Source organism: Tympanuchus pallidicinctus, unplaced genomic scaffold, assembly GCF_026119805.1.
Source record: "Tympanuchus pallidicinctus isolate F22 unplaced genomic scaffold, pur_lepc_1.0 scaffold6, whole genome shotgun sequence".
Classification (NCBI taxonomy): Eukaryota; Metazoa; Chordata; class Aves; order Galliformes; family Phasianidae; genus Tympanuchus; species Tympanuchus pallidicinctus.
In genome coordinates, this window is record NW_026294780.1 from 20,851,901 (window position 1) to 21,826,942 (window position 975,042).

Consider the following 975,042-nt stretch of genomic DNA (forward strand, 5'->3'; position numbering starts at 1 on the left):
CATAGTATGGTGCATGCAGCTATTACAGCTACATGAAATATTAGCAGATGCCTGGAAATAGGTTAATGTTAAACTTAATGATTTCAGTAACTTCTTCAATAACTGACAGTTCCCAACCCTTGTTTTCAGCTGCAGAAGAGTGTAGAGAAAGCAGTTTACAATACATACTCTGCAGAGGAGATGTGAGAGGAGGATGGGAAGAAAGTAGAGAGATACAGTGGGATGAAATCAGCCTAATTGATCCTGTGCCTTTCCAAGAGTGAAGAATTTCTCTCACTCCTTTGGGAGTGAATAATGTTTTGTAACACAGCAGACCTGCCTATCCTCTTAAACTACAGTGGGTTCATTCTATTACGCTGACTTTATTTTTACTATAAATTGAAGAAATTGAACATTTTCTAGATGAGTTCTTTCCATGTAGAGCTTAGAATTAGTGTGAGGAGAAACAGAGTGGCTAAAGGAGAAACTTTTAGGTAGTTCTTGAGGAGCATTGCGAAGTAAAGGAAAGTAGGAAAAAAAAGGCAAGAATATTGTGCGTTTTTTTTTCCTCTGATATTGGTAGGTGACCATGCATCACACTATTATGAAAAATTTAAAGGCTGCTCAAATGTTTTCTGTCTGTTAAGGATTTAGCCGCTTGAATGAGATGTTCTGCAAAATTTCAAATACAGGGATGAACTTGAGCTCCATATCGATGTATAATAATAGTAATGTGTGGATGACTATTCTTTCAATAACTCAAACATAATTCAAACATCACCTTCCTGTTTTCCAGCTAGAACCCCAGAAAGGGATGCAGTCGTAGTACAGTGTTTAAGGGACTGCCTTACTTGGAGCAGAGCCAAATCACCAGCTGGTGGTCACTGGCAGCCACAACCTCCCACTTCTTGCATTGCTCACTTCCATCCCCAGCCACTTTCCAACAATTATCCCTATTTTGTCCCAGCAAATCACCAGAAATGTGTTGCATCAGCTTCCTCTTAGGTTTATGTTGTGCCCTCCAAATGTGGACGAGAGAAGAACAGCGAGGCACAAAGTAAGTAAATAAATGATAGTTGAGAACAAGTGCCTACCTGGACTCGTGGAGGCTACCTTGATTTCTTCCTCACATTTTATCTCTGTGTGTTGAATGTACCCACTGACTCATAATCATCACTTCTGTTTTAACAGTTGACCATCAACTCCTAAGCACCATGTGCAGGCAGGTATTGGCATCTCTGTATTCAGGGGCAGCATCAAGCATTTGATCAGCAGCTCTGTGTTTGAATGCCAGTAAAACCCCACCTTGGGTTTGCCATCCTTACATTCTCTGTCACAGGAGCCAGGTTATTTATTTCAAAGAAGGCTAGGATCCTGTGAAAAACAAGAGCATATGGTAGGTAGCATAACCCGCAACTAGATTCTAATGCAAACACATTAAAAGAGAATTAGGCAAATTGATTCTGGTATTTCTTAATTGATGACATTGATCTCAGCTTTTACATTTAATGTTCTATGTTAGTGTTTTATCTGACTTAGGCAAGACTTCATTCTTGTATTACAAATACACACTTCCAACTGTCTTTGGCTGAGCAGCTCACTGGATTTTAGCTCACTCAACCAAAGGACATTAATTTGCTGCAAGGAAAATTGGGAAAGATCAGTAAGCATCAGTGAAATGATCAAATTTAAGCATAGTGCATAGGAGACTCAATTAAGGAATCCTTTAGCAGGGCAAAATATTATGTGTAGCACTGTATAGCATACATAATATGAAGTTCAGCAACATACTTTGCATATCTGTACCCCATAACGCACACTAGAGTTCATGCACAAGTCATCTTTTTCAGATTGAATTTATGTAAATAGTACCTTTGTGATCTGGCATACGATGCTTAATTACGCAAAGCTACTAATGAGGATTGCAAAACATTTAAGCTTTTAAAATGCAGAAGGCAACTTACATTCCTGCATGCCAGTGTAGCTGTGTTGAAATTGACTGTTAATTAAAATTGGATTTAAAAAAAACAAGTGCACTTAGAGGAGTATTTTTTAAGGATTTTTTTCCCTCCCTGATACTTAATTCATATTTCCCAGGCATCCTCCTCCTCTTGCTCCACATCATAGTGCTATCTGTGTTTCACCACATGGTGTAAAGGTTATTAATCTCCCATGTTTACACTCAGAGGCAAATCTGTGTTTAAGGGAACACGTGGCCACCCACATCATGATTTTATCAGGCCGGTAGCTTAACACTAGTGATAGAGCCAAAGAAATGATAAAGCCTTAAGAAGTTCTTCTCCCCAGTAGCATTACTTTACATGCATTTACTTCAATTTGCACATGAAGGGATAGTACATCTTTTTCCCCTCGGCTATAATTACCCATAGCAAAGGATACTTGTGTTCATGTGATTTCACTGGAATACAATGATTCCTCAGAAGAACTTGTACGAAGTTAAAGAAAGTTCACCCCAGAAATGTACTTGCATGATATTTGCAATAGAAGTCAGGATGCCTTCGGGATGTAGGCATTCCTGGAGTTTCTTCTCTTTCTATCTTTTTTTTCCCTCTAAAAATGTTAATAATGGGCGAATTTGATGCAAAAGAAATCTGTATCAAATAAAAGTATAACATTTTGCCCAGCTACAGCCTTTAAATTGCAACCAGAAAAAAACAAAAAACAAACAAAAAAACCCTCTTCTTAGATGAAAGATTCATTGAAAGATGAACTATTGCTAAAAAAAAAAACAAAAACCCCTGCACACACAAAAAACAAACAACAGTTCATTGATAAATTCAGCAGAACTATTATAAGCACAATTAAAATTCCTCTTGCTGCTGTGTTACACTTGTCCCAGCATGGACCATTTTCTGCTTCCTGCTACAAACCCCTTGTAACTAGTGAGATGTCTAAAACTGGGGATTAGATCTTGTCTAATCCTGAAATATAGAAGTAATTAAATAGTCTGCAAAAAATAGTCTGAGGTGGTGGTGTCACCACAGAGAGCTCTGCAGCTTTACCTCTGGGCAAAGCAGGCCTTCCTGGTGCAGGGGGCTTCTTAGGCCTGCCCTCAGCACGTTTTGCCATCCGGGACTGTTTCTCTTCTCCCCACACCACAAGGGGGAGATGATGCTATTTTACTATCCACGAGAAAAAAATAAAAAAAGAAAGGCGGTTTTACAGTAAGCCTCAGTGAAAGATTTTACCAGGATGTTAAAGCAGAGAAACAAGTGCTGAGTTTCAAGCTGTCATGATTTTGAAAGCAAAAACTTCCAATGTCTGAGCAGTGAAGGCTTGCAGACTTGTCGATGTGCTGCCTGCGGCCAGGCCACAGAGCTTTGGTTTCACATCTCAGCTCTCAGGAAGATGCTCACTTGTCAGGGAGTGTTCCAGCACCAACAAGACTATTGCACAAGACACTTTGATTCATTTTATATCTGAGAGTATCTTGAGAAGAAATTCAGTTCAATTTCAGTGTTTTCAGCCATTTACCTATGGCTTTGATCCCTAAATTCAGTGCAGTTCTATCCTTTCACAATAGCATGGTTAGGGTCTCAATAGCTAATGATTTCAACATATCATCCAGTCAGTGTGAGTGAGAACTTGTGTCTTTGTATGCGCAAGAAAAGCAGCTCAGGGGCTGAATTCTGTGTCAGTGAAAATGCTGGCAATGTATGGGCAAAAATTAATCTTTTGCCTCCTAGGCTGTACTCAGATGTCATACAAAGCCCAGGAGATACATGATTCCTTGTAGGTAAACTATTTTGCCTGTGGGTCACAGCATAAAAAGATAAACAGCATGGCCAGGAAAAGCACCCCTTTGGAGCAAATGTCACGGGAATTTGGGGCTTAATACTCAAGTGCTTGCACTTAAGATCAATAAATAACTCTACAAATTTAAAAAGAAAGAAAAAAAAAAACAAAAACAGTAAAAAAGAGCAAGTTTGCTCCAACCATATTGTAACCTGAGTCATAGAATATCTCAAATTGGAAGGGTCCCACAAGGACCATCAGGTCCAACTCCTTGGCTCCACAGGACGACTGAAGCTGAGGGGGGAAATGTCAGGGCGGCCTGAGGCAGCCACAGCTGTGTGTCACTGGGGAACAACACGGCGGGGCACCCCGAGGCGGCCATGGCTGTGTGTCAAAGCCGTCTCAATTTGAAAGACAAGAGACCCATCGATTTCTGTGGAGCTTGCTGCACTCTGAACTTTAAAACTGCAACTAGTGCAAGGCTAAACTAAGGCAGATGGAAAGTGCTCATTATAGATGGGATGATTCACGGCACAGATGGGCTCTGCAGCATTTTTGGTTTGTTTTGAAACAGGAATGTGGGGGGGATAGTAGTTAACATGAAGTGGGAGGCTGTGTTTTCTCTGTGTGTATGGTAATGGCATGAAAGAAGATATTAACTTGAGGGAAAAAAAAAAAGAGAAGGAGTGGTCATAGAAGGCTGGGTGGAATGTGAGGAATTAGCACGGGGTGGAGCAAGAGATGAGGGGAAAAACAGAGCATAGTTGGAGTTACACAACTTGTCATGCCTTGAATGTGTGAGTGGCAGAAGAACAACCCATAAAAAGCTCAGAGGATGAGACATGGCAAGAGTGGTTGGCAAAAATGATAACACCAGTGGGATCCAGGCCAGCTGGTGTGCACACAGTGGAACAATAACTAAAAAACAAAGGAAGTGAGATAAAGCAAAAGAATAGTTGGTGAATGATCTTGAAGAATTCCTGTTGCCTTGTATGTTGTATCCACAGTCTCTCTTTCTGTAAGTTCATGCAACTAAATGATCTGTGCTATCTGACTAGGCTGTCCTGTATCATCAGTACCCTTGTGCAAGCACAAACCGTACAAAAGTGAATCTCTGCAAAATCTTAATTGTACAGGACCTTCTGAGTTCGTGCATGTGTGTGTGTAGGCAACACAAGCCCAAACCCTTCCATTAAAGTGCAGACAAGTAGATTTTCTTGGAGAATGCTTGTCAATTAATACTGTGTACATGCACATACATAGCCAGAACTGACCCAGTCTCTTTTCAATGACTCACAGCTTGTGGGCGAAACCAAGGAGGTGTTTGGAGGTGAGCTGAAGAGGTTGTTGTACTGCTCTGGAAAGAAAAAAAAATTGTCTATCACTGATGGTTCTGTGGTGGAAAGTGCTTAATGGAAATCTGGACTGACGATCATATGGCTATTTCATAGTAATCAGAAGTAATGATACATGCAAAAAAGCCACATCAGCAGCTTCAGCCTAATAGAATGAACCCCTACCTGTTACAAGCAGAAAATGGGAATAGATCTAATTGTGCTGTCAGAACTAATCCTAATATAATTCAAAACTGAATTACATACACTTTGAACTGGAAGTCCATAAGTCACCAGAATGGCGATTACTGTAGGCAATCTTAAGGAAGTATCAAAGGTCTTTGCAAATATGAGGCTGATACTTTCTAAATACTCAGACTATGCAACCTGACTTCTCCCTCCTCTGAAAGACACTCACGGAAGAAAATCAATCAGTGGATCACCGGATTCAAATGAAATCACGTAACCACCTATGATAAGAATTTAGGGTGAGGCCTGAGAAAGCAGTTCACCACGGTGGAAAATTATAAAGGGAGTGTCTTTCATCACGTACTGTATTTCTTCATTTTGTCTGGCTGATACAGCCACAACCAAGATCATCTTCTCAGACACAGGCATAATTAATAAGGCATTGGCCTGGATTCAAGGTAAGAGTGTTTTAGACCTTTAAGAACAGAACTGAGAAGCAAACAGAAATTAGATTACTCACTGCTGAATGAAGACCTTCAAGAATTTAATTGGAGTGTGGGGAAAATCAGAAAGCTTTTCACAGTGGACAGAGATAAAGATGCAAGTGCAGTATTCTTTTTCTGTGCTGTCAAATCCAGCAGGAAAGTCAGTAAGTGTGAGAAACCAACTGACAGTATTATGAAAACCCAAGTACTGATATTGCCTTGGTGAGAAAGCAGTAATTATGATCCCCCTATCAGCATCCTGACTTTCCCAAGGACTCTAGCAATTAAGGACATTTGAATATATTTACAAAGAATGATTTAATCAAGCAAAAAATGTATGTACATTTGGAAGGGATTCTAGATGTTGGCCTATTAAAGGGTGGTTAAACAACAGCGGTTCTTGTCTCCTTGAAAGGTTTATTGACAACTGACCCTTTTCCCTTAAATCACAGCATACAAATGAGTGTTTGGAATTTTATTTACACTATGATAGAAATACAGGGCAATCTATGTGTTAGATCAGTTCTGTGCCTAGGAATGTTTGCTGACATACAAACTCCTTACATAACCAAACTGTCTCCTGACCCAGAAGGGATTATTTTGTCTCTTCCTTGCTGTGAGGGTACTCATAATTTAATGGACTCACTCTGCATATTCCCATTTCCCAAGTATGAAGGACCTGGCTGCTGCTATGGATGTGCCATAATTTCTTTGCAAGGATATTTAGTCTTTCAACCGGTCATGCTACTTTCTGGCAAGAGATGAGCCTAATAAAATAATTAAATGGTTAATGATAAAATGATTTAATGATTTAATCATTAAATGATTAATGATTAAATGATGTAGTTTCCGAAGACTGTAAATGGAGATCTGGCCTCATATACTTTGTGACAAGAGTGCCAGGGGCCAAATGCCTCATCTTCATATGTCAAGTGACCCAAGGCTTGTCTCCGTGGGGAAACTCTTGTGTCACAGGTATGGGACACATTTAGAGTTTAATAATTATTTTATAAGTTCCCTCTGCACAGACTTCCCTGTTTTGCAAGAGAAATTATCTTGAGGTTTAGAATAATCTTACACAGAATATATACAAAACACCAGCAAGAGTGTCTAAGCCATCATTTTGTACACAGCAACTTTCTAGCAGTGGTTATTTCAGGCTTTTCCTTTTTGAAAACAGGTTTGGTGGATTTTTTCATAACTTCTATTTACCAGCCAGCAATATTTAGTTTAGTGACTTGCTGTCAAACATAATTAGAATGGATACGGAGTAGTGGAAGACCAGTCTCACACAAAAGGTTTATAATTTAGTAGACCATTCATAAAAAGAGAAAGTTTTACACAGGGATCCAGCAAAAAATAACCTTCAAGAGTGAATGAATCGTGATTCTCTCTGGCTGGTCATGTCCATTTTAGGAAGGATTTTGAGGCCTTACATTAACTGGGGGTTTGGTATTCTCTCAGATTATAAAAAGAGATCCAGAATGACTACAGTTTCCAAGAATTCTTCTTTAGAAGAGAAAGAGTACATGAACCTCAGAAGGCTGGAATTATTAAAAAAAAAAGGAAAGCTGTAGAGTCTGAAGGCATGGATGCCAGCTACTGCTATGTTGCAGCCACAAGCAACAAAAGAAAACAAGAGGCATCTGAACAACTCTGCTCTGATCACAGGAGCACGCTGGGAACAAGCTTTAAGATGGTAAAAAGACTGCTCCAAAGTTTGGATTCACGAGCAAGAATCAGATGTCCCTCTCTAGCTGAGGATTTGTCCAGAGGGGCTGAAGTGCACCACTGTTACTTCACTGTTTCCTTCCCAAGGACTGTGGCCTTATGCAGTGTTAGCACTGCGCCTCTGAGATCTTGGAGTTCTGCTGTTTCATCCCTCTCACACAAACCCAAGCAACACCTGACCTGTGACCATTGGGTTCAGTAGGGACTCCTTCTGTACTGTAGGTCAACAGTTCAGATGACGACCAGAATTTTCCCCTGCCTGTAAATCACGTGGTTATGTGCTGACTGCACTCCTTTTTTCTTTCTCTCTCTTTCTTTTTCTTTCTCTTTTTTTCCCTTTCCTCCCCTCTCCTCTCATCTTCCTTTTCAGTTTTGACTCTGTATAGACAAGTACTGAAAAATTATGCAAACATAAAGGTTTGAGTCTCCTTTCACATTCATATGAACTCCAATTCAGATTCAAATGTATAATACCTATACACATGCATATATTTTGCTCATCATGACTTACAGCCCTGGAGCATGGAATTACGTGTCTGCAGTGCAAGTGCAAACAGGCCAGCAAACAGTCATTTTTCAGCAACAGTCTTTGCCATTCTCAGCACTGCAGAGACTGCATGATGAGAAAGTAGCACAGATGCATTACAATATCACATAATTCTATTCCGAGACTTAATATCTTTTGTAGTCTCCTTTTAAAAATAACAACTGAAATTCTGAGGTTTTCTGAGGCTCCCTGCTTAGGTTTTTCCAAAGGAAATTTTTTAACATTGCAAAGACAATGTGAGAAACGTGATGCAAGTTTACCACAGAGATTCAGAAAGAAAACATCTAAAATCATAAAAGATGCTTCTGGAATGTCCATAAGCCAGTTTTATTATCCAAAGAGGCTGACTCATGTTTTTTGAGAAATTGAATTAGCTGCACTATGAGGGGCCACCCTATCTCATCTATGCAACAACCCATATCAATAAAACTGCTATAAAACATCACTGTCTTTATTTAGCAATGCACTCTGCCCACTAGTCCATACCAGTGACACTTGTGGCACAGTGACAGTCTTGAACATTTTGTGCAGGCCTCCTGGTGATCCTCTAACACAGCTCTTTGTGAAGATCAGAAGAGGTCTGATGAGAAAGCAATTGATTTTAAGAAATATGTTATGCCTATACACATTCAAAATAGTTGAGAGCGCAGTGGAACTCTGAGTTCAGACTTCACGCTTACATCTCCAGATAGTTTGAGGAATATTAATCTAGACATTGCCTTGGTGCATGTGGTTGACATCTCTTTTGATATTTGTCCCTTCTCCAACAGAAACAGAGACAACATCTTTTCAGAAATGTGCAATTTACTTTGGATAAAATGTCAGAAGGATGAGGCATTTTTAAACAACAGCAACAAAAAAATCAACCCCAAATGATAAAATACTGCATGACCGGAACAGAGGGCAGATTTGTCCAACAACACAGAAATGAAATAAAACAACAAATCTAAGAAAATAGGCCAACAGTTTCCCCCATGTCTAATAAAGATTGCTTTCAATACAGCCATTTTCTCTCCATCTGTCAAAATGACTTTCAGAGTTGAAAGCCTCATAATTTTCACAGTTGTAATAACATTGGGTACAGAATTTTAGACAGATCAAGTTGATCTAGCTGCATCCATTCATTCCCTTGAACTGAAATACTTTTCTGCAGTCGAGGCTCTGGCTTTTTTTTCTTCCACAACTGAGCACAGATACAGCTTAACACTTTATGTAAAAGCAACTCACTTAGAAAATGAGTTTATTTAAACTGTGTTTAAGTTCATGTTGCTTAAGCATGTAGCTCTCTTGCCTGAACACACACAATATATGCACCTATAATTTTCTTGTGACTAATTTGCCCTCGTAGTTGTGGGTGATTAAATGACTTTGCCATTTTTGGTCTGCAAACAGCTACCTTTTAAGTATATTATAACAGAGGTGGGGTTTTTTTGTTTTTTTTTTTGTTGTTGTTTTTTTTGACTAGCCTTGTGCGAGTCTTAGTTAACGCCTTCCTTAGCGTGGACTTCAGGAACACGCAAACATAAAATTCCTCTGATTTTTTTGTTTTGTTTTGTAAAGCAAAGCTAATTAATACTTGGAGTATAATAGAGTTAACCAGGAGAATCACAGCTCATAAATGAAGATAAGAAAATTATAAAAGGTGTGACTGATACATATGTAATTACCTGCTTAGGTGGCAGCCTCACCTGGAAGAACCAGAGCGTTTTTGGGAGGCAGGAAATCCTGTGTTGTAATCCTCATTCCACCCATGACTCCTGTTACTGTAGGCAAACTATCCCACCTTTTCTTTACTGAAGTGTAGTCACTGAATGAGAGTCAGGTAATGATTTATTAATAGAATTGACAAAGCACCTGCAACACTTAAGGTATGACTTAAGTACCTATGAATATTACGTATAAGCAGTATACAGTCATAGAATCTTGTAGATGGAAAACATATTCAAGATCAGTAAATTCAACCATCAGACTGAGCCGAGTCCCATCACTAAGTCGTGTCCCTCAGTGCCACATCATTTGTCTCTTAAATGCCTCCAGGAATGAAGATTCCACCTCTTCCCTGGGCAGTCCCTTACAATGCTTGACCACCTTTTCATAACAGTTCTTCATAACATTCAGTCTAATTCGCCCTCGCATAACTTGAGACCATTTCCTCAAATCCTGTCACTTGTCACCTGAGGAAAAAAAAAAATGAGTCTGAAATTAAAATTGCCCTTACATCATTACCCATATCCTATTCAGAAGTGAGTGGCACAGGTGAAACAGGCATTCATAGTTCTCAGTGGTTGTTCTCTGAAAGTTAAACAAATCTGATGCACTCAAATGGAAGAGGAAGATTTCTTTACTCCTCCTCAGCCCTCCTCATTGTTCAGACCTCTTCTGTGAAGTGTGTTATGATTACAGCTGGAGTATCTGTGGTTTTACAGGTGTTATGTGACTGGCTTATACTCTCTCATTCAGCAATATATAAGCCATATATAAGTTATTATCCCCCTACAGCCTCAGCAAATCACCTTTTACAGCAAATCACCTACTGCAGGTTAGCATGGAGCTAGCGAGAGGATTCCTGCCCCAGTTCTACCAGGCTACTGCCACCAATGCACTGGCTTTTAGGTAACCAGAAAAGGAACAAATCCTTTCCAGATCACTCCTAGAGCAGCCTGTAAATGCTTTTCCTCTTCAGAATATTTAGTTCAAGGAAGATTTTTACCTTCACTAAATTAATTTAATTAATTTAGGTCAAATCATCTCTCACACATGATAGCCCAAGGCTCTGTGACTATTGTAACCTCTATCCCTCAATAGCATCCATTCTCAAGGAAGTCCTGTATTTCCTGTTGGGGTGGATAACTGAACCCTTTCCAGGCTGTGGACCTGAAATAGGCTGACCTCTTTCACACTTTTCTGTTCTGAGTCACTGCTGAGCAAACACTGTCATGTACAGAAGAAACTGAGAAAATGTCTGAGCAGAATAGCGGAGCTGTACTTTATTCCACTAATGCTAGAAATCCCGGGAAATGTAGAGAAGTGGAGAAGTTTTTGATCTGTGTCTGTGAGAAGAAATCAGGAGAAGTGCCAGTAAAGGCTAAGGAAAGATACCTTGCCTAGCTACTAAGTTCTTTTTGCCTGTATACTTGGACAGGACTCCAGCAATACTACAACTACAGCAAAATGGAAAACGGCCAGGTCATAGTTTTGTTGCCGGCAAGGAGCCAATGCACTTAATACCTTTGAAACCAGGCTGATGAATTATGGAAGAGTATTACAAAATGTGAAAATGTTGAAGTAAATCGAAGCACATTTAAGGAAGATGTTTCAATCAGTAGGTAAGTAAAGGGAGTGAAATGCTGAAGCAGGCTGGCTGGTTTGGGGCTGAATATCCAGTCTTGCTGTTTCGAGCAGTTGAAAGGGGCGAGGCTACTTGGATTTCCAGCAAAAGATTCCGAGTTGGAAAGCTGGAAGACGGGTTAAATGTTAACAAAACAATGAGAATTTGTGAAACAAAGGAAGTTACCTAGCCCAGCTGGAACTTAAATAGGAAGGACAATGGTTTTTCACAGAGGCCAACAAGGGGATCTCAGTCAGGGCTCTCAGATAGAAAGGAGCAGAAGCAGAAAGACAAGCATCGATCAAATTTCAAATCCTTTAAAAAAATAAAGTAAGGAGCTCTACACGCTGTAACAAACAACACGAGCCAACACAATGCCTGGCATCTGAGTGGTGGTGTAAGGTCTGAACAAGATTACATCACTCGTGCAGAGTTTGCCAGCAGTAGCAGGTTGTGCACAGCAGGCTCAGAGGGAATGACAACAGCCCTACCCGCTCAGAGGAATTCTTTGTAAAAGAATGGCTCCAGCACAACAGGGAGTGAATGAGCCAGGGAAACAATAAAGGGAAAGAATGAAGCATTGTTCTGAAAACAAATGAAGAATTTGCTCTCAGGTGTTCGAGCCACTGTGATGCCAGAGGCAGCGACACCGTACTTAGGAAAATCTCCAGCAGTAAAAGGTTGGCAAGGGAAAATCTGGCTTGGCTGGTTGCCAGTAAAGGAGGTGAACTTCCTTATGGAAAATCATGTGGTGGAGGATGAGGCAGGACCACGGGAGCGCTGTAGGGAATCTCAAGTCCCAGTTTGTGCAACAAGGACAGCAAACACTTAAACCCATCAGGCAGGAGAATAATGGCATGTCTTTCTATTTTTTCTCATCACTCTCTCTAGGTGAGTTGACAGTCCAGCTAATTGAAGGGGTAAGCTCAAAGCCACTTCAGTAAGGCTCTGGTCACAGATTCCTAGAGAGAAATATTTACCAGCTGCAGATGGCCTTGGAAGCTGACACAACAATAAAGCTGAGGGCAGGAGAGAGGGCTGACGTGTAGGGACTGAATCCAAAATGGTGAAACTACAGCATTACTTCCAGAGAGAGAGGGGAATGTAGAAAAACCTGCCACGAGAAAGGTGTCTTTGTGAAGGACTGGCAGGCTACAGAAACTGCAAACTCAATGTGAGGCTGATCAGCCAAGGCTAAGATTGCTGTGTACTTTAGAGGTCCTAGGCCAGATGTGGATTTTCCTGTGTTTTCCTGGCAGCTGGCCACTTTTGGGGATTGTCACTGAACAGCCTGCGCACCTAAAATGGATGAACTGTGTACAAGCCATAGCCCCAGTACTGCATTCACCCAACCTTATGTGTGTGCATTGCCTACCTGATCCATGTAGGTGCTGCAGGTGCCTATAGCCACACTGACTCGCTCTCCACCCCACAGCATTCAGCTGACCAAACTCAATTTCAGTGCATGTTGATGTCTCACTTTTTGAAGCTTTGACTCACCCCAGAAAAACAACAATTCTTATTTGGCTGTAACAATCTTCAGCTGGGATAGAAGAAAAGTCATTTAAAGGATACGCCAGAATTCAGAGAAGAAAAGGAGAAGCTTTGGGTAGTTATCCATGATAAGCCACTTAACAGACTTCACCCCTTAGCAAAGCCTTTTTATGGCAAAGAGCAGCATTTTGGGAACATCTTGCAGTCCTTACATATGTTACTAAGCTCCAAGCCATTAGATAATTATGTTACCAAGAAGAACAGAACATTCCTGTTAATGTTTCTTCTTAATGGAGAAAAAAAAGTAATGGTAACAAGAAGTGGTGCACACACAAAACTGACAGTCCTATTTCTTGCCTGGTGCCATAGGTTCCTGTAGCTCCATTGCTGCAGAGGAAACTAGGTGGTGATTCCTGCCTGCTCTCTGCACTTCTATTATTTAGGATGGGGATATCAAGCTCAGCTGACGATGTTGTTGAGTTCACTTGCACCCAGTAATGATATCTGTGCAGAGAGTTTTTAAAAGGACCACAGTTCTTGCAAGAAAAACAAAGCAAATTCTTTTTCCTGACCACCTTTGGATATGGATGTGGTCAGCCCCAGGTCCCACCCTAGTGTTGCCTGCCACAAAACAATTGTTTTAGTCTTGAAGTCCTGGCTAAACTCATGCTATCTCAAGTATGACAGCAAACATCTTAAACCATGGTTATTTTCATTTCCATGACATGCCCTTGGACTCCATTGGATGAACTGCTGACATGGTCAAGGATGTGACTCCAGCCTGAAGGTGGGCTTTTCTAGGTTTTTTCCCCTTTTCTTTTTTCTATTTTAGTCTCCTAATAGTATCTGAGATGCAAACCAAAGCAGATGTGATTATCTCAGCCATCACTGGGATGGAAGTAGCATTGTAAATAGATATGATCCAAACCAAATAGCACTTTAAAGATCCAATTGCAACACTCTGGTATGCAAACAGTGACAAATAGGAAACCACTGCAGTCTTTCAAACATCAATGCAAAGCTTTCACAGGGACTATCAACATTGTCAGCTATTTCATTCATACCTCTGAGTATCAGAGTATCACGTAGAGCATGTTGCAAAAGCTCCTTCTCAAGGCTGCATATGCAGCTTTAATGAGAAAAGGAAATGGTAGGCAGGAAGTAAAGAAATTGAACTGCCACAGTTATGGCAACCCTGACAGTTTATGGCAGCCCTAACAGCTGCTGAATCAATGAGAACTGAAACGTATATTTTGGTGATGCAGACTTTCAAAAGGAAGAATGCTCCTGCGAAGGGCAAGTTCAGAAAATCAGCATTAAAACTTGACTGAAAGGTATAAGCAAAGATTCGACTTAAAATCATAGAACCATAGAATGGCCTGGGTTGAAAAAGATCACAGTGATCATCCAGTTTCAACCCCCCTGCTGTGTGCAGGGTCACCAACCAGCAGACCAGGCTGCCCAGAGCCACATCCAGCCTGGCCTTGAATGCCTCCAGGGATGGGGCATCCACAGCCTCCTTGGGCAACCTGTTCCAGTGTGTTACCACCCTCTGTGTGAAAAACTTCCTCCTAATATCTAACCTAAACCTCTCCTGTCTCAGTTAAAACCATTCCTCCTTGTCCTGTCACTACCCACCCTTGTAAACAGTTGTTCCCCCTCCTGTTTATATGCTCCCTTCTAGTACTGGAAGGCCACAGTGAGGAAATCATGTTCACAGAGTAAACATACTTCTTATACAACTTAGCTTACACTTAAGCAGTTTTCCAACACTAGAGGTAGCTGCTCTCATCACAGCAGATGTTCTCAGTAATTTTGTGCCAGTGTCCATTGAAGTAAAAGCAATCTTTATGTGGAAAATAATTCTTTTCACAAAATTCATTTTCAAAATCTCAGATTTTGTATCTATGAGTGATATCAACAGAACATCACCTGTCAGCACAATACTGCTTGAACAGCTAATTCATTTTACATTTGGAGATATATTTACTGTTAAGTCAACACCGATTCTGCAAGCAGTTCTAATAATGTAACTTTAAAACTTTGCAGATTATTACCATATTCTCCAACAAATATTTTTGTTTCATGAGGATTTTTCTTTGAGTAAGGTACATCTTCCTATGAGTAGAATGAGCAACACTTTTAAAGTAGATTTTAATAGCAACCAAATCACCGGACTTGCAAGATTTCTCTGACTATTGTATGATGTGTGTGGTGTTGGATTTATTCATGTAATGCCATGTAGAGGGCTATCTTAACACACTGTATCCAAATCAGTGTTTTTAAGTTCTGCCAAGTCTTTGATATATTTACTACAGAACTAGGGATAAATCATTTTATTACAATTCCATTGAATGTTAATCTAGAACAATCTCAAGCTGTATTATATAAACTCCTAAGATTCATTTTACTAGTTAAACTTCAATGTGTGATGTACTTTAGGGTTTAATGTCACTAAACCATAAAAATAATCCACAGAATTCTATTAATGCACATAATAAATACCCTCGTAGGTAATTTTCCTTACTTCCCCCTCCCCATCCCCTTTTTGTTGGATTTTTTTGCATTGGGGAGACACGTGTTGAAAACTCACAGAAAAATTAAAAGCCATCCTGATTTTAAAGAGTTCTAAAGTTAATTTTGATTGTGGTACAAATATGTTCCATCAGTATCCTTGCTGAAGTTCCACTTCTATATTTTTATCCTCCCTCTGCCTGCTGCTTAAGACTCACACAGGACAACAGCAGGAAGGAAAGTTAGGTATCTAACAGGTAGATCAGCTGTATGCACTCCTTGCATTGTGCCTCCTTTAGTGCTGATGGTCATAAAGAGACACCTCCAGGGAGCAATTCTCTCATGCTAAGCTAAAAGGCTAAAGAAGAGCAAGTGTACAGCCCTCTGGAGATTCTTGATGACAGGAGACCATTCTGCCAACCCTATGCCATCTGAACAATACTTGATAGAATCATAGAACTCTTAGGGTGGCAAGTGACCTTTAAAGGCCATCTAGTCCAGCTCCCCTACAATGAACAGGGACACCACAGCTACGTGAGGTTGCCCAGGGCCTGATCCAGCCTCACCTTGAAAGTCTCCAGGGACAGAGCATCAAGAACATCTCTGTTCCAGTGCTCACCACCCTTAATGTGAAAGATTTTTTTTCCTTATATCCAACCTAAATCTACCCTGTTTAAGCTTGAACCATTTCCCCTTGTTCTATCACCACAGACCCTGCTAAAGAGCCTGTTCCTTTCTTTCCTGTAGCTCCCCTTTAGAAAGGCTGCTGTCAGGTCACCCCACAGCCTTCTCTTCTCCAGGCTGAACAGCCCCAGCTCTCTCAGCCTCTCCTCATAGAAGAGGTGCTCCATTCCATGGATCATTTTTGTGGCCCTCCTCTGGATGCACTCCAACAGGTCCATGTCTCTCCTGTTCTGAGGACTCCACATGTGGACGCAATGCTCCAGGTGAGGCCTCACAAGCATGGAGTGGAAGGGCAGCATCACCTCCCTCACCCTGCTGGTCTCACTGCTTTTGATGCAGCCCAGGATAGAGATGGCTTTCTGGGCTGTTGCTCATTGCTGACTCATGTGCAGCTTGCCATCCACCAGTACTCCCAGGTCTTTCTCAGCAAGGCTGCACTCAATCCTTCTATACCCCAGTTTGTATTGGTAATGGAGGTTGCCTGAGCCGAGGTGCAAGACCTTGAATTTGGATTTGTTGAACCTCATGGGGTTCTCCTGGGCACACTGCTCAGGCCTGCCTAGGTCCCTCTGAATGGCACCCATCTCTCTGGTGTGTCAGCCACTCCTCACTCCTCACTCCTCACTCCTATTTCTGGCTGTGGTAAAAGCTACTACGTGAAGTTCAGATTTTCCAACATCCAGTCATTACAGTAGGCTTTTCCTTAACATTTTGCATCAGTATATTACTTCTGGCACAGTATGGTGCCTCTTCCATTGGTGCTGCAGCCCTGATCAACTTTTCTACACTAGAGCTTTATACACTGCTAGAATTTTGTACCACAACTGGAGCTTAATCTGTGCAATGACCACAGAAACTGAAACTAGTTTGTCAGCCAGCATTTCCAGGGAGAGCTGGTGGGTATAATGCTGAGACGGGGCAGCACCAGGAGCAGCCCTTATACCCACATTCAGGGAGCTGACTATTGTGTTCCATGGTTCCTGTGATTGATGGAACAAAATACTCTTTTGAGTGAAAAGGCAGACACTCCATTTTTTGGGACACTTACTTGCACTGCTCCTTAAACCAGAGTTATTCATTCTTTTCTAAACTCACACAGACTTGTGGACAGGGAATAGTTAACTTCTGAAGGACAAGGTGACACAGTACTTCTTCCTGAAAGAAAATTATGTCTCTATATTTTTTCTGATTGAAGAATTTGTTCATTTTTAAGCTAACAGTTGCAAGTACTATAAACATTTAGCTTAGTTCATCATAGCTCTATAAAACCCAATGAAATACACTAGAAAAAAATGGGATAAATTCAAGTTTTTAGTTCACTTGAGCATTATGTAGAAGGCTGGCTTGAAAAGCCTGCCTTTCAATAAGCTGAATGTGTTTCCGCCATGAGTTTCCAGGAAACTATTAGGTTACAATTACAAGAAGTTAAAACTGCTGCAACAGAATTGTTAACTGGAAGTCAGAATTTCCTTTACCCCGCTCCTTTTATGCTTAGTCCTAACTGGGTATCACAGAACTAGCTGGCTTAAATACTTTATTCCTTTTATTTTTTTGGTACATTTTTTTGGTATCTCCTCTCCTCCCTTTTCTGACTGTAACCTTTAATTATTTGTTCTTTGGTCTGTTTCCCTTACCTTATATTGGGTAATCTACTTAATCTAGCAGCAGGGTCTAGCCATCCTTCCTTTTTATGGGAGTCTCTCCTTTAAATTTATTATGGATATACCCAATTTTTAAATCAGGTTACAGGCAGCTTTTATACTCATTTCTAGCTAACTACTGAAATGGTCAGCAATCCAAAGAAGAATGTAAGCAGGAAAGTCTGTGATAAGACCAATAAAAACAATATTTGCTCTAAGGAACAAAGCTGAAACAGACTTTACAAAGTAAAGTAAGAGAAGAAGGCAATGGGTGGGTTCATTTGGAAGGAAGACATGGGGATTTTTCCTAAAATAATAACTTAGACATTGAGAAAGTATGACTGGAAATAACTGGAGCAAAATGCAAATCATGATTTGAAAAGGCTCAGTAAATAAGACTGCAGGAAAGATACCACAAGGCAGACAGAATCTCAAACAGATCTGTAATTCACAAACTCCTATGACTCCTTTTCTCAAAATTAAGATGCAAGGAGATGGCCTTGAGAAAGTGAGAAAGTGAGAAGGAATGTGACTGGAATGCTGGCTGAGCTAGCAACAGACAGTGGACAATTTGTTTGATTACACAGATCTGAAAGATGATAAGGACTGAAGACTGATTTTTCACTGCTCAACAGACAACAAAGTTCTTTCCAAAGTAAAAGCAAAGTCTGTTTGAAGCAGGTGTATTTGTAAAATTTGCATTGCAAGAAATGACACAAAGTTTTATATCTTTGGTAATATACATATTTATACCTAACATAAAAGTTATGTTTACATGGTTGTTTGTGTAGCAAATATGAGGTTTACAGACAATTTAACACATCTCTAGCCACTGGAATGTACCAGTAAATCTGTGGCCTCGAATCTCCTTACAGCTGCATTTCTATTTGGAGTACAAGCTGTGAGAGCTTGTGAAGGATTTATCAGTTTAGCAGACAGCTGTGACTGAGTTTAGGAGAGAACCTGAGGACAAAATTCTCCCAGATAAAACTGCTTGGCTGCTCTGTCTTCCTAGAGATGAGATTTTTCTACAAAGAGCAGGCTTCCAGTGGAGGAGACGGGACCTTCCAGGGACATCCTGGAATGATCTCCCCTGTTCTACACCACTGCCTCATTTTCCACAGGAAGCAAAGTCTTCTTTCTTTGAATTTTTCTGGTCTAACTTAAGAAAAATAAGAATGGATGGAAGGATGAATGGAATACGTATTAAAAAATATTCAAAACTTTCCAGCAAACACACTTCTTTTTTTCCACGTGAAAAAAATACAGGCTCTTAGATGTGGAGGTTGCTGCAGATAGATAACTCTGCACAGAACATGATAGCTGTAGTTTGCATGTAGACAAAAACTCAATCATTCTGTTGCCAACGTGTTTTGTTCACATGCAATTAAAACTAAATTTATCAAAACTGAGGATTATTTGGTAATCTTTGGAATAGACAGGAGCAGAAAGGATCTAACTACTCTGTAGCATGTAAGAACAGGTCTCAATGCAAATTCCATTTCCTTTTTTGTAGCAATATAAATATACACTAGACAGCACGTCGGCAAAACCTGGGAAATGAAGTCTAAAATTACATTTTTCCTTTCGTTATGCAAAGGAAGGATGAGCAATGCTCATGAACTTCCATTTGTCATGTTTCATAGGAAAAACAGGAGGCCCGAGCTGTTCTATGTCGCTTCACATGCAGGGATCCTCCTCCAGTGTCACTGTGCCAACAGCTCAGCCAGTTCTAACTGCTAAGAAAGCCGTGTTTTATCACAACACAGTGGTCACATTTGAGAGGTTTCAAGTAATCATCTGAATAAAACCATTTTGATTAAGGGGTGCTGCTTTTAGGTAGTATTGCACCCAGTTATAAATGCAAAAGCAAAATAGTCCAGGATTGATGATGAATTATTTATTTCTCGGAAATAATTTTCCTTTCGTTTCTGTGTTATGCACAGTAACTTTAGCATTCTGTTTTATGATTTTCTTATTCACACCACATCCACAAATTCGCTCTTGCAGCTGTTCCTCATGTGATTATTTCTAGTTGTTTCATTGTGGTTACCCATATGAATGAGGCTTATTGTTATGGTATACCATCATGGTCTACAAATATGCAAAAAATTATAAAGGGACAGGAAACTTTCAAACCCTTTATATCATTTCTTTCTCTTCTGTTTCTGGATATGTATTCTTTTTTTTGGTTTTGCTTTTTTTTTTTTAGATTATTCTGCAGCTATTTAAGAATAACTTTAAAAACTGGTTCCACTGACTGACTTTAAGTCAACCAAAGGACAGCAAACAGTTTAGATAACTGTCAAAGCTCTAGGCAGTAAAAACTAGCATTTATGCAGCTAATAAAAATAAAAGTGTATTGTATGGATTACTTTATTGCTATGACAGGACAACTGCTCTGATTATTTTACATGACAGCCATATGAAGGAAAAAAACATAGTTCTAATTAAGAAGCCCATTATTTTGGAGTATATATTAATACTGGAGTAACAAGCTTTTAAACACAGTCCCGTAGTGGACAAGTATGTGCTGTTCAAAGAATTCTTTTCTCCTTTTCTCGTGAACAGCATATGGTGAGAACTGTTTCCTTGAGCCAGCAAAGATCTCTGCTGCATCAGTTATTCTGCCGTGGAGATAAGAACCACGAGCTTTCAGACTCACATACGCTGTGAACAATCACTGCTCAAACGTTTCAGCTGAATACAGCTCACATCATATTACTTATTTCTCTGTGCACGCCTTGGAATTTCATATAAACTGGCCTTGAAACAAGGAATATTTATCCAAATTATAAGTGTATCAAGAAGTTACCTACTCAGCATGAAAGAAATGGAAGCAGTGCCAAATTAAAAGAATGAACAGCCAAGTCTATAATGGAGGATTTGTAGTCATAAAGACTACTTTGAATTAAAGTGTCTACCAGAGACTTTGTTAGTGCTTTTATGTCTTAGGTGGATACCAGCCATCTTTTCACACTCTTTTTAGTTTAAACTGGGTGGAGAGTCACAAATATTTGCATTTCAAAAAACATATTACTGGTCTGTGTAGCAAGGGATGTAGTCTTTTAATAATGAATATTGCATGTGAACCTTGAAGAATTAAAGTAATCATTCCATTCTGCAGTTTCAACGGAAGGCTTGACAACATCAAGATTCCTTTTAGCAGAGGAAGAAGAGGAAAAGAGAGGCAGGTGATCTTTCTGGTGACAGTGACAGGGCCTGAGAGAATGGCATGGAGCTGTCAAGGGAGGGTCAGGCTGGGGACTAGGGAAAAGTTCTGCACCAGTGGGCGATGGGCATGGAACAAGTGCCCAGGGCAGTGGGCACAGCCCTGAGCTGCTGGAGTTCAAGGAGAGTTTGGACAACACTTTCAGACACAGGGTTTGAACTTTGGGTGGTCCTGTGTGCGGCCAGGAGATGGACTCAGTCATCCTCGTAGGTCTCTTCCAACTCAGGGTATTTTACAATTCTAGATAAAAAATCCAGAAATTAGCATACAGACCAGCTTACCTAGAAATCTCCATCACTACTGACCAAATATTTCTGTATTGTACTGAACTTGCATAGGAATTTATTTATATAGAACTGTAATTACACAGCTGGAAGTCAACCAGGGCATGAGAGTTAACACCACCTTACTTCTAAGAAAAAGAGGCTGTGTTTATGTAGTGTATCACTGTAGAGAAAGATTTAGTCACCTATGTTAATCCTTCAGTACTGCCACTGAACATTAGAAGTATAACTGGAAAAAAATGAGCTTCTACAGTTGCACCAGAATGGGCAGTAAGTTCAATGTGCATTTATTTACTCCATCTTTCTTCAAGTTTCTGTTGGCAGGGTTGCAATAATCAAGTTTGAAACGCAGAGTTCCACTGAAATGGATGGCATCGTCTCACAAAGCAGGTAATGATGCATGTAACTTCAGGAACAGAAACATGCTGCCAACATTTTACTGAGAAACTTCCACTGAGTCTTCTTGCCCTTTGCCACACAATATGCCCACCTTTCTAGGTAAGGCCTAACACTTCTTTTTACAAGCAACAGAGGCACACAAACACACATTTATGCTCTTATGAATACAATCAAAGAAAATATCAAAAGACATTTATGATAGCAAGTTCCAGGCATTTGAAATTAAGATGAATAAAAGATTTTGTAGACCTAAGTACACCGTCTGATAAAAATTATGTTATCTTAAGAATAGCTCTTCTGTGTTCCATGGGTTTATCAGCATTCCATAATCAAAGTAATATCAAAATGTGTTTATACCTTTCTGTACATACTCTTCAGCACACTTATGCTCCAAAGGAAAAAAAGAGGGACTAGAAATTGCTATTCAGAATTATGTGTGAGCTGCCTGCATAGAATCTGGGAAGGATAGATTAGCAGAAAGTCAGTCTTAGCCAGATGCAGAAGAAAAACCCACTTCATTATGCCTCTCAGGCACTGGGAGAATTTTAAAAAGGAGCTCAAATGAACACACTCGAGTACATGGTTGAATGGCTTATATGTTCAAAGATGCTAAGAAAGCAATCCATTAGCAGCATTGTCACATTGTCTTACTTTAATTTTACAAGTATACAGAACTAGTAGCTCATTTAAAGTAAAACACTGTCAAAATGCAGCTGTTTATACTTTTGTCTTTGAGAGCACAAAAAAAAAAAAAAAAAAAAAGAAAAAAGAAAAAAAAAGAAATCCAGAGATTTTATGATCCAGTTCTAAGTTGTTTATTATCTGTAAAACATCCAGACTGTCTGTATAACTAAGGCTTAGTGAGCACTCCCATACCTCCTCTTTTCTTTTAGCACTTTCTCTGACTACATCATTTGTTGTGATTTGGTGGCCATTAGCTTGTCAGCTCTTTTCTTTTCCTATTTGAATGGATGTGGAAAGGTTATTATGATCACCTAGCTCAACCTCCATAGCAATTTAAGCCAAGACATTTTATAAGGTGAACTTTGCTTTGAGTCCATAATTTGAGGGATGATGATGAGCCCAGGATTTAGATAAAACACTGCATCTTAATTTAGAATTTGGGAGATAGAGTTTAGTGGATCCTTAGGGATATTGTACCAAACAACTCTTCCTGAGGCGAAAATAGAAGGATCTTATGCTTATGCTAAATTAGTATAATTTCACCTGCCAGTTACTGGTTCTCACTGTCATCTCATCTGACAGATTTAAGAGCCTCTTAATATTCAAAATCCTCTTCTCCTGCAAATCCTAGTACATTATGATCAAGCTTTTGTAAGCTAAGCAGATGCTTCTTCAGTCTCTCACTGCAAGGCGGATTTTCATGGCTTTTACAATTTGTCACTTATTTGTATTGAAATGTGGTGCCAGTAGATCTGAAACAGTTTGAGGAATGCCATGTTTGAGAGTGTTACTACTACTCTGTCATATTCCTCTGCTTCTATAGCCAAGTTTTGTGCATTAAACTTTTTGAACATAAGCATACAAAAGCAGCATTATAATTTAATTTAAAATATCATTTGTATTAAAATAAAAGGTTTGTTAAGACCTATTTCCACCATACCTCCTCCCCTCCAAAAGCAGACTATTTCAGAAGTATCATCTCACTGTATATGTCTACTGCTCCATCTATGTTACTGCATCTACAAACTTCTATCAAGGAATATTTTGTGTTTTCTTTACATAAACTAATGAAGGCAATAAATAGCACTACAACAAAGTCAAAGCCTAAACAAGTCTGCATTCAGTTGTTATTGCCAAGATATAATACACCTTAGAGAGATTTGCTGGCTAATTTTGATTATTCAGATAAAGATAAATAACTGTCATACAGAATCATAGAATCATTAAAATTGGAAAAGGTCTCTACGACCATCAAGTCCAACCATCAAGTCTGACCATCGGTCCATCCCCACCATGCCCACTAACCCATGTTCCTCGGTGCCACATCTCCATGTTTCATGGGCAGCCCGTTCCAGTGCTTGAGTTATTGTTGATTTTGTATAAAAGCATTTTTAAAATAGAATATTGTACGGCACAATGTCTTCATAGCAGCTCAATATCTGCATTTACTTTGCAAGGCAAAACACTGATCACAGTAGGAGACAGGCCTAAAGTCCTGTCAAATCCTGCTGGTAGTAGATACTCAACAGTTCTTGAATCCTTACATGCGAATCATGCATCTGACTTCCCAAAATTTGGTCAAAGATCCTCATTGTGTTATTTTAGCTCTAATAATCTCTTCCTTTACATTTTTAATAGGCACAAAATAAGTTTATTTCTCTGATTTGTGGAACTAACCCAGATAGGTTGATTATCGCTTTGAATGTCTCAGAATCTTTGCTTAATTATGGAATATTATTTAGTTGGTCCTGAAAGTTTAAACTGTTTTACCTTCACCAGTTGCTACTTACCATCCTTCTTAGACAATGATTATGGAATGTGCAATTAGATACACAAAGTATAGCTACATTATCCAGCTGTCTATTAAATGAAGAAAAGAAATGCTTTCATAGGATCATAGAATGGCCTGTGTTGAAAAGGACCACAATGATCATCCAGTTTCAACCCTCTGCTATGTGCAGGGTCACCAACCACCAGACCAGGCTGCCCAGAGCCACATCCAGCCTGACCCTGAATGCCTCCAGGGATGGGGATCCACAGCCTCCTTGGGCAACCTGTTCCAGTGCGTCACCACCCTCTGTGTGAAAATCTTCCTCCTAATATCTAACCTAAACCTCCCTTGTCTCAGTTTAAAACCATTCCCTCTTGTCCTGTCACTGTAACCAGACTTTCTACTTTCTATCTTCAACTAAATGCATTCAACTGGAAAAAAACCAAAACAACAACAAAAAATTGATGACTGCGGTAACGTCATCTTTGGGTGTCCTTTACTCTGTTCCTGAATAAGATACCAACCTTTTAGCTAGTTTTCTTACTTATGTTTACATATACAAGTATCATTTAAAGCTCTCTGTAGATTTGGAAAACCATCTCTCTTCTACCAAGGCTGCACAATATACGTAGGAAATATATAGAAAATTGTGATTCAATTATGCCACTTTACATTGAAACCATCAGAAGTTCAGTAGATGAGTCATCTTTTTTTTTTTTTTTTTTTGTCAGAATTGGGGCTTATCCGATTGCTTTGACAGTAACATATTTTATTTTGGAAAAAGGTCATCTATTATTTATATAAAATCCAAGGCACGTTTACTTGTGTGGGTTGGAAATCTAGCCGTACCCCGGAGACTGAGGCAGAAAATAAAGCCTGATGATCCTAAGCTAGCTCATTCCTGTTACCTCAGGTAAACCTTCACAGAGCTGCTCACCCACAGCTGCGTTCAGACCGTGCCCCACCACTACCCGATCCCCCGATGTATCAGCTTAAACACTGCCTCATAAACGCAACAGCTGGTGGATTTGTGAAACGAGGGCAGTCAAACATCATTAATTAAGAGGGTACGGTTAAGGTGATTGACTCGTCCGCCCCTCTGCTCTGTCTGCCCGCCTTTCAGAAGCGTACACAGTAGTACTGTGTGGCGACACAGCCTGCAGAGCTGTGCAGAGCTACAGAAAGCAGAGCTCAGGTGTGGACAGAGCGGCCCGAGGTAGGGCTGGACGGAGAAGCCGGGAAGGCCCACCGCTGAAAGAGGGGCTCGGTGCAGAAAAGCGGTTTGAGCTCCCGTTCAAAGCCGCTGCGCGGGCTACAGCCGCAGGACTGCAGGCATCTGAACTCACGAGGCGCGCAACGCCAGCGCACACCGTGAGCGCAGCAGTGTGGGACAAAGAGCCCGGTAACTACACGAGAACAGGGGTCTGCACTGCGGTGGGCGCCGTACAGCGCTCGCAGCGCTGCCTTAACACAGCCGAGACCCGGCTGCGCTCACAGACACAGATCCACCTCCACCCCCGCCGCCGTTCCGCCGCTGCGCCCGCCCACAGGGGCGGCGCCCGCTCGCAGGGGCGGCAACTTCCGCCTCTCGTCAGCCCCGCCCCTCACCTCGGCCTCGGCTACACGCCGAGCCAATGAGGGTGGGGAGTCTCGGCGGGCAGGTAACCGGCCGCCCAATCGCAAAGCCGCCCCGAGGACAGGTGGGGGCGGGGCTCGGGCGCGCCGCGCCAATCGGTCTCGGCGGCGGCGGCGCCCCGTCGCCCCCGCCCGGCGGGCTCGGAGGTGGGAGCGCGGCGCGCGCTGGCCCGGCCGGGGGGCGGGGCTACCTGACAGGAGCGGCGACACCCCCCGGCGGGGCTCGCGCGCCCCAACAGCCGCCGCACGCGGGGCCGCCCGGCGGCCGGACTCTCAGGGGAGCGGAACGGGACGAGCCGGCGGCAACAGCAGCCTCAGCCATGGCACTGGCGGCCCCGGAGACTCGCAAGTTCACGCGGGCGCTGAGCAAGCCCGGCACGGCGGCCGAGCTGCGGCAGAGCGTCTCGGAGGTGGTGCGCGGCTCCGTCCTGGCGGTGAGCGCGGCGCGGCACCCCGGGGGCTGCGGGCGGGGGGAACTGCGGCGCGGCCTCCGAGAAGAGGCGGGCGGCGGCCCCGGGGCGGGGACGGGGCCTCGGGTCCCTGCGGTGCGCGGGGGGGTCCGCAGGAGGAGGCGCCGGCGGCGGCGGGGCACGGCGGGCACGGCCGGACGCTGCCTTCCTGTCGGCTCCTCCCCGGGCAGCGCCGGCGGGGGGCCCCGCCCGGTAACCTGCCGCCACGCCGTCCGCCCCGCTTCTTCCCGTTGTTATTTTGTGCCTTTTGTTTCGCGAGGAACGGGGCCGCGTCCGAGATGCGGACGGAGGCCTCCTGCCGCCCTCCACCTGCGGGACGGCTGCGGCTCGCACCTCGCCTCGTTCCCAGCGCTCCAGCGGCCGGGCGAATGGTGCAAAAGTCATTTTTTCCGTCCTAACGCCTCGCAATTAGAGCACTTTGTTGTTGTTGTCGTGTTTGGTGTCTCGCCTCGTGCGGAAGGATGGCAGGGATCAATTGAGTGTGCTTGGGCGTCCCTCCTGCCTGCGCCGCGCTCGCTGCTGCACGGTTTGCTGCATTAATTTAAGCTGAAGTGCTGAGCAAGGTTGGGCAGAGCTTCTCGTAGGGCTCTCCTTCACGCTGTGCGTTTGTTCTCCGCGTGGTCCTGTTGTCTCCCTGTCTTAGTGAACGTTTCAGTAAGCTCTTAACCTTGTGTAAGTAGAGAGATTTCGGTGCTGGGATGCCGGAAGCTGTTCTACCTTCTTTGCTTTTAGCCTCCTTAATGCCAAGTGTGGTCTTTGCTTCTCTGTGCTGCTCGTTAGAACATACGGCTTCTCCTTTCACGTGTACGGATCTATGACAGGACTGCGTGCTGCGGCTGTAATTTAAAGGCATGCTTTATGAAAATGATATCTCTGAAATTAAATTACTCTTTATATAACTGTGGTTTGAGGACTGTGTGACACAGGTGTTAATAGGAACAGTTCACAGTCTGCCTGAGTGACAGCTTTCCACCAAACATGCGTGCATGCACTGAACATCTACTTGACATTAACACTTCATCTTCTTCCTGGATAGGAATGAGGGAGGGAGCATGAAGGGGGTTCAGGTATGAGGTATGTCACGGTAGAAGTAAAGTTACTCTTGCAATACTCAGCAACGTTTTCTTGCCTTCCTTGCCCCAACAAAGCATCCTTTTTTGCCTCCATCCTTTGGATGTATTTTCCTGAATTCACTTGTAATTGGTGTCATTGAGATGAGTTGGAAAACATTTTCCTCGTTCTTTTATTTCCTCAACTTGATCAAATACATCAAATTATGTTATTCAGTAATATTCAAAGTATTTTTGCTGCAGCAGATTATTCTGCACAATTCTGAAGAGCTGAAAGAAGTGAAGTTAAGTGGAATGCTGGATGAGTCTTGCTTCATAGAAGGTCTTCCCTTGCTGTTTTTGAACGTGAAACCAATGACTTGCCAATCAGGACAGGTTTGTGATCCTTTTCTGTTAGTTTGGCATGCAGAGCAACATCCCTGTCTGTCTCAGCCTTGTGCTGAAGTTCACCCTCTTGTGCCAGGGATGTTGCCCCTGCTGTTACGTCCTCCCTACTATCACACCCCGTACTTGATTACCGAATTCCTCTGTCCTCTTCACATGATGCTTAAATCCTGTAATAAAAGCCTAGTGATACCAACTGTTCCTTTATGAGTTAATTTTTGAATTTGCTGTAACTTTTTATAGGGCATTGTGATGTTTAGGATGAAATTATACTTTTTTTTTTTCTCTGAAAAGGAATTTAGGATAGTACCATTCTATACTTTAAAAGTATTAAAAATAAGAAATAGTTACTTCTCTAAGTTGACTGGCTTCTGGGCTGACAGAATTCCTGGCTTTTATTATCAGAGAAGTTTCTTAGGCTGATATGATAGATGCAGGATTCTTATCTGTATTGAAGTGGTTGTGGAAGGTTCTATTCAGAGCTGTTGCTTTAAAGACCCACTTTTTTTTCCCTCTAATCTGCCTCAAAAGCTCTTTGGTAGAGCACCCCTAAGGATTTTCTGAACTGGGTTGTCTACAAAACATTGCTCAGCATTAGTAACTAATGTGATCTTACTGTCATCACTGGATTCATGGACAAATTCTGAAGCTTTCCAATACTGAAAAAATACTGAAACTATTTTCCTTTGGCTGGGCTTGCAGTGAGGGTTCTGGAGGTAAAAAGGAATGAATTCAAGCTTGCAGTTCATGGTGGATCGTCTGTCCAGATGCGTACAACCAAATATTGCTTCAGATTGTACATCTCTGCAGCAGGATGTGCTGAGCATTGACACAAATCATGCCATTATTATTTGCAGTAGGAGACAGAGAAAAATTGCTAATTCTTGTGAAGCTGTGTAGATTCTTGTCTTTTTGTTGTAGCTTATAGTTAACCACCCCATCCATTTTTGCCATCAAAAATGTCTGTCTTGCACCGTTTTAAATAAAAAGCATCTCCCATGTTTAAATGAGGCTTACCAGATAGCACTTCTCAAACATGCTTATCTTCTCTGCTGTATAAATGTTCCTAGAATCATATTCATGAAAGAGGATTGAGAACAGCATTATCAGTATCATAATAGTATGACATATCTTATATTTTCTTATTGCTTTTCATTGGAGCTGAACGTCAGCGAATTTCAGCCAACTGATAGACTAAAAAGCCTGGCTGAATAATAAGCACATGTGGTTGGCCACGCTAGTTTTAATCAGAATGAAACAAGCTATCTGCGCAACTTTTAAGATCTCATCCATTCTTTTTATTTGTTTTACTTTCCTGAACCAACAGGTATGGTTCAGTTGGCACAGTTGCAAATGTTATTATTTGTCTATCAACTTCTCATTGTCTATGGCACATAAGATAAATATTGGTCTGTTTGGATTCTGTTTTTGCTATTTTCAGCATATTAGCATGCTTGCTTAACATGATTTTCGTGTGCATTGCCACTGTTCTGACTAACTTGTTTTGACTTACATTGTGTGACTTCATGTTGGTGCCTTTGGCTATCCAAATACATCTATGTCTGGGAAGGAGGGTATGGGGGTGAAAAGTCTGTTTCTAAAACCAGCAGTCTTATCAAGAGCAGATTTCAATGCAATTTTAGCTTTATGCATAACTGGCAGTGATCTCTTTAAGTGGTACTGTGTTACCTAAAACATAGTAGAGAGGTGGAGTTTGGTGTCTCATTCAGTGAAATGATAATGATAAATTATTGTAGTGACAAAGTAGGTGTTGTACCTTATCCTAAATTAACCTTACATTTAAAGATGGATGAACAAGCAACAAGGAGAATGGCATGCCAAGTTGGCTCTTCTTTTGCCAAGTTAACAATAAAATGCCATTATCGTGTATGCAGATAAAGATCTACATGTACCAAATATTTTGGCAAATGTTTTCTCTATAGACAAATCAACAGATTATCTTCTGCAGTTCTCCTTCTTGACTTAATACAAAGTTGGTTTGAGTGTTTGAAGGCTGAAATAATCACTTTGGGGCTTTACATGTAACTTTAAGTACCTGGTAGAGGCCTAAAGTTCTAAAAAGTCTTGCAGAAAGTCAGCTTCTCAGATGTAGAAGAAAGTTGATATATCATAAAAAGAGTGCTTGGATCTCCAAAACAACACTTGGATCAACAATCAGAGGAGGTTTATTGTTTGATTGGTTGCTCTTTATTTAAGGAGGCTTATACTGGACTTGAACACAATTTCAACTCCATCTTTGCAATCCTGATCTTTACTACATGATTACTATGCTTTAACACGCTGCTTCTCCAAGAACACTGTTACTTGGAGGATTGTGCAGTATTCATTCTGGCTTGGTATTTTTTGTCTGATTTGTGTGTCCTTTCATATATCCTGTACACAGAGAGGGTTTGTGTGCTTTTCTGCAGTGTTTGCTCTGTGTACGGTGAATGGAGTATTTGAAACCTCATCAATGGTGAGATTTTTAGCTGCTGTTGTATAGAAGGAAGTAGTTCCCTCTTTCCCTAAAGCAAGCCAGCAACTGAGAAAGTGATATGTAATGCTGGAGGGATGCTGATACAGAGAGCAGAGGGTGGGAACAGTTGATGGATGCTGTAAAGGTGGAAACGTGGATAAAGTTTTGAGCTTGGAATGTGAAATTAAATACGTAACGATTTTGGAAGAAATACACTGTTATGAATGGGTGAGTGAAAGCAAGGAGATGAGAGCTGATGCTGAGGATTTCCAAAGAAAAGCAGTTGCTGGTTGTTCAGCATCATCCCAAGGCGTCTCAGCCTGAAAGAGCTGGGTGCGGATTGTGGTGCTTCGTATCTGAACTGTTGAACTCTGGGGCGGAGGGTAGGAGGGGAGGATGATGCTCAAACCTGAAGAGGTGGTTTTAGTTTATGGCATGCACAGCTTACATTTCCTTAAGGAAATAAAAATTGGTGGCGTATGTGATCTTTGTGATAAGTATGTTAATTTTACTTCAACAAAGTGCATGGGAAAACCTTTTCAATTGGATGCAAAGCAGTAGTAATGGAATGGTTGTTTCTGGCACGTCTGGTACTGCTAAGAGGACTTGTTGGGTATGAGACATTTTTGTGGTTGGGAAGATTCAGAGGCTGGGCTATAGCACTAAAGTTTCTATTAATAAATACCTTAGGACTTGCATAAATTTTAAATGTCAGTAAGCCTGTCAGTTAAATGTCAGTTCAGAAAGAGATTGTGAGGGGAAAAATTGTTGTATGAACAAAAATATAATTAACCCATTCAGCAGCAGCAGATCATTCTTGTTAGCTACATCTGATTTCTTAGTATTTTTATTTTTTCTAGAGTTTTTCCTAGCCCAGAGATAAGGATAATTGTTTGAAATAGGAGTAAATGCCTTAAAAACTGTTGTTTCTAATACAGCAAACATCAGGTGTACAGTGGTGGTAGATGGCTATGGTGGCAACAGCTCACACAGCACAGAATGCTGCGGTTTTTCTTCTCTCCCTCCTACTAATGCCATTAAAAGCCCAAGCAGGATCACATGTTTGTATCTCAATAGCAGTGTAACTTCTCAAACCTGAAATGAAACTTGGGAATTCCACAGCTCTGATTATTTTTCCCCACGTTAAAGATCTAATGCAATAAACTTAAAACAGCATGTCCAGCTTAAAGCCACATGTTTGGTTATACTGCGTTGTGACCTATGCCAATGTCTCAAAAAGGTCTGTAATTACTAGTTCTGAAAACTCCACCTTTAATATCAACAGTTTATTGTTTCTGCATAGGTATCATTGCTGAAATTACTGTTAAGTGTATATGGCTATTGGGGTGATTGATCACTTGCCTCTGAGTAGTGCCTGAGATTAGATAACCATCACGTGAATGCACTTACATGTGAAACTCAATCATTGGTGGATTTGACCATGTTACCTGATGCTGTATTTTTGAAGTAGATCTAAGACTGCAAAATTCACACGCTTTCTTTAAAAAATATTAATAAAGAAAAGGTACTGGTAAGTCATTGAAGCTAATAAGGGGAATTCTTTTTCAGATAGCAGAATGCTTGGGTGCATCGTTCTGAGAAATGCATTGCATGTATTGCTTTTACTTTGAATTTCTGTAAATACTGAGAGGGGGATTGGTGCTGGTGGCTCACTGTTGAGATAGTGTCTCATCTTCATCACTGGGATCCAAGAAACTGAAATTTGTGATGGAGTTTAAAGAATTTACCTAATGTGCTGATGTTGAAAATACGGCATATAAAAATGTACGTAATCCCTCTTTCTTAGCTAATGTTTAGTTCTGGTTTTGAGGGCAAATGATCTTGGGTACACTACTTGATATGGGTACTGAAGGCAAAGCTCCCTTTGAGAGAAGAAAAAGACAGATTCATTCTTCTTTGTCTCTCCACGTTCCCCTTAGACCATCTGTGGCCATCAAAAGCATTAATTATACAAAGCGTAAAATGCATAAAGCTGCAGAAGTAATCCATGTATTACACAATGCTCTTCTCATTGGAACATTTTGGAAATAGCATACCTAAAGATGAGAAGATACTCTAATTATTCCAAGCATGTAAACTTATCTGAGACCATACAGAGGATAGGCAGGTGTGTGGGGGAAGGACTACATTCTATCTTACTCCACGGGCACTGATGTATGTAGATGATTAAGTTCAAGATACTGTGAAATAATCTCAGGTCTCGTATCGTGAGAGAGCTGTGGGGTTTGTTTTTTCCTGCAGAAGTACTTCAAGTTATTCTGGTGAGAATGAAAGTGAGCGCGTATTAACTCAGAATTGAAGTTTCCTGTACTATCAAAAACAAAACAAACAAATGAAAAAACAGTCTTAAGGGCCGTGAAAACAATTTGCTTTTCTTCATGTGTGAAACAACGACCAGGATTTCATTGGTACAATGGACTGTGCTTGGGAAAATGGTATATGAAGCATCCAGAGGTCTTCAGAAAGTTGAGCAGAAGCTCTGAAGGGGATTTTTATGAAGCAAACCCACTTGGAGAGCAAACATTTGGTAAAAGAAGTCCAACATCTGAAGCAGATACTATTGCTGCTTGTTGAAAGAAATACCAGCTTTGCTGCAGACACATTAAGAAAATAAACTCAATCTGACTGCAGGGGCGGGAAGTGGGATTCTTTGTGTAAAGATGAGTTAGTGAATCTGTTAGAGCCCTTTGTCATCCCCTCCCCTCTGACTGATGATTCAGGTATGAAAGGAGGAATGGGGAATTAAGATTGCCTTGGCGCTTTCTGCTGCTGGCTCCAAAGATTGCTGCTTGCCTTGAAGGTTCTGGCAGTTGAAGTGGGGCAAAACTAGAAAGAGGTGACTAAGAACCTTTGATGGAAACTTTGTGGATCTCACACCTGTGACCGGTGAGACTAATGTGTCCCTGCTTGGGCAGGATTTGGAGCAGGTGACTTCAGGCAGCCGGTTCCAACTTCAGCCATCTCGTGTCTCCATTCTGTAAACTTATGCTTTATTTTAGGTGGTGCTGCCAGCCTGGTGCCACTGATGGGTATCCAGAGCAAAAAGAAGGCAGCAAGAAAGATAACTCCAGGGGTGTGGTGGGGAGTCATCATTCTCTCACGCTTTTGTGTCCTCAGTCTAAGATGTTAGATTGCTTTTTAAGAACAAATTAACCTTAGCTCTGCGTCTGAAGGAAGCAAGCAGATTGCAGTCTGATTCAGACTGGTGTATGTGGTGGTGTCGGTGTGTATCCAAACCTCAGCTGAAATTCTACTTCGAAGTCGCTGGGCCCAGGCCAGCCTTTGGTTTGGGGTCTTCTCCGAAGGAGAGAGGGGAAAAAAAAAAAAAGGCATTCATATTCCAGGACCAACTGGAATTTCTTTCTGCTCACCATCAGAAGGAAAGGATATCAGGTGTTAAGAGAGAAATTTGTTATTTAGCCCTTTGAATATCGTTGTATCCAAAAAGAGCAGTTCTGGATAATTTTTCTGTCTGAGACAATATTGTCGATACCAGTAGTTTAAGAAATGTGGACTTCATAATTCTGAGAAAATCATGGAAAAAAAAGTTTACTTTTTTTTTTTTTTTTTTTCTTTCCATACTTAGCAGTACTCTGGAAAAGTTTCTTCTAATAATCCTAGAAAAGAGTACTAGAAAACAAAAAAATATGGGACAAAACCACTAATAGTACTTACACCCCATTCTTCTGAAGGTTTGAAACCTTGAGGGATCAAGTTTGTGCATAAACAATGTTACAGTCCCTACCAGCTGAAATTAAATAGTCCCTTTTGTAGTTTCTTCTACTAAGAAACATAGTTATTCACACAGTGGGAGTATTGAGTGACTGGACATGGAGTTGTTGGAGGAGGGCCACAAAGATAATCAGAGGGCTGGAGCAACTCCCCTGTGAGGACAGGCTGAGACAGCTGAGTCTCTTTCGTCTGGAGAAGAGAAGGCTCTGAGGAGATCTTATAGATGCCTTCCAGTACCTGAAGGGGCCTACAGGAATGCTGGGGAGGGACCTTTTAGGTGGGCAGGTAATGTCAGGACAAGAGAAAATGGCTTTGAACTGGAAGAGAGTAGGTACAGATCAGATATTAGGAAGGCATTCTTTACTGTGAGGGTGATGAGACAGTGAAACAGGTTGCCCAGCGAGGCTCTGGATGCCTCCCTCCATGGAAGCATTCAAGGCCAGGCTGGATGGGGCTTTGAGCAACCTGGTCTAAAGGGAGGTTTCCCTGCCTTTAGCAGGGGGGTTGGAACTAGATGTTACAGGTCCCTTCCAACCCTAACCATTCTATGACATAGAATTAACGGAATAACCAAAATATATTTTAAAAAATCCTTCAGATTTAAGTTCAGTCGCAACATTAACTGAGAATGAGTAATGCTGATTCAGAGCACCTAGAAGACAGGAAGGCGTGTAATACAGAGCCGTCATGTACATAAATAATCCTTAGCTGCTGCTTTATGTACTTGTGGTTGCTTTTTGATACTGAGCTGTAGCTGTGGACTTCAAAAGAGATAGCATGGTGACAGACATTGCTCTAGCTTGGGAAATTTGAGTCATGGGCTACACTGCTTTTGCTACATTCAGTGCTCTGTGGTTGGGAAGGAGTTATTTTGTGAATTCAGAGTAGTTTATGTTTTTACTGCTATAAAGTTAATCTTCCCACAAGGAGTGACTACATGTTATACTGAGAATGGGTAATGCTTTCATATTATTAAGTAGGAAAAGAATTTCAATATCCATTTACATCAGTGTGTAATGTAATACATTACAATTTGTGTGTTATCGTAGGTGAAATCCTAAGTGTAGTTGATTTCAGGGGCCTCAGGTTCAATGCATGTGAATATGTAGAAATGTAAGTTGTTGTCAGATTGCATGTTCAGAGCCTGTGTTCTTCATGTTAAGTTCTTTACAGAGAGAGTGGTGAGGTGCTGGAACAGGCTGCCTAGAGAGGCTGTGGATGATGCCCTGTCCCTGGAGGTGTTCAAGGCCAGGTTGGATGGGGCCCTGGGCAGCCTGGTCTAGTATTAAAGGGGAGGTTGGTGGCCCTGCATGTGGCAGGGGGGTTGGAGATTCATGATCCTTGAGGTCCCTTCCAACCTGGGCCATTCTGTGATTCTGTGTGATGTGCTTGTGTTTTGACACGTGCTCCAAAGAAGGAGTTCAGTGGGAGAAAGGGATAGCAGGATAGCTGTGTCTCAACAGATTTGTGAAGAAATTTGAAGTTAAATACTAGCATTGTGAGCTTAAAACAAAGTAGTTGAAAAGGCTCTGTTATTGAAATTTTTGAAAGGTACTCATCCAGCTTCCAGTTTGAAGGCGTTGCCAGTGTCCCAGTGCAGTGGTGTTAAGTGGTACTTCTGACCTCATTCTGTTAAGCACATTTGCACTTTCCTGCACTGACTTGCACTAATACTTTTGCCTCTGATTCAGTAGGTGATTTAGCTGAAAGTCCTCGTTGTATGTTTGCCATTAAGAGTGTTCAAGGAGCTTCACTCTTAGTGTTTGCTAATCCAAAGGGGATCTTGACTTCTTGGTGAACGTCTGATTTGAGTCAGTCTAAAAAGAGCATTCAGGTTAATGAAGAGGCGCACTTTATAATTACTTGCAGGGTGCTGTTCCAGTTTCCTTCAAAATTCTCTTGGGAGTCTTGCTTGCCTGGCCTGTTATGCCATGGAGTTATTTGCCTTGTACTGTGCATGGCCCAAGAACGTTGTGTAAAACTTCTTCCTGGCCGTAACATACAGCGTAGTCCAGAGGTTTTCTCTTACGAAATGTGAGGTTTCTAATAGGTAAAAGAAAGAATTCTCACTGTATACAGTCTTACTGGTAAGTTTTAAGGGACAGTGCTTCCAGCATAATTTTTGGCAGCTAGGGGTATGGTGGAGGGACCTTGGAACTTGTTCCTTAACAAGCTAGTAACAAAGGAAAGGAGAATAACCTGAATCTGAATAACCTTTGTAGGGGGAATAAAAGCATACGTGAACTCTGAGTTCCTGATACTCTTCCCTGAACACAGTATAATTGCTCAGAAATTGGGCTTTAACTATTCTTTCCTAGTCTGCTGTATTTTGTCTGTACTTCAGTATGGTTTCATCAGTATTGCTGAAAATAATATCCTATAATTAGTGACATGTTCTGCACTTAATTATAAGAAGCATATGTTGTGGCTATCATGTTAGTTGCCCAGAATAAAAAGTTGTCAGAGCCCAGAGTCAAAGGGTCAATTTGAGGAAGCTGGAAGTTTTATAACCACTAGATGGAGTCATGTGAGCATGTTTCATACCAGAATCCTGTGCTATGGCTTGAAACAGAAGACATCTATAGCTCCTTTAACTGTTTTATGTCTCATGCTTACTAATGGAAGTTCATTTGCTCAGTGTAGTTGGGCAACCTCCTGAAGTTCTCTGGGTTATTCTTACTATGGCTGCCCCGAAGATATACTTAAGTTTGAACTTAAGGTGTGTGCCTTACTGGTTACTCCCCAGGCTCACTTGTGGATGAGAATGTGTTATTATGTGTATAAGAATGGACTTGTGAGAAGGCTGACCTTTTTGTAGCTCTCAGTTATGCAACAGTAAAGTACTAGCTATGGCATTTAGTATTTTGTAATTAGTGGGGTTTTAAATGTGTGTATCTCTCCATCAGCACATACATGATACTGTGTATGCAAGATTAAAATCTCTGAATTACCATTCCATGGGTTGCATCATTTAGGCTTCCTTCCCACTCGGCCAGACGTAAAAAAAGGCATAATAAACATTCCCTTGTATGTAGATTAAAATCAACTTATGCTATTAGCTGGCTATGACAGGCTTCTGTGGCTAATGCTCCAGTCTTCATAAGCCTTATTTTTGACTTTTTGACGTATCATACGGATGATAAACTTGCTTCTGGTCTTCAGCCTGATGATATAGTTGGGGTTTTTAATGTTACAGTAGCTTTTTCATTTCTCTGTGATGTGTATGTCTTTGGGCCTTGCTGAGTGTGCGGATTCTCATTCAAAATTACATGCTGTTGTCAAGATTATCTCCTGGAGGAAGCATAGCTGGCCTTCTTTTCAAGAACAGAATTCTCTTGGATCTTTTCTCTGTTTCAGTGTTTGATGTGTGGCTACCTGATACAGTGCCAAGGAGTCATGCGAGGGCACGGGCTGAAGGACAAATATGAGTTGCTTGGTCCAGTTCCCTGCTCAAAGTAGGTCTGGTTGCTTGGAGACTATGCCGGCCTAGTTTTACTATCAACAGATGGGGAGATTGTTTAATTTCAATGTTTGACTACTCTCATGGTTAAAAAGATATATATATACACATCAAAAACTCCCTGTATCTAAATTAAATATTGCATGCGTTATCTCTTGCCGTCTGACTGCCACCAAGAAGAGCCTGGTTGCATCCTCTCTTAACCTTCCTGTTAGGTGGTTGTGGATAGTGATAAGATCTCCTTTGAGCATTTGCTTCAAGCAGAATTATCCAAAATCTCAGCAGTCCTTGTATCAGGCACCAGAACCTGAATTTTCTGCTTCTCCTCTAGGATCACAGTGGTACATTGGAACTGTTGTTTATTCTTCTCCCTCTTGCAGGGCTTGTGGATCTTAGTTCTTTCCTGCAGCTTTACCAGACAAAAGCCAGTACCTTGGTCTGGATTATCTGGTTATTAAGGCACTCCAAAGGCGCACCGTAACTGGTGTTTGTTTTAACCCTTCTGAGCTTAGGCAGCTTTGGGCCCACATCTCTAGCATTCTGAGCTGATCCACAGACAGCTGCCAGATGGAAGGAAGGTAGTGCTCCACCTACAGATGCTGTCAGGCTTTGCGGAAAGCTGAGTTCAGTCAGTACGTGTTAAAATCACTAAGGAACCAGATGCTCGCTCTGTCAAGGTGACGTCAGTTTGGCTATGTTAAGTATCAAGGACAATTGATTTGGTAAAATTTTAAGTACTTCAAATGTTTTAAGGGATCAAACGTATTTTTGTGCCTAAATGCCTGACTGAATTGCATTCTTCTGCAGATAAGGCCTTGTGTCTTTATGAAATGCTTTCCATTAATGGTGGCATGTCTGAAGACAGAATGCCCATGTTGTTTTGTGGTAACATACTTGATGGGAAACTCTCCTTAGTTTGATTTCTGTCTAGTTGCACCTTATAAACTCTTATTACTGAGAGTTTTACAAGGTGATTTTAAATCAATTCAGGTAGCTTTTCCTTAAAGACTTCTATCTTTGTAGGGTGCTAACCAGCATCAAACCGAGACTTGCAAGCATTGGTTAAAATGGCCTGATTTCTGGCACTTGTTTACTTTTTACCTACGAGATTCTGCTTGCTGGAACTCACTTGGTTGCTGTAGGGCTGCTTAATATTTGGAAGCCCTGTGGTATTGCAGTGAAGAGAGATCATTAGACATTTGCTACAGTAAGGTTATGACTGGTGGTTAGGCTTTTAAAGTAATTGTGGAACTTCTCTTAAGCAGTTCCCAACAATTACTTTGGAGAGTGGCTAGAGCTTCTTCTATGTTACCTGTCCATGACTTAGAGGGACATGTCCTTCTGAAGAAAGGATTTCATCTTTTTAACTTCAGGAATCTTGTAGTGCAGTTGGTACTGGTCCAGTATAGTACATAGCAGGGAGAAGCTTGATGCATCCCCTATAAACCAGGGAGTCTAGTCTAGGAATGTAGTATTTGCAATACGTGCTAATTGGAACAACTGGGAATGTGCAAGCAGACCTTTTTTCACAAAGAGAGGTAACATTATTCACGTCCCCTCTCCACAGCCCTTCTTTCCTTCCCTAAGGGAGAAAGACCTTCTCGTAAACCAAGTGCAGCTAAAGGCAGTTTGCAGTGTCAGCTTGCTGCTCATATCATGAACAATACAATCTTGTTCATATGTTTTGTTTGTATGTTTTGTTTACTTTCTAACCATTAGATTAAAATGTTTGGCTACCTCAGGCTGTCCCTTAGCTTTTTTCTCTTGGTAGAGAAAGTTCCATCAGACCCTCAGAAGAATTTTTCCGTCATCCTGGTTTCACTTTGAGATGTAATTCCGTTAATGAATAGTATTACAGTTGTGTCACATTTCTGTCTGCGTGTTCACTGCTTTGTGCAGTGCGGGGTGCTCACCACAATTGCAGGAATTTCCCTTGTAAAGCTGGGAATCTCCACGTTGCTTCACAATGGTGACACAGGAAAAAGTCAGCTTGTTGGCAGTCTGCTTTACGTATTCGCATTTCTCACAGTATTAATATTTAAGCACCTGGTCACGCACCTCCTCTATCTATTCCCATCTCTTATGACCTTATGTTTATCTGCCTTTCAGGCTCAATTTGGAATGCTTTTTATGTCATTGTTATCACTGCGGTATTGATCCCAGTCAGTTTCAGTTGCCTTTTTAAAAATACTGTAGGACCATGATGCTAAATTTATTCAAGATGCAGACAGAATTAAATTTGCTCTTCATCAGTTTTGAATTAGAGCACCTCCTGAGGCCACTTCCAACCTGTATCATTCTGTGATTCTATCATCTCGTTTGTGTTCTTCAATGAACTCTTTGTGTGTTTCCACATCCTGTGTGGTGCTTTAAAAGCGAGGCCATTTTCTCGCCATTTGAAAGAGCTGTCTGATGCATGTGAAGCCGCTCTATAATGAGCAGAATTTGTGCTAAACACTTCATCCTCACTTTATTTTTTTCCTCTGCCCAAAGCTACTCCTTATTGACAAACTGCTGTAACACAATTTATATTTCTTACAATGTGTGGAACGTGATAATGACTGCCCTGGAGAATATGGGACTGGAAGGAACTACCTGGATTGCTGTCAAGTATTGATTCTTTTTCCTTTTAAATCAGTGTTTCTACATACTATTATACCGTATTTAAGTTAGAAATGTAATGCTGAGATGTGTTAACTAGCTAGATGATAGGGAAAAATGCTAGTAAATCTTGAATATTTCTTCTGAATCATTCATTACAGCATTTCCCTAAGTTAGTTTGAATGGGGACAAATGTGTAGCTGACATCATTGATCTGTTCTTCCCCTCCCTTTGTGCTTCCCTGAAGTCCCTTTAATTAAGAATAATCAAACAGTCATTAAAATAATAATAATAAAAAAAGAGTACAGCTATTTGCTATCAGTGACTTCATGAAGTCAGTTCTGGCAGATGGGAACTCACTACTCCAAGTGGTGACTTGTATGCGTGAGGGAGAAAAGAAGAGATAACGACAGTTGTCAGCATCCAGCTCCCTTGTGGTTTGCCTGAACTGAGAACAGCACACTGATAACATGTAGGTTAGATTGAAGGGTTTTGTTTCTCACTAGCAGCAGTAACTTAATTTCCCTTCAGTTTTGAGTCCTCGCGTGTGACACTTCTGCTTTTAAACATTAAAAAGCACAAATAGGTCAAGGAAAGAAATGTTTGCTAGTACGAACTCTGTGCTAGGCATTCTGGGAGTGTGCTTTCTTGCAGCAGATGAGGATTCTTTGTGGCTGGCAGCAGAAACTGCAGCAGTATCTTTGCAGTTTCCTTTCATCTTTAATTATGTTCTGAGGATCTTTGAAATCTGGGAGCTGTTTCCCAGACCCTCCGGAATATCTTTTCATCTCTCTTGTGGAGTACAGCGCATGCTGAAAGCCTCTTATCTTCTTCAGCTGAGGTATCCTTTGCTTTTCATCACCCTCTGATTTTTTTCGGCGGCTGGATTTTTGGCAGTGTTTGGCTTAAACAAATAGGATTACATTTCAGTAGCTGATGGCTTCTAGTTGAGGAACGTGCTGAATGTCGGACATAATGAAGATTGTACAAAGAAATATTTCTGCAAAGCACAGAGAAATTATCCGAGCTGAGCAAAGGAAGACGACATTCTGCAAATGCAATCAGGGCTGCTAGAAATGCAAAATTCACTGGATTTGGAATGGGTTGCACTACAAGTGTGGTTCTGTTTAAAGGCATCCGAACAGTTTTTGAGAGAAACTGTGGCTATATTTGCAAACAGCAAGGGGAAAACAATGCCCTTGAATATACAGCATTCAGCTTGCCAGATGAAGATTCAGGAATATTGGTTCATTCATCTCTGGTAAATACAAACTTGTTTCAGTAATAATTTTATCTGGTAATTGAAAGCTAAACTAAATATCGTGCTTATTTAACGTCTACTGTGTACAGACTTGGTATTGCCTTCATAGTATAGCATGCTAGTGCATGTATGTGACATGTAATACACGTGTGCATGCATCTGTAACATCAAAGCTTGGGCTTCAAATCTAAATGATATAATGAGTGTGTATGAATAGTGTGAGCAATTTGCTGTCTGTGAACAGGATTGGTACAGAAGATCATATGTTAAATCTTCCTTACCGTGCTCTCGGAATGTATTTGGCACTTCAAATGGAGCACAGATAATTGCATTATTTGGAAAAACTGAGGAATGCATTGCTGGAAAAATGGTAACCCAGGATTTAAGGTTTATTTTTCAGATGCATTTGAATACTTTTTTTATTCTGTGAAAACATTCCGTTTCCATTTAAGTTACTGGAATGTGTACAGGAGCATTCTAGAAGAAAAAAAAAAATGGTTAAAGGAAGCAGTAAACTGTTTTCTGCACCTTCTTTGCTTGCAAAGGCTTTTTTAGGTGTTGCTTGATGCAAAGAAAACCTGCTTTAAAGTGAGACTGTTGTCTTTGTACCCCGCAGGTTAATGACGCATATGTGCGTCAGATATATTACATTTAGGCTTGAGGGGGTGGAATTGCAATAGCTAACGAGCACTGCTTGCTTCAGAATTGGATGAGTGAAGGAGTTAAATATTTATTTCGATTAATTTGAAGTCGCTTGTTAATTGCTAACTCAACAACAAGGCAGTTGCAGTAAGAGGGGTGTGGTACCTTGGCATTTCGGCAAGCTTGGAGTGCCTGCTGCCATACCCATGCTGTGCAACTGCAGCTATGGAAAGCCTTCAGAAATATAAAGCTGTTGCCTTTATGCTGGTCAGCTTCGTTCTTGTTGAACTGAAAGATGAGAAAAAAGGGGTGTCTGTGTGTGTATGTGTGTGTATGTATATACACAAATATATACATGCAGGCAAGTAAAACTTCAGGAAAGAATATGTGTATGTACACAGATGTATGTACATGTATGTATACACATGTGTATGCATTGAGATATATATGTATATATATGTATACACACACATCACTTAGTTTCCAGGAATGAACTTGAACTAGCTTTGGCTGCTTAAAATAACTGACAGTATGCGTATTGCCTTTCATGATAGCATTGCTTTTCATAAATTCTTAATATTGTTGGCTATTACAAATAAAATGGCTTCTTCTAGGTATTAGAAGCCTCTTTATGCTGTCAGGACGTGTTAAAGTTGACCTCATATGGATGGTTATTAGACATTTGTTAAGGGCTGAACAGTGAACTGACTTTGCAGTCAGTTGAATTCAAGACCCAGTACCTTTACTGGCCTTCCATTACACAAAAAGTTAGGTGAGAAACAAATACTCTTAGAATATGATACAGAATATTGGAGTGAGAAATCATTTGTATTATGTATTTTTTGTTTGTTTTCCTTCTTCATTGTTGTTTCCTGTGCTATTTTTTTTCCCAGGATTAATTTCTCTTTAATTTGGGCCTGCAGAATTGGTTTGCAAAGCAGTAAGATTAACACAAAATATCCTTTGTTTTCTCACTACTAAAGTTCTAGATCTGTTAATTGGGCTTTTCTTCTACTCCAAAAGTTGAAAATGCTTTTAAATAACGTAAGTGGGGTCTATTTTTGGTAGTGTTTATTTGTTGCTATTTTCCATATAAATATTTATATTTGTATGGCTTTGTCACCTTGGTTTAACTAAAAGTAGTGGGTGAAGATGAGTTTCTTCCCAGGATAAATAATTGAAGGGTTAGTATGGAAAGTTGTGGAATTGACAGGTCGGAATGACTTCCTGCTCACTGTACTGGATTACTGTAGTTTGTGGAAGCAAAAGGTGAGAGTTTATAAGAAAAAATCTGGCCCTTCATTGAAAGGTGACAGTCTTGCCAGTCACAGCTGATCCTCGCTATGGTTTTTGGTGACTCAGACTGGGAATAGTTGCTCCTCATTTACCCCTGAAGAGTGGAAAGCAGGAAAGACACCGCAATCTTGGCAATAGTGACAAGTTATTTTACAGAGCTTATCTAAATGTGTACAAATAACTCTAATACTTTTTTTTTTTTTTTTTTCTTTCCACACTTTGCTGTTAGAACCTGTTTTTTGCCATTTCCTCCTCCTTTAAAAGACTGATTTTCAGCAATAGAAAAGACCTTGCTTCTTCTTAAGAAGCAAGGCAGGTGAAGACTTGAGGAATGCACTTCCTCAGGAGGGAAGCTGCATGGTTAGTGTGCAAAGAGAATGACAGCGTGTGTCACCTTCCTGTGTTTTCCTTCACTGTGGTGTTTGTTGCAACAGATGCATGTGTGGGTGTATGACTTCACCTATTGATTTGTTTGTGCTGTAGCGTATATTACAGCTGCAATTTATTAACTCTGCCTTTTTGGCTGTTCCTGCTGTCTGCTCTGTTTAGCTAGTTTGGATCCAATATCTCCTGATACACAGCTGTTGTCAAAACGCCTGTGAGTTTCAGGGAGTTCTGCAGTGTAATGACACATTGTGCCTCTTGCAAAACTGGTGTTGAAAATCTGAACATTTCCTGTGAGCAGAAAGTGGTCAGGCAGTTCTCCTGGGAGGAAAAAGCTCCATCCTGTGAAGAAGAAGCAAGGAGGCAGCAATAGTTTGTGCAGTGTTTGCTATATGATTTTTTTTCCTATTTAACTTTTAATCCAGAGGTCAGGAAGCTGTATCTAAAGTCTTATAAAGTCTAATTAAGTTTTATCTTAAGCAGGTGTACTTTTTTGATTGCTTGAAGGAAATAAAGGATAAAATGAAGGCTGAACGAGAATGTCCTTGGGAATACAGTTTATTTTTATCCATCTGAGATTGTTTGAGCCTGCAATGAAAATGCTGTATCACTCATATAGGAACATTTCTAGCTTGTCATATACACTTCATCTTATTCTACATCACCGAATTTGAAGGACCTCACGGGATCTCTGTTCATTGGGGTATAAACCAATGTTTTTGTAAGATTATAAATTTAGTTTGAGATAATGCAACTTTTAACAAGAAAATTAATGGAACTGTGTTTTCTTAAAATGTCCACCCAGGTCATATTTCTTTTCGGTAAATGTTGAAGAAAACATTCTAATCTGCTTAGTTTTATGGTAAGTTGAAGGATGTGAAACTTACAAGGAATGGCTGAGGGAGTTGTGACTGCTGAGTCTGGAGAAGAGGAAGCTGAGAAGGGACTTCATTGCTCTCTAGAACTACCTGGAAGGATGTTGCAGCTAGGAGAAGGTCTGGCTCTTTTCTCAGGTGACAAGGCACAAGGAGATGGCTTCAGGTTGCATCAGAAGAGGATTGGGTTGAACATCAGGAAGAATTTCTTCACAGAGAGGTGTCAAACACTGAAAGAGGATGCCCAAGAAAAGTGGTGGATTCACCATCCCTGGAGGCAGTTGAGAAACGCATGGATGTGGCTTAGTGATGGGAGTCAGTAGGTCAGGTTGATGGTTGGACTTGATGGTCTTGAAGGTTTTTTCCAGTGTAAAAATGATTCTATGATTGTATGGAAATCAATTAAAATACATAATTTCTGCTATTTTGTTGAATTTTAAAATTACAGTACTTTGCTTTGATTTTCCTGTGACTCTTTTTAGTCCATTCGCAGCATGATATTTCGTGCTCCTTCTGATGTGTTGCAGTATCTTGAAGTTTGGAGTGTTTTATTTTCTCATGGCGTTCCATCTTATGGTCAGATAGTATTTTATTTGCAATCGTAGTATGACCAACAAATATCTAGGGGGGATTTGTTATTCTACTGCTTAGAGCCTAAAAAACTGTTTACAGTGGTGGATAAGGATGAAAAATAAGCATGGGAGAATGGTGATGTGGGCATAAGAAAACCAACACGAATTAAAAGTAGCTGTGCTAATAAAGCTGTTGGCATGTTGAGTGAACGAAGAGGGTAGCTGGCTGTACTGGTAAGGCCAGTGGAGAAGACAGAAATTCTGAAGTGACAAAGCTTGAGTTGACAGACAGTAATCTTCTTTTATATGTCTGAATATTGCAGAAAGCAGCTCTATTTATGCTTGAAATATTTCATTTTATTTTTTTAACTGAATTTGCTTTCCATGTCACGCTCAACACTACTGTTTCTCCCATGAAATTTTACAAAATGTTAGTTAAAGCTGTTTAGTAACTGGGGTGTGTGCAGGATGTGGCCTAATAATTTAAATTGTTCTAAAAAATCATTAAACATGACGTGGAAAAACATTAATTTGAGTAACAGTTGTTACATTTGTGCTTACAAAATTCCCAAGAAGAAATGCAGGGCGTTTTGGAGTAGTGCTTTAAAACAGGTAGATTTGGGTATTTCCTGGAAACGGAGCCAGCAACCTCCTGTTATAGTAACTGCAGCTTCTTAGTCCCTGTAACCTGTTGACTTTACAGCAACATCCTCATTAGGCCTTATTGAATTTTTGTGTGGCTGCAGTTCCTGTGCTGCTCATGAGTCATTTTGTTCATAATGAACTGGGACATCTTGGAAGTGTACCCAAGTCTGCATACTGGAAGATTGATTAACGACAGCAGACAGCTACATCGTTCTGGAAGTAATCTCCACAGTAGTCATTTAAGTTGGAAATATTTTTATTTCAGGCTAATATTAAATTACTTTTGAAAAGTGATAGTGTTCTTAATTTAGCATACAATGTGCTTATAAGGTTCATTACTAAAAGGCCTTATGTCCTCACTGTCTGACTTAACAAATTAGTATGAACTTGTTCCTTCCGAGTGGAAAAGTTCAGTGGGAACAAAGTAGAAATATAGAAAAGAAAAGATTCTAGGGAAGTGAGGCTGTTGAGTGAATGGAATTTTTTTTGTTTCTTTTTTTTGTTGGTTTTATGTACTTAAACAGCTTATGCAGCACTTCCCTTGTGTGCAGGTAATCAGGCTGCTGTCATATCATGCTTAAGCTTGCAATTGTATTAAAATTTAGCTTTTACCCATCAGCACTCAGAGCATTAGACCTCATTAGACCTCTTAATAAGGAAGAAACAGACCTGATTGCAACATCTTAACTGCTCCGTAGCTTTTCTTGTGTTCTTTGTGTGAGAACTTTTTAATCTCCTTTCATCTTTCTGCTTTGGGTAATGAAAATCTACTATCTTATGTGTTGACACGTAGTTTTGGCTAAATCTCCTGAAGGATCTTGTAGAATTTTCAGGTTTTTAAACTTTTCTTTAGACTCTTAAGAGGAAAGTCAGCAGGAACAATTAGGGAACAAATTCATTGAATGCATCGTTCCTGAAACAAATGAAAGTCTTTGAAAGATGCCTGTGAGAAGTTTGTTAGACCTAGGTTGGCCAGCACTCAGTGTGCTGGCATGCAAAAGATATTGAAGACTGAGGATGAAATCTGGGATAGTTGTTCAAAGTCTAAATATGTAAGTTCTTATTTGTCCATAATGTAATAGGCTGAACGTGCAGTCTCGGTTCACAAATAAAATCATAGAATCACAGAATGGCCTGGATTGAAAAGGACCGCAATGACCATCTAGTTTTACCCCCCTGCTGTCTTCAGGGTCGCCAACTACCAGACCAGGCTGCCCAGAGCCACTTCCAACCTGGATTAAAATATATAGTTAATGTATACAAGTAACACAACTTTTTAAAAAATATGTTTTTAGTTACAACACAAGAGGCCAACAGAAATGCGAAACTAGTGAGATATTTAAACTTGTTTTTGTGAAACTAATAAATGTGTTAACTTATTTTATGAAATAACAGAAGCCTGAGTTTAATAACTGAATTTGAGAAATTACATGTTTTTTGTTATTAGGCAAACGTCTTCACAGGTGCACTGCATGTAGGTAGGTTGAAATATTAGTGACAGTCACTGTGTTTAATTCGCCAAGAGGCACAAGTGCATGGAATATGTAGTTCATATAAGCTGCAATTCAACTGAGTGTGTGGTGGGCATGAGAAACAGTACTGCATTGCACCCTCCCCCTCTGCAGCGTTCAGTTGTCACTTTTGCAGTCCACACTCAAGCTACATGCTAATAACTTGTGAAAAATATTGCTAAAAATCACATAATAACATTACAAGTTTACTTTCTTGTGAGGCCACGTGGCTATCTGTCTGCCTAGGGCCTTGTGTGGCTCACAGGCTGTAGGTTGGAAACGTTTATTTTAAAGCTTTCTATGAACTTGAGTAATAGGAATGAGACTTCTGCAGTGGAGACAATGTAATTTTGTTTTCAAAATTAGAGTCTAGAGTTAGTGAACACTAAAAAGGACTTGACTTTTCTGTTTTTTTGCTGTTGTTTTAACTAATTAATACTACGGTGTGCTTTAGGAACAGCATGAAATATGCATTTCAGCCATCTACACATGCAGATATCCTGTTCTGGTGTGGAATTAGATGTGTTTAGAGTAAAGCTGGGAGGAAGCTGCTAGCTTTTGCTAACAATGTTCTTGTTTCTTAGAAATCTACTATTTGAAGATTAGTATTATGGAGTGGAAGGACCACTGCTGTTCTTCAGGATTGCTTGGCACAGAGTTGCTTCTGTCTGGGAGGTGTTCTGACTTAGGTTTTTGACTTGCATATGTCTTTAATCAGTGTCTGTACTGTCCCATTAGTTCCTGATAATTGTAAGCTGCAGTCCAAGTAGTAAAAGAGCCATCTTTAATCAAATAGTGCTCTCACTGCCAGTCTCCCTGTCTATGTGGAGATAGAATCATAGAATAGAGTAATAGAATCATAGAATTCTTAGAGTTGGAAGGGACCTTTAAAGGCCATGCTGTCCAACAGGAGTTGGACAGCAATGAACAGGGACATGCACAGCTAGGTCACATTACCCAGGGCATTATCCACTCTCATCTTGAACATCTCCAGGGATGGAGCATCAATGATATCTCTGGGCAACCTGTGCTAGTGCCTCACTGCCCTCACTATAAAAGACTTTTTCCTTATATCCAAACTAAATCTACCCTCTTTAATTTTGAAGCCTCGTTCTGTTGCCACAGACCCTGCTGAAGAGTCTGTCCCCTTCTTTCCTGTAGCTCCCCTTTAGATATTGAAAGGCCGCCCTCAGGTCACCTCACAGCCTTCTCTTCTCCAGTCTGAACAGCCCCAGCTCTCTCTGCCTGTCCTTGTAGGAGAGGTATTCTATCCCTTGAGATGAACACCGCTCATCACTGATATTCATCTTGACATTGAGCCATTGGCCACCACACTCTGGACTTGATCCTGCAGCCAGTTCTTCGTCTGTTGAACAGTCCACCCATCAAATCCATTTGATGAGAGAAGAATGTTGAATGACACTGTGTTTAACTGTGTTAAAGCTAGTGAAAAACAGAGGCAATTATCAACAGCCGCCATAGCTTCAGTAAGGACAGTTCATGCCTGTCAAATCCGGTGGCCTTCTACAGAGGGCTTACAGCAGTGAATCATAGAATCACCTCTGTGATCATCTAGTCCAACTGTTCACCTACAACTACTATTGTCCACTAAACCATGCCTCTTACTGAGCATTTCTTGAACATTTCCAGGGAAAGTGTATCAACTGTTTGCCTGTGCAGCCCATTCCAGCACCTGAGCACTGTGTCTCCCAACCTAAGTGTCCCCTGGCACAACTTGTGGCTTTTCCCTCTTATTCTACTGCTAGTCACCTGGGAGAGGAGGCTGATCCCCACCTTGCCACAACCTCCTTTCAGGTTGTTGTAGAGAGTGATAAGGTCTCCCCCAAGCTTCCTCTACTCCAGACTGAACAGTTCTAGTTCCTTCTGTTGTTTCTTATAAGACTTATGCTTTGGTCACCTCACCAACCTTGTTGCCCTTCTCTGAACACGCTCCAGGGCCTCGATATCTTTCTTACAGTGAGAGGCCCAAGACTGAACACAGTGCTCAATTTGTACCTCGTCATAGCTGAGTACAGGGAGACTGTCACCTTTGTGTTCCTGCTGGCTGTGCTGTTTCTGATAAAAGCCAGGGTCTGTATCAGAAGACCGTGGCCATCAGTCTTGGCCACCTGGACACTGCTCGCTCATGTTCAGCTGCCTGTCTACCACTGCCTCCAGGTCCATTTCCTCTGCACAGTCTTTCAGACACACTGGCACAAGCCTGTAGCGTTGCCTGGGCTCACTGTGTCCAAAGTGCAGGACCGGTACTTGGTCTTGTTGAACTTCATCTCATTGACCTCAGCCTGTCCAGATCTTTCTGAAGGGCCTTCCTAACCCCAGGCAGATCGACTCTTCCTTCCAGCTTGGCGTCATCTGTAAACTTACTGGGAGTGCACTCAATCCCTTGATCAGTTCATCAACAAAGATATTAAACAGAGCAGGCCCTAATTCTGACCCCTAGGGAACACCACTCATGACCGGTTGCCAGCTGGATTTAGCTCCATTCTTGACTGCTCTCTGGGCCCAGTCTTCCAGCCCGTTCTTTACCTAGCAAAGAGCGTACCTGTCCAAGTCACAGTGCCAGCTTCTGCAGGAGAATACTGTGGGAGGTGATGTCTAAGGCTTTGCTGAAATCTTGGTAGAGTACGTCAGCAGCCTTTCCCTCATCCACCAGATATGTCACTTGATCAAAGGAGATCAGTAGTGGATAAGGGAAGTGCAACTGACATAATTTACCTGAATCTGTACAAAGCATTTGATGCTGTCTCATGTGACATCCTTGTCCTTGTCTCTGAATTGATGTGGATTTGATGGATGAACTACTTGGTGGATAAGAAATCAGTTGGATAGTCACACTCCCACTGTGTGTTGCACTCAGTGTTGTAGTGAACTAGTGACAAGTGTTCTTCAGTGGTTGATACTGGCACTGTTTAGCATCTTTGTCAGTGATATGAACAGTGGGATTGACTGCAAGGGGTAACTTTGTGGCCGACACCAAGCTGTATGGTGTGGTTGACATACTGGAGGGAAGGGAAGACATTCAAAGGGACCTCGATAGGCTTGAGAGGTAGGCCTGTCTGAACCTTATGATGTTCAGCAAAGGCCGAGTGCAAGGTCTTAAGCTGGAGCAATCCTGAGCACAAATTGCCTGACTGGGTACAGAGAAGGACTTGGGATATTGGCGGACAAAAAAACCAGAATGTGGGCTGCAACATGCATTTGCTGTCTGGAAAGCTGTCTGTATCCTGGGCATCAAAAGATGAGTGGCCAGCATAGTAGGGGGGAGATGATTCTCCCTCCCTGTTCCACTCTCATGAGAACCCATGTTCTGTACTGTGTTTAGCTCTGGAGCCACTAGCACAAGAAAGGTGTGGAACTGTTGGAGAGTGTCCAAAAGAGTTCACAAGGGTGATCAGAAGACTGGAGCACCTCTCCTATAAAGACAGCTTGAGGGAGCTGTGGTTTTTCAGCCTGGAAGAGAAGTCCTCAGGGAGACCACATTGTGGCCTTCTAGTACATGACAGGTATCTACAGGAAAGCTGGAGAAGGACCCTACAAGGAAGAATAGTGACAGGACAAGGAATGGCTTTAAACTAAGAGAGGGTAGATTTAGATTTAAGGAGAAAATTTGTCACTTTTGAGGAAGGTGAGGAACTGGAACAGACTACCCAGAGAAGCTGGGCAACTTCGTCTAGTGGATGATGCCCCTATGTATGGCAGGGAGGTTTAAACAAGATGCTTTTTAAATCTCTCCCAGCCCAAATTTTTCTTTGGCCACTCCTAGAAGGATTGAGTCTTACTGACTTTTTTGTGGCCTTTTCTATTCATCTGAATGTAATGAGTATGGCAAGGAACTGCCAGGTGAACCTTGTGCTGTATTCCATCTGCTGTCAGCTCAGCTTACTGAGCCTTTCTCTTGAATGTTTCAGTATATTTTTCCAGGCCAAATACATATCTGTTAAACATTTAAGAAACTTTGCGGCTCTCAGTGCACATAGCTACAAGACTGAATCTTCCATTGATTTAGAAAATGTTATGCTTTTAACACAGCTGCAAGGCAGGAAGCCAAGTGTGGGAGGGCAGTGCTAGTGTATCTCTTACTGATACAGATGACAGCTAGAAATATTGGCTTTTAATTGTGGTAATCATTCTACTTAAGTGGGTCCATATTTTCATATGAACTAGTGTCCTAAAACCAGATCCAACCAACCAAAAGCTCCCAGACAAGAAAACTGCAGGAGAATGAAGCATCAAAACACCATTAGCAGTCCATCCTTCTTTCTCTTTTTTGGAAATTATCTGTTATGAAGTGTTGTGAACTATGTGTGCTTTTAAAGATCCTCCAGGGAGCAGGAGGAGATGCGAGTTCTAGTAAATTCTCTCATTTTCAAATGAATAGGACCTACAAACTTAAAGCAGGATTATTGTTTGCCCTTCTCTCCTTGGTCCTCTGTTGCTACAGGTTACAGCAACAGTTCTTTCCCTGGAACAGCTGACAGAGATGTTTGACTGTAATGTTAGCTGATGGATATAGTGAATGCTGATGTTGGCCACTCTGTGGGAACTATTAGAATCGGAATTAGAGTAGTTCAATCATCTTGAATACAGATTGTAAATGGGACTGAAAGCTAAATAAGTGCCCCAAAGCTACTCCATTTTTTGTCTGTTTTTGCAGTGATACTGCATAGGCATCCTTTCTTCCATTGAAGTTCAGAGAAAATGCCCATTCTCTTCATTACTCTCTCTTCATTAAGTGATATTTTACGTTAGAAAAGTCTGTGATAGGAATGAAAAGTGATTGAAAGAATAAGAGTGTGTGTATGGAGAACCTGTCTTTTGAGCAGTAAATTTGCTGGATGAAGCACTGAGATATCCTGGGAATACTGAGGACTCTTTTTACCCATGTCATTTCATCATTATGTAGGTAACTCCTTCAAGGAAAGTGGTGCAAGGAGGGAGCCACATGTTTGACGCTTGAAAGTAGTATGAAAAGTACAGTTGGTGAAACCACCGTGGAAAGTTCTTCAAGCAACTGTATTTTTAAAAAGACTGAATGTGTTGTTTCCATAACAATCTGAATTATTTTTCAGATAGGTCTCTATTAGCTAATAATTTTCTGCATATTTCCTGATAGTTGTGTTGGAAATGCAGTCAAATAACTTTTGTACACTGACAGTCTTTTTGTGTTTGTGTTGTTATATTAATCAGAAGAAACTCTTTTTGAAGTGCATGGTATTTTAAACTCCTTATTAGTGAGTATTTGGAGGTGCCTTGTGCATAATAAAGCTGTGTATTTCTGGTTTCAGTTGAGTATAATGGCAACCCATCTTGTTGAAACAAATTCCTGTTGGGCAGCTGCATCCTCAAGTAATGGTGTAATTTAGTCTAAGCTGTGCTGTACTTCCGTTTTCTGGAAACAAAAGGAGCTGGTGCCATATGAAAGTATAACTAAGTGTTCTTGAACTATTGTCTAACTTGACTTGGTCAGGAAGATCTGGTTTTGTGAATTTGAATGAACTGCTCGTTTCCTTCTTTTAACTCTTAAAGGAGCATTTAGAGTGGAGGTGTCTAGGGTGCCTAAATGTTAAAAAGACTGCCTAAAAAGTAAGTGCATTGACCTTAATTCTAGAGAATTACTAATTAACTAGAGAAAAAGAGTTGTAGGAAATCATGATGATCTTGATTAATATTAAGTTAACTGTACTGTTTCTTTCTGTAGACTCATTGGAAATGGGGTGGGCAGACTGTTGGTCGGACTCTGCACTTGGTCACAACCCGTGATTCTGGTTTAACCACAGTGAGCTGAAGTAGGAATATCTTAGGTGTGAGAGCTGAGAGAATGGCAGTGGAGAAGGGGAAGAGAAAGGAACAATAGCATTTTAAGTTAGATCTTAAGAGTAAGAAATGTGATCCTGAAGCTGTGCCTTCTTACAAATACTAGTCAAAAAAGAGGGCATTTGAGCTTCTCTACAAGCTGATCTACTTTCTTCAGAATATGGTGACTTTTTTTTTTCTGTGAGAGATAAAAATTGATGTCAAGTTAAATTTAGGATGTCAGTAATATTGAAGTGAAATAATTGCCCAAGGAAGTAGAGCAGAGTTAAGAACGGAATGAAAATATTGGCTTAGTTTACAAAACTATATTGTTGGATAAATGGATGGGGAGTCTAAATTTGGGATGAATTTCACTTTGAATTGAATTGTCTCTCAGAGGTGTTTTTTTTGTAGGTAAATACAGCCACTGAGGTTTGCATATTTGTGTTTGTAACTTATTAGTGTTGAAAAGAAGCAAAACTAAAACCAAAATACCTCTTTCAACCCGAAGGACATCATTCATCAGTTCACACTGTTTCGGGAGGAGTTTAGCATAAAATCATGCACTAAAACTACTACATGAGGGAGCTGTGTTAGTTGAACCTTAAGAATTATCAAAACAGTCAACTAAGTTGCTTACAAAATTGCTTTGCTCTTTGACTGAAGAGTTGTGCAACAGTGGTTGTGATAAGTCACTGCCTCTTTCTTTGGGAGTGTGCATCTGCCGAGCAGTATCTCTGAGTAATGGTAAAACACGAGATTGTGTTGGTATACAAAAGCAAAAGTGAAGCATGACTTGAGTTCATATTACAGTTAAGTCTGGAGATGGATGATACCAACCACTAAGTGCTGTCTGATCTTGAATTGCGAGGCCACGGGATGCTTCTGCAAACCTCATAGGACAGGGAAGATCCCCTGCTCCATACTCTTGTGTCATCAAAAAGAATGAAGAGGCCACACAGAAGGCAAAGCCAATGAGTGCTGGATGACTGCTCCTCCTGGCTGCAGAGCTGAGGTTTACTCAAGTGACTTCATTCAAGTTTGTGTAAAGGTTTTGTTGCACTGTCTTCTCAGTGTATTCTTGGCAATTGGTGATCAACATCTGAAATGCTGGAGGGTTTCAAAGAGGGAGGAATGCACTGACAGAGCACATGTGTGTGAGATAGGAATGAACTACCTGGCTTGAATGAGTGAAGGGACTGCGGGAGCCTCCCACCACCCTCAGAAATCAGCTTTTCTACTTGGGGCATTGGTCCTAAGGTGTGTATTTGACTACAGCTTGGCTGTTGATAGTACCTGAATAAGTGATACTAGTATCAAAAAACAAAAGCAAAACAACTTTATACTTCTAAAAGAAAGAAATCTTACAATGAATATTTTCCAGTTATGGAGTCCTTTATTTTATAAGTGCTGTAAAAAGCTTGGACTGTTTCACACAGTCATTTTAGAAAGGCACGTTCTCTTTTGTGTTTGATTCATAACCGTAAGGCATTTAAACAGATCCACCTTCTTTTTTTTTTTCCCCCAGAGGAATACAACGTGCTTGGGGGCTGGCCTTTGTCTGTCATGCATTCCCACCATGACAGATTTAGCAAACTGCAGCTGAGAAGTTAGACTAGTTCATACTTTCTCCTGCTTGTGTTGGGAGAAAGCTATTGTTTTCACTGGATCACTGGCATGTTAATTATTTTGATGCCAAAACGCAAACAGTTTTGCTGTTCTTTGTATTTCCAATCAAAGAATGCAGGCAAGGACAATCAGAAATCCTAAAAAAGACCTTATTATAGAGTCTCCACAGCAGCGCAAGGATGCAGGTCTTTGTGAAGCAGAAGCGGACAGTCCTGTGGTAGTACTGGTAAGAGTTGTTTGAGCAAGCTGTCTGTACCCTCTAGTAATTTCACTTCTGTCTGAAAAACTGCTTAATTTGCAGCCGATGAGAAGTTCCAAAGCGTGCTTACTTGTGTAGGTGTATTTCAGTCTTGTATTCTGTTCTTTGTGCATTGCTTGCCTTTCTAATTAATTTTTGCAGTTCTGGTTCAAAACTGGTTCCCTCCGAGTGTGGTGTTGGACTTCTATTTTCCTACTAGCTGCTTTTCGGTGTCTGTTCCATCTAGTGTAGCTGTATAGTACTTCAAACCTAGTGTAATTGCTACTTGCCTTTCAAAATCCATTCTTGCAATTGAAGTATACCTGAACTCTCTCAAGATGGTGTGTGTAATGGTTAAATTTTATTTAAATTTTCCAAGATCTGTCTAAGTTGAGGTGTATTTAAGCTAAGGGTGTGTTTCTCCATGTCTTCAATGCGTGCTGTTTGGGAGTTAAAAGTTTTAAAGTAGCTTTAAGTGAGGCAGAAAGGGATATTCCTGTATTTAAAGGAGATAATCAAATGAAATCTGTCTGTCTGTCTATCTATCTATCTATTTTGCTATACACTGGTTTTGTTGGAGTAGTAATAGTACAGCAAGAGTAGGTGGTAAGCAATAATGTAGCCACCAGCTGACTGCAGCCGGGGCAATAAACCTCTTCAACCAACAGCGGAGGGTTGTTAAACATGTATTGGTAGAAAGAGGCACATAAATAATTCTCACTAAAATTCCAATTTTACTTAATGATATCTCATGCCTAATTGCTGAGCAAAAGGCTGAAAGTCTCCTCTTTCTGTGTCTGGCTGTAGTTGAAATTAGTACGAGCTGTGATCCCAGCTTTGGTCCCCCAGCCCTGATTTAAGTTCCATACTGTGTGCATTCAGGGCTCAAACATTTTGGCATATGTACTAATAATGTACATCTGCAGCTTGATGGGAATTGTTACTGTACATAGTTGGAAGCTTACATGTGCGTTTGTAAGACAAAGTTTCTTTTCCTTTGCACTGTTTTTTTTTTTTGTTTCCCTCTACTCAGGGCAGTTGTTAGTAAAACATGTTTTTTCTGCATGGGTGTGTTCTGATTTCTGGGCCAGATTTTCATCAGTACAATATGAGCTAATCTTGTGTGTGCTTTCCTGACTTTGGAATGTTTAACTTTATTTAGAACTGTTTTTATTCCCTCATGAATACTCTGAGAGGATATTTAGTGTTTCTGGAGAGATGTGGAGTACTGCAGTCATTCAGACTGTATGCACTTTAAAAAAAAAAAAAAAAAAGTTACTATGTTTAATCATAACCATTTACAAAGGTTATCCTTTTAATTTCCCAGATACTGCTTAATTTTAATATTCATGGATTCATCTACCACCAGTGTTTCCCCTCTTTTTAGCTGTTTTCAGATAAAGTGGATGCATTGAAAACAAAGGTCAATATTTTAAGGGAGAACACTTAGTTTCCACATAGGTCACATAAACAGTGTCTTTGCTTTCCTTCCAGTTGCTAATTTTGTCTTAATCTGTTACATATATAGACAAGTGTATATATGGCATGTAATTATAGAAGGTATGATATCCGTTTTTGTTTTTTTTGGGGGAGGAACTAGATGAAATGGTACAAGGATACACTGCACTGTGTGCACTGCCTTCCTACCTCAGACATCCTGCAATATCTATTGCTCTGCTGTCTTTCCTGCATTGATGCTCAATACCAGCATGAATTAAGTCAGGTTTCTGTGAAAAGTGCTTAGAAGAAAAAAAAGCCTTACATTTTTAACCAAAACTTTTTATTCCCTGATTAAGATTCCTCTAAAATATTAATCTTCTCACTGTACTTTTTTCCCCAAGAATGATAGCAGAGAAGGCGGTAAGTTCAGATAATGGAACCACATGCTATTTTCAGTGAGCTGAAGTGTGTCTGCACTCTTGCTTTCCTGTGGTTCAAGTTAGATCATGCCATATATTTACTTTTGAGGTGCACAAGCGAGAAGAGCCTATGGAAAAAGCATTTAGATTTTCTGGGTGGTGCCCTTTCTTTGGATGAGCTATTGTTACACTAGCTGTTGTACAAGTCACCAGAATAGTACTCATACTGTCCAGCTGCACTTTGATAGTAATTCACAAGCAGCAGCTGCTTATCAAATCAGAAGATGTTTCTGGGAAGCCTGAACTACTTCTTGGAAATAAAGTGGAAGTATAAAATGTGAGATGGCTGAGTCTCACAGAGCAGTGCCTTAGTGTAAATCCATTGCTAGAGGTTTCTGTGCTGACTGGAGAACTTAACAGAACACAACATACTTATGTTGTGTCTGAAGGTAAATAAAATTACACAGGAGGCTACAAATCTAATGACTGGAACTGGATCTGTATTAAAAACTTGACATAAATACTGGCAGTTCAGCTCTGGTCAAAGTGCTTGAATTCTAAATAGTGTTCTTCTTTTTAAATGGACCCAAACCATCAACTGAGTACATCTGATGGATGAAACACAGTAATTTAGTCTATGCTCAGTGAATTCTGGAAAAGCTCCCTGTTTTCTGTGACAGCTCTCTTATGACAATAGGATGAGAATTTTTAGACTTTCTATTTAAACAAAAAGAAACATTTTTTGCACAGTGTTTCCTTAAAAAAACCATAATTAAAGCTAGTACAACTGTCTATTCTTTGTATGGGTGGTTCTTTGTCTGTAGCTCGAGTAAATACTTCTGGTCCGTTTACGTCAGCATGAGAACAGGTGACTGAAAGAGTGCATTTTGTTCTTGTGCGTCTCACAGGCTTAAAAATTGTGAGTTTGTTGATGAAGACGTGTTGTTAGTTAAATATATGCATAGTAGTAACATGGTCTTTACACAGAGCCACAGACAATACTTGTCCAAATATATTACTGATATTCAAGCATATTAGAATTTTTAATGTAGGTTTTGTGACAGCTGTTCTTATTTCTGATAAATTTCCATGCCAGTGGGACACTGGCAATAACAGAGTGATGCAGTAAAGATCTTTTTCTCTGTTTTGTCTTTGACAAACACAGCAATGGCTGGCTCAAGTGCTGGACACCATGAAAGCCTGTGCTCTTAGCATTATCGTAGGTTACTGAAATAAAACATTGCTTGTTACAAATCAATAGGAAAAATGAAGTCTTGTTTGTGAGATGTGGTTTTGCAGTCTTGACCGGACTGTTCTGTGTTTGTCAGCAGGTCCATAAGTCTTGTTCAGTAACACTGCACAAACCCAGTATCTTTTATATTACATGCAGTAACAGACTGGGCAAATCTTTTTTCTGAAAGGGAGCTTGAGAGAGAATCTGCTTCCTTGTGATGTTTTAAGTCTGGCTAAAGGCCAAAGTAGTGTGCTGTTTATTGTTTTGTTTTTCGTATCTGCTTTAAGCTGATAAAACATCCTCTTCCTTTTGAACCTGACAAAGGACTAAGAGAGAAAAGCGTAACTGTGGAGAAACTCAGAGAAGGAAAGTCTTGAAGAGATTTTATGGAAACAATTATTTTCTGTGTCAAGTGCTTCAGAGATTATGGAGCTACATCAGTGGTCCCATTGACTTAGAGGGGAGATGTGTGTTCAGGACATCAGCTCCAGAGAGCTTTAGGTTCTTTAAAAGCTTGTAGTAAGGAAGGAATATGTTTTTTATCTTATGTTTACTGCACGTAAGGAAAATGCGAGCAAAGCTAATTTATTTCTGAAGGTAAAGCAAACTACAGAGGAGGCTAGAAGTCAAATAACTGGAACTGTGTCTGTATTAGAAATCTGACATAAATACTGGCAATACAGAAAGTCTGGTCAAAAATGTTTGGGCTCTGAAAAATGTTCTTGTTTTTAATGGACCTGAACCATCAACTAAGTATCTGGTGTATAATGCAATGCTTTGTAATTTACACTGTTTAAGTTTTTTTGAAAAACCCGCATCATCTTTGAATTTTCCTTATGAATTGAGCTTTTTTTTTTTTTTTTTTTTTTAATTAACACTTTGGCATTTTGTTTTGATGCTATGAAACAAGGAATTGTGAGTAGAACTCCTCGCTAAAACAAAGACATTGGGGTACTGAAGCATGTAGAAAGAAGGGCAGTGAAGCTGGTGAAGGGGCTGGACCTAAAGTCTTAGGAGTGGCTGAGGGAACTGAGTGGTGTTGACCTCTTCTCCATGAAAGCAGTAACAGGGAGAGAGGTAACGGCCTCGAGTTGCACTAAGAGAGGTTCACTTTGGATAGTAGGAAGAATTCCTTCTCTGAAAAGAGAGGTCAGGTGCTGGAGTGGGCTGCCCAGGGAAGTAGTGGATTCATCGACCCAGGAGGTGTTCAAGGAACGTTTAGATGTTGCTCTAAGGGACGTGGTTTAGAGGGAAATATTGGAAGTAGGTGGGCAGTTGGATTGGGTGGTCTTGAAAATCTTCTCTAACCTCTTCCTGTGATAAGCAAAGACCCGATTTCAAGATGGAGTAATGTTTGTGAGGCATTATGTGGAAATGTTTCAGTTCAGTTTTTCAGTTTACAGTATTGATCAGCGCTTCTCTGTAGATGAAGTTATAACAGCTGTTGCCATAATGTATAGTATTTGTGTGTTACTACCATGCAATTCTTCATAAATACAAACAATTTGATAGTTTATATTCACAACTATTTAAAGTTGTTACAAGTTTAGTCAGTAAAAATAATGAGGCCTGCCTTCCTCTAAGTTTCTGTAGCTTTTGCTTTTGAATGTGCTGAAAATTTGTAGTCAGTGCAGAAAGAAGAAAATTGCGTGATCAAAAAGGCCTCCATTTCTGGAGAATTCTTGCTAAAAATAAATAAAGGTTTTGGAGTACTTCATCATTCAGAACTCTATCTAGACCTGTGTTACCATCTGACCAGTGAGCAGAATGCTTGGCGGACTAAGTGAAGATTTTTCTCTGTGCACAGCTGGCTGTTGTGCCTTGACAGCTGTACGGTGTCTAAATGTTGTACTGGTGTATAGTAACTGAAGAGAGGTACTCAGGCAACTAAGAGGGAGAAAAATTATGTATGGGAATTCTGGAAAAAAAAGAGAAGAAAGAAAGTGAATTAGCCTATCCCTACTGCAGGTCATTGAATTAAAACAAAACCTCAAAGCTAAGGCTGTTTCAATCTCTGCTGGACCCAGATGAGAGTTCTTTGAACAGTAGGAAGCAAAATTTAAATATTTCTGTTAATAGTGAAAAACATACAAATGTTTATTTGCACCTTAACTGTGTCTGGGGAAAATAATGGTTTCTTCTCCGGGGCAAATAGCTTGCTTTTCTGTGTAAGCGGATGCTGTAACCCGTATGGTATTGTGTGACTTGGTGTACATTTTGAATACTCTCAGGTTTTGGTTTAGAAGAAATCAAGTTTTGCCAGTATTTTAAGAGCTACTTTTTACAATGGCCAACAGTTTATAATTTATCCTCAGTGTATATCTGAATTTCTTTTTTTTTTTTTTTCTTCTTCTTCTAGGCAAAACCAAAACTCATAGAACCCATAGACTATGAAAATGTCATCGTTCAGAGGAAAACACAGATTTTGAATGATGCTTTACGTGAGATGCTGCTGTTCCCTTATGATGACTTTCAGGTAACTTAATACACTGTCCTCCACCTTTTAAAAATCAGATTTTTAGCAGTAGTAGTCGTGAGAATTTCATATTGCTTTGTTATTTAATGTTTTCTAGCTATTAAAAAAAAAAAAAGGAAAAAGTATTTACCATTAGTCCCTTTATACTGCTCAATTATTCTGTCAGGTTATAGTCGAAGACATAGCACGCTTTCTTCATTATTCAGACTATAAAGTCTATCTCTGCAGCTCAGAAATCTTAACTCCTTTTTGAAGTAGGCGATCAATCATTTCTAGGTGGTTTCATCCCTTTCTGGAGTAGGAAATCATGTGGTGTTTGTTCAAAAAAAGGATCTGCTTTTTGTCAGTTTAATCTTTGAAGTGATTTTTTTCCTTCCATAGCAGTGAAGGGCATGAGTCTGTTAATGCATGTTAATCCACCCCAAAAAATCCATATTAATGCACTCCTCACGCCCTCTCCCCCTTCCCCCCCCCCAAAAAAAAAAAAAAAGAATGTGGCCAGCTGATTGAGGGAGGTGATCCTCCCCCTCTGCTCTGCTCTGATGAGACCACATTTAGACTGCTATGTCAAATTCTGGGCTTCCCATTCAAAAAAGATGGAGATCCCCTAGAAGGCATCCAGTGGAGGACCATAAAGATGGTAAATGGCCTGGAGCATCTCCTGTATGGGGAAAGGGTGAGTAACCTGAGTCTGTTCAGCCTGGGGAAGAGTGAGAGAGTATCTGATAAATATAAATATCTGAAGGGAGATGGGAAGCAAATGGATGAGGCCAGTCTCTTCTCTGGTGCATATGACAAGGAGTAATGACCTAAAACTTGACCACTGGAAGTTCTGTACTAACACGCAGAATAGTAAAGTTGACGGAGCACTGGAACAGATTGCCCAGAGATGTTGTGAAGTCTCCTTCTCTGGAAATATTCAAGAAAGCTGGATCCCTACCTCTGCAATGTATTGTAGAGCCACCTGCTTTAACAGTGGGATTGAACTTGATGATGTCTTCTGGATCCTTCCAACACCTGCGATTCTGTGATGAGCCAGCGGTGTGCCCTTGCAGCCTAGAAAGCCAACCCTATCCTGGGCTGCATCAAAAGCAGCATGGCAGGCAGGGCAAGGAAGGTGATCCTGCCCATCTATTCTGTGCTTGTGAGGCCTCACCTAGAGTACTGCATCCAGATATGGAGTCCTCAGTACAGAAGAGGCATAGAATTGTTGGAGCACATCCAGAGCAGGGTCGCAAAAATGATCCAGGGGGTGGAATACCTCTGCTATGAAGACTGGGGAAGAGCTGAGGCTGTTCAGCCTGGAGAAGAGAAGGCTCCTGCGAGCAGCCTTTCAGTATCTGAAGGGGGGCTATAAGAAAGAAGGGCACAGACTTTTTAGCATGATCTGTTGCGGTAGGACAAGGGGAAATGGTTTTATACTTAAAGAGGGGAGATTTAGATTGGATATAAGGAAGTATTTTTACATTGAAGGTAGTTAAGCACCGGATCAGGTTGCCCAGAGAGGCGATGAATGCCTCATCCCTTCAAGGCCAGGCTGGATGAGGCTCTGAGCAACGTGATCTAGCTGTAGGGACCCTGTTGATTGCACAGGAGTTGAACTAGATGACCTTTAAAGGTCTCTTCCAACTTAAACGATTCTATTCTATGATTAAGGAAGTATTACTGTCGGAGAACAGAAACTTTTTATATTATTTATGCTTTAGCAATTTAAGCCTTTTAATCCTTTTTTCCATAATCATTTGTAGTTTTGAAACCTTAAATCTTGGTATGGTTGTCAGTACATTTTGAGTCATTTAAATAATGCTGTATTTTCTGTATTTGCCATTGTGCTTCACATCTGTTTTCTTAATTTCCTTTTTCCTAACTTGTTGCTGTTACACAATGCTCTTGGTAAGCCTCTGCTCATGTGCTTTGTGTTGCCCTCGTCCCCCTAAAGATCAATTTAAAACAATGAGTTACAATATTTAAGCTGCCTGTATACACACTTTGAACAGTTTATAGGTGGAAGCCATTGTTTAAAAACCTGTTCAAGCCATTTCCTCTTAACAGCATTCTGATTTTATTGTTATGAAGTTTTTCCTCATGCTTAGGTTAAACTGTTTACAGTCTAAAAAGCACTTGCCTAAAAAGGAAGCAAAGCTCTGATAATTTCTCAAGGCAGTAGGAGTAAGGTTAATTTGTTACCAACATGGTCATAAAACTAGCACTAAGAAGAGATATTCAGTGCTCTCTTATTATTAGCACTTTTTCAATCATCTAATACAAATGTGAAAGTTATTTACTTTACAGAGGCAGAGTAATAACACTACTGAGTTTGTCTTAAAGTTGAAATTATTTTGGGAGAAATTGGAAGCTTTTGTAATTAACGTAGAGAAAATTTTTTCAGGTAATGCTTTATTTAACTGAAATGCAATTTTGTGGACGTTTTTCACACAATCAGTAACAAAAGCATAGTTTTAAATTGTTATTCATATTTGATTACAAATAGCATTTTTAGAAAATGTTTTTATAATGTCTGCAATTTTCAGATGTATTTGGGATTTGTGTAACTTACTGAAATATGTTAAGTACATTGATATTGCTATTGTGACTCTCACTGCCAAGTGATTATGAAACTTATTGTTAATTCTGCTTGAGTAAGCTACAGAATGTACTTTCCTAATTTTCTAGCAGCTAAGGGTTGAGATTGTAGCAATGCAGACTTGTATTGATTCTAGCAGCTTCTAATTGCTTTGCCTTTTTGATTTCTGCTTCAGAATTTTTTCACCATTTTGTTAGGCTCATTTAGTAACTTGTTCTGAATTCACTGTTAATCCCAAATTCAGTCTGTAAACTCTTACTGCATCAGAGTTGCTAGGTAGTAAAGAAGCACTAATAAGAACTTGAATTCTGTATCAGAAAATAGAAAGCTTGCACAGCAGCTGACTTCTCTAACAGTCTGTTGCTTGCTTTTCTGCCTTCTTCCCAATGAAGTTATTTCAATAGGGAAGGAGGAAAAAACACAATAATTCACTTTTTTATAATCATGGAATTATAGAATGGCCTGGGTTGAAAAGGCCATCTAGTTTCAACCCCCCACTATGTGCAGGGTTGCCAACCAGCAGACCAGGCTGCCCAGAGCCACATCCAGCCTGGCCTTGAATGCCTCCAGGGATGGGGATCCACAGCCTCCTTGGGCAACCTGTTCCAGTGCGTCACCACCCTCTGTGTGAAAAACTTCCTCCTAATATCTAACCTAAACCTCCCCTGTCCTGGTAATCTCTGACTCTTCTCCAAATGTGCTTTCAGAAGTAGCTGTAGCCCTCAAAATTATCAAAGCAATATGTCAGCAGCAACGGAGCAGAAAGCGCTCTTCAGCCTTTGTCAGTTCTCCCTGAGCAGGACTGTCCTTCTGTCAACGGATTGAATTATATGAAATGTTCCACTTAAGTGCATTTGCTTTCATGCTGAATTTGGTTGGCTGAGATTATCAATCCAGTTTTCTCTCCCTTGAATATATTTGTAGAAGCTAATTCACTTTTCTTAAAAGTCTTTGTGTTGATTGTAGTTCTTTTTTTGAAGTTTTGAGTGTCTTTGTTTCCTTAATGCTGTCATACTCAAACTGTAGCAAGTTTTGCTTTTCTCTAATATCCAGAACACCTCTTTATCAGAGACTTTACCAACCTACTGGGTCTAAAGATTTTTTCAGTTGCTTTTCACAAGTTTTAGTTCTGAGTTTTCTGTATGACTTCAGTCTAACCAGTTTAATTCCTAAGTTGTTCTCATCAAACTTGTGAGGACAGTCATTGTATGTTCGGAAATTTTTTTTGGTGTTTACTTTGTGGAGCTCTATTTTGTTCCTAGTAGTTGGGCTGTCTGAACTTTGAGCACCTGTGTGCTTTGCGGGCTGTTGTTTTGTAGCTGTCTGTTTTTGTTTCATTTTCACTACGGCCACTACATAGTGTGTTTGTTCTGTTACTATCCTAGAAGTACTTTTCCTCCACTTGGAGCTTCACCCATTAATCTTGCTAACCTCAGTTAAAGTTCTATCAGTCTTAATCATTTGAGGTTATGACTCTTCTATTCTCTTGCCTCCCTGTAATAATCTTTCTCCCATCCAACCTTAACTGTACGAATGGTCATTTTGCAATGAAATACCTTGTGTCTAGTTTTTCAAATTACCTAGCCTCTGAGTACTGTCTCTATTCTTACAGTGAAACTTTTTCTCAGTACAGAATATATTTGCTTGTAGCAAACACTACATAGGGTGCGTTCCTACTGAAGTTAAAATATACCATTACAAAGTTACTCTGTTTTTGTATTGAAGGCATTTTGGTGCTTAGCTTTCAGCTTTCTTCCTTTTGACTTTGAGTTGAATGGATTTCGAACACTTTCACTGAAAACTTTTGAGTTTTAGTTAATGCAGTTAAGTACCTGTAGAAATAAATATCATGTGTGCCTTACAGAAATAGAAGTAAATCTAGGATTCTTCAAGAAAGCCCCTCATGGGTAGAAGAAACAAACATCTTTTCCATTGATTGTCTTTTAAAGCAATTTGTTGCTGCTTCCTGTTGATTTGCATCCATAAATCAGAATCCAAAATGTGTGATATTGTGGTAAAAGACCACTGAAGTTTTACTCTGTGGTCTTCTCCCTATTTTTTGTATCCTAGTTTTTTCAGTCCTTATTTTACTGTCAAGATGCAGCACATCAACATCCTCCTGTGCTTTCTACCTTGCAGCTTCATGGTTTTTTTTTTCTTCAAAAACTTCTTTCCCACTATTTTGAATAACCATCTTTCAGTAACAATAATGTCCGGGATCTTAAAGGGTGGTCACCATATTTCCCAGAATGAAGTGAATGATTTCAACTTTCACACAACTACTTTGGTGTGTGATTTATTTAAAAAACAACAAAATAAAAATTGAAGTTCAAATTAAATACTTTGTTTATGAAACACTTGCATATCCTTTTTTACTGTGATAAAACTAAAGGCTGTCTGCAGTTGATGTGTGCTTTGCTGCAATGACTTGTGAATAAGCTGTGACATGGAATAGGGTCAGCCACCATTGCTGCACATTTGTGTTTGTTTTAAGTATTTAAGTATGCATTGTGTTAAGACACCCTAGAACAAAATCTTTGACAGGTCCTTAGTTCCACATAAAAGCAGGTTTGTCTTAAAAAGAAACCTGATCATCTTGCTGTTATTGTGCTATAAAGAATCTGGAAGGAGAATAAAACTGAATCAGAAGATTCAAGGAGGAATGGTTTCAAACTGAGACAGGGGAGGTTTAGGTTAGATATTAGGAGGAAGTTTTTCACACAGAGGGTGGTGACGCACTGGAACAGGTTGCCCAAGGAGGCTGTGGATGCCCCATCCCTGGAGGCATTCAAGGCCAGGCTGGATGTGGCTCTGGGCAGCCTGGTCTGCTGGTTGGTGACCCTGCACACAGCAAGGGGTTGAAACTGGATGATCATTGTGGTCCTTTTCAACACAGGCCATTCTGTGATTCTGTGACAAAATTGCACACCGTAGGCAAGTACTCTGGGGCTGTGTAACTCAATAAAAAATATTTTCTGCCCTGGCCTCCCTGTGAAACCTAAGTGCATTGTTCTGCTATCCTAAATCTCTCAAAACAGCTCAGAATGTGGAGTCAGTGAGTGCTGGATTATGTGCCTCCGCAGTGCATGGGAATCCTAGCTGATGTTAGAAGCTGTCTTACTTAGTTTGATAACACAGTAGCTGAAAGGTTTTGATCTTCTTGGAGAACATGAGAGAAACGTCCTGTAGTTCCTGATGCTTCTGTAGATCAAATGGCAATTTGAGTCCAGAGAGCTGTACAACACATCATTTGTACGAAACAGTCCAACCAATGTAGACGTCAGGGAAAAAAAACTGTAGAAAAGAGAGTTTTTTGCAACTGCTTTTTCTTCTGGCTTTATACTGCTTATGTATACAAATGCTTGCTTTTTAAATTATTGTTGTTTTGATGCATTAGTAATTACTTTTAAGGATTTGTTCTAAATAATGTGATTGCTGCTTGTTGCATTTCCTGGCTCTCTAAGAATTATTACAGCTGAAGGACAACTTGACAAAGGGGCAGTATGCATGATATCAGTTAATAATGTTAACAAATTTGATAAATTCTTCTGGTTTGTAACTGATCTTGCTGCAGATAAAAAGATAGCAAGCTTTCCATGTGAGAAAAACTAGAAGAAATCCTTAATATTGTGTTTGTAGTTGTGTAGCAGGAGAACAGCAGCAGAATTTGCACAGATATTTACCACCAGCTCAGTTCCGCAAGTTCCACTATAGTGCAATTAAGTTCATGGCTTTCCTGTGAAAATACCTAGTAAGATGCTACTCTAGTCTCTACTCTGTAAAGCTAGAAATATAAAGTAAATAGCCTATTCTACCTGTATGGTTCTGAATAAAATGGAAATAGTTTTCTATCAACTGTCAGACTGCTTCAGGCTGAACCGAGGATCTTTCTGTCATTTTCCTCTTATTGCTGCTAATACTCTTCTCCCTTCCCCCCCCACATTGCTTGTGCTTCTTCAGTGCTTATTCATTGCAAAAATGACCTGTAATGAATCTAGTGAATTTATAATGTGAATAAATAGAATTTGAAAGAGGAAAGGCTCTTTAAGTTTTCTAGCTTTACTTGTTTTTCTTTTCTTTTTTTTTTTATTTTCCCCCTATTCCTTTTGCTCAGTGATTGTTGTGTCAGCTCTCCTGAGTAGGAGAGAGAGGACTGGAAAGGTAAAAGTCCAAGAACTCATGAGTTGAGATAAAGACAGTCTACTAGGTGAAGGAAATGCTGTATGCACAAGCAAAGCAAAACAAGGGATTCATTCACTGCTCCCCATTAGCAGGCAGATGTTCATCCATTTCCAGGAAAGCAGGGCTCATCACACATAATAATTCATTGGGAAGACAAATGCCATCACTCCAAACATCAGCACTCCCCTCCCTTCCTCTTTCTGCAGTTCGGACATTCAGCCTTGCTTCTGTAGCTTTAAAATGATATGTAGAACGTTTACATCTCTCAGATTTGTTTCAATTCAGTGAATGATGCTAAAAGTGTCGATTAAAAGTGATATGTGTGTATGTATATATCCTCATGTTTTCAGACAGATTACAAATGGAAAAAAAAAAGCCTATATATTCATGCTGTGGGTGTATGACAGTCAGAAATTGTCACCTTTTTCTCACCATTGCTGGTGTTTTCAAAGAGAAACAGCAGATCGGTTTTCTGACTGCCAGCAAATTGAACTTCACATTCAAACTTCTGTTAAGATGATAGATAATAAAATCTACTGAATTTCTTTTTGATTGCTGAAAAACAGAAGAACCATGTTAGATTATTGGACGTGGAGTTCATGGATACTCAATATGGCGAACACCTGCTAATATAAAAGGATGAGATTTTCGTATTTGATTAAAAAATAGACAAATAACATTGAGTTAAAATGAAAATGACCATTGAGCCCACTACCAAAGCAGCAGTGTGATTCATGTCAGTTCCAAACTGATAGAAATCATGCTAGGTAACCAGGTATGTTTTTGCATTTTTCAACATTTCTTTTTGTAAATGTTTTACGCTTCAGGCTGTTGGTGAAAACAAGTATTTTAAAGTTGATATGGTTTTAAATGAGCACATTCTCTTAATAAGGAACATGTTCTGAGAATTCGGAGAACTGAATCGCGCATGCAGTAATAGTGTTTAGCAGTTACCCTATTGCAGGTGCTTTTAACTGTATTTTAAGATTTATTGATCCCATAATGTTGCTTTTCTTTTTGGTTTTGTTACTTCTCTTCTCGTACCCAAGCAGTTAGCATTGTCACTCTTCAGTAGAGCGCTGGAGCAGATGACTGACTTGACCATGAACACATCCTATGTTTTCTTTCCTTAAACCTTTGAGTATTCCAATTTTAAAAGCCATCCCCAGGTAATGGGAAGGGCCTCTGATAACAACGAAACCATCACCTGATAGATCAGTCTCTCAGCAGGGATGATTTCAGAGACATACTGATGGATATCCCTTCTTCTTGACCATTAGTATGTGGAAGGTTTTTGGTGGGTTTTTTTTTTTTTTCTTGTTTGTTTTTTACCTTTTTTTTTTTTTAAGGAACATTCGGATTTTGTGTTGAGGGACATGGTTTAGTGAATACTAATGTGGTTTAGTGAATAACTGATGATAGGTGGATGGTTGGACTGGATGATCTTGAAGGTCTTTTCCAACCTTGGTTATTCTGTGATCTTTTCACATTTTTCACTGATGGTTTGTGGTACCATGATGCTGGAAGTATGGGTAACAAATGAGGGATCACAGCCCCTTCCAAACGCAGCCCATGGAAGCTCGCTTGTCCAACTCTGATGACATAAGATGTGATGTTTTTAATGTTTTTTGAGCTGTACAAAATCATTTCTGTTGTGCACTCATTTCTTGCGGGCCAGAAGATTTTGTAAAGTTTTCACCTTTTAAAGTTTTCACCTTTAAACCTTTCCTAGTTTAAAGTGCCTTAAGGCTTAGTATGGTGTTAGTTTTTGAAGCAGACATTAATAGTCATAGTGATATTTCCTGTTCTCTGTCAGCTGTTCTCTGAACTCTGGCATAGACTGAGAGTAAGTTCTGGTTTTGGTGCACATGTTTTGGCTGCCAGAAGGGCATAACAGGGGTCAAGGCTTTCTTTGTCACCTTCAGTTTAGTAGCATAAGTCTCTCTGTTTTCTTTTTTTTTTTCTTTTTTTTTTTTTTTCTTTTTTTTTGGCCAGCTGAGATCTGCAATTGAACTATCCTTCTTATTTTGGCATGAAGTTGCTATTTTCCTAAGGAATAGTTTTTGTATGTAGCAATAGCACTACTCTAATGTCTACAAAGTATTGAAGTTACACTGTCAAGGAGGAATTATTTTTACCAGTATTTTCTTGTCAATGTTGTCATAGTAGAGGAAAACACTTCTTTATGGCATCTAATTCTTCCTGATTCCAATCTTGTCACCTTGTTGTTGCTGTGAGGGAAGGAACAAGTAGCTAATGTTTGAATGGAACTAAATTCTTATTAAGTGGCTGCTCTCCTTTCCCGTATTCACAGGATGTTTGCTGCTCAGCTTCTCTACTGTCTATAGCAATATAACTTGAGTGTTGTCACACTGTATCGTCTTCCTTTACTTGCAAGCGTCATTGATTTTGTTGTTGTTATTTATCAGACAGCGTTATTGAAACGGCAGAGTCGATACATTCACTCAACAGTTCCTGAAAATGCAGAGAAGGAAGCTCAGAGCTTATTTGTTACTGAGGTAAAATCGGAACCTTCTGTTTTTGTGTCTGATAACAATATTACACCTGACCTGTATTTATACTGCTTCATTTATTGTTCAAAAAAAAAAAATCAGAAAAAAAATAACCTGAAAAAAAAATGTTGCCATTTAGCTCTCAATATTTTGTTTTGAAAACTAGTTCTCTAGTTTTGTCAAGGAAAAATTTCCAGGAAAAAACAAGTATTTTCTCCTTCAGTGGCTAGAAAAGGATTACAGGATAGCTGTGAGTAGTGTTGCTTGTATCACTGATTTTTGAGGATGGTTCTCCTCCCACCTTCTTTTACTTTTATGCTTTTGACTTTGCCAGTTGAATATGGGTGATGTACATGCACAATATTGATGGCATTACTGAACTGGAATGAATCAACGTGGCTTACTTTTTTATGTTAAACTGTTTAATTCCAGGCATTCTCAATTTATTCACAGTAATCCCATTGTTTGTTGGAACGGAGGTATTCATAGTATTAATGCTTGTGGAGTCCAAAATTTAATCCTTCATTCTCAGTTTCTATGCTATGTGTAAAAAAAGCACATTCTCAAACTCAGTTTCTTTTAATCATTTTTTTGTGTTGGCATTCCCTTAGTTCTGACTGTTAACACAAGACACTTTCTGTCTTGTTGAGGCCTCTTAGGAACAAAAGGCTTCCAATTTTTGTCTTTTTTATATTATCTACTGGTTTTTTTACTAATATACTTCAAGCTTGTGTTTTAACACCTGAAACAACAAGTGTGTGTCTGTTGTAATTTTAACGAAGCTGACAGTTTCAGAAAGCTAAATCTGTTCTAAACCTTCAAGTGATTTCTCCTCAGTGATAGCTACCATTAATACTTAATCCAAATAATTCAAAGATAAATCTGAAAGTGATACACAAGGAGGGAGGAATGCTGTAGGGAATTCAAGAATTTCAATGATTTTCTGCAGAACAAACTGCTTTACAAATATTTAATATTTGAAATAGAAAGAAAATGTTTTTGAACTGTTAGATGCAGTATTTGTGTGCATGTGAATCTGTTAATGGAGCACAAAATTCTGTGCCGCATGACTTCTAACAACAGATTTTGTCAGTTTTATGTTACTTCATTCAAAGCCAAGATAAATCAGTACTTTTATGTTTTAGCAGTATGGGTGGAGTGAGACGGTATTTCCTGTGTCCTAGTCCAGGGCGATTGCTTTTCAACAGCTGAAAGCATATTAAGCATAAATCTAAGAGAAAGGAGTTTTTATTTTCTCCATCAAAGTGCATGAAAAATTCAATATTCTATTTTAGTAATCCATCTGTCCTGTAAGGCTGAGCTTTCTGAAGCGTCAGTCATGTTTTCAGCTGCAGTGAAATGCTGCTTTAACTTTTCAGACAACTGAAGGTGGTTAATCCAGAAGCTGAATGTATTTTCCATTTCTGGTTTTATGTGATACATGTTTCAATAGGATATTATCATATAGACATCACTTATTACAAAAAGCAGCATTGCAAAAGAAAGGAAGTGTACAGAATTTTCAAAGATCACTGCATAATCATAATAGTTCATAAACAGCCATGTCTGAGAAGGTTTTTTTGGTGTGTGTGTCTAGGGAATGCTGGTATAGAGTTGATTGTTTTCCAATTAATATTGATATTTGGTTTCCATTAACATAGTGCATCAGAACCTACAATTCAGACTGGCACGTTGTTAACTATAAATATGAAGATTACTCAGCAGAGTTTCGACAGCTTCCAAAGTAAGTATGTTAGCCACTGATATAATGCAGACTTAAATGTGGTGTGTAACCAGTTATATGCTATACCAATGTGTAGTAAAGACAATAAAGATTTCTAAAATGAAATTAATATGGAATATGAAGTTTTAAGATCTTGTTTTACCATTTTCTGTGAAGATACTGTAGTAACATTGCCTTATTCATAGGGAGGACAAGAATTTCTGTCATTGACAGCTTGTAAGTAACAGAATAGAAACAAACTCATGTAATAGATGAAACACAGGCATGCAATAAATATCACATAAGCTCACAACTGCTTAGTGCTGTTATGTGCCTCTTTCAGAGAAGTTCTTGGATAAAAATAGAATTGCAGATTTAGATGTGCTTTCAGTGCAAAGGAAAAATTACTAATTTAGTTCTCTTTTTTTAGTTCTACATATTTGATCAAATTCAGTGTTGCTTCTAATGACCGATATTCATTTTTATATTTGCATTAATTGTTAATAAAAGCTGTAGAAATTGTTGGAACAAAGGTTTTATTTAAAGTTTATATGAAGATGATTTGATTTCACTGGGAGATATTATTCCCATTAGTGAATAGCTTTGCTATACTTATGGCATATAGATAGGTCTTCTGATGTCTTCCTTCACGTTCCAGAAAGCATTTTGACATAGGGAATAGTTTTTTGACAGAGAGATGGAGAAGGAGGAGCTTCCACTGTTCTTTTTTTAAATTTATTTCTAAAATGTATCTTTTAGATTGACAGACAAACACAGCAACAGCATTGCTTTTGCTCTCATTTGATTTTCCCTTCCTAAGTCCAGATGACCTTTTGCATTGTAGTTTGTTGCAGATGATAATTATTGCACCTAAGATGTTAGGATTACAGCAAACAAGAAGGCATTTGTTTCTCCTCAGTTATACAAAGGGACAGCAGCTAGCAGAACAATAGAAAGAGTGTGTGACCAGATGAGCGAGTTAGGAAAATTGCAGGATAGGAGACAGAGATTTAGCCAGATATTCTTGTACTTCTTCCTCTTCAGCTTGGGAAATAACATGTTTGTTTTTTGGCGTATGGAATATTTAACCAACCACCAAACTTCTAGAATCTTAGAAACGTTTTCTTTCCTAGTAAAGTGACAAAACCGGAGAAGCTTCCAGTGCATTTATATGAAGTGGATGAAGAAGCAGATAAAGACGAGGTGAGATAATAGTAATTCCTTTATTCTGTGTTCACTGAAGAATGTTGAGATAGGGAAAGCAGAGGTTATAAGTTAAGTGTTGATGTCAGTGAGTAAAACCAGCCAGTGCATTGAACAGCCTGATTTAGGGGGGAGGAAGTAGTTACTGTACCTTGTTTGAAATTGCCCTTTATTCCTGAGATCCTACTATGAGTAAAACAAGTTCTGACAGATGTTGAAAATGTAGAAGCTTTTCAACAGTCTTGAAGAATCATCTCGGAGCTTTCATAAAGTCTATTTATATTGTTTCTGTGCAGAGTTGAGTAAAATCATAGGTGAACCTGTTCCGATCTGCAAGTACATGCTGAAGGATGACCATCAATATAGAATAGGTGACAATATAGTCTGAGTTAAAATTAGATTGATAAAAATTTGGATGCGGGATAAGTTCTGAAAATATGTGGTGAAAATGCAAACTAATGAAGTTTTATTAGAATCTTTATTAGTCTTTATTAAAGTCCTATGCGTTTTCATTTTTTGTCTTGGCGTAGGGAAGCCAGAGCTACCTATACTCTCAAGTAGTTTTCCACTATGTTTTGAATGTGGAAGACTTTATTCAATAACTATTTCTGTTATTTGTATGATTTGTTTAGTTTTTCCACACCCTGTTTCAGAACACGAACTGGTAAGAAGCCAGTTCTCCCTTTTCTTAAGAGTACTTGAACTCTTGCATCACTGAAAAAAAAAAAGAATCAAAATCAAAATAAAATGATTTTTGCAGCTTTTATCCTTGATAATTACTTTGTTTATAAATTCCTTGTGTTCAGAACTGCTGCTTGTGAAATAAAGAGAGCTGCTTACAAGTTTTCTCGGATTAAATATGAAAATGTAGTTGAGGAACTGTGTCTGAATGGGGAGATTTCCAAAGAGTCTCAGGATGCCATTTCTCTGTTGTTACTGTTAATGTGCACTGTGATATTTGGACGGACAGATAACTTCATGTATCTGTATCCCAGGTTTTCCAGTTTGTAAGATGAGAATAGTGATGCTCTCTGTTGGGAAGGTTGGTGGGCCCTGCATGTGGCAGGGGGGTTGGAGATTTATGATCCTTGAGCTCCCTTCCAACCTGGGCCATTCTGTGATTCTGTGATACTCAATCTAAGAAGACTTGTCAGAAATAGTACCACATTCATGCTAACAGAAGCAAAACAGTGAGTTAATCAGGGGGAAAAAAAAACACAACAATGTAGATGAAGGTAGGATTTACTGTGATTGTTAGTAGCAAATATGGTTATGGCTAGAATGTGTTAAGTACTGAAAAAATGGATCGCATGAGTATTGCCAGGTAATACATTTCTTCCATGTAATGTAGATGTAAGCAGGGGGGCTTCCTGTTTCATTCTGCCCAATTTCCTGTTAGAGCAGACAGTAACATCAGAGCTCTTCCAGAGTTAATAGTTGCTAGAGAAGAGATCAGCTTCTCTTTGTAGAGGAACTTAAAGTGTAATCAGAGAGATCAGAGAGATTAATGGAAATAGGATGAGGGAAACAGATTGTTTCCTCCTCGGAAGAATATCTTGCTGGTTAAAGTGATGCATTTTTAAAAATATTCTAATAATTTCAAAAACGGAACAGTTGCTTTCTTTCAAATACTTACATATTTGTTTGCCAAAAAGCAGATGTGCAAATCTTAAATTGGAAGGTGTTCTGTCTTTTTTTTTCTCTGTAGATTTTTTGAAAGGTGATTTATTAAGGGAATGATATAGAAAGACAAGGTGGTTAAAACTGGAGGAAAAACAGATAAAGGTTTACTTTACCCTTTTACAAAGGGTAGAATTACCTTTGCAAATGTAATTCATATTATAGAGCCATCAAGTTAATGTTTATAAATGGAATTTTTTAAATCAGCCAGGGTTATGAGGGTTCAGATAAGGAGTTGTTTTTATTGAAACAGTCACTGTTGGAATAAATTTTGAAGCAGTGTCAGTGGGGAAAGATCATTAAAAAAGTGAAGCATAATGTCCAGCAGTAATAAAAATAAGGAAATTAACTTATCAGCTGGGAACAGGAAGTATGTTTTCACTGTGAAAGTAATGTGTTAATGACTGTGAGCTTTGTGTTATTTTGTATTAACAGAAGGTAGCCTGGAAAAATTTGGTAGCTTTTTGGCTTGTAGGCAAGAATTCTACTTTGTAGTAATGGTGTAACTAGAGGGGCCCAAATGATGCTCAGTTTTGCTGTTAGGAAGTATCGTGCAGTTCAGCAGAGCTGGTAAACAGTGCACTTCAGAGGCTTTGAACTGGAAAAGTCTTAACAGAGACAAATCTGAATTTTTAGTAACGCAGGTAATGAAGGAATTCTTGTCATATCAGGTGGTCCTTTTGTGGCTTACGAAAGTAAGGATCTAATTTCATAATTAAATGACGTGCTGTACAGAACCAAGTTCTGACAATCTCATAATCACTTCATCTTCTTGAACTTGTGGTTTTAAACCATCCTTTCTGAGGGGATAACTCCCACCAGTGTAGCAGGAGAAGCATAATTGTAAACCCAGTGTCTTCAGTTGTCTTCTTTGTATCTGGATCTGTATCGAGGAGGCTCAGGGGAGACCTCATTGCTCTCTATAACTTCCTGAAGGGAGGCTGTAGTGAGCTGGGGGTCGGCCTCTTCTCTCGTGTCATCAGTGATAGGACCAGGGGGAATGGCTTCAAGCTACGGCAGGGGAGATTCAGGCTGGACATGAGGAAGTATTACTTCTCAGAAAGGGTGGTCAGGCACTGGAATGGACTGCCCAGGGAGGTGGTGGAGTCACCGAGCCTGGGGGTGTTCAAGGAAAGGCTGGATGTTGTGTTGAGGGACATGGTTTAGTGGGAGCTGTTGGGAATAGGTGAACGGTTGGACTGGGTGATCTTTTAGGTCTTTTCCAACCTTGGTGATTCTGTGATTCTATGGATTGTGGAGCAACAAGAATTAGGTAATGAAGAACAGAGTGAAGGACTAATGAACTGAAGATGTGAAACAAGTAGGCTGCACTGCTTAAAGAGAGAGATTCATGGAGGCATGTGAAAATTTAGTACTTTCAGTCCTTGCTTCTAGGACACCTGTCAGGTGTTATGAAAGCTGGCAACTATGTCACCTTTGCTGGACCTCATTTCCTTTCAGGCAGACTATAATTTTTGCAGGAACGGATTGACACAACTTTTGCCTTCAGTTAGCAGTTTTTTGAAGTTCACTTGTGCATATGCCTATAAGTATGCAAGCTAGACAGAATAAATAAGCTGTAAATAAATCAACTAGGAATGTCTTACGGAGTGTTTCTTGTTTTAATTCTAGAAACCAATGAATATTATTCAAAATTTGGTTCAGCTGTTAAACTCATGACTGTGTCACTCATGTTACTACTTTCTGTGCTACTTTCTCTTATTAACTGAGGAAAGCACTTAGAAGAAGTAGATGATAGCAGTTGAGGAATTTTTTGTGGCCTTGTTTTCAATTGGACACGGCTGATTTTAAATGGTTGGTATGATAAGAGTTTTTTTCTGTAGATGGTTGAAACTTTACAAGTCTAATTAATTAATGCTTTTGTTGTGTCAGAACGGATTACCTCAACTACAAACAATGGCAAAGTGTCTGCATGGTACTGCTTTTAATGATTGCTTGAATTGATGATTTAATACTTATTATGTGGAAGTTGTAAATCTGTCATTTTGATTGGTTCAATAGTAGTGTACTACTTTTCAGGTGTTAGTAATGTCCTGGGTCTGGATGTAGTTCCAAATTCCATGAACTGGCAGATGTAAGTGGTATACAGGCAGTGCATGTGCTGACTGATACACGCACAGGATCTGTAGTTCTTGTATTTGCCATTGCTGACAAATTTGGTCTTATTTGTCTTAGAAAGCTTGAGTTCTGAAATGCAAATGGTCAGAATGAATTAAAAAATACAGGAACTTAGCTCTCTGTAAATTATTAAAAAAAATGTCTTTGAAATAATAAAGTAATGAAGTAATGTGTATTAAAGCAAATTGTTTGAGAAGTCTTTTTGGAAGTTTTGGGTAAGCGCTGTCTTATATTGTTCTTTCTGATAATAGAAATTGCTAATATTTCCTGCAACATGAGATTAGAATACACAAAGAAAGCTTACAGAGTAAATTCTATTGAGCTTTTCATCTTTAGCCCTTCTCAGGGGAATTTATCTTGTCTAATATTTGGCTATCTAAAGCTCTAATCTTCTGTCTATTTGGATCATCCTACTGGCCACAGAGAAAATCTATGTGTATAAGTAGCTTGTATATAAGTAGCTTGTTGCATATCAAAAGTTAGACAAGGTCAGTCTCATCCCTCTCCTTTAATTAAAATATTTAGAATTAGAAAGGTTCATAATTTTATAGAGCATTTCTATCATTACATTTTGAACACAGCTATTCCATCTTTAAAAAAATAACTTTTGAAATTTGCTGATGTATGTCACAGTTTCAGTCTGCGATGCCAAACTTTTTTTCCTTCCTTCCTTCCTTCATCTCCAGGATGCAGCATCTCTTGGGTCTCAGAAAGGTGGAATAACAAAACAAGGATGGCTGTACAAAGGCAACATGAACAGTGCAATCAGTGTGACAATGAGAGTAAGTTTATGAATGTCCTACACATGATGAATAATGAACACCCTTATTAAAATACCACTGTGCCTTTGTGAAGTCCATTTTCATGTGCTTTACTTGTTACAAAAAAAGCATAGCATGAATGAGAGATGCCTCTCATTTTTAATATACCTAAAAAAAAAAAGCATTAAAAATTAAGTAGGTGAGAGAAATGTAGTGTTTTAAAAACCTTTCTCACCTACACTCTAGAATGTTAATAGTAGAAAAGGGGCAACGTAGTACAAATTCTTGTTTGTATTGCCTTTTTATTTAGAAACCAATGGTTATCACAATAAATACCTATTTCACATATAATAGCTGTAGAGTAAGTTATAAATAATGCAGTAAAATCTTACTTTTACAGACTTTTCATTTTAAAATTCTTTCTTATGCATTACTGATTTCAGCATTGTTTTCTAATGGTGCTGATTAGGTTACATGCAAGTAAAAGCTTTTCTCCTGTAACTGACTGTGTAAATAGCACTTCTATGTTTTATTACATGAAACTGATTAATACCAGTCTTATAATTCTTTTTCTTTACACCTTTTTTTTTTCCCTAGTCATTTAAAAGAAGATTTTTCCACTTAATCCAACTTGGTGATGGATCCTATAATCTCAATTTCTACAAAGATGAAAAAATATCAAAAGAACCTAAGGGATCTATATTTCTGGATTCATGCATGGGAGTGGTTCAGGTAATTATAAATATTCTGCTTGCTCTTAATTCTGCATGTTATGTGAAATTATTTTAGAAAAATAAAGAAATACAGATAACTTTGGTCATAGATAAGCATCTGCTATGCAGACGAACAACTGCATATGCTGCAAAAACAGTGAACAAGATTTTAAATTGGAAGACACTGAGTTTGAAAAATGTTTCTGAAAGCAGCAGAAGTTGTTGGTTGATGTCAAATATTTCTCAAAAATATGTAACAGAATTTTAAGGTGAAGGCATAAAACAGCATCCTGAAATTATGGCAAAGTAATGACTGCAAAAAAATTTAGTGTTAAGTTCAGTTACATTTTGTTCTTACATGGGCTGTAGAATGTTTTCCATAGCTTCTTGTGTGGGATTTGTGTTGTGGGAATTGTATTAAATTCAGTCATCCTTCCAGATGCTTTCATTTGACCTTTATAACATTACTTGCACGTGCTTCTCTTTATTAAAAAAAGTTACGGGCTTTGGTAAAAAATGTTTGTCTGTAGCAAGTGCCAAAGAAAAGAGCTGGGTTTTTATTGTGATTCTGTTACGTATTTACAGTAAATTACTTAACTGTTTTGTTGGGCACAGCATACCTGGAAAAAAGCATTGGGTTTTAGAGTTCTGTTAACTTTAATAGAAATATATTTTAAAAATACGTTTTTTTTTTTAGCATAAAGTTGTTTGAAAATTTATGCAAAGAGATACAACAAGTCTACAGAAGATTTTCTTTTGCAAATATTGTAATAGTGGTTTTGGATACATATTTAATAGGCACTTCATATTAAAAGTCCTGTAACTATAATAAATTTATTCGTATTGCAAGTTTACACAATATATAGGTTTACACAAGTTATTTTACTTTACATTTTCAGCCAGTTCCACTACAGCTACTTTCATTCATGTTTTTGAAGCAATCAAACCAACAAACAAACAAAAAAACCAGTTCCTAAACAAATTTATAGTCTTTGTTTTCTAGTTCTTATAGTGCAGTTTTCCTTTAGTTTTTCTGACAAACTTCTTTTGCTTTGTTGCATTATAGTAATGTACTTGTTCAAAATGCAGACTTTTTTTGTTAAAAAATCTGAAATGCAGAATTGTTGGATAAAACAGCTTAATTTGATTTGTGAGTAGGTAGAATATAGAGATGTCATTGTTAGATCTTCTATTTTATTATAGAACAATAAAGTCAGACGTTTTGCATTTGAACTCAAGATGCAAGACAAGAGTAGTTACCTTTTAGCTGCAGACAGTGAACTTGAAATGGAAGAATGGATAAACACTCTGAACAAAATCCTTCAGCTTAACTTTGAGGCTGCAATGCAAGAAAAGAGAAATGGAGAATCTCATGAAGGTAAGCAGTATTTCTCACAATGCTGGCAACAATGACTGCACACGTGCATTCAGAAATAAAGGCTGCTAAAACTTACTTTGTTTTGGTCGTAAGAAATTGTACATCTTTTCATTGTTTGTTGTAATGATAAGAATTTTGGCCATTAGACATCAGTATAGGACAGTTCTCTATTGATTTGGCCTGTGTAATGTCTAGAACAGGATACTGAGACTGACAGAAGTCTAGGTGACAGAACCCATAGTGAAGAATCATCACCAAAATAGTTTGAGGAAGAGAGACAACTGAGAAGGGACTTGTTTGAAAAAGCATAAAATACTGGTGAAAATGGAATAATCTATTCTGTCTGTCTCTAGACAGAACAAGGCATTGTGGTAACTTAAGGTACTTAAATGTAACTTTCATCACCACATTACAGGACTCATACAGATTGCTTGGGCGTAGCTTATTTTCTATTGGAACTCTTTAAGTATGAATAAGCCAGACAACTATAAGGACTGTGGTGTAATTATAGTTAATAGTTGGGTGACCAAAGGATAGTCTGTATGTCCTCTTGTGTGTTTTTTGTGCTGAGAGTTTATGGGGAAAGAAAACTAGTATTGAACTAAGGGCATGCCTGTCCATAAGAATCCTGAAGAGGTAATAGGAAGTTGATCTACTTATAGATATCACTATATGCCAAAGGAAAATTAGAATTTAAAATTAGTTATCATGTATTTTGGTGAAGATCATCAGAATTTAACATGATACATTTGCAACAAAATCAAAAAAAGGGATGCCTACAGCTTTGTGAAGGACGTTTTGGTCAGTGACCACCAACTAACTTAGAACCAGAAGATGCTTATAGCTAACAGAATGATTGATTTGTAACTCCAGTAACCACTGAAAAGTAGACTTCAAAATCTGTACAGAGGGAACTTGCTTTGAGGCCAAGGTGCAGTTCATGGTAGAAAGAGTGACATAAATTTGTTCACAGAGCATCTTCTTTCATCACGCAAATATCAAAATTAGTATTAAAACTGATGTTTATTTTCTAGGTAATATTAGGAATAACTGCTAGTTTAGCAATTTATGTAAGTGATTACATCTTTTAAGAAGTCATTGCATCAAAGTGAAATGGTGGAATCAACTACAACCTGTTTATGTTAGTTGTTATTTTGAAAAGATATGAGTTACGAACAAACTACTCAGAAATAGCTTTGCTTCAGAATTTTGGAAGTCTTTTTTTAATGTGTGTTTTAATTGCAGATGATGAACAAAGCAAGATGGAAAGCTCATCAAGTAGTTTTGACAGTTATTATCCTGAAATTACAAAGGTAATTTATATAGTAAATGATTACCCAGGGTATGAAGTACTAAGCATAGTGATTAGTCATGTGAACTTCCAGTAAAGGTGAGTTGTTTCCTTCCAGTTTGTTTGTGGTAGTTTAAAAGCTCTTGTCAATTGGAGTAGTTATTGAGCTTCTCCATTTATTTTTTTAAATTTTTTTAAGACAACCTGGCTGGTCTCTTCAATATTTATTTAAAGCAGCTCTACATGCTGTCTAAAAGCAGCATTTTTAGTTTATTATATTCTGCATAATTTGTATTGTTTTATTGCGTACAGGTAAGTGCTAATGCACTGATCTAGTTATGCTAAACTATAGAGAAGCTTAATAACAGTAATGATGTGAATGTGTTCTAAAGTACTTGTGCTTGTAATGAGGCTGCAAAATCATGGATACTTCCTGTGTTGGCATAGTTCTTGGATTTTAATTTTGTTTTTATAGAAGTGTTGTAGACTCCTGAATTACCTTTAAGATGAAACTCTAGAAACCTTTCCATTATTACATATCCATAAAAAAATCCCTGGAAAAGATTGTTCAGCTAATGTTTTATGACAACGTGAACATTTTTCCACTGTGACAATGTCTAATAAATAAGATGAAATAGAAAAAGAAGAAAATTGAATAGCAGTGCACAGAAAATAATTGTTACTCTTCCATAGCCAATGTACAGACTTCATTATATTAGCGACTTGTCTGATATAAGTAAGTTTTGTGAATACTCTATGGGAGAATTTTTTGTTGAATTATGAAGGGACTGGAGCTAGTAACATTCTTCTATTGTAGTTGCAGAATCCAAGCTTCGTACTATTTTTTGCAGTTTTGAAGCTTTTCTCTTTGTTCATGCTTTAGAATGCTCTCCTTTTCAGAGGGTCTGTCTGACGTAGTCACTAGTCCCGAAGGAGTACAGGGTATAAATCAAGAGCATGCAGTAAGACAGATGTTCACTATTTGCCAGTACATCAAAAAACTCAGAATACAGTAACGGGTTTTTAGCACCCAAGCTGGTTCTTTGACAGTTCTTAGTATAACCATATTATAATCAACTTTGTACACGCATACAAAAAACTATTATGTTAACCTCAGCTATAGCTGCATTTGGAAATTAGTTGGGATTTTGGTGCATATGATCAAGTTTGCCTTGGAAGAGCTGTAAGTATCAAACAGCATGATTATGTGAGGCTATGGAAAAATAATTTCAGTTACAAATATAAAAAGATGTTCTTACTGTATGGAAGAGTTTTCTTTCTTTATTGTTGAAGCTATCAGAATACTTAGGTTCCATATAACCTCTGGTGTGAATTCTGGTGTGAAGGGCTGTAGCACCTGCATATAATTTTAGTAAAAAAAAAAAAGCTGCTTCCTGTTTCCATAACCTTTCCATGCCCTCTAAGCTAAATATTTTTCTAGCATGTTATTTTCCTCAGCTCTTTAAGCACTGGCTTTTTTTTCTTTTTTTTTTTTTTCCCTGTGGATGCAACCTGTTTAAATTTCTGTTTCCTTCAAAATAAACTATTTGGTTTTCCCATTCAAGTTCACATTTACTATTTGTTCGAAAGCATTTTTTTCTTGCCCTTTTTTTGCCTGCGAAGAACAGGGAAACTTCTGCCTGCTTGCATTTTTACGTTACTTATGCCTTAACTTGATTATTTTATGTAAATGCTGTTTCTTTTGAGGATTTTTGTCCTCTGTTTTTTCTTGCATTGTTTTTTCAACTATTATTTTTGGCTTGTTGGTGGTTTTTTTTTCTGTTTTTGTGTGTGTGTGTGTGTATGTGTTTGTTTGGGGGGGGGTTGAAGGAAGGAAGATTTAGGTTGGATGTTAGGGGGAAGTTCTTCACAAGGAGAGTGGTTAGGCCCTGGAACGGGCTGCCCAGGGAGGTTGTGGATGCCCCGTCCTTGGACGTGTTCAAGGCCAGGTTGGACGGGGTCCTGGGCAACCTGATCTAAATGTGTATGTTTGGTGGCCCTGCTAGGCAGGGAGGTTGGAACTACATGATCCTTGAGGTCCTTTCCAACCCGGGTGATTCTGTGATTCTGTGATTCTGTGATTCTGTGATTCTGTGATTCTGTGATTCTGTGATTCTGTGATTCTGTGATTCTGTGATTCTGTGATTCTGTGATTCTGTGATTCTGTGGGTTGTTTTTGTGGTGTTTTTTTTTTTTTTTTTTTTTGACCAATGGAAGACTTTTAAGGCATTGAGCCTTCTTTTAAATAAGTTGTTTTATTATTGTTGTTGGTTCTGAGGGGAGACTCTCACAATAATTGACCCCATATCCTTATGAAGAAAAAGAAATTCCTTCAAGGGTGATTTTAGAGCATCTCACAGTGAGGAAAAACAGTTTTCGTAGAAAATGTTTAACTTTTGTGAGTAAATCTCTGAAACTTCATTTTTCAAGTCAACAGCTGTTATTTTATAACATTAAATAAGATTGTTCTGTGCACTTCAATGTGTAGTGTACACACACATAACTGAATGTCTGTCCTACCTACTTCATGTTCCTTTTATCTGCAATTTAAGTACCAAGAGTAAATACAGATTTTTTTTTTTCCCCAAATCTTCATTAAATATTAAAAAAACAACAACAACAAAAAACAACTAGAATCTAGACCTTGGTCTTAAATGCATGTGTTGCTGTCATAATCAGTGTGGCCAAGCACCTCCTTAACCATTATGTTTCTTAGTATGTTTTCAGGTAGGAAAGCATTGTCCCTGTTATGCTAATGAGGAAATTGAATTAGTCACTGCCAAGCTATGGGGAGAGTTGATGACTGTATATGTAGTACCATTCTCATTTCTTGATTTCTGACCAACTCCATATGAATCTACCCATCAAAAATATATAGGTTTTTGTCTTGTCCCTACTGGGTAAAATGCTTAACAAATCTAAAACCACTTAATATGCTTTAGCTGAAGAAATTTCTATCTTGCTCTTATGACTAGGTCATTTCCCTTTTCAGCTCTTGTAATTGTTCTTTTTCCAAGACGTACTCATTAACTTCTTGTCATCTTTAAGCTTCATCACAGTTTAGTCTTGTATATCTTGATCAGCTGCTCAACAAGCAAAATCTGCCAGTACTCTGCTGGAATCGAGTGTATTATTCGTGTTTTCCACAGCAACTGTTGCCTTTTTCTCCTGTGCCCACTAAAGACCACAGTAAAGTAAATCCACTGAGCCATCCATATTAAAAATCACACCTCAAAAGTTCCTCTTCTGTTATGTATCCTTTAGGTCAATTTTTATCGTTATTATTGGCCTGTAATAAGATTTGAGCTATTAGAGCTGGTAGTTCATTGTTTGTTTGTTTGTTTTTTCTTGACAAAAATCAGAAGTTTCTTCAACCTGACAAAGCAGATGCAGATATTCAGCTGATGGTCAGTGATGAGCATTTTGGTTTGGTAAAACCTTTTAAACTATTACAAGATGATCAAAGATAGATACCTGCCTGTAAAGTATGACTTTGTATTCCTGTTTAGCTATGCTCTGGGAATGGCAACTCTACAACCCTGTTAATTTTGGCTCAGGGATATGCCCATTTCTAATCTCTTCTGACTTTAAAAATCATACAAGACCTTTTTATGGAAAAGAAGCCTATGCATAACACCAGTTTTCACCTTCTATTTTGTTCCACTTCCTTTATTTTAATGTTAATATGTAGGTCTCCACAAATCCTGGTCAAGATAGGTGTACCTCCTAGCTCTGCAAAGTAACTTTTCTGTGTGGGACTTTTGTCTTCTGGAAAGTTTGGGTTTGCTTTTGTTTTTGTTTTCATCTACCCACAGGAAAACCACTTATTTGGCAGTAAAGCTCAAGGAAAAAAAAAGAAAACAACAAAAAAAGTATCAAGGGGGGAGCCTCTGATCACATTTCTTAACTTAGCTAACCTGTTGCTTACTGAGAAATATTACGGTCTCGTTGCAGCTCTGAGTAATGACTAACCTACACTCATACTTTGTTTTTTACAATTAAATCATTTTCTGAAGATTATTTATTGTTTAAGGAAAGAATGTGCTACATGAGCTGCACTGGAGTGTACTTTCAATGAATTTGGAAACTTCGATGCTGCTGGTGTTGGTGGGTTTTTATATTTTGGTGACTGAGAAAGATGTAAGAGGAAAGGAACTGTCTCTCACTTTTTACTTGGGTGTGATGGAGCAATATAAACTAAGGAGGAGATTAGGACTAGAGGGAATGGCCTCAAGTTGTGCCAGGGGAGCTTCAGGCTGGGCATAAGGAAATATTTCCTTGAGAGAGCGGTCTGGTGCTGGAATGGGCTGCCCTGGGAGTTGGAGGAGTCAATGACCCTGGAGATGTTTAAGGAATGCTTAGACGTTGTGTTGAGGTGCATGGTGCAGTGAGAACTATTAGTGTCAGGTGGACAGTTGGACTGGATGATCTTGTAGGTCTTTTCCAACCTTGGTGATTCTATGATTCTATGAGTTTCGTAGTTTAGAGAGAGAAGAGTGTATGAATTAAAAGCATTTAAAGCTTTGAACACAGAGGGGAAAAAAAAAAAAACAAACAAAAAAAACCAGGAGTGAAATAGTGAAGTATCTTCATTTAATACATGATACTAAGACCTTTTTTCTTGTTTTGGATAGAGTACCAGAGAAGCAGAAATCAAGCTGAAAAGTGAAAGCAGAGTTAAACTTTTTGCCTTGGATCCAGATGCACAGGTTAGACTTCTTACAAGGAAGCATGTTATTTTCTTTTCTCTTGATCCTTTTGAAATGAAAACCAACATACTTAGATTTCCTTTTCTTTTGTCTTTTTAAAGAAACTCGACTTTTCTGGTATTGAACCAGAAGTGAAGCCATTTGAAGAGAAATTTGGAAAAAAAATACTTGTGAAGTGTAATGATTTATCTTTCAATTTGCAAAGCTGCGTTGCTGAAAATGAAGAAGGACCAACAACAAATGTAAATAATTGTTTTCTATTAATATTGTCTTTAATGCTTCCTTGACACTGTTCTCCATGGCAAAATTTCTTACTCTAACTCAGGAACTTGGATTGCTTTTTCCTACTCTTAAATCAAAACGAGAGCCTAAATCATACAATAAGTGGCTTTGTTACAAATCTCCTTGTGGTGTAGAAAGTTAAATTTTTCTTTTGCTGTCTTTTATAGCTTGTCAGTACTATCTGAAGTGGCCCTTTGTTTATAGAAATAATGCTTATCTTCCTTTCATACATGTTTTTATGGTAGTGCGGATGCCCGCAATGACACGTCATTGTTTTCTCAAATGTCCAGGTGGAACCTTTCTTTGTCACATTGTCACTGTTTGATATCAAAATCAACCGGAAGATTTCAGCAGATTTCCATGTTGATTTGAACCACAGCTCAGTACGGCACATGATAAGCAGCGCTCCTCAACAAATGATGAATGGCAGTGGTGATGGTTCACACAGGATTCAGGATGCTTATGAAACAATGTTACAGTATCCAAAGCAGGTAAGTGTTATTGAGACCTGGCTTGAATTCTGTTCAGAAAGGGAGAGTTTTCCTTAATACTTCACACAGCGTTCCATGATGTGATGTCAAATTGTATCCATTTTCCGGTTATATTTATCTTGTGTTTCTTTGTGCTTTTAGGGAATATTCTCAGTCACATGTCCTCATCCAGACATTTTCATTGTGGCTAGAATAGAAAAGGTATTACAGGGAAGTATTACACACTGTGCTGAACCATACATGAAAAGTTCAGATTCTGCAAAGGTATGTTATCTTCTTTCGTGGCACTGAAAAAATACTGAGGCAAGATTGTTTGAAATTAATAAGTATTAGTCAGAAACCTACTTCCTCCTTCATAGGTGATGATGATTTGATATAGTAAGTTCCAGTTATTAGTAGCAACTATTATTAATTGAAACTTCATTTCTAGCATGTTTTTATGAAAATTATTCAGCTTTTTTGTAACAACACTGATATATTTTTAATGTCTTTGAATAGACTGATTTAATGAAATATTTATGTGAAAACTGAGTTGAAAACTACTGAACAATGAAATGTTAAATATAGGTCAGAAATCAACTATATGCCTCTCTTAGTTAATGCATCTCATCTACTATAATAATTGTTTCTGACTTTGGCTTGGTTTTTAGTGACCATACAATACTGTAGCTTGCCTATCTACACTCCTTTTTTCTTCAGAACCATTGGGATCATTGAACCACTGCTTTTACGTTTAAAGTGCTTTGTAGGTTGGAAAGAACTCCACATCACCTTTGGAAATAAACCATTGAAACATTTTAAGTTTGCAGAGATCTAGGATGTACCATTTTAATACTTTTGGAAACATCCTAGCAAGAAGCGTTGTCAGTTACTGCTTCTTGTGTGTCACTGGAGCAACAGTGTTTTAATTTTTCTGGCTAACAGAAATGCTTAAATAGTTGGGTCAGGATGTTAACAGAGAGGGTTTTTTCGGGCAACAGTGAGTACTATTTATGTATCTCCTGTTTTCAGCTAGTGGAAAGAACAAAGGAAGGGTTAACTTTCAATCTCCCCAGGGGAGCATTGTTCTGGCCTGCAGATTTAATTCTGGCTAAGCTACATCTAAAAAACTGTATTTTTCACTTGATCTTAGTATAGAGCAGGCTACTGATTTGCTTTTCCAGGAACACTTGAGACTTTTTGTAGCTATCGTTAGAAAACAGCAGCATTGTATTTTAGGAGTCTGTTTTTGAAGTGCATACTGTTACTGAGTTAAAACAAAACTGCTACTGCTTTTTGGTGGTCTTGGGCCTGAGCCACACAGGAGGGTTAATTAAGCCCAAGCGTTTCCAAAATTTGATGCTGAGTGCTAGAATTACATTGCCCTGTGATTCAGGAATGGCCAAATAAGAACATTCATTGTTATATTAACTTGCGCTGTCCATTTCTGCTTTTCATTTGCTTATAACTTTATACAATCGAACATTTAGTTTGACTTAATTAATTAGAAACAAAAGCAGAACAGTACTGACCAGCTGTGTCAGACTCCCCCATATGTCCGTGCAATGAGCAGAATTACTACTCCAGTCAAGAAGGGAAAATGGAAGGAAAACAATCTGTAGCTAAGAAATCACTTGTTCTTCTCCCCTTTAATGCTTTCTTGTTGTTAATAAGTAATTATTTATCAAGGTTCTGTTACTATGTGTAATTTCTCCCTTTTTACAGGAAAAGATAATTGAGAGTTGACCCTAAGGGCATAGCAGTAGAAACAGTGTCAGCAGCATAGAGCAGAGATGGCTTTTCCTGCATCTAACAAATACTGTGCTCTGTACTGGCACAAGTGGGAATCTGATTTTTAGAAAAGAGAAACTCACTGCTCTCTCTGAAGGTTCTACTTCAGCTGAAATATTTTAGCTCTGTGTTGAACATCTCCAACAAGTGGGTTTCTAGCTCTGCTTGTTGGTTCAGCACAACAGAAGTTTGTTCACTTAACAGTTTACAAAAACAAACCGAACATTTTAATGAGAGCAGTTTTACAATGTGCTTGATTAAAACTGTCCATGTGATCTTCACACAACTCTTCTCTTATATGCTATATGTAGTTGAAATATAAATATTGCATCATATTTCGTTGAATTATAGGATAACTTGGGTTGAAAGGGACCTTAAAGGTCATTGAGCTCCAATCCCTCCAGCCGTGGGCAGGGTATTTTAATACTTAATCTTCAGGAATGTGTTCTCATACATTGAGTGGGTAGTGAATAGGGGAGCAAGTGGGTGAAAAATAATTATTTTTGTCTGGAGTTGCATTTCTGTCTTAAAAAGCAGTTGAATTCTGCTCTAGCTTCCATATGAGTTTTGTATATAATCAGGGACGTTCTTCTTATTAGCCATTTTTTTTTCCTTATAATGACATTAATTCTGTCACTGAAAAGTAGAATTTTAATTTGTTGATCTAAATATTCTGTTAGCATAGTTATTTAAAATATATTATAAAATCAAAAGATTTGCCTCAGATGTTGATTTGGTATTAATGAACATGTACAGTGGTTTTATAATTGGAGTGAGTTGCTTTGGTGGTTTGTTCCCTTGTTCCCAACTCACCCTCTTTTCTGAATCACTGAATTCAATCAATCTGAATCAATCACTGAAAAATATACATATTAAAGAAGGCTGAAATCAAATCACTTGAAATGTGAGATCAGCAGGCCTTGCTGAACCTGGAATGAACAGTTAAGAGGTATTTTAATTCATATGATTTATATCACTTTTGATATGTGGGTTTTTCTTGTACACTAATGGTGAAAAAAAACCATGGCTGTTTCTTTTGTCGCTTGCAGGTTGCACAGAAAGTTTTGAAAAATGCTAAGCAGGCATGCCAGAGATTAGGTCAATACAGAATGCCTTTTGCCTGGGCAGCCAGGTAAGGACAGACCTTGCCAATCTATATATCTTCCTAGCTTTTCTTTACCATTATCTTCTGCATGTCCCTTTAAAACGTAATCTGCTATAAACATTGTTTTTGTTTTACTTTGAAGTACGCAAAGATTTCTTAAAAGCAAACAAACTTTAGCTTTGTAATAGGAAGAGGTAAAAGTTTCATCACATTATTGTTCAAATTATTGAATATTGAGAACTGTTTTTCATTGTTAACATTTTGATTTTACTGAGAATTAAAAGGTTATATTAAAACTCCCTTCCAATGAAAGGAGCATTAAATACTTGGTACAAAGGAAGGTACAACGTGTTCTAATTTGTAGTAAAGGCATTTCTTCAAGAGAATTGCATTACTTGTGGTAACACGTCTGAAAGCTAATTTTGACTTTCAGGACATTATTTAAAGATGCCTCAGGAATGCTGGACAAAAATGCAAGATTTTCTCCTCTGTTCAGACAAGACAGTAATAAGCTTTCAAATGAAGACATGCTGAAATTGTTAGCAGATTTCAGGAAGTAAGTTCCATTTTCTTGCTTTATCTTATAAATAAATGTTTTGGTTATTAGATGCTTCAGTTGAAGATCATCTTCTGATGTATATATTTGTTTTCACTTCAAATATGGAAGTTGAACAAACATTCAAGGCTTGCAACATTTAGGTTTATTAGAGCAATTCTAATTGCTTTGCAAAAGCATTTCCACTTCTGTTGTGCAACAGTTAGCTAGAAGTGTATCAATTTGAGCAATCTCAAAAGGCAACAATCACAGATCTCAAAAGACATTTCCTACAGCTTCTTTGTTTCACACTTACTTATCAAATCTGATAAGAAGGTGAGGTTTGTAAGAGATATTTTAACTCCAATTTAGCAACTTTCTCAAGGTTTCATTGAAGATTACATGGCATTGAAATTGCTTGCAGTGATATTGAGTTTGAAATTAATGCAGTAAATTTGCCTGCCACAGCACTTCACTTTGAATGAAGGAAATACCTTTGGTTATTTTAGTGTCTTGTTTGTGGAACTGCATGCAGGAATTTTGGTAAGAGATTGTAACATCTAAGGCTTGAGCTATTGGAGTAAGAATCAGGACTCCAATCAGAGTAAGTGACTTTAAAGCACAGGCTAGTCTTTGGGGAAAATTTAGCAGCTGCTTCCTCTGCAGTAGTTTCAGGATGTTACTTTTGCTTGTTTCCTATTATCTTTTTTTTTTTTTTCCTGGCATTTCTGAAAGCTTTGCATATTTAGCCCAACTTTGTTTTTTTGTGTGTTTTTTTTGTCTGCTTTTCTCCGTTTCTGTAGACCTGAAAAGATGGCCAAGCTTCCTGTTATTTTAGGAAATTTGGATGTTACAATTGATAATGTGTCACCAGATTTTTCAAGTAAGTATTAATAAGTGATGTTAAATAGACATTCAATTTTTTTTCACTTCAGCTTTATATTGATTTTTGATATATTTTCAGATTATGTAAATTCATCATACATTCCCACGAAACAGTTTGAAAGCAGTACCAAGACACTAATAACATTTGAAATAGAGGAATTTGTTCCCTGTATACCAAAACACACTCAGCCGTTCACCATCTACAACAATCATCTTTATGTTTATCCAAAGCACTTGAAATATGACAGTCAAAAGTCCTTTGCAAAGGTGAGTATAGGCAAACCTATATTGTATTATTTTTTCTAGTTTGATTAAGATTGTTTATGTAATATGTTTCTCTGATAATCCTTCCAATTAATTGTTTGAGTTCTTGTTTTTAAATACTTCTTTAGGCTAGAAATATTGCAGTATGCATTGAGTTCAAGGATTCTGATGAAGAGGATTCTTTGCCTTTAAAGGTTAGTCTTTGATTTTTGTGACTGATTAAAGAAAACACAGAAGACTTAGCTAAGCAGGGTGATAATACTTGGTTGATTTATCTAGTTTGAGATGGCAGCTTTCTGTCTTTCTTTGCATTTGGCATAGAATTAACTTCTACATGATTTGCCTGATTTTGAAATAAAAGAATACTAAAGGGCATTTGCTTATTTATATCGACAAAAACTGCAAGAATAAATTATAGTGAACAAGTGGTTTTTGCCTATTCCAATACAAAACAATAAAGCTTTATATGAAATACAGAACCAAACTCTATTTGTTACTGAGCTGCCACAGTGTATACAAGTAGCTGCCTGAAAGAAAGGAAGTAGGAAAAACATAGGAGTCCTGAGGTGAGACCACTGTGTTCAGTCTGCTGCACAGCAAGGAGGCTACAGGACATGTAATCTTGTCTTTGCAAAGGGAACAAGAATGAAAGGCAGGCATTTTCAAATGACCTGCCTTTTTTTTTTTTTTCATCCAAATCATTGATTGAGTGCTTCAATCCTTCATATTGTCAACTTCACAGCAATTTAATTTAATGTTTAATATATTTATCTAAATTTCACAGTTGAAAAGAGATGAACTGGACTCAATGAGTTACCTGTTCTTAATTACTGCTAGTACATGCCTATGTTAAACTTGTGATTATTTTTTTTAAAGATCAGTACTTTTGATAGATAAAAATTACATTACAAAACACTAATTTAAGATTGCAATGCAACGTACAATATTTCAAAGTCTAGGTGAAACATCTATCTGAAATTTTCCTTTTTTTTCCCCTATTATTAGTGTATCTATGGTAGACCAGGTGGACCAGTATTTACTAGAAGTGCTTTTGCTGCTGTTTTGCATCACCACCAAAATCCAGAGTTTTACGATGAGGTAAATTACCTTTCTCAAGTCATTTCTACTGTCTTATGGAAGTTTCAAAAATACTAGAAAAGGTTTGAGCATTATGAAGGTCTTGCTAATGATTTCAGTTAAATAAGAGTCCGTCCGTTCCTCCCCCTCCGCCGTCTTTCACTGCAATAAAAATTTGCAAGTTTTATACGTGTAACTTTTGAATCTTGCTTCAAATAACACAGAAACTGGAGATTCTTCTGCGGTGGACCATGCAACCAGTATGACCTGTCACTATTCTAGGCTTACACAAAAGTTGTGATTCTTTGTATTTCAGATTAAAATAGAGTTGCCCACTCAGCTGCATGAAAAGCATCATTTGTTGTTCACCTTCTACCACGTCAGCTGTGACAATTCAAGCAAAGGGAGTACAAAGAAGAAAGATGTTGTTGAAACACAAGGTTTGTCTGCTAATGGTTTACTTTCAGTACTTCCTGGGGAGATTTTATGCAGTGTGTTTATCTTGTAAGCTATGGTTTTGTTGTCTTGATCTAGGTGATATTTTTTTATTATATTCTATTGACTGACTTGATACTGTCCCCCACGGCATCCTTATAACAAAGCTGAGGAAGTGTGGGATAGATGAGTGGACAGTGAGGTGGGTTGAGAACTGGCTGACTGACAGAGCACAGAGGGTCGTCGTTGGCGGTGCAGAGTCCGGTTGGAGGCCTGTAAGCAGCGGTGTTCCTCAGGGTGCTGGGTCCCCAGTCGGTGGTGGGTCCAGTCTTGTTCAACATCTTCATCAATGACCTTGGTGAGGGGATAGTGGCCACCCTCAGCAAGTTTGCTGATGATACGAAGTTGGGAGGATTGGCTGACATGCCTGAAGGCCGTGCTGCCATTCAGCAAGACCTGGACAGGCTGGAGAGCTGGGCAGAAAAAAACCAGATGAGGTTTAACAAAAGCAAGTGTAGAGTCTTGCATCTGGAGAGGAATAATTCCATGCACCAGTACAGGTTGGGGGATGAGCTGCTGGAGGGGAGCCCTGCGGAGAGGGACCTGGGTGTCCTGGTAGACGACAGGTTGGCCATGAGCCAGCAGTGTGCCCTTGTGGCCAATGGCTTACTGGGGTGCATTAAAAAGAGCGTGGCCAGCAGGTCGAGGGAGGTGATCCTCCCCCTCCACTCTGCCCTGGTGAGGCCTCATCTGGAGTACTGCGTCCAGTTCTGGGCTCCCCAGTACAAAAAAGACAGGGATCTCTTGGAAAGAGTCCAGCGGAGGGCCACAAAGATGGTGAAGGGCCTGGAGCATCTCTGCTATGAGGAAAGGCTGAGTGAACTGGGTCTGTTCAGCCTTGAGAAAAGAAGACTGAGAGGGGACCTGATCCAGGTCTATAAATATCTAAGGTGTGGGGGGCAGAGTGGCAAGACCAGACTGTTTTCAGTGGTGAGTGGAGACAGGACAAGGGGAAACGGCTGGAAACTGCAGCACAGGAAGTTCTGCACAAATGTGCGCAAGAACTTCTTTACAGTGAGGTGACGGAGCACTGGAACAGGCTGCCAGGGAGGTGGTGGAGTCTCCTTCTCTGGAGATGTTCAAGACCTGCCTGGATGCCTACCTGTGTGACCTGGTATAGGGAACCTGCTTTGGCAGGGGGGTTGGATTTGATGATCTCTGGAGGTCCCTTCCAACCCCTACAATTCTGTGATTCTGTGAAAGATTTCTTTAAGTATTTCTTCTATTTTAAATGTTTTTGAATGCCTGCAACGTGAAAATGTTTTCAAACTCATACTGATACAAACTCATACATATTTGCCTTTTCAATTATTTCTAATGGTGTGAGTTCAGTTCATTTGGCTATTTGACTTTTTCTGATTTATGAATTGCGTATCAGAGGTGTATGTAAGGATTTATAATAATAGATTCATAACGTATTTGAAATGATTTTTCCTTCATGTTCTATAGTTGGCTATTCCTGGCTTCCACTAATAAAAGATGGAAGAGTGGTGACAAATGACCAACACATTCCAGTGTCAGCAAATCTTCCATCAGGCTATCTTAGTTATCAAGAAGTGGGGGTTGGAAAGGTATGGTATATTAAATTGCTCTTATTTAAAAAACAAAACAAAACAACATGGAGAGAAGGATTAACTGTAGTTCCAGAATCTGATAATATTTTCATTCACTTTCTAGTGGAAGTTTATTTCTTTTATAATTGAAATGGAGTGTTTTGCCAAAGTTGCACATCTGACTTCAACAAAAAAACTAACCCCTCAAACACAGGTTGGAGACGAAACTTGTGACTAAATTCTGACTTTTAAAAGAATTTGAATCCACCTGCGCTAATGTAGTTTTTAATTTAAAGTGTTAAGTGATTATATGTGTTATTATTTAGCTGGTGTATTTAGGAAATGGGTTAGTTTCATTTTGTAGTAATAATTGAAGTTAGTAATTTTTAAATATATTAAACTATTTTCAGCTTATGAAGATATGCAAATAATCTGAAGTCCTTTACTAAATTTTTTTTAGCATTTCATGCTGTCTCCTTTCAGTAAGTCCTTTATTCCTGAAAAAGTATTATTCTCACATCTTAATTTTTGTGATCTTTATACTTCACTAGTAAAATTTATGGTTGTATTTTTCAAAGCAGAAAGCTTGCAAAATTAATGGTATTAAAAATAAAACAAAGAAGAATACAAAATGTAAAATGTGGTAGGAGATTTGATTAAGTGAATGAAATGCAGATAGAAAATTGACTCATTTTGGAGGAAGAGGCTTGAAATCAAGAGGTGCTGCTCTCCTCCTATTCTGCCACCCTTTCTTTTTTAAACTTTACTGTAAGCTTTCCAGCCATTGATGTCTTCACATCTCTCATCTTTTCATATTGTAGGTATATTTATTCTTTATGCCTCTGCTGTTCATCTCTGATCACATCCATGTGTAGGAGGTCAGGACATAGATGATTAGCCATAATTTTAGCAGTAAAGTCTCTCTCTGATTATCAGGATTTACAGCTGAGCCTTCCCATTCTCAGTTCTTTGCAAATGGAATGGGAAGGAAGCACTGCCTGCTCCCTGTCAGTAACCCGTGTTAAACCATATCAGTAGTTAATTTTTTTTTTTTAAGTTACTTTCTCTGAAAATTAGTAGCTATTTCTCTGTAGCCAAAAATTTCTCTGCACGATTTTAGGAGAGACATGAATTCTGGGACTTAAAAGTAATTTTCTTGGCCAGTAGGGAAACCACAGTGAGACTTGGAATAAACAAGAAAAACTCCAAAACAAAGAAAATAACATTCGAGTTTCATAAATGCTTTAGGTAATGTTGCCTGCATAATTTTCCTTTCTTTTCTTTTTTTTTAAATGACTTTATTCATTGTACACATTTCAACCTGTATAGAAAAAAATTGTGTCACTATAAGAAAGCACTGTCTTACTCGAGTAATACTGCTACTTTTTTTTTTTTTTTTTTTTTTTTTTTACTTCTACATGTCTGTGTTCAGCATTCTGGTCCTGAAATTAAATGGGTAGATGGAGGCAAACAACTGTTAAAAATATCCACTCATCTAGTGTCAACTGTGTATACTCAGGTGAGTTACAAAACAAATTAGAGTTCTAGGAATAATGTATGATTGTTAAATTCAATATGCTGCTGTCTTACCATTCTTGCCTCCTGGACTGCCTCTGTGGTTTCTTTTTTTCACATCAGCTGTGAAAAGCAGCAAATGTTGAACTGTGAGTCAGTTGCCTAATGTCAGCCATTCCAATCTGAGTCTTCTGGTTAGATGAGGGGTTGTAGTTGTCTGCAGGATATTTAGTGGCATGTTGCAAATCAATGAGTCCTGTTATGACTACTCGTAAAATAGATAATCAAAATTGAGGGAAACGTGTTTAAAAACACACGTAGAATGGTTTGGATTGGGGGGACCTTAAAGATCACCCAGTTGGAACCCCTCTGCCATGGGCAGGACTGCCAACCACTAGATCAGGCTGCCTCCAGCCACATTCAACCTAGCCTTGAACACCTCCAGGGATGGCGTATCCACAGTTTCTTGGAGCAACCCATTTCAGTGCCTCACTACCTTCATAGTGAGGAATTTATTCCTTTTATCTAATATAAATCTCCCCTTTTTCAGTTTAAAGTCATTCCCCCATGTCCCTTCACTACCTGCCCATGTAAAAATTTGGTTTCCCCCCAGGTAAGTACTGGAAGACCACATCAGGTTCCCCCTAGAACCTTCTCTTCTCTGGGCTGAACAAGCCCAGTTATCTCAGCTTTTCTTCATAGGAGTAGTGCTCCAATGTTATATGGAGACAAAGTTAGTCTTCAGAAGTAGCACACTTAGATACAGCTTCCAAAATTATGTACACCAATGTGAATTTATATATATATACACATTCTAATGTGTTCTGTTAAGAATTACGGAAAGCAATATTAAGTACTGTTGAATTTGTGTTTCTTTTTTGTCATTCTCAGGACCAGCACTTGCATAATTTTTTTCAGTACTGCCAGAAAACTGAATCTGGAGCTCGTGCACTAGGAACAGAACTTGTAAAATATCTCAAGGTATAAAATGGCACTGGATAACAGATTATGCTATTGATTTATACTTTTGTAAAACCTATGAGCCTCAGACATTATCTGGGTCTCATTTATGGAATATGTAAGTATGGACAGAAGAAAAGATGCTTCCTAGACCAGATGAATGTGTATTATAAGATGAAACCAGAAGGAAATGAGATGGTATTGGTTAGCATTATGGCTGATAATTTCAGAATACCAGTGGCTGTCGAATTAATTCAAACATGAGAATGGAGAGGAATTGATAACTGTTTTTTTTTAAAGTTTTGTTTAGAAAGTCCCAAGTGTCATGTCTATAGTTCTCTTAAGATTAGATCAACAGAATACACGCTTCCCACAGCAATTTCATCTTTACCAAGTAGGCCATATTCTTAGTGTGGAATCCCAAATTCAGTCATCTTACAATCCACATCAGGTATCACAAGTAACTTCAGGTTTTCTGGGACACAAGAGTTCATGTAATTAAATGCCATCTGTTCATAAACTAGATTGTCTGTTACACTTATGTAAGAGCTTAACATATTGAATATGGTACACCACTTCAACTGTACTTGCTTTGTGATCTTGGTTACATCAAAATCCTGGTTCTGAGCAATCTTCCCTTCCCTAAAACTTCAGGACACTCTACGTATACCTGACAGCAGGTGCTACCAAGGGTGTATAGTGTCTTGGTTAGATCATGTCTTGGCAAAATCCCTGGGTCAGAATATTGCAACAGCAGAGTTTGTTTAAACCTCTTGCTTGTCATCAAATACATGGATGCTCTCACTACACAGTTTGAATGTGTCCCACATCACTACATTATGCATCATATAGACTTTGTTCCACTTGCTTTTATTCACTGCTACCTTTATCTTCAGTGGTAAATACAAACTACCGCTATCCTCAGTTCCTGCAGGCCAAATTTCTGTTTAGCCAGGCTTCCCAGGGGGCCAGATACTTTTTACTTTTACACACAGAGAACTTAAATAGCAAGCAATATTTATCTCCTCCACTAAGTCAGTAATATTGTGCCACTGGTAAAGTGGCTGTGTTGAACATGACAACTGTTCTCCTGTTTGTTCTATCTGTTCTTCCCCTCCCTAACAATATTTTACATAAATTCATCTAACATTTCTGATTAGAATTTCAGAAACTCACCTGACTCAAGATTTTAATATGCTCTCCTTCATATTTTATGAGTCCAAACATCACTTAATAATGTCTCAGAAGTTGATGTATTTTCTTGAAGTTCCCTGCACAGCTGCCAGAGATATCAAAGGGGCACAGCTACTAGCCATCTCAGTGTAACTGGATAATCAAAGGCATCATCAGCTTACAAGTCAACTTCTGGTAGAGTTCTATTTAAAACAGCATCCTACCGAAAAAGGTCTGCATTCTGGACAAAAGTGTGATCTGAAATTCTATTCACATGTTTACCCTGTACTGATATTCAAGGCTTACAGAAAACATAATGCGCAGCACTGTGTTGTTTCCAATGGAAATCTAAGTGCTTGCAGGAAGGAAGACTGCTTCAAGTCCTGAATGTGCATATAGGCAAACATTCAAAGACAAACAGCAACTTAACAATAAATGAAATTGTTTGAAATATGTTGTCCATATGCATGTTCAGCAAATGTGCTTCCCCTGTGACCCCAACAGACGTTTAACTCTAGAAAATTTTGTTGCATAAAACTGTATAGGATGAATTGCCATATACTGTCTTGTATAGCGTAGACAATCGTCCAGACATATGTTGCGTGTGATATAAAGCAGAGGATTTCCAAGTGAAATCTTTTTCTCTAGGTACTGCAAAGAGTCTGTGCTCTCAAGTCTGTGCATATGCAAAATGGACAACATATCTTGAAGAAATTGAATTGTTAGTAGTTACCAGTCTCTAGTTTCCAGAATTAGGTAGTTTGGGACTACATAGCAAGACAAATTAGAATGACTAACAAGTATAACTTCTATTACAGTTATCACTGCAGGTAATGCAGTGACAGGTAAGCAATCTGTATGTTTTTGTGGAATTTCTATTTGCTAAGTGTCTGCAATCGTGGATGAAACAGCAAAGTATGTTAGACTGTAAGTTTAACCTTGCTGTGTTACGCAGTTAATAATTTCAATAAAACAATAAGTAGTATGCATGTAAACTGAAAAGCTGACATAACATTTCTAAAAATGTTTTTAATAAAACTCAATTTAAGTTACTTGAACATTGAAAATATTTACCAAACATTTATGTTGGAAACTTCTCAATTGTCTTCTTTGTAATTACATTTCAAGTAATCAACACTAAATAACACAGTTTTTGGAAGACTTGCGGTCAGTTTTCTAGTTTCAGAACTTGTGATTTGTAGTGTCCCTATTACAAGGTAATGATACTACTGTTGCTTTCTTTCAGAGTCTTCATGCTATGGAAGGCCATGTGATGATAGCTTTCCTGCCAACTGTTCTTAACCAGTTGTTTAGGGTTCTTACTAGAGCAACCCAAGAGGAAGTTGCAGTCAATGTGACAAGGTAAAGAATTTGAAGTGCGACACAGAATTTAAATGATGACTGGCTTGTCACAGGTTTATAACTGAATAATGTTTTTCTATTGCAATCACGGTGTTTCTGTGATATTTTACTAGGTTTTTGTTTCTGACTTCTATTTAGGGTCATTATCCATATTGTTGCTCAGTGTCATGAAGAAGGCTTGGATAGCTACTTAAGGTCTTATGTCAAGGTAGGCAAAGTTTCAAAAGTCAGTTAAAAGTAAATAAACTCTAAAAGAAGTATATATATATATATACATATATATATGTGTATATATATAGATGTACCTGTTTAACTTCAATTGTTTTACATTATGTCAGTTTCTATTCTGTTCTGTTTTTCCTCCCAAAGTATGCTTATAAAGCTGAACCCTATGTTGCTTCTGAGTATAAGACAGTACATGAAGAACTGACAAAGTCTATGACAACAATTCTGAAGCCATCTGCTGACTTCCTTACAAGCAACAAGCTACTTAAGGTATATATTGAGCTATACTTTTTACTGTGTGATCTCATCTGATCATAACTGAAAATTAGGAACAAATTTTGTTGAAGTAATTGTTCAATGCATGTGTCAATTTTACAGAATATTTTCTTTTCTCTGCAGTATTCATGGTTTTTCTTTGAAGTTCTGATAAAATCAATGGCTCAGCATTTGATAGAAAATTCTAAAGTGAAGGTATGTCAACTTCTGCAAAATGAAGTTATTATAATAGCAATGTATGCAGTGTCTTCTTTCTTTCATCACATTTTTACTACATATTAGAAGAAAAAGACTTAAAATATAGTTTCTACCGTAAGAAAAGGAGAGAGACAGAGAGAGCAAAGCAGGGGAAAATATTATAGGGCTATGTAGGAAACTATAAAGGACAGAAGTCCTTTGATCTGTTCCCTGTTAGAAGGATCTTCATAAATCACTAGACCTTTTAGTAAGATCATTTAATATTTGTGGTGCAGTGACTTTGTAGGTGATAGTCAACACTATTAACTTTGATGCAAGCAGTGCTGTTCTGCTCCCAAAGAAGTAAAATTGCTTCTGATAGGCTTTTGGTGATACCAAATCATGTATTTCACTGGTAGGCCAATAGTCATGACAGAAAGAACAGTTGAACTCACCCAACTGATGAAGGGGCTCTGTGACTACACAACCCCCATCTGAAGAGCACAGATGCAAATAATTTGCCTGTGCTCCCTGAGCTAGCCACACCTCTTTACCAGGTGCTCAATCACCAGTTCAAGTTCCCATGCAACTACCCAAAAATATGGTGCTCTTTGTGAGCTGCATTGTAGCTGTGGTATTAAATGACTTGAGTTTAGTGGAAAATGCAGTTTAAGACCATAAACCTTGTATTTTAAGGCTGTTTAATCTAGAAATAGGTATTTAGCTGGGTAGTGGAACAAGGCATTTAAGTGGTGCTAGTGCTACATTGACAGAGTAAGCCTTTATCACTGGCTTCAAATAAACACTCTAGGGAATTATGACAAGTATCTTCTTTAGGATTTTTTAAAATACAAATATATGCACAAGAGAGCTTCTGTGCACGTAGTGTAGTGAATCCTTCTGGATTTAAGATATCAGACTTCTTGCTCATGTGTTAACTGAACAGTTGTTAGGAAATTCCTAACAATTTCTACCAAAAAGACAAAGCTTATCAACTACTAGTCAACAAAAATGCTGTTAATTTAAACAAAGTGAGTAAATTATTCAGATATTCTTCTTTTTTTCTGCTTCAGCGATATCTGTTCAGAGACAGCAGAATCTACAAATTTAGATTTCTTTTACCGATTTGATGTTCCTTCAGGAAAGAGTTTTTACCTCAGTTCATTCTTTGAATTAGGTATTTCTTATTTCATGGCAGTGTATTTTGAGTTTATAATTACTTAATTATATTATTTAATTAATAAATTAAATGGAAATGAACAATTGATGAAGCAGAAAACATGTGTTTTGTTTAATATTGAAAATTTCCAGAGATGTCTGGTATTGAATTAGAATTGTATAATTTAAAAGATGATATTGGAAATAAAATCATAGAACCATAGAATATTCCAAGTTGGAAGGGACTCATGGAGTCACAGAGTCCAACTCCCAGCTCTGCACAGGACCACTCAAAAATTAGACCAAATATCTGAGAGCAATGTCCAAATGCTTCATGAACTCCAGCACTTGGGACAGTAACTTTGCTCTACCTGCTAGCAATCCATACTTGATGCATCCCAGCATACACTTGTCCTTCCTGGCTGTCTAGGCACACTTGCTGTCAATAATGACTCCCAGATCCCTTTCAGCAGCTCTGCTCTCTCCAGTGTTGCATCCACCATATCTCTGTGTATAGCTAGGGCTGTTCCTTCCCAGGTGCAGAATCCAGCACTTGCTCTTGTTAAACCTCATGTGGTTTGTGATTGCCCAGCTCTTTAATTTGTCTACATCTCTCTGGAAGGCATCTCCATTCTCAACAGAGTCGGCGGCTCCTCCCAATTTATTATCGTCATCAAACTTGCTCAGAATGCCCACATCCAAGTAATTTATGAAAATGTTAAAGAGAGCTGACCCTAAAATGGAGCTCTGGGGAACCCTACTAGTGTGTGGCCACCAGCCTGAAGCAAACTCATTTACTCTTAACTGGGCCCATCAGCCAATTGCTCATTCATCTTAATATGTTTTTGTCTATCTATATGCTGGAAAGTTTTTCCAGAAGGATACTGTGAGAAACAATATCTGAAACCCAAAAGGTAACATCAACTGGCTTCCCTTAATCAACTAAATGGATGACTGTCATAAAATGAACTTAAACTTGTTAAACAGGACTTGCCTCTCACAAACTCATGTTGGCTGTGACCAGTGACTGCACTGTTCTTCAGGTGTTTTTCAAGAACTCCCTCAGTAATTTTCTCCATAATTTTACCAGACACTGAAGTGAGACTGACAGGCCTATAATTACTAGGATCATCTTCCCTTTCTTGAAAATTGGAACAGCATTTGCCAGCTTCCAGTCAACTGGGACCTCTCCAGATTTGCAAGACTGCTGGAAAATAGTTGGGAGGTCTCACAATGACATCAGTTAGCTCTGTGTCCCTGCTTAAAAAGTGACCATTCTCATCAAGTAACAGACCAGGGTTCTCTCTGGTCCTCCTTCTGTTCATGTTTTTTTTTCATGGTTTTTTTTTTTTTTTTCACAAAAAAAAAAAAAAACAATCTTTTTTTTATGGTCTCCCACACTGTTGGCCTGCTTCAACTCTAACAGCTTTAGCCAAACAAATTTTCTCCATACGAAGGTGAACGTTATCCTTCTAGTCTTCCCACTTGCATAAAAAATGAAATGAAAAATGCAAGGTTTTTCAGGGGTACTTACCTGGCAGTCCTGTCAGTACTTTTTATATTCAACTTGGAGCAGATGTGATTTTTCTAATTACGTAATGTGGTGTAGCTGGGAAAGCTTTTTGAAACATGACATGTGAAGCTTGTTTATCTAGAGGACATATGCTGAGTTTGGTACATAATATTCTGGAAAAACAATGACATTGTGTACTAAACAGAATTTATATAATTTTTCCTGATACCAACAGACCTACACAAATCTTCACAAGTTTGGCAACAGCACACTGGTTTGAAAAAAGCTACAGAGAAACCACTAACTTGTTCTCATGCAAACCCATTCCCTTAATTTAATTACAAATTTCTTTCAAGAATGATTATATTTTTAAATTGAAATCAGATGGTAGATAAATAAGTATGGTAGAATATAATCTTTTTTAAAGGAGGAATCTGTGTAAACAAACAGAAGAGAAATGCAACTCACTTCTCAGAATGACTGGACCAATGTCCGTGGTTTTAGCATTCTCTCCATTAATCTGCATCTCTTACATGGTGAGCTGCCATGGCTACCATTGATGAGAGTTCACATTACTAAAAGTTTTATTATTATTTATTTCTTCCACAAGTGACTCATCTGCTCAAAGCTGATGAACCTTTACTGACCCATGTGATCCTACAAACAAATTATATTTGGAGAGCACCAGCACATGCATCTAAGGAACAAATCCAATTTAACAAGATTTTCATTTTGGGGAAAACAAATTGGTAAAGGAACAGTATGTCAGCAACAGATGCCATAGATACGTAGATTTGATTACTTGGTACAGCATGATCATAAATAAGGCAGACTGAGCAAATATTGCTCATGAGAAAACATGAATTTTCAAAGTACTGACTGCTGATTCATTTTATTTATGATTCCACATTGCCAGAAAGAATTAGGTAGACCACAAAAATGCAATCCAAGTACTGATGGCACTTTTCACTTTTTAAGAATCTTCATTCTATAAAGAAGCACAGTGATTTCATAGATTTTAGTAGGTTCTATAGATGTAAATCTAAGATGGTGCTATAGAGACTGCTATAGAGATTTTCATATATAGCACTGAAACTACCAAAATGTTGCTATATTTTTTAATTAGGACTTTTAGATGTTGCTGTAGAAGTGTATAGTAATCATACTTAATTTAAAACAAACTAACTGAACTTGATACTGGAAAATATTTTTCCATTTTATATTTGTTTACAATCCTTGCTGTACCAGTTTACTATTGAACTTCATTTAGATGCAGATTGTTTCTATTCTGTATCACAGAATCACAGAATGGCTTGGAAGGCTTAAGAAATCATGAAGTTCCAGCTCCCGGGCCATGGGCAGGGTTGCTGCACACTAGGCAATTGGATTGGTTCCTGTGCCTCACCACCCTCATAGTGAAATATTTAATCTACTTCTCTCCATTTGTTTAAAACCATTTCAGTTGTCCTATCTCTACCTGCTTATGTAAGAAGTTGATCTCCCTCCCGTTTATAAGCTCTCTTTAAATACTGGAAGGTCGCAGTGAGATCTCTCTGGAACTTTCTCTTCTCCAAGCTAAACAAGCTCAACTTCATAAGACTTTTTTCGTAGGAGAGATGCTCCAGCCCTATGATCATCTTTGTGGACCTTTTCTGGACCCGCTTCAGCAGCTCCACATTTTTCTTGTGCTGTGGTTCTCAGGCCCAGATAACAGTGGAGCTCACAAGGGCAGAGTAAAGAGGGACAACCACCTCGCTTTGGCCCTGCTGGCCACCCTTCTTTTGATGCAGCCCAGGATACTGTTGGCCTTCCAGGCTGCAAGTACGCCACTGCTCCCAAGTTGTTCTCCACAGGGCTGCTCTCAATGACTTCTCCAAGTCTGCAGACATATCTGGGATTGCCCCAACTCAAATTCAAGTTCAACGCTTCAATAGGAACAAATTCTCTTAACGTGCACTTTTTAGATTCTAGTGCACTCCTGTATACTGCTCTGAACTGCTGTTCATAGAATCATAGAATCAATCATAGAATCATAAAATGGCCTGGGTTGAAAAAGACCATAATGATCATCTAGTTTCAACTTTTCTGCTATGTGCAGGGTCACCAACCACCAGACCAGGCTGCCCAAAGCCACATCCAGCCTGGCCTTAAATGCCTCCAGGGATGGGGCATCCACTGTTCTTTCTCATTCCTCACCTGCAGTACTATGAAATAAGGTTCATTGCTAAAAAAAAACCTGCTGGAGTGAACTTCATGGTGGATGTTTGTCGTTTTCTCCACATTAGATGTTAAAAAAATTTCACATCTTTTAAGAACTAACCTCACTTTCATCTTCTCTGTGATGTGAAAGAAAAAGAACAGAGCTCACCTCTTGTTTGCAAGTATTCTCATTTCCAGACATCACTTTTTGTTTTAGAGCTCCTCAAAATACCAAACATTATTGTACTAGCTTTTTTTTCCTGTCCTATTGGCTAAACTAACAAACAGAACCTATTCTGGTATTTCCTGCTTAGGAGATTGGATAAAATGCTGCACTTACAGGTGTAGCAAAATTATTTCTATAGCAAGATTTTTATGATATTTAGAAAGAAATACTGTCCAGTAAAAGCTGACTTACAAAAATATTGATTGACTAGCATACCTACCACTGGAAATATTTAATTTGTAAATGTTATATCATTCATGAATGCTGTTGATGTTTATACAGGGATCTTTTCAGCCTTAACATTTAGCAACCTAATTTTTCAAAAAGATAGAACCAGAGACTTTGGAGCACAGTTCAGACACAAAGAGCAAATTGTATAATTGTTGATTTATGTAGTTCTTGTTCTTTAATCATGTCTTGTTCTGCCTAGGAGTGTCACTTTCAGTTTAGTTCAAAAAAGTATACAAGTAACAAAGTATTCAAAGCACTTGGATATTTTTATTTGACAGTTTTCATAAAGAAAAGGCAGAATGACTGTACAGTTAAAACAGTTTTTGTCTAAGCCAGCTTCTCCTTCAGCCCCACCCCACCAGTCATTAAGAGCCTTTAGACAAAATGCAGTTTAGTGAAGACTATAAGATGTGGTGAAAAAAAGAGGGTCTACAGTGGCAAAATGCTGAAGAGAACTCAATGAGCAATACCAGTTGATAAAATCATTGATAAATATAATGTGCACAGTCACCAGAAACAAGTAGATCATGAATGTAGAAGAAATCTGCTAAGACAATTGAAGCTAAAAAACTTAAAAGCAAGGGAAAACAATTCTGAGGGGAAACTTAGAAACGTAGGGAGTAAGATGCTGAAGCTTGGAGAGCTGAGATTTGAAGTGACTGATGAGAAAGAGAAAGAAAAAAATCACGAATGAAAATCTTCATAGTGGCTGAAGTCCCCAGGAGTTACAAAAAATACAGTTGCAGAACAGCAAAATCTTTTTCATGACAGAAAAGGGTGTCTTAAAATGCAATTACTATGCATGAGTAAGCTGGTACTGCTTTGGAAAGGAAAACAGGCAAAACTCTGAGATTCCCATTTATTCTTAGCTTCTTTTATCAGAAATATTTTAGTATAGAACAATATCAATACTTAACGCTTACAAACTTGTATGCATATGGTTTTTCCATCAAACAGAAAAGATTTGCTTGTTTGAATTTTTAATAACACAATATTTTCATTCAACCAAGTGAACTTTTTTCCTCCCTCAGTTTAAAATGACTCAGGAAGATCTTGAATTTAATGAAAATGTTCTTTTAAATTATAATGACAAAAAAAAAAAAATTCAAACTTTCATCCTTCCTTGTCAGGTATTTTTTTATCTTAGCTTAAATAAGTTTTCTGATGTATTTTATCATTATACGCCATATTAAGTGCATGTCTGAATTTTTTTTCACTAGTTGTTGCGAAACCAGAGGTTTTCAGCTTCCTTCCATCATGCAGTTGAAACCGTTGTCAATATGTTAATGCCACACATTACTCAGAAGTACAGAGACAATCCAGAGGCTTCAAAAAATGCAAACCATAGCCTTGCTGCCTTCATAAAAGTAGGTGCATGAGTGTCTTGGGTTTTGTGTTTCCTTTTTCTATAATACTGTTTCACCATGGAGTTTAAAGAATTTTAAAGTCAACTTTCATAGAACTGAGTGTGCATAATGCTGTTGAAGTTTAATTCCACAGTCAGGCTAAAATGCACTGAAGTATGATTTGCCTTCTATATTGAAACAGCCATCTGTTCAGAAGTTTGGTTTTAATGAGTTTGTATTTTATCAAAATTTTATTTCTTGTTTTGTTTTCCCATTCAGATATCACCTAGTTACTCTCTAATCCAACAAAATCTTCATGCACTGGGTTATGTTTTATTTACACATATTTTATATGGACTGGTTTACAGTGTCTTTCTTTTTTCAACCAATAAAAACTATGAGGAAGAAAAAAGGATGGGAAATAAAATGATAGATAAAGCTGCTAGTGCCATGTCATTTTTGTTTATGCCAAGATAGATTTCTTATCTTCTAACAGCTCTTTTATTTTTAATTTGTTTACATTCTGAATTCTAAGAAAAATTTGGTATGTGTCTGTGTATATATGTACTTAGTTTGTTTTGTTTTTTTACATGCAAACTGACTGAAATATCAGTAGTGTGTTCAGAAAATTAACTAGTAAAATACAGAAATATACTAAGTGGATACTGAAGCAACATTTAATCATTTCTATCTTGTTTGCTTTTTTTTTTTGTTTGCTTTTTTATTCCCCAGAGGTGTTTTACTTTTATGGATAGAGGTTTTGTTTTCAAGCAAATCAATAATTACATCAGCTGCTTTGCACCAGGAGATCCAAAGGTATTCTGCTTTTAAACAAAATAGTTTTAAGAGTTGCTTGTTGCATATGGGTAGAGTCCTACATTAAGGCTTTAGATTTATGTCTAGCTACATTTAAGCATGTTTCTTAGAAATTTCTACGCTATGCCTATATGATTTTCTTTTTCCACGGAATCATTTTTTCGAATTTTGATTCCCATTTCCAGGTACAACTTGACCACCGTAGAGAATTTATACTACTCTAGAATATGTACTGCCCTCTAGAAAAAGGGGGAGGAGAGTGGGCAACACTAAGCAGGAATTTTTAGCATGAATGCAAAAGGCTGAAGTTGGAAGCATTTGATGTGATCTTTGATTTCTGATAAGTTTCTATCAGTTTCCTGTAGTGGGAAGAACATGTACCAGTGGTACAAAGGATTTCTTCCGTGAAATCAAACTTCTCTTAAGTCAGCGTGTAATATGTTATAATATGCTATATGTCCAAGTAAATTTGCACATAGTAGGATGTAATTAGAACATACCCAACTGTCAAGTATGAATTGTTCTGAAAGTACATTTTGATGAGCTACAGAACATTTGCAGGTCTCTAATTCCTTGCACTAGAAGATTGTGAGAAATCACTCTCGTGTAAGAAAGCTAATTTTATAATCTTAATCAAATTACTGCATCAGTTGTTTAATTTATACTTTATTTTTACAGACACTTTTTGAATTCAAATTTGAATTTCTCCGTGTAGTTTGTAATCATGAGCACTACATACCTTTGAATCTACCAATGCCATTTGGAAAAGGCAGAGTTCAGAGATACCAAGGTAAATTCTTTTAAAGACATGTATGTTGTGTTTCTTAGATGTCACTATTTTAAATGGAAGCCTGAAGTTTTAATCTCTTCCTTTAAACTGAGAGAATAGTTTAGGTAGAATAATCTATACAAAGCACCTACTCATTAAAAGATAAGATAAAGTATGTTTTTAACTCTTGTCTCTCTTTCTCGTTCTGATGTTAAGTTTTGAGTAGTAATTAAATTTTTATCAAAGTGATAGAACAAGATTTGGGAGTAAGAGCTAGACAGCAGCACAGAGCTTGTGTTTGTCTTTGACTTTTTCCTTTTATTCCTAATGGAGCAGCAAGACTAGAGAAAATAGTAGTTCTGAATACACAGTAAAAGATTATGTAAAATCCTGTTCCCTGGTGATCTAGGATTTTGGCCAGAATAAAAGACCTTTATTTGAAATCTTTCTGGCCCTGTTTTGGTATCCCAAGCAAAAGAGCTCTCGGGTGATGTGAATGGTTCTTGTGTGCATTTTAAGAAGGACTGTAGAAAGCCTGTGCTTTCTGATTTCATGATTCCTATACTGGGAGAGTTTCTCTTACGTTCTCAATTAACTACGTAAAATAGATGGATTATTTCATTTCATAAAATATTTCTAAAGTGTAGCAGTTTGACTTTACTCTGTCAGATCTGCTTTGTTGGTTTTCTGTATGTGTCTATATGTCTATATAATATATATTTATCTCTATATGTGACTTAGTGTGCATTTATAGTTACTAACAGATATTAAATACTTTGTCATATAAAATTGCATTGTAATGATTTGAGTGAAAAAGTTCTTCAATAAAATGTTCTTTAATCCCAATTCTGTTGCAATCGACATTAAATATGTAAATATTTTTGGAAAATGTAGTACTTCTGATTGAAGTTGGAAAAAAATACCTACTATATTACTGCACTTCTAATTTACATATTTCTAAGCTAATTTACTTAAATATTTTCATGTTCTTCTATGTAAAGTGAGAAGAAATTGCTTCAGTAAAAATGTATGAGGCACGTGTTGTCTCTTATGGCTTTTAGTATCTGCAGCAAATTTGGGGGATTATTTTCTTAGAAAATATGAATTAACTAACATCACAGATGTTAGCAGGCTTCATCGTCTATATTTATAATCAGTGTTTTTGGAAGATAGATAATGAAGAAGGAAGTCAAAACTACAATACAGAAATCTCAAACTATTTAATCCATGTTTGGCTTGTAGCCTTAGAAGCTTACTAACTTGGGACTGAACTGCAGAATAAAATCTAAATTCTTCTTCTACCGCACAGAGAAATTCCTGAAGAATAGGATATTCATAGCCTTTATGCCCTGGGTGCCTTTTCAGTGAAGGAATGTAGGTCTAAGTTTAATATGTAGCTATAAGGCACTGGTCATGATAAGCTTAGAAGGAAGATCTTGCATATTGGACACTACTTTAAGAATACATAATTTGAATACATGTATATATATATATTTTTTTTTCCATATGCTTATACTTCCCTATTTTCTACTTATTGAATATAAATTGCAATTGTTTAATGCATAATTATGTGGTTAACTAGGTATATGTGAATATTTATGATATATACAAATGTCTGAACATGGATTTGTCAATAACTTTTGTGTTCAGCCTTAGGTTAATCGATATATTTTTTAAATTATACCATTCCTTACATGGAATTTCTGCTTTATTTTCAGACCTTCAGCTGGATTATTCATTAACAGATGAGTTCTGTAAGAATCACTTCTTAGTGGGGCTGCTTCTAAGGGAGGTGGGAAATGCATTGCAAGAGTTCAGAGAAGTGCGTCAGATTGCTATTAGTGTGCTCAAGAATTTGATGATAAAGCATTCTTTTGATGATAGATATGCTTCCAGGGTGAGTATATTTCTGTGTTAGTGGTACAAAATGATAAATACTGTGTGCACACTTTCTGAGAATTTTTTCTTCTTTCACAAAACCTATTAATTTGCAGCCATGTTGTTTGAGTTCAGACTGCATCTGAGATGAAAATGTGTGGTGATTGTAGGAAAAACGATTTGCAGACCCCATTACTTTTACCAAAGAGGACCACAAGGCATCTTTTTAGAATAATTACATTTATTTATTATATTTTGATAGCTGTTTTTGATATATTTTGGTAACCATTACATTTAGACATATAACGACTATTTTTAAAGCTCTCAATTTCATTAAGTGCTAGCTCTTAATACTTGACAACTGTCTGTGCATCATCTACTACTGGTAAAGTGAGCATAAGATAAATGCTGTCATGAGTTTATAAAGCTGTTGTAAGATTACTTGGTTAGTCTTAGCTGAAATCATATTACTGTAGGTTTTTTCTGTGTTATATTGAAACAATAAATAAAATGTGTTGATAAAATTATAGTGAATACAGAGATGACCATTACTTTTCCACTCAGGAAGTTATAAGTGTGAACTCTGGCTTAACAAATATTTATTAAACGTTCTTTTCAAACCGTTTTTAGGTCCATCAAGCACGAATAGCCACTATGTACTTGCCACTCTTTGGATTGCTTATAGAAAATGTCCAACGAATCAATGTTAAAGATGTGTCTCCATTTCCTGTTAATCCTTCCAGTAATGTGAGTGACCATTTCTATTTGATATTCTGATTATTTTCATCATAATTTCGTGCTAACGTGTATATAAAATAATACATACCTTCAGGAAAAAGTTCCATAAATTTCAGAATTCATGGAGTTTGTTTTCTGTCCTTTATACTAGATTAAAATTTTTAGTTACATTTTATGATTGTGATTGCCTTTCCTCTGGTCCAGCTAAGTTATGCCTGACATCATAGTTGGCTACATTCAATAAATGCATCATAACTTGCTCTTCAGTTGAACCTGTGAAGGTTTTTGTAGAATGTCAGACTAACACAGTATGTTTCTAGTGTCATTTGGTTTTAATATTATATAGCATCTTACTATTTCTGTATCTCTGGTGTATGTTTCTGTCATTCTGTTAACAACTATAGACTGCACAGGATTAGACCTCGTGCGTCTTTTTGTCTGCTCTAAGAAAAGCTGAAGGAGTAGTGTTGTTGAAGTGTCAAAAACAAACGAAAAAAAAAGCCAACCAAAGAAAAAAACCCAAAACTAAACAGGAGTATATTGAAATGCCATTGTTGTACACAATTATTGAATCTGAGATTTAATAATTAAAGAGTTTATTTTTTCTATATTTTGCTGAGTACCATTTGCCAGTTAAGAAAACTTACAGTGCCTTTCCAACAACACAAAAAATTGGGTGTTTAAAATAAAAATAATCTAGGTTTTTTGTAATTGTCTGTATTACAGTGGAATACTCAATTGCATGGAATACTCAATTTTTCCAGTATTTGCTGAGATCTTTTAAGTTAGAGGCTATCTCAGACTTGTGGAAGTATCTGGACCTATCGTTCCTTGCTTTTTGAGCATAGATAATAGAAATTAAGTAAGAAAGAAATATATTCCAGGAGGTTCCTGGAGTGGGCGAAAGATAACTTCCTGACACAGCCTACTAGGGGAAGGACCCCATTAGGCCTACTATTTACAAGCAGAGAAGGAATGGTGAGAGTCATGGTGGTCAGAAGCTGACTTGGACATAGTGACCAAGAAATAATTGATTTCTCTGTTACTGGTGAAGTTACGAGGTAGGTCAGCAAAACTGCTGCCTTGGATTTCCAGAGGGCAGACGTTGAGCTTCAGAATGGGCTGGGAGAATCCCTTGGGATTAGTTAGTCCTGAAGGGTAAAGGGTTCCACAAAAGCTCAACATTCCTCAAGAGCACACAGTGGAAGGCCGTCCCCATGTGGTGTTAAAAGAAGCCAGTGTAGCAGCAGGAAGGTGGTAATTTCCCTGTTCTTGGCACTGGTGAGGCTGCACTTAGAGAACTGTGCTCAGTTTTTGGCCCCTCGTTGCAAGAAGGACAGTGCAGCACTGGAGTGTGTCCAGAGAAGGACAGCAAAGCTGGTGAGGGTCTGAAGCACATGTCTTATGAGGAGCGGCTGAGGAAACTGGGGGTGTTCAGTCTGGAGAAGGGAAGGCTCAGGGTAGACCTTATTGCTCTCTGCAGTGAAATGAAAGGAGGTTGTGGTGAGGTGGAGGGTTGGCCTCTTCTCCCAGATCACACTGATAGGCTGTGAGGTAATGGCCTCAAGTTGTGCCTGAGGAGGTTCAGTTTGAATATAAGGAAGCATTTCTTCTCTGAAAGAGTGGTGAGGCATTGGAACAGGCTGCCCAAGGGAAGTGGTGAAGTCACCATCCCTGGAGGAGTTCACAACACGTGGAGATGTGGAACACAGGTAACATGGTTTAGTGGGAATGGTGATGATGCATTGAAAGTTGGACTAGGTGATCTGAGAGATCTTTTCTAGCTGTAATAATTCTGTCATTCTATATAGTAAACCCTGCATTAGAAAATAAAGTATGTATTACTAACTATACCCATAATGTTGGAAAACAATAATCATATCTTCCTTTATTCCTTTTTTTTTTCCAAGCAGAGTGGAAAGGATGATGGGCTTAATTTGCCGACTGCGAATCAGCTGGTAACACCACAAAAAGCAGTAAACACATTGGATAATAACCTTCCTAAAGATCTGTTTGGTGTTATCTCTGGCATTGGTAAGCACTTAAAAAAAATACATAAATAAAAAAAGGAAGAAGTTTTCTTTTGTTACTAGTAGTAATTGGCCTATTTTTTGAGTATGTACTGGTATGGAACCCTAATGCAGTCAGTTATTCTGTGCAGTCCAGAAGTTAATCTGCAAATGAGATGTATTTGTGTTTTTTATTTTATTTTGTTTTGCTGTTTGAAACTGAAGCTGGTTTTTTGAAAGAACTGCTTTTTTTTTTTTTTTTTTTTTTTTTTTTTTTTTCCCTCATCAAAGTTGGTAATTCTCCACAGGCTGCAGAGAAATTAAAAAGAATACTAGCATTAGTCACTTACAGCAAGAGTGCCATGATTCATGGTTTTGTAAATGACCACCTCTGTGTGGAATGCTCATTGTGCATACTTGTGGCTGTCCTCTTTTTTTACTTGCTTTTCTGTTTATTGTTATCTGTTAAAATTAGTTGCACCAGTTACTAGTCAATTAAAAAAAGATTAAGAAAAGAAAGTTTCACAGAAGTGTTCATGTGTATGTAGTGATAGATCTCCTTCTAGATACATTTGCATATATTTCTACATAGATCTGTGTGTATATATGTACATATTCTGCTGAAAAGATATCAATTGTTTTTCATCAGAAGTATTTAAATTGAATTATTTGTCTTCTTAAGAAATACATACATATGTATATATGTAGGGGGCTTAGAAGTTGGACTGTAGAGTGACTTTTTACAGTATATGCATTGTTTGAGATTTTTACATTTTGTTTTGTTTAGCTTCTCCATATACCACTTCAACTCCGAATATTAATTGTGTGAGGAATGCTGACTCAAGAGGCTCTCTTATAAGTACAGACTCAGGAAACAGTCTTCCTGAAAGACACAGTGACAAAAGCAATTCTCTTGACAAGGTAAACAAGCAAACAAAAAAACCCCTCAGAAACAACAACAACAAAAATACCCACTGAAGTGTACTCCTGAAATTTCAAGTTAACTTTTGTTATCTCTGCTGGGACTGGGCTTTCAAGAATAACTTCAGAGCAGCGTTTTCAGAAGTTTTTATTTTATCTTCTTCTTTTGAGAAACACATGTCGTATGAGCTCTTCTAACAGTGTTTTTATTAAGCTGTTGTGCAGAAAATGCAGTCTGATTTTCGATTTAGAAACATGAGCAAGCACTTGTTTTTTTCCCTTTAGATAAGGGTATGAGGTTAAGAGCATTAAATGTTGCCTGTGAGAACTGAACTCTGGTTATGCGAGGTTTTGTGGAGGTCATCACTCTATCTGTTCAACACACAATATATGTAATACAAGCATTTTTAAAATCAATTACTGTGAATTCTCTTAAGTGACTTACATTAGTTTGACTTTTCTAAAGCATTTCACTTGGAACCTGTTACAAAGTAGGAGTTTTGGTTCTGGTAGCTGTGAGTTATTCAGTCATGTCTTTATAGAGCTTGTATTTATGCTGATCACGTTTCATTTTCTTAGATCTTGTTGTGCATGTCACAACACGATAACTTTTTCCCTTGACCCTGACATGCCTTCGTGTGGCAGAGAGAGAAGCTTCTCAGAAGGCACTCTGCTCATGCTATGCGTCCTAATGGAGGAGAAGAAGAAAATTCTCACCCTGCAAAGAAAAACCGTGTTACTATGGATTTTTCGCTTCTGACAATTCCAGTTTTGCCAGAGAAAATTATGCATGCTGCTTTCTCCCTTCAGTTACAAGAAGTATTTGGTTTTTGTGCTTGGTATAGTTAAGCTTCTGAGTGAAGTGTGTGTGATCAATAGTTTTGCCACTTCTTTTGCAACAGTTGAATCTCAAGGCAAATACGTGCAAAGCAACCACATACTAAACCTGTAATAGTTCATTTATGTAATTTAGTTAAGTCAGAACTATCCATTAGTTTACCTATTAGCAGAATCTGAGTCATGTATTTCTTAATATAAATATGTTTTCTTTGACAGAAATGCCTTGGACACCTGCTGTTGCTAAAATGGCAATACTGTCATTCATTACTTAGTTTTTATGTTGTTAATTACTAAAGTGCACTGCTTTCTCTAAAAGGGTTTTCAAAGGATTCAAAATCCTTTGAAAATTCTGCTCTGATCTGCCAATTTAGGTAATAGAGAGTTCATGTTTTGCATGCTGTTAATTTCTTGCGTGAAAAATACTTAATTCTGGCTTCTTAGTCATTGCTTTCCAAAGTTTCTGTTAGATCAGCTGTTCACTGCACATATCTTCAAATTTTTGCTCGTTGCTTGGTTTCATCTTATTTTTCATTCAGAATAACCTGTAGAACTAGCCTTGTGGAAAAAGAATTTGCTAGAAACTATTTCTATTTTAATATGGCCTTTCTTTGTATGCTACTGAGATCATTTTAAACAAAACTTGTTTTAACTGTGTACATTTTCAACTTTTAGAGGGAGTTCTATCTCTAAACAGTATCAAAGTTATAGAAAACTCAAAAACTGATTTCTGTTCTGTCACCCATTAATTGCCTGCTCCATTTCGGTTTGCATATAACTATACAGTAGTACTTCCTTATTCACTAGAGATTCTGCATTTGTTTGAAGTGAACAATTTGTGGGACCTTTAGAATCAGGAGTGTTCAGGTTTATGCAGGTGTCTACTTCCTTCTAAACTGAAGTAATTTCTTTCTAGTATTATTATAACATCATGTGGTTTCACTGCATACAATGGCTAGTATGTGAGAGACTGCATCGATTGTGTTAGGAACATAGACCATCACAAAGGGTTCAGTAGTCAATTGATGCCTGGGCAAAGTGTCATGGATTAGCATTTCTCTTTCAGTGAGGAGTGTTCCTGGAAGGACTATTCTGCCCTTGAGGTATTGGAACTCAGTTTGAGAAACCAAGTGCTCTCCCACAAGTCTATGTTTTTATTTTCATTTTCATTTTTGTTTTTCTAATGTTGATATAAAGGATTACCTCTTATGCTGATATGTGGCCTTAAAAAGTTAATGAGTCCAACGTTATCAAGCTTCTATGTAGAAACTGTTGCACAGATCAATTATATCAGAACATTAACTCTCCAGAAAATAGTTTAAATGGCTGGTTCATCTTTCATTGGGATAAGTAGCCTCACATTGGAAGGGAGGAATTGGCAATGAAGAAGGTGGAATATATCCTTTAAATGAACATTCAGCTTCATACTGAGGATTTTATAACACTTGATTGTGTAAAAATGATTGTTTTACAAATAGGTCATTGCCTAAAGCTCTCTTTCTATATTCTCAGTTCTACTTTTTTTTTTTTTGTAGTCATTTATGCAGTAAATTTTGAAAGTTGTCAAGCTGTCGTGTTGGTTTTTTTTTTGTTAGTTTGTTTTTTCTTTTTGGACAGATTTTGGGATTTCCTTCAGTAATGAGTATTGTAGATTGGCTTCTCACAAGTGTAGGGTCTTTACAAAGGGAGGAAAGGTTTTTTTTGTTTGTTTGTTTGTTTTTTAAGGCAAAGGCAGATTATTTATCAGTAGATGCAGAATGCACATTATTTCCATACCTGTATGTAGAATTGTGTGGAGTCAGTTCTGCCTGCAGTTCAACGTAAAATCTTCAAAAGCAAAGGAGGATGTATGTGTTGCCTAACAGCGTGTAATTTTTAAAGTATTTACACTAAGCAAAAAGGGCAAGCCTCAGTTTGCAGTCACTGTTAGGTAACTTCTCTTATTCGTCCTCCTTAGGAGAAAATTTGTGCAAAGAAGGAAATGAAAATAAACGAAAGTAAAGAGGTTTGATTTCTATACTTCATGTGTACCGTGTGTGTTTTAGAGGCCTATCTCTACGTAAAACATTTTTGTCTCCGTTCTGAGATCCTTTTTCTGTTTCAGGAATTAATAAGGCAATTTAAAACAGTTTATTATCAGTTTAGGAAACTTTCAGCCAAACTGTTTATTTTCTTTTCAGAACCAACAGAGCAGCACTTTGGGAAGTTCTGTAGTTCGATATGACAAACTTGACCAAGCAGAGATCAAGAGTCTGCTTATGTGTTTCCTTCATATCTTGAGAAGTATGTCAGAAGGTAGGTAATTCCACCTATTTTTTAAACATATGTAATGATGGATTGGATTTATGCGCATGACTTAATATATTTTGTAACCTCACAAGCCATTTTTATTGAGATCCTAATTATCTGAAAACCAAGGACAACTTTCTAACTCTCCACTTAATGCTTTTTTGTGCTTACTGCCTTTGTCTTGTTTTTCATATTTTCCATTTTCCTAGATGCGTTGTTTACTTATTGGAACAAGGCTACGAAATCTGAGCTCATGGACTTCTTCACAATTACAGAGTAAGATTTTTTTTAGTTTATCGTAAAATCATACATTTCACTCTGCTGTTAAAATCTTGAGCATGGACATAAATGTATGTGTTACTCTTTATTATTTGAAAAGCAATATCACAGTAAGTCTTGATTAGAAACCCTTACCTTGATGTGCACAATTGCATGTCTGTCCAACTCCATAACAGTTTCTGGAATTAGGCTATGCAGAAATGACCTCAGAAGGTTCTTAAACTGTAAGTAGTATTCAGAATTTCATTTCTTGTGCAAGTGGAATGGACTGTCTTGTTGACTTGCCTGCATTCAAATGCATCTTGTAATGCAAACTTGTGGAATGATGTGGCCGCGTATGAAAATCATTTGAATCAAATGACTTTGGAAACAAAGGGAAATTAATTGCCTTCCTAGCTTTCCTCTTGGAAACAAAATATATGATGAATCCATTATTTCTTATTAGCTGCTACGTTTCAGCCTATTCACATGTAGTATTGTGTATTCATGAGAACTGACTGATAAATAAAAAACAAGGATGGTGCTGTTGACTGGAAGTAGTGCAACACAGAAGCTTTTCTGCATGTCTTGTTGTTTCATTGATCTGTTTTTCTTCATTTCAGATGTTACAAACTGAGTCACTGTAATATCAGTAATTAATTGTTATGTAATGTGATACTCAAAGTTCATTTTAGAAATATGTTACAAATAGTGTTTTAATTCAGCCACTGAGTACAGATGGCATTATATTGATTGTACTGAAAACAGAACTGGGCAGGTGAATGAGCACAGGTAGTAGACTGAAGCATGGGGTATAAACTGTATGAAATGAGTGAACAATGTTTTTCCCTTAATGGCCTCTTGTTTAAGGGCAAGGTAGAATTAGTTTTTGATCTGATCAGTAATCTCAGGTTACCATCACAGTATCAGTTTAAGGAATACAGAACAAAATAAAATTCCCATCATAGAATTTAGGTTAGAAAAGACCCTTAAGATTGAATGATGCAAGTGATGTCCCCCAGTGCCACATCTACACAGAAAGTAGACCAGATGGCCTTTAAATGTCCCTTCCAACGTCAACCATTCTATGATTTTGTGACGTAACATTTGAACTTGGTGTTAATAATTTTCTAATGTGCTCTGCTTTTTCATTATTTGACTCCTAGCTTGTCGTTGCAAGACTCATACTAGATGTTTTGATGCAGAAATGTTGAGATTGATGTGGTCTTTTTATACTAATCCTGATTTAACTAAAACAGCAACCATTCCTGATTGATTTCAGAGGTTCTGAATCAGTTATTCTTGGCTGGGGACTGAAAACTAATTGTAAGGGTTGGACAGATAAAGTTTCATGGCATAAGAGTTTAAAGTTAAACAAGAAAAAAAATAAGTTGAGTAATTCCAATGAACATCAACTTATAAAGGATTTTTGTGTTATTTTTCTGACTTTTTATGTGTTCTCTGTAGAGTGTGCTTACATCAGTTCCAGTACATGGGAAAACGATACATAGCCAGGTACTGTGTGGAATTTAAATGTTACTGTATTGTCTACTCAGAATAATAGCCTGTACAGTCCTGTATCCACTAAAAGTAATAATGGGCGCAGAACTCTGCTACAAATACATTATATGGGAGTAGAAATGTTGTTGTAAAGTTATACATAACAATTTGAAGTAAGTGGTTATTATATTAACAATTCTGAAGCAGATACCACACTTCTAGATAGGATGCAGAATGTTGCGTGCTGTGTTTATTATAAATTACTTTGCAATTCACCCACCCTTCCTACTATCTTTTTACTGAAGAGTTTTTTCCTTGAAGTAATGTCTTTTGGGAAGAAGTTTTATCATTTTAATATTTGATTTATTCACTCGGCCATAAAACCGTGTCAGTTGAAATGTTATAGAAATTTAATAAAGTGTCTTCAGTGAAAGGTGAGTAGTAGACATTTCTACTCTGCTGTTTTTCAGTTCTTCTAGGTACTTCTGGGTACCTGTATGGTTCCCATTGGCTGCTGTTTAAGAGAAAATCTCAGAAATATGTATATAGTATGTACTTGTTTCAAAGTAATGCCTCCTATTTATTTCATGAAAACAACAATAGATACAAAAAGCACTGTTTGGTAGTGTAAATTCTCAGCTACAAAACACTATTTTTCAACACAGTCACCGCCATTAGCTGTGCCTTTTCACCAGCAGTGCACAAGAGCTTGCGTGCTTCACTCATAAAAATCTGCACCAGTGCAGGTGACCCACTGTCCCCACTGCTGAAACTCATCACCACTGCCTCAATGTACTCGCATCCACCATTTGGGCTCCAGAAATGTTCAGCAAGCACCGATGAATGTCAGTGGCTGCCATTTTCTCTGCATGGAGGAATTCAGTGACACCCCTTTGCTTCATACGTGCTTCCATGTCGGATATCGTTCTGTCAGACTTGCCCCTCTGTTGCCATCTGTCACACAGTCACAGCGTGTAATGGAACATTGGTGGGAAAGTTCAGCCTCAGCTGCCGTGCAAACACCGTGTGTCTCTGATGTGGGCTAACATCATAAAATGGGAGGCATTACTTTTGGAGCAGCCCTTGTACTCAAGTATTTGAATATATTTGCATTAGCGTGTTCTTTCATACAAAGTGTTTTTTTTAATAGAGTGAAATGTAGTAATCTGTCTGGGCTTCACACTGTGGTATACACGGTGGTCCTGTTATAACTAAATTTGTAGAGTTCAAATACTGGCCCTCTTGAGCTTGGTGGGAGAGAAATTGCAGAGCTTGGATGGTAAGATGTTTAGCTTTTTGTTTTAAGTTCAGTGGTATGTGAGTGTGTTTCTACAAACAACAAACATGACTACCTTCCTGGAATTTTTTCAGGGAAAGATCTCACCCATGTTTACACAACTTCAAAAAGATGAATAATAATCAGCAACCAAAACAAATCTGTCTTTGCTAAGGCTTTGATTTTTAACCTTTGTGCTCTAATAAACTCTGGATTTACAGAAGCTTGTAATTTTAGGCTTTTCATTAAAAAATGATAAAATTATTGAAAAATATATAAAGAAGCAAACATCAAAACCAACCAACCAAAAAAAAGTTTAATTCCTTTGACTAGTTTTTAGAAAAGAACTACCCTCCTTCCTTTTTTACTGATCGCTTAGTTTGTGTAGTGCATGTTATGCTAAAAAAAGACTTAAGCTATAGAAGTCATTTATGTTCTGCAGAAGTATTGAATTTCCCCAGTTAATGTAGCTTTCTAGTCTTTCATGTTGTTACACTAAAGCATATGACATACTTTGCACATACTCTTAAAATACACAAAGGACACAGAACAAAAAGGAACAGGGAAATATTCAGGCACTGGTTGTCATTTTTCATTAGCTCTGGTGGTGGTACACAATAGGAATTTAGCCTGTACTGATTGCTAACACAGATCACCTTTCTGTTCTCTTCACTTGATTGCTGCAAGTTTAACAAAGCGTATGGCTCTTCTCCCTTCCTGCTTGGGTAAGATGTCCACAGTAATACTTCAGTTAATTCCTACTCTTCCCTGTTGCATGTATGCTTTCTAATTTTACCACCATGTGTCTTTTTCTAGCTTTTTTTCTAAAAATTTTGTGTAAGGTTTTGGGTTCCAAATATCTTTGGAATCTTTGTATTCTCAAATATTGATGTGCGCAAGAGCTCTGAAGTAAATCTAGCATTTTCAGAGCAACTACTCGTGTGCTTTTGCTGTTGTGCTTTGAGATTTTTTAGGAAAGCATTTGCTGTGATGCTTTTTTTTTTAAGCTACCTATTTTTGTTTTGTAAGTAAAACATTAATAGGTTGCATTATGACTCTTTCTATAAAACTTCTTGTAGCTGCTTAACTAACACTTCCTGTCTTGCTGCTGATTGACATGTCTAACTTTTGCTTCTATCCCATTTCACCCATCTTGCAGGAACCAGGAGGGGTTGGGATCCATAGTTCATGATCGAAAATCTCAGACATTGCCTGTTTCCCGTAACAGAACAGGAATGATGCATGCCAGATTGCAGCAGCTGAGCAGCCTGGATAACTCTCTCACTTTTAACCACAGTAAGTCTCATGACATGGTAACATTCATCATCTTCAACCAGTACCACAACACCACACAGGTCCCAGAGCCACACCAGTGCATTTCCATGACTTTTATTATTCTAGGTCGAGCGAATAACTGGAAAAAATGGATGGTCTGTTCCCTGCTTTGTGATAAAACAATTAATGCTGGCTGATGCCATAACATGGAGCGTGGTTAACAATACTATATTTAAAAAACTTTTTTTTTTTCTTTTCAACTACATACATTTCTGCTCTGTTGGACACATAGTTACAGAGTACAGAGTTTAGTTGTTTTCTATTTGCTTCATAAAACTTCATTTTTTTTCCCCAACTCAGTCTTACAATTAATCTGAAAACAAAAATTAACACTTCGACCATATCTCCATGTTTTGACATCTGCTAAGGAGAAATAAGCTTCTTAGAATTTCTACAGAGAATGTGAAGCCCATGATTTAGTTTGTCTGGAAGTCAAAAAGCGTCCAATAATGAAGTGATTTTTCTGTTTTCAGTGTGAGAAAGATATCAAGTATTCTTGGAATTTCTGTAGACAATGGTAAGATTTAATCAGGTTGAAGTCAGCTTCTATAAGACTGCTGTATTGAAAACTAAATCTGCTTATGTCCTATCTTTTTAAATATGCTGCTCTTAAATTGCAAGTTATGCTGTATGTAAAGTATTCAGAAGCACCATTTTGCAATCTTCAGCTTCAAAAGCAATTAAACTGGTTGACTAATCCAGTAGAATGAACTGGATAACTGGGTCTGAAAAGAATGGTGTGCAGTAAAGCAGTTATTTGACTTACACTATACTCATTTCTTGATTTCCCGAGCATATCTAACTGTCCCCTACAGATACTTAAAATCTTTTAGCTCATTATTTGTAACATAAAGCAACAGTCAACATAATTACACAAGACTTACCACGCAGTTTGGTGGAAAACAAAAAAACCCACCCTGTTTATAAATGCATTTTCATATAATTTCAAATACAAAACATTCTTTGAATTAGATAGTTCATAAAACTATATAGTTCTGGAAAATATTTTTTCATGTAAGCAGTCTGCTGCTACTGTATTAATGCTGTATCAGTTCTGCTTCTACAAATTTTTACATGTTTTTTGATACACAAAAGTGCTTTCACGCTGTATAACTACATGTTCTGTATGGTAAAATATTATGTATAGGAATATTGATTTAAAAAAATTCTCTGGGAAATCAATCACCTGATTGCTTCTGGACTTTATGTGCAAAAACTCAACGAAGTTGATTGATTTTAAGGACAGTGAGCTGAAAGATTTTAATAAATGCATGCTTATGTAAGAATAAACTTTCTGTTCTTTTCCAACTAGTTTGAAGGAATTATCACAGTGTCTCATTCAGTTAATTTTCAGTTAAGTGATAGCAGTGTTTTTAATGCTGTACGTTTAATAAATATAAGGATGTTAGACTTTGTATTGACCATGTTTTTTTAAGGTGAAAACATGTTGCTATGAAAGCCATGTCAAATGTTAAAATGATTTTTATATCTTTTGTGTCTTGTTTTCTGACTTATAGTTTTGTGTTGTCGTCACTCCATCTGTATTATTTATATAGAATAGAATAGAATCATAGAGTCATTACAGTTGAAAAAGACCTCTAAGATCATCCAGTCCAATGTCCACCTACCACCAATATTCTCCACTAAACCACATCCCAAAATACTACCTCTGCCCTTTCCTTAAACACGTGCAGAGACAGTGACTCCTGTTCCAGCACCTAACCACTCTTTCAGAGAAGAAATGCTTTCTAATTTCCAAAATGAACCTTCCTTGGTGCAACTTGAGACGGTTACCTCACAGCCTATCACTGTTACCTGGCAGAAGAGGTGAACACTCACCTTGCCACAACCTCCTTTCATGTCATTGCAGAGAGCAATAGATGATAGATGGAGTCTTCCCTGAGCCTCCTCTTCTCCAGATTAAACGCCCCCAGTTTCTCCAGCAGCTCCTCATAGGACTTACACTCCAGACTCTCGCCAGCTTTGCTGCCCTTCTCTGGATATGCTCCAGTGCTGCACTGTCTTTTAATGAGGGGCTCAAAACTGAGCACAGTACTCAAGGTGCAACCTCACCATAGCTGGCTTCATCTTCCTCCTTCTTCGTCCTGCTAGCTACACTATTTCTGATACAAGTCAGATTGCTGTTGGCCTTCTTGGCCGCCTGGGCACACTGCTAGCATTCAGAACTTTAATAAATCTTTTGGATAACATATATACTCACATAGTTAGGATGTATATGATGGAAATCCTTGCTCTCGTGCCAAAAGATAGTGATTTTAGAAACAACATTGTAAATGTAATTTATAAACTTCATTTCTCCCTTTTTAATTATTAATCCAAGGAAAAGAACTGATATCATGGTATAGGTGATATGTCAGATCTCTGGGGAATTTCAGTGTAGTTTTGTGACTTACAAGTGAAAGAAAATAAGACTTATATTGAAATTTCTGAAGCCTCAGAAGAAACAGCAAGAAGATGGATCTATATGTGTGTCATCTGTGTTAAAGGAGAGGAGGAAGCTCAGTATAACAGAGTGACGTACAAACGTACATAAGAAGAGATATACCTTCAGCTGTATTGGCAGTTTACAGTTAATGTTGAGCTCAGTCATTAAAGGTTATTCTATTTTCAGAGTTCTTAGATAGTTTTAAATGCACGTTCGTATGCATGTCTAGATAGATCTCCATATCATATATGTTAGATGTCTTCTAATGAAGCCCAACTGAGTTTTACTTTGTTTGCATCCTACCCAAAACTTCTGCAATAATGCAGTGTAAGCAAAGGCTAGTTTATTGTAAATTATTAATGGAAAGAAAAAGTTTGAAACTGTTTGGAATGTTGTGGATTGGCTGCAGCTTCTGGTCAGAAGAGTGAAATATCAAGAGTTGGAAAGGACCCACAATAATTATCAAGCCCAACTCCCAGCTTCTCACAGCACCACCCAAAATCCGAACACTGATGGTGCTGTCCAGGTGCTCCTTGCTCCAGCAGCTTGGGGATGTGACCACTGCCCTGGGCACCAGTTCCGTGCCTGACCACCCTCTGCTGCAGAACCTTTTCCTAACACCAAACTGACCCTCCTCTGATCAGCTCTCTGTTATTCCCTTGGGTCTTCCCCTCTGAACCCCTTGTGGGGAAGATGTAGGCCTCTGTTAAGCCTCTTTTTAGTCTTCTTTTCCCCGAGCTGAATAAACCAAGAGACCTCAACCTTTCCTTCTACATCTTGCTGTCTAGAACCTTTGTCATCTTCACAGCTCTTTTCTGGATGCTCTCTAGTAGCTGGATCTTACGTGCCCCGAAGTGCACCCAGCGCGCTGCAGTGAAGCCACACCAGCACAGAGCAGAGCCAGACAATCCCTTCTCTCATCTGACTGGCAGTGCTGTTTCTGATGCACCCCCTCAGGATGTGGTTGGCCCTTCTGGCTGCCAGGGCAGATGTGTACTCAGTGTGTATTCATTTTGCCATTGATCTGAATCCTCAGGTCCTGTTCTGTGAAGCTGATCTCCAGCTTCTCATCTCCTGTTCCGTACATATATCCAGGATTTTCCTGGCCCAGATGGAGAATCTGTCACTGCTCTTGTTGAACTTCATACAGTTGGTGATTGCCCAGCCTGCTATTTCATCTAGATCTCTCTCAAGGCCCTTCTACCCTTGAGTGAGTCAACAGTTCCTTGTAATTTAGTATCATCTGCAAGCTTTCTTAGTATACGTTCAATTCCTGTGTTAAGCTCACTTATTAAAGCATTAACAAGAACTGGTCCTAAAATGGAGCAGTGTTGAATCCCCACTGTGGCTGATTGCCAGCCTGATGTAACCCCACTTATTATAGCAGTTTGAGTCCAACCTGTCAACCAATTGTTCTCCCATCCTATTATGTACTTGTCTAGCTGTATGCTGGACATTTTGTCCAGAAGGATACTGTGACAGTATTGCAAACTCTTGTAAAATCCAAAATAATCACATCAGCTGGCTTCTCTTGGTCAGCTAGATGTGTGGTTTTGTTACAAAAGGAAAGGTAGTTAATCAGAATTTTCTCCTTGTGAACAGTTTTTGGCCTAGACCAATGGCTGCATTATCTTTCAAGTGTATTTCAATGGCTTTCAGGATAATGTTTTCTGAATTTAGCAGGCACTGGAGTGAGACTCATAGGTCCGTAATTACCAGAGTTGTCTTTTTTATTCTTCCTGTCTTTTTTACTCTTCCTGAAAACTGGAACAACTCTGGAACATAGGATTTATAATAACCTTTCTTTATATCTAGAAGAGCAAAAAAAATATTTCTTTAAACAGTATTTTTCCTGTCCTCAGTGGGGTTTTCAAAATAGTCATCATCTCTTGATATCTTCAATGGTACCGAAACTGTAGGATACCTGAAGTCCTACCTAAACTGTAGTCACCTAAAGGTGACTGCTATGAAAAAGACTTTTTCTTGAATTTATTTAAGGAAAAAAAATACTTTTACAAAAATGAAAATATCAACAAGTGGCTGTTATGTTAAAACTTGCTTCAAAATACTGATTGTTGCTTTCTGTCATTGCAGAGTTATAAGAGGTAATGGAACTGAAATTGTAGAGAAAAAACACGGGAAAAGGATGAGGTGGAGGCAGGGAGAATATCACACACATATATATATATATGCATATATATTGCAAAAAGGGGTATACTTCCTAACAGAAAATGTGTAAATCTGTAGAAACTGATGGTTATTCTGGATCCTTTTCATGCAGAATGCACTAGTGCAGGTTTTACCAGTCTTTTTTATTTGCTTGTTTCGAGTTCATTCTTCATTGTTTTGTTCTTAAAAACAAACACCATGACTTTTCTTTTAAAGCTACACCTAATGGTAGGTCTACTTAGTCTGGATAAAGAAGGAGGAAAACAATAGTATCTGCAGTTGCATAGTTAAGTAGTGTAACAAAGGGTACAGAAAAAATGGCTAGGTGACAGCCTAAAAGAACTTCATCTCTTCTTGTCTTAGGCTCAGTGAGTTCAAATTATACTTCTAGCAATGCTAAGTTGTCTATGTTGGGCTATCTAATATTTTAACATGATTCACACCAAATTTGTGTAAAGCAGCCAGATCACATCTGTCAATCCAGTTCTGAAAGATCAGTGTTAGGAAACATAAACAGTGTATTTTAACCATTGCTGAAGCATGCTGTTTTTTAAATTGTTTGATTGCATTTCAGAACAAAAGTCAATAAAGTATTTTGGTTAAACATGGAGTTATTGCATGCTATTCCTACAGAGCATAATTACTTCCTTAGGTCTTCAACTGTGTATAAGTGCATGTATTCCTTTGGTGTTCTGTATTTTTATAATGATTGAATTCAATATCATTATAACATCACTAAATCACCAATGCATATTTTCAGCTGTAACTTCATGCTACTGAGGCATTTATTTTATGAATATATGTATGTATGTATACATGTATAAGTATATATTTTTATTTATACATTTGTGCGTATACATACATATATATGCAACATCAAACATTTTAATGTTTTCCTTGCTATTTATTGTTTCTGTTGTTGGCATTTGTACTTTATTCTATGATCTTGTGCAAATTATGCTAAAATAATTATTTGCACATATTTGACAAATGGATATTAATTGAATGGATATTAATTATTTTTCTGTATTGAATGTTAACTCCTGTCAGGCTTTATATTCGTCAATCTTCTCAGCAAGTCTTTTGGAAATAAAATACATGTAAATTTGTGCACTAAGCACTTACACTTAATTTTTGTAGGCTATGGCCATTCAGATGCAGACGTTCTTCACCAGTCTTTACTGGAAGCAAATACTGCCACAGAAGTTTGCCTTACAATTCTGGATACTCTATCATTATTCACAATGGCTTTTAAGGTTTGTCCTTGAATTTATGTTAACATCTCCTATAATTATACAAAAAAAAATTTTTTTTTGCCAAAACTGTTTTTACAATTTTATTTTAAATTGCATAGCATACACTGTAGTGCTGTAACTTGGCACTTTTTAGCATTTCTGGTATTGTATTTCGTTGTTATGGCATTTAACATCTCATAACCTGTTGCAGCAAAATGCTTTCGCTTCAGTTGCCCAATGTACTCCGTATTGATCATCAGTATTCTGTTGGAAAAGCTCCTTCCTTATCCTAACTTTGTAAAAGTATTTCTGGAAACTGTAGCATCTACTTAATATGAGTGGTAAAACTGTATTTTCTATACCAGTACCATAATCGATATTTGGATGCGCTCAGGTGCAGGCTTGTATATTGAACTTGATCTCTTCTTGTATGAAACATTCATCAGTTAACAGCACTTTCTTTATAAGCAGGATCAGTGCAATGGTAGAAATATCTCATTAAACCTCAGTTATTACTGCTTGTATTATTCAATGTCTCAGTAATAATATCCACATTTCTTTTTTTAAATTAATGTCCTGCTTTTTAAAAATATGTATGTTTTCAGAATGGTAAAATGTGTTGCAGTATAAAATTCCTAAATTCTCACTATTAATTTAAAGAATCAGCTACTGACAGATCATGGACACAATCCACTAATGAAAAAAGTATTTGATGTATACCTCTGCTTCCTTCAAAAGAATCAGTCTGAAACAGCACTGAAAAATGTTTTCATTGCTTTAAGGGCACTTATTTTTAAGGTAAGGAGTTTTAAAATAATTTATCTCCAAGTACTTATCCAGATTTATGGCTAGAAATATACTATCTAGAACTTTGAGAACTAAAAATTCCAAATCAAAATTCATAAAGGGCCTGGAATAATTATTGTTTCAATTGCTGTAAAAATGACTTTGTTTTGTGAACTACTGTAACTGTTTTGTCAGTTGTTTGGGACTATTCATTTGGGACTTGTGTTTTTCTTTAGATGTTTATAGTGTCAAGAGTGGGGTGTTAATGAATACCTTCTTTCTTTTCTGCTTTTTTCCTCAGTTTCCTTCTACGTTTTATGAGGGTAGAGCTGATATGTGTTCTGCCCTGTGCTATGAGATTCTGAAGTACTGTAATTCCAAATTGAGTTCAATTCGTACTGAAGCTTCGCAGTTACTGTACTTCTTAATGAGAAATAATTTCGATTACACAGGAAAGAAATCTTTTGTTAGAACACATCTACAGGTGAGTATACTTTATTTTTTGTTTGTTGTGTTTTAAAGTATCATGTGGTCAGTACTTGTAGGTGGGCAATTGCATGCAGGAGTGCAAAGTCCTGTTGGATAAAGACGGAAATATTTTATTTATTTGAGCAAGGTCAGTACAATTCCAAGAGTAAGAAGAGTATATCAGGTACAAGGAAATAATTTGAAGCAATTCAGTGGCCCAGCATTTTGCAGGAAATTATAATTTGTGAGTAGGAAATGTGTTCTTTAGACGTTGTTTTGATTAAATAGCTTACAGCGTCATGTCTAAAGGAGAAAAGAATGAAGCAGCAAGCGCCTAGAAGTCTAAAATAAAACAGAAATACATTAAGAAAAGGCTAAAAAAGAAATAAATTGTTCTGACAAGGCTGGGAACAACAGTTCATTTCTTTTACGAGCTCTACCTGGTTGACCTAGCTGTCAGTCTTTAGACCACAGGGTGCTTGTGCATTAAATTTATATAAAGCTCCTTTTTCTTGCTTGTCTTGCTGTACGAATGTATGTTTGTTTGTTTGTTTTGGGGGAGGGGAGAGTCTGTCAAATAGCATTTGACTTCAAGCTATAATCTTTCTATTTAAAAGAGCAAAACTTTCTTTGTAGTTGCATCATAGGTGCATTTCACCAAGTATGCACGCACTAACTAGACATTTGTTTCTGTCAAGGTTATTATTTCAGTAAGCCAGTTAATTGCTGATGTTGTTGGAATTGGAGGAACTAGATTTCAGCAGTCCCTGTCCATCATCAATAATTGTGCCAATCACGACAAAATTATTAAGGTCTGGCTTTATTCTTCTTTCTATATCGTAGAAAGGCTGCTTGAAAACTTTTCCACAGCGCCTTTTGCAATGACATTTTAACTTCTTCTGTTAGGCGAGCAATAGATAAAGGCAGTAGTTAAACCAAGTTTTCTGTGTTTTAGCACACTACGTTCCCTTCTGATGTAAAGGATTTAACAAAACGTATTCGTACAGTACTGATGGCTACAGCTCAGATGAAGGAGCATGAGAACGATCCCGAAATGCTTGTAGACCTCCAGTACAGTTTGGCAAAGTCTTACGCTAGTACACCTGAGCTAAGGAAGACGTGGTTGGACAGCATGGCAAGGATCCATGTTAAAAATGGGGATCTTTCAGAGGTGAGAGAAAGATCAGACTTAATGAATTTATATCAATAAATTTATTAATAACTTTACGCTTAACTTTCTTGAAATTGCAAATACATTGTGTGAATGCTACTGTATAATAATGACTTTTAATTTTGAATGGTTGATTAATTTCAGTGGTTGATATCTTCTTTAAGCCAGTTCTGATTATTAAGGTATGGAATATGTTTGAATGCTCTAGCAGTTAAGATGAAGAATGAAGAATCAGGCCTTCTGCTTACTAATATTCTTCAGTTATCAGTTGCCTAAAACACTCTGAAGCTCTGCCTTGAATTCCTCTCTGGTTGCCTTTACAGAATTATCTTAATTTTCTTCTAGAAGGCTTACCAGAAAAACTCCTGATACTCTTAAAATTGTTGAACAGCAGTTTTGTTGCTTGAAAACAGAAAGCTGACTGATTTCTCTGTGCTGTTTAAATATTTAATTCTAGCAAAAGGGAGAAAAGAGAGTTGGGATTCTTGTATGCCTTCACAGAATCACAGAGTCACAGAATTGTAGGGGTTGGAAGGGACCTCCAGAGCTCATCGTGTCCAACCCCCCTGCCAAAGCAGGTTCCCTACAGGAGGTCGCACAAGTAGGTGTCCAGGCAGGTCTTGAACATCTCCAGAGAAGGAGACTCCACCACCTCCCTGGGCAGCCTGTTCCAGTGCTCCGTCACCTCACTGTAAAGAAGTTCCTGTGCACATTTGTGCAGAACTTCCTATGCTGCAGTTTCCGGCCGTTTCCCCTTGTCCTGTCTCCACTCACCACTGAAAACAGTCTGGCCTCGCCATTCTGCCCCCCACACTTTAGATATTTGTAGACCTGGATCAGGTTCCCTCTCAGTCTTCTTTTCTCAAGGCTGAACAGACCCAGTTCACTCAGCCTTTCCTCATAGGAGAGATGCTTCAGGCCCTTCACCATCTTTGTGGCCCTCCACTGGACTCTTTCCAAGAGATCCCTGTCTTTTTTGTACTGTATGCCTTGATGCATAGCCATTATATCAGCATACAGAATTGATGTTGTTTCTTTCTGGAAGTTTGTTCCATCTGAAAACAAATCATGTTGTATCGTATCACCACATTTCATAAACGTATCTATTTCACTACCATGTAAGCAAGTACCTCCGAGAAATCATTGCTGCTGCCTTACGTCTCATTGCTGATATTCTTTTATTCTGCCTAGTAGCTATGCAGAAGACGTATAGAGTCCTCTGTCAGTAGTTTACGTTTTGATGGAAGCAGGTCCAGCTCTTTCAGTCTAGTTTTTTTAAAAACAGACCTGAGGAAATGACTGATTTTTATTGAAAATATGGAATATTTGACTGTACAGCTAGAGAAAAACCCCTGTACATCATCAAGTCCAGTGCCATGTGAAGTATGAATTAGAAAGAGTCTCTGGCAGTTACTTACATTTTTTCTTCAGCTCCAGAGCCAGAGATTCTTCAGCTTCCATAGGTAAACATTTTGCTGAATCTTGAGTCTTTTTTGTCCTTTCCTTGAAGAAAAGTGATCAGTGCCAATTTAATAAAAACATCTCATGTTTGTAGACAACTCTGCCCCTTTTATTTAGTTTTCTAGATCGTACCAAGCAAATTCCTTCCAATACATCCCTGAAGGAAATTTACCTGGTGTTATTACAGCATGGAAGTCATTAGCTTGTGAACAGTGGGCAGCCTCCAACTGAGTGCTACTCAGTGCTCTGGTGATAAGGGAGGCCCTTGCACAGTAACTGTTCTGTGTAAGTGAGGAGGAGAATTCTTACACAAGTCATCATCTTCAAAGCAGCAAACAAGGAAAACCTAAGAAATTATTCCAGTCTAGAGCTCTTCATAAATACTTAGTTTTCAGTTCTGCATGATGACTGCAATTTACAAAAGTGTTCCTGTTCTTGCTTTTAGGCAGCAATGTGCTATGTTCATGTAGCAGCACTGGTTGCAGAATATCTCACACGGAAAGGTATGATTTTGAAGTCCTACTTACATGTGGGTTGGTTGTATTTTTCATTATGTGTAGGAATAGCAGTGGTTTCCCTGAGGAAGCTGTAGGCAAAAAATTCTGACTTGAGTGAATAGCAAGCTTACAGCAGCATATTTACATGTTTAAGAACCAGCATTTTAGCTGAAGCTAAAACAGAACTTTTAGGAAGGGAAAAGCTTTTAATTTAATACAACAGTTGCTAATACCTGGTTAGACCCTTTCTAAGCAACTCTATCAATGAATATTCTTATTTGTTAAGTAATTTCTCAGGTCTCTCATTATTTTTTTGCCTCTTACAGGATGCTTATTCACTTGTAGGCTATTCCCCCTTCTCCAGTGATTTGAGAAGCTCCTCTGTGACCAAATCTGAAACTCTGTTGTCTTAAGTTACAGTTCCAAGTACTGCAAGTCTAACGAAACCCATAACAAGTGATAATCTTTATATACTTGCTTTGGGTTCTTTGGGTGACTTGCTATTCTTGTCTCCTGTCACATGGAAATTACTTCCTGTTAGTAATTTGGAGTCAGTCCTACCTATGGCATTTCCAGGAGCAAGACATAAACGTGCCTTTGAGGCAGTCATTCAGTGAAGCCGCTGGTTGTACAACTCCCATGAGTGAGGAGAAAGAATCCTTCTAGGAACGAGTGGTGAAGTAAATATGTGCAAGTCCTTGTGCTTCTGTACTTGTCACTGATTGCTCTTGAGGCTTTTACAAAACAGATTTTGGCCACATAGCCTGACTGCTTCATTCAGCAATCTGATATAATAAAAAAAACTTACACAGAATGGGTAAAAGAGGTAGGTTTCACTTTAGAATATTCTAAAACCAATTCTTGGTGAATATATATTTCAGTAAAGGGAGTTAGATTGATATTTTTTTTGCTTATTTCTAGGCCGACTTTCTGTATCTACCCCTGACTAATCTGTGCAGCCATCCTCTGACTATCTTGTGTAGTTCACATCAGTCTATGCACAGTGTTCAGACTGGAGACTTGGATATGCCAGGGCTTGTTCTTGCACAGTTCTTGCGTGATCAGTGTTATGAAATACTGTAGAAGTGAACTTAGTTACCGTAGGCTTTGGGGTGGGAGAGATTGGACACAATTCTTAGCTAAAATAGGAAGATTCATACACTGCATAGTTTTGTAGGTCAGAATGCAAACGTCAACATGCTTGTCTAAAAAAACGATTTCTACTTAAGATGAGCTCTGTTCTTTCAATCATACAGTGAGAAGCTGTGTTTTCTTCTATTGTTTTGGTAGTAAGTGTATTTAAATACAGCTTCTGATTTATCCAGCATCACAAAATGGCCTAATGTTACTCTGCAAGAGGAAGGTATTTTGCCAGCGTTTAAGTGAATGTGTCTGGTTTTCTTTTTCAATGATAGGGATGTTTAGGCAAGGCTGTATTGCCTTCAGAGTAATCACACCCAATATAGATGAAGAAGCTTCAATGATGGAGGATGTCGGGATGCAAGATGTTCACTTCAACGAAGTAAGTAAACATCAGCATGTAAGAACTGATGCACATTAAAGCGCCATTTGTTTTTCCAGGTGTTGTGTTTCTGAGACTGACTGCTATCACCTTCTTTGCCACCATTCTTATCCTAATAGAAAACAAATAAATAAATAGGATTATTCTCCGAGCTGTCCAGGTTCTAGGGAATTTACTACATGCGTATGTTTTACATGAAGCATCAGCATAAAGACACTGCTGTGATCATGCTGTGTATTTGCTAGCATAGTTGAGGGAGTGAGGGACAGACAACTAGTTGCAGAAAATGAGTTGAACAAAAGATCAGCATTGTTGAACCATAATTGTACAACAAAAAATATTTTGTGTTCTCATTTGTGTATGGTGAAGGTGTATGACAAAATTATTTGTCTGCAAATTGAACACACTGCAGCAGATTGAGGAGCAATAGACATAGTGGTTTTAAGCCTTGAACTTTTACTCCCAAGTTCTGGTACTACTTTGCCCTATTGTTGTAAGACAAAAATTGTAGACTTGCCTTCTTCTGTGAAGGCAGGAGTTGTAATTATTTGAAATGAGAAATACAGTGCTTTTTGTTTGCAAAGCATGCAGAAACAGGTTTAGGGTTTTTTATTATTATTACGTGTTGTATTCTTTAAAACACAGATTCTCCTCAACTAGCATGAAGGTAGCATGTTACTCAAAGAAAAATGTAAGCTATTCTAACTGAGCCAAGAGTTGGATTTTTGTTGAGTACGGTCAATGGAAACTTTTGTCGGAAGCTCTTGTCGGTGTCTACCTGACAAAGCGTTTGTCAGAGCTTAATTCTTTTGTGTTTTTCAACTGGAATGTCTTTATTCTTGTGATTCAGTGCAAAAAGAATATACAGCTTTTCCTGAGTCATTGAACCCTGCCCAGATTTATTTCCATCTCTCAGTATTTCCATGGAGCAAAAATATGCCAAGGCTGAAATTACAAGCCTGCGGCTCTTGCAAAGAATTCAAACTTTGCCAAATTTCATTTTCCCTCTATGGAGTCCTTTTTTAAACTTAGCTATGGATAAGTGTAACTGGTTAAATATTGGGGTGGGGGGGGGAAAGCATTTTTCAAATAACTTCTTATAGTTTACCCTGGGAGGAATAATACTATGAAAGAAGTCCCCAGTCTCTTCTGAAGAGACTAAAAATCCCGGATAAATTCAGATGCCTCGTACTTTACAGAAGTTCTTCAAGTATTCTATTTGCTTCTTCAGTGGGAATGTATCTCATGTAGAGTGTTACCTCTGTATGTTCTTATAACACGGGAATCTGTAATACTCTAAGGAAGAGAAATTGTGTAAGAGATCAGTAGGGTAGAGTAATGGTAAGATACAAACGTGTATTTCAAGCTCTACTTTACTACAACTGAGCTAAATCAATCTGTGTTTGGGGTTTTTCCTCTATCTGTTAACTGCTCCTCAGGATTAAATCTTCAAAATAGTAATTGGTGGGATGGAGGTGGAGTGGGGGAGGACCTGTTTTTTAACAGTTAGTGTATGTATTTCATTAAAACAGTTGTGGAGCCAGACAGGCCTATTCATCAGCACCAGTCAGATTCTCCTTGCAGAATTACAATCTTGTGGATGTCACAAATTGCACAGCAAAAGCCTGGAAGCTATTATCCTTTCCATGCCGTGCTGTGCTGTAGACAGTTCTTCTGTCAGAGTTCTGAGCTGTGGCTGACAGACTGTTGTCCAGTGCCAGATTCCGTGAAGAATAAAGCTCGGAAAAATTTAATTCAGATTTGCAGTTTTTTTCCCAAAATAAAATTTGCCAAAATACTGTTCCACCTCAAATATTAAGTCACTATATACCTTTTTTTCTTTTCTTTTTCTTTTTCATTTTTTTTTTGTTCTGGTGCCTTGCTAACATTGTCTGTCCATGTGAAAAATGATTTAAACTTCAGACTGGTAAATGAAAGTTAATGCTTCACAGCATGCCTTATGCAAAGGAGGCTATTCTGTGACCGTGCAGCCCTTCCCAAATAGGAAAACTAACCTAGATTCTCAAATGCCAGATAATTTCCCTGTCACCTTTGTGTTATAGCTATGTAATGAAAACTGTGGGACAACCCAAAGCAAGACGAGTGCCTTTTAATCTTACTGAACGGAATCCATACATTTAAAAATCGGACAAATAAATTTGTAGTGCAGTATTACTTCAGGGGAAGCCTTTCCCGGCCAGCAAATGCTTTCATATTGCTTTACTTACACACTCTAAGACATATAACCTTTTCATGGACAAGATTTTTTTTTCCCTTGTGATTTAGCAGTTTAAGAAGAATGATTGTTAGACTTTCATTCATCTGCACGCAGTGGAGTGAAATCATCTACCATTTATCTTGCTTTTTCTCACTGTGGGTGGTTCTCAAAATCAGGGATAGTTATGCAGGCAACTACTGAGTGCAGGCAGCAGGTTCCAGTACAAAGGGAGGTTTAAATTAGTGAATATCTGGAGCCATTCTTGGGATTGAAATACAGGAGGCTCCCTCTGAACACCAGGAGCAGTGCTGCGCTGTGCGGGTGCCGGAGCACTGGCAGCACTGGCACAGGCTGCCCAGAGGCTGTGGGGTCTCCTCCCTGCAGCTCTCCACAACCGCCTGGCCGTGGGCCTGGGCACCCTGCTCTGGGTGGTGCTGCTGGAGCAGGGGCTGGGACACAGGGACACGGGGACACGGAGGGACACAGAGGGCCCTGCCTGCCTCAGCCATCACAGGGTTCTGGGTGTTTGTTTCTTCATTAGCCATCTGCGTCACAAGGGACAGCATTTCCCATGTGCAGCTTGTGATCTTTGTATTCTTTCCTGTGGGCAAATTAAATTTTGCTGTATTTGGATGCCCTCTTGTGTCTGAGTTAAGACTTGTGGATGGCTCTTGTAGTCCAGCAGCGGCATGAATCTTTCAGTTTTCACCACGTGGCTGTTCAGAGTGAAAACGGTGGAGAGTATGGTACAGCCCATAAGGACCAAGGAAAGGAGATCTGTAGGGATCATTTCAGCACGTGAACAAGGGCAGTAGTTTGCAGACTTTTTTTTTTACTCTACTCAGAAGTAAAGATGGCTTTTTTTTTAGCAATGCGTCTCAGTCCTCTACCCAAGGGCAGAGTGATATACAGTAGCACTGGATCTTTTCAGAGAGTAAAAGGAGTTTGTGAGCCAGTTTATGGCTTGACTATCATGGCAACGGTGGTACCTGAAGGTCTCTCTTTGTCTTGTGCTTGGATTCTAATGAAGGATATTGGATCCCCAAGCATTTTTCAAGAGTTCTAAGATTGCCACAATCATTTTAATTTACAAAATTTTCTTTGGAGGCAGAATCTCTATTTCTGATTGAAAGGAATAGCAGTAATACCTTAACGTGCTTTTAGTGACTGCCACATTGCTTTTCTTTTCCAAATGTGTATCCAATTCTAGGATGTGCTGACGGAATTGTTGGAGCAGTGTGCTGATGGACTGTGGAAGGCGGAACGCTACGAACTGATTGCTGATATATATAAACTTATCATTCCCATTTATGAAAAAAGGAGGGATTTTGAGGTACTAAATCCATTAGAATTAAATTTGAATGAGAAAAACCTGATTTTTTAATCTAACTACATGAAACAGTACATGTCATAGAACAAAAGGGAATTCTAACTACTGTAACTGGAATGTGAATGCATTGAAATGTTTGTGTTTTTATTTTAAAGAATTCCAATTTTTTCAAATAAATGTAAATTATTGGAATTTAACCTTGCATATTGCCACGTTGTAAAGGTGCTAAACATATTACTACTGTTCAGTAGCATGGTTGCTGTTAACTACAGGACTGTCATTCACACCTGTTGCAGATAGGAGTGTTCACTGTTATCCTGTTACCCCATTATTCTCTTCTTTGAATTTTAGCGGCTTGCTCATTTGTATGACACTCTTCATCGTGCATACAGTAAAGTAACAGAAGTTATGCATACAGGCAAGAGACTGCTAGGAACTTACTTCAGGGTAGCATTCTTTGGACAGGTGAGTATCACTTATCGTTACTGCAGTATGCAGTGAGAAAAGCCTTCATTTATTTTACAAGATGCACAGTTTCGTCATTTTTGCTGATACCACGTGTCATATAAAAAGCACAAGAAATACGTCCTAAAATAAGTAGTTAAACATGTCAGTAACTTGCTTTGAAATATTTACCAGTTCCAAAACAGTTCTTTCTTATTTTCCTCAGTAAATTTTTTGCTTTTTTTCCTCTCTTCTTTTATTTACTACCGTAAGGCAGCGGTAAGTTTTCTGTAATGTCAGTTCTCAGCAATGCATTGACTTAATGTCTGTGGTGCTGCAGTGTGGTTGGCAAGGCTGCTTCTTAGATTGGTGTGCATTCAGAGCCACTGCAATTAAGACAAATAATAACGTTAAGTTCCATGTGGAGAACGAGTCGTTCCTGCCCATACATCGGGATGCATGCTTCAAAGAAAAGTTCCGGCTGTGTACTGAGCAGCTTCACACCCTGCAGTACGTGTTGACACTGCATATGTATCAGTATGGTAGCACGCAGTACCCAGTAATGCACCTTCCACATGCACAGCCCAGTCGGTAGCTGTTAGCAGAGCATGGAGACTTGTGACATACTCTGAGTGCTGTAACTTTACATGTATTCTGTTGTCTTTTATAACTTCATAGCAGTACCAGTTTACAGACAGTGAAACAGATGTTGAGGTAATTATAGTAACTGCTCATAAAGCGAGCAATGCAGTAACAACTACTGCATTTCACTGTAGTTTGGTGTGGGTATTTTTGTCAATCTGCCCTGTGTTTACATATGATATGTTGCGCTTTTCTCTTTCGTCTGTTACATTTTATGACAGAAATATATTTACTTTCTGATTTCAAACATGAATTCAGACATGGCTTTTTGTTTCAAATCAGTCACCTGTTTCACTTTCCACACAGTCTGTGTAACATTTGGCTATGGTTTCAAAAAAGAGCTCTAAGTAATGAAAATAAAGAAGCGTAGGCCAGAATGGTACAGCACAGAATTAAGATGTTTTCCTAAATCAAATTTCAAACTGTTGTCAAAATCCTTGTTTTGGATCAGATAGTTGTACAAGGCAACAAAACCTCTGTTGTGGCAAGTGAAAGAGTACTGACAGTTCACTTTTAAAGTAAAAGTGAAGAAAATACTTCTGTATCAAGGGCTTGGCACACCATAGCATTGCAACAAACCTTACAGTTTTAACTTGTGTTTCCATTATCTTTCATTCGTTCTGTAGTAGATGATTATTTTTCTCTTTTTTCTGTTCTGTTTGTTTGTTTGTTTTAGTTTTCTTAGGAAGCCTTTTATTTAACTTAGATTTTATTTGTTGATTTATATTTGCCTGAAACCTGATGTTTGATGTTGGTTTCCTTTGAACCACAAACATGTTCATCTTAACCATTGTTCAGTGTGGCTTTTTATTTTTTTCCAATATTTTGTTTACTTAATTGTTTCTTTGCAGGGATTCTTTGAGGATGAAGATGGAAAGGAGTATATTTATAAGGAGCCTAAACTCACGCCTCTTTCAGAGATTTCTCAAAGACTCCAGAAACTCTACTCTGACAAATTTGGATCTGAAAATGTCAAAATGATTCAGGATTCTGGCAAAGTATGTTGTTTATTCTCTCTACAGGATTCCAATATATCACTTGTTCCCATGAATCCACTTGAAATACTATGGGATCACTGTCATTTACTCATTTGGTGCACAGCATGCATGTATAAAAACTGCTGGTTGAAGGTCATGGGAGAATCACCTCCTTCCAACCTGTAATTCACTCTGTACTTCTGTTATGCTGTAGAAGACCCTGCTTCAGCAGGGAGCTGGGGAGTAGATGATCTCCAGAGATCCTCTCCAACCTCAACCATTCTGAGATTAAGGACAGGAACCTTTGAATGAGAAAGAATTATGGTAACCCATAGGCTGAGCAGGCACAAGATGCCTTTCTGCATTCCTTTCATTCCCTTCGTCAGCCAGTTCAAGGCTTCAGACTCCACGTTGATTTTCTCACAGTCTAACTTCTTGTCTCTTCTGTTCACTGATCATATAAGCAAGATCACAAAGTGTTGTGCTTCTCAACCACTTACATTCAGCAACGGTGGGCTTTTCAATACTTCTGCTCAAACTGGAACTTTAAAGGAAGGGAGAACTTACGCAAGGGTTTAATTTCATGTGTTGGAAGATGAGATTTATATTGTACTCTGTTTTTCACAGCTCTTGCAGTGTACTCCAAATAAAGGCTTTGAACGTACCGAATTCTTTTCAAATAGTTATAATCTGTCTGTTTGTCAGCATTCGTTGGGAACATTTCCATCAATTATGCTGGAATGAACACATAAATCACAGTGAAGTTCCAGTCTAGTAATCAGAAAATATTGCGGATTTCTGTATCAAGCAGCATGTCCCATTAAAAACTGGCAGCAGATGGGTGACTTGAGTTCTATCACATTTGCTCCAGCATTTAAAAGCTGACTTCAGGTGTATATCTGCATCACTGCTTTTCACAGTTTATAAAAGTCAATGGCTCACGATCAGGCAGAGATAACAAATATTTGGCAGGGGACTGAAATGGCAAGAGACAACGTTTAGAGGGGCGCATAAGTTTAGGGTCACCTCTTTATCTAATGATGGGGGGAAGGAATTTACAAGAAAAAATGTGATTGGTCCATTTAGGGGATTGGGACCCCGTTGGGCAATGATTTTAGGAAGCCTCATCTACTGCTACTGGACATCAGTTGCCACTTTTACAAAATTAAAAACTTGGCACTCCAAACTGAACATGAAGCCTACGACCTGTCCCCCAGCTTACGCTTTGGGATCAGTGTAGGGTGTCACAGCAGGACAGCCAGTTGGTAGAAGTGCCTTCTGGAGGTAAGATCTGCACTGTCTAAAAGGTACATTTTTATTTTCAGCTGCTCACTTCTTATGTATTGCTAGTTTTGCTCTCCAGTATCTTCTTGTATCGGCCATCATGGAGGACAGTATTTGTTTTTGTTTCCACTCTTTTTTTTTCTTCTCTGACTTCTCCTGAAATGCAGTATTTACTGCTAAGCAGGAATAAAACTATTTTTATTGTAGTTTTGCATATGGCAAATAATCATAGTGTTAAAAAAAAAAGACATGTGATGACCATACCAAGCTTCATAACAATTAGAAACTGGAGTCAGAGAAGCCCATGAGAGCATTAACGTTTTCTATGTTTGCAGCAAGCCAAATATGGTATCTGAAACTTGTGTAACTGCAATTAAATCCACTGTATTCAGAATTTAACTGTTTGGTTGTTTGTTTTTTTAATGTTTTTAAGGTAAATCCAAAGGATTTAGATTCAAAATATGCATACATTCAAGTTACACATGTAGTTCCTTACTTTGAAGAAAAAGAGTTGCAAGAAAGGAAAACAGATTTTGAAAGGACTCATAACATTCGTCGCTTTATGTTTGAGATGCCTTTCACTCAAGCTGGCAAAAGACAAGGAGGAGTGGAAGAGCAGTGTAAGCGACGGACTATCTTGACAGGTACGCGTTGGATGGAAACTTCCTTTAAAAGAAGACTGTTCTTTGAAAAACGTATTTACTTCTTGATGCTGGGCTTTTCTGTATGTTCTGTATTTTGTATCAAAAAATCCTTTAGAAGATTTCACGCCTGGCTTTTGGAGTTTACAAGAACAGCAGAATATATCAGAATGTTTTATACAATGTTTTGTAAAACAATTTTTAAAATGAGTGTGCACTTCAAGCTAATACTCAGCATTGTTGTACAGAAGCATGCAGAGTAAAAAATGTCAGTTAAAATATTTTCCATATTTTAACCCAAAAGAGGCTTTCCATTGGTTTCTTCAAGTGATAACTATCAGACAGCTTTTTCTTTAAACTTCAAGAACCACAAACCTGGAATTGTTTCAACTTTTCTTTGAAACAGGCTTTTCTCTGTTTTGTATGTGTTGAACGTGTGAGCTTGTGTATCACCGCCTTAGTGTTAGTGGTAAATTGAGCTTACAGGAGTTAGTAGAATCAGTCATAGAATCATAGAATCCTTAGAGTTGAAAGGGACCTTTAAAGACCATCCGGTCCCACTCCCCTGCAGTGAACAGAGACATCCATGGCCAGATCAGGTTGCCCAGTGCCTGACCCAGCCTTGCCTTGAACGTCTCTAGGGACATCAACCGCACCATTGGGCAACTTGTTGCAGCGCCTCACCACCCTCACTCTAAGAGGTTTTTTCCTTCCATCTAAAACAATATGTCAGCTTTTTTTTCATACAGATAAATCAGTTCGTAGTATCAGCTTTACATAGCTAATACTTCAGAGGAAATCAATAATATAGTCTTGCTGGTTTTTTTTTGTTCTTCTCCTCTTTGAGCTATGTGGATGATAAGCAATTCTTTTTACAATTCTCCTATTAATTAAGTTCATAGAATCATAGAATCACAAGGTTGGAAACGACCTATAAGATCATCCAGTCCAACCGTCTCCCCATCACCATTACCACCACAAGCACTAAACCACATCTCGCAGCTCCTCATCCAGGCGCCTCTTGAACACTGCCAGGGACGGCGACTCCACCACCTCCCTGGGCAGCCATTGCAGTGCCTGACCACTCTCTGAGAGAAAAAGTTCTTCCTTATGTCCAACCTAAACCTCCTCTGGTACAACTTGTGGCCATTTCCTCGAGTCCTGTTTGTTGCCTGGGAGAAGAGGCCAAACCCCTCCTCACCACAACCTCCCTTCAGGAAGTTGTAGAGTGCAATGAGGTCTCCCCTGAGCCTCCTCTTCTCCACACTGAACAATCCCAGCTCCCTCAGCCGCTCCTCATCAGACTTGTGCTCCAGACCCCTCACCAGTTTCATTGCCCTTCTCTGGACACGCTCCAGGGCCTCAATGTCTTTCTTGTAGTGAGGGGCCCAAAACTGAACACAGTACTCGAGGTGCGGCCTCACCAGTGCTGAGTACAGGGGGATGATCACCTCCCTGCTCCTGCTGGCCACACTATTTCTAATGCAGGCCAGGAAGCTGTTGGCCCTCTTGGCCACCTGGGCACACTGTCAGCTCGTGTTCAGCCGAGCATCAACCAACACCCCCAGGTCCTTCTCTTTTTCACAACCATAGTTCTAATGTTTTATTTCTTTGTTACTGTTATAGAAATAACAGTGAGGCTTCTGTGCTTTAATACATGTAAAGCTATGCATATTTAAATTTTCAGTGTGTTGTTTCCCTGTGCAGGCAGTATTTTAAATTATGTAATGTATTTTAAAGCAGATGACGAGTTTTCACTTACAATTCTCTCAAAGTTCACTTTATTCAAAGACCTTTTAAAAACTTGATTAAACTCATTTTTGTCCACAGCTATACATTGCTTCCCATATGTGAAGAAACGCATTCCAGTAATGTACCAGCACCACACTGATTTAAACCCCATTGAAGTAGCCATTGATGAAATGAGTAAGAAAGTTGCAGAACTCAGGCAGCTTTGTGCTTCAGCTGAAGTAGATATGATCAAATTGCAGCTGAAGCTACAAGGAAGTGTCAGTGTTCAGGTAAGACCGTTCGCTTTGCCATTCCGTTTTTTTGCTTGTTTCTGTCACTGAAAAAGTATCAAAGTAGCATTTTACCATTAATTTTCATTGTAGTATTCAAGTATGTCCTAAGTCAGTAATATGCTTGCTGTTGTTGGCAGTTTTTTCCCAGAACAGGAAAAACAATAAAAATATTTCATATAAACACTGATCACTTGACACTTATTTGTATGCAAGAATTAAGATTATGATTCTGGAATCTTTGGTGGTCTGAAACTAGAATAAAATAGTGACTTCCCATCTGAGCCAAAATTCACACCATTTATTTAGCTGTACATCTGCTCACATTAGGTTCAGCATGCTTGTTGCTGATTTTGTAGGGGATGAAGGGGGGAGCTTAAATACAGGAGGAGGACAATAGAAGAAAATCTCAGTGTGTAATGTTTTGAGTTTGTGTTTATGTTGTTTGGGTTTTTTTAATAACATCGTTACCTAAGGCAAGCAAGGGCTGAATGTAGTAAAAAGAAATGATCAGATCCACCAAAATAGGATACATTGTGCGTGAATTTGGGCAAATAGAAATCAATATGGTACTGGTCTTACTAGTTATTTCTTATGAAGAAAATCCAGGATTTCTTGTTTTATTTTGTTGTTGTTGTTGTTGTTTTTTAATAGTTTTTTTGTTTGATTGGTTTAGTTTTAGATGCATTTAAAAAATAATTGTGTTCTACTGAGAAAGCCAGGACAATTGTGGTATCTGCTATTGCAAAGGCAGTAAGTCAGAGAGCTAACCATATTTTGTAATTCTTGTTCTTAGGTTAATGCTGGTCCATTAGCATACGCACGAGCCTTCTTAGATGACACGAACACCAAAAGATACCCAGACAATAAAGTGAAGCTACTGAAGGAAGTGTTTAGGTATGTTTGCATGTTTCTTTGTTTTTTAATAAAATGCATAAAAATTCAAGACTGACAAAAGATTTTTAAAAACAGTTTTAAGTAGCATTTTTAATTACTTGTCTGGTTTTTGTATTCCTTTTTGAGATCTTTGTTATCATTTTATCTAAACCAGGCAATTTGTTGAAGCTTGTGGGCATGCTCTTGGTGTGAATGAGCGACTTATAAAGGAAGATCAGTTGGAATATCAAGAAGAAATGAAAGCCAACTACAGAGAAATGGCAAAAGAGCTTTCTGAAATAATGCATGAGCAAGTAGGTGCTGAGATGAATTTATGCATTCCACTATTCAAACTGTAGCTGAAATGTGTAGGGAAAGCATGTATTATGCTTTACTTTAGGGAACTGTGCTCGTTTTCTTTTTATTTCTCTCAGAGTGCAAGCATAGCAATTTTTTTGCATTCAACAGTTTGTCAGTGGGATGAAGTTCTGTTCATGTGCTTCTCTGTTTTCTATTATTTCCTCATCTTTTCTTCTCAAATACTGTGTTCTGAGTAGCTCTGTGCTGTAGATTCTGGTGAAGCACAAGAATGCAGCATGTGCACAGGATTTGTTTTCATTCTCTTATTCTTTTGTTACACCATGACAGAGAAAAGCTTACCACAAAAATAGGTTTATTGTAGCCACTGATAATGGAAAATACGATGAGATGAGGTTTGTAGGGGGTGGAACCATTTGTCAGAACATGCTTTTTTATTTTTTTAGGAAAAAAAAAGGTTACCTCACGTATGCAGTCTTGAATGATCCTGCAAACAGGAAAAGAGCTAATAAGAAACAGGATAGTTTGACTTTAATGTAATGTACTGAAAAGGAGAAGGCAGTGGTGTTTTTTTAGGAAGGAGATGAACTGGTTGGACAGCTGATCAAAATAAATGAAGTGTATGGGAGAATTGGACAACTGTACAGAAGATCCCTTCAGAAAAGAGAGGAAAATGCTTTGGACAGATAGTGATAATGAAAGAAAAAATAATCCTACACAGATGCAGGAAAAAAGTAAAAAAAAAAATGATGATGGTTTGAACACAGGAAGAAATAATCAGAATGCAGTACAAGATGCTGATGTTTAAAAAATGCTCATGTGTGAATTTGGAAAGATTGAGGATAGGAGAAAAGATGTCATGCTTGTAACTTCAGGAGTCAGTCAAGTTGGATGACAGTAAATGAAGAGAAGGGGCGAACAAATGACACTGTGAAGCAGTGAACAGAATATGAATGCACAGCACTGATGTACACTATTAGCCCACTATTGTGGGTTTTATACAAACGTGGTAATTAAAACATTCTATGTAAAAAATAAAGGAAAATTAGATTCATCTCATCTCAAAGGCTTAGGATCACAAAGCCTTCAGCCAAATCTTTAAGAATATTACCCTTATATGCCTGCCTGATGCTGTACTTGAAGAAAAAGCTTCTCACAGTGTTTGTTTTGCCACCGAAAAAAGCAGCAACTATTAGCTGTCTTACAATGGTGTGTTTTATGAAGAACTGCAAAAACTTTGTGTGGAAAATTGTATAAAATAATCTTATTTTTCTTTTTTTTTTCCCTTTGCTTGCAAATATCAGATGGGATGGTAATTAGTTTTCTTTACTTTTGCTCTTAGTTGGTCTAATCTTTGTGTAATTCCTCTAAGCTAAGGATGAATCTTCATATTCTTCATAAAAAGTGTACCTTGTTCAGTTTGCTCTCTCTCTCTATTTGTCCTCTGGGTGAGTAGGTGTTATTAGATGACCCTGCTTGAGCCAAGAAAGTTGGTCAGGGTGGCTTCCAGCAAAAGCAGTCTGTGATTCTGTGATGGTAGAAATGAAGTCCTTTGGGTGAACTATAGAAAGCAGTATTTTATATCTGGTTTGTAATTGCTTGTGTCATTTTGGAACATTTTGATGACTGTAGGTTTTCCATTTTAAGATTACTCCGGTTGAAGAAAAGGCCAGTGTTATGCCCAATTCGCTACACATTTTCAACGCCATCAGTGGAACTCCAACAAGCACAACAGTTCATGGGATGCCCAGTTCTTCTTCAGTTGCATGATTGTTTTGTAAAGTACGGTGGGGCTTTTTTGTTGGATTTAGTTTTTTCTTAGGTGTGTGGATTTGCTTCGTTGTGTGCAGACTCAGGATGATTTTGAAGCTAAATGTTGGGCACGTGCAAGCTGCATAATATGTAAAAAAGTCTGAGCACACTTAGATATCAATGCAGACAGTGATAAGCAACTAGCAGTTACTGGTATAGTCCTTTAGAATAAGTAAAGGAGGTGCACATATAGTTTTTAATCTTCCTGGTAACAAAAGCATTCACAGTGTCATCACAGAAGTGTGTGTTGAGAAATTATCAAGTTGAAGTTAATTTCTGCTTTTCATTAGAAAGTATTATTAAGATGAATTGCACATTACAAAAAGTGTTGTGGGATGTAATTTTGCAGATATGTAACATTCAGGTGTTCTTTTTTCGTGTATGGCACATAGAGATTGATTCCAAGTACAGGAATTATTTTGGGACTAGACAGAGACACTAGTTTTTTGGGTTTAATGAAACTGACAGTAGTAGTTTTTGTACCATTTGGCAAATTGTTGTGCTTTATTTTATACCTTGTTGCATTTTGGAAGTATGTGAGCTTGGATCTTGAACAACTGAATACAACCAAAGGTCTGGATTAATGAACATGGAGTTACACTAAACTATCAGTAGTAGTAAACTGTTATGTACATATTGTTTGTTAATACAGTCCATACAGTCTGTACATAAATGTATTACATTTCTAAGCATTTTTAATATTCATACCAGCTCTTTTCCTGCTTTCAGGTTATTGTGAAAATTTGCTCATTCCAAGTATATGCAGACTTTACTGTTCATTTACTCATGTATATAAATAAGTGCAATATAAAGATGTATACAGTCTTTGCTATGTTAGGTTTATATGCAGTTATTAAAAGAAAAAGTACTTTTTTGCCAAAGCGATGGAGTATGTAATTGCTGATCATGGTTACTGTGGTAAATGGTGGTATAATTTAAAGCTTTTTCCATATTCTTATTCTTTTAAGACATTAATTTAGTAATTTTATATTTGGGGGAAATAAAGGTTTTTAATTTTATTTAACTGGAAGCACTGTCCTGCTGTAATTAAACATTCTGTACTACATCTATATTAAAAGAAAGAAAGTAGTTACTTTTCTCACCGTGTGTTCTGCTTTTTATTTTAGATTTGCCCATAAAACTGGTGAAAGATGAAAGCTTGATTAAAATTAAAAAACTTTTTGCAGCTTAAGTCAGAGACTAGATGAAGATGCTTCTGGGGTTATATATATGTCCTATTTCTTGGTGCTGGAGGAATTGTAGGTCATTAGATAAAAAACAACAATTTGGGATCCATCTTGTTTGGTCCAAGTAACATAAACGTTATGACAACTAATGGATATTTTCACCACTGCTGTTAATATTAGGAAGTCTTCCAAACTCTTCATTAAATGACTGTAGCAATCATTTTGCCTTCTCACCTTAAGTTTATTGTCATTTTCTATGGCACGGCATCAAATTCATATCTTGCTGCTGCTCATATCAGGTTTTTCCCAACAGCTCATCCTGGTTTAATTTGCTTTACGCCAGTAATTTTCAAATGAGTGAAAGTGAGAGATCAGATGTTTTTTCAAGTGCATGAGGAAAACCTGATGTCTCTCGGGAAGATTTATCTATCTCTCTACAAGAAAATGCTTCAAACAGCTGGATGGGTACGTTTGAGTGGGCATTTAATGTTTGAAAAAATTGAATTTGAGGCCTGGAAGATGTCTGGTCAGAAATTGGCTTCATGCTTTTGCACTAGTCAACATTCTTAGGACAACAACTACGGAGGGAGCTGAAACTTCTGATACAGCTATTAAGTAATGAGGTTTTTTTTTTCAATTGCATGAGTTGTAAATGAAACAGATAAGTTCTCAAGGGCATACAGATAACTGCAGGAAATAGCCTTAGTTAAGCAAAACTGTTCACTTCATTGCTCGTTCCACAACTCTGAGAAGTCTCTGTATGCTATGTAGTGAGAGATAAGTTCAGAGTTATATTTGATTTAGTAAAGCTTTAGTAGCTACTTTAACCATAATAATCAATATCAAGGAACGTAAGGCAGCAAAAGCCTTTTATACGCTTGATAAGTGGAGGAATTGTCAGCATAACTATTTAGCCTGTGACAAAAATAAGAATCATAGAATCACAAGGTTGTAAAGGACCTATAAGATCATCTAGTCCAACCATCCTCCCATTACCCTTGCTACCACAAGCACTAAACCACATCTCGCAGCTCCTCATCCAGGCGCCTCTTGAACACTGCCAGGGACGGCGACTCCACCACCTCCCTGGGCAGCCATTGCAGTGCCTGACCACTCTCTGAGAGAAAAATTCTTCCTTATGTCCAACCTAAACCTCCTCTGGTACAACTTGTGACCATTTCCTCGGGTCCTGTTTGTTGCCTGGGAGAAGAGGCCAAACCCCTCCTCACTACAACCTCCCTTCAGGAAGTTGTAGAGTGCAATGAGGTCTCCCCTGAGCCTCCTCTTCTCCACACTGAACAATCCCAGCTCCCTCAGCCTCTCTCATAAGACTTGTGCTCCAGACCCCTCACCAGTTTCGTTGCCCTTCTCTGGACACGCTCCAGGGCCTCAACATCTTTCCTGTAGTGAGGGGCCCAAAACTGAACACAGTACTCGAGGTGCGGCCTCACCAGTGCTGAGTACAGGGGGATGATCACCTCCCTGCTGCTGCTGGCCACACTATTTCTAATGCAGGCCAGGAAGCCGTTGGCCCTCTTGGCCACCTGGGCACACTGTCAGCTCGTGTTCAGCCGAGCATCAGCCAGCACCCCCAGGTCCCTTTCCTCTTCACAGTCATCCAGCCACCAAGCCTGTAGTGCTGCATGGGGTTGTTGTGCCCAAAGTAAAGGACCCGGCATTTGGCCTTGTTGAACCTCGTCTCATTCACTTCAGCTCAGTGATCCACTTCTGTTCATCCATTAGCTGTCTCTTGAGGGCTGGGTTTGGGTTTTTTTTTGTTTGCTCAAACTTTCTCTCATTACAAGTGATGGACCCTTCTTCTGCATGGATAATTTGAAGCATTATCATCTTCTCCTCCCAGTGTACTAGTTGACTGTAAAAATAGATAGTACAGCTTGGAAACAATCTATTTAAATGTGCCTAGAGTGGTTATATATCTTGGTTTTATGTATGTTTGTTTTTTAAACCACTTACAATTTGCTTGAGAAACACAAAACAGGAGGTGCACCCTAGACTAAAAGATAGTATCTGTTTTGGACACGGGTACTGGTGACTCAGAACCACTCAGAACAGGAAGAGAATTGAAGTCATGTGCTAACAAATAAAGCACAAAGTAGCAATATATTAACAAATGTCTGTATTGTCAAACTGGATAATTAACTTGCCATGCCTACTGCAGGGATGAGCGAGGGGAGAAGCTGACTCATTTTGAGAGACATGTTTGAAGTAGTGAAGCCAGTGGTGAAATAAACTTACTTGGTGCCCTTTAGAAAGGACTGTATCATAACATTTTGAATTATAGATTATTATTATTAAATAATTACTATACATGCATAGAAACCTGTGATCAGATTGGTATTTGTTAACAAGTGGCTGCAATAACCACAACATGAGATTTTTGCTCAGTTTCAAAGAAGTCTAAATCTCAACTGCTTGTTGATCAAGGAAATTGGTACAAATCAGGTTTTAAAAAATTGTCTGGACTTGAAGAAATGTTGTAGATTAATGGCTTTTATAAAGTGGAGTATTTAAGTGGGAAGAAGAGGAAACAGAAACTGAAGTACAGCATATTTGGAATGTAAGATGGCCACTAGGAAAATCTGTCTTGTGCAGCTGAAAATAATCAGGCATTTGTCCGAAATCAGGCTAGCTTTGCAACAGCCTCATTACTAGGCAGGTGGTTACGTGTGGAGATAGGCTGAAAATGCTTGTGTTCTGTCTTTAGAAACACTCAAGAAAACATGCTTTTCATGTGGAGGTGACAAAGCATTTTATAGATCCCACATGGTCCAAAAGGAGCTTTATGTCCATGAGGTATTCAGTATCTACAGGCATAAAAATTGAAACCAAGTGTAATGAGAGTTGGCTGAAAGATTCTGCTCTGCTAATCATGTTCCTTTGAAAGAGGTCTGAGAGTACAGAAATTGAAGAATTTTCTTTACATTGTCCCAATATTCAGAAAAGGCCATGTGGGAGGATTATGTTCTTGTTGCCATGGTACTGGTGGGAACTGAGGCACCAGGAGATCTATTATGAGATTCAAATGAAGAGGAACTAAAATAGGCTTATACAGAATATGGGTCTGGTCAAAGAGCTGTCTCTATTTGCAGAAACTCTGAATTTAGGGGATGTTCTGTAATTCATGTTGACAGTGTAGTAGGGAGTTAACAAAATTTAATTCAAGAGCACAGGAAAAGGGAAGATGGCATTTAATCTCTGTCATTCACGTTTTCTGATTTTGCACAGTGCTATTCTCAAACCACTTGCTTGTGAGCTCCAAGATACAAATTTCCAGGTGCTCACAGCAGCCTGGCTGAAGAGCACTATGGACGACAAGCAATGCACTCTACTGAGCAATTGCCTCGCCACGTGGGTACTTCACTGGCAAGGACAAACTCTTTCAGCCAGATGCGTGTATCCTTCAGCTGTTACTGCGTGATCTTCCGCCTCAGCCTTGCTTACCTCATGCCCCATAAGACTGAAGGGAGGTTGCTATCTGTTGCCTGTGTTTTCTTGTATCTTTATTGCTGCACCCTTTCCGCCTGCTGGGCCAGCAGGAAGCATTCTGCCACGTGCTGTAACCATACCACCATCCTCCTGTTATCAGAGCTCAGGTCTCCTGCTGACAAGTCACGAAGCTGTAGCCCAATTGGAGCTCAAGCCTGCTGCTCTTGATGCAGACAGCACATTCCTCAGCATTTACTGTTTCGATTGCTGTTATCAATACATGCTTCAACCCTTGCTACTTCTTGTGCTTCCGTATTGTTTTTGTTATTTTTTTGCAGCCCCCTACAGTAGACCTTTCTAATAGAGGACGTGTCCTGGTGCAGAACAGTCTGGCTAACATTTTCAGAGACCGTTACTGGAAAATCACATGTGAAATTCTGCTAGTAAATATCGGTGTAGTAGTGGTACTATCCAACACTTTGTCTGGTAGTACAGAAACTACCAGAAAGTACAGAAATCACACCAACTTAAAGTGTATAAAAATAAAGGTTGCAGTCTCTCAGATTTGAAATGTTACTGATGTGGACCTGTAAGTATTTTGGTTTTACCATCTACAAAGTCTCATTTCTAAAAACAAGAAAATCAAATATATGAGTTGTCTCTTGGGAAGCAGTAACTGAAAAGGATTTCACTGCCTTCCAGTACTTGAAGGGAGCATATAAACAAGAGGGGAATAGCTATTTACAAGGGTGGATAGAGATAGAACAAGGGGGAATGGTTTTAAACTGAGACAGGGGAGGTTTAGGTTAGATATTAGGAGGAAGTTTTTCACCCAGAGGGTGGTGACGCACTGGAACAGGTTGCCCAAGGAGGCTGTGGATCCCCATCCCTGGAGGCATTCAAGGCCAGGCTGGATGTGGCTCTGGGCAGCCTGGTCTGCTGCCCTGCACATAGCAGGGGGGCTGAAAGTGGATGATTATTATGGTTCTTTGATTCTGATTCTTTTATTAAAGGATTGTTTGGAATACATAGCTTGACATAAGCAAACTTTTGGTGTCATTCTGCAGTGAAGAGCACTGATGCAACAAGCGAATACAAATGGAATGTTTTATGGTGAGTTTATGTTCTGCCATAGAGTTCTGATGAGAACAGTATGAAAATGTTATGCTACTGGGAAGGCAGTGGGGCTGACATTTTAAAGTGTTGAAATCAGAAATTTCTGACCATAAGGAGAAAAAGCACTGTTTTGAGGGATAAAGAAAATCCTTTACGGTGTGGGATCCAGGGGAGATTATTTTGATTGCCAAGCAGAAAACTGAAAAGTGTATAACACAAGAAGAAACCATGCCAAAGAGCATGGTGGAAACTGTGGGGCTTTTTAAATCTGGACAAAGAAGACAATAGCAATTGGATGCTGAAGCCAAGCAAATTCAGATAAGAAATTGAAATAAAGACTCTTAATCCCCTTCAACCACTTCTCAATCCCACTTCAACCACTGCATTCACTACTTGTGCTCAGTCCCAAAGGTCCTCATCTTTTCTGTCTGATATTCATTGCAGTTAGCAGATGTAATCACTGAATCCCTTCTTTGCGCCAGCTGTGGCAATACGTGTGGTACAAAGCTGAGGCTGCAGCACTCGCTCACAGCTAATGGTCTTTTTTAGGTCCACGGTCAGCTGAAGCTAAAGCTTGTTAAAAGAATCAAGGTTCTGCACAGAAATTCTTAGAACCTGGAGTTCCCAAATCCAGTTTCATTTACAAGGAGTCTGCTCTTGGAGACTGGAAGGCTGCAGGAAGGCCTCACTGCGACCTCCCAGTACTTGAAGGGAGCTTATAAACAGGAGAGGGCCCAACTTATAAAGCCACCTGATAGCGATAGGACAGGGGGGAATGGCTTTAGACTAAAAGAGGGGAGCTGAAGGTTGGATGTCAGGAAGCCATTCTTGACTCAGAGAGCGCTGAGGTGTGGCACAGCTGCCCAGAGAAGCTGTGGCTCCCCATCACTGGAGGCTCAAGGCCAGGTTGGATGCGGCCTGGGCAGCTGAGCTGGTGGGGGCAGCCCTGCCACAGCACGGGGTTGGGGCTGGACGGGCTGTGAGATCTCTTCCAGCCACCTCCGTGAGTTCATGACGTCTGATAAAAAGCATTCTAGTTCTACTTGTTTCAGTGCCAAGTTTACTTCTTTTGTTTCTATATTGTAGTTAATGTTTACTCCTTTCTATTTAGGTATTAATACACATAATCCTAACTATATCCTTAGCTATACGCTGTATGTAAACTAAAGCATTAACAAATCTCCTTCTTTTCCTACCAGGATGCATTATACCGCCTTGAAGCTTACAAGTTCTTGACCAAAAACTGCCTTAGATCTTCCTTCCTTCATTTTTTAATGCAGCTCATGCAGCTAATATGCACAGCTGTCATCAGAACAACTTTCCAGCTCCGAGATTTAACAATAACTGATTGATATCTTATTTAAAATACTTGTGGGTGATATAAGAAGAGGAAAATTTATGGTTTCGGCCACAGTGCCATCCAGCCTCCTGACCATCCTTCAGACTCAGCTTCCCCCTCACCAAAGCTGTGGCTCCCAAGAACCTCTTAGCTACAAAGAACAGAGCCGCAGAATGAAGAAGTGGCTACACTTTGTCATTTCTATTCCTTCTGCCTCTCAATATGTCAGACATAAAATCCACATACTGCCATGAAAGCTAACTGGCAGTTTGACAGCACTCCATAATCCCAAGTCATTTTAAAAGCAGTCTGTGTGACTCCACCTTCACCCCGATACAAAATGCAGCAGTGCCTGTTGGCAGAATGTGGCAATAGTTTCATAATGCATACAGCTGCATTGCTTAACAGCAGAAGTTACAAAGCGTGTCCCACCCTGTGAAGGACAAGAGATAAGTGAGAAGCAGCGGATCCCTTCTGCCCAGACTAACCTTTCAGCTTTACAATCTCACTCAAGTGCTGGGTCATTCTCAGCCGTTGTCTTCTGAGGTCCTGCTTGATCCTTGGTCTGCCCGTTCCTGCCACAGCTTCCTGTGGATAAAGCCTTCCTCTAGGCAGACTGCCTGCAGCCCTTCTGCTCACCAGTGCGTCTGCAAGGCCCCATCTCTGAATGCTCCTTTTTCACACTTCTCCATTTCCTTGGTCTGGCCAAAAAGTGATTGTTCTTCCCACAGATCAGCTGTTTAGCCAAAGCCTTTGCCATGTTCAGCTCCTTTCAGAGCACATGCTAGCAGTGCTCAGGCTTGGGAAAAAAGCCATCAGACAGAACATTTCTTGGTTGTTACCAGGATGTTGTTCAGAGCATCATGTGTAAGGTGAGCCAGACACCAAAATGTTGAACCTATCTGCACATCTGTACCATAGCTGACCTAACTGACAACCCTGATGGCACCACGTAACAAGGTGGGCATCATTCAGGAGCCTCATCGAGGCAGCACGTGACTCTGCACAAACTCTCTGAGGCTACTACAGAAAAATAAAACAGTCAGCAGTGTTTGCCTGTGAAAAAGCTATGGTTCCAACCGAGTGCGAGGTGCAGCACACCACAGATGCCAGCCCAGGGCTACTGATTTGAGTGCTCCCAATGGCAAGCGTATACCCACTGCCAGCTGTTCCTAAGTCAAACACAGAGGAAAGCTCAGAGTGTGCAGCACAGGAAAAAAACCCAAACCAAAACCAGCAATGGCCAAGAGGTCTCCTTGGGAGTTTGTGTGACCTGATAACAGTAGGAAAAGGAGCTGGATTTAGCAGAACCCGTGACCAACAGGAACTGTGGAGTTTCTCGAGGAACAAGACATAAGCGGAAAAGGAGGATGAAGATGATACCTTGTCTTGTGGCCATGTTTTCTGTTTTCTGATCACTTTTAGAGAGTTCTCAAAGAGAGGGTAGGGTTAATCTTTCTCTACAGGAGGATGAACATGCCCACGGATGCCTCCCATTGGGACACACCAGTAAGTAGAGGAAAGGGTGTAGTCTGGGGAAACAAGAATAAATAGGTAACCCGATTTTATCAGAAAGGAGGTCAGTACCTACGTAGATACAACATAATGAAACGTAACCGTGTCTCAAGGGGAGGAGGCAGCCAAATGTTTCTGTCTGATTGGAAGTGCTTAACTCCAGCATTAAGTCAGATACAAGTGGGCTCTGTACTTGCACTTGCTCCATCAGAAACATCTGCAGTTTTGCAGGGATAAACCCAAATTAACTTTTGATGCACAAATTGATTCTCAGCCCCTCCAGTCCAAGTGAGCGGTGCAGCTCACGCCGCCCTGTGTTGCTGGCTGGTGGTTGCAGAGCCCGTTACTGAAGTGCCCAGGTGTCCTATGGCTTTTCCATAACAACTTGCCTTTCCGTTCTCGGCTGCCTATTTTTAGAGCTTTATCAGTACCTTGCTAGGAGCGTGCTAAAGAGCTTTGCTCAGGGCCAGCTGTAATCACTTGTTTGTGTACGAGAGCACTACAGGGCTGGTCTGCTCTACAGCAGCTCCCAGTCAAATGAAACCAGCACTGTTTATTCTGCTTGCGTGCCTTTTCCCTGCCTTCTCTTTACTTTTCAACATAAATTGTTGGGAAATGTTGCTTTGCATTGATTTTGTGTCATGAGGGATTGTTTCCATTTATAAAAAATATTTCTGTATACAGTCTATCCGTTGTACACTTTTGGCAATCTTAAATCTTAGAAGATTTTTCCATAGCCTGGGTGTGAGGCCACCAGGCTCACCACAGTCCATTCTGTAAAGCTCGCTCCTTTGGAAAAAGCTGTAGAAGAGAATGAACTACAAACTCTGTAACCTCTGACACTTTGAAGAACAAACCATGAGGTGAGATGGAGCCCAGGGGTGGGCAGCTGCAGGTGTCTGAGTAACTTCCAGAGGCTCCCGAATCTTCACTTGTCCCTTCAAATCTCTTATGTGGCACTGCAAAATATGAGTTCTCCAAATGAGGTGACTGTTAGACACCACAATTTATATGTTGTTTCCTTGGTATTATTTGGTGTTTCTATTTGATTTGTTGGCCATTTTTGTCACCACAACGTGCTGACATGCAGGACAGATTATGAAATATTGTATGCAAACATGATGTAATTTTAGGTTGTTTATGTACTGTTGTATCCTAACCTTGCCTTTGAATTGGAAGTGTTTAACTTAGAAGCCTTTGCAAGGAGCAAAAAGCTCTTGCTGGCCTTTTTTTTCCTTCAAAGTAACACCTTCCCTTAATTGGGAATACGGGCTGAGCGCTTAGCAGGAACTGTAAATAATTTCAAGCAAGTGCAAACCCTGGGCTTTCCAACTGTAGGAAGGTGAAGAGGCATCCCATCCCTATTACTTGCTCAAGGGAGATTACTTGCCCCAAGGGAGTACAAAAAACAAAGAAAAGAAGAATATAACCACTGAGATCAAGAGCAATGTATTATTTTATAATTTGGACAAGCATTATACAAAGTGTAAAGTCCCACCCCAAAAACCATGTACAGTGTCACAGGTGTTTTCCCTTGAAAAAGCGAGCATCCAGTCTTATAGGATTTAAGTGGAAAAAAGTATCTTTAGCAAATATCTCCAAGATGGATCACAGCAGTTCCTAATTCTTGGGTCACTTCTAGTCCATAGGAAGAAATTGTTCACACAGAGGGCAGTGAGGTATATGGCATAGGCTGCCCACAGAAGCTGTGCATGTCCCATTCCTGGAGGTGTTCAAGACCAGGCTGAATGGAAGCTGGCAATCCTGCCTGTGACAGGGGGCTAGAACTGGATGATCTTTGAGGTCCCTTCCATCCCAAGCCATGCTATGATTCTGTAAGTCTTTAACGTGCTCTTGAGTCAAAACACAGGTTGGTCAAGAGATGACATTTGTCCTTGCATTTTTCTGTCAACACCATGATTCATTTTGTAGGACTGGTTGCATAAGTTTACAAGATAGTTCATCCTGTATTTGCAGCTATTGCCCTGCTGGGACTCCAACGTGCCATCCTTAGGAAAAAAATCTAGGTACAGTTTGCTTAAAAACATGCTGAAGATAAAACTTTAGCAGATATGATGCCTTGAAAAGCCCAAACGTTCACTCGGAGATATCCGGTCTCAACATGAATCCAAAGTTTTGGAAGAAAAATGTCGTTGTGGAAGTACAAAGTGAACAAACTATTCAATGAAGAGCTGCATTACAGATTTTGGTATGCTTCAAATGACACTCAGCAAACCTGCGCTGCCCTTGGTGACACACTGTACAGGGAAAGGCTTGAACTCCAAACCAGTGCAGGATACCTACACTTTTGTTTGTCTTTTTTTTCTTAAATCTATTACCAGGTTTCAAGGCTGCCTGTTTCTCTGCAGTAGGAAGGAACCATCAAGCCTTGGAGTTAGGAATTCCCCTGCTGTGCCCTACTTCCCTCACTCACCAGCCGCCCTTCACACTCAGCCAGCTCTCCTGTTTGCCTGCCCCACGCTGCTGCTGGGAGTGCCCTCACTGGCACACCAGGCTCCACTGGCCCAGCAGGGCATTGCCCCAGGGCTGGAAGGGCTCAGCAGCAGCTTTGGGATCACCGTGCATTTCTGCTTGCCCAACTGCTCTCCTGGTGCAGCACCCAAACACAGCACAGTGTGCGCTTACCATGTCTGCTGGTTGTCAGCATTGCAGGCTGAGGGCCAGACTGCAGGGATATTTCAAGGCTGGAATCTCCAAGCTTGAAATCAAGGCCTTCAGCACCTCCTTGAAATGGTGTTTTCCACGTAGCTCTGCACTTCCCCTTTTCAGTTCAGAACAGCTGCCCCTCACATTCCCCCAGGAAGGGAACACCAGCGGAGGTGCCATCATGATGCAAGACAGGTCTGAGGAGGAAGTGGAAGAGGGGAAAACGCCAGCAGAGTAGGGACGCTCCTTGGACCTGAGGAGGGCACCCATTTCCTACAGATGCTCACATGGGGCTGCTCATCCACCCTCCTTGGCAGTAAATTACAGGGGAGCATGACAGGTGCTGCAGAGAAGACAATGTTATTGGAGAGTAAACGAGCTGGAAATAAACACTCTTAACGATGAGTTATCGACCTCAAGTTGTGTTTCGAGGAAAAATAAAAACCCACTTTGGACAGAAGTGATTTTACAGTGTATCATGTACCATTAACTCACTGCACCCGCCTGGTTAACTGCCTGCTGCCACAGGCACTGCTAATGAGCCACAGATTTTTGGCATCAGACCAGGGTGGCTCCAGGTAAATAAAGCTTACTTTAGTTGCTTTATTTACATAAAGGTCTGGGCCCTCCTTCCCACTTTCCTCTCTGCCCTGCGCCCACACAGCGTGAGCACGGGCAGCCTGCCAGAGGAGCTGCCTCCGCTCTGGCCTGCAGATGACAGCAGGCCTGCTGCTGAGAGGAGAGCCCTGCCCGACACGGCTCAGCTCTTCCCACACATGCCCTTGCTCTGGTTTGATGTGCTCCCGAGGTAGCAGGTCTGTGTGCTTTGAGGGCAAGGCTTATCTTCATTGGGCGCCCCAAGCTCAGAACCTGGCGCATACAGCGCCCAGCTGCTGGGGCTGGCTGGGCCTGATTGCGGTTGCACGCAGCTGAGCTGCCGCTGGCCCACCGTGGTGTCCCCAGGCCCGAAATCATTGCACGTTTCAAGTTGGAAGGGACTCGCAAGGATCATGGAGTCCAACTCCTGGCTCCACACAGCACCGCCCGAAATCAAACGCTACATCTGAGTGCGGTGTCCAAACGCTTCCTGAACTCCAGCATGCTTAATGCCATAACCACAGCCCTGGGCAGCCCATTCCGTGCCCACCGCCCTCTGGTGCAGCCCTCTCCCTAACCCTCAGCTGTCCCTCCCCTGACAGCTCCATGCCATTCCCTCGGTCACTGTCACAGAGAGCAGAGCTCAGTGCTGCCCCTCTGCTCCCCGTGAGCAGCTGCAGCAGCCATCAGGCCTCCCCTCAGCCTCATTATCCCTTTCCTGCCATCCAACCAAGCATTTGCCCTACCGGCACACCCTATCTTCAAGAAATGAAATGATGCAGCATTATGGGAAAGGTCACGGTGAGCTCATGTTGTTTTCTTCCTTATCTGAATGTTCATGGTTTTAGTAGGATGCCTCGGCTATATCAGAAAGGGCAGGTACCTTCTGAAAAGCTTTTCTATGCACCATTTGATTACTAATCCCTTTTTCCTCGGATTCACAATCTAGAATGTGATGATAAACTTCTCATGGGAGGGGTAGTTACTGATAAGCAACCACTGCTTGCCTACAGCCACTGCAAAGCCCAAAGGAAGACCATCAGTTTCTGTTCATATTCAATTAATGCATTACCACCTTAATTAATGCAGTTTCCGCCTTTCTGCACAATAATAGCTACTCGGTGACGAGCTGCAGGTTTGCAGTTTCCTTATGCTTACTACTATTCTTCCAGTTTGAAATACTGAGCCAAAAACATCTGCCAAGAGATTTTAAATACACAGACTCTTAAACAAACATTAATTTGTTGGTTTTTTTTAATCTTCACTCACAGCTCAGGTTCTCGGTCTTTAAATAACCAGTAGTTGTTATCAACTTTCCCATTTGATCCAAGTCTTCTCCTCCCATTTCTCTGCCAGGGCTTCAAGAAAACAATTGTACCAACAATTGTACTCAAACCCTCTCCCTGAGCTCTACTTTGTGGCATTTAATTAATGACAAAGTGAGATACCTATCAATTAAAATGTCCGCCCATACAGCCAAGATGTTTGTGCTAGGACACATTCTTGGAATAATTCATAGTTTTAACCTGCCCAGTTTACAGAAGTCAGAAGTCACATACCGTTCTTTCTGATCACCACATGTAGCTTAACTGTTTGAAGTTAGGCTCCCCAAGTTCTCTGTTATGCCTTGAAAATGCACCGTGCTTCCTCCAAGTACAAAGCTTTACAGAAACAAGGTGAAGCTCTATCTCTGAGGAGCATTTGCTGGTAGTAGTCCTGCTGTCTTCTCAGCTCTCCTATGAAATGGACCCAAGAAGGAACTCCAAATCCTCTGTGCTCAGCTTCTGCTCCTGTCAGTGGGACGGTGACAAAAAGCTCCCACAAACATCATCCTTAGTGCATCAGCTTTCTGGATGCAAACGGACCAGTCCAGAAGCTCCCGTGAAGGAATTGTTTGGAACTCTACCTTTGTGGGGTGAATTAAAACATTTGTACTCATCAGAAATAATTCTCTGTTTTCATTTTTAGGGTATTTGTGTGACAGTTTTTTTATGTTTGGTTTAAGAGAGTCCTTCAGTTCTGAGAGATAACAGGAGTGGAAGCCGATGTGACCCACGTAGCATTTATCTCAAACTGCTGGGAAAGCTTGCAGTCTCTCTCATGGATGCTTCTCACTTGGATGTCTCCTTCTAGGAGCCATCCAGGCACTTGAGGCCTACTGTTTACTTTCACAAAACGCACACAGTTTATATAGGATGTGCTTGGGAACAAACCCACATTCCTGTCCACCACCATGGCTTATACAAGGAGAAGAGGCTAAATGGCCAAATCTAGTTCTCAGGGGAGAAATCTCGTCTTCCTACTCTAACAGCTCAACAACGGTAGAAGCACCTCAGTGACTTCTGCATGGGAGAAACACTGGCATTAGTCGCTGTGTTTTGGACTGCTTGTTGGCCAGACCGACCTCAGCAGGGACTCACTGCCTGCTGTGCTGCTGGGTGTGCATTGCAGGCAGGCACATCCAGTATGCTTCTCTTTCTACAGCATAAGCTGCTTCTTACAAGTGTACGTGCTGTAAGTCTGCTATAACCATACGCTCTTTCTTCAGCTGAATGAAAGAAAGGATGGAAGACAGAGAGGTGACACAGGAGAACCAGCATGGCTTCACCAAGGGCAAATCCTGCTTGACCAACACAGTGGCTTTTTAAGACGCTGTGAAGGGAAGAGACACTGACCATCCATCTGAACTTCAGTAAGGCCTCTGACACAGTACAACACAACATTCTTCTCCCCAAACTGGACAGATATGGATTTGATGGCAGGACTGTTCAATGGGCAAAGAACCAGCTGCAGGATTGAGTCCAGAGTGTGGTGCTCAATGGCACAGGCGAGCTGATTTAGCTGTGCTTGTCCTTGTTCACTGCAGGGGAACTGGACTACACGGCTTTTTAAGGTGCCCTCAATGCTAATGGTTCTGTGTCAAAAACATTAGGAGTCAGTGGTAACTGATGGGGGGTAGTGCTCCTCCAAGCAAACTACCCCCCATGCAAAGCAACATCAGCAATCCACATTGAGCTCTCCATCAGGGTCAGAGAAGCCTTCTGTATGTCTGAATTAAGTGTGGGCTGCAGGTGCTCCTCATTATTACCTGAGAAGAAACCGACCTGGCCAGCAGCAGCCTGGTAATCATTAAGTGCGTGCTGCAGGAGGCCAGCAGAGCGATTGCATAAAGCCGTGTCTTGTAACAGCAACAAGCATCAAAGGGTTCCATGCTTCCTGCAGGTGGAATTTCTCTTTTGGCACCACCGACTGATGTTTGCCGTTCCTGTGCTCTCAACGCATTCAAACCTCGGCACTGTGCGGCTTTCCTAATCTACTCAAAACCCAACGAAACAAAATCATCAACAACAAAGCCCGCAGTAATTAAACAAAGTCCCCAAACCCTCGCCCGGACAAACCCGGCAGCAAGCACAGAGCTGCCTCCACCTCGGAACGGCTCCGGGCCGAGGGCGGACACCTCCCGCAGCCGCCCCGCGCCCCTCCCGCACCTGCGCGGCTGCGGGCGGCGCCGGGACCGGCCGGGGCGGGGGCCCCGCAGAGCCGCCTTAAATCCCGGCCGCCCCCGTCTCCCTCCTTTCCTCCCGCTGTCCGCTCGCTGTCCGTCCCTCGGTCCCTCCATCCCCGCGCGGCCGCCAGCAGCGCGCCGGCCCCATGGGTAGGTGCGGGGATGGGTGTGCGGGAGGGTCGAGCGCGGTGTTCATCCCGCTGCTGGGTAGCGGTTTTTTTCAGACGGAGTTTGCCAGGGGCTGAGTCGTACGGTGGTTTGAGGCTCACGGGACAACAAATCCGTGCAGTCGGTCCTCCGGGCTGGAGTGCTGCCTGGGCTCCCGACCCGAGATGCCCAACGAAACCAATGCCAGGTGCTCAACGTGAGGTATCCAGACAAAACCAGTGCAGGGTATCTAATACAGGGTGCCCAACAAGGCCGATGTGGGATGCCTGATAAGTCCAACACAAGCCCCCTAATGTGGGGCACTCAATATGCAGTGCCCAACGAGACCAACGTGGGGGTACCTAATGCAGGGCTCCCTACACAACCAGTGCCACTGCAGCCCAGATGGGTTGACTGCCTCTTGTAGTGGTGGAGATGAGCAGGCAGAGCTTGCCCCAAGGGCACCTGGGTCCCGTTGTCTTGTCGGGGGAGACGGTGGGACCCCTGGGAAGAAGAAACCCTCTGTGCCCATGTAGCATCAGGCTTGCTATGCTGTGGGTTTGTTTTAGTGCTGGTGCAGCCTCTTTCTGGAAGGGGCTCTGCAGCTGTTGGTGCTGGGGACAGGAGCATCCTTGTGAGGCTGCTCCAGGAGGAGGCCGAGGCTCAGCCACGTGAGAGCGGCTGGCTGTGAAGTAAGAACATCCCTTATGAGATCACAGTCTGATAAAAAAAAAATACCTCGATATCTCAAGGAAATACAGTGTGTGGCTGCTCAGGGTGAAAGAGAACAGTTCTAGGGCTTGTTTTTGTGAGGAGAGAATGAGTTACTGAGGCTTGCCCTGAAGAGGGAGTGCACCAACATGCCTCCCACAAACCCCAGATTTGTCGCTGAAATTGGTGCAGAATGCCAAGCGTTCTGTTCTTTTGGAGCTCTGTCCCTGAGGCTGCCTGCTACTGGAGTTGCTTGGGCCGTTTAGGTTCCTCTGTTGAAACGTTGGCTGTCTGAATAACACTGCTTATATAGTGCATCATTTTTTAATATACAATGTTGTGTTCTTTATAGAATTGTGGGTTTGTATGTATGTGTGTATATATTTATATGCAATATATGAAGCATGTCAGTGCTGAATAGAGGAATAAAGCCGAAATACTTGACACAGAGGTGTCCCAAAAATGAAGTCAGTCAGCATTCTCTGGAAAATGCTTCTGAAAGATCTCTTGTGGAGGTGATAATTTCATCCTATAGCAAGGAGGGGGGAAAAACAAAAACAACAAAAAAAACACACACAAAAACAAACAGCCTCCTGCAAGTTCCATGATTATTATTGCAATTATTATTTAGTCTTTACCTGAGGCTTAGGCAGCAGATTGGTTGTTGTTGTCAATCTGTTGACTGCTCAGGCTGATATTCCCCGTGTGTTATGGCAAATGTGTTCTGGAAATGCCAGGAAGCAGATATAGTCAAGGAGTTAGGAAGACTATCAGTAATGTTTATCTACCGTCCATATATCTGCTCTCACGAGTTCTGTGGGGCATGTTGCCAATACCTGTAATGATCTGGTATTTGCATGTGCCTTGAAGTTGGTGTGTTAGCACTTTCTGAATGTTACCTGAGTTTTAGGAAAGACATTCTCAAAATACTTCCATAATACATTCTGTTGTTCCCATAAAGACAGATGTCCTGCGAAGGAAAGAATCAATTAATCAATGACTTTTTAAGCTTTCAAAAAAGGCTTTAATGAAGTATCATGCCAAACACCATAGTGTTGCTGTCAGCTGTTTTCATCTGTTCTGAACTATGGACTAAACTGTTAGCAAACATATTTTTCTTATAGGAATCTATTATGGGCTCGCTCATTTTGCAGGCAGGTATTTCAAAGTTCACATCTTGTTCTTGGCCTTATCTTAATGATAATGAACTAGTTCATGTGTTGCTCTAGGATATGCTGACATCCACTTTGTGGGTGCTGGCCTTCCTCTGGTGCAAGCTCAGCCAAGCGTGCCCTGATGGACGGTGCTCACAGGACCCTCCAGATAAGCCTCCAGATGACATGAATGTGTGGCCTTGTGCATCACTAGTCAGGCTGTGCGCTCAGTGCTTGTTAGGTCTGAGGGATGGACAGGACTCAGCAACCATCTCTGCAGGACACTTCAGCTGTGTTCCTCACCCCCGGCTTGTCCTGCAGGCGACAACCCTGTGAGTGAACTGAAGCGGGGTGCATCTCTGCAGATGAAGTGTGTGTGCTGTGCAGCTGTGGCAGTGCTTGACACAGTGAAAGCAGCGCTTTGCCTCATTGGTCCTTTTCCATGTTTCCCTGGCAGCTTATGTGAATCTAAGCATTAGCTACATTTTCGTCTGAAAAGCAAAAGGAAATCGAGCTTTTTGATAGTCTTCTTGCACTCTAAGTCCCTCTGACTGAAAATTTACTTGTTTATTTGTTCATTTGTTCTTTTTTCCTTCTCCCCCACAGCTGCAAAAAGTAAGAGTGAGGGCTCATCAGTGGTAAGTATTGCTCTCTCTTATGCTGTAGTGAGTTGCTGTGCTTGCTCTTTGGGCTACTTTGGATAAATTTGCTGTGCAAAAACAAACAAACAAACAAAAAAAAACCCAAAAACCCACAAATCAAAACAGCATAAAAACCAACACCCTGTAAACATAAGATAAACACACTTTACATATAAAGTAATGAGTTACCGGCCAACACAAACACCAGGTAGCCTGGCAGCTTCCTACACCCCAGCTAGGCGCTGGCACGCTCACCATCCTGGTAAGAGGTCTGAAGAGCCTTTGGCCACAAAGATACCAGCTGGGACGGGAGGGTCCCCAGAGCTCATCCTCCCTGTCACTGAGCTGTCAGCACCTGCTGGCTCTCCTGTGGCATTCTTCCTTGTGAATCTTTGAACTGTTAACAGTACCTCTTGGCTACGTCTGTCTGCAGCCTTGAGTTTCTTATCTTCCAAGGCTTTACTCTGCAAACTTTCCCTGCAGACTTTCCCACAGCTTCCTCAGTAGCTGAAGCCAAGGGTGTGCAGGTGGGTGGTGCCAGTCTCAAACCTGGGATCCCCAGAGCAGAGGAATGTTATGGAGTGTTATAAATCAGATGCAGCCTCTGGGTTCTTACCTGTTCTGCAGTAGATGGAATGCTTTCTGGACCTGGGGTTCACAACAGTTGTGTCAGTAAATGTATGCATGCACATGCGTAATGCACGAAGGCACATCTCATAAGTGCTGAGAGAAGCCTTCATGATGGCTCCCATTGGCTGACTCTGGAGCAGTGCTCAGCTCCGCTCCTAATCTTTTCCTGACAGCTTGTTTCCCTGTGCTCTCAAACTGGGCTTCTGCTCTCTGGCTTGCAGTGTGGCTACACAGATGTTTGCATGCGTAACGATTGCTCCCTGGCTTGTGCACTCTCCTCCCTGTGACCTTCAGGCTGCTAAAAGTGGTGCCGGGGTCGGGGATGGTCATCAGAGCAGCTTGCGCATTCAGCTGAGCGAGGCTGGAACTTGCAAGTGACTCCTGTCTGATCTTCATAGAATCAGGGAGCGGTTTGGGTTGAAAGAGACCTTAAAGCCCACCCAGCTGTAACCTCTCTGCTGTGGGCAGGGCTGCCACCCACCAGCTCAGGCTGCCCAGGGCCCCTTCCAGCCTGGCCGTGAATACTTCCAGGGATGGTGCATCCACAGCTTCTCTGGGCAGCCCGTGCCAATGAAATTTGGGATAAATGTGGATGGTCTTCCTCTAGAGACGCCTCTTTCAGTCCATGGAGGACATGAGAAATCAAGAGCAACAGATCTGTTTAGGCTTCAGGTTTCTGTTGCTCTAAAGCTGAATGAGTCCCGCTCAGTGCTCACCTTGGCTGAAGTCAGATTCTTTGGGTGAAAATTGTTTGCCAAACCACAGATAAGACGTGCGCAGCAATAGCCAAGGAGACAGCAGCTGGGCTGCTTGGTCGTCCTCATGGCTGAGTCTTTCTAAAGCCAGTGACACTCTCACCACTTCTACTTTCTCTTTTATTATTTACAAAATCTTTTTGCAGCACGCTGCTTTTGTTACGTGCTGTGCAGCTCATTAAGGCTTTGTCCAGAGTCTACTGGTGATGTGAGCTCTCCGATTTACCCTCTCCAGTCAGGCTTTCCCTGTATCAGGTTTCTTTCCTTTCAAATATGAAGTAAACTAATTTCTAAATTCTCACAGCATAAAGATAAATAACGCCATACTTGTCCACGCTGCTTAAATTACATCAGTTTCACCTATGAAATGTCCTATACCCCTCCACTGGTTATTATTAATCCTTCAAATATGCATTGCTTTTTTTCATTTGCAGACCGCTCACGCATACACGTTTGTTTATTATTAGGCACCAATGTAAGAAACACTGGAGCACTGGAACAGGCTGCCCAGGGGGGCAGTGGAGTCTCCTACTCTGGAGATGTTCAAGTCTCACCTGGATGCCTGCCTGTGCAACCTGCTGTAGGGAACCTGCTTTGGCAGGGGGGCTGGTCTCGATGATCTCTAGAGCTCCCTTCCAACCCCTACAATTCTGTGATTCTGTGATTAAATATCTGCTTTTCTGGGTCTTGGATGCTATATTCAGATGGCTCCTGGACTCTCAAGCCTTTGTAATACCATATTATTCTACTGTTCCTAGCTGTCACTGTAATCATATCCAGATGCAATCAAGTTTCACAGAACTTAATCTATGGGTAAAAATGGCTTCAATTTCCTTATACAGAAAATAGTTTAATATTATTAGAAGTGAATGATCTTTACAGCCTAGGTGGATCACTGAAGTGGATGGGGATTGGTGTAGCTTTGGCTATAAAGTCCTGAGGTTTATTAAAAATCTTGCGACTTTCAGAATTAAACCCTTAAGAAGTGAGGTAGGAAGGGTTATGTCAGCTGGTGTTTCTAGTAATTTGAATAGCAATTTTATCATACTGAATCATAGAATATCCTGAGTTGGAAAGGCTCCATAAGGATCATTGAATGCCACCCCTGGCTCTGCACAGGAACTCCCGGAAATCAGACTGTATGTTCCCCATACAGACAACACATACCCAAAGATCAGACCGTATGCTCACCCGCTGAGAAAAGCATGTGGTCAGAGATTTAATTTGCAATTCTAGTGATTGGGGTAAATTTAGAACTGATGGATGGCTTTCTTCTCTGTCACAATGGGCAAGAACTGTGTCATGAGTTGTGTTGTAGCAGCCATGCAGACGCCCGTTGCAAGAGTTGGAGGATCAGGAAATCTGGCAGTTAGTGCCGTGTGGGTTCAGCTGAGGAGTTAAGCCAGTTTTATTGGCAAGAAATGAAGGATTCTTTGCAAAGCAGAGAACTTGTGAGGATGAGGAGCTTTCCTGCGGTTTGTTTGAAGGAAATGGTTAATTAAATTGTTTGTCCCAACTGGCACGATGTATCTGTAGAGCCAGGCTCCTAATTTCCCTGTGCTTCTGGGGCTTGGGGTTTCTTTTCCAAAAATGCTGGCTCTTTGCTGCTTTGATTACCAGTCAAGATTACTGTGAGTGCTTAAGATTTCAGATGTGTGAAGCGCACAAGCTGGAAATCACACAAAACCTTGCTGAAGATGTCATGGGAAGGGAAGATGGGAAGTCTGGGATCTGAGAACCAGGAGGGGAGAGTGGGAATTGATTCCTGATTCAGGCGAATGGCATCCTCCCACCTCAGCCCACACAGCCTCCTCTCCCTGAGCACCCAGCTGCTGTGCAGAGGCTGGATGGAAGTTGCTCAGACAGTAGGGCACAGCACACCATGGTAGCTTGTGCTGCACAGCTCTGAGCTCTGCTGTCTTTTGTTTCCAGCCGGGCTGCTTTGGCTATCCCTTGAGCATCTTCTTCATCGTCATCAATGAGTTCTGCGAGAGGTTCTCCTATTATGGCATGCGAGGTACATCCCAAATCCTGCCTCTCCCTGTCCCTGCTGCTACCCAGCCCTGACTGTGGTTTGTAACCTGCTCTTTTATTCTTCTTACAGCTGTGCTCGTATTGTATTTCAAGTACTTCCTGCGGTGGGATGACAACCTTTCTACAGCCATCTACCACACATTTGTTGCTCTGTGCTACTTGACGCCGATCTTGGGAGCGCTCATTGCAGACTCTTGGCTGGGAAAGTTTAAGTCAGTGCTTATTCTTCCCTCAAAAAGCAAACAAACAACAAACCAATATACTTCAGGATCGTTTTTCCCCCAGATCTGAAACTGCACTGGGGATTACCAAAATTACAGATCTGCTCATCTGTTAAGCTTACCACCTGCAAGTAGCCATTGAAATAGTGAAATACTACGTCACCTGGTATTAAGTGAGACTTTTAGAATGTATTCTAAAACATTTTATAATTTCAGTATTGACTTGAGTCAGAGGGAGGTGTTACTGAACTGCAACATTCTGAAGTTATGAGCTATTTTTGCCTGCATGTAGTCGCTCAGAGAAGTAATGCTGAATGAAGTGCTTTAAGCGCTTTAAGATAGAGCCAAATTATTTTAACAACCTGATGTTGCTCTTCTTTATAAATGTCATGATTCCATTAGTGTTTACTTTGCCAGAAAATGCCCAGTAAAGGGTTTTATTGAGGGCAACGAGCGAGGAATGCTGTCAAAGGTCTCCCAGAGATTAGAGACAAGGCTGTCGTTGGAGCTGGTTGTCTGCAGGCTGTGCGGTCTTCTACCAGGCTGATGGCCTCTGGGAGACCAGCTCTGTAATCAGAGCCAGGTGTTCTCTCTGTAGCTGGTCTGATCAGTGACATCTCTTTGCAAGCAGTTTGATGCCCTGCAGATTGAACGTGTGTGCATCCATTGGTTCAGATGGCATGCTTTAAAGAAGGACCTGATCACCCAGTGTGTGCTTCCTCTGCTGCTCTTGCTCCAGGGAGCTCCAAGCTTGCTGTGAGGCTTTCGTCAAACAGATCTGGGTTGTCCTAGATCCCTGAGCTTTGCCCTTTATTACTGTGGGCTGCTCTGCTTCTCGGGCTGCTTCTTCTGAAGGATGAACTACAGCCAACTACTTTTTATTAGTTTCCAACAAAGTTTGAATGGGGCTGTTCTTCTGTGCGAGGAAGAGGAATGGGTGTTAAAGGCAGGGGAGACGTGGTGATTTTGTAATACTGCCTTCACAACAGTGTCTCTAGGGGAGCTTTTGTCTTTAAAATATTTTTAAGATGCATGGAGGAAAGAAAATTAAAGAACATAGAGAATACTTCAGCAATATTAAAATTAGCATAAGTTACGTACCTTAGTAGAGTAGTCAATTTGTACTTCACTGTATGTGAAATAAGATAATGGCATTTTCTTGAGCTGCTGGTTAAGTGGTAACCACTGAAGATTTAAACAACTGTTTATTGTCCCATGACCTCATGATTTTTAGAGTGCCTTTTTGTCATCTTGCCTTGCTTAGTTAGAGGGTGATACGGTTGATGCAGACTTCTGCTTTTTCACATGTATGTATAAACATTTAGTTGCCAATGTTTGTTTTCTCTCTTTATAACAGGACCATTGTCTCCCTGTCCATTGTCTATACAATTGGGCAAGCAGTCATGGCTGTAAGCTCCATAAACGACATGACAGACCAAAACAGAGATGGCAATCCTGATAATACTGCGGTGCACATGTGAGTTGACTTGTACACGCATGTTCTCCAGGTTGGTGGTGGACAGGGCGGACAACTTAAGACTTAAAATGATGACACTTGCATTTCAACTGTCCTGCAGTCAACCTTTTACATCAAACTTCAACTAAGATAGCAGAATGATTTCTTTCTTCATTTTTTTTTCTACGTTATCCTAGTGCCCTGTCTATGACTGGATTGATTCTCATTGCACTTGGAACTGGTGGAATCAAACCTTGTGTGTCAGCATTTGGTGGGGATCAGTTTGAAGAACATCAGGTATCTTCCAGATTTTCAGTCATATGTGTATCTTTACTGCTTGGCTCTTACAGCCATATAATGAAGTACATATGTAGAAAAGTGTCTTACTGTAGTGCTTCATGAGTAAAGAAGATCGATAACAATGTGTCTTGAACTGCGCAATAAGTTGGTTCAGTCTAGGGAAAATAAAGTTGCTCTGGCTAGCCCTTTCTAAAATCATTTTTGATTTACTGTAGGAAAAACAAAGAAGTAGATTCTTCTCTATCTTTTATTTGTCCATTAATGCTGGAAGTCTCATATCCACTGTGATCACCCCAATTCTCAGAGGTAAGTCCACACGTTTGTTCATGAAATACTTAAATAGCAATAAGGAATGAGTGTTGGAATGCAAGTCATACAGGCTAAAATCAACAGGAAATTCAGTCTCCAAGTTTTCTTTTCTTTACCGACCGTGTAGGGATGTGATGGATGTTTGAGGAAGACCACTTTTTCTCAAAAGTGAGAAAATGTAATGCAACCTCTGGAATAACCCTAATGCTCTCGACCAAAATTCTAGCCCTTAAATTCCTTGATGGCAGCTGACTAGAACTGATCATGTGGAAGTGTTTTAGGGGTCTGCTTCATGCAAATTCTATTATTTCCCAAAACAGAAGGAGACGTGCAGACACAAGACACAATTTGCTTCCATGATGATACAGGGTGAAAGCTACCTTGGAAAAACTAACAGATTTGATTGAGGAAAGTTGTACCATCGTTTTCTCTAATTGTTCAAATAAAAAATAATTTAAAAAAAATGAAAGTAGTAATTAGCTGCAAGCTATTTTTTTCCTAACAAAAACGCACTGGCACACATTGCCCAGAGATTGTCCCAGAGAGTCTCCCTTCTTGCAGACCTCCAAAAGTATGGCCCAGGGCAACCTGGTCTGGGTGGTCGAGATTGAGCAGAGAGTGAGATGAGGCCCCTTCCTACCTCTGCCATTCTAAGGTTTCTGTGATGCATTATTCCCCTTCTCAGTAACGTAAGGAGATCTGCATCATGGTCATCCAGCTTGTCAGTTATCAGCAGAGACTCTTTTTTCCCTTGAGTCAACAGTGAATGCAAGAAATAGAAACTCTATATGAAATGTTGGCAGCAGTCCCTGGGATTTGTATCAAACATTACTTTATATTTCAGCTCAAGAATGTGGCATTCACAGCAGACAGCAGTGCTACCCGCTGGCGTTTGGAGTTCCTGCTGCCCTCATGGCTGTTTCATTAAGTAAGTTGAACTGTTTCCATCTTGCTTTCTTGCTGTAGTTAGGTGATAATGATTTCTGAATCATGAGGAAGTAGTTGAAATCTGCAAGTATGAATCCCTAGAAATACCTGATTATTTCTGCAATATGTACCTTGTGAAACTTTTATGGAGAGAGGACAGATTGACCCAAAGTTCCCTCTTTTAAAGGAGACACTGGTGAAGCCGAGGCACAATTCAACTGAATGACTGTTTGTGCACGTGGATAACGACAGGACAAGGGAGAATGGTTTTAAACTGAGACAGGGGAGGTTTAGGTTAGATATTAGGAGGACATTTTTCACACACAGGGTGGTGACACACTGGAACAGGTTGCCCAAGGAGGCTGTGGATGCCCCATCCCTGGAGGCATTCAAGGCCAGGCTGGATGTGGCTCTGGGCAGCCTGGTCCGGTGGCTGGTGACCCTGCACACAGCAGGGGGGTTGAAACTGGATGATCATTGTGGTCCTTTTCAATGCTATGATTCTATGATATGGTATGAAATAGACATGTAATATACTGTCTAAATTGCTTGGTGTGCTGGGTTATATAAATAAAAGGTCTTCTGAACGTAGGATGAGAACTCAGAAAATGCAGTATTTTTGTTCATATTGTTCATAGTCCAGGATAGTGAACTGTGCAGGGTAATTGTCCTTTATTTCCTGTAGCGAAATACAACACCACTATGCCAGGGTTGATTCAAATGGTGTATTTCTGCTAGCTGCATTGCAGATTGCTCCTTGAGCCTTTCAGCTGCCATACAAAGACCAAGAAATTGATGCTCACATGAGCAGGTTTTGCGGGTTGTATTTTATTATCTTATTTTTTTCTAATGGTTTGGCGGGTGTACGCTGTAGTGTTTTTCCTGGTCGTGTCCCCTCTTGGACCTGGCCCCCAGGTGGGCCACCAGCTCTGCTGCCACTGTCTTATCAGTGCACCCAGCCCAGGGTGACGGCGGCTGCTCGTGTGAGCCCACACCTTGCCAACACGTGGGAGGGTGAGGCTGGGGAACGTGTCTGCGTGTGGGAGCTGCTGGAATGCTGACAAAGGCTGTGGCTTAGGTGACGCCTCACGTGTCCCTGCATGATGTGACAAGCAGCGTCCCGGGCTCTCGAGTTCCTACTTAAGTGCAGCAAGGCCGAAGAGCAGATCCGGAGTGGCTGTTGCTCTGACCATAACTCGTATCCCTCCAAGAATGGCCACTAACCTCAAGAGCATCACGGTTTGGTCCTGCATCTTTAATAGCGATATTTACTGGTATTCATTCATTTGATTTGTTTCACTGTTTAATAACACGGCAATAGTCATGCTCATCACTCCTTTCAGAGTTACTCCCAGCTTGATGCAACTACTTAATTATGTTTTTCACACTAAATTATTTGCCACTGCTTTCAATTAACCACAAATTCTTTTCTGTTTGCTTATTGCAGTTGTGTTCATAGCTGGAAGTCGAATGTACAAAAAAGTTCAGCCGCAAGGCAATATAATGGTTCGAGTTTGTAAATGCATTGGAGTAAGTAGTGCCTGTATTCCCTAAATTCCACTCTGAAAGTTTGTGGAGTCCTTCAGGACTATAATTTTTGCGTATTCAGTACCATTAAATTTCTACAAGTTGCAGTTTCTTATAGTGAAATGTGCTCTTACAGCCATTCAGTTCTGAGAAACGGTGCATTAGACATTCTCATGCTATATGTAAGTTCATCCTAAGTATGCAGGTCTTCCAGTTCCTAACAGCCATCCACTTTAGAGCTGCTCAGAGCAGATCTGCTTGGTTTACCTGATCCCAGGTAACCACTTGCCCAGTAGGCACTATGAAGCCTTAAATGCACTGTTCCTTCCAGTGCTTGCAGCAGGTAGCAGAGGTCACCCCTGGCACCCTCTGAAGAGGAGTTCTAGAAGCAGGAGTGTCACTTCTAACTATAAAACAGCTTATATTACAAATATTTTAACATAATGGATTCTCTCCAGTTTGCCATTAAAAACAGGTTTCGGCATCGCAGCAAAGAGTATCCAAAAAGAGAACACTGGCTAGACTGGGCAAGCGAGAAGTATGATGTAAGTACTGTGTGAGCACTGCTGTCCCCCAGCATCCCCTGGCCCCAGTTCCTGTGCTGCCTGCTCTGATCCATTGCCTTGGAAGCTGGGTTAATAGCTTTTGCACCTCTTCATCATGAACAAGTTGATGGCTTATGTCCCATAGTCCCTGGGCTGTGCCCTTTGCTCCCTGTACCCTACACACCCTGCACTTCTGTCAATGTCAGCACAAACCTTAGCCCCTTCCCTTCATTTTACTTTTGCCTATGTGTAATTCTCATGCATGAAATGCATTCCACAGCTCCTTGTCATTCAAATGCCTCCTAAGCAGCACTGCTAAAGCCTACCAGGAAAAAACAACAGTGTAGTGTAGAGCTAAATCTGCTGCCATTGCAGTGCGGGCATGCCAAGAAGAACAGACTTTTCTGCTGCCAGCGTCCCCTTTAACTGGCACTCCACCCTGGGGTTGTTTTAACAGAAATCAGCAGAAGTTCTGGCACATCCAAAGTTCAGGATATGGGTAAACACTGCATGAGAGGTCCCATGTCTCCACCTGCTGCTGCGCCGGGAATTTGCGAACTGCAGTGGAAGTGTTGTGTTTCTCACTGACTTCTTTCTTTGTATTTCCTCTTATCTACAGAAACGGCTAATTGCTCAGACCAAGATGGTGTTGAAGGTGCTTTTCCTTTACATCCCTCTCCCCATGTTCTGGGCACTTTTTGACCAGCAGGTAAAGTAGAAATGCTTTGCTTTGCATTTCTAAATGTGCCCTGTTCTACGTGTTCTGGAGGCACTGCACCTAAAAAGATCTTTGTGTAAGGGTGGGAAGTATTTCTGAGCAAATTCTTCAGCCCAGTTATGATGCACAACTGTTACTCAGTGCTCACGCAACGTCCTGTGGTCCAAGAGCAGTCAGCTGACTTATCTGGGCATTCCCAGGAGTGATCCACTGACTCGGGCCTCTCTACATCCTGCCAGCCAGCAGGTGGCAGATGAAACAGTAACCTGCAGCTTTTTAGTTCCCACTCTTCTCTGCTGTCAGTTGAGGTGCAGCGTGGAATCCTCCTCTAAGCACTCTGGAGAGCCAGAGAGATGTATGCCATCTTCTTGATCGCTCAGATCTGTAACACCTCACATCTTGGAGTATAACCCTGTAATTCACACTGATTTGGATGGAGTGCTCAGGACTCAGGAAAGCAGGCTTTCGTTAATTAAGTACTGCAGTACAAATTTAGGAGGGTATCTGAGAGAATCAGCTCTCTGTAAGGCAGAGTGCATTACATTCTGAAGACTGCCAGGGTTATGCTTTAGTACTGGTGAGCTGTAACTATGAATGTGACCTGCTCTAAGATTCCCTGGTATTCCTCCTGCTCTTAACTGTATGAGTTTCAACAGGGCCAAGTGTCAGCTCCTGCATTTTGGTCACAACAACCCCAGGCAGCCCTGCGTGCTTGGGGAGGAGTGGCTGGAAAGCTGCCTGATGAAAGGGACCTTGGTGTACTGATGGACAGTCAGCTGAACGTGAGCCAGCAGTGAGCCCAGGTGGCCAACAAGGCCTATGGCATCCTGGCTTGTATGAGCAATGGTGTGGTGAGCAGGACTGGGGAAGTCATCCTGCCCCTGTACTCAGCATTGATGAAGCCTCACCTCGAGTGAGGTGAACTGTGTTCAGTTTTGGGCTCCTCAGTACAGAAAGGACACGGAGGTGCTGGAGCAGGAACAAAGAAGGGCAACAAGGCTTGTGAAGGGCTTGGAGAATATGGCCTATCAGGAGAGACTGAAGGATCTGGGGATGTTCAGTCTGGAGCAAAGGAAGCTGAGGTTGTACCTTATTGCTCTCTTCCAGTATCTGAAAGGTGCTTACAGCGAGAGCGGGGTTGGTCTCTTCTCACTGGTGACAGGTGACAGGATGAGGGGAAATGGCCTCTAGTTGCACAAGCTGAGGTTGGATATCAGGAAAAACTTCTTTACAGAAAGGGCTGTTAAGCTCCCCAGGGAGGTGGTTGAGTCACTGACCCTGGATGTGTTTAATAACCACGTGGATGTGGTGCTCAGGGACATGATTTAGTGAAGGGCTGTTAGAGTTAGGGTAGTATGGCTGGGTTGTGGTTGGACTTGATGGTCTTTAAGGTCGTTTCCACCCTGAGCAATTCTATGATTCTGTCCCAGACAGTGGTGCAGCACAAGAGCAGAGGCTGCAGATGCATTGGTGCAAGTTGTCTCCCCCCTAGGCTGGGGAGCATGGGCAGGTTTTTTGGGCAGAGGGATGGAAGGCAGTGGGGTCCAGTGCTGCAGTAAGGAGCAGCAGGTCAGGGCCGTAGGCTGTGAGCACCTGGCTGATAGCCACGTGCCAGCTCTGCACGGCCTCTGGCTCATCTGCAGTGACAGCTGAGAGAAGCATGTGTGGGAAATCATGGAATCGTGGTGAGGCTCCAAGTGTGGAGCATCTGGGCATCTGTCTTGTTTCCTCGTTTCCTCTCGAGTACTATTTCTTCATGATTTTGTGAAGCCAGTAAATGAAGTGAGATGAACCATGAAGATCACTTTGTTCAAATGTTTATGTTCCTGTAGCAAGCTATCTCTGTTTTTATTACACTGTCCACCTTTCCAAACACTTTACTTATGAAAACAATTCAAGAAGAAATTTGGGAGACTTATTAACCATGGGATTTACCTCTCTCTTCTTCTGTCAAGGGCTCGAGGTGGACACTGCAAGCCACAACCATGGATGGGGATTTTGTAAGTGACTTTTTTCCCCCCAAGATTTCCCCCTTTCACACCCACTTTATTTGTTTGTTACTAACATTTTATTTTATGTTTTTTCCCCACTAGGGAGCTATTCAGATTCAGCCAGACCAAATGCAGGTATAGTAATCTACTTGACAATCCTAAGTACTTCCCAAAGATGATATACATGTATTGTTGCCTTTTGTAAAAATGGACTGAAAAATACTTAGTTCTTTCTCTTTTTATGTTCGTTTTTAACAGACTGTCAATCCAATCCTGATTATAATAATGGTCCCAATTGTAGATGCTGTGATTTATCCTTTAATCCAGAAATGCAAGATCAATTTTACGTAAGTTAATGTATTTACCTGAGTTCAGCAGAGGTTCATTTCAGTGATTCCTTTAAGATGCTCTTCTTGCCCTAAACAAAAGCAATTTCCAGCCAAGAGAAAAACAACACAGTATTAAAAATGGGGTTAACATTTAACATAAAAGAGCTCTGAGCAGCAAAGGCACCACAGACCACAGGAGCAGAATCTAATAGGAAAGTAATAAGGTGGTTTCTCTTCAAGGTGAGGTCAAAGTGCTTTGACTGCAGAAGAGATGCTATCTACCATTAATGTTTCCCACTCCCCTCCCCTGCCAAGTGTCAGAAGTAGAAACACAACATAACTTTTAGCATCTGATATCTTCTGGGCTTAAAACTACCTGGGACCGGATGTATTTTCCCTTCAATCCCAGGGAGGTGTTCAGTGAGCCACTTTTAGAGAGTCCTGCATGATACTTTTATTACTGGCAATCAACTGGCCAGCATTTGCAAGCAGGCGGAGTGGAAGAGGCTCACCAAACGGAACGAGACAGAGCAAAGCTACTGGTTTCTAGACTGCTGGCAGCACCAGTGATGCTTCTGGACTTGGCTTACCTTGTGCTCAGGCAGCTCTGTTACAGGAGTGGCTCAAGCTCCCAGCAGCCAGCTCCTCGGCGTTTTGCCCCACGTTCCTAAAACATAAACTCTCTCATTCCCTGGGTTATCCCATCCTTTGTCACCTGAAACAAAGCCTGTTGTATCATCACATTGATCTTCATATCTCTTTATGTGCAGAATACATTTCTTAGAATCAAGTCTGTGGAGCAAGATGCAATCCCACTTTTCCATCCAGATATGAAAAACTAGTGGGAGGCTGCTGTGCTGGAAGCACCTCTCTTCATTAGTGGATGTTCTGCATCAGACAATTGATGCCATAAACACAATAGCTGCTGTACATCCACCCTTACAACTTAACTGAATGTCAGCAGCTGCCTCCTAACTCAAAGTATTTCCCTGACTTGCTCCTTTCAATATTTGATTTAAACATAGCGATGCACACAAGAGTTATTACTCTGTTGTACAAGGTGTAAATTTGCCTTTTCAGTGTTTTCTATGTTAGTGACGATGTGTTTTTTTCTTCTGTTGACTTTTGAAATCAGAAACCCAATAGCAATTTTGTTCAGATAGTGGTTAACCCCAGGAATGAGCCCAGCAGATGCAAAGCAACAGGTTAAGATGCTGCAGGAAACTTAATTTCCCAGCAGTGTAACTGTGAACTCTATACAGGATAGCTAAATGCTGACAACATCAGCCCTTCAAATGGTGGTGATCTGCTATTTGTAGCCTTATGAATGAATCAAATGTTTGTCTAACTTATATATATATATGTATGTCTTGTTGCTGAATTAGGCCCCTGAGGAAGATCACTGTCGGCATGTTCCTTGCTGGCCTGGCTTTCGTTGCTGCTGCCCTTGTGCAAGTGCAAATAGATGTAAGTTCAGCCAGGTGCATGTACTGAATTCTAGTGTTTTGTTAATGTAGAACAGTCTTTTTAAGGTGAAAATGAGTCAAACACTGTGCGTAAAACACTTGGAAATCAGGAATAAGAATGCGTGCACAGAAGTAGAGGGGAGGGAAAATACAAAAGCATACTGCAATCCAGTGAGTTCATAGGCAGTTATATTACAGTGCTAATCACCATCCCATGAACAGTCTCACCTGTTGTTATGATAAATCATGCATTAAGGGCAGCCTCTGGTCTTTAAACTGAGATTAAAAGCTGAAAACCAGAGATTTTCCCTAACAGGGAGCTGCTTTGTGTCTCTGATCTCTTCTGACATCTAAACTGGAGGTGAAGTGTGATTCACCACAGCCGGGGAAGCATCATCACACTATGAGCAAAGATGATTTTATGACACTTATTTAAGGCAGGACTCGGCACATCTAGATTTTCTTGCTTCAAAGGGAGCTGTCATGTTTAACAGACGTAAAAGATGCAGGTTTTCCTTGTAGCTGGGAGTCAGTGACACCTCTGGGAGGTAATGACTGCATCCCAATGTCTGAATTGCCATCCCAAGGCGTCCACCTTCCTTAGTGCGCTATCAAGATGAGCTCTCACTTCTTAAATACCTTTTGTGAGGAATGAGGAGATCACCATTTGATGTCTGGGCTCACACCTTATTTTGCCTCTGTCTTCTAATGGGGAGCAAAGCACCTGGCCTTCAACAGGACTCATCCTGAGTGCCTTGCTTGAAGGATTAGAGCTGTGCATAAACACGTACTCACACTGGGCAGAAGCTTGGTCACAGCTGGTAAATCTCCAGGCTGTTGCACGGGAGCATCCTGCAGAAAGGAAGATTTAGATCTATTTTAGTTGTGCGATTGTACCTAATGGGAATGCAAAAGGCCAAAACACAGGAGGGGCTCAGGCAGAACTGAAATAAGTGCAGCTCTTGAGGCTCTACAAGGGCAGAATCCATTTAATGTAAGATCAGGTGGAAAGTGGAGTCTCCAGTTGTCCTTTTTCTTTGGGCTCTCGCACTGCACAGTGCCCGTGTGTGCTTCTGAGCAGCACGAGGGCTGGGAAAAGGAGTCAGAACACAGCATAAAGAAATTCAGAAAGCTGCACTCCCGTAGGATATGGGGAAAAGCTGTCCCCTGAACTGCTGAGTGGAGTTGGTATTGGCAGCACCCTGTAAGAAGAGGATCATGCGAGCATTGTGAAGGAGAAACATCCTTTATGAGGAAGCAGTTGGAAAGCTTTGAGGCTAGCAACTAAAACATGATTAAAATTGCATTCTTATGACTGACTGACAAATCATCAGGCAAATGCTAATCTTCACCATGAGATAAATAACAGAGTAGTTATTCCAGTGCATCCATCAAGTGACTTAGGATAGAGCACTGATTTACTTCTTTCTTTCCTACAGAAAACTCTTCCAGTTTTCCCTGCAGCTGGACAGGCCCAAATCAGAATAATGAACCTAGGTAATAGCAATGCAGATGTTACGTTTCTGCCTGATCTTCAGAACGTGACTGTTCTTCCTATGGAGTCAGTAAGTAAGGGGAGATGGGGAACAGGAAGTCAAATTTGAATGGAGCAAGTCAAAGTGGTTCTTAGCTAATGATTGGAAATTCAGTATTTTCTATGTGTTGGCTTTTTTTTCCCCTCTGTGCCACTTCTTAACAGGAAGGACAGCTATTCCTTCAAATAATAATAAGAAGAAAATCCTTCCAGGCCTAGAAAGTCATTGCTCTTACTCTAAGAGATCACTTAGGCTGCCTTACTTGAGCTCCAGATTTTGCTGTTGAAGAACCCTTTCAGGGTCTTTTACAGCAGGATTTGGATCATTAGCTCTACTGACTGCAAGACACAGTGGAGCTGGTGGATCTTTGTAACAATGAATGCAAGGAAGTCTTACCAACACGTTTTGTGGTAGTCTGCTGTCCTGCTTCCATAGAGGGGAAGCCCTCTTCCACTCCCCTCCAGATATAGCTTGCATGGAAACCGAGCTGTGGGGAGATGAGGGTGCCCAAGCTGAATCCTGGAGTGGAATTGATGTATCATGATGCACACCTGAACACGAAGGGTGTACAAATACTCCGTTCTCTACCACAGACATAACCCAGGTGTTTTGAATTGTTCTATGCATCTATAAAGCAAAGATATATATTTTTAAATACATGTGTTAATTTATTATTCAAGTTGTATTACATTCCAAGCCTGTGAAGGGTAGTTGAAATATCTAAATCATGTATCCTGGCAGTAGTAACTTGTGTTACACTGAAACACGAAAGCTGCAGTTTGGATCAGCATCTTGTAGGAAGTGTTGCCATGTGGAAAATGGTTTATACTCGTGCTGTCTCTGTTGCTAAACAGAATTTTGCTAACGGTGAGCTAGATTTATCTGGAGAAAGAAAGACACGGCGAAATGTACAGCTTTTCCACAATGCTTGTAGGAAGCTTTGAGGTTTGTGTGGAGGAAGAAATCACCGATCAAACAAAATGAGCGTCTGGCGTAGAAAAGATAACAAGAACTGAAGTCAGGAGTTGCTCACAATCTCTGATACTTTGGATGTAACATCCCTGTAAAATTTTGATTCCCCCCAAATTTGGCATTTCCTCAGGGGTAGAGACAAATGCCATCACATGGGCATTCACAACATTTTGTCATCTTTGTAGACAAACTACAGGATGTTTGAGACTTCTCAGCTGAAATCTGTAATCATAAGCTTTGGGAGTGAGAGTAGAAGTGAAAGTATCGACTCGAGCAGCAACACGCATACTGTCACCATTAAGAATGCAGCAACAGGCATTGTTTCTAGCTTGGTAAGTCGCCCTAAATCCTGAGGAATACATTAGTGCCACAGCAACTATCTATGTGGAGTGTGGGAAGCTCTGGGTAGTTTTTCTTTTTTCTTTTGCCTCTTATTCTCTTTGCCCCCGAGGGAAAATTGTACCTGAATTGTAAAGAGCAGGCAGGATACTGGGGGGGGAAAACCAAAGCAAACAAAACAACAACAAAATTCACCAATATCTGACCAACCTGACTTGACAGTTACTGTTTTGCTGAATTTACGTGTGTGGTCTTAATGGATTTTCTAGTAGATGTTTCTTGGCGGGAACCTAAAGATAAGGCCTGGAATCTTGCTCTGAAACCTCTGTGACTTCTCAGTTGTATGTAATAGCACACGTTTAAGCAGTTCACTGATGCCAATGAAGTGTCTTGACTAATGCTCTCTTCCACCAGCGGTCAGATAATTTCACATCAAAACCAGAAGAAGGAAACAATCTAATCAGGTAAAGCTGATGTTGCTCCTCAGCTTTTCAGTGGCATGACTACTTCACTCTCCCTCTTCTGGGGATTCTTCTTGCTTAACGTCATTTTCTATCCTGTAGGAGATTTCCACTTGATGGACACCTCAGTTTAGAGGGTAAAGGAATTCCAGAACAAAATTTATCTGAGCTGTCGTACTTATCTATTTAGCTAAATCTTGGAAGTATGTTTCACACTGCCTACAATTTCTTTTGCTATAGGCAATGTGTCTTCCTTCTTTTGAATTGCTGGTAGGAAGTGTCCTACCAATTGGTGTAGGACATATGGGGTTTTTTCCCACACCTTCCATTTGTAGATGTTTGTTACTGCCAGAAGTAAATACTCCCTTTTTTCATTTCCCTATGAAAGCAATAAGGTGACGTAGGCCTGTCTTGCTTCTTGCATTATCCGTGTCTGCGGGGATTTACGGTTCTTTCAAAAATGTTCGTTTTCAAAAGTGAAAGGAGAAAGCCTAATACTCGTACTGCCAAAACAGGAAGTAAAACTTGAATTCTTTGAAATACTAACCAAAGTATTCATCATTCTTATACGTTAAAGGTTTGTAAATAACTTGCCTCAGACAGTCAACGTCACTATGGGTGACACGGATTTTGGAATACTGGAAGAGACAAGTATCAGTGATTACAATCTCTTTTCAGGAGGAAGGTAAGTGTGTCCCTCATCTAAACCAATCTCTTAAAGAAACAGACATGCTTGACCCTGGAGAAAAGACAAAGGACATTTTATTTTACACAAAATTGTCTATACATATGGGTTGAATTGGTTTTTTTCTTCCTTCAGAACAGATGATATAGTGATTGTTGCAGATTCAACTAATTGCACAATAACTTCAGAGGCATTAGGATATGGTGGTGCTTACACAATCATAATTAATGAGGTGAGTTGCTGTTGAATGTGCAATAGTTCTCCATTTTAATGTTCTTCAATTGAAATACACTTGAACAATTATTTCTCTTGCCCTTAATTAAACAGATAATTCTTATGTTAAACTGTCTGAACATAAACACCGATAAAAATAACGATGAGCATGACAGTGACATGCTGCAAAAAATTCATATTAATCACCAGTGGCTTTAAATCCTGAGCCCTGCTTGACACTAAGTATTCGCATGAATTCTGATGTGAAATAATTGCATTTCTTTACTTGCTGCATGGTGCTTCACACACAGTGTGTTTTACTCTCACAGAACTTTGTGTATGATTACAGAGATGATATAACACTATTTGGAATTCCTCTGGTGGCCAGAATCGTTACCACTGTTGGTAATGCATTATTTTTTTACTTTCAGTGTTCTGAAGACGTGACTCAATTAAGCTACGTTGAAGATATCCAACCCAATACAGTCCATATGGCTTGGCAGATCCCTCAGTATTTCTTACTTACATGTGGAGAAGTAGTCTTCTCTGTCACTGGGCTGGAGTTTTCATACTCACAGGTAGGCTTTGCTCTTCAGGTCATTCACGTGTTAGCTCAGGACTCTTAAGCCCCCAGCCTGTACAAACGGAGATCTGAGGCTCCTCGTTCCTACAAGATGGTTCCGTATCGCTGCTGTTTGAACAGTATTCTCTAGAGCCCCCTAGCGGGACTGCAGGCAGGTGCACAATGTTTTCCATGGAGCCATGTTGTACCGCTTGAAGATTTGCCACCAGGTTTCCAATCACCTCACACGTGACTTCCCATTGAAAATGAACAGAACAGTACTGCTGCTGTTAAACCAAACTTGAGACCCCTCAAATACAAATAGAGCCGCTACTGACACTTCTGCATCAAAACTGCCCTGGTTTAATTTGTTTTCCCTTGCAGTCGTTGACAGCAATTTGTACACTTCAAATTCCTTTGTCTTCTAACTTCAATTTGTATTATTAGCTCTGTTTCTTCCCTTAATTCTGAGTATCTTCTGCAGTTATGAGAATATAAATTGTGGCTTGCTTGGCTATGAAGCACTCCTTCATTTAGTGTGTACAAAGTGAGACAGCAGGCACATTTTGCATTTGGCTACTTAGTGCACGCGATGTAAAAAGTGTTTTAGCAGTAATTAGAAAGCTCTTGTTTCTCTTGTTGCTTCTTGAGATTTATTGAGTTCTAACAATTAAAATAAACAGGGTAAAAATTTCCCCCGCCCTTCCCCCCATGGAGAACCAGTGTTGTTACAGTGTGAATAATGCTGTAAACATCAGGAAATGTTAACAGTGTGACTAAAAATTTAGTGCTTTCCTTCTATAGGCGCCATCTAATATGAAGTCAGTGCTGCAGGCAGGATGGCTGCTGACGGTGGCTTTCGGTAACATAATTGTCCTTATCGTGGCTGGAGCATCCAAACTGAGCGAGCAGGTAAGCACACAGGCAATCAGCATGCCTTTGTATTGCTCTATTAGAAAGAGGCTCTAACATGAGGGGGGTCATGGCTGATAATTCTCAGCCATAACTTTTGAACACCAGGCATTACAGTGGATTTGTATTTATAACTGGAATGCTTGAGGCTTAGCTACAAGAGTCTTGCAGTCTGCTGTAGAATTTGTGCTTGAGTGAACAATCATTTAAGACTGAATCCAGTAAGCAAATGAGTTATGAATCTTTATAATCTATTTTGGTTTAAAGAAACAAACAAAAGAATAGCTTTAACAAATATTACTTTAACAAAGGTTTCTACCCTTTGCATAATTGTTTACCACTCCTACCTCTTGCTCTGTCAGGCTGTTTCACTTGGCAAACAGCAGAGTCTAATGTCTGTGCAACAGGCTGCTTCTCATGCTGTGGAAGGATTGGGTGAGAACTTCTGAACTGACTTAGGACCAAATTCTGAAACTTCTGCTCACCGTTAATCAGGCCTCCCCTGTGTCAGTCAGCCTTGCCATGTCCCTTCTTTCTTCTGGCTCCATTGGTTTCAAACCTCCTTCCTTCAGGCATGAAAGCAGTCGTTCTTCTGATGAAGAACATTTGGACAAACCTTCAGACTACTTATGGCATTCCCTAGTGAATCCAAAAGGGTGATGTTTCAGAGAAGGAAGAGCCTGTCTTTGAAAAAGGCCTCTCAGTCCTGGTTTCAGCTGAAGTAACCAGAGAGTGTGAAACACAGCAGTTGAGGGTTTTCAGATGGAGAGAGGGAGCATTTTGAGACTAGAGTTACTAGTCTCACTCTCCACTGTGATCCATAGAAACAGATCTAGTATTTAGTCCTCAAGACATGCAGTACTTGTGTGTGCTGAGTTCCACATTTGGAATTGAGCTCATTGCTTGCAAACAGCAAAATAGTGTAATTCTTTGGATGAATAACTGCTGATGGCTAAATTATACCTTTTTTTTTTTTTTTTTTTTTTTCTCCCAGTGGGCAGAGTACGTTCTCTTTGCTGCCTTGCTGTTTGCAGTTTGCATCATTTTTGCTGTCATGGCGTATTTTTATACATATACTGATCCAAATGAGGTTGAAGCCCAACTTGATGAGGAAGAAAAGAAGAGACAAATAAAACAGGATCCAGACTTGTATGGAAAAGAATCTGAAGCTGTCTCTCGGATGTAGAAGGTGCATTTAAGAGCATTTGTGAATCACGGTAGCTTGTTAACTGTCCCTGCAATAACAGGAATCAGGATATTGCTGACATCACTGGGTAACATACCTCATGGGAGAGGCTGAGAAAAGCTGTTCTGACTGAACATACAGCCTCTTGGGAAGCAAGATGAAATGATTAATCTCTTGTACAGAAGATGGCCTCCTGAGGAAACTCCTGCAGAATTTGCACTCTTAAAATGTACCTCATAGCATTAAAATATTGAAATTGCACTTGGCACTATTCGACACTCTACACAGATGTATTTTTATACTGTATTTCAATTTTATAATGTGGAGGGGTGGGGAAAAAGGTGTTGCCAAGAAATAGTAATTGAAGCCAAACTGTCTGCAAGACCCTTCTAGCCTGTTACTTGAACGCAGGTCACATATGCCTTAAATTCTTTTGTATGTCCTTAAGGATAACGGGAGAAAAGCTCTTGGATTTCTCAGATTAAAATGCCTGTGATCCACCTAGCAGTACCTTGGAAATGCACTGTGATGTGCTTTATGTGCCTATTATTAACTGCCCATTGGTATGTCCTTAATTAATTGTGTTAATGGGGTGTCCACTGAGGTGAACAGACAATGGCAAATTATATTCTGAATAACCAACAAGAATAAAACTTGTGTTGTAACAAATTATTGAAAGCAGTGTAAGAGTATGACTTACAGTTGCACGGATCTCCGTCCACAGCCACATGTGGAACAATGTGTGCATCCCCCAGGAAAATGTTTAGAAATGGAACTTAAAAAGGTGGGAGAGACTTTGCAGCCAGGCCCAGAGCATGGCCAGGCAAGCAAACTGACCAGCAACTTTTTTGCACGCAGCTGGCACCTTCTATCCTGTCATCTCTCTATTTACCCATGCTTGTTCCTCTCCAAACCGTACTGACCTCTCCCTTTCCCCACCCCTGGTCTCATAATAAGTCTTGCACAAGGTGCTCTTCTCCTGCATCTCTCTGTGAGTCTTGTGATCCCACTGGGCTGTAAGGTGATCCTGGAGAGCCCTTTCCATATATACAAAGCGGTGGGCTGCCTTCTGCTCCTGGGACAACCCCAAGGCTCCATCTGCAAGAGCTCCTCTGAGGACATCGGAGCAGCTCATGCCAGCAGCCTGGGCAGCCCTTGTTCGCATTGCTCTGACTGTCCGTCTCGAAGCCGTGACAAAAGGAATCATCCCTTGGGTTGGAATCAAGTGGTTTGGTTTTGAGGATTAGAGAGGTGTAAGACTTATCTTTAAATCTGTCACTGTTTAGCTTTGCATGCTGCTGTCCAGACTATGAGGCTGCTTGGAGGGTCATCTTCTGTTACAGAGAAGATACGCTGAAATCAATCCAATTGAAAGTCGATCGTTCTAACCTCAGCTCTTGTAGTCAGACAGCAGTGTGTTCTGTATTTCGTACTTAATTCACCACTCTGGCATTTTTTTTTAATGAGAATCTGTTCCGGCAGTCAGATTTGAGCTTTGTGTGAATAGAGGGATGTGTATGCCTGCATCCCTGCTAATAATGCATACAAACTGCACAGCTTTGAGGTTGTCTCCTACTACTTACTGTGACCGCTGGGGCCAGCTCCCTGGATTCATTCAAGTTCTTCCAAGCAGACTGCATTGCTCAGGATAGCAGCTGGGGAAAAAAAAGACCAGAAAAAGCTAACAGAGTGAAAGCTCTGAGTTTAAATGGAACAGACTGTGCAACATAATGAGAGAAGCTTTCTGATGATTACAGTATGTGAAGATCAGGGGCCTCCCTCTGCTGTAGCATCACCTTGTCATGGCTTTGTGACTTTTGGTTTTCGGTATTCCACATCATAGCATCATGTGGGACACTGGGAGTTTAACTGTTAATACTCAAGTCCTGGGTACCTGCCCAGAAGAGAAGAAGAACTACACCCTCCAGGGTACTTTGCGCTCACAGAGAGGAGATACAAATCCTGGCAAGGTCACCTGATGGGCTCTTTTTCGTCCACTCTTCTTTGTCGGCTCTTCTCCCGTCTCCCTGCTGCTCAACTGGACTGCGCATCTCACCTCAGCATTGTGGTGAAGCCTATCCACCTTTCAGACATTCTCTCTCTCTCATTATATTTGATTTATTAGCTTCAATTCTGATTATATTGTATTATGGTGTGTTGTCTTGCATTCCGATGCCATACTTAGTAAATTACTTTGTTCCTCCTCAGATTGTTGCCACTGTTTTTAATTATTTTGGGGTCCCCTGTTCCCTTTTTCTGGAGGCGTGGATTTTGAGAAATCCCTCCACCCCGCTGGTCATGGAACTGGGCCAAACCAGCCCGCAAATTGTTGACATCTTATGAGAGAAAGATATTCTCACCATAGAATTTCTCGCTCCACATCCCAAGTTCAGCATATGCTGAAGTGATGCTTCCCAGTGTGTCATCTCTGTCATTAATTGACACAGGCACACATGCACAAGGAAACATATCCCAAATTAAGAGATACATGCAGACAAACTCCAAGTCCTCAATTTAAAGAGCTTACCAGTAAAAGGCATTGTGACTACAGAACTGCATCCACGCAAACAGTCGCTTTTATCTACACACAATACACACATTAATTAAATGGGACTCCCCCAGTGCAGGCAGGTATAACATCAAAGTAATGAGATCAAATTATGATACGATCTTGCAGTATCTTGCACTAGGTACTAGGCTGGCTCTGTTCATCAGCATTTGGTGCTTCCCTGCCAAAGATGGGGAACATAAATACCAAAATTTGAGATGCAGACAAGATAAACATGTTCATTCCCTACCTCAGGATCACAAAAGATGCCTTTATGTAAGTCATCATAGGAACCCTGTATATCACGAATCCTTATATAGCACAAGTCTCAACATTTAAACACATTGGCTATATCCATATTCTTCTGTCTCCTTAGGAACTGAGATAACAGCTGGCACCTTATCCACACATGAGGCCAGGACACGGAACCTACCATGACGTCCGACTAGGCTGAGTCCAAGATCTGCAACAAGGACATCTGAAACAGACGTGCTAGAAGCAGTATCTACCTACCTGTATGGAAGCCCACCTGATGGAAGCACGTTTTTACTGCTTTGAGGCTGCTGACACTATCATTGAGACAAGAATAAGATAAAAAGGTGATTGCAGTGAGTGACAATGATGACAAACCATCTTGGATGTGACTGATACCAGAGCGCAGACCCAAAACTAGATTTGATTCACTCGGCCTTTGGAAACCTTTCCTCACCCCCTTACCTCTGCGTAAACACTACGTTCTGTTACGTAAACATTTATACTTAAATAGGAATCTGGAAAGCACATCTGAAATTGGAAGCTCTAAAACCACAGAAGGGCTAAAGCGAGGGAGCAGAGATTCAAGAAAGTAAGGATTCACTGTTGTCAAGCCTTACTGTGTTCAAGAGCTGTCTGACTCAATCCTTCAGCTATTTATGTGGTGCAGACAACCCAATAAGGTGACAGACTGAATACCTCAAAATGCTCCCCAAAGATAAGCAGTGATAGAGAAAGCCTAAGTCTAACTGTTGTCACTTTAGCTGCACAGTCTGAATTAACAGCTCTGTGGTTTAATAATATCCAAATTGAAGCTTTACTCCGACATCAGTGGCCTCCTCGGAAGCTTCACCAACAAGTCCAACTGCTTTTCTGGTTCTCAAACTTCATGAAGAATGAAAAATGCAAACAGATCACATACGGCTTAAACCTAAAACCTTTTTAAGTGGAGAAAAGAAAGAAAAGAAAGAAAAGAAAGAAAAGAAAGAAAAGAAAGAAAAGAAAGAAAAGAAAGAAAAGAAAGAAAAGAAAGAAAAGAAAGAAAAGAAAGAAAAGAAAGAAAAGAAAGAAAAGAAAGAAAGTCTTTTAATCCCTATTAATTTCAGCATCTTATTGCTAAAGATTACATTAAAGCTGCTTGCTGCCAGATATCCGACAGCCTGATGTGCTGCAGTCCTGTGTTCTGCGGCTTCATCCTTTAAGCTTTTATTTGCAAGTCTACATTTTCTGAGCTTTTTGGTTCAAGACATTCCTACAAAACTTCAAAACGCATTACGGCTCACCGAGCACACGTATCATTCATTCACAAAGAGAGTATTTTATTATTTGAAATGGTTCCATAAAGAAACTACAGAAGCCTACCAAAGCCTCGAACTGCAGGCCGGGCTGAAAGTCACTTTCACAGGTCACGCACACCTTTCTGAGCCAGCCTTGCAACAATATCACACATCACACACAAGCAAGCATTTTTTCCTGTGTCAGCTGTCCAAAGCACAAAGAACAAAGACAACTTACTGTCAGGTTAGAACTGATGCCCCTTCATGCCACACACTCCAGCTCCTATCCGCACAGAGCACTAAAACTAAGGGCAGCACAAACGCTGAGCACCAACCTATTTGCACACACAGAAATTTAGGTCAAAGCTCAGCTCTGTTTTCATTGGGGCTGGAACATGCCCGCTTCCCAGCAGACAGTGAATCTCAGGTTTTGACAGCCTTCCAGCACCATCCTACATTTCCTCCACAGCTTCTCATTCCTTTGGCTTGCTCTACCCACTCGGTTTTATGCATCACTCTTCAACCATCAATCAGATATGTTGTTCAGAGAGAAACACATGATCCCTCGTTCCTCTCACTGTTTACACACCACTCTGCTCACACCAAACACCACAATAAAGCACTGTTCCCACATGCGACTTCTGGAGGTCAAGAAGTTGCTTCTGTTCACACTAGGATGCTGATCTATACGTGCAGCAAAAGACGTGAGGGAGAGCTGCATAGCGTTCTCTCTGACATTGCTTACATTTGTTACAGAAGCTGTAGGTGGGCAGAAAGGATCACACCACAGAAAAAGAAAACACAGTCCCATGATTTTGACGATTTAATCATACTGCAGAGAACTGAGCTCTATTTCTCTCCTTTACATAAGCCACAAACCTTTGACTTCTTTAAGCAGGGATGTACCTCGCTGTCTGAGCATTTATCTGCAAATAAAGTCAAAGAGAACTCTGTACTGAGAACAGACCGCTAAGACTGCAGCAAGCTCAGACAGGATGGAAACAGATCCAGGCACCTTGAAGTGGGTGCAGAAAATGAGCACATAGCTTTCATCTCATTCTCCATTCTCAAATACCACAGATTCTCTTTAACAAGGTTCAGAGAATGATTCTGGTTCTCAAACCTTTCAGAAAGTCTCCAAGGTGTAGCACTAACCCAGTCCCACACAAAGGGAGGGAGAAAGGAGTACTTTCGTGCCTTCCGCAATCAGCAAAGTGCTGCATGTGCAAGGTGAACTTGGATACCCAACCGCAGCCCTTATGGAGTGGTGAAGTAATGGAGAGAGAGGGCCTGCCTACCCCGTTTGGCATCCAGCGGTGCCATTCACACCGTGCCTAAGCATCTATCCTGCTAATTCTGGTCATGCACAGGTTTTGGATTGTCATGCACAGGCTTTGGATTCAGGAGTTAGAGCCTGGTTAGCAAAACAGAACCCAGAGCTCATCAGCCAAATGAAGCACAAAAACTTTCAATCCAGGAGATAAATGGAAACAAACCTTACCTCCCACCCAGAACTTATTCTCTGGGAGGTTGCGGCAGGCCGGCGTCTAATAAGCAGCAGCAAACCTTTAGTAACCCACAGCCACCAATGACCTTAAGGTTTTTCTGCCACTAGCAGAAGCAGTTCAGCCGGCAGAAAGCCACCCCGGCTGTTTAAAAACCACGGCTTTACCACGCGGCCGGCAGATCGCATCCGCGAGGCCGGCAGCCCCCGGAGCCAGCCGCGGGCTCCAGCCGCGGGCTCCAGCCGCGGGCTCCAGCCGCGGGCTCCAGCCGCGGGCTCCAGCCGCGGGCTCCAGCCGCGGGCTCCAGCCGCGGGCTCCAGCCGCGGGCTCCAGCCGCGGGCTCCAGCCGCGGGCTCCAGCCGCGGGCTCCAGCCGCGGGCTCCAGCCGCGGGCTCCAGCCGCGGGCTCCAGCCGCGGGCTCCAGCCGCGGGCTCCAGCCGCGGGCTCCAGCCGCGGGCCCGCCACGCCAGCCCTACGGATGGGCACCGCAACGCGCTGAAGGTCAACAGCCGGGCCCCGTTCCCCCGGAACGCAGGTTTTCCCTCGTCGCGTTCAAACGACCACACCGAGCGGGGGGGAAAAGCACGACCTCCCCCGCCCCGCGCCGAGGCTCGAAGATGGAGGGAGCCCCGCGCAGCCCTCGCTCGGCCAGCGCGCTCCGCTCCCGGCGGTTACGCCGTGCCGCGGCTCGCAGCGCCCGGGGCAGCCCGCCCTTCCCCCGGCCCCGCGACGCCGGCCGTGCGGGCGGCCGCTCCTCACCTGCATCCCCGGCAGGCCCGGCTGCACGGGGGAGTGAGCCATGGCGGCGGCGAGGGCCTGCGGGAGGGGCCGGCTCTCCTCAGGCGGCGCCGGGGGACGGAGCTGAGCTCATCGCCGCGCTCGCACACTCCTCCTCCTCTCCCTTCCCCCGAGCCGGCAGTGCCCGTGCGCGGGCGGCGGCGGAGGGGCCGGTCCAAGCGCGGGCTCCTCGGGCCCCGCCGCGGACGCGGCCTCGTCGCTCCTCGGCCCCCCTCTCGTCTCACCTCCTCCGGGGCTCTCCCCGCCCGGTGAGGCGGTACGGCGAGCAGGCGGGAACCCTGGGCATTTCGCCTTACGGCCTCTTCCTGCCTCTCCCCTCCTCCCGGAGGCTTTCAGAAAGGTCACGGTAACGCTGTAGCTCCGGCGAGGCGTATGCTTTCAGGAAGCGCCTGACTTCCTGTCAGAAGGGGCGCGAGCGGCACGCCCGAATGGCAGGCTGGATGTTTTCACAGCGGTTCTCAATGGGACGCGAGAGGGCCGGTAGTCCAGCTCTGCCCTAGGCAGGACAAATCCCGGGTCTGAGTACAGCTCGTAAGAGTTTCGTAGAATCAGGATCCTTAGCATTGGAAGGAAGCTTCAGAGGCCATCAAGTCCAGCTCCCCTGCAACGAACAGGGACGCCCATGGACAGATCAGGTTGCCCAGTGCCTGATCCAGCCTCGCCTTGAACACCTCCATGGGCATCAACCACACCATTGGGCAACCTGTTCCAGTGCCTCACCACCACTCACTGTAAAAGACTTTTTCCTTATATCCAACCCAAATCTACCCACTTGGAGCTTGAAGCCATTTCCCCCTGTTCTATCACCACAGACCCTGCCAAGCAGTTGTCCCCTGCTTTCCTGTGGCACCTTCTAGATTCTGAAAGGCCGCCATCAGTTTGATGATGCTGTGTTGCCTTTAATCGAACTGTTGAAGCTGGGATTCGAGAGTTCCATCATGCATTCCTCAGTACACTTGTGCTGAAAGGTGCTCTCCTTTTGTCCCCACAGATTAGTAGGTACTGAAATCACTGATGCCTGGTGGCTGATGGGTCTGCGATTCACAGGACAGAGGTTCACTATCTTTTCAGCTGAATCAAAGGAAGGAGTGAGTATCCATCATAGCATAATCAGAATCATAGAATGACTTAGGCTGGAAGGGACCTCAAAGCTCACCCAGTCCAACCCATGCCATGGGCAGGGCTGCCCCCCACCTGCTCCGCTGCCCAGGGCCCGTCCAACCTGGCCTTGAGTGCCTCCAGGGATGGGGCACCACAGATTCTCTGGGCAGCTGTGCCAGCACCTCACCAGACATTGCCTTTCAGTAGTGTCAACGGTTTACGGGCTGGTTTGGCCTGGTTCCATGGCTGGGGTGGAGGGATCCGCAGATCCACACCTCTGGAAAAGGGAAAGAGGGGACCCCAAAATAATTGAAAACAGCAGCAACGATCTGAGGTGGAACAAACTAATTTACTAAATGTAGTATCAGCAAAATATAATGAGAGACAGAGCGTGTGTCTGAAAGGTGGATAGGCCTCACCACAACGCTGAGGTGAGAAGTGCAGTCCAGTTGAGCAGATGAAGAAAAGCAGACGGTGAAGAGCAGACGGAGAAGCGCAGATGAAGAAGAGCAGGCGAAGAAGAGAGCATCGGGTGACCTTGCACAGAGTTGTATCTCCTCGCTGACCGCAAAGCCTCCTGGGGAAATGTGGTTCTTCTCCGTCGGACAAAAATTTGGAACTTGAGCATCAGAAGTGAAACCCCCAGTGCGTTACATGATGTTATGGTGTAGAACACTGACAACCAAAAATCATAAAACCATGACACGTAGGAAATGCGCTAGAGAGCATTCATACAAACATCTGAACTGCAAGAAGACCTTCAAAGTATAAAAATGTTTCTTTGATACTCGGTTACACAATCTCCCACTGAAGGCTTTCCCTGGAGCTAAGATATTCTTTGTTGTCTACATGGGCTGAGCTCATGCTACACAATCTTGTTTTCCTGAAACATGTTAGAAATAGCTAATCTGAGCTTGAAGGAAATTAGCTAGCTGCTCCCTATGGCACATATGTGTGCATACTCACCTCAGAAATACAACGAAATATACTCACTCTTGAGGACAGGGGAACATGGAAAGGATGCTGGTTAGGGGTCATGTAGCAACGTGAGCTACTGGAGTTATTTTATCAGTTGTTCATGAAGGACTTGCTAGTTTCCTTAATGCTAAAATGGATTTTGAATTATGCTTTTAGCTTCAAAAAATAAAATTTACTAGTACGTAATTTCCTAAGGAAAGTAAAAGCTTTCCTTTCAGTTTTGCCTCAAGATCAAATGCACTGTAAGATTCCGTTTGAAAACTTTCTACTACATTGATTTCCACCTCAAAGCCTCTTTGCGATCTTTATTTTTTTCCTAAAGTAGAGCTTTAGTATTGAAAAGGACCACGATTCATGACTGCTGGTTGTAGTACATTTATTCACAGTCCTGCACTACGTGCTGAGCAAGAGGCTGTGCCTGAAGAATGGTACTTTGAGGAGCAGTCAGTGTTACTCGCTCAGTACTCGGAAACGATCGAGCAGATTCAAAATACGAATTCTACATCCCAAGCCATGTAGTGGTCTAAGTTAAGTTCTGGTGGAGTAGGAGATAATCATGTCAAATTTCCACCAGTTTCCATACTATATATACTGTATCTTGTGTTCTGACACAATTCCAAGTACTTCCCTAGGCTTGGAGAATTCTAACCAAAATACTTTTGAATCTAGTCTTAAAACAATGAACATGTTTCTGTTTGCTGTTAGTTTGTAAATGCTAGTCTTCCAGTTTACACAGAAGCTCTTTCTTCTGAAGGCTGAACATGTAGAATTTTCTCTCATTTTCTCAACCTTTCCTGACCAAAGAATGAAAAGTTTGCCATGTTCTACTCCAAAGAAAGGTTGCTGTGCAGGAATTTTTATTAAAAATAGAATGATACCATGTTACAACACCTTGTACTTCCAGTACAGTAGCAGAGACTTCAAAAATAAACAGCATTTATTAGTAAAATGGTTCCTTGTATGTTTCTGAAGTCAAGTGTTTCCAACATGCAAAGATTCTATGGATTTGTGTGTTGGTGTCTGACTACCTGGTTTGATTTCATAATAGACATAAGAAGTAGGTTACAAAAGAAGAATATAATTACATGTGGCAGCAACTGAACTTCCTTTTATAAGCTACATGTGTAGAAAAAGCTTTTTTCTTAAATTATTATTTTTTATTTAACATTTCTGACCTAGACCACAGTGAGCAGAACCTCTTAAATGAGCAAGGTAAGACCTTAGGTGTTCTCCAAAAAGTAAGATGTACCAGAAACTTGGCTTTTAACATTTGTAACATACCATAAATAACTATTCCCATTTTGAAATAAACTCACTGCAGAAAAAAGCACCGTGGATTATAACAGATGGAACATTTGTCTACATAAATTGCACATGGGAAATATAGCAGTGAATAAGAAGCAGGCAGAAGCTTGCCTGGGGAAGAGAGGAAAACAGCAGAGCTGGACAGGTGGTAACATTGCTCACAGTAAGGTAGCTATGACGCCCAAGCAGATGTCCATCTTGTAGGGCAGCAGCAGTATCCTGCCATCCTTGACTTGTCTGCAGAGCTGTTACCAGGACCACAGCACCATTCTGGTTGCTGCTAAGCTTGCTGCTGTTTTGTTGGTTTTTTTTTCTTTCTCCATTATCATTTTTATATCCTACGTTTCGAGTTTCCTGCTCTCTTTGTCTCCACTTCCTTTACTGATCAATCTGTTAGCAAACTCTGATTACAACCTGTATAAAAATGTTATTTCTTCTCTTAACCATATCGGCTAGGTTCCCAGCTTTGCTCTTTTTGGTTTTCAATTGCTCTGCTAATATGCTGATGGACCTGCGTTGTCAGAATGAGATTCTCAGTAGTTTGTTGGTAAGGCTCCCTCTTGAGTTCTTACATTTTAATTTCTCTGTAATAATGCAAAGCATTTTCCAAGGTTCTTCATAAATGGATCTGAAAGAACCCGAGTTGTCCCAGGAGTAAAGGAGGAATCCTCACATGGATGTGTAACTGATGGTAGATAGGGAAGAAGAAAGAAAAACATCTCATGATGGAGGGTGCTACGAATGCACTGTCCCAAGGATCCATCTAGGACCAGTCTTGCTCAGCATCTCCATGGATGGACTAGAAGAGGGAGCAGAGAGGAACTGCAAAATGGTCTCTCATTGTCAAGCATCATGAGGTGAAACTAAAATGAAATGCAAGGAGTTGCAAAAGAATCTCAGAGTGAGTGACTGCTGAGTGACATTACCAGCAGATGGGAGTTCAGTGTGGAAAACTGTAAGGGAAAAAGTATGCAGGAAGACAATTTACATTTACATACTGTAGTTCCTATCAGTCAAAAAGAAATCTGGGTTGTCACTGATTTCGAAACAGTCAAAAGATAAAACTACGTTAGGAAAGGAATGGAGAATAAGGGAAACAACACAGTGATATCTCCATATAAATCCATACTTTTCCTATAGACTGCTCTGTGTCTTCCCTTTTCAAAATGATACCATAGCATGGAAACCAGAAATTGAACAAAAACGTTCTTCATATGGAGAAATTAAATATGTTACATCTCCTAGGTGCAGGAAGGAGATTCATGGAGGTGGCAGCACTCTGTGACCTCATGAATGACGTGGAGAAGACAACTAGGCAGTGACTGTGCACTTTTTCTCATAACAAGAGCTGTCCACAGAGAACTTTAAAATAGAGAAAAGCAGGTAACAAGAAGAATGAACAACGGAACTCACTGCCACAAAATGTAGCATCTGCATGTTAGAGGTTTCTTTACCTGCAAGTCACAAACAAAACCAGTGAGGCATTTCTGAACTGCAGGCTGGGTAGAAATGCCACGTGTCTGACATCAAAGATTTGTGTTCAGGACCTGATTTGCCCTTGGATGAACAAGGGATTTTGCTCACGAAGGAACTTCACTTGAACTTGTTAGCTCTGAGGTGGGGTGGACGATCTGCTGGTGAGCTGTGCCTGCAAGCTACTTGTCAAGTTTGGGCTGATGCTGATGTCCTCTCTGACAACATGCCCACGGTAACCCTGTAGCCATGTATTTATGGCAGCAGAGGAAGCTTGTGTAGCTTCAGAAGCACACAGAAACCGCCTCCTGTGGCTATACAGGCACGTGCATTTAGGTTATGGCACTACAATCCGTCTTGTCAGGAAATGATTTTGTTTCTTGCAGAAGCACAGCTCGACATTAAAAAAAAGGCCATCTTCTTTAAGTCTCATAAATGCCGATTGGGGAAAAAAAAGGGGAAAAAAGGCTGTTAAGTTTCCATGTTCCCCACAGAAAAATTCCAGTATTTTTCTAAAATTGTGTAAGGCATGCTGTTATACATAGATTTGGCTTCCTGCCGTGGCATGCCCCATTTCTTTCATATCAAATTGCATTTTTTGAGATGCTTATGAGTAGGAGAAAATCCACTTTCTGACAGTCCTGCGAATCATAATGGATAAGTGGGCATGAAGCAGGAAAGGGAAGAAACATCCTGAGTGTTGCATGGCCTTTATTAATATTGAGCAGAGTATAAGTGCCGGAAAGTATCTTAGTACTCCAGACAGGCAATTAAAATTACATGGGGACCGAGAGCTCATTAAGAAACATGAGACTGATTGTACCGTGCTGTGCCACTGCCCCCAAAGAGCATCATGTTGTTAAATCTTGCTTTTTATAGACCTTTCTCTTGCCCCCTTGTTACAGAAGCCACACGTACACAAACAGAAGATGTGCCTTCTGTATCCTCTCCTCTTCTTCCACATTTTGTAGTGGAGACATCAGTTCTTATCTCAGGTTAATGTCTGTGTACACAACAGACTAGCACAATCTCCAAGCTAAATGGGTGCATTAAGGATGACCCCATGGTCAAGATGAGATGCTCTCAACCATGACTATGTCCCTATACACTACATTTCATCCCAGATTTCAAATGTTTGCTTACAGGCTACTGCATTCCCTGGAGGACAAGTTGCTCTGTATCTTGCTACCTTATAATTGACTGTCTTACAATCAACTGCAGTATTTTTGTTCATTTTAGCCTTTTATTAATCTCGTGTTATACCAGAAGCTACCTGTAAAAGATTGTGTTGGCAGAATTGTATTCTTTTCATCCACACAACACAGGAATTCAGGGATTCCTGCAAGTTTCAATTGTCAGCCTAAACTCAAGAGTGCGGGTAACAAAAGGAAATCTTTACAGAGGGGTGGATTTTCTTAAGATCCGGTTTCATGTTATGCTTAATCCAGTTTAAGTGCAGTCTGCTGCCAAAGTGCAGATCCTGCTCTTCCTTTTTTCAGCCCTGGCTCTCTCCCGTGTTTTAGCAATCTCGTCTGCATGGCAATTCCAATCTATGATCCCACGGGAAATGCATCCACAGCTGGCTGGGTGAGCGCTCTGTGCCTTGCTGAGCTGAGCCCCCCTGTCCCACAGCAGGGACAGGAATACCACGATGGGGGGCAAAAGGAGGTCAGCTCACCCAGTTCAGTGGAAGCCTGCAATGAGCTTGGCTGAGATACGAAGGGATCATCCACCCAGGATGTCCTCTGTGGGGTGGGTTGATGGCTCCAGCTCCCTGACACCACCAAGCCACCTTCTCAGCTTGCAGCAAGGACTGCTCCTGCCCCCACAAGAATGCTCTGAGCGTGTGCTCTGAGCCGTCCCCATCGCTCCCGTCCCACAGCCTTCTAAAACGAGGTACCCGGTAAGCTCCTGTAGCACTCACTGTACTCTGACAATCTCCTGCCATTTTCCACCTCCTCCTGTAGCCTTCCTTTCATTCACAGAAATCTGCCGCAGACTCCCACTTGCATCAGACCTTCGCCAAGATCCCAAAGCAGCCTCGTGCTCCTTTGGCTTTTGCTGTCACCGACTCAGTTTTCCTCCTGTCTTTCTCAAGGGAGCAGGTTTCCTGGCGGCTTTGAACTGAGCACAGCTCTTCTTTCAGCTGAGAGTGGGTACCTGGGGCTTTGCTTGCAAAGAAGAGCAAGTTTTACTGCACCACATCTGCCCTGGCGTTCTTCCACCCCGCTGTCTCCAGGCAGCAGTGGGATTCACCTCAGCGCCACAGCTGTCTGTAGAAATGGCCAGAGGAACTGCAGGGCACGAAACAAAACGGCTGCTCTGAGCTTCTGAGGAGGCTTACGTGAGAAATGCACAGATGGTCTGTTCTTCCTGGATCAGGTTCTAGTTTCTCATCTTCATACTGCAACTGTATTACACACCTACTCTGAGTCCTGTTCATTCTACTTCTTGCACCTGGGAGAACTCCTGCTCCCAGCTGCCCCTCCTGCCCCACTCTCCCTTGGCCGTGGCCCTCTGCTCCCTTCTCTTGAGAAGCTCTCCAGTAGCATCGTGCCAGCCGTCTCCAACCGATGAGGAAAAGCGGCTGTAGATAAATGTGCTCCAAGGCTCAGGCAGAGCAAGCTAAAGCCAAGATTCGCATGGACGTCACTAGATTTGGGGTTTTGCTGTTCCTGGGCAGCACATCAGCTTCTCAGCCCAAGGCATGTCTTCATTTCCCAAGTTTATCAGACACTGTAGCCAGTCACTTATTTCCACAAGCAATTTTCTCAGAGAGCAAGCCTCGCTTGCATTTCAATGCAGCTCTAGGCTTGCATTCATTTCTATTTATGAAAATAAAAAAAATAATAGTAATTGTCACCTGTTCCTTACTAAAGCACAGATTTTTTCCATATGCTTTCAGCTCATTTCTCAAGAAGAAACACGAAGCCATGCAATCATGTTCTGCAAGTCAAACAAAGGAAGAAGCACTTTAAAGATATGTGTTCCTGTGATGTAAAAACACAGTGTCAGTATGTCGTGATTTTGGTTTTTAACCAACTTCTGCCGAGAAAGCATCTCAGTCCACTTTTAAAATTAAGCTCCAGACTTCTAAGAAGTCTGTGTGAGGACGAGGGCACATCGCTTCAGGCTGCTGACTCTGCCCCTCCCAGTGTAGCACCTCAGTCCTCGCTCCTAGCAAAGGCCTGGCTAGAGGTGCCCCAGGAGTTCCCATCTCTTAACTCCTCCCATCCCAAAGCTTTGGGGCAGTGTCCCAAACTCACACACATCAGCCCTTCCCTCACTGTTTCAGACTGCAATACCATCCAAATCCCTCCTCCTAGCAGCCCTGCCTCCCAGGGTTCTCTCATCCCTGGAGGTTCTCAAGGCAGGTTGGATGGGCCCCGGGCAGCCTGAGCTGGTGGGTGGCAGCCCTGCCCATGGCACAGAGTTGCAGCTGGGTGGGCTTCGAGGTCCCTTCCAACTTAAGCAAATATTCTGTGATGATTCTATGACCCAAGTCACAGTCTGCTGCAAATCTCTTCTGCTTTGAAGACCCTTCCCCAAGGCCAGCCACCTGGGCTTTGCTCACAGCCCTTCCAGCCCTTGCAGCGGCTGCAGCCCCACTGATTGCGCTGGCCCCTTGCTGCTCTCCCAAGGCTGCTACAGCCCTGCACCCAGAGCCCATTCCTGAGCACATCCAAGTTTGACCCTAAAGATCACAGGATATAGCTCAAGATTTGCTTCTGCAGATACTTGAGAAGACTTCATTGTGAAAAACCCAGTGTATAGAAGCACAGAACCGGCTGCTTGGGAATAAGGCACTCTTCTAGCAGCCTCCCTTCCTGCGATCAGCTTCTAGCTTCCCTTCTAGCCAGCAGGGCCACAACAGCTGCTACTTAGGGAAGCTGAGTCTCTACAAAATGTGGCCATTATGGCTTTCATTTTAAACCAAGGGACTGGGTTGGGAGGTTGTACAACAGGCCAACAACATGGGAAACCTTCTGGGAGGTAGGAACCCGGCACTGATTCACCCTTTGTCTGAGCTGAGAGTAGATTCAACCTAAATTCTGAATCCTTGTGAAAGCAGTCTGCAATTCGTTGCTGGTGCAGCCATACACGCCTGTATGGGGTAGCATGTCTCTCAGATGAGTCTGCTGCTCCCATAGGAGTGAACTGTTCTGTGTCTGACTGGTATTTTGCTGCTCCTACCAAACGTGCTTGAGGCTGAGCTTTCCGGCAGGATTAACATGCAGTGGTTGATTCTGATTATTCTTGTCATCATTTTGAATAGGAGTATGGGGTCTTGTGGCATGACCAGATTTATACAACAGCATCAAACTCTCTTTATATAATTCCATATTGGATTTCACCAGTTTTAACAGGGTTTCAAGTTTTAAGACTGCAGAAGTAATTTCTGACGGTACCACCAGGGGGCCATCGCTTGGCTAGACGCGTCAGGATGTCTCTATTTTCCTAAGCACACAACGTCCCCTCGTCTTCAAAGCACAAGCCTTCAGAGCACAGGCCTTATGAGGAGTGGCTGAAGGAGCTGGGCTTGTTCAGTCTGGAGAAGAGGGGGCTCAGGGGAGACCCTATCACTCTCTGCAGTGACCTGAAAGGGGGTTGTGGTGAGATGGGGATCAGCCTCTACTCCTGCGTAACTAGTGATAGGACTAGAGGGAATGGCTTCAAGTTGCACCAGGGAGGTTCAGGTTGGATAACAGGAAAGATTTCTTCTCGAAAAGGGTGGTCAAGTGCTGGAATGGACTGTCCAGGGAGGTGGTTAAGCCAGAGTCCCCGGAACTGTTCAAGAAACATTGAGATGCTGTACTTTGGGACATGGTTTAGTGGGGAAATACTGGTGGTAGGTGGACGGTTGGACTGGACGGCGTTGGATGTCTTTTCCCACCTTGGTGATTCTTGGATTCTATGAAAAGCAATGGTGATATATTCACCAGGTGGTTTTTGTTTGTTTGTTTGTTTGTTTGTTGTAGGATAACCTAGAGTTGGGAGAACTAGTGGAAGATCATTAGGGAGCAAAGAAGAGGAAGGGCCTTGGCCGCACCAGGCTCAGTGCCGCTGCACTTTTCCAGCCACTTGTGTGTAGTCTTCTGCCATCTGGTGGCTGGAAACGACGAGTTGGTGCCAGCAGGGGAAATGTGCTCCCAGACACAATATCCCCTGGGCTGGAATCCAATGTCCCGGCCATAAGATGAAGGAAGGGGTGCAAGGGGTCTGGAGTTCATGAAAAACATTAAACAAATGAAGGAAATGCTTGTGTATTTTATTCCTATTAGTACTAAAGAGAATGAGTAGTCCCAGAGCGTAGCCTTGTGGCCAAAAGCCCAACCTGGACCAAACGTAGCCCTCATTTTCATGCTCATCCAGGCCACTGATGGCTGTGACTTGGGTGAGCTCCTGCAGCAGTGACAGCCCTGCCCGCCCACGTGTGGGAACAGATTGCAGCACAAGATGTGCTCAGCGTCGTTACTTCAGTTTGGTGCTCACAGCATTGATCCTATCACCCTGCTGAGGTACAGCAAGGGCCCGAAGCAGCTGTGCCAATTGAATTAACCTTTACTTGAAATACTTTTGCTGGATAAGACCTCCAGGATATAGGACTATGGAACTCCTCTCTAAGTAAAGACATTTCCAATTTTTAATACCAAGGATGCACAACATAGCTCCGCGACTCCTGATTTTAAAAAGCGTTCATCAAAATCAAATCAAGTTACTTTCGCAACTGTAAGGAGTGAATGTTCAGTATGAAGTAAAAAAGGTCTAGCTGGGCTATACCAGAAAGAAATGGTCTGGGACATGCACTGTCATCAGCTGAGTCTCAGAAGTGGAGGACAGATGCAGTTTCACATGGGCAGGCAGCTGAGATTTCACCTTAATCTCATCAGAGTTTTATCTGCCGCTCACAGCAGACACAGGTCGCGTGAGGAGTGGCTACAGCAGATAGAGAGCAAGTGCTGCAAAAGGGCCCTGCTCAGCTTTGCTCCTGGCTCTTGCATCATTGTGACTCCCATTTACAAGAAAGGTCGTAAGGAGGATCTGGGGAACTACAGGCCTGTTAGCCTGACCTCGGTGCCAGGGAAGGTTATGGAGCAAATTGTCTTGAGGGAGATCATGCGGCATGTGCGGGGTGACCGGGGGATCAGGCCTAGCCAGCATGGGTTCGTGAAGGGCAGGTCCTGTTTGACCAACCTGATCTCCTTCTATGATCTAGTGACCCATCTGGTAGATGAGGGAAAGGCTGTTGATGTGGTCTACCTAGACTTCAGCAAAGCCTTTGACACTGTCTCCCACAGCATTCTCCTGCAGAAGCTGGCAGCCCGAGGCTTGGATGGGTGCACTCTTGGCTGGGTAAGGAGCTGGCTGGAGGGCCGGGCACAGAGAGTGGTGGTGAATGGAGTCAAATCCAGCTGGCGACCGGTGGTGAGTGGTGTTCCACAGGGGTCGGTGCTGGGGCCTGTCCTCTTCAGTATCTTTATTGATGACCTCGATGAGGGCACTGAGTGCACCCTCAGTAAATTCGCAGATGACACCAAGTTGGCTGGAAGTGTGGATCTGCCTGGGGGTAGCGAGGCCACACAGAGGGATCTGGACAGGCTGGAGAGCTGGGCTGAAGCCAATGGGATGAGTTTCAACAAGGCCAAATGCCGGGTCCTGCACTTCGGCCACAACAACCCCAGGCGACGCTACAGGCTTGGGGTGGTGTGGCTGGAGGACTGTGTAGAGGAAATGGACCTGGGGGTATTGATTGATGCTCAGCTGAACATGAGCCCAGGTGGCCAAGAAGGCCAATGGCATCCTGACTTGCATCAGAAACAGTGTTGCAAGCAGGAGCAGAGAGGTGATTGTTCCCCTGTACTCAGCACTGGTGAGGCCGCACCTCGAGTACTGTGTCCAGTTTTGGGCCCCTCACTGCAAGAAACATATTGAGGCCCTGGAACGTGTTCAGAGGAGGGCAACAAAGCTGGTGAGGGGTCTGGAACACAGGCCATATGAGGAGAGGCTGAAGGAGCTGGGAATGTTCAGCCTGGAGAAGAGGAGGCTCAGGGGAGACCTCATTGCTCTCTATAACTTCCTGAAGGGAGGCTGTAGTGAGCTGGGGGTCGGCCTCTTCTCTCGTGTCATCAGTGATAGGACCAGGGGGAATGGCTTCAAGCTACGGCAGGGGAGATTCAGGCTGGACATGAGGAAGTATTACTTCTCAGAAAGGGTGGTCAGGCACTGGAACGGACTGCCCAGGGAGGTGGTGGAGTCACCGAGCCTGGGGGTGTTCAAGGAAAGGCTGGATGTTGTGTTGAGGGACATGGTTTAGTGGGAGCTGTTGGGAATAGGTGAACGGTTGGACTGGGTGATCTTTTAGGTCTTTTCCAACCTTGGTGATTCTATGATTCTATGATCATGTTTATGCATTTTTTTCTTCAGCTACACAGCTTCCTAGCTGCACACCGTATTCCCTCCTCACTTCTGAAATGCAGCCTGTCATCCCCCAAGACAGCCACTTTCACCAGAACAGTCTCCTTACGACTGCTTCAGGTCTTGCAGCCATTTTGGTGTGTCAGGGAAAGCCAGCCTTTTCTTTCCCATACGTCTGCTGCCAAGGCAGGCTATGTCACTGAGCTCTGTGCTAAGCAGGTTTCCTTAAGGACGCTCTGGCTGAAGCACTGCAGAGGGATGTCAGTTCAGTGTTTTCTACATCGCTGTGATAAAAATAATATCACCTAGTTTCTCTGAGCTGTCCCATTGCAGAAAAGCTCTGGGATCTGCATCTCTCTGAAGATGACCATTCACAAAATCACAAGTGGTTTGGCCACATCTGCTGCCCAAGAATGCAACGATGAAGACTACACAGCAAAAAACTGCACCTGCTTCTGCACTGGCCTCACCCATGACACGACACTGCCAATGCCCTCCCTTTCACCCAAGCTCATACTGCTCCCAGCTCTTCAAGCTCTCTGCACTGATCAAACCTCTACCCCAGGCCCTCTTCCCCAACAACATCCCAACACCCAGCTCTCCTGCTGGGTCCTTGTGGCAGTAATATTGCTGAGAGCCTTCAGGTGATGCTCCAGCAGAGGGAGGCCCCTGATCTTCACATACTGCAATCATCAGAAAGCTTTTCTCTCATTATGTTGCACAGTCTGTTCCATTTAAACTCAGAGCTTTCACTCTGTTAGCTTTTTCTGGTCTTTTTTTTCCCCAGCTGCTATCCTGAGCAATGCAGTCTGCTTGGAAGAACTTGAATGAATCCAGGGAGCTGGCCCTAGCGGTCACAGTAAGTAGTGGGAGACAACCTCAAAGCTGTGCAGTTTGTATGCATTATTAGCAGGGATGCAGGCATACACATCCCTCTATTCACACAAAGCTCAAATCTGACTGCCGGAACAGATTCTCATTAAAAAAAAATGCCAGAGTGGTGAATTAAGTATGAAATACAGAACACACTGCTGTCTGACTACAAGAGCTGAGGTTAGAACGATCGACTTTCAATTGGATTGATTTCAGCGTATCTTCTCTGTAACAGAAGATGACCCTCCAAGCAGCCTCATAGTCTGGACAGCAGCATGCAAAGCTAAACAGTGACAGATTTAAAGATAAGTCTTACAGCTCTCTAATCCTCAAAACCAAACCACTTGATTCCAACCCAAGGGATGATTCCTTTTGTCACGGCTTCGAGACGGACAGTCAGAGCAATGCGAACAAGGGCTGCCCAGGCTGCTGGCATGAGCTGCTCCGATGTCCTCAGAGGAGCTCTTGCAGATGGAGCCTTGGGGCTGTCCCAGGAGCAGAAGGCAGCCCACCGCTTTGTATATATGGAAAGGGCTCTCCAGGATCACCTTACAGCCCAGTGGGATCACAAGACTCACAGAGAGATGCAGGAGAAGAGCACCTTGTGCAAGACTTATTATGAGACCAGGGGTGGGGAAAGGGAGAGGTCAGTACGGTTTGGAGAGGAACAAGCATGGGTAAATAGAGAGATGACAGGATAGAAGGTGCCAGCTGCGTGCAAAAAAGTTGCTGGTCAGTTTGCTTGCCTGGCCATGCTCTGGGCCTGCCTGCACAGTCTCTCCCACCTTTTTAAGTTCCATTTCTAAACATTTTCCTGGGGGATGCACACATTGTTCCACATGTGGCTGTGGACGGAGATCCGTGCAACTGTAAGTCATACTCTTACACTGCTTTCAATAATTTGTTACAACACAAGTTTTATTCTTGTTGGTTATTCAGAATATAATTTGCCATTGTCTGTTCACCTCAGTGGACACCCCATTAACACAATTAATTAAGGACATACCAATGGGCAGTTAATAATAGGCACATAAAGCACATCACAGTGCATTTCCAAGGTACTGCTAGGTGGATCACAGGCATTTTAATCTGAGAAATCCAAGAGCTTTTCTCCCGTTATCCTTAAGGACATACAAAAGAATTTAAGGCATATGTGACCTGCTTCCACACAACAGTGAAGCTAGAAGAATCGTGCAGTTTGGCTTCAATTACTATTTCTTGGCAACACCTTTTTCCCCACCCCTCCACATTATAAAATTGAAATACAGTATAAAAATACATCTGTGTAGAGTGTCGAATAGTGCCAAGTGCAATTTCAATATTTTAATGCTATGAGGTACATTTTAAGAGTGCAAATTCTGCAGGAGTTTCCTCAGGAGGCCATCTTCTGTACAAGAGATTAATCATTTCATCTTGCTTCCCAAGAGGCTGTATGTTAAGTCAGAACAGCTTTTCTCAGCCTCTCCCATGAGGTATGTTACCCAGTGATGTCAGCAATATCCTGATTCCTGTTATTGCAGGGACAGTTAACAAGCTACCGTGATTCACAAATGCTCTTAAATGCACCTTCTACATCCGAGAGACAGCTTCAGATTCTTTTCCATACAAGTCTGGATCCTGTTTTATTCGTCTCTTCTTTTCTTCCTCAACAAGTTGGGCTTCAACCTCATTTGGATCAATATATGTATAAAAATACGCCATGACAGCAAAAATGATGCAAACTGCAAACAGCAAGGCAGCAAAGATAACGTCCTCTACCCACTGGAAAAAAAACAAAACAAAACAAAACAAAAAAAAGGTATAATTTAGCCATCAGCAGTTATTCATCCAAAGAATTACACTATTTTGCTGTTTGCAAGCAATGAGCTCAATTCCAAATGTGGAACTCAGCACACACAAGTACTGCATGTCTTGAGGACTAAATACTAGATCTGTTTCTGTGGATCACAGTGGAGAGTGAGACTAGTAACTCTAGTTTCAAAGAGCTCTCTCTCCATCTGAAAACCCTCAACTGCTGTGTTTCACACTCTGGTTACTTCAGCTGAAACCAGGACTGAGAGGCCTTTTTCAAAGACAGGCTCTTCCTTCTCTGAAACATCACCCTTTTGGATTCACTAGGGAATGCCATAAGTAGTCTGAAGGTTTGTCCAAATGTTCTTCATCAGAAGAACGACTGCTTTCATGCCTGAAGGAAGGAGGTTTGAAACCAATGGAGCCAGAAGAAAGAAGGGACATGGCAAGGCTGACTGACACAGGGGAGGCCTGATTAACAGTAAGCAGAAGTTTCAGAATTTGGTCCTAAGTCAGTTCAGAAGTTCTCACCCAATCCTTCCACAGCATGAGAAGCAGCCTGTTGCACAGACATTAGACTCTGCTGTTTGCCAAGTGAAACAGCCTGACAGAGCAAGAGGTAGGAGTGGTAAACAATTATGCAAAGGGTAGAAACCTTTGTTAAAGTAATATTTGTTAAAGCTATTCTTTTGTTTGTTTCTTTAAACCAAAATAGATTATAAAGATTCATAACTCATTTGCTTACTGGATTCAATCTTAAATGATTGTTCACTCAAGCACAAATTCTACAGCAGACTGCAAGACTCTTGTAGCTAAGCCTCAAGCATTCCAGTTATAAATACAAATCCACTGTAATGCCTGGTGTTCAAAAGTTATGGCTGAGAATTATCAGCCATGACCCCCCTCATGTTAGAGCCTCTTTCTAATAGTGCAATACAAAGGCATGCTGATTGCCTGTGGACTTACCTGCTCACTCAGAGTGAATATTCCAGCCAGGATAAGGATATTTAAGTAACCGAAACCCACCGTCAGCAGCCATCCTGCCTGCAGCACTGACTTCATATTAGATGGCGCCTATAGAAGGAAAGCACTAAATTTTTAGTCACACTGTTAACATTTCCTGATGTTTACAGCATTATTCACACTGTAACAACACTGGTTCTCCATGGGGGGAGGAGTGGGCGGGAATTTTTAACCTGTTTATTTTAATTGTTAGAACTCAATAAATCTCAAGAAGCAACAAGAGAAACAAGAGCTTTCTAATTACTGCTGAAACACTTTTTACATCGCATGCACTAAGTAGCCAAATGCAAAATGTGCCTGCTGTCTCACTTTGTACACACTAAATGAAGGAGTGCTTCATAGCCAAGCAAGCCACAATTTATATTCTCATAACTGCAGAAGATACTCAGAATTAAGGGAAGAAACAGAGCTAATAATACAAATTGAAGTTAGAAGACAAAGGAATTTGAAGTGTACAAATTGCTGTCAACGACTGCAAGGGAAAACAAATTAAACCAGGGCAGTTTTGATGCAGAAGTGTCAGTAGCGGCTCTATTTGTATTTGAGGGGTCTCAAGTTTGGTTTAACAGCAGCAGTACTGTTCTGTTCATTTTCAATGGAAAGTCACGTGTGAGGTGATTGGAAACCTGGTGGCAAATCTTCAAGCGGTACAACATGGCTCCATGGAAAACATTGTGCACCTGCCTGCAGTCCCGCTAGGGGGCTCTAGAGAATACTGTTCAAACAGCAGCGATACGGAACCATCTTGTAGGAACGAGGAGCCTCAGATCTCCGTTTGTACAGGCTGGGGGCTTAAGAGTCCTGAGCTAACACGTGAATGACCTGAAGAGCAAAGCCTACCTGTGAGTATGAAAACTCCAGCCCAGTGACAGAGAAGACTACTTCTCCACATGTAAGTAAGAAATACTGAGGGATCTGCCAAGCCATATGGACTGTATTGGGTTGGATATCTTCAACGTAGCTTAATTGAGTCACGTCTTCAGAACACTGAAAGTAAAAAAATAATGCATTACCAACAGTGGTAACGATTCTGGCCACCAGAGGAATTCCAAATAGTGTTATATCATCTCTGTAATCATACACAAAGTTCTGTGAGAGTAAAACACACTGTGTGTGAAGCACCATGCAGCAAGTAAAGAAATGCAATTATTTCACATCAGAATTCATGCGAATACTTAGTGTCAAGCAGGGCTCAGGATTTAAAGCCACTGGTGATTAATATGAATTTTTTGCAGCATGTCACTGTCATGCTCATCGTTATTTTTATCGGTGTTTATGTTCAGACAGTTTAACATAAGAATTATCCGTTTAATTAAGGGCAAGAGAAATAATTGTTCAAGTGTATTTCAATTGAAGAACATTAAAATGGAGAACTATTGCCCATTCAACAGCAACTCACCTCATTAATTATGATGGTGTAAGCACCACCATATCCTAATGCCTCTGAAGTTATTGTGCAATTAGTTGAATCTGCAACAATCACTATATCATCTGTTCTGAAGGAAGAAAAAAACCAATTCAACCCATATGTATAGACAATTTTGTGTAAAATAAAATGTCCTTTGTCTTTTCTCCAGGGTCAAGTATGTCTGTTTCTTTAAGAGATTGGTTTAGATGAGGGACACACTTACCTTCCTCCTGAAAAGAGATTGTAATCACTGATACTTGTCTCTTCCAGTATTCCAAAATCCGTGTCACCCATAGTGACGTTGACTGTCTGAGGCAAGTTATTTACAAACCTTTAACGTATAAGAATGATGAATACTTTGGTTAGTATTTCAAAGAATTCAAGTTTTACTTCCTGTTTTGGCAGTACGAGTATTAGGCTTTCTCCTTTCACTTTTGAAAACGAACATTTTTGAAAGAACCGTAAATCCCCGCAGACACGGATAATGCAAGAAGCAAGACAGGCCTACGTCACCTTATTGCTTTCATAGGGAAATGAAAAAAGGGAGTATTTACTTCTGGCAGTAACAAACGCATCTACAAATGGAAGGTGTGGGAAAAAAACCCCCATATGTCCTACACCAATTGGTAGGACACTTCTTACCAGCAATTCAAAAGAAGGAAGACACATTGCCTATAGCAAAAGAAATTGTAGGCAGTGTGAAACATACTTCCAAGATTTAGCTAAATAGATAAGTACGACAGCTCAGATAAATTTTGTTCTGGAATTCCTTTACCCTCTAAACTGAGGTGTCCATCAAGTGGAAATCTCCTACAGGATAGAAAATGACGTTAAGCAAGAAGAATCCCCAGAAGAGGGAGAGTGAAGTAGTCATGCCACTGAAAAGCTGAGGAGCAACATCAGCTTTACCTGATTAGATTGTTTCCTTCTTCTGGTTTTGATGTGAAATTATCTGACCGCTGGTGGAAGAGAGCATTAGTCAAGACACTTCATTGGCATCAGTGAACTGCTTAAACGTGTGCTATTACATACAACTGAGAATTCACAGAGGTTTCAGAGCAAGATTCCAGGCCTTATCTTTAGGTTCCCGCTAAGAAACATCTACTAGAAAATCCTTAAAGACCACACACGTAAATTCAGCAAAACAGTAACTGTCAAGTCAGGTTGGTCAGATATTGGTGAATTTTGTTGTTGTTTTGTTTGCTTTGGTTTTCCCCCCCCAGTATCCTGCCTGCTCTTTACAATTCAGGTACAATTTTCCCTCGGGGGCAAAGAGAATAAGAGGGAAGAGAAAAAAGAAAAACTACCCAGAGCTTCCCACACTCCACATAGATAGTTGCTGTGGCACTAATGTATTCCTCAGGATTTAGGGCGACTTACCAAGCTAGAAACAATGCCTGTTGCTGCATTCTTAATGGTGACAGTATGCGTGTTGCTGCTCGAGTCGATACTTTCACTTCTACTCTCACTCCCAAAGCTTATGATTACTGATTTCAGCTGAGAAGTCTCAAACATCCTGTAGTTTGTCTACAAAGATGACAAAATGTTGTGAATGCCCATGTGATGGCATTTGTCTCTACCCCTGAGGAAATGCCAAATTTGGGGGGAATCAAAATTTTACAGGGATGTTACATCCAAAGTATCAGAGATTGTGAGCAACTCCTGACTTCAGTTCTTGTTATCTTTTCTACACCAGACGCTCATTTTGTTTGATCGGTGATTTCTTCCTCCACACAAACCTCAAAGCTTCCTACAAGCATTGTGGAAAAGCTGTACATTTCGTCGTGTCTTTCTTTCTCCAGATAAATCTAGCTCACCGTTAGCAAAATTCTGTTTAGCAACAGAGACAGCACGAGTATAAACCATTTTCCACATGGCAACACTTCCTACAAGATGCTGATCCAAACTGCAGCTTTCGTGTTTCAGTGTAACACAAGTTACTACTGCCAGGATACATGATTTAGATATTTCAACTACCCTTCACAGCTTGGAATGTAATACAACTTGAATAATAAATTAACACATGTATTTAAAAATATATATCTTTGCTTTATAGATGCATAGAACAATTCAAAACACCTGGGTTATGTCTGTGGTAGAGAACAGAGTATTTGTACACCCTTCGTGTTCAGGTGTGCATCATGATACATCAATTCCACTCCAGGATTCAGCTTGGGCACCCTCATCTTCTCCCCACAGCTCGGTTTCCATGCAAGCTATATCTGGAGGAGAGTGGAAGAGGGCTTCCCCTCTATGGAAGCAGGACAGCAGACTACCACAAAACGTGTTGGTAAAACTTCCTTGCATTCATTGCTACAAAGATCCACCAGCTCCACTGTGTCTTGCAGTCAGTAGAGCTAACAATCCAAATCCTGCTGTAAAAGACCATGAAAGGGTTCTTCAACAGCACAATCTGGAGCTCAAGTAAGGCAGCCACAGAAACATATCCCAGTTCACATAAGTGATCACTTAGAGTAAGAGCAGTGACTTTCTAGGCCTGGAAGGATTTTCTTCTTATTATTATTTGAAGGAATAGCAGTCCTTCCTGTTAAGAAGTGGCACAGAGGGGAAAAAAAAGCCAACACATAGAAAATACTGAATTTCCAATCATTAGCTAAGAACCACTCTGACTTGCTCCATTCAAATTTGACTTCCTATTCCCCATCTCCCCTTACTTACTGACTCCATAGGAAGAACAGTCACGTTCTGAAGATCAGGCAGAAACGTAACATCTGCATTGCTATTACCTAGGTTCATTACTCTGATTTGGGCCTGTCCAGCTGCAGGGAAAACTGGAAGAGTTTTCTGTAGAAAAGAAAGAAGTAAATCAGTGCTCTATCCTAAGTCACTTGATGGATGCACTGGAATAACTACTCTGTTATTTATCTCATGGTGAAGATTAGCATTTGCCTGATGATTTGTCAGTCAGTCATAAGAATGCAATTTTAATCGTGTTTTAGTTGCTAGCCTCAAAGCTTTCCAACTGCTTCCTCATAAAGGATGTTTCTCCTTCACAATGCTCGCGTGATCCTCTTCTTACAGGGTGCTGCCAATACCAACTCCACTCAGCAGTTCAGGGGACAGCTTTTCCCCATATCCTACGGGAGTGCAGCTTTCTGAATTTCTTTATGCTGTGTTCTGACTCCTTTTCCCAGCCCTCGTGCTGCTCAGAAGCACACACGGGCACTGTGCAGTGCGAGAGCCCAAAGAAAAAGGACAACTGGAGACTCCACTTTCCACCTGATCTAACAGTAAATGGATTCTGCCCTTGTAGAGCCTCAAGAGCTGCACTTATTTCAGTTCTGCCTGAGCCCCTCCTGTGCTTTGGTCTTTTTCATTCTCATTAGGTACAATCGCACAACTAAAATAGATCTAAATCTTCCTTTCTGCAGGATGCTCCCGTGCAACAGCCTGGAGATTTACCAGCTGTGACCAAGCTTCTGCCCAGTGTGAGTACGTGTTTATGCACAGCTCTAATCCTTCAAGCAAGGCACTCAGGATGAGTCCTGTTGAAGGCCAGGTGCTTTGCTCCCCATTAGAAGACAGAGGCAAAATAAGGTGTGAGCCCAGACATCAAATGGTGATCTCCTCATTCCTCACAAAAGGTATTTAAGAAGTGAGAGCTCATCTTGATAGCGCACTAAGGAAGGTGGACGCCTTGGGATGTCAATTCGGACGTTGGGATGCAGTCATTACCTCCCAGAGGTGTCACTGACTCCCAGCTACAAGGAAAACCTGCATCTTTTACGTCTGTTAAACATGACAGCTCCCTTTGAAGCAAGAAAATCTAGATGTGCCGAGTCCTGCCTTAAATAAGTGTCATAAAATCATCTTTGCTCATAGTGTGATGATGCTTCCCCGGCTGTGGTGAATCACACTTCACCTCCAGTTTAGATGTCAGAAGAGATCAGAGACACAAAGCAGCTCCCTGTTAGGGAAAATCTCTGGTTTTCAGCTTTTAATCTCAGTTTAAAGACCAGAGGCTGCCCTTAATGCATGATGTATCATAACAACAGGTGAGACTGTTCATGGGATGGTGATTAGCACTGTAATATAACTGCCTATGAACTCACTGGATTGCAGTATGCTTTTGTATTTTCCCTCCCCTCTACTTCTGTGCACGCATTCTTATTCCTGATTTCCAAGTGTTTTACACACAGTGTTTGACTCATTTTCACCTTAAAAAGACTGTTCTACATTAACAAAACACTAGAATTCAGTATATGCACCTGGCTGAACTTACATCTATTTGCACTTGCACAAGGGCAGCAGCAACGGAAGCCAGGCCAGTAAGGAACATGCCGACAGTGATCTTCCTCAGGGGCCTAATTCAGCAACAAGACATACATATATATATAAGTTAGACAAACATTTGATTCATTCATAAGGCTACAAGTAGCAGATCACCACCATTTGAAGGGCTGATGTTGTCAGCATTTAGCTATCCTGTATAGAGTTCACAGTTACACTGCTGGGAAATTAAGTTTCCTGCAGCATCTTAACCTGTTGCTTTGCATCTGCTGGGCTCATTCCTGGGGTTAACCACTATCTGAACAAAATTGCTATTGGGTTTCTGATTTCAAAAGTCAACAGAAGAAAAAAACACATCGTCACTAACATAGAAAACACTGAAAAGGCAAATTTACACCTTGTACAACAGAGTAATAACTCTTGTGTGCATCGCTATGTTTAAGTCAAATATTGAAAGGAGCAAGTCAGGGAAATACTTTGAGTTAGGAGGCAGCTGCTGACATTCAGTTAAGTTGTAAGGGTGGATGTACAGCAGCTATTGTGTTTATGGCATCAATTGTCTGATGCAGAACATCCACTAATGAAGAGAGGTGCTTCCAGCACAGCAGCCTCCCACTAGTTTTTCATATCTGGATGGAAAAGTAGGATTGCATCTTGCTCCACAGACTTGATTCTAAGAAATGTATTCTGCACATAAAGAGATATGAAGATCAATGTGATGATACAACAGGCTTTGTTTCAGGTGACAAAGGATGGGATAACCCAGGGAATGAGAGAGTTTGTGTTTTAGGAACGTGGGGCAAAACGCTGGGGAGCTGGCTGCTGGGAGCTTGAGCCACTCCTGTAACAGAGCTGCCTGAGCACAAGGTAAGCCAAGTCCAGAAGCATCACTGGTGCTGCCAGCAGTCTAGAAACCAGTAGCTTTGCTCTGTCTCGTTCAGTTTGGTGAGCCTCTTCCACTCCGCCTCCTTGCAAATGCTGGCCAGTTGATTGCCAGTAATAAAAGTATCATGCAGGACTCTCTAAAAGTGGCTCACTGAACACCTCCCTGGGATTGAAGGGAAAATACATCTGGTCCCAGGTAGTTTTAAGCCCAGAAGATATCAGATGCTAAAAGTTATGTTGTGTTTCTACTTCTGACACTTGGCAGGGGAGGGGAGTGGGAAACATTAATGGTAGATAGCATCTCTTCTGCAGTCAAAGCACTTTGACCTCACCTTGAAGAGAAACCACCTTATTACTTTCCTATTAGATTCTGCTCCTGTGGTCTGTGGTGCCTTTGCTGCTCAGAGCTCTTTTATGTTAAATGTTAACCCCAATTTTAATACTGTGTGGTTTTTCTCTTGGCTGGAAATTGCTTTTGTTTAGGGCAAGAAGAGCATCTTAAAGGAATCACTGAAATGAACCTCTGCTGAACTCAGGTAAATACATTAACTTACGTAAAATTGATCTTGCATTTCTGGATTAAAGGATAAATCACAGCATCTACAATTGGGATCATTATTATAATCAGGATTGGATTGACAGTCTGTTAAAAACGAACATAAAAAGAGAAAGAACTAAGTATTTTTCAGTCCATTTTTACAAAAGGCAACAATACATGTATATCATCTTTGGGAAGTACTTAGGATTGTCAAGTAGATTACTATACCTGCATTTGGTCTGGCTGAATCTGAATAGCTCCCTAGTGGGGAAAAAACATAAAATAAAATGTTAGTAACAAACAAATAAAGTGGGTGTGAAAGGGGGAAATCTTGGGGGGAAAAAAGTCACTTACAAAATCCCCATCCATTGTTGTGGCTTGCAGTGTCCACCTCGAGCCCTTGACAGAAGAAGAGAGAGGTAAATCCCATGGTTAATAAGTCTCCCAAATTTCCTCTTGAATTGTTTTCATAAGTAAAGTGTTTGGAAAGGTGGACAGTGTAATAAAAACAGAGATAGCTTGCTACAGGAACATAAACATTTGAACAAAGTGATCTTCATGGTTAATCTCACTTCAGTTACTGGCTTCACAAAATCATGATGAAATAGTACTCGAGAGGAAACGAGGAAACAAGACAGATGCCCAGATGCTCCACACTTGGAGCCTCACCACGATTCCATGATTTCCCACACATGCTTCTCTCAGCTGTCACTGCAGATGAGCCAGAGGCCGTGCAGAGCTGGCACGTGGCTGTCAGCCAGGTGCTCACAGCCTACGGCCCTGACCTACTGCTCCTTACTGCAGCACTGGACCCCACTGCCTTCCATCCCTCTGCCCAAAAAACCTGCCCATGCTCCCCAGCCTAGGGGGAGACAACTTGCACCAATGCATCTGCAGCCTCTGCTCTTGTGCTGCACCACTGTCTGGGACAGAATCATAGAATTGCTCAGGGTGGAAACGACCTTAAAGACCATCAAGTCCAACCACAACCCAGCCATACTACCCTAACTCTAACAAACCTTCACTAAATCATGTCCCTGAGCACCACATCCACGTGGTTATTAAACACATCCAGGGTCGGTGACTCAACCACCTCCCTGGGGAGCTTAACAGCCCTTTCTGTAAAGAAGTTTTTCCTGGTATCGAACCTAAACTTGTGCAACTAGAGGCCATTTCCCCTCATCCTATCACCTGTCACCAGCGAGAAGAGACCAACCCCGCTCTCGCTGTAAGCACCTTTCAGATACTGGAAGAGAGCAATAAGGTACAACCTCAGCTTCCTTTGCCCCAGGCTGAACATCCCCAGTTCCCTCAGTCTCTCCTGATAGGCCATATTCTCCAAGCCCTTCACAAGCCTTGTTGCCCTTGTTTGGACCTGCTCCAGCACCTCCGTGTCCTTCTGTACTGAGGAGCCCAAAACTGAACACAGTTCACCTCACTCGAGGTGAGGCTTCATCAATGCTGAGTACAGGGGCAGGATGACTTCCCCAGTCCTGCTCACCACACCATTGCTCATACAAGCCAGGATGCCATTGGCCTTGTTGGCCACCTGGGCTCACTGCTGGCTCACGTTCAGCTGACTGTCCATCAGTACACCAAGGTCCCTTTCATCAGGCAGCTTTCCAGCCACTCCTCCCCAAGCACGCAGGGCTGCCTGGGGTTGTTGTGACCAAAATGCAGGAGCTGACACTTGGCCCTGTTGAAACTCATACAGTTAAGAGCAGGAGGAATACCAGGGAATCTTAGAGCAGGTCACATTCATAGTTACAGCTCACCAGTACTAAAGCATAACCCTGGCAGTCTTCAGAATGTAATGCACTTTGCCTTACAGAGAGCTGATTCTCTCAGATACCCTCCTAAATTTGTACTGCAGTACTTAATTAACGAAAGCCTGCTTTCCTGAGTCCTGAGCACTCCATCCAAATCTGTGGGAATTACAGGGTTATACTCCAAGATGTGAGGTGTTACAGATCTGAGCGATCAAGAAGATGGCATACATCTCTCTGGCTCTCCAGAGTGCTTAGAGGAGGATTCCACGCTGCACCTCAACTGACAGCAGAGAAGAGTGGGAACTGAAAAGCTGCAGGTTACTGTTTCATCTGCCACCTGCTGGCTGGCAGGATGTAGAGAGGCCCGAGTCAGTGGATCACTCCTGGGAATGCCCAGATAAGTCAGCTGACTGCTCTTGGACCACAGGACGTTGCGTGAGCACTGAGTAACAGTTGTGCATCATAACTGGGCTGAAGAATTTGCTGAGAAGTACTTCCCACCCTTACACAAAGATCTTTTTAGGTGCAGTGCCTCCAGAACACGTAGAACAGGGCACATTTAGAAATGCAGAGCAAAGCATTTCTACTTTACCTGCTGTTCAAAAATTCCCCAGAAAATGGGGAAAGTGCCGTAAATGAAAAACACGTTGAAAACCATCTTGGTCTGAGCAATTAGCAGTTTCTGTAGATAAGAGGAAATACAAAGAAAGAAGTCAGTGAGAAAAGCAACACTTACATATAGCATGAGAATGTCTAATGCACCGTTTCTCAGAACTGAATGGCTGTAAGAGCACATTTCACTATAAGAAACTGCAACACTTCCACTGCAGTTCGCAAATTCCCGGCGCAGCAGCAGGTGGAGACATGGGACCTCTCATGCAGTTTTTACCCATATCCTGAACTTTGGATGTGCCAGAACTTCTGCTGATTTCTGTTAAAACAACCCCAGGGTGGAGTGCCAGTTAAAGGGGACGCTGGCAGCAGAAAAGTCTGTTCTTGGCATGCCTGCACTGCAATGGCAGCAGATTTAGCTCTACACTACACCGTTGTTTTTTCCTGGTAGGCTTTAGCAGTGCTGCTTAGGAGGCATTTGAATGACAAGGAGCTGTGGAATACATTTCATGCATGAGAATTACACATAGGCAAAAGTAAAATGAAGGGAAGGGGCTAAGGTTTGTGCTGACATTGACAGAAGTGCAGGGTGTGTAGGGTGCAAAGGACGCAGCCAGGGGACTATGGGACATAAGCCATCAACTTGTACATGATGAAGAGGTGCAAAAGCTATTAACCCAGCTTCCAAGGCAATGGATCAGAGCAGGCAGCACAGGAACTGGGGCCAGGGGATGCTGGGGGACAGCAGTGCTCACACAGTACTTACATCATACTTCTCGCTTGCCCAGTCTAGCCAGTGTTCTCTTTTTGGATACACTTTGCTGCGATGCCGAAACCTGTTTTTAATGGCAAACTGGAGAGAATCCATTATGTTAAAATATTTGTAATATTATCTGTTTTATAGTTAGAAGTGACACTCCTGCTTCTAGAACTCCTCTTCAGAGGGTGCCAGGGGTGACCTCTGCTACCTGCTGCAAGCACTGGAAGGAACAGTGCATTTAAGGCTTCATAGTGCCTACTGGGCAAGTGGTTACCTGGGATCAGGTAAACCAAGCAGATCTGCTCTGAGCAGCTCTAAAGTGGATGGCTGTTAGGAACTGGAAGACCTGCATACTTAGGATGAACTTACATATAGCATGAGAATGTCTAATGCACCGTTTCTCAGAACTGAATGGCTGTAAGAGCACATTTCACTATAAGAAACTGCAACTTGTAGAAATTTAATGGTACTGAATATGCAAAAATTATAGTCCTGAAGGACTCCACAAACTTTCAGAGTGTGACAACATGCAAAGCCAAGCTGGGCAGGCTCTAAGGGCAGTGGTCTAAGAGAAGGCCAGAGGCACATACAGAGATTTGGTTTGGGTAGTGTTTATAGCACAGCAACAGTCTTGGCTATAACAGCCTCTCAGGTCTGCATGGAGACTGGGGCAGCCCGTGTATGATAAAAGTGCCCTGATCTCAAAGTTGAGACACTGTTAAGTTTAGGATATGCAGAGCTAAGAAAGCAAATTTAGCTCCCTTCCTCACAGGCTTGCACTGATACATAATGCCCCAGCCTCCTTAGTACAGAGGAGATCAATATCCTCCGCACTGTAAACGATGAATTCTTTCAATAGCCAGTAAATTTTTGTGGTAAGTTATACTACTGCCTCTTGACTCAGGTCAGTGCGTACTTTCCTGTCTCCCTACAAGGCTGTGTAAAAGAATATGAACAAGCAAAAGGATAATTCCCAGAAAATGGGATAACATTGTTAACATCTTGTTTTGTTTTCTATGTGTATAAACTGAGATACGAATAAAGACAAATAAAAAGGCAGTCTAAATTTGGAGGTGTCAGTAAGAAGTCTTCTGAAAGGAAAAGAGTTTTTCCCATACAATATAAGAACTCTGCAGTAGGTGCAAGTACTGAGCAGCTTTGAAGGTTCCTGTCAGGCTTTTAGGGAATACAGGCACTACTTACTCCAATGCATTTACAAACTCGAGCCATTATATTGTCTTGCGGCTGAACTTTTTTGTACATTCCACTTCCAGCTATGAACACAACTGCAATAAGCAAACAGAAAAGAATTTGTGGTTAATTGAAAGCAGTGGCAAATAATTTAGTGTGAAAAACATAATTAAGTAGTTGCATCAAGCTGGGAGTAACTCTGAAAGGAGTAATGAGCATGACTATTGCCGTGTTATTAAACAGTGAAACAAATCAAATGAATGAATACCAGTAAATATCGCTATTAAAGATGCAGGACCAAACCGTGATGCTCTTGAGGTTAGTGGCCATTCTTGGAGGGATACGAGTTATGGTCAGAGCAACAGCCACTCCGGATCTGCTCTTCGGCCTTGCTGCACTTAAGTAGGAACTCGAGAGCCCGGGACGCTGCTTGTCACATCATGCAGGGACACGTGAGGCGTCACCTAAGCCACAGCCTTTGTCAGCACTCCCTCAGCTCCCACACGCAGACACGTTCCCCAGCCTCACCCTCCCACGTGTTGGCAAGGTGTGGGCTCACACGAGCAGCCGCCGTCACCCTGGGCTGGGTGCACTGATAAGACAGTGGCAGCAGAGCTGGTGGCCCACCTGGGGGCCAGGTCCAAGAGGGGACACGACCAGGAAAATCACTACAGCGTACACCCGCCAAACCATTAGAAAAAAATAAGATAATAAAATACAACCTGCAAAACCTGCTCATGTGAGCATCAATTTCTTGGTCTTTGTATGGCAGCTGAAAGGCTCAAGGAGCAATCTGCAATGCAGCTAGCAGAAATACACCATTTGAATCAACCCTGGCATACTGGTGTTGTATTTCGCTACAGGAAATAAAGGACAATTACCCTGCACAGTTCACTATCCTGGACTATGAACAATATGAACAAAAATACTGCATTTTCTGAGTTCTCATCCTACGTTCAGAAGACTTTTTATTTATATAACCCAGCACACCAAGCAATTTAGACAGTATATTACATGTCTATTTCATACCATATCATAGAATCATAGCATTGAAAAGGACCACAATGATCATCCAGTTTCAACCCCCCTGCTGTGTGCAGGGTCACCAGCCACCGGACCAGGCTGCCCAGAGCCACATCCAGCCTGGCCTTGAATGCCTCCAGGGATGGGGCATCCACAGCCTCCTTGGGCAACCTGTTCCAGTGCATCACCACCCTCTGTGTGAAAAACATCCTCCTAATATCTAACCTAACCCTCTCCTGTCTCAGTTTAAAACCATTCTCCCTTGTCCTGTCGTTATCCACGTGCGCAGTCATTCAGCTGAATTGTGCCTCGGCTTCACCAGTGTCTCCTTTAAAAGAGGGAACTTTGGGTCAATCTGTCCTCTCTCCATAAAAGTTTCACAAGGTACATATTGCAGAAATAATCAGGTATTTCTAGGGATTCATACTTGCAGATTTCAACTACTTCCTCATGATTCAGAAATTATTATCACCTAACTAAGCAAGAAAGCAAGATGGAAACAGTTCAACTTACTTAATGAAACAGCCATGAGGGCAGCAGGAACTCCAAACACCAGCGGGTAGCACTGCTGTCTGCTGTGAATGCCACATTCTTGAGCTGAAATATAAAGTAATGTTTGATACAAATCCCAGGGATTGCTGCCAACATTTCACATAGAGTTTCTATTTCTTGCATTCACTGTTGACTCAAGGGAAAAAAGAGTCTCTGCTGATAACTGACAAGCTGGATGACCATGATGCAGATCTCCTTACGTTACTGAGAAGGGGAATAATGCATCACAGAAACCTTAGAATGGCAGAGGTAGGAAGGGGCCTCATGTCACTCTCTGCTCAATCTCGACCACCCAGACCAGGTTGCCCTGGGCCATACTTTTGGAGGTCTGCAAGAAGGGAGACTCTCTGGGAAAATCTCTGGGCAATGTGTGCCAGTGCGTTTTTGTTAGGAAAAAAATAGCTTGCAGCTAATTACTACTTTCATTTTTTAAAATTATTTTTTATTTGAACAATTAGAGAAAACGATGGTACAACTTTCCTCAATCAAATCTGTTAGTTTTTCCAAGGTAGCTTTCAACCTGTATCATCATGGAAGCAAATTGTGTCTTGTGGTGTCTGCACATCTCCTTCTGTTTTGGGAAATAATAGAATTTGCCTGAAGCAGACCCCTAAAACACTTCCACATGATCAGTTCTAGTCAGCTGCCATCAAGGAATTTAAGGGCTAGAATTTTGGTCGAGAGCATTAGGGTTATTCCAGAGGTTGCATTACATTTTCTCACTTTTGAGAAAAAGTGGTCTTCCTCAAACACCATCACATCCCTATAATGGCTGCATAAACTTGTTGAACGCAGAAGAGAAAGCAGCCTTGTACTGTATAAAAGCATGATTTATTGCATGGATCAGTGTGTTTGCACATGCATAAATGCTTCTGTCTTTCTGTGGGCACTTCAGAATGAATCTCCCTCGGTTCCTGAGCAGAGCACTCTCACTTTCCCTTTTCACCAAACAACACAACTTTGAGTGACAGTTTTGAAGGCATTGGAGGATGTGCAGTATTTGTACCTCTACGGAATTAAAATACACTTGAAGTGCTAGATCGAAAGCAATCCAGACTGGAAACTCTCTTTGGTAGTACATTATCCTTCAGAAGTTACAAGAAAACTTGGAGACTGAATTTCCTGTTGATTTTAGCCTGTATGACTTGCATTCCAATACTCATTCCTTATTGCCATTTAAGTATGTTATGAACAAACATGTGGACTTACCTCTGAGAATTGGGGTGATCACATTGGATATGAGACTTCCAGCATTAATGGACAAAAATAAGATAGAGAAGAATCTACTTCTTCGTTTTTCCTACAGTAAGAACAAAAATGTTTTTCAAAAATGATTTTAGAAAGGGCTAGCCAGAGCAACTTTATTTTCCCTAGACTGAACCAACTTATTGCGCAGTTCAAGACACATTGTTATCGATCTTCTTTACTCATGAAGCACTACAGTAAGACACTTTTCTACATATGTACTTCATTATATTGCTGTAAGAGCCAAGCAGTAAAGATACACATATGACTGAAAATCTGGAAGATACCTGATGTTCTTCAAACTGATCCCCACCAAATGCTGACACACAAGGTTTGATTCCACCAGTTGCAAGTGCAATGACAATCATGCCAGTCATAGACAGGGCACTAGGATAAAGTGGGAAAAAAATGAAGAAACAAATCATTCTGCTATTTTAGTTGAAGTTTGATGTAAAAGGTTGACTGCAGGACAGTTGAAATGCAAGTGTCATCATTTTAAGTCTTAAGTTGTCCTCCCTGTCCACCACCAACCTGGAGAACATGCGTGTACAAGTCAACTCACATGTGCACCGCAGTATTATCAGGATTGCCATCTCTGTTTTGGTCTGTCATGTCGTTTATGGAGCTTACAGCCATGACTGCTTGCCCAATTGTATAGACAATGGACAGGGAGACAATGGTCCTGTTATAAAGAGAGAAAACAAACATTGGCAACTAAATGTTTATGCATACATGTGAAAAAGCAGAAGTCTGCATCAACCGTATCACCCTCTAACTAAGCAAGGCAAGATGACAAATAGGCACTCAAAATCATGAGGTCATGGGACAATAAACAGTTGTTTAAATCTTCAGTGGTTACCACTTAACCAGCAGCTCAAGAAAATGCCATTATCTTATTTCACATACAGTGAAGTACAAATTGACTACTCTACTAAGGTACGTAACTTATGCTAATTTTAATATTGCTGAAGTATTCTCTATGTTCTTTAATTTTCTTTCCTCCATGCAGCTTAAATATATTTTAAAGACAAAAGCTCCCCTAGAGACACTGTTGTGAAGGCAGTATTACAAAATCACCACGTCTCCCCTGCCTTTAACACCCATTCCTCTTCCTCGCACAGAAGAACAGCCCCATTCAAACTTTGTTGGAAATTAATAAAAAGTAGTTGGCTGTAGTTCATCCTTCAGAAGAAGCAGCCCCAGAAGCAGAGCAGCCCACAGTAATAAAGGGCAAAGCTCAGGGATCTAGGACAACCCAGATCTGTTTGACGAAAGCCTCACAGCAAGCTTGGAGCTCCCTGGAGCAAGAGCAGCAGAGGAAGCACACACTGGGTGATCAGGTCCTTCTTTAAAGCATGCCATCTGAACCAATGGATGCACACACGTTCAATCTGCAGGGCATCAAACTGCTTGCAAAGAGATGTCACTGATCAGACCAGCTACAGAGAGAACACCTGGCTCTGATTACAGAGCTGGTCTCCCAGAGGCCATCAGCCTGGTAGAAGACCGCACAGCCTGCAGACAACCAGCTCCAACGACAGCCTTGTCTCTAATCTCTGGGAGACCTTTGACAGCATTCCTCGCTCATTGCCCTCAATAAAACCCTTTACTGCGCATTTTCTGGCAAAATAAACACTAATGGAATCATGACATTTATAAAGAAGAGTAACATCAGGTTGTTAAAATAATTTGGCTATATCTTAAAGCGCTTAAAGCACTTCATTCAGCATTACTTCTCTGAGCGACTACATGCAGGCAAAAATAGCTCATAACTTCAGAATGTTGCAGTTCAGTAACACCTCCCTCTGACTCAAGTCAATACTGAAATTACAAAATGTTTTAGAATACATTCTAAAAGTCTCACTTAATACCAGGTGACGTAGTATTTCACTATTTCAATGGCTACTTGCAGGTGGTAAGCTTAACAGATGAGCAGATCTGTAATTTTGGTAATCCCCAGTGCAGTTTCAGATCTGGGGGAAAAACGATCCTGAAGTATATTGGTTTGTTGTTTGTTTGCTTTTTGAGGGAAGAATAAGCACTGACTTAAACTTTCCCAGCCAAGAGTCTGCAATGAGCGCTCCCAAGATGGGTGCGAAGTAGCACAGGGCAACGAAGAAGTTGTAGATGGCTGTAGAAAGGCTGTTATCCCACCGCAGGAAGTCCTTGAAATACAATATGAGCACAGCTGTAAGAAGAACAAAAGAGCAGGTTACAAACCAGAGTCAGGGCTGGGTAGCAGCAGGGACAGGGAGAGGCAGGATTTGGGATGTACCTCGCATGCCATAATAGGAGAACCTCTCGCAGAACTCATTGATGACGATGAAGAAGATGCTCAAGGGATAGCCAAAGCAGCCCGGCTGGAAACAAAAGACAGCAGAGCTCAGAGCTGTGCAGCACAAGCTACCATGGTGTGCTGTGCCCTACTGTCTGAGCAAGTTCCATCCAGCCTCTGCACAGCAGCTGGGTGCTCATGGAGAGGAGGCTGTGTGGGCTGAGGTGGGAGGATGCCATTCGCCTGAATCAAGAATCAATTCCCACTCTCCCCTCCTGGTTCTCAGATCCCAGACTTCCCATCTTCCCTTCCCATGACATCTTTAGCAAGGTTTTGTGTGATTTCCAGCTTGTGCGCTTCACACATCTGAAATCTTAAGCACTCACAGTAATCTTGACTGGTAATCAAAGCAGCAAAGAGCCAGCATTTTTGGAAAAGAAACCCCAAGCCCCAGAAGCACAGGGAAATTAGGAGCCTGGCTCTACAGATACATCGTGCCAGTTGGGACAAACAATTTAATTAACCATTTCCTTCAAACAAACCGCAGGAAAGCTCCTCATCCTTACAAGTTCTCTGCTTTGCAAAGAATCCTTCATTGCTTGCCAATAAAACTGGCTTAACTCCTCAGCTGAACCCACACGGCACTAACTGCCAGATTTCCTGATCCTCCAACTCTTGCAACGGGCATCTGCATGGCTGCTACAACACAACTCATGACACAGTTCCTGCCCATTGTGACAGAGAAGAAAGCCATCCATCAGTTCTAAATTTACCCTAATCACTAGAATTGCAAATTAAATCTCTGACCACATGCTTTTCTCAGCGGGTGAGCATACGGTCTGATCTTTGGGTATGTGTTGTCTGTATGGGGAACATACAGTCTGATTTCCGGGAGTTCCTGTGCAGAGCCAGGGGTGGCATTCAATGATCCTTATGGAGCCTTTCCAACTCAGGATATTCTATGATTCAGTATGATAAAATTGCTATTCAAATTACTAGAAACACCAGCTGACATAACTGTCTGCAAATGAAAAAAAAGCAATGCATATTTGAAGGATTAATAATAACCAGTGGAGGGGTATAGGACATTTCATAGGTGAAACTGATGTAATTTAAGCAGCGTGGACAAGTATGGCGTTATTTATCTTTATGCTGTGAGAATTTAGAAATTAGTTTACTTCATATTTGAAAGGAAAGAAACCTGATACAGGGAAAGCCTGACTGGAGAGGGTAAATCGGAGAGCTCACATCACCAGTAGACTCTGGACAAAGCCTTAATGAGCTGCACAGCACGTAACAAAAGCAGCGTGCTGCAAAAAGATTTTGTAAATAATAAAAGAGAAAGTAGAAGTGGTGAGAGTGTCACTGGCTTTAGAAAGACTCAGCCATGAGGACGACCAAGCAGCCCAGCTGCTGTCTCCTTGGCTGTTGCTGCGCACGTCTTATCTGTGGTTTGGCAAACAATTTTCACCCAAAGAATCTGACTTCAGCCAAGGTGAGCACTGAGCGGGACTCATTCAGCTTTAGAGCAACAGAAACCTGAAGCCTAAACAGATCTGTTGCTCTTGATTTCTCATGTCCTCCATGGACTGAAAGAGGCGTCTCTAGAGGAAGACCATCCACATTTATCCCAAATTTCATTGGCACGGGCTGCCCAGAGAAGCTGTGGATGCACCATCCCTGGAAGTATTCACGGCCAGGCTGGAAGGGGCCCTGGGCAGCCTGAGCTGGTGGGTGGCAGCCCTGCCCACAGCAGAGGGGTTACAGCTGGGTGGGCTTTAAGGTCTCTTTCAACCCAAACCGCTCCCTGATTCTACGAAGATCAGACAGGAGTCACTTGTAAGTTCCAGTCTCGCTCAGCTGAATGCGCAAGCTGCTCTGATGACCATCCCCGACCCCAGCACCACTTTTAGCAGCCTGAAGGTCACAGGGAGGAGAGTGCACAAGCCAGGGAGCAATCGTTACGCATGCAAACATCTGTGTAGCCACACTGCAAGCCAGAGAGCAGAAGCCCAGTTTGAGAGCACAGGGAAACAAGCTGTCAGGAAAAGATTAGGAGCGGAGCTGAGCACTGCTCCAGAGTCAGCCAATGGGAGCCATCATGAAGGCTTCTCTCAGCACTTATGAGATGTGCCTTCGTGCATTACGCATGTGCATGCATACATTTACTGACACAACTGTTGTGAACCCCAGGTCCAGAAAGCATTCCATCTACTGCAGAACAGGTAAGAACCCAGAGGCTGCATCTGATTTATAACATTCCATAACATTCCTCTGCTCTGGGGATCCCAGGTTTGAGACTGGCACCACCCACCTGCACACCCTTGGCTTCAGCTACTGAGGAAGCTGTGGGAAAGTCTGCAGGGAAAGTTTGCAGAGTAAAGCCTTGGAAGATAAGAAACTCAAGGCTGCAGACAGACGTAGCCAAGAGGTACTGTTAACAGTTCAAAGATTCACAAGGAAGAATGCCACAGGAGAGCCAGCAGGTGCTGACAGCTCAGTGACAGGGAGGATGAGCTCTGGGGACCCTCCCGTCCCAGCTGGTATCTTTGTGGCCAAAGGCTCTTCAGACCTCTTACCAGGATGGTGAGCGTGCCAGCGCCTAGCTGGGGTGTAGGAAGCTGCCAGGCTACCTGGTGTTTGTGTTGGCCAGTAACTCATTACTTTATATGTAAAGTGTGTTTATCTTATGTTTACAGGGTGTTGGCTTTTATGCTGTTTTGATTTGTGGGTTTTTGGGTTTGTTTTTTTTTTTTTTTGCACAGCTAAGTTTATCCAAAGTAACCCAAAGAGCAACTCACTACAGCATAAGAGAGAGCAATACTTACCACTGATGAGCCCTCACTCTTACTTTTTGCAGCTGTGGGGGAGAAGGAAAAAAGAACAAATGAACAAATAAACAAGTAAATTTTCAGTCAGAGGGACTTAGAGTGCAAGAAGACTATCAAAAAGCTCGATTTCCTTTTGCTTTTCAGACTAAAATGTAGCTAACGCTTAGATTCACATAAGCTGCCAGGGAAACATGGAAAAGGACCAATGAGGCAAAGCGCTGCTTTCACTGTGTCAAGCACTGCCACAGCTGCACAGCACACACACTTCATCTGCAGAGATGCACCCCGCTTCAGTTCACTCACAGGGTTGTCACCTGCAGGACAAGCCGGGGGTGAGGAACACAGCTGAAGTGTCCTGCAGAGATGGTTGCTGAGTCCTGTCCATCCCTCAGACCTAACAAGCACTGAGCGCACAGCCTGACTAGTGATGCACAAGGCCACACATTCATGTCATCTGGAGGCTTATCTGGAGGGTCCTGTGAGCACCGTCCATCAGGGCACGCTTGGCTGAGCTTGCACCAGAGGAAGGCCAGCACCCACAAAGTGGATGTCAGCATATCCTAGAGCAACACATGAACTAGTTCATGGCAATAATAATCATGGAACTTGCAGGAGGCTGTTTGTTTTTGTGTGCGTTTTTTTTGTTTGTTTGTTTGTTTGTTTTCACAGAATCACAGAATCACAGAATTGTAGGGGTTGGAAGGGACCTCCAGAGATCATCGAGTCCAACCCCCCTGCCAAAGCAGGTTCCCTACAGCAGGTCGCACAGGTAGGCATCCAGGCAGGTCTTGAACATCTCCAGAGAAGGAGACTCCACCACCTCCCTGGGCAGCCTGTTCCAGTGCTCCGTCACCTCACTGTAAAGAAGTTCTTGTGCACATTTGTGCAGAACTTCCTATGCTGCAGTTTCCGGCCGTTTCCCCTTGTCCTGTCTCCACTCACCACTGAAAAGAGTCCAGCCTCGCCATTCTGCCCCCCACACCTTAGATACTTACAGACCTGGATCAGGTCCCCTCTCAGTCTTCTTTTCTCAAGGCTGAACAGACCCAGTTCACTCAGCCTTTCCTCATAGGAGAAATTTTCTTTTTCTTCATTTTCTTTTTTCTTGTTTTTCCCCCCTCCTTGCTATAGGATGAAATTATCACCTCCACAAGAGATCTTTCAGAAGCATTTTCCAGAGAATGCTGACTGACTTCATTTTTGGGACACCTCTGTGTCAAGTATTTCAGCTTTATTCCTCTATTCAGCACTGACATGCTGTCATATATTGCATATAAATATATACACACATACATACAAACCCACAATTCTATAAAGAACACAACATCGTATATAAAAAAATGATGCACTATATAAGCAGTGTTATTCAGACAGCCAGCGTTTCAACAGAGGAACCTAAACGGCCCAAGCAACTCCAGTAGCAGGCAGCCTCAGGGACAGAGCTCCAAAAGAACAGAACGCTTGGCATTCTGCACCAATTTCAGCAACAAATCTGGGGTTTGTGGGTGGCATGTTGGTGCACTCCCTCTTCAGGACAAGCCTCAGTAATTCATTCTCTCCTCACAAAAACAAGCCCTAGAACTGTTCTCTTTCACCCTGAGCAGCCACACACTGTATTTCCTTGAGATATCGAGGTATTTTTTTTTATCAGACTGTGATCTCATAAGGGATGTTCTTACTTCACAGCCAGCCGCTCTCACGTGGCTGAGCCTCGGCCTCCTCCTGGAGCAGCCTCACAAGGATGCTCCTGTCCCCAGGACCAACAGCTGCAGAGCCCCTTCCAGAAAGAGGCTGACACAACCAGCACTAAAACAAACCCACAGCATAGCAAGCCTGATGCTACATGGGCACAGAGGGTTTCTCCCTCCCAGGGGTCCCACCATCTCCCCTGACAAGACAACGGGACCCAGGTGCCCTTGGGGCAAGCTCTGCCTGCTCATCTCCACCACTACAAGAGGCAGTCAACCCATCTGGGCTGCAGTGGCACTGGTTGTGTAGGGAGCCCTGCATTAGGTACCCCCGCGTTGGTCTCGTTGGGCACTGCATATTGAGTGCCCCACATTAGGAGGCTTATGTTGGACTTATCAGGCATCCCACATCGGCCTTGTTGGGCACCCTGTATTAGATACCCTGCACTGGTTTTGTCTGGATACCTCACGTTGAGCACCTGGCATTGGTTTCGTTGGGCATCTCAGGTCGGGAGCCCAGGCAGCACTCCAGCCCGGAGGACCGACTGCACGGATTTGTTGTCCCGTGCGCCTCAAACCACCGTACGACTCAGCCCCTGGCAAACTCCGTCTGAAAAAAACCGCTACCCAGCAGCGGGATGAACACCGCGCTCGACCCTCCCGCACACCCATCCCCGCACCTACCCATGGGGCCGGCGCGCTGCTGGCGGCCGCGCGGGGACAGAGGGACAGAGGGACGGACAAAGAGCGGACAGCGGGAGGGATGGAGGGAGATGGGGGCGGCCGGGATTTAAGGCGGCTCTGCGGGGCCCCCGCCCCGGCCGGTCCCGGCGCCGCCCGCAGCCGCGCAGGTGCGGGAGGGGCGCGGGGCGGCTGTTGGAGGTGTCCGCCCTCGGCCCGGAGCCGTTCCGAGGTGGAGGCAGCTCTGTGCTTGCTGCCGGGTTTGTCCGGGCGAGGGTTTGGGGACTTTGTTTAATTACTGCGGGCTTTGTTGTTGATGATTTTGTTTCGTTGGGTTTTGAGTAGATTAGGAAAGCCGCACAGTGCCGAGGTTTGAATGCGTTGAGAGCACGGGAACGGCAAACATCAGTCGGTGGTGCCAAAAGAGAAATTCCACCTGCAGGAAGCATGGAACCCTTTGATGCTTGTTGCTGTTACGAGACACGGCTTTATGCAATCGCTCTGCTGGCCTCCTGCAGCACGCACTTAATGATTACCTGGCTGCTGCTGGCCAGGTCGGTTTCTTCTCAGGTAATAATGAGGAGCACCTGCAGCCCACACTTAATTCAGACATACAGAAGGCTTCTCTGACCCTGATGGAGAGCTCAATGTGGATTGCTGATGTTGCTTTGCATGGGGGGTAGTTTGCTTGGAGGAGCACTACCCCCCATCAGTTACCACTGACTCCTAATGTTTTTGACACAGAACCATTAGCATTGAGGGCACCTTAAAAAGCCGTGTAGTCCGGTTCCCCTGCAGTGAACAGGGACATGCACAGCTAAATCAGCTCGCCTGTGCCATTGAGCACCACACTCTGGACTCAATCCTGCAGCTGGTTCTTTGCCCATTGAACAGTCCTGCCATCAAATCCATATCTGTCCAGTTTGGGGAGAAGAATGTTGTGTTGTACTGTGTCAGAGGCCTTACTGAAGTTCAGATGGATGGTCAGTGTCTCTTCCCTTCACAGCGTCTTAAAAAGCCACTGTGTTGGTCAAGCAGGATTTGCCCTTGGTGAAGCCATGCTGGTTCTCCTGTGTCACCTCTCTGTCTTCCATCCTTTCTTTCATTCAGCTGAAGAAAGAGCGTATGGTTATAGCAGACTTACAGCACGTACACTTGTAAGAAGCAGCTTATGCTGTAGAAAGAGAAGCATACTGGATGTGCCTGCCTGCAATGCACACCCAGCAGCACAGCAGGCAGTGAGTCCCTGCTGAGGTCGGTCTGGCCAACAAGCAGTCCAAAACACAGCGACTAATGCCAGTGTTTCTCCCATGCAGAAGTCACTGAGGTGCTTCTACCGTTGTTGAGCTGTTAGAGTAGGAAGACGAGATTTCTCCCCTGAGAACTAGATTTGGCCATTTAGCCTCTTCTCCTTGTATAAGCCATGGTGGTGGACAGGAATGTGGGTTTGTTCCCAAGCACATCCTATATAAACTGTGTGCGTTTTGTGAAAGTAAACAGTAGGCCTCAAGTGCCTGGATGGCTCCTAGAAGGAGACATCCAAGTGAGAAGCATCCATGAGAGAGACTGCAAGCTTTCCCAGCAGTTTGAGATAAATGCTACGTGGGTCACATCGGCTTCCTCTCCTGTTATCTCTCAGAACTGAAGGACTCTCTTAAACCAAACGTAAAAAACTGTCACACAAATACCCTAAAAATGAAAACAGAGAATTATTTCTGATGAGTACAAATGTTTTAATTCACCCCACAAAGGTAGAGTTCCAAACAATTCCTTCACGGGAGCTTCTGGACTGGTCCGTTTGCATCCAGAAAGCTGATGCACTAAGGATGATGTTTGTGGGAGCTTTTTGTCACCGTCCCACTGACAGGAGCAGAAGCTGAGCACAGAGGATTTGGAGTTCCTTCTTGGGTCCATTTCATAGGAGAGCTGAGAAGACAGCAGGACTACTAACAGCAAATGCTCCTCAGAGATAGAGCTTCACCTTGTTTCTGTAAAGCTTTGTACTTGGAGGAAGCACGGTGCATTTTCAAGGCATAACAGAGAACTTGGGGAGCCTAACTTCAAACAGTTAAGCTACATGTGGTGATCAGAAAGAACGGTATGTGACTTCTGACTTCTGTAAACTGGGCAGGTTAAAACTATGAATTATTCCAAGAATGTGTCCTAGCACATGTCTGCTTATATCAGATTGCTGAATGAAGCAGTCAGGCTATGTGGCCAAAATCTGTCTTGTAAAAGCCTCAAGAGCAATCAGTGACAAGTACAGAAGCACAAGGACTTGCACATATTTACTTCACCACTCTCTTGCTCCTGGAAATACCCTAGGTAGGAAATTACTAATTACTCTATGCAGCATGAGCTTCCTTTCAGCACCCTCGGTCCAGTTGGGTCCTTGTATGGACTCAGATATGAACAATCCAAATCGCTTATTACAGGTTCTCACAAAACTGATACACATTTACAAGTTTCCTTTTTTAGCATTCTGTCCTCCTTTACAACTTTTAACCGTTGTTTTTTTTTTAATTAACAAACCGTTACCACGCTATAAAATAATAGCACTAATTATATTAATAACATAATCATCATAACTCAATCAAAGCCTTGATTGATAACACTCTAAACATAAAAGTTAAGTAGGAGGTTACGATTTTTTGAGTCAGTGTGGATGCACTCATACAGGCATTTATTTTAGACAATTCCATAAGTGGGAAATGGAAACTTTCTAAGCTAATTTGTTATTACTTATTGACTCCAGAGAGATGGCAAACTGCCGAAATGGCAGAGGAGGTACAAGGTGCATTCTGGTGGTGGATGTGAAAGGCAGTGACAGCAGGGCGTCCCCTGCTTCAAAGATCACTTTTCCTTTCTCACCCATCGCAGACTCTCCTGCTTTTATTCTTCTCAAGGTCTGCGAGGTTTTTTCCACTTGTGCTTCGCATCTGCATGGCCAGCGCATGATACAGAGCCCAGGTGGAACACCAGCTCATAAAACAGAACCACTGAATTAGATCTCTCTACAAAACAAAGTACAGAAAGCTATTTACAGCTACAGTTGCTTACTCCCATTGTTTCTTGCTTTACCATTAGCTCCACTTTTTATTTAATTCATAAGCTTTTTCTTGTTGACCAGTAGCTCGTACTACTGCTACAGAAATCATCTATGGGTAGTAATCTGGATGCAGCACAGAGGGGGAGGCACCCACATCTACCAGAAAACAAATGTTTTTACCCTGCTGTGTGCACACTGCATTCAGTCCACTGGGGGCAAAACTCATCCTGGGTCCTTCAAGGTCCTGCTCTAATGCAACTGCTACTGTTCTTCCCAATGTCTTTCTTTCATTACAATCCCTGTTTCCCTCATTTAATTTGTCCAAGTCCCGTGCTTCAATTCCTTTAGCATGTATGTTATGAGGAGAAAATAAAGACATTTTTGCTTGGACTAGCAAAAGACCTTCAGAGGTATAAAAAAAAAACAAAAACAAACAGGCAAGTCTACAATTTTTGTCTTACAACAATAGGGCAAAGTAGTACCAGAACTTGGGAGTAAAAGGTCAAGGCTTAAAACCACTATGTCTATTGCTCCTCAATCTGCTGCAGTGTGTTCAATTTGCAGACAAATAATTTTGTCATACACCTTCATCATACACAAATGAGAACACAAAATATTTTTTGTTGTGCAATTATGGTTATACAACGCTGATCTTTTGTTCAACTCAGTTTCTGCAACCAGTTGTCTGTCCCTCACTCCCTCAACTATGCTAGCAAATACACAGCATGATCACAGCAGTGTCTTTATGCTGATGCTTCATGTAAAACATACGCATGTAGTAAATTCCCTAGAACCTGGACAGCTCGGAGAATAATCCTATTTATTTATTTGTTTTCTATTAGGATAAGAATGGTGGCAAAGAAGGTGATAGCAGTCAATCTCAGAAACACAACACCTGGAAAAACAAATGGCGCTTTAATGTGCATCAGTTCTTACATGCTGATGTTTACTTACTTCGTTGAAGTGAACATCTTGCATCCCGACATCCTCCATCATTGAAGCTTCTTCATCTATATTGGGTGTGATTACTCTGAAGGCAATACAGCCTTGCCTAAACATCCCTATCATTGAAAAAGAAAACCAGACACATTCACTTAAACGCTGGCAAAATACCTTCCTCTTGCAGAGTAACATTAGGCCATTTTGTGACGCTGGATAAGTCAGAAGCTGTATTTAAATACACTTACTACCAAAACAATAGAAGAAAACACAGCTTCTCACTGTATGATTAAAAGAGCAGAGCTCATCTTAAGTAGAAATCGTTTTTTTAGACAAGCATGTTGACGTTTGCATTCTGACCTACAAAACTATGCAGTGTATGAATCTTCCTATTTTAGCTAAGAATTGTGTCCAATCTCTCCCACCCCAAAGCCTACGGTAACTAAGTTCACTTCTACAGTATTTCATAACACTGATCACGCAAGAACTGTGCAAGAACAAGCCCTGGCATATCCAAGTCTCCAGTCTGAACACTGTGCATAGACTGATGTGAACTACACAAGATAGTCAGAGGATGGCTGCACAGATTAGTCAGGGGTAGATACAGAAAGTCGGCCTAGAAATAAGCAAAAAAATATATCAATCTAACTCCCTTAACTGAAATATATATTCACCAAGAATTGGTTTTAGAATATTCTAAAGTGAAACCTACCTCTTTTACCCATTCTGTGTAAGTTTTTTTTATTATATCAGATTGCTGAATGAAGCAGTCAGGCTATGTGGCCAAAATCTGTCTTGTAAAAGCCTCAAGAGCAATCAGTGACAAGTACAGAAGCACAAGGACTTGCACATATTTACTTCACCACTCGTTCCTAGAAGGATTCTTTCTCCTCACTCATGGGAGTTGTACAACCAGCGGCTTCACTGAATGACTGCCTCAAAGGCACGTTTATGTCTTGCTCCTGGAAATGCCATAGGTAGGACTGACTCCAAATTACTAACAGGAAGTAATTTCCATGTGACAGGAGACAAGAATAGTAAGTCACCCAAAGAACCCAAAGCAAGTATATAAAGATTATCACTTGTTATGGGTTTTGTTAGACTTGCAGTACTTGGAACTGTAACTTAAGACAACAGAGTTTCAGATTTGGTCACAGAGGAGCTTCTCAAATCACTGGAGAAGGGGAAATAGCCTATATGTGAATAAGCATCCTGTAAGAGGCAAAAAAATAATGAGAGACCTGAGAAATTACTTAACAAATAAGAATATTCATTGATAGAGTTGCTTAGAAAGGGTCTAACCAGGTATTAGCAACTGTTGTATTAAATTAAAAGCTTTTCCCTTCCTGAAAGTTCTGTTTTAGCTTCAGCTAAAATGCTGGTTCTTAAACATGTAAATATGCTGCTGTAAGCTTGCTATTCACTCAAGTCAGAATTTTTTGCCTACAGCTTCCTCAGGGAAACCACTGCTATTCCTACACATAATGAATAAAACAACCAACCCACATGTAAGTAGGACTTCAAAATCATACCTTTCCGTGTGAGATATTCTGCAACCAGTGCTGCTACATGAACATAGCACATTGCTGCCTAAAAGCAAGAACAGGAACACTTTTGTAAATTGCAGTCATCATGCAAAACTGAAAACTAAGTATTTATGAAGAGCTCTAGACTGGAATAATTTCTTAGGTTTTCCTTGTTTGCTGCTTTGAAGATGATAACTTGTGTAAGAATTCTCCTCCTCACTTACACAGAACAGTTACTGTGCAAGGGCCTCCCTTATCACCAGAGCATTGAGTAGCACTCAGTTGGAGGCTGCCCACTGTTCACAAGCTAATGACTTCCATGCTGTAATAACACCAGGTAAATTTCCTTCAGGGATGTATTGGAAGGAATTTGCTTGGTACGATCTAGAAAACTAAATAAAAGGGGCAGAGTTGTCTACAAACATGAGATGTTTTTATTAAATTGGCACTGATCACTTTTCTTCGAGGAAAGGACAAAAAAGATTCAAGATTCAGCAAAATGTTTACCTATGGAAGCTGAAAAATCTCTGGCTCTGGAGCTGAAGAAAAAATGTAAGTAACTGCCAGAGATTCTCTCTAATTCATACTTCGCATGGCACTGGACTTGATGATGTACAGGGGTTTTTCTCTAGCTGTACAGTCAAATATTCCATATTTTCAATAAAAATCAGTCATTTCCTCAGGTCTGTTTTTAAAAAAACTAGACTGAAAGAGCTGGACCTGCTTCCATCAAAACGTAAACTACTGACAGAGGACTCTATACGTCTTCTGCATAGCTACTAGGCAGAATAAAAGAATATCAGCAATGAGACGTAAGGCAGCAGCGATGATTTCTCGGAGGTACTTGCTTACATGGTAGTGAAATAGATACGTTTATGAAATTTGGTGATACGATACAACATGATTTGTTTTCAGATGGAACAAACTTCCAGAAAGAAACAACATCAATTCTGTATGCTGATATAATGGCTATGCATCAAGGCATACAGTACAAAAAAGACAGGGATCTCTTGGAAAGAGTCCAGCGGAGGGCCACAAAGATGGTGAAGGGCCTGGAGCATCTCTCCTATGAGGAAAGGCTGAGTGAACTGGGTCTGTTCAGCCTTGAGAAAAGAAGACTGAGAGGGGACCTGATCCAGGTCTATAAATATCTAAGGTGTGGGGGGCAGAGTGGCGAGGCCGGACTGTTTTCAGTATTGTGTGGAGACAGGACAAGGGGAAATGGCTGGAAACTGCAGCATACGAAGTTCCACACAAATGTGCGCAGGAACTTCTTTACAGTGAGGTGACGGAGCACTGGAACAGGCTGCCAGGGAGGTGGTGGAGTCTCCTTCTCTGGAGATGTTCAAGACCTGCCTGGATGCCGACCTGTGCGACCTGCTGTAGGGAACCTGCTTTGGCAGGGGGGTTGGACTCAATGATCTCTGGATTCTGTGATTCTGTGAAGGCATACAAGAATCCCAACTCTCTTTTCTCCCTTTTGCTAGAATTAAAACAGCACAGAGAAATCAATCAGCTTTCTGTTTTCAAGCAACAAAACTGCTGTTCAACAATTTTAAGAGTATCAGGAGTTTTTCTGGTAAGCTTTCTGGAAGAACATTAAGATAATTCTGTAAAGGCAACCAGAGAGGAATTCAAGGCAGAGCTTCAAAGTGTTTTAGGCAACTGATAACTGAAGAATATTAGTAAGCAGAAGGCCTGATTCTTCATTCTTCATCTTAACTGCTAGAGCATTCAAACATATTCCATACCTTAATAATCAGAACTGGCTTAAAGAAGATATCAGCCAGTGAAATTAATCAACCATTCAAAATTAAAAATCATTATTATGCAGTAGCATTCACACAATGTATTTGCAATTTCAAGAAAGTTAAGCGTAAAGTTATTAATAAATTTATTGATATAAATTCATTAAGTCTGATCTTTCTCTCACCTCTGAAAGATCCCCATTTTTAACATGGATCCTTGCCATGCTGTCCAACCACGTCTTCCTTAGCTCAGGTGTACTAGCGTAAGACTTTGCCAAACTGTACTGGAGGTCTACAAGCATTTCGGGATCGTTCTCATGCTCCTTCATCTGAGCTGTAGCCATCAGTACTGTACGAATACGTTTTGTTAAATCCTTTACATCAGAAGGGAACGTAGTGTGCTAAAACACAGAAAACTTGGTTTAACTACTGCCTTTATCTATTGCTCGCCTAACAGAAGAAGTTAAAATGTCATTGCAAAAGGCGCTGTGGAAAAGTTTTCAAGCCGCCTTTCTACGGTATAGAAAGAAGAATAAAGCCAGACCTTAATAATTTTGTCGTGATTGGCACAATTATTGATGATGGACAGGGACTGCTGAAATCTAGTTCCTCCAATTCCAACAACATCAGCAATTAACTGGCTTACTGAAATAATAACCTTGACAGAAACAAATGTCTAGTTAGTGCGTGCATACTTGGTGAAATGCACCTATGATGCAACTACAAAGAAAGTTTTGCTCTTTTAAATAGAAAGATTATAGCTTGAAGTCAAATGCTATTTGACGGACTCTCCCCTGCATAGTATTACTGAGACATTGAATAATACAAGCATAATTGAGGTTTAATGAGATATTTCTACCATTGCATTGATCCTGCTTATAAAGAAAGTGCTGTTAAGTGATGAATGTTTCATACAAGAAGAGATCAAGTTCAACATACAAGCCTGCACCTGAGCGCATCCAAATATCGATTATGGTACTGGCATAGAAAATACAGTTTTACCACTCATATTAAGTAGATACTACAGTTTCCAGAAATACTTTCAGAAAGTTAGTTCTGTAAACTGGGCAGGTTAAAACTATGAATTATTCCAAGAATGTGTCCTAGCACAAACATCTTGGCTGTATGGGCGGACATTTTAATTGATAGGTATCTCACTTTGTCATTAATTAAATGCCACAAAGTAGAGCTCAGGGAGAGGGTTTGAGTACAATTGTTGGTACAATTGTTTTCTTGAAGCCCTGGCAGAGAAATGGGAGGAGGAGACTTGGGTCAAATGGAAAAGTTGATAACAACTACTGGTTATTTAAAGACCGAGAACCTGAGCTACGAGTGAAGATTAAAAAAAAACAACAAATTAATGTTTGTTTAAGAGTCTGTGTATTTAAAATCTCTTGGCAGATGTTTTTGGCTCAGTATTTCAAACTGGAAGAATAGTAGTAAGCATAAAGAAACTGCAAACCTGCAGCTCGTCACTGAGTAGCTATTATTGTGCAGAAAGGTGGAAACTGATTCGGGTAATGCATTAATTGAATATGAACAGAAACTGACGATTTTCCTTCCATATCCACATTTTCTTTGGGCTTTGCAGTGGCTACAGGCAAGCATTGGTTGCTTGTCAGTAACTACCCCTCCCAGGAGAAGTTTATCATCACATTCTAGATTGTGAACCCAAGGTTTGATTTGTAATCAGATGGTGCATAGAAAAGCTTTACAGAAGGTACCTAACCTTCCTGTTGTAATCAAGGCATCCTACTAAAAACATGAACATTCAGATAAGGAAGAATACAATATGAGCTCACCCTGACCTTTCCTGTAACGCTGCATCATTTCATTTCTTGAAGATAAGACGTGCTGGTAGGGTGAATGTGAAAGGTGAGATGGGCCCCACAGGTGAAAGTAAAAAGGCAAGAAGGCTTCACAGTGACTGAGAATAAGGGGGGATGAAGGGGAATAGTTAGTTTATAGAAGCAGATATGTAGAGCTTGTTAGAAAATAAGGGATGGCAGACGCTGTGACTGAGACAGTGAGGGGGATGGAGGCCATAAAGATAAGGGTTTGAGGACAGCCCAAGGACATTTGGCAGGGAGGTGATTAGATGTCCACAGGGCAAGAAGAAACCGGTGTGGGGGGATGCCCCCCCAAAAGGCCAGGAGTTTATAGTGAAAACAGTCAGAAGCGGATCTATACCCCTTGCACCCAGTGTCCACACAGCACTGAATAAAACCGTACCTGCTTTGTAATCTTACTTGGGTTACAGAGTTTGATTCCACACACCAGTTTGGCACCCCAGATGGGACCCCCTCTGCCCGACTGCAGGACCAGTTGAGAAGAGGGACGCCTTAGGTGCACCCCAAGATTTCTCGGAAGGACTCCCCTTCCTCATCCGATCAGTGCAGGAGCAAAGGACCATCCATCAGTGGACCAGGTATGTGCATGGAATGAGCGGACCCATAAGCTGTATGGAGAGGTCCTACGCAGGGTAGAGTCTTGCTGCTGCCCCTGGGAAGTGAGCTCACAGGTTTGGTAGGTTGCCGGCTGGGGTGGGCAGACTCTGGTGAGCAGCTCCTTGGGGAGCACCCACAAATGGACCTTGTAAGCTGTACGTGAAATAAGGGGACAAGATGTAGTGGGTATCCTGTTAAATGGTTATCTTGGTTCTCTTGGCTGTGATAACAGGAGCTACAGGTTATATAATTGCTATTACCATCTGTTGTAAATATTTGGTACCGTGTATCTGAATTAATACCATCAGAATATTTGGGATATCCTCTGAGAAAATTAGGACTACGAACTAAGAAATTTCAAACTTACATTTTGACTAAGGCAGTACTGTGTGAGTGTGGGGAGATTGAGACATAGCTGAGCTACGAAGTGAGAGCAGAGTCCTGATCCACTGTTTTGTTTTCCTGTGAGGGAAGCGGCCAGAGATGGATGAAGCAAAAGTTGTTTTGTTCTCTGTGTTATTTGTTAACATACATATTTTGTCCATTTAAATGAAATGAGATTGGGATGATGATGGAAATACATATGTTATAGATCATTGTAAAGGAAGATGGAGGGAAGGTTGGGCCCTGGAGGGAGGCAGAGAGAGAAGGATCCTGAGGATAAATTGTACTGATTATTGTCACTGTCTTTGTTGTTGTTAAATGTTTATGTCGTGAAAGTGTTACCTACGAGGCTGTTATGAAACACGGGGTGTTGGCTCACTGAGTTGGCTCTCAACTATGGCTCACTGGAGAAACATTGCTGGGGAGCCAGAGGGGGAATATTGAATAAGAAACCAGAACATAAATGGAATAATGGGACCAGTTTTATAACTGAGTACCCTAATCGTGAGAGACCAAGTGCTGGGTGTTTGTGGAAGTTGAAGAACTGTACGGTTTGGTTAGTGGATTTTGAAAGGAACGGGACAAACTGTTTTGATGTATAAGAAAGGTAATTGTTAGTGGTATACAGAAATAGAATTGAGGGTATGTAGAAGTGTAACTCAGGGTACAAATAGTGGAATAACGTACAAAGGAAAAAGGGTTAAAGAGAAAGTGAGTTTATCTGTGCTGGCATGAGAGCAACCCCCCTGCACTGCTCCCCTGAGAGTAGAACTTGGTGTGAGAGAGTAAGCTGCAGATGGAGAGTGCTGCTGTAAATAACATTACTTGCAAAGGGGGAGGCGGAGAGGATAGGGCACTGAAAGTGAAAATAGCCTCTGTAGAGATCTAGGAAACCCAAAATCCCAGTGTTAGCACTAGAAGCCTCTGGAGATGAGGAGGAGAAACTGAAATAAGATGTTAGTAGTTTATGTAATGATGAGAGTTTGGAAAGTGAAAAGTTTGGAAGGGACACAGGCTGAGGAAGGCAAAAATGAGCAAGGAGTGATAAGGATGTCAGAACCGAAGAGAGGGGAGCACGATAAAGAGGTTTATCTTTTGGTGGATACGGGTGCCTCCTAGCACCCATAGGTGATTTTGTAACAGTAGTAGGAGCTAATGCCCAATAAGAAAAGGCTTACTTTGGGGATCAATTCATAGAATCACAGAATCACAGAATCACAAGGTTGTGACTTGTGACAGTCCAGACGGAGGAGAAGCTCTCTGACTGTGTCCACTGGCATCGTTGGGGGCATATTCTGAGCAGCATCCCAGACTTCCAGATCGGGGCATAAAAAGCCCAGAGGATAACTGGCCTGGCTGTTAAAGGCAGATGTAAAGAAGGCATTGAGGACCTCAGCCCTCTCCTTGTCCTCAGTGACCACATTCCCTGCTGCATCAAGTATAGGATGAGAATTATCTTTGGTTCTTCTTTTGCCAGTGATATATTTATAAAAGGATTTTTTTATTGTCTTTTACTGCAGAGGCCAACCTGAGTTCAAGTTGGGCTTTTGCATCCTAACTTCCTCCCTGCATACCTTAGCTACTTCTTTGTAATCTCCCCAAGTAGCCTGTCCCTTCTTCCAGAGGACGTAGACTCTCTTTTTCTCCCTGAGTCTCAACAGTAATTCCTGGCTCATCCACACTGGTTGTCTTCCCCTACAGCTCACCTTACGACACTCAGGGACAGCCTGTTCTTGTGCCTTTAAGATTTCTGTCTTGAGGAGCGTCCAGGCTTCCTGGGCCCCTTTACCCTTGAGAAGTGACTCCCAGGGGATCTGCGCTACAAGTGCCCTGAACAGATCAAAGTCCACCCTCTGGAAGTTCAAGAAGGTAGTTTTGCTGATCACTCTTTTGACATCCCCAAGAATGGAGAACATTTCTATTTTAATTCTACAGAATTCTACACTTCTGTGTTCACTCTGCCCAAGACGGTCCTCAGCCTTCACTTCTCCCACCAGTCCTTCTCTGTTAGTGAAGACCAGGTCCATCAGGGCACTGCCCCTGGTAGGCTCTCCTACCAGTTGCGTAAGGAAGCAATCTTCCACACAATCTAGAAACCTCCTGGACTGCTTCCTCTGTGCTATATTATATTTCCAACATATATCAGGGAAGTTGAAGTCTCCCATCAGAACAAGTGCTGGCGATTGCGTGACTTCCGTGAGCTTCTCATAGAATGCCTCATCCAACTCTTTATCCTGAGTAGGCGGTCTATAACAGACCCCCACCAAGATGCTGCCCCTACAGGCCTCCCCCCTGATCCTTACCCACAGACACTCCACTCCATCATTCCCAACCCCAAGCTCTTCAAACTCAAGACAGTCTTTAATACAAAGGGCCACACCACCACCCTTCTTCCCTCGTCTATCCCTTCTGAAGAGCTTGTAGCCATCTAGCTCAGCACTCCAGTCATGGGAGTGGTCCCACCGTGTTTCAGAAATAGCAACAAGGTCATAATTAGCCCGATTCACAATCACTTCCAACTCTAACCATGATGGCACCTCCGCTGGTGTTCCCTTCCTGAGGGAATGTGAGGGGCAGCTGTTCTGAACTGAAAAGGGGAAGTGCAGAGCTACATGGAAAACACCATTTCAAGGAGGTGCTGAAGGCCTTGATTGCAAGCTTGGAGATTCCAGCCTTGAAATATCCCTGCAGTCTGGCCCTCAGCCTGCAATGCTGACAACCAGCAGACATGGTAAGCGCACACTGTGCTGTGTTTGGGTGCTGCACCAGGAGAGCAGTTGGGCAAGCAGAAATGCACGGTGATCCCAAAGCTGCTGCTGAGCCCTACCAGCCCTGGGGCAATGCCCTGCTGGGCCAGTGGAGCCTGGTGTGCCAGTGAGGGCACTCCCAGCAGCAGCGTGGGGCAGGCAAACAGGAGAGCTGGCTGAGTGTGAAGGGCGGCTGGTGAGTGAGGGAAGTAGGGCACAGCAGGGGAATTCCTAACTCCAAGGCTTGATGGTTCCTTCCTACTGCAGAGAAACAGGCAGCCTTGAAACCTGGTAATAGATTTAAGAAAAAAAAGACAAACAAAAGTGTAGGTATCCTGCACTGGTTTGGAGTTCAAGCCTTTCCCTGTACAGTGTGTCACCAAGGGCAGCGCAGGTTTGCTGAGTGTCATTTGAAGCATACCAAAATCTGTAATGCAGCTCTTCATTGAATAGTTTGTTCACTTTGTACTTCCACAACGATATTTTTCTTCCAAAACTTTGGATTCATGTTGAGACCGGATATCTCCGAGTGAACGTTTGGGCTTTTCAAGGCATCATATCTGCTAAAGTTTTATCTTCAGCATGTTTTTAAGCAAACTGTACCTAGATTTTTTTCCTAAGGATGGCACGTTGGAGTCCCAGCAGGGCAATAGCTGCAAATACAGGATGAACTATCTTGTAAACTTATGCAACCAGTCCTACAAAATGAATCATGGTGTTGACAGAAAAATGCAAGGACAAATGTCATCTCTTGATCAACCTGTGTTTTGACTCAAGAGCACGTTAAAGACTTACAGAATCATAGCATGGCTTGGGATGGAAGGGACCTCAAAGATCATCCAGTTCTAGCCCCCTGTCACAGGCAGGATTGCCAGCTTCCATTCAGCCTGGTCTTGAACACCTCCAGGAATGGGACATGCACAGCTTCTGTGGGCAGCCTATGCCATATACCTCACTGCCCTCTGTGTGAACAATTTCTTCCTATGGACTAGAAGTGACCCAAGAATTAGGAACTGCTGTGATCCATCTTGGAGATATTTGCTAAAGATACTTTTTTCCACTTAAATCCTATAAGACTGGATGCTCGCTTTTTCAAGGGAAAACACCTGTGACACTGTACATGGTTTTTGGGGTGGGACTTTACACTTTGTATAATGCTTGTCCAAATTATAAAATAATACATTGCTCTTGATCTCAGTGGTTATATTCTTTTTTTCTTTGTTTTTTGTACTCCCTTGGGGCAAGTAATCTCCCTTGAGCAAGTAATAGGGATGGGATGCCTCTTCACCTTCCTACAGTTGGAAAGCCCAGGGTTTGCACTTGCTTGAAATTATTTACAGTTCCTGCTAAGCGCTCAGCCCGTATTCCCAATTAAGGGAAGGTGTTACTTTGAAGGAAAAAAAAGGCCAGCAAGAGCTTTTTGCTCCTTGCAAAGGCTTCTAAGTTAAACACTTCCAATTCAAAGGCAAGGTTAGGATACAACAGTACATAAACAACCTAAAATTACATCATGTTTGCATACAATATTTCATAATCTGTCCTGCATGTCAGCACGTTGTGGTGGCAAAAATGGCCAACAAATCAAATAGAAACACCAAATAATACCAAGGAAACAACATATAAATTGTGGTGCCGTAACAGTCACCTCATTTGGAGAACTCATATTTTGCAGTGCCACATAAGAGATTTGAAGGGACAAGTGAAGATTCGGGAGCCTCTGGAAGTTACTCAGACACCTGCAGCTGCCCACCCCTGGGCTCCATCTCACCTCATGGTTTGTTCTTCAAAGTGTCAGAGGTTACAGAGTTTGTAGTTCATTCTCTTCTACAGCTTTTTCTAAAGGAGTGAGCTTTACAGAATGGACTGTGGTGAGCCTGGTGGCCTCACATCCAGGCTATGGAAAAATCTTCTAAGATTTAAGATTGCCAAAAGTGTACAACGGATAGACTGTATACAGAAATATTTTTTATAAATGGAAACAATCCCTCATAACACAAAATCAATGCAAAGCAACATTTCCCAACAATTTATGTTGAAAAGTAAAGATAAGGCAGGGAAAAGGCATGCAAGCAGAATAAACAGTGCTGGTTTCATTTGACTGGGAGCTGCTGTAGAGCAGACCAGCCCTGTAGTGCTCTCGTACACAAACAAATGATTATAGCTGGCCCTGAGCAAAGCTCTTTAGCACGCTCCTAGCAAGGTACTGATAAAACTATAAAAATAAGCAGCCAAGAACAGAAAAGCAAGTTGTTAGGGAAAGGCCATAGGACACCTGGGCACTTCAGTAATGGGCTCTGCAACCACCAGCCAGCAACGCAGGGCGGCGTGAGCTGCACCGCTCACTTGGACTGGAGAGGCTGAGAATCAATTTGTGCATCAAAAGTTAATTCGGGTTTATCCCTGCAAAACTGCAGATGTTTCTGATGGAGCAAGTGCAAGTACAGAGCCCACTTGTATCTGACTTAATGCTGGAGTTAAGCATTAACATTCTGTCCAATTAGACAGAAACATTTGGCTGCCTCCCCCCCTTGAGACACAGTTATGTTTCATTATGTTGTATCTACAGGATGGGCCTGTAGGTACTGATCTCCTTTCTGATAAAATCGGGTTACCTATTTATTCTTGTTTCCCCAGACTACACCCTTTCCTCTACTTATTGGTGTATCCCAATGGGAGGCATCCGTGGGCATGTTCATCCTCCTGTAGAGAAAGATTAACCCTACCCTCTCTTTGAGAACTCTCTAAAAGTGATCAGAAAACAGAAAACATGGCCACAAGACAAGGTATCATCTTCATCCTCCTTTTCCGCTTATGTCTTGTTCCTCGAGAAACTCCACAGTTCCTGTTGGTCACGGGTTCTGCTAAATCCAGCTCCTTTTCCTACTGTTATCAGGTCACACAAACTCCCAAGGAGACCTCTTGGCCATTGCTGGTTTTGGTTTTTTTCCTGTGCTGCACACTCTGAGCATTCCTCTGTGTTTGACTTAGGAACAGCTGGCAGTGGGTATACGCTTGCCATTGGGAGCACTCAAATCAGTAGCCCTGGGCTGGCATCTGTGGTGTGCTGCACCTCGCACTCGGTTGGAACCATAGCTTTTTCACAGGCAAACACTGCTGACTGTTTTATTTTTCTGTAGTAGCCTCAGAGAGTTTGTGCAGAGTCACGTGCTGCCTCGATGAGGCTCCTGAATGATGCCCACCTTGTTACGTGGTGCCATCAGGGTTGTCAGTTAGATTGTGGTTGGATTCAATGATCTTTAAGGTCTTTTCCAACCTGAGCTATGATTCCACGATCAGCAGAGAGAACCAGCTCTGAGTGGGCCCTGGCAAACTGTAGCTGCAGGATGACTCCGGTAGGAAAGGACAGAGAGGAGATTTAGGACACCACTATGGTACAGATGTGCAGATAGGTTCAACATTTTGGTGTCTGGCTCACCTTACACATGATGCTCTGAACAACATCCTGGTAACAACCAAGAAATGTTCTGTCTGATGGCTTTTTTCCCAAGCCTGAGCACTGCTAGCATGTGCTCTGAAAGGAGCTGAACATGGCAAAGGCTTTGGCTAAACAGCTGATCTGTGGGAAGAACAATCACTTTTTGGCCAGACCAAGGAAATGGAGAAGTGTGAAAAAGGAGCATTCAGAGATGGGACCTTGCAGACGCACTGGTGAGCAGAAGGGCTGCAGGCAGTCTGCCTAGAGGAAGGCTTTATCCACAGGAAGCTGTGGCAGGAACGGGCAGACCAAGGATCAAGCAGGACCTCAGAAGACAACGGCTGAGAATGACCCAGCACTTGAGTGAGATTGTAAAGCTGAAAGGTTAGTCTGGGCAGAAGGGATCCGCTGCTTCTCACTTATCTCTTGTCCTTCACAGGGTGGGACACGCTTTGTAACTTCTGCTGTTAAGCAATGCAGCTGTATGCATTATGAAACTATTGCCACATTCTGCCAACAGGCACTGCTGCATTTTGTATCGGGGTGAAGGTGGAGTCACACAGACTGCTTTTAAAATGACTTGGGATTATGGAGTGCTATCAAACTGCCAGTTAGCTTTCATGGCAGTATGTGGATTTTATGTCTGACATATTGAGAGGCAGAAGGAATAGAAATGACAAAGTGTAGCCACTTCTTCATTCTGCGGCTCTGTTCTTTGTAGCTAAGAGGTTCTTGGGAGCCACAGCTTTGGTGAGGGGGAAGCTGAGTCTGAAGGATGGTCAGGAGGCTGGATGGCACTGTGACCGAAACCATAAATTTTCCTCTTCTTATATCACCCACAAGTATTTTAAATAAGATATCAATCAGTTATTGTTAAATCTCGGAGCTGGAAAGTTGTTCTGATGACAGCTGTGCATGTTAGCTGCATAAGCTGCATTAAAAAATGAAGGAAGGAAGATCTAAGGCAGTTTTTGGTCAAGAACTTGTAAGCTTCAAGGCGGTATAATGCATCCTGGTAGGAAAAGAGGGAGATTTGTTAATGCTTTAGTTTACATACAGCGTATAGCTAAGGATATAGTTAGGATTATGTGTATTAATACCTAAATAGAAAGGAGTAAACATTAACTACAATATAGAAACAAAGGAAGTAAACTTCATAAAAGGGCACTGAAACAAGTAGAACTAGAATGCTTTTAATCAGACATCATTAGAAAGAGGTGGCTGGAAGAGATCTCACAGCCCGTCCAGCCCCAACCCCGTGCTGTGGCAGGGCTGCCCCCACCAGCTCAGCTGCCCAGGCCGCATCCAACCTGGCCTTGAGCCTCCAGTGACGGGGAGCCACAGCTTCTCTGGGCAGCTGTGCCACACCTCAGCGCTCTCTGAGTCAAGAATGGTTTCCTGACATCCAACCTTCAGCTCCCCTCTTTTATCTAAAGCCATTCCCCCCTGTCCTATTGCTATCAGGTGGCTTTATAAGTTGGGCCCTCTCCTGTTTATAAGCTCCCTTCAAGTACTGGGAGGTCGCAGTGAGGCCTTCCTGCAGCCTTCCAGTCTCCAAGAGCAGACTCCTTGTAAATGAAACTGGATTTGGGAACTCCAGGTTCTAAGAATTTCTGTGCAGAACCTTGATTCTTTTAACAAGCTTTAGCTTCAGCTGACCGTGGACCTAAAAAAGACCATTAGCTGTGAGCGAGTGCTGCAGCCTCAGCTTTGTACCACACGTATTGCCACAGCTGGCGCAAAGAAGGGATTCAGTGATTACATCTGCTAACTGCAATGAATATCAGACAGAAGAGATGAGGACCTTTGGGACTGAGCACAAGTAGTGAATGCAGTGGAATGCTTGGCTGAACACGAGCCAGCAGTGTGCCCAGGTGGCCAAGAGGGCCAACAGCTTCCTGGCCTGCATTAGAAACAGTGTGGCCAGCAGCAGCAGGGAGGTGATCATCCCCCTGTACTCAGCACTGGTGTGAGTAGCAGCACAGGCCGCACCTTGAGTACTGTGTTCAGTTTTGGGCTCCTCACTACAAGAAAGACATTGAGGCCCTGGAGCGTGTCCAGAGAAGGGCAACGAAACTGGTGAGGGGTCTGGAGCACAAGTCTTATGAGGAGCAGCTGAGGGAGCTGGGATTGTTCAGTGTGGAGAAGAGGAGGCTCAGGGGAGACCTCACTGCACTCTACAACTTCCTGAAGGGAGGTTGTGGTGAAGAGGGATTTGGCCTCTTCTCCCAGGCAACAAACAGGACCCGAGGAAATGGCCTCAAGTTGTACCAGAGGAGGTTTAGGTTGGACATAAGGAAGAACTTTTCCTCTCAGAGAGTGGTCAGGCACTGCAATGGCTGCCCAGGGAGGTGGTGGAGTCGCCATCCCTGGCAGTGTTCAAGAGGTGCCTGGATGACGTGCTGCAAGATATGGTTTAGTGCTTGTGGTGGCAAGGGTAATGGGAGGATGGTTGGACTAGATGATCTTATAGGTCCTTTCCAACCTTGTGATTCTATGATTCTTATTTTTGTCACAGGCTAAATAGTTATGCTGACAATTCCTCCACTTATCAAACGTATAAAAGGTGTTTGCTGCCTTACATTCCTTGATATTGATTATTATGGTTAAAGTGGCTACTAAAGCTTTACTAAATCAAATATAATAGCATACAGAGAGTTCTCAGAGTTGGGGATTGAGCAATGAAGAGAACAGTTTGGCTTAACTAAGGCTATTTCTTGCAGTTATCTGTATGCCCTTGAGAACTTATCTGTTTCATTTACAACTCGTGCAATTGAAAAAAAAAACCTCATTACTTAATAGCTGTAACAGAAGTTTCAGCTCCCTCCGTAGTTGTTGTGCTAAGAATGTTGACTAGTGCAAAAGCATGAAGCCAATTTCTGACCAGACATCTTCCAGGCCTCAAATTCAATTTTTTCAAACATTAAATGCCCACTCAAACGTACCCATCCAGCTGTTTGAAGCGTTTTCTTGTAGAGAGATAGATAAATCTTCCCGAGAGACATCAGGTTTTCCTCATGCACTTGAAAAAACATCTGATCTCTCACTTTCACTCATTTGAAAATTACTGGCGTAAAGCAAATTAAACCAGGATGAGCTGTTGGGAAAAACCTGATATGAGCAGCAGCAAGATATGAATTTGATGCCGTGCCATAGAAAATGACAATAAACTTAAGGTGAGAAGGCAAAATGATTGCTACAGTCATTTAATGAAGAGTTTGGAAGACTTCCTAATATTAACAGCAGTGGTGAAAATATCCATTAGTTGTCATAACGTTTATGTTACTTGGACCAAACAAGATGGATCCCAAACTTGAGTGAAAGGCATCTCAAACATAAAGCGACGAATGTTATGAGTCCTTTCAAAATCTGTTTTCCTTTCTTGCAACTCTTTCTTCAAAGTAAGGAACTACATGTGTAACCTGAATGTGTGCATATTTTGAATCTAAATCCTTTGGATTTACCTTAAAAACATTAAAAAAACAAACAACCAAACAGTTAAATTCTGAATACAGTGGATTTAATTGCAGTTACACAAGTTTCAGATACCATATTTGGCTTGCTGCAAACATAGAAAACATTTATGCTCTCATGGGCTTCTCTGACTCCAGTTTCTAATTGTTATGAAGCTTGGTATGGTCATCACATGTCTTTTTTTTTTAACACTATGATTATTTGCCATATGCAAAACTACAATAAAAATAGTTTTATTCCTGCTTAGCAGTAAATACTGCATTTCAGGAGAAGTCAGAGAAGAAAAAAAAAGAGTGGAAACAAAAACAAATACTGTCCTCCATGATGGCCGATACAAGAAGATACTGGAGAGCAAAACTAGCAATACATAAAAAGTGAGCAGCTGAAAATAAAAATGTACCTTTTAGACAGTGCAGATCTTACCTCCAGAAGGCACTTCTACCAACTGGCTGTCCTGCTGTGACACCCTACACTGATCCCAAAGCGTAAGCTGGGGGACAGGTCGTAGGCTTCATGTTCAGTTTGGAGTGCCAAGTTTTTAATTTTGTAAAAGTGGCAACTGATGTCCAGTAGCAGTAGATGAGGCTTCCTAAAATCATTGCCCAACGGGGTCCCAATCCCCTAAATGGACCAATCACATTTTTTCTTGTAAATTCCTTCCCCCCATCATTAGATAAAGAGGTGACCCTAAACTTATGCGCCCCTCTAAACGTTGTCTCTTGCCATTTCAGTCCCCTGCCAAATATTTGTTATCTCTGCCTGATCGTGAGCCATTGACTTTTATAAACTGTGAAAAGCAGTGATGCAGATATACACCTGAAGTCAGCTTTTAAATGCTGGAGCAAATGTGATAGAACTCAAGTCACCCATCTGCTGCCAGTTTTTAATGGGACATGCTGCTTGATACAGAAATCCGCAATATTTTCTGATTACTAGACTGGAACTTCACTGTGATTTATGTGTTCATTCCAGCATAATTGATGGAAATGTTCCCAACGAATGCTGACAAACAGACAGATTATAACTATTTGAAAAGAATTCGGTACGTTCAAAGCCTTTATGTGGAGTACACTGCAAGAGCTGTGAAAAACAGAGTACAATATAAATCTCATCTTCCAACACATGAAATTAAACCCTTGTGTAAGTTCTCCCTTCCTTTAAAGTTCCAGTTTGAGCAGAAGTATTGAAAAGCCCACCGTTGCTGAATGTAAGTGGTTGAGAAGCACAGCACTTTGTGATCTTGCTTATATGATCAGTGAACAGAAGAGACAAGAAGTTAGACTGTGAGAAAATCAACGTGGAGTCTGAAGCCTTGAACTGGCTGATGAAGGGAATGAAAGGAATGCAGAAAGGCATCTTGTGCCTGCTCAGCCTACGGGTTACCATAATTCTTTCTCATTCAAAGGTTCCAACTATTCCTATGACAAAACTTAAAAGCAGCAGGAGGAGCCCAAGGAGGCCAAAGTAGTTGGACTTGATGATCTTTGAAGGTCTCTTCCAACAGCACTAACCTAATCTCAAGAGATAAATGGCAAATTTTATCTCAGAAAAATATTTAATGAGACTTTGGCAAGGTGGTGGTGGTGGAAGGAAACACTTCTACAGCACCAATCTTGTTTAGATCCTTAATTTTTTACTAAGAGCACGTTCCAGGTAAAGATGATAACAGAGGAGCATCTTGGGAGACTCACAGTTTAATACCACACTGGCAACAGCAGTGATATGAACGTGGCAATAATATCCCTGTCCTTAATCTCAGAATGGTTGAGGTTGGAGAGGATCTCTGGAGATCATCTACTCCCCAGCTCCCTGCTGAAGCAGGGTCTTCTACAGCATAACAGAAGTACAGAGTGAATTACAGGTTGGAAGGAGGTGATTCTCCCATGACCTTCAACCAGCAGTTTTTATAAATGCATGTTGTGCACCAAATGAGTAAATGACAGTGATCCCATAGTATTTCAAGTGGATTAATGGGAACAAGTGATATATTGGAATCCTGTAGAGAGAATAAACAACATACTTTGCCAGAATCCTGAATCATTTTGACATTTTCAGATCCAAATTTGTCAGAGTAGAGTTTCTGGAGTCTTTGAGAAATCTCTGAAAGAGGCGTGAGTTTAGGCTCCTTATAAATATACTCCTTTCCATCTTCATCCTCAAAGAATCCCTGCAAAGAAACAATTAAGTAAACAAAATATTGGAAAAAAATAAAAAGCCACACTGAACAATGGTTAAGATGAACATGTTTGTGGTTCAAAGGAAACCAACATCAAACATCAGGTTTCAGGCAAATATAAATCAACAAATAAAATCTAAGTTAAATAAAAGGCTTCCTAAGAAAACTAAAACAAACAAACAAACAGAACAGAAAAAAGAGAAAAATAATCATCTACTACAGAACGAATGAAAGATAATGGAAACACAAAGTTAAAACTGTAAGGTTTGTTGCAATGCTATGGTGTGCCAAGCCCTTGATACAGAAGTATTTTCTTCACTTTTACTTTAAAAGTGAACTGTCAGTACTGTTTCACTTGCCACAACAGAGGTTTTGTTGCCTTGTACAACTATCTGATCCAAAACAGGGATTTTGACAACAGTTTGAAATTTGATTTAGGAAAACATCTTAATTCTGTGCTGTACCATTCTGGCCTACGCTTCTTTATTTTCATTACTTAGAGCTCTTTTTTGAAACCATAGCCAAATGTTACACAGTGTGGAAAGTGAAACAGGTGACTGATTTGAAACAAAAAGCCATGTCTGAATTCATGTTTGAAATCAGAAAGTAAATATATTTCTGTCATAAATTGTAACAGACGAAAGAGAAAAGCGCAACATATCATATGTAAACACAGGGCAGATTGACAAAAATACCCACACCAAACTACAGTGAAATGCAGTAGTTGTTACTGCATTGCTCGCTTTATGAGCAGTTACTATAATTACCTCAACATCTGTTTCACTGTCTGTAAACTGGTACTGCTATGAAGTTATAAAAGACAACAGAATACATGTAAAGTTACAGCACTCAGAGTATGTCACAAGTCTCCATGCTCTGCTAACAGCTACCGACTGGGCTGTGCATGTGGAAGGTGCATTAGTGGGTACTGCGTGCTACCATACTGATACATATGCAGTGTCAACACGTACTGCAGGATGTGAAGCTGCTCAGTACACAGCCGGAACTTTTCTTTGAAGCATGCATCCCGATGTATGGGCAGGAACGACTCGTTCTCCACATGGAACTTAACGTTATTATTTGTCTTAATTGCAGTGGCTCTGAATGCACACCAATCTAAGAAGCAGCCTTGCCAACCACACTGCAGCACCACAGACATTAAGTCAATGCATTGCTGAGAACTGACATTACAGAAAACTTACCGCTGCCTTACGGTAGTAAATAAAAGAAGAGAGGAAAAAGAGCAAAAAATTTACTGAGGAAAATAAGAAAGAACTGTTTTGGAACTGGTAAATATTTCAAAGCAAGTTACTGACATGTTTAACTACTTATTTTAGGACATATTTCTTGTGCTTTTTATATGACACGTGGTATCAGCAAAAATGACGAAACTGTGCATCTTGTCAAATAAATGAAGGCTTTTCTCACTGCATACTGCAGTAACGATAAGTGATACTCACCTGTCCAAAGAATGCTACCCTGAAGTAAGTTCCTAGCAGTCTCTTGCCTGTATGCATAACTTCTGTTACTTTACTGTATGCACGATGAAGAGTGTCATACAAATGAGCAAGCCGCTAAAATTCAAAGAAGAGAATAATGGGGTAACAGGATAACATCCAACACTCCTATCTGCAACAGGTGTGAATGACAGTCCTGACAAATTTATTTGTCAGATTTTTAAATGTATGGATTCCGTTCAGTAAGATTAAAAGGCACTCGTCTTGCTTTGGGCTGTCCCACAGTTTTCATTACATAGCTATAACACAAAGGTGACAGGGAAATTATCTGGCATTTGAGAATCTAGGTTAGTTTTCCTATTTGGGAAGGGCTGCACGGTCACAGAATAGCCTCCTTTGCATAAGGCATGCTGTGAAGCATTAACTTTCATTTACCAGTCTGAAGTTGGAATCATTTTTCACATGGACAGACAATGTTAGCAAGGCACCAGAACAAAAAAAAAAAAGTAAAAAGGAAAGAAAAAAACAAAAGAAAAAAAGGTATATAGTGACTTAATATTTCAGGTAGAACAGTATTTTGGCAAATTTTATTTTGGGAAAAAAACTGCAAATCTGAATTGCCTGTGCTCAGTCGAGTTAGAGAGCTCTCACAGTTCCTTGTAGCATCAGTATAGTTTTCAGAATAGTTCTGCTTTATTGTGTTCAACATAGACGTTATATACCATTCACTTACAAGCCAGGAATTCCTGTCCCTCTAATCAGTTAATTAAGCAGTGATAAAGGATGAAAGGTTTCATAAGTGTGATAAGGTTAACAGTGCATACAAACAGAACCTCCTGTTTACCCTTAGACACAAACAGATACCATTTGCTCTCTGTCTTACACTCCTGACTCCCAAGGTTTCACACTGATAGGGTCTATCTAGGAGTCTGATAAACACTTTGCTGACTTGCTCACAGTTACATCTTCCCCTACATCTCCCCCTTCTTTATTAATAAAAAAGGCATGGTGGATAGCATCCTGTATCAATTTCTGTATACACTGCAACAAGCATGGAACACAAAGCACAGAAAAAAAGAAAAGAGACAAACTAATCCTAATTTTAAGCCCCTAGAGACCCCTGAATATATTCCAAAGAGTTCATCTTGGACCTGTTCCTTCATTCAGAGAAAAGTGGGTCTGTGCACAGGATTGCTTCTTTCAGCATAGCACTTCTTCCAGCGTGAACTTCCTTTCAGCTTCTATGCAGCATGAGCTTCCTTTCAGCACCCTCGGTCCAGTTGGGTCCTTGTATGGACTCAGATATGAACAATCCAAATCGCTTATTACAGGTTCTCACAAAACTGATACACATTTACAAGTTTCCTTTTTTAGCATTCTGTCCTCCTTTACAACTTTTAACCGTTGTTTTTTTTTTAATTAACAAACTGTTACCACGCTATAAAATAATAGCACTAATTATATTAATAACATAATCATCATAACTCAATCAAAGCCTTGATTGATAACACTCTAAACATAAAAGTTAAGTAGGAGGTTATGATTTTTTGAGTCAGTGTGGATGCACTCATACAGGCATTTCTTTTAGACAATTCCATAAGTGGGAAATGGAAACTTTCTAAGCTAATTTGTTATTACTTATTGACTCCAGAGAGATGGCAAACTGCCGAAATGGCAGAGGAGGTACAAGGTGCATTGTGGTGGTGGATGTGAAAGGCAGTGACAGCAGGGCGTCCCCTGCTTCAAAGATCACTTTTCCTTTCTCACCCATCGCAGACTCTCCTGCTTTTATTCTTCTCAAGGTCTGCGAGGTTTTTTCCACTTGTGCTTCGCAGCGCATGATACAGAGCCCAGGTGGAACACCAGCTCATAAAACAGAACCACTGAATTAGATCTCTCTACAAAACAAAGTACAGAAAGCTATTTACAGCTACAGTTGCTTACTCCCATTGTTTCTTGCTTTACCATTAGCTCCACTTTTTATTTAATTCATAAGCTTTTTCTTGTTGACCAGTAGCTCGTACTACTGCTACAGAAATCATCTATGGGTAGTAATCTGGATGCAGCACAGAGGGGGAGGCACCCACATCTACCAGAAAACAAACGTTTTTACCCTGCTGTGTGCACACTGCATTCAGTCCACTGGGGGCAAAACTCATCCTGGGTCCTTCAAGGTCCTGCTCTAGTGCAACTGCTACTGTTCTTCCCAATGTCTTTCTGTCATTACAATCCCTGTTTCCCTCATTTAATTTGTCCAAGTCCCGTGCTTCAATTCCTTTAGCATGTATGTTATGAGGAGAAAATAAAGACATTTTTGCTTGGACTAGCAAAAGACCTTCAGAGGTATAAACAAAAAAACAGCAAATCTGAATTAAACTTTTTTGAGCTTTATTCTTCACAGAACGTGGCACTGGAGAACAGTCTGTCAGCCATAGCTCAGAACTGTTTACAGCATAGCATGGCATGGAAAGGATAATAGCTTCCAGGCTTTTGCTGTGCAATTTGTGACATCCACAAGATTGTAATTCTACAAGGAGAATCTGACTGGTGGCTCACTTAGAATAGCTTACATGTAATTTCCATGTGATAGGAGACAGGTAAGTCACCCAAAGAACCCAAAGCAAGTATATAAAGATTATCACTTGTTACTGGGTTTTGTTAGACTTGCAGTATTTGGAACTGATTGTCATGGTTTTGTGATTTTTGGTTTTCGGTATTCCACATCTTAACATCATGTGGGACACTGGGAGTTTAACTGTTAATGCTCAAGTTCTGGGTACCTGCCCAGAAGAGAAGAAGAACTACATCCCCCAGGGGACTCTGTGGTTACAGAGAGGAGATACAGATCCTGGCAAGGTCACCTGATGGGCTCTTTCTCATCCTCTCTTCTTCGTCGGCTCTCCTCCCGTCTCCCTGCTGCTCAACTGGACTGCGCATCTCACCTCTGCGTTGTGGTGAGGCCTATCTGTCTTCCGGACATTCTCTCTCTCATTATATTTGATTTATTAGCTTCAATTCTGATTATATTGTATTATGGTGTGTTGTCTTGCATTCCGATGCCATACTTAGTAAATTACTTTGTTCCTCCTCAGATTGTTGCCACTGTTTTTAATTATTTTGGGGTCCCCTGTTCCATTTTTCTGGAGGTGCGCATTTTGAGAAATCCCTCCACCACGCTGGTCATGGAACTGGGCCGAACCCAGATTGTTGCCACAAATTGTTGCCACACCTGAAGGCTCTCAGCAATATTATGGCCACAAAGACCCAGCAGGTGAGCTGGGTGTTGGGATATTGTTCGGGAGGAGGGCCTGGGGTAGAGGTTTGATCAGTGCAGAGAGCTTGAAGAGCTGGGAGCAGTATGAGCTTGGGTGAAAGGGAGGGCATTGGCAGTGTCGTGTCATGGGTGAGGCCAGTGCAGAAGCAGGTGCAGTTTTTTGCTGTGTAGTCTTCATCGTTGCTTTCTTGGGCAGCAGATGTGGCCAAACCACTTGTGATTTTGTGAATGGTCATCTTCAGAGAGATGCAGATCCCAGAGCTTTTCTGCAATGGGACAGCTCGTAGAAACTTGACGATATTATTTTTATCACAGAGATGTAGAAAACATTGAACTGACATCCCTCTGCAGTGCTACAGCCAGAGCGTCCTTAAGGAAACCTGCTTAGCACAGAGCTCAGTGACACAGCCTTGCCTTGAGCCAGGAGCAAAGCTGAGCAGGGCCCTTTTGCAGCACTTGCTCTCTATCTGCTGTAGCCAGTCCTCACGCGACCTGTGTCTGCTGTGAGCGGCAGATAAAACTCTGATGAGATTAAGGTGAAATCTCAGCTGCTTGCCCATGTGAAACTGCATCTGTCCTCCACCTCTGAGACTCAGCTGATGACAGTGCATGTCCCAGACCATTTCTTTCTGGTATAGCCCAGATAGACCTTTTTTACTTCATACTGAACATTCACTCCTTACAGTTGCGAAAGTAACTTGATTTGATTTTGATGAACGCTTTTTAAAATCAGGAGTCGCAGAGCTATGTTGTGCATCCTTGGTATTAAAAATTGGAAATGTCTTTACTTAGAGAGGAGTCCTATATCCTGGAGGTCTTATCCAGCAAAAGTATTTCAAGTAAAGGTTAATTCAATTGGCACAGCTGCTTCGGGCCCTTGCTGTACCTCAGCAGGGTGATAGGATCAATGCTGTGAGCACCAAACTGAAGTAACGACGCTGAGCACATCTTGTGCTGCAATCTGTTCCCACACGTGGGCGGGCAGGGCTGTCACTGCTGCAGCACCCAAGTCACAGCCATCAGTGGCCTGGATGAGCATGAAAATGAGGGCTACGTTTGGTCCAGGTTGGGCTTTTGGCCACAAGGCTACGCTCTGGGACTACTCATTCTCTTTAGTACTAATAGGAATAAAATACACAAGCATTTCCTTCATTTGTTTAATGTTTTTCATGAACTCCAGACCCCTTGCACCCCTTCCTTCATCTTATGGCCGGGACATTGGATTCCAGCCCAGGGGATATTGTGTCTGGGAGCACATTTCCCCTGCTGGCACCAACTCGTCGTTTCCAGCCACCAGATGGCAGAAGACTACACACAAGTGGCTGGAAAAGTGCAGCGGCACTGAGCCTGGTGCGGCCAAGGCCCTTCTTCTTCTTTGCTCCCTAATGATCTTCCACTAGTTCTCCCAACTCTAGGTTATCCTACAACAAACAAACAAACAAACAAGCAAAAACCACCTGGTGAATATATCACCATTGCTTTTCATAGAATCCAAGAATCACCAAGGTGGGAAAAGACATCCAACGCCATCCAGTCCAACCGTCCACCTACCACCAGTATTTGCCCTCTAAACCATGTCCCAGAGTACAGCATCTCAATGTTTCTTGAACAGTTCCGGGGACTCTGGCTTAACCACCTCCCTGGACAGTCCGTTCCAGCACTTGACCACCCTTTTCGAGAAGAAATCTTTCCTGTTATCCAACCTGAACCTCCCTGGTGCAACTTGAAGCCATTCCCTCTAGTCCTATCACTAGTTACGCAGGAGTAGAGGCTGATTCCCATCTCACCACAACCCCCTTTCAGGTCACTGCAGAGAGTGATAGGGTCTCCCCTGAGCCCCCTCTTCTCCAGACTGAACAAGCCCAGCTCCTTCAGCCACTCCTCATAAGGCCTGTGCTCTGAAGGCTTGTGCTTTGAAGACGAGGGGACGTTGTGCGCTTAGGAAAATAGAGACATCCTGACGCGTCTAGCCAAGCGATGGCCCCCTGGTGGTACCGTCAGAAATTACTTCTGCAGTCTTAAAACTTTTGAAACCCTGTTAAAACTGGTGAAATCCAATATGGAATTACATAAAGAGAGTTTGATGCTGTCGTATAAACCTGGTCATGCCACAAGACCCCATACTCCTGTTCAAAATGATGGCAAGAATAATCAGAATTAACCACTGCATGTTAATCCTGCCAGAAAGCTCAGCCTCAAGCACGTTTAGTAGGAGCAGCAAAATACCAGTCAGACACAGAACAGTTCACTCCTATGGGAGCAGCAGACTCATCTGAGAGAAATGCCACCCCATACAGGCGTGTATGGCTGAACCAGCAACGAATTGCAGACTGCTTTCACAAGGATTCAGAATTTAGGTTGAATCTACTCTCAGCTCAGACAAAGGGTGAATCAGTGCCGGGTTCCTACCTCCCAGAAGGTTTCCCATGTTGTTGGCCTGTTGTACAGCCTCCCAACCCAGTCCCTTGGTTTAGAAAGAAAGCCATAATGGCCACATTTTGTAGAGACTCAGCTTCCCTAAATAGCAGCTGTTGTGGCCCTGCTGGCTAGAAGGGAAGCTAGAAGCTGATCGCAGGAAGGGAGGCTGCTAGAAGAATGCCTTATTCCCAAGCAGCCAGTTCTGTGCTTCTAAACACTGGGTTTTTCCCAATGAAGTCTTCTCAAGTATCTGCAGAAGCAAATCTTGAGCTATATCCTGTGATCTTTAGGGTCAAACTTGGATGTGCTCAGGAATGGGCTCTGGGTGCAGGGCTGTAGCAGCCTTGGGAGAGCAGCAAGGGGCCAACGCAATCAGTGGGGCTGCAGCTGCTGCAAGGGCTGGAAGGGCTGTGAGCAAAGCCCAGGTGGCTGGCCTTGGGGAAGGGTCTTCAAAGCAGAAGAGATTTGCAGCAGACTGTGACTTGGGTCATAGAATCATCACAGAATATTTGCTTAAGTTGGAAGGGACCTCGAAGCCCACCCAGCTGCAACTCTGTGCCATGGGCAGGGCTGCCACCCACCAGCTCAGGCTGCCCGGGGCCCATCCAACCTGCCTTGAGAACCTCTAGGGATGAGAGAACCCTGGGAGGCAGGGCTGCTAGGAGGAGGGATTTGGATGGTATTGCAGTCTGAAACAGTGAGGGAAGGGCTGATGTGTGTGAGTTTGGGACACTGCCCCAAAGCTTTGGGATGGGAGGAGTTAAGAGATGGGAACTCCTGGGGCATCTCTAGCCAGGCCTTTGCTAGGAGCGAGGACTGAGGTGCTACACTGGGAGGGGCAGAGTCAGCAGCCTGAAGCGATGTGCCCTCGTCCTCACACAGACTTCTTAGAAGTCTGGAGCTTAATTTTAAAAGTGGACTGAGATGCTTTCTCGGCAGAAGTTGGTTAAAAACCAAAATCACGACATACTGACACTGTGTTTTTACATCACAGGAACACATATCTTTAAAGTGCTTCTTCCTTTGTTTGACTTGCAGAACATGATTGCATGGCTTCGTGTTTCTTCTTGAGAAATGAGCTGAAAGCATATGGAAAAAATCTGTGCTTTAGTAAGGAAAAGGTGACAATTACTATTATTTTTTTTATTTTCATAAATAGAAATGAATGCAAGCCTAGAGCTGCATTGAAATGCAAGCGAAGCTTGCTCTCTGAGAAAATTGCTTGTGGAAATAAGTGACTGGCTACAGTGTCTGATAAACTTGGGAAATGAAGACATACCTTGGGCTGAGAAGCTGATGTGCTGCCCAGGAACAGCAAAACCCCAAATCTAGTGACGTCCATGCGAATCTTGGCTTTAGCTTGCTCTGCCTGAGCCTTGGAGCACATTTATCTACAGCCGCTTTTCCTCATCGGTTGGAGACGGCTGGCACGATGCTACTGGAGAGCTTCTCAAGAGAAGGGAGCAGAGGGCCACGGCCAAGGGAGAGTGGGGCAGGAGGGGCAGCTGGGAGCAGGAGTTCTCCCAGGTGCAAGAAGTAGAATGAACAGGACTCAGAGTAGGTGTGTAATACAGTTGCAGTATGAAGATGAGAAACCAGAACCTGATCCAGGAAGAACAGACCATCTGTGCATTTCTCACGTAAGCCTCCTCAGAAGCTCAGAGCAGCCGTTTTGTTTCGTGCCCTGCAGTTCCTCTGGCCATTTCTACAGACAGCTGTGGCGCTGAGGTGAATCCCACTGCTGCCTGGAGACAGCGGGGTGGAAGAACGCCAGGGCAGATGTGGTGCAGTAAAACTTGCTCTTCTTTGCAAGCAAAGCCCCAGGTACCCACTCTCAGCTGAAAGAAGAGCTGTGCTCAGTTCAAAGCCGCCAGGAAACCTGCTCCCTTGAGAAAGACAGGAGGAAAATTGAGTCGGTGACAGCAAAAGCCAAAGGAGCACGAGGCTGCTTTGGGATCTTGGCGAAGGTCTGATGCAAGTGGGAGTCTGCGGCAGATTTCTGTGAATGAAAGGAAGGCTACAGGAGGAGGTGGAAAATGGCAGGAGATTGTCAGAGTACAGTGAGTGCTACAGTAGCTTACCGGGTACCTCGTTTTAGAAGGCTGTGGGACGGGAGCGATGGGGACGGCTCAGAGCACACGCTCAGAGCATTCTTGTGGGGGCAGGAGCAGTCCTTGCTGCAAGCTGAGAAGGTGGCTTGGTGGTGTCAGGGAGCTGGAGCCATCAACCCACCCCACAGAGGACATCCTGGGTGGATGATCCCTTCGTATCTCAGCCAAGCTCATTGCAGGCTTCCACTGAACTGGGTGAGCTGACCTCCTTTTGCCCCCCATCGTGGTATTCCTATCCCTGCTGTGGGACAGGGGGGCTCAGCTCAGCAAGGCACAGAGCGCTCACCCAGCCAGCTGTGGATGCATTTCCCGTGGGATCATAGATTGGAATTGCCATGCAGACGTGATTGCTAAAACACAGGAGAGAGCCAGGGCTGAAAAAAGGAAGAGCAGGATCTGCACTTTGGCAGCAGACTGCACTTAAACTGGATTAAGCATAACATGAAACCGGATCTTAAGAAAATCCACACTCTGTAAAGATTTCCTTTTGTTACCCACACTCTTGAGTTTAGGCTGACAATTGAAACTTGCAGGAATCCCTGAATTCCTGTGTTGTGTGGATGAAAAGAATACATTTCTGCCAACACAATCTTTTACAGGTAGCTTCTGGTATAACACGAGATTAATAAAAGGCTAAAATGAACAAAAATACTGCAGTTGATTGTAAGACAGTCAATTATAAGGTAGCAAGATACAGAGCATCTTGTCCTCCAGGGAATGCAGTAGCCAGTAAGCAAACATTTGAAATCTGGGATGAAATGTAGTGTATAGGGACATAGTCATGGTTGAGAGCATCTCATCTTGACCATGGGGTCATCCTTAATGCACCCATTTAGCTTGGAGATTGTGCTAGTCTGTTGTGTACACAGACATTAACCTGAGATAAGAACTGATGTCTCCACTACAAAATGTGGAAGAAGAGGAGAGGATACAGAAGGCACATCTTCTGTTTGTGTACGTGTGGCTTCTGTAACAAGGGGGCAAGAGAAAGGTCTATAAAAAGCAAGATTTAACAACATGATGCTCTTTGGGGGCAGTGGCACAGCACGGTACAATCAGTCTCATGTTTCTTAATGAGCTCTCGGTCCCCATGTAATTTTAATTGCCTGTCTGGAGTACTAAGATACTTTCCGGCACTTATACTCTGCTCAATATTAATAAAGGCCATGCAACACTCAGGATGTTTCTTCCCTTTCCTGCTTCATGCCCACTTATCCATTATGATTCGCAGGACTGTCAGAAAGTGGATTTTCTCCTACTCATAAGCATCTCAAAAAATGCAATTTGATATGAAAGAAATGGGGCATGCCACGGCAGGAAGCCAAATCTATGTATAACAGCATGCCTTACACAATTTTAGAAAAATACTGGAATTTTTCTGTGGGGAACATGGAAACTTAACAGCCTTTTTTCCCCTTTTTTTCCCCCAATCGGCATTTATGAGACTTAAAGAAGATGGCCTTTTTTTTAATGTCGAGCTGTGCTTCTGCAAGAAACAAAATCATTTCCTGACAAGACGGATTGTAGTGCCATAACCTAAATGCACGTGCCTGTATAGCCACAGGAGGCGGTTTCTGTGTGCTTCTGAAGCTACACAAGCTTCCTCTGCTGCCATAAACACATGGCTACAGGGTTACCGTGGGCATGTTGTCAGAGAGGACATCAGCATCAGCCCAAACTTGACAAGTGGCATGCAGGCACAGCTCACCAGCAGATCGTCCACCCCACCTCAGAGCTAACAAGTTCAAGTGAAGTCCCTTCGTGAGCAAAATCCCTTGTTCATCCAAGGGCAAATCAGGTCCTGAACACAAATCTTTGATGTCAGACACGTGGCATTTCTACCCAGCCTGCAGTTCAGAAATGCCTCACTGGTTTTGTTTGTGACTTGCAGGTAAAGAAACCTCTAACATGCAGATGCTACATTTTGTGGCAGTGAGTTCCGTTGTTCATTCCTCTTGTTACCTGCTTTTCTCTATTTTAAAGTTCTCTGTGGAGAGCTCTTGTTATGAGAAAAAGTGCACAGTCACTGCCTAGTTGTCTTCTCCACGTCATTCATGAGGTCACAGAGTGCTGCCACCTCCATGAATCTCCTTCCTGCACCTAGGAGATGTAACATATTTAATTTCTCCATATGAAGAACGTTTTTGTTCAATTTCTGGTTTCCATGCTACGGTATCATTTTGAAAAGGGAAGACACAGAGCAGTCTATAGGAAAAGTATGGATTTATATGGAGATATCACTGTGTTGTTTCCCTTATTCTCCATTCCTTTCCTAACGTAGTTTTATCTTTTGACTGTTTCGAAATCAGTGACAACCCAGATTTCTTTTTGACTGATAGGAACTACAGTATGTAAATGTAAATTGTCTTCCTGCATACTTTTTCCCTTACAGTTTTCCACACTGAACTCCCATCTGCTGGTAATGTCACTCAGCAGTCACTCACTCCGAGATTCTTTTGCAACTCCTTGCATTTCATTTTAGTTTCACCTCATGATGCTTGACAATGAGAGACCATTTTGCAGTTCCTCTCTGCTCCCTCTTCTAGTCCATCCATGGAGATGCTGAGCAAGACTGGTCCTAGATGGATCCTTGGGACAGTGCATTGGTAGCACCCTCCATCATGAGATGTTTTTCTTTCTTCTTCCCTATCTACCATCAGTTACACATCCATGTGAGGATTCCTCCTTTACTCCTGGGACAACTCGGGTTCTTTCAGATCCATTTATGAAGAACCTTGGAAAAACTGCTTTGCATTATTACAGACAAATTAAAATGTAAGAACTCAAGAGGGAGCCTTACCAACAAACTACTGAGAATCTCATTCTGACAACGCAGGTCCATCAGCATATTAGCAGAGCAATTGAAAACCAAAAAGAGCAAAGCTGGGAACCTAGCTGATATGGTTAAGAGAAGAAATAACATTTTTATACAGGTTGTAATCAGAGTTTGCTAACAGATTGATCAGTAAAGGAAGTGGAGACAAAGAGAGCAGGAAACTCGAAACGTAGGATATAAAAATGATAATGGAGAAAGAAAAAAAACCCAACAAAACAGCAGCAAGCTTAGCAGCAACCAGAATGGTGCTGCGGTCCCGGTAACAGCTCTGCAGACAAGTCAAGGATGGCAGGATACTGCTGCTGCCCTACAAGATGGACATCTGCTTGGGCGTCATAGCTACCTTACTGTGAGCAATGTTACCACCTGTCCAGCCCCGCTGTTTTCCTCTCTTCCCCAGGCAAGCTTCTGCCTGCTTCTTATTCACTGCTATATTTCCCATGTGCAATTTATGTAGACAAATGTTCCATCTGTTATAATCCACGGTGCTTTTTTCTGCAGTGAGTTTATTTCAAAATGGGAATAGTTATTTATGGTATGTTACAAATGTTAAAAGCCAAGTTTCTGGTACATCTTACTTTTTGGAGAACACCTAAGGTCTTACCTTGCTCATTTAAGAGGTTCTGGTCACTGTGGTCTAGGTCAGAAATGTTAAATAAAAAATAATAATTTAAGAAAAAAGCTTTTTCTACACATGTAGCTTATAAAAGGAAGTTCAGTTGCTGCCACATGTAATTATATTCTTCTTTTGTAACCTACTTCTTATGTCTATTATGAAATCAAACCAGGTAGTCAGACACCAACACACAAATCCATAGAATCTTTGCATGTTGGAAACACTTGACTTCAGAAACATACAAGGAACCATTTTACTAATAAGTGCTGTTTATTTTTGAAGTCTCTGCTACTATATTGTAATGACAAGGTGTTGTAACATGGTATCGTTCTATTTTTAATAAAAATTCCTGCCCAGCAACCTTTCTTTGGAGTAGAACATGGCAAACTTTTCATTCTTTGGTCAGGGAAGGTTGAGAAAATGAGAGAAAATTCTACATGTTCAGCCTTCAGAAGAAAGAGCTTCTGTGTAAACTGGAAGACTAGCATTTACAAACTAACAGCAAACAGAAACATGTTCATTGTTTTAAGACTAGATTCAAAAGTATTTTGGTTAGAATTCTCCAAGCCTAGGGAAGTACTTGGAATTGTGTCAGAACATAAGATACAGTATATATAGTATGGAAACTGGTGGAAATTTGACATGATTATCTCCTACTCCACCAGAACTTAACTTAGACCACTACATGGCTTGGGATGTAGAATTCGTATTTTGAATCTGCTCGATCGTTTCCGAGTACTGAGCGAGTAACACTGACTGCTCCTCAAAGTACCATTCTTCAGGCACAGCCTCTTGCTCAGCACGTAGTGCAGGACTGTGAATAAATGTACTACAACCAGCAGTCATGAATCATGGTCCTTTTCAATACTAAAGCTCTACTTTAGGAAAAAAATAAAGATCGCAAAGAGGCTTTGAGGTGGAAATCAATGTAGTAGAAAGTTTTCAAACGGAATCTTACAGTGCATTTGATCTTGAGGCAAAACTGAAAGGAAAGCTTTTACTTTCCTTAGGAAATTACGTACTAGTAAATTTTATTTTTTGAAGCTAAAAGCATAATTCAAAATCCATTTTAGCATTAAGGAAACTAGCAAGTCCTTCATGAACAACTGATAAAATAACTCCAGTAGCTCACATTGCTACACGACCCCTAACCAGCATCCTTTCCATGTTCCCCTGTCCTCAAGAGTATTTCATTGTATTTCTGAGGTGAGTATGCACACATATGTGCCATAGGGAGCAGCTAGCTAATTTCCTTCAAGCTCAGATTAGCTATTTCTAACATGTTTCAGGAAAACAAGATTGTGTAGCATGAGCTCAGCCCATGTAGACAACAAAGAATATCTTAGCTCCAGGGAAAGCCTTCAGTGGGAGTTTGTCTAACCGAGTATCAAAGAAACATTTTTATACTTTGAAGGTCTTCTTGCAGTTCAGATGTTTGTATGAATGCTCTCTAGCGCATTTCCTACGTGTCATGGTTTTATGATTTTTGGTTGTCAGTATTCTACACCATAACATCATGTAACGCACTGGGGGTTTCACTTCTGATGCTCAAGTTCCAAATTTTTGTCCGATGGAGAAGAACCACATTCCCCCAGGAGGCTTTGCAGTCAGCGAGGAGATACAACTCTGTGCAAGGTCACCCGATGCTCTCTTCTTCGCCTGCTCTTCTTCGTCTGCGCTTCTCCGTCTGCTCTTCACCGTCTGCTTTTCTTCATCTGCTCAACTGGACTGCACTTCTCACCTCAGCGTTGTGGTGAGGCCTATCCACCTTTCAGACACACGCTCTGTCTCTCATTATATTTTGCTGATACTACATTTAGTAAATTAGTTTGTTCCACCTCAGATCGTTGCTGCTGTTTTCAATTATTTTGGGGTCCCCTGTTTCCCTTTTCCAGAGGTGCGGATCTGCGGATCCCTCCACCCCGGCCATGGAACCAGGCCAAACCAGCCCGTAAACCGTTGACACTACTGAAAGGCAATGTCTGGTGAGGTGCTGGCACAGCTGCCCAGAGAATCTGTGGTGCCCCATCCCTGGAGGCACTCAAGGCCAGGTTGGATGGGCCCTGGGCAGCGGAGCAGGTGGGGGCAGCCCTGCCCATGGCATGGGTTGGACTGGGTGAGCTTTGAGGTCCCTTCCAGCCTAAGTCATTCTATGACTCTGATGATGCTATGATGGATACTCACTCCTTCCTTTGATTCAGCTGAAAAGATAGTGAACCTCTGTCCTGTGAATCGCAGACCAGGCATCAGTGATTTCAGTACCTACTAATCTGTGGGGACAAAAGGAGAGCACCTTTCAGCACAAGTGTACTGAGGAATGCATGATGGAGCTCTCGAATCCCAGCTTCAACAGTTCGATTAAAGGCAACACAGCATCATCAAACTGATGGCGGCCTTTCAGAATCTAGAAGGTGCCACAGGAAAGAAGGGGACAACTGCTTGGCAGGGTCTGTGGTGGTAGAACAGGGGGAAATGGCTTCAAGCTCCGAGTGGGTAGATTTGGGTTGGATATAAGGAAAAAGTCTTTTACAGTGAGTGGTGGTGAGGCACTGGAACAGGTTGCCCAATGGTGTGGTTGATGCCCATGGAGGTGTTCAAGGCGAGGCTGGATCAGGCACTGGGCAACCTGATCTGTCCATGGGCGTCCCTGTTCGTTGCAGGGGAGCTGGACTTGATGGCCTCTGAAGCTTCCTTCCAATGCTAAGGATCCTGATTCTACGAAACTCTTACGAGCTGTACTCAGACCCGGGATTTGTCCTGCCTAGGGCAGAGCTGGACTACCGGCCCTCTCGCGTCCCATTGAGAACCGCTGTGAAAACATCCAGCCTGCCATTCGGGCGTGCCGCTCGCGCCCCTTCTGACAGGAAGTCAGGCGCTTCCTGAAAGCATACGCCTCGCCGGAGCTACAGCGTTACCGTGACCTTTCTGAAAGCCTCCGGGAGGAGGGGAGAGGCAGGAAGAGGCCGTAAGGCGAAATGCCCAGGGTTCCCGCCTGCTCGCCGTACCGCCTCACCGGGCGGGGAGAGCCCCGGAGGAGGTGAGACGAGAGGGGGGCCGAGGAGCGACGAGGCCGCGTCCGCGGCGGGGCCCGAGGAGCCCGCGCTTGGACCGGCCCCTCCGCCGCCGCCCGCGCACGGGCACTGCCGGCTCGGGGGAAGGGAGAGGAGGAGGAGTGTGCGAGCGCGGCGATGAGCTCAGCTCCGTCCCCCGGCGCCGCCTGAGGAGAGCCGGCCCCTCCCGCAGGCCCTCGCCGCCGCCATGGCTCACTCCCCCGTGCAGCCGGGCCTGCCGGGGATGCAGGTGAGGAGCGGCCGCCCGCACGGCCGGCGTCGCGGGGCCGGGGGAAGGGCGGGCTGCCCCGGGCGCTGCGAGCCGCGGCACGGCGTAACCGCCGGGAGCGGAGCGCGCTGGCCGAGCGAGGGCTGCGCGGGGCTCCCTCCATCTTCGAGCCTCGGCGCGGGGCGGGGGAGGTCGTGCTTTTCCCCCCCGCTCGGTGTGGTCGTTTGAACGCGACGAGGGAAAACCTGCGTTCCGGGGGAACGGGGCCCGGCTGTTGACCTTCAGCGCGTTGCGGTGCCCATCCGTAGGGCTGGCGTGGCGGGCCCGCGGCTGGAGCCCGCGGCTGGAGCCCGCGGCTGGAGCCCGCGGCTGGAGCCCGCGGCTGGAGCCCGCGGCTGGAGCCCGCGGCTGGAGCCCGCGGCTGGAGCCCGCGGCTGGAGCCCGCGGCTGGAGCCCGCGGCTGGAGCCCGCGGCTGGAGCCCGCGGCTGGAGCCCGCGGCTGGAGCCCGCGGCTGGAGCCCGCGGCTGGAGCCCGCGGCTGGAGCCCGCGGCTGGAGCCCGCGGCTGGAGCCCGCGGCTGGAGCTCCGGGGGTTGCCGGCCTCGCGGATGCGATCTGCCGGCCGTGTGGTAAAGCCGTGGTTTTTAAACAGCCGGGGTGGCTTTCTGCCGGCTGAACTGCTTCTGCTGGTGGCAGAAAAACCTTAAGGTCATTGGTGGCTGTGGGTTACTAAAGGTTTCCTGCTGCTTATTAGACGCCGGCCTGCCGCAACCTCCCAGAGAATAAGTTCTGGGTGGGAGGTAAGGTTTGTTTCCATTTATCTCCTGGATTGAAAGTTTTTGTGCTTTATTTGGCTGATGAGCTCTGGGTTCTGTTTTGCTAACCAGGCTCTAACTCCTGAATCCAAAGCCTGCGCATGACAATCCAAAACCTGTGCATGACCAGAATTAGCAGGATAGATGCTTAGGCACTGTGTGAATGGCACCGCTGGATGCCAAACGGGGTAGGCAGGCCCTCTCTCTCCATTACTTCACCACTCCATAAGGGCTGCGGTTGGGCATCCAAGTTCACCTTGCACATGCAGCACTTTGCTGATTGCGGAAGGCACAAAAGTACTTTCTCCCTCCCTTTGTGTGGGACTGGGTTAGTGCTACACCTTGGAGACTTTCTGAAAGGTTTGAGAACCAGAATCATTCTCTGAACCTTGTTAAAGAGAATCTGTGGTATTTGAGAATGGAGAATGAGATGAAAGGTATGTGCTCATTTTCTGCACCCACTTCAAGGTGCCTGGATCTGTTTCCATCCTGTCTGAGCTTGCTGCAGTCTTAGCAGTCTGTTCTCAGTACAGAGTTCTTTTTGACTTTATTTGCAGATAAATGCTCAGACAGCGAGGTACATCCCTGCTTAAAGAAGTCAAAGGTTTGTGGCTTATGTAAAGGAGAGAAATAGAGCTCAGTTCTCTGCAGTATGATTAAATCGTCAAAATCATGGGACTGTGTTTTCTTTTTCTGTAGTGTGATCCTTTCTGCCCACCTACAGCTTCTGTAACAAATGTAAGCAATGTCAGAGAGAACGCTATGCAGCTCTCCCTCACGTCTTTTGCTGCACTTATAGATCAGCATCCTAGTGTGAACAGAAGCAACTTCTTGACCTCCAGAAGTCGCATGTGGGAACAGTGCTTTATTGTGGTGTTTGGTGTGAGCAGAGTGGTGTGTAAACAGTGAGAGGAACGAGGGATCATGTGTTTCTCTCTGAACAACATATCTGATTGATGGTTGAAGAGTGATGCATAAAACCGAGTGGGTAGAGCAAGCCAAAGGAATGAGAAGCTGTGGAGGAAATGTAGGATGGTGCTGGAAGGCTGTCAAAACCTGAGATTCACTGTCTGCTGGGAAGCGGGCATGTTCCAGCCCCAATGAAAACAGAGCTGAGCTTTGACCTAAATTTCTGTGTGTGCAAATAGGTTGGTGCTCAGCGTTTGTGCTGCCCTTAGTTTTAGTGCTCTGTGCGGATAGGAGCTGGAGTGTGTGGCATGAAGGGGCATCAGTTCTAACCTGACAGTAAGTTGTCTTTGTTCTTTGTGCTTTGGACAGCTGACACAGGAAAAAATGCTTGCTTGTGTGTGATGTGTGATATTGTTGCAAGGCTGGCTCAGAAAGGTGTGCGTGACCTGTGAAAGTGACTTTCAGCCCGGCCTGCAGTTCGAGGCTTTGGTAGGCTTCTGTAGTTTCTTTATGGAACCATTTCAAATAATAAAATACTCTCTTTGTGAATGAATGATACGTGTGCTCGGTGAGCCGTAATGCGTTTTGAAGTCTTGTAGGAATGTCTTGAACCAAAAAGCTCAGAAAATGTAGACTTGCAAATAAAAGCTTAAAGGATGAAGCCGCAGAACACAGGACTGCAGCACATCAGGCTGTCGGATATCTGGCAGCAAGCAGCTTTAATGTAATCTTTAGCAATAAGATGCTGAAATTAATAGGGATTAAAAGACTTTCTTTCTTTCTTTCTTTCTTTCTCCACTTAAAAAGGTTTTAGGTTTAAGCCGTATGTGATCTGTTTGCATTTTTCATTCTTCATGAAGTTTGAGAACCAGAAAAGCAGTTGGGCTTTTTTATCCCAACTTTTTACGTAATGCCGACTGTGTGAAATTCCTTTTGAATGGAACCTTATGTTATTAACAACAAGGATGCTTTCAGGAACTCCTTCTGAGGAGAGACAAATGGCTCCATCAGCCACAGGTCCTGGAGAAGTGAGGAGAGTCCATAGGAGGTGCCTTTCTGGCAGCTAGCGGTATTTAGGCAGTAAAGTGCCAGGGAAAGTGGCTGTTACAGGCACTGAAAGGCTGTGTAGCCTCTGGTGCTTTGCATCTGCAGCTTGTATACAGGAGATTATTTTTCCCAGATTTTAATTGTTTGAAGTTATAGCTTGATAAATCTATAGCAATTATTTGAACGATCCTTGGACCATTATGATGGTGGTTTGCCTGTTTTAAAATATCCAGGGTGCAGATGCTGGGACTCTGTGGCACGTTACAATCCTCGTCCTTCAGCACAAGGACAGAAGAGTTTTCATGTTGCAGAGGCAGCAATGGCATCTCCTGGCTCTGGAGGTCAAAAGCTGCATCAAGGCTGTGCAGCACATGGCTGGAGTTTTTCTAGAGAAGTCATCTCTGATCAACAGTGGGACTGTTGATAGTGGGAAGTCATGTGTAGCAGCTTCTGGTGAACGAATGGCTGCTGAGCATTTTTGTTTGGTTGGAGTCAGGAGGAAGTTCTTTACAGAGAGAGTGGTGAGGTGCTGGAACAGGCTGCCCAGAGAGGCTGTGGATGCCCTGTCCCTGGAGGTGTTCAAGGCCAGGTTGGATGGGGCCCTGGGCAGCCTGGTCCAGTATTAAATGGGGAGGTTGGTGGCCCTGCATGTGGCAGGGGGTTGGAGATTCATGATCCTTGAGGTCCCTTCCAACCTGGGCCATTCTGTGATTCAGTGATTCTCAAACTCTTTCTATCAAGTGTACATAGAGGAGTGAGAGTTGGTTTCCTTTGGACATGCTAGGTATGACTTGTTGGTGAAGCTTCCGAGGAGGCCACTGATGTCGGAGTAAAGCTTCAATTTGGATATTATGAAACCTAGAGCTGTTAATTCAGACTGTGCAGCTGAAGTGACAACAGTTAGACTTAGGCTTTCTCCATCATTGGTCTTTGTCCTTTCCTTCCCGTGGTCTTTGCATGTTCTTTTCTGTTAGGTGGGCACTAAGTGGTAATAATCCTGACGTAGAGACTGCTTATCTTTGGGGAGCATTTTGAGGTATTCAGTCTGTCACCTTATTGGGTTGTCTGCACCACATAAATAGCTGAAGGATTGAGTCAGACAGCTCTTGAACACAGTAAGGCTTGACAACAGTGAATCCTTACTTTCTTGAATCTCTGCTCCCTCGCTTTAGCCCTTCTGTGGTTTTAGAGCTTCCAATTTCAGATGTGCTTTCCAGATTCCTATTTAAGTATAAATGTTTACGTAACAGAACGTAGTGTTTACGCAGAGGTAAGGGGGTGAGGAAAGGTTTCCAAAGGCCGAGCGAATCAAATCTAGTTTTGGGTCTGCGCTCTGGTATCAGTCACATCCAAGATGGTTTGTCATCATTGTCACTCACTGCAATCACCTTTTTATCTTACTCTTGTCTCAACGATAGTGTCAGCAGCCTCAAAGCAGTAAAAACGTGCTTCCATCAGGTGGGCTTCCATACAGGTAGGTAGATACTGCTTCTAGCACGTCTGTTTCAGATGTCCTTGTTGCAGATCTTGGACTCAGCCTAGTCAAGTCCTAGTCAAGCACAAGTCTTATGAGGAGCGGCTGAGGGAGCTGGGACTGTTCAGTCTGGAGAAGAGGAGGCTCAGCGGAGACCTCATTGCACTCTACAACTTCCTGAAGGGAGGCTGTGATGAAAAAGGGTCTGGCCTCTTCTCCCAGGCAAATAGTAGGACCCGAGGAAATGGCCACAAGTTGTACCAGAGGAGGTTTAGGTTGGACATTAGGAGAAACTTTTTCTCTCAGAGGGTGATCAGGCACTGGAATGGCAGTGGTGGAGGTGGTGGTGTAGCTGTCCCTGGCAGTGTTCAAGAGGCGTCTGGATGAGGAGCTGCGAGATGTGGTTTAGTGCTTGTGCTACTGGGAATGGGAGGGTGGTTGGACTAGATGATCTTGCAGGTTGTTTCCAACCTTGCAATTCTATGATTGTATGATTCTATGATTCAGACATCACGATAGGTTCTGTGTCCTGGCCTCATGTGTGGATAAGGTGCCAGCTGTTATCTCAGTTCCTTAGGACACAGAAGAACATGGATATAGCCAAAGTGTTTAAATGTTGAGACTTGTGCTATGCTGATATACAAGATTCCTATGATGACTTACATAATGGCATCTTTTGTAGTCCTGAGGTAGGGAATGAACATATTTATCTTGTCTGCATCTCAAATTTTGGTATTTATGTTCCCCATCTTTGGCAGGGAAGCACCAAATGCTGATGAACAGAGCCAGCCTGGTACCTAGTGCAAGATACTGCAAGATCGTATCATAATTTGATCTCATTACTTTGATGTTATACCTGCCTGCACTGGGGGAGTCCCATTTAATTAATGTGTGTATTGTGTGTAGATAAAAGCGACCGTTTGTGTGGATGCAGTTCTGTAGTCACAATGCCTTTTACTGGTAAGCTCTTTAAATTGAGGACTTGGAGTTTGTCTGCATGTATCTCTTAATTTGGGATATGTTTCCTTGTGCATGTGTGCCTGTGTCAATTAATGACAGAGATGACACACTGGGAAGCATCACTTCAGCATATGCTGAACTTGGGATGTGGAGCGAGAAATTCTATGGTGAGAATATCTTTCATAAGAGTATAGAATATACTATATGTATTATGACAGTATCTTGTCATAAGAGTAAATAAGCCATGGACTGACTTGTCAAATTATAGGTTTCCCCTCCCCCTTGTGGGATTGCTGTAGACCCTCAAACTCATTCTTTTTTCTTCTTTTCCTCAATTAGCATTGATCCTACATACATTCTATTGTAACATGCTTCTATTACTATAATTTCTTCAGCCGTTCATCATAAGGGTAGGGATTTGCACAGTGATATTTCCATGTTATTGGTAAAGAACCAAATGTTTTGTATTTTGACCCTCAAGTAAGTGCATTTTCCTTGAAAGTAGATGAAAAGTGGTTGTGCAGTAGACGGATGAGGAATACTTTTATGACAAGCTGAGTTCAGGCAACTTCTTCCCCCCAAAATGCTTAAAGCATGTTCCAGTCTAATTAGAAAGCAGAGTAATGGAGTTAAACTGTGAAAAAGATGTCAGCATTAATAAGGCCACTGTGATGCATGCTATAGATATTTTCATTTCTGTTCAACATCTGAAGCCTTTGAGAGGTGCAAAGTTTTTCAGCTCCTCTCTACCCTTTGGTTATGAGCTGCTGAAGTTTCATGACAGAATTTATGGCATCTTGGCTGTGTCTTATTTCAGTTTCCCACCAACTACAGGAAACGATCTTGTGTGTTATATCAGCTGTTCATGTACAGTGTATTTATATCACTGAAAGTAAAAACTAACCAGCTTCTGAGAAAGGTAAAATGCTGAGCAGTAAAATTTGAGGCTTCTCTTTCCTGTAAGCAGCGCTTCCTGGTTTTGTGAAACCACTGAAGGATTCAGTTGTGTTTATTTATTTGTTGTTGTTTTGTTGTTGACTTTTTAAAATTAATATTAAAATCCTTAGAGTTGAAAGAGACATTTAAGGCCATCTAGTCCAATTCTCCTGCAGTGAACAGGGCCGATCACAGCTTGATAGGTGCTCAGAGCCCCCTTCAGCCTGGCCTTGAATGTCTCCAGGGATGGGGCATCCACCACCTCTCTGGACAACTTGTTCCAGTGCCTCACTACCCTTATTGTAAAACACTTTTTCTGTATATCCAGCCTAAATCTCCCCTCCTTTAGCTTGAAACCATTTCCCCTTGTGCTGTCAGTGCAGACCCTGCTAGAGAGTACCACAACAGTGTCTCTTGAAGAGAAACTCATGTTTTTGCACACTCTTTTTGTGTGGCTGAAAATAGAGCTGAAGTATTCTTATTTGGACAGCGTTGTTGCTCACGTCAAACACTGTTTTGCCGTTCCGAAATGGATGGATATGCTGTGTCGCTTCTATTTCTGTGCAGAAGTGCTAAAATACTCCAGGCTGCTCTTTCTTCCAATCAGTCAGTGAGACAAGGGTAATTAATGGCATAGTTCAGACAAACTAGTCCTTGCAAAGAGGAGATTCTGTATGAAACAGCCAGGGTGCGAAAGGTTGAAGCGCAAATTCAAGCATTTTTGTCCACCAGCTATTCCAACTCATAAGCCTTGGTGAGAAAGGGCCTTTCTCTTCTGTGCATCTGTTGACATTTGTAGGAAGTTGATGATTTTCTTTTTTTTGATGAAGGTAACCACAGATGGTTCATTTTTAACTTGTACGGTGACTAACCTGTAATAGCGTCTTCAGAAGAAAAGTTGTGCCTTTTTCTTCCCTTTTATCTTTTGCCCTTATCACCTGAAAGAAGTGACAGTGTCTTGTTTAGACTGTGAAAGTGTGGTGACTTGCAGTTGCAGGACAGAAGAGGCAACTGGGAAGATAATTCCTAAAGTGGCAATGGCCTTGAAATCTTCCTGTCTGACTTCACAGTTCTTAATTTTGTACTATAGCATACAGTGGCTGTGCTATAAACTGTAATTTGTTTTTTGGAAGTCTGACTTGGATGCAGATGCTTTCAGAATGTATCAGCTGGACACAGCCCGTCTGATCCAGGGCTTTGATGGTGTTATGAGTTGACGTCTAAGAAAAAAAGTGTAGGAATTTGATAATTTGCAGTGCTTCCATGGCATACTTCCACAAATTAAGGTAAATTTTACTGCTCAAGTATTTTCTGAGCCAGAAATTATTTTGATGGATTTCTTTTATGTCAGGTTTTATTTTGTTCCATTAGTTTCTCCAATCCTTAATGGCTTTACAGAGTTCACTGCCTGCAACATCATATTACAGCGTCTGTCCAGGTTTATCTGCATTTCTTATATACATTATTATATGCATTATCTGCATATAAACAAGGCTCAAAACATATTTATCTCCAAATGTGGTAGCAGAGGCAGTAATCGGCAGCAGTCACAAGGCAGTTCACCATGTGGTACCTGATATTCACCAGAGATCTCTGAACCTGCTCAGGTGATGGTATTTTGGGCTGGGGCTTACTAGGGAGTGAAGATTGGACAGACAAATTGGATGTTGGCTTAGTAAAATGGAAAGTATGCAGAAGAGGAATTGAAAGATCGTTGTCTGTTTCAAAAGAGCAGCCATAGAGAAATCAGATCTGCAATTGAAATCAGTTACTCAAATAATTAGAGAACTTGAACACGGAGATGGCTTGGGATTCTTGCAGGTTAAAAATAGTTTTGTTCATCCCATTTGTGTCATAACCAGGTATGTAAGCCCTCATAAAAGAAGATTAGAAACGAGAATTGGAATGAAATTATAGAATTGTAGAATGCTTAGAGTTGGAAGGGACCCTTAAAGGTCATCTTGTCCCACTGCCTTGCGATGAACAGGGACATTTACAGCTAGAGCAGGTTGCTCAGAGCCCCTTCCGGCCTGACCTTGAATGTCGCCAGGGATGGGGCATCCACCACCTCTCTGGACAACTTGTTCCAGTGCTTCACCACCCTTTTTGTAAAAAAAAGTCCTTATATCCAGTCTGCATCTCCCCTCTTTTAGTTTGAAACTGTTTCCCCTTGTCCTACCACAACAGACCTTGCTAAAGAATCTGCCCCTTCTTTCTTATCTCCTTTAGGTGCTGAAAGGCTGCTATCAGAGAGGGACTCTGTTAAAGCTTGTCTAAGGTCAGAATGGTTATGAATAAAGATAGAAGTGTGTACATGATTTAAGAAATCTGAATTTTGGTAACATTTTCTATTGGAGTACAGGAGTGGTTTGTTCAGATGAGAATTTGAGACTTAAATACATTCTGAGTTGTGTATAGTGCTGGCCTTGAGGGAAGTACTGGGCAGGTGATGGCAGTGGAGAAACTGCAGGTTTCTCCAAATCTCTGTTGTTGGTGACTGAGAATTGATTCTAGAATTGGAAAAAGAAAGAAGAGGTTTACATGCAGGTAAAATGTGTTCACGATAAAATATTGAAGGACAACCGTTATACTTAAGAGGGTTAGGCCATTACTGAAGAACTCTGTGACCTTGAGGATTTGAATTACTGAGCAAAATAATGTGAAGTGCTCGGTACAGTAAGTGTGAATTATTATAAAGAACCTTTCCAACAGGTTGGGCACAGCTGGGTGTGAGGCATGAGGCCAAGTTGAACAAATACGATCTTGGAGTATTTTGTACTGTCTTTTCTTTCTGTAGAAGTGGGCAACACTGATGACTGAGTGGAGTATTGAGAAGAGTTCATTTTAAGGGCAGTATATTGCTCTGGCTGATTAAGGTCAGGAGTAATGAAAGCAGCCTGGGACAGAGCACAGAGAAGTTACTTGTCATTGGGAGAATGATGACTGCTTATGAAGGACTTTGAGCAATCCAAGAGAAAGATGCCTGTGATTGATGCTTAGGAGTGTGAGAAGCCATCTAACACACTGCCCTAACTAACATATGGGCATCGGATTTTCTGTAATCATTAGATGTAAGTGTTCCTTTTTTTTCTTTTTGTTCTGTTGCAGGATGGATCCTGTGGCCTACTTTGAAAGAAATGTAGTGGCAGAGCGCTTAGCTCCTTGCCAAACAAGATGACTAACTTTATCCGTTTGGAGCAGATGTTGCAGTTGTGTTCTGTGGTTTCTCACAATATTCAGTCTGCTCAGTTGTGTTGAGGTTCTTAGATTGGTTCCCTTCATTTTGCATTATAACATTAGTAGAAAAATGCAATGCAGAAACTTCTGGAGCAGAGTCAGCAAAAAGAAGTGACTGAATCTATGGAAGGCATTTTTCTCTATTCAGTCATATGGAGAGACTATTTTAAAGCTATTTGTATATTTTGGCTATTTGGAAGTCTTGCAGAAACAAAACAAAAATTGGCGAGAATCCTTCCCAGATGTTATCTTAGGGAAATGAATGGGAATTGGCCACTCGTGTAATTGCAAATTCAAGCAGCTCGTTATGTATCTGGAGGCCTGATCTGTCCATTTCTGAAATAGAGCAGACTATTAAAGAGAGACCAACGGGTAGTTTTCCATGCAGACAAACTGCCAGTAGATTACAGCTCTGCCTTCAAGCACTTGATCTCCTGGGAAGAAAATTTGGACCTTCTCAGAGAGGGGATAGAGAGATTTCTTTGAACAGCTGCTGCCTCCCGTGGCTCAGACCAAAGTTCAGGAGCAGTAACTTTTAAGTTTTAAAATTAAGGTATGTGTTTACAACAGTTCTGATTTGGGAAGGAAAAGGGTTTTTAATAATAAATCTTTTCTCCAGGCACTTGGGTTGTATGGATGAACGGAGCGTGCAGAGAACCCCGAGTCCATGTCAACTCAAGTCTTAACAGTATGGATGAAAAGACAGGGCAAGAATTGTTTTCCAAAAGAGAAAGTATTTGATGCAAATACTGGGATTTTTGTATAAATGATTTATTCAGAGATGTGTCTATTCTGAATAATGGTAAGGGAGCATTCTGTGGCATGTGAGGAGAACCACTTCAGTACAAATTGGTTTAGTGCTTTAGTTCTGTGCTTTTTTTGGAGTTGGAAATGCTGGTAGGTTGTCAGTGTGGGGCTAGCTGGTAACTACACGTGCTGGAAATGGTGAAGTGCTCCCGTTTGGTTTCCTGGTGGGAGATAGATGAGCATGTTATGTATGTAGGATATAATAGTATGTAGTTCTCATTACGTTGAAGTTCAAGCTCGTTTCAGTGGAAGCGAATTGGATATATAGCTCTGTTGGGTCACAAAAGCCCATGTCCTTCTGTCTGTTTCCTGAAGCTGACTTTGGTAGGTCACAAAGATGCTTGGGGGAACTTCTTGGGGCCGCTGAGGTCTCACAGCATGCATTGATAAGTGTCTTTTGTGGGAGTGATCTCACTGGCCATCTGTTCCTGGAATCATCTTCAACCATGATGTCTTGTAGCTTACTTTAAAGTATTAGACGTTGTAGTATAGTAATATTTTTTGACAACTAGAAATAGAATTCAGGCTGCTCCACAAACACACTCCCTGCTTTATCTCTGAACTCAAACAGTCACAGCTCTCTGGTCCTCAAAAGAACTTATTCAGATGTTAAACATGTGTGATTTATAGCTTTACATGAACTAACACACCGTCTTGGTGATCCCTTTCTTGGGGCTGCAAGGATCAATTCTGCAACCTTTGAGATACCAGTAGAAGTAGACGTTAAGTATAGGTGGGAGGTGCTGAAGAGGATATGTGGTCTCAGTGCTTGTCTGTGGTAACTTAGAAACTTTTACTGCCCCATTATTCTTCTGCAATTACTGATCTTTTTTCTTATATGGATCTTTTTCTATACCAACAATGTATTTTCACTTCAGTTGATATAGCCTCATCCTTTTAAGAACATTAACACATCTTTTCAGGTGTTTGATTTATTTCTTGAGGGTCTAAGTAATGCCATTCTGTGTTTCTTCCCATCATGCCTATTCCCTCTAGCCATAACTTTTCCAATTAGTTGTAATATGTATTTTGATTAGCTCTGAAGACTCCTTGTTGTCAGATGAAAAAGGCGCATGCTGGAACTCAGCATCTGCACAGTGCAAGTGTGAAGAGCAGCAGTAGTGAGCTGAATACTTGGTAGTGAAGAAAAAACAACTGTAGCAAAATAGTTCATGAAGATCTTGCATTCTTTTTTAAGGTGACATGTTTAGGTGTGCAATCAGTTTTCACTTGACTGTTCAAATCAAGGCAGCTTTTTTTTCAAGGAGTGAATGACCTCATCCAACTGGGAGAAGAGCAAAAAAAAATCCTGTTCCAGGAAGAACTTGGAAGCAGGAGTATGAAGGAAGCATGGCAGTTTGCACAGGTGGTCTTTAGTAGAACGTAGTTAAAGAGAATTGCTTGCCACATGAAGCAATAGGAAGTAATAGTCAGTGCACTGAAGAGTGGGAACAAAATCCGTATAGGATGAGGTATGTGAAAAATTCAGAGGAGTAAGACAGCATTCTGGGAAAGAAGCAATTTAAAGAGCAAGGAACAGAAAAAACAATCCACATTACTTTTATATTTGATCCATGTTAATTTTAATAGAAACCAGATCTTTGTGGGGGTGTTTCATTCTCAGTGCCTAGGTGCAATTTATTGGCCAAGAAAAATGAATTGAGGCAATAGTGTTTTCTCATGTTGGATAGGAGAAATCCTGGTTCCAGGGACTGTGATAAATTTGTACTTTATGTACAGCAAAGTGTAAATGTTGCAATATGTGCACGTTGGGTAGGTGCTAAGAGCACATTAATTACAGAGATAGAAAAAGGGTGGCTGGATAAATAGGACTCTGTACAATTTGAAGGGTGTGCAGCCTTTGAAAATGCCAGATTTCATTTTAATGTTACAAATACTGAGTAACTTTTCTCTTATTTTTAACAGACTCTGAAGGCAGATCCAGAAGAACTGTTTACAAAACTGGAGAAAATTGGTAAGGGATCTTTTGGTGAAGTTTTTAAAGGAATTGACAATCGGACTCAGAAAGTGGTTGCTATAAAAATCATTGACCTAGAAGAAGCAGAAGATGAAATAGAAGACATCCAACAGGAAATCACAGTGCTGAGTCAGTGTGACAGTCCCTATGTAACTAAATATTATGGATCCTATTTAAAGGTAAGATGCTCACAGTTGATGGTCGTTTGATTTTTACCAGTAATTCTTTCCCAAGTTATCCAGTCGTGCTTATCTTCAAGGGCAAAGTTTCAGTCAGACCTCAGCTGAAGAAAAATCTATTTTTACTCTTTCAGTTCTAAAGAAAGAATGTGTTACTGTATTTTTGTGACGTGTGGCAGAAGTTAATGGGAAAAAATGTGTGTCTTGCTGTCTCTGCACAAAAGGAATTAATTTAAATCACATTAATTTGTTAAGCTCTTTCTAAATAACATAAGTAGATTCTCCAAATGTTAGGAGAATGTAACGTTAACTGTTGGTCGCTTTCAGAAAAATAAACCTAAATCTGCATTTTTATTGTCAGAACATTAAAAGTGATGCAGTATCAGCTGTTTTGCAAATTTTTGTCAAGGTTTGATTAGTAACAAAGTGTGTGTTGATTTTCTAAAGAGACTGAACCTAGACTTGATCAGAATTATTTTAAAATAGATTTTTAAAAAAGTTAATCTACGAGCATTAGCCAACAGTGCATTAGCTGTAAGTGAAGCTAATGGAAGGGTTTTCCATTAGTTGCTCTTTGGATCTGTTTCCCTTCCCTCCTCTGAAATCCCCGTGAGAAATTTAGATTTCAGGTTTCAGTTTTAAGTGTGCCAGATATAAATTTGTTTGTTTGTTTATTTAATTGGCTGGATAGAACGGCTTATTACCTCTAGCAGGCATGGAAAGTATTGGGAAGTTTTTTTGTACTACTTTATCTCTTTGTCCCTTATTATGGGTAACTCTTTATTTTGTGGCAATTAGATGACGAGCTGGGTGAGAGGTTGTGCACTTGAAAGGGTTTGGAGTTATGAGTAGGCAGAAAATACTTCTAAACTAACCTTCAGTCTCTGTTTTTGTGGAAACATTCTACTTCATTAGTAAAAATATGAAGGTTTTGGAAGGCAAAGCTCTTCTTATCCCTGGATTTTATCTGAATGCAGGAGATGTGTAACTGAAGGGCAGACAGGGAGTCCTTTCCTTTTGTGCTTTGAACCAGTTTGCTTGGACAGCTTATCACTGAAGGCACTGTAAATGGTTTCTAACCCAATACTCCGTCACCAGTACCGTACTTAAATTATGTATCCTTTAAATCTCAGACCCACCATGTTGTGGTTTAACCTCAGTAAGCATCTGGGTTCCATGCATCGCTAACTTCCCACCAGTAGTGCAGGGAAGAGAATCAGAAAGGAAAAGTGTTGTTACATCTTGTGGGCTGAGATAAGAACAGCTTGACAGGTAAAACAAAAGCCATGTGCACAAGCAAAAAAAACTCATTTTCTGATTTCCATTGAGGGGCAAATGTCAAGCCATTTCCAAGGGAGCAGGGCTAATCACTCATAATGGTCTCTTTGTAGGACAGTCATCCTGAGCATCCTCCCCTTCCTCCTTCTTTACTCTAGCTCTTACTGTTGATCAGGGTGGTGGTGTGTGGTGCAGAATATCCCTTTGGCCAGTTGAGATGAGCTGTACCCTCCCAGCTCCTTGTGTACCCCCAGCCTGCCTGCAAGGGCAGCACAAGAAGCAGAAAAGACTTTGGCACTGCATAAGCTATGCTGAGCATCAATTGAAACGTTGGTGTGTGTTCAACACTATTTTCGTCATGTATCCAAAACAGCACCATGCAAGCTGCTTTGAAGAAAATTAACTCTATCTCAGCCAAAACAGGTATGCATCAGGAGGCACACAATTCAGTACAGTAAATTGGATAAATTTGCCCTTTTGTACATTCTTCTGAAATTTCTCAGCCTTGGTTTTGTAGTAAAATATGTCTTGTAGGAAAGGCAGAAGTGGGACTAGTCTCCCTACTTCAGATCTTTTGTAGGAGACAAAGCAAAATGTTAAAGGATAAGTGACATAGAATGCAAGAAAAATAAAAGTTTGATGGAAATGCTACTAGATAGTTTTTACAAAGTATAGAAGTGGTATGGCTGAGAGTCTGGTGTTTGATTTTTGACTTGAGTAAATGTCAACATGTAGTGAAAACAGTGGGGCTTCTGTTGTTTTTGCAAAGTGAAGGAGGGAGGAGAGTGTAGAGGGGCATGGTAGTGTGATAGGTGTTGGCTGGAAGGAAGTTTTGTGAGTAATGCTTGTGCTTATTTTTGGTGAGGAGGACCTTCTGAAAATACCTGTGCCTTCAGTGTCCCTTCGGTTCAGTGCAGCAATCTGATTTTTCCATCTAGATGTATCAGTTTTCCAGAATACTGCACTGATACCGACTGCATTAAGATTCAGCTACTTCTAGAAGAAAGCATATCTTTCTTGTACATATCTACAATCTTGTACATCTAATAATGCTAATTCATTATTTCAGTTCCTTGTGAATTTATATCAACTTGCAAAACACTTTGTACTACCGAACTTATGGTTCTTCAAACCAAAAAACTCCTTTATGCTGTTAAAAATTAGCATGTGCTAATTAGATGATGTTGATGTGATAGAATCTTTCAAAGGAAACGTTATGCAATTGTATTAGCTTATTAAAGAGATCTATTATTGGATAGTAATGATGTGTCGTATTAATATAGATAACACTTAAAAAGGAAAGTATTAATGTTTAAATTAATTGATTTGTAATCTAGGCTGGGAATCTTGGTGTATTTGTGGCAGATCTTTGTTGCCTTTGCAAATTAAGATTGCTGTATTGAGGGAACTGAGTCTGACCATCTTTTAACTCTCCGTTTCTGATAATATGATGTCCGTCACCAACAGTGTTCAGTATGTTGATATGTCATGTCTTGAGTGATTAGGAGGCATTATTTCTTCCACGACTGCACATTTTGGCACTACTTATGAGAAAGATACTATTTTTTCCTTCCTTGCAGAATGAGATGCTTTGAAGGGATCAAAAAGGGAAATGGTAAGATCTTAGGGTTTGTTGCCATATTGTCCAGCACTGCATTAATTATTCTCTGAAGCCCATGCAGTATGATGAGTACTGGCCACGTGTGTGCTGGATCAGTCCCACCTGGGACTCTGCAGACTATTTCATGTCCCTTTCCAAAAAAAACCTCACAGAAATGTGGAAGATCTGTTCTCACATCCTTTAAAATGTTTGACAGATTTTCGGAGACATTCTGTATTTTCACCAAGGGTAGTTAATGAACAGTGCCATGAAAATATATTATATTTTCAAAGATTCTATAGCTAGACAAAATATTTAGGCATTTGTTTGGTTCAGCTGAATCATCGATCTTTGAGTAATTTTTCCTGTATTGATCTTCCTTCTCTGTTAGCCCACACCTGCTTCACTTAAGCTGTGTGACATGCAGCTGTACTAAGGGAGCTCTCCTTGAAGTTTTAGGAGGTTTCACAGAACAGCTGTACTTGCCTGAGACCTCTTTCTCTTACTGTGTAATCGCTGAGTTTGTTGGAACAGAAATATCACAGTAATGAAGGATTCTAATTTAGGTTTTCACTGTGAATGTAAGCTAACGTGAGGAACATGTCTTTGTCAGAAACCCCCACATTTTTATTTAGAAGAGAAATGCACGGACTCCTTGCTAAGGCCTCATTTTAAATATGGTATATTCACATTCACGCTGTGTTAGGACAGAAGGGTTTTGTCTGCCACAAGAGGTAGTAAATAACTGGGTGGTTGCTCTTTGAGCTGATCACAACAGCATGGTTTATGTGGATGTGTATATCTAGAGGGACTGACTTCCACCTTTGCCGTGGTGTGTTTCAAATGTGGATCAATGTTTTTTATGAAATAGACTTCATAGGCAGTGGCTCCATTCTCTCTTTTATGGGAACCATATCTACTCCTTAATGTCTTCCAAATGAGAGGTTTGTCTCTTCTTGCAGCTTTCCAGTATTTGAAAGAGGATTGTAAAAAGGAGGAGTATCAACTTTTTACGTGGGCAGATAGTTATAGGACAAGGCGGTTTTAAGTTCAAGGAGGGAAGGTTTAGTTTGAATGTCAGGAGGGAGTTCTCTACAGAGAAGGTGGTCAGGTGCTGGCACAGGGTGCAAAGAGAGGTTGTGGATGCCCCGTCCCTGGAGATGTTCAAGGCCAGGTTGGATGGGGCCCTGAGTAGCCTGATCTAGTGTCTGATCTGGGACCCTGCCGGTGGCAGGGGAGTTGGAACTTGATGATCCTTGAGGTCCCTTCCAACCCAAGCCATTCTATGATTCTATGATTCTGTCTGTGATCTGATTTAGATGCCCCATGGACAAAAGTATAGCTTTTTTAGATCCTGATACAATTGATTTATGAAACCTCTGAGACTGTTGCTTCTTTAGATTTTAGGTAACAGCATCGGCTTCGTTCTTTGTAATGGGATGTGGTTTCTCTGTGTTTCTTTGTCAGATTTTTGAAAATAATATTCTCCAACATTGTTTGCTGTTTCCCCTGAGTTTTGCTGTACTATACCTTTTTTGAAGAGTACTGCTGTTAATTCAAAACCTTTCTCTGTCTAGGAGCCTGGCAACTCTGCCTTCTGCATTTTATTCTGTTTTACCGGTTTTTCAATAACTTAGATTTGATTCTAAAGTTATTTCCCTTATCCAATTTTAGACTATGCTGTTTGGAATTTGTTTTAATTCCAAGGTGGAGATGCCTCACTAACAAGGTTTCTTCAGTTTTGTTAGTAACTTAAATCACTGCTTCATTGTAAGTTCATAATAATTTTGCATTTCTTTTGTCTTGGATTATTGTTGAGAAATATATGAGAATTACTTTGTCTTATTTTTTCTTTAGTTCCATAAGATATATTAATAATAAAAAAAAGCAAGCAACAGCATCTACAAGCTCTTGGGTTTTAACTCAGATATTTATTTTTAGCATAACTGTTTGAACTTCTTGACCTGATGAAAACCAGAGTTCTGTTCAATTTTGCCCCTTTCTATAAAATAAAGAATGCTTAAAAACGTATATAAAAATCTACAGAAAGAGCTGACATTAAGGATAGCTGCTGATGGTATTTGTTGTGGCATTTGTAGCTGTATCAATAGTTATTTCTTTGTCTATGATATACTACTACATGTGTAGCTCTAAGTCAAGCTGTTGTTCATATATATACTGCAAGAGAACAGAAGAGAACTTATGGTTAAACATTATGAATGACACAATATAGTCTCATGAAACAAAACATGCTGCTTCCTTGAAATCTGATTAATGGACCTTGGCGTAGATGGCATCAGCGAGGCTGTTCCTAAAACAGCAGTGGTCAGTTTGATGTGGCTGGAAAACTGGAACGCATTCAGTGAAGAGCTTCACCAACAGGTTGAGTTTGGAACGTTGGTATCCCAGGAAAAGATTTGGTCTTGATTTTGTTTATCTAAGGGAAGGTTAGGAAGTGACTTGGTGGAAGCTTTTCATTGTTTAAGTACCAATCATTCAGCGCTTTCTGATCTCTTATGCCAAAATAGAAGTGCAGAATCATTAAGGTTGTAAAAGACCACTAAGATCATCTAGTCCAGCCATCACCACCGTGCCCACAAACCATGTCCCTCATTGCCACATCTGCACCTTTCTTGAACACCTCCAGGAGCAGTGACTCCATCACCTCCCTGAGCAGCCTCTTCCAATGCATCACCACTTTCTGAGAAGAATTTTTTCCTAATATCCAACCTGAATAGGACGAGATGGATGATTGGCCAAGCAAAGCTAATTCTATCTAGTAAATACATTTTTTTTAAGAGGAAGATAGCTTAAATACGTATGAGGCAGATTTGATGTCATTGTAGTTATTTTTATATCTGTACTTGCTGAACTTAGAAACCTAAGCTTTCCCGCTTTAGGCAACTCAAGGACATCATAGTGGGTATGTTGGATATTCTTGCCACAGCAATCTAGAGAATGTAATTCTGAATGTGTTTGCATGTGAGCTCAGTATGTTTTAGGTCACCATCCTTTGGCTTTTTAGCTTTAACTGTTTTTCTTCAATATTTATAAGCATCTTTGAACTTGTGTGACCTTAAATATGTGCTGTGGGTCAGAAACTAATACAGTCAAAACATAAGGAACTTGATGCACTGTGATCTTGCAGAGAGCAGGCAGCCTGTGACAGGTGACGTCCTGCTCATCAGGGTGGGAGATCAGTGTGGGAGTTTCCCTCTTAGGTGTAGGACTGTGAAATCCACAGCTCTAGGATGTGTTAGTACTTTTTGATGTTTTGTTGTTTGTGTTGTGAGCCTTTTGCAAAGCACTCTTTCTGAATTTTGGCTGGGGATTAGGCTCACAAATAAATATTTTTTAAAAGTGGTCCGTAACCACATCTCTCATTTGTTGTGTTACAGTCACAGCAGCACTGTCATTACTGCATTTTGTGAGGTTAAGGAGACTGTGCCTTCTCTGTTCTTTGACCAAAGCCAGTCTTACCCTGTAGAAATGCCTACAGCTGTGACTGCATTCTTCTCTCTTACTGGAGCAGTGTTAGGAACAGAATAAGACATGACTTCAGTAAGACAGTTCTTATATAGGTGTAAGAACTACTTATAAAAGTGCCTACTTTTCTTCTGAAGCCTCTCATAAGCCCTCAGTTCTCTCCAAGAAGCAGCAGCCTAGCAGAGATGTCTGCCTTCATTTGTCTGCTTTAAGTGAGAAACTGGCATCCAACATGGTAACCTGAAAGAGGCAGCAAGAATTTCTGAGGTGATTTGCTGGGCTTTAAGGCCTAGTTGGATTGCCAGTGTAAAGAAAAGTTGAAAGCTTCCATTAATGCAGCCGATGAAGGTAATAAATAAGAGCAAAGGGAAAGTGTACAGAAGAACTTGTGAACTCTATCTGTCTTTGTCTCATGTGGTTTTGCTGTGATGCCCTGTTCTCATTCTTAAAATAGTTTGGTCCCTCCTTATTTCAGAGATGAAATTTGCAACCTTAAACTTTTGTTATCTGTACCCTTTACTGCTTGTGTGTTTGCCTGTAGCCTTTTGCTGTACGCCTTAATGAGAAAGGAGTCGTTCATTTGCACTGCCTTTATTCATAGATATTGCTTTTAATTCTTTAATTATAAATCCAGAAACTTTTTGTTCCACTGTTTCTCTTTAGAAGTCCAAGAGATTCTTACCAGTTTCTGAAATCTGCATTAAATTAATCAGTGTAATCAGTTCTGAATTGTTTCTCTTTCATGGGTAAATAATCCTTACTGAACTAACATATCAAGATTGGAAGCATCACTGATCTATCTTGGGAAAACTGAAGGTTTATGATTAATTATATGTAGAATTATCTAACATTTAGATGCTAAACTATGACATACAATTCTGATCTTGTTCTAAATCAATTTTAAAAAGCTCAGTAAAAAATACTGTTTCTTGAAAGTAACGTATCTATGTTGTTCTTGTTGTGAAGCCTTTGAAAGCTGCCTCTGTGGTGCTCTGATTCCTGGCTTCCATGTGCTGTGAAGTATTCCTGGGCAGTTTCACACCTTGCTACCTGTTTTCATTGAGATCTCAGGCAGCAACAGCATCTCATCCCCATCCTGCTTTCAGGAATTCTGCCACTGTACTTGGGTCTGTTGGCTGCAGAATGACTTGGTTCACATGGGAAACTACTTTCCCAAGTGAATTCCTCCCACTCCTTCCAAAGACAAGCCAAAAGGTGGGAGTTGTGTATACAAATGGCAAAAAGGGTTAAATGGCTGGGTGTATTGATATCTGTGCAAAGGAGAAGTAAACTTGAGTTATACCTTTCCTTCTGAATTTAATTTGACGTAGAGGTAAAGAGGAACAAATGTAAGCATTAGAGCAGTTGTATTTTGGACAGTGGAGGTGAAAGAGTTCCTGTGCCTCACATATTAGAAGTTTGATTCTGGTCTAGAACAGGGAGTAATTTATAAAAGCTGAGTGTAATTAACATGAACTGTTCTAGTGAAATAGGTTTAAGATACTCAGGTGCAAGTGGGGTGGAAAAAAATGTACTAATTTCTCTGTTAATTGGATGCCAAATTCACTTGATAGTTCTGCTTTTGTTGTAATATAGTTCATCTGGAAAATGAGTTCTGTAAACAAGTGCTAATTTACTTTGGCTTTCAATTTCTTATTTTGTGACTTCATAGAGTTTATGAATAACCATTTGATGCACTTATTAGTAAAATTCAACTACATAAAGAGCCTTGATTATGGATTACCTTTTTGTTTCTTGCATTCTTGGTAAATGGAAGAAATGTTGGGGTTGCAGTATAAATATGTTGCTCACTCGTTATTCTTTGACTGTCTCTTTAGATGGGATTTCTGGGAAAAGATCTGCTGCAGGTTGGAATTTATTCTTCCCCATGAAGCATGGACTGGATAGACATGGTTATAAAGTAATTTTTTACCTGATGAACAGGGCGGAGGGAAATCACTAACTGCCACCTCCATTAGGTGATAAAAAAGCTTACCTTCACCTTATGGTTGTAAGTGACATAATTTTTTTTAAGTCCTCCCTCCTGTTATTTAAAGAGAAAGAAACAGGCCTCAAATCAATGGGAAATGGAAGAGTATGGACTTGTATTCACTTAGCATCCCAAATAAATGAGTACCCACTCCTTTAGAACGTGAAATGTGTGTATTATGTAATTGCTGTATAAGTTTCTCGTGGTTAATAGTTAGGAACTGGTTTTGCAGCCAATACAAGAAATGTGTGTGTCTGCTTTTGCTATAACATACTCTAAGAAACCAAGGTTGCCCATTAGCTTGGAGCTTTGGGAGCTCATGTGCTTAATGTGACATGTCTAGGCTTTTGACAGATGAGCTGAAAGGGTTCTTTTCTATGATGAAGGGGCGTGTGTCCAGGAAACGTGCCAAAGGGCCTGAGAATATGGGCACTGTTAGGGATGACTCAGGCTAAGGAAAACACGAGGCTTGTGGCTCCAGCACATTGGGATGCAAACACAAGTCTGATGAATGTTCTGCAGAAAGATTCTTTGATTGGTGCTGACAGAATTTGCACTATTGCATTAGAGTTTTTGTTATTTTGTTCCCCCTCCCAGCAAGTGGCTCTGCAAGCTCTGTTACAAGTAGTCTGTGGCAAAAAGAATGCGTTTAAGGATTAACTGTATACTGCTGAAGTAATTGCAGGAAGTAATGGTTGGAAGGTGACTGCTCTCTTAGGTTGTAGAATGCATTGACTAGTACACATATTTAGGAATGAAAACACGTTTTTCCTTGTGATCTGAAAAAGACAGAAATTTCAGTGTGTTGGAAAATGATTCCAAAGACAAATATTTTTTCATACATCTGTACGTGCATAATAATATACGCCGAGGATGTTCTGCTGAGTCTGAAAAATCTTGTTGCCTGTGTTTTTCATGGAGTACACAATGTCCAAACTGGAATGAGCAGCTTGTCTCTCCTTAGCCTCTGTTCTGCATTGGCTACCCGGCAGATGCTTTTTTTTTTTTTTTTTTCCCCATTTTTTTTCTTTGTGGTTGAACGTTAGATGGCTGACAAACCTTGATTAAAGGACATAAATGCGCCACATGCAAAACCACAATGATTTCTTTGATTGCAGGGACCTTTTGGCCAGCTTGCATAAGGACTTGTGTTTAGAAGAGAACCTTTGGGCTCATCTGTATCTCCCTCCCCTCAAAGGGATGGCAGCCCGAGGACAGCTAGCATTCATCCTGACGCCAAGAGACTTCAGAGGAGGTAAGCGCCTCAGAAATGCTCCCCAGACAAAATGCACTCATCAGTCCTGCACCCCAGTGTGGTAATATTCTTCAGTGCAGCATTACCATCTCCTAAAAGTTTTTGTTCTTACTCCTTCATGAAAATCTTTTGAGAGCTCTGTAAGGCCTTATCAGCTGGTTGCAGTCCTCATGGAGATTTGCATCTCTGTCAGTAACGCTTGTACTTTTGCTTAAGAATGTGCCCTTAGTGTGAAGTGAAAGGTGCTAGCTACACTTCCTGATGCTCAGACATATGCTACCCTCCATCCCTTGGTTTGTCTTTCATATTTTGGATGAGACTTTAAACTTGAGCTTTTCTCAATTCATTTTTCTTTAAGATCAAGGGGGAAAAAACTCTTCACAGTTTTAAAGTTCCCTTTTTTATTATTATTATTTTTAAAGCTAATTTCTGCCCAATTCTTTGTTTAGGTTTTTAGAGAGTGTTGTCCCAGGAAATGCATTTAATTCTGCTGGAGGGAAATATGTCTTCAGGAATCTTTTTTTCCTGTCAGAGATGCTGTCTAGATGCAGCACTGCTGTTTGTATCTCCTAAATGCCTATAGAATAATTACTTAGTAGAAAGATAAATTAAGAACAGATAGTTGTTTGCCATGGAAACAGAAATGAAAAAACAATAATCCCACATTTACTTATTTATAAAAACAGAGCTCTCAGGGGTTATTTCTGGTTCTCCCCAACCTCCTTTCAGGTCATTCATAGGAAAGTTGAGCTACGGATCTTCTTTTTCTTGTTCTTATTCCAGTAAACACTATCTAAAACCCACGAAGAACGTATCTGAAAAAGAAAGAAAGAATTTTCATGCCTTTTTTTTTTTTTTCCACTTACGAGAATATTTGAAAGTAGACCAGTAGTAAATATTAATTATGTTTGCTGAGCAGATTTTTTTCTAGGGGTATAGATTTGGAGAGGACTCAGTTGACAGTGAGTGCTCTCAGACCACATAAGGTATATCTGCTCCTAAGTCCTGTGTGATTGCAGATACCCTGAGTAACAACTTTCACTTTATTTTTCCTTTTATGCTATTTTTAATGCTTTTTTTTTTTTTTTTGCTATTAGTTTGACTTTATAAAACCTAGGCAAGAGCTTTCTAACTACTTTAATGACCACCATCTAGCTGGTGTTCTTATTAGGCTCTGCTGTATGAAAGTAAAGCTCCTGCAGATTAGACCTTAAATATGTTAAGGGTATCATATAAAATAATATATCACCTAATTCTCTTCCAAAGTTAGTTATGTTCAGATTTACCCATGCATGTTATGATCAACTTGTAGCTCCTCCAGGCTTAAAATTTTTACAAGTTCTGCTAATGCTGATAGGTTAAATTAGCTTGATTTTTGTTTGTTGAACAATTTTATTGCTGTTTTTTTTTTTTGCTATTATTGTTTTCTTTCATTGCTGTTTCTTATTTTTCTTTTCCAAATGCTGAGATTTCTGTGACAGTAATTAGCTGCTATGGTTCTGTATGTACATATCGAATGTACAGTGCAATTCAACTGTAGCAATTTGGATTTATTTCATAATATGTAGTCTTTCCACAATGCATTATTTCTATATCCCTTCATGTGGCACTGAAAAAGGCAAAAGAGTTTTCAAATTAAAAAATAATAAAATTAAATGAATGAGTTTTTCACAAAACTGGAAATCTTTTTTTGGGGGAATTATTCTACCACTTCCTTTTGTCTCTGCAAGATATTACCACATAATCCCCAATAAGAACAGCACATGAAGCTGATGTAAAGCTTAGCAAGCTACTTCTGTTCCTGTGGAACAAACTAAAGATGATCACAAGTGTATTTTACCTTTACTGATGAGTTGCTGTCTCCTGGGAGTAAATCATAAGGAAACAAAAGCAGTTTTTATTTCTTCCATTTGAGTATCCTAGTGTCAGTGACAGAATTTATTTTGTTTTTTAGGGGGGGCTTGAGAACTGCTAGACTGTTTTTTAGGATGTACATTATTTCAAAAAAAAAGGGCCCTAGCAATAAATGGGAAGTGTTATATTATTAGGAGCCTCTCGAACTGATGGAATACTCAAATTAATTTCAAAGGTAAATCTAGTTACTAATTTGTCAGTGTTTCCTAGAGGGAACTGATATTCAAAAGCAATATTATTTCTCTTTGGAGAAATTCAAATTGTTAGTAAAATTCAATCACTCATTTAAGCGGAAAAATCAATTGTAACTGTATTCTTTAATTGTATACTGGTTTAAGTACATTGACATGATAACATTTTTACATCTACTTTCTGGATGAATTGTTATCTTCATCAGTATTACATAAAAATCTTCTTTCGCTGTTCCAATAGCTCAAAACATAGAAGCGGGATATTAATCTACAAGCTAAAAGGTGGCTGACATGCTAAGATATTGGCAATTCACTTCCTCTATACCTTTTTGAGACAACTGGACAGTAATTGAAGACACTTGCCGAAAAGTAACATGGACCGTTAGTTTTGACAGGACACGGAGAAGAGAAGGGGAGGCGGATGACAATAGATCCAGTGGTTATCTTTGATGTCGGAGGCAATCCATGCGTCGCTAGCCTTGTTCTCTCATGAAATGGTTTCTTCTGCTCTTCTGAGTCAACCTCTGATGTTGTGCATGCCATCTGACATTCAGGTTCCTTAGGCATGGGTATCTGTAGGTAGCACGGCAGGTAGTGGTTGTTGGTTGTTTTGGTTTTTTTACGTTTTAGTGAGATCGGATGACAGGAAGAAGCAACGTTCCCTTTGATAAAACAATACAGCAACGTGTAGAAGCTTGTGTTGTGACGTGAGGTGGAATTAGGTGGAAGAAGATTAGCAGAAGAGCATATTGTCGGAGGAGGAGAACTTTAGTGAAGGATTGAGTGAATGAGCAAAGTGCGTATGCTTCTTTGGGAGCGTTGGAATGATGGTGGAATTCTCGATTCCGTAGTGAGGCTGGAGAGCTTTGTGTTCACCAGATGCGCAAGAAAACCAATAGCACGTCCTGTTGTTTGTAAGAACGAGCTTGTTCTTCAACTGTTGTCCTAGGAATGTGGTGTGAATAGGCACTGAAAGATTTTTCTTGGGTTTTGTCTTCTGTAAAGACCTTTCAAAAGCCTGTAAAAAAGAAAGTGTCTAGACCACTACTTAACAGCAGTTGTACAGGCACAGAATCATGGAATCATAGAATCAGAGAATGTCCTGGGTTAAAAAGGAGCTCAATGGTAATGCAGTTTCCACCCCCTGCTATATGCAGGGTCGCGAACCAGTAGAGTAGAGCAGGCTGCCCAGCGCCACATGCAGCCTGGCCTTGAACGCCTCTAGGGATGGGGCATCCACAAGCTGGATCTGAAGGGGTAGAACTGAATTGTCCACTCACAACGGGAAGGAAGAACTTGGTTATTCTCCCTTGCACTGGGGAGCCCAGCTCTGGGCCCAGCGCTGCAGCTGTGGCCTGCTGAGAGCTGAGCAGAGGCGCAGGATAAGCGCCCTCCCTTCACCTGCCGGTAGCAGCCGGCCTCATGCAGCCCAGGACACGGTTGACGAAGGCAGCCTGGGCTCCTTGGTGGTTCAGCCTGGTGTCCAGCAGGACTCCCAGGTGCGCTCCAGCTGGCTAACCCCAGCTGTAGTGTGGGCTGAGGATGTTCCTGCCCGGGTGCAGAACTTTGCCCTTCCCCTGCGTGAAGCCCGGGGGTTCCTGTCAGGAATGCGGCAGTGGCAGCAGTGGCAGGGCTGTAGGAAAAAGGGGAGGGAGCATCAAGGATGGGGAATCAGCAACCGCTACGAACACATTTTTTTGGTTGTTTTTGGTCTTTGTGTTTTATTTCCACAAAGGAATTGGACCCTGATGACGTGGGTCCTTTGGGGCCAGTGTGTGTTGCAGGTGCTGCCTGGCCCCAGCCTCACCAGCTCCAGCACTCTTCTATTCCGGCCGGCGGGGTGGCCTCTTGTTTGGTGACTCTGAGGCCTGTGAGTCGCTGGCCTTCCTCTTTGGGGCTCGCCGGGTCCCCGCAGGTGGGCTGGTGCCAGAAGGCCCTGCCACAGTCTCTTCTGGCTCCTGGTGAGGCGCTGCCTGCTCTGCGGTGACAGTTGCAGGGTTGGAATGTGGGCGGCTGGGATGCCCACCGAGCTCTTCTCTTGTCCTGCCCAGCATTTCGTCCCTGTTAGAGCTGGCAGGGCTGCTGGAGGGCGCTGGGCCGGGGACAGGTGCCTCCTCTGGTACGGCAGCTCTGGGCTGTGATGGAGCGGCCTCCTGTGCCCCAGCAGCAGGGGGGACACGGAGGCCCAGCAAGCGGTGAGCCGCCCTGGTGCACCTCTGCACGGCGAAGGCGATGAAGTGCCGTACAAAGGTCACCGTGTGGCCGTGCAGGTCGGGATCCAGCATTTCTATCAAGATCCCCTCCGCCAAGCCTACGAGGAGCAGGGCCCAGATGACACTGTGCAGCAGTGTGTTTGCCTGTGGCTCCTCGGTGCCCAGGATGCGGCGCAGGTTCTGGCGCAGCCAGGAGCGCAGGGGCCGCAGCAGGGCCGGGTGCTCCCTGAAGAGGGAAGCCCAGGTGGCAGGTGAGAGGCCGCCCACAGGACGCGTGGGCACTGCGGGCCATGGCCGGGCTGGCTGGCGGACCGCAGGGCTCCGAGTGGCAATGGATGCCTCTGCAGGCGGTCTGACCAGCAGCTCCTGGTAGTTGTCGTCCGCTTGCACGGTGTGAATGATGGACTTCACATCCCGTTTGCAAAGCGGGCACTGTGGCCTGGTGCTCGTCCACCGCTGGATGCAGGGAAGGCAGAACTGGTGGCAGCACGGCATGGCGTATGCCGCGCTGTCCCAGTTGTCCAGGCACACGGGGCAGCGGGTGTCTAATGCTGCCTCCATGCTTCCACCAGTTGCGGTGGGCCAGGGGGAGCGGGAGATGGCAACGCGCTCCCCAGCACTGGCGCTGCAGCAGCAGGTGTCACGCTGGAAGAGGACAAGAGGCATCAGTCACACAGCGGCCTGGGACGGGTCCCTCAAGGTGTCCCCCCCCGCCGCCAGTCCCCGTGCCGCCTACCTATGCTTCTGCAGGCGCCTCTGTAGGCTGTCCCGTCTGCCTGCTCAAGCAGGGTCGGGGTAAAGAACAGATGGCTCTGAGACGGCCGCTGGGAGCTGCGCGAACAGCACCCAGAGCACGTTCCAGCACCAAAGCTCGCCCTTTGCACACTCCGGTCCTCGCACACACGCTCGGTCGGAAGCCAGGCACGAACTGGTGGGCTGAGCCGCTGCACCCGCAGCAAAGCCAGCGTGCACTATGGAGTCACAATCTGTTGCCTGGAGATGTCTCCAAGCATGGCTTGGCCAAGCTGTTGGGCGTCACCTTCATTTGACCTTCCCGTGGAGACATCACTGCCCATGTCACAGTGATGCACAAGTTTCTGGGCTTTTCCCAGCGCCCCCGCCCGCTCCCTTCCCCACGTCTGGTGTGCTTGGCGTTGGTGTCCCATACCTGTCACCAGGGCCGTAGCCACATCGTCCCATGAGCCCCATCAGGACACTGGCCATGGCACGCAGCCCCACGCACGTACGGCGAGGGGATTTATTCAATAAAAGTTCATGTTCCTCTCTGCTAGTTGGGCTTGATGATCTTAGAGGTCTTTTCCAACGCTCATGATTCTGTGATTTAACACATGAGCGAATTGAGTGCCCACGGTGTTTGTTGTCCAGTGCGAATAATTTTATTTTGTGATCAGTAATTTCTATCTTTTGTCACACCCATTTCATTTGTCAGAAGAGTTATTAGTCCCGTTATCAATCCGTTGATTGATCCAGTGGTTATCTTTGGTGTTGGAGGCAATCCATGCGTCGCTAGCCTTGTTCTCTCATGAAATGGTTTCTTCTGCTCTTCTGAGTCAACCTCTGATGTTGTGCATGCCATCTGACATTCAGGTTCCTTAGGCATGGGTATCTGTAGGTAGCACGGCAGGTAGTGGTTGTTGGTTGTTTTGGTTTTTTTACGTTTTAGTGAGATCGGATGACAGGAAGAAGCAACGTTCCCTTTGATAAAACAATACAGCAACGTGTAGAAGCTTGTGTTGTGACGTGAGGTGGAATTAGGTGGAAGAAGATTAGCAGAAGAGCATATTGTCGGAGGAGGAGAACTTTAGTGAAGGATTGAGTGAATGAGCAAAGTGCGTATGCTTCTTTGGGAGCGTTGGAATGATGGTGGAATTCTCGATTCCGTAGTGAGGCTGGAGAGCTTTGTGTTCACCAGATGCGCAAGAAAACCAATAGCACGTCCTGTTGTTTGTAAGAACGAGCTTGTTCTTCAACTGTTGTCCTAGGAATGTGGTGTGAATAGGCACTGAAAGATTTTTCTTGGGTTTTGTCTTCTGTAAAGACCTTTCAAAAGCCTGTAAAAAAGAAAGTGTCTAGACCACTACTTAACAGCAGTTGTACAGGCACAGAATCATGGAATCATAGAATCAGAGAATGTCCTGGGTTAAAAAGGAGCTCAATGGTAATGCAGTTTCCACCCCCTGCTATATGCAGGGTCGCGAACCAGTAGAGTAGAGCAGGCTGCCCAGCGCCACATGCAGCCTGGCCTTGAACGCCTCTAGGGATGGGGCATCCACAAGCTGGATCTGAAGGGGTAGAACTGAATTGTCCACTCACAACGGGAAGGAAGAACTTGGTTATTCTCCCTTGCACTGGGGAGCCCAGCTCTGGGCCCAGCGCTGCAGCTGTGGCCTGCTGAGAGCTGAGCAGAGGCGCAGGATAAGCGCCCTCCCTTCACCTGCCGGTAGCAGCCGGCCTCATGCAGCCCAGGACACGGTTGACGAAGGCAGCCTGGGCTCCTTGGTGGTTCAGCCTGGTGTCCAGCAGGACTCCCAGGTGCGCTCCAGCTGGCTAACCCCAGCTGTAGTGTGGGCTGAGGATGTTCCTGCCCGGGTGCAGAACTTTGCCCTTCCCCTGCGTGAAGCCCGGGGGTTCCTGTCAGGAATGCGGCAGTGGCAGCAGTGGCAGGGCTGTAGGAAAAAGGGGAGGGAGCATCAAGGATGGGGAATCAGCAGCCGCTACGAACACATTTTTTTGGTTGTTTTTGGTCTTTGTGTTTTATTTCCACAAAGGAATTGGACCCTGATGACGTGGGTCCTTTGGGGCCAGTGTGTGTTGCAGGTGCTGCCTGGCCCCAGCCTCACCAGCTCCAGCACTCTTCTATTCCGGCCGGCGGGGTGGCCTCTTGTTTGGTGACTCTGAGGCCTGTGAGTCGCTGGCCTTCCTCTTTGGGGCTCGCCGGGTCCCCGCAGGTGGGCTGGTGCCAGAAGGCCCTGCCACAGTCTCTTCTGGCTCCTGGTGAGGCGCTGCGTGCTCTGCGGTGACAGTTGCAGGGTTGGAATGTGGGCGGCTGGGATGCCCACCGAGCTCTTCTCTTGTCCTGCCCAGCATTTCGTCCCTGTTAGAGCTGGCAGGGCTGCTGGAGGGCGCTGGGCCGGGGACAGGTGCCTCCTCTGGTACGGCAGCTCTGGGCTGTGATGGAGCGGCCTCCTGTGCCCCAGCAGCAGGGGGGACACGGAGGCCCAGCAAGCGGTGAGCCGCCCTGGTGCACCTCTGCACGGCGAAGGCGATGAAGTGCCGTACAAAGGTCACCGTGTGGCCGTGCAGGTCGGGATCCAGCATTTCTATCAAGATCCCCTCCGCCAAGCCTACGAGGAGCAGGGCCCAGATGACACTGTGCAGCAGTGTGTTTGCCTGTGGCTCCTCGGTGCCCAGGATGCGGCGCAGGTTCTGGCGCAGCCAGGAGCGCAGGGGCCGCAGCAGGGCCGGGTGCTCCCTGAAGAGGGAAGCCCAGGTGGCAGGTGAGAGGCCGCCCACAGGACGCGTGGGCACTGCGGGCCATGGCCGGGCTGGCTGGCGGACCGCAGGGCTCCGAGTGGCAATGGATGCCTCTGCAGGCGGTCTGACCAGCAGCTCCTGGTAGTTGTCGTCCGCTTGCACGGTGTGAATGATGGACTTCACATCCCGTTTGCAAAGCGGGCACTGTGGCCTGGTGCTCGTCCACCGCTGGATGCAGGGAAGGCAGAACTGGTGGCAGCACGGCATGGCGTATGCCGCGCTGTCCCAGTTGTCCAGGCACACGGGGCAGCGGGTGTCTAATGCTGCCTCCATGCTTCCACCAGTTGCGGTGGGCCAGGGGGAGCGGGAGATGGCAACGCGCTCCCCAGCACTGGCGCTGCAGCAGCAGGTGTCACGCTGGAAGAGGACAAGAGGCATCAGTCACACAGCGGCCTGGGACGGGTCCCTCAAGGTGTCCCCCCCCGCCGCCAGTCCCCGTGCCGCCTACCTATGCTTCTGCAGGCGCCTCTGTAGGCTGTCCCGTCTGCCTGCTCAAGCAGGGTCGGGGTAAAGAACAGATGGCTCTGAGACGGCCGCTGGGAGCTGCGCGAACAGCACCCAGAGCACGTTCCAGCACCAAAGCTCGCCCTTTGCACACTCCGGTCCTCGCACACACGCTCGGTCGGAAGCCAGGCACGAACTGGTGGGCTGAGCCGCTGCACCCGCAGCAAAGCCAGCGTGCACTATGGAGTCACAATCTGTTGCCTGGAGATGTCTCCAAGCATGGCTTGGCCAAGCTGTTGGGCGTCACCTTCATTTGACCTTCCCGTGGAGACATCACTGCCCATGTCACAGTGATGCACAAGTTTCTGGGCTTTTCCCAGCGCCCCCGCCCGCTCCCTTCCCCACGTCTGGTGTGCTTGGCGTTGGTGTCCCATACCTGTCACCAGGGCCGTAGCCACATCGTCCCATGAGCCCCATCAGGACACTGGCCATGGCACGCAGCCCCACGCACGTACGGCGAGGGGATTTATTCAATAAAAGTTCATGTTCCTCTCTGCTAGTTGGGCTTGATGATCTTAGAGGTCTTTTCCAACGCTCATGATTCTGTGATTTAACACATGAGCGAATTGAGTGCCCACGGTGTTTGTTGTCCAGTGCGAATAATTTTATTTTGTGATCAGTAATTTCTATCTTTTGTCACACCCATTTCATTTGTCAGAAGAGTTATTAGTCCCGTTATCAATCCGTTGATTGATCCAGTGGTTATCTTTGGTGTTGGAGGCAATCCATGCGTCGCTAGCCTTGTTCTCTCATGAAATGGTTTCTTCTGCTCTTCTGAGTCAACCTCTGATGTTGTGCATGCCATCTGACATTCAGGTTCCTTAGGCATGGGTATCTGTAGGTAGCACGGCAGGTAGTGGTTGTTGGTTGTTTTGGTTTTTTTACGTTTTAGTGAGATCGGATGACAGGAAGAAGCAACGTTCCCTTTGATAAAACAATACAGCAACGTGTAGAAGCTTGTGTTGTGACGTGAGGTGGAATTAGGTGGAAGAAGATTAGCAGAAGAGCATATTGTCGGAGGAGGAGAACTTTAGTGAAGGATTGAGTGAATGAGCAAAGTGCGTATGCTTCTTTGGGAGCGTTGGAATGATGGTGGAATTCTCGATTCCGTAGTGAGGCCTTTCCACTGTGCGCCATGGCCACCCCCCTTCAATGTTTGCAGTTCTTATTATACTTAAAGGGATCCCAATGGTACTTGTGGATAATATTTATTACTAGTCGCTTGAATTGAGGATGTGGAGTAAAGCTGTATGTATTTGTTGTCAAAACCACGTGTTTGCTTAGTAGCGTCAGTATCCGTGTTGTACTGCTGATGACCGCTGTGTTTACCAATGGTACCTGTTGTACTGCTATTCTGAGTATCTGGAAATGTATGTCAGCTAATAACTGGAAGGACTGGAAGTATTAACATGTTTCAAAGTTCAAATTCTATTACTTTGATGTAGTAGGTGCCTTCTATCTGACAGCCAAAAGTTTTTTTTTTTAATTGTGTGTCATCTTCTTTCCTGAGAATTTAAGCTCTAGAGTACAGTGTTCTGGAGTCTTGATTCTCATACTGTACACTTTTCCAGATTTGAGGGGATTGTTGACATTTGTTGCTTGTGAAATGGTTTGAGCTTGTCTGAGGGAATCAAGTGCCACAAATAGCTAAATGCTATTTCTTGTTGCTGATTCAATGCAACATTTATGGCATCCTTTTTTTTTTTTTTTTCTTTCCTGATTGATCTGTACATTATTGTTGCATAGGAGCTCACAGACGAGTTGATTTGGATTCTAATGCCTGGCAGGGCATGATTACTCTTCATTTTATGTAACAAAACCGGGGCTTACAGTTGGCGCAGCACATGAGATCCACTGTCACTGAATCCTGCTTGTTAAATCATCTATCTCAGAAACAGCAAGTGTTTGAGAAAACTCTTCTTGGTACAGATGTCAGACTTACCTTGGTGGTTTTAATTGAGAAGTTAACAAAAGGCAAATCTCCACGTGGAGTGTAACAGCTTGTAGAAGGAATGCAATTTAGAGAGATTATCCTATTGTATGTGTTGTGTGTCTTAAGGTACTTCTAATCTGTTTTCTTTTGCTGGAGAATCGGTATGAAAATAAATACTGAAGTTGTACCTGTGCTGAAATATGTCTTTCCTTCTGACCTGTATCACTTTTGCACATGAATGTTAAACTGAGTTTTTTATTGAACAAAACATCTGTTGGTCAGTGCATACCAGTTTTGTAACTATCTTGTCTTTCCCAGGTTAGTTGAGGTCCTTCTGTTCAGGCTGTTTTGTCTCTGCGTTCCAGTACTTTGGTTTTTTCTACTAATCCAGTGGTAGTTAACTTAAACTTTTAGTATATGTAGATTGACTTAAGCTAGTTCTTATTTTTGTTAGCAATTTCTAGCTCGTGTTTCTTTTGATCTGTGATCGATGACATTGGAACGTTTGTGAATACTGATTCTGAGTGGAATGTGCAGATGGTTTGTTTCCAGAGCAAAACAAGCCTTTAGGGTATTTATAGATAACTATTATTTTATTGCTAATTACAGACCGTGAATTTGAAGTGGAAAATATTCTTTCTTGTCTCACTTAGAATACAGAGAGGTGCTAGCTATTATGTTGTTTTCCAACTGCATTGATTGACTTCTTTTTTTTTTCTCCAGGGGTCAGTATTGGGGTCCTGTTTAATGTCTTTATTGATGATCTGGATGGGAGGGTTGAGTGCACCCTCAGTGAGTTTGCAGATGACACCACACTGGGAGGAAGTATTGATCTGCCTAAGAGTAGGAAGAGGGATCTGGATGAGCAGCATCAATGGGCTGAAGCCAATTGTATGAACTTCAACAAAGCCAAGTGCCAGCTACTGCGCTTTGGTCACAACTTCATGTTGTTCCATGCTGTGTGCTGGGAACAGAGTTGCTGGAAAACTGCTCAAAGGAAAAGTTTCTGGTGGTGTTAGTTGACAGCTGGATGAATGTGAGCCAGCAGTGTGCCTGGGTAGCCTTGAAGGCCTGGCTTGTATCAGAAATAGTGTTGTCAGCAGGAGCAGGGAGGTGATCATCCCTCAGTACTTGGCATTGGTGAGGCCACACATAGAGTGGTACTATGTTCAGTTTTGGGCCCCTCACAACAAGAAAGGCCCTGGAGCGTATTCAGAGAAGGGTAGGAAGGCTGGTGGGGGGTGTGGAGCACAAGTATTTTGAGGAGCGACTGAGCTGAGATTGTTTAGTCTGGAGAAGAGGAAGCTCAGGGAAGACCTCACTGCTCTCTACAACTTCCTGAAAGGAGGTTGTGCTGAAGGGAGGTTCAGCGTCTTTTCTTCTGTAACTAGAGGTAGGACAAGAGGGAATGGCTTAGAATTGTGCCAGGAGAGGTTCTGGTGGGTATTAGGAGAAACTTCTTCTCAAAAAGAGTGATCGGGTATTGGAAAGGGCTGCCCAGAGTGGTGATGGAATCACCATCCGTTGAGGTGTCCAAGGAACATATAGGTGTGGCACTGAGGGACATAGTGGGCATGGTGGGGGTGGGTTGATGGTTGAACTAGATGACATTAAGTGGTCTTTTCCAACCTGAAGTCACAGAATCATAGAACCATAGAGTCATTCTTTCTTCTAAGAATCAGCTAAATTCTGAAATGCTGCATAGGTCAGCTGGTGCTGTCACTTCCAGTCCTTCTGATCCTTTTCATTTATGGCTCTGTATTATCTTATCCTCGGTGATCCTGCCTTCCCTCAAGAAAGATAATTTAGGTACTTTTGTTACACCTGGGCTTGATTATATAAAGTCAATCTCTTTTTTTTAATATCACACTCCAAAGAAATGTGTGTGTATGTTCTTACAGCTAGATGAATAAATAAAAACACAAGCTCTCTGAAGCTAGGCCTCTCTGTGTTTATTAAATGTTTTATTAACTTCATAATGACTCGTAAAGAAACATTTTAATTTTGATTGTGTGTTTCTGTGTATTTATGCTCTGATTTCTGCTAAAATCAGCCTTTGGATCTCTAGAGGGAGATTTTTTTTGTGAATAACTGTGTACTTAGGACAGAAATGGATGGTCCTTGATTTCACATGGTAGGAGATGTTCTTTACCTGCTGTGACTGCACTCATTTTACTAGTCATTTCATGCTGTTACGGTAAATGAATGGTGAATTCTTCATCAGAGATACTGCTATTGTAAGGTCTTTGTCTGGTTTCAGAGTTAAAGTCAAACTAAAAGAACAAACTAGTTTGGTAAGGATTTATAAAAATTCTATCTTTCTGTAACAAAGCTTCTTTTAGATTCCAAAGCTGCTCTATTCCTCAGTTTCATGGCATGTGAGGAAAACCTCTTTTGCTACTGTGAAGAAGGGAATGTACAGTGTGCCTTCATTAGTGCGCTCATTTAGAGAAACAGTAATACTAAATTTGGATTGCTGACTCACCATGGCTCCACTGTACCTGGGAGTCAAATGAATGCTTTGTTGGGACTGAGGCTTGAAATAAGAAAATTAATCTTCGGATCTTAAAATTGAACAATTAGTGTTCTTAGTCTGAGTATGTAAGTGTAGTTTCTTTTTGAAAATGAAGTGATTTTGTGTAATATATAATTATTAATCTAGACTATAGAAGAAAATGTAGTGATGTTGGTGTTTTGCAAAAGGAAAAATGGGGAATATGTGCTAAAGAATGAAAGAAGTGCATGCAAAAAAAAAGGAATTTCTGCAGCTTTAAAAAGGAAAGTGACAGTAGGATAAGGAATGTGAAATAGGCAAGAGATGCTCTGAAAGGAAGGACCAGGAGAAGGGAGATGTGTTGCTCTAGTCACGTTGGAGTGAATTGACAATGGTGCTCTACTTGGGGGTTGTCATTGGTGCAGAGCATAAAATAAGTGTATTCAGGCTGCTGGCTCTAAAATTAAAATATGCATTAAGCAGTTGATTAAAACTTTCACCAAAAGTGATTTTTTTATTTTTATTTTTTATTTATTTTTATTTTTGTTTTATTTTCTTTGTTAACCAATTTGTGTAGATCAAAGATTTTCAGCTGGAGCTAGTCAAAGGGGATAGTAAGATTCTTTACAGCAATTTCATCTATTTGAATATATTACAGGAATGCTGAAGACTTGAAAAATAGATAAATTTGAAGTTGAGCAGAATTCCTGTGGCAAGGGGGAGATTGAACTACAGAGAATCAAAGATCCCTTTTAAAGCTACATAAATAAAAAAATGCTGCTATTGTAATAAGTTGCTATTACTGAGCTTCAAACTGGGATATCGAAACAGTTGTGGAAATGCAATTAGGACAAACATACATTTTCCTGAGTTTTAGATATATTTTACAATGTAGTATTCCTTGTTTTTCTGGATTCATGGCTATTGTATTGTAAATTTAGACGTGTACCCCCAAGCAGCTGGTGATGGTTTCAGTAACAAATGAAAAGGATGAACAGTGATTAAAAGACTGATGTTTGTAATTCATGGTTGTATAACTTTGTGTTATGTGACTGTGTAACTACATAATTCAAATTATATTCATTTTTTAAGAAGTATTTTATCCTACTTCTAGGTTTCTGATTTGCAGCTTAAGTAACTATTCTGAAGCTGAAGAACTTACTGTCTGGTTTTGCCAACAATTAAGAAAAATTGTCATATCTTAATGAGAGTTGTTATTTCTCTAAATCCACAGCATAATTGAAATAGTAGAAAAATAGTGATGTGTCTTGTTTTGACTTCTTCTTTCCCTTTTTTGAGAGGATCAAGGATTTCCTTTGCCCTACCTTTTTGTTTCCCACCCCAGTTTTCAGTTGAAATATAAAGCAGTAATACAGCTGGTGTGTTTGTTTTTTTTTTTACTGAAATTATTATTACATGTACGTTTGCAGGCTCATAAAATTGAAATATTCAAAGCATTTCGCACTGCTTTGGAAAGCAAGCTTTCAGGTGGAAACGTGTATATAATGTATGTAATTTTATATATGTATTAATTTTGGTTGGGCTTAGGAAGATTTCTGAAGGTAAAGTGACTTTCTGGAAGGCACCACTCTGATGCGTGCTTGTTCTGGAACTGTCAGAACATGGAATATTTAGGGCAAAATCTGAAAAACTCTTGCTAGCAGAGTGCATTTTTCAGGACTGTTAAGGGACTCTTTCATGGTGGGCAGTAGTTCTCTGGACATCTGTGGTATCTGCAGAAAGTAAGCGTTATCCAAATGCTTTATGTAGATAAGATAGATTGTATTTTAGAGTTACTTTTTTCCCCTAAAAAATGTGTTCCAGTTCTTTTAGAATATTTTTAACAAGATTGTATGCTAGTCGAAAAGTTTTAGTTGACTCCTAAGTCAACTAGTTTAGTTGACTCCTAAGCAAGTATCTGAGTTGAGTTGGATCTGTGTTAAAGATAGTAGATGATGTTGGAACTCTTAACTTCTTACCTAATAATGGTACGATTTGTGGCATATATTAGATGCAGGAACATTAGTGGAGAAAACTTGCCTGTATTCTTCATTAGATCAGAGACAGAAAAGTGAGGAATTACCTTTCCAAAAAATGAAGCAATGTAGGGAAGTGAATAATGAGTCTTACATGAAATTCAGTCTAGGCACAGTCAAGTTAGTAAAGAAAATGTTTAGCTGTATTTGTGTGAATACAGTCAATGAAATCAAGACATTTTATACTAAGGAAAGGAAACATAATTTGTGTGATGTAATTTTGAATCAATGTCTGTCATGAGGATTTTGAAATGTAGGAGTTTATTCTGCTCCATTTTCATTGAGTGTCCCATGTCTTTTTCCTATCTCAGAAATTACTTTGCTGATTGTACTAAGGAAAGTCATAAGAACAACTAAGTGAGCGGCTTTTGGGACTTAATAATTTATTCAGAGCTTCAGAATGATTGTCCAGTCTTGGTTCTAGTCTTCCATTTCCCAGTTCTGAGGTTTTGACCATTGGATTAGATGCTCAAGATGTTCTAGTATGCTTTCAGCATGAAGGCAGGAGTTGTTCTGCTGCATCACTCCTTGGCGGGGATTAAAGAGAAATTTCTTCCTACCTTGATACAATCTGTATTAGAATAGTACTAGTAGCAGACAGCAGGACAGGTTCCATGATAAGAACTGGAGCATGCACCAGTTATTTAGAAGTAATTAACTTGTAATGTCCGTGCTGTTACCTGGTGGTAAATGTGAATTAGCTTTCCTCTTGTTGATTGAGATTAAGTGTTTTAACTTTTTTTGTTATTATTTTAGCACACATGGTTGTGTCAACAGCTTGTGGTAGATAAAGTTAATTCCTCAGCAGAAAGGACTAAAAATTTTGATTTCTTAAAGAATAATCTATAAGTGCTTTAGAGGAACAGCTAAAGAATTATTGGTGTTATAAAAGTTTGGATTCTTTTGCAAGAAGAATGGAATGATTCTCATTTTGACTTACCAGTAATGATTTTTTAAAAAATGTGATATGTTTTTTGTTGGTTTCTGTTTTGCAGGATACAAAGTTATGGATAATAATGGAATATCTGGGTGGAGGCTCTGCACTCGATCTAGTGAGTAAATAATATATGATTTTTGTTGATACAGAATTATTTCCTTCAGTTATAACTCAATGCTGTAGTGCATCATTGGTCTGTGATAGTTTGTTGTAACAATAACAGAAAGTTAATGGTCTTACAACTGTGAGATTATAACTTTTTATGTTGGAAGGTAGTGTAACCAGCCTTAAATAAAGGTGCCTTAAATAAAATCTTTTAATTTGGATTTTTTTAGTAAAGAAGAAAAAGCATTTGTCAATCTCAGGAAAAGATTATTTTCCATGTGACACAATGGATTATTTCTAGAGATGGAAATAAACTAAGAAACAGCATTGAAATTGTGACCTAAACATCTTGGGGTGCTGATCTTCAGTTAGTTATGGAATGTAAGAGGCTGAAAACAGTATTTTTTGTCTCTTCATTCTGCTAGCACAACTCCTCATGGTCATGCTAAGAAAGAAAAGAAAAAAACCCAACACAACTCTTTTAAATTGTACATTTCAGTGAGACAAATCCATTACATTTCTCTTCCCCCATGGAGTTTTATATAGAATCTGCAAGGGAATCTGTTTAACAAAGAGAGCTTATAGAGATAATAGTTAGAGATATTTGGAAGACGAGGTTGATCGCACCACCTAAATTAACAAAGAATTATCCAATTTTGAATGATAATTCAAAAAGTTAGCTGCATATTACATTTTATTTGGCTAGATTCTGACAATTCACTTCAGACATTAAAAAAGGGTTTATGAAAATTGCATGCCATCTTGTATTTGTTGTAGGCTTTAAAAATTGTATTATAAATATAAAAATGCATGCTTGAGGTATGTGAAAATTGTTATTCCTGCTTAGACTTGACTGTTCCTATAGCATAATTTTTTGTCATCTGAGGCAACTAAAAAATGTAGTGAAAGAATAAGGGCTCATGTGGAGGAATTCTGCTTGTGATATTCTGAAAATAGGAGGAGGGTTGACTAAATACAGACTTGCTGCAATTGAGCTGCCATGTTTTCACTGTAATTACTTTTCTGAACTCATTTCTACTTTTAGTTTCCATGTCCCCTAAGTATTCTTCAGGAATATTCTAAGGAATTCTGTGGTTATGTAGAAATGAATAACGTTCCTGATAAAGATACACTGAAAGAAAAATGACATTATTTGTTGTCCACACAGAAAAGTGACTAGACACTGCTTTTGTAACTTGATGCTATAAAAAGGTGTAGAAAGAAAACATATGCTCAAATTTTCTTTATATTCTTTTTTAATCCCACTCATTGACCTGTGTGATGATCACTTACTTATCTGTAAGTTGTTGCCTAGGATAGTACAAATTTTGCCTTGGAACTGACATCATCATGTAAGAATTTGTACTTAAAGCGTCTTGTGTGTGCTTCATCCATCTTGAGTTCATGTTATGCAGCATGTTTCCCTAACTCTAACGTGTACATCATGGTTCTCAGTTGAAATCTGGTGTGAGAACTGGTTTGCTTTATCTTGTTTCTGAGCATGAGGTAAGATTGAATGGGGACCTTGAATTCCATGGTTGAAGTGTACACGTGACATGTTAGCCTTGTGCCTTTTTTGCTTGAATATCACAGAATGGTTTGCATTGGAAGGGACCTCAAAGCTCACCCAGCTCCAACCCCGTGCTATGGGCAAGGCTGCCAACCACCAGATCAGGCTGCCCAGGGCGCCATTCAGCCTGGCCTTGAGTGCCTCCTAGGATGGGGCATCCACAACTTCTTTGGGCAATGAGGTCTCCCTGGAGACTTCCTCAGGCTGAAGAAGACCAGCTCACAGTGGCATTTTGCAAAGTCACACCTTACAAGAGAAAGTGCATGTAATGCAATTATGCATACATTAGTTTTCAATTTTGATATGTTTGTGACAAGAGGACAAGCACTAATATTCTCAGTCACATTCTGTTTTCACAACTTCCTGCCCACTTGGGATAACCTCTTTTGTCAGATGTTCACTTACCACTTTTAGATGTGCTATATCATGTTGCCAACTCTTGAACTATCATTTACAGCCTAGTGGAAGCAAAGCCCTGAGAATATCTTTGTGGGCCACGGAGAGTGGCAGTACATATGCTTGTTTATTGCTCTCAAGAACAAATCTTCCTGTATAAATGTTAGGTTGGCTGAGGTAATATCGATGCTGAGATGAATAATTTATAAGGATGAAGTTTTCAAAGCTAAACAAAAGTAAAAAAAGATTGAAGGTAAGGCTACCAAAATACGACAAATAGTATGTTGTCAGCATCGCAAGAAATCTTACCTCTTCTCCCGCCTACTAGCTGAGGTTTGTAGTAGTGTTTTTTGTACTGATCTTTTTCTGAAATGCTTTTCAGTGGCTGCTCTTGTTGGGTAGACTATAATACTGGAGTAGAAGCATAGAATATCCCCAGTTGGAAGAGATCGTAAGGATCACGGAGTCCAACTGCTGACTTCACACAGGATCACCCAAAATGAAAACCCTCTGTCTGAAATTGTTGTCCAAACTCTCTTTGAACTCTGGCAACCTGTTGCATGCCCACCAACTTCTGGTGCAGCCCCTTTCCCTGACCCCCAGCTGCCCTCCCCTGACAGCTCCATGCCGTTCCCTCGGGTCCTGTCACTGTCACACAGAGCAGAGCTCAGCGCTGCCCACTCCCCATTTTGAGTATTTGCAAATTGTCAGAGTTTCGGTTTTGTTCTTTCACAGTTCCCCTACTGGCTAAGAAGCTTCCTTTAGGTAGTGGCCTTTCTGATGATTTGCAGATCCATTCCTTCAGTTTTGTATGAAAAAAGAACTTATTCAGTGCTTTGTCAGGATAGTGATTTGAGTTGTATTTTGGACAGCTTCACAAAATCTCATCTGACATAGTGACATGATATTTGATAGATGTGGTGTCTTCAATGCCTTTGTTTCCTTCTCAGGCTTTTGACATTTGGGTCCATATAGGCCTGTAGGTTTGCCCATCTAAGTTCAGTATGATCTTAAGAAAGAGTTTGCAATGTAGATGCTTTTCAAACCACGTGTATCTATGACATATGACACGACCACAACAAAGCAATAACTTTTAACTGTGCCTTTGTGGAGCCTTTGACAAACTTCTAAAAGCATTTTGGAGAAGTATTTCTTTGTTGGTCATAAAACAACTTAGTTTAGAACTGTAGTGGGTTTATTTTTTTTGTTTGTTTGCAGATAACCTTTGTTGTATCTCATGTTACAAAGTTAGCAAATGGGAAGTTTTAAAGTATGCCAGAATGAGTAATTTCTTTTATACTCAGTTCTGTTTCTGGTCTCTTCATTTCTCCTTTCATAAACGCGTACACACACACATAAATATTTCTTCTGTTTCCTAGTTAGAACCTGGCTCACTTGATGAAACCCAGATTGCAACAATACTGAGGGAGATACTCAAAGGTCTTGATTACCTACATTCAGAAAAGAAAATCCACAGAGATATTAAAGGTAAACTGTTCTTGTTTTCTAGCAGTGTTTGAAGAGCTCATGAAGTATAAATGAAGACCCTTGCAGAATCAAATCTCTTAATTTCAACTCTTTCCTTACTCTAGCGGCTAATGTATTGCTATCTGAACAAGGAGAAGTAAAACTAGCAGATTTTGGAGTAGCAGGACAACTAACAGATACACAAATAAAGAGGAATACCTTTGTGGGAACACCATTTTGGATGGCACCTGAAGTAATAAAGCAATCTGCTTATGATTCAAAGGTGGGAGATGTATTTCAGTTTTGCTGATCATTGTAATAAAGATTAAGGTCTTTGATTTGGCATTTTTATCATTCCTCTTAATATTATGGGCAGTTGGTGGGTTTCCAGAGCATGGCCTGCCCTATGTTATCAGCATAATTTGTGCAAGGACTGATATTCCAGTATATCGATTTCCAATGTAAACATTTTCAGATATTAACATACAGTTACATCTCATCTGAATCCAAATATATTTATTTGGATACTAGAATTAAGCATTCTAGTAAACAATTATTAGAATCGAAGACACAAACTTTTGAGGAATTTCCTCATGTGAAACACTCAAAATATTTTTGGTTAAAAGTTTATTTTTTGTCTTCTCATTATCTTAACATTCATGTTGACATTCATTAAACTTTAAAACTACTGTGACAGTTTAATATAGCATTATTTTTTATTTTTTAGAAAGTGTGCTATGCGAATATATTTCAGTAATATCTCTATCTTTTGTTAAGGATACTGTACTATTTTAATTCAGGATTTAGCAAATGCATACAATTTATGTATTTATGTTAAAATATGTGAATCTTGACAATTCAACTCGCCATTTATGTTCCTCATATTGTAGTTTCAAGGCAAGGTGGGGCTTTTGGACTGCATTACGCATATTCTGATACGCCATGTGTTTCTCACACAGGATTTGCTCATTCTGTTTTTACTCAGTTCAGTCCCATTTTCGAACTGTTGTATTATTTTTATCTCAGACCATATATTAGCAATTGTATTTACAAGGCACTCTAATACTTGTGTTTAGTCACAGAAGATAATAGTTTTGAAATGGATAGTGAAGTTTCAGCGCCTTCTATTGGACTTCAGGAAATAATGATTCACATCCGTATATTTGAGAGCATAATATTTCCAGATATGTTCTGTAAGTGAGCTGTAATATTTGCACTTTAAAGAGTTAAGTAGCTAGTCTGAGAGCAGTACTTGATGGCAGAAAATTAAACTTCATTTTTCATTTTCTCTTGAAGTTTGCTTTTAAGGCCCAAGTAATCCATGGAGATAATAAAAATCTGACTGCTATGGGAAATCAGCCATTGGAAAAGCAGTGAAAAGTCAAACCATGACTGTAATAGTTCTGTTAAAATTATGACCTGTTTCATTATTTTATTTCCTGCTTTGTATTTATCTTTCCCCATATCATGTATTTCATTTTTTCCACTTTATTTTCTCTTTGATTTAATGTCCACGTAAGATCCTTCCTTCCTGTCTAATTTCTCTAGTTTTGTCAATTCTTATTTCTTCATGTTTTTGATGCCTTTCTTCATCTGAAAGTCATCTTCTTTTACTTGCTTTAATTTTCCCTTAACTAGTTCTCTGTCCTCTCTACTACGTTGTTTCTAATAGAAGAATTAAGTATTTAATTTAATTTTTTTTTCTTACACTAAACCTGTTTCTTTCAACTAGAGGAGTTTCAAAGTCAGACTAAACTTTACTCATTAGAACAAGGAAAAGAAATTTTTTATGCCAGTAGTGCAGAGAACAAATTCCCAACTCCCATTTGAACTTGGAAGAGTAATTTTTGTTCAGGATTTAAAACTGTAAAAATTTTAATGTGGGGTAAACGTAACGTTGGAAGGTTGTTTGAGTGATTGGGATGATTCATCCCAAAGACCACTTGACATTGTCCCCCCACATTTGGAGAAGTGTCTTGCACGTGTTGTGCCTGAAGTTTGCTTGTCAGAGACAAGCAGGTCCTGGAAATGCATAGATAGATACACATGAAGTCAGTACTTGCATCTGTTGCATCTGTTTTGATATTCTTTCTCAGGAGACAGTACAGTTCCAGAGAGAATTTGTTTTAATATTCTTGATGCTTCCCAGAGGAAGCTGCAACTTCAAAGAGCTATTGTGTGGGCTGGGTTTGTTGGACTTTGTTGTTCACTTGCAGTGGGGAAAGATCACTTCAAGTAGAATGCATTAGATACCTAAGGGACATAGAAGAAAGAAGTATGCACACATACACACAGACATATATGAACTTATTTCGTATAAATATGTGCATGTATATACATGCTTCCTCTGGGACTGAAAGTCTGACAGAAGAATGTTATCCATTTTTATGACTTTAACACATTTCTTTTGAGAAACTGGGATTTAGAATAAGGTGGAAATAATGCTCAGTTGCTAACATGAGGAATTCTCTTTGCAGGCTACATTTTTCTTCCATAACCAAGAAAAGATTTCCTGTCAGAGGAAAGTTATTCACAGTTAGACTCAGGCTTGAGGAGAGCTTAGCTGATAAAGCTGTTGTTAAGAAAAATTGGAGCTTATTTATATATGTAATTCTCTGTGTTCAATTTGAGACTTTTTGTTATTTATGAAATATGTAATTAAAGTATATATGCAGCCCTAGACAGTTCCTCCTCACTAGCTACAACACAGGCAAGCCATAAGGTTGGATACCACGAGTTAGAGGGGACCTGCTCTGATAGAGAAGCAGCGGTTTAGTGATCTTGGAGGTCTTTTCCAACTTTAATGATTCTGTGCTTCAGTGAGTGGGCGTGATGGGGATGGGTTGATGGTTGGACTAGATGATGGTCATCATTTTCCAATCTTAATGATTCTGTGATTCTGTAACTGTGTTGATAAATGAAGACTTTATCTAGCACCTGGAAATATATCTGTTTTTGGCACAGCAATGTTCCAAATGCTGTTTGGAAATCAAGTCAGGCACTGAAATCACTTGAGAACTGTATTTGAGGATAAATCTGTTCTACTTTTGCTTCAGAAGAAACAGGAAAATCGAAACATGCTTATTTTAAAATGGTACCTTATCATTGGTTGGAAGAGCGATTTGTGATTTGTTTTTCCTATCCTGTTTTTCCGAGGGGTTTATTCACCCGTTCTTTTGATTTCTGTGTCTGTTTTGTTCATAGAATCATAGAATCCTTAGAGTAGGAAGGGACCTTTAAAGGTCTAGTCCAATTCCCCTGCAATGAAGGGGGGTATGCACAGCTAGATCAGGCTGCTCAGGGCCTGGTCTGACCCTGCCTTGAACATCTCCAGGAACAGAGCATTAACCACATCTGTAGACAACTTTTCCAGTTGTCTCCTCACCTCCCTCACTGTATTCAGCAAAACACTAAGTATTTGGATCCATTATTTCAGGCAGATTTGGCAGTAGGATTTGGATCTAGTGAGTCTGTGTTCCCTGGAACAAGTAGACCATTTTGACAATGAAAACTTGTAAAACAAATATATGTAAATTATCCTACCTAACAAACCAGTATGTGTACGGTCACATCCAGTAACAATAAGAATTCAGCTCATCACTGAAGTTAAATGCTAGGAGTCTTAACGCTGGTCTCAGAAGTATGATTTGATTTACCTTTCTAACATGACAGTTAGCCTTAGGATTTGCATTGTCTTCGTGTTCGACTTAGAGAAGTTTCGTTTAGATGAAGCCATCTTGGCTGTCAGGAGCTTTACCAGGAAAAGCAGGTAGAAAAGCATTTCCTGTGTTTCAGAAGCTGGGACCAAGTACTTGGACCATGTATTTAACTGGTTGAAATCTTGAGTTGAAAAAGTTGAATAATACTGTTCTAGACCATGTTTCTCTAGTCCATGAATAAAAATGATATATAAGATGATGTTAAACCCCAGAAAGAAATGCATTCTGATTTGTTCCATTTCTTAAAGTTGTACTGGTTGATGCTTAGTGAAGAAAAACCTTTTCTGCATATTTTGACATCTTTTATTCCAGTATCATTTCCTGCCTTGGATTTGAATGATTTGAATTGGAAACTTCAATATGGTTAGGTGCTGGTTTGTAATACCTTTACCACTATATTTAAAAAGATTTGTTTCAAAATCAGTTGTAACTGATGTAAGTTTGTTAGCTCTAATAATAAGAGCTGCTTTATGCTGTAGCATAAAAGCAACTGATAAGCTCCGTGTCCTTTCCTTTATGTAATTAACCACATGATGAGACCATTTTTACAAGAAAAATTTAATGAAGTGATTTACAATAAAGATACAAAATCTCTCTTTGAAATCAATATTGTTTCCTCTTTCTCTGACGCAATCATAACAGGCTTGTTTCTTGCAGGCAGATATCTGGTCATTAGGCATAACAGCCATAGAACTTGCAAAAGGAGAGCCACCTCATTCAGAACTGCATCCAATGAAAGTTTTGTTCCTCATCCCTAAGAATAATCCACCAACGTTGGAAGGAAACTTCAGTAAATCCCTCAAAGAGTTTGTTGAAGCCTGCTTGAACAAGGACCCAAGCTTTGTGAGTTCCAGCATCTTTCAGTATGTTGTTGGGAACTTGACTGGTTTACATCAATTCTTTATGGGAAAACTTGTTTACAGGAGTTTAAAGGAAGCACCTGTATCAGTGATTTATAGGGAAAGATCTGACTAGAAGTTTCATTGTGCTCTTTTAAGATTCAATTACTTTTTTCTTTATTGGTAACAATAATATTTATTTGCAATTGTGTTTTTTAGAAGTAAGCAAACTGTAAGCTTACTTCATTATCTTTCCTGGGATTAACAGTATTGATCATAACCAGCGTGCAGGCGATTTTTTTGTGTGTGTTCTTGCAATTTAACAAATTACGTCCAGAAGTCTCTACATTATCAAATCACTGGAATCCATTATGCAAGCACAACACCTCCACATTTTTTAATTATTTTTTCCTTCGCTTTTTTGCTATTTCATTTTAAAATATCCTTTGCCTATACTTGTTCTAGAGAAAAGATTTGTCTGATTTCTGCTGGTTGAATGTTTTTCAGTTATTTCTTTAAACATGGGTAACTGTATGTTACTTTTGGAGACTTTTCAAGGTCCAGGTGCTTTTTTTCTAGATTTTATAAATAGATCACATTTAATTTTTTTTTAACCCGTTCTTTTTTACTTGAAGAGATTTTTGCTGTGTCTAATCTTAATGCCGAAACTGGATTAAAAGGGAGTGATTTTCTTGTGGACTTTTTTTTTTTAACCCTTAAGCAGTAGGTCTGTAAAGCACTGCACAAACAAGTCAGAAATCTTCCGGATGGAGACAGCAATTCTCATAACCACAGGGATGTTAGAAAATTCTGCTGTGAGTGAAGCCCCAGGCTCCCCATGATTTAAGCATCAAAGGAAGACAAGTTAATATATTGTTTGATACTTAGGAAGTGTTTTATCATTTAGTTTCTACATAAGAATAGACACAGTCCCACTTCTCTAGAATACCAGGTAGAAATCTTATTTGTAGACACTGTCTGTCTTTGTAAGTACTCATTGGCATCAAGTCTGGTCTAGTTTTCTTAACCTTCTTACAGTGAGTGATTTTAACACTTTCAAATGCAGTAATTCTTTTATTTTATTTTTATTTGTTAAGAGACCTACTGCAAAGGAACTCTTAAAACACAAATTCATTTTACGAAATGCCAAGAAAATTTCCTACCTGACTGAGCTTATTGATAGGCACAAGAGGTGGAAGTCTGAACAAAGTCATGATGACTCCAGCTCAGATGACTCAGATACGTAAGTCAAATGAATTTTTAAAATTCTTATTCTAGCACATAATTTTTAACATGTATATTCCTGTGCTCGGTTGTTTAATTACAGCTTTTCAGGTTAGCAGCCATGGTAAGCTTATGAAATCTTAATTTAAGTGTTGTGAGGGATTTTATGCAAATAACTTTATAACTGAAAACAATTCTGGCTCATTCTGTACAATATTGTCTTCTTATGTAGAGTCTAGGGTCCTTCCTGGACATAAGGCTGACTATGCTCCTGTCATGTCAGCAAAAGCTGGATCTCACCCTGCACAACCAGGTTTCAGTGTACATATATACACTGTGCTATGTGTGCATATGGCCATCTGAGGAGGGGTGCTGTCTCCTTGGTGGCAGGTTGGCCTTGATTTTGGCATCTGCAGTAAGCAAGCAGAGGCATATCCTTGTATATAGGAAAGGATTAGTGGAATAATGCTTCCATGGTCATAGGGTTTTGAGAGCACGAGGCCTAGTGTCTTTATGAGATAAATATCCTTCTAAGAAGGTTAGGCTACTATAGCATGCGTGTCATTAAAGTTCAGATTTTTAGAGTGCTGTGATTTTCCCCTTCTGTTTTTAACTTCTGTCTGTGAAATTTGATGGAACTGCCTAATATGTTCAAGAATTAGTTTCCTTAGGAAATCGAGTTAAAAACAGTTATGACTGTGCTAATAAGTTAACGTTGTTATTCTCAAATACTTAGGCATCATCAGATTGCAGACCTTCTAAAATGAAATGAAGGGATTGCTACTGTTTATTCATGAGCTGGTTCAACTTCTAATTATAATTTAGCAAGCGAGCTATTCTCTGCAGTTCCACTGTCTGTGCTAATGGCAAATATCAGCTGGATTGAGATATCTTGGCTAATGTATCAGATGTAGGTTTGTCTTACATTATTAATGTCTTGATTCCTTCCAGTGATTGCAATTCCAGTCCTGATACGGAAGCTGAATTACTGGTTCTAAAACTGATCTGAGATCAGTTGCTAACTGAAGCAGCAGGTTGTAGTTCATTTCTCCTGTGGAATATGAGACCAGCTTTGATGGCTTGGCACAGGAGCTAAAGTGGTTCTTGAGTGCTTATGAGATGATTGAATTCTTTGTCTAAGCTTGTTTTCCTTTCTGCTTCCACAGCAGCCCTTACAGTAGAGGTGATAAAAAGATGAATTGATGTGGCATGCTGATCCAATGGAATGCTAACTTTCCAAATTGATAACTCTCTACAACTAATGCATACACGGAAAGTAATTTACTTCTTTCAGTGACAGCCAGAAGTTCTATGTGATTTCGAGCAGAAATGTTCAAAATTTTTATTACAGTAATTACATTGTTTTTGGCTTGGTATGGTACTTGGAATACTTCTTGTATGGCGGCCAGAAGACACTCTTTTAATTGCTGGTGGTTTTCTTGTAGATCACTCTTAATTCACAGATCATAACTTAGAGATCTGTAACAGTGAGAACTGAAATGTAATTCTGTGACTGGTTAGCATCAGCATAAATGTTTTTGTTCTCTCAACTTATCAGGAGCTAGAGAATATAGTTTCTTTTAATATGCCATTCACTAAAAGCGGGCAAAGGATTTATTTGTGCTGAAGTAGTTTGTTAAATCCATACTGTATCCCTAAACGGCTAGCCTTTTTTTTTTTATTTATTGGGAAGAAATTTGCCTTCATAGTGGGAGTGAACTGACTTTCACAAAGGTCTTCTAAGCTAGAGTCTTAACTATTTTAGTAGGCAAAAAAAAAGTGGATTATTTTTCTTTTATTCACTAATAATTTGAGATAATATACTGAAGCCAGTTTTTGGTTAGAAATGATACATTCCACATTACTTCCTTATGTAACTTGGGAAGTTATTTTCAATCTTTCATGCTTCTCTTTTTTTAAAAAAAAAGTTAATTTAAATTTACTGAAGTATTTTAGTTTCATTTTCTAAATAAAATTTTCAATTTCTCAAAAAATAATTGCATTATCTTTCACACTTGTCTTGATGCTCATTAGCACATACAATAGAATCCTGATTTTGGTCATCAGTGGAGGTTTTGTGACCAACATGTATGTTGAATGAGCACAGGCAATCAGGTGTAGGTAATAAAACTTGTTTTTCCTTTCCTCAAAGTGAACCAGATGGCCAGGCTTCAGGTGGGAGTGACTCAGGAGAATGGATCTTCACAATAAGAGAAAAAGATCCCAAGAATCTAGAGAATGGAGCAGCCCAGCCTTTGGAGTTGCAAAGAAATAAGGTGCTTAACGTGTTGATTGTATTATACAAGGAGATAGCTCTTACTTTTAATTCAGTGAAATGATTCAGTATTTTTTTCACAGGTCTATTTGTTATATATCTTTGACACCATTTGAATTGTAAAATTTCAGAACTTCTGTTGAAAATGTGTGCTCCACAACTGTTTTGCCAAAACATTTTGAGTAGATCTTAAAGTTTGGGTATTCGGTAAATGTGTCTTTTTTTCTGTGGCTTGTGATGTGTATAAATGCTATTGCCAAAACACTGGGGGAAGACCAGATAGTATTTTATTTTCCAAATTTTCTTTTGACTGGGTGAACTTAAACCTGTTGTGTGAGAGACTCATTGAATATTGGAGTGTGTAGGATTTGCTGAATTTGACTTCATAGGATTGGTAGGAAGGGCAAGTGTAGAGTCTTACACCTGAAAAGGAATAACTGCATGCATTAGTACAGGTTAGGGGCTGAGCTGCTGGAGAGGAGCTCTGCAGAGAAGGACCTGGGTGTCCTGGTAGACAGCAGGTTGGGCATGAGCCAGCAGTGTGCCCTTGTGGCCAAGAAGTCCAGTGGTACCCGGGGGTGCATTATAAAGTGTGTGGCCAGCAGGTCGAGGGAGGTGATCCTCCCCCTCTACTTTGCCCTGTTGAAATCACATCTGGGGTACTGTGTTCAGTTCTGGCTGCCCAGTTCAAAAAGGACAGTGAACTACTAGAAATAGTCCAGCAGAGGGCAACAAAGATGATGAGGAGCCCGGAGCATCTCTCTGATAGGGAAAGGCTGAGAGACCTGGGACTGTTCAGTCTGGAGTAGAGAAGGCTGAGAGGGGATCTGATCAACACCTATAAATATCTACTGGGTGGTTGGCAAGAGGATGGTAGTGCCTAACAACAGAACAAGGAGCAAGGAGTACAAACTGGAACACAGGAAGTTCTGTCTGAAGATGAGGAAGAGCTTCTTCACTGTGAGGGTGACAGAGCACTGGAGCAGGCTGCCCGGAGAACTTGTGGAGTCTCCTTCTCTGGAAATATTCAAAACCCACCTGGATGCTTTCCTGTTTAACCTACTCTAGGGAGCCTGCTTTAGCGAGAGTCCAGAGGAAGGCCACTAAGATGATCAGAGGACTGGAGCACCTCTCCTATGAGGAAAGACTGAGGGAACTGGGCTTGTTTAACTTGGAGAAGAGAAGGCTCTGGGGAGACCTCACTGTGGCCTTCCAGTACTTAAAGGGAGCGTATGAACAGGAGGGGAACGGCTGTTTATGAGGGTGGATAGTAATAGGACAAGGGGAAGTGGTTTTAAACTGAGACAGGGGAGGTTTAGGTTAGATATTAGGAGGAAGTTTTTCACACAGACGGTGGTGACGCACTGGAACAGGTTGCCCAAGGAGGCTGTGGATGCCCATCCCTGGAGGCATTCAAGGCCAGGCTGGATGTGGCTCTGGGCAGCCTGGTCTGGTGGTTGGTGACCCTGCACACAGCAGGGGGTTGAAACTGGATGATCATTGTGCTCCTTTTCAACCCAGGCCATTCTGTGATTCTGTGATTCTATGATTCTATGACTAGATGATCTCCAGAGATGCCTTCCAACCCCTATGGTTTTGTGATTTTATACATACATACATATATATATATATATATATATATATATATATATATATTTTTTTTTTTCCGCTGTAACTTGAAGTTTGCATGTATTTGAGGTGCCACACCCTCAAACTTTAGTTCAACCTCCAGTCTTCACAGTGTTTTGAAACAGTCTGTTGTTAAGATATTCTACATATTTGTCTATGCTTAGAAACATTTTTCATGAAGTATAGCATGTTTGACTATTTTCTCTTGTTTAATTAGAAACAGAAAGCAATGAAAGTGCTTCTTCTTGGAAATTAAATTCTTAAGAATCTTTTCTTCTTTTTCTTCTAAGGAAAAAGACATCCCCAAAAGGTCTGTATCTCAATGCCTGTCTACAGTTATATCCCCTTTATTTGCAGAGGTAAGATATTGCTTTAGATGTTACTCAGTTCTAGGATTTATGTCTCTGAAAAATGGAAATGTATGAGGGAAGACAACGTTTAGAGCTTGATTTGTTACACCTTTTGTTGCAGCTAAATTGACTTTATGTCATCAAAGCTTCCTCTTATCATTTTCTGTGTCATTCTATCTGTTACAAATTTTAAATTCTTCTCTATTGCAATATATGTGGAGCAGAGCAGCAAGAACTTAACATTTGAACTTCAGGGTTGAGAGCAGTATTTTGTTCCCATTCTCAATTTTGCCTTTTTTTATGTTTTGTTTTGTTTTCTCAGATACTTAAATAACTATCGTATGAAAAGGAAGATGGACATCTGTGAAGATGTTATTTTAAAATGTTGATGGAACTTTGTTAAAGAAAAAGATAATAACCCTTCCCTCTCACTCTATCTTTTCTATGAAAGATTTTTATTCAAATAGTGTTTTCAATCCTTGTAACTGTTACAGAAAGAATGTTAGAGAAACTGTTTTCCTAGAGAAAATGTCTTAATTTTGTTCTACTGAATGAAGTGGTGTTTCAGAGGATTATTACAGAGTTTTGCATGCTGCTTGGAAGGATGTTGAGTGCACAAAAGCCATTACATTTATTTAAAGGGGACAACCTCTGTATTGTTTATTCCAAGTCCAGTATTAAATGAGCCTGTCATTCTCCTATGGGAACTGGAGGAACGCTTTGGGCAGGGATTTTTGCTATTTCCACTTCAGTGCTTTATGTGTTACTCACTTTCTTGCCTCTGTTTCAGACATTTCTTTCAACTTCCTACCTTCCCATCTCTAAAACATGTTCCAGGTTGCTCTGCATCTCCTTTAGGTCTTCCTTCTCCCTTTCTCATATTAAAAACGAAGTGGGTCCTGCATCCAGTGCTTTCTGCTGTCCACCCTCCATTTTTGTACCTTTGTTTTTCATTTTCTCTTCACTACGTCCATTGTTACATGTCTCCTAGAAATCACTGGGTTCTTATTATTTGTGTGTGTATTAAAGTGAATGTTTAAGCAACGCAGCTTGAAACCAAACAGCTGCAGCTAAATAGTGCTTCCTTCTTGGGATAGCATCACAGTACTTGAATGAAAAGGATGTGTGAATGACTGAAGTCTTGTGCAGAGAAATGACATCCTGATGACTGCTGCACAGGCCAACTTCTGGAAGAAAAAGGTCTTTAAGATGCAGGAATGAATAACAAAAGTCAAACTCTAACATTCTAAACACTGACAGTCCCTTTATACAAGTTTTTGCATTATACTGCTTATGGGAATATTATGAATATTATACAAATGTATCTCTTCCATTTTTTATTTCAGTTGAAAGAGAAAAGTGAAGCGTGTGGTGGTAACACGGATTCCATAGAAGAACTGAAGAAGGCTATTTATTTAGCTGAAGAGGCTTGTCCAGGCATTGCAGATAACATGGTGTCACACCTTGTGCAGAGGCTTCAGAGGTAATGGAACAATTCACTAAGGATTACAGATCTGACTCTACAAGCACTACTAAATTGAAATGATTATTTCTATTTTTTAGCAAGTGAAAAAACACTTGCCTGCTTTCCACTGTTTAAGAAACCCCAAGCACCTAACCGTATCAGCAGTTCTGATGTATAGCTTCAGGTGGTAGTTCATATGGACATTGATACTGTTGGTGTGCATATTTTGTATCGCATGAGACTGAGCAGCATTTTCTGTTTGCAGTTGTTGCAGGGGACTCTGACACTTTCCTTAGTGCAGAGGATGTCGTGTGGCATTTCTGTGGTACTGGAGGTGATCCTGCAGTCATTACTTTTGCCACGCCAGATGCTTCCTTAGCATTTTATTTTCCTTATGTTTCTGATTATGTGGACTGCTGCTTTTTTTCTCAGCCATAATATCTTATTGTCACAAGGGAGGCAGATGCTTCCTCTTCTTTGAAAGAGAGAAACATTCATAGACAATGTCTGTTGGTGGGTCGTGTGTAGGTGAAGTTTCTCTTATGCCAAAGAAAAACCCAATGTGTCAGCACACAAATGTTCCTTCAACAAAGTAAATAAATGAATGGCAACAGTGGATGTTCCTTAAAAATGAATTAGAACCATTCCAAAGCTTAGTGGGTATTTTAGGAGCTAGTCAGCTTCTGAAAATATAGTTTGTCCTTATTTGAAAACTGCAAGGAACTTGATGTTCTGCTGCATCATCCAGTCGTTTCTTGTATCCACTTGCAATATCCTCTCCACCTGTAAGTGAACTATTGAAAATGACTCTTCAACAACACATTTCTGTTGAGATTTTCATTCCTCCTATGATTGATTAAACCTGTATTTCCTAAGTCTGACTGTGTGGGTTTATTGGGAGCCTCAGAAGAGCTGCCCAATAAATTGAGTTGAGTCCATTTTCCTTTTCTCTTCAATTCTGATCTGTGATATGTTATAAAGTTATTTGAAAGTTTAATATGATTAAAATGCATCTTTTTATGATTTAAGAATCTATTTAGATTAAGAAATACAAGTTTCCTGCCCCAGCAATATTTTGGAATGATTATGATGTAAATGTGCCAAGTAAGAAGGCTAAAATTGCTAAATTTTGCCCACATTATATAAAAATACTTTTAAATATAAAAATTATATAAATTATATAAAAATATACTGTATTGTCTACTTCTCACTAATGTACTTGAATAGGAGTCGTTGCTGCTGTTAGAAAAGCAGCAGTGTTCTGATGAAGTGTATTTTACATACTGTTCAAATCTATGGCTTTTCTCTTTCAAGTGTAACAGTACTGGTGGATGTCATTCTGGAAGGAGAAAGACCAGAACTTCAACAGCATGTAGCAGAATAATAACTATTAATTGCTGCTTGTTGCATAAAGTGCTCTGAAAGTCACAATAAAAACCCTTTCTTATGCTCTTCAGATATTCACTAGCTGGAGGAAGTACTTCATCCTACTGAAGTACTCTTCTGCTGAGACAGCGGAGATCCCATGGTGTCTGCACTGAAGAAGTGAATCCTGATGTTGTTCTGCCCCTTAGTCACCGAAATATCCTCCGGTGAAAGGACATTCTTCAACATGCAAGAGTGGCAGTGAAGTCTCTCAGATGGAGGCAGTCTTTTTTCAGCTCCTTAAAGCTATAGTTTTTTTTTAATGATAATGCACATATTCCAGGGAGGTGTCTTTTTGTAAAATCTGAGATGTATATTTAGGTTTGTGATAGAGAAATTGAAGATATTGAGAAATCTCAGGTATCTTGCTTTAAGAATTCCACTGGGAGATGGAATGTGTTTGTTGGAATTGTGTACAGATCTGTATATAATGTCTTTTTTTAACTGAAAGCCTTTCGACGTGCTTAAGGAATCACTGTGTACAAAATGGTAAAGTGCTTCTGTAGATACTGTTAGTGGGGTAAATATTTGACAGGCCATAACTTGAGTATTGCCTTGCCTTTATTACATGTAAATCTCGAACCATGTGATAAGTGAATCTTGGGTTGATTTTTTTTTGTATGTGAAGGATTTGCCATTGAGAGATAGGTAATCCTGTACAATGGACCCTTCTATTCGTACCTCAAAGCAAAGACACAATTTTGCTCTGTTTCTCCGGTATTTCTTCCTTTTTATCGATTTTCAGAGTGTGATTTTCCAATTATGGTACTACTTCTGGTTGTTTTAAATTTAATACACCTTCTTTCTCAAAGCTTTAAATTTAAATTATTGTTTTTTTCTTGTAGGATGAGCTCTTTCATGACTTCAGTTTTAAATTGTGCCAATGCAAGTTCTGAACTTTGTGTTCTTCAGTCTTAGTAATAGATATTCTGAAGCTTGTCATGAAATTCAGATACATGCTTTTTTTCCCACCTAAAACGTTTGAACGCTCACACAAATAAATTTTTATTACTTGCATACATTCTGAAATATTAAGGTGTTGGCTCTAAGACAGAGAGGCAAATGTTTCTCCTTTATGCCTGTTTTTATCATTTACAACCAGTGTCTGGCAGCATGAACAAAAAATTGCCCATTTATTCAGAGTTGGGTCTTGCTGCCTGAAGCTGTGAATCCCTTTACTGATAGATGTTGGACACAGAGGCAGCAAAACTGAGCCAGGAGGGCTGAATGCTGCCCTGTTACCTCCCAGAAAAAAGAAAATTTGGAACTCAAAAATTTCCAGTGTTATTCTCTAGGATAGCTGGTGAAGCTAAAATTTCCTTGGAAATAGTACCATCAGTTACACAGTTGATTAGGTGGCTTATTTTTTTTTTAGCCTGCCAATATGACATTGAGTTTTGCCTTGGTTTGATTCACCAGGGCTGTTCAGGTGCTTGTGATTCTGTTTGCCTAGTTCTGATGAGGGGAATAACGGAGGTGATTTTAGGTTTTGGACAGTCAGGCATCTTATGTGTTTAAATGTTTTATCATTATTATTTTTAATAAAGGTACAAGCTTTGAAAGAAAGGATTAAAATAAGTATGGGTATCTCGACCTGACGTCATACAAAAAGGACCCAGTCTGTGTAAGTACTCTGGGAGCTGGTGAGGGACTTCTCAGCACCAAGCTAGCTCTTACTGTATGCATATTAGTAGCCTTAATTATTAATGTAATGATTTAACGGTGTTAGAAGACGCTGCTAGGCTAACAGAGCTATGAAACTTCTGATCAAGTCGAAACAACTGTTAAAAGAAATGAGTATCTGTGCTCCCATTCTGTGGCCGTGTTCTTAGACGCAGTACATCTGCCAACATAACGATGGCCTGGTTTTCCTTTGAAGCCAAGATGAATTGGACAGTGCATACATCTGAGCAGTGGTTTGTAACTCTTCTTTGATCGAGATCATTGTACGTGTTGTTTTGTGTGCCCCGAGCGTGAAGGGTGCGCTTGTGCTTGAGCAGATGAGTTCAGCTCTGTCAATCGTGCAGCTGAATGCAGGGCAATGGGAAATGCGCCTTCTTGCATCTCGGTGTTTGGCCACTGGGTAGATACACACTGTTATAGCATATGGGAATGAACTGTTGTATTGACATTCAGAATACAAATAGAAAAATGGAAGCATGTTAAGCACTTAAGACTGAAGTTAGCTTACTTGGAGATGCGTGGAACTCAAGGATTCAGCAGGGATGTTAAATTTGTAGTGGAAGTTCAAGACTTTCTCAATCAGAAAATTGTACGAAGCTCTACGGTACGCTATTATTTTTTGTTAAGAAGTAATAAATGCATATATTTTTAAGTTGCATTTTTCTTGCATTCCAGAATTGTATGTTGAGGAAGTACTTCTCCATTTGAGTAGATTGCGGTGGAGTTTGCTGGGTGGGTGTCCCAGCTGGCTGAGGAGCCTAAGGAAGGGGAGGCATGCAGCAAGGCCTGCTGCCCAAAGGGGGCAGGGTGTTTGGGTACAGACGACACCTTGTTTATGGTAGAGATGTGTATTTTTTTATGTAATATATAGATTATTTAAATATAACATATCCTAAACTGGGATTCACTGAAAAAGTGTGCTGTATCTTGAATGTAAAATTACAATCATTTGTTATGACAAAGTATCGATGCTTTAAAAATAGGGTCTGTGTTGGTAACAGAAGAGCTTTGTTTGAAAGAAGCGTGGCCTCACTTTCTGGGGGAAAAAATAAGTGTGCTGATATTCCTGAGACTGTCTCATGCTAAAAACATGTCTGTGTCACAACGTTGCACTGACGATTTCTCTGTGCGGGTAACACATCTTCACTCGGTCTCGAATATCCTGGGCACCAACTTGTTATCCCTATTTATGCAAACAATTACATTGGTGGAACTGCTTACTTGTCAGAGGCTTCAGGATTAGGCAGTAAACAAACTCACTGTTTAAAAGAATAAATAAAGTCAGTCGTTTGCACTGAACGTTTGCTTTTTTGTAATTACCAGATGCGTAATCTATTGTTTGTGCTTGATTTTCCTTGCAGTTGCACTTTGTAGTGGATCACCAGTTTACTGAAGTGTGATGGCACGACTGCTACAGCACGGAACGCTTTTGGTATAGCAGCAAAGCCTTCTTTGAGGTGCTGTGCCTTCCCTGCAGCCCCTGCTGTTTTATCTGTGTATGTCCACGTAGGTAAGGGCCCAGTGGCTGTGGGTGGCTGAGCACCGCTGTTCTGCACTCCCTGCAGAGGTCAGGTGGATGAGGGCTATGGTAGGAGCATGCACGTTGGCTGTGTGTTCACACCCTGTCTACTGTACCTCCTCCATCTGCCTGTGCTTTGATGCACTTGTGTAGCCCGTGCTGTAGCTCTTAATCCTTCATGTGGCAGTATGTATCTTTTTAGCAGATACAGTCAGTCTATAATGGTTGTCCTTACTTGGAAGGAAACACACTTCTGCTTCAAAACTATCACCACGGGAGGACTATCAGAAGCGTTAATAAGCACAGGCGCAATGCACGGATCAGTACCATCACCAGTTATTTTTGTAAGCTGCTGGGAAGAGCTCAGAGCATTGCACATATCTGCAGGCTTGCTCTTTTCAGCTGTATTGTGCAGATGTGCCGGTGACTGCACTGAGCCTACGCAGTAGACAACTGGTATGCAATGGTTTTCTGCCTTTCTTTAAAGCATGATGACAGAGGACAACCGAAGTGCATACCTTGTTTTCTGTAACATTGCTGCCTGTTGATAACCATGTGTTTAAATCTTACTTTTGTCACTCGACACCAACGTAATAAAGCTCCGTGTAAACTACGTGACCTAGAAATAAAGAAGGAAAAGTGTAACAAAATTCTGCCATCTGAGTGGTCAGTGAGATGAGGTTCTAGGGTCTCCTCCCCCAAGGGATGCTCTGGTGGGCTCCCAGATTCAGGGCAGTGCTGGTGAGCAGACAGTGTATTTGGTTAAATTGGTTAAATTGGTGTGGTTTTTAATTGCAGTAATCTTAGAATCTGTACAAGACAACCCCTTGCTTCATCTGCAACGATGATTTCCAAGGCAGAGTATTGAGAGTATCTTGTGTTGGGGAATTTGGTATGTTTAATGCGCACAGATGGCAGGGCCATGTGGGGAGCGCAGAGTATTGCTGTTTCATTGTTAATGCACACACACAAGTGATTGATAGGGGTCTGTTTGGGTTTAATCTATGCAGCTTTACATGACAGCTTGTCCTACAGTAAGACAGCGTGCCAACTTCCAAATGGCAGCAGCTTAAAATTTCTCTCTATTTTGCATCCTGCCCCAGGAAGCTGAAGAACTGCTCTCATCGAGTAGCACGAGCTTAACCCAAATAGTGCATCTCTAATTACCCTTATAATTGAGTAACAAACTGACATTCGCACTCCTACGTTTCATTGCTATTTTCTGCTGTTACAAAAATGCACAAGTGCCACGCTGCCCTTTTCTCCTCCCCAGCGAACTCCTTCTTGCTGCCAGGGGATGGCTGGAGTTGTGTATCCATACAGAGTTAGGGCGGATGTTTCCTTTGAGGGGAAGGGCTACATAGCTGGTTGGAAGAGGAGAAATGGCCAAAAGCAAGCCTTTCAAGTTTTTCTCGTTTCTCCATTTTGTTCTGGGCTGGTACAACCATGGGCTTTGGCCCCTGATTTTGTTTCTGAAAGGAGTTTTTTCTTGTGAGAGCTTTTCTTCAGAGACCTTTATTGAGATATCCACAGCGCCAGTGCGTGTCTCTCCCCGCTAGGTTGTCTGTCTGTCTCGATCATCTTCTGGCAGATTTCAGCTCAATTTTACAAGGATTGTGGTCTTAACAGTCCTTAATTAAAATTTAGTGAAAATAAGTAAGCCTGAGTATGTAAATATGACTTGTCCCTTAAGGAACGGCTGCTAGCTGAGAAATGATGGAGCTGCTCAGCCTTGTAGAAAAAGTGCTCCTCAGGAGCCTGAGCCGTGTGTGACAGTGAAGCTCCTGCTTTGCTCCAATGCCTTCACTACTTGAAACCTGTGACCGGTCATTCATGGCAGGCAGTGGCAGAGAACAAACAGAATAAATCACTTGACTGGTCAGTATGTGTTTGTTCCACTGCTGACCCCGGAGTGTTGGGACAGGGACCCAGAACCAGAAGCATCTTCAAGCCCTGCTGATTTCATGGACAATGCTATGACATCACTCAGAGCAAGCAGTAAGTGCTTGTGTAGTACAGCTTTCCAGCACATCATGAGCTTAGTCCCACGTGTAGACATCAACCAATTGGGAGAGCTGACTGTCCAGATAACTGCTTTTATTCTTTTATGGTTATTTCACTTTTGGGTTAACCTTAGGAATAAGAAACTGGAAAAATGATGACAAATGTAGGTACTCCCATCTAAATAAATACATAAATATACGTTTGACTAATTACATTAAAAAAAAAACCAACAGCCTGGAAAAGTTGTTATCTGACTTTCTTCTTAGGAAGCTCTTCTGGAGGATAGCATTGATGAAGACAGTGTCTGACAAGCCTCCGTAATCTAAACCAAAATTCACTTTTATCTCAAGTTAGTGCATGGTCCTCCACAGAATTTGCATTAAAAATAATTTTAAAAAAATAGTAAAAAAGATGTTATCATCGCCAACAGTTGTAAAGGACAGACACAGGGACACAGCAGTCATTGGCATCTGTAATTTTAGTGGTGTGAAGCAGAGTCTTCTGCAGTACTTATATATTCTCTATTTTTTCCCCTAGCTCATTTCAGACAAATGTCTTTTAAGTCTTAAAGTATATTCAGTAGCCAGCAGTTATCCTATTTATTTTGTCTCCCTTAAAACCAACAGAGGTGCTTAGCACCCTGGCCATCCCTGGAAGTGTAACAAAGCCAGGTTGGATGGGGCCCTGGGCAGCCTGAGCAGTGGATGGGCAGCCCTGCCCATAGCAGAGGATTGGGACTGGGTGGATTTTATGGTCCCTTCCATCCCAAGCCATTCTATGATATAATTCTATGGCTTACTATAGCAGATCTGAGCTACAGGGAGGGCAGACTGCCTAGCAATTTCATCAGTATTCTCAGAGCTAGTAAGTTGAAGCTTTAAGGAAAACATTTAAAGAAAAGAGCAACTGCAGCCAGTTACCAGATACATACATGAACTTCTGGTGAGGCCCCACCTCAAGTACTGCATTTCAGTTTTGGGTCCCTCTCTAGAAGAAAAACATCAAGGCCCTGCAATGTGTTCAGAGAAGGGCAATGAAGCTGTGAGGGCACTGGAGCACAAGCCTTATGAGGAGTGGCTGAGAGAATTGAGGTTGTTTAGTCTGGAGGAGACTCAGGGGAAACCTCTACAATGAGCTGAAAGGAGATGGTGGTGGCAAGGTGCGGGTCGGCCTCTTCTCTTGCCTCACTATTGATAGAACAAGAGGGAACGACCTCAAATTGCACCACGGGAGGTTCAGGTTGAACATTAGGATATTACTGGATGTTCCTTCTCAGAAAATGGTGAGGCACTGGCACAGGCTGCCCAGGGAGGTAATGGAGTCACCGTCCCTGGAGGCGTGCAGTAAATGTGTAGATGTGGCACTGAGGGACATGGTTAGTGGGCATGGTGGTGATGAGCTGGACTGGATGATCCTAGCGGTCTTTTCCAACCTTAAGGATTCTACAAGTCTACAAAACTGCTGGAATGCTCATTTCCCTGTGTCAGACTGGCACAGAGTTGGCCACAAGAATGCAGCCTGTTCCTTGAAATTATACGCATACACACATCCATTTCTACTCCTCATCTGGAGCTCTGATTCTGCTAAGGTATTCATTGGGGTGAGGGAACAGAAAGAAGGCTCTACTGTCTTGAAACAGCAAGATGTATGATAGTATTGTGAGGTATTTTATTCCCTTTTGTTGTGAGCAAAGCTGTAAGCCATTTTATACATCGCATATAGGTAAGCATTAACACAGTGAATAGCCAGAAGAAGAAAAGTTGGGGGCAGCGCTGTCCCAGCTTCATCTCCCACGCCGACATTCAGGCCCCTCTGCCTAGCACTGGGTTTCCCCAAAGGCCCTGAGTGGTGACAGATGGGTTTCCAGCATGCTGTTCTGCTAATGGATATTTGATACTGATTTCATGGTGAAGCGCTTCTTAAAGCATAAAGAAAAGCATCTCATCAGAGCAGGCTTTGTGCTGACACCCTTCTGAATCGGCCAACAGCTCACCCAAGAACGGTGCTAGGTGATGTTAGGGCCAGATAAACAAAATGGGCATGTCTGATGCTGAAACTCCAGCAGCAAAACAAGCCCAGGGCTCAGCAGCTGCCCCACACGCAGTGCTTTAGTCCACGTGTTACCAGAACACCCCGCAAATTAATTACACAAAGCTGTGGTTCTTGGAGCATACAGGTTGGATTATTTTTTTTCAAGTTTGTAAAACAAACAGCAGAACATCACCACAGCCTTTAATTTCTTCTTGTACATAACCATTCACAGTACAGTAACAGCCCAAACAATATTGCACTGGATTATTTTAATTTTGTTTCATCTTGCAAGTAGCATTCACTTTCCCAAGCCAACATGATCAATTTGGTCAACTTGCACTGAGAAAATGGTTCGATGGGAATCCTGTAACTTGTTTATACCACGTGGATCTGTAACCTCAATGGGAAATGAGAGTGAGCTGTAAACTGTTTCTTTGTTAAAGATAGAAAATTAGTAATTCCTTGTTGAGTACATTTAGAAAGACTGGAGGAAAAAAAATCTGAAAATTACTTTGTTCCTGCTGGACTGCTCATTGTGTGTAGAATTAGAGTCTGTACTGTGAAAGTCCATCTACATTTAAAACTCCAGCAGTCTACAGGTTAACATGGTAAAAAAAAATAATATATTTTTTATGTAAAGAGAAGAAATAGTATTTGCCTCACAAGAGAAAGTGTTCAGATCGTGGAGTTGTTTTTTTTAGGTGCAATCTCTGAGGCAACAAAATGTCTTTTGGCATTTGGCACTCTAATAAGGACAATATTTTAATACTGGCACAAGCTAAAAACAGCACAGAATGACAAAATACAAGACATGAACAAACCGCAGCCACGGGGATGGTGTAAGCTATTTTCAACATATGGAAAACTGAAACAGTTTTGCTGAGGAATTGCGGATGTTTCTGCAGAACCTTACTGGTTGGTTTTTCTCCTTCCTTTTACCAAATTTCAGTTTTACTAAGCTCCGGGGGGGAAAAGTTTCCAATGTCCTGTAGAAAACTGGCCCAGCTGCTGTGGCATTCAGTAGGTGTGGGGCTCCCGGTGGCTCAGGGCGCGTGTGCGCAGGGCCGAGCTGGTGGCACTTCGGATCACCTCCATCCATCTGTGAGAGGGGAGAGAAAAGCAGAAGGGTGGCAAGATCTCAAGGAAGGATTTCTTGAAAAATTTTCTCCTCCTGGTCAATTTCTGGGCTATTGGTTGTGGAAAAGTGTTATTTTCCACGTCTAGTGGGGGAGCATCGTGCTTACTGCGTATTTCCTATCTAAGTTAAGAGGGTACAGATCCAAAAGCACATATGAAAGGAGGTTGAGAGAGGTTTTATTTGTGTTTTTTTTTTCTTCTGGATGGTCCAAGTGACGAGCAGCTGAAAATAACCTCTGTTCTAAAGCAAAACCATGTCACGTAGCCGCAGTTATGCTTCTTCCAGAACTGAGACAGAACTTCTGTGTTGTCTTACAATTCTATTCATTTACTTAATTACTCCTTTTCCCACCATATTTGGTTCAGACTGATTGACATGGCTACAACTGAACCACAGCTTTCTTGACTATGAGACTACAAATCTTTGTCAGATTAGTGTTTCACACAAAAGGGCTGAATTAATTCCAAGTATGAGTAAGCTAAACCAGAACTGAGCAGGAGCGGTGCCCATTTCCCAGCTCTTTATCTGGAATTCCGTGGGATGTGTAAGAGCTGCACGCTGCAGCGGCAGAATGGAATACGAGCAGCAGCTTCTGTGAAAAAGCCGTGTTTTGTTTTGTTTCAAATGTGGGTGTTGCAGGGAGTTGTACAGGAGGGAGAGAAGCGACTCTGCTAGTAAGAGGTCTGTTTACACGCTACCTTGAGCCTGGCATACAGTGTGCCCTGTGCACGCAGCCTCAGTAATTCAGAAGGGAGATTTTTTGCACACAGCTGAGCTTTGCAGTCATTACTACCACAGTTGCTATAGCTTCTGGTGCTTCCAGGCTTAAAATTTCTGTAAGTACTTTGAAGGGCATTGCCTTTCATTCTGTTGAGCTACAAGCCTGTGTTACTGAATCAACTCAGTAGACACTGTACCAGCTGACTTTGGGAACAAATCCAGGAATTTAAAAAATGCCCTCTTCCAGAAGAGCGACTGACTTACCTTTCAAATGTGTATTCGCTTTCAGCCCTGAAGTAGTACACGTGGGATTTGAAATGCAGCTTGAAGACATAATCTTTGTGAATGTTTTCAGATTCGGAAGGAATGGTGAGAGAATATCCCAACAGAGGGAGGCTGGCTAAGGGATGATTGTCCTGAAAAGCAATGGTGAAAAGTGCTGTGAGATCAACTGCTCTCAAGCAAAGGAAGCATGTAAGTGAAATGGAGAACAGACATGCAGTCTTTTAAGGCTCTCCATTAGAAATGTCATGAAACAACCACGGTGGCTTCCGTGGAGACGGGCAGTCAGAACTGCTCTCTGTCCCAAGGGGGCAGAATCCACCACTGATGATGGTTGCTCTCCCTGCTCCCACACTGGAAACAGAAAGCCCTACCCAGCCGTGTTACCTGGTGCGATTTATAGAAGAACATGCAGAAGTTGGTGAACACAACCCAAAGCTTCTGCCACCCGTTGCTGTTCTTGAATTTCCTCAGGAGGTTTCCAGACAGCTGATTCTGAAACAGATCAGAAGTAGTCAAATAAAGCAGTAAAATGCACACTGCAGAGATGTATGAGCAGATGAAAAGCAGCCAAGCTCCACAGAATGGATGTTTGCATTTCTGCTTAACTTACTGAATGCCATCACTTTGGCAGTAAGCACAGGACCAGAAGTACCCATCACTCCTTAAGTGAGGGCTGGCCGCGGTTTAATCACCTTAAGAACAATGATCTGCTTTTAGCATATGTGGCCTTACCACAAGCGAAGGTGTTCTGACCAAATGAATGCGTTTTTCTACAACTAAGCAGTACTCTGTAATACGTGTTTGTAGCTGGGTACTTCCAGAAACTTCCAACTACTATGGTTGTATTTTTTAAATTGTGGTGGCCATCAATAATGTACTGGCAACCATCAGTCAGTCTCGTTACCTTCATCCGTGTTCTTTTCAAATGATACTTAAATAGAACAATGGAAACAGAAAGGCTGACATGAATTTGGGATGCAAAGGAAAATCATGACGTACTTCAGCACCGCAGACAGAGGTCAAGCTCTCAGCACACAGCAAGTTAACACGGGAACTTGTCAAACACACCGACTATTCACCTTGTTCTGAGCTGGATTTGGGTATTTTACAGCAGGGAGGAGGAATACCAAGCATTTCACTATCATCAGGATCAAAACAACTGTTCACATAACAGCGCAGAAACTGATAATTTAATCTGTAATGCTTAATGCTCCGAGTCTGGTGGTCCCAATTCACCTACTACAAACTAAGTAGTCACCAGCCTGGGGTGTGCATTAAGGCCTTTACATCGGATAATGCCATGCTCTGCTGACACTGTGACCTAAGTTACAGGCACACTCCTTCATTTGCTGTTACCTCGTCACTCTGGAGGATATCATAAAAGGACAGGCTTTGCATTCGGTACCAGCAGATACATGAAATGGAAACAGGTCGCTGGTCACTGATCAGTCCAGCAGGTAGGGAAGTACAGTCACTGACAGAGAGAGGATCTTCTAACACGGGAGAGACAGAGAGGAGGGAGAGACACAAAGAAAATGAACGGTAATGCTGAAGTGAAAGGCACTGAGAGAATGATGTGAGCATGAGCGTGAGCTGCAGACACTGAGCAGTGGTGGAGCTGGAGATGCTTTCATACAACAGTGAATTACTCCAGTGTGCTCCATGGTCCTCACTGCTGTGCCTGCACTTGGCTGAGTCACGGGGAAGAACAAAACTGAAGAGCAATGAGCTCTGATGCTGGGTAGGGAGGTTTGCCTAACTAAACATTTCAACTGTTTGAACTAATTGTCAGCTAAAAATTATTCAATATCTGTTTATAGCAAGTCCTATGCTTTAGGGAAAAATGTGAGACCTGGTTCCATGCTGAGCTCTTCCACCTTTGCAGGACTTAAGGGCAGAAAGAGCAGAAACTGCACCTGCACAGGAGCACCATGAGGCTCTGTAGTTAGTGTTTTCTTACAGGGAATCATTTTTTGGATAAAGTTTCAGCAACTCTTCTGCTAAAATCAGGGGCAGTTTCACAAACTGAACACTATCTGTCCTTAGCTCTGAGTCAGGGTGTCCCCTCCAGAGCAGTAAGGAGTTGGTACCTCTGGGCTGCCCGGGAGGAGAGGTCAATTGAGTTTTGAGGTCCCTAGCACCATCTCCATTAAGCACACACTTCCATGTGATGCTTTCACCTCTTCCACTGAGTGCACACTTCCACATGATGAGAACCATGACAAAGCAGTCTGAGGTCCCTGCGGTGTCCCTCTGGTGCAGGAGGGACACCCACACACCTCAGCCTGAAATCAACAGGGCCCTAAGAGTCTTTCCTTTCACTATGGGGGAAGTCCAACTGTGGCTCTCATTCACTGAGCGCTGGGTTAAGGAACGTGTATCAGATGGACACAGCTGTGATCAGGGAAACAAGAAAGGTATTTACTTTGTGGTAAAAAATGCAAAAAAAAACCAAAAAGCAGATGAGACTGAGACTGAGCAATGAGAGAAGGTTCCAGAAAGGATGGCTGGGTAAAGAAACAGAAGTTAGTACTACATATAACCAAACCTGGCTGCAGCAGATAGAGACAATATCCTTTCAGCTCGAGCAATGACTTAATGCCTCTATAAATGACAGCATTAAGGCCATTTGATCCGCTTTAAGTTTTAAAGACCATCAGCACTTTTTGGACAGTTCTTCCAGAAAATTACTGCTCTAATTGATTTTAAAAAGATGCACTAAGGCAGTGAAGTGTGCCTGGACTGACGAACTCGTGCTGCCGTTTGAGGTACAGGAGCAGTTTAGCAGTGCGCCTGCAACGTCCCCGAGAAGAAAACAAGGAACACTGCACTTCTTTAAGGAGGAGCAAAAAGGAAATTGTCATTGGAGAGAGTGTCTGGAGCTGCAGCGCAGACGGTTCTGAGGCCGATACCTCCACAGCAATACTAAAGTCGATCATTGAAACGCTGGTATTTCTGTGCCAGCAGACGTGCACCGTAGTGTTGCCACGGTGTGGTGACTGACGCTCGAGTGAGGTGCGGGATGCACTGAGGTCGTCCTCAGATTCCTGGTCTACAGTAGTTTCATCAGGAGACTCTATGAAATGCAGGGAGAAAGCATCTTTCTTCTTCTATGCAACAACATATGTAATCGGAAAAATTAAACAAATCAAATCTGGTCACAAGGTGGTGAACCAGTACACTTTTAGAAACAGTTTTGCAGAGATGCTCACTAGGTTATTTTTACATCTTTCTGCCAAAGACCACCGTGTCTGGTTGGTGTTTTTAATGCCTTACAAGGACAGGCATTGCCCAAGTCTCGTAAAACACTTCCTGACATCATTATGCTCAAATCACTTTCCTATTCAGTGAAACTTTCTGCTAACACCAGTAAGAACATTACAGTGGCAGACACATAAATATATGCATCCCTCAGCTTCAAATGCATTAACCTGACTTGTGGACAGCATATTTCACCACTCTGCTTAGAAGCAGTCGCCAACTGTACCGACTGAAATTAACCAAACCTCCTCTCCAGCATTTACTTACTGTTGTCAGGGGGGCTGCTGGCCAGCAGCTCGGGGGCAGGGTCGCTGCTTTTCTCTGCCAGGTCTATTGCCATCTGAATGTCCTCAATCCATTTGTCCATTTCAGCGCGGGTACTGACAATGAAAACTCAGGTTTTAATTACTCTCATCCAGGCTGAAAGCAAGCTCGAAGAAACAGTGCTAAGCTGAGCTTCCTTTTAATTCAAATAAAGACCTGAGAAGCTAACTGCTTTTCAAATAATTTAGCTTTTGTTCTGCCTTGCACAACTGCCACTCTATTTTGTCTCATTTGCTTTTTTATTTTTTGTTTTGGCTTTCTGTGGCTTTGTGGAAGAATATGCCTTGGAAATTGTTTTAGCAGCAAATCCCAACAAAACAACATCTACTGGCTCACCTACCTGTTCACACCACAGTGGGAAAGCCACAGAGAAGGACAGTTTACAGTTCAACAGTAACTATGTAGGCTGTCTCCATCAAATTACCTTGCCGCAATGATTATGGACTGCTGTTGACCTCGCAATGTTAGACAATGAGGAACCCCCCATTCCTCTTCACTGTCTTCAATCTGAGAGAGAAAAATCAAAATACAATCAGACTGTAGCAAGTAATTACTACTTAAGCTGGAACGGTGAACTGAGCAAACTCTTACCACTGGGGGGCAGCAAGAGGTGTTGAGAGAAAATAGTTACCTGTGGTATTGATTATCTAACAGTACGAAATACATACAAGAACATGAGAAGCTCCAGGGAAAATACAGGGGGAAACTGAAGTTTTGAAACTAGAAAAAAAATATTTCCTAAATCATACTGCAAGAAGGGGTAGTGCTAACGAGGTGCTACTGAGCTTAAACTGCCTATTTGCAAGGAGAACTGCAAAAGGGCTCTGAATGACGCACTGCTGCCTGCAGTCTCCCACTGCCTCAGCTTTAAGATACGCAGACAGAAATGTTAGGAAATAATTTTTCCACAGAAATGAAATCATTGCTAATGATTATTTGCCTCCAACAGTATGCCTATGAGCAATTGGTGATTAATCACTGGAAAGAACCGTGGTGTGATTTAAATTTGTGATTTAAAAAAAATAAAGGTCCAACCTCACAAAAATTATTCTGCATTATGAGGAAGCTGTCCCCCCAGACGTCCTTTTTCATTTTTGCCATGCAACAACCTTTGCACAGAAGGTTTCAAGACCACATGCTGAACCCAGCACAGACCTACCGAGCACTGTGCCTTGCCTCTGCTGAAACCGTAGAACAAACCCACAACTTCTCTAAACCTGAGAACAACCCCTTGCTACTGCTCTCACTCCACAAGCAATGGAGCAAGCAATTAAGATGGGACCTTACATGACCAAGTAAGCAAGAATACAAGCTCTTACAGTACTTACTGTCATGCCATACAGTGGCAGATGCCCATGGACTTTAAACTGATTTGATGCTGTCAGGCCTCTACTTGTGTACAATAAAATATCATTAAACTAAAAAGCAAGAAAAACCATTATTAGAACTACGAAAACATACACGTAGAAAAAATAATAATCAAAATAGTAAATACCAGAAAACTAATGAGTACTGGCAGTCCTAATGCATGAATCCAAAATCATAGAATGGCCTGGGTTGGAAGGGACCTCAAGGATCATCAGGTTCCAATTCCACTGCCACATGCAGGGCCACCAACCTCCAGATCTGGTACTAGACCAGGCTGCCCAGGGCCCCGTCCCACCTGGCCTTGAACACCTCTTGAACATCCACAACCTCTCTGGGCAGTCTGTGCCAGCACCTCACCCCTCTCTCTGTGAAGAACTTCCCCCTGACATCTAAACTAAACCGTCCCTCCTTGAGCTTAAAAACATTCTCCCTTATCCTATCATTATCTATCGGAATAAAATGTTGATTCCCCTTTTTATTATCTCCTTTTAAATACTGGAAGGCTGCAATGAGGTCTCCTCACAGCCATCTCTTCTCCAAGCTGAACAAGCCGAGCTCCCACAGCCTGTCTTCACAAGAGAGGTGCTCCAGCCCTCTGATCATCTTAGTGGCCCTCCTCTGGACCCGCTCTAAGAGCTCCATGTCCTTCCTGTACTGGGGGCCCCAGGCCTGGACGCAGCACTCCAGATTGGGTCTCATGAGGGCAGAGTAGTGAGGGACAATCACCTCCCTGCCCCTGCTGGCCAGCCCTCTTCTGATGGAGCCCACGATACCATTGGCCTTCCAAGGTGCAGGAGCACACTGCTGGCTCATGTTCAGTTTTTCATCCACCAAAACCCCCATGTCCTTCTCTGGAGTTACTCCAACCCAAGTGCAGAACCGTGCACTTTGCTATGTTGAACCTCATGAGGTTCACGTGGGCCAACCTTTCGAGTTGAGGTCCTTCTGGATGGCTTCACTTCCTTCTAATGTGTCAACCTTACCACTCAGCTTGGTGTCACTGGCAAATTTGCTGAGGGTACACTCAAGCCCATCAACGATGTCATTGATAATATTGTTATAATATAATATATGTTATGTATAATATAATATAATATTGTTATAATAATAATATAAGTTGAAGAGTAAATACTGGCTTCCACACCATCCCCGTATTACGTGTTGCTATCCCTGCCTTCCTTCCCAGCTAATCTCAGGCATATTCCGATAATTTTCCATTTCACATCTTCTAATATTTCATTTCTTTTTAATCTCTGGGTCAAAACTAACAAGGCACAGCAGTAAAACCAAATAAAACATTCCACACTCTGCAGCACTGTGAAGTAGAGGAAGATCAGCCTGTTTCATCACAGATTTTTTTTTCTGATTTGTGTGGGAAGATAAGAAAGCGTGGCCTCAAGAGAGAGGTGTCTAACCTTACTCTTTAGTTGGCTACCTCACACTCCACATATTCAGGAAGAAGCTGCAAAACCTGCTTCCAAGTAGATGACTTTAGGCAATTATCAAATGTTGAGCTGCATTATGTTGTGTGCTGTTATCATACAAGTGGTCAGTCATCACTGGCCATGGTTAAAAGAGGTTCTTCTCAAACATTACAGATGCATCAAGAAAATAATTCTTTGTGGTAGAAAGCATAACTCTCACTACAGTGCTGTACAACCCAACAGCAATAATTCATGAAGTGATACAGACCGGCCACTAGAGGGGGATTTTATTTTGCCAATAATTACACATGAAGCTGGAGTCACAGAAAATTGATTCGGGTTTTTATCTCCAAAAAAGATTCTGGTGATTAAGGCAGATGAAAGACTTCTTTGACAGTGTGGGTAACTGCCAAAAACTACGACTGACTTAAGAGTCGTGTCTTGATCTATTAACATTTTATACAATATCAAGGAATCATTTGGTAAGAACAACAGTGGTATGCAAGAAAATAAGCAGCGCATTCACTAGGCTCCCATTCTATTGCCTTTAAAGCTAGAGCAAAATCCCACCAAGACAAAACTGCTGGTTTTTTGTTGCGCTCATTTGAGAGAGCAAATATTGAATGTTTCATAAAATCTAGCATGCTTACAAGTTTTTCTGGACACAGTCTTCCCCTTTTGCCCACAAGAAGCCAAGGAAGAGTTTTCCTCTCCTGCTGCACTTACGCTTTCATATTCTGCCCCATACCCCTGGACTGTAAAATCCACTAACTCCACTGGGCATCCTAATCCCCCCGCATCAATGGCTGAGTCACAGCAGTGCTGGGTTCCTGGGAACAAATCAGTTTCCAGAAGAGAGGAGAGGAGACACCATCCTGAAAATGGGGTGAGAAAAAATATCTCTGAAAGAGTGGTGAGGGACTGGAAGGGACGGGGCCACCCAGGGAAGTGGTGGAGTAACCGTGCCTGGTGGTGTCCAAGACATGTGTAGATGTAAGTACAGAGAAACATGGTTTAGTGGGCAGTATTGGTGGTAGATGGAGAGTTGGACTAGATGATCTTAAAGGTCTTTTCCAGCCTTAATGATTGTATTCTATTCTATGATCCTTCCTAGTGCAGGAATTTCTCAATCTATCTCCAGGTAAATGGGCTGGAACTGGACGGTTTGTGGAGAAACGTGGCTCTGTAATGTGTCCTGAGAGCATTATGGGGATCATTTTTTACATCACCAGGAGTTACCTTTCATCTTCTTTTTGGGATATGTTCACTAACCCTGGTGCCACTTTCTTTTTTTTTTAATGACTCCGCTTTTATTTAAGACCATGTTGCTAGGAAGTATTATTTTAACATGGTATTCACAGTGGCATATGAAAATAACAGTGTTACCTTTGTAAGAAGCAGTCACAAAGAGAGTATTGGTTTTGGACAGGAACATGTTCTTAACAACCAGTGAGGTCACGTATTATGTTGATAAACGACCATTTAAAAATACTGTAAATCACATTCAAGTTTAACAGTTTGCTTAATAGTTGCCTATAGTTACATTTCAATATATAAATAAAAAAAATGCCTTCTTGCTTACCAGGAAAAACATGCGTTGCTGTAAACCTTTTCCAGACAACTTACTAAGGCTGCCCAGTCTAATGAACTCCTGTAGGAAGGAAATACAAAACAAATAGGCTTCTTTTTTTTTTTTTTTTTTTTGCAAAAATGTTCATGATTTATTAATATGCAAAATTAAACATGACTACTTGATGAACAAATCCATGTCAGCAGCATAAAAAGAGGGAAATGGATCTGGCAGCATGTGTTATCCTAGTGCAGGCTCCGTGAAGTTATACAGGGCATTCAGATCAAATTGTTAAGTGATGTCTAGGGGTTAAAGTAGAGGAAGAATAGCCCAATCTCAATTTTCAAAGGTCTGGGATTGCCTGGGTTTGTTGTGAACTATAATATAACCCACCTTCCCACGTATCTGAAACCCATCAAAACATCATTTTTCAGTCACTCCTTCCAGCCAAGAGATTTATATTTATTTATTACAGTCTTCTGAGGGTTGTTTTACTCCTATTGTGCATGTAAAAGGCAGATAAAGCACCAGAAACACCTGCAGCTTAGCAACAAACTGGCTCTTGAAGATTAATCTATTCCGAGAGATGCTCCTTAGCCTTAAGGTTGCTCTGATGTGTCCAGTCTATCTTAAGTGAAAGTTACTTTAAGTAGAGGTGCCTAGAGAATGTTGTCCCTTCTATCACAGTAAGCTCACGGTGCCAGAGAGACCATTGGAAGCCTTTGCTGACCACCAAAGCATACTAAACACAATCACTGTTTATGTTGTAATACCTAATGGTCACCAACAGCCTCAGCTTCACCACAGCCAAGCACTGCACGAGCTCACAGAAGAGCTGTGGGTCACTGCCATCTGCAAGCAGAACCGACTGTGGGATGCTTTACCACCCAGCACAGGAACCAGGATGGCAGCAACAGGCTGGGGCACAGTAAGGACAGTGGCTCCCTGAAGCCGTGTTGAGGACAGCTGATCACTGGCCTGGCAAGCATTTCTCCTCAGAGACATGGCATGGGGCCTCCTCTGGGCAGCCCAGCCAACGGCAGCAGTGGCCCGGCAGCACTGCATCCAGCCTGGCCTGCATCTGGCCCAGCAGCACAAAGCCTGGAGAACAGCAACCCACGGGCATCTGCCAGAGCCTGCTAGCCAAAATACCTGTGTGCAGCTCCCTTAAATACGTAAATTCTTACATAAACACGAGCACAGGTGTGCCATGAGCAGCCTCTTGTATAACCCCACAGTAGCACAAGGCAAGGAAATGGCACTGTGAGCAGATCTCAGGCCACAGGGTGCCTTAAAGCACTGCTGCATTTGCAATTCAACACAAAACTCACTTGGTTTTTTTCCATCTATTTCACAAAATGCACGAGGGGCAAGAACAGACTAGCAACGCATTTTCTGTTGTCGCAAGTCGTGTTTCTGTGTATTACACAGAGAAGTCAGGGGAGTGGGGAGAAAAGCACTTTGACAACAGACAACTCTCAAGCTCGAATGCACAGATATATGTACACAGAAAAGCAGAAAAGGCTACAAATTCTGCAGAGGGCCACTTATACTGAAATAAGCCTCTGTTTTTAAAACAGTACAGCAGGAAAAATGGAAGCGACGTCCGTATTTTTATAACACAATTAAAAGTGTTTACTTAAGGCAACACTGTCTCAAAAATCATCGCCTAACATTACATGTAGACTAAAGAGACTGCTTGTCCTCAGGGTCATGAGTTTCAGAGCCAGGCATCGTGACCAGGCTGAAGGTCCTCCAGCACAAATGTCTTGCTTCTCTTTAATCTGCTATGCTATAGCACTGATGATTGGGTAGAGAAAAAAAAGAGAGAGAATAAAGGGCAGAAAGAAATGAGGAAATGCTCAAGCTCTGAATGCTGTGATAAATATTGCATTTTTACTGCCTCCTGTAATAGACATTTGGAATTGCCTACAGCCATCCAAATCTATATATAAGATACCGTAATAAAATCTGTAAAAAGATAATAAAGATGATAGCTTCTTCCTGCTTTGAAGACTGCTGTTTTCTACGGTATTATTATGTTTACATACAACAGTTTTTGGTGAGAGAAAAATGTTCATATGAGGAAAGGCAGTCTGACAGATGCTCCTAGGAACCAGATTTCTAAAATACATCTAATGCTTTGAAATGGCATCACACCTCAATCACCATCCTGCTACTTACCCTTCCTGGGATCACCAGATTGTCAATGCCTATCAAGTCTTTCTTGAGTTCATGCAGCTTCTGGAAGTTCTCCATCTTTATCATATTGCCATGGAGCTGTGCCACCATTTCAGTAATCTCAGCCAAAGCAGCTAGAGAAACAAAACCATAAAATGCTTTTTATAAATTTACAAAAAATATTTAAAAAGAAAGACTTCTCTCTGCAGAAAGCAACTCGTGAGCACCACTCATCCTCGGGATACCCTTTTCCTTCACAGAGTAAACCTACTCAGGCAGACTGAAAACCTTATAAACTCTGGGCATCATCTTGTTGAGTGTGGACAGTTGTATAGTAAAGATACAGACCATTTCTCCATCTGAAAGTTTGCTCTACTTCAGCTACAGAAACTAGAGATACTCAAGTCAAATTACAGCATCACTGAAGAGGTTCTACTATCTAACTAACTTAGGGAATTAGGCACAAAATCACTTCATCACTTTATCTTTTCTGGGGGATCAGCTCACAGACTGGCTCCCAGTGCCATCAGCACAATCTGGATACATCCAAAAGGATAGGCTATTTTTAAATAAATGTTAAAAAAACTACAAGGAAGAAAAAACCTCTGCATCACTGACAAGGCACCTGGGGTTGCTGTCCCTTCCCATGCTGGTTTCTCCCTCTTCTGTCCTGGGAGAAGTCACAGAATCACAAGTTTATTTCCAAGATCACAAATGAGCCAGTTATGACAATGCTTATAAAACAAGTGTGGGTCCCAACAGACCGAACTTTTCAAATCCCATTTTAGCAGATGTTTTCCAGACTTTAGTATTTTGATGATTGTTCTATGGTTACTTTCCATATATATATATATGTATATGTATGTATATGTATGTATATGCATGTATATACATGTAGATTGGCATGAACATGTCCTACAATAGTTAACCCTGGAAACACAGAATAATCCAGTATCACTTCAGTAAATGATGACCTCTATAGTCTTTGGAAGCAAAGACCTTAACTTCTTGAGCTCTTTCAGGCAGTAGCTACATTTAGGCAAGCATTTTTGTCACACAGACTACTGTGGCAGTTCTTATTACCACAGGTCAAGTTACCTCCATATTTTGTGCACTGCCTACACGGCTCTCCATGCACAGCAGCCAAGGGAATGCAGCCAGTCAGCTCAGCTAATACTGTGTAGCTGGGAGCGGCCACACTGAGCACAGCCCCCTGCCCACATCCTGCACTGAGTGGCAACCATGCAGGTAACAGTTATCTTCAAATGGAGACAGTACACAGTGGGATGGGATACCAGCATATACAAAGAGGAAAGCAAATTAAAAAAAAAAAAAAGCAGTGACCTCAGACTACAGGAGGAGAATTTATTCACATTTAGAATAAACACCACCATCAAAAAAACCACCCCAATAGGTTGGCAGCTTTGAGTTCCTGAAACAAATCGTGGAAGTTGTAATAGAACAAAGTGTCCACCTGGAAAAATAATATTCTCCTTAAGACTGTGTTAAGACACAACAACAAGCAGCCACGTGGGGTCAGATCAAGGGTTCACCTGGGCCAATACTCTCTGTTACCAGCAGATATCTAGGGAAAGCTGACAATAAAATTAGCACATCTGGCATATCCTCCATGTTCTCTCCCAACTATTTTCAGCTTAAGGGACTTCCTGAACTGCATGTCGTTTCTGTGTACTTAATAACCCCCAGCAGATTTCTCTTCCAAGTGTTTGTCCACAGTGTGCCATAATGTGTATACGAGTGCAACTCTAATCCTACTGCTTCTGGCCTTCTGAGTGATTGATTTCGCAACTCAACCCTGTTTTAATTAGGCTGTAAGACAAAAAAAATTGTTTGTACATGCATCTCCAACATTTCCCAGCTCTGGGAATTGATGTCTTATGCCTTGCTTACCTCTTGAATCCCTGAAATCTGTGTGGTTTGGTGGGTAATGTTTGCAAAGCCTCTCCATTATCTGCTTGTAGTGCATAAGTCTGTGTAAAGGTCTGAGCAGGAAGGTATTGAGAGGCAAGTAGCAAACTTTCTGTAGCTCAAAGTCCCTGCAAAAGGTCTCCAGCTTGCGAGAGTTCTTGATTCCATTCTCCAACTCAGTTAAAATCTCATCGTGCTTCCACAGGTGAATTGTCAGTTGCTTAATAGCCACAAAGAAAGAAAAAGCATATGGTAGAGCTATTAGCAAACACTGAGATGTGACTCACAACCGTTCACCCACACCTATACCAGAAAAAAATCTATCATAGCCACTGGGATTTTGCAAACAAAATCACTGTGCAACACAGTGGCTCTGATATGTATCTGAAAAGAAGAAATATCATGACTAGTGTGAAGTACATCCCTCATCCCCTCTGCATTCCCCATAAGACAAAGCACATGAGTGAACAGAGCTAACTGTCTCACATCAATGAGAAATCCAAAGGCAAAGAGATGACACGAACACAGCTCATACAAGCAGGAGCAACAGAGAGAGAGACAGCATGGACACAGTAGCAGGAAACAAAATTGGATTTCATAGAGGATGCAGGTATTTAGGTGCGGCATCTCTTTGGTGCCTTTGAAAAACTGAGACATGCAACTGGATCTCTAGCTTCTGTACCCCTATTATTAATGAGAAATTGCATCTCCTGGGATTCTGAACAAAATATACTGGAATTGGTGGCAGAAATGGCTAAGTCAGAATGCTCCATCCTTGCCTTACATCCTCTACTGCTTAGTGCAGTTCATAACATGATCTCACGGGCAGCAGTAGTTATGCATCAGTGAGTGACTGAAGTTTGCAAGGAATACACAATTCCACTTAGATTACAGTACCACAGACTCTGCTGGGTCCCATCTAAAACAATTTTAGATTAAACAAAAAGCAGTTTTTTGGCTTTTTTTTTTTTTTTTTTTTTTCTAACCAAGTAACACAAGGGTTTTGTTTGTATTTTGCAAAAGGTAAATAGATTCCTCAGGCAGCACAGAGCTTCTCTGAGCAGCTAGATAAGGTTTTCCAACACTTGGTAGAATATCATCCAGCAACAAAACAAAATTAAATGGGTATCCTGAACGGACTTCAGAAAATAGTTGGGTTTAATCTAAAGCTCCTGATTCTTGACACATTTTCAATCCATTCCCTTTCCCTTTGATATGTGGTATCTTTCCTGGAAATATCGTATCTCTGCAGGCAAGCTGCTTCCCCCATACACTGTGTATTCACCCTACAAAGATACTGCAGATCCTCAGGACAACTTCAGAGGCTGCCCATTAGTTATTTGTTCCTGATTTTCCTCCTGTGCTAATTAAACAAGGATTGTCAGTTTTTGGGTGTTTTAACAGGGCTCATGACAAAGATATAGAGTTTTAACTAACTCTATCACTTTCTAGGCAGTTCCTAAGGTCAAACTGGGTTTTGCCCCTTTATTCCATGTATCTGTGCTTATCAGTAATAGTTATCAAAGCAAATGGAACAAAATCCTCTAATGGGAAAGAGAACAGTGAAGGTGAAAGCAAGCCAGCGGGTTTACATTACATTGTATAGAATCCTTAGACCAGGTGCAGAAGGACCAGATCAGACAACCAAGGACAACACTTAATACTACAAGGTACTGAAAGCAGAAAGACAATTTGTCAAAAGCTTCCTGTGGTTCCAAAAACTGTATAAAGGTGTGCCCCTTTTGAGAGGAGGGGTGGGGTGTAGGAAAGCCCCCTGTGTTTCTTCTGAGGCATCCGAGTTGGGCCTTGATGGGAAAAAGCTGCTCCTATTGTATTGGTGACAAAGCCGCCTGTGTGTCGGAGGCTGTACATCAGGATTTCTGTGTTCCCTTTTACTCATTCTGTAATGACTTCCATGTCATTTAACCTCTCCACACATCCGTCTGTCCTTCTTAACGCCAAGCTTTACATACACTGCTCACACACGTTCTTTGGCTTTAAGCTTTAAAGAACTGAGAACTAATTATTCTCATTCATTCAAGAATTTTTCATCTTACTTGGTGCTGTGGTGCACAAGTAGAAATTCTCAAAATCAAACCAGAACCCAGGTTAAGGTCAATGCTCCTGCAATATTTAAATACTTTTATTTGCATACACAAGTGGGAACAGTTGGCTTCTGAAGATCCTCTTCAGACATACAAATTCTGATGTGTTACTTGCAAGAATAAAGAACTGGAAACTACATTCTCTTCAAACTCTGTTTATTGTTCCAGTAATTAAAGGGAGCTTATAAACAGGAGAGAAATCAACCTTTTACATAGGCAGATAGTGATAATACAAGGGGGATTGGTTTTAAACTAAACGAGTGGAGATTTAGGTTAGATGCCAGGGGGAAATTTTACACTCAGAGGGCAGTGAGGCTGCCCAGAGCAACTGCGAGTGCCCCATCCCTGGAGATGCTCAAGGCTGGTTGGATGGGACCCTGATCTAGTGCTTGATTTTGTGGTTGGCAACCCTGCCTTTGTTAGGGGCTTGGAACTAAACGATCTCTGAGGTCCCTTCCAGCCCAAGCCATGCTGTGACTCTGACTGTTCCTAAATTTGGAGAGGGAGTTGAGGAAAAAGGCTGAGAAGTTTAGTCAGCTTGCAATTCTGCAATCCCAGTGCTCCCCAAACACATGATACTTCATCGAAGGAAACATGTATAGCATAAGCTTTGATTACAACTGGCGAAACCCAGCACAGCAGGCAACATCACACAAAAATGAAATGCAGGCTCATCCTAATCCATGTGAAAACATAATAGTTATGAGATCATTCCTACCTTCATATTCTGAATGTTCTTTAGCATAACATCCCCGATTCTTTGGTGACCTCCTTTAATGTGGGCATTAGAGCGGCCTTCCCTGTCAGCAACAGAAAGAGCACACAGGTTAGTCAAGCAATATAGCCATTTGTATAATCACTTAAGGCACAGAAAGGAGCCCAGCAGCTCATTTCTTTCTGGCCCTAGCCCTCTGCTCAGCAGCACGTGAGGTGTTTTCCAAACAGGACTCCTGGGGCCAGCAGGCCTGGCAGCAGCATGGCCATCACTTCACAGGATCAGACTTCTAAAGAGAATTGCCAAGGTTTTTAAATATATTAAAATATTTTAAATATTTTAAATAAATGCCTCAAGAAAAAGTAAGGCGTCATGACACATGGGCTTATAGCAGAAGGACTCCACTGTTAAGAACACCAAAAACAAGAAGATCCCACTCTGAAAATCTTCCTGCTTTGTGTAAGGGACGACGGGACAGAACACTCTACCCAGCACCTGGGTTTGACTCATGAGCATTACATGCTGGCAGGGAATTAATTTTCAGTATGTCACTTTTGGTATCACAACTGCAAACCACTCCCTCCCGGCCAGCTGTGCCTGGGTGGGTGCTGCCTCTGGGAGAAGCTCAGCTCCTGAAAAAGACATTTCTGCTCCAAACCCATGCGTGAGACAGGCAGGGATGCCGCACACTGAATGGATCCAAACACATCTTTGAAAGAACACAGGAGGAAAAAGCATGAGCATAAGAACCACACTGTTCCAATTAAGTTAGATTTTCCAAAGGAAACCAGTGGGGGGGGAGTGGGGAGTGGGTAAGAGGAGAACCACTGCATCCTTCCCTTCCCAATTGCTAATACTGCTTCCAAGTTTCCTGCAGGGTGGCTTTTTTTCATGCTGTCCTTAATGCTTTAAATCCAGTGCAGTTCCCACATCTGCACACTGGGAGATCGATCTGCAGGCAGGGCCACTGCAATTCAGCCAAAGCAATGCACTACCATGGGAAAGAGCAGGAATACAAGCAACTTCTCAGTGAATCCAAGAATAACAGGACCTCTTTTTTGTGTTATCGCTGGTGGATATATTGGCTTTCCCCAATTTCAGGTTCTATGTGGGCAACGAAGGAACAAAAGGAAAATCAGATGGTAAAACTCTGCATTCCTCAGTATCAACATTAGCCAGAGAGGTCCCACACTCACCAAATCATAGAAGATACTGCTGTTGTTAGGAACATACTATTCACTGGTAAGACAATTAAAAAAAAACATACAATGTGTACATTTTAAATCTCTACATTATTCCATGAGTATATTCTGACACATATTTTGTTTTGTAAAGATCCTTGGTGGATAACCTCCCTGTGAGCCCTTCTAACCAGGAAATGCAGAGGGCACGGCTTGAGGATTCTGTGTGGTAACATTCCCCACTTCATCCTCTCATAGACAAAGGGACTCAGCTGATAAACAAGGGGTTGCTCCATGTTCATCTAAACAATATCCAGTTTCATCGTCTGTGTTTAATTATGTCCTATTGTGTTAAGTCCCTCAGGCACTCACACGCGTATGTAAACAAGAAAAACACAGTTCCCTACAGGACATTTTATGTTCTTCTGAAACCAAAGGTTATGCTGCGTAGGAAGCTGGGTTGTGTTAGTGGTGACTGTAAGAAGCATTTCTAGTTTTACTGAATCACTACGTTAAAATAAACACTGCCATAGACAAAACACTCTTAAATTATCTACAATGCGAAGAACAACAGAGGTATGTATGGGTGTTACAAGATTACTGCTTCTGAACTCTTTGAGGACAGAAGGCTGGTCTATAGTAAATTGCTGTTCCGATCTCAAGGCTGCACATTAGCTGGTTAGAACACTCCTTGCCAATTCCATACCCACCAGCCAACTGCTCAAAGGCTGACCCCAATCCTACCAAAGTCACAGCGAGTGCGTCCTCCGGCTTTGTGAACTCAGCTTACATTTAGTGCAGTTGTTCCTTGAGCAATCTTTATTTCCTAAAAGCTGGCCCTCTGTCCTCTCTTCAGCTCAGCCAGCACTGACTGCTTGCACAGCATCTCATCACATCAGCCACACGCATGGCGTCAGGAACATTCCCTTCCATTAGCTTTTGCCCGATGCTGCTTTTTTTCTAACTGTATGGGCTTTCATCTTGCTCGGCATCTTGGCAGAGAGACAAAGAGGGAGGCAACAGCCCTTCTCCAGCTACTGGCTAATCATACCAGAGAAGTAACCTGTGCTGAAGGCAGACAAGTACTTCTAGAAGAAGTAAAACTCTAAGAAAATCCAGAAACTTGATGGCTGGGTCAGCAGGGCTGAGTTTTCCAATTAATTTTCTAGCTTCTCAGTGCACATCACTGAAAAACGAATTAAAGGAAATCCCAGGTCAGCTCATACTACTCTCAGTCCTCCAGGATGGCCAACAGAAGGAATAAAAGTCTGGTGATGGTGGGAAGGCAAAAAAGGAAGCAAAGGCATCTCATCTCATTACAGATTTATTTCCAGATCAACATAACAATTTAAATTGCAGCCCTTTAACTGCAGCAAAAAAATGTTATGCAGCAAATTACATTTGCAGTGCATGACCTCCTGCTACAGGCTTAGGAACAGCATATCCTCCTGGATGGCAGAGCTCATCTTTAAGCACTTAGATGCTTCAGGCCTTCCAAGAGTACTACTAACTAAAGTTCTATCATTAAGCCATATCTTTAACATTCACCATTAAAGCTGGTTGTTATACTAGCTCAACTGTTGGCACTTGAGCATGTAAGAAGGCAGATAAGGATTGCAGCTTTATTTATATAAACTGTTTATCAGGCTGTTTTTCCAGACCACACGTACTACCTCCCCAACAAAAACGGGTTAATAAATCAGCATTTAGCTCATCTGTCTGACACCTCCCTGAGTGCTTTTTATTACAGGTTTTCAAACTGTCTCTCAAGAATCCTGATTGAGCCCTTTCCTTTCATATGCTAAGATCTAAGAGCTTCCTTGCAAATTACCAGCCACATATTTCTCAGCCACATCTGCTAGAACCCAGCAGCAGCCTTCCTCAGAAGTGCCTCTGAACAGGAACTCAAATTGGTGGCTTCCCTGTGAGAAGATGAATCTGCCCACATTTCTTGAAAGCACGTTAGGCTTTTTCTTTCCAGCACATGAATAAGGCCCCAAACACCAATTCACACTTCCTGCTTCATAGGGCAGACATGGCTATTCTGGCTTGCCCTGGCATCACTTTCTGCAGAGCCTAACGGTCGACCAAGAGGGAAATTCATGGTTTTCCATTTGCCACATTCTGTCAGAATTAACAGAAATCAGTTTGGAAACCTTGAATGCAAACACTTGAATGGGTGTGGGAAGACAAGCTCAACTTTTTGGCAGGAAAATACTGCGTGTGGCCCAAATGACTGGTCCCTCAGACAGCTTACATAAATGAAGGAGTGGAGTCCAAGTGACTGCTCAGAGTCAGCTGGCCAGATGCTAATGGAGCATGTCATGCTGCACTGTCCACACCTCTTCCTCCTCAACATAAAACCTCCAGGCCCCAGACAATAAGAGCCAGCTTTAAGACACTGAGATACTCCTCTCCTAAAGAGAAGCAAGAAGGGCTGGGGACTCCTTTGATGGACCATGCTATTGCTGATCTGGTGATGCCACGCAGTAAAAGCACTGGGAATCTGCTCAGCATTTGGCCAGAACGAAACTCTGGCTGCAAAAAATGCAGCAAATCCCAATTTTCTGCAGTTGGCTATTGGTGTCAGCATCAGTTCACACCTTGTTAAAAACGTCCTCACTGGGATCTTCTGTTCTTAGTATGAAAAATGGGTGAGTTGTATAAAGAAACAAATCAGTCCTGCCAGAATCCATAACTGGATCAAAAGTATACCAGCCCTGTAGATACTCAGTAGCAGATTCAAAAGCTCAGAAGCTATCCAGCAAGCCAGAAATGCTTTTAAGAATATGCATAACTTGAGCTTCTTTGAGCCAAATATTAAAAAATCTATTGATGTTTAAATAAATTGAAAGCACAGAGTTATCTAACAACTATTATGAGCAATCTTCTTTTGGCCTTAGTCCCTTCACAGCCTTTTTACAGAGTATCAGTTTCAATGTGACCCAAGGTATGAGCAGGGACAGCTTTCTGCAGGAACCTCCAACACACAGCAAAGAGGCTTGGAGGACACCTCTGACAAGCAAAACAATGCCCAATCTGCACTGCCTACACACAGCATCCTAGGAGCTCTGATAGCACACCTGAGGAATGGGGGCTTCTGGGAGCTTGATAAAGTCTCTTACACTTTTATCCAAAGATCTTTTATTTCTGATGAATGCAGAGCACGCTCGTGTCTCACCTTCCTTCCCCAATCTCTGGTAAAAGAGCTGATGCAGATAAACCAGATATAAATGAGCTGGCTTGCATCCTGCAGTGGTGTCACAGAGCTCAGTGGCAGTCAGACTCACAAGGACTGCATACCTGCTTTAAGGTTGGTCAGTGCTCTGTGTTGAAACCACTGGCTTAAAATACCCAGGACAAAAGGCACTGGGACGATCACAACAGCATGGGTGTCGAGCTAAGTGACCTTCATCACACTGCTGGAGAAACTCCTTACTGTGTTGCTATTTTACACACTGAGAGCTGATTTTTGTCACTCATCATTTAATTAAACAGTAATCTCTACAGGATAAGAGTTTATTGCTTGCAACTTATTTCAGCATCCGTGGCATATAAAAACACCGACACCTCCAAAACAACACCTGCCAGCTAGTCTGCCTCCCCCCACAGTTTCACATATTCAAATCTTCCAGAACTTTAAAAAGCAAACATTTACACAAGGTAAACCCAAGCTGTCAGCTGCCAGCTGGGTCCAGACCGGGAGCAGTAACGTGACTGCTTTTCTGTCACACGAATCAGAGCAGCTGACAGAGAATTCACAGTGGCCCTACATTGATCACAGAAGGATGTGCAATAGCTGATCTGCCAAAGTCAGATTGAGGTGCCCAGCTGGAGCAAAGTTACTTCATCAGAGTATTTTTAAACTGCAAACCAAGTTCACAGCAGATCAGCACTTCGTATCGTAGCAAAGCTGTAGTTTTAATATGGCACTAGGAGTCTTAAAGTGAGGTTCACTGTTCTATGAAACCACAGCCACAGCCAAGGATAAGTTAGAAAACAAAAGGCTAACTCAGCTCTAAAAGAAGTTAACTGAAGAGGGGGGAAATAAAACTCATTAGGAGTTTCCTCTTCCAGCTGAATTTCCCAGATACTGCATTTTCACTTCAGTGCCCATGTCTGGGGACCTCCCATGGGGCTGCGGAGTTTTGTCCCTAATGTGCACAAACTAGAAAACGTAAGGTCTTATTTGCAGTCTTTGAACCTCTTGTGGAGTTCAAAAGAGACTTGCTTTCTATTTTCTCTATTCTCTAAACCCAATCGCCTTGGGTTAGGCAGTTATTGCAACATAATTCAATTTCGAAAAGCATCGCATCTGAACAGGAGGTTGGCATGCACCTGTATAACACTAGCAACCAGAGCATACAGGGGGAATCTACTTCAACATGTGCCCTAGGAATGAGCACGCATAAAGCTCTCTATATGAGACTGGTCTGGTAGAAAGCAGAATTTGAACTACAGATCTTCCTTTTCTCACCACATGTCCTTCAACCCCATTTCAAGAGCTGTTAATCCTACAGTGTGGGTGGAGAAACAATCACAACTTCATTGCATTTGAAAAAACCCTCTCAGTGAACCTGCCATAAGTATTCCTTGCTGAAAAGCAATTAATACCAGCAAGTATCCTGACTCAATTAAAACAGCAGCAGCTGCCCAATGAAGAAAAGGACATGCAGGCAGGGTTGCTGTGCAGTAGGCTTATGTAAAGCATCAACCACAAAGTGATAGCTGAGGATTTCAGCTCTAAGAGGCAATATCACATTCCTTTCCCCAAAAGCACACACTAATTATGGAACTACAAGGTGGGTTTGGAGAGTATCAGTCTGCAGTGTGCTGTGCTCTCACTCAGCGACCTTGTCCACTACAACACAAGAGCTAAACTCAGGCACTTTAAGATTATGTCTTGCTTTTGCTTTGATTCATTAGTTACACAGACATTAAACTGATTGGCACTCATCTGCTCTGCCTGCAAGGTACACTTTCACTGCTCTCACAGAGTTTTCCATGGTCACTTTTTCTAATTGAGTAGGAAAAGTTGGCTCCTGGGACCTAAGATAACCCACCAGAGATGTCTACACAGAAAATAACAATCCAGTACAGACAGTTCTAATCACAGCAAGGAGAGGGCTTCTGTGTGCCACGTCTGCTCCGATGTTGCTGATTAAATGCATTGAGTTAGAGCACTGCCAGGGAAGAATTACTGAATTCACAACTATTCCACACACACGCCATGTTTTGTTGCTGCTATTCTAAGGATAGATAAATTTTAAGCCCAGTGTAATCTTCTGATAGTCCATTCTTCTCTGCCTGTTGTAGGGTGCACTCTGAGAGTGCTAAGTATGAGGTGCTGTGCAATAGGCTGCTGCTCTCTGAAATTTCTCTCAGCTTAGCCCTAATAAACAGAAACAGGATTTGGTCCTTCACCTCCCCCTCTTTATTGCTCATAAGCCTTGCTTGCAGGAGGGCAGCCATATAGGAACACTGACATTTGCAATAGAAAGCTTCATGCAGTGTTACAATGTCATATGTATGTACCTGACTGAGACATGAGAACAATAGGGTTTGTCAAGTAAACATGAACAAAGCATGACTCAATATATGCAGCCTGCTAACAACCAACATTTATAGCTTCACAAATGAATCACAACAATCAAATCACAGACAGTGAGCAAAAAAAAAAGGGAGTGCAAGAGTGCTAGGGCACATGAAATAACTGCTAAATAACAAAAAAATAATCTTACCACAGAGCAAGTCTCTGCTCAATTTCCTTGAGAAAGCCAGTGTGAAATTTGTGCAAAGGTTCAAAGTTGGAGAATATGAGATTTTTCAGAGTCTCGGGCATGCAATCCTCTTTACTCACTGCACTCTGAAACCACTACAAACAGAAAAGAAGTACAATTACCAAGGGGGTGGCATGCAGCAGGTATGACCATCACTGTCTGCACGGAACACCTAAGACCTAACCCAGTAGGGAGCTTTCCAGCTGGCATTAGGACCTAATTCCAGCTACCCCGACACTCCCACCTCCCAAACTGGTGGTCAGGCCCTGCATGGGTGAAAAAGAAACTCCCTTCCTCTTTGCCATTACTGATCAAATCTCAAAAATTCTTTTCAAGCCCAAATTGGATTTGCAAATACTGTAGGTACAAGAGAATTTTCTCAAGAGATTACTTGGGAGTGTTCCAGTAAAACCACAAAATACACTCTGCATTTTACTTTGCTGAGCTCTGTCTGAAATCCCATTGACAGGAGTTAGGACAGTAAACACTAAAGCTCACGGTGCTGTTCACAAAGAACTGTTCTGCAAAGTGAACCAGTAGCACAGCATGTTGCACTTTCAGGGCAAGATGCTGGGAGCATGAAGCAGGAGAGTCAGGCCCAACGCTGTTAAGACTGCAACAGGCTCCTGCTCAGTTTTCATTTTACTCTGGGAGACACATGGGTGATGTAAAACCAGAGGACTATAGGGCTTGCTGGACTGAAGAATTACAGGCCCACCAAGTCTCATTCTTCATGCATGAAACTTGCTCTGTCTTTTCTAATGACACTGGCTGCTCGTTCTCTCCCAATGGCCTCCTGGTCCAGAGACCTGCATGGCACAGCTGATGGGTCTCATTATTGAGCTAAGATCCTTTCTATGGCTCTATTCAAATTTGCCTGCTACAAGGACGAAGGGCTGGGTGGCAGTTTGACCTAAGGCAGAAACTTGCAGGGAGCTATGAAGAGATAAAACTTGCTGCTTCTGCAGCTGCTGAGTGAAATGAAAGATGAAAGCAGCACATCTGTTGTTAAGACTGCAGCAATGATCACTGTCCCACACCGCCTGGCATCTCTGCAAAGCCAGGATCAGTAGGCAAAAAAGCCACAGCTATCCTGCTGGCTCTAACAACCATGCTACTCCAGCTTACATCAGCTGTGTCTAATGTGGTGTCAGATCAACTTCATCTGCCATGTGGTATCCTAGACTAGAAGAGAAACTGGGGAGGTGTCTCTTCCTGGTTCCCCACCGGTAGCAACAGACTCTTCTCTGCAGCATGTCCTCTTCACTGCAACATTTGATGCACCAAGAGCCAATGCACCCTTAATGTACAACCTCACAGACATTCACACACTGGGCAATTAAACATCTGGGAAGTCTGGAACTGACAGAACTACTGAAATACCTTCAGAGGGTTTGGACCCAGCTCCCTCTCACAGATAATTATTGTTAAGGTCATATCTTGCATAAGTTACTCTTGAAAATTAAATAGGACTGTTGTGTGTGCAAAGAAGGCACTTGTCTCAGTGACTTTAATAATCACACACTGATAAGATGCTACAAAACAGTAAGTTATTTAACAGTGAATTCTGCTTAGTGAAAAGTCAGAAACATTCCAATAGGTGCTCTACCATACCTGATGTTAAATGGGAGGCATTTAAGCCAGAAGGAAACATTAGTACGACCCCCTAGAGAGCAACTTCACTTTTAATAGAAATCATTGTAATTACTAAAAATGCCTGAGGGTTTTCAACCACAAAGCACGAGAGCAAGAAAGAATAACTGAACTGTGTTCCAAGCTCCTCAACCTGAAAGAGTTTCATAGTGTATGTTACTAACCACAGGGCAAACCTTCACTTTCTGCTTTTTGTGTTACTTCCTCCCTAGAGTTGCACTCCTGCGCACTGCAGAGAATACCTACAGCGCAGCACATAAAAGTAGTGTGGAACAGTTATGATGTTTAATGGAGCGGGTGAAATACTACTGCTGACTGCAGCTTCACATGTTCCATCAGTAATGCTAAAGTAAACATACCGATGTGATGACTTCAAGGTCCTTCAGGTACGTTCGTTCCGTGGTTGCTACCTCTTTAGCAATGAAGTAAGCCTTCTCAGTTGGGAATCTCTGCAAATTGCAAACACATTTAGGTTTTCATCTGCTTTTATGGAGCTGCTTTCTGTAGAAAAAAAACTGCAGACAACAATCACCGAGAGAGTTACAAACTAGTGACCCTTGCTTGTGGCTGCTGGGACTCATGCTTGACTTTTCATAAGCCCTGAAGCCCTGGAAACAATTCTGCATGCCAACACAAGAGAGCAAACATCTATGGATTCTTCAGAGATTTCTTTCTCCCATGAGGTTTTCAAAGCTGATGTTCTTTTTGGCTTATTGCACACCTGTAGGGCACGACATGCTCTGGAGTTCCCAAAAAAATCCTCTGCAGGTTAGGCAACCACTTGAACCACATCTGACAAATGCTGCAAAAAATTACTGCCTGATTATTACAGGTTTCACTGTCAGAGTAAGAATCTATAGCAAAATACTCAATAAAAAAATCAAATCCAGATGATTTTCTCAGTGCAGCTGGAAAACTTAGCAGTGGGAGAGAGGAAGCATATTTTATAAATTTCAAATTTCAGAAAAAAAACAACCCAACTAATTTTTCTGTGTTATCCAAAGAGGCAAAAGTGGTTTTGCCTTCTCAGCTCTTGCTCTGTACTGCTCACGAAGCTAAAAGGAAGATCCATAAATCTTTTGCTCTGTGCTTCCTCCCTGAAGATCAGCACCTGAAAGGGATGCGAGGCAAGACCATGCGGGCATCTCCCAGTCAGAGTATAATGCCATGGGAACCATCATCAGCTGGTATAAACTAGAACAGTCTGCTGCTGTACCTTGGGCTGGCAGGGAGAACTGTGAGTCTACTAATAGATTCTTGGCTTTTCTTCTCAGATTTCTCTCTCACATCTTCCATACACATGCCGCCACTTTCACCAAAGCCAGCTGAGTTCCTACCTTTTTCCTCCTGAGATGCTTCCAGCTCAGGAAAAAAAAAGCAGGCAACAGATGCACAAGCATAGCCTGCCTCTTCCTGCAGCACAGGAGGGATGAGCTGGCAGACACTGAGAATACCCTGGCTCAGACAGAATCACTTCTGTCACTGAAGACAGTTTTGGATGTGATGCTCCCTTATGGTTTTGCTGCAGTGATGGGGCTGAGCCAAACACTTCCAGCTGAGCACTGCAGGCTGGAGTTCAAAGAGAGTATTTTCCACTCCTGAATGGTCCCAGTGTTGCTCCCTGAAGGGATACACTGGGTTGTATGCTTCCACACAGGCTCTACACTGCCCCATTTCTGTTACCTGGAAATTCTGCCTCCAATACCACACTGGATCTAACTGTTATGTTACATCAAACTACTAAACTCCTCTCCCTAAAAACAAGCCAGATTTATAAGGGACCCTATCAAAAAAACCTCATAATGAACAGTCACCCAAAGGATTGGCCCAGCTCTATCCCACCTTATGGGCACGAAGCGTTTCTTCTTTCTGCTGCTTAAAGAGGAGCTAACTCCCTAACTCCCACACCTCTGTTCAGGAGGATGAATCCAGGCTTCTGAACTCTCAGTTGCAGCTCCTCTGTGGTTCCCACTCTAAACTGGACGCTCAGCCTCAAAAGCACAGGGAGCTCTTGGATATATCACGACTGAGGGCAGCAGACACCAAGTGGCCCAACTCAAGTTAATTATGTGGATCTATGATGAGAAAGCTGCAAGGGGCGTAGATATTAGCAGCTTTGACAACAGCAGACAGAGAAGAGGGTCAAAGCCCAATGCCTTTGCCTTACCTTTTTTTTGACCTCTTCCTCTTCCTCAGTCCTGATGCATGATGGGTCATTCAGCAAAGGGCTTATCAAGGGAGATGACTGCTTGGCATCAGGGCTCAAGTTTGGAGATAATGACATGTTTGCCACTGATGGTCCTCCTTGGGAATTGATGGAAAGCTCTGACAGATGAGGGCTGCCAGTCAGAGAACCTGCTAAAAAAATGGTACAACAGAAACCAGTTAGGACACGCTCACTCTATAAAGTACAAAAAAATTACTACCTTAAGTTGCAGCACGTGCAATTACACTACAATACACAGCCACCAGGGTCCTCAAACTTGTCCAAATGGACCTGAAGTCAGAGAAGCTGAATCCACTTGCATTAACCAAGGGTCTAGTGTTCCCTTATATGAATAAACTGGCTTAAATTAGTGTCTGTGTAAGGAAGGGACCAGGGCATACATGACTGAGCTGCAAGGTTTACAGCGACACATCACATTAATACCAAATTTTTCACCGCTGTCACCTATTCTATCAGAGAGAATAAATAAAACAATAAGGAAATCACCCCAGGAGCGCCATTCTTTCTAGCAAACTAAAAAGACTCAAATCAGTACTCCATAGGGAGCTACAGGATACAAGTTTATCTAGTGCAAGTCTAGAGAAAAAGAAACAAAGACTTTCTACAGTAGTATTTCTGCTAAGTAACACCACGTATATCTAACACGAAGGGAGAAAACTACTACTTCCCCAATTGCTACACACAAGTATGTATATTATACCTTGTAGGTCTTTCCATGCTCCTCTGATTGTTTGGGATGGAAATGCTAGCATTATGTTTACATAAGAAAAGCAATATTTTTAATGCACACAGCATGACAACTTTTGATTAGCACACGTATAAAATCTCATTCAATTCTGGATTTAAAATAGTAAAGAATTAGACAGTTAATTACACTTTCATGGATTTATATATGCTACATTAAGTATTAATGAAATGAGCATTTTGTCTTTTGGGAAGCAGTTGGACTGCCCACTGCACAAAGGAGTTTGCCAAAAATGCCCACTGTTCTCCCAGTCATCCCTTCCTCCAAACCTCTGAAAATCTAAACCTGTTTTAGAAGACGGATCTTTCATGTGGAGGAACACTTACAATCTGAACAGTTTTGGCATCATACCTTAAATTCCAACCAAAAAAAAAAACAACAATCTGTGACAAGCTCTTGATTACCACAGCTAACAGACTGTCTAGGATTAAGGGTAAAATATACATTGCTATTTACACTTAAGGACAAATACATTACACTGTCATGGGATGGGTTTTTACCCCCTCTAAGATTATGATAGGTAAATGTTTCTGCTAGTACAACACAGGTGAGACACTCCAGTAAACAGAGGCACCAATAAATATAATTAGGCCAGTAGTAAAACCTATTTATTTTCTGAAAAAACTTAGATTTATTGCTAGAACATGAATGTTTTCCAGTTCCAAAGCAGTTCATGTTTATATATCATTCCTTTGAAAAGAGAAAGAAAAACACAATACAGTCATCAGTTTACGTAATCATGACAGTTATGTAGCCTATTATAAATCAAAGTCAAAGCAGTTATTTGTTTGATATGAAATAAAGTTCTGTATTATTACAGCTAGCAAGAAAGATTTTATCAACAGTTTCACACTAAATCAGTGTTCAGTGAAATCTGAGAAAATGCCACAGCTTGTTACACAAATGTCAATTTTATTGACTCTAGCACACAACTGTATACAGTGTTTTCAAAAGAAATGGAATTCATGAATGAGAAAGAGTGAAACAGATTAATAGCAAGGTTGTAAGGTTAAGAGTGCTACACTCTACATTACAAAAGACATAAGAAAAGTGATATCACCTCAAACATGGAAACAAGGAAATTCTGGCACTATGCCTGTCATATGACAGCATAATAAATGATTTGCACCTCTGTGAGAAGTTCACAGGCATTATATTCTAGAAGTTAAATAGCACCTATCTGTGATAGATAGATATAGATAAATCAACATATCCATCTACCGATTTGTAACTCTACATCTAACGTCAGGTGTACTGCAATTTTTATCAGTACAAGTAGAGAATTTAAAACTATAAAATATCAGACGTACAATGAATTAAAAAGACTTCCTAATCCACACTTGGAAGACACAACTTCAGAAAAGTATTATAAAAATATCATGAAAAACTGCACCTGGTGGCTCACAGTATCGCGTGTAACCTCACTGATTACAGACTTGCACACCAATACACCACTGCCACTCGAAGAGCTATTTTGCAGCAAGGTAAAATGCTACATTCTCTTCTTTTTTTTGGTATGAAAGTGGATGCAAGCCAAGTTCAAAACCAGCACCTACAAGCAAGAAACTCGACCCCATCTGCCAATATGCCAAAGAACTGAAAACTAAAGCTAGGTGTAAGAAGGTGACTATGTTGACAAAGGGCCTCAAAATGTTATTTTAGCACATTCTGGGGCATAATTACAACCAATGTGGCCATAAAGATGAACACATCACATGACGTTCTGGTGAAAAGTGGGAAAACAACTTGCTCTGCTGTAAGAATTTCAATAAATCACAAAGAAATGAAAATTGAAGGTCTTCTCCCCACCATCACCAATCAGGACACGTGTCATGCTGATGGGTCAAGGCAGCACTGCATAGTGATTTTCTCTTCTCTATGGAGACGAGGAACAAATAATCTACATTAACCAAATGGTCGTCTTCTCCTTGTTTCATCTGACCTCCTGCCACAGAAGAGTATATCCAGTATATCCATACATGCTCTACTCAGCAACTACATTCTGCAGAATACAAACAGAAGCAAAGGGAAGACCAATCTTACTTACAAGGTACTGAAATTCCTCCCATTTTACCCACAAGAGTTCCTTGATTGACAGTAAATTATTAGCATGTCAGTTGTCAGATAAGAAATGGGACCACTCAGCACCTTAGAGGCCTGAAAGGTCTGCAGCTGGTAACATGGAATCCTCTTTGCTCTTACTTCAAGTCATTTTTATTTAGATTGAGCCTTCAACTTGGGGCCATCTGTTAAATATAATGCAGCTAGCTCTATATACACACAAACCAAAAGACAGATACAAAAGGATGTTTATCTCCAGATGGCTTGAGAACATACTAAAAGGATATCCTTGGTGAAGTTGACAGGAATTAAGCAAGTGCTTAAATACTTTTCCTGGATTTAAGAACTTTGCTTTAAGACCCAGGAGGAGAGCGCAGCCTGGCTGGCTGCAATTCATCCTACCAGCAGTATTTGCTTTGCCTAAGCTCCCATCATGCACAGATATTAAGCCAAAGGTACTGGTGTGCAGTTTGGCACCCAAGGAGACTTGGGCTAGCTGAGCTATGCTGCTTTAAAATATATCCAGTACCAGGGGAAAAAAATGTTCATTATCACTGCTTTTCAGCTGATGAAGAAAGTCCCTCCCACACGTCAATTCAAACAGTAGGTGTGCTAAACTGTGTGCTGCCTCTATGCTGGCAATATAGACAACATAAAAAGACCGAAAATCTCAAGTTAGAGGCTTTAGCCTAACAAGGGAAGGCTCATCTCTTTCTGAGGAAGATGGAGCCCAATATATCCTTCTTCCTTTATTCCCCTTTTCCTGAAAGTGATGAGTAACCCAATTTATGCCATGTAGCATTCTGCATCTACTTCAAGTGGAATAATTCCCATCTCTATAAACTCTGCTTCAGCAGCAACGAAAATTACAGGAGTGTGAAGATGTTTTTGTTTGTGTTCTCTGTGCAGCACCACCAAGTGAAAAGTATTCAGTTATGGAAGTATCAGCCATAACTGAAAATGACTGAAATTCTGCTGGAAAGTTTTCTGTACAGTTACAGCCCCATTCAAATTCAATTGTAAGGGTTATACACTTCTCAAGGTTTATCGGGTCATTAGAAATGTAGATGTGTTAAAATAGTGCCTTTCTCAATACCTGGCATGCTGCTGGATACCTGTTAGACTTATTCCATAGCTACTTAAATTGGGAGATGTGACATCCAAATCCTAACTACTCAGCTTTAAGGGCAGATGAGTTTCTTCTACACTTTAATCTGGTAAATGAAACCTGGTGCCCCTCTGCCCTTGCATTACTGAATGTATTACTTACAGAAGCTCCTCAATAAGAAAGCATCTGACAAATCTGCTGCTACTTTAGCCACAGTTGAGGCTAGCTTAACTTTCCATTGTCACAGTGGCTGCTTACCTCTAGCTTCTACCTTACAGTTGGTCAGAGAAAGACACGTAATTCAAAATGACATGGGGGGCAGAGAGTGCCAGAAGAATGGGCAAGAGTTTTCCCATGTGTTTTGTTTTGCTGATGACTGGAGTACCTTAGATTGGAGAAGAGTTTAAGAAGCGTGTCCACTGTTCTCTCCCCAGCTCCCTGGGGGACCAGTACTTCAGTCTGTCCTTCTCTTCTCCGTTAAACAAAATAAGCAGGAGTGCTGGATACAGTTTGTTAGAATTAAAGATTTTGAAAAGTAGTTACACATCCATCAGAAATCCATGTAAACATCCCTTAATGCAGTACTACAAAAACTGAGCAGGAATGGAAAGAAAAAGATATCTCAGGAAGAGATGCGATGTCACACAAAACCAATAACCCTACCTGGCATAAAGGGAACATGGCAAGGTGAAGGGTTTGCTGACTTCACACCTTCAAAACTGCCATGTGCCCATAGCAGGAGTGGCAGAGAGAGGTTTGGGAGAATTATGTGCCTCCTCAACGAACCAATTTCCTCAGACACAGGACAAAGCATCAGCCAGCAAATGGACAGAACAATTAAATCAGGGATAGTTTTACAGCAAAATACCAGTCAGAATGAGTAAAAGCCTTCAATACAGGTAAAACTTTAAAAAAAAAGAAAAAAGAAAATTAATTCCATGCATACACAGTTAAATGGCTTGACATGCTTATATTCTCATTAAGCTTGGTGTTGTTTTAGTAGCCAGCAACCTCCCCAGTTGGTAAAGGTCCATGCTTTACTGGTGTACTGCAGTATTAGACAGTGGTGAGTGTGAAATCAGACAGTAGCTGCTGGAGGCCTACATCAGGGTATGCTCAGATCTTAAGAACAAGGAGTGAATGCTGCAGCCTGGGAAGAACTGTGTCAGTGGCACCAGTCCTTTGTCTGGCCTTGATTCTTCCAGACAGAAATAAGAGTGAAGAATAGAAGGATCCCCTGCTGTACGCAGGGTTACGGTTAGTTTGTTTTTCTTTGTCTGTAAATTAACACGACCTGGTGCTACAATCAAACTGAAAATATCATAATACATTCAGCCCCCATGTAAGCTTAAGCCACAGATACTGTCCATTTCAACAAGGCATCTCCCCATGACTTGCAGTGATCCTGCTTACAAGCTATGGCAGATGAAGTTAACCATCACTAGGTGCAGCCTTCATTAAGAAATGAAAGGCAGTACAATCGTGCTCAATGGAGCTGTAATGCCCTGGAAAACAGACGTTCTTCCCCCCCACCTCTGCTCTTCTGCATCTCAACATGAAACTCACAGCCTGGGGGTGGAGGGGTTGTTTTCTCCAGTTCTGAGATGAGGAGTGCTCTATGAGACAAGATCACTGTAATAAGAGGAATTAGGTACTCCCAGTACAAATAGGTATTTCAGCAGTAAAAGGACATTGAGACAGTGCTCCAAACAATGCAAGGAACAGAAGATACACCATGCTTTGAGGATAAAGACAGAACATTGAAAAGGCTTTTTCTCCCAGAGAGGTACATGCTGACAAAACAGTGCATACAATGAAACAAAAAATGTTTCTCTTTAAACGGTATTAAACAAATGACAAAAATGAGAATGAAGTCCCCAGCATTTTCAATTTTAAAAATTAATTCTGACAATTGAGACTTACTTTTTAAAAAAAGCTATGCATGTGCACGCAGAAATCAGGAAAGGGCCAAATAGGTGAAACACAGCCAAGCTTACAAACTTTTGTTAGTGGATTCAGGTGAGTTTCTTAGCAGGAAAGGGGAATAATAAGGAATTTAGCTAATCAAAGGTTTGAAGTGCCTCACAGAAAAGCAACAGGCATGAGCACTAACACTCACTGAGCTAAACACAGACCTACCTCTGATCTTGCTGTAAAAATCAAAGGCAAACCGTTTTCCTTGCAAGACAAGATTTGCAGCGTCTTAAAGAAAGCATCTAATCTAATTTTAACGAGCTGAAAAGCTCTCGAATTAGAAAACATTCATTTTCCTCCAGTTTTCTTTGTTCAGCCACTGACAGCTATATCATTACTGGACTTAAGAGTTAATTTCTATGAGTAAAGCTTTTAGATTTTTATGGTTCTCAGGGGCCAAAACTTTACCAAGAAATCATAAATTAAATTATACCTTAAAACGAATAATTCTAGAGCAAACTAAGTATTTACTTTCATGTCATGCAAATTTAAGATCTTTACTTCCTTCATCGTTATAATATCATTATTTACACTCACGCTTGTGGAAAACATGCCTGTGATTACACAGCTCAGCCAGGCACACAAGCTTCCCAAATTTCACAGCATTTAAAAGAAAGTGCTCACTGCTTTTTATAACAAACAACAGAAAACAAGCATCTTGCTTACTCTATGTGCTCTGTATGCGTGTATACTCTATGAGTATATATGTGTGTCTATAACCACAGAAGCAGAACAGAATACAAAATACTCTAAAGAAGTGCAACATGCCATCCAATCTAGGCTTTTTATTCACATTGAGCCTTTGATTTTTAAGCAAAGTTATTTTAAGTATTTTTAAATATCAGTGGCAGCTCAACAGCCCAGCTGTAGGGAATGACACAGAAGACAGTTTTGTTCAGGATCTGCACGCAGCACATGAGCTGCTTCCCTTAGAAGTAATAACATACGTGTCCTTGTCTAGGCATAATTCAGCAAGCAGAGAAATTACTGAAATGGAGTAAGAAAGATTCTGCTCACTTTTATTTCTTGGAACTTGTATTCCTTTTTTTTCTAGAACCTAACAGCACCAGCAGAAATCTTCCCTGATGTAGCTTGACTGAAGCCAGCCAGATGCCATCCCCATTTACGAGAAGTTACACATCAGCCTAACCTTTGGGACCCCCCGATGGGAACATTCTGCATCAGGCACTATCAATCAGAAGAGCTCTAACCAAACCATCATCATCAAGTAGGAGAGCCACAATCTGCTGGGTTTCTGACAAAAGGAGTGTTCTCCTAACCACTTGTCTTTGACAGCAGCTAACAAAGAAAGGTGTGTATATACTGTTCCAAGAAATTCAGTTTTCTTTCATATACATAGGGTCTTTCTTATTTGGTATGGAGAAAAGGACTGTATATCGAGAGCAAAGAAATATGCTAAAATACACAGAAGTGCCTGAAGAAACTACATCACTCTGAGAGATACACATTACTGAAAGACTGAAAAGAACTTTGGCTTCCCTCACTCTATGCATGCCTGAACACAGATCCTCCTTCCCTCGTGCTCACTGCCCTTTCCAGCTGGATCTCTGGCATCCACATTTACCCCACAAAGGTAAGTAACACCCAACTGCAACTACTTCACATGCATGTGGAAGTTGAGAAAAACTTGCATCATTAGTTTAGTCATTACAAGTTAAATTGGTGCAATTAAAATACCATTCTAAAGTCACCTCTGACAGCAGCCTAGTGCCTCATTATGACAAATGAGGCCAGTTAAACAAACATGGTGTGTGACATGATTTAGGGCCAGACATCTTTCTTGTGCTGAAGAATCGCTCCAGAAATAGCCATGCTTCAAGATAATTGCATATAAATCATATTGAGGAGATCTGAATCACTGGTTTTCAATATTCAAAATCAGTTTCACTAGTTGAACTGACACAATTCCTGCTCTCTGAGTACCCTGAGAAATCACTGGGACCTTAAAGTCACGAATACCAAGGAGCATGCTATGCCAAAGGGGACCGTAAATAAATAAGGCTAGATTTTAAGTGTAAGTAAAATATTTCCTATTCTTCTCCTTCCCTTTGTCTTCTTACGCCTGAAATCCTCAAGAAGTTGTCTATGGAGACTCTTCAAGTGTGTATATTTACTATGGGACAGAAGAAGACCATCTGAAACATCTCTGCTTTTAAATGAAATAGAGAAGCTGTAAATGGGTTTTAGATCTGTCTATCCCATTTTCCATTTGACTTTTTCCAGTCTCCACCAAGTAATTGCATATCCAGATAAGTGGGCCACACAGGAACTTCTGGCATGAAAGGTACTCCTTAGAATGAATACCACTGCTTCTACTAATAAAAGCTGTTCCACAAACATCTGTGCAAACTGAACCCAGCAACACCAATATTCAGGGAGGAAAAAAATGGGTTCTGAAACAGTCTAGGCTAATGAGATGAGCCCCATTTAGGGAACTAATTCACAAAACATTGTTTTTTCACCCTTCACTGGGTTCTGATGATTATGTTCAGCATTGCTGCTGCTGCTTTAGAAAATTCTACCTAATTTTGCCTTCCCCTTACTCTTAAACTGGTAGATTGATTTGATTTTTCAAATTACTAACATGCAACTCTTTCACTGTGATAACTCATCTACTTCAACTGATCTCAACTCCATGTAACTCATGAAATATATATTCAGACATAACAAAAACAATTTTCAGTTACATAGCATTTTTCATATGTGGAAAATTCTCTTACAGTATTTATTTGGTATAATTGATATTTAGCATGCACTACAATGGCTAAAGGGCTGTACGTTAGGCTATGAGTGATGTGAGACAGTGGCAGCAGCAGGCATTGATCATCTTCAGAGAATACAGCCTTCTCTCCATGCACAAGGAATATTCTTGCTGGGGCATGCAGACTTAACCCCAAAACAATGCAAAGTGTTCTACACAGATAACAATTATTCAAAGCTCTACCCTGCGTAAATCCTGTCTCCTCCATCAATTTGCCACTACTAAATTTTCCTAAATCTAGAAATTTATTTCCAAATTTTATATCCCAGGTCACGGAGGTAAACCAGATTCCAGGAAAGGCTGACAGGAGAAGAAACTCCAGAAGAACCCAAGAGGACACAGTACATTTGAGCTGCTGGTGGGATGGAGAAAACTTAAAGTTGTCTGACATGACTTTTCTCATTCACTGTAGCAAATTGCTAAATGTGGTCAAGTACTTAGAATAGCAAAGAAAGAACAGGGTTGCATATATTAATTTCTATCCACATCTGCACGTTATTTTGTGAGAAACCTCTACGCTGCTTTTGCAACTATGTTCATCCATGTTCATCCAAACTTGTGGACAGAGTTGGCTCAGCAGTCTGGACAGCCCAACCACAGGCTTCTTCCATGCTCTTTGGAAGAACAGGAGAAGGATGGTACAGCACAACTCATTCAGACAAGAAGTAGTTGCTAGATCTTGCTGTGATTCATTTGCAGCAACTGTTTGAGGATATCTGGACACTCTCAGAGTACTGAATTACGAAGTTAACTGTTGCGAACAAAAAATATGGAAATGTGAATCAACAGTGCCAGTCAGCTGCATGCTGAAATCTACTGTAATTGGTGAGAGAATTACATCTTTTGCTTGGCCAACAAATACCTTCCAAACAGTTGAGACACAGGTGCACTTAGACCAGTGCCATTGATTAGGGTATGCAGATTAATCAATCCCTGCAAGGATTAACTTGAACTGACAGGCTCCTCTTCTGATTTGTATTTTGTGACCTAGCACAAGAATTTCCCCATGTCATCGCCAGTCTTGCCCCAAAGGTTTCTGTTCTCACCTCTAAGGTCTCTGTATTTGTTCCACAGAAACAAACTCCCAGATGCATTCTGAAGGACCTGATCCTATATGGAAATTGTAGTGTAAAATTGCTCTTTTGCTTACCATTCTTGGCAAGCACCAAGAGGTCAACCACATCTCTGGTGGAAGTATTTGGCCCACAGATTGTTTTCAATTAAATGCTTGTCTACCAATATTAAACTGAGCTTCAGCAATATAAGAATGCTGCAAAATGCTTAATCCTAAACTAAACGATTTCCTATGTCATTTACAAACTTTATTCCTTCAAAATGGAAAAATTCCACATGTCAAAACGAACCGCAAACATCTAAAACTGAAAAAATGCCTGAAAACTGAAAAGATGAGAGAAAAAAGTTGTTAAAAAATCCTTATATTTTATCTTTTGATAATAGTACTCAAAAGAAAAAAATAAAAAGCTGTTGAGATACTTTATCAGCAACTAAGCTAACTCCAGCTAGTAGCAGGTCTGCTCTTGTATATATCCATTACCTCTGTAGACATGTTAGAGAAGAAAAATAGGCCAGAAAACAGTATTTGAAAGGATGCAAAATAGTAAACATCACTTAGAAAATTTGATATTCACTCAAATCCAAACATTATGAAATCTATTCACTTTTCAGTGAAGTGACAGAAACAAGATTGCAAATCCTTTCAGTGGAAACCCATTACTTGAGCTTTACTTTTACTAGCTAACAAAGCAATTAATGGATATGTCCAGACTGCTATTACTCTACATATGTAGTATAATACAATTCCTGGTTCTTCTGCTGTACAGGCACAAAAAAAACCCAAAAAAACAACAGGAGACTCATGCATGTACTCCCCATGCTCATACCATCTGTTAACATAAGCTTCAACTATCTACATCTCTTCTTAAATATTGCAAAGTTCAAGGCAATTATTTAGCACTATTCTAAATCCACAACACAAATCACCTTCTTTCAGAATAATATACAAGCAAGCTTTCCCCTAATAGGCAATCTCCCTGCTTCTAGAGTCATGCCTTTAACTACAGGAAGAAAGGACCGTGGCCAAAACATCACGGTCTGAAGAGATGCTTTAAAATCATTCCAGTTTAAAAAATGAATTATCTAATCTTTAAAAACAAGCACTTTAAAGCAGATGAGCAGATTAAAACTCATATTTACACAGACATATTTTACTGCAACAATGTAAAGCATATCTAAGCAAACTGATGCATCCTTTTAAATATCACTCACTCAGATTAAACTCTTAAAATGTGCATAGACCAAGGCATTAGAAAAATTAAAAAGACTTCAAATTTTATTACATTTGTAAAAATGATCTCAAAAATTGTCTACACTTCAAGTCCTGTAGCTTGTTCATCAGTGGGTGGATCCACCATCCATGTACACATGTACTGCATGAAGCAGATCACAGCAAGTGACCTCCAGTACAGTAAGTGCTGTTCATCACTTAACATTCTCAACTTTAATTCCCTTTCCTCCCATACCCCAAAAAGAAAATATAAAAAAATCAGTGAAAGTTAAAAGTAAGGCTAGTGTTAAAGAGCACATCTTGTCTCCCAGCTCTAATAACTGCTTGATACTTTCCATATTGGAGACCTTTCTTCTGATTTTCTTTGTCATCTTGGAGAAACTAGAAACACATTTTATTAGGATACAGCCTAATTCTCATTACTTATAGCTTGTGAAAAGAAGTTTACAAGTAATTAGTCTGCCTTTCTGCATGTGTGTCAGAATCTTGCTACTCTATACACACTACTGAAAACAATCAGCCTGAATCACAGTTAGTCCCACCATTCTCTGTGTCAGGGAATGAAAAATTTATGAGGTGGCAAAACTAAAAAGAATAGCCTATGACAGACTAATTGGGTCCTGTACAGATGAAGATTTTTCATGATCAAAGAGAAAAAAAAGAAATAATAAAAAACCCCCAACAGCCACCATCTTTGAACCTCCCACCAAAAATCACCCACAACAGAACTTTGATGTCTCTGAATAATACCACTGAAAGAATAAGGGGAAAAATACAAACCTACTCTCTTGCAATTAATCTTTCTACCACACTGATAATGAATAGAAAGGATTGCCTTGCAAATAATACTCACACCACTTGTAATTAGAGCCAATTCAATCTATGTTTTTTTCATTCACCTGAGTTTTATCTTTCATCTTGCTCTCCATCCTGCTTAAAGAAGAGTTTGGAGTTTCAGAATCTCCATCAACAAATCAACCTGTTGAATTCACTAAATAAGAAGCCAATAGAAGTCATTGTTCCTCAGCTCATCAGTTAAGATTATAAAATGGGTTATGAAGATGAGCAGACTAAACACATTCTTACTATGAAAAGATTTGCCAGCATTTTTCAAGATTTCAGCAAGCCTTGGTCTTGAGTATCAAGCTGCCTGTATTTGGCTGTAAGTTTATTTTTTTTCCCCTAACTCTATTGAGGCACTCTTAAGTAGCTCTCCTTAAACAAGAGAGAAAAATAATTGTATTAGATATCCAAAAGAGTACAACGTACCTATGTGACAACATTTCTGTTCATTTTGCAAAAATAAGTAGTCAAGTGTCAAAGAAGCTACAACATATACCTAAAACATGACTTCGTACAAACGACAGATGAACGTATAGAGTTTTACAAAGGTACCTAAATCAGTAATAATTTTCCTCCCCTCTTGCCCTTCAGAGCAGATAAATTACTGTTAAGATGAATTGAAACTTAGCCTTCTTATTGTATTTTCAGCATCTCCTTCATCTGGCTGGTCAGTACAAGGACAATATGTAAAATAGCCCAAGCTCTGAGTTTAATACCAGCCACTCCTCACAAGCCCCAGAAGATGCCATCACTCTAATGAGCAATTGCTGCATCCACGGGTCTCAAACGCCCTGCTTCCTAGCAGCTGAAGACCTGCACACCATCTTCATCACTAAGGCCCACAGACACATCCTCTTCTACCTCCTCATCAAGCTGAAGGCTTCCAAAGGAGTACTTATTTCTTGGCATAGGAGAGGAACTCAGCACAACAGGATTTCCAAACACCAGAGGGTGAGTGAAGGGGTTAATGATTTCTGAGTCAGAATCACTAGATTCTGTCCCACTGCTGGTGGAGCCTTCCATCACCTGGATTGCAGCCATATGATCCATCATGCCACTGGCATGCAGTGACTGTATGACTGGGCTCTGCTTTGATTGCCCCCCAGCTGGCATACCATTGGCCATCATCTTGCCTTCTGGAGAAGACATCTTGGCCATCCCACCCCCTTTGCAATGTCTCTCAGATCTATACTCCTGCCCTGGGGTTGAAGATATCTGGCTCAAGATAAAAGGGTCTGTAGCTGATTTATTGCAGAGATTTAGGATTTTTCGTGCATGAGGCCGCTGAGAACCTGGAGAATATCTGCCATAGCCATGGCAGCTGCTGGCATAGCTGTCTTCCTCTGCAGTCCTAGTCCTGCTGTCATGCCCGTTTTCTGAGATATAACCCTGAGAGCCAGTTCTACTCAGGCTCATGCTGGGGCTTGATCCTTTGCTACTGGGAGGCAAAGGAGTGGCCAGTGGACTACGGCTCCCTGGCCCTCTAAACATTTCATCAACCAGTGAGCTGTGCCTTGGCACCCTGGGGCTTCCCACAGTGTAGAAGGAGAGATTAGCTGGGTTATCATCAAGGTACTCTTCAGAGAGATACTGGGAAGATTTTATAGAAGCGGAGGAATCCCTGTATCTACTTCTATTAAGATTTTCATCTCTATAGTGAATATAGGCACCACTGGTCAAATCACCCTCATGATTGTCATTTGTTTGGGAATATGACCGGGTTATTTGTTCTCTGAGGAGATCATACTCGCTATCTACATCACTGCAGTCAATGAAAGGAATGGAGGTGCTGCTGCCATGAGCAGCCCTGGATGCTGGACCTGTGCTTGGTTGCTGTGACTGAGGTCTGTTCTGCTGCATCCTGTCTGTAGCAGCCTCCTCTTCCTCCTCCACTGCTGACACCACTGCTCCATCCACCTTTCTGCCTTCTTTTGGGCTCTTCTTTAATGAAGGGCTCTTGTGCTGTCCAGTGTCTTCCACTGACGCTTTCAATTCCTTTCCTTGCTGGCAGCTCTGCACTGCTGCAGCATCATTGTCATCTCCATAGGCAAAGCTGGAGCTCTGGAAAGACAAAGGAGGAAAAGAAAGGGGTAGGCAAAGGGGGAGAGAGGGTTGAGGGGGAAGGGAGTCAGGGGGAAAAGGCTAGGTGTAATTATGCACTACAATTCTACAATACATCCTTCAGTAACATAGGATCTCTTGAAAGTAGAGGAGGTAACCGAAGCTTCAAAATGAATTAGAAGGAAAAAAAAAAAAGAAAAAAGAGTTCTCTGATTCTGAAGAACAGATGATGGGGGAAAACACGTAAGCTAAACAAAGAAAGAAAAGGAAGACAGAACATGGTAATATGTAAAAAGGAGCAATCCAGGTATTTCCATGTTCTAAGATAGCCATCAACACTGAGAACATCAAACTGTTTATACTACTCTGAAGCTGGAGGGATAAAAAGATAAGCATGTAAAGACAAATTCTGCATGGCCTACTTCTAATCTCTAAAAAAGCCCAAAAGGTCATACACGGGTTTTTGAAGACAATGCGTTCAACCCCTGGAGCCTATCTCCTCTAGTTTGGGGACTGGCTTTTCTGCAAACAAACATGCCAGCAGTAGCTATGTACCATTTACCTGAGCTTGTCTTTGCAATATTAAAATGCTAAAAGACACTTGAAATAGGCTGCATGTATAGCAGAATTATCCAAATTCCCCAGATTTGCAGGAATGAAAGAGCTTGTGAATATCAAAAGGAAGCAATGTGAAAGTTTGGGTAACATTCTTGAATATATTAACCTAGTAGTTAGCACCTGCTGTTTAAGCTCTACCACATATGAGGTTATCTGATAAAACACAGACGAGAACAAAGAAAGCGTAAGGAGGGGATAATAACCCCAACAACCTTCTCAGAGAAACAGAGCTCCTCTGGAGACTGTCCTGGGAGAATCATCAGCATGTGGCTGGGTCTCTCTGGGATGCCAAAGAGTAGAGTATGGGCACATTGGTTGCATGAGTAGGTCAATGCGTAAATACCAGAAATCATCAAACTGGATTAGTCTTTGAGTAGGGTAAGTGAGCTGGGAACCAAATATGGGAGCAGCCATAAATCTGGGCCAAGCACTGGAAAAATAGAGAGGACATGGCTACTGGAGAGGTGCAATCCAGGTACTGGAGAGATAAGAGGGCCTAAGGACTGTGTGCTCGTAATGTCGTAAGTCTGGGAGCAGCTAGCTACTGGACAAGCACATTTGCATGTTCATTTCTTTGTGAGGTAGCTGGGAACCAGGCTTCAGCTATGGGGCAGACTGCATGTCTAAGATGAGTTACTGAGAAAGACTGTGTGTGCGTTTACACATGTACTGATCTGAGTAGTGGCAATTGGAGAAGGGCTGTTAGCCTTGGAGCTTATATGTCCAAGTAACATGAACAGAAGAAATTTAAGGATCCATTAACGGATAGATTTCATCTTTAAGAGCAGTAACTGAAGGGATTCCATACTGTATACATGTATAAATATTTTTTCACTAACAGACTTTCATTCTGATCAGTCTGAATGGAACATGTGCTATTTGTGTTCACGTGAGTATTGCTTTCTGTTTGTTTTCATCTGTATGGCTGGCTGTGTGTACATTTGCACGTGTATACATATGTGTGTGAATGAGTCTGCGTGGTTGTGTGGCTGCCAATTACAAATACATGCTCAGCCACTGGCTGGACCTGGAAACACACAGCTGCTGCAGCTTCACCTCGACTAGACTACCAGATTTGCAAACTCCGAACATATAATCACTATTAATGTAAGACAAATACTTTTGGTATCTACAAGACATAATAACTTAAAAGAACACAGCTGAAATTTCTCTGAGGAAATTAATATAATGTTAATATAATGGAATATCTTGTCCTGGGCAGCCAACGCTCCTCAGTGAAGGAAAATAATTGCATTTTCCCAAGTGCAATCACCTGCAAAACTTGGAACCCCGGCAGTAACACTGCGGATTGCAGTTTTTCAGGTGGCCATTAGCACAGTTCAGACAAGCTCACTATTTATGCTTGTGCTGCTGTCTAGAGACAATTCTGTTCCATAGTGGAAATGAACACATTCCACATCAAAAAAGCTGAACTTTATAACATCCAGAGATCCTGAGCTCACGCTTAAATACAAAGTGAGCAGAAACCTATGTTCCTGAAGTTTCCAAAGATCAATTGGAAGTGGGTAATGTAATAAGAAATGTTTAAAAGGCATGATGCAGGCTTTCATCAACATCACTGACTTGTTTTGGCACCTCTGTATGCTGTTCTGAAGGCTGTACTGTCAGACTCCTGATGGAACGAATCTTGCTGTGTTTCCTGGAGATAAAAGCAAAATCACAGTAAGAGGCCATTTCAGTTTTACCACGAAAAGGAATCAAGAGACACGCCTACTTGAAAACAAAAACTTTGAATAGCACCATTCACAAAAGGCTTGCTCCAAAACAGATCCTCCTTTCTGTAATGCTTAAATGTGCTACATGTTGGAAACATATTACCATAAGAAAAGAGAGAGGCACTGAACAAAAAACAGTCCATCAGCAGAAAATGAGTCATTAGCAATAAATTGTCATAATCTTTGTGGCAGTTTGTCCATGAATTTCAGCTCACAAGAAATAAGATCAGTTCCAATAAAATGCACTCTAGCAAAGTTAAGATGTCTTCCCTGGAGATCTCTCCCTTGAGGATGTTTGTACCTACTTTTGCTACCTTCTCTTTTATTCTCAGATGAATATGTTCATTTAAAACCCATTTAAATCTCTTTCTGCTCACATATATTAATCACATCCTACTGAAGAGGGTGCAAATCAATATGAGAACAGTTTACCTGTAACAGTAGGGCATTCACTGCTGAAAAACAAATTGAAGACTATAGATTTTAAATAAACTATAGATTGGTTATGCAAACTTCTGCCAAACATTCAGGACCAACAGGATATCATACAAGTGATAAACTGTGAAACCAACAGAGAAGGAATTTTTTTACTTTGAATGATGCTAATCTCTTATAAATAAACAGAGGCTGCTGCTTTAATTTTTTTTTTTAAAAAAAAAGTTCTTTTATTTTCCTCTCACCTTTCAAACTGTACTTTTTTGTGCCCTCCTTCTTTAACATAGTCAAGAACTTGCTTCTGAGTCCGGCCACTGAAAGAAAAAAAATGGTTACACTACTAATCTGAGGTTCTGAATTTCTCACAGTAAATACTTCCTATGACCTGGTCATCATAAATACGTATGTGGCCTGCAAATGAAGTCATGGCAACCAGAAAAATATTTGTCAGTATCAGTAGAAACTCACGTAAAATCATAAAGAAGGTCTCTTTCTTTATGACCATATACTCACAAGCTTCTACCTTTTGGCATATTACCATGTGTTGTTTTTTTTTTTATTACGGAGATACCTTATGATGTTATGTCAGAACTAATTAAATTCAGCTATGTGCCCTTGACTCACCCTTGTGCAATATGACTGGGAAATCACCCAGCATAAAGCAAAGTAGAGGTTAAGTTTTACATGAACAAAAGACATCCCTGAAGCTTTCCAGGATTCAAATCCCAGCCTTACCTCGTATGCTGGAACCAAAAAGAAAGCTGCTAAAATGCATTTCAGCTGTAACATAACTCAGTTACGTCAGCTAAACATGCACACAGTCTCTGCAAAGATTTAGGCTGGAACTTGAACACTTTCCTTATGCTACACACCATAAAATTGTAGTGAGAAAGCCCAATATCTCCTACTGTGCAAAGATAAAAACTCCACAGGGAACTGGGAACAGCAAAGGAAACCTCCAGATTGTTTGCTAACAGAAAAAAAAACAGCACCTTTCCATTCATTTCAACCGATTTACTGAAAGGCCTGAAAAAAGTAACCACATGCATATGCATATGCAGCACAGCTCACAGTGAATGCAAGATGTAGGCAAAATCTGTTCTCCAAAGCAAGAGATAAGCTGAATGCATTTACGTTTTACTATTTACTCTGTCAGAAACTCAAAAATTAATAGCTTGTTTACCCTAGTTCTTTCTATCTTAATTAATTTATTTTGCCAGTAGGAAACAAAGTGGGAAGACAGAATGGCCGTACCTACTGGGTACACGCTCAAGGCAGGTACAGCGTACCAACAACATTATCTCAACAAAGAAGGTGTTTCTGGTTGTTCAATTTGTATCAACTTCCCGAACAAAATGAAAGGGTATTTGCCCCTGACATGCACAATACTGTATCTACAAACAGAAAACAACAACAAAACATCAAGAACTGAAAAATCCAACCATCTAACTCTTCAATTCTTCCTACATCTCTTATCAATACTGCAGGTAGACCTGGTCTTAGCATAAGTTATCATCTCGTATAAACCGTTTACAAGCATGTCGGCTAAGCATAGAGAAAAGACATCTCTTAAACTGTGTAGGGATGAATTTACCTCAGGGCCACACCATGAAAATGTAAGTCTCTACTCTGGTATCTATAAAAGATCTTTTCTTAGAGACAGAGAGTCCAAGGATTGCTGGAGAATTGTTAGCTGGTGTAACTTGGGACACATTTTCTCGAGTGAAATCAGCTGGAACCAATACACCTGATACCTTACCTCTAGACAGTTATTTTGCAACAGCTACTACAAAAATCAACGCAGGCTTTTTCCCCAGTGTTCTCTGCACTATTCTGGCTGAGAAGATACAATTAAAAATATATAGGAGCAAACTACAGACGGGAAGCTGAAAACGGTGGGTTTAATCCTACATCATTAAGGATACGCATGTGATTTTGAAATATGAAGTTAACAAAGGTGGAAAGAAGAAAGCAGGTCTCACCTGAACCTAAATGATGAACCTCTAGAAAAAAGAACAGGTTTGGGCTTTGGTTTAGGTTCCTCAAACAGCCTGAAAAAGGCATGATGCTCCACACAGATCTTCCAGAACGATTTGCAAAAATCTCGACTGGCCATAAGGAATTCCAGAGTGTCCTGGAATGAACTCTGAAAGTTGAGAGAACATTCACAATGTGAGCAAGCAAGCAACACACATTACAGAGACACCCTGACAAAGCAAGCCCTATGCTACAAAAAAAAAAAAAAAAAAAAAAAAAAAGAGATTTTTCCCAACTCATTGGCTTTCAGTATGAATAGACCCTACTCTGCCTTTTAGACATCAATGACCTGCCTAGCAATATCACAGCTGTTGCTTAAGCTTTCTTTCATTGACAAGTATGACAGAGATAAAGAAGGGGTCTCACAAGCATAACATGTGAAGAGGTGGTTTACATAGTTAAGAACCAATGATATAGTTCCAGAAGCACAGTCAGAAGAAGACTCTGTGACATTCAGTTTACATTTCCTTTAGTTGGGCTGCTCACCCGAGATGCTGGTTTGATGTTTTGAACAAAAGTAATTAAAAAACTCTCAAGAGGTGACAAAAACATATGTTTAATCTGGGAGTAGAAATTTACCAAATAACATTTTGTCAGCTTCACCAATCTCTGACACAGACTTACATTCACATCAGGCCGTAGTTTGATAAGAAAACGTTTCCTCTTGAAGCTCAGCTTTCGAACCTTAGCCCAATTGAAGGCATTGATCTTGGTGTGGCCCTACAAAGGACAGAGCAGCAGAATTTATGCATTACAGCTCTGAATGGAGAAATTCAAGCCACTACAATTCTGGCAAATATTAATCATCTATTCTCTTCATTTGCGATTATAGTGTTTTTTCTCATTCACCCCCCAGTGCTGCAAATGTCAACATACATTCTTAACCATAAGCACCCAGTAGTAGTAGACTGAAGGCAGGCACTTATAGCTCTTGAACTTTTGTAGGACTAGGCATACTGACTAGATGTGAAACTATGAAATCCACTATCACTGTACAAAGCAGAGCAGCCTATTTTGTCTCTTCATAGGGAGCAACTTAAGTAAAGGAATCTGAGTAGTTTACCTGTTTCGGAAATGTAAGAAAATATTAAAAAAATATATATGCAGCAAAAACAAACAGTAAGCCTAAGAGAAATCCTTCTGAAATACCATTATTCTCAATGAGAGTATCATTAGCCCTTTGCCCCAGTATCACTGTGGAAGGAGTTATATAAATCATCCAGTTCCAATTCCCTTGCTGTGGACAGTGACAAATTGCAGTAGATCTGTTGCCCAGGGCCACAAGCAGCCTGGACTCAACCACATCTAGGGATGGGGAATCCATAGCTTCTCTGGGCAGCCTGTGCCAGCACCTTATTTGCCCTCTGAGTAAAGAGCATCCTCCTAACCTCTAATCTGAATCGACTCTTTTACTTCAAAAGTTATCCCTTGCCCTATGATAAAGAGCCCCTCTTGAGCTCTCCTGTAGGTCCCCTTTACTGAAATATAGTCTCCCCAGAACCTTCTTTACCCCAGGCTGAACAACCTCAGCACTCTCAGCCTCTTTGTAGATGAGGTGTCCACTTTAGAAGTGGAGACACTGTTGTAGAACATTCATTACACCAGCTTACTCAGTAAAGATTTCAAGACACACATGCCTACAGTGCAGCACAAAGGTTTCAAAGAACAGCAACTCGAAGATGGTTGAATGCAGAAACTCACATTGGTTTGGGCTCCGTCACCAGACGGACGTAGGAGTAGTGACAGCGTGATGATCTCTGCTAAGTCAGTCTGCTGTCTAAGAATCACATAATTAACCTCCTTCAGAACACTCAGAAGCACTGACACTGATTTCTTAATAAAAGGCAGACTTCAAAGTAAGTCTGAGTGGGTACTGTTTAAGCCATTTGTCAGTGAACCTTTATTTTGATTTTTACATCGATGTCATTCTAATGTGGTCTTTACATTTTCAATTTCTCTCAGCTATACCCATAATAAATAGATGAACGGAAGGCTCCAATTGCTGGGCAGACTCCAGCAGGTCAGAGCCTGACCTCAGTTTCTCTCTCAGCTCTCAGTCTTGGAGCTGGCTCCAGCAAAAATTCCAAGTGGGCAAAAACAACCCACTTCTCTTTGAAAGACTCTACAACAAGGGGAGATAACAGACTTTTAGAGCTGTACAAATCAGACTTTGGGCCTTCAGCTGGCAGCTGCATCGATACGGAAAGACCCCAGCAGTCTGCTGGGATTCAGTGATGCCCATACTATTTTGGATATGTTCCTTCAATTGTAAGACAATCTTAATTTATAAAGGTTTGCAATTCCTTAATTCAACTGATGAAAGTGCTGTAGGGGAGCAGGGAAGGGTCTGTAAATACAACTGTGATACTGTTGTGTACATTTTCACAATAACTTCATGTTCTCGTGCTTCAATCTATGCTTCAGTTTTGTAGCTGTACTGTCAATCCATTTAACTGCTATGAGTTTTTATTTTTTATTTTTTTAATTTAGAGCTTAGGAAGTTCCACACAAATGTGTGCAAGAACTTCTTTACAGTGAGGTGACGGAGCACTGGAACAGGCTGCCCAGGGAGGTGGTGGAGTCTCCTTCTCTGGAGATGTTCAACACCTGCCTGGACACCTACTTGTGCGACCTGCTGTAGGGAACCTGCTTTGGCAGGGGGGTTGGACTTGATGATCTCTAGAACTCCCTTCCAACCCCCACAATTCTGTAATTCTGCGATTAGACATTTCTGAGTTCATTTTTTGCTGCTGGTTTTTGTTGTTTTCTTTTATTAAAAAAGACAAAGTACTCTTCAAGGTTGGAAACGCTGTACTATTTTAACTGAAGTCAAATGAATGGTGGTAAATACTTGTAAATGGACATTTTAAAGAATAGTTTACTTACTGCTTTTGACATTGTGCAGAAAGAGGCACTTGGGATGCTAGTAGATATAAACTCAACTGAAGTGAAACCAGCTTATGCAAGCTGACTATCTGTACTTTCACATCTATAAAATTCCAATTTGTTATTTCTCTAAGGAGAACTGCACAATAAATTTGCTAATAATGCTTCATGAACAAGGCTGACTGAGGCAGTAGAGCAACGAAATCTAAGGAAAATGCTTTCTAACTCAGCAAAGGTAAAACAGCCCAAAGCTGGTCAAGGATACCGCAACACTACAGAGAGCTTGCACTCACTTCCTGTATTCTTCACCTTGTACTCCTGGTGTCTCTTATTCGTCCCTGTTTCACAACCATTATTATGCACCATGCCTACAAGACCTGCTTGCTCCTTTATGCAGAAGGTGTCAGCGTGACCAACTTGCAAATTGTGAGCTGCAGATCAGTTTGCACTTTGAATAGCGCATTGTAGTTCAAGATTGAGTTCTAGCCTGTGTGCGCAAACAAGGTATGAGTCCCTGGAAGTAAAGGACGTAGTGGAGCTATATAAGGTTTGAGGCTATTGTTAGAAAAGCTTTGGAAATTCCTCAATTTTCTTAAACAAATTCTTCCTGATATGGTTAAGGCCTTGGATTCTTATTGCGCTAAGAGATTTCTCTGCTTTAAAAAGAGCAAAGTCATATGCTGAGCGGCTCTAACCTGAAACACCAGAATGCCTGTGTTGGCAACAGCCAGGTTGATTTTTGTCCCTTCCCTGTCCTTGGCTGGATGCAAGCGGATTCCATACATCTCCAGCCGACGGGCAATTTCCAAAAGTTGGAAATCAGACTCTGCTGGCGTCTGTCCCCTTGAGAAACAAAAGAGAAGACACACAAACTATTCACACCGATTAATAGAAAACAACGGGTCCTCTAGTGCATAAATAGACATTTTACCAGAGACTAAAAGCTATCAGAGCTATTACATCTGATTGTTTTTTCTATCTCCACAGAATTTTTTTTTAATCAGATTAAAAAAACATTGCATTATAGTATAGACCAATATCAAAGTATTCAGTTTTTACAATCTGCTAGAAATTTTGACCACTCCAGTACTGAGACACCTGAAACTTGGATTTTGAGCCGTTAGCTTTAACAGAAGTAATTCTAATTGTTTTCCATTGAAAAAACATATTATATTCCTACAAAATGAAAATAAATAAATGGGAGTCTGTAATGGTGTCATTGTAAAAGTGGATGCAAAACAGAAATGAAGTGAAACAGGAGATACTTTAACATAAACATTGGAAACCCACAAGCACTAAACTTCTTGCAACTGAATTAAGCAAAAATTCCAATTATCAGCAGAGTAGAGCTCCCTACACTCATCTCCAATTCAAGTTAGTTTAAAATGAAACTGTTCAAGTCTTGAGGTGTTTTCATAGCAAAAAAAAAACCCTTTTATGTCTTATTCCAAAATTTTTTCACAATTGTACCTTTTTTCCTCAAGACTTTAGGAGACCAAGTCACTAATGTGCACTATCACCTTGAGTGCTGATCCCCTCAAGTCCCTAGTTCTGCAAGCACTCTTTGCTTTTCCCAAAACTATCATTAAATCTCTTCTTTAACCATCTCTAAATACAGCATAGAGACGTGAAAAAGCAACACTGAATGTCCTTGAGATCAAAAAGTGCATTGTCACAAGTGCCTGACTGATCAGCTATCATTTGCAATCATATCTGCATGCACGGAATCAGCAGTGAAGCATTTTGGATGAAATAGACTGTAAAATAAGGACATGCTTGAATGAATATCAAAATCAATTGTTCTTTAAGCATTTTATTATGATGATGGGAGAAAGGCAACTGTAAATTCAAAGGCTTAGATGTTTTTTGACAAGTAAACTTTGAGAAACTCAGAGACCCAAATCTCTTTTGCATATACAACATAGCAAGTATTAACAAAACTACACTAAATTAAAAGAAGACTAAAAAGGAAAAAGAAAAAAAAAGTCTTACATGTGATTACGGTGAAATTCCATGATTTTGTCTTCTAGTGCTTCCTGCTGAGGTATATACTTGTTCTTCGCTAAGTGTTCACGGTCTATGGTTTCATCAAAATCCCCAATCTCAGCTATGGAGAATTTCAAGAAAAGTCTATTACAACACTAAATTAAATCTGAGTTATTCAGGCAATCCAAAAGGTACAGATAGCTGGGAAGAGGGTAGAGAAGCAATCACACGAAGCCATGACTCAGACTCACGCTATTTTATCTTTCATACATTCCTCCCTTCTCATCTGTATGAGTACCTGCAACCCAAGGGTTCCTCCCACCCACAATCATGTACGTAGATGTCAGATGTTAATTGAACAAATGAAATCATCACAGTGCTGCTTTGATTTATGTGCAGAATAAAACGAGGGTAACTGGGAGAACAGCGTTAATTCAGCAGATCACATCCATCACTCTTATGCACGGTAGCACTCAGGTACCTTTCCCCAGAGCAGGCAAACCAAGCTTCCTCCCCAGGCCCATGCCCTACACTCTAATCTCAGGGGAAATCTGAAGTGAGATGGTTTCGTTTGTGTGTTTGAACACAGACACGTAATCAGCAGGTTATGAAACACTCCTCTTCCACAATTTTGCAGCAGTTTGAGACACATTCTGTCTCCCTCCTCCTCAAAGTTGCTCCCATCTGCTGCAGTTACTCAGCAATGTGTGTGCAACAGTATGCCACACCCGCCTTCCATTTTGCAGCCCATTCAGAGAGATTTCCTTTCCGTCTAGGGGGAGAGAGGGTCAGGCAATCTATGTGTGGCTGCCAGATTAGTATCTTTTTGCCTGCTATTCTTGGAATGCTTCTTAAAAATCTTGCTATTGGGTTTTTCACAGAGTGATGTAGCAACCTCTGCCTGCAGACTTGCCAGAACATTACAAACAACGCTGCAACAAAAGGCTGCTATCTTATTAATGTGAGTGAAATTAAAATGCAGCTTCCCTGTATTAAATCCAGGCTGCAGGCAGAATGCAGACTCAGATCCTTGCCTCACTTTCACTTCAGTTCTGCCCATGTAAGTGACCTCTTAAACACGTTCTGACCAAAATGAGATGGTTTTTGATAAAAGAAAGGTTGAAAGAGATGCCTGTAACACTGCAAAGTGATTTCTGGCAAAAGGTTGCCTGATAGCAAACATACTTGCAAACATGAGAATCGATAAACTCACGCTGACAGAGAAGATGAGGACCAAGGTATCTACAAATGACAGAAAAGTAACCTTTCAACCCAACCAGGCTGCAGAGGTGGAAAAGAGCCACTGAACAGTGTCTGATTTCCTTTCCCTTCCTCATTTCATCCACTCTGAGTCATTCCTTGAGATGTGTGGCTACAAGCACATCCCAAATTATTTGAGAATTCTCCTTTGTAAAAAAGTCTCTTTCATTCCCATATCTCAAGCAGGTCCATCACTCCCATTTCACTTGATTCCAGTGATTCTAATCTGTGTTGCATTTTTAACCCTAACTAAAACAAAAAGTAAGCTTTTTCTCGTTAAGGGGCCATAAGCCTGTCTAAGTCTGCAGCACCTCAAAAGGCATGAACTAGACTCTTTAAAATGTTATTCATACCTTGTAGTAGACCTTTTACACAGAAGCACTTAACCACCTTACATAGGGCTTTCTCCAGAGCCCAGAGAACATATGACTTACTCTATTGCTACATGATTTTTATAGTGTTCTCTGTCAACTGCAAATTCATTATCAAAATTGTCCTCCAGGCTTTCTAATTACTTTCATTCTCTACGACCTTGTACCAAGCATCTTTGCTTTCTTCTCACCCCAGCTCTTCTATCACTCCCTCTACAAAGGAGCTGCATCTTGAATATTATCAGCCTTGCATATAGGTCTTCTTTACGTTCTGTTTTAGCTAAAGATTGATTTTCATTGAGGCTTCCCTTCTCTTAGCTTGCAAGTGCATTGCACACTCTCTGTATTCTGCCTGCATTAGTTCTTCTGATACGTCTAATGCTTTGTATTTCAGCTCTTTTTGTTTAATCAGACCGCCTTCTTACTTAACACATTTGCCTTATTGCATCATTTGTTGTATCAGTGTCCTCTCATCCAACACTTTCTACAATGCTTCTGAGGTGCTTTTAAATAGAATGTTTCATTTATAAATTTTGTTCTGTAACATACCTGCTAATTTAACATAAGCCTAGTTGCTATCATACTGGATTTCATATTAAAAAAAAACAACAAAAAACCAACAGTCCATAACACTGCTATAAGCCTGTATACATAATATAAAGGCACTTGGAATCAGATATCCCCCATGGAAACCGCTGGTAGGCACAGCATCGATAAGATATACAATACCTAAACTCCTATGTTCTCCATCTTTCCACTTTGATACCATTACTCTTATCAGCTGTCAAGTTTTATTTTTGTAGCAGACAAATATGGGATATTTCTTTAGCTACTGAATAATAAGGCAGAGAGAAAATAAATAACAAAAGACAGTCACATGGGTAAGATACAGTCATAGCTTCTTATCAGATTCAATTTTCACAGAAAAAATGTTCATGAGACTAAGGTGCAAGAATAAATGAGACGGTCACAAAGTTTTAGCTGAGGTTTCTAGCAAACACACAAAAAAGAGGGAGGGTGAAAATCATAAACATCCAGAACAGCCCAAGTTGCAGCTGGAAGCTGTGAAGAGGCACCGTAAGGCATAAAATCTCTCTACCCAAAGCAGCAGTTTGGATTCTGTGGATACTACCTTACCTCTGCGGGATGAATCCCTTGCCTCTCTCCTTTTATAAGATGGAAAAAACACTTCTTTTTTCCCCAATATAAAAGTATCTTACTTTACCATCCATAAGGAGAGTACTACTTGTTTCCTAAAACTACAATTCACAAGTCTGCACATAAAGCTCAAAGGTGAAGGGGACAAAGAGCTAAAAAGATTTCAAAAGGAAGACTATTTCATTCAACATTATAACGCATCTCAGTGCATGAGAGCAGTGGTGGTGATGTGACATTTTTGTACACCTTTAAAAGAAAGCTTCTTGCCTTCCTGTACTTGTGTGTCAGGGGGGATGGCCAAGTGCACGATGGAGGAATTTTGAAAAACATTCAGTAAAACTTGAGTTTGACTGTGCACAGAAGTGAAAAAGAAGCCTTGTATAAGTGTAAGGACATCCTGGGATTTTATCCTTTCATGCTAGGAAAACAAGCTAGTAGTTGCATTGAGCAGCCCAGGCACCAGAGCTGCAGAGGGTTCGGTGAAGAATTGAATAGAATAATCAATAAGAGATGAGCAAGGCGTCAACTAAGATCTACGTAGAAGTCATAAGAAAATAATACATAGGCAATAGAATAGTTCAAGAGGAGATGATCATGAAGCAGCACCTCTACTACAGAAATATGCACTAAGGTATTCTCTCCCCAACATCTTTATTTGGTACAAAGACATCTGGTAGGGAAGACCCACTCTCCTAGAATATAGTGTAACAACTGATGCTCAATTTCCCCAAAGTTACCAAGACATTTTTATCAGTGAAGACAGAAAATTAGAACTAGCTTAAAGAAGGAAAGAACCACCACTGGTGTACTGAATGCTGTTAATAGGCAAAACTAAAATATACAAAAAGCTTGCTAGCTAAGGATTTATTTTTCAAGCCTGTGCTGCAAAAACACTCAGTTTTGAAATGGTTTGAAAAATCCAGATTTCTCCAAAGGCAGCTGTACTTTACTGCTACTCAGTCACATTGGGCAATGATGGCCATGGCAGATAGAAAAGCACACAATATCTGCCTTTCCAGTAATACTTGATAAGAAACAACCCTAACACTCAGACTATGAGAAAGGATCATGAGATTTATCTACTCAACACTGAAGAACTTCTGAACACCTTTGTTGACTGCAATTTCCACACAACAGCATTTAGAACAAAGATCTGGCTGACCATTATGTATGTGAATTAAGTATTTTTTCCTACTCTTACTCTCAACAAGAATATCCAAAGTCTCGAAGTGGAAAACATACAATGCTTTCCAAGTGATTCTGAAGTCAAAAGAAGCTGTGATATAATAAATAAGTCCACTGAACAGTCTTCTTGTAGATGCACTGCAATTTAAAAAAAAACAAACAACTTGAAATCTGTTGGGTTTTCCTCTTCCCTATCAGTTTCCTCTTAGGAACGTGACTTAGTCTGGCATTCTAAGCATGTTTATTTACTACATTCTCTAGACAGCATTCAGATCTCCAGGAATTTGAATGTTCTGCTGACAATGCTAAATACAAATAATGAAGCAAAAATTCAGGAGAATTCAACCTGCTTGCCTGCAAAGTTTGCTTTTAAAAGGATCCTACACAGACCATCAAATGAGTACTTTAAAAATGCAAATCCAATGGCCAAGAGCTCATTTTTATTTAAAAGAGTAAATTCTCTGCATTTTAATGCTATTATACAGAAATACAATAAATTGTCAACATGACTCAAGCCATCTCCTACTAGACTGTAACAAGTAACCCAGCAAAGCATGTCTAATCCTCCCAGAAGGAGGGAACTTACACTGTACTATGTGTGAGATTAAAAGGGCAGTGCTGGTATCATTACACGTTAGCCTTCCCTGTGCCAGGTCCTGCTTCACTTGCAATGCAAATAGGTACCTGCAAAACAAAGACAAAGAAAGAGTTATGCAAAGCAAGAGGGAAAGATGGAGAAGTTTTAAACTTCAGGTCCATTTTTTTTTTGCAATACATTCCTTTTACTTTTTGGCATCTACAGAAGTGATCTGAATATTAGAAGTAATAAGTAAATCGTAACAAGTACTATATGACAGTCCTTACCATCTTACATACTGGCTGGTTGTTTATCAGAATCAAAATATATCCCTTTTTCTTTCTCCATTTCTATCTCTCTTAACCAGATCAATGAAATATGGAAGCAATTTGACAGTAAAAGCAAATGTGACAGCTGTTACTGCATCTCAAGATAATGGACATACTTGCAACCAAGAAGAAATGCCAGAACAGAAGGGGAACTTAAGTTTCCATCTTGGCAGTCACTTGGAAATATGGAGCAAGGTCTTTACTGAATGACTTTATCTAGCTCCAATACTTCTGCAAGCACATAATCCTGCACTGTTAAGAGCCATTTTTAACACATTCACTTACAAACCAGTCATCGAGGGCAATTCTACATTCACAGATTATGTGCACCGACATCACAGGTCCACAGCACTATTTCAACATTTAAATTTATTTCTGCTTCAACAGAAATGGCAATAGGTTAGTTTCACTCAGCATCAAATTTTTACCTAGAAAAAAAAAAATAACCTCATAGCAGGCGTTTCTCCTACACTTGGAATGTAATCCAAATTGGACAGGCACCTTAACAAGCCTTGCAGCGACCACAGATCCTCTGGGGAACTCATGCAAGAATCTCAACACTTTTTACTAAGACTGGATTTTAATATATTCAGTGAGAACTCGCGTTTGAACAGTGAGTTTCTGAATGAGATATAGGTGAATTAAATGAAAAATGCAAACTGAGCAGAGGAGTATGGATGCCAAAATACAGAATACATGAAATAATATAGCAGATCTAAATAATGTCCTTTTGAAACCTGCAGACATCTGCCTTGCCATACAAAATTCACCCTACTAGAAGCGAAAAGCACAGACGTATTATATTCTCTGCTTCTCCTAGTGACAAAACCATTCCCTGTGGATATGCTTTCACATCCTACACACTGCTGTGTACATACATTCAAGATCCCCAGCACACACGTTTAAAATCTAACAAAAAAGTCATTAAGATTCAGAGATATGCCTCCAGGCACAGAAAGAGATCACCAAAAATCAATTTACACTCCACATACTAAGCAACTGCTATGCAGAATATCTACTCAGAGACAGTTCCACATAATGCTGTGAGCTGTCCTTTATTATTTTCACTCAGTCTTTTAAGTAAATATTCCTTCTTCCTGTTTCACTTTTCCAGTTTTCTCTGTTCAAGTTGGTAACAGTTATCAATCATTTTTTTTTTTTTTTTTTTACATTCCATTGCTCTGCTATCAAACCAAGACAGAGAAACACAAAACACCACAAAGGTGAACATGATCTTTATAAAGCCGTTTAGGCAGATACAAAAGCTCTTTGTAAAAGAGAATATCATCTTATGGGAGGATTAAAAGTAAAAACGAATAATGAAAATAGAGAATCGGAACAGAAAAATGTAATTACAAAGAATAGCAATTCTAGACCAGGAGTTGAAAAGTTTCAGTGAAGTACTGCCATGAAGCAGTATGTTTTTTCCCCTCACATACACATCCACCTACAGAAAAATACAATTCATGTCTTTATGCCAGAGTGAAATTTAGAGCTTAAATCAAGTTTTTAAAGAGCACTGAAAACAAACACACGCTTTAGGTACTCTTTCTACACACGTCCACCCTTCTATCCTTCTGCACCTTTCTCTTTGTTTAATTCCTCCTCCTATCCATTTCTCCATCTGCAAATGGATGGAGCTGTGCAGACCTTTGGCATTTGCACTGGAATACTGGCTACTGCAGTAGAGTCCCCCAGCTGCTGCAATTTGGCAATTCCTGCAGAGCAGCTTTGTCCCAAATGTTTGTGCAGTCACACATGTTCCCCAGTGTAGAGAAGCGCCCCGGGGGCACTCAATGGTGGGGGGAAATAACTTCAAGTTAACATTGAGAGGGAGTCATCGATTCTCACCCAGTCATCTCCAATCCCACATTCTCCACTCTGTTCACTGGAGATTTCAGATTAAAAAAAAAAGTAGTCAGACAACTACTAACCTTGTCAGTTCCTCCTGCAGCTGAGCATGGTCAGGTGGGAAGAATTTTACCACAAATTTTACAACAATGTGCTTCGGTCCTAGGGGAAAGGGCAAAAGAAGTTAGTGATCTGTTGGTAATGCGTTGGCCAAATTTTATGTCACAAATGATGCACAGGGGGTATGCAGGATCTCAAGTGCACACAGATAAACCAATCTTCCATCCTCTCCTATTAGTTCTGATGCTCTTCAGGTTACTGACAAATGACAAAATAAAACATATGCACCATAAAACAGAACAGTCACTTGGTGGAGGGATATTCTGCCAAAATAAAGTCTGTTTTGGGTAATTACATCAGTTGTTCCAATAAAATATATTATGTGCATCTATTACACTTGCTTCAGAACAGGAGGGAGGGTTTTTCAAGTCCACCAGCAAATCATTATTTCTGTTTTAACAGCAGCACATTTGTTCTAACAAATACAACCAGTGACAAAAGGAGCAACATATCTCTCACATGAGAGGGAGAGCTTCCAGAGAACAAACTCATACTAACATGATCAGAAGAACATCTAGGAAAAATTAATCTCAGTTGTAAAGCTCAGTAAATGAAGATTTCCACTGATATCTGACAGAGAAACAAAGCCACCAAAGTCTTTCCTGTTCACTTCTACTCTCACCGAAGCTGATGGCTATGTACAGTTCCATTCTCTCTTCCACCACAACATTCCCTGACTTCCCTGACTACTTTCTTCTCTAAGATGCTTTCAAGTTCTGAAGCAACATCCCTGAAAGTAACAGATTTGCTAGCTTCTTCCCATCAACAATTTCTTCTAGCTCTTTTTTTTTTTCTTCATCCTGTTCTTTTTATTTCATCTTTCATTACAGCTACCATTCAGGAATGTACGTTCCTTCATAGCCTTCCTCTGTTGCATGATTTTTTCTCAACAAAAAGGTACAACAGTGAGGCAGTAGTAGCCTTCACTGCTACCACTGCCTCAGTGCTTCTTGGACCTGACTAAACCTTCTCGATTTGCTGCTGGTTCAGCCTCTTCAGTATAAAGAGTAAAACCACAGGTGTTCAATGTCTGTGTGCTTAGTAGAATTTGCTGCTGGGACATGACTTCACAGAATACAGCATAAATCTTCTGAGGTCAGAACAGAAATAAAAAGAAACAACAATCCAAACAAAACTCAGTAAAGGAGGTTGAGAAGATAAAGATACCAATCAACAGATTCCTCGTTTACTCAGCCACCTGTGGACTGGCACAATAAACAACAGCAAGGAAGTACTTACTTCTAATCTGTTTCATAACAGGCTTCAAAAGATCAAGCCACACCTGAAAATGAAAAAAGGTGGTGTTATCAGCTCTGAACAAACTACTGCTTGCAAAAGAGCATTTTTTATTGCACCATTTGGATTTCCATTTATTTATCTGGTTCTTCAAGTGTGGGTCTTCTCTCCAGAACTCTTGAATATGCTCAGGAAACAGCATTGCTAATAAGCTGTTGCTGCTGTATTGCTTTTGAAGCAACACAAACTCAGAGAGCTGGGAAACTGATTGTTTTTTATCATAACTGCTTCAGAAAGCAACAATCACAGCAAGTTTGGCCAACAGCCATTCACTTTGTGGAAAAGCGAAACAAGGAACTGAGAAAGAGACACTCCTGTGCTGCCACTTGTAGTTCTCACTGCAATAATCTACAGAAGTGCAAGTGAAAGGGCCTGATGCTTGCCTTTGAGCTGGGAGTAGTGGACAAAGAGAGAAATGACAAGACAACCACCTAGACCTGGGGACCCAGCAGAAAGGCCACCATGAGGCTCAGCAATAATGGCAGAGCTCCCAGACAGGTCCCTAACCCTTCACCACCACCATTTTAAGGAGGAATGTTCTCTCACATCAAGACCATGAGGCAGACACAGCTTCAAGCATGACTAAAAGCAAGCTTACTTTCTGACTGTGTGACATTTTCTCTGTTCTACAAATGTGGGGAGATCAGGCTGAGGTTTTCCTTAACTGAGTTTTTTTTTTAATAACCTTACCTGAGTCTTTCCTTTAGATTGCAAAGGAGAAGAAATGGAGTGAAATGACACCTTTAAAACCTAAAAGCCTACTTTGTAGTCTCAATTAAAATGTCTTGGACAAATCACCTATCCTCCTTCATTGGGTTGTAGAACATAAAAGCCAAATGACTCACAGAAACTAGGGAAGTGCGAAAGCTCACCATCTCCAGCTGACAATTGCACCCAACATTTTTATTTTGCAATCTCAATTGCATGAGCCTTCCTCGGAGACTTCTAGAACTTGTAGGGGAACATCCTACAGCCTTCACAAAGGTTAAAGGCAGTAAAAAACAAATTAACTGAGTCTTTCTTTGGGGAAAATATATATATTGAAAAGAATACACCTTTGGCCTTGAATAATTTTAGGTTATGTAGATACTGAAACATCCTAAAAACATCAGTTTTCAAAGATCACCTGAGAAACCAGACAGAAACAGGTCTGGCTGCTGTATCTGTGCCAGTGTTGTTTGCTATTTTTGTAATTACTTTATGAGGGCTTCCCATTAGCAAAGTCCTCACGTTCTTGCCCTTTTAAACTCACTAATGTTTCTCAATGGAATTCTTTTTATGTTTTTCAGCCTGGGAAAGTTCTTTTCTTTGGAAGGGCTAAGGAAAGTTGGTTACACAAGAATAGGAAAATAAGGTTTATTGCCTGTTAAACTGGTTCTGACACTTTTTGGCATTTCAGTAACTGCAACTGTTTTGTTTCAGAAAGTTGGCATGTACATAATCTACTACGAAGGGTCAGGGACCTTGCCAGATTTAGTGGAGAAAAAAAAGCCAGAATATGAAAAAGCTTATTTACAAGAATATGGGAGGCATATATTTTCCTTGATACAAAACAAAATCTCTTTCTTTCCAGAGGAAATTTGTGTTACAGCATGAGCACAGAAAGTATGTCATTCCTTTCTCCATTTTTCCAATCATTCTACAAGCTACAGCATCCTTTACCAGACTGTTGAATGCCAGCGTATACTGAATGTATGTAGGGAGAGACGAGAAAGATGGGCAAGACAAAGACTTCATCACTGTCACCAAACCCAGGCAATTAAAACTTGCACACCATGCAGCTCTCACTCTGTATTTCTACACAGCCAATCTGAGATTGATTCATAAGCTGGAAAGGAAGAATAATATGAATATTGACTTAGGATCTCTGTTTTCCCTTTTCTTCAGAACTACAAAGGATAGATTATTTATTTTTGAAACAACGTCTGGCATTCTGCAGCAGTGACTGGACTGGAGCAGCTGGAGAATTGGAGCAGACATCAAGTATGATGAAACTGTAAAATCCCAGGCTTAGCAACAATGCCTCATTTCTCCTCACGCTGAGGGAAAGTGCAGCCCTCAGACCCTCCATTTTCATCTCTCGTGCATGTCTTCTCTTCTACATATACAGCACACTTGAACACGTACAGCTGCTGGGCATCATGACATACAACTGTCAACATGTAATACATGAAGTCTGGAGCCTGGCACGCTGAAACAAACACAGCTGAACTGTGAATGTAACTTCACATACACATGATTACATCCAAACAAATACACTGCAAATATTTATTTTTCCTTTGCCATTGCCCTCTTCCCTGGACAAGCAATTAATTATCTTCAGATGATGAGAACGTAAAATATGTATGTGTGTTTTATTTCTTAGATACAGAACTAACCGCAATTTATTTATTTGCGCAATGCTTGAATTCTCCATTACGGCCATTATGAAGCTCAAAAAGTTTTAAATCCCATAGGAGCATTTGTCTCAGCTGCATCATAGAAACTGAGAATTACAATTTAAATGTAAGTATCACTCTCATCCAGAAAGCTGCTGCACACTAAAGCAATGATTCATAATCAAATCTGCTGCTGCAACGGCTTCTGCAAGTTGCTTTTAGAATATAATAGAACACAGAATAGAATAGCTCTGTGGGAAGGGAACAACAAAGATCAAGTCCAACTACCTGACCATTCCAGGATTAATCGAAAGTTAAAATATATTAATGAGGGCATTATCTAAGTCTCTCTTGAACACTTACAGGCATGAGGCATCAACCACTTCAGTAAGAACCTTGATCCAGTGTTTGACCCCCCTCATGGTAAATTTTTTCATAACATCCGGTCTGAACATCCTGTGGCACAGCTTTGTGCCATTCCCATGCATCCTCTGAATCATAGAATCATTAAGGCTAGAAGATCCTAAGATCATCTAGTTCAACCATCAAACAGGAGCCTAGCAGAGGATCATGTCACCAGGGAACAGCAATCAGCAACTCCCTCCGCTTCCCCTCCTCAAGATGATGCAGAGAGTAATGAAGTTGCTTCTGCACCTTTTTTTCTCCAGAATGGACAAATCAGGTGTCCTTAGTTCCCATAGAACATGCCTCCCAGCTTCATTACCATCTTCACTGATTTCCTCTCAATGCTTTCAAGAACCTTAGCACCATTTTTATATCATGGAGTCCACCCTAAAGGTATTAATTCCTCTGAATTTCACAGCCGAGGCACACCTGTCTAGACACAGGCTAGATTGGGGGATCTCCCCCTTTTTGAAAAGCAAATAGTGAAACAACTGGTGGATACAGTGACCAGCACTTTCAGATACTTGGCTAATACTTCCTTTTGCAGGAGTAGGAGCTATAGGAGATACCATCCTTGATGCATGGAGGCACATTTCTTTAGGTGAAAGCGGGAACAGCCTTGGGGTTTTTTTTCTACCTTCCTCTTCGTCAGAGCCGTAGATCCCCCACTGAGATCATCTGGATATACTTCCAGCCTGCCACCGCAACAGCCTCAGGCACTGGCAGCACTTCAATCCCTCCCGTGTTCTGCCTCAAGCAAATAAACCATTTTGTTTTCACAAGACTGAAAACTGTTAGTTTATTTCAGGTCTCAGAGCAAAACACAGAGGGCCATCTATTTGAAACTTAATGACCTGTGAAGTAGATAAGGTTGGTCAGGTGACCTTCGCTATTTTTTAGAAAACTAAAATGCAACTGTACATTTCTCCCAGCTTTATCTACATATATAAGGAATGTCAGTATGTCATGTACTAACATGGCTACAGGGACCTCTGTTGTAATAGCTGCAGTCACACTGTTTTGAAGAGTTATGTTCCCTCAAATTACCTAAAGCATTAGTCAAGGATATTTGGCAAAATATGAAACATCGTAGTAAACCGTGCTTCATGTAAATCCAGAAGCAAACTACAAAGTGGATCAGTTTTAAAGGTCAACATCCATTTTTTTCAAAATTTCCTCTTAAATATAGTTAAGCATAAAGCTTTATGACCTATACTGTTCAGCTTAAGTGCCTACATAAGCCTGCACTACGGCATGACAACAGGTTACTGCAGCAGCAGCAGCTAAATCCTCCCTGGCCTTTGGTTAAGAAATACTCCTCTTTAAAGAAAAATTGTATATAGATAGAAACAGATCTTTCTGAAATTGCCTAAAGTCACCTCCTTTAGATCAGCCAGGTAACTGAAGCAGAATTCACTGAACAGACAGCAGATTCAGCATGCACCAGAAAGTACCAGTCAAACAACCCAGATACCAAGCATACATGTCAGGAGGTCACATCAAAAAACTAAAGTGAAGTAAACCTCAGAACGAAAGCCATATGAGATTGGGAAGTCACTCGCCTTTGGCTTTTTCTGCTACAGGATACTGTTCCCACCCTGGAAGCATTAGTGCAATGTCTGATTGTTGCCAGCAGCTGTTCTCACAGTCCAAAGTGTCAGGACCCGCACACCTGCTTGTGCCACATGGCTCCACATATAGGACTTTCAACAGCTTATTTATGGGGTATTTTTGCCTTATTTTTCTTTTTTATTAACCTCATTATATTTTATCTAACCGTCTTCTTGTCCCAAGATGTTTTTCACTGAACTCCATCACAATCACTGCAACTTCTGTCTGCAGACTCCACGCTCCAAATTACTTGTGACTATAAAATCGGAGCTGAGACTCTCCAGCAGTCCTGCTGCTGGCTGCTCTATTGCAACTGATAAAAATAAAATGCTTTTCCAACTCATGTTTGAATTGGCTGCTACTTTCAACACAGATGAAACTTGACAGGAATAATCAGGTTTTAAAAACGTTTCTTCAAATCCAGCAGGCAAGAGCTTTTTAAATAAAGTATTTTTTTTCCTTTTTGAAATTCAGGATTAAACATAGCTTATAAGTAAGGAGCTGGAAGAAAGAATAAAGAGCATATGTAGATGAAAACCAGGTGAAAATTAACTTTTTACATACCATCATCTTTTTATGGTCTGGAAACTCAAGGCCAAAATAGTCACCTTCAACAAGGTTCAGGTGGTTGCAAACGGCGTCATGCAAAACTTTCCCTGGAGCTCTTTGCTGTAAGAAGAAAACAAAGCCTAGGGTAAAATGCTGCAAATCAACAAAGATGCTTTTAATTAGTGGCAGAAAAATTACTGTGCTAAGAAGCCATCCTGCAAACAACACTGTCAATGCAGCTAACAAAATCAGCAGTTGTTCCAACCATACCCACAGGGCAGTTGAAAATAATTACACTGGTTTTAAAGCCATGGAAAATATCTATTCATCTCTGGATGGCAGCTCTCAATCAACCTCTAGTGCTTTTTTGGTTTTAAGAGGAAAACATTATAAAACAGAAAAGATCTATAAAACACTGAAGCTGGTTAAGGCTCCTCTGTGCTACTCTCACGAGAGTTAATGAGTGTATCAGAGGATTTGAGAGCTAACATTGCCTTTCACACTGTAAACATCTTTCCACTACAAAGACCAGATGTTCAGCCCAATATTAGCTCCCAGAGACACAATCTTGCTGATTGTAAGGATTCTTCTCATCAGCACATCAGTTAAATCCACACCTGCAGCCAATACCGCAAATTACAGCTCACCAGCAGTTCCATGGCAATAAAAAAAAACAAAACACTTTCTCAGTATATAAAGGCCAATCACTGAAATCAAATATTTTGTTCTCTACAGAAATATGTGTATTCTAAATCAAAGGTTCCTGAAAAAGAGATCTCGAGTCACTTGAGAATAAACAGTAGCCCACCACTAAATAGCACAAGCTCCTCCATTATGAGAGACCCGTGGTCCTGATCACACCCCAGCCAAGCACCCTTGTGCTCAGCTTACAGACTCACCCTTTTCCTTTCTGCCCAGTAAACAATTATGAGATCAAAATGAAACAGCAGTAAAAGAGCAAACAAAACAAAACCATAAGGGTAGCCAAGCCTGTTAGCTGAATCAGAAAGGACAATCATAAGCCTAGGTTGCTGCATTTCCAACAGGCTTATTGCTGTTACAATCCAAAATTTGTCATGATGGGGTTTGGTCTCTGTTTCACCATACCAAAAGAATCAAGTCCTCACAATTTTCCACCTAATTCCACCAGGTGATTTTCTACCACTAATTCCTGGTTTCCAGCCACAACTCTAAGTACAAAATACCTTTCCAAAGGAAATTTATCTAGCATACTAGATATTGTGAATTGTGAAAACTCAATACTCAGTAACAAAGCTTGCAAATTAAGGACGTCCATTTTCTGAGGCAGGAACATGCCGCCAAGGTGGCACTGCCACCCAGGTGATGCAGGAGGACAAGGTGACACAATCCATCGTGGTTGGCCAACTTTGAGAGTGAAATTGCAAGGGAAAAGCCAAGCCCACCTCTGAAGGAACTTGCAGAGCAGGTTTCTGCCTCTGACAGACCTATCCAACCAGGAAGCAATGTCCCCTTACAGTGCTTCATTAACTGGTATGTTGGCACCTGTGCTACCCCACCACACAAGGTCAGTGGAGGAGAGCAAGCCTGTCTGATCTCAGATCATGAGTAAAAGCAGCAGATTAAAACCTACTGGGTGTTTTCATACAGTTTCTCTTTCTCTTTTTTTTTTCTTTTTTTTTTTTTTCCCTTCTATGCATTTAGACAACAAAACAGCAGTCTTGTAGTATTTACATCGCTTGGCATTTTCTCTGAAGTATGCCTCAGTAACATGAAATGTTTCTTACTCAAGTATGTGGAAATACAACAATTATTTTAAACTCATGTTAGCTTTGATCAGTCTAAGTCAAAATAAAATCTGACAGTTTATTCAAGGGGAAACACTGCACATATAAAATCTGCTGAGACTTAGAGCCTGATGACACTCCCAGCCTTGCAGGACCAGAAGGAAAAGGAACATCCAAACATCCAGGAACTCTCTGGTCTTACAGAGATGTTGATTCAGTGCTGTTCCATGACATCCTTACTAAAAAATTTAAACACAATAAATTAAAATCTCAGCCTGCTGGGTAGGGAACAGAAAAAGCAGTCACTGGGGTTGCAGCAAACACTGACTGACAGAGGAAGCATTCAGGAATGAATGTGCCGCACCAGTGACAGCATCTGCAGCCCGCAGTAGTGTCTGACTTCAATGTGCTTACAAGGCCTATGGGACAACACAAGTTTTCTCCAGAACATGGAAGGCATTTTCCAGCTGCCAGACATGAGTTTGCTGTCACGTCTGTCTCACTCACGAGGCAAAGCTTCTTGGCTCTGTGACTGCACCCACATCTCACAAGCCACAGCTTGGCCATTTTCCCTGCTCCATGCTGGTGTGGGCTGCTGGCCTGACTCATGAGGTCTTATGAGCTCTCAGTAACTCTGCATCCATGTAAGGGTGTGGAGCAGAGAAAAGCTATGTCATAGGAGTGCTTATCCTTGCCACACAAGCCATTTCCTGATAGACCATTCCTTTCATGACCATCATGAAAGCCTCAAATACTGAGACAAGGAAGGGCTGAAAATGTTGTTGATGTGGCCAGATGCTAGGGGCAGGAGAAGAGGAGCCAGGAGACCCACCTCCTGATCTCTTGAGCCTCATCAAGTGGGAGTTCACACCAAGGAGAAAAAGAGCTGACCTGAAAGAGATGACAAAGAGGAAGACAAAGCACACAATGGTATGTTGAAATGGAGGCTGCCATAATTAAGGCTTGTGGCAAGACCAGACCTCCAGACCATCAGCTGTGATTTCCCACAGCTGAAAGGCAGTGAGAGAAAAGCAGCAGAAAAATATAGTATGTTGATGGCATATATGTGGGAGAAGTTGTCATGCAACAACCTGAAGCAGAGAAGCATCTGCAGAATGGCAGTCCCCTGTTCCTATTTTTGTTGACAGCCAGATTCCCGTAGAATCACAGAATCGTTTCGGTTGGGAAAGACCTTCAAGATCAGCAAGTCCAACTATCAACCTACTGAGACCCATCACTAAGCCATTTCCTTTGGTGGCACATCTACACATCTTTTAAATGCTTCCAGGGATGGAGACTCCATCACTTCCCTGGGCAGAGTGTCCCAATGACTGACCATCTTTCCATGAAGAAATTCTTCCTAATATCCAATCTAATCTTACCCTGGCATAACTTGAGACTGTCAGACAGCAAAGACAGACTGCAACTTCAAAGGGCAATGCCTCCTACCAGAATACCTATCTATGCACATTGGCAGTGAACTTTTCCTAAGCAAAACATTGCACTCTTTCACTCTTGATAATAAGTAGTCCAGGTACCTGATAGAGGTGAATCCCAGCCATACTGACAGCAAGGAATTGCCATTACTCTCTTGAGGTGGTATTTAGCTACACTAAAGTAACACTCTAATTTATTGCAGTGAAAAGAAGCTCACTGATTTCAAGCTACACATCCTTATTGCTTAATGTATTTTGAACTGGCCTTTCATTCAGTTCCATGAAATTACATTTTAAAAGTCACTTTACATTTTCAGGGAATGTCAGGCCACTAACTTCTAAATCATAAATAATGTACATCATCACATTTAGCTGCAAGCTATGAAGACACCCAAAGTAGCCTACCTTAAGCATCATGTATTCAGCATTTGCTGTCTGCTCATTATTTCAGCCTTATTCAATTCAACTTCCCTCTAATTGCACAAAAATCCCAAACAGTAAGTTGCTTATGATCTTTCAGTGGTTAAAATTTCAATAGATTTAACAATTTAACATTCCAGAGACTTCCAATCATCAAAAAAGTCCCTCTACACACAGGTTTAGGCCATTCTTTGGCAGAGACTGAAATACAGATTCTTTTTTTTTTTTTGTTTAGAAAATGCAAGCACACAGTCCCACAATCCAAAACTTTAAAAGAAGGGGCTTGAGGCATGTTTTTCTCACCCTCCCAGCAATTAATTTAGCAGTCAGCAGTCAATTCACTAACCATCTACCAAACCAATGTGTCAACTTAGGACCAAGCATTGATGAATTGTTTTCATCTGTCTAACCAAATTTCATTGAAAGCTTTTTTGTTTGTTTTTACGCTATTGACCAGTAAAATCAGGTTAAAGCAATAACAAAATTCTCTACCAAAACATAAATACAATAACCAGTTTACCTGGAACATCTAAAAATGTGGTCTCATCAGTCTTCTGGTCAGAGCAAGAGACAGCTTCATGAGGAAGCACCTTCTATTCGCTTCCTCCTTCCTTCCTTAAGGCCCTGCTCCTGTCACGTTTTGAGTGCTCAGAACCAAAGTGGGGCAATTTGGTAAAACTAAATACTTCAGGTTACTGTGATTTCCAAAGTATTTTGTACTTCAGTATAACAACTGTCTTGAAATAATAATGAAAACTTCACCCAGTATTTTCCTAAGTGTGTCCGAAGTTATGTAGAGTCACAGTCAATACTAAAAACAACAATTCCATGTTCTTAACAGTATGAATTTTCTCAGTTATTTAAAACTGTTAAAAATTATATATGTATCTACAACTCTTAAAGGAAGAAAAAACAAGAAGTGTTCATGATAAGCAAACAGTCTAAAAATAACCTCAAAGATGACACTGAGCAACAGGGTTCTTAAACAACTCTGGCAAAAAATTTGTATTTCAAAGTAGTCTTGAAAACTGCTTGTAACTGAACAACGCTAACAGCATCTGAAGACAAATTTCATATTATATCCAGTTCTCTTTCCTGGCATAAAATGAAATGCATATTTAATGTTTAACAAAAGTCTACTACACAAAGTGTGAGTTAAAAGCAATAAGCACTGGTCTGGATATCACTGCTCTGGACCTAACACTGCCAAGATACCTGGAGATCCTCTGCCCTTTTTCTCCTCACCTCGCTTTCAAAGTGTAGGTGTTAATCCTATAGGAAGGATTAGATGACTACAAAAATAGCTTTAGATCACACAGATAGCTCTTAAACCTGAGCTTGCTTGTTTTTAGTTTACTGTTCAGCATAGGCTGGGAAGTCTTGAAGAAGTGGGCTTTGCCACCTTCAATGCACCAGGACCAAGCAGCAGCCTGTTCCTGCTGGAACACAAGAATCAAGGTGTAAGAAAAACACCACAGTTGGTCACATTTTTTACTCCAAAAGATGGTGCCTCAGGGTGCTCAGGGTGTGCGCCCTACATACCCTTATGTGCTGGCAGAGAAGTTAAGTCCTACCTTTTGAAGGACTACTTCTAGGCATGCAGATCTTCACTTTGCACTACAGCCAAGGGATCAACCCCATTAGGAGGGATGAAGCAAAAGGAGCTTATTTTTGTTTTTTATGTATTTAATTATATAAATAAGTTTTGTTTGATAAACCAAAGGCAACTCATTCCTTTTAAAATGCTTCCACTATGACATCGTTGAAGGCTCCACTCCTGGAACGTATCCCACATGTTTTTGCACAGACTGTGTGCATACACTCAAAGGCAGGATTGGGGCCAAATGGAGTAACAAAATAAGTCTCTTATACTACACTAAAAAAGGCAATTGATCATCTGCCGTGTGTGTACAATACGACCATTTAGTGTTCCTCTCTTTGTAGATTTCAGTGGACTGCTTCCCTACTTTACACTCACCACACCACCTATACCCCCTTTAGTACCAGTGCTTGCCTTTCACAGTCTGACGTGCAATTATTGAGGCAAAAATACAAGGAGAAGGAATTTAATAAACTCACATTTTTAGCACCTTCTTCAAAAGAAACGCATAATTCTCTGCTTTTGAATATCCGTAGATCTGTAACTGTAGCCACTCTTGGATTTCTGCCTATGATAAACTGGCTTTTGTCAAAAGCAGAAGGATTGCTCTCACTAGACTTTAAACTCTCTTCTGATTCCCCAAATCAACATTAGTACAAATACCCAACTGTAAAATTCAAGTGAAAATTAAACATTTAACATGAAAAGAAGCAGAATATTATTGCTGCTTTTAAAGACTCTTCTTTAATAGTTAAATATTGTGGGAGTAAAAAGGAAAAGACGTAATACAAAGTAGCATGATGAGGGTATTTTCACTTGATTTTGATCTTACAGCAGAGTCAGACCAATACAACATTCAGCTACAGTAAACTCTCAAGTGTCTCTGGACAGGGGCAAACTATTGCAGCCTGGAGAGCTTCCTTGTCAGGTAGCTTTAGAAACACAATCCCACAGAAGAATTCATTTTGCACCAATGTCAAGATCTGGAACTTCTCCTCAGCTATACACCACAAACTCAACAGACCAAAAACTACTCATCCTTTAGTCACTGTAGTCTAAGTACACATCTGCTTATTCCAAAGCAAGATTTCTGGTGAAAAGCATAAACAAAATACTTCATGAGCAGTTTCCCTGTTCCACAGATCCTTTACCTGCATTACAGCATTTAACTGGTTGAATTCTGCCCTCAGCTAACAAGTTCAAATGGCTTCATCTTAAATCTTCTGTATTGATTTATAAAAACTGCATGTTACACATACGTGCCTAAGAATTATTAATTAGCACACCTGCAAAACCCCAAACTTTGCTTCTCGTAGTACAACTGTAATTGCTAGCTTCTAAAGACAAGCGTAAAGTATCTGTAGGATTTCAGCAAAAGCAGAACAAGTCTTCTACACAACAGTTCCAAGCTGCAGAATTTCTCACAGAGACCATTTCATTTTTGGAGACTTGCAGTGAGAGACTTTTGCCAGAGCCACAGCTCACTAAAACCAAATTACTTTTCTTTAACATCATTTCAAAAGCACACTGTAGACAAGAAAATGAGGCATTAAAAGAACAATGAAAAAGCTTACTAAAAATACGTCATCTTATTCCCTAAAATTAGCTCTGGCAATTGCTGAGTCATCTCTGCCTAACTCTACTAGCAAAGCTAAATCGTGGTTTGTGGCTGCACTTTCTCCCATTAGCAAGGCAAACATCCACTGCTGGAAGAGACTGTTTTCCTTTCTGCAGAGCTGACACAGAATGGGGATGACTTGCAAGAGCCAGAACCAGTCCATCATGAATTTCAGATCTTGAAGTGAGTCGCAGGGCATGTGCATGAAACACACGATCTGAAACAAATAACTTCGCAAAAAATGGAAGGTGACACTAAATGGCTTTTATAAGCTTTGTTATAAGCTAACAAAGCTTGCCTGAAGAGGTACTCTGGCTAAGGGGAAGCCTGCTGAGGGTTGCAACAAGCGAGGAGGCCACCCCAAAGCTATCCCAACCACAACAGCAAAACCCTTAGTGGAGACCAAGGGATGCCAAGAGGCCCCTCTCTGACAGAGACAGCTCCTGCATAATCTACGCTTCACTGAGGGCCAGGAGGTGTGATTGAGCAGACTTCTCCAGCAGGACGGCACTGGCTGTGTCCCACAGCTACGGGCACAGCCTGCTGCAGCACAAGGATGCCCGCAGCCCAACCACAGCGCGTGCACCGCGGCCGCTGGCTTTGGAAAATACACATCACAAGCCCTGTTTTCAGAGAGAATTTGATGTGAAGCTGATACAACCTCATTTTTCATAAAGTTTGCTTTATGGAAAGTTGCTTTCCTGAAGCTGAGCTCTGGAACTAAGTATATACCTGTCAAATAGATGTTGATATTACTTTCCCTCCCTGCAAGCAAAAAACTGAATGAATTTAACCCTTGGCCTCAGCGCTATTTAGCAGCACACTGTGCTCCTTGTTTCTTCAGAAGAGCTGAAACTGAGGTTCAGAACACTCATTAAAAATACCTCGGATTGAATTTCATAGCCCAGAACTTTTGAAAAGGAATATAATGGTACCATTCAGTGCTCTCGGTGTAATTCAGCAGTGTAGCAGCCAGCATATAATTGGGGATAGCAACCCCAATCTCTGTGACACCCCTCTACCCTTTGCCTCTTAATTTTCCACTGCTTTATGTTTCAAGGCAAAAAAAAACCTAATCACTTTCTAGGGTTCTCTTTTTTTAAAAAACATTAATTAGTGTTTTGAGATGAAAATAAAATCATTCAATTAATCAGCCCCCTTTCTTTTCTGGTTTGCTTTCTTTTTTATTTTTCCTCACTTTGTTTAGCTACAAATAATCGCTTTACTGAATTGAAGGAATAGGCAATTCTGAAGCCAATCCATGTGAAAAGCAAAACTGTTACATGTTGACTTGAAATGTGAGATTACAGAAAATTATTACTATACTGGAGCTATTAACTCCAGAACCAGACTGAGGTGCAAGAGGCTATTTACTATTCTTATTTGGATGCATTTTATTTTAGCCACGATTCTAAAAAGCCCTATGAAGAAATCATTTCAGTGTGAGAACTCAGGCCTAGGAAAAAAAAATAACAGGCAAAATATGAGATCCTAAATCGAAAGCAAAATCAAAACTAACAGCCAAAGCTTCCGATAATCCTTCTTCAGTACTGCAGCACTCTCAACACGACCATTAATTAATCTGAGCAAGACCTGACACCATCCAAAGCACCACGCATTTTACTTTTTGCTTTAACAGGGCAAGGAAACACATTTTAACAACAGGGCACAGAATTTTTCATGACCAGATTGTTAACTTGAAAGTACAACCTTAGATGAACACTTCAGGCTATGGCTGCAGCTAACCTTAATGCATTCATCTTATTTCTTGCCTTCAGTGAGGCTATTGCTCCAACAGGATCTTGTACACCTCCAGCCACAATGTGAGGCAGAACAAGGAAGGTAATCCTGCATGAAACATTTAGGACTTTCTATATGATCTGCTTGGTCCTGTCTTGCAAGTCTGACATAGACAGGCTAAGGAAAAGCTTGGCCATAGCATGCTGTGATTCCTCCAAATTAGATGTGGAGTAATACAGTATTTTACGTATCAACATAAAACTGAAATGGTCCCAAGTTTGTTTCTAATGAACCAAACGTAGCCACAAAATGTTTTTCAAGAATTGAAACTTCCATGTGCAAAACATAAGCCTCAAAAACTACCTAACCATTAGGGAGCCAAAAAGCAGAAGTTTTGAGTTGTTTTTTTACCAGCCAGGTTCCCCATACATAAGAGTTTCTTGTCTGATCTTGAAGATCAGCCACCAACCAGACAGACTGAAACAGTTCGGTAACCTTTTCACCATGGATGATAGGATAACATTCAACATTTCTCTAAACAGCCTCAAGAGATTGATGAATACATCAGGAATCTAAAGGGTCTACTTAACATGTAAAGAAAACAACTTTAGAATACATCAGACAACGGGGGACAGGGACAACTGCCTATATGTTTACTGGATTGCAGTAGAAGGCACAAGCATCGATGGTTGGTGAATAAACCAGAGAGAAAAGAATAAGGAGTGGAATCGGTGTAGTGGGTGGTAGAGTAATAAATTCTAATACTAGCAAATTTCAGAGGCACCTCACAATGATACAGCTTAAATCATGTTTTCATGGGAAAATAAAAAATAACCACCTCCCTTTTTAATACAGCTACACAGTTCTTCAGAAACATCCTCAGATCTAAAGCTGATGGGATGGGACTGAACCCATCCAGCATTAAACAGCAACTGTGCAGACTATCCCAAAGCATAGACAGGATAGAGGGAATGGCTTCAAGCTATGCCACGGAAGATTTAGGCTGGACGTTAGGAAATGCTACTTCTCTGAAAGAGTGGTCAGGCACTGCAATGGGCTGCCCAGGGAGGTGGTGGAGTCACCAACGTGAGGTGTTCAAGGAATGTTTGGATGTTGTGTTGAGGGACATGGCTTAGTGAGAACTGCTGATGATGGGTGGATGGTTGGACTGGGTGATCTTGTGGGTCTTCTCCAGCCTTGGTGGAAGAAAGCCCAGCAGGACTTCTGAGCTGCATATGAGTTTGGCTGAGAACAGCAGAAAAAAGCTGGGCAAAAAGCCTCTGAGCAATCCTGAGGGTGCTTCCCCTGACTAAGAACAAAGTTTTATTCTAGAGCTCAGGTGAACTTAGGACATGCAACTTTCATCTGACTTCCCAACCATTTCTTCTGCATACACGTGTGCGCACATGCATGCCTTGCAGAATTACCTGTGCCTGCAGCTGATGTGCAGCACTTGAGAAAGAGCTCCCCTGCTCCCACTTTACTCCCATTTAACAATGCTCGAGCCTGGAGATTCCTAAGGTATCTGCTTTCTGTCACTCAGATAAAGGCTTCAAATATCAAAGGAAAGTGGCACCCTGTTATTATCACGAGTACATTAACACTGTCTCTGAAGCAGCTTTTATGGCCTCTGTTTTGTTTTTAAAGTGTTATCCTGTTGTGTGGTGTTTTTTTTTCACGCTCTGTTTAAAAACATGTGTTGTACAGGCTTAGGTACTGTCATTTGGGCTTTGGACAGAATATTTAAAATCAATCTTTAGGTGCAGATTTACAAAGGCAAAGGAGCAACTTAACTATTTTTAAGGCCTTAATACAGTGCTATGGTATTAGATCATGCTCTGACATAAGTGAGCTTCATCAGAAACAACAGGCTTCATGGGAAACAAGCATCCTCTGTTTGGATACATCAAAGAGAACTCTGGGGATGTGCTATTAAAAGTCAAACACCAGGTTGACACTACACCACTATTTTGAATACATTTGCAGTCTTAAGTTGAGTTCCTCCAGAGACAAGAGTTTCAATTCACTGGGTTTTAAGGATAATGTGTGAAACTGGGAAACATTTTGGTTTCATCTAACTCATTATTTCCTTCTTAGAGATGAAAACCAAATGTGCTTGAAGATGCCATACATCTCATTTTAAATTCACACTTACAAATATGTTTATTCATTGTTAATATTCATGTAATTTTCCAAATTCCTAGGCTATGGAACAGTGATAATTTTATTTACAGCGTAACAATGTAATTGGATGTTACAAGTGATTACTTCAGGGATGCCATCTGAGTGTATCAATTAAGACTATCACAGAATTGTTAACTGTCAGGGTTTAAGCATCCATCAGAAACAAACTTCTCCATCTCATGTTTTTTATTTATAGGGTAAATCGAGATTAATCCTATCTAACTCTGAGCACTTAATTGACCTGCCTAAGGCACAAGAGTAATTTTGTTAGAATCCTTCCTCATCAACAGAGGGGAAACAGGCACTTTCAGACTAAGAGTCAGTCAATCTCAAATCTGAATCACTGGGGAGGTAGTCCCTCTTTGTACACTTTTTTATAAACTAGAGTAACTACAGTTGATACAAACCTTCTAACTGAAAGGCAATTTTCCATGGAGATGTATTCTTTACAGTTGCTGCTAAGAAGCACGGAACTGCCTGCTTAGTGCTGTTTCTGCCACACACTGCTGAGACTGGAATTGCCAAAGTACTGAAAAGAATGATATTGTTTTTCCCTATGAACAGCTTTAACAATATAGAAACCTTGTGATAAACTTCACGTACAGCCCTTCCTGTTAAATGCTAATTGTTTAGGAGATCATGGATATCTGGAGATAAAGGGCAGCAGAACGTTGCTTACAATTTAACACTGATCATTTACAACATCAACTGGCTCATCGTAAGATTGCTCCAGGCTTGTTCGCTTTTTTTTTCTAAATAGACAGGCACTTTGGTCCCTATTATGAGATTTAATAAATATCCTCCATCCTTGTTCTCATCAGCTCCCTAGTGAAATTCTGGGTTAGTATATACACTCCTCTCCACTAAGCACTATCTCACTACCAATTTCAGAAATTATCCTTCCTTATCCTAATTTACTTAGAGAAGTCAGACTACCCCATCCTATCCTTTTTCACAGATGGTGGTGATGCACTGGAACAGGTTGTCCAAGGAGGCTGTGGATGCCCCATCCCTGGAGGCATTCAAGGCCAGGCTGGATGTGGCTCTGGGCAGCCTGGTCTGGTGGTTGGTGACCTTGCACATAGCTGAAACTAGATTATCACTGTAGTCCTTTTCAACCCAGGCTATTCTGTGACTCTGTGATTCTATCAGACTAAGGACAGATCACCACAAGGAAAGAATTTCTGCATACAGAAAGACTGCAGTGGCACTGAACTACGATCACTGTTTGCGTACTTTCTGGCACATCTTTTTACACATTTCTAATCAAAATGTCTCCTAATGCTTGACAAAGAACATCAAGCAACTAAAACAGAGAGAACTGTACCCCTGATGCAGCACTATTATCAGTTTTTGCTTTGTTAGACTCTAAATATTTAGTAAAATGCAGGTTACAATTACTTAGTACTGAACAACTTGAGACATCAAACAAGGTCTTGGCCTGAGGCATGGCATAAGCTTCAAAGGATGAGAAAGATACATGGACCCATGTGTTACTGGCATGCTGCTGGCTTCTTAATTCTTACTAGCACATCAGTATGCCTTGGCAGGTTCACACAAGCTGAATGAAGGTAGTGACTGCTGAATCCCAGTGGGAGACTGCTGCACAGCAAACACTGAGGGAGTTGAGGAAGGTGGCCACTACATCCCACATCAGCCTAAGGCCTAATGACCAAGCAAATCTTGCACAGACACTGCAGTTCTGCTTCTAGCCATCCAGAGATTGTACCAAAAAGAAGTCTTCCTGACTGTACTAGCATAGTGGACCTAAAACCAGGCTGAGAAATTGCAAAGACAAGCAAAGGGAGGAAGATATTATCACTGGAATTTAGGTTTCAACATCTTTGCTGGTAACAAAATCTTAAGGAATCAATGTGTATTACGGATACTTATAGCAAAGAGAATTTTCTCCAAGAACAAAGTGTGGTTTACTCAGTGAAAGTATTACAGAGATCAGTCCAATATTGGATGCAATGGGTAGTTCACATCTGTTTTTGTCTCAGAGAGGACAGGTACCTGCTATTAAGAAAGTCTGCAAGTGCCAACTGCCAGTACTTGCTGCTCCTCCCATGTGCTGCCACATGCCTATAGCCACAAGCTGCATCTAATTGCTTTCCGTAGCCTACTGGGAACTGAAAAGGAGGCTGAAAACCAAGAACCAAAACAAGAATTCAATCCCCTCCTGGATAATTCATTCCATCCAACATATCGTAACTGCCAGCAGGCTGCAAATAATTAAAGCCAAGAAAAGGTGAATTATGATATCACAGTCAGAAACTGCTCCTTCACAGGGCACACACTTCCATCTTGAGCAGAAAGTAGCATGGTTCTCCAGCACTGCAACTGTGGTGCTAATCAGTATACATGCAGATGCTGTTTAATAAGACTGATGTTTCTCCGTGACCCACAGAGCTTCATTTGGGTTGAGATTTGCTCTCTTTTTAACTCCAGTGGATTTTCTCTGCAGCAAAATGAAAAAAAGAGTACAAAGGGTATCAGAGAAAAACTCAGACTGGCCAAAATTGAGCTTGGCCTTCATCTCATTGCTGCTTTCGTTTCCCCCCACGGACTGTGCTATCTTTAATCTGTTGGTATGCTTATTTCTTGTTATCGTTATCATTCATGAGGTATTTTGTCTACTTCATTGCTAGGAACCAGATAACTGCTTACACAAAAGATATTATGCATAGCTGACATCATCAGGATATTTTAAACTGCCTCCCAAAACTGAATTAAAATCACTGAGCTACTAAAGACAAATAAAAAATGTAATTCATACCCATTAAACTACTCTCAACACTAGCCATTGCAGGATATCCTGACATTAAATCAAATAAAGGCTTATTTTTGAGTGATGCTGGATAGATCTGGGTATGTGTCCTTGCTGGAGATTTATTATTAGGGTTAGCATTACACTGAGTAATTTTAAAAGCCTGAGAGATCAAAAGATCTGCTGAGGTCACTTCTCTGACATCACATGTGTATTCAATACACTAGATCAAAATGCAAGAGACCAGATGTTCGCTGATATGCAAAAAGTCATTCATCTGGAAAGCAGTGGAGATGTGAACTTGCCCCATCAACAACATGTCTTCAACAAAAGCATAACAGGATCTCCTCCACTTCCAATAATTACTACTAAAATCCACTGCACTCCTCCTAACTCCTTCCAGCAGGGTCTGCAAATGCTCCTAAAGGCGGTTTTAACTAAGGCAACAAGTGCACTAAAAGCAATGGATTTCTCTTGAGGTAAATTGTGAGCTGAGTACTTGGCTCATGCAAAGCACACACCCCACTGATCTTGGGGGGCCAAGGAGGAGTTCAAGGCACTGTACTCAGGCTGCCTAGAAGTTACGTTCTAAGTATGAGCTCACCATCTATGCTATTTCTCTTTAGTTTTACAAGAGAAAATACACCTCACCTAAAGACAGACGCATTGCACACTTGAGGTGGAATGCCCAGCAGGACACCTCTCCTTTCTCACTGAAGGGAGTGAGCATCTCTTCTCCTCTTGAATCAGACATCCAAATAACAAAAATCAAGTGAAATTGATCTCACTCTGGAACTTGAGCACAGGTAAGATTTCAGGCTCTGACACACTTTTTGCTTGCAATTTTTTCCACTTGCCTGAGAGAGGATGCACACAAAATTTTCTCTTGGGGGAGGAGAATAGAAGGAAGATTCTTATAAAGCTGTTTGTTTTAAGGAAAATAATTATCACAAAAGGGCTCCAGTGCAATAACAGACAAAGCAGAAATAAAAAAGGTAGCGTTGAGAAGATGTACCTACAAAACTTGGGCCAAGTCCCCAGAACTGAGCTATGGTACAGACCATGAGCAACAGCAGAGTCCTCTGTTTTCTAAATGCATTGCACACTTACAGATTAGGACTAAAAGCCAAATGTACGTGTTACATCTTAGTAAAAATAACTGATTCTGTTCAGTGTTGTCTTGCAGCCAATACTGAAAGTATGTAAGTTTGTAACAAATAAACCACAAACAATGAGCAGTTTTCTACTAAGCATCTAGAGCACTGATGAAAGAAAACCCAAGACCCAACAGCATAATATTCAGCAGCAGTACTATGATGAAATGAGCAAGTTCCATATTCTTTTAGCCTTCAAATAATAGTTTTCAGGAGATTCACAACCCAGTATTACCCTACAGAATAAGGTCAAATGCAGACTTTGCAGACCTGCAAGGTGCTGAGTCCTCAGCACTGCAATACTGTTCTTCAGGAACTGGGCTCCATCAGAAGAGGGGTGGCCAGCAGGGACAGGGAGGTGATTGTCTCCCTCTACTCTGCTCTTGTGAGGCCCCATCTGGAGTACTGTGTCCAGGCCTGGAGCCCCCAGTACAAGAAAGACAGAGACCTGTTGGAGAGGGTCCAGAGGAGAGCCACAAAGATGATCAGGGGACTGGAGCACCTCCTCTACAAAGACAGGATGAGGCAACTGGGCTTGTTCAGCCTGGAGAAAAGAAGGCTGCGGGGTGACCTCATTGCAGCCTTTCAGTACCTAAAGGGAGCCTACAAACAGGAGGGGAATCAACTCTTTGAAAGGGTTGATAAGTGCAGGACAAGGGGAAATGGTTTTAAGTTGAGGGAGGGAAGATTTAGGTTGGATGTCAGGGGGAAGTTCTTCACAGAGAGAGTGGTGAGGTGCTGGAACAGGCTGCCCAGGGTGGCTGTGGATGCCCCATCCTTGGAGGTGTTCAAGGCCAGGTTGGATGGGGCCCTGGGCAGCCTGGTTTAATATTAAATGGGGAGGTTGGTGGCCCTGCATGTGGCAGGGGGTTGGAGATTCATGATCCTTGAGGTCCCTTCCAACCCTGGCCATTCTGTGTTTCTGTGAACTGCACAGCTCGCAAGGCCAGACAGCCTGAATGGCTCATATGACTTCTGAGAGTTCGTGTGGCCCCCTGGGCAAAATTTTGCTAGCAGAAAATTGCTCAGCAGTGGTCTTCAAGAACAAAGAGGAATTCAACCATGAAAAATGGAGATAATAGCGTTTTCTGTGTAAGCTGCTGCTTAAGATCTGGAAATAGATGCCAAATAATGGAAAAACATGCTTGTCTAATAGCAATACTTTTCCAAACATGAAGAACAGGTATTATGAATTAAAAGAAACGCTTAAGTAACTGATATGCTGAGTCTCCCACTCCAGTATCTCCATATAGACATCAATGAGTAATCTGGAAAAGCATACCTTCTAAAGTCCACTTGAAAGCTATACAATAATAATTATCATATTGAAAATATATGTTTATGTCTGCATAGCTTTTCCTTCACCTCTTAAAAGTAACTGAAAAATAGCCATGGCTTGTACAATGCATGCAATCACACAGGGGGCGATTCACAGCCATGTTTTAATGACTGCATTTGCCAAAGGCAAAAATCTGCTTGCTGTTATTTCTAGAAATAGTATACTTTACTATAAACAGCCAGTTCTGTGTAAAAAGAAAAAAAAAAAAAAAAAAGGAAAAGAAAAAAGAACATAAAACATGCACTAATCTTTTATGTTGCAGACAAGTGATTTGTGAAAACTGTTACTGTGTATTGCATTTAGAACGTTTTGTGCAGTCACTATTAGCTAAGTAATTTCTAAAGGGACAGTAGCATTTCTGAAGTATTTGGAAATTCACAATATGTTTGAAATGCTACACTGTAAATCATGATTCTTAGCATCAAAGAAACCCATACGACATAAATAAGTAGATAAAGAAGTTAAGGAAACAAACAACGCTTTCCTTTCTTTGTTGAGAATGTCTGAATCTGCTCAAAGCAGACAACAAAATTCATCTATCCAAATCCTAGAGCACCATGTCATTAGCAGGGCTGTAACTCTAACCCCTATATGTTCTTAGAAAGAACAGCCAAGGATGCAGTAGCACAGTTACATGCTAGGATACTAAGAATCATGCTTGAGAAAGAAAAGTATTGCTCACTAAGTTTTCAGCAGGTATCAAAGGCAAGTAACTTGATACTGCAGTTAGATCAACCAATGCCTACATTGATGCGCTACTATTTCCCATGGTTTCCAGAGTGAAATAATGGGCCACTACTATTTGGAATCACAAGCCACTTCTACAACACTAAGTATTACAGTTTTAAAGTGTCAGTTATGCATACAAGATTAACAGACATTTGGTATTCCAACCCCCCTTTCAACACTCAGTATTCTGTTTTACACACCTGATGAGTTTCACTACCTACTGAAAAAAATAAAACCATAGACAGCAGTCCCTGTCAAGCATGCAGCCTGAAACAGAAACTCAATGTCTTCTAACTCAAGGACATCACTATGTTTGAACTACTACTTGTGAGCATTCTTTTCATAGAGCAGTGGACTTCTCAGACTCAATAGCACACTCAGCCCTATTAAACAGAAACACACAACGGCCAGGGTTGGAAGGGACCTCAAGGATCATGAATCTCCAACCCCCTGCCACATGCAAGGCCACCAACCTCCCCATTTAATACTAGACCAGGCTGCCCAGGGCCCCATCCAACCTGGCCTTGAACACCTCCAGGGACAGGGCATCCACAACCTCTCTGGGCAGCCTGTTCCAGCACCTCACCACTCTCTCTGTAAAGAACTTAACTTTCTATTGAAACTGCAAGTTCCTTTATGACTTTGCCTCTTCTAACCTTGCAATGACTGTATTACTCACCACATGGCTGGTCTTGAAACACACAGTTTACAGACACGAAGGCATGAGGTCACTTTGTCCACACCTGTAATGCTAAGTGACAGTAATAGGCAGAACAGCTGCAAAAACACCAGCTTGATGTTCTTCCAGCACTTCATCAATGAAGCTGCACATACTTCTGCGCACCAGCCCAGTTAGGCACAGTCAGCCTGGAGGGCAGCAGCAGTGTGAGAAGCACCACTGTTCACAGTGAAACACTGCTAGATGTATTTACACCCTGCTTCAAAACTGGCCTATCTCCTGACGTCAAGAATGAGCATGGAGGAGGAAAGAGAGGGAAGCTCCTAGGTCCACTAGAACTTATGGAGAACAACAGGTGAATTGAGGTACATAATGAAATATTCCCCTACACTCTCACAGGACCAGTGAAAGGACCAAAGGCTCATTCAGCAATGGTTTTTCCCATTTATCTCTGATATGTGTACATTTATACGAGGGCTGCTCTGAAACTAATGCCTCCCATTTTATTTCATTGGCCACGACATTAGAGGTAGATGATGGTGGTGCAGCAGTAGAGGTTGAACCTTCCCACCAATATCCCATTACAGATGGCAGCTGGGGGGCAATCTGACAGAATGGCACCTGATGTGGAAGAGTATATGCAGCAAAGGGGTGTCACTAAATTCCTCCATGTGGAAAAAATGGCACCCACTCACATTCATCAACACTTGCTGAACATTTGTAGAGACCAAACAGTGGATGTGAACACAGTGAGGCTGGAAGTGATACATTTCAGCAATGGTGACAGCAACATGAAAGGCAAGCCACGTTCCAGTCACGCCACGAAATGAAGAGTGTCTCAGCTCATCTGCACCTATCAGCTAATGGTGGTGACTGTTGAAAAACAGTCTCTTGTAACTGAGAATTTGCTCAATCAAATAGTGTTATTGTGCTCTTTGTATCTGTCATAGTTTCCATGGAAATAAATAGCAACCTCCAGTATTTTAGCCGAAATAGGTGTCATTACAGAAATGCACACACTATCAAAGCCCAGAAAATTTCAGAACTGTATAGAAACCAGCTTCTCCCACTCCACAGCCATTTATTCACAGTTTAAAGCTTGCAGCCAGTGGAAGAAAATTTTGTCTCTAATTATGTCAGGACTGAAATCGTAAACATTATCTTTTTCCTGGAAATACACCTTCTTCCTTCCTTGATATTTGTTCATATGGTTAAAGCAAGCTAACAAAAAACTGACCACCCCTGTAACCAAGTACCCCAATGAAGAGAATGAACAGCTAAAGCATCATCTTGAGTTTGCCTAGCATTTTCACCTCAAAAATCTGGATGCCTGAAACCACCAAAGTAAAGCAACTTACTGTAGATTCCCCAAAAGGTGAACAGGAGTCCAAATTGGAGCTCTGACAGGAGATATTTGACAATTTATTGTTGTCAGTTTCTGAGCTACAATTTTGTTTTTCATCTCACAAAAAGGTGAACACTAAAAGCAGACCCCGCCACAGAACTTACAAAAAGCCTCTTAACTAATTCCAGGCGTGCAGACTTGTGTAGGCAATACATTTCTTCTGGGTCTGCTGAGCTGTAAGCGGAAGGGCAAGGAGGGGACACCTGCCATCCTCCCCAGCTAGGGCTGGCAAGCATCAACCACAAAATCATCTTTTTTCCCTATAAGGCTTAGTGACTCACAGCCAAAGCAGTGTGACAGTAATGGTATTCCTTTACTGAAGGTGGAAAGAAGGAAGGATAAACACATTTCAGAGAAGACTTGTGTTGAGCAAGAACAGAGTTACACATCAAACAAACTGTATTTGAGGCGGAAAGGAAACAAAAAAGTAAAAAACAAGCATGCACAATGTGTTTTCATTATTCCTCAGCCTGCCACTTTATCTTCAAAGAAGTAAATATTTTCCCAAAGAGACTGATGCCTAAAAAATAAATTAAAAAAAAAACTCTTATGCCTTCTTGAACAAGATTTCCAGACTGTTACCATCATCTACATGTAATTCAAAATAGGCGGAATCTCCTCAAAAGTGAAACAAATCATTTGGAGAAGTAATTAAAAAAATGGTAGCCAGTGTGACCAAAATATCCCAAACAAACAAGTTTTTGATAAAGGCAAAATTATTCTTTCACAAAGACTGTGTGAAATCAATCATGTCTGATCACATACTGCAGTTTCTGCATATAGTGATAATTATCTCAACTCTAACAAAAAAACAAAAACAAAAACAATGAAACAAACCATACCATCCAACCAGAAAAATGTCACCCTTTTATTATTGCTCAAGACTTCTGTAAAACTCAGCAAAACAACAGCAGAAAATCTGACACAGTAAAATGCCATGCAATTAACCTAGTTCAAATACTCCAGGATACTGAGATTGCAATACCGTTCATTTATATAACAAATTATTTGTGGAGAAAATTAGATGGGGACTAAAAGACAATTAAAAGCATTTTTATAAATATATCAGGAAAAAATGAGGATTAAGAAGAATCAGCATCCTCAAGAGGATACGAAGGGAAACACAGTGATGAACAATGAGGAAAAGACTGAAGTACTTAATGTCTTTTTTGCCTCAGTGTTTATTAGTAAGGCCAATTGTTCTCAGGACTCTGAGCTGTAAGACACGAAGAGAGATGAAGCCCCTACAATCCAACAGGAAACTGCAAGTGATCGCCTCCAATGTTCTTAAGTTTATGGGGCTGTGCAGGATTCATCCAGGAGGTGGCAGAAGTGCTGACCAAGCCACTTTCAATAATTTAACAGCAGCCTTGGCCAACCAGAAAGGTCCCAGATGACAGGAGGTTAACAAATGTAACTCTAATCCTATGCTAGGAAGGAGGATCCAAGGAACTAAAGGCCTGCCAGTCTGACCTTAGTACCAGGGAAGGTCACAGAGCAGACCATTTTGAATGCCACTGCAAGGCACATACGGGACAATCAAATAATCAGATGCAGTCAGCAAGGGTTTATGAATGGCAGGTCCTGCCTGACTAATCTGATCTCCCACTGTGACAAGATGGCCTGCTTAGTAAATGAGGAAAGGCTTTGGATGTTGTTTACCTGTTCTGTAAATTGCTTGATTCTATTTCCAATACTATTCTCCTGGCAAAACCAGCTACTCATGGCTTGGACAGGTGTACAGCTCACTGGGTGGCCAGGCTCAAAGAGTCACAGTGAATGGAATTAAATCCAGTTGGCAGCATGTAAGCAGGATTGCGGTGTTCCCGTGAGCTGTGTATTGAGGCCAGTTCTGTTTAACATTTTTATGAATGATCTGGATGAGAAGACTGAGTGAACCCCTATTAAGTTTGTTCTGATCAGACATTAAAAAGAATTTCCCTGTGGAAAAGTGGTCAAGCATTGATAGGGGCTGCCCAGAGAAGTGGTGGAATCCCCATCCCTGGAGGCATTTAAGAGATGTATGGATGCGGCACTAAAGCATGCAGCTTAGTGATGGGACTTGGTTGAGTAGATGGTTGGACTTAATGATCTTGAAAATCTTTTCCATGATTTTATGATTCCATTATTCTGCTCCTATGTTCTCAAAGTAAGACTGAAATATGAAGTAAAACAATATAATGATTAGCTCTGACAATCCCCAGAGAACACGCATTCTGCCTGATTGTTTACATTACTTCCACGTTAGCTTCCCATACATCACCAGTTAAGACTAGTTACCTACTGGGCTAGACTACACTATCTGGGAGGCAAGCAGCAGGTTTTCCTCACTTCATTCTCATACTGCAGTTAAATCACTTTACATATTAACTTGATATTTAAGACCAACCGTTAAATAAAAGCAGATGTATATTTTTGATTACATTACTTCTTAGGGGCAGTGTAACTTCATCGAGGTAACATTACACTTACAGTAACTGAATGAGTCAACAATTGAGCATTATATTCAAATGCACAAAATACGTAACATCTGCTCATAGCAAAGATGCCATTACCAGAAATGTGTATTCCTAACATCAATTTTAGAACTGTTGGGTAGATATGTAGGTAAACAAATGGCGTATAGGAAATAGAGAGTTAAAAAAAGCCTTGTAGGCAACCATGTACCTAAGAGGCAAAGTAAGAATGGTCAAAACCGAAAGCAGTTACATAGTGAACAGTAAAACAAGTAAGAATTCGTTCAAACTCATGGGCTGAAAAGATGAGCCACTATGCCCTGGGAATGGTCTGCAATCTTAAGATAGTTGGAGACTACACTGATATAGTTGAATCCTTCTCAGAGCTTTGCAACTATGAAGATGATGTTGACCACACCTGAACAAAGCAAGGCGTTAGGAAAGACAGCGTATGTGAAAATAAAACTCAAGGAATGGTATATATTCGCATCAGCCAAGGCATGGTGTTAATAAAAGAACATATGGGTTTTAACTTGCTAATGAGTATGTTTAGACTAGAAATTTGAAGAAATGTTATAACTGGTCAATTAGTGAGGCTCTGGAAAAGTTTTTCTTAGAGAAGATATGGGGCAGTAAATGTAAGTATATTTAAGATGGAGACAGAATAAATTTCAGATGGGATTACATAGCACGGCTGCTTGCAATAAGAAGCTACGCTCAGTAACCCAGAAAATCAAGTCTCACCCCATATTCCCAAAGACAATCTGAAAGAACCAAGCAATGCCAACTTATGATTTTGTCACGAGCATGGAATTTTTCTTCTTTTAGTCCCCATTACTGAAGCTGGGGGAAGAATCTGTTTTGAATTTAAAAAGAGAATACATAAAGTGTTAGTCTGGGGATTGAGGAGAAAAACTTTTAAAATATGAACTCAGCAAGCTCAAAAACCAGAAAGCAAATAAAAAGAACAAAACATCTGTTACTTCTTAAAATCTCGTGGTTTCTAAGCCACTGGGGGCAAAGAGAGGCTGATTCATGATTTCTAAATGCTGAGGTTGACAATTCAAAGAAGCAGAGTAAAGTGTGAAGGAGTCCAAAACTCAGCATACAAGAGCGCTAGAATGCCTAAAAATGGAAGAGGATAGATGCCTAATTTAAACATTCAACGTTCAAATGAGACTTCTTGAACTTCTTTGTTGTTGCTGCTGCTGCTTTGGAGCAGTGAGCAGCTATGAGCTTCAACCACAACCCTCTGGTTGCTCATGATGTCTTTGTCACCCTGGCTAAAATGCTTTCTGCTTTTCAGCTGCACTGAGGTCTTCTCCATTAGTTTTATTTCACTGCCAGCCACAGCTCCTTCTCCTTTAAAAGCTGGCTGTTTCTGAGCAAAATTCAATAGACTTGTTAAGAAAAAACTTGTAAAACTAGACTGATAAACAAGGAAAACTACAGACTAAATCCTGTTAGTAAAGGATTCATAAAACTATAGCCAGTTTAATGCACTTTTCAGATATGGGATTGCTTCTTCTCTCTCTTAAAGTGACAACATAGCTCTTAAATAGCACCCAGATATGCATTTATTCTGCATATCTGCACTCAAATGATACCAACGCACTGCAGCAATATTAAAAATAATGATTTGTTATAATTCAAAAATTAATTTCTATTTATTGCTCCCAACAGACTCCTGGGAACTATTGTTCAGCATCTGAGGCAGAATCAAACACAGGGATTTAGTAATTAGGATTATTCAGATTTCTCTTATTTTTCAAGGAGGGGGCAGACAAAGGTTTCAAGCATCAGTGTAGGGTCACTGAAGAACTCCCTCTTCCATTTGCTAACCTGCCTGCAGTACTTCTGTAGCTACTTTGGCTCTTTAGTCTCAGCCCTTCAAACTTTCTTATTTCCAGTCTTAACTGCTTTCTTATACCTCCCATCTACTAATTTTGACCTGACACATTACAGAAGTAGGAATCTCTTTGTAGGTTACAAAATCAGGGCACAGTAAAACCTTTAACTGCCTGAACAAATGGCAGCAACAGAAATACATAATTACAAATAATAATAAAAAAAATGTAAAAAACACCAATACGATCTGCTACACTATCAGCAGCAAACCCTATATTACTTACAGAGTGAAACTGCTTTGACAGGTGATTAGGTTTCTGAAGGGTCAATTGAACCTCCAAACCCCTCATTCTCTTGTGACAAACAATTTCATTTTACTCTGGATTTCATGCAATACAGGTACTACACTGTAGGCTTTGCACACAAATCAGATTTGATGACTGTGAAGGCATTCTGGACTTAAGACACTGGGTAGCTATCCCATTACTATCCAGTGAAAATGGCTGTCTAAACAAGAGTACAAAAATGCTGACACCAAGCATAGGAACATACTCTTACATGCTCTAAAGTTTTATGAAGATATTTCAAGCAGCTCTGACAATCAGATGGCATTGGAAAATTCCCTTACAAATTTGGCTACAAAATAGGTAACACTTCAATGTGCCAATAGTGAAACAGTAACCTATTGCTCTCTGCTTCTTTTCTTTTTTGAAGATGCCAAGTCATACTCAAACTCTTCCACTCTCATCCCACCTTATGGGCAATGAGTCAAGAAATAACAAACATCTGCCTCTAAATCCCTTCACAAATACAACTGACTCAGGCTTTGGTCTTCTCTAACCCAGCACCAAGCATGCTTTCTATCAAATTAAAGTTTAATTAGAAAATACATCTGGACTTGGGGAGAAGCACTCATGCTTGCAACTGAAATATTTTCAACAGGAGGGTGGCAAGAACACAGATAAGCATCTAAACCTTTCCTTGCTATTTCTGCTGGCTGGGTTCAGGATCACCTCTGTGCAAGGAATGACACTTACTTACAGCACTCCACTCTTGTTGGTCAATGCTATCTAGGTGCCTAGACCAGTAAAGCAAAACAAAAGTTTCTTAGCAAATCTGTAATGAAAAGTCATCGCCGAAAGAATCAGAAAAAAACAGTGACATATCCATGAACAGAAATATGTAGGTCACTCCAAAAGTAATGCCTCCTTTTAATTTGCATGGAAGCTGCAACAAATACAAAGAACATAGTAATACTGTTTGATACAGCAAATTCTCATCTACAAAACACTATTTCTCAACAGTCACCACCATTAACTATGCATTTTTGCCAGCCATGCACAAGAGCCTGCATGCCACGCTCATAAATATCTGAACCAGCAGAGGTGATCCCATTTCACAGCTGCTATGATGGTATCATTGCTAGGAAAACATTGCCTACACAGTCCATCTTTTCATCATCCCAAACAGATGGAAATCTGAGGACACCAAATCCAGACTACACAGTCCAGCCACAATTGACAGTGCGCTTTTACAGTCTTCAAACTGCTATGGCATTATTGTGTTGCAAGAGAAAGGCTATCTTCTTCTCTGGCCTACTACACTGCAAGCTTGGCAAACAAATCACACAACAAATTTGAAGAAATTCTAGACTAATATGACACTGGATAAGTGTCCCATTGCTATCCCATGAGAATGGTTGACTAAATAAAAACTCTGGAAGTTCAAGCCTTCAGCTTAGCTAGTGTCATGATATTGCAGTCAGAGTTGATGGTTTGTCCAGGATCCAGGAAATCCAGAAGGATCACCCCTTTCCTTACCAAAAGATGGCACACATTACTTTACCCACTAAGGGCTGTGATTTAACTTCTTCTTCGATGGGAAATTCACACGTGTGCACTCCATGGACTGTCATTTTAATGCTGGTATGTAGTAGTGACACCGTATCTCAACAATGCTAATAATGCAATCCAGGAAAATGTCACCTTCAGCCTCACTTTTGTTCAACAGATCCTGAAAAACTTGCAGACCATTCCTGCATGAGCACTCCTGGCATTCATCAGGCATAAACTGCAATACACCAACATTGCCATAATTGTTTCCAATGCACTGAGGCTGCTATTCAACTCTACGCACACAGTTCCCTGGTCATCACTTGCGATTCACATGGACGAGCTGATCGAGACACTCTTCATCTTGCAGTGTGACAGCTGTGTACAGTCATCCAGAATGTGGCTTATCTTTCATGTTGCAGCTGAAACACATCACTCACTGCCTCACTGTGCTCACATCCACTGTTTGGTCTCCTTCAACAATCAATGATCAGCGAGTGTCACTGAATGTCAATAGGTGCCAGTTTTTTCCACATGGAGGAATTCAATGACACCTCTTTGCTTCATACATTCTTCCATGCCAGACATCATTTTGTGAGACTGACCCTCTGCTTCCATCAGTCACAAGGCACAAAATGGAATGGAATATTGATGAGAAGATTCAATCTTTACTGCCACACCACCACCATCTGCCGCTGACACTGTGAGTTAACATAATAAAATAGGAGGCATTACTTTTGGATTAACCCTCAACCCAGAAGGTCAACCGTACCCTGGGTTGCATCAAGACAAGCGTGACCAGCAGACTGAGACAGGTGATTCCACCCCTCTACTCTGCTCTCATGAGACCCCATCTAGAGTACTGTGTCCAGGTCTGGGGGCCCCAGCACAAGAAGGACCTGAATGGTGCAGTCACTATACTGGAAGGAAGGGAAGCCATCCAGAGGGACCTGGACACGCTGAAGAAGTAGGCCCATGAGAACCACTGAGGTTCAATAAGGCCAAGTGCAGGTTGCTGCACTTGGGCTGAGGCAATCCCAGGTATTTATACACACTGGTAGAAGATCTCCTTGAGAGCAGCCCTGCAGAGAAGGACTTGGGGGTCCTGGTGGACAAGAAGCTGGACATGAGCCAGCAGTGCGCGCTTGCAGCCAGGAAGGCCAACTGTGTTCTGGGCTGCATTAAAAAAGGGGTGGCCAGCAGGGAGAGGAAGGTGATTGTCCTCCTCTGCTCAGCTCTTGTGAGGGCCCAGTACATGGGCCTCCAGTATAGGAAGGACATGGAGCTCTTGGAGGGGGTCCAGAGGAGGGCACTATGATGATCAGAGGGCTGAAGCACCTCTCCTGTGAGGAAAGGTTGAGGGAACTTGGCATGTTTAGCTTGGAGAAGAGAAGGCTCTGGGGAGACCTCATTGTGGCCTTCCAGTACTTGAAGGGAGCATAGAAACAGGAGGGGAATGGCTGCTTACGAGGATGGACAGTGATAGGACAAGGGGGAATGGTTTTTAACTGAGACGGGAGGTTCAAGCTAGATATTAGGAGGAAATTTTTCACCCAAAGGGTGGTGACACACTGGAACAGGTTGCCCTGGAAGGAGGTTGTGGATGCTCTGGGGGGACCTTATAGTGGCCTTCCAGTACCTAAAGGGGACCTACAGGAAAGCTGGGGAGGGACTTTTGTTAAGGGCATGTAGTGATAGGATGAGGGGAAATGGTCTTAAATTGGAAGAAGGTAGATTTAGACTTGGAAGAAATTTTTTATTATGAGGGCAACGAGACACTGGAACAGGTTGCCAGAGAGACTGTGGATGCTCCCACCCAGGAGGCATTCAAGGCCAGGCTGGATGGGACTTTGAGCAATCTGATCTAGTGAGAGGTGTCTCTGCCTATAGCAGAGGGGTTGTAATTAGTTGATCCTGAAGGTCCCTTTCAATCCAAGCCATTCTATGATTTATGTATTTGTTTTGACCTTCCAGTTCCCCTCTGCATTTTAGAGGACGATAATAATGAAAGTAGAAAATGAGGTTATTTTTTAAATTCTTGTTAGCTGCTTACTGCTTGTGAACAAATGAAAGAAGGCTGCTAATACAGCATTCTCAGCCATCAGCTTCCCCAAAGCACTGTTACTGCTGTAGCAGAATTGCTGCTTTGAACCTTGGAAGCAGTTGCTGTCCTTGAATTTGCATAAAAAGGTTAAATATTTTAGTGGTTAAAAAAAAAAAAAAAGGAAAAGAAGAAAAAAAAAAAAAAAAAAAAAAAGGAAAAAAAAACAACCAAAAACTGTCCTGTGAGTAACAGTTTTATATTATCCCAAGGGTCATGATTTTCTTTATAAATTACTCAGGAATTACTTTTCCATAACATAAACTCTCTGAAATCCCATATCTGCATTAGCTTGTTATGTCCGCAGTCCAGAAAATGAGAATTCAAATCTATTTCCATATTTTTAAAACATTGTTTTTGAATGCACTGTTGGAAGAAAATTGCACAAGCATAATCCTGCCTGTCCTCTTTCCAATCTGAAAAGCAAACTGCAGTATAGCTAGCAGAAGAAAAATCTGCTAATGTCTTTAATCTATAATTAATGTCAACAACCTTTAAAGTCTGTAATTCTTGCATCTCGCATTCATATTTTAAAGGTACAACAGTTATGAGTTATGCTGGGTATGTAGACAGTTTAAAAATTAATGGACTAGCACAACATTTAACAGATAACAAAATAAATAGCAATATTTTTTGTCAGTTTGGAATTTCTTTTTTCTTTAAAATTAGAAAAAGTAGTTGAACCACTTGTTAAAGTTACCATCTCTAGCCTCTAGTTTTACTTTGTTTGCTTATCTATGTCCATCAATCCTAATATCCAGCAATGCATCGATTTGCCATGAATTTTTAATGCGTACAACAACTTCCTGAGTCATTCCCACTTACTTTAAAATACACAGTTAAAAAATAGTCAATTAAGTGCATTTCAAGAAATATTCAATTCAACACTGACTGCTCTTTCCGTAACTAGAGCCTACGGGTCACAATTCCATTTGATTCTCATTCTTTCTCCATTTCTCATTGTCTTCTTACTTAACTGTGTTTCCTTGAAAATTACGCTGTATGTAAAATCTCTACAAGCAGTCCATCCCAAAAGTTCTCCCATAAAACAATCTTACTGCTTGTGTACTGATATGTATGCTTTTAATGAAGGCACTAATATGTATTGCTCATGCTTGCAGGACCTAAAGTCCACACAAGACTGTTCTAATGTGCAGCCCAGGACTCTTCTACTACTATTTAAGAAGAAGCCTGCATTTTGCCCCATCCCTGGATGCATTCAAGGCCAGGCTGGATGTGGCTCTGGGCCTGGTCTGGTGTTGGCAACCCTGGACATAGCAGGGGGGTTGAAACTAGATGATCACTGTGGTCCTTTTCAACCCAGGCCATTCTATGATTCTATGATTTCAGCTGTGAAGGAAGGGGATACTCAGAATTCCAGTTAAACACAGCTTCCTCACTGGATTAAGACAAACAAAAGGAAAATACTTTATTCCAACAGAAGTAGTATCAACATTGTTTTAGAGTTTGTTTTTGAACCAGCAGCTACTGGAAAAAATTAATAGTATAGAGTTAGCAGTAGGGAATGTTTTTCTCTTCAAGATGCCAACTCTAGGTAGGCACTACTACTGAAGGAGACTGGAGACAGATGGAAAGAGTCAAGTGTTAAGACTTTCAATTTGAATTCAGTTGGGATGCAGTGATTCTTGTAAGCAAAAGCAAAATAGGTAGATGTAATAATACATGCTACAAAGCCTACAAAAGCTCCTACATTTATTTTGATAATTTATCTTAAGTAGTCAATGCTAGAAAAACTTGCTACATGCCATAGGAGAAGTAGACAGTGCAACCTACAGTTGGACTGGTCATTTATTTTCCATTATTAAACACTGTTTTTAGTTACTTTCACATTTTTGCTACATCACATTCTACACCAAGTAGATGTTCTTACTAAAGTTTTATCCACATTAGTTTAGGCAAACCTCTGAACAGGAGAAAAGCAAAACATTGGTTCCTCATTTTATGGCTGTGCATGTACTTCTTTGCAAAGGTTCAGCTGATGTCGCGCTACTGAGAAGAGGCTAAAAATCTAGACAAAATACAGTCTAAAGTCAGAACTATTCCAGGAAGAATTACTGAGAAGGTTCCAGCTCATGACATAATAAATCTGTATCAGTGTCCAGAACATGGCTGCAGCCTTAATCCTGCAATGCATTTATGTTTGAATTTAGGAAAGGAAAGATTCTTTTAGACGTCTTAATCCAATTATTTAAGATTATTTCTTAATTAATCACCTTTGTGAAAGCTTGATCCCAGTGAACCAAAGTGCTTCTCAATAAAAGAATTGACAGAAACACGCATGCACTCCCTACCACCAGATAACATCCAAAAAAATGATTGAGAGCTTCAGACATTGAACAGAGAAAAAATGATTATCATATGATCATTTTCCCTGTGAGTCCAATATTGTTTTCTGGAAGGACTTAATGACTTCAGTATCCTGTAGTCTGAAACTAATGTATGATTTAGCTTTGTGACTGTGGAATCTGCTGCAGCATCAGATATTTTGGCAGTAGAAAGGAGCGCATACTGAAATTATTTTGAAGCTGTCATTTGCATATACCCAGCAAGCATGCAAAATCAAACTGAGATATTGTTCAAAATCCCTTAGGAGACACCCATATTACAAACTCTCCCTCCTCCTGCGACGACACTGCTGTATGCCATTAAAAGTCACTTCAGCCACAGAGAAGCTTGCATTAGTAAGTCCCCAAAGGGACTGCGGCTTGTTGGTGTACCATCTCTTGAATACCCAGGAGAGCTGTGCTGGAATGCCAGCCACCCGAACGTCCCACACCTGTGGCAAAACAGAAGGTCTTTGAATTTGACAGTTGCCCTGAAACCAACCTAGCAACAGGAAAGGGTCACAGTTGAAATTTCCTTCATCCAACCTCAACCCCAAGAACACTTGGAGGTTGTGACAATAGTTTCTTCAGCAGAAGGATGATCAGCATTGATTTTACCTGCACTGCAGATTAGAGTTAAAAGATGCTGCTGTACCAGCACCTCCCAAGCCTGAAGTGCTGCCCCTACCAGTAGGCTTGCCCAAAGTCCTGGGGTTTGCCTGCACATTCTATCAAATGAATCTTCCTGAGTGTTCATCTTCATTCATAACTTTCCAAATCTTTAGCTCCTCAGAAGGACAGCGAGAACATTAACCAGAACGCTCTTTTCCTGATAGATTACATCCTGCCCTCAATGAACTTGCAGAAATGTTAATGCTCTTCTGGGTGGGATTAAACAGTCTGGTCTTTTCTGAGGTAAACAAAACAAGAGAAAGACTGCTCAGTGCTTAACTAAGTAAGAAGAAGCAATCTGCCAGAAGAAAGCCTCCCTCTCCAAGCCATACTTTTTTTTACACAATGGCAAAACCATTTTTCTTCTGCATAATATAGCTTCGTTCGGGCAGTGGCAAGACTTTCATTGGAAGAGATACTTCCAAGATGCCCAGGTGGTATTTTCCCCATTTTTCTGTGTACATCCTCTTGTCTCAGCATGCAAACGCCCTCCCCACTTCACTATACAACCCTCTCACCTGACTTCTCTACAAATAGTTTTTGGGTGAGTTTATCAGTCTGAAGAGAGATTTATATGCAGGCCAGGAAAATAAGCACAAGTAGTTCAGCATATATGCTGCGTGTAATTTGATACACTCCTTCCAGTGATTTTTATCAGACAAAGCCTACTGCGTGTCCAGTTGCAAAAATGTGTAATGTTACTGGAGCAGATGTATTTTCCTACAAAGACCCTACTCTTAACAGAGTTCACAAGTCTTCTTTCCTCTCTTCTCTACTCTCCTAAAAAAGGGAACAAAAAAGGAGAAGAAATGTGCAAAATCTTTATCAACACAAACTTGGATAATAGGGACTGCAAACTGCTAATTAATTGCAGGGCTACGCCTTATTTTCCTATTGCAGAGCAACCACAAGCAGCCCAGCATTTGTCTGCACATCTATTAATTCATCAAGAAAGCTACAGCACACGAAAAACAAAATTCCTGTGTTATTCTGCAATTACAAGGGGGAGAGAAATGGAGCCACATTTTATAATTCTTTGGGCACCAAGCCCTTAAATTTGCACTAGCGAGCCTTGTGACATTCAGAACTGCCACCAACCAATGAAGTAACATTCCCAGCTGTGTCTTGCTTCTCTCACCTCACAGGGAGCCCAGCTGATGTGCTGGAGGGAAGCTGTTCACACTTCATTATTATGGGCTTACTTTCTCTTTTAAGCATTCATAAGAACTTACAATGCCAAGGACTGAATTAGGCACGAGAACCACCACATATTCATCTTAAAAAGCATCAGGTTAATTTCTCTAATGTTAAATTTAACATAATGAATGACATAACCTTATTCCTCATTCAACTGTCAGGAGAAAATATTTATGTTTACCATTAAATATCTCACTAAGATAGAATCATAGAATCATGAAGGTTGGAAAAGACCACTAAGATCATTTAGTCCAACTGTCAACCCATCACCACCATTCCCACTAACCATGTTCCCAGTGCCGCATCTATTGGTTTCTTGACCACCTTCAGTGACAGTGACTCCACCACTCTGTTGAGCAGGCTGCTCCAACTCCTCACCACTCTTTCTGAAAAGAAATTATTCCCAAAATCCAATCCAAACTTCCCCTAGTGCATCTTCAGGTCATTTCCTCTCATCCTATTGCTAGTTACCTGGCAGAAGAGAACAACCCCCACCTTGCAACCATCTCCAATTGGATAGGGTGCAAAGAGGCTTATATGCCATGTTATGTAGAAATGAGAACATTTCTGAGTCTGGAGTATGCTCAACTTTTTCCTAAAAGTACTCACTATTCTGAATGGTCAACTAAAAGGTAGACAAATATTTACACTGATTTTGTGAATGGCATATTGGGAACACTGAAATCTTGCCTTCCTTTTCCCATGGAAAAAGAAAAGTAGCAATGTGTTCTATAAGGTCACTTGACGTAAATTCCTTGTAATCTGAAAAATTAAGAATTCTGATATATCAAATACAAAATTGAGACTTCAGACATACTCAGAATAACCACTTTTTTTCTCCATGCTTCCATTTCTTTATTTCAGGTACATATTGCCAAGCATCTCTATTGCCAGCACCCTGGTTCTCACCTTTCCACCTTGCCACCTGGTTTCATCACAGCTCACTGGAGAGTCTTCATCCACATTCTCTGACAGAGACAGGGAAGAGAGACTCAAACACTACGAAATTCTCTTTTATTACAGTTTAAATAGATTGTTTATGGAGATGTTTTGAAACCTACACAATATCAGCCAGATTAAAGAACGAAGGAGTAATTTAAGAAGAGCATTTTTAGCAAATCTAGATTTATACATTCTACAATGTGAAGCAGACAAGGCTCTCTCAAGTAAGCTCCAGGGACAAAAAGCTAAGCACATCTGCAGAAAACACTTTCTCTCTCTGTGCTTTGATCAGCTCTCCCTGCATCCTAGAAGCTACTGCATTCCCCCACAACCAGGTCATTTGGGGACAGTTGCCAAGTCCAGTTACACTTCTCCAATCCAGGACAGCCACTTCCATTCTCCAGACCACACTTCTCTGGGCACACGTGCCCAACTAAATGTGCAAAATGGCAGATAAATGCACTGGCACCCACTGTTTTATTTCTGCTGGGTTGCGGACTATTGTTTCCAAACAGTTCAATCAACTTTCTCCCCAATTCCAAGCCTCTTTTCTCCTGTAACAGCAGAGACAAATAATTAGGTCTGCCTCACCCCAAACCTCTGAACTCCCCTTTAAAAGTGTACTGTAAGATCTTCCCTTTCCACCACTGTCACCTGTCTCACATCCCGGCAGTTAAACACTTGGCACCGCAACCAGTGTGCAAGAGCTCCAGCTCAAGGACAACTTATACTTCCTGCAACAGCAAATTAGCAGAGATTAGAAGAGATGATAAAGAACTTAACTTTGCCACTATGGTACTGGTTCATTAAAGCTCTTAAGAGGTTACTGAATAATTTATTGAACAAAACAAAACAAAACAAAACAAAACCTTTACATTTGAAAGTGGTGAACAGTCTCATTTCCAATGCTGTTATTTCAACACCCTTCACTGGAGTGCATTCTTCTTTCTCCCTGGTTTTACTAGGTATAAATTCTCTTCAGTTTCTGTACTGTATTTCTGGATGACTTCACATTTTCTTCCACTCCTTTCTTCCTTTGCTGCCTCCTCTTCTCCCCACTGATGAATGCTATCCCACTCTGACATCTCTCACACATCCTAATGATTTTCCTGGAACTGAAACTGGAATTCCATGTTCAATACATTGACAGTTCATTCAAAATTAAGAACAAATCCCAGAGTCTAGAGTTTCATACGGAAGATTAAAACTCCTGATTGATATGCAACCCAAAAATGTTTGAAAAGAGACACAATGAGAATGACTTTTTTCTTTTTAAGTGTCTAAACCTTTCTTCCTGGTGTTTGAGAACAGCAACATCATGTCCTTTGATACCTGCATCATGTCATTTGCTGCTCAGAGGCTCCTGCAATGCTCAGCCATCCCACAGGCTCTCTGGAGAAAGAAAGGTCGCTCCTTCCACACTTGCTCTAACTCACTCTAGATCTGCCTTGTCATAGAATCATGGAATGGCTTGGAAGGGACCTAAGGATCATGAATCTCCAACGTCCCCAACACATGCAGGGCCACCAACCTCCCTATTTAATATTAAACCAAGCTGCCCAGGGCCCCATCCAACCTGGCCTTGAACACCTCCAAGGATGGGGCATCCACAACCTCCCTGGGCAGCCTGTTCCAGCACCTCACCACTCTCTCTGTGAAGAACTTCCCCCTGACATCCAACCTAAATCTTCCCTCCCTCAACTTAAAACCATTTCCCCTTGTCCTGCAGTTATCAGCCCTTTCAAAGAGTTGATTCCCCTCCTGTTTGTAGGCTCCCTTTAGGTACTGAAAGGCTGCAATGAGGTCACCCCGCAGCCTTCTTTTCTCCAGGCTGAACAAGCCCAGTTGCCTCAGCCTGTCTTCATAGGGGAGGTGCTCCAGCCCCCTAACCATCCCTGTGGCCCTTCTGAAAGGGATAAGAGTAGCAATGCATGATCTGCTGGGCTCTTTTCTACACTTACCCCCCAGCAACTTATTTTATTGGTCTTTGTCTGTAATCAGATGTTTCTCTATGCCACTTTGGGTAGGATCTTAGAATTCAGAAGAGATAACAAGAAATTATGACATGGTGAAGAAGAAGATAATTGCCATCTCAGCCCTTCTCAAACACTGGTTTAATCTGGATGTTTTCAAACATTCCTAGATTTCTGTTCTCCATACAACATGAGTCAGGTGCAGGTCAGCAGACTGGGAAAGTCCCACAAGAACGAGATTATTGGTTTTCCTAGATTAATTGCACCAGCCCTGAAACTTTACAGCACAATTAAACTGACTTAAATCTGACTTGAGCATCTAGATTAATTTTTTTTTGTTTGCTTCCTCTAGCACTTGACTGAGATTTATGCAAAGGCGTGATGACACCTCTTCATTAGACTCAGACTTTGACCCTGTAGATAGGAGGTGGGTTCCAGCAGGCCAGGAGTTGCACTGCATGGCTGAGGCACACTGGCAGTACAGTGGACCGCAAGTTCTTTGACTCCAGCATGCATATTATACTGCAGCCATTTTATTAACATTTTGATTTCAAAAAGGACTTTAAAAACACAAGTACTGGACGAGCACAATGGTTTATCATATATCCCATACTATATACTGCATAATGTAACATTACAAATCACCTTCAACCATAATGGTGAAGTTCCTGCACTAAGTCACTGGGTATACCCTGATTTCCATCCAATAAAGAAGTTGTTAAATAGCCAGGCTGAAGAAAAACAGGGAAGCCTAAACAACACATCATAAAATAAACAGTTACCAAGTCAGTCACTGCGAAGAAAAGGCTGGGAGGGGAAGGTAGCAAGGTTTGTTCTTTTTTTTAAAAAAAAAGTAACAAAAAAACCCCAAACAAGTAAAGGGAATTAAAAAAAAAAAAAAAAAAAAAAAACTGCTTAGAAAACTGACACCTACATGCAAACGCTGCTTCAAAGCTTCAGCACAATCTCTCAGGGCAGAACAATAGAAGCTCTGTACTCATAAGCAGCTCAATCTGTTCCAGTCAGGAAGAGGGTGCCCTCACCGTTCACAGCAAATGTATTGCTCCCTGGTGCTTGGGTCTGGGAAATTTGGCTCAAGCTCTTGAAAATTCATCATCTTCAAAGCAGGACGACGTGCAGCAAGTAGGTACTCCAGTGACAGAGGCTGCAGTTAATGCCTGATGCTTCTAGCAGTGTTTGCCTACCCTGCTCTTGCTCAGGTCCCGAAGCTTTCAGGCTGGGAAAGAGGCAGAGCTGCAGTTAGAGATAAGGTTGCACTGCAAAGCACCCCTTGTTCCTCTGAAGTCCTTACAATACTTGTGAGCAAGCAAAGGGTAACTGTGTGGAACAGGAGGTAGTCTTTATCTTGCTAAGAAGGAAGAAAGCATGGATTCAGCATGAGAGCCGTCTGCTCGTTAAAGAAAAAATCATCTGTCTGCTGTCAGGCCTACTGAAAAACCCTTTAATTAGGCTGTTTACAGAGGGTTGGCTTACTCTGCTCAGGGAGCTGGACTATGTTGCAGTAGGACCTAAGATGCTGCTCTCTGTGGGTTACCCTAAGGAGGTCTGACCTAAATAAGAGTTGATCAGGTGGCCCAGGATCGGCACTGATCCACTCAGGGCTTGAAATACCACTCCAGCTTTGGGCTCATTTCAGCAACAGAAGGTAAAAATATCCAGTGTTCTGTGAAATCCAACCTCTCTCTGGTGGGAAAAGCCCTGCTGCAGGAGTACACAGCTCCATCCCTGCAGAGTCGTGCTGAAGAGAGGGCAGACGGAGGCATCTTCCTAGCAGAAAGGCATTTGGAATGGCTGCTTTAGCTGGGCATCCAGTGTGGCATACAAACAATTTCACTACGCTATTACTTCCATCAAAAGCACGTCCCATGTTCTCATCCAGATTCATGTCCTATTTACATATACTCTGTCCACACACAGAATAATTAACAGCTTGCAGGTAACATACGGGCTTTAATTCCAAATCTGGCTTCACCTTTTTTTACCGTTATGTTTGAGACATGCAGGAGGTCACCAGGTATCCCCACATACTTTAAGCATACATTTGCTTCTGACTTACTTGTGCTGGGATGCTCCCAGCCTCCCTGTCTGAGCAGCAGCAACCAGCAAAGAATGAAGTGACTCAAGTTAACATGTTATTGAAAACAACCACAGGTTGGGTTTCTGCCAAATGCCCTGGGCTTCTCAGGACAATTAAGCAAGGAGCTTTCTTTCTGTTAGGACACCTGACCCACCAGAAAGTTCCACAAAGTAACTGACCTGCCAGAACAAATGCTGTAACAGAAAATGAACGCCTATCACAGAGTTGAAAGGATTTCTGAGAGAGCTTTATGATGGCAGCCAACTCGCAGCTAAGAGTGGCAGGCCCTGATCAGCAGCATGCTGTAGCATGTGATCCAGCATCGCACAGCCCTTGCGGAGCTTAATGGCATGGGGAATGTGTCCCAGGGAGAACAACTCGCAGCCCTGTTAGCCTGTGCAGATGCCCACTCAGAGCTCAACTTCAAAGAGCGGCTTGCCTTTCCTTGGATTGGAAAGCTGAGCGACTTCCCTTCAGCCTTATTCATCTGCTGTGACTTTCACCATCAGCAACTGCAAGCAGCCATCCATAAAAGCTGGGGTGGGAAAGAGAACGAGAGATGTGTCCTTATTTCTCACAGGGTAAGGAGAGCACTGGGGATTTTCCAGGCATCCAGGAACAGGAGAAGAGCAATCAAAGACTTCTGGTGGAACATCTTTCCAAGAGGTACCTGGATCCCCACGCACACACAGGGTGTATTACTACCTTAAATGCTAATAGGCAACTACTAATCAAGATGACCTTCAGTTCTGAACACAGCAGTGCTCTCAGCACCAGAGGCACCTCAAATGATGCCACCTGAGCTCAGCTCTTTCTTGGTCTATTCACACAGGCAAGATCAGCTAGCAGATAAAACATCACAGAGATGCTTGTCATGGGCACTCACTACCCCACTACTTCGACTGAAAATCAGTTCCATGGGAATGCAATAGCATAGGAAGCAAGATTTCCTTCTCCCACTGAAATAAGAAGCACCTTATCACTGGTAAACAGCAGCTTGCTGTCAAAAGCTGATTTCTTCTACTTAGCCAGCACAGAAGCCTGTAAGGGAAAATGTAAGCAGGTAGTTGGTAGCTCTAAAATGACAAAAAATAGACTACAATCCAGAGAGTTTTTCAAGATGAAGTGATTATTCAGACATTCCCAGGACATGCATTTTCTACCTTCACAGCAAAAGCCAGAAAATGGAGGTTGTGAAGTTTAAATGAAAGAAATGAAAACACTTCATAACAAGTCATATAAAAACATGAGATACAAATTGAAAACGTACTGACACTTTTTAAGAAGATAAAGACACTGATGCAAATGCATCATGAAAAGTTTAAGTCACTGTATTTCAAAAAGTCCTTTATATGAGCACAGAATATTTTACATAGAATCACAGAATCACCAAGATTGGAAAAGACCTCCAAGATCATCCAGACCTCCAAGATATCCATCTGCGTATCACCAATAAATCTCACTAAATATTCTTAGTACAACATCTAAATGTTCCTTGAACACCTCCAGGGTCGGTGACTCCACCACCACTCGGGGCAGCCCATTCCAGCATCTGACCACTCTTTCAGAGAAGTAATATTTCCTAACATCCAACCTCAATACCCCCAGGCTCAACTTGAGGCCATTCCCTCTGGTCCTATCACTAGCTACACGAGAGAAGAGGCCGACCCCCAGCTCACTACAACCTCCTTTCAGGTAGTTATAGAGAGTGATAAGGTCTACCCTGAACCTCTTCTTCTCCAGACTGAACATGTCACACAGATTTCTCCAGACTGACTAGAAAAGTAGTTGCTTGTTTGATGATAATCTGTAATAAATTAAAAAAAAAAAAAAAAACCAACAAATTCAGCTGCATCTATTTGATCCCCCGCGCATTTAGACAAAAAGAAAAAAAAAGAAAAAAAAAAAGGAAAAAAAAAAACACGAACAGAAAGCTAAAAATGCCTTTATTTTGAAAAATCCAAAAAAAGTATTAGAATTTGCAATACAGTTTCAGTGTCCAATAGTGACAACAAATGCAAGCACACTTCATAAAAGCAGAGTAGATGATTTTAATGGTCTACCACATATAAACTTCCATAGCATCACAAGAGAAGGAAGGAGAATATGATGAATCAATAAGATTTTCCTTTATGGTACCAGCCAAGAGCTTCTGATTTCTCTTTTTGTCCCACAATGAACTTTTCTAAAAGAAAATGCAGAGGAGTTACCAAAATAGAAAGAATCAGGAGTACTGGCAGAAGTGTAGGCAGATGGAAGAAAATCTCAGGGGCAGGTAAAAAGTAATTGTTATGAATTGGGTGTCTTTCTTACCAGCATCTCACTTGGAAAGGCTGATAGCATACAATTCAGAAATATCTGAAAAACATTTACGGGAGAGGTGGTACGTTTCTCCATATACATTGCTTCCTTGCCATCTTTTTACATCCAATCTGCCTTCTATATAAACTAAGCAACTGTTCTGGCTGCTGATCTAGGAAAACCAATGCAGTTTTTATATTCGAGGTTTTTTTCCCTGACCAGTAAGGCCAGTAATTATGTTCTAATTTTTGTTTTCTTTTTAATGGGATTTATACAGACTCTGCAAAGTCTTTAGCCCTTCAATGAATAAAGTTCACACACTAAGCCATAATGGTGGAATAAAATAAGAAGTTGCTTAAGAAGTCGCATTCATGAAGATGAATTTGCAATCCACACAACATGATGAACCAGATGTAGGTCAGCCTTTGCAGTGTTGGAGTTGGTTTTAATCATGCAAACCTAAAAAATTTTGAAAAAAGACAAAACTTCAAGTTTTGTCAAATAGCATCTTATCTGTAGCCCCCAACCTTACTTCCTAACAAGGAGCCTAACAAGAAAGGACTGAGTAAAGCATCCTTGAAAAGGAATACTGAAATTTGGGTCTTATCCAAGATCTGCCGTAACTGAGAGATCAAAAGAAAATACCTCAGTGTAAAACATGGTTTGCAGACTGTCGTGAAGGCATATTTATGTAATTACTTATTCTGTGTAGTTCAAATACACAGAACAAGCACCTCTCGTCAAAAGAAGTGTTTCACAGCAACTATATACAAATACCTTTGCAAATTCTAAGTTGGAAGTGAGCAAGGTGAGAGAACAAATTCAAACAGAAGTGAAAGAGACACCAAAATCTCTCTGTTCTCCAAAAACAAACAAAATCAGCTGAAGTCTGACAGCAGAGGAGGAGGGAAAATATTAGAACACGGTACGCTGTGCTGGGAAGAGTTTAAAAATCCCTGCCTTTAAGGCCAGGCCCTTTGCAGAAGGCAGTGCAGCTCCTCTCCTCCTTCACAACCATGTGAAGCACTCCTGCTATGAGGAGAATGTTTTCTGCATCCCATTCCTGTTCTTACAGGCTCTGGGCAGTTGAGCAAACACTTACCTACTTCAGGTAAATAAAATTAATCTGACTATGGCTTCATGCGTTGTTTTTCTGACCAGCAGCACCGACTGCCACTGAAGCACTAAAATGGCTGGGCCACCCCTGTTTAACTTTGTGTGTTCCTGAGCAGTAGAGGTCAACACAAGGAATCTTTTGATAAGGATGCAAGAACAGGAGCTCTGACTCATGCTGGGTGTAGTTGCAACATGTGCCTCCACTGGTGAAGAAAACCTGTTCTCCCGGGGGAAAATCATAGAATCATAAAGTCATCAACATTGGAAAAGACCACTACGATTATCTAGTGCAGCCATCATCCCAACACCACCGTGCCCAATAACCTTGCAGGAGAACTAGGCAGGCCATGGCCTCACCGAGGTCGCATGCCTCCACAATCCAATGCCTCGTACCAAAAGCAGAAGAAGCCCTTCCTGCAAATTCTTTGTGCAGACAGAACTGACAAAAGCATGTAGTTTTGAGTTTAACGTAACCATGCAGGTCAGTATGACAGGGTTACGTGCTGTTGAGAGGCACTGTGCCTGCCTCTACAAACCAAACCTTCAGCGTGGGGAAGCTTAGGGCTGCAGCAGCATTAAAAATGTTGGCTCTTCCAGGGCATGGCTGAAAAAGAGCTGGGCTCCCTTGCTCCACTGATCCCACTTTCCTTTCCACTCATCAGATCAAAGCCAGCACACTGAGCGTAAGCAGACACTGGTACTGCTCTCCTTGTCCACAGCAGAGTGAGTATTATTACCTGGTCACACACACCTCCATAGGGCTTGCATGGGAGGAGGCATGCCCGGTCCAATAGTGAACTCCAACGCCATGATTCTCAAACACACAACTCCTCAAGGCCAAACAATCTTCCTCGCAAATGTAATCATGTGGCTTCCCAGCAGGGAGGAAAGTGCTTTCAAGCTTAAAAGGCTTATCAGTCAAGCTTACTCCTCTGACCTCTGGGATAAAGTCATACCACGAGGCTATGGTGCTACGTAACAGCAAAGTCATCTGGAAACACTTTAAGGAAGTACAGAAGAGAGAGAGGTCTTCACAAACCCCCAGTTAAACGTCAGCACGAGAAAGGGAGCATGCAGCATACTGCACTGTCATTAGTCCAGGGAGATCAAATGTGTGAGAGGGAAACATGATACATATTTAGATGGTGCTTAAAATGTACGTATCAATATCTCAAATCCTTCACCAAGACAGCAAATCAAAAGAGTAATTTGCTCAGTATTTTTAAACTCACCAGGCAACTACAGCACTTGGGGATAGCAGCAATATGAATCATATTCAATCTAATGACCATGTGATGAACGGACTCCCATGCTAATTATTGTGTGCAGCCTTCAATACGTCTTTGGACAATTTTTAGTAGCAGAGAAATCCAAAAACTAACCTATGAGTTTTGATTCACACTACTTACTGCTCTATCACTTCCACAGCATTACTAAGGCGTAACTTTCTTCACCTGCTGTAAATTTACAACCACATATTATTCTTTTATGGAGTAATCTTTAGACTTACTCTAAGCACATTTTGTTTGCGATTGAAAGGTTAGTACGCAGCTGAGCTAGCAGAAGATAAATCAGACCAACTGCATGAACTGATCCAATGGCTGAGCTCAAATGAAAGTTCTGCCTTTCACTTAGAACAATATAAGAGATGGTAAAAAACACTTGTGCAGCAGGGTAGAAATGATCTAAATGCACGAGACTACCTGCACTACCACAGCTATTTTCTGCTGAACACTGTTTGCATGACCAGTTTTTACTGTTGCAGATCACATTGGCACTGCTCCGACAACAATCACTCAAGGGGCATGGAAATTCAGATCACCAGTTCCAACTGGGAGCTCTGCATGCTGCATGAGTTAACCTAACACACTCATTTCTACAAAACCTAGGATTGTTCCTGGCTTCTCATCGCTGCAAGAATGGCTTTAAAGGTACTCAACCAAGCACATGCCAATGCAATGGTGTATTTCAGACTATGAGATAATTTCTATGCTGTGATGCTTCTGTAAGTTTTGTTAGAGGGTTACAGTACAGAATTATCAGTACACCAAGTAACACACCTGTTGCTATACATACAGACCACTTGGTCAAATATGAACCAGTTGGGAGTTATGTCAGTTTAACACTGAAAGCTGCATAACTGAAATAAGAGCAGACACAGTAGGTGGCAAGATAGTGCTGTGGGGGGAAGGACCTAATATCAAAGTAAGAAGTAAATGAGAAGTCCTGCAGGACCCTTTCTTGCAAGAACAAGGAAACAGAGACAGAACAGCAGCTAGAGGGGAGTAGTGTTTCAAATTTATAAAAAAACCTACAAGAAGAGAAGGAAGATGGCCTTTCACCATCGTCTTCCAAATAAATCAGTCACTAAGATTTTCACTCTATGAAGAAATTACATAAAAAAGAATTGCTGTTTTACAGTCTATCAAGTATGCGTATAGTAGTATTAGAGCTGCTTAGCCAAATAGTTTATAGAAGGGCGGGAAGCTCCTGTGAAACCATTCGATCATTAGGTTAAATGATACATGAGTTGAGTGGCATTAAACAGTATGCTTTTGGGAAGTTCAGCAACATGTTTGAAATGAAGACTTAACTTGCACTTACAGCAATACAGCACTACTTTTAATGAATCAAGTAATTATCGACTCTATAAAAAGAAATGTACCCCCGAGCACTCAACATCAGAAGCACTGCATTCATTTCCAATTAAAGACCAGAAATTGCAAGATCCTGTGTTGTCTCTGCTCCCACTTGGAGTCAATTGAAATTAATGGTGCTCAACATTTTTCAGGGCCAAACCCAAAGGCAGAAGCACTCATCTGACTTATGTGGCCACTTCGATTGGAAAGTACTGAAACTTTGGAAATGAGAGAAGTGAAAATAATTCTGAATTCATGTGTAGAACTCTTTTTTATTATTAATTTTTTTTTTCTGAAAAAGCTTTCTATGAGCATAAAAACTCCTCCATGTTTCCAACTGATGTAAAGTGAAAATTCTAATGGTAATCAACGGAAATCTCGAAAGCCCGTAAGAAACCAGAAGGATTCTTTGCAGAAGGCCCACTGTGCCAGCCAAATCACATATCTTATCATTGACACAGGTCCCTTATTAATTCCATCTATAACAGCCCACTTGTTAATTTCTCTCAACTTCTTTACCCTTTTACTTTCCTTCTTCTAGACAGTACCGACCTTGCCAAAGTCTAGAATGTCCATTTCTACCACAATAGCCATAATAAAAGAGTCAGTCATCTATTTTTCATTTCTTATTATGCTAAAAATCTACACCAGCAAGTCAGGACACTTCCTCTGTTCTCATTCCCTATTTGATAACTTACTGTTTTAACTCATTCCCTATAATTAGAATGCAAAGGTTTATTTGTTCACCTTGCACACCTTGGCAGCGGATAAAAGGTGGCAAAAATGAATGAGTGTGTTGTATATCAACTCAGACTGCAGTGCTGTGGAATTATCACTTCTTCAATGACCTTAGCAAAGTAGGTACACCCAGAGAAAAGTCAAGAGTATCAAAGAAGCAATTCAGCCTCTGTACAAGCTCATGAGACAGCAAAAGGGAAGAGCCAGCATGGTTTAGGTCAGCAGGTTCTCCATTACACCTTCCAAACTGCAGGGAAGAACAAACCAAACAGCAGGAGTTTTATTTTAGAAAATTTTTTTCAACAATCAGGCTATGTTATCTATTCCAAAAGCAAAACGTCTAGTTTTTCAAAGAGTCAATTTGCCAGAAAGGAAACCCAATAACACCTCAGCTGCAAAAAGGGATTTGTCCTGTTTCCACCATTAGTATTCCAGTCCTTCTTTGGAAGACCTCAGTGACAGCAGAACAACTTGCTGTTCTTGCTAATGAACTGCTAAGGTTTGGACTCATGCGTTAGAAGCTCAGGACTGGCATAAATAAACCCTCAAATTTATATTGAGCTGCAAAATTAAATTCAGTTGCAAACACAGAATGTGAAATGACCTAACAGAGCATCCAAGTTTTCCACTCCTTGCAGTCTTTACACCAGTGGTTACTGTTGCACAGATAAGAGCAGTGATCAAAAAAGGCTTACAGAACAAGGCTGCCACATCAGTTATTTCTGGTATTGATACATTATTTGCCCCTTCTCTTTCATTGCAGTTTAAACGCCAAACCAGCATAGCACTAATGCTGCGATCTCGTACATCAGGTTGCCTGTCAGAGCTAATAGGAAAAAAACCAGCTTATCTCCCATTGTGCAAACCTCAGCAATTTCTCTGTGCTTCTCACAGAACATCTGGAAAGTAACACCATCCAAGAGGATTGCTTGAGGGTAGGAGGGCATGAGAAGAGAAGAACCCTTCTGAATATCTGTGCTATATTTAAACGCCAGACCAAAGCTTACACTTGGAGTGAATGTCTCCCTGCTGTAGGAATGCGGTGAACAAGGAGGTGCTCAGCTATCTACAACATGCCCCTAAGCAATGGCATTACTGCACACTTGCAAAAATGAAAAGCTCGGTGCCTCTATCTTCCACTGCAAGGACAGAAAATGGGGAAAAAATAATCTCAATTTTCATTCTGGATAGATCACCTATTTTGCAGGAATGTTTTCTGCAAGGAAGACTCAAGTGGAACGATGAAAATGCATTAAGATTGGGGCAACTCAGACAAAGTTCTAGAACAAAACATCTCAGTTTGGAATTCAAAATGCATACAGCCATGAGAATCAATTGTCACTGAAAGCAATGACAGTAACGGATACTCAGTAAGTTTGGGAAAAAAAACAATCAGAACATGCTGTTATACTCACTATTGCTTGGGTGCACAAACCTAGGCAACCCTCTTTTAAGAATAAAATGATTTCATTTTCTTAGTGCCACCTGATCTCAACAGGTTACTGTTCCCCACTATATTGCCACATACAGCATAAAGGTGCTCCTCTTTGTACTGAAATGACTGTCTTTACAGGAAATATTAAAAAATGACAAGGCCTTGCATGCAGCAGAATTCAGGCCACGGAGAATGAGAACAGCAGTTTCTTCAGCTTTCTTTTGTCTCTGTAATTTTCCAGTGTCTCAAACTGTGGCTAGTCATCCGTAGCATTGAGGTCAGAGGGTTTAACATGCACATTCGTTAGTAAAGGCAGCACTTTTAATATGTGCAACAGATAAAGGAAGAATTCCAGCTTGAAGCTGACCATTTGAAACTCCATTAATGTCTTCCTCTACTAATTTCAACATCAGCAAACAATTAAGACAAAATTCTGGTAACATTCTACAGTCAATGCATGCTAGTTATAGCCCATAATTATTTTTAAAAATCATTATCTTCTTAATTTACAGGACTTCACTTTTACCCAAACTCCTACCATCTGATTATCTTTCAAATCAAAAAGCCCGCTTGCCAGAATGTGCCTAGGGGTGTTTACACTTGCTCATCTTCCTTTGTTGGAGCTAAGCTTGTCTGTTTTTACTGAAAATGGAAAGGGAGAAGAGTAAGAAAGAAGTCAGTTTTGCATGCATTCTAGTCCAGGTGGAAAAGATTTACTGGACAGAAAAGTTGGGCCTCATGCTAAATTTTGGGGGCTTAGAGCATGAATTTGTTTTCAAATGAGCTCCACAAGTTTTCTCAGCTTGAAACATGAACTATCATTAAAGACACATCCTGCTGGCTTAGTTCACTTCAACAGTTGGTTGAATAAATCCTTTCAGTGGTTCTAAGATTGCATTTTTCCAATATATAAAAAGCTTGCTACAAGGTTGCCTTTTCCCAATCTCTAGATGCACTGCACACACAAGTATTCTCAACTTACCTCCAGTTATACTGGCACATAAATGTCCATCAATCTTGATTACACTGTACAGTGGTATATAACTTCTGCTTGTGTAATATAGGTGAACCTCAGCTTTCACAGCATTCCTAAGGCAGCGTTGCTTTCTGGTTTGTTTTCACATCAAGCTTTTTCTGTGCTGGATGCTAAACTATTAGAGACGTAACTTTCCCTGGAATAGCAGGGAGAATTTTAATTAAAACCTGCCTTTCTACTCCTTACTCCACTAAAGTAGATGCCACTGTTCTGTAAAATCCAGGACCAATCAGTGCCAAAACCTTCCATTTACTTTCTGTATTTATAAAACAGTTGAAGATAAGCTACAATTGCTATTCATTATTATTACTGCAATAACAGGAGGCCATTAATAAGGTTGGTCACACCTTGTCCGTTCCTAAAAAGCCACACCGTTTGCAAAGAATTACCACATAGAAAACTAAACTGCACAACTACCATACTTAGTAATGAAAGTAGCAGAACATATTGACTCATTCATATCTGGATTTCATGCAACTTAGGAGGCTAAGGAAAGGACTCACCTATACTTAGAAGGTTAATTTGCACTGGTAGGGCATGAGTTCAGAACACACTGGTTATTGAGTAATGAGTAAAAAAATTACGAGAATTCCTAAAATGCTACCACATTAAAAGGTAGGAGCTATGGACAAAGCAATGCAAGACAGAATCACACAGAATCACAGAATTGTAGGGGTTGGAAGGGACCTCCAGAGATCATCGAGTCCAACCCCCTGCCAAAGCAGGTTCCCTACAGCAGGTCGCACAGGTCGGCATCCAGGCAGGGATGAGGGATGATAGAGTTATCTGTGATTCCGTTAAAGTTTTTCTCTACAGTTAACTTAGATGCAAAGAGGCTTATGAAGGATGGAAGTGAAAATGCCCTTGAAATCCTCCTTGACAATAACTTTAAAAACAGCATATCAGAGCAGAAGCATCACATTGTGCTTCAGAGGTGCTTTTATCTTAGACCTTTGCACAGATAGCCTACAACATTTACATCTCAGATGCTGGAAGAAAAATAAGTTTAACTTGTTAAATGCTGCTGTCGTACATTCTCAGGGGAGATGTTCAGTAAAACATAGCCTTCTTCCCATCTCCTTTGGCAACATATAGAAAGTAAAACAAAAATGTATCAGCAATTCAATGTCAAGCTATTTGGGAACCATACGAATCAGAAAGAAATCTGGAATGGCTGCACTAAAGCATCTGTTCCCCCTTGTCCTTGGATTTAAGTGTCCTTATTGCTTTACACAAATGTTTCTTTCACAAGCAAACTGCATGGGTGATAGGAGACCGCCACAGGACTAAGAATTTCATAGCAAGGTGCGATGTGACAATATCCAATAAACTTACTGTAGCATGAGTAGGAGAGAGGAGTTCACCAAATCGTTTTCAGATGAAAAAAACAACAAACTTGGCTGCCAAGAAATGTCTCCAAAACCTACATCCAGGAGCGGATTTCAGAGGGACAATCACCATCTGCTTCCAGCCAATATGGCCAACAACAATTTATACTGTTAAACAAATCTTGTACATTCAATTACTTGTATAGAATCACGAGTTCTTTTGTGGGCTTTTTTGGGGAGCGTTCTTCTTTTGAAGTGCCAGATTTTTACTTCGTTTGCTCCTCCAGTTTATCTTCTCTTCAGCGCTGAAAATCTTACAAAAAAAGGATGTTAAAAAGGACTCATGCACGTGGAAAAATGAACCTGAGAAGAAATACCACCAAGAAGGCTTCAGCTGCCAATCCCCTTCAGCTGCTAAGTTTTTACCTTAGTACTTTCTTCTGTTTCTTCTCTGCATGGTGAGCAGATGGATTCGCACTTCGGTATCCAGTGGTATCACAAATCAACTGAATTTCAGCATGACTGAAGACTTGGAAGCAAGAAACCAATTAATTATTTTAGGCTTGCAGAAGCCAGACAACCCAGAGGAGTTCTGCCAAGCAAAGATGGAATACAATTTATGAATGTAATTGTGAACTCCTGCTAAAGTGACACTGGTTGGAAAAGACCTGGTTCATTTCAGAGTGATGGGAACAGGTTTCCAACAAGTGTAATGAGAAACTGTGATGGATTGCTGGAATAACATCAGCTTCTTTCTGCAGATGTCTCAAATCCTCATTACTACCTCTGATCCTGATGTTGAGTAATCCCTGTGCAACATTTCACATAGGTCTACCTGCTGCTTACAGTTCAGCTGTATGCCAACACTTTCTCTCCTTCACTGCAGAATAATGCTTCACACTTTGTTTCTTCTTTTACCACAACCCCAAATATCACTTCAAACCTTGTCTGCTAGACAACCCCCTGTTTTCCAGTGAGCTTTTCCTTCTCTGCCCTTTATTCACTGTAGCAATCCTTCAAAATCTTCACAAGCTAATCAGCTCTCTTCTTTAACACTGAGTATCAAAACCATCCACAACACTCCAGCTGTAGTTCTCCAAAACGTAGCACAGATGTAATGCAGCCTGGCAGACCAGCCTGGCATTTTCCCGCTGATGGAGTATAGAAGATGTCATGAAGGAAGAACCATACTTGCAGTTTCTGTTCATCTATCAACCATAATTCTGCATTACATCTTGTGGGCTTCTGGTTTTCTGTTGACCGTACTGGTGAGGGTAACTTAGCACAGAAAAAGTACAGCAGTAAAAAGCCTACAGAAAAACTGTGAGCAGTTTTTTCCAACTATTTTCTTGAATTTTATTAATACTAAGATTGACTAAGTAAACAGATTTTCACAGAGGTCAGTAAACTGTCATTTCTCTCCTCCAAGTACACAGATATACATATAAGTTCATCCTTCATCCATTTAAAAGACATTTAGCAGCTCAGGCACAACAGCTTGCATCTGTAGAATGAGACTGGAGGTTGCTGAGAAACGCCAAGCCAACCACCTTGTGTTTTCTGTGTGACAGTTGGGATGACTGACCAGCTGGTAGACAAAGCTGAAGATAAAACCAGTTTGATGAATTACAGGTTCCCAAACTCAAACCTGATAAGAGTACATAATGATTAACAGCCTGCTGTTGAAAACAACTGCAGCGCTCCTCAGGCTGCGAGGACTCACAGCCTGCTTCAGCGGCCGATCAGAGCAGCTCACAACATTCACCATGCTCAGCTTACAGCATCTCGTGTCAAGGCAGGAAACACAAGTCCAACCTCAATGGAACTGGTTAATGACACTTCCACTACTTCTGCTGTTACATTCTCTGGTAATCAATTTGCTAAATTCAAGGGCCTAAAATGCTTATTTTTTCCGGTCTCTTTCCATTGTCTATTAGCTTACTCTTTACTAAAGCCTGGAAATGCAAATTGCTGTTCCAAAGAAAAAGTGAGCACACTGAGCAGTGGTTTTAATATTTAATTATATTATTAGGAAACAAAAAGACCAGTGAACTCTCATTTATACCCTTCAAACTTTGTTTTGTGGGAAAAGATCTTTCTCAGATCATTTCTATGTCTTCCCAACAGGTGCCTGAACCAATATTTATAGCAAATGTGCTGTAGACTAAAATTCACACCCAGCCAGATGGCACCCAACACTACTTAGGCTCACCTGGAGCAGCTTAATGGCATTGCTTCTCAAGGGGAAGGCATCAAAGGAAAGACTTCACGTTTTACATGCACAAATTTCATACCTGCCACTGTAAAAGCCTACTCTTACAAGATAAAGGCTTCCTGAATGTGTATGCAGATTATAGAGACAAGATGCATGAGCAGTTATGGGATGAAAGAGCTTCACAGTTTGCATTACTTTCAGGTCTTAATAGATATAATTGAAACCAAAAGTACAGTTAATACTGGGGAGGTTTATTTTCCCCCTGTACATTAACAGCACATTCCATGGGTTTGCTGCAACATTACTTTCAAAAGTTTAAGGCCCTACTGCCAAACTGTTCCTCTGCCTAGCAGTTCAGTTCATGATGACAGCCTAAAAAATCTCTGCATATTACTTGCAATAAAATTATTTCCCTTGAAGCTATGTAAAATACCAATTTGTCTGTGGAAAAATACCTGTAACTTCTGTCCCACAACTCTGCATGTCTACCACAGTGCTGACTGGCTCTAAAAACTGTCCCCTGAACAATATGAGCGCAGTGTTTAAATGGCTGTGGCAGCACTCCTGAAGAATGCTAGAACGGATGCCTGCTTTCACGGAGAAGTTGATGGGAATAGGTATTGAAAAATAAACTACTTTGGAACAGTTCCATTCTCCCTGCAGACACACTGATCTGAAATAAAAGTCACTTTATTCTGAAAATAATTATTTCCCTCACAAAGCTCAGCGGTAAATCTGGCCTTGAAAGACCTGGCTCTCTTTTCAGCACATAACACAAAGAACCACAGAATATGAACTTCATGCAAATCACTTGCTCAAGGAAGTCTAAAAGGTTGCTTGCCTTGATAGTCATGCACAAAAAAAAAAAAAAAAAAAAAAAAAAAAAGTCTTTTTTTATATCAGAATGTTAACCCAGCCTGTAATATGTCTTTTTACAAGTAATGAACAACACAGTCCTTTCAAGACTGATTTTGATGCAGTGGGCTTCTGAGCGAGAGCTCTAAGTAGCCCCTTCTGCTCCTTGTAGGAACACAAGCGCGTGGGGCTGACGAATCCTCATTTGCTTCCCCTAGGATAGGTAGCTAGAGAACAGCTAAGGTTTAGAATTGGGCAAGCTTTCAGGAAAAAAAATGTTAAGCAGAAGTAGTTACTGGCAACAAATTGCTAAAACTCTTGGAAAAAAAAAAGAGTAAATGGTGGCTTCCTAAGCACAGTTCGTTCCGTGGGACTTCTTTGAGGTTGCTGAGCAACATCCCACAATTACTGGGGGTCAAGTCCTTGGGACATAATCTAGCCTATTGACTTTAATTCAGCTACCTCTGGCATAAGGTACTGCCAAAAGCAAGCGAGAAATAAACAGAAGCAACGCAAACTGGATAGTTCTCAGAAGATGTTGGGGGGGAAAATGAAGTTTCTAAATGTGTTTCATCCAATTTTTTCTGATCTGCTCAATTTGAACCCTGTTTTCTGTGGTCATGATTTGAAAGGAATAGTCCAGAAGCAAATTTTTATCTGTATTTCATAGGAAATCAGGAACCAAAATCCACAAACACAGTGAAACATTTTCAAGTTAATCCATTTTTCAGTATTTGGACTCTTGCTATAGATACTCTGTAAAAAACAATGGCCAATCTTGGTGAAGAATTCTTCATAAAAATACTTTCCACTCTATCAAGCATAGTTGTTTATAACAAGCTTACAAGCTTGACCAGAAAGTCACCCTTCTGTCTTATGGATAACTTGACCCTTCTGAAACCCATTCAGCTAATGTATTATTGGGGAATTTCACTGGAATTCACAGTCTGAATATATCACACGTGACTCTCCAACCTTTCAGAAGAACAGTGCTGCTTTGTGATGCATATATGTGATTTTCTAGGGAAGGACAACTATAACTGGGAGATGAAATCTCAGGAAGACATGAAATTCCACCAAGCATTTGGCACCCAATTCTCCTGCTTGGGGGCTTATACTGAAGCCCCCCAAATACTAGTAATATTATCAAATGGCTTGGAAGAAAAGGAATTTCTTCAGAAACATTTTCTCTCTCAGAGGAATAGTAGCAGAGCTCTTAAGCCCATGCTTATAAAGAACTTCATTCCACCTACTGAACTCTAAGTATTGTTGGGGGCTGGGATAGGGAGTGTTCCCACTCAGGGAAACAACACATAGAGTCAATTTAAAACCAATTACTTCTATTACAAATTAGCTTTCAAATACATGCATTTTGCTAGAATACCTTTCTACAGGATGAAATTTGGGTTTGAAGCTCTTGAATATTAAAACCATTGATGAGAACAATGATAACAGGAAAACCAAACCCCCACATCACTGTGTGAAAGAAGTTCGAGCATAGATGTTACTCTTAGTGTGTAGCTTTGGATATAGAGGTTCTGACAGTGGCACGTTTAAAACTGATGGTCTGAAAATTTGTATGGTCCTCTACCTTGTTATTTTACACTTGCAAATGTGACAAAGACACTAAACAGTCCCCTGGAGCCGGCCACTGCACCCCAGCCTTCCTATCAGCAGCACGTTACCATATGGCCACAGTCAACCAAAGCTCAGTTAATTACTAAACAATACTCGCTTCCTTCTGAGATGTTCTAGAAGAAACCAACAGAAACTGTATAGAAAACTTTGGGTACAAACTCTTACCAGGAGGCACAGACACATGACTGGAAGCGCACATACAACTGTAAATGCACACTTATTTCAGCATTAGCCCTCACAGAAGAGCCACAAACACACGAAATGCAAGCTTTGAACCACAAATCAAGTACGAAAAGCAAGAATTTGTTTGTGCCACTACTAATACACATATGTAAATATCTCAACCTAATGAGCGACTAGCTTGTGGTTTTACGTACGTTCCTTTCGAAGTGCATCCCTGGTCTTTCTGTGAAGGCTAATGATAATTTTATCTCTTCTGAGCCTTGCAGTAATAAATGTTGACAGCCCCAGATGCCAGGTCCTTCGTGGGAGCATCTGTTTGTTTATTCAGGATTAAGTTAAACTACTTAGCTGCCATCACAGTAAATCCACCTCTCCTACAGACCTTTTGAAATGTACTGATGAAATAATGAAAAACCACATACAGTTGTGAGATCAATAGCCTTCACAGAGCTGAGAAACCTTTTAGAATCTATTCTTAGAGTTGTAATGATGGGGGATAGACTGCACTTACTGCACTTAACACTGTGCTACTTCAGCCACAATGAATCCCAAGGAAAAGACGGACAGAAAAAGGTACTGTGAGATGTTCTTTGTCTTGATTTTATCACATTGCATCTTGATATTGCAGTAGAGTTTCAAAGGCATAAAGCTTGGTTCTGCTGTCTTTGTCCAACAACGAATGGGTATTTAAATAATTATGTTCAGGTAGATGAAAAAAGGACCGGATGCCTTTTTTTTTTTTTCTCTTGAGGCAATTCACAGTAGATCTTTACCATCTTTTAATATTAGAAATGTAAAGAGTTGGAGAATTGATTTCCTCTTTGTAAAGGCAGTGAAGGAATGCTACGCTCTTGCTGACAGGAACACAATTTGAGACTCCAAATGAGCAGACCTGTAACACAGCTGCCATTGCTTCACACTGGCAAAATATTCGCACGCATCATATAAAGGTCTAAAGCTGTCAGTGCATCAACATGTAGTGAGCCGATGGGATACATATTAAGCAGTCAAACAGCAGAGAATGCATTAGAAAAGGGACTTTTCAAGGCATGCCACACTGTAATTCAGTCATTTAAAAAACAATATTTACAGACAGGAGAGCTAGCTTTCATTTTGCTACTTAAGGCGGCTGTAAGATTGGCTTTAACTACTGAAAGATGGTCCAAAAGCATGACAGGGCTGCCTGTGTCCCCCCAAAACCTGTGGGGCCTGGCCTGCCGGCACTGTGTGTCCCAGCCTGACAGTCCTCAGGAGCAGGATGGGGACATCAGAACATGATGAGGACAGGCCGCCAGGAGACGTGCTGGGCAGCCTCCATCACCCAAGGTGCCAGCCAGCCCCACTGCCCACAAGGCCACAGAGCAGTAAAATGGCAGCAGAAAAGACACACGACCAGCGGCGAGAGAAATTGGCAGAATCTCAACATGGACAAAACTAATTTCCCCACTTTCTATCTTTACATAAGCAGCGTTTGATTTTCAACGTGTAAAAGGCTGACAGCGCACGAAGCATAAAGCAGATAGTAATCTCCGTCAAGCAGGATGGCTCTTATCAGATAGGCGACGTGGGAGCCCATTGTTTGAGCTAAAATTACCTCACCGTATCTCCTACATGCTTCCCCAAAGGACACCATGTCCCTCGGTAGACAAACATGGCCTTAAGAGACGCCCACTAAGGTTCCAGCTTGCTGTGAGAGGCCAAGGGATAAGGATGGGGAAAAGCAAAGGTTGCACTGCTCCTGGTATGGTTTCTCCCCCAAAGGCTGTACCCACACTCACAACGTGCCACAAACATTCTTTCATTTCCACAGTACGACTCATTTTTCTGCTCACAAGGTTATGTGAGTGCTGCTTGTGGATGGGCTCTCACACCATGAACACTATAAGCATTAGGAACAGAAGTATTCCAGGTCCAGGTAGAATTTACTGTGTAAATCTCATGTGCAGCAAGAGCAGGTTCCTCATATTGAGATCTTAAGCATGTGTTATGCCCCATAGGGAAGCATAAAGCAGACAGAAATACACTGAGGGTATCTCTTCTTCTGCCAGTGTAATTGGATAAGTGAATATTTGTTGCCATAATTAGCATTAGAATTTCCACAGTTTGAACAAAGAGGAAGAGGGAAAGGTTGTCACTCACCACAGTCTCTTGTGCATTACTTGTCTGGGGTTATGTCACAACACAGTATCTAAATACATCACTATGCATGTTTTATTTTTTTGTTATTTACACAGAATCCATGGAGCTTTGGCTCCATGTAGACAACTACATAAGGAGTATGAGTAGATTTTTTATTTAAGATAGTGTCTTGCCATGTAGGAAGTGATTTCTTTAATAAGTGCAAAGTTTTTTCTAAAATAACAGCTGATTAGTAGCAGACAGTAGTGATTATGGGAGTCCCTGATTTCTTTTCAATTGTCCTTGTTTGAGAATCATACAGCATTCATTTTTCCACACATGAAATGCAAGTGTTTTCACTCACCAAGGTTTAATTCTGGTATCAATTATATCTGTATTCATGGCAGCACAGCTTTGGTAATTAAGTCTCTTAAACTTCTCTTTGTTCTGCTACAGATGTGAAATAGTTCTCATTGAAGAGGCATGGGGGAGGTGAGTAGTGGAAAAGAAAGACAACTTTTTCCTTAAGGTCACAGGAAGGATTATACAGAAATGGATCAGGAGTAAGTCAGACATTGACTCAGATCAAATGAAAGGTGCCTAGTGGGCCTCCTAGCACAGAAAACACTGTGCAACAACAGCAAAGAGCCTCCAGAACCCCACACTTCCTCTCACTGCCACTGTGAAATGGAGAAGGAAAATGATAATGGCTCCTCCATCAGCACTCCAGAGATCTGGAAGTGAGAAATGGCTGGAAAAAACAGGAGGTGATGCTGAAAAGGACACACCAAGGAGCAGCCAGTCCCACTGTCTCACCACGAGCTGTACACAACGGAGGGGCTGAACACAGGGGCAACAAGCTGGTGTTCTCAGTGCTCACCAGCAATGAGAACACAGACAAGGTTTGCCATACGTGTCATGGAGGCAGCTGCATCCAACCCACACAAACCCAACTGCCTTACTCCTCAGCTTTCTACCAAAGAAAACGGCAGCGCTATTTTCTTCAGTAAGAATCATTTTTGTTTATTTCAGAGCTAATGAACAATCTGCTCCACAGTCCCAATTCAACAGCTTCTCTGCATTCTGTGCAGTGACTACTGTGGCTGAATTGATGCACGCGCTTTCATAGATGCTGCCCACCTGCAGTTTAGAAAACCTATGATATCAGTCCTACGTTACATGATTATTTAAATACATTGTAAAATATGTCTTACATATTCAATGAAACACCGTAGATGAAATACGCTTCCTCCTGTCAGAAGTAACAATTTTAATGACTTGTTTTAAATAATGCATTTTTAAAATGCTGTTTCCTGTGTAAGCAGGGAACCATGAGCAGCTCAATTTTTAACTGTTAGAGATCTCTCAGCTAGCAGCAAGTGGATGGACAAACTTTCCTGACTGTTAATGACGAGGAAAACTAACATACACTGTCCTGCCTCACGACATCCTCTCCTCCAGCTGGCCATAAACCAGCCGGAAATTCCAGATCAGGAGGCAATTATTTATATTTCTGTCTCCTTCCAACCCCCAAAAAACTTTGCTTCTAAGTGGGAATTCATCCTGCCTGGAACCCTTTAAATACTGCTGTATCTTTACAGTAAGACTAATGCCAGTTTTTACATCAGCAAGACTGACATTTTTGTCCATATTACTAGTAAATGTAATTTACCAAGCTTGAGAAGGAATAATTCACCAGCTTTGGAGTATTGTTTTGTTGTTTGTTTTTTTTAAACCTAAAAACATCACATTTAAACCAGAGTCACATTCCTGCCTACTACAACCTGCTATTGCAAATTTGATTTAATTCTTCCATGTTTGAAAAGACATTTTGCTACTAAGCATTGAAAAAACAAATTCACAAGTATGAGAAAATAATATTTTTAGTTTAGGCTCTGGCTCAGCTCTACTCCAAGAGAAAAGGATCTCACCAACAAACACTATCAGACTTTTCCCTCAAGTCTTTTCATGGATAAACAATAACAAAAATCACATAATCTATAGACCTGATCTTACGCTTTTGGGCCACCATAAGTGTTTTGTATAATGGATTAAGAGACTGAAAGAAAATTTCTCCTCTTACTCTGCTTTCCCCCTGTTGAAGAAGAAGAATTCTTCATTTCATGCAGAAAAGGTTTTTCCCAAGTGTTCCAGCTTCAGATCAGAACAAAATATCATCTTTTCATATAGCGCTTGAGAAAGGCTTCAGTACATGCTGTAACATCTGAAACAAATGACTCTTCTCCAGCAGTGGGTAGGGTTCAACATAAGTTTAGAAAGAAACCTAATCGGGCTCTGAATTTGAAAGTAACTCTTCCCTCCTAGTGATTTCTTGAAAGCAAAATATCTCTCAAGCCAGTAAACATACGGCATTCAAATGTAATTAAGCAGTCTATACATAACACCAGGTTGCTGTAAGTCACTGAGGTAATATGTAACTACTGCAGCTGAATGGCTCACGAGCTGTCAAGCACAATGTGCAGACTACAAAAGAGGCCTCTTCGAAAGAGTGCCATATATCTTACTTGCATTGAGCAGAGATCCCAGAGGAACCCTCCAGTGGAAACGAAACCACAGCTCAGCCATTAAATGAATCTAAATAATCGAGAGCTACAGTCTGAGCAGGAGATAACAGGTGAGCAGTGCCAAACCTCTCTGGAGAAGCATTTTACACAGGATGGGTTACAGAGAATGAAAGTTCCCCCTGTGCTTAGCCCAGCAAAGCTGTGTGAATGTTTACAGTGTAAACAGACATGGATGAATGATTTCCTGAGGCTGGACGATCAAGTTGGACAAGAAATGGTTCATCAACAAGAGAATCTGCCCCAAAGACAGCAGGGGTCATTCCTGGCAGCAGCTGTAGGCAGCTGGGAGATGACTGACACGATGCAGGAGCTAACAGAAACACAAACTTCAAATACCATCCTGGACCTGAAAAGGAACCTCAAAGCGACATCAAGGCAACAGCTCATAACTACCGAGTGGCACCAGCCACCTCAGGTAACAAATTATTTCTGTGGGGGGAAAAAGAAAGTTCTTTGTTTTTTCTTAAATTATCTGACAAATGCACATTCAGAATCACATATCTGGGACAATTCACTCACTGTGACAACTGTAACGTCCCCATACATGCCTTCCTCACAGTGCAAGAGCTGCGAGCAGATTTCTTCTCTTACAGAAGGGAGCGTTCCGCTAACACAAGCAGAAGCATCACTGCAAATTTCACCCTTCTCCCCAAAACCATCCATCCTAGGAGCCATGACCCGTGTCTCATTTACTGTGTCTGCAGCTGGTAAATCTGTTCAACCAACTCCACCTGCTAGAAAAATTATCATGGTGACTCGAACAGCTTTGTCTTGGCATACAACTGCTACCTCCTTTTCTTCAGCAGAAAACAACTCAGTCATTGCCTCGACCACACTTGAGTGTTCCTCCATCAGTGTGCGTAAGTTAACAACACACACAAAGGTCTTTCTAGTTTTTCAAGATGAGATCTACTGTCTTAAAATAAATCAAAACTAGACCAAGAAGTAATTTAAGGGAAATGGAACAGTTTGGAAGGTTCAGTTTCAATGAACTAAACTTAGACAGAACAAAGTCCCAGCAGACAGACTGCATGATGCACGTGAGTTCTGAACTGAATAAATTGATAGAAATACACAAAATGGTGAGAATGTGACTAAAGAAAACCTGCAAGGAAAAAGGGAAAGAAGATGGTAAACAGGTAACAGAACCTGCTTATTGCAGTGTTGGGTGTTGTTGTTTTTTTTGGTTCAAGATCAGAAAATTCAGTATTCTGTAAGGCATTTAGGCAGAGGGAGTTACTAATATATGCAGATGTGAATTACCAATGTCTTCATCTTTTTCATCTACACCGCTAATGTTTCATTCTCCTAAAAACAAGCACACAGAAATTTCGTTTTTCCTTCTCAGTAGTAATCTGTGATGTCCTTAAAAATCTGGCTTTTAAATGCTCCCTGACGGAAAGTAATTTGCTTGGCTTTGTCATCTTGACCTCCAGTAAGATAAGTGACAAGCAGACAAGAAGATAATGCTGAGTAATCAAAGAATTCAGGGCTGTTGCTTGCAATCCTTTCCATGATGTCCTCCGCCTCTTGTTTTTATCTTTACGTTCTTCTCGATGTGCTATAGACTACCTCTTCCTCTTTTCGTGACTAGGTGTAACAAGAGCAACTGCTGGAAGCCTGTTATCCAATCACCTTGTTAGACCCCACAAGAACTGTGGTGCTCATCTAAGCAGATCACACACATTTTGGCCTCTCATGAAGCTATTTCTGCCTCTCATTCTCTAAAACGCGTTGCATGTTTAAGCAAACTGTCAGAAAAGCCTTTTCATTATTGCTATAATTCCTAAGAATGTTTTCAGCCAGAAGAATCTCTTGGGGTCTCTATTTAACAAGAGCTATAAGGTTAGAGCCTCCGGCCAGATAAGGGCCAAGAGGCAGCCCCGTACCCCACGTGTCCAGCCACTGATAGTTGGCCTCCTTCTACTGGTGGTCATCTGCTCCCGCATCATTATCTTTGCTTATTGCTTTGAGCCTCAAAAGGCTGAATGCATCTGGATCACCATCACATTATTTACAATGTCTGTTTTGAAAAGCATGTCTGAATGTGATCTCTGAGCATCTGCTGGAACACTGCAGAATTATGAGATACCACAGAAATGCAGCCAGGATGCGGTATGTATGGGGGGGAAGAAGGGGCTGCATGCATGGGCAGAAAACAGCTAAGTGTGACCTGTGGAAAAGCTGTCCTGTCAAAAGAACTTAACTATCCCAGCGGGGAGCTCCACCGCTGAAATGCTGATGAGACAGGCAGCAGGAATACAGCAGCCCCATTCAAAATCTCAAAGTCCTTCCCAAATCAATGCGCTCTCCCATTGCTCTGCTAAGTCCGTTTTGTATTGCCATGCTGATATTTCTTTCAATTACTGAACTTGATGAAGTTGACCAACAATTTAAGGTAAGGAAATAAATTCTGTCATCTCTAAACTTCATGAAAGCACTTGGTTCTGGATTTTCTTTTAAAGTAAATCCAAAAATTGCCTGAAAAGTACATTCTATCAGTTTTTAAAGCTACAACCAGCATTTTATATTCTCTCCAGGAAGAACAACTAGGGGGTGGGGAGGGGTTTTTTCAGAAAACAATACAATGTGTTATTATTTTCTCCCTCCCATATAACCTCATCTACTCTCCAGCGCAATGGAATAAGCTTCAAATGCTTGAAACATCAATTCAATTCTATTCAACCTTTGGATTTATGTTGCTGCTATTCTTAATTTTCTGAAATACTTGGAAACCCCCTCACAAAACGCCTCAATATGAAGTCTGAAGCAATCTTTGTTGCAGATGACAATAAAAACCCCACCTTCCAACTGTACTTCTCATGAAAGGGAGGCTGCTCCTAACCACCGTACTATATATAAGCTAACCTATATTTCAACACAGCCTTTGTGTCCAGTCTGCCTGTCTGTAATAGGAGGGCTTGAAAAGAAGCACACAGCTGACAGCGTGATCCAGTATGGCAAATCCTATCAACAGTCAATCCAATTCAGCACCCTGCCTCTGATGTGATCCTGCAAAAGCTCCAGCTGCCTCCCAGCCTCTTGTCATTTACTGAGCTTGGGGTCCAACAGAACACAGATTTCTTCTTGGCCTCCTTAACAAGACTACTTTATGCCTTGGCTCATTTTGATTAAATTTTGATTAAAATTACCGTAGCTATTGATATAGTCAAAATTACCTAGCTCTTAAAAAATCAGAAGAGTATTTGATTTCTTATCTTCCTCTAGCAATGAGTGTTACAATAGGAAAAATACAATTAATTTTACCAGATGAGCTTTCCAAAGGGTTGTTTTAAAGCCCAGAAAGGAGGGCAAAGATTTTAATAATGGCATTAAATGTAAGTAGTGGCTACTGAGCTTTACTTGCTTATATCGCACTGCTCTGCTAAGTGCCTCTCCAGCTTCAGAGCAGAAAACAGCATGAAAGAAACGTAGAGGCATACAACATATAAGATGTATTTGATATAGAAATGCAATTCACTTTTAGGTGGTTTTTGATTTGTAGGTTTCAGTAGCTGTGGCCTTCAAATACAAATTCTGGGCCAAATTACATTTTCAGTGAATGCATCAACAGAAATTCAGTGCAATGGATTTGATGCCTATCAAATATTGCAAATACAGCTTGTGAAATAAAGTAATGATGGCATGCTTAGAGACTCACTAACAAGGAAACGTTGAGCTAAGACCATAAAGCTTTCCTACCTGTCATCCTTGTTTCTCCTCATTTTTGTGTTAACTGCTAGTATTTACAGTCTGTATGCACTGCTAATATGATGTTGTGGCAAACGCACTGCTATCAGTACATATTTAGCACTTGCTTCTCAACATATCTTTAAATATTATTTTCTGCTTGTGCAACTGCAACTCAGTACTCATCTGTAATTATATGGAACTGCCACTGTGTTTGCACATCGTTTTTTTTTTCCTTTTGTTGCAATATTTACCTGACAAAAAACAAGGAAAATGCTTTTCTAAGTTCTTTATGTAATCAAGCAGCTCTGAAAATAGGTGTGTTTTCTGCATATTCAATTTTCTTTATAAAAATGAAGTTGGTACACTGCGAATTTGATCAATAAACTCTCAAACAGGAATTCAAATAAAAGTTTCAGTTAACTGAGTTTTCACAACACAAGAATGGGAGAAACTGTTAATACACAGCAGAAATTGTTAATACCTGCTGATAAGCAAAGCGTTTTTTGAAAACGGCACAAGGCAAAAGCAAAAATCCCATCCCCAGCCCTCCAGGCTATGGTGCCTCCTAAATACACAATGCCACTTCTGTGGAACAGAAGTACACCTGGCATAGGTGTGCATGAACCAACAGTTCTCACACTTAACACTTCGCCCACCCCCGGCCTTCCTTTTCCTCCACATTACTCCTGTTTGGTGCCCTCATTCCTTTTGCTGTATTTGGTATCTTCGGGACCTGCAATGTGACTGTGCCTGAAAGGAACTGCCAGGAACAACTTTAATGATATGGTATGATTTTTTTTCTGGGCTTACAGAATCGAATGAGATAAAATCGAAAACACAGCACACTCTAGTTTTAAGACAGGAAAAAGAAGGAACAGAAAAAATAAATCAATAAATACTTTTCTGTGCTTCTCCTTACTCTGTTCCACAGCTGAGCTCTTCACCCATCCAGGCAGTGAAGATCCTCAGCCTCTTCCCTTGCCAAACAGCTGCCTGCCCTTCACCTCAACTGCATCCTGCCAGCCTCCGGACCACAGCAGAACAGGGCAGCACAGCACACAGATTAGTGTTCCTCTATACCATGACAGTTGCTTGAGCACATAAAGCAATGAGCATAGTCCCCACTTCATTCCATACAGTTCAGCATCTCTGCATCCCTTTCTTTCCTCCAAAAAAGCAGCTTGCCACTTCCAAGGCAAGCAGCTGCAGATGGTTTTTTGATTCAGGGTGGTGCTACCTAAAGCCCTGCAGGCTTAATGCCACATTTCACTCCTTTCAGCTCCTGCTGCTTTGCCACAGCTCTACATTCCCAGAAAAATTATCAACTCCAATAGGACAGTTAGATGTTCTCCTCAAAGCTACCTTCTAGCAAGAGCTCACTCAACAAATCAGGCAATGCAATGGCAGAACAAGCTCAGCAATCACACCCACAGCTCCCAGGCTCTTGGAGTTCACTCTCATGAAATTTCACCACTTCAGATCAGGCTCGCAGCTCTGCTAGCACAACAGAACAGCTACCAACTCTCGGATTTGGCACACTGACAACATAGCTCCCAATATATTGTCACTACCGAAAATGAAAAGCTTTTCCAAAGGACAAGCTCACAAATGACTGCAGGCAGATCTGTACAGGAGATCGATTTGTTAATGCTTTACAGAATCTATGTTTGCACATTAGGTATACATAAAGGTCAATTAGGATAAATATGCCAAATGTGACTGCAGAAATAAACAATAAAATACAAGAAGTAAAATACTCCAAGCACTTGAAACTATACACGCCATGAGTTCTACTAAAGCAGTTAAGTGATGCCACAGGGGAATGCAGCATCAACCGCAGGTCAAAAAAACAGGGCCCCATTTTCTGCATTCCAGCTGACTACTGCCAGATCTGTAAGTTTCCGTTAGAAATTATCCAGCTCTCCATCAAGTTTAATGGATACACAAGCTGACTTTAGACTTACAAGGAAGACTTTTGTTTTGGATTCTGAAGAGTTAATCAGCTTTAAAGAACAGAAATTGAAACCTAAGATTGTTTCAGTTTTCTAGTTTGCTGTAAATAGTATCCGTTGGTTTTAGTGTTTGGTTTTTTTTCCCCTGAGAAAGGACTTCTGTAAAGCAAAAGAAAATTTAGCAAGCCAAGCTGAAACAGACAGCAGCTACCTGTAGCAGAAATTTCTCTACAGGCTTATCTGTAATTAGACAGATAAATACATACATGCTTTTGTTTGCAGGAATTCATTAAACTAGTAGGCAGTGCAAAACCCAAGAAAGACTTTCTGCGATTTAAAGCTGAACAGATTTTGCTGATAAAACAGCTTATGAAACACACTATCATAGTTGACGGGCATCTCAGTGTAACTCAAATCCTATCTTTCACTATGAGCCCAATTACAGAAGGCCATGTGATGATTCTTAGTGTTAATCCTCCATTTATAAGAGCATGTGGAACTTATTTAATTTGTTTCGCCATGCAGAGGAAATGTTCTTCCTCTAACAAGAAATAATTGAGGATCATCATCTAACTGTGGCATGAACTCCATGATCAGTATTACTAAATCACTGGTCCTGATCAACCAGAGAGGTTCCAGATGACTGGAGACTCTCTAACATGATGCCCATCTTTCAGAAGGATTGTAAAGAGGATCTGGGGAACAAGAGGCCTGTAAGCCTGACTTTGGTGCCAGGGAAGGTTATGGAATGGATAATCTTGAGTGCGACCACACATATGTGCAGGACAAGAGGGGGATCAGGCCCAGTCAGCGTGGGCTCACAAAGGGCAGGTCCTGCCTGACCAACCTCATCTCCTTCTATGACCGGTGACACACTTGGTGGATGAGGGAAAGGTCGTTGATGTAGTCTGCCTAAACTTCAGCAAAGCCTTTGACACTGCCTCCTGCAGTATTCTCCTGGAGCAAGTGTGCAAGCACACGGCTTGGACAAGTACACTCTGCTGGGTAAAGAACTGGCTGGAGGGCCGGGCACAGAGAGTGGTGGTGAATGGAGTTAAATCCAACTAGGACCGGTCATGAGTGGTGTTCCCCAGGGGTCACTGGGAACTGAGAACCATTCCTGTTTAATATCTTTATTGATAATCTGGATGAGAGAATTGAGTGCATCCTGAGTTAGCAGATGACACCAAGCTGGCAAGAAGCGTCAATCTGCCTGGGGGTAGGAAGGCCCTACAGAGCAATCTGGACAGGCCGGATAGCTGGGCTGAGGCCAATGGGACGGAGCTCAACAAGACCAAGAGCCGGGTCCTGCACTTTGACCATAACAACCCCAAAGAATGCTACAGTCCTGGGGCAGAGTGGCTGGCAAACTGCTTCGAGGACATGGACCCAGAGGCGTTGGTGAACGCTCAACTAAACATGAACCAGCAGTGTTTCCAGGTGGCCAAAAAGGCCGATAGCATCCTAGTCTGTATCAGAAACAGTGCTGCCAGCTGGCGTAGGGAGGTGATCATTCCCCTGTACTCAGCTCTGGTAGGCTGCACCTCAAGTATTGTGTTCAGTTTCAGGCCCCTCACTATAAGAAAGACATTGGAGAGTGTCCAGAGAAGGGCAACGAAACTGGTGAGGTGCCCAGAGGACAACTCTTATGGGGAGTGGCTAAGGGAACTGGGATTGTTTAGTCTGGAGGAGGCTCATGGGAGACTTTTCACTCTCTACATTGACTTGAAAGGAGGTGGTGGCAAGGTGGGGGTCGACCTCTTCCCAGCTAACTTCCCAGTAGGATAAGAGGGAACAGCCTCATAGTTCACCAGGGAAGGTTTGAGATGGTTAGTTCAATATTAGGAAAAAGTGTTGCAACAGGTTTCCAAGAGGGATAGCGGAGTCACCATCCCTGGAGATGTTTAAGGAAAGAGCATATGCTGTACTGAGGGACATGGTTCAGTGGGCAATACTGGTGGTAGGCTGACGGTTGGACTGGATGATCTTAGTGGTCTTTTCCAGCCATAATGATTCTATGATTCCAAATCAGCTCTCAGTATTAAAACACACTCACAACACATAACTCAGCACTTGCATATGACCTCACAGAACCACAGAATGTCCTAAGCAGAGCATGACAATCTGCTGAAGTACCTATGAACCATGCCTATTTATCTTTCCATGAGCTATCTCTACAAGAACCACCACTTTCTTTTCCTGAACCTGTAGATTTTGACAGCTTCAGGGAGATGAGTTTTCAGGTTCTTGATGAGATTTCAGGTTCTTCCTATCTGAGACTTGCAGTTTACAAACTCCACTTAGTTCCTGAAACCCAAGGAAAAATCTAAAACCAATCTAAGGTGTTTACAAAGCTCTTTCCACTCTCTGCACCACAGTGCTAAATTTGGGAGTCTAAAGAACAAACAATCTCATCTTCTTGAATCACAGACATTGATTTATCTGACACTGAACTTCCCAAGAAGTGTTTAAATACCGAAGAGAATAATGCAAACCAAACTTGCTCTGAAAAATTAAAATCTCTGCTTTACTTCAGTACATAATAGTTTGTAGTCAGTTATTTGTATCAGTGAGTGATCTTCAGACAACAAACTATATTGGCACAACCTCTGCTAGGACACTTCCCTTTTTCTTCTCAATTATCACTAGGCACAATGTCTTTCAGAGATGACTTTAGGAGCTCAGAAGTTATTTTCCACAATCATGCTAACATTTCTAACCCAAATTCTGGATCTTATTTCTTCCCTTGTTCACAATTTCTCCAAGAGAAATAAACCTTAACATCATTTATACAGGGGCTTAGGAGAAACAAAGCCCAGCTTGTTTCTATAAGATTCTGAAACAATTTTGTTTTCTAGGTGCAAATTCCCCACATGAAACCCTCTCTGCTACGTCCAGGAACCCTATCCTGACACTAAAAATTAACTGTATGTTTTGCAGACCTCCAAGAATCTGCCAGTATTCATATAATAGCTTCCTTTGTTTAAGGCAAGTCGTTTTCTGAGCAGCAAAAATTATTTTCCAGACTTCTCGTTACATCCTCATGCATTTTTCTCACCTCCACACATCCCCAGCTGAGACAAGCCACAGTCCCATGTCTGGCACCTCCAATACTTTCAGGTTCCCCAGAGCCACAGTACCTTGTCTCTCATGATCTCAATGCCTGGTGAGTGAGAAGCACCACTAAGCTGTGCTTGCCAAACCACACACAACACAATTGCTGAACATATCTTAAACGTTTTATTCTTCAATAGGGCAGTCATCTGCATGTTTCTTCTCTGCCAAACCAAGGCTATAAGTGAAACTTGCCAGAGCTTTGTATCATTGACACCTCCTTCCCAACTAACCAACATTGGCTTCAAAAACCTCTGTGGAAGACAGATGGATAGATACAGCCATCCTATAAACTTCAGTTCCTCAGGAAACCATAATAAAAATAGCTGATCGCAAAACCACAGGGAACAATTTGAACTCAAATTAATATAAATACCAACTGGAATGTTAGAATGTGTTGGCTCTTAAAACATCATCTAAAAAAAAAACGGTGTGTCAAAGGGTCAGAAATAAAACAGTATTTATATACACCAACAGAAGAGTATTAATTAACTTACAAGGTCCACAGCCTGAACTGGTTACTGTCTAGGGTGACATCAGTGTGGATGAGCAGGTAGGAGATGAGAAATGACATGACTGAGCAGTGAAGCTTAGCATGCCTCCTGTTCATTCTACAAATCATTAGCTTGTCAGGAGGGTACAAGAAACATCCAGACTTCAGTTTCTTTTAAAAACAAAAGTAAGTATTTTCTTCACCAACACTTATTCCTTAGGTTTCCAAAAGACTCTAAGATTCCTTTCAGTCCAAAATGTTAGAACCTATTGGCTTCAACTGTGACATTTTGGCCGAGAGCCTTCAAAGGGTTATGCACAAGGTTGAATTTATATTAAAAAAAAACTTTTCACAGGCAAAGATAGAATCTCCAAGTTAATATTTGCAAAACCCAGGGCTTAGATTTCTTATTGACAGTGGCTGACTCCCAGCAACCCTTGAGATTCAGTTTCGGGAATATTAAACATATTTTATACAAACTTATGATTAATCTCACAGTGAGCGAGCACCTACTGCATCCCAAACATCCTTATTCCATCTCTTCCACTGGAATAATTTCAGACAAACTACTTCTAGAATCCACAGGCCAACTCCTCCTTCCCTCCTCTTCTTCTTTATAGTAAATATAACTCTAGATTAAATTAATAATAATAATAAATAAAACAAAGCAAGTCTATGCAAACTCCTTACACCCCATTCCTCAGACATCTCAGGAATTTTGATGTTATTTCCTGTCAAAAGCAAAATAATGTATGTATTGGCTTAAGTCCAACCAAATGCCAGTAATTTTAAAACAAGATCAATAGGAAAGCTAGAATCTTAAATACTTTTTTCTATCTTAGTCATTCACATCCAGCCCTAAGATGGACCAGTATATCAGTAGATCAGTAGATCAGTAGATCTAGACAGGCTACAAATCTAGCAGACCTGGAATTTTCTGGATTAAAACAAACACAGCTTAGTTTTGACTGAATAAATTTAGTGTTCCCAAACAATATTTTTCCTTTGTAAAACTTCTTAGCTACTTAAATATCTAGAAAACCAAAGGTGAGAATCACACTTAAGCAAAATATACTGCTACGACTCCGCAGATGCAGAAAACAACGTTATGGAGGACTGAGACTAATTCTATTTAATATTAGAAGTACATCCCTGCCTGCAAGAGTAAACATGTATCTTTTATCTGTTTCAGACTCAAGTCAGCTGAATGTCAAGCGATTATCTAGAACTCCTTTTCTCAAGTCGGATAGTAAGAATGGGATAAAAACAGTAACTTCAATGACCGGGGGGAAAAAAAAAGTGTCCAAGACCAGCATGAGAGAAAATTTTGTAGTCTGCTATACTTCCCCATTAAAGTTAAGTTGCAGCAAAAACTGAGGGGAGCATGGTTTACAACATATTTAGCAGAGAAAGTACAGTAGTGCCTTTGTACCTATTGAGAAGTAACTGTAATAATAATTCAAGTAATTGTGTCCTGGAGAACCATAAAACTGAATTCTTTCAAACAGAACAATGTACAGGCAAGAAGTGAAGAGCACACTGACCATGAGAAAGGAAAAAAAAGTGACCTGAACAGCATTTGGCACAGCTTAAACACAGAAAGCAACAAAGAAACTGTGTAAGATAGAAGATGACACTGAAGTAAACTGTGTATTTTTAGTTTGAATGCTTTCAGCACGTGGGAAAATCCTTATTAAACTATAAGCCACAGAAACATATGTTTTGATTTAGTTTATGTTGCAGCAAACTAACATGAAAGATCATTGCCTGTGTTTTCCCCCAGGACCTTTTGGGGGGAAAGGAGTGCTATTTAAAATATTTCTTCTATAATCAAAGAATTATCAGATGGAAGCTCTGAAGATCTTCTGGTTTGGCCTCCCTCCCATCCTACCAAAGCAAGGCCAACTTCCAAGTTAAATTCAATTTCAAAGTTTGGTCAGGATCCTCAGTGCTCTGCTCCTCCATATGCGAGATGCCACAGCCTCTCTGGGCAACCTGTTCTACTGTCTGACTGCACTCACAGGAAAATGTGATTTTTCTCTGCCATAGTGATGTATTGCTGATCCATGTTCAATTTGCTGGCCATGACCCCTTGGGTCCTCTTTTGCAAGCTGCTTTCCAGCAGACAGCCTCAGCTTGTACTGGTGTACAAAGTAATTCCTCTCCAAGAGCAGGACTTTGTGTCTGCTGAACTTCCTGAGGTTTCTGTTGGCCCACCTCTTCAGTCTGTCAAGGTACATCTGAATGGCAGCTCAAGAAGCCAGTGTATTAATCACTTCTCCCAGCCCTGCATCACCTGCAGACTCGCTGAGGGTAAGTTCCATCCCATCATCCAGATAGTTAAAAAGGATGTTCAGCAGTATTGCTCCCACTATTAAGTAGTAAGTTGCCTGCAGCAGATCAGACATGTTTCAGACCTTTCAGTTCATTGTATCATCCATTTACCTAGCTTGTACTTCACAGAATCACAGAATTGTAGGGGTTGGAAGGGACCTCCAGAGATCATCGTGTCCAACCCCCCTGCCAAAGCAGGTTCCCTACACCAGGTCGCACAGGTAGGCATCCAGGCAGGTCTTGAACACCTCCAGAGAAGGAGACTCCACCACCTCCCTGGCAGCCTGTTCCAGTGCTCCGTCACCTCACTGTAAAGAAGTTCTTGTGCACATTTGTGCAGAACTTCCTATGCTGCAGTTTCCGGCCGTTTCCCCTTGTCCTGTCTCCACTCACCACTGAAAACAGTCCGGCCTCGCCATTCTGCCCCCCACACCTTAGATATTTGTAGACCTGGATCAGGTCCCCTCTCAGTCTCCTTTTCTCAAGGCTGAACAGACCCAGTTCACTCAGCCTTTCCTCATAGGAGAGATGCTTCAGGCCCTTCACCATCTTTGTGGCCCTCCGCTGGACTCTTTCCAAGAGATCCCTGTCTTTTTTGTACTGGGGAGCCCAGAACTGGACGCAGTACTCCAGATGAGGCCTCACCAGGGCAGAGTAGAGGGGGAGGATCACCTCCTTTGACCTGCTGGCCACGCTCTTTTTAATGCACCCCAGGATGCCATTGGCCTTTTTGGCCACAAGGGCACACTGCTGGCTCATGGCCAACCTGTCGTCCACCAGGACGCCCAGGTCCCTCTCTGCAGGGCTCCCCTCCAGCAGCTCATCCCCCAACCTGTACTGGTGCATGGAATTATTCCTCCCCAGATGCAAGACTCTACACTTGCTTTTGTTAAACCTCATCCGGTTTTTTTCTGCCCAGCTCTCCAGCCTGTCCAGGTCTTGCTGAATGGCAGCACAGCCTTCAGGCGTGTCAGCCAATCCTCCCAACTTCGTATCATCAGCAAACTTGCTGAGGGTGGCCACTATCCCCTCATCAAGGTCATTGATGAAGATGTTGAACAAGACCGGACCCAGCACAGACCCCTGAGGAACACCGCTGCTTACAGGCCTCCAACCGGACTCTGCACCGCCAACAACGACCCTCTGCGCTCAGTCAGCCAAATTTACTAAGATGCTTCTTGTCCATCCATGTATGCTTCTTGCTTAACACTGCTTGACACTGAGATAGATGGTCTTGAGTTTGGAGGAAGAGACCTTGATTTTCTTCAAACAAAAGCAACCAGAAGGTCTTATTCCAAGCACAAGAACAGTCAATCCAAATGTGTGGGAAATGAAACAAAGATCATAATAATTCAAAGACATTAAAATCACAATATTTGATTTCTGATATACAACCGAATGTGATTTTGTCCAGAGAGTATTTAAGGAAAACTCTGTTTTGAGAGAAGTAACCAAAATTCCCTTCTCTCAGTTAATTAACTCATTTTGGGGATTGATTTTCTTGTTTTAAATACTGCACAGAGCTTAAATATCGTCCTAGTGCACCCTTTCCTATCCTGTCCTTTGCCTGAGATTGAGAGCAGCTGTCAAGACATAGTTTTCTATTGCATGGAAAAGTCTGTTCAGTTGAGTTAAGATCAAAACTGAGAGAGTATGCTTTTGTGTGGTGCTCTCATATAGTTCTCCAGCCACATGAAAGAAAGAACAACCTCATACCAGTTAGGCAATATGAGGATACATTAGCTAGTGCTTGTCAAGCAGCTGAGACAACCCTTTCCAAATCGGGTGCTTTCCATTCACAAATTCCAAGGCCCTGTGCACTGTGACACTGAGAAAGAAAAATTAACAGGAATAGCAAAGCGTATTTCTAGTGCACAACTCAGAATTCATGTTGCCATGACCACAGAATAAAAGTTACTAGCCAAAAACTCAGACTAGCCTCCATATCTAAATTATGCTTTGAAAACTAGGAAGATAAACAAGAATATGATTAAGATGATACGCAGCACCTCATTACTTAAATGATTTTACGTGACTTCATGAACTATTATTGCTGAAAATATTCAGGGACAATTTCAGGGTCAGGAAAACAGCCTTAATGAAAAGTACTGTGCATATATGAATAAGTATGGTGCAGTGACAATGGCACAAAAAGGCTACTATTGCAGGAAAATTTCATGAAACTTCAAAAATAGGTGACCTTTTTATGCCACCATAAATCATCACTCTTTGCAAACACTTTTTGTATCATACAAGTCAATTTTCTTTGCTCTAGTTTACAGCATCAGACATGGAATCGATGAGAAAAAAACAAATAAACCACAATTTACATCGTAAAGTAGAATTGTGTTCGGTGTGCCAGGCAGATACCAGAGTAAAGTGTTCCTGTGCAACCAGGACAGGCTTCCACGCTGACCACTTCCAAAGTAGGCACAGTTCTGAGTCTGGTGGCAGTAAAGTGAGCTGCCCTTTACTCACTACATTGGAGGAGAAAAGTCCCAGTAACAACCCATCCTTTCACAGGCAAGAGACAGACGGCTGTTACCACATTAGGACCCATGAAAGTACAGGGAAGGCACCTAAGAAAGAATAATCTGTACGCACTCAAAGTGGACTGTTTCAATTTACAGCTGTCATATATGCCTGCCAGGAAGGTCAGAGAAAGTTTAAAAGCTCCAAGAAAAAAAGATTTTTAGGAACACAGGAACTACCAACATGATTTTTATGTCTTTCCGACTGGACATTTAAACACTTGGGTCTGGCAAATCTAAGAACACATCTGCGATCGCTTTTTTTTTTTTAAATACAAAACAAAAAACTTGTCAGTTGAAAACACAGTGAAAACACTTTTTTTTTTTTTTTAAATACTGTGGCTTCCTTTTGCCCTTCTTTGTTTCCTCCTGCATGTGATTGCAATATTTGAGTGGTTTTAATGAATCTTCAGTCCCAGTCCCACAAGCTGCTCTATGAGGGCAGAATCCCGCTGACATGTGCCTGGATGGATCAGCTGCTGAGCTCAAGCTGTGCCTAAATGACACTCAGATGTATTTCCTTGGAGGGAGGTTTCTCAAGTGGTTAACACACACTTAATGAATAGAAATTCTTAAAGTATTTTTTTTTCTCCTTTTGGAGCAGTGCAAGCCAGTTGAACCTCTGGAATAATATACTACATAGCACAAATCATGGAAAATTAAGGAATGAAATCCCTTACTGGGGAAGGGGAAGTGACAGGCCGTACTGCTGATGTGTCCACTGTCACTGTGAGAGCTTATTAATTTAATCATACAAACCTGACAAACAAAAACTAGGTTTCATTGCTCATGACTGTTGTAAATTAATCTTTGGAGCTGGGTGTTCCAGACACGGCCTAAAATGTAGGTCTAGAAGCCTCTAGTTAGTAAGTAGTCACACAAGCGCACAGAAACATGGGCTGTAGGCCTGCACTTGTAGTTCACCCAAGGCTGGCTATGTAAAAGCTTCCTTTTCCTTTAGCTGGTAGGCTCAGCAAAGAAGAAATGCAATGTGCTGTTGCGTTGCTGACATTACCAATGTGGTGTTTAAGGCAGGTGGCCTGCTGGCGAGCCTCAGCACAAGGACTGCATCAGCTTCAAGTTCTGCTGGGGTTGAAAGCAGAGACACCAAGACAACGTAAAGGCGTGTGTGAGCAGTGACAGAATCCCTCCTGCTTCATGGAGTGTAAGACACCAAGCACTAACCGGTATTTTTTGCTGACAGCTCCGACTCTCAGGTGAGCTCACTGCCTCCGTTCCTGAAGGCCATTCAGAGCCCACTACACATACCAACTGGAGGGTTCAGAAGACAAATCACCCTCAGTGTCCACTGCAATCCATTTCTTTACCAGTGCCAAAAAGATGTAAAGGCAAAGGAGCAGGATATTCCCCTACGAAGCATAACCTCTTCACGCAGCTTTAGAAAGACAGTGAGATCCAGTAATGCTCTATGAGCACGCAATGTTACAACTCTTTAAGTTACAACTGCTTCCACTGAATAACCTTTTTCACCTTTCTTTCTTTCTTTCTTTCTCTTATGAGTTAATTTAAATTTGATGACTTTTTTTTTTGCTGAGGGCTGCGAAAGCCTTGCAACACATGAAAATAAGACCTCATTGGGTGCAGCATCTTGGTAGCTCATTGCAGTAACACTTCCCTAGATGCTGGCTGTGTGCAGCCTGAAGATCCTAAGCCTAACATGTGGCAGAAAAGAAACCAAAAATAACTAATCAGAATATTCAGACAGGTTGGCTTCAGATAGGGTAAAGTTTACAAATATATTTTGAGATGAAAAATTACACACATACTTAGGAGCCCCTTCTGATGACAGGCTGTGAGCAGTCCATTTTAGTCTGTATTTTTAAAGCAAACCCCATGGGAATGACATTCTGGCCTTCAGGCAGTATAGTGAGTTCAGCTAATTAATAGGCTACATCGATTTTTCTTCATAAAGGACGCTTGGTTTGATTGATTGAGAAGAAAAAAAGTGACACTGTTGATAGAATTTGTAGTGTGAGATTTTAACTTCGGGGGAGAGATGCAGCACAGAGGTGCACTGAAAAGAGTAAGGCTTTTCCTACTGCTGTATTGAATGTTTTCTTAGTACATCTGCTAAACATTTGTCAGAAGTTAAAAGCTCTAAATCACAGTGGTAACACAGGAAAGAAGACTGACTCCAACAACAACAACGGCAGCATTCAGAACTGCTCAACTCCTCTGTTGTTTCAACACAGGTGTGCTGAAGTGAAATGGTTTTATAATAATCCCTAAAAAATTCAGAATACCTTTCTACACTGACATTTAATTTGCTGATTAGAAACAAAATTAGACTTAGCTAATTAGTGTGCAAACAATCAAGGCTTCTTATACAGAGCTGCTGAGGGTCCTTCATCAATTAGTATAAACACACATTTTTTCCCTTCCCAAAGTATATGGATTAGCCAAAAAGCAGTAGGAATAAAAAACCTTTTACAGATACCTTTTACAGTATATTTGCACTTATTTTTCTACACTTACAAAATTCTGTCTTCAATTCCATATACAATTAAGCCTAACCAACCACTGTGGAGACCTTCCTACAGCCCTCTCCCAGATACATATTTTATAATTTGGGAGAAAACCCAAACTGACTTCTCAGAATAACCTAATTTTGATCTGTGTATGTTCTACTTTGTACTGCACTTCCAGGCAAAGGGTTAGTATGTCCTGCTTATACTCTCTCATGCATAAAATGTGAATATAGGAATGCCTAGTGGCATTCCTGCAGAGGCCAGAAAATTCTGAGTGAAGCTCAAGAGTTACTGAGAACTTCTTTATTTATTTAAACACAAATAATCTCTGTGAAGTTGCTGCATTAAATATGACAGCAGAAAGAGAAGATGCTTCGGAACTACTTAAGACACTGTATCACTTTTCTGAGCTTGCTGTTCAACCTTGAGCCATGAGTGCTTTTGTAGTTTTACAAGGGGAAAGTTGGACCAGACCCAACCAAGGAGCTCCCAACCAACCTTTGGACTCAGAAGCAGCATGCCAATAGCACAATTTTCCTGGGGGAAGGGGCTGAAGCCTATGGTCAGACAACCACTTCCACCTCCAAAGCAGCTTTCTGATCTCATCTTTCTCCATCCCTTCTGCCCTACATCAGCTCACAGCTTTAGTATCATTACCTTTGGTCTGTCTCATGTACCACAACTAATATAGCTTTCCTGACAGAAGCTCTCCTTGCACACACAGGCAACGCCAGGAAAATGCAAAGAACAACTTCCCCACGCTCTTTCACATCTTACAGTTTCTCCAGGGCTACTGCTAATGCAGCTGCACTGCACTGGTGGTAGAGTTTTGAGGGATGCCAGTGTTTGTGCCTCTCAATTTCATGTTTTCATTCAGAGGGATCCTGAAAGGTAGCTACCTTCTGCATTCCCACCAAGGGAGCTGAACTTCAACAAGAGCAGAAAGAGGCTCTTCATGGAGAAAAGACTGAGGGAGGCCAACGATCAGCCCCAAAATGATTCACGAGTAATTGGTTGCTGCTCAAAATACCTATAAACTAAATGTCAAAACAGTTTCATCTGTCAGTTTTATGTCTCTCCATTGCCACAAGGCATAGAGGGATATTTACTATTGAACTAACAGAATAATAAATTATCCTCAATAAAGTAAGTTTATTCTAAAGTACTTTCTCTGTTCAGTGTTATTTGCTGTGGCATAAAATCAAACAGATGTCAGAAGTTTTCTGTGAGATTACAGACAGCCTGACAGATATTCTCAAAATAATTTCAACTGACAGGTATCTTGTATAAACGTAGCAGGAAAAAAAGTCACCCTAACACTTCCATAAGAAAACAATCACACAATTTCCCTTCTCTTTACCACTTACAAAATACAACTGCTTGTTTTCTTCTTCTTTGTGCATGGACTCAAGATAGGAGAAAATCTTCTGACTGATCTGGGAAATATTCATACAGAGAGGCTGCCCCTCAGACACAAGGGATTACACAAGTACTCCTCGTGCATATGTTAGTCACCAGATAAAAAGAATTTGTAAAATCAACATGCAGGAAAAGAAACCAACAGAACACTTTCTAAAACAGATATTTTCCAATCCTTTAGCTATGTACACTCTAATTTCTAAAACTGCTGAACTGCATGTATTTAAATTCACTGCCTACATACTTCTTTGCAAACAAACTTTACAATTATTTACTAACACTTCAAAAAGTTTTGATTCTAGGCATTTTGTCATCTTGAGAAAGGCAGGCTGTGTTCTAACACTGCTATAGTACATCATAAATAAATAGTGAATTTATAGCCTCCAGTCCTCAAGAAGAAAGCAAGACCAGTTTTGATGGAACCTTTGGAAAAAAGAGCCCAGTAGAACATCTGAAATCCCTTTTTGTCCAAAGAACAGAAACTACTCATTGGTAGGATGCACGTCACTCACATTTCTCCTCTTGTGGCAAATTCTGGGAGTCACTGATGCCCACTCGGTGCAGCCAGTCACTGAAAAAATGACTGAAGCTAAGACCAATGTAATGGGCACAGACATAACCAGGACTCAGTATAATATTGTATAATTTACCAGTGGGGTTTCTACTTGCCTTTACAACATCGTTTCTCTAGCTTTCGCTATGAAAATCTCTGAAATGGCACAAAAATAAGGACTGAGAGAAAAAAACCTTCCAATGGTTTCCTTCCATTACCTCCAGTCTCAGTGAAACAGGTGATGATAATCATTACAGACAGAAGTTGCATATTAAGCCAGCTTCCTCCTGAAAGGAACAATCCTGAAGAAAATCAGTCGGGTAGTTTAAGTGCTTAATGTCTAACAGAAGAAAAATCAGATCTTTTTGCTTTCTCTGTTCAGTGTAAAACGCAGTTCAGGACTAAGCCCATTTCTTCTTTGAGCTGACCATTTTGAATATTCATGGGAAGAGAATGACATAAAAAGCACAACCCTGCTGAGTATGAATTTGCAGCCTGGTAACAGGCTTTGCAAGTTACCTTACAAAGTCTTTCCTCTTCTTCAAAAGAGGTTGTTTCAGATGTTGCCTGGGTACTCTGTGATTTTTCACTGTTGGACGACAAGACAAAAAGGCTTCATACTTCATTCTATTTTCATCTTCAGTGAAATTTTAAAATGAGTCAGGTCTAAACGTTGTATATAGCATGCCTTTCTTAACCAAATCTAGTTATTATATACAGCATACTTATATTCCTTGACCCTGATCATGCCTGAAGTCATAGACAGGAATTAGAGAAATGTAAGCTTGAGTTTTCAGCCATACAATGCTGTGTTTCCCAACTGCGTTTACTGCATTTTCCCATCCTTCAGTTGCATTCTGCTAGCTTTTCACATAGAATGGATAATAAAAGATGTAACCACAACCACCTGGTTACATATTCAAATTAATTCAATCCAGATATAAATAGCTTCAACATAAAAACATGAATTCACAAACTGCTGAGAATTCAGCATCTCAGTTCACTGCTGGGATTAATTTCTTTTCAACAGACTGGTTGTCTAGAGAATACCAGTAATGCAGTAAATGAAAACACGTGTGTTACTGCCAGCAGTGAGAATGCATGAAACTGTAACTGATAGATATTCAAAAAACAGAAACGTGGTGGGAAACCAATGGCTTGGCAGCCACTGGAACAGGGAGCAAGAAAGATAAAGCTAAAGATTCTTGTTTACAGCCGTATTTTCCTCTCACTTAAAAACGAAATAAACATTGTTTCACATGGAACATAATCTCTGGGATATTTCTAGATAGAAATACTTCAAAAACAGAAGATCCAGATGGAAGAAAATAAAAGGGACCATGTATGAATTGCAAGAAAAAGACTTGCCTGTCTCCTTAGAATACAGAACAAGTACGTACCTCAGTGTTTAGAACAGAAATGTTTATGTGCATTTTTAAAATCCACAGAAGCAGCCTGGTTGTTTCCCATTTTTCTGCTCTACAGATATCCGAAAATAATTGTGTTTTGATTTTCTTAATAATTTTAACAGTAAACTATTCAGGTAGAGGGGCTGCACGGTGCTCTATAAACATCTAACTTTTGATCATTTATCTGATAGAAGATGACACCAGCTGCTAACAGTATCAAATTATGGAGATAACCTGTCTGGTGCTTGCATTTTTGGTTCTCTTCCTTTGTAGGGCATATAAGCACAATCCCCAATTCCTAAGTCTGTATGTGCATATTTTTGACAGTCTCAGTGCACCTGCCATTCCAGAATTTAGGTCTGTAAACGCCACCCTGTACCAACGTGGGACAGAAGAATCTGACTCCAGCCTGGGAACGTGAAACAGCACATTAGCTGCTGATGCCAGCTATATTTCTACTTGCATTCAAAACAGGAACTACTGACTGAGTTAGTAGTTCAAGGTTAATGTGTCAACACCAATGAATGCAGTTAGTAACCCAGCACTTCTGACTTACTAAAAGCATTACTCAAAGTGTTTGCAACAAAAATCTTTGAGCTCTTAGAACAGAATTTCTGCAGTCAAGAGGCACTTACATTCCTGCATAGCACTTTCTTCTTGCTGGCTGGGGGAATAAAAAACCACCACAAAAACACATTAAACAGAGTGGGTCTGAGTAAATGTTATGATTAATCAGAGACAGTTTACTGAATAAAAAACATCCCAAACAAAGGGCACATGAGATAAACCCACAGCGTGGATCTAGGGGACAAAGTACTAACTGAGCCTAAAGAAGTATTTGACAGATGGTTTTGTAGAGTATGAAGCCTCATCCCATGGGATTACAGCAGTGCTTCCAGATAACTTGAACTGTTAGAAATGGATGCGAACGCTTTATCTTTTCCAAGGAGCACTGCTGAAATATCCTTAATTCTCCCATTAAAGGATACGGTCATTTAGTGATTACTGCAGTCAGCTGAGCCCCAAGGAACCACTATTTTTCTGTAGCTTCGGTACAAAAAAATCTGTGTCACTTTTCAAACCACATCCCTTAGTCTCTTTTGTTTTGCAAACGGTGAATGAAAGCAAAGAGAGAACAATTCTCTCTTCTCTGTATGGATTGGATTGCAAATCTGAAGATTAAGCAGGAACTTTGTGTCCCTGGCTGTACCTGCTGTGTCTAAAATCACAAATCAGTGCAGTTCAGGTGTTTTATGGCATCCTTTGTTGATAACACCAAAATGCAAATGATCATTTTCAAGGCTAACACTTAAGTGCTGAAAAGCACTTTGTAAAATTGTGTTATAATGTTTCTGTGTGCTTAATTGATTCCTTGTTTTCTAATGGCACAGTCTCAAAAAAATGAAATAAAATAAAAATCACCACTTAGAAATAAAAAGACACCTATAGACGTGCTAGCCCTAAAGACTTCTGCTGGTAATTCTGTTTTGTTTCAGAACAGGTGCATGGCAACCAGCCCACCTGGTTCTACGCAGGAACTGGCTCAAGTGTCAAAGGTTTCAACGCAGTCGATGACAGCTCCCTTTGAAGCCTTCCTGATAAGAGATCCTGATCTCCCAGTTCACCTCTATCTTTATGTTCCACATGTGGCAGGAGTTCAAATACAGCTCCAACCCTTAGCTCTTGGCTCACAGGAGTGGATTGTCCACTCCTGAGAATTCACTGGCAGAGCAGTAAAAGTAGTTTCATGCATTCAGAGAGATTTTCATTCCAGTACAACAGCCCTCACGCCATGAAGTGAGAGCGTTTATGTGGGGCCCTGCAGAAGAATCATCAGTACAACCACCAGTGATCCAGAAATTGGTAAATTCCTTAGAGCATGCATTTCAATATCTCTGAAAAGAGCTGGTCACCCACACAGGAACCTTAAATCATGCAGGAGTCTGTCTTGCACAGCTTCTCAAGGAATACCATCTCTCCTATTGCCATATATGTAACAACAGGATTTGGCATGACAGAATATTAACCTGGATGGCAGTAAAAATCTTGGAAGATGGTACAGGACAGCAAATACCATCATAGAGCAGTTCAGCTGTGTGCAATCAGCCATAACTACAGTGTATGCATGAAAGCGGTAAATAGAAGCAATTAATTGGAAAACATTCTGTGAAGCAATTTAGGCACCATTTTAAAGCAGAAGCCATTTGTAACATTATTTTACTTGTTATCAACACAGATACAGAGGCATTCTCCCGGTTCCTTGGAACATCATAACTAAACAACCCCTTCAGCAAAAACAATGTGTGTTAGGCTCAGAGGGATCTCATTAACATCTATGAATACCTGAGGGGAGGGCAAAGAGAGTATGGAGACAGGCTCTTCCCAGCAGTGCCCAGTGCCAGACCAAAAGGCCATGGGCACAAACTGTAGCCTAGGAGGCTCCCTCTGAACACCAGGAGCAGTGCTGCGCTGTGCGGGTGCCGGAGCACTGGCAGCACTGGCACAGGCTGCCCAGAGGCTGTGGGGTCTCCTCCCTGCAGCTCTCCAGAACCGCCTGGCCGTGGGCCTGGGCACCCTGCTCTGGGTGGTGCTGCTGGAGCAGGGGCTGGGACGGGGACACAGAGGGACACAGAGGGCCCTGCCTGCCTCAGCCAGCCTGCGTCCCAGTGATATTATAAACTAATGCACACATGCTCGCACTCTCTCTTTAAATAGTATATTTTATATAGTACCACTGTTTGATTGCTATAAAATCTGACTACTTCTGCTCAGTGATCTGGAATTTGAAACAGATTACAACACTGCAGGAAAGAAATGAGATATTTTCTTAATCACCAGGTTTATTTTGCCTATTAAAAGTAATTTTTCAACCTAACTTGCAAAGCTAGATTTGGTGCAGAAGTCCACAGCAGAGCTACCTCGCCCTCAGAAGCAAGCAACCATTTTTGTTCCCATTTCCAGTGACCAGTGCTTCTGGAGGTTTATGAATTTGCCTGCTCCCATGCAAAATGCGATAAAACAGACCAAGACTTTCTCACTGCTCTTGTGCTTTTCCCATGTGGCTACCAAGAGTTTGAGACAAACTGGCAGCGCATTCCTGCTTTAAGTAGCTGCCCTGTTGTGAGAAAGTGCTGCTGCACAAAAGAACAGACGGAACTGGGATTCCAGCTGAATTTCCTTTTTCAGCAGGAGACATTAGAAGTCTGACAACACTCAGCAACAAACAGGAGGGAGAGAGATGTTTAAGCACTCTCAGCACTCGATCAGAAGTTAAAAAAAAACAAACTATCATGTTTCTTATTTTCTTCCTCCAAATGATATCACAGGTAATTTTTTTTTTTAATGTCAACCTCTCTCCTCATACCTGATTCTTAAAACCAGAACAAATTCTTTAAAATGCTATTCTAATTACATTCTTATTGCATACAGGTTCTTCAGATACAAAACAGATGGCCAAATTTTGAAATAAATAAATAACAGATAAATAAAACACACAAAGCCCGACAGCTTACCTTTTTTTAGAAGGAAAATGGATAAAATACCCACAGATTTTAAAGGACTGAATATGCAATCAATATCCTGCTTAACAGGATACCAGGGTCTTTGTGATGCGGTACCTGTTTCTGAAAGAACCGAATGCATGTGCTTTGAATATCCTCTCTGCTACCACAGATGCTTCCCTACAGCTGGAGTTCCAACCCTTACACTTACTTTAAGGTAAGATTAGCCCTGCTGTTTATTCCTCCTTCCCCTCTTTCACACATAGAGGCTTTGAAGCCTCAAACAGTTGGAAGTCTGAAAACAAGGGCTGAAATTCCTTCAACTTGCTAAGAGAAAGCTGAGCTGTATTACTTCCCTCTTTTCTAAGCAGCTGAAAACAACTGAAAAAGCACCATAAATTCCCAGCCCTTCTCACAACCTTTGTCCACTGAGCTCTACTAGTAGCTGAAGCAGGTCTGCAAGCTGCAAAACAAATTTGCAAGCAAAGAAAACACGCTATGCTTGACAGTTTCTTTCATTATCTCAGCTAGTAGCTACATCTACATTATACACATAAGGTACTTTTAGCAATTTTTAATTGCTTCCAGTGTGACACTGCTTGCTCCCAATGGAAGTGAAGGAAAAACAGACTTCAGATGGATGTGCAAAAGGCTCACCCTGCTATTCTGAGGCACGTTGGTTATTTGCATCTAACACTGTCCAATAATCTTTAATCTTGTGAAGTAGACGAACAGCTACTAAGGCATGCTAAAAACAGCAGCCGTGATAACAACCTATAATCTTAAACCAGTGCTGTAATCAGTTCACGTAGGGGTCAAAAGCATCATTTTAATTAACACATTTGATTCATGGTGAATGAACACACAAACATCACAGCTTACTTCACATTTGCTAGCTTGGGAAGGGAGAGTAAACTGATACCAGCATTCAGGTTTGTTTTTTTCCTGAACTCTCCATGAGAAGTCAATTTAAAAAAAAAAAGCAGGGAAAGCAATTCACAGCAGTATTTCCTGCCTACCTTTTAAAAGCTCAATCTAGACCACACAGACACTTAGCCATCTTCATAATCAGAGACAAGGGTCTTGGATGGTCTTAAACGTGGAGGTTTACTCAACTACATATTTGAACAACTATAAATATATGGTGACAGAGCACTAGAAGAGTTTGCACAGAAAAGTTCTGTTGCATTCAGAAGCCACCTGGACATGAACCTGGGCAAGCTGCTCTGGGTGGCCCTGCTTGAGTAGCAGTATGTGACCAGATGACCTCCAGAAGAAGCTCCTTTCCAAGCTCAACCATTCTGTGATTACATGAAACTCCATAACATGTACGTTTCAGGTACCTGTGGAGTACCCAAAACTACACCTCCAAAAACCCTCAGCACTTAATTTTATTATCATCTTTACTTTCAGAACTTATGATACACCTGGGAGAAGGTCTGTTATAAAATATAGCAGAAGTCACTGAACAGCATCTACAGAGAACTCAAATCTGGGTCGTACTTTGAGTCTGTGCAACCCAGCAAGATTCCTTCATTACATTACTGAAAACTTCTCTTGGACTGTCAACTCCTGCATGTAAATGAGGAGTTTCGCTTCATCAGTTAACAGAGCATCCACACACAGTTTCTTGCAAGAGTTCATTCCAGGAAGCACACAGGGGATAACAGGCTGGAAAACAACGGCCTCGGGACTGGCTTGTTTGAGATACCTGTAGTTCAGCATGTGTATCTGTTCCTGCACTAATTGGTTGTGGAGGGAAAATCTCTTAAAGCTGTTTTCACCTGCTAGCTTCTTTTGAAATGGATCATCAACTGGATAGTATCTCGTGTCGTTTCAAAACGTGGCGTAATGATACGGTGAGCCCTGTTCTAGTGCTCTCCCTCTGGTGTGCTTGCCAATTATAATGTGAATTCCTTTCCTTTCAATTATCTTCCTTGGTAGGCCACACTGTCGCCTGGACTTGAACTGTGCTCACTAGAGGAGGAAAGGATAATGAAAGAATATCCAAACTCTAAATCTTGTTACATCACTATTTTCAACAGCGGGACACCTCTCCTGTGCGTGCCGTTTCAGGCAAGACAAATACCAGTGTAATTATTTTACTTGCTTGCAGCCCTTTCAGCAGGCAGATTCTTAAGCCATCTCAAACCATGGAGCCTTTTAGGTGGTAATTATGCGTACTAAAGTCAGTCCTTTGCCACTTTCCAGTTGGTGGCCTGGACAGACTTGAAAAGCGTGCTTTCTCCTTTATTTTTCTGGTTAAGGGCCCACCTAGTTAAAATACTGAAGGAGTCTGTGCCTTCCCTCTCCCCCTGTGAGCGCAGCAGGCAGGCTGCCAGCTCCTTCTCCTCGGCTGTGAGGCAGAATAAGAACATCCTGCTGCAGCAGCCAGCTGGCTACCTTCTCCTGTCAGGGACTTAATATACTTCCATAAAGTATTCAACTGTTGCTGGATGAGAGACAGAGCGCTCCACAGTGCCTTCTTCAAACAGCCCTCTTTCTTTACTCGCACAGATTAAATGGATGAAAGAACCATATGCAAAAGAAGCAGGAACGAGGATACAACACAGCCTTCACTCTTTGGATGATCAGAAGTCACCTCCTTCATCTTAACCTTCAAGCTAAACATTTCTACCCCAGACAAAGGCTCACATGATAGAAGTTCATGCAAACTGAACAACTTTCAAGCTACTTACAACTTTTCTCGACTTCTCATTATACTTAGCTCAACCATGGCTCAATAGAAGCTTTCTTGCACCAACAAGAGAAAAATTTCCACTCTCTAATAGTGAACACAAGAAAACCCAAGGTGGTTTTAAACACGAACATCCCCTTTCAACATCTCTATCTCAAACACTGCTTCACTGAGAAACTGAAAATGAAAGCAGAGAAGAAGCAGGGCTGGCCTCACCAATTCTGCTTTTATTGTGGTGGCCCACAAATTAGTCAGGACTGGAATTTCTGCTGCCAATGCAGCAAGAAGCTTATCTTTCTGGTAATTTGGAACTACCTTTTTGGTCAGCTCAGCTAGATGCTGGAAAGCATGCTTCAGCTGCTTTTGCCACCCTCCCTGCCCATCTGGAGAAGACAGCTGGTCAGCACTCACCACACCACGGCATCATATACATGGCAGCTCTGCCCTAGAAGAGCTGAAAGAGGGCAGGAGTCTAGGAAATAAGAAGCTGAACTATGCAGTAGGCCAAAGTATGCTAAATGGGCTAGGAAAGTCATAGTGTTCCTGTACAAAAATTGGAGCAGCAGAGAAAGGCAGTGCACAGAAGTGAAGCCAAGCAGCAGACAAACTCCCTCTAGTCACATGGGACAGACAGACCCTGGTTAGGGACAAAATCCCATATCCTGACAACTCAAAACATTACACTGCTTTCTAACAAGCAGATCCAAAAAAAATCAAAATAAATCCAAACTACCGTTCTTTTCTCTAGAAGCCTGGGCTTGTTTTTCTATCTCTGCATCCAGGTCTGGGGCCCGCAATACAAGAAGGACATGGAGTTGCTAGAGAGGGTCCAGAGGAGAGCCATGAAGCTGATCAGAGGTCTGGAGCACCTCCTCTATGAGGACAGACTGAGAGCTGGGGCTTTTCAGCCTGAAGCAGAGAAGGCTCCATGGGACTTCATAGTGGCCTTCCAGCACTTGAAAGGGACCCACAGGAAAGCTGAGGAGGGATTTTTTATAAAGACAGGTAATGACAGGATGAGAGGAAATGGCTTCAAACTGGAAGAGGGTAGATTTAGACTAGATATTAGGGAGAAATTCTTTACTGTGAGGGTAGTGAGACACTGGAAAAGGTTGCCCAGAGAGGCTGTGGATGCTCCCTCCCTGGAAGCATTCAAGGCCAGGCTGGATGGGGCTGTGAGCAATCTGGTCTAGAGAGAGGCATCCCTGCCTGTAGCAGGGGGATTGGAACTATATGATCTTAAAGATGTCTTCCAAACCAAACCATTCTTTGATTCTATGATTTGGTTGTTTGGGGCATTTTTATTGAAGTCTTTTTTTTTTTTTTTTTTTTTTTTTTTTACAAGTTTAAACATTGTAATTTGTAAAAGATTTTTCTTCTGATAACTATACTGAATCTGCCAGAAATAAAATCAGCCAGTCACTCCCTTTCTGCCATTGCACGTGTGGCACAGGAAGTTATGCTATGACTGCACACGCAACGATATAGCTGTATAAACAACTGTGCCTTAACAGTATCTTAGCTACAGTTTTCAGTTCAAATTAATTACATTAACATAACAGCAATTTTTAAGAGCTAACTCTCATTAAGTCTCTGCTGTGCCTAAGTATTTGATAGGAGGCAACTTAACATGGGAATGAGGAAGGGATCCCTCCTCTAGTTCTGGCACTTCACTGCACTGTGCAGTTACTGCTGCTTTGTAGTGCTTCTCCTTGAAGGGACTGCGTCATGCTGTGCTGTTTAAGGCATGGATGCATTAGATCACCAGTGCATCAAATACATGGAAAAATAAATAAATCTTGAAAGCTGCATTTTTATAAATGTATCTATTTATTTGGTTTCCGAAGATGCCCTACTCACCCAACTCTCCCCTCGTTCTTGCATCGCACCTTTGCAGCAATCACCAAGCAGACTTACCCTCCTACAAACAGACTCATCTTCTTCACAAATCAATTTGCTACTCAGACAGCGACTGAAGAGATAATTGTTCACTAAAACACAATCATTCCCAATAATAACAACTGGCTTCTTTTTTGTGATGTAATTTAAGTGGGACAGCTCAAACCTCACAAAACAGAGATTAAGGAAACAAACGGATCAGTTTAGAGCAGGTGAAAGAAAGTGACATGAAAAATGAAAGCCAAAGCCACTGGTGACTTCTGTTCACCTAAGAAATACCAACAAATGGATCTAATATCTGTCAAGGACAAATAAATTTCCTGTAGGTAGTGTTCAGATGTTTGCGGGTGTGGGGCATAAATTAATCTCCTTGAATGACCACAATTCACTGTCAAACTAGGCAGGCAAACCCAACACAAGCATCTCCTCATCAGAAATGGAAAATTTAAATGTTAATACGGTAAGACATGAACCGAATCAAAAGTATTAGATTAAGTTTTTTATTTAGTCCTTTCATACTACTTTATGGTCAGACTGACAAGCGTCATTTCATCAAAAATTTCAATCTTCAAGTAATTAAGGGGCCTTTGCCGGTGAATTAATGAACTTGTTAAGAGTGCTGAAGGTGTTAATTTTCAGTTTAACTCTCAGTAAAATTCTAGTGACGTCTCAAGCTCTGTTTGTTGTTTTTTTTCTTTCTTATTGTAAAGTCATACCATCATAGACTCATTAAGGTTGCAAAAGACCTCTAAGACCATTTAGTCCAACCATCCACCTACCACCAGTATTGCCCACTAGCCACATACTTACATGCTACATCCACCCTTTCCTTCAACGCTTACAGGGACGGTGACTCCAGCACCTCCCTGTGTAGCCTGTTCCAATGCCTCTCCACTCTTTCAGAGAAGAAATTCTTCTTAACATCCAACTTGAACCTCCCCTGTCACAACGTGAGGCCCTTCCCTTTTGTCCTATCACTGTTATGTGGGAGAAGAAGCTGACTCCCACCTTGCCACAACCTCCTTTCAGGTTATTGTAGAGAGCAATAATGTCTCCCCTGAGCCTCCTCCTGAAGACTAAAAAGGCACGTTCCTGTGTTCCCATGATAAATACCAATGAGAGAAGTTGAAAACAATAACCCAGCCCAAAGGTTCACAGATGTTTATAAGAAGTCAATGTCACAATGAAGAAACACCTGTGTGTGTACCAGCCCATTTATTAGTGTTAAATGACGCAATGGCAGATGGGCAGCACGTTTTAAGGTTTTGTTTATGCAGAGTGTGAAAGTAAGCATCAGCTCAGCCACACAGACACAAACCTTATTCTACCAACTTTGCAGATGTGCGGCACATAACAAACTGCATAAACCAACAGGGTGACAAAATGAGCATTACAACAACACTCACTAGAACCAAAGTATGAGAACACTGTTTCATCACTGCTCATCTACACAATACTGTGCTCTGTGGGCACACTGAGGCTGTGGGTTTAGAAAAACATTAACCGTAAAAGAGGACTGTCTTTCATTATCATGAGAAATTCCATCCTACATTAAAAGTGCAGAGTGGGAAAAATAAAAAATAAATCAAAATATATACAACCATTTAGTTCTGAAGAAACTCTTTGCACTACACGTTAACCTGCCATAATTTTGCTGTTCAACTTTAATCTCAGTCTTTTTCAAACATTTTTACAGGTTCAAATACATCATATACTTAGTTGATTGCCTTTTTTTTTTTTTTTTGTAGGATATGTGATGAAATCTTCTGAGTCCATATTCCAAGAGATCTCTGACTGTGAAATAAGCCCTTCTCATTTTCCAAATGACATCACATTTATGTTTGAAACACAGCCACATCTATTTAGGAACTAAGGCAGTTCAGTACAGCAAAGGTGTTAACTGACCCATCAAAGGGTCATTCCCTTGGCCCAGGAAAATGCTGAACTGTTTCCTCTGTAACCATTTCCACTTCTCCTGGCTAAACTGTGTATATGTGATCTTCCCTGTAACAAAATGTAAGTAGTACAGATTGGAAATGCTCTGCAAAGAGGTGACCTTTCTTCTGAAAGGTATGTATCTGTTCAAAGTTATTTATTTCATGAAACAGACACAAGAAGGAACAGCAATGCAAGACTCAGTTCATGTTAAGTGAAACAAGACTATCCTCTCTTAGCTCTGTTTTACTATTAACAGCAATCCAGTTTGACTTCGTTCAAAAAGTTTGAAAATCCACTTGTTCCACATCAGGTGTAACTCTAGAAGAATTTCATGGCATTTTCAGCATTGTTGTTTTCTGGGTTTTTTTTTGCTGTTGTTGACTTTTTTAAGCAGCTACAACTATGAAGTCTCCCCCTGCTCACAAATCCTGCTTTCCTGCAGCCTGATGTTTCTACCTTGCTCTTCTTCAGACTGCCAGGATTACCAAGCTAAACGTGCTATTCCAATCATCTTGAATTTTAGTTTTAGAAGTTTCCATAGACTTTCAAGGGACATGAACACAAAATAATCCTTTGACATGAAGTAAAAAATTAAAACCCTGAATGGTTTGACAAACTCTAGAACAGAAGCAAGCTTAAAACATCTCATTTATGAACGACGTTTCATCTAACAAGGGTTAGATGAGATGGCAGTTGGAGGACAGAAGGGAATAAAACCAAGCATCAATGTGTAACGAAACACTAAAATACCAAGAGCCCCTTAAAAGCAAAAGATGTCCCCCTTATTCATGAAGAACAAGCTTCTGAAAACTACACAGCATCCAAACACAAATACTGTCCACCATCTACCAGATGGAGATTATTTCAAATAAGCTCATTGAGAACCACATGAAGGTATTATAGCATGAGAGCAGCACCGGACTTATAAAAGGAAAGCAAATTGAAGATCAAAAGAAGAAAGGACTCCAGGATCAATCAGAAAACTACGTGAGAAGATAGCAGTGAAAAAGTAAGGGGAAAAACTGCCTACTGCTGTGTATTGCATGAATATCTTGCCCATGAACATCCAAAAAATCAAAGGGCATCCTAGTTGTATCAGAAATAGTGTTGCCAGCAGCAGGAAGGTGATTGCCTTTCTGTACTCAGCACTGGAGAGGCCACACGTTCAGTTATACATCCAGTTTTGAGCACCTCACTACAAGAAAGAAATGAGGTCCTCAAGCGTGTCCAGAGAAGGGCAGCAAAGCTGGTGAGAGGCCTGCACAAACCTTATGAGGAGCAGCTGAGGGAACTGACAATGTTTAGTTTGGAGAAGAGGAGGCTCAGGGGAGACCTGACTGTCCTCTACAATTATCTGAAGGAAGTTGTGGCAAGGTGGGATCGGCCTCTTCTCCCACATAACTAGGGATAGGATGAGAGGGAATGGCCTCACGTTCTGCCAGGGGAGATTCAGGTTGGATATTAGGAAAAATTTCTTCTCCCAAAGAATGATCAGCCACTGGAACAGGCTGCCCAGGGAGGTGGTGGAATCATCGTCCCCAGCGGTGTTCAAGAAATACTGAGATGTTGTACTGAGGGACATGGTTTAGTGGGGAAACGCTGGTGGTAAGTGGACAGTTGGGTCTGGATGATCTCGGAGGTCTTTCCCCATCTTGGTGATTCTGTGATTCCATGAGAATATTTGCATCTGCCAACAGGCCATCAAAAAGCAAATTGGCACTAAGTCGTAATTCACAATTTGCTATTTGTATTCTGGCAGTGTTATGTTTGTGCAATTTCTATCACTTAAAGCCTCTTTTTAAGGGATGTGAATAAGAAAGGGAGATATTGTAATCTACTTCTGCTGCTGCTATTTATATTTGTTATCAGGCATTTCACGTGTGTCTCATGCATCACTTTTTATTCAAAATTGATGTATTTATCCAGGAATGACTTTAACACACTAGCCTTATTCAGATAGCTACAAAGACCTTGGCAGACATTTCCAGCCATGCATTTTATGTGATTTATGCACTGTCATGTAAAAAGCAATATTTAATTGTGCGTACATGCTGTAATCACAGCCTTGTCAAGGCATCCCATTGGAGCAATGGAGACAAGTTGACAGCTAAGCAGCCTACTACTAAGCCTTCTAAAGTTTTTTAAACCTGGAAACTGGTTGGAACCCCTTCAGAGAGTATCAGATTCATCTTGCAGATGAATGTGGACGAGAATTTAATTATCAGAGAAATACAGAGAAATTCTTTAGTTTTGTGCAGATCTAAAGTGATGGAATCTCGCTCCCCCAAACAACCTAACATGTGATTTGTAGTAACAGCATCCTGACACTGCACTACGGAGCACTGGAACAGGCTGCCAGGGAGGTGGTGGAGTCTCCTTCTCTGGAGATGTTCAAGACCTGCCTGGATGCCTACCTGTGCGACCTGCTGTAGGGAACCTGCTTTGGCAGGGGGGTTGGACCTGATGATCTCTGGAGGTCCCTTCCAACCCCTACGATTCTGTGATTCTGTGAAGGAAGTCACCGTCACAATGAAGGTGGTTGAAGACCTAGAAGGAGATATGCTCAGGACTCTAAAATTTTTCTGCACTGCTATCTCCCATTAGTCTGGTGAATATCACTAACAAGCAATTGAACCACCAGTTGCAAAGAAGCTGCAGAAAGGCAAAGAAGACAAGGAGGATAAGCAATGAAAGGTATGTTAAAGTGCCAAGCAAGGAAGCACTAGAATGCAAACCAATGTAAAGTCAGATATTTATGCGTTAAAATGGTTGGAGTCCCATAGCACACTTGTTCTCTCTTTCATCTTTGCAGCCTTGTATGACTACAGCAGCTTCGCTCAAATCTGAAGCCCTGCCAGGACAATCTTGCACCTTTCCTCCCCTCTGTTGTACCAACACAAGCATCAACCTCATCTTGTAGTAAACTGCTGGTTCCAGCTAAGCTGATGGAAATGAAGCTTTTTAAGCAGGATTGGCCCTGTGAGCTGCTTTAGCACAGGGCCAGACAAGCATCTCTGCCAGTGCAGCAGAGAGACAGGTCAACGCCATCTCCAGCAGCTGCTGAGGCTGCGGCTCCATCAGCTCAGCAGCCCAGGCATCCTGCAGACACAGGGAGCTAGAGAGAGCTTGTGGCAGAGCTGAGGTCTGAGAAAAGAAAAAGCACAGGATGAAGCCTGATGATCACATGGGCATAAAGCCCAAAGACAAATATCCCAAGCTAAATGGCACAGAAAGACTGCATGCAGAGCAAAGAACCAAGAGCAGACAAATAAAGCTGGAGAGAAGCACTTCAACAGCCTGTGTTATCATCAGGCAAAAATTGTTAGCATGTGACAATATCCAACAGATAATGCATTAAAAAGGAAAGAATGGACAATTTATAAAATTTTGCTACTATTTTATTCTGCATTGCTCAAGCCTTTGTTTATACAAACTGCTTTCCACTCTGTTCAAAGTAATGGAAGACAGCAACTGAAAAGGAATTCTGTGATAAAAGCACCTTCATCTCTCAAACAGGCGAGAGAATAAGTTACAGGGAGATTTGCTTTTACCTGAAATCCAAGTTATTGAAATTCAGTGCTCTGAATGGCCATTCATCGAGCTGCGTGATATAATCACATACCAGTGATGCTTCACATCTGATCCCAAGTTCCTTGATCTTTTGCTCAAGTTTTAGTGCAAGAGCATAAGCTGGGTGCGCTTTGAAATGCCTGAAGTCTAACATGAGATCGTACTCTTGCAGAGCACCATCCTTACACTGCCATTCCTGAGCTGCAGACAACACGGCTATTTAAACAATCATGCTCAGGGGAGAGGTGGGGAGGAGAGAAGGGGGAAGGCAGCTATTTTCACCCAAAGCTTATCTAGCTCATTTATGATGTCCTTGCAGAGCGTATGGCTAGAAGCAAAGACAACTGTTTTTCATACAAAGCTTAAGGAAAATAACCTAAGCTCGACCACCTTTTCAAGCAAAGAATGGGCTTAAGTAAATTAATGATGGCATGCATTTGCACCACTGCAGCACAGCAGTAATGCATCGTTCCTCCAAAGCATGCTTTGCTTTGCAGCTTCCCTGTTACAACCAGGAGAGAGAAAAGCAGCACTATGGCAGGTATTATGTATCCACCAGCACAGCTGGCCACCTACCAGATACAAAGACTCACCACTTCCCATGGATAGGGGCTAAAAGGAAACAAAGGAAGGTGTGCGACAACTTAGGTGCCTAGATGATAAATGAACATCAAGCTATTGCCCTATGCTCCCCTTACAGGGATATACAAGCAACTCCAGGGAGCAATTAATCTTGTCCTAAAACACGAATCTGAGTCAGGGATGATGAACAGCCTGTTGAAGGTACTATGTTTTCATCCTTAACTAGGAAGCAGTGAGTGATTAGTTGAGAGTCTGACATCAAGTTTTAAAATCTTTAAAGCCAGAACAGACAACTCTCACTCTCAGAGGGGAAGAAGGAAACAAACAGCTCAGCTCCCCTCCTTCTTCTGACCCAGGTTAAAACATCCCTCCCAATACATCTTGAGCAGGAAATCAGAGAATCAGAGAATCACCAATCAACCAAGGTTGAAAAAGACCTCCAAGATCATCCAGTCCAACCGTCCACCTACCACCAGTAATTCCCCACTAAGCCATGCCCCTTAGTACAACATCTAAATGTTTCTTGATCATCTCCAGGGACAGTGACTCCTCCACCTCCCTGGGCAGCCCAGTCCAGCACCTGACCACTCTTTTGGAGATGAAATTTTTCCTAATATCCAACCTGAATCTCCCCTGGTGCAACTTGAGGTCATTCCGTCTAGTTCTATTGCTAGCTATGTGGGAGAAGAGGCCAACCCCTACTCTGCCATAACCTCTCTTCAGGTAATTGTAGAGAGCTATAAGGACTCTGCTGCATCGGTCTCTATACTTCAGTGGCGACCCACTCAGTCTGAAAATGCACTGGATTCGTTAGCAATTATAATTACATTTCCACTCATTGCGTTCATTCTACAGAATACTGTAACAATCAAACCAGCAAACTATGAAAAACAAACATTAAAAAAAAAAACAAACCAAACAAACAAAAAAAAAAAACCAGCATTTTAAAACAGTCTGCTTCTTCAGTTTCATAGAATTTCGCTTCCAAATAATTTTCTGTTTTCAAAAGTACATAAATTATTACCACAGGTAACCAAAAATTCATAGAACCACAGAATCACAAGGTTGGAAAGTACCTCCAAGATCATCTAGTCCAGCTGTCCCCCTATTACCATTGCTACCAAAAGCTTCTAAAATGTATCTCATAGCTCCTCATCCAGACAATCCTCACCTCATTCCTGCCTTTCCTGACATTCTAATCATCTTTTGAGAAAAAAAAAAAATAAAATCAGTTTACTGGGTGTTCCCCAATACTCTTCTGTGAAAAACGTAACTGATGTGTTTCAGAATTAGAAAAAAAAATGCTTTCCTTACAATTTCAGAACATCCAGTGGGGTTGGTGTGACAATCAGTTAATGTTTAAATGCTTGATTTCCACTGCAAATAGTCTGACAGCAATAGCCAAATAATTTCAGTCATGTGAAGAAAAGAAAGTCTCAGGGTGATGAATAACTGACAACTGACCTACTGTTCATTTCCTAAGCTGGAAAAAAATGCAGTTCATATAACAGTTGGAGCTGCCTAAGAAAGCATAAAACACTGTTTCATGTTTCTGCACTGCCTTATTGTCTGACGTCCTTTGGAAATCGTTGTTTTATTCTGAGATACTTTAATGGATATAATATGTGCATTGAGGAGAGGGGTAAATATCTAGGACAGAACAATTAGCACAGCCCATAAATGTTATGGAAAATAACGTATGCATTTATAAAATGTAGCTGAAATTTCTTAATGGAGTAACACGATGTCTGTACAAATTTTAAGACAGCACACGTAATGTTTGTTGTTAAGTATTGAGAGCTTTTAATATGAAGCTTCTCCAGACATACTTACACCAGCCTCAAGTTAGCTGGGAGTACCCTTAATAGAAGGTACTTTCCCCACAAAGGGAATATGAGCCACCTTTATATGGTTGCACAAACAAACAAAACCAACCAACCAAAATCCCCACGCCAGACCACGAGCCTTAAGAAATACAGCCCAAGCAGGATTATGAGGTCTTTTTTTTCTTCAGAAGTCTGAACATGAGGCAACGAAATTCCCTGCCAACGCACATCTGAACTCCAGTGGCAGATAAATACTTGTAGACCAAGACCGTTTGGTCTTTATTCTCAGATCTTCTAAAAGAAGTCTCTCTCTTCTTCTGAGAAAGCAAATAGAAACGAAATGTTTACAGCTGATGTTTACTAAGGATTATACCCTCACCCCGCTTTCTATTAAGAGACTCCTTTCGCTTAATAAACCAGGTGTTAATCCCTCAAAGTGAATGACATTTTCCAAGCCAGCCTATTTCACTAAGCTTGAACACATTCTGAGGAAAAGACAGTTTACATGAGACAGAAAACAGATGTTTAATAAACTGCGGTAATCTGACAGGCAAGCATGTTTGGTCTTTCCAAAAGACAGCCACAACAAGGAAGCAACTATTTTCTTTTAGACACAATAAAGAGGAGTGTGGTTTGCTTGTGATTAAAGAGACCAGAGCTTTACTGAGAAAAGAAGCCTCACCTCCTGTGATATACTTTGATCTCACCTTTGATGCTAAAGGGAAAAAAACAGCTCTGACTTTCTGTTTAGCACCAATAGCATCATTCCAGTCAAATCAGCACCGTTCACTCCCAGACTCTGATACGACCGGTGACAGGCATCACATCAGTCATGGTTAGACCTGGTCTGAGTCACTGACTCCTACAGCAGCTTCACATGAGAATCGGTAACGCCTTCAGCATCACCTGGAAAGGAACAGCACTGATTCTTCCTGCTTAGGAGTAGTTTTCAAGCAGATTCTGTTTATTTTTATTAACGCTTCAGTGCAAGAAATAATATAAATTTCATAGTGGCATAAGCATTAAGCTGTTGGTTTTGGTTTTTTTTCCAGAATGACCTTCAGTAAATACAACCATCAGCTATTTTTGCTGTCTTTTAAAACTTAACTTCTTATTATACAAACTGGTTTGAACCTACAGGAGAGACCAGGTTAAAAAAATATATATATAGGAAAAGACATTATTCTTGCTGTTTTAATAAAATCAACCCCATTCTCTTCAAATTAACTAGATATGAAACTGAACACAATAAAAGCAGAACTGTACATTCCTACATCTCTTGTATGACACAAAACCTGTTTGTTGTGTTTCATAAGCCATACAGTTGAAGTGTTAACCTTTCAAAAAATGCCCTAGATCTACCTAGATATGATTATCATTATGTGTACAAACGTGAACAAATGTTCTTCTTCCTTCACGTTAGTCATTTTGGTGAAAGCTGTTGTCCACTCACATAGTGACAAAAAGGACTGCAATTGCTCATTCCATCAGATGGTCATAACTCAACCAATCATCAGCCGAATTTTGGACCTCTGAGCACCTCCAGTTAACATGCCTAACTAATTTTTTCATTTTTCAGCAAACATAGCCTAATCAGAAGGCACACTTAAAAGCAAAAAAAGAAGAACAGAAAAGAAAAAAGGAACAGAAATTGATTACACATTTGCATGCTGTCCATTCATAGAGCCACCACCGTGGCCAACAGCTCCAAGCACTGTGTGGGCATTAGCCTTGAGCAAGAGGCCTGGTTTTCAGGCACTGACCACCTATTACTGCAGCTGAAGGCAGCTCTTGTCTGAGAGTTCAGGACAGATTTACAGGCCCATACTGATACGTGCTGGACATAGTATAATTAGATAGCACCACAACACAGAAGCTGGTCAACACTTCTCCACAGTGAAGGTGAAACGACAGTAGCTACTTCACTTTTAACCAGCAGCACTGGTGAGAGGCATGGAAGTAGGTCATGCTTTTCTGCTGTTATATACAGAGCAGACAAATCTCAAAGATTTTGCTCTAATAACATAGGTTATTTGCATATGGTGAGAGGAAAAGTATTGCCTAAGTGCAATGGGATTTAATTTTGTCCACTGGAAGATAATTAAAACACATAACCCATAAAACAAGACATGAAAAAGATCACATGGACTAAGACTCTGTTCCAGTTTTAACTAATGGGTAGGCTGATGATACAACAACAGAAATTCTAGGAGTAGCAAGGAAGGAGGACTAGGCAGATGGATAGTCCCAATTATTTTACTTCTGTCTCAGAGGTCAGGAAGGAGAAGCACCACTGCTGGTTTCTATTTTTACAGAGTTCACAAGCAAACAGTAAAGTGGCATAACAAAATTCATACCTTCCTACAAAGTAAAGAGTAAGCAGACACAAAACCAGTCAAAGTTTGCTCTATTTGCTAACAGAGAAAATAACACCCAGCAAAACTCCTGAAGCTGTGAGAAACACAACAGCTGATTGATTTATTCTCATACTGTATTTGGAAGGTTTAGCCAGGAGCTGAAGTTTCAGAAAAAGCAGCTCAGACCCCCAGTAGTGCAAAAAGCAAACAGATGTGCTCAGATATATACGTTTAACATCTCCTGCCACAGCCATACTTGCTGCTCCTAAAATATTCTGTCTCTGAAATGGCATCACTTTCTTTTCTCTCTGTATACTGCACCAATCTGGTAGCAAAAAAAAAGTATGCTTTTTCAACGTGAATAAACAATTTGTATGCATTGGAAAAAAAATCCGCTTCTTTGAGATGGGACTAAAAAATTAATGTCTTTTAGAACAGACTGAAAATCATGTTTATAGTTCCATTTGGCTACGCATAACTTGGAGACAAAAAGCTTCAGGAATCTGCTCCAAATATTCTGTATATTTCATTAGTTCTGATTTTAAAACCCATTGGGCTCTCATTGAATGGACGTAGTTATGAAGTAAATGCCTGAGGAAATATTCACACTGAAGTGATCTGAATGGTTGTTCCAACCTAGGTCTTCCAGAAGCCACTTATGTTTATAAACAGAAAGAAATCTGGGAGTCTTCTAATACTGAAGGTGGAAAAAAATGTTTTCTCAAACTGCTAGAGAAGCAAAGCTAGAGTTACACAGCTGTACTGCAGCCACCTGTTACTCAAGCCTGCTTCTATACAATTTAATGAATGGGATTTGATTTGAAAATAGCTCCTACTAAATGTTTGTTAAAGAGCATTATAAACTTTAATTAATTGTGTTATTTCCCAAGAGTTTTTGAAAGCTTTTAACAGCTAGGAAATAAAATCATCACCTCTCATCTGCCATTTCTGGGAATTTGTACTACATACAACATGCAGCAAAATTCTCATCAGAATCTGGTATTTTAAACTAGAGCTGTATTTTTGAACAGCAGTTTGTACTCCAAAACTACTGATTTTATTCTGCTCACTGTAGATATGCAGCAGGCATTCTGAAGGGTGCAAAACCATATCAAGCTGCTATATAGGGCGATCCTTTCAATTTGTGACAGTGCTGTTTACAAATACGTGTCTGGAGAGTTCTCTTTCTACTGCAAGAAATTCTAAGACTGCCCATGCAGTTCCAGTCAACTCACAAATAGCAGCAGAGAGCAGCCCAAGAGGCACACGCATGTACACACCCACAAAACACCTTACAAACAAGGAAAACTTAATTTTTATGTGGATTTTCCTAATCATAACTCTTTCAACTTTAATACAGGGATAATATTTCACCAGTAAGCGTCAGCAATTTTATACAGCATATGCAGTGACCTCTACACATCTCGCTGGTTACCCCCCATTTCACAAAAGGGAAAACTGAGCCAAAGAAAGCATGGAGGTTACTATGGCAACATAAAACGCACGTAACAAAGGATGAAATTTGAACTCAGGTTTCCAGTTTCCTATTCACTGAATGTCGAGAACTTTGGAACACATACATTCCAGTACTCTTTCATAACATCAGCGGTGTTCAACAGTCTTACCATGTTAAACACCTGAGCGCAGCATGTTAAAGTCATTAATGGTTGCTAACAGATAGCATAAAACATCCCTGTTACTGTGTTACTGTATCAAAATTAATTCAAACTAATTCCTCTGATCACGAACACACACAGAAAAGCAGTAGTAACTGCGCACTTGGCAAGTACAAACCTAGATTAACACCAGCGTGCAGTGACCGCAGAGAGAAACTTTACATGAGGTAGCTTTGATTCTTTCCCAGCCCTCACTGCACATATGAGCACTTGGTGCCTGTATGACTGATAAATTGGTGATAACTTCGATGATTTCAAGTTACCACTGTAAGTAATTGCCAGAGGGCTGGAAAATAAAAGTCATCTAGTGCTATAGTTTATTAGATCAAGAGCACAAGAACAGCAAGGAAATACATCAAGTATTCAGAAAGTAGGGGAAGCCAGTGATGTAATACATGAAGAGAGAAAAAAACCACCAAAAGACAGTCACTTCCTTTGAAGCTGTTCAAGCAGAAACCAAATACTAACTGTAATTTACAATTCACTTAACTGTTTAATGTTATTCTGTTGCATCATCATACACGCCATTTTCTCTGCAACACAAATCCATTAATCAAAAAATTGCAGAGCAGAAATAAAAAGAGAACTGGTTTTAAACCATGTATTTTGAGAAATGTTTCAACAATCCTCAGCCACCCAACCCTCACATCCTTACCGGAACTTCAAAAGTTTCTTGCGTGTCATCCAGCATCTGAATTTTGATGGAGATGAGTTTTCCTGGAGGTGTCAGAGGTGGTTTCTGTCCATGCTCCAAGGTACTGATCCCAGCGTTCTCCTGAGCTCCTAACCGGGATCCTGCTGTTGGCCTCTGCTCCGTTTCACCCATGTTTAGATAGAAATGTTTCTTATATCTGATAAGGGAAGAAAGGCAAAGAAGACTGTGTCACTTGCAAGAAACAGCTGTTGCGTGTACGCATTATGATATATGCACTTAAAACTGATATGCCACCATGCGACCCTTAGCATGAAGCAGTACCGTCCTGAGTATATTTTTATATATCACATAAGGACAGGAAAACCAGGCAAACCTCACACTTTTCAAAATACAGAGGTTGATCACCTGCTAGGGTAAGGAAGACGGTCCAGTTGTGGTACCACAAGACAAGAAAAGAGAAATAGTCCTTCTCTCTTGGAAAACGCAACAAGACCACACTGGAAACAGATACTCTGATACATCCTAGATTGCAAAGAGTTATGCTAACTTTATATAATTGCAAATCAGGCTGTCAGCAGCCAAAGCCAGGGCCTCCCAGAACTGTGTGCAAGATGAGGAGTAGATGAGCAACCCGCTACCTGCTGAGCAGCCTTTCCTCCCAGCCATATCAGCACTTTCTCTTTTACTCCTTCCAGTCTCCCCCAGCCCCTGTGCACTTCCACCTTGCTTGGGGGTCAGTGAAGCAGGAAAAAAGAAAGTGTAAAGATGACCCCAATTATATGGCATCAATATTGTGTTTCCTTCAGGGACTAGCTCTGCTCTAGAATATGAAGCCTAACGCGATTCCAACGGTAGGTCAAGGACTGTGAGAACAGCCCATGGAAGGTTTAGAAAAAGTCAGAGCAATGTCACTAATAGGGAAAAACAAGGTTCCCAGCCTTGCTATTGTTCCTCACAGAGTCCTGTAAGAAGCAAGAGAACCTCAAGGAACGTCCCATGTTAACAGAAGGCTCCACCATTACCAGTTCACCAGCACAGCTCACTGAAAAGGGATGTCTTCTTGGTATCCACAGAAAGAAACCTCAGGAACTGGCTTGCTAATTTTGTTTCCATGCAGCTTTTGCACTACATTATGCAGTGCATCTCTGCCAAATAAATATTCTATCCTAGAAAGGGAGCCAAGCTCCAACAATGATTCAGCATGATTTTTCATTAACTGGCACAGTCTTCAACCTTTTTTTTTTTTTTAATTCAAGGATCATTAGTTTTAGTTGTCAATTCTTGCACATCACACCAGAATTTTATTTCAGTTTTTCCCCTGTCATCAGACATTCTGGCCAGGTTTCTGATGCAACCTGCTGCTACTGTCTATTTGTCTTTCTCAGTAATTACATTTCCATTCCCCGTGATTTTTATGTGCTGATCAATGACCATTAAAAAAAAAAAAACAACAACATACAGAGCACACACAAAGGACAGAAACATAACTTTCTAGTCAAACAGAGGCACAAGGAAAGTACTGCCATTCACAGCCTGATTTTACTCTGAGGTTAAGATTATTGAGAAGCCTATGGCAAAAAAAAGCACAATATTGTCTTACGTACTGAAATGTCTCACCAGTTTTACAGTATACTATAAAGAACAGTGGTATAAAGTGCCACGTAATAAGACACCATAAGGAGGGAATAAAAACAAGCCTGTCTTTAGCAGGATATACTATTTACTGCACATCACTCTTCCACTTCCTGACTAATCTGTTCCCACAGACTTCATCCAGCAAGGAGCTGGGGGTAAAAGTTTTTTAAACAGTGCTTTGATTAACAGAGAAGAAGAAATGCATTAGCTGAGAAGGCAGGGAATGAAAAATTAGGGACCACACACCTCTCCGTCTCAACTCGACAGGCACAAGTAAAGGAGAACCAAAAGCCAGCAGGAAACATAGAAACTTGCTCACAGGACAACACAGTCAGTTCATCTGAGTGCCACAAACCGGTGACTTCTACAACCAGACAGCAATACTACTGCAAGCCAAATAGCAATGAAGCAAATGCAATTCAATTTTCATCAACTGGCACTGTGCTGTAAAACACAAACTGAATCGATTCAATTGATTCTATTCTTTAAAATTAATTAAATTAAAACCTTTTATGAGTCAAGAGGCGTCAACAAGAAAGCTGCAGTTGGAGGCAGAAATTGCAGGAAGACAAAAGACAAAGCTGCAGACCAATACTCCATGTATACTTATAAGTAAATCTGACTTGCCTGCATCTAAGTACACAGGAAAGTTTAAGCACACACAGTGTCTGAAAATGTCACTAGACACAAAGATACTGTTCTACAGCCTTGTTAATTCAAAAGCTGTTTTAGGAATTCTCCTGAAGTCACCGTATGCCATATACACCACCAGTACTGAAGAAAGGACTTCCACAATGGCTGTGTTATTACATCAGTCTTTGGCTGGTTATATTTCATACAAAGGAAATCTGTTCTATTTATCAAATCCAAAATGGAGGAATCAATCCACTGCAATTCAAGTGATACCATTAAATAATCAACATCAGGAAATACTCTGGAGCTCACACCTTTCTGTAAATGTTCCTCTGTCTGGATGATCCAGTGGCCCACACACGTTCAGAATGGCAAATAGACTTGATGAAATATGGAAAAAGGATCCAAGATTAGGAGCCAAAAGAAACATGAAGGAAAAGTGTAAGCCAAACCACTTCACATACATAGCTTAGATGGCTTTTATTATTACTATTAGCAGTTCACAATATAGTAACTCATATAATATAAGAGGGCTGCTCTAAGTCATGCCTCCCATTTTAACATGTTGGCCCATAACATCAGAGATGGATGGTGGTGGTAATACAGCAGATGCTGAACCTTCCCACCAGTATCCCATTACACACTGTTGCTGTGTGACAGATGGCGGCAGAGGGGCAGTCCGACAGAACGGCGTCTGACATGGAAGAGTGTATGAAGCAAAAGGATGTCACTGAATTCCACCATGTGGAAAAAACAGCATCTATTGGCACTCATAGACACTTGCTGAACATCATGGAGACCAAGTAGTGGGTGTGAGCACAGTGAAGTGGGTGGCGCATTTCAGCAGTGGCAACAGTGACATGAAAGACAAGCCACGTTCTGGGCAGCCACGCACAGCTGTCATAGCACAGAATGAAGAGTGACTCAAGTAGCTTATCTACATCATTTGGCTAATACTGGTCACTATATTGAAAAAATAGTGTTTTGTAGCTCCAACATGTTACTGTGCACTTTATAACTCTTGCAGTTTCCATGAAAATAAATAGGAGGCATTACTTTTAGAGCAACTTCTGAAAGTTGCAGCCATTCAGTTACATATGCACACTTCACTCTGGAAGAAAAAATCATTAAGTATGAGCCATCACGATCATAAGCATCTGCTACTTGCAAACTAGAAGCAGACCTTTTCCCTTTTTCAGTCTCTGCCTCACGTACACACACATGTAAATATCAGCATGCTGCAGTGGACATTATTAAAGTTTTCACAGAATCACAGAATGGCCATGGTTGGAAGGGACCTCAAGGATCATGAATCTCCAACCCCCCTGCCACATGCAGGGCCACCAGCCTCCCCATTTAATACTAGACCAGGCTGCCCAGGGCCCCATCCAACCTGGTCTTGAACACCTCCAGGGACGGGGCATCCACAGCCTCTCTGGGCAGCCTGTTCCAGCACCTCACCACTCTCTCTGGAAAGAACTTCCCCCTGACATCCAACATAAATCTTCCCTCCCTCAACTTAAAACCATTTCCCCTTGTCCTGCAGTTATCTACCCTTTCAGAGAGCTAATGTATGATGCTAGTCTCACTCATTACGGCACTTTCAACTCTGATTCAATATGTTTATTATGCCTTTATATAAAATGGGCCTTAAAGATGGCAATTACCCACTCTAAAATAATACAGCATATTGCCAGGCTGCATACTTCTCTCTAAATCACTTTGATCTAGATGACCAAGAAGGTTACAGAACGCAACAGAACAGCAGTGAGCAAATATTAAGCAAGTACAAGGGGATTAGGCTACCTAACGTCTGTCATAATGAGAAGGATCAAATCTGGACACTGGATGGGGAATTTTAAAGACACTCTCAACCTCCTCAGACCCTTCACTGAGCCAATGAACCTTAATAATCCAAAAGAAAATAATTTAGTGTTTTGTTCTTTGCTGGGTTAACAAATTAAATTGGCTCCTGGCACACCGGCTAACCTAAAGCCAGGGTGAGCTGAGCACAGCCTGCAGTTCTTGCAGCTCTGGGCAAGCCGCTAGCTCAACTCAATCAACCCCACATAAGGCTCCCCACAGCACCAGGAGGGTAGCCACTACAGAAAACGACATGTGTCACCAGGTAAATTAGTAAACGTGTTTTTGTCCTGAGCACATGTTAACAATCCATTTACACAGACACTACATGTTCAGACAAAAACGTCAAGTTCTGCGTGTACACTTCTGCAGTAGCTGGACAGAGGCCAAGACAGGCCTTAGCACAGCACCACTCACGTTGTCAGTGCTCAAACCCAGGCCCCATCAGGTGCATTTTATAGCACTTGGAAACTTCATTTGACCTGAACCTTTCATGTATTTTACTTTGTCAGAGGGAAACACAATTAAAGTGACCTAGCAGTAGCCTAAAAGAACCTAGGAGTAGGAGCAACACCTTTTTTGCTTTGGTGGGGAGAACTAAAGGTAAAAAAAAAAAAAGGAAATACTGAGGAAAAAAGATGAAATAAGACAGTATTTGAAACACCAGCCTGTTGGAATACATGCTCATCATTAATGCCCATTAATCACTCAGCTTTCCTAGGAGACAAGGTTTAGATGCTTGAGGCAAGCAGTTCATGAAGCTGAAGGCTCCTCCTGCTGAGGCAGCACGTCACTGAGAACAGAGGCCTTTCCCACTTCTGTTTAAGCACACTTTCGAAGCACAGACGGAAACACATGGTACATTGTTCATCTCTTAAAGGTGGGGGGAACGGCTGCAGTGGAGTGGCAAGGCCATCCTTACAGCTCGTGGAGCAAAGCAGCCCCAAGGCTGGGGCTGCAGTCCAGGCCTTTCTGCTGCTGGCCTAACCCTGTATCCCATATCACACAGCAACCAGACAGCTGAAAGAGATCTGAAAGAGAATGTAGTCGATATGACACCAGATGAAACGACTCAAACCATCTCAATGACTTACAAACCAACAGAAGAACTATGGCAGCACTGGAAGACTAACAAATAACAAACCTTCCAAGGGATAATGAATGTGGAGCAGCAATCCAGGAAGACTATCAGCAAGTGCTTGTCACGCTCAGCCTCTTGTAAAACCTCTGCAAAGGCTCAGCTGCAGAGAGAATTACAAGGAATACCAGCTTGAAAACACTCCTGAAAAGAGTACTCTTCTTCAGTTCTAAGCACCTCTGTATTTGCAGAAAAACACAGAACTCGACAAACTGGAGTAGGTTTAAAAAAAATCATAATAAATAAGCTATGAGGAAAGAAAGGATGCCTGGCACAGATGGAACACAAAGAGCTCAAAGAGAAAAGTTGTGGCAAATCTGTGAGGCAGAAGACGCCACCATCTCCAAGGTCCATACAGAGCTGCACCAGACATTGATGCTCCTGCAGCAGAGGCAGCAGGATGTGTCGGTGCCTGTGCCACTCCACTGCACAGAGGTCAAGACATCAGCCATGAGACCCCTTCATATGATGCGCTGATTCTTTGCATCTCCTTTTTCTGCTTTCCCCTTGGACATCGCTAAAGTAGGCATAAATGTATGGCCCTGCCAAAAGCAAGTCACAGATCTGTGCTGTCCACAGTAAGGGAAAATTCTGTACAGTCATGACAAACTGTTAATAAAGCCACATTTTCATTAATATACCAGAATGACTATAATCATGACATGGGAAAGCAAGTTGCTTGAAGTCATATGGAAAAAAATAATAACGAAATAAAATATCATGCGAAGAGGAAGACAAAAACCAAATTTAGTCTGAAGTCTGAAGCAATGAGGAACAGACACAGGGCCAACATGGCTCAGCTATTAACCTTCTGTGAAATGTGAAGATGACCCAAGGGCTGGAGCACAAAGACAGGCTGAAGGAACTCTGGCAAGGGGACTGGAACTTGGTCATCCTTGGGGTCCCTTCCAAGTCAAGCCACTCTATGATGAAATGTTATCCCAATTTCTCTCCGCAATGCCATAGCAGATTCATATCAAGCAAATATAATGACAAAAATACTAAGCTATTAAACTAAGCAACATTATTATTATTCCATCTGCAAAATCTACAGTTCTGAAATAATGATGAACCAATGCAAAACAAATAAACCACCTTCAACTCTTGCTCCAAAATAAGAACAGCTGAGAGTTTGTGCATACCATGAGTACTAATCATAGAATCACTCAAGTTGGAATAGACCTTAAAGATCATTGAGTCCAACCATGACCTAACCATAGTACCCCAACTCTAACAACCCTCTGCTACATCATGTCCCTGAGCACCACATCCAAATGGTTTTTAAACACAAGGATGGTGACTCAACCACCTCCCTAATGATGAAAGGCGGCCAATAAGTTAAAACTGCAGACTGAAAACTAGCTACAGGGCAGTGGTCAGTGGCACGAAGCCTGGCTGGAGCCCAGTAATGAGCAAAGTACTCCAGGGGTCAGTCCTGGGCCTGTCCTGCTTAACATTAAAAGTCATTAAAGGTCATGACAGTGGGGTAGAGCGCACCCTCAGTAAACTCATGGATGACAATTGGTGGGAATGGCTGACTCACCAGAGGGCCACACTGCCACTCAGGGGGTCAATGACAAGCTGGGGAGGTGGGCTAACAAGGAACCTCATGGAGTTCAATAAGGAGAAGTGCAGTCTTGCACTGGGGGAAAAACAGCCAACTGCAGGTACCACTATGTGCTCAGTTCCACCGAACCGCAAAGCAGCTCTGCAGAAAATGATCTAGAATCTCCTGGTGGACACCAAGTCGGATGCGAGTCAGTAATGTGCATTTGCTGCGAGGAGGGCTAACAATATTCTTGGCTGCATTAGGCAAAGTATCACCAGAAGGTCAAGAGAGGTGATCCTTCCGCTGAAGTCAGCGTTGGGGAAGCTGCGCTTAGAATACTGTGTCCAGTTCTGGGGAACTCAGTACAAAAGAAATACGGGCATAGTGGAGAGAGTCCAATGTCAGGCCACAGGGATGATTAAGAAACTGGAGCATCCTCCCTGTGAGGAAAGGCTGAGAGGGCTAGGGACTGTTTAGCCTAAAGAAGAGGCTCACAAGTATCTTACCAATGCCTATAAACACCTGAAAGGAGGATGCAAAGCAAACAGAGCCTGGCTCTCTGCAGTGGTGCCCCATGCCAGACCAAAAAGCCATGGGCACAAACTGTATCCCAGGAGGCTCCCCCTGAACACCAGGAGCAGTGCTGCGCTGTGCGGGTGCCAGAGCACTGGCAGCACTGGCACAGGCTGCCCAGAGGCTGTGGGGTCTCCTCCCTGCAGCTCTCCAGAACCGCCTGGCCGTGGGCCTGGGCACCCTGCTCTGGGTGGTGCTGCTGGAGCAGGGGCTGGGACACAGGGATACAGAGGGACACACAGGGCCCTGCCTGCCTCAGCCAGACTGGGGTTCTGTAGCAGTCACAACGCTCATGGCTGGCCATCGCAGCATAAAGCAGTGAATTTAACACGTGCCAGAAAGCAGCAACTGTATCAGCTATGTTCCAAGCAAAAAACAACCACCGAAATTTGGTTATTGAGCAAGAGTTTCCAGTCTTCACAGAATACATCTGTGTTGGAATACCTGGACATGATATATTTATCCTCTTTAGAAATACAGAACAAATTCAGTAGGAAGGAGAAGTATATAGAACTGAAGAGAGGATTTTTTTAGAAGCTTTGAAGTCATCGTATCATGAATCTTTAGCAGTTCCTCATGGGAATATATCAAAGATTTCTTGGAAAATCTTATCTTTAAAGTCCAGTTTTCTTAAGAAAATATTGAAAACTACAAACAACTGCCTCATTAACAAAATGTTCATGCTTCACATTATTCTGCACAGATCATACGTACCTGAAATTCTGAAAAGATTCTTACCAAGAAAAACATACATTAAAAATCTGACACAAACCCAGAACGTTTTCATCAGTGTTTTTGTGGAAGCAAAGAAATGAGACATCAAAAGCTAGTAACAGAAAAATAGTTCAAGCCTGAAGGTCAGCAGTATAGATACAGGCATGGAGTAAGTTTGGTTGTTCAGCTTATAAAGGAAGCACTGCAAACAGAAGGCTTCTGGATTGCTGTTCAGACTGCAGTCTGCTTCTGCTCATATCCATAGTGCTCTGATAGAGAAGGAAGTGTTACGTGAAGCTGCTTCTTCTGTACCACTGGGCTATCTTTTGGGATTAAAAAAATAATAATATATATATATATATTTTAATGAATTCAGAAGCAGGGAGCTCTAGGTGTGGTATGGTCAAGACCAGCACTTGAGGCTCATGAACAATCCCCCTGTATAGTCAGTGCAGAACAGGACGAAGAGGGAGTTCCTCAACTGGGTTTATTTTCTAAAAACAGATTCAATATTCTTTGGCTGCCTACTTTTTGCTCGTCTCAGAACTGGATACCCTACCATTCTGCACACTTTGTAAAAACTGCAGCAAAGAGAAATGGCCTTAAGTAAAGCAGAGTAACCATAAGAGCATACAATTCATCATCTGTCACGAAAATAAAGATAGCCCACAAAGTTGCCTATCTTGGTTGGACACTGAAATCTCTAAATCCCACTGCTTTGCTTGATAACAGCAAATTAGCTAAATTGTGAAACCAACGTAAAATTCTCAGACTGTCACACACTGGCACACAGCTGCTGGCAGGCCATTAGCGACTGTGTTACTTGTCCCTGAATTTGACACTGGTTTCTTATTCCAGCTAATTTGGTGTTACCAAGTAAGCGGACTGCACTGCACTACAAATCTGAGCGCTCAGTCAGTCCATCAGACTGTACCATAGAAATCGGGTCAAGTGCCACAGCAGCTTTACAGAAATTCAAACTAATCAGCGTACCAGTAAGGTAGGCTGAAATCTGGAATAATGAACGTATACGTATGTAAAGGACAAGACATGACACTAAAAACACGTCTTGCAAGCCTGCCTGTACAGCATTCAGAGTAACCGCACTCATTACTACTTCTACCTTTAGGGCCATTCAGCTTCCAGCTTGAGCTCATTTATCTTCATTACGCTCAGGTCCTCAAGCTGTTTGTGATGCTGTGGTGCTAGCAGCTGTCCCAGATCCCAGATCTTCTGCCAGATGTCAGCAAAGCGCAGTCCCACCCTGCACACATCTGATGCATACCATCTTTCTCCCCAACTACACACCTGTCAGTAGATCTATCAACGAGTGCAATAACGTATTTCTGTACACCTCTGCAATTGCCTCTGTGAAAAATCTCATCTCTGAAGCATAAGCACAGATTGCTCTGTGAATCAAGCCAGTCTAGTCTGCAAACAGTATTGAAGAAAAAAAAAAAAAAAAAAACCACCACAAAGCTGAAATTACTTTTGATGACTGTCAACAGTATCAACAAGGCAGTAAACAGTCTAATTCCTTGCATGCTATACTTTCCAGACAACCTTGCATTAGAGATTTCTGGCAGGCAAGGATCCCTTTTTGTTTCTTCCTTCTCTGAATCCCGTTCAAAGTCATCACAAATACATACACACACACTCAAACATAAACCTATACACACATACACGCACACACATATACACCCACATACAAACGCAGCAATTGTACATGTAGTCATTACATTAAGTGAAGCCTCTGTATGCTGACCTTCTGAAAGGAACCTCCAAGGAGGCTCTTCATGCAGGGTTTCCTTGGACTAGCTGTGATCACTCCCCAAGCCCTAGGGACTTGTTTCCACTCTTCATTCTTCACTATGTTCCCTTGTGCCAATGATTGATGCTATTTACTCGTCAGGAATGCCAATACTATAGCCAAACCTACAGAGCCAATTTTTAAGTTTTTTAAAGCTTTTACATCAGCCAGCCCCAAGAGCACTGTACAAACAAGTAGTTTGGGCTATTCCTGAAAGGGAAATCAGTATTTCATCTGCCAAGCAATGGGAATGGTCAGTTCCAACTGCTCGGATTGTGACCGTCTCCCAACAACTGCGTTTTCCCTTCAAAATTAAGGACAAAGTCTGAGCCAAATGTCTTTCTGAGGGAAGAGGATTTCAGTATTTTACTTGATCCCAAGAGAAGAGGCTCAGAGCAGACATTATCACCCTTTACAACAACCTGAAAGGAGGTTGTGGTGAGATGGGGTTGGTCTCTTCTCTCACATAACTAGCAATAGGACTAGAGGGAATGGCTTCAAGTTGGTCCAGGGGATGTTCAGGCTGAATATCAGGAAAAATTTCTCCTCCAAAACAGTGGTGAGGTGCTGCAATGGGCTACCCAAGGAAGTACTGCAGTCACTGTCCCTGAAGGTGTTTAAGAAACATTGAGATGCTGTACTGAGAGACATGGTTTAGCGGGCAATATTGGTGGTAGGTAGACAGTTGGAATGGATGATCTTGGAGGTCTTTTCCAACCTCAGTGAGTTTATAATTCCATGAAATGGAGAGCTCCAGTCAAGCCCCTGAATAGCCACAAATCTCTTAACAGCTCAGAAGCAGATATTGCTACACAACTGCTTGGTTTTCTATTAGACATACTAAAATTTGTAAGGACAGAAAGGCTGTGGAGACTTTACTGCTATGCAGTACATGCTAGGAACATACAAAGAGAGATTAAGAAAGCCTCTCATTCATGTGCTCCCACACAGGAAAGTTTCTCAATCAATTGGATCCCCCCAGAGCCCACAGTTTGTCATTGAAAACACAAGTGAAGTGGGTAAGAACTTAAGCAGGTTGGTGGTTCAGCAGTAATACGAATCCCTCCTGAATCTATTAAAAGCATTTTCTAAAACCCTTTCATGCCATCGCTCTGCATAAATAAAGCTGTTGCACCAGCTGGAGTGCTCTGGGCTCACTCATCCATACAACACCTCATGTGAAAGCTAAGCTGAATATGCTCATAGTAGAAGAAAGTAATCTGATTTGCTTCCAGATTTAACAGAATTCTGAAAGGGATCCAGCAACTCATACCCGGCCTCAACATATACGTTTTCCATGAAATAAAAACATGTCAAAAGAATTAATAACGCACGATCATAATACTGCTGTTCAGCATTTGGGGGGAAAATCTGAGACAGACCTGCTTTTGAGAAATAAACAGCTTGCGGGATATATTATTTCTCTGAACCAAATGCAAATACATCGTTGAGGTATTCATGCAGACTCCTCCAGAGAGCTGTCAGAAACAGGATTTCAACTCTGGTGTTTCAGCAGCCCCCCAAGGAACCTCTCCCACCCCCGAGCATGCAGACACCCAGAACAAGATGCTGCAGTTAGCGTGCACAGATCCCACTCTCTATCCTGTTAAGACAGAGACCAGGTACATACGATTTGTTGTGCTGATGGTACACGGCACAGGAACGGAGCAGCAGCTCATGAGCTGACCAGCACACGCTGCTCAAAAGCAGCTGTACATGAGCTCACGCCACTCTCACGGCCCTGAAGCTTGTAACCACAGAGGACAACGACATCTACACTCAGCATTACGCACCCAGGGAAAATGCCTATCCAAACATGTTAAATTGAAGTCATAATGGTCTTGACTAGCTTCCTTCTTGCCCAGAGCTTGTGATCAGAATCCCACAAAATTATTACATATACACAGTATATGGTCTTACACCAGGAAAAACACATTTATGGTCATGATTGTATACTCAGTACATAACCCACTATAAAAACAGAAAAAAATCTTGCAGGCTTTAAATATTTAAACATTTGCAACTGAAAGAGGCTTTTTATAAGTTTGTAAAACTGCTCAATATGATTGAATACAGATTTTATTTTTTTTTTTAAATATTAATTCTTTTACCAGAAGCCTTCATTATCCTTGGCCAAAGAACCACCGCACTGGTAATGACACAGCTCCCAGCAAGAAATGCTTGGGCCATCAGGAAAACTAAATCGCTTTTTGTACTGCTGTTTAGAAAACAACTTAATAGACTCATTGGCATCCTGGTGGACATGCAGTGATCGGGTTGGGAGGCCAGACTGCACAGAATCTAGATTGAAATATCCTATAGAGTTTAAAAACTGTTTTTTGTTTTTTTTTTTTGTCCCTTGCAAAATAGTTGTAAAACTTACAGCAAAACCTTCAAACTTGCTTAGGTTTCTGTCTTATTTCTCTTTGTGCGAACAGCAGAAGTAATAAAGGAGCTATGGAGAAACTCTACCTGCACTGAGCTGTGCAGTCTAGACACTGTCTGTCCCTTTTTGTCTGACGACAGCTCTCCCAATCTTCTAAGATACAATACGTCTCTGTCTTGAGATAACTGATAACACCACGTTTCTTTTGAGAACAGCTATCAGAGGCGTTCTGTTGCCACAGCTAAGTCTATTTTATTTCCAGCTAAACCGTAAGTATATGATATGCTGCATGAAGACAGACTTGGGTTGTTTTTCACAGAAGGCAAAGATAGACCAAAAAACCTGTTAGTTGCCATCTGCAAAATAAACTGCTTCCCCCACAATAACTTACTTCACAATGAAAGCTGGCATAGGCTACTCCAAACCACAGCACTGCTGTTGCAAGCTTTACAGGCTGGATCTGGAGACGGGCTTGCCTGATCAGCCACACCACTGTACCTTCATCAGCAAACCTGTTTCAGTACAGTTTATATCTCCCTGGATTCTGATGTATTTCAAAGCCAATTACTTATTATCTAAGAAGTGTGAAAAAGCATTATCTGTAGAATCTCTACTTTTTACCACTGAAGGGGCCAGTGGATAGCATCAGTTTTCTTCTGTTCTCCTTCTTGCAGTGTTTGAAAGCAGACAAAGAAATATTATCAAATCTGCCCACTCTCCTGCACTGTTCTCCTTAAAACATCCTCGGAAATAGCACCCGAAGTCTTTACAATCTAAATGGAACCAATAAGTGATTCATATTTATTTGTTTGTTTTTTAATTAGTAACGTAGAAGTTGCCAGAGAGAGATCACAAAGAAAGAGGGCCAGATAATGCAGGACTTCAAAGAGAACACTGCCTGAAAGATTTTGATCGATGCTCTCCCTAAATAAAAGACTTCCACTGCCACCAATGGTGCAGCCACCATAAGGCATCACAGCAGGTCACACTGGTGAGCCAGGTCAACAGGAAGCATGGGTATTAGATTGCTCCCCCTGAGAGAACATTATAGACTCATCTTCTTTTCTTGGATCCTGACTCTCAAGTAACTTTAGATTATGCTGAACACGGAAAGAAGCTTTTATGAATGCATCCGATAGTAGCATAGAGCAGGCAGAGACTTCTGAAGTGTGAATAACTAATATCTCCCAAGAGCCTTCTCTTGCTGAGCATGCTTATGCTTTGCATGCTTCCCCAATGTCAAGCAGACCATGTCTCTGTCAGAGGAGAGAGGAGTCCAACAGGCCTTGCGTCTTCATGGCGGCCCATGATGGAGCAGGCCCAGGCTCTGCAGACTGAGCAGAGTGCCTGACCTCCCCAAGGGTCTCACAAGGTAGGAAAGAAGGGGAAATCGCACCTGGAGCCACGCTGGATGAATGCCGGACCCAAGGTGGGTAAAGGGATGGGCCAGGACGAGAACATGAAAGGAAATAAAGCAAGCAAGATGGGAAGAGGAGGAAAATGGAGATAGGGACCCACACACAGACTGAGGAAGGCAAAGGGGAAAAGACTACAGCGTGGGAGGGAGCAGAGATAGCTGGGCAGTGGGACTAGGGTTCTGATCAGAAGCTTGCATGGAAGGAGAAACTGCAGGTGAAAGAAGCGCAAGAAATGGAGACAGGCCCTGAAAGTTCAAAAGGAAGACCAAGACAAGAGGGGGAAAAAAACAAACAACAAAAACAATCCCCCAAAAAAACAAGAACAAAAATCCCCTTGAAAAAAGGACCGAATTTGCTGGCTTCTAGAGCCAGGAATGGAGGTGAACACTAACATCCCACACAAGCCCAATGATACCCATGCCTCGAGTCTTTGTTTCTAAACAGCATGGATTTTCTTTTTTTTTTTTTCTTAATTTAAATAAGAGAAAATTCCTTAAAGGAAGAGGTGAGAACTAGGAGCTGCTTGAGTTAAAGCATGCCAGCAGACTCTAAGGTACCCCTTCCTGTTCTTGCACACAGTGACCTTATTTCCCCACCCCGATGCTGTCAAAAAGCATTCTGCCTCAGTCACCGCACAGAGTAGCGTTGCCTGTTAAAGGAAAGACATTCAGTATTTATTTTTCCCTCCATGCGGTATCATTAAGGCTTATTAATTACACTCTGTTGTTAAGACAGAATTAACAATATCTTTCTGCAGGCAAATTTATTCTTCGAAAAATTACTTAACTTTAAGATCACCATAGCCTTGTGAAGGGAAGAGGAACGACATTTATCCGTATTTCATATATATGGAATTATAGACAGAAAACCCATGTCCTCAAGGTACCCAAACACCTACCCAGAGGAGTCTGTAGTCAAAATCCATTTGCTGATCTAGGTCAAACAGACTGAAATCCAAAGTAAATCCGCCAATTCTATACTCCCAAACTGAAACTCAGAGAGCCAAAGCATTTTTCAAGTATTTCATATCTAAAGAAAGCTGCAGAATGTGGCTACAGATCCTTTTACCACACGCATTCAAGAACATAGGGCTTTCTAAGAATTAGCTGACAAATCTCAAGTTTTATCAAGAAATTAACTATTTTCTGAGTGTTTGTCATTTCCTGACAACAGAGGAACCTCTGTCAAGGACAGAATCCATAGAAGCATGAGGCCACCACCTGCAAAAAGTAAAGAATAAGAGCTTTCTCACAGATGCTAAAATACACAACAATGCACCACTACAGGAGAACCGTCATACTCAACAAACAAGATGGAGATTAAAAGAGGGGGAGAAAAAGCAACTAAATCATTAATAAATCTTCCTCTGCAGAGATATTCAAGACCCATCTGGATGCGTACCTGTGCAATCTATTGTAGGAACCTGTTTTAGTACAGGGGTTGGATTTGATGATCACTTGAGATCCTGGAAGAGAGTTGGAAGACTCCTGTAATTTTGGGATTCAAGATTGTGTCTTAAATCACAAAAGGGGCAAATTACAGCTTCTAACAGTGGACTTTTACTTTCAAACATTAATCGTGATCTTTAAAGAGTCTCTAATCTGTAGTTGCATTTGAAATACTAAGATGCTCTGAACTCCTAAGCAAACATTAAAGAAAGCAAATAATGTAACTGGCACTACCTTGAGAGTCTAGAAAAGAGCATCCTCAATTTTCATACTTCCTGAAGATGCATGCTTTGATTTCCACATGGGCTACAAGTAAAACACCCGTCTTTAAACAGCACCTTATTATCCAAACAAAAAAAGCATACCATTTGATGCATTTGGCACTGCCCTTACCTTGCCCTACCCCTCTACCCCTATAGATGCCCACAGTAAATTTCTTTTAGTTCCTCCCTTGTTTCTCCCCATCCCTGCTTCCAGCCATCCACCTTGTACATACACAGACCCACACTAGTTGTTGCATCTTTCAGAGGAGGTAAGCATCCATACAGAGCTCTGGGGATATCTCAGGAGCATGCCCACATTCCCTTGTGAAACACACTGGTGCACTGTGAGCAATGTCTGGAGCAAGGAAGTGGTTGGAAGGGCTGGAAGGAACACAAGTGAATGTAAAACAACAGTGTGTTAAACAAAAGAGTTGAGCAGATGGGAGGGGAAAGAGGTGATCACCTTCTGTGCATTGATGTAATATTATGCAGGTTGCTTTATTTAAGGCAAATTCATGCATATGCTATTTCCAGGTGTTAAAGTCATTATAGCAGAAGAAGGGAGATCCTCTGAAAAGATATGAAAATTTCCAGCAGATATGGAAACTCTTCTCCTCCAACATCAGCCACAACTACACTTTCAAAGGGCCACTAGCAGAGCCTGGCTCTGCAATTTGGAGTGGTCTGTGTGAAGCAGATTGAACATGGCTGAAAGACCTGTACTTCATGGAAATCACAGCATGCATCCTTTGAAACAATGGCAAACTCTCCTCCACTCCAAAAGGAGAAGGACCGTTCTCCAGAACATCACCACCACAACAGCCACCTTGTGTCTAGTCACAAACCTCCTGCCCTCGTGCTGGTGAGGGAATGGCCAGCACAGGTCACTCTCCTGGCAGTGTTTCTCTCACCTGCTCTTGGGGGCTGCTTTTTTCCAGCTATCAAAGTCAGGCATAAATACTGCAGAATAACCACACAGAGGTGTAGGAAAGCACAAGCACACATTGCCACTACTGTGCACAACAGACCTGGCAAGAAGCAGAAAGATCCTGTAGCAAAACATCAAGAATTCAGCTTCCAGGCTATTCGTGACCCTTCTACCCCTATGTGCATGCATATTTCTGGATGAGATTTAGCATCTTCTCAACAGCAGTCTTCCTGTAAGTTGCCCCAGCCACCTTTATACTGCCCAGTACTGCAGAAGAAGCATTATCCACAATCCTATCTTACCTCTATCATCTTCTTCCTAAATATACAGATTTCTTTCCCAATATGCTCTACAGGAAAAGAAGTCAACTCTGATCAATTAAAAAACTTGGGAAAACTCAAAAGTTTGTATGCAAAAAGTGAAGGAAATAGCAATACTCTGCAGCCAGTCAATACCATACTTTTGCTCTGACATCACATAGGCCCTTCTCTATCTAGACTCCACAGGGAAGGGTTAGGCCACCCTGATCACACAAGCAACAGCAGGAAGAAAATGCCCGGTATCAGTAGGAACAGAAACAAATCATCAAACTTACTGCAGTTTCTCTTGGATGAAATCAAAGCCTTGTTCAGGGAAAGGCGATCAGCAGAACTGACACCTTATTTGCCATACGATCTCCTAAAAGACCACACGGGATTTCCCACTTTGCAACTCAAACACTTTCCCCTTTGCCCCAAAACCTGTCACTGGAAGACACAAGTCACTAAGTTTGCCACAGGGCTATTTACTTGCTTTCCAATGTACAAAGGCACGCAGCGAACCTCAGGAATTGCACACTCAACACAGGCCCTGTGACACAGTATCTCCCACCATAACTTTTGGCCAGTGAATTCAACAGGAAGCAATGCAGGAAATCCAAGGCATCGATGCAATTCCAGACCATGCCCTTCCTGTCTGGGGAAAGAGATCTAAAAGCATCTGGGACTCCTGCTAACAGAAACAGTCAACACCTCCTCTGAAGAGGAAAAAAAAAAACCAAAACAACAAAACCCAACCATCAGCTACCCAACCCAAAGCTAAAAATAGTTTAGTTGGCACACATCAGAAGGGACCACGGTGAGTGCCAGTCAGCATTCTACCTCCATTTTCCTGACGTGCATAGACAAAGAGCAGCCAGCCCAAGTGCTGGCTGCAGCGACAGCTCAAAGCTTGTTCTGCTGCAGCCACAGTCATGATTCCAAGCCCCCTGGCCAGACCACGGGACCACGCAGAGCTGCTAGTGCACCTGCGATCTGCTCAACATTAACAGAGCAGGCAGCAGCACAGGCTGTGGGCAGCACCCTTACATGCTCTGCGCACTGCCCTGCTGAGCACGGTTAGCCACTGACACCATCTCCAAAGGTGTCCCCAGCACGGTCCACTCTCACCAGCTGAACTGTCTGAGGCAGGGCAAGCAGCAGCCATGGCACACAGCCATGCGGCCACTCCCCAGCGCCTCAGGTACTGTGGGGAGCTCTCCTCATTCACACAGGACACTGGACAAATTTGCTTGACCTCTGAGTCACTAAATCCACAACTAAAATATACAAACAGAAAAGGAAATTCCAATTAGTGAGAGAGCTTGGGGGAAGGGAGACAAGGGAAGAGAATATTCTTTCCTGTATCTATTTTTAGGCTACAGAAGGCTGTCTGAAACCATGGCAATGAACCTGCTATAAATCCCCTCAGCAGCTCCATGTTTTGTTCCTGAAAGACAAGGATAAATGAGCACGTACTATGGATTAAACTGCCTAAATCAGAAGTGAATAAACTCGCAGGCCGCTGGAACGCACTTGTGAGTTCAGAAGACTGCCAGCTATGTGAGGTAGAAGGCCAACCTAGATGCTCAACTGAGCATCTAGGAAAGAAGTACCAAGTACCACGCCACCACCTCAGGGCGGGCCGTGAGAGCAGCCATTGTGCCCTCAGCACCCAGCTTCCTCCTTCAGGCTTGGCCTGGCTAACTCAGGTGTGCCCTCAGCCCATCGCTGCCCATCCTCCAGTCTGACAACTGAGCTGTTCATCAGGCCGCATTCTGAGATGCTTTGGGTTGTTAAATAAATATAGTTATTTCAAATCTAGTAATTCCCATCCATGCCCTTCACATTTGCTGCTGAAATAACCTATTCTGTATTCTTACATGGCTGAGGATATCACATTCATTCTATTTTTCAGTCCTTTGCCATGAACACCAAACTGGATGTGAGTATCTGCTGCTTTGGAGGACTGCAACGTCCCACAAAGCTCAACTTTCAAGACAGCTTTGCTTGGTGTGCAGAGGACGAAGACAGAAAACACACCTCTCTCAAGATACTTAATTAGACCCCCGCTCTTTAAGGAGCTACATCCCAAGTATATTTCGATGCTATGTGCTGTGAAGTGTTTTACTTTTGTGTAAGATCAGGAAGAAGGGGGGGAGAGCAGTGTCTCTAAAACTGCTACTCAGCAATGCTAAAGGAAAAAAACAAACAAACAAGAAACAACCAATTTATGGTGTTAACAACACTAAAACCAGTGGAAAACACCAGGATTTTTTCGATTTTTTCCCTGCATGGGCTGCAGAGGACAAGTAGGCTCTTTTGCTCAGCCCAGGTGCAGCATTCACATCACCCAAGCGGTGCGGTATCAGCTTCCCCACATTGCTAAGCAACACTGCTCCACATTACCTCAATTGATTCAAGGGTGGGAAGTTGATTCAGAAGCCATTGAAAAAGGGAGAAGCTAGATAAAAACGGCTGCGCAAAGCTCACACACACAAGCCAGGATCCTGCATGGTCAGAGCAAGAAGCAATTAAAGGGAAACAGGGACTAGGGAAGGCACAAACTGATGCAGAATAGAAAACATCCATGCACAAACAAGGCAGAAGGGGGAAAACGAAGCAGGTAGGAAAGGGAGAAACAGCACTACTGGATCACCGTAGATACCCATGGAACAGTGAATTACATCTTCCAGAGTGAAAACCAGAAAATTTTTGTATTAAAGAGAAAGCAGATAGGAAGTCATGTCCCAGAATGTGTGAATTAGGCAGCATAACATGAAGTTTATCAAGCAGCTTGTTTAAAAACAAGAGGAAAAGGAGGTACTTTTTCCACACTACAATTAATTACAGAACTCATTCTCAGTGAATGCCATGAAAGCAAAAATTTAAAACAGATTAGTGCATGATTTGATGTATTTATATAAGAAAGTCTGCCTGGGGCTGTTAAACAAAGGTGCAGACGTGACTGTTGCTCAAAGTCCTTGAACTGAAGTCTGCCAAAAAGCTGGGAGGGATCATTATTTTTTCCCTCAGAACATTACTACCAGCCATTAGTTGAGGTAGGATGCTGGGGCTAAACCACATCTCTGGCTGGAACCATCGGGACAAAATCCTGTGTTCCAGGTCCAAGAATCTCCAGCAATCTGTGCAGCACTGCAAAATCCAATTTTTTGATGTCCATCTCCCCAGCTGCTTACAACTGCTGAAGCCACAAAACACACAGAAGTTTGCTTCCCGCTGTGGTTGCACTTGATTAAGCATGTTCCTCTGTTACACGAATGCAGCTAGGCTACATGTTTCCAGACTGCATTAGGTGCCACTAATCCATAATTCCACCTATACTGAACAACTGGACTTACTTCTGTGCACTTTTGTGCTAAACAGATACTAAAAGCTTCCTTACAGCTGAGTTACAAAAGATCTCCTGTCCCCCCACTTTAGTTGGCTGAAATCAATTATAGTGCTGTGCTAGCAAATTTGAAAAGCTAGCAAATTTGAGAAGCTGCACAGCTTCTGGAAAGCAGCAGAAAGCAATGAGGAAGAAGAAACAGGAAGAACAAAGAGGGTCCTCTTCTCCTGGAGAACTGTGAAGCTAACTGGCAAGAGAAGACAACATAGAGTGTAAAACCTTGTTCTTCTTTCACATCCCCTTACCACTCACACAGCACTCCTCACAAAAATCTCCTAAAATACACGGCAGGCAGACTATAGACCTGGAATACGTCAAGAAAAAGGCCTCTGAGATTTATGCAGTACTAAGATTTAGGCTGCCATTTGCCAGGTGAGACGTACACCAACTTGCACAGCCTTAGCACTATACTATAAATACAATTATATTATGTGCTTAGCTGTTAGCCTGAAGGATTTCTTATCTGCTGTTAAAAACATGCTTTAAGTGCCCTGAAGAAAGTATAGGTAGTTTGGTTTCCATTCAGAAACACTAGCTGTGCTTCCAGAGAGAAATGAATTTGCATTTTGCAGTATCATCCATTTATAGCTAAAGTATCTAGAAAATATTAAGAGCTGAGATATGTTATTTCTCTTGAGAGAAACTGAGTGAGCTGAAACGTGCAGAAAGCCCTTCCCTGAAACACGCTGGGAATCAGTCATGAGGAAATTTCTAACTTGAAATCTCTTTCCAGCTAACAGCTTGGCCAGCCAGACCTCTCTTGCCCCTTGCCCTCTCTCTCTGGCATAAAATACCACCTTTCACACTTTCCTATTGTGCTCTGCATGCAGAGTTTTGCCACAGAAGCAACAAACCAATCTGTTCTGATACTGCCTTGGGCTCAGCTGCTATTTCAGTCACCCTCTAACTCCTGCAGTGGGTGGTGGTTTTCCTGTTCTGCACAAACCACTCAACGCCAGGGAGCCTGGAGGAGATTGCCTTCACCCACTGTCCAAGCTTTCAGCTGAACAATGCTGACCACACAAACCTCTGCATAAACCCACCGTTGGTTCCTACTGGTTACTACCACAGGCTGGTAACAGAACAGCTGCCCACATTTTCCTTCCTGGAAAGCAGATAACAGTTACAATAACTCTTAACATAATTTGAAATACAAATAAGCAGCCTGCTGAACACCAAACCTCAGCCTCTTATGTGCCTTCTGCTGTTGCATGAAAAGGTCACCTCTTCCTTGAGATGCTGGCAGCATTTGTCAGATGGCAGTCCATCTGTTGGCTCCTCTCAGATCATCTTCTTGGACCTAGTTGTCTTGGCTCAATGATTAACCCACAAACAGCAATACAGACACCGAGATGACCTTTTCAGTGATTCTCTGTGATTTCCAAAGAGCAGCTATGTACTTTACCAAAGTGCAGCTCCATCCAGAGCACAAACACCAGGTAACTGCTGTTACCACGTATTGTGGTAACACTGCATTGCCACAACTCACTGTCTCAAAGCAAAACTGTAGATGCATCTATGATTACATCTCTAGTCTAGTTCCTGGTACATCTCTCTCTCTCTCTCTCTCTCTCTCTCTCTCTCTCTGTGTCTCCCTAAGAAGGGATGGAAAAAAAGCACCACTGCTTTGATTCCAAATACACAAAATGAAGCATGTCTCCATGAAAGCTTCCCAGAACTATTCAGTAACTTAACAGTGTTAGAAGAGATCAGAACACATCATAGAATCATAGAATGGCGTGGGTTGAAAAGGACCACAATGACCATCTAGTTTCAACCCCCCTGCTATGTTGTAGGGTCACCAATCATCAGACCAGGCTGCCCAGAGTCTAGAATCCAGCCTGGCCTTGAATGCCTCCAGGGATGGGGCATCCACAGCCTCCTTGGGCAACCTGTTCCAGTGCGTCACCACCCTCTGTGTGAAAAACTTCCTCCTAATATCTAACCTAAACATCCCATCTCAGTTTAAGACCATTCCCCCTTGTCCTGTCACTATCCACCCTCACAGCCTCCAGACCATTCAAAGTCAGATAATTTATTATTCCAAGGCCACTTGTAGCTAACTAGTTCAACTAGACAGAGAATGGCCATTAAAAGTCATGATCTGCAGTTTCCTATAAACACTCAGAGTCATGCTATTTCAGTCATGGGATCCACCACCAGCTATGTGCATGGTAGGTACAACAAATTTTGGAAAAACAGATTTTTTTAGTATGGTCATTCATTTAGTTCAAACAAAAAATACTTGAAAACTCTCTTACAAAAGGAAGAATAGGGCAGTTTTTCCCTCAGGCCAATAAGCAGATCAGTACTTACCCTATTCAGTGCTTCTGTGCTTTCAACACCAGCTCTTCCCAGTTTAGTACAAACCTATAGTCAAACTCAGCCTTAACAACTTCCTCTGCACTACAGACTCTTTGAAGTTAATGTCAAGATATATTTGTCTGCCCCGGGTTTTTTTTTTTCAGCCCCTGAAATTCCTTTCATGTTTCCCATTTCAGCAGCTTATGATCCTGGCATTTTTCAAACAAACCCTATGAAGGAATGGAATGCTGCACCAAGTTTCACAGCCCTCAGCAAGACCTACTCACCAGCAGGAAACTTTGCCATGGTAGTTCACATTTTGCCTTTCCTGAACACAGTCCTGAAATGGAGTTTTTACGTACCACTGCCTGAAAGGTTACTTCAGTACCTCTCTTGCCCTATTTGCTTCTGCATACAGCCTCTGGATTTTCTCCTCTTATGCTGCTATGTGCTCAACACAGAGCATCTACCAGGTGTTGCTGCAATCAATTTTTTTGTTTTGGTTTCTTTTTCTTTTCTGTATTCAGGTTTCATCGGCAAGTCAAAGCGGTATAACAAAGATGTTTTTCAGGAGAATTTGCTAAGCCCTTCTGGTAACAGTATCGGAACAATTACTGTCATAAAATGACACGATTTTTAAACATGCTTCAGGATTCATTCAGCCAAGGAGTGAGACAATGAAGCCAACCACCAGCAACGCTCCAACTGCTCAGCACAAGCCCGCAGTCTCCTAAGAGCTTTGTTAAGAAAAACATCTTTCAGAGACTATTGTCTCACCTAAACAAAAGGCTATTTAACTGCACTCTCATTTAACCCAAATGGGAAGCTACTGTCACACCAGGCGTGTATGAGAGGGCCTGTGACTAGCCGTAAATCATGGATGAATATTCTGGGAACCACTGCCACAACTGTGACAATCCCCGCTGGATCCAACCACGAAAAGAGAAAGTGCTGAAATCTTTGAACTGTTAAAGGAGGTCAGCAGGCACATCTTTGCTAAGCTGCCCAACTTCTGGTATCAAATAGTATGCAAGCAAAAATTTAGAAGCCTCATTATCGCAAAATTAAAGCTTGGATGGAACCACAAGGGAGAAAAGCCGGAGAAAAGGAAGCAAAGGAGGGCATGAGAAAAACTCTGCAAAACTGTATGACTACCGTCAGATCACCAAGAGTATTCCTCCATTGTCCAGCTTCACTAAGACCAGAGGACAAAACAGCCCTGGACTACAAGGACAAACAGAGATTGAACCAAGCTTCTGAAAACCGTAAGAGAAAGTTCAAGCACAGCACTTCTCAATTTAAGCGTAGGTGAGATTCTTTGAGCTTGTTTTCAGTCTTGCCTTGTTGAAGAAACCTCTAAAGATCGCAGAGTAGAATCAATCTAGACTCCATAGGTTGGACATTAAGAGAAACTTTTTCTCTCAGAGTGGTCAGGCACTGCAATGGCTGCCCAGGGAGGTGGTGGAGTCGCCGTCCCTGGCAGTGTTCAAGGGGCGTCTGGGTGAGGAACTATGAGATGTGGTTTAGTGCTTGTGGTACTAATAGGAATGGGAGGGTGGTTGGACTAGATGATCTTGCAGGTCATTTCCAACCTTGTGATTCTGTGATTCCATAGTTTGGTCAGACTCACAAAAAGTCTGCCTAATCTCTACAAAGGAAACTTGAGCTCAGGAGCATGAAGGGATCTGCTATTGCTTATGTAAATGGCATTTTGCTCTACCAGGATTTAAAATAAACTGTCTGTTCCCTTCCTCAAAAAGTTGAGGTTATCACAGCAAGGAGACAAGTAAAAAATAAACATGCCCACAACAGCCTACAGTTTCCAGGAATTGTGCTTGGAAGGATCTGCATGTAGGTTACTTTACTCACCCCCCAAGAAGTGAAGTGGTAGGAAATTCAAGTTCACATGTATAGGGGAAAGAAATTTCATCTGAATACACAATCAGCCACGCATCAAGTAGTCTGCAGGGGAAAACGAGGTGAAAGTCAAAAATAGGCACAAATGAGCACAGGCTCGTGCCTCTCAGGGCTTCCCAGACTAGCACTAGTGGGAGAATTATCACAGGCCTTGCTTGGAAAGAATTGGAGTTCGAGTAATAACAACAAAAAAAGTCCTTCTATCCAGCTGCCCTTCAGCATTAAAGAAATATAACATGATGTCACAGTTTGCACCTTGACAGTGTTCTTTTGACTCACCTCACTAATACTCAATATATGCTCTACCGCTACATTAAATTTGGGAAAGTGGGAATAAAAGACTGTTTTTGAAGAATTTTTAATAAATGTTATGGTCCAAATGGGAGAAAAATAACACAAATTAGCAAGCACAAAAACTCACATTAAGATTGCTTTTGCCATTTTTCTCTAGAGGTTTGTGTCTATCAACTGATATATCCTGTAAATATTTATCTGCAATTAGGTAATTCTATATTTACTTTAATGCCTCTTCTCTCCATAACCAACCAGTTACACAGTTTTTACATACATTCCTAAGTTTGATGTAGTTGCATTTACATGTGGTGCTTTTACAGCTATTGTATTAGAAATCAGTAGATGATCCTCTCTTCATGCTGCAATGCTGATTTTTTAGTGTGGCTTTCAGCACACTTCAGTTGGAAGGAATTAAATTTAAAACACTACGATGTCCAAAACATCATCTTAAAAATGCGTCAGAAAAAAAAAAAAAAAAAAACCCCAAACATGATTACTATTTAAAACAAAATGATTTATTACACAATGGAAAGATTAAGGTTTGGTGATCATACATAATTTTTTCAATCCATTAGCTGTCAAATTTATTGAAATACTGAGAAAATCTATGAGGTGTCATAAAAAAAAGAAAATCAAAAAACACCAGCCCTGTGACATACCTGATTTACACAATGCCTTCAGACAGCTGTAGTTTTTGTTTTTACGTATTTCAGGTGTTACTGTACATAATCCCAATTTTCTCCCATCTGATTATCTTGTTCATAGATTAAAAAAGGATGAAGGAAGAAGTAAATGCTCGCCTGCTTTCCGAATTCCCAAATGAGTTTTCAATCCGGAGTTTATTCCAAAAGAGAACATTCTCCCCACATCTGGTAGCCAAACCGAAATCAAATTTCTAACTCACAACCTCTTCTGCATCTCAAAACATGAATATGCTTGCACTTCCAAAAACGTAAAAAGCAGAACTTTATCCAATGTCAAGATAACAAAATAGAGATCTAAAAAACGTAAGGGCAGCTCTCCTTTACGCCTTATATATTTTAAATGATTTTATAATAAAAAAGGTGCATCTTTTGACCTACTTAGTTCAGCTGTCACTCACCCAAAGCTTTTTATTTAAGTGAAACTAACAGGTACAGGTAAGGCCTGCAGCAGTAATTACTATAGTTCAAATTTAATTTGCCAGCTTTATTCCTAACAGGAAGTTTTTAAGAAAAGATGTTTAAATTATTTTTTATCTGCCCTGGAGTCAGTCTGCTTACTTTCCACAGCTGTTCCTCTTCCCAAGCCCTGCATTAAACTTCGCAGCCATCTCACATTGCTCATTTTAAGTTAACGTTTCCAAGCTGCTGCCTCCATACTGAAATAATTTTACTGGAAATCCTAGTGAAATACTAGAAAAGTGCTGCCAGCAATTGCAATCTGACCTCCCATTACAATTTAAACATCCAAAAAGTTCAAACATTTCTCTTCCAGTTTTCTGATGCTTCGAAAAAATCCTCATTCCAGCTGTCTCCACAGCTGGGATAGCACAGAATAAGACAACAAATGAACATTTTGCATTACAACCAGGAGATTCCCAATCAATCTAGGCACAAATAGTCCATAAGAATGCTGGAACCTTTCAGAAAGGGGGGTGTTTCCCCACTGCTTTGGAAAGAAATAGTTTTCATGTTTCTGCATCTGGCTCTGTGAAAATGTGCTTCAGTTTCTCCTTCTTCAGCCAGCAGGCCCTGAAGGTGAAGTAGCATGCTGCAGCATGAGCACCAGCCTTTCTGGATGATGGTGCAGACTAGGAATATCTTAGAGGAGATATGATCATCCAGAATAAAGTACAGAAAAAAAATATGTGTTGGAATACAGCCTGCTTACCTAGAGAGGGCCATGGAATTCTTCCCTTCTTGTTGCCTCTTCAAAAAAGACCACACAAAATATTTCTGCCTATAGAAAGAGACATTTTCTGCATACACCAAGAGAAGGACCTACAGTGCTATGTTACCTTTTCAAGTACTTGCACTGTGAAAGAGAAGATGATGGCTGCAGTACCACCTGCAAGGTAACATTTCAGGGAAGTATGAGCAATCCCTGGATAGCAAGCAAGCAGCCTGTTTACACACAGCAACTCATACACAGAATGAAAGTATGTTAAGTCCCAGCTATGCTAAAGCAAACTCTAAATATGAGCCAGTTTATTTTTTAGCCTTGCAATAATTTTGATAAACTTTACTTGATATTAGAGGTTACAGAAAGAGAACTCATTTTAATCAGTCACCACACTACAATCAATGCTGAACAGCTATCAACACACTTAAATCCTTGCAATACAGCACAGTAGGGAGAAAAAAACAACAAAAGACCACATACAGTTTGCATGCTGCTGTCTAGCTAACTCTAACTCCCCCTTCTCCCAGCATGATGCCCCCACTTCACCTTCAGCATGCCAGAACAGACAGCACCATCCTCAGCCCACACAGCGTAGCCAGGTCAGCAGGAGCATCCTATGGACTCAGGACAAAACATTCTCACCCTTCAGTGATCAGGCAAAAGCCAAATGCCAATAGTTTGCCATCCACACCTCTCCTGCACTTGCTCTGATGAACCTTTTGTTTCATTCCCATTTACCAGACCTACACGGTGTTTTCTGTATCACTGCCTTAGAAAGTTCAGCTTCCAAGTGAATTTCACTTCTCCTTCAGTGAGTCAAGTTTAAATAAAACTGCTAGAAAAAACACTGAGGTTATTACTAAACAAAGTAGACACAGTCATCGCCCTGGCATTTGCAACCTTCTTGCAACCAAGCACCAGTCTTGCAACTACTGCTATGAGCAGTTAGTCAGAGTTAGGGAACACTATGCATGCAACTTGGAAGAGCCATGGCTTGGTTCACATCTGTCTGAAGTGCTTAAGATGGGGAAACCGACAAACAGCAGCTACCTATCTATGAAGCTGTTAAATATTTTAAGTTAAAGAATCAGGATTATTTTTATTAATGAAAGAGAATTTTTAAAAAATGAAAGTATGAATATCCATTCCATGTAAAGTCTCTTCCCCTCAATTAGTAAATTCCAAGCAAGAAGGACCTGCAGAACAGCCAGACACAATATCGCTTTAAGGAGAAATAAATAATGTGTTGTTGCAGCCTTCAGCTTGCAAAGTTACTCCAACTTTTTGCGTGCTCTGCAAAAACAGGCTGTACTTTGGGCAGCTCTCTTAATGGATCTGTTCAGTAAGGAGCATTCTAGGTTGCATCTATCCAATAAAGAGAAATTAGTGGCCATCTCAGTCAGTGAGAAGCACGTACTGCCAGGCAGTAGAGAACCTCCCATAACGGATGCAGGGAACAGTGGCACCTTCCTCAATTCCTCTAGCAAGGTCAAGCTTGCTTGAAGGCTCTTAAACTGCACAGAGGTATGTAAATGAACTCCGTTTTAGAGGCAGTTCTGAAAGAATAAGTTTGATGCTTTAAATTTTTCATGATCTTAACACATCTCTGATGTCACGCAGAACAGTAGCTGTGCTCCACTTCGGTACGTTGTTCCCCTTTCTGTCTTCAGCATAACCAAGAAATAACAAGATGCACTTCTGCCATCAACCTTCAGCCCAGAAAACAGAGACATGCTAACCAAAATAGGTCACCATGGATCTATGCCTCACTAACACAGATAAAATGACTACATCTGTGCTAACAAAAGGGAACCTTGAGGTTATTAATCACAGACTGCTTTAGCTCAGCATAAAAATAACACGTAACTCCATTTTCAAGAGAAAAAGCAGCACAGACTGTTTTCTATAAAAAGAAAAATAGTTGCTCGAGCAGAAATATTAACATCCAGAAGCCAGGAGAGAGACTGACAGATCTAATGATCAGTAACTAGGTTACACGTGATCTTTCCAAAAGCCAATTAGCAGAAAGCCCCAGCAGTGCCCAGGCAGCTCTCCTTCTGCAGGTAGCAACCCCTGTGCCAGGGCTGGGCAGCCCCAAGCCAAACAAAAGGGAACAGGAGCAGCAAGGAACCAACCATTCACAGGGGCACGTGAAGGATGTGGTCTGCAAGTTGAGTAGGAAGTTAAAAGACACAGGAAGAATCCAAGCAGTTTCATAAAGGCCAATTTAACAGAAGGAAAAATCCCCAACAGTAAGATTGTAAACTACATGAAGTATTTGGTTTTGCTGTTTTTTTGTTTTTTGTTTTTTTTAATTTATTTTAATGGAAGCAGTGGTATTTATGACGTTTGAAAGAAGCCTGTATAAAAATATCAGCCCTTATAGGGAGCAACCTTGAATCAGATTTTGGATACACGAAAGACAATTCAGGACAACTGCCAAAATTCCTACAAAGTCTGGCTCAATTTTGCAGTTCCCCAAAACTTCAGTTCAGCACTGAAATACAGCTCTGCAGACGATGGGAAGGAGAAGCAGGAACCTCACTCTACAAATTGCTGAACAAAGATTTAAATAGATAATATCAGTGGTAATTAGCAGTCAGAATACAACATCCGGCCTACCGCCGAGTAAAAGATATGCGTTTACTCTTCAAGGTTGAGCAATAGGAGGAAATACTGACTTGTGATTCCTTGGAAAAATGAGATGGATTTCTCCCTGTGGAAAAACAAATGATAAAAAAATCATCCATGATCAGAGACGTCAATAACCAGCTTCTCTTGAGAGCTGGTAACCATTCCACTATCAGTGCATGTTTTCTTAAAGTTTTTCTTCCTTAATCACACAGTACAGAACAAGGTGTGTTTAGAACTGCAGCACTGGGCCATCGAAACTCCAGATAAGCCTCCAAAGATTTGCGTTCCTTGCTTAGTGTTAAGAAAGCAGGAAGAATAATAGAAAGGGAGAAGTGTTCAAAAGTCACAGAGCTAAACTTGTTGAAGATGTGGAAGAATAGCCAATAAGTTCCAGGGCCCTACACCAACTGCTTTGGCTATCAGCTTACTGAAACTTTACAGAAAAATTAACAGTGTGTCTTCCCACCTCATTTGTTCTATCAGTGGAAAAGGTTGACACAGATATCATGGACAAACACTATGAAATGCTGTCACAGATGTGCATTAAAAAAAAAAAAAAAAAAGGCACAGGAAACAAAAACGTATAGAATCCAAGAAAGAAAAGCAGGTAAAATTACATGCATAATCAGTACCACTAGGTTTGGAGAACACCAAACAGTTCTTACTGTCTGAAAATCTCAACTGTACATTGATCTAAATCTGTCTGATTTAGATGTTCTGATCTGTCGAGAGTCAGAATTCTTTGCCCTGTATTACAAGAAGAAAAGCCATGTACTTGTTAATTTCTAGCAGTCAAACACATTTCCCTAATCTCAGCCTTGCAATGACAATAGTATCATTGGGTGTATTTTTGCTCATGAATTGTCATTAAAAGTAAGACAAGGTAATGGCTCTTCCCAGGCCTCCTGGCAGCAGCACACATGATGGGCAGAAGGACAGAACCTCAATTTACCTTATGCTTTTCTTTCACCCTCTAAAAAATTCAACTTCATTACCAAATCTGACAAAAGAAACGTGCTACTAAGCCAGAAAATACAGACATGAGAATTCCGAGGAGGGGAAAGAAAGGAGAAATAAAGAGGAGACAGAAAAAAACAAGTGCAAAGTAATGGGCCCAAACACCCCGTGCCATATATTGCCATGCAACTTCAACACATAAGTGGAGCTCCCTTCCAATGATGCCCTAAGCACAACGCTGCAGCCAGGTGAGGCTGCAGGAAAAGCAGGCAGCCAGTAGGCAGCCTTCGGCCCAGCCTGGCAGAGAACTGCTCCAGCACAAGCACCCAGCTTCCCGACTCCCTTCCCACGACCACACGACACACATACAAGCCAAGGTCCCTCAGGCGAGCGCCCTCAGTGCTGCGATTCCTTGCCTTGTCCCTGCAGCACGAGGAGTTTGATTAAACATCCCCAACAGGAGAGCACTAAACACACACTGTAAATTAAACAAAACTATGCTGATGATCTCGGTGCAATTACTTCCGACTGGTTTGAGTCTTTATTGTCCCCTCGAGCTCTGAGCTTCAGATAAAAAGGATCCGGCCTTACTGGAGGAATACCAAAGAACGAGTTACGAAACCTTCCTTAAACACTTCCAGAGTGACCCAACTAGCTTTTCTTCCTGATGAGGTTCCAATTAAATTTAGCCTGGAAGTCTAATGAAAAAACAGCCTTTTCCAAGACTTATCATAAACAAGCTAGCTAATGCTTAGAATAAACGCAGCCATTGGTTAACACGCACACATGAATTACAAATTGCTGCAGCGTATTTTATTTCACAAGAGTCAGGCAGTGCCAAAAGTCTTTAGGAAACTTTTCCCCGGCTGATATCATATAATCCAACACTCCAGCATTTCAGCTTTTCCAAAGTTGAGCCAAGCTGTTGCTTGATTGCAAAAGGAAACACACACACGAGCACAGTAGGGTTGCTTGCTGCGATTTGGATATTCTATGGGAAACGAAAAGCAGATAGTCTTAATCTGCTCCTGGGAATGTCTTTGCAAAAAACAAACAAACAAACAAACAAAAAAAACCCTGGAGTTACTCACAAATATCCTCTAAGTCCTATTAAGTGTTATCAGGTTGGTTTTATAATTAATTTCCAGATATTAATTTCATTAGGCTCAACCTACTTGCAAGGGCCAGACCTATTATTCTGATTAATTTTCTCTTCCATGTCTCCAAATCACATCTTCCTTGCCAAGCTGGAACTCTTCTCCGATCCCATTCTCTAAAAGACACCCTGCTCCAAGGTTAACCCAGAGCAGCCAATAATGCAAGGCTCTACAATTTCTAAAAGCAGTTTGCATCTTCCTGCAGATAACTGTGTGGATATGGAGCTACCACTTTCCCTTCCCTGCAGTCTTCTCAAAGGACAGGCATCGTCTCATCCTGCAGCCAGTAACACAGATTTCTGCAGAGATCCCAAACCAAAGATGAAGAGGTATACCTAGCCCTCCCTCTCATTTCTTCATATAACAGTGAGAAGGAAAAATGTAGCTCTGTTATTTACATCCACTCATCCACACTCAAACAGACTCACCGTCCCTCCAGTTAGCTACTTCAACTTTCATCAGGTTATGCTTCGTCCATGTATTAGCTGGTTTGTTCTCATCACTTTGCCTCTTTGTCTGGCCTATGTAGCTTAACTAATAAGAAAATACAATTTTCAAACATTACTCCTGCTTTTAAATAAAGGAAACCTGAAAGTAAATTTTGCAGTTCTATCCATTGTCCAGTGAAATTTTACCAATAACCTTAAGAGTCAAAGCAGCCTCAGCAAATATATTTGATTAAGAAGAATACTATATTTGGTTTTCATTCCTTTCCATATATGCCTGAATTTTCTTGAATATACAGACTGAGCGGGGAGCTTCCCGTTGGCTTTTTTGCTCTTATAATAGGAGGAAGATGAAAAGTCTACTGCTTGGCTGCAGAAAAAGAAAGAGCTTCTGAATTCACCCTTCTCACTGTATGCACAAACAGATAGATTTATCCCACTCCATCAGGGCAATGATCTAATTTTTCAGTCATACGCTCGTCGTGTGCTGCTATTAGTCCCTGGCTCTCCTCCATCACGTACTGTCTCTTCATTCAGGAAGACAGAACTGGCTTCCCTGGGTCTGGTTCTCTCAAGCAGAGAGCTGCCATCAAGTGTCATTTGCTCATCCATTGCTTCACCCGATCCTTGAAGCGTTATTACAACCAGAGACTGCTCCAGCGATTTCTCTGGTGCCTTAGCACGCAGTCACTGCACACACCATCACAGGAGGAATGCTCGTGTTCAAGGTATTGCTTTGACATTTTCTTAGTTTGGGCTCTGAAACATTCCTCAATGTGCACTTCAGATGGTGGACAATCGGGCATGAATTCCACATGGACTCTCTGCCCCTACCCCCCAGCTCTGCTGCTTAATGGGATAAAAGCACCATTACACAACATGCTCACAGTCAACAAACACTAGAGCTAGCTAAGGTTAGTTTCTAACAGCCCAATGCTTTTCTCACAACTGCTGCGGCATCACCAGCCCTTCCTCACCCCTTTCCTGACACCGTCCCCTCTTCTTACTGCACATTTAGGGGATGAGAAATCGCCACCTACGTGCCTCCTGGGAAATTCTTCTCTTCCAAGTTCACTTCTGACACACTCACTCAGGCAAACTGACCCCATGTCATTGGAACTGTTCCAATTGCAACTTATTTCTCAATTCAAATATTATTAGCAAACGCAGAGCTGTGAGCAGGACTTCATTACAGTGCCTTCTAAAACCCTTCTGATATTCACATGGCAGAGCTGCTTGCCCTTCTCTCCACCAGAATACCATCACGCCATCTGCTATCTCTTATTTATTTATTTGCTACTGAGAAACTGCCAGGATATTTTCTGCTACCTTCAGGTTCAATATTTATAGAATCATATAATCATTAGTGATCACAAATTTTAGGAACCCTCTCCTTTCTGCTCATTTTCTATTTCTCTTCGTGGGTTCTAGTAGTTTCTTTTTCCTGGTACTGACAATTACACTCAACATTTCAAAGGACACCAGGGGAAAAAATGGCTCTGCCATCAGAACATGAAATAATTTTGTTTTACACATTGCATCAATTAATTTAGCTAAACTGTAAAAAAAAAAAAAATAAATAAAAAAAAAGAAAAGAAAAAAATAAGAAAAAAAAGCTAATAAACACTGGTTACAACAGCGCAGTCATAGAGCTGGCCTTCTGACATGCATATAGCAATGCCTCAGTTCAAAACTGCAACAAAAACATTAACTTTTAGCATCTTCAAGGTAAATATGCCTAACAAACACAGTAGTAAACAGATTTTCAGGATGAATTTCCATGAAGACTAGAGCTGAAGTCTCCGAACAAAGATTGCAGATTGCCTCCATGGAGGTTATTCTTGCAGGTCCACATGAACTGCAATGCACTCCAGCTACTTGGTACATGAAGTTACACACACCTCCCAAACCTCTGAAAGGTCCAAGAACTGAAACTCCCTCCCACGCTTTCCCATTAAGATTTGCCACATTGTTAAGGGTCTAAACGCTAACTGGAAAATGAGAAAACTCTTCTGGACGGGGAAAAAAAAAACAGTAATTTCTGCAGACTCTTACTTTTACAAGATCTTTACCTTTCCTTCTAGCCTTGATTCAGAAAATAACCACAGGCAGGACAAACGAAACAAATCATGCTTTTCCTTAATCTGAAAAGGACATTGCTATTATACACCACAGCAAGAGCTGGCCAGACCCTTCCCAGTTGTAACCACTGTTATTGCAATCATAAGACTGCAGAGAATTAACAAAATAAAGCCAAGCCAAAATCATTTCACCCTGATGGCATGCCGCAAGTGGCAGCAAACTCCTGGATAACTCATGGCAGGGTGAAAGAGAAATGAGAGGAAGGAAAGAACAGAAGGCTATCGATCTCCTCCACCCAAACACACCTGTGTTGCCTTCCCACCATCACATGAAGAGCACAGCGGCAGGAGAGGCTACAGATACCTGCTGTGTTCCTAGCAGTGGGAAGACTGGCTCCAACAGGGCAGGGAGCAGTACCCCCACAGCCTCTCTTATCCTCTTTAGAAGAGGTTTATTTTTACAACTCATTTTCAGTTACATATTAATGTCACGGAAAATAACTCCCGTATTACTCAGCCTTAAAGCCTGCTCAGAATTCCTACCCCTCTTTGTGTAAGACTGCTAGAAACTCACCTCAGAAAGGAAAAAGGCCACTACGAAAAACATACTCGCCATTTCATATTATTTAACAGCAGCCTTCCCCTCCCCTGAACTTTCAGGCCAGAATCACCACCACATAAATCTGCCAAACAGGACACCTCATTATTTCAACGTGTGCAAGCAAAGCGATAGGGAGTTTCACAGTAAAACTGATAAGGAGAGACATAAAAGACTAATGAGCAGGCTGCCTGCTCCACTGCTGGGCTAGCCAAGGTCCCCCAGAGCACCTTTGGTGTTGTTCCATTGGGAGACAGACACTGGGACATGACCAAAAATAACATTTGGAGATGTATGGGAGAAATGAACACAAGGTCTGCAGCTCAGCCGTTTAATCCAGGCATGGAAAGAAATTATATGAGAGAGGATAATCAGCAGAAAAAAACACGTGATGTAGAGCAGAAAGAGCCAATTAAATGTACACAGGTTACTGAGCAGTACGACCCTCCTTGTGCTGTTTGATCACCAGCCCAGTGCCACATCTCCTGCTGAAATAAACTGACAAATCTCTTCGTGACCTGTGCCTGTGGTACAGGTGACTGGAAATAAGAGTCCCTGGCTAAGGAGAGACAGTGCTGAAGAGTCTCAAAAGGAGGACATATATGAAGAGCTGCTCAGGTCCCTGGGTGTGCTCAGAGGAACTGAAGGGAGGCCTAATGGTGGCTGCAGCTTCTCACAGGGAGCAGAGCAGCAGCGCTGAGCTCTGCTTTGTGACAACAACAGGGCCTGAGGGAACGGCATGGAGCTGTCAGGGGAGGGAGGCTGGGGGTCAGGGAAAGGGGTTGCACCACAGGGTGGTGGGCATGGAACGGGATGCACAGGGCTGTGGGCACGGCCCTGAATGCCGGTGTTCACAGAGCGTTTGGACACTGCTTCCGGACATTTGGGTGGTGCTGGACGGAGCCAGGAGCTGGACTCCATGATCCTTATGGGTCCCTTCTGTCTAGAGATACTTTGGGATTCTATGAATGACCACGGTCAGTGAGCATCAGTCAGCCAGTAGGGCCCACTGTACATTGGGAGCAGTGGTGCAGAAAGCCCAGCAGTGGCCTGAAAGAGCAGCAGACTCTGGGAGGGAGAAGGGCGCACCTGAAACTTGGTGATGTTTGCACTCCTGATAGGTTCTCCAGCTGACCCAGAAAAAAAACTGCACCTGACAAGCCAGCTTCCCCAGCAGCCTGCCCTAGAGAATGATCCTATTTGCTGTGGTCTGCATTAGAAGGAAGCTGTTGCTTCAAGTAGGAATGGCTTGCTCTAACATCTCAGTTAAAAAAGCCACAGCTTTCCCTCAGACTGAGCCACCCGAGCAGCATATCTCTACAGGATTTCAGTAAGAAAATGTGCAGGACGGAATGACACTTTGGGTTGTCCAGTCACCCTGCAAGCTCCACACCCTTACTTTGGCCCCAAAACAAAGCCGGCATATTTGGAAGGTACCTAGGACTTAAATTATTCTTAACATCACTACTTCTTTTAGAAATCTTGTACCACAGGATAGCATCATCTGGCTTTGATGCTAAGGTAGCAGGAAAAAAATATATATATATGTATATACTTATACTTAATGGCAAGCATGAGAACAGTGCATAGGCAAGGCACCACAGGTAAGGAAAACAGCAACAGGTTTTGCAGTGGGCTTCAGCACAACACCCACTTTGTAACCTGGGATAGAAAACCCAAGCAGCAAACACATTGCCTTACACTAACATACCAGCCAGCCCTGCACCAGTTCCTCACACCCAGCAACAAACATGCACTGTGCAGCCACCTTCTGCCATGAATCTCAGTATCCGAACTCCGTGACTTGAGATTGATGCTCTTTGTTCCACTCTACGTAGCAGCGCCAGAACAGATGCTTAACTTCCAAGGGCTTGTTACGAGAATCATGATTCCCTCTGAGATCAACAGAAAACAGTCTGCTGGCACCTTCACCAACTTCACCAACAAGGCTTCATTTTATTTGAATAGCAACAGAGCCACCATTCTTTTTCACTAAGCCCTTTTTTGAACACCCAAACATTAAAAGTAATTTCCACAACTTACACATCCAGATTTAAAAAGTCACTTCATACTCCATCTCTCAAATCCCCCCAAAAGGTACCTCATATTTTCCTCTCTCCTAATATTTAATCAACTTCATTTCATTACAGACAAGCCTTAAGAGCTCATAATGCTGCAATTGATTACAAACAAGATAGCACCCACATCTGACAAGGCTGACCTAATTGTCTGTCTCGTCTACATTTCTGCAGGGCAAATTTACTGACATTTTGTGCAAATTCAAAGCTGGCTGAGCCCAATGACCTTTAATACCTCTGTAATTAGTCTTCTCCGCCTTCACAACCAGAAAAGCAGTCGCCCCTTTTGTCCCCCTAAGTCAGCAGTCCAGCTGTAAACTACAAACTTCACAGCCTACTCAGCACCTACAGTCAGTCAAGCATTCGCAAAAACAACAAAACCCACTGTAGAAAGTACACAAACTGTGACCTTTCAAGGTCATGGAATCAGGTCTGGAAAGGCCCTTTTCAGACAAGCACACCAGTTTCCAAAAGAAGAAACAGAACTGGTGAGGCAAGTCGGTGGACAAAGTCAATAAACAGGATTTTTATACTGCTTTCCTAAAAGTAAAAATAATAAAAAAATAATTTAAAAAAAAAAAAAACAAAAACAATGTACTGAGAGGAAGTTCCAAAAGTAATGCCTTCTATTTATCTACAGCAGATATACAATAACACTCTTTGATAGAGCAAATTATCCACTGCAAAACACCATTTTTCAACACAGCACCTTTAGCTAAGTATACCATGCTCATAAACATCTGCACCAGTGCAGGTGACCCACTATAGCTGGCCCCACTGCTGACATGCACCACCCAGCGCCTCACTGTGCTCATACCCACTGGCTGGGCTCCAGAAATACTCAGCAAGTGTCAGTGAATGTCAGCAGGTGCCACTTATTCCCTTATGGGGGAAATATGGAGACCCCCCCCTTTGCTTCATATGCGCTTGGAGGCACTCAAGGCCAGGTTGGACGGGCCTTGGGCAGCCTGATCTGGAGGGTGGCAGCCCTGACCACAGCAGGGTGTTGGAACTGGGTGGGCTTTGAGGTCCCTTCCAACCTAAGCCATTCCGTGCTTCTATGAACAACGAGGGAACATGCACAGGCAGCTGGCAACTTACAGGAAATTCTTCAGCCCATTGCCATTCCTCAAGTTTCTCTGCCCACTGGCCAAATTTTCACTGCAAGCACTGACAACAAGACGGTCCAGTGGCACACCTTCTCCATTTTCCTGCTCCAGCAGATTCCAGCCCGGGAGTCAGTGCATTTTACAGAACTGCAGTGGTTGGAAGGGAAGACCTCTAACGCACTGAGTCCAATCCCCTGCTAAAGCAGGTCCCTACCAGCACAGGAGAGTGCCCAGGTGGCTCTTGAGTATCATCAGAGAAGGTGACTCCACAAGTACCCTGGGAGGCTTGTTCCAGAGGGTAAACTCCTAGAAATGTCAGCCCAAGAGGAAGCCAATGACTTAATGCAAAGATATTTCAAGTCAAAGAGTGCAGCTCCATCACAGAACATATATAACCTACAAAGCTGCCAGCACTGGCAGCCTCATGTTCAGCAGCATCAAGAATTTTTGCGGTTTCTTTTTTTAATTAAATGCTAGTTCTCATCATATATGAATTTCTTCAGCAAAGGCTTGCATTTTTTCTTATGTTAATCTCAATTCAGCAGGGAAAATTTACTGAACGGTTCTATACATTTACAATCCTCTGTCTGAATTTTAATGCAGAAATACATCTCCTAGAGCAAGTCTTTTCTTACTTAAACCATCACACTTAAATGGCAGATCCCCTTCGGTCGTTCATCATCTATGATTTTCTTTTACAAAATTTGGTTACAAATAGCCAGTTTTAGGACACTGATTACACAACAACTGATGAACTGTGTCAGCTTCAGAAATAAAGGGATTTCCGATCTGACATGCAGCCACTGAGCAGAAGTCAGGCTCTGGTGCTACACTTTCAGTCTCCCACCAATTCCTGACATCTTGAAGTTGTATGTTGCTGTGTGTGTCAAACATCCTGCCCTCATTAATAAACTCTAATTTATTTGGCTTACTCAAGAAAACAGTGTAGAAGAAGAACACCATTTCAGTGGCGTTCATAAGGCTGTGCAAAAAACAAGCAGAAAAATGCAGTTTCCTGACCCCTTCCTATGAAGATGGCAGCTGCCCTGGTGCCAACAACTCGTTCCATAGCTAAATCTGAGCTTCAGTCTGCAGGGAAAAGAAGAACTCAGTGTTTGGGTGAACACAGCATCATTTAAACTTTCAGAAATAGCAGTCAGAACTTGACATTCACATATAAACCCTAACCCTTGCTGTTTCCAAAGGAAAGGAAGGGGCTGCACCATCCCTGTGGCAGCACTCAGCAGGAAGGCCATGGGGATCCCGGCCCATAGCCATATCCTTGCAGGTGGGACTCAGTGACTGGAACATGCACTCACACACACATACACAGTGGATTCAATGCTTTCCTTCCGGCTTCTGGATGGCTCTGCCCTGCTCATGAGCCGGACACCACATTCATCAGTACAGAGAGGAGGGAAGAATGAAATAATTATTAAGAAAGAAGAAGAAAAAAAAAAAAGGAGAAAGATCTTAATTCAGAAGAATGTTTGGGACTTCGCTTACATTTGGGGCTTTGGTTAACCGGGCTGCTGCAAAGCGTTATTGTGGTTGGCCCAGCTCCAGGATCAACTGCTCTCTGTGTGCACAGACTGGAAGCAGCACCCGGAGCGAGAGTCAAAGTATCCTGGGGACAGCAACAGCCAGGGCCGAGCCACTCTGCTCCTCTGCAGTGATCGCTTCCCACTCTGCAGAGACAGAACGCTGCTCTGCAGGAATGCCCACGAGGAGGGCTGGAACTGAGGAGAGTTAGGCAGCGCGTTTCATTTATTTCATGCCAGCAACCGAGCAAATCTGGCAACTTGGGGGGGGAAAAAAAAAAAAAAAAAAAAAAAAGCTCCACAGAGTTTGCGTATGCTTAAAAACAAAACAAAAAAAAAAAAAAAAGTAGTGGCAAAAAAGATAAGGCCTACTACAGGCAAGCTGCCGCTCTGGAAATAAACTTCTGTCTGCTCACAACTCTCCTGCCGGCTCCTCAGCCCGCACACGAGGCCACGGCGGAGGCGTCGCGGAGCCCCGGCAGCGGGCTGTGACCCGCAGAGGGCAGCGGCCCCCAGGCGGCCGCTACCGGCCCCGCCGCTCGGGGAAGCGGGGCAGCGGCTCCTGTCCAGAAAGCGCTCGCGCTGCCCCCCGCCCCGAGGGGGGCTCCGCCGGCGGTGCCGCCTCTCCGCCTCTCTCGGCCGGGAAGCCAGCCGCCGGGAGCGGAGGAGCGGCCAGAGGGAAGCGCAGGCTGCCCCTGGGGCTCCGGCTCCCGGCTCAGGAGCCGACAAAAGGCACCGCGCCGCCCGCCCCCGCTGCCCCGAGGCCGGCCGCAGTCCGGACAGCGGGCGGCTGCCTCTCTGCGCGGTGCCGCCCCGCGGCTTACGGCGCTAATGGGATTACGCCGGGCCGAGCGGAGCCCGCCCGCTGTCACCGCCCGGGGAGGGTCGCTCCCCCTCGCCCGCCCGCTCCGCAGCCCCCACCGTGCTGCCCGCCCGGCCCCATTGTTCGCAGTGCCGTCCTTACCGTGCGCGGGGTTGGGGCTGCCGGCTCTCCTCGCTGCGGCTGTTGCAGGGGCAGTGGCGCTCGGCCGCCGGAGGTCCGAGCCATTAAAAGCTCCGCGGGGAGGAGGAGGAGGAGAAGGCGGCGGCGGCGGCGGGTGAAGGAGGGCGGCGGGGGGCTGGAGGGAGCAGGGTCGCCATGTCCGGCTTCCAGCGCGGGGAGTCCACCCGGCCGGGCGCGGAGGAGCGAGGCGGCTGCCGCCCGCGGACCGGGGAAGCGGGAACTGGACGCCGGGCAGCACGACCGCGCCTCCCCTAACCCTGCCCCCTCCCGGAGGGGGAGCCGCGGGCGGGAGGAGGCGGCCAACAGCCCCCTCCAGCGTTCACAGGAGGCGGATCGCAGTGGTCGCCCGTCTCGGCGATACCCACGGCGAAGGGAGCCGAGCGCCGCCGCCCGGATACCTGGCGGCCGTTGGGGGCCGGAACAGCGCCCACCGCCGCGCGGGGCACCTCCCGCCTAGGGGCGACTGTGAGAGGCGGGCAGTCAGGGCAGGGTCCGCCCTCCCGCCCCGTGGAAGCAGGGCATGTGGCTGCCCCTTTCTGTGTCTAGGGGGACCGTGCGGATACGGGGACACGGTGCCCAGTAGGGAGGTTGCTCCTATTGCTCTGAGAGCCGGCTCTCACTTCGTTCATCGCTAGGTGACGGCAATTCCCCGGACAGAATTCAACAAGTGGCAGCAGCAGGCTGGGTGTCAAGGGCTGCCTCTCAAAAACGTTCATGCATTCATCTCCTCAGAGAAGTGCTAGAGCTATGGCTAAAAGGCTCCCGAAACACTGAGGAGAATCCCTTAAAACACCACTATCCATTTGTTTAACTTAAACCTTAGGAAGTGCTTCTTTGGGGGGCGGGGAGAGGAGAGGTGATCTTTCCTGTCTTTTACTCAGCATTATTTTCTCAAAGAAGTCTGGAGAGATAGAGCACAGCAATGAGCAGCACAGGGGCCTTACAGGTTCTCTCAGTGACTTGGGAGGGAGCAGTGAACTGAGTATGTATTCATAAAGTAACCCTTCCTCAGCATTCAGCATCTAAGCATAGAATCGTATAATCACAGAATGGCCAGGGTTGGAAGGGACCTCAAGGATCATGAATCTCCAACCCCCCTGCCACTTGCAGGGCCACCAACCTCCCCATTTAATACTAGACCAGGCTGCCCAGGGCCCCATCCAACCTGGCCTTGAACACCTCCAGGGACAGGGCATGCACAACCTCTCTGGGCAGCCTGTTCCAGCACCTCACCACTCTCTCTGTGAAGAACTCAAAAAGAAAATGCATCATTTGAGGAACCCAATACGAGAACGCCACAAACAGTTTCTCCTTTAAGCTGTGCCTTTGCTTTATGCTCCAAAGACAAATTCTTCTACTGTCAACAGCAGTGCTTCTGTGCACAAACACCCCACTACAGACACGTTGGTGTATCTGCAGGGATGTACCAAAAAACCTTCTGGGAGCCATTTCTTTGGTCAGCTCCCAGACCTTAACTGAAGCACACAGGGAACTGACTAAAAAGCTGGAAATTGTCCTTAGTTGTCAACACTTGATAAGCGAGTAACTGCTGTTATTCTCCCCAGACCTTTTCCACACAAAATAGTGATCTGTCTGTACAAAACCAAGATGAAAAGCCACATGGTCATCCAAACAACATGAACGGGGATTAAGAACACAGATGCAAGCTTTGCTTTTTCCAAACACTTATTTTGTCAGGAGCTTTAACTACTAATGAAGGTGCAGTTAGGGTAAGAATGTTAATGCAAGGGCCAACAACAGCATTAAGAATTTGCTGGTGCTTTTTATGTAGGCTTCCCAATCACCAATGTCTCATTCACACCTAACGCAGAGTTGTTGTAATCAAATTAATGAGGTTATCTTCAATGCCTACCAAGTCTCAGTGACCTCGAAACTTTTCTCAGTATTAAACAGAAGTAATGCGCTGCCTTGCAGCTACTGGTCATTCATTACTGAGCTCCAAAAAAAGCAACAGCAACAGCTTTTACTGAACGGTAATCTTACTGAGGCATCAAAAATGGTCACAGGTTGGCCACTTCTCCAGGAGACACATCAGGTTTATTTAGTTAACTCTCAATTCTTGAGTCTTCCGAAAGAACAGAGCACAATTAATGGCCGACATCTAAACATCTAAAGATATCAAGAATCTACTCTCTCTCACTGTTCACACAGTCAGTCATAAAGGCATCTTCACCCATCTGTTCCCATTGATGCTCTCTACAATTCTAAGCAGCACTTTTTCTCTAAAAGGGATTTCTCTTTTGTAAATGACACATGGCCAGCAGCTTGTATACTTCCAAAAAGCATTAATTGCTGCTGTTAGATTCCTGTACTACATAGGGTCACATTGTTTCCACGTTGAATGAGGCATGGAATTTGTTGAGACATCAAATAAATAGGATCATTTGAGAGAGACAGCATGTGTTCTTTTTGAAAAGTGGCTGAATTTAGAAAAATGATTCTAATTAGGTCAATTTTTTGAAAGAAAAAATAAGCTCTGTCTGCATGCACTGACACTAAAGAACTGGAACTGGATTTCAGATTAACCAAAACCAAATGGGCACCATTGTTCAAGTCTGCTTTACCCATGGAGCGGAAAAGAAGACATTGCTTGAAAGGGTTCTGTCATCTTGAGAACCTCTGTGCCTCCTGCCTGTTTCCCTGTTAAGGAAGAAATAGCAACAGCTGTGCTGGAATGCAGGTAACTGCTCTTGGGAAAGCTTTCACATCTTACAGTTATCTTTCACTGAAATTTTATCCTATTTGCTGCAAGGTTCTAGAAGGCATCTGTGTACAAAGTCAATCATGGCAGAATACTTTCCATAATCTCACTTTTTTTCCTGACATGTGATAACTTGTTTGCCTTTCTGTGTACTTTGTCAGACCAAATTACTGGACTTAACGCCTGAGTATGTGGATTAAGTTCTTTGGTATGGTTTACACTAATGTCAGAGAATGGTCTTTCTGGCCTTAATATCTGTTTTGTAAACTACTTCAAAAATATGTTGAGTTCAAATATTTATCTCTGTTTTATTAGGCAGAGAAGCTGAGATGTTGCCCTAATAGAAATGTATTTCGTCTACTTCTTTTGTCCATGTAGTTCTTTTTTTCATAAACATTCCACAGATGTTTTCCCTGGAGCTTGAAATCTTGTTTCAAAGACCCTTTCAACAAATACTTTTGCTCTAGATTTATCAGTATGTTCTGGTCTAAGTGTGGTTTGTGGCTCAATCTTGTAAACCTAAGGCACTGATCGGTATGTTTTAGGCCTTCTTTCATATGCCTTAATGTTAGCTCTCATAACATTGGCATGTATCTGTGTCAGTGAGTTGTGATACCTCACATGTCTTTGCTAATTTAGTTGAAGAGCACGGCAGAATTCTCCATGCAAATCCTTCAGTATTATTTCACCATTATCTTTATTAAGTTTTCCCCCACCTCATTATTTTTTGTTTAGGATATATTTGTGTTACAGTCTTCAGTTAAGATGATCAAACCACTCGATTTTCTGGTAGGGCTACTAATGTTGGACTGACACATCTTCTTGCTTCTGCATCAGAATTTAACACCTAACTACAGCTAGAAGCAGTGATAATTAACAACTATATAGTCCTAGCAGTAGAACGTATCTTAACTTTAGGGGAAAAACAAAGGGAATTGAAAACTAACCCACACTAAAAGACCTGTTGCCAAATAGTAAAGGAGTCCATTACCATCCTCAAACGTTAGGAATTTCGTTAGGTGAAATACTCAACCATTAAATAGAAGTGACTGAAGTACTAACAGCCCACTACGACCACATTTTGTTTACTTCCTGCTCCTATAGGACTGTGAATTAAAAGAGAGCTTTTCAAGGCTAAATGCAAGTTTCCCAAGACCTCAAGAACTTATATAAGAGAGCCTTTGCATATCAAGCTAGCAGAACAAGCCCCACTTCCTAACTTCATTATTGCTGTACAACATCACCTTTGTTACACATCATCATGTTTACCTTGTGTTGTCCAATGCATTTGTGTTTCAGGATGAACACGTTTGTTACATTAGCTGCTTCTATGCACTAAGGTGATCATCAGTGAGTCAATAGATGAATCATCCCTGAAGCTTCCGAGCTAACAAGTTCACTGGAAATTAATGAACAACTTCTGCTTACTTCGTGCTTGCTTTTTCATTTCTGTGCGTACAAGAGGAAAAGAAAGGCTTATTTTTTCAGTAACACTGGAAATTCTGAAACATTTGTTAACAGACAAAGATGTCAAAGTACTACGATGGAAATAAAAACATTAAGAAAATAATCTATTATATTTGTCTGTAAAATGATATTTTTCAAGACACATGTATCAGACCATTTAAGAAAATATAAGCCAAGAAAATGCAAATTGAAAAAAACTAATTGAAGATACTTTTGCTATTTGTATTCAGGTTTCCTCTCCTAAAATCCATTTTCACCCTTTCTCCCAAAAGAAGGAAAAGAGAACACTTCCAGGACAAAATATGTATCCCTCCCCTGCAATGATTCCCATCAGAAGCAACATATACCTCTTCTGTCATGGTAAGGAGAGAGAGAACGGAAAGAGAAAACATTTGCAGATGGGAAATGATTTCGTGTGTTAAATAAAAATACTGCTAACAAGGAGCTGGCCCCTTCACCCAGTGCTTTGAGCCCACACTGCAAGGTGCTGTGCAGAAGCGATTCTGCTTCTGGACGTGGCTTTTAGAAACCAAACAACCTCATCCATCTTTCAGTTCTTTTTTTGAGAAGAAAACCGAATCTATCTGAAAACAGAATGTCTGTTAATAATTCAGAGTTTGAGGTAGAACTCCCTGAATCATGGCTCATTTCCTTCCAGAGCTTTTGTCATTTTGGACAGAGCAAGCTTGGTAAAAGGTTTGTATGTGGGAAGGTGGTGGTTTCCAGAAAGACTTGTGCAACTAAATTCATTAAATGATTCTGAGACCTTTTAGCACTGTGACGAAGAAGAACCATCTCGGTATCTGGGCTGATATAAGCAAACAAAGCTCTAAAATAGAGAAAACAATGCTGTTTCTGCAGCCCCTCAGAATTTATGCCATGAGCAATCGCAGCTGAAGAGTACTCATATATATAAAAACTGGAAGAACACAGAACAATAAACATGGCTCGTAGCATTATTAAAGGTTCCCATGACAGTAATAACCCTCTTGCTCTCCACTTCCCCCTCCATCTCTCTGCCAGTATTTTTACTGTGACTTTCTGCAGGTGAATACATCTGGAACGCTGCGGTATGTCTGAATAAATCCTCCTGGGACAGTGTGGGAACCTTATCTCATGCACCATCACATCCTGGATTTCTCATGGCCCTTTTCTAACTTCGTATTGGACAACAGGCATTTCGTTTTCACATCAGCTACTTACAACAGGTAACTTAATTACCATCTTATCCATCATCCTATTCTTCTGCTTTCACTTTTAGAACACTGAAATTTGGCTGGAGGGAGTAACTGCGAAACCTGTCAGGGCAAACATCCGCTCACTGTCTGATTTTGCTATCTCAGAATGCAGGCTCTGGAATTAGCCAATTCCTCCAAATGTCAGAGCAGACGCAGCCTCTGCTGAGGGCAGTAATTTATTTGCTTCTCAACTGAGATGTGCGCCAGAGTGAAGGGAAACAAGACCGTTAGCTTCTATTTGGGTTTAATTTCGTTAACGAAATTCCTTCTTCAAAAGGAATCCTTGAAACTTTCTGTGCAGAAAATGAAAGGTACTCAATAATTTATAGAAACAGTATTTTACTGCAGACAGCCTAGCAAGATCTGCATAATTTATGTTTAATAAAATCAAGTAATCAAATGATTACAGACTTGGAAAGCATTTATTTTCCTGCTTTTTTCCTCTTATCCGCTGCAGTTATTTTTTTGGTAAGTAGAATTCCAACAGACCACAGAATCATGGGCTCGAAGGGACCTCTGGAGATCATGGAGTCCAACCCTCCCTGCTAAAGCACGCTAGGGTAGGGTGTAAACAACGTAACTGTTCTAAATAAAAGCAGAATTAAGACTAAAAGATACGAAGCATCAGTTCCACCAACAAGGAAAACTTCAATGGTTGTGTACTTTCTGCAGTAGCGTACTTTTGATTTGGGAAGGAAGAGTTTCCTTAATGTTCAAGTGGATTAAGTCTCTCCTTTTTCTCGCATGAAGCTCCCATCAATTTGCAGGCAGTGATACACGCAGAATTGTTTTCCGTGTTCCTCCCTGTACAAATGTCCCCACTGGTCAACCACTGCAAAGACTGCACTTCGCCTGTTCAGCGCACATGGCAGCGTGGGCTCTTCCCATGATCTGGAAACAGATGTGATGATTGCTGGCTTATTCCCAAGGTTGTGAAGCTGGCAGGTGAACAGAGATGCTTTCCGTACGATCTCTTAGTTTTCTGAGATGCAGGATACAGGCAAGGATGTTTTCCCCATGCCCAACTGTTCCACTCCATTTAAATATTTGTAATTCATGACCATCGCTTCCAGTTATTGATGATTTTCCTGCTGTATTTCAGAGAAAAAGATCTCTTGTGTCTATTGTTACAGTTTTCTCAGTGAGTGGTCTGTATACCCCATGTCTTCATTCCTGCCACTGTTACAGCGCTCCATATCTTTTCAGTTTATTGTAAAGTTTTCCACTTTGTAATTATCTGTAATATGAGATTCATTATTTGCTGGGACAATGAAGTACAGAAGCTTATCATTTTTGCTTTACGGCAATCTTTAAGACAAATTTGATCTCAGAAAAAAAAAAGAAATCTTAATTTCCTGTGGTGATTGTTTGCTATATTCAGTTGAATTAAGAAGATAATTAAAAAAGAAAGAAAGAAAGAAAGAAAAAATCCTATTCTTTTAGATACCAGATTTCAAAATGAGTTTAATACATAACCAGATTGAATTTACTGCTGAAATAGGGCAGGCTTCACCAGAATAGTTCCCAGGAAATGTCTTAATGTGCCAGGAGTTTTAATAATAGCCTGCACTAAATTTAACTGGTTCTTTATACTAAAGATGCCTATCATCTCATGCCTTTACATTCCAAAGCACATTCTTTCCTTTGATATTTCTAATTGCTTCACCACTGTCTGGTTAGCTCATTCCCTCCGCAGACTCCCTGTGGTTGCTGACAGCTCTGGCACTGCACATCTGCACTGTGCCCTATCTCCCTCTGGCACTGGAGAGGAAACCCTAATCCCTGCTTCCTGCTGTAATGTTTCCTCCTGAAGAGGCAGGCCGGTAACAGAGAAGCTGTTTTCATAGAACTGCACTGACATTAAAACTATTTAATCTTCTACCAGGGGAAGGCAGAGAGCCTCGCTGCATGCCTTGCTTTCTGCTGCACTTTGATCCCTGTGCAGGTTACTTACTAAAATTCAGTATTTCACGTTTGCACTCTTAAATGCCTGAAAAAACCCCACATATGAGCTTCTCGAAAACAGTGCAGGGGAAAAAGGTCAGAACATTTCATTATGCTTTTATTTGATTAAGTATTTCTCCTTTGTCTCTTGTTTAGAAGCCGTGTAATGCTCCGCACTGCCAAGATGAGAAAGCAATTTTTTTCCTTTCCTGGCCCCACAGCAAGTGTCTACATGAACATCAGCACTGAAATATACTTTGTATAAAGTGATTCCTACCTTACCTGATCACATATGACCTGTTTGAAGATATGTTTCTCTATCAAAAAGTTCTGAAAACACAGAGAAGAGCTTTGGAGGCATACAGAGATTCTGTGCAACCAAAACTACAGGGGGGAAAAGTGAGGGCAGGAATGCAGTAATGAAGGATGATTGCAAATGGCTGTGGGAGCCTGAGGGAGAAAACAAGGGGCATGGGATAAGTGTAGAGCAAGCCTCCCCCTGGCGTGCTTACCCTGCTCCTGACAGCCCATGATTTATGGACTTGCTGAGGAAAGAGTTTCCTTGGGATGCCTTACTTGATGAGCTGACAACCCTGACAGAGCTGCCCCAGTTCTCCAGTTAAATTTCTAGACACACCCATCAGAAATCACTTTCACACATTATTTGCAACAGTTGAAAACATCCTCATACATCATTTGGGCACCCAGTTGTGGAGAAATGTTGAATTCCCTATTCACCCACTTCCATATGTTCATAAGAGTGTAGATGCACACACCACATCCCTTGCAGTTGTCACCTTTTCAACGTGAACATCCCTTATTTCCTTAGGGTCACTCCAGATGGGTGGCACTGCGAATGGATGAAACTTCTCCCCTCTTTCTTAACTTTTGTCTCCTTTTCCATGCGTTGGCATCAGCATTGAATCCAAACACAATGCCAAGTTGCACAGTCAGTCGTACAGCTCAGTCTGCAATGGGAAAGAAAGAGGAGTTCTTATGAGGAAAATCAGCCTAAAGTGCAGTGGTGCACTTTTCCCAACCAGAGCAATCATTCTTTTCCACCATAATTACGGTATTACCAGAGAAATTTAGGATTCAGGGGAAAACTAATCTTGATTCTTTTTTTAGATGATCCAATAAACACTTGGTTGTGTTTTGAAGTTAGAGAAGATATTTAGGTGCCTAAACCTCTCAGTTTGCCCGCAAAGTTCAGGTGATTTGTTGTTAGGAAGTTGATTTTTAAGGAAGATATTTGAATTCTTAGTATCTGTTTCATAAGGGAAAACATCAGCAACTGTGCTGGGGAAGAAGACCAGACCTACAAAACACGGCTTGAAACAGAGCATCTTTTCTATTGGGATAGCAAGGGCTTGGGCCTAGCAGGCCAAACACCGCAGACGAGATGGCTTTTGTCTTGCCTCACTTTTCAGCCATCTGCTGCTTCTACATCAGGTCATATAAAAAGTTATTAAATGTTTATCTCAGAAAAAAGAAGTTACAGTGGGCAACCACTCTGTTTTACATTCATCACGAGTGATGAATGGAGTGCAGGTCCTGCAGGTTTAGGCTAGGCCATTTCAGTGCTGATTCAGGTGTTTCTGGGTTTTTGGTTGTTTTTTTTTTCAGAGCCATAAATATTAGTTATCCCTTTCTACCTTTCCTCTTGAAATGTACATTCTTATTACACTCTGCTACCCCCAGCAGTGTTTGCAAGCTTTTGCTCATTGTAAGGACAGAAACCCACACTTCAGGTTTCAATATGCAGCCCCAGGCACCCATCCGTTAGCTGCAGTTCCTTTCTTTCTCTCTTTTTCTTTCTCCATGCCTGCAAATACCACCCGAGACAAACCACCTGTCCTGTGCACACCGTCTTTAAGCAGGAGTTAAAGTTAACAGCTTCCTGTAGAACGGCCCTGGTAAGAGAAACCTTCCCTAACCGGGGATGTTAAAGCAGTAAACTCCCCTAGCGTAGTGCACAGCTCTCTGATACTCAGCTGCATCGTCTCCACCTGCTGGCCAGAAGAAATTCGAGCTGGAGCACAGAACTCACTTCAACCTAACTGTTGATACGGCCTCACTTTAGAAAATTTTGGCGTGGCATCTTTTACTATGCTTTTTTTTCCCATTTAGGAATACCTAAACAGACAACTTCTTGGTGATATTTTTTACCCAAAATAACAGTGACAACACGTCTCCACAGTAAAAACATCTCTTGGTGTTTTATTCTCAGTAGGCATTTTTAAATGGTGATACGGCACAATTAAAATAATTCTGGCAAGGTCACCTTCCCCATTTCAAGATACTGTGTTACAATCACAGTTTTCACAGGTTGAAATCCAAACTGTGGGTTTTAGTTAAAGCTTTTCTTTTTTTTTTTCCTGGAAAATTACCATTTGTTTTTTAAGTAGTGAATGAACTGAATATCAAACATCTGTTAATTTACACCAATCCTATCGCCTCAGGATAGGATCCTACAGTTATTAAAGAACAGTGTTTTAACAGCGTGCATTACACATAAGAAACGTACTTCAGATATATTAAAAAAAACATGAAACCAAACCTTTCTATTGCTACTTCAAAAATAAGCAGTCCCACAATCAATCAACGCAAAAAGAGTAGGTTAGAGAGATACCCTCCTCCCTTTCCTTCCTTCTACCCTCCCACAGAAGCTGGTGAGTAGTGCTGACAGTGTGTCCAAAATGAGAGATGGGCAAGGACCTCCTGTGTCACCCTGGCTGAAGTCAAACCCAGTTTCCTGCGCTCACTACTCAGGAGTTCTTCAGTTTTCACCCATGGGTAATCCTCCCCTTGGGAGTGTCTGCCAGCACGTATTCATCCATCCTTTTCTGGAAGATGCAGGAAGAATTTGTTGTAACAATCCAGCATACCATTTTAGCAACTGGTGTTGAACCTCCTGTGCTAAAAGCAACACATGGCACCATGCACTTCAAGAAAAACTCAAAACCCAGCCCAACCAACCAATTAAAAAACGAACCCCTAAACCAACCAATGAAAAATCCTTAAGGCATTAGCTACTGTTAAATTTTTATTAGCTAACGTTAAGCAAGCAAAACTCTCTTACAAATGTTATGCTTAGTTATGTTTAAAACAAGAGTGGTACCAGTACTTAACTCAAAGGATCCACTGATTTCATGGTTTAGCAGCTGCAAAAATTTGCTGGACCTGAAGAAAAGTCACAACCTATTGAGTGAGAACGCAAAATCACAAACAAAACAGACTGAAACGTATTGGTCCTTTCTTCACTTCTTGAAATCATATGGAGGAAATTACCTTACAGTCCTGAGCGAGTGACAGAACAGTTGTGACAGAGGCTGTAGGAACAGTCTCCTCAGGCAGAAGCTGTCATTTTTTGTCTCCAGATCAGAGGTGAATTACACATGAACTCCAGCCTTACAGCGCTCTGGGATCACGCTGCCAGGTTGCCACTCCTTGCCTGGGTTTCCAATGGAGCAGCCATTAGAAGACATTTGGTTTCTTCTCTGTCACGTGATTTGGAAAGATTGGTGTTGATTTTGAACATATAAATCAAACCCAAACATTGGGCCATGAAGGGACAAGATGCTGCCTTTGAAAAGCAAACACTCTGATAGAGAAAAGCATTCTAAAACTCGTGTGATAAACCAATAGACAAGCAGTACTATCACCAACTTCAGTGTTTTGTATTTAGAGGTATGAAACACACAGCCTTCTTATGTCCCAAATGGTTCCTCAGTCCTTACATCTCTTCTGCGTCAGAAACAAATATGTGGAAACCTCTTCCTGAGATAAGAACAAGCAAAGCAACTGCATGGCTTCTGGGGTAGCCTGCATTTCTCTCTCACGTGAGAGAAGAATGAATTCAGTAGAGGCAGAAGCACACACACGGTTTCTATCTGTTACCAGAGGTTAAATGCGATGAAGCATAAGATAAATCTGACTCAGTGACAGAAGGAAATGCCAATGGCGATAACTTACACCCTCCAGAAATAAGAGTGTTCTCTAAAGCTTACACGTGAATGAGAGTTAATTAGCAGATAATTTACCTGTCAGTGGGAAACACCTCAATAGGTTGAGAAATATCCATGAGAGCTGACTCGGTGAGGCAGCAAGGGGATGGCTGAGACTGCTGGGGAGAGAATATTTTCTACTTATTGAACCCAGGAGTAGGGAAAAAATAGGCTCCAGGAAATCCGTTTCCAAGCAGTTGCATTGCAGTACAACCGTGGATGTTACTCAGCACCATTGTGCTGCAAATTATAAACACCATCTGAAGGATGACTGGGGGTACTAACCACATCTAGTCTACCAGCACCAACTCAGAGGGCAACCAAACATCTCTTTACAATTCAACGTTAGATGATCTAGATACATCTGGTTCCTTCATTGAGTTGATTGAGCTGCAGAAAATTATTTACATGCCAATGTTGTCACAGATACCTTGCATCAGGTGAGATCAATCCCATGACCATTATCTGGTACTTATCCCAGACTCCTGTCATCCCAATAGATGCTGAACTGTGCTGAGAGGCACTCTTCAAAGCAATGCAAACACCTTTGTGACCATCACCTCTACCAGACAGAAGTCAACCAATGCGTTTCTTAGAATTTAAGAGCTGCTCATGATCCACGCAAGCATAACTAAGAGAGAATGTAATAATTAAGAAGTAAAGGCTGATTGCTCCCAAAGTAAAATACATCAAAGCTGGGAAAAAAAATATTACAGGGTGGCAGCTACTTGACTGCATGATTTTTCACACCTCTCTTATTGGATGTGGAAGACTTGATGTACATGCACACCCCGATGGATACAAGGGCAGAAATAAAGCTCCAGATCAAGAGCCCAGGTGGATGCATACCCAGAACATAGATGCATACGCAGAGGCATTAGAAAATTCACCTTCCTTAATTTTTTATTTCATCAAAAATTCCAGCTGTGCAACACATGGTACTCTCACGCCTTACTCCATACATGAGACTGAAAGATTCAGACTTGTAGAAAATAGACAACGTTTGGCATAGCTGCTCTGTGCTGTGGAACACCAGCCCACGTACTCTGCATTACACTGAAGTCTCTGCAGAAAGAAAGTGATGACGGCGTGTCCCAACCGTACACAAACGCTGTGCCGAGAACGTACACCTACCAAGTCATTTTCTTACGTGGATGAGAGCTTCCATGGGAACTCACCTATGTTTTGGAAAGTGAACTGTTTCTAAAAACAAGGAACGCTTCTGCTTGGGTGTCTGGGAGGTTTGGGACACCTCTGCTGTGGCAATGCAGATCACCGCTGCCCTTTGCAGCGCTCTTTGTGCTATATGAGGTACTTCTCCAACCAAATTCAGTGGCGGAGCATTTCAGTGAAGCGCAACCTGGAAGTGGTGGAAATAAAACGACGTCCCTTCCCACATCAGTAACCACTGCTGGATTCCTTCCTAACAGCAGCTTTTTATTTTTTTGATTTTTGCAGATAAAGCTACTGTTAAACACAACACTACACATTGTTTGGGCAACCACAGTTCATTGCTCAAGGAAGATCAACAATGACTGGTAGCACAGGGAAGGCTTGTACTCACACAAATATCAAGTAAGGAACTTGAAAAGCTAAAATTAGCAATGAGAGTTTCTAAAATGGTGAAAAGAATCCAGCTTTTAAAGCTCACATGATTTAAGAAAACGCTACAGATTTGGCTCATCTCTGACAAATTCATTGGGAACCTCTGTGTACTTCAAGAAACTGATCTACACCGTCTTATTCAGTGCTCTTTTCTTTGATAAGTGGATTATTAACAAGGTAGAAACAACTGCACGATGCTGTTCGGTGCTCCTCTGGCACACAGCACAATCTGCATTCCCAATTCCGCTTGATCCAAACTATTTGGGCTGAAAGAAAAAGTTGGTCCACTGGAACAGCAACCTGAATGTTACTCTCAGAAAGTCAATGTTGTTTTGGGGATCATAACAGAAGTTCAAATACTTTTTCCAAATACGGGTATTCCAAAGAATGGGAAGGAAATTTTGAGAGAAAAGATTTTTAAAAAAGCACAACTTAAGTGTTTTAGGCTGCGGGGAAATTTACATAAAGACAACTGAAACTCAACTAACAGGAGAGATCGAGGATTTAAATAACTGGTCAGCAATTGAGGTGACTGCCCTTACTTACAGTTCTCTCACAGTACTGCCACCTCATCCTTGAGAATTCATGCCACAATGTATGAATGCTTCAACTTTGCAAATGCAAGATTAAAAACAATTAACAAAATGGGAACGGAAGATTATTATATTATTACTATTATTTCAGCTGTTTCTGAAGGAACTACAGAGTCAGTCCATATGGTTAAGGCATTTCATGTCACATATTAGGATATAACAGTCCTGGACAGTCTTTGATATACCTTATTCTGTACTATTTTATTCAAACAATTTTCAGAGGCAAAACTAAGCTTACATGTAATGAATTCACTATAAAGTTCCACCTTTTCTTGTTTATAAAGGAAGAAAACTTACACCTTCTATCAAAAGACATGCATGTTTTTAGGGCCTTTTGAGATTGCATTTGACTCAGAAAAACACTCCAGTAAGGAAGTTTAAAAAAAACAAAACAAACAAAAAAAAAAACAAACAAAAAAAACCCACCACCAATATATATTCTATCATTTTGAAAGTAATAAAAGCACAAGCTTCACACTGACCTTTGTTAGGATTCCAATACTCTATATGTTTATTTCAGCTTTAGGTTAGCTAGGAAATGGGGTACTGCTCTTGCTGTGCTAAAAAAGACCTGAAACAGTTCTTGATTCTTTCAGGTCAGGGAACCAGGGAACATTAAAAAAACCAAACAAAAACATACTACCAGTTAGCTCTGGCTGCCAGATCATGTCACACATTTGCAGCTGGAATGACACTACATTTTGTAAGTCATGAAATGCAATTACACCTGAACATAAAACATTTAAGATATGTAAATGTACTGTCTTAAGAGGAATGCAGTTAAGTTTCCATTCTAAACACTTGGGTGAAAAATTCATTAAAAAGTCAAGCAAAAATGCATAAAGTCTGTAATAGGCAACAATATACAAAGTTTCAAATATAAAATCATGACTTGTATAGCTTGTTACTTGCATCTTTCCACAAGAGGGAATTAAAAGAACCACACATCACTGGACTCCTACACAAGCTTCTTGTGTTTCAATGTCATTTATTGAGGAGTGAATGAGATACTGTCAGACATGCCAAAAAGACTTCACATTCAAGGGCTGGAAGCTGAACAGCTTTCCTCATTGAGTCACTGTACAAGTTGTTTTTGGGAATCTGAAAGTGCCATCAATGAGGTCTTCATGCTCGATGTTTTTGTCTTCGGTTGCTCATCTTTTGATCTACTAACTTGCCGGGCAGAAGGACACTTTCTACCCTACAAAGGCTCACACTCCAATTAATACAATTAACACTAGATGTAGAGAAACGTTTATCTGTTATAACATACATCTACTGCTGAATACAAGGTCTTAAAGCTGTTTCTTAATTCATTATGTCTAATGAGAAAATTCAACTTGTTTCCCTTTCGCCACCGTAGGGATGGCTAATACCGTTAGAAAAATACTCTTCAGTGCTATTGTAGGGTTTACAGGAAACTTCTTCAGTGTTGTGGGACAGATACCGATTTAAACACCATTCTGAAAGAATGCTTCTTCCTGTTGCCACTGCCTGTAGGTTGCAGAAGAATGGCCTACACGCACTACAGTTCTGTTTTACTCAAAAAAAGAAACAAAAGAAACCTAAACAATAGGGTAAACGTTTATTTGGAGTTAGTTTTCTCGCAGATGATGCTTAAGGCCCTTCAAGCAGAGTTCAGGAGCTCCTGTATGGCTGCCTGTTGATCTGCATTGAGCTGTGATATGCATTCTGTCCACAGTCCTCCGGATGTCTAGGAAAAACAGAGAAGTTGGGTTTATACAGGATCGCAAGCTTCTAAGGCACGTACTACAATTTTAGATGTTTAAAAAGCTCAGCATTTACTGGGCTTATTTCTGTAACACATATGCTAAAGGACAGTCTGAAACCTTCTGGTATACACAGTTCTGCATTCAGAGAGATGCCCCAAAATACTCAAAGGCAAGCTGTGGTTAAACAGTGCCACAGCAATTTGATTTGAAATTCCTGGGAACTCCTCACAACTAAGTGGGTCAAATAAAAAAGTGACCCTTCATTCTTTAGTTAACAGTGCCCAAACATTTGCTCTCGTTTGCACTAAAGTTAAAAGATCAACATCCAGGCAAAAACAAATTGTGCTGAGATAAAAAAGGTTATCTTCTGGGCACTGGTGTATCACTGATGTCTTGGGAGGAACTGAGCACTGTGATTACAGCACAACTACAGTGAGTGAGTCAGGCTGTAGCTGCTGCAGATGCACTGCATTACTCTTTAGATAGAAGAATGGTAAGCTTCCTTCCACATTCAGCTGTTTACTGGTAAATGTAAACCCACACCCTCCTTTGCCTCACTACATCATATGTGCTACCATTTTCAAGTTACTAGTAGAAAATCCTGAAAATGAAAAGTTTTGGAAAAAGCATTTATTTGGCTACAAAAAGATGGAGGCAACTTGCACCTTGTCTTACGTGACTAGCTTTGACATCGGATTAGCTTTTGTAACAGCAACGTACTTTAAGTACATTTAAAAGACTGTTGTATTCCAAGTTTCTTTATTTTCAGCTTTATAACAAATGCCCTTCTCTCACAATGCTTTTTAAAGCATATAGAAATGGATTCACAGACTTTGGAAACAAAGCCCTCAAGTGTTGCTTTTTTTTTTTGTTTCAAACAAGATTAGACATTTTATACTCCTGATGTATTGTGGAATGTTGCAGAACTACATGTGCTCTGCCAGCATTTATGACATTTAAATTGAGACTACACTGAAATATTCCTGGCATGAGAACATCTAAGCACGAGGGAAAGAAGTTTATGTGAGATTGTAGCCCTGACCATAATGCTACTCATATCAGATGCTGGCAGTGGATCAGCTCACTCAGAAAACTGCAGAAGAAAGTCCTTCTGCCTGCTGCTGCTTCCCGGGTTCCAGGAAAGTGCAAGCACTTACACTTCAAAGATCCTTCTATGGGCTAAAATACTCGCACTGCTCTACTGAAATCAAATTATTATGTGTGGAGAGATGCAAGGTTGGCAGCAGTAAGCTACAATTAGTAACAACAAGCAAAAAAAGCCAACAACAGCAAAATAAAACAAAACCCAAACAAACAAACCCACACCACGAGCTTCAAGATTTTTCCCCCCCACTCTGAAGCTGAATTATTTAACTGATACAAAACCATTCCATCCCATGTATACCTACCAGTCCTGGTCAAAACAGAACTTTGAAAAACAAGACAAAACAATACACAACTAACCTATACAGGCACATACCAGCTAGACTGAACAAATACACTGGCAAACCCGAAGTTCCATACCCAGACTTTAAATACTAACAGCAAAGGATTCATATCTGTAAATGAGAATCCACAGTGGCCACTCTTGGATGAGTTTCATTTTTTGGTTATTTTTGGTTGATTTAATTCCCTTCGTATGCCTTCATTTGGAATTTCAATAAAGGAAGTCATTTTGTACCAGACATACAAGATCTTGTAGGTCGTCACAGTCATTCCAGTAAATCCTTCCCAAAATCCAGTATTCCTACAACTCTTGAGACCAAATACTACCAAAGGATGACAGGTACAATGGGCAATGATTGACCAGCTGCTGCTCCAAATCCCATACACATTCTATAGGCCATATACTTGCCAGGAACATTACTTTCTATCACAGAATGGCCTGGGTTGAAAAGGACCACAACGATCATCTAGTTTCAATCCCCCTGCTGTGTGCAGGGTCGCCAACCACCAGACCAGGCTGCCCAGAGCCACATCCCTCGCTATCGTCCTTCTCTCATTAGATGCTGTAACTGTCAAGTAAACGTGATGCTATCAGGTGGGCTATGCATCTTAAGACTTTTAATTAACAAGCATCTGAGAAGCTTAGACATAAAGACAGACTTTATTCCTTTACCCGAGTGCAAACATTATCAAGTTCTAACAGAAATGGTTCTAGGAATATCCAGCAACGCCCATCATCACTGGTTGCAGCACCACTGTTTAAGGAGACAAGCCTCTCAGGACTACTTTAATGGCTCTGATGCTTCTGAAAGCAAATCCTAAGCATTCCCCTTTACGTACAAAAAAGCAGCTTTACCTGCACTTGGCGAACAACATTAGCCAATCGCTTGGTGCATGGATCTTCATGTTTAATAGCTTCATGAATTTCACCATCCGCAATTATGCTGAATATTCTGGGAAGGTTGGAGTTGTTGGGACCGAGGACAACTGGATTGTTGCTGTTATGATGAAAATACATATTACAAATAAAGCAATGTTGGACTAAAAAAGTTAATGTGAACATTTCACATTTAAGCTGAGTGATTTTGAAATATCTTATTCTTAAGCTGCTTGTTTACATCCAAGTTTAACTCAGCTTAGTAAGTATGCATAGCTTTGTTGCTTGTGACAGAATGTTCCTCCTCCTGCTAATATTTAACCAGCTGATCTTTAATCCACCTACACTTTATCAGAAAGAAGTTCTGTACTTTACGGAACTGCTGAGTTCCGTGCAGATGAAACTGTAAATAAAGTGACAGAAATACCCTGCCTAAAAGGGCTTCTTTCTCTCTCTCAGTGCTCTAAGGGGGAGGAGGTTGTATTACTGGTGTCAATAGAGCACCAGTGACCTCAGCTCTCTGCCAGCACTCTCACTGACACCACCAGTAAACAGTTTTGCTCTCTCTTTCCCAGCCAAATTCTGGAGCAAAGGAGTGCTGGCAGCCAGGGACTGAGGAGGAAAAACATTCTGCTTCCAGCTCTGCCACCTACCACTGCTGTAACACTCTGCACGTGGGACAGACAGAGCTCTGGAGAAGCACGCAGCAAGGCTGAGCACTCTGCGCAGAGCTGAGGATAAGAGAAGTGTGCTGGTATTAGAACTCTTCATTTCTGCATAAGTGTGTGTGTACATACAGGTCAGCATTACTAGGGCATCTCTCTACAAATGTACAATCATCAGTATGGAGCCTTCAAGTTGCCACCACCCGTTTTTAACCATAACCTTAACAGAGCATCACAAGATGCAAGGTATTAACATAGCTTTCCTACTTACTTTCTATGTTTCCACTAAGACAGATGTAATGATCCAAAAGATGAAATTCCTCCACTCAATTACTAAGTGCAACCTCCACTCACACTAGAAATCTACCCCACCACCCCACTGATCCATGGGAAGCAGCATAAACCCAAAGAACAAGCTTTGAGACAACATGCTTTCAGCAGCAACTGAAATTACTACAAAGCTCAGGGACATGCTATCAAGAAAGTGTCTGTATTGTTTCTCTACTACCCACTTTGTTTTGTTGGTATTTAAAAGCAAAAAAGTGCAAAACTTCCAAAAGGTTATGAAGAAAAGGTTGCAAGCGCATGCAGGCTGCACTCTGCAGTAACAAGACCTGAGCAGTTATCAGTGCTGAGACACAAGCAGAGTGTTAAAAGACTTTCTGAAGTTTTCTTTACAAGTTCCCAGCTGACACATTCCCATCATGTACATACTAAACTTCTAGGAATTTTTTCAACTTACAGACATAAGTTAGGATGAGAATAGTGACTGTTTATAGAATAGCAATATCATTCTGGAAAACACTGCTATGACTTTCCAAGTTACCTTCTCCAAAGCCTAAGTAGATCAACCTGACAGCTTCTCAGTTTTAGAAAATGAATGCAAGGAAAGAATCTGCAAACAAGCTCGCTTTCTGCCTAGCATCAATAGCATCACCTCACCTCTCAATTAAGTCACACAAATAATTGAAAGTATGAACAGCTTCTTCTTTATCTTCATGAAGTGGAAGCCATGATAACCAGTGTGGCAGGACTTCTTCAACATTTACACAGTCTGGCTTGAACTTCATTATCTTTCCCACAGCTGAAATGCAGTTCTCTGTTGCATTGACATTCTCTTTGGTTTTGGCATCTGGTGACTGAATGACTCTCACCAGCAATGGAAGAGCCTCTGATAATTAAACAAACAGAAGAATAGAATTTAATGCACAATCCAATTATATTTTACTAACATCACAAATTCTACAAGAGATGACTACTTATACTAAAGAAGTCTATAAATTATATTGTGGTGTTTGTTTGTCCACCCATGCAACAAAATCCAGCCATCCCACTGCTCCACTGCTGCCCAACTACTACAGTTGGGCACTAACTGCTTTCAGGTTCCTCCCTGCTCAATAACCTGTAAAATACACAGATAGAGGAAACAAGAAAACAGTTAATACACAAGTTTGAGTTTGCTTTACAAGGACAGAAGAGGAAAAATAGTTATCTTCTCCATCAGCTTTTATTAACACTGATGATGAAAAACATCACTTCAATTTGGACAGCAGCACATGTCAACAGTGCCTGCCTGCTGCATATCTACTGCACGTCTGCATACACATCCGTATGGACAAACACACCCCTGGCCTACAAAAAGGTGCATTAGCAGAAGCTCATAGAAGTAACTTCACATGGTGAATCCATCTGGCATAGTTTGCATAGCAAAAAGTCAAACTTCAAGTAGAAACGCCAACTCTGTTACATTAATAACAATTTATTTAAAATAGTCATGCGGGCAGCCATATGCATACATACTTTTTATGAGTACTGATGTCACAATTCTAATCCATAGGATCTCCGAGGTTGGAAAAGACCTCTAAGATCAGCTATCTGGCCCAACCATCCAGCTGCCACTAACACTGCCCACTAAGCCATGTCCCTCAGTACCACATCTACATGATTCTTGCACACCTCCACATAGTGACTCCACCTCCTCCCTGGAAAGTCCATTCCAGTGCCTGACTACTCTTACAGAGGAGTTTTTTCTAACATCCAACCTGAACCTCCCTTAAGGCATCTCAAGGCCATTCCCTCTCATCCTATCACTAGTTACCCAAAAGAAGAGGCTGACCTCCATCTCACCTCTTGAGTCTATGCAGACTTCAGAAACACAGGAACAACTGACCTTGTGTTCTGCTAAAAATATAATCCTAAATCTGTAAAATTCTGTACCAGCATAAAAACAAGCTGTGGAATTGTGCAGAAAGCACACTTCAAAGCAACTCCTATTACTGTAGAGTGAATTCTCACACCACAATTTCATCAGTAAGCGTTGCAGTTAACTGATGCACAAGTACACTTGCTACGTACAGAGTTTGATTTCTGAAGAACTTAGCAGCTGGGATTAGGATTAGCCCTGAGATAAAAAGGATACTTTTATGTATCTGATAAACATTACAGGATCACAGAAATATTCAGAAACATTGGCCTGTGTAATGAATGCATGTAACCAAAGGTGGGCACACTTCTCTCGAGGGACGGCGTGGGTATGGCTGTGGCAGGGAGCAGCACACACAGGATCACACACTCAAGAGGTTTTACCTGGTGAACTCATACCTGTGCAAAAGGGACGATAGTTGTCCCCACCAAATTGTGCCATAACTCCAACACCATAGGCAGCTGCTTGCCTGACCTCTGGGCTGTTGTCACATATTGACTGCAGCATCGGCCTCAGGAAGTACTCGGCATACTTGAATGAGGAAGGGCTGCAATGCTCCACGATGTCATCAAAAATACAAAGTCCCCACTGCCTATCTGGCCACGGCCTCTGTGGACACTGCAGCAAAACCAGGTAATATTTAAGCCACCTTAACATAGGTAATTTTGTACAGTTAATGATTGTATCAACAAAGTCGCAGTAACAGTGGTCTAGTATTTCTGTTAACCTCTTACATTAAATTTAATACTACAAATCGTCGGTCTCAATAGTGGTAGTTACAGTATTATCAAACAAAATACAGGAGAATTAAGAAAATAATGATTTTAGGCTAAATCCTTCACCTCCCCTTCATGTTCCTTTACCTATTTCATTACCAATTTATCCCAATAGTCTGCAACACTTTTTTTTTTTTTTGCTCTCTTCCTGCAGAGAGTATCAGGCTGCCCCACACAAATCACACTCCTCAAAATACTTGTGTGGATCAATGATCCTGAGTATGGCAACACTGAAATTAAACTTAGCATAGCAGAGCAATTTTTAAAGAGCATGGCTTAGCCTCCTCTATCAGTTCCAGAACTAAACCAGGACATGACTATTCTGTACAATAACTACTGTTCCATTTTATCTACCGAATTCTCCCAGATGCCTGCATAGAAGGCCTATTAGACATTCAGGGGAAGAAAAAAATAAACCAGAAAGGAAAAACACAATAAAAAGAGAATAGGGTACTTACAATTAAGTTGACAATTAGTGGAAGTAGCCTTTCAAACCATGGCAACACCTTCTCCTTATAACTGCTGAATATTGAGTGCAAAATGTCGGATACTTTAGTCAAAATATAAACGTCACTGTCATCCTGATAGGAAAAATATAACTCACACTGAGACTAATGATCCTTAAAATACAGGAAATCACATGAAACACTATAGTTTCTAAACCAATAGAAGAAAGTTGTTCAGCGATTTTGTTTTGTGAAGTGGACTTAAGGCTATTTTAAGTCCAACACTTTGAACTTCTGGTGCAAAGCTCAAATCCACTGCTGTTAAGCATCCAATCACTAAGGCTCGTAGGTTTGTTTCAGGGGTGGAAAGTTTAGAGACAAATGCTCTCTTGTGTAGATTTACTGCTTCACTGGACTCCCCTTACAGAAAAACAAGGCCCTTTTCCTCCTCTGAAGCTCACACACACTGTAACAAACTTTGATTTAAAAGCAAGGAGATAACTGCCTTTGTGCCAGAATGTGGCAAAAATGAGGAATATTAATCATCTTACTTTAAATTTCATTTTTCCCCTTGCTCAGTGTATCAAACCAACAAAGTCCAATAACCATCACACAGATTCAGCTATCAATTCACACAATATTTCCAAGTGAGGATTTCAAGTTGTTCCCTAGACACGCATGCACTGGAAAAACCATTTGACTTTGTTCTGTTGATCTCAGCATAGTTCCTTTGATCAGCTTTTACTTTCACAGACAGGAAAACAGAATATAGCTTCCCCCCTCCCCTCTCCCCCCCTAGAGGCCAGTAACTAATAACCATTTATCATGCAAGAAAGCCTGCTACAACATAATACTTAAATTTCTACATTGTCAGGTGTGATTTTAGCAGTAACTCTGGAATATATATATATACACACACACACACAAATAAGATAAGAGGTCCATCTGGCTTGATATGGCTTTTTTTTTTTAGATAACCAATAACAGATGTACAAATGTTACTTCCTACCTCTGTACAACGCATACCTCCTCCTATGCTATATCAAATCAAAGCAAAGTTACTGCTCACGCCAGGGTTGCATTTGGATATTTGATTGACATTACTTTTTATTATCTTTCTTGACTTCTGCCCTTGCCTTTAAGTATCCCCTAATATTCCTGCTGCCTTGAGGGCTACGTACACAATTGTGGGACCAAAGGTGTATAATCAGGTGTTGCTCCTTATCATATCTTAATTCTGTTTTCATGGCAAGAGACATTCCCATCCTACTCTTCCTTTCTCAAGACAATGCATATAAGTCTTTCTTTTGGTCTTTAACAAAAAAATCAACAGCAAATATGAAAGTATTTTCAAGAATGCCTTGAAACTCTGTTGCAGGGAGTGGATACAGCCACTCTGAAATTGTTCCATTTGCTATCACTTTCTCTCATTATCACCATACAGTGACAGTTACAAAAAACTTCAGTACTGCAAATGAGAACAGAAAAAATAGTCAGGAGGGGCTTTTGACTCAAAACTTGTGTATTTTTTTTGTTGGTTGGTTTTGATCCCAAGATAATGCCATTATGCAGGTGCTCAAGTTTATCCTTTTGAATGTTAGCCTAATGGTCCCAAAGGAAAGGGGCACAGAAAATGCACTGTTATTTAATAAAGCATTTACATATATGTGCATGGTTTGCTGAGACGAGTTCTGGCCTGAAAACAACTTAAATTCAAGTAGACAAGCTTTAACTACTCATCACAAGGCAAAAATTTCTTATTTCTTAAATTCATTGAGTATCCTCCCTCTTTCATTACAAGCAGCAGTGACTTATTCTTTATTACTCTTCCCGTAACACTGATGATTTAATGAAACTACTTTTATCTCTTCCACACTCACCTCTACTTCAAACTGAAGTCAGCTCAGTATCTTAGCAAAGTCACTTCCATATGCTCTCACATGCAAACACATTGTGCCAGCTGTTCATTCTGTTGTCCTACTTTGATACTCATAATGCTATTTTAGGCCTGTCCTTTTTTGAGACAAGCTCTCGATCTCACATGTCTGCAGTACAGGTATCAGAGGTATGCTCAAAGTTTAAAATGGGCCACGTGGGTCACAAGGTACAAAGAAAAAGCCAGTCAGCAAGGCGTGCCTTGGACTATCACAAAAGCATTTGACAGCAGACCATTAAAAAATGTTATCTAAGAACTGTGTGAGAAGATGTAGCAAGTTAAAAGCTGGATCTCAAAGTTCTTCTTTTACTGTACTGGGGCAAGGAAACCTCTGGCATTTTCCAATTCATGGAAGTATCGTGACTCATTTCTTGAATGAATATGGCAACAGTGCATTCTTCCAGGAAGAAATAATTCTGAGAAGATGCACGATGCTTTAACTTAGTCATCTCTGTGTCACGTACTTCCATCTCAGTGCTTTATGAAAGAAAAAGCTCCCCAAGCCAACTTACTTCATCTTGTAATGACTCCTCAACTTGTTCATCATAGTCTTCATCTTGTCTTTTCACTAAATTAAAAAAAACAAACACATTTTAAACCACTGTATTTCTAGGCAGCAATATAACAGAGCCTGAAACAAACTTAGAATACAAGAAACACTATCTGAAGATGCAAGAAGAATTTGTCTTGAAGCTTCAAAGACCTTTCACAGAAAAACAAATACGACAGCTCAGACCAAGAATACGTAAAACAGCACAGAACCTGTCCATAACCACAGAGTCCATTTAAATAAGGCACCATTGTTTTAAAACTGCAAAGATTTCAGAGATGAAAAAACACATAAGTGACACTATAGACATGAGATCCATCAAGTAACCTGTACGTAAAATTTTGATTAAACTATTGTATTTCAGCAAATTATGCCATCCCCACCCTCCCAGAGCTTGCAAATATTCATCAGGTTACGTTCTTTCAAAGTCTAATTGGTTAAATACGGAAATTAAGGAAATCCCAACTAGGAATTTTGTGTTTAGAAATGATTAAGTTCTGCTTTGAAGAACTATCACATGTGAACAGGAATTTTTGCTGACCTACCCTGTCTTAATTCTTGGTTTTTAAAGTGCTCTTCTAGTTTTCCTTTTAATATTCCTCCAAGTTCCTCAAAGTGTTCGTTGTTAAGGCATCCGTCGCCCATTACCTCGATGCACTGTGAAAGAAAATGGTCTGTCTTTCAGATTTAAGGTACCTGAGCATCTCAATGAAATCTAAAATGTGCACAGAGTATTAATTCATGTTTTAAGTGATTACTTGCAGAAATAACTAACAGAATTTTCATGCTGTGATCAATTCTCACATTAATCAAGTAAGGCTTGATAATTTCACTGTACATTTCACCCACATGGTTGGAGTGGTTTGTGGTTAAAATAACCAAGCCTGGTGTTTATTTTAACTTAATATTTATTCCACTTCCCACCCATCCCAGAGATTCAAAATACCTATGTACAATTAGAAAAATCAGAGCAGAGATGTATTAGCTTTGGTATTTGTATGAGCTTTGGTATTTATTTAAGCAGCTGAAAGAAATGCAAACACATGGTTGTTTTTTGCTTTGTTTTTACCTTAAAAAGCTATGAACAAAAGAATTTTAAGAAAAAGAAAGTTTACCTTTGCAAAAGAATGCATTATTTCTGAAAGAACATCTGAATCTGGTTCTGTCCCAATGGCTTTGATGAGTGCATCACACATGAAGTGCCACATCTGTGTGAGGTACTCAGGCCCACGGACTCTGGCACATTCGAGAAGGAGGGGCATCGACTCTGCTGCTGCCACTCGAACACGTTTTGTTATTAAGGAAATAAAACGACTCAGGACAACAAAAGAGTGCTTAGAATATAAGTAACTATAATGACATTTGTTTGCTACCCAAAACTGACTCTTTGTTATGCTTTGATTTCTTTGATTCATAGTAAGATCATATTTAAAGGGAAATCATAAACAGGAAGGAAATTGACTTTTTATATGAGTAGATAGTGATAGGACAAGGAGGAACAGTTTTGACCTAAAGGAAAGGAGATTTAGATTAGATGTCAAGAAGTTCTTCACAGAGAGAGCAGTGAGGTGCTGGCACAGGCTGCCAGAGAGGCTGTGAGTGCCCTATTCCTGGAGGTGTTCAAGGCCAGGTTAGATGAGGTCTAGTGCCTGACTGAGTGGCTGGGAACCCTGCCTGCAGCAGGGGGTTGGAACTTGGAGATCTTTGAGGTCCCTTCCAACAAGCTGTTCTGTGATTAAGAAAATTCAACTGTTTGCTATTCGGAAGTTGTTTCAAGCCTATTTCAAGCAAGAAATATATTCAAGCTGCCTTAGTTTGTTGATGCAAACAAAACTTTCTGTTCAGCTTGCTTTCTACATTACAGATGAGCTTATTTAAAAGAAACTAAAGCGAAAGCTAGGATTTAGTGGCTAAAGATGTATTAAAAAAAACATTCTCAGAAAAAGACTTCTACAAAGCAGTAGAACACAACATTAGTACTTTCTATCCACTTAGGGAAACATTGTAAGCATCACTGATTTTTCCCAAACTAAGCTTCCATTTCCACAGTAGGATTTACCAATAGGATATCATCATGGAAGTAGAACTTCAACAATGGAACCATCAGCTTTACAACTTGTTCAGTGTACTCCACAAACCCTTCCTTCAGCTCTTTTGCATAGCAAACCTGAAACACAAAACGGTGGAGGTGCCATGTTAATGTGCAGTATTTAATGAAAAAAAATCAGCATCATTGCAATAAAAAATTGAACTTCAACATCTCAAATACTGTGAAGTTTTGCAAACAAAGGAAAGTTCTGTTCACCTTAAAAATTTACGTTTTTTTTTTTAAAAACTTATCTTTAAACAGTGGTAAAATAGATTTTCTTTTGAGTTTAGGATTCAAACAAAGCTACTTAATTATAAAGAATAGCTTTGTTACAGATTTTGGCCTCAGACTTCACTGTCCAGCAAAACACACATCACCAACATTGCCTTACTACTCACCAGCATTTGGCATGCAGTTGCTTTCTCTTCAAGACCTGCAGTTTTAATTCCAAAGCTTTGCTGATCTCCTAGGTTTACAAACTCCCAACCGTCATCATCACTCATATTCTCCATATCTTGTGCTGTTTTTAAAAATATATATAACTTAAAATACAACCATTTACTTCAGTGTTTTTCAAGCAAAGCATCAGCTTAAAACTTACTGTCTAAAAGAGCTACTTCAGGTTTAATGGATGCAGTCTTCATTAGAGGGCCCATGACAACAGGAAGGTACTGCTGAAATTCCTTTCCAAGAATTTTACACATTCTGGCCCATGCTGAGATCATATAAGAAATCTGTAAGAGAGGACAGTCACAGTTTTCACATCTCACATTTTATTCTAATGCATATTTGTAATGATATCATAAAGAATACTTTGCAATAGATTTTTTTCTTTCAAATAAAGTCAGCAGTGCATAAGATACATTTAAAAGAGAAGACTGAAAAAAATCAAATCTGATACGCATGTTATGCAAAAATTAAGCTTGAGAAGACCTCTCCCCCAAACCTTTATATGAAACAGTGCACTGACATCTCTTATCAAAGGCGTGGTAGTGTAAGATATACGCTTAAGGCAATCATGACACTCCTCAGAAGTCAATTTCTTTCTGAAATAATTTCCTGAATTTAAGTGATACTATTGATCGAGTCTCATTTCTAAAAAGAGCAAGCAGAGCAAAAGACAAATGTAGTGTTTTATGGGGAATTTCTCAGTTGCACAAGTCAAAATAGTTCTTTCCTCATTAGAACAGCTGCCCAGTAGAACTCATGGAACTATTTATAAGAAGATGACAGCAAAGGAATAGTCACATAATACCAAATGAAGTAGCAGCTATTGGACAAGGGATGATTGTCCATACAGCAAATATAGATTCTGGATGTCTGATCTCCTCACCACGCTTCTGTGAGAGATTTAAAGGACATCTCAGGGCAGTCAATCCCTCACAAAAGATGTGATAAACTGTTAGCCTAACTGTGCAACTATTTTTTTTTCTTCTTCAAGGAATGTCACATCCACAAAGAACATTTTAAATCTTAACAAACAAGGTAGAAACAATTTTAACATACTTGTGGATCATCATCTTCTAGATCACTGAAGTCTGTCTGTGTCTTCAACAACAGCTGCATTACATCTGATGCATCCTGCATAAACTAAATGTAGGAAAAAGTGCATTTTAAGGCAAATCAAGAGTCTCAGCAAACTACTCCTTTAACATTAAAGAAAGTATTTATGGCCAACATATTATCAAGACAGAAGTTAAAGCTTCAAGAAGTCTGAAATGAAGACACAAGTGAAAATGCAAATTCTTTTTTGGAAGCATCACTAAATGATCCTGGTCTTCAGCCTCTGCACCCCTATCCGCATACTTGAAAGCATAAAAAGGGCTGTTTAAAAACAAACAAACAATCACAAAACCTACTTAAGTAACTTTTATTCCCATGGAACAGGAATAAACCAATAACATGAGCTGCTAGTGAGACAGCAATGTTTTAAGTCGCATCAGATGCTTCAGTGAAGTTACTCACACCCTCTTTTCACTTCCTGCATTTCCTTGCACTCCTCCAAGAAGAACCTATTGAAGGTTAGTCTTAATCCATACACCACTTTATTCTGCTTTTAAGCTACGATTTTGTCTTCCTCACTCAATAAAATGAAAATCTGTGTCCATAATTCAAGCTTGCTATCTGAACATCACTTTGATTCTTAGACAGCCCTTCATGCTTGCTTACTGGCACTTTTACAATATGCATTTTAACTCATAACCAACAAAAAAATCCCTGCCAAATGCACTGAAGTGACTGCTTTCAGTTCTATTGTAAGCACACTCAAACGTTTCCAAGCATTTGGTCATAAACTACAACCAAACAAGATCACCTATGCTTAGCTTCTTTTTAACTATTTAAATCTTAGCCACCATTATGACACTGCTTAAATGAGATGTTCCAGTATCTCTCAAAAATAAGAAACAAACAACAAAAAACCCACATACTATCATCATGAGGATAAGTTGATGTATTTTACTAATATTCTATTCTAAATTAGTGAATCTAAACAGAAAGACAGCGAATACAGATATCAGAGAAGAAAACAGAAATGCAAGCATTGAAACCAGCAACAAGATAACTGTATGTTTAAAAAGTGATGTCAATTCATTGTAAACCATCACAAGAAACAAGCCTGCTTGAAAATACATTCAGATAGATAAGATTATAGTATGATTCACAGAATGGCTTGGAAGGGACCTTAAAGTTCCAACTCCCTGCCACGAGCAGAGCTGCTACCCACTAAATCAGGCTGTCCAAGGCCCCATCCAACCTGGCCTTGAACACCTTCACAGCCTCTCTGGGCAACTTGTTCCAGTACTCCACTGCCCTCAGAATAAAAACAACTCCCCCTAAATTCTAACCTAAATCTCCCCTCTTCTAGTTTAAACCATTCCCCCTTGTTCTATCACCATCAGACATTGTAAAAACTCTGTCTCCTTTTTTATAAGCCACCTTCAAGTACTCGAAGGCCACAATCATGTCTCCCTGGAACCTTCTGCTCTCCAGGTTGAGATCTTACCTTTTCTTTACCAACAGCAAGACCAATTAAGCTGATGCATTCAATAGTTTTTCCTCGCAGAAGCCTTAGTTCCTTCTGAACAGCATTCTCCACAATGTGTTTTAAAGAGGTCATAAATAAGTCATAGTATGGAACAAACTTCTCCTCCGCTGTATCAGCAACTGATGCTATTGAAGTCACAACTTGCTCCAAAACCAGCTTAGTGCCTTTCTGTATCAACTTGAAAACAGAAGAATAAAGTGTTATATTTTTAAAGCAAATATTTTAATGAACAGCATTAAAAATTAAAAATGCTCATGGGCATATCCCCATTCTTGTCAGTTTGTAATGACAGTAGATCTGTCTACTGGCTTGTAGTTCACAGTTCAGCTACACTAGCAAACATGCAAGAGATCACCTGCTGTGAAGCTGGTCATTCAGTATATTATACCTCTTGTAACTTTATCACCATAGTGGAATGAAGATGCTTCACTAGGTTATCCAAATATGGAATTAGCAGTGACTTGGGACAGTCTTCAGTGAAGTTTATAAGCGCTGCAGCAGCATGGGCTTGAACACGCTGGTTGTCTTGATCCTCCATGGTCTGCAGAAGAGCTGCTATCACCTGAAACAGAAGCGTTCATCTTCAGAGAAGCAAGTCTCTGAATGGAACACTCTTTTTTGGGGGCACTGTTTTACTGCTTACCTTCTCATGAAATTTCTTTTGGAAGCCAGGTGCAAAGTCAGTTGCCATTTGTCCAATTGCATTACAAGCAGCATATCTCACTCTCGGATGCTGAAAAATTATTTCCCTCAAATGATTAAGAAGTAGTCACAAAAGCAGAAATGAAAATGTTTTGAAATAATTAACTGTATTAGACTCACAGGGTCCTGAAGGAATAGCAGAACAAAATTAACTATCTCATTTAAAATCCCTTCCATCTGTTGGTGGCAGCCTTCTCCGATGGCTGAGAGTGCCATCAAGCCTGCATGTCTGTATTTCCAGTCAGCTACAGAAGATTAAAAAAAACAAATATTAAAAGGACAAACCATTTCTATTTGAGGGGTGGGATAGCAGGGGGCAGTGGCAGGAAGAATAGGTGAAAGAAGGGAAATAAATGCAATTTATTTTGTAAATACAGTTTTGATTTTTCTCACAGTGACACACAAAAATTTGAGTATCTAATCCAGGCCAAACCCAGACCTAAAAAAAATATCTAAGCAGCAGATACAATTACGTACATAGTACTAACATCCGGGAATAGCATTTTAATTAAGTGAGCTAACCAGCGAAACATTTTTTTTTCCTGTGTTAGAGCAGCCTACATTTTACTCTCTAAGTCAGGGGGGGAAAAGAAAGGTCGACGGAATCAAATAAATGAATTTAAAACAAATAAATAGTCAGAAGTTGCATCAGAACTCTTTAAGAACAGTGATATTCCATTTAGGGTTAATGAGGCTTTCCCCCCCCCATCAAGTCCTATCAGTCTAATCTTAGACAAGTGGGTATTATGACATCTGATCTTTCATCATCTCCTTTTTCAGGAAGAGATGAAGTATCATCTTGATAGAAAATAGAGTGAAGCAGTTTATTTCTGCTATTTAAGATAATTGGATGTTCTTAGTTAAGCTTAATATCCACTGTCGCTCACACTATGTTACTATGAGCATGAATTCCTGACTTGAAATTAATGACACTACAAAATGAAACAATTATATTTGGATGACCTAGCTACCCAAACTTAAAAATCATATTTATTATTTCAATAAACATTTTTGAGAAGCTGTAGTTCTAAGAGAAGGGAAATTCTGATTTCTCAGAGAGCTGCTTATGTTTTAATCTGAATGCCTTCATCCCCTCAGAATCTCCGCATCAAACACTGCCTGTTGCATTTCCTTTTCCCAAAAAAGGAAACATACTTGTCAGGTACTGCTCTGACCCAACAGAAAGCCAGAACAGAAATCAGAATTATCAGCTATGTGATTTCTTCACAGGATGCCCAGGGAGGCTGTGGATCCCCATCCCTGCAGGCATTCAAGGCCAGGCTGGATGTGGCTCTGGGCAGCCTGGTCTGCTGGTTGGTGACCCTGCACATAGCATGGGGATTGAAACTGGATGATCATTGCGCTCCTTTTCAACACAGGCCATTCTATGATTCTAAGTAAAGGTCCTACAGCCATTAACTCTTCTCTGTGGGTTCTAAAGAACACAGCATTTGCCAGTCTGGAAGCTATTAACATTAGAAGGGAAACACTAGAGGTAGTTTTTGGGAAGAGATTTCTGAAAAATAAAATTCCCAAAGAGACCTTATAAATTTTCATGCTCTGCAGGTGATACCTTGAATGGCCCTATATTCCCCATCCTAGAGGGTAACAGCCTTTTTTTGTTTGAATTTTAAGTTATTGAGGCAAGAAATGCACAGAGAAATATTATCTTCTTTGCACTGTCTTCTATATTGACAGCTCAAATCACAAATCAGTTAAAAGTGTATGCAGTTCTTCTGTTTCGAAAGGCTGCTGAGCCAGCATTACAGGTCTTTGTAAGAAGCAAAGAAGCATTCAAAAGAATTGATAAGAGTATACGTAACCATCTAATGGAACAAATATTAAATGACCATAATCAAACACAGCCAGCCTATCACAGACTTCTGTATTTTGACATATCAAATTTGGGAACAGGGGGTGTGACAGAGACAAATTTTTATTTAAGCACTATAACGTATTAGAAATTCACTTAAATGCAACGCTTCTAAAGAGATCTGAGCTTCAGATCAGCAGGGCACACTTAAGGTATTGTATGACACTACACAGACTGAGAACAGTGGAAAATAAGACAAAAATCAGTCTTTTTTGACATCTGTTCAGCTGTTTGGGGTCCAGTTTTAATGCACTCTGTATGCCTTAATAAATCCCGGTGTAAAGAGAAGTGATGCATTTCAAAGCACATGGCACTTGCATTTTTTGCTGCTGAAATCAAAAGAAGCGTATGAAATACATCACTTAGCTGAACAGAAAGACTTAAGAGATATCAAAGTTCCTGGCAATTTAAGAATTGCAAAAATTTGCATCTACTTACGATTCTGAAGCATCTGCATAATATGTTCTTTAATCATAGGTAAAACAAGCTTCCCTCCAAGGCCACACGCCATCCTGTCCAGCGCGCTCTCACCAGCTACTGCATTGCTAAACAACAGTTACAAAAACAGCAAACGTTTGACATCTACAACAGAACAGTCTGACATTTTTGTGCAGTTCTTCTCCTCAAACTTTTGCCATCCTGAGTATACATGAGACTCCATCAATAAATAAGGTAAGCCCAAGTCTAAAAGCACAAACGATGGATGCTTGAGCCACAGAATAGCTACTTACCCTCCCCTTAAATACTGTCTGTAGAATTAATAATACTGGCCAGCATAGTTTTGTGTAAATCATCCTGCAAGGCTGCCATATCTATAGCAGCACATCCCCAGGCCAATGACTCAGGCAGGAGGCATCCAGTCCAGGTGAGAAATGCATGACTTGCAGCCAGTTACAGAGCTGAGAACAGCTAAACATTACCTATATTAAATGACTTGTTTTACCCAGTAGAATTAATCCTTACAGATAAGTGAATGAAGTTTCCAGGACACAGCCAGCTGCTGTTGCAGTCTGGGTATGGCTTCCCCTCTAATAACTCAAGGTTATTATAGTACCTTCTAGACACAATGCTGACTGAAAAGCAGAACAAATGGTTCAGAAAAGGATGAATCTTCCTCTTCTTTCAAATACCATTTGGCTGGGCCATAAATAGAGGTCTTCAAACTATCATGCTCGAGTCCCCAAGTCTCTTTACAAAGTATATATAGCCTAAAAAATTCACATGCTGCAAACAAAGCTGCTTGCACAAAGATATTGACCATATGGTTCCTCTTCAGATTAATCATGTTCAGACAGAAGCATCGCCAGCCAGTGCATGGGCACATAGATTTAGACTGGAGCAAACTCACTGAAGTTTTTGGCTGCCTTCACCTGAAATGACGTCCCTCGAGTTCCTTCCTTCCACCATGAATTCATACATTCAATTTAAGGAAATAAAAGTAGTATTAACTCACAACAATGACCACACATCTCTGTGCAACATTTGCAAAGCTTTTGCCAGGGAAGAAGGAAGTTGGATTAGAGTCTACCTTCTTTTTAGAATTTCACTGCTGTGTGAAGTCAAAGGGACAAAGAAACTGGAAATGCTAAATAATCCCTGATGCTTTTGCATACGCTGACTCACATCCCCCTTAGTCAAATCTGAGCACACCCTAACTAGGCTACAGCCTGATTATCATTAGCCAGCTTCTTGGACTGCAAATAAATTCCAGGCATCTTACATGGCTATAAAGTACTCAAGCACAAGCAGCTAGAAAGCATATCGTGCCCATTAACAACTCTCTACAAAGATGAACTTCAGTGGTGGGAAATGCATAGTAACAAGTGAATGTGCTGAAAGAACAAACTAAGCAAATACAATCTCCACAAACTATCTGGTTTCTAGGATTCTGTATCAAACACTCCAGCTCTCCTACTATTTTGAGGACCAGAACAGCTGAGTTTCTCCTTTAGACTAAGTTTGGCTATAACTTCTTTCTTTATCTTTGCTTGTTACTTTTAACAAAAGTATTTCACACTAGAATCCACACTTGTGTGAAAAGAACTCTCTGCTGAGAGTAAAGAGAAACTGGCATGCCTCAAGGGGGTGATTCAGAGTACTTACTAAGCTGCCTAAAGCAGGCCATTGGAATGAAACCCCACACCCTGAAAGCCTTGATAAGGATTTCAACTTCAATTTCCAGTATTCTATTAACCCTTGAAATTTAACAGAATGAAAAGAGTTTAATACTTGACAAACTTGAATGCCAGTATGGCAAACTTCAAAAGTTGAAGAAGCAGAACGAACTAAAATGTTCTAATCACCACGGGGAAGAAAGGGGTTGGAGGAAGGCAGTTTAGTTCCCATTCCATAATCAAGAGGAAACAAAAAAAGTGTTCCAACTTGAGCATAAAAGTAAACAGGTTCTTCCATAAATTCCTGTGCATCAGTTTTGCAAGCAGCTCATATGCCTGATATCTAGTACAAGTTGCTATGTGGATTAGTAGTCACACAGTTAGTCTACTGTTTATCTTCCTATGAATATTTCCAACTAGTTTGCTAATTTATGAGATGGGGAAAAGACCTGCAAGACAGCAGTAAGTATTTCCAGACTACACTACAAAATTACTATATATAGAAGTGCAAGAACAAGTTTGGAAAGCTGCTTCAGAGAAGGAAAAGTTGCAGAACTAATACAACTGAGGCTCTAGTAAGAACACATTGATTAAAAAAAAGTTATTTTCTCCTCATTACTCTTCCTTAGGGGCTTTCTCCTCTTGTGCATGAGGTAAAATTTGTACTCTGTCACAAACTGTTCTGAAACTAATTACATCAGAGGATTCAAGTAAGAGACAGATGTTGCAAAAAGCACCTAGCCTGGTAAAAGGACATTGCCTTTGCACATATGTGGGCATAATTACCTCACTGCACATTTTTCTGCTTTCTTCTACTGCATTCTACTTCTATTTGGACAGGGGCAGACATGGGAGCCCATTGACATACCACAGACTACAGTGAAAAGTTGAAGCAAGCTACAAAGCATGGAATGAACAAGTAAGAAAGACTGGACATATTTAGCAGAACTTCCTTACCTAATACAAGACAAGCTACTAGTAGCCATATCAAGAGATTTAAAATAATAGCAAAATAAAAAATTATTAGAGCCAGAGAGAATCTGGCACAGAATCACACCATGCATTCCAGTGTCTTTTCAAATATCAGGTTTTTGTTTTTTTTTTTTTTTAAATCACCACCGTTTCAAGGGCCTCGATCCTGAAAAATACATAGAGACTGGTTGGAGGTGACTAAAATCAGTGTCATTCAGCTTAGGTTCCAGCTAATTTCAGGAAAAGCACTCAATTGAAGAGATTAGAAGAACTGAATCCTAAACTGAGTAAATAACAAAAAACAGAAGGAACAGAAGTGAAACATTAAAACAGTGTAAAACAGCAGGGAAGACAATATACAACTTATAGATGTGCATTATAGCAAGAAGCAAATACTGAAAGAATTTATTTATTTGTTAAACAGCACCTAAATAATCTACAAATAAACTGTTCTTGCAACCAAATGCAGTTATTGTCAATTACGAATCTCCTACATTTACCTTCTGTTACTTGAAGTTATCAATTCATGCTACAGCTTTAATTTTTACTCTTCAGTGGCTGCTCATGACTGAGAAAACAACTTAAAGAGTTGATGAGTAAAGAGAAAGTAACGCATTGCAGTCATTTGTATCCTGCATTCACAAGCTACCGTTAGCTGTGCAATCTTGACAGCATATTGAAACAACTAGTTGCACAATTACCTGTCAAAATCATCATCTTCAAGCTCATCTGCATTTGCCCAATCTTCATCTTCTTCCAAGTCAACCATCATTGCTAACATCTGAGGAACTGAAACGATAAGTTTTAAACTCAAGTTGTTTAATTAAAATAAGATTCTCAAAGAACAAGTGTAAATTGTAAGTTTCCCTTTAGGAATCATGGAAGAAAAGGCCTTTTTCTTCAAACAGCCGATAGCCAAGTCTGTCTGTCGAACTGTATCAGCAAAAAAATTCAGAACAGATCTTCAGAACATTAAAATCCAGAAGAATAAAGAAAAGCTGAGAGCTTTTCATATCAAAAAAATCATACTGCCTGTGCTGCTGCTAAGATTCACTGCCTGATTGGGTATACTGCAACTGATGAATTTCATAATACTTCTACTACTGTTAGCTACAAAAAAGGCACAGTCCTAAGCAAGCTCACCTCACTGCACAGCTGGATAGATGAGAAACTCCTGCCAGACTGACTGACAACAGATGAAAATATCAGTATCATGTAACAAGTACAAAAAAGATCAAATCACGGATTGATTTGCTTGATGTGGCTATGCATCTTCAGCCAGACATATCAAGGTAGCTTAATGGATGTTAACAACTCTCTAGCCTGACACACAGGTGTCAGAATTCCCTATATACTGACTAGTCACTGAAAATAATTCCTTCAAGAAAAATCTATTAGAGCCCAGAAGCATTTCAGACACAGACACTCATAAGCACATGTGAAAATGATCGACTGACATAACTCAGAAAGGTGGAAGTCAATCTGCCACCAATGCTATCAAGTCCCAAAAACACACATCAATCTTAATCACTGCTAACAAGCAGGGCTGAGAACATACCAGCATCACAAGTTGTTTGGCTGTTATCCTATCTAAAAGCCTGTAAACATTTGTTCATTGAATATGAATTACAGAGAATTTTTTTTTTTTAACCTTAGAGTTATGCAGTAAAGTTTGTTGTCCCAAAAGGCCCTCAAAATTTAACTGCTGCCAGTATATTGATTATTTGTTTATAATGAAGACAACTGAGCTTTACCTACTGCTGAAGCATGCCAGGACTTGGCACTTCTAAGGAAAAGCTACCACCAAAGCTAGGCTGCATCTTTAATTTCTAGGCAATAAGCAAATAAAAAAAAACCCCTCTTATCTTGAAGACAGAGCTCAAAGCGGGAAATGTGAACCCAAGTGAATTCCTGAGCTGAAAACAGTTAACAGGACACCACCTGCTCCTAAATCAGGGTCACATTCTGCAAACCCAAAATGAGGTGACAGTTTTACCTAAGATCAGATTCTAATTGTGAAAAATTAAGAGATTCAGCAGCTTTTTAGCTGAATGAAAACAGGAAGTCCTTTAAACTAAAACACAAAACCAAGACAAAAGTAATCCATCTTTGTCACCTTTTTATTATTTTCTGAACATAACTGCTTTATGAGCTCTGCAAAAGGATTTTCTTTTTAATCTTAGTGACTCATTAAGAGTTATTTTACAGCAGGTTGCAAACCAAAGGCATTTCATTTCCATGTGGTGCCCTATCCTAAGAAAGTATCTTAATATAAATGTTTCCTTCCAAAGCAGCAATTACCTCTCCAATACAAAAGTAAAGCAATTCTAAAGAATATGACTTCTCTGCTATGCTGCCTGACTAACTAAGAAGCTTATAATTATTTGGGGACATTCAGCAAGTTTCAAGTTAATATTCTCAGCAAGCTACAGGATGGAGTGAACACAAAATGATTTTTAAAACATTTAAAATATGACAGTTTCCATTCTTTAGAAAACCATTCTATAAGTATACAAAATACCTAGTCAATAGTTTCAATAATGCCAGATGCAGCTGTAACGTTTTCCAGAAGTTTCATGATTGCTTTAGAGATTCATACATCCACAACTTTCCCAAGCTTATGACTAAAAAGAAGTGCAAGTGCAGAGTGAGGGAAAAAACAACCTTTCCAAAGAATAGCCACTCTGCTGTGTCAGTGTCCTCATCTGCTCGCAAGAAGGGTTTAAAAGGCAGAGAAATACCAGTGTCTGCTCATTTAAAAGCACTGCTGCTCAGACTGTCCAGAAGGGTTATTTTTAGTGTCTCAAATAACCCATGATTAAAAAAAGCACCCTTCCAGACAATTTACCATTTGCAAGTTCAACAGACTAATTAGTCCAAGCGTTTACATGAGCATCTGATTTTTAAATTCACAGCTTTAAGTCAACACTGAAGCTCAACACGCATGCTGAATTCCTTCAGCCTACAATTGCCAGCACCACAGAGTATCTGGCCTACATACCAAACTCCAAACGTAGGACTTCAGAACTGAATCCATCAACATTTTTTTTTTTTTTTTTTAACATTACAAATTCCCAAAGCCAGCAGAACAGCATGAAAGCTGTATTTTCCTTGGAAAGACCTAATGAGAGTCCACTGTAATTTTATACAAATTTCTGGTGGCTGCATAAGCAGAGATTCATTTATGAAGAGTCATAATAAAAAAGCATTTTCTCCATAAGAAATTCAACTCTGTCACTTCAAGTTACCAACAACAGCAAAAAAAAGAAAGAGGTTAGATACATTTTTGCTACTTGAACATCTGCAAAGTCAGTTTAATAATGTAAAAGAAGACAAGTTATTTCAACAGAGAAAATGAACAAAATACTTACTGGCTTGTGCAACAATGTTTGTATGCCTCCTCAGCATAGCAGCAGCAGTTTCTGACAAGGTCACAATTACTTCAAGAGCCAATTGACGTTGCATGTTACTGAGATTGGTGTCTGCACACAACTACAATTCAGAAGAATAGTTAGAGCAGATGCTTCAAAGGAACAAAAATACCAGTTAAAAAAAAAAGTTCCCAGCTTTACCCTCAGACTTAGTTGCAATGTAGGTTCTAAGTGTGGTCGCAAATACTTTGGAACGGAATCTGCAATTTCTACGAGGGACTTCAGGACAGAGTCATCATTTTGATAGCAGGAATCATTTACAGCCTGTAAGGGATAAAAAGAAAATTATTAAATGAGAAGTGAACAGCATATCACAGGGAGTACAAAGAATCATAGTTACAGAATCCCCAATGTTGGAAAAGACCTCCAAAATCATATTATCCAGCCATCTGCCTATCACCAACACTGCCCACTAAACCATGTCCCTCAGTGCAACATCTAAACATTCCTTGAACATTTCCAGAGTCAGTGACTCTACCATCTCCCTGGGCAGCCCATTTCAGTACTTGACTGCTCTCTCAGAGAAGCATTTCCTAATATCCAACCTGAACCTCCCCTGGTGCAACTTGAGGCCTCTTGTTCTATTCCTAGGACCCCCACCTCACCACAACCTCCTGTCAGGTAGTTATAGAGAGCAATAAGGTCTCCTCCAGACTGAACAACCCCAGCTCTCTCAGCCTCTCCTCATAAGACTTGTGCTCCAGACCCCTCACAGCTTTGCTGCCCTTCTCTGGAAACACTCCAGTGCCTCAGTGGTCTTTTTTGTACTGAAGGGCCCAAAACTGAACACAGTTCTCAAGGTGCAGCATTACCAGGGCTGACTACAGAGGGATTCACACCTCCCTGTTCCTGCTGGCAACACCATTTCTGATACAAGCCAGGATGCCACTGGCCTTCTTGACCCAGGAATGTATCCAGATGGCCAGTGCAGAAATCACATACAGGGTCCAAAACCTACAAGCCTTCTGTAAGTTATGGAGCATACTATTATTTTTTATCAGTTAGCTTAAAACTTACATAGAAAACCAACACTCAGCAAGTATCAAGGAGACAAGTCTGATGCCAACATGAAAAAGAACCCCATGCTTTGACATTTACAACTTCAAGAAGGCATTTTAAATACAGAAAAACTCAACTCTTCCCCCAAAGAAGGAAAAAGCCAGCCTAACTCCTTTTTTCACTGTCACATGAGAATAGCTTTGAATAGCTTAAACTTACAAACACCCACAATTCCAAGTTTGAGTAACTCTTCCCCCCCCCCACTCAATTCTGCGGAGCCACTGAGCTGAAGCAGAACTTTCAGCTTTCCATCACAGGATGCAGGAAAGGAGAAAAAGAAATCAAGTTCTTTTTAAAAGTATCTTTCCTATTCTGTAGCCACACTCTGAAGTTTAAAACTTACTTTTAACTAACCAGATTGATATTCTAGTATCAAAGCACCACATAGTTGATCCAGTTCACAACTTCTGTGGGTAGGACACAAAAAAACCCCCAAAACTTCCAAAGAACAGATAGTTTTTATATACACTTCAAGGGCTTCTGAAAGGAATTTTTATTAATCAAGTATCTGATGTTTTTTCTAGTGTAGCAGCATTTTTTAGAGTGAATAGCTAGGTTTGTTTCTTTTTTTAAGTACTTTAATCTAGAATCCAATGACTTTGATAAAGCTACTGAAGTAGTCCACAATTTCATTTTCAATGTCAAAGCAGCATTTTTCAACATCAAAATAGTTACGAAAAAATCTGTGTCTTCCTTTCTTGCAGCTATCACTCATTCTCTGATTCTGAATAGGTACAGTGCAGTACTTTCTGGAAGTCTCTTTAGAACTCCAGATTCTATAATCATTGTACCCCTAACAGTGAATGAGACAAAACCAGGATTCTGAACTTGCATAACAAGTTCAAAACACACATTGAGTCCAAAAATATAGAGGCAGTTATTAGTAGTATAAAACACCAGCAATTAGACTCAACTGAAGTTCCAGTCACTTTTTACCACAGCTGCAAGTTCAACCTCTTTGATACAACAGTCCACAATTATTTCTGAAAGTTTAGCTTCCAATATAACTGCCACAGAAATTTGACTCAAAGAACTGAATTGCTAAGTCAGATTTTTAATTTTATGCAATTTAAAATCACAGTACTACTTCAACAACAACAACAAGCATCCAACTGTCTCCAAAGGTCACTCACTGCTATTCTAACACATCCCATCTCCTATTTATAAACTGGGATTTTCACACCCATCTTGTGTTACTGCAGCCAAAGAATCAAGTCCTCCTCACAATAAGGTATTTTAAAACACAGCCTCTGTAGCACAGCCTTGTGATCCGCAGTTGCAAAATAGTTGAAAACTCCAGCCAGTTGCTGCAGTGCAATAGTTAACATGCACTTTTAAAAGCTAAAATAGCTTTTGGAGTTCTATCATGCAAAGTGGGGTATTAATCTGTAGCCTAAGAACAGCTTACTGTTTAATTGCTGAACATCAAGACAAATGGCACGCCTACCTCAATCCTGCCCAGCTCCCACTCACGCAGTACTTAGTAGCCAAGGTCCTCTTAATTACAATTTGAGCAATACAGATGCCATTGGCAAAAATCAAACTCAACTGTCTCTCTGCTGAAATGGTCCTAATCAAGTCTCAGACATCGTATGAAGCATAGTAAATCATTCAGCTTGCAAATTCAATTTATCAAAGATCATTCTATCCAGACTGCTATTCCTACTTAGAGATCTTTGTTCAGAATAATTCTGTGCTTTCCTCTACACTGATGAGGTATGACATATCGCAGGTAAATGATTTTTTTAAATGTCTACTAAAAACCTCCAGATAGCTTATATTTAAAGCATATTTCAATGTCATAGTTAATTAAAAAGTGGTACAATTTTCAGTTGAATACCTTTAAACTCATTTATCTACACAGTGTCCACTTACCAGCATTTAACTATTTTCCTTAAACCCTGCCAACTACCTTTATTTATAAAATCCCTTTTTGGGTTCCATCTTGCTGGTGACCAATGTCAGGTTAATTAACACATATAATTAATTCAGGTCTCAGAAAAGATTTATACTCAACATCAGTTTGCAGGTCAACAATTTCTGCGTGGGTCCCATCAACACAGACACATTAACAGCACTTTGTTGCTTACTTGTGTGGTTTCTTACCTGCAAGATTCCAGGTAGCAAGTCTGCAAAATGTTTCAGAAGGGGAATATTGTGCTCATTAGCAAGAACAAATGCAGCTGCAGCTCTAGCAGACAGAGTCTTGATCTAGAAGGCAGGATTAGAGAAATAAACGTGAAGATCTGGTAATAAAGCACGTAGTTGTTTTCTTCTCACATTATGCCTACTGTAAGACTCTAAGCTGGATAATCATTTTCTTCTTACATTTTCCTAATAGACAAAGAAATCAGTTTTTAACATGGACTTCTGCATCTTGCTTTAAATTAAGGTAAAATAGTTAGATTCTCAGCACCTATGTCCTCAGAGATAGCTAAAAGTTTATCATATTATTCTTCTGAGTTGCATGTATTTCCCATTTTTTCACCTCAAAAAAGCTTTCATCCCCAGCTTCCTTTCCAACTTCAAAGTCTCATTATTCAAAAAGTGTGATTTAAATCCGTAAAATACGCTTCTGTGTAAAGGCATGATTTGTGGTACTTTTAAAAATGTTATTCAGTTGACTTTCAAAGGTCAGAAAAAGTAACCCACAGAGGAACAGAAAACTGAGCCCATATATCACAGCAGGGTTTCCTACACTTGCCCAGCATTTTCCTGAACAAGAGAAACACTTTCAAAGTACAATTCTCTGAACAAATCAATAAATCTGAACCCTTCCAGAAAAGCAAGGCTTTCTACATGCCCATAGAGCAAACCATGCATGACCAGTACAGAATGTATTTATTCTGTTAAACATGAGGGCCAGAAAGTGAGCTTAACAATGACTTTCTGATCACTCATACTGCCGATTAAAACCCCTGGCTCTGCATTTAGTCACTACAAATAGGTTTCTCCAAACATAACTGCTAGGCAAGACTTTTGGCCAATGCAGTGATACAAGCCTGTAAGCCCACCTCAGGACCATGAGAACATTTGACCCTATTGTTTTATGTAGGCATAGTTAAAACCTCCTCCAGATGTACACTGACTTCAGGTAACACAATTCTCTGGTTGGAATCTTAATGTTTGAAACCACTACAATAAACCTGGATATTGGAGTGAGAAAAACAATCGAAAACAGCAGTCTTACTGAAGGATGCTCCTGATCTTGCATACACTGAACCAGCATCCTTTTAATAACCTCCAAATAGTGTTGCTGCTGATTTCCAAAAATCCCAGGAAAATTCCTGCAAAGAGAAGACCAGAACATTAATGCAACTTCACACACTTCAACTGTAACTGCTACCTTAAACTTACCTATTGTTTCAGATACAGATTGCAATCATACACATATTGGGGTTTATTGAACTCTTAGAACAAAATAAATGCAACTTACATTCACTTGTTAATTAAGTAGTGACAGTGTTTACTCTATTTTTACATATATGATTCGCATCATCTGTGAAAATGTGGCAAAGCTTGAAAGCTTACCAGAAAATATGCAGAGCAGCTTCACGAAGTCCAACATTTTGAGAACTGACAGAATCAAATAAGAATTTTAGAACTTCCGGCCACTGGTTGTTTCCATCTTCATCTAGATAAAACACAACAGGGATTTTAGGATAAGCAAGCAAAAAGTGGTTCTCTCTCAATTATGCAGGGCAAACAGTTGTCAGTACTGAAGTTCAGAACAGCTGATGTGAGGAAGCACGCAAATCACAGTGTAAGATACAGCTAAAATGGTAGACCTAAAGGTACAAAGTGATCTCTATTTACTGCTATAACTCTACTCAGGAGTAACAGCTCAGCACAGCATTCACTAGAATTGAAATTAATACCTTCCTAAAACTTTACTCAATTTCACTCAAGCAATTTAACAACCAGAACTAAGGAATCTTACTTTTGCCTGATCAAGAATAACGTAAGCAAGTGTTACATCTTACTTGAAATTCTCAAATCAATTAATACACGATGTGCTACAAAACACAAGAGGAGAATAAAACCATTGACACCTTTTGCCACAATACTTGCTGAAATGAAATACCTATTAAGTTCCTGGCCAGCTCAGCAACGATGTCACAGATTTTTTTCCTCATACTGGATTGCGTTTCCAACTGAATAATCAACAGCAATCCAGTTTTGATAGAGGTCTGATCATCAGGTGAGAGAGCGGGATAAACTTCTTCAAAAGCAGAAGACAAAAGACGTCGTAGAAGGACAGCTGCCATCTGTCTTGCCTGTTGGATGAGACAGCACATATGTTAAAGAGTTCTGATGCAAAACTCTAAGAGAGAAGAGAACCTCTTCCATGAGTAACTGTAGCGCTCCATAAACCAACTGATTTTTACAACCAATATCGAGACAGAACTAGTGAGCAAATCAACTACAACAACTAGAAATTCAGCACCTATCTTGTTTTGAGGGTCCCTATGCAATTTTTTTTCTGTATTTTGTAATATCTGCCTCTGAACTGCATTGAAAAAGAAAAGCCACACTCTCATGATGAAAGTTAACAGGTATAATGCTTTCTACTGTTTGGTTTTCACTGTATAGACTTGTTTGGTAAGCGAAATACCTCTCAAGCAACAGATGGCAATTACAGTAACTGGTAAAATCATCGTTAGAGGTGTAATTCAGTCGATGCTCCTTTACTATCACAGCTATTACTCAAAGAAATAACTCCTTCGAGGGTTTCATGATTAAGTTCTTCCTGGAGTTGAAATTCTGACATAAAGTTTTGTGACAAGACAAAAAACTTAGCCACATTACTGAAAGATGTTTGTAGAGCATCTTTTTGCTATTTGGCTCACTGTGATAATTACTATCCCAAAAGAAGTATTTTGAATTAAAGAGTTGATTTCATGGGGGAGCTTAATCAGACAATCTGTAAGCCTTTTCTCAAGCAAGAAGTTTTCACCCTAAATATTCAGGAACCTAGAGTAAGACTTCGACAAGCAAGCATGAACCCTGAACAAAAAGAAGCCAAAGCTTTCAGCCTCTCTCAGGCCTATAATGAACTGCTTCAATTTAAGTGTGAATTTGAGTATAGGAACCTCAAATAGTACATATTATAATTCTCTAGCTTCCTGTTTGCATACAGCAATTCCACAAGTGTGTCACTTACATATTTGTATTTATTTACAATTGTGAAAGAATTGGAAATGAGAAGCATAGCCAAGTAATTCTGAATGAATAGAACAAAATCTACTGAAAAGACGTGCGAAGCACTCTGAATAACAATACATTGTTCACTAACTACTAATTCTAGATGGACAAGCAGTAATTATAAACAATCCCCCAAATCTCTAAAGTATAACACAGAACAAAACGAACGTAACACATTACTGTCAAATTCCAAATACAAACTTTGTATTCACCGAACTCGAATGCACTCTGTTTTTCCTAAGATATTCTTAGATTAACGTGTACTTGAATGGAAAACAATTTCACTAGTGACAGCCCTTGGAATTCCAAAGCATTCGATGAGCAGCAGAACTAATAAAGTCAGATTCCTAGCAATACTGCTGAAAGATTTGCTATGGCATAAGCTGTACATGAGAAGCACCAACACTGCTGCAAAGTCTCCAATTTTAACACGGTGGGTAATGCTATAACAAAGATGCTGTTATGCTGTGTTCTGCAGTCTGCAGACTCAATGTGTATTTTTTGTGGTCTAGCTCTCCTCTTCACAAAGAGTGCACACCAAATGTCTCTATATTTGCAGAAGGAAAGGACTAGAACAGGACCTTACTCTACTCCTCCACATCAGCACAGGCCAAAACCACCACACATGTAGGATTAGCAGATCTGCCTTATTAGATCTACCGAAGACAGAAAGTCAATGAAGAGGGTCACAGTGTCTGCCTGTGTCCTAGCGCCCATAATAAGCCAAGGTCTTCAACAAACGCATCACAATACAAGAACTGAGCAAGTAAAGAACGATTCTTTCATCACCACTTCTGTGAATCCCCCTTACAACCTGCCCCCAAATTTAATGGCACTACAGCATTAATAGTACCTTCCCTTTTCCCATTCCTAGAAAAACTGAGACTGTAAAAGATTATATTGCTACTCACTCATAGTGTGAACTTACACAGAAGCCTTGATTGAGGAGTAAATTCCCCAGGACTAAACAGGAAGGCAAAAACTCCAATTCAACACCCTCTCATACATTGCGTTATGTTTCTGCACATATTCTCTGACATCTGATGATGGCTGGACTTGCATTGCATTCACTCAGTTGAGTATAGGAATCTCAAATAGTACAGATTATAATTCTCTAGCTTCCTGTTTGCATACAGCAATTCTACAAGTCCACTCAATCAATTCCATTCAATCAATACTAAACAGGGAATAGAGCTCATTTCCTTAAAACATATAGTCTAAGAGATCTTACTTCCCATCGCTGAAGAATTTTAATTTGAAATACTGGAAGGCAAATATAGATGTACTGCAAAGTTAAAGACAAGCACCAAGGCAGGCAGAACACAAAGATCTGCCCTGCAGGAATTAGCTCCTGGCCATTGTTACTAGTTTAGGAAAAAATAAGCCAGGTTTCCTAAAGTAAAGCCAAACATCTCAAGGAATGTCAGAAGCAACTGACTTCTAGAAATAAATGGCAAATTTTCCTCAGCAAGCACCCATCTATATATGTAAACTACTCATGAATTTAATTATGATGTACAGATTCAATCAGCAGCAGCTCCAGTACTGTTCTCTGCTTTAAGGAAACAAGCATAAGGAAACAGGCATAAGAAGCAAACCAACGTGTAGAACAGGGCAGCACAAGAACTATGAAAAGATATTAGGGATACTGTGCCTTCACTGGCAAAGCATCTAGTTAATCACAGGCTTTTCGTAAGAAAAGGACTGACCATTTTGTGCTGCACTGCTGCAACACAGTCACTGTGTTTTTTGCTTCTTTTTGCTTTTGTTTTCCTGTTCCTCTTAGTTCCTCAAAGAAGAAAACACGCATAGGTGAAAGTGACCAATACTTGGGATGAAATCCAAAATGGAACTTGCAGAACTTCATTCAAAGTGCACGGTGCCTAAGGTTCCCATACAACCCAAAGGGAGAACTGTGGTGCATCAGCAGTCTGCCGGCTGCCTGCCTTCCTCCGCAAATACTGAGGAGGAAGCTGCCCACAGCAGTTTTCAGATTAAGAAATGCAGTTTCTGTGTGACAATATGGAGAGGAAGAACATTCAGAAATATTAAGAGGGCTGTCAGTCAGCAGAAACTCAGTTTTGCACAATTTGTTCCCAAATTTCACAGTGCTTGAAAGTTCTCAGCTGTAAATTAGGACAAAAGCAAAAACTGTCTAGAGTTAACCAGTAAGAAAACAAACAAGAGAATATGCATTTCTGTTCCTCTCTCAGATTGACAGAGGACTCAGGGTTCCAGATATCAAGGACCCGTGGTTCAAGCCTCAATCATCGGGTAGAGAAGCATTCTCACTGCTAAGTTGGGCACTCCAGTCCACTTCTAGGAACAGTGTTACTCTGCTACCAGGAAAGCATGATATAAGAACAGAGGGAAAAAATGACCGTTTTGCCCAAGGGAGTTGTGAATGCCTATCCCTGGAGGCATTCAAGGGCAGGCTGGATGTGACTTTGGGCAGCCTAGTCTGGTGGCTGGCAACCCTGCACGTAGCCGGGGGTTGAAACTACATGATCACTGTGGTCCTTTTCAACCCAGGTCATTCTATGATTCTATGATTTCCACAATTTAGGCAATTATTCAGAATGAGAAAAGCTATTGTACAGATAGCTCTTAGAAGATATTTCTAGTCTGCCTTAACATTTTTTTCCATGTCAAATACAAGCTGTCCTTAAAGCAGGATCTAAATCCCTGTTTCACCATCTAAATGCTAGAAGTGACCAGGTTACCAGCAGGATCCCCCTCAACTGCTGCACAAATAGGCCTATAAATCTTGCAGTCTCTACAACAGAGCAGCCCAGCTCTAGCAGAGAGGATGGAGAACTCTTCTTTGGCCTTATTTTCAGGAGGTAGGGAAAAGCAATGCAGAGAGAGACTTCAGGATGGACACGGATCTGAACACAGCTTCCCTGTAGCTGGGCAGGACTTTAAGTCTTCTTCCAGCAGCCAGTGTTCATTGGTGCTGGCATGCCTACACAATGTCTGCTTAAGTTAAGAGCAAACATTTAAACCTTTCTTTGGTTTATCCAGTTATTCTACAATTGCTAATCTCTGTCATCTTCGGTAAAAGTTACCTCTACAGGTAGAAAGAAGTTACTTAGCACTTATGCAAGTTGGAATCCAAGTCATTGGCAAGATTCTGAATAAGTTTTAGACTCTGGACTATTTGATCAGCTGACATAAAAGGAGTTAAACAAAAAAAAAAAATCAGTAACAATACAGATCATGTATTTATTTACACAAGCATGACTTCATAATTGTCAACTCAGATTGTTATCATAAGAGTTCAATAAAAAAAAAAAAAACAGAAGCATGTGCTCACAGCTATGGCTTCCAGGGCACAGTATCACCTTTAGAAGAAAAAGGAGCAGCAGTGGATCTTATTTTCCATGCAAATTTAAATACAGGACAGATCGCTCTACTACTTTGTCATCAGAAACATCTCAGAGCAGCAGGATGGAAAACTAGTCAGCTTTTCTGCAACCAGTTGCTAGTATAATACTGAAGGGCTGTCAGATGAATATGGCTTTGTGTGTAGATAAGCATCAGTATTAGTAAGCTGATACCCTCTGTGCATCAAAAAGCACAAATACAGTCTACCTTGAAACTGATGGCTATCTACCAGAAACGATCATTATCCAGAAAGGAACAGTGCTGGTACAGTTTCCTTACAATATCATTCAGAAATTCTACATGGTACATCTTTCTGCTGCCCAGTAAAACTCTACACACGAAGAAAAAATAGTCCAAGATTTTTAATTTATTTTTAAGTTTGCAATATCTTCAAAGCTTAGCGGTGCTTCGCTCTGTTTATCTACTTTCACCACAAGAACTACCTGATTGTAGCAGCATGTGAACTTTCACATAATTAAGGAATAATCAGAAGCCACAGTTAGTACATTACTATCAAAAAACCCTACAACTATGTTAGTGCTTGCACTGCCAACCATTCGTTCTCTAGCACTGCTGGAAGACTTGATGAGCATATCCTCTCCAGATAAGGCAAAATACAGAAGTCATCTGAATAAAACATACAAAAATCAGCTGCTACCTTATCTCACCCCATTCTAATTTAAGAAGCACAAGACTTTTCAGACGATACGTAAGCAAAGTTTATCGCATTTAGGCACAGAACCTGAAAATGGAAAGTGTTTCTCAGCTGTGACTCAAAGGAACATCACAGTAACACTCAGGTATTTGTTACATGCTTAACTCACTTATTAAACAAAATACAAAACCAGAAAACAATGGAGGTCTAAGCAGTCAGTGAAAGACTACTCTTTAAACTAAGTATCCCACATGAAGCCTGAGCTAGTGAACTCTGGTTAAAAGTGTGCAGTAAATTAAGCTGATTCAATTAATGCCAAACTTCATTTGGCATTAATTTATTACTTCATTTATCCCCAAATGACTGTAATTGATGTCTTCATGTCTTCCCTCCTCTTCCAAGTTCCTTTGGAGAACTGCAGAACTCGAAGATTGAGACATACCTCCTCAGCAGCAGCAGTATTCCTGATTGCTTGTAGGAGGAAGGTGATCTTGGACTGACCCGGAATATTCTCATACGTCTCCTGCATGAAAAAGGATGCAGCTTATTGTAAGCAATTACTAGAAAACATGTGTTAAGCATTAATAACTGTGAGCTGATTTACTTTCTCAAACAACTGTTTGGATACTGAAGTCAGGCTAATAGACCTATAACTTAGAAAAAAAAAAAATTCTCAAGTAAAGCTTTCTGGTCTAGTTTAAAACTGCAAGTGAAGGGTTAATGACCTAAGAAGGCCTGCCATTATTGGCCACTTGAAAGATGAGTTAAGAAGCAACAGAAGGGGAACACATTCTCCCAGCAACTCACCCTAGCTTTTATCATATCAAAGGATTAAGAACCTCAGAAGCACAGAACTGAGCTAGGAACAAGAATAACCATTGACCAAACTGCAGTCTATGCATTTGGTTCAGTTCTTTTTCTGAACTTTTTTTTGGCCTTCACAGTGTCATGTGGCAGTGACTTACACAACTCAGCTACAACAAGTTGAATAAGCGCTTTTGGTTTTAAAACTCCTACCTGAATTTCACATTGTCCACTTCTAAAGCATACTTTCTTACATACCTTTCTCAAAGCACAATTTGCCAGGAAATGAGACCACAAAGCCTTCCCTCATCAGGAAAAAAACCCTTAATAAAAGGTGAAGCTCAGTAAGTTCAGTTACATTGCCTTACACACTCCAGTGATGCACTTTCTGAACCCATCATGGCTTTCTTAGATAGTTACTAAGTGCTCCAGTGAGTGCAATAACAAAACTTTTGCTACCAGAAACATTGTATACATCAGCATTTTAGAAGTGTAAATTGTAGTTTCTAATATAACAAATACTGAGCATGCTACTTTTCATGGATGTGATATTTAAGGTAAATACCCTTCCCCCCCCAAACAATCACTACACCAGCCTGAACTCAGTGCACAAGCCTTCTATACAAGTCATGGTTCATTTCATTCAGTTCCACGCCTGCCTGCTTCCCCACATTCACCATTGCACGGGTTCTTACCAACACTCCAGTAAGTTTGCAGCACCTCAGTACTACCCCTGCTGCTTTCAGTGAAGTAGCTTGTAACATTTCATATCAGACATCATCTGCCTCCACTTTCTGCACCAGTTTCCTAGCAGGCCTCATTCACAGAGCCTGCTCGCACATCATGCTAGATGCCAGTATACGCTTGCAATCAATGAGATGAATCCCTTATGAATGCCTGCATTTAATCTCATCATTTCATGGAGACTGCAAAATTAAATGAGGTTTAGGGTCAAGACAAAGTCTTTGCAGGTTAACCATTTCCACCAACGTGTATGTTTACATTGCACTGCTGTTTATAAACAATTTAACAAGAAATATTTCAACAAGAAGGCTTTGTAAGTAAAAGCCCTGCCTGGATCTGAAGCCACAGCTTCACAGACACCTGAATCCCTGCTCGCACCCATTCTGATAAACATGATGGTCTCTCTGGAGTTACTTGAACTTGTTAGGAATGGCAGCAACCCACCTAGCAGCCAACTGGGATCACTCTGCCAGTTCAGCGAAGTGATTTCAGAGAATGCCCTTCAGAGCATAAGAGTAAGGTAGGTAAGAGCAGCCCACAGCAGAACTTGCTCCATGTGCTGGTAGATACAGGACAGCTAGCACACACACAAATGGATATACATAAGTATTCAACTAATAGTTCAGATTAGATTTTCCTCCCAGCTCTGATTTTTATAGCTTTCCCTGTGCTCTGGCCCACTAAACAGGGAATGACACATCTCCACCTCTGAGTCCAATCTTCCACATATTGCAGCCCTCACCTAAAACAAACAGCCCAAGCACGCATCCTTCAATTGCCCACCCATCCACTTCTCATCTTGCTGCGTTCCAGTGGGCACAAATGCCAGCTGTTCTATTTACCTCCAATTATTTGACTCCCTGTACAATCTGATACTGCTTTTCAATAGCACAGTGTAGAAAACTGTATGATGCAGTTGGTTAACATAAAAGATTGAGTCCTATATGATTTTTGCAAGTAGATATTCTAATTTGGATGCAATACTCTCCTTTCTCCTTTTGCTGACTTCTTAGCAGGCATGAATTGAAATCATAGAATCCTTAGAGTTGGAAGGGACCTCTGAGGGCCATCCAGACCAATTCCCTTGCAATGAGCAGGGACACCACAGCTAGATCAGGTTGCCCATGGCCTGATCCACTGGCACTTCTTTAGGGACATGGTTAGTGGGCATGGTGGTGATGGGTTGATGGTTGACCTAAATGGACTTTTCCAGGCTTAATGATTCTACAATTCTGGGCTGTATGGAGCAGTCAAGCAGGAGCAGACTGCTCAGGGGTCCTGTGCCATCTTGCCCTTCTTGGGGGCTTTCAGGACCCAAATGGGCAGAGCCCTCTGTCTGGGTGGATCTACCAAATTCCAGAGTGGTTCCAATTGAGTTCTTGGTCAAAAACACTAGTGATAGAAGTCAACACTTTAGCCTCATTTTCCAAGAGTAGTTATTATCTCACAGGCCTCACAGCACAGCTTTCCAAAGAACTTGCTTCAGTTTACCTAACGTCTCACATGCTAGCACAGTTCAGAAAGTCGTGAGAGATGCTGTATTACACACAGTCGAAACAACACACACACAAAAAAAGGGAAAATTGAAAATCCAGGTGCTGCTGCGGAGTGCCCTCTGTTCCACCCCCATACTCAGAGACGAGGGAACACCACTTGCTGCTTCTCGTCGGCAGCAACCGATATTGAAGCTCGGCTTCTCCTCCGCCCCACACGCCGTGGGTCGGGCAGGGCGGACATCAGCCATCAGCCCTCCCTTTGTCACAGCTCGGGCCCCCCTGACCGCCCCGTGTCGGGCGCATCGATTCGATCCGGCGGGCGCGATTCTCCGCCGCGTTCCACAATGGAGAGCCTTAAGCGTGACACACGCGCACACACACAGAATTAACGTGGCTTAGCACCACAAAGCATCCCGGCCGGAATCGCGCGTCGGAAAACTTTCTGCTGATAGCAGAAAACGTCGCTCGGGGTGAAATATTTCCCCGCTGACGGAACGCTGGGGTTTTTACCCGAGTTAACCCCCAAGCTCTCGGCTCGACGAGCCGGAGGTCCCGCTCCCCGCCGGGCGGGGTGCGTTGGCGGCTGCCTGGCGGCGAGCAGGGAAGCCCGGGAGCCGCCGGGCGGAGGAACGAAGCCTGGCCGCGGCCTTCCAGCGCGCCGGCCCTATCGCCGCCACCCCCCGGCCGCGAGGCCGCCGGCAGCCGTGCCGCCGCTCACACGTGGGGCACGGCCGGCCCCGCCGCCTCCCTGCCCCCTCCCGGCTCCCCCCGGGGAGCTGACAGCCGGCGCGGCGCCCGGCGGCGGGGTGGGGCGGCGCCGTTACCTCGGCCTGCTTGCGGACCGCATTGTCCGGGCTGAGCAGGTTGCCCAGCAGGAGGTAGAACTGCTGCTGCTCCTGCTCTGCCGCCGTCGCCGCCATTGCTGCGAAAGGGAAAGAGAGGGAGGCCGGGCGGGCGGGGACAGGGAGGCGGGCGGGGAGGGGCGGGGGAAGCCGGCCGCGCTGCCAGCCCAGCCGGGGAGGGGGGAGAGGAGGAGGAGGAGCAGCCGGCACGCTTTCTCCCTCCGGGGCCGGCCGTACTCTCCTGCGCTCCCATTGGCTGGAACGCGCGGGGCTTCGCCTCCCATTGGCTTACTCTTCTGTGACGTCCTAGCCGTGACTCGCGCGGCGGGGGAAGAGCGTCCGGACGACGTCCCAAAATGGGGGGCGTGACTCCTCGCCTTTAATTGCTGCGTCTTCGGGCCGGGGGCGGGAGGCACAGGCGGGAAAACGCCCCGAGCTGCGTTCCGATTGGATGGCGCCCCTGACGGTCTCGGCAGGATTGGTCAGAGGCGCGGTCGGGCGGTGCGAGTAGGGAGGGGCCGCGGCGGAGAAGGGGGGGGGTTGGGAAAGCGCGGGAGATCGTGAGTCGTCTGCTGGCCTGGTCTGTGACGTCACGTGACCCAACCCCCGCCTGCTGGGCGCGTCTCGGCCCGGGGTGACGTCGGGGCGGGAGTGGGGCGGGTCTGAGACTGTGGCTGGGGTGATTAGGAGGCGGCTGGATAAAGGCGCTGCTCTGAAATAGTGGCGTAAATCATGCGTTTGAAGCACTCGAGCAAATTTGTATTCCCTGGGGTCTGAGCTGCGAGTAGAACGTATTTATGTCAGTGTCTCATCCAACCCACCTGCTTGCTTCCTATGCATGTTTTTATTTGGGTCCCACTCTGATACTCCCAAGGGTGTGCTGCTGTTCTGATTAGGCCAAAGTTACAGCTTATCTCAAGGAACTGCAGTAGGCTGCATTCCTGAATTCCAGCTGTCATCAAATCAAGGTTGGAAAGGACCCAGATGATGATGTAGGTTCTTTCCAACCTTATTCTATGATATGCGATGACTCGGGTTAGAAGGGACCTTGATCATCCAGTTCCAGCTACCCCAACGGGTTGCCCCCCACCAGCTCAGGCTGCCCAGGGCCCATCCAACCTGGCTTTCAGTGCCTCCAGGGATGGGATACCACAGTTTCTTTGGGCAGCCATGCCAGTGCTTCACTGCCTTCTGAGTTACAAATGTTTCCCGTAACATTTAATCTAAATGTCCCCCCTTTTAGTTTAAAGCTGTTCCCCATTGTCCTATCACTATCTACCCATGTCAGAAGTTGATTTACCTCTTGCTTATAAGCTCCCTTCTAGAACTGTAATGAGGTCTCCCCAGAGCCTTCAAAAATCCAGGCTGAACAAGCCCAGCTGTCTTTGTAGGGGAGGTATTCCAGCCTCCCCTGCCTTGCTAGCCACCCTTCTTTGGATAAAGCCCTGGAATGTGGCTGATTGAAGCATAGTTAGTAAGCCCCATGTTAACTTGGGGTATTTGGTTCATGATGTGCATATCTTCAGGCTATGACTGTTGCCCAGCTTCCTGGGCTTCTTGCTTGGTAGCATGCTGGCAAACTGCTTGGGACCTGGTGAGCTGGTGGGGCCTGGTTGAATGGCTGGACAGCCCCCGGGTAGGCAGTGCAGCTGGGCCGTGCCTGGGGATGTGGGCTTTCACAACAGTAGGGAGCAGCCCACAGACTGTTCAGAAAGAGATAGGAACTTCTTCATGATATGATTATGGAAGATCTGTGAGCAGAGCTGGAGAATAAGCTGACTGAAAGCTCAGACAGATGCAAAGTGAAGATGAATTAGAAAAGCAAGCATGCAAAACACAGTTGCCAAATCATCTTTGTTGGGCCAGTGCTGAAAGACTCGGAGCTCCCTCAGGAGGGGAAGGTAGGAGCAACTCCATGCAATCTGTAAGACAAAGCTGAGGAAGGAGGTCTCTCTACATGTGTGTATGATAAATCAACGAAGCCAGGTAGAACAGTGCTCTTGGAATGTGTTTGAATACATTTCTCCAGAGTATCCAAAACACAGAAGGGGAAATCACCACCGAGTTGAGAATAAGCTGAGAAGAACCCAGCATATCATTGCTGTTCAGCCTAAAACACTACCAGAATTTGGTGATATCTGATTGAAAGCTTCATATGGGTAGAAACTAGCTAAGGTATTGGAAAGCATCTCAAGGAGTTTGAAATGTCAGTAGTGCAGTGTAATCAGAGAGTCTGCCAAGTCAGTTGCTCCTTCTCACTTGGGGCAAGTTCAAAGCTCAAGTGCAAGAAGCTGCCAGAAACTGTGCTAACAAAGCAGGTATCAGCTCCAAAGATGGTTTGAAATCGCACTTGAGAAGAGCTCAAACAGATGCAGGCACAAAACACAGCAGTGCTGGTGCTCTTGGACGTTGCCCAGCTTCTGCAGTCTGTCTCAATTAAACTAAGGAAAAAGACAGTACAACTACTGAAAAGTATTTCACGTTTTGGAAGAAAGGAGGATGCTCATTAAATAGCAGAAGTCAGAGTACAGTGACCTCTTGTAACAGCCTCGTCTGAAGAAGTGTGTAGCTTATCCAAAGAAACTTCATTGGTGTTTTAAAACTCTGCTGGCAGATGAAAAAATTGGAAATTCACATCCTTGGAAAGCAATAACTTTATGGAATTGTCTGTTAAACTTCACATCTCTGCTAACAAATGGATTATTAAGAGGGAGAGCTGGGAGACAATGGTTTTATTATACCTGAGAAATGCTATAACATTTATGCCAGAGTAATAGGAGGTGTGGGATAACAGGCAATATAAGGAAAGGTGTCTCTGGCTGTTGCAAAACATTTTCTGATACTGATTTGTATGGGAAGTGTTTGGTGACTGTTTGATATATGGTAATTTTCAGAAGCAAAGAATGAGATTAAGGGGAAATGGATACATGTCTGAAAGGAAGATAAAGCAAAATAAATCCAAACCTCGTTACTAGGTATAGAATGTCTAGAATCCTTAAGATGTTCATCCGTATCAGATCTACTATCATTGTAAAGTGCCTGTTTATGGTCAATATGGACCATGAATCACAAAAAACAACAGCCTTGATATCCTGAGAGGCCCAGGAAGAGATTGAAAAGTTCGTGAAGGCAGATTTTCAACAAAAGTCAAACAGAGTGAGTTGACGTCAGCAGCAAGCTATGTTCCAGTGGGGGCTGGCTGAAGCTATCTTGGCACAGAGCAATCTGTTCGTTAAGAGGACGCAACATCTGAGTGTTGTGCTGGCCAAAATGCAGGGTAAGGTAAGGAACTACAAGCCTGTCTGTAATGAGATGACAGGATTCACGCATCCTTCATTCATCTATTTCTTGTACTCAGAGCACGGGGATGGGAGGAGTTCCTGTTCAGTAATAGACTTGGCTTTGGGCTCTGGATGTACTGCTGTTGCTGTAGTGGGTGCTCAACTAGTGTTGGCAGTGTTTCTGTGAGAAAACTGCTCTCATCCATTTTATTGTGGGTTTTTTTTTGCTTTTTTTTTGTAGGAGTTACAGATCATGTAAAACACGTGATGACAGAGATTATGTTCTTTCAACTCTTTATAGAATCATAGAATCATAGAATGGCTTGGGTTGGAAGGGACCCCGAGGATCATCAAGTTCCAACCACCCTGCCATAGGCAGAGGCACCAAGCTCCAAATCTGGTTCTAGACCAGGTTGCCAAGGGCCCCATCCAATTATTATATCCAATTATTGCATCCAATTATATTATATATATATATTTATTTATGTATATATTTGTATTATATTCCTTAACTCTTACAAGATACTCCAAGAAGCTCTGGCACATAGCTTCTGCTGATTTGCTGCATTGCAAAGGTGCAGCTGGGCTTGATGAAGGTGATACAACCATGCCTAGAGGAGAGCTGATAGGAGTACCAGGTGACAAGGGTGTTGGGAGTCTGGAGGAGTGCCATCAGCCTCTAATGAGATACAGAATTCTTGAGTGAGAACTTTCGAGAGTCATTAGATGTTAACAAGCATGATGACAAGGTAGAGAGACTTCACAAGCAAGTTATACTGCAGATCCTGTACTTTAAGGATTTAAAATGCTGTTGTATTTATCAAAAAGATTTGAGCATTATGTAGAGCTGGCAATGTGGCAACTCAGACTTCTCTGCCAGATTTACTTGCTGAAAGTCAAATATCTCTCAAAAGATATCTGACTGAGAGACTTTTGCTCCACTCAGCAGAGTTTGTGGAGATTTCTATGGGTATCAGGTGTCATTTTCTGATAGACCACATACGACTGATAAAGCAGTTCATACTAACCTTGCCAAAGACCACCAGAGCGTACAGAATGAAGTCTACTTGGCTGGGATAACCTGTGGATATGAGTGACTACTCAAACAGGGGTTTACTCACTGACCATTTTACTGAAGAGCAGTGGAGTGGAAGAAGTGGAAGACTTCTTTTTTTGGGGGGGCGTGGATTTCATAAAACCCCACACTGACTTATCATAAGGCAAGATGGATGTTTGAACGAACAACATGAGTACCAGGTGCTGCTAACCTGCTGAACTTGCAAATTGCACAGGAGAAAAATGTATTTGCATTTATCAAAAACATGGACTTTTATGTTCAATGCAAGACCATCCGATTTTATCAATTTAGGAGACAGCTTTCCAGCATTATGAAATGAGTGTTCATAGGACCACATGATTTGATACATTAACAGTGAGGTGGAGAAAAATGCAAAAATAACCCATGATGTTTGAATTGGAAAAAAAGAGAAAATATTCAGTTATGATTCCAAATAAGCTTATAATGGCAAGGGTTGGTAAGGAGGGACATAACTACTCTCTGAGACACTAAAACACAGGGGATCTGCTTTCACCAAAAACAAAGGAAATGGTTAATTGAAGAATTTCCGTCTTATAATTAATATGGATATTCTATAATTCAGTGATTACAGCGAAGACTTCTGGATGAATTCAGTGGTATTGTTACTTCTTTAACGACAGTCTGTCAAAAGTGTCAGTCTAACAAGTTGGTCTGCACAAAGCCTTTTCACAGAGGCTTTGAGCAGTGTAAATAAGCTTTCTGACATCCCCTGTGTTAGCATAGACCACTAGAACCATGTGCCAGTGCTAGGCATGCAGGTCTGTGGATGATGCTTTTCCTGACTTGGAAAGGGAGCGTCACTCTTAAAATCAAGAAATGATCATGAAGAGAATTACTCCAAAATGAGTGTGTTGCTGTTGTGTGGGCTATTAGATGAAATGCAGTTTCCTCAATCACAAATTCAGGCTCCTCAGGGAATGAACAGCAGTGAGATTTTTGTCAATGTCTCATAATACCCACAGTAAGTGCCCTTTATCCCTTCAGGGCAAAGCTTGACAATCTTAAAATTAATTCAGTATGAAAGAATGTAGTTTTGAATGAGTGAATGTTGGCAGGTCTTATTACGTTTTTATTTACTTGGCAACTCTTTGTGCTTGAAGCATCTTGCCAAGTTGCATGGGAACAGGCAGATCTACAACCATTTTGATACATTTCTGTTAGTCACCCACTACCCTTTTTTACTGAATAGCATGCTTCAGAAGTAAGCAGAATGAAAACAGAGGGTTTTTTTTTTTGGTTGGTTTTTTTTTTCTGAGATAATGAGCAAGATATTGTGCAGTACCTGCTTTGCTCCTGCCAAAATTTTTGTTTGCCTACAGAAAAAAAGTGGAAGCTCTGTGATGTACCATGACTAACTTAGCTGCACTGCTTTATGTGTGGCATTTTATCAGATATTATTCAGAAGCCATGAAAGATCATGAAAATCATTGTGAAAAGACATCACTACTGTATTTATGCTGATTTGCCTGAAGATTTGGCTGATTCTGATTTAGTGCTGTACAACTCCCAGCCTCTCTATGTGTGGGAGAAAAGAGATTGCTGAACGATAAAAATTCAACCCTTTTTGCTTTATTGATAGAAAAACAGACCTCTCTGGAGAACTCGATTTTGTAATTGTTTGTGCATTAGGCAGAACATTAATTGGTTTGGCATGTTAGTTGACTTATAATTGGGAAGTCTATTGGAAGGAAGCATATTCTGTAAGCACATAATTACAGACAGTACCTTTCCAAATTACTAAGATTTACATGCCCCAGGCATGCCTGGAATGTTAAATTTCATTTATTCTATGCTTTATATTGTAAATCTCTTGCTTTTTTTTTTTTTTTTTTGTGTGTGTGTGTGTGTAAAATAATGCATTTGTCACAACTTTCTGGAGTTGATCTGCTGTTCTCTGATGATAGTGACAGGTCTCAAGGAAACAGCATGGAGCTGTGTCAGGAGAGGGTCAGGTTTGGGGTTAGGAAGAGGGTGTTTGGGCCCTGGAACATGCTTCCTAGGGCAGTGGGCATGGCCCCAAGCTGCCTGAATTCAAGGAGCATTTGGAAAATGCTCTCAGACATAGGGTTTGGATTTTGGGTGTTGCTGTGTGGAGCCAGGAGTTGGACTTGATGATCCTTATGGGTCCCTTCCAACTCGGGATATTCTGTGATTCTAACCTGTTCCAACTCACCTCTGGAAGAACACTTTTGGACCTTTAGATTAAAGAAGACATTAATTAATGAACTCAAATTTTAAACTGCCAATATTTACGAGAGATTAAGGAAAACATGAGAGCATGAGTCAGCGTAAAGAAGCACTAAGTAACCCAGAAGAAAAAAAGGAAGGAGATTCAATCAGTTGGTCAAAATCTTTGGCAAGCAGGTGGAAGGATGTATGCACACAATATAGGTAGAAAATTAGTTATGATTCTGTAAAGTGATGGAGTAGCAAAAATAGCAGTATAATTTTGGGTTGCTGCAACAGGAGCTTGAGTGGAGAGATGGTTGTTGCTGGGGAAGCACCACCTCCTGTGATCAGAGGAAAGTGGTGAACATAAGCACGAATTACAAGTTGTGTATATGGCACTTCTGTTCCCTTTGATGAAAATTGATTGTGCTTATCACAGTAAAGACTCTGGCCTACAATTAGGGGGCCAAGAGCAAGCAGTTAAGAGGAAAAGCTAAAAGAGATAATCAGTAATTACCATGGTATGTATTAAAAACATGAATTATGCTGTTGAACTTGAGTTTTTAAATCTTCCTTGAAATTCTTTGATCCTATGAGGCCATGCATGCAGGTAACTGTACTGTAATCACAGAATTACAGAACTGTAGGGGGTGGAAGGGATTTCCACAGATCAAGTCCAGCCCCTCTGCTAAAGCAGGTTCCCTATAGCAGGATGCACAGATAGGCGTCCAGGTAAGTCTTCAATGTCTCCAGAGATGGAGAATCCATAACCTCTTAGGCCAGCATGTTCCAGTGCTCTGTCACCCTCCCTGTGAAGAAGTTCCTTTGAAAGTTCCTATGCTCCAGTTTATGGCCGTTTCCCTTTGTCTTGCCCCATAGACAGCTGAAAAGAGGTTGGCCATATCTCCTTGACTCCCATGCTGAAGATACTTAAACACATTAATCAGATCCCCTCTCAGTCTTCTTTTCTCAAGGCTGAATAGGTCTCTCAGCCTTTCCTCACAGGGGAGATGCTCCAGGCCCTTTATCATCTTTGTGTCCCTCTGCTGTCTTTTTTGTATTGGGGAGCCCAGAACTGGACACAGTACTCCAGGTGAGGCCTCACCAGGGCAGAGTAGAAGGGGAGGACCTGCTGGCCATGCTCCTAATGTTGATATTGTTGATAAATAATAAAATAATAAAAAATATTAATAATAATTTATAATAGTGATAATAAATAATAATGTTGTTTAAAAATCTGAAATTTGTTTGCACGGAGAACCTTAACTTCAGTATTTTCAAAATCCTGAGTGCCTGACTTTATGAACTTGAACTACCATAAAAAAAATAAATTGAAATATGTGTTCTGTGACGTTCAGGCAGGATATGGTAAAGGTATGGCCTTGTCTTTGACTTGGCTTTCCAGTGAGTGAGTACCTCTGTGTTCTCCAGGTACTAGGGATTAGTTCCAGCTGCCTGGCCAAAGCCAGCTCCAGGCGTACTATTGCAGAGCAAAAATCCTGCCCAGTAGAGCACTACAGGATTATCACTCTTATCAGCATTTTCAGGATATTTTCTCATAGAAGTTGTAACAAGTCTTTAGTCAGCATTCATATTGTGACTTTTTTTTTTTTTTTAAGGTTGACCAATATTTTGGAAGCTAAGCTAATTTTTTTTTTTTTTTTCTCCACAGATAGTTGCCATACAATTGCATTAACAAATTTCCCCTGCTGAAATTTCAAGCCCTTCCAAACAGGCATGCCTCAAAGGAAAACTGGTAAGAATTTGTTGAGGTCAAAGCAAAATGTCCTTTAGTAACATTCTTGGAAAAATCAAACCGTTCAGTATGAAATCAATCCATGTGGTTGAAACGAAGATGGAAAATATTGGTATCTAGAGTGTGATAAAGCTAAAGAAGTGGTAGGTGTGCCACTGTGCTTGTATCGTGCTTTAATTACCTTCTTGCTTAGAAGATGTTTAGTTAGGACATGTCATACAATGTTGTCATCTTCCAGCTATCTTCCACTTACGGCATGCCATTCTTGCCTGTGGCTCTTGGGTCTCTTAGACACAGAGTATGAGATGGCATTGGTTCCAGTCACTTACTTTTCATTATCCCTTAGAAACTGAAAGTTGCTCCCAAAGAAGAATGAAGGTCAAATCTTTTAATTAAAAGATTTGATTTTCTTTTTTTTTTTTTTTTTTTAAACAGGGATGGAGAACAGTCTGCAAGACATCCTGAGCTCCAAAGAGTTTCAGTCTAATCTAGTTCAGATTTAATTTAGTTCTAATTGCCCTGAATACTAAACTTACCTTAGAAGGCTAGAAAGTACTTTATTTTTCTTGTCACTTTTAGCTTTCCAACACTGCATTTCTCTACTTCTTTTTAATCAAATAAATCTCACATATGCTATGCATAGTATATGTATCTGTATTCTTTGCTCTTTTGTTGAATTTGTTTGGAGTCTGTCATCTTCTATTTTATGCCAAAGATAGGGCACAGTGTTTGTCATTGCACTCACACTGAAAAGGTGATATTGAAATGTGTGCAGAATAATGCTGGATCATGCCTGCTATTTGGGAAGAAATGTACAGTATCTCTTCTGCCCATGCTGATGTGCTGTTTCTGCCCCTTATCGTTTTTAACAACTTCTCAGGTTTTGCCTGAAAACATTTATGAGTTTTGCTTGAGAAAAACATTTCAAATATCTCTTTGTTGTGCCTTACACATGAATCTGTTGAAACAGAATCATAGGGTGCCGATGTTTTAGTTTGTATAGCAGTTGCTTCTTACTGGTGTGGCAGAAAAAAATCAGCTTAATTTCTGGAACAATAGGAACATGTTTTAAATGGTTTTATCTTGTTATAGGAGCCATTGGTTCTAATATTTATTTTAATATCATATGTCAATACATGTAACAAATACAGCTTGTTTGTTTACATATTTATTACCACTATGTTCCTGAGAGTCTATGTTGGATTTTTCTTAGGATGAATTGGTGAAACATATTACCTTTTTCTTGCTCTCTTTCAGGAGATTGCAAAAAATAATGTAGAATATAAACAAATCTTACACAGTATCATCATTTTACAGGGTGTCAACAGTAATTTACTGTGGGGATTTTCTTGTAACAAGAAGATGAAAGACAGATGTTTAATGAAGGAGTCGAGGAAAAAGAGTGACTCTTAGGAGAGTGGATAAAACAACTGCAAGAAGGGCAGGTGCTATTGCTGGATGGTTTCTATCAATAGACAAGTCTGTTTCAAGTGAGCTACATTGCAGGTAATACGAAGGCTGCTCCAAAAGTAATGCCTCCTATTTTATTATGTTGTTTCATGATGTCGCAAGCGGATGTTGGTATGGCAGCAGAGTTTGAACCTTTCCACCAATATTCTGCTCCATGTTGTTGCTGCGTGACAGATGGTAGCAGAGGGGCAGTCTGACAGAATGGAGTCTGACACTGAAGTGCATGTGAAGAAAAGGTGTGTCACTGAATTTCTCTGAGCAGAAAAAATGGCACCCGTTGATATTCATAGATGCTTGCTGAATGTTTTTGGAGGCCAACTAGTAGATGTGAGTACAGTGAGGCTGTGGACGATGCATCACAGCAGTGGTGACAGCAACAGTGGGTAGGAAAAAATTGAACCAACATCTATTTCTTTTGGTTTATGGTCAGTGAAAGAAAATGAAATAAAGGTTATCTGTGGGAAAGTGTGACCAGTTTGCAGAAGACTCAAATGCAAGGTTTTTCCTGTTTTTCCTGTTTTTTCTTTCACCGTTTTCTGAGTTTACTTTTTTCCCCACTTGCTGATACAGATACTTCAAAAATGTAGGGACAGACATATTCTGTGGTTCTCAAAAATTCTCAAGGGCAGCTAATGACACACTGAATCATCAGGAAGCTGCCCCAGAACTTTCCCCTTAGGCGCATGATTATAGTAAAAGTGGCTGTGTGATGTTTTACCTCTGTGGTTTCTGTGCTTGTTATTCAGAAGCTGAGCTTGCTTCTGTTACTCTTTTTTTCAGGTACAATCCAAGTTTCAGGTCTTGGATGTGCTATAATTGCAGAAGTCTTTCTAGGCAACCCGTGCATGACTTGAAAAGGGGGTTGTTTGGAAAAAGGGAGCAGAAATAGCACTGGAACAGGCTCCCCTGGGAAGTGATTGAATCACCATCCCTGGGTGTGTTTAAAAACTGTTTTGAAGTGGTGCTCAGGAACATGATTTAGCAGAGGGTTGTTAGATAGGGTAGTTTGGTTAGGTTGTGGTTGGACTCAGTGATCTTTAAGGTGTCTTCCAACCTGAGATCCAACTCTATGATTCTATGATTTTCATGACTTTTTTCAGTACTGGGACTTGCTGGAACCACAGTCTTGAGCAAACATGCTTTTCTTGTGAGCATAAAGTCATTAAGGTTGGAAAAGATCTCTAAGATCATCTAGTCCTACTGTCAACCTATTACCACCATGTCCACCATGTTTTTGTAAAATCAGACTATTCAAATAACAAAGTTCCAAAAGGAAAATAAAAATGATGCACCCTTGGGAAAATTCAGTGGTGGAGGTGGCAACTGATGATTGTATTAGGATTCCTCCTGAGAGTCCAAAGATCCTCACTCTCCTGTTCTCCCCAGCATGCCTTACTTTTCTATGGTAAGGCATGCCTCCTTATGCAGAGCATAGCCTCCTCTTATACCAAGCATCTGCCACAAAAAAAGCATCAGGGATATCCATCAGAGTGTGATGACAAAGTATCTAAGATACTAAACCAGAGGTGTTCAGGCAGAAGCCTTTCTCTAGCAACTAAAAGTAGAAAAATGGAAGTTCCTTCCAACTATGGAGTTCTTCTGATTTCCCATAACATAGATCTAGAATAGCGTGAAGATTCAGCAGCAGCACATTGTTTCCTTGCTAGGTCTAAGACTGCCAAGATTTTTGTGACAGAAAATAGTTCAATTTCCCAGGAAAACACAATCTGGTTTCTATGATAGCAGGAAGGAACTTTGAGGATACAACAGACGAGGTGTGGTTGCTTTGACTAAAAGCATTCAGCGTGATGCTTTAGGCATGAAAGTGCTTGGCAGTGATTCACCTGGAGCATTAGCCCACTTTAAGAAACATGCACAGCCTTCAGAGCCCCTACCTGTCTGGATGCAGATGATGAGGCTCTGAGGCATCAGCACTGCTTCTCAGACACACACCTCATAACCAGCAGTAGCTCTGGCACTGCAGTTGGCTTGTTTGATCTCTGCTTCTAGATGTCTTATGCCACATGCCATGTATTTCTGTGTCAAAACCACTCAGATCCCATACAGCAGGCTCATTCCTGGAAGCACATGTGATTACCAGCAGTCTTCCCACTAGTTCTTTGTAGTGTCTGGCTGGGTTTATGACAACGGCCCTCCTTCACAACAGGCTTTTGGAGCTCCTACAGGGCAGTTCTCCATGAGCCTGGAAATGCCCAGCACCTTCACCAGCAGAGGGTCTGTGTTATTTGTGGGAGATGCTACACACCTGGCTGCAGAGCAGGAGCCTGAATGACTGGGGAGAACATCTTTCCTGATAAAAGGAGCAAGAGGCAGAAGAGGCCTTGCAAGAGATACAGGATGAATGTGGAGCACAGCTGGATCAGATGACTCATGCTTCATGGCCAAGGTATGTCATGGCAAGGCATGTTTCAGTCACTCTTTGTGTCTGGTGCAACCCAAGTTTTGGATCCTGGACGTGCTGTAATTGTAGAAGTTTATCTAGGCAACACTAGGAATGGAACAGCTGAATGAAGATTGTCCAGTAGTGCTGATCTCCGAGGATTCTCAGGATTCCATGACAATGTGTGCTTCGTCACCTAACTGAGCACTCCCAGAGGAAGGAAATGGCACAAATAAGTTTGCAGAAGGATCAGAAAAAGATTTTTCTTACAGAAGTGCTACAAAAAATATAAGGCTGAGACAGATTATGGGGTTGCTTAATTAGGCTCCTAGATTGTGAACAAATTCAATTACAGTTATTCCCTTATAATGATTCTCAGCTGAAGAAGAGCCTTTACCTTAAGAATGTGCCCCATCCCTGGAGACATTCAAGGTCAGACTGGATGGTGCTTCGAGCAACTTCATCTAGCTGTAGGTGTCCCTGTTCAGTGCAACAGGGGTTGCAACCGTTAGGGGTCCCTTCCAACTCAAATGATTTAGTGATTCTGTGTTTCTATGACTGCATTTGAGGTTGGCTGGATTTTCCAAGAAAACCTCTGTGAAGTCAAAGAGTGTTTCCCCTGCCTTTTCTTTTTTCTTTTTTTTTTTTTTTTTTTCTTTTTTCTTTTTTCCTATGGAGTGAACCTCAAGCAGTGATTTTGCGTAATCAGAAAGTCTTCCAGTAAGGCTTGTGCACCTTTCTGTGCCCATGTGAGAAATGCACTGAGTGGCTACCAGTGTATGTGTTTCTTTGGGATTAACCCAACAGCATGGAACACGTGTGTGGGAGTCTTGGGGGTAGTGGTTGTGAACTGTAGGTGTGCCAAGTGTTTCAAATTCCTGGAGTGAGAACTGTTCTGCACAAATACGCTCTGACACATTCATTTTATGGATTGCAATGACTGATCATTTCTTAAATGAAGTATCAGTTTCACTCGCCAAATATAGTATGTAAATCTCTCTGCTTGGCAGCCTGAGTGTACTGAGTATGATTTTACTGGCATGTGTGGGTTGCTTGCTGCATTGTACTTAAAGAAAACTTTTGAGTATGGCTACCAGTTCTTATTTCTTTGCAATTGAATGGAAGACAGCTGGCGATTAAATAAAGAGTATCTTAAATTCCGTGCTTCTACACAAAGGCAAAATTTAGTATCAGTGAACTGGAGATGGCTAGTTCTTAGCAGAAAGGGAATTAGCTGTTTTAATTTTCAAAATGCTACCTGAAAAATCAAAGTAAAAACAAATGCAGGCAGCTGTAGTGGTGGAAGTACTGGCTGCCTGTAGTGTCTCTCTCATTTCCTCTCCTTTTTGATCCCTTTTTGTACTTCTGCAGAAGCTCTCCCCACCAGGCTTCTGCTTGGTGTTTAGTTACCATAGGCTCCCTGTTTATTCAGAGTAGAGAAGTAGCTGCCACCCAAGGGCAGTTCAGTTCATCTGGCTTTGGAATTGTCCCAGGGAGTGCCTCACTTTCTCCTTCTGTTGATGAAGCCTTATGATGACTGAATTCCCAGTCAGGCACACCATTAGGAAGGAGCTGAGAGGAGGATAGCTGTCCTCCATACCTGCTGACACTGCCTAACTTTCAAGAGCTCTTGCCAGCTCCTTGCCTTGGACAGTGGACTGGGAAACAGAATGTGAGCAATCTGGCAGCTCCTCCTCTGGCTGGGCAGCTGGGGCAGTTGCCATCTGCAATCATATTCCCTTGTCTTTGTGCTCAGAATTGTGGATAACCTCCAGAGAGGTTCATCATTGCAGAAATCATTGTGTAGACTTCAGATACAGCCTGCAGTGTCCATCACTGGTGCTTGTCTTGAGGAAATGCTGCAGAGGAGTCTATTTGGACATTAGCTAGAGAATTAACTTGGTCAAGTTGGCTTTCTTGAGTTAATCAAATTAAATGCTAAGAATGTGGTATGCATGACATCAGTTTTTGGTGTCACTTCTAGAAAGGGAGAGGGATGTCTTGCTGAGCAGGCTATGCTGGATTCTCTGTGTGCCAAGGTGCAGTAATTATGGTTGCATGCTAAAGATCTTTTGCAAATTCTCCTCTGCTTTCCTTTTTCTAGATCTGGAAGAAACAGCATCATGGAAACCAGTGGGTTTGGTGTGTACTACATTGCCGGACAAAGGACAAGAGAAAGAGTGATCATTGATACATCATCTGTGTCATTATCATTTATATATATCTGTGCAAGATGAAAGGTTTAGAATCATAAATATACTTCCTTCTCTGCTATCCAAGCCATGAAAATGTAGGAAAAAATGTTTTCTCGGTTTTCAGGGCTTACAGAAGTGGTGAAAAAAACACCACTACCTCCAAAAGCTTTACTAAATCCTGCGAGGTAGCAGGAGTAGTGCCCAGGACATGGCATGAAGTGCCAGCAACAGCAACCAGCCTAAACAAGCTCACTGCCAGTGGTTGAGGCTCCTTCAGGGTAGGTTGTGTTACCTCTGCCATTTACTCAGTGCAGCCAAATCTCACAGAAGAATGAATGGGCCAGGCACACATTTGTTTCTGACAGAAAGCTGTGCATCTTTTGTACACATAAGCCATCTTATTCTGCCAGTGCATTAGTGTTGCATTGGCTGATCTAAGAGTCAGGTCTTTTTTGTGCGCCTTCTGTAACCTTCTGGTATGTATATTCACTCTTTCATGGCTCTGATTCATGAGAGTTTCTCTTTTCTGTTCAGAAGAATAGTAGTAACTCATGACTGCCTTCTGATTGGCAACTTTAAAGAAAATCTTTTTGACCCATATAGAAAATTGCAAGTTGTATTGTCTATGAAGGGGTCACCCACACCAATGTGTAAAAGGTAATACAAACTGATGTGGGAGTTAGCAAGTCCTTCCAACATGCTTTCAGGTCAACTGTTTCCCCTGAGTTTTATATTATTCCATTTGATGACAAGGAAAGTTTATTTTATTGTGTTCTATTGCACTTGTAAAACAAAAATCAAATGTGTAAGCCCACAAAGTCCATATAAATCCTCTTGCTCTGTTTATTCTAGCTTGGTTTTTGTGTACGCTTATTTATGGGAAAAAAAAAATCATCTAAATTTTTCTTTATATTGTATCTCTGTTTATTGTTGTAATGGAAATTCTCAAAACGACGAGTCACCAGAAGCACCTCAGTTCTGAACTTTTAAGCTACTGAGTCCTGGAAGCTTTTCTCTCCAGAGCTATTTCAAAATGTCAAGAGAAGTATTATTCCATCGCTTTAGCTATAGCAGTCACTATCTTAGATAAAATATATGATTCTATTTCCCTGTCATTTGGATCATTTGATTGGATATATTTTGCAGTTTTCCTCCTAATTGGAATTTTTGCTTATTCTTCTTCAGAATTATCGTGCACCTAACCCCATAATTTCCAAGCAAATGTGTATCAGCGTTTTGTCAGCTGACATTATGATATTAAAAATCTTTCATGTTCTTCCTTTAGTGGTAGTTGAATCATCACAAGGAATCATTTACTCTGAGTGCAAAAATGGAATTACTAACCAAATGCAGCAAAGGTTAAAAAAATGCAAATAGTATTAAAAATGAATGAAGTCTCACTGCATGAAAGTAATATCCATAAACAGAATATTTTAGCTGTTCATTTAGAGTTTTTTCCTTTTCTGCTTTCCTTCCATTTGAAATAACTGAGAGCCAGGGTCTGTGAGATGAATGCAGTTCAGATTACTTCTAGCTGTTAAAAAAGGAAGATAAGCCAAATGAGAGGCAGCTGTCATCCCTATGGAGATGACAGCCCCTGATCCTGCCCTTTGCTCTGATTAGACAGACCCAGCCAAAATAAAAGGGGTGTGAGCTGAGCTGTCAAAGTTGATGAAATGCCCACTGCATGCTTTTAACTGCTTTGTGTTACGTGTGAGTCATTTATAAGGGTGAACTACAAGCACAAATTTATTGCTGCAAGCGAAGCTGTTGGATATGATAGGATATACTGTTTAGGATATACAAGGGCTGCTCTGAAAGTAGTGCCTCCTATTTTATTATGTTGGCCTACAGTGTCAGAGGTGGATGTTGGTGGTATGGCAGTTGAATGAGGCCAGACCCTTTTCAGTGGTTTGTAGTGATAGGACAAGGAGCAGTGGACAAAAACTGGGACACAAGAAGTTCCACAAAAATGTGTAGAATAACTAATTTATTCCACCAAGTGATGGTGGAACACTGGAACAGGTTGCCCAGAGAAGCTGTGGAGTCTCCTTCTCTGAAGATATTGAAGACCTTTCTGGATGCCTACCTGTGCAACCTATTGTAGGGAGACTGCTTCAGCAGGGGGGTTGGACTTGGTGATTGCTTGAGGTCCATTCCAACCCCCACAATTCTATGATTCTGTGATCAACTTCCAAGTTAGATCATCTGGTTGAAATATGGATAAATGTATGTAAATATAGATTGAAGGAGAACTAGCTTTGGCTTGGATTGAGTCAAGCCTCTTGGTGTGAACTAGAAAAATACATTTTTCTTATGAGTTGTATGAGCATTTAAAGCTCATGTGGTAAAAACTGCCTTGTTTTAGTGCAGGACTGTACACTGGTTATATGCTGATACGACCTGGCTTCCCCACACCAAAGTAACACTACCTCCTCTAATGAAACACATCCCAGTGAAGGAGCTTCCTCTGGGACACTGCCAGCGTGCGCTGCATTCTCCGTCCTACTAACTGTCCTCCTCTGTCCCCCAGCATGCCTGGGCCTCTGTCAATAACCCTGATTACAAATTTGAACTCTGCTGCACAGAAGTCATAATGTCCCAGAAGCAGTTGCTTCTGCTCTTAAAAATTGCTAATTATGGAAGCGTCCCTTTTCCCACTAGCTCACAGCTGCAAGCAGTAGCACACCTAAAATTAGGCTAAAATGTAAAGCAGGAAAGGGGACACTGAATCCTTCCTTGGAAAAAAAGGAAGAGGGGTGAGGGAGAGAAGAGACTGTGGAAATCATAGAACCACAGATGGGTTTGAGTTGGAAAGGACCTCAAAGCCCATCCCATTCCCCCTTGTCCCTCTCTATCAGACTGCTTAAATGGTCAGTCTCCCTCCTGCCTATAAGCTCCCTTCAAGTACTGGAAGGCCACAATGAGGTGAAGTCTCCCTGGAGCCTTCTCTTCTCCAGGCAGAGCAAGCCTAGCTCCCTCAGCCTGTCTCCATAGCAGAGGTGCTCCAGCCCTCTGACTCCTGCATAGCAGGAGAATGGAAGCCTCCTGCCTGGCTGGGGGATGTACATGGTATGTGTGTGGATAGGCTGGCTCTGAGATGAGGGGTGCTAGGAAGAAAGGTCCAGTGTGTCACTGTAGCCAATTTGTCAGTGTATCATGATTTGAAACTCTTCTACTTCTCATTTCATTAACAGCATCTTAGGCCAAAATTTTTAACAATCTTAATGTCATCGCAGAATCACAAGGTTGGAAACGACCTGCAAGATCATCTAGTCCAACCACCCTCCCATTCCTATTAGTACCACAAGCACTAAACCACATCTCGCAGCTCCTCATCCAGACGCCTCTTGAACACTGCCAGGGACAGCGACTCCACCACCTCCCTGGGCAGCCATTGCAGTGTCTGACCACCCTTTGAGAGAAAAAGTTTCTCCTAATGTCCAACCTAAACCTCCTCTGGTACAACTTCTGGCCGTTTCCTCAGGTCCTACTATTTGCCTGGCAGAAGAGGCCAGACCCTTTTGCACCACAACCTCCCTTCAGGAAGCTGTACAGTGCAATGAGTTCTCCCCAGAGCCTCCTCTTCATGGAGGTGTCCAGATATTCCCAGAGCTCAGAGGAGGTACTTCAGCAGCTTTACCTTAGGCTTCATTCTGATCTCCGTGTAAACCATTTTCTCACGTAAATAAAGTTTTTGTGGCATCTTGCTATGGACCCTGGCTGAAAATGGAACAGATTTTGCACCTCAGGAAGTTCTGTATTACCAAACTTTGTATGGCATTGCCATGAGTTTGCATGGCATGGCATGAACCAAAATTTGTATGGTAAAACACGAGGAAGGAGAATCCCCTTCTGACACTGGACTGACAGGACAGCTTTGTATACTTGCTGCAGGCCTGCTGTCACGGATATGCAGTTAGGGAGATGAGGAGAGCAGGCTGTGTGTCATCCCTACTATTTTTGACTGCAGAAGTACTGCTAGTGGCTCAGGGTGGCTAAATTTATGTTAGAACTGCCTGGAGAACACACATGGTTTAAACACTGTGTTGTTTCACCTAGGTATGAAATCCTACAGGAAAAGCAGAGATGAGGAGTAGGTAACTCAGCAGTGCAGAGAAGAGGAACTGAGTCTTCCCAGCCTGCCTGACGCCTTCCAGGCCAGCAAAAGCTCCTTAGGGGTCTTATCAGAGTGGTGAGTGCCCTAAAGCTTGGTAACTCATTAAATCCCAGCTATCTTTTGTGTGCATTCACTGAGAAATGGCTGCTTTGTGTGTTCCCTTCTAAGCCGTGTCTATCTTGCTGGCAGAGCCTCTTTGCGCATGGTAAAACTGGCTGAATAGGATGACCCTGAGGGAGAAGGGCTACACCCTAAACAATGACAATAAGATTCCCTGAATACGTGTGAAAGCAGATACGCTTTAGCATTTGCTCCCAAATGAGCCTGTAGCCAACAAATAGTGAGACACAAACCTGTGCTGCCCTGGACGTGGTTGGCCCCAGAGGAAAACACTGACGTTTTTACCACTGGCACCATGCCTCTTCTGTGCCACTGGGGAGCTGTCCCCAAAGCATGGCTGGATTTTTAAGGTTCAAACAGGAACAAGAACGGAGATACTCCTAAAAATAAGGGGGAAAAGCAGAAAAATAGAGCAACTACATTGCTCCACTTTGTACTAGTTCCAGTATGGTTGTTGCATCTTGGCCATTGCCTTTAACACTTTTGTGCACCCTAAGACAAAACCTAACAGATACATTCTTCAGGAATCTGCTTCACTCGTCATGTGTCTTATCAGTTTTTTGAATTCATTATATATTGTCTTCATTGTAGTCCCTAATGCTGTGTTCAGCTGCTTACACATTACAAAAGAAGATGCTTCCTCTTGCTTGTTTAAATCAGCTCCTTACTATCTTCACTGGAATGCCCCATAACTCTTGTACTGAGAAAGGCAGTGTGAAATCTTTCAGTCTTCACCTTCCTTACATCATGCCAGAAACCTCCAGTGTATTTCTTTTAACATACACTTTATATTTTTCCAGCAGTAGTAAAAACAAAGTGGAACCATAAAAAATAGTGGTGTTTTTTTTTTAAGTATTTTCCTTTCTAAAGAAGGAAGAAATGGGCTGAAACTCATGATTGCAATTTTTTCTTTGATGATCCATGTATAGTTTAATGTGATAAGTACTGATAACTACTAATGAGAGCCTGAGATGCTGCAAGGATATCATTTTCAAGTCAGGTAGAGTCATCTGAGGAAATTTAAAGGTATTTTATTGTATAGAAATTCCAGTCTGGAGGCTTTCAAAACTGATTTTAAAAGTTGTAAGAAAACCAAAGAGGGCCTTGTATGATAAAAAGAAGCACACTGTTTCCATGTGTATATAAACTGTTGTGAAATGTTTGAATTTTAGTGTTCTCAATTTTGACAAGAGAGAAAAATGTTAACAACAGGTGATAGGGCTGAGTCAAGGTACTTCCTTGAAAATACACCAGCTCGGTATGTAACTTACAGAAAAAGAAGTGGATCTTCCAATTCTTTCTGTTAACTAAAAAGCAATTTAAAAAATTGTGTTCTGATTAGGAGGCAAAGTGCCTTCTTTTGAGTTATAATTACTTTATGAAATTGTTAAATAAAACTTAAGTGTTGCTCCCATTGCTTGTTCTAGACATAGTAAAGGAATTCTCTATTGATAACATGATTCTTTAATAATCAGCTGAGAAACTATACTTCTAACATTATCAGTGCTATTAGAGATCAGCCAGAAGATTATGTTCCACTCCCATCTAGTGGTGAATACAATATGCACACCATAATCTCTTTCGTTAAAGAGCTGTAGGAATTTGTGTTGTCCTTCCTAGGAATGACAGTGTGGAGTGAGTGATCTTACTGCAGCTTTGCCTGTGGCAGAGAACAGCTCTAAGTAGCTTAAAATTGCAAACAAACGACTTCTAAATTAGAGTAAATGGATTTGAATCAGTAAAGATGAAAAACAAAGCAGTGAATGTGACTGTGTGATGCAGTGAATGTAACTGTGCTGTTTAGGTACAAAATAAAATTAAGACAATTTTTTTGCTGGAGTTTTAAGACATAACTTTTTTTTGCTTTTAACTATGCAGTTTATAGTAGGATGAGACTGTAAGATGCCAGGTCATGTACTGAAAAACATGTGAGTAGCAATTTGTTTGGCTTTCAAATAGCTGAGATAGAGTGAGTCCCACCAGCAGCACTTCTGGAGCTGCCAGTAGCTGATCATACTCTTTAGCTCCTTGTGCCTCAGTGTTGGAGTCTTTACTCTGCCATTTGCCTATAGACTTGGGTACACTAGTGCTACAGAATCAGCTTTCATTAAAGAAAATTCCTTGTGTTACGATTGCAAAGCAAATCTACTGGAGCTGTTTATCTAGAAATAGAGCGATGCAAATCTGAGACTAGAATTAAGATGTATAAAGTCGTGTTAATTAACTTTCTTGATTACCCAAATCATCTTTTGAAGCACAGAATCATGAAACAAGGTTGTTGGGAGAGACTCCAAGAGGTCATGCAGTCTATTCCTGTGCCTCTATGAGCATCATTCCTTGACAAGCAGTAACACAACCTATTTTTAAATGCCTCTTAAGTTGGATCTTCCACATCCTGTTATGGCTTACTCTGTACTTCTATGTCCTCAGTGTTATATATTTTTTTTCCCATGATGTCCAATCTGAATCTTTTCTGCTACAGTTTAAGCCCATTCATGCTCGCATTCTGTGTAGACAGCCCTGTTCCCAGTTTGGGATTTTCTTGGATTCAGGTTGTCTCTTTCAGTCTTCTCTCCAGTCTGAGCAACATTTACTTGTTCAGTTTGTTTTTCCTTTCTAGATCCCTACTCATTCTTATTTCTCTACTCTGTGATTTCTTCATTATTTGTCATGAAAAGCAGAGTTAGACATGTAAGTCATTTCTCCTGCTCATAACTAACAAGCATGGTCAGCCCAGATGGATAACTTATTGTTTTTATGGGCTATATTCCTGTAGTTATGATGGTAGGATATATAATTGTTGGCAGCTGCACTGGATGTTATTGACTCTTGCTCTTCTGCTCATGGTGCACTGAAACTTGAAGTCTTTTTTTGCAGATCCGCTCTCTCATTCATTATCTTCCATCCCTTACTGCATAAATGTAAACTGTTTTTAACTTGACCCTGATGAATCTTATGCTACTTTAGAAATAATTTCTTCTGATTGCCAATTACTTTGAAATCTAACCCTTTTCTAAATCTTCAGGCCTTTTTTAACACTTTTTTTTTTTTTTTTAAATATTTGCATTATTTGGTAGGAATATTTCCTTTTGCTCCTTCCTTCAGTACTTGATAATGCTAGATCTAGGACAGTCCTGCAGGACTGTAAGTCTACAACAGTAACTACTGTCATTGAGCTTTAGTTTTCTTAGTTTTAGTTACATATCTCCCTCTTTTATAGATTCTTGAGGATATTTGTCTCAGTGTTCCGGGGGAACTGAAAACTACTAGCCATACTTCATCTTGTTTTTATCATCTTCTAAAGCTAGGTGCCATATTTTCCCTTTTCATGTTTCACAGTAAGTACTCCAGCCTCCAAGTGTGCTCAAAGAATCCTAATGTCACTACTTATGTTCTAATAGCATAATATACATGAGGCCTGGCTGATTTAAAGAAAACATACTACCTTCTTGATTTTAAATACATTTTAACTTCTCTTACGCTAGCCTAATCACAGGCCTAACCCTTTTGTCACTCTTGTTTGGTTCATTAACTAATTGATTTCTGGTTTAGTGTGGAGACAAATACAGGAAGGCATCTGGTCCTTGTTGATGCCATCTGTCAATAGATTTTCTTTTCAATCAAGCAACAGATCAGCATTTTTCTTTGTCATCTTGTTACCTGATATCCATTGTTGCCTTTGAAATCTCTTATCTACACAAATCTCTTTGGCCTGGACATTTCTGAATTTTTCCCCAGTTGTTTATGCAATTGCTATATTTTTTATACACCTTAATCACTCTGACCTAGTTTCCATGGGTGTGTACTTATTTTCTGCATTTGATATAATCAGAAAGACCATGAGTTAGCTAAACTCAATTCTCATTGTGGATTCAGACCATCCTCTGCCTTGGTAAAGCTATCATCTGCCAACTCACATCTGTAGCCTCACAAGGTTTCTAAGAGCATTTAAAAGCTCTTCTAAGAGCATTTTCTTTTCTTTATATTTGTGATCTGAGAGATTTTGCTTACAAATTCTCTGTGCTTTTTGAAGTTTGTCTTCCTGATATCCATTTTTATTATCTTTTTCAACCTCCTTGTTTCCTAGGGAATAGGAATGTTATCTTTACACAAACATTCTCAATTGCTTTCTGATTCTGGTGAGGATAACATGTACCAGAGTGTTCTCCTTACAGTGTGTTTCTTCTTACAGTCTGTTAAAAAATCAGCATCTCAACAGGTACATGCAGCTGTGTCCTCTTCCAAACATTTTTGGGTTGATTGAACAATTTTACTAACACTAACTCTTCAATAGTTGCAAGCGATTGTGGCAGATACTCATATAAAATTGCAATGACCAAGAGTCCCCCAACTCCTGATGCTGGCATGCATGTTCTTTCTGTTTCTTCACCAAAGGTTGTTAAGCCATTCTCCCTCAGCAGTTTTGACATACAAGCATCAGTGACGCACAAAGCTGTGCTTTCACTCCGTTATTTTTTTTTTCCTAGAACAAGTTACACTACCTACATGAACATCTGAATTATTCCACAAATATAGTAATGGATGATGATATTGGTATAGCCTACAGTGGGAGATAATTGAAATTATATAAAAAGTCCTTCAATTGGCGAGGCTGAACAACCCAAAGGCTACATTTGTGGCTATATTAGGAAAATTAGTAGGAAAATGAGTCATGTTTACGAGGCCTGCACTTCCTTCATATTTTTTCAGAGCAACAAAAATACAACGTAACCAATTCCCATGGGCTACAGTTTAGTTTTACATCCACAGTTCTTCAGCAGAACAATGTAAATTCTAAAGATGCCATCTCATTAATTGAAGCTAGTATAATGAATGGAATGAGACTGTCGTGGCATTGATCATTAGTGTATTCAGTAAAAACCTCTATTCTTCAGTTCATTGAGTTCAGAAGAATCTCAAATCCACTTCTTCACACTTCTGACAGTCTAGATGCTTTGAGGTGCAGTTTACAGTGATTTTGCACTGGAGTACCCAAGCACTGACTGTAATTAATTTTCCCTAGCTTATGTTCCCAGAATGTACTTTGGCAAGGCATTACAAAACAGATAATACCATTCAAATAACCAATGTCCTTGGTAAGATACTCCACCTTTTAAAATTATATTCCATTCCTCATCTAAAATGTTAAATTGAAGCTTCACTTTGAAATGTTTTGTTAGTGAGATGAAAGGGAAAGACACACAGGTAGATGGAGGGACAGTAATTCTTAGCCTTCCTGAAATAGTAGTTTTTTTTATTTTTAGATGATTTTATGTATTGTTCAAAATATCATAAAATCGTAGAATGGCTTAGGTTGGAGGGAACCTTATAAAGTTCATTCAGATTTAACCCCTGCCTTGGACAGGGTTGCCACCCACTAAATTTGAGGATTAAGTTAAATAAAGGCATCGGCTCTCAAAAAAAGATATTGTAAAGCATTTCTAAATCCTCTTTTGGGTATGCAAATAGATGTGGAGAGTGCAAGTGAGGAGAGCATCTGAGTTTTGGCTTGAAGGCATTGGCTTTCTAGTATTTTAATAGGCAAGCTGTTCAGTAAATAGAAGGGAGATCTGTAATTCCTCAAGGAATCTCTGGAGGGATTTAAGCCACCTATATTCTGTTTACAAATATTTCTCATCATGTGAATATGTCATGATATTTTTGCTTCTTAAATTGTTAGAAATACAAAAGCCAAATATCTAACGCTTAAAATGCCTTTGCTTCCCTCAGAGTATTCCTCCCAGGGAATTTTATTCTTCTTGACATCATGCTGTACAGTAAATACCATATTCAAATGTTTGCAATCTATTTCATTAAGAGAAGAAGAAGGAAAACAAATGAATTTCTGAGTCCAATCATTCAGTTGTCTCCGGTGTTGATCAAGAAAAGGAGAAATAAGAAAAAGTCAGAAAGGAAAAAAGGAAGACATTATTTGAAAAAAAAAAAGACTCTGTTGTGTCAGTAGGACCACCTTCATTATCATGTTGACTGGAATTATCAGATAGACTAAAAAAAAAAAATCCAATGCACTATAGAAATGCAGGATTGCAGAAGCTACCAGTACTCTCCTAGAAATTAATTTAATGCAGCAGAACCTTTGGGCTCAAGCTGTTTCTCTACAATCTTTCCAAAGGCTGAATAATTGATTTAGGACGCAGGTTTAATGTAAAAAAAAAAAAAAAATTGGCATACCAGGGATTGCCATATTTCAAAACCACAATGTATTTTTCCACACTTGAGATCTGCTTTCATTAGATTTGCTGGTGTATCTTGGAAGGACCTCTTCAGCTCCTTTCCTTTTTGTCTCATATCTAAGCTCTGTCGAATGTCGTTGTCTGTACTGTTGTAGCAGAACACCTTGGCTTCAGGCACATTCTTGGTGTGAAGACCTTCAAACCTTTCCCCAGAGTCCTGGGAAGAGGATCTGAGTGTTTTTTTTTCCTTATTTGAAACATCTGATTTAACAAAAGGGCAGAATTTATCTACAGGCGAGGAGAGACCAAAGCTAACGCTAAAATGTAAACCGGCAGCAGCGCACATCCTTCCCAGTATTGTGCATCTGCTTTCAGATCTGCTGTTTCTAACAGAGCACATCAGTGAATGCATTAAGTGAGTTCTGTTATGCACTGCTGGTCGTCTGGAGCAGAAAGAATATTAAATGATGAAAAGCAGGTGTGAAATATGTTCTGTGAATACACTGGATATTTGTCTCGATTTGAAAACAGACTGGAAGGTATACCAGCCTTACTTAGGAGAAAAAAAGTACTTGGGGGCCGTGATAATTAGATGAAATGGTTTGTTTCTCCAGTTCTCCATGTGGTATCAATAGTGAAAGACATTTTTAAAATCCTGAAATAATACATTCTCGTAATGCATAAATGTGGAAATAAATGATGTAGGACCTCTGTCACCAGACATGGGAGATGTCTAGGCTGCATGCAGAAGGATTTCAGGAACTTACTTTTAAAACACTTGCAGTTAGCATTCAGAAATAAAATAAAACATATGAATATGTATTTTCTGCTTTATGCAGTTTGTGAATAAAAAAGGTATACTTCCCGGAGGCAAGTCCATTAAGTCCTCCAATAAATTAGGAATGCAGCTAGTTCCTACTTAGCTCCAGATAATGAAATGCAAAAACCACAGTGGTTCAGTCTGGATGCTGCTTGAAAGGCAGATTGCATCAGACTTTTGCAGATATTTCCAGTTCTCCCTGGGTGCTTGGGTGACTGCTAGATCTTGAGGATGGGAAAGAAACCTGTGTTTCCTCTGCCTTCACAACAAACACAGGGTAGACAGAAGGATTCAACAGAAGACAGAAGACAGAAGGAAACCATTCATTTCATAAAAATAACATATTTTGTTATTCCTTCGAATCATCTAGGATGGATATATACTGTATAATGAAATGGGATGCAGAGATGCCCCAAGTAGCGTTGGCTGACCTGACTCCAGACTTGCCAATGAGAGATTTGCTGTGGCTGGTGACAGGTACCACACACAAGACTGCAAATGAGGTCCTGACACAAGGATGAGAAATTCTTATGGATTTATTCCATCAAATTGGTGTTGAATAAAGGCCATGCAAGTGGGGGGTCTTTCTCCAACGGGTAACCAGAAGGATCAAAAGCACAGATAGTACATGTCTGAAAATGCTCGCTACTTCTTTGTAATGGCAGGATCCATGGATGTGGCTCTACTAGTAGTTTGTATAGGACTGTTGTTCTTATTAATTAAATTATTAATGATGCTAACTGTATAAATAGATGAAGATTTCTAGTGTGGCATGAAGGTTCCAGCTCCCTCAGGGTCAGTAAGTGCAGGCCATGCTGCAACATGGAGAGTTGTTACTTACTGCTGATGAAATGCTTTTTAAAGCTAGATGTAGAGCAGCTACATCAAGGGTGAAACAAAGGCTGCATTTAAAAATAAAAAAGTGGATTGAAGGGAATTTGTTAGTATTTCAGATGTCTGTAGTATGCAAACAAAATTTACTGTTGACTTGAAAGCGAGAGGCACTCTGAATACAGAGGAGAATTAGAACAGACAGTGTTTCTTTTTGTATTCCCAAACAGCAGTAAAAACAGGATAAAGTGGGACAGTGGAGGTCATTTACTGAATGGAAACTGTTATTACCTCTGCCTATAAACTGTGAATGCATCAGTCAGACATGGCAGAACTGAAGAAAAACTGCCTGTATTCTTTGATTGCAAGCTGTATGTGAAGGCACTGGGAAAACAGAGACAGTGAAGAAGCAGATGAGATCTTGGAGCCTGCTAAGGAGAGTATTGCCAGCAGTGATGAAGTAGGCTGTACCGTTAGTAGTAATCCCATGGCACCCCTTCTGCACTCTGCAATTCTGGTTATCCTTGTTCAAGAGAGTTTTGAAGGACCATACTCAATGAAGATGAACTGGACTTGCTATCGAGACCATTATCTTGTGGTTCATAAGAAGAAATGGAAAAGCTTCACTTGCGTAACCTGCTTAAAGAACCTGAAAGAGAACAGGAACAACACTGGTTTGAAAAATGATATTTGGAGAATGTTCTGCTTGTTACATTGCTGGCAGAAAAGAGGCAGTGCTGAGGTCCAGCAGCCCCCTCCTTGGTGTGCACTGACTCGGTGTTTTACTAATGACTTGGAGGAGGAAATAGGATATGCTTATTAAATTTGCCTGTGACCGAAACCTGAGAGAAATTGCAATGCTGGTGATAGGAGAAACAATTTGGAGTCATGCCAGTTCACAGGGCTGTGGATTTATTTCCCATTTCTGTGTCTGCAATGTGAGATGCATGAACATGCCCTCTCCTCGTCTTCTTTGTCCTCCCTGTAAAGTGCTGTTTCCCATCACCACATGTTTTTGCTTGGTTCTGCTCTGTGCTACCAGCCAGACAAAATAAACACACGGTGCACTCATACTGCAACCTTGCCTCTGTCTCGGATGTAATTTTCATCTTTTTCCTCTATCCGGTCATTGATTTTCACACAGCTTGAAAGAACTTAATACCTATGCTGCTTTTCAACTAAATCAGAGAAGCAAATGAGTTCCAAGAAAATTGAAGAGAATTAGAAAGTTTCAGGTAAAGCAGATAAAGCAACTGCCTAAATGTGTGTGTTTTGTTTTCTGAGGAATTGGGTGGAAAATAAGACTGAGTTCCATTTGCAGTAACCCTCGAACTGAGGTAGGGAATAATAGCCATATAGCAGCTCTTCAGGAAACAATATGGCAGTCAAAGTGGATCCCAAGATAATCATGATTCAAAATTTCAAAGGTCATGTTAGTACATATATGGAAGGGAACAGAATATTTCAGACTTCGTAATGTAGAGATGTCTTATTACTGCCTCCATTCTTGGACAGCACAGTTTGCTGTAATAGGCACCAACTGGAAGCTGCCCAGAATGGCTGAATGTCTAGAAAGCATGTTTTAAGTGAAAAGGTTGGGATAATTTGTATAGCTTTCACTATTAGAATAAGAGAGGGAAAAATGCTGACAGTCTTCCAATACTGCTTGTAAAATGAAGTCCTCTGTAGGTTTCCATGTATGTTGTGGATAGGACAAGGAAAAGCAGACAAAATTTTTCAGGAAGGGAAGAAGCAGATTAGGCATTCAGAAAAAAAAATCCCTAACTACAGTTTGGAATGTGTTGCTTAATTGATTTTGATATTTACCATAAGTGAAGGCCTTTAGTTGCTGATAATACATGAATTTGTCAGGGATGGTATGAATATGTTACTAATGATCCTACCTTGGAACAGTGGAATGGCTTGTATGGCTTTTTGGATTTATTCCATCTTTATTATTCAAAGAATCTGAGTTTGATATCAGTGAATGTACAGGAAGGAAGAACTATCATTTATATTTAGGAAAATATTGACAGAAAGAGCTTGTGATTTCTGGCTATGTGCCAATTATTCTGGAAGTTAGAAGAAAGCTTTAAGCTACCGGTGACAGTTTTCCATATGAAATGCACATCCTACTGGCTCTAACCTGGAATATGATCAGTTTGGAAGGTCTGCTGCACATTGTCTCCCCAGGGGACTCAGCTCAAGGATCCAGAACATCTCTTCTGGAAATCTTACATGTGCATGTCTTGGCTTTCCAAAAGAAGGCAACAGAATGCTTAAAGCCCACAGGTCTCCTGCTATGGAATTAGGCTTGTGAATGAGGGAAGTGAATGTGACTCATAACGGTGTGCAAAATCACCTTCTCTCCTTTTAATGTGCTTTTTGGAACATACTAAAAGTTTCATTTTCTCAGCTTTTACCCTCTTCTGAAATGTTCAGCTATATTCCAGTCCATTATACAGGATTTTAGAATCATCACAATGACAGTGAAGCATCGCTAACACTGGATGGTGGCATTGCAGAATGAATCAGACATGCAAAACCAGCAGCGTCTATTTATACATACAGATATCCCAGTAATCAAGGAAAAGATTTGGAGAGTAAAATGTATTGTAGAAAGGTTCACATGTAATTTGCTTTAGGAAAAAAGAGCTATAGCAACCATGAAAGCTCTTCCAGCAGTTCAGATTTTTTCCAAAATACAAAACAGTCCTGGGGAAATAAAAGTAGTATAATTTATGGCATTTGTTCTTACAGAATAGTCCTTGAATATTTAGTTTTAAGAATACAGCCCATGAAACAAACAGGATGGAGCAGAGGTTTTTTAAGGAATTTAATCCTGAAGGGAGGAAAAGCTGAAATATATCTGTAGCAGCTCTTTTTCATTTTCTTTTGTTTTACTGCAGTTCTACTTATGCTCTGCAAGCTGAGAAGTAATATGAGCTCCTAGATGTTCAGATGGGATACCCATTCTTGTTGGCCTTATCTGAGTCTAGGAGATAGAAAGACTCCTGCAAATTAAAAACAGCCAACATATTTGCCTGTTCTTTCAAAGAGCATCTCTGTTATGTTGTTTTTTGCTTTTTTTTTTTTCCTGAAAAAAAGAAAAAGAACAATAATCCCTTACTGTGAACCAGAGCCAAAGCTGCCAACAGCTACTATATTTTGCTTTGCATTATCCATTTTGTACCTGTTACCTGAAGTGTAAACCTTCAGGTGCTGCAGGATGGTCCTCAATAGCTGGATATAGCACTGGTGTCTGTCGATGCAGATGAAAGTTGTTACTCCCTCAAAAACCAGCTTCGCAGTTCACTCCCAGGAAACCAATTCTCTCCAAAACAAGATGTGGGAAGGGCTGGTTCAGGTCAGGGTCAGTTCCAAAAGTCAGCATGGACCTGGCCACACCACTTCTCTCCGTCCACCTCTGTTGCAGAGCACGATCTCCCAGCACTGACCCCAACCTCCAGCTGCCTCCTCCCAGGACTCCCACCTGCCTTCCTGCTGCATCTGCCCATCTGCAGCACTTGGCTTGACGTGTGTGTTGATGGATTTAGCACTGCAAGGACAACAGCAAGGTATAGTTGGGATCTCAGTGGTTTTTCAGAGATCTGATCCTTTGTCAAAGGCATCCACAGAAGCAGTTAGACTAGAGTTAGGCTGTTCAGGCCTGTCATAGATCCAACTCTACTGTCCATTTCATTAGTTTTGAAACTGCCTCTTTGTCCTTTGTGGGACAGCAAATGACTTCATTTTTCCACTTGACAAATGAAATTAAACACCTTAAGTCAGAAATTTATTAGTAATTTGCAAGTCTATATTTCATATTCCAGCCTGTTAAAAAATGAACAATTGTTTATAATGATTTTAAATTGTTTAATGCAGAGGAACCAATGGATCCTACTCCTGGATATCCATATCTTCGAGTAAGTTCAGACACAGACTTTGGAGAAGTATAGCACAAAGTAAAGGGAAGCAGAGGACTTACAAGCTCTGGAGTGCTTAAACTTGCCTGAATTGAAGTGCTTGTGCATCCTGAAGATTAGACTTGTGTCTGTTGATGAGAAAGTAGACGTGAAATGCACTGTTCAAATGATTTCTCTTTTTGGTTTAGGATACAGCTCGGAGACACTAGGTGGCACCTTTTGTTTGCTACGTGCATGGGGCCTGAAATAGGGCCCATCTGAATGCTGGTGAAAGCTGACAATTATTTTTGAAGCAACTGGTGCATCCATATGGATCCTTACTGACGGAGGAGACAAAAATATCGCAGTGCTCCTTATCCAGAAAAACAGGACAGAGCACCTATTAACTACCCTGTTTCTTCTCTTTTTATCTTTTCTGCACTGTAGCTGGTGTGGCACTGAAACACTCCCACTCGGTTAAACAGCAGGCTAAGATTGGTTCTGTTCCTGATGCCTACTGGGGTACTGAGTTGGATGAAAGCTGAGCATAACACAGGGAGATCAGATGCGATTTAGGTCAGTAAGACATAACATATCACACAGTGGAAGTGCAATGTACGGTCATGCGAGTCTGCAGCACTGCTTAGCTGCCTCATTGCAGCTATGTAGTGTCATTCAGGGTGCCATAAAAGATGCTGTATCATGCCCAGGAGCTGCTCCTGAAAGGTATAGCTTATACCTATACAGCCTCACCTGGGGCGTCTTGGCTGGCCGTGTCTCAGATGAATGACTACCATGGAGACCAGCCACACTGACTCAGTGGTGCTACCTTCCAAGAGACCATGAGCCCAAACTCCATTCATCCTCTTTTGACTGTATGTGTGAAACCACTGTTGATCAGGCGCCTGACCTCAAGGCAAACATCTAAACCTGCTGTCTGCAGGCCCACCCTTAATGAGCAAGTGTGTTTGTTCTGTGCTTGTCTCCTGCTGATCTTAGACCCATGTAGCTCAGTGGCACCCACGCTGTAAGCAGAGTAAGGGATGTTGTAGACTCATAACTTCAACAAAGGATTATGAGGAGTCAGCCAGGAATCACTAACGTTGTTTGACAGTGACATGGATGAATGTAAAGGCAACACTATAGTAACACCCTTATATGAAGAAAATTTCATCTGAGTCAAAGTTACTTTTTGTCTGTTCAGAGCTGAGAAATCTCTGACTCTTCCCCTTAACGTGTTTCTACAAGCATGTACTTTTTTTAGAAAGAATTTTACCAAACAGTTTTGGAAAAAAATTGTCCTAAGATAGTTGTGCAATTTCTGCCCTGTGGTTATCGCGGTACAAGCCCTCCTTCTCAGCATATACAAATGGGAGGATTATGACTGTACTATTTTGTAGGAATTAGTGGGTATGAAACATGAGGGTCCCTGTATCATCAATCAAGTGCCCTGACATTAAAAGCCCTCACACAGTAGATGTTTAATTCATAAGGGTCAGCAGAACCCCCATTCCACACAGATCAAATACTGCAAGCCCCTTGCAAATGTGCCTTACTTTCAGTACAAAAGCCAAAGAGCTAGAAATTCAATGAAAGGTCACAGTAAAGAGCCAATGACTTGGGTTGCTACAATGGGAGAAGGTTTGTAAGGAATAAAGGCCCATACATCTTCCTGAAGGGAGGTTGTGATGAGGAGCGGTTTGGCCTCTTCTCCCAGGCAACAAACAGGACCTGAGGAAATGGGTACAAATTGTACCAGAGGAGGTTTAGGTTAGACATAAGGAAGAACTTTTTCTCTCAGAGAGTGGTCAGGCACTGCAGTGGCTGCCCAGGGAGGTGGTGGAGTCGCCGTCCCTGGCAGTGTTGAAGAGGCGCCTGGATGAGGAGATGCAGGATGTGGTTTAGTGCTTGTGGTGGCAATGGTAGTGGGAGGACAGTTGGACTAGATGATCTTGTAGGTCCTTTCCAACCTTGTGATTCTATGATTCTATATGATGCTGGGACTTGGATTGTATCAGTGTTGCAGGGAGGAACATGCAATGACCCTCTCTCCCACTGGTGCTGTCACTTTGACTTAGTTCCTTCCTACCTCTGGGTTTGCTGATCCATTCAAACCTGAGCTTGTCATCATAACATATAAACACACTTTTAAAATATTTTAAGTGTTACCACCATACCCTGCCTGACATCCCATTTCTGGAGTTAGTCTGTTTTTCCAGCATTCAAGGGAGGAAGAAAAACCTAAGAGGTCAAGTTACGCATTAACAAGACAAAACCCACCTTCCTGTCCACTGTAAGGAACATGTAGAAAATCCGAAAAAAGGATCTAATTAAAAACAGTGTAAAAATAATGCAAATTTACCCTGTCAAAAATAGCCATTCATTCTCCTTCTAGAGACCTTGCAACTCATTATTCACTCCTACAACCTCCAGTTGGCATGCATTGATTAATCTACATAGAATAAATCTACATTACCTTTACAGAAGAGGATGGCTTTTTTTTTTTTTTTAAAGGAATTGTACAGTTAAAGTTACACAATTAAAACAAATAAATTGTTTCTTATTGAGAGAGGGATTAAGAGAATGTCTTCTTCAGGTACTTCCTTTCAGTGTATATGAGTCTGCACGTGAAGCAGGAGCATCAAAGCCCATTATAGTCAATCAAAATCAAGAGCTGGGTTCAGGTACCCCCATACAGGCATCTGGTGGCAGTTGGGTTGCCCTTTGGTGAAGACAGATACAGCTGAAGACCTTCCAGATAAGGATTTGCAGGCCACTCAGGGCACTCTAATGGCACCAGACTGACTATCTTTAGGCAACTTGGTCACGGACTCGGTCAACTCAATGGAGGCCAGAGAGCTATTCAGCACTCCTGATCTCTCAAACATTTCCCTAGCTTGATTGCTCTCCAGGCTCCACTGAGAGTTGAATCCATGATTCACATGCTAACGATTGCAGTGAATATTGCTACAGTATGAGGGTGACTGGTAGGATTTCTGAAGGCAAAACACTTCAATTTGTAAAACCCAATGAGACAGATACAGATGCTTGATAGTAAGCTGTCTCACTGAAGCACGAGCCTGCGCATCGTCTGATGTAGATGGGACTTCAGATGTACTGTTGCACACAGAAGATAAGCAACGTGACAGACACTTCAATCACTAAATTTTGGATCATAGTTTTGATTGCATGGTAAAGAATGACTCCCTTCATGTCTTACGATCTCTTACCTCACAGAACCTTTTAAATCTCTCCATCCGCACATCTGTTCCTTACACTTTCTGCTTTTTCTCTGCCTTTTAGTCTTCTGCTACCTATATTAGCACTCACAGATGGAGGACATGAAGCAAAATGTGCTGCTGCGTAGTGAAGTAAGTACACAGAGAAATCTTGTCACTATTAAAAAAAAAGGTTAAAAAAGTTACCATCCCAACAGACTCAGAAACCACATGTTCTGGCTTGGTAGCAGAGGGGAAGTGGCTGGGGGCAGAGGACCATGGTCAGGGGATATATTTGCCTGCCTCAAAATAGCCTGGCCTGAGAAATGGTTTCAGTGCAGGGAAGTGTGTAAGTGATGGGGCAGCAGGCAGAGACCTGTGCATAGGGCACAGGACCTCCTTTCCTAATGGTAAGCTGAAACGACTTGACTGTGACCCAACACACCTTCACAGAAACCTTTTCAGCTGGGACGAACCTGACTGCAGCCTTCTCGATCTGCTCCAGCACAAATTAAAAGCTGTCATGCTCAGGGCAGCCCCCTCCCATTAAAAGCCTAGTGGGGCTGTGTGGTGCCGCAGCCATAGGACACACCTTTGTTCACCCTGCTAGAGATTTAACAGAGCACTGAAACCACAGCAAATCCTTTCCTCTTAGGTGATAAGATGTGAGTGCAAGGCATTTTGGTACACTTTTCTTGCACAGGGAAATTTGTGCTAATGTTTTTATTGCAGTATTTCACAAGAAGCCTTTCACTGGCACAGTACAATACTATTAATTACTAGGTTTCTGGTCTTCTGTTTCTTGTTGATCTCAGACACTTTTACAGATACAAGCAAATAACCCAGAATATTCTCCCTTAACAGGACATGGTTGCAACATGTGGATGCAATGAAGTGGAAAAGGCAACGGTTTTGTGGCTTGAGCATGATAATTTGCGAGCATAAGGCAAGATCTTCATTACTTCTCATCAGCCATAATCTAAAATAAACTTCTCCAACTACAACAAAGAAATTTCATCAAGCAAAAAAGATGGACTTTTGCTGTTATTTTCTGTGCAAGTGACACAAATCTCCCATTCCATACAAACACACCAGGCAGAAGCTTTTCTCTGCTGCTTGGCATCCTCCTTTCAGTGAGTAAATATGGCTGAAGAGCTCACTGAATAATTTATCAAGGTTTTGAACCTCACTGGCAAGGCCAATTAATGTGTAGTTAAAACCTATCTTTAAAAGGCAAGATAATGACAGGGAATGAATGACTGTGGCCAGCAAGGACCACAGACCTCTGACAGGTGCTTAACTGATGGGGCAGCGGGAGTAGGCCCTCCCAGGGCTTGCTGGTGGGAAATTGTTTTGGTAGAAGCCAAGAGAAGTCCTTAGGTTCAAACCCTTTCAGCACATTTAATGGGGTCTCCAGACTAGGACCCAAGGTATGCTGCAGGACTTCTCCACAGCCAAGGCAGAACAAATAGGATATCTCTGGTCAGACAAACTGCTGTGTCTTTCACACTTTACTCACTCATTTGCCTTTTCACTGGTGAAGAAAAACAAAAAAAAAGATGAAATGGTTATACCTAAGGAAGAAGATTGATGCAAATGTATTGGCACTGCTCAGCCCGATTGGGTTCTGGAAGCAATCCGATGACCTCACTTTCAGTGATGATAATTCCCTGTTGTTTCTTATGTTTCTCCTTGCTTTTCATTTTGCACTTTGTGTCGAAAATATTTTCCAGCTGGGTACCTGTGTGAGAGACTAAAACATGTAGCTTGAGTAGAGGCTAAGTTAGCAGAGTTGGGTTGCACTGCAGTTTAGTATTCAGAGAACTTGATTAATCAACTTGCAGGCAGCAGATGAACCCAGCAAAGAGTGCCAGAATAACATGGCAGTCAGATATCAAAGGTTGTCCTGGAGTTGTCTCATCTCTTCATAATATTCTCAGACTTCAGCTGCTGAAAATTATAATAATAGCTTTTGCAATCATGTCTCATACCTCTGAAAAAAAAGCATTAAGAAAAAGATATTAAAAAGGAGGTGTTAGGGGAAAAGGCAATCCACCAATTTTTGCAATGGGAAATTGTGTCTCACTGATACATTGGAATATTTTGAATCTGTCAGTAAAGCAATGTAAAAATGTAAGGCAGCATAAAGAATCAAGAAGTAAAAAACAATTTATTTTAACTTTTAAAAGGTAAGGGAAAGGTTCCTTAGAAGAAAGTGTAAAAACTTCAGCAGTTTCTGTGCAGAGAAATGATGCATTATCTAAGAGCAAAGGCCAAGAAATAGGAAATAATTGGATGAATCCATTTGCAAGAAAGCAAAACACTAAGAGAAGAGTTCTCAGACCCTGATCTGTTGAATAATATTTTCTGAATCTGTAATGAGTGGAGAATGTTGAGTGGATGTGATGGTAAACAGCAACATACAGCCTCTGTCCTTAAACTGACATAGAATCATAGAATCATAGAATCATAGAATCATAGAATCATAGAATCATAGAATCATAGAATCACAGAATCATAGAATCATAGAATCATAGAATGGCCTGGGTTGAAAAGGACCACAATGATCATCCAGTTTCAACCCCCCTGCTGTGTGCAGGGTCGCCAACCAGCAGACCAGGCTGCCCAGAGCCACATCCAGCCTGGCCTTGAATGCCTCCAGGGATGGGGCATCCACAGCCTCCTTGGGCAACCTGTTCCAGTGCGTCACCACCCTCTGTGTGAAAAACTTCCTCCTAATATCTAACCTAAACCTCCCTTGTCTCATTTTAAAGCCATTCCCTCCTGTTCTATCACTAATTAGTCCTGTCAGATTAATAGATGGTAGAAGTTTGATGTGGAGAATACATAGAAAAAAAACCCAAGGCACTGCTCTTATGTGATCAGTACTGTGACTCCCTCAGGACATGGATGTGCAGGACTGGGTGCTCATGCTCTCTATGGTCCAGAATTACATCAGTTTAATCACCAAATGATGGGCATATAGAAATGTTCAGCAGAAAGAATGTTTTACAAGATCTAGATCATCCCTTTGAAACAAGAAGCGGGAGCATGATAGCAGGATAGAAAACAGCAGATGACCAGGAGAAATGAGGTTGGGAGGGCAAGAATAAGGGAAAATCAATGGTTTAGACAAGGGTAAATGCAGTTAATTGGAATTAGCTTGCTTCTGATTTGGATGACGTAGTATGTACCTAGATTCAGTGCCTCACCTAAGGATGTCAAATATCTGGGCTTACTCACTTTTTCATTTCTTGGAATCACAGATTCGGAGAATCATTAAGGTTGGAAAAGATGACTAAGATCATCTAGTCCAACTGTCAACCCGTCACCACTATGCACACCAACCCTGTCCCTTAATGCCTGTAAAGGAGCAATAAAAACACTTTCTGACTTTCTGGGGTGTGCTTGGTATGTCTCAAACACTTGCAGTGCAAGGCCATCACCATGACAACAAGTCAGAGGAGCTTATCAGTGACGTATGCGATCCTATTCTCTCACGGGATAGTTCTGCTTTGTTGACAAACCAGCATACCTTTCCTGCAAGAAAGTTTTGCTATAGACTTATTTTTGACAAACTTGTTATTGTGAGCTTGCTTGTTTATGACCTTGGGATAGTGCACCTGCAAACCCAGCAGGCACAGAAGGATGCCTAAGAGGGACACTGGGGAGTTTTCTTTGACTTCTTTATCTTCTTGGTGGTCATCATTGCTGTTTGCTGGTTCGAGACTACAGCCATCGAATGAGTGCTCTCACCCCTCCATCCCTTCTTCAGTGCTCCAGGCTGACACTGGAACTCCTAAAAACAGACCATCAAAATAGACCGGTGACAGAGCCTTCTGTCTCTTTGACTTTTGTTCTTTCTATTTGAGTGTCAGAAATCTATGACACTTCTATCCTAAATATGAAATCCTTCTGAAGGATGTCAAAAGCCTTAAAATCTATCCAAAAGAGCAGGCATAGATAACAGGTAAGTCTCTAAAATAGAGAAAAATTTACAAAAACATACCCTATAGTTTTCAACATCTGCTGTCCTAAATGTGAAATCCCTCCAGAACAGACCCAAAACCTTCAAACTCCATGACCAAGAAGTAAAAAAGATAGTTCAGGGAATGGGTCTACTTCAAAAACATACAGAAGTTATTCACTATTAAACTGATGGAATGTGGAGGCAGCTACCTTAAATTCCTCTGGAAGAGACCAAAAGCAGGCACAGAAAGAGTGAAGGGAAACTATCAGTCTTGAACGTAATCTCCACAAGGGAGAAAAATGCACACAGACATACCCTGCTCTTTTCTGGGGTGAGTATCCTAAATTTGACCTCTGAAGTGAGGAGGCCTTACAAGAATGCTCGGTGGGAGGAAAGGGCTGTCACCAGGCAAAGGTTTATTTCAAAAATAGGTATAATTCTTGTGTACTTACCCTGGTGGAACCTGCAGCTGCTATCCAGAATTTGAACTCTCTTTGAGGGTGGCCAAGAGCTTTAAATCCATGCCCATAAGGAGACTCAGGTTGCTACTGTGTAAGGTTCTACCTACTGTGAGTTGCATTATTGGTGACAGTCGATGAGTCTCACAGAGAGAAAATTACAAAGTGATAGAAGGGAATTTTGTTGCCACAGAAAAAATAATTAGACCGTAAAAATCATTAACCCAGAGTTGTGTTTACCATTTATACTCCATCAAATGCTGCTTGTGTGACTGAACTGCAAAGCAGAAGAGCAACGGAAACAATATAAACAAGGTCATCATTGCTGTGAAAAAAAACCCATGAGATGGAGGAAAAGGGCCTTAAAAATACTGCCATCTGTAAATGGTGAAGCTGAGCCGGTTTTTTGACATAAATCACTGAATGCTTCTTTTTCTAATATTCTGATACGAAAATTATTTTTATTAAATGGTGTCTGTTAAAAGAATTATGCAGAGGGAGACATATTTAAAGACTGAGAAGCTGCTTGTACACATTGAATTTGAACTCACCTTAGCATATTTTCTAAGCAACAGCATTTTGCTTGTCCTGAGCACGTCTGCCAAGTACATCCACGTGAAATATCTGCTTTCTGCCATCCAGTAGTCTCCATTCAACTTTCTTCATTGTTGTCATGGCAATAAGACTATTTTTGACGCTGTCATTAATGAACTCTGAGGGTGAGAAAAGTCCTTCTCCAACAAAGAGTGACACCACCACAAAGCAAATTAAATTGCTCTGACAACATATCTATTGAGAGTGAGTTCACATGTCACTGGAGCTTTTAGGATCTTATTGATGACTTTGGGGCTGCCAAAAGTCATAAAGTACTGCTGTTGTAACAGGTTTATGTTTATAGACTATATTTGCCTGCATTGTTTGATCACCCTAATGCTGATGTATTCTGTCATTGTACCTTGACAGTTGTATTCACTCTCACTCCTCTGTCAGTGAATTAGTGAAGGTGTGTGTGCCAGTAATCGTTTCTTATCTCCAAAATGGTATAATGTATATGCCATAAACACATAACTAGGTGACAACTGATTATTCTACAGTTAAGTGATAAGAGCACTTGACAGAAGCCCTTGCAGATCACAGCACAGACATAGGCCAGCGCATTCTTATGGGTGGAAAAAGGAGAAAGAAAGGTGGTCCGAACCACACGTGTACAGGGCCTTTGAAGGAGATTTTGCTGCCCATTCAAAAAAGGATCTATCATCTGTAAAGGTTATAAACGTATGGAAAAGCCTTATTTTGAATACCATCCATTAATGTGCATGGTGCTTTACCTCAAAACAAGGTCACCACTCTGGTGCAAGCGGCTCAGTGATTCAGCAGAAACCTGGAGAAACTGTTTCTAAGCCTTCGGTGCTGCCAGCAAAGATCTTCTCTGCTGCATAGAAACACAAGTATTTTGCTTCCCTAGATTTACAGGGCTGAAGTCAGGCCAGGGATTTATAATTCCTGGAAAACAGAAGGGATAGGGTGAACTGTGACAGCCTGATTTACGGGATGGAAATGGTGTATGCTGTAGGTTTGGTTAAGGCCTCCTATCCCATCCTCTCCCTAAAGGACTGAAGGAGTGACTGGATTTCCAGGTCACTGCGTAGGTTTTCTTATACAGTATAGTCAGCTGGGTCTGTTTGCTTTTATACGGTTTTACACTCTTCTGCCTTGACCAAGTGCCCACCCCTGCTGCGGACCAGCCTGTCTTGCAGGCAGTCACCTTTGCTGCAAGAAACTCTCCTGTACCTACAAGCTGAAAAGAGAAACCTTATCCTGCCCTAACAGGGCTCAAAAGGACTGTACATTAATTCCTGTACAGTAGTACAAGAGCTTCATGCTTTTGTATCTTTAGATCTTGTCTGTTACAACCCAACTTAATCAAAAACATCACCAGGCAAATTCTTTTTTCTGGTAAAGCCACAGATCAGTGTAATCCTGGCAGGATCTCTGAGGAGATTACTAGGAAGTAGGATGACATGGTGCCATACATGAATGGCACACATTTTGGCAGCCACAAAGTCACCAATAAGATTCTAAAAGCTTCAGAAACTTGTGAACTCATTCTCAATGTATATGCTGACCTGGCAAGTCCTGGTGTCCCGAAGTCCCTACTGTTTGGTGGCTCTAAACAGCTGACTTAGGTTTGCGTGGCACAGGCTGGCATGGGCTTACTTCTATGAATGCTGGAGCTAAGCTGCAGTGCACTTTTACACACTGGGCAAGTTTGAGGTACTTTGGTGGGGCAGTAGGAAGCATCTGTGTGGGATTCATCATCACTGCAGACCAGGACAGACAGTAGAGTGATGCGTATGCTGGGGTAACCCAAAGGGCTGAGGAAGTGCATGTGAGCCACATGAACAACTTGGGTAAATGCCAGCGATATACAATGTGAATTAGCTGGCTGCCAAACCAGTTACACATTGCTGGGCAGTGTGGACAACAGGTATCGTATCCACAGTAGATTGAACTAATTGAGAGGTCACAAATATTTAAATCTCCTCCACCAGCACACAAACTTTTCTCTTTTCTTTTCTAGCTTGTTTCTGCCATCTACTCCCACACAGTGATGACCCATTCAGAGTCCTCACTAGTCTCTGATGAGAACCAGCTCACCCACACCTGCCAAAGGCTGCTGAAGAAAGGCCAGATGTGTAGGCGTCTTACTGCTCTATCTTTCTTCAGTCATATTGTGCAGAGCCTCCAAGAATTTCCATGCTCTGCCTTAAAGCAGCTTCATGATATGGTGACTAGTGCTGGGAAAAAAAATTAAAAGCAGTTGAACCGTGGCTTCAAGGTGCTATGTAATGAACTGAAAGCTTTACTGAGCTTCATTCAGCCTGGCTAAAAATCTGGATAGAAAGCAATTCTGCCCTGATGCAATCTCGATGCTGCACCTGAAAATTCATTTTATTGGAATAGCTAAGCAGAGTACCTTATGTGGGCTTATGGTTGGATCTCAAATTAAAGGAATTTAAATACCCTTCAGTGCATTTCTGTAATTTTAGCTTCACAAAAGAAAAAAAGAAAGAAAGAAGAAAAGACACAGAAATTCTCACACGGTAAAGATTGAGCAGCATCTAACTAAATAATGTGGCACTGAGAATAAAATCTCATTGTTAAAGAAATATCATGATTCATAACCGGAGTTGCTTTTCATTATTTACTTAAGGACGAGAGAGTACAAAGGATATATTCATCACATACTTCAAATCTGTGTTGCTTATTCACTTTATTTTTGACTGACCAAACTCACCAAAACTATGCTAATCTTTCCCACAGGAGCTGATCTGCCCTTGGTTTTTGTATGTGTCTGACACTGATGGTAACCTCCATTCAAAAAAATAAACATATTATCAGCACATCCAGGAAGAGGCACCTGAAAGCTCATCTTTGTCTTTCTGTTTGGTCTTCCAGTCAGACTGCTTTACTCATACAGAGGCTCACTCATTTTAACATCCTTGCAGGAGTTGCTAACATGGTCTGCCACGTGCTTCTTATATAAGGCTCCACTGAACAACTTTGTTCCACCCTAAGTGCAAGGGTAGTGAAATTCAGCATGAAAAATGGTGGGAGAAGACAAATCACATTCTGTAGCTCTTACAGCAAAATGTGGATTTGCTCTCAGGTCCATTATATCAGCAAGCCCACCCGTATGCTAATTTGCTGTTTCTTTGGTATTTGAAAAAGTATTTGAATTGAAAAGAAAATAATAAATGCACTGCCTGTTTTCTGTTTCCTTCATAGGGACTATATTTGTTCTCTATGACAGAAATGGCCTTTTGTATGCCAAATTTAGATTTCTGAATTCAAATTGTGGAGAAAAAAATAAAGAGAAAGCTCATGGAAGAAAACATGAAATTGTTTCTTGAAGCCTCAAGTGATACACAGGCTTTTATTTTAATAGAATGATGAAGCAAATAAAATGATGCAGGATATTCTGTGTGTTATCGATCACCAGGACTTCAGTGGTGATGGCTGGAGCCTGCAACAGGGCTTAACAATCCTGGGTGGAGAAGATTTGGGTTTGCTGGAGGTGAAAAGATGGACGTTAGGTGCCTATGTACTGCTGCTAAGGGTTAAAGTATCCTACCCAGATATCTAACCAGGAGCACAGCCTGAAAGACATGTGAAATAATCTTATCCTGAGGTCTGAAAAGCCTCAAAGGTATCCAGCTTACGTGGTGCACAGATTATATGAGAGCTGCATATCTAGAACGATTGTGATCTCACAAACCCAGAGTGGGCATTACAGAGGTAAGGAATGGGCACCATTCCTCAGGATTTTGGAAAACATAACATGATGTCATTAAGCTCAGAGCTGAAAGGGCTGTGGGAACACTATGGACCCTTGAGCTATGCATAATGTAATACAAAGAAGAAAAGATTCATGATTCTGGGCAGATTTGGAGCCCATCCTCTCCCCTAAGAATGGGAGAGGGATATGATTTGCTCAGGGACATGATTTAGTGTTTGAGTTAGGGTGCAGTTGGACTTGAGTATCTTTAAGGTCTTTTCCAACTGAGCCATTCTATGATTCTAAGCTGAAGGGACCGAGGGAGAAGCCTCTGTGGCCTGCAGCCTGCTGCATATTCCTTGTCATACAGACATGGAACATGCCTGAGAAATTGTTAGAAAGTGACAGTGGGGCAGAAGCCCCATCTTGCTGTGGCTTGTTTGTCCTCAGCCCAACTGGAGACCAATGATACAGAGTTCAATTTTTCAAGGTGCATCTGCCATGCCTATACCTACCTCCTCCTTCACAACCTGTATCAGATATACTGCCTGCTTGACTCAAGCCTTCTTCGACAGCAGCTTAAAAATCCTGAGGGCTCTGAAGTAACACACTGAGGCTCTTTTGGTTTTCAAGTGCTGTGGGCAATGTCTGTACAGTTAGCTCATGAAATGGAAGCCAGCTGGAGACAAGTTTCCATTTGGATACCAATTTTTTTGACCTCAATCCATCATCATGAGAACATTGTTCGGGCAATGTTTTGAAGGTAACTGGGAGTCACCTGTCTCTGGTGCAGACCTCAAATCTCTGGTTTCATGACTTGGAAATTCTGTATGTGAAGTTACCAAGTGCTGCGTCCTGCCCTGAGTACTTTAAGTTCTCCCACTGACTTCAGCCTGAACAGAACAAACTCTCAGCTCGGTAAATTAAACACTCATAAGCACAAGTTCATTCTTATTCGATAAAAGTTTCACCCTATGCTGAACTACATCCCATGTTTGAGAACTTGGTTGAATACAGAGAAATTTTGGCACTGACATCTTGTCAGAAACAGCCTCCTGGCTACAAAGAAACAAATTGCTTTCTGTGTTGACTGTATTTTTTCCCCTCATTCAACCTTTGGTTTATTTCTTTGTCTGCCTTAGGCTTGTGCCTTTCAGAGCTGAGGTCAAATTTGATGGAAGGTGCCTTGCATAGGGCTATGAACAGTGAGCAAAAGTGTAAGTGCAGCAGCAGTGGCAGCTTAACTAAGGGCAGTGAAAGAAGTTCTTATCCTGCTTTAAAAACATGTCTTAGGAATAGAAAAAAATGAAAGATCGGCCTACTAATGAGAAAGGGCAAACCATTAATCACGTATTTAAAATTATTCTAATACTTCCAGAAAAACCTGTCTTGAATAAGAAAACTTGAGTATGTGCAATTAGGAAGTAGTGTAAATCTCTTAAGTAAAAACCTAGGTTGAAAGAAACAGGTATGATATGAGTCAGAAAGATATAATTTATGCAAATCAGCAAGACCAGATTATAGCATTCTAAATTGCAAATGGAAGTATTTAATGAGTTTATTGAATCCCTAAATTATTTCTGAGCTCTTCTAGCGAGCTGGGAAAGTAATAAGCACTGGGCAAAATATGGGAGTTTCCTTCATACAATTTATAGCTGTTGATATACCTGATAGAGGGTATTGTGTTGCTGGTAGTCAGACAGCTAATGGATATGCTAATTTCTTTGAAGTTCATCTTCCTTAAGTGGAGTCTCTTTTTCCTGTACATAGGGATAAAATCAGAGACACCGAGGCAGGAACTCTCTAAGAAGAAAGCCTGAAGCTCTTAGAAGCCAAATTTCAGAAGAGACATGAGGAAGCTGGTTGTAACTGTGTTCCATGGAGCTCCAGAGGAGCTGGCATCCATGGAGCAAGGGCTCTGCTGGCACAGCTGGCCCATCTCAAGATGTTAAAAAGCCCTCTCAAACTCTGTCGCCAAACCAGCATCTGATTTTGAGCAAACCCACTGGTTTGAATGTGTGCACCAGCACCGAAGGTTGGTTGTGTCTGTGAGGCAGTGTGTTACACTCCCCATTCCCATGTGCAGTGCACCACCAGCACAGGCTCTGTAAGGTGGAGAGATGAGTGCAACGGGCCACAGAGCTGAAACAAAGCTTCAGTGGTAAGGTGTGAGGGCAGGAGCTCTTGTGAGGTTCCAGTTGTCTTGAGAAAACTCCTCAAAAGGAAAGGCAGTAAGAAAGAGGGAAAAGCACTCACCTCTTCCCCATCACGGCTGGGAATTACCTTTATTTAGACTGGCACGCTGTTCTTCATTGCCAGAGTCTGTGCTCATGGAGGGTGAGTCTGTAATGATATGTTTGTGATTCATTATATAAGTGATAGTGACTAATGTCGTTTTGCATGTCATCAGGGGATTAAACACAATCCACTTCATGCACAAGGAACTCCACTATAAAAACGTATTTGTGATTGTTGCTGATGACAAATGTTGGCTTCAGAAGTCTGAGCTAGTGACAGACAAACCCGAGGACTTCCTGGAGGCCTGCCTATTCCCTTGAAATACCTTATTAATTAACATTTTGCCTACAATAAGCAGTTCACAAAAGCAAGCCTCAGACAGACATTACTGTCTGTGTTAAATAAATTGCTGTTCCTCCCTTGTACCTCACTGTGCTATGAGAATACATCTGCATGCGCCTCTTGTCAGTATGGCAGTCTTTCTAAATTCTATCAGTGAGACTCTTCTTAAAATCAAAGGGAAAGACAGAAGTGGAGGATACAGCAAAACGCAGCAGTGGCATCGCAGTGTGGTGTTCATTCTGGTATTGACTGGTGTTAAAGGATGGGAGCCCTCAGGGAGACTTGCTGTTCTTTGGAATTAAACATGGCTTAGTCTGTGTTTGTTTGTTTGTTTTCAATCATGACATACTCTCACAATTAGATATTCACAGAATTATGATGCATTTTTGACTCCATTGCACTACAAACCAATTCTGGGAGCAGGTTAGCATGGATCTATAGTTATGGAGCATCTCTTCAAGCCCAGTGTGGGACTCCAGCAAGACAACTTCCCTGCTGCCCTACCGCCAGCCTGGAAGCAGCTGTTATTTCTGAGCTGTGTTTGCTCCAAACAGAGGACCTTATTTCTGCCCCATCTTAGAGTTAGCCTGAAGGTACACACTTCATGTGGGTCATCAGAGAATCAGACCAGAAGGTTTCTGCAAAGAAATAGGAATTTTCTGGTCTTATTAAAAGGGGGCCTGCTGTGGAAGGGTTGGAACTGTAACTACGGCCTCAGCTGTAACTATGTAACGAGTGGACTCATCAAACAGGAAACAGAATCTGCTAGCTTGGTTCCTGTCAAAGAAAATGCCTTCTCGGTGTGAAGATCTGGAGGTTACAGACAAGCCATGAAAGGAAAAGAAAAAAAAAAAAAAAAAGAGAGAGAGAGAGAGAAAAAGAGCACATCCTCAGCAGTCGGCACTGCACTCTGGGTTTGGAACGCCTGACAAGAACATCTGAGCCATGCTCTCTCTTACAGGGGTCTCAGAGAGAAACATTAGAAACATTGACTTCCCAGAAGAGCGTGTGGCTGAGGGATGGCTCCTCTAGTTGAGCTCCTGCCCCGCTCCCTTGAAGCGTGGAGCATCCCAGAGAGCTCCTGGGAGGCTTCTGGGACCAGGGGATCCCAGCTCACCTTCAAAGCCTACTGGGTTACGAGGGTCATAAAAACAGTGGTTTGAGTTCAGGAGAGTACGGTTCAAACAGCAAGAGCTCTCTAGATGGTGTTTCTGCAAAAAGGTAGATGAAGGCTTGCCTATTTTGTGACTGTTACCAGCTGCTGGGCCCCAGGGAGGGGTCCAGTATACTAAGAAGCACCTAGCAGTCAGACACCTCAGGGGAGAAGCTAATGTTCTGCTCTGGCTCCATCAAGGACTGACAGACGGTGCTAAGTGAGAAATAAGCCAGATAAACACGATTAGAATGTTCTCTTCATTATTCTTCTTATTCATTAGTTTGAATGAATGATTATATATTGTCTGTATATTAATTTGCTCATTGTGAGTCATTTAAGGCAAGACATTAAATTTATCTATTTTCCATTATGAAAACAAGCCCAATATAGAAATTAACATTTTGCATTTCAGAGTCTTCCTTCAGTCTTCTCTCTTGGGACTTATTAAATCATAGAATCACAGAATGGCCTGGGTTGAAAAGGACCACAAAGATCATCTAATTCCAACCTCCCTGCTACGTGCAGGGTCACCAACCACCAGACCAGGCTGCCCAGAGCCACATCCAGCCACATTAAAGAGCTGCTTTCTCCTGATACTTGTAAATGCCCTTTTTTCTTTCCCTCTCCTCTCCTTTGGACATAGCCAACCAGGCATTTCTGGGCTTTTTTGCACCCTGGCATACTTACAACTGACTGCACATTCTGCATGTGCTGCTTCCTCCCCCAGCCCATCTATTTCCATTACAATGTTTTCTTCTAAGCTGCTGGTTAAAGGTAACCTCTGGGCAGCTACCTGTGCTGCACATTAACAACTCGCTGCCCTTTAGCAGGGTTGCTTTAGGGCCAAGTTCACACGTGCCTCCTCATTTTAAAAACCCTATTTTACATTTTCCTTCTGTTCTTCTCTATCACCGGGAATTTTAGCTGCAAGGATACTTTAGTTGGAGCCTGGGAAGCTGCCTCCTGGAAGGGGAAGCGTTTGGAGCGGCTGACCTGCTGCTTGCTTGGCTAGAAACATCCATTTTCATAGGGGTGGAACCAAATGGAAAACAACTGTGGCTCTCAAAGCATACTTGAATCCAGAATGCTTCTTCACCTACTGTAAGGAAGCCTGCTTTAGCAGGGAGGGTTGGACCAGATGACCTCCACAAGTCTCTTCCAACCCCTGTAGTTCTGTGATTCTATGATTCAGATGAGAAAATAAAGCAAAATCACAATCCCAAAGCTTTTTCAGGTGTAAATCCTCTACTACTTCATACACCCAGAACACAGCTCTTCCACTTCTAAAACACACTGACAGTGTGGCTATTGTACACAACTATTACAGCCTGGGAAGGTTTCACCCCAGCAGGACCCTTGAGTGAGGGGGCCATCTCTCCAGTCCTGGGGAACAGGGAGCCCCACGAAGGCCTGCCCAGGAAGCCTTTGGTCCTCTATACCAGCTGGTCCTGCAACAACAATGTGGTAGCAAATCCTCTCAAGGAGCATTTTTGAAACAAGATGATTCATTTTTTTTTTCTATTGGTTCAGCTGTTCAGTCTTCCTGAACAGACCCACAGTGTTCTTCTACTCTTATCCTTCTATCTGGATGGCCTATGAGAAATGGAAGGAGACATCTGTAAGCTTTCCTCCCTAGAGACACCTCAGAAAGCACATCTTGTGTCTGCACAATGATCTTCCTAAAATTAGACCAATGTGAAAATATTACCATCAGTAGTTTATCTCAAAATGGTATCTAACAGCCCAGAATAGATAAAAGAGTGCCGCTATAGTGCAATAATAAAAAAAAAGCCAACAAAACACCTTGTCCTTGGTAGTTCTGTGCACTGTGTGCATGCTTGGTTTCCTTGGAGCCCAGAAATCTGATGTTAAAAAGACGTCACACAGGCAAGCGTGTGCTGTTGTTTCAAACCACTTATTCATATCAGAAAGAAAATGTGCTTTGGAAGGACTTATTCTCATTAAAAGAAATAAGTTTTATTGGGGAAAAAATTGTCTTTGGCAGCCTGCACCATTTGATTGCTGTAATGTTAGTGACGGTGGTTATCTATTTTTTTTTGCCTTGCTGGTAAATGGAAGTATCCAGCAAAGATAAAAGGTTACCAGCTGGGATAACTATCCTCTAATTAGTTCCGCAGATTTTTTAAATTTATTTGTTATTTTTTAGGAATTCAGGAATAATGCAATGCAACCCCTTAAGTTTGTTATAAATAAGACCAAATAGGAACAGGCGAAGTACTCAACATGTGAACAGCAGCACCTATTTTGAGAGGGCTAATCAGCCATTTAGAGCAAAATGCTGTTGGATTTTGTTGCAACAGAAAGAGACAAGCTTAGTTTGGGAGCAACCATTCAGAAAAACAACCCAATCTTGAGCTTTTTGCTTTTATCAGGCGCTTCTGAACTCATAAGACAGGGTACATGGCCAGTACAATCCTGTAGCATAGAGATACCAAAGCTAATTTCACTTTGGTAACTCAAGGACTAGCAGCAGTGTAGGTTCAGGAAGACAGAAAACCAACAACTCTGGTTGATTCTCCCAAATATTTCTTCATTTTTTCAAGCATTTCACTTAGAAACTGCATATTTTGAACTATGAGGAGGAAGAAAAAAGCCCACAGGGGAACATCACTACTCTGGGAGAGATGATAAGGAAAAATGAAGCAGTTTAACTTAATTCTGGACTGGAAACTGTGGCAGCTCAGGAGCTGGTACACAGCAGATCAGATGCATCTGCCTTGAGGGACCAACGTCCAGCAATGGGTGAATGACAGCTTTTTGATTTTATTGGCTGTGCAAGCCCACCTCGGCTATTGGTACTAATAAATCAAACAATTGCCTCAGTCCATACCCCTGGTGAGTTGTTGCCGATATTTTATTAGTGAGTGCTTACAACTTGCACAATGCAATCAGCTGGCGACAAAAGCCAAGAGCCCAAGGGTATTTGTTCCCAACAAGGAGACATGGGACAACAGAGGAATTTTTCTTCATTTTTTTGCACAGTCATCGAGCAGCTTGCTTGGGCAGACATACTTAAACTTCTGGAAAACCAAAATGCCACATTCCTGAAATCCCCTGGACTAAGAGAGATAGGATAGGAAGGATAGGGTTTCAGAAGGTTCTGCACTTGCCCCTTCCTTTGCCCCAGCCTCTGCTCTTTTTGGAGCCAAGTGTTCAGACTTCTCAAGCCTGTACTACTCCCATCCCTGTTCCTGCTCTCCCCCACATCCTGCTACTGTGAGTACTGCCAAGTCATCATCCTTCACAGATATCCAGGGAGAAAAGGTTGGTTTGGACTACATTGCAAAAAAACCTTGAGCCTGCTTGTCACAGCCAGCAAGCCAGAGTGCTGATGAGAACAAATTCTAGGTGCCTCCCTTTAAGTATTGCTAGATTGTAAGACAGAATAGACATTGCCTTTTTCCAAAGAGTAAAAATACCTCAACTCTAACATGACAGAGAAGGGGATTCTTGGCCCCTTGTCTAGGATGATGGTTCTCAAAGTTTTGTCCAGCATGACCAAGCAGCAAGTGGAACAGCACACTGGGAGCCAGGTTATAGGATGTGCTGTCCTGGCAGGATAAAGAGACCACAAAGGTGTTCAACTTGCAGATGCCACAATGGTTCTAACAGAGGCCCAGCACTGATGAGGCTTTCACACCAAAACCATGAAATAGCCAAGGCTTTAGTTTTTGAGACATTTTGAGTATTTATTCGCCCAGACTCAGTTTTTACAACTTCCTACTTCAAAATGAACAAAGATCATCTATCCACAGCACGTTTGCTTCTTACTTTGACCTCAGCGTGACACGTACAACCCTGCTTTGGTATTTCTGACTTTCAGGGACTGAATTTAGCGAAGCAGAATCTGTACATTTTGAAGACCCTCTGTACTGCAAGGTTCTTAAGATTAGCCCCGTATGAAAAGACTAGTCCATCCAAAAATAAACATCTTTCTGTAGAAGAAAAAAAAAAAATACACTAGGAACAACAGATGTGGGGGTTTATGAGACTTCTTGTGATTTGTTAGGAAATTCCTGGCACTGTCTTTCCATAATGTAATATTGCTGGGATGGTGGGTATTAGCGTCTCAACAAACAAGGATGTGTTTCTGCATATTTAAATCAAACCCCATGTTGCAATTCCAGGCCTAGTCTGTGCTCTGTGTCTGATGTGGGTCAAGTTACTGTTGGCATTCTAAATATGCTTCCCTCTTACAAAGTTAAGTAGATGTATGTAATTTAAATAATACATGCTTACATTTATTTACATAGCCCATTGGAACAATAGTTTGACTGACATGTAGCATATTTTGGAACTTGATATTTATAGCTGAAAGCAAACAAGTGAGAGCACGCACCAAAAATAAGAAATGCTTTTCTTTATTTAAAGAAAGTTTTGCTCAAGATTTTGTTCTATCCCCCATTCTAGAAAAGTCAGGGTTTCTTCCTTTATTGCTGTCTACATTAATTACCTTCTTAAATATGTTGTCTCATGTGCAGTGTCACCACTGAAAGTGACTTCATATTAACAAACCAACTGCAAAGACTTAAGAAGTCTAAGTAAAATACTTGCACTACCACTGTTTAACTGAAGTGTTCATTTGGATCCGAAGGCAGCAAAACTGGTTATAATTTCTCCATATCTAGAAAAATAGAATTGGAATTCTAGCTTCAATCCCAATTTCTTTTTGTCTCTTGTTATTAAACTGCACAAGCTTGAGAACTGGGGATTTGATCTGGACTTCAGGCAAATCCACTGCTTAGATTCCCAGGGTTTGGGGATACTTTTGGCAGTGTTCCAGTAAGCTATCAGTAGTAAGTTTCATCCGCTCTGGTAACTGCAAACTAAGAAAGCAATTAATTAGTTCACATCTTAATTGAGGGAAAAAGTTTTCACGTGGCACTGTACTGTCATAAGTGTACATCTTTACATCCGCATATATATTTCTTATTCTGTCCTTTGCTTTGTACGCTGGAGAGCCTCACAAGCTATGCATTTTATTATCTTCATGCAACGTGTCCCTCATTCACTGCCAATATGGACTTTTTCAAGTCCATAATTCAGAATCAATTCTCACCTGATCGATAGCAGATTAACCAAAGTTAGATGTTTATTTCACCATTGGAAGAGACATCTGAGATCTAATTTCTTGCTGTAATTGTTTAAACTGACATGATTGTTTTAACGTCACAGAGGTGATTCCATTCTCCAAGACATTCAGCAGAAGTGGATGAGGAAAGGCTGAGTAACCTGGGTCTGCTCAGCCTGGGGGAAAGAAGACTGAGAGGGATCTGATAAATGTTTATGAGTATCTGAAGGGAGGTGGGAGGCAAATGGATGAGGCCAGGCTCTTCTCAGTGGTGTGTAGTAATAGATCAAGGAGTAATGGCCTAAAACTTGAACATAGGAAGTTCCCTACTAATGCATGGAAGAACTTCTTTATGGTAAGGGTGATGTAGCACTGGAACAGGTTGCCCAGAGAGGCTGTGGAGTTTCCTTCTATGGAGATATTCAAGACCTGTCCGGATGCCTACCTGTGACCTATTGTAGGGTACCTGCTTTGGCAGGAGGGTTGGAGTTTCATGATCCTTGAGGTCCCTTCCAAACCTTGGAAATTCTGTGATTCTGTGAAGTGCTCATGCTTGTTTCCCAGCTCCAATTAGAGACCAAACAGAGAGCAGTACGTTTCATTTCTTGCTAAGGTTCCACTGGAAAGGAATGTCATAAAGTAGGCTGAAACGCAGCATTTAAACTGCTACAATGTTGGCACAGCAGAGGAAGGAGTTGCGAGACTGAGTGCAGCAGTGCCTGCCAAGACGCTGTGCTCCTTTACACATGGGTGTGTGGCAGGTGAACATTTCCTCATACATACATACTGATGCCCAAATATCCCTAACGCAATGTGCATTGCAGCTTCTGCGTCACAAACAAATGGGAAGCACAGTATGTATGCCAGGTTGCCGCACATATTTTTGGCATGCCAACTTTGTTATTTTCTTTTTTTTTTTTTTTTTCTGTTATTTTTAATTGGAGGGTCAGGATGGGGACCACGTAACTTACATACGATAGCACTTTTTTCCCCCAGAAGAGCCCTACAGCTCATCAGATCGTTATAAGGAAAGGAAAGATTTTGTGCACTGCTGGAATGCAGCCAGCCTTTGATTCAAGATTAACATCCTGGAAATAGCAAATGTTGGCAACTGCATGCTGCTGGACCTGGGAGCTCCATGCAAAGCTGGCGGTAGCCTCTTAGGCTCTGTTTACATCCCTGAGCCAAGCAGATTGGGGCTCACACTCTGGCCATGAAGTCAAACCCTATGGCAAACTGTGTGTCCCTGCTGCTGATGGAAAACCTCCATGACATATGCTTTTTCTTGTGCTGCACCTGGGCAACATCTGTGAGAGTGCTGTTTGCACAGCAGCTACAAAGGGAGTTAGCAAGCAGTATGGGTGATGGAAAGTCGGTGTTCAGCCCATGCCCTCCCCTAATTTGTTATGAGTGAACAGCAGCAGTACAAAGCTCTGTGCGGGAGATGCTGAGCTAACATGCAGCACAGCTCCCATGGAGACTGCAAACTTAAGAGCCACCTAATAGGCTATTTATTGCAGAAGTGAGTCCTAGGCTTAGGAAACAACATAAAGAGAAGAGTAAGGGTAAAGGTTTCCTTCAGAGCAAAGGAAAATACCTAGTGATAGGTAGTCACTGTCAAATTAAATGCTCCTTAACAAAAGCCTATGTACCATGCTCTCCCCTGTGTATTATATTCAGCCTGTCTTGTCAAATTCACTTAGCTGCTATATTTTATCAGCCCAAACAGGAGCCACGATTTCTAAAGATTTTACATTCAGACTTTCTGGCTTTATCAGCTGAACACTGATTGTACTTCCTCTACTTATATAAAAGAATATATAATGCACAGAGTTCATCATTGATCAGCAAAACAACAGCGACATGGCAATGAAGAGGAAACCTTTCTTATTTGTCCAGATAGGGGCCACCATTTTTTTATGGATCCTTGCTATGAGAACAGAATGAGGCAGAAAATAGGAACAGCTGCGAGGAAAAATAAAGGGCCCAAAATGCTCAGAAGAGCAGCCCCACGAATTTCTTCTCCACACAGAAACAAAAGTGCAGAGAGGGGAAACGTGGGGCTGCCAGGCAGCTGGGGCTACCAGCAGAGACTTTGGAGAGGCCCAGCCTTGGCCAACCAATGGCATGGAGAAGGAGGAGAAACTCCTTGTGAAAAAACAATTGGCTCATGAAAACATAAGAGAAAACGTACGTGATGCTTCTCAGAAATGGGGAAAACAGGAGCTTTCACTCACAAGCTACGAATGCAAGGAAAATCATTCTGTTTTCTTGACTCACCTGCTCTTCCCTCTGCAGCAGAGTGAAGCTTTCAGTGGGAAAAAGCAAATCTGCCTTTATGAATTTAAACTTTTTAAATTGTCACTGCCTTCACAAAAGCCTTCAGCCTATTATGCTTTATGCCTTACAAAGCCTAGCATTTGTGCTGAAAGAGAGCCACTGATCCCAGACAAATGCACTGAATGGTAAAGCTTGTTATAAATCTTAGGTTAACAACTGAAGAAAATAAACAGATCTGCAGCCTACATCCAGACTATCTCTGAACATGATTTAAACATTGTAAGTAGTATATTTTAAGGAATGTTTTTTATTATAAAAAAACCTACTAGTGTGTAATTCTATTACTCAAATAGCAGAACAGAAGTTATTAATATCCATCATCACAGCAAAGAGACAATTTAACACCAGTTTCATTCCACATGAAATTTAAACCTCTCCCCTAATTTATAGAATGAGACTCTTGTGTTTTCAAAATAGATTTTGGAACACACTACAAGAGAACCTGTGCATTCATCCATAGAGGGAAAAGAAAGGGAAATCATCTTTCTGTACATGACAGCACTATTTTCTGGATGATTAGTGGCTGCTGTGCTTTGAAATGGCTGCCTATGCCACCGGAGAGCTGCTCTGGAGTCCTGCATGGATGCATAGCTGCCCTAGTATGTCTAGATTACTCTACATTTTGATCACAATTCACAGATAATTCTAAATTACTCTTTTCCTAAACGGGAAGGCATCATCTGAGCTAAATGGCAACAGCATAGACAACTGAGTGACTCAGAGTTTCTCTGAAAACTATCAAAGCATTTATGTTGTCTTTACTGCTTCAAACATGATTCCAGCTGATAGAAAATCCCATTGGCCTGACCAGTATGGGAAGAGAGGTTATAGCAGACATCTCCAGTCTGGTCAGCAGGAAGAAGGAGACAAGCAGGCAGCCACCATTACAGAAGTCACGGAGTCAACCTCTGCCTCCTGATCAGCAAGTGCTTTGCACTTTGTGCCATTTAGGATGACAACAGGCAGTTTGTGAAATTTCAGGTGAGATTTTTCCCCAAAATACTGGCAAAATCCCACACGCACTTAAAAGAAGGCATAGACAAAAGAGAGTTGACGCTGATTCATACACTGAGAAAATCAGCATAATGTAAATTTGAAAACTAGATACTCTGCTATCAAAGACTGTAATTTAAAACATTATTAAATTCATTGATGTGACTTTTTTAGTACAAAATTGCAGTCTGGTTTATATCAAATTAGAAATTTAATACATCTGCTGTTAAGTATCTAGAAAGCATTGCATAACTTTCATCCATGTAGAACAGAACTGGAGTAGAAGCACTGAAAGATGAAGGGAGACCTGCGACAGGAGTGTTGCATAGCAACTGAAAGCTTGGTGCAGCAATTTGGTGGCAGTTCTTTGTACTTTAAACTCTATGGTAGGGAAATTAGTCATTAAGGCAGATCTCGCACAGGCGACTCTTAATTTCTGAGATGCAGCTGAAGTACTGCTGCACACGGAAAGCTTGCTTATGAAATATCTTTTTGAACATAAATGCACTTTGTGAAGGGCTGGGGATTAAAAAGAAAAACACATGCAAAAAAATGCCTGGTACACTTTACCCAGAGAAGACCCTCAGCTCTTTCCCTTAACCGCAGCTAATCAAATGTTCAGTCATGTGCTGACCTCACACAGCACCCAATCTGCCCTTAATTTCAGAGAAACAACGTGTTCTGTTTGGAAAACAAAGTATGCCAAATAACGTCAACTGGCCTTAAGCTGATGACTGTTTCTTTGGTTCTGGTAATTAGCTGGTAGCAGCAAAGTAGAAAGCTGAGTTACGTATGTATTTACTTGGATTTTCCACAAAAGTTGAACAGCCTGCAACGCACTACGGCTTCCTTGTAAACATCTTTCCCAGTGGCTGATCTGTATTCGCAAAAGGAGATAAGCAACAGAGAAATGTCTTTTCAGTGACTTGCTACTTATCCCTTTTACAGCTAAAAATAAAACCTGGGCACTGCGTAATGTTTTGCATGCATGCCTGACCCGCAGTTGCAGTAGGGTTGAGACCTACCAGGCTGGGAAAAGCCTGTCTACGGGCTGGTGGGCTTCTCTGGGAAGAACCTGTCCCTAATCCCCAACTGCCCCTTCCCTGACAGCTCCACGCCGTTCCCTCGGGTCCTGCCGCTGTTACAGAGAGCAGAGCTCAGTGCTGCCCCTCCGCTCCCTGTAAGGAGCCGAAGCCACGTCAGCTCCCCTGCTCCGCGTTGAGCAAACCCAACACAGACCCTCCACCATCTTCATAGCCCTTCCTTGGTCACTATCTAACAGCTTTATGTCCTCCTCATACTGTGGAGCTCCAAGCTGCACACAGCGTTCAAGGTGAGGCTGCACCAGCGCTGAGTGGGACAATCCCTTACCCTCAACTGGTTAGCAGTGCTAACGTGTTGGCTTGTAGTTTCCCTTCTCTGAACACTGCATCCAGCAGGCTACTGCATGAAAAAAATGATTTTGTTTTCTTCCTCTGCAGTAGCCCCTCTTCAGGAGTAGTGACTGCCAGCACCTCCAGAGGTACAGATATCTCAGCACACTGGATAGGTGGATACAGATACAGTCCCACCAGGCATAGGTCTGAAAGAACATCATTCCTGTGGGTCCTACTAGCATTGAAGGAGTTGATACCACGTATCCAAAGTTAAACTTGGGGGTACCTCAAGAACGGAACTATGAACAGTAGGCCTCTGCTTTAATCACATACACAAAGATTTCAGGCATGTAGCTCTCTATATTTTAATCCAAAAATCTTTAATTTCCTGACTTTGCAAAGCTGAGGCTAGTGGCTGGAGCTGAAGAAGCTGAGTTCAGAAAGAGGCCCAGGGAGGTGATCTGGGAATGCTGGCCCAGGGAAGGCAGGAAGGTGGTGGTAGAGGAACTAAGAAGAGGCTGGGAAGTTAAGGTGTGAATACACTAAGGGAGACAAAAATGATTTGTAAAATAACTAAATAGTATTTACTGTTTAAGCTCTCTACAAGTTGGAATGTCTATAAATGTTCACAGTCACCTTAAATTTAAGATGCAGAAGACCTGTGACAGCATTTTCAGTTTTTTTCCTAACGCCTTCTAAACTCTCACATTTCACAGAAAAAAATGCCTTCACACCTGGAAATCTCCAACTTAAAATGCTCACAGTTGCTCTGAAAGGAGAGACACTGGGTCTATGCCAAAGTTTCACAGACATCCTTACTGTAAAAAAGCAATACACCTCCTCAGAAAAACAAGTGGGAATGTAGAAGGCAAGTGCTTGCAACTGTGGACACATTGCATCTCCCCACCTAGGATGAATGAGACACTAAGCTCCACACTGCAGCGGAAACTGGGCAGGACTGGGGCTGTCAAGTTATTGAAGAGCCTTCAGGACTCTTTCCTTAGATCTGATGCTTACATACGTGTATAGAAAACCAGCTTTGTTTGGATCCTGGCCACTTTTTGGAAAAAAAAAGTGATCTGCATTGATTATGTAGAAATCAAGCAGTTCTTGTTTACTGCCTGTTCACAATCAAACTGTTAAGTTTCTGCCTCTAAAAGCTGCTTTAAAGTAAAAAGTAAACAGTATTCTCCAGTGCTGCATACTTGTTTGCACATGCTTAACTTTAATACCAGATGTAGTATCGGAGCTTGGAGGGAATATTATCCAGGTAAAGATGTGTGTTTTACTCACTAGTTCTTTCGCCTGTAACTATTCTCTCAATTAGAGATAAGGCACAGCTATGGCACAGTTTATAATGAATCTACATTTCATTTTTAATTAAAATATTATCCTGTTATCAATTTGAAACAGTGTACACTTTTAAGACTTTAAGTAAATAGCTCCAATCAGGCATTTGCAGAAATCCTGAGAGAAATTTTTGCACTGGAAATAAAGAAAAAAGTTTCACCATAAAGGTGGTGAAGCAGTGGAACAGGTTGCTCAAGAGGTGGTGGATACACATCCCTAGAGACAATCAAAGTCAAGGTGGAGAAAGCTCTGAGCAACCCAGCCTAACTGTAGGTGTCCCTATTCACTGCATAGGAGTTGGATGAGATGGCCTCTAAGGGCCCCTTCCAACTCAAATGAAATTATGATCCTATGATACGTTTCATATGATTGAAGTCCTTTGCATTTTTACAGATGTAAGAGCCAAGCCACTCCCTAATCAGTAGAATTACCTACAAACTTACATCTCCTCTCATCTAAGCTATCCCTTTTCAATTTAACTCTCTTCTAAGTCCCCTGTAATATCCCCACTCACAAACATTGTCAACACTTCAGAGTGCAGCATGCCTATGACTTGGCCTACCGGATGATACACAACATGTGCATTTAGGCTGCTTTTCTGCTAATGGAAACACCAAGTTTTGCCTGGCTTTCTTTCAGCCACAGGCTTTTTAAAAACCTGTAGGAATTCACTTGTCCCGAGCTCCTCCACATTTGCTTTAAAAACAAGTGAGTTCAAGATGCATTAGGAAAAACTGGGAGACATAGTGTAACTGCTTGCAACGCGATGGAAAGCACAGCAGTGACAACAGAGCAGCAATGTCCTAGGCTGCAGTAAGCGAGGATTTGCTCAAATGCAACAGCCATAGAAACAAAAGAAAGAAGCTGCTTACCTTTAGAAGGCCTAGCATTCAGGGATGTCCAGCAAAATACCCTTGCATCCACTGCCAACCCTTAAATGAGGTCTGGTAAGGGGTGGAGCCAGCATCCACTCCTTCTGGTCACTTAGGTGCATTGCATGCATGTGAGCTCACTTGGGTTGGCCCTGCCTTCCCACCTGGTGCTCAATCACCAGTTCAGGCTGTCACTTACCATTTCCACTACACAGCTGAAAACTCACTTTCTCAAGACAGAAAGCTAATAAAATATAGTGGATCAAGTTATTTCTTTTGAAGCGGGGAGTACTGATTATAGTAGACAAAAATATTTCCTGTTATATCTTGCATTGCCACTTAATTGACATGGAAAGAAAAGGTGGAAGATGAGATCATGGTGGAAATTAAGCAAACCTGAAGGTCTGTGGATATATGTAGTGAATTAGAGATAGGGCATCTGAAAGTGTAGAGAGCTAGTGATAAGAAATAGTGAAGTAGAAAGAACAAAGTCCTGCATATAGCACTGAATACTTGGGAGAGGTCTGGTTGATCTTCCATCTCCTCCGGAACTTCCCTTTATTAACAGTCAGAGAAACCCTTTAGGTCTCCCTCATCACGGAGAGACATGAGTGGTACGGACAGAAAAAAAACAGATTGCTGTCATGCAGCCTCAGGCAGGGGCAAGTCTAGCTGATGACCTCTGAACTGCACAACCACATCATTTGATTCCCTTTATATTCCTTTTTCTTCTTCCCCCACAATAAAAAGCACTCCTGTCTACATTTTTTTCCCACTGGCCCTGGTTTTGGGGATTGCACATTTTTATTTATTAGTTCTGGCCTTAGTCAGTGGCACTGGTAAGCTTGGAGATCTCTGTTCTCACTATCTTATGATATCTTTCATCCAAGGGGATTTCCCAAAGCTCTCCTTTCACTGCATGTGATATCTATCAGTTTCTCCTGTTGTTTTATTAGTTTAGTTGCAGGTTGGAGTTGTCTACCCACTTTTGCCCTTCCATAGCTTGCAATATCTGGCAATTTCTCGTATTGCTATCATGCTGTCATATTGCTGGAGCACATGATGTGCAGGAGATGGGCAAGGGAACATCGAAATGCTGCCCTCCGCTATGGGAAGGGGAGTTGTAGAGGAGATGGATCCCAGCTCACATAGTAGTTGCACAGCAAGAGAAATGCAGGCAATGTCAAGAGTTACACCAGAGAAAATACTGACTGGAGATAAGGAAAACATTCTTATCAAGAAGTTAGTCAAGCACAGAAATGGGCTGCCTGGAGCAGTGGTGGAAAAGGAGTCTGTGGAGATGCTCAGCGCTTGAAGGCAAGCAGAGTTAATTTTTAAGTGGCTTTTCCTGCCCTTTTTAGCTAGCCAGCTAGCCAGGCTAATGGTCTTCTTCTGGACTTGCAACAAGCAGACTGGCTTGTCCTCTGTAATTAAAATTTGAAAAGCAGTTTCACCTTGGGCAGTTTGATAGCAGTCAGTTGTTTAAAGGAGGCCTCTGTAATAAATAGAACCACCAGCTTTCAACACCTCCTGTATTGCAACCTTTTGTAGCTCCAGTCACCACCGGATGCAAAAAGGCAGATCACTGCCAATTTACAGTGGAGTTTTTCACCTAGCAAACACAGAATAAATATCAGATCTCTTAATGTCCAAAATATCACACAGAGCCCATGGTGTGAGTCCCGCGAGGCTGCACAACTTGTCACACATGACAAGGGGATCAGGCAGGTAAAGGCTTAGGATTCAGCCGAGCAGTGAGCGGGGTGAGATGGGCTCCGCAGTGGGTGGGAGAATTGATTTGGGAATGAATCACTTAAGGAGACAGTAGTGCAATTAAACTGATACATTTGTCAGCAAAAAAAAAAAAAAAGCAGAAACAGAGAGCAACTGCAACAATCAATCAGTAAGGTAGTGAATCAATTGTGTAGTTAATAAGGTAGTTAATTATGCAGCACAGAGCAGACAAAGAAGGGTACTTGGTCAGCTTGGCTCAGACAAATCTCCCCAGCATAATTTAAGTCACTGCATCTTCTTTGTTGGCTAATTTTTGTTAATCCCAAACACGTGAACTCCATTTAAAAATTCTTCCTGTGGTAATCTTTAAAGACAGTAGCTGCTTCTATGCTGTTATGTTCTACTTCTTTTCATTGTTTCAGAAAGGCAATAATCAGCTTATGATCTCAGAGAAGTAGTGTTCTCTTCCATTTGAAAAAGCAATAATTAGCTAATAGCTAATTCTTATTTCTCTTATTTTAGAATGCTACATTCTCATGTACTGTTTCTCATTAGAGAAAGTGTATATTTTATTTTATGTTACTGTGGTATCTATCCACCTTTCCACTGTCGAATATCTAACTACTTCCCAGACTGAAATACAAAAATCTTTCTTCAAATTAACTCCTATTCCTATTCACTTTCACAACACTGTGTTGTGATTTCATGTTTTTGAAACAGCCCTCTTTGTTTTCTCTGGGTTATACATCAGTGGCGAAGTAATGGCAATTCAGTGTCCTTGCATCCTACAGTAGTGATACAATTAAATATAATACAGTAAACAAAGAGATAAATGAATAAGTCGCCTTGAAGAAAGTGGAGGTGGCATATTTTCAGAACATGTCTGAAGGTGGGAGCACGCCCATGCAGATAACACTCTATGACTGTCTGCACTATTTCTCAAGAGCACCTTCAGTGAACACAGTTATGAGCAGCCCCCACGTAGTATAGCTGCAAGTCTGGGCAGCATCTTCCTACTACTTGAAAGAGCTAAGCTACCGGATATCTAACTAACACCTGAGTCCAAGAGCTACTTGTAATTAAGCTCTTCTTGTTGAAGCCCACAGAAGTCCTGGTCCCAGGCCAGTCGCTTAGCCCAGAAGCCAGGTCTGCAGACAGTGCAATTCAAGCAGTTGCTCTCTTTTATGATTGGCAGTTGTGGTGCCCATCCACGCCCAGCTTCTCTGGAAGGATTAAGGACCAGAGTCTGAAGTATTGTAAAAGCATTGTTGGCCTCAAGGTAATGATTTTAGAACTCACTTGAGTTATGAATAGCAGTTTCCAGGGCTGTTCTTCAACTGGATTTTGTAGACATTCCTTTAAGGATGAAGACCAAGAGGTTGAAGATGGGGTGGCTTTTTTGTGAAACACTGCAATTTTCAAATGAATAGTCCTGTTTTTTGGTATGAGAATTCATTCTGTCTCTCAGCAGTTGTTTGGGTTCTCTATGGTTTCCATAGACATTGGGTGACATATACACACAGAGAGATCCTTGGATTGGGATGGCTCTGTTCGAAGGAATGTTTATGTACTGGTGTCTCTGAAATTGCGTTGACAAGTTTTACATTTACTGCACAGGTCTGATCCTGCTCTATCCAGGAAAATGTTCTTTACCCTGCTAATATCATGTATGTTCTTTGTCTATGATAAAGAATGTAGAACGATAGAATGGCCTGTCTTGAAAAGGACTGCAATGATCATGCAGTTTCAATCCCACTGCTATGTGCAGGATCACCAACCACCAGACCAGGCTGCCCAGAGCCACATCCAGTCTGGCCCTGAATGCCTCCAGGGATGGGGCATCCACAGCCTCCTTGGGACAACATAATCTTTTCACATAGTTTTCTCTGACTACTGATATGTTTAGGAACTAAATATGGTGATATCTTCCTGAAACTTAAGACATGTCAACATTTAGTAATTTGTCCTTTATTCCTAGCTGCCCCATCAACTGTGGGCAGAAATAATTTCAAGCAGCTTATCTAGTTTTGCTGAAGATTTCCCTTTGCCTTTTTACATGGTCTGTCATTATTTTGACAGAAAGACCTCATTACTAACTTTTTGGAGGGGAAGTTGAGGTAGAAAAGGTGCAGCAAACCAAATAATACTCTCTGCTACTCTAATTCTTGTTAACTCATCCGGCTCTTGTGTGAGAGGCCTCTTTACTTACAAAGTGTCAAACACTTTGAAAGTATTAAGTAGATCTTGCATAAAAATTCCCATGACTGTACTTGAATTCTTCCAGTATCGAATGTGACAGGTCAGAGCCTGCCTAGAGCACGCTGTCAGATGCTTACACATGTGGAACGTGCAGGCTAAGTGTTTTATTTCTCCTTCCATGAGCAGATGTACATAATGGGAAAAGTGTTATTACTCAGAGCAGACTGGGTATTCATTTTTCTAGCTCAGGAAGTCAGTGTTTGGGGCTTGAGGTTTTACTGTGGCTAATTCATCCTAGTCATATTTTGAGCACTCTAAGACTTGTAAGATTTGCAAACAGCCAGTAAGCTCAATTTGTCATGCATACTAGAAATACTGTAAAGAGGATCTTGAAAAAGCCAACAAATATCTTATGTGAAACAGAAAGGGGCATTATGGGCTTTATCTGGGCCATACACAATATCCTCTTCAGTCAGTGTTACTTTTCAGAAGCATATGAAAATATGAAAGAACATAAAAGCACAGTGGCAGCTTAATCAGAACAAGGCTTATTGCAGTAGAATGCCAATCTATGAAGGACTACTTGGTAGTATCAGCTTCCTGTTAATTCCATAACAATCAGCTAATGGTGAAATGTTGATTTATTCACTGATTTACTCTTAGCTGGATTGAAATAATGGAATAAAATGAGGCCATTTAGACTGGTTCTTAAATTGAATGCTCCTAATTGTGTTTGAAAGAATAGATCGTAATGCATTTGAGTATCCCAGTGACCCTGCTAATCTGTGCAATTAGTTAACTATTTTGGAAAGGAGACTACCTTCCATGTAGTTTTGTCTCAATACTAGAATGCATTTTTCATGTATTCTATTAATGATTCTGTACTAAAGTCATTGCCCATGTAAAATCTTCCATTTTACTCCAATATTAGTAGCTGTCTTTGTAAGTTTGCAATAGAACGACTCGAATACTTTATTATATTTTCATTTCATTATTGAAGTAGAATTCTGAAATTTGCACATATTCATTCTGGGTCATGGAGTTCAGCACGGAAAGGAATCCTAGATTACACATTCCATTAGAAGTTATCGAAAGGCCATCTGTCTTTCTTAGAGGGCTTCAATCTTCCAGGAGCCTGGGGGTATTTAGCCAGGGAAAGAGAAGGAAGAAAGAAAAACTCCTGCAGTAAAAAATCTGAGCAGGTCGCTTGCAAGTTTTGAACGTTTCCAGGGAGTAGAAGCTGCCTGAATACAATGGATGCCAGTGAAAGGGAAAGGTGTGAGAGCATAAACAAAACTGTTGGAAGTGGCTTTGTTTCGTGAAGGTTAAAACGAATTCCTTTTCCTTTGTAGCAGGTGAAGGTTAAAGAGCATCTGAATGGTCAGATGGTATGGATTAACAGCATGTAAGTTGCTGGCTGGTATCTGCTATGACACAGCACTTGGCTAGTTTTGGTCATGGGCTTCCAGGATGATGGCAAAAGGTCACACTCAGTCTTTGCTTTTCTCACTCTGGAATTAATTCTCAGGCAGCTTTATTCTTTACAAGGAACTGATTCAGAATATATATGGAAATCCCTAATGTGGTTTATTTTCCAGGGGTAATTGCTGGTGTACAACATACTCTACATCTGCGTTTTTTCAACATCAGAGAACCTCAACCTGTTCTGTATGACACTGAACATAAATCTCAACAAAAACTTGTAAAAATTTTTAACAAATACATGCTGAAAGTAAGAACTTATGTCATTGACTTGCATCAGAAATATGTTTGGCATTCTGAGGAAATATTGACTGCCAAAAGTATACTGAAATGCCATAAAGAAAATTTTATCCAAGAGGCATTTTCTAAAGAATACAAAGATTTTTATATTTGAGATAAAGAGTGCTTGGAAATCCTAAAACTGTTTGTAGGAAATTTTCCAAAACACGTTGGATCCAAAGTTCAGCTGATGCTGATGTCTTAAAGTCGATGCAACCAATATGCAAAATTTTGATGAGGAAGATCTGTGTTTCTGCAACAAGCTTTAACAGAGATGATTACGAACTTGCAAGATTTTTCTGTTCCACTCATTTTTTTTTAATCCTTCTGTTTTTACATAATTGCCTTTAAAGAGATGTCTCAGCATTGACTTGGTGACCTCCTGGCTGTTGAGGATCCTAGCTATACTGCTGGCTATAAAAATAAAGCAAATGAAGATGACAGGCTAGTGCTGGGGATTTGAGCACTGCAGCCAGTCAGCTATTCACCTCCTTGCCTTCATTTCTACATAATCATATTGCCAAGCAGGCACCATTTTAAATAAGATATCAAACTTCTCTGTGTATATTTACATCAATGTTTATTTTTGCATACAGCTGGACATTACCATATTGATAATGAGTGCAGCTGCAAAAGAGATTGAGAGCATGAGTCTGTGCACCCCAACAGCCTGAAGCTGTAAAGAGTTTAGTCACCAGTCCTATCTATCTGGGTGTTCCTGAAGCTAAAAGCAACAAATCACCCCAGTTCTTTCTCTGTGAGGGTGTTATTGGAGACGGTGCTGAAAGCCTTAGAGAAATTTAGATAAACAATTCCAAAATTTCTTCTTCCTTTGCTTTCGTGGGGATGAAGTGAAGGGAAGCAGACTGTAGTTCCCTGGATCCTTCTTTTTGCCCTTTCTGAAGATTGGATGGATAACAACAAAGGGAAAGAGAATATGTCCGTAAGACAAATGTTCTCAGGTTCCTGGGATCTGATGAAGCTCATTATCACTTATTTAGAAACCTCAAGCAGTTCGGAGCCTGCTGGTGCTATAGCTGAGAACTATGGAAAATGTAGGAGGCCATTGATAATTGGGAAGAGGGATCCGCTGTAATTAATTTTCAAGGAGAAAAGATAGAGCCAGTCAACCTAGCTTAGATTGCTAAAAACTACTGGAAGAAATTATAAAGCTATTGTTGAACAACTGAAAGGTAAAACGAAAGGGAAATTGTCAAGAACAACTCATGTGGAACCAATCTAATCTTTTTGGATGAGTTTGGCAGACAGGAGAAAATCGGAGCCTGTCATCTGTTGATTTTTGTAGAGTTATTACACTTGACATCCTCATATGGAAGCTAGATAACTCAGTTCTGGAAAAAATCTAGCAGAGAAATGTGCAGAAATGCACTGCTTTAAGAAGAGATGCAAGTAGTTTGTTATAAAAACAGGTAATCACAATCAGTTGAAGTACCTTAGTACGATGTCCTAACCTCTTCTCAATTGCAGACTTTCTTTTCCTGTCTAAACTAACATCTCAGGCTTTTTCCTTCTCTTTAGCTATTTCATCAAGAACAAGACATCCAGAAAGAACCCTTACATGCCTCAAAACTGAAAAATGCAACTGAGTTGCTTGCAGGGCAGGCTTTTTTTGTGGACATCAGTTCTGTTTTAACCATTTTTAGATCTTTCTGATATCTATGTGCACTCTACTCATTCTGTTTATTTGCTTTCTTAAAATGTTGGCCACACGCTTGTGAGATTAAGTGCACATCTTGATTCCCGAACCACCACCTCTCTTTGTTAAATACAAGTGTCTTCTCTTCCAGGTGTTCATCTGGAAAGCTGTTGAAAAGATAATTCCACAGAATCTCAGAGTCACAGGATGGTTGGAAGGCATCTCTGATGGCCAGCTGTCCATCTGCTCTGCTCAAGCATAAAATCATCGAATCACCAACATTGGAAAAGACCTCTAAGACCATCCAGTCCAATCGTTCACTTACCAGTAATATTTCCTCATAGAGCTGTGTGCCTCAGTACAATATCTCAGTGTTTCTTGAACACCTCCAGGGACAGTGACATCACCACCTCCCTGGGCAGTCCGTTCCAGCACCTGACCACTCTTTCAGAGAAAAAATCTTTCCTAACGTCCAATCTGAATCTCCCCTGGTGCAACTTGAGGCCATTCCCTCTACTCTGCACAGCGTCCCTTCAGGTCATTGTAGAGAGCAATAAGATCACTCCTGATCCTCCTCTTCTCCAGACTGAACAATTCCAGATCCCTCAGCCGCTCTTCTTAAGGTCTGTGCTCCAGACCCTTCACAAATTCATTGCCCTTCTCTGAACATGCTCCAGGGCCTTGAAGTCTTTCTTGAGTGAGGGGCCCAAAACTGAACAAAGTACTAGAGATGCCGCCTCACTGGGGCTGAGTACAGAGGGATGATCACTTCCCTGCTTCTGCTTGCAACACTATTTCTGATAGAAGTTTTGATGTTGGCATGTTTGATTGGGTTTCTCCATTGACTTTCTGTTTTCACTGTGTCACATAATGAAGAAAGTCTCATTTTTTAAGGCCCTTCATGGTCTATCCTCAGTTTATATGTATTTTGCATACAACCGCCTCCCATTGGCCTACCTCAAGTTAGGAAAGACTCCCCGCAAACATATGCTGAATAAATGGGACTTGTTCATGGAAAAGGAGGAGAAAATTAGGCAGTATTGATTGTAGACAAAAAAATGTCAGAAAGGAATGCTTCTATGGAATAAGAGTGGGTCGCTCTGTGCAGGCCCAAGTGGGAAAGGAGAGTGGGATCACAGCTGAAAGCATGATTTGAGGAGCTCTTGATACATGTGAGTCCCCCTCAGTCTCAGTCCCCCTTTGTCCACTTACTCTCTCAGACTGTTCTTCTGCCTCAGAATTGATGTTTGCTTGCCAAATGCACGTGGAAAACTGAAACTTAGTAGAAGCTTTACAGATACATGTCATAGCTTTTCCTCTGTGCTGTCATCTACCCTCTCTGAATGCTCTGTCCTGCCACTGTCAAAAATATTTATAGTGAGCTTGCTTGTGTGATGAAACCACTGCCTGTCAGGCACATCAATATGCACTGCACTGAAAAGCAGATATGAGCTAAATTTTTTGGACAATAGTCTTGAGATTTCATAGAGACGTAGACAAATATATCTTGTCACAAAGCCTGTTTGAGCCAAGGGTGAGATGATGGAAAGGATTATGATTTTAATATGGAAAGGTAAGGAGTGGGAATAATAGCGGTACTGCATATTGTGATATTTTTCCACTCTATAAAGAAACTCCTTTTGGATAACATATGGCTATTGGAAGGCTATACCAGAAAATTCACACTGGGCACCAGCTGCCAAGGGCCTGGGGTCTGTCCTGCCTTAGCAGCTTTGAAGAATGCCCTTCCAAACCCTCTACTTTGTCTGAGCCCATATCCCAGGCTCAGACATGGCTGACTTGTCTCATTTTCTCCATGGGAAACCTTCTTATGAGGAAGATACCCTTCTCCTGGGGTTGGCTTTCCAGGGATATATGAGCCACCCTCCATAGCATGTACTTCCTGACCCTAAGGGTGTCCCTTGGGTTGCCCACAGCTCCCTAATATCCCGCAACATGACACTCCTACCACCATCCCAGCCACCTGGTGTTACAGTCCAGGACAGCTTATGCTGACTTTGTCCATGGGATCTTATCTGCCTGAAAATGAGCCTGGAGACACTTTCGATTGACACTCTTCCTTCAAGATCTCTCCTTGCTGAGCCCTATCTCAAAGGCCTAATTCCTTCAGCCTTTGCAACTCAGCCCTATCTGACCCCACCTTAAGAAACAGTTTTTGAATCATACATCTAGAAATACTTTGGCTCCTCTTTTTGGCACGTTTGAGATCTAGCTCCCTATTTCTATTTCTGACCCTCCAGAGCTTTTCTGTTCCTCAAGCCTTGGCCTGAACACAGCCCGTGTCTTGCCTTTATCTCCTGCTGCAGAACTCCAGAGGTCCTGGGTTTCTGCTCAGAAATGTTGTAGTCTCTTTGTGAGGTTTTTGGGATGCAGAGAACTTGAATGGTGCCATTGAAAAGTGGACCCCAATGGCAGATAATTGGAATAGCCATTTGGTATCAAAGGAAGGAATCTGTGGGAGTCTTTCTGGATGTGATGACTGAACCAAGTAGAATACCTTTTCTCTTCTTGTGTGAAAAAATCCTGTCCTGGCAGACACAGAGCTTTGGGCTTTCTCTTATCTAATCCAATTACAAAGCTGAAGAGTACTACTGGGAAACAGAAACCGGAGGAGCACTATGGCCACTCAGTGAAGAAATGGAATAAACATGGAAAGGCTTGGTAGAGCATTACCTAATAGCAAGGGTAGGACTTTCATAAAGTTTGAGTGTAAGGTGCATGGTGAGAGTATTTATTACTTTAGGAATTGTAGCCAAAATTCAGTTTTCTGAATTGAAGACAGAGCTGACCCTAGCTGACCCTTGTGTCTTCTGTCTTAAACTTATCATTGTCACATCCCAGATCTGGGTAAAACCAGATGACTTCATGCACTGGCCAGCAGTGTTCAGTTCCCTAGCCCTCACTGAGATAGCCCCCTTTAGTTTAATAATAAATTGCAGTGTTTATTGGAGCAAGACATGGTTGGCTGCTGCTAATGTCATAACCAGTTTGTACAAATCTGCCAAAGAAGCATGGAAGCTGCTAGGAGCTCTCCTCATGTAAATTCATTGTCTGCACTTCCACAGCTGCATGCCAGATAGGGAAGTTTTGTTCAAAAGAAGAGTAGATGACAGAGGCTTACATCTGGTAGACCAGGGATGAGAGAAGAGGCATTCAAATAGCTGATTTCCTGTAAAAGTTCAGTTATCCTTCCACTGATCTTTTCTGTTTCTTCTTTTTCCTCTTGAATTCCCGTGTGGTGTGTTTTTTCTGTTGTTGTTGTTCTGTTTTTGTTTCTTTCTTTTTTTTTCCTCAAGAGGTTCTACAGCAGAGAGGACACCAGAGAAGCACACTGCACTGCTGAAAGCACGTTAAACTGTAGGTATGGAGTGAGGTGACAGTTACATATGTTGTATGTCGCTGGAGATGTGTAGACTGCCCATGGAACTGTACTTCTACAGCATCCTGCTCCTTCCATGCCTTACAGTCCTTTTTGACCTTATCTGTCCTTAGAGGGCAGACTCTGCTGCTCCTACAGACTGTAGAATCCCTCAGGGATGAGGAGAAATGTATTGGGTTTTTTAGAACAAACATCTCTGAAAAGCTTTCTGCAGATCACCACTGCCTGTCTAGTGTCAATTAATTATTAATCTGTTTAGAGTTGTAGGTATGTGTGAGTAACATATTTAAGCATGGAAATTTGGGCAGGCTCCATTTTTAAGAAGATCATAGATTCACAGAATGATTTGAATTGGAAAGGACCCTTAAAGGCCATCTAGTCCAAACCCCAGGAATGAACAGGGACACTTACAGCTCAACCAGGTTGCTCAGAGCCCCATCCAGCCTGACCGTGAATGCATCCAGGAAAGGGGTTTCCACCACCTGTCTGGGTAACTTGTTCTTTGCTTCTCTTTTATAGTAAAAGATTAATGAAACAATCAATACAGACCAAATGCCTGGCATCCTTCAAAATCTTTACCCTCACTGCTCCCTTGGGGTTGAGAAATGGGACACTGTTGAGACTCCAGAGTAAGCCAGGTCCTCCTGACGGGTGCTGTAGCATGGGCAGAGTTGCACTACTATCAGGGTCACCAACAGCTGTACTGTGTAACAATTAAAAGAGTCTGAGAAGAAGGCTTCAGTCTCATCTGAGCAATTTTGCATAGACAGTATGCTGTCTGTACAGTTTTCAGCAGTTTTCATGTACATCAGCTTCCCATGTCCAGTTCCTCTGCATTGCCTCCCATGTTTTGGCCCAAGATGGTGGCAGATGAGGAGGGGTGACACAAGGGAAGGTTTTAGGCAGCTGAGACTTCTGCCCTTCACTTACTTGAGTGTTTCCCAGGGGTGATTATTTCAACCAGGACCTTGGAGCATCAACTGCCAAGTGCAAATCCCTTTTCTTAGGTGCTTAATTGAATTGAAAATTAAAAATGGACCAGCTCTGGCACTTGGCTGGAGTTTTATTGCCAATGTTCAAAAAGGAAAAAGACAGCTTAAGGACAAATAGGATTCTCATCTCTTCAATATTTCTTGGAGCCATGTCACCAGATGGAAGAAATGGCAATGCTGTACAGTTGAGGAATCACAAGCACTCAATATAGATCAAGATATGGTCAGGATGGTCTCCAGATCTAGCACTGGGATGCCCTGTTCTAGTGTACCACAGCAACCTACAAGCTTGCCAGAGAATGAAATACCGGGGTGGAGGAGCAGGGGAAATCACATTTCCACCAAAGCAGTCCAGAAGGAGAGGGTGCCTGGGAACAGCATGTTACAGAGAGCTCATATCCATGAGGAAGCTGTGCTAATGATGTCCCAGTGGGTGGAAATGTAGAGGAAGTCTTATCTCCAGCCTCCTCAGAGATAGTCAGTGGGAAACCACGGGCTCCAAAGCTAATTTTTCTGACTGATTAATAGGAGTGCAGAAGTCACAGATACGGTATGTAGTGCATGTCAAAGTTAGAGGAGTTTTTGCCAAGCCTGAATCATAATTTCATTCAGTCTAGCTGAAAATCTTATAGGGAATCTAGAGGTAATGACAAAAAATAATAGCAAAAGAAATAAAATATGCAATCCAAGGAGTTACCCAACTGCCTGAAATCCCACCATATGTAATTTTCTTCTGGGAGAAGTGTTCTACTATGGCAGGCAGAGAGGGATACATCTTCACTTGAAGTAAGTCAGCACAGCTCTTCTGAAGCCAGAAAAATAGTATTGATTTATATTGCTTCATGGTCTTTGCTTGAAAATTCATCATTATAATAAATACTATAAAACTCCAGGTTTGTCACTGGAGGAGTGCCTGTAGGGATGACAGAAAGGAATCATCCTTCCTGCTTAAACAAAAAGATGACTCAAGTGGAAAGCTATCTTGCAGCAGCCTTCCTTCAGGATGTGATGCCACACTGTTAGGAGGAACAGCAGTATGGGCAACAATCCTGAAAACAGCTGAGAGGCCAAGAAAACAGAAATGTTTGGCAGCTGGGAATGTCAAACAGGAAGGAATATGAAAAAAAGAGTGCTTATAAACAGGACACATATATGAGTGTTTCACTGGCTGCAACATGGATGGATGCCTAATGCAGAGCTAACAAAGGCAGACATGGCCATCACAGAACCTATATGAGCAGCACGGTGAAACCCCAGACTCATCTGGAGAAGGAGGTGAAGGGCTAAATAATTTTGCCAAGGTCTGTTCCAGGCTGGAAGAAGCAGGTTGGTTGGAGGTTTGGGCTTTGTGTGGATGGAGGGCTGACCTCTGTCCGCAGCTTGTTTTTGCAGGTAGCACACCTCCAGAAGATGGAGTTTGGGAATGATACACTCTTGGTCCAAGGGGAGGCATGTCATACTTCACACTTCAGGCATGTGAGTTATCAGAAATCTAGCACACATGGCTCACTTCATACATGTCCTGTTTCTGTTAATAGACCCTTTATTTTCACAGGCTCAAGGATTCAGTTCTTCCTTTATCTCATTGTCTTAGTGGTGGCTGTTGTAAACATCATCTTTATGCATTTACTCTCTGCCACCGAAGGCTGCTTTTTAAAGCATAATCTAAAACCAGCAAATTCATGATCAACATGTTACTCAAAAGATCTCCCAAGCCACTTCCATCAGCTATATGCTGGGGGAGGAGAAGCTGCCCTTATCTACTGTATGTGTGTACACACATCAACATGTGTGCACTTAGGCAGAGCAGGTCTTTGTCCAGCACATGTGGGTTACTCTGAAAGTAACGCCTCCTATTTATTTCCATGCAAACAACAGATACAAAGAGCATGATAAGACTGATACAGCATTTTTTCAGCTGAAATGCACCGCCCATCACGCCACTGTGCTAACATCCACTGTTTGGTCACCATAGATGTTTAGCAAGCATTGATGAATGTGTTTCTGGATGGAGGAATTCAGTGACATACCTTCACTTCATACGCACTACCATGTCAGACTTATTCTGCCAAGCTGCCCCTCTGCTGCCATCTATCACATGGCAACAAAATGGAAAGGAATATTGGTGGTAAGGTTCAACCTCCACCGCCATACCACCAGCATCCCACCAACATCCATGTCGTGCACCAACGTAATAAAACAGGAGGCATTACTTTTGGAGCAGGTCTCATACAATTGCATCATGTGCATTTTGATTGGAATTTGCTTGCCTTGCTTTGCTGTGAGACCCAATTTCCTAGCTTTGATTAAGCACTGGGAATGTGAGTTTTCCAAAGTGTACAGAGAGGTAAATTAGCCCAATCAAAAAGCATGCTTTTGATTTGATATGGCCAGAATAATTGAAGTAACTGTGGTTGCACAGCTGTTTTTACACAGTGCTGGTCTTTGCAGGCAGACTTTTAGTCCTAAAGAGTTTTCCCTGAAACAAAGAAACATCAGGTGGTGGGTTGCTGGTACGGGCTGCCCTGACAGGCTGTGGATGCCCCATCCCTGGAGGAGTTCAATGCCAGGTTGGATGTGACCCCGGGCAGCCTGAACTGATGGGTGGCAATCTTGCCCATGGCAGGGGCTTGGAATTAGGTGATCCTTGAGGTCCCTTCCAACCTGAGCCATTTTATGATTCTATAATCATCTGCTCTGCCAACCAACTACCAGGCTTCACTGAACACACGCTTCGGCTTAATTGCTGTTGGTGCCAACACTCACTTCACTAAAAACAGAAATACAATGTTTTCAGAGAGTTGTGCATCCCCAGAGGTAGAATTATCCTTTGTCATTAACTAAACAAACACGCATTCAAAATTCTTGCACACATTTTTTGGAGCAGCACTGTTATAACATGTTGTACATTCAAGTCTGAAGATGAAGCTGGAATCCTTGGAGAGCCAGCGAGTGACTCAGCCAGTGCACAGGATTTGTCACACTGTCTTGAGGATGTGACAGTATTTATACCGATACGGGTGTGATGACAGTAAGCAGTGTCCCGCAGACCCTACAGGGGCAACAAGCCTCTTTTGGCAGAGGAAGTCTGCAAGAGATGTAATGATAGCCCTAGCATGTGGCTCTGCAGCTAGCTGACATAAGCCCAAAACAAATCCATAGATGCTTGCTTCCTTTACAGCCCCTTGTATCAGATCAAATCTGTGGGTGGAAGAGAGTGATGGGGTGAGACTGAGAACTGGAAGATGTGACCGTGGCTGCCCCAGAAGCTGCTTTGGACTCTTTGGGCCTTGAGACTCTTCCCATGTGGCAAAGCAGAGCTTGGTATGTGGCTGGAAGTGCCTCTGGGACTGTCACTCTGCAGCACTGCTGGTGGCCAGTCCCTTGGGAGCCTCAGCCTGGCGGCAGCTCATGTCCTGCCCCCATTTTCCCATTTTGCAACATCCTCACCCTTCCATGGAAATGTCTGGAACAGCTTTCCTGACCATCAGCCTACTTGTCAGTTCTGCTCTTTGCTTTAGGGCTTCTCCCAGGAGCTTCCCAGCAAGACTGCAAGAAACTCCCAAGCAAACTGTGTTTATTTAAGGGATTTCTTACCCACAGACCTCAAAGCCACATTTTGGGCATTCACTTACACAGCACTCTAGCCATGGCCACAGTTCCAAATTGAAGGGCTTCACAATTAGGGTTCATGTACCATCTGGTAAGCCTGCCTCTGAGCTGTTCACAACCCCACAGTGTGCATGTGCGTGTGTGTATTTATACAGTCAGGGAATACAAAACAAATTGAGTGATTCTACAACATTTGGACCCCCCAAACTCCTTTCCTGGCTTAATATTCCATAACTTAATTTTGAGTACAAAAATCATCCTGATTGGCCCTGAGGTAAGATTTGGGCATCACTTGAAGGAAAGAAAAGGAATCCACGTGCTGTTGCAGAGCCCTTATTGTGCAGAATGGTGGAGAAGGCAGTGGAATTTGATCCAAGTTTAACAAAGGTACTAATATTAATTATCCAGGAAAGTGGTGCTTGGACACATTATCTCTTTCTCCGTGTTTTCATTTTTGGTAGTTTCCTTCCCATTCATTATTAGACACAACAGACCGATCTGTGCAGTGTGACCAAGGCCCCTGCCACCCACATCTGCAGATGGACAGGGTGCCTCCATCCTTGTATTTCTGTAATTTAGCTTCCTCTGTATTTCTGTAATTTAGCTCCCTGTCAGAGGCTTGGACAGCCCTGCCAGGAACTAACCCCTGTCACATCACTCCAGGTCACTGAAATACACAAGCTTTCCCACCATCCCAGATGCTCTCTCCTGGGAAGTGTCATCCTAAACGTGCATGTATATATAGTATGCATTTACAAAACTTGGGAACTCTGGGAAGGCAATGGACTCCGTGACCTTACAGGAACAGAGCATGTGTTGCAACTGGGAACTTCCCCTGAAGGATCACCACAAGATTTGTCCCATGGGATTACATGCTATGATTATATACATTCAAGTGTTCGGTGTTTTAAATACACTCCAGATGCTCTTTCCTCCTGCCCTTTCCTCCCACTTAGCTTGGCTTTTCCCCAGTTCATTGATTCTCACAGTTTATATTCAGAGATGCAGTATTTTGCTTACTTGTCAGATCAGCTTCTGACAGCACACTAGAACCAGCAGTGGGGAAATGCGGCATCAGACTCTGGGAAGCTGTGGTGCATCAGAGCGAGGTGAGCATCTTGAGCACGAGTGCTCAGCTAAACTCAGCACTGACAGCTGATGGACTTGGTGGGCAGCAGGAGTTCTCCCAGCAGCCATTAAGTACAGGATCTGGCCAGTGTAGGGTAGCACTGACAAATGCAATCTATTGCTCCTTCCATTATGATTGTGACTTCAGTTTCTCTCTCTCTCTCTCTCTCTTTTTTTTCCCTTTGTATTTTTTTCACATTTCCTAAATAATGAGAATTTTAGGCTGTTTTTGGTCCCAGGCCACCTGCTTGATTTGCCTCTCACTTCTCATTTTTGACTGGTGAGTGTTAGGCAAGTACTTCAATGACATCCCCTCATTCTTTGCCTTTTGCATCTGCATTGCAGCTCCTTGAGCACTGTAGCCTTATTCTGCAGCAAAGAGGCCATGAAGAAGGACTGTTCTCCATGCTTCCATTCTGTATGGCATGTAAATAGGAATGTGAGAAACAAACACTCCTGGGGTGTTACCTGAAGAGAAAAATAATTAAAGACAGCCTTGGAGGCAGAACAAAATCTAATCCCTCAGGACTGTAAGTTGCAGCTTTGTTTTCCTCCAGTGGGAGTGCTATCTTTCAGGGCCAGTGAAATACCAGACAAATTTTGAGATCTTTTGTCTCCATTCAGCTCTGTGATCTAAAAATTGTGGGGGCAATTTTTTGAGATCTGCCTATCACAAGAAGCACAGAGGAAAGCACCGAAGTATTCCAGGAGGTGTGGAGGGAGATACTGATGTGAGGAAAGGAGGGCTGACAGGCAGATCCCTTCTCGCAGTGACTACAAATAATCCACCAAAGACCCTCACCTGTTTGGTCTGACCCATTCAAACAGATCTTCATATATCCAGTTATTCACCTATAAAGATAAATACAATGGATAGTGCCAGTGGTATGTGTAATTACTCAACCAGTCAACATGCTGGTATTGTAGGCCAAAGTCAATGCAATATGCAGCAAATAGCACAAAGGGAAATCCAAAATCATCAGGCCCGGTCTTCAGTTGTTATAGGCCCCACGTTTCTCTTCTCTGCATTAGCCCCAATTGTTTTCTACTCTCCTTCTGAGTTCTTTGCTCCTGCACAGAGTACATCCGTAACCCCAGCCTTCAGAGCAAACCATGGTATTAACAAGTGCACTTATAACAAACTGTTTATTCTCTTCACCTTCACAATAGTCTGTCTTTCAGCTGACTTTCATCTTTACTCACGTATCCTACTGTATATAGTAGCACAGATGATATCTCATTGATGACTAAGGCAGTGGCATTAATACTTCTCCATTTCTGCTACTTATACCAAGGTTTAAGGATTGCGTTTACCTTTTTCACAGCCTCAGCAAATTAGTAACTTACCACAATCAAGGTGATTACCAATACCACTGGGTCCCTTTCTTCCTTTGTCCTTTATACACACTACCATTGGTTTATAGCAGAAATCTTGCTATGTGTCTGGATGTCCATTACTCCTCTCTCTCCTGATTTTTCATGTCATTCCATTTCTATTATGGGAGTCTGCAAAATCACTCATTTTTTTCTCTGTTATATTTAAAACCTTGCACCTAAATGTCTTTAGCGTATTTCACCAGTACACTGTCTTTGCATCAAGTTCATTAGTGAAAACATTAATTAACATTAATCTTGAGACTGAACCTTGAAGAACTCTGTTCATAACCTCTCTTCATCCAGGAGTTATCTCTTTTACTTTTGTGCTCTCTTCTGCCTCACGTTTCTTATCCCAACATCGATCTTTACTGATGGTTTCCAGTGCAGCACAATACCTTCGGTCTTATAGAACAATAGATACATTTCCTTTGTCTGAAAAATCAATCCTATCAAGGAAAGATATCAGGTATACACTTTTGATAAATCTGTGAGTTTTAAATCTTTTTTTTTTTCATTTTTCTCCATATCTTTCATTGTCCTTACCTTTAAAGTCTATTCTAACGCCTTATACACCACTGAGACTGCAACAACGATCCACCAGAATTACTGAGACCACAGCAATGACCCAGCGTAGCACTGACTATTTTCCCATTTTCTCAGAAAATGATACATGCTCTACTCAAACAGCACCACCTCTGAATGTGAAGATGTCCTTAATACCCTTGCTGCAGATCCTGTATTTGTACTTGTCCTTTTGACTTGAGCATCCTTGGGTCTCTGCATGTTTCTTGTCTTGTTTTTGTTGCAACAACACTCAGTTTAATTGGTGGCACTTCCTTCACCTCTTTGGTTTGCATCAACCTTCTTTTGGAAGGCACATTAAAAACATCCACTGAGTTATGCATGGCGCCAAGAGTCTCTTGCTCATACCCTCTGCTTCCATGCGGAAGTCTTCTCAGCGATTGGTAATGGTAAGACTCAGGACTCACCTGAATTCCCTCAACACAGAACTCTAGTGGTATTTCAGATGGCCATGGGGTCTCATGTAGCCTCCAGCTGGTGGTCAAGGAATAATACTGAACTATTACAGATGCTGCACAATTCAAAGGAGAAACAACAGGAGAAAAGAGTAAACACTGTGGAAGTATACAGATTTATAGAATATTTCTCTACTATCAAGAGAAGTGAATGTGAATGAAGTGAATTTCTTCTACCTGGTCTTTTTTCTTTTTTTCAAGCCCACAGATGATTATTCCTGCAGCCAGTCAGGTCCTTCACATTTCTTAGGATATCTCCAGGAATATGAATGGTTTGTAATGCTTCCAAACAGTCATACTAAAATATGCTCATGTGCTAGCTTCTCTTACCACAAAGTCCAGGACACCATACATCTCATCACTGAGATGCTTAGAGTCAATATTCACATGCATTTGTATCTCCTAACTGTACAGCATCAGGGGATGATGAAATAATTCTAGATCTTGAAACACAGCTAGTAGAGCAGAACCATTTTTCCTTATTTTCCACAATTTATAATGCTTCTTTTTAAGATTGCTTTCATCTTAGATTTTTACACAGGCTTGTGTATCACTCTTCTCAGCAACATCAGGATAATAGATGTCCATAGAAGCAAGATAATCCTCACTGCCAGGTTTTGACAAATATGTGTTTTGATCCAAACAGCAAGGACCTTCTCTAGCTGGACTCTCATATTATGCTGTGACAGCACACCTCAGAGAAAGCATGGGCTCATTCAGCCTGCTGGTAAGGGTGTTGCTGTGCATTTGTGTTAGCCATTCCCTGATGGAGTGCAGGCACTGGGGTCAGTCAGGAGCGGTTTTGTGAGTACAGAAGATGTAGTGTGATGTGGAGAAAGCAGTAGGGTTTGGAGTCTCTAAAAATGCAAAGGGCCTTCCCTCTACCATCTGTGAAGACAGTGAAGTGCTAACTCTGCCCTCTGAGCACTTAATACATCAATTAAAGATTATTACAGCACGACGATAGATCTGAAGAAATAGTAGGTCTATCTGGTTACTAAACAGGGGCATAATTACAGTGTTCTTGCATTTTATCCAGAAAATTGCAAGATTTTCTTTCAGATGACATGCACCTTTTTGCTCTAGTGGTAAATATATATTAAAGTCAGTGGTGAAGAGAAACAGAAAATAATATCAAAGTAACTTCTGATGTCATACTTTATACTGCGGTAATTAATATTTGCTCCAGCTGCCAACCTCTCTTTCCTTGTATCCTCATGCTATCACAGCTGCAAGAATATCTCAGAAAAAAAAAAACCCAACAGACTATCACTAGTATACATATTTACACATATTTTTGAGGGTTTCTTATGTTTATATTTTCTAGATGTGAGAAAGAAGACTGTTTTCCTCTGCTTCACTTTTAGAGGAAATTTACAGCAGCCCAGACTCCATACAAGAATTCTGATCTCCTTTTGCTGTACTTTATGAATACATCTTGCTGTATTTTACGAAGTGACTAAATCTTCTTAACAGCATTTTGGTATCTTTTCAAGTTGAAAACCATTCTACTTCTGATTAATTCATACTGCCATGTGAGTCCTAAAGCTATGCAGATAAGCTGAATGCCCCACACTACAGTATCTGTGTTGTAAACCTAAGGGTATTCATGGGCTTTTCAAGTGAATGCACATTCATACGTGAAGTGGGCAACATAGAGTGAATGAGCTACATTATGTGAATGTGCACAACAGCTGAAAAATGAACTATGTCGTGGGTTTCAGCTCAGAAACCCAGAGAGAACAGCTGAATCTGGTGCTGACACTGAATGATTGTTAGTGACTTTGGTTCACTGGCCTGACAATGCCCTCTTCTCTGTGGATCCTTCACACCTGTAGATGCACAGCACCAACAAAGGTCTAATTCTGACAGCTGGCAAAGCCCAACTATTAGCATGCTGAAGTGAGTGCAGCAGTTTTTCTGATGTTGATGTTGTTTGCAACACTCGCTATATACTGAAAAACAGCATTAGAGTGATGTGTTCTTTGAAAGATCTGTATCAAGATTCTATGTCAGAAAAATATTCAGATTGAGTTTAACAACCTCTCAGGAAAATTACAGAAAATGTACCATTCCTAGGCTAACACTGAAAACTTCAGACCGAGCCAAACAGAATGGTAACTGCTTTTCCCTTTAGGATTCTCTGTACTAAATTCATCGCAAAATAAATAACAGCAAGCCACTAAATAAATACTACAGATTTCTCAGGAAATGTGAAGTGACATTCCAAAGTGAAAGCACAGGAAGTCTCTGTGGACCTGGATGATAGATTTTCTAATTGATGTACCCCCAAATAAACATTAAAACCAAAACCACAAATGATATTCTCCTTGCTGCTTGAGATCTACCCCGAGCTGTTGGAATATTAAATCTGTCTATGTCCTGGTTGTTTATGAAAAGCACAGTGGCTGTCACTGAACAAAAGGTAAAAGGAATATAACTGCCTACCTGAAAGCAAGAGGCTTGTTGCTAACTAACCAGCTTCTGCTGTGATCCCTAGTATAGCTGTAAATCAGAGTTTCAAAATGGAGGGGAAATAAATCATTCCACATTGAAGAAAAACCAGGCTGAGTTTATATTGCAGTAGAAATGCCAACACTGTCTTGGAATTAATTTTTAGCAATAATTCTACATGAAAGCACCACTGAAAACTCATAAATCTTCAGAACCTCCTGCACATCCCTAAAAATATGCAAAAAATTCTTGAAAGCCTTCAGATGTTGTGTGTGAACAATGTGGTCAAAATACAAACAACTGAGATATTGAAGCACGCTGCTGGATATGTGTTGATAAAGCACGTGTTCCGCATTCTTGTTTGAGACTGGCTTATGCAGTTCAAATGCGAAAAAACAACAGAGATCTGGTGATTCAGTGTACACCAGTATCTTAGGTAGAAACCAAGCCTGGAAGCTAGATTGTTGAATTTCTCGGTATGTGATCAATGATGCAGCACAAGACCAAAAATGTCAGATGAAATAACACATGATTCAGAAATGCTTTCAGGAGGGCTCAACCAGAAAGAGCAGAGAAGCTGGAAGAGACAGTGCAAGGACAAAAGAGAAGGGCAGAGAGTTTAATTTCTAAGTGCTGCGTGAGCAGGCAAATCTAGTTTTAGGGACTGAAGGTTTCTTGAAGTAATGTGGATTTGGTTTTATATCAAAATATTCCACTAAGTACACAAATTCAGAGAGCAAATACATTGAGTGTATTGAATGTGTAGAATGGGGCTGGTTGTACTGGGGGTACCATCTTAGATTCGCTGTGGAAGACTTCAGCTGTCTTTAGTCCACCTAATGCAGCTATCCTTACATGGATGCCATGTAGGCTTCTAAAGATATGCTCCAAAAGAGGCAATTCATATAGCAGGAATGGTTTGTGATGTACCAACATTTTGGAGGTTAAAATAATCCTTTTCAAGGATAAAAACACAACTTTATGCCACAGTCTTCACTGGTAACTGCCCATTACACACTCCTCAAGGAGACGGATCAGGAATGGGGCTGCAAGTGAAGATTAACTTTGTGGCCACCTGAGAAAACTGAACATCCATAAGTTTGTGGATCCCAGTGGGATGCATCCCAGAGTCCTGAAGGAAAGGGCTGATGTAGTCACTAAGCCACTGTCAATGAATCTGAAAAGTCATGGTGGTCGGGTGAAGTCCCTAGTCACTGGAAAAATGTAATGTCACACCCATTTTTATAAAGAGTAGAAAGGATGATGCAGGGAACTACTGACCTGTTAACCACACCTCAGTGCTGAGTAAGATAATGAAGTAGTTTCTCCTGGAAGTTATGTTAAGGCACATGGAAGATAGAGAGGTGATAGTGGATAACCAGCATGGCTCCGCCAAGGGCAGGTCCAGACTGACCGATCTAATGGTCTTCTATGGTGGCGTAATTGTGCCAGTGGAAACGGGAGAGTCACTGATACAATCTATCTGGACTTCAATAAGGCCCTTGACACTGTCCCCCACAACATTCTTCTCTCCATATTGGAAAGATATGGATTTGATGAATGGACTGTTTAGTGGGCGACAAACTGGTTGTGAGATTCTATCTAGAGAGTGGTACTCAATGGCTCAATGTCCATCTTCAGCCATGGTGACGGTTGGATCGAGTGCAATCTCAGCAAGTTTGCGGATTATACCCAGCTGCTGGTGTGGTCGACATGCCCAAGGGATGGGATGCCATTCAGAGAGACCTAGATAAGCTTGAGCAGTGTGCCCGGGAGAACCTCAAGAGGTTCAACAAAGCCAAGTGCAGGGTCTTGCACCTGGGTTGTGGCAACATCCACTATCAATTAGTACAAATTCAGGAATGAAAGGATGGAGCATAGCCCTGAAAATGACCTTGGGGGTACTGGTGGATGACAAGCTGGATACAAGCCTGCCCAGAAAGCCAAATGTAATCTGGACTGCATGAGAAGAAGCATGACCTGCAGGGTGAGGGAGGTGATCCAACCCCTCTGCTAAGCGCTTGTGTGACCTCACCTGGAGTATTGTGTTGAGATGTGGAATCCTCAGTACAGGAGAGACATGGACCAGTTGGAGTGCATCTAGAAGGATGTGACAAAAATGATTCAAGGAATGGTACAACTCCCCTATGAGGAGGGGAGCTCCTCATAGCAGACAGCTAGGACTGTTCAGCCTGGAAAAGAGAAGGCCCGGGGAGACCTGAGAGGAGTCTTTGAGTATCTGAAGAGGAAATGTAAGAAAGAAGGGGACAGACTCTTTAGAGAAGTCTGTTGTAGAGCAAGGGCAAATGGTTTCAAACTAAAGGAGGGAAGATTTGGACTGGATATAAGGAAAACATTTTTTACAGTAAAGGTAGCACTGGAACAGGTTGTCCAGAGAAGTGATGGAAGTCTCATCTCTGCAGACACTCAAGGTCAGACAGGATGCAGCTCTAAGCAACCTGATTAGCTGTAGGTATTCCTGTTCATTGCTGGGAAACTGAACTAGATGACCTTCAAAGGTCTCTTCCAACTGAAATGGCTATACAATTCTATGATATGGTTGGCATGAATTTTAAAAATATTAATCCTGTGATTCCTAACAGCAAAGATGCAGACCTGTGAAAGATGGACTAGGAAGCAATCTGAAATGTTCAGATTTTGAAAAACTGAGAGGCTGCTCTTAGCATATCTGCTTGGAGTAAGGTGTGTAGGTGGAAGGCATGAGACATGCAGTCCTCAAGATCATCCGAGACACTATATGAGGAACCTCACAGAACAGGACTTCTAAGCATCTGGTTTAATTCTCTACATATTGCTTCATCAGGGCATCAGGCCATCAGTTTCCAGCTGAAGTGAGAGTTCTTAAAACAAAAAATAAAAGACTACTGAGTCCTGTATGCACCACATAACACCAGACCTGTTAGGAGAAGCTCATGGTCACAAGGGCATGCACAGCTCAGAGACATAGACAGACTGGCAGCATGATGCTTCTCTAAGGCTGCCAATGAATTACATGAAAAGAAGACTGATGGAAGGTTTGCTAAGAAGGTGTGCTAAGAAGTCTTTCCAGATTAAATAGAAGTGATTTTTAGTCCTTCATTTTTGCAGAGTTGAAGGGAATAGAAAGAAGAGCAAGAGTGACAAAACCTCAAAGAAGCAAAACTCACAACATCTGTGCAGGGTGTAGGACAGGGCAGACTCCCCTGTCTCAGTCCCACCTCCTTCTTTCTTTCAGGTGCTGCAGCAGTAACATTAGGCAGCATTGGCACAAGCGTAGAGGCAGACTAACGAAAATCATAAGCATGAACTAAGGTGGCCCAACTTGTGTAAATGCTGGCAGTCTTCAGGAACATTACATATTCAGCTTATTGTTAGTTTTTTGTTCAGCAGCCAATTTTTCCTTGATGAAAATAAAGAAAGCGCTGAAGTTTAGAGGATATGCAAATGGAGATTAATACAGACTTTGAAAAAGGTAATTTAACATTTTTGCTGCTTCAAAACTAGAATGCTTTTTGATTTTGAACGTTTTCAGGACTATTAACTTGACTCAGATTTAATGCAAGAAATTTATACGTATGAAATGGAAAGACAAGCATACAAAATTATTACATGAAGTGCACTGCAGATTGAAGAAGGTATGTGGATTCTGAAAGACTCCGTATATTTAAAGACAGAGTCATTTTAGGGGTAATGATGACTGAGTCATCACCATACACTGTGTGTCTGTGTGTGTCAAAATAGGAGTAATAAACGTAGTCATAAGGCAAATCTTTGTGAGTGAGTAATGAAGAGGCTGAAGAAGACCTAATAGCAGGAACAGTGATGGCTAGAAGGGTTGCTTGTTATGATAATGTGTGATTTGTTTAATGGGGAATGAGCACAACAAAGGAGTTGAGATATTGCACTGCGTATTATAAACCACGGGACTAATCAAAGATGGCTGAAGATGCACTCTGGAGAATTTTGAGTAACTTACAGTTTATTCTTAGTACATAAGACAGTCAGTGAGGTGACAGGGTGTCCTTCCTCCTGGAGGGTGAGCGCCTGTGGCTTCTGCTAAGCATGGTCAGCGCATTTCATCCACAGTGTTGGGAAGGGAATGGACCTTGGTTAAGAAGTTAGCAGTGGACAGAGGCAAGCTGCCTTGCTCAAGGGAAGAGAAACAAGAGCTTATGAGATTTGGCCACTGGGGTTCCCACACCTAGAGAGAACTGGGGAAGATGGAAATCTTCCAGTTCCAGAATGTAAAATGGTATGAGGAGGTAATTTGCAGGAATTTTGTGAAAGCTTTGTTGTTAGCTCAGGAGATTAAGAATTTTGTCTACAGAAGTTTATGAAGCAAAAATGCTCTAATACTGCACAATGACTTAGCATGAATATCCCAATACGTCAATTGTGAAATAAATTATCTGCCTTGAAGTCCTTTGTTAATAAAGGCAATGAACCATGCTGTGAGTTCATTGGTAATTTTTCCTATGTAGATAAATAATTTCCCTCCAGGTTTCAATCAGGCCTTTATTTTGGAGCCATGATAACAGTGTCATGATTGATTTAGTGATTTTTCTCAAGTTGGCTATATTAATAACTGAAGTATTAGCTTTTTCTGAAAGTACTATAATTTAATCAACATGAAATGCGTAAAAATTCCTCAAGATCAATATCCAGTAATATACTGGCATTATCCATTAGTTATCAGCCTGTTGTCAAAAGTAAGCAGTGAAGAATACTAATGTTTCAGAGCAACTCATCCACAATGAAGGTACTCAGTTTTCCAGACCATTCAAGTCAAATACAACATCAGAGATCACTTTGAGCAATGTTGGACTATCCACAGGGTCTGCACTGCTGAAATATCAAATTGTGGAGCAGCTCATTATCCACATCAAGTTCCCCTTCACGTTTCTCACACGGGGATGGAGTGAATAGCTGAGAGCTCGGGCTGGGAGCTGGTGTGGGCATCCTCACCACTTCATTCTCCATTCGCCATCTCTCACAGCTATGAATGGATAATGGCACCCAGGAGCCTGATTTTGTGCACGCTTACATCTAACTGCGAACCCTTTAGTGGCTGTGTTTACTTGAATGGGGCTGTTAATGAAAATGAAGATATGCTGAGGTATCTGCAGGGCTGGGAGCCTAACACACAGAATTCTTAATCGGCCATAAATCCAATCAGGACCTTCACAAAGAGCAAGACAGCAGTGTGGCTGGTGAAAAACAAGAGCCTCTCTGAAAGGTACTGTTATGCAAATATAATAACACTCAGGGCATACATTAAAACAGCCCTCGACTGGCAGCCTTTTGGCTTTAAACAGGAAATAAAGTAAGATCAAAACAGGAGGGAACAATACCAGTCGATTTGCAAGATAAAGATTAATAAAGGAACTCATTGTATGCTTTGCACAGAAATTTTACGGTTACCGCACTGTAAATTTTTTTTTAAAGACCTTTTTTTAACTTTCTGCACCAGAACTATGATTCATTCATACAAAAAAGGTTATATGAGCGGCACCGTTTTTTTCCTTCATTCAAGCTCTTCTATTCAAAGGAGAGACGCCTTTGTGAGATCCGCAGTTGTTCGGAGAGGGAATTAGTTGTATTAGCAGCGTGTCACTCAGTGTGCCTTTGCACATCCACCAGTATCCTCGCTTCATTTTTTTCAATTTGTTAGCACTGGAGAGGCTTAGGATTCTTGGTATGAATAAAACCCATTGTTTGCTTACTATATGCTCACTCCGGGGTGGCATTTCCTTCTGACCAAGGGCACAGGATTCTTATGGGAGAAAAAAAACAACAAAAAAGCCCAATGTGCAAAAAGCCCTGTGGTGCTTCCTGGATGTCAGTATTACCAACAGATGTAACCACAAAATCATACCTCATCCCTTCCTGTGTCTCTACTTGTTCTTTGCACCACGCCAGCTCAGGAGCACTTTGTAGACCTCATTTTGTTTGCTAGAAGCCGTGTGCAAGTTGCTAGAATTAATTCTAGCATTTGGGAATGCACCAAGGCTGCACGCTGCAATGCAAACATCAATTATTCCCAAACCCTGGTGCGATGGTGTGAAACATAGGCTGCCTGGTCCCTGGCAAGCCAACATGTGCAGCCTCAGCCAGAGAGGAGGTAGGACAGCTGGGGTGGGAGGCCCATGCCTCCTTGACAGGATGCTGACGTTGTATCACTGCTGCCCAAAACAGCAGCAGTGATACAATGGTGCTGTACTGTGAGCAGAATTTGAGTGTCTCGGTTTAAGCAAGCGAGAAAGCCAGCCCTGTTGTAGCAGCTATAAATCCATCAGGGGCATAATTATATCAGCACTCACACATAGGTGGCAGAGTTCTGTGTTGCATCAAATATGAATCAACTGCATGTAACAATTCAGTTTTTATTCTCATAAGTTATAAGTCCAGGGGGAACTGTTAGTGACCGTCTTTCTGACTATCTGCATATGGCAGACCATAAGTTTTCTTCAAATTAATTGGAGCAAGAGCATCTGTTCCAGAAAAAATTAAATTGATTTCAAAATTTCCAGTACTGTAGAAACCAACAAGCTAAGCAGACTTGGAGAACTCCATACTTAATGATTTGCATCCTGTTTCTCATCTAACCTTTCTATTTTCAACACTAAGCCACTGACTGCTGTTACGCTTTTCTATGCAGAATAAAGAGGCTTCAAAATCCTGTTCCATAGGCTAGTGGTTACATACTGCAACCATATCCTTCCTCCTGCTGAGGAAAACAGGAGGAGCTCCTGGACTGTCATATTATTTAGGGTTTGGGGTTGGATCTCCCTCCCTCCCTCCCTTTCCTTCCTTTCTTCTCTCTTCCTCTCTTTCTCCCTTTCTCTCTTTCAGAACTCTACTGGTATTTTCAAAGCCCTTCCCAATCATGGTGCAGGTGAAGGATAGTGCACTGTGGCTGGAGTATGTTAAGATGCTGAAGTCTTTTTTGGAGCCTCAGCCAAGTCTACAAGACCAAGTTCTAAAATTCAGCCTAGAATCTGCAGTTGCAAGTTCTCACATTTGGCCATGTTAAAACACCTATGGGTTTCTCATGTCTATGCTAGCAAGTGAAGTTTCTCAGTGAGTTTCTCAGTCATGATTTCTGTTTTACTGCAAATCAGTGATTAAAATGTCTGGTAGAAAAAGAGTCAGGAATTGATCTTAGTGGGACCTCCTAAGAAACCAATCTACTCCTGAGTAATTCCCCACTTACAAATGCCTTTACAGAACTGCCAAGCAGCTTTTAATCCATACTGCTAAGAGAGCAGCATTAATTTTGACACTATTCATGCCCCAGTGGAATGGAGCACATTCCAGGATTGCTGTATTTGACCAGAACAAAGTTGAATCTGCAGCTGTATTTGAGTTTTCATGGGATTCAAATAGCAGACAGCTGGCTGGCCATCTCAGCCTGCTCCAGCTTGTTATTTCCATGTTTTTTTGAAAAAGGAAGGCAGACCTCTGCGGTGATGTGCTGCCAGTGCCTTAAGTCAGAGGTCCTATAAAATGTTCCCAGCTTAGTGTCATAAATCTAAATCAGCGTTTGTAAAAAAGATAGAAAAAGGGCTGTGGAATCTTTCAATGCTTTTTAACTCTTTATGTGCTTTCTTGTGATACCAGAGAAGAAAAGCACAGTGAAGTAGTCTGTGTCAGTCAGATTTAATGCAACCAGATACAATGGTAAAAGTGCTCCAGATTGTCAGATAGCTCAGCTTGTGCTGTGGTGGATTAGGCTTTGGGGAGAAGTTTGTAGGCAGGAGGGGCAACGCTTTAGGCATCACCCAGCTCTTCTAGCACAGGTCCATTCTCAGCACTGGGATAAAGTGACTTTGTTAGTCTTGTCTGATGGCATCAAGCAATGCACCACAGGGTTAGCCAACACCGTCAGGGATAAGGGGCAAGATGCCTGGTATGAGAAGAACCAGCTGGTTCTCACAGCCTCTTCAGACCATAAATATTGCTGTTGAGTCTGTATTTGCTAAAACAAGTATTTTTTTTTTCTGGAAGGTAACACTAATAGGTGGAAGCAGGAGGTAGGTCTGCATGCCCAGCCCGAGGGTCCTGCGCTTAACGGAGCGGCTCCAAAACTGTTTGAGTGGAAAAAGATGTCTCTCAGACTAAGAAAGGCTGGCTGTCATACATGAGAATAATTCCTACCTTGAAGCATGATAATCCATGAATCTTTTATATAGCATAAAATCAGATGTTCTCTGAGAATGGATGGTACAGGAGCACTATCAACTTCTTGAAAACAAGTGAAGAAAACAGAGGCAAACCACAGTGCATGGTTCAGTGCCCAGACCTGGATGGGTGAAATCTGGGCAGGCCTCTCCTTGTAGCCATACTCACTACTTAAGGTCATCTCTCTTAACTTGACAATCATAAGGCTCACAGTTACTGACCTGTGTGTACAGGAACAATTTCATAAGAGGAAAACAAATCCTCTCCACATTTGAGGGAAGCAATGAAGGAAGTTTCCTATCAAAGACCCACTTATCAGAAAAGACAACAAAACAGAATAATGAGGTACGGTAGATGAACATGCCTCACTTTCCTGATCTTTCTAAATAAAAAAAGTCCATGCTTTTTCCCATTAGAACACACTCTGATTCATTTGTGGCACAGATTTCTGTGCAACTGCTGCTACCAAAAACAAAACAACTAACCAACCCTATTGCTCACCTATGACAGACAGAACTGCTCTTTGCAGCAGACACAAACAGATTTGGTACATCACTCACAGAACGTTTTTCTGCCACTCGCCCATCCCACACGCTGGCTGTGTGCATGCCAGTGGTGCTGGCATCACCTCTGAGAGCCCCGATGACTGACTCATTCCTGCACGGTGTGTGGTGAGTGTAGGCTGGACTTCTGTGGTCTTACAGAGGTGGAAAATTGGAGGCAATCAAGCTGTTGTGGGAAGTGGGTGCCTGGAGGGCTGCAGGACTCAAGGCTCTGCCTCAAGCTCATTTTTGGGTTCTGTGGGGCAGGGCAACACCTCCCCTTCATGCTTCTGCCAGCAAATGGGAAGGCACCACAGCTGGCACGGCTACGTATGCAGGAAAACACTGCACGTCCCCATTCTCCAGCATGTCCTTATGGAAAGCTATTGACTGCTTTTGGGAGTTTAGCCAGCACTCCATTTCCTGAGCAGAGTGAGGTCCACTTTCTTATCCTGGTCATAACTAATATCATCCTGACTTTAGCAGCTGATCAACAATAATCACAGCTGTTCTTTTTTATCTAGAAGTCCACATCTGACAAGCTGTGCCAGAGTCATTGTCTCCCAAAGGCAAACTCAAGAGTTCCAAAAAAAGGAGTACTCAGAAGAATAGGTGGGAACAGCAGCAATGCCTGGCTCAGTTCTGTGAGTACAAGTCAGGTAGATCAAATAACTTCATCTGCGTGGCTCTCTGGATGAGCTGTAAAGAAAACAGCATAAGGTACCAATTTCCTGTCTCTCTTACATACCCGTTGTGCAGCTGCCATGACGCTGCTGTGGGACTGCCCTGTTCTGGTGGCCAAAGGGAGCATGGCTGTGAGCATCCTCTGTGGGTCTACATCCTCTATGAGACCTTCCTGGGACCACATCCTCTGCACTGCTGTGCATCAGAAGCCATCAGGCAGAGGCTGGCACAGCCACTTCTCACCTTTTTGCTAACACACCTCAGCCTATGTCTCAGGATACTCACTTTGGGGAAGAGGAGACCGACATTCCTGATCAGTTTCTGGCTTCTCTCTTGCAACAACAGCAGTATCAATTAATATCAATAAAGTTGCTGGTTAATTAGTGGTGGCAGGCTGGAAGTTGTCTGAACCTTTGCTTTGTGTGTCCATTTGAGAACATATTAACTCTGAGCAGGTCAGCCAACTGTGCACAAATGGCTGCAGCTTCTCTTGATGCTCACCTTGGTGGGGGCTGACCTGGCTGTGAGGAGCTCAGTGTGCCCACCCTGATGTCCAGCACCATCCTCATGGTCCTGCAGAATTTAGGGCAAGATGTCCCTTTTATCAGCCTCATTTTGGAAATGTAGAGAACAAGCACTAGCATTCATGCTGCAGCTATATTTTGCCAAAAAACAACTGCAGGGAAGTGAAGTCTTTCAAGCAAAATTTCTAAACAGTTGAGTAGATCAATTTAAAGTCATTATACACTGGTGCTGCTGCAGTTGCCTGTGCATTGTTCTGCTTTACGATGCTCAAATGTTATTTCAAGTCAGGCTGATCTAGCATGTCATTTGTCCATATGGTTACAAGATTAAGGCACTGAGTGCAGTCTGAGAACACCTGTGGCCAGTTTCAGGCTTTGCCCTAGGCTTGGCCACGCCATTCTCTTCATGTATTCATCTCTAGATTCAGATGTCTTCTAGTCCGAATTGGCAGCGCTGGCTCTTCCTCAGCTGCTTGACAGGGCAATGCCCTCACCCCTCAGGTGAGCAGACATCTACAAGAGGACAAACTGCCAACAAGATGGATACAAGAACCAGAGGACATACGATGGGATGAACCCTAGCCTAACAAGCTTTAACTGCTGCTGCTCTACTCCTCAGAGCAGGAAATCATGAAACTCCTTTGAGAACTCTGAGAACGAGGACTTACTGTAATGCACAACTTTTGTATTTTGGTAATAGCTCTCCGCCCATTTTTCTCCCAGAAGAGGGTGGCATTTTTGTGGGTTTTCTTTCTATGTTTTGTGAGACTCTGAGGGCACAGGTAAGTGCTGTGGGGGCACAACACTTTCCAGCTGAGGTTAGCGTGCTGATCTCACCAGGCTGGTGGCTTTCATGGCTTTAGAAATCTAATGGGGAGAAATCCAGCTAATTGTATACTGGAAGCACATACACTGGTTATAACTTGCTTGTTAATTCATGTTCTCAGAGGAAAGTTCTTTATCTGGATAAGCTGTACTCAAGAGCAATTGCATACATTGCTCTTTGAGATGTGAGTTGAGAACTCCTTGGCAGTGATGCCCCAATGTAGGCTCTCTAGCCTTGATCTTCTCCAGACCATCCTTGGCTTATTACCTCTCATTTGTTCTGAACTACTTGACCCAGGAGATTCCAAGAGCAAAGTAAGCACTGGACAGCATGCCAAAGCGACCTCTCTTTCTGCAGGCTTGCTTCAAAGGTACAACGAGCTTGGAGTGGTAAGGTTGGATTGAGATAGGTGCTGCTGAAATTGTGAACCTAACCAGCAATTCCCTGGTATTGCAAACCAAGAAGGCTCCGTTCTTTGCTCAGAGCACAGCACAGAGGCTGTCAGGACAAAACATCACTGAAACAGTGTGGGCAATGGCCACAGTCTGTGCTGCAATTTACGTAGGATCGTTGTAAAGCAACAGTCACTCACTTCTGTTAAATGACTGCAGGATCCAAGACAAGTCCTAGGGGTTTGTAACAGCCAGGCCACCCCCTGCTTGCCAAGACCCTCCAGACATTAGTTGTGTGGGAGAGGGGACCCTTGCTGGGTGCTTTCTGAAGAACAGAAGAAGCAGATTCCCATGAAGAAAGAAAAAAAAAAATAAAAATAGGATGGGCACATTACACAGAAACAGAGCAATTCCAAAAGCAGCTGAAAGAAAATGAGGTTTTGTGCTTGACATGAGCAGGGAGGTAGGTGCAGGGTGGCTGTTTCTGAGCTACAGTTCCTTCAGTGATTATTGAAAAAAGACATCATGAATGAATACAGTTAAGAAAGAAGGACTGATTTTAATTCTTAACGATCTTCAGCAATATGCAACAGAATTAAACTTGAACTGCTTGGCTTATATGTTTACTGCATTTGTTCCTCAGCTTAAAGCAGATATGAAGTTTCTGCCTTTGTTTCCCAATGTGCCTACGCTTTCCAGTTCTGAATAACCTTTTGAAAAAGTGGTCCACACATGAAAATCAGCAGCACAGTTAGCTCTCCTGATGGGCAGAGCAAAAGGAAAACCATCCCTGTGGTTTTGTTAGAGCCATCAGTGCATTGCACCCTGTCTGGGTCATCTCCGGCCTCTCGTGGCTGGGCAAGCAGCAAGCTCAGCTTCCTCAGCACCTCTGGGTCCCGTTTAAGCCATGGATTCAGAAAACTAGTGAGTGCCAGGAAAAAAAAGGACAAATCAGTGCATAAGTGGTCCTGCTTGCTGCAGCAATTAAGACAAAGGTGAATGGTGGTAAGATCACACAAACTTAGGAGTAGGAGCTTGAAACAAGTTTAAAATGACCAGGAAGTAACAGTCATTGTCCCAACAGAGCTGTTCTGCCCTGCTGCAGGAGGTGGGAAAAGCCCCGTTGCTTCTGTTCTTTCCTGCTCATTGCTCACTTTTGAGTGCACTGAGAGCAAGAATTGTATACTGGCCGTGAGCAACAAATACACTTAGAAAGCCATATCTGAGTCTGCATCCATCCACTTCTCTCTGTCCCAAAGCCTCCTAATTACAAAAATTTTTCTGCAGCTGGAAAGCTGATACAGATGAAGTGCTGCTGAGTGGATAATGGAATTTGCCTCTGAGCTGTTGGGAGCCAAATTATCACTTGACCCAAAGTACCTGAAAAGATCATGCCAAGTTTTCCTTCTACTTGCATATGGATGCAACTTCATGGTTGCAGAAAAATTTAATTAATGAAGGCAGAAGCAGCACAAAATGTGCCATGTACAATCAGATTCAATTGCTGTCAGAAAGGGAGCAGTGGTGGGAATCACTGCTTTTACAACATTGTGATGACACTAAATGCAAAATCTCATTTTGGATCCACCTCAAATAAAAATATTTCTGGATTATAGATAAATATTAAATACTTATTGAATCAAATTAACTGTTCTGTTCAGCCCCCAAATCATTTAGGTAATGTTTTCTTATTCAGAGCAATGGGACAGCACAAGTAGGGAGTGAAGGGGCATCGTACCCAGCAGTGTGGAAATTGTAGGAGGATGCAGACTGAGGTCTGGGCTCAGAAAAACAAAAGGAGATTTAAGTCACGTCACATCTCAGAAGCCGGCCCTGTCCACCAGGACTGCCTCCTATCCTGAGTGGTTTTCTCATTAGCAGTTACACCTCTCCAATTTTCTCCCAGGCAGTGAGTATTTCCCAGAATTCAAGGATAACTCATTTGGCTGGAAGTGGTATTATTCATTGCCAAAACCTTGTTCCAGGCAAGATACAATTCAGAAGCAATACCAGGTATGAAGCAGACCCGTGCCTGACAGTGCCATAGGGAGGTAATGGAGGCTCTGTGATAGTCCCAAAGGGAAAGACTGGGCACTGCTCTTTGTGCCTTCCCCCATGCTGGGCTGGGACCAGCGCTGTCCCATCCTGTAGCGTATTCATATGCACACTGCACAGCCCCTTTGTAACAAAGACAAATGTATATTGTATTTCTCCAACAAAAAGGAGATGAAGCTGGCCATTTATAATGTTGAACTGCAGCTTCAGCCGAGTTTGCTGGCTTGCAGTGCTTAATCCTCTTTATTTAAGGTTTTGCTCAGTGTGGTTGCTTCATTCTGAGCAAATTTTTAAAATGGCCCTCAGAAGATGTGGAATCATTTTTAGCCTATGACTGATTTGATCTCTTATCATTTTCGAACTAGGGCTTTGGAGATGTAATTATTTTAATGTTTTTTTAATTTGGAAATTAAACTTGTATTTATTTTATCAATAAAAAGGACTAATGAGTTCCCCAGAGGGAAAGACGTACAATGAAATAATAGAAATGTACAGTAGGAACACAGCCTTAAAGCTGGTTTTGGAGGAGCTGTCTTTGAGCCAACTCCAAGATTAAGATTGTTGCCATGTTCATTTTTGGAAACCTCCTCCATTGATTTTTCATTTGTGTATTCATTAGACTGAAAGCCCACAAAGTGCACTTGTTAATTACCATCAATGGTCTGTTTCTGAATCTCTTCTTTTTCCGACTAAGTTGATAATTCAGCTTAGCATCTGAAAGGCTCAGGCTGGCTGATGCTAGCAGGCTGCAGTTCCTTACATGTCATCTGGTAACCCTGCCCATAGCCAGGAGTATTGAAACTAGATGATCATTGTGGTCCTTTTCAACTCAGGCCATGCTATGATTCTATGGTGCTATGATTCTATGATCTCTTGTCGACCTCTGCAAAGTGCAGCACAGGAGATCCCCCTCAGCTTCTCTTGGTGACTAGGTGCCCAGTTCCCCACTGACAACTGTCATATTTTCACCATAGGACATTTGGCACAACTGAGTTGTTTTAACATGAATTTGCAATGCTACATTTTATGCTGAAGTAGATTTTGGGTTGTTTTGGGCAGCTGTCTAAAATTGTCTTTCCTGCCTGTGATGCACGTATCATGCATGAAACTGCATGAAACATGCAGTCTGCATGTTTCCTATAGTTTGGTGTTCAGGAACCTGTCACAAGGGTTCCTGTTTTTCCAAAGACCTCTCCCTGCTAAAGGAAAGTGAGAGCTGATATAAAGTTATTTTAATGTCATGATTGTAGTTTTTAAACCCTGTTAAATGGCAGTAATAGCATTTGCTGTTATCTTTTTTAACTTTCTTTAACTAATTTTAACTTTTTTATTTTTTGAAGACAGCAGGGAGCTCCAGATGTATAACAAAGCATTTCGTGACAAAATCACAGAATAGACTGGGGTGGGAGGAGCCTTAAAGATCATCTAGTTCCAACCTGTGGCCATAAGCAGGGACATCTACCAAACCACACTGCCCAGGGCCCCATGGGACCCAGCCTTGAATGCCTTGGGGGATGGGGCAGCCACAGCTTCTCTTGGCAGCCTGTGCCAGTGCCTCATCACTCTCCAAGTAACAAATTTCCTTCTAATAGCTAATCTAAATCTTCTCTCTTTTAGTTTAAAATATTACCCCTTGTCTTATCACTACACCCCTGATAAAATAGTCCCTCTCTAGCTTTCCTGTAGGCTCCTTTAGGTACAGAAAGGCAGCAATGAGGTCTCCTCTCTCAGCCTTCTCTTCTCCAGGCTGAACAACCCCAACTCGCTCAGCCTCTCTTCGCAGGAGGTGCTCCAGGCCTCTGATCATCCTCATGGCCTCCTCTGGACTCACTTCAACGGCTCCAGATCTTTCTTGTCTTGAAGGCATCAGGCCTGGATACAGTATGCCAGCTGGGGCCCCACAAGGGCAGAGCAGAAGGGGACAATCACCTCCTTTGCCTAGCTGGCCACCTCTCTTTTGATGCAACCCAGGATATGGTTGGCTTTCTGGGCTACAGGTGCATGCTGGTGGTTCCACATTCAAGTTTTCATCTACTAGTACTACAAAGTCCTCCACGGGGCTACTCTTAATCCAGTCATTACCAAGTCTTTATTTGTGTTTGGGATTGCCCTGACCCAAATGCAGGACCTTGCACTTGGCCATGATGAACTTCATGTTTGCACAGGCCCACTTCTCAAACCTACATGACCATAACCAGGTATTCATAGTCAGCCCCTCACACAAGGAGTCACAAAGAGGTATTGGGAGTGAAAGGGATTTAACCCAGTGATGCGCTCAAAACATCTTCACCCCTCTCTAACACATCCCACAGACAAATGACTGTTGATTTACATCCAAATAAAGACCTCAGAGACTGCAGGTTCTGTCCTGCCTCTAGCATATCCCAAAATAGGACAGTGGTGTGTGGAGATGCTCCATTTCAGCCACCTATGTGGCATTCTGCAGGTGGCGCAACACTTCAATTCCCTCATTCTTATCCGATCTCAGTACTTGCATTTTGGCTGGAGGTCACCAGCCTTCTTTTCTTTCTTTCTTTTTTTCCCCATAAAAGCCCCAGGTGCAACTTTCAGTCTGTAATGGCCCTCCTGCCATGGTGGCTGCTTTGTGTAGGTGGAAGAAATGATTTCTGAGTACATGGAGCTCTGAAGTGTGCTCCTGGCGGAGATATACAACAAGCTTGTTGTTTGTGCACTCTGCCATGTAATTGCCCATATTGGATATTTTTCAAATGACTACTTGAAAGCTTCACAAAATTAAAATAAAATCGGCTTGCTAATGAAAATCAGAACGAAGAGAGAACTGTGACCTTGATGAAGTTTTCCATCTTTAAATATATCTGGAGCTGTGTACTTATGCGTAGTTGCAAAGAGTGCCTGGAGAAGGGTGCTATGAAACTGTCAGGCATCAGCAAACAGACAGCGCACCATTACAATAATTTATGCCCACAATACCCACAACACTGCAAACTTCAAACCACTGCTGTCCCATAGGATAGAAGTGAAAGGGGACAGCCCTGGTAATAGGCTAAAAGTGAGTGAGAGTATCTCCCTTGCATGGTTCTATCATGCATTACATCTGCTTGGTGGTCTTTGTTTTCTACACAATACTGTAATTCACGTTAATTTCTGTACTGGCAGCTAGAACACATAAGATACAGAGGAGTCCATGGTGCTTCTCTTCTACAAGAGATATCATGCCCAAACACACCAATTGCTATTTGCAGTGTCTCAGAACACACGTAGTAAGGCAAATCCTGCTATGGATTCTGCGCCTGACTGGCAGAGGGACCTTTGGAGCTCTGCAGCTACATGAGCACAGCCATCCTGGGCTGAAATGAGTAAGAAAAGGAGCTTGGGACAGCCAGAGTAGGCTATGCGTGCTTCAGAGATGCCATACTGGCTGCCTCTGAGGGGGCAGCAGGGTTGGTACGTGCTCCAGATGAGTAAGGGAGGCAGCCTAGAGGAGCAGTCTGCACTGGGGTCAGTGATGGTGAGTACAGCAATACACACTGTCCTGATTTCTAGCACATAACTGCAAGTGTTTCCAACTGTGTGCATGTGTTGGAGTGTGTGTATATATACATATTTTTCTGAATAGAAAGGAAATCTCACAAAGCATTGCCTTTTTTTTGCCACTGTTATCCCTCCAACACAAGTCATCAGCAAACCACTGCATCATCATCATCTACATGCCCCAAATATTTTGTTTGTTTCTTGAATCCTGGTTGGCTATACCTGCCAGAAAACCGAAGATGTGCCTGGATCTTTGCTTTAAGAGCAGAATTAAGTCATACTCGAGGCTGAGGTACTTTAGCTTCTGCATACTCCTCCTCATGCCTTGCAGTCCTTGGAGTCACCTTGCTGCTGTACTCTACAGATTTTTTCAAGTGCTGCAGTGCTGTTTCTTACTGAGTGGAGAACACAGCTGATGACTGGTTTAAGGAGAGGTTGTTTTAGCTCTGAGTGGCAGCATCCAGACTCTGTTTAGATCTTTCTTCTGGTGTCTTGTCTTTGGCTGCAGCTATGCAGAGAGGAGATGTTTACTTATTTTGCATGGCTCCCAAATGTCATTTAAGCTTTATTAACAGGAGGGTTACTACCTCCCAAATTTCTAATTAAGGTCTTCCCTTCAGTCTATTAGCAGTGCTTTTGTGGACATATTCTTTAATTAGGTCTGACTTTCTGACTCCAGTGCAAAGTAGTTTTTAACTACTGTCTGCAATGCCCATGAGTGTTGTCAACCTATTAAAAATTAAAAATCAATTTTAAATTCAACCTATAGAACTTCACCAAATGAACCCAGCACTGTTTCATCTTATTTTCATTACTGCAGCATCTGATAGTCCAGGCAGTGACAGGAGCTATACAAACAGAGTGCAAAGGCAACTGAGGTGGGGAGGGGAAGCGTGGCAGGAGGAGATGTGAGATGGGCACCATGTCCTACGTAGCAGTGGGAGGCTGGAGGTCCCAGGTTGCGCTGTCCACCCTGATGTGAGCCCACTAGCCAGCATCTCTGTGGGAAGGAGAACCCCAAAGATACCACGTTCTAGCTCAGCTGCCCCACAGAAGCATCCTGTTTGTCCACAGCCCTTGGAAAATACATCTCTATGTACGAGACAGCAAAACCTTCTAGATAATGTTTCACCTTAAACTCATGTCACCTGTAGCTGGGTCCATATTTACCTTTTGAGAGCACAATCATGGCCTAACAGCACCCAGTCCTGGTACTGTGCATGCTATGGTTCCCGTTCTGGGTGTAGACAGCAGTGGGGAGTCACCTTCCAGCTAATCCCAGCTAATGGCTACCATTCACCAAAATCTGCCCATGCTTTTTCCTCCTCATCCTGCTGATGCCCTTGCAGAAAAAACTCATGCTGCCTAAGGACCATGGCAAAGACACATCTGAGCATGGGCCAGGGTAAGGAGAGAAAGCTGGAGCTACACAGGACCATTATCCTCCCTTGTAGTAGCCAGAAGCATTTCATCAGCTGCAATATAGAGCAAAGCCACTCCTTTCTATGGGCACTAGAATGTGAGCCACTTGGAATGAGGAAGATGATGGCTCCATTAAAGAGCTGATGGAGGTTCATCCTCTGATTGGGAAAAATTTGAGGCACAAAGCTGTGGTTGGGCTCTTTGTTCATGCTGTCACAACTAGCTCTATACTGGTTCAGGAATCTGCTCAAAGCCACTTGCAAGATCAAGGCCCTTCTTTGTAACCTGCTGCAACCAAAGACAGTCTCTTTTTACAAAATGCTTACTCCCTTGTAGCCATGGCAGGTAGAATAGATTATTGCAGTCCACTGAAAGGTTCATGCGAAAACTCTGTTGTCCCAGTATTCACCTTAGTGACCAGTCTTGGTTTTCCGAGTGCATAATTATTAATGTAGTCATTAAGATTATTTCCTGCTGTGTCAAAGCAAAGGAATATCTTAGAACAGAGAGTCAAAAAAAAAAAAAAAAAAAAAAAAAAAAAAAAAAAAAAGCATGTGTAAAAGGTGCAAAAATGTCTGTAAAACATAGGTCAAGAGAAGTCTAATTACAGGGAGTTTTCTGAAAGAGATTCATTTATCATTTTGGGTATTTATCTTAAAAAAAAAACAACCTTACAGTCTATTGATTCTATATTAACTACGAGTGAAGTATAGTTTTCTTAGTCTGAAATATAAGGATTGTATTGTACATATCATTTTAAGCATCCTAAGGCATGTCAGATGCTCTTTAAAAATGGTAAGCTATTCACAAATATTGACACCATTTATCAAGATGAAATATTTAACTGGATAGATAGCCTGCTGCAAGAGCAACAAAAAAATATGATCCAAAATGCCTTCTGGACCATGGCAATATTCCCCAAGTATTTTTGCTATCAACAAGTAGACATTGAGAGGTAAAAATTATGCAGTACCAAATTATGAAATGCTGGGAAAGAAGGCTTAATTCCAGGGCCTTTACTGTAATTTTGGTGGAATGCTTTCAGCTCTAGGATCAGGGCCAGAAAGGATGGAGGATTTTCAGAGCTCTATTAATGGATTTGAAAAGGGCATAAGGAAGAAGAGTTTAAGTGTGTTTGTGTTCCTATTTCAACTGGGATGAGTTGATTTTCTTCATAATGCCTGGTATGATGCTGTGTTCTGGTTTTAGGAGAAAAACAACATTGATAACATACCAACATATTAGTTGTTGCTGAGCACTGCTGCACAGATGCAAGGATTTTTCAGTTTGTCAGCTTCTTGTAATGTCCCTGCCAGCAAGGGAGTTGAGGGGGCACAGAACCAGAACAGCTGACCTGAACTGAACAACAGGAATTCCACACCATATGATATCCTGTGGAAAAAACTGAGCAGAGTTGGCCACGGTAGCGAGCAATTGCTTTGTGTATCACTTGTTCTGTAAATATATATTTATCCATATATAATTATTACTAATGTTATTTCTCTCTCCTGTCTTAGTAAATAGTTCTTAACCTACAAGTACTACCTGTTTTTTTTTTCTCCATCTGGTCCTTTCCCCCGTCTCACTATGGTTGAGAAAGTGAGCAAAAGGCTTTGTGATGTTAAGCTACTTGCCACAACAATTTGACACTGGAAAATATTTTGGGTGAAAGAGAGTGAGGCTGGGGCTGGCTGGGTATAAGGGAAAAAAAATTATACTGTGAGGATAATAAAGCAATGGGATGGGTTGCCCTAAAAGGGCAAGCAGTCTCCAAATATGGAAGCTCCCAACACCCAATGGGACAAAACAACAAGGTCCAACACCATCACTGACCTCAGATGAGAAGTAAGAAGGGATGTCTGAAGGCTGAAGCAACTCAGTGTTTCAGCATGGATTGGTCCACAGCCTGCAGTGGACATGGCCATGCACAGAGAAACCCCTGTACACTCCGGCACTGTTAGTTTGGGGTTCTCCAGTTCCAGTCATCTCAAAACAAGCTGGAGATTTCAGCAAGGGCAGAGGAGCTCCATCCTGTACCAAGGCAGGGCCATCCATGGCTGTCACCACACTTGGTGGCCACTACCATGTCGCCTCAACATTAAATAATATGTGAAAGAAGAAAGCCCATCCATCACCTCACACCTTCCAACACCCCCAAGCAGTGCTAACAATTACTCCAACACAGGTTGCCAGGAAAGTTCTATTGGCAACCCCTATTTCCTCGCATCTATGGCACAGCATCCCACCCACCCAGTGGCATTCGTCACTGCTGAATATCAGCTGTGCTTTCCAAGGCCTTCCCTTGCAGAGGAAAAAACATGCTGTAATGGAAACGGCTTGTGTTTCTCAATCACAAACATCAGTGTTGAGCTATGCTAACAGCTATCATCTTTATTTTTAGGATATGTAATCAATTGGGATGGTTTCAGATATATTTTAGTCAGATTTGCTTGCTCCAACTTACCTCCCAGATCTGGTTGCCATGGCATAACAATGATTTCTCTTCCAGCTAAAAATAAACCTTCAGCTAGAAATGTATTAGCCACACACATACAAACAACAACAACAAAATGCTACAAAACAACAAAAACAACCAAACAAACCAGAAACAAAACAAAAACAACAACCCCAAGGACCTTCCCAGGCACTGGTTTGTGTTCTGCCCAATGGGGCACGCTTAGGCACCAGCTGCACAAACCTATGGGCAGGCACTCCACCTCCCTTCCCTCTTCACACATCTTTATGTCGTCTTGCATAAAGGAGTCAAAAGGCTGAAACAGTGCAAACAGACAGAGTTAAAACTTAGTGACGTAAAGTGGGCCTCCATCTTTCCTCAGACAAGCAGGGAACCCTGCCCCTCAAGCCTTTGCTGCTCCAAGGCTTTGCCTGGAGACCATCTGCATTTGTTGGTACAAACACAAACAGAGAAGATGCCCTCCATCCCCTACCAAAATCTAGTGGTAGAGAAACTCAGGTCTTGGGTGCCATGTACCAAATGCCAGCCCAGTGAAGAGGAAAACAGACCCCACTGCACTGCTCACCTCCTGGGGAGGTGTAGCCTCTGTCACAGCTGCGCTATAAAATTAAGCTAATGAGAACTGAAAGAGAAATGGAGTCACCTGTACGGCCCCATTTGAAGGAGGTAAATTAGAGGTACAGCAGGCCACCAGGATATTCAGCTTGCATAAACAGCGCTGGTGTGTTCAGAAGGCATTTTCATTACTTCAGACAGCCAAAACCTCTTCCTGCTCTCAGCAGTGCTGCTATGGGCTCTCTGTGACACAGAAAGGGCAAGTCTGGCCAGGCCTGCCCTGCCCTGCTGCCTCCCAGCCCAAATGCATCTGCGTGCCACTCGCTGAGGCCTGGAGGGCTCTGCACCTGCACCAGGACACGGAAGAGAGCAGGCAGCTCGCTCCACTCTACCAAAATGGGGACGAGCATAAAACAGAAATCTCCAACATTCAATTAAAAAAGCAAGGCAGAAGCAAGGTCTCCTTTTTCTCCCTTTGTGGAAGCCTACTCTCTCAGCCAGACAGCCCATGCTTGCTGAGGCTCACTATGGCTTGTTCTCAGGCTCGTGTTTTCCACACCTGCCAGGCCAAGCCTTTCAAGGATCTCTGCCTAATTTTGTAAACACAGCCTCTCAATTAACTGCTAAATAAGGGAGGGGCAGGAGAGCTTCTGCCTGCAAACACAACTGGGGTTGGCTGGTTCCTGGCTGTGTAGGAAAGCCGTGTGGCCTTATGCACTGCACTGCACTGCACTGCACTGCACTGCACTGCACTGCACTGCACTGCATTCAGTGGTACTGTGCTGATATATGTATACAAAAGAAAAAAATCTGTGTGTGCATACAGAGAGAGACAAAACTAAGTATATAAAGTTACAGTCCTCTTTTGTGGCTGCTTTCATGACGAAAAGGTTGGTGGTGGTGTGCTTACTCACTGCTGACCCTGTGCCTTCAGCTCTCGTGGTGGCAGCCATGGTTAGAACTCAACAGGTGTGGAGCAATGAAAGGTTTTTCCTTCAAGATGCTTGAACTGAGGCTAGGAAGCTCAGTGAGTGGTTCCTGGCAGGGAACAGGGGTGTATGCTTGCAGTGTGCTTGTGCTGGTGCCCAGTCCTTCTCTGACAAAACCAGATAGAGAAGAAGAGCTGTCACTGCCAGCTCTCAGTCTGCAGTGTGCACTCAGGTTCACTACTGGTGTGCAGTGCTTGACCTATTAGGCTCACCAGCTGAATTCCTTGTTTGACCTGTTGCTAGTGTCTTTTAATCAGAAAATACTAACAAGCCCTACCTGTGAGAAGAGTGAAGTATTGCCAGAATAGAGCTAAACTGAAATCCCATCCCAAATTTGCACCAAAAACCCAGTGTCCGCACAAGCCAGGCTACTGTCCTTCCCACAATGTGGCCCTCTGGCTTGGGGCTTGCGTTTGGGTAAGAACCAAGGTTTTTAGGCAGCCACCTAATTTCTAAGTGGCAGGTTCTAGGTAGCCTTTGGGCATCTGGTTCCAAGGGGAGCCTTGCTGCACTTCTCATACCAGCCCAATACCAGTGCCATTATCCCTTGAAGAGTTGGGCCCATCCATACAGCTTCTGCCTCCTCCAGCCTCTCAAAACCAGGAAGGATGTTTGCCATGCCCAGGTGTTTGCAGACCTTTGCTGAACATGTGCCAGAGGGGCTGTGGGGGGCTGCCTCATCCCTTCATGGATCCTGCAGATCCTGGGCAGCAGCCCAGCAACATGGGAATTTCTGGCAGGGCTGGCTAGTCTTGAAATTGCTTTAGGGAAAGGCAACAGAAAAATGCAGATCCATTTTCTGTCCATGCTCAGCAAAACCATCTGTGCAGGGCTCACAGAAATGCTTCTCTGCTGCTGCACTTGAATTTCTGTTCTCCTTCAGAGCTCACATTTTTTCCTTTTGCTTTACCAGGTCAGTCCGCGATTTAACATGCGCTTTAAAACCCCTGGTGCTGCTTTTAATGGCTTTCCCAGATTGTCTCTCCTGTCTTGTGTTCTGTTCTTCCCTCTGCTCATCATATCCATGGTCTTTCCCAGAGTATCTGTCTCCCACCCACTGCAGAGCTCCCTTCCCCATTGTGGTTGTTTGTCTCTGGCTCCTCATCTGGAAAGCCAACTGTTTTCAGGACCTGCTTTCAGTGGATGAGGTCATCTCTCTTCACAGAGCTCCAAACCTGAGTTAGTGAAGAGAAAAACCTTTCTGTTGATTATCAGATCAGCACTGTCATTGTTTGGGCTTTATTTTTATTGTTTTTTTCTACCTTTCTGCACAAAGAGAGGCTAAACCCACTCTGATGCACTGCCTGCTGCTGCTGTCAACCGCTGGCACAGTCATGAGTTTTAGTGCAGCCAGAGAGATTTCTCGCATTCAGCTAAATGCAAGTGCACTCATTTGCAGGCTTGAGAACAGATGATCTCTGAAAACTCCTGATAACTTATGGGTGTAGATGTACGCTCTATTACATAGTTCCTCTTGAAGGTGAAACTTATTCCAGTGGGTGTGAAATGGGGTCATGGAAACTAAGAGCCCTGTCCTGCCCCACTCTGAGCTGCCCATTGGTTTTTGCTGTCTATCCAACCAGCAGATCCAAAACAGCAGGGGCACCTCAAGGAGCAGCATGTGAATGGTTAAAAGACCTTTCAGAGCTGTTTTGTGAACCTCTCACTTGGTGAGCTTTTATTCAACCTCTGTTGCCTTCCAAACTTTACAGTTATTCCATAGGAGAAATAAATCTTGAAAGGAAAAAAGAACGGAACAGAACGGAATAGAATAGAATAGAATAGAATAGAATAGAATAGAATAGAATAGAATAGAATAGAATAGAATAGAATAGAATAGAATAGAATAGAATAGAATAGAATAGAATAGAATAGAGGGGGGTTGGGGTGGGATGGGATGGGATGGGATGGGACAGAATAGGATAGGATAGAATAGGATAAAACAGAACAGAACAGAGTAGAATAGAATGGCCTGTGTTGAAAAGGACCACAATTATCATCCAGTTTCAACCCCCCTGCTATGTGCAGGGCCACCAACCACCAGACCAGGCTGCCCAGAGCCACTTTCAGCCTGGCCTTAAATGCCTCCAGGGATGGGGCATCCACAGCCTCCTTGGGCAACCTGTTCCAGTGTGTCACCACCCTCTGAGTGAAAAACTTCCTCCTAATATCTAACCTAAACATCCCCTGTCTCAGTTTAAAACCGTGTCCAGGTCCCTCTGGATGGCTTCCCTTCCTTCCCAATGTATTGACTGCACCACTCAGCTTGGTGTCATCTGCAAAAAAAGAAATGAAATTCTTTTGGAAGCACAGATATTCAGTGCTTTGCTGTAGCACTGGGAAACGGGAATAGAAGGACACAGAAATTGTCAGCCAAAGTCAAAGAAAATATAGTGCTAAAAAAAAAATAAAAATGTTTATTTGAGTTCATTTTTAAAAACCATCATGGTTACTTTTTCTGTGAGCATGGCAGTGAAAGAAAAGAAACCATACGCTGGTGCATGTTTGGAGATCCCACTTTGCCAGCAATAACCACATTAAAAAATGTGTCAGGTCAGAAAGACAGCAAATATAGAAGAGTCTCGCATCGGCCTCTCCGGGGCAAACCCATGGCATGTGAGTGACTTCTTCCATGAGCCACTTGCTTAATCATGCCATTGTGCTCCCACTCCCTGTCCGTCCTCCAAGGAATGCCCAGCCTCTGGCATGCCCCCAGGGCAAGGTTGCCCCTTGGTCAGCATGATGTTGCTGCTTGGATGGACCAGATATCACCCAGGCTGCCAGGCAAGCACTGCACCTCTGCATGAAATACCCCATTTTGATGTTTTTGCCAATGGCCTAAATAGTCAGAGGCAGATATGGTTGCTTGTATTATTCTTTTTTTCCTTTGGTTTCACTCTAAGGCCTGTATTTCTGTTCAACACTGCAAGGGATGTGCTTTCTTTAGCCTAGCAGTGTCCTTTGTAAAATCGTTTCCAGAATAGGTATCTAACGAGGTCAGGCAAAATACAAGTGTATTCATGTGCTTCAATGTCTGTGACTCACCATGATCATTAGTGAGACAGTGCTTGCTATGGGTGTGACTACACTTTAACAGCAGGTGAAAAGCACTGAATATGTATATATATATATAGGTAAATATAAGTAAGCATATTTATATATATGCTTATGTATATATATATATGCATATATGTAAAATACACAAATGCATATTTACATAAAACAAATGTATACGAGACAGGAGTTTGATAGCATCACAGTCAAAGGGATTAGAGCTCAGCTGCAAAAGCATTCGTTGCTGACTGCTGGTATTGTGAGTAGCATGGCTATCAGTTGGACATTTGTGTGCATTGACATAGCTGCCAAATTAAGAAAATTGCTGCTTTCCCCTGCATAAGTTTGTGCAAAAAATACATAATGGGGTGTTCTGATGACATTCATCAGATAGATAGAAGGGAACTGCACCTGTCTGATGGCACTTGCACAGAAGTCCTGGTGCCCGGGGCTTCTGAATCAGCCATACTCAGTGTACTGCATCACTAAATGTTATTTCTGAAGGACTGATGAGCTCCAGGAGACCTCAGCTCTGCCTGTTTGTCTGCCTTCATTCCTCGAAGGTGGCAGAAGGCAACAGGGCAGCACCCTCCAGCAAAGCCCATGGCTGTAGTTGCCAGTGGTATGGTGGGATGGCAATGCCATCAGCCAGTTTGGAAATCTCAGACATCATTAACACATATGGCAGGTTAGGGAAAGCTCCAGGCCAAGGATGATGTCTCAAGTCCTTTTATCAGGAGGTGATGGTTTCAAGCCTTTTTCTGTCTGGTATAGTGCAGAAAACTGCTGCAGACCAGAGCAACCCTACATGGCCCACTTAAATATCCTTTCTACACAGGCATCTTGATGAGCATCATCCTGGCTTCAGCAGCTGTTCAGGTGAGCACACACATTTTCCTGAGCTTTTTGAGATGGGGTGTAACAAACATGCTACTGTTAAAGTATTAAATGTACAAAAAGCCTTTAAGAGCAATGGTGGTGATTCGGAAAGATGCTGTGTCTGGAGCAAGGAGAAGAAGTGAGGGGACATGGGAAAGCAATCCCGTAAAAAGCTTTCTTCCATCTGTCCAGATCTACTTGAGTAAGTTTTGTGCGTGTTTATGGATGTTGGGATGGAAACATCTGTACAGTTTTTTCTATTTTGAGGTCATGCATTATTCCAGAAAAAAAGGGAGTTTGGAGAAATAGCCACAACAGTACTTTCTTTTTTTTTTTTTGTATGTGTGTGTGTGTACTGTTCTTCCTTGATCTTGCAGTATCTCATCTTCATTAGTAGATGTAATGCAAGACTGAAACGTTAATTCTCTATATACTTACTGGCTACAGTAAGGCTGTCCGAGAAGGAATTATGGCCATGCTATGAGAGAGCTGCAGAGCTCAGAAATAATTGAGTGATGTAGCAGCAAAAGATCACACATTTTGGCCTGCGCTTTGCTAAAAGAGGGCCAAAGTATCTTGGCAGTAATGTTCAGTGAGGTGTGGGACAGTCAGGACAGTCAGCCTCACAGAATTGCTGTGGCATACTGACAGTCTCTGTGCTGAAAGACCCATTTTCAGACAAAGTTTTTCTGCAGAGTTATAAAATGTGGAAAATCTTTTGTTCAGACTGACAATTTTGGGCAATTACCAAAAATCTCCAAATTTCTGCCAGGCACTCTGCATGTGCAGCAGGGTGTCTGGGTAGCCAGAGTGAGTAAGGACAGAGCAGTTGGACATCATTTTGCTCCTCTCCTTTCCATCACCTCCAGTGCTGATAGTTGTGTGGCCCTGCCATACCACTGCTCTCACAGAAGGCCAACCATGGGAAGAAACATTTATAAAGGTGCAATAGTCAAGCAAAATTTTCATGTTAAAAAGAAAAATCAGATTCCTTAAACTTTGTCTGCCAATGGCTTCCGAAAAGGCAAGAAAAGAAAAATCACTCTTCATGACATACAGTAACAGGGAGGAAAGACTTGCTAATATTTATGCTAGTCTTGCATTTGAAATCTGTACTTTTTTGTGCTGGAAAACACCAAGACTGCGTATGTCAACAAAGCAATGCAAAGTTGAATTACTGAGTACCAAAAATTAAGATAGGCTTTGTCAATAGAGCTGAGCTCAGGCCTTCTTCCATAAACTCAAGACTATGCAATTGCTCAGGTGCACTTGCCACCAACACCCTCCTTCCTTGTCCCTAGGGTGTAGAAATCCAGGGAAAGGCAACAGCCTTGCTCCCAGTTTTACAACTAGCAACCTGCAGCTATCCCACAGGACATCAGCTGCTGGCACCAGTAGTTTGGCCAATGGCCATCCCTTGGTTGGCACAAGCTACCTTTTAGCCCTACTTTCTTGCGAAGTCTTCAGTAGTGGATGGAACTCTGGGCAACTTTATCCTCCAGTGAAGATCCTCACTCACCCTCCAGTGAGAGGCAACACTGCACATGGCAGGAAGTTGGAACTGGATGGCCTTTTAAGGTTCCTTTCAATTCAGCCTTTCTATGATTCTGTTGGTTCCTTCAAAATTTGTTTCACATGGTTATAAACCTCTGAGGATAGATTAACGAGTGTGTAAACAGCTTGGATTGCTCTCTCCCTCCCATTTCCTACAATTGCTGGATTCCTGTCTTACGGTGTCTATCTCTGATTTGATAGATCAGAAATCCTTACTATTAGACTGGCAATTTCATGGGCCAGTTCCCTCAGCATTGGGAATGGAGATTATCTGGTCTTTTTAGCTGGAATATATTAAACTCTGAGTTTAGCTTCAATCTGCAGCAGGGTAATTTCCATTTCTCTAAACATTTCCATTAGTCATCCTGGCTCTGACCCTGCAGTCTAGATAATTATTCTTATTGAATTGCACAGGCAAGCTAGTCTCTTATTTTTTGAGACCTAAATAAATTGTTACTCCTTTTAACCTGAGCAGGAAACTGAATGTCAGGATCTCACAGATAATTTCATTTAGGAGGGGAAATCAACAGGAGAAATTGAGTGGCTTCGATGCAGTTGCTCTTGTCTGCTTGCAGGGACGTAATAAGTCCATGATGAAAGGCAAGAAGCTGGGGGCTGCTGTCATTGCAACCCCCTCAACCCAACAACTACAAAGCCCAAGCACTCAAGATCCCACACAACTTTTTGTTTGTCTTTGACAAAATGTGCTTTTATGAGCATCTTCTTTCCAGTCTCTTAGATGAGAGGTTTAGCTGCCAGTTTTAACATAGCTTAAGCAGCCCTATAACCTTAGCTTTCCTCTGGTCCTCCCCCTTGCTGCAAGAGGACAATTCTTCTTGCCCTGGTTGCACGTGGTGTGTTAGCACTATTAGAGAACTATGGACACATGTGACAGCTCCTGAGGGCTCTGCTGTTTCTTTTTGATCCTTGCAGGGTTTCACTAGGCCTGATGCAAGACATTTCTCACATTAATGATGAACAGTCTGACCTCAAATCAAATGGGTGTGTAGACATTATGGTTGTGTCTCCCTGGTCTTGTCTGTGTTCCTACCTGCAGCAGAACCAGTCCTTCATTCACTTGCATTCCTGATCACGCTAAAACTTTTTTCAGTAGTAGAATTTTTCTTGCATTCCTTTTTTTTTCCTCCCTCTGTTCTTTTACCCATTGAATTCTCTTTTTTGAAGTTATTTTCCCTCTCTCTGTGTTAAAACTAAACACATTAAATGAGAGTGGTAAAACAAAACATGTGGTTTCCCCAAGTCTCACCTACTCCTCTTGTTCTGAAAGCTCTTCTGTTTCCAGGCCTGCCAGCACTTATCCCACCAGATTGGTGGCTCAAGCATGCAGGTAGAGCCCCTTTGCTCCTGGAGTGAACGCTTTTCCTGGAATGTCTGTTCTTTCAGCAAGGTCCTTGGTGGTGTTCAGTTCATGCCCTAGTGCTAGGAGGGATGATACGTGTGTTTTCTTTCTCCTGCCTCCCTGAAGAACTGCAACTGCTTCCTTCCAGTATTATTATTAATAACTTATAAGAAAATGCTGATTATCTGGGGCGAGCTAATCAAGCTGAAATGTAGATCAACGATGTTAATCCACTTTCATTTAGATTTTATTGGAGTTTACTTCTGCTTCAGCAGTTAGCTGCTGAACTTAAATATTGCCTTCTTCAGCCTGTGAGCAAACTGCAGTGAATTTGCCACTGGTGCCTGTGGGTTTCAAGTTTAAGGCCATGAGGCAGGTGAAGGTGTAGGTGTAGAGGGATCAGCATCTGGGCTGGGGTAAACTAAATACAGTCGCCTAAAAGTAGGCAGCTACCGATGAAGCAAATATCCACACCCTCACTGCAGTTAATGGATCCTGGAGGATGGTTCAGATGGCCAGACTGAAGTGTCCACTAGAAGGTGAGAGGAATAAATTTAGGAGTCTGGAACCGAGTCTTGCTGTTGGTGGTTGATAAAACTTTAATAATCTCCAAGGGCATTCCAATGGGTGGTGGCTGAGAAGCATTTACTATTTTCTTTCTTTTAATCATGCAGTTCAATATTTGGGGAGAAATCCTGTATATTTGGGTGGGGATGGCATCTCTGCGGGCATGTGGTTCTGTCCTTACCTCCATGAGCCAGGGCAGAGTGGCTTCATGCCACATGTTCCTTGCATTACTACCCCTCCACTCTATCTCTGTCTGAAAACCAGCCTCTGAACCGCAAGAGCTCAGGCAGGAGGGTTGCAGTGCCTGCTTTTCTGCACTGCAGTGCCAGCAAGGGTGTCTCACAGGGACATTTATCCCTGATTCTGACATTCAGACATCCATTTACTTGGAGATACGAACAGAGAGACTTTGATTTCCACAGTTTAACCTTTTTTAACCTTGATTGTCTACTAACAAATTCCATTTAAGTGCTGTTCTTTTTATTTTAGTTGCTGCTGCATGGGAAAAAGTTCATCAGCAGAGAAGACTTTCTGCTTGTGCCAGATCTTACTGAAGAAAAAGACTCAGAGCTTGGGTTCCATTTTTTTTGTTGTTGTTGTATAGAGGCTGGATCTGCATGCAATGAGTCTCTGTGGGACACATCCACCCCATAGGGAAGCTGTGACTGGCACACTGCCATTTTTGTGTGCACACTGAACAGTGCTGACTGCAAATCAGCCATCTCATAGAGGATTCTCATTGAATACCTATGCATGGTGTGGAAATTGCTACTGATGGCAGGGCAATTTGAGGAAGAAAAGAGGTGTCTTTGGAGTAGGATGTTCACAGCCACAGTCTTCTGTTCCGATGGTTTGCCCTGGGCAGTCCAACATGGGCAGACAATCATGTTGAGCACACACCAGTCAGAATGCTTTCATTGGCAGCACCGAGTGTTGTAGGAAGAGACCTGGCTCCATGCTGAGCACCAGGGCAGGGGGCCTTGGGTACATGATGTTCCTCAGCAGGCGCACTTACATATGCAAAGCAAGACAAGGGGTGGTAGAGGAGGCAGGGGGAAAAGGATCCAGCTGTCTCACATTGAGACGGGATGTTTAGGTTAGATATTAGAAGGAAGTTCTTCACACAGAGGGTGGTGACACACTGGAACAGGCTGCCCAAGGAGGCTGTGGATCCCCATCCCTGGAGGCATTCAAGGCCAGGCTGGATGTGGCTCTGGGCAGCCTGGTCTGGTGGTTGGCGACCCTGCACATAGCAGGGGGGTTGAAACTGGATGATCGTTGTGATCCTTTTCAACCCAGGCCACTCAATGGTTCTATGATATGAAAAGATTTGCCAAGCTCCCATGGTTAGATTTAATAGCTGGGTACTCCATGCCCTTGAGAACAATGAAATTTCTGTCATTACTTCTAGTGGGATGGTTTGATGGCCAGGGCTTCGTTTGAGTTGCCTAAAACATTAACAAAGGGGAAAGTGAAAATAAATATGAATGTTGTAATAAAAATGATGAGGATTTTGGGGGAGGCTGCCAGGCGCATTTTTCCAGTGCTGCAAAGTTCTCTCAATTAAAAGCAGCATGTTTTTTCTATTCTAAGTCTGAGACATGAGGCTGGAGTTAGAAGTAGAAGGAGATCATTGGGTTCTGCTCTAACTACACAAGTTGCTGGAAAGTGAGTCAAGTCATCCTCTGATGATCTCATGTCATGACATCCTCATGTCTGAACAACACAAGAGAAGTGACTTTTTTTTTTATTATTCAAAGTTTATTTTCTGCTCTTGAAAAATGGCTTCTTAGGTATCTTTTTGAGGTGTTTGGTGGAGTGGCATGGGAGGGCATGGAACAGGACCAAAGGGGGCCTGTTCCTCTTACAATCTCAATGAATGCAGCTGTGCTTTGCAGAGGGATGCTCTGTTCAGGGATGCCGCATCCCCAGGCCAATTCAGCAACAGGCTGCAGTGAGGTGGAGGGGCAGCAGGTTGAACAACAAGGAAGGAACAACAATCTAGGGAAATTATCTTTATTTGCCTGAGAGCACAGCAGTCCAATAGGAGACTCAGATGAGCCATTTTTTTGGCAGGCCAGGTCAGTGATTTCTTTTGCATGTGGCATATATTAGAATAACTCCCAGCCAAGCACAGCATCTCTTTATCAAGGCGCTGCTTTTAAAACTGTAGATGCATTTTACTACTCTTGTCAGAGATCATTTTGTGGGATGGGCTGGAAGTAAGCTTTTCAGATTCATGTGTGCAAATACTTGAGTATTTTTTATTGAACTCTGATACTGCATTGTTTCAAGTTTTCTTGCTCTCAGACTTGTTGCCACACCTGGGAGTCACTCACAAATTCTCCATCTGCTTTCAAGGTACGGGATGGAGGATGTGCATTCCAGGAAAACGGTCACAATTTTCATGATGCTGTATAGCCTTCTCCCTCTCCCTTCTGTCAATGTGACTAACATTATATAGTGTTTTTTTACTGTCCATGGAGCCATGTCTATTCTGTGGCTGTCTCTTCGGTGGAGATCTGAGGGGTAGAAGGATGCAGTGATGGGGCCACCATGGAGCAGGCACTACATGGGGATCTCTGACTCAGATACCCAACAGCTGGCAGGAGGATTTGACCATTAATAACCACAGCATGAAGCACAAAGCAACATCATGCTTCCATAATGAGATGGAGCTCTTGGCCTTTCCTTAAAGATCCAAACCAGTGTTTGCTGGTGCTTCTGGAAGGGGTGCAGCCCTCCTTTAGAGAGTTTGATCTCATATCTGTGCTGTTGCTGGGCAAGAAAGGGAGATTCAGAGTGAATTTAAGGAAAACATTTTTTACTATGAGGCTGGTGAGGCACTGGAACATGTTACCCAAAGAGGTGATGGAAGTCCCATTCCTGGAAACGTTAAAGGTCAGGCTGGATGGGGCTCTGTTCAACTTGATCTAGCTGTAGGTGTCCCTGTTCATTGCAGGTTAGTTGGTCTGGATATCCTTTAGGGGTTCCTTCCAACTCCAACAAATCTATGATTCTACAATTCTAAGGTGTATCAGCATGGACCATCTGTTTATCTGCCTGCACCGGGCCAACTCCACCATGGGCAGAGCACTTGGGTCCTCTGCCCTGTTTCCAGCAGCAGTTGCAGACTTCTCAGAAGACATCTGTGCATCTCCAGAGTACCTGCATGTTGCTACGGCCCTTCCTCCAGCTTTCTCAGCTGTACCATTCACTGACACACTATGTATTTTACCAAATACCTGTATTCTCACTATCCATTTAAGTGTTATCTCCAATTCAGAGTTAACAATTCTTTGACTGTTATTGAGTGGAATAAACTCGACCACCTTGTATTTGTGCTGCTTTTAATTGTTTTCCTTCTTGATACTGGAACACAGAGGTGAATGGGCTCTGCTGGATCTATATTCACTATTGCATCTCCACCTGTCAGCCCCCTGTGTTTGTCTCATCTCTAATTCAAGCAATTCTTAATTTTCCACTGTTGACACCAGAACTTCTGTTTATAATTGATCCTTATTGGTCTTGTCTCTGACTTACTTTGCTGTTCCTGATGGCTGTTTTGAAATGGCATGGTAATAACTCAAGTGGAGAGTACATCTTACTTATTTATAAAGAAGCTTGGCAGCCCGTAGGTTTTCAGATTTGCTGTCTTCTTTTGAGGCCAGGTTACCAAATGCAATAGAGTACAGTGATAGCTGGATCCAAGCAATTTGAATTAGTCTGGAACACATGGTTCATGTGTGATGGGCACTTTCAAGTAATCCCTTTCCATGTGCATTTTGAGGAGTTTCATTTGCTGTTGTGCTATTTGTCTGGCTTCCCCAGCTAGCACCTGACTCTCCTCCCTCCCATGTTTTTTTTGGAGCTCACAGCATGGAGCTGCACCGGGGGAGGGTCAGGTTGGGAGGCAGGGGAAAGTTCTTCAGCAGAGGACAGTGGGCATGGAACAGGCAGTGGGCAGGGCCCCAAGTGCTGGAGTTCAAGGAGCATTTGGACACTGTTCTCAGACGTAGCATTTGACTTTGGGTGGTCCTGGGAGTTGGAATCAGTGATCTTTGTGGATCCCTTCTGACTCGGAGTGTTCTAGGATTGTATCCTATGATTCTGTTTATTTTGCTGCCAGCTAGCTTTGCCCCAGTGCTGCTTTGCTCCAGGTCATTCACAGCTCTGTTAATCACTGCTGCCAGTCCAGATGCAGAGCCTACCCAATTCCTCACCTCTTGCTGCATTGAAATGAATCATTTCCCCACCTCCATTGTCTCCTGTCTATTTTAGTTGATAATCATAAGCATCTTTTGCCTGCTCTTGCAGTTCCAGCACCTTGAGTACCTTCACCCAGTGAGTGAGGCTGACAGCTCTGGCAGTGCCAGTAGTCTCTGCCAGCAGGTTTCTGCTGACTCAGTCACAGTACTGGCAGTGCTGAGGAGGGCACACAGCCTGGCACAATGCAGGGCGGGCAGTGGCAGGAGGATGAGCTCCTCAGCATCTGTCGCCTTGAACATATCCCCCATTCAGCTCTAGAGGCAATATTTCCTGTTTACAGCCAGGTAAAAAGCCCAACAAAAACCCCTCAAAGGCTCCAGTGACCTCTTTATCTGTGTTGATGAAGGTGAAGGGCAGCTCGAGTTAGCATCCCAGCCACACACCCACAACTCCAGATGACGATCACTGCCTGCAGAGTCGAGGGCACCCCAAGAAGACAACACTGCAAGATAACGCACAAGAGAGAGAGAGCTCACATATATGAATTTTAAATGCACGCATAATACATGCTGGAAATGAATTTCAAATTCATGCCGAGCATTGGCACAAGGAAGTTCTTTCTAAAAGCCATGCTCAATCAGGGAATAGATATACTCTGCAACCTCGCATCCCATCAGTACTACTGGGGTGACGTGAATCTCAATGAGCCACAGCAAAGCTTGCAGCAAACAGTGAGAGAACATGGGCTGGGCTGGGCTGCTCACTCAAAACCTGTGGTGTGAAGGAACGGATGACAGCGCTGTCACCAGAACTTCTCACTCATCTAAACAGGAGATTAACAAACTTTCTTTTTTCCCCATGACCAGGCCCATTAAATGACCTGGTGGTGCTCCTGAGAGCAAGACAGTATGGTTTTTTGGAGCATGTCTGGCTCTGCATTTCTCTAACTTGTCCCCCCCAGGTCTCAGTTTGCTCCAGATCAGTGCTGCAGACACAATACACCTGGGATACAGTCACAGCCAAAGCGATAGTGCCCATGGGTCTGCTCAGCAGTCATAGCCAGTTGATGATGATGATTACTTAATTAATCAGTAGAGCATTCATCAAATAAATGAACCACAATGGTAAGTACTAGTTGAAGCCCAGCTGGGATTCCACCCCACAGGACTCTTGGGGTGTGCTGCAGCACTGACCATGAGTGATGACACTCAGTCTGACCTTTTTCTTCATTAGCTTCAAGGCAGGTGGGTATGGAACAAGAGGAATTTTTTTTCTATTTCTTTTTCTTGGAGGCCATTTCAGGCAAAGTGGTTTTACCAGGGGATGTCAGCTAGCATCAGGCTGAATTTTTATTTTAATATGTTTTAAGCAACTTTACACAGTGTTTGCCTATAGGTAGAGGCCAATGGAAACTGCCTGCTTGAATCACCTCAGCAGGACTTTCAGAGAAGCTCTTAGAACCAGACTGCCCAGCTGGTGAGAACAGCCATCTCTGCTATTGCCTCTTTGTTTTCCTTTAGGAAAGAGAAAGCATGTAGAGCTTTACTTTTTTTTTCTCCTCCTCTTGGGTTTACAATGTATTGCCCTCCCCACTCTCCCCACATCCCCTCCCCGCCCCCCCCATTTTTATTTTTTTTTTATTTTTCACTGTCACTGAAACTTCCAGCATGTAGGATCAAAATGCATGCCAGGAATGCATCCCTTCTTTGTTTCCTCTTTTCCCATTCACCAAGCCTGAATGTCAAACCAAAACCAAGTATTTGTATTTCTCAGCCACGACTGTTGTGAGCAGAAGTGTGTTGGTGCACACTGTCATGCCATTCTCCATTTCTAACAGCTGTTCTTGAATAATCCTGGCCAGTTTATTAAGCCTAGGCCTCTGTTTTCCTGGAATCATAAAAATTGGCTCTAACCAGGCCTCTCCCTCTCCAGAAGACTCCTGTCCCCATTTAAGCATTCAGAATGCTTTGTGTCTTTCCCCACAGACGGCACTAGAAGGACTGGAATACAGCTGATGTTCACCCAGACTATTTTCACGAGTACCAATTTTAAAGAGCTGATTCTTACATCATTGGGATTTCTAAACAAGGAAGAATGAAGGTTGAAATGTTTTGTTGCAAACAAAACTGCAGCGAATTTAATTTCCAGCATTGTTGCCATACGCTCTCCCCATGCTAAGCAGGGGTGGCTCTAAAGCTGCTTCTTAACCTGGCATTTTTTCAAGCCCCTTTAGTTTCAGCTTAATTCTTGCCATTGATCTGTGCTCATCGCAGGAGGGAATATTTCTCAGATACGAGGTGGGGCTCCTTTGGGTGAGTAACTCTCTATAAGACTTCTCACAGGCATAAAAAGAGGCTATAACTCTCTCAGCTTACTCAGGAGTTTAAAGATCAGTGCCTGACACCATATCAACATAGTCTATAAGCTCAGAAGCCAAAAAGCCATATGTTTTCAGATAAATTTCCCTTCTAGAAGTTGCTGGGCCATTAAAACAAAAAGCTAGTTGTGATAAAGGTTACATGCATGCCCAGATAAATTGCTGATGGATCAAAGCATCAGCAGAGAACAGGATTTCTTATTTCCCAGGCCTGAGCACCACAAGTATGCAGAGGTCTCCCTGCCCTAGCAAGGAAAAGAGGTTTAAAGCCTGAGCCATTTGAGATGTTTTGACCCAGGGCCCTGAATTTAGCTCACCTTGGAGACACTCAGCTGACTGCTCATTTTTTCCAAAGACGTTTTACAATAGTGGTACAGAAGAAAAAGAAAAAGTCTTCTTGGCTGGAGACTAACCTCACTTTAGCTGCAGATCAACTACTACCTACTTAAAATTGTTCAGCAGATGTTACCAGGGTGTTTTACTTTTTGTCAGACTTTCAAGATAGGCCTTCGAAAGCCTACTTTTACCATCAGCAGCTCACTGGTCCTGGCAGAGTGCGTTAAACACTGCTGCACTGAAATCACCAGGCAGGGAGCAGAGCCAAGTTCTGTTCAATTTTAATTTGGCTCTTCAGGAGTTTTAGAAAACCTTCCAGTCCTCATGGTCCTTCAGTTAGCTGCAGGAAAAACTCCGGTCCCATGTTGGAATAGCCAACACTGATCTGCAAAGTGGTGGTGTTGCATTGTGCATGTTGAGGGAAATACCCTGTCTTCTGGATGAAGTGAGATAGGTATGTTGGTAAGAGAGGTGTAAAGGGAGGTAAAACAGCCTGCATGCTGCCCTAACACAAGGTTTGCTGTCATGAGGAGGCTGAGGGGAGGCCTCATGGCAGTTGCAGCTCCTCACACGGAGCAGAGGAGCAGCGCTGAGCTCTGCTCCGAGGGAACAGCATTAGGGGAAGGGCGGCTGGTGGCTAGGGAAAGGTTCTGCACCAGAGGGTGGTGGGCATGGTGTCTGCTGGAGGTCAGGAAGCATTTGAACAATGCTCTCACTCATAGGGGTTGATTTTGGGTGGTGCTGTGTGGAGTCAGGAGTTGGACTCCATGATCTTGTTGGTCCCTTCTGATTCGGGATATTACACCATGCTATGAAATGCTTCCACAGTGCGAAGTCATTTGCTCTGCATGGTGCTAAAGGCCCAGCAGAAGCAGAACATTACACTCCTGGTTATCAAGGCACTTTGCTCTTGGTGCAAGTAGGCAAAATTACTGCACTGAGATCTAATGCATCTGACAGCACATCTCACAGGTACAGCTTCAGCAGCACGTTTACAATCACGTAAAGAACAGAACTGTTATGGAGTCTGTCTGCACAAAGCCAGGGCAAAGAGAGGGGATTAGAGGGGGAATCTCTGCTTAATTAGTCTGAGGGCCAATCTCAAACATTGTTTTTCACATGGATTGAAAAGAGTGACCTGGTGATCTTTGGATCAGTCAATTATTACGCATAGCAGATGGTGTGACAGAGATGGCTCTGGATAAGGCCTCCTACTCAGAAGAGATGTGATAGCAGTAGCAGTTCAGGCCCATACTGACATGTAGGTGCTCAGGAGCAAGCACTAGCAGATAGATTAATTATTCAGAATACACTGGTTTTGCAGTTTCTGATGGACACCATGTACCCAGCCCTCCTCTGCGAGGGACAGCACCTAAAGAAACATACTAAGTCCCAGCTGTGGCCCACATCAAATCTTTGCTAAAGATGGTGAATCCAGCAGCTGCTGCAATGCTAATCCAGCCTTTTGGTGCTGGAGTCACGTGCTTCCTTACAGGGAAACTTGTATGTGGACAAGAAGGATTTTTTATTGTTACCACTTAGTCCAGAGTGATCACCTGCTTCCAGAATCTTTGCTGGATCGGAGATCTTTATGGGTTATTTTGATATTGCCACCTGAAAATAGTGAGCTGTCAGAACCCCTTGTTTGTCCCCCTGTAAGCCTTCCCTCTCCTTTCCTTTTTATTCACATTCATAGGTGAGCAGCAGAAACCTTATTTGTGGCAATTACTCAGATAAGGAAACTAGAATTGGACCTGGATTATTTTCTGTCTAATTTTTTGGTTTGTTTTTGGCAGTGTTGGTTTGTAAAGCTTTAGACCAGGATGCAAAATGCAGAACAAATGGGATATTTTAATGAGGATACAGCATTACAAATTTTTCTAAAGTGCTGTCTTCATTTCATGGAAAACTTTGCCATTTATAAACAAGCAAGCAACATGTATAATTTTAGCGAGGCATAGGCTCTCTGTGCATTACTGAGAGCAGATTAAGTGGCTTCTGCCATCAGCTATTGCTTCCAGAACAGTTTGCCAGATAATGGCTTCAAAGTACAAAGTCAAGAAAGAAAAAATGAAACGGTGAGATGGGGGAGGAATCTCTTTCCACTTCACTGAATGAAGTTGCTTTTCACCTAATAAAAACGAAACATGGAAACAGGATGCCCATCTAATGGCAAATGCCTAGGGTGAAGAACTGTGTAACATTGATTATCAGTGTAAGAAGCCTTCCTTATCACTATTCTTTTTCCATACTGACAAATCTGAAGTTTTTTGCCAATTCTTCTAGACAAACCAAAGAGTTCTGAAACTGGAACTTCAATCTTTAGATGGGGAGAAAACAATATTTGTTACTCTTCAGACCATTTGTAAATGGGAGAAGTGACACAGAAGACAAGCAATTTACTTTAGATCTAAAGCAGTGTTGAGGGCCTCCTCCTCACTCATCTCATAAAACCCAGCTCATGGTGGATGGTGTCCTGCTGGAGGAAGGATACCTACCTGATGAGTGTACGGTCACTTTAAAGACAGAGATTAAGGATAATTGGAGTAAATTAGCATGCATAGTGGAGCAAGTAAACGAGGTGTAGGGCACCTACTCTTAATGGTCTTTTAAGTGTTAAGAGTAGGCAAGTTCCCAGAAATCACCACTATTATCACCTTGGTCAAGAAAGGGCCCTTGAGTTCATTTGAGGGAAGGCGTCAACTCCTAAGAAGACTTCTGGAAAGCCTTGAAATCTTCACAGCTGTATCTTTCTCTGATAAGTTAAGCAGAACTGGCAGAGACTTCAGTTATTTCCTTCCATCTTAAAACACAAAACTAAATATAAAATCAGTACTGCACTGGACTCACTGTGAGTGTTGTCTTCACCAGAACAAATTCACTGCAGAGCCAGAAAAATGTAAGCTTTAGCTAAAAGAGAAACACATGGGTTTTTGCAGTATCCTACCCACCTCACAGCAACATTGGTGCATTTCTTGGTTGTTCATGGAGAATTGGAGAAGTGTTTTGCGTTGAAAGTCATCATCCATTCACTTGCTAGCACTTGGATACTTGCCTTCCATTTTGCTTTGCGGAATCCTATCTTCTTTGGGTTGATCAATTACTAGTGTTCCTGTAATTAAAATCTCATGCTTCAATATTGTAAAAGTTAATTTACCATTGCTTTAAGAAAGCAAGATTTCCTAAATAAAATTATCCTAATGCCATTTGAAAGCTTTTCTAGAGCCATCAGGCAGCTTATGATGTTCACGCATTCAGCCCAGTCCCCTACTGCTGGTGTTGGTGAAGTCCTGCTCTGAATCCCTTCCTGAGGACTTCAGTGCCAGCAAATCTAATTTCTGCTTCTTGAGCAAGATAACATTAAGATGCGTGGTTGGGAATCCTCACTGCTGAACAATCTCATCCTACTCTTTCCCACTCTATTTCTCAGCTCCCACCCACTGTATACAAATATATATTGCTCTCCCCAGCAGCTTCTCTGCAAATTCTTCATCCCAGCTAGTATGAGGCTGCCTGCACCTTGCCTTCAATCTCTTCTCATTCTTCCCTCTTCCTTCAAGGAAGATCAGCATTATGCTACCAGCAGCAGGAACAGTGAGGGCGCAGCGAAGACTTTCTACATGACTTGTTCAAAGCCCTGAAAGAGAGTGAAAAAATTGTTTTGCTCAGCAGTTTCCATTCCAGGATGAACACTGTCATGCACTGTGCAAGGTGTCTTGTTCCCAGAAGTTACTAAATATGAACTACAAAGGGCCAAAAGCATAGCATGTAGCAGCTGAAGAATTTGGATGCCAGCTCAATCCTGTTTTATACTTTAACCACTTTTTTTCCAGAGGTTTGTAACATGGCTATGTTAAGACATAAGTCCTGAGACAGCATTCTTTAGGGCAATTTCCATATGGCTGAAACCAAAAAGGTGCCAAATCTTAACAGATCGTTCTCAAGAATTTCACACATGCAGAACGATGCATTTTCCTTTGCTTTATCATGAGATGAACTATTTTACTTTATATTTAAAGACACAAAACAAAAACCAACAAACCACCCACAGTAAAGATAACCTTGAGAAAACAGGAGCCCTGTTAGTTTGGGGAGCAACAACAAAGTGAACATTTTCTCATACTTCAAAGCATCAGTTGGCCTGTATTCTGTTCTATTATCTATTTCATCTGCAAGAACAGAGGTTGAGCAGTAAAAAGAAGCATAGGGAGTAAGCCCAAAAGCAGTAACCTAGAATCATAGAATGATTTAGGTTGGAAGGGATCTGAAGGATCATCAAGTTCCAACCTCCCTGCCACAGGCAGGGTTGCTATCAAGTAGTAGACCAGGTTGCCCAGGGCCCCATCCAACCTGGCAATAAATACCTCCAGGGACAGGGAATCCACAACATCTCTCGACAGCCTGTTCCAGCACCTCACTACTCTCTCAGTAAAACATTTCCCTGACATCTAATCTAAATCTACTATCTTCCTTTAGTTTAAAAGCATTCTTCCTTGTCACTATCTGCCCGTGTTAAAAGTTGATTTCCCTCATGTATATAAATTCCCTTTAAATATTGGAAGGTTTCCCTGCAGCCTTCTCTTTTCCAGGCTGAACAAGCCCTGTTCCTTCAGCCTATTGTCATAGGAGAAATGCTTCAGCCCTTGGGTTATCTCTGTGGCCCTCTTCTGGACCCTCTCCAACAGCTCCACATCTTTCTGTGTTAGGGACCCCATACTTGGACACAATACTCCAGCTGGGAACTCACAAGGGCAGAATAGAGGGAGGCAGTCACCTCTCTTCCCCCGCTGTCCACCCTTCTGATGGAACTGAGGATACCATTGGCCTGCTGGGTTTAAGCACACACTGCTGGCTCGTGTTATGCTTTTCATCAATCTAGCGTATATTCTTAGCTGCAGGACGAAAGAGTTTTGTTTTTCTAAACTGTGTTGTACAGCTGGAAAGATAAAATTACATCTCAACTACTTGTGGGTAACATTGGGCTTTTGGTTATTAAACTGTGTATGGACTGTAAAAGAAGTAAAAATCCGAATATTTAGAATCTTTCCCATCAGTGTCTCAAGAGGCAGCTTTATATTTCTTTCTTCTAGAAGAAATTTTGCATAGAAGTCTCCTTTTATGATCCAGTTCTCTACTACTACTCTTGAAGTTAATACATGTCTTAGTGTAGGAATACCAAGTCTTGGTCTGTGATAAAGGTTGTACTCTCATTCTACATAACGTTCTTAATCTACTTTCATAATTTTTCCTGGGCAATCTTTCAGTTTTGAGTTTTTACCTCTAGCAAGATGCATCTCCACTCTTGTCAACAGCCCACCTCACCTCTCCATCCTTCAGTGAGGTTCTTCTGTGGCTGCCCGACCTTGCTTCCACTCCTTAGAAGAGTAGGCAGGCATGTTATCCAGCTGCCTTCAAACGTGGGCATCATACCGTGAAAACTTGGAAATAAATTCTCACTGATACCCAAACTGTTTCACATTCAAGTCAAACCAAAACATGCTTGAAAGTCTACAGAGAAATTGTTTCTACCAGAGTAGGATGAAGATTTGCTGTTAGTGATTGCAGTACTACCTGGTGCCTGGTTTGCAGGAATATCTTTTCCCTGCCACCCACTTGCAATCCAGCTTCTGAATGCAACCTCCTGTCTGAAATCAGTGTGGGCTCTGCCTGTTCTGGGCTTCAGAGCTCAAAGAACACCTGCTCGTGCTTCCATGCTCTGTTGGTGTCACTAGGCAAATAGGCACTAAGTCTAGTTAGGTTTGCACAGATACAACTCTGAATCATGTGAGGTACCCCACATAATATAGGGCTTTTATGGTCACATCTCAAGCAGAAGTGCCACATAAAAATGTTAAAAGATCATGTGATCTTTAAGGTCCTTCCAACTCAGGCCATTATATGATTCTATTATGAACATTATGGAGGAGCTGGAGCCAAAAAACAAAAACAAAACAAACAAACAAACAAAAAACAAACAAAAAATGAGATCATAGTATAGAATCATTGAATGGTTTGAGTTGGAAGGGATCTTAAAGCTCATTCAGTTCTAATGTGGGCAGCTTGCCACCCACTGGATCAGGATGCCCAGGAACCCAAAAAAACCTCTCTCTGAATGCCTCCAGGGATATGGCAGCCACAGCTTCTCTGGGGCAGCCTGTGCCAGTGCCCTACTACTCTACCACTGTCCAAGTAAAAAAGTTTCCTCCTAATATCTAATCTAAATCTCTTCTCTTTTAGTTTAAAATATTATCATTTGTCCTATCACTATACTTTCCGATAAGAGTCTCACTCCAGCTTTCCTGTAGGCCCCTTTAGGTACTAAAAGGCTACAATGAGGTCTGCCCCCTTAGCATGTTCTTCTCCAGGCTGAACAACCCCCACTCTCTCAGGCTTTCCTCATAAGGAAGGTGCTTTAGCCCCCTCATCATCCTCATGGCTTCCTCCAGGTCTGCTTCAACAGCTCCACATCTTTCTTGTGGCGAGAACATCAGGTCTGGACACAGTATTCCAGATGGGGCCTCATAATGATGGAATATGGGACAACCACAGCCCTCACCCTACTGGTCACAATTTTATTTAACTACAGTCGAAGGTGTAGTTGGCTTTCTGGCCTGCAATTGCACACTGCTAGCTCATACTGAGTCTCTCATCCACCAAGACCATCTAAGTCACACAGAATGGCCCAGGTTGGAAGGGACCTCAAGGATCATGAATCTCCAACCCCCTGCCACATGCAGGGCCACCAACCTCCCCATTTAATACTAGACCAGGCTGCCCAGGGCCCCATCCAACCTGGCCTTGAACACCTCCAGGGACAGGGCATCCACAACTTCTCTGGGCAGCCTGTTCCAGCACCTCACCACTCTCTCTGTGAAGAACTTCCCCCTGACATCCAACCTGAATCTTCCCTCCCTCAACATAAAACCATTTCCCCTTGTCCTGCTGTTATCAACCCTTTCAAAGAGTTGATTCCCCTCCTGTTTGTAGGCTCCCTTTAGGTACTGAAAGGCTGCAATGAGGTCACCCTGCAGCTTTCTTTTCTCCAGGCTGAACAAGCCCAGTTGCCTCAGCCTGTCCTCATAGGGGAGGTGCTCCAGTCCCCTGATCATCTTTGTGGCTCTCCTCTGGACCCTCTCCAACAGCTCTCTGTCTTTCTTGTACTGGGGGCTCCAGGCCTGGACACAGTACTCCAGATGGGGCTTCACAAGAGCACAGAGGGATGATCACCTCCCTGTCCCTGCTGGTCACTCCTCTTCTGATGGAGTCCAGGATTCCATTTGCTTTCCGAGCTGCAAGAGCACACTGCTGGCTCATGTTAAGTTTTTCATCCATCAGGACCCCCAAGTTCTTCTCCTCAGGGCTGCCCTCAATCCGCTCTCCACCCAGCTGTACTTATTGCCCAGATCTATGTGCAAGACTTCATTGAACTTTGTGCACTTCACATGGGCCCAACTCTCAGGACTGTCACGGCCTCTTCATCACATCAACCACATCACATACCTTAGTATCATTTGTACATTTGCTGAGGCTGCATTCAATCCCACCACTCTTGTTGCCAACAAAGTTGTTAAATACCAGTCCCATTGCCAGTCCTTGAGGGACATCACTTGTCATTGGCTTCCACCTGGACATCAAGCCATGAACTGAAACTCTGAGTGTGATCACCCATCCAATTCTTTATGTAGCACTAAGTTAGCAGAGAAGTACTGTGCATATAGCACTATGTTAAACTAATACCTCCAGTGTGAGAAGATAGACAGTATTACATCTACAACCTGTAAGACAGATATTAATCAGGGGCAGATAATGAGACATTCATTTCCACTTAAAATACTTTAAGAAGCTTTCTCAGAGCCAACTAGCTTCCTGCAGTAACTAAAAAAATAATAATTACTATAATTAAAGGGCTCAAGGAATGCATTTGTTAAGAGTGAGACACCCAGATTTCTAGTTACTGAGTATTTGTGAAGTGCATATTTTGCAGACTGTCTTTTGGAGCTTTTTAGAAGAGCCCAATGAATTCCCGTTGCCCCTGTCTACTCATCTTCCTGGGCACAAAGACCTTTATGTTAATGGGACTGCAAGAGTCCACCCACACAAGCTCCACTAGAACCATTCCACAGAATGCACCAGCAAATCAAAAGCGTAAGATTAACACTATTCTATACTATCCATAGAATTAAGACCTTTTAAGATGTCCCAGCCTCAGAAGTCAGGTTCCTTATGGCATGCGCAACATGGAACCAAGAGACCACCAAGCACCAGCCAATACTGAAAACAGCGTATTTCAGTGATACTGGCATGACTAAACTGCTGATCACTGCCAATTAGCTAGAATAATCCTGTTAGCAATAGCTCAACTGTTCAATTATAAATCTCTTCAACGCTAATTGTATTTGAAGTTCTTTCCATCACTAACTCCTTTTGTGCCATGATGAAAGCCTGCGAAAACGCTCATCAGTTAAACAGCTGATATAACAAACAATCCCCTTTTAACCCTTTACATCCTCACTGCTATAAAAAGAGCACTGGATATTAGTCATCATCTACTGACCAAGGTCATGCATCATTTTACTGTTTTATGGTAAACATTCTTTTGCCATGGCGAGATGCACAGCTTAAACAATACCAAGTCTTACTGACAGTTGTCACATAAACCCATCTGAGAAAGTAGGAAAACAAAACCTTTGTTGTGGTTCTTTGTCAAGCATATAACTTAAATTGACGTGCGCACCCATCTGTTAAAATGAAACTATGCTCACTTCTTTCTTATTGCTATTTAATTTGTACAAGAGCAGCACGTTGGCAAGAAATGCTCAGCTGAATCCCAGCAGAATAGACAGCATGTTCAAAATTACTGCGTTGCTCCGGTAAGCTTTGGGTGAACTCTGGGGGACCAAATCGAAATGGACAACACAGGGGAGTTTTCATTAAATAAATTTATTTGTTAAAATAATTTAACTCCAAATACAACTGCTGAGTTTGCATTGAGTTCTATGTACAATTCTTGTTTTATTTGAAACATCAAGGTTTTAACAACTGACATTGTTACAAAACAAACCGTTGCCTCGTTTTTTAAGTTGCCAGTTGTATTAGAGCTCAACAGTTATCTGTGAAATACATTAATTCACCTCTGGGAAACTCCAAATCAACAGCGTTAAGCCTGGTTCCAGCACCCACTTCAGTCTTTCTTCAAACCCTGATCAAGAATCAACAGATGCACAACAATGCAGATAAAAGCCTCCTGCAGTTGTCAAACATTGGCTTTTGTTGCGGAGTTTCACAATTAAAGCCTAACCAGTGCTTTGACGGCACACTGGCAAAAACGAAAATAAAAATCAAAGTAAAAAACAAACATGCACAAACCCCCCCAACCAAATGGCTGACATCTTTAGGCAACATTCTATACAGGAAAGCAAATATACCAGTAGTTTTCCCACAGAAAAGTAATGGCAACTGTAGCACTGGGGTTAGGGAGAGGCTAGAACCAGAACAGAAAAAGTCACCGAGTCCTTTTGATGCTCTGAAGGGGCTGAGGGAGAACAAAAACAACAGTAAAAAAGCAACTATGTGTAATACTCTTGATTTGATTCCGTTTGTTTGGACCAGTTCTTGTGTGCACTTTTAAGGGAAAGAGGAAACAGTTGCTATCACTATCATAGCTTAAAAGAATAAAAGTTGCAACATTAAAAAAAAAAAAAAAAAAAAAGCACAATAAAAAGAAAAAAGGAGAAATGCTGTTTTTGTAGAAAAGGACAAAGCTCTACAAGAACAGCCAAAGGAAAAAGCGGGTCTTTGGAACAAATCATAATATTTTAAGGCATGTTATAAGAAATTTTCAAAGATTGTAATTGGTAATCCTTTCAGGGTACAAATTAAACAACAAGCATGACTCCCACAGAAGGGAGGCCACAGAAGTGCTGTTGTGGCTCACTCACCCACCTTCCTGCTACCCCTGGATTTGGGAAAAAATCTCTGTCAAGTGCAACTGTCATTGATTCAAGCTCCACTATCTTCACATTAGTGGAAATACAAATAGTGCATAACTACTTCCTCAGAATTATAAGAAAAAAACAACAGTTATGCTCCCCCTCTCTCCTTCCCCCCCTGCCCTGCAGTATTGCATGACAGCATACACAAATCTGAGTTTCAGAAATTGTGAAAGTGTAATGTCAAAGTAAGACCAGGGTGTATTTTCATTAGTATCTTCTGTTAGGAATTCCACTTGCCATTTTTCTTATATTAGAAGCTCATCTGTTTATCTGTTTTATATTATCAACTCCATGTTAGGCCATTCACATTGTGCTTCATGCCATTTTCTTGGCCGATGAACGAGGTAAGATTTTAACACCTCTGTAAATAGCGTTGCATAACACGCACTTCTAAGTTTTATGGGGCTTTTAATCCTTTTTTGAGTGCTTATGCAGTGGATCTCACACTGAAAAGCTATTTTACAGATAGGCTGTGCTGCTTAATAACTGGATATCTGAAAAATTACACTATCACCAATTCAGTATCTGAAACCTTGCTTAAGCATGGTGGCTGAAACGGGCAGATGGAGGGGGGGGGGAGGGGGGAAGAGAACATTCATACCATCTAGTTTAGGCATAGAAGTGACTCAGAGGACCGAAGATAAAAAGCCTAAGCTTTGCTATATAGTCAATGGAAAGAGGTAGGTGCCTCTAGGAGGGCAATTCAGAGCACCCAAAGTGGGCATTCAGATGCCAGAAATAAACGGTGTGAATATCTCAAGGAGAACTAAGTACAGTAACAAAAGTTCCAAAAGGTAGATGGGAAGAAGGGCTATGTTAACGTTCGAGTAAGGCATGATGTTTCCTGACATCTAATGCCCTTCGATCCATTGGTTGTAGAAAGGTTTTGAAAAATTAAGGGCAGAGACGGTCCATTCTCTTCGATTAATATGATTTCCTTAGCTTACCATCCACTGAACTACAATTTAAACGTTAAGAATGCATATGAAAATCTGCAAGTGTGCTGTACAAAGTTTCCTTTGTAGAAGATGAGAGCATTTTTAGGCAGTTCTGCAGATGAAGGCAAAACTCTCGAACCTAACTCCAATTACAGCATTTCTAAGGGTCATATACACACACACATACACACTCAACATACACACACAGCCCAGCACCCCTGTTTTCACTCATTTAAACACAAGGAACTACACTGTTACTGCACAAGATTGAAAAACTAATGAACGCATGGTGTTATTTAGACCACAGGCTCAGTGACTCTGTATTTTTATGGCCAATTTTACCTATAAGAGATCCAGCTCAAGACGGTCTCTCCAGCATGTAAAATCTAAACATTGTGATTGAAAACTTCTCTATACTTTGATTGTAAGACTTCAGAATAGGTATTTTTGTGCCATTAGTCATGCAAATGATAAATACTTCACTGCTATGAAACTAGCAAGCCAGAGCTCGAGCATCCTTTCAAAATAAAATATTTGCTCCCACCATTTAACACTCAAATAATTGGGGCAATCTTTGAATGGTGTGTCTCAGGCAATTAAAGAGCCATTTCCACACTCACTTAAGGAATCATAACTGTAACTATTTCAGCTCTGAACCAAATGATTTTACATGGTTATCCAATTTAAGTTTTCGTCATTAAAGCTATGAAATAGCAAACTTGATTTTCAAAGGTTAGTTAGGGATCCCACCAGAGAACGTAGCCCTTAAAGGCAAGAAAAAACTGTTGTCTTTAACAAACTTAAAGATGCAGGATGTTCATACTGTCCCATGAGGTTTCTGCAGAAGGGAACATATGGATGCAACATGGCTTAATTTTCCTTACAAGATGGTACTAGTTAATCTATTAAAGTGTTCCTTGTTAATAAGGCTCAGCAATTTTTTCATCACAGTTGCTTCCTCCTGGTTCAGTAAAGTGATAAATAAAGATGCTTCCTGCTTTGTAAACAGAGGGTTTGTTTGGCTTTTTGCAGACCAAAACCTGAAGTGATCCTCCATTTTTGAGCAGCAAAACGAAAGATTGAAAACATTCCAATGCCATACTGTTTCTTCACCTGTCACCTGTTTGCAGATCTTGCCTCTCACTTCACTCACTGATGCAATGTACTCTATTTCAAGATGTGGGATAAAGTGTAGAAATAATAGCATCAATTTTGAAAAAAATCCAAACAATATAGGTCTCTGGTAACCTCTTCCTCTAACACTGTCAGAAGTTCAGGTGAAATCAACACAGTTGAACAAACTTGGCCACAAGTGATAGCGCACGTCCCAAAGCACAGCAATTAAATGCTCACAGACTTAGCTCTCCTTTTGCACTTATGCTAGTTGCAAATGGTCTTCGAGGACATCCTCTTCACCGCTCTAGTTCCCCACCTCCAAGGCTTTCCAACTTCTTTGCAGAAAGTTGCTGTCATTGCTGTTGGACATGATAACACGTACGCTCAAATGGAACGACCCTGTAGATCGACTGGCTATGCCGTAACATTGCAGGTACTCAAAGGGAAAAACGGGTGAGATGTGGTCATTGAACCCAATTATATTCAGAGTCAGTGATTGACTTTCAATGCTCAGCTCTGAGTTAATGTTGCTACTTCACTACAGATGTATTTCAAGTGACCCACAAACCAGGAAGTGAAGTAGACAGTTTTACCACCTTACAAAATTTCTTCAAATTTAAGTCCAGGTTAGGTCATTTTTAATGCTATTGTATATTACATGCAGAACAGCATGGATCATCTTTGTCTGGCTGTGCTGCATAGTTCATTTGTCTAACAATTTCTGCGAAGAGCTCATCCACCATCGTTTTACTTTTAGCAGAGGTCTCCATAAAAGGGCAGCCCCACTCTTCAGCTAAGGCTCTACCTTCATTCGATGACACTTCTCTCTCACTTTCCAGGTCCACTTTATTACCAACCAGAATTACAGGCACCTTCTCATACCTGCAGTTAAAAAACAAAAACAAAAAATCCACAGTGATAGTTATATTTCAGAGAAGAACATATTCAAATGTGTAAGCATCTATTTGCAAACAGTACCCAACATGAAAGACATTTGGGCAACGAAATTTTTACACTGAAGAAAATGCCTCACATATTAGAATAATAAATCATTCTAGTGATTTATCGCACATCTTTTCTCCCAGAGTTTTCTTGAAGTTTAGGTGAAGTTTACCTTCCACCACGAAACCTGCCTGGAGCGCTTCCACACTGCAAAAACAGGTACTATAATCATATTTTCCATGTTGTTCATCTCAGAGCACAAGAAAAAGAGTGAAGTTCAAGTCTCTCTCCAACATTACATCTTCCTTCTCCGTGAACAGGCAGCATACTGCATTTCTTGCTTGCAATAAGGGAGATGCATCATTCTCCCTTTCAAAGGTACATCTACCATTGGCTAATACATACAGAACTCTCAGATGAGCAATAAATGGGAGAAAACTAAACTGCCAGTAAAATTCATGTGAAATTTCAGGCAGCCCACTTCAAGTACTTTCTACACACACAAGTAGTGATATATAAAAACATGCATTAGCCAATACAGAAGATACAACTTTTTTCTTTCAGTATTCATACTGTTACACCAGTTATACATGCTGAAAAGAAAAAGAAATACCAGGCAATACTACCACAGTTCTTAGGAGTTTATTACTTTGCACATCCCTGTGAAAGGATCCTTGCCTTTTCCTTCTGATTAACATGCCTGTTTTTTTTACTATTTTTTCTCCTCCATCCTCACGTGCATAAAACCCTTCTTCACGGAGCTAAGCAAATGTTTAGTCAGGTTTTAAATTTACATATTTGACATAACAGAGAAGACAACACTGGGCCGATTTCCAAAACACTCTCAACACTGCTTTTCTCAAAAAAGCAACAAGGACTGAGAGAAAAACTGATTACAGTTCTTAACTTTTAAACTAAATTAAGATCCAAGAGAAACAAGATGGCTCTCTCTTAATACAAACCCAACTTTCTACTTTGTGTTAGGTCAGTAGCACTCAAATCAGTCAAAGGATTTGAGCAAGACCAAGCTGCAGACAGACAACACTCACTGCTACTACCTGCAGCAGTTCATGATGTTACACATGACACCTATACATCAACTATTTACCTCTTTCTTCCTGCTTTCCAGGTAGGGCAGCAGAGTGGAGCTGGTGCAGGTTCCCCTGCAGCTTGTGCTAACCCACCAGAGATGAAGGAATTAAGCTGTCAAGTCTCTGCACGGAAACAGAACCTCTGTGCTCCTGTTGACACAAGGCTTGTGGGCTCCAAGTCAAAGGGTATGAGGACAGTAAATTCTCACACCAGTCAGTATCCAAAATTGATCCAAGCACGTCATAGGATGCAAGTAAAATTTTAAGCTTTCTTATGACTCTCTGCCAACTCTGAGTGCACCACTCAAATCTAGAGTCTAAGGCCACGGTCCTTAACTGTAGAGGAACCCCCTCACTTTCTCACCATTTATCCTACCCTCGTTTACCACCTGAACAGATGCAGTCCATTTCTTACTCTCTAGATACACACTTCAGCACAATGATACCTTTGGAACTATTAGGAGAGCTAAGTTGCCATTAAGTAACAAAACACACAAAAGCATCTTGAAAATCTGTCCTCCCGCATTTGAACACGTGATAGCATAGTCTTTAATTACATGGATGGTGTTCAACAATTGAGTACTTCTTAATCTTTATTATCCAGGTGCATGAATCTTATTTTATTCGCTGTACAGTATTAAATCCTTCAGTGGAAGCAGGATCAGCTTCACTGTATGTTGTGGTATCTCAGGGCCCCAAAGCATAAACTTTCTTCTACTTCTTCTAGATATTCTCCATTGTCTCAATTTTACAAGTGAGAATAAGGAAGAAATTCAAAGCAGTCACTTGAGAAGCATTCTGCAAAGTGGATGAGCCACAGTTAAAACAACACCACTTCTCATTCTGCACAATTGCTCCGATTTACTGACAGACAAGAGGAAAAAAAGCCCACACACTTGTTGCAGATTTACAGACAGCTCCACTAAAATATTAGGGTAAATTATTAGGATTTAAGAACCCTAGAAAAGGAGGGCAACTAACTAAGGACTTGAGGCACTATTTGCTATGAGTGCTCAGCATCTGAGAAGTGAAGGGGTGGAGATAGAAATTTTGTAGTGGAGGACACAAAGATGAATTGATGAGCTGACAAGATAGATATAAAAAAAAAAATAATTGAATTTACTTACACAGCATCATCTAGGAGCTACTACACAGGACAGAATCACTTTTCTGTATTGGTTTTTCCTGCCTTTACAGCTTGTGTTTGCCTTGTTCACTGCCTACCTTCACCACTTCAAAAGAGATTGAAATCCTACAGTCAATAGTCTTATGTATCTTATAATCCATGTTCATCCAGTGACAACTTTATAACATTAAGTTGTGTAAAAGAACAAAGTTTCTGCAAAATCCTCATGTTGCCTTGTCAAATTCTTCCTCAAAGGGCAAAAATAAGGTTGGCTTTTTTATAAAATACATCCTTTATTACCTCATTTTTGAGTAGTCAAATCTACAAAGCAAATATATAAAGTATGCGTAAATTCAGCGTGCCTTTTAAAATTTACATGAATTCAAAACATACATATACATATATGCATATATATATATATACACATACACACACATTATATGATTTTTCATTCAGAATACAAAGGTCAGCCATTACTCATCATCAAGATGAATGCAGACTGGATTCATATCCAATCCATGGATACTGAGCAGACGACTTGCTGCAGTATGGGTTTATTAGCTCCATTTCAGTACCAGTCCTGCCATAGTAGATGTCTGCGTGTTATATTCTCCATATAGCAAGATGATGACAGACAGACAGTGTTGGATAGTGCCATCTCAGACACAGCAGACCTTAGCAGAAGTTATGGGGTTCCACATCAGCCCCTGCTGATCTCCATTCAGAGGCTCTATGGCCCCAATTTTTGGTAACGCCACACAAACCCTAAAGCTTCCAGAGCTTCCTACCTCACTCCAGGTCCTGGGCAAACCTATGTCTGCTGGGCACAGACAAGCTTCCTGGCTCAAGACTGTGTTTACTGCTGCCCATCCTGCACCAGGAGGTCACAGAATCACAGGGGTTGGAAGGGACTTCTGGAGACCTTCTAGCTCAGTCCTACTGTTAAAACAGGATCCCTAGAGTATGTTGGGCAGGTGGCCACTCATGGTCACCCAAAACCATTGGGTTCTGAATATCTCCAGAGGAGAATACACAACCTCCCTGGGCAGCCTGTTCCGGTGTTCTGCCACTTACACAGTAAAGAAGTTTTTCCTCGTGTTCAGATGCAACTTCTTGCATTTCAGTTTGTGCTCAGTGCCTCTTGTCTTGTTGCTGGGCACCACCATCCTCTTACCAATAGTCCCAGGTTGCTCAGTCTTTCCTCTTACAGAAGTTCCAGGCCCCTCATCACCAAGCTGCTCTCTGCCATCTACTAGCACTCCTGGTATCTCAAGAGGTCCTAGAGGATTGGACACTTGCAATGTGACTCCTACCTACAAGAAGGGCTGTAAGGAGCTTCTAGGGAACTACAGCCTGTCAGCCTGACCTCAGTACCAGGGAAAGTTAGGGAGCAAATCATCCTGGGAGAGATCACACAGCACATGTGTGGCATCCAGGGCATCAGGCCCAGCCAGCATGGGTTCATGAAAGGCAGGTTACGCTTGATCAACCTCATCTCCTTCCATAACTGGGTGACCAGACTGGTAGACGAGGGAAAGACTATCAATATAGTCTACCCAGACTTCAACAAAGCCTTTGACACGATCTCTCACAGTATTCTCCTGGGGAAACTGGCTGTCCGTGGCCTGGACAGGTCTACCCTTCTTTGGGTAAGGAACTGGCTAGAGGGCCATGTCCAACGGGTAGTGGTTAATGGAGTTAAGTCCAGCTGGCAACCCATTACAAGTTGTGTCCCCCAGGGGTCGGCACTGGGGCCCATCTTGTTTAATATCTTTACTGATGACTTAGATGAGGGGCTTGAGCGCACCCTCAGTAAGTTTGCAGATGACACCAAATAGAGAGGTGGTGTCGACCTGCCTGAGGGTAGGGAGGCCCTTCAGAGGGATCTGGATAAGCTGGATCACTGGGCTGAAGTGAATGGGATAAAGTTCAACAAGACCAAGATTCAACAGATTCAACGTGCCGGATCCTGCACTTTGGGCATAACAACCCCATGTAGTGCTACAGGCTTGGGGATGAGTGGCTGGATGACGTGATGATGTGAAGAGGAAAGGAACCTAGGGGTGCTGGTTAATGCTCGGCTGAACACGAGCCGACAATGTGCCCAGGTGGCCAAGAGGGCCAATGGCATCCAACGGCATCCAGAGAAGGGCAATGAAACTTGTGAGGTGAGGACACTGAAGGAGCTGGGGTTGTTCAGTCTGGAGGAGGCTCAGGGGAGACCTCACTGCACTCTATAACTGCCTGAAGGGAGGTTGTGATGAAAAGGGATTTGGTCTCTTCTCCCAGGCAACAAACAGGACCTGGGGAAATGGCCACAAGTTGTACCAGAGGAGGTTTAGGTTGGACATAAGGAAGAACTTTTTCTCTCAGAGAGTGGTCAGGCACTGCAGTGGCTGCCCAAGGAGGTGGTGGAGTTGCCGTCCCTGGCAGTGTTCAAGAGGCGTCTGGGTGAGGAGCTGCAGGATGTGGTTTAGTGCTTGTGGTGGCAATGGTGATGAGGGGAAGGACCAGATGATCTTGTAGGTCCTTTCCAACCTTGTGATTCTATGATCTTTGTAGGCCTCCACAGGACTATTTCCAGAACAAGTTCCCTGTCTTTTTGAATAGAGGTCAGAACTAGACACAGTACTGCAGATGTGGCCTCACCAGGGCAGAGTAAAGGGGGACGATCACCTTCCTTGACCTGCTGGCCACGCTCTTTTTTAATGCACTCCAGGATACCATTGACCTCCTTGGCCACAAAGGCACATGGATGGCTCGTGACAAACCTGTTGCCCACCAGAACACCCAGGTCTCCTCTGCAGCAGGTCAGCCACTAATGAGTACTGATGCATGCAGTTACTCCTGCCCAGGTGCAGGACTCTACCTTTCCCTTGCTGAACCTCATTAGGCTCCTCTCTGCCCAAACTGAGTGAAGGTACCACTTGCCATTCTCATTACTTTGCAGTGCCTGTGTTTCAGCATGCAACAACCCAGATGGTGTGCAGCCACATGGCCCGCAACAAGAAAGGGCTATTTGTCAAATGCAGCAGAACGACGTGATTCTAATGAAATCTGAAGGGAAGAAGAACATATCTTCCCCACAGGCTTTTCACCCTGTGGATTTTAGTGACCCAACATGAAAATTGCTTCTTTATGAAAGGAAAAAGAACAAGAAAAAACTGTCCTGCAATGCTTAAACAGCAATGCAGAACCTTTCTGTGTAATTACAAAAAAATCAAGCTCAGAAATCCACAAATCCTTCCAAAAGCTTCAAAAGCTGGATCTAACCTACTGACAAACACAGTCCCAAAACAGACAGCATGGTCTTTATTCTATTCAACTCTGTATCAGTATTCAGCAAATTCCATCTCAGTATATACCTACCAGATTTTATATCAGCAGAATAAAAAGTCTAAAATGCCATTACCTCAACTAGAGCCCTGAAAAACACAGAAATTTTTGCTGCTGCCACCCTGGGATGTGCAATAGGGCAGTTGTCCCCTGCAGGAGCCGTGTATCTCTCACCTTTTAGGGCAGCCTCTTCCCCCACCTGTCCCCTTCACATCAGAGAAGCAGAACATTGCTGCCTCTCATTCCTGGAACAGAAAAATCTAATTTTCTCAGTGCTGCTGTAAAGCTTTGAGCAGCACTGATCTTTCCTAATGAAAAGGATGAGGGCCATGTGAAAATGAGAACTACTGCCTGTTCCTCTATATCAGTGCAGTGAAGTATGTATTCTAGGGCAAACATCACAGCGGAGCTTAAAAGAAATATACTCAGATGTAACACAGGAAGATTTGACTTTTCAAGACTTCCTAGGGAACAAATTTTTGCAAGATCAATTACATGCATCTGTAGAACATGCTTTAGGAACAAGGTACATCATCCTGCTTAAATGACTTTGCCAGCTTAGGCTCCGATACGATGGATGCCAAGCAGCATCAACTCCAGAAGGTAGAACCCAGCTGAGATCACCGGCAGCCCCATGAAAGACACTGGAATAGTCAAATACCATCAGACCTAGAATGTCACTACTGGCAAGATTCAGTCCTTGCTCCACAGACGCAACCAATACATACTTATCAGTCCCAGATAACATAAATCAGGGCTTAAAAAAAACCTACCCTGGTGGTATCCATCTTTACGAGCTTCTGGGACTGAGGCCAGAGTAAATAGCTCGGTTTTCCCAAGGATGGATACTGCAGTCACACGGAGCCAGGAAATACATAGACTTTAAATGTTTAATGCAGCTCAGCTCCACACCACTGACCACGCAGACTCACACGCCACAGTGATAAACAGTTTTTATATTTTATCTTAGCTTACATGGCAAGCACACGCAGGTTTCTGTTTAGATTAATATGTATACTTTGAGTAACAGTATAATTAACTTGTTAAACATTTAGAAAGTCTCCAGATGAATGGTATGTAAATGACCTGCATAGATTTTTACCTCGCATTTTTCTACCTCCAGCTTTATTCAGAAAGGGAAAAACAGAGGCAGTACTCAACAGCACATCTGAATTGCTTTCACATTTACAAGTTAACTCTCACATTTCTGGTTAGAGCTGTCGCAGGCTGACGATGAAAAAGATGGTGTGAAGTGAAAACATAATAAAGTGAGGAACAGAAAGTAAGAATTGAAAAGTGTACCTCAAGCTGACTAATAGATCTCATTTCCTTAAACTGTACTAGAGATTGCCCAGTACCCCTAAAACTGTAAAGTAAATAAATAAATGGGCACTGGATCAGTACAGGAGAAGACAAAAGCTCAGAAGGGTTCCTGCTTTTTAATTGTATCTTCAGGAAAACACTGCATTTTTCTAGGATTTTTGCCTGACCTTCACACCAAAGCCAAACACATTCAACCAAGATGCAGAAATGTTCTGTATAATAAGAACAAATACAAAGAAAAAATGCTTTCTCAAAGACTGTTTTTATGACTACCTTAATTCCCATTGAACGTTACAAAAAGATAAATGGGCTTCCAGCTTTACATGTTAAATGCCAAGACCACCGAAACACAAAAGACACCTATCCATGATAACATTTCCTAATCATCAAAAGGAGCCTTCAGTTTGAAACCACGTTTGTTATCTTCATAGGCATTACGTGCTTTTTGCCCTCTCCTCCTTTTTTGATGGTGTTTGTGACACGTTTCATATTATTTCAAAAAGAAAAGCCATTGAAATGGTAAAGATACTACAGAAAACGATGACAAAATTAGAAAGTCAGAAAAAAAATATTCTTTACTTTAGGCTTACAGAAAAAAAATGTGATAAGAATCTTGCCAAACGACACAGTAAAATAGTTCTGGGCACTATGAAATGAAGTACTATAAATAGCAGTTTAATTTATTACACTGTTTACTGATTCATATGTATCTATTACTAAACATTATTTTGTAATGTAGCTTGCAAATTTTGCCTGCCTGCAGTAAATCTGTCCTAACTCGAAGTTTCCTTGTCAAGAGAAAGAATTTATTCCAAGACGTTTTCTTACCCCTTTTGCAAAATTCCCTGGATGTTTCACGTAAAATCCTCAACAATTAAAAATAAATCTGCTTACCTTAAGAAACGTAGCCAGAGAGAACATTTCCCTTTTTCCAGACCCTGATTCCTTGTATTTTGATAGTTTTAAGAATTTTAACATCATGAGTTAAATCAACAGCACACCAGTCTACAGAACTTTTTTCCGCATGGATTTCTACAGATACATGCCAATGAAGATGTGCTTGTACCTGTATACATAAATCAAGTATGTTAGGAGACAATATATATATATATACAAATCTAAAAGTAAGTAGGTTTCTGCAGTTTGAGCTCTCCACAATACAGAAGTTACTGCAGATTCTCAGATGAATCTGAAACTAACAGCTGTAAAACAAGTAATTCCAGTCTGCCAATTAATTGCATTTAATATTCAGTTTCATAAGCTATATTGTGTAAGGATTTAATTACTTAAGCAACAACTTGCACCTAAAAAAAAAAACAGTCTTAAAATCATTTCTATAAATGAGGAGATGTTAAAGAGCTTATTGGAACCCCACTGCAATTAGGTGGCTGAGTCATGAATTATTTTGCTATACAGAACAGTGCATGGCCTAATTGCAGTAACGGGGATCTAACATTTCATTCTAGGCTTTGACATGAACTCTATGCATAGCCTTCGGGAAACAAACTCTGCAGATGGGTAGACTGAGAATAACTGCATACAGTCAGGATAATTGTACTTACTCACTGGACATCAAATTAATAATTGTAAAATGACTTGAGGAGTGATATTAGCAAAATAAATAACCACCACACCACAGTGCTTTTGAGAAGACTTCTGAAACTGTTCTTGGACATGAAACTTTCTGGAAATAAACCACCTCAACTTCAATTAAATACTTTAAAAAGCCAATTCAGTTCACTGGTTGTTATAGTTTGCTTACATTTCCCAGTGTGGTTTCAAAGTCTAACGAAAGAGTTCAGCCAACTCTAGTTTTGCTGAAACTGACAGGCTCACAACTGCTATAGTCTAGTTAGTATTAGAGGAAACAGTTGTCTTCCAACCAACAGCCAAAGAAACAAAAGCCAAAGTAATGAAGCACTCTATTTGCTTCCCAATTGTTCCAAGTGCATTTGAACCAAAGTTCACTATTTCTTGGCAGCTCTCGGCTGACAACTTGCAAGGGACATGAACAGTAGATGGTATCTACAAAGGGTAATCCCTCTGCTGTGTACTCAAACTGCACCTAACAAACCAACATTCTTTTTCTGCAACAGAAGCAACGGGATGATGCATGTCATCTACATATGTATGCTTGGAACTAACAAATTTTCCAAGCCATTTCCAATCACTTTGGAGAGAAATTCTCATTAGAAGTTTGATACATCTAAGATGTCACATGTGAACAGCGCAGTAACAACTCTCTTCCAGACATTCGGCTTGCTCCCACAGGTGACCACAGATAACATCTCTGTCTGTAGCTTGTTCACTTGCTTAAACTGTAGAGTTTAGAGTTTAAGCAAGAGTGCAAGAGTTCCCACAACAAGATAGCCTGGAAATTCAATGGCCTACCTACACACCCCAACTGGAGAAGAATTCAATATTCATTCACCTAAAGTATTGAACCAGTTCTAAAGAAAAATCAGCAAGATCTTTGGAAGACTTCCACCTCAACAAGTTCACAGATGCCCACATGTTTGTAATTGCATCCAATGACATCCAGTTCCCTCCAGGTAAGGATTCAGCATAGGAAGGGGCAGGCCAGCAGCCCTTTTAGTACTGGAGCTTGGCAACAATGACTCCATGCCACAGGTAACACTAATTCTCATCCACTGGCAGTTCAGATGTCTGACAACCTTAGCAAGCAAGAGGTTAGCTTTCACCTTAAAAGGATGTAGCATTTCTTAGTGTCTATCACTGCAATTCACATCTAATGCTGCAGTCAACTATCAGCACTGAAAAGACTCTAAGAGACATACAACACCTACGTGCTTAGCAGAAGGTTTGCTCTGAGCATGTGCATACAGTATTTTAATCCTTGTGTTCCTTCTTTAGGCCAAAGTTCTTGTCTTATACAATAGAATACCAATACTGTCTTACTGAAATCCTGAAGTGTAGTCATATTTAACAACTCAAACACTGGAGTAAGAATTTTCTATTTCTTGGTAGAACTTAAGCAGCAATAGCCACAAGTACAAAAGATAATGCAAGTATTTTTACCTGACTTTTTTTTTCCATAATGAATAGTTCTCTTGTTTCTGACATACTTCCAATGCAGCAAGGAAAAAAATTAAAATCAGAATACCCTACAAATTGGAGATTCTCACAGCTACATCCGTTCCATTTAATTACTGTCTCATACTTTAAGAGACAGGTTTATGTGGAAAGAAGTCTATTTACCTCAAAAACTATGAGCATATAAGGCACAGTATAGCTGCTTAAATACAAGGCTCTTGCTTAAAATTTCCAGATATATTAATTCTGAGCATCTAATTTTTCAAAAAATACCACAACTACCTGTAGCAATGGCCCAACACCTCGAAAATTAGGCTGCATATGTAAGTATTCTGAACTTTGAATCCATAACTGAAAATTATTCTTCATGACTGTATTAGTGTTCTGATCTTAAATGTCTTCAAGCCATATACAATGGTTCTGTAATAATGTTTATTGCAATGAGCATGACTGGATACATCAAGGGTTTTGGTAGCTATCAAATAAACAACATGAAGATACTACAATTAAACAGAAAATCCTACAATTACAGAGACTAGCGCCTATCTTTGATTTGTACTTTAAACCCTCAAGAAAGGCAGTTCTTCAAGATAACCATTTCTTCACTTTCCAGACGTAACCACTTAGAGTAACATTTTACTCTCTGACTCTTAACAGAAAACACATTAGTATCAAGTGAGAGGAGTGCTGAGGTGATGCAGGAGATGTGGGCTCAGTGCCATACCCTGCGACAGGCTTTCCCACCCAACTTCTACCAAGTCCCTTGAACTCTGCACCTCTGACCTCCACGTGGAAAACCAGTCTTAGCCTCCAAATGCCTATAGCACATAACTATTGCTGAAGCCTTCCATCCTTGGTGACAGAGGTCATCCAAGCATCCCGATGAGCATGCTGGCAAGTTTGTTCTCTCCAAGAGAGGAACATCCTGCATATTAGCTATTCTCAGCAACTCACTATATAACAGCACAAATCTTTGGGTTCTTTACAAGTACTGAGAACAGATACACGAGAGCAAATTCTGCACATCCAGCTTGCCAGCAGAAACAGAAAAACCACTAGATTACGCAAGCATCAGGGCAAGAACAAAGAACTTCAGCATAAAGTTTGGTAATTCATTGGAACAGGCTGATCTGGAAAGTAGCAAACACCTCCAGGAACAGTGACTCCAAGAAGCTGGAAGACATGACACTGAGGGACATGGTTAGTGGACATGTAGGTGATGGGTTGACGGGTAGACACGATGATCTTAGTGATGATTCTTTGGGGAAGAACCCAGGGATGTTGTCTCACTTCAACTACACAGGCTGGAGCAGAAGCAACAGAGCTCATGGTATCTATAAACATATACAGACACAGAGATTTCTCCTCTTCTGTGGGTTCCCATACAGCAAACTCGTGGAAGTTTTGTAATAAATTTTTGATTATCAGAGGGCTGGAGCACCTCTCCTATGAGGAAAGGTTGAGGGAACTGGGATTGTTTAGCTTGGAGAGAAGGCTCTAGGGAGACCTCACTGAGGCCTCCCAGTACATGAAGGAAGCATAAAAACAGGAGGGAGAACGGCTGCTTTCATGGGTGGATAGTGACAGGACAAAGGGGAATGGTTTTAAACTGAGTCAGGGGAGGTTTAGGTTAGATATTAGGAGGAAGTTCTTCACACAGAGGGTGGTGACACACTGGAACAGGTTGCCCAAGGAGGCTGTGGATCCCCATCCCTGCAGGCATTCAAGGCCAGGCTGGATGTGGCTCTGGGCAGCCTGGTCTGCTGGTTGTGACCCTGCACACAGCAGGGGGGTTGAAACTGGATGATAATTGTGGTCTATTTCAACCCAGACCATTCTATGATTCTATGAAATCAGCTTGCTCTGAGGGTATGGGATTGCATACAACTCTTTGCAAAGGCAAGGAAAAAAAATGCAGATACCTATTAAAAGCAATACAAGCCTCTTTTACACCATAAAGCAAATCTATTGAGTCCAACTGTTTCATACTTTTAGTTTATTAAATCACTGTGTTCATAAAACCTAAGTGACCCTAGCATGCATTACCATTTATCTAGCAATCCACAGTTTGTTACAAGTCTCTCGGAACTGTATTCCTTGAAATGTAAATGTTCATATGAATTATGGTAGGATTTAAAATGTACTATAAACTTACTGCATAAGGTAGCACTGACAAAGAGGGGGACAGAAAGTCACCAAATAGATCTGTACCAATCCAGATACAAAGTGTATGCCTGTAGATGGGTTAGAGAAAAAGCTTTGAGACAAAAAATATTGGCAGTATTTGAACTGGGAGAGCTGAAGCAGAATCTTGCCCTTATGTGAAGTGTATAAACCAGCAAGAAATTTATGGTAACAAAAGTAGGTCTTAACTTTCCTATAGATTTGGTCAATACTGATATGTAAAGCTACAGTTTTTCCTTTTGCTCAGTACTTTCTCAGCTATTTTCCTCTCCAGTCTCCAACTAGAGTTCAGCACATGCCACAGCTTTTCCCCACGGGCTGAGCACTAACAGGATCTCTTTTCCACCTATAGCTCAGCAAGAACTTAAATCAGTATTTAGATCCCTAATTCTTCCCAGACTTAGAACTATAGCATCACTGGGATGAAAGGGACCTCAGGCAGTCTCCAGTCCAACTGCTTGCTCAGCAGAAGGTCTGCTAGGAGACCTTCAACCAGCCCACGTGGAGCCACATATACAGTTGGGTGCTGACAGCCTCTAGCAAGGGACCTTCCACAACCTCTTTTGGAACTTGTCTCAGCACTTAATTCAGTTCAACTTCACCACAGAATTTAAAACTTATTGGCTGGTAAGGGAGGAAGATGAGACAAGCAGACAAGTGAGTTGTATAATGCTGGTTTCCAGAGACAAAGAGTTGAGAAACAAACGCCAAAGCCATAGAGCTACTTACAGCTATTAGTTTGAGTTGAGAACTGTACCTATAGAACTCAAGGTAGGTATATATCCCATCATGATGAAAGCAAATTGGATTAGATTTTACAAAAATTGACTGCAGCCCTGTGCATAAGTTAGCAGCAACTTCAGTATCTTTTCCTTATTACATCTGTAGAGGTTATTAGCAAACAGATAAAGTGAAAATTTTGGCTAGCATAAATGATCAAATGCATAAGCCCTTCCAAAGGGCCGGATGATCACAATCCCATAAAGCATTATTTCACTCTTCAAAGTAAATACACTTAGATTACTTTAAACAATTTATAATCACTGATAAAATTCCCGCTGCAAAACTTATTTAAAACTATTCTAATAGGATTTTTTCTAGCTCATTAGAATTACACTTTTACAGTCTTTGAGAATAGGCCTAACAATTAATTCTTAACCTTCTTAATAGCATCACCTGCTCCCAAAGGATAAGAATTTAGGAACATCATGCCATTCCATCCAACTAAACCACACAGCTTCTCAGTATCAAGGCAACAGCTTTGTTACTTCACTAAGTCAGAGCTGCTGATTTTTACCACTGCCTGGGTACATACCTCTGGAAACAGCTACAAGCCTGGATCACAGAACTCACAGACTGGAGAACAGCCCATGTTGGAAAGGGTCTCAGAAGATCAAGACTGACCTTAAATATCTTATATAGTTATATAGTCCATATCTAAATGGATATGAACTGCATTTCCATAGTGCCTTTTGCTTTTTGAAGAATTTGACCTATTGCAGTCACCTAGCTCCAAGTTACTTAAAACTTAAGGAAAAGATAAATAAATAATGGGATGAAGAGGCAAAAAACCTGATGAACTTCTGCTCTCTCATCAATCCTCACGTTCGTCCTCAGGCAGATGAATATTACAGCATACGTGATCTGACAGAGCCTGAAGAGAACTGGAGTGTCTAGAACGAAGCAGAGTTACCCTAGTTACCCTAGTAACCACAGAATAATACAGTTTAATGTCCTTCAAGCTAATGAAAACATCCTACAATGCTTATCAGGAAACTTTGCGAAAAAAAATGCTCTGTTGAGACACATTTTCCTCACAACAATACAATTATGTTATAACTCTGGGTATTATTTGTAAGATAGACAATTTTAAGGAGACTCCAAGCGAGTAGCAACACAAGAATAGAGAACCAATTTAGGAGATAATATAACTTTCACCAATTTGTCTTTCACTTTGGAAGCAGCACTGTGCTTTCATACCTTTTTTATTATAATCAAACTTTCTTTTAAAGAAAGGTATGAAGTTTGTCACCAAGGAAAGTACACCATAAACTTATGGGTTACAGACTCAGTTATTTCATTAACAGATATCCTAGAAGCCTCTTTACTCCTATTGAGTTTCTACCATTTACTTTCTAACGAAGAAAAAACCCACCAACATCTGGTCATGACCTCAAAAGTTGGTGCAACTTACCTTAAATAATAATTTTTTCAGTACTATAAGCCTGGTTTAGATACTCTGAATGTTCTGAAGGACTGCTTAGGACAAACTGAGCAGCAAGAATGTTTCTTATCCACAGTTTTTGGAAGCGACCTCTTATCTTTAACAACTCAATATTTGATCCAGAGAAAATTGATCAGTCCATTACCTGAAGTTGTTTCCTTATCTAAACATCAATATACAAATTAAAAACTTTTAAAATCCTGAGTTTATTTTTTTAGGCTTTGGTTCATCTTCAAGTATTGAGTAGCTTCCTTCTACATACTACTTCTATGCTGAGAATACGAAGTACGATTTACTCATAATCTCTATGTCGACCATAAACTTCTGACACAATTTTCTTAGGAAATTATTTTGTTCTTTCTGCAATAAGACAAGTTTCAATTACAGAAAAAAAAAATCTCACAAACTATTTCCTTCTAAATCAACACCCTGAAAATACTGGACTATTCTAGCATTCAGAACCTTGTAAGAAATTAATGTCTATAAAATTATGTCAGTCGTAGGATATCAAGTACATAACGCAGCAAAAAAAATTTCTTCCTTATGTGCATTTCAAATCTCATATTTGTGCAACTATTAAATGAAGTCAGCTAGAATGAGGAACTTGGGTATGCTCATCATCCCAGATGTTGAGCTATTTATATTTTAATTCATGCACAAATGTTAATTTCTTTGTGTTTCGTCTAGATTAAAGAAAAATAAAGTTTTTCCCAGATGAGTTTCACTAACATGACTGACAGCCATTTTATTTGCTACCAAGACACTCTGTGGTACCTAAACCACCTTGAAGGTGGCTTTATTCTGCACGTTTCATCCTACTGGGCCATGTCTCAGCAAGAAGACTGGCCAGGACTCCATCATCCCTCAGCTGCCCATGAGGCCACATCACCAGAGCTCTATCTGCATTGGCTGCTCAGGCTGGTGTCACAACCACAAGCACTGCCAAGGCTTCTATCAGGCAAACAGGTGGAGGCTCAGCTGGCAGGAAGGACGGGCTTTGCTACATTACAGTGAGAACATGTGCAAAAGAAGGGAAAAGAAGAAAACTTTCACAACAAAAGGCTACATCTTTCAGTGACAACTTCTCTTCTGAGAGTGAAAAAGAAATCACAGAATGGCCTAGGTTGGAAGGGATCTCAAGGATCATGAATCTCCAACCTCCATGCCACATGCAGGGCCACCAACCTCCACATTAAATATTGGACCTGGCTGTCCAAGGCCCCATCCAACCCAGCATCTACAACCTCTCTGGGCAGCCTGTTCCAGCACCTCACTGCTCTGTCTGTAAAGAATTTCCCCGACATCCAACCTAAATCTTCCCTCCCTCAACTTAAAACCATTTCCCCTTGTCCTGCTGTTATCTACCCTGTTGAATCCCCTCCTGTTTGTAAGCTCCCTTCAGGTACTGAAAGGCTACCATGAGGTCACCCTGCAGCCAGGGGGTAAAAAAATAAGAAACGGCAGCCAAAGTCATTTCTTTAAGATGCTGTAAATTCCCACACAGACACCAAGTAAGAACTGCTTGAATTAGTAAGGAAACTGTTAGGTTATCTGAAGTATGATCAAACAACGTGGCTTTACTAAACTCATTCAGAAAGTTAATTAGTGATGAAATTCTCATCCAGAAAGGATGGTAATTTGTAGACCTAACCCTTAAGAGTGGTCATAATGGTAAGAAACTACTTGAGAAAAGGCTGGATTCCTTTTGAGAAAGCCTGCATTTAAAGAACCACACACCCAGTGTCCATAACACCTTCCTTGCTGAATCACTCACTAACCGGTAACCAGAATTTCTGGAAAACAGTCCACTAATTATTTTTCTCCACATTAAGTCGTCCTATGCAGAAAGGCCACTTCAATTAACACAAAGGTGTGTGGGGTTTGAAGCCCAGACTTTTCCCAGTCCTTTTAATCTAACCGCGTTTATTGCTGACAGTCTTTCAAAGGAAGGTGTTTTGATCATCTTGGAAAGAAGAATGTAGACTTCAATTACAGGCCCAATTATCCCAGCGAGGAAGGCAACACAAGTGTTTAATTTTAGTGTAATAAGTGACTTCCAAGGTGTACCTTTTCAGTTTTCATCCAAGACAGAGCTTCCCATTGTTCCTCTCTGGAACGCTGAGCTACCAGGATTGAAGTCACCATTTCTGAATAAAAACTATCTGCAGGAGTTCAACATACACCAAGATCAGTGATTTACCACCTCTGGGCAGTATGTTTTATTCTTGAATATGCATAGCTCAAATTAAAAATAAAAAAATGCTCTTTTTTTTGTATACATTATCTAGATATAGTTGCTAGGGTTGGAATGGGATTAAAAAAACAACAACAACAACAAAAAAAACCAGAACGTCCTGCAATAAACAACAAATCATTAGATGAACAAGCAATACAGAGTACTGGGTAACTGATTGGAAGCAGGTATATCCTATTTTCTCTCATACGGCGAGTCCACAAGGTAGCACTCCTTTTCAGAGATGAAAACTTCGTAACCACAGCTTTTCACTTAATGGGCCCACCATAGTGCTACACCCTACACATGCCACCCTCCTTCTCTCTTCCTCATTATGTTCCAGAGCAACTGTGATCTACAAGATTGAGTATCCTGACCTCAGATTTCCATACAACTCATTTGTCTTTTCAGAACACAGTCACTTTTGTACACTTGGAAGGAAAACTAAATAATGTGGAACTGTTTGATCAAAGAGTTACAGAAGTGGCAAGAGGCAGCAGCCAGGAGGAGCAACTTTTCCATCCTCAGATCAGACACCACAACGCTAATTGTGAGTTTCTTGTGATAGAATTCTTCAGCAGATAAAGGCATTTTGAACATGCACTTCAGGAGAATGCTTGTGGGTTCACATTGTCTTTCAACGTCAGACTTCATCTTCCCTTTAAAAAGGGTCCTACGGTTAGTTATATATTCACATTATGTGTCCCATCTATAAAGCATTATCACTGACCTGTAGGGGAACACAAGGGAACTACAAGCACAACAATGCAAACCAAGAAGATGGAAAGAGCAGCCCCAGTTCATTGGAAGATTGTCTGAGGACTGCATTTACTCACTGCGGTTCTTGAAAACCACCCTACTGCACAGGTGCAGAGCAAGTCCAGCAATTCCTCCGTTTGCTGAATCAGAGGTCAATGCAGAGCAAAGCATAAGGCCTGGAGGCAGCAGGGCGATTTCCACAATAGCTGCAGACCTTTAAATAAAAACCGGTATTTGGAGTGAATAGGAACAGCACTTCTCACCAACAGCTGCTGACAGACTCATCTGATGAGCAGATTTAGCATCTGAATGTGGTTGCTATGAAATCTGGTTACAGAGAACACTAGAAGTGTTAGAAGAGGTTTGACTGAAAACTGCTCAATGGTAAACAGATTCTTCGGAGGTTTGCAGCAGCTACATTAAAAACAAAAAATAAAAAAACCGCAATACTCAATACTTCAGTAAGTAACAGAGGGTATACAGATGCTGATGGGAAAGATTTTAACATGCCAGATTAAAGACCATTAGGTATCCAAACAGTACAGGAACAATGCTGATCTGATCCATGATGTTACTTGAAAAGGCACAGAGTTCTTTGCAACTAATCCCATCACGATTGAACTAGATGTTCACCCTATCAAGAAGCAGCAGACTAGGTTCTCCAAAACCTGAACAGAATTTGGGAATATCTGGATCCAGTCAAATTCCAGAACAGGCAGACACGTCTACATTTTCTACAACATGGTCAAGGATCAAAGACCAGCAGGCTACCAGCTATATCCCACAGCCAACCTTTAACAACTACTGTAGAAGCAGATGATACTGAGATAGTCTGCTAAGAGTCCACAGCTTTAATGTTAAGTAAGGCTGCAGATAACCAGGCTGGGGAAATCCAGCAGAGAAGGACGTGAAGACTAACCTAACAAGTTTCCTCAAGCTTGATACTTGACATTAAAAGCCGTGGCCTCTCAAAGGATTCCTCAGTATGACCTGCTACCCAGTTTCTTCCTACAAGAGTCTATCATTCCTCAGACAGTATTTGTACAAGGACAGCCACACAAGTAGCTTCTACTCCAAATATAATTTTATAATCAGCAGTGCAACCCATGCATAGAACTTGATTTTAGGGAAGGAAGACATCTGAAGACTGGTAAATATAGTCTTGTGGAGGATGTGAGGCTTCAGTGTATCTGTGGGACTGACAACAAATCTCAGAAGAAACAGTTTCCAAAGGACAGAGAGAACAGTGTGGACTTTATAATCAAGTCTCTGTTCTACTCACTATTCTGCACTGATAAAACTCAAGCAAAGAGTGTTTAGGAATTATCTTGCTCAGCACAGAATGAATGAAACTGACCTGAAAAATCATGAGGCAAAGCAGGAGGTTCAACCTGAGAAGAAAAGTCTCTGAGGAGACCTGACAGTGGCCTTTTGGTATCTGAAGAGGGGGTATAAGAAAGAAGGGGACAGACTCTTTAGCAAGGTTTATTATGATAGCACAAGGTGAAATAGTTCCAAAGTAAAGGAGGGGAGAGTTAGACTGGATATAAGGAAAAAGAGCGGTTTTTTTTGTTTGTTTTTTGGTTTTTTTTAAGCAGTAAAGGTAGTGAGGCACTGGAACAGGTTACCCAGAGAGGTTGCAGATGCCCCATCCCTGAAGACATTCAAAGTCAGGCTGGATGAGGCTCTGAGAAACCTGATTGGGCTGTTAGGTATTGCAGTTCATTGCAGGAAGTTGGACTAGGTTGTCTTCAAAGGTTCCTTCCAATTCAAACAATTCTATAATGAGCAGAGAAAAGCATCCTGATAGCAAATATTCCAAGGCCTGAGCATTTGAGGTAGGTGAGTGCCCTGAAGAATTTAAGTAGGTGCACCTGAGAGACTGCTCCACAGGATTCCTGCAAGCCTATATCTAAGATTCTGTCCAAGTGACCGAGCTGTTTGAAGGCTTACAGCTGGCAAGCCCCATGAGCCACATACTGGAAGCACAACACGGCCACTTACCTGAGCTCCTGAGATTCACAGACCAGGCTAGCAAGCAGCTCAGTCCCTTGGAAGGCCTAATTGACTAAACACCCCTCCATGAATCTAGTAATACAACAACATGGAAGTGCTTAGTAAAAACAACAGCAGATAACACTTCCACACAAAACCACGGGAGTAACAGGAAGCCGCAGCAGTGCAGTTTCTCTCATCTCACAGCAGTGCAGCAGCTGCAGCACTGATGAAGGACGGGCACCTTCTTAAGTCTCAGGAGCTTCTCACTTGCCTGTTCCAAGAGAAAGCTACAAGCAAGGTTAAGAAAACGCTCCGATCTTCCTGTTATACAAATATGTGCAGGCAAATTCACAATTTCCAAGGGAACAACAGAAAAAGATTAAGCGTACGGTACGAACAGTAATCTAAAGAAAAATAGCAGGGACTGAAACAGAGATTTCCCAGTACTGTTTATTCGCTTTATATTAAAATGTCACTGCAAAAATCACAAAACCAATACCCTGAACACCAAACAGATACCAAAGGACTCCTCTCATCTGGGGATCACAGCATTTCAAGTAAAGGTCAACTGTTGCTCCATGACGGTATATGGGTTCCTGTTTTCCTCCCATGCTGTTAGAACTTCTGTGTTTTAACTGGTGAAAGGGCCTCCCTCTGAGGAGGTGGCATTCTGAGTAAGGAGATGGGTGTTTGCTGCAATAAGACCACACACTTCTGTGTACAGCAGGTTCCTAAAGAACCAGCACACAGAGATACCAAGCTCTTTTGCAATACCCATTTCTCATGCAAGTTCCTCCCTGTCTCCCAATGAAAGGGCCAGAAAAGAGAAGGCCGAAACTGGAGAAGGTATAAAAACACCATCTCCAGTGCATAACACGTTCAGTAAAATCAACATCAGGAATCACTGTATCCATTCTGCTTTGGACAATCTCCTGCACATCCAACACAATAATGAAACCACTCTCACCCTTACCCCCAAATCTCCTGCTGTGTAGTGAGAAGGTTATCTGTTAAAAGAAGCAGATGGAAGAGGATTAAGTGGTACCACATTGATCTTCCTCTCTCCCCAAAACTTAACAACATGCCAACAAAAGCAATGGAATTCGTTTCAAATCATTGCTTGGATTTCGGTCGTGGATCGCAGCATTACCCCAGCAGAAGGTGACTCATACTTCTCTCTTTCAGGCACTGTTGGGAGTAACCTGCATGTCAGCTACAAAGAATCTCACTGTTTCTAGCAGAGCAGATGCCTTCTTCAAGCAGCCAGATGCAGAGCCTGGATTTGATCAGGCTCAGGAGCACTCGGACTAGTTGGATTTCTTTTTTTTTTTTTTTCCCGAGGCTATGAAAGGCATCTGAGAGAATGCTCCAGAAGAAACATTTCAAGGTGATCATCTTCAGCCCTCCAAATCCTTTTCAAAAAGTGTCTGAAATTCTAAAGCTAAAAACAACAATCCTCCACTTTTGACCAATTTGCTGCAAAAGAGTAGCAAAATTTGGAACCTGGAGATAGAAGACGACTATTAGGAAAGCTCTTGCTGACATTAAGTCTTTTTGGCAACAGAATAATACACAGGCTGAAAACACACCTTCAAAAAACACACCAAGAAAACCCCCTAGTGTACAAGGATTGCCTTCTGGTAGCTCACAAGGCACACCTGCAGGATTCTGTACTATGTCCAAATGCAATAAAACACAGAGGTAGGTGGATGGAAAAAAAGAAGAAGATTCTGGCCCCCCTGCCTCCCCCCCCCCCATGCGTAAGTTTTTAGGACAATGGCATTAAAGCAAAACCTTTCAGATTCATTGTTTTATTTTGACAAAAACAGTGAGCTTCTAAAATTTAACACTGAAAATATTGAAAGGAAATTTCAGACGAAAAGCAGTTCTTGAGAACAGACTCCGTTCATGCATTTCTAAAGGGATCTTATCAAGTTCATGTCTGATTTTTGAAAGAAAAAAAAAATGCCTACTGATTTTCTTGCATATTTATAAAATGTTTCAAGTAAGACTTTGTGAAGCAGTTAAAAAGATGTTTTAGCAATGTGAGAAACTGCAAGCAGATCTCATCAGAAGAAAGTAGGTTGATTACTCTTGGCTTCTGCTCTACCCTGTGAAATACACTAGGAGTAAGAGGGCAAATGGCACCCACAGCCTCCTACCAAAATGCAAACTAGCTTGCCGCAGCAAACTCACACACTGCCCAGAAGTGATCTATGCAGCTATTTCTTGAAAGCACCTTTTTTTGCAGCTCATCTGGAAACTGGGACTGACTTTTTCTTCACAGCATGCAGGGCACTCCAAGTTCAGTGCCCCCATCCAATTCAGTGGGATCCAACTCATCTCCAGCTCAAATTAAATTGCAGCTGAGTCGATACTCACATGGGAATCTCCAGCACTACTTATCTTCGGTTAGAGTGGCTCCCTGCTAACCGGAGCCACAACGGGAACTCAAGAAATACAACTCTTACTTTACAGAACTATTTCACCTCAGACAACTATACTAATTGATTACTCTACTTTTAAATGCTTTGATAGTGTTTGCCTCATCATCCAGATTTTTTGCATATGGTAGCAACTATATCTTAGATGTTGAAAGTCTATCCAGATGACTTGAGCAATCACAGAATGGCCTGGCTTGAAAAGGACCACAAAGATCATCCAGTTTCAACCCCCCTGCTATGCACAAGGTCATCAACCACCATACAAGGCTGCTCAGAGCCACATCCAGCCCTGCCTTGAATGCCTCCAGGGATGGGGGCATCCACAGCCTCCTTGGGCAACCTGTTCCAGTGCGTCACCACCATCTGTGTGAAGAACTTCCTCCTAATATCTAACCTAGACCTCCTCTGTCTCAGTTTAAGACCATTCCCCCTTGTCCTATCACTATCTACCCATGAAAACAGCCGTTCTCCCTCCTGTTTTTATGCTCCCTTCAAGTACTGGAAGGCCAGTACTTTCTACTTCTTTGCCCTTCACCTGACATTTCATCTAGGGTAGCCTAACAAAAGCAATTAAGGATCACACCAGCACCACATTTAAAGAGCACAGTATCAATAACCAAGCTAGTTCCCTGACATCAACGTTAGGAAATGATAACACATTCCTATCAAACCAATAATTCTCTCATCTAGACTAGGATTTAAGACAACACGGCTGCTGAAACACAGGTCATTGACAAGGAAAAGCATTGGAGTTACAGCCACTGTTGTAACTGTACCTAGACTGTACTGTCTGCCTTAGTGTAGCAGAAACTGAGGACTAATCCTGTACTTTGAGGAGGAAAAAAGAAAGCAGGAAGCTAATGATTAAGAGAACATGAAGATAGCTACAGTTCTTGCTGCCTTAATCATGTAAATCTTTGTACAAGTCACTACGTGCCAAAATAATTTAGCACCGCAGTCCCATTTGCTTCCCTATTCCTTCTCAAAATGTTATCATCACATCCCACCTACACAAATTACAAGGGGGTGAAAAAAAAAAAAAAAGTTTGAACAACACTTGCAATATTTCTGAAATTTAATAACCAGCAACTGCAGGTGTGCTCTTAGCTGCAGAAAAAATATCTTACACTGAATTCAGGGGACAAAAGAAAAAGAATGGATTTAACCATTCTGGGGCAGACAAACTTACTCAGGCATTTCAAATTGTATTCATCTAAAAACTCTCAATTGTCACAGAAAACCTATTTTTAAAGTTTCAGTCTGAAGAGAATGCCTGCTAACAGAAGAAATTCAGCTGAACGAGCTGGTACTCAGAATGTTTTATTTATGACCAAAACAACAAAATTTGTTTCTTCCACATACTAGCCAACAGAAGAGCAGACAATCATGGTTATTTTGAAAGAAAAGATGCAAGTTACTGCCAACTGTGTTGGCTATATGAAAAACAGTACTTAGAGAGTTATTGTTGTGTACATATCAAAGGCAAAACAGAAACTCTGGTAAGCAATGATTTTTTGATAGCATTTTCCAAGCGCTCACTGCAAAATCTGTCAAAACAGCTTAATGAAGAGCAAGACAGAAGACATTCAGCCCCAAGCATTAACGCCATATTATTGCACTAAACTACAAAAGCCATTAAAGCCACTGTTGCACTTGATCTTTAACACATTACATAGCATTTTTACAGTATGGACACAACCTGCAACACTACACGACTGAAGACAAATCTTGCCACATACTGCTCTACTACTTGACCATTTTAGCTATCCATATGTATTCACACACCTCGACAGCACCATAAGCTACAGCAGCAATTAAGACCTGAAAAGAGAAAATGATGCTAAGTGATAGAAGCATCATTAAGAGATTTTTTTAAAAAGATATTGATATGTTGTAATCTAAACAAGCACCATCTAAACGCATATAGAAAAGGAGTTTGCCTACCTGGCATTCTCAACGGAAGTCCAAAGAAACACCCAAAGAGCAGGAAGGGATAAGATCTGTTTTCAGTGCCCACATATGCAAACTATCATGTCATTTTACCTTGCAAAGGAAAATAAATCACTCTCAGAAGACATCAATGAGCAGGGAAGGGGGAAGCAGCCAAAAATTAAAATAAGAAGACTCTAGTTAAAGGCACTCCATTTTTCATCATTTCAACATAGTAGCTCAAAGTATCATGAAAGCAAGTGGGGAAGAAAATGAACCAAGGGAACACGAAGTATGAAATCCCCTTAAAAAGCTTTAGCAGGAAAGCACTAAAGTTTCAAAGACGCATAAATACTTCAAACATCTGACTTTCAGACTAAGTTGAACAACTTTAAAATAATCTTCTATAGCTTAAAATTGTGAGCTGTCAGATGTTTTTTTAGAGGACCATCTATGTATGAATTCCCCACTTGAATCAAGAAACCTATAATTTTATCTGACAGAATTATTTCATTAATTTCAACTTAAAACAAAGGCAGATTGACTTAAAAAAAGATCTAAATTCCACAGAGCAAGAAAAAAGTCTGGCAGTTATTTAACAAAAGCACAAAGAAAAACTAAAAATTGAAGACTAAATGAATTTTAGAGTCATGTCCTGTATCCTGTAATTGGGTATTCCTCCCACTGCAGACAGTTGTGATGTCCCTCCGTTTAAAGAAAAAGAAAAAAAGAAGAAAAAAGGACTATGATGAGACTTCTGTTATACTTAAATTCTTCAAATGCAATGTCTGAAGCTCACATCACGTCAGAATTCCACTCAGTTTCCCATGTTTTCTCAGAAATAGATGCACTCATTAAAAAGCTATTAACGTGTTCTTGCAATAAAGTGGTAAGTTTTACCCAACGAGCACATAAGTGGGCAGCAGCTCGGCCTGGAAAGCTATGGAGGACATGGGCCGTGCTTATTACCTGCTCTGCCTTTTCCACTTAAAGATGAGAAATCAATTCACTACACCTAGGTCACTGCACAGCAGAAAGAAAACAAGAAAGCCCTCTTGCAAGAAAGACTTAAGGATTTCAGTCTTTCTTATTTCTACCATCTCTGCATGGATAGCATCTATGAAAATCTCTACGCACTTGCTTTGTTCTTTTGCAAAGAGTGCTTCACAAGAGCAGTATTTTCCAAGTTTAACTCCCATAGGGTGTTTAGCTATTTCTTCCTGGAAGGCCAGAGCCTGTTTGCTGTCAAATGTGTTATAGCACTGCTTCTTGAATACTGGTCTAAATAGTTCCCAAAACCAGAAAAAAAATACTTTCTTTAGTCAAAAAGAAATGAACTTCAGAACATCTGGGGTTGAACCAGATGGTTATTTCATAACCTGAGGTTGAACCAGAAGATCTCCAGAGGTCTTCTCCAGCCTTAACCATTCTGGGATTCTGCAAACACTGGTAAATTCAACCTAGTTTGAAAAGCACCAATTGAAGTGAAGAGCTAAAAAACAAAGTAAACTATTTAATCTCTTCAAAACTCCATACTGATTGACAGCCATTTTTTATCATCATATTATCTAGTTTTAACAAGGATATGGTCCCCAATGTGCTAAATGATCTTTGAGTAGAAAGCATTTAATCTTTATAGCATTTGGAAAACAACGTTTTTCAACTAGACATTTGAGCAATCTGTAATTCCAAGTATAGTTTTCCAGAGTTAATCACCAGTAAGTCACTTAAATACATCAATTATCATTGACTCAAGATGCTGATTTCACAATTAATAAATTTCAATAATTACTTCTCTCATATGTTTTAAATTGCCACACTGAATCTCTAGACCGGGAGGCAGATTTTCATCCTGATGATAAACACTGCCACAAAGAACAGTCAGGTTAGGAATGTCCTTGTGATATTTCAGCTTAACATATCTATGCTGTTTAGCCCATTTTCAGTCAATCTAAATCAACGTTTTCTAGTCTTCATAGTCTAGTCTAATGCAGTAGATGAATTAAAATTTAATATTTACTCGTTTTCCCACTACTTGAAATAACACGTTTTCCAAGAGTGCTGCTAGAAGTATTATCTGGTAGATTCTTCAAGACCTGAACGCAACAGTTCTGTCTTCACAGCACTGGTCAGATGTCTGAAGAAACTACAGCAACAGAAGAACAGCGAACTAAATTGGTAAGATTGTTATTTCTGTGCTTCAGTTTCTACTTGAACAGAAATAAGAATACTTCTCTATTTCACGGAGTTCCACTAAAAATGGACATAGCAAAATAGTACATGAAAAATATTATGCTGGGGTACATCCCATCTTCCCAATGCTACCACTTCTCAGCATTTGGAAGTACTTATCTGTAAGAATTGGAAGAGCCAAGGTTTAAGAGACAGATTTGGCACAAGTGAGATCCAGAAGCTGGTATTAGGTGCCTCAACACGTGGGGTTTGAACAATGCATTTCAAATTGTTACGAGTAGGAGTTCCCAAACTAAGCTTATCTATCATCACCAGCGATAACTGCTTCAAACAAGCACAGAAGTGCCCTCAAGTTCCCAAATCCAGACAGCAACCCTACACCTCTGACTCACTTTGCACAACCCAATGCCTCACACTGAGCCACCACACATCCTTCATCCTCCTCTTCTTATTACATTCCTCAACCTGCAAAACAAGGACGCCACTGCTTCACTTACTCTTTCAACAGTTTCTTTCTCCCTACATACTCATGCTAAAGCATATCCCCAGATAAGCATGGCTGGCTGGCAGCATTGCAAGAACAGCTCACTGCAGAGGTGACTTCTCTATACATCACAAGCTATGGCCAAGTCACTTGTTGGGTAGGAACTCCTATAAAAGGCAGCACCTGGAGAAGGAAGACTACCAACTGTGATTCTGTACCACCACAATCTTCCATCCATCACTGGTGGCATGCTTAGCTATGGAAAACTCCATCCCACAGCACAGGAAGCACTTGTAAAAACCTTTCTCTTCTACTCATCTTAGGTCTAGCCAGAATGGGCTGGCAGTGCACCCATCCACTCAGCACTGATAGGACTTCTGCACTGAAGGTATAATGCTTTGACTAATACCCAGAAAGATCTAGACAAAAATGTTATGTTTACTTGGAAAAGGTAGTTTACACTTAAACCAAGATTTCCCAGGAAAAAACTTGAATTACCTTCCAAAGGTTATGGAGACATCATCCACTCTTCTTGATGAAGCTGTGCACCACACCTGAAAGGGACGCAAGGCTCCCACACTAAGCAGTACCAAAGAAAGCTAGACTTTTAGTTTTGCCATTAGGAAACTTCTCTGGAAACTGGGAGACCTGGATTTCAGTCCTGTTTAAGCCTTTTTATGCATTTTTTTAATAATAAATTACCATTTAGTAAAAATTATACTGGCAACAGCTAGCTTGACTGCTTCTTACAATTCACTTCAGAGTTGAGTGAAAGTCTACATTTTCCTCTCTCAGCTGGCCCTGTAAATACATCATTCATTCCTGTAAAGTAAATCAACTTCGTCAGGTGGAATGAAGGCCTTCCTTCGCTTAGTTTGGTCTGGTATGTGGTTAGACCAGGGAAGCAGAAAATTGAAGCCTGTATCTCCACTTGAAGAGGAAATTTCACCTGGCTTTTCTACTTCTTGTGAAAAGCAACTTTCTACTTATGTAAGCACACAAGAATACCTTCACCAAAAATAACAGCAAGGACAACACATAAAATGTAAAGATACCCACAGGTATCTTTGAGACCGCACTGATTTGTTTTCAGGTACAAGGATAATTCAGAGATGGTTTTGTACCCATTATAAGCAAATCCTTGTTTTTTCCAGGTATGTGTCCTCCAGAGTCCCTGGGTAAGTCAGACTGTTTACCTGTCTCTCAGTAAGGATTCAATGCCTATGTGCAGCTGTAAGTTATATATAAGAACTACTTGCACAGATGCATATCCATGAATATGCATTCTTCCAGTTCACCTTGCACCCTGTTACTGGTTAAAATGACAGTATATCACGTCTTAAACATTCCCTGCTAGCTCCAGCAAGCTCTGAAACAAAACAACAACAAACACACCGTAAGCTAAGTTGGTTAGGGAGCAGCTGGTACACTTTCAATGTTAAAAAGTGAATTAGAAGATGTGGTTTCAGCAAGTCAACAGCATCTCCCTTTCAACTGCAACTCACTTGCAGACATAAGGACGGGATAGAACCAGGAATTTCAGCTGCTTTGAGGTCACTTTGCATACAGGAAATCTAGAATTAAAGCCTTGCTGGTATGTCTTTCACTAGGAGCCTCACTGACAGCCAGAAGTTGAAGCCTTGCGGCACAAGACACAACAGAAGAAGAACAAAAGTGGCATTCAGACCTACCCGAGCGGTGCTGAGTCAATGTAAGCATGGAAGTAGCAGTCACTTTCTATTCTGCTTCAGCATCGACAGATGTCAGCTCGGGTCTGAGCGCAGCCGCCCCGCTGCCAGGCACAGCACTCAGACACCGCCTGAGCAAGCAGCACTGACTAAGCACGGGGAAACCAAAGGCTAACGAGTGAATAACGCCTACCTTCGCTACTTGCAGGAAAACCTCTTCTTCTATAACGTGTGCGTGCACGGCAAGGACCGCAAAGGTAAAGAAAACAAAGTGATTTTGAACTCAATATAGAAATACATTACATCGGTCTTGATACCCCCTATGAAAAAGTTAGGGCGCGTATTAAGTGAGCAGAAAGTTGCAACCCCTCCCGAAGGCCCGGGCCCTGCCTGCCCTTTCCTGCCCAGTTTCACCACAGCACAGACGGACGCACGGTGCCAGCCCTACACGGGCCACGCGAGCCCGGCGGCTGCGGTCCAAAACGGGTTCCGGAACGAGAAACCCAGGCCGGCGCCCCATCCCCAGACGAAGCCGGCTCCCGCACCGCTCCCTCCACACGGCCGGCGGCAGCGCCGTGCCTGCGGCGGAGCGCCCGGCAGCATTCCCTCGTAGCGCTTCCTCTGCCCGCCCGGCAACGCGGCGCCGACAGCGGCGGCTGCTCCGCCGTGGGCCCACACCCGGCACGGCGGCCGCGGGGAAGCGAGGAGAGCGCGGGCCCCGCCTGCGGGCAGTTCCCCCCCCCCAAATCCCGGCCGCGGGGAGCACGGCGGCTCCCGATCCCCGCCCGGCCCCGCGGGGACACGGCACCTCTTGACGCGGATGATCTGGTCGCGCATGGGGCGGATGTCCTGGAAGCTCTGCTGGTTGACCAGGCTGTAGACCAGGATGAAGCCCTGCCCGTTCTTGATGTAGAGGTCCCGCATGGAGGCGAACTGCTCGGTGCCCGCCGTGTCCAGGATCTCCAGCACGGAAGGCGACGCGTCCACCTCGATCTCCTTGCGGTAGAAGTCCTCGATGGTGGGATCGTACTTCTCGATGAACGTGCCGGTCACGAACTGCACCGTGAGCGCCGACTTCCCCACCCCGCCCGAGCCCAGCACAACCACCTTGTACTCGCGCATCCTCCCGGCGAGGCGCGGACCGCCCGCCGCCGCCCGACCCGCACCTGCCGCCGGCCCCTCCTCACCCCCCCGCCATACGGCCGCCCCCGCCCGTTCCGCGCCGCTCCCGCCGGGTGCTGCCGGCCGCGGGGCCGCGCTCCCGGGCTGCGGCGCGGGTGAGGTGGGGCGCCGGCCCCGCCCCCTCCTTCCCCGGTCGCCACGGCAACAGCCAACCAGGCGGCGCGCGCCGCCGCGCGCGGAGGGCGGGGCGGGCTGGAAGAAAGAGCGGGGAGGAGGGCGTCACGTGGCGCGCCCCGCCGCCTCCCCCGCCCGGCGGCGCCGGCCAACGGGCCAGCGCGGCGGAGGCACGTGACGCCGAGGAGCGGCGGCGACTCGGCGGACGACGGTTTCCTCCCGGCCCTCGCCCTGCGCTGTCGCCTTGGAGACAGCGGCCCCGCCCACGGCCCCCGAGCCGCTCTGCGGGCCGGCTCCGCGACACGCGCTTCCCGTGGGACCAATGGGCGGCCGGGCCGCCGTCACGCGGCTGGAGAGGGGAGCCAATGGCAGCGAGGGATGGGGGCGAGCGGGGCGGGGCCGCGGCCGGAAGTGCTGTTTGGGGGCGCGTGGCGCCGGGGTCAGGGTGGTTGCGTTCGGGTGTCTGTACTGTGAGGGTCCAGGATTGTGAGGCTCTTGGAGCTTTTATTTTTGCTTTCTTAACCATCGCTGGTTGTGATCGGATATGGAGAGGAGGGATTTTGTGCCCATTAGGGGCTTGTGGCTCAGCCAGAGCTGCCGGTCTGCTGCTCTGAACGCTGTCGGAAAAGGGCACTCCTGGGGCTGTGCCTCTCATCGAGCTCTTCTTCCTTTTGCGTTGTCTCCTTTGTGTCTTTTCATCTCTGCTTTTCTTTTGGATCTGCAGAGCTTTAAAGCGAGCTTATCTCGGTAGGATGCCCACAGATTTATTCTGCCTAGAAGAGAGAAGTGCCCATAGAGTCATAGAACGGCCTGGGTTGAAAAGGACCACAACGATCACCTAGTTTCAAACCCTCTGCAGTGTGCAGGTTCGCCAACCACCAAACCCATGTATTAAACTGCCAAAGCAAAAGCACCACCACACGCACCTGTGTGATGTAAATACGTTCCATGGCAAAGGTTCGAAGAATTCCTGCAGGGCTCTCAGGATCCATCTGGAAATGGCACTGAACCTGATCAGGAATTAATAATATTTTCAGTGAATAATCTCATTTCTGTTAGCGACATGAGAACTTTAGGTAATAAAAGAGCCCACACAAGAACATGCAGTAGCAGAAAATGCAAGATACTGCGTGCATGGGGTAATGGGTATTTGCACCATAAATCAAGGAGCTCTCTGGCAGAGGACTGGGAAAATACCCGGGTTTATTAGTCAGTGGTGAAAGGAAGCTAAGAATTTAAATTGCAGTCGCAAAAAACACCCACAGATGTGACTGATGGGCATGAGGTCAAACCTCTGAGTTGCCAGTGAGGCATTACTGTGTTCTGGACTGACAAATCTTGTCCAGGAAAATGAACCTGTACAGAAATACACCCAGGAGGGTTACTGAAGCTGAGCAAAGCTTATCTACAAGAATACACTTGGAATGCTTGTCTGGCTAGAGGAGGGGTTCAGCTGCTGGTAACGAATTAGTGAGGGCACGATTAAGAAGTGGCTATTTAAGCTAATAAACAAGATTGATAGAACAGCGTGGATCTAAATTGTAAATATGAGTGGAAAATGAAAATGTCATCAGACTGGGTGTTTGGCCTTGCATTCAGAACAGTAAAAGATGAATGTATCTAACAGGCTTGGTAATGTGTTGTGTTTCAGTATAGGAAGATGATGTGCCGTCATATAAAAAAAAGGATTTATGTGTCTGTGCACAAGGAGGAGATTTGGCCCTCCTTTCTTACTCATCCCTTAGACTAGAGCACTTTCATAGAATCATAGAATGGTCTGGGTTGAAAAGGACCACAATGATCATCCAGTTTCAACCCCCCTGCTATGTGCAGGGTCACCAACCAGCTGATCAGGCTGCCCAGAGCCACATCCAGCCCTGCCTTGAATGCCTCCAGGGATGGGGCATCCACAGCCTCCTTGGGCAGCCTGTTCCAGTGTGTCACCACCCTCTGTGAAAAACTTTCTAATATCTAACCTAGACCTCCTCTGTGTCAGTTTAAGACCGTTCCCCTTTGTCCTATCACTATCCACCCATGAAAACAGCCGTTCCCCTCCTGTTTGTATGTCCCTTCAAGTACTGGAAGGCCACAATGAGGTCTCCCCAGAGCCTTCTCTTCTCCAAGCTAACTTTCCTGATGTTCGCTCTTTCTCAGGGAGAAGCTGCTGACTGCTGGTTTATGGTGAGGAGGGTGATCAGAATGAAGATGCAACAGGAGTGCTCAGACTGAAGAGATTCACACCAGCTGGTCTGTCTGGAGATGGTCAAGTTTCATAGGCAGTGAGACATTTTGTCACTTAATGATAGTGGGATGGTGTGTGCAGGGACAAAAGAAACAGAAAAATGGGATGCATGTGGACCAGCTTTTATGGCTTGGAAGATGGTAAAGGAATGGGGCAAAATGGTCTGTGGGAGGAGCTGCTGGATGCCCAGAATGGATGACTGAGGATCTGTCACTTCACTGATGAGGCTGAAAACCTTATAATTGCCCTAGTTTTCTAGCCTTCTCCCTTGGTTGATTCTGATTCACCTGGGGAAAATGACAACGTGGAAAATTCAGCTGGTAAGTGCTGGAATTTCTGTGCTAAAAAAAAAAAAATGCAGATATTAGTTATGTGTAGTTATTTTTAGTGAGTTTGAGAACATAGGGCTGCTTCGGTGCTGCCAGTTCTTTCTTTTATGCACATTGCTTATCCTTGCACTGTTCTCTATCAAATAGCTGGGAGGAAAAGGAAAAAAGTACGTTTCAAGGAAAGAGAAACTTCCTGCCACCAAAGATTGAGCTAGACAAGGCTTGTCCGGGCAAATATCTCCATCCACATCTGACGAGCAGACAGGCCGTCTCCTTTCCCAGCACGACCTCCTTTGCATCTTCTCAGAGCACTCTCAGGAGTTATCCAATCCCCCTGTGCCGTGTGGCTGGAATTTTCCTGCCTTCACAGAGTTTAGAAACTTTAGGCTTCAGACAATTTTATTGCTCACTTCTCGAGTCTTTTATATCGAGCTATCATATTTCAGACTTCAGCAGCCTGTGGCTAACCACACTGTCTTATGATAGGCTGGAGTTTCTCTATAAATATTTTCTATTCTTACGCAGAAAACAACATACTGTTGCATAAATTTTGTGCTTGCTGCTGTGGCCTCTGAGTGCATGTTAGTGTACAAGAGATGGACAGGGCCTTTAGATCTATTTTTGTTCATTGCAGGGTAGTAGAACAACGGTATCTTCCTGTTCTTGCTTACTGCCATATTTTGCATTTGAGGTGGCATTGCTGTCATCGCATGGATTGCATGTACCCATGCATAATTTCAGTATTTTAGGAAGTGTAGCCAGCATTAACTGTTAAGGATTGAGATCACTTCTTTCCAAAATGTCTGATTAGAACTGTCCGTACAGCTGTTACCAAACTCACCATACAACTAGCTGAAGTGAAAGGTGGCTGACTTTTCTTATCCCTAGCACTTCTAGGTGATCAGACTGTTAATTTCCCTTTCTTCCCTATAGTCATATTACCCCTTTTTTACCAACTACAAAATCGTAGGTGTTTGTCATCTTCTTAAAAACAGCAACTTTCCAGATCACAGATCACAGAATCACAGAATCACCCGGGTTGGAAGGGACCTCAAGGATCATGTAGTTCCAACCCCCCTGCCTAGCAGGGCCACCAAACACACACATTCAGATCAGGTTGCCCAGGACCCCGTCCAACCTGGCCTTAAACACGTCCAAGGACGGGGCATCCACAACCTCCCTGGGCAGCCCGTTCCAGGGCCTAACCACTCTCCTTGTAAAGAACTTCCCCCTAACATCCAACCTAAATCTTCCCTCCCTCAACTTGGATCCATTTCCCCTAGTCCTGCTATTGTCAGCCCTTTTGAAGAGTTTACTCCCCTCCTGGGTGTAGGTTCCCTTCAGGTATTGATAGGCTGCAATGAGGTCACCCCGCAGCCTTCTCTTCTCCAGGCTGAACAAGCCCAACTCCCTCAGCCTGTCCTCATAGGGGAGGTGCTCCAGCCCCCTGATCATCTTAGTCGCCCTCCTCTGGACCCTTTCCAAAATCTCAATGTCTTTCTTGTACTGAGGGCTCCACACCTGGACACAGTACTCCAGATGGGGCCTCACAAGAGCCGAGTAGAGAGGGACAATCACCTCCCTGTCCCTGCTGACCACCCCTCTCCTGATGGAGCCCAGGATCCCATTTGCCTTTCGAGCTGCCAGAGCGCACTGCTGATGAGATGAGAGCAGAAACCACATCAGAGCACTCGTGAAGTGACAGAACACTGGACCTGAGCTTGTCTGAGGTCAGTGGCAGCCCTTGATGCACAGGAGCCAGGATAGTAGGGAGCCAGAAGGGCACAGGGTAAGATTTGATGTACTGTGGAAGATCTTGTCATAGAGCTTGCTTGCAGGCCAGTTGAGATTTACTATTTCTTTGGTTGATTTGTTTGCTTGTCCTTAAAGAAATCAAGGCATTAAGTTTTAATGTTGTAGTGCTTGTGTTTTGCAGTGGTAGAGCCCAAGTCTTATGAGAAGTGGCTGAGGGAACTGGGCTTGTTTAGTCTGGGGAAGAGGAGGCTCAGGGGAGACCTTTTCGTTCTCTCCAGCTACCTGAAAGACAGTTGTAGTGAGGGGTTGGTATCTTCTTCCAAGTAACTAATGATAGGGCTAGGGGGAATGACAAGCAAGTACACTGAAAAGGGAGATCCTAAACCATCAGATAAGATGTGCTGGCAGCTCTTTTTCCCTCACATTAAACTGTGTATAGTCTTCATTTAAGCATCTTTGGAATCAGGAAGACAAAATTTGAACAGGTACCTGATGTACCATGCAGATTCATGGAGTGTAAATAGACCCAGACTGCTTGCTTAGTCTCCTCACTCCTCTGAAATCCGCACTGCCTCTCTGCTACTATTGTAGCCTGCCTGGCCCTGTGCTGAGCCAATGCAGCCTCATGAGTCTGTAGAAAGCTAATCCAGACTAGAAAAGCAAATTGTGAGATAGTTGCTAGCGGTCAGGGACTCAGACAGGACGGAGGAACAGAGTTAACTCCATCCACAGCTCAAATTGGTTTAAACTCACACCTATTGCTTCCCCCAAGATGGTTTTTGTTTTGAGAAGTAAAGCAATCTAGATCACATTCTGGCAGAACTAGATTGAATTAATGCGTTTTACCGTACAACTTGGGGGGACTACAAGTGTGAACGCAATTAACTGTGGCTCTGCCAGCAGATACTCATTAAGTTGCTGTAGCTGTCACTTCCAATTGTGTGCTCCCATCCTCAGGGATTTTACTTTATTTTTTTTTAACAATTTGAAAGACATGGAGACAATAGAAGTGGGCATAGCAAAGTCTCCTCTCAGCCATAATTTAATTTTCTAATCAGAAAGGAGCATTCAGGCTTCAGTCCCGTGGGCTTGTTTCAGAGAATGACCACTTTGGTAGCTCTGCACATGGGGACAGCTTTCTGTTGTTACCATCTTATTAATGCTCTTTCCTGACACTGCAGATTAACTCTTTGGAGGAAGGAGGCTGCTCACCAAGGGCTGGGGCTGATGATTTTTAACTACTTTGGGAAGCTGTGTATCCATCCCTGTCACGTAATAAGGTCGTCGTGTTTAATTGAAGATGGTGGTTAAATTTAAAAAGAATAATTGCTCCTGGCCCATTTTTATTAGGAGTGAAAATTTGATCAAACCATTCCCAAAGCACTGCGAAATCTAAATGAAAATATTCTGGCTTAGCTTGTGACCTGGTTTTTATTGGTTTTAGTGGAGTTTAGTGGACTTCTGCTGATGCGTTACGCATTTGACAGCGAAGAGTTCTTTTACTTACCCTGAATGCAAAGAAGAAACCTTGGTGATGTTATTAATTCAAATGAAAAGCTTCCATTACGCGTCTTAATTTTTGTGAGAAATACTCATCTGCCAGTAAAGTTAAGTTAAATAGCTGTCATCCATATGTAGGTTCAAAACAGGGGAATCGGCTTCAGGATACAAAAAACCTCCAGTGAAATAAATAAAGAAGAACTAATTTATTATTCCATTTGACTCTCTCCTTATGATGTTTGAAAAATAATTCAATCACAAGATTTAAGAGAAAGTGGAAGTAATGATGATCTGTTTTTGTTAAGGTACAAAACTCTTGGAGTGTCTACGGCAAACAGAGTAGACATTGCTGTCTGAGTCAGACGTGAAAGGAAATGTTTAATCCCCCATTTTAATAACCAGAATATAAGCATCACAGCCTTATGTTTCACAAGCATTAGATTTTTGTATGTGTCAATAAAGAAATCAGTATTACAGCTACAGTTGTATTTTCTTTTTATATGGTTATTTTGAGCAAAACATTCAGAACTCAATTAATCTTTAAGATGCCTTAATTGCTGTGAGTTATGCTGTAAATTAAAGTAAGCTTTCCAATCCACTTTTCTTGTATTTATTTCTCAACTGCGCATTTTCTTAAATGGGGCAGTGTTTAATCACCACGGATGTGATCAAATCATAGCTGAGATAATTCTGTACATGTGCTGAAACTGATTTAGTACTTGTGGAGCATGTCAGAGTAGAGGTGTTTGTTCTGGATGTTTGGATCTGGGTTGCCTGTTGTAGGCACGGAAGAGCAAATGGCATGGGACCTCTGCCCCAGGTCCCTGGACAGGGGCAGACCAAGGTGGGTGCTGGCTTTTGGCCATGGAGAAATGAGATTGGGTCTTTCCAAAGAAAACTCAGCAGCCACTGTGTCTGCAGTTGCTGACTTCCTCTTTGCACGCAAATAGATGGACACGTGTGCCCAGACCATGCATCACCCACCCTCCCTCATATCATACTTACGTTCCCAAGCATGAGTTGGAAGGGACCCGTGAGGATCTTGAAGGCCAACTCCCAGCTCCACCCAGGACCACCCAAATTCCAAACTCTATGTCTCAGAGTGGTGTCCAGATGCTCCATGAACGCTGGCACTTGGGGCCATGCACACAGCCCTGTGCAGCCCGTTCCATGCCCACCACCCTGTGGTGCAGCCCCTGTCCCTTAACCCCCATCTGCCCCTCCCCTGACAGCTCCATGCCATTCCCTCGGGCCCTGTTGCTGTCACACAAAGCAGAGCTCAGTCTCTTAGATCTTACTCTTGTAGATCAAGTAGCTTGGGATGTGATATGAGGAGGTAGTTGTCACTGTAAAGCAACTTGTCTCTTTCTAGCTGGAGGTCTTCTTCAGGAGCTCCTGCCTTGGGAGTCTGTTGAGCCAATTGTCTGGTTGGTGAAGTAGGAAGTTCTAATTTAATGCTTTGAAATCAGGAATTGCTTCAAAGCTAAGCATTAAAAGCCTGAAAATCATTAGGATTTGGATTTTTTTTAATACTAAATGTCGGATTTGCCTTTTAATTCTCTATTCTCTAGATACCATTGCTTCATTACTTCGTCATGTAGTGGGGAGTGGACTCTTCTCGCGGGTAACTACTGATAGGACCTGAGGTAACTGCCTCAAGTTGCTCCAGGAGAGATTTTGTTTGTGGATGTTAGGGGAAATTTCTTCTCTGAAAGAGCAGCAAAGCATCGGAACAGGAAGTGTTTGAGTCACCATCTCTGAAGGTGTTCAAGAAGTGTGTAGATGTGGCACGAGGGGCATAGGGTGTGGTGGTGATGGGTTGCTGGTTGGACTTGATGATCTTTGAGGTCTTCTCCAACCTTAACGATTCGATGATTCTCGTGTGATTTTTTAAAATAGGAGCCAGAAGTCTCATGCTCTTGATTGAATCACTGTTTATTTAAGAGGACTCCGTATCGTAAGTATAGAATCAGAAGCTGTGGCAAGGGGGACTGTGAACGGGGTAAAAATAGCTCAGTAACCATTCTGAGTGTGGTGATGAGTTTCTTGCAGAGGAAAACCAAAAAGGAAGTGGCTTTGTGAGGTGTACAAAGTCCACATCCTCTTCTGTAAGTCTTCAATGCTGTACAAGAATGCAACCCTTTGACAACTGCTTTCTAGCAAATTTTCAGAGCTGTGGTATACTGGGAGGCCCATCCTACGAGTGGGAGATATACATGTGTTACTTTAACAAAGAATCATTGTTAGTTTCCTTGAGGAAAGTAGCATTAAGAATTTACTTCAGCCTCTTTTTGCATTTCCTCTTGGGACTTTTTTGTGGTCTGGTATATTTGCAGTTCAATTGTTGCATAATAATGGAGGAACAACGTACAAAACAAACAAAAAAATAATCCCCAAATTAGAGTTTTTAATAACATTTGGGACTTTTCATACAGATCTAGTGTCTGAACAGAGCTGAATGTTATCTGGCTTTGCTGGACATATCTTTTCCTAGTGGGTTTGGGATGCTTGTAGTGATCAATGCACATAAATGTTGAATCTGCTGGAAATGCCCCTTAACAGCCTTCTCAAGGCAGTCAGTGTCTGCTAGTTTTTCCTTTTCTCTGGTTCTCCTGTCATCTTCCAAGTCAACATTTTTCTCACACTCCTATGTCTTGTCCAGTTTCTCAGCAATGGTAGAGAAATGTGTAAGCCTTTGTACTTAAGTAAAGAGATTGATGCAACAGTTCAACAAGAGGGTTCTTCCTCAGTTGCTTTTGTCGTGGTGCCATACTTTTTGGTATTAAGGTTTGGTTCAACCTTCTTTTCCTCATCAGGCTTCATCTTGTCTTCCTTCTCTTTTTAATGTAGTATCTTTACAACTGATCTTCCCTTGAGCTGTATTTTTGTATTTAGCTCTGACAGAGAAACCAAGTTACAGAATTCCTACTCTTCCTCCTTGCTTCTCACCATATTCACTTCTAGTGCTTTCTCATCCAGTCAGCACAGAGCCTTTGGGTTCCAGCATAGCACTGCTTCTCCTCTACAGTCACAGCCTATAGGGTTATTGATATAGCTTGAGGAGAAAAAATATATAATTCTGTTTTTCTGTTGTGATCGCATTTACCTAAAAAGCATCCAAAAAACCCAACTGCTTTGATTGGAAGTTCAGTGTTTGCAAATTTTTTTTTTGCTTTATCAAATTGTGATGTGTCAGCTGTGTAAACTTCATTGCTTGGCATAGCTGCTGGTTTTCAGAAACACCTATGAAGGGTGTTGCCTCGACTTCTACAGAGCGACAGCACTGTAGGTCTTGCTTAGAAATGTCATGGTTGCTACCATGAAGACCTGCAACTAAAACTTGCTGGAATTTCCTTACAACTATTGAGAAGGCTGAAGAGTAGATTTTAAGAGCTGGTAAGGTTCCTGCTCTGCGATGAGGCAGTTTGAGTACATCAGGGTCAGTCCTGATGGACATCTGCATAACTGGTTCTGAAAGACCTCAAGTAGTCCCATGGAAGCCTAAAGTGTGTTGTTGCCTTCACTGTTAGTTTAAGTTTCAACTTGAATCTCATTTTGTGTATTTTAAACCTGTTACACCTCATCCAATACATTCAGCAGACTTTCATGCACTGTAACACAACCTCATTTTCCCCTTGGTGTTCTCCAGAATCTCTGATCAAATTCCATCTTCCCTGGAATTTTTCTTACTAAAACACCTCTGAAGTACAGGATCCAAAACCAGACTTGCTAAGTGATCCGAGGCAGAGCTGGGCAGGAAGAACTCGCCTCCCAGGGAGGGTGGGAGGTTTATACCTACCAGTGTAACCTGAAGCTTTTCTTCACAGCAAAACTGTGGCCGAGTTGATTGGTGCTAAGCTTGTGATCTGTAATTAGCCTCTCCCACTCACCTCTTCCATGAAAAAGTTTTGCTCAGCTAATGATACCTCACCCCAATTTTGAGAAACTGATTGTTCCTGTCTAAGGGCAGTACCTTGCACTTGTCTTCACTGAATTGCATCGTGGATCTCGTGCTATTTTTTCCTACTCTTGTCAGGTTCTAATTTTGTCTTCCAACATACTTTCAGGCCCTTCTCGGCTTTGTAGCATTCTCAAATCTAATAAGCATCGTCTTTTCCATGTAATACACCAATAAATGGGTAGTTGCTGGACAGTGCCCCAATAAAATAAGTATGCATTATGTTTACTCTTATTACATAAGAAACTGCATTTATTTTATTGAGTCCAGTGCATGTTGGATGCAGCTCTATGACCACAGAAATTACGCCAGAGCAGAGAACTGAATTAGCTAGCATAGATGGCACACAAATATCCTCTTAACTTGAAACTGTAATTGGGACTGCCTCATCTGATTCTTTAGGTAGCATTTTCTTTTTTTCCCTGAGAAGTTCCTGTCTGCAAACACACAGTGCCGTTAGATATGGCTGCACCATTGATCATTCCTCCACTGAAAATATTACAGGTCAGGTAAAACTTGTGATGGCTCAACTCTTTTGTGGGCTGAGACACAACTCACCTCAATGGCCATATCTCATGCCAGGCAGCTGTTAGCAAAATCTGATTGTTTAATCAAAACACCTAATGAATAATACGCGTTGCCATATAATTTTACTGTGCTTACTCTTCCTAAAATGTGCATTGCTGTGATATCAAATGTGCTCCTTCATCAGAGCTACCAAATGCTTAAAAATCAAACACCGGCTTTCCTGTAAGATAAAAAAAAGTTTTAATTGGCTATTCTCACCCAGTTTCATCGGGGAAAGCATGGGGTAAATAACTTCAGAGACAACTGAAAGATCCAGCGAGGAATTGCACAAAGTCGTGGTCCAGAAAGATGTTGTCATGCCTGTAGCATGCACCAGAAGGTAGCTATGGAGTAAATCAGTACCAGATTAAACTGGGAAATCACTCTGAGCATGGGCTAAGAGCCATTTTTTTCCGTGCAACCTTGATGGGCATCCACTGAAACACCATCTCAGTGGCTTGTGGCCTTCAGTGCTTAAGCCAGCTGTGAAGGTGGCTGGTGACCCCCCAACTTATCCATGTGTTTGAAAGGTGCAATCCATTATCTTTTCAGCTATGGTCTCATGTAGCATGGAAATTGTTTCCCTGAAGTAATTTAAAAGTCACTGGGAACAAAACCCAGGAAACAACTGTTTAGGTCTCCACGACCCAGAAGAACAACTAGCTGCAGTTTAACGTGGGAGGAGGAGGAGCCAACGGTAGCTCCAAATCAACCATGAGCAAATGACCTCTCTGTCAGAGTGTGACAGATCCAAAACAGGGCTACTCATACACATCTCCACTGTGCTGAGGTATGGCTGCAGCTCATGCAGGGCTGCTTGCTGGTTTGGGGTCTGTAGGGATGTATGTTGTGAGGGGACATGGGTGCAACTCATTGCTCTGGGGTAATTTAACAAGGAGGGGTGTATGCACATATGCTAGCTGTGGTTATGTGTCTCACTGCTGTGCCTGCTTTAGAAAGAACGCACTCCTCACCTTACCACAGTTTTCTTTACACAGAGGGAGATGGGAGCAGGAAGTTGCTGGTCACTGCAGCCCTAAACATTTCTCTTAATGGTACAGATCAACCACCATGATTTGAGAGAGCAGCCTGTTTGTGCCTGTTTGAGCAGGAAATATTATGTCTCACCTTCTAAATCAGCCTCTGTGCAGATGGCAGTGATGATAGTCAACACCTCCCCCCATCTATTTAGAAAGACAAGACAAAGCAGCACGTTTTGGTTAAATCAGGCTATTTACAAATCTCTTTGCACTTTCTTTTATTTCCGTATTTCAGGTAGTGCTGGGGGAATGGACTGTCTCTGAGCCTGATATATAGTTATACAGTACCATTGGATTAGAAGATGAAACATCTATTTAAAAACACATAAAGGAAATTAAAGAGCAGGAGCAATGTGAGCTGCAGTATATTCCATGGCCTTGAAAACCTTCAGCTGGAGTCTCAGCCGCTATAAATTGGCGTGAACTCCAGTATCTTAAAGCTGCATTGTGTGACCCGAGGAGGTTGTGACCTGTGAGACTACTGTATAAATATCAGAGCTTTCAACCTGCCAAGGTCAAAATAAATAATATTTTTGGTCCAGTCCTGGCTACATGCATCTGCGTCGCTCCTTGATTTAAGCAGCGCTTTACGAAGCAGCTGAGGTGAGGGCACAGCCTACATGTCTCCTTCTCTGAGAAGACTAAAGGTGCTGCACAAACCATTTTGAGCCATTTTCTTGTATCAGTTTTATGGTGCATTGACTCAAGTGTGCAGGCTCCTGGAGCGTGAAGCCACATCCAGCTGTGCCTTAGAATTAGGCTAAAATACAAAAGAGGGACAGCTGTTTCTCTCTGCAAGTATTTGTAAAGTAATACGTAGGTTGCTCTGAAAGTGATGCCTCCTATTTCTTTCCATTGAAACTACAGCAGATACACAATAACACTCTGATAGAGCAGTTTTTCAGCTATGAAACACTCTTCTTTGACACAGTCAGCACCGTTATCTAAGCACGCCACGCTTGTAAAAAATCTGCACCGGTGGAGGTTACCCACTGTTGCTGTCTGCACTGCTGAAATGCACCAGCCACTGCCTCACTGTGCTCGCATCCATTGGTTGGGCTCTGGAAACATTCAGCAAGTGTCAATGAATGTCAGTGGGTGCTCTTTTTTCTGCATGGGGGAATTCAGTGAGACTCCTTTGCTTCATACACTCTTCCGTGTCAGATGCCGTTCTGTCAGACTGCCCCTCTGCTGCCATCTGTCACGCAGCAACAACATGGAATGGGATACTGGCCGGAAGTCACATGGCATCCTCTACTGCCATACCACCACCATCCACCTCTGATGTTGTGGGCCAACATCATAAAAAAGGAGGCACTACTTTTGGAGCAGCTCTTGTAGTAGTAACAGTAAAGGAAAGTAAAACAGACTGCTTTGTTTGTGCTATTTATAAAAGTAATGATTCAATTGACTATGAAATGATGGTTGATTTTGGGCACTTTGAGTGACTAATGTTTGATTCTGACCGAGTCGTTTTCTGAGAGAAGAAGAAAGCAAGCTGTGCTCGGAAGAAAGAGCTCTGGATTTATATAGAGAGGTGCTGCTGAGTAGCACTGCCGGCATCCTTTATTTAAGCAGGAATAATTGTATTGCACAGGAAACTTGGATTTGAAAGCAATTCCTGTGATAATTACTCCTACAGCGGAATTCACCAAAACTTGAAGGCTGGTCTCATGTCACAGAAGATCATCTCCATTTGGGCTAAAATTACAGCAAAGGGAGAGGAAACAGCCAAATAAGAAAGAACGTAGGCTCCAAAAAGACAGGCCCTTTCAAGAAAATGGTTCGTTTCAGCAACAAGGGGCAAAGTGTCTCTTGGAGTGATCATCTGATGCAGACGGATGTGAGAGGCAAGTAAGAGAATAACGGTGCTGTGCTTGGATTTCTGTTCAAGTGTCCCCTGCTGGGTTCTTGTTGTACAATGCCCCCTCACTGTGCTACCACTTCGCTTTCCATTGGGTTTCCACAATACCTGATAGCTGTCATCAAAACCTGCCCCATGGGGTGCATTCACTGTGAAATACCAGCAAATTTATCTCACCCAGTAGTTGGAACACTTCTCAAAATGGGCTTATTTACAGCGAGCCTGGAAGGAAGCCTTCGCCATCTTCTCCTTGGTCTCAAAACATTGCATGGAGCGGGCTGGACACTGTCTGCAAAAAGTCCTCTCCAGGAATGTCCTGGCCACTCTACCATCAACACAAAGTGAATCCCTAATTAAGCAGTGCTTTAAATACTCAGACCCTTGTGGCTTCCTGCTTTAGTTACGAGAATGAAGACTGTCTGGTCAGTCTAACTGGAAATAACTCCCACACAGCCTTTTTTTCACAGCAAGGGGGTTGGAACCAGATGATCTTTAAGTTCCCTTCCAATCCAGGCTATATTGTGATTCTTACGATTCATAAGCTTGCAGGAAATGTTTCTGTGTGGCATAAGATGGTTTAAGAACCCCACAACCTCAGACAGAAGTGAAGGAGCAGAAGTTGGCAGGCAGCACGGGGTTCCTGTGGTGCACATATGCTCAGAAGAGAAGCTGAGGTGAAAGTCAGAACAAGGAGGATTTGGCTGCAGGGGGTGCGTGGGGAGATGCACAGCACCATGAGCCCCAGAACTGCCTGGCAGGGGTCACCCAGGCATCTCTGCTGGCTCCAGCCTCCCCTTCTCACTCCATTTACTCACGCAGAAAGTCTGGGGCTGAATGCAAAAGGCCTAACTTTTGTGCAGTAAAAATATGCTTTTGTTATTACTCTAATTCATCTTCCACCTGACATTAGTGGGCCAGTACAGAGAAAAAGATGGCTAGAAGAAAACTATTGCCACTGTTTAGGCAGTCCATAAAAATACTGTACTACATCTGGAAAATAGAGCGGTTGAAATGAGAAAGTGCAGAGTTAGCTGACAATTTGATGTAACTAATTCAGTTGCATTTGCTTTATTGGCTCTCCGTATGTTGCAAATTATTTTTGGATTGTACTTCATACAGAGGAATATTTGAATTACCTTGCTGCAGAGGCCGTTCTGTGAGGGATAAGAGGAATTGATCTAGAAGACAAATGAGTGCATCTGAGATGCGCATTTAAAGAGGACTGAAGCAAACTGGAAATTAAGTAGCCTGACCTTTGAAAGCTGCAAAAGATGTGCAAGCCATCTAACCGCCAAGTAGACTGGGGAGAAAAACTCCAAACAGAAGTTCCCATACATAGAACTAGATCAGACAGAGTAAAGTGGGTCCACCCAAACAATTTACAATAAAACAATGTATTTGCATACGAGAATGGTCCTTTGTAATGGTTTTAAACTAAGACAGGGGAGTTTAGGTTAGATATTAGGAGGAAGTTCTTCACTCAGAGGGTGGTGACGCAGTGGAACAGGTTGCCCAAGGAGTCTGTGGATGCCCCATCCCTGGACGCATTAAGGGCCAGGCTGGATGTGGCCCTGGGCAGCCTGGTCTGGTGGTTGGTGACCCTGCACATAGCAGGGAGTTGAAACTGGATGATCATTGTAGTCCTTTTCAACCCAGGCCATTCTATGATTCTATGATTACAATTGCATTCGCATTAAGTTACAAGGATAAAATCATACTTGCATTGATACAATCACAATGATGGAATAAAACCCATATGAAGATTATGCCTGATGCTATATGTCACAGGGGTATGGTAATTCTAAATTCCTCCCTATAGCCTAGTGAGGGATACCAACATCTCAAAGTCACCAAATGTGAAATCTGTGTTGGCGATTTATATGACTTTCTCAAAAATGCAGCTATGAGCTGCTCTTCAGCCTTACCTCCATGAGCGTGTGGGCATTTGGGTGACATGAGAAGCATTTCTAGGCACTGCTGTAGGTGAATACAGGCTTACATATGCAAAAATACTTGGTGATGCTGAGTACCTAAGGCCTCCACAAGCGCTTTCAGACTTGAGATATCCATCCAGCTCTGTGTTCCTTCAGAACAGCAGCTCCAGGCCAAGTGTCTGAGATGATAGAACAGCTACAGTTAAAAAGCGGAATCCTTCCTAGCAGCTTCCCAAGTGTGGGAAGCTTGCTGGCTCACAGTAGCGCTGTCAGTCACCAACTTCAGCATCTCTGAATGCGCTCCACTGGCATTCAGCATGGTGGCCTTAGGCTGAAAACAGGGAACTAAATGCATCTCCTCTGTCTAACACCCTGTGAAATGAGAGGCCCTTGCAGCAAGCCTCACTGCCACCAGCGGCACCTCCACCCTGAGCACAGCCGCGACACCAACAACGCGGCCAAGGAGGATGATCACCAAAACTTGTTTTCCTTCGGAGCAGTATCCAAATGCAGCTCTTTGAAGATGAGAGGAGCAGGGTGTCTTTCCTGCAATGATTTTCCCACATCATAAAGCCACGTGCATTTTCCTCACTGGGAAAGAAACTTTTGATGGAAATGATGCGACTGCAGCACCGCACTGCTCGTATGAGCAGTTCGCACCATTATCCTACTTGTAGGGATTTTTCCCCTCTTGTAGCAGAAGGTATTTTCATAAAACAACGTGTAATTTATTTCCCGTAGGTTCTGAGGGTTCTCTAACCACTGAACTGGTCGAATAAGAACTTAGCACATTTGTATAATTTATTAATTCACAGACGATCTAACTATATAATCTATACCTATCACAATTTGCTCAAATACATTACATACCAGGAACAGTGAACTGCTTTGATGCAGCAGCTGGGATGGTATTTCCCCCACCACCTCCCACAAAAGCAACAGAATCACTGTGGTCCCTCTGAAAAGCCTTCTGAACTGTCAATTATATGACATTAAAAAGGGAGGTTACTTGAAAAGTAGGGCTTGGCAAGGGCTTGGCTAGAGAAATGATTGCAGGCATAGGGAACATGGTATGCATGTGATCAGATGCCAAGGAAGGCTTTTTAGCAGCTCCAGTCAAGGTGTATTTTTGGGTCCCATCAACTCACACAGTGAATGCCTCTGGCAGAAGGTCCAGTATGGAGACCACACTGACTGCCATGCTCACGAGTCCCCTCTCCTTCATCAGCCACAATTCAGAAGGTCTGGGTTGTTGCTAGACTTTCTGCTGGAGAGAAACAGCTCTTTTTGAAACCAACCCCAGCTGCTGTTTTGGTAACTTGCTCAGCAGACACTCCCAGAGCACAGCACACAGACGGCTGAACCAGTTTTGGCTTCCTCCACTGTGTACAAACATGCAGAGCTATCCCAGCAGGTACTGACCTCTCAGATGTCACATATACATTTGTTTCACGTTATTAATTTCAGTGGGCCTGCAAAAAAAGCAGCCCTCAGATTGCTTCAGACCTCTGAACTGCAGAACAGAGCCACGCCGGAAGCATGAATCATGCCTTACGGCCATGGATGTGCCGCGTGAGGCCTGAGGACATGGAGCTGGCCAGGCTGATGTGAAGCAATGTGATGTCCCGAGGGCAAGGGACTGTCCCCTGGGGGGACATAGCATTTGGCACTGAAGTGGTGACACCAGACTGTGTGTGAGGGCACACGTGGCTGCTGAGCCCGCGGCCAGCTGCCCTGTGGAGAGCACCAAAGGTTTCCAAAATCTCCTCTCTGGAAATACCTTCTTCTGGAAACCCTGAAATTATCTTTGCACTCGGAGATGTACAAAGATAACTGGCTTGGTGGGCTCCCAAAAGCTCTCGTCTCCCAGAAGAGCTTCTCCATTGCTATGCAGGAAACAAAGACATTTTTAGATGAGAAAATGAATACATCCTGACCCTGACAACTCACCTGAAAGTCACTGCAGGCTGAGGTTTAACTCAAAAGGGCGTAAACAGAGTAAGTTTCACCTCCTCAATCTTTAGGTGCATTTGAATAGTTTGCTGCTCCTGCTTCAGAATGCCTTTGTAGCCCTCTAATTCTCCAGCCCTCTCTCTGCAAGGAAGCCCTGTGTCTCTCCTCCAACCCACATGCTTGTTCTCAGCAGGCTTCTGGCTCCATTCGCTTGTGATGCATCCAAACTGACTGGTTGACCTGGTGGTTTTCCACATCACTTGTGACCTTGGACTCCTTTCAAACCAGTCCCATGCTGATGCAATGTGTACAACCTTATGACACAAATTCTTGATTCTGCATGTTCCTAAGGGAGCAGAAATTGTTACTTCCTTTAACCGTTTAAACAGTGGATCAGAGGAGATGGCGTGAGGAAACCGTGAAGCTGCAAACCACTGTTTTTAATCCCTCCTCTGCCACTGCGCTTGCTGTGTGATCTCTGTGCGCTTGGGCAACGCTGTTCTCCCAGAGGAACTATGAGATGATGAGGATGAGTTGATGGCATAAAGCTCTGTGAGATATGGGCAAGGCAAGAGGATGGAGCGTGACAAACCCTGCAGTGCTTACCCATCTGTGAGCTACTAATGAGCACCTGCAGGTGGGAGGGGCACAAAATGGCTTTCGGGGAGCTAAATCCATGTGGTCCAGTGTCACAGAATCATAGAAGGGCCTGGGTTGAAAAGGACCACAGTGATCATCCAGTTTCAACCCCCCTGCTGTGTGCAGGGTCACCAACCAGCAGACCAGGCTGCCCAGAGCCACATCCAGCCTGGCCTTGAATGCCTCCAGGGATGGGGCATCCACAGCCTCCTTGGGCAGCCTGTTCCAGTGTGTCACCACCCTCTGAGTGAAGAACATCCTCGTTGGCACAGGAACATCACACTACTGCCCAAAGCACTGCTCTGTGCAGGATGCAGGCAGGAGGCAGGGATGGTCCTGTGGCAGGCAGCAGGCGTGTGCTGTTCAGCAAGGCAAAAACCACGTGTGTTCAGGACACGTAACAATTTGTTCCTTGAATATGCAATCAAGAAAAATGGTAAGCTTTTAAAAGACAACCTGTGCTTCCTTTGGTCCATGTTTGCTGTCCCTGCCCCGTCTTCTCAGTCACCTCTCGACAAAAGAAGGGTCCGACTCGGCTGTCACTTTAAAATGCTTCTTTTTATTTCAGTGGTTGTACATTGGGTGAATGAATTGAACGTCACAACAGAAATAGAATGGCTATTTAACAGACCACTAGTAGTTATATGCTGGAATCGAGCGAATGGAGGGGCTTCTCAAACCGTTACCAAGGTGTTGGTGTGAGCGCTGTCAGTTATACTGGATGAGAGAGGCAAACAAAAAGGTATTTTGGTGAGGAGCTGCATCGCTCGAAGGAAATTACGCTGAGACATCTCAAGTAGCTTGAAACTACGCCTCAGCCGCAGTATTCACTGCCTCTGTGTTGGCCCATCTCATGGTTCCTTTGGGGGGTTTTATTTGTGTGTTTTTTGTTGGTTTTTTTTTTTTTTTTTTTAATTAAACAAAGCATTTAAAATTTAATCATCTTCGTTAGACTTTTTTTTTTTTTTTTTAAATATAAACAAAGTTTTGGCAAATAATATTTATACAGAAAAATAGTTTTAGATCTTCCCAAATTTTGAAATAGTCTATAAAATTACTTTATAAATAAATAAAATGCAGAATCTGTTGTACACGTATTTGCACATCTCTGTAATTGCCTCCTTACCGTTAGCATAGGTTTGTACTCTTACAGTTTTTAGGAATATTACAAAGTCGTCAAGTCGGAAAGTGGATCTCTTATTAAAAATACATTTTCTCTTTTTGTCTGTCAGTTTATCTGGATGAAAGACCTGATGTATCTGAAGCTTCGTCATCCATGGGCAAAAAATAGTCGTATTGGATTACTTGTAGAAAACATAGAATAACAGTTATTTCGAAACATAAAAAGTTCACACAAAACGATGTCTTGAAGAGTTATCTACATAAAATATTTAAACAACATGGATAATTTACCATTTAGTATTATACAATAAGCTACCCAAATGCCTAAATTAACTATTATAAAAAAATAAAAACAACTTTGACAGATATAGGCAAGTTGCAGTGTCAACTACCTAGTTATAATGACTGAGAAAGTCTACAAATATTAGTGTTTTAATAGTATATAATGGTGATACCTTAACTGCTAAAGTAACAAGTTAAGATACGTTATTTTCCCACAAATTAAAACTAACGCAACGTTACAAGCACTATGTTAATTTTACAGTCGAATTGTGATCCTTGGTGGTTTTTTTTTTTGCTTTTTTTTTCGTTTTTTTTTTCTGTCAGATGATCAAATCTCCAGCTTTATATATAAATAGATAGCAATTAGACATTGGACGAACAAGATTTAGCCCGGAAATCGTTTCCTAGACAAACAGTTCCACTCTTAGTGCCTTCAGTCGTTCCCAACGGGCAGTGCTGCCAAAGTTTAAAATAGTTTACAATCAATCTGAAGAGGTTAAGTTAAAATACTGCAATCACTAATAATGTCCACATAGAAAACTTATGCTGCAAACAATTATACATAATATCCACTTATAACAGCTGTCTTGTTTTTCAAACAATAATTTAAAAACTATGTCATTTCTGTGATACATGTGCAACATATAAAATGTGAAAATATGAAATATTTGGTACAATAGTGCTTGAAACAAATCTCAAATCAAACAAATGAAATTTTAATTATACATATATAATTACCTTGTAAATCAACAAAGTATTTAAAAAAGTAAACAACATTAAAATCTGCTTCATCCATATATATGTATGTATGTATATATAATATGTATATAATTGTATTAAAGATATCTTCATACTTTCGTGACATAAAATATGTTTTTAAAGAAAAACAATTAAAAGAACTATTTTTTCTCCATTCTAATCTGGTTACAATCGCATAACCCAATTAAAAAAAACGCAAATACAGTAATGATTTATTAAACTGAATCTCGTTCTACATTCTTAGTGTTCAGTTAATAACCTAGATTAAAGTCACTTACGAAGTCTCAGTGACTAAACTGAATTTTAATTAAATTATTGTACACTTCTCTTCATCTACAGCTTTCTTTCTCTACTTTCCTTTTGTCAGTTTGGTCTTTTCGTTTGATTTTACGTCGGCCGAGGTTACGCTTAGTCCCTAAGGGCTCGGATCTTTTGGGTAACCCGACCACGAGTCTGAGAGATATTTGCTTCTGCTAGGATTGACTGTTGGCATCAGGCTCACTTTCACCAAGTCTGATGTGACAAAATTTAGGCACTTCTGCAAAGTCTCTTTTAAAAACATTATAAATATACTCGTAAAATAATATTTTCAAGACTTTGTTCTTTTGGGGACTGAAAGGGGTATGAAGCTCATACTGTGCAAAATTTCTCACTTCTTTTTTTTTCTTTTTTTTTTTTTTTTCTCCTATTCTGCTATGACTCAAATGCAACTTCTCCATACAAGTCAAACACCAACTATGTGCATCTAAAGAATTTGTGCTTTACTTTGGGTTTCTGGCTAAAAATTTCAGACTGGCAGGGTGACGTGCAGGACGCCGGGCTCTGTTGCACTTCCTCCCTCTCGGAGTCAAATTGCTCGGGGAGCAAAACCAGGAGTTTTTTTAACCAAGAAGAAAACCCCCAATTATAGTTGGGGCTCAAACTAACCGTGCAACCGGGATATGTTTTTAGCCAATACAAATTAATTATTGCTGAGCTTGAAAGATTCATGAACTGCGAATCTCCCAAGGCTAACTCAATTGGACCATTTCCATTAGGTATAGTTATGGAGAAAAGACAACGTTTGCAAGAATTAAACTATGCTTAGAAAATCTTCAAAACTAAATGTTACCCTTTATGTCTTGAAACATCACAGCTGGTATCAGGTAGTTAACTATTTTAGGTCGGAGTATAGTAAGCATACCATATTTAATATTCATATATGACATAGCAGCACTAGCTTTTTAGAGTTTGTGATTTGTCCGTAAGAACAAATTCTTTACTTAGCATGCAGTTTGTGGCAATTCTAGAGAGGAGGAGACAGGATAGTATGTACAGTAGCCGTGCTTGGCCATCCGCAGGGAGGCTTCGTGGCACTCCGTCCCGTTCCTGCTGATTACTTCAGGATTATCTGTGGAGAGAAAGGAAAGCGTGATCACGCCGCTGGGTGAAGCCGCCGAGTCCCCATAATGGGCAGCACTGCTCTGACTGCAGCCGGCCTCTACAGGACAGCCTCCCATGCTCTGAATGCTGGGTGGAAGCCCGTGAGTCTCACAGGCCTGCTCAGCGCATCCTCCGCTGAGCGAGGACACGTGGAGGGGGTGGTTTAGGTAACAAAATGCGAGAGGGAATCGGGGAACCACGCTTGCCCGACAAGATGCCCCAACTCTGGACCTTGCTAGGGGGCTGGAGAAGCCCCCGGTGCCCACCTCCTTGTGACAGCCAAATGGGGAACAGCATGGAGCAGAGGCAGAGCCGCTCACCACTACCAAGCCAAAAAAAAAAAAGGCGTACCGGGCTGGATGTTTGTGACAAGCTAAAGTGTTGGTTTTTTTTTTGATGCATTTCCAGCAACTGCTAATTTCTAACACATTATCTGCAGGTCAGTGAGTTGAGAGCTCATTCACGCTTCCTCACACCAGCAGGTCCAGGGGGATGGTCCTAAAGGCACCCCTGTGCACCCAGCCAGTCGCTAACCTGCCGGCTCGTCTCCAATGGCCTCAGCCTAAGAGTGAAGCAACCATTCTGCAGATGCAAGCTCTTGTGCCTCCAATACTGTGATGGTTTTGGGCAGGATGTGCCCATTGAGCTTCCAAAATATGAAGGCAATCGACTCAACCAGCATGCAGTACTGGGAGATGATCTGCATTTCCATCCTCTTCCACATAAAAGGCCGTCAGTGAATGGGATATCAAAAGCACGGGATCTGATGTTCTACCATGCTGTTGCTAATCTGTACTCCAGACCAAAGCACAAGTCAAGGAACTAGAGTGCATTGCTTGCTCTTCCTGTTTGATTTGGCACTCTGTGTATTTTAAGCCGCGTTTGTAAGTAGTCTGCAAGACAGGCATGACAGCACTTTGACCTACTTGTGTAGTACGCAGACAGACCGCTGCTTAATGCAATATTTATTTTAAAAGGGAAAGAAAAAAGGTGTTTTGAAAATGACTTCAGTAACATACTACCTCTGACATACAGAAAAGAAACACGCTCAGCACTGTGTGGAAAGCACTTGCCTTAGGCACCCCGAGACTACGCAGAACATGCCTCGCAACCCCGCACTGTTCCCAGTGCACCAAGGAGGGCTTTAGGAACAGCATGCCACAAAGACTGCCAATGAGTACAGACCCTGTCTAACTTGCTGGCATGGCTGAAAGTAATCTCTTATCATCACTGATAACTTGGTGACTCCCACTCTAAAGGGCTGGACGTCTAAATACATCATAGTTACAACAAGGACATATATTTGTAAAGACTTCCACTCATTGTGAGTTTGTGGGCTTATCGTCTGTCTGCTGTTCCCTATTGAAATAACAGAGAAATACCTTTGCTGAAATAATAAAGCCTTGCCTGTGATAAGCCTGGTTCATCTACAGCACTGTGACTTGGCAGTTAGTACAAAGAACGAAGCCGTGCTGAAAATAAGAAGTGGCCCAGATTATCAGCACTGGTATTTTTAGCGCGTTACGACCCAACATGTCAATGTAATTAATAAAGCAGCTTTAGCTATACTGGGTTAGCCATAGTCACGCAAATGTATTTAAGGGATCCTAAAGTCTAGTTTAATGGAATGTAACCTGAAATCTACACAGTTTAAAAGTTAGGATTTCAGATACTGCAGCTGCCTATCTTCCCTGGTAACTTTTGAGGTGACAGAACTTGCATTTTGCTCTCACTTTTTTTCTCCCTGCACCACTGTTACAGAAACACACGGAGAAAAGACAGAGGGATCACTGCCACTTCTAGATGTCCCGAGAGGCCAAACTGCACCAATGCTCCCAGCTCCTCCAAAGCACAGGACAGCTGCGGGCAACGTGAAAGAGCCCGGTCCTCCTCCCTTCACCATTCAGGTGAGCAGCAGGGTCCAGGTGAGGACCTCCGCCATCCCTTCCCATCCTGCCATCTGTCCCCCACTCTCAGCACTCAGGAAGCAGCAAAGACAATGTGGACGCTTCCCTTTTGTGTGCACATCCTGTTTACGTGGTGCTGGGTGCAGGGCAGCAGACAGCAGCTGGAGTTCTCCCCCCATATTTGACTCCACCGCATCTTCCTTCTCCCAGCCCATTCCAGCACATCTTCCTTGCAAACCCAATGCTCGTGCAGTGTGTAAGTAGGGCATGTTGCACCTTGGCTATTCCTAGCATACGTAGGAGTCCTCTGAGGAAAAATCCTCAAGTCTCTCCTTCAGAAGCAGCTTCTCCAGTGCAGAGACGCAGAACTGAGGAGCTACATTTCTTTTTTAACCTGAGCCTCAAAGTGTAAAATGCATCCCATGGTCTTTAATTGTATCTTCACACCCTATTTCTCCCAAGATATCACAACTCCACCACAGCTTTGTACACGTGTAGCAGCTTCTGCAACTGGCTTTTTTCACTGAATCTGACAGAGGAACAGAAAACGGTTACACGGAAAATACTCAGTGAACTTCTCCCATTTAACCTACAAACAAAGCAATAAGCTCTGATGGCACATGGAAGCTATCTAAGTCTGCATCGCTGCTAATTGCTCCCGTGCCTGCACACTGAACAAGGAGAAGTTCTGCAGACAGTAGTGACCAAAGAACACCCCTGCAAATACTGCAGTCTCCACTCCCCCATTACTTGTAAAGAGCTCTAACAACCAGAAATCCTGTTGGAAAGATTCCATCTCTTTATGTACATGCACAAGACTCATCCCATGTGCTGTGACACTATTGCATTCATTAAACTTCCCAACAACTTGATGTAATGTATTGACACCACAGTAAATGAGAGCATTACAAATGGAAACATACAACTACACAACAAGTGTGCATTTTGTGTGTGTGTATGCACACACTCCCATGTACAATGGTCTGTGGCTCAAACAAGGCAAAGCACTTTCTCATGGTCTGTAAGGATAATACCACCTCCATATCTGCAGGATTGGGTACAGACATGCAGGAGAAGAAACTTTTTGCTACTGCAGAAACAGATCTAATACAAACACTATTTCTAGCAAAAGCACAATGGCCTGGCACTTGCAGACTGAGACACTAATGCACAGAAGATTTAATAACAGCAAACAGCATTGTTCTGAGCCACAGATGTCACTGCCTTCTTACTCAGTTCTTATATCAAGTGCTGGAGACTGCCACTCTCTAGACTAAAATCACTGACATAGTGCCAGTGTTAGTTACTGCACCTTGTGAAACTGGTAATACACGGAGGGGATCTGAATTTCTGCAGTCAAGAGTTTCAAGAGTATGATTGCTTTTTTTTTTTTTTGTTAAAGCTGGCTTTTTCAGCTCTCAAAGGCAGCAGATAACTCAGCATTAGCCTGCAATTCCCTCAGACCCAGCAGAGAAGGCTGTGAGTACTTGCTGACTCAAGACTTGAGAGTAAAACAGACAGTTTCTTTCCAATTAAGGTGTAAAATCCACATTTGTGAACCTTTTCTGACCTTGAGATTAGTCCATGCACTGTTTTACTCAATGCCATTCACATAATTACCTGAATTCCTTAGGATCATGACTGGGTACTACTGATTTCAGGCCTAGCACTCACGAAACTTCTGTGTGTGTGCTTTATTCTGCTTACCACTGGAGCAGGTTGCCCAAGGAGGCTGTGGATGCCCCATCCCTGGACGCATTAAGGGCCAGGCTGGATGTGGCTCTGGGCAGCCTGGTCTGCTGGTTGGCGACCCTGAGGTCTGTTTCAACCCAGGCCATTCTGTGATTCTATGATTCCAATTCCAGACTTACTATGCATTGATGAACACAGAAAATGTACCATGCTGCATGAATTCAGTGCATATGAACTGTTGTTCAACTCATAGATCTGTCACAATGGATATGCTGGAAAACACGACTTTGCGTCTGGCTCAGAGACGTTTCTCTTTAAGAAGTTCTCAAATTAATTCTCCAAATTACACTCCGTAAATGTTAATACCTTCTCAGGTGGGATTGAGATCATACTTGACCTCTGCTCTGCAAAGCATTTATCCCTCCAAAAGCGAACTTATATGCAGTAAACATCCCAGCCTTTCAATTTCAGAGCAATGTTCTGATAGCTCTCTGCAGACATCTCAGATGGTTTCAGACGTGCAAGCCACAGCCGGTCACCCTGCTTTACATCTTCCTACCCTACCTCAGGCAACTTATTTTACCATGAGGCAAATTACAAACTCATGATGCTTTTTTTCCCCACCCCACGTCAGAGTCTGTGGCAAGCAGTTCACACTGAGGTGCTTAACTCGTAGCCATCTGCGACAGGGCTGATGGCTCCCAGCACAGTGACATTTTCCATTTTCACACCAGGAGCAGGATGGTCAGATGTAAGGAGGGTATACATTAAAACCGACAGATATTTTCAGGCAGCCTGCTCATATCAGGCTGTCTCATAACTTCTCCCACTCTCTAAAAATAAAACCAACATCAAGTATTTCTTCCCTTTGACATGAAACCCAGGACTATTTATATTTCCCAGTGCCTTTGGGAAATGCCTTCATGTCTTTTATTTTTTATTTTCTCTTAGAATGCTCTTCTATGGCATGTGCCTTGTTCTTTGTCTTCACAGTGAATCAGTCTCTCTTTTCTCAATCATAAAAGGAAAAGGATGAGTTTCAATGTCTGACAATATTCAGACATTTACTGAGAGTGCTCACCATCATATCAGTTCTACTTGGTCACAGGTAATTTGTATGTAGCCTTGCAGATTGATTTCTTTTACCTCTGATTTCTCCCTGGTCAATCAGTGCCTCACTCCAGGATTCCCACTAATGCTGCTGCAGGATCTGGGACCTGACCCTGTCCTCAGCCACCTGCATGAAAAGCAGCCTGCCTGCTCCAAACACTCTGCTGGAATGCTGCTTGGGTACACTGTGCATCTCCCCCACCTTCGCTATTGCTGTTCCCTACCAGCACTGCTGATTGCTTCATCACTGTTCATAAACACACCTAGCCCCACTTTGTATCACTGGCTGCTTCCTTTTGTAGTTCCTGCTCTCATGATGGCCAGAAGCCCTGTCTTCCTTTCCAGCATGTTGCTATTTAACGTCAGCTCACTTTGTTTTTCTAACTGTCCACCTCTCTTTAATTCAGGACTGAACAGGACTTTATCTTATTGTTCTCCATTTATCCAATAGATTCCCAATGCATTTGTCTACTTTGCCCATCAATGAGGCAACTTCTGCTTTGCATATAAATGAGAGGTCTGCAGGCCACAGATGATCTCCTGGGTTGTCTTTCCACACAGTCACTAATACAGGCTTCATCACATGTTTCCTGAGGAGCTGAGGTCCTATTTGCTTGGGTTTTTGATTTTGGGGGTATTTTGTTTTTATTTTTTTGGGTTTTTTTTTTGTAACCTCTCCCCCACAGTCCATCCCCTGACATGACAATTTTGGTGTCCTGGTCCATCTTTTTCTTCCTTAAATCTGAGTGCCCCCAGTCCCACTCTGCTTCACGGGCCATCGGCCCTTCTGGCCACTTGCCAAAGACTTCTGAGGTAAATCACCTGCCCCATTACTTTGATTATTTGCATTTTTGGGGTCTGCTAACAAGTCTATGTATTCTACCCAGTGGGATGTTTACCAAAACTGTACTTCATCACAGCCAGAATGAAACATGTAGCCATATACCCATGCAAGCTAATTCAGCCCAGTTTCTTAGGGTAAGATACAGCAATGCTTTTTCAGTGTGATTCCAAAGGGTCAGATACAGGGACAACTCACAGTTGATCAGTTGGTCACAACTTCAGCTGTGCTGAAGTGTGCTGAGCCCATGCTGAAGATGAGCCTGCGTTCAAGATGAGCCTTCCACTACAAGACAAACACAGATTGATGCTCCACTGCTGCACCCCAAATTTCTCTTGAACCCAGAAATGCACCACATTTACATTTTCCTCACCAAGGTTACTCATCAGACACCACACTTATAGTAGGACAGAGCTCAGTTACTGAACTCTGCTAGTTTCATAGAACTCACTACATTTATAACTCTTCTAAGGAAAACTTACTGATTCTCACTAGGACCTACCTACCACTTCCTTGTTTTTATTCTTATCTGAATACTTCTGTACCTCCCTGCCCATGGCAGCAGTTTGGAACTAGATGAACCTCAGAGGTCCCTTCCAACTCAAACCATTTCGTGGCTCAATGTAAATATATCTATATAAACTTTGTGGCACTGCACATAATATGTGCCAAAAGTGAAAGCTGTAAAAGTTAACAAACCTTTGCCTCAGGTTGAAAGACACAGCAGGTACAACAAATTAATAAGTCAATCAATATTTCCACTGCGGTTTTTTGGGCTGATTCCTCTACACTCAGGGCCAAAAAATGGCATTTCTGGTGGGCAAAATGCTCATCCAATAAATCATATACAAAGATAAAAAATATGGTATTAATTCATTTCAAGGGCAAATAGCTGAAGCATCTATAGATGTACAGACACAATGATTTCAAAGAGCAGAATCCCAAGCAAACACATCTGGAGCTCTGCACAGCGCTGTCTTGTTAAAATTTTATGATGGAAAAAACCAGGCTGAGATGAGCTGTGTGCACATGCTAAGAACAAGGAGACTAGCTCCCTTTTTTTCCCCAAATGCCTACAAAATCACTTGACCTCAGGAAAATTTTCCTACATTTAAATAATAAATAGATGCCTCAAGAGACTGTTACTCAACTTGTCAAAGTATCATTTGTTGAATAATTGAAAGAAAGAGCACGGGGGAAAGCTATAATATCAAACAAATCCATTATATTAACTGTGATGCTATGAAAGTTAAGATAGTCTATAACAGGGAAGGGAACTATGTTTAGATATTTGTTACATAAAATAAATGTGTTTGTCTTTGCTAGGAGCTCAGGTTATGTGATACTGCCATCTAGCAGGCAACCAGGGGAAGTCAGGCTTAGTTTGCAGTCCCTACACGACCGGGGGGTGAGAGTAGGAATTACTGGAGAAAAAACAATAGCTGAGCTGAAGAGACCACAAAAATGATATCACAATAAAAACTTAAAGTTTGCATAAGGTTTAAAATAGACTTCCTTCAAGTCCCCCAAGGTAGACTTTGGTGTTCTCTTCTTTGCTGCCTTACAATTTAAGAAAATGAAGTTTTGCCACGTTTTGTAATGCCAATTGTTTCAAGGCAATTCAGAAGATCTTTTCATGACACTGCTTGACATTTGCTGTGGTCTTTGAGTCTGAAACCGTAATTCTCAAAGTTATGGCTACTTACATGTGACTCAGTGTCTTCAGACTTTATTACTGGTTTGAGTTGAGGCTTCTGATTCTGAGGTATCTAGCAAGAAATAGGTAGCAAACAGTTTCAATTTGCCTTTCACATCACGATAGACTGTTGCTATTCCAAATATCTTCCCTGAAAGGTACCCTTCACAATCAAGGATACTTGATGATAAAGCAAACCTCCCAGCATACAGAGAACTCCACCTTTTTCTGCTACACAGAAAGGAAAGAGATGGAAATTTTTAATCCTTCCCCCGAAATGTATCAGTGATGAGGAGCTGTTCCTACGCCTCTCCAGACTCTGCCAACCCAGCCAAGCTAATTGTTGGCCTTCACCAGTATGATTTCAGCAGCTGCTCGGGGCATCATCCAGTTAAAATGGGAATGCTTGGAGCAGCACTTTGAGGCGTGCAACCACCATCAGATTTGCTGACTTTTTGGAGGGACACAGTGCTCTATGTGCAACAGGGAGCATGTGCAGAGGAAGAAATTCACTTGCCTGGGGCTCAGTATGTGCCACAGGATGTTTCAGCCTAATGGCAATCTGCCTCTTGGGCAGCCCCACACCTTTTCTGGCCAAGAGAGGTGTTTTCATGCTGCACTTCCCTGCTCCCCTCACACCAGAGGGAGCTGCCACACAAGGCTTCTCAAATCCCTACCAAGAATTTGGCACACTTGTATTTTATGCAATGTTAATGACTTGGTGAATTCTGAGGCAAGTATTTCAATTGTTCCCTTGTTTGTGGTACTGCAACATAACACATCATTTTTATTTTCGCTTCTTTGTATTTTTACAGATTTTCACAAAACTGAAGGCTAACAAATGATTTCATAATTAATATCTGCATAATTACCACCTCATTTAGTGTGAACACTGATACATAATTTAAAACAGCTGTGCTAGATAATCACAAGCCTTAGCATGAGAGAGACTCATATAATTCTTTTCAGACACAGCCTTTAAGTAGTTCATTTGTCTACTAGATTGCCTTCTAATTTCTCTTCCTTGGTTAAAGGTCACATAACCAGCAAAATAAACTTGTGTTAGAATCTCTAGCCAGTATTTTCTGTAATACTCCTTTGATATGGTCAGTCTTTGCATTGCTATAGAAAATAAAGGCATGTACTGTTCTGTACTGAAATGATATGAACAAGACTGTCTTCTTTAAAGCAATCTGGAATTTGTTAATCACTCTGTAGCAACCAACAATTAAGGAAGCACACACTGAGCTTGAAAACACATTTAAACACATCAATGCTGGTGTTTAAACTCCCATGGCCATCAGTGGTGTGGTACAATCTCACCAGGAGGTCAGTGGAGCCTGGAGATCCCTTAATGGGATTGGCTGCCACAGGCTCACCAGGCTTCACTACTGCTTGGGCTCAGGTCTCCTCCCTGCCATCCAGCAGCATATTCAGAAGTGCATGTTTGCCCCGCAGATCCTGTGCTGTATCTGCCAAGCCTGTCTTGGATAACCCAGCCATTCAAGATTATCTTGGGACAATCTGAAATGTCAGCTGACACACATTTAGGCAACTGAATCAGCTATGCTGCTATCATTCAAAACTGTAATTCAGTGCCAGAATTCAGAGCAACACTGTCCTGTTTGATATCTTACAAATAGCTCTGAGTGAAGCTGAGTAGGGAACAACTGATCTGCTTGCTCAGGTGCTATCTAGTGCACTGACCAGTCCACTATGTGAATATAAATAAAAATTACAAGTTCTGTTAAAGGTACCTGAAGTATATATTTACACACAATGATACTCTATTAATGCTGTAAATGAATGTTGTTGAATTTGCCTGCCCATTTGCATGCACTAGAGGGTGCTGGTGCCAAGCCTCCATTCATTCTCCCTGGCACTCCTTCCAGTTACTCCATGCTTCCTGGGACTTTGTTGGTTCCACCCGGCAAGACGATGTTCACAGCCCCGACCACCTAAGTTCATTAAGCAGAAAGGCAGGCTAAGCAGCTGCAGTTTTCAACACCATTCCAGTGGGCATGGCTGGAGCAGTCGTGAATGGGTTAAGGGGAAAAGGAGGAGGAGTTAGTTACTTTCCAATTTATGTAATCAGGAAAAGCAAGAGAATCCTAATCTTCCACGTGTCCTTAACTGAGTCCCCCTGCACTAAGGCATAGTTTTTAACACAATACAGTCTTCCTTTGGGCCTCAACCCCAAGCATGCTGAGCACAAAACACAGAGAGCTGCTGGCTGAGCATGAATGGTTACGAGTGGGCCAACACAGGCATGTTTTGCACCCTGTTATTACTTTCAGAGAAGAAATATATATAGAAAGTACATCTCACTGTCTTTCAAAGTACAGTTAGGACATGCTAAATAATTTTCTGGACCCTATATAATTATGAGTTTTTTTCAGCCATTCGCTGAGACTCCTTGGCTTTTGGGATGCTGATGTTTTGGGTGCTTCTAGGACCCCAAAAGTAGAAGAGCAATATTTCCCCCAGGCTTGAATATTAAGCCAAAAGATACCGAGCCAGACAATTAAGCATTGATATGACTTTCCTTTCATGGCTGGCATTGTGAGAAGAAGCTGTAGGAGCAGAAACAGGATAGACTGAAGGCTGCAAGTTGATTTAAAAAAATGCAGTAGATACACTCGAAAGAAGAAACTGGATTCCACAGAGAAGCAGTCTGTGATTTGGCACAGGTCAGAAAAGGAAAATTTACCTAGATGGGAAAAAAGATAACCTCTTCTGAAATACACAGGAGAGTATAAATCCATACAAAGGGACATAAACAAAGGGCACGATGACCATGAGCTAAGTCCTAACAGGTGAACTCAAGTTAATGACCTGCTGCTTCTGTGTTTCTTGGGCTAGAGAAATACCAAGGACTAGGACCACAGTTACCATGGAGCCTTTTCCAGCACAGCTTGGTCTCCAGCTCTAGCTGCTTATAAATAAGCAGCAAAGTTGGAGATTTACATCTTGTAAGGATAACTACTTCTACATTACCTACTTTTAAAATGCAGTTCTTTTTTAAAGTAGCTTTTAAAGCTACTTAAAGAAAGAGGCAGGACCCTCCAGGGCAAGTCATGCTGCCCCAGCACAGACTTACAGAAAAGCAGATGAACTGGATGCTGAGCCGCCAAGTGGCTGAAGTTAAACAAGTGGAAACCTATCCCTGTGTTAAACCATCCTTTAATTTCAGCATAGAATTATGTATACACACACAGAGACACGTAACCAAATAAGTACAAACAGAGACTTTTACAAGTACTGTAAAACTGCTCTAATCCTCCAATGCAAATAAAATCTGCACCAGGAATGGAAGGGCTCTGCCTGCTGTCCTCCTAGATGAGAAAATGCATTAAGACACACCTCTGTCTCCCCACTGGTTCTAGCTACTTGTGTGAAATATTCCCTGTTAAAAAAACCCTGAATGATTCCCAGTCCTTTTCTTGGGTGCGTTCCTTTCACAGCACTGTGCGGAGAGAGCCCCAGCTGAGCCGCTCTCCCAAACAGTCCCATTTTCCATTCCCAAACCCCTCTGTCACCACTTTGGGATCCCAGAACTGCCCTGGGTACCATCAGGCCACTCTCTGGCAGACATGTTCTTCCATGCTCACTACCAGGAACCTACCATCCCCCAGGCCCTTCAGCCCACCCAACCGGCACCCGCCTGCTGTGCTACCACAGCTGAAATGCTGAAAGGAAGGACAGTCAAATGCGGCACCTGGCTGGAACACCTCCTTTCCTCTACATACCGTGTGTTTCTTCATTAAAACAAGTCAGCCCTGAGGAAGGAGTGCACAAAACAACTCTCTTTTGATGAAAACACCTATAGAAGCACAAAGCACTGCAATACTGGCAAATAGACCTTTCAAAAACTGAAGAGAAAATGGACTAGGCTGTGTTTCTTTATAAAGCGGGGTGTATTTCAGAGGTAGTATATTTTCCCTAGATTATTATAAATAAACTCTCAGAGCAAATTCTGTTTTTCCATGGGATACTTAAAACTGTTTTGTGACTCTGAAAAATGCAGAATATATCAGTTTGCTGGTACAGCATCACTAAGCAAAAGGTTTTCACTGATTTCCTCATAATTCATTGGCAGGGGGAGAGGATTGTCTGACCTGCAGCCTGGCCAGGAGCAACACTGGGAGATGTGACCAGGTCCCAGCCCTTTCCTTGATTCTGGGAAGCAAACCTGTTTCGTGCTTGCTTTGCAGTTTGACCTCTTCAGACCTGAGGGAAAATGGGGCATCCCAGTACTCTCGTGGAACTCACAGAGTAAGAAAAAAAGCCAGGGCTGAGCCTCCAAAGATTGAATGGAGGAATCAATGCTGCTCATGGGGAGCCTTGATAGATATGGCTTTCCTACAGAGCAGTCCTAACGGAAGAGGGGGATACCCTAGTGGAATCAAAACTTCCATTAACATAACAAACCACAGCAGAAAGGTAGATAAGGCTCATCTTGCCTACTCTGATCATGCCAATAATCCTGGGGAACTGCTGTAACAACATGCTTCCTTAGGGAAACATTATTTCCAGGTTGAAGATGCTCTTTCAAACATAAAGCAGACACAGTCATAAACACCCCCAGGGCTGTTTTGATCACTCCCATTTACAGAAAACATGCCGTTTGGTTTCTCTCCATTTTATTTTCAGCTGCCTTCTCCTGCCTGTTATTTCGGACAGCTTCCATGCTTACACATTAATGACTTCCACACACCACACGGAGAAGGTTACATTAACCTGTGATGTCTTCCTTTTGAATTTAAGAGTTAATAACAGACTATTGTAAGCAGTCCAGTACTATTGTGATTGTAATTCCAGCTGGGTTAATTACACAATAATTAGGTACAAACATCGCAACACAAAACACAGCTACATCATTATTTGCAACAAATGCTAACTCTAAATAAGTGCAACCTGTCCCACAAACACTTGCTATAAACGACTTAAAAATAAAATTTGATGGGGTAAACACAGAAAAAAAAAAAAAAAAAATTCTCTGGGAGAATTTTTTTTGTTAAAAAATAAAAATAAATAAAATCTCAGCACTCATTTAGAGTTCGGGATCTTGTGAAAGAAAGCTTTAAAAGGAGCAAACCTGATTTGCTGTGGCTGTTGCGGCGAAGGGAACACTTGTTGCAGGAGTTGTTGCTGCAGAGACAGTGGCGGCCGTAGCGTTGTGCATCATGGGTACTTTCAGGAGGGGAACCATGGAAGCAATGAACAGGAGGGTGCAGCATTATGGTAAGAGAAGTGGTATTTTTGGCATGGTGAATATCAAGAGCGGCAAGCCATCGTCATGGGTTAAACCAGCAGATGGCATGCAATCACAGTGCAAAGCGAGAAAGCGTGGCGGAGAAATAAAAAACAAAAAAAGGGAAAATAGCTTATTACAAGTACAATTAAAGGAAGGTTGTCAACACGATCGGCGATTCCCAGAAAAAAGAGCAAGGACCACTGCAAATGCGGGTGTTATCTCTAAGAACAGGTCTCTACCAAAACAACCCGTTACCTGAGAACTGGTACACAATTATTTTTTTTTTTTCCCCTCAGGATTGCTGCAAAGCACTCCAAAATAAAAGTCTACTGACAATAACCTACAGTCTTTTGAACTGGGGAAGGAAAATGGTAACTGCTTATTTTAATTTTTAAACAGAATTAAAAACAAGTTATTATCGTGCATCTTCATTTTGAAGTAAGCCAGATCCTCGTCTTCCTATATAATCCAATTTGTGTGGTTATTTTTTTTCTTCTAGCACTGCATGACTGCTAGACTTTATCAGAGTTAAACTGCCATCTGCTTCGAGGCAAAAATCAGAAGAAGGATGATAACCATTTTCCTGATTTAAATACTACTTTGTTTGGTCTAAAAAAGCAAGATCAATTTTGTGAAAGCTGCTGCTTTTGCTCATTTTAAGAATGAATGTTACTCAGCACCCTTGTGAGAGAATACTAACCTTACCTTTTGAAAGCTTTTAACTGCTTATCTGAGCAGCCTCCCCTGTCACAAAAAGGAAATCACTGGAATGAAGCTACAGAATAGGAGAAATATCCCATCTTAGAGTCAGCTACATTGGACTTCAATTTGGCATGCCCAAAATGTTCATTCCAAGATGTAAACATATTTAAAGGAGGAGTGAGATTTATATCACGGGTTTCAACTAAGCTTTTGTGGATCAAAGTACACATTTCTGGGAAGCGCTGATAAAACTTTCTAACACACAGCAAAAAGGAGAAATAGGCACACCACTATGAAACTTTAAAACACTGATGAAACTCGCTGGCTTTTCCAGTATTTTATGATTTTATAGTACTAGACAATATAAATATAAAGGGAAATAAAACTTTGAAAACTGAAAAGCAGACTGGAATTCATGATATTATGCTTTTGCAGTATAGTTGTTATAGCAGGTGACATCACATCTGAGCTGCAGCTTTCGTCTACAAATCTAAATACTGTGCAAAGTCAACCAGAAGGACAAGTGAGCCTTTAGTTCTAGTCATTGCCTACATCTCACCTACGAGTTTTGAAACAAGTGAATATACATCATATACAGTATAAAAGAGATCAATAAAGAAATTTGGAACCTACCAATACTGGTAGCGGGTGTCATGCACAAAACTGACCCTGCGTGTCATGCAATGATAGGTGAAAAAAGTGGATAAAGGGAAGAAACAGGTTAGCTGTTTAGAGTTAACATTCAAAGTGAGATTCAAGCATAACCACAGATAAGTTAGTTAAATGAAAGTTTAAGGTCATTCATAGTTTTGCTTTAATGCTAAAGATGTGATTAGGCTCATATTAAATTCCTACAGTAGTATGTGACTTTTGGTGTGTTTCTGTGTACACAAATCTGCAGCAACAGGTTTTTGTTTACAGAAACATCTTAAACTAAATATCACATTATTTTGCAATTTTAGAGCTTACTGCACGATTTGGACAGCTTAATGCTGAGCAGATGAATGTTCACCAAAAAAGCTAAAATGGAAGTATCCAAAACTACTCTGCAGGGGCGTTGTCAAATTGATGCTTAATATTAACCTACGCATTTTTAATGCAAAGCATGAAGCAGGGAGGTGTTTCTGAAGAAAAAAAAGACCAGTGGCACAACCCCCAAGCTAAACATCTAAAAGAGTGCAACCTCAGCAGAAAAAAGGCTGCTGGTTCTTGGTGCTGAATGGCTTTAGTCTTTCCGAGAAGACCAGAAAAAAAAACCAAAAAACAAACAACAAAGCAATGTGCTTTTGACACAGAGCATAAAGCAAGCTGGTGAAGGTGAGGAGGCAGGAAGACTGGTACCACACACACACATATTTGATACCAAATCAAATATGCTTCCTATATTCCTGCTTACCGCTGTCCCAGCAGCAGTGTAACTATGAATGACCTTACGGAAGAACAACCCTGGAAAATACACACAGTTCCTAGGCTAGCGGCCATAAAAATGGTAACGAACAGCAATGAGAGGAGAGAAAAGATCTGTTGTTCTTGAGATCATTCACCAAACAGGAAGGAGAGGTGACGAAGCAATCAAACTGATGGAAAACACGTGAGGTGCAAAAATCTGGAAATGAGCCATGCTAAGTGAAGCCCCACACTTGTCATTATGGGAGCAAGTGGTTAAGAAAGCAGAGAGGTTATATAAAACAATTAAGTTTTATATATATTCCAGCAGCAAAACTTGTCTTAAAATTTAACTTTTATAGCACGCTCACAAATACACACACACACACATTTGAAAATTATACCAGTTCAGAAAATATCACATCATCCTTTTAAATCCCTTAGATAATGTCATGCGTTGTTCCTCAGGGCTGGGTGACGTGACAGGCCTCACACCTACCGGATCCAACCTTCTCTGGGACCTCCCAGGAAATGTGGGACTATCAGAGGAACCATCTTTAACAAAACTCGCGTTACATCCACTCGTATAGAGTGGTTCTCCCTTTCTAGCCCTCTTCCATATCCCATTCATCTCTAATATCCTTGTTAGGTGCTGATGGCATTCACAAAGCAGGAGGTTCAGCACCTTGAGAAAGGCTTTCCACCATGGGCATTCACCTGTGTTATCCCCCTCTCTATTCTTTTTTTTTGTGCACTTGCTTTGGATTTGCCAACAATCTGACTTTTAGGGCTTAGTTCCAAGAGCCACTCTCTCTACCATCTGAAATTTATAAGACAAAACTGCAACCATAACCACCAGTTGGAAAGAGGGATGGACAATAAATGCTACAAAGAATGAACTACTTCAAGAAACGTGATTACTCCAAAGTCTGGAAAATTCCAAGTGCAGTTTCACTGGAAAAGGTTTAAGCTGCTCTTATTTTCTAGAGTTAATTTAAAGTCTATGGCAGTTGCTTACAGCAGTGATAAGCCCCAAAAGGGAGTGCTTAAGAGAAGGAATAATGCAAATCATAGTGCAAATTGTTAGGATTATGACACACAATAAATTCGTGGAGATTTCTGTACACTGGTAAGCACAGGGTGGTCTTCCATTCATATCCATATATGCAATCTCACTGTTTTTTTCAGACACTCCCATAAATGTTGGAGTGTTTTCTGACACAGATATTCTAGTGCAAGAATGTGCTAAAAATACAGCATTCTATAACTTGCTGTTATCAACATAGGGGCAGGCTCCAAGGTTGTTACTCAGGCCTTATAGCAAAATCACATGAAGTCAATGCCATCTGTGTTTATTTTTATCTTTAAAGACATATGGGGATGCTGATAGATCGGGCAATTCTTGCATGTTGTGTCTCATCCCCCGCTATAACCAGCATTATTTCCTACAAACAAAAATAATATAGCTGAAATGTCAAGTGTGTTTGCAAACAAGAAGTTTTAAAGGATTCTGGATGTTCACCCTTGATAATGTTCTGATACCAGAACGTGCCACTTGTCAGTCACAGACCAAAACACTTCACTCCTTAGAGAGGAAGTTCACCAGCAGAAAGTTTGGAGTGAGGGTGTCTGATGTAATTTAAAGGATCCTGGCGTTATTGTCTGTGCAAATACCATGTGCTCCTTCTTTCATTGTGTTAGAAAGGAGTCCCAGCACCAGTCCTGTGGCACAGCTTGAGCTCTGGATGACTGGATCTCCCAGGCTTCTGTGCAGACGCACAGAGCACATCCCCTAACCTTTGGCTCACCTGGATGGCTCAGCCCCAGCTCTTAGCTGCAAATGCTAGGAAAAGCACTGGTTGTGTGCCAAAAGGAAAGACACAAAAACCAATCTGATGCCTATAAGCACCTTTCGTGTCAAGGTGGGGATCAATTTGTTGTGGGGATGCTTCTGTGCAGGTATAAGCAGAAGGCTCATGTTGGTGCATTGTTGCAGAGCAGCAACAGAGAGGCCACGAAGGGACACCCCGGCATCTTCAAAGCCGTACACCCTTCCCAGACTTTTCCTAGCAGTGTTTTGCCCTCTCATTCCCTAGGAAAGCTCCAGCAGGTAAAGTCAAAATACAGCCAGTTCAATGTAGGAAAAAAGGGCAAACTGTGGGTGATAATGGAGGCTATGAAAATGACAAGCAGTCTAATGGCGTGTTGAAGTTTCAGCCTGACCCCTTGCACTTTGCAGAAAGAATTAAATCGGCATGGAAATATCTGTGCAGGCCTCATCTCAAGCAGGGCAGGGAGCGTAACCCTTTGGTAAGCACAACTGCTTAATTCAGAGGCTACTTAGAGCAAAGAGGGTTCGGTGTGGGTGTGACATACCTGTCGGGATGAACGCCGCATGTTGCTGCAACTGAGCATTGGCAAGAGCCTGTTGATAGTGCAAGACACTGGGATTGAAAACGGCACTGGCACCATTGCTTTTTTCAAGTGCTTGTCTCTTTGGTAAAGGGTGAAGAACACCGGGAGGAAAGGCCTGTGAATAAGAGAGTTAGTTAAAAGGCAGTAATTTTTAAGGCGTTGTCTGCAACATATACAAAAATACAAAAACTTATTATTTTTAAAGCGGCTAAAGATGCCTCGCCATGCATATTAACTCAAAGCACAGCAATGTAAAATGAGTGAAATTTTGTTATTGATAGCAAAAGCATGGTACTATTAACCTAAAACTGTAGCAGCACAACTACTGAAAAGAAAGGCCTTTAAAGCAACGAAAATGGCATTTCCTTTAAAGAGGTTTTCAGATATCATAGGGAGAAAAAACCACTTGTGTTTCATTGCCAAGTATGGGTTGTTTTTTTTTTAAAATTGAAATACTGTTTCCTATTATTATACAGATTAATGGATTATGTTAAGCGTTTTCAATTACAAAAGCAGTTTTATCTCAATTCGACTTTTCATGAGAAGGTATTTAAAAATGAAACCGTGTTAGGAACCAAACTAAATTGTCTGCATTTATTACGTATGAGAATGAGATGGATAAATACGGTACTGAGTTTCCGGTAAATTAAGAGTATGTGAAATCATTTCCGGTTGATGTTTAAAAAGAAAGCAATACAAATTTCATTAGTTGCTTCTCCGAAAAGCTACATGCAAAGCAAAAGGTGAAAGGTCAAAGTACCAGGTCTACAGTTGCTTCGAGAGGTCGCTTCATTGCTTTGGCAGTCGACTGAGTCTTTTAATAACAGGCAGCGAGCACATGATGGCAGTGGGCCAATGGGATTCAAGCGAATTAACATACAGGTAAACAGCAAGCAGAGGTGCATCATGGGAACGGCATTGCATTGTGGATAGGTGAGAAGGAAAAAAATATTCTGAATGCAATATACAACATACAAAACACTAGGCATGCACAACAACAAAAATGTCTTCTAAAGAAATGAATATTACATTTCGAATTAGTACTGAAGCAAAAATGCATCTACTATACCTTAGTTAAAAGCATATAAGAGAGTAAAATATAGATGTTTGAAATTCAGGAAAGTTGAGTAAAACAGCAGCTTGCAGACACTATTAAGCATTTTATCAACACTTCACAGAGATGCGGAAAGTTTTAAGGATACTCCTACAAGAATTTCTGATAAGTTAGCCAAACCAAATTCCCAAGTGCACAATTAAATTTGGAATGCTGCACGTCCAAATAAAAAGCACTATGAAAGTTGTAATGCATCACAAACATTCCGAATATTTGTGCTTGCAAGGAGAGGGGCTTAGGCTACAGAAGTGCGTAATCCAACAGATTTGGGGTTCCAAATGAGAGAGGTTCTCCTTTCCCTTTAAGCACTGGAACAGGCTCCCCAGGGAGGTGGCTGAGTCACCATCCCCGAATGTGTTTAAAACCGTTTGGATGTGGTGCTCAAGGACATGATTTAGCAGAGGGCTGTTAGAGTTGGGGTAGTATGGTTGGGTTGTGGTTGGACTCGATGATCTTTAAGGTCTTCTCCAACCTGAGCAATTCCATGATTCTATGATTCTATTCCCAGTGCACAATAAATAATTTGTCCCATTACACTAACTTATCATCAATTCCTTATAGTTTTCCCTAAAGGTGGGTCATTTTTGTAATTTTTTTCCCTTGCGACTTACCACATTACATTGAGAGGAAAAAAACACAACAGCCTTTCAGAATTTGAAACACGTTTTCTAAATTTCACTACACCTTATAGTACCATCTTTGGGAGCACGGAGTAAAAATACTGCTCCTAGCAGTATTAAACATTGAAATATGACTTATAATACTGGTTTAGCATTACAAAATTTTTTTAAAGAAAGTATGTAGGCATAGTACATAGACATAGATATTGTTGAATATTTTCACTGTAAGACTAAACCTGTGATTGATATGATATTCTTTAAAAAAAATTGCATATTTCTTTCAAATTTTGTACTGTAAATTATTCTTACAAACCTTTAGACAGCAAGGATGATTTAGTCATAAATCAGAATTTTCCCCTTTTTTTCAAAGCATTTGCTGATATTTAACTTTTTTTCAGGATATGCAGACAATGTCTCTCTTGACATCAGTATGTGGAAATAGGGAACAAAAGTCTAAAAAGGAGGACAAGGCACAAAATGCCTACAAACACCTTATAGTCATGGTATTAGCTAACACCAACAGGATATCTTGCAGGACAGCCTTTGCTGTCCTTGTTCCCAGTCCTGTTGCAGCTACATTGCATGAGGCTTCCCAGCATCCTCCCCATCTATCCTGCAGCACACTTCTGGATTATTTTCCCTGACATACAGTATCTGCTCATCTGTCTGGGGCAAGACTCAGCTATAACAAGAAACACCTGGTGCAGTGTGAGGATGTGGATAGCCTTCCTGCACTCACACAGAGTGCTGCGCAGCTGATGTGTGGTACCTTGGCTAAGCTAACAGAACCTCAGACCCTCTGCATCCTCTACTGATGGAAGTCTACACACAGGTTAAGTGTTACAACTGAATTCAGTATGATGTGATAAAGAAGCCCATAAATTCAAACCAACATCAATAGAGTAAAGCATTTCGGTTAATTACCTCTATAATTCAATACCTGTATTATTTGTCCTCACTTGTTATCTCTGTGTTGACTGCCTTTCTCCACCTCCTCTCTATGGTCTTCTGACCCTTACCTCCCTACTTGGAAGCGTTTGCTGACTTTCGTTTTGCCTTCTAGACAAAGTTTAACCCACAGGAACTAAATTGATCTGTTTCTGAGATCTGAGATCTGAGTAAATGCTCCTGATCATTAATGTATGAAAATACAGGCAGGGCATTTTCTGGTTCCCACATGATAGTCTTCACTGACCTTCAATGGCCCTACAAGGTCTAAGTACAATGTTTACTACAATACAGTGTCTACTACAATAAAGTCGACGACACTTGCCTAGAAAAAGCCCTCTGGGCCAAAGCAATGCAGACATTTCCCTCCTTACAATTCAACCTGGCAACAACCTCTAAGTGAGCCTTACAGATAAGTGTTTGTGTTTCTGCTTTACTTTTGATCTCTAGATCCAACTGTGCATTCTTGTTCATTCTTGGGTAGCTTGCGGGTGTGCATCTTTTCTAGCACTATTTTGTCATTGTCATTCTGATGATTTTTCATTCACTTTATCTTATTCTTTCAAATCTACATTGAATAAAAAATAATGGGATTGAAAATAATCTCTTCTGTTTGACAGCCTAAGTATTAAATGAAAGTACTTTCCATATTTTTCTGTTAAAACTTACCTAGAATTATAGGTCCCTGACTTCTTCCCTTGCGACATTAGAATTTCAATTCTGTATTCCCAAGGATTCTTCATCTCACTTTGAGGCTAACATGGTTTATTTAAAATGTCAGGATATATGCCCCATCACTACTGAAGTGCAAAAAAACGCATTACAATTTTTCTTCTGTTAGAGGTTTATTTAGTTGCATAACTTACCCTTTGTTCCTTGAAAAGTCTGCTCTTTGCTAATTTGCTAAATACAATAGCCTGGGGTAGTTATATACTGTACTGTATTGTGGTTCTGCTAGGCTCCTTACTCAAATAATAACTATATTGTCTATAACTATTGTATGCACTGCCCACAAGTCCACAAACTGCATCTGCTTAATTATTCATCCAGTGCCAGCAATGAGGACAACGATTCTTTGATTTTTCTGCCAGCAATTTTGTCTCCCAAGTCAAATCCTGCACGCTTGATTTCTTTAACTTCATCAATACCACTTATTTAAATTTAACAACTTTCCTAGTAGCAACCATAAGAGATAACCAGTATTGGTAAATGGATGGGCTGCCTTGTTCGAACAACTTTCAAATTTCTGAAAATAGAAATTCTGACTACACTTACTCTGCTTTTTCTTGATTATTCCCATTTTAGTTCATTACTTTTAAACCCTATTATGCCAAAAGAAAAAAAATGGTAGCATAGAGATTGAATGAACTTGCCCTGTCAGTAGGAGATGAAAGAAAGGCTTATTAGTGTGAGACTTATCAGCCTTAGCCAAAATTCAAGAATATACAGTCAGCATTTCTTAGGCAGTGAGAAAAACTAACTATCTCCAGAGAATAATTCTTCCTCCCCCTCAGACAGGCACCGGTGTAGTGGATCAGATAAACAGTGTAGATGAACATGCTAGGTTTTCTCCACTGCCCATAGAGTGAAACCAAGGTGGCTGGTTAGTCTCTATTTAACTCAAGGGCATCTAAAGCAGGGTGAACTGAATCTTAACACATTTCTCTTCTAATACTAAACTGAAGAAAACCCACCTCCTTTGCTTTTCTTCCTTTTCTTCCATATTTCCACATGCCTAACTGTTGTCAGAGAGCTAAACCAGCATATCGACCCCTATTTTCCAGGGGACACTGAACAGTTTTATTTCTGTTTGGAAATACTAGGGGCAAATTTAACACATAATCAAGGCAGAGAACAGAAGTGGTATAGAGTGTCATTTGCTTCACTGTCTTGGATAGAAATACAGCATTAAAATAAGAGAATAAAGAAAAAGAGTGCTTCCTCCCATCAAGCAATAGTAGTAATTTTAAAAATTCTTATCTTTAACCAAAAAAAAAAAAAAAAGCAAAAGGGAAAATAAAGTATAAGCAAATAGCATTACATTGAAGCAAAATAGGCATCAAAGAGCTTCTGTCAAGAAAAGCAGCCATATATGCCAGCACTTACCATCACAGTCGCAGCTGCCGCAGCTGCCTGGGCTGCCACTGCAGCCTGGTTAGCTTGATGTTGCGCCGCTTTGATTTTGGCCTGCAAATGTGCAGGAGGGTGAAAATACTTGCATTTCTCCCTCATGCAACGACCTTTTATGTAATCCATACACACGGTTACGGTGTTGTCGTTTGTGTCAATCATTGTGCTGTCTGCCGGATGTGCAAAGCGGCAATCAGTCTCTCCACGTGCACAGTTTCCCCTCTGGAACTCCCTGCACACCTACATGCAAAACAACACTGGTTGCAACCCGAAAAGGCAGGGAGAGCCCATGCCTCCCAAGATGGATCTTCCCCCTCCCCCAGTTAGCTCAGCGAATCCAACTTAATGAACTCGCTATCTTCTTCTGGGAGAGGGAAAATGAATCTATTTTACCAGTCCATGGGTAGCTCTGTGGTATGGTGGCTAAATGGACATGAAACAGAAACATTTCAAAACGTCCTTCCCTTTTCATACCTAGAAAACAACTGGGAAGGATTCTTACTGAAGTAACTGCCCCTGCAAAACTAGTTGAGACTTACAATGCTCAGTCCCTCTCAACTGTATTCTAAGTTCTTGCAACTTCACCAGAAGGGAAGGTGCTCCTCTTGTTGATACTCAAGGAAGATACAAAGAACTGTATAGAGTCTTAAAGCAAAACGGAGAGCCTCCAAAAAACAGTTTTAAAAAATGGACAGGATCAATAAGCTGAATTTATTAAGGAGCAATGTGCTCTAGATATTGGGCTTTGGGGAAAGGGCGCTCATTTCTGTAAGCAGCATTTGGCCTTCTTATGTGCTTGGACCATACATTCCACCAAGTGGTGAAATTGCTTTTGGGGCCATGTGGGGATCCACCAACTCCACAGAGGGTCTACACATAACTGGGGGCTTTCCTGCCCAGTCTGCTCTGAGGTGTGTGACATGCAACTCCTTTACTGGAAGCTGAAGGCTGAAGGCCTGTAAAATTACCCTAATACTGATTAATTAAAATCAGGAGAGAATTAACACTGCAATAAAAATGTGCTTGTTAGATATTTCACCAAAGCATTCCCTTACAGGCATGTAAACCCGAGGAACATTTGAAGAGACAAGGAAAGATGAAACTTCATGCTGATTTCTATGTATTAAACTTGAGTAAACTACCTTCAAAATAAGTGTTTAATTACTACTGGCATTCTGTCTAATTATGATGCCTGTACTTTTAGCAACTATATTTTAAGCACAGTTTCTAAAATAATGGAGTCTTTCCTCCAGGAGCTTTCCTACAGCGTATCAGAGAACTGCATTTCTAGTCATGGTTGTTTCTTACAGTACCTCCAGCTTATCAGTCCTGAGGAGTTTCTGAGTAGCAGTAGAACCAGGGACTGAAACCGGTGGGCTTCCAGGAACAATGACGGGTGGCGTGGGCAGGATCTCAGTCGGGACTAAGCCAACTCCTGGTGTTACTGGCGTTAGGTAAGGAGCAAAGCTAATAGCCGTGTTCGTTCCTATTGTGGGACCCACTGGAAATGTGGGCTGCAAAATGAAAACACAGACCAAGATGAAAAAAATCTTAATCAAGTGCTTATTAGATGTCTTTTGCATCTTCTCCCTGATGCCAATTTGTTTTCTTCAAATCAAAAACTTTCAAGCAGCTGGCAAAATACAGAGCGTATTCTCTTCTTTTAATCATGTAACACATTCCAGCTGTATACTAGGAACCACACACTTTGTAGCTCTGCTATTGCAAAAGAGGCTGCCAATGCAAAGGGAATCCTGCTGTGAACCTGAATCTCTACGGAGGTCTAGCTTATACTGCAGATTTATTTACACATCTAAAGGTAGAAATAACATAGATTTTATTGCTTTTTCTCAATACCTGCATTCCTTTGGAGAACAGGCTATTTTTCAAAGTACCAGATTTCATAGGTGAAGCATTATTAACAATATTAAAGCCATATTTCTAATAAGACTATAACTAATGAGCTCTTTGGCTCGACTTCCATCTGTTTGCATGCTATATTTTGCCACCTCCTGCAATTATATGTTGCTATAACTCACACATCGGAAAGCCTCACCTTTCAGAATGTTTGTGTGCCCAGCTGTCACCAGTGGCAAGCAGAATAAATATTATAATCTCCAATGGACATAATATTTAGAAAAGGATTACTCGGGCTTAGGTTGAGTTCATCTTACAAAAAAGGTCGATTGAAAGAAATGATATGGTTTTAAAAATCTGTTTCATACCTTCCTAGAAAAAGTCAGTGAAGTCATGACCAGAAGAAAGAGCACTTGTGTGATGCTAAAATCGAGCCCTACCACAGTAGAATAGTGGTTTTGTTATTACCAGCTCCAGTGGGGATGGAAGCAGAACATAGCCATGGTCTGACCACGGTCATAACTGGAACTGGAAAGTGATTTAGTTCTGCAGGGCTGATGTTTACTCCAGAGTGAAGCTATAATTATAAATAATTATGATTATAAATGAAAAATTAAGAAAAAACAGGACAATTCTGAGATTAGCTCTGTCACAAATTAAGTTCTTGAATAAGACAGCTGCAAGAAATGAACCCTGCAATAACAGAACACCGTAAAAAACCTTACTGAGATTTAAAAATGGTTAATGAAAAAGGAAATTCTTTCTCATTGAGGTGACTTGCATGGCCTGTGTTGGAGAAGAGAAGCTATCAAGAAACACTGTATGGAAAATCAATAAGAGAAGCCAAGAAGCTGTGTTTATTTTCAGTGGGTTTTTTGTTTGTTCCTCTCCCCCTTTTCCTTCTGTTCTTTTTTTTTTAGGTGTTTAGAATTAATTACTAAATTATAGTCAAGTTTGACTTAGTACCAGTAAGATGCTTAAGGCAGCACAGTAGCCAGGATACCCAACTGTATGGAAACAGCATCTATGTAGGTTGCTCCAACTCTAATGCCTCCTATTTCTTTCCACGGCAACAACAGCAGATACAAAGAGCATAATAACATTGTTTGATAGAGCAAATTCTCAGCTACAAAACACTCTTTTTCAACACAGTCACTACAACTAGCTGCGCATTTTCACCAGCAATGAACAAGAGCCTTCATGCCATACTTGTCAAAACCTGCACCAGTGGAGGTGACCCACTGTTGCCTCTGCTGAAATGCATCACCCACCACCTCACTGTGCTCACATCCGCTGATCGGTCTCTGGAAACATTCACAAAACGCCAACAAAGTAAGTCAGTGAGTGTCATTTTTTTCCACATGGAGGAATTCACTGACATCCCTTTCCTTCATATGCACTTCCATGTCAGATGCCATTCTGTCAGACTGTCTCTCTGCTGCCATCTGTCACATCACAACAAAATATAATGGGATACTGGGGGGAAGGTTTAAACTCTACTGCCATACTGCCCCAAACCATCTGCCTCAGACATCTTGGACCAACAGAATAAAACAGGAGGCATTACTTTTAAAGATGCCCTTGTGTTTGACCTGCAGGGTTACAAGTGAATAATGCTCTGGGTTTTTTTTCAGACCAAAACTGCTCAATATCAAATACCACTGTCTATATGCCAAGTGTGAACTAAATTCTTTACAGCATAGTAATGAAGATATATATGAAAAAACATTTCAACTATTTAGTGGACAACGTGTATCATGTTTAATATAAATACCATCTTTGTATTCAGATACGATTTTAAGAATAAATCTACATGTCAAATGACTCGTATGGAGTTTTCTTCTACTTTTTATCCATTTGGTCAAGGCTGAGTCATCTTCATTTGGCAATTTACGTGAGACTGAAAAATAAAACTCCCAACTTTTATCACAGCCATCAGTACAGAAGGCATTATGTCAATGAAAATGTAAAGTTCAAGTGATGAAATGAGTGAGCAGAAAAAAGCATGATTTTGCCACTTCAATTTTCCATTATAATACAAGAAGTGGAATCATTTTATTATTTCATGAAAAAAAAAAATGCTGAAAACTTAAGCAGTATAAAATCAGGAAATAGCAAAACACATTCTGACAAAATACCCAGATACATCTCACACGCATGCTGAAAGCTGATAAACATGTACTGAGACTCAGGGACTCCTAACCCCCAGTTTTTGCACATGCTCTCTACCTTACAGCAGATACTTCAAGTGTAAAATCACTTTTGGAAAATTGATCTGGAGTGAGCTATGTGGTCAAATACAGATTCTTCATCTGAGATGTTTATAGTTATCCCCTTTGACAGTCCATGGAAAGACAACAGCAATTAGAAGAAACAAAACCATATAATCCGAATACCAATTTCTGAAACAAGCCAAGCAAATGGTAATTAAAAGTGCCTATTCCTTTTGGTAAACTATAAGTGGACCTAGGAAGCCCAGTGTGGAAGATGATGCCAATGTTCCAGATGCCTCAAGTTAGGGGAATTAATCTCACTCCTGTGCCTTACATAGGTGTTTCAACTGAGAAAACATCATTAGCTACCAAATGTCTTTTTCAGATTACTTGCCTAGCTATGTTTTGCAAGTCTGGTACAACAAGGAGCTGAACTGCAAAGGCAGCCCAGAGCATCTGATCATTCTCATATATATCCCAAAGACACTGCTCTGCTCTGACTCTGATTTTATGTCACCTTCTGGATTTCAAGTGTGTTAACTGAAGATAAAATGCTGAGTTTGCAAGTAGACACATCATCAACTCTCTGCCTGTGTTATTCTGAGACACTTCAGATTTCAGGAGAGAAAGAAATCACTACCCAGAATAACATCACTTTTTTTTTTCCACAGGACTAAATATTGTTTGAAGCCACTCAAATTCACAGACTGCTGAGAGGGGAACTTTGTAGTCCTACTTAAATAACTAAGAAATTATTATGCAGCTTTTTGCCTCCAGAAGTAACATGGGTAAAACCCTTGTGAATCTAGACAAAACTTAACAAGAACTGAATGGGGAAAAAAAAAGAAGAAAGAGGGGGAAAAAAAAGCGAGTCTGGGATAAAAAAGAAATATCAAATCTCCAGCAACACTCTTTCATCTTTTACAATGCAAATATAGAAAAAGGCATTTCTAGCACCTCAGTAGGGTTCCCTAAGTCAACAGATGAGGTTTATTTTTATTAAGACTACTTTAGAAACCTTTTGCACTTCAATATAGTCTTCTGCCTCAACATACTTACCAGCAACACCATCAGAGAAATATACTTACCACTGGCTGTAGTGGGGTTCCTGGAAACATGAACTGCATTTGCTGTGCAAGCATAGCTGCTGCAGTTTTTTGTTGGATTAAGTTGTTCCTGCCATTGATTTCCAGTTGAGTTTTTAAATGCGTTGGTGGGTGAAGGTACTTGCAGTTCTCCCTTGTACAACGACCCTGGAAAAAGAAGTCACACTAATTGGTCTATTGCTTTTGATGATAGCTTATCGCCTTGGGCCAAAATATTACACCATAAGCTAAGCAAGAACTAATGAAATGCAGGGTGTTTCCTGGGAATGGTGTAGCGGGCTGGGAGGAGCTGACAGCCTTGAGTTCTGCCTCAGCTCACTACATCTGACTGACTGTTAGAGCTGTTAGCCATGAACCAAGGAGAAAGGCTTTGAAAACAGTTGATGGCACTTCCATTGTTAAGTACAAATCGCTGTGATACAATTAACAGTCTATTATCCAGGCTGCCTGAATTGCCTCTCTTGGATCTTGGCTACTGTATCATGTTATCATTAATATACCATGCTTTTCTAAATTACATCACAAATAACAACTTTAAATATTCCTTAAGAAAAATACAACTTTTAAGCACGTTACATATAGAAAAACCAACCATGTGACAACTTTCTGCTTGTGTTCTCCTGGACGTTCATGCTGAATTATAGTTCCCTGCCTTCTTGCCTCCTGTTTTTATTACATCAAGTACAACTTCGAACTATTTCCAGCTAAGTATAAAGGAACAGAAGTTGGCACTTCTGGAGCGTGGGGCTGTAGATAGTTAGTACCGACCACAGACGTACAGCAGGCAGCCACCTTTGAGATGGCTTGTGTTGGAGAAGATGGACATGGAGCACACCTCTACTGACCACATGCCAAAATGTAGGCAGAGCAGTGTAAGAAATGATACATTCTCCCCAGAAAAGGAAACAACGGGGTGCATCAGGGAGGCAGGACATACTAAGATCAGAGGCTCCCTGATGGCACAGCTCATAAACAGTCACAAAGTTTTAAGAGCTGTGAGCAGACGACCCAAAGCGTTAGTCAAACTGGATCTGACACACTCAACTTGTTGAAGACAACTTTCCAAATGGAGAAAGTGCTCCTTAAAACTTCTGTTCTCTGCTATGAATGTTTTAGAATTCTTAGCCAAAAGGAATACCCTCCTATAGCCACAGGAACATTTAGATCCCTGCAAGAGAACATTACACAGTACACACGTACTCTGACACTGCGTATGCACACATACTTTCCTACCAAACCACCAGTATGCTTTGGATGTCCCAGAACATCAGTATTAGGAGTTCAAGAAAGCTACGACTGCAGAATGCAAACAGCCAAGCCTCAGTGCCAAGGAACATCTCTTGGCACTGTTTTAATATGCTGATGTAGGTGAGGCCATTTTCAGCATGGTGTGCTCTTTCTTCTTACTTCTGCAGGTCACTAATTGTTGCTTTCAATCAAGCACACAAAAGGAAAGTTACTTTGTCCGAAGGCTGAAGCAGAAATGGAACAGTCACAGTTTGCCTTGGACACAGAAAAAGGTGCTTCCATTCATGGAGAAATAAGGCCATTGCCTTTCTCATGTTAAACAGGAGCATGTTTAACATGGGCAATGAGCATCTGCTTTTTTGTTGGCTGATGAGGATTTCCTGATTAAGGCATTTTTAAAGGAGACCTATTTAATTTTAATCTAATTTGTATGTAAATGGTTCATACGACAAATCTGAAAAATGAAAACAGCAAAACAAAATCAAGTAACTCTATCTGATGGAAATACCTACCTATGCAAATGAAAGTGATCCTCAATTAAGGAGCATAAGTAACTCTCAACTAGAGTGGCTTTTGAAGTACCTCAGTTCTGAAAAGAGCCTAAAGCCAGCCCTCTGCTATTGCTTCCAAAAGCACATAGCTAGCTTATGCTGGCACTTCCAGTTCAGCAAAGCAGCCCACAGTGCACAAAGGACTGGTTATTTCAGAAAACTTCCCAGAATAATCCAAACACATAAAAATGTGCTCTATTCTCATGAAGTTATCCATGTTTGTGCCTCATTTACTAGTTAGTGTTGTTTTGTTGGTTTTCTTTGAGCTCCTGGTTAGCAATGAACTTACTATAAAAGAGTTATGTGGTCCTGTCAGGCTGCTATAGAAAGCACTGTAAACAGATTGAGCCTTGTTAAAGTGAAATGACCCAAAATAAACCACAACTGAATGAGCACTGAAAATAGTGTGCAGATGAATCCAGTCCTAGCAACCCAAACCAAATGAATTCTGAGACCACCTTTCATTTGTTGGACTTTCAGTGGTTGGGGAAAAATGCTTATAAGCATTTTCATTTTTTTGCTGAGAAATGGTCCGTGTCCCTATGAGCTGCTGATGGCAATAGCAGAATTGGGCTGATTCCCAACAACTGATCAATTAAAGAATAAAAATTCAAACTTGTGGCATCAATCAGATGTGACCCCGGGTTTTTTATTTACTGAAAAGGCAAAACCAAAGTCCAACGGAAATGATAGTAACACATCAACCAAACAGCAGAGAATGCTAAATTATTCAACGTGTTGGGTCTACAATAAAGGCCCATTTGGATTCTTGAAGAAAAAATACTACAGTAGCAGGCTACCTCAAAACAAATACAGAGGCAAAATTGATTGCTTTGGCTTTGGGATGCATTGGTATCAAGCCTCTGGAGCAAGGCTTGATTCACCATGGCTCTTAAAATCACAGTAGCAAAGGTGCTGCTCCAGACTTGGTGGTGCACAGCAGCACAACCTCTGTTCAAATAACAGGGAAGGCAGCAGGGAAAATAATTGCTTAATACAACTTCTAATTTACTCCCACATATGAGTCAGAGTCCTGACACAGGGTGCAGACAGACTGGCTTGAAACTTAGTCCCCAGAAACTCCTTCCACCAATGAAGTGAAGGTTATCAAAACGCACATCACAACCTGTTCACCTTCCACGTGATTTCTTTACCAAAACTCACTCTCAATGAGCTGTCTCCTTATCTGTAATTGAGAGTAAATTGAGAGTAATGATGAATGGAGACCAGATGAAGTTCCCAGCACTCGCCCTGGAAGCCTGGCACCTGCCTGTGACCTCCCGTTTCTCTTACTTTGTTCTCTACAGCTGGCCTAGCCTAAAGCATTGGGCCATATTTCAGGCAGATAATGGAAAATTTTAGCAGAAACACTGCTTTTTCTACTGCTGATTATCCAGACTGGGGACATGCTGTGGCTTGCACCTGGGGCGTGCCACAGGTTTCATTCCAGCAGGAGGTGGGAGGCAGAAGGAATGCGTGCAATGAGCTGGGAACTCAAATGATGCCCAGTACCCAGGTGCTGCAACAAGGAGCCCTGTTTCCATGTGGGCAGTGCTCTTGTGAACTGCTGACTAGCCTGGCATCAAAACCACGTCCCTCTGTGAACTATGTCACACCACTGAATTATGGTACAGATGAATAGATTTCCCTACTAGGAGCAGTAGGTAGGTTGCCTAAAACCAGTGGCACAAGACAGTTCAAAGACTGGAATGCTGAGCTGCTGGAATGGGTCTATAGGAGATCCATGAAGACGATCGGAGGGCTGGAGCACCCCCCTACGAGGACAGGCTGAGAGAACTGGGGCTCTTCAGCCTGGAGGAGAAGGCTCAACGGAGACCTTATAGCAGCCTTCCAGTACCTGAAGGGGGCTACAGGAAATCTGGGGAGGGACTTTTTAAAATGACATGTAGAACAGGACAAAGGGAAATGGTTTTAAACTAGAAGAGGGTAGATTTAGACTAGATATTGTGAAGAAATAATTTACTGTGAGGGTGGTAAGACACTGGAACAGGTTGCCCAGAAAGGCTGTGAATGCACCCTCCCTGGAAGCATTCAAGGCCAGGCTGGATGGGGATTTGAGCAACCTGGTCTAGAGGGAGGTGTCCCTGCCATCATTCATGCATAATAATGAGTTAGTTTTTACTTATTAAAATTGCCCTTAATTTTCATAAAAATAAGATGTCTGAATTTTTTTATCAAACAAACAAACAGCAACAGTAAAATAATGTTTCTTTTTATCTTTTTAAGCTGAGGATCAACTAATTCATCAACAAGAATTTCACTCATCTGCCAAAGGCTGCTTTTAAGGCAGGAGTCAGCAGTACATATTCTTAGTACGCTTATTGTAAAGGTCCAGTGCTAATTGGACCACCTAGTCCAACCCTTCTGTAACAAACAGGGACACCTACAGCTAGATTGCTCAGAGCCCCATCCAGCCTAACCTTGAATGTCTCCAGGGATGGGGCATCCACCACCTTTCCAAGCAATCTGTTCACATCTGGACACAGTACTCCAGGTGAGGCCTCACCAGCATGGAGTAGAGGGGCAGGATCACCTCCTTTGCCCTGTTGACCACACTTCTTTTAATGCAGCCCAGGATATGGTTGACTTTCTGGGCTGCGAGAGCACATTGCTGGCTCATGTCCAGCTTGCCATTTCACCAGCACTCCCAAATCCTTTTCAGCAGGGCTGTTCTCCAGTCCTATATCCCCTAGCTTATACTGGTGGGGGTTGCTGCAACCCAAGTGCAAGACCTTGCACTTGGTTTTATTTTAACCTCATGAGATTCACCAGAGTTCACTGCCTGAATGATTTTGCATTCAAATACAAAGTCAGTGAAGGCAATCTATTGTCAATACTAGTGGGAACTAACAAGCGAGCCTCCCTTACCTCACACCACGATGTAATGCCCGAGTGAGACATCACGTTACATCCAGAAAATAGGTCACCTGATGAAGAGCAGGAAGAAAGAAGCCTGCTTCTTTGCTAAAGTCTGTCCTTCATTCCTATCCCCATTCCCTGAGGTACGCCCAGCTCCCAGACTCCTCCTGTACCCCATATCCCTCCTTCTCTCTTTCTTCTTCCCAGAGCACTTTCCCACCTCTCCTAACTATAAACCAGCAAACAAGTCACATAATAAATATAACTTGCTTGAGCTGTGCGTGTCCTCAACAGCCAGCCAAAATGTGCATGTGGTTGGCAGACCACACTCAGGAGTGGCTCAGTTCAGGCTGCAGCCTTTTCCTTAACTGGGCAGTAATTTGGATCTTTCTCTTCTACTCAGCACTGATTTTTGCATAAATAGTAAGATTTATTTTTTTATTATCAAGTCATATGTCTTTGAGACGTCTACTTTCAGCAAAATTGTCTGAAATTGGCTAGAGTGTTTAAAGCTATTATGTTGCAAGATTGGTACTGATGAAAGTATGGATAGTGTAATCACACAAAATCTTCTACCTTAAGAAAACAAGTTATTACTAAAAGACGCAGACAAAATCATATGATCTCTCAGGATTAAATAAGCAATTTTAAGAAGAAAACAACATTTATGGCTTTTAAGACATGAATAGTTTTAGAAGATTTTTGAGTAACTGGTTCTACAAAGGCAAAAAGATTTGCTGGTCTCTGGCCAGACACCCAGACAGCTCAACATTCTGCAGTCAGATAAACACCCGAGAAACCCCACTAAACATCACTGACAAACCTGATTCTACAATTACCTCAGCAACTGTAAGTATATATATATATATGTTTGTAATTCTGTGTCATAAAGCTTCAGCAAACTTTGCACATGCTTGTAAAGATCAGATCACATTCTAATAAACCATGTGTATTTGGAACTGTGGGCATGCTAGTGAGCCAGATATCACCTGCTCCATATTGATATTACATACCTGAAGATATTACATGCTGTTCAGAGCTTGGCTGTGTAAGAGCTATCAGCGCCTTCTGTCTGGGACAGTGGCAGCACACAGCAAGAACAGCCACAGAGACAACAATGTCAGCAGTCGTGGAGGTACTGAAGACATAAATACTCCGGAAGAGTTTATATGACAGCTTGATCTTCTTTGGGATTCTTCCTCAGCAGCCCCTTCGCAAATTCTGGTTGGGAATGAGTGTGATCTCTCACAATTAATTTAACAATTTCACCATTGCATACATAAGGAAATTCTCAATTCCAACAAGCTTGGGCTCCGTAGGACTGACAAACAGGCACAGTCAGTTGAAAGGCAATTAACTTTGAGACACTTAAGCTTGTGCTCCTCTCCTCTTCGCTCCAAAACATCCAGTTCAAGTGTTATTTTTCAGATGCAGAAATACCAAAAAGGAAAAGCACAAGAAAGCAAACAGTGACTGTACATTCATTGAGCTGTGCAGAGAAGGATGATTTCCCTTGTTCTACAGGACTTGCATTTACATATTCCTCCTATTTATTTTTGTACATGAGTGCTGAAATGCCAACAGCTAATTCAACACTCAAAATCAAGGCCAAACACTAGATTTCAATCAGGACTGGCATATAGCATTCCAATGTTGGGATTCAATTCTCCTTTACAGGTCTATCTGCTTCCCAAGTTCTCTGATAAAGTAAAAAAAAAGAAGAGACCTCAATAAAGTGTTTCTTTTTTATCTGCTGTGGATACTTAGCATCTCATACCATCTGTAAAACTATACATGACTGCAGAGTTAAGCACATATGCAAGGACTTAAGGGATTTAGTTAAGCCTTGAGAGAGACTAGTCATTGACTTTTAAAAATATGTCTTATTTCTTTATTTCTTCCTTAATGCATATAAAGAAGCTTCAAAGGGTTTTTGAATTTTGCATAATTTCATATAAAGAGTATGTTGACTTGCAAACATACATGCATATGAAAACAGGATTCCTGTAGCCTAACGAGAATTGTATCTCATTTTCTTAAAAAAAAAAAAAAAAAAAGGAGATTGGTGTAAGATCTTGCATCTTGAAAAAGAGAACTGAACTATTTGAGACAAAGAAAAAAGTAAAAAGAAAAGGGCCAAACAGTATTAGAAATATTAAGCCCTTAATGCAGAGTTCAAAGATCTGAAAATTCACTTCTTGCCAGCACACCTTAGGACAGGAACAAAGAACATCTCATGTATTACACTTGAAATATTTCAGCTGTTGGATCTGTTTTTCTAAAAAAAAAAAAAAAAAAAAAACCTCAAAATTTTGTAGAGAAATTAATTCATTATTTCTAAAGCTACCTCGCAAGTCCACCCACCAAAGTTAGTGAGTATGCATACATATTTATATGCACCTACACATTTCTGTTTTAAGAAAAAGTAGAAGCAAATTCACCTTCCTGCTTTAAAGTAGGAAAGGAAAACGAATGCAAAAAAATTCTCAGGTGACTTGAGATTGATTTGGTTTCCAGCAAGCTAAGAAAACCCATTAGCTACTCTTCTAATTATTTCAACTATTTGCTAGAAACTAGAAACTGGTAGAGTAAAAATGATCATTTTATTCATAATTTCAGAAAACAGGAGCTACCAGTAACATTACTTTATGCCTGTAACTGGCATTAAAAAAAAAAATAAAAATAAAAATAAAAAAATGAAGAAAAATGGAAGTCTTACAAAAAGATGGAATGTCTAAATGATGTGAGAGTCTTAACACTAACGGCTTAATAGGAGATATTTATTTAAATGGAAAAAGACAAAATGTTCTATTGGAGAGCACATTTGCAATGCACAAAGAGCTCTGAGTCTCTCAAGATGCTCTTTCAACCAAATGTGGAGACGGATCGCTACAGAGAATGGTTTAATAATTTGCCTTGCAATATCAGGGGAAGCGTACTCGATATTAAATTGCTTGGATGTGTATGAAATTGCAAGTCATTTGACAAACATCCTTGAGATTAACAAATAAGACAAAGAAAATTCAAAGAAATAATAGTTTACACTAATACCGATTTATTTTATTTCTATGTTTACCGACTCAAATATTAATTGAGTATAATCAGGAAATGAAGTTTATTTCTTCTCCAATCACATAGCCTCTTTTTTTCTTTTTTTTTTTCCCCTTCATTTTCACACTGGCACTCAAAATCTAAACCAGTTATTTTTACCTCAGCTTCATGCTTGGCTACCAGCACTGATGAATATATCACAAACAACTGTGGACAACCCTTGAAATACATCTTCACTCCAATGCACGTAGGCAATTTCCATGAAATAAAAGACAGCCAACGTGGAGCTAAGGGAAAACTCCCATGGAACTAACATAAAGGAAGCAGAGGGAAGGGTAACTCTGTTGAGTTACATTTCCCAAACCTATTACTTCCATTATACTAGCAGTGAGGCTCTCCACTGGATGTGAAGGTGCATTAAGTGGGGCTTTTAGGCATGATGCAGGCTGCGAAGGGACTCAGTAGGCCTGCAGGAACACAGAGCAGTGCCTTAGGTGCTCCAGCACCACTCATTTCATCAAGTCAAAGGGTCTGCAGATTCCTGCATGAATTACAGAAAATACGCCCATGGCCTTTACAGAGGCTTGGTATCTGCTGAGCTGAGAGCACTACACACACTGAACTGATGACTGGGCAGCTCCCAGTGCTCATTACAAAGATCAACTGTTTTTAAGACAGAACAGAACTGTGTAAATCCTGGGTGGGACCGCATGGTAACTCAGGGCAACAAGGATGTTTTGCTGGTAAACAACATACTTCTCTACTGAGTTTAACTTGATTGGATTGAAAAAAGAAGATAAAAGCTGAAAATCTCAATAAGAGGAAATTTTTTTCCACTTTTCTCACTATCTTAAGAGCAGACAAAAATAGCCACTGCAGAAGTAAAGCCAGTAAAGAAAGACAACTTATGTGACTGCAGATCAGCTGACAAAAGAAAATGCAACAGCGGCATAGAGAAGAATGGTACAAACCAAGCTGTGACCAAACAAGAGAATGAGCACAGCATGGTGCCGAACCCTGACAGACCTCCTTCCTCACCTCCTTTACAACGCCTGTAAAAACCTTCAAGCAAATGTATGGTTTTAATATGAGCTTGCTCATATGAAGAAGACTGCGTTTAAACTCCGAGTTGTGCTTTGTGTACGTGTGGAAACACCATTTGGCAGCGAAAATGTAGGCAAAAGTAACTGCAGTACTGGCAGCCTGTGCTCTGAGACACATTATTTTTCTCTCAGTGGCTGTGGAGGAAAGCTAGAATGTCCTCAGTGTTGATACAGCACACCTTCTGCAACATTGGGATAGAAGAGTGAGCCATCAGTAGTGAGGATAGGGCTTTGCCATCAGGATGCCTCAACGACGGTTCCCTCAACAGGATGGTTGGAATCTTAACATGCTTCAGAAGAAATAGAAATCAGTTACATAGCACCACAAGGGAGCAGGAGAGGCATCTTGGCAATGTGGAGCTATCTGTGACCAGATAACAACAAAATGGAGGGAGAGTGCTGTAAAATCAAGCACCTTATTGGTGGTCAGCTAGTCACCTGTCTAAAAGAAACCTGAGGAGACACAGTGGTAGCCGCAGTGAATCTCAACTTTGGAAAAGGCACATCGATGTGATTTCAGAAGTGCCCTATGTACCAAGGTACTCTGCCACCACAATAAAGAGAAGGATGACAAAATGTCATTGGAGCCAGCCATAGTCTTGGCCACAAAGGTCTCATAACATCCATTTCTCAAATCAGGTAACTCCACTGGGCCCAGCAGAGTAAAGGATGAAGCTGGTGACTGCTGCATGGCCTCTGATCACAGAATCAAAGAATCACAGAATTATAGAACGGACTGGATTAGAAGGTGCCTAAAAGATTACCTGTTCAATGCCCCTGCTGTGGGCAGGGCTTCCACTTACTAGATCAGACTGCCCAGGGCCCATCCAACCTGGCCTTGATTGCTTACAGGGATGGGGCTGCCACAGCTTCTCCGAGCAGCCTGTGCCAGTGCTTCACTACCCTCCCAGTTAAAAAATTTCCATCTAATGTCTAATCTAAATCTCTCCTCTTTCAGTTTAAAATCACATCCCCTTGTCCTTGTTAAAAGTCAGTCTCTTTCCTGATTATAAGCTCCCTCCACGTAATGAAGCCCAGCTTCCCCAACTTTTCCCGTAAGAGAGGTGCTTCAGCCCTCTGATCATCTTTGCAGCCCTCTTGTTGACTCACTCCAACAGTTCCACATATTTCATCATTGCATCCCTCTCCCTGCTGGCCACCCCTCTTTTGATGCAGCCCAGGATACAGTTGGCCTTCCAAGCTTCAAACATATACTGCTGGCTTATGTCCACCAGAACCTCTAAATTCTTATCAGCAGGGCTGCTCTCAAGTTCTTCTCCCAGTCTGTATATGTATCTGGGATCACCCTGACACAAGTACAACACCTTGCACTTGGCCTTGTTGAATCTCATTAAGTTCATCTGGGCCCACTTTTCAAGCCTGTCCATGCCCCTCAGGATGGCATCCCTTCTTTCTACTGTGTCAACTGCACCACTAAGTTTGGTGTCATCAGCAAACTTGCTGAGGAGGCACTCAATTCCACAATCCAGGTCAACGATAAAGATGTTGAAAAGTATCAGTACCAGTGCAAGCTCCTGGGGGACACCACTCATCACCAATCTTTACCCGGGCATAGAGCCGTTGAGCACAACCTTTTGGTTGTCACCATCCAATCAATTCCTTATCTACCGAGTAGATCATCCTTCAACTCCGTATCTTTCTGATTTAGAGATAAAAATGTGACGAGGAGCATATGGAAGGCCCTGCAGAAGTCCAAGTAGGTGACAACAGTTGCCCTTCCTTTGTCCACCGATGCTGTCACTTCATCATGGAAGGCCATCAGACTGGTCAGGCTCAGTATGCCCTTAGTAGCTATCTCTGATGACCTTCTTGTCTCTCTCACATATGCCTTACCATAGCTTCTAAGATCTGTTCTATGATCTTCCCAGACACATATATGAGGCTCAACAGCCTGTAGAGCCCTGGATCTTCCTTTCTCCCTTTCTTAAAAGAGATCTCCTGATGGTGAGTCCCTCTGCTATTCCTTACACTGACCAAGCTTTGTCATCCCATGTCAGCAGTTTCCACAGCTTCCCAAGTGCACATGCACTTGATAGCAGGCTCCACATCCAGCTGGAGTTTGCTAGGCACTATCAAGACACAAACAACACACAAAGCCTCTCTTCTTTTGTGGATTTCACACTTTCTTAGCTGATCACCCTACAAACAAAAGGAAAAAGCAACATCCTAGTTAAATATACAAATAGCCTAGGACGCATTACATAATTGCAGAGGTGAAAAGTACACTATCTTTTCCCTCTGCAGAAGGAAGAGTGTTTACCAGCCCTTAATAACAGTGCAGGAACCACAGCTGTGTTATTAATAAATCATAGGCTTTGCTCCCGGGATGTACCAGCAAAGCTGGAACCTAACACAAGTTTCTAGTTCATTGGAAAGCTGCTGAAAACATATTGGAATGTCTTGGTGTTTTAGAAAAGCCATGTTTTTTGTTTGTTTGTTTGTTTTTATTAAAAAGCAAATATTGAAGAAAAATGATCCTAAAAAATGTGAAGAAAATATACTTGCATTTCTGAAAAAGAATCACAAATAAAATTCCCCATAGCACCATCACCATATGAGAAGCATCAAATAATCAAATGAGATTAATAGACGTTGTTCCACTGTAGGACCACTTACAGAGAACAACGTCCAAAAAGTGTAGTTGACCCAAAAAGCAGAAGATAAGCAGACACCTTCCCTAGCCACTTCCATACAAGTCCACACTTCTTTTCTGGGAATTGGCTATCTTAATAACATCAGGGATAAATTTAAATTTCTAGCTTTTCTTGAAATTCGGCACACTTCAGATTTTTCTGTTTAGGGAGTAGGGAAAACAGAGCTGTTAGCAGGAAGGGTAATAAGACCATAAGACCTCTTCTTCAGAAGCAGTAGGATGTGAGATTTACTAGTGTGAATTATCTAGAGAATCAACAGTCCAGACCAGCTTAAGAAACTCAAGCAAGAGGCAAGAAAGAACTTCCGACACCTCAGTAACTGAAGAGAAATCCTACCTTTTGTTCCTGGTATTGAATAATTCTTTGTTCCATCTATTTTGTATTAGGAAACTTCCAAAAGCAACAAAAAATAGCAAGCAGAAGGAAGCAGTTACATTTATCTCAAACAGTAGCTTACAGAATTAGGAGCTAAATCACGGTTATGAGAAAAGATAAGACACGTTGGGATGTCTTATTACCTTATTTGAATGCTATATTCATCTAAGTACTAGAACATGAGATTGTGGTCTTGAGAGCGCTTATACCTTCTCAATGCTCTGTTGAAAGAGCAGATAATTACTCTTTTCCTTAAAACAGAATTGGTGACAACTAAATAAAATTCTAGGTTAATCTCATGTTAAAATATTGCCTATAGGTTTTCAAAGGCATATACCCAGGGCTTTCACACACACCAGACTCCCTTGCAATTGTTATACTGCATTTTTAGTATACACTATTGAGGTCCATGGCACCTTACTTCATCATTGTCATGAGTAGCTGTGTTGACCCCAAGCTCTAATACATGATCATACGTAGTTTCTTTACACAACTTTCTTTCCCAGACAGTGAACAGGCAGCCAAACAGTATTTCTCGTAATCCTGACAGTCAACGGGCAGTAGCACTTTAATACATATTCATCTCTCCCATCCTGAACACAACATATTCATTTCCTTTTGGGCCTACCCACAAGAGTCATTCCATAGGATCACATCATGAATAGTTCCATAAAAATTATTAATGGGTTTCTCAGTCTCCTTGTGAGATTACATAGTATTACTCCCACTCTACACAGAACAAACCAAGTCCAAATATGGTTAAAACAACAAGAAGTGCCTGCAACTTTTGACTGCAGATCTTGGTCCTCCTTTCCCTTTGCAGTTGTGCCCATTTGGCACACACAGATGCTTCCTGTACGACTCCTCCCAGTCTTCATTTTCAGAAGTACAGCCACTTAAGGGCTAATGGTGAGGGCACCAGTTTCAGGGACTTGCTCACTGAGGAGCCATGAAGGTCTGACCAGGAGACCATCTCCTCCCCTGGTGCCCCTACCAGTCTCATCTGGATGCAGGCCTCATTCCATCCACAGGTCAGTCCCTCTCCAGAAAACCATCTGTGCCACGCATGCACTCAGGCAAAAGAAAATGTTTGCTGTCATTGCCTGAAAACCACATTGCCAGCATGTTTTCCTCAATTCTCACAGTGGCAAAGTACCACCATGCCTCAGCTCTTCCCTTCCTCTCTCTTTTCTCACCACTAATCTCCCCAAACTTTACTTCATCCCTTCCCTCTTGTACATGTGTTTTACAACATCTGCATTGCTGAGAACCATGGCAAGCTGTTACCTGCTGCCTAGTGTCTGAGCCCACATGAAGCAAGCATGGGGACGGTTGTACTTAGTCCTCGAAACCCTGCACTGAAGCAAGCTCAGTGCACACAAAGCCTGTCTGATCTGGATGAAAACCAGGACAAAACCTCTGCTAGGCATAAAGAGTGAGTTTTCACGCTTTACAAAATGACCAAATTTGGGTGAAATTTCAGAAAAATAGCATAAGGCAAATTACTGATATCAGAGCAACCCTTCTGCTGTGGGGATCTGAAATTTCAGCTGTGAACAATGAGAAATCAAATTTATTGTTGAAGCAATTTTAAGAAACACTTAAGGAACAAAATCAAGGTATTCACCTCAGCTGTTTCTCAAAAATGGTTGAAGTGTTTCACCAAAACTGCAAATAAACATCCTGAGTCATCTACTCATATGTTTCAGCCCAAAGGACTGCATTAAGGAGGTTACTCTATGAAAAGTGGTGGGCAAAGTTAAATCCAGGTGATGACAGCAGCACACCATTGGTAATAAATCCCTCACAAGTGCTTCACTACCAAATCCAGCCAAAAGCTGATGAGTGCACGCACTTCAAGCACCCACTGAAAAATAAATTATTTAAACACAACCGTAAACAAGTCATTTTAAAAATGACATCTGCTGGACTATTTGTCCAGAAATACTTCAATACAAATAGTCATTATATGAGGGCAGCTCTGAAAGTAATGCCTCCTGCTTTATTCTGTTGGCCTTTGACATGAGAGACGGATGTTGGTGGTATGGCAGTAGAGGTTGAACCTTCCCACCAATACTCCATTATACGTTGCTGCTGTGCGAAAGCTGGCTGCAGAGGGGCAGTCTGACAGAATGGTGTCTGACATGGAAGGGCGTAGGAAGGAAAGGTGTGTCAATAATTGCTCAATTCAGGAAAAAAATAGCACCCACTAACATTTACTGAGACTTGGTGAATGTTTCTGGAGACCAACCAGTGGATGTGAGCACAGTGAGGTGGTGGTGGTATTTTCCAGCTGAAGCAAGAGAGGGCTACCTTCGCTAGCGCAGATTTTGACAAGCATGGCATGCAGGCTCTGGTTCCTTGCTGCAAAAAAAGCACAGCTAATGACTGTTGAAAAAGAGTATTTTGTAGCTGAGAATTTGCTCTATCAAATAGTGTTATCATGTTCTTTGTATCTGCTGTTGTTTCCATGAAAAGAAATAGGAGGCATTACTTTTAGCTGGTATGTATATCTCAGCTGACACACTCCACTGACACAATAAGGAGTTACCAAATTATGCTTTGAAGAACATAATGCCTATAAGCATGTAAGTGGCATTCCAAAGCAAACTCTTTGTTGTATTTTAAATTCCCTCCAAGTGATTGTGTACTGGTGTAGAAAGTCCTTCCAGTGCCAAAACAAATGATGTATGCAAAAAGAAAGTCATGTCCATTTGACTTAAACAAGGACTTCACTGAGTTTTTTTCACACCCTAACTCTGAACAAGTAAAAGCAGTCCAACAAGTACCAAGAGGCTATTATGAGACCTACCAGGAAATGTGCAAACGCACTTGGGTCAATGAGTCACCTTGGTGATCGGTTATCCCACCCTTCCAAGTAGGGAGACAAGCAGGTTCTCCCTGTGCAGGTGGCAAGCCGATGGTTTTCAGTGCTTTTCTTCTGGAAGCCTTCACTGTTTTGCAGTACTCTCATCTGTTTCTGAGGAGAAATTGCCACTGGGTCCTAGATACTGTTCTCCAAACAGCAATCGGAGTAGCACATAATTTATGACTTTCGTTTCTGATAAAGTGCTTCTACTGCCTGCACTGCATCTGAGCAGCAATCACAAGACAAAGATTCCCTTCAAACATCTCTGTGTCAAAATGCTTTCTTTTGAGTGCCAAGGAAGAAGAGAGAGGACGCAAGCACAGCCAGGGTGCAGACAGGGTCTCTGTCACTGCTGTTTATGTCAAAGCTACAACAGTTAACGAATGAGAAACTCTAGGTGATGATTACACCGCCTGTGGCTGACAGACCTTCTTATCTGCTCTTGAGCAGGAGTGGGGAGAACCAGAGACTGAAAAACCTTCTTCTCTGGATGAGGAGGGCAGCAACAACCAAGGCTTTAAAAGTGTACACAGCATGTGACAGTGATCTGTCACTACCCAGCCTGGTGGCATGGCCAAACCATGTTTTTCTCATTTGCTAGAGGATCATTCACCGCAGCTACACTGCGGTCAGAAAGGACCTCCGTTTAAATACTCTTTATAAATGTCAAAAGACTAAAGAACATACTAAACTAAACCTCCACAAATCAAAACAAAGTTTTATGGAAAAAAAATACATAGTGATCTCATGCTTTTCACAAGAGTGGTTCTTTCAGAGCCAGGAAACATTCAGTACTTGTTCCTGTATTCTATTTTTATTTGTCTGATACACACATCATAAAATGATTAAAATCACTATGGCACTTCAATTTTGATCTGAAGAGCATCCAAGTTAAAATGTAGTATGGTATGAAATGTTAATCACAGTTGAGACAATCACGACTCAGAATTTTCACAAAGCCTTTGTAATTGCAAACAGTCTGCAAAAGAAGTATTTAGGTGGCCAAATCAGCACTGGTTTTTGTTTTTTTTTCTTTTTCCCATCCCGCTGCTTTCTGGTGAAGAAAAACTGTGATGGATGAGTACCATTCATCAGGGGAAATAGTCAAAATATGAGATCATTAACCAGAAGCTAGACAGGGTTTAACCACCTCCCTTGTTTAATCACCAGGGATTCATTGTCTGGGTGGAGAGAAGGCGTAAGGGAGTTTGGACAATTTCATGAATTCAATGCTAACTTATGAAAAAGAAATAAAAGGTTTTAACCAGGCCTGTTGCACTCAGCAATACCTACTGTGGGTTTTCTGCACAGAGACAGGTCTCAACAAATAGTGACTGTAGGAAGCGTGGCATATGCAGCACTGCAGGCTATCTTGCCATGTTAAGACAAAGACAATAGTCAGGCTTTCTTTAACAAATGTAATGTAAAACCACGCTCAGAAGATATAGCTCTTGATACAAGCAGTCATTTACCAACTACCAGCCATTTACAAGGCAGCCTACAAAGTCTTATTCCTCAGGCTATTAAACTCTCATGTTACAGTACTCAGTAATAAAACAATGAAAGCAAAAAGAAAAATCAACTTTCACATATATTTTCACATCTTCAAGCCAGCTGTGATGACACATAAGTTGATTTATAGAGCTAAGTGTCATGATATCCACAAACACAGTATAGAAACTTAAAACTCATTAGGGACCTTCTGGAAGACCTATGAGCCACAAGGAGCATATTCATACAGAAAGAGTAAAATTCTATTCCCAACTGCTGACAAACTGATAGCAAGCACACAGAGAGAAGATGTGGGTGTTTGGAAGGACTGCACTCATCTCATCTGTAGGCAAGTCACATACTAAAGAATGTGTGGATTATACATAGTTTACTCTGAAAGTAATGCCTTCTGTTTCTTTCCATGGAAACTACAGCAGATAGAGAACACAATAACACTCTTTGATAGAGCAAAGTCTCAATGACAACACACCCTTTTTCAACAGTCACACTATTAGCTGTGCATTTTTTTGCCAGCAATGAACAAAAACTTGCATGCCACGCTTGTCAAAATCTGCACCAGCAGAGGTGACCCACTGTTGCTGTTGCCACAGCTGAAATGCACCACCCACCGCCTTCCTGTGCTCCCATCCACTCATTGGGCTCCATAACTGTTCAGCAAGCATCGATGAATGTCAATGGGTGCCATTTTTTCTGCACTGAGGAATTCAATGACATCCCTTTGCTTCATACACACTTCCATGTCAGATGCCGCTCTGTCAGACTGCCATCTGTCACACAGCAAAAAACTGTAATGGGGTATTGGTGGGAATGGTATGGTATGGTATGGTATGGTATGGGATGGGATGGGATGGGATGGGATGGGATGGGATGGGATGGGATGGGATGGGAATGTACTGTTGCTCCAGTACTAGCAACATCTGCCTCTGACACTGTGAGCCAACATAACAAAGTAGGAGGCATTATTTTCAGAGCAGACCTCATATGTAGCCAGAGCTACATATGTAAAGCAAGATTCTTATGAGTATCTCCACACCTTTACAGATGTGACCTTTGACAAAGAGATGCTTTGGAGATGCATCCCAGGCACCTTGTCACTAGCTTTACAATTATTAAGCTCTGCTTGTTTTTGTAGCTACTTAGACACTTTGTAGCAGACTCATTAGAGGTAACTTGCTTTCCTACAGCAAGTGGACTACAGTAACCAATCACCATTCTCCTTCAGCAGAAAAGAACAGACTGCCAATGGGTAAAATATCTTTTGATGAATTTTCAATTGACATTAAGAATATAGCAACACTGTTTATGTTTTTAAAGAAAACGGTCTCCTCCAATAGATGTCACTTTGTCTTTTAATGTGTTTCACTTTACCATCGCACACCAAAACCCACATTTTATCAGTATTTATCTGAGTTCTCCTCCTCAGTGTTAGTCCCAGACTCAAAGTTTCAGGGAACAGAGAATGCCAAATTAGCTTTAAATGTCAACTCTGCCTTCAGAAGGAGAAACATTCCAAATTTTAAAGGTTCTAAGGTCTCAATAAAAGGTTCATCGTATGCGCAGCCACCCACCATGCTGTAGACCACACTTTCTTAGTTTTCCCATGCTGTGATCCTGAGAACAATGAAGCAGAGACAGCAAAACATGGGGATGCATGTGGGACCTCCTTGGCCAGCTACATTTAACAAATAAGCATTCAGTTTTAACTAGTTAAGGAACATTTGATTAGCATATCACAGCAAAGCCAAAGGAAAGGTAAGAATTACGAAAAAACCTTCCTAAACATCAAACAGAAATGAAACAAGTTTAAAAATAGCATTGCCTGCAAGCAAACCATTTCTGGAATGCACTGGGGAGGCAAAGAAGAATCCCACAACAAAAGAGATTGCAAAAGCCAACCCAGTTTGACAAGTGGAATGACCAGTTTGGAGACTACAGTGAAACAATACAAAAACACCACGAAGTCTGATACAAAGGAATCTTCTCTGCATTCACCAAACAAAACCCCAACATAAAGGCCAATCACCAGGTAATTAAATATGGCTCTTGAGAAATAGAAGCCTTAGGGAGTTGTTAACTCATCGTGGACTCCTAGAATTAATGAGAAAGTGAAGGTCTCTCAGAGTAAAGCTGAACAATCTCAGATACATTTTAATACATTCAATTTGCTGTGAGCGAGCAAGCGATATCAGAACAGAATCCTATACAAACCGTGCTAGACTGCAGTCGGGAAATGTTATGTTACTTGAGTAGCAGACAACATGTCACATACCATCAAACAGCTGTCTGCCAATTTATCACGTACCTATGAAGACCTCTAAAAACATAGCTCTAATGCTTTAATCTACCTTTTATGACTGCTATTAAAAGCAAACTCATGCAAACACCAGACCCTGGATTAATAATGAAGTGTTTTTCTGATCTCTCTGACTGCAGCTTAGAGGACAACAACAGCCTTGCTATGACAGAAATGTGATCGTTATCCATGCTCTCCAACAGCCTAAAAAGCCCCATAAGATCCTTAATGCTGGTAAAGGACTAAGGGTAATCAAGCATTTGTCTGTCTGGGAATGAGAAATTCATTTTAGGACATTTCTCTGTGCCTATGCATGGCCCAAGTATACAGCATGGCTCATTGATCCAAGCAGTCAGTTGCCTACAAGGGACGTATGAGAGCCTAAGCTACTGGCTGCCACTCTACAGCAATACCCAGTACCTCCAGTTTCCATTTCCTCTTCTCAAAGTAGCTGCATCATTAGGGGTGAGATTATTGATGCTGCCAGCGCCCATCTCCAAGATCCTAATAGAAAAGATAACAAAAACCCCAACTCAACCCAATCCCCTCCACCTTAACACTGGCAGATCCCACAAAACATGGGGTGAGCCAGCCCGAGCTTGTATGTTTAAATAATTAGCTACATATAAGGGCCTATTATTTAAAATGCTCTCCAGATAAACATCATCTTCCATTTGGCAAGGTAATTTACATACAAAGCAAACTGCATCCAATCTTTATTTTTGCTCACATTCACTAATAGAATAAGGGCAAATACTAACATTCATACATCTCTTCAGCTGCTCTAGAAGTTTAAATTCTTCACTGTTTAAAGCTAAAGCAAACACACACGCTAGCTTAAGATCAAAGTCCCTCAAGGAGAGTGGAGTCAGACATATATTGCTTGTTGGCTAGTTCACCATCACTGGCAAAAGGAAAACTGGTGTTCCAAGTACCACTGCTAGAAAATATTTAGGACAGATATTCTGCCAACTTTAACTCCTGAGCAACAAGTCAACAAAGCCCAGTAGCTGTAAATGCTCCGCCAACTTTAAATTTAAAAATGTGGGTCAAGGTTTCCAAACTTTCCAGCTCCTTTTAAAAATATGAATGTGAGTGCACAGTAAACCAAGTGAAAATTCACAAAGCAGTGTGAGAAAAACACTGACTGTGGAGAAAGCATTTCAATCAGATGACATTGTGCTTAACTGTATAATCAGTTCTGATAACTAAATGGTTAGAAGTACAGTAAAGGTAAATTAAAAGTCTAGCTGATGTCCAGATGTAGAATTTGGTTGAAAATTCTGTGAATTCAAATCCTAATCCCAAGAAAACATGTGGCCAAATAAGCAGATAGAGAACATGAATGTTCCGGAATCACAAAAGACCTCAGTGCAAATTGAACACTGTAAGACCATCTTCCAAAGTCCAGTGTCTGGGCTTTCTGCAACACACCACAACACAACTTCAGGGGCACTTTAAGTAGAACAACAACAACAAAGGCATTATAAGGTAAGAGATTCCATATTTCTGTGTCTACACCTTAGAAAAACAACAACAAAAGCAATATGGTAATTTTTTATTATGTTACATATTAAAAGAAATAAAATAGTCACAGATTGGCATCAATTACAGTAAAAATATGAAGTCTCTTAAAGTTTTGCTGACTGTCTACTAAAACATTTAACATCCAGAGTTTAGGATATTTATGGATTTTGGAAACCTCCCCAGTTCTCCCCTATTTGCTTTCCTGAGTAGTGGCAACAACAGCTACCAAGTCTCGGGCAGATTTTGTTCCCATCTGGTACCTCTCCTTCTGCAGTATGACCTGGGACATTTCCCTCCATTCCTGCTGCTGGAGTCCTCTGGCTGTTCTCAAGCACACAGGCTTTCTGCAAGTGGCACATTTCACTGCAACACACGGTGACTGACTGCACTCTGCAGAAGGTTACAATTAGAAACACTTGGGTAATTACCTAGATGAGCTGTTGCACACCTCTGAATCTGCCTTTTGTATTCCCAAGAACAAATTGCAGACTCCGATTCTTGAGAGCCCCTGCAGCTGCATGTAAGTAAATAAATAAAAATAACTTTTTCTGACAAATGATTCAGCGTTTAAGAAAATAAAAACAGCTGCACTGTGTTAGACCAAGGTCCATCCAGCCAGTATCCTGTTTCCAAAAGCAGTCAGCAGTGGATGCCTAGGGAGTAGTGTAAGAACAAGGAAACCATTTAATGATATATATTGAAAATATTTTTCACATATCCTTGATGGAAAACAGAGGTGGAATTTTGACAGAAGAGGGAGAAAAAACCTAAAGAAAACAAAGTCTGACACACACACCCTGTGCAAAAGCATGAAGCATTCCTTTCAAAATAAAAAGATAATTGAACAGAAGATAAATTTTATGATTTCCCTTTCCTTCCTTTTTTGCCCACAGGAGCAAGAGAAAAGCAGAATCTCACTTGATGTTCACAGAGACAGTGTATGCACATATTGGTGCACCTCAGTGACCAGACTTTTTGAGAACCTTTGACTATGAGTGTTAATGGCTTTTCTCTTGGGAAACGATCCTTGCAGAAATGTACAGCTAGGCATTTACATCGTGATATCACAGCTGAGAGCTCTCAAGCTACTTAAATGAATGGATTTTCTCTTTTAAAAGTGCTCCACGAAGTATTTGCATCAGCTGGAGGGGAAGTCTGTTCCATTTAATTCCACAGATACTGGAACAACCATGGTCTAGGCAACCTGGGCAGCCTGGTCTAGTACTAAATGGGGAGGTTGGTGGCCCTGCCTATGGCAGGGGGGTTGGAGACTCCTGATTCTTAAGGTCCCTTCCAACCCGGGCCATTCTGTGATTCCATGATTTAGTCTGCATGCTAGAAACATGTCAATTGGGCTGAGTTTACAAAGGTGCAGAAAATGTGGGGACAGTGAAATGCCCCATGAAATCAACTGGAAGTTTATTACAGGCTTAGTGGGACACACAATCAGTCCCAGGAGAAGTCATCTGTGGAGACACAGGCTGGAGGGGCTATAAAGTCACAGATGCAGAAAGCAACTGCTTTGATTACACTGTTAAGCTTCATCCGTCCGGGACACCACATCTGTGTTTTTCAGAAGCTCCAGCTAAGCTAACGAAATGTGACGATGACTTTTTCTCTCATGGTGAATCTCTGCTTGCAGTGCTGTGTGTGCTTCTGACCACCAGCATTCAAAAAAGATGGATTTGGTCTGGAGCAGGCAGAGGCGAGGGCTGCCAAGGTGACTCAAGGAAAGGGAAGACTGTCTTACAAGCGGAGAAATAGAGCATAGCGGTTTTTTGGCTTAGTAAAACAAGGTCTGAGGAGGGATTTGACTGTCTGCAGTGAATGTCCTCAGAGGAGCTGGGATGATGGCAGGGATAATGGGAAGGAGCAATGCAATTGCTTAAGCTACAGAATAACAGTAGCATTCAATTAAACAGAGGTTAATACAGGAGTAAATAAATCCACACCGGAAAAGAGAAGGTGGTATACTGAGTAGAGAAGTTATAGGAAAATCTCGTGATGGAAGCAGAAAAAAGCCTTCCAAAACCCCCACTCAATTTTAGGATGGAAATCAGTGACTGATTACTGAAGAGGCAACATGGTTGCAATAACAAATGGCACAGGAAGGTCTGATTTACACAGCTTCCTCAAAACCATATTTCCAACCTGTCATTAATACAGTAAGTATTTGTAGGAATGGTGCCAGGGATCCAGAAGCAGGAGCCCTTGCTCAATAGAGTTAAGCAAAGCACCGTCCATGAAACACTTTACCCGGTTGCTTAAGGGAAAACCTTGGCTGAGAAGCAGGTGAGGCCAGGTAAACTGAAAGTTATATCACAGTAGTTGATATCTATTAAAAATATAAATAAACTATCCACATTAATGGTTTTTTGAGCCTCTGATTTCACACTGAAAAGCTACATTGGAGATAAAGATTAAAAATGGCAAGGAAGGAACCCACTCAGATGTTACTTTCTGTCTTTCAAATGATAGAATTTACAGCTATAGGAAACCTCAACAGAGGATTACAATTCTCCACTCAGAAGCTAAGACAAGATTACGTCAAGCTTCAGTAGATACCCTAATATGAAAACAAAAATACAGAATGCTTGACAGGTTTTGAGAATCTCTGGCTTGCAATGCTTTTAAAAAAGCTTGAAACAGCTCCTTATGGGAACCTCCTGCAGAGCAAGTCGGGGTACATGGTCATTTGTGCAGCACCAGGCTGTTAGTGTGGCATTGGGGCTGCTGGGCAATGCCCCTTGCGTCAAAGGCTCTGCAGGCTGCCTGCCTCCATTTCGGGAAGCCTGCATCTAAACGCCCAGGTCAACAACTCAGAAGGGAGACGCCTTAGGTATTATGTCTAGGGAATATTCTCCATCAACATCAGCATCCCAACCTCCATTTCAACTACCACATTCCTAGAGGTAGACAAAGGTCCCTTCTCTAAGCTGGAGAAGCAACCACCAAAGCTCTTACTTCCTCTTAATTCTATTGCTTCAAACTCATTTACTGTTTGAGTGTCAGGAACCCACAGGTAAACTGCTTTTGTGCTGCAGGAGTGACGTGCATTCTAGATCTACCAACTCTAACGCACAGAACATGCTAGATGTTCTGTATACGTGTGCATATATATATATATATATAGGTGTTTGACACATCCACGGACTCCCATGTGACCAGTAAGATGCACTACAGACAGAACCACTCCTAGATATTGCAAAATGTTATATTTTCACCCATGAGTACTGACGGGTGTGATCTGTATTTCCAAGACTTGTAACTATTTATGACTTTGTACTTACAATGCCTCTTCTGTGAACAAAAAAGTCTGTGGTTTTTTCCAGCTATGTCCATTATTGTTATCACTCCCTTTTAACCTTGAACGGTTTCTACTTCTAAAAGCCAAAGAGGTAAGTAAAAAAATCAACAGAGCTACATCTCTTTTACAAAAGGGAAAACAAAGGCATGAAGGTATTAAACAATTTGCGTCAAACAGCAGCACAACATGTCAAAAGCTGACATTTAAAGAAACATCTTATAATTCCCAAGGTTATCTGCTATCCAGAAGAGATCTGCTATGAAGTGAGTAGTCTCTGTAAACTGCAGATCCAAGACTGTCCCTACCCCAGCTCAAAAAAAGCAGACAAATATTCTGGACACAGATGTTTGCTTAAACATAAAGATCCATTCTTAAAAAGATTCTGATTCCTCACTCACTAAGTTTAAGATCAGTGCAAAACATGGCCATACCAACAGCAGATCTGAAACTAAGAAAATGCTTTAAAAATACTGTAAATTTTACACAGACATTAACAGAGGTCTGCAATGCATCATCAGACAAATGCTGCTGTGTAAAGAAAACAAGAAGAAATCACTTTAGGAAATTATAATCAAATAAAATGTTAAAGTTACTGCATTTATACTGATAAATTATGAATATCTATTTAAACCAGGATCTTAACTGCATTCAGTATGCACATAAAAATGCAAAGTCATATGAAAGTCCATATCAAAGCAATCAGTTTTTATAGTGATCCTGCAGATACCATATCAGAAAGCTTCAGCCCTGCCTTCAAATCATTTCAGGTCTGTTTTAATTTTTCTTTGTCTAAACAACGAATTTTTATTCTGCATGATGCTGATTTCCCAGTTGGTTGAATTAAGTACCTGAACCAAAGAACATGCAGTAGCATCACAATATACTCTCAACTTCAGCATTCCTGTGCTCCCCATGCCTGCTAGTTCTTACCCTCATAACAAAAAGCAAACACTTTAGGGGAAAGTTCTTTCACTCCTCATGCAACAGCAGCACACAGTCCTACAGGCAGCTTTCCCCTTTCTATGTACTTCTGTTATTCTTACAAATGCTGCTGAAAAATCAGCAGTGTTTTGCACAAGGTGTTGTCCCCTCTATGTACCCTCATGCCACACAGAGCGATGCATCAAACCGAGGTTAGGGCTCAGCACAGCCTAAGCTGGGGCAGAGCTGCTTTGGCCATGTCACTCTCCTCCTCTGGGCTGCTCTGCTCAGATCTCATCTCAGGTGATATAGCTGTCTGCAATCACAAGCATGCTGGGATCGACAAAAAATGCTAGGTATATCACTTAATTAACTTCTGTTGAACTGAGCTAAAAATCAATTCACCATCAATTCTCTATGGCCTCTGAAGAAGCAACGTATTTATTAACTTACTGCACTACCTTTCCATTTGATATTTCCAAGTCTATATCAATAAGTAAATACACTAAACAGAATCTGGACACATATATTTTATGAATTAACTTGCTACCTAATTAGGTAATGACAGCATTTCTCATTTCACATAACAAACCTGCTGCCTATTTTCACACCCCCCGTTTTCATGTGCATCACCAAATCAAAGCACACCATGATACTATTGACTCAGATCATAGCAGACCTTTTTGCAACATCCAGGGTTGAAAGAAAAATAACTACATAGAAAGAAGAGCCATATTCAAATAACTAATAATAAACTCCCTTGCTCATTAAACACATTACATATATCGTAACAGCTGGCATGCTGAAATATCCAATAAAGGAAAACCTGCTTATAGCATTGTTGGTGCTTCAGGGAAAGCTGGCTAAATGTATTTTTTATAATAGTACTTGTTTAAAAGACCATCTGTGCATGGAACAGTAAGCACTTAGCTGTACCGCAAAAATACCAAGTTTGAGGGAAGAAAAAAGACACACAAATAGTTCTTAGGCCAGCCCTAAGTAATGCCAAAGACCAGCCTATTCCTGCTCTGGGACACAGGAAAAGGTGTGGAGATCTAAAAATGAGATGTAAAGTGCTCAGGACCAAATGGCATACGGTACTTCTATGAAGAACTGCTACCTCTGCTCCCAGGACATTTCACTCTTTCTGCATCCAGTGGTTGCCTGAAGTAAAGCTGCACAAAGAAATCAAGCAGTAGAGATGGTCACTTCAAACCCCCCTCCTTCCAGAAAAGCTCTAACCACGAAGTCTATAGAGCTGCGCCTTATTTTGCTTTCTCTTGCTGCCTTTTACGAATTTGTTGTTCCTGCACACTAGCCAGCTTCAGAAAGGTGCGTTGATGCTGACCCCCACCTACTACCAGGGATCCTCTTGTTGCCTTGCATACCCATCTAAAATGAGACCTAAGTCTGTATTGCTAATGGAAATTTCCTTCTTGCTGAAGAATAAGAAGTAATGGCAAGTCCCAATGACTCAATAAGATAAATCTGATATTTGAAAAGGTCAAGAAAGGAAAATACCATGAGAACTACACTTGAAAAGTAAGTTGAGGCTAAAGATTAGAAGCTGTTGCAGAGGACTCCATGCAGCTGCTTCCCAGTAAAAAGACTGTATTTAAACAGACAGCTCTGTGAGCACTGGGACAAACCAAGGTGGGGATTTTACACGTTTGATGGCACATCCCCAACCTGACTTCCATGTGGTTAACTGAGTTTTAAGAGTCTCCTTTACTCTCTGGGAACAAGAAGTAAGCTCCAACCAACACCGTTTCTTTCATTTGGGAGGGTCTGTAAGTCTCTCTCTCTTTCTCCCCCCTTCTTTTTGGCTCCTTATTTTCACAAAACTCGTAGGAACTTAATTATCCTTGAGACTACAATCTCTTTGTCAAACTTGGCTGAATTTGGCCAGTGGGTTCAAAAGTGAAGGGGGAGGAGGGAAAGAGGGGGCAGTTTGATCGCATAAGCCTCATTTCCTCAAGAATCCAGGCTACAAACAATTATAGCCAGAAGGTTCAATTAAAGAAAGGGAACCGCAGAGTTTCCCTGCACTTCTAACACAGACCGGTTCATGCATACTAATCAGCCAATGCTGCTCTCAGTGAAGTAATGAGTGCTTTGCAGCAAATTAATGTTTGTATTGATTTATACTGTAGACTGTTGCAGGCTGGAACTTCAGAGCATAAACACGTTCAATACACAGCACAAAATCACCTTCATACAAATACTGACCTTTGCAGATGCACACAGATGCTGCATCTCCATATCTATATCCGCATACCTCAATCTCTGTACATGCAAATCCCATGTCTTCATTTCTAGTAACACTGGCACACTCATATTGACTAGCACTAGGAAGCACAAAGGTAAGATGCATTTTAGGGAGCAGTAAGCATTTTCGTGACACTATCAAATCCGCTAACTTAGGAAAATTGTCACTAACATAGTCTTTGTAAAGCAAATAGTTTCTCTTTGTTTTATATTACAAGTCAGCTATGTGTTGCTACATCTGATGGTACTTGACACATGGTCACATCTGTGATAAATGTGAAGTGATGGAGAATTATGCTCCCAGGGAGTAGAGTTTGGTTTTTCAAACTTTCTTGGTTTTTCAAACGCATAGACCATGTCCTAGTTAATTTCTAGTTTTAAAATCTTCATTAAGGAGAAGTCGATTTAAATTTGCAAAAGATTGCCCATCTTATTTTTAAATGGACTGAGTTCACTGTCATAACATCCCTATGCCTAGAAAGATTTTCCTTCTTGTCACAGATAGCAGAAGAGACTAGTTACATGGGTTGCATTTATTTCAAGTTAATGAGTTTAAATTAGCTGATAACATTACTAATGGTGAACTGTAAGTACGTGCTGAAATTTTTCCTCCCCTGCTTGCTTTGCCTGCCAACATTCTGCATTTTTTTCTGGCCTTAGCTTATATCCCAATTTTCCTTTCAGCCAGGTCATCACTGAGACAAATGCACTGTACATCACAGAATCACAGAATGGCCAGGGTTGGAAGGGACCTCAAGGATCATGAATCTCCAACCCCCTGCCACATGCAAGGCCACCAACCTCCCCATTTAATACTGGACCAGGCTGCCCGGGGCCCCATCCAACCTGGCCTTGAACACCTCCAGGGATGGGGCATCCACAGCCTCTCTGGGCAGCCTGTTCCAGCACCTCACCACACTCTGTAAAGAACTTCCCTCTAACATCCAACATAAATCTTCCCTCCCTCAACTTAAAACCATTTCCCAGCATTTCTCATTTACATCTTTTTACTCAAGGCAATCAGCATCACAATCTCAAGTTAGTAGAGCAGCTAATGCTGCCTCCTGAGAAGGGTTTCAGTCAGTTGCCATAGAGAAGTCAGCAGAACCATTTGGAGCACACTGAGACATTCCAGACTTCTGCACAGTGCCAACAGATATGACACACTCTTCTGACATGTCACTGGAAAGCCATCAAGAACACTCTAGGGCATCTCAAATACCATGAGGTTCCCCTGTTGTGGCCAAAAACCAAACCCAAAGATCTAGTCCTTTCCATTGCAAATAATTATACATTAATTTTATAGTGATGGCCTGATCTAGAAAGGGATCTTAGAATAAAGGGCATTAAATGTCTCTAAAAATTCACATCTAGCTAGGAAAGCTGCTTATGTGAAGTCATTTACTTGGCTGAGGGTGGGTGCTGGTGGAACCGTTCAAGAGCAGCCACTGTGGCTTAGTCTAGCGTCTGACATGCTGGATTTTCATTTTTGGCTCGCTTTGAACCAACAAGAAGAGGTCCTAGCAGCTCCATTCACAGCTTAGCCAAGCAGTTCTTTTGGCTATTACTTATCTACACAGTTGCTACCAGACTGACAGTAATACAACACATGAAATGGTACATGAACCTATTAAGAGAAGCATCCTTGCAGAATGCTCAACTCAAGGCCCCAGCTGAATTTCAAATAAAAGTAAATAAATTAGTGTTTTACAGAGTTCAGAAACTGTCTATCTTATGGCACATGGAAGTGAGGTAGAAGCAGCAGAGCTGATGGGCTGCTAGCCCAAGCCATCCATCCAGCTGCAATGACAGAGCACGTGGATTCCCTCTCATTTAAACCACTTTAATCTGAGGGGAAGTAAGGACTGAAAAGTTGGAACGCCTCATGAAAAAGGGTGTAACTCCAATACAGTGATGCTACAAAGCCATCTTTCAGTTAGTAGCATGGCACTGCACAGGGTACTGGTGTATAGCAATGCTTGAGCTTGTAGGTTCACAGCTGCCAACACGAAGCAGGATGGCCCCACTGGCACGTTAAGTCATCGGTGCTTCACTGATGCAGCTACCTCTGTCACACATCATGCTGTTTTCCATTGGACATCTACTTCCTTCACTGATCAATGATTTGTCTTTTTAAGCACTGGGGCCTTCAGACTTTGAGAAAATTGTTCATAACACCTTGCCCTATGGCTCATGGACAAAGTAAATGAGACGACTGGTTTTTTTTCACCATTACTATTTTTTTCCTTGCTTTGGCCAAGACCTTGCAGGAATCTAATCCCAGGTGTCACAATATGCTCTCAGCCACCAGAAACAACATATTGTTGTGGAAAAAAACAGACACACATGATTTCCTCTTGAATTTCAGTTGTGGGACTGAAGCCTCACACCAGCCTTTCAACACTAAGTTCCAACATCTCTAAAATGATAACAGCTTTCCTTTTTTTTTGCAGTGGGTTTCCAATGCAATCCACCTCCTCAGAAGCAAGGTGCCAGTCTTTGTGTGAGATGTGAGTTAGGAGAGGGGGATGGCTGTCAAGTGGACTTGCAGATAAATAGTCTTGTCCGATGTTTTGCTATTAAACTTATCTTTCCAGTCTTGTGGAAGTCTTTAACAGGAACATAGGCTTTTACATCAGGAAGCTCCCCGCATCTGACCACAACCCTGTATTTTGTATTGATAAAGCACTTCAAGTGTAACAGCTTGGGAAGAACAGCTGTCTCCTGAGCTGAGAGAAAGCTGCATTCTGTGGGCCAAGAGAAAAAAAAAGAAAAAAAAAAAAAGAGAGTAGGTGGGAAGACCTGGAGAGAGCAAGCCTGCAGGAACAGTGACCTGAGTTAATAAGGAGTGTGGGGGAGGAGTGGGCAGCGAGCAATTGCTCTTGTGTTCAAAATCCTAGTGATGGGATGAGTCAGAGACTGATTGAATTATGCCTTCACTACACCCACAGACCAGTTATTATAAAGCTTAGGGGAGCACGGGTTGGTGCAGCAACAATAACTGCACGGAGAATTAGTGGGTATATGAAGGACCCCCAAGAGCATGAGAATCTGAAGAACATCTGCCCTTCCACACAATGTTTCCTGCAGCTCTTACCAGTCTGCCTACTTGATCCTCGTCATGCAGGCTGAGATTGAAAACTGAATGGCAGCTGTGCCTGAGATAAACGGGTATGGCAAACTACCTGGACATATTCTTTGTCAGCCTTTGCTGGGGCTTCCAGAAAAAGCAAGCTCCAGGAATTAACTCAAGCCAGCACGGTCAGCAACCAGGAACTACGAAGAGAGTAATGTGGGTCCCTCAGGAAAACGTGATTCACTGAACAAGAAGATATATTTGTACTACATCCTTCAGCTACTGTTCTTTAACTGCCTTTTCCTTCAACCTTTATTGTTTCTGTTGCTCATTCTCCTCCCCAGGCCATAGGACCTGCTCAGCAAGTTCTACCACAGTGAAAGCTGCCAGTAAACACTCACTAGCTCATGCGGGTAGCAAAAACAGGCCCAAGGAGGCACAAGCTGTTGCAATTGGTCTCCCAGATACAAAAGGCTTCTGCTCTGATCACAGCAAAGCTCAATGATGACTAGGGAAGTTCCCACACCCTCACAGCAAATGAGGGTCTGGGTAGCTCAGTTATCAAACAGCCCAACTGGGTTGATACCAACTGACATAAAATTAAAGCAAAGTGCTGGACTTCAGCAGCTCTGCTGGTAACACAGGGTAATAGTGATGGTCTGGATAACTTCACGCTCACAGTACTGTTGCTATGAGAGACAAACAAAGAAACAAAACAAGGCCCGAAGGAAACACCTGTTCTTTCTACAAGACAGCACTGCCTACACAGGGAACTGGTTCAGCTTCTGTGTTTTTCACAGCTCCAGTTTGAGGGCAAAACTCTCACTCCAGAAGCGCTGGTAACAGGTCAGGATTTCCTCCATTCTAGCCACTGTGCTGCTGCTGTCCCTGCACTGCAGCCCTACTTCGGCCTGTACAGGTCCTGTGTTAGCCATGGGTGGCAACAGTGCAGGGCTGTGCCTCTGGACTTTGCTCTGAAGCAGAGGAGAAACCTTCTTCTCCTTCAAGAGGCAAAATCCGGCGAAGGACAGGGCCCATGCTGCAGTGAATGACCGTCCAGCCAAGTTCATGAGTTTTTAAGTGTGTCTGCACAATGCTTCAACTTGTTGGTTTTTGACTATACCTTTAGGTAAGCCAGCACAGCTTGCATGGAGACAGCTAGGTGAATGTAGGGGAGGGAGGCAAACAGAGGAAAAAAGGTTTCAAGGAACTTGTAGGTGTTGGGAGGAGTAAAGGAATTAAAACTGGAATATAAAAACAGAGGGTTTTGCAGAAAACAAATAAGAACAATGACTGACAAGGCAGGAATAATTGTGAGTACCTGAACTCAGAGATAGAGTACCTTCAAAAAGATATTTTCCTTTCTTAAACTCCACTGAACCTTAATTTACACCGGATTTGAATGCAGTTCTTTTCCTCTCCTTTGGATCATCTCTAACAAGTTATGTGGATGAATGACTGATTACTTGAACAAAGACAAAAAGACAACACAGTTAGGTGTGGCAGAAAATAGGACTGGATGCAACCATCTCTTTCAGCAGCAGCTCTCAGTTACATGGGTAGGGTGCAACACGAAGCTATACCTACATTCTCAGGAAAAACAGCAACATAATCAGATGCAACATCTGAACTTTATCTTGAGCCACAAGGCTCAAAAAAAAAAAAAAAAAAAAAAAAAAAAAAAAAAAAAAGCAAGGTCTTTGCAACTATATTTTCAGGGGCAAGATTTTAAGTTATGTATTTACTCTCAAAATACTACCTTTGAATTCACTTTGGAGATGCATACCCTCTCCAGAGGGAAGCTAGAGGAAAAAAAATAAAATAGATTTATCCTGAGGATAATTCCTAGCAAGTTCTCTTCTGCTGCTGCAGTATGAGACCTAGGAGGTATCAAATGAAACCAAGAGGTTTGCAGTGAACGGCAGATCATTTGCTGCGGCTCTGCGTAATGAAGTTGTGCAAGCCCTCGCTGCAGCGTGTTGTGTGTGCTGAAGGTATATGTGGTTCAACAAACAGCAGGACAAATCCAGGGGAAAGATGTTAAGCAAGAAGTATTAAGTACAGGCAGATCGTATCTGGCTCTCAAAGTCCCTGAGCAGCAGACCAATGGCAGCTACAAGAGCACTCCAGGAGGCCATTACATGCTTGTATGCCTCCTCTTAAACTTACACTACTGGCCCTTCCACATCACTAAACAAGGCTTTGGTCTGACCCAAGGTGGCCATGGCTATTCTGAACACGGAGGGAGCCCACAGTTACTTCTCAGTAAGCTAAAACTGGCCTTGATTTACAGTTTCACTTCATGCCCACACTTCTCTGCAATTCAGAGACAGGAAAGCTTCTACCAGGTGCTGCCAGACTACCTGTAACTTGTTCACATGTGGTTTTACTTTTAAAAAGCATAATAAGAAGTGACACGACTGAACCCATTGTTTTGCCTTTTACATGGATAATGCATGAAGAGAGGGGACCAGGGTTCTGAATCCTCACCTGAGCAGTTTTAGGCTGCAAATTCCACATGCCCAGATCCTAAACTTACTCCATCCAACTGAAATTAGGTCACTGTGCAGCAAAGCTGGCTGAATTCACGGGCCCCAAAGGAACAAACAATGCTGTCACCCAGGAGAAATGAGTTTGCTCATTTCAGTCATTCTTCCCTTGTTGCCACCAGCTGTAGGCACAGCCCTTGAACTCACCTTGTCTTTGAACAGCGTCACACCACATAACTGTGAGTTTTAATTGTGCCAGTTAAAACACTGTGACTGCTCATTTACATGCTCTCTGGTACGGACAAAACCAGCCAGTCACTTGTGTCTGTGGCACGCACCTACAATCTGTCCAGATTGCCTCAGCTGCAAAGTGAGAACAGGTATAATCTACCCCACTGTGTGATAAGATCCCGATTCTTTAACATTTATAAAGCATTTAGAGATCCCTAAAAGAATTGCATAAATGCAAATGGCTAGCTGGTGCATCCTAACTGTGAGATCACTCCCTTACAGACAGCCTGCTCAGTTTACAAAGACTTTTTCCCTCCTTTTTCTAAATAAAACCAAGTCCTTCTTACACAGATTCTTTTCAGTTTCAGATATTTCAACAAAGTAGATGGTCCTAAAATTTCTTTTTTTCCTGGAACCCTTTTAACTTGGTAAACAGTCTACTGTGTACAGCGTTCAATTACCTTTTATTCTGTAGTGCCAAATGAGACCAGATAGGCATGTTCTTAAAGGGCTTTCATGAAAATGCAAATGAACAGTTCACACTAGTCTGCTGGCTCAGTAAATAGAACAGCTTAGTGTATTTAGACACTAGTAAATAGATTAGAAAAAAATACAAAAAAATGCAACTCTAGCTGTAAAAGTGCTTTCATTTTCTTGTTGCCACCATAAAATTTGCAGTGACAGTATCTTTAAGATATCTCCTCTGTTGTCTATAGTAGCTTAGACAGTGTATCCTTCTAGTAGTTGGCAGAAAAGTTATAAATCTGAGTCAAGAGAATTCAGACTGTAATTTAAAAGCTAGACTTGCCTGAGAACACGAGAGTCTGCTCCTGCTGTAATGCACATGAACATATTTTTACCTGCCAAGCTTCTCCCCTCTATTCATTTTAATGTTTTATTATTACTATTTTTTAAATACAGCACAGTTCTGCATGTTCTCGTCCCTAGAGATTATAATATAAATTAATATTCCTCTTAAAGGATTTTGTTCTTTACCACTAGCAGGACAAGTAAGTCTTTAAAACAGGTTTGCTTGCTTGCAATGTTGAACTTGGAGGTCTCTGCATGTGATATATGAAGTGTTATATATCCAGGTTCTTCACTTTTGAAGATTTAAGCTGCTTGAACTGAGCAAGAATATGAAAACACAAACAGAGGAGTTCCTGAAATTGAAACTTCCCCTTAAATAGGCCTCATCACAAGGCCCCAAATCACTGCAGCATCCAAAGGGAAGCAACAGAAGGCTTCAGTATGGTTTAAGGCAGCAGACAAGGCTCTGACTGGCAGAGCTTCTTCAGTAGCTCGCTGCTTTCCTGTCCACTGGCAAAGGCTCTGGGCTTCCTCATGTAAATATGCCTTAATCCATGTCAGCCACAGGCAACTGGATTAGCTGGGAGCCACTTTCATCCGCATGTTAAGCTAGTGGGAGCCACTTGCCTGGTTCAATTTCAGGTGCTGCACTAGCTGGCAGAGCAGTGAAGGCTCCTGCTGGAAGGAGCCCAGATGCTGGAGGCAACGCTATCTGTGAAGGGTTAATGGGTGCTTATCTACTGACTGCTGCACCAGTGCCTACAGGAATAACAGGAACGATCCCCTGCACAACCCCCAAAGTACTCTCTGTAGTTCAGGCCAGGCTCTGTCTTCAACCAAACAAAAAATGCCAAACCCTATCTCAGAAGCCCATGTGGCAGGAGCTGGCATCAGCAAGTTTCTGGCCTGCAATTGAACCAGGCTCATTAGTCCTGAGCTATTTCTGTCTAGCCTGGAGCATTTCACAGATGAAGGATATTCAGAGCCTAGACAGTGAGCATTTTGGATCTGAAAAACTGCAATCAGTCCGAGGGGTGGTTGTTGCAAATTTTTCTGGGTTTAAAGCCAAGTATTACTAGGACAGGTTTTCAGAGTCAAAAATGCTTTCTGAGTTAAAAGCAAGCAATGTTCTCTACATTCTATTGACCCTTTACTTGGAACCAGCAGACCTATAAATAGATCCCTTTAATATGGGAAAACTTGGATTCTGATACAATCCCATTACTCCAGAAGCCTGGACCTAAGGCCATGGCATGATTCCTGCAGAAGCAGCAGAGCTCTGCTGGTACCCACAATTGGTCCCTTCTGACCGCAGCAACTGCAACAACTTTGTTTCAACCACAGTCAATTTCCCAGCCTGGTGTACTGCACAACCACAAGACAGCAATGCGAGCACAAAGAAGGATGTGGTGCAGCCCAGAGTTGAGCATCCCTTGGCTGCGATTGTTTCCTCTTTTGACACCAGCTTTTACTACCTTTAACCAATCACAAGGCTACAGGCAGACAGTGAAAATGTTTCTGGTCACAAAATCACAGAACTGTTGAGGTGAGAAGGCCGCCTGCTCCAGCAGCACCACCCAGAGTAGGATGCCCAGGCCCACAGCCAGGTAGCTTCTGGAGAGCTGCAGGGAGCCTGTGCCAGTGCTCCGGCACCTGCACAGCACAGCACTGCTCCTCGTTTTCATAGGGAGCCTCCTGGGCTGCAGTTTGTGCCCATGGCCTCTTGTCCTGGCACTGGGAACTGCTGAACAGAGTCTGGCTCTGTAGTCTTTGCACCCTTTCTTCAGGTACTTCTAGGCATGGGTAAGATCCCCCCTGAACCTTCGCTCCAGGCTGAGCTCCCCCAGGCTTCCTTGGCCTCTTGTCACAGGAGAGGTGCTCTAGCCCTCTTGTTATCTCTGTAGGCTTCTGCTGAACTGTCCAGTGGCTCCATGCAGGTTCTTCAACAGTCTTATCCAGCTGTCACCCACAGACACCACACTGCTCCCTCTCCTGTCCCAGATAACCAGAAGGAAGAACACATCCAGAGGGTGCATGTTCTTTCTCTGAAAGTGGACCGTTATGATTTGTGGTTCAAGGACAGCCACAGCCTGAGTGCTGTATCTTGTGTCTGACTGATTTCTTATAGAGGTGCTGTAGCTGCAAGGCACCACATAAATGCAATATATACTTCAATCTTAGACTAAAAAAATCCTGTTTCTTCTCTGGGTAGGAAGATATTTATCCAAAGACACTCAGCTTACTCACTGTTATTTATTTTTACAGCAGATGCACCAAACCAAGACAGCAAAAATGCTAAATCTCCAAAGCTCTGGCTATTATACAAATAAATTCTAAATAATTGCCCGCATTAAAGCATGGCTCAGTGTTCAGTAAAGAAAACAGCTTCTGTTTTTTTTTCATTAAATTCTGATTTTATCTATAACTCTGGACTGTTTATTTACATAAAATGTCATCCCGCCTGTTGAATTCCAAAGAGTTATTCTGAAGCCATATGACCAACGCCAGCATTTCAGGAAGCCGCGCCATCAGATAGATTTATGTGGCTAACAACAGCAGCCTCTCCACCAACAGTATAAACAAATTGAGCTATCTGGACACATTCTTGCCATACGTGCATCAATTTACAAACACCCTTTGGAATAATGCAGATAGCGGATTCGGGATACTCGCTGACAACAGCCTCGAGCCATGCAGTTTCAGCAATTCCTGAAAGCCCTCCATGTATTGAAGGTTGGGCTCTGACTGATGCTGAGCTGCGCAGACATTATCAGCCAGCTTGCAGCGGTCAGCAGAAGGAAACCTGAGCCTCTGCCTCTGTGGTTTCAGGCCGCAATTGGGCGTCTCGTTCCGATCCCATCTTTACCGGCAGTTTGATCAAATGAGCTTGACAAACACAGCACAGGAGGCATGGGTGCCTGCTCCCTTCTGCCAGATGCCTGGGGAGCAGAGCTACAGAGCAGAGGACAGGGCAGGGCACCTCAGTTTTGGCCCCCAGTGCCAGGTTTGGAAGTGCCAGCCCATCAGAGCTGGTGCCTACTGCACAAGGACAAAAAGTGCTTGTTTGCTTTGACTTTGTTTTTAAAATGGTTTCGGACTTCTTCCCATTGAGCAACGATGCTGGTTGTCAGCAAGTTACCCACAGCAATCCCTCACTGCATTATTAAATCTGGCTGCAACACAAGTTCCATTTCTTGGGTGGTGATCATCCCAGCACAAAAGCCTGTAGCTCAAATAACTGGTGCTGGAGCCTCGGGCACCCTGCAGTGTCAGGGCAAGGCGAGCAGGCAGCACAAGCATGCTTTAGCTTTGAAGATGCAGCAGCAGCCTCTTGCCCTGCCAGCCCTACTGTTATAGGATGAACACAGAGCACTTTGCCCCACATCAGGCCTCCTGCCCAGCAAGGGCAGTCATGGAAGAAGCAATAAAGCCCATTGTAACCAGTGCAGCTTCATAACATCAATTCCTTTTTCTTCCAGAGAAAGAAGGGGCATACACACTCAGAGCATTGAGTTTTAGGTCAACTGAAGTTCTTCCTAGATTTGCTTTTATCTATACAGCTACTAGGGTTATACTTCTAAACTCTGAAATTAAGACTATTGCTTTGGCACTGATTTGCCTCATGGCCAAGTCTTCTGTTGTTTAATAACTCGTTTGGTCAGGGAATCATAAGAGTGTAAGAATGATTCTCCTCTCACACTAATCCCCTGCTTCCAAGGTTATAGGGATAAAACACAAATTCAGGTTTGATGTTAGAAATGAAGAATTAAGCTATGGTCTGACCAATTTAAAATCTTACAGTTCTATAAACAAACAAACACTCAAAAAAAGCCTTAGTTTTAAATTAAACTTCTTTGGCAGCTTGTAAACTGTCTCCTGAGCTTCTACAACGGGTAAAACATTGCATTTGAAACAATTGCACCGACTTGCTTATTTTCTATGAAAGCTACTTATTGTCCTTTTGCTGGCCCATCCATTAAGAAGAAGAAATCACCCCGCTGGCAAGTGACCAACATACTAGAACATCTACAAAGACGTTGCTGCAGTTTATCGTGCAGTAATCCAGGGATTAAGGTCATTAATAGCATTCGATGTGATGACTCCAAAGGTGCTGTTCTGGTTTACAGGACAGACAGAACATAAACCCCTCACAAACACTTCCACCAAGTTACCTTCTTCTGAGTCTTCAAAAGAAGAGAAAAAAAAAAAAATCAGCACACACAGAAAAAGAGATGAGTAGTAGAGCATTTTGTATTGTAATGAAAAATTTTCAAAAGTGTAATGGAATTAAACAAATGTTTTCAAATAACGTGGAACTTTGTTCTCATTCACACTGATACTGCCATAGCAAGAGCTCTCAGTAAGTAACTGAAATTCCGATTTACAGAGCTGAATTTAAAAAGCAGCCCAATATATTCCCCATGCCCGAAAGATAAATTGCCCCAGTTTTCAAAATAGAATTTCAAATGGGTAACTTTTCCTGATCATTATTTATACACACAAAAATGTTTTTTGTCCCTCTGTTTACATGAGAATACAAGCACATCTTCACAGAAAACATCGTGTACTCCTCAAATCCCATGGGGTTATTCAGTCTTTTCAGCAGAGCAAAATATTTTTTCAAAATTTTTAAAATAGCTTTCTGAAGCGTGTGTGATGTCATTAGGAGGTCACACAGACCTCGTGGTCTGTATACCTCACCAGTATAAGTACTAGATTTGCTCCACAGGAGAAAATCATAGAATAATGGAAACACACGGTTGGAAAGAACCTACAGGATCATCCAGTCCAACCATCCTCCCATCACCATTGCTACCACAAGCACTAAACCACATCTCACAGCTCCTCATCCAGGCACCTCTTGAACACTGCCAGGGACGGCGACTCCACCACCTCCCTGGGCAGCCATTGCAGTGCCTGACCACTCTCTGAGAGAAAAAGTTCTTCCTTATGTCCAACCTAAACCTCCTCTGGTACAACTTGTGGCCATTTCCTCGGGTCCTGTTTGTTGCCTGGGAGAAGAGGCCAAACCCCTCCTCACCACAACCTCCCTTCAGGAAGTTGTAGAGTGCAGTGAGGTCTCCCCTGAGCCTCCTCTTCTCCACACTGAACAATCCCAGCTCCCTCAGCCGCTCCTCATAAGACTTGTGCTCCAGACCCCTCACCAGTTTCGTTGCCCTTCTCTGGACACGCTCCAGGGCCTCAATGTCTTTCTTGTAGTGAGGGGCCCAAAACTGAACACAGTACTCGAGGTGCGGCCTCACCAGTGCTGAGTACAGGGGGATGATCACCTCCCTGCTGCTGCTGGCCACACTATTTCTAATGCAGGCACTCTGCATCCCTTCATTCTGTTCTAAACTTAGATGGCTATCTATACTAACAATATGTACATAAAGAGCAACGCTATTCATGTATCTTGGAGTCTACAATACTAGGGTAAACAATCTGCTGTGTCAAAATTGAAGCAATGGATAGACTTTTCTTACTTTTATTGGTTTAAATGAAAATGTACTTTTTTAAAATAACATTTGACTCACTAGCACTCTGACAATGGCCCAGTAGTCTGCCATCATGTATTTTCATTTGCAGTGGAACAGTGGTAATTTATAAAATGTAACTACAGTTGTCACACCAGCTGAAAGCAATCCTGTATCCCACAGTCATATGACATTTCAGTAAACAACATATTGACACTGGAAAAGAAGAAACCTTAGAAAGAAAGCTTTTCAGAGCTTCAATAAACAAAAGTTAAGACAAGTAACACTTGTATTAACATACATCTTACCAAGAACAAACCACAAAATTACCTTCTGATTACCTGTAATTCAATTTCAATTTTTGCTTACAATACAATATATCAGCAACTACATTGCACATGCAATTTTCTTCCTTACCTTTAAGGAATCAAAGCAGGCAATAACTCTTCCATTTTCAACCTGGCAACTTTTAGGGGGATGTGCAAATTTGCATTCTTCATCAGAGCGTGAACAAGTTCCCCTCTGAAACTGTCTGCACACTTCTAACGTTAGCCATTTTGTATCTCGTACAGGAGCAACATTCAAAGCCATGTTGAAAGGCTGATGCAGAATTTGTGTAGAACTTCCCCGTCAAGCGAATTACGCCAAAGAAATTTCCAAAGTTACTGACGAAGGAAAAAAAAACAACAAAACAAAACACCAGGAAAAAAATAATTCCAATTGAAAGAAAGTTTTTTGTTTTTTTAAAAGTGGACAGTTAACAATGTCCAAGCCACACAACACTGAATAAACTGAGAAAGTTTATCGGCGAGCAGTCACTCATCAATCATTAAGTCCCACTTGTAGACTTTTGGCTGAAGAAGATCATGCTCAGGAGCATTTCTGTCTGTAAAACGTGTGGGTCTGCTGATTGTATCACTGATGCACCGGTTACAAGCACACGTCCTTCACTGCAATGGCACTCTTGGATGGAATATTAGTTCGCCGCAGGTTGCTTGCTGGTACTGATTACACAAGAAAAGCAATGCATTCATTTGTTCATGTCCCAGTAATAGTAATTCCTTCTTCCTGCTTTTACGGTGAGTTCAGTTTCCCATCAATTAATTGGCAAATCAAGACAGTTGAGGTATCTTCCGCCACAGGTAAGGTCAAGGCAATGTCTAGCTGGCAAAGACAGTATTTTGAAAACACAGGCGTAGCAGTCCTCTCTCATAAAAGTGACTTCACAAAGGCACTTTTTAAATCACTGACCTGACAAAACAAATATAATATCAGTTCACATTCAGCTCGTTCACATCAACTTTATGAAACCTATCATTGCTTCTTATCAGGTACTCTAAATATCCTACCAATACTTGCTTCTATTTCTTTTTCCAAACGAAATCAGCCTCCTTCATGAAGTAGTGCATGACAAGGGAACAGCCAGCTGAAACACGTACTGCAATAATATTCTAGGCAGCAATCCAAAAGTTGGGAATGATTTAAATAGATGAATGTGGCAGACACAATAATTAGGCGTGCTGGTTGTGAAACAATTCAATCTAATGTGCTTAGTCTCCAAAACAATATACAAGAACCAGTTTCCATTAATTTATCATTTGGCCCTTTAGATTGTGTTATTTCATTGGAAACTGCTACTTTTTATTTGCTCTTCCTTAGAAATAAAGATGGTAGCATTCTGTTTAGATTTCTCATTTCTCTCTCTTTTTTTCTCCAGGAAAAAAGAAATCCCAAAGAACCGCCTTCACAGAATTACAGGAAAAGAAGTTCACATTTCCAGAAAATAGAATGGCTCCCTGGTAAGCCAAAGGTTGTTTCAAAAAGGCTTCACAAAAGATCATCTGATTAGCTCTTTCTAATACGAAGCAGCCCTTATCTGATTTTTTCTTTTATTAAATTGGCTTTCATGTACCTATACAAATACATGGTTCAACACCAAAGCCTAAGAGCTTTAAATACAGAACTCAAGCTATTTTAGGACCGTAAAATACCTAGGATATTTTCTAGATAAACAGGTTTGAAAATCAAAGGGTTGGACGTTATAAACAGTTTTTAATAAATGACTATATTATATGCAGACACTGAAATCACGGTCATGATGTTTCCTTCTGTTCAGCTTCAAAGGAACACACAAACTTCACTTTGCAGATAACAGCCAGAAACAGTTGATGGATTATTTTTATGCAAGATGAATAAAGAAAGGGGGAAGATTGGAATAAGTGATATTTTAAAATGTAGCAATAAAAATAGCTCTGAAAACACTGTCAGCTTTCCCATGCCAAAATAATTACCATTCTGTGCTTAGATTCATTTGATTTAATCGAAGCCAGGAGGGTTAGCAATGCGAGTAAGAATTACTCACACACTGTTTCAGGAACAGTTCGCAGTTCTGACTTCCAAGCCTTTGCATCCAAAGGCTCTTCTATAACTCAGTAACACTATCAAAAAGGATTTTGCTGTGATTAATACCTATAACAAAATTTGCCACTACTAGAAAGAATACAGGCAATGAAATGCTAATTGTTCAAAAATTCAGTGTCAAATCAAACATGCAATAACGCGTCCAGAAGATCCCTATCAAGTCCGAGAATTAGTACAATTTAATTTAATACATTTAGAGTGAGCATATTTTATAATAACTCTACTCAACCGTTGCACAATACAGTATAAGAATTGAACATTTATTTAATTAAACATTCTACCAGCGTTGTCCCACAGCATCAGTGAAGAGTGGGGTGAAGTTGGAAATGTACAAAGAGGTGAGAAAATACTTGGAAATGATTAAAAGGAAAGAAGGGGGGAAAGAGAGAGAGGGCCTTTCCAAAGAGCCTGCTGAGCTGATAGTTTGTCAGGCTGATGATTTAGCTGGGTAAATGCAAAAGAGGAAATATTCTCTCTAGAGCCACTCATTCAAATTCAGAAACGCCCGTAATGGTTTTCAGTAATACATGTAGGAAACAGACCAGAATTTTAGAAAAAGGGTCAATGTTACGCTGCACACAGCTCAAACTCACAAGTAGAAATAGTCTGCTGTGCTGCACACTACCACAAAAGACTAGGCTACTTTTCAAACAGTAGGTGTGAAGACTGAAGAAAAACAGGCGTTACACGTGATGGCAAAGCAAACACGTTATATAAATGACTGTAGCCACGGGGTTTTTTTTTTACAAAAATATGCACACCAGAATCACATACAAGATTCATGAGGCCGCAACAAGAACCACCCAGTGTGTGGGGTGGAAGACTAGAGTAGAAGAGGAACGAAGCACAGCTTCATTGTACTTCTCGTCTTCTTATATATCATCATCCTAGCAGCGATTTGCTGAGGAAAGGGGAGCATGAGGAATCTCAGAAATCTTCTCAAAAATATCACAATGTAACTTCTCAGTAAGTGCTGAGGATGTAGTTTCAGTACATGTAGTTGTTCAGTTTCTACTGAAATTGGCTTCAGCGCTGAGACCTGCCTGAAGGAGGACATGCCTTCCCTAGGAAGCAGGCACCAACACTGCAGGGCACATGAGGACCACTTCTGTGTCCAGTGTATTCATAGCCACATCCCTGGCAGCAGGCATATGTCCTCTGTCCATCACCTATCCTCGAAACGTGACAGAATACTGTTTGGAAAGATACAGTTTGAGTAGGAAGTAATACAAAGAGAAGGAAGAGAAACTGGGGAAAAAAATACAGGAGGAATCAATGAACGCGGGAGTTCAAGATGTGAAGCAAGAGTTCAAGAGAAGGAAAACACGGGAATAGAAAGAAGGAAAGTGAAATGGCTCATTATGGAAATGGAGGGAAGGAGGAAGGATGGAAGGGGCGTTATGGGGAGTAACAAAAAATTACGGGTGGGAAAGAAAGCCAAAAGGAAGAAAGAGAACACTGAGGTGAAAAAGGGAAAAGGATTTTTAGAAGGAAAGTAGAAGAGAATATGGTTATAAGGTGAACAGATTGAAGTAAACAAGGGAAAGAAACATAGGATTTACAAAAGACAACACAAATAAAATGCTAATAATACAAAAGCCTCAATAAAATGCCTGTCACAACACAGGCCGTTACTAACACCACAGTTCACTCTGACCACTTGCTGCAGAACACATCCAGATAGAGAAGACTGGGACCCTCCAGCAAGTGTAAACTCTGTCCTTCTGTCTTCAATTTCTGTTCCAAAGTATCAGACAAAGTCAAGCTGCCCTGCTAAAATCAACAGGATCTCACTAGCCTACAGCACTTGGCACCAATCAGGTTCCTTATCCAGGCAGAAAACTTTGCTTTTTGGTTTGCTCTGGAGGTTCAATTTGTTGTTTGGTTAAATGAAATAAATTCAAGGACGTTTATTTGGAAAAGATACTTAGCTCCAGATCTCTTCTTTCAGATAAGCATTACTTCCCTTTTGCAGAAAGCTAGCAAGACATGAAGGAGTGGGAGCCTTTTGCCAATTTCATACTCTCCTGAGAGAGCAGGAAACAGCCTGTCAGACTCCAGATCTGTCTTCTGTTTTAAATCGTTTCTCTTTTTCCAAGTTGGCAGATAAACCTTCCCAGTACAAATTACAACAATAATTAAGAAATCCTTTTATGTATCAAATAATGCAAACCATTCAGGTGCTAGAAGCCCCACAGAATCCTTCCTTGTTATAAACCAGTGAATTGCTCAGCTGGAAAAGAGGAGCAGAAGAAACAAAAAATAGTCTGACTAGTATTGTGTAGTATCTGTGTAACGGAGAAGCTGAGGCTTCCCGGGCATCATATATTTATGCTTCTGTTGATAAAACACATCATAATGATCTAAAATCTCATCTTCAGGAAGTCATCTCTGCAGTAAAGTCACCTTCCAGTAAAGAAGTCACACCCACAGTCCACCCTACATGGTCCCAACACAGATCTCCAAAAGAACCACTAAATTAACTCACAAGGAATTAAAAGTTTTCCACTTAACTCCTTGAGAACTAACCACCCCGTAGTATTCAAACTCTTCAGTAAGAGAGATATTGAGAATGGGACTTAATTTATTGCTGCTATTGTCTAAGTCCATCAACATGATCCACATATTTTTCTATGTATGCAATGGTAAGTACTAAAAAATTCAGGAAACCCTTAGTTACACCAGAACAAAATTGCAAAGTACACAACCTCTACTTTCCCAGCAAGTCAGTAAAGATTTGCTAAATATACTTCGTTTTGCGAGTTCAACAGTTTACAACAGTCTGCTTAAGAAAAAAGAAAAAGTAAAAAGATAAAAAACAATCAGGAAAAAAAGTCCTCCTTGAGGCATGAGGTAGTTGGAGATCCTTCTTCAGGTCACTAAAAGGGCAGAAGTCTATTAAACTCCAGACAATATGAACCTCCCCAGATTCAGTTAAATGCCAGAAATCAGGTGGGATAAAAGTCACTGTCAGGACCTACCTACATAGTCCCCCAAAAATGACTTGTTGGATACTCCATGCCAACAGAACATCTTGAGAAGTTAGTTTTCAAAACAATCACACATGATTTTGTAATTCTGCAGAGACTGCTAACTTAGCCAACCATAGAAGCATATTCAAGTAGTCCAAATTCTCTAATCCCAGAGAAATACTACCGCCAAATTTTAAGCCCCTGATCCAAAGCAGATTGCTGCTATAATTTTTATATGCTTATACACAAGCACAAGATCATTTTGATTACTTCTGGAGAACCTGCAACAGACACCAGGCACAAAGAACTTCAAGCTGAAGTTTTAAGGTCTGGATGGGAGTTGTAGGAAGTTGAGAACAGCTGCCTCACAACATTTGGCATCATTAACCTTAACCATCACAAGCTTCACCCTCAATGATGCAAGTTCACGATCCAGCATCCATGTCTTAACCATGTATTGGTCTCACTCAGATTCTCGTGATATTCATGACACTCACCGAGTTTCAGCTATTTGTCCAGGAGGTAAACTTACATGTATGAAATATTACCATCAGCTTAGTCATCCCCTTTGATTTGGACTTATTAGTTTCAAATCAGTGATTTCAGCAGGGACAGGCAATATGGGACAAAGCATAACCATACACAGAGGTGCAGGATATTCCATTAAATTCAAACACAAGAGTTAACAATGTGGATGCATCTTCAGCAGCTAGTGACATTTGCCGAGGAAACTTGCTTTGCCCTTTGCTGTGGTAAGAGTCAAAACCTTGTGAAGAGATTCCCTGTACAAATCTAGTATGTAAGGATTTTTCCATATGAAGCAGAACCATGCTCTGTTACATATTTTACATACTCCTAATGGAAATTCAGATATTCAAAGACTGACAGCTATTGAACATGACACCTCACCCTCAAAGCCAGAAAAAAGTATGCAAATCCAATGAAGTTCCATCTCTGAGTTGGAGCTGCATGGTGGACTCCACTTTTAAAGCACTCAGGACACGGCTGTACAACCAGGTTGCACATCAGTCCGATGATGGTGCGACTTCAGCTTTTCACCTACTTCTTACTGTTACATGCCTTCAAATGTCATTTTTCCCACTATTTGTGCTTTAAATAGCACGCCAGGCCTCTAAAACAAATAGAAGCTGCATATCAAATGACCGCTACAAACCCACAAGCACACTCCAGCACCGTTTAAATGCCACATACCTGCTGTTTCCTTGACTCCCCAGTACTGCTTTCTGTATTTCTCCCTCAGGTCCTCTGCCAAGAGGCTCAGGAAAGTGAGGCTGCAGTTTAATCCTGGGCTAAAGGCGGGCATAAAGCTCCACATGACAGCACGCTGATCCTGCGTGCTCTCTATCAGTTCACCTTTGTTAACAGTCTTTCTAAAGTTGACTTTGTTCCAGCAGATTTTCTGACAGCTCACAAACCGTTCATTCATAACACCTCACGTTACCTGTTGGATCAGCTACAGCCAGCATTCCCAGTACTCTGGATGAGGAGTAGAGTCAAAACAGTAGTAAAAAGCAGGCACGAGGCCCACATTAGGCATGCTGGCTACCACAGCAGAGCCAGGCCCACACCTCCTTACTTGCTGGGCCTGGCACCACAGTCTGTCCTGCTCCCTTCCTGGCCCTCCATCTTCCTGCTGCAGCCCGCCTGGCTCCCAGATGCGAGGCCCTACATTCATAATGCTGTATCAGACAGAATGGGCTCCCTATCCCTGGAAAGTAAGGCTGACCAAGCTGGTTTAAGCCTCTCTGTGCAAAATCCCCCACTAACCAATAGAGAGAGGATATTATATTATTCTACTGACAAGCAATATGACAGTCGGCATGCTTGTTAATCATGTCTGAATAAATCATATTCTTAAAGACAGAACATGCAAGAGATTTTTGTGTGGTAGATAAGCTTTTCTCACTCCCCTGGCCCACCAGATTAGGGAACAAGACTAGAAAGCGATAAGCAATATAGGGGCATCCCTCATCAGTGACTACAGAGTCAGTTTTATACTCTTACTGTGAACCAGTTTCTAAAGTCTCATTCATATTTTTGATACATAACCCCTAATATTAGAGCATTTAGTAAGTCTGTACAGTGTATCAAAGAGTTCAGTAATGTCCTAGCCTATTTCAGGAAAATTAAAGTCATAAAAAGAATCAGGCTGCTGGTTCATTTCTCAGCTGTTGCAAAGTCACAAAAATAATATTCTCAGCATACAAGAAACAACAGAAAACAAGAAAGACTTTACGAAACATCTGTTCTGTGATGAGAAATATGACAGAAAACCTTGCTGCCACTTTTAAGAAAAATAAAAACACCAAACCACCAACATTCAATTGTAGTAGAAAGTGATAAATCCATTTTGTTCTACAAATTTCAAATGACATTTTGAATATTTCTTTAATCATTTAGAGAGTTCCTCCCGCCAACACTTTTTTGAAAAGATAGTAAGCAGCTTCCATTTTGCATTGAATAGACCACCACTGCTCAAATGAGGAAGGAAACAAACTGTCCTATCAGGGAGGAAGCCTGATACTTTGTGCAAGTGGCTAGGAGCCAAGAATACTAAAAATCTAATCCCAGTTCCTGTATCAATTTGACTTGAACTCTACTGAAATCAACCGTGTTCTGACTTACAAAAGAACCATTATTGATGTTATTTGCTTGAGCTGCAGATAACTTTTTCAACACCTCTCTGTCTGTTATACAACTATAGACGAACACTCGTCACATGTAACACAAATGGAAAATTTGCCAAGAGTCAATTCTAACAATTTCAATTAAGCTGACAGAAATCCAGGGACAGGTTAGAAAATGCTGGTCTGTTTTATTTGAACTGTGCATAACCTCCAAACATCAGTTTTGATGAATGAGCCACATTCTCCTTGCTAAGATCACTAATGTGCCATGTTGCTCCTTCTGGTGCCCTGAGCTTCAGGTTTTTCAGTACGCTCCGTGTCACTTACAGCATAATGCTGAGCTTCTTGCAAAAACCTGCTGTGTGCTTTGGAGCTGGCAATACAACATAACACCACCAGTGTCCTCTGTCCCCTGGGAAAGAGGTGAGGAAAGCGTGCTGCCAGCTGTGGAACAACAGCCACAGCTCAGGACCTCCTTAGCGATCCCCTGCGCTGCCTTGGTAATGGACCGTGAAGTATTTCTGCTGAGGTTCGAGTCTCCAGGTGACTGGAAGCCATAGGAGTATTTTCTAACATTGAAGTTTTTAGAAGTAGAATAAAACTAATACTCATTGTGCTTCCATTAAAATACAGTTGTAGAAAATAGTTATTCTAACAAATACTTGGTTTTTATAATTATTTTAAACCTGCTCCACTGAACCTTCACGTTCTTTCTTGGTCCTCATCTTCTTTCTGTCTGTATCTTAAACACTTGTTGTTTTCAAGCCCAATGTAAACAGTTTTCATCCTCTAGCTGCACAAAATCATACATAACATTCTGCTCCCACCTTGACAAGGGAGAAAAATCCTGCTTCTGTGCCTCTGGGAGCAGAGTTAATCATCCCTGGCAGCAGTGACGTTATCACTCGGCCTCTGGTGGACACCAGTGTTTTGCTTTTGGCAGAGTGCACCGTGCAGCAGTTATTAATCAAACCTGGTTCCCCAGGGAAGGGTACCCCAGAATATTAGGAGGTCCTACACACACCAAACTGCAGAATTACAAGAAGTACAGTTTTTAGGACTGTAAAAATATTTATAGAAGAGTGTGTCTGTATGCTCTGAAGTTTTTATAGTCCTGGACTGGCGTGGAGCGAGTCCATGATCAAGTGACTGCTCTCACCTGCCAAAGGATCAACAACACGCTGTTACAAAAGAGCACAATTTTAAAGAGCTCAGGCTGCTGTCAGTTTTCGCTTTTCTCTTCCCCAGTTTCACACTAAGCCCAGAAGACAGAACTCTTACAAAGGTATCTCTTTATGTCACAGGCAGTATCTCCCTCCAAGGAGAGATGGGGCAGCTCTGAATGAACTGAAAACTTCATGTAAATTAAGATATGTTGAGCTTGCAAGCTAAAAAAAACACTTAGCCAATAGCATTATTAATAATACATTCCAACAAATTACCCCACTCTGGAAAGCTGCATGGCACATCCAAAAAAGCTCTGGAGGAGAGCATCTAATACTATTAACCTCGACTGTCTCTTAGGCAGTAAATGCATTCTGACAAACAGATTCCCTGCATGAGCTCCAAGAAACATCACCATCCAGAGATACCTGCATCTCCATGCCACTTTCTCCATTTTCATTTTAACTGAGGATACTAAAGAACATAAAGATGACCTTTGCAGGCGAGCTGAAACGTCCATCTAACCCAATATCCTGTCTCCAACCACCGCCAGACACTAGATGCCTCCTGTAGAGTATGAAACCTGGGCCAGCAGAGCATGGCAACTGCAGGAATATATTGTTACCTCTTACTGACGTCTTTGTATCTAGTAGATCTTACTGGATTTTTCTTCCATGGATTTGCCTATTGCCTTATTGAATGCTGCCCTGTCAGAAGTGTCTTTCAGCACCACGTAAACAAAAAGTGGGATACCAAGAGGGAATCCTACTGGTTTCCAATTGTTGACAAAAGATTGGCCTCTCTGAAGAAGAGAGTTGACATGGAAGGAAATACATCAAGATTGCAGACATGTATGCATGTCCTAAAACAAAATATGTTCCTTTGAAGTGACTAACAAAAAGCCCCCACCCTTTACTATACCTGTGTTATTACTGCCTTTTCACTGCTCCTGAACATGTTAAACAAGAAGAGAGGATGTCTCTTTTCCTTTCACTCTAAGTGGAACTTTGAGAAGTGCTTTTAAAAACTATCAGCATGGGAAGAAACACCAAGATCCCTTTTGCATCTCCAGATGCATTATCTAAAAGCAATGCTATGTTTGTAATCCAATGGGGGATCAGAGAGAATAAGGAAAACCCAAGAGCACACCTGAGAGATCCAAAGTTTGGCATATATGACTGTGCCCTGCCAGACCCTAAGCATTTCACAATAATCTCAGGCATATTTTGGAGGCAACTCAATACAATAGAGAAGTGTCTACAACAGGAAAAAGAAATAACATGTATATTGTATTTGCTTCTCAAAGGGCTGTCCAGGCAATCTTTTACCAGCATCCATTCAAACACAAATATTCAATTTCCCTTACTTTCCATTAGTGGTGTGCACGTAACATACAAACACAGTTTTATTTATTTCCAAAACTAAAGAAATCATCATGAGGTTGAACATATGCAAGCTTTTTACTTCTTACATATCTCATGGGACATACTGCACAGCTGGATTAAATGTAAATGTCAGAATACTTTATATCTTGCAGCAGTTAAAAAGATGGAATAGACACCTAACTTCAGCATCACCTATGGAGTATCAGACTGTTTCCAAGTCTTCCAAGTACCTTCAAAAGCAATTCCATTACATCTTCATAAAATAATTAATGTTTTTATGCCAACATTCAGACAAACAGCAACGGTTTTAAATAACCTAAGTTGAAACCTTTCACTAAAAGCCGTTTCTCAAAGAGCCTTCCTCATCATGAAGAACTGTTGGCTTCTTCAAAGAACGTTGGCTTGTTTGTTTCAACGCAGCACCAAAGAGAGAGGGAAAAAGAAGGTTCACTTGGTCTCTTCCAAAGATACTGTTCTGTTGTCAGTATATCATGAGTTCAGAAAAAGAAGGCTTCTCCTCAAAGATTAGCTTTGCAATTGAAAGTAAAGAAACAACAAAGTGCACTTCTTAGAGTACTTGCAAGCCTGGTGCATTTCTGTTTTCCAGAAAATTCTGAAAACCTCTATTTAATCCTGAACCAAAAGCAAGCATTTACAAGTGGAAGGAGCGCACATCAAACCCCTGGTTTTTTTCCGATCTGATGAAACTGGGGATTCATCTGCAGTGCTGGCCTTTCTTTTTGCCTGAGCACTGATTAGAAAGTGCTGACCCAATAAAAATGGGTCACATTGATCTTGGACCAAAAAGCTCACCACCTATTGGCACTTCAAGAAAGTTACTTTTTAACCCAGTTTCATTTTAGAAAATAATTCATTTTTCAAGTAAGTAATGGAAGACAAAGCATTTACAACAGTGAATAGACAGGATACACGGGAACAAGCTCAGGAAGTTGATCAGCCTACAGTGACATCAGGTGAACTCATACTTCATACTCATTTTTCTGCCATGTGCTTAGTTTAGCTGTTTACAACAGTGAAAAGGGACACAAACCACCTTCAGATCTGTCAAAGGAAAAAACTTGTCAGGTTGCTGTAAAAGCAACTTCAATGTATGGAGCCTGCCTTTTCATTGCTGCTGGCTTCGGAGCTGAGGTGAGCGTGGATGCAGGTAACAGTACTGACTGGGTATGTGGTATGCAGTCCCAGGTTATTTGGACAGTTCAAGGTTATAAAGAAAAACCCACACACATCCTTGCTTCAAATCAATACTGTATTTTTTTCTTCCAATATGAAAATAAAAAAATCACTATTTTAACTTAGATATTTTACATGGGAACAGTGCAGTAGGCAATGTCCTTCCTACTCTCCCCTAGGACTTGTCAAAAATTTTCCCGAATGAAATCCAGCAATCTCAGTGCTTCTGTCAACTGAAAGGTGAAAATATCAGAGAAAGAAGTATTTCAGCAATACTGAAACAATTCCACCTGTACACTTTATTTTTATGTGGCAGAACCACTATATTGTAACTGAAATATCATCATGGATAAGCACACAGCTCTGCAGGAATACCTTATAAATTGTTTTTTGATATGGAAGTTGAGAAAGTTCTTTCATCCTAGGGAAACAAGGAATTGCAGCATTTTTTCCATGAAAATTTCCACCAAATGCATTTCCCAGAAATGTTTTGATGGAGCACTTTTCCAGCCCTTTGTCTACTCTATATCTGCTAACCTGTAGCTGCAGAGACTTCTCTCTCCTGCTGCAACTGCCTGGTGTTGGTGAGCACTTCCAAAGTAAGGGATACATGCATGACACCAAGTACGAGCAACCGGCTTTTGGCAAGGGAATGTTTTCTGCTCAAATTGCAGCACAAGATTTGGACTGTTTAATATAAGTCTCAGCAGTCTTGTCCTTTTCAAAGGTTTGTTTGCTGTATTTCAAGCTTAGTCCCAAATGGGTATTTGGATGAACATTTGGTTTTGCGTTCTATTGTTTGTATTGCCTTGTGTAATTTCTCTGTTAAACTGTAAAGCAAAAAAATTATTCCCTTAAACTTTCATTAAGTCTCACTTTGATAGACAGTACTGTTCTTAAAAGCTTTTTTTTTTTCTTTTTTTTTTTTTTTTGTCTTAAAGAAATTTTTTTCTGGGTTACAAGGTCAACAAATAGCACAAAAATATTTTGGATTTGGCCAAACAACACCAAAAACATCATTCTGAGATAAGACATCATCTGTTCATAAAAAATTAAGAAAATGGACTGCTGTGATTTTACTTCTACTTCAGAAAAACAGTCTGCAAACAAAATGACTTGTTAGATTTCTGTGTTGAATGTACTTAATGTGCTTAGCTAGTAAAGAAGAGATTTCATCTTATTTGACCTCCTGCCTGGATGCACGTACTGGTCCATGACACTTGATATATGAAAAGAGAAGAACTCCTATCATTTCCAGGACAAAGCAAGCAGGACATGAAATATCAAACCAGACGAGAAAAAAATAAAATAAAATAAAATAAAATAAAATAAAATAAAATAAAATAAAATAAAATAAAATAAAATAAAATAAAATAAAATAAAATAAAAATAAAATAAAAATAAAATAAAAATAAAAATAAAAATAAAAATAAAAATAAAAATAAAATGTAAGTCTACTAGCTTCCTCCCAGTCAGAATTACACCCTCAAGTAATACTGTGCAACTTCACGGGCTGCAAAGTATACATCACCAATACTTGGATTTTGCAGAGACATGCGATCTATTACAATGCACAGACTGGAAATCCTGAAAAAACTGCTGTAAGGTCCCTCTACACATTTAACCCTTTGTCTATCACCTGAAATAGTAGTAACCACGTTACCACTTTAATGGAACTGAATAGAATTGCTTGTCCACTACCAACAAAGCACTGTTTTACTCTGAGAGAAATGAAAGTTTTTGGCTACAGTGTTATTGTAGTTTCACGCTTTTGGGATGTGTTAGAAACATAGTTCACTCCATTTACATCTTAAAAAATTTTTGCTTCAGTTTAATTACTATAGTTTTGTCATCTTAGATGGAAATCCTCAAATTAAGATTTTTTTTTAATTTTTTTTTTTTTTTTAACTTCATTATCGCCATGCTTGATGAGAAAGGAGAAAGGAAAAATCTGAAGAACAATCCTGCCACAGCATAAGGCACAGCACAATCCAAATTTCATAACTCCAGAAGCACTGGAGTCAATGCAGTCAATGCATAAATCAAAAAAGTTCAGCATTTTTAAACCAGTAAAGCAGAAACTTGTTAGATATTTCTGTTCTGTTCAGTACTTCTTTCAGGTAATTACTTTTACCTTCCAGATGAAGCATTCCCAAGATGATAACCACCATATTTACCTTTTCCCTAAGTAAAAAGTTATGTTAACTCTATAGTGTCTGACGACCAAGAAGAATGAGATGCAGTTGGCTATTTTTACCAAAGCAGATAATTACTACTAAGTCAGTTTTAATATCCTCTATCTCTAAGAAAATAACCTATACTGAACCCTTTCATAAGAATCCTTAAGTTCACAGATCTACTGCACAATTCTCCAGCAGTTCAGCTGACTCTCACCCACATCAATGGAAGTCTTAAAATATCAAGTGCACATCATAAAGCCTTAATGTCTACAAATATGTTTACAGGAAACGATCAGCTTTTATTAAAAATTAAAAATCTGATAACCGTGGTGAAGAGCTAAAAAAAAAAAAAAAAAAACACAAAAAAAACACCAATCCCCAAAAGCTCAGAATTAAGCAAAATGAAGCAAACGATTCAGTTATCTTTATAATCTGATGATTATTGTGAGACTTAACTCTCATGATGATAAGAATCTTACAGATGTCGAAAGGAATTTAATTAAAAGAAGCAAAAATGTAAAGGACTTGCAGATGGCACAAAGGCTGAAGTCAGAAGTTCTGGGTCAGTGAACTCTATGTGGCTCCCCACCTCAGCAAGCTCACGTGTCTTCTCATAATGCTCACACTTCTCATAATGAGCTCTGATTTTTGTAATGACAGAGTTTACCAACAGAGTATCCTCCTCTCCTTTACAGTAAACCCGTAATCACTGAACATCTGCAGTTAAATATTGTGAAATCACACCTGGAGCAAACTGTGAGAGTTACAAAAGGATCTCATGACACTGAGTACAATGAACGATAGTATGACATAAGAATTTAACAAAGGCAAAATAATGCAGATGAGGGGAAAAAAAAAACACGCAACAAAAGCAATAAATAATACACATAGACCATTAGGTTCAAAGAAGGCTCTACGAGGGAAGAAAGATACTGTGGGTCTCAGAATGTGAGCAGTGACAGCAGAGCTAGAGAAGAAGAGTAGTGACTGCACCATCAACTACCAGAAGGCTACTAAATACAATTTCTCACATGGAAACTCCTCAGAAACCCAGTGACCAAAAGCTGAAGTCACATGCCAGTCAAGATCCGTATTCCTGTCCTCAGCTTACCCTTTTGCCTTCTCCGCTTTGGGACTGCAACTCCTTACAAGCAGCCTGGTCCTGCAACTAGGCCTGGCAACAGATCCTCAGGGACATGCTGATCCTCAAGGCTTCCCATGAGAAAGTCAGCACTCATCTCTTATTTCAAGCAGATTTCAGAGTCCGCGGACTCACACAGCCTATGCTGAGGCACGTAAATGTCACCCCGGTGACTGAAAAGTACCATCTCCTCAGTTGCCCTCAGAGCCAAAGGAGAGATGGGCACCTCCAAGGAACAATTCAGGGCATAAAGGCGTGGATGTTCATCCTGCAGGCCCCACAGAGCTGCAGATCGCTCTGCAGAAAAACCCCCATGGAGAAAGGCAGCATGACACTGCTCTGCATGGGGAGCAGTGATCAACTTGGGAAGGCAAAAAAAACTGGCAGAAACAGGCACTGGTTCTTTGGCTGCAGTCCCTCACCTTTGATTGTTGGGTCCGACTCCTCAAGAGAACTGGAGTGAGAAGGAAGGACAGAAAGTAGGAAAGCAACAGGAAGGTGAAAGGGAACTGTATCTCTCATGTTCTAAAAGAGTCCAGCCACTCCCAGCTCCATGAAGTCCTTGTCCGTGAGATGGATGTAATTCCAGGTGTGGACCTCCAGCTCCTCCCCCTGAGATGGATGCAGTGGCTTCTTACCACTTTGGCCATTTTATACCAAGGATTAAGCTGCCAGCTCATCCCCTGCTGGCATTTCTTCTTCAAAGAGCTGCTGCAGTAGACTGCAAAGCCTTTGAAAGTAGCCCCATCACACAGTGTCCCAAGCATTAAATGAGGTCTTAAAAAAAAAAAAAAAAAAAAAAAAGAAAAAAAGAAAAAGGTACTGGCTAAACATTCCAGGGCAGACACTTCGAAAGGCCTTCATGCCTCGCTTTTTAGTATTTCCCATTCCCTTTCCTTCAAAATTATCGCAATAAAGCAATCCAGAACGGAACTGAAATACACAAGGAAACTGAAAAAGATACCCGTGAGAAGTTTTCTAACATGTGTGCTCTGGCTTCAGGAGAGCACTGTACTGTGCTATTGCTGCATGCCTAGCATCTCATCGGCAGCACCAGCAGCCCACACAGAAGTGTCCTCTGGCACAGAAACCTCCACAGATAAAAGTCTGCTCAAAAATACTGTACGACAAGCTCCTGTGTTCCTTGTGACTGCTTGCCTCGCTCCCAGGGCCTCCCATCTGCTCTGTGATGGAGGTGGCCTTCAGCCCACCTCCACCAGCCTGAGGTTCTCTGCCTCATAGCGCTGGGCCTTGCACTTGCTGGCTACAGTAGGAAAACCAGCACAGCTCTTCTCACAGCAATATGAGACAAGGTCCGAGCCATCAATGAATACAGCTGTCAGGAAAAACCCATAATTATCACCACAACTTTTCAAATAAATAAAATGCAGTGCTGTGCTAAAGCCCTGAATCATTAACGGGGCACTACCTGCACGTGTGCCAGCCACCCATGTGAGAGGGAGGGATAGACAGAGGTGTCTGTTTACAAAGCAGCACAGCTGTAGGAGTGAAATATTTATGTAGCTGTTAATAACAGCACCAAAAAAAAACCAAAACAAAACACAAAAACCACCAAACCGCCTAGAAAGGGGAGAACGAGTAAGGAAAAAAATGGACTAACGATAGGTTTTGATATCCTACAGCACAATCGCTTCCCCACTCAATGGCAAAAACTGTTTTGCCAAGAGCTTCTAGGCTATATATAAAAAAACAAACAAACAAACAAAAAAAAAAACCCACCACCATATAAATCAATTCATTGAAAGTTTTATTCTGAGTTGTAAAAAATAAGTGGAAATCTTGCCACTTCGCAACTTAAGGTTTAGGCTAAGTTCAAAACACTGCTCAAAATAAGTTCAAAACACTGCCCCAAACAAATACTGGAGAAAATATTTTGTATAAATATATATAAATGTTATAAATATGTTATATATGTTAAATGTTATATTATTTATAAATATGTGAAAAAAATTCCATCTGGACAGGAGAAAATCTTAAATGGGGGAGAAAATTATTTGCTTAGCCTATTTCTTAAAATCAATCACACACACACACAAAAATGAAAATTTGCCTTCAGAATCCACAAAAAGAGGAAAAAAAAATAAGCACTTTTGAGTTCCAACTTCATTCCATAAGTCTCCACAGGACAAACATTTTTGTATTTTTCCTTGTGTGTATTCTCTAATTCTGCCTATTGCTCAGACTGCTGTACTCTATGCAGGAGAAAAGATTTCACGGGCATATGAGCTTCTCTACCAATTGTTGGCTTACAATTCAACAGTGTGTGATACTCAAATGATCTTGAAATGGTGTGTAACGTGCACTTGGAAATTTCTAAAAGTCACTGATCAAAAACAGAAAAAAAATAATAGACTGACATAAACCATCTGCTCTAACTTGATCTGTTCCTTTATGTAAGAGCTGCACCGTTAAAACACTCCTACTGTATCATCACATATTTTTTTAATTTCAAAATCACAAAAATGAAATACAATGTTGTTATTATATGCGTGTGCGCATACATCTACATACAAAAACAGAAAAAGAAAAAGAAAAAAAAAAAAAGCACTGGGCAGGTTTGTGCATCTCTTTCATTTAACCAGAACAGCCAAGCTCTTCTAACTTGCATCGTTGCTGGTACCACAAGCCCACAAGCTCCTGGGCCAGGCTTATCACTCCGGGAATCCTACAGGTCTTCTGCTAAAGCAGCCAGCTGAACACTGGCATCTCTCAATAGCTTTGGTAAGAACAGCAAAAAAGAACCTCCACACGCTTACTATTTCTTTGCATAGTTACAATACATATTCTTTGTATTAGTTATATATGCCTCTAATCTCCTGTTGGGTATGCTTGTGAATTTCCACAGTCCCAAACTTTCCTTTTTCTGCGCGCCCAAAACACTGCACTAAGAATTTTACATCCCTTATTTAATGCATTTATTTACTCACGTGGAGATTAAGACATCAGTAAATTCTAGGAAGGTACGATTTTTAACCTCAAGCACCCTCTATCCCAAACAGAGCTGAAATGTTTGTTTTTAAAGGAAACTTTGGACTCCGTATATCAATGACCAACAACTGTCATTGCATTTGCTAATAACAGATAAGACGATTAGTTTAATTAGTCAAGCAGTTAATGCTACTATTATTTGAACTAGTTTTCAGCTTTGACACCTTCTTAAAAAGAGTTTTATATTCCTCAGGCTGTAATTTCAGCCTGTTTACAGAACCTTATGTAGCACTGGTTCACGCCAGTTGACCACAACACACCATGCCAAAGATACCAAATTAGCTTCACAATCAAAGGCTGCAAGATGTTTTTAAAAAGCAAACATACTAACAAATTCTAAAGCAGGAAACTATATGCTCATTTGGTACACTCTTGTAAACAGCTGTGTTCTTAAAAAAAAAAAAAAAAAAAAGAGGAAAAATCTTTGGGCTTTAAAAAGCATTTATTCTCTGAAAGATAAAAGAGAATCCTCATAGTCTGAGAAATTTCTAGTAACATTGGAGAATAAGCTATCATTAATAGTTATGATCTGAAATTTGTGTCAGATACATCAGTAATGTTTATGATTTAGGAAATAAAACCACACATGCAACGAGAAATAAGGAATTCCATTTGAACCCTACGCCTTTTTCTCACCTCTCAATGGTATAAAAGAGCGAACATTCAGAGCTTCTTACAAATACAGTACAGATAATTGCTGACATACTGGTGAGCTACAGAGAAGAACATTCATCCACAGCAGAGATGACTTAGCAGTCCCGAATGCCTGAAATCCCATGCAATATTAATAGCTACTTTTTTTGCACAGGAAAAAATACTTGCAGCATGACTACTGCAGATTTCTGTAGAATGCATTTGTACAAACAGAGAACTTTATTTCCTTTCGTAAACATTCTGTAGATACTACATTACATCATGAGTAAATATTATCTTAGGATAACGAAGAAACGAACCCAATACTGAATAACTATACTTTGAGAGCAGGCAGACTGAGGGATGAATGTAAGTTTTCACCTTGGCAGACTGAGGGACGAATGCAAGTTTTCACCTTGGCATTAAAGCCAATTCTATACAATGTCACCTCAAAGATACGAAAAACAGTCATTTAAGTTATCCGACAGTCTCAAAATGTGAGACTGAAAAAATTTCTGTGCAAGTTATGCAGGAAAATACTTCTGTTTGCAAAAAATAAAAAAGTAACTCGCACTCTATGTCTTGCATAAGATTATTTGACTTCTAATTATCAGTCCTTGCTTCACTTGCCTAACACACTGCGCACACAAACATTACATTCAAACATCAATAGCAATCAACTGTGAAACGTACATATTCATATCCTATTAATAATAATGTTCTACATCCTGACGTGTTTCACTTGTTAGCAGCTGGAAATTCTCAGAAGATACATGCAGCTGCTACTACTTACTCGAGTGCAGTGTTTATGTATTACTGGTTCATAAACAGGAGATGTATCGACATCTCAGCCCCAGGTCTTCAGCGAGCACTGAGCCAGATAATGGGGAATTTGAATCAGCCTCTTCTGAACAAAGTCTGCTGTGAGGAGTTGGGCGATGACATCCGTAGTTTTTTGCCCATGTCCTGTACTTCCCCTTGAAGAAGTGGGAGTGAAGGAGATGGGACGGGAGAACTGTACGTCTAGCAGGGCTTATTTAACACAACACTTTTAAAATTAGCTTTAAAGGTTTTTTTTAGATTTTTGGAAGTTTTTCTAGGCACTAAAGGGTTCTTATACCTAATTTCTACTTTGAGACATTGATCTTCATTCCTCCTCAGCTCACACAATTTTTCTACCCACATCTTATCTGAATAAAAATATTTATATATAACACTCATGGGTATTAGCAGAGAAGTAAGATAATAGCATTTTCTTGCTGTTTCACCATCTCAATCTTTTATTTTTAAAGTTATGTATTGTAAATACAAACTCGATGCTGCTATAATCACACCTGAAGACAGCACACTATGTCAGATAGCTAAACTGAGTGGAATCCTGATAGGTACTGAGATCTGCCAGCACAAATGGCAGTCTAGGAAAGTCCAAGCACATCACGTCACAGGATGAGGCAATGTTCTCAGACCCTTCCAACAATACAGCGGCAAAGTTTGCTTCCAACATCTAATAAATAATAATAATGAATAATAATACTAATTCCTCAACCCTTCCAAAATTGAACAGGCTTCTGCCTAAATAATCATCTTCTCTCCAGAGTGCTTAACATAAATCTTCTCCGCTGTTTCCTGAGCTCCTCCTCACCAAGAAAGTTGATGCGTCTCAGCACAGTGAAATCATTGCTGTGAAAGCCAGCCTGCTCATTTAATTATTCTGCTAGCTGTGTATCCTCTCATTAAAAATGCACACAGATCAGATAATTGCAGCACGTATTAGTAACCTTGTTTTCACATAAAGATCCCGTTTTGTTGCCAAGACGAAGGCCTGGAAATAGCAGGGGAAATACTCAACTGAACTACGTTACCAGAACTAACAGCTTGCCTTCAGGAGCACAAGGAATCACTGCACAGCCCAAAACGCCTGGACTTCTGTAATGGAGTGAAACGCTGTAAGCTTACCCTACTGCTCCTTCAAGCTCCAGGCAGACCGTCCTGGCTTCAGTTAAAGCCTCTGATAGGGAATTATTTAGACGAGCCATTCTAATTCACAGAAATCTTGAAGCGTATCTGCTATAAACTTCACAGATTTCCAGGTTGACTCATTCTCTTTATTAAGGCTACGAAGCACTGCTAGGCGACAGCCTGGCTAAAAATCCAATTAGGGTACAGCACTTCTGAAACACACTGACCTATTTCTGTTATTTGCCCGTGTTATTTTTAATATACTCACTATCTATTCCTGAAGAGAGCTGTTTATGGCGTAAACAAAGTCCCTCTGAAAGCAAGCTGGCATAACACCCGCATATTGCTCCCTAACAGCAGGTATTCACCGGGGAAATCTCGCCTGCCCAACTGCCCCAGGCAGCACAGCCGGTATGCAGCACACTGCAGCAAACTCTTTGAACACTCAACAACAGACGACAGTCCTCCTACCTTGTTCAGCTCCGTCTATTCGGCACGTTTCCAATGTGAACAGAAACATCTGACATCAACAAACAGCCGCGCCTTTCCCATCGCATCATTGTGATGAATGGATGTCACACCGAACGATTAGCCGTCCATTTTTTTTTCCTATTTGTTTTTTTTTTTTTTTCTTGCACTCAGATAGCCCTGAGCCTTATCGGGGGATTTCTCCTCAGATGATGAAGCAAAGACACAGCCTAAACTCTGTTGCTGGAGGACTGCAGCCCTTCCTTCTCCCAGAGCCCTCCCAGCATATGGCAGCCAATCACGCCCCGCATCGTCAGCCCTGTCGCTCTCGAACCCACTGGATGGGGGGTGATTGACACAGCAGCACGGCGCTCCCAACGTGGAAAAACAACACGTCCATGCTGATGAACCAGGAATCTCCCTCACGCAGGAAAGGGCTTCTGCTAGCGAGGTAAAGCAGTACCTCCATGAAGCACCACATGCGGCAAAAGCAAACAACTCCCCCTGCACCACAACGGCAGCTCAGTGCCAGCTTGTGCGAGGATTTTAAAAGCTTCTGCTGATCATAAACGCATGCACAAACAGCATTACTGGAACTGCAGAACTGCAGCGATGCTGTTTTATTGGGAAAGGTTTGCCATGCACCATAAACCAAACAATCTGCCTTTTATTCCAACATGCAGCAAAACCGCACTCCCATTCAGCTTGCAATGCTCTCACTTAAATACTGCATGATCCCACTGTGCAGCGCGCTCATTTAACAGCAACACACAGGCAGCATTTTTCAGAACATTTGAGATCAGGTGCCATGAACTCCGGGTATGGGATGCTCCTTGATGAGGACACCACCTATTTGGTGGCGTTTTAATACCCCTGGCAAACAGATCACACAAGCAGCGCCCACATCCCAGTAGTGTGAGTGGCTCACCACTGATGCCCATCAGTACTGAGGCTGTGAAACCAGTTGCCAATTTTTGGCCATGCCCAGGGCAGATCAGTATGCTTGGGACACAGGGTCTGGTGTTTTCTCACAAATTTTGCTGAAGTTTTAAACCAAAAGTGCAATGCAGCAAAGGATTATTGAACATGAGTTGCAATTAAGAAAGAATACAAAAAGGAGCTTAACCGGGAAGTCAATCTTCATCCAAAAAGGGATAAAGATTGCAGTGCAATACTACTTTAGACAGTAGTTAATGTAGTTCAATCCCTTACATAAAAACACATAAAATATATCTCAAATTCCACTGAAAGTTTAAAAATATGAATAGACAAGAGGAAAACAAAGCCCTCATTCAACTGGCAGCTCTGTCCCAAGGCCCCATTGTTTCCTATCGCCTGTTTTGCATATTATAAACGAAGCTTTCCAAAATCCATTACCCTGCCATCCCGCAAGCAAAAACTCTCCTTCAGGCTTCATCGTTTCCTCTCCAATTTGTCAAGGTCTGCCCCTTCCAGCACTGCAGGCCCCCCTGCCGCAGCCCCCTGCCGGCTGCCCCTCGCGTCCCCGCCATCTGACCATGACACACTCCTCCTCTCCTTCCCCTCCTCCATTCCAGCAAGTTCAGGCTTCTGCTGGCTCCTGCTGCTGGCTTCTGCCTAGAGTCTCCTACAGGGCAGCCCTCCCTCTCTGCTGAATCACCCCCTCCATTCCACTCTAATATACAAAAACAGACAAAAATAACCCTAAACAGTTGGTTCCAGCAGGCCTCGAGAGACCTGGAGCTGGGTCGCGCTGCTGGCAAGGCTGGCGACTCCATCTATGATCGAGGTGGCCCAGTGCGTCTCGTTGGGATTTTCCACAGTCTTCTGACTTTGCCAGACTCGAGCTGCCTGTGTTAAAATTTTCCATGCTGGACATCTGCTGCAGGATTTATTTATTTTCTGCCAAAATGCAGTTTGCCCATTTCTGAGACAGGCTAGACAAAAACACTTTGCTCTGCCATTCCAATAACCCACTGACCAGAGAACTCTGCCCCCTCCCCTCGAAGGGCAGTCCTGAAAATTGGCAGTACTCTCTTTACCTTTTTCTTTTATTTTTCAAGGCTACATATTTTGCTGTTCTTATGAAAATATTTTCCTATCTGATAAAGCTATGGGACCTTACAAAATGGTGCTAATATATCATCGTATTTTTCCTTTTGAGCTCTGCAATATAAATCCACCACCTCCTCCGAATGGCCGTATGTGGCTGGAAAGGCACCAGCCCCACAGTGCGACTGAGCGTGTAACAGGCTCAAGTTACAGGAGATTAGCAGGATTTCCCCTGTAACTGCTGCTCCCATCTGCCAAAGACCAGACATTGGAAGTGACAGCAGGAAGACAACCTCGTCTGTTGCTTTCGTGACCCTTGTGGCTTGTGCCCCACGGATGTGCAAGAGACAGAGCCTTGAGACAGCACTGCAGTAGGGTGTGAGAAAGGTCGAGGCGACCAAAATATAGCATGAAGCTGGGCAGGAGAGGAGAGACGGCAATCAGACGAAGGGGAGAAAGAGAAGCAAGAGACTGAGTCTGGAAATCCCAGGTCTGGTTGAACAAAAGGTTATAACAAGAAAGCAGAAAGTGCCTGAGCTGGATGGGAAGCACAGAGCAGCCAGCACCAAGCACCAACAATTCCAGGACAGCCAGGAGATGAAAGATGACACTGAGGCAGGGACAAAACAGTGATGGAGCCTGGTGACCCCAAAGTACCCCATAGGATCCAAAGAGGATGATGAGCAGCACAGATGCCACCACTCCACCCACAGAGGAACTAGCCCTGCACAGTGGAGATCCAGGTCGGTCATGGCACCCAGCCCAGGCCCAAGAGGGCTGCAGCTCTCTCCTCTCCAGCAGCACGCACTGCCATGGTCCTCCTTTCCCTACGAACCAATATGGCAGTGTACACAAAGAATTTCCATGGGTAGTTAGTTTGCTTCTAAGAAGCTTGCAAGTTAACTGCAAAAAGGAAGTTAAATCCAGACAAGTCAACTGCAAGCTCAGGGCTTCAGGTGAAGTCAAAACGTGGTTCAGGTTCTCCAAAGCCTTACACCTAGGCCACTAGAATTATATATGCAAAACCAACAGCCAAGTGCTCACCTGGATTCTTGTGTGGATTACTTTCCATGATTACATTCTTGTTCTTCCCTTGTCAAGGGATCAGAAGCCTCTCAAATCACACGCTGTATGTGTCAGCCCCTCAGCAAGACTCCATCTCAGCTCAAGAGAAAATATGTAATCTTCCTTAAAAATGGTGCCTGAATAGCATACAGCAAGGCATGAATTCAAGGGCTGAAGAAAAAAATGTATATTTAAAAATACGTCTGCTGTACATTGAGCAAAGACTTCCAGAGTGATTGATCAGAGTTTGAGATGCAGCCATCCAATCACGCATTTTTCACTTCAGTTACAAAGAAAAAGGACAGGAATTCAATTTTCAGATCTACTTATGCAATTGGATTATATATTTAATTGTAATATGACAAAACTCTTAGAGAAGCAAAGGAATTCTGATGTCAAATTCAAAAAAGATGAACAAATAAAGGTACATTCTGAACAAAGAAAATACCATCTGCTCTGTTTCACAGTCTCCTGCACTTAATGATTCAATGTAAACACACTGCTAAAGGCGACTTACAACTTTCTGAAGGGTACAGATAAAGCATTGCCAGAAAACTGGACTATTTTGGAAGTAATGAAGTTGTAGTAAAATGGATCAAGCAAAATCTGCACTTTTTTTCCTATTTTGTTCTTCAGTGATAGCTATTAGAGCTAATACTAAAACCAACAAAACTTGATTTAAGCAGAGTTATGCAAAAAGAGTGGACTAAAGATATCACTAACATTTAACATGACAAGTAACTTACGTGATACTGGCTACAGCACAAAGAAGATTTTGAGCAGAGTGTAGATGACCTACAGCAATGGTGACATTTTGCTAAGTTCAGCAATGGCAGGAACAACTTCAAAAACTTTCTTGTGTCAGTAATAGACTAGCTAGCACCAGTAAAATTCAACCTTAGTAGCTATGATCTGAATGACAGCAGAAAAGAAAATTTCAAGGCAGCTGCCAAGAGTTTAAATCTAGAAACCTAGACCTATTCACAGGCAATGTCACTGATGCCAGTCTTTGCAAAATACCTCACTATTTCTGAGGCACTGGGGCTGAAGTGATGGCAGGAATCATAGTAAGTTACAAAAATAAGATCTCTAGTACTGCCAAAACTGAAGTTACTGACAAGAAGCAAGTATACTTCCAAAAGGACATTGCTAGGTCAATTATTATTATTATTTCTAAATACTCTTATTATAAGAACTTAGAGACCAGGAGTTCAACTGGTTTAACTTCCAAGTGCCCTGACTTCCCGACATCTCCCTAACCCAGAAAACCTTGAAATGGAGTATACACAAACATGAAAACAGATTGTTCTAGTCTCACCATCTACACTGAGAAAAATATGAAACAGTAAGATATCACAGAAGTTAAGCACATATTCAAGTCAGAGGTTAGGATTCACCTTACCAAACCTGAGGTGGTTTCTGGAGGCCTTCCAAATCCTCTCTTTCCTCTCGCTGGTTGTGCACAGAATTTAAGCCATGTCTCAACTGTGAGATCCAAACGCATGGATTCAGGCATGCACTCTGGCTGTATCCTGACTTTATTCTGGGACGACACCAATTCCCCACCGGCATGAAAACTGAGTATACGTGCACTCTTCCCTCTGGTGGAGGTTGCAGTTGGAAAGGGTAATGAACATGCCAGACAGAAGAGAGTTGCAGAATACTGCAACCAGGTTTTACAGCTAAACCTTTGAGAGACATAGCCTGGGTGCACCAGAGGGCTGAGCTGCCTCTGAATGTAGCCCTATGTACTTGGCTTGAAATATACACGACCAAATATAAACAGCCACATCTCAATGAGTCACTCTACTCCTTTCTCTTTATAGTCACTGAAGAGAAATAGGCATTTGTAGGCTGTGATTCATCATATACCAAAGTAGATTCTTCCACATCCTAAAAGCATTCTGTCTCTGTTACCTGAGATGGCCATCCTCATATTAATTCCTGTGTTAAACAAATAAAAGGTGAAATCATACCACAGAAGAAGCTTTATTAAGAACCTAAGAACTTAAGACGCTGAAGTTACATGCTCTGAATAGCACTTTTGATTTTCAAATTAATTTCAAGTAAATAAATACATAATCATATATCTTAAGAACAGGTGTATTTTGACAATGCACAGTTACAGCTTTGGTGTAAAGCCTCAGCTTCCTATGAGCATGTTCCAGTTATGCTGCTGTATAAGCTACACAAGCTTGTTCTCTAAGCTATGCTGAACATGTTCCAGGTTTTCTTTCCCTGACTGAATCCCTACACTCCCCCATGCTTTCTTCCTCTGAACAACTGATTGACACCAAATTAACCTAAAAGGAGTTAGATTGAGTTAGATTAAGTTCTTTATGATTTTCCTTTGGGTTCTCAAGGGAAATTTTTTGGGAGGGAAGGTTGGTAAAACAAATGATTTCTTGCTGTTTCTCACTGTATAAGAAATATACACTATTATATATTATAATACATATATTATATTTGCTAGTGTATATTGGAAATATACACTAGCAAAGTACTAAACTAGTCAAAACAAACTGGCAAACCACCTATATTAAGTAGCTCTTTGAATGCCAACTTACACTAAAGTTTCATTAAAACAGTGGTTCTGTGTTTCTTCATGACATCTAAAAAAAGCTGAGGATTTTCAAGTCCGTTGATTTGAAATATATCAGATCAAGTCCAACTGTCAACTCATCACCACCATGCCCACTAGTACTAACATTACAGACATTTGATGCCATCTTAGATTCCCAAGTGAGAGCCTGAGAGGCCACTGCTGAAAAATGGTGCCACTGGTATGCCCTGGGTTGTAGCTGTCAGCCCCATGCAGTTATGCCAGACATAAAATGGTCTATCGTCATTTTAGAGGTCATATATTTGAGTATTTGGACCCATCCAAAAACCTAAAAGATTTCTTCAATATGTATTAAAATCACAGAATTGGAAGGTTAGAAGGGACCTCTAGAGATCATCAAGTCCAACTCCCCTCCCAAAGCAGGTTGCACAGGTAGGCATCCAGGCAGCTCTTGAATATCTCCACAGAAGGAGACTTCATAATCCCCCCTAGGAAGCCTGTTGCATCCAACTCTTTCAGAAAGATTTAAGAATTGCACCTTCATCAAGAGCTTCTGAATTTTACTCAGAAGAACTGTTCCATGAGTCAGAAGGAATCACATGGTAAAAGCACTAACACTGCAAGCAAGACGCATGTTCCTCCTTGCTAATGTATCTTCCTCCTTGCTAATTGATTTCATGTCCTTTATTTTATACAGCATTTACCAGAACCAGGGAATTAGCTGGTGGAAGTCTTGCACTGTGCCTGTATGTCTTCAGCATCCAGTTGGAAACAACACCAAGGTATAAGTCACCGCTACTCAGTACTCCTTAGCAAGACCATTGTGTATTGGGAAGTTCTTCCATTGCTGATAAAAACATGCTCCTTCCTCCTCAGATCCCTCCATGACTAACTTCCTCCACAGCTATTGTTCTGGCCTCGTATTTGGAGTTGCTCCCATTCAAACCTACAGCAAGAGGAAACCACTTGATAAATCACCTTGTCAGAGAACCTAATAGCCTCATCCCCAAAGTCATATAGGAGAAGTCCCTTGAATTTCAAGCCACATAGATGAAGGCTGCATAAAAGAAACTTCTGCCCCTTCTTCTAAGAAGCTAGAATTTGGTGGCTTCCCATAACAGCTAGCCTGTCAGGAACAAATAGAACTAAGATTTGTCCTCTATTATATATCGTTCCTAAATTACCAAAAATAATCCTTCACATAACTACCTGAAAAAAAACTAGCCTATTCCAATTAGGGTTTTTAAATAGGTAAACCAAGTATTTTTTAAATCTTCTATGAAAATTCAATTATCAGCCTCTAATGTAATCCAGATCCTGCACGTAATTCAAGCAATGGCTGCAAATAATACAACTTTTGACCAGTGATGTAATGAGGACTCTTTAATTATCCTTTAAATCCACAAGCTCTATTTTATTTCTCCATTATAAACTCAAAGGGGAAAATGCGTCACTGAACAAAGCTGCATTTTGAATCTCTCCATCTTAAATTAATACAATAATAATTTAGCTTAATCTGTCTAAAATTATTCTATTGTTTTTAAACACTGCTACAAGGTAGGTGCAAAATGTCCCATTGCTATTTAGCAGGTGATGCTAGCTGCCATTTCCCTGCAAGCTGCCACTTAACAGCATGAGCCTGTAGGGTAGATGCTCAGGGGCATGCAGCAAAATCAGCAAGCAATCTCCACCATAAGCAAAGAAAACAGGCATCAGGAGACTTCAGGAAAAAAAATAAAAATAAAAAATAAAAAAAAAAGGAGAAGCAATTGAATAATTTTTGCTTTTTAAAATCAGTAACAGCAGGATTGAATCCCTCATCCTTTCACAACAATTAATGACCTGCACACGTAAAAGTAGAGGACTCCGTGTAATTAACAAAGCATTACATTGGCAAGGAGGATAGGCCTGGAGTATGTAAGTACAGGGTTTTATTTCTTTCTGTGAAGTATGGATGACAGGTAGGAGAAAGCAATGCCAAGCAAACTGCTGGCAAGCAACTAGTCTTTTGGTTAGCAAGCAGCCCTGTTTTGTGAGGTCTACCAGTTTGTGTTCACATAGGCAAGCTTTTCTTTAAACATCAGAGTTACACACATTCAAGCAGTCACGAGTTTTACATAAAATTTCAATTTTCACCTCAAAAAGGTTGATTTGTTACAGCTTGCTGTATGGTCACTATGAAGCTTTTGTGTGCACAACGTTTTAAAACATTGCATGTGGTTCTTCGCCTAATTATTCTGCCACGTAACACTATATAAATATACACGATCATGGATCTTTACTTTTCCTGATGTATTACGTTAACAGAAACCAAGAAAATGAATATCTGTTCACAGAGGAAGAAACAAGAATTGCTTTCACTCAGGAAAAACAGGCAAACAAGGAGTAATGAAGGGCAGGAAACAAGGACCTTTCGCAGAAGCACTAGGTGGAGATAAAATGGCATCCGAAAACCCTGATCTTCAATGACAGTACAGCTCCAGCTGCAAATTTCAAGATTTAACCCCACCACCTCAAGAATGAAGTACATTACAAAAAGAGTGCTTCAAAATCAAAATGCACGCTATTTCATTGACTAGAGATCCAAAAATAGAATGGAGAGTTTATTTGTAGGGAAAACCCTGAGAACAGCTAGCTTCCAGCTAATGCTGTGCACTTCGTCTTCTGTATTTTTCTCCACTTACTACTCTTCCTGTCACTTAAAAAAAAGTAAAATAAAATATTGACATAGCCATTAATTTGTCTATTCCCCCTAGTACCAAATCTAATAACGATTAATTATTAGAACTAATACATATTTGTAGAGGCAAAATAAGATTAGAAGGTATCTTGCCTGCTGCCTTTGGCTTAAAGGTAGTACGAGGCAAAGCAGACTGCAGAAGAATAGTTCAGGGTGAAGTCTGTATAGATCCTTTGCATGTATACAGTCTATGAACCAAAAATCTTAAGGCCAGTCTCACCAGTCTCCCTGTCCTCTTGGTGATCATGACGGCACCTCAACCTGTGAACCTAACTTTGGCAGGCCCACAATTAGGGGTTGCCTATTTGGGCAATGCCCAACCTGAATTCCCAAAGCAAAAACTTGTTGCCACTGTCCCCTTGCTGTCATCTGGCACTACTCAGCAGAGCTTGGCTTCAATATACTTAACTAGCTGCATGGGATTTTCCCCCAGCCTCCTTTCCTCTGACCAGGAACACCCAGCTCCCTCAGCCCAGTCCCTTGCCCATAATGATAGCTACACACTGGGTCCAGAGTGGCAACAGCTCTTCACTGGAGCCAGACATACGGCCTGGGACAAAAGCTGTGAATGTGTGCTCAGTTCCCAGTGGATGAACTAGAGAGACTGCTGTCTTTATCCCTTTCCTCTGCTTTTGGCAGCATATACAAGGGAATATCATTCAAGTGTTTTGCATTTGCTTCTTTTGATTCTTCTTTCAACTACTGTCAGAAGTGAGAGGTTAAAATCCCTGGATTCTCCACAGAAACATCCACAGAATTCTGGGCCCTATTATTTCTGTCCTCTCAGACATCTTATGTATTGAGTGCACTTGCATTTTAGAGAGATATCTACTACCGAGCCACACTTTTGTCTCATGAAAACCCTTCCAGCTACTGGAAGACACCTGAACTACAAAGGAATAAAGTAACCAGAGCTAACTTTCTGGTAAAGATCTTGAAATATCCTTTCAGAAACCACAATCTGTTGGTATGGTTTCCAATTACAGCCATGGCCAAATATTTCTGTTTGAGACAACGTAACTTGAAGTGCATTGGCAGCTTTAAAAAAAAAAAAAACAAAAAAAAAACACCTTACAAGCATCCCATTTACTCTTTTTTTTTCCCCTCAGTCAGAAAACAAACAACAAAAATAATAATAATTACAGTCCCCCTAACAAAATCCCACTGATGTAAACAAAGTAGAACTGCGGCAGTTGTAATGATTCTTCCAGTTGAGAAAACCCACTGTCTCAATCCTGAAACTCTCTAAAACAGCATCTCAGTGCGACATCATCCCCATTTCCAGTTTGCCTCCAGCAGCAGGCTTCTTCCACCAGCACTCAGCAGCAGCTGGGACCAGCCCTAGCAGTTTTGGCATCGCTGGCATCACTGTAAGAAAAAGTGCATCAATCATCTGAAATTTCTAAAGAAGCATGAGGTAAGCTTTCTAGAAAGCAACAACAATGCTGCAATAATCCTCCTGTCAGCCCTAGGGCCATCATCACAACTCAGACGACCAAAACGCTCTACTGCTTCACAAGGGAGGAGTGCTGGGCTCCACCCAGCTTTAGCCTCTAGTTATTGTCACCCCGTTGATCAAGATGCCGCTTTACAGCTCAGAAAGTGTATTGATTTTTCCTCCCCTTCCTTTAATTCACAGCAATGAGGACAGGTAATTTCAAGAGAATGACTGACTGAAGCCACTGACAACAGCTTGTTCTGCTGGACTGTGTCATAATGTTACCACTACAGCTAATTATGCCTTCACCCTTCCTGCCCATACTCACCACTGCTCCCATAGGATGCATTTTCAGGTCTAACCATTCAACACTTACAGCTCTGAAAAAAATATCAGGGTATCCAAGCATCTAGCAATAACCCATGGCATCTAGCAGTAACATGGCACCCATCTACCACAATGTAAACAGGAATGGACTGTTCAAGAAATTAGGAAAGGAACCGGAGAAAACAGATATAATCTAAAAGCTGCAAGTAGCACAAGAAATATACTCCAGCACAAACAGGAAGCAAAAAGCATGAAGTATTATGAAATTAAGTGAATGAATTGAGTAACACAAGACCCATCTCTAACTGCCAACAGGCAATGCAGAATCCCAAGAGTGTAATATCTAATATGAGTTGCATCACCCGATGCTCTCTAGAGGAGATCTAAAGCCTATGTCTTTTTTTCTTCTCTCCCCTCATGCTGTTAAGCCAAAGACTCAAGCACAAGCACGGGGCAGGAAACATTTAATATACCTGTTCTGCAGACATGAAATTTAAGATGCTTCTAGTAAGGCATTATTATTATATTTCACTAATCTGAAAAGCTAAAGTTAACATTTATTCACTTAAAGGCTACAGTAAGTGAACACTTACTTTCAAGCCCCGACAGCCACTACTCCAGAAGCATATCCAGAAATTACTTTGATATATCAACAATTCATTGTAAACATACAAAAAACCAGAAGTTCCAGATTTGAGAACAGCAAATAAAGGTTAGATATCTAACTCATCAAAGCCACCCATCAAGGCCATCAATGCTCAGAGCCTACAACGTCCATATAAACTGAGAGCACCACAGGGATGTGTCCTACTTCACAAAAGCCTTGTGCCTACTTGGAAACCCCTCTCAGCTAACAAGTACACCCTTCATCCAAACCCACTAACAGCTCACTTGGAACCCAAGTCAAGAGCATTTAGACATCCCTGTACTTCTTAACAGTTTTTATTCCCAGACCTCCAAATCCATACATTTTTACAGTCTTAAATCACTAACAAAACACTTGTAAATTTTCTTCTTGAGTATTTCTTCTTTGAAAAAGTAACAGTTCTAGCACCATTGAAGAAACTTGACATGGATCTACTGAGCAACCATTCTTTAGTGTCAAATCTCCCATTCCTGAGAAAGATCAGTAACAAAGCCAACTGTCGGCTCATTTAATTGAACCTAAAGCTATGGACCAGGGACACCAAGCTAAGCAGAAGGCATGGACTCTTCTCAACACCACATGATTTCCAGTCAAAGGAGATGCAGTTTCAAGCAAACTCAGCCTCCTGGACCTCTTTTTGATACCATTAGGCATGAAATATTTGTCTGTCAGCAGAGGGTGCACAAAGTAAGAAGGAGCTCCACCACCCCTTGTTACTTCCCAAGCAGAGACCCACAAAACAGAATTCTTTCTGCCCTATTCCCCACATCAGCATCAAACCAGCACGTGAAGGAGTCAGAAACGGCCTCTAATTCTCACAATATGAAGACAACAAAGCTATTTATCCTTCAGCACAAACAGCTGCAGCATGATCAAAACAACCTGCTGCTGAAGAGCAGTTGATGTTAAGTTGAATTGAACTTAAATCTGGAATTCACCAGTAAGCAAAAAACAAAAAAACAAACAAAAAATAAACCCCCACACTTTTTAAAAAGAGTCTGCAGCCACCTACAGACTAGCTTTGTTGCTTTAAGATACATGATCTCAACCGGTCATAGGTCAGAAGTATTTCTGGACTTTACACTGACATTATACTTTCATACTGAAACATTACTCAATGACAGTGTTGCTGTCTCAGCCCTATCTAGGCAAAGAGTGGCCTGCACAATACGCCATAGCAGGTCGTGAAACTTCCCACTCGAGGAAATTTTACTGCTCCAGAGCATGTCAGTAATACATCTGCATACCATCACCACCCCAATCCTCCTGTCTTCCAGACTGCATTTTTGTGCTCAAAACCCTATTTGCTGTCTTAAAGCACTCTGTGGCCTAAGCCTTGGATAGCAAAGGGCCTATTTCGTGCTCCACAGAAAGTGCCTGACAATGGCATCTTCATCAGTCACTGAAATGTTGGTCTGCAAGGCAAGGATGAACTGTTGCATTATTGGATACTTACAGCTCTTTGAAAAAGCCTGCTCTTCCTTCATACTTAGGTCTGTCTGAGCCGTACTCAACTGTCTTTTTATTCTACATTTAGTTGAGAGTTTCAGTATTGCAGTTCTCTGAAGTTTGGAAGGTGTAGAACTCAGTTATTGTAAATCATTCATCGGTAAATGATGAAGACTACACTAAAAGAGCAGGGGAAATACCACTAGTAGAAAAAGGAGATTGTTTTGGTTTTTAAAGGTTTATTCGTCAGAAATGAGCTACCAGAAAATGAAAAGTATATTTGATCAACACTTTCCCTGACTTTCTCTTCAGTAACATCTTAATGAATGCTTTCTAAATTAACTGTACTTACATAAAGTAGCAAATGAACATGGGAGAATATTGAAGAAAGGCAAAAGGAAGAAAAAAAAAAAAAAGGAAAAAGAGGAAAAAAAAAAAAAGAAAATTACATCAAGCATTTTAATTTCTGGGATGCCTATAGGAAAATGAATAATAATGCATGTGAGGAAAAGAGATCCAGCAAAGATTTGATTAGTACAAGACATCTGGAAGGCAGTAATGAGTAGACAGAGTTTGAAATATGATAGAGGGGCATAAGATCAGGAAGCCAATTAGGTTACTTTTCAATTCTGCAAAGATGAAGGTAGCATGTACATATCTGTCTTGAGTAGTCCAGCACCATACAGCTAACAATAAACTGCCAGAAAAAATATATAGAAGAGCAGTAAATGTGATTGAAAGGCTGAATGGAGCCCTCTGAAGTGAGATTTCTACCCTGATCGTCATCAGTGTTAAAATATCTTCCTCAATAACAGGTTTAATGCTGTTGGTAGTTCTCTGTTTCTGTTTTTATTGGCAGGTTAGACCAAATTCTGAAGCCTTCTAGTAGTATCACAGCAATACCTATGGGGGCCTATAAAAAGGGGGAGGGAAGGTGGTATAAACAAGCAGGCTGTTCATTCACCTGATATGGCATCAGTTTCAGTGAGAACATGCCAAACCTAAATAAATTAAGCTCTGTAATTTTACTCGTCAGTCTGAAGAGTAAAATAATCATTAAAAATTGCTGACATTCCAAGAGCTGCCCAGAGGACCTAACACCATCAGGCAGCACAGGGAATACCAATTGTGTGTGCTTCTTCTTCCTGCCGTAAACTCTTCACAGAATTTTTTTCTGCTGTCTTGTAGTTGAGCTTTCAAGCTCAGAGAAAACAAGACCAGGAAGGTTCCCAAACTTGGAGGATTCATATGTCAGTGGTGGCAGAATCCAGCTGCTGCTTCTGCATGGCACACACCACAGTTTGAGAATCCCTAGGTTAGTAGAAAATCTATTTGATGCTGCATCCTACAGCTCTAGAGACTGTGCAACCAGCAGAGAAACTGCAGAGCAGATGTAGTAGACAAGATGAAAATTTCGCCCACCAAGTGTTAACAGCAAGTAGATTTTATTTTTAATCTTCTTATGACAACTGTTATTCTGCAAAAGCCAAATTTAAGAAAATGATGCTCAAATGAAGATTTCAGCATCGCAATCCCAAACAGATCAACTCCAAGGATTTGAGATTTTGGTAGGTCTGCCGAGCTCTAAAAATACACTATTTATTCAGAGAGGGCCATAAATGATTAAGGAGAGAAGTTTCCGAGGAAAAATGTGTTGAAGTGACATCCGTCATGGGGCCCACCCTCATATCTACATAGCACAGAGGTATCACTGCACAGCCAATCTCTTTGCTACAGAAAAACATCACCATACAGCTACCATCCTGCAGACTACCTTGGTAAGACAGACAGACTTCTATGCTATTGAAAACCCTCGCTGGAGCCAAAGACCATTCTAAATCTCACCTGCAAGAGACAAGCTGTAGCATATGGCAGCAGCCGTGGAAGTGCCACAGACCGACATGCCCTACCCTGGGGCTGCAGATGGTGTGGGATGAGCAGCACCATCTCCTCCTTACAGAGAGAGACCACAGGGCCCATCCTGGCTTCACACACCCCTGGAACCCACAGCTAAACAAAAGGGCCTTGTCTGCGGGGGAAGAGCAGCATGCCTTCCAGCAGCAGTACCAGCTGTAGAGCGTGTATGCAAACAGCTAAGCACGTTACTGACTGGCATCACCAATCCTGAAGCAACTGGTTTGGGGTTTTTTTGGAACGTAGTCAAAAACCATATCAAAGGAGCTTTCCATCAGTCCTTGATAGTAACTTCGGGGCACTTCCAGAAGAGTTCAAATACATATTTAGCCCCAAAGCTTCCTATAGGTACACTTCTCATTTGTGTACACACGCACACTGTGGTATGCACACACAGGGCAGGAGAAGGCAGGACAGATGGCTGAACCTGTGCTTATTTACCAAGGTCCGAACACCACGTTAAGATGATAAGTGCTGGGCCAAGTCACGTGCTGAACATTAATTGCACTTCTGCCGCTGCCTGCCCACGCCGCTGGGGTCGGGACCGGCACAGTGCGGCCATGAGGAACCGTGGGCACACAGATGCTCCACTGCTCCTGTCCGCAGCACCCAGGGAGCATCCTTGCTCCCAGTAGAAGGGAAACGTGCCCGGGAGAAACAGAAAGGAAAACATCTGGAAGCAGAAGCCTGCAGGCAATGTCGTCATGGCTTGGAAAATCTATCAGCGCGCATATATCTCCCACGTGTGCACCTAGGTGCGCATTCCCCGTAGGTACACACGCTCCTCACGCAACTCGGCGCAGCACAACATCGACTTTCCGCACGGAGTTCCTCGGGGCGCTCCGGCCCTCTGCGGCGGCCGCGCTCACGGCCGCGGGTGAAGGGGGTGAGGGGGTGGGGGGGGGGACACGGGACACAGGGCCGCCGCCGGGAGGAAACCGCGGCTCCCCGAGGCCGCCGCTTCCCGGCAGCACGCGGAGCCCTGTGTGGCCGCGGGACGGGAGGCGCCGCCGCGCCGCAGCCGCTCCCACGGGAAACACGAGGGGAAAATGGCGGGGGGGGGCACCCACGAGGGAGCAGAGACCGGGGAGCGTCGGCCGCCGCCCGCCTAGGTATCGCGGGCCGAGGGCGACGGAGCCGAGCTCTCCGCAGGGATCGTGGCTCGGGGTTGCCTTACCTCGCGGAGAAGCCGGGCCGGGAAGCGGCCGTTCGCAGCCGGGCGGCGGCGCCTCCACGCAGCTGCTTGTCACCTCTCCCGCCGCGGCGGCGGCTGCGGGCGGAGGGGCGGGTCGGCACTGCCAGCTCCGCCCCGGCCCGCCCCGCTCCGCACCGCCCTCAGTCCGAGCGCTTCCTCCTGCGGGCAGCGCGGGGCGGGTGCGCCGCCTGCGTTGGAGCGGTTAGGGCCCTCTGTGTCCCCGTGTCCCAGCCCCTGCTCCAGCAGCACCACGCAGAGCAGGGTGCCCAGGCCCACGGCCAGGCGGCTTCTGGAGAGCTGCAGGGAGGAGACCCCACAGCCTCTGGGCAGCCTGTGCCAGTGCTGCCAGTGCTCCGGCACCCGCACAGCGCAGCACTGCTCCTGGTGTTCAGGAGGAGCCTCCTGGGGTAAAACCTCTGTGGGTTTGTGCCCACGGCCTCCTGTCCTGACACTGGGCACCGCTTGAAAGAATTCCATGACTATTACCCTCTTTTAGTTGGTAGGAGAGAATGGCGTTGAAGAGGAGAAGGGCAACAGCGAAAAAAAGCTCATCTCTTGCTGAGCCCTGCCGGCCGCAGGCTTGTGGTAGTAGCACTGTCTCTGCCTGTCCCTCACCTGTGTTTGTTTGCCCAGTTCTGCCCCTGGTGAATGGCAGTTCTGGGGCAGAAAGTAAGCACGATTGTGAAACGCTTTCCTGGCATAGTTTGTTTTTTAATCGTCATTATATGAGATGAGGGAGAACTGGACGTTATTAAATATGCAAAAAGCCTGGGCAGGATGTTCCATCAATAAGATTTTAGTGCAAGGCTGATATCATAAAAGGTGGAATCTCAAGAGGCCTTCTATTAGGCATCTGCTCAGAGGGAAGCAGGATTAAATATATTTCAGGTCAAGCCCAACGTATTTTTCTGCCATGGTTTTAAAAACCTCAACTGAAGAACACATTGTCTCCAGACCACTTGTTGTGTCCATTAACTGTTTCTGCCTAAGCTTCTTTTTCTGAAAATTAACCCAATTAAATTTTGCCTTCCTCTTCTGGTTGTGGAGCACAATGGGTATTACCCTGCTTATGGCAATATTCCACATGTACATCAGAAGGTCTCATGAGGTAACATGCTCTTTAGATTTCTCAATTCAAATTACCATGTTTTCAAAGCATTTATCATTTTTTGTTGGTCTCCCCAAGACTCTTGAATGCGATGCCCACAATAGGCATAGTAGACCAGCTGAGCCTCATCAGTAAAGAAAAAAAGTAGAACTCTATAAAGCATATGTGACAATGTATCCTGTGATGGGGCCATCTTTGGGGCAAAGGCTGCTTTGCGTTGATTTCCTAAGAGCCCACCAAGTATTTCATACAGTCAAAGAATGTCTTCGTTTGGTAGGGATCTTAGAGGCTGTTCAGTTCCAGCCCCTTGCCGTGGGCAGGGCTGCCACCCACCAGCTCAGGCTGCCCAGGCTCCATCCAACCTGGCCTTGAACATCTCAAGGAATGGGACATCCAGAGCTTCTCTGGAGCTCTCTGAGTAAAAAATTTCTTCCTAACATCTAACTTGAATCTCCACTCTTTTCGTTTAAAACTGCTCCCTTTTGTCCTATCACTATCTGCCTGTGTGCAAAATTGGTCTCCTCCTGTTAATGAGTTCCCCTCAAGCAGTGGAAGGCTGCAGTAAGTTCTTGCTCTGACCTTGCTAATTTCAGATCATCTCTTCACCAACTTAAAGAGTTGGTAGAGAGAGAGTATCTTTTCATAGCAATAGTTGAGCAATGTACATTCTGAAGTGCCTTATTGATATTAGAACATTGTTCATTAATTTTGCATGTTTCTTAAAAAAAAATATCTCTGAATCAGTTTAATGAGGCTTAGTCAATATTATCTTGCTTTGAGAGATTCAGCCTAGAAAAATTAAGAGAAAACAAGTCAAAGTTAAATATCATTAACTCTTAAATTTTTGCAGGTTCGTTTTGTCTCGTTTGTCTTCTTGTTTTTATTAACAACCTACCACAAAGACTCAAGGTACCGTACCATTAAAACAAGGCAGAAGGTGCCCGCAGCTGCCCACTCCCACCCAGCCGCCATCCTCCGCCCAGTGGTGCCCTCGTGTGTCTCCGCTCGTGAAGTTCAAACCTTGGGATCCTGCTAATTTGCTCTACTTTGGGACAACGCTAGAAATCTGGCTCTATGCTGCACGCCCCTTTGCTCGAAGCCTCACAGCGCTTTGCAATTTCATATAAAGGAGCATGTGTGAAAGTGAAAAAACTTCTGCCCATGCTTTTAGCTGAATTACAGTAAATAACTGTGAAAATCCAACAACCTGTTCTGCATCATGGCAACCTTGTAAGTACAGACCCTAATTCCTTTTCTCTCTCAATCCCAGACCACCAGTTTAACAAAACTGTACAATTTCTCAGTACCTATACATTCATATGCTGCATCTATGGGAAGTTGGCATGCTTGCATTGAAATTATGCCTGTCTGCATAAGTTGGAATGACATTGCCATTTCAAAGGCAGTCAAGTCAGTCCAACTGTATCTCTTTTTGTTTTTTGAGGACAAATAAATTCACCTGAGTATGTTTTCCTCTATGCGGGCACTTGTATGTACATACACACGTAGCTGTGTCATTAGGATTTGTGGTCTGTGCTGTATCTTCCTTCCTTGCTTCCTTGCTTCCTTCCTTCCTTTTCTTCCTCTCTTTCTTTCATAGTGAGAACACACATGAAACTTCCCCATGAACTCATAAGTTAACATATTAAACTTCATATTGCTTAGAACTGGAGCATCACATTTCCATAAATGATTCACTCAATGTTTGTGAAAAACAATCACTGAAGGAAATGAAGTCTGCATATTTCTTCTTTACAAGTTTTGAGATGCCCTTTATTTTGAGGAATTTGTCATTAAATTTGTTCATATGACAATTAGACCATCTGCCCCATCTGTTTGGGGTGCTTTTTGGAAATAATACTTCAAATACCTTGGCAATACACTTATTAGAAAGTTTCACAGACCTTCAGTATCTCAGCTCTTAAACCCATGGAGGACAAAGGAATTACAGAAACCATATGCCTTTTGCTCTTAAAGGAGAAACTAAGGTTGACCAAAGGCTTGGCAGGGGTTGGCTTCTTTAACAAGCAGTGGTGCCACATCTCCAGATGATCCTGATGGAAAATACGAGGGCCTTTGCCCCCAAAACACAATTGGACTATTGTATATCAGAGAGGAGCCTTCCCCTGCTATGGCAGCCAACCAGCTGAAGTCCAGACACACAAGATTTTAATACATTCATTGTCTTAATGAAGAGCTACAAATGTAATGGACATGTGGAGGGCAATACAGTATGAGCATTCTGCAGCAGGCCTGCAAAGGGACATCTCCACACTGCTGAACAAGACAGGCATCAGCTTCTTCTTTGACCCTGTGGACAAGGGTAGCAGTGAGCACTGCATGCACATGGCTAAAACATCTTCCTTATTCAGCCCAATGAGGCCGGCCACGTTGGTACTGCCTTACAGAGCTGTTCCCTGATCTTCAGGGATGCTGCTACCTGTTTATGTGCTCAGTGTTGTCAGGAGTGTCAGTTGCTGTGTGTTAAGTAATTGTTAAACAGTAGGGACTGATACCTATAGGGCCTCCAGACCATTGCTGCATGCCATTTACTTGCATGCATGTAACCTCTCAGACTCCCCAGCCAAAAGAAACAGGCAGCAGCATGACCACCCCTTCTGAAATGAGGCTGGTACTTGTGCCAAGAATTCTGATGAGGTTTTCACACATCCACTAAGTGCAAGTCCTCTGCTGTCCCCAGTAACCACTATGCTTGCTGATAGCAGCATGCTTGTTTTTATCCATCTTCCAGACATCTTAAAGTGTTTTGCTTTCAACACCTGGGCTGAAAAGTGAGCTGTGACTAAGGTCTCTCATTTGCTTGTTGCTGTACCAAGTGGTCACTGTAGTTCTCTTTGGTCTCTCATATAAGCTGAATGCACTGCATTTTTCAAAACTCACGCTGCAAAACTCCTCTCTGACCCAGAGTATCTTATCTCACAGATATACTGACCGACCCCATCCGTAATACATTGCATTTGTCCCCTTTAATTTGCCTTTTTGTTAGATCAGAACTCTCAATCCAATGATTCAGCCCCACTGGCAAAAGTAATACACACTCTTCAATATTTACAATCGTCTGCAAACTTTATCATAATATTTTATGTCGTCTCCATCACTGATAATAGTACTGGACAAAAAAATCAATCTCTGGGTAAAAAAACTCCTCACAATAATAGTCTTTGTTTACGTCTTTTCATTAGCAGTGACATCTGGAGATCCACCAGTGAGTCAGTTTTTAATCCATGCAGTGCTAATTGCATATAATAGAAGTTCTTTTAAATCAAAGTGTTATTGTGGGATTGACTAAAACGCTTTGAAGAAATCAATGGCTGTTATGTGAACACCGTTGTCTTCACACTCAGAATTATATAAATTTTCAAAGCATGCTGAAGGGCATAGACAGCCCCCTGGCAAAAGAAGTTCAGTAAGGCCTACCTTCTGAGATGCTGCAGTGACTGGTTTTAATGATATTTTAACCTCCAATTTTTACTGACAAGAGCCCACATTAGCTATCTCTTTGCGATGGTTATGAATGTCATCTGATAATTATTCAATATGTCCTTTCCAGCTTTCACACACTGAGAAAATTTTGACATTACTCCTCCAGAATTTCCCCAGATCTAAACAATGCATTGTTAACAGCTGAAGGCAGGCGTTCATCTAACCACGCTGAAGGATGAAATTGAGTTTGAACTGATACTCCCTGCTTTCTCTCTTGCTGGTGATATTTGTTCTTTTTGCCACTTTCTCATGGCAGTACATAACTCCAAACAGAAATCTATGAAACATGTTTTGCTGTTTTCATACTGTTTACTCACTGCACTTCATGAATATTTAATAGAAAACACTTCTTTTCTCCCCTCCTAATATTTACTAAAGAGTCCTTTTACTGTGTTTAATTCAGTTGCCCAGTCATACATGAGCAAGTAGCTTCTTCCTTCTCTCTGCCTTGTTACCTTTAATCCCTGTCATTAGTTTCTTTTTTTCCCACCTGAGCCTTTACAAATTGATTTTATATTTTCTCATTGCATTTTTTAACCAGGATGACTTTGTGCCCTGCAAAAGCTTCACATGTTAATGAAATTGTGACTTTCTGTATATCCAACTGGATGTCTTTGAACAACTGGAAGCTTCTGTTTAACACTTCCTTCCTCCCAGTCATGTTCTCTGTCCATTATGCTGACAATTACTGTAAGCTTTGGGTAATTAGCTTCTTTCTAGTTTCATAGATGAATATTGGTGGCAACATTACGTGTTTACGCAAATGGGGTGTAATCAGATTCTAATCAGAAATACATAAACAACAGAGCAGTGTTTGGAGTGACAATTAACTATTCTTTGTCTGTCAAGAGAAGGTCTGATGATGAGTCATTCCCTTAGGGAGCAGAGCATGCTGGATTGAGAAACTCTTGAAAATATAATCCTTCTCATTCAAGCTTTATATTTATTTTTTTTTTTCTCCCCCCATACATGCTGTCCAGGAAATGTTTCCTAGGTAGAATTCACTAATGTTATGCATTTTCTCTTTGGTGTTTTATATATAATCCATAAGATTCAGCGTGAAACAACTTGTCATAAAGTAAGGTCCAGATGTTTTGAGAATTTATTTATAGAAGAACCTGTTTCACACATTTTATCCCACAGCTTTTTGATTCTAGTGAAGACCACAGCAATAATCCAATCAGACCTGCATTAAAATAAGACCTACATCGAGGCCATATCCCCTAGAACTCAGAGAACTAAGAGATCAGCTGTTGCACCAGTTATTCCTGCTGCTGTGACAGTGTGAATTTGTGCAGAATTACATGCTGCAGATGCTTACCTACTAGAGAAGTTGTATTTTTAAAATCATATTTATCTGCTTAAATGCAAAACTCCATCTCTGTGTATTTCTAGACATGCTTTTTTAAAATATAACTTCTGTACTAAAATTTAATCAAAGTGTATTACTCTGTAGAAAGACAGCACACGTGTTTTTAACTATCATTAGTGCACTACCAGAGGAATTTTCTTAGTTTCATTATTAAGGTTGCCAAAGCTCACACCTCACAGTTTCACCTACACCTATTTAATAATTTACAGGGTGAGAATTACATCACTGAATTCAGTTTCAACAAAGCACTTAACTGTAAGGATTTGTTTAAGTTTGTCACTGTTTGTCAGACTACTTAAGTATATCTTGAAGTTCCAGTGTAGCTCTGGTATGTTTAAAAGGCTTGCTGAACAGAGATGAATGGAAGCATACACTTAACAGGTTTGGATATATATATTTCTTTTCTGGAATAGAGACTTATTCCGCAATTTAATGTAGATTTGCAGCACTTCTCCTACAAAACGTCTGACAATGATGGCTGTTTAAGAGCTTTAGTTTTAAAATTACCAAGGAAAAATATGCAAATATTTTTTTAGAATGAGTCCTTTGAAATGTAGAACAAAGCACTGAAATACCCAGTGGCTTATACACTGCAGTGAATTTTTAAAATGTGCAAATGACTCTTACAGTGATACACTGAAGGAATACTTAACGAGTACCTAAAGCTACTGGCACACCTTCATAGAAGTCAAGGCAGAGTTTCATACCTATGCAGAGCTGCTGCAAATGGATAATGTTTAAATAATTCATGTCCTTATACATGCAATGCATTGGTAAGCACGGGTCCTTTACTATCTACGCTGATCTCAGCTGTGCTGTGAAGAAACAGCTGAGAATTTCTGGAAACCTGGAGGATGCAAAAGTATCATAAACCGAGAGTGCGGTTGTGCAGATTGTGACATGAGCTGAAAACAGTAGGCAGCTAATCCATTTACATGAAAAAAAATCTAGGAAGAAAACAAAAAAGGCATGATATACCTGTCCCAACAGCAATGAAGCAAGTGGATATCTACACTTAAATGAATGTCTGCATCGTGTTCTACAAATCTGAACAGGTGTGTATGTCAGGAATAAACCCTGTTCTTTTGTCTCTGTTATTTTGTCTCTTCTCTCCTACAGGTTAAGGTGTGTCATCCCTCTCCTTTCTTTTTTTAACAACATAATCACAAAGAAGTTAGCAGTGGAAGTCCTCAACCTATCCAAGTCAAAGCCTTCTTGATTTTAAAAACTTAAATAAAGTGGGAGAAAAAAACAAGCAAACGACACAACAAAAACAAACAAACAAACAGCAACAGCAACAGAAAAAAACCTTCAAATTGAAGCTGTGAAGCACGTTTTACCTGGGAGCAGCTCAGAAATGCAGTAGTTCATCAGTAAAAGACCAGTTGTGGTTCGTGATGTTAGAAAATATATGTTCGATAGTATATGAATATGTAACATAAATTCATCTCAACTAGCCTTATGGATAAAGCATTTACCTTAATGTGTCTACAATGTGGGTGTGGGACTGAACATCAGATAAATGTGTGTGTCCTTAAATAAGACAGATAGCTACAGAGAGAGGAAATACTGCTGTCAGAGCCTGGCAGCCATGTAGCTGCTTACTGAGCTCACAGATCTGTTGACTGCAACAACCAGAGATTGACTACAATGAAAGCTCATCCAACAAGTTCACGTAGAGACACCTAGGTTGTGGGCTTGGAATATTGAGTTGTCCTGATAGTGTACTGTAAAAATCTGCTTGAGTTGATTTACCAGTTTTAGACTCCTATGCTAGGAATAGTCAGATTATGTCTTAGAATTACATCCCTCTGTTGGCTGAAGAAGAAACCTAGACTGTTGATATACAGGCAACAGTGCTGTAGTTATATGGAATATAGGGAGCTGAAAACTGTTCTTCTTGTCCTTCTGAAATGTGTTTTCTGACTGTAGTCTTCCTTCTCAAGGACCAGCACAGTGCTTGCTTTGCAATAATGCCATGGCAATAAATTTTAAATAATTAGCTGATTTTAATACCACAATATTTGTATTTATTTCTAAGCATTTAACCTTAGAAACATAGAATGAGACTAACACTTCTGGTGTGTAGGAGAATCTGTAAATCTCATGAGGAGGCCACAGGAGCTTTCAAAGTCCAATGTGACATGTTAGCCTGGGAGGTAAGCAACTCTGTCTCTGCAATTGTACATGGTTGGTCTCTGCTATTCAAAACCCTCATGTCTCCATTGGTGATCCCAGAGTACTTGAAGTATGCAAGGCCCCTTGTACGTTTCAGGATTTTGCACATCACCATTTCAGAGCTTCAAAGTACGGTTGCTTTATGGCAGCACATCTCAATGGAGCTGGGTAGGGCTCAGATGATATGAGTGTCTCTTTTCCTTTTGGTCAGTTTTCAAACTGAATTGGGAAGACCAGTTGCAGCTACAAATTGCAACTGTGTGAATTTCTGCTCAATGACAAATGTCAGCAGGATTTAGCACTTCTTATTTAGGTACGTTACGTACCATTATCTACCTTTAAATGCATCATTACCAGAGAAGTTGAGTTCTGCACAAAACACATTCATGTCGATGGAACAGTAATACAAAGGAAGACTGGCATCACAGAGAAAATGAGTCAGGTCTATGAAATCACTGGATAATAAAAAAGCACACTGTGTATAAATTGCAGGTGTTGTTGCAGAACTATTTCTGTCACTGATCTTTCTAATAAATTTGGAGGAAAAATGGAGAATTAAATAGAATAATTAAGCCAATGCAATCTCAGTTTCAGGCTTCAATTTCTCGTTGCCAAAAACAAGAGCTGAGAAATGGATACAATCTTTCCTACCCCCAAGTAAAACCACATGTTAGCACCGTCTTTTCAAGTACTCCCTAACAGTCCTTTGCTGTGTGATCAATACATTATAGCACTTTGCCTTTTCAAAGTGCAACATAAGTGCTAGGAATTCAATATAATGTTACACTGAACTTTGTTTAAGGGAACGCAATGAAGTCAGAAATTAAAGTCATCTTATTTGTGTCACTGATTAGAGCTACTTAAGCTTTCTTTTAAGGTTCAGTGCTACGCTCATCCACATCGGTCCTGTCTGCTTGAACACAAGACCAACACCAGTCCTAAAGGACCTCGCTTCTTTTGCTCTCTCTGTGTGAGCCATCATTGGATTTGCTTACTTTGTACCAGTACCATGATATAGACAGTCCCCATTACTTTGGAGAGGCAAAGGCTCATGTCAATAATTTGCTTTGTATGGAATTTAATTCTTTGTATGGAATACATATTAACAGATTCAGAAAAATCTTTTGTTATTTATTTTTTTTTTTTTGGAGGCATAACCTTTCAGTACCAGAGGACTCATCTGTTCACTCCCACTGCACCTGCAACATAACCAGTAAAGGCTAGTGGAAGATATTACTGTTTTCAAAACACATCTTGTGTACAGGTTTCCTGAGATAGTACCTCATACGTCAAGGAGAAAATGCAGCAGTAGTACATTTTGCCAGTGGACAGCACATAAAGGCTGACTGGACCACGGCCAAACAGCCTTGGCACAAATGTCACAGGTATGCATTCTTAGATCAAGCCGCCTAGGCTTAAAAGCAGTCTGGAGCCAGAGGAAGATTTCATTTCTAGGCTCTGCAACAATGCTAACAAGAAATACGCTATTCCGGAACCAGAAACCATGAAGAAAATAATATTTTCAGGAAAATACAGCCTCTCCAGGGGAAAAAATGAATGTGAGCAACAAAGGTTCTGGAAGAAAAGCCAGATTCCTGTCCAAAGGATGTGAACTGGATCCGTCCTTTTCCTGTATCCAAAGAAGGACACCCAACAACGATCAGAGGGGATGAAAATGTGCATTTGTTGTTTGCTAAAGAAAATAGTTTCAAAGCAGCATTTTGTTCTGTTCAATTACAGTTTTCAAAATGTTTTCGGGAGACGCTTCTCTCATCCTTGATAGAGTTAGTCCAAGGCTCCTCAGTGTCAGTAAAAATTAAGTGTCATGACAGTGAAAGATTGGTCTGGGAGCTGCAGTACCATCTGATTCCAGTCAAAGAGGAGGAATACAATGAAATTCCACACCTACCCATGTCAGAGACAAAGGCCTGATGCTTAAAGACACGCACCCATTTGCTTTTCCAAATCGCACGCTGCAATCTGACTGTATCTTACAAAACCACTGTGCCATATGGAATTAAAACAGCATATGGGTATTAGATCAAAACTTCAAGTTTACATTCAGTCCTCAACAGTATCTTTGCAATTCACATGTACATGTTGGATATCTTCTGAATTATTTATGATACCCATTTTCTAGATGACAAAATTACTACCTAAATTGTTCTTCAGAAACTTTTTGTTCTGCTATATATTTTACTCCAACACAACAAGATTAGAAACATACATGCCTTTTAACTAACAACAGTCTCTAGATAATCATCAGTATCATTTTGTCTTTGTATTTAAATCCTTATTAAAAAAATATATCGTATAAACTTATTAACAGTATAGGAAGCAGCACCCATGTGCCAGATATCTGTATGTTTCCACTCTTCTAGGTAATCCTGAAGACCCTGGCACAGGTTTTGCAGCCATGTATCAGTACTGCAATGCAACCTGCATATTCTTTAACAGTCAGCATACAAACACACACAGAACCTTATTAACATTCTTTATAATGATGTTGTTTTGGACAAACAGGAGTGGATGCCTGTCTGCATTTCAGCATCCCAAAGAGACACATAAATGAAGCCTGCTCTATAAGTTCTTATTTCTCAACAGGTAGATCCAGAGGGAAACAACAGAGGCAGGGACGGACTAGGTCCCATCATTTTATGATGCTGGAATTTCTTATGAGAGAAACTGTGTTACCACAATCTTCCTCAAATTGTGTTCTGGAGCATGCAACTTGGCAACGAGCACTGACTGATATTACACTTGCATTATTTACAATTCCTTAAAAGGCTGGCTTAAATTATTCTTTTAGTTACTATGGCAATCTAGGAGACCTTTTCAGCCTCTAGCTTTTCTGAGTATGGAATAAACTGTTGCTTCAGAGAAATTTCAATATTGCTACAGGAGATAATTTATGATTTTTTTTTTCATTGGTTTTAAAAAATCTTTCCTTTTAATACTTGCTTGGCTGGTAACACATTAGATTGCTGTCATCAGGAGTGGTAGCTTCAACCATGATAATTCTGGCACCAACTCTGCAGACAGCATGTGTTAAAGATGCTCAGACAACTTTCACCCTCCTGTGTAATGATGTAAATCTAGATGTGTTCCATATCAGACCATATAGGTACTCCTGATGAATAAAATATGAGGATAAAAGTTGATTTTTTAAAATATTATAAAGTTACCATAGGGTTGTATTCTTTTGTTGTTGCTGTTGTTTTTTTTTTTAAACATGTTCTTGTCTTTGTTGAAGAGCTTACACTGGAAGGAACACTTGCAGATGCCTTTTTTTTCTGTTGAGGCTTTTGACAGGTGCTTACAATTACTACGACTGGATAGTACTAAACATCAGTACATAGCGTGAAAATATTGCTCTATGAGTCAGTGCAACCTGAATGCAAGTCATGTATGTACATCTATCTAACGAGGCTTAAGAAGGTATTTTTGTCTCTATGCTCTTCCACTTGCCTGCTGTTCAGATATTTCAGTTTTTATTGAGTCTGCTGGAATTTTGTGATCCATCCACAAGTCTTCAGGGAAACCAGATTTATAACTGACTTTTTTTCTTATGTGAATGTCAGTGGATGTCAGTAGACAGACATGACTCTCAATGTCGATTAGAAACCATACTTTTAATTAAAATACATATCTTATCATTTTATTCTTCTATGTTTTCCCCAAGTTTATAAAGGTAGAAACACTTAAGTATAGAAAAGATTTAGAAAGGTTTTGCAATGAAATCATTCTTCTTTGTCCAATCTTCTGTATATACTGCAGAGAAAATGTCACGTAACATAACATTAAGTTTGTGTACACAGTCATGTTGTAGTGGTAACCTCCACCTCAGAGTTTCAGTTAGGCAAACTTATTTCTCCAGCTTTTCAATCTACTTACTGTATAACAACATAATGTAAGTAAAATTCCTGTTGACAAAACCCATGCTTTTTTTTTCCGGAAGAAGCCATTGAAACAAAACATTTGGACTTTTTCACCACTTGATAACACATTCTTCAAGATACTTTTTAAGTGCTTCTTCAAGAGAATGCATGTGCAATGATTTTAAGTTACATGAACTGTTCACATCTTGATCTAAAGAAAATTGATGTTGATCTAAAGAAAACACTGAGGAAGTGAAGAAATATAATTAGAAAATGAATTCAGCTTTGTCTATATTCCCATTTTGGCCTGGACTATTAAAGCAGTTTTGAATCAGATTCCCCAATCATTCACGCTTACTGCACATTGTTGCATAAAAGGAATGGCTTTCATACACTCAACCTACATTTCTTCAGGTTCAGAGAAGCTGAACCTCAAGCACCGTGCCAGGTGCTCCCCAAATGTGCTCCATCCCCAGGAGGTATCCAAAACCACAGTGATCTGACTGAACTGCAGTCAGTTTCTAACCACATGTGTACCAGAGACATTCGGTCCAGAATCAGATTAGACCAAGACTGAGTCAAAACTCCAGACTGCATTTATTGAATATGAAGGAGGCTTGACATCTAACAGGAGATCTGTTGATCCTCTCCTAATACATCACAATACTGGCTGACACGTGCACAGCCTCAGTTTTCTGTGTGTATGTAGACCTGGTACAGCTGGGAGGGACATGTCTGCACGTTTTTGCAAACCATTATGCAAGCCCATGCACTGAGGCAGCAATTGCTGTGGCTGACTGAACCTTGCTGGGAGACGTGCTGATCACGGCACTAACGTTCCTGCATGGCTTCTGTGATGCTCCACACGCAGACCAGCTTGTGTCTGCCTACCAAAGCCATTCTCAGGGCACTGATCCCCACGTGCTGGTTGTGATTCTGTGTGAAGCTTCCTTACCAGCAGGAAGATGCTCTAAGGAGATAATCCAAACACGCCGCTCCCAGATGTGGGGCCTGTTCCGGTGCCCCTCACAAGAATGTTCTAACGATGGCATGTGAAATTATACAATGCTATCAGATTTCAGCCAAATCAGGACCATAGGTCACGTACGACACAGAGAGGTCTGCAAAACAGATGCTCCTCATAGCTCTGGTTATCTAAATGGATGTGGCTGATTGCCTTTTTCATGTTCATAAGCCAGAAATCATGGGAAATCTTCAGAGAAGGGATTAAAGTAATCATGACTGCTGTGGGTCCACAAGGCCCAAAGATGTTTTGCAAACATACTTAAAAATGTAGCAGCTCTGAAGTTACAATGAATACTTGACACAGAGTCATTTTTGTCAGTACACATCATGTTCCCATAATGTTCTTGATGAGATACTCACAATAAAATTCTGAAGCTTATTTTTAAGCCTATTTGTGGATTACTTTCAGCATCTCAGCTTTACAAAAAAAAATCCTGACAAGAAGTACACAGTGTAGCTCTTCACAACAATATGTTTCCTATTCTTCTTTTTCATAGGTACCCCATAGTACTTCCTTTTTTCGCATAAAAGGAAAAACATCTTCATTACTAGAACTGACTTTCATATGTAGTAGCATAACTCAGTACTTTACTGCTAGGTAGGAAAATGAATCATTCCTTGTTAAACAAATCTGTTTTCATTCCACTCTTTTTTCTTTAACAACCAAACTAAATATAAGCAAATTTCAAACATACATTCAGCATTTCATCTAAATATCCACCAGAGTATTTGAAGAAGAGAAGTTTCAAACCAGCAAGAGGACAGTTTTTCTCTCTTGACCACATCTTTGAAAGACACTTACTATAAGATCCGCTCATTTGACCAGAGAACACTTTAGATATGGCAGTTCAAGCACACTTTTAAGCCCTAAAATCTAATGCCCGGCATTAAATACTCTGACATCTCTACAGACAGCCCTCCAAAGAGCTCTGCTCTCTCTTCTTCCAGTTAGTTCAGCTGCTTGCCTGTACTCATCTCTTCCTTTCTTATCTGACTTAGAGACATCATAAGGCTAATTTCTGTAACAACTTGTTCAAAAAGTAGCATTATTTCTGCAGGATAGAGATGACTGGACAGCCAAGCAGCAAAATCTGCTTCTGCAAGAAGATTTATTCCTATAAAGCAAATGAAGGAGAAGTGAAGAAATTATTATGCTCTCTTAAAAGATAAATACTGAATGCAACCTTGAAATGTATTTTAGCTACGTCTCAGCTAGAAGCATCATGCAAATAATAGAAAAGAAAGGAAAAGCTTAAGTTAATAACTCTGGACTGTCCTAGACTGAGACAAATCATCTTCATGGCTCTAGAGAGACTTACTGCAGCTATTGTCACTAGCCAGAGATTCAAAGTCATCGTATGGCTCAGTGCATTTTAAGGGGATGTACAAAAGCAGAAATGTCACTGTCAAGGTAATTTGCTCCACTGCAACTCAGTGGGTGAAAAAAAAATTAGTTGTGGATGTAAAAGGGACACCTGCCCTCATCAATTCTTCAAACATGCTTGGCACACAAGCCTCTTCTTGCACTTTTTGAGAATGTGTCTATGTGTTATAGTCATAATATTCCTACTGAAATCGAGCAAAAATTATTACCACCCAGTCCTAACGTGACCTCATCTGGATTCCTTTGTTCAGTTCTGCCCACCCACGGTTAAGAGACAGGAGTTTAGATTCCGATAGTTGCAAATGATATTCAGATAATCTGGGGAATGTAGAACTTGCCTCACAACAGGAAGCTAAAAGGCTTCAGATTGCTTAGTCTAGCAAAAGGGTGACTATGGAGGAACATGATTCATGTCATATGTCTTGGTTTGTTCCAAACGGTGTTAATTCTGACCAGCCAGTCAGTGCACATGTGCTAGCTGGCTATCGGGCAAGACAGACAGGTCAAAGTCATGCTGGAGCCTTTCCAACAGTGCTCTCTCTTGCCTACCTAACAAAACTTTTAGTTCTGTAAAATTCATAAAAACTTAATAACTCCGCTTTCAATCCCTCTGTCAAAGCCAGCTGAAACTGAGCAATGCCATCAGAAGGTACTGAGGTGAGAGCAGACTGACATGGACAAACTGATAGGCACAAAGGCAGAATCGATACGTTCTTATTCTTATTATTTTAATAAGAACAGCTGTGGACAACTTATTAAACATGTATAATGATAGTAAACATTACTTAAACAAGAAAGAAATGCAGACACAGAATTAAAGGAAGAACTAAAGATATCTGCATGCCTTGAACGAGCCAAGAGAGCAAACAGCTCTTTTGCTACTTTGATCTGCAGTAGCAGTGTATGATATTTTGAGCATCGCTAACACACACAGACTGCAAGTAGGAACAGCTACATAAAAGATACAATAAACAGAATACTTTAATATTATTTCAGATTACAACAATCATAGTTTAAGTAAACGCACTGAGAAAAAAAGAAAACACACCACTGTGGTCTGCGAATCTGGTTACAACACCGTCTGCAATTGTAGGCATCATTTCTTAGCATTTAAACACTTATTCTAACAAGATTGGCTCTCTAAGATGTGGGTGCCTGTGAAGACCTCCAGCCCTTCATTTCCTAAAGGACTTAGGCCCTTACTTTGGAAATAGTGACTCAACAGGCATCTAAAATTGAAATGCAAGTGAAATATTCAAGATGCATGGATTGAAAATCATCCTTGCAATGAGCCTTGCTCTCAAATTCTCAATCTTTTTTTTTTTTTTTTTTGAATCAATTCCCCACTGATTGCAAGAAATCACTTACTTTCATTATTTTTCCACTGTGAACTACACTGTTTCCTGGTCTCCTGCTTTGTACAGCGTAGATCCCTCCCACGTACATTCAACATTTCAACATCCCTCTTCTACATTTCAATCTAGTTAAGAGGTTTTCTTGGAAAGTTTCTAGAACGATCAAAGAGATAAAACTTTCAGCTTCTGTCATTCATGAGTTTCCACAAGAAAATGTTGCCTTTTCCTCTGATGGATGTCAGGAGGATGTTAAACTCTTTTTCAGCAATATTTATATCCGGGGAGAAGTCAGAAGGCTCCACAGACCATCAGACTGGAAAGTCTCATAGTCAGAATTAAAATGTATCTGAAATACTCAAATGCTGTTGCTTTTTACTTCTGGCTTTTAATCAGAAAGAATCACTGGTGCAACTTTCTGCTAGTGACCAGCATTTGATTAGCACTAAGTATTGACTGCAATGGGTTGTCAAGCAATAGTGTACAGGCAGTTTTTCTGTGTGAGGTGAAGGCAGTGTGAAATGGTAAAGAAACTTTTTGTGAGGGGGACAGAGCGGTCCTGCTATAGGAGGACTGCCAGATGGGTGGCTTCTGTAACATTTGTTTGGGGCAGTATGGCTTTTAAGACAGACACACACACCTCAGGAGAGAAGAATCCCAGAGGTTAGGAGCTCTCCAGTGGCACAGGTCACTTGCATTTCCACAGGAAAACATGAGAGAGTAGATGAAAAAGTTGCATTTGTTTGACAAGCACGTCCCCATGAAGAAATCATCTGGACACTCACAATTGCAGCTTGACAGAGTTTTTCCAGACATGGGACTTCTTTTTCTCAAAACTTCAACTCCTCAAATGAAAGAGAAAGAAGAAAAAAATAAATAGAAAAAAAAAAAATCCCCACAACCAAACCCACAGCCCAAACCCTAGCTTATTTGCTCCTCTTTTTGTTCAGCCCATGGGAACAGAGATGAGCATAGTTTTTTATTCTGCACTGTTTTGTAATTTAGTTCTTCTCAGGAAAACTACCTACTCTAACAGCTCCTTCTGACTGACTCCAGGCCAGTACATGGACCTGAGCAGGGAGATCAGTGCTTTGCTGTCCATCAAACTGGACCACATTTGAAGATTAGGTCTGCCTAGCACCATAAATATGAAATAGTTTTTCAAGGTATATCACAGACTTAATACTTACAGCATCCTGGCTCTTATGTGAAATGTTAGAGCATGTGCAAAAGTGATCTTGCTAGATGAACTGGATGAACTCAATAAAATGAATAGCTTTCATTTCTAGAATCCATAACAGTGTTTCCATTTCAGGCATTTGTGATGATGACCTTTACCTGCTGCATTCTAGATTAGTCATCCAAGGTGGTATCCTTCCCAAGTATTAGCAGGCAGAATAATAACAGCTCATCATTGTAGATGTCAGCAGGCATAAACAGCAGGAGACATTAATTATCACTCTCTTGGTTTACAGCAGCAGAAACCATCATTGAGGAAAAGAAAGACAGAATGACAGGAAGACAGAGAGGAAGGGAGGAAGGGAGGAACAGAGGAACAGAGGAAGAAAGAAAGAAAGAGAGAAAGAGAGGAAGAAAGAGAGGAGGAAAGGAAGGAAGGAAGGAAGGAAGGAAGGAAGGAAGGAAGGAAGGAAGGAAGGAAGGAAGGAAGGAAGGAAGGAAGGAAGGAAGGAAGGAAGGAAGGAAGGAAGGAAGGAAGGAAGGAAGGAAGGAAGGAAGGAAGGAAGGAAGGAAGGAAGGAAGGAAGGAAGGAAGGAAGGAAGGAAGGAAGGAAGGAAGGAAGGAAGGAAGGAAGGAAGGAAGGAAGGAAGGAAGGAAGGAAGGAAATATGAGAGAGCTTTGCAATCAAAGCAACATTTCCTATCCAAAAGTGATCTAATAAAGACAATAGTGTTGAGATTCTGCTGCACTTTTTTTCTCTTTTCTTTATTTAATGAAGTACAGAGGCAACCTGAGGGGGAAAAAAAAAAAAAAAAAAAAAAAGGTTACATTTGAAGTTCTGATGTGCAATATGTGGAGAATAAAAGAGAAACAGAGCACAGGAAGGAAGAAAGAACTTACTCAGGTTAACTGCCGTACTTTCTAATAGCAGTGGCAAGACCAGGGTAAGCCTGACAAATGAACAGATGGCACAAAACATAAAATATCACTTTCACCTCTCTTAAAACAACAAAAGAAAGTAGCCATATCATCTTTTTGCTTGGTGTAGATTGGCATCAAGTCTTCTTTGTTTTAATTGCATTTTATTATTTTCATTATTGCATTAATAAGTCTGATGATTGCATTACAAATATTTCACACATTACTGCAGGGAAGGTTTTTGTAATCAAATCAGTTCATAGCAGCTGAAGTACTCAAATAGTCATTAAAAAAACAAGGTTCTCTAGCTGTATCATACTTCCCAATTTTATTACTATGTCTCTGATTAGACAATTCTAGTCAAGATTTTAGAAGAGGTAATAAGATCATGTTAGCTCTGAAGTCTTTCTCCAAAAGATATGGATTAGGGAATACTTTCTCAGAATATGTGATTAAAGCTGGGGTTATAAGAACGAACTAGAAATATTTCAAAGTGACTGGGGAACAATTCAACTTAAATCATGTAATGCAACTTTACTGCGAGAATTTTCAATGCTAAGTCTGCATCTTGAAATGATCTTGCAACAATTCTTCTTTAGCAGTTTTGCCTATTTTAGATATTCCATTTGTAATCCCAAAGTAGACAAAGGTGTTTGATATAATAAAGCTGCAGAGAAGCTGTTCAGGAAAGAACATATATTAAAAGCAAAATCTTTTACCCCACAGAAGATCTGACGCTGATCCAATTGGCCTGTCAGAGTAAAAACAAATTGATGCTATAGTACATCAGCTTTTCCAAAACCAAGCCATGTGATTAATTGGATTGTGTGTTTGTGATCTCACCCTATAGGTTTTCAAGGCTAATGATTCTTCATATGCCTATTGTTGGAAGCCTCTAGTAGCCTCAGCTATATATCTGACATTTGATATATATCAAACCAATTGAATTTAACTTCCAATGCAGCTCGAAAGGCAAATGGGATCCTGGGCTCCATCAGGAGAGGGGTGGTCAGCAGGGACAGGGAGATGATTGTACCTCTCTACTCGGCTCTTGTGAGGCCCCATCTGGAGTACTGTGTCCAGGTGTGGAGCCCTCAGTACAAGAAAGACATTGAGATTTTGGAAAGGGTCCAGAGGAGGGCGACTAAGATGATCAGGGGGCTGGAGCACCTCCCCTATGCGGACAGGCTGAGAGAATTGGGCTTGTTCAGCCTGGAGGAGAGAAGGCTGCGGGGTGACCTCATTGCAGCCTATCAATACCTGAAGGGAACCTACACCCAGGAGGGGAGTAAACTCTTCAGAAGGGCTGACAACAGCAGGACTAGGGGAAATGGATCCAAGTTGAAGGAGGGAAGATTTAGGTTGGATGTTAGGGGGAAGTTCTTTACAAGGAGAGTGGTTAGGCCCTGGAACGGGCTGCCCAGGGAGGCTGTGGATGCCCCGTCCTTGGACGTGTTCAAGGCCAGGTTGGACGGGGTCCTGGGCAACCTGATCTGAATGTGTGTGTTTGGTGTCCCTGCTAGGCAGGGGGGTTGGAACTACATGATCCTTGAGGTCCCTTCCAACCCGGGTGATTCTGTGATTCTGTGATTCTGTGATCCGAACTCTGCTTTTCAACTTCTAGTGTCAACTTGGATCCAACCCAGTTTGGATGAAAGTTCTTGAAATTCCTTTCCTGACTGCACTGCAGACTGAAGAATCCTATGGTGCAGAGAGGCACGCACAGCAAGTCACTCTGGGGGTGGTGAGGTCCATGTGAGGTGCTCATCTTGAGTGCTGTCAATGTGTTCATTTATAGCACAGACAGAAACTTCTGCACAAAGCTTGTTCTACCAAAACCACAATCGGTCATTCTTAAAAGCTGCTGTAATTCACCAAGTCTTTCTTAGTGATATGAGACAATATTGCTAACGAAAGAAAGAGTTTCCAAACTCCTCCATGCTCTACAGTTCATTTCCTTCCCTGTCCTGCTGCTACTCTTTCATGTACACTGTTGTTTCCAAAGCTACACACTCAGACTCTAAGTCAGGTCGATCAGTGTGTTAGCCTACAGATCAGATCAATCTGTTCCAAAACTTGATTCATGGCACAGCCACACAAACATGTATGACTCTATAAAACAGAGAACGAGCAGCTGGGGAATAGTGAAATCTTATGCTGGTTTAAAGAGTTCCTCAAATTACAAACTCGGCTATGAGCCACATACAGTGATGGCCACTCAGGCTACTCAAGTCCTGAAAAGACTCTTAGGAACATTAGGACTTAACCCAGCCAGGTAAATAAATAACACAATGGCAGACTCAGTTCAACATCAGTATATAATGCATGTGTGAGAGAAAACTGAATTTTTCAGGATTCTTACTCAGGAAGGGCACCCATTCACCAGAAGGGATGGCTCAGATGTAAGCCTTTTTTAGTACATAGCTATACTCAGAAGCAAAACCCGACTTTGTGATGCATGAGAGAGTGAGAAAGAGAAAAATGTCCCCCCCAGAATTACTAAGGACTAATTATCTAGACAAGAGCTTAGTATCCTATATAATACAGGTTGCAAATGTGACTGTGTCATGGCAAACAGTGGTTTATTGAGAGGAAAACAATGAGAACGTTAGGAGTAAAGAAAAAACACGCACAAATAGATTGAAGCGATTGGGATTGTTCATTTTACAAAGCAGACGTTTAAAAGAGAGCATGATAATAGTATTTAAAGCCAAGAACAGTGCAAGTGAAGATAGGTAAAAAGCTTTGAGACAGCTTTGTTCCTTTCCTCAGCACAATACTAGAGAGACATCCAGTGAAATTGCAAGGTAGCGAATTAAAAACGGATAAAAAGTAGCACTTCTTAGCACAATATGCAATTACAGGATGTAGTGCTTAGGCCAGGACTTGAGCCATAGTGTGGATGGGGTAATTTGAGGTTGCTTACCCCTCAGTGAAAGGATAAGCTGCTACACATGGCAGGGTATGGTAGGAAAGCAGTTAGCACAATGCGACCTACTGCCATCAACTAGCTGCTGACTGTGCTAGCTTGCTGTCTGTCCAGGCTTGTAACCACCCATCTTTCAACATGCTGAGGGTTGGCTCTTAATTAGAAAAACAGCAAGACTCCCGTCTTTAACACTGTGCCAGAGGAGTCTATTCAAAGGAAGTCAAACATGTTCCCTTTACGGGATTAAGTGTACACAAATACAAAGTGATGTGGAAGGGGGTTTCCTGAAAAAGAAGGGTGTACGAAGGGACTCGCACTGCATGGAGACACATTACCACAGAAAATGCCTGTTGTGTTTCAGAAAGGAAAAGTGATCGCATATAAAGATTTAGCTTGGAGAAGAGAAGGCTCCGGGGAGACCTCATTGTGGCCTTCCAGTACATGAAGGGAGCATTTAAACAGAGGGGGAACGGCTGTTTATGAAGGTGGATAGTGATAGGACAAGGGGGAATGGTTTTAAACTGAGACAGGGGAGGTTTAGGTTAGATATTAGGAGGAAGTTTTTCACTCAGAGGGTGGTGACACACTGGAACAGGTTGCCCAAGGAGGCTGTGGATGCCCATCCCTGGAGGCATTCAAGGCCAGGCTGGATGTGGCCCTGGGCAGCCTGGTCTGGTGGTTGGTGACCCTGCACACAGCAGGGGGGTTGAAACTGGATGATCATTGTGGTCCTTTTCAGCACAGCCGTTCCATGATTTCCAAGCAGGCCACCGGCCAGAGAAGGCAGGGCGGGGAGGGTGCGGTTCCTCCGCGGAGGGCTGCGGGCGTCGTCCCGTCCTCGCGCTCCGGGCTCCGGCCGCGCCATTTCCCTTTCCTTGCGGGGCCGCCCGTGCCGCTGCCCCGCGCTTCCCCCCTCAGCCACGCTGCTCTCGCCCCCGATCCTGCGCGGGCGGTTGGCGCCTGGCGCCGCGCCCGGGGGCAACATGGCGCCCGTCTCGCTGCCTGCGGTCCGCGGCGGTGAGGGCACGCCGTGATTGTTTTTCCCTTCCCCGAGAACAGCGTTGGCTGGTTCCGTGTGAAAGGACGCTGGAGGCGTGCGGTAGGAAGCGTGTCCCAAAGCTCTGACCGCAGTCAGTGCCGTCACCGCTCCTCGGCACCGCGATCTTTCAGGCTCTTTCTGTCTCGGCGTTAATAAATCCTGCAGATGGTGCGAGGAAAATAACAGCGTGGTGTTAAAAACATGTGGTTTTCATGTGTGAATCTTATCGTGCCCAAAAACTCTGAGTAAAATCATCATGCTGCATTTGCAGTACGGGATGGGAGGGGGCAGCCATGGTCGGGGACAGCAGCGCGGGGAGGGCTCGTTTCAGTTTCTTGGATCGGGAAGATCCATTGAAGGAACGATTTATAAGTAGGGACCTCAGAATCACTTACAACTGCATGGATTTCTCCCATTTGATGATCTTTCTCTGCCCTGCCAGTTCCCATCAGACCATGGATGGAATCAGAATATCCTGAGTTGGAAGGGATCCACAAGGGTCACAAAACCATTAAAGCTGAAAAAGACCACAAAGATCATCTACTCCAACCATCAACCCACCCCCACCATGCCCACTAACCACTTTCCTCAGTGCCATGTCTACATGGTTCTTCAACACCTTCAAGGGCTGTGACTCAACCACCTCCCTAGACAGCCTGTGCCAGTGCCTCACCACTTTTTCAGAGAATAATTTTTTTCCTAATTGCTAACTTGAACTTCCACTGATGCAACTTAGAGGCGTTCCCTCTCATCCTATCATAGTTACCTGGGAGAAGAGGCTGACACCTACCTCACTCCAGTCCCCTTTCAGGTAGTTGTAGAGTGCAGTAAGGTCTACCCTGAGCCTCCTACAGACTAAACAATCCCAGTTCCTTCAGCTGCTCCTCGTAAGAATCATTGAGGAAAGGATCATTGAGCCCAACTGCTGGCTCCACACAGGATCACCCAAAAATATGACCGTGTGTCTGAGAGCTCTGCCCACTCCTTCCCTAAATCTATTTTCCTATCCTCCAGTCAGCTGTCTCTCAGTGCAGCCCTGCTACTTCCTCTTCAGTTGCCACCTGAGAGCCCTCCCACAGCCACATAACTCTTTCTTCTCCCACTGTCTTATATGAAACCAAATGGTGGCAACAGCTCCTTTGTTTCATTTTGGAATTTTCAGCTGCCAACCGTACAGCACAGGCATACACATACTGGTGTCTGCTTTCTTCCTCGGCCTGTTTTTTCCTCATCTTTAATAATATTTTTTATTTCTACCATGTTATTTTTTTTGTTTGGTGACTTAGGAAGGACCAGTTATTCAGTCTAGTTGTGGTCAGATTTTTGTCTTCCTGTAATACAAGTTTGAATACGTATTTCCTAACTTCTTCCTTCTATCCCATTCTTGCAAGGGACACAGCCGGTCTGTGGTGATTTGTATGTATGGCATGCAGTGTGGACCCAGGCTTTTGTAATTATCTGGGCATCTATTTTTGATAGGGCTTTGGTAAGGTTGAAAATATTTGAGGATCTGGGCTTGGTTATTAGCATAGTCACAGCAGATTATATTACTTTATTTTGTTTGCAGTGTGTTGACATTGCATCAGAAAAGAAGCAGAAGACAGGACAGTCACTTTGGAAAGTCCTTGTAGTTTGGTATGAAGCGCAAAAGCTCTCCATAGAAGGTTAAGACCTATTCATTGAAGAGCTCACCAAATCATTTTTTACTAGCAAGGTCAAAAACTCTAGGAAATGAACCAGAAAACAATCTAAATTGACAAGGACATTTTTCTACTGAGATCTGGGAATTATTTGCACTGAGCAAGTATCTGCCTGAAAGGCTCCAGAAAATGGGAAGAATATGTTCTGGGGGTTTTATGATAGTAGAGCTTTGCCAAGCTGGATACCCATATAGTCCTTATAGTGCTTGGGGAATAGCAAATCCTTTTGATTTATCTTTTGCCTTGACTGTTGAATTTTGCTTTCTTCTCTGGACAATATTTTGATAAAAAGATCATGTTCACATATTCACATTTAAAGACTACTAAAGGAAGAGTTTTACCCAGTCTGAGTGTGTTGGGTATACAGGGTAGAGCAGAATTGCAGATGTTGTACTTCAGAGTTAATCAAACCTCACACTTGAGGGGACGCAGTCAGGAGAAGAGACAGCTCACTTGGTCCTAATGGCGTCTGTGCCAAGAACTGTTAAGTTGTCTTGAGCTCAGGGAAATGTTGGCAGTAGCACTGAACAGTGCCTCTGTATTTACTGAGTGAAGAGACAGGAGGAAGAGCAAGGCGGTAGTAAATCCAAGTGACCTATTTGTAAGAGAAGAGGTCATCTCATTCATTTTGTAACAGCCTTCGTTAAGTAATATGAGCTACTCAGAAGTGCTCAAAGTTGACATTTTTCTGAGCTCATTCTTCTCTGAAGAAAGCTGAAGGCCTTTTTGGCTTAGTATATGTCTTGTCACTGTTTTTTTTTATTGAAGGAGAGTTACAATAAACCAGTAAATTTGAGCAGAAAGTACTGGTGAGAAATATATGAGGAAATCCAGTGTTTCTACATATAGCAGAAACAGACTGGTAATGTTTGATAGCTGGGAAAAAAAAAAAAAAAAAGAGCAAATAAGCTGCTTGTTTTAACAGCAGAAGAACAAGGTTCGGAATTTACTAAGAGAACCAAAGCAGAGACAACTATTAAACTACCTATCTTTTTGATGTTGAAAAACAACTTACATTCAATCATCAAGTACGAGACTGACCTAATGAGGTGGGTGACACTTGTATTCAGTGGTTCTGTGGTTCTGAAGTTGGTAACAGCACCAGAAGAATGCAACTAAGACTGGAGACAACGAAGTTATTTTTGGAAACACTAATATTAGGCCAGTGATTAGAAGTGAGGATGCTTTTCTCAGTTAATGAGTATCTTAACTTACTAGTGTAATTCCCAGGACTTTGAGGCAAGCTTGTGCATCAGAAGTTTTGTCCAAAAGCCTATATAGGAGCATGCCTATACTAAGCAAGAAACAAAAAGAAACAGCTTTCCTGATAGAGGAGAGAGAAAAAGGAATGTCCACTATGGCTAAATAGGAGCTAGCAGTCTGCTCCTTTACATGGGTTAAAAAAGTAAGAAAGGGCCAAAGAAGCAGGGTAGAAAACAGAAAGCAGGGCAAAGAAAGGAAGAGACCAGTACAGTAACTGGGAGAGGGCCAAGGCCAACCAGTGTTTAGTGGATACAGAAACCTCTCAACCTTGACTTTAGTGCCAAGCATGGTTGCAAGAAAAGGGAAACAAGTCCATGCTATCAGCAGTCCAGCAGTCCATTGTACAAACCTGAACTTACAGTTAAACCAAGAGATACAGTTGGATGCAGGTGAATAACATGGTCAAGTTCCATGCATTGGATTGAGGCCACTTTCTGTGGCAAGAAAATGATGGCTGTAGATTCTGTTCGGAGGAGTGTGAACACAGTACCATACTGTCACCATAACCCTCAGAAAGAAATCCCATGGAATGAAAGATTATTTCTGTATGGCATTTTCTTCTGCATAGAACTTGCAATCAACATTTAAACTATCTGTGAACTCAGAAGTGTTTTGGTCTCGCTGAAAGCTTTATAAAAAATCAGCAATACAATGATCAATCTTTTGAAGGGACATTAAAACTGTCTTGATATGTTTGGCATCCTTGGTTATTGAACTCAAGAAGAGTTTTAAACGAATCTATAGGTATTTAGTAATCTGCAATTTACAGCTATTAAGCCCTTAATGCATTCATCAGTGGAAACGTTAATGCTGTCTAGTACTGCTAAAAACAGTATTACAGTGGCAGCACACGTAACAAATTCTCTTGACCCCAATGAGTGTGAAATATTGCTGGGGTTTTAGTAATACCCAGCGGGATGCAGGAAACATTTCTGCAGGTATGCTGAACTGTTCTGTGATCAATAAAAACTATATAAGAACATGAGGCTAAATAAATAAAACTGTCCATATAATGAATGTATTCTCTCCTGAACTATTGCATTGCTCTTCTGTAGCTCTGAATTTCAGGGCTTCTACTGTACTGCCGTAGCCATTTCACATTTTTACAGTGCCGTTTTGTTCTCCCTTCTCCCTTGTCAGTGCTTTGTGATTGACAGGAGGGAAGGAAAACCATGTTGCATTTTTGTCAAATGGCTGCAACTGGGATGAAAATACGCCAAACCACAAACAGCAAGAAACAAACTAGCTTCAGTGATCTGTTGTGATAGCAGTGGAATGAGAAGGAGAACTTGAGCTACCAGCAGCGTGTTATTCTCTGCACCTGCTTACTCCAGCTGTTCAGCTCGCTGAAATCCAAAGCTCTTTTGCTACAAAGTTCGAAGTCTGCCAAGACCCTGTTCTGTGCAAAAGGTTGCTTGCCAACCAAAATATTCGTGTGCTTTCCCTTTCCCCTTGTTTTTCCACTGCTTTGCCAGCCATGTTTCCTCTTCTATGTGCTAAAGAGTGAATGAGAGTGTGCTCTCACTGCTTGATACATCTGCTCCAGAAAATGATGCCCTTTAATGACATTTTACCTCTGCGCTTTTGAATGCAAACATTTGTGGAGTATCAGACCAATATCATCTCCAAAACAGGTTATTCCAGTGTCAGTTTAACCAGGCCATGCTCTAATGGAGATGAAATGGCCGTGTCCAATGAGACCATTTGCGTTCATGAACATAATAACTGGATGCTGGCTTAGTGTGGCCCAAGCAGCAGCTGACTAGGGAAAAGTCCGAGCAGCAGAGTGTGCAACCAGAAGCAGAGTACACAAACCTGCAATACTAGAGGCAGCACCAGGTTTTCTGTACTTCCCTACTGAAATTCCTTACATTTCACAAACATAGTAGAATCAATATGGTATTTATCCATCATTCATAGCAGCTGAAAACTCTCTTACATATCTCTAAATGAGTGTATATCTTAACTTAAACATGGAAGTATTTATTAATGTCTGAAACAAAGGCTACTTACGAGCTGAAAACACAGTTAATTTAATGTTGGTAATAGTTTGTCAAAGCCTAGTATAAGGTCTTCAAAGGTTAAATAGCTATATTTAAAGTAATTTAACCAGACTCTTGATTGCTGTGATTGTTCTGAGTGCCCTGGGCATGGTTAAAGATGAATTTTTGCCTTATTTGAGTGGGGAAAAAAAAAAAGAATTCAGTCCATTATTAGCTATGTGTTTATTTTTGTAATTATTGTATCACATAAATAGATTCTCTGGGGAGGAAGAGCTGCTATTTTGAAAAGATTTATATCTCTGGCAAACTGAGAGCAAGGGTGGGGAAACAGGGAAGTTTCTGTTGGAGAGTTTGCAGATTGTTAGGACTTACGGAATGGATGACAACAAATACAACTTGAGAAGATGGAAAATATGTGTGAATTGTACATTAGATAGTAAATTACACAGTTCCTTTGTCCACTGTACCATAAAAAGAATAATAATAATTAAAAAATATATATTAAAAAATCCCAATAACAAAAACTCATCCAACTGAAAAATCCTTCCACTCCCAACAATAACAAAAGCAAACAGCAGAGATGCCGCCTGGGTTTTGCTTTGCTTTTGAACCGCTGTGTTCACTGAACGCAAATGGTACACCACTTTTCCTGCAAGAACATAAAGCAGTCAGCACGCACATATTTGTGTATATAGTATGTACTCAAGTGTGAAAACAATCCCTACCTCTTTCCCAACAGGTTCTCTCAATGGAATTTCTATTCTACTGAGCATGCTATGCAGTCTGGCAGTTGTGAAAGCCCTTATGTGCAAAAGATTTTGGAATGCACATAATCAGATGTGTTCATGTCTTCTGCTGCACTGTTACTTATCTTCCTCACCAAAGGGAATGGGTGAAGGAAACTCCGTCCTTCTCTCTGTTTGAAGACACTGGTTTCTTGAAAGAGAGCTAAAGTTTGTCCTAGATCTACAAACTCTAGTTCAACATCTGCATCACCTCCTGCACATACAAAACATAGGAAAGTTTACGCCATCTGCTTGAAAACGTCTACATCATGTGCCTCCATTGGAAGCTGAGTCACTCACTCATGGTCCCTGTGGGGAAAGTGAAGGGAGACAGCCCTCTAGAGGTGTCTGTTTTGCCCTATTGAGATTTTATGTTTCTGGAGATACAACTAGGGGGAACATCACAAATCTGCAGTACCATTTAAGTATTTCAGGTAAGAACTGAAAATGAGAAAACGCGAAATTTTCCCAAAGCTCTCCAACAGAAATTCCCTCACTGGGTTTTCTGTTCTCCAAGTCTTTGAACTATTGCTCCAAGACATCTTCAGCCACTTCACAGTCTCCTTTTAGAATGTCTTGCAAGGAGGGGATTTACACGTGCCTTTGCCAGTATCCCCAATCCTAGTTAACAATTTCAGGTCTTCCAAATACATGAAGAGTCTTTAGTGTCCAGATCAGGGTAACATGTGAACAAAGGTGCTGTCAGGGAAGCAGCAAGTCTCAGTATAAGGTTTGTAGTGCCCAAGGTGTGGAATGAGATGTGCATTATTCTGGAATTATTTTTTCTGTTCTTTACTCTCTATGATCAGATCCTCAAGGACACTCAGTATAAATCTCAGTGCCTGAAGTTCTACCAATATCTGCGGTAGATACTGGATCTTGAGTGCCTCTGTATATCACAGCCTGTGGACACTAAGTTCAAGGATATAAAAAGCTTTTAATCTATTTGTGAAAGGCTGTATTTACTGACATGTAAATAACACCAATAAATTTTATTCAATAATAAGGATAAATTTTTGTTCTGTTTCCCATGTTAATGGTCAGTAACTGATCTTTAGTATTCCTTAAGCAAACACTAGTGCAAACAGTGGATCTCTCGGAGCAAGTGAGATCATAAAAAGCTGGATTAAATTAATATGACATTCATCTTGCACTGATGGTACAAGATGGAAAGAGTGTGACTTGTGTCTATGAAAAGACTGAAAAGAAACCAAGGAATGACAAAATGTTTAAATCTTACCTCAGAAGCACAGTAAGCTTTTTCCTCCTACATCAACGTGACTTGAAAGTTCAATTGACTTGTAATGAATGTTAGGCTTCAAGATGCATGTGGTGTCTTGAAAAATGTAACTTGTTTTCTTTGGTAAAGTTTTGGTAAAGTATTAAAAATCTTTAAGAAACGTAGAGGGACAAAACGTTGCCAGATAATTGCTTAGCCTGGGAAGGAAAAAGTGGTTTGGGGTATTGTCACAGCCTGACTAGACCTAAGTTCTTGCTTTAAAGTGGTGTACAGCAGAAGAGTGCTGAGGACTAATGCAGTTTTCATTCAGGTCACACAATCACAGAATCAGAAAAATGTTCCATTGCCTCCAGTAAAGACTGGGGAGAGGCCTTGATTTTTTGAAATAAGAGGACAGACTTTCTCACTGATGGTAAAAAGCTGGTCAACTTGACTCACTTTTTTCTTCTTTGTGGTTTTTCACGTTGTAGATGCCCTTGTAGGCTTTCTTTTCCTATTCTAGGAGTTCCGTAAGACAAGAATGTTCATGCTGTTTTCTTGGAATGAACTGAGAAGTTTCGAGAGACTCTCTAAGAAGCATTTTGTGCCTGTGGCTAAAATCTTAAATACAAATCTGCAGGAGAGTAGGGAATTAGACTAAGAAAAAAAAAAAAAGAATGACAAAAACATGACAAGAGCAACAAAAACACCTTAATCTCTGAAGCCCTGGGCTATTACATTTTGTTATCTACAGAGCGAAGAAATAATTTTACGTAGGCATCTCCAATTAGAGAGTATGTGGATTGGAATCAGATTTTGAGGAGTAAATAATCACTTTTCTAGAGAGGAAACAGGAAGTTCATCTTGTTCATACTCAGGAAACTCCTTACCCAAAGTAATTGTCAGTCTAAGAAGAACCTCATTACGTGTTTATTACTTGAGAAAGAAACCTGTGCATACAAAACTTAAACAACAGAAATATTGATAGATAAAAACCAGTTTTATCTATCAACTCACTTCTGAAGGCTCTCATCACAGCAAGAATTGAGCATCTATGATCTGAGCCAGTCCTTCAAAAGCTCCACAGAACATGCTAAAGTTTCTCCTATCTACTCGTAACAGATACTGTTTGTTACACACTGTTTCAGACTAAAGCTTAGCCTCTTCTACAAGGTGTTTTGTGGGGTTGTGGGGGTTTTTCTTGTTGTTGTTTTTTGAAAAACTCTGGCGATACATGAATTACATCAGTATGTTGAGAGTTCTGTGGAAGGTAAAGTGGTACTTTAAAAATGAATGGTGTTTCTTTTTCTTTGATTAGATCAAACAACAAACAGTGTGAATCTGGGTAGACAAAAAGATGCCTGTTATTCCAATTTTGGATGAGATGAACTGCTAAGTAACACAAGCTTGCACAGTGGTTTAGAAAACTGCCATCAGACTAAAAGGATAATAAAGTGTTTTGGACAAAAATGCAAACAATGGTGAATAATGAATATCTAGAGATCTATAATTTTGACAAAAGATTTTCTGTGGGGCTATGTGCTAGCGTCACATGCACATACACATGCTGAAAATACTGCAGTACTTGGCATGATTTATGTACTTTATAAAATGCCACATAGTGGTACAAAAATAGAAGTACACCAGGTGCATGAAAAACAGACATGCTACTTTTAAAAACTCAAGTAAGCCAACTGGAGTGGGAGCCAATGGCAGCAGATGATCGACATATTTATTTTGAAAGCAGTCAGAAGGCCTCAACCTTCTTCAGTCACAACGATCTAAACAAAGTCATGGCAGTCCCAGATTCAGCTAATCCAGGTTATGACTCTCTTAAGAGAGTCAGTCAGCTTTCTCATTTCTCAGGACTGTCAGCATCGCTTGCTATCGCTGTCTGTGGGCAGATAAACCTGGGCCTTCCTAAAACAGCGGCCTAAATTCAAATAAATTGATATTCAAATTAACACTGATAAAACCACAAACCTTGCGCCTACGGCCAGGTGGTCCAGGGACAAGAATGCAAACCAGTGACACAAAAATATGCGTTGATACAAAGTTCAAGAGCTGGGGACGTCATCTTTTTGGTGGGGTTGAAAGATAAATGACTCCTCCTGTCAGTGGAGTGGGATCTTTAAAAGAGGCAGGCTGCAGCTCTGAATTCAAACTGGCCATTCCTTTTCAGTAATTCCTTCTAAGGAAAGAAAAATATCTTAGATTCTATAGATTATATACTTAGATTCAAATTTTAATGTAAATTTTCAAGAAACGGATGCAGAACTCGAGAAATTTTTATTGTCAGAGGGAAGTAACCTTACAGAACAACTGAAAAAAAGCAATTTCAGTGGCAAGGAAAATCATGAATATGCTATCAAGGTACAGCCAATTGTGGAAAACGGGGAACAGGGTAGTCACATGCCTAGCAAAAAACAATTCCCTGCAATCTATTTCTAGCCCCGGTAACTAAGAGTCAGCAAAATGGAAATTCTGCTGTTGTAAAGCTGTCGTTATGTAAAGGTTTTAAGGGGTAATGTAGGTGTCCTGTCTGGCACCAGCTACAATCACAATGTACTGTTTGATCAGCTTGATATCTTGTCTTTCAGAATTTACAGATGCCACAACATGCAGGTAGGTACAGAAGTGTCATAGCCAGGTTTTGTGTGGGCAAACAAAGAAGTGATAGCCAGATGAAATAAAGAATTCAGGCAACAGGGGAGACAGCTCTCATGAAAGTATCTTAGCCATGAGACTGTAGTTTACCTCAAGACCTGGTAAGCACAGAGAGAAGAAAGGTAGAAAACTGGAAAGATATCGAGAGGACTCCACACAGCAGGCAGAAACCTAGAAGTACAGAGGGACTGCCAGTACATAAAGCTAACTGACCTTGCTTAGAAACTCAGAAGTGAGCTGCTGATGTGGATTTCAGTTGATGTGTTGTGTTGGCTGTAAAAAAGGTACCAAAATGTGGACCCTTCAGTGGTATAGATCTATGCTGGTACTGTGATCTGGTACTGTTGTCGATTAGCATTTTAATGAGTCATACTAAAATATAATATGTGGATGTAATCTCTGCACAAATGCTTGAGGAAATGAGAGACTGACTAACAACCACTGCATAATTTCAGCAAGGAGAAGTTATTGCACAATTCAGATGTCAAAATCAGGCACAAAGAGATGCTTTGGTCCTAATAGGTTAATGTTCAATTTGTTCCATTACCATTTCAACCATCAGGGAACACAGGCAATAATACTCTTGATTTGGATATTTAACATTTATTCCAGTAATTTGTCTTCTGGATAAAATGAAGCCCAGAACTAAAGCAGCCTAAGCAAGGGTATGGATCTTCATCTATTTCTGTGATTAGGCTAGGGTCTTCATGTAATATGTTTGCCAATACTTTCCCTTAAATCAATATCTCCAGAGCTTTCCATGGGCCTTCAATTTCTAATTTATTGAATACAACTGTTCTCGAATCTTGAATTCCTTTAGAACAACAAATAGTAGAACTGTGAATAGTATTTCTTTTTGTATTTTTTTTCCCATTAAGAAAACGGAATTTATTGAAACCAAAGGATTCTTCAGGAATGTCTGCATTCTGATGACAGCACAGGGACCTCTAGATGAAGTTATCTCAGGTCAACTCCCCAAAAGGACAAAAATACCCCAACTGAAAAAGAAATAGTGAAATAATCCCGTTTATTTTTTGCACTATATTTGATTTCCATGCTTCATCAGAGTAGAAATGGATTTTTAAATCAGTTTTCCATACGGTTGGCAAAGGTTCTTTCTTAAATGTATCTTCTTGCACAATGGTATTTATTGTTCCCAAGAATAGCATGAAAAGAAGAGAATATAAAATATCAAATCAAGGAAGAGATGGTTGGATAAAGAGGGAATTTGAGGCAAGCAGACATTAAGCGCATTCCTCTTACTTTAGGAGTGAGCCCTTGTCAAGGACAGGGGAAAACAAAATGTACAATTTAGCTCCATGGCGGTAGGTGTAACATTTTAATAACTGGCAGACTGCCTGTATCTGATGCACTTGTTCAAGCAGGCAGATGCTGGACTGGATAAATGGAAGGGCATTTAAGGACACGGAGTCTAGCTCCTCGCTGCATTTATTAGCACAATATCTCACCAACTGCAGAACGTGGGAAGAAAGTTCTCTGGATGGTAAGAGCGGCTTTATATTGACAACCGAGGTGGAGGCTTTTGTCATGATAAATGGAAACTAAAATAATAGAATAACTGAAGCTATTCTCTGTCAAACTCAAGTACTGCTTTTAGCAGTCACTGATGTAAAAGCCTCTGTCCCCCAAATACCATCTTATACTTAACTTGCGCAATTTATATTCCCACATGGGTAATCTAATACTACCAAACTCTTTGTGAGCAAGGCATGTTAAAGGGCAGTATGCACGCTTCCACTTTTATACGGAAGCCAAATACTTATTTTAACCAGGCATGTTGGATGACAAGGATGATGCGAGCTCCAGGTTTGTATTTCTGCACTCCATGTTGCCGTGTGGCACCCAGCTGGCAAAGCCTGGCAGCCAGTAGGCTGGCAATGAGAAAACTCTCAATAAGGTTTTGTTTAGGGCTGACATTAACTTTCCTCTCACCCTAGCCATTAGCACTATGTTTTTCCTTAGAAAAGAATGGAAGGCTCTCTGTTTCTCTGGGGATGATTCCTCATACAAATTTGCATGCATTTGAAAAGCTAGTTTTTAAACAGAATGTATTATTTTACACTTTGATGATAGCACAGCACATATAGTAGTAATTATGATATTACTGTTATTAAAAAATGTCTCAAGAGAGAAGCTCTACCCGTATAACCATGTTCCTGAGGAAGGATGCTTTGATTTGAGGAGTTGTGGAGCATCTGCTCACAGCGCAGTGAATTGCTATCAGGAGGGTGCAGTGCCAGTTGCACAGGTACGAGGACTATCATAGAAAGTACATCCTGAGGTATCTGTTGCTGCCATGGACCACGTCACAGGTGTCCATGAGTCAGCACTGCAGTTCATGGTGCTTCAGCACAGAAACCAAAGCAAGAACTTCTGCAAGAAAATATCGCAATGTGCATCTGCGGCTGTAACATGTGCAGGAATCCTCCTGCTGGGTCCCAAAATGAATTAAAAAGAGAAGAGAGTGTGTATTTGCCCATGCAGCCCTGCTTTTTTTTTTTTTTTTTTTTTGGAGGAGGAGGAGAGGTGGTGAGTAATGACTGCTCTCTGCTTCTTGATAGCAGAGGCTGGCAGCGCTATGGCAACCGGCTGCAAAAAGGGCGGAGGGGAAATGTTGCTTAGCAACGGGAAGCTTCAGACTGGCAGAGCCTGATGAGAGCACAGCAGTCTGAAAAAATTAAATTAAATTTTGAAAAACAAAACAAAAAACAAAAACAAAAAAAAAAACAAAAAAAAAAACAACCCACCACACGATAACAGTGTCAACAAAGCATCCCTAAACCAAACCCACAGTTGCTACCATCAGAAAAGGAGACGTGATTAAAATATAGATAACAAGAGTGGAAGATTTAGAGGGGAAAAAAAATTAGCACAATAATAAGATGTGGCAAAGCTGATTAAAAAAAAGAGAAATAAAATCAGATATCATCTATAACAGCTTAGTAAAAATGTAGAGATATTTTACACTGATCATCACCTGAGATGCAAGCTCGTCGATGAAGACAACAAACCTCAACTGTGGGATGGGTCCCAGCACTGCTGGGTGCAGTCCCCGATTAGGGATGTCGGTGGTGTGCTGTTGGTGCTCTGAGCCCCAGCTCTGTGGGAGGTGGAGGGCACAGCGCTTGCGTGGTCCTGCTCTGCTGGTTGGTATTCATAGCTGTCCCCTGGCACGATGAGGGCTCTACGGGCAGAGAAAAAAGTAGTAGGAAAGGTTATCCAATGCACCAATTCAGATTTTTAGTAATAATTTTCCAAAGATGTTTTTGCAGCGCTGCAGGCACCCCTAACACTTCATTAATAATGCAGTAAAATCCCAGCAGCATTACATTAATCACGCCAGTGGGAATCCAGCCAGTCAGGCACCTCTTTTCCAGCCTTCCGTCCTCAGCTTGCTCCGAGCACTGTCTCAAACAGACGTCTTTCACTGCATGCTTGGAAAGTTGCCCAATTTGAGCTATTTTGGACTAACAAAGGGACAATTTCATCCAAAACACAGAACCCCCACAGAGCTGCTGCCCTCCCCCTCTCTGGAGTGATGGATGCAGACATCACTGGGGGGCTGGGTTTTTCTACTGACCATTGCCCAGCAATAAAACATGAAAGCTGAAATGAAACTGGTCTTCCCTTCCTGTTTCAAGTCTGCCTAGAACCCGATGAAGAGCTAGCTCAAGTCTGCAGGAACAAGGAGCTGCAAACTCCTTGCAGAGTGCCAGGTCCAGCAGTGGAGCTGTTATGTTCTATGTATGCCATGCGCTGGGTTGGCTTTTGTGGTTTTTTTTTTTCAGTGCAGAGAAGCGAGTTCACTACTGGAAAAGACTGATCAAGGAAAAATCGAAGTAGGCTTTGGAAATATTGTCAGGTGTCAATGCAGTTAAGTAGAAGAAATGCTAACAGGCAGATCTGGATGGTGTAGCTCTTTTCCCAGCAAGCAACCCAACCAGTGGCCAGAATGGAGATGCTTCCTGAGTTGCCTCTGTGCTGTGCTGGCCAGTCCTACCCTTGCATGGGCAGCACCATCCTCTGCACCTCCCGTATTTTAGCCCTTTTGGCCAGACCACTGCTTTTAGGGCTTATGACATTACATGATTTTGTGTTGCTGTGTACCAGAGCCATTGTCTCTCCAGTAGATAATGCTGACTAAATTGATACTTTACAAAGACACAAAGGAGTCAGCTTGTGACTGATACACAATACTGGTTAACAAGGCGCACACAATGGTGGTATTAGTGGGAGGAAAGAAAAGCTCAACTTTCTGTCAGTCATAGGTTCATTAGAAAGTAAAGAGTTGCTAGCAGGCAGAAAATCTCTTTATAGATACATAAAAATGGTACCAGTTCTAAAAAAAAAAAGAAACTAATAACAAAGGAGAAATTAGTCTCACTTGAATGCTGGTGGAACCAACTCCAACTGTCTTCCCCCATGTAGCCTGTAATAGAATTCTGATATGTGTATATTAAAAGAAGAGAATCTATGAAAATCCCATTTTTCATTAGAAGTGCTCTCAAATCATCTTACATACACTTTAGCCAGAGATTGATGCTGTCAACCTGAAACTTCCTGAGGAATGTCATATTGTAATATTAATGGCCAATAAAATCTTCTAGAATTATAAGCAATAAATAACATGAATGATACGTTATATTTTACTTTTGTCTCTTCTGGTGTTTTTCTAGAGTTCAAGGAGCCATAGGATGTGAAAAGGGGATATATACCAAATGCTTTAAATCCTCCAGTCATACACACAGAGAAAATGAAGAAAAATGAATTATCATATAAATGTATATCCAACAATTAAAATGAAGGCAATGCAGAAGTAGTGGATAAGCATTCAAGACTTATCCCAAATTTGAAGTGGTTTTAAATGAAAATTACTGTGGCTTATTGCTGCAGAGGGTCTATACATTTTACTTCCAAAGAAGTTGGATTTTGATTTAGAAGTCTGAGAGACATACAAGAGTGGCCGACGTGCCCTAATACTGAGTGTTTACTTCATCTTTTTTCTTTTTTCCCTTTCAGACAGCTTTGCACTTGTCTGATGAGCTGACAGAGCCTCCAGCATGGGGGGAGAGGCTTGTTACTTTATTGCTGTACTGCTTTTTTGGCTGACAAGAATTTTATTACCGTTCTGTTTGTCTTGAAGCAGAATGGCAGAATCTGTCTTGTTCACATGAGCCTATAACTCAAATAGCCAAAGTTGTTCACCATCCTGCCCATGGAGGAATTTGCTGTTCTCTGCCTGGGACCTAAGAGCCACAGCACTGCCATGAACATGGAATCATAGAATCATTAAGGTTGGAAAAGTCTTCTAAGATCAATCAGTCCAACCATCAACCCAGCACCACCATGCCCACTAACCGTGTCCTTCAGTATCATGTCTACACGTTCTTGAACACCTCCAAGAACAGTGATTCCACCTCCTTCTTTCTCCAATGCCTTACCACTCTTTTAGAGAATGAATTTTTCCTAACATCCAGCCTGAGTGCAGATTCATTCCTCTCTATACATTCACTCACTCCTCCACTTGAAAAAAATCCCAAAGATATGGAAGTCCAGGTATTAAAAACATCACTGTAAAACATATGAATATTGTGAAGTCTCAGATACTATCGTTTACTGAGCTGATGGCTGCCAGCAACACTAGAAAACTACCAGGATTTGTTTTGCCATGCTTTGAATGCCATATGTTGCTGCAAGCAATGCATGTATTAGTGAGGACAGGCAAATGAATTAATCTTTCATTAAATGGCAACTTTGGGAGAGAAGGCTGTAGTCAGATCTAACTGCAACATAATTCTTACCATGTGTTTTCTGTAGCAGTATTCTGCTTTATATATGCCCTTAGAGAAGAAATGAATAAAAATACTGAATAAAGAAACATGATATATGCATCTGAGAGTTGTTGTAATAGGTGCAACAGCAGACTAGGATTGCACAGGCCACCTGTTTTGTGGCCTTTACTAAATTCTGAGTTTTTCACCTTGGAAGTTTAATGGCCTTTGCCAGAAGTTTCCTCTAATCAGAAAAGCCTGACCGTTCACTGTTTCTATGTGCAGGATATTTTTATGTTTATAATAGCTGGGGAAGCCTGTGAAGACAAATGTGTCGCCCTAGTACCATCTAGTGGAGGGAATGCATGAGAGGGGTTTAAATGGACATGTAAGTCTGCAGATGATGGCGTCCTGCACCCCTGCATCACCCACATCGCTCCTTTGGCTTTCCTCACCTTCCTCCTGTGCCCGATTCACCAATGCCCTCTTCACTGCTGCAGCTACATCCATTGTTGGGCACCTGCTCTAGGAACGAACACTGAATTTGCTGAAAGGAGATGAAAATGCACAAACTGAGAGCCAAATGTGAAGGAGCAATCAGGTGTTTGGGGAAAGAATGTGCAAATCATAGAACTAGTTGTCTTTAAGTTGCATATAGGCATTTCTAAGGCTCTGTCTCCCCAAGTCCCACAGACATTAGTAAGCTATCTACAATGAAATGGCTTTTAATAATACAGACTATCCAGCTTAAGCAGTTTTACGCTGCTTTGTGAAGAAATTTATAGGCAAACCACATGTCAGTGCTGCCACCTGTTTCTTGTTTGACAGCAACCATCTGGACAGCAAATACTCTAAAGTCAAAAAAGTCTCTGCAGTCTGCAAGGCAAGATGGAGAGCTGTAATTTAGATGCCCAAATGTCAGCCACAGTATGAAGAATTATGTGCAGCCCAAGGGAGGGATGCATAAAATGGAAAGCATGCCTACAGCAATAAGCCTTACATTAGAGGAAACAATGATTAAATATGTAATGTATGGGCTTGAATGACCTCCTACTCACCCTGTTTCTGTTTGCAGTGGCCATTAGACAACAGAGAACTCCTTTCCAGAAACTAAACTGACTTCTTTCATACAGCCCAAACAGCAGTATGTAGCTCATGTATACAGCTTGACTACATCTGACTTCCAGCTACCATCTGCTAATCCATCTTTCTTCTTCCCCTAACCTTACTCCTCTGTATTCCATTGGTCTCACTTTAACCTTCTCTTCTTCCTTATTTCTTTCTACTTGTATCTTAGTTTATCTGGTTCCTATTTTAATTTATTTTATTTTTTTTAAGACTGAAGAAAAAGCACAGGAGCACTAGGAGAATTGGGATCTGTATTTCTGTATTTCATGGTAGCATTGCAATGCTCTCCATAACTAAGAATAAAATTCGGTGGACAGTATAGGGCAGTAAAGCAAGTATAGGAAAAACATTGGAAATTGAAGCATATAATTTACTTTTGAACTAAGCCAGGCAGATTAAAAAAGCAATGATTTTTAGTGCTGCTTGACTAGCTGGCAGTCCTCCCATCTCCAGACTGACTGCTAATTTTTAAACTATGCAAAATGTTTCCTGGGGCCACAGAGCTTATCTGGAAACGAGACCCAAGGGAGGGAGGGCATGCTTTAATGATGGGCAATAAGTACAAGAGAAATGCCTGAGGTAGCAGCTAGGCAAACAAACATGCAACCCTTTATTAGCATTTTATAAGTTCCTTACAATAGTAATGACCACTCAGCTGCAATCAGGAGAATAATTACCAGTGACAAAAAGAGGTGGGAACTGCTATCAGAATACAAGGTAACAGTATTCACTGTCCATAGCCACAGCACACCCAGGTCATGTTTAGTAAGACAAATCCAAGATATTTGGGAATCAGACTTGAGTACGTGATGGTTTCTTCAGGTAGAATAGAAGGTCTTTCTCATTTAACTCTCTCGATGGTGTGTATGTCTCAGCTCTACTCTAAGGCTGTCCCTAACACAGACAACTTCATGTATCACGCAGGGCCTGAAATGAACTCTGTGGCAGACACATGTGGAATAACAAAGGCTGAGAGGAGATCATCATAAACATAAGGTTTTAAGCATGATTGTCCTTTTGCTTCAATACACAGTAGTTATAAGTAGAGACGTTATCCTGAAGATCTGAAGTTACTCTTACCCCCACCTTTCTCAGCTAAGCATTCATACCTGTAATGGTGGAGGGAAGGACGCCCTCTGTGTCCCACAGGTACTTGTTATGTACCTCCAGGCTGATGTTCTTCCCAGCTTTAGCCCTAAGAGGCTGTTTCCTTAATTCTGCTGCACAAATTACCTTTGAACCATCACAGCTGATTTGCCTTACTTCACCTCAGGTGCTCCAAGCTAACTGAATTAGAACGATGGCATGTAGGGAGCCCTAGGCACCACATTAGTCATCAGGAACAGTCATAAGAGCTCTTTTCCTCTTTCTCTTCTCATTGACTATTCCAACACTCATTTTAGCAGACGTTAGTATTTTAAGTATGAGAGTATTATCTCCATAACTGTGACCTATGCTCCATCCCACTGAGAGAGGTAGCTCTACCTGACAGTTGGAATCCCTCAGAAGACTTTAAATGGGCCTTGACCTCCTTCAGCAACAAGGGGAAGGAATGTGCCTTTACAGACAGCTGTGTGGTGGAGAATCTCCAGGGATAAGTCTAATGCCAACATAACTTGTAGTATCTTGGTGGTATGTGAAATTGTTCAAATCTTGGTGTGGTTATCTAGGATGATGTTCTTGGAGCACATCAGTCTTTCCTCTGTGTGAGAACATTCAGCCTGACTAATGCTTCTGTAAACTTCCCCAAGACTTGCTCAGAGAAGAGATTTGGACGGGATGATATGGCAATTCCTGAGGAGATGAGTGCAGAGTAGACAGCAAAGCCACAGGTATCAGTGCTGCTAACTGCACAGCTATCCAATATTCTTTGAGCTTAGTCAGCAGGGGAAGGGGAGGGCAGCATTTAGGTAAGCACAGGCAATAGGAGGAGGTAAAGAGCAGGAAGAACCCATCTGTCTCTGCTGTGTGATGAGTCCCACAGCACTTCCCTGCTGTGTCTGTAGGCTGTGCTGCCAAGTAAATGGAGAACCTTATGTTATTTCCAGTGCCTTGCTGGGAAAAGGAGAGGACATTTGAGATCAATAACAGAGCTTTGGCTAGGTTTTGCTGAGTGACTGCTTGTATGTGCCATGCAGCTCATTGGCACTATCTGGGAATGATACCAAATGAGCTCTGCTCACTGGGAATTGCCTTCACTGGTCTGGAGCTGGTTGCAGAGCATCCTGTATGAGGTTTGCTTTCATCTCCTACTGTGAGTGACTGAATGTGGCAGATGAAAGGAATTGATATTCCTGTTGGAGTCTGAAATCCCAGGGAATCCTGCACAGCCTTGTGTAAAGATTGTCCTCAGTCTTGGTATTTTTCCTGTCTCTATTTGTCTGCTATGAGAAGAACATTGTGCCCCTCTTGTCTCAGACTGCATATAAGTCTCCTCAGTCAAACCAGTTTCTTTAGGATCCTGTCTTATGTGTCACATCTGACTGGAAAAGCGCCTGAAAAAGCACGTTTGAAAGCGCATGACATGCAATCTTTCAGTGTCTTTCCCTTGCCTTATGGAAGTTGCAGGGTGTTTAGGCTTGCCTCTGTAGACAGATGCTTTCAGCTAATCGTTCCTCAGCATTTGAAACATTGAACTTCTGGGCTGTTGAACTATAGTATTCCAGTAGCAGAAACAATGATAGAAATGGAGGAATGTTTTGCTCTTTCTTAAGCTCCTTGGGCCCTAAAACCAGATTAAATCTTGAGATGAACTATGGAGAATTGTAAACCACAGTAAATTGCATTTAACCCTAATTCAGGTCACCAAGGAGTGAATTACTCTGCTTAGCTGCCCCCGAAGGTTGGCTCCTGACTTTCACCAATGCTAGGGCTCAGTTCTTCAAACTAGTTCATTTCAGGAGGGCATGGACAAGATTGCTCAAAGTCTGAGTCCTTCCATTCTGCACAATTTCCCAATACTATTTCAAAAGGTTTTACAGTCTCAGATGTGACATAAGTGTACACAGTTTCATATTACAAGGACACCATTTTGGCAAGCTGCAGAACAAGTTATACAACACTTCCAACAGCTTGAACTGACAGAAAGCTCATGAAAATAAGTATGTTCCACTAGGCTATGTAGGCATATGGGAGGAGTCCCAGAGACCCAAAACATGAGTCTGTCTGTGCCTATCGCTTGGCCTTAGCAGCTCATCTCACTTCTATATAGTAGTATAGGCACAGGATCTAAGTAACTTTCTCCAGTCCTATCACAGTTAGGTTAGCTGAAGCTCAGGCTTCAGAAATCATTGTTGAATTCAGCCATCTTCATAGGCACACTTTCAGGCTCCTGGAAGAAAAAGGTTTCGCAATTCTGAGGAATAACTTCATGTTTGTTTAGTTCCATATCTTGGATCAATAAATACAATCAAGGCCAAAGAACACATATACAGAGGTGAAGCTCTTCATTTCTTCTAGTTTCTTTTATATTTGAAGAGACTGGAGGCTGTTTTTTTTTTTTCTTTCTTGGAAAGATGTAATATGGTGCTTATATGGCTCTGATACACATGCAGTGTTAGGAATTACCAGAAAGATCAAATGTCCAAGGCATTTCAAGAGTTCAAATGGAATAATAAATAGAATATCATTGACCCAGCACTCTGTATATTTTGAGTGTACACCAGAGTGAATTCCATTAAATTAATTCCTGAGAGTAGAACCAAAAGCATTTGGCCAAACACCTATTTAACTTTGGCATTTGGCAATGTAAACAGCTTTTGATATATTTGGAGACAGAAACAAAATTTAAAACTGCAAAGCTTCCAGTAAGCACACACACACACACACACAAATAATAGAAAAGAGCATGAATTCACATGTTTGAGCAACTCATATTTCACATTAGTAAATCAAACTTTCAATGAACTTATGACAGAAATAAGAAGAGTATAGTAACAAGAGCCAGAAAAATTCTTTGTCATTGACAAGGATTAAGGAAAGAAATGGGAGAAAGAAGCCCAGTGTCGGAACAGATGGCTGTGATAAGCACTTGACCTACCACAGGTTTGCCTAAATATGAGCTATCTCTATTACAGTTGTACAGTAGCGTTGCAACATTAAAAACAATAATAATAATAATTCTTTCCTCATAGTTGCTTGTATTTGAAATGTGAACTTTTAGTAACTTGATTTACCAATGAATCAAATACAGGTTGGTATGATCTGTTATAGGAAAACCCATCTAACTTAAACGTCCACTTAAGCGTCTGTGTTCACCTTTACTTGAGGTGGGCTTAATTTACTTTCCTTAAGTCTTTTAAAATTTCATTTGCTAAGTGGAATCAACAAAAACTCAATATTTTGAGGCAAATTTGTTTGGAAAAAATAATGAGCCAGTGGTATGGAGTAGTATTTCTGGAAGGAAGATCACATTGGATGGAAGATGATACTACTTAGAGCTTTAAGTCATGCAAAACGCTATCCAGACACTACTGAAGTGCAGCGAGTATTCAGAGGAAGCTTGGTAACGATTTATACAATCTAGCAACAACATGTAATGGTTTTAAACTTGTCTGAGAGCCAAGAGAATGCCACCAGTGTTTGAAACTGCGGGAATAATATGCCTATTGCTTACTTCTGCTAAATTTGATCCAGAATGTTGAAGTTAATGTAGCTACTCTGGGGGAAAAGTAAGCAGTTGACATAAAGAGAAGTGAGGAATTTTGATTTTCTTTTTCTCCAGCTGATTGCTCTATGTCCACACAAGGGACCCAAAAAGTGACAGTGCCTAAAGCCTCCCTTTATCTCAGTCCTGTCTGAATCCCTAGCTGCTTCTTCCCTTTGTGTTGGTAGCAGTGTTGGTGCTGAAGTGCAGGAGCAGACCCATCTATAATGAAGAAGGCTTAGAGCTTTCTCACATACTCACATCTCCCTAACCTCCTAGGAATGTCTATTGCTGTCAAGAAATCACTGTTTTCTAAACAACACTCACTATATGAAACAATTTCATACTTCTGCCAATACTGGTCTCTGGTATTTGTCAGGGAATTTGGGGCTTTATTTTTAGTGGTTGACAAATAACGCATAACTGAAGGGTATCTTTTTCAATAATTACTAATTGCAAATAAATAAATAAATAGCTCAGCTAGCTCTTTCCAGCCCAGGAGTACAGTTTTGAGATGGTCTTGCTGGCTATGGGTCTTACTATTTGCCTTGGCTGTCAGTTGGATTCTGGTATCCAGTGCCCATTGGAAAGTTCTGCTCATCCTAAGTGCCATTCCCTGTCATTGTCTGCTATCTGGTAAGGTAACCTGGCAGGCAGTGCCTCCCCTCATCTGGAGGGGAATTCAGCATGCCTGAATGAGGCTGATCCATGTAAGTGCCCAATGCTCTTAGCTCAACCGGAATGATTATTTTACGTCTGTCTCCTTTTCACTTAAAGCACAAGGTCGGCAGATCCCTATTTATTTTAGAAGTGGGAGAGCTGCTGCAAGCAGCTGTTGTTCCTGTAGGGGTGGAAGCTGCCAGCTAGCTCCCTTTACCGACTTTTTGCAAGACATGAGGGGAAGCCAAACAGCCTGGACATCATGTCTCTTCAAGTATCCTTTTGCTGCCCTGGGCTACTGTTCCATCACAGGGCTCTCAGCTGCAGGCTTAGGTATCATCTGCAGATGATTTAGGTATTATGTCAGAATCTTTAAATGAGGAAAAACAAAATATGTCTTTCATGAGCAAAACATAGGAGAAATTGTTCTTTGCATGCAATCTACAGATCTCTGTGCTCTCTCTTTCTAAACTGTTATAACAAAGAATGACCACTGAAAAAATGTTACCTTGGCTAAAACTTTGCCACTGAACACTGCATATAGATCTTTTCCTACTACCTTTTCAACATTCACACTAACCAAGGAGAAACCAAGTGATGTTCAAGTACGAAGCACCCATTTTCAAGGTACATAAATGATTTGATGTGAAAAGTGACCACTGAACTGGCAATTAACAACTAGGTGAATCATGTTTGTGCAGCAGCTAGATAGATACTTCTGTCCGACAGGAATCGAATCAGTACTCTGGTACTCACTAACATTCCCAATGCATGGGAATATTAAATGTCTTAATTCTTTCTTTCTGAGTTGGGAAAGTACTTCACATTTTTCCTTATGCTGTTGAAGTGTGGTGGTTCTGGCAGGTTTGCTCCTTCAGTGCCAGTGATAGCATACCTTATGTCTCTTCTTGTGTAACTTTTAATCTTAAAAAAACTTTTGAATAAGTGCAATGCTGTTGGCTGCACCCAGCCAGGGGTGCCTTAGAGGGATAAAACCCATAGACTAATGCCAAGCAATGTCTGGTAACCAGCTATTCCCTATTCCTGCAGGTAGGTCTGTCTAAAATAGGTACCTAGATGTATACAGATCGATGTTATCACCACAAGAGAATTGATTGTATTCAAAGAACCACAGAAAACATTAAGAAAAAATAAATACATTGTTGATTTTCAGTATTTTCTGAGGAAAAAAGAAATTGTGCCTAGTCAATCTGGTGGCTTTCTACAATGGATTGACTGCATCAGTTGACAAGGCAAGACCAATTGATGTCATCTTCCTGGACTTCTCTGTAAGGCCTTTGATATGGTCCTACATAACATCGTTATCTCTAAGCTGGAGAGATATGGATCTGAAGGATGCTCTATTTAGTTGATATTAGCCAGATGGCTGCAGCCAGGTTATTAACGACATTGAGATTGAATTTGAGGGTACTCTCAGCAAGGCTGCTGATTACATCCAGCTATGTGGCACAGTTGACACAACAGAAAGAAGGAATGCCATTCAGAGGGACCTGGAAAGGCTTGAGAAGTGGACCAATAAGAATCTAATGAGACTGAACAAGACCAAGTGCAAGGTGATGAACTTAGGGCAATCCCAGATATGAGGAGAACTCACTGAGAGCAGCCCTGCGGGATGGGCATCCTGATGGTCCTGCTGCTGGTGGGTCTCTTCTGTACAGAAACAAACAGCAGTCAGGGATCCACCAAGCACACATGCTCTTCTGCTGGGAATCTGATAATATGCACTCCAGTGAAAATTGTGTATGAGAGATATGTCCTGCCTCATCACAATGAACTTAGAAGTTGAAGAGGAACAATTTAGGCTCAGCTTCTTTCGTGTCTTTGTCAAATGCACTGAAGTTTTTGTACTTCACAGAGAGTAGGGTATTTAAAACTGAAGATGGTAATGTGTAGAACTGTTTAAATCACAGAAAAACTTCTCTTGTCTACTCCACTGATGTGTTTTGTTTTCCAGAAAGTCATACAGTCTTCGTCTGAAATTTTCAGTAAATGGACTATCTGGCACTTCCTTTGGTACTTTGTTTCAAAGGTTAATTACTCTCTCTGCTAGAAGGAGAAACATTGATTATCATTTAAATTTATCTAACTTCAGCTTCTAGTCTTTGTTTCTTGTTATGCTATTCCTCATTAGATTAAATAGTCCTTTAACACTGGCATTTTCTCCCATAGGTACAGCTTTACTGTAACCAAATCTTTTCTCCATCTTATTTTGAAAAGCTAAACGGTTTTAACCTAAGTGCTTCTCTATAACACATTTTCCCAGCTATGGTGCTCCATCCCTGGAGGCACTCAAGGCCAGGTTGGATGGGGCCCTGGGCAGCCTGAGCTGGGGGATGGCAGCCCCTCACATGGCAGCGAGCTGGGGCTGGGTGGGCTTAAAGGTTCCTTCCAACTCAAGCTGTTCTGTAATACTGCATTTCTCTGACATGATCCACAGAGGAAATTAGGCACCAGAGTGCTCTTTGTTCCTCTGAATACCTAACATAAAATGCTTTAATGTTCACTGAAGATTAACTGGGATCCAGACTGCTGTTAAACCATATAATTGCCAAGGAAGTGACTGGCTTCATTTTATGAGGACAGTGTCTAAGTTCCAACATCACAAATGATGCATCAGAAGAGCCTGCAGTGAAAACCTGATTAATGACAACTCTTTGTTAATGGCAATAATTATCTTCCTGCTTTAAGTTGAGCTAGGTCAGAAAGTCCTAGGCGTGATGGAGAGTCTGTCCAAAAGTCTGCAGAGATGACATATTTTAGGAAACAAATTATAAAAAGGGCTTTACAGACTATCCTGTGGAAATATTGAGTGCTGTAAATCTCTTCCTTCACACGGTGTTGTATACCTGTGCTGAATAAACTGCAGAGTCATTCATGGACTTTGAACTGATACTGTAAAAATGAGTAATGATATAGTAGCTGTGCCATACTTCATATTTGATAATGAAATACTAATCTTGGGAGAAACAATCCATCAAATCTGTTAGCTTTGAAGAAATCCTGCATGCATTGCAGGGTGCTTTTTTTTTTTTTTTTTTTCCATTGAGTTTGCTAGGAAGTCAGTTGGACACTGCAGTGGCAATTTCCCTTCTGCCAAATGAAAGGATTTTATGGGGATATTTCATATATGAAATGCTTTGTTGAATAGCTGGCATTAATGCCAGTTTTAGGTGCATGGGGAGGGGGTGGCAGTTCATTTTCATGGTGTCTGGATAACTTTCATGGAAGAGGGACTCCATAAACAGCTGCCATGCACAGGATTTAGCGTGTAAAATGCTGTTTCAGTACTTAATTTAAATGTGACATGGTGGCCCTACACATTGAAATGGTTGTTTTCTTACTCTGGTTTCCATAAAGGATCTTTGTCACAATAGAATTTAGAATATATGGTGTATTATGTACAATGTATTTTAATTCAATAGACGATATTCATTGTTCTTCTAAATCTATTGGGCTCCACCAGCATCATCATAAACACTGCATTACTTTGATGTACGGCAGGCTTTTAAGGTCACCTCTCTTCAGTTTGAAAATGGTTGCCCACGTTCAAGTCTTCCTGCCAGCAGGACTCAGTTCATTAACTTGCACTTATATGGATGGCTATTTTACTGTTTCTTTAACGGAACTTTTATGTTGGCTGCCTGCTGTGTGCTGAGTGCTGTGAGCATTTCAGAAAGTAGGTGCATGCTGTGTAGGCAGCCCTCTCTGTAAATAATGTTCCAATTAATATAATAATTATACAGAACTGCAGCACTTTATTGGTGTGCTCTGTTACTGTGGTGTTGGTTATTGCACAAAAGCTAAGACAGCATCAATATTTGCTTCTAAGTCCTTATCTCCAGAAGCTTAGACATAGAAATTCACACGCCACTCACATAGTGGAGAAGCAGAAGGGCATGTCTTTTACAGTGCTTTTATGAAAATGATTTATAGATTATTTCAGCAAAATTAAAATGGCATTTGTTATAGACTCTTTTTGTATGAAATGCTTTCTACTCTAAGAGTTGTAATAGTAAAAACAAAATGGAAATGTATTCTCTGTTATATTTTTAATGTTTACTATAGCTCTCCAAAGGTATTTCAAACTGAAATTTTACAGGTCGTTAGTCTGTTATATGAATGGGTCTTGGAACCACTGCAGATGGAAATTTGTAAGATCCAGACACAGCCTATAAACACCTGAACAGGGTTTAACTGCTTGACACAGAATATCCTGCATGCTCTCTGCTGCACTGTTACAGAGCCCTGATGCACAGGAACTTTGCTTTTTTAGTTTAAAAATCCCCAAATGCCTACGTTTAGGCTTCTGGGCACAGGAAGTGTTTCTACTTCAACCACTTGGTACCTATCTCATGTCTGACCTCACAAGAGCTGCGGGAGGTGATGGCTCCTTTGCTCTCTGGGCTCTGACATTGTGAGGAAGGCTCGGACTGTGCCCTTCCAACTGCTTGTGCACTGAAGGGCTGACAAAATCCCACAACTCCTTTCTTCTACAGTAAGTGAGAAGATGACGTCTTTTCCCCATCAGACAGCTTCCTCCTAATATTGTAAGAAAGCTAATGGAAAGGGGAGGGCATTGAAGGTGAGGCCAGAAAATGGAAAATGAAAGCAAGAAGGACGGACCTTACAGCCCAGTGGCTGTCTCTTACATGGAGGGGACAGTCCTAGGTCTGCACACCATACGGAGACAGTCTTTCACCAGATTCACCTATAAGTAAGTTAAAATATGCATGCATATACACATTAAAATGTTATGAGAAGTCTATCACGTTTACTTTAGATCTAACCAACATTAGGATTACCACTTGAAGTAGTATGGGTGTCATTTTCCATGCCTCTGTTGCAATTCAATCAGACATAATGAATATTTTAATTCTGTAGGATGAAGAATATCTATTTGCTATATTTGCACAATGGAGGTTTAGTACACAGCTGGGGTCCTACAGACAACATTTAACAAGTATCGGTTTTGCTTGTCTTTTGCTGTGCACAGATGTGGTTCTGCATTTTTTCAGTTTATCTGTTTTGAAATCCTGCTCCTTTGCATCCTTATCAGCTCTCACAGACTTATTGCAGGTTATTTACCGTGGCTTAGTTTTTATAGTGTGAAGTGTGGAGCACAAACTTCAGAGGTTTTTCTAATCTACTTGATGTAAAATCCACTAGAGAAAAACCTGTCCTCAATTCCATTTACCTGACAAGGTGGAGCTGTTTTTTAGCTGACCATCAGCTGAACCACAGGAATTTGTGCTATTGTTGTCAAAGGATAAAAAAGAAAAAGAAAGAAAGAAAAAAAAAAGCTATTATTGCACTTGCCTTCATTTTTCAGGAACACTCCAAGGGCAGGTCGTGTAAATAAGCTCTCACCTTCACTATACATTCAATTGGCCTTGCATTGTCTGTGGCTGGGCTTCCAGACTCACTGTGAGTCTCTTGTCTGCCACTGTAGCTTGAACTGACCCAGTCAATGGGGTCTTAAGATCAAATGGAAATGCTTACCTGAGGATGAGGTAACTGTACATTGTGCACCAATGATGGTACTCACCAGCTTTCCAGTCCCTACAGGAACAACCTTGATTATGTGTTTAGCTGTAAGGAGGTGAATACACTCCTGATTTTAGCATTCTTGCTGGCTTCAGAGTGGGGTTTTAGAGTGGAAAGTCACTTTGGGATAAGTTTGTATTTATACATTATTTCGTTTTTAAACCAAATCTGTATGGAAACAAAACAAAACAAAACAAAAACAAAACAACAAAATAAAAACACCAAAACCCAAAGAACTTACAGAGCAAAAGAGAGCTTTGCATTTATTACAAGTACGAAACAGAGAAATTGAAGAACTAGCAGATCAAAAAAATTCAGTTACAAATTCCTACTGGGCTGCATGGCAAGATAGGTTCAGAAGAGCAAAAACCACCAACCATTCCTTCTTCATGTGGCTAATCTTTTTCTATCAGCCACAGTGCATCTCTCTTAGTTGGTCACCTTTGAGTAGCTGGATGCCCAGCTCAGAGTATCTGTGCTAGAACACTTATGGGCTATGCTATATTTATCTGAATGTTCATAGCAGTGCTTAAGCCTGAATAAGGGATTTACATCATGTTCCAGAGAGGCCAGCACATGATACTGGCACAGCATGAATAAGAATACAAGAAAAAGCAGAAACCATTTTCACAGTCTGGGCAGAGCAGCAATGCTAAGGATAACATGGTCAATCTGCTTGTGGAGTATTTCAGGGGCTGCCTTTTGCCTCATTTTCTGCAGGGCTGCTGTCAGTGCAGCATGGAGCTCTCAGTTAACAGCTTTGCCCTTTCTCACTTGAATCAGGTTGACTCAATTGCAAAACAACATGATGATGCAAGAGGATGAGCTATATTAATTGAAACATTAGTTTGTCAGGCTACATAGGAAGATCTGTCAGTGGAGAATAGGAAACACTAGCATGAGACTACAGGTAAATACAGACAATTTACAAGCTGCTGCTGCTGATGAGTTCAGTGTACCTATGCCTGCAAAACGCAAAGTTTTTTATTGAGCTTTCTCAAGATGCTGATGTTCCTTCTGTCAGGTGCCCAACATAGCACAAAGGCAGTGCACAAAGGCTTCACTGGCTTCACTAGGACATGGAGCAGAGGACAGGGGAGGAGAAACAGGAAACACAATACAACAGAAGACACACAGTCCTCAGAGTGAATTTTCTGCAATGGAAGCATTTATCATCTAATGCACTGCCTCTATAATAATATTGCTGTTGATGCTTCTGTCAGAAGCTGAGTTTCCCTTGTTCACTGTTGTTATGAGATGTGGAGGAAACGAAGCTGGAGCATTACCATGTGTTTATGGTCATGAGAAAGAGGGTGGTAGGGAAGGAGATGTGCCCAGGAGTCACGGTGTCCTGCAGGCTCTTGGGAGAGGCAGATGCCTTTGCTCTAGAGTTTGGGTAAAAAAAATACTGCAGCGGGGAAGGTAGAGTTGAACGAGTCAGCTCCCAACACCGATCTCTCCAGCTGCAGTCAATGGGGAGCAAACTGCCTCCTCCTTGTCACACCAGAAGCCCCACTGTACTGCAGTCAGGGCACTACGGACTAACAAGAACTAACCCAGGCAGCCAGGGCTTAAACACTATTTTGGGTGCCAGCCATCACATCATGCAGTAATTTTATGCAGTGGTGTCACGCACAGATCCCAGTGCCTGTTATGGAGATTGATGTGGCTGGAAGCGTTGAGCAGAACAGCTATTTCTGTGCTGTTCCTGTTACAGAGATGAACAGCTGGCTCTGCGCTCTGACAACCAAGGAATTTCCCGCATGGCTTAAGAGCGAGACGGCACTGCACAACAGAAATGCTGTGTGGGTTATTGTGATGCCATGATCAGGTTGCCAAGATCCCAAGATTGCCAAGTAATGGTGAAGAGAAGCAACAGAACAAGGAGAAACAGTAAGAGAACCAAGACTTGCACATCTACTTCATAGAAATACATACAATAAATGCCTGATTGCTAGGCTTCCCCAGGAACCTGGCTTTGGGTTTGTCTGTGGCATTATTTTCCATTTCAGTGTTACAGTATTATTCTGGAAGCATTCAGTGTGAAATATGTAAAGTTTTAAAGAAAATCCCAGTCTACTGATGAGCTTTGTGAAGAGAGATTGTTGCATTAGGTCACATGTACTTATTCTCTAGCATTTTCCCTTGCAGCTTTACTGTGAGCCAACAGCATTGCCAAGAAAATAAGTGTAAATAAAAGGGAAGTGATTACAATAAAGTTATTTATAATGACCACAAGATTAAGTCTTATCAAGTGACAGCACTTCCACATGGTAATAGACACATTTTTCTTTGTTCAGAAAAGCTATCTGTCTATAAAAATTGAGACTGACAGCTGAAGCTCATTTAATAGGAGAAAGACAACTTACTTTCCAAGGCTTAGAGCACTTACTGCAGCTCTGAAAGCCCAGTAGGACCATTTGCATGCCTAACCAGTGGCCCAAAACATAAGATATTTGCGAACTTCATAATGTTTTCAGCAGCTCCATTTCAGGTTGAAAACCATTAGTAATGCACCACAACAACTAGTGAAAAGAAAAACATACTGTTCAAACAAATCCCCATTAAACTGTCATCTTTATACTTCTTTCATTGCTATTATGGTGATATGTTCATTGGTTTTTGGTTGTTTTTTTTTTTGTCTCCATTTTCTCCATTTCTCCATTAGCAAGAAATAGAGAGCAACCATATAAGCAGGCTTTTTCATGATCTAAATTGTGCAGAAATTGAGCAGTGTGTGCAGAACATGGAAATAATGCATAGTGGTGCCATTTCTGATTGCAATTAAGCAGTGCAGAGAGGTAAAGCAAGCTCAGCTACAGGTCAAGCAAATATCAAAGCAGCTTATGTCTGCTTCTTGCTTCAGGCAAATAACCTGGGCCAAAGAAACCACAGTGATTGTGGCCTATGCATTAACAGCAAATAAATGATGAGGTGGATGTTATAGAGGTTGACTTCAGCAAACTTTTTGACACTCTCACAAAGCATCCTTGTAATGAAGCTTAGAAAGTGTGGGATAGATGAGTGGATGGTGAGGTGGATTGAGAATTGTCTGACTGGCAGAGCTTGAAAAGTTGTGATCAGTAGCATAGAATCTAGGCCTGTAGATTCTATTCTAGGCCTGTAACTAGTGGTGCTTCCCAGCAGCTGGTGCTGGATCTGGCCTTGTTCAACACCTTCATGAATGACCTCGTTGATGGGATAGAGCTCATTTGCAGCAAGTTTGCTGATGACACAAAGCTGGCTGACATAGAAGGCTGTGCTGCTATTCAACGGGACCTGGATAGACTGGAGAACTGGACAGAGAGAAACCTGATGAGGTTTAATAAGAACAAATGAAGAGTCTTGCACCTGGGAAGAAATAACTATATGCCTCGGTGCAGGTTAGGGGCTGACCTGCTGGAGAGGAGCTCTGCAGAGAAGGACCTGAGTGTCCTGGTAGGCAACAGACTGGCCATGAGCCAGCAGTGTGCCCTTGTGGCCAAGAAGGCCAATGATATCCTGGGGTGCATTAAAAAGAGCGTGGCCTGCATGTTGAGAGAGGTGATCCTCCCCCTCTACTCTGCCCTGGTGAGGCCACATCTGGAGTACTGCGTCCAGTTCTGGAATCTTCAGTTCAAAAAAGACAGAGATCTCCTAGAAAGAGTCCAGTGGAGGGCCACAAAGATGGTGGGGGTCTTGGAGCACCTCCTGTATGAGGAAAGCTTGAGAGGCCTGGGACTGTTTAGCCTGGAGAAGATAAGATTGAGAAGGGATCTGATCAATGATTATAAATGTCTAAAGTGAAGGCAGCAATTGGACGAGCCAGACCCTTTTCAGCGGTATGTAGTGATAGGACAAGGAGCAACGGCCAACAACTGGAATATAGGAAGTTCCATACAAATATGCGGAAGAACTTCTTGGCTGTGAGGGTGACAGAACACAAGAACAGGTTGCCCAGAGAGGTTGTGGAGTGTCCTTTGAAGAAACACTGTCTGGAAACCTACCTGCGTGACCTATTGTGGTACCTACTTTAACAAGAGGATTGGATGATCTTTTCAGTTCCCTTCCAAGCCCTTCAATTCTGTGATTCTGTGAGGTGGAAGACTACGAAGTTTATTAAACTGAGATAATTAATTGCATCATAGTGCAGCTTTTCATGTTTAAACCATATATATAAACAAAATGATGCCAAAATGCTGAGCAAGCTTCTGGAGCAGGAACATTTTAAAGGTTGGGAAAGGAGACCTTTCCGTCTTCCTCTGCGGTGACAACCCCCTGGGGGTTTCTAGCGTACAGAAAGCAACAGTGCTAGCATACAGAAAGATGATGATGAAAAATACCATGCCCCACAGCAGCATGACACTGGAAAATATTTCTGATGCTGAGCTTCCTCAGCCACCAGTCCTGTGCAGAGCATGAAGGTCAGAATACCCCATGCTCTGCACAGTGCACACCCTGTGTTTAGCTGCTGCCAAGGTTCTTACTTGTGACTGCAGGGGGAAGAAAATGAGTGTCCTTGGCGGTTAGTTGTCTTCTGTTATGATAAAGTTCCTAATCATGTGCTAGGCATATCATCAGGCTTCTCCTTCCTCACTTTTTTTTTTTTTTTTTTTTTTTTTTCCTGTAGCTTTCTATTCTATGTTCTTTTTAACATCATTTCAGTGCATATCTCACTTCAGGAAATCTTTAGCACAGCATTAAATCTACCATCTGAATTTCTTCCTTGATACCTTAGATGAACATTTTAATAAGATATTAAATATCTTAAATTTAATACCTATTACATTTAATAAGATAAATGATTTATATAATAGTAGCAGTTTCAGGGTTTTTTTTTTTAGTATTTCTTTCTAATAAAAGCCAAACATCTGCACTGGGACAGTTTTCCATCATTAGCCACTTACCTGAAAAAATTTTCGATACTTTCTGTGTAAGTTCAAATTGAGTGAACAAGGCCAGTGCTTAAAATTAACTAATGAGATCGTTTTCATAAGCATTGAAAACATTACAGTTTAAGTAAGCCACTGGCAACTATTTTAAAACATAATACCTAAAACTCACAAAGTATAAGAAAGAAATTAAACTATCATGTCAGAAATGACAATTGCTGTTGAAGGATACGAAGCTCATCAGCAATTTACTCAGTGATTTGAAAGCACTGTTTAAAAATATTCAGTCGCAGCATTAGAAGATCATCTACTCCATAAAAGAAAGCAAATAACCAACGATATTTCCAGCTATAACTAATTCAATTCTAACTGCACTTTTAGAACATTTTCTTGATTTGCATTGAAAGTTCCAGCTTGGGTCCCTTCTGGAAGGCAACATGTGTCTGAAGGTTAGGGAGAAATGTTAGATAAGCTTTGAACAGGGAGGATGCAGGGAAAAAAACCCTCTTCTGATAGAAGTAGATATATATATGTACACTTATAGAATCACTGAACACCTTGTGTTGGAAGAGACTCTAAAGATCACCGAGGCTGTTTTGTGTCCTCAGGGCCACCCAAAAATCAGACCAGATGACTGATAGAGTTGTCCAGACACTGTGAACTTGGCATCTCAGTGCCACTGCCACTGCCCTCAGGCATTGCCTGACCAGACTCTGGTGAAGGGCCTTTTCCTGACATCCAACCTGAATCTAGAAATCTAGACATACGTATGTATACATACAGACCTTGCAGATTAGGTAAAGTGCCAGGAGGAAGAAGCATTCTGGTGCACACTGTCTTCATAGTTATCCTTTGAAAAGTCATTTTTTTCAACACAATACAAACTTTGCTTATCTAGCCATACGCTAATCATAAGGGGCTGAAGTGCACAGTTACACAGCTAAGTGTATTGCTTACCTTCAGCTGTTACAAACTCAGCAAGGTGCAGAGCAGACTTTTGTAGATGACAGCAGGTGAGCCAGACTGGTTACAAACGTAAGAGTAAGCCTTCACATTCATATCAGTGAGATCACAAACAGTTCCAAAGAAATGGGGGAAAAAACCCTTCCAGCAATGATTTTAATGTTCACATTTGCAGCCTGGGGAGCTTTCTCTTTGAGCTTCTTGCGTCAATATTGATACTATAGGAATTATTATTGTTAGATTTGAGTAATATTTTCCGAGAAAATGGTTATCAATGCAAAAATAGTGGTATTTTTTTTCCCCCAAACCAGTGCCAATTTTATTCAGTTCTGTTTGGAACCAAGGCTGGGGGTAGAATGAGGAGATCAGGTAAAAAACCTTTGGGTAGGTTCTGCCAACCCCTAACCTGGTGACCAACTGGCTACAATTCTTCCTCAAGAAATGGGGAAGCTACTTTTAGCTTCTGGGTTTTAAACTGAATATCCTGTGCCTCAGGGGCACGCTCTGCCATCCATGTTATGAGCATGGGAAAAGCTCTTAAACCTTCTGCTGATGGTACTTGACCTTGAGTTATTGGGCATTCAGTGGAGCAAGGAAAAAACTTAGTTATCCCTGTTCCCAGGTGAGCAGCCAGGCCTTCCAGGTAAGCAACTGCAATCATTCTTACTTGGTTTCCCAAAGATATTTTAACAACATGGAGCTGTGCCATGGGAGAGGCTGATAAGCAGCCAACCCTAGAAAATGCCATGTTCTGCAGATGAGAATCTGTCCTGACTGGTGTGGCTTCAAATATCATTCAGACAGCTGAGGAAATCAAATATACCTTTTCCTTAGGAACAGAAACTTTGCTATTACCGAGTCATTGGGTAAAAGCTAGCAAGACCCAGTCAGTTTTGCTGGGATTTTGGCACTGTATTATAACATTTGCTTTCTTTTGCTTATCCTAATGATTTAACTTAGCGTTTTCCTATACAGTACAACCTAGTTCTTATTTATTATATTCCTGAGAATACAGTCCTTTGATTGATCATATAGCACCACACACACCACCACAGTGCCTGTATGCTGCCCAAAGAGGCTATAGGTGACCTGTAGAATATTTGCTAGATATAAGTTTAGCTTACTTATTTGTCAAAGGAAATGATTTATTTTTATTTTTATTTTTATTTTTATTTTTAAGTTCCTAAAATAAAATAACAGTAGAATACAAACAACAATCTGTCAGGGGGGTTGATTTGGAGAGAAAGTCTTGATGCTGTGGCAAGCACTGTTCTGTAATCACCAAAATGTCTTTGCATTGCATTTGTCTTGGGCAGCCTTCATCTCCAAGGATTCCTTTACTCTGGTAAAATGTGCAGAATGGAAAGTAAAAGATGACAGAATTACTCTGCTTCCTGCACGTGTTCAGAGGTCCTGGCAGCATGTGATTTAGACTCGAGCATTTTGGATGGAGAGAAATACAGGAATCCCACATGCCTGATGTCAGCACCAGCAATAGATGCCCAAAGCCAGGAAAGGGAGTGGAGATCAGTGAGAACACCTGAAGAGCAGCACAAAGGACAAATGACTGGAACAGGCTGCCAGGGAGGCTGTGGAGTCTTCTTCTCTGGAGATACTCAAAACCCACCTGGACACTTACCTCTGCCACCTGCTGTACAGAACCTGCTTTAGCAGTACGGTGGACTAGATGATCTCCAGAGGTCCCTCACAATCTGTGTCTCTTTGTGCAGAGGGCAGATATGGCAGGACTCATTCAACATACCAGGAAGATGGAGAGTATGCCTGGAAATCCCTGTGCTGTAGAAACAGCCCTACTGGGCTGCCTAAACCATCCCCAAATCCAGCAGCCTACCTTGCTTAACCTGTGCCTTACATGCTTATGCTTCAAAGGAGTACGAATTACCTTAGGGGCACTCCAGGCTGTGGGGCTTCATCTTAAGATGGTCCATGCTTCGGTCCCATCAGAGACCAGCTAGGAGATCTTTCAATTTTAGTGAATGAGAGATGCTGTAAAATTACAGGTCTTCCTCAGTGGTGTGTGTTCATCAATAAAGAGAGCTCTGCCATAAAAAATTCCATGAAAGATCAAAAAGTCAAACCAGTGCAGAAAATTAAGGCTTGCTACATCTACAGTTATTAAAAAGGCCGAGCAAGGAATGTGATGACCAACATTCTCTTTGGTTTTGGCATGTTTATTTCAGCAACAGAACTGGAAAACACATCATCTGTGGCCTTCCTCTGTGCAGTTGGGGTTGACTGGTGGTGACAGTATCTTCAACCAATTGCTGAGTGGCAGTGTTGTTCGTTCTTGCTTCTGCCAACATATCTGAATCCTGCGTGCACTCTTCAATGCTGCACAGCTGCCAACAGTGCTGATATCAGTTCCTATTGTAATTCTCATTAATTTCTCAGCTTTTTCTGGTGGAGCTGGGTTTTCACTTCTCCTTCCACAGCCAGCTTCACCTAGCACTGCTTCCCTGCAACAGAAAAAAGGGATTTTAGAAGAGTCCAAATTTGTATGACTTAAGAAACAAATGCCACAGAAATCTGCCCACAGCTCACTGTGCTCTGGGATGCTCTCACTACAAGTATTTCCATGCAAGAGCAGCCAACTACAAAGACTGCTGGAGAAACAACTCACATTCAGCAGCCGTTTTCCAGATTAACCAAAGGTGCCAGAATGAGCAGAAACAACAGGATGTCAAGCACCATGTCTGCAGAGTGATCTTCTCCCTTTTTGTAATCCATAACCCTCTGAAGTTCTCTCAGCACCAGCACCTGGAGAAAATGAGACAGTCCAATGCATTCATGAGTTAGTTTTGCACTACTGATGGAATCACAGTGTCTTGGATGAGTGCAATTATATTATTCACTCAATTCCTGTCCCTCATTTTCCTGTCTTAGCAGCAGAGGATGAGGATGACCTCTTACAGTCCTACTGAGCAAGGGAGACACTGAACAGTTGCTACCTCCAGCTGTGACTCAGGGATTGAATGGGAGTCCATTGCCCATGCCTTACTTCCAAGGACCCAAAGCAGGATCCTGCTGGGAAGTTGACAGCCATCATCTATGGCCAGCTCTGCCACTGCAGGCAGAACAGTTCCCATTGTGTCTTTGATGCACCTCATCAGCTTTGAATGGCAGTGAATGTGGAGCTTGACAGTAGCTTCCTCTCAAGAAAGAAATGTTTGTTCCTTCTGCTAAACAGACATTGACAACATGTCAGCTGGGATGCTTTGCTTCTGTGTCTCAAAAGCAGGATCTGCCTTAGAAGGTGGAGAAGCCATCTTCAGTGCAACAGCTGTAAGTAAAAACAGAGGAGGAACGTTTGCATTACATGTGGTGATACACTGCTTCATAAACAACAGCTGCAGAGGGATCAAACTGACCTTCTGGATGCAGCCTGGCAGCTCTCAAATGAAGTCCAGACACACTACGTACCCATGCAATTCCTCCAAGGCTCAAAATCAGAACCCCACTGCAAAGCCACATCTGCCAAAGGCAGAAGATCACAGTTTCTCTCATACTCTGCAGTTAAGTTCTTCAGCTTTGAATGGCAGCAAACAATCTTACTGACAGACACTATTCTCCCTCTTCCACTACAAGTATGGGACAAATGTGTGCCTAGTGCCAAAAGAAGCACTGTATTGCCATAAAATGAACCGTACATCAGTTTGCTGGAGTAAAGGACCCCCAGGAAGCTCTACACTCTGCCCCAAGTACTTCTGTCTTTGTGGTCAGCACTGGATGAGGCACACGGCTGGGGCTTCTGGCAGACACAGCTTTGCAGGGCAAAGAATCTCAAGGCACAACTCTGTGCTCTCCTGATTCCTATTCTGCTCTTCTCCACATCCCAGCAACAGCAAAGAATGTAGTAAGGTAAGTTCCACAGGAAAAAAACAAGGCTGAAAGTAAGTGCTGACACTGTGAAATGAACAAAGACAGACCACCCACCCCTGGGGTAGCCTTGAGTGTAGCCCAGATGTGTTGCATGCAGGCAGGTCTGTAAACAAACAGAAGAAAGTTTTCCTTTCCACACTGTGGCAGACTTCTCTTTAAGGGGACTGCAGAGCCTGGCAGGGGATCACATAGTACTGTGAGAACCACACGTAGGTCCAGAGTCTGTCAGGTGAACTGAGGCCTACGTGAGCATGACCAGGGAACCACATGCATCTCCAAGGAAAAACATACCCCAATCCTTGTGATGCTCCATAATGGCTTCCATGGGATAAGCTGGATATGCATCGCCAATACAATAATTTGCAATGCAAAAAAAAGCAGAAAAGCTTTCAAGATTTGTTGCAATATATCTCATCATAAGGGATCTTTAGGGACAGCTGAGGGATAGCGGGGTCTGTGTGCAGGATCCATACACAGGTCTGGATTCTTTCAAGCTGTGGAGAAACCCGCTTGAGGAAATAACCACCAGAACTAAGGGAATTCCATTGGATAGACAGACTGTGTTTACTTACTGGGCAGCCTGTCACATCCCCTAAGCATCAAAAACTACATGAGGAGCACCTGAGGACAAAGGAGTGCATTTTCATCGCTGATGGACCCCAATCATGCACCAATGGGAGTGCTTGGTGAGCTTGTTCTCTTCTGCTGCCCCCATGTCCCTGCATGGCAGGGTCATTCCTTCACTCTACGCCAGGTCACAGGATGACAGAATGGCAGAATGACTTAGGTTGGAGGGGACCATTATAGATCATCTAGGTCCAACCCCTTGCCATGGGAAGTGTTGCCAACCACTAGATCAAGCTGCCCAGAATTCCATCCAACCTGGCCTTTTAAAGAAAGAAAAAATGAATGAAAGAAAGAAAAGATATAGATCACACAGCTGTATGGAGGTGATGGCTGGGGGACACCCATGGCCTTTGGCCCAAAGTGCCTGACTCTGTTAACAAAGGGCAGCATTACAACATGAACCAGCCTGAACTTGTGCCTGACCATGCTGTGCCACCAGCAACCTCCCTGCTAGGAAGGGACAGCCAGACCTTTTGACCACAGCACTGGGACAATAAAGGCCTAGATTCCTCAGGTAATCAGGTAGGGCTAGCCTGCCATCCTGCTAGTTCTTAAACAAAGCCCAGTGCTCTGCAGGCTATTGCTCACTGTGACAACTTGTTTCCAAATGATACTTTTCAGAAAAATAAAATTTCCAAATAGTCTATGTGGATGGATCCATGAGGTTTCCCTTGGTGTTATATGGACCCTTTGGTTTAATTAGACTCGTGCATTTGCCAACAATCTATTTTCTTCTGATGCACCACTCTCTGCTTGCAGAATCTCTGGGGTGGATTTGACTTGCTGTTATGAAGGAAGCTGTGCACTGACTTCCTCTGGAGAAATTAAAGAACTGCCAAACCGACATACATCCTTGTCACCATCTTCACTAGGATTATTAATAATGCCACTAATTTGATTAATCTTATGTTTTCAAAGATTCTTTTTTGAAAACAAACACTTGATGCTTGACTGAGATCAACAAAGATCTCAAAGTGAGTACAGGGTGGGATTAGGAAAGAAAGGAGTGTGTACCAGACGTGCAGTGTGAAATGTCTTGCCTAAGCATCTCTCCCTGTGTCCCTGTTCCTCCATTCTGTCTCCTTCTTGAAACTGTATATCCTCAGAAGACATTAACAACAAAGAAAACTGGTATTTCTTTTTGTAAACACCTTCTGGTCCTGTGTGGTGAAATTGAGTTTCTAGGGATCCAGACACAACTGGAAGAATTTATATAGTTGGTATGACAGAACTGTGGATTTTTTTTCTGATAGGAAAAATCCTGGTCCTGTGTTCAAAGTCTTTAAAATGGTCACTATTTAAGGAAGCACAACTTCTGTAAGAAACCACTAGCCCAAACTCCAACAAATGTCAGAAATGACTACAAATTCCACATATCTCTATAAAGTGAAGTGCACTAACAGTTGTCGCCTCTCTGAGAGCATCTGATATTTCTGTTGTGGAATGTGGTTCTTAATTAGTAAGAAAAAGAGAAGATGAAATAGCACATGTGCTCACAGAGGTTGCCACTTTACATTCATTTTACTCCTGTCTGGGAGCCTGTCCAGCCTCCCAAAACACTCAAGATGAGTCTGAACAAGTTATTCAAAAACAAGTCAGGTGTGGCAACGTACACAGTTGTAGTACAAAGCTCTCTCTTTTACAAACTACATACCTTGATGCTTGAGGGATTACTGCAAAGAGTTGCACAGCTGCTAGGTGAGTCCTTAGAGCTGTTGTGCAAGAGAAGAGCAGAACTTGGCTTCACAGCAGAGGCTGGAGTCTTTCCATCATCACAGATAGTGAAGCAGTACTGTTTTGCTCTTCACATGTAGCATGGATGTCCAAATTTATTTTTATATTCTCACAGGTTTATGTTTCAAAATGGCAAAATGTGGAGAAGATGGGTGGTTCTGTGCAACTCACCAATCCCCCAACATTAATTTCAAAGACTGCTCTCAGGGTAATAATAATAGTAATAGTAATAATAGCAATAATAGCAATAACAAAGGAAGTGAATAAAGAAAGGTCCTGAAACATACCTTTCTTTAGAAATTCAGAACAAGTCCTGAATACAACAGAAAACCACAGGTTTTTCAAACTAGACAGTTTCCTACTTGAAAATAAACTTTTCACTCAGTAGCAATTATGATCAGTACTCAAAATTCTTTCTTTTTTCCCTCCTCTTCCAGTGGAGAAATGGCTCTCTAAACGTTAGGCAAGAGTGACATCTGCTGTTAGTTACAAAGAGCAGAGCTGGTGCACACTGACCTGGTTTGTAAGGATGCGGATGCATGTGGGTCCTGACCATTTCTGCTCTCAGGTCTTCAATTGACTCTATCAACTGCAATGAGTGAGAGTCAGCATTATTATAATAAGTAGCAGTAAATCACCCACACTTCAGGTTGGTTTGCAAAAATGAAATCTGGAGTCGTTAGTACCAAAATCATTAAGGTTGGAAAAGATCGTCAAGATCCAACCATCAGCTCACAAGTCCCCACCATGCCCACTATCCATGTCCCTCAGTGCCACATTCACACAGTTCTTGAATACTTCCAGGAATAGTGACTCCCTGGGCTGCTTGTGGCAGCACCTCATCACTTTTTCTGTCAGGACAGAAGACAGGACATTTATGAATAAAGCAACACTACTAACATTTAAAAATCAACAAATCAAGAAGACAGAAGCTCTCTGGAATTGGGGGTGTGCAATCAGCCAGCCCAATCCTCCCTCGTTTTGAGGAGGGGTCTAAAGATTTCTACAAGCTGTGGGATTCTGGGCTGAGAAAGGTTAGATCAAATACACAGTCTGTCCAGTGAGGCACTTTGTTACTGAAAACATCTGTCCTTGTTTTGCCTAAACTGGACCACTGTAGCTAAAGAAAAGCAGCAGGGTTCATCCCTAACTGCTAAGAATACAACATGTAAATAGCTCAACCTGTAAAACCATACAGGGAAAGGGAATGAGGAAATAACTTGCAATGAGCTGCAGAACGATCTGTCAGCAACACCCACCCTTGACAAAGATAAGAGGAACCCTCAGCAGGATGTAGCACAATAATGAAGGAGAGAGGTTTCCTCAGTGCCATACCGGAGACAGCTTGAAAAAACATCAAAGTCATGAACACTGATATGAAAGCAGAGAACTAAAGTGAGAAGCATGAACTCCTAGCTGAGACACAGTCAGCCAGCCCTTAAGTGTGATATATGAGATAACCCATCCTTGAAATATATATTCTGTAGCAGTTGCCTAACTTATCATAGCGCTGCAGTCTCATTGAACTTAAATAAAGAAAAAATACTACAGATAAAACACACCAAAGACCAATGTACCAATTACTCATCCTGTTGGTCAAGCTTCCGCAGGCTCTTCTGGCATTCTATCTGTCTATCTATCTATCTATCTATTTATTTATTTATTGCTTCACCATATTCAACTACAATATGTGGAAGTTATTTGGAAACAGGTGTACATCTTTGGACTGTATGTGTCAGACTGCTGTGCACAGGAAGATACCCCTCCTGTGCACCATCTCAAGTGCCTCTGTCTGTATTTATAGGTCCTGCAGGCACACTGCTCCTTTCTTGGGGACAAATGTACCAAGAAAATAACAGGGGCATTAGCATTACATTTTGGCAGTCTGGGCTTTCCAATGGATGCAGGAAGGAAGTATTTGGCACAGGAAAGGGGAGTGAATGGCTAAAAGAAGGAATGGTGTAGATGCTATAGCAGAAAAACCTCCTTGCTGCAGAGCTCCTTGCTGCAGGGACAGCTGCAATTTGGGGACACCATGTCAAATTGGAGTCGAAGGAAAGTTATTCCCAAGGGAAAAACTGAGGATTATCAAGAAGATGGATGTAGTGATCATGTCTCTTTTTCTCTATCCCTATGGGAGGATGCCCACAGTAATCAACTGATGCATCAGTCATATAGAGAAGAAAAATCAATGAGATCAGTGGGTGAAGAGACAGAGAGCCTCAAAGCAGGTAGGATTACAAGCATTGCAGGAGCATACTAGGGTTCAGGGGGGTCAGGCGTGCAGAAGATGCCATCTCTAATGTCACTCAGCAGTGTCACATGGGGTAGATGAGCAGAGCTGGCTTGTGCATACACACTGCGGATGCATGGTATTTCTGAGTCTGATGCTATTGGCTCTGACCACACTGTCCAAGGTGCAGAAATGTGGGGTGGAGTCTGGAGGACCTATGTTCTACCTAACAAGGCTGATGGGAGGAAAGAGAAAATACGTTGTAGAAGCTCAGGCATACAGTGGGATGCCCTAAAGCTGCCAACCTAATAGAATCAGAATTGCTCAGGTTGGAAAAGAGCTTCAAGATCATCGAGTCCAACCACAACCTAACCACACTACCCTAACTAACAACCCTCTGCTACATCATGTCCCTGAGCACCACATTCAAACGTGGTTTTTAAATACATTCAGGGATGGTGACTCAACCACCTCCCAATAAGAAAGAAATATGAAGGGTGATTGAGTTACAGTGTTTATTTATTTGAACAAAAAACACTGCTAAACCGGCTTCTTCTTATAGCAGAGACTGGCATGAAGAGGGTGGAAGTCTGGAAGCAGAAGCCAGAGAGAGTCGTATAAAAATCTAAGCATGTGACTTCAGCTGTGGGCACAGTTCACCTTCAGAACAAACTATCAAGGGAGTGAGAGGATTCTGCCTTTCTCTTCAAACCAAGATTGTCCCTTATTAAAATCAACAACAAAAAAATCAAGAAAATACACACTGCCAAACAATAGTTACTGGGAATTCTGAGAAAAACCTTTTAGTGATGAGTATACAACAATCAGGTTAAGTCTTCTAGAATTTCTTCTAGCCTTTGAAACTTTTGAATTTGTCCTATAAAGCTGTATGATGGCATCATCTCACATTGCTCTGCCACTGTACCAGTGTTCATGCAAAAGACTTTCCAGTGTTGATTTAAAAATTTCAGTAGTTGAAGAATCTACTGCTTTACTAAGGGGATTTGTTTCAGTAGGTATCCACTCCCACCAAGAAATACTTGTGCTTTGATGCCAGCCTGGACTGTCACAACTCCCACTGTACTGATGCCAGGAGTCTCTTCCCATGAATGCAAGCATGGCTACCACCATTCCTGTTTAAATTTGCTCTCAAATAAACTGACAAATTTATTCCACACAAATTTGAACTAAAATGCCCTTTGGAAAATGGCTTCCATGAGGTATAGTAATGAAAGTACTACTCTGTAGTAGCTAGTCACATGGTAAAAAGTGGTTTCAGCTCTTTTCGATAACAAGAAAACAACAGTGGTTCATAGCAATTGTTTCTCAGGGACATGCTGACAACCATGCTGCCATTGCTCAAAAGCATCACCCACTGCCTCATGTATTCACACCTACTATTTTGTCTCCGTAACCATTCAGCAAGCATGAATGAATGTCAATGGGTGCCATTTTTTCGGTGTGAAGGAGTTCAGTGACACCCCTTTTCTTCATACGCACTTTCATGTCAGACATCACTCTGTCAGACTGCCCCTCTGCTGCCATCTGTCACACAGCAACAATATGGAAAGGAATATTGGTGGGAAGGTTCAACCTCTACTGCCCTACCACCAACATCCGCCTCTGGTGCTATGGGCCAACATAATAAAATAGGAGGCATGACTTTCAGCACAGCCGTTGTATAAAGGTAAGGAAACAGAGCAGTTACGTATTTATTTAAATTGCACTGTTTGCAGATTAATTTGAGGCTCAAATTCACCATTACATCATGCAGTACATAACTGCCTGTGTTTCCAAGTTCACATTTCTTATCATGATGAAAAAGTAAATAATAGCTTCAAATGAGCAATGATGCCAGATCTGAAGTGAAACTCAGCGTTGGAAAACATTCAAGTTCCTTTCAGCCTCAACCAAACATTTCCCTCTAAAGATAATAACTTTCCCACCTGTCTGCAAATATTTGATTCAAAATAAATCTGGTACTTATGCTTTTGAAAAAGTTTATTTGTTTTCTTCATGGAGGAAAAAAAAAAAATAAAGAAAAAAGAAAACGAGAAAAAAAAAAAGAAGAGAAACTTGAAACTAGAGCAATGATTGCTGCTTTTAAACAAGATGACTGTCCACAATGGAATACAGTTATCCCAAGAAACAAAACTATTGGAAAGAATGGGAGGAGAGATCAATCAATACGTGTAAACACTGTTTCTGCAGGAAATCTCAGCAGTGTCATAGTCTCGGGTGGCACCACGCCAGAAAGCAAAGTCATCCCATAAAATGGTTAATTGCCTCCTCCCACATAATCACCTCAGCACTTCTGGGCAAGCCCATGCTCCTTGCAGGTCAATGTGCAAGGGAAGTAAAACACTTGTCGCACAGCACCCAAAAAGGTGCCTGTGTCCTTCCTCCCTTTCAGAAGAGAGAGACAGAAGAGAGAGAGATGGGAGAGAGGGATAGAGAAGTGAGAGGTAGATGTGGCACTGAGGGTCGGGGTTGGTGGACATAGTGGTGATGGGTTGATGATTGCACTGGATGATCTTAGAGGTATTTTCAAACCCTAATGATTCTATGATTCTTTGACTTCCTTCCAAGTTCCTCCCCACAGGAGAGGCAGTGGTCACATTGCTCACAGTGTGGGCAACAAAGGCGCCTTTCTGGAAAGGCCAGGGCCTGGTCCTGCCCTCAGCATCCACCCAGCCCTCTTCAGAGCAGCTCCCTCTAGCTTACAGCCTGCTCCTTCTCCACAACACCCCACATCTCCCACTTCCCATGTGCTGGAACCAGATGAACTGGTGCTCCTTCACTTAGACCCTGCTGTAGTGCTGCTTCTCTCTGCACAGGTTACTTACCTCTGGCAGGCTGGAAGAAGCCAAAAAAATACTGCCTCAGCCAAACCAGACAGGTTACAGGCAGTCCTGACCCATGCTGTGATGGACTCTGGGCCAGTCCCATACATCAAACGCAAGAGGCAGAGGCCAGGTAGGGCAGCTGGCACAGGGATGTGGCAGCCAGTCTGCACGCAGGTCTGAGGGGCTGGGGCTGCCCACGCTGCCTTCACCTGGCATAGAGCTGTAAACAGAAACAGAGCATTCCCTTGACCTGCCTTTAGCTGGGGATTTTCTGCAGCCTCCCAGATCACCCCACTGCACCAGGAGCAGGATATTTAAGGGTCCAGCTATGAGGAGGAGAGAAGATTGTGCTGAGGACTTGCAGGTAACGTGTCTATTTTGCTTTAACATTGTGGACGCAGAGAGAGGGCAAAATGGGGAGAAATGAGCAAAGAGTTAAAGGAGATGAAGGCATGGAACAAACTAACAACAAATTTATCTTTTCTGGAACGCATCCACTACTCAGGTTAAATCCACATACTCTTTCTGCATGGAGATATCTCATAGAATTTTACAGACTGAGGAAAGTTGAACTCATATCTCCACCCTTTAAAATATCATTTGAGGTTCTTAGAACTGAGCCAGTGGAAGAGTCAGACACTGTGAGCCAAATCGTGTTTAATTTATTCAGCAACACATCTGTGTGAAATATAGTCCAATTACGGGTATTAGGTTACTTTTCCATGGCTGCAGACATTTGGCTTTTATTTCCAGCAGGCTCTAATTAAATTATCACAATGCAGGAGCAAATATGTTTCCTTTTTACGTGACTGCAATTAAAGTCATGCAATCACAACATTTTTAAGTGACTCCAATCAATTGGTTACAGTAAAGAACAGCGTGTAATGGAGCAGTGGCTCCACTGCTAAGACTAAGAGAGGGTTTCTATTTCAATAATCTAGCTCCCTTTTATTTTGAGTTCTGCTCCTGGATAATTTATTTAAAGTTCATTATGTGTCTACAGCATATATCACTTGCCCTCAGCTCAGGCTGCAGAAGTCCCATTACGGCCAATTACTTAGTGTGATAAAATCTGCCACAGCACAAACTGTTGCTTAATTAGATTTAAGTTTTGTCTACATTCTATTTGTAATTCTGACTGTGAAATAATAAGGCCAACAGCAAAGACTTGCTGCCTGCTTTCTCTGGTCACTGGCAGCCTGTTACACTGGGCGTAATCTTATGGCAGGTCAGAAGGGGGACCCCTAGACTCAGTGCTCTTCTCGCAGTGCTTGTCCCCATACCAGATGTCCCTAACTGGCCTGGGACCCAAACCCTGCCCTGTCAGATATCTCACCCATAATGTAAGGGACCACTGGGAAAAAGTGGTGGTCCTCATGGATGCAGCATCTGAGTACTGCTACTGCCACCACACTTTTTGATGGTTGTAAGCATTTGCCCTACAGCCCTTATGGGTTTGTTCTTATGGATTTGCTGCACCAACGCAATGGTAGGCAGGAAAAAATGCTGTTGACAAAATGATAGTCCTAAGAAAACCAATGAAGAAAGTGCAGGAGGCAGCACCCAGCCATGCCCCTCAGCTCAGTTAACAGGTGCACACTACAAACACCACGCTGCGAGCAGGGCTGTTCTCCCAATATGGGCAGCGTGCTGCTGTGGAACAGGGCCTTTGCTGTTTGGCTGGTTAAACATTAGCCATATGGGTGGCTTTATGTTGGTTTGGGTACGACAGCTCACTGCATTTCTTCTGACCAGCCATCTTTCCACATCATCTTCTCTTTGACCTCATTCATATGCATCTCTCTATATGGCAGAGGTTCACAGACAGCACTGGCTTTTCTCAGGTGGTCCTGTCCTTCTCATACAGGGTGGAATGCTAACACTACTGTGTATATTGCTGTACACCTGAATTCATGCCACTGATTTATCCACACAGTAACTGTGTTAAATACATTTCATCTGTATGTTCCAAGCAAATTTGAATTAAAATCCTGGAACCTGTCTCTGTGAGATCCCAAAAGTGACCGAGGGTAGGAGCCACATCAAGAAAATTCAAGGTGGAACAAGAAATGGATGATTCTGTAGGATTCTCTTTAACAGATACAGACCACAATAATTTGAGGATGGACAGCACCCTGTAAGAGGTTGCCTACCTCAGGAAATAATTACACTTGAAATTTACGCAATATTTTTCCCATCAAAACAGCTCTAAAACAAAACCTGAATCCACACAAGAGCTCTTACTGCACATGACCTTGGCAGTCATTTCCTATGAGCCTCACTGGTCCCATATTTCCTACTGGAGATTCTATATATTGCAGATTCTGTGTACTTTGCTCAAGGACATGATTTAGCAGAGGGTTGTTAGAGTTAGGGTAGTATGGTTGAGGTTAGGTTAGGTTGAGGTTGGACTTGTGTAGTAGGGGACTTGATGATCTTGAAGTTCTTTTCCAACCTGAGCAATTCTATGATTCTATGACTATCTTTAAGTCCACTGAATCTTGATCAACTCTCAGAAAATATCTTGAGAACGGCTGCTTTGCAAAGTTGGCCACATTTTTTCAAATGTTTCAGAGAACTTTGAAGGCTACTGTCTATAAGAAAATCACCTTTAAATTTTTTTTAGGGAATAGACATTTACATAGCAGCTAATGGAAAATCTAGAAATAGCCTGTTTCTTTGCAACATTAATCTTGTTAATGAACTAAAAAAATTAAATATTCGTGTATCTGTTTTTGTTCAAGAAGCAGGAATAAAAATGCTACCAAACTCCAGTGTTAAAAAGAATATGCAAACATTTCAACATCTGCTTTCTTTTCCAGTTAATTAACAATGATGTGAATAGCTTTTATGTAGCAGCAACATTCTGAACATTCCTCTCTGTGCCTGTGGTCAGTGGCACAACACAACCTGTTCGTCTTTCTGCTGCACTTGAGCCCTGATGAGAGCAGAAGGTGACCTCTATGTACTGAGGAACGCACATCACCCATTGTGGTGCTTGGAGTCCCTTACATTCTGCCTGTGGAGACCCTTCCCTTAAAATACATATGTGGGAATACGATTTTTACTATATCTGTATAAATATGAACAAAAGGCCTATAGATCAGGATTAATTCTCACCAAAGCAGCAAGGCCTTTTCTTATTTAATAAAGGCACTATAACAGAGGCAGTTGTGGGAATTTGAAGTAAGACCTGGTTATTCATTGTTTTTAACAGGCTCGTACAGGGTCTTTTCTGTCAGAGAACACTAAGTATTTCTCTCTTCCTAAAGCATTAAGGAAGAAACATGAACACAGCAAGTGGTGATTTAGCCAACCCCACGACCTGGCAAGATGCTGGAGGTGATTTTCCCAACTGCACCGATGTAGAAGTCAGTCTGAAGACTTTGTACCTCCCTGTTATGTACAGCATCATCTTTCTGGTGGGCTTCCCAGGAAATGTTATTGCAATCTGTGTTTACAGCTTCAAGATGAGGCCTTGGAAGAGCAGCACCATCATCATGCTGAACCTGGCACTCACAGACCTGCTCTACCTCACCAGCCTTCCCTTCCTGATACACTACTATGCCAATGGGGAGCACTGGATCTTTGGGGGATTCCTGTGCAAGTTCATTCGTTTTGGCTTCCACTTCAACTTGTACAGCAGCATCCTCTTCCTCACTTGCTTCAGTGCCTTCCGCTACATGGTGATTGTCCACCCTATGAAATTTTTCCAAGTCCAAAGGAAGCAGTGGACAACAGTGGCCTGTGCACTCATTTGGGTGATCTCCCTGGCAGCTGTCAGTCCCATCAATTTCTTGATCTCCTCAAGAGAGGAGCAAAACAGATCCTTATGCCTTGACTTCACCAGTTCTGAAAACCTGGGTGCAATCAGGTGGTATAACTGGCTGCTCACCAGCCTGGCCTTCTTCTTGCCCCTGGTGACAGTGACTCTGTGCTATGCACTTATTATTTCTGCCTTGGCCACAGGGCCCCAGACACAGGCTAGCCACAAACAGAAGGCTCGCAGACTTGCCATCATCCTCTTGGTGGTCTTCTATGTGTCCTTCCTCCCCTTCCACCTTTTTCGGGTTGCTCGGGTTGAACTGCAGTTGTGTCCTGTCAGCTGTCATGTTGAGAAGCAGATTCACACCATCTATATCATCTCTCGACCTCTGGCTGCACTCAACACCTGTGGTAACCTTCTGCTGTACGTTGTGATGGGAGATAACTTCCAGCAGGCCATCCTCTCACTCTCATGGTGCAAGAGGAGCAAATGCATCCAGCCACCTGGGAGCAGTACTTATATGAACAAGTCAGAAATCACCTTAAGGGTATAGAAGAATCCATCGAATAAAGTTCCAGCAAACCTGGGATTGCTTTCTTAACACTTAGGCAGGTGTATGGGTATGGCAGTGAGAACTGCTGCTGGATTCTCACACTCTGTAATAGAGTGCTTGTCCAAAAAGTCATCTCAGGAGCAGGCTTATACATACATACCTCTGTTAGCAACTAAAAAATGAAATGAAATGAAATGAAATGAAATGAAATGAAATGAAATGAAATAAAATAAAATAAAATAAAATAAAATAAAATAAAATAAAATAAAATAAAATAAAATAAAATAAAATAAAGGAATGAAGAGAAAAAAATGTAAATCTCCTTAAAGGCAGAATTTTAACTTAATCAGACTGTTTCCAAAGATATTTGGAAAATGCTGAATTCTCTTCCTTCAGTCTTGGAGACTGGCTACAGAAACGCAGGGAGCTGGGTTTGGACAAGAGAATAACCTCCATCAAGTTCAGTGCTGCCACTGGTGTAGTGTTTTGTTAATTACAGCTGGACTAAGACACAGAGGATTGTCATGGTTGCTGAAACCTCTGAATTACATAAATTACCATACTTAGCACCTAGATAAATCAGGTGTTTTCAAATTCTCCTCTATTCAGCTCCTGTGAGGCCCCATCTGGAGTACTGTGTCCAGGCCTGGGGCCCCCAGCACAAGAAAGATGTGGAGCTCTTGTAACAGGTCCAGAGGAGGGCCACTAGGATGATCAGAGGGCTGGAGCACCTCTCCTATGAGGAAAGACTGAGGGAACTGGGATTGTTTAGCTTGAAGAAGAGAAGGCTCTGGGGAGACCTCACTGTGGCCTTCCAGTACTTGAAGAGAGCATATGAACAGGAAGGGGAATGGCTGTTTACATGGGTTGACAGTGATAGGACAAGGGGGAATGGTTTTAAATTGAGGCAGGATGGTGACACACTGGAACAGGTGGATGGAAGGAGGCTGTGGATGCCCCATTTCTGGAGACATTCAAGGCTAGGCTGGATGTGGCTCTGGGCAGCCTCATCTAGTGGTTGGTTACCCTGCACATAGCAGGGGAGTTGAAACTAGATGATCACTGTGGTCCTTTTCAACCCAGGCCATTCTATGATTCTATGATTCTATGATTCCATGAAATTTGATTGGCCTAATGAACTTCACCATAGGACACTGAAGAACTGGATCATAAAATCTCACTGCTGGCCCAGGGAAAGATGAGAGAGAAATACCAAAGGAAAAGAATGTGATGAGTAAAGGGAAATACATGCAAGAAGGTACATGTATTGAAAAAAGGGAGGAAAAAGGAATTAAAAAAACAGTTTTGATAATATCCATCTCAGAAAAGTACTGGAACAAATGATCAGTTGCCAGATCTTTATGGGATGAGTGCAGGTGAGTACCAGGCACTTTATCAGAGTTTATTAGGTATGTACAATCCCATATTAATCTGATTTTCTACTGCAACACATTAGTAAGCCTGTATGTGGAGGAAAAGAAGCATGTTTCTTAATGCTTGATTCCTGAAAAATTTTTTGCTCTGAGATGATTCTTTAAAGTATAAAGTAAAGAAAATGTCTAGATGAAACCAGAGCTACTGTAAGTAGCTGGTTACAGTGCTGGACGTGCGGAATCAAACTCTGTAACCCAAGAAAGATTAAAAAGCAGGTATGATTATTCCAGCAATGCGTATACACTGGGTGCAAAGGGGATCGATCCGCATAAATTGCACACCGTGAGGAAAAAGCATGCTACAGATATAGGACAAACTAATACATAATCAATTATTTACAGGAATTTGAATACATATTCACAAGATTTTTGAGAACCCATTGGCATGCAGACCCTCCCCCTTGTGTGTGCGTAGTGAGTGAGGGTCTCCTCCTGGTGGCTGTGGGATGAAGAAACATAGTCTTGCTTTGCTGTAAACTTCTGACCTGCGAGAAGGGCAGCCCACAAACTGGTTTCTGCTTGCCTTGTGAACACTTATTCACCTCACTGCCAGATGTTCTCGGGCTGTTCTCAAACCTTTATTTTTATGGTCTTCACCCCCCTCATTATCCCAGACCCAGTGTCTGCCATTCCTCATTTTTCTAACAAACTCTACGTTCTTGCTTCTATAAGCTACCTCTAACTACCCTCCCCCCTCCTAACCCCCCCCCCCCCCCCATCCTTACTCTTTGTGAAGCCCTTTTCTCACTTTTTCTCTTTTGCTATAAGGCCCTTCTCACCCTTTAACAGAGGGTTCAGAACAGCTGGATTTGTGATTTTCTGTCTAAGTAGAGGGGACTATTGTCTTGTCCCATTTATAGGAGGGAGAGGAGGTTCTTCTAATATCTGTACACTTGGCGTGAGATTAAGGAACAATGGTTCAAATGTTGGTCTGACCAGTTTATTACAGATCTTAATCAGGGAGACGGGGAAGGGGAGGACAGACACTATTGTGAATTAGGGTAATGGGGAAGGGAAGGAGGGCAATAGAAAAGATAGGAAAGAAGAAGCAAGGAGTCTCTATAGGAAGCAAGAGGAAGATAGTCACCACCACAGATCCAGCGTGGTTCATAGTTTAGTCACTGATCTTCAGTAGTGGGGGTGTTCTGGCATTGTTCTGTTGACCACGATGGTGACCATGGCAATGATGGCAACTTTTGAATGGTAGTACCAGCTTATTTGTAAGTCCAAATTGATTGAGTCAGCTGTCTTTGGAGTGACAGCTCAAATCCAAAATGGTTGAGTCACTCACTTTGAAATGGCAACTTCTGGCTCTGGGATCTCAGCAGAAACTCCTTCGTTCCCATCTTCCAGGCCTTGCCAGCAGATAAGAGGGATCAGGGATGCCCACCTGCATCCTGTTTTTCACAGAACACAATGGTATCATTTCCCAGTTTTCCTATACCAAGTTGGAGCTATTTATTCCCAGGCCAGATCTTCTGCCAGTAAACACTCCTGAGCACTCTATTCCAGAGGCAAGCAGCTCTGGAGGAAGGGGCTTTCAAATGTCCACAAAGCGATGCTGATTGTCACACGGTAGCACCCATCACTTTCCTCCTCAATAAATCAATCAGAGTTTTATCACAAAAAATACCTCAGGAAGCAAGCTTTGAGCCAAAAAACAAAGGATTCTCGCAACTATGCAGTGGGAATTTGACCCATCTGTCCTGGGCTTGGGGATAGTTGGTGTTTTCATTAACAAATTGGATGATGAAATGAAGTCTGGTTAACATATTTGCAGATGACACGAAGCTGAGAGGACAAAATTCCACTGACAAATTGCAACCATGTTCTGAAAAAACACAAAGTGCTATTAGGCAGTGACAGGTCCAAAGTATTGAGTTTAAGTAGAAATAATGAACTATAGAGACACACAAGGAAAAATAAAAGCCAGGGAAGAAGCAATGAGTGGAGCATGGTAGGAGTATTCTCGAGGGAATGACCAAAAGGGAAAAGGAGCTGAACAGACAAACAAATGGTCCAAAAGTACCTCGAGGGAGGGCATCAGGAAGGGCTTTCTGTTGTGAAGGTAGTGATGCACTGGAAAGGACAAGAGGAGCCCATGCCACTGCATGTATCCAGGAGCAGTTATCAAGACATTTGACAAGAGGGACACAAAGCCACCTGACCTCTGGAGATCCGTTTTTGCCACTGAGCCCTACAATTAGGTATGCGTTGCTGGTAACATCAATGCCAGTGAAAGAAGTAGTGTCCAGGGACATCCCTGGGACTGGAGGCTGTCCCACCATCCTGCCACAGCACTGTGGCACCTGGGGCATATGGAGGGTCAGCAGCAGACACCTGCTTCTCAATAACAGCTGGTACCCACTATGGATTAGTACCATTCCAAAGATATTTGGGAAATGCAAGATTCCCTTGTTTTGGGCTTTGTGGTTGATTACAGAAGAGATGGTGCTTTACAAGTACTGTGCGTGTGGCGTTACAATCTTTTCATATGCCTTTTGTTGCCACTAGATGGTGATGATTCATGCTCAAGCTGCCTGGTTTCACATATGCATGTTTGATGCACATCCAGAATTTAAACAAATACACAAGATGATTCATGTGAGATAAGTTTTTTCTGACATCATGAATTCACTACATCTTAACTTTCCAATGTGGAAAAAAAAAGCACAAACACACAGTATACATTCTCTTCCTCTTCTGTGAAAATGAAAGCACAAGATGTACCTACTGCTTATACATACAGATCTGAAGCCTCTCAGTGGGTTAAAAATACCTTTTTTCCTCTCCTCAGAGCAAGGACCATCATTACATTTTTAATCCCTGTTCTCAGAAGCTCTTCTTTCTCAAGCCCAAGCTGAGCTTATCACATATGAACAGAAGTATAGCCACACATACAACATAAAACGAAGGGACTAAAGGTAAAAAAGTGTGTAATGGAAGTGTTCAAGTTTTTCCATCTATGATAACAGCAAGAGTGACAGTCTTATAGTTTCGGTGACTTGGAAAGTAGCCCTTCCACCTCTTCCTCTCCTTTTAACTTAACTGTAGTTTGGTTGCCTTCACCTGCTTGCCTACTGCTTCTCTTCACTCAGTTTGGGCTTAATTACCTGTTTTCAAAGTGCTGACCCACAGAATTACAGAATCTCCTGTGTCAGAAGGGACTCACAACGATCCAAACTCCTGACTTCACACAGGATCACCCACATTCAAACCCTATATCTGAGAGCAGTGTCCAAATGGTCCATGAACTCCAGCATCTCAGCGCCATGATCACTGCCCTGGGCAGCCTGTTCCATGCTCATCACCCATCACCTTCTGGTGAAGAGTTTTCCTGATATCCAACCTGAATCTCTCCTGTATTTAGGGAACACTTTCGGGACCCACGGTTCACTGGTGGGACGGCAGTCTCCACCAGAAAGGCAGTCATTTTTTTCTGTTAGTGTGGCTGAATCTGACAAAAGCTCAGCCTTAGCACAGGCATTTTTTAAAAAATTTAAGGTCTGCTCAGGTGCCCTGTGGGACCAGGAGATCATTATCTCATGTGACTCATTCCTTCTGCTTACTGTGAAAGGTAGGATTTGATAGCTTCTATTTTTAGCAGCTGTAAGTTTACTGCTGGAAGAAGGACAAGTGTTTCAATTGCAGTGAACAGGAGACACTATCCAAGCTCTGCACACAGTGTGACAACAAAGCTACGTAAATTACTTTGATATTGCAGGCCGATTCACAAAGTAGTTATGCTCCACTAACCAGGTTTCTGTTAGAAGTTTGTCCGCAAAGACAGTCGTGACAACTCCAGTTCATGCCAACCATCTGCTCTCTGCCTGGGACCGCATAGAGTCCAAAAAAGAAACTTTGCAAGGTAAACTGGGTTCACACCTCTTAGAGAGATGTCAGTTCTGATGATAGTAATGAAGAAATTGTGGAATTGCTGACTGCTTTCATAGACATGTCAAACTTCACTCTTCACAGTGACTTACGTAATATCAGACTGCAGCAGTTATTTTCTACCATTACTTGTGAGGAAAGGCAATCAGCAATTTTTATCTTTTCTGCTAACATTGTGCACTCCCATTAGAAATGAAAGCAAAACTCAACTCATACTCAGACCTCCCAGAAAAAAATACTGACTACAATGGCATAGAATTATAGAGCCACACGAGTTGGAAGGACCCTACTTCAACCACCTTGCAATGAAATCGGGTTGCTCAGAGCCCCATCCAGCCTGACTTTGAATGTCTATAGGGATGGGGCTTCCACTGCCTCCCTGGGCAACCTGTTTCAGTGCCTCACTACCTTTTACTGTAAAAAATTTCTCCCTTATGTCCAATCTAAATCTCTCCTCTTTTAGTTTGAAACCATTTCCCCTTGTCCTATCACAACAGACTCAGCTAAAGAGTTTCTTTCTAATAGCCCTCCTTCAGATGTTGAAATGCCACTATCAAGTCTCCCCAGACCCTCCTCTTTGCCAGGCTGAAGAGCCCCAGCTCTCTCAGCCTATTCTCATAGGTGTTCTATCCCTTGAAACATTTCTGCGGCCCTCCTCTGGATGTGCTCCAACAGGTCCATGTCTCTCTGCTGTTCTGAGGACTCCACATGTGGATGCAGTGCTCCAGGTGAGGCTTCACCAGCACAGACTAGAGGGGCAGGATCATCTCCCTTGTCCTACTGACCACATTGCTTTTGATGCAGCCCAGGATACGGTTGGCTTTCTGGACTGCAAGGGCGCATTGCTGGCTCATGTCCAGCTTCCCATCTCTCAGTGCCCCCAAGTCCTTTTTGACAGGGCTGTTCTCTATCCTTATATCCCATAGATGGTACTGATAGCAGGGGTTGCCACGACCCAGGTGCAAGGCTTTGCACTTGGCTTTGTTGAACCTCCCAAGGTTCTCCTAGGCCCACTGTTGAGCCTATTTAGGTCTCTCTGAATGACATCCCACCCTCAGGCACATTGACTGCAGTGCACAGCTACAAGCTTGCACTTGATCCCACTGTCCATGTCACTGATGATGATGTTAAAGAGCAACTGTCCCAGTACTGATTCCCAAGGGAAAACACTCATCATGCACAACAAAAACAACAAGGAAGTATCTTGCAAAATCTGTCCTTGTCCTAATCTAGTTGCCTTTCAAAAAATTCCAGTGCTCTGAGTCTGACTGAATGCTTCTAAAGAGCCTAAATTGCATGTATAATGAAAATGAACAACCTGGTTAACATCTCGTAGAGTGAAAGCTTGGTGATGGTTGACTACTGAAAGTTCTGCATTGGATCCCCATCTGAGACAAAACCACAGTTTCATTCAGGTGTAACTGTGTGTGCAGTTGGGCTGCTGTGACATTAGCTGTGCAGTTTAACTCCTCAGCAGAGATCCACCATGTGAAGGAAGGGCAGTGCCAGCCTCACCATGGAGTCATTTAGACCTCAGACAGATGTTGTCATTTTACTAGGAGGATAAACTTGGGATGGCTGCTCCTCTCTGCCACTATTCTTTCATCTGCAAATGCAGGTTCAATGATCCTAAAACAACAAGCAAGCAATGAACACATTTCTATTCAACTGCTTCAAGCACCGAAATGTATTAACTTTTCCCTGTCAGAACAAAAGAAGAAGAGATTTAAAAATATGTTTATTCTGTTCCCTTATGTTTTGTGAAAGTAGAGGCATTAGTGGTGTCAGTTAATGCCACTTTAACATAAATATTTAACAAATTATGTCCTGGGGGGAAAGAAGTGTGCCCTGAAGAAGGTAAATTTCAAGGCTTGTTTTCAGGCTCAGAATTGGAAGAGAGCAGTGCTTTTAACTGATGTGTCTTGCAGCCTTGGTGCCTGGGATGCCTGCATGCTACAGTGGAGCACAGAGAGAGAAGATTTCTAACATAGGAGAGAAAATACATTCCTGTTTGAATCAGAGCTGTACTCTGGGACCCAGAGGGAGAAGGGGAAAAGTCGGTAAACACTGAACTGAGTTTCTTTCCAAAACAAAATTTAGAGCTCAAACGCTGACTTCTCAAAAACACACAGAGGGAACATGTTTTTTTCTGGGTTGCTGCAGGAAAGGATAATGCAGAGTATGTTTGATTCATCACCTCTAGAATCTTGAAAGGCATTTGATCTAAAGGGTATTTTTATCTTCTAAAATCTCCCCTCAGTTCCTTTGCTCTCTGCAATGGATGATATCACTGATATCTAAAACAAGAGAGAGGTGGTTGCCTGGAAGCTACAGTCACAGTGACACTCTGCTCTTGTAAGGAAAACAGAGCTCTAAGGTGTTCTTCTATACTTATGCTTTTTCTGTGATCAAATTATGTCATGGATTTACTTTAAGTCTGTAAAATAATAATGGAATATAAGGCAGAGAGGAAAGAAATGCAGTGCTGGGAGGAGACAGCCAATGCTGTACTAAATCCTAATGAAACAAGGTAGAAAGTACCAGCTCCCAGAGACATGTGCTTCTTCATATCTTTTCATTAAGCATAGTTATGTTTCCAGCTCACTCCCTTGTCAGCAAGGTGAGCAAACCTGCTGTCAGGTTGCTCTGACCCTCCCTCTCCCCTTACCATCTGCTCCTCAGGAACCATCAGCTCTTTGGGAGAAATATTTGAAAATTCCTCTATGCCTTCTGCTAAAATCATGGTTTGGGTTGCCCTGACCAGCAGCTAGCAGTCTCCCAGGGCACTTTCAAGACAATTCCCCTGAATCTGAGCCAGGCATGAAGGAGATGGTTTGGCACAGAACAGAGGAGCATTAGGAGTGGATTTACTTCAGCCCCGAATGATTCCACAGGGGCTATTTTCAACTGAATGAACCAGGCTTGTCCGATTGTTTATGATCTCAGAAGTAATGAAGTAGACCTGGCAGAAAAAGAGATACAAACATACTCTGCAGCAATTTAAAGAAGTATATCCCTTTGAAAGCCCCTATTTCCTCTCACTTCATGAGGCTTTTTAGCAACAGGAAGTTATCTGAGCAGACAAGGCAGCAGCCGCTGCCCACAGTAGTGTTCTCACCTCTACCTTTCTGTGGGTAAATTGCACAGTGATTCTGGCACATCACTCCTGCTTAACAGGTGGTGGAACTGAGGCACACAGTGCAGATAAGCGACTTGCCTCTGGTCACAAAGCAAATGAGCAGTAGGAAAAGATCGTTTCTCAGCCCCGGGCTTTTCAGAGTGCATTAAAGGCTTAAGGCAAGGTTTTCAAGGGAGTCTTGATTGCTCTGTGGTGATAAGTCAGCAATGAAGGCCAAGTTAAAACAGAGCTCAGCCCACATGCACACCCAGCACTGCACTCTGCACCTACGTGGTTGACAAAAATCAATGGAAATCCTCTGTACCAGAACAAAATCCTGGCAAACATTCCCCCTATCCTTTCCCCCCAAATGCAAGACTTGTAGAAACAGGAATGGGGCATCGTATTGTGCTGGAAGCACCACGAGGAGCAGCTGCTGCAGCAGTTCATGGCTCTGCATCGGGGGCTTCGTTCCCTGCAAGTGCTACAATTCGAATTCCCAGTAGAGGGCAGACAAAACACTTCTAGAAAAGTGATCTCCTTGGTAAAGCTTTAAGTATGAGGGATAACAGCGTGTGATTTGGAACAGGAGATCTGAGCTGGAGAAGCAGCGAAGCACAGAAAGAGAAAAAAACGATGTTTGTATCATCCATAAGAGCAAGGTGGGAGCGTTGGTTCAACATCTTCCAGAGAAGCACAAGCTGGTTTGTACTTCTACATTGATATAGCTGGAGTGTGTACATGGTAAATAATGTAAATTAGAATAAACCAAGTACCTCTCGTTCTGTGCCTATGGATGTTGTCTTACAAGCAATTAAGTACAGCAAACAGTGAGAAAGGTTAAACAGAGAGTTATTTTATCCTCTTTGGGTAACAACTTCAGCCCCTCTTGCCTGCCACAAACAATGGTGGGTTTTTCTCTGCCTCGTGGCGTTGACCACTCTGCAGCTGCAGGCAGTAACAGCTTGTGCTTCTTCCTCACCCATTTTTTCACATCTGAAATGCAGACAGGTTTCCTTGTATCTTATTGCATGAGGGAGAAGTGTGGCTGTAGGCATCAGCACATCTTTCTTCTTTCTCTCCCCAGAAGAGCGGGTGAGCCTGCCTGAGGTAAGGATGCTGGGAACAGATCTCTTTCACCACCCATCATGCTTCTCCTAAGCAGGCTTCCACACTGATTCACTATAACCCAGACTAGGAAAAGTAGGTTGAATCAGCTTTTATTTTCTGCTTCCTTCCTCGTGCAGAACCAGGACCAGACCTCTAGGGGACAGAGGCCCTGAAGGCCCTAGGGCTGGGACAGTGCACATCTCCAGGGTTATTCCTCTCAGTTTCCCAACCTTGTAGAGTTGGAATTCACTGAACTCAGGAAGACAGGTGCAGCAGTGTTCCCTACTGCAAGAGCTGTGCGTTTTGAAAGGCATGTGTCCCCTCTATTCTGGAAGGGTCACACCTGCTGGCACAGCCTGATGTGTGGCAGTGGATCTCCCTCCATCTCCCTCCAGTCAAACGAGCTGATGAAATTGGTGGAGACATGACACTAGAGGCAGTAGTCTCCACAGTTATCACATCAAAGGCTAAAGAGGAGGTGTGCCTGGAAATGAATTACATCGGTAGCCCTAATGAGCCAGAGAGGAGCCCTTTGGGCAGCAGCATGTGTTCTCACCACACTGAGGCAAGTGAATTCCTTGCAAAGAGATTTTCACAGCATATTATTGGGAGAGAAGGAAGAAGCATTAATCCTGAAATGCAGTGCTGACAAATGAGGTTAAATTACGTATTCTCTATCTGGCTTGTACTGTAATATGTGAATGCAGCGCTGCTGGATACCGGCACTGGCTGGGGAGAGGTATGTGGAATTCAGCAGAGGGCTGTATTTGATGTCTACCAGACTCTTCCAAGAGATCACATTTCTCTACCCAGAGGTTATCAATGCTTCTACCAACATTCCTTGTGAGAACTACTTCAAGTGATGTGGTTCTCATGCAAAAATCTTCATTGCTCCAAAGAAAATGTTATCTTGTAGTAATAAAGGACTGTTCTACACAAGTCTGTGGCATTGAGTGGAAACCAGGAAACCTCTTTTGCAGGGAGTCAGCAAGGTGACTTTGGCAAGGACCAGATGGATCTCAGCACCTGTTCTCTCTCACTACAAAGTTGCCTCAGGGGAGCATTTGATGTTAAATTTTGTACAAAATTTCCTCGTCTTGCCTTATCTAAAGATGCTGTAATATAGAGAGATGGCCTTTATTCTGCACAGTCCTATGAATTCTTTTTTGAGAAGAAAAAAAGGAGAAATTCAAGGCTGTTCCATTGATTCCACAAAGCACAAAACATGCATTGACTCGAGCTGTAAAGTAGGCCCTACTTGTTGCTGGTGTTCTGTGGTGCATGAAAAGCGTCATCTCAGGAATACAAGTTCTCATCCTAAACCTTTCTGCTCCTAAGCAGATGATGGAGGTTTTTGTACTCTTCTTCTTGAGCTAGAGATACCAGAGGGTGAAAAGCAATGTGAATCAAGTCTTTGAAGAAAGGATTAACTATATGACTGCTGGACTCCTCTTCCTATCAGCCCTCTTTGGTTGAGAGTTTATTGTCCCCTATCCTGGCATGCAGAAGCAACGTGATATTTTACTGCCAGTGACAAAGAGATCAGCAATTTGCTATCCAGGAGACTCCAGCTCAATCCAGCCACTGCCACGGTTGTGGTGAGGTTTATCTCCACACACCAACCGTTGAGGATGAGAATTGGGAAAAATTGCCCAACCTGAGATAAGAGAGAACCATTTGCTCTCAGAATGAGGACTGACTTCCCTGTATTAGCTTATCTGGGAAGAATTTATATATGCTGATTGCAGCCAATCGAAAAATTTCCTACAGGGTACTTTTCCCCCAGAAAGTGCCAAGTCGGGAGAATCAAAATGCTTCACATGAATGTCTTCAATCTATCAAAAATGTTGGCAGAAACCAGATAGCAGCATCCAGGATTCCCAGCTACCCAGTCAGAGAAGCAGACCCAAACTGGGGAATGGGATGGAACACAACAGTAGGATGGAGAGGGCTGCTGGCCTCAGAAGTGCTTGGTGCGGCATCATCCAGCTCTCATCCTGGGATGGAGCTTACTTCTCTCTGAAATGCTCTGCAAGGGGGCCACACAAGGCACAAAACCTGATATGTTGCTGCTTCTCTCAGATTTTTCACAAAAGCCTGTGCTGCTGGAGCTGCGGTTGAGCTGCTGCTCCAGACATAAATAACACTGTTGGTAGTTTCTGAGAGAGAAGTGCAAGACCCAGCTCCAGGACATTTAGCATCACAGAATTTTCCATCCAAGTCCAGATTATGCAGTGAGCTCACCCTTACTATATTCACTAGTGATTTAGGCAATGGAGTAGAAAGTATACCCTTTAAGCATGCAGATGACAAGATGACTGTCAGCATGCTTGAGGATAGCGTTCAGTTCAAAGCAATTTATAGAAATTGGGGAAATGGTCTGAAAACACAGGATGTAATTCAGTGAGGACAAGTGCAAAATTTATGCTTATAGGAAGATAACCAAAACTGCAAAAATTGGGTCTGCCTGCTTAGGCAGCATTACTGCACTCAAAGGTCTTTGCAGATCACAAGCTGGATATCAGGCAAATATGCTGTGAAAAGGGCAAACAGCAGAATAGGACGTGGAAATGAGAGTACAGACTGCAGTCATCAGATTTCTGAGGCACTTGTTTCCACCACACCTCCTGCAATGCCAGTGGGCAAAACCTCTTGGAATCAGGACACATGATTTCAGGAAAACAGGCAACTTGCTGCCAGCACCCAAGGCAATCCCACAGAAAGGAGGATTCTGCACTTGGCTTGTTGTGCTGACTGCTATGAAAGCCAGTGGGTTAGAGGGCTAGATGCCTTGCTGGTGCAATTTAATTTGGCTCCAAAGCTAGTGCAATACACTAGTTTACACTTCCTTAGAAACAATTTGTAAGATCTGATGCAAAATTTCAATTAGTCATTCCCTCTTCAGGTTCTCTAGCATGCCAATTTCTAGGAGGAGAGTGGTATGTTGTGAAAATGCAGTGTAGTGTCTAAAACACCTGACCCCTAAGAGCCTATATGTGAAAAGCACGATATTTCTGACATCCTTCAGCAGACTGTACCATCTCACTTTATTGCCAACAATCTAACAGTGTCTTTTGGAAAGAAAGAAAAGAAATAAACAAAAAGGTAAGGTCGAGAGAACAAAGCTTTTTTCAATTCATAGAATCATATGAATCATAGAATAGTTTTGGGTTGGAAGGGACCTTTAAGATCATCTAGTTTCAAAATCCTCTGCTATAAGCAGGGATACCTTCCTCTAGACCAGGTTGCTCAAAGCCCCATCCAGCCTGGCCTTGAAGGCTCCAGGGAAGGGGCGTCGTGCACAATTTCATATATTTACTAGGTATTATCCTTCAAAGATTCTGTCTGCTTCAGCAGGAACCAGTCACAGCACAGACCAGCAGCAGAAAGTTACTTTCTGAATTACTCTATTGATTTTCCAGTGCTCCACGTTTTGCATTTGGCCTGTATTTGGTGCTGTGTTCATTTAAGTCCCGCAGATCTGAAAGAGGGTGTGGAAGAACTGACCAAATCTCAGTAATACCTCCAAAGTTCTGGGCAAAACGTGGTGTGGAAAAGCAAAGCAAAAGAAAGTTTCTGCAGAGAACACACAGAGAAATACTATTTCACATATTTGATTCAGGGAAGCACAAAATAATGAGAGGTTAAAGATTAGATAAAAATAGTAATATTGAAAGCATGCATTCCACAGGCTCCGTTTGCATGAATCATCTCCTTGAAGGCTATTTCAATCCAATCCTCTATCCAGACTGAATTGTTGGAGAGCCATTCAATTGCATGAGAATAATAATGTTTAACACATCAGCATTATTTGAAGAGCACCAGACTGCCCAAGACCAGGTGAATCCTTGCTGCGTGACTCTCAGGAGGATGCCAGCAGAGCACCCCATGAGCAGGGGAGCAGATGGACCTGCCTTCCAACATGTCTTGAGAGGATACATGTGGCATGTCTGTGATGGGCAAAGGGCATGAATGGCCCCAGGTACTTTGTGTGCCAGCCTTAGGGGCAGCAGGAAGCTCAGAGAAGGGAGGCATCTTTAGCAGCTTTGAGTTGCTCTGGTCTAAGTGGTACAGTGATCGACCAAGCAGCCATTGCATACAGAAATCCAAAGAAAAAGATGTAATATCATCCCCTAAATCCTCTGTAGAGATGATCCTCAAAGAAATAGTTGTCTCGAGGCCAACAAGATATTTCACGAAAAAATGAAGACAACTTCCACCACCTTACTGCATAACGAAGCTCCTGTTGGGAAAGGCTGCCTCTCACCTCTCTGCCAGCAAGGGATGAGCATCCTTAGCTTAACTCTCTCCCTGTAAGCAATGGAAGTTTCTGCAAAAAAAAAAAAAAAAAAAAAAAAAAAAAAAAAAACAAACAAACAAAAAACAAAAAGACATTCAACTCCACAATCACGTGACAATTCATAATGCATTTCCTTGTGGGTATCTAGTTCAGTCTTTTCCTGTTGCTGTGGTCAAATTCTGAATTTCATTTTGATTGAGGATTATTTCTGCTTAATATTTTATGATTTTGAAATTCTACCTCATCATTACCTGATCAGAAACAAACAGTAATGCAAACAAATGGTTTACCCATTTATAACTCTAATGATCATGAAAGGAAAGGAATTAAAGGAAGTAAGCTTGGGAGGGAAATAAAGCTTTTCAAATACAGAATTCATCCCACATGACTTAACTCCTTTCACTGCCCACCCTATATTGCCCTAGACATCAGTTCTACTGGCTCATTTCCAAAGTGGATGGGAACAGAACACATAGCAATGACGTTTGTGGGAAGGGGGCAGCATGAGGACGCTGGTAGAAGGGCTGCTAGAGCAGTAAGACAGCGACATAGCAGCCCTCTGCACAGCTGGGGACTCCTGTCTGCAGAGGGAACAGCACCGAGATAACAAGAAGGCTAATTTCTGCATATATTAAATTCACTTGTAGGTGGCTGCCATGGGACAAATCATCTGAAGACAAACTGCTAGAGCAGCCTGAGGCAAAGGGCAAACTTTCCTTCATTTGCTGTAGTGCTCCGCAAAAAAAAATATAGCAGCGGTGGCAACACAACAGAATATATCTTCCATGACTACAAACTTTCTTGTACGCTGGAGGCCACATTAACAGCACCCTTAACTGAATCCTCTACTACACATCACTGGAAGTCAAGGATCCCCATTTTATCCCACAAGAGTTTAGAGCCTGCTTCATCTCTAAATTAAAAACCAGAATAACAACCAGCAAATCGGTCCTCCCTGTTTTCGGATCAACTAAGTTTGGTCATTTTCAGGAAACGCCCCATTACCCAAAACAATTACAACCATTGTCACATCTCCAATGAGTTTAGTTTGGCTTTTAGTGTCTCGAGGGAAAACTACCCAGCATAGCTGCTATGTTTGAGACTGCTTCATAGCTGGGTGCTCCTGAAGTTTTTTTTATTCCACCACTTCATGAATTTGCCCAAGCTGTACCAAGGTATTGGAGAACATACAGGCTTTAACCAGGCAAACTGTCCCATTGCCTTTCTTCTGCCCTCTCCCCACGGAGCAGCTCACCTTCTGAATGTTCAATGCTTCAGTAGATTTTTCCTTCTTCTATTCACTGTAGCCAATGAGCACTGATTCACTTCAAGAACTAATATTAGCCGTAAAATAGCACCTCAGATTCATGCAGACTATTTTTGGAACTGTATCGAACTACTTCTGCTCAGCTGATGTGGTAGCACTGCTTATATTCCAGATTATACATGCAATTTTCTGAGGGTAAAATATTCCTTTCCAGAAGTTTTCATTAACAGTCTCTATTACCTACATAATTGGATGGCAGCATTTAGCAGTGATTAATTGAAATTTAACATGCATTTGAGGATTAAAAAATGCTGCCCTTACCCGTCTGTCCCAGAGGAGAAATGTGAAGGAAAACAGAGCTGGCTTTCCTTGTGATGAAGATGCACGGTACCATTCTCAACAGAACAGAGCATTTCTCAACAGTGTCCTGATAACAACTATAATTAGGTATTCAATCACATACAGGGTAAGACCAGACAAACAAATGCATGCTTGCTAAGGGAAATAGCCCATGGAAAGATTATATGTTTGCTGAACGAAAAGTAAAATGTATAATGAAACGCTCAACACTCTGGAGCCTAGCAGTTGCCCAACAAACTGCCTATTTTCCTATACAGTCATCAGTCAGAGCTATCTTTGTTATTCCTACTGTGCTATACCATGCATGTCTGCGTCTCAAGGTCTGATCCTAAGCCTAGTACTACTGACAGAAGTCTTTCACTTACACTCATCAATTTTAGATCAGATTTCATGACATGAGAGTGGCCTCTGAGCCTGAAGGACAGCTTCTGACCCTCACATCTACAAGTCATAATAACACTTGAACTTGGCAGCAATGCTGAGAGTTCACAAAAATCTCTGTATCATCTCCTCTGCCCCTGTGTCTGCAGAAGTTAACGGACAGCCCATGTGGAGGAAAGGGGCAATTAACCACAAGTGATTTAACATGACAAAGCAAAATAAAGGCATTGGAATTTACTCTCTACTTCTGTATTCTAGACTTTCTGTAGCAGACTGTGTGCTTCAAATACATGAACCCATGCCCTGCATGTCCTCTTTGCTCTGCCTTCACTGAAGGAAAAACACAATATGAAAAGATAGATCCTCCTTGTGTCACACACTCCGTGATAGCTAACCCTGCCGATAGTATGAAGTTTTAAGAGGAAATATTTAATTAGAAATCCTACTGCCAAAACATTCCAGTTTCCTTTCTATGCAACAATCAACAGCAATACTTACATATATGCACATGAACTCTGCAGGATTTCGTAGGGGTTGTTTCAGGGAAGATGCACGTAGCTTCCTCTTTGCTCTTATCTGGTCTTCATAATTCTTACAAATAGTCATCAAATTGAAGAAAATTGGTAGCTCATCTGACAAAACTACCTGCCACACGGTCTCAACTGCCATACCTCTGCATGAGCTCATCTTCTGCTGCCCTCCTCTTGCCCTGGCCAGTCCCTGCCACTAGAGCCCATACACACGCAAGAGGAGCCACAGCCATTCACCAGCATACCAGAAATAATAATAAAAGTGGTTTTCTTTCAGCCAGCTCAATTAGTTGACATCTTATGACTGTAGAAACATTAGAAGCACTGATACCATGTGGCTAAAGAAGAGAGGAGGGAGGTGGTGCTGCCAATGTTTCTGCAGCAGTCTGCAATTAGAGTGATTGAAGCCAACTGTGAAACCAGAAGATGTTCTGATTTCTCTCTACTGCTTGTAGAGGGAAGCTGGGTAAGCATAGCCTGAAAGCACAAAAAGGACCTATTTTCTAGGTGAGGATCAGACTCGTCTACCTACAGGCCAACTTAAAAGATATATGGAGATAAGAAAGTGCTGGTAAAGAGATTATGCCTCAGACTGAAGAGCTGCAAGTCACTCTGGAGAATCATCTTTCTTTCATGGTGATTCTGCATGACATCATGCAAGCAATTTAGATCAGTTATTCACAAATGGCTCTTCCTGGTTTGTCCGTACTTTCCCAAATCTGATACAAGGCTTTGGACCAATGAATGGCTGTGAATTAAAGCAATGTTTCAAAAAGTTAATGTGCAAAGAGGAGCTTATTGAACTCTGGTGAAGGTTCAGGCAAGGTCTGAGGCAGCATGGTCTCTTTAAGCCAAAGATGAGAGAAGATTTGGATAGGCTATGGAGTACCGCCTGGTCTTCATTCAGAGCTGCTCTGAATGGCCATGTATTACCCTCTTCTTGAAACAAATCTGAAAATAGAGGTTTTGTTCTCTTTTCCTGCCCAAGTCAGATACTTGGAGGTGACCCCAGTTCGAAACCACAGTGCCCTGGATCCCTGGTAGTTGCAGATATGGTGCTGGGAAAGTCCATTTTTGCTTCCAGTAAGGCATTGTACCACCAAGGTGGGATAAATACCAGCCTCTGCTGCACAGAGGTGTAATGGATTAAGTAGCAGATACATTAAATGATCCCTAACTACAATTAGCTCCCTCTGTGCTTCTAACACTACAGCCTCATACAAATGATTTCTAATGACACGTGCAGTAACTGGGAACACTGTAATAGCTGTTTAAACAGTTGCTGATCCCTGAGCTGCTGCACAGCAATGTATTTTACAATGATTGAGAAACTCTGGATATTTTTTAAAAGTGGCTCTAGCAATTGACCTAGAGAAATGCTCTGTTCAGGTGAGAACAGAGGTGATGCCCTTCCCCTAGTGGTAACAGATTGTTAGACACTCCCAATCTTGATTGTGCCCATTACCACTCTTTCCCTACAGCATGATTAACAAAACAAATAACATTCTCCCAACTCATGCCTATGACGTAGGCATCCAAGCAGAGTTACGATGGTCTTCCTAAAACTGTTCTTATCTAAGTGGTTCTCTGCAGCTACACTAACATACCAACTGTTCAGAACTGAAATCTTGCTCCCCTAATAGTAAAACGTAGACCTTATTGCTGAATAGGACCTATAAATTGTACCAAGGCCATGAGGCTGCTAGGCAGCTGGGGCCAATATGCGTGGACCAGGCTGCAAGATAAGGGACTGAAGCCTGCAGTTTCAAAATGCAAGGTACTGTGATTTTGTATTTTGTTAATAATCTCTTTTGATCTTGTTCCTCGAGCTAAGGATGATAATGAGGTTTTTATTCAAGAACAGTCTTTTGGTTCAAGGAGCATGGAAAATTGCAGCTTTTGGGAATCATGAATCCTGAAAGCAAAGGCTCAAAAGAAAGCAAGTTTGCAACTTCAGCTATCTCATTAATAACTAGCCAGTGCTAACTGCATATTGTCTAGTCACCAAAAATAAGCAGAAAATGTCACAGTTCTTGAAAAGCACATCATTCCCAAAGAAAATTTCATTTCTTATGTGAGCTGAAAATTTGACTTTGTCAGATGCTTTCTTTTAATGTAGAAACAATGTTGTAATATGTTTCACGTGGCCTTGAAATGGCAACTCAGCTTATTCTGTTTGGTGATTGGGTTTCACTTTGCAGGAAATGGAGAATAAATTTAATTTTCTCTTTCATAAACACATACATACTAATTTAAATGTGATCTGCTGCTATTTGAATACTACAGGGCTACCTCAGCACAAAAAAGTGCTGCCAGCAAAGCATGATCTGTCCTAGGAAGGCAGAACATCATGAATGGCAGAGGGCAGAAGATAGCTCCTGCATCTGACCAGGTCTGAGAGATGATACCTAAGCCGGTGTCTGATGCCACTCTATAACCTGCACTTGCTGTGCCATGCTTAAAACTGCTTCACTGTAAAGAAGACATAAGTGCATTTCATCTGTAGTGTTCTTTGTTCGCAGCAATAAAAGCTAGAAGCAGAATTGCAGTTTTTCAGGTAAGCAATATTTCTCCATTTTCAGTTTGGAGGGCTCAAGATTGCAGTGAAGTACAGATCAGCGGTACAAGGATACTAAACTGAGGGTCAATCAAGTATTCTGGGAAATTTTACCTAGCTTTATTTAAAATATACCTTATTCTTAAAGACATAAATTTGTGTGACTGTGGTATCACCAAGCAGAAGAAGAGAGAGAAAACTTTTGTCTGAACGCTAATCTGCGTTTGTTTAAAACAAGCTTCGTAGTCTATCAAATTCTTCTGACACCAAAGCTGCTATACTCTGAACTAACCTGGAGAGGTAGGAGATGCCCCACTGAAATCCTCAAGGTCAGGGTAAATGAGGCTCTGAGCTCTCTGATCTTGCTGTAGGTGTCCCTGTTAATTGAAGACTCCCAGAAGCATGCCTCTTGTCTCACCTGAGACATCTAAAGGTTAGATGTTCAGGTCTGAACTAGTCTCCTTGGGCTGCCTTTGTCGTCATTGGAGAAAAACAGGTGTGTCAAAAGAGTTAATCATTTATCTCTGAAAATTCTCTTACAAGAAGATAGTATGCCCTGGAGGAAACTAGATCTCTCCCCTGATGGCAAAGGGGGACTCTAGGATGACTGGCTCCTCTTTAGACATCTAATGTTTCTATGTCTGAAGTTAGATGAGGTTAATTTCATCCTTGGTTACCATTCTCTCAGGTTAAAACAGTATCAAGAAAGGTTATATCTTGAATTCACTGTGGAGAGATCCAAACTGCCCATGGCAGAAACTATTTCAGAGACAAGTCTATCTAGTTCCAATTTGCACTAAATGAGAAGCAAGATCAGAGCCTTTAACAGTATCTGTGCTTTCCACCTTTCTTCTGCTCTTTGAGAAGCAGTCTTTAGTCATTTAAATTGTTTTTTTTTTTGCCACTATCAAACTCTTTTTTTTTTTTTTCTTGAAAGGCGTTTCTACCAGTTTCATACTCTGATGACTTCAGGGGAATATGACCATATTCAGGGAACAAACCGTGGTCAGGTCAGGTCACAGGAGCATTGGATCCTGAGACCTATATCTGCGCTGAGCATTTTTTGGCTTCCATGAAAGCAGAACACTGTCTCTGATTTCATGGCTACAATCTACTGATGAGTTCAAATTAATGAATATAAGATATAGTGGTATAGTTTTACTTTCTGAAAAGCTAGGACTAATGCATGGTTTTGCAAAACCTAAGCCTCTAACTCTCTCTAGTTTCCTATAAGTGTGTTTGCTGCCCTTGTAGGTTTGCATGTAAGCAGCAATTGTCATCTTAAATGTAGGAGATTAAATAAAGCAAAGGTAAAATTAATCATTATTCAGCAGAATTAATCAAAATTCAACAGAAGGTGGGTGGAGGGGTGAAATCAAACTTAGGAGTGGAGGGGATCTTAGTCAGATCTGGGTATGTTAACAAAACCTTATTCTTCCCCTTTACTAAAACCTATCATAAAGAAGTTTGCTGCAATGACAAGAAATGTAATTGAATGCATTTATCGTAACAATAAGTTAAAAATAAACATCTGATTTTTGTAAAGCTTAAGGAAGATTTCTGCAAACATGGCATCTGAACACGCAGACAATGTTACTGCTCTGTCAGACCCTTCGACAAGTTGCAAGGATGAAAATTTCTTACAGGTGAAATCCTACCTCTCTGCCTTTTACGGCCTAATTTTCCTGGTGTGCTTCCCAGGGAACATTGTGACCATTTTTGTTTACTTTGTCAAGATGAGGCCCTGGAAAGGCAGCACTATCATTATGTTAAACCTGGCTGTCACTGACCTACTGTATGTGGCTACACTTCCTTTCTTTATACACTACTCTGCTAATGGAAATAATTGGATTTTTGGAAACTTCATGTGCAAATTCATTCACTTTGGCTTCTACTTCAACATGTACAGCGGTATTATCTTCCTTAGCTGCTTCAGCATCTTCCGCTTTCTTGTAGTCGTCTACCCAGTCAGATGCTTTTTCATTCGAAAGAAGAGATGGGCAGTGGTGACTTGCACAGTAATTTGGATGATTTCACTGGCAATGATTAGCCCCTTTGGCACCTTGATCTCCATTAAGCATACTCAAAACAGGACAATCTGCCCAGATCTGTCCTCTGCAGAGGACCTTGACACTGCTCGATGGTATAACTGGCTGCTGACGATATTTGCCTTCTTCTTGCCCCTGGTGACGGTAACTCTGTGCTATGCACTCATTATTCAAGCCTTGGCCACAGGGCCCCATACGCAGGCTTGCTACAAACAGAAGGCTCGCAGACTTGCCATCGTCCTCTTGGTGGTCTTCTACGTGTGCTTCCTCCCCTTCCATGTCTTTCAGATGATTCGGATTGAGCTTCGTCTGCGAGTGGCTAACTGCAATCTGAAGAATATGATCCTTTTTACCTTTATTCTAACTAAACCTTTAGCAGCATTAAATACGTTTGGCAACTTGTTGCTCTACGTAGTGGCAGGAGACAGCTTCCAGCATGCAATCTTCTCACTCCTCAAGTTTTGGACACACAAGAACTTGAAATAGAAAAGACTGATGCTATGCAGAGTCCAAATCTGCCTATAAACAGGCAGGCAGAACCTCTCCTTAGTCAAAGAACTCAGGCTCTCACTGCCAATGCTAAAGGAGAATTTATGTGTTCTGTGTTTTAGAGTTACACATCGTTATAACAAACAAGCAACCTCCACTTAAAAACTAAAATAAAAATGTGAAATAAAATACTGAAAAAAGTAAATTTCTCAGACGTTTTTTCTGCATTTATGTCCTGAATCCTTAATGTCTCTTTTTGAGAACAGCCCATCAATTTCAGCAAAAAATAGTTGCTTGTTAGTGGCAAATACAGATTCAGGATGGAAGTAATTTCATTTAATTTTAGTAACTTAGAAGTAAAGTGCCCAGCCTAAGCTTTGACTTCTTTTCTGATTAAAGAAGAGGGATGAGATGCTCCAGAGGACAATTCATCACACCTACTTTAGACCTGCAGAAGGGTTCATCTCACCTCCCTGGAGACCTTGACAGAATAGATCTCTATATATAAGCTAATCACCTTAGCCTCGTGTTATAAATTTCTACTTTAGTGGAGAGAAATAAGCAGTTTTTAGAGTGTGATTCACCTAATTATTCTTGATGCCTGCACTTAGACAAGATGAATCATGACCTAGAAGTGCCTGTTTCTCATCATTGACCATAGAAGGTAAATAGATCAGGCACAGACCCAAATGTAGGTGCTTTACTTTTATACTGGTTCAGTACAGAGTGGGACGAATTGTTCTCCAGAGGTGGTTAAGAAGGGGCTTATACAACAAGACTCTATTCAGTGCCTTCAATAATCTCCTGAGCATTGATGGTGCAATACTACAAGACTACTCCTATAAGGGTTTTCTGTACTACTGTTTGTGGATTAATTGTAGTGCAGGGTTGAGAAACAGGGAGAGACTTTCCATCAGGGAGTTTTAGTGACAGGACAAGGGGTAATGGTTTTAAACTAAAAGAAGGGAGATTTAGGTTAGGTGTTAGGAGAAAATTCTTTGAAGGTTGTAAGGCTCTGGAACAGGCTGCTCAGAGAAGTTGTGAATATCACATCCGTGAGATATCCAAGGTCAGATTGGATGGGCAGCCTGATCTAGTGGGTGGCAACCTGGCTCATATCAGGGGGTTAGAACTGGATGGGCTTTTAAGTCCCTTCCAACTCAAGCCATTCTATGATTCTGTGAGTTTGCAATTCTGTGTAAGTGGATGGATGTATAAATGGCTCAAATCCTTAGAAAATAGAGATTCATATTTGTCTCCTTCTTTACTCAGTGACACTCTACTTGTTCACACCAAATAAAGAGATAGTTGGACTTGATAATCTCAAAGGCCTTTTTCAATCTACATGATTCTATGGTTTTATGATTCTAAGGAGCAGCTTTGGGTAATAACACAGCTGACAAGTAATATGGGCCATTTTACAAGAAAAAAAAAACCTGTGGACTCACAGCAAAATAGAAGTCTAATACTTGCAGACACAATTGAGAGAATCCCAGGACCAGCTGATGTATCCTAGCCATCATCGGTACAAAACTATTATCAACATAATATTTTGAGACTAGATCACAGAGTGATTCATCTGATGTTTTTATAGCATCTCTATCTGATGTTTCATTACTGTTGCTCACCACTCTAGAATGACCATTAAATACTGACAACACCTGCTTCCATAAGACTTTCTTGAGACCTTTATCCAGTCCCTTTATGTGTAGCCTTATTTTCAACTGACCACCAGACTACTGCTGCCATTATGCACAGGCCCAAATGGCTGGCAGGCAGCCTGTGATTGCACAGGGAGCCTATTCACTGCCTCTCTTAGGGCATCAGCAGATAGGGAAAACCAGCAGGCAATAGCTAACAACAGGCACAGCAGGGGCAGGAGAGGACATGAGAAGCCATCTCGGACATAATAAGAGAGACAGGGAAAGGAAGAAAAGCATTTATTTCAGACAGAGTAGGAGGTGGGCTCTGAAGCAAAAATTAAGGCAGGAAATGCAGATGGAAGCCTTTTCTTTTTTTTTTTTTTTTTTTCTGCAGAAATTGCCCATGTGGAGTCAGGGAAAGTTTTAAAACTTCTGCACAGCACAGCATGGCTGTGACCATCCTCAAAGTCTGGGGGAGAAAGCTAGTTGAAGTTGAAAGCTTGCCTTGTGCAGGCCTGCAGAGGTGTTGCACATAGGAAAAATTTAAAAAATGCAATAGAAATATCTCACACTCTACACACTGTGCTGGGCTTGCATTCTGTGCTGCTCACAAATGCTTGTTCCAGAGACACAAGAGGCAGCTGATACATCACCATAAGTCAAAGCTGAGCATGACAATTTTCAAGTTTGAGCATACTGTCAAAAACCCTTTTTCCTTTTTCCTTTTCCTTTTCCTTTTCCTTTTCCTTTTCCTTTTCCTTTTCCTTTTCCTTTTCCTTTTCCTTTTCCTTTTCCTTTTCCTTTTCCGTTTCCGTTTCCCCTTTCTCTTTCCGTTTTCCCTTTCTCTTTTCCTTTCCCTCTGCCTCTGCCTTTTTCCTTTTCCCTTTTCATTTTCCGCCTTTCCCTTTTATCCTTTTCTTTTTCCTTTCTGCACCATTTTAAGATGCCAAATGCCTGGAGCATCTTCAGTTCTAGCATCATCACCTTGTATAATTTGGGCAGGAATCGTTTTGATGAACCAGATCTTGGTTTCTCTGTAACCTAAGGAGAGCAAATATATAAGTGACTTGCTTACAAACTGTAGTTTTACAATTTCAATAGTAGTCATAAAAAGGGAGGAGGTCTGTACAAGAGTCCTTCCTGGCTTCTATCCCTCAGTCAGTGCTGGCATGTAGCTTCTACACCACTCCATGCTGTGATACCTCCCCTTTTGAATGTATTCTGTGCAGACATATTCCCACTTCTCTCCTGCTCTTCTGGCCTCCCACTGCTCCGGTTGCATGCCTAGCACACTGATTGCTGTAGGGCTGCAGATCTCAGGAGGTTCATTCCTGACCCGGTATCCTATGGTGTGACAACGGCCAACCAAAGGCGGTAGTCAAATAGTCACAGCTGCTGTGCAGTTGTCAGCATCATTCAGCACCCCACTGTAGTTTATCCTCAGCCTGAGCCAGAGGGGAGAAAGAGAAAGACTACTGCAATGTTATCAAGAAACTGCAAGCATCTGCCATGACAGTCATGTCTGATAGCAGACCACAATCCAGATTTACATCACCACAGATAGGAAGAACAGTTTAGCCGTATGAGTATTTTATTAATTTATTGTTTTACACCTGTATGGGTTTAATGGTTTCTTAGCTTTAATCTTTAACATTCTCCTAAGTTTGTCAGAATTGCTACAATGCAAAAGCTTGAGATTCCTTCCAACAATCTCTAATACATTTCTGTTAGGAGAGAAGAGGAAATAGACTAACCAAGTTCAAGGAACAAAGTGAGCCTTTAACTCAGTCTACTATGGGTAGGGCACCAATCCTTAAATACATAGCATACTCCTCGGGCAGTTCCATCAGCTTCATCTCCAGTGAAAGAAGGCTGTGGGCTCAAGAAAACATTAGAGAGTGAAACACTGTTCTCCAGTTCTCTCTACTAAGTCATCTTCCAATGGAAAGGAAAAACAGTGAGGATTCTTTTTACACAGGCATAGGAGAAACCCAGCCAGTGCCAGCAGCAATGATAGTGGCAGATTTTCAAGCCTGTTAGCAGTGTGGGGCTTGGGGACCTGGTGACTGACAGTGAAGCAGGGGACAACGCGAGTCTCACCAGGTGTACAACATTTACACCTGACTTGTCCTCCACATCTAAGGAAACAGAAATATCCCTAGTTTTAAAATGGTTAAAGAGCCCAGCAGACAGTCCAAACCTACCTGAGCAAGTTCCTTGTATGGGCTCCAGACCTATATGTGTGATACACATGTTAATGCTTATGGGACAATGAAATGGAAGGGGAGAAAAACCTGCCTCCGGTTTGCTGAGACTCTGTGAGTGAATATGACCCCTCTTTTCCTTTTTCTACTTTAATAGTAGAAATAGTACATTCTCCAGTAGCCTGTGCTCTGAGATGTCTCTGCTGACCCTACAAGGAGCAGATGTATGGATTGATGTGCTCAGCACAGCTTTGGGAGGGAAGGTGTCGCACAAAACCACAAAAGCAACCCACAAAACCAGTTCAGCTGGTCACATGTTGTGTAGAGGTGTAACCACACAGGGTTGGACATACAAAATGCTCTTTGGTCCTGTGACCTTAAGGGAAAGAATAAGCTTCTGCTAATTCATCAGAAGTCTTCATTCCAAAGGAGTAAGCCTGAGTTCTAGGTATCATTATTTAAGCATTGTATTAATATGATGATTGTCAGTAACCTTTCTTTTCTGTATATGTACCAATCCTACGCAAATAGTCATCCCCACAGATCCAGATTTCCCCTTCATGAAACCACTGACCCAGACACTAACCTCAGTGGCTGTGCATCTGTTTGCATATGCAAACCCTGAGGAATGGTGACCAGGATGGCTTCACTTAATATCACATGCAGTGATCTGAGAATCTGAAACACAATCAGTGCTGACAAGACGGAACCTGTTCTTTAAAGCTATCCTGATCTCCTGCAGCATCTTGGGCCATCACCACAGAGACGAAGGCAACATCAAAATATAGAGTGGGTTTGTATAGAAGGAAACAAAGGCTTTTTGAAGGGCTCTGAATTTTACCTAAATCTGTCAGTGGAGGGGCAGTGGGCAATCACAGCAGCTTGCAGCTTGTACTCATTCTTGTGCAGCACAGTTACAAGGGGAGGGGATAACGTTGCTGTGTGCTGCGGCCAAGTCATCCACCAGTGAAGAGGGAGGGACAGTCTGGCCATGAGCTCACTGGAACATCAAGCTTTGGTCCTAGAGCAGTCTGACCCTCCCATCCAGCAACAGAGAACCACTTTATCTTCCCTTAATTATTTCCTCTGCCACATTTTATCCGCTTAGAGTTATAAGCTCTTTGGGGCAGATGCCTTAGTGAGCGTTTGCACAGCAGGATCAGAATCCCAAATGGACCCTCCTGGCATTATGAAAATTCAGTCAAGGGCTTGTGCCATAAAAATGTAAATGATGCAGCTACTTAGCATTTGTGCTTATAGAGACACAGAAACAGAGACATGCAGATACAGATACACAGGGAAGAAGTACCTAATGCAAAAATATAATTCTTTCAAAATAACAGTGCTACATTATTTTAAACCTCTTCCTTGGGATATGAATGCATATTTCATTTGTTCCTTTTCTCTTCCGTAGTACCAGAGCAGCATGATGCTGAGGGCAGAGGTTGGCTGAAAAGAATTTACCTTTTCAGAACAAAAAGAAATGACTACAAAACAATTGAAGCAATGGACAAAATCTTCGGAAGCAGAAAACAATGTGGGGACGTTCTGGGTTAAATGAACATGATCACCCCTCAGATATAATTTTCTGCCGTGCACAAATTAGTAAGGTTTTACTACTGGTTCCAAGGCCAATCTCTAGCTATTTCTGCTTTGTTTATATTTAATATAGGTGGCACCTGGCTATTGAGCTTCTTTTTTGTGCCATGGAAACAAACTCTATTTGCCTATGTGATAAACAGTAATGTTCTGTACTAAAATGGATTTGGCTGTGCATCCAGGGGGAGGCTATTCAAGTGCGGGGCATTTGCTTGTGTAAATTTTGATGTAAATTTTGCCGTTAAGATGTTGATGTTTCAAGACAATTCCGTGGCTCATTTCAGCACTGCACAATTGAGTGTGTCTCACTGTCCAAGTTGTTTACATTTATTCACATGCTTAGAATACAAAGAGCATCCTTATCTGACCTGTTTTGTATTCATATCTAGCATTACATCACCCTCTTAAGGTGACTACTTTTGCTTTCTGTAAAGCATCTGTTTCCTTCTCCTCTGGGGGAAAAAAATACATTGAAGCATATCTCTGGCATGCCTTTTTGTTTTAAGTTTTCCTTTCTCTTAGCAGTCATCCTAGGTAAGACTCCTTCAACTGACTTCAGATAAAATGGAAGCCTATTTCTGAGTGAGCTATGGGTAGTTTTACAGGCAGCAGGGAGGAATGGCATCTTGGAGGGCCCAGCCAGTCCCTCCTAGGGCAGATGAACTGTACAGACAGTCAGTGGTGTGCACATTTCTGACTTCAGTGCCTCTGGCATGATGAACCTGGCCTGCTGTATCTCATCCATATGATGATCATTATTTCTGCACTGAAAAGTTTAGTAAAAAAAAACCCAACAACATATTCTGACTTTTATGTTACATTTTAAAGTATAACGTGAATTTTTGCCACACCTTCTGGCTAATCAGTATCTTCTGGCGGCCTAGTTTAGGAAATCTGTATATTTGTTTGCTCTGCTAAATGAGAAGATGTGGTTATGTGGAACAGAATACAGATCAGAATATCCTGTATGTGTTCTCAATATTTGTTTTACAGAAAGATATATAGATTCATAGAATCATTGGAGTTAGAAGGGACTTTTAAAAATTGTCTATTTTCTCTGCAAAGAACAGGGACACCTACAGCTATCTCAGGTTGCTCAGAGCCCAGTCCAGCTTGCCCATCTCTCTGGGCAATCTGTTCCAGTGCTTCATAAGAACTAGAACACCATATGGATGAGACACTTTGAAAATATAACAAAATGGAAAAATAGTAATAATGATTGAGCAACAGAACAGTAATAGCAGAACAACATAAGCAGAAAAATGGAATAGAACTTGTGGAATTGTGAAGAAATAATAATAATAATGACGAAGTATAAAAACATTCAAAAATATATTAAGAACATTTAAAAGCAAGACTCAGATCAAATATTCGGCACACAAGAGCTGGGGCACTCCAGGCTCTGTCCCTGTCCCCATTCCCAGTCCTGCATCAGGAAGTATCCCAGCCTTCCTGCACACACCTGAATGGCAATACACTCAGTTTAAGACATATATTTATTTTACTGGCTATTTTTCTACGAAGATGGTAGGTTGTGGTTGGACTTGATGATCTTTAAGTTCTTTTCCAACCTGAGCAATTCTATGAGACTCTTTTGCATAGGGGACTGCAGGGCATGCCAAGGGAGGGGCTGGCTGCTATGTAGATTTGTGGTAAGATTTGGATTTGGGTTTCAGAAAGTAGTGAGAAGGGTGTTTGGAAGGATGGTAGCAGCACTGAAAAACCAAGAACCTGGAAGGTACATGAAAAAGCAAAAACCATAAGAGAATTTGTGCTTTCAGCAATCTGAAAAGGGATGAAGTGTTGAGCAAACATGAATGAAATGAACAGGAAGGAAGCCAACATAAGGGAAGAAGAGAAGGACTACAGTGTGCACAGAGCGGGTAGACACACACAGACATGGATTTAAGAGCCTGAGAAGCCATTCCAAGGGGTGGTTTACTGTGCCCAAGTCCTGGTTGTGCACACCTGAAGTATCACTGCTCTGCACCTCTGCAAACTCACTGAGTTTGCTGGAGAGCCTTTCAAAGCCCTTAAAGGAGCTTGTCAGAAAAGGACTTCTCATTAGGCTCTTCTAATTTGCCATAGCACCGAGATGGGACACGCTCTGACAGACACCTGAGATGGTGTATAAGAAAATGTTATGGAAATTCAGAAGCACGACTTATGGGAGATTCTGTCCTGCGATGTAACCAAACCATTAAATTTCTTCATGAGACTTCTGAAGGACATAATTTTCAGCAGTAAAATCGAGGGGCTGCCAAGTGCCTGAGAAATGTAGGTGCTGGGGAGATTAAAATGAGTGGCAGCCTGCAGGGTGACAGCTGCTGGAGAGATATCTTCCCCACCTGTGGAATGGGTGCCTGCACTGACAAGCATTAACGCTCATTCCTAGTGCTCAGCAATCTATAAGCTACACTTCTAGCTAAAAACTCACACAGCTGAAAATTTGTCTCAGTTGCACCCAAGCAACACCCACATCAAAGGATGTGATATAAAAATATCTCCCACTTGCACCAAGACAATTCAGCACGATGGTTGAAACAAACACTGTGAAAAGAAGACAGAGAAGAGAGCTGCAGAGGGATATATGTGACTTATTCCTTACTTTGTACAGCTTTCACTATATCTTGTTGATCCAGCTGTTTGTACATTGTCCATTCTATGTTACTTTTGTCTTTTAAAGAGGCATACCTACCAATCACAGCAACAAGTCAGGAGAGCTACTTGCAAATAATCTGCTCAAGCTCTTCTTTATCTAAGTTCATTCATATGTCCCAAAAGGCTCACAAATAATACATATCTTCCTGACAAAACTGCCCACTTGCTTACAGTGCTCTTCCCTAAGAGAATGGTACCTTTCCTCTGCCCTGGGAATTTCTGTGAGATCACAAGTAGGAGAAAGCCCACTGTGACCCAGCCCAACAGGCTGTGGGGTTTGCTGCAACCACGCACCAAAATCCACACTCTCAGGTGGGACCTAATGAGTATGGCAGCTTAGATGGTCAGAAATGGGTCAGCAAAGCATAAAGTCAAAGAATCATCGAATTGTTTGTGTTGGAAGGGACACTTAAAGGTCATCTATACCAACGTCCTGCAGTGAACAGGGACAACTATCCGGTTGCTCAGAGCTCCATCCATCCTGTCCCTGAATGTCTCCAGGGATGGTGCTTCCATCACCTCTCTGGGAAACCCTTTTCCAGTGCCTCATAAAAAATGATAGAAATGTAGCAAAGAGGTGCAGAGGCATCTTCTTTTTTCTTGGAGACCTTGGAGCCCCTTGTTTTCTGTTTTACCTTCATGGTTCTTTTGCATACCTGTGCGATCACTTTAAATTCTATTCAAAGATACAGATTTACTTATTACTCAGCTTTAATTTCCAAGACAGTGCTCTTTTGTCACAAAGTAGGTATCTCTCTAAATATTGCCATCTGGTTGTCACCCTCATGTATCTTGTAGAGTGTTTTCTGACACAGGCTAAGGTCGTGGGTGCTGTCTGGGACCACCAGTGCCAGCTCATGCCTTGCCACTGAGAGAGAAGTATGAGCACAAGTACTGACTCACTGGCAAGGTCAGTGGAAAAAAGACCAGAGCAGTGACAAACACCAAGTGAGGACAAGTCCCAGCTTACACAAGCATCTTCTTTCATCCCTTCAAACAGCTTGACCAGGTCTTGCTCCTTGCACATGTTTTGCATGCATCAGTGGTGTCCATTATTGGAGGTGCTTCTCTGATACATGGAAGCCCCTCAGAGAGGGAAAATTTATTTATATTATTCTAGTCTGAGAAATGTTTTGTTAGATCAAGCTGCAGCTGTCATGGGATAATTAATGTATGTATCTTTGAACCGTGACTATTATTTGAGTAAGCACCTCTGTCTGCCCCCAAAATTGCACATCAGTTAAATAGATTTGTCGCCAAGAGATAAATGAGTCCAGTCTTCAAACTCATGATTCATGTGCTACCCAATAAAGCCAAATGCTAAGTTTAATTGGCTCCTGGACTAATTGCTTAATTCAAAATAGCCCACAAAATTCCTCTGAAATGTTCCTAGCCAGGCATTTGGGTAACTGCTGCTTGGCTGCAAGGTCCTAATGAGCCACCACCAACAGACCCGGTACTTTGCTGCTAGCAGAACAGCAATCAGTTCTTCTTTCAGTATGAAACTGAATTTGGGATTTGGCCCAAAGGGTCACAGTGAACATTAGCATAAACTTATATTCGTTTTGCTGGTATAGACACAAATATTTAGGTAAGTACGAGTGAATATACTGACCAAACAAGAAAATCTCTTGTGTAAACAAAGGCCACAACTAATCTGTCATACATACGGAAGACAGCTCATATTTAAACCTGTACTTATTCCCACAGTCAGCGAGATTAATTTCAATGCTTTGCAGGACTGGGATTTAGGTAAATACCTCCATGTATAACACACAGGTAAGAATTTTAACATAAAGCTTTTTCAGCCAATAATTCTGATAAATACTATTAGATGATCACTAAACAATAAAGGCAGTACGTTTACTGAATGCTTTTATAGATCAACCCCAATGGGACCTAAGAATTGTCAGGGGTCAGTGAGCCTGAACACCTCAGTTGTCCAGTGCAAAAAGGGAGAACAAATTCACACCTGCATGCTCAGATCAAGAGCGAGTATTCAAGTACCTGGGAAGATGCAGTATTTGTCTGTTATGTTAGTTAGTTGTAATTGTAACATAGTGTCCAAAGGAGGACTACAAAGACGGGGAAAGTTCTGGAGGACAAGGTACATAAGGAGCAACTGAAGGCCCTGTTTTTTTTCAGCTCAGAGCAGAGGGGACTGAGGGGACACTGTTTTCAGACATAGGGTTTGGATTTTGAGTGATGCTGTGTGGAGCTTGGAGTTGGCCTTGTGGGTCCCTTCTGACTTGGGATGTTCTGCGAATCTGTGATTTTCCTCCACTGGTGCTGTGTAATAAGCTGACCTGAAGATAGAATCTATGCTATCTATTCAATGCTTAAGGTAAGCTGTCACTTTTATGCCTGAGTCAAATTAACTCTTAGAGGTTTTGCACGAACATTAGTGGAGGAGATGTGCTAAGCCTCGGAGTGGGACATGAAGCCTAACAGCTGTCAGCAGTGCCTTTCTTGCATCTGTAGCAGTCAAAGAGCCAGCAAATTCACATGTGCACTGCAAAACATGCAAATCAAACAGACCTGAGTACTGTTGGGGTGCATAGAGTGCAGGAACAGCCCCAGAGCTGATCCGTACCCCATTGCACCTCAATAGTCTGAGGGTCTGCAAAGTTCACATTCCACACATTGCCTCTCTGTAGCGTAGACATTTCTTTGCTTCATATTGCACAGTGTACAACCAATGTATTTAGACTGAAGCCTAACGTTTTAAACAGAGGAAACAGTTTTACATCTCTTTGAAGAGCAAACATGACAAGGAAGCACAGCAGAGAAAAAGGGAGTCACACTGTCACATACTGTGTGCAGGGAGCCTTTATCCTGCTCCGTGTGAGTACTACCACCACCTTCATCCCATAGCAGTGCAGCTGCAGATTAGACCCTGCAAATTGTGAGCAGTCTTCACTTTTCAGCTCTGTGGGCCCATGCAAATGATTTAGCTGACAGCTCACCCAGAGCCAGCAGTCTTCAGCTGAAAGTAGGGAATATCCTCAAGAAATTATTGAAATAATTAAAAAGCAAACAATGAAGTATCCCCAGCTCCAAGTTCTCCTCTAGTCTGCTCCTCATGGCCATCCCCATCCTCTCCCTGTGCACTTCTCTGTATTATTTCTTCCTTTGGACACATTGAACATTTATTTAGCACAAATACTAAAGAATTGGAGCATAACAACATGAGCAGGAACACCACCATTTTTCTGGTCAATAACTCAGTTCTTTGGATTGTCAGGAGAAACTGTGTGGCCTTGGAGAGTATTCATCCACTTGGGAATTGTATTACAGCCTCATAAAGCAGCATCATGCTCCTATTATCACCTAAATAAAGCTGCCACCATTCTGGAACAAATAGGTAGAAGTAGTCATTCACCGAGGAGCTGCAACTGAAGCGAAAAATAATAAAGTGACATATAGTTCTTAAGAAATTCCTCACAAGGAAGCAGATTTAAAGCCATGGAAGCTGGGGTTTTACACACACGCAAACATACACTCTTCTTTTTTATCACCACCCTACTGAAGCACGCCGTGTTCTGTGAAGACAGGACCCAGGTGCTGCTCTGAATGGCTGCTGACGACAATGCACGCACAACAAGCACTCCATCACAAGAAGATGGCCAAGAAATTTCTCAGCACTTCCAGGCTAAAAAAGGAGATGGTTTTGTTGCAGCTGCCCTTGGCTGTAGCTGGCTCAGTACAAACCCTGGCTGATGTAAAACAGCTCACTGCAGCCTTCTGTGGCCTGTGATGTAAGAGCACCCACTGGGCAGTAAGCTCTCCTACAGTGCTCTCTGGGCCCTGTTCTGGCTGTGCTGCTGGCCCACCGTCAGCGCTGAGCAGGTTGGCTTAACTTCTTTGCCTGTGGATAGAATGGGACAGGTACCTCTCGGAAAAATTACTGGGCAAGTCCCTACAGATAGTGATTTGTGAACATGATGTGTTGCCACTATTTTTTCTCCTCTGGGTATAGGGACAGAACCATTTATCCCACAGTTGCCATGGGGACCATGCATTTGCAAAATAAAGATGCAGAACCCATTTAAAATGCTTTTTAGCTAAAAGGCTGTCTCTTTTTTTGTTCTGTAAGTGCTCACATAGCTGTTTCTCAGAGGATGTTAGAGCAGACAAGACCACATCAATTTGAAAAAAGTAGTTAAGGCCTAGCATCACTGAAGTCTCCTCCCATCAGCATTGAAAGGCAACAAGGGCCCATAGTGTCAGTCTGTCTGCCTGCAGAGTGGGATGTGGGTGAGTTTGGACAGCCCCTGGGCAAAGAACTGGTGTTTCTGCAGCGCACAAGGAGGTGCCATCACTCCTGCAAAATGCTGTTGGCATCAGTACAAGGCAGTGATGACCATTACAGATGTCCACGCATCATGTAGGTGTTCAACACAGGTTTCACAGCACAATTACAGCAGTGAGCATGCTGACAAGGTCCTGAAGTTTGATCTGTTTGGCTTAACATAGAAGAGGTTGGGTTAGTTCTGTCTTGTTTTCGGTGTATCTTTGTGAAGAAATTACTGTTAATAGAAACTTCTTGAATCAACAAATGCATAACAAGCACAGCCCCTGGGCAGGAAGAAGTAGCAAAACTAACTGAGGTTCAAAATGAGATGCGCAGTACTGGGAGTGCTTAAATCAAGGCTGGATGTATCTTTACAGTCTATGCCACAGTTTGCCATGAAGTCACAGGTTACAAGTTACATTTGCTGCAGCAATCCCTTAATGTGATGTTACGGCTTTAATATACAGTCTTCCCTTGCTTTTAAAATCCCAGGAGGACCAAAATTGGTCACAAAAAGTGGCTGGTGGTGTTGCATTTCTGTTTCCTCTGTGTCACTGGGCTTATACAAGCCAATCATACTGGCACCAGTGTGCAGCAGGGTGAGGGAATGATATATTACCTAAGCTACTAAAGCTAAGCAGCTGCCTGAACATCCATGTGCTGCTGCTGCAATGTGTTTTGCTGATTTTGCCACCTTTACTTAAGGCCTTTTTTTTTCTAGCTCTAGAAGAAATCATTGCTTAGAGTCCACTTGGCATAGATAGGTCTGAACATATTCTTCCTGATGTTAAAGAGATATTTTAGGTGTTTGAGCAAGCAGGTGGAGCTGGCAGGACAGGCAGACACCCCTGCCATGTGCAGCAAGGTAGAAGTGACCTCTGGTGCAAGTGACTGGCCAGCTGTCCTCTGCCAGAGGGGAAGAAGGAAAGATGGAGCAGCTCTGGGAAGTGGGGAAAAGATCCTGACAGGGAGCACCTTTCAACACAAACCTTGTAGAATCATAGAGTCGTTTGAGTTGGAAGGGACCTTTAAAGGTCCAACCCTTCCACAATGAACAGGGTAACCTACAGCTAGTTCAGGTTGCTCAGAGCCCCATCTAGCCTGACAGTGAATACCTCCAGGGATGGGTCATCCAGGCTTCCTCCTCCCTCAGGCAAATGTGGGTCAGCAACTGCACCTCCAGCCTAGAGGCAATCCTGTCCTCCCTACTATCACTGTCCAAATAAAAAATAGTCCAAGGGACTTGTTTTTTTTTTTTTTTTTTTAAATCCAGACCTCTACTCACATTTCTCTAGACATCCTCCCAGCAGACCCATCAGTATGTTTAGTCAGCAAGGGAAAAACTTGTTAAGGAAGACAGCTACTTGTTGATCATGCCCTGAGAGATGGAGATGTCAGGAAGAACACCCGCAGCCATCACCCAGTGTGTCCTGTGGATACTTGGGCACACATCATCCTGCTCTGCTGCTCTAGGGCCTGGCCCCAAAGCACTCAGTTCCAGGTGCATCAGCAAGGGGGACATGGTTTAGTGGGTATGGTGGTGGTGGACTGACAGTAGGACTAGATGATTTTAGTGATCTTTTCCAATTTTAATGAGTCTATGGTTCTACAGTTCCAAGAGGGACCCAGTGCAGCTCCCTGCTAGAGGAACTGGACTAATTCATTTTCACAGTTGGTTCTAAAGAAGATTTCAGGGCTTTATTGGGTATAAATGCAAGAAAACTGAAGAGCTAATTTGGGAGCAACGATAGAGCTGATGGGAATATTTTTGATTTCCTCCAGGGACATCTCTGGTATAGCTAGAATTATTACTCACTCTTATTACTGGGTGAACTGTGAGGTGGTGGATACTTTCTTGAGTGCTGAATTCACTCTACTCCCACTCATGTCCCCAGCTTGACTTGCATCCCATTCCAAGTCTTTTAGCCAAAATTGCCCCTTTCCTTCCCCTTCACAAATGCTATCATCAGGGCCTTTCTGCAAAGCACAGCAAGAATGAGATTACTTAAAGGTACACAAACAGGGGGAAGACGGAGCTGGAGCAACAAGGCAACTGCTCCTAGTTGAGTGCTGTGGTAAGGACCTGTCTGCCCAGGAGACCTGACTTTCTCAGCTCCTTGAGATAATGGGGACTTCCTGGAACTGAAATAATTCTGCAGTCATCAGTCTTAGGGCATGGTCTTTGGTTTTTATGTGCATTTCATTAAAAAACAGATACTGAAGAATAGTGTAATTCTACAAGGAGCTGGTAAAGTACTCACAGACAAAATTCTCATCTGAACAGGATTCCCTGATTTGGACACAAAACTAATATTTCTCTATGCTACAAGGATGGCGCTATGAAGTTATCACTTCTGTATGTCCATATATCACGTCTATACAGCTCATCATTGAACCCAAACAATTGCTTTACTTTATCTCGCTGTCTGTGTGATTGGGCCTCACCTCCAAGCTATGCCAAGCCCTAAGCAGAAGGCTTGAAACCCTCAAGGTCCCTGGCATCCAAGGGGGTACTTGGCAAGAGCAAACTGCTTCTCATCCACCCTAAGCAAAAGCAACAATGTGTGCAATGGCAAGGCCTAAGTGGAGAGCTCTTGGGGCTACCAAGAGAGTAACCAGACTGCATTGAAGTGAACACACTTGGCACATGAGCCTGGAGGGAAAGGTGTGGTGCCTGGGAGTATGGTTGAGAGCAGCATGGGACAGGCAGAGACCTATGGGCTGCTAACTGCAGGCAGCAGCATTCCTCCATGTAGATGTGCTTAGAAGTTATCTCCTGAGCTCATTTTCTCCTGGCACATTATCTCCCCCTGTAATGACACACTTGCTTATCAAAATCATAAATGGCTTTCTAAACCCTTTCTAGCTTCCTGCAAACAGCTTCACCTGATGGTTTCACCCACCAGCTGCACACAATCTTTCCCTTCTCAGCTTCTAGCCAGCTCCCCCAGAGGATAGAAGGGCTTGTTGTTTTTCTTTCCATTTAAGTAAGCTTTTGCTAAGAAGAGGTATCTGAGGCAGGCATATACTGTTCTTTAATCCTCTACCTCCCACACTTCCCTCTTTTCTTAAACCAAGCTGTTAATAAGAATGCAGATTACTGGAGCCAGAATTTATAGCAAGAGTAAGCAGTAGCCAACTATAAATTTTACAAACAGTGGTAACAGCATGACCAAACTACAGCTCTGCTCATAAACATTTCTTGCAGTATATCTTTTTCACAGTTTACCTATCCCAGGTTATAGCCAAACATACTTCTGTGAAAGTGTAGGCTATTTTTAAGGATTTTCTTCGTTATAGGCATGAGAGACATGTCTCTCATATCTCATTGCACTGCATGTCTCATTGCCTTTAAATCTACATCAATGGAGAGGTCCCGGTGCCCCAACTCTGCAGACTTCTAGCTGGATCTCTCCACAGCTCATCCATAGGTACACATCCATGTCTACTGTTGTATGAAGCAGTACCGAAGATCTGTATTCATTTTTCATAGACTTATAGAATCATAGAATCTGAAGGCCATCTAGTCCAACTCCCCTGCAATGAACAGGGACACCACAGCTAGATCAGGTTGCCCAGGGCCTGATCCAGGGATGGGGCAGCAACCACATCACTGGGCAACCTGTTTCAGTGCCTCACCACTCTCACTGCAATAGATTTTTTCCAAATATCTTGGCAAATATTTTGTGATTTGCAAGTAAAAACTTGCAGTTAGAAACATTTTAAAGGCATCGTTTAGCGTGAGCACATTTGTCTCAGCTGAGTGCAATGCCACTTCTTCAAAAAGCAGCAACCCATCACTAAAAGGCTTCTCCATGAGTAGCATTTAATGTTACTTGTGCATATGCAACATGGAATTGCCAGTGAATGAAATGGACATTACAATCCCCAATTAAGTTGACATATACCATTATACAGCTCTCCCATCACCTCTATAACTGTCTTGGCTGCTTGCTCCAAACCTTGGCGATAAAGAGCTTTTTGTGGCGGCTTTCCCTGCAAGTTCCTTACTATGAGAGTGGTGAGGTGCTGGAACAGGCTGCCCAGAGAGGTTGTGGATGCCCATCCCTGGAGGTGTTCAAGGCCAGATTGGATGGAGCCCTGGGCAGCCTGGTCTAGTATTAAATGGGGAGGTTGGTGGCCCTGCATGTGGCAGGGGGGTTGGAGATTCATGATCCTTGAGGTCCCTTCCAAACCTGCCCATTCTGTGATTCTGTGATTCTGTGCAAGAGATGATGGGACTGGATACCTCCAACATTGGTGGGCATTGGCGTGCCATTCAGCTCAGTATCCCTGAGTAGACAAAGAGAGGTGTGGCCCATGTAAGAGACATCAAATGGAGGCTTATTATCCATGTTGCTGACTTTTAACATTGTTTCATTCTCATACTTCCTGGCTAAGAAAACATGAGATGTGACAGACATTGATTAATTATTTGAAGATCCACTTCAGTCAGAGGACGGCAATGCTGGTAAAGGCACGAAGGATTAAGCAGGTTGTGTTGCTGAGTTCACACTAAGTTCACAGATGACAATATTCAGATAGCCTGGGGCAGCATGCCTGCAGCTCCCAGCCCAACAAGACGGACATCAGCGTGTGCAGGTGCAAAGGAAGTCCCGTGAAGCAGAGAAGCAGCAGAAGAGTGTGTCCAATGACAGAGTGCAGCTCTGCTGATGGCCTGACCATCTTGAGCACTTTTCAGATTTTCTGCTTTATCAGCCTGCTCTAAGGAAATCTGAACTGCTGAAGTACATACTGGTGTGCTTCAGGCAAGCTTATTTTGCTACTGGTCAGGGAGATCTCTGGCAGCTAAGGGCATCTGGCTTCACTCTCATTTTCCTTATCAAATTCTCTTATGAGGTTCTGACCTTGACTCCTCAATAATTGCTGCTCTTTGTGCCAGCAGATAGGATGCAAGTGGGAAACTCCAGGAACGGATGGACATCTTTGCTCTTAAGCACTGTTTTCATAACAACAGATGGCTGCTGGGTGTGATTTTTTTCTGGGGTTCATACCCCAGCTGCCTGAGCCCTTGGGCAAACACCTCTGGTATCTCCCAGCCTGCTGCCTGCCTGCCCTGCTCAGCTCAGACTGGGAGAATGTACAAAATATTCACTGCAGGGGGATGGAGGATGAAGCTGGCCACCTCTACACTGGTGAGATAATGTGATCTGGGTCCTCGTCTTCTTGCTATTATGTTGCTCCTGGGCACAAGTTTGACACTTAGGATCTCCTTTCTCCCAGACCTTGCTCTGGGAGAGCATAGACAAAACCTGAAAAGTTGCTCAGGAATAGCCATCCTGGTGGAAAAGATCTGACCACATCTAGCTGCAAAGAAGCTCCACCTGCAGGGCTGGGTCCTGCCTTTACATATGCCCTTCCTATGCTCAATCCTTGTAGCAGTTCCTCAATGCATGCCCACTAAACAGTTGCTGCAGGGGCATGTATGTGAGGCACATTCAAGATCTGGCCACAGAGAAAGATCTATGAGCAAAAGCAAGTAGATAACTACAGTGCAAATGAAAACGGTAACAGCCCATTTCTATGCCTTGGGCATCCTAAACTACCTCTCAGACAAAATGCTTTCATAAGATGAATGTACATCAAGACTCAAGACAGGGGTTTGAAGCTTGGTTAAGTAGGAGTGCTTACAGGAAAGGAGAGCACCCTTTCTCTCACCTTGTCAGGAATCATCAGCTGAAAGTGCCATAATACTCTCTTTCTGTCAGTTATCCAGCAGCAGGAGAACAAATTGAACAGCAAGGCTAGAAATCATCATGGGCCAGGCTGGGGCACCAGGGAAGGACTTTCTACCTCCTGGGAGACATCTGTTCAACAACAGCATTGTCTGTGTGTGCACTGAGCAACGTACTGACCATCTAATGACATAAAAAGTACGTCATAAATTTTAGCTTGCTATTCTGCTTCTGTGCCCTGCACAATTCTTTTCCAAAGGGCATTTATGTCCTCAGACTTCTGCTCCATAAAAGCATGATGTTTATTATATTTTAAGACAGGCCTTATCAATTAGAGTAGCTGAAGAATTCAACTTGCCATAGTTTTTCTGGAACCCTCCTTGATATTCAATACCTGCTTGGCAGATTGCATGAATTTGAATACTGATTTACAGAATAGAACTTGAAACCAGTGTGATACACCTTGTTAGTTGGAGGACATGAAGTCCCATTTCTAGTTATATTGACAGGAAATATTAAATGCTCTGTTTTATTACAGCAGTTCTGATAGGGCCTGTGTTATGCTAAGTAACAGCTTCTGTATTAACCCATGCATATGTTCAGAAGGTCCTAAGCCTAACGTGGCTTTCACTTTTAATGAAACAGAAAGTGAAAAAATTTATACAGATTTTAAAAAGTATATTTTACTTTATTTTCTTTTCCTGACCCCCAGAACCCTTTCAGTTTCCCTCAGTCAAATTCCTACAAATCCTTAAATTTTCTCATTGCACAGTTCTCCCAAGCACCCTGTCAGTAGTCAGCAGGACCTCTCCAAGCAGGAGGTTCAGTGTCATTGCAGTACCAACAGTGGACTTGTATATTCCTTCAAAATCATTATTTAGCTGGTGGCTTATGTTTATGTTTCACAACTACAGCCTCGTGTATTTTCTGTGCCTCAGCAGGGCCCCCAGAGATGGTAACTACAACAGATGGTGTAGTGTAGTGAGTCAGCACCTGGGGTATAGTTTACAAACAAGACAAATTGAATCAGCTCTTAATGTTTGGTAGGAGAGGGAGAATCAAGCCTTTTCATGTTCAAGCTGATCCTTGTGGAAAACAATGGCAATGGTTTCCTTTCCACATTTGAGGTCTGTCTTATAATCTAATCCAAGCTAATCCAGCTAAGGGCCTGGATCTTGTATTTGCTTGAGCACAGGGTACAACTGGAGAACAAATGAGATCTCCAAAACAAAGTCGAAGTACAAGATCCACATAAAAACATGGCCTTGAAACCGTAGCTTGTGTAAGAAAACACGGAGATTGAGTGCACTCTCAGTAAGTTTGCAGATAACACCAAGCTGGGAGGAAGTGTTAGTCTGCCTGAAGATAGGAAGGGCCTTCAGAGGGATCTAGAGGCTGAATTGCTGGACTGAAGACAATGGGGATGTTCAACAAGACCAAATACTGAATCCTGCACTTTATCCACAACAACCCCACAAAACACTAAATGCTTGGGGCAGAGTGGCTGGAAGATTGTGTGGAAGAAATGGACATGAGGGTGTTGGTTAACACTTGGCTAAACACAAGCTAACAGTGTGCTGAAGGCTGTGGCAAATTGGAGGTTGGCCTCTTCTCCCAGGTAGCAGCAATAGGATGGGAGGGAATGGCCTCAAGTTGCAGTAGGGGAGATTCAGGTTGGATACTAAGAAAAATTTCCCCTCCAAAAGAGTGGTCAGGTATTGGATGGACTGCCCAGGATGGTGGTGGAGTCACCATCGCTGGAGGTGTTCAAGGAATGTTTAGATGCAGTACTAAAGGACAAGGTTTAGTGGGTAATATTGGTGGTTGGTGGATGGTTGGACTAGAGGACCTTTGAGGTCTTTTCCAACCTTAATGATTCTACAATTCCATGATTCTATGAAAACGTTACATTGGGCTGCATAATTAATTCCAATTTGAAATCAAATGAAGATTAAAAATAAAATATTTGTTGGAAGAATATAAGATTAGAACCAA

General features: G+C 41.6%; 12 protein-coding genes and 4 long non-coding RNA genes across 57 annotated transcripts; 7 read left to right on the forward strand and 9 right to left on the reverse strand.

Moving 5' to 3' along the window:
* The first annotated feature begins 25,832 nt into the window (after nucleotides 1–25,832).
* Nucleotides 25,833–146,073, forward strand: LOC128092197 (dedicator of cytokinesis protein 9). Of its 11 annotated transcripts, XM_052705799.1 has the most exons (55): nucleotides 25,833–26,120; nucleotides 60,220–60,336; nucleotides 69,532–69,621; nucleotides 71,277–71,359; nucleotides 72,472–72,541; nucleotides 77,047–77,142; nucleotides 77,719–77,853; nucleotides 79,038–79,212; nucleotides 80,458–80,525; nucleotides 85,138–85,212; nucleotides 85,314–85,454; nucleotides 85,785–85,985; nucleotides 86,127–86,249; nucleotides 88,805–88,887; nucleotides 89,294–89,416; nucleotides 90,199–90,278; nucleotides 90,360–90,547; nucleotides 90,673–90,738; nucleotides 91,550–91,642; nucleotides 91,938–92,061; nucleotides 93,566–93,687; nucleotides 95,102–95,188; nucleotides 96,076–96,165; nucleotides 98,564–98,679; nucleotides 98,818–98,887; nucleotides 99,049–99,174; nucleotides 99,304–99,375; nucleotides 105,905–106,051; nucleotides 106,763–106,846; nucleotides 107,525–107,636; nucleotides 109,334–109,512; nucleotides 110,124–110,240; nucleotides 112,145–112,265; nucleotides 113,028–113,161; nucleotides 116,179–116,293; nucleotides 116,497–116,563; nucleotides 118,013–118,060; nucleotides 120,550–120,617; nucleotides 126,412–126,527; nucleotides 127,167–127,304; nucleotides 127,594–127,776; nucleotides 128,459–128,572; nucleotides 128,716–128,931; nucleotides 130,838–130,895; nucleotides 132,305–132,411; nucleotides 135,840–135,962; nucleotides 136,311–136,424; nucleotides 136,677–136,682; nucleotides 137,082–137,117; nucleotides 137,897–138,043; nucleotides 139,740–139,950; nucleotides 141,778–141,968; nucleotides 142,765–142,865; nucleotides 143,020–143,158; nucleotides 144,810–146,073. In XM_052705799.1, the coding sequence occupies exons 1-55, from the start codon at nucleotides 26,007–26,009 to the stop codon at nucleotides 144,930–144,932; spliced, it is 6,243 nt and encodes a 2,080-aa protein (XP_052561759.1). In that variant the 5' UTR covers nucleotides 25,833–26,006; the 3' UTR covers nucleotides 144,933–146,073. The 11 variants fall into 11 exon arrangements, with proteins under 11 accessions (XP_052561759.1, XP_052561750.1, XP_052561753.1 ...); XM_052705796.1 differs by lacking the exons at nucleotides 25,833–26,120; nucleotides 120,550–120,617; nucleotides 136,677–136,682 and adding exons at nucleotides 40,562–41,161; nucleotides 121,130–121,173; XM_052705795.1 differs by lacking the exons at nucleotides 25,833–26,120; nucleotides 136,677–136,682 and adding an exon at nucleotides 54,479–54,755 and having other exon boundaries at nucleotides 120,481–120,617.
* A 751-nt stretch (nucleotides 146,074–146,824) lies between these two features.
* LOC128071612 (uncharacterized) lies at nucleotides 146,825–825,828 on the forward strand. Its single transcript, XR_008201907.1, has 2 exons — nucleotides 146,825–147,427; nucleotides 825,736–825,828. It is a non-coding gene; the product is annotated as an uncharacterized LOC128071612 (long non-coding RNA).
* Nucleotides 160,391–183,745, forward strand: LOC128092230 (solute carrier family 15 member 1-like). Its single transcript, XM_052705912.1, has 23 exons — nucleotides 160,391–160,497; nucleotides 162,966–162,997; nucleotides 166,318–166,402; nucleotides 166,490–166,631; nucleotides 167,998–168,117; nucleotides 168,294–168,393; nucleotides 168,612–168,702; nucleotides 169,550–169,633; nucleotides 171,080–171,162; nucleotides 171,618–171,704; nucleotides 172,324–172,413; nucleotides 174,378–174,422; nucleotides 174,516–174,548; nucleotides 174,672–174,760; nucleotides 176,128–176,209; nucleotides 177,648–177,773; nucleotides 178,901–179,047; nucleotides 179,469–179,518; nucleotides 180,093–180,200; nucleotides 180,336–180,432; nucleotides 180,845–180,991; nucleotides 181,780–181,887; nucleotides 182,882–183,745. The coding sequence occupies exons 1-23, from the start codon at nucleotides 160,494–160,496 to the stop codon at nucleotides 183,071–183,073; spliced, it is 2,142 nt and encodes a 713-aa protein (XP_052561872.1). The 5' UTR covers nucleotides 160,391–160,493; the 3' UTR covers nucleotides 183,074–183,745.
* LOC128071601 (solute carrier family 15 member 1-like) lies at nucleotides 203,497–227,202 on the reverse strand. The gene is made up of 23 exons (XM_052664504.1): nucleotides 227,126–227,202; nucleotides 224,751–224,782; nucleotides 221,923–222,007; nucleotides 221,694–221,835; nucleotides 220,210–220,329; nucleotides 219,935–220,034; nucleotides 219,612–219,702; nucleotides 218,364–218,447; nucleotides 216,840–216,922; nucleotides 215,643–215,729; nucleotides 214,857–214,946; nucleotides 212,850–212,894; nucleotides 212,724–212,756; nucleotides 212,512–212,600; nucleotides 211,065–211,146; nucleotides 209,501–209,626; nucleotides 208,202–208,348; nucleotides 207,731–207,780; nucleotides 207,045–207,152; nucleotides 206,813–206,909; nucleotides 206,254–206,400; nucleotides 205,357–205,464; nucleotides 203,497–204,360 (listed from the first exon to the last, which is right to left on the reverse strand). Exons 1-23 carry the CDS (start codon nucleotides 227,127–227,129, stop codon nucleotides 204,169–204,171), a joined length of 2,142 nt encoding a protein of 713 aa, XP_052520464.1. The 5' UTR covers nucleotides 227,130–227,202; the 3' UTR covers nucleotides 203,497–204,168.
* Nucleotides 231,072–235,065, reverse strand: LOC128071600 (dedicator of cytokinesis protein 9-like). The gene is made up of 4 exons (XM_052664503.1): nucleotides 234,929–235,065; nucleotides 234,570–234,785; nucleotides 232,643–232,700; nucleotides 231,072–231,232 (listed from the first exon to the last, which is right to left on the reverse strand). The coding sequence occupies exons 2-4, from the start codon at nucleotides 234,726–234,728 to the stop codon at nucleotides 231,087–231,089; spliced, it is 363 nt and encodes a 120-aa protein (XP_052520463.1). The 5' UTR covers nucleotides 234,729–234,785; nucleotides 234,929–235,065; the 3' UTR covers nucleotides 231,072–231,086.
* LOC128071599 (dedicator of cytokinesis protein 9-like) lies at nucleotides 246,732–250,670 on the reverse strand. Of its 2 annotated transcripts, none has more exons than XM_052664502.1 (3): nucleotides 250,509–250,655; nucleotides 248,893–249,039; nucleotides 246,732–246,862 (listed from the first exon to the last, which is right to left on the reverse strand). In XM_052664502.1, exons 1-3 carry the CDS (start codon nucleotides 250,563–250,565, stop codon nucleotides 246,761–246,763), a joined length of 306 nt encoding a protein of 101 aa, XP_052520462.1. In that variant the 5' UTR covers nucleotides 250,566–250,655; the 3' UTR covers nucleotides 246,732–246,760. The 2 variants fall into 2 exon arrangements, with proteins under 2 accessions (XP_052520462.1, XP_052520460.1); XM_052664500.1 differs by lacking the exon at nucleotides 246,732–246,862 and adding an exon at nucleotides 246,894–247,493 and having other exon boundaries at nucleotides 250,509–250,670.
* Nucleotides 264,691–322,207, forward strand: STK24 (serine/threonine kinase 24). 6 transcript variants are annotated; one of them, XM_052664388.1, is made up of 12 exons: nucleotides 265,010–265,060; nucleotides 277,150–277,198; nucleotides 286,853–286,989; nucleotides 302,825–302,881; nucleotides 306,221–306,325; nucleotides 306,430–306,587; nucleotides 310,681–310,866; nucleotides 311,960–312,105; nucleotides 314,239–314,362; nucleotides 316,281–316,349; nucleotides 317,687–317,823; nucleotides 319,263–322,207. In XM_052664388.1, exons 3-12 carry the CDS (start codon nucleotides 286,935–286,937, stop codon nucleotides 319,297–319,299), a joined length of 1,074 nt encoding a protein of 357 aa, XP_052520348.1. In that variant the 5' UTR covers nucleotides 265,010–265,060; nucleotides 277,150–277,198; nucleotides 286,853–286,934; the 3' UTR covers nucleotides 319,300–322,207. The 6 variants fall into 6 exon arrangements, with proteins under 6 accessions (XP_052520351.1, XP_052520346.1, XP_052520348.1 ...); XM_052664391.1 differs by lacking the exons at nucleotides 265,010–265,060; nucleotides 286,853–286,989 and adding an exon at nucleotides 264,691–264,797 and having other exon boundaries at nucleotides 277,150–277,380; nucleotides 306,217–306,325; XM_052664386.1 differs by lacking the exon at nucleotides 286,853–286,989 and having other exon boundaries at nucleotides 264,805–265,060; nucleotides 277,150–277,380; nucleotides 306,217–306,325.
* Nucleotides 326,081–528,473, reverse strand: FARP1 (FERM, ARH/RhoGEF and pleckstrin domain protein 1). 8 transcript variants are annotated; one of them, XM_052705856.1, is made up of 28 exons: nucleotides 528,205–528,473; nucleotides 493,450–493,546; nucleotides 488,175–488,370; nucleotides 391,011–391,115; nucleotides 385,996–386,038; nucleotides 384,720–384,798; nucleotides 382,466–382,563; nucleotides 377,912–378,026; nucleotides 376,615–376,762; nucleotides 373,658–373,753; nucleotides 372,979–373,142; nucleotides 371,242–371,310; nucleotides 370,410–370,485; nucleotides 367,967–368,207; nucleotides 354,269–354,459; nucleotides 352,461–352,550; nucleotides 350,410–350,543; nucleotides 343,491–343,572; nucleotides 340,650–340,887; nucleotides 338,742–338,872; nucleotides 336,570–336,638; nucleotides 333,524–333,613; nucleotides 332,620–332,702; nucleotides 332,139–332,251; nucleotides 331,523–331,686; nucleotides 328,995–329,102; nucleotides 328,590–328,741; nucleotides 326,081–327,566 (listed from the first exon to the last, which is right to left on the reverse strand). In XM_052705856.1, the coding sequence occupies exons 3-28, from the start codon at nucleotides 488,343–488,345 to the stop codon at nucleotides 327,485–327,487; spliced, it is 3,132 nt and encodes a 1,043-aa protein (XP_052561816.1). In that variant the 5' UTR covers nucleotides 488,346–488,370; nucleotides 493,450–493,546; nucleotides 528,205–528,473; the 3' UTR covers nucleotides 326,081–327,484. The 8 variants fall into 8 exon arrangements, with proteins under 8 accessions (XP_052561816.1, XP_052561815.1, XP_052561820.1 ...); XM_052705855.1 differs by lacking the exon at nucleotides 493,450–493,546 and adding an exon at nucleotides 512,414–512,506; XM_052705860.1 differs by lacking the exon at nucleotides 493,450–493,546 and having other exon boundaries at nucleotides 354,269–354,456; nucleotides 370,422–370,485.
* Nucleotides 429,399–435,245, reverse strand: LOC128071619 (uncharacterized). The gene is made up of 3 exons (XR_008201916.1): nucleotides 431,454–435,245; nucleotides 430,703–430,933; nucleotides 429,399–429,484 (listed from the first exon to the last, which is right to left on the reverse strand). It is a non-coding gene; the product is annotated as an uncharacterized LOC128071619 (long non-coding RNA).
* Nucleotides 542,788–581,182, reverse strand: IPO5 (importin 5). Of its 2 annotated transcripts, none has more exons than XM_052705853.1 (26): nucleotides 581,163–581,182; nucleotides 577,427–577,507; nucleotides 571,822–572,014; nucleotides 571,269–571,371; nucleotides 570,928–571,024; nucleotides 569,844–569,948; nucleotides 566,820–566,942; nucleotides 566,619–566,739; nucleotides 563,949–564,036; nucleotides 560,600–560,706; nucleotides 558,409–558,533; nucleotides 558,230–558,319; nucleotides 557,975–558,148; nucleotides 557,545–557,763; nucleotides 556,047–556,130; nucleotides 555,142–555,274; nucleotides 554,939–555,060; nucleotides 554,522–554,618; nucleotides 553,567–553,739; nucleotides 552,997–553,108; nucleotides 552,414–552,469; nucleotides 549,978–550,100; nucleotides 549,142–549,361; nucleotides 547,483–547,711; nucleotides 545,855–545,996; nucleotides 542,788–543,533 (listed from the first exon to the last, which is right to left on the reverse strand). In XM_052705853.1, the coding sequence occupies exons 3-26, from the start codon at nucleotides 572,003–572,005 to the stop codon at nucleotides 543,447–543,449; spliced, it is 3,114 nt and encodes a 1,037-aa protein (XP_052561813.1). In that variant the 5' UTR covers nucleotides 572,006–572,014; nucleotides 577,427–577,507; nucleotides 581,163–581,182; the 3' UTR covers nucleotides 542,788–543,446. The 2 variants fall into 2 exon arrangements, with proteins under 2 accessions (XP_052561813.1, XP_052561812.1); XM_052705852.1 differs by lacking the exon at nucleotides 581,163–581,182 and adding an exon at nucleotides 580,853–580,950.
* LOC128071618 (uncharacterized) lies at nucleotides 581,185–590,266 on the forward strand. 2 transcript variants are annotated; one of them, XR_008201915.1, is made up of 3 exons: nucleotides 581,185–581,351; nucleotides 589,092–589,175; nucleotides 589,611–590,266. It is a non-coding gene; the product is annotated as an uncharacterized LOC128071618 (long non-coding RNA). The 2 variants fall into 2 exon arrangements; XR_008201914.1 differs by lacking the exon at nucleotides 581,185–581,351 and adding an exon at nucleotides 584,481–584,853.
* RAP2A (RAP2A, member of RAS oncogene family) lies at nucleotides 705,686–738,997 on the reverse strand. Its single transcript, XM_052664494.1, has 2 exons — nucleotides 738,624–738,997; nucleotides 705,686–709,689 (listed from the first exon to the last, which is right to left on the reverse strand). Exons 1-2 carry the CDS (start codon nucleotides 738,935–738,937, stop codon nucleotides 709,452–709,454), a joined length of 552 nt encoding a protein of 183 aa, XP_052520454.1. The 5' UTR covers nucleotides 738,938–738,997; the 3' UTR covers nucleotides 705,686–709,451.
* On the reverse strand, nucleotides 757,432–862,786 carry MBNL2 (muscleblind like splicing regulator 2). 15 transcript variants are annotated; one of them, XM_052664400.1, is made up of 11 exons: nucleotides 862,659–862,786; nucleotides 826,552–827,385; nucleotides 787,454–787,618; nucleotides 783,609–783,809; nucleotides 782,272–782,535; nucleotides 778,244–778,297; nucleotides 777,445–777,598; nucleotides 774,316–774,351; nucleotides 772,822–772,916; nucleotides 767,734–767,796; nucleotides 760,324–760,445 (listed from the first exon to the last, which is right to left on the reverse strand). In XM_052664400.1, exons 2-11 carry the CDS (start codon nucleotides 826,723–826,725, stop codon nucleotides 760,431–760,433), a joined length of 1,221 nt encoding a protein of 406 aa, XP_052520360.1. In that variant the 5' UTR covers nucleotides 826,726–827,385; nucleotides 862,659–862,786; the 3' UTR covers nucleotides 760,324–760,430. The 15 variants fall into 15 exon arrangements, with proteins under 15 accessions (XP_052520368.1, XP_052520371.1, XP_052520374.1 ...); XM_052664403.1 differs by lacking the exon at nucleotides 862,659–862,786 and adding an exon at nucleotides 850,384–850,644; XM_052664402.1 differs by lacking the exon at nucleotides 862,659–862,786 and adding an exon at nucleotides 847,312–847,573.
* Nucleotides 862,787–919,994: 57,208 nt separating this feature from the next.
* On the reverse strand, nucleotides 919,995–929,243 carry LOC128071605 (uncharacterized). The gene is made up of 4 exons (XR_008201895.1): nucleotides 929,145–929,243; nucleotides 924,582–924,654; nucleotides 920,446–920,582; nucleotides 919,995–920,281 (listed from the first exon to the last, which is right to left on the reverse strand). It is a non-coding gene; the product is annotated as an uncharacterized LOC128071605 (long non-coding RNA).
* Nucleotides 928,678–934,369, forward strand: LOC128071575 (2-oxoglutarate receptor 1-like). 3 transcript variants are annotated; one of them, XM_052664444.1, is made up of 2 exons: nucleotides 928,678–929,508; nucleotides 932,608–934,369. In XM_052664444.1, the coding sequence occupies exon 2, from the start codon at nucleotides 932,615–932,617 to the stop codon at nucleotides 933,461–933,463; it is 849 nt and encodes a 282-aa protein (XP_052520404.1). In that variant the 5' UTR covers nucleotides 928,678–929,508; nucleotides 932,608–932,614; the 3' UTR covers nucleotides 933,464–934,369. The 3 variants fall into 3 exon arrangements, with proteins under 3 accessions (XP_052520404.1, XP_052520403.1, XP_052520402.1); XM_052664443.1 differs by having other exon boundaries at nucleotides 932,362–934,368; XM_052664442.1 differs by having other exon boundaries at nucleotides 932,417–933,980.
* Nucleotides 934,370–952,109: 17,740 nt separating this feature from the next.
* On the forward strand, nucleotides 952,110–955,125 carry LOC128071581 (2-oxoglutarate receptor 1-like). Its single transcript, XM_052664453.1, has 2 exons — nucleotides 952,110–952,413; nucleotides 953,960–955,125. The coding sequence occupies exon 2, from the start codon at nucleotides 953,982–953,984 to the stop codon at nucleotides 954,945–954,947; it is 966 nt and encodes a 321-aa protein (XP_052520413.1). The 5' UTR covers nucleotides 952,110–952,413; nucleotides 953,960–953,981; the 3' UTR covers nucleotides 954,948–955,125.
* Nucleotides 955,126–975,042: the final 19,917 nt, after the last annotated feature.

What these genes read in the sequence shown, in the direction of transcription:
- LOC128071581 (XM_052664453.1), top strand. Translation starts at nt 953,982, where the DNA reads ATGGCATCTGAACACGCAGACAATGTTACTGCTCTGTCAGACCCTTCG.
- LOC128071575 (XM_052664443.1), top strand. Translation starts at nt 932,432, where the DNA reads ATGAACACAGCAAGTGGTGATTTAGCCAACCCCACGACCTGGCAAGAT.
- LOC128071600 (XM_052664503.1), bottom strand. Translation starts at nt 234,728, where the DNA reads ATGGCTACAGCTCAGATGAAGGAGCATGAGAACGATCCCGAAATGCTT. An exon ending in AAAATGGGGATCTTTCAGAG is followed by an intron (nt 232,701 to 234,569) that starts GTGAGAGAAAGA and finishes TCTTGCTTTTAG; the next exon opens with GCAGCAATGTGCTATGTTCA. An exon ending in AGAATATCTCACACGGAAAG is followed by an intron (nt 231,233 to 232,642) that starts GTATGATTTTGA and finishes TTTCAATGATAG; the next exon opens with GGATGTTTAGGCAAGGCTGT.
- FARP1 (XM_052705854.1), bottom strand. Translation starts at nt 488,345, where the DNA reads ATGGGTGAAACGGAGCAGAGGCCAACAGCAGGATCCCGGTTAGGAGCT. An exon ending in ACCTTGAAGTCATCACATCG is followed by an intron (nt 350,544 to 352,460) that starts GTATGTTTACTT and finishes TTCTGTTTGTAG; the next exon opens with TGGTTTCAGAGTGCAGTGAG. An exon ending in TCCATAATCATTGCGGCAAG is followed by an intron (nt 332,252 to 332,619) that starts GTAATTTGATGG and finishes TTTCATTGTCAG; the next exon opens with TACCCGCGCTGAAATGGACA.
- LOC128071599 (XM_052664500.1), bottom strand. Translation starts at nt 250,565, where the DNA reads ATGCATACAGGCAAGAGACTGCTAGGAACTTACTTCAGGGTAGCATTC. An exon ending in GGGTAGCATTCTTTGGACAG is followed by an intron (nt 249,040 to 250,508) that starts GTGAGTATCACT and finishes GTTTCTTTGCAG; the next exon opens with GGATTCTTTGAGGATGAAGA. An exon ending in TGATTCAGGATTCTGGCAAA is followed by an intron (nt 247,494 to 248,892) that starts GTATGTTGTTTA and finishes TGGTCCATTTAG; the next exon opens with GGGATTGGGACCCCGTTGGG.
- IPO5 (XM_052705852.1), bottom strand. Translation starts at nt 580,948, where the DNA reads ATGGCGGCGACGGCGGCAGAGCAGGAGCAGCAGCAGTTCTACCTCCTG. An exon ending in CGGTCCGCAAGCAGGCCGAG is followed by an intron (nt 577,508 to 580,852) that starts GTAACGGCGCCG and finishes TTTTTCATGCAG; the next exon opens with GAGACGTATGAGAATATTCC. An exon ending in GCTGCTCTGCATATTTTCTG is followed by an intron (nt 571,025 to 571,268) that starts GTAAGCTTTCAA and finishes TTCTCTTTGCAG; the next exon opens with GAATTTTCCTGGGATTTTTG.
- LOC128092230 (XM_052705912.1), top strand. An exon ending in GGGCAAGCGAGAAGTATGAT is followed by an intron (nt 171,705 to 172,323) that starts GTAAGTACTGTG and finishes TCTTATCTACAG; the next exon opens with AAACGGCTAATTGCTCAGAC. An exon ending in TTGTGCAAGTGCAAATAGAT is followed by an intron (nt 176,210 to 177,647) that starts GTAAGTTCAGCC and finishes TCTTTCCTACAG; the next exon opens with AAAACTCTTCCAGTTTTCCC.
- RAP2A (XM_052664494.1), bottom strand. Translation starts at nt 738,937, where the DNA reads ATGCGCGAGTACAAGGTGGTTGTGCTGGGCTCGGGCGGGGTGGGGAAG. An exon ending in CAGATCATCCGCGTCAAGAG is followed by an intron (nt 709,690 to 738,623) that starts GTGCCGTGTCCC and finishes TTTTAACTGCAG; the next exon opens with GTATGAGAAGGTGCCTGTAA.
- STK24 (XM_052664386.1), top strand. Translation starts at nt 265,019, where the DNA reads ATGGCTCACTCCCCCGTGCAGCCGGGCCTGCCGGGGATGCAG. An exon ending in TGAACAAGGACCCAAGCTTT is followed by an intron (nt 310,867 to 311,959) that starts GTGAGTTCCAGC and finishes TTATTTGTTAAG; the next exon opens with AGACCTACTGCAAAGGAACT. An exon ending in TGGAGTTGCAAAGAAATAAG is followed by an intron (nt 314,363 to 316,280) that starts GTGCTTAACGTG and finishes TTTTCTTCTAAG; the next exon opens with GAAAAAGACATCCCCAAAAG.
- MBNL2 (XM_052664400.1), bottom strand. Translation starts at nt 826,725, where the DNA reads ATGGCTTTGAATGTTGCTCCTGTACGAGATACAAAATGGCTAACGTTA. An exon ending in CCTGCTTTGATTCCTTAAAG is followed by an intron (nt 787,619 to 826,551) that starts GTAAGGAAGAAA and finishes TTCTTTTTCCAG; the next exon opens with GGTCGTTGTACAAGGGAGAA. An exon ending in GAACCCCACTACAGCCAGTG is followed by an intron (nt 783,810 to 787,453) that starts GTAAGTATATTT and finishes TTCATTTTGCAG; the next exon opens with CCCACATTTCCAGTGGGTCC.
- LOC128071601 (XM_052664504.1), bottom strand. An exon ending in GATCACCCCAATTCTCAGAG is followed by an intron (nt 218,448 to 219,611) that starts GTAAGTCCACAT and finishes TTTATATTTCAG; the next exon opens with CTCAAGAATGTGGCATTCAC. An exon ending in CAGGCATTGTTTCTAGCTTG is followed by an intron (nt 207,781 to 208,201) that starts GTAAGTCGCCCT and finishes CTCTTCCACCAG; the next exon opens with CGGTCAGATAATTTCACATC.
- LOC128092197 (XM_052705788.1), top strand. Translation starts at nt 41,000, where the DNA reads ATGGGTTGCACTACAAGTGTGGTTCTGTTTAAAGGCATCCGAACAGTT. An exon ending in TCCCTTATGATGACTTTCAG is followed by an intron (nt 60,337 to 69,531) that starts GTAACTTAATAC and finishes GTTATTTATCAG; the next exon opens with ACAGCGTTATTGAAACGGCA. An exon ending in AAGAAGGACCAACAACAAAT is followed by an intron (nt 85,455 to 85,784) that starts GTAAATAATTGT and finishes TCAAATGTCCAG; the next exon opens with GTGGAACCTTTCTTTGTCAC.